At 44.9% G+C, this 1,106,071-nt stretch overlaps 6 protein-coding genes and 1 non-coding gene across 14 annotated transcripts; 6 read left to right on the top strand and 1 right to left on the bottom strand.

Moving 5' to 3' along the window:
• Positions 1–2,178: 2,178 nt before the first annotated feature.
• On the top strand, positions 2,179–112,460 carry ddx51 (DEAD (Asp-Glu-Ala-Asp) box polypeptide 51). The gene is made up of 17 exons (XM_072243726.1): positions 2,179–2,246; positions 23,757–23,923; positions 25,480–25,880; positions 37,962–38,158; positions 41,098–41,248; positions 59,366–59,511; positions 62,013–62,084; positions 62,975–63,081; positions 81,797–81,905; positions 82,264–82,409; positions 90,874–91,087; positions 106,596–106,711; positions 106,872–106,988; positions 107,194–107,295; positions 107,700–107,763; positions 108,114–108,248; positions 112,248–112,460. Exons 2-17 carry the CDS (start codon positions 23,901–23,903, stop codon positions 112,275–112,277), a joined length of 2,130 nt encoding a protein of 709 aa, XP_072099827.1. The 5' UTR covers positions 2,179–2,246; positions 23,757–23,900; the 3' UTR covers positions 112,278–112,460.
• Positions 112,461–114,937: 2,477 nt separating this feature from the next.
• On the top strand, positions 114,938–163,456 carry LOC140187652 (protein PML-like). The gene is made up of 10 exons (XM_072243174.1): positions 114,938–114,972; positions 123,756–123,807; positions 124,005–125,567; positions 128,168–128,679; positions 142,157–142,740; positions 143,576–143,622; positions 145,555–145,750; positions 150,681–150,733; positions 159,158–159,347; positions 162,350–163,456. The coding sequence occupies exons 1-10, from the start codon at positions 114,938–114,940 to the stop codon at positions 163,156–163,158; spliced, it is 4,041 nt and encodes a 1,346-aa protein (XP_072099275.1). The 3' UTR covers positions 163,159–163,456.
• Positions 163,457–169,350: 5,894 nt separating this feature from the next.
• Positions 169,351–173,681, top strand: LOC140187532 (protein PML-like). 3 transcript variants are annotated; one of them, XM_072242895.1, is made up of 4 exons: positions 169,351–169,462; positions 171,266–171,314; positions 171,439–171,571; positions 172,725–173,681. In XM_072242895.1, exons 2-4 carry the CDS (start codon positions 171,300–171,302, stop codon positions 173,462–173,464), a joined length of 888 nt encoding a protein of 295 aa, XP_072098996.1. In that variant the 5' UTR covers positions 169,351–169,462; positions 171,266–171,299; the 3' UTR covers positions 173,465–173,681. The 3 variants fall into 3 exon arrangements, with proteins under 3 accessions (XP_072098996.1, XP_072098997.1, XP_072098998.1); XM_072242896.1 differs by lacking the exon at positions 169,351–169,462 and adding an exon at positions 169,483–169,519; XM_072242897.1 differs by lacking the exon at positions 169,351–169,462 and adding an exon at positions 169,582–169,603.
• Positions 173,682–186,122: 12,441 nt separating this feature from the next.
• On the top strand, positions 186,123–233,706 carry LOC140187534 (protein PML-like). 4 transcript variants are annotated; one of them, XR_011883114.1, is made up of 7 exons: positions 186,123–186,207; positions 191,593–192,089; positions 218,051–218,628; positions 220,208–220,278; positions 222,700–222,931; positions 229,080–229,187; positions 231,409–233,706. XR_011883114.1 is itself a non-coding variant. In XM_072242900.1 (6 exons), the coding sequence occupies exons 2-6, from the start codon at positions 191,596–191,598 to the stop codon at positions 229,115–229,117; spliced, it is 1,413 nt and encodes a 470-aa protein (XP_072099001.1). In that variant the 5' UTR covers positions 186,123–186,207; positions 191,593–191,595; the 3' UTR covers positions 229,118–233,699. The 4 variants fall into 4 exon arrangements, 3 of the variants coding, with proteins under 3 accessions (XP_072099001.1, XP_072099003.1, XP_072099002.1); XM_072242900.1 differs by having other exon boundaries at positions 229,080–233,699; XM_072242902.1 differs by lacking the exon at positions 186,123–186,207 and adding an exon at positions 186,304–186,693 and having other exon boundaries at positions 229,080–233,700.
• Positions 233,707–247,284: 13,578 nt separating this feature from the next.
• cabin1 (calcineurin binding protein 1) lies at positions 247,285–914,709 on the top strand. 3 transcript variants are annotated; one of them, XM_072243543.1, is made up of 36 exons: positions 247,285–247,510; positions 264,832–264,921; positions 265,793–265,906; positions 282,226–282,360; positions 282,851–283,031; positions 314,859–314,988; positions 317,440–317,589; positions 322,234–322,520; positions 333,394–333,559; positions 339,923–340,059; positions 349,818–350,035; positions 360,169–360,247; positions 368,192–368,379; positions 374,942–375,091; positions 379,769–379,963; positions 380,686–380,922; positions 390,942–391,092; positions 409,008–409,120; positions 418,302–418,463; positions 426,900–427,106; positions 430,779–430,924; positions 441,455–441,716; positions 449,935–450,105; positions 452,316–452,405; positions 458,024–458,175; positions 473,823–473,905; positions 547,713–548,476; positions 604,667–604,780; positions 690,405–690,568; positions 717,286–717,382; positions 718,138–718,767; positions 787,654–787,728; positions 856,095–856,374; positions 883,477–883,653; positions 897,216–897,433; positions 909,467–914,709. In XM_072243543.1, the coding sequence occupies exons 1-36, from the start codon at positions 247,508–247,510 to the stop codon at positions 909,611–909,613; spliced, it is 6,663 nt and encodes a 2,220-aa protein (XP_072099644.1). In that variant the 5' UTR covers positions 247,285–247,507; the 3' UTR covers positions 909,614–914,709. The 3 variants fall into 3 exon arrangements, with proteins under 3 accessions (XP_072099644.1, XP_072099642.1, XP_072099645.1); XM_072243541.1 differs by having other exon boundaries at positions 473,823–473,992; XM_072243544.1 differs by lacking the exons at positions 787,654–787,728; positions 856,095–856,374; positions 883,477–883,653; positions 897,216–897,433; positions 909,467–914,709 and adding an exon at positions 739,422–739,470 and having other exon boundaries at positions 473,823–473,992.
• Positions 642,947–643,050, bottom strand: LOC140187927 (U6 spliceosomal RNA). The gene has a single exon (XR_011883180.1). It is a non-coding gene; the product is annotated as a U6 spliceosomal RNA (small nuclear RNA).
• A 141,172-nt stretch (positions 914,710–1,055,881) lies between the features above and the next one.
• LOC140187651 (T-box-containing protein TBX6L-like) lies at positions 1,055,882–1,074,849 on the top strand. Its single transcript, XM_072243173.1, has 6 exons — positions 1,055,882–1,055,900; positions 1,064,572–1,064,713; positions 1,065,281–1,065,383; positions 1,069,886–1,070,050; positions 1,071,451–1,071,597; positions 1,074,775–1,074,849. The coding sequence occupies exons 1-6, from the start codon at positions 1,055,882–1,055,884 to the stop codon at positions 1,074,847–1,074,849; spliced, it is 651 nt and encodes a 216-aa protein (XP_072099274.1).
• The last annotated feature ends 31,222 nt before the right edge of the window (positions 1,074,850–1,106,071 follow it).

The raw sequence follows: 1,106,071 nt of genomic DNA, 5'->3' as shown, positions 1-1,106,071 counted from the left end.
GAATTAAATCTCCATCTATAAGCCACTTCTTCCTTATCAGCCATTATTATTGTCATTAATAAAGGGGAATGATCTGATAATATTCTTGCTTTATATTCCATATTTTTCACTCTGTGTTGAATATGCATTGATAATAGAAACAAATCTATCCTTGAAAAAGTTTTATGTCTATGGGAGTAGAACGAATAGTCTCTTTCTTTAGGATTGATTCTTCTCCATATATCAATCAGATTTAAATCCTTCATCAATGATAAAGTTAAATTTACTACCTTCGATTTTATAACAGCCTTGGTTGATCTATCTAAGACTGGGTCTAAGCAAAAATTAAAATCTCCTCCAATTAATATTTTTTCATGCGCATCTGCCAAATTCAGAAAAGCTTCTTGTATGAATTTTGCATCATTTTCGTTTGGTGCATAAATATACATAAAAGTCCATAGTTCAGAAAAAAGTTGACAATGTATAATCACATATCTCCCCGCAGAATCAGTTATTACATTTTGTATTCTAATTGGTAATGTTTTATTGATCAAAATTGCTACTCCCCTTGCTTTTGAATTAAATGAAGCCGCAACAACACTACCCACCCAATCTCTCTTTAGTTTCTGATATTCTGTTTCCGTTAGGTGCGTTTCCTGTAAAAAAGCTAAATCTATCTTCATTTTTTTAATATGTGTTAAGATTCTTTTTCTTTTCACTGGTCCATTAAGCCCGTTAACATTAAAACTCAAAAAATTCAATAAATTAGTCATTATTCTTAACAAAGTTACTCCAATCTAAAACATTATTTATCTTCTCAACTCTCATAGTTCCTTGGGGAATCTCTTTAAACTTCACCATGTTGCTATGTGTCTCCCTCCCAACCTTCCAGGCAGAAAGAAAAAAGAAGATAGAAAAAAAAAGAAGATACAAAATACCCCCCCACTAATGTTGTGAATGAAAGGATACACAACACTACCCACCTCCATTTTACGGGTCGTGGCAAAAGCCACGCTTGCACACATGACTAGCGTAGCAATCGATCAGTGCTTCTTCCAGCTCCCCCGCAACAAAAACATTATATATATATAGACAAAGTTAGTATTACTATTCCCAACTAATATTCCTCCAGTTTTAACCTTTCTTACCCCCCTCGTATAATTAATAATATATTTATACATTCATCCAGCTTCAAAAATCCAACAAGTCCATTCTTTAACCCAATCTTCATCTTCAATCTATCTCGCTCTCCTGGGTTTGTTCTTGTATCTGGTGAATATTCAGAGAATCTCGCACAAACTGCTCTGCTTTCTGGTAGTCATCAAAAAATCTTTTTTCTCCACCAGGCAAAAAAATCTTCAAGGTTGCAGGATAACGCAATGCAAATTGATAAACTTACTCCCATAGGGTTTTTTTCACTGGGTTAAATTTCTTCCTTCTCTTCAAAAGTTCGTAACTTATATCAGGGTAGAAAAAAACTTTGTTCCCTGCCATTTTCAATGGCCCTTTTCTATCTTTGGCAGCTCGAGCAGCTGCCTGTAGAATCCTTTCCTTGTCTTGAAATCGATCGTGGATATTGGTCATCTTTTGGTTTTGGTCTTAAAGCTCTATGTGCCCGCTCAATTTCAATTGGTCGAGCCTCCTCTTCCATTTGCAAAACATCCGGGATCCATCTTTGAAAAAATTCTATTGGTTTATCTCCCTCCGTACCTTCTTTAAGACCAACAATTTTAATATTATTACGTCTACTAAAATTTTCCAACATGTCCACTTTCTCCAAGAGTCGGTTTCTTTCCGAATTCCAGACAAGCAGATCATTTTCTGTTTTTTCCACTCTATCATTCATATGCCCCATTGCTCTTTCCATCTTCTGAAGCTTCTTATCCATTTTGTCCTGTCTTGCCATAACTTTATCATAGCACATCTTCGTATCTCTAAGCTCTTCTCTTACTTTTCTTAATTCAGCTGTTAACTGCACTATAGCCTCTCTCATAGCTCTATCATCTCCTTTACTTCCAATCGCTTCCAATTCTTCCTCCTCCTCTTCATCTGTGTTCTCTGCAGAATCCAATTCTGACTCTGAGTCATTTTCAATTGCAGTGGCTGTCGGTTCTTGTAGTTTGCGTTTGTGTCGATGTGTCGATTTGCGCATGCGCTCTTTGCGCATGCGTATTTCCGGTGTCGTCTTCGTAGAAGCCGTTACCACCGCCATTGCTCCCTGTTCTACCGAAGGAGATCCAACCTGAGTCCGAGGCTCCATCGTTGCAGTAGGCCCTTTTTACTGCCCGTCTCGCGGCTGCTTTGCAACAGCAGACTTCTTTTGTTGCGGTTTAGGAGGCATATCGTAGAGTAGTCTTACAAAGTTTATAAATAGTTTTCAGAAAATATTTACCAACTTTGTTTTGTTTAAACGGTACTTTGATTTATTGCGGGAGAGCTGGATTTACACGTCTCAATCCCACGTCATCACGTGACGCCCCCCTCATCTGCCATTTCTCAGCCCAGTTTATCCATTTTACCAATGTCCCGCTGTAATCTCTGACAGCCCTCCACGCTATCCACAACACCTCCAACCTTTGTGTCATCAGTAAACTTACTAACCCATCCCTCCGCTTCCTCATCCAGGTCATTTATAAAAATCACGAAGAGTAAGAGTCCAAGAACAGATCCCTGAGGCACTCCACTGGTGACTGACCTCCATGTAGTATATGACCCGTCTACAACCACTGTTTGGCTTCTGAGGGCAAGCCAGCTCTGGATCCACAAAGCAATGTCCCCTTGGATCCATGCCTCCTTACTTTCTCAATAAGCCTTGCATCTACTGCTCTTCCTTCATCAATGTGTTTAGTCACATCCTCAAAAAATTCAATCAGGCTCATAAGGCATGACCTGCCCTTGACAAAGCCATGCTGACTATTCCTAATCATATTATGCCTCTCCAAATGTTCATAAATCCTGCCTGTCATGATCTTTTCCATCAACTTTCCAACCACTGAAGTAAGACTCACTGGTCTATAATTTCCTGGGCTATCTTTACCCCCTTTCTTGAAAAAGGGAACAACATTTGTAACCCTCCGGAACCTCTCTTGATGATGCAAAGATCATTGCCAGAGGCTCAGTAATCTCCTTCACCTCCCACAGTAGCCTGGGGTATATCTCATCCAGTCCTGGCGATTTATCCAACTTGATGCTTTCCAAAAGCTCCAGCACATCCTCTTTCTTAATATCTACATGCTCAAGCTTTTCAGTCTGCTGCAAGTCATCACTACAATCACCAAGATCCTTTTCCATAGTGAATACTGAAGTAAAGTATTGATTAAGTACCTCTGCTATTTCCTCTGGTTCCATACACACTTTCCCACTGTCACACTTGATAAGTCCTATCCTTTCATGTCTTATCCTCTTGCTCTTCACTTACTTGTAGAATGCCTTGGGGTTTTCCTTAATCCTGCCCACAAGGCCTTCTCATGGCCCCTTCTGGCTCTCCTAATTTCCTTCCTAAGCTCCTTCCTGTTAGCCTTATAATCTTCTAGATCTCTAACATTACGTAGCTCTCTGAACCTTTTGTTCTAATACTAAGTTGTAGAGTCCTTGAAAGTGAGTCTACAGATTGTGCAGTCCATTTGGCATTGAGGTGAATGAAATCAGTATATCCATGTCTGATGTTTGTAGGGTAATAACTTTTCCTGAACCTGGTGGTGTGGGACCTCAGGGTCCTGTACCTCCTGCCTGATGTAGTAGCAAGAAGAAAGCATAGTCAATGGGGTGCTTGATGAGGAACGCTGCTTTCTTGTGGCAGAGTTCCTTGTAAATGTGTTCACTGATTAATTTAAAAACAAGAGAATCACAATTAAACTCAGATTATATACAAAAACCTCAACTTGGATTCATGGATCACGACAGCACAGAAACAGGCCCTTCTACCCATCTAGTCTGTGCTGAACTATTATTCTAGTCCCATTAACCCATGCCTAGACCATAGTTCTCCATCCTCTCCCATCCACGAATTTATCCAAATTTCTATTAAATGCTGACATCAAACCCAGGTAGCTCGTTCCACATTCGCACCATCCCCTAAACAGTGAAGGAGTTCCCCCCTAAATATTTCAGCTTTCACCCTTAAGCTATGACTTTTAGTTTTAGTCTCAGTGGGAAAAGCCTGCTTGCATTTACCCTATCTGTACACATGAATAATCAGGAAGGGAGTGGAGGGATATAGGCCATATGCAGGCAGATAGGATCAATTTAAATTGGCATCATGGGCTGAAGGACGTTTTGCTTTGGCGTACTGCTCTATGTTAAAAGTTGTGTTCCAGGAAAGCTGGTTGTTGATCTCATTGGTAAGTTACGATTTTGAAACACTGTCAAAGCAGGAAAGGCATTGTGAACATTAAGAATTTAAAAAGGCAGAGCTTTGCAGCAGTTCCTCTGAGTTGAGGAATGACCAGTCAATGAGGGATTCATTCGAAAAGGCCGCTAAAAATAATTGAAGTCCAATAACCATTTTTGGACTTTGCCTGTGTTTAGTGTGGCTTTGGCTCATCAGGCTTAGGCAAGGTAAAGAGCAGTATTTGGTAGGTTTCTCTCTTTCTGTTCTTATTTGTTCATCCTTATCTGTTAGGGCATAGTAGTGTCGTGAGAATGGCTCCCCGGGAAGTGTTCTGTATTCTGTGCGGGATGTGGGAAGTTTGGGAGACCTCCCGTTTCCCTGATAAACACATCTGCACCAGATGCACTGGGCTGCAACTCCTGAGAGAACGTATTAAGGAACTGGAGCTGCAGCTTGATAACCTTAAACTCATATGGGAGAATGAGGAGGTGATAGACAAGAGAAGTAGTCATCCCTAGAATGCAGTAGACAGGCAACTAGGTGACTGTCAAGATAAGGATGGGAAGTGCACAGCCAGTGCAGAGTACACCTGTGGCTGTTCCCCTCAATAATAAGTATACAACTTTAAATACTATTATGGAGGATGACCTACCAGGAGGGAGCCACAATGACTGGGTCTCTGGCACTGAGTCAGGTGCTGTGGCACAGAAGAACAGAGAGGTGAAGAGGACTGCAGTGTTGGTAGGAGATTCCATAGTTAAAGGAACAGAGATGAGACTTTGTGTGGCACGATAGAGACACCCAGATGATATGTAGACCCCCAGGTGCCAGGGTCATTGAGCCTACTAGGGGATCAGCTATACTGGATTGGGTGTTATGTAATGAACCAGGGTGATTAGGGAGCTTAAGGTAAAAGAACCCTCAGGAGGCAGTGATCACAATATGATTGAGTTCAACATGAAATTTGATAGGGAGAAAGTAAAGATGGATGTAGCAGTATTTCAGTGGAGTTAAGGAAATTACAGGGTATGAGAGAGGAGTTGGCCAAAGTAAATTGGAAGGAGCTGCTGGCAGGGATGACAGCAGAGCAGCGATGGCGTGCATTTCTGGGAAAGATGCAGAATAGATGTATTCCAAAAGTGAAGAAATGCTCAAATGACAAAATAGTACAACTGCGGCTGACAAGTGAAATCAAAGCAAATGTAGAAGCAAAAGAGAGGGCATACAAGAGAGCAAAAATTAGTAAGAAGACAGAGGATTGGGAAGCTTTTAAAACCCTATAGAGAGCAACTAAAAGAATCGTTAGGAGGGAAAAGATGGAATATGAAAGCAAGCTAGCAAATAATATCAAAGTGGATAGTAAAAGCTCTTTCAAATACGTAGAAAAATAAAAGAGATGAGAATGAATATAAAACCACTATAAAATGAAGCCAGGAAAATAATAACAGGGGCCAAGGAGATGGCAGATGAACTAAATGGGTATTTTGCATCAGTCTTCTCTGTGGAAGGCACTAGCAGTGTGCCAGGTGTTGAAGGGAGTGAGGGAAGAGAAGTGGGTGCAGTTACTATTACAATGGAGAAGGTACTTAAAAAGCTGAAAGACCTAAGGTACAAAAGTCAACCGGACCAGATGAACTGCACCCTAGGGTTCTGAAAGAGGTAGCGGTAGAGATTGTGGAGGCATAAGTAACGTTGTTTCAACAATCATTGGACCCTGGCATGGTGCCAGAGGATTGGAAAATTACAAATGTCACTCTACTCCGTAAGAAAGGAGGAAAGCAAAAGAAAACAAATGACTCACCAGTTAGCCCTGACCTCAGTGGTTGGGAAGATGTTAGAGTCAATTGTTAAGGACGAGGTTATGAGGTACTTGGTGACACAGGACAAGATAGGACAAAGTCAGCATGGTTTCCTGAAGGGAACATCTTACCTGATGAACCTGTTGAAATTCTTTGAGGAGATTGCACGCAGGATAGATAAAGGGGATGCAGTGGATGTTGTGAATTTGGACTTTCAGAAAGCCTTTGAAAAGGTGCCACACATGAGGCTGCTTACCAAGTTAAGGGTCCATGGTATTACAGGAAAAATTACAATCATGGTTAGAGCATTGGCTGATTGCTAGGAGGCAGAGAGCGGGAATAAAAGGATCCTTTTCTAGTTGGCTGCCAGTGACTAGTGGTGTTCCACAGGGGTTGGTGTTGGGACTGTTTCTTTTTATGCTACATGCACAACACACTGGAGGAACTCAGCAGGTCGGGCAGCATCCGTGGAAACAAACAGTCAACATTTCAGGCCGAGACCTGCATGCTGTCCGACCTGCTGAGTTCCTCCAGTGTGTTGTGTGTGTTGCTTTGACCCCAGCACCTGCAGAGAATTTTGTGTTTTCTTTTTATGCTGTATTTCAATAATTTAGATGAAGGAATACATGGCTTTGTTGCCAAGTTTGCAGATGATACGAAGATTGGTGGAAGGGCAGGTAGTGTTGAGGAAACAGGAGGACATACACAGATTAGGAGAATGGGCAAGAGAGTGGCAAATGAAATACAATGTTGGAAGATGCATGGTCATGCACTTTGGTAGTAGAAATAAATGTGCTGACTATTTTCTAAACGGGGAGAAAATCCAAAAATCTGAGATGCAAAGGAACTTGGGAGTCCTTGTGCAGAACAACCTAAAGGTTAACTTGCAGGTAGAGTCAGTGGTGAGGAAGGCAAATGCAATGTTAGCATTCATTTCAAGAAGTCTCAAATACAAGAGCAAGGATGTGATGCTGAGGCTTTATAAGGCACTGCTGAGGCCTCACCTTGAGTATTCTGAACAGTTTTGGGCTCCACATCTAAGAAAAGATGTGCTGGCATTGGAGATGGTTCAGAGGAGGTTCACAAGGATGATTCCATGAATGAAAGGGTTATATACGAGGAATATTTGATAGCTCTGGCTCTGTATTCCCAGAAATTTAGAAGGATGAAGGGGATCTCATTGAAACCTTTCGAATGTTGAAAGGCTGACACAGAGTAGATGTGGAAAGGATGTTTCCCATGGTGGGAGAGTCTAGGACAAGAGGGGATAGAGGGGCATCCATTCAAAATAGAGATGTGGAGACATTTCTTTAGCCAGAGGGTGGTGAATTTGTGGAATTTATTACCACATGTAACTACGGAGGCCAGGTAAATAGATGTACTTAAAGCAGAGCTTGATAGGTTCTTGATTGGATATGATATCAAAGGTTACAGAGAGAAGGCCGGGGAGTGGAGTTGTAGAGGGGAAAAAATGATCAGCCATGATTGAATGGTGGAGCAGACTCGATGAGCCAAATGGCCTAAATCTGCTCATCTTATGGTCTGATTGTCATACCCATCTTCACCCCAAACACCATATATATATATAAAAAAACACATAGGAGCAAAATTAGGCCATTCAGCCCATTGACAATATATGGTCATGCACTATGTTGGAAAATGCGTGGTCATGCACTTCGGTAGTAGAAATAAATGTGAAGACTATTTTCTAAATGAGAAGAAATCCAAAAATCTGAGATGCAAAGGGACTTACAGTAAAGTCCTTGTGCAGAACACCCTAAAGATTAACTTGCAGGTAGACTTGGTGGTGAGAAAGGCAAATGCAATATTAGCATTCATTTCAGGAGGTCTAAGATACAAGAGCAGAGATGTGATGCTGAGGCTTTATCAGGCACTGGTGAGGTCTCATCTTGAGTATTGTAAAAACAGTTTTGGGTTCCTCATTTAAGAAAAGATTTTTATAGATGCACCGTAGAAAGCATTCTTCTAGGGTGCATCACAACCTGGTATGGAAGTTGTCCTGTCCAAGACCAGAAGAAGCTGCAGAAGATCGTGAACACAGCCCAGCACATCACACAAACCAATCTTCCATCCTTGGACTCACTTTACACCACACGCTGTCAGAGCAGTGCTGCCAGGATAATCAAGGACACGACCCACCCAGCCAACACACTTTTCGTCTCTCTTCCCTCCGGGAGAAGGCTCAGGAGCTTGAAGACTCATACGGCCAGATTTGGGAACAGCTTCTTTCCAACTGTGATAAGACTGCTGAACTGATCCTGACCTGGATCTGGGCCGTACCCTCCAAATATCCGGACCTGCCTCTCGGTTTTTTTGCATTACTTTACTCTCCCTTTTCTATTTTCTATTTATGATTTATAATTTAAATTTTTACTATTTACTACTGATTTGTACTCCAGGGAGCGGGAAGCGCAGAATCAAATATCGCTGTGATGATCGTACGCTCTAGTATCAACTGTTTGGCGACTATAAAGTATAAAGATTTGCTGGTTTTGGAGAGGGTTCAGGGGAGGTTCACAAGGATGATTCCAGGCATGAAAGGGTTTTCTTATGAGGAACATTTGATAGGTCTGGCTCAGTACTCACAGGTACTTAGAAGGATGAGGGGGATCTCATTGAAATCTTTCGAATGTTGAAAGGCCTAGATAGAGTAGATGTGGAAGGATGTTTCCCATGGTAGGAGAGTCTAGGACAAGAGGGCACAGCCTCAGGATAGAGGGGTGTCCATTTAAAACAAAGATGCAGAGAATTTTTTTTTTAGCCAGAGGGTGGTGAATTTGTGGAATTTATTACCACAGGCAGCTCAGGAGGCCAGGTCGTTGGATGTATTTAAGGCAGAGCTTGATAGGTTCTTGATTGGACACGGCATCAAAGATTATAGCTGGGAGATAATGTTTAAGGATGCACATTGTATCGAAATGATAGACAGGAAGGCAGGGGGGTGGTGCTGGTAAAAGATGAAATCAGATCAACAGAGGGTCAGAAGGTGTTCAATCATTGTGGATAGAGCTAAGGAACTGCAAGGGTAAAGGGCTACTTCTCCCCTTCCCCATTTTACCTCCTCCTCTATCTTTTCGAAAACTTTGAAAACCTGGTACATTAATCACAGATTCCTGTCCCTCTCTCAGCCAAGTTTCAGTAATGGCCACAACAATGTAGTTCCATGTACTGATCCATGCTCTAAGTTCATCATCTTCACCCATAAAATACACACACTTCAAACTACCTGACCCATCATACCTGTTATCTTGATTTTGCCTTTCAATACTTTACCTGATATCTATCTTCTGGTCTGATCTTTCCCTTACTAACCTGGGGCTCTGATTCCTAGACCCCTGCAAAACTAGTTTAAACTCTCCCAATTAGCATCAGCAAACTTCCCAGCCAGGATATTGGTTTCCCTCCAATTCAGGTACAACCCATCCCTCTTATACAGGTCTCACCTTTCCCAGAAAAGGTTCCAATGATCCAAGAACTTGAAAACCTGTCCCCTGCATCACCTCGGCAGCCAGTCACTCATCCATGCTATCACCCCATTCCTAACTGCGCTAGCCTGTGGCACAGGAAGTAATTCAGAAATTACTACCTTGGAGGTCCTTCTCTTTGGCGCCTTTCCTAACTCTACATATTCACTGCATAGGACCTCTTCCCCTTCTCTGCCTTTGTCACTGATGCCAACATGCACCATGATCTCTGGCTGTTCCCTCTCCTCCTTGAGAATATCCTGCAGCACTCTGATACATCATGAACCTAGCACCGGGAAGCAACACACAGAATCTGCGGCCACAGAATCTGCTTTCTGTCCCCCTAATGATCGAGTCCACTATAACTAACAAGAGTCAGAGCCAGCCATAGGGGTGCCATGATCTGATGGGTCACCCTCTCCCACCCCCTTAGCAGTATCCAAAGTAGCATACTTGTTGCTGAGGGGAATGGCCACAGGGGAACCCTACACTGACTTCTTAACCCCCTTACCTCTCCTGGTGGTCAATGATCTACTGTCTGAAGCCTGCACTCTGGGTGTGACCACCTCTTCAAAAGTCTCATCTATAATATCTTCAACCTCCTGAATGATCCTGAGTACATCCAACTCCAGCTCCAACTCCTTGACCCAGTCAGTCAAACGCTGAAGTTGGGTGAACTTCCTGCAAGTGTAGTCATCGGGGAAACCATCAGATATCCTGAATTCCCAAGTCTGACAGGAGGAGCATTCCATCCTGACTACTCAGTACTAAAATAGAAAAAGGCTTGCCTGTTCTTAACCGTGCCTGTGCCTGTTAAGCCAAAGCCTTGACACTGTCACTGGCACACTCCGACAATGGCCTCTCCACTTGAGCCCTACCCTCCTTTTATTTGCAGCTGAATTTAGGCCTCTGATGCCGACACTTAGCGCATCTGCGCAGCCTGAAAAGACTGGCCTTGTTCCTTTTATACGCTCTCTCCCGACTTCCATAGGGCTCTGACGCTGAGAATCATACTCCCCAAGCCAGAGCCTCCAAGAAAAGCCTGAATATACCCGAGTCTGCTCTTTTATATTTGCACCCCAGACTTCGGTGGGCCTCTGACGCTGACACTCACCACCCCTGCAGCTGTGGTGGCCAAATCATTTAAAGCAGGGGTTGGTAAGTTATTTAATAGTAAGGATGTCAAAGGTTAAAGGGAGAATGCACGAGAATGGGGTTGAGACGGATAAGCAATTGGGCATGACAGACATCCCACCCTGCAAAAACTCATTTCAGGGAGGTAGCACCATCAATTTGCGGGAGACTTCTGGGAGCGGTGGGATGTCTGGCATGATGGAATGGCAGACCAGACCAAAGGGCCTCTACTGATGCTCTGCATTCTGTGTAAAACTTCTACTCTAAGGAGAGGCTGAGAGATATCTCCCACCCAAAATGGTATTTTTAGTAGATGAGGACTAGGTTGTGCTTCACCTGGTCTGGTTTTCTGTCCTCCAGCACCATGTGAACATCCATGAATATTGGTCGGAGGTATATTGCAGTTTTTAGCAATGGTTTTTGTCATACATTTCAGGTCAGCTCTGGAATCTAAAACATAATTCAACACATTTGTGTTCAATTAGTAAATTAACTTTGCTCCGTCAGGGCAAGCAAAGGCTGCAAGGAATTAGCTGTTTTTTTTAACCATGAGACTGCATCCAAATGTTGTCTTTGTTGATCAATAGTTAGTTGATGAAACTGTGCTGTCTGGTCAGAGTCTTCCATCATTGGTGAAGCTGGTGCTTGACCCTATTTCCATTGACCACCTTTCCGGCCCAACAATTCTAGTCCAATGTCCCATTTTAACACAATAGTACTATGCTCCTTCAGGGACTTGCTGTTGCATTTTTGGTTGGTCAATGGGTAGTCCTGCCTGTAATGCTTTACCTATACTTCCATGTCTCCTTCCATCACAGCATGGGAAAAAGTTGTAGAGGTTTGCAAACTCCATCGTGGACACTGGCTTTCCCACCGTCGAGGACATCTTCAAAAGGTGTTGCCTCAAAAAAGCCTCACCACCCTGGACATGCCGTCTTCTCATTACTACCATCATGGAGGAGGTACATTAGCCTGAAGACACACACTCAATGTTTTAGAACAGCTTCTTCCCTTCCGCCATCAGATTTCTGAATGCTCAATGAACCCATGAACACTACCTCACTATTTTTCCTGTCTTTCTGCACTACTTATTTGTATTGTGTGGCGCGTGGCCGAGTGGTTAAGGCGTCGGTCTAGTGATCTGAAGGTCGCTAGTTCGAGCCTCAACTGACGCAGCGTGTTGTGTCCTTGAGCAAGGCACTTAACCACACACTGCACTGTGACGACACTGATGCCAAGCTGTATCGGCCCTAGTGCCCTTCCCTTGGACAACATCAGTGGCGTGGAGAGGGGAGACTTGCAGCATGGGCAACTGCCGGTCTTCCATACAACCTTGCCCAGGCCTGCGCCCTGGAAAACTTTCCAAAGCGCAAATCCATGGTCTCACGAGACTAATGGATGCCTATTTGTATTGTAATTTATAGTACTCCATACGTATCGCACTGTACTACTGCTGCAAAACAACAAGTTTCATGACGTGTCAGTTACTAAAAAAAATATTTCCAATTCTGGAGTGTTCAGTTCATTCCAATTTGGTCTTGTCAATCTAACCATTCTGGCAACATCAGGCTTCAGCCCTTCATGAAGGTTGACTTGAGTGGACCATAGATCCCTCAACATTATCCTCATTTACCGTTGGAACTCCTGAGTGGTTCAACCACTGTTCTTAGGTGTTTCTTATAATCAGGGATGTCCTCAGAGTGCTGCTCTTAGGCTTTGTTCATGCAACTGCTTGTCAATGGCATTCTTACCACCTGGTAGATTCTGCTTATCCTCTCCTATTAACTTTACACACCACCTGAATGACTTGACCAGGTGATAACATGGTGGACAGAACTTGTTTGCCATCATATGGGGCAGGTCGTACATATTCTTAATACGCTGAATTTCAGTCCAGGGCTCTGAACCTCATTCTTCAGGATGTGGGGTCTCTTTGGACCATTTATCTGTCTTCTCAGGTTCTAGAGATCTGTGAGAAAATTATTATCTTCTTTCAGAGAATCTGTTCTAATTTTCCCATTGTTTTACTTGTCTAGTCTATAATAGAGCTGGTCAAGACATGGCTGCCAGTCCGAATTTTCTCATCCTTGTCAACATCACTTGGATCACTAGAGAAAGCTGTGATATCAGAGTCATGTCCATTCTGTAATTGCTCAGAACGAGGTGCTGCTTTGGATTATTGTCCCAAGGGTAGGGTCAGTGACAGGACCAGCCTTCTGAGGACCTCACTGTGAGGGCCTCAGCTTAGTTTGTCTCTGAGTTTTGTACAGTTCATTTCAACTCGACCACACTTCTACATTTGTTTTCTCCCTTGTTCAGTTAATTTACAGATTTCCTCTTTAGATATTTTACTGTCTCTATCATACTGACTTTTGTCATTTGTCACTACTCTCCCTTTCCTTCCTCAGTTAGTGCAGATTTCCCCTTTAGATTTCTCATATGCAGACTTTGTAACTGAACATATTCTTGAGTGCCAGCACCCATCAGGTTTTCTTCTTTCCCCCAGGCCTTTCTGACATCATCCAGCATTAGACCAGGGGTTCCCAACCTGGGGTGCATGCTTAATGATATTGGTGCATGGCATGAAGAAGACAGGGAATCTCTGCATTAGACTCAGCACTGATGGAGTATCTCGTATTGATTTCTTCACCACCCTGTTGGAATACTTTGTTTAAAGGAGAACTCAAACCCACAGTCATGTGTTCAAACATAACAACTGGCGGATCAGTTCCCCCCCTTTCTGTCGTGGGTTTATTATTTGACCTGGCCACAGCTTTGATTCTGCTACTAGCTGTGTAGATATAGAACAATTGTTTGTTTACTGGGGGTCTATAACCTGAATCTTTGGGAGCCATTAGTTCAAATCAATAAATTATACGATTGAAATTCAAATGGACTATACATAGCTGAATAGATTACACAGAATGGTCTATGCACAGGACGGTACTGTTTCATTTCACTTAAAATAGAGCAGAGGAGAGAATCCCTGGGTTGGTTTATTAATGTCACATATACCAAAACACAGTGAAAAGCTTGTCTTGCACATAGTTCATACAGATCAAGTAATTACACAGTGCATTGAGGTAGAACAAGGTAAAACAGTAACAGTACAGAATAAAGTGGTACAACAAAACAGAAAGTGCAGTACAGGTAAACACTGAAGTGTAAGATCATACCAAGGTAGGCTGTGAACTTAAGTGCCCATCTTATTGTCCAAGACAGCGGTCCCCAACCACCGGGCCGCAGAGCACGTGCTACTGGGCCACGAGGAAACGATATGATTTGGCGACAGGAGTCAGCTGCACCTTTCCTCATTCCCTGTCACGGTCACTGTTGAGCTTGAACGCGTGTGAGGTCATTACGCACGTATCATCCATGTCAGTGCGGGAAGAAGATCAACTCCTCGAGCTCGCAAATGACGGTGGGCTGAAAAGTATGTTTGACATAACATCTCTGCTGGCATTCTGGATCAAAGTCAAGGCTGAATATCCTGGGATAGCCACGAAAGCACTGAAAACGTTGCTTCCATTTCCAACGTATCTCTGCAATGAATGTAACAAAAACTAAATCGCGGAATAGACTGGACATAAGGAACCCCCTTCGAGTATCACTGTCTCTCGTCACCCCTCGATAGGACTGACGTGTTGCAGGGAAACAGGAAAAGGGCTCCCACTGATTAAGCGATATTGGTGTGTTGCAATTATTTTATATGTTCATACAGGGAAAATGTGTGCTGTGTGTTTAATATCTTAATATGTTATGATGCCATTGACTTATAAGTGACCTATATAACCGTATAACAATTACAGCACGGAAATAGGCGATCTCGGCCCTTCTAGTCCATGCCAAACGCTACTCTCACCTAGTCCCGCTGCCCTGCACTCAGCCCATAACCCTCCATTTCTTTCCGGTCCATATAGCTATTCATTTTTTCTTTAAATGATAATATCGAACCTGCCTCTACCACTTCTACTGGAAGTTCGTTCAACACTTACTTCAAGCTCCCCTGATAATCGACTTATCACTATATTCACGCGAGGAAAATATGCGCTATGTGTTTAATATTAAATTCATTAGATAAACCCTTTTAGAAATGAAATTGAGTGTATTAGCCACTTATCACCTATATTCCGGTCATGATTAACAACCACCCCCAACCCCCAATCGAACAGAATCGCCAAAAACGATTTGTGGGGGGGCGGGAGGGGGGAAATCGGCAGATCACGCATGAGCACTGGTGCCCGCGCAAGGCTTCATGGTCATTGTAGTTTTTCTTGGGGCAAACACAACGTATTTGACGGCAACTCTTGTCCGCTGGCAACCCTACACCTCCCCCCCCCCCCCCCCCCCCCCCCAGTCGGCCGGTCCGCAAGAATATTGTCAGTATTAAACCGGTCCGCAGTGCAAAAAAGGTTGGGGACCCCTGGTCCAAGAGGTCTGTTCAAGTATCTGATAACAGTGGGAACAAGACTGTCCCTGAACCTTATGGTACGTATTTTCTGCCTGATGGGAGATGTGGGTGGTGTCTTTGATTATGCTGGCTGCTTTACCGAGGTAGTGACAGACAGAGTCCATGGAAGGGAGATTGGCTTCAGTAATGTGCTGAACTGTGTCCACAACTCTACAATTTCCCGTGGTCACGTTCAGAGTTGTTGCCATACCTAGCTGTTGCACATCCAGATTGGATGAATAATATGGCACACTGATAAAAATTGGTAAGGTTGACAGGGATATTAAATGGCATTGAGGCTAGAACTATGTGCTTTTCAGACAACAAGGAAAGTAAAGAGCACACCGGAACTTTCTATCTCATCTGGGATTCTTCCCATCCTTTATTCTCTTGTCTACCTTGTTTGTGACACTAAGTTGTCAGATCCAGAGGTGAATTTGTACAGAAAATTCTTCAGAAGAAAGAGGCAAAAATCCTGTGGATACAGCTTTTTAAAAATATTGGATATTCATCATAGTGCAGGTCAGACAGGGTCAGTGTGTACCAGCATGCAAGGCCGGAAGTAACTAAGAAGCTTGAGCATATGCTGTAATGAAAACATTTTAAAATTCATTCCTTGTTCTTTTCTGATTCAGCAGCAAGAGGTATCTGCAAACAAAGGAGGCACTACATATATGTTAAAGGTTAAAGAAATTACTTTATTAGTGTTTGTATAATGAATAAAATACAGAGAAAAGCTAAAAGATTAATGAAGGGACAAAATAATATTTATCAACCACTCCACACAATATACCACCAGAGGGAACCACAGATGCCCGACAGCTTTTTCTCTTTCTTTTTTCTCTCTCTCCCTCTCTCTGTCTCTCTCCATGTCTCGATGTCTCTATCTCCAACTCTTAGCACTAGTTGTGACCCAGCCTAAGAGAATATTCCCATTTTCACAAAGAAATTGCCCCTTTTTATACCCTTAAGATATCATAACATTTACTCAATTCTTTTGCAAAAATGTTTTTCACTCTCAAGGCTGTAGGCTGGTATTCTCACTAAGGTGTCAATACATATCTCTGGTCTCGTTCCCCCTTGTACGTTCTCAAACATTCCCACACCCCAGGCTAACACCATTTTGTCTTGCAAACTTCCATTTTGTGCTACATATTTTACCATATACCAAGGAGGAATCCAATTTAACTCTTTCCTTGTATATGCTCTCCGTTTATACTGCTAAGCAATTTGAACTGGTATAGATTTTAAAAAAACAGTATGCAAGTAGTGTCTGAGTCACACTTCAACTTTTCAGACAAAGAACTACAGAAGAATAGAACCAAGTATACCACCAGTGACTAGGGTTTATAGACAAATAGGTGATTATACAAAGGCACAGGCAAACACAAAGAAAACTAAAACAACAGACAAACACAACAAAAACAGTCAAAACCCTAACCGTCATTTTGGAGAGGGAGGGAGAGCAGTTAGATGTCTTGGTACATATTGGTACCAATGACATAGGAAGGAAAAGCAGTGAGGTCCTGAAAAGAGATTTTAGAGAGCTAGGTAGAAAGCTGAGAAGCAGGACCTCCCAGGTAGTAATTTCTGGATTGCTGCCTTTACCACGTGCCAGTGAGGGTAGAAACAGGATGATTTGGCAGATAAGTGCATGATTGAGAAGCTGGTGCAGGGGGCAGGGCTTCAGGTTCTCGGATAATTGGAATCTCTTCTGGGGGAGGTATGACCTGTTCAAAAGTGATGGGTTGCACCTGAACCTGAGAGGGAGACCAATATTCTCGCTGGCAGGTTTGTTAGAGATGTTGGGGAGGGTTTAAACTAATTTGGCAGGGGGATGGGAACTGAAGTGAAGGGACTCAGGATAGGACAGGTAGTAAAAAAGTAAAGACAGCCTGCAGTCAGACTGTCAGGAAGGGCAGGCAGGTGATGGGACATAATCACAATCAACAAGGTGAGTATCAGTACATTAAGGATGCAAAATCAAAAAGGGTAGCAAATACGGTACTCAAGGTGTTGTATCTCAATGTGCGGAGTGTAAGAAATAAGTTGGATGATTATGTTGCACTATTACAGATTGTCAAGTATGATGTTGTGGCCATCACTGAATCGTGGCTGAAGGATGGTTGCAGTTGGGAGCTGAATGTCCAAGGTTACACGTTGTATTGGAGGGACAGAAAGGTAGGCAGAGGGGGAGGCATGGCTCCACTGGTAAAGAATGGCATCAAATCAGTAGGAAGATGTGACATAGGATAAGAAGATGTTGAATCCTTGTGGGTTGAGTTAAGAAACTGCAAGAGTAAAAGGCCTTCCAAAAGTGGCTGGCAGGTGGACCACAGGTTACAACAGGAAATAGAAAAGGCGTGTCAAAAGGATAATATTATGATTGTCATGGGAGATTTTAATATGCAGATTGATTGGGAAAATCAAGTTGGTATTGGATCTCAAGAGAGTGAGTTTGTTGAATGCCTAAGAGAGGGCTTTTTTGAGCGGTTTGTTGTTGAGCCTACTAGGGAATTGCCTGGACTGGATTGGGTGTTCTGTAATGAACTGAAGGTGATTAGGGAGTTTAAGGTAAAAGAACCCTTAGGAACCAGTAATCACAATATAATTGTGTTCAACTTGAAATTTGATAGGGAGAAAGTAAAGTCTGATGTAGCAGTATTTCAGTGGAGTAAGGGAAATTGCAGTGGTATGAGAGAGGAGTTGTCCAAAGTAAATTGGAAGGAGCTGCTGGCAGGGATGTCAGCAGAGCAGCAATGGTGTGCATTTCTGCAAAAATGAAGAAGGTGCAGGATAAGTGTATTCTTAAACTGAAGAAATACTCAAATGACAAAATAGTACAACCATGGCTAACAAGAGAAGTCAAAGCTAAGCTAATGTAAAAGCAAAAGAGAGGGCATACAACAAAGCAAAAATTAGTGGGAAGATAGAGGATTGGGAAGCTTTTAAAAATCTGCAGAGAGCAACTAAAAGAATCATTTGAAGGGAAAAGATGAAATATGAAATCAAACTAGCAACCAATATCAAAGTGGATAGTAAAAGCTTTTTCATGTATGTTAAAAATAAAAGAGAAATGAGAGTGGATATAGGACCACTAGAAAATGAGGCAGAAGAAATAACGCGGGACAAGGAGACGGCAGATGAGTATTCTTCACTGTGGAAGACACTAGCAGTGTGTCAGATATTGTAGTGTGTGAAGGAAGAGAAGTGGGTGCAGTTACTATTACAAGAGAGAAGGTGCTCAAAAAGCTGAAAAACTTAAAAGTACATAAGTCACCCTAGGGATGAACTGCACCCTAGGATTCTGAAAGAGACAGCGTTAGAGATTGTGGCGGTATTAGAAATAATCTTTCAAAAATCATTGGACTCTGGCATGGTGCCAGAGGACTGGAAAATTACAAATGTCACTCCACTCTTTAAGAAGGGAGGAAGGCAGCAGAAAGGAAATTATAGACCAGTTAGATGTTGGAGTCAATTGTTCAGGACAAGGTGATGGAATACTTGGTGACACAGGACAAGACAGGACACAGTCTTCATGGTTTCCTTAAGGGAAAATCCTGCCTGATGAACCCATTGGGATTCTTTGAGGACACTAGACAGTAGAATACTACAGCACAGTACAGGCCCTTCAGCCCTCGATATTGTGCCGACCCATATATTCCTTAAAAAAAAGTACTAAACCTACACTACCCCATAACCCTCTATTTTCCTTTCATCCAGGTGCCTGTCCAGGAGGCTCTTAAATTCCCCTAATGTTCTAGCCTCCACCACCATCCCTGGCAAATCATTCCAGGCACCCACAACCCTCTGTGTAAAAAAAACACCCCTGATGTCTCCCCTAAACTTCCCTCCCTTAACTTTGCACATATGCCCTCTGGTGTTTGCTATTCGTGCCCTGGGAAACAGGTACTGGCTATCCACCCTATCTATGCCTCTCATAATCTTGTAGACCTCTATCAAGACCCTCTCATCCTTCTACGCTCCAAAGAGAAAAGTCCCAGCTCTACTAACCTTGCCTCATAAGACTTGTTTTCCAATCCAGGCAACAATCTGGTAAGTCTCCTCTGCACTCTCTCCATAGCTTCCACATCCTTCCTATAATGAGGTGACCAGAACTGAACACAATACTATAAGTGTGGTCTCACCAGAGATTTCTAGAGTAACAACATGACCTCTCTACTCTTGAACTCAATCCCCTATTAATGAAGCCTAGCATCCCACAGGCCTTCTTAACTATCCTATCAACCTGTGCAGCGACCTTGAGGGATGTGTGGATTTGAATCCCAAGGACCCTCTGTTCATCCACACTCTTAAGTAACCGACCATTAACCCTGTACTCAGCCTTCTGGTTTGTTCTTCCAAAATGCATCACCTCACACTTATCTGGATTGAACTCCATCTGCCACTTTTCTGCCCAACTCTGCATCCTGTCTATATCCTCTTGTATCCTGCGACAACCTACAGCTCCATCCACAACTCCTCCAATCTTCGTGTTGTTCGCATCCTTCTGCCTCTTCATCCAGGTCATTTATAAAAATCTGTAAGAGCAGGGGTCCCAGGACAGATCCTTGCGGCACTCCACTAGTCACCAACCTCCAGGCAGAATACTTTCCTTCCACTACTACCTTCTGTTTTCTTGCTGTAAGCCAATTTTTTATCCAAACAGCCAAGGTACCACTGATCCCATGCCTCATGACTTTCTGGATGAGTCTCTCGTGGGGGACCTTGTCAAATGCCTTGCTAAAATCCATGTAGACTACATCTACCGCCCTACCCTTATCAATTTCTTTTGTTTCCTCTTCAAAAAACTCAACTAGGCTCGTGAGACACGACCTACCCCTCATAAAGCCATGTTGACTATCCTTGAGTAGACTGTACTTCTCCAAGTGCTCGTAGATCCTATCTTTAAGAATCCTTTCCAATAGTTTGCAGACCACTGACGTGAGACTCACCGGTCTATAGTTCCCAGGATTCTCCCTTTTACCTTTTTTAAACAAGGAAACTACATTTGCCATTCTCCAATCCTCCGGCACCTCCCCTGAAGCCAAAGAGGATTCAAAGATCATAGCTACTGCTCCAGCAATCTCTTCTCTCACCTCCCACAGCAACCTGGGGTATATCAATCTTGATGTTTTTAAGAAGATCCAACACTTCTTCTTCCTTAATCTCCACATTGTCCAGCACACAGGCCTGTTTTATTTTGACCTCACCTTGATCAAGGTCTTTTCACTTGTGAATACTGAAGCAAAGTGTTCATTTAAGATAGGAGGAAGGCAGCAAAAAGGAAGTTATAGACCAGTTAGCCTGACCTCAGTGGTTGGGAAGATGTTGGAGTCAATTGTTAAGGACAAGGTGACGGAATACTTGGTGACACAAGATAGGACACTGATTACAAGCAGGATAGATAGATTGAGTGTATTTAACAGTGGGTGTTATCTATTTGGGCTTTCAGAAGGCCTTTGACAAGGTGCCAAACATGAGGCTGCTTACCAAATTAAGAGCCCATTGTATTACAGGAAAGTTACTAAGATGGTTAGAGCATTGACTTATTGGAGGAAGGCAGTGAGTGAGAATAAAAGGATCCTTTTCTGGTTGGCTGCCAGTGACTAGTGGTGCTCCATAGGGGTTAGTGTTGGGACCACTTCTCTTTATTGCTGTATATAAATGATCTAGATGATGGAATAGATGGCTTTGTTGCCAAGTTTGTAGATGATACGAAGATTGGTGGAGAGGCAGGTAATGTTGAGAAAACAGGTAGGATGCAGAAGGACTTAGACAGATTAGGAGAATGGGCAAGAAAGTGGGAAATGAAATACAATGTTGGAAAATGCATGGTCATGCACTTTGGTAGTAGAAATACATGTTCGGGCTATTTTCTAAACAGGGAGAAAATCCACAAATCTGAGATGCAAAGGGACTTGGGAGCCCTTGTGCAGAACACCCTAAAGGTCAACTTGCAGGTAGAGTTGGTGGTGAGGAAGGCAAATGCAACGTTAGCATTCATTTCAAGAAGTCTCGAATACAAGAGCAGGGATGTGATGCTAAGGCTTTATAAGGCACTGGTGAGGCCTCACCTTGAGTATTCTGAACAGATTTGGCCTCCTCATCTTAGAAAAGATGTGCTGGCATTAGGGAGGGCCCAGAGGAGGTTTACAAGGATGATTCCATGAATGAAAGGGTTATCATAAGAGAAACATTTGATAGCTCTGGGTCTGTACTGGGTGGAATTTAGGATGGAGGGGTCTCATTGAAACCTTTTGAATGTTGAAAGAACTAGACAAAATAGATGTGGAAAGGATGTTTCCACATTGGTGGGAGAGCCTAGGACAAGAAGCCACAGCTGCAGTATAGAGGGGCATCCATTTAAAACAGCGATGCGGAGACATTTCTTTAGTTAGAGGGTGGTGAATTTGTGGAATTCATTGCCACATGAAGCTGCGAAGGCCAGGTTGTTGGGTGTACTTAAGGCAAAGCTTAATAGGTTCTTGATTGGACACAGCATCAAGGTTATGGGGAGAAGGCCCGGAAATGGTGTTGAGGAGGAGAAAAAAGGGATTAGCCATGATTGAATGGTGGAGTAGACTCGATGGGCCAAATAGACTAATTCTACTCCTATGTCTTATGGTCCAATCCAACAAAGATGATTCTGAGAGGGCTGCATTTATATTATTGAAGGGACTAGAACTGTTAAATCTGGAATAATGACAGAATGGAAGGACTCGATTCAGCCCACCAAGTCCACACTGCTCTCAGTAAGAGCCATCCAGCTCATCCAGAGCCCTAACTATCCACCCACCTTCTGAAAGCTGTTGAATCTGCTTCCACTACTGTCTCCAGCAATAAATTGTAAACTTTAACTTGCCATGTAAGAATGTTCTGTCATGTCCATGTTAATTTTGAATCTTTCCAGCATCTTTATTCTGTCCTTACATTAGTTTCTTTCTATTTGGTCAGTCTAAATTTTTAATGACTTAAAATACCCCACTTACCAGATTGTCTTTAACCACCTTTGTTCCAGGGAGCTTGGGAGAGGATCTTTTGAGGTGAAGGTATTTCCATCATGGTGTTTGCCAGGAAGTTTCAGGTTTTAGATGCAGCAATGATGCCACAGCGGCAAAATATTTGCAGATCAGAATGGTGTGTGAATTAGAGGGAACCAGAAAGTGGTTGTGTTCCCCTGCCCTCGACCATTTGAGTGACGGCAGAGATTGTGGTTTCGAAAGGTGAAGTAGTAACTGCAGTGTATTTTGTAGATGATGAGCACTGTGTTCCAGTGGGGCAGGCCCCTACATGGGCTCTGAATGATGTGGGCTGATTCGTCCCGTACGGCATTGAGCTGCTCGAGAGTTATTGGCATTACACTTATTCAAGCGAGTACAATACCATCACAACCCTGACTTGTCCCTGCATATGGTGGAAGGCCTTGAGCTGTTAGCAGGTAAAGTTATTCACTACAGTGTACAAGTCAGAGGCTCTGACCTACTCTAGAAACCATAATATTTAAGTAGCTGAGTCTCCAGACAAATGTAACACCCAGGATATTGATAGGGAGAAGTCAGTGTTTTACACTTCTGTGATTGTGAGTTATCTGAATGTTGTCCAAGTCTGGTTGCATGCAGTTGGGGATTACTTTGTGTGCTGAGTAATTATGAATGGGATGCACACTGTGTGGTCATCAGCAAATTATCCTCACTTCTGATGAGATGGAAGCAAGGTTATTGCTCACGGTGCTGGAAAACCCTCCCTGTACAGGAACCATTTATTTTAGTGCACGGTTGGGGCAACGTACGTACGTAAACTGAATTTCAATATTCCTTTGCCACTGCTTGGAGACACAAGAGATTCTGCCGATACTGGAAGTCAGGCAACGCCTACGAGGGGAAATGAACGGTCCATGTTTTGGCCAAGACTCTTCATCAGGATTGGAAAGGAAGCCAGAATAAAAGGGTGGGCAGGGGTTGGCACAAAATGGCAGGTGATCGGTAAGATAACGAGCCTGAATTGGTTTATTGTAGGTGGACGATGATGGATGCTGTTTTCCCGTGACAGCGTTTAATGTTGTACTCAATGGTTAGGATGGCTTTACCCGTGATGGACTGGGATGTATTAACTACTTTTTGTAGGATTTTCCGTTCAAGGGTAACGCTGTTTCCGTACCAGGCTGTGATGAAACTAGTCGATATACTGTACTCTCCACTACACATCTATAGAAACTTATAGATGTCATGCCAAATCTTCGCAAACTCCCAAGGAAGTAGAGGCGTTGCCGGGCTTTCTTCGTCGTTGCACTTATGTGCTGGGCCCAGGACAAGTCCTCCGAAATAACAACACCGAGGAATTTAAGGTTGTTGACCCTCTCCACCTCCGAGGACTGTCTCATGAACCTCTGATTCCCTCCTCCTTAGCAATATTCCGGCTTCTGCCCTCTTCCTTTCCAGTCCTTTCGGTCCCAAGCACCGACCGTTCATTTCCCTCCACAGACAAATATTGCCTGACCTGTAGAGTTCCTTCAACATTTTATGTCTTTTGCCGCTGTGTGGTTGTTTGAGAGATGGAGATAACCTTCCCTCCCACAGGCGAGTGCTAGTCCTCCATGACGGCCTCCCATCGGCAGGAGCGCTGTCGCTGCATCAGACTCTGTTGACGCTCGCTCTGACATCATGAAAATGCGCCGCCTGGTTGCCCGGTGACGGGATCGGGGCGGAACGGGCAGCGTGGTCATGGCTCTCTTCCATATGAACAGGTGGGCTCGGACTTCTCCCTCTCTTCTTCTGAGTGGGAGGGAGGGAGGGAAATGCTTAAGAGATGGGGAGGCGACTGAAGGGAAGAGGTTGTGAGGGTGGGTGTGGAAGGAGCTGATGTGAGGAGGTTGGGTTTGTGGGTGTGGAGGGGACTGAAAGGAGAAGGTCACGGTGGTTGCTATGTTTTGTAACTCCAGAAACTGTAACTCACAATGAATTATGTAAACTAACAAAGAAAGCTTAATCAAACAATGCTACTGAAACATTAAATACGCTACAGTGTGAGTGTGAGTGGGGAGACCAGGAAGTGGGAGGGGGGAGAGGTTATGTGCGGAGTGCGATCTGGATCTTGTAAACTGTTCCAGTACTCCAGTCTATAGTATGCTGCCCCTTTCACCGTTCTCTGATATTGAGATTCCTGTCTGACACTGTAATTCTCTCATTCTGACCTCGGTCTTTGGCCTCTGACACTGTTCCAACTAAGCTAAGGGAACGATACCCCATCATCTTTCTCTGTGCGCATGGTGAGCCTGAGGATGGAATGTTATGATCAACAATTTCAATTAACCAACTGTTACATTTTGTGTCTGAACTGCCCATCCATTTGTCCTTGTCCCGTACAGTTTTTCTATGCAATTCTTACCCAGACTGCTTATTTCCACTATTTTCTTATGTTTCAGATTTCTATTAACTGCTTGTTCTGCATTCACATTTCCAGCATTTATCTTCATTCTTCACACACTCACAGACACACACACACACACACACACACTCATCTTTCTTTTGTTACCCCTCCTTTGGATAGTTACAGTGGCAAATAACAAGTAGTCACGGATCCATCTTCAAGGATATTGATATCATGTATTTTTTAAGCACTCCCTCCCTTTTCTTCATTCTCTATCTGTCTGCAAATTCTTTAGCATCTTCTTCAGTTTTGATACAAATTCATTGACCTGAAATGTTAACTCTGTTTTTCTCTCCACAAGCACTGCCTGATTTGTTGAGTCTTTTTCATCATTTCGTTTAAGTTTCTGAAAAGAACTTGCTGGCAGCTGTGTGAGTAACTGCCAGTAGTGCCCAGCTTAAAGAAAAGTGAACAAGGTACAGGAAGCAGTTTCAACAAACTGTAAAGGAACTTCATAGCAAACTTTGCCTGGTGTACTGTATACTAAAATGTATTATACAGTAAGTTATATTTGAATTTGAAGCTGGCAGGGTGAGGTTGGTGAGGTACATCTTCAAAGCTATGGAAAAACAGTATTATGGGGAAGGCAATGAGTTAGCAGATGATGGTGCAATTGGTTTCATCACATTACAAAATGTGCTGATGGGCAGTCATTCCCATATTTTGTATTGTACAATCTCTTTTTAGTGTCAACTCACTCCAGCAAATTGTGGAAATGCCTTGTCATGAAATCTGCATTGGAACAGATTCCTGACTTATATTGGAGCCTATTTATTGGTAGCTGGGTGTAGAAATATAAATTTTCATCTCCAGCAGCTGTTGACTGTTGGCCTGTAGTTACTAACAGTTTTAATGGTCTCTCTTGAACGGTAGGTACCTGGGTGATGATAAACCCAGCAACAGTCTGGATGACAAATCCCGATCCCAAATTCTACTGCAGAAGCTTCACCAAGAAGCCAAAGCCAGGCAGCAGCTACTGGAAGTCAAGACTGACACCACAGATGCCGAACAGGAAGAAAACTGGGAAAGTGAAAGGGTGGAAATTGTGAAGGAGAGGAAAAGGAAAGCAAAGGAAGAAATCTCAATTTCAGAAGAAAGTAGGAAGAAAACAAAGCGATTATCTCGAGGCAACAAGGAAAGCGGAAGAAAACCAAAATCCAATGAAGGCTGTGATGCAGAGCTTGTAACTGAGACGTTATGCAAGGAGAATGTAAAGATCAGTGGTGGAATAAAGAGAAAAGGTCACCATAAGTATCATGGCACAAAGGCCACAGGTTTGTGTCTTGGGCTATTGACAGATGTAGTCAGCATGCGTGCATTCTTGAAATATCTGTGTCATCTGGTGTATTGAATGCTTGCCCAAATAGAGATCTAAAAGAAGGGAAATTGATTAATTAATGATAAAATAGAAAACCTCCTGCTTGCTCTGTGTGCTCTTTTCAAATTGTTACAACTCTCTCCCCATCCCATCATCCTGCCTTTCCCCTCTGATCCCCCAATATAGTCATAGTCACACTTTATTGATCCCGGGGGAAATTGGTTTTTGTTACAGTTGCACCATAGATAATAAATAGTAATAAAACCATAACAGTTAAATAGTAATATGTAAATTATGCCAGGAAATAAGTCCAGGACCAGCCTATTGGCTCAGGGTGTCTGACCCTCCAAGGGAGGAGTTGTAAAGTTTGATGGCCACAGGCAGGAATGACTTCCTATGACGCTCAGTGCTACATCTCGGTGGAATGAGTCTCTGGCTGAATGTACTCCTGTGCCCACCCAGTACATTATGTAGTGGATGGGAGACATTGTCCAAGATGCAATGTAACTTGGACAGTATCCTCTTTTCAGACACCACCGTCAGAAAGTCCAGTTCTATCCCCACAACATCACTGGCCTTACATATGAGTTTGTTGATCCTGTTGGTGTCTACTACCCTCAGCCTGCTGCCCCAGCACACAACAGCAAACATGATAGCACTGGCCACCACAGACTCGTAGAACATGATAGCACTGGCCACCACAGACTCGTAGAACATGATAGCACTGGCCACCATTGACTCGTAGAACATGGTAGCACTGGCCACCACTGACTCGTAGAACGTGATAGCACTGGCTACCACTGACTCGTAGAACATATGCTTCCTCCTGGATCACATTACCTTTAAATACTCAATCCTAACACTAACCCAAGTGCCACTATTACAGCTACAGGAAGGGTGGGTAATGTAGCAGGATCCTTTTTTGAGTCAGTATGGGTGGAAGTCAGGAACAGGAAGGGAGCAGTTACTCTACTGGGGGTATTCTATAGGCCCCCTGGTGGCAGCAGAGATACACAGGAACAGATTGGGAGGCAGATTTTGGAAAAGTGCAAAAATAACAGGGTTGTTATCATGGGTGACTTTAACTTACGTAATATTGATTGGCACCTGATTAGTTCCAAGGGTTTAGTTGGGGCAGAGTTTGTTAAATGTGTCCAGGACGGATTCCTGTCACAGTATGTGGACAGGCCGACTAGGGGGAATGCCATACTAGATCTAGAACTAGGTAATGAACCGGGTCAGGTCACAGATCTCTCAGTGGGTGAGCATCTGGGGGACAGTGACCACTGCTCCCTGGCCTTTAGCATTATCATGGAAAAGGATAGAATCAGAGGGGACAGGGAAATTTTTAATTGGGGAAGGACAAATTATGAGGCTACAAGGCTAGAACATGTGGGTGTGAATTGGGATGATGTTTTTGCAGGGAAATGTACTATGGACATGTGGTCGATGTTTAGGGATCTCTTGCAGGATCTTAGGGATAAATTTGTCCCGGTGAGGAAGATAAAGAATGGTAGGGTGAAGGAACCATGGGTGACAAGTGAGCTGGAAAATCTAGTGAGGTGGAAGAAGGCAGCATACATGAGGTGTAGGAAGCAAGGATCAGATGGGTCTACTGAGGAATATAGGGAAGCAAGAAAGGAGCTTAAGAAGGGGCTGAGAAGAGCAAGAAGGGGGCAAGAGAAGGCCTTGACGAGTCGGGTAAAGGAAAACCCCAAGGCATTCTTCAATTATGTGAAGAAAAAAAGGATAACAGGAATGAAGGTAGGACCGATTAGAGATAAAGGTGGGAAGATGTGCCTGGAGGCTGTGGAAGTGAGTGAGGTCCTTAATGAATACTTCTCTTCTGTATTCACCAATGAGAGGGAACTTGATGATGGTGAGGACAATATGAGTGAGGTTGATGTTCTGGAGCATGCTGATATTAAGGGAGAGGAGGTGTTGGAGTTGTTAAAATACATTCGGACAGATAAGTTCCCGGGGCCTGACGGAATATTCCCCAGACTGCTCCATGAGGCGAGGGAAGAGATTGCTGAGCCTCTGGCTAGGATCTTTATGTCCTCATTGTCCACGGGAATGGTACTGGAGGATTGGAGGGAGGCGAATGTTGTCCCCTTGTTCAAAAAAGGTAGTAGGAATAGTCTGGGTAATTATAGACCAGTGAGCCTTACGTATGTGGTGGGAAAGCTGTTTGAAAAGATTCTTAGAGATAAGATCTCTGGGCATTTAGAGAATCATGGTCTGATCAGGGACAGTCAGCATGGCTTTGTGAAGGGCAGATCGTGTCTAACAAGCCTAATAGAGTTCTTTGAGGAGGTGACCAGGCATATAGATGAGGGTAGTGCAGTGGATGTGATCTATATGGATTTTAGTAAGGCATTTGACAAGGTTCCACACGGTAGGCTTATTCAGAAAGTCAGAAGGCATGGGATCCAGGGAAGTTTGGCCAGGTGGATTCAGAATTTACTTGCCTGCAGAAGGCAGAGAGTCGTGGTGGAGGGAGTACATTCAGATTGGAGGATTGTGACTAGTGGTGTCCCACAAGGATCTGTTCTGGGACCTCTACTTTTCGTGATTTTTATTAATGATCTGGATGTGGGGGTAGATGGGTGGGTTGGCAAGTTTGCAGACGACACAAAGGTTGGTGGTGTTGTAGATAGTGTAAAGGATTGTCAAAGATTGCGGAGAGACATTGATAGGATGCAGAAGTGGGCTGAGAAGTGGCAGATGGAGTTCAACCCGGAGAAGTGTGAGGTGGTACACTTTGGAAGGACAAACTCCAAGGCAGAGTACAAAGTAAATGGCAGGATACTTGGTAGTGAGGAGGAGCAGAGGGATCTCAGGGTACATGTCCACAGATCCCTGAAAGTTGCCTCACATGTGGATAGGGTAGTTAAGAAAGCTTATGGGGTGTTAGCTTTCATAAGTCGAGGGATAGAGTTTAAGAGTCGCGATGTAATGATGCAGCTCTATAAAACTCTGGTTAGGCCACACTTGGAGTACTGTGTTCAGTTCTGGTCACCTCACTATAGGAAGGATGTGGAAGCATTGGAAAGGGTACAGAGGAGATTTACCAGGATGCTGCCTGGTTTAGAGAGTATGCATTAAGGGAGCTCGGGCTTTACCCTTTGGAGAGAAGGAGGATGAGAGGAGACATGATAGAGGTGTACAAGATAATAAGAGGAATAGATAGAGTGGATAGCCAGCGCCTCTTCCCCAGGGTACCACTGCTCAATACAAGAGGACATGGCTTTAAGGTAAGGGGTGGGAAGTTTAAGGGGGATATTAGAGGAAGATTTTTTACTCAGAGTGGTTGGTGCGTGGAATGCACTACCTGAGTCAGTGGTGGAGGCAGATACACTAGTGAAATTTAAGAGATTACTAGACGGGTATATAGAGGAATTTAAGGTGGGGGCTTATATGGGAGGCAGGGTTTGAGGGTCAGCACAACATTGTGACGGAAGGGCCTGCACTGTGCGGTACTATTCTATGTTCTATGTAAGAGTTTTAAGTTGAATAGTGGATCAATAAGATAATAATCATTGCCAATTCAGGGGACATGGCAAATGGGCAGTGGTTATTTAATGAACTCATCTTCATACTGTGTCGGCTAGTATCTGATGGTTATAAGGCAGGGTGGTAGCCTGGATTGTGCTGGATCTGGCTAATTCCCAGGCTAGCCCTATGGATTCCAAACTCTGAGGCCTTACAGTTGTCCTCCAGCAGGGCAACCTGAGAGTCCTGTTGTTCACTGCTGTAATGCTCTTCACTGTTCCCTAATGTCATCAAACATGGAATAGTACAGCACGGTGCAGGCCCTTCAGCCCACTACCTTGTGCCAACCCTTTATCCTGATCCAAGATCAATTGAATGAATCCCTCCCACAAAGCCCTCCATTTTTCCATCATCTATGTGCCTTCTAAGCTGCTTAAATGTCCCTAATGTATCTGCCTCTACCAGCAGCCTCAGCAGTGTGTTCCAACACACTTACCACTCTCTGTGTATTAAATAAAAAAAACCTACCTCTGATATCCCCCCCCCCCATACTTTCCTCCAGTCACCTTAAGATTATACCCTCTCATTTTAGCTATTTCTGTCCTGAGGATAGAGCGCTGGCTATGCCTCCATATCATCATATGTACCTCTATCAAGTCATTTTCATTCACCTTTGCTCCAAAGAGAAAAGCCCTAACTCACTCGACCTTTCCACAAAAGACATGTGCTTTAATCCAGTTAGCATTCTAATAAATTTCTTGTGCACCTTCTCTAAAATTTCCACATCCTTCCTATAATGAGACAACCAGAAGTGAACACATTACTCCAAGTGTGGTCTGACCAGGGTGTTATAGATCTGCAACATTACCTCATGGCTGTTGAACTCAATTCTCTGACTAATGAAAGCCAACACACAATACACCTTCTTAACACCCCTATCAACTTGTGTGGCACCTTCGCGGGAACCCCAAGATCCCTCTGTTTTTTCACACTGCTAAGAATTCTGCAATGAACCATATATGTTGCCTTCGATAATAGTGAATAATTTCAGACTTTTCCAGTTTGAGCTCCATCTGCCACTTCTTAGCCCAGCTTTGCATCCTGTCAATGTCCGTTTGTAACCTGCAACAATTTTCTACACTATTCAAAAAACACCACCAACCTTTGTGGAGTGGTATTTGCAAGCACAGTAACCCACCCTTCCACTTGCTCATCTGAGTCATTTATATAAAAATCACAAAGAGCATATCCCTGTGCAACACCACTGTTCACCAACCTCTAGGCAGAATATGTTCCATCATCTACCACCCTCTCCTTCCTGTGGGCATGCCAGTTCTGAATCCACACAGGCAATTTCCCCTGATTCCGATCCTTTTGACTTTCTGAATGAGCATTCCATGGGGAGACTTACTAAAATCCATATATACCACATCCACTGCTCTAATTCATCAATATGTTTGTCACTACTGGAAGAATTCAGTCAGGCTTGTTTGACACAAGCTGCTCCTCACAAAGCCATACTGACTGTCTCTAATCAGTCATAAATCCTGTCCCTAAGAATCCTCTACAATAGGTTGCCCACCACTGTGTTAAGGCTGACTGGTCCATAATCCCCTGGATTATCATTATTTCCATTCTTGAACAAAGAAATAACATTTGCCACTCTCCAGTCATCTGGTTCTACTGCAGACAATGAGGATGCAAAGATCATCACCAAAGACACAGCTGCCAATCCCTTCCCTCACTCCCTATTTTAACCTGAGTTATATCCTGTCTGGCCCTACAGACCTAATGTTTTTTAAAAGCTCCAGCATGTTTACTTTCTTCATGTTGGCATGTTCCAACATACAATATTAGCTATGTTATCCTTGTATTCAAAGTTCAATGTCAATGTATTATCAAAGTACATAGATGAATTTTCTTGTAGGCATTTACAGGAAAAAAGAAATACAAAAGAACTTATGAAAAACTATACACAAAAAGACAAAGACTGACAACCGACGTGTAAAAGAATACAAATTGTGCAAATAAAAAATAATACGAAGAGCACTAATAATATGAAGTTGATTGAGGCACGAACGTGCAAGTGCATGGACGTCAGTGAGTTAGACCAGCGGGAAGAGAGCTTGAAAGAGCGAGTGCTGTAGTAGAGGGAGACAGAGAAGGAGGGTTTTAGTTCAATGGGGCGTTGGTGATAATGGATTAAGGAGAAGTAAGCTACTTGTGAGGAATAGGAAGTATGTCTGTGAGGCCGGTGTTCTGTACTGGGTGTTAGATGTGGAATGTCCGGGAGACTCCCAGCTTCCTGGTCAGCCACATCTGCGCCAAGTGCGTCGAGCTGCAGATCTTTAGGGAGCGCATTAGGGAACTGGAGATGCAGCTCGATGACCTTTGTCTGGTCAGGGAGAATGAGGAGGGTAAAGGTAGGAGCTATAGGCAGGTAGATGCACCGGGGCCTCAGGAGACAGATAAGTGGGTAACAATCAGGAGAGGGAAGGACAAGAGTCAGATACTAGCGAGTACCGCTGTTGCTGTCCCCCTTAACAATAAGTATTCCTGGGGGAAGCAACAGTGTCTGCACCTCTGGCACAGAGTCTGGCCCTGTGGCTCAGAAGGGTCGGGAAAGTAAGAGGATGGTAGCAGTGAAAGGGGGTCAGTCAGGTGGTTCTGTGGATGTAAGAAAGAAACACTGATGGTAGTTTGTCTCCCAGGTGCCAGGGTCTGGGATGCTTCTGATCGCGTCCATGATATCCTGAAGTGGGAAGGTGAACAGCCAGAGGTCACGGTACTATTAGTACCAACAACATAGGTAGGAAAAGGGAGGAAGTCCTGAAAACAGACTACAAAGAGTTAGGAAGGAAGTTGAGAAGCAGGACCTCAAATGTAGTAATCTTGGGATTACTTCCTGTGCCACGTGACAGTAAGTATGGGCATCGAGTGAGGTGGAGGATGAATGCCTGGCTGATGGATTGGTGCAGAGGGCAGGGATTCTGATTTCTGGATTATTGGGACCCTTTTGAGGCAGGCGTGACCTGTACAAAAAGGATTGGTTGCATTTGAATCCGAGGGGGACCAATATCCTGGCAGGATGGGGGAAGAGTTTAAACTAAAATTGCTGGGGGGGTGGGAACTGAACTGAAGAGACGAAGGAAGGGGTGGTTGGCTGACAAATAGAGAAAGCTTGTAGGCAGTATGCGAGGGAAGATAGGCAGGTGATAGAGAAGGGATGCGCTCAGACTGATGGTTTGAGATGTGTCTGTTTTAATACAAGAAGCATCATGAACAAAGCAGATGAGCTTAGAGCGTGGATCAGTACTAGGAGCTATGATGTTGTGGCCATTACAGAGACTTGGATGGCTGAAGGGTAGGAATGGTTACTTCGAGTACCAGGCTTTAGATGTTTCAGAAAGGACAGGGAGGGAGGCAAAGGAGGTGGGGGCGTGGCACTGTTGATCAGAGATAGTGTCACAGCTGCAGAAAAGGAGAAAGTCATGGAGGGATTGTCTACTGAGTCTCTGGGTGGAAGTTAGGAACAGGAAGGGGTTAATGACTCTACTGTGTGTCTTTTATAGACCACCCAATAGTAAGAGGGACATCGAGGAGCAGATAGGGAGTCAGATTCTGGAAAGGTATAATAGTAACAGGATCATCGTGGTGGGAGATTTTAATTTCCCCAAAATGTACGGCAGAAATGTGGCAAATGTTCAGGGGATATTTGCGTGCATTTTGCATAGGTATGTTCCAATGAGACGAGGAAAGGATGGAAGGGTACAGGAACCGTGGTGTACAAAGGCTTTTGTAAATCTGGTCAAGAAGTTAAGAAAGGCTTACGAAAGGTTCAAAAAACTAGGTGATGAGAGAGATCTGGAAAACTATAAGGCTAGCAGGAAGGAATTTAGGAATGAAATTAGGAGAGCCAGAAGGGGTCATGAGAAAGCCTTGGCTAGCAGGATTAAGGACAACCCCAAGGCATTCTACAAGTATGTGAAGAGCAAGAGGATAATACGTGAGAGAATAGGACCAATCAAGTGTGACAGTGGAAAAGTGCATATGGAACCGTAGGTGGTAGCGGAGGTACTTAATGAATACTTTGCTTCAGTATTCACCACGGAAAAGGACCTTGGCCATTGTAAGGATGACTTATAGCAGACTGAAAAGCTTGAGCTGAGCATGTAGACATTAAGGAAGAGGATGTGCTGGAGCTTTTGGAAAACATCAAGTTGGATAAGTCACTGGGACCCCATACAAGGCTTATTGAGAAAGTAAGGAGGCATGGGATCCAAGGATACCTTGCTTTATGGATCCAGAACTGGCTTGCCCACAGACGGCAAAGAGTGGTTGTAGACAGGTCATATCCTGCATGGAAGTCGGTGACCAGTGGTGTGCCTCAGGGATTTGTTCTGGGACCCCTATTCTTCATGAATTTTATAAATGACCTGGATGAAGAAGTGGAGGGATAGATTAGTAAATTTGCTGATGACACAAAGGTTGGGGGTGTTGTGGATAGTGTGGAGGGCTGTCAGAGGTTACAGCGGGACATCGATAGAATGCAAAACTGGGCTGAGAAGTGGCAGGAGGAGTTACAGCTTTATAGGATCCTGGTCAGACCCCACTTGGAGTACTGTGCTCAGTTCTGGTCACCTCACTACAGGAGGGATGTGGATACTATTAAAGCGTTCAGAGGAGATTTACAAGGGTGTTGCCTGGATTGGGGAGCATGCCTTTTAGGTTCAGTGAACATGGCCTTTTCTCCTTTGAGCAGCGGAGAATGAGAGGTGACCTGATAGAGGTTATAAGATGATGAGAGGCATCGATCATGTGAGTAGTCAGATGTTTTTTCCCAGGGCTGAAATGGCTAACATGACAGGCCACAATTTTAAGGTGCTTGGAAGTAGGTACAGAGGAGATGTCAGGAATAAGTTTTTTTTATGCAGAGGGTGGTGAGTGCGTGAAATGCGGCAGCAGTGGAGGTGGATATGATAGGGTCTTTTAAGAGACTCCTGGACAGATAGATGGAGCTTAGAAAAATAGAGGGCTCTGGGTAACCTGAGGTAATTTCTAAAGTAAGTACAAGTTCGGCATAGCATTGTGGGCCGAAGGGCATGTATTCTGCTGTAGGTTTTCTATGTTTCTATGTTTCTAACATGAGTTGTAAAGAGTACTTGAAAGTTAATTTGTAGCTTGTAGAATCAGTTCAGAGTAGTGGTGATTGATGTTACCCACACCAGTTCAGGAGCTTGAAGGTTGTAGGCTTATAAATGTTCTGAACTGCTAATATGGGACCTATGGCTTCTGTATTTCTTGCCCATGGTAGTAGTGAGAAGAGAACATAGCCTGGATGGTGCGAGTCTTTGACGTATGCTGCTTTCTTGTGCCAGCGCTCCATGTAAATGTATTCAGTGGTAGGGGGGGCTTTGTCTCTGAGGGACTGGCAGTATTCATCACTTTTTGTAACCTTTTCTGTGTCTGGCATTGGTGTCATGGTCCCTCCCACTGGTGAATTCTGAAGCAAAGCATTCATTAAGGGGGATTTAAAAACCATTGAAAGAAGGATTTCAGCCAAAAACATTGACTTTCTACTCATTTCCATAGATGCTACCTGACCTGCTGAGTTCCTTCAGCATCTTGTTCATGTTGCTCTGGATTTCCAACATCTGCAGACTTCCTTGTATTTATAAATAAAAATAAAGATAGTTAATTTTTTTAAAAAGCTACTTAAATATTTAACTGGCAAAATCCGTTAAAACAGTAAGTGAAATAGAATAGAACAATCAACTTACCTTCACTTGTTATGAAATATGGCAGTCCCTTTCTTTCTTTTTCAATCTTTTCATTAATATCAAATTCTCAAACAATACAAAGAATTAATACAAAGCTATTGGGATTACATTGTTAATAATTAGTATATATAGATAAAAACACAGTTAATACACAGATATTAACCTCCCGAAATCTTACAAAGTACAAATATAGTAGTATATAGAAAAAAATATATACAAAAATATCATGGAAAAAGAAAAAAAAATGCCCCAATAGGAAAAAAAAACCCTAATCTAAATCAACTAATCAACTAAACTAAAAAAAGAAAAAGAACTGGGCTATTATGTAACATCTGATAAAACCAATAGTGTCATTAACTCCGCTCCTCTCTCCATATATTTAAAAGTAGCAGAATAGAATTGGAGAGGGTCAAACTACAGCGTATGGAAGTATTGAATAAATGGCCTCCAAGTCTCTTCAAATTTAATAGAAGGATCATAAATGACACTTCTAATTTTTTCTAAATTTAAACATGACATAGTTTGAGAGAACCATTGAAATGTAGTAGGAGGATTAATCTCTTTCCAATTCAATAGTATGGATCTTCTAGCCATTAATGTAACGAATGCAATCATCCGACATGATGAAGAGGTCAAATGACTTTGTTCTATCATTGGTAAAGCAAAATTGCAGTAATGGGGTGAGGTTGTAAATCAATATCGAGATCAGTTGAAATACAAATGTTATAATATCAAAGATATCCTTCCAATATTTCTTCAGCAAAGGACAAGACCAAAACATATGAGTTAATGAAGCTGTCTCAGAATGACATCTGTCACATACAGGATTTATATGAGAGTAATAACGAGCTAATTTATCCTTAGACATATGAGCCCTATGTACTGTCACGTATCCCGTGACGGGAATAAAGAACCAGCAGAGATGGAAAACACTTTGGAGTCCAGTATTGCTATAAACTAATAATATTAGTAACTATGCAATACAGTAATATAAATGTAGTTAAATCAAACAGATTAGCAATGATTATATATAAGTAAGTAAATCAGTAGATGTGGAAATATATATGATAAACCAAGCTTCTTCAAGTCTAGGGGTAAAATGATACAGTCTTACGATGATGAGTAAAGTTCAGTTCAGTTTGTGGTATTGAGTTGAGTAGTGATGGAGAGAGAGAGAGATTTGAGTCTTCAGTTGAGCTGACCCCGTCGATCTTCTCGTTGTCCTCCGAAATTCTTTAGAAGGCACCGACTGTGACCACAACAAAGGGGACCGTTTTTCTGTGATGGAGCTATCAACCCAGGCAAGGTTTAGACACATGGACAACTTCCCACCAGTCAACCCCTTTTCTCACCGCAAGAGCTACTGATCGATTCACCTGATCGATCCTCCAAAAACCCACTTTTTCCAGTGGGCACAACAAAGCTCATTCAGTGTGCAAAACGTGCCTGAGGTCTATATCATCTGACCTCCTATTTATCTCACTGTGCTGGGTACCAACTGTCATTCAAATAACTCCTTCCTTCCTTCCTCTGTGTAGGAAACGTACAAGCAGGCAGATGTCCTTGAGAAGTATAAACACGTTGCCGAAAAATCATAACATCAATTGTCCATCAAATAACGCCACCCTCGGTCACCATAGCAACTTACGAGCTGCTCAGTGCCATCTCCAACTCAGCAGAAATCCAAAAGTTAGCCAGTTCTTTCTCGTGCCTTAAAGTGACAGTCCAAAAGTTAGTCTTCATCTCTCTCTCTTTCTTTCTCTCTCTCTCTTTTCAAAATAAAATGTCAGTGTTAGATAACTTTCTCTCTCTTTTCAAAAGCACAGTTCATCGGGGTAATTCAAGACCCCGTCACAGTACTACTTTAAACTGTATCAACGCATGTTTAGTACATATAGAGGATGAATTAACTAATTGAAAATTTTTTCCTATTTCTCTGTAGGTAAAGTGAGGTTAAGTTCCCTTTCCCAATCGTTCTTAATTTTATTAGATACATCTGAATTAATTTTCATAATTATATTATAAATAATTGCTATTAAACCTTTTTGAGAGGGATTTAAATCTAAAATTTTTTCCATAATATCCATTGGATATAGATTCGGAAAGATAGTAAGAACAGTATTTAAAAAGTTTCTAATCTGTAAATATCTAAAGAAGTGGGATCTAGGTAAATTATATTTATTAGATAATTGTTCAAAAGACATGAAACAATTATCCAAAAATAGATCACAAAATTGTATTATACCTTTTGCTTTCCAGACCAAATAGAGGGTTGAAAAAAAATTAGATATAATAGGGCTTACTAAGACAAACTGATTCAACCCAAAATATTTTCGAAATTGAAACCATAGTTGAAGAGTATATTTAACTATTGGATTATTCATTTGTTTATTCAATTTTGAAAGAGCAAAGGGAAGCGAGGTCCCTAAAATAGAACCCAATGAAAACCCTTGTACGGATTTACATTCAAGTTTTACCCAATGTGGACTAGGCAGTCCCTTTCAAAAAAAAACAAAGTTTGATGACCTTGTGGATGTCATAGATCCTGATTTGGTGAAGAGTAGCAACTTGTTATGTCTGTTCGTGTTCATGCTATAATCAGAACACATATGCCAGTGGTTCCATCTCATGAATGTATTAAATGGTAGTCAGTGTGGCAGTTGCAACTCAAAAATGAATTTGCCTGCATAAGACAGCTTCTCGAATTGTTTTGCTGTACAGTAATGTGCTGACATGTCTGCTTTACTGATTCTCCACTGCAGATGAAGTTATTGACGATGATTCAAGACCATTGGATGTATCTGGAGAACTAACTAATATGCAAGGAAAGGAGAATGAAGATTTGGAGAAAGCAGAGCAACACAAAGAAGAAAATGCTCAAAATGAGAATCAGACATCAACTGTTCCCACATCCACATTCACCATCCTAGGAGGTTTTATGAGGAAAAATATTCAAAAGGTTAATAAAATTATGAAAAAAATGATTTTGAAAATGATCAACTTGAAAGGGTATCCAAGGTTTGTTTCATTTGGATAAAAAGAGCTTTATTCCATTGCCCATGCTACCCCTACCCAAGAATGTTTGATAGGTCAGAGAGGAGAGGTTCTTTTTAAAAAATCTATATCATCCTGTACTAACATAAAACATAGAACATTACAGCGCAGTTCAGGCCTTTTGTGCCGAATGTTTAACCCTTTCTAAAATCAATTTAACCCTTCCTCCCTACATAACTCTTAATCTTTCTATCATCCATGTGTTTATTCAAAAGTTACTTAAATGTCCCTAATGTACTACCATGCCTCCAGCATGCATCCAGCACTCTCTGTTATATATAAGAAACAACTTACCTCTGACATCCCCCCCATACTTTCCGTTAATCACCTTAAAATTATGCCCCCTTGTATTAGCCATTTTTGCCCTGGAAAAAGATCTCTGCTATCCACTATCTATGCTTCTTAACATCCTGTACATCCTGCCTCTCATTTTCCTTAACACCAAAGAGGAAAAACCCTAGCTCGCTCAGCCTATCTTCATAATACATGGCCTCTAGTCCAGGCAGCATCCCGGTAAATCTCCTGTGCATGCTCCCTAAAGTATAATTTAATCAAGTATTATATGAAAAGTCAGACTGTAGAGAACCTCATTCTCAATTTAACATTTGTTTCTTCTACATTGATAACATTTGAAAGGGAGCTTTATTCTGCACCTCACTCCTACTGTTCTTGTCCATGGAATGTTTAAAAGGAACAAATGAAATAGAAGTAGGATCAGGACATTGAGCCATGATCATGCTGGTGTAACGTGCAAAGCGATCAGGACGTTGAGCCATGATCATGCTGGTGTAACGTGCAAAGCGATCAGGACGTTGAGCCATGATCATGCTGGTGTAACAGGTGCAAAGGAATCAGGACGTTGAGCCATGATCATGCTGGTGTAACGTGCAAAGCGATCAGGACGTTGAGCCATGATCATGCTGGTGTAACAGGTGCAAAGGAATCAGGACGTTGAGCCATGATCATGCTGGTGTAACGTGCAAAGCGATCAGGACATTGAGCCATGATCATGCTGGTGTAACAGGTGCAAAGCGATCAGGACGTTGAGCCATGATCATGCTGGTGTAACAGGTGCAAAACAATCAGGACGTTGAGCCATGATCATGCTGGTGTAACGTGCAAAGCGATCAGGACATTGAGCCATGATCATGCTGGTGTAACGTGCAAAGCGATCAGGACGTTGAGCCATGATCAAGCTGGTGTAACAGGTGCAAAGTGATCAGGGCATTCAGCACTTTGCAGCTGTTTCACCAGTATGATCATGGCTGATCTTTTATTTTGCTCTCACTATCCTGCAATAACACCATGTCCCCTGATTCCTTATAATATTTTTAAAAATCCACTGAATATTTTCAATGATATCCTCTACAGCAAGTTTCACTGCCCCGTGATGAAGAAATTTCTTCTCATCTCAGTTCTGAATGTCTGACCCATGTTTGATTGATCTGTGGTCCCGGATACAATGGGTGCAAAAGCTTCCTCCCTGTAGCCATTTGTTAAGCTTTGTAATATATTTTCTCTGTTTCCATTAAATCTCCTCTCCAAGCTTGAGAGTAGAGGTGCAGTCTGTTTAATCTCTGCTCATGCAACAAGTTCTAACATCCCATCCTATAACCCATCCAAGAATCAATTTGGTTATATTGCAAATATTTCCTTTCGTTTTATGGAGAACAAATCTGTCAATAATGTTCCAAGTGTATCAGGCCCCTATATAATTGCAGTAAGATGGCCTGATTCTTCTACTCAAATGATCTTGCAGATAAGCCAAGATATCCTTTGCCTTTTCTGGTTGCTTGCTGTATCTGCCTATTAACTGTCAATTGTTTGTATACAAGGATAGCAAGATCACTCTGTTGGTTATATATTCTATTGGCTCTCATGTAGGCCATGAAAGTTGAATCTTTCCCTTCAAATTTATTCTCCAGCCTTGAGGAAATGTGCAATGAAGACCCTACTTTTATTATACCTTGTCACTGCTATGTTGGTTTTCAGTCACCCAACTTGAATGGCCTTTGTATCATTATTCTATGATCAGTTTGCTCATTCTCCCTGCAGTGTTTGCTCTGTTAGAATTGAGCACCTATCGGACAAATGCAGAGCTGAGGCTCCAGTGCTGTCTTTTGGATTCACGTACATGCCACGTTCAGAGTCACCATCCTATGTCTTTTGACTTCTCGTGGAACAGTGTTCAGATAACCTTCCCCTTTCCTGAATCATTGTGTTGTCCTGATCTCATATTCCAGTTTATTGACTCTTAATTCCTTTTATTGCAAACGCTTGCACACCATAGTAAAACATACTGTCCCTTCTTGGTAAATCCAAGGCTCATATTTCCTGCCATTGCCGTTAACCAACTTCAGTGTGCGGGAGGTTTTTCTGTCTTTATCTTGTCTTTACTGAGAGTTATGATAGGAAAAGTATATTGAGCTCTTAAGCCATGCTGTTTATGTCCTGGGAATGGTGATAGGTTGGTGTGTTTAGTGATGCTGTGATTGTCCTGGGAACTGGTACAGGAAAGAGATTTTGCTATGAATTTCATTTTAGTATTTACTTCTATTACAAAACATAGAAAGGACTGTACTGTGAATGTAATTTACATATATTACCTCTTTTGAGAGTATTTGAAGTGGGCAACATAGAATGTGCATGGTTGTCTTGATCACACCAATTTTCACAGAATGGCAACACAATTTCCCTCAACTTATCTAGCACCTCAAGTACTTGAACCCTCTTGAACTGGAGATTAATGGTAATGCTGGAATGAGGTAAATGATGAATTGGATAATGTTTTATTCTCTATATTCCTTGTCTTCATCCACAAACTATATACCATTTTACCCCCAGGTACAGCGTGTTTTACCGCAGTGGCTCTCCAAACCTACATTGGTCAACAAAGATATCAAACAGAATCTTATAGGACTTGAGGATGTTCCAGGAATCCACCCTAAACTAATTCAGAAGCTTCAAGCCAATGGGATCCATTCCTTCTTCCCAGGTATGTTGCATCCTTATTTTTTATATATATAGTTCTGTTTGTCTTCAAGATCAAGAGCAATTTTATGAGGTGCATAAATCGTAAGATTTAAGAACGGTATTTTATTGGAGGGATAAATAGATATACTTTATTAATCCCGAGGGAAATTTGGTTTCGTTACAGCCACACCAACCAAGAATAGAGTGTAAGTATAGCAATACAAACCCCCCAACAATCAAACAACAAAATGCAAACTATGCCAGATGGAAAATAAGTCCAGGACCAGTCTATTGGCTCAGGGTGTCTGACCCTCCATGGGAGGAGCTGCACGTTCGATGGCCGCAGGCAGGAACGACCTCCCGTGCCGACAAGTGTTGTATCACGGTGGAATGTGGCCGAAGTCCAACAGTAAAAAGTTCAGTATCCGGTCTACAAACACGTTCCTCGATCGTAATATACCCCGGATTGCACCATCTGTTGTTAACCAGATCAGTAAGCACGCAACTCCTTTACGCTTACCACTCTCAGTGCACTTCCGGTCAGCTGGAACGGTATTGCCCACCGAACTCCTCTTCTCCATAAGTCTCTGTTGTCTCAACCCGGTCCTCTTTCCTCGGCTTTGTGATCCCCCTCTGTGTGTTTTCCTCCGGATTTGAGCAGGGGTGTCCGCTGCTCTGCTTGCTAAACCGGCCGGGATTAGCTGGTCCCTGGAATACACAATGCGACCTTGCTTCTGTCCTGTGTGTCGGAACGTAACCATTTCCAGCGCTAAAAAAAACCCAAATAAAACTCTCTCTACCAGCATGTTAGAGAGGGTGCAGCTTCGACGTGTTACCGTGAGAAAAAATACAAAAAATAACATAAATTGAAAAGTAAGAAGAAGAAAGTAAGAATAGATCGAAACGGCTGTACCAGGCTGCATGCACGACCGGTGCATGCGCACTAAATGGCTGATAATGAAAGGGTATAGATATAAGCTAAATGAAAATGCCGAAGTTACACAATGATTTACTTTTAAACATGAATTTTAGAATTCATGAATTTTTGATGCTCAGATTTACAAATCTACTGGACATATTGTCCTTTAACTTTTGCCTTCAAACAGAAATTGGATAAATACTACTTAAAAGATAAATTTGTGAGGATGTGAGAAAAGAGTTTGTGTTAAGAATAAGTAATAGGTTTTTGAAAGAACAGGTACAGACTAAGTGGCTGGTGGCTGCTTCCTAATCTATTACATATTTTTGTGATACCTTGGGTATATTGTATCTGTTCGTGTTCAAAATCATCCTACCTATCATGATCAAGTAAATCATGCCTGTGTCATTGATTTTAAGATGGTTTTTCCCCTCAGAATGTTCTATACTCTTGATGATGTCCTTTCCCCTAGAATCAGGCACTGTTAGCAATTATATAAATACCTATTATATAAATACCTATCTGCCCTCTCGCTATTGGGCTGAATCTGGCAAATGAAGCTTGCACGGGGCATTTTGATCAGTATGGTCGCTTGGGCCGAAGGGCCTGTATGTGCTGTATGACATTGACTGTATTCACTTCCCAATGATTTCTGTCCTTCACTGTTATGTACCTTCCATCCTCTGGATTTCTCTCTCAAGTGTGGCTCTCTCCCAGAAGTCTGTTAACACATGGTGCAAGTTTACAAGTGCACCATGATACTTTACAGACCTGATATTTTCTGCTCTTTGATGAGTGTTCTGCCTGTGGAATTATATTTTCAGGGATATACGATCAGGAATCTCTTAGCCTTCATTATCTTCTGCAATAATTCTGCCTACCACTGAAGTTTGGGAGCCTCAGCTTGAATAATTGCTTCTAACTTACAGTTCCTTGGCCTCTAACTTGGACACATCCAATAGTTTGAGGGGGATCCCTTCATTTGCAAAATTATATTTATCTGTTCACTTAACTTGCATTAGCTTCCTTTCCTTTGATGGCTCCATTTGAAAATTCCTTTGCTTGTTTTTAAACCTTTCCCCTCCATAGTAATAATTCTTCCAAGTAGGCAACCTTACCTGAACAGCTCCAATTCTTATTTTCACCACTGCCGTTTATGCTCCTAACTATGAAGGACCAGTGCTCTGGAATCCCCACCCTCTTTCTCCTGCTTGCCTACCTATCTTTCGTTTTGTCTTTTACAAGATCCTTAGAGCCGATCTTGACCCCAAGCTAAGTCAACCTAGCATCTCCTTTGTTTTGTGTTGCTGTTGGTCTGTTAACACTTGTGAAATATCTTGGGGTGTTAAGCTATATTATCAGCATTATCTGTAGGTAAAACATGTGACTGGGCTAAATAGGATATGTTTAGATATTTTTCAGCAGGCAAATGATTTCCTCTTTAGTTTCAGCCAAGTATGTTAGTTGAGCCTGTGCATATTTGAATTGCCATTACTAAGGAAGAGTGAATGTTTAAGGCCAACTGACTTTGGGTGTATTTGGAACATAACAGGTTATTTTCCATAGGGAAGAAAATATATTTTACAATTTCAGAAAGTAAGTTGAGGAATCTTTTAGATCCAGGTGCAGATTCCAGTTCAGCTTTGTTTATCACATGTACATCGAAACATACAGTGAAATGTGTCGTTCGTTAACTGCCAACACAGCCAGGGTTGTTCTGGGGGTAGCCCTCAAATGTTGCCTGACATTCTGGTGCTAAGCAACACACACAAAATGCCGGGAGGGAGATCAGTGGGGAAGGACGAATGGACAAGGGAGTCGCATAGGGGGCAATCCCTGTGGAAAGCAGAAAGTGGGGTGGAGGGAAAGATGTCTTGGTGGTGGGATCCCATTGGAGGTGATGGAAATTTCAGAGAATTATGTGCTGGATGCAGAGGCTAGAGAGGTGGTAGGTGAGGACAAGAGGAACCCTATCCCTGGTAGAGTGGCGGGAGGATGGGTAAGGGCAGATGTGTATGAAATAGAGAAGATGCGGTTGGGGGCAGTGTTGATAGTGGAGGAATGGACGCCCGATTGCTAACGTGTGTTACTTGGGAAATCTTGGTCTCCATCCTATCACAGGCATTATTTTTGTCCTCTCCACTTCTCACTTCCCTTTCCTGTAATGTAAAACATACCAATTCTCTCACTTTTCCGGTTCTAATGAAGAGCCATTGTCCAGAAAGATTAACGTTTCCTCTTTTCTCAGATGCTTTACATTGTTCATTATCTATGATTCAGATGAATTTATTGCTGTATACACCAGGGTGCATGAAGCTGAAAGTAAAGTTTATTCTCATATGCGTAAGTACATGTATGCTCAAGTGCGATGAAGCATTTACTTGCAGAGACGTGACAGGCATACAGCATCATAAAAGCAGCTTTCACATGAAAAACATCAATCATACACGAATAAACTCTTCTCGGGCTTCCAGCTAGGTACAGGTATCAATTCTAACCGACGTTTCCGTGACAAACGCTCCCATCTTCTTCAGGGATGTTCTTCCCAAGGAGATCTTCCATCTTCCCATCTATGCTGGGAAAGCACTAGATCCTTTATCAATCGGCAGTAAAAATCTAGAGCTTTTTCATCAGCCTAACCTTGTCCTGACAAAAAAAATCAGTAAAGGCAGTTGAAAATGTTAAAGAGGAAAACTTAGTAGATATTGATTGGGTGCAAGTGTCAATGCGATAAGAAACAAAGGCTGATAAATGGAAGGCAGATTCAAACAACTGAATCGCCAATTCCTGTTCCTGTTACTGCTCTTTGAAGGTTGAAATGTGCACCATTGTTTACTGGTGGGAATTACCATGTTACGCAAAATCCCCACTACTGTTCCTGCAATTTTCCACATATTGATTGGGACTCCCATACTGTTAAAGGTCCAGATGGGTTAGAGTTTGTAAAATGTGTTCAGGAAAGTTTTCTAAATCAATATATAGGGGTACCAACTAGAGAGGATGCAATATTAGATCTCCTATCAGGAAACGAGTTAGGACAGGTGACGGAAGTGTGTGTAGGGGAGCACTTTGGTTCCAGTGATCATAACGCCATTAGTTTCAACTTGATCATGGATAAAGATAGATCTGGTCCTCGGGTTGAGGTTCTAAACTGGAAAAAGGCCAAATTTGAAGAAATGAGAAAGGATCTAAAAAGTGTGAATTGGGACAGGTTGTTCTCTGGCAAGGATGTGATTGGTAAGTGGGAGGCCTTCAAAGGAGAAATTTTGAGAGTGCAGAGTTTGTATGTTCCTGTCAGGATTAAAGGCAAAGTGAATAAGAATAAGGAACCTTGGTTCTCAAGGGATATTGGAACTCTGATAAAGAAGAAGAGAGAGATGTATGACATATATAGGAAACAGGGAGCAAATAAGGTGCTTGAGGAATATAAAAAGTGCAAAAAAAACTTAAGAAAGGAATCAGGAGGGCCAAAAGAAGACATGAGGTTGCTTTGGCAGTCAAGATGAAGGATAATCCAAAGAGCTTTTACAGGTATATTAAGAGCAAAAGGATAGTAAGGGATAAAATTGGTCCTCTTGAAGATCAGAGTGGTTGGCTATGTATGGAACCAAAAGAAATGGAGATCTTAAATGGGTTTTTTGCATCTGTATTTACTAAGGAAACTGGCATGGAGGCAATGAAAATAAGGCAAACAAGTAGTGAGGTCATGGAACCTACACAGATTGAAGAGGAGGAGGTGCTTCTATCTTAACATAACATAGACATAGAATAGTACAGCACAGTACAGGCCCTTCGGCCCACAATGTTGTGCCGATCCTCAAACCCTGCCTTCCATATAAGCCCCCACCTTAAATTCCTCCATATACCTGTCTAGTAATCTCTTAAACTTCACCAGTGTATCTGCCTCCACCACTGACTCAGGCAGTGCATTCCACGCACCAGCCACTCTCTGAGTGAAAAACCTTGCTCTAATATTTCCTTTGAACTTCCCACCCCTTACCTTAAAGCCATGTCCTCTTGTATTGAGCAGTGGTGCCCTGGGGAAGAGGCGCTGGCTATCCACTCTATCTATTCCTCTTATTATCTTGTACACCTCTATCATGTCTCCTCTCATCCTCCTCCTCTCCAAAGAGTAAAGCCCTAGCTCCCTTAATCTCTGATCATAATGCATACTCTCTAAACCAGGCAGCATCCTGGTAAATCTCCTCTGTACCCTTTCCAATGCTTCCACATCCTTCCTATAGTGAGGCGACCAGAACTGGACACAGTACTTCAAGTCTGGCCTAACCAGAGTTTTATAGAGCTGCATCATTAAGTCCCTCGACTTATGAAAGCTAACACCCCATAAGCTTTCTTAACTACCCTATCCACCTGTGAGGCAACTTTCAGGGATCTGTGGACATGTACCCCGAGATCCCTCTGCTCCTCCTCACTACCAAGTATCCTGCCATTTTCTTTGTACTCTGCCTTGGAGTTTGTCCTTCCAAAGTGTACCACCTCACACTTCTCCGGGTTGAACTCCATCTGCCACTTCTCAGCCCCCTTCTACATCCTGTCAATGTTTCTCTGCAATCTTTGACAATCCTTTACACTATCTACAACACCACCAACCTTTGTGTCATCTGCAAACTTGCCAACCCACCCATCTACCCCCACATCCAGGTCATTAGTAAAAATCACGAAAAGTGGAGGTCCCAGAACAGATCCTTGTGGGACACCACTAGTCACAATCCTGAGGCAAATCAGAGTAGATAAATCCCAAGGACCTGATGGGATATTCCCTTGGAAGAACACTAGGGTTGAAATTGCAGGGGCCCTGGCAGATATATTTAAAATGCTGGTATCTACGGGTGAAGTGCTGGAGGATTGGAGAGTGGCTCATGTTGTTCCGTTGTTTAAAAAAGGCTCCAGAAGTAATTCGGGAAATTATAGGCCGGTAAGTTTGACGTCGGTAGTAGGTAAGTTATTGGAAGGAGTACTAAGAGATAGGATCTACAATTATTTGGATAGACAGGGACTTATTAGGGAGAGTCAACATGACCTTGTGTGTGGTAGGTCATGTTTGACCAATCTATTGGAGTTTTTCGAGGAGGTTACCAGGAAAGTGGATGAAGGGAAGGTAGTGGATATTGTCTACATGGACTTCAGTAAGGCCTTTGACAAGGTCCCGCATGGGAGGTTAGTTAGGAAAATTCAGTCACTAGGTATACATGGAGAGGTGGTAAATTGGATTAGACATTCGCTCAATGGAAGAAGCTAGAGAGTGGTAGTGGAGAATTGCTTCTCCGAGTGGAGACCTGTGACTAGTGGTGTGCCACAGGGATCAGTGCTGGGTCCATTGTTATTTGTCATCTATATCAATGATCTGGATGATAATGTGGTAAATTGGATCCGCAAATTTGCTGATGATACAAAGATTGGAGGTGTAGTGGACAGTAAGGAAGGTTTTCAAAGCCTGCAGAGGGATTCGGACCAGCTGGAAAAATGGGCTGAAAAATGGCAGATGGAGTTTAATACAGACAAGTGTGAGGTATTGCACTTTGGAAGGACAAACCAAGATAGAACATACAAGGTAAATGGTAAGGCACTGAGGAGTGCAGTAGAACAGAGGGATATGGGAATACAGATACAAAATTCCTTAAAAGTGGTGTCACAGGTAGATAGGGTCGTAAAGAGAGCTTTTGGTACATTGGCCTTTATTAATCAAAGTATTGAGTATAAGAGTTGGAATGTTATGGTGAGGTTGTATAAGGCATTGGTGAGGCCGAATTTGGAGTATTGTGTTCAGTTTTGGTCACCAAATTACAAGAAGGATAATAATAAGGTTGAAAGAGTGCAGAGAAGGTTTACAAGGAGGTTGCTGGGACTTGAGAAACTGAGTTACAGAGAAAGTGTAGTCGGTGGTGGGGAAACTGCTGGAGTCAGTTAACAAGGATGTGATAACAGCACATTTGGAAAGCGGTGAAATGATCGGACAAAGTCAGCATGGATTTGTGAAAGGAAAATCATGTCTGACGAATCTCACAGAATTTTTTGAGGACGTAACTAGTAGAGTGGATAGGGGAGAACCAGTGGATGTGGTATATTTGGATTTTCAGAAGGCTTTTGACAAGGTCCCACACAGGAGATTAGTGTGCAAACTTAAAGCACACGGTATTGGGGGTATTGTGGGTGGAGAGTTGGTTAGCAGACAGGAAGCAAAGAGTGGGAACAAACGGGACCTTTTCAGAATGGCAGGCGGTGACTAGTGGGGTACCGCAAGGCTCAGTGCTGGGACCCCAGTTGTTTACAATATATATTAATGACTTGGATGAGGGAATTAAATGCAGCATCTCCAAGTTTGCGGATGACACGAAGCTGGGTGGCAGTGTTAGCTGTGAGGAGGATGCTAAGAGGATGCAGGGTGACTTGGATAGGTTGGGTGAATGGGCAAATTCATGGCAGATGCAATTTAATGTGGATAAATGTGAAGTTATCCACTTTGGTGGCAAAAATAGGAAAACAGATTATTATCTGAATGGTGGCCGATTAGGAAAAGGGGAGGTGCAACGAGACCTGGGTGTCATTATACACCAGTCATTGAAAGTAGGTATGCAGGTACAGCAGGCGGTGAAAAAGGCGAATGGTATGCTGGCATTTATAGCGAGAGGATTTGAGTACAGGAGCAGGGAGGTACTACTGCAGTTGTACAAGGCCTTGGTGAGACCACACCTGGAGTATTGTGTGCAGTTTTGGTCCCCTAATCTGAGGAAAGACATCCTTGCCATAGAGGGAGTACAAAGAAGGTTCACCAGATTGATTCCTGGGATGGCAGGACTTTCATGTGAAGAAAGACTGGATGAACTGGGCTTGTACTCGTTGGAATTTAGAAGATTGAGGGGGGATCTGATTGAAACGTATAAGATCCTAAAGGGATTGGACAGGCTAGATGCAGGAAGATTGTTCCCGATGTTGGGGAAGTCCAGAACGAGGGGCCACAGTTTGAGGATAGAGGGGAAGCCTTTTAGGACCGAGATTAGGAAAAACTTCTTCACACAGAGAGTGGTGAATCTGTGGAATTCTCTGCCACAGGAAACAGTTGAGGCCAGTTCATTGGCTATATTTAAGAGGGAGTTAGATATGGCCCTTGTGGCTACGGGGGTCAGGGGGTATGGAGGGAAGGCTGGGGCGGGGTTCTGAGTTAGATGATCAGCCATGATCATAATAAATGGCGGTGCAGGCTCGAAGGGCCGAATGGCCTACTCCTGCACCTATTTTCTATGTTTCTATGTGCTACACACAGAGCTAGAAATAACGACACACAGTGTGTAAGTTGCACTCGAGACAAGTTTATTCAAACTTCGCGGCACTGGCTTTTAAGCAGTTCCCTTCCAGCCCTCTCTGGGCAGAAATGACATCAGAGGTGCATTACAGAAGTCTCTCCCGGCGCGCGGGCTATTTTGTGAGCCGGTTCGCTTGTGTAGAAAGTGGGTCACCACATACCCTCCCCCCCCCCAGAACCGGCGATACACCCCCAATGTCCACAGTCTGGATCAGTCTCTGTTTGGGCGCTGCAGTGCCTGAACCTCGACCGGCTGCGCCAAGTCCACATGGGCCAGTTTGAGTTGGTCCACCATGAAAACCTCCTCTTTCCCCCCAATGTCCAGAACGTACATGGACCTGTTGTTACTGATCAGCTTGACCGGCCCCTCATACAGCCGCTGTAGCAGTGCCCGGTGTGCGCCCCTTCGTACGAATACAGACTTACAGTTCTGCAGGTCTTTGGGTACGCAGGTCGGGATCTGTCCATGCTGTGAAGTCGGTACGGGGGCCAAGTTGCTGAGCCTTTCGCATAGTCTGTCCAGGACTGCTGTGGGTTCTTCCTGTTGCCCCCTTGAGGCTGGTATGAACTCTCCTGGGACGACCAGGGTGTGCCGTACACCAGCTCGGCTGACGAGGCGTGCAGATCCTGTTTGGGTGCTGTGCAGATTCCAAGCAGGACCCAGGGAAGCTCGTCCACCCAGTTAGGCCCTTTCGGGCGGGCCATGAGAGCCGACTTCAGGTGACGGTGGAAGCGTTCCACTAGTCCGTTTGACTGTGGGTGGTATGCAGCTGTGTGGTGTAATTGTGTTCCCAACAGACTAGCCACAGCCGACCACAGGCTGGAGGGGAACCGGGCGCCTCTGTCGGAGGTAATGTGGGCCGGTATCCCGAAGCGTGCTACCCAGGTTGCAATCAGTGCTCAGGCGCAGGAATTGGCTGTGGTGTCGTTGAGCGGGACCGCCTCTGGCCATCTCGTGAACCAGTCTATCATAGTTACGAGGTACCGCGGTCCTCGCGACACTGGCAGGGGCCCCACGATATCCACATGAATGTGGTCGAACCTCCGGCGGGTGGGTTCGAACTGCTGCGGCGGGGCTTTGGTATGCCGCTGCACCTTGGCTGTTTGGCACTGCGTGCACTTTTTGGCCCATTTGCTGACCTGTTTGTGAAGTCCGTGCCACACAAACTTGCTGGAGACCATCCGGACGGTTGTCCTGATAGATGGGTGCGTCACACAGGAGGGTCCTCTCACCTGGGCCTACGAGGAAGTTTTGCAGCTGCAAACCCGAGACTGCGGTCCTGTAGCTGGGCATCTCGTCGTCTGCCTGCTGCGCCTCTGCCAGTGCTGCATAGTCCATCCCCAGGACAGGGCCTGGATAGCTGGTCTGGAGAGTGCGTCTGCCATGACGTTGTCCTTTCCCGAGACATGCTGGATGTCCGTCGTGTACTCGGAGATGTAGGACAGATATCGCTGCTGGCGGGCCGACCAGGGATCGGGCACCTTTGCGAACGCGAAGGTCAACGGTTTGTGGTCTGTGAACGCGGTGAACGGTCTGCCTTCTAAGAAGTACCTGAAATGTCGGATTGCCAGATATAGTGCCAACAGCTCCCGGTCGAAGGCACTGTACTTGAGTTCAGGTGGCCGTAGGTGCCTGCTGAAGAACGCCAGGTGTTGCCAGCACCCCTCGATGAGTAGCTCCAGTGCCCCACCGACTGCTGTGTTGGATGTGTCCACTGTGAGGGCGGTTGGAATGTCCATTCTGGGCTGCACCAGCATTGCGGCGTCTGTCAAGGCTTCCTTGGCTTTAATGAAAGCGGCCGCGGCCTCTTCGTCCCAAGTAATGTCCTTGCCTTTACCCGCCATCAGGGTGAGCAAAGGGCGCATGATACGGGCTGCTGAGGGGAAGAAGCGGTGGTAGAAGTTCACCATACCAACGAACTCCTGCAGGCCTTTGACTTTGTTGGGCCGGGTGAAGTCGCGGATCGTGTCTACCTTGGCGGGCAGAGGTGTTGTCCTGTCTTTGGTAATTCTGTGGCCCAGGAAGTCGATGGTGTCGAGTCCGAACTGACATTTGGCCGGGTTGATCGTGAGGCCGAGATCACTCGGGCAGGAGTAGAGCTGGCAGAGGTGGGACAGATGCTCCTGATGACTACTGCTGGCTATGAGGATGCCGTCCGAATAGATGAACACAAAGTCCAGGTTGCGTCCCACCGCATCCATTAGTCGCTGGAACGTTTGTGCGGCATTCTTCAGGCCGAACGGCATTCGGAGGAATTCGAACAGGCTGAGCGGGGTGACGAGTGCTGTTTTGGGGATGTCTTCAGGGTGTGCCGGGATTTGTTGGTACCCCCGGATGAGGTCTACTTTGGAAAAGGTGCTTGCCTCATGCAGGTTTGCTGCAAAGTCCTGTATGTCATAATCATACTTCATTAATCCTGGGGGAAATTGGTTTTTGTTACAGTTGCTCCATAAATAATAAATAATAATAGAACCATAAACAGTTAAATAGTAATATGTAAATTATGCCAGTAAATTATGAAATAAGTCCAGGACCAGCCTATTGGCTCAGGATGTCTGACCCTTCAAGGGAGGGGTTGTAAAGTTTGATGGCCACAGGCAGGAATGACTTCCTATGACGCTCAGTGCTACATCTCGGTGGGATGAGTCTCTGGCTGAATGTACTCCTGTGCCCGACCAGTACATTATGTAGTGGATGGGAGACGTTGTCCAAGATGGCATGCAACTTGGACAGCATCCTCTTTTCAGACACCACCGTCAGAGAGTCCAGTTCCATCCTCGCAACATCACTGGCCTTACGAATGAGTTTGTTGATTCTGTTGGTGTCTGCCACCCTCATCCTGCTGCCCCAGCACACAACAACAAACATGATCTCACTGGCCACCACAGACTCGTAGAATATCCAGGTGTTAAAAGACCTCAGTCTCCTCAGGAAATAGAGACGGCTCTGGCCCTTGTCTCAGTGTTCTTTGACCAGTCCAGTTTATTGTCAATTCGTATCCCCAGGTATTTGTATCCTCCACACTGACCCCCTGGATGGAAACAGGGGTCACCGGTACTTTAGCTCTCCTCAGGTCTACCACAAGCTCCTTAGTCTTTTTCACATTAAGCTGCAGATAATTCTGCTCACACCATGTGACAAAGTTTCCTACCGTAGCCCTGTACTCAGCCTCAACTCCCTTGCTGATGCATCCAACTATGGCAGAGTCATCAGAAAACTTATGAAGATGACAAGACTTTGTGCAGTAGTTGAAGTCCGAGGTGTAAATGGTGAAGAGAACGGGAGACAAGACAGTCCCCTGTGGAGCCCCAGTGCTGCTGATCACTCTGTCGGACACACAGTGTTGCAAGCACACGTACTGTGGTCTGCCAGTCAGGTAATCAAGAATCCATGATACCAGAGAAGCATCCACCTGCATCACTGTCAGCTTCTCCCCCAGCAGAGCAGGGCGGATGGTGTTGAACGCACTAGAGAAGTCAAAAAACATGACCCTCACAGTGCTTGCTGGCTTGTCCAGTTGGGCGTAGACACGGTTCAGCAGGAAGATGATGGCATCCTCAACTCCTAGTCGGGGGTGGTAGGCGAACTGGAGGGGATCTCAGTGTGGCCTGACCATAGGCTGGAGCAGCTCCAGAACAAGTCTCTCCAGGGTCTTCATGATGTGGGAGGTCAATGCCACCAGTCTGTAGTCATTGAGGCCGCTGGGGCGCGGCGTCTTCGGCACAGGGACGAGGCAGGACATCTTCCACAATACAGGAACCCTCCGGAGCCCCAGGCTCAGGTTGAATACATGGCGAAGTACTCCACATAGCTGAGGGGCACAGGCTTTGATCACCCTGGTACTGACACCATCCGGTCCTGCAGCCTTGCTTGGGTTGAGACATTTCAGCTGTCTTCTGACCTGTTCAGCTGTGAAGCCCACCGTGGTGGTTTCGTGTGGGGAAGTGGTATAGTCATGAGAGCAGGGTGGGGGACTGTGAGGAGGGGTAGGAGGGGAGAGTGGAATATGTGTTGGTTGGGGGCCGACAACAGATGGCTCATGTGTGGGATGGGCAGGGGCCACACTGTCAAATCTGTTAAAGAACAGGTTAGGTTCATTGACCCTGTCCACACTGCCTTCCGCTCCTCTGTTGCTAGTTTGCCGGAACCCAGTGATGGTCCTCATCCCCCTCCAGACCTCTCTCATGTTGTTCTGCTGGAGTTTCCACTCAAGCTTCCTCCTGTACCTGTCTTTAGCCTCCCTGATCCTGGCTTTCAGGTCAGTCTGTATTGCCCTCAGCTCCTCCCTATTTCCATCTCTAAACACCCTCTTTTTAGCGTTCAGCATATCCTTAATGCCCTTTGTCACCCATGGCTTGTTATTTGAATAACAAAGGACAGTTCTTGTCGGAACATTGCAGTCCACACAGAAGTTGATGTAACCAGTGATGCACTCTGTGAGCCCATCAATATCCTCTCCATGTGGCTTACAGAGTGCCTGCCAGTCTGTCACCTCAAAACCACCCTGAAGCGCCTCATAAGCCTCCTCCGACCATTTTCTCACTGTCCTCGAGGTTGCAGGTTTACTCTTCACCAGAGGCATGTAGCAGGGTTTTAGATGCAAACAACAGGAATTCTGCAGATGCTGGAAATTCAAGCAACACACATAAAAGTTGCTGATGAACGCAGCAGGCCAGGCAGCATCTCTAGGAAGAGGTGCAGTCGACGTTTCAGGCCGAGACCCTTCGTCAGGACTAACTGAAGGAAGAGTGAGTAAGGGATTTGAAAGTTGGACGGGGAGGGGGAGATCCAAAATGATAGGAGAAGACAGGATGGGGAGGGATGGAGCCAAAAGCTGGACAGGTGATAGGCAAAAGGGGATACGAGAGGATCATGGGACAGGAGGTCCGGGAAGAAAGACGGGTGGGGGGGGACCCAGAGGATGGGCAAGGGGTATATTCAGAGGGTCAGAGGGAGAAAAAGGAGAGTGAGAGAAAGAATGTGTGTATAAAAATAAGTAACAGATGGGGTACGAGGGGGAGGTGGGGCATTAGCGGAAGTTAGAGAAATCGATGTTCATGCCATCAGGTTGGAGGCTACCCAGACGGAATATAAGGTGTTGTTCCTCCAACCTGAGTGTGGCTTCATCTTTACAATAGAGGAGGCCGTGGATAGACATGTCAGAATGGGAATGGGATGTGGAATTAAAATGTGTGGCCACTGGGAGATCCTGCTTTCTCTGACGGACAGAGCGTAGATGTTCAGCAAAGCGGTCTCCCAGTCTGCGTCGGGTCTCGCCAATATATAAAAGGCCACATCGGGAGCACCGGACACAGTATATCATCCCAGCCGACTCACAGGTGAAGTGTTGCCTCACCTGGAAGGACTGTTTGGGGCCCTGAATGGTGGTAAGGGAGGAAGTGTAAGGGCTTTGTAGCACTTGTTCCGCTTACACGGATAAGTGCCAGGAGGGAGATCAGTGGGGAGGGATGGGGGGGACGAATGGACAAGGGAGTTGCGTAGGGAGCGATCCCTGCGGAATGCAGGGGGGGGGGAGGGAAAGGTGTGCTTAGTGGTGGGATCCCGTTGGAGGTGGCGGAAGTTACGGAGAATAATATGTTGGACCCGGAGGCTGTTGGGTTGGTAGGTGAGGACCAGGGGAACCCTATTCCTAGTGGGGTGGCGGGAGGATGGAGTGAGAGCAGATGTACGTGAAATGGGGGAGATGCGTTTAAGAGCAGAGTTGATAGTGGAGGAAGGGAAGCCCCTTTCTTTAAAAATCCATTTCCGACACCTCCCTCCCCTTTCTAGATCTTTTTGTCTCTGTCTCTGGATCCATTTCCAACACCTCCCTCCCCTTTCTAGATCTTTCTGTCTCTGGAGACAGCTTATCCATTGATGTCTACTATAAGCCTACTGACTCTCACAGCTATCTGGACTATTCCTCTTCTCACCCTGTCTCTTGCAAAAACGCCATCCCCTTCTTGCAATTCCTCCGTCTCTGCCGCATCTGCTCTCAGGATGAGACTTTTCATTCTAGGACGAGGGAGATGTCTTCCTTTTTTAAAGAAAGGGGCTTCCCTTCCTCCACTATCAACTCTGCTCTTAAACGCATCTCCCCCATTTCACGTACATCTGCTCTCACTCCATCCTCCCGCCACCCCACTAGGAATAGGGTTCCCCTGGTCCTCACCTACCACCCCATCAGCCTCCGGGTCCAACATATTCTCCGTAACTTCCGCCACCTCCAATGGGATACCACCACTAAGCACATCTTTCCCTCTCTCCCTCTCTCTGCATTCCGCAGGGATCACTCCCTATGCAACTCCCTTGTCCATTCGTCCCCCCCCATCCCTCCCCACTGATCTCCCTCCTGGCACTTATCCGTGTAAGCGGAACAAGTGCTACACATGCCCTTACACTTCCTCCCTTACCACCATTCAGGGCCCCAAACAGTCCTTCCAGGTGAGGCAACACTTTACCTGTGAGTCGGCTGGGGTGATATACTGCGTCCGGTGCTCCCGATGTGGCCTTTTATATATTGGTGAGACCGGACGCAGACTGGGAGACCGCTTTGCTGAACACCTATGCTCTGTCCGCCAGAAAAAGCAGGATCTCCCAGTGGCCACACATTTTAATTCCACATCCCATTCCCATTCTGTCATGTCTATCCACGGCCTCCTCTACTGTAAAGATGAAGCCACACTCAGGTTGGAGGAACAACACCTTATATTCCGTCTGGGTAGCCTCCAACCTGATGGCATGAACATCGACTTCTCTAACTTCCGCTAATGCCCCACCTCCCCCTCGTACCCCATCTGTTACTTATTTTTATACCCACATTCTTTCTCTCACTCTCCTTTTTCTCCCTCTGTCCCTCTGAATATACCCCTTGCCCATCCTCTGGGTCCCCCCCCCCCCCGTCTTTCTTCCCGGACCTCCTGTCCCATGATCCTCTCGTATCCCCTTTTGCCTATCACCTGTCCAGCTCTTGGCTCCATCCCTCCCTCTCCTGTCTTCTCCTATCATTTTGGATCTCCCCCTCCCCCTCCAACTTTCAAATCCCTTACTCACTCTTCCTTCAGTTAGTCCTTACGAAGGGTCTCGGCCTGAAACGTCGACTGCACCTCTTCCTAGAGATGCTGCCTGGCCTGCTGCATTCACCAGCAACTTTGATGTGTGTTGCTAGGGTTTTAGATGCACCAGATTGTGATCTGACCTTCCCAGTGGGGGGAGGGGAGAGGGGCTGTATGCATCCTTAACGCTAGCGTACATCAAATCCAGAGTCCTCTCCCCTCTGGTTGTACAGCTCACATACTGCGTGAAGTTGGGCAGTGTTCTAGCCATGGTAACATGGTTGAAGTCACCCGAGATGGTAGTGAGGGCACTCGGGTGCTGGGTTTGTAGTCTGGCTATGACGGTGTAAATGATGTTACACGCCGATGTTGGGTTGGCAGAGGGAGGGATGTACACAACAACCACAATTGCATGCGAGATTTCCCTTGGCAAATAATATGGCCGGAGTCCAACAGCAAAAAGTTCAATATCCGGGCTACAGACCTGTTCCTTGATCGTAATATGCCCAGGATTGCACCATCTGTTATTTACCAGAACCGCAAGTCCCCCTCCTTTACGCTTACCGCTCTCAGTGCAATTCCGGTCAGCTCGAACGGTCTGGAAGCCCTCTATGGAAACGTTTTGATCTGGTATGTCCTCGTGCAGCCATGTCTCAGTGAAGCACATGACAATGCACTCTCGAAATGTTCTCTGACTCCTGACAAGCGCAGTCAGTTCGTCCATTTTATTCCCCAGCATGGGGTAGTGGTCTGGAGTTGTAGCCTCGTTCAGTCTGCGGTAGTCACCGCATGGTCTCCAGCCCCCGGCTACTTTGGGCACCATGTGGAAGGGGGAGGCCCATAGGCTGTCGGACCGCTGTAAGACACCCAATTCCTCCATCCTCTTGAACCCCTCCTTCGCCAGGCGGAGCTTGTCCGGGGGAGAGCCTTCATGCGCGGGCATGGAGAGGTGGTCCCTGGGTTGGAATGTGGTGCTGTACTCCGTGTCTGGGCATGGCTGCCGTGAACTGCGGTGCCAGGACCGATGGAAAGTCCACCAGGATTCTGGTGAATTCGTTGTCAGACAGCGTGATGGAGTCCAGGTGTGGGGCCGGCAACTTGGCTTCACCCAGGGAGAACGTCTGGAAAGTCTTGCATGGACCAGTCTTTTTCCTTGCAAGTCGACCAGCAGGCTGTGGGCTCGCAAGAAGTCCACCCCCAGGAGTGGTTGGGCCACGGCGGCCAGTGTGAAGTCTCACGTGAACCAGCTGGCGCCGAACTGTAGCTGCACTGTGCGGGTGCTGTAGGTCTGAATCGTGTTGCCGTTTGCAGCCCTCAGGGTGGGTCCCGTCGCCCTGTTGCAGGTGTCATACCCCGTCGGGGGTAAGACGCTGATCTCCGCTCCGGTGTTGACCAAGAAGCGGCGTCCCGACTGTTTGTCCCAGCCGTACAGCAGGCTATCTTGGTGGCCAGTTGCCGTAGCCATTAGCGGCGGCTGGCCGTGGCGTTTCCCAAAAACTTGCAGGGTGGGCGACAACAGCGAGCTTCTGTGCCCCACCGCTAGTAGTAGAAACACCACTGTTCATTGGCCTCCTCACTCCTGCCTCTGGGTTGTGTGCGCTCTATTGCTAGGCCTGGTCAGGCCTGCTGTTGGGCGCATGGTTTGGTAATCTGTCCAACGGATGCCCGGCTCTCCCTCTTGGCTTTCCACAGTACGTCTGCCCGGACCGCCACCTTCCGGGAGGTCACTGAAATCTGCGTCAGCCAGCAGCAGATGTATGTCCTCGGGCAGTTGTTCTAGGAACGCCTGCTCAAAGATGAGGCAGGGCTTGTGTCCTTCAGCCAGGGCCAGCATCACGTTCATTAATGCTGACGGCGGCCTGTCTCCCAAACCGTCCAGGTGCAGCAAGCGGGCACCTCGCTCACGCCGTGAGAGGCCAAAGGTCTCTAAGAGCAGCGCTTTGAGTGCTGCATATTTGCCTTCTTTGGGGGGGGGGGTGACTGTATGAAATCTCCAACCCATGCAGCTGTCTCCTGGTCAAGGGAGCTCACCACGTAATAGTAACGTGTGGAATCCGAAGATATCTGCCAAATCTGGAACTGGGCTTCTGCTTGGTCAAACCACACGCGTGGTTGCAGCGTCCAGAAAGTTGGCAGTTTTAGCGAAACTGCGTGAACAGATGAAGAGTCGATCATCTTTGGTCCAAATCCCGTTGGGGGTCACCAATGTAGCGATGTGCTACACACAGAGCTAGAAATAACGACACGCAGTCTGTAAGTCGCACTCGAGACTAGTTTATTCAAACTTCGCGGCACTGGCTTTTAAGCAGTTCTCTTCTAGCCCTCTCCGGGCGGAAGTGACGTCAGAGGTGTATTACAAAAGTCTCTCCTGGCGCGCGGGCTATTTTGTGAGCCGGTTCGCTTGTGTAGAAAGTGGGTCACCATAAAAGGTTGAATAGGTTAGGACTTTATTCCCTGGAGCGTAGAAGAATGAGGGGAGATTTGATGGAGGTATATAAAATTATGATGGGTATAGATAGAGTGAATGCAAGGGGGAAAAGTTTAAAGGGAACATTGGGTGGGGGGCTTCTTCACACAGAGTGGTGGGAGTGTGGAATGAGCTACCAGATGAAGTGGTAAATGTAGGCTCACTTTTAACATTTAAGAAAAACTTGGTCAGGTACATGGATGAGAGGTGTATGGACGGATATGGTCCAGGTGCAGGTCAGTGGAACTAGGCAGAAAAGTGGTTTGGCACAGGCAAGAAGGGCCAAAAGGCCTGTTTCTGTGCTGTAATGTTCTATGGTTCTAAGACTAAACATTCTGTGGTTAACTTCTTTTCAATCCTATTTTGCCCTTTGCAGTTCAGGCTGAGGTGATCCCTGCCTTGCTGGAAAGTTCAAAGCATGGGCTTATACTGGGCAGAGCAGGCTACAGGCCAAGTGATATCTGTGTGTCTGCACCAACTGGTAGTGGCAAGACACTGGCATTTGTTATTCCTGTTATTCAGGTGAGCTTGATGTATCACTTCTTTCTATTTTCTGTTTCTTCAATTGGAAATGACAAAAGTGCACTCAGTTAATATTTTAAAAAGCTATAAGATAAATGGTTAATTGTCAGTGTCAGTTTGAGCACACTTGTTTCTGAATTAGAAGGTTGTGGGTATTTGGATTTGCGCATTTAGCTGTAATAAGGATTTATGTTAATTACATACATAAATCAGTTTGTACATGAGCATGTAAATGGTGGCCACTGTCCCCCACTTATCTGCTGCAGTTATGCATATATTTATAGTACTTAACTTCAAGGACCTAACTCCATTGAATGTTTATTTCATTACAAAATTGAAAGCTTCATTTATTGCATCTTCATTCCACTCAAGCCCTCATGGCTTACAATGTGTGGTTTGATAAATTCCCAGTAATCACAATTGTTGGTTTTATCACTTAACCTAAGGTTGGCACTGATGCAATCTATTAGTTGATCATGTTGCATAAAATGTTGTCTAAAAATTAGTATACATCAACTACATTGACTCTTCCTCCACAGTGAGCACAGAACGGTGTAGCACAGTACAGGCCATTACCTGTTCCAAGATCAGTCCAACCCCTCCCTCCCACATAACCCTCCAGTTTTCTTTCATCCCATTAAACGTTCCTTATATATCTTCCTCTATGACCAATCTTGGCAGCATGTTCCAAGTACCTACCACTCTCTGTATTTAAAAAAAACTACTGACATCACCCTATATTTTCCTCCAAGCACCTTAAAATTTTCTCCCTTGTATTAGCCATTTTTGCCCCAGGAAAATGCCACTGGCTATCCACTCTATCTATGCCTCTTATCATCTTGTATACCTCTCTCATCCTCTTCTCCAAGAGAAGCTCAACCTACAGGAAATTTGCCAGTGGAAGTGATGGATGCAGGTTCAACTTCAACATTAAGAGAAATTTGGGTAGGTACTGTATGTGGACGGGAAGGGTATGGAGAGCTATGGTTCAGGTGCAGGTTGGGGTACTAGGCCGTATAATAGTTTGGCACAGACTTGATGGACTAAAGGGCCTGTTTCTGTGCTGGATTGTTCTATGATTATGACTCCAACAATTGAATCCCCTAAGACCACCGCTCTCCTCCTCCCACCTTCCCTTCTGAGTCACAGTGCCAGAGACCTAACCATTGTGGCTTTACTCTCCCAGGTTGTCCCTCTAACAGTAACCAAAGCAGTATACTTGTTATTGAGGGGAACAGCCACAAGGGTACCTTGCACTGGCTGCTTATCCCCTTTCCCCCTCCTGATGGTCACCTTGTTTCCTGTGTTCTGCATATAGCTAGTAACCAAAGCAGTATACTTGTTATTGAGGGGAACAGCCACAAGGGTACCTTGCACTGGCTGCTTATCCCCTTTCCCCCTCCTGATGGTCACCTTGTTTCCTGTGTTCTGCATATAGCTACCTCCCTGTATCTCCTATCAATCAGTCCCTCAGCTTCCTGAATGATCTAGATCCAGTTCCAGTTGCTTAACATGGTCTTCTTGCAAGTGTAATCGTCGGATACTGGAGGTCTGTCTTTCTACATCCTGCAGGAGAAACATTCCCCAGTCTTGACTGGCATTCCCATTGCTTTTTAACTGTGTAATAAGAAAGAAGGAAACTTACTGGAAACTTTTCTTAGCCTTCGCCTCTCCTTGCTGAAGTCTCTTGAGTGAAAACTTCAAGCTCTCCACTCTAGGTCTGTCCCATTCCAACAATGACCATTCAGCTTAAACTTAACTTCTTCATGGCCCTTGTGAAGTACCCTTGTTCAGATGGTTTCCATTTTAGTAATAATCTTGCCAAGGCAAATGGCATTCAAACCTGTGTTTTGCCCTGGCAGATTAACTAAACTAGGCAGGTCCCATAATGGCACAATTTGTCCCTGGTCCTTGGAGAAGACTGTGGACTAAAAATCCTGTTTGCTGTCTGCTTTAGTAGTTAGCATTCTGATGTCAGATAAACAGCATCAAATTAAATGTAATCCCTTGCTACCTATTTATTATACTGCAGGTAACTGTGTTGTAGACAGCATGCTGTCATGTTTGTGAACTTCTTATTGACCAAGATGCACTGCCAAGCAGATACTGACTGTTGCCTCAAGTTCACATTGTGTGTTCAAATAATTGATCCAGAGATCTCAGAACATAATCTACCCTGACACAGTTGTGCATGACAACTGGTTAATTGAGATCTATCCAACCATTCAATTGGACGTAAAAAGTTCCACAGTATAATTTTGATGAGGAGCAAATTTCATTGTAGTCTCTTGGCCAATCCTTTACTCAGCACCACTGGGGGAAAATATTTAGTTATTACCCCAGTGCCGTTTATCAGTTTATTATGTGCAGATTGCCAGCCTATATTCCCAGAGTGACTAATGTTCAAAAATAGTTTATTTTCTTTAGGTTGTTCTGAGATTGCAATTCATCATTTATGCATTCATTCTATACTTCAAATTAATCTTTGGGTCCATTTACAGGCATTGATGGGCTGTGCAGTGTGCAGAGTTCGAGCCTTGGCCTTATTGCCTACTAAAGAACTTGCTCTACAGGTAAAGAAGAGATGGTACTCAAGTTATTTTGCATCTACTTTGTAGAAATCTGATGACAACAGGTTCTGTGGGTTGTATTGATAAGTTGGTGTTGTGGGCCATGTAGTATATTTGGGACCCTAGCCAGTGGGATAAAGTATGGATTAGAATTCAAAGCTTACCACGTCACAGCAAAGCCCCCAAGTGAAGGAGAATTATCCAAAGCTGCTGTTACAAGCCATTAACCATCGACCAGTGATCATCACTGGCGAAGAATCATATCGTGAATGGCTCAGGAAGTAAAGAGAGCAAAATATAGTCAGTAAGCAGAAAGTAATTGCTTCGTAAAAGCTAACTCATTCTGTACTTAATTTTTTTGTAATGGAAAAGGATGCAAAACATTGAAAATGTTCATTTTTCAGTTTTGTTAGTTTTCTTTTAGTTCCAGTTTTCAATCAAATCCACAGGTTCTCAAGAGTTGCCAATTCTATAAGGTTTTCAGTGTGAAAAGATACTAGCTCAAGCCTGGACTTTTTAGTCATTAATCACATTTTCCAGGTTAGAAAGTCTGTCTTTGTACTGCGGAGTTTGGCAACACACCCACTGTGGGAAATGACTTACTATGGTGATGTAAGTAGCTCCAGTTGTTAAATACTTGCTGTAGCAAGGCCAGGTGGTGCTCTTATGTGCCCCACAAGGTAACACTTGGGGGAAATTAAGTCACCTCCTGCTATCTCAGATCCCTTGATGTGGGCATGCATTATCATCCCTGCTTAACTTCAGCTCTATGTGCTAATTTCTTTTTATAGGAACAGATCAGATGGGAGGCTAGGAAATCATGCATCATACCAACTAATAAATTTGAAAAATTCAAATAATTCTCTTTCCTTAATTTAAATGATTATCTTTAGGTGTTTAAGATTTTCAATACCTACGCTGAAGGCATAGACTTAAGAGTAGTAATCATTGCTGGACAAAAACCCTTTGCTGTGGAGCAGTCCTCTCTTGTTGAACATACGTAAGTATTTCTAACTTTTGCATGTTTTGTTTTGGAAATTCTACCAAATTAATAAGATTCAAATATACTAATATAACTAGCAGTAGAATAGATTTATATCTCAGGAATGTGTATGTTCAAGAAAAATGATTTCACTGCACCTGACTATGTCTAACGTTTGAAAGAAAATTGCGTTCTATTCTCTATCTTTAGTACCCTCATTCATTCCTAAATTTATGTTCCTCCTTGAATTTGTTAACATCACCAACCCTACTCACTCTCCTGCTTCACCTTGCATATTCCATATTTTGGTTGCCTGTGTACTAGCTAACAGCAGGCACCCTCTGTTTTGTATGGCTGTCCTAGTATGCTAAATTTAGATAGAGGTGAAGTGAGCCAGCAGCAGCAAAAATGTCTTCCCCAACAATCCCTTGGTCCACCATTACCAGGGATCAACTTTGGTTCAGTGAGCATTGCAGAAGCAAGACCAGGCAATGAGCTGCTAGCTGGAACCTACTGCTCAAGGGTACATTGGCCAAAGAACAAAAGTAGCATTTAAAAGGCATTGCTTAGTGATCCCACACTCTGTTGTCATACCAAACAAATGGTTTAGATAAGAGTGATCAGAGAAAAGGCTCCAAGGACATACTGTAAGCATCTTCAATGATGGGCGAGAGCATGCAAGTGTCAAAACCTGTGCTGAAGCATTTGTAGCCAGAAGTGCCGGGAACCATTTTGGTTCTTCCTGAGGTTCAACCATCACAAAAGCCAACTGGCTTGAGTCATTCCATGCGATAACAGATGTTGATAGGGAGCACTTAGATTCTGCAGAATCAGAATCGGGGTTATTATCACTGACAAATGCCGTGAAATTTGGTTTGTGGTAGCAGTACTGTGCAATTAGTAAAATATATGGTAATTACAATAAGAAGTATGTATATACTCAGTGGCCACTTTATCCCCCTTGTATCTAATAAAGTGGCCACCGAGTGTATGCCAGAGATGCTCTTCTCTTTTGCACACCACTGTGTAACATGTGGTTATTTGAGTTATTGTCGCCTTCCTGTCAGCTTGAACCAGTCTGGCCATTCTCCTCTGATGACTCTCATAAACAAGGCACTTTTGCACACAGAATCGCTACTCATTCAATGTGTTTTTGTTTGTTTATCTCTGAAAACTCTACAGACTGCTGTGTGTAAAAATCTCAGGAGATCAGCAGTTTTGTAGCTACTCAAACTACCCCATCTGTCACCAACAATCATTCCACAGTCAAAGTCCCATTTCTTCCTCATTCTGATGTTTGGTATGAACAACTGAACCTTTTGACCATGTCCGCATGCTTTTATGCACTGAATGAGTGCCACATGATTGGCTGATTAGATATTTGCATTAGCAAGCGGGTATACAGGTTTACTTAATAAAATGGCCACTGAGTATATGTCATGAAATTTGTCTTATGGCAACATTACAGTGAAATACATAACATATGCTATAAATATCAGTAACAAATATATATATATATAAATAATAAATAGTGAAAAAAGAGCAAAAATGGCAATGTAGTGTTCATGAGTTTACTGACCTTTCAGAAATCTGTTGTTGAAGGGGAAGAAGCTGTTCCTAAAACATTGAGTGTGTATCTTCAGGGACCTGTATCTCCTTTCTGATGGTAGTAATGAGAAGATGGCGTGTACTGGGTGATGTGAGTCCTTAATGATGGATGTCATCTTCTTGAGGCATTGCATTTTGGAAATACTCTAGCTGCTGCGGAGATTATTGCCTATAATGGAGCTGGAGTTTACAACCCTCTGCAGCTTTTTCCACTCCTGTGCATCGACCTCTCCTTACCACTTGGTGATGCAACCAGTTAGAATGGTAATTCAGATAAACGTAATGGGATCTGACAAAATCTTGATGTGGTGGTAAAGACATGCCCTAGAACTAATTGAACCTTTAGGCAGCTCTTCCACTACAGCTAGCTAACCAGTATTGTGAAATATTTTCCAGGTATGATGCATCCATTTAAAGCTTGCCAGTTTACTCAGCCTGTAGCAAATTGTCAGAAAATGCTCTTACTCATCAGCAAAACTGAAGTATTCCAAGACAAATAGAGTACTCAAGCATGGGCTAGTAAGTTGCATATAACGTTAGTATGTCACATGTCAGGCAATGGCTATCATCAATTTGATTATCTTTAACCTGCAGCAGTACTATCACTGAGTACCCCAGTATTATGCTGGGGATCATCATTGATCAGAAACAAGGCAACATAGTGGTTGGTGCATCTCAAAGTCAAAGTAAATTTATTATCAAAGTCACCATGTACTACTTGAGCAACACACATCAAAGTTGCTGGTGAACGCAGCAGACCAGACACACATCAAAGTTGCTGGTGAACGCAGCAGACCAGACACACATCAAAGTTGCTGGTGAACGCAGCAGGTCAGGACGAGGGGTCTTGGCCCGAAACGTCGACTGTACCTCTTCCTAGAGATGCTGCCTGGCCTGCTGCGTTCACCAGCAACTTTGATGTGTGTTGCTTGAATTTCCAGCATCTGAAGATTTCCTCGCGTTTGCGTTTTTAAATGTACTACTTGAGATTCATTTTCTTGAAGATGTTCACAATAGAGGAAAGAAATACAATACGATCAAACAACTAATGTGGAAAAGACAATCTGTGCAAATACAAAATAATAATAATAAACAAATAAATAAAGTTGGTAAATAAAACTGAGAACATGAGTTGTAGAGTCCTTAGGTTGTAGAATCATTTCGTTGTTGAGGTGAGTGAGATTATCCATGCCGGTTCAGAAGCCTGATAGGTGAAGGATAATAACTGTTGCTGAACCTGGTGGTGTGGAACTTAACGGCTCCAATACCTCCTGCCCAATGCAGCAGCGAAAAGAGAGCAAGACCTGGATGGTGGGGTCCTTGATGATGGATGCTGCATTATTTTGTAGATAGTGGGGAGGGCTTTGGCAATGATGCACTGGGCTGTATCTAGTACTTTTTGTAGACTGTACATCTGATAAGAATGGTTCCCTCAAATTTCAAGATCCAGGGATCCGGGTTTCATTCTGACCTTCAGTGCTGAATGTGCAGAGTTTGCACATTGACCCTGTAATTATGCAGGTTTCCTTCCACATTACAAAGGCATGCGAGTGCTAGGTAAATTAGCCACTGTGATTTACCCGTAGTTTGTAATGAGTGATGAGATTTGAGGAGAATTGATGTAAATATGGGGAAAATAAAATGAGATCAGTGCTTTTGGTGTCCCGAAGAGAGTATGGCCTGGGTGGTTGAGGTCACTGATGATGGATACTGCTTTCCTGTGCCTGCATTCCTTGTAGATGTGCTCGATGGTGGGGAGGGCTTTACCTCTGAAGGACTGGGCTATATCCACTACTATTTGTCGGCCTTTCCATTCAAGGGTATTGTTGTTTCCATACCAGTCTGTATACTCCCCACTGCACGTCTATAGAAGTTTGTCAAAGTTTTAGATGACATGGCATTTAATGTGCTGGACCCGGGACAGATCGTCTGAAATGATAATGCTGAGGATTTTAAAGTAGCTGATCCTCTCCATCTCTGATCCGCTGATGAGATCTGGCACGTGGACCTCTGGTTTCCTCCTCCTATGGTCAATAACCAGCTCTTTGCTTTTGCTGACATTGAGTGAGAGGTTGCTGTTGTGGCAGCATTCAGACAGATTTTAAATCTCCCTCGATATGCTGTTTCATCGCCACCTTTGATTTGTTCAACAGCGGTGGTGTCGTCAGCAAACTTAACGATGGCATTAGAGCTGTACTTAGCTACACAGTCATAAGTATAAAACAAATAGAGCAGGGGGCTTTGTGGTGTACCTGTGCTGATGGTGATTGTGGAGGAGATGTTGTTGCCAATCCAAACTGACTTGGATCTGCAAATGAGGAAATCAAGGATCCAGTTGCACAAGGAGATATTGAGACTTAGGTTTTGAAGTTTATTGATTAGTTTGAGGGGGTAGTGTTGAATGCAGAGCTGTAGTCAAAGAAGAGCATCCTGATGTATGTATCTTTACTGTCTAGATGTTCCAGGATTGAATGAAGAGCCAATGAAATGGCATTTACTGTTGATCTGTGCTGATAGGCACATTGGAGTAGATCCAAGTCACCCCTCAGGCAGGAGTTAGAAACATAGAAAACCCACAGCACAACACAAGCCCTTTGGCCCACGATGCTGTGCTGAACATGTACTTATTTTAGAAGTTAACGAGGGTAACCCTTAGCCCTCTATTTTTCTAAGCTAAATAATATGTTTTATTACCAACCTTTCAAAAGTACTTCATTACAGTGGATTTAAGTGCTGCCGAACGATAGTCATTGATGCACGTTACCACATTCTTCTTGGGCACTAGTATGATCGAAGCCTGCTTGAAGCAGACGAGTACCTCAAACTCCCAAAGCAAAGTACATGGTCCGGGCACAATCTTTTTGTTGGTTCACCCCCCGATGGATGCTCTCACATCAGTCTCAGAGACTGAAATCACAGGGTCATCAGGGGCTGTTGAGCTTCAGAAGGTGTCTCCATGTTCTGTCAGTCAGAGCAAGCATAAAAGGCGATCAGCTCACCTGGGAGCGAAACCTTGTTGTCACATATGCAGCTTGGTTTTACTTTGTCGTAGGTGATAGCAGTCAACCCTGCCACAGCACTCAAGTATCCTCCTGTGATTCAAGTTTGATCCAGAGTTGCCACTTCGTATGTGAGATGGTTTTCTGGAGATCATACCTGGATCCCTTGTTTTTAATTTGGTTGCTAGACTTGAATGCCACTGATCAGGCACTCAGCAGATTATGGATGTCTTGGTTCATCCAGGGCTTCTGATTGGGGAAGACTCTGAATGTTTTTGTGGGGCATACTCATCCATGAGTGACTTTGTAAAATTCATGACCACTGTGGCTTATTCGTTCGGATCATCAGAGTCCTTGAACATGGTCCAGTCCATCAACTTGGAGCAGTCCCATAGCTGCTCCTTCGCCTTCCCCGACCACCTCATTGCTGTTCTTACCTCTGGAGCCTTGCTCTGTGGTCTCTGCCTACATGCAAGTAGGAAGATGATAGTCAGAAGTTCAGATTTCCTGAGATGTTGTTTAGAGATGGAACAGTAGGCATTCCTGATGGTGGTGTAGCAGTGGTTGAGTGTGTTGGGACCCCTGGTGCTGTGGGTGATATATTGATGATAATGTGGTGTTAATTTCTACAAGTGAACCTTCAAGTTCCTGGCAATGATTTAAAAGGTGTTGGGGTAGGCTTTTTCTTGTTTACTAATTGTGGCATACAATACAGTATGTAGACTGCTATGAGGATCACGGAGAACTCTCACAGTAATCATTAGATGTTCCAGGTTGGGAGAATAAGAGTGCGACAAGACTCCTCTTTTGAACACCAAGAAGAGTTTATCATGAAACACAGACCCTCACCAGTTGTCTTCAGTGAATCAGCAGTTCCAACTATCTGGTAGTTTGAGTGCTGTATCCAATGTGTCTGGAGTGAGTCATGTCTCCTGTGAAATAGAGAGAATGCAGTAATCCCTCAAAATGGCGCTGTATCCATTTTACCATTGTGATATAGTGAAAGGGCTCACTTTGTGCCTGACCACCCATTATTTTACAATAAAGTTGTTAAAATATTTAATATTCTTAACAAATACTTTTATTACTCTCAACCTCACAGCCATGGACTACAACTGTTATTGCATGCTTTATTTACATTGGCTGGATTTATTTTTACATTTTTTTCCTTTAGTTCAACGTTCTATTTTTTTGTGGCTCCTTGAGAATAGAAATGATTTTTTTTAAATCAGGTCAAGTTATTTTCTGAATTCCTTCTGCTGATCTAACACTATTTTAACCATAAATAGATTTGCCCAGTTTAGGGGGGACAAATTTCTCAATAAACATCGTATGCAGTCAAGTAAGCTAAACTTGTTTCATTATTCAACTCTAAATGTAAAATTGCCTGATGTCTTATTGGTTCTGAATCTTTGTTACAGAAAATTATCTTGAACATTCCCATATTTATTCCCATATTTCTGACAAGATCTAGTTCATGTTCCCCAATATATACAAGAATTAAAATATGTTTGTACTTCCATAAATCTACATGCTTGCATAATATTTGCATTATATATTTTTGGCTTTATGGCCATGTTTGCAGATGATACAAATATAAGGTGGAGAGGCAGGTAGCATTGAATAAGCAGGGAGTCTGTAGAAGGACTTGGACAGTTTAGGAGAATGGACAAATAAATGACATATGAAATACAGTGTAGGGAAGTGCATGATTTTGTATTTTGGTAGAAGGAATAAAGGCATAGATTATTTTCTAAATGGGGAACAAATTTATAAATCAGAGGTGCAAATGGACTTGGGAGTCCTTGTGCAGGATTCCGTAAAGGTTAACTTAAAGGTTGAGTCAGTGGTAAGGAAAACAAATGCAACGTTAGCATTCATTTTGAGAGGACTAGAGTATAAAAGCAAGGATGTAATCCTGAGGCTTTATAAGACATTAATCAGATCACACTTGGAATATTCTGAGCAGTCTTAGGCCTCATATCGGAGAAAGGATGTGCTGTCATTGGACATAATCCGGAGGAGGTTCATGAGAATGATTCCAGTAATAAAAGGGTTAACTTGTGAAGAATGTTTGATGCCACTGTGCCTTTACTTAGTGTAGTTTAGAAGAATAATGGGGGATCCCATTGAAACCTATCAGCTATTGAAAGGCCAAATATATAGGTAGAGAGGATGTCTTCTGTTGTGGGGGAGTCTTAAGACCAGGCAGAGGGCACCGCCTCAGAATACAAGAACATCCCTTTACAACTTAAATGAGGAAGGGTTTCTATAGGCAGAGGATGGTGAATCTCTGGTATTAATTGCCACAGCTGGTTGTGGAGGCCAAGTCATAGGGTATATTTAAAATGAGGCTGGTTTGTTCTTGATTAGTAAGGAGAAGAAAGGGGAATGGAAATCATAATCAGATTTAATATCACTGGCATATGTCACGAAAGTTGTTGTTTGGCTGAAGCAGTGCACTGCAATACATAATACTAAAAACTATAAATTACAATAAGAAGCATATATATTAAAAAAGAAAATTAAATTCAATAAGTAGCGCAAAAAGAGAAGGAAAAAATAGTGTTTATGGGTTCATTGTCCAATCAGAAATCTGATGCTAGAGGGAAAGAAGATGTTGCTGAAATAGTGATTGTGTATGTTCAAGCTTCTTGGTGGTAGCAATAAGAAGAGGGCATGTCCTGGGTGATGGGGGCCCTGAATGATGGATGTCGCCATTTTTGAGGCATCGCCTTTAAAGGTGTCCTGAATGCAGGGGAGGCTACTGCTGAGAAGGATAATAAATCAGCCACGATGAAATGGTGGAGCATGGTCTAATTTTGCTCCTATGTCTCATGATCATGTTTTATCCTACCACTGCACAGTCACTACCAAAGGCTGATCAAGTTACTCCTGTTGAAGTCCTAAACTTTAATTTTTAAAAAAACACTTTGTGCACCTTTATTGTTGAAATGTTTAAGTCTTCATCATTTGGGTGCTCCTCATCCTCTACCATATAGAACCATAGAACCATAGAAACTACAGCACAGAAACAGGCCCTTTGGCCCTTCTTGGCTGTGCCAAACCATTTTCTGCCTAGTCCCACTGACCTGCACACGGACCATATCCCTCCATACACCTCCCATCCATGTATCTGTCCAATTTATTCTTAACTGTTAAAAAAGAACCCGCATTTACCACCTTGTCTGCAAGCTCATTCCATACTCCCACCACTCTCTGTGTGAAGAAGACCCCCCTAATGTTCCCTTTAAACTTTTCCCCCCTCACCCTTAACCCATGTCCTCGGGTTTTTTTCTCCCCTTGCCTCAGTGGAAAAAGCCTGCTTGCATTCATTCTATCTATACCCATCATAATTTTATATACCTCTATCAAATCTCCCCTCAATCTTCTACGCTCCGGGAATAAAGTCCTAACCTATTCAACCTTTCTCTGTAACTGAGTTTCTCAAGTCCTGGCAACATCCTTGTAAACCTTCTCTGCACTCTTTCAACCTTATTTATATCCTTCCTGTAATTTGGTGACCAAAACTGAACACAATACTCCAGATTTGGCCTCACCAATGCCTTATACAACCTCGTCATAACATTCCAGCTCTTATACTCAATAGTTTGATTAATAAAGGCCAATGTACCAAAAGCTCTCTTTACGACCCTATCTACCTGTGACGCCACTTTTAGGGAATTTTGTATCTGTATTCCCAGATCCCTCTGTTCCACTGCACTCCTCAGTGCCTTACCATTAACCCTGCATGTTCTACGTTGGTTTGTCCGTCCAACGTGCAATACCTCACACTTGTCAGTATTAAGCTCCATCTGCCATTTTTCAGCCCATTTTTCCAGCTGGTCCAAGTCCCTCTGCAGGCTCTGAAAACCTTCCTCACTGTCTACTACACCTCCAATCTTTGTATCATCAGCAAACTTGCTGATCCAATTTACCACATTATCATCCAGATCATTGATATAGATGACAAATAACAATGGACCCAGCACTGATCCCTGTGGCACACCACTAGTCACAGGCCTCCACTCAGAGAAGCAATTCTCTACCACCGCTCTCTGGCTTCTTCCATCGAGCCAGTATCTAATCCAACTTACCACCTCTCCATGTATACCTAGCGACTGAATTTTCCGACCTTGTCAAAAGCCTTACTGAAGTCCATGTAGACAATATCCACTGCCTTCCCTTCATCCACTTTCCTGGTAACCTCCTCGAAAAACTCCAACAGATTGGTCAAACATGACCTACCACGCACAAAGCCATATTGACTCTCCCTAATAAGCCCCTGTCTATCCAAATGCTTGTAGATTCTATCTCTTAGTACTCCCTCCAATAACTTACCTACTACTGACGTTAAACTCACCGGCCTATAATTTCCCGGATTACTTTTCGATCCTTTTTTAAACAACGGAACAACGTGAGCCACTCTCCAATCCTCCAGCACTTCACCCGTAGACAGCGACATTTTAAATATTTCTGCCAGGGCCTCCGCAATTTCAACACTAGTCTCCTTCAAGGTCCGAGGGAACACTCTGTCAGGTCCCAGGGATTTATCCACTCTAATTTTCCTCAAGACAGGAAGCACCTCCTCCTTTTCAATCTGTACAGTTTCCATGGTCTCACTACTTGATTCCCTCAATTCCATAGATTTCATGCCAGCTTCCTTAGTAAATACAGACGCAAAAAACCTATTTAAGATCTCCCCCATTTCCTTTGGTTCCGCACAAAGCTGACCACACTGATCTTCAAGAGGACCAATTTTATCCCTTACAATCCTTTTGCTCTTAACATACTTGTAAAAGCTCTTTGGATTATCCTTCACTTTGACTGCCAAGGCAACCTCATGTCTTCTTTTAGCCCTCCTGATTTCTTTCTTAAGTATTTTCTTGCACTTCTTATACTCCTCAAGCACCATATTTACCCCCTGTTTCCTATACATGTCGTACAACTCCTTCTTCTTCTTTATCAGAGTTGCAATATCCCTTGAGAACCAAGGTTCCTTATTCCTATTCAATTTGCCTTTAATCCTGACAGGAACATACAAACTCTGCACTCTCAAAATTTCCCCTTTGAAGGCTTCCCACCTACCAATCACATCTTTGCCAGAGAACAACCTGTCCCAATCCACGCTTTTTAGATCCTTTCTCATTTCTTCAAATTTGACCTTCTTCCAGTTCAGAACCTCAACCCTAGGACCAGATCTATCCTTGTCCATGCAAATTGAAACTAATGGTGTTATGATCACTGCAACCAAAGTGCTCCCCTACACAGACTTCTGTCACTTGCCCTAATTCGTTTCCTAACAGGAGATCCAATATTGCATCCCCTCTAGTTGGTCCCTCTATATACTGATTTGGAAAACTTTCCTGAACACATTTTACAAACTCTAAACCATCTAGACCCCTAACAGTATGGGAGTCCCAATCAATGTATGGAAAATTAAAATCCCCTACCACCACAATATATCTATATCTTTCTTGTAAATCTTGTTGTTCAATACATTAGTCAACAGCATGACCCTCTTGCAGATCTACATCAGTATTAGCTATTTGTGATTGTCTCCAAGTTGAATATATACCTGTAATTTATTCATTTTGTTCCTTAACGCAAACATATAAATAGTGTTCATTTGGAATACAGGTGTCCCCTGCTTTACGAACGTTCGCTTTACAAAACCTCACTGTAACGAAAGACCTACATTAGTTCCCTGATTTTGCTTTCAGAAGGTGTTTTCACTGTTACGAAAAAAAAGCAGTGTGCGATAAAAAAATCAGTGCGCAATAAAAGCAGCGCGCGCCCCGAGCAGCCATTCTCCCCCGGATTCGGAACTGCATTCTCGCCAGCATTGCTTGTGAGCAGCCGTTTGCAAGATGAGTTCTATGGTATCGGAAAAGCCTAAAAGAGCTTGTAAGGGTGTTGCACTTAGCGTAAAATTAGACATAATTAAGCGTTTCGGTCGTGATGAACAAAGCAAGGACGAAGTGAGTTTGGCTTGTGGAAGCTGACGAAGATGATGTTGAAGAGGTTTTGGCATCCTATGACCAAGAACTGATAGATGAAGAGCTGATGCAATTGGAAGAAGAAAGGATAACAATCGAAACCGAATGCAGTAGCGAACTGAACGTGAAGCAACTGCGTGAGATTTTTGCTGCAATGATAAAGTACGACTTTAATTTTGAAAGGGTACGTAGGTTTAGGGGATATTTGCAAAATGGTTTGAGTCCTTACAAAGAACTGTATGATAGAAAAATGCGCGAGGCTCAACAGTCAAGCAAGCCTTCCACATCAGCCACAGCAGACGACGAACCTCGACCTTCGACATCGAGGCGGCCAGTCATAGGAGAAGATGAGCTGCCTGCTCTAATGGAAACAGACGACGAGATGACACCCCAGTGTCCCACCACCCCAACACCCAGGCTGTGGACAGATACCGATTCGTGGAGAATGCAGCAGTAGCCGGGAGACACACAGCACATCTTTAAGAAAAAAGCTAAAATAAACATGCTAATTAATTAGGTGCCGCCCGACACGTAATTGTCCGCCCAGATCAGAGACGACGCAATCGGAATTCGGCACTGATCTGGGTGACAATTATGTGCTAGGCGGCACCTAATTAATTAGCATGTTTATTTCGGCTTTTTTCTTAAAGGTGTGCTTTGTGCCTCCTGGCTACCGCTGCACCCCTGCATGTTTCACGGCAATGTATCGCTCGGCGGCCTGGAGGGTGGGGGCCGCTGCACCACCCAATCTGCGACGACTCAGTCTAACACACCATCATCAGTGCGCTCGGTGCTGTCCCGATTCCGGTAAGTGTTACTACACTGTACATACATTATTTCTACCTTATATCGGCTGTGTATGTTTACGTGTTGTTTGGTATGATTTGGCAGCTTCATAGCTGAAAGGTTACTGGAGAGCTCTTGCGCCATGTTTTTGCAGACAGCACTTGCATGAGATTTTCTGCTGACGGTGCTTGCATGAGATTTTCAGCTGACGGCGCTTGCGTGAGATTTTCGCTACGGAGAACAGTGCTGTAATGATTGTGGAAAAGTATTTCTACTTTATATAGGCTGTGTCCTTATCATATCATTCCTGCTTTTACTATATGTTACTGTTATTTTTGTTTTTATGTGTTATTTGGCATGATTTGGTAGGTTATTTTTGGGTCTGCAAACACTCACAAAATTTTCCCATATAAATAAATGGTAATTGCTTCTTCGCTTTACGACATTTCGACTTACGAACCGTTTCATAGGAACGCTGTACCTTCAGATGGCGGTACAGGTTTCCCCCACTTTTCAAACGTTCGCTTTATGAGACCTCACTGTTATGAAAGACCTACATTAGTTCCCTGTTTTCACTAATAGAAGGTGTTTTCGCTGTTACAACAAAAGGCAGCGCGCAAAAAAAAAATCAGCGCGCGATAAAAGGCAGCGTGCCGTGCAGCCGCTCTCCCCCGGATTTGGAACGGCATTCTCTCTGGCATTGCTTAAACACATGCCTATGAGCAGCCGTTTGCAAGATGAGTTATAAGGTATCGGAAAAGCCTAAAAGAGCTCGTAAGGGTGTTACACTTAGCGTAAAACTAGACATAATTAAGTGTTTCGATCGTGGTGAACGAAGTAAGGACAAAGTGAGTTTGGCTTGTGGAATTTCCCGCTTACAAACCGTTTCATAGGAATGCTCTACCTTCGGATGGCGGGGGAAACCTGTACAGGTTCGTAAGCTGGAATGTCGTAAAGCAAAGAAGCAATTACCATTCATTTATATGGGAAAAATCTGTGAGCGTTCGCAGACCCAAAAATAACCTACCAAATCATGCCAAATAACACTTAAAACCTAAAATAACAGTAATGTATAGTAAAAGCAGGAATGATATGATAAATACACAGCTTATATAAAGTAGAAATACTACAACGATTGCCTGCACTGTTCTCTGTAGCGAAAATCTCATGCAAGCACTCTCGGCAAAAACAAGGTGCAAGCGCTCTTGGCAAAACACTCTCTCCAGTAACGTTTAGGCTATGAAGCTGCCAAATCATACCAAATAACACGTAAAAATACACAGCCGATATAAAGTAGAAATAATGTCTGTACAGTGTAGTATCACTTACTGGAATTGGGAAGACAGCGAGCACACTGATGATGGTGTGTTAGGCTGAGTCGTCGCAGGTTGGGGTGGTGCAATGGCCCCCACCCTATGGGCTGCCGACCAATACCGGGCTGCGAAGCATGCAGGGGTACAGCGGTAGCCGGGACGCATCCAGCACACCTTTAAGAAAAAAGCTGAAATAAACATGCTAATTAATTAGGTGCCGCCCGGCACGTAATTGTCGGCCCAGATCAGAGGCTGCATCGCCTTTGATCTAGGCTGACATTTACGTGCCGGGTGGCACCTAATTAATTAGCATGTTTATTTCGGCTTTTTTCTTAAAGATGTGCTGTGTGCCTCCCGTCTACCGCTGCATTCTCCGCGAATCGGTATCTGTTGGGGGCCCAGGGGGTTGGGGTGGTGGGACACTGGGGTGTCATCTCATCGTCATCTGTTTCTATTAGGGCAGGCAGCTCATCTTCTCCTATGACTGGCCGCCTCGATGTCGAAGGTCGAGGTTTGTCGTCTGCTGTGGCTGATGTGGAAGGCTTGCTTGACTGCTGAGCCTCGTGCATTTTTCTATCATACAGTTCTTTGTAAGCACTCAAACCATCCTGCAAATATGCTCTAAACCTACGTACCCTTCCAAAATTAAAGTCGTACTTTATCATTACTCATTGGATTTCAATTGTTATCCTTTCCTCTTCCAATTGCATCAGCTCTTCATCTATCAGTTCTTGGTCATGGGATGCCAAAACCTCTTCAACATCATCTTCGTCAGCTTCCACAAGCCAAACTCACTTTGTCCTTACTTTGTTCACCACAACCAAAACGCTTAATTATGTCTCGTTTTACACTAAGTGTAACACCCTTACGAGCTCTTTTAGGCTTTTCCGATACCTTAGAACTCATCTTGCAAATGGCTGCTCACAGGCATGTGTTTAAGCAATGCCAGCAAGAATGCCATTCCGGATCCAGGGTGGAGTGGCTGTTCGGGGCGCGCAGCACACTGCCTTTTATCGCGTGCTGATTTTTTTTTCATGCGCTGCGTTTTTTCGTAACATTGAAAACACCTTCTGTTAGCGAAAACAGGGAACTAATGTAGGTCTTTCGTAACAGTGAGGTTTCGTAAAGTGAACGTTCGAAAAGCGGGGGAATGCCTGTATATACTCTTTGCTTTAATGTTTTAGTCAGCCCTTCCTCAATACTGTTTCTTAGTTAAATTAGCTCATGACTTTTAGCTTTTTACCCATGACATCTAAGGCACAATTTCTTACTCTTTAAATCATAAGAAATAGGAGCAGAAGTAGGCCATCTAGCCCATCGAGCCTGCTCCACCATTCAATAAGGTCATGGCTGATCTGGCCATGAACTCATCTCCACCCACCTGCCTTTTCCCCATTACCCTTAATCCCCCTACTATGCAAAAATCTATCCAACCTTGTCTTAAATATATTTACCACCCTCTGGGAAAAGCAGTTTCTCCTCATCTCCATCCCAAATCTACTCCCTGAACCTTGAGGCTATGTTCCCTAGTTCTAGTCTCACCTACCAGTGGAAACAACTTTCCTGCCTCTATCTTATCTATCCCTGTCATAATTTTATATGTTTCTGTAAGATCTCCTCTCATTCTTCTGAATTCCAGAGAGTACAGTCCCAGGGAACTCAATCTTTCCTCAAAGTCTAATCCCCAGATCTCTAGAATCAACCTGGTGAACCTCCTCTGCACTGCCTCCAAAGCCAGTATATTCTTCCTCAAGTAAGGAGACCAGAACTGCACACAGTACTCTAGATGCGGCCTCACCAGTACCCTGTACAGTTGCAGCATAATCTCCCTGCTCTTAAATTCAATCCCTCCAGCAATGGAGGCCAACATTCCATTTGCCTTTTTGATAGCCTGTTGCACCTGCAAACTAACCTTTTGTGATTCATGCACAAGCATTCCCAGTCCCTCTGCACAGCAGCACGCTGCAATTTTTTTAACTGTTTAAATAATAATCTGCTCTTTAATTTTTCCTTCAAAGTAGATGACCTCACATTTACTAATTGCCATCTGCCAGACCCTTGCCCACTCGCTTAACCTATCTACCTATCTGTAGACTCTCTGTACCTTCTGCACAATTTGCTTTTCCACTCAATCAGCAAACTTAGACTCAGACTTCCATCTCGTTAATGTATATTGTGAACAGTTGCAAGCCCAGCACTGACCCCTGCGGCACACTGCTCACCACTGATTGCCAACCAGAGTAACATCAATATATCCCAATTCTCTACTTTCTATTAGTTAACTAGTCCTCTATCCATGCTAATACATCACTCCAACTCTATGTATCTTTATCTTCTGAATAAGTCTTTTATGCGGCACCTTATCAAAAACCTTCTGCATATCCAAGTAAATAACGTCCATCTGGTCCGCTCTATCCACTGTACTCATTATATCCTCAAAGAACTTCATTAAGTTTGTCAAACAGGACCTGCCTTTGCTGAATCCATGCTGCGTCTGCCTGATGGATCCATTTTTTTCCCAGATGCATTCTTCTTAATGATAGCTTTAAGCATTTTCCTAACTACAGATGTTAAGCTAATTGGCCTATAGTCACCTGCCTTTTGCCTACAATCCTTTTTGGAACAGTGGCGTGACATTCACCATCTTCCAATCTGCCGGGACTGCTCAGAGTCCGGAGAATTTAGGTAAACTATCACCAAAGCCACTACTGTAACTTCTGCCATTTCTTTCAGTACCCTGGGATGCATTCCACCAGGACCAGGGGACTTGTCTATCTTCAGACCCACAAATTGACTGAGCACTACCTCTTTGGCAATAGCTATTGTATTGAGGTCCTCACCTCCTATCTCATCCATAACATCTCTCTTTGGCTTGTTAGATGTGTCCTCTGGCGTGAAGACTGACACAAATAGTCATTCAAAGCCTCTGCCATTTCCTCATTGCCCAATATCAATTCCCCTTACATTCACTTTAGCTACCCTTTTCCGCTTTATATAATTATGAAAATTTAATATCGGTTTTTATATTTTGTGCTAGTTTATTTTCATAATCTAGTTTCTCTTTCTTTATTGCTCACTTCGTGGTTCTTTGTTTTTAAAGTTTTTCCAATCTTCCAGTTTCCCACTACTCTTGGCGACTTTGTATGCACGAGCTTCTAGTTTGATGCCTTCTCTTATTTCCTCAGTTATGCAAGGCTGGCACTCCCTACCCTTACTGTCCTTGCTTTTAACTGAAGTATACTTTTATTCAGCAGCATGAAAAATCTTTTTGAAAGTCTTCCACTGTTCCTCAACCATCTCACCATATAGCCTGTATTCACAGTCTACACTAACCAAATCCTCCCTCATCCCACTGTAGCCTCCATTGTTCTCCATTGTTTAGGTGTAATACACTGGTTTTAGATTGAACTATTGCACCCTCCATTTGTATGAGAAGCTCAATCATACTGTGATCACTCTTTCCAAGAGGATCCCTAACTACAAGATTACTAATTTTACCTGTCTCAGAATTTCTTTTTACTCCAACCTTTCACCCTGAGCTCTTCCTCCACATTTGCTAGTTTAAGATTTTGAGTTTAAATTGTTGCAACGTTTTGGAAAGTTTGGAGTAGTTTAATCTTTCACATTAAATTCAAACCTCAAGTATAGTTCACTGCACATATTCTTTACACAACAGAATGGGGGGGAGGAACTCATTATGTTTGAGATTCTACCATCTGAAAGTAGAATTATGCAGCAAATTTCCCTGTTCATGTTAGCTTTAATTAATAATGCTCATATATAGTTGTTACCAGAAATAGAAATGATCAGTTTGGTAGACTACCATTCACATTTGCTCCAGTTTGGAAAGTTCCATCTCCCTTGATAGACAGGATAGGAAATGTAGATGGAAACAATGACTTTTATTTAGTATTAAATACAATATTTATATAGCATTTCTATCTTTAAAATACTTTATTTCATGAAGAGTAACACAGAATAATTTGCAAGTGGATAGATGGATAAATATTAGCAACAAAGTCTACACATAGTGAGAGAGAGAGGTGGGGGATTTTAGAAAGATAATCAATAGAAGGGTCCAAGTTGGCTAGTAGACAGAATTGAGTGATGTAGTAATACGACAGAAATGGGTGAGGGTACACTGTTGTCATTAGTTGGAGGATTGCTAGAGCTCATAGATTACCGGTGAAAAGTGAAATATTTAAGGGGAACCTGAGTGACCTTCACTCAGAGGCTGGTGAGAGTGCAGAACGAGCTGTCAGCAGAAGTGGTGGATACAGGTCCAATTTAAGAGAAACTTGGATAAGTACAGTACTGTGCAGAAGTCTTTTCGCACTTACATATAGCTAGAGTGTCTAAGACTTTTGCACAGTACAGGTTTTCCCCGCCATCCGAAGGTAGAGCGTTCCTATGAAACGGTTCGTAAGCCGAAATGTCATAAAGCAAAGAAGCAATTACCATTTACTTATATGGGAAAATTTTGTGAGCATTCGCAGACCCAAAAATAACATACCAGATCATGCCAAATAGCACATAGTAAAAGCAGGAATGATATGATAAATACACAGCCTATATAAAGTAGAAATACTTGTCTACAACGACTGCCTGCACAGATCTCCGTAGCGAAAATCTCACGCAAGCGCTCTCGGCAGAAAATCTCACGCAAGCGCTGTTGACATAAATGCGCTCTCCAGTAACCTTTAAACTATGAAGCTGCCAAATCTACCAAATAACACGTAAAAATACACAGCCTATATAAAGTAGAAATAATGTATGTACAGTGTAGTATCACTTACCGGAATTGGGAAAACAGCGCCGAGCACACTGATGATGGTGTGTTAGACTGAGTCATCGCAGGCTGGGTGGTGCAGTGGCCCCCACCCTCCAGGCCGCCGACCCGATACATTGCTGCGAAGAACGCAGTGGTAGCCGGGAGGCACACAGTACATCGTTAAGAAAAAAGCCGAAATAAACATGCTAATTAATTAGATGCTGCCGCGCACGTAAATGTCGGTGCAGGTCAGAGGTGATTGCCAATTACATCGCCTCTGATCTGGGTTGACAATTACGTGCTAGGTGGCACCTAATTAATTAGCATGTTTATTTTGGCTTTTTTCTTAAAGATATGCTGTGTGCCTCCTGGCTACCGCTGCATTCTCCGCGAATCGGTACAGTATCTGTCCGGGGGTTGGGGTGGTGGGACACGGGGGTGTCATCCCATCGTCGATCAGGGCAGGCAGCTCATCTTCTGCTGTGACTGCCCACCTCGATGTCGAAGGTTGAGGTTCGTCGTCTGCTGTGGCTGATGTGGAAGGCTTGCTTGACTGCTGAGCCTCGCTCATTTTCCTATCATTCAGTTGTTTGTAAGCACTCAAACCATCCTGCAAATATCCCCTAAACCTACGTACCCTTTCAAAATTAAAGTTGTACTTTATCATTGCAGCGAAAATCTCACGCAGTTGGTTCACTTTCTGCATTCGGTTTTGATTGTTGTCCTTTCCTCTTCCAATTGCGTCAGCTCTTCATCTATCAGTTCTTGGTCATGGGATGCCAAAACCTCTTCAACATCATCGTTGTCAACTTCCACAAGCCAAACTCACTTTGTCCTTACTTCGTTCACCACGATCGAAATGCTTAATTATGTCTAGTTTTACGCTAAGTGTAACACCCTTACTCTTTTTGGCTTTTCCGACACCTTAGAACTCATCTTGCTAACGGCTGCTCAATGCAACGTGTTTCAGCAATGCCGTTCCGAATCCGGGGCAGAGTGGCTGCTCGGGGCACGCGCTGATTTTTTATCATGTGCTGCCTTTCTTCGTAACAGTGAAAACACATTCTGAAAGCGAAAACAGGGTACTAATGTAGGTCTTTCGTAAAGCGAACGTTCGAAAAGCAGGGGACACCTGTACCGTAGTTGCAATGTTATTGTTGTTTTCTGATAGACATGCATCAATATTTGACTGTTGTTGCAATGTTATCATTGGGAGTCACAATTCCTATTGCCTTTTACATACTTCCATCGCTGAAGAATTATGGGTTACCGCAGCTTGGCAGATATTGTAATTTCAACTCCGGGACGTCTGGTTGACCACATTAGCAAAACAGATGGATTCAGTCTACAGCATCTCCGATACCTGGTAAGACTTCAAGCAGCTGGTTGACATTTCTCAATAATTATAACTTTCTTCCTTTCCATAACATGATGAATACAACTAAGCAGTTCACAAATCCACCTCCCAATTCCTTGGCCAGCTTTCTGTTGTTGTGAATTGAGGTGCATCTTATTGTTGGGACATTTGATTGTGGGAAGGATGACTTGAGAGTTTTGCTGGATACTTGACATCCACTTGTGTGTGTCTAGTATCAGTGTGTGTCTCTGTCCTGATGAATGATGCAGAAGTATTCCACTGTCTCTTGCAAGGATCTATCAAGGATCATGGACAGTGTGTGACGAAAGGAATAAGGACAGTAACCCTTTGTGTGAATGTTTTTCAGATCATTGATGAAGCTGATCGAATGATTGACAGTATGCATCACAATTGGCTGAACCAGGTGGTGAAGGAAGTATACAAAGTGGATGAATATTCAGCATCAGATGCACTGTTTCAGAGGGTGGAGCCAGGTGTCTGCACAGCTGTAAGGTAAGGATTTGGAGCTAAGCTGCAGATAGTGGTGAGGTAAGAGCTGGTACAGGAGCATTATGAGTCAGAGTTGAGATGTGTATATGGTCTGATCATGGATGATGGAGTTGGAGCAACAAATAATCTGGAGGAACTCAGGTCGAGCTGCTCATCTGTAGGAGGAAAGGATTTGATGTGTCAGGTCAAAACCTTGGGCTGGATTAAAAGAAAGCAGAGTGGTGAGACAAGGGTCCAGGGTGATTAAAGACCCAAGTACTGAAGAGGAGCGAAAAAACAACAGACAGATTGCTCCAAGTCAGGTTGGAGTTAGGATATGGTGGCTGGTGAATGATAGATGGAGGACCACGAAGAGAAACAAAACGAGAGGCAGGTGGAGTGAGGTGTGATGAGGAAGGAAGTGTGAATGTGAGAGACAGCTGTTGGAAGGAGATGAGCAGGAACACAAATGGCTACCAATGCTAGAATCTGATATGTAAAGGAGGTGGTAATGGGAGCCATTAGGAGGAAAGATAAATGGCAGATGGAACTGGTTTTGGGTCTGGTCTGTGCCTGGAGTTGGGAATCCCAGGGAAGAGTACTAGAACAAAGACAGGCAGTATGTAGAGCAGATTTGGAGTAGGCCAAGATAGACTGTCCATGTGACAGAGGGTAGAGATAGAGTTGAGGCTTCCTGCTCCCAGGGTAAAGGCATAGGATTGGGCTGGTGCCAGATCATGTTGTGCCTAGGATAGTGGGACTGGTACAAGGCAGAATTCCTTGTGATAAAGGTTCCTGTGAAAAAAAACGAGATTCAGGGCTGGGGACAGGTTAGTTGGTTCATGACTAAAAAATGGTCTTGTATCCAGTGCAGTGCTCCTGTAGCAGAGGTGGGCCCAAAGCCAAAGTTAGACACGGAACAGATATTAGCACAATGAATGAGACTGTATGGACTCACACTAAATAGCAGTCTTTTGTTCTTATAGTCCTCCAGTGCAATTATAACACAAGTGCAACCAATCGTGGGCATGGAGCAGCTGGATTCCCTTTCCTCACCCTTCATATGAGCAGTTAGAACACATAGTTGGGTTGGAAAAGATATAGCTTTTTAATTTGAAAATGTGTTATGGTTTTAGAAATATTTCAAGTGTATGGCTTTATACTATCTTCTCTGACTGTATTGAATATCATGAAGTTATAAAGGTTGAACGTTCTTTACAGCTTTCACAGCTCTAACTCCCACAGGCCTGGAGTAATTTACCGTAGCAAGGGTCCTGCCCTGTTTAGAGAAGTTAAGCTTCTTGTCTGCAACCATAAAGTACCATATTAATTACCAGCATAAGTGATTTATTGTGTTCTTTTGCCTTTAGGGATTTTGATTAATCATCTATTTGCACTAAGTATTTTTGAAAGTTAGTTGCTATGATACAGTGCAATTGTTAAGTGTCTTTGTTTCATTCTCAGCTCAGAGGGAAGGAAGTGTCTTAAAATGAGGTAGTTTTGAATTCCTGTGGCTCTGTCCTAACAAGTCATGGTTGAGAAATATACCTGAGTTAGCCTAAACTCTTTGTATTAAAGGCTTTAATTGCACCCACAATCTTGTCATGAAAATCAATACCATTTTCTGTTAAAACTTGAAATCCTGATATTTAGAATAGTGCCCACTGGATGGCATGGATAAGTTGGGTCAAATGGACAGTTTCCATGCTATTTGAGCCTTTCAGTCTTTGCTTCCTTTGTGTATTCAAGTGCTTAATTGATCTTCTGATGGAACAGTACCTAATATCGTATTCCAAATTGGCCTTCAATAATTTGTACAAAATTGCAAAGTTAATAACAGCTAAGTGTCTTCAAGATACATAAAGGTGTTGAGTTATAGCTTTATTCCCTTTCTTTGTTAGTTAGTTGAGGGAATTGTGCAGTACAAACTGAATCTCAGATATCCAATCTCAGATTTGGCTGGGTTTGTTTCATGATTGAGATGGGTGTGCACCAGGTGATGTAATCTCCTTTATCCAAAATGGCCATCATTGCAGATTTATCTTTCATTCCACAATCTTACCATTGGATTCAGCTGTCCAAGCTTTAGGTCAAAGTTAAGCAATTTTGTTCCTCTGGAAATAAAGCATACAAATTATGACACATCCTAATATGCCTGGTGGGAGTGGCTAATTATTACATTGATATTAAATTTTCTGAAATTAATTGCAAAATAGTCTATCCAGTCTAAACATTTATGAACTAAATGGGTATTTGAACAGTTCTGAGATTGAGTCTGCGTTTCTCAACAAGTTGCTGGCTTCTGAAGACCTGTTATTTCTAATATAGTCATTGGATATCTTGCTATTTGGCAACTTTTTATTGAGAATTTTTAAATCTGTTTAGTGTCAATAGTTAGCATACCCAATGAACAGACTGCTTCATTACAAGAGAAAATACCTACATTTCTACAGAATCTGCTTGACCTGGTAACAGCAAGTGAAACACTTTTTTGTAATTATTGTTGTAAGGAAGGAAACTCATTACGATACACGGAGGACCAGCAAGTAGAAAGGGCAGTACCTTCTAGGTAAGCTATACTAGTGAGCATGGTTAAAGAGTTAAAGTTAGCAAATGACAAAAAAAAGAAGTTTGCTCTTCTTGAAAAGATAATTTACTTTTATCTGAGAGCATCAGCTTAGATTTACTTTGGGACAAAATGGAAGCAATTGTAATTGGATTCATGCTGGCACTTTAAGATTTCAGTTGTTTTGTTGTTACTATAGAATACAAAATTATAAAACCAGCTTTGGAAACTGATACTGAAATAACAATTGTAATATTTTGATGAGTGGTGGGATGGAGATATGGGTCTACCAAAGGAGGTGTAAGGCACTCCTTACCTCTGCTAGCCTGCAGTCACCTTTGGGCAAGGTGTAGATACTATTGAGGGGGATGACCTACTGGTGGGAGACATGGTGAGCCGGTCTCTGGCACTGAATCTGGTGTTGTGGCTCTGAAGTGCAGAGAGGTGAAGAGGACTGCAGTGTTGATAGGTGATTCTATAGTCAGAGGATCGGAGATGAGATTCTGTGGTCATGATAGATCCACCTGCATGGTATGTTGCTTTCCTGGTGCCAGGGTCAGCAATGTCTCTGACTGGATCCATGTCGAGGGTGAGCAGCCAGAAGTCTTGGTGCATATTGGCACCATTGACGTAGGTAGGAAAGGGGAGGAGTTCCTGAAGAGAGGTTTTAAGGAGCTAGGTAGAAAGCTGAAAAACAGAATCTCCAGGGTAGTAATCTCTGGATTGCTGTCTGTGCCACGCCCCAGTGTGGGAAGAATAGGATGATTTGGCAGGTGAATGCATGGCTGAGGAACTGGGGCAGAGGTTCAGATTTCGGGATCATTAGGATCTCTTCTGGGGAAGGTATGACCTGTACAAAAAGGATGGATTACGCCCAAATCCAAGGGGGAGCAGTAACAAACACAGAATGCTGGAGAAACTCAGCAGGCCAGGCAGCGTCTAGGAGAAGAGTATGGTCCCAGTATCCTTGCAGGCAGGTTTGCTAGAGTTGTTCAGGTAGGTTTAAACTAATTTTGCAGGGGATTGGGAACCAGAATAATAGTGCTGAGAATGAGGTTTACAAACAGAGGCAATATGCAGTCAGACTCCTAGCAAGGAGAAGCTGATGAGCGGGCAAAATTGCAGTCAACAGGATCAGTTGCAATGTAAAAGGCAGACAAAAACAAAAAGAGTGAATACAGTACAGAAGGTGTTATATTTGAATGCGGACAGTATACGGAATAATATAGATAAACTTGTAACACAGTTACAGATTAGCTTGCATGATTTTGTAGGCAATACTGAATCATGGCTGAAAGATGATTATACCTGGGAGCTTAACATCCAAGGACACACATTGTATTGAAAGAACAGGCACGTAGGCAGAGGGGTTGGCATGGCTCTGTTAGTAAAAAATGAAATCAGATCATTAGAAAGAGGTGATAGAAAGTCGGAAGATATTAAATCATTGTGGGTAGAGCGAAGGAACTGCAAGGATAAAAAGACCTTGATAGGAGTTGTATATAGATCCCCAGACAGTAGTAAGGATATGGTCTACAAATTACAATGGGAGATAGAAAATGCATGCCAAAAGGGCAATGTTACAGTAGTCATGGGGGATTTCAATATGCAGGTAGATTGGGAAAATCACATTGGTGCCAGATCCTAAGAGGGGAAATTTCTAGAATGTCTATGAGATGGCTTTTTAGAGCAGCTTGTGGTTGAGCCCACTAGAGGATCAGCTATTCTGGATTGGGTGTTGTGCAATGAACCAGAATTGATTAGAGAGCTGAAAGTAAAAGAAAACTCAGGGGCAAGTGATCATAATATAATCAAATTCACCCTGAAATTTGAGAAAGAGAAGCTAAAGTCAGAGTTATCAGTAGTATAGTGGATAAAGGGAATTAGAGGGGCATGAGTTGGCCAAAATTGATGAGAAAAGAGCACTGGCAGGGATGATAGCATTCCAGCAATGGATGGAATTTCTGGAAGCAATTCGGAAGGCACAGGATATATACATCCTAAACAGGAAGAAGTATTCTAAAGGCAAGATGATAGAACCATGGCTAATAAGAGAAGTCAAAGCCAACATAAAAGCCAAAGAGAGGGCAAATAAAAGATCAAAAATTCTTGGAAGGTTAGAGCATTAGCAAGCTTTTAAAAACCAACAGAAGTCAACTAATAAAGTAATTAAGAAGGAAAAGATGGAATACAAAAGTAATCTTCAGTAATATTAAAGAGGATGCCAAGAGTTTCTTCAGATACATAAACTGTAAAAGAGAGGTGAGAATGGATATCAGAATGCTGGAAAACGATGCTGGAGAGGTAGTAATGGAGGAAAACAAAATGAGTAAGTATTTTGCATCAGTCTTCACTGTGGAGCAGCTTCCAGAGTGTCGGGGTCAGAAGTGTGTGAGGTTGCCATTACTAGGCAGAAGATTCTTGGGAAACCAGAAGGTAGATAATTTGCCTAGACCAGGGCTTTAAACGATGTAACTGAAAAGATTTGTGGATACATTAGTAATAATCTTTCAAGAATGACTTGCTTCTGGAATGGTTCCGGAAAACTGGAAAATTGCAAATGACACTTCACTTGAAGAAGGGACAGAGGCTGAAGTTAGTCTGACTAGAATGGTTGGGAAAATGTTGGAGTTGATTGTTAAGGATGTGTTTTCAGGACGCTTGGAGACACATGATGGTCAACATTGGATGGTCAAGGGAAAAATGTTGCCTTCTGAAAATTAAGTATACAACATCAACTAATTTTTTCTTTGTCTATCCTGTTTGTTATTTCATCAAAAAATTCCAAGTGTATGGTCATGCACTTTGGTAGAAGAAATAAAAGAGTAGTCTATTTTCTAAACGGAGAGAAACTTAAAATATCTGAGGCATAAAGGAACTTTGTGCAGGATTCCCTAAAGGTTAATTTGCAGGTTGAATCTGTGGTGAGGAAGGCAAATGCGATGTTAGCATTCATTACAAGAGGACCAGAATATAAAAGCAAGGATGTAACGTTGAGACTTTATAAAGCACTGGTAAGGCCTCACTTGGAGTATTGTGAACAGTTTTGGGTCCATACCTTAGAAAGGGTGTGCAGAAACTGGAGAGGGTACAAAGGAGATTCACGAAAATGATTCCAGCACTGAATGGCTTGTCATATGAAGAGCATTTGATGGCTCTGAGCCTGTAGTCTTAGAAACATAGAAGCATAGAAAACCTACAGCACAGTACAGGCCCTTCAGCCCACAAAGCTGTGTCAAACATGTCCTTACCTGAGAAGTTACCTAGGGTTACCCATAGCTCTCCATTTTTCTGAGCTCCTTATACCTATCCAGGAGCCTCTTAAAAGACCCTATCGTATCCGCCCCCACTACCGTCGCTGGCAGCCCATTCCACGCACTCATCACTCTCTGTGTGAAAAAAGCTTACCCCTGATATCTCCTCTGTACCTACTTCCAAGGACCTTAAAACCGTGCCCTCTCGTGCTAGCCATTTCAGCCCTGGGAAAAAGCCTCTGACTATCTGCACGATCAATACCTCTCATCATCTTATACACCTCTATCAGATCACCTCTCATCCTCCGTCGCTCCAAGGAGAAAAGGCCGAGTACACTCAACCTATTCTCATAAGGCATGCTCCCCAATCCAGGCAACATCCTTGTAGATCTCCTCTGCACTCTTTCTATAGTTTCCACATCCTTCCTATAGTGAGGCGACCAGAACTGAGCACAGTACTCCAAGTGGGGTCTGACTAGGGTCCTATATAGCTACAACATTACCTCTCGGTATATCACTGGAATTCGGAAGAATGAGGGATGACCTAATTCATACCTATTGAATGGTGAAAGGTCTTGATACAGTGGATGTGGAAAGGATTTCTCCTATGGTGGGAGAGTCTAGGACCAGAGGACACAGCCTCAGAATAACCATATGTGACAACAGACCAAATTATCAGAAGATTGATGCCAATAAGAGGACAATGGGGGAACATTCAGAAATGTTAACGGGGGACGAGAGAGATTAACGAAAAGGAGACACAGTTCCGAGTATTGTCAAGACCGGTTGCTTTGAACCTGAACTGTTTGAAGTTTGATGGACAGGCGATTACCCCAGCAGGGGGATAAAAGGGACACCACGAGGTAACGAGACCCTGGAAGCGGCGTGCCCCCACAAGTTGGTGGGAGTTTTGGAGGTGGTCGTGGGACCAGCCATAGACGCACAAGGTGGAAAGGTACAGTCGGTGGGAACCTGGTGTGTGTGTCCGCCCTTGCCTGGGTGCCAGGTTCACCGCAGAAGAACGATTGTATCTGGAACGGAGGGGTCACAGTCGGTGACCTCAGAAGACATTACAAAGGGCTCGCCCGTAAGCTACCTACGAAGAATATCGAAGGTCTGTTTGGAATCAGATTTGCATATTCATTCGCTCTCTCTCCCTCCTCAACGGCACAACAGCGATTACTGCGAATTGAACTGAACTCTGTGTCACTTGAGACTGATCATTTTACCCCTAGATTGCGATAGAGCTGGATTGATCCTATTATCCTAGTTCTGTGTACATGTGTGTTTATTCATTGCTAACCTGTTGCATTTATATCCTTACGTTTAGAGTACGGTGTTACTTATTTCTTTAATATAACTTAGTTCCAGTAATCCAGACTCCAACTAAGTGGTCCAATTCTGCTGGTTTGGCAACCCAGTTACGGGGTACGTAACACATGTAACATATAACCATATAACAATTACAGCATGGAAACAGGCCATCTCGGCCCTTCTAGTCCGTGCCGAACTCGAACTCTTACTCTTTCCTAGTCCCGCCGACCTGCACTCAGCCCATAACCCTCCATTCCTTTCCTGTCCATATATCTATCCAATTTAACTTTAAACGACAACATCGAACCTGCCTCAACCACTTCTGCTGGAAGCTCATTCCACACAGCTACCACTCTCTGAGTAAAGAAGTTCTCCCTCATGTTACCCCTAAACTTTTGCCCTTTAACTCTCAACTCACGTCCTCTTGTTTGAATCTCCCCACTCTCAATGGAAAAAGCCCATCCACGTCAACTCTATCAATCCCCCTCATAATTTTAAATACCTCAATCAAGTCCCCCCTCAACCTTCTACGCTCCAAAGAATAAAGACCTAACTTGTTCAACCTTTCTCTGTAACTTAGGAGGTGAAACCCAGGCAACATTTTAGTAAACCTCCTCTGTACTCTCTCAATTTTATTGACATCTTTCCTATAATTTGGTGACCAGAACTGTACACAATACTCCAAATTTGGCCTTACCAATGCCTTACACAATTTCAACATTACATCCCAACTCCTATACTCAATGCTCTGATTAATAAAGGCCAGCATACCAAAAGCTTTCTTCACCACCCTATCCACATGAGAGACGTCCTTTTAGAACGGAGATTAAGAGGAGTGGTGAATCTGCGACATTCGTTGCCATAGGCGGCTGTGGATGCCAAGTCTTTATGTATATTTAAGGCCAAAGTTGATTAATTCTTGATTGGTCAGGGCAAGAAGGGATACGGGGAAAAGGCAGGAGATTGGGACTGAGAGGAAAATTAGATCAGCCATGATGAAATGGTGGAGCAGACTCGATGGACCAAATGGCTGAATTCTGCTCCCATGTCTTATGGTCTTATGATCTGACGTGAAGAGCACTTTAAGTGCTTGCGGAAGTAGGTTACTTCTGTTTTTAAATTCACAGTGAGTGATGGCAACTTGTATAAAATAATTACTTTATAATTCTCTTCTTTCAATGCTTTAGTTTTGTTGATGAATGGAAATAAGGGCTCCATTTAATAAAGTCACAATAGTATTAGTAGTTATCAGTTTAGCTACACTTAGGCCCTGAATTGTTAACATCTTTTTGAAACTTAATCATTTCTTTATATTTCTGTGTTCATGTTTCGTAACCTGAGGTCCATTCCACAGCCACTCCCGCTTGCAGATGCCTCTGCAGAAGCTGCTGTTCTCTGCTACCCTCACCAAGGATTCTGAGAAGTTACAACAGTTGGCGTTGCACCAGCCTCGGCTCTTTACTGCCAATTACACGTCACAGGAGCAGGAACCACAAGTGACCCTGGGGGAGCAACAGCCACCAGTTGGCTCTGCGGAAAACAAGTACACCTTGCCTGAGGGATTGACAGTACGTATTGATGGTTTCAGATCGGTTTGATTTTATCATAGAAGGAGAGAGTTTATATTTACACAGAACCTTACACAGCTAAAGGGAACCTCAATGTGCTTTATAGCCAATGTTGTAGTAGTGAGAAAATCAGATAATTTCCTCGGGTGATAATAGGCTGAGGAGTTAAAGCAGCCAGGACAAAAAGTAATAGAGTTAACGTGGTTTTATGAAAACGAGAACATTTTTGGCAAATTTGATAGAATTCTTGAGGATCTGAGGCACAGGGTTGATAAAGGGAATAAACAGAGGTCGTGCACTTAGATTTCCAGGAAGTTTTTGATAAGGTTCCATGTATAAATAAAATTATACAAGGGGTAAGAATTTGTGGCATTGAGGGTAATATATTGGCATGGCTAGAGGACTGGTTAGTTAACAGAGAGCAGAGATAAGTAGGTAAATAGGTACGTTTTTTGGCTGGTAAAGTAACTTGTGAGGTATGGGTCCTCAAACTGAGATATTAATAACGAAGCGTATTACTGACCATCTTTCTAGGTCCCGAAATCGAGAATGACTCTGCTTCCATTCAGGTTTGGGGGGATTTGTGTTGGTTAATAAATCCTGTGTGAGAAGTAGGAAAGCTATCTTTCTTCAATGCTGCTATACACCCTGCGAGAGGAGCCCATTTATCCAAGATGAGAATAGCAGCAATTCAAGAATATTCTTCTCAACTATAAGCCTGACCCAAACTTTAATGTCTTCAGTCAAGCATCTGCCGCAAAATATGAAGAATTCACAATATTTTTAACAACATAATTATTTCCATTCGAGTATAGCTGCAGATAATGGTAACCTCTGGAACCAACCTTTTAAAGAACAATGATGATGTCAAAATTTACATGCATTTCTAACTCAGATTGTAACGAAGAGTCAATCATCTACTTGCTGTCACTACCCTACCCTTCTATACATTTTAAAAACTCTTTTAATAGTATTTTCAATTCTGTTAGAAAAATTACTAACACATCCTTTAAAACTCGAGTTGTTCCAGATGCCTTCAAAATTCCAACTGTCATACTCCTACTTAAAAAGCCAAATCTTGATAGTGAGGTATTAGCTAATAGACCTATATCAAATCTGGGCAAGATTCTTGAGAAAGTTATTTTCAACCAACTTTCTGAATGAGAACAATATTCTAGGAAATTTTCAGTCAGGTTTTAGAGTAAGCCACAGCACAGAGACGAACCTTAACAAAATTGTTAGTGACCTGAGGCTCAGCACTGATGCTGTAGGGTCTCAGTTCTAATTGTCTTCGATCTAGGTGCTGCTATTGACCACAGTATTCTCCGAGATGGCCTTGAGAACTGGGTTGGCCTTGCTGGTAGCACCCTTAATTGATTTCATTCATATATTTTAGAGAGAAAACTTTTGTCTGTCTCTGAGAGATAGAATGTATCTTTTGGTGTTGCTCACCTACTTTTCTTCTTATACCTTCCCTTAGCAGACATTATTAGAGAACATAAATTTGATTTCCACAGTTATGCAGGTGACACGCAATTGTATATCTCATTTAACATAGAAACATAGAAAATAGGTGCAGGAGTAGGCCATTCAGCCCTTCGAGCCTGCACCGCCATTCAATATGATCATCGCTGATCATCCAACTCAGAACCCTGTACCAGCCTTCCCTCCATACCCCCTGATCCCTTTAGCCACAAGAGCCATATCTAACCTCCTCTTAAATATAGCCAATGAACTAGCCTCAACTGTTTCCTGTGGCAGAGAATTCCACAGATTCACCACTCTCTGTGTGAAGAAGTTTTTCCTCATCTTGGTCCTAAAAGGCTTCCCCTTTATCCTCAAACTGTGAGCCCTCGTTCTGTACTTCCCCAACATCAGGAACAATCTTCCTGCATCTAGCCTGTCCAATCCCTTTAGGATTTTATATGTTTCAATAAGATCCCCCCTCAATCTTCTAAATTCCAGAGCAATCTGTCGATCCAGTCTTTCATCATATGAAAGTTCTGCCATCCCAGGAATCAATCTGGTGAACCTTCTTTGTACTCCCTCTATGGCAAGAATGTCTTTCCTCAGATTAGGGGGCCAAAACTGCACACAGTACTCCAGGTGTGGTCTCACCAAGGCCTTGTACAACTGCAGTAGTACCTCCCTGCTCCTGTACTCGAATCCTCTTGCTATGAATGCCAGCATACCATTCACCTTTTTCACCGCCTGCTGTACCTGCATGCCCACTTTCAATGACTGGTGTACAATGACACCCAGGTCTCGTTGTACCTCCCCTTTTCCTAATAGGCCACCATTCAGATAATAATCTGGTTTCCTGTTTTTGCCACCAAAGTGGATAACCTCACATTTATCCACATTAAACTGCATCTGCCATGAACTTGCCCACTCACCTAACCTATCCAAGTCACCCTGCATCCTCTTAGCATCCTCCTCACAGCTAACACTGCCGCCCAGCTTCGTGTCATCCGCAAACTTGGAGATGCTGCATTTAATTCCCTCATCCAAGTCATTAATATATATTGTAAACAACTGGGGTCCCAGCACTGAGCCTTGCGGTACCCCACTAGTCACTGCCTGCCATTCTGAAAAGATCCAGTTTATTCCCACTCTTTGCTTCCTGTCTGCCAACCAATTTTCTATCCACATCAATACCTTACCCCCAATACCATGTGCTTTAAGTTTGCACATTGATCTCCTGTGTGGGACCTTGTCAAACGCCTTTTGAAAATCCAAATATACCACATCCACTGGTTCTCCCCTATCCATTCTACTAGTTACATCCTCAAAAAATTCTTTGAGATTCGTCAGACATGATTTTCCTTTCACAAATCCATGCTGACTTTGTCTGATGATTTCACTGCTTTCCAAATGTGCTGTTATCACATCTTTGATAACTGACTCTAGCATTTTCCCCACCACCGATGTTAGGCTAACCGGTCTATAATTCCCCGGTTTCTCTCTCCCTCCTTTTTTAAAAAGCAGGGTTACATTAGCCACCCTCCAATCCTCAAGAACTAGTCCAGAATCTAAAGAGTTTTGAAAAATTATCGCTAATGCATCCACTATTTCTTGGGCTACTTCTTAAGCACACTGGGATGCAGACCATCTGGCCCTGGGGATTTATCTGCCTTTAATCCCTTCAATTTCCCTAACACCACTTTCGTACTGACATGTATTTCCCTCAGTTCCTCCATCTCACTAGACCCCCGGTCCCCTACTATTTCCGGAAGATTATTTATATCCTCCTTAGTGAAGACAGAACCAAAGTAGTTATTCAATTGATCTGCCATGTCCTTGTTCCCCATGATCAATTCACCTGTTTCTGTCTGTAAGGGACCTACATTTGTCTTAACCAATCTTTTTCTTTTCACATATCTATAAAAGCTTTTACAGTCAGTTTTTATGTTCCCGGCCAGTTTTCTCTCATAATCTCTTTTCCTTTTCCTAATTAAGCCCTTTGTCCTCCTCTGCTGGACTCTGAATTTCTCCCAGTCCTCAGGTGAGCCGCTTTTTCTGGCTAATTTGTATGTTTTTTCTTTGGAATTGATACTATCCCTAATTTCCCTTGTCAGCCACAGGTGCACTACCTTCCCTGATTTATTCTTTTGCCAAACTGGGATGAACAATTGTTGTAGTTCATCCATGCGATCTTTAAATGCTTGCCATTGCATATTCACCGTCAACCCTTTAAATATAATTTGCCAGTCTATCTTAGCTAATTCACGTCTCATACCTTCAAAGTTACCCCTCTTTAAGTTCAGAACCTTTGTTTCTGAATTAACTATGTCACTCTCCATCTTAATGAAGAATTCCACCATATTATGGTCACTCTTACCCAAGGGGCCTCGTACGACAAGATTGCTAATTAACCCTTCCTGATGATGGTAACACCCTATCTTCTCTGACTTTTGGTATAGCTGCAATAAGCAAATGGATGAGCAATAATTTCCTAAAACTAAGTGAAGATAAAGCTGTAATCTTTTAGTTGATCTCAAAGCCAAAAGAGATAAAACTCTTGATAAACTTGGGAACTTGGCTCCCCTTGTAAAATCAGAAGTAACAAGCAGATATTATCCTTGATTCAGATTTGAATTTTAAATCCTACATAAAGAAAGTGACTTGCTGAACATTTCTACACTTAAGAAATATTGCAAAGTTATGTTCGTTTCCATCATGTACTGATGCTGATAAACTATTTCATGCCATTATATCAAATAGACTAAAATACTTCAATGCACTTTTTACTGGCCTTCCAAAGCAATCTTGAGAAATTTCAACTCATTCAGAACCAGCCACTGATAGTCTTTTAACTAAAACCATGGTGACGGAGCATATCACTCCCATCCTAATTACTGTTCTTTGGCTTCCTGTATCTTTGGAATTGATTTTAAAGTTATCTTACATTTTCTCAAGCACTCAATGGTCTGCGATCAGAGTATATTACAGAATTGCATTCGTTTTATAATTCTGCTTGAGCTCTCAGGTCTACTTCCATTGGTCTCTTAGATTTAAACAATCTCCCTCAATTGGTGGGTCAGCTTTTTTTTTAACTATGCTTCTGAACTACACCTGAAACTATAAGGGATGCAGACTTAGTTGACACTTTTAAACACTAGCTGAAAAGCTATATATTAAACCTTGCTCTCAACTAACATAATATTTTCTTTTTTTATATTTGGACTTTATCCAATTGTAAATCACTTTGAACTACATCGCCTGTATGAAAAATGCTCAATACATAGGTTATTATTATTTATTTTTTCTCAGCTCAAGTTGGTGAAACCTAAGGTATGGGCATAGTCAAGCACGCTCGTTTGTCAATTGTTAGGAACTTTTGGACTATTCCAGTGGTGTTTAGTATTGTGGCTTTCTGAGTATTTACATAAATGTTTCTGTGTAGGCCGAATTGTTTAATGCTATTGTGTAGTGACTTTGGGATGATACTAGTTGTAGATATTACTATCAGGACAATGTGTATCCTGTTCATGTTCCATATTCTTTCAATTTCCTCTTACAATTCATGTTTCTGATGTTTTTCACTTATTGATTTCTATAAGTTATGTGTGTTTAGAGTGGCTATATCTATTAAGTAAGTTGTTCTTGCTTGTTTATCGTGTATTATTATATCCAGCTGGTTATTATGGATTATCCTGTCTGGATCGATCATAATATAAAATGTAGGACTGATTCTAAAACTGGATCAGGCTTGTAATTATAGTAAGGTATGGTATTTATTAAGAGTTTGTATTGTAAAGCAAGATCTTGGTGAATGATATTTGCCACTTGATTGTGCCTGTGTAAGTAAGTAATCAGATTGTGTTAAACTGCTGCAGGATCCTGTAATGTGTTGGATTGTTTCTGGTTTTTCTTAGCATTTTCTACATTTATCATCTTGAACTTGTTGGTCTTTTATTATGTGTTTTTGATATTGTTTGTGTTATCCACCTGGTCCTGTATTGCCACAAGGAACCCCTTTGTTTCTGGGAAGAGGTCTCCAACTCTAGGTCAGGTGTTTGTCACTTCCTTGTCAACGTCTCAGATCATGGGAATGTCTCCCATGGAGGTGTGAATAATAATAATAGAAATTATTATTATTATTAATAACTGCAGATCTCACAAAATCTCATGGTGTTCCTAACTGGTGGGCAAGTGGGTAGTTCATAAGGCAGTGCTTCTATGTCCCTCCAGTAAATGGGATTAAGGTTCTCAATTACATCCCAAGTACTCCTTCCCTATTTTGAATAGATATGGACCAGATCTTCCAAAGAGTGAGTGGAGATATTGCACTTTTCTCAAGGAAGTTTGTGAACAGTATAGCCTGTGTAATGTGGCTGATTGTGGCTGGGACCTTTGTGCTGCAGTCTTGGCCTGGGAGGGGACACTGTCCTTTCAATAAATCTGGAGACTCCCAGTGCCTTGAGATGCACAAGACCACATGAAGGAATAGGCCACCTGATCCCTCAAACCTGCCCCACCATTAGTATGATCGCAGCTTCTCGTATACTTTAAATCCCCAATTCTCAGTTATGGACTCCAGAATTTGGCTACCAATAGATATTACACTATCAGGGCTATAATTGCCTGCTTTTTGTCCTCTTTTTAATAAGGTCATCACACTTGCAGTTTTCCAGTTTGTGGGCACCTTCCTGGATCCCTTGAAATTTGAAATCTTTGACCAATCTATCTCTGCAGCCCCTTTACTTTAAAATCCTCTCCCACAAACATGTAGGAGATAGAATAGCCACTATAAACCATAAATTTGAAGTTTTGATCTTCCAAAATCCTCTTCCTTAATCAACCTGATGCATTAAACACTTGTGCTTTATGATGAATGTACACTCAGAGGCCACTTTTACTGGTTACATCTATACATCTGCTTATTAATGCAAATATCTAATCAGTCAATCATGTGGTAGAGACTCAATGCATAAATGCATGCAGACATGATCAAGAGGTTCAGTTGTTGTTCAGACCAAACATTAGAATAAGGAAGAAATAGGATCTTAGTGACTTAGGTCGTGACATGATTGTAGGTGCCAGACAGAGTGGTCTGAGTATCTCAGAAACTATTGATCTCCTTGGGTTTTCATACACAACAGTCTCTTAGAGTTTACAGAGAATGGTGCAAAAAATTAAAAACATCCAGTGAGCAGCAGTTCTGTGGCAAAAGTACCTTCTATTGAGAAAGTTCAGAGGGGAATAGCCAGACTGGTTCAAGCTGAGAGGAAGGCGACAGTAATTGAAATAACAACCTATTACAACATTGGTGTGCAGAAGAGCATCTGTGAACATGCAACACATCAAACCATGAAGTGGATGGGCTACAGCAGCAGAAGACCGTGAAAATGCATTCAGTGGCTACTTTGTCAGGTACAGCAGATATCTAATAAATGGCCACTGAGTGTAGATGGGGTCAAGAGTTTTCTGACATAGGATAAATAAGTGGAAAATATTATTGAATGGTGGATCAAGCTTGAGAGGCCATTAGGGTGACTTCTCTTCTTGTATTCATAGAGCATTACAGTATAGTCTGCCCATCTAGTCTGTGTCAAACTGCTTAGTCCCATTGACCTGCACCTGGACCGTTGTCCTCCATCCCCTTCCCATCCATGTTATTATCCAAACTCGCCTTAAATGTTGAAAGTAAACACGCATCCACTGCATGCAGAGGTGCAAAGGGACTGGGAGTCCTTGTGCAGAATACCCTAAAGATTAACCTCCAGGTTGAATCCGTGGTGAAGAAGGCAAATGCAATATTGGCATTCATTTCTAGAGGGATAGAATATAAGAGCAGGGATGTGATGCTGAGGCTCTATAAGGTACTCGTGAGACCACACTTGGAATACTGTGTGCAGTTTTAGGCTCCTTATTTTAGAAAGGGTATACTGACATTGGAGAGGGTTCAGAGAAGATTCACAAGAATGATTCCAGTAATGAAAGGGTTACCATATGAGGAACGTCTGACAGCTCTTGGGCTGTATTCCTGGAGTTCAGGAGAATGAGGGGGATCTCATAGAAACATTCTGAATGTTAAAAGGCCTGAAGAGATCAGATATGGCAAGGTTATTTCCCATGGTAGTGGAGTTCAGGACAAGAGGGCACGACTTCAGGATTTGAAGGATGTCCATTTAGAACAGAGATGCAGAGAAATTACTTTGGTCAGAGGGTGGTAAATCTGTGGAATTTGTTGCCATGGGCAGCTGTGGAGGCCAAATCATTGGGTACATTTAAGGCAGACAGATAGGTTCTTGATTAGCCAGGGCATCAAAGGGTATGGTGAGAAGGCAGGGGAGTTGAGATGACTGGAAGAATTGGATCAGCCCATGATTCAATGGTGGAGCAGACTTGATGGGCTGAATGGCCTACTTCTGCTCCTATGTCTTATGGTCTTATGAACGGCTTATCATATCAGCGTTTGATGGCTCTGGGCCTATACTCACTGGAATTCAGAAGAATGAGGGGGATCTCATTCAAACCTATGAAATGTTGAAAGTCCTTGATAGAGTGGATGTGGAAAGGATGTTTCCTGTGGTGGTGGAGTACACAGCCTCAGAATAGAGGGTTGTCCATTTAGAATGGAGATGAGGAGGAATTTCTTTAGCCAGAGAGTGGAGAATATGTGGAATTCTTGGCCAGAGGCAGCTGTGGAGGCCAAGTCTTTATGTATATTTAAGGCAGAGGTTGGTAGATCCTTGCTTGGTTAGGACATGAGTATTACGGGGATAAGACAGGAGATTGGGGCTGAGAGGGGAGTGGATCCACCATGATGAAATTGTGGAGCAGACTCAATGGGCCAAATGGCCTAATTCTGCTGCTATATTTTATAGCCTATGGGGATGTTTTTGCCAGCGGTAGAATCTTGAATAAGATGACATAGTTACATCTTGTACAGACTGTCCTTGGGTAACAAATGCATTTTGTTTTTACAAATGTCAAAAGTTGATTTTTAAAAGTCAAAAAATAAACAAAATCACTTCATGGGTAACCATATCACAGACAAGGGAAAATCTGCAGATGCTAGAAATCCAAGCAACACACACAAAATGCTGGAAGACCAGGCAGCAAATATGGAAAAGTGTATAGTCGGACGTTTCAGGGCAAGATGCTGCTGAAGGGATTCTTTTCCATAGATGCTGCCTGGCCTGCTGAGTTCCCCCAGCATTTTGTGTGTTGTTCCATGACTGCATTGTATTATAATGAATGGCATTAAATGCACGTAAGACCAATAAGAGAGAACAATCAAAATAAGGGTAGTGAGAGAGAGGAAACTTGTTCTGCTGCTTGTAAGAAAGGATGTTTACTTGTATGTAGGCAGACTTCTGTATTGAATAATATCTTGGGAACTTGTCTGTAAATCGGGTGTTTATAACCTAGGGATAGCTTGTGTGTGGAAATTTTTTCTCAGAGAATGAATTTTCTGCCTCAGAGAGCTATGGAAATCAGCTCATTCGAAGTATTTTAAATGGAAGCAGATACATTTTTGAAGGGCCAGGGGATTGAGCATTTTGGCGAACTGGACCAAAGGAAGATGCAAAGGCTGGGGAAGATCAGCCATGGTCATGTTGAATGGCAGGGCACGCTTACTTCTGCTCCTATTTTCTTGAATTATTGTGTGCTTCAATTGGTTAATCTGATGCACTTGGCAGCTCCATGAGTGATTTTTCTGTCTCTATTATCATACTGATTACTCAAAATTAAGTTTAGCTTCCACATTACTCACTATAATTGGGAGCAGGGCTGCGCAGATAATGACATACAATGTACTCCAACCCACATGGAGATACGTGATTAGGATGTGTTAGGCAGTTTACTGCACATTGGATCAGGCTCTTCTGCACAGGAACATCTTGGTGATTATTATTTCCAGCATGAGTGCTTTAAAAAACATATTTCAATTCCTCAATGCACTCTACCTGCTTTTCACAAAAATCAGTTTGCTCTATGCTCTAACACAGTGGTCCTCAACCACCGGGTCGCAAAGCATGTGCTACCGGGCCGCGAGGAAACGATATGATTTGGCGATATGAAACAATATGAGTCAGCTGCACCTTTCCTCATTCCCTGTCACGCACTGTTGAACTTGAACGCACGTGAGGTCATCAGTGACCCAAGATGCAAATGACCCAAGACGTGCAAAGGAATGGGTCCGTGACCCATTTGTGAATGTCCCTGGTGAATCATCCATGTCAGCACGGGAAGAAGATCAACTCCTCCAGCTTGTAAATTACGGTGGGCTGAAAAGTATGCTTGACATAACATCTCTGCTGGCATTTTGGATCAAAGTCAAGGCTGAATATCCTGAGATAGCCACAAAAGCACTGAAAACGTTGCTTCCATTTCCAACATATCTCTGTGAAGCGGAGTTTTCTGCAATGAATGCAACGAAAACTAAATTGCGGAATAGACTGGACACAAGGAAACCCCTTTGAGTATCGCTGTCTCCCATCACCCCTCGATAGGACTGTCTTGTTGCAGGAAAACAAGCCCAGGGCTCCCACTGATTCAGCAACATTGGTGCGTTGCAATGATTTTATATGTTCATACGAGGAAAATATGCGCTGTGTGTTTAATATCCAAACGTTACTTAAAATGTTATGATGCTATTGACTTATAAGTGACTTATAATTCAGTGGTCCCCAGCGTCCGGGCTGTGGACCGATACATTGCCGCGAAGAGTGCAGTGGTGCAGCGGTGGCCGGAATACGTGCAGCACACCTTTAGGAAAAAAGCTGAAATAAACAAGCTAAATAATTAGGTGCCGCCCGGCACGTAAATGTCGGCCCAGATCAGATTGCACCGCTGCATTCTTCACAGCAATGTATCGGTCTGTGGCCCAGAAGTTGGAGACTACTGAATTATAAGTCACTTATCACTATATTCATGTGAGGAAAATATGCGTTGTGTGTTCAATATTAAATTTGTTAGATAAATCCTTTTAGAAACGAAATTGAGTGTATTAGCCACTTAAAAATGACTTATAGTTGACTTATCACCTATATTCCGGTTGTGATTAACACCTCCCTCTCTCCCCCCCCGGGTGGCCTGTCCACAAGAATATTGTCAATATTAAACCAGTCCGCGGTGCAAAAAAGGTTGGGGACCTGCTCTAACAAAAGGTCTACAGAAACTGTTAGATACAGTTCATCACGGGAAAAGCCTTCCCCACCATTGAGCATATCGACAAGGAGCGCTGCCACAAGAAAGCAACATCCTTCATCAAGGACCCCCACCATCCAGGCTATGTTCTCTTCTTGCTATTACCATTTAGCAGGAGTTACAGGAGCCTTAGATCCCACACCACCAGGTTCAGGAACAGCTATTATCCTACAACCATCAGGATCCTGAACCAGTGTGGAAAACTTCGCTCACCTCAACTCTGAATTGATTCCACAACCTACAAGACTCTTTCAAGGACTCTACAACTCCTGTTCTCAGTGTTATGTATTTTTAAAAATTTGCTCAATTTGTTGTCTTTTGCACAGTGATTGTTTCTGAGCTTTTGTTTATGTATAGATTTTAATAAATTGTATTGTATTTCTTTATTTTCCTGTAAATATCTGCAAGAAAAGGAATCTAAAAGTTGTACATAGTTACATATATGTACTTTGATAATAAATTTACTTTGATTTCAATTGACACCTGCACTTCAGAAGAATATCCCAAGTCGCCTCAGGGAGGTGTAGATGAAAGTGCTAAGAATGCTGAGCTACAAAAAGCATTGCGAGGAATGATCTTGGAATAGCTCTTAGAACGATTTTAAGGGAGGTGTGGGAGGATAGGGATTTAGGGAACCCTAATTCCAAAGCATGGTAGTGCCAAATGGCCAGGGCTGTGTGCAGCTGAATGAGACAAGTGCTCTGGTGAGGGGAAGAGTAGAGAGCTGTGCACGCCAAGGATGGTACAGTGACACAGTACCCTCTGCTCCTTCAGTGCTAGTGACCAAGGTTCAGCCCTGACCTCTGCTACTGTCTGTGCAGAGTTTGGATATTTGTCATAACTCTGGGTGCTCTCCCCTTCTCTCAATTCCTCCGTCTCCACCACAGGATGAGGTTTTTAATTCCAGAACGAAGGAGATGACCTCCTCCTCCTTCAAAGAAAAGGGCTTCCCTTCCTCCACCATCAACGCTGCCCTCAACCGCATCTCTTCCATTTTACTCCCATCTGCTGTCACCCCATTCTCCCACCACCCTACCAGGGATAGGATTCTTCTTGTCTCCACCTACCACTCCACCAGCCTCCGCGTCCAGCACAAAATTCTCTGAATCTTCCACCATCTCCAACAGGATATCAACACCAAGCAGATCTTTCCCTCCCCCCCACCCCACACTTCACGCAATTCCCTTGTCCATTTGTCCCTCCCCACCAATCTCTCTCCTGGTACTTTGCAAGCGAAACAAGTTCTACACCTGCCCCTACACCTACTCCCTCACTACCATTCAGGGCCCAGAACAGTTCTTCCAGGTAAGGCAAGACTTCTCCTGTCCTGTGCAGGAGGCCACACCGGTGCTCCCGGTGTGGCCTCCTGTAATATCCATATCACATTGGAGAAAAATTGCGCCATTTGGCCCGTCGAGTCTGCTCCGCCATTCCATCATGGCTTATTTATTATCCCTGTTAACCTCATTCTCCTGCCTTCTCTCCATAACCTTGACACCCGGACTAATCAAGAATCTATTAACCTCCGCTTTAAATATACCCAAAGACTTGGCCTCCATAGCTGTATGTGACAACGAATTCTACAGATTCATCACACTGGCTAAAGAAATGCTCATCTCTGTTTTTAATGGACATTCTGCTATTCTGAGGCTGTGCCTAGACTCCCACACTATAAGAAGCATCCTCGTTACACACACTCTATCTAGGCTTTTCAATATTCGAAGGGTTTCAATGAGCTCCTCCTCATTCTTCTAAACTCCACTGAGTACAGGCCTAGAGCCATCAAATGCTCCTCATACACGAACCCTTTCATTCCTGGAATCATTCTCGTGAACCTCCTCAGGACCCTGTCCAACGCCAGCATATTGATGAGACCCAAGGCAGATTGGGAGACCACTTTGCCGAGAAGCCCGCCAGAAAAAGTGGGATCTTCCAGTGGCCACCTATTTTAATTCCACTTCCCATTTCCATGTGGTATCCACGGCCTCCTCCACTATCTCAATGAAGTCACGCTGAGGATGGAGGGACAACATCTGGTATTCCATTTGGATAGCCTTCAACCTAATGGCATGACCATTGATTTCTTGAACTTCTGGTAATGCCCCCCTTCTCTTTCACCATTCCCCATCCCCTTTTCCGTCTCTCACCTTACCTCCATGCCTGCCCATCGCCTCTCTCTGGTGCTCCTCCCCCCTTTTCTTACTTTTCTTGGCTGTCTGTCTTCTATTAGATTCCCTCTTCTCCAGCCCTGTATCTCTTTCACCAATTAACTTCCCACCTCTTTACTTCACTCGTCCCCCTCCCTGGTTTCACCTATCACCTTGTGTTTTTAGGCCAAGACCCTTCATCAGGACTGGAAAGGAAGGGAGAAAAGACCAGAATAGTGAGGGGAGGGGAGGGCATACAAGCTGGCAGGTGATAGGTGAAACCAGGTGAGGGGAAAGGTAATTGGGTAGGGGATGAAGTGAGAACCTAGGGGGTGATAGGTGGAAGGAGTAAAGGGCTGAAGAAGAAATCTGATGGAAGAGGAGAGTGCACTATGGGGAAAAGGGAATTAGGAGGGGCACCAGAGGGAGCTGAGGAAAAGAGAACGGATAATGGTGAATAGAAAAGGGGGAAGGGGGAGAAATGATCAAAGGTTGGACAAATCGATGATTGTGCATCAGGTTGGAGGCTACCCAAACAGAATATGAGATGTTCATCCTCCTACCTGAGAGTTGCCTCATTATGGCAGTGATGGAGACCATATGGGCATGGGTAGAACTCGGCCCCGTTAGTCAGTTCCATGACAGAAATCCGGGTGGAGGAAGTGGCACATGACTGAGTAAGCTGACACAGGCCTGCCAAAGCTGTCCTGGGTCTGAATGCTGTTATATTCCTTCGGACTGTTTTTGGATGAGGGCTGTGGATTTGTGTTTCACTCTTTAAAAACACATGTAATTGGTGCAACACACATCAAAATTGCTGGTGAACGCAGCAGGCCAGGCAGCATCTGTAGGAAGAGGTGCAGTCGACGTTTCAGGTCTCGGCCTGAAACGTCGACTGCACCTCTTCCTACAGATGTTGCCTGGCCTGCTGCGTTCACCAGCAACTTTGATGTGTGTTGCTTGAATTTCCAGCATCTGCAGAATTCCTGTTGTTTACATGTAATTGGTACTTGTTTCCATAGCAGATGTGAGTTGGGCAAGGTACTGGGTGATCCTATGCTAAAGGAATCTGCCCTGTCCCAGACAGCATTCATATGTTGTTAATTATGCCTGTTCTATTGGTATTTGTCAGCACCTGTGATGGGTGTGTTTGAGTTGCAGTGCAGCAACTCATAATGTGAAAGTTGTGCTGTCGACTGCACCACCCTTTAGCTGAGTAGGATAAGTACCAACGCAGCAAGGATTAGGAAAAGTTTGAAACATCACCACACCTTTTGATCTGAAAGAGTAGGAGCGAAGGAACAGACCAGAATCTGGAAAATCACATGAGCCAAACTTCTTGCTTGTCAGAATGGGACAACTTTGTGCTGATTGACAGAGGGTTTAAACTGATACACATGCAAGTTCTGCCAATTAGCCCCTCTGGAAAAAAAAAGACTTGTATTTGTTTTATGATTCTGATAACCACAATCATCCCCAATATTTTCCAGTCACGTAGAAATTTTGTAATGAATTTGAAGTTGTATTGTAAGAAATAGCGGAACCAATTGTACAAACTGCAGATAGGATAAGATAGCAGCAGGCCTATTGCCCATAGTGATAGATTCTGGGGATAATTGATGAGAATGTGGGGAGAATATAAGTTAAATTAATGTAGGATTGGTGCAATGGGTTGATAGTCACCATAAACTTGATGGGCTGAGGGTCTATTTCCATGCTGAGTTTCTCTGTGACTCTAGATAGTTCTGATGATGTTGGTCTGAGGGTAGTCACTGGCCAGAATACCAAGGAGAATTCAGATGATGAATTTTCTCCTTTCACCTATGCCAACACACAGGTTCTTGCTTTAATGTCTCATCTCAAAGGTAGCTTTCCAGCCATGCCATGCCCCTCAGTACTGCGCTGAAGGGTCCATCTGCATTAATGGTTAAATCTCTGAAGTGTGACTTCAAATCCTAACCTTCTGACTGGGAATGGGAGTGCTATCCACTGAGCTATTGGCTCCCCCTTATTTCCTCTTTTTCAGCCCCTTTCTACAGAGGCTTACTGTTTCTCATTCACATTGCTTCCAAGAGTAAATGGAGCAGTGGCATCAGTGATGTATTTGAACAAGATATGGAAACTTGTGGTAATATTCTACTGGAGGAGGGTGCCTTGTGACTATATTTCATTGTAATGTAGAAGGAAACTATTTTGGCTCATCATGTCCATATGAATTTACAAAGGCAATCATTCTCATGCTAATATCTCCATAGCTTGTTCTCCCAACATTCCAATCAACCTACTCTGGATTCTGACACTCACTTACACACTAGGAACAATTCACAGTACTCAATTAACCTATGGGCCTGTTTGTCTTTGGGATGTGGAACAAAATAGGAGCTGCCAGGAGAAACCCATGTAGTCACAGAGAAAACAAGCAAATTTCACACAGATAGTACTGGAGGTCAGGATTGAATCAGATCTTCTGGACAGGGAGTAAGCAGCTCTATTAGTTGTACCGCAGAGCTACTCTAAGGTGTATGGTAATAGTGTATATTTAGTGATGTTTTAGACATTTTTCTATCTTCTGTTCCACATCTATTGTAGTCAGTAAGTGGCAAGCTGCATTTGAAAAGATATGTAAGACTTTTTGTATTTGGATTGTATAATGTGAAATCTTGAATATTCTTCAAAGATATGCTTCTTCTTTTCTACAGGAATTTTATGTCCCATGTTCACTCAACAAGAAGCCACTGACAATCCTCTACTTCATCCTGAGAATGAAGTTCAGTCGAATCCTGTGCTTTACTAATTCCAGGAATGCATCTCACAGGTTGACAGCATTTCCCAGTTACTAATTTTGTTTAAAATGTAATTTTCAGTGAGACATCCTGCATTTACACAGCCCAGAGTAGCAAGCTCATGCATGGGCTGTCTCCTTGTTATACAAGATACACAGGCTGACAGTAATTCATCTCCCTGTCCTGGTTTAGATTGTTCCTATTGCTTCGTGCCTTTGGTGGTGTTCATGTGGCAGAGTTTTCTTCCAGACTATCACCCAACGAAAGACGAAAAACACTGAAACAATTTGAACAAGGAAAGCTCCAAGTGTAAGTGTGCGTGCATGCATTAGGGTGTTATGTAAAATCCACAGGCTGACAGTAATTTGTCTCTGCTTGATGCATGTGTAGCATGTTATATCTGTGCTTGGCTATGGTTATATAGGATGGTCAGTGAGCATGTGTCACTTATTGCTGGGATTGTGGATTGGTGTCACATTGTCCGTTTCAGTCGTTTATGCTTTCTTCCCCACAGACTGATCAGCACTGATGCCACTGCCAGGGGAATTGATGTGAGCAATGTCACATGTGTGATTAATTATGATGCTCCACACTTTATCCGAACGTATATCCACAGGTAACGCAGACTGGACAGTATCATTTGATAGCAGATTACATCTTCCGTCACTTTGTGACAGAGGAGAGACAGATTAGATTTGACCTGCCTTCAAAGAGAGTTGATAGTGGGGTTGGGAGAACATTTGGCTTGTTGAGTGATGATCCATGAGTTCTGTGCACTTGTCTGGTCAGGATGTCAACTGTACAGCAGCTCTGTATTTCCTGTAGACAACCTGCAATTTGATTTAAAGTGATCTGTCAGAGTATGGGAGAAATGAACACACAATGACCTCAGGAAGGGCTTATTCTTTCCCTTTGACTATGCCAAGTTTTTGTATTGTAGAGTTCCTTGTTATTCTTTTACTAGAGTTTATACTTACTGACTTTGCTCCTTTTCCACCTCTGCCCCCCCCCCCCCACCAGAGTTGGTCGAACAGCTCGAGCTGGGAACACTGGGCTTGCGTTCACACTCCTTCTAAAAGTGCAGGTGAGTCCATGGGAGCCACTCTCACTCCCGTGTTCCTATTGAATAGAAATCGTCACAGACCCTTCAATCTTCCACCAGCTTCTGACAGTCGGAAGAGAGAGCAAGTACCTCTGCCCCTGGCATTGTGCAAAGTGACTGTTTATCAATGTCTGTAACCTGCTGGTCAGACACACATGTTAAAGAAGAGCGTTATCAGTGATTTTGGGGACTGAGCTGCTTCAGCAGATGCCATTGTTGTTTTTAGATTTGTCCCGTGTTAATGCAGATTTATTCCTTTCACCTGTGTCTGTTTCCTGTTAGTCTGCCTTGTGAGTGCTGTACGTTTGGTCATTTGGTCATTTAATTTGCAGGAGAAACAGTTTCTTCAGATGCTGAGTGACACTGGCAGCACCAACCTGAAAAGGCAGCTGGTGAAACCAGAACAATTGAGGCCCCTCATCCCGCGCTATGAGGAGGCTTTACGAGAGCTTCGTCAGATCCTTAAGGTGAGTCAGAGCCTGGTGGAACCTTATTATGTGATCTTTCAAACTTTATTAATTTTTTAAACTTTTAATTGCAACATGTACAATTTAGGCACATACACCAGATAGCCATCTCCTTGGCATTTCTCACCCACTATTTGGCTCAGATGCCTCCACTGACTTTGGCTTTTGATACGGCCACCCTCTCTCCACAATGAAGGGTATAGATTAAGCTGGGTTGAGTATAAAAGATGTGGATAAGGATTAGCAATATAGTGGGGTGGAGAAGGAGGAGAAAGTGGATGAAATAGTGGTTCTGCCATTGATGATGATGTACAGGTTGAAACTGTCTGTCAAACAGGACGCTAAGGTTCTTAAAAACCTTAACCCGTGTGGAGGCACAGCTCAAATGCCATCTATAAATTTGCTCCTGATACAATTGTTGGCAGAATTTCAGATGGTGACAAAAGGGTGTACAGGAGCAAGATATACTGTCAAGTTAAGTTGTGATGTAGCAACAACCTTGCACTCAACATCAGCAAGACCAAAGAGCTGATTGTGGGCTTCAGGAAGGGTCAGATGAGCAAATACAAACCAATCCTCACAGATGGATCGAAAGTGGAGAGGGTGAGCAGTTTCAAGTCTCTGGGTATGAATATCTCTGAACACCTAGTCTGAATGCAACATATTGACGCAGCCATAAAGAAGGCAAGACAACGGCGATATCTCAGTTGGAGTTTGAGGAGATTTGGTTTGTCAAATAAAACACTCAAAACCTTCATAAATGTACTGTGGAGGGCATTGTTACTGGCAGCATCACCATCTGGTATGGGGATGGGAGCTACTGCAGAAGATCGAAGTAAGTTGCAGAAACTTGTAAAGTTAGTCAGCTCCATCATGGGTATCAGCCTCTGTAGTATCTAAGACATCTTCAAGGAGTGATGCCTCAGGAAGGTGGTGACCATCATTAATATAAAGCAGGATGCTATAAGTTTTCTCAGTTATATAAAGAGTAAAAGGGAGGTGATAGTTGATATTGAACCACTGGAAAATGAAGCTGGTGAAGTAGTAATGGGGAACAAAAAATGGCAGATGAACTTAATGCGTACTTTGCATCAGTCTTCACTGTGGAAGACACTAGCAGTGTGCCAGTGGTCTGTGAGTGTCAGAGAGCAGGAGTGAGTGCCATTTCTATTACTAGGCAAACTCAAAGGTCTTAAGGTGGATAAGTCACCTGGACCAGATGGACTACATCCCAGAGACCTGAGGGAGGTTGCTGAAGAGATAACGGATGCATTGGTCTTAATCTTTCAAGAATCACTTAATTCTGACATGGACTGGAAAATTGTAAATATCACTCCACTGTTTAAGAAGGGAGGAAGGCATAAGAAAGGAAATTATAGGCCAGTTAGCCTAACCTCAGTGGCTGGGAAAGTGTTGGAGTCTATTACTAAGGATAAGGTTTCGGGGTACTTGGAGACTAATGATAAAGTAAGTCAAAGTCAGCATGGTTTCTGTAAAGGAAAATCTTGCTTGACAAATCTGTTAGAATTCTTCGAGGAAGTAACAAGCAGGGTGAAGAGGCAGTTGTCATTTACTTGGATTTTCAGAAGGCATTTGATAAGGTGCCACACATGAGGCTGCTTAACAAGATAATACGCTATTGTATTATAGGAATGTTACTGGCATGGACAGAGGAATGACTGACAGGCAAGCTGCAGGAAGTGGGAATAAAGGGAGCCTTTCCTGGTTGGTTGCCAGTGTCTAGTGTGTTCTTCGGAGATTAGTATCAGGACCACTACTTTTCACATTATTTGTCAGTGACTTAGATAATGCAATTGTTAGCTTTGTGGCAAAGTTTGCAGATGATACTAAGACAGGTAGAGGGGTAGATAGTGTTGAGGAAGCAATGCGATTGCAGTAGGACTTAGACAAATTGGAAGAATGGGCAAAAAAGTGGCAGATGGAATACAGTGTTGGGAAATGTATGATAAAGCATTTTGGTAAAAGAAACAATAGTGAGGACTATTATCTAAATGGGGAGAAAATTCAAACATCAGAGGTGCAGAGGGACTTGTGCGAGATTCCCAGAAGATTAATTTACAGGTTGAGTCTGTGGTAAAGAAGGCAAATGTAATGTTGGTATTTATTTCAAGGGGAATAGAATATAAAAGCAAGGAGAAAATGCTGAGGCTTTATAAAATACTAGTCAGGCTGCACTTGGAGTTTTGGGCCCCATATCTCAGAAAGGATGTGTTGTCATTGGAGGGAGTCCAGAGGAGGCTGACAAGGATGATTCCGGGAATGAAGGGGTAAACATATGAGGAATGTTTGGCAGCTTTGGGCCTGTACTCACTGGAAGTTAGAAGAATGTGGGGGGATCTTACTGAAACCTACCAAATGTTGAAAGGACTAGATAGGGTGGATGTGGAAAGGATGTTTCCTATGGTGGGGGTATCCAGAACTAGAGGGCACAGCCTCAAAATTGAGGGGCAACCTTTTAGAACAGAGGTAATGAGGAATTATTTTAGCCACAGAGTAGTAAATCTGTGGAATGACTGTGGTGGAGGCCAAGTCTGTGGGTATATTTAGAGCAGAAGTTGATAGTTTCCTGATCGGTCAGGGCACCAAAGGATATGGTGGGCGAGAAGGCAGGTGTATGGGGTTGAGTGGGATCTGAGATGGGCTGAATGGCCTAATTTTTCTCCTCTATCTTATGGTCTTATTAAGGATCCCCACCCCTTCTCATTGTTACCGTTGAGAAAGAAGTACAGAAGCCTGAAGGCACATGCTCAGTGAATCGAGAACAGCAGTTTCCCCTCTGTCATCAGATTTCTAAATGCACGTTGAGCCCATGAACATTACCTCACTACTTCTTTTATTTTGGTTTTTTATGCATTACTTATTTTAACTTAACTATTTAATGGACATATATAATTAATGTAATTCAGTATTTTTTCTCTCTGTTTATCATGTATTTCACTGTAGTACTGCCATAAAGTTAAGAAATTTCATGACATATGCCGGTGACATTAAACCTGATTCTGACAAGATGATGGAAATGTTGAGCAGGTGAGGCAGCTCTTACAGAGAGAGAAATGGTCATTGTTCTGGGTAATGACCTTTCATCAGGTTTCTTGTTTGGAGGGGAGATGGTGACAAAGAGTGGCCATGGCAAGAGCCAAACACAATGGAGGTATTTTCAAGTTGGAGGAACCACACCTTATTTTCCGTCTGAGTAGCTTCCAACCTGATGGCATGAAAATTGACTTCTCAAACTTCCGCTAATGCCCCACCTCCCCCTCATACCCCATCCGTTATTTATTTATATACACACATTCTTTTTTCTCTCTCTCCTTTTTCTCCCTCTGTCCATCTCACTATACCCCTCGCACATTCTCTGGGTTTCCCCCCCTCCCCCTTTTCTTTCTCCCTGGGCCTCCTGTCCCATGATCCTCTCATATCTCTTTTGCCAATCACCTGTCCAGCTCTTGGCTCCATCCCTCCCCCTCCTGTCTTCTCCTATCATTTCGGATCTCCCCCTCTCCCTCCTACTTTCAAATCTCTTACTAGCTCTTCTTGCAGTTAGTCCTGACGAAGAGTCTCGGCCTGAAACATCTACTGTACCTCTTCCTATAGATGCTGCCTGGCCTGCTGCGTTCACCAGCAACTTTTATGTGTGTTGCTTAAAATTCCAGCATCTGCAGATTTCCTCGTGCTTGAAGTATTTTCCTATTGTTAGTCAGACATGATTTTGATTCGTCCACATTAAATGGTTCATGGAAATTTTGTAAGTGATTATTGGGAGGTAGAGCAGTGATATATGGATTTAAAGGAAAACATCATGAGCTATTGAAGTCTACAGCAAAATTAAAACGAACTGTGCCTTGAGGAGAACCATAATAAGCTGTTTAATTATTTGTAGTCTATTCACATGTTGATTGGCAGTAAATTCTGGGGATTGTGGTTTGTTTCTCAGTCTGTTTCTTACAAATTATTTAAGTTATAATATATTCTACACAGGATGAAAAAAAGAAGAGTCTCTCAATCTGAAGAAACAAAGTTTAACGATGTGGTGAACATCTGAACCTTAGGAAGTCCTAACTGGAAATTCCTGACATGGCCTTGTACAAACATGTATATTATTTAGTTATTAATGGTTGGAAACATTTTTACATGTAATAAAATGCTGTGGTGAACAGTCTGTGTTTTGGGACAATAAAGAGTATTTGCAAGCCTGGATTGAAGTGAAAGTGGTTTGAAGATTCTGGCAATGGCTGTGGGCATAAATCTATAACCAGAGCAGGAAGGTACATTATGTTGAATGGGGATTTCCAACCTATAGATATCACATGACACCAAGTCCAATCAGGCCAGATTTTTTTTGAAAAGAGGCTTTCAAAGTATTACCACGGCTGTGAATGGAAGGGGTTTCAGTCTGTCTATCTGACACCAAGTTTTGCAGTAAAGTTCTTCCCATAGCCTGCCCCATGGTGACTCTCCTTTCTCATCAGCTAGCCTCGTGAACAACTCTAGCTTAAAACTGAAAAAAAAGTTTACCATGCTAATCTACACTCCTTTCTCAACATCACTGTGTTATCTCCCTTAACATTCTGAAAATTGGTCTATATTTTCTGGCTCTGCCCTCCAGTTCGTCTGTTTTTGACCCACTTTAAATGCAGAGCTTTCAGCTGTCACTCTAAGGGAGTCCCCTTTCCACTCTCTACTGTCCTTTCTAAATACATGATAATTTTGATGGAGCTTATGGTGTAAGTAGGAAACCCTCACTTCACATTTCATTTGATAATTTGTGTATGTCTTCAATTTAAGGATCCTTTTTTTTACTGGCAAGGTGGGAACTTAATGATGTCCTTAAACACCCTTGAGGTGGAGGCGAACTGCATCCTTGAACTGTTGCAGTCCAAGGGAAGATGCTGCAGTAGTGATGTTGAGGAGGGAGTTTGAGCATTTAGACCCAGAAACAATAAAAGATTTCAAAGTCAGGATGCGATGAAACTAGGAACTGTTGGTCTTTTCAGTCTCCTACTCCCCCTTGGCTATAGAGGTGCATATTTAATAGTTAATGATTAAATGTGGTGTATTTTGCATAGGGTACACACTATAAGCACTGTGTGGCTGTAGTGGAGGGAATGTGTATTTGGGGTGATTGATGGCATGCCATTCAATTGGGCTGCTTTGTCCTTGGTTGGGCCACAATTATTTAATGAGGCTACACATCCAGGCAAATGGGGAATATTCTATCACTCCCAACGTGCTTTATAGATGTGTTACAACCTTGGGTATCAGGACAGATGAGGTAAACTTTGCACTTAGCCAAGGTAATAGACTCACGGTGCAGCAATTGCCTATGGGAATTTAACTCACTGCTGTGGTTTGGCTACAGTATAATTTATAAGTTGGCACTGATTTGCAAAGTGGTGCCATTAGATTCATCACTGGAGTAAAATCCATGTGCAAGAATCTTTCAGAGTACTGATAAGCTCACACATCAAACAGATTGAACGCGGACTAATTCACTAAATCAACCAACTTAGTCGCCTGGGAGTTGATACCAAAGTTCGATTGGTAGTCCTAACATTGAAGCCCGATGACTGGAGGTCTGTGCTGAAGTTGGAGGACTGTCTGTGTTTTTGAGTGGGTGGGAGGGAGGGTGGCACTGTTGTTGTTTTGTTGCTTGTTGTGTTTTGTGTTGTTACCAAGCATTATGGGTATGCAATGTTGAATCCAGAATATGTGGCAACACTTACTTCCTGTACAAGTTTCTAAAGTTCACCTGGGGCATAACGAAGGTTACCCCTCGTAATTTGATTGAAGTAGCCTTCCTTTGATTGTTTCATCTTTAACCTAATTGCTTTAAGTCCATGAATTGTTTGATCTAGTTGGCGTTGACATAGTCAGTGAGAACTACAGCGCAGAAACAGGCCCTTCAGCCCATCTAGTCTATGCTGACCTGTTTATATGCCTAGTCCCATCTACCTGCACCTAGACCATAGACCTCCATACCCTCTCACACACATACCTATCCAAACTTATCTTAAATGTTGCAATTGAACCCACATTCATCGGCTCTGCTGGGAGCTCACTCCATGCTCTCATGACTCTCTGAGTGAAGAGGTACCCCCTCAGATTCTCCTTAAACATTTCACTTTTTACACTTAACCTATCACATCTAGTTCTGGTCATAACCAACCTCAGTGGAGACAGCATGTGTTTACCCTATCTAAACTTCGTAATTTTCTATACCTCTGTAACCTCCAGGGTGTAAAGTCCTAAACTATTCAAACTTTTCCTATAACTCATGACTTCAATTCCCGCAATATCCCTGTAAATTTTCTCTGCACTCTTTCAAGCTTATTGATACCTTAATCTACAACAATATGTACTCCAGTACAGTCCCTCCAGTTCATGATGTGCCAACATTATAACCTACTCTAAGATTAATTTAACCCTTCCCAGCCAATGAAGTCAGCTGGACTTCAGTGGTTGGGAAGATGTTGGAGTCCATTATTATTAAGGATGAGATTTTGGGGTACTTGGAGGCACAGGATAAAATAAGCCAAAGTCAGCATAGTTTCCTTAAGGGGAAATCTTGCCTGACAAATCTTTGAGGAAATAACAAGCATGATAGCAAAGGAGAGTCAGTGGATGTTATATACTTGGATTTCTAGAAAGCCTTTGACAAGGAACCGCTCATGACGCTGCATAACAAGAGCCCATGGTATAACAGGTAAGATACAAACATAGTTAGAAGATCAACTGACTGGCAGGAGGCAAAGAGTTGGAATAAAAGGGGGCTTTTCCAGAATCTAGTGGTGTTCCACAGAGTTTGGTGTTGTGACTGCATCTTTTTACATTATATGTCAATAATTTGGATGATGGAATTGATGGCGTTGTAGCCAGGTTTGTTATTGATATGAAGATACGTGGAGAGGCAGGTAGATCTGAGGAAGTAGTAAGTCTACAGGAGGTCTTAGCCAGATTGGGAGAATGGACAAAGAAGCAGCAGAGGGAATAGAGTGTAGGGAAGTGTATGGTCATGCACTTTGGTGGTAGGAATAAAAAACCTAAGATATAGGCCAATTGGCCCATCAAGTCTGCTCTGTCATTTCATAATGGCTGATCCAATTTTCCTCTCAGCCCCAATCTCCTGCCTTGTCCCTGTATCCCTTGACTTGTCCTGCACAGCTACCTGTGGCAAAGAATTCTATGGATCCACCACTCTCTGGCTAAAGAATTTCTTCTTCATCTCCATTCTAAAAGGATGTTCTTCTATTCCAGACTTGGTCCTCCGGTCTTGGGCTTTCCCACCATAGGAAACATCTTCTCCACATCCACTCCTTCAAGGCCTTTCACCATTCAAAAGGTCTCAATGAGGTCACCCCTCATTCTTCTGCATTCTAGTGATGGCACAGAGCCATCAAACATTCTTCATAAGACAACCCATTTAATCCTGGAATCATTTTCATGAACCCCCTTTGAACCCTCTCCAGTTTCAGGCCATCCTTTCTAAAATAAGGGGCCCAAACCTGCTCACAATCCAAGTGAGGCCTCATCAGTGCTTTATACAGTTTCAGAGTTTCATCCTTGTTTTTGTATTCTAGTCCTCTTGAAATGAATGCTAATGTTGCATTTGCTTTTCTCACCATGGACTCGACCTGCAAAATAACCTTTAGGGAATCCTGCACCAGCACTGCCTAGTCTCTTTGCACCTCAGTATTTTTGTATTTTCTCTCCAATTAGAAAATAGTCAACCCTTTCATTTATTCTTCTAAAGTGCACGACCATACCCTTTTGGACACTGTATTCCCTCTGCCATTTCTTTGCCCACTCCCTCATCTGACTAAGTCCTTCTGTAGCCTCTTTACTTCCTCAAAACTACCTGCCCCTCCACCTATCTTCATATAGTCTGCAAACTTTGGAGCAAAGCCATCAATTCCATCATCCAAATCATTGACGTATAACTGAAAAAGAATCAGTCCCAACACAGACCCCCGTAGACTGGCAGCCCACCAGAAATGGTTCCCTTTATTCTATTGCTTTGTCTCCTGCCAATCAGCCATTGCTTTACCCATGCCAGAAGCTTTCCTGTAATATCACAGGCTCATAGCTTGTAAAACAACCTCATGTGTGGCACCTTGTCAAATGCCTTCTGGAAATCCAAGCACACAATATCAACCGATTCTCCTTTGTCTATCCTGCTTGTTACTTCTTCAAAGAATTCCAACAGATTTGTCAGGCAAGACATTCCCTTGAGGAAACCATACTGACTACAGCCTTTGAGTACACTGAGACCTCATCCATAATAATCGACTCCAATATCTTCACAGCCACTGAGGTCAGACTAACTGGCCTATAGTTTCCTTTCTCCTGCTTCCCTCCCTTCTTGAAGAGTGGAGTGACATTTGCAATTTTCCAGAATCTAGTAGTTCTTGAAAGAACATTACAAATGCCTCCAGGATCTCTTCAACCACCTCTTTCAGAACTGCGGAGTGTACACGATCTGGTCCAGGTGACTTATCTATCTTAAGACCTTTCAGTTTCCCAAGAACCTTCTCTCTAGTTATGGTAACTTCATGACTCTTGATGCCTGGAACTTCCACCATACTGCTAGTGCCTCCCACAGTGAAGACTGATGCAAAATACATATTCAGTTTGTCTGCCGTTTCCTTGTCCTCCATTACGACCTATCCAGCATCATTTTCCACTGGTCCGATATCCACCTTTGCTTTTCTTTTACTCTTTATGCATCTGAAAAAAATTTTTGTAGCTTTAATATTACTGGCTAGCTTACTTTCGTATTCCATCTTTACCTTCCTAATGACTGATTTAGTTGCCTTCTGTTGGCTTTCAAAAGCTTCCCAATCCTCTAACTTCCCACTAATTTTTGATCTATAATTTGCCCTCTCTTTGGCTTTTACTTCACTTGTTAGCCATGGTTGTAGAACCATATAACATTACATTACAGCACAGAAACAGACCTTTTGGCCCTTCTTGGCTGTGCCGAACTATTTTTCTGCCTAGTCCCACTGACCTGCACCTGGACCATATCCCTCCATACACCTCTCATCCTTGTATCTGTCCAAGTTTTTAATGTCAAAAGTGAGCCTACATTTACCACTTCATCTGGTAGCTCATTCCACACTCCCACCACTCTATGTGAAGAAGCCCCCCACAAATGTTCCCTTTAAACTTTTCCCCCTTCACCCTCAATCCATGTCCTCTGGTTTTTTTCTCCCCGAGCCTCAGTGGAAAAAGCCTGCTTGCATTCACTCTATTTATACCCATCATAATTTTATATACCTCTATCAAATCTCCCCTCATTCTACGCTCCAGGGAATAAAGTCCTAACCTATTCAGCCTTTCTCTGTAACTCAATTTCTCTCAAATCCCGGCAACGTCCTTGTAAACCTTCTTTGCACACCTTCAATCTTTTTACTATCCTTCCTGTAATTTGGTGACCAAAACCGAAAACAATACTCCAAATTCGGCCTCACCAATGCATTCCAACCTCACCATAACATTCCAACTCTTATACTCAATACTTTGATTAATAAAGGCCAATGTACCAAAAGCTCTCTTTACGACCCTATCTACCTGTGACACCACTTTTAGGGAATTTTGTATCTGTATTCCCATATCCCTCTGTTCTACTGCACTCCTCAGTGCCTTACCATTTACCTTGTATGTTCTATCTTGGTTTGTCCTTCCAAAGTGCAATACCTCACACTTGTCTGTATTAAACTCCATCTGCCATTTTTCAGCCCATTTTTCCAGCTGGTCCGAATCCCTCTGCAGGCTTTGAAAACCTTCCTTACTGTCCACTACACCTCCAATCTTTGTATCATCAGCAAACTTACTGATCCAATTTACCACATTATCATCCAGATCATTGATATAGATGACAAATAACAATGGACCCAGCACTGATCCCTGTGGCACACTACTAGTCACAGGCCTCCACTCAGAGAAGCAATTCTCTACCACCACTCTCTGGCTTCTTCCATTGAAACCATAGAAACTACAGCACAGAAACAGGCCTTTTGGCCCTTCTTGGCTGTGCCGAACCATTTTCTGCCTAGTCCCACTGACCTGCACACGGACCATATCCCTCCATACACCTCCCATCCATGTATCTGTCCAATTTATTCTTAAATGTTAAAAAAGAACCCACATTTACCACCTTGTCTGCAAGCTCATTCCATACTCCCACCACTCTCTGTGTGAAGAAGCCCCCCCTAATGTTCCCTTTAAACTTTTCCCCCCTCACCCTAAACCCATGTCCTCTGGTTTTTTTTCTCCCCTTGCCTCAGTGGAAAAAGCCTGCTTGCATTCACTCTATCTATACCCATCATAATTTTATATACCTCTATCAAATCTCCCCTCATTCTTCTACGCTCCAGGGAATAAAGTCCCAACCTATTCAACCTTCCTCTGTAACTGAGTTTCTCAAGTCCCGGCAACATCCTTGTAAACCTTCTCTGCACTCTTTCAACCTTATTTATATCCTTCCTGTAATTTGGTGACCAAAACTGAACACAATACTCCAGATTCGGCCTCACCAATGCCTTACACAACCTCATCATAACATTTCAGCTCTTATACTCAATACTTTGACTAATAAAGGCAAGTGTACCAAAAGCTCTCTTTACGACCCTATCTACCTGTGACACCACTTTTAGGGAATTTTGTATCTGTATTCCCAGATCCCTCTGTTCCACTGCACTCCTCAGTTAATATCATTAACCCTGTATGTTCTACGTTGGTTTGTCCTTCCAACGTGCAATACCTCACACTTGTCTGTATTAAACTCCATCTGCCATTTTTCAGCCCATTTTTCCAGCTGGTCCAAGTCCCTCTGCAGGCTCTGAAAACCTTCCTCACTGTCTACTACACCTCCAATCTTTGTATCATCAGCAAACTTGCTGATCCAATTTACCACATTATCATCCAGATCATTGATATAGATGACAAATAACAATGGACCTAGCACTGATCCCTGTGGCACACCACTAGTCACAGGCCTCCACTCAGAGAAGCAATTCGCTACCACCACTCTCTGGCTTCTTCCATCGAGCCAATGTCTAATCCAATTTATCACCTCTCCATGTATACCTAGCGAATGAATTTTCCTAACTAACCTCCCATGCGGGACCTTGTCAAAGGCCTTACTGAAGTCCATGTAGACAATATCCACTGCCTTCCATTCATTCACTTTCCTGGTAACCTCCTCGAAAAACTCCAATAGATTGGTCAAACATGACCTACCATGCACAAAGCCATGTTGACTCTCTCTAATAAGTCCCAGTCTATTCAAATGCTTGTAGATTCTGTCTCTTAGTACTCCCTCCAATAACTTACCTACTACCGACGTTAAACTTACCGGCCTATAATTTCCCGGATTACTTTTCGATCCTTTTTTAAACAACAGAACAACATGAGCCACTCTCCAATCCTCCGGCACCTCACCTGTAGACAGTGACATTTTAAATATTTCAACCAGGGCCCCTGCAATTTCAACACTAGTCTCCTTCGAGGTCCGAGGGAACACCCTGTCAGGTCCCGGGGATTTATCCACTTTAATTTTCCTCAAGACAGCAAGGACCTCCTCCTTTTCGATCTGTACAGTTTCCATGATCTCACTACTTGTTTCCCTTAATTCCATAGACTTCATGCCAGTTTCCTCAGTAAACACAGACGCAAAAAACCTATTTAAGATCTCCCCCATTTCCTTTGGTTCTGCACATAGCCGACCACTCTGATCTTCAACAGGACCAATTTTATCCCTTACAATCCTTTTGCCCTTAGTATACCTGTAAAAGCTCTTTGGATTATCCTTCACTTTGACTGCCAAGGCAACCACATGTCTTCTTTTAGCCCTCCTGATTTCTTTCTTAAGTATTTTCTTGCACTTCTTATACTCCTCAAGCACCTTATTTACTCCCTGCTTCCTATACACGTCATACAACTCCCGCTTCTTCTTTATCAGAGTTGCAATATCCCTTGAGAACCAAGGTTCCTTATTCCTATTCACCTTGCCTTTAATCCTGACTGGAACATACAAATTCTGCACTCTCAGAATTTCTGCTTTGAAGGCTTCCCACCTACCGATCACATCCATGCCAGAGAACAACCTGTCCCAATCCACGCTTTTTAGATCCTTTCTCATTTCTTCAAATTTGGCCTTCTTCCAGTTAAGAACCTCAACCCTAGGACCGGATCTATCCTTGTCCATGATCAAGTTGAAACTAATGGTGTTATGATCACTGGAACCAAAGTGCTCCCCTACACAGACTTCTGTCACTTGTCCTAACTCGTTTCCTAACAGGAGATCCAATATTGCATCCCCTCTAGTTGGTCCCTCTATATATTGATTTAGAAAACTTTCCTGAACACATTTTACAAACTCTAAACCATCTAGACCCCTAACAGTATGGAAGACCAAATCAATATATGGAAAATTAAAATCCCCTACCACCACAACTTTATGTTTCCTGCAGTTGCCTGCTCTCTCTCTGCAGATCTGCACTTCCAATTCTCTTTGACTATTGGGTGGTCTGTAATACAATCCCACTAATGTGGCCATACCTTTCCTGTTTCTCAGCTCCACCCACAAGGACTCAGTAGACAAACCCTCTAATCTGTCCTGCCTGAGCACTGCTGTAATATTTGAGCCAATGTCTAATCCAATTTACTACCTCTCCATGTATTCCTAGCGACTGAATCTTCCTAACTAACCTCCCATGCAGGACCTTGTCAAAGGCCTTACTGAAATCCATGTTATCAGCATCCACTGCCTTCCCTTCATCCACTTTCCTGGTAACCTCCTCGAAAAATTCCAACAGATTTGTCAAAAATGACCTACCATGCACAAAGCCATGTTGACTCTCCCTAATAAGTCCCTGTCTATCCAAATACTTGTGGATCCTATCTCTTAGTACTCCTTCGAATAATTTACCTACTACCAACGTCAAATTTACCGGCCTATAATTTCCCAGATTACTTTTAGAGCCTTTTTTAAGCAATGGAACAACATGAGCTATCCTCCAATCCTCCGGCACCTCACCCGTAGATACCAACATTTTAAATATATCTGCCAGGGCCCCTGCAATTTCAACACTAGTCTCCTTCAAGGTCCGAGGGAATATCCTGTCAGGTCCTGGGGATTTATCTACTCTGATTTGCCTCCAGGTAGCAAGCACCTCCTCCTCTTCAATCTGTATAGGTTCCATGACCTCACTACTTGTTTGCCTTATTTCCATAGACTCCATGCCTGTTACCTGTTTAATAAATACAGACGCAAAAAACCCATTTAAGATCTCCCCCATTTCTCTTGGTTCCATACATAGCCGACCACTCTGATCTTCAAGAGGACCAGTTTTATCCCTTACTATCCTTTTGCTCTTAATATACCTGTAGAAACCCTTTGGATTATCCTTCACCTTGACTGCCAAAGCAACCTCATGTCTTCTTTTAGCCCTCCTGATTTCTTTCTTAAGTATTTTTTTGCACTTTTTATACTCCTCAAGCACTTTATTTGCTCCCTCTTTCCTATACATGTCATACATCTCTCTCTTCTTTATCAGAGTTCCAATATCCCTTGGGAACCAAGGTTACTTATTCTTAAAAGTTGCTGGTGAACGCAGCAGGCCAGGACTAAGTGTCTCGGCCCGGAACGTCGACTGTACCTCTTCCTAGAGATGCTGCCTGGCCTGCTGTGTTCACCAGCAACTTTTATGTGTGTTGCTTGAAATTCCAGCATCTGCAGATTTCCTCGTGTTCCTTATTGTTATTCACTTTGCCTTTAATCCTGACAGGAGAGGTTACCTTGTATCATCTTACCTTTAGTACTTTCTCTTTGGTATGTATAGATGGCGGGGGACTAATATTGCTTCCAGAAATTCCATCCATTGCTGCTCTGCTGTCATCCCTGCCAGCGTTCTTTTCCAATCAATTCTGGCCAGCTCCTCTCTCATGCCTCTCTAATTCCTTTTAATCCACGGTAATACTGATACATTTAGCTTCTCCTTCTCAAATTTCAGGGTGAATTTGATTATATTATGATCACCTACCCCTGAGGGTTCTCTTACCTTAAGCTCTCTAAGCAATTCTGGTTCATTGCACAACACCCAATCCAGAATAACTGATTCTCTAGTGGGTTCAACCACGAACTGCTCTAAAAAGCCATTTCATAGGCACTCTATAAATTCCCCGTCTTGTAACCCAGCACCAACATGATTTTACCCAATCTACCTGGATATTGAAACCCACCATGACTATTGTATGCCTTTTGGTACATCTTTTCTATCTCCATCATAGCTTGTAGACCACATCCTTACTACTGTATGGGAGTCTGTATACAACACCCATCAGGGTTTTTTAACCCTTGCAGTTCCTTGGCCCTAACAACAATGATTCACACCTTCTGACCCCATATCACCTCTTTCTAATAATTTGATGTCATTTTTACCAACAGAGCAATGTCACCCCCTTGGCCTTCCTGCCTATCCTTTTGACACAATATGTATCCTTGGACATTAAGCTCCCAGCTATAATCTCCTTTCAGCCATGATTCAGTGATGCCTACAGTATCATACCCGCCAATCTGTAACTGTGCTGCCAGTTGATCGACCTTATCGATTATACCACGCACATTCAGATGCACCTTTCAGTCCTGTATTCACCCTTTTTGATTTTGTCCACCTTTTGTGTCGCAACTCATCCTGTTCACTGCAATTTTGCCCAATCATCAGCCTCTCCTCACTACACATTGCCTCTGTTTGTAACCCAGCTACCTCATCTTCAGCACTATCATCCACCTTTCTATATGACTTCTTGCATTGAAATACACACAGCTCAGGATACTGTACCAATCACACCATGCTCCTCCTACACTAAATCCTTAGCTATATATTAAACTGTATAATCCCACCTAGTTCCCACCTCACTTGCATGTGGCAAGGATAGCAATCCTGAGATCACAACCCTGGAGGTCCGACCCTTTAACTTAGCACCTAACTCCCTGAACCCCCTATTTAGAACCTCATCACTCATCCCATCCACATCATCGGTACCTACATAGACCACAACCTCTGGCTGATCACCCTCCCACTTAAGAATGCTGAGGACTTGATCTGAGATATCCTGGACCCTGGTGCCCGGGAGGCAATATGCCATCTGTGAAACTTGTTCTCGCTCACAGAACCTGCTGCCCGTTCCTCTAACCAATGAATCCCCTATCACCACAGCATGCATCTTCTCCCCTTCCCCCTTTCCTTCAGAGTTACGGGGCAGACTCAGGGCCAGAGACCCACCCAATGTGACTCTCCTCCGTAAGGACATTTCCCCCCCTCACGACAGTATCCCAAGTGATATCTATTGTTGAGGGGGATTGCCACAGGGATACTCTGCACTGGCTCCTTAACCCCTTTCCCCTTCCTGACTGTCACCCAGTCTCCTGTGTCCTGCACCTTGGGTGTAACTATCTCTCTATATGCCCTATCATCCATTCAGCCTCTCGAATGATCCAGAGTTCATCCAGTTCCAGCTGCAACTCATTAACGTGGTTTGCTAGAAGCTGCAGCCGTATGAATTTCTCACAGCTGTAGTCCTCCTTTAATTTGCATTTCTAATCAATCCCAAATGCCGATGATTGCTGGTCAAAGCTCTTCCTCACTGCTGCAACCTGCTGCTCTCTTTTTATCTTTGGGAGGTGGACCTGATTGAAGTCCCCTCCAAACTTCCGATTGCCTTTGGTTAAAGGTGTGCGGGCCGGGCGGGGGTCGGGGGCTGTGCGGCCCGGGCGGCGGTCGGGGGCTGTGCGGCCCGGGCGGCGGTCGGGGGCTGTGCGGGCCGGGCGGGCCGGGCGGCGGTCGGGGGCTGTGCGGGCCGGGCGGCGGTCGGGGGCTGTGCGGGCCGGGCGGGCCGGGCGGCGGTCGGGGGCTGTGCGGGCCGGGCGGCGGTCGGGGACTGTGCGGGCCGGGCGGGCCGGGTGGCGGTCGGGGGCTGTGCGGGCCGGGCGGCGGTCGGGGACTGTGCGGGCCGGGCGGCGGTCGGGGACTGTGCGGGCCGGGCGGGGGTCGGGGGCTGTGCGGGCCGGGCGGGCCGGGTGGGGGTCGGGGGCTGTGCGGGCCGGGCGGCGGTCGGGGGCTGTGCGGGCCGGGCGGGCCGGGCGGCGGTCGGGGGCTGTGCGGGCCGGGCGGCGGTCGGGGGCTGTGCGGGCCGGGCGGCGGTCGGGGGCTGTGCGGGCCGGGTGGCGGTCGGGGGCTGTGCGGGCCGGGCGGGCCGGGCGGGGGTCGGGGGCTGTGCGGGCCGGGCGGGGGTCGGGGGCTGTGCGGGCCGGGCGGCGGTCGGGGACTGTGCGGGCCGGGCGGCGGTCGGGGGCTGTGCGGGCCGGGCGGGCCGGGCGGCGGTCGGGGGCTGTGCGGGCCGGGCGGCGGTCGGGGGCTGTGCGGGCCGGGCGGGGGTCGGGGGCTGTGCGGGCCGGGCGGGGGTCGGGGGCTGTGCGGGCCGGGCGGCGGTCGGGGGCTGTGCGGGCCGGGCGGGCCGGGTGGCGGTCGGGGACTGTGCGGGCCGGGCGGCGGTCGGGGGCTGTGCGGGCCGGGCGGGCCGGGCGGCGGTCGGGGGCTGTGCGGGCCGGGCGGCGGTCGGGGGCTGTGCGGGCCGGGCGGGGGTCGGGGGCTGTGCGGGCCGGGCGGGGGTCGGGGGCTGTGCGGGCCGGGCGGCGGTCGGGGGCTGTGCGGGCCGGGCGGGCCGGGCGGCGGTCGGGGGCTGTGCGGGCCGGGCGGGCCGGGCGGCGGTCGGGGGCTGTGCGGGCCGGGCGGCGGTCGGGGACTGTGCGGGCCGGGCGGGGGTCGGGGGCTGTGCGGGCCGGGCGGCGGTCGGGGGCTGTGCGGGCCGGGCGGGGGTCGGGGGCTGTGCGGGCCGGGCGGCGGTCGGGGACTGTGCGGGCCGGGCGGGGGTCGGGGGCTGTGCGGGCCGGGCGGCGGTCGGGGGCTGTGCGGGCCGGGCGGGGGTCGGGGGCTGTGCGGGCCGGGCGGGGGTCGGGGGCTGTGCGGGCCGGGCGGCGGTCGGGGGCTGTGCGGGCCGGGCGGGGGTCGGGGGCTGTGCGGGCCGGGCGGCGGTCGGGGGCTGTGCGGGCCGGGCGGTAGGCAGCTGTGCGGACAGCGGGAGTCTGAAGGGGCTCTGGGCCGCTGGAGCTGCCGAGTGCGGACCAGCCGGAAGCCGCCAGCTTTTCCTTTCACTTTCATTTCCCCTTCCCCAGATCGAATCGAAGGCTGGGCCTTGGGGAGCAGCGGTCACCCTTCTCTCGCCTCGGCGGCGCTGGTAAGTGCTCGGCCCCATTCCGGGAGGCAGCACCGGCTATGCGCGGTTCATCATACGGCCCGGCCCACCGGATTTACCGGATTGCCGCTGATGGCGCACCTCTACTCCTGTTCCCTGCACCCACCCGGCTGGGGAATCCCGCTCTCCCTCTGTCTCGGCTTCCATCACCCCTGAGGAAGTGACCCTCCCCCGGCGATGGAAGGAATTTGCCTGATTTCTGTTTGAAGTTAGCGACCATTGTTAAACGGCCAACAGCCCCGCGCCCCTTCCTCAGAGAGAAGAGCCTTCCTCGCCGGCGGCAGAGAGAGGGAGGTGGAGAGCAGTGACTGAAGATCTGTCGAAGCACAAATCACTAGATTCAAGGATAGCTTCTATCTCATTAACTAAGTCTTGATCTCCCAATCGATCTTGCCATGGACCTTGCAGTTTATTTGTGGGGACTTCTGGATGAAATCACCTGGTTGATAGGTTGATGTGGGAGTTTAGGTCTTAAAGGAGAAACTCGGTGCTGTCCACATTCAAAGGGATCGAAGAGTCAGGCAAGTGATTGGTAAAGCAGCACAGAGAAACTGAGCAGGTCAGGCAGCATCCGTGGAGGGGAATAAATGGTTGACATTTTAGGCCAAAACACTACAGTTTGTGTTTATGATTAGTAAGGAAAATAGCATAGAGGCCTCTGGCTACCAGAGGATTTGAGTAAAAAGGGTAGTATTGTGGGATAACAGCTGGAGTATTGTTTACAGAAAGGAACATACTTCCACAGGCAGGTCCTACTGTGGGAGGAGAGATGAGGGAGACTGGATTCTCCACAGATTTTGAAAGAATGAAGGGTGATCTGGTTCAAGGTTACAAATTAGTTGCAGAGTTCATCAGGCTGGACGCAGGGAATACAGTTCTGGGATGTTTCTAAGCTGGGAGCTGGAGGTCACTTTCAGAACAAGGGGTAGCCCGTTTGGGAGAAAGTTTCTTTGCTGACAGGGTGGCAGGCACCTTTGATAGAGGCTCCTCATTCTCCACCGAAACAGAACTCATTAGAATTCTGAATGTTTGGGGAATTAGATACAGAGGACTAGTGCTGGAAAATGGAGCAAAGTGAACAGGCCGGGCTTGAAGAGGTATATGCAGTTCCTTGATTCAGGGGGATAGAGACAGAGATTGATATTTGAGTACATAATCAACCTCTGTCTCTGTCCTATGGCTGAGGACCTGGTGCAGGGGGCTATGGTTTCATGTTTTTGGGTCGTTGCGATCTGTTCTGGGGAAGGCATGACCTGTATAAAAGTGGCAAGTTACACCTGAACCTGAGGGGAGGCTTTAAGCTAATTTGGCAGGGATTTGGGAACCTCAGTGATAGGGCTGAGGAGGCAACAGTTGGTATTCAAGCAGAGGCACTGTAATGAGACTGAGGAGGGACAGGTAGATGATGGAGCAAAATTGCTGTCAGTGGGATGAGTTGCAGTGTAACAGTGTGCAAACAAGTGGCAGATGGAATACGGTGTTGGGAAGAGTGTGATCATGCACTTTGCTAGCAGGAACAAAATCATGGACTATTTTCTAAATGGGGAGCAAATTCAAAAATCAGAAGTGTAAAGGTACTTGGGATTCCACATGCTGTATTCCCTAAAGGTTAACTTGCAGGTTGAGCCAGTGGTGAGGAAAGGAAATACAATGTTAATATTCATCTCGAAGGGACTACAATATAAAAGCAAGGAGCAATTGATGGCTCTGGGCCTGTACTCATGGAATTTAGAAGAATGAGGGGCGAGTCTCATTGAAACATATCGAATATTGAAAGGCCTGGATATTATGGGGGAGTCTAGGACCACAGGGCACAGCCTCAGAAATGGGGGTGACCATTTAGGATGGAGATAAGAAGGAATTTCTTTAGTCAGAGGGTGGTGAATCTGTGGAATTCATTTCACAGGCAGCTGTGCAGGCCAAGTCATTGGGTGTATTTAAGGCGAAGATTGATAAGTCAAGGCATCAAGATAGTAAACAGAAACACAGAATGCAGAAACCAGTCCTGCTGTAAGGTGCTGAGAATAGATGCTGCCTGGCCTCCAGCATTTTGTGATTGTTGCAACATCTAATGAGAAAGTGCAGTGCAGGGGGACAAATAAAGTGCAGTGGCTATGATGGGGTAGACGGGGAGGTCAAGAGTTCATATAAGATGTCCATTCAAGAGTCTAATAGTAGTGGGGTAGAAGTTATCCTCGAGTCTAGTGGCTTGTGCTTCTGAGCTGATGTATCTCCTGGGGGGGGGGGGGGGTGGAATGTGTAGATGAGCGAATGAATAGGCTGGGAGGGGCCTTGGTTATGTTGGCTGCTTCGCTGATGTGGTGGGAAATGTAGACGGAGTCAGTGGAGGAGAGGCTGATAGTACACCACATTCACTTCTCTCTGCAGTCTTGGGCAGCAAAGTTGCCATACTGAGTTGTGATGCTTTCTATGGTGCATCTGTAAAATTTGGTGAGGGTTGTCAGGGACCTACCAGATTTCCTTAGCCTTTTGAGGTGCTGGTGCAATTGAATACTAATATAACTTTTGCATTCATTGTTCTCAGACGATATGTTTATTTTTTTTCTTCTGAATGAATGAAGGTAATGGAACCTGGATCAGCTACCAGTCTGTCAGATGAAAGTGTGACATGTGGAGTTTGTCATAACCAACTGAGGAGACCCAAGCTACTTCCGTGCCTGCACAGTGCTTGCCTGGAATGCCTGCAGATTGTGTGGGCAGAGCAGAACTTCACCGGCTGCCCCATCTGCAGTGCCCCCTCAGACAGGGATGTCACCAAAATACAAGACAACACGCTCTTGGCCTACCTGGTGAGCACCCTGCAGATGTGGCAGAGGATTGGCTCTGGGCTCAACATCTGCTGCAGTGTCTGCCTGGCACATAGCAATGAGGAGCCTGCCACTTCTGTCTGCTTCGAGTGCGATCAGTTCCTGTGCCTGAGGTGCTGCGACAGCCACCAGCTTCTGACGAAGAAGTACAGGCATGTGGTGATGTCCTTTGATGACCTGAAGGCGCTCAGCTGTGAGGAGTTTGCAGACATTGCAAAGAACAAGAAGCAGTCCATTTGTGCAGAACACAAGGAGCAACAGATCAGGTAGAATCAGTGTTGCATGGTTCCAGTCAATTTGTGCAGAACACAAAGAGCAACAGATCAGGTAGAATCAGTGCAGAGCGGCCAGTGAGTGAGTGGCTCAGGGTAGGAGTGGAGCTTTGAGGCTTTGGCTCCAGAGGCTGAGGATGAGCTTGCTCCCAGTGAGGTAAGGCTGGGTAAGCTCCTTTAATTAATTTAATTAACTTAGGAGTTGGTAATGGAGGCAGCAGTTAGGGCAGTCCAGTGCTCCGATTGTAGGATGTGGGAAGTCAGGGACAGCACAATTGTCTCTGATAACAACACCTGCAAAAGGTGCATCCAGCTGCGGCTCCTGTTAAACCGAGTTAGGGAACTGAAGCTGGATGAACTTCGGATCATTCGGGAGGCAGAGGCAGTAATAGACAGGAGTTTCAGGGAGATAGTCACCCCTAAAAGTCAGGAGACAGGTAGCTGGGTGATTGTCAGGAGAGGGAAGGGGAATAGACAGAATGAGCAGAGCACCCCGTGGCCGTTCCCATCAACAATAAGTATACTGTTTTGGATACTATTGGTGGGGACGACCTACCAGGGACAAGTTGTCGTGGTCACGTCTCTGGCACCGAGACTGGACCCTCAGCTCGGAAGGGAAGGAGGGAAAAGAGGAGAGCAGTAGTGATAGGGGATTTGATAGTTAGGGGGACAGATAAGAGGTTCTGTGGGAGAGATCAAGAATCCCAGATGGTCTGTTGCCTCCCTGGTGCCAGGGTCCATGATATCTCGGATCGAGTTCTCGGTATTCTCAGGAGAGAGGATGAGCAGCCAGATGTCGTGGTCCATGTGGGGACCAATGACATAGATAGGAGTAGAGATGAAGTCCTGAAGAAGGAATATAGGGAGTTAGGAAAGAAGTTAAAAAGCAGGACCTCAAGGGTGGTAATCTCGGGATTGCTGCCTGTGCCACGAGACAGACAGGGTAGGAACAGGAAGTTATGGCAGATGAATGTGTGGCTGAAGAGCTGGTGCAGGGGGCAGGGGTTCATATTTCTGGATCATTGGGATCTCTTCTGAGGAAGGTCTGACCTGTACAAAAAGGAAGGGCTGCACCTGAACTGGAAAGGAACCAATATCCTGGCGGGCAGGTTTGCTGGAGCTGTTGGGGAGGGTTTAATCTAGTTTGGCAGAGGGGTGGGAATCAGAATGTGAGGGCAGAGATTAGGGTAGAAGGACAAGGGCACGATGCTGTGTGTTCTGAGTTAGTGAGGAAGGACAGGCAGGGGACAAAACATAAATGTAGCCACTTAGAGGGGTTGAAATGTGTCTATTTCAACGCTAGGAGTATTAGGAATAAAGGGGACGAACCTAGAGCATGTAATGGTATGTGGAATTATGATGTTGTGGCCGTTACTGAAACTTGGCTGGAGGAAGGGCAGGATTGGCTGATGCAGGTACCGGGGTTTAGGTGTTTTAAAGGAATAGAATGGGAGGTAGAAAAGGGGGGGAGTAGCATTACTGGTCAGGGATAGTCACGGCTATAGAAAGGGCTGCAGAGGGAGTGTCCACTGAGTCGGTGTGGGTAGAAGTCAGAAATAGGAAGGGATCAATCACTGTGCTGGGAGTAGTCTATAGGCCCCCAAATAACCCACGGGACACTGAGGAGCAGATAAGCAGGCAGATTTTAGAATGGTGCAGGAAATACAGGGTTGTAGTTATGGGTGATTTCAACTTCCCTCATATTGACTGGCATCTCCTGACTGCAAGGGGGACAGATGGGGCTGAATTTGTCAGGTGTGTTCAAGAAGGATTTCTGACACAGTATGTGGACCGGCTGATGAGATGAGAGGCCATACTGGATCTAGTTCTGGGTAATGAACCTGGTCAGGCGGCAGACCTCTTGGTGGGGGAACATTTTGGTGAGAATGACCACAACTCCCTTAGCTTCAGCATAGCTATGGAAAAGGATAAAAACAGACAAAATGGGAGAGTGCTTAACTGGAGAAGGGCTAACTATAAAGGGATGAGGCAGGAACTAGCGAGAGTAAATTGGAAACAGATGTTCAAGGGTGAAAGCACAGAAGTAATGTGGAGGAAGTTTAGGACCACTTGTGCTGGGTTCAGGATAGGTTTGTCCCACTGAGACGAGGAAAATATAGTAGGAAAAGGGAACCGTGGCTGACGAAACACGTGAGGCAACTCGTCAAGAGGAAGAAGGAAGCATATGTTAGATATAAAAAGCAGGAAGCAGGAGGGGCTCATGAGAAATATAGGGTAGCCAGGAAGGAGCTTAAGAAAGGACTTAGGAGAACTCAAAGGGGGCATGAGAAGGCCTTGGCATGTAGCATTAAGGAGAACCCCAAGGCGTGCTATGCGTATGTGAAGAACAGAAGGATGACAAGAATGAAGGTGAAGCTGTTAAAGGATAAAGAAGGCAACATGTGCCTGGAGGCGGAGGAGGTTGGGGAGGTCCTAAATGAATACTTTGCTTCAGTATTCACAAGTGAAAAGGACCTTGTTCAGGGTGAGGTCGAAATAGAATAGGCCTGTGTGCTGGTCAGTGTGGAGATTAAGGAAGAAGTAGTGTTGGATCTTCTTAAAAACATCAAGATTGATATACCCCAGGTTACTGTGGGAGGTGAGAGCACTGGAGCAGTAGCTATGATCTTTGAATCCTCTTTGGCTGCAGGGGAGGTGCTGGAGGATTGGAGAATGGCAAATGTAGTTTCCTTGTTTAAAAAAGGTAAAAGGGAGAATCCTGGGAACTATAGACCGGTGAGTTTCACATCAGTGGTCTGCAAACTATTGGAAAGAATTCTTAAAGATAGGATCTACGAGCACTTGGAGAAGTACAGTCTACTCGAGGATAGTCAACATGGCTTTGTGAAGGGAAGGTCGTGCCTCACGAGCCTAATTGAGTTTTTTTGAAGAGGTAACAAAATAATTTGATGAGGGTAGGGCGGTAGATGTAGTCTACATGGATTTTAGCAAGGCATTTGACAAGGTCCCCCACGAGAGACTCATCCAGAAAGTCATGAGGCATGGGATCAGTGGTACCTTGGCTGTTTGGATAAAAAATTGGCTTACAGCAAGAAAGCAGAGGGTAGTAGTGGAAGGAAAGTATTCTGCCTGGAGGTCGGTGACTAGTGGAGTGCCGCAAGGATCTGTCCTGGGACCCCTGCTCTTTGTGATTTTTATAAATGACCTGGATGAAGAGGCGGAAGGATGGGTGAGTAAATTTGCGGATGACATGAAGATTGGAGGAGTTGTGAATGGAGCTGTAGGTTGTCGCAGGTTACAAGAGGATTTAGACAGGATGCAGAGTTGGGCAGAAAAGTGGCAGATGGAGTTCAATCCGGATAAGTGTGAGGTGATGCATTTTGGAAGGACAAACCAGAAGGCTGAGTACAGGGTTAATGGTCGGTTACTTAAGAGTGTGGATGAACAGAGGGACCTTGGGGTTCAAATCCATACATCCCTCAAGGTCACTGCGCAGGTTGATAGGATAGTTAAGAAGGCCTGTGGGATGCTCGGCTTCATTAATAGGGTATTGAGTTCAAGAGTAGAGAGGTCATGTTGCAATTCTACAAATCTCTGGTGAGACCACACTTATAGTATTGTGTTCAGTTCTGGTCACCTCATTATGGGAAGGATGTGGAAGCTATGGAGAGAGTGCAGAGGAGATTTACCAGGATGTTGCCTGGATTGGAAAACAAGTCTTATGAGGCAAGGTTAGCAGAGCTGGGACTTTTCTCTTTGGAGCATAGAAGATGAGAGGGGACTTGATCGAGGTCTACAAGATTATGAGAGGCATAGATAGGGTGGATAGCCAGTACCTGTTTCCCAGGGCACGAATAGCAAACACCAGAGAGCATATGTACAAAGTTAAGGGAGGGAAGTTTAGGGGAGGTATCAGGGCTAAGTTTTTTTTTTTACACAGAGGGTTGTGGGTGCCTGGAATGACTTGCCAGGGATGGTGGTGGAGGCTAAAACATTAGGGGTATTTAAGAGCCTGTTGGACAGGCACATGGATGAAAGAAAAATAGAGGGTTACAGGGTAGAGTGGATTTTGTACTTTGTTTTAAAGGAATATATTAGTTGTGTTACGTACCCCATAACTGGGTTGCCAAACCAGCAGAAATGGACCACTCAGTTGGAGTCTGGATTACTGGAACTAAGAAAGTTTTATTAAAGAAATAAGCAACACAGTACTCTATATAAATGCAACAAGTTAGCAATGAATAAACACACATGTACACAGAACTAGGATAATAGGGTCAATCAGCTCTATCGCAGTCTAGGGGTAAAATAATCAATCACAAGTGACACAGAGCTCAGTTTAGTTCAGTTCGCAGTAATCGCAGTTGTGCCGTTGGAGAGAGAGAGATAGAGAACGAATGAATATTCAAATCGGATTCCAAACAGACCTTCGATATTCCTCGCAGTCAGCTTTCGGGCGAGCCCTTTGTAATGTCTTCTGAGGTCACCGACTGTGACCCCTCCGTTCCAGATACGATCGCTCCTCGGCGGTGAACCCGGCACCCAGGCAAGGGCGGACACGCACACCAGGTTCCCGCCGACCGTATCTTTCCACCCTGTGCGTCTGTGGCTGGTCCCGTGACTAGCCCTCCAAAACTCCCACCGACTTGGGGCGCACCACTTCCAGGGTCTCGTTACCTCGTGGTGTCGTGAGTGGTGTCTGTTGCCTTAGCGAACCTGTCCCTTTTTATCCCTCCTGTTGGGGTATCGCTTGTCCCTCAGACTTCAAACAGTTCAGGGTTCAAAGCAGCCGGTCTTGACAATACTCAGATCGGTGTCTCCTTCCGTTAAACTCTCTCGTCTCCTCATTAACATTTTCAAATGCTGCTCCATTGTCTTACTTATCTCTCTCTCTCCTGAAGACAGGTGGCAGATCAACTGATGATCCCACTTGTGTTAGCACAGGACAGTTAACATCTTAGTCTATGTGTACTTCTGTCACAATCGGCACAACATCGAGGGCTGAAGGGCCTGTACTGTACTGTTAGTATTCTAGTGTCTAGAGTCAGTGTTGCATGGTTCCAGTCCATTTGTGAAGAACGCAAGGAGCAACAGATCAGGTAGAATCAGTGCTGCATGGTTCCAGCAGCCGGGTCAGTCCAGTCATATTCCCCTGGTGTGCAGCTGCTTTACTGGGATTCAGAACACTTGAGTAGTGAGTAGGATTGATCCCAGAACTGAAGGCTGAGCAAGCTCAGCCCAGGACTGTTGTAGCAAAGACTTCTTTGCTGTCAACTAGGAAAGCAGATTGTAAAGAAAGCAGATGTATTAAATCTGTATAAATACCAAGGTATGGGAATGGGGCCTTGCAATAAATATACTGGTAGGATATGAGTCATTGACGGCTACAAAGAACAGTAATTACAGGAGGGTGTTCTGATGGATAAGTTATACAGACATTTAGAAAGGTGGGTTATTTAGGGATAGTCAGCATGGCTTTGTGTTTGGGAGATCATGTCTCATGAACCTGAGTTGTTTGAAGAATTAATAAAAAGTTCCATAAGGACAGGACGGTCGGCATGATCTGTATGGACTTACAAAGGGTCTTTGATAAGGTTGTGCATTGTGGACTCTGGAGAGTTAGATTTCATGGGATAGTCATGGTCATAGTCATACCTTATTGATCCTGGGGGAAATTGGTTTTCGTTACAGTTGCACCATAAATAATAAATTGTAATAAGACCATAAATAGTTAAATAGTAATATGTAAATTATACCAGGAAATAAGTCCAGGACCAGCCGATTGGCTCAGGGTGTCTGACCCACCAAGGGAGGAGTTGTAAAGTTTGATGGCCACAGGCAGGAATGACTTCCTATGATGCTCAGTGCTACATCTTGGTGGAATGAGTCTCTGGCTGAATGTACTCCTGTGCCCACCCAATACATTATGTAGTGGATGGGAGACATTGACCAAGGTGGCATGCAACTTGGACAGCATCCTCTTTTCAGACACCACCGTGAGAGAGCCCAGTTCCATTCCCACAACATCACTGGCCTTACGAATGAGTTTGTTGATTCTGTTGGTGTCCCTCAGCCTGCTGCCCCAGCACACAACAGCAAACATGATAACACTGGCCACCACAGACTCGTAGAACATCCTCAGCATCGTGCGGCAGATGTTAAAGGACCTCAGTCTCCTCAGGAAATAGAGACGGCTCTGACCCTTCTTGTAGACAGCCTCAGTGTTCTTTGACCAGTCCAGTTTATTGTCAATTTGTAATCCTCCACCATGTCCACACTGACCCCCTGGATGGAAACGGGTCACCGGTACCTTAGCTCTCTTCAGGTCTACCACCAGCTCCTTAGTCTTTTTCACATTAAGCTGCAGATAATTCTGCTCACACCATGTGACAAAGTTTCCTACTGTAGCCCTGTACTCAGCCTCATCTCCCTTGCTGATGCATCCAACTATGGCAGAGTCATCCGAAAACTTCTGAAGATGACAAGACTCTGTGCAGTAGTTGAAGTCCGAGCTGTAAATGGTGAAGAGAAAGGGAGACAAGACAGTCCCCTGTGGAGCCCCAGTGCTGCTGATCAGTCTGTCGAACACACAGTGTTGCAAGCACACGTATGGCGGTCTGCCAGTCAGGCAATCAAGAATCCATAATACCAGGGAAGCATCCACCTGCATCGCTGTCAGCTTCTCCCCCAGCAGAGCAGGGCGGATGGTGTTGAACGCACTGGAGAAGTCAAAAAACATGACCCTCACAGTGCTTGCTGGCTTGTCCAGGTGGGCGTAGACACGGTCCAGCAGGTAGACGATGGCATCCTCAACTCCTAGTCGGGGGTGGTAGGCGAACTGGAGGGGATCTAAGTGTGGCCTAACCATAGGCTGGAGCAGCTCCAGAACAACTCTCTCCAGGGTCTTCATGATGTGGGAGGTCAATGCCACCGGTCTGACGTCATTGAGGCCCCCAGGGCGCAGCGTCTTCGGCACAGGGACGAGGCAGGACGTTTTCCACAGTACAGAAACCCTCCGGAGCCTCAGGCTCAGGTTGAATACATGGCGAAGTACTCCACATAGCTGAGGGGCACAGGCTTTGAGCACCCTGGTACTGACACCATCCGGTCCTGCAGCCTTGCTTGGGTTGAGACGTTTCAGCTGTCTTCTCACCTGTTCAGCTGTGAAGCCCACTGTGGTGGTTTCGTGTGGGGAAGGGGTATAGTCATGAGAGCAGGGTGGGGGACTGTGAGGAGGGGTAGGAGGGGAAAGTGGAATATGTGTTGGTTGGGGGCCAACAACAGATGGCTCGTGGGGGATGGGCAGGGGCCACAATGTCAAATCTGTTAAAGAACAGGTTAGGTTCATTGACCCTGTCCACACTGCTTTCAGCTCCTCTGTTGCTAGTTTGCCGGAACCCAGTGATGGTCCTCATTCCCCTCCAGACCTCTCTCATGTTGTTCTGCTGGAGTTTCCACTCAAGTTTCCTCCTGTACCTGTCTTTAGCCTCCCTGATCCTGGCTTTCAGGTCCCTCTGTATTGCCCTCAGCTCCTCCCTATTTCTATATCTAAACGCCCTCTTTTTAGCGTTCAGGATGTCCTTAATGTCCTTTGTCACCCATGGCTTGTTTTTTGAATAACAAAGGACAGTTCTTGTCAGAACATTGCAGTCCACACAGAAGTTGATGTAATCAGTGATGCACTCTGTGAGCCCATCAATATCCTCTCCATGTGGCTCACAGAGTGCCTGCCAGTCTGTCACCTCAAAACAACCCTGGAGCGCCTCATAAGCCTCCTCTGACCATTTCCTCACTGTCCTTGAGGTTGCAGGTTTACTCTTCACCAGAGACACGTAGCAGGGTTTCAGATGCACCAGGTTGTGATCTGACCTTCCCAGTGGGGGGAGGGGAGAGGAGCTGTATGCATCCTTAACGTTAGCGTACATCAAATCCAGAGTCCTCTCCCCTCTGGTTGTACAGCTCACGTGCTGCGTGAAGTTGGATCCTGGGAGAGTTGGCTAATTGGATGCAGAATTGGCTTGATGGTAGGAAACAGAGTGATGGTAGTAGGTTGTTTTTTAGTTTGGAGGCCCATGACTCATGGTGTTCCCCAGGGGTCAGTGCTGGGCTCATTGCTGTGTGTACTGTGAATGACCTGGGCGAGAATGTACTAGGCATAGTTAGCAAGTTTGCAGATCACACTAAAATAGTTGATGTCACAGACAGTGAAGAGAGGGATTTACATCAGCTGGGTAAATGGGCTGTGGAATGGTAAATGGAGTTTAATTCTGTTAAATAGGAACATAGAAACACAGAAAATAGATGCAGGAGTAGGCCATTCAGCCCTTTGAGCCTGCACCGCCATTTATTATGATCATGGCTGACCATCCAACTCAGAACCCTGCACCAGCCTTCCCTCCATACCCCCTGATCCCCGTAGCCACAAGGGCCATATCTAACTCCCTTTTAAATATAGCCAATGAACTGGCCTGAACTGTTTCCTGTGGCAGAGAATTCCACAGATTCTCTGTGTGAAGAAGCTTTTCCCTAATCTCAGTCCTAAAAGGCTTCCCCTTTATCCTCAAACTGTGACCCCTCGTTCTGGACTTCCCCAACATCGGGAACAATCTTCCTGCATCTAGCCTGTCCAATCCCTTTAGGATTTTATACGTTTCAATCAGATCCCCCCTCAATCTTCTAAATTCCAATGCAGTCTTTCATCATATGAAAGTCCTGCCATCCCAGGAATCAATCTGGTGAACCTTCTTTGTACTCCCTCTATGGCAAGGATGTCTTTCCTCAGATTAGGGGACCAAAACTGCACAAAATACTCCAGAATAGAATGTGTTACATTCCGGGAAGGCAACAGGTAGGATTTTTACAGTCAATGGTGGTGGAGAATAGATAGATACAAGGTTCCCTGGTGTTACAGGCAGATTGGGTAGTGAAGAAGGCATTGGCACGCTGGGCTTCATCTGGCAAGGCATTGAATACAGAGGTTCGAATGGTATGTTGCAGTTGTATAGACATTAGTGAAACAGCATTTGTAAAATTGTGTTTGGTTTTGGTCTCCCTACTATAGGAAGGTTTCAGAATCAGTTTCATATCTATTATCAGTGTCTTCTATGATGGAAAGATGCCATTAAGCTCGAAAGAGGAGATTTACATGACTGTTGCTGGGACTTATGGGACTGCGTTATGGAGGGTGGTTGAGCAAGTTTTTTCATCGGAGCTAAGGAGAGGTGGTCTTACGGAGATGGATACCATTATAAGGGGCATAGATAAGGTATTTTTCCCAGGGTTGGGGAATCTGGAACTGGAAAGCACAGGTTTAAGATGAGAGAATGAAAGATTAAAGATTAGTTTTATTTGTCACATGTACATTGAAACATACAGTGAAATCAGTGAGAATTGGACTGAGGGTAGCTCCCAAGTGTCACCACTATTCCGGAATCAGCATAGTATGTTTATATCTCACTAACCCTACCCCGTACCACTTTGGAATGTATACTGGAGGAAACCAGAGCACCCAGAGGAAACCCCTGTGTTCACAGGGAGAACGTATTAACTCCTTACAGGCTGTGGCAGGAATTGAACCCTGATCGTTAATTACTGGCTGGTGCTGTAAAGCGATGCACAACTCACAGTGCTACGGTGCCAAGGGGGGAGAGATTTAATAGGAACTTGAGGGGCAACTTTTACACCTAGGTAATGGCCGGTGTATGGAATGAGCTGCCATGGTTGAGGCAGGTATATTAACAATATTTAAAAGACACTTGGACAGGTACAGCACATGGATAGGAAAGGGTTTAGAGGAATAGGTGATAGTGTTGAATTCTGAGTTGTAGTTAATGAAGAGCATGTTGATGTGTGCACCTTCATTATCCAGATGACGAGTCAATAAGATGGCAAAGCGCTTCATCACAGTAGTACGACAGGGTGATAGTCATGGAATGACTACAGTGCCACTGGGCAACAGTCATGGAGTGACCACAGTGCCACTGGGCGACCGTCATGGAGTGACCACAGTGCCACTGGGCGACCGTCATGGAGTGACCACAGTGCCACTGGGCGACCGTCATGGAGTGACCACAGTGCCACTGGGCGGCCGTCATGGAGTGACCACAGTGCCACTGGGCGACCGTCATGGAGTGACCACAGTGCCACTGGGCGACCATCATGAGTGACCACAGTGTTACTGGGCAACAGTCATGGAGTGACCACAGTGCCACTGGGCGACCGTCATGGAGTGACCACAGTGCCACTGGGCGACCGTCATGGAGTGACCACAGTGCCACTGGGCAACAGTCATGGAGTGACTACAGTGTTACTGGGCGACTGTCATGGAGTGACCACAGTGCCACTGGGCAACAGTCATGGAGTGACCACAGTGCCACTGGGCAACCGTCATGGAGTGACCACAGTGCCACTGGGCAACCGTCATGGAGTGACCACAGTGCCACTGGGCGACCGTCATGGAGTGACTACAGTGTTACTGGGCGACCGTCATGGAGTGTCCACAGTGCCACTGGGCGACCGTCATGGAGTGTCCACAGTGCCACTGGGCGACCGTCATGGAGTGACCACAGTGCCACTGGGCGACTGTCATGGAGTGACTACAGTGTTACTGGGCGACCGTCATGGAGTGACCACAGTGTTACTGGGCGACCGTCATGGAGTGACCACAGTGCCACTGGGCGACCGTCATGGAGTGACCACAGTGCCACTGGGCAACAGTCATGGAGTGACTACAGTGCCACTGGGCGACCGTCATGGAGTGTCTATAGTGTTACTGGGTGATAGTCATGGAGGTAGGTTACTGCATTCTGCTTGGGCACCGGTGTGATTGAAGCCGGTGGGTACCTCAAAATAACGAAGTGAGAGTTGAAGATGACATCACAACATACATAGAGAACATAATAAATTAATCCATGTCGGGCTATGTGTTCTGTATGGGTGAAGCAGGTTTGTTACTGGGGTTTAATGGAGGTTTCAGCCATGTCTCATCAAGACTATTCAGTTATAAAATTATGCTGATCTTATTCTCATATAATCTGTAAGTGAGAACTTTTGTTTGTTAGAATATTGGTGTGATTTATTAAAGAGTATTAACCAATATCTGTGTTTCCTGGAATGGACCGGAAGTGTAGGATCTGTGGGGATGTGTGGGGATGTCCTATACTTTGTCCACATGCAGGAAGTATAGAAAGAATAATAGATGCATAAATACTGTACAGCACAGGAGGAGGCCAACAAGACAACGCAACTGACTCAACTGAGGGTGTAGTGGATAGCAAGGACAGCTATCAAAGCTTGCAACAGGATCTGGACCAGCTGGAAAAATGGGCTAAAAAAAGTGGTAGATGGAATTTAATATAGAAAAATAAGGTGTTGCACTTTGAGAGCACCAACCAGGGTAAGACTTGTACAGTGTGAGTGTGGAACAAGCTGCCAGCAGAAGTGGTGAACGGGGGTTTGATTCCAACATTTAAAAGAAGTTTGGTTAACTACATGGATGGGAAGGTTGTGGAGGGCTATTGTTCAGTTACAGAGAATGGGTAGAGTAATAGTTCATGACTCTATGATACTATAATTGTACTGAGGAGCATGCACAGTGCCACTAGCAGGCTGTGGAGAGAGAGAGACTGAACGAATGTTACAGTGAATGACCTAGACCATAAGATTTAGGAGCAGAAGCAGGCCATTCGGCCCATCGAGTTTGCTCTGCCATTCAATCATGGCTGATCCACTTCATTCAGTCATCCCCACTCCCCTGCTTTCACCCCATACCCTTTGACTTGCAGCAGAAATGGCTGGTTTCAATGCAGAGAAAGGAGTCACAGAAAGCTGCAGAAGTCAGCATTAAGTCTGGTAGGCCACAGGCAAAATGGTCAGTGTGAGAGTGGGATGGAGTTCAGGGGCACTCATTTGCAATTGCAATGTGTTTATTTTGTCACATGTACCGAGAAATGCTTGTCTTGCCCACTGTTCACACAATTCACTGAGTGGCAGTGTGAAATGTGAGGAGGATGTTATGAGAATGCAGGATGACTTGGACAGGCTGGGTGAGTGGGCAGATGCATGGCAGATGCAGTTTAATATGGATAAATGTGAGGTTATCCACTTTGGTGGCAAGAACAGGAAGGCAGATTACTATCTGAATGGTGTCAAGTTTGGAAAAGGGGAAGTACAATGAGATCTTGGTGTCCTTGTTCATCAGTCACTGAAAGTAAGCATGCAGGTACAGCAGGCAGTGAAGAAAGCTAATGGCATGTTGGCCTTCATAACAAGGGGAGTTGAGTATAGGAGCAAAGAGGTCCTTCTGCAGTTGTACAGAGCCCTGGTGAGACCACACCTGGAGTATTGTGTGCAGTTTTGGTCTCCAAATTTGAGGAAGGACATTCTTGCTATGGAGGGAGTGCAGCGTAGGTTCACGAGGTTAATTCCTGGGGTGGCAGGATTGTCATATGTTGAAATACACTGGAATTTAGAAGGATGAGAGGGGATCTGATTGAAACATATAAGATTATTAAGGGATTGGACATGCCAGAGGCAGGAAACATGTTCCTGATATTGGGGGAGTCCAGAACCAGAGGCCACAGTTTAAGAATAAGGGGTAGGCCATTTAGAATGGAGTTGAGGAAAGACTTTTTCACCCAGAGAGTTGTGGATCTGTGGAATGCTCTGCCTCAGCAGGCAGTGGAGGCCAATTCTCTGGATGCTTTCAAGAAAGAGTTAGATAGCGCTCTTAAAAATAGTGGAGTCAAGGGATACGGGGAGAAGGCAGGAACGGGGTACTGATTGTGGATGATCAGCCATGATCACAGTGAATGGCGGTGCTGGCTCAAAGGGCTGAATGGTCTACACCTGCACCTATTGTCTATTATCAAACAATTGCTTAGTGCATTGGAGTAGAACAAGGTTAAACAATAACAATGCAGAGAAAGTTCAGTGCCAGTGAAAGTGAAAGATCATAAAGAGGTAGATTGTGATGTCAAGAGTCCGAATTATTGTATGAAAGTCCATTCAAGAATCTGATAACTGCAGGGGGTAGAAGTTGTCCTTTAGCTTGAAGATATGTGCTCTCAGGCCTCTGGTGTTCCACAAAGCAGTCCCCTGATCTGTGCTTTGTTTCGCGAGTGGAGAGCAGGCCACATTGTGAACACTGACTGCAGTGCACTGAATTGGAAGAAATGCGGGTGATTCACTGCTTCACCAGGCTGGGCTATTTGGGCCTCTGGAAGATGGGAAAAGGTGCTACAGTTCTACATTTGCATGGGAAATGCTGTGAGAAAGGGGCAGCACCTGCCCTGGGACCACCCGTGTTGAGGATGATGGGGAGGGAGGGGTGGTTGTGCATCCTGACTATCTGAGGTCTGTTGGTTAGGAAGTCCAACACCAGATTGCACAGTAATGTATTTAGACCGAGGAGTAAGAGTTTTCTGACCAAGGGCTGAGGGACAGAAAAAAGCTTGTTGTTTTGTCACTGTATCGCTGTATCACCTTCTTGATCCACCTGATTTATTTTCAGTTTTTTCTGCAAGACGTGTTCCATTGGCGTCTGTTGCCACTGCCTCTTGCTTCATCACACTCCCAAAGGTCATAGTTACCACAGCATTGAGGAGGAGGTAATGCTGGAGAAGGAAGTCTTGAAACAAATGGTGTACTCAACAGAAGAAAATTACAATAGATTTACTGACAGCTACTCAAAAGTGATGTCCCTGAAGGAAAGAATGGACTTAATGAGAAATGAAATTGAATATGCAATCAAGCAACGGGCCATTGCCATCACACAAGAAATAGTGAGTGAAGGAGACAGGTTATTGCAGGAGCTGGAGGCTCAGCACGAGCTGCAGCAGACTAGACTGGCCAATGGCCTGTCTCAAACACATCAAATTATTGAAAGGATGGGAGCCGGGCACAGGCTGGCAGACATTATGCTGAGGTTTGGCGTCGATGAGGAGGTGATGGAGATGTTCCAGCCAATCACATCAGTCCTTGTGGCTCTGAAGGAGGCAAGGCCCTTAAACTTGAGCACTGAAGTCACTTCCTTGGAATTCAAGGAATGCTGCCTGGAGACGAAGGACCTGCTTGGGACTTTCAATTTCAACAGAGGTAAATGGGATAAAGTGGGAGGGGAAGTTGGCTGTGATGATGCCAGTTATTTGGATAATGATACTAACTAACACACTTAAAGGACTACATGTCCAGCAGTCCAACACACACAAACTTGGACATCTAGGATACCATGTTCAGAGGTGAAGGGAGTTTATGATCAGAAGTGTCCCACTCAGGGTCCTGGGAAGCATTAGAACATTGTTGAGAGAAGTATTATCCTGAATTTCACTGGCAACCTGAACTCAACGAAGTTTTTAGAACCAAAAAACAAAAAAAAAAACTGCAGGTGTTAGAAATCTAAAATTAGAAACAGAAAATTAGTGGAGAGAAACAGTTAATATTTTGGATTTGGCATCCCTTCTGAGGACCTTGTGAAGGACCAGATCTGAGCAGTGAGAATTGGGAGAGCCCAGAAACAGAGTTTTGTCACTTAACACGGAGACAAGGGAGTCATTCCCTACCCGGAGGACAATCCTTTAGGACTCTCTGCCTTGGACCCTGTGGTGCTGATGCACTATGTTTGAGACTGTTGAACGCTGAAGGATCCAAAATCCTTGGGATGTGGGCAGGAAGGTGGAGCAGGTAGAAGTGGTGATCTTCAAGAGCAGAGCAGCTGAAAGGTGTCTTCCCGATTCGGCTGCTTTTTCTGCTCCAGGGAAGCTTGTTGAGAAAGGCAGAGGGTTATTCATTGTAACCAGCAAATGGTGCTACTGATACGGAGCGTGCTCTAGGGCACCGAGTTCTACGTGAGTGAGGCAGCTGATCGTACTTTGGAAATGGGATACATGTGTATGCTGAGCCCTTGGATCTGAGAACCTTTTGTTGTTTTCAGAGCAGGGAGAGGGACTGGACGGCCCAGAAACCAAGGAGGATCTGCAGGTAAGTTGTGATTGAAATCTCATTGTGATCTCATTGGGTAACTATTATGCCTAATTTTGTGGTGCTACATGAAAGGAAAGATTAAAGTTTGAAATAGTCGTTTCAATGTTCAAAGCGAAATGCGTAGTCTATCTCACCTGCATGACTGCAGGAATCAGCAATGATGGAGATGGTAGGTGGGAGTTGAATTGCAAATTGGTTCCCTAGAGCATCAATCCCCTGGAGACATGCAGAGGGCACTTGCTGCCAACATGAGAGACCTTACCTTACCCTGTGTAAGCCTCCCGCCCCATGGCCATGGTTTGCAAACTTCATCTGGGCCCATTATTTCCCATTTCCAATTGCCGCTACGTCAACAAATCCCCTAGAATCCTTGCAGAATACAGACATTGCCAAAATCCATGGTCTGCAAATCAACTCTGACCTCCAGCTGATCTTGCAAGGGCAAGGTGGATACTGTATGGTGGCAACAGGTCCTTTAAGCTGCGGATCTGATGAAAGGATGCGGTAGCCGTTGTTGTAGGCCCTGCTCTGATCTGTCCTTCATTTACCTCTTGACCCGAGTGGTTTGTTTTTGATTTGGCATCCCTTCTGAGAACCTTGTTGAAGGACCAGATCTGAGCAGTGAGAATTGGGAGAGCCCAGAAACAGAGTTTTGTCACTTAACACTGAGACAAAGGAGTCATTCCCAACCGGGAAGACAATCCTTTGGGACTCTCTGCCTTGAAGCCTGTGGGTGCTGATGCACCATGTTTGAGACTATTGAACGCTGAAGGACGTGGGCAGGAAGGTGGAGCAGGTAGAAGTGGTGATCTTCAAGAGCAGAGCAGCCAAAAGGTGTTGGGAGTCACATGTAGGCCAGTTCTGAAGGACATGAGTAAACCAGATAGACTTTTGCAACAATCCTACTTCATTATGACCACAACTGACATGTCACCACATTCCAGGCTATTGAACATAGGTGTTGTGATGGATGTAACTGGCATGACAAAGTTGCACAGCATGTCATGAGGCATATAATGTGCAGCCCACTACACCTGTATCCACTCCCACCACCTTAGTGTGCAGCCCACTACACCTGTATCCACTCCCACCACCTTAGTGTGCAGCCCACTACACCTGTATCCACTCCCACCACCTTACAGTGCGCAGCCCACTACACCTGTATCCACTCCCACCACCTTACAGTGCGCAGCCCACTACACCTGTATCCACTCCCACCACCTTAGTGTGCAGACCACTACACCTGTATCCCCTCCCACCACCTTACAGTGTGCAGCCCACTACACCTGTATCCTCTCCCACCACCTTACAGTGCGCAGCCCACTACACCTGTATCCCCTCCCACCACCTTACAGTGCGCAGCCCACTACACCTGTATCCACTCCCACCACCTTACAGTCTTCTATCAAATCCTCCTCCTTTTCTCAGTCTAAACCCGCTGCTCAGACCTCTATAATAATTCCATAAACCCTGGCTTCACCGGCCTAAGCCTGTAATAATCCTATTTTCTATACTTTGAGGCTTTGCTGCAGTATTTAACGTATCCTTCCAACTTTCTACTTATTAAATCGCCCCTTACTGTCTGCCCCCTTAACATGATGATGTTGCTGAGGGATGTATCATCTGCTTCTCCTCAAAATTATGCCTTTAAGTTGGGTGGGAGAGTGGATGGAGCATCAACTGATCTCTCGTCTGGCATTCTGAGACAGAGGACCCTGCACTGCTGTATGGAGCACAAGCCTGGGACAGGCAGCAAGCAGAGTGTCCTAGCACCTGCCCCTCCTCTCCCCACCCCAGCTGGGCCTTATTGCCTGTGGGGTTCATAGCACAAGCGAGAAAGTGAACTCATCAACTGCTGACTACAAGGGGATGCCTTCTGAAGGCCAGAGATTCTGCCAATTGCACGATGGTTCTTTTTTTTCTGTCCAGAATGCTTCAAACGAACTACAAGCTGAAGATTCTTCTTCAGTGGAAGAGGGAAGTACAACAGATGGCACGCAGCAGCACTGGCACAATGAGCACAACTACAGTCTGAGGGGTGGAGTGCCGGACTCACCCTCACCAAGCGCTACAGAGGAGTTCACCCTCAATGCTTTCAGTGCTGAATCCCAGCAACCTCCTGCAGGTCAGGCTGCAACCTTCTCTGTTTGTGTTGGGTGTGTGTGCGGGGGGCGGGAGGGTGTGCAGAAACAATGTTGGAGATTTCCCGGAAGTTATATGCTTAGTTTGAAGTATAGGATAAGGAAGCAAATTGCATGGCTATTAATAGTTGTGTATGGATCTCCAGGCCAGAGACAACACAGGTTAGGTACTTGGTACAGTTCCTCAGTTTAAAAGGCTTCTAACAGGGATAGTAGGCAATAGATCCAATTGTTCTCCCAGTACAGCATGGCTTGGTCACAAAGTGATGCTCCCTCCTACTACTTCATCTCATAACACATTCTCAAGGCGAGGACAGCATGGGTTCAATTCAGAATGAAGCTACTTGTTAAAGTAGTAGAATGTATAATTTTGTTTTAATCAATTTTAAATTTGACAGCATTCTTTCTCTTCCCTCTTTCCCCTTTTCCCCCTTGAGATTCTCTTATCGAAAACTCATCTAGTCCCAGTTGCCCATGTTTATTCCATATCCCTCGAAACCAGCACTCCCAGCCTGGGTCCGTGGACCCCTCGGTTAATGGTAGGGATCCATGGCATAAAATAGGTTGTGAACCCCTGATCTAAACCTTTCTTATGCTGGTACTTGCTGAAGTGCCTCTTAAATGTTGTAGTGGTACCGACCCTTGTAAGGGCACATGTAACTCCAATCCCTCCAGTCAGAAACAGACTCGTTCAGCTGAGGGATTCAACAATGATTGCTGTGCTTCCTTCTGCATCCAGCTCCTTGCTGCCCCTCCCCTCCCCTCCCCTCCCCTCCCCTCCCCTCCCCTCCCCTCCCCTCCCCTCCCCTCCCCTCCCCTCCCCTCCCCTCCCCTCCCCTCCCCTCCCCTCCCCTCCCCTCCCCTCCCCTCCCCTCCCCTCCCCTCCCCTCCCCTCCCCTCCCCTCCCCTCCCCTCCCCCACCAGCTTCTCTTCTAACTCATCATTACCCAGAAGCCAACCTTGCCCACTTGTTCCTGTGCAGAAGCACCCTGCATCGCTTTCAAAACTTTCCAATTATCTCGAGGTAGGTAACCTAGGTTTCTCATCTCCTTGTCTCTGATGTGCTCCATCTCACACTGTTACTCCCACTCCTTTCCCCATTTATAAATTAATATATCAGGCATACAACGTACTGGAGAATCACTGTGTCTGTGATATCAATCTAAACTCATCCCACCTGCCAACATATGGTCAGTATCTCTCGATTCACTGTCTGTCTAAACACCTCTTAAGCATTGACATTGTATCTCCTTCCCTGACAGCCACCACTGTCTGTTTAAAAAAATTGTCCCAGAAATCTCCTTTGAACTTGCCCCCCCTCACCTTAAAACTATGCCCTTAGCTATATGATATTCCACTCTTGGGGGAAAAAGAAGACTGACTATTACCCCTATCTTTGCCTCTCATAATATTATATGTTTATCTGATCTCTCTCAGCCTTATGCTGATTACCTGTTTTGAACAAAGGAATAACACTGGTGACTCTCCAGTCTTCTGAACCAACTTCTGTAGCTTAAGAGGATAAAAGCTCTGCGTAGCCTCTGTGGGATAGGTGCTGGGTAGATGCTATCAAGCCCTGTGGACTTATCTACCTTAATGTTCTTCAAGACATTCAGCACAACATCTTAAAATCAATGAACCCCCCCCCCCCCCCCCCACCGCCGCCCGATCTTATTATCATCCATGTCCTTCTCCTTGGTGAATATCAATGGTCATTTAGTAACTTGCTCTGACTCCAGCGGTAAGTTCCCTTCTTTGTTCTTGAGTGGACCTACCCTTTCCAGAGCTCTCCTCTTGTGTTGAAAGCAAGTTTAAAATGCCTTGTGATTTTCCTTGATCCTATTTGCCAAGGATCTTTCACACCCTCTTTAAATTCTGATTCCTTTCTGTTTGCTTTATATTTGTCAAGGTCCCTATCTGACTTCTGCTTCCCAAATCCCTTTCCCCTTCCTGATTAAACTTACAACATTCCTTGTCATCCAGTGTTACTGAACATGGCCATCCTTGCCTTTCATCTTCATATTGGCCGTGAATTCTTGGCTGACCTTTCCCTGTTGGGAATCATCTCTGGATATTCCCAGTTCAGCTCAATCTAGCCATCTTCAGCCTTATTCGCTGCCTCTGGACTGTGAGTCGAGCTGCTGTCAGTGAAACCAGGCGTGTGGAACCATCTTTCACAGGACTTGTTGCTGATTAACTGGACTCTGACAGCAAGCACTCATTCCTCAATCACACTTCACATACTTGTGCACAAGGAGAGCATGAGGGCCCCTGTCTCCAGGCTGTCCTGCAGTTCAAACAGAGAGATGCCATTTTTATACACAAATTGACTAGTGGATACATATATTAATCCAATTGGTCGCCTTGTGCATGTTCAAATTCCTTATTTACATAATCAATCACCAATCACACTATGGTAATATAAGTATTAACAGCTAATAGAATTTACACATTAAAGGTCAATCATACTTCAGAATTAGTAAAGTAACTGACCAATAGTAAGTTTTACCCTAGAATCCTTCCTTTGCATCCTTAGCTTGTACTGTTGTTCAAAAGCATCTCCTGCCTGGGCTGACTGCACACTATCTGTAAACTGTTCTTGTCTGGACAATGCCTTAACTTTTGCCTTGCTGGGATTTCCACAGACTCTCTCACTGTTTGGATCACCTCCACACAATCAGCACGTCTCTCACCCCCAAGAGGCTCTATGTCACACTGACCCTTTCGGAACCCCACACTCTCCTACCACAACTCACTTCACTCCAGCACCCTGAGTTGAGCACTTTAAAGGGTCTATCTTCCAGCACCAAGCCATGGTTGTCCATAAACCAAGTGCTGATGGGTCGTTGCTGGTCAGCATGGACATAGAACATATAGAACAGTACAGCACAGTACAGGCCCTTCGGCCCACAATGTTGTGCCGACCCTCAAACCCTGCCTCCCATATAAGCCCCCACCTTAGATTCCTCCATATACCTGTCTAATAGTCTCTTAAACTTCACTAGTGTATCTGCCTCCACCACGGACTCAGGCAGTGCATTCCACGCACCAACCACTCTCTGAGTTAAATCCTTCCTCTAATATCCCCCTTGAACTTCCCACCCCTTACCTTAAAGCCATGTCCTCTTGTATTGAGTAGTGGTGCCCTGGGGAAGAGGCGCTGGCTATCCACTCTATCTATTCCCCTTATTATCTTGTACACCTCTATCATGTCTCCCCTCATCCTCCTTCTCTCCGAAGAGTAAAGCCCTAGCTCCCTTAATCTCTGATCATAATGCATACTTTCTAAACCAGGCAGCATCCTGGTAAATCTCCACTGTACCCTTTCCAATGCTTCCATATCCTTCCTATAGTGAGGTGACCAGAACTGAACACAGTACTCCAAGTGTGGCCTAACCAGAGTTTTATAGAGCTGCATCATTACATTGCGACTCTTAAACTCTATCCCTCGACTTATGGAAGCTAACACCCCATAAGCTTTCTTAACTACCCTATCCACCTGTGAAGCAACTTTCAGGGATCTGTGGACATGTACCCCGAGATCCCTCTGCTCCTCCACACTATCAAGTATCCTGCCATTTACTTTGTACTCTGCCTTGGAGTCTGTCCTTCCAAAGTGTACCACCTCACACTTCTCCGGGTTGAACTCCATCTGCCACTTCTCAGCCCACTTCTGCATCCTATCAATGTCTCTCTGCAATCTTTGACAATCCTCTGCACTATCTACAACACCACCAACCTTTGTGTCGTCTGCAAACTTGCCAACCCACCCTTCTACCCCTACATCCGGGTCGTTAATAAAAATCACGAAAAGTAGAGGTCCCAGAACAGATCCTTGAGGGACACCACTAGTCACAATCCTCCAATCTGAATGTATTCCCTCCTCCACCACCACCACCCTCTGCCTTCTGCAGGCAAGCCAATTCTGAATCCACCTGGCCAAACTTCCCTGGATCCCATGCCTTCTAACTTTCTGAATAAGCCTACTGTGTGGAACCTTGTCAAATGCTTACTAAAATCCATATAGATCACATCCACTGCACTGCCCTCATCTATATGCCTGGTCACCTGCTCAAAGAACTCTATCAGGCTTGTTAGACACTACCTGCCCTTCACAAAGCCATGCTGACTGTCCCTAATCAGACCATGATTCTCTAAATGCCTATAGATCCTAACTCTAAGAATCTTTTCCAACAGCTTTCCCATCACAGACGTAAGGCTCACTGGTCTATAATTACCCGGACTATCCCTACTACCTTTTTTGAACAAGGGAACAACATTCGCCTCCCTCCAATCCTCCAGTACCATTCCCGTGGACAACGACATCGACATGGTGGGCTGAAGGGCCCATCTCCCATTTCTGAGGACAGGTTGGTGATACCACACCGGCCGTGTGCTCCCATTGCATCTTCCAACCTGAAATTACCTATCTGGTAGCCTAGGCTGCCAATGTGAATAATCATGCAGGGACTCTGGTTGGGAAAGGCACCAGGTAAATGTAAGATCTTTCTCCTGTATTCTCATCTCTTATCAAAGGTCCTCCTCATCTTTGCATTCTCTTACTTCAATGGAAAATATTTTACCACATTTGAGCCAATAACTTATTGTGAGATGATACCAATATTGGAAAAAACAGCCAAATAATTCTCATAATATTGTGGTTTTTCCTCCCAATGACAATGGATTCAATGCCCCACATGAATGTGTATCAACGTCAGTTGGTTCTGTAGTAACAAAGGTCCCATGTGCACTTCTGACTTCAATTAAAGATCAGTGGAGATTTAATGAATGTAGTTGCTTTAGGAGTCCTGGACTAATTTCAGGAATAAGGACTGGCATTTATTCACTGTTGAATATATTCAAAGAATCAAAAGCAAGCAGACTACAGCTGAAAATAAACTTCTCTCTTCACAGAGTTGGTAATAAAGTTATCTGATGACAGTGTGGATACTGATGGCTTCCTCACGGTAAGGTCTTCTCCCTCAAATTATGGAAATAATACGAACATGGCCCTGTCCCCACCATCCTGTGTAACAAACACAGGGTAATTCTGCCCAAACATAGTGTGCAGGAGACATTCAGATCGGGTACAGACTTCATGATATTAGCACTGGTGTTCTGTACGAAAAAGGTACAAGCACAGGAATTGGGTCCATGATCCCTAGTTTCTCATGCGCATATTGTAATATGAAAGCAATCTTAGCCTGTGTTAGGTTACATGTGAGTTGCTGCCAGGTAAGCTGTGCCCATTGGCAAGATAGCCTGAGCACCCACGGGATTCATCCTATCCTGGTGAGGATTTCCCAGCTGAAATCATACACTGAATAATATCCCAAGTCTTGAAGGACTTGCATCCCTTAGTCCTGAGAGAAGTTGCTGAAGATATAATGAATGCGTTGGTCACGATATTTCAAAAATCACTTGATCCTGGTATGGTCTTGGAGGACTGGAAAATTGCAAATCAAGTGATTCTTGAAGGGAAGGGAGGAAGACAAAAGAGAGGAAATTATAGGCTAGTTAGCCTAACCTCAGTGGTTTGGAAAGAATTTGAAGCTATTATTAAGGATGAGGTTTTAGGGTACTTGGAGACTAATGATAAAACAAGTTAAAGTCAGCATGGTTAATGTAAAGAGAAATCTTGCCTAACAAATCTGTTAGAATTCTTCCTGGAAGTAACAAGCAGGGTGGATATCATTTTCTTGGATTTTCAGAAGGTATCTGATAAGATGTCTCACATGAAGCTACTTAACAAGATAAAACCCTATGGTGTTACAGGAAATATACTGGCATGGATAGAGGAATGGGTGATAGGCAGGGGGCAGCGAGTGGGAATAAAGGGGGCCTTTTCTGGTTGGCTGCCGGTGGTGTTCCTCAGGGGTCAGTACTGGGACCACTGCTTTTCACATTCTTTGTCAATGATTTGGATCATGGAATTGATGCCTTTGTGGCAAAGTTTGCAGATGATACAAAGATAGGAGGAGGGGTAGGTAGTGCTGAGGAAGCAATGTGATTGCAGCAGGATTTAGACAAATTGGAAGTATGGGTAAAAAATGGCAGATGGAATACAGTGTTGGGAAATGTATGATAAAGCATTTTGGTAAAAGGAACAATAGTGCGGACTATTATCTAAATGGTGAGAAAATTCAAACATCAGGGGTGCAAAGGGACTTAGGAGTCCTCTTGCAAGACTCCCAGAAGGTTAATTTACAGGTTGAGTCTGTGGTAAAGAATGCAAATCTTAAGAAAGAAATTAGAAAAGCTAAAAGAAGATACGAGGCTGCTTTGGCAAGTAAGGTGAAAATAAATCCGAAGGGTTTCTACAGTTATGTTAATAGCAAAAGGATAGTGAGGGATAAAATTGGTCCCTTAGAGAATCAGAGTGGACGGCTATGTGCGGAGCCAACAGAGGTGGGGGAGATTTTGAACAATTTCTTCTGTATTCACTAATGAGAAGGATATTGAATTGTGTAAGGTAAAGGAAACAAGAAGGTAGTTATGGAAAGTATGATGATTAAAAGGCGCTTTTAAGGAGTATGAAAGTGGATAAGTCTCTGGGTCCGGACAAGATATTCCCTCGGACCTTGAGGGAAGTTAGTGTGGAAATAGCAGGGGCTCTGACAGAAATATTTCAAATGTCATTAGAAACGGGGAAGGTGCCGGAGGATTGGCATATTGCTCATGTGGTTCCATTGTTTAAAAAGGGTTCTAAGAGTAAACCTAGCAATTATCGGCCTGTGAGTTTGACGTCAGTGGTGGGTAAATTGATGGAAAGTATTCTTAGAGATGGTATATATAATTATCTGGATAGACAGGGTCTGATTAGGAGCAGTCAACATGGATTTGTGCGTGGAAGGTCATGTTTGACAAATCTTATTGAATTTTTTGAAGAGGTTACCAGGAAAGTTGACGAGGGTAAAGCGGTGGATGTTGTCTAAATGGACTTCAGTAAGGCCTTTGACAAGGTTCCACATGGAAGGTTAGTTAGGAAGGTTCAATTGTCAGGTATTAATATTGAAGTAGTAAAATGGATTCAACAGTGGCTGGATGGGAGACGCCAGAGAGTAGTGGTGGATAACTGTTTGTCAGATTGGAGGACGGTGTCTAGTGGTGTGCCTCAGGGTTCTGTACTGGGACCAATGTTGTTTGTCATATATATTAATGATCTGGATGATGTGGTGGTAAATCGGATGAGTGGGTATGCAGATGATACTAAGATAGGTGGCGTTGTGGATAATGAAGTAGGTTTTCAAAGCTTGCAGAGAGGTTTAGGCCAGTTAGAAGAGTGGGCTGAAAGATGGCAAATGGAGTTTAATGCTAATAAATGTAAGGTGCTACATTTTGGTAGGACTAATCAAAATAGGACATGCATGGTAAATGGTAGGGCATTGAAGAATGCAGTAGAACAAAGGGATTTAGGAATAATGGTGCATAGTTCCCTGAAGGTGGAATCTCATGTGGATAGGGTGGTGAAGAAAGTTTTTGGTATGCTGGCCTTTATAAATCAGAGCATTGAGTATAGGAGTTGGGATGTAATGTTGAAATTGTATAAGGCATTGGTAAGGCCAAATTTGCAGACATCCCACCTCTCCCAGAACTTCTGGGAGTCTCTGGCATATTAATAGTGGCTCCCTGATGCCCGCAAATTATATACAATATCACGGAAATCAATTTTTTTGAGAGCGAGCGAGAGGAAAGCAAGAGAGTGCGAGAGAGTGCGAGCGAGAGCGCACCATAGCAGTGTTCCAAAAAAATATAAAATGTACGTCACCCCAGACTACACTAAAGTGTACCCCTGCCTAATAGGGGTCAAAATAATGACAGTGTTGCTCACTGCACTGTTTGCAACAATGACTTTTCTATTGCCCATGGTGGGTTAAGACTGTAAAAGACATCCTGAGGTGAGTTTAACAGGTGTCATTCATTCATTAGCACAGCTAACGTTATTTAAACTAGCTGGCCAGCTGCTAAGGAGCTACTCTATTGCAGACATCCTACCTCTCCCGGAAGTCTCCCGCAAATTGATGGTTCTATCTCCCTGAAATGAGTTTTTGCAGGTTGGGATGTCTGAATTTGGAGTATTGTGTACAGTTCTGGTCACCGAATTATAGGAAAGATGTCAATAAAATTGAGAGAGTACAGAGAAGGTTTACTAAAATGTTGCCTGGGTTTCATCTCAGTTACAGAGAAAGGTTGAACAAGTTAGGTCTTTATTCTTTGGAGCGTAGAAGGTTGAGGGGGGGACTTGATAGAGGTGTTTAAAATTATGAGGTGGATTGATAGAGTTGACGTGGATAGGCTTTTTCCATTGAGAATGGGGGAGATTCAAACAAGAGGACATGAGTTGAGAGTTAAAGGGCAAAAGTTTAGGGGTAACATGAGGGGGAACTTCTTTACTCAGAGAGTGGTAGCTGTGTGGAACGAGCTTCCAGCAGAAGTGGTTGAGGCAGGTTCGATGTTGCGTTTAAAGTTAAATTGGATAGATATATGGACAGGAAAGGAATGGAGGGTTATGGGCTGAGTGGTGGGACTAGGTGAGAGTAAGAGTTCGGCATGGACTAGAAGGGCCAAGATGGCCTGTTTCCATGCTGTAATTGTTATATAGCATTTATTTCAAGGGGAATAGAATATAAAAAACAAGGAGAAAATGCTGAGCCTTTATAAGACACCAGTCAGGTCACACTTGGGAGTATTGTCAACAGTATTGGGCCCCATATCTCAGAAATAACATGTTGTCATTGGAGAGAGTCCAGAAGAGATTCATGAGGATGATTCTGGGAATGAAGGGGTTAACATACGTGGAGTATTTGGCAGGTTTGGGCCTGTACTCACCGGAATTTAGAAAAATGCAGGATTTAGAAGATTGAAACTTACTAAATGTTGAAAGGACTAGATAAGGTAGATGTGGAGAGGATGTTTTCTCTGGTGGGCATATTCAGGATTAGTGGGCACAGCCTCAAAGTTGAGGGGTGACCTTTTAGAACAGAAGTTAAGGAGGAATAATTTTAGCCAAAGAGTGGCGAATTTGTGGAATACTCTGCCACAGACTGCCTTGGAGGCCAAGTCAGTGGGTATATTCAAAGCAGAATTTGATAGATTTCTGATTAGTCGGGACATGAAAGGAGATGGTGTGGAACGAGCTTCCAGCAGAAGCATGTGTATGGGGCTGAGTGGGATCCGGGATCAGCCATGATGAAATAGCAGATGGACTCGATGGGCTGAATGGCTTAATTCTGCTCCTGTGTCTTACAGTCTTGTGGACACTCATCACAAATTCACAAGTGCTGTGGCGTTTACGAGTGAGATATCAATTATGACCTCTGGTCTGACACTGGTGCTTTGCCTTTCACAAAAAGAAAAAATCTGCAGATGCTGGAAATCCAAATCAACACACACAAAATGCTGAACGAACTCAGCGGGCCAGTCAAAGGGTTTCAGCTGGAAATGTTGACCGTACTTTTTTTGCATAGATGCGGCCTGGCCTGCTGAGCCCCTCCAGCATTTGTGTGCTTTGCCTTTCACATACTCAGGGTGTCTGAAACCTCATCATTACTTATTGCCTACCCTAGAGGACCTTCACATAGCACATCACAGGGAGCAGAGGATTACCTCCTCCCCCAGTCACATGTAGAGCCTGTCCATCTGGAAGCACAGTGCACATAAGCTTCACGGCATGACTGATCCACTCCAGTGGGAAGCTTGTTGGGGTTAAAGAGCAGGATTAAGGTCAAAGTGTGTCATCTGCACAATTCCATGGGTGAACTGATGCAATGAAAAACTTACTTATAGCAGCATTGGAGGCACACAAGCTGCATTGACAAGAAAAAATCAACGTAAATTATACAAAGTGATACAAGCGAACAAATAATTACAACAAAAAAGTGCAACACAGTGTGCAAAGTGTTGCTCAACTGTAGTGATCAGCATTGTGCAGGTTGGTTCAAGACCCCAGTATGTGAATGGAAGTAGCTGTTCTTGAACCAGGTGCTCTGGGACTTTGGGCTCCTGTACTTCCTGCCTGATGGTAGCTGCGAGAAGGGTGCATGAGACGTCGGAACAGAATCAGGCCATTTGGCCCATCAAGTCTTCTCTGCCATACAGTCGTGGCTGCTTTCTCCTTGTAACCTTTGATACCCTAACTAATCATGGACCTCCACCATTGACTGTGGCAATGAGGTCCACAGATTCATCAGCCATTGGCAAAAGAAATTCTTCCTCATCTCTGTTCTAAAGGGATATCCTTGTATTCTGGGGCTGTGCTCTCTGGTCCTAGACTTTCCCACGATAGGAAACATCTCCATTTAAGCCTTTCAATATTTGATAGGTTTCAATGAGATTCACCCCTCTTTCCGCCCCCCTTTCTAAACTCCAGCAAGCACAGGCCCAGAGCCATCAAACACTCCTCATGCGCTCCTCATCCATTAACCCTTTCAATCCCAGGATTGTTCTTGTGAACCTCCTCTCAGGAGCACCTGGGGCCCCTTGTCTCTTGTAAGTGGCAGGAGTGTACCTCCTGGTGCATGTTGCAAGACACAGGACTGTATATATCACTCCATCATACTGTATGCAGTACAATGCCCAGCAAAGGCAGAAGGTCCCGATGGAGTACCTGGTAAGGCTCTGAAAACCTGTGCCAGCCAACTAGCGGGAGTACTCAAGGATATTTTCAACCTCTCACTGCTACAGGCAGAAGTTCCCACGTGCTTTTAAAAGGCAACAATTATACCAGTGCCTAAGAAGAATAATGTGGGCTGCCTTAATGACTATTGCCCAGTAGCACTCACATCTACAGTGATGAAATGCTTTGAGAGGTTGGTTATGACTAGACTGAACTCCCACCTCAGCAAGGACCTGGACCCATTGCAATTTGCCTATCACCACAATAGGTCAACGGCAGATGCAATCTCAATGGCTCTCCACAGGGCTTTTGACCACCTGGACAACACAAACACTTACGTCAGGATGCTGTTCATCGAGTATAGCTCAGCATTTAATACCATCATTCCACAATCCTGATTGAGAAGTTGCAGAACCTGGGACTCTGTACCTCCCTCTGCAATTGGATCCTCGACTTCCTAACCAGAAGACCACAATCTGTGTGGATTGGTGATAATATCTCCTCCTCGCTGACGATCAACACTGGTGCACTTCAGGTGTGTGTGCTTAGCCCACTGCTCTACTCTCTGTATACACATGACTGTGTGGCTAGGCATAGCTTAAATACCATCTACAAATTTGCTGATGATACAACCATTGTTGGTAGAATCTCAGGTGGTGATGAGAGGGCGTACAGGAGTGAGATATGCCAACTAGTGGAATGGTGCTGCAGCAACAACCTGGCACTCAATGTCAGTAAGATGAAAGAGCTGATTGTGGACTTCAGGAAGGGTAAGATGAAGGAACATATACCAATCCTCGTAGAGGGATCAGAAGTGGAGAGAGTGAGCGCTTCAAGTTCCTGGGTGCCAAGATCTCTGAGGATCTAACCTGGTCCCAGCATATCGATGTAGTCACAAAGAAGGCAAGACAGCGACTATACTTTATTAGGAATTTGAAGCAACTTAGCTTGTCAACAAATCCGCTCAAAAACTTCTATAGTTGTACCATGGAGAGCATTCTGACAGACTGCATCGCCGTCTGGTATGGAGGGGCTACTGCACAGGACCGAAAGAAGCTGCAGAAGGTTGTAAATCTAGTCAGCTCCATCTTGGGCACTAGCCTACAAAGTATCAAGACATCTTTAGGGAGCGGTGTCTCAGAAAGGCAGCGTCCATTGTTAAGGACCTCCAGCACCCAGGGCATGCCCTTTTCTCACTGTTACCATCAGGTAGGAGGTACAGAAGCCTGAAGGCACACACTCAGCAACTCAGGAACAGCTTCTTCCCCTCTGCCATCCGATTTCTAAATGGACTTTGAAGCTTTGGACAGTACCTCACATTTTTTAATATGCTGTATTTCTGTTTTTTTCACATTTTTTAATCTATTCAATATACGTAATTGATTTACTTGTTTATTTAGATTTTATTTAGATTATGAGAACACTCAGTCCTCTTTTATCGTCATTTAGAAATGCATACATGCATTAAGAAATGATACAATATTTCTCCGGAGTGATATCACAGAAAACAAGACAGACCAAAGACTAACACTGACAAAACCTCATAATTATAACATATAGTTACAGCAGTGCAAAGCAATACCATAATTTAATAAAGAACAGTCCATAGGCACAGTAAAAAAAAAGTCTCAAAGTCCCGAGTCGATCGACTCCCAGGTCCCCGATAGCAGGCGGCAAAAGGGAGAAACTCCCTGCCATAAACCTCCAGGCACCGTCAACTTGCCGATACCTTGGAAGCAACTGACCCTGAGTCCATCCGTTCAAAAACTCTGAGCTTCCGATCAGCCTCTCCGATACAACCTCCCGAGCGCCATCCTCTGCCAAGCGCCTTCGACCTCGCCCCAGCCGCTGAAACACGCAAAGCCGAGGATTTTGGGGCCTTCTGCTCCAGAGATTCCAGTTACTACACAGTAGCAGCGGCAGCAAAGCGGGCATTTCAGAAGTTTTCCAGATGTTCCTCCGTACTTTCACGATCGTCTCCATCAAATCAGGATTGTGCACGGTCCCCTACTTGACAGATAATAGATATTCAGCACCAAAGTGGTCGTGTGTGCTTTCGTCACACCACCATCTTCTCCCCCCTCCCGAGAGGAGATATTTATTATGTTTTATTATTTTTTTTCTCTCTCTGCTAGATTATGTATTGCATTGAACTGCTGCTGCTAATTTAACAAATTTCACATCACATGCTGGTGATAATAAACCTGATTCTGATTCTGAAAGTACAGTATGTGCAGCACAATGCATGAGGAAGAACTGCATGCTGCAGATACAGGGTGTGGTATGCATCACGATGCACTGTACCGTACACAGTGCAGTGTACGCAACACTGTGCCAATTGCAGTTCAGGCTTTGCTCACTGCATAAACTAATCATGTGAAGTACCAAACAACAGGAATTCTGCAGGTGCTGGAAATTCAAGCAACACACATAAAAGTTGCTGGTGAACGCAGCAGGCCAGGCAGCATCTCTAGGAAGAGGTGCAGTCGACGATTCAGGCCGAGACCCTTCACATGGTTTGTAATGTGTACTCTTGCAGAAGTCTTCTCCACAACCATCGGAAAACATGGATTGTGGGGAATATCCTGGGGTTTGGGGTGTTTCACTGAAGCCCCAGGATTGAGGGACATTTCATTGAATCCCCGGGATTGGGGAGGTTTTACTAAAGTCCCAGAGTTGGATTGGGTGGTGGGGAATTCACTGATGTCCCCTGGCTTTGGGACTTCACTGACATAGGAGAATTAAGTGTGATCACTGTGCTGTCTTTCTTGCTTAGGTCGTGGAACACTTTGAGACTTTGCCGACACATCCTGAGGCTTCCAAAACGTCAAATGACCATGGAACAAATGAGAGTAGTGGTCAGATTAATGGGGATTGGTACCAGGAGGGGCCGTCAGCTGTGAGACAGAGCCTGGAACTGCGAGGCCATCCACTGGTGTTCTTCCAGATCCAAACCACGTGCATAGGTGGGTTTAGTTCAGAATTTTCATCTCCCCTCTTCCTCTGCCTGTGGGCAGCACCTGTCAGTATCATCCCCCATACCAGGATCTGGTACAACAAACTCTCCCCCCCCCCCCCCACCCATCCACACACACGTTCAGACGTATGTGCATGCAAGCACGCACGCACACACACAGATGATAGGAAAATGGAGGCCTATGTAAGATTGATCTTAGAGTAACTTAGAAGGTCAGCACAACAGCGTGGGCTGAAGGGCCTGTACTATTCTACGTAATTCACTTTCGCTGCTCTCTCTCTGTTGGGGTTCCACCCCACCATAGATATCAGTCCTGTGTTGCCTCCGCTCAAGTGCTGCCAGTATATTATACAGCAGCTTACACAGAATAAAATTCCTTGGAGACTATAGGATTAAATATCAGGAGCGGCTCAGCAGAAGATCCTGGAGTTACACAGTAGTGAAACAGGTCCTTCTGCCCAACTCATCCATGACAACCAAACTGCTTTCCTAAGCTTGTCCCTTTTGCCTGTGATTGGCCCATTTCCCTCTAAGGCATGTGTCCATGTAGCTGTTCAAATGTCTTTTAAACAATACTGGTGTACCTGACTCAGCACTCCTGGCAGCTTGTTCCAAGCCCCCACCACCTTCAGAGTGAAAATGTTGCCTCTCGGATGCTATTTAAACCTTACCCTGGATTAGAGAGCAAGTCTTATGAGGAAAAAGTTGAGCAAACCAGGGCTTCTCTCTTTGGACTGAAGGAGGATGAGAGGTGACTTGATAGAGGTATATTAGATGATAGACGCATAGATCGAGTGGACAGCCAGAGAGCTTTTCCCTGCGGGGAAGTGGCTGATAGAAAGGCGTAACTTTAAGGTGGAGCAAAGTATAGGGGGGGATGTCAGAGTTAAATATTTTACACAGAGGGTGGTGGGTGTGTGGAGGGGTGGTGGTAAAGGCCGATATATTAGGGACATTTAAGAAATTCTTAGGCTCATAGGTGGAGAGCTATGTGGGAGGGAAGGGTTAGATTGACCTTAGAGCAGGTTAAAATGTCCCCTTAAACCTGTACCCTCTAGTTATAGACTCCCTCATCCAAGAAAAAAGACTGACCATTCACCTTCTCTCTGTTCTCTGTTCTCATGGTTTCATATACCTTTGTAAGGTCACCGCTCAGCCCTCAACACTCCAGACAAACAGTCCCAGATATACACATTCTCCTCGTAACTCAAGCCCTCCAGTCCTTTTTGATTCTTGTGAATCTCTTTTTGTTTACAGTCTCTCAAGTCTAATAATATCCTTCAGACAACCAGAATTGCATACAAGATTACAGGTGTGGTTTCACAGTGTCTTGTACAGCTGTAATATGGTGTTCAGCTCTTGAACCCAGCATCCCGTCTGGTGAAGGCCAGTATGCCATGCACCTCTGTCTGCCTGCGTTGTCATTTTCAGGGAACGAGGAAGGTCACCTGTACCCCTTGTCTCTCTGTCCTACAGCACTCCACTGGACCCTATCATTCACCCTCTCTGTGCTGCCTGAGTTTATCTTCCCCAAGTCCTTCACCAAACACTTGTTGGTGATGATGCCCTTCCACTTTCCCAGAGGGTGTCCTGTCACTCCTGGAATCACTGATGTGGTGAATCTGGCTCTGCTCAGTGGGTTATAAGACCATAAAACATGGGAGCAGAATTCGGCCATTCAGCCATCAATTCTGCTTAGGAATTCTGTCATGCTGATTTATTATCCCTCTCAACTCCGTTCTCCTGCTTTCTCCCTGTAAACTTTGACGCCCTTTCTAATCAAGAACATACCTCTGTTTAAAATATATCCAGTGACTTGGCCTCCACAGCTGTCTCTGACAATGAATTCCACAGATTCACCACTCTCTGGCTAAAGAAATTCTATCTCTTTTCTAAATGGACATCGCTGTATTCTGAGTCTGTACCCTCTAATCTTACAGCTCCCCCCCGCTATAGGAAACATTGTCTCTCCGTCAACTTACCAGGCTTTCAACATTGCAAGGTACATTTAATATCAGAGAAATTTATACAATATACATCCTGAAATGCTTTTTCTTTGCAAACATGCACTAAAACAAAGTAGTGCCCCAAAGAATGAATGTCAATTAAATGTTAGAACCACAAAGCCCCTCCAGCTCCCCCCCCACTGCGTAAACTTTGTTATGAATTAACCCTAATGAGTAAGCAACAGCAAAGCAATGATCCCCCCTCCCCCACCAGCAAAAAGCATCGGTGCCCCCCACTGAGCACTCGTGTCCAGCAAAGCATCAATAAAGACACAGACTTGCAGTACCCCAAAGACTACTCATTCACCCAGTAATTCGACATACCACAGGCTCGCTCTCTCCCCCTAATAAGGGAAAAAGGGGTGTCTCCATTTAACAGCGAGAGGGGAGACATAACAAACAACTAACTGATTTACGATGTTAAAAGTCCTTTGCAACGCATTTTCTGAGCTCTGTGCCCAAAGAATTTGGGTCTCTGGGCACACAGCCAAACAGCCAGCAGCCAGATTGCTGCTTTCAACCTTGCGTCTCCCACGACATACCGATTTCCCGCAGAGACACCGACCTCGAGTCCGCCTGCCTCCAGAGCCACCAAATCCTGGAATTCGAAAGGCGTGCTAATCCTCTGGGCTGTGTCCTTGGTATATCAAATAACGGCCAGTCGTGAGACCCTGAGAGCGGGTCCCATTCCCGCAAAGAACCAAAGTCAGCATGTAACTCCAAGCCAGGGTCTTCAGAAGAACCCTGAAAGGGAAAAATAGAGATATTAAAGATAGAAATAGAGTGAGATATTAAAGATAGAAATAGTGAGATATTAAAGATGCAAGCAAAGGAGATGCCTTTAGGTTTCAATAGATTTCAGTGGAATCCCCCTCCGCATTCTTCTAAACTCCAATGAGTACAATCCCAGAACCATCAAACTCACCTCTTATGTTAACCCTGTCACTCTCGTGAACCTCCCAATGACCATGTCTGTTTGTGATAGGAGGTGATGATATGGTACAGCTCTCGGCAGTGAGTGGTGAGAAGACTTTTAACAAGTATATCCTGCCCAGAAAGCCCATGTTGGTCGGCATACCCACTGATAGTGGATTTCAGATGGTGGACGGTGTCCTGTACCAGCGTGGGGAAGCTCAGGCAGCCTGCAGCCTCCTGGATGTTATGAAGTCTTTCCTCCAGTTCCTTCAGCAGCTGGATCTGCCACTGTTGGTTGGTCACCGCATCTGGACCCACGACAGTCAGATTCTTTGTAATGCTTGGGAGGGGCTGTACATGAAAGATTGCTTTGCCAAACATATGTCAGGATTCCTGGATACTCTTTGGTTGGCCAAGAAGGTTCTCCCCAAGTCGAAGGTCAGTAACTTCAAGCTGACGCATTTAGTGGAGGTCTTGGTTGGTGAGCAGGTTGGTTTTGGTGTGCAGGCCCTGCAGAAACTGTACTTGGCTCTGAACCCAACACTGCACCAGGCAGAAGACAGTCAGTTTACTCTGTACCAGCTGGAATGCCGCAGATCCCTGCAGCCACTTGTTGACCAGAAAGTTATTTCCCGGCTGATTGCGGATAAACTTGCCTTTGAAGAAATCAGTCTGAATATCTTGGAGTTAGCCCACCAGAGTGACCGGAAGTCGGGCCTGAACAACTTAGTTCGAGCCAGCCGGAATTTGGGATTACCAAGGATTCGGAAGATCACCAAGGCTATTGGCTCCTTCTTACTGTGCCAGAAGCACAGGAGAGGACAGCTCAAGCAGGCACAGCAAGGGACAAAGGCCAAGTATAAATCAAACACCAGTTAGCCAGTGCAGCATGTGTTACAGAATATTTGGTATGCAGGGGCTATTCTGACAATCATTTGTGACGGCTGTCATTCCTCGAATGAAAAAGAGTAAGGTACAAGACATAGCGGCAACTTGCAAGGAAGTGCGGAGGTGATGGAGTGACAGATCCCTCCGAGTGATCGTCGGGATGAACAGTTCTTTAATCAGCCAAAGTTAAAAACCACAGTGTATGAGTTGAAGTAAAAAGTATCAAAAAGTGCAGAGTCTGACATTTTTGTAGTTCTTGAAGATACAATAAACTGTTAAGGAATTTAAAGCTGTTCTCTTTTGTGCAGTGTTATCTCACCTAGATGGATTCAAATCAAATTTGGGAACTCTTGTATCAAAGGGGAGGGTTGATTGCCTGCCTACAAGCCATTCCCTGAGACTACTGCTTGGAAGCAATGTTAAATACAGTTCACCTTTGGATCCCATTGAATTTCACTGCTATATTGGACTTTGGGTTAACCTGGATTTTAGCAAGGCTTTTACCAATCAAGCACAAAATCCTCATCCACATTCCTTATTACCCTAAAGGAGTCAACTGTCAATCGAACATGAGCTTCTTCCCTGAACAAATCTGCCATCTGTTCAAAATTCAAAGTAAATTTATTATCAAATTGTGTGTGTGTGTATGTATATATATATATATATATATATATATATATATATATATATTAAAAAAACATTATACAACCCTGCAATTCATTTTCTTGTGGGCATACTTAATAAATCCATAATAGAATACTAGCCAGAATAGGATCAATGAAAGACCTCAGCAACTTGGGTGCTCAACCAGTATGCAAATACATACATAAGCAATATACATCAAGAACATGAGATGAAGAGTCCTTGAAAGTGAGCTGTAAACATGAGGAAATCTGCAGATGCTGGAAAGGCCAGGTAGCATCCATAGGAAGAGATACAGTCGATGTTTTGGGCTGAGACCCTTAGTCAGGACTAACTGAAGGAAGAGTTAGTAAGAGATTTGAAAGTGGGAGGGGGAGGGGAGATCTGAAATGATAGGAGAAGTCAGGAGGGGGAGGGATGGAGCCAAGAGCTGGACAGGTGATTGGCAAAGGGGATACGAGGCTGGAGAAGGGAGAAGATCATGGGATGGGAGGCCTAGGGGGGAGGGGAACCCAGAGGATGGACAAGGAGTTATAGTGAGAGGGATAGAGGGAGAAAAATAATAATAAATAAATAAATCAGGGATGGGGTACGAAGGGGAGGTGGGGCATTAATGGAAGTTAGAGAAAGTGAGCCAATAGGTTGTGGGAACAGTTCAGTGATGGGGTGAGTAAAGTTAGCCCCTCTGGTCAACAGCTGAAGGCTGAAGTGTAATAACTGTTTCTGAAGCTGGTGGTGTGGGTCCTGAGGCTCCTGTGCCTCCTTCCTGATGGCAACAGCAAGAAGAGAGGATGGATGCTGCTTTCCTGCAACAGTGCTCCATTTTGATGTGCTCATTGGTGACGAGGGCTTTACCTGTGATGGACTGGGCTGTGTCTGTGACATTTTGTAGGATTTTCCATCCAAGGGCATTGGTGTTCCATATCAGGCTGTGATGAAGCCAGTCAATATACTCTTCGATAGAATTTTGACGAAGTTTTAGATGACCTGCTGAATCTTCGCAAACTTTCTTTGTAATGGCCCTTATGTGCTGGACTCAGGACAGATCCTCTGAAATGAGAACACTGAGGAAGTTAAAGTTGCTGACCCTCTATATGTTTGTTTCCCCAATGAGGGCTGGCTTATGGATCTCTGATTTCTTCCTCCTGAAGTCAATAATCAGCTCCTTGCTGATATTGGGTGAGAGGTGTTGTTGTGGCACCACTCAGCCAGACTTTCAATCTCCCTTTGATTTGGCCAGTGATAGTGGTATCATAAGCAAACTTCATTGGAGTTGTGCTTAGCCTTTCAGTCATAAGTGTAAAGTGAGTATAGCAAGAGGCAAAGCACACTGCATGTGCAGATTGCGATTGTGGAGGGGATGTTGTTGCCAATCCGAACTCCACACTTCAGGAACAACTTCATTCCCTCCGCTATCAGTTTTCTGAATGGACAATGAACCCATGAACACTTCCTCAGTATCCTTCCCTCTCTTTTTGCAATACTTACTTAATATATAGTTTTTAGATATGTTTACTTACTGTAATTTATAGTTTTTGTTATTATGTATGTTACGTACCCCGTAACTGGGTTGCTAAACCAGCAGAAATGGACCACTTAGTTGGAGTCTGAATTACTGGAACCAAGAAGGTTTTTATTAAAGAAATAGGTAACACAGTACTCTAATAGTAAGGATATAAATGCAACAGGTTAGCAATGATAAAACACACATGTACACAGAACTAGGATAATAGGATCAATCAAGCTCTATCGCAGTCTAGGGGTAAAATGTTCAGTCCTCAAGTGATTCAGAGTTCAGTTCAGTTTAGTATAGTTTGCAGCAATCGCTGTTGTACCGTTGGAGAGAGAGAGAGGGAGAGAGAGCGAATGATGATATTCAAATCGGATTCAAACAGTCCTTTGATATTCCTCACAGTTAGCTTTCGGGTGAGCCCTTTGTAATGTCTTCTGAGGTCACCGACTGTGACCCCTCCGTTCCGGATATGATCGTTCTTCTGCAGTGAACCCGACACCCAGGCAAGGGCGGACACACACACCAGGTTCCCGCTGATCGTACCTTCTCACCCTGCGCGTCTATTGGTCGGTCCCGCGTCCGGACCTCCAAAACTCCCACCAACTTGTGGGGGCACACCGCACTTCCAGGGTCTCATTATCTCATGGCGTCGTGGTGTGTGCTTGCCTTAGTGAACCTGTTCCTTTTATTCCCCTGCTGGGGTATCGCCTGTCCATCAAACTTCAAACAGTTCAGGTTCAAAGCAACCGGTCTGACAATACTCGGAACTGTGTCTCTTTTCGTTAATCTCTCTCGTCCCTCGTATTAGCATTTGGAATATTTCTCTCTTTGTCTCTCTTATCAGCATCAATCCTCTGACAACTTGGTCTTTTGTCACATGTATTACAATGCACTGCTGCTGCGAAACAACAAATTTCATGGCATATACTGTATGCCAGTGCTATTAAACCTGATTCTGTCCCCGAACTGACTGGGGGCTGCAAGTGAGGAAGTCGAGGATCCAGTTGCACAAGGAGGTATTGAGTGCCAGGTCTTGAATGTCAAGGTGTAGTCAATCCTGATAAAGAGCACCCTGATGTCCAATTGCTCTGGGGTTCAGTGAGGAGCCAATGAAGTGATATCTGCTGTGATGCTTGGCGAATTCCAGTGGGTCCAAGTTGCTTCTCAAAGCACCTCATCACAGTCGATGGACGGTAATCATTGAGGCAGGTTACCACATTGTTCTTGGGCACCATTATAATTGGAGCAGGGGCATACCTCAAACTGCTGAAGCGAGAGATCAGTGAACACTCCAGCCGGTTGATCAATACAGGTCTGGGCTGGATACTTTCTGTGGATTCACCCTCATAGAAAATCTACAGCACAATACAGGCCCTTCGGCCCACAAAGTTGTACCGAACATGTCCTTACCTTAGAAATTACTAGGGTTACCCAAAGCCCTCTATTTTTCTAAGTTCCATGTGCTTATCCAAAAGTCTCTTAAAAGACCCTATTGTATCCGCCTCCACCACCGTTGCTGGCAGCCCATTCCACACACTCACCTCTCTCTGCGTAAAAAAAACTTACCCCTGACCTCTCCTCTGTACCTACTCCCCAGCGCCTTAAACCTCTGTCCTCTTGTGTTGATTATTGACTTCATGAGTAAGAAACTGAAGGTCCATGATTGAGTCCTAATCAAGGGTTCAGAGTTGGAAAGGGTCAGCAACTTTATGTGTTAACATTTCAGAAGATCTGTCCTGGATCCAGCACATAAGTGCCATTACAAATAAAGCACAGCAGCATCTGTACTTTCTTTGAAGATTGCAAAGATTTGGCATGTCATCGAAAACTTTGTTAAACTCCTGTAGATGTATGGTGGAAAGTATATTGACTGAATGTATCATGGCCTGTATCAAAACACTAATGCCCTTGTACTGAACATACCTGGACCTCCTGTATTTTCCTTGGTTTCTAGACCTGAATGCCACTGATCTAGCCCTCAGTAGATTGTGCATCTCTTGGTTTTTTTTAATTAAGTGCAATCGTGAACAATAGCCGGATCAGAAATGCTGATCAAGTCAGCTTGTTCCCAAAGAGAACTCTGATAGGCCAATCACTGCTGCTCAGCGATAGAATACAAAACAGGCACAAGGGTCGCTAGCCCCTGTACCCCAGAAACACACCTGAGTGGTGCGGTGGAGGTACGTGCTATGCATGACCTGATCTAAAAGCATCATGTTGACTCATAACAGATCGTGTTCATGGTGGAATAGCTTAGTCAAGGATGGGGTGATCAGCAGAGATGGACAAGTTATACCTCCCACTACCCTATCCAGGGCTTCTGGTTGGGGAAGAGTTTGAATTATTTTGTAGGTCCACACTCATCCATAAGTATCTTTATAAGGTCTGTGACAACTGTGGTGCATTCATCAGGTCCTCTGATTCTGTGAACATGGCCCATTCCACCAACTCAAAGCAATCCTGTGCCTCCTCTGTCCACCTCGTAGTTGTCCTTGCCTTAAGTTGAAGCCAGAACAGTGAGTGTGGTGTCTATATTGATTTTAGTGAGATTTTGACAAGTTCCCTGTGGCAGTCTCATTCAGAAAGTCAGTAGGCACAGGATCCATGGAAACTTCACAGTGTGGATTCAGAATTGGCTTGTTCACAGAATGAAGAAGGTGGCTATAGAGGAAATGTATTTTTCCTGGAGGATGACCAGTGGTGTTCCACAGAACTCTGTTCTGGGACCCCTGCTCTGTGATTTTTATAAATGACTTTAATGAGGAAGTGGAAGGATGACTTAATACGCTTGCAGATGACACAAAGGTTGGTGGTGTTGTGGACAGTGTAGAAGGTTGTCAAAGGTTACAGTGGGACATCGATAGGTTGCATTGCTAGGCTGAGAGGTGGCAGCTGGAGTCTAACCCATAAAAGTTTCACTTTGGAAGATGAAACTTGAAGGCAGTATACTGGGTTAATGTCAGGATTCTTAACAGTATTTAGGAACAGAGGGATGTTGGAGTTCACATCCATAGGTTCCCCCAAAGTTGCAGTGCAAGTTGATAGGGTGGTTAAGAAGGTGTATGGTGTGTTGGGATTGAGTTCAAGAGCTGTGAGGTAATATTGCAACTCTATAAAAGACTGGTTGGACCACACTTGGCATATTGTGTTCATTCCTGGTTGCTTCATTATTGGAACGATGTGGAAGCTTTAGAAAGGGTGCAGAGGATATTTACCAGGACGCTGCTTGGATTAGAGAGAATGATCGGTTGAGCAAGCTGGGGCTTTTCTCTTTGGAGCAAAGGAGGAAGAGAGATGACTTGATAGAAGTGTACAAAATGATATGAGGCATAGACAGAGTGGATAGCCAGAGAACTTTGCCCAGGGCAGAAGTGGCTTAACATTAAAGTGTTTGGAGGAACGTACAGGGAAATGTCAGAGGTAGGTTTGTTTTACACAGAGAGTAGCGGGTGGGTGGTACACCCTGCCAAGGATGGTGGGTGGCAGCAGTTACATTAGGGACATTTAGCGAGAAAGTGCCGTGGCAAACAATAATATACAAGGCCGCAAAACCGAGTAGATTATCATCTAAGGGGCCATTCAAGTTTCCATGACAGCGGGATAGAAGCTGGCCTTGAGCCTGGTGGTAGCTTTTGTGACTTCTGCCCGCTGGGAGTGGAGCCGGGGTGCGCGTCTGTGACCGCTTCTAACGCGTATTCTGTGGTCTTTAACCGGTGTGCAGCTGCGAGGGAGAAATCGATCCATTTCTGTCCGGGACCTCGGTATCAAGACCACTGAACAATCGCTCAGACTCCGGCCTGGAGCGGGACATGGTCCTGGGTTCTCTGAACCACGCAATTTGGAGAACAACATGAAATTCACCCGAGACGCGTTTCATAACCTTCCACTTCAGTTTGCTGCAGCTGGTGTGCCTCGCTCGCAGCTTGTTCCCTTCTCAACCCCACCTCTTTCCCCTCCTCAACCCCACCTCTTTCCCCTACTCTGCCGCTCCCCTCGCGTCTCCCCGATAATGTCACCGCCCTCCCGGTGCTGCCCGGGCAGGTCCCGGTGAGTCAGTGGGCAGGTCTCCCGCAGAAAAGCGCGCGGCCGAGGCGGCGCTGCGGGCAGAAGCTGGGACAGCGTCGAGCGAAGCGCGGTACGGTGAGTACTCCAGCGGCGGTGGGCGGAAGAGCTGGGCTACGGGACTACAGGACAGAGGTCTGTAACCCACTCTATTCGGTTTCTGGAGATCGGGAGTCGCGGAGAATGGAGGTCCCGAAGACCTGGAGGATGGAAGTTTCGGTGAACCGGAGGTCGTGGGGGTTGTGGGGGGTGGAATACCAGTGACCCAGAGATCGGAAAGTCCCGTTGAGTTCACTATAAATCTGCTTTAGGAACATCACCTCTCTCTCTGACAGGAATTCCCTGTCTCTGATGGGAATGTCCCGGTGACCCAGAGGGAGGGGATTCTCCATTCGGTGGCTTCCTGAACATCTACAGATCCTTCGACCATCCTCTCGACACACGGGGACGGAGCTCCGGCGCCCCGGGTGAAAAAAAATCTCTTCACATCCATATCCCGCTTGTATTCCCCGGGCCAGCGAGCAGGGTGACGGATCGTTGTGGCAACCCACACCCGCAGATAATCATTATTATTACTATTTATTTTTTTTCAGCTCAAGCTGGTAAAACCTGGCGTATGGGCATAGCCAAGCACACTCATCTCTCAATCGCTAGGAGCTTTCAGACTATTCTAGTGGTGTTTAGTGTTGTGATTCTCTGCAGATTTACATAGATATTGCTGTGTAGCTCGAATTGTTAAAAGCCCGTATCGTGGCAAGTGGGAACAAATTCCATACCTGACCCTACACCTCCTCCCTCTCTACTGTATCCCAGACATCCCATCTCTCCCGGAAATTCCGGGAGTCTCCCGCATATTAATAGTGGCTCCCTGATACCCGCAAATTATATACAACATCACGGAAATCAATTTTTTTGACAGCGAGAGAGCGAAAGCATGAGAGAGCGGGAGAGCGACCACAAGAGAAAGCGCGCGCGCGCGAGAGAGAGGAAGCAAGCGAGAGCGCGCGAGCGACCGAGAGAGAGAGAGCGCGCGCGCGCGCGCCATGGCAGAGTGTTTCAAAAAAAAATATAAAACGTACATCACCCCAGACTACCCTAAAGTGTACCCCTGTCTAATAGGGGTTAAAATAATGACAGTGTTGCTCGCTGCACTGTTCGCAACAGTGACTTTTCTATTGCCCATGGTGGGTTAAGACTGTAAAAGACATGTTGAGGTGAGTTTAACAGGTGTCATTCGTTCATTAACATAGCTAACGTTATTTAAACTAGCTGGCCAGCTGCTAAGGAGCTGCTCTATTGCAGACATCCCACCTCTCCCGGAAGTCTCTGGCAAATTGATGGTGCTACCTCCCTGAAATGAGTTTTTGCAGGGGGGGATGTCTGGTATTCGGAAGTCCTGATGTGGCCTCCTGTATGAGACGCGATGTATAGTGCGAGACTGCTTCGCCCAGCACATACCACCAGGAAAGAACTTCCTGAAGATTTGCATATACTGTATAATATTATTATTATTATTAGTAGTAAAGTGGGAAGGGAAAGTGTGAAGCAATCTGGGAACCGGACACAAAGTTGCTGACAAAGTTGCATTTGACAGTGCGTCCATAGGGAAGGCAGCAGCTGTTGAAGGTAGAACAGTTAACGTTCCAGATGAAGGGTCCCAGGCTGAAACATTAACCGGTTCTCTGTCCACAGGGGCTGCCTGGACTGCCAGGTGTTTCCTGTTTTTAATTTACCTTCTCAGTGTTGGCAGCTTTATGATTTTCAGGAAAAAAAATCATTTTGTGCTGTAGACTGGGGTTCCCACGGGAGTTTTCAGGGATGAGGGGTGGTGAAGTGAGGGAACAGGAAGGGAGTCACTGAGCATGAACTTTGTACTTACAGGTCCTGCAGCAAGTTTGGGCACAGCAGTGAATAGATGGCAGATCCTGTGGTAAGCATTGGCGAGAGGCATCTATACATATGTTCCAGGCTGTGGGACATCGTCTGGGCTCTCAACACCATTCACTAAGTGTTACTTTTATCAATGTGACAATGAGTGAATCCTTTTCCCACAGGCTGCAGGTGCTGGGCCTGGAGAGGCAGTGCAGATGGAGTCTGGTGGTGAGACAGTTGTCGTTGAAGAGAGTGATCCTCGGGGGAGCACGGAGGAGACCCTGGTGTTCTTTGATCTGGAAACTACAGGACTAGGTAACAGATGTGTGATCATGTAAGACCCCCTCTGCTACATGAACCATAGAATTGAAGAGCCCTCGAATGGGTATTCAGTCAACCCATCAATTCAGCAGGTCGGGCAGCATCTGTGGAAAAGATCGGTCGACGTTTCGGTTCTGGCCCGAAACATTAACCGATCTTTTCCACGGATGCTGCCCGACCTGCTGAGTTCCTCCAGCATGTTGTGAGTGTTGCTTTGACGCCAGCATCTGCAGATTATTTTTTGTTTACAACCCATCAATTCCCTGCTGGCTCCTGGTAAAGTAATCAGTTCCCCAAGGCCCTGCAAATAACACCTTCTCCTCACACTGTAGATATTGGTTTCAGCTGCGCTGACCCAGGGGATTCTGTGTCATTGCCGCTATCTAGGAAGCATTTTTCACTACATCCTGTTTAATTACTGTAACAATTAGTGGAGTGGGGAAGAGGTGATCAGTACAGGAACTCAGTTTGAGATGGAACTAAGGCAGAGCAGTGTGGACACCCTTGGGGCAACTGGACCTCACACTTCATCCGCAAAGGTAGTAAAATCGATGGATCACTACTGATTTCAGGGGACACCCTGTGTGATTCACTCTGGGCCCTTCTCTCTGTCTCTTACTCCCAGACGCTTTCCGTCTCTCAACCACTCTGTCCACGTGTCATTTCCAGCTTAGTCTACCTCCAGTCTATATGTTTCTCAATTGTCTACTTTCCAGGCCACTCCATCCATCATTCACTCCTACCCCACACTAATTAACAACATACCTTCACCAGTGCCCCTGTACTTCATGTCCAGTCAGATCTATCCTCTTTCAGTTTGTCAAGTTACCACTGAAAACCTGATGTTCACTAGTCATGTTACATCTGCACGTGGTCACAGGAGGAGATGTGTTCAGCTAGATGCTTCAAGTATTTAGTGAACTGAGGCATTACTAGGGGGCTTCCACTGCCGTAGAGGATTGTCATTACCTGACCTCCATTGTGAACTTTCAATCACTTTCACTCTCCTGCCACAACCAACAGGAAAGGGAGACACGTGGTCAGGGGTTGCCCGTGCCAGGCAGCGGAGAGGAGTCCAAACTGTAGGTCCATGTAATGTTTACAAAGGCCTGAAAGGAATGTTGTGTTTTAATATTATGTCTTCCAGAAAATAATTGTGACATGGTACAGCTGTCGGCAGTAAGCGGTGAGAAGATCTTTGATAAGTACATACTGCCCGTCAAGTCCATCTCAGAAGGTGCATCGGCTATTAATGGGTTTCAGGTCATGGATGGGGTGCTGTACCGGTTTGGGGAACCTCAATCCACCAGCAGCCTCCAGGAAACCATGGAAGCTTTCCTGCAGTTCCTGAAGGCTCTGGGCACCCCTTTGTTAATAGGTCACAACATCTGGAAGTTTGATGCCCCTATCCTATTACGAGTCTTGGAAGAGCTGTCCATGAAAGATCAATTTGCCAGTTGTATAACCGGGTTCCTGGACACCCTCTGGCTCGCCAAGAGTGCTGTTCCCAGGTCAGAGGTTAAAAGCTATATGCAAACTGAATTGGTGCAAGTATTTCTCAAGAAAGGTTATAAAGCTCACAATGCTGTAGAAGATGCAAAGAGTTTGCAGGAGCTGTATTCTGTCCTTAAATTTACTCCAGAACAGAAGAAAAGTAGTCAGTTTTCAATCACTCAGCTTGAGTGCCAAGTGTCTCTGCAGCCCCTGCTCAAAGAAAAACTAATTTTCTTTCAACTAGCTGATAAACTTGCAATGCAGGGAGTTAGTCTCGAAAAGTTGCAGTCAACACACCAACAAGGTGGGGATGTAGGGCTGAAGAGCTTCCTCGAGTCTCTGGGACACATGGAGCGTAACTACATTAGACTCTCAAAGTTTTTCAGTAAGTGAAAGGTGACGTATCGCTGGTGGAGCTCAACAACCAGAACCGATGTTCCACTCAACAAGCACTGTTCTTTTTCCTGAAGCTACAACATTTTCTACCGCTATTTTTACCCCATCGCTCTAGATCTCTGCATTGTTCAAACAATTAATAGTGCTTTTTTATAAATCTAATGCAAATTTATCTTATGAAGTCTTAAATAAATATTTTTTAATTTTGGCTGTAGATTACATGTGGACAGAGTGTGTGAGTTACAGTTAAGGAGGAGTGGAGAAGGAGAACTGATCAGGAGTTCTGGATTGAGGTTGAAGTTGGGTGAGGGTGGGGATGCGTGGGCCTCGGCACAGAGCGCGGTGTGGTGGGTGGGAGTAAGGCGAGGGGAAGGGGATTTATCAGGATAGTGGGCTGGGTAGAGCAGCAGAGTGGAGTGATGAATGAAGCATTTCTGGGAATGTTGGAGGATGGTTGGGGTGACGTGTGTGAGACAGTTTACGATCCTGAAGACTGATGGGGTGGGGTCTGATACTGATCAGCTTTGGGGTTGGAACAGTGTGGGTGAAATCATGCTTGTTAGGAAAGGAGGGTGAGAAGGGGTCAAATAGGGATCAGGTTGGTGTTACTGAGGATGTAAAAGCAGCCATGTTGTGCGAAGACATGCCACACCTGCTCGTTGATGGTGTCGGAAACACAGTTCACAGCTCACACACTGAGCTCATGGGTTCAGCCCCAGCCTTGGATGCATCATTGTTGCTTTCAACATCTGCGATAAAAGTTGGTTCCAGTGTCCAGATCCCACCTGAACAGGGGGCACCACCCTCTCACCGTTTCAGGGCCGTGTCCTGGGCTCAACTATCCTCAGCTGCTTCATCAACAACCTTCCTTCCATCAGGTTCCATTCCACTCCCCTCCGCTAAGCCAGCGGCACTGGTATCAATGGGCAACCAGAGAAAACACTATTAATGTGAGTCACAAGCACAAACAAGAGAAAATCTCCAGATGCTGGAAGTCTGATCGACACACAAAATGCTGGAGGAACTCAGCATCTATGGATAAAAGTACAGTCGACGTTTTGGTCTGAGACCCTTCAGCAGGACTGGAGAAAAAAGGATAAGGAGTGGAGTTAAAAGGTGGGGGAGTGGAGGGACAAACAGAAGGTGATAGGTGAAACTGGGAGGGATGAAATAAAGAGCTGGGAAGTTGATTCAGGAAAGGGATTCAAGGCTGGAGAAGGGGGAATCTGACAGGAGAGGACAGAAGGCCATGGAAGAAAGAAAGGGGGGAGGAACACCAGAGGGAGGCGATGGGTGGGCAAGGAGATAAGGTGAGAGAGGGAAAAGGGGATGGGGAATGGTAAAAGAGAGTGTGAGGGGCATTAGCGGAAGTTAGACAAGTCAATGTTCATGCCATCAGGTTGGAGGCTACCCAGACAGAATATAAGGTGTTGTTCCTCCAACCTGAGTGCGGCCTTGTCACAACAGTGGAGGAGGCCATGGATGGTCATTTGGGATTGAGAAGTGGAATTCAAATGGGTGGCCACTGGAAGATCCTGCTTTTTCTGGCAGATTCGGCGAAGCGGTCTCCCATCTACGTCAGGTCTCACTGATATACAGGAGGCTACATTGTTAATGTGAGGCATGCTATATACAGAGGAAGAGATATTTCCCAAACATTCCAGCCCCAGGATAACACTGTACGGATTCGTAGAAAGATAGAAAATCTACAGCACAATACAGGCCCTTTGGCCCACAAAGCTGTGCCGAACATGTCCTTATCTTAAAAATGACCCGGGGTTACCCATAGCCCTCTATTTTTCTAAGCTCCATGTACCTATCCAGGAGTCTCTTAAAAGACCCTATTGTATTTGCCTCCACCACCATCGCTGGTAGTCCATTCCGCGCACTGACCTCTCTCTGCGTAAAAAACTTACCCCTGACATCCCCTCTGTACCTACTTCCAAGCACCTTAAAACTGTGCCCTCTCGTGCTAGCCACTTCAGCCCTGGGAAAAAGCCTCTGACTACTCACACGATCAATGCCTCTCATTATACACCTCTATCAGTTCACCTCTCATCCTCTGTCGCTCCAAGGAGAAAAGGCCGAGTTCACTCAACCTATTCTCCTAAGGCATGCTCCCTAATCCAGGCAACATCCTTGTAAATCTCCTCTGCACCCTTTCTATGGTTTCCACATCCTTCCTATAGTGAGGTGACCAGAACTGAGCACAGTACTCCAAGTGGGGTCTGACCAGAGTCCTATACAGCTGCAACGTTACCTCTGGGCTCCTAAACTCAATCCCATGATTGATGAAGGCCAATACACCGTATGCCTTCTTAACCACTGAGTCAACCTGTGTAGCAGCTTTGAGCGTCCTATGGACTCAGACCTCAAGATCCCTCTGATCCTCCACACTGCCAAAAGTCTTACCATTAATACTATATTCTGCCATTATATCTGACCTACCAAAATGAACCACTTCACACTTACCTGGGTTGAACTCCATCTGCCACTTCTCAGCCCAGTTTTGCATCCTATCAATGTCCTGCTGTAACCACTGACAGCCCTCCACACGATCCACAACACCCCCAACCTTTGTGTCATCAGCAAATTTACTAACCCATCCCCCCACTTCTTCATCCAGGTCATTTATAAAAATCACGAAGAGTAAGTGTCCCAGAACAGATCCCTGAGGCACTCCACTGGGCATCGACCTCCATGCAGAATATGACCCATCTACAACCACTCTTTGCCAGTTGGGCAAGGCAATTCTGGATCCACAAAGCAATGTCCCCTTGGATCCCATGCCTCCTTACTTTCTCAATAAGGACAGCTGCCAAGGCAGTTCCCTCTCCATCAATATTCTGCTTTCCTTGATGTTTACTTACAATTAAACATTCCCAATTGTTCAGCAAGCTATCCATAGTCATAGTCATACTTTATTGATCCCAGGGGGAAATTGGTTTTTGTTACAGTTACACCATAAATAATAAATAGTAATAGAACCATAAATAGTTAAATAGTAATATGTAAATTATGCCAGTAAATTGTGAAATAAGTCCAGGACCAGCCTATCGGTACAGGATGTCTGACCCTCCGAGGGAGGAGTTGTAAAGTTTGATGGCCACAGGCAGGAATGACTTCCTATGACGCTCTGTGTTGCATCTTGGTGGGATGAGTCTCTGGCTGAATGTACTCCTGTGCCCACCCAGTACATTATGTAGTGGATGGGAGACATTGACCAAGATGGCATGCAACTTGGACAGCATCCTCTTTTCAGACACCACCGTCAGAGAGTCCAGTTCCATCCCCACAACATCACTGGTCTTACAAATAATCCATGCATTATTAATGAGCTGGATAAGATTCAGACAATGGACAGTAATGGGTAAATGGCATCTGTGCTGCAGACATGTCAGGCAATGACTATTCCTGCCATTGAGACGCAGTACATGCCATCCAGCACAGTGAGGAGGTACGGGCAGACAATCAATGCTGATGTAGCCAGCTGCATTGCGATTTTTTTAAAAAGGTCTTGATTTTTTGTGATAACTCGGATGATCCACTGTTGCCCACACCTGCCCTGGCACATGACAACATGACCGCTGCCCACAGGTGGAGTGTCAGGCTTCATTGTTGTATGATGGTGGGCAGGGTAAACCAGAAACAAACTGTCGATACCCTCTGCTGCTCACCTACATTCTCCTTCATGACTTTTTTCTAAACATATGCTCATAAAAGCATTGCAATTCACAGTACAAACACTTTGCCTACATGGTTTACTTTAAATCTGAGTTGTACCAGTCCTCCTTCCTGTCTGGTCCAGATGAGATGTCCCAGAGGTTTCTCCACGTTCCTACTCCCCGCCCCCTCCTGCCACTGTACACTGGGGATTGCTGACAGCAACAACTAACCCACCAACCTGCACATCTTTGGGATGTGGGATTGCTGGGGGACTTACAGGAAAGTGATGGTTGACATTTCGAGACAAAATCCCAACAAAAAGAACGAGGGGGGATGTGGACAGTATGAGAGAATGCTTTGACCCCAGCATCTGCAGTGTGTTTTGTGTTTAAGGAGAGAAGGAGTGGTGAGCCAGGTGTCTGAGGTGATTGGTGGATTGGAGAAAGGTAAACTGTGGGTGGAGGCTAAGACGGGTGATAGGCAGCTAGGGTGGGGAAAACCCTTTCACCAGACAGTCACTACTCGACACATTGATTTTCTTCAGCAGGTTGTTTAAACACCAATACCTGTCCACGTAGCTGTCCCAGGCTGAGTGCTCCTCTCCCCAGACGGATTGTGAGCAGAGTGACCCAAGGGGTCATAGGAACACATAGAAGATTCATATCAGGCTTTGAACCGGCAGAACCAGTCGGAAGACAAGCCCTTTGGGCTTTGAACCGGCAGAACCAGTCGGAAGACAAGCCCTTTGGGCTTTGAACTGGCAGAACCAGTCGGAAGACAAGCCCTTTGGGCTTTGAACTGGCAGAACCAGTCATGGTAAGCCCTCCTGCTCAATTTTCATTTTTGTTTGGTGGAAGGTGGAAGGTGGAAAGTGGACTGCTGAGTAACAACAGCCGGCAGATCCGTTGGGCTAAACATCTGGCACTTGTTCCCATTCTGCTGGGGATCCAAGATTGGTCACGATGAACAAATACAGGGACAATGGAGAGGGAGCCATACTCAACATCACCTGCGCCTTGACGACCACCTGTTCCTGGTGTTGTGGGTGACGAGTCCAGTCCTGTCATAGTCAGCTGCACGTTGCCACACTTGTCCTTTGTGGAAAAACTCTACCAAGTAAACACCTTTGACCACAACTACACATGAGAGTTGTCAGTGCAGAATGCCTGGCAGCCATTATGGGACAGGAACTTGATGGACAACACCAGACAGTGGTTCCCTGTTAGGGATATGAGAAAGAAAGGGGGAGGGGGATACTGAGAGGGACAGAGGGAGAAAAAGGAGGGAGAGTCTTTCTTTCTCCCTCGGCCTCCCGTCCCATGATCCTCTCATATCCCTTTTGCCAATCAACTGTCCAGCTCTTGGCTCCATCCCTCCCCCTCCTGTCTTCTCCTATCATTTTGGATCTCCCCCTCCCCTCCCACTTTCAAATCTCTTACTAACTCTTCTTTCAGTTAGTCCTGACAAAGGGTCTCGGCCCGAAACGTCAACTGTACCTCTTCCTAGAGATGCTGCCTGGCCTGCTGCGTTCATCAGCAATTTTTGTGTGTGTTGCTTGAATTTCCAGCATCTGCAGGTTTCCTCGTGTCAAGCACTAAGACTTTGCTTGGTTGGCAGTGAGAGGGGCCCTCCCAGTTAGAGCCATCCTGCACAGTTAATATCTCACTCCCCACCTACTGAGTACTTGGGATTGAGATAGTTGTGCATCTCTGTGCACATTGTGGGTTTCATAAGAGGGTGTGGAGAAAGATGCAAGGCTCTAAGTATGACTGGAAAGTCATCATCTTGGTGATCTCTTTGGTCTGCCCGAAACTTGTTGGTCTCGCAGTACAGCAAGATGACCACAAGGAAATGCTGCTGACCGGTACAGTCTGAGGGGTGCATTAAGGCACAGTCCGGGCCGCAGGAGGGCGTGCTGAGGGGTGCATTAAAGCACAGTCCGGGCCGCAGGACGGCGTGCTGAGGGGTGCATTAAAGCACAGTCGGGGCCGCAGGACGGCGTGCTGAGGGGTGCATTAAAGCTCAGTCCGGGCCGCAGGAGGGCGTGCTGAGGGGTGCATTAATGCACAGTCCGGGCCGCAGGAGGGCGTGCTGAGGGGTGCATTAAAGCACAGTCCGGGCTGCAGGAGGGTGTGCTGAGGGGTGCATTAAAGCACAGTCCGGGCCGCAGGAGGGCGTGCTGAGGGGTGTATTAAAGCACAGTCCAGTCTGCATGTTGAGGGGTGCATTAAAGCACAGTCCGGGCTGCAGGAGGGCGTGCTGAGGGGTGCATTAAAGCACAGTCCGGGCCGCAGGAGGGCGTGCTGAGGGGTGCATTAAAGCACAGTCCAGTCTGCATGTTGAGGGGTGCATTAAAGCTTGGTGCCAAAGCTCTGTGGGGAAGGAGCCCTTCCATTACTGAACACTGAGAGACAGATTTCTAACAGGAAGGCTGTTTACCCCAGGAGTCCACAGGTGGTTATAGAGCAATGTAGATAAGAAAGGTTGTGCAGACAGTGCAAAGTGAACTGGCCAAATGACACTGGAAACGTAAGAAACCCTTCATTGTGCTATTTTTTTCTTGTGTGTATATATATATATTATGAATAAAGTTTATTCTTGAAATTAAACCAAGGAACCAATGACAGGGCAAGTCAGTGGACAGCTATCCCTGCAGATAAGCCAGGGGCTGCTCTGTTCAGAGACTTAGGCGAGCATGGGTCTATAAACATTCCATTCTTTTTAAGGAGTGGGGGTTGGAAGTAGGGAAAATGTGATGGGAGAAATGAAGAGAGTGTGGGATAAACGGAGGGGAGTGGAGATGGTGGGACAGGGAGGAGGGTAGTGGGGAGAGTTGACAGGCTGGACGAGAGGGATGGGTGCTGACCTGAGTTTCAGGAAACTCTCGGTTGCTGTCCGGATGGGGATGGGTCTGTGGATGTCCGGCTGCCGATCAGGTGCATGGGGTAGCACCGCCTGGTCTGCCATCTACGGGTTACTAGACGTCACCGTGTGGAGTGCAGAGCCAGGAGGCTTGCACCTACAGATGGGAAGCGGGCCCAAACCCTGCATACATGCACCACTGCAGGAGTTTTCCTCCCCCATGAGGTTGGCAGCTGGGTGTAACTCAAAACAAAACTGTTTGAAAGAAAACAGTGCTAGGACTAATGAGTCCTTAGTTTGTTTTACTTCGAATGAATGCATGTATGGCATGGTGGTGTGATGATGTCTGCCATTCACGTACTTTTACATATAACCTGTAATGAATTATGTAAACAACAACGAGTACTTAATCAAACAATTTATTTACAATGGTAAAATATTAAGTACAGATCACTTCTCCGTTTAGTTAGAAAGTGCAACTCAATAGAGAATGCATCTCAACCTGTATGGCTTGTGGCTGTGAAGCAATCTCAGGTTCTGGGCCTCCTCCATGGTGGTTGTAGGAGTTGATTCTGGGACTGCAGGAAGTGGTTCTGACAGCTCTGGACACTCTTCTTCTGGATGTGTTGGCATCCCGAACGGTGCATGGCAAGTTACTCGATCTGCTGATCTATCTGAGCCTATGCTTTCGTTTTGACCATGCTTAGATAACTGCCATGTTGTTCCTCCAAAAGTTTAGCTCTCAGCAACTCTCAATCCCCACATAAGGTTGCCTCTGTCAGGGGCAAGATCAGCCTGGCAGTGATAAGAATGAGGGAACTGGAGATTCTACTGCACATTTTGGGTGGTCCTGCAGACATGAGACAGTGTGGGATCTTTTCTGGTCTCCTATTGGATCATCTCTGCCATTATAGGGGACTTGGAATTCGCATTAGGGAGGATATGTCCAGGAGCGTCCTCTTTCTTAAATATTTCAGATTTTTTTCCCAAAGGATAAACGGGACAATCCGGCAGCATTTCCATAATTAATCATCCTACTGAACACGATCTTGTAATTGTGTCCTCCATGGGATTTAAGGACAGAATACAGCTCCTGCAAACTCTTTGCATCTTCTACAGCATTGTGAGCTTTATAACCTTTCTTGAGAAATACTTGCACCAATTCAGTTTGCATATAGCTTTTAACCTCTGACCTGGGAACAGCACTCTTGGCGAGCCAGAGGGTGTCCAGGAACCCGGTTATACAACTGGCAAACTGATCTTTCATGGACAGCTCTTCCAAGACTCGTAATAGGATAGGGGCATCAAACTTCCAGATGTTGTGACCTATTAACAAAGGGGTGCCCAGAGCCTTCAGGAACTGCAGGAAAGCTTCCATGGTTTCCTGGAGGCTGCTGGTGGATTGAGGTTCCCCAAACCGGTACAGCACCCCATCCATGACCTGAAACCCATTAATAGCCGATGCACCTTCTGATTTGGACTTGACGGGCAGTATGTACTTGTCAAAGATCTTCTCACCGCTTACTGCCGACAGCTGTACCATGTCACAATTATTTTCTGGAAGACATAATATTAAAACACAACATTCCTTTCAGGCCTTTGTAAGCATTACGTGGACCTACAGTTTGGACTCCTCTCTGCTACCTGGCACGGGCAACCCCTGACCATGTGTCTCCTTTTCCTGTTAGTTGTGGCAGGAGAGTGAAAGTGATTGGAAGTTCACAATGGAGGTCAGGTAATCCCACAATCCTCTACAGCAGTGGAAGCCCCCTAGTAATGCCTCAGTTCATTAAATACTTGAAGCATCTAGCTGAACACATCTCCTCCTGTGACCACGTGCAGATGTAATATGACTAGTGAACATCAGGTTTTCAGTGGTAACTTGACAAACTCAAAGAGGATAGATCTGACTGGAGAAAAAGAGCTGAGGAGTATATTTAAAAGGTGTATAGATATATAGATCTATACATATCTATAACATAAATCTACAGCACATTACAGGCCTTTCGGCCCACAATGTTGTGCCGTCCATGTTACCTACCCTACAGACTGCCTGGAATTTCCCTAGTGCATAACCCTCTGTTTCTCTAAGCCGGTGATTGTCGTACGGGCCAGAGAGGCTTTCCTTCATCCAGCGGCTGACCTGATGTGTGGGAGACTGGAGTTTGCAAATGCTGGGATCTGGATAAACACACAGATTGCTGGGCGGGGGTGGGGGGGGGCGGTGTTGACTCAGCATCTTTTGGGAGGAAGGTGGTTGACATTTTGAGTATCAAGAACGAGAGGCGAGGTGGATATAGAGGAGGAGGGAGTGCTGAGCCAAGGGGTCTGGGGTGATTGGCGAACTGAGGAACGGTAAACTGTACCATGAGGGGGACAAAGATGGGAGCTCGGGGGCCAGGAGTTGGGAAAGGAGACTCCAATCACTCATCTTCAAGCGTTTCATTCTACATACTACATACTCTACACTCTCCAGCCGCAGAGCTCCTTCCCTCTTCCGGTGCTGCTTCCCCCGACACTCACTGAGTGCTCTACCTGCTCTGGACACCCCGCTCTGGTCTTCTGCCTGCTCTGGATCTCTTTATCGCTAACTGCCAATGGGACATCGACCGTCTCGACTTCACCGCACCTTGTTCCAATTCCAACCTCACTCCTTCCGAACGCTCTGCTCTCCACTCCCTCCGCACTAATCCTAACCTTATATAAAAGCCGCCAATAAGGGGGGTGCTGTTGTAGTCTGGCGTACTGACCTCTACCTTGCCCGAGGCACAGCGACAACTCGCGGATACCTCCTCTTATTTACCCCTCGATCGTGAGCCCACTAAGGAGCACCAGGCCATTGTCTCCCACACCATCACCGACTTTATCCGCTCAGGGGATCACCCATCTACTGCTACCAACCTTATAGTTCCCACACCCCGCACTTCCCGTTTCTACCTCCGACCCAAGATCCACAAACCTGTCTGTCCTAGCAGACCTATTGTCTCAGCTTGCTCCTGCCCCACCGAACTCGTTTCTGCATACCTCGACACGGTTTTATCCCCCCTTGTTCAATACCTTCCTATCTATGTTCATGACACTTCTCACACTCTTAAACTTTTCGATGATTTTATGTTCCCTGGCCCCCACCGCTTTATTTTCACCATGGATGTCCAGTCCCTATATACTTCCATCCCCCATCAGGAAGGTCTCAAAGCCCTCTGCTTCTTTTTGGATTCCAGACCTAACCAGTTCCCCTCTACCACCACTCTGCTCCGTCTAGCGGAATTAGTCCTTACTCTTAATAATTTCTCCTTTGGCTCCTCCCACTTCCTCCAAAGTAAAGGTGTAGCCATGGGCACCCGTATGGGTCCCAGCTATGCCTGCCTTTTTGTTGGCTTTCTGGCACAATCTATGTTCCAAACCTATTCTGGTATCTGTCCCCAACTTTTCCTTCGCTACATCAACGACTGCATTGGCGCTGCTTCCTGCACGCATGCTGAGCTCGTTGACTTCATTAACTTTGTCTCCAACTTTCACCCTACCCTCAAGTTTACCTGGTCCATTTCCGACACCTCCCTCCCCTTTCTAGATCTTTCTGTCTCTATCTCTGGAGATAGCTTATCTACTAATGTCTACTATAAGCCTACTGACCCTCACAGCTATTTGGACTATTCCTCTTCTCACCCTGTCTCTTGCAAAAATGCCATCCCCTTCTTGCAATTCCTCCGTCTTCGCTGCATCTGCTCTCAGGATGAGGCTTTTCTTTCCAGGACAAGGAGATGTCCTCTTTTTTTAAAGAAAGGGGCTTCCCTTCCTCCACCATCAACTCTGCTCTCAAATGCATCTCTCCCATTTCACGCACATCTGCTCTCACTCCATCCTCCCGCCACCCCACTAGGAATAGGGTTCCCCTTGTCCTCACCTACCACCCCACCAGCCTCCAGGTCCAACATATAATTCTCCGTAACTTCCGCCACCTCTAACGGGATCCCGCCACTAAGCACATCTTTCCCTCCCCACCCCCACTTTCTGCAGGGATCGCTCCCGATGCAACTCCCTTGTCCATTTGTCCCCCCCATCCCTCCCCACTGATCTCTCTCCTGGCACTTATCCTTGTAAGCGGAACAAGTGCTACACCTGCCCTTACACTTCCTCCCTCACCATCATTCAGGGCCCCAGACAGTCCTTCCAGGTGAGGCAACACTTCACCTGTGAGTCGGCTGGGGTGATATACTGCATCCGGTGCTCCCGATGTGGCCTTCTATATATTGGCGAGACCCGACGCAGACTGGGAGATCATTTTGCTGAACACCTACATTCTGTCCGCCAGAGAAAGCAGGATCTCCCAGTGGCCACACATTTTAATTCCACATCCCATTCCCATTCTGACATGTCTATCCACGACCTCCTCTACTGTAAAGATGAAGCCACACTCAGGTTGGAGGAACAACACCTTATATTCCATCTGGGTAGCCTCCAACCTGATGGCATGAACATCGACTTCTCTAACTTCCGCTAATGCCTCACCTCCCCCTCGTACCCCATCCGTTATTCATTTATATACACACATTCTTTCTCTCACTCTCCTTTTTCTCCCTCTGTCCCTCTCACTATACCCCTTGCCCATCCTCTGGGTTTCCCCCCCTTCCCCCTTTTCTTTCTCCCTAGGCCTCCTGTCCCATGATCCTCTCATATCCCTTTTGCCTGTCCCCTGTCCAGCTCTTGGCTCCATCCGTCCCCCTCTTGTCTTCTCCTATCATTTGGATCTCCCCCTCCCCCTCCTCCTCCTCCTCCCACTTTCAAATCTCTTACTAACTCTTTCTTCAGTTAGTCCTGATGAAGGGTCTCGGCCTGAAACGTCGACTGTACCTCTTCCTAGAGATGCTGCCTGGCCTGCTGCGTTCACCAGCAACTTTGATGCGTGTTACTCACTGAGTAGAGCGGCCCCACGGGGCTCGGGGAAATGGGTGAGGGGTGGGGGGCAGCTCCTAGAGGTGTCAATCAGCGGGACGGCCCCGCGGGACTCGGGTAAATGGGTGAGGGGTGGGGTGGGGTGGGCAGATCCTAGAGGTGTCAATCAGCGGGACGGCCCCGCGGGACTCGGGGACATGGGGCGGGGGTGGGGGGGGCAGCTCCTAGAGGTGTCAATCAGCGGGACTCGGGGACATGGGGCGGGGGTGGGGGGGGGGCAGCTCCTAGAGGTGTCAATCAGCGGGACGGCCCCGCGGGACTCGGGGACATGGGGCGGGGGTGGGGGGGGGCAGCTCCTAGAGGTGTCAATCAGCGGGACGGCCCCGCGGGACTCGGGGACATGGGGCGGGGGTGGGGGGGGCAGCTCCTAGAGGTGTCAATCAGCGGGACGGCCCCGCGGGACTCGGGGACATGGGGCGGGGGTGGGGGGGGCAGCTCCTAGAGGTGTCAATCAGCGGGACGGCCCCGCGGGACTCGGGTAAATGGGTGAGGGGTGGGGGGGGGCAGCTCCTAGAGGTGTCAATCAGCGGGACGGCCCCGCGGGACTCGGGGACATGGGGCGGGGGTGGGGGGGGCAGCTCCTAGAGGTGTCAATCAGCGGGACGGCCCCGCGGGACTCGGGTAAATGGGTGAGGGGTGGGGGGGGGCAGCTCCTAGAGTGGTCAATCAGCGGGACTCGGGGACATGGGGCGGGGGTGGGGGGGGCAGCTCCTAGAGGTGTCAATCAGCGGGACGGCCCCGCGGGACTCGGGTAAATGGGTGAGGGGTGGGGTGGGGTGGGCAGATCCTGGAGGTGTCAATCAGCGGGACGGCCCCGCGGGACTCGGGGACATGGGGCGGGGGTGGGGGGGGCAGCTCCTAGAGGTGTCAATCAGCGGGACGGCCCCGCGGGACTCGGGTAAATGGGTGAGGGGTGGGGTGGGGTGGGCAGATCCTGGAGGTGTCAATCAGCGGGACGGCCCCGCGGGACTCGGGGACATGGGTGAGGGGTGGGGGGGGGCAGCTCCTAGAGTGGTCAATCAGCGGGACGGCCCCGCGGGACTCGGGTAAATGGGTGAGGGGTGGGGGGGGGCAGCTCCTAGAGTGGTCAATCAGCGGGACGGCCCCGCGGGACTCGGGGACATGGGGCGGGGGTGGGGGGGGCAGCTCCTAGAGGTGTCAATCAGCGGGACGGCCCCGCCCCTCCCAACTTTCACTTTCGATTCCCGAAGTGACAAAAGTTGGAGGAGTATCGGAGGGGACCGCCGATCGTACCGTCCGTGAGTAACAGCAGCCGGGAGACCTGACACCGAGTCCCGTAACTGCGCTGCCCGTCGCCCTCCAGAGCCGCCCGGATATCTCCTGTTCCCGCCCCACCACCACCCCAACTCCCGAACGGCCTGCTAGCCCACCCTAGTAGCTGGCTGGCGGCTAGGCCGGACCGGGAAGCAAAGGGTCGGGACGGGGAAAGGAAAGGGTCTAGAGGCGGGAAACTTTGGCAGAGTGATCAGGCTTTTGCGCGGGCCCCTCCGCCGGCGCTGACTGACCTGCTGAGTGTTTCCTGTTCATGCTGATCTTCCACACTGACAGCGTTCTGTCCTCCCCACCCTCTCCCTGTATTTAAACATATTCAGTTTCAAACTTCCCTCAGTTGTGATGACTTGTTACCTCTCTTTTTCATTATCGTTCGTTAACCCTCCTCGCTCCACAGATCGTGCTGCTGGGATTTGCACGATTTCCCGCTTTAACTCCGGTACATAACCCAGGTAACCCCCGGCGGCACGGTGCGCAGGTGCCTGAAGAATGGGGTGGAAGAATGGGGCAGCAAATCGGTTGATATATTGGTGTTGTGTTGGAGGGCAGGAAGCAGTACTAATACAGTCCTCGGTGTAATGGAAAAGAAGTTGAACAAAGCAATATTAAAAATAAGCTAGGACTAAAAGTTAAACTGCCCCACGTAACCCAGAGAGAGAGAGAGAGAGAGAGAGAGAGGCTCGGACCCCTGTGAGGACCTTTGATTTGGATTCAGTCGAAGTTGTTCACTGTGAGAACACGTTCAGGCATCTGTCGCGGGGAGACTGGGCTTCTGTTCAACGAAGAAGTAAAGGGTTCTCGGACCAAATTGGCGTGGATGAAGATGCTGAGATAGAGGTGGACATGAGCATGTTGGGACCACAGAAATATTGACGTGGCAGTATGATCGGATATGGGAATAGGCATAATCAGGGAAAAGGGAGCACAGCCAAGGTTAGCAGGAAAAGGCTGATACTAGGGGCATAGTTTTGAGGTGATTGGAGGAAAGTACTGGGGATGCCAGAGGTAGTGTTGGATGCATTGAATGTCCTGCCGGGGTGCTGGTAGGGGCAGATACATTAGGGCATTTTAAAAAAACCGTAGGCACATGGGTGATAGTTAAATGGAGGACTAAGTGGAAGGGAAGGTTAGATCGATCTCATAATAGGCTACAAGATCAGTAGAGTGTCGTGGCCCGAACGACCTGCTCTTTTCTATGGGCAGGAACAGGCCAGATCAATGAAGTACTATTGGGTTTTGGATAGAAGAGGGAAGGGTTTGTAAGACTGGAAGCCCTCGTGGGAAGATCTCCTGAGAACATGATGTCAGTGCTGTGGAGGAGAGAATGGCCCAGAGGGAGGAAAGAGGCCATGTCTGATCTTGTTTGTTTACTGCACATCTCCAGTTGTCCTCGGGAATGTGCGTATACTGGTTGGGGGGCGGGGTCGTTCGGGGCTGCCTTTCTGAACTGCTGCTTTTCTCCAGATGAAGGTGCTCCCCATGGCGGGGTTGTGTGAGAGGTTACCCAGTGGCCTGGTCCCCTGGCCTCCTGTGACAAAGGTCACAGGTTTAGAAGGGGTGGGGGCTTTTGGAGTGGTGGATCAGTGTGGGAGGAGCGAGCACTCTAAGTGGTTATACCGCCGTAGAGGCTGGAAATGCTGGGACTGGAGAGTGAGGTGCAGGTCAAAGAATTTCTTATAAGGGTTGGAAGAACTCTATAAATCCGGACCCCACTTTAAGAGTGGGATTCCGCCGTGTCCGAATCTGGTATCTGAGTGTCTGCCGGTCGTCTCCGACTTAATCCCAAATCTTGTTGCTAGCCCTCGATTCCGTTGCTTTGGGTCCAGAGCCATCTGCGGGTCACGCTGGGAAGTGCAGCTAACCTTAGGGGACTGAGTCATGATTGTGACTCGCTCAGCCGTCACAGCCCCTTCGATCCTGCTTTATCATAAACACTGTACAGGATCCTGTTACCACTTCCTTGGTTATGGATCCCAAGCTTTACCCAGTGACAAGTGCAGAGCTCTGATTTCTCCTCACTATTGGCCGCACTGACCACAGCGTGGACATTCACCCCTGCACTACTGAATAGACAAACTGGAAACCTGGAGGCTATGTACCATTTCCTGCTGTTCTGGCGTTCACCTGCCACTTGCGTGTCAGCAAGGGGCTCAGGCAATGTTGAAAATGGCCAGAATAGAAAATGCTGGACAGACTCAGCAAGTTAGGCAGTGAACAGAAAACCAGAGTTGATGTTTCAGGATGAAACCCTTCATAAGAATTAGGAAAAATGTGAAATTAAATGTAAACGAGACAGATATTTTTTGTCATCTTTACTTTGTTCAATATTTGCAGTTTTGGTTTGCTTTTTGATTAATGTTGAGTTCACTATAAATTTGCTTCAGGAACACCGCCTCTCTCTCTGACAGGAATTCCCTGTCTCTGTCTACTTACTCTGACCTAAAATGATAACTCTGTATTTCTCTACACAGATGCTGGGTATTTCCCACATTCAGATTTCCAGTATTTACAGTTTCTTGCATTTCTCTTTGAGTTCAAGAGCCACGAGGTAATGTTACGGCTCTATGACATTAGATTACACTTGTAATATTGTGTTCAGTCTGGTCACCTCATTATAGGAAAGATGTGGGAACTTCAGAGGAGATTTACCAAGATGCTGCCTGGATTAAACAGCATGTTTTATGAAGATAGATTGAGTGAGCTAGGGTTTTCTTCTTTGGAAAGAAGGAGGATGAGAGGTCTACAGGATGATAAGACAATTACAAACCCCATTTCCAGAAAAGTTGGGATATTTTCCAAAATGCAATAAAAACAAAAATCTGTGATATGTTAATTCACGTGAACCTTTATTTAACTGACAAAAGTACAAAGAAAAGATTTTCAATAGTTTTACTGACCAACTTAATTGTATTTTGTAAACATACACAAATTTAGAATTTGATGGCTGCAACACACTCAACAAAAGTTGGGACAGAGGCATGTTTACCATTGTGTTACATCACCTTTCCTTTTAATACCACTTCTTAATCATTTTGGAACTGAGGATACTAATTATAGTCGATTTGCAATTGGAAATGTTGTCCATTCTTGCTTGATATAAGACTTCAGCTGCTTTACAGTCCGTGGTCTCCGTTGTCTGATTCTCCTCTTCATGATGCGCCATACATTTTCAATAGGAAATAGATCTGGACTGGCAGCAGGCCAGTCAAGCACATGCACTCTGTGTCTACAAAGCCACGCTGTTCTAGCCCGTGCGGAATGTGGTCTGGCATTGTCCTGCTGAAATAAGCATGGACATCCCGGAAAGAGATGTTGCCTTGATGGCAACACATGTCTCTCTAAAATCCTAATATAGGCCTCAGAGTCAATGGTACCTTCACATACATGCAACTCACCCATGCCGTGGGCACTGATGTACCCCCATACCATAACAGGTGCTGGCTTTTGCACCCTTCGCTGATAACAATCTGGATGGTCGTTTTCATCTTTGGCACGGAGAACTTGACACCCGTTTTTTTCCGAAAACTAGCCGAAATGTGGACTCATCTGACCACAGCACACGGTTCCACAGTCTTTCGGTCCATCTGAGATAAGCTCGGGCCCAGAGAACTCGCCGGCGTTTTTGCATAGAGTTGATGTCCATGTGCGCATGCGCTGGTCGTGCATGCAGCCTGGTACAGCCGTTCCGATCTATTCTTACTTTCTAATTTACGTTATTTTTTGTATTTTTTCTCACGGTAACACGTCAAAGCTGCACCCTCTCTAACATGCTAGTAGAGAGAGTTTTATTTGGGTTTTTTTTAAGCGCTGGAAATGGTTACATCCCGACACGCGTCTGTCCAGAAGCAAGGTCGCATTGTATATTCCAGCTAATGCTGGCCAGTTTAGCGAGCAGAGCGGCGGACACCCCTGCTGAAATCTGGAGGAAAACACACAGAGGATGCAGAGGGGGATCACAAAGTTGAGGAAAGTGGACCAGGTCGAGACAACAGAGACTTCTGGAGAAGAGGAGTTCGGTGGGTAATACCGTTCCGGTTGACCGGAAGTGCACCGAGAGCGGTAAGCGGCGTGAAGGAGTGGGGTGCTTACTGATCTGGCTAACAACGGATGGTGCAATCCGGGGTATATTACGATTGTGGAACGTGTTTGCAGACTGGATATTGAACATTGGACTTCGGCCACATTCCACCGTGATACAACACTTGTCGGCACGGGAGGTCGTTCCTGCCTGTGGCCATCGAACGTGCATCTCCTCAGGGTCAGACACCCTGAGCCAACAGACTGGTCCTGGACTTATTTTCCATCTGGCATAGTTTGCATATTGTTGTTTGATTGTTTGTGGTTTTTGTATTGCTATATTTACGCTCTATTCTTGGTTGGTGCGGCTGTAACGAAACCCAATTTCCCTCGGGATTAATAAAGTAGATCTATCTATCTATGGCTTCCTCCTTGCGTAATACAGTTTCAAGTTGCATTTCTGGATGCAGCGATGGACTGTGTTGAGTGACAATGGTTTTCTGAAGTACTCCCGAGCCCAGGTGGCTATAATCGTCACAGTAGCATGACGGTTTCTTAGGCAGTGCCGCCTGAGGGCTCGAAGATCACGCGCATTCAACAGTGGTTTCCGACCTTGCCCTTTACGCACTGAGAGGTCTCTGAATTCTCTGAATCTTTTCACAATATTATCTACTGTAGGTGTTGAAAGACCTAAATTCTCTGCTTTGAGAAATGTTCCTTTTGAACTGACTAACAATTCCCTCACGAATTTTGGCACAAAGGGGTCTGTCCCAACTTTTGTTGAGTGTGTTGCAGCCACCAAATTCTAAATGTGTGTATATTTACAAAATACAATTAAGTTGGTCAGTAAAACTATTGAAAATCTTTCTTTGTACTTTTGTCAGTTAAATAAAAGTTCACGTGAATTAACATATCACAGATTTTTGTTTTTATTGCATTTTGGAAAATATCCCAACTTTCCTGGAAATGGGGTTTGTAGATAGTGTGGACAGACTTGTTCCCAGGCTGGAAATGGCTAATAAAAGGAACATAATTTTAAGGTGATTGGAGGGAAGTATAGAGGGAGGATGTCAGAGCTAAATTTTCTTGCACAGACAGTGTTCATGGAGTAGTGGTCAAGGCAGATACACTAGGGACATTTAAGAAACTCCCAGATTGGCACATTGATGTCAGAAAAATGAAGGGCTACGCAGGAGGGCTGTGTTAAATTGATCATAGTGTAGATTAAAAGGTTGACACAAGATTGTAGGTCAAAAGACCTGTCCTTTTTGCAATGTTCTATGTTCCTCGTTGTATAATATAAATATGTTTTATTGAGTATTTCCTTGTTGCAGGTCATGGCGAAAGAGTCGGTGACTAACATTGAGGAGTTTTTTCAGTGCCGCCTCTGCAGTAGGCCAGCAACAAATCCAAAGCTCCTGCCGTGTCTTCATACCTTCTGTGCAGGTTGCCTGGAGCGTGATTACAAGAAGGATGATGTCAAATGTCCCACCTGTGAAATGGCGACTCATTCAAGTGTCTCCTCCCTGCAGGACAATATATTGGTGTCAAACGTACAGAATAGCATGAAAAAGCAGCAGCAGATCTTGGCCAATGTGGGGCTGCACTGTGTCTCCTGTGAGGGGGACTCTCTGGCGGAGTACATGTGCCCAGAGTGTGACAAGCTTCTGTGCAGCAAGTGCCTGCAGGTCCACCAGGTGCTGGTGGCAGATCACATAAAGCACGTGCAAACCTTGGGAACCTTGAGAAAGCTGAACTCAGATGAATTCTTGAAGATTCTGAGAAGATCAAAGGCCATCCCCTGCAGTACTCATGAAGATCAGCTGATTAAGTAAGGTTAGCCCTGCAGGTTGGGCTTGTTTTTTTTAATTAGACTTGCTTCTTTTTGCTCTTCATTTCATTTCGAACATTTGTATTTTGCAAAATCAGGGGAGAGCAGTAAGGCAAAGACGAGAAAACACTGTGGTCCACAGGGGGAATGAGCTGCAGACAAACCGAGGGGCTGGTAGTGAGGATTCATTGGAGTGACCTCCAGACAGACATGACCATAGATCACCCTCAAAGTTGCCACATAAACTGGTAGGATGGTTAAAAGTGTTGGCCTTCATTTGACGGAGGATTCAGTTCATGAGGCACAAAGTAATTAATGTTGCAGCTTTATAAGCCCCTGCAGTATTGTGTTCAGTTCCAGTCGCCTCATTGTAGGAAGAACACAGAAGCTTAGCAGAGGGTGCAAAAGAAATTTACCAGGATGATGCCCTGACGAGAGGGCATGCCTGATGAGCATCGGTTGACTGAGCTGTAGCTTTTAGTTTTAGAGAGAAGGAGGGTGAAAGGTGACTTGATAGAGGTGTACAAGATGATAAGACGCATTGATAGAGTGGGAAGAGATTTGATAGAGGTATACAAAATTATGAAGGGTATAGATAGGATAAATGCAAGCAGGCTTTGGCCACTGAAGTTGGGTGGGACTTCAACTAGAGGTGAAAGCACATGCAAGCTTGATTTCAACATTTAAGAGAAGTTTGGATAGGTCCATGGATAGTAAGGGTATGTAGGACTGTGGTCCTGTGCAGGTTCATGGGCTGAGGCAGCTTAAGTGTTTTTGGCCAAAGGTCTATTTATGTGCTGTGCTTCCTATCACTCTGTGACTCCATCTCACACTGGTTTCCAGACTAATATCACTCTGACTCCATCATACACTGGTTTCCAGACTAATATCACTCGAACTCCATCACACACTGGTTTCCAGACTAATATCACTCTGTGACTCCATCTCACACTGGTTTCCAGACTAATATCGCTCCGTGACTCCATCACACACTGGTTTCCAGACTAATATCACTCTGACTCCATCGCACACTGGTTTCCAGACTAATATCACTCTAACTCCATCACACACTGCATTCCAGACTAATATCACTCTGTGACTCCATCTCACACTGGTTTCCAGACTAATATCGCTCTGTGACTCCATCTCACACTGGTTTCCAGACTAATATCACTCTGTGATCCCATCTCACACTGGTTTCCAGACTAATATCACTCTGTTACTCCATCTCACACTGGTTTCCAGACTAATAGCATTCTGACTCCATCGCACACTGGTGTCCAGACTAATATCACACTGTGACCCCATCACACATTGGTTTCCAGTCTAATATCGCTCTGTGACTCCATCTCACACTGGTTTCCAGACTAGTATCACTCTGACTCCATAGCACACTGGTTTCCAGACTAATATCACTCTGACTCCATCACACACTAGTTTCCAGTCTAATATCACTCTGACTCCATCGCACACTGGTTTCCAGACTAATATAACTCTGTGACTCCATCTCTCACTGGTTTCCGGACTAATATCACTCTGTCACTCGATCACACACTGGTTTCCAGACTAATATAACTCTGTGACTCCATCTCTCACTGGTTCCCAGAATAATATCACTCTGTGACTCTATCACACACTGGTTTCCAGACTAACATCACTCTGTGACCCCATCTCACACTGGTTTCCAGACTAATATCACTCTGTGACCCCTTCACACACTGGTTTCCAGACTAATATCACTCTATGACTCCATCGCACACTGGTTTCCAGACTAGTATCACTCTGACCCCATCGCACTCTGGTTTCCAGACTAATATTGCTCTGTGACTCCATCACACACTGGTTTCCAGACTAATGTCACTCTGACTCCATCACACACTGGTTTCCAGACTAATATCACTCTGACTCCATCACACACTGGTTTCCAGACTAACATCACCCTGTGACCCCATCTCACACTGGCTTCCAGAGTAATATCGCTCTGACGCCATAGCACACTGGTTTCCAGACTAATATCACTCTGACTCCATCGCGCACTGGTTTAGAGACTAATATAACACTGTGACTCCATCTCTCACTGGTTTCCAGACTAATATCACTCTGTGACTCCATCACACACTGGTTTCCAGACTAATGTCACTCTGACGCCATAGCACACTGGTTTCCAGACTAATATCACTCTGACTCCATCGCACACTGGTTTCCAGACTAATATAACTCTGTGACTCTATCTCTCACTGGTTTCCACACTAATATCACTCTGTGACTCCATCACACACTGGTTTCCAGACTAACATCACTCTGTGACCCCATCTCACACGGGTTTCCAGACTAAAATCGCTCTGACTCCATCACACACTGGTTTCCAGACTAATATTACTCTGTCACTCCATCACACACTGGTGTCCAGACTAATATCACTCTGACGCCATAGCACACTGGTTTCCAGACTAATATCACTCTGACTCCATCACATACTGGTTTCCAGACTAATATCACATTGATTCCATCACACACGGGTTTCCAGACTAATATCACTCTGACTCCATCACACTGGTTTCCAGACTAACATCACTTTGTGACTCCATCATACACTTGTTTCCAGACTAATGTCACTCTGACTCCATCACACACTGGTTTGCAGACTAGTATCACTCTGTGACCCCATCACACACTGGTTTCCAGACTAATATCACTCTGTGACTCCATCACACACTGGTTTCCAGACAAATGTCACTCTGACTCCATCCCACACTGGTTTCCAGACTAATATCACTCTGACTCCATCTCTCACTGGTTTCCAGACTAATATCACTCTGACTCCATCGCACACTGGTTTCCAGACTAATATCACTCTGACTCCATCACACACTGGTTTCCAGACTAACATTACTCTGACTCCATCACACCCTGGTTTCCAGACTAATATCGCTCTGTGATCTTAATCACACACTGGTTTCCAGACTAATATCGCTCTGTGACTTCATCACACACTGGTTTCCAGACGAATATCGCTCTGACTCCATCACACACTGGTTTCCAGACTAATATCACTCTGTGACTCCATCACACACTGGTTTCCAGACGAATATCACTCTGACTCCATCACACACGGGTTTCCAGACTAATAACACTCTGTGACTCCATCATACACTGGTTTCCAGAGTAATATCACTCTGACCCATTCACACTGGTTTCCAGACTAATATCACTCACACTCCATCACACACTGGTTTCCAGACTAATGTCACTCTGACTCCATCGCACACTGGTTTCTAGACTAATATCACTGTGACTCCATCTCTCACTGGTTTCCAGACTAATATCACGCTATGATTCCATAGCACACGGGTTTCCAGACTAGTATCACTCTGACTCCATCTCTCACTGGTTTCCAGACTAATATCACTCTATGACTCCATCGCACACTGGTTTCCAGACTAGTATCACTCTGACGCCATAGCACACTGGTTTCCAGACTAATATCGCTCTGACTCCATCACACACTGGTTTCCAGTCTAATATCACTCAGACTCCATCACACACTGGTTTCCAGACTAACATCACTCTGTGACCCCATCTCACACTGGTTTCCAGAGTAATATCGCTCTGACTCGATCACACACTGGTTTCCAGACTAATATAACTCTGTGACTCCATCTCTCACTGGTTCCCAGAATAATATCACTCTGTGACTCCATCACACAGTGGTTTCCAGACTAACATCACTCTGTGACCCCATCTCACACTGGTTTCCAGACTAATATCACTCTGTGACCCCTTCACACACTGGTTTCCAGACTAATATCACTCTGTGACTCCATCACACACTGGTTTCCAGACTAATGTCACTCTGACTCCATCACACACTGGTTTCCAGACTAATATCACTCTGACTCCATCGCACACTGGTTTCCAGACTAATGTCACTCTGACTCCATCACACACTGGTTTCCATATGAATATCACTCTGACGCCATCTCTCACTGGTTTCCAAACGAATATCTGACTCCGTCCCACACTGGTTTCCAGACTAATATCACTCTGACTCCATCTCTCACTGGTTTCCAGACTAATATCACTCTGACTCCATCGCACACTGGTTTCCAGACTAATATCACTCTGACTCCATCACACACTGGTTTCCAGACTAACGTTACTCTGTGACCCTATCACACACTGGTTTCCAGACTAATGTCATTCTGTGACCACATTACACACTGGTTCCAGACTAATATCACTCTGTGACTCCATCTCACACTGGTTTCCAGAGTAATATCGCTCTGACTCGATCACACACGGGTTTCCAGACTAATATCACTCTGTGACCCCATCACACACTGGTTTTCAGACTAATATCACTCTGTGACTCCATCACACACTGGTTTCCAGACTAATATCACTCTGCCCCCTTCACACACTGGTTTCCAGACTAATATCGTTCTGTGACTCCATCACACACTGGTTTCTAGACTAATATCACTCTGACTCCATCACACACTAGTTTCCAGACTAATTTCACTCTGTGACCCTATCACACACTGGTTTCCAGACTAATGTCACTCTGGGACCCCATCACTCACTGGTTTCCAGACTAATATCGTTCTGTGACTCCATCACACACTGGTTTCTAGACTAATATCAGTCTATGACTCCATTACACACTGGTTTCCAGACTGATATCACTCTGACTCCATCACACACTGGTTCCAGACTAATATCACTGTGTGACTCCATCACACACTGGTTTCCAGACGAATATCGCTCTGACTCCATCACACTCTGGTGTCCAGACTAATATCACTCTGACGCCATAGAACACTGGTTTCCAGACTAATATCACTCTGACTCCATCGCACACTGGTTTCCAGACTAATATCACTCTGTGACTCCATCACACACTGGTTTCTAGACGAATATCACTCTGACTCCATCACACACTGGTTTCCATATGAATACCACTCTGACGCCATCTCTCACTGGTTTCCAAACGAATATTTGACTCCATCCCACACTGGTGTCCAGACTAATATCACTCTGACTCCATCGCACACTGGTTTCCAGACTAATATAACTCTGTGACTCCATCTCTCACTGGTTTTCGGACTAATATCACTCTGACTCCATCACACACGGGTTTCCAGACTAATAACACTCTGTGACTCCATCATACATTGGTTTCCAGACTAGTATCACTCTGACCACATGACACTGGTTTCCAGACTAATATCATTCTGACCCATCACAAACTGGATTCCAGCCTAATATCACTCTGACCCCATCACACACTGGTTTCCAGACTAATATCACTCTGACTCCATCACACACCGGTTTCCGTATGAATATCACTCTGACGCCATCTCTCACTGGTTTCCAAACGAATATCTGACTCTATCCCACACTGGTTTCCAGACTAATATCACTCTGACTCCATCTCTCACTGGTTTCCAGACTAATATCACTCTGACTCCATCGCACACTGGTTTCCAGACTAACATTACTCTGACTCCATCACACCCTGGTTTCCAGACTAATATCATGCTGTGACACCATCTCACACTAGTTTCCAGACTAATATCACTCTGTGACCCTATCACACACTGGTTTCCAGACTAGTATCACTCTGACCCCATCACACTGGTTTCCAGACTAATATCATTCTGACCCATCACAAACTGGATTCCAGACTAATATCACTCTGACCCCATCACACACTGGTTTCCAGACTAATATCACTCTGACTCCATCACACACTGGTTTGCAGACTAATATCACTCTGTGACTCCATCACACACTGGTTTCCAGACTAATATCGTTCTGTGACTCCATCACACACTGGTTTCTAGACTAATATCACTCTATGACTCCATTACACACTGGTTTCCAGACTGATATCACCCTGTCTCCATCACACACTGGTTCCAGACTAATATCACTCTGTGACCCCATCACACACTGGTTTCCAGACTAATAGCACGCTGACTCCATCACACACTGGTTTCCAGACTAATATCGCTCTGTGACTTCATCACACACCGGTTTCCAGACGAATATCAATCTGACTCCATCACACACTGGTTTGCAGACTAATATCACTCTGTGACTCCATCACACACTGGTTTCCAGACGAATATCGCTCTGACTCCATCATACACGGGTTTCCAGACTAATATCACTCTGTGACTCCATCACACACTGGTTTCCAGACTAATATCACTCTGCCCCCTTCACACACTGGTTTCCAGACTAATATCGTTCTGTGACTCCATCACACACTGGTTTCTAGACTAATATCACTCTGACTCCATCACACACTAGTTTCCAGACTAATTTTACTCTGTGACCCTATCACACACTGGTTTCCAGACTAATGTCACTCTGGGACCCCATCACTCACTGGTTTCCAGACTAATATCGTTCTGTGACTCCATCACACACTGGTTTCTAGACTAATATCACTCTATGACTCCATTACACACTGGTTTCCAGACTGATATCACTCTGACTCCATCACACACTGGTTCCAGACTAATATCACTCTGTGACTCCATCACACACTGGTTTCTAGACTAATATCACTCTGACTCCATCTCTCACTGGTTTCCAGACTAATATCACTCTGTGATTCCATCGCACACTGGTTTCCAGACTAATATCTCTCTGACTCTATCACACACTGGTTTCCAGACTAATGTCACTCTGACTCCATCGCACCCTGGTTTCCAGACTAATATCACTCTGTGACCCCATCACACACTGGTTTCCAGACTAATATCTCTCTGACTCTATCACACTCTAGTGTCCAGACTAATATCACTCTGACGCCATAGAACACTGGTTCCAGACTAATATCACTCTGACTCCATCGCACACTGGTTTCCAGACTAGTATCACTCTGACCCCATCACACTGGTTTCCAGACTAATATCATTCTGACCCATCACAAACTGGTTCCCAGACTAATATCACTCTGTGACTCCATCACACACTGGTTTCCAGACTAATATCACTCTGCCCCCTTCACACACTGGTTTCCAGACTAATATCGTTCTGTGACTCCATCACACACTGGTTTCTGGACTAATATCACTCTGACTCCATCACACACTAGTTTCCAGACTAATTTCACTCTGTGACCCTATCACACACTGGTTTCCAGACTAATGTCGCTCTGGGACCCCATCACTTACTGGTTTCCAGACTAATATCGTTCTGTGACTCCATCACACACTGGTTTCTAGACTAATATCACTCTATGACTCCATTACACACTGGTTTCCAGACTGATATCACTCTGACTCCATCACACACTGGTTCCAGACTAATATCACTCTGTGACTCCATCACACACTGGTTTCTAGACTAATATCACTCTGACTCCATCTCTCACTGGTTTCCAGAGTAATATCACTCTATGATTCCATCGCACACTGGTTTCCAGACTAATATCTCTCTGACTCTATCACACACTGGTTTCCAGATTAATGTCACTCTGACTCCATCGCACCCTGGTTTCCAGACTAATATCACTCTGTGACCCCATCACACACTGGTTTCCAGACTAATATCTCTCTGACTCTATCACACTCTGGTGTCCAGACTAATATCACTCTGACGCCATAGAACACTGGTTCCAGACTAATATCACTCTGACTCCATCGCACACTGGTTTCCAGACTAATGTCACTCTGACTCCATCACACACTGGTTTCCAGACTAATATCACTCTGACTCCATCGCACACTGGTTTCCAGACTAATATCACTCTGACTCCATCACACACTGGTTTCCAGACTAACATTACTCTGACTCCATCACACCCTGGTTTCCAGACTAATATCGCTCTGTGATCTTAATCACACACTGGTTTCCAGACTAATATCGCTCTGTGACTTCATCACACACTGGTTTCCAGACGAATATCGCTCTGACTCCATCACACACTGGTTTCCAGACTAATATCACTCTGTGACTCCATCACACACTGGTTTCCAGACGAATATCACTCTGACTCCATCACACACGGGTTTCCAGACTAATAACACTCTGTGACTCCATCATACACTGGTTTCCAGAGTAATATCACTCTGACCCATTCACACTGGTTTCCAGACTAATATCACTCACACTCCATCACACACTGGTTTCCAGACTAATGTCACTCTGACTCCATCGCACACTGGTTTCTAGACTAATATCACTGTGACTCCATCTCTCACTGGTTTCCAGACTAATATCACGCTATGATTCCATAGCACACGGGTTTCCAGACTAGTATCACTCTGACTCCATCTCTCACTGGTTTCCAGACTAATATCACTCTATGACTCCATCGCACACTGGTTTCCAGACTAGTATCACTCTGACGCCATAGCACACTGGTTTCCAGACTAATATCGCTCTGACTCCATCACACACTGGTTTCCAGTCTAATATCACTCAGACTCCATCACACACTGGTTTCCAGACTAACATCACTCTGTGACCCCATCTCACACTGGTTTCCAGAGTAATATCGCTCTGACTCGATCACACACTGGTTTCCAGACTAATATAACTCTGTGACTCCATCTCTCACTGGTTCCCAGAATAATATCACTCTGTGACTCCATCACACAGTGGTTTCCAGACTAACATCACTCTGTGACCCCATCTCACACTGGTTTCCAGACTAATATCACTCTGTGACCCCTTCACACACTGGTTTCCAGACTAATATCACTCTGTGACTCCATCACACACTGGTTTCCAGACTAATGTCACTCTGACTCCATCACACACTGGTTTCCAGACTAATATCACTCTGACTCCATCGCACACTGGTTTCCAGACTAATGTCACTCTGACTCCATCACACACTGGTTTCCATATGAATATCACTCTGACGCCATCTCTCACTGGTTTCCAAACGAATATCTGACTCCGTCCCACACTGGTTTCCAGACTAATATCACTCTGACTCCATCTCTCACTGGTTTCCAGACTAATATCACTCTGACTCCATCGCACACTGGTTTCCAGACTAATATCACTCTGACTCCATCACACACTGGTTTCCAGACTAACGTTACTCTGTGACCCTATCACACACTGGTTTCCAGACTAATGTCATTCTGTGACCACATTACACACTGGTTCCAGACTAATATCACTCTGTGACTCCATCTCACACTGGTTTCCAGAGTAATATCGCTCTGACTCGATCACACACGGGTTTCCAGACTAATATCACTCTGTGACCCCATCACACACTGGTTTTCAGACTAATATCACTCTGTGACTCCATCACACACTGGTTTCCAGACTAATATCACTCTGCCCCCTTCACACACTGGTTTCCAGACTAATATCGTTCTGTGACTCCATCACACACTGGTTTCTAGACTAATATCACTCTGACTCCATCACACACTAGTTTCCAGACTAATTTCACTCTGTGACCCTATCACACACTGGTTTCCAGACTAATGTCACTCTGGGACCCCATCACTCACTGGTTTCCAGACTAATATCGTTCTGTGACTCCATCACACACTGGTTTCTAGACTAATATCAGTCTATGACTCCATTACACACTGGTTTCCAGACTGATATCACTCTGACTCCATCACACACTGGTTCCAGACTAATATCACTGTGTGACTCCATCACACACTGGTTTCCAGACGAATATCGCTCTGACTCCATCACACTCTGGTGTCCAGACTAATATCACTCTGACGCCATAGAACACTGGTTTCCAGACTAATATCACTCTGACTCCATCGCACACTGGTTTCCAGACTAATATCACTCTGTGACTCCATCACACACTGGTTTCTAGACGAATATCACTCTGACTCCATCACACACTGGTTTCCATATGAATACCACTCTGACGCCATCTCTCACTGGTTTCCAAACGAATATTTGACTCCATCCCACACTGGTGTCCAGACTAATATCACTCTGACTCCATCGCACACTGGTTTCCAGACTAATATAACTCTGTGACTCCATCTCTCACTGGTTTTCGGACTAATATCACTCTGACTCCATCACACACGGGTTTCCAGACTAATAACACTCTGTGACTCCATCATACATTGGTTTCCAGACTAGTATCACTCTGACCACATGACACTGGTTTCCAGACTAATATCATTCTGACCCATCACAAACTGGATTCCAGCCTAATATCACTCTGACCCCATCACACACTGGTTTCCAGACTAATATCACTCTGACTCCATCACACACCGGTTTCCGTATGAATATCACTCTGACGCCATCTCTCACTGGTTTCCAAACGAATATCTGACTCTATCCCACACTGGTTTCCAGACTAATATCACTCTGACTCCATCTCTCACTGGTTTCCAGACTAATATCACTCTGACTCCATCGCACACTGGTTTCCAGACTAACATTACTCTGACTCCATCACACCCTGGTTTCCAGACTAATATCATGCTGTGACACCATCTCACACTAGTTTCCAGACTAATATCACTCTGTGACCCTATCACACACTGGTTTCCAGACTAGTATCACTCTGACCCCATCACACTGGTTTCCAGACTAATATCATTCTGACCCATCACAAACTGGATTCCAGACTAATATCACTCTGACCCCATCACACACTGGTTTCCAGACTAATATCACTCTGACTCCATCACACACTGGTTTGCAGACTAATATCACTCTGTGACTCCATCACACACTGGTTTCCAGACTAATATCGTTCTGTGACTCCATCACACACTGGTTTCTAGACTAATATCACTCTATGACTCCATTACACACTGGTTTCCAGACTGATATCACCCTGTCTCCATCACACACTGGTTCCAGACTAATATCACTCTGTGACCCCATCACACACTGGTTTCCAGACTAATAGCACGCTGACTCCATCACACACTGGTTTCCAGACTAATATCGCTCTGTGACTTCATCACACACCGGTTTCCAGACGAATATCAATCTGACTCCATCACACACTGGTTTGCAGACTAATATCACTCTGTGACTCCATCACACACTGGTTTCCAGACGAATATCGCTCTGACTCCATCATACACGGGTTTCCAGACTAATATCACTCTGTGACTCCATCACACACTGGTTTCCAGACTAATATCACTCTGCCCCCTTCACACACTGGTTTCCAGACTAATATCGTTCTGTGACTCCATCACACACTGGTTTCTAGACTAATATCACTCTGACTCCATCACACACTAGTTTCCAGACTAATTTTACTCTGTGACCCTATCACACACTGGTTTCCAGACTAATGTCACTCTGGGACCCCATCACTCACTGGTTTCCAGACTAATATCGTTCTGTGACTCCATCACACACTGGTTTCTAGACTAATATCACTCTATGACTCCATTACACACTGGTTTCCAGACTGATATCACTCTGACTCCATCACACACTGGTTCCAGACTAATATCACTCTGTGACTCCATCACACACTGGTTTCTAGACTAATATCACTCTGACTCCATCTCTCACTGGTTTCCAGACTAATATCACTCTGTGATTCCATCGCACACTGGTTTCCAGACTAATATCTCTCTGACTCTATCACACACTGGTTTCCAGACTAATGTCACTCTGACTCCATCGCACCCTGGTTTCCAGACTAATATCACTCTGTGACCCCATCACACACTGGTTTCCAGACTAATATCTCTCTGACTCTATCACACTCTAGTGTCCAGACTAATATCACTCTGACGCCATAGAACACTGGTTCCAGACTAATATCACTCTGACTCCATCGCACACTGGTTTCCAGACTAGTATCACTCTGACCCCATCACACTGGTTTCCAGACTAATATCATTCTGACCCATCACAAACTGGTTCCCAGACTAATATCACTCTGTGACTCCATCACACACTGGTTTCCAGACTAATATCACTCTGCCCCCTTCACACACTGGTTTCCAGACTAATATCGTTCTGTGACTCCATCACACACTGGTTTCTGGACTAATATCACTCTGACTCCATCACACACTAGTTTCCAGACTAATTTCACTCTGTGACCCTATCACACACTGGTTTCCAGACTAATGTCGCTCTGGGACCCCATCACTTACTGGTTTCCAGACTAATATCGTTCTGTGACTCCATCACACACTGGTTTCTAGACTAATATCACTCTATGACTCCATTACACACTGGTTTCCAGACTGATATCACTCTGACTCCATCACACACTGGTTCCAGACTAATATCACTCTGTGACTCCATCACACACTGGTTTCTAGACTAATATCACTCTGACTCCATCTCTCACTGGTTTCCAGAGTAATATCACTCTATGATTCCATCGCACACTGGTTTCCAGACTAATATCTCTCTGACTCTATCACACACTGGTTTCCAGATTAATGTCACTCTGACTCCATCGCACCCTGGTTTCCAGACTAATATCACTCTGTGACCCCATCACACACTGGTTTCCAGACTAATATCTCTCTGACTCTATCACACTCTGGTGTCCAGACTAATATCACTCTGACGCCATAGAACACTGGTTCCAGACTAATATCACTCTGACTCCATCGCACACTGGTTTCCAGACTAATGTCACTCTGACTCCATCACACACTGGTTTCCAGACTAATGTCACTCTGACTCCATCACACACTGGTTTCCAGACGAATATCGCTCTGACTCCATCACACACTGGTTTCCAGAATAATATCACTCTGACTCTATCACACACTGGTTTCCAGACTAATATTGCTCTGTGACTTCATCGCACACTGGTTTCCAGACTAATATCACTCTGTGACTCCATCACACACTGGTTTCTAGACTAATATCACTCTGACTCCATCTCTCACTGGTTTCCAGACTAATATCACTCTGTGACCCCATCTCACACTGGTTTCCAGACTAATATCACTCTGTGACCCCATCTCACACTGGTTTCCAGACTAATATCGCTCTGTGACTTCATCACACACTGGTTTCCAGACGAATATCACTCTGACTCCATCACACACTGGTTTCCATATGAATACCACTCTGACGCCATCTCTCACTGGTTTCCAAACGAATATCTGACTCCATCCCACACTGGTGTCCAGACTAATATCACTCTGACGCCATAGCACACTGGTTTCCAGACTACTATCATTCTGACCCATCACAAACTGGATTCCAGACTAATATCACTCTGACCCCATCACACACTGGTTTCCAGACTAATATCACTCTGACTCCATCACACACTGGTTTCCAGACTAATATAACTCTGTGACTCCATCTCTCACTGGTTTCCGGACTAATATCACTCTGACTCCATCACACACGGGTTTCCAGACTAATAACACTCTGTGACTCCATCATACACTGGTTTCCAGACTAGTATCACTCTGACCCCATCACACTGGTTTCCAGACTAATATCATTCTGACCCATCACAATCTGGATTCCAGACTAATATCACTCTGACCCCATCACACACTGGTTTCCAGACTAATATCACTCTGACTCCATCACACACTGGTTTCCATATGAATATCACTCTGTGACTCCATCACACACTGGTTTCCAGACGAATATCGCTCTGACTCCATCACACACTGGTGTCCGGACTAATATCACTCTGACGCCATAGCACACTGGTTTCCAGACTAATATCACTCTGACTCCATCACACACTGGTTTGCAGACTAATATCACGCTGTGACTCCATCACACACTGGTTTCCAGACTAATATCGTTCTGTGACTCCATCACACACTGGTTTCTAGACTAATATCACTCTATGACTCCATTACACACTGGTTTCCAGACTGATATCACTCTGACTCCATCACACACTGATTCCAGAATAATATCAGTCTGTGACCCCATCACACACTGGTTTCCAGACTAATAGCACTCTGAGTCCATCACACACTGGTTTCCAGACTAATATCACTCTGTGACCCCATCTCACACTGGTTTCCAGACTAATATCGCTCTGTGACTTCATCACACACCGGTTTCAGGACGAATATCACTCTGACTCCATCACACACTGGTTTCCAGACTAATATCACTCTGTGACTCCATCACACACTGGTTTCCAGACGAATATCGCTCTGACTCCATCACATACTGGTGTCCAGACTAATATCACTCTGATGCCATAGCACACTGGTTTCCAGACTAATATAACTCTGTGACTCCATCTCTCACTGGTTTCCGGACTAATATCACTCTGACTCCATCACACAAGGGTTTCCAGACTAAAAACACTCTGTGACTCCATCATACACTGGTTTCCAGACTAGTGTCACTCTGACCCCATCACACTGGTTTCCAGACTAATATCATTCTGACCCATCACAAACTGGATTCCAGACTAATATCACTCTGACCCCATCACACACTGGTTTCCAGACTAATATCACTCTGTGACTCCATCACACAGTGGTTTCTAGACTAATATCACTCTATGACTCCATTACACACTGGTTTCCAGACTGATATCACTCTGACTCCATAACACACTGGTTGCAGACTAATATCACTCTGTGACTCCATCTCACACTGGTTTCCAGAGTAATATTGCTCTGACTCGATCACACACTGGTTTCCAGACTAATATCACTCTGTGACCCCATCACACACTGGTTTCCAGAGTAATATCACTCTATGACTCCATTACACACTGGTTTCCAGACTAATGTCACTCTGACTCCAGCACACACAGGTTTCCAGACTAATATCACTCTGACTCCATCTCACACTGGTTTCCAGACTAATGTCACTCTGACTCCATCACAGACTGGTTTCCATATGAATATCACTCTGACGCCATCTCTCACTGGTTTCCAAACGAATATCTGACTCCCTCTCGCTCTGGTTTCTAGAGTAATATCGCTCTGACTTGATCACACACTGGTTTCCAGACTAATATCACTCTGTGACCCCATCACACACTGGTTTCCAGACTAATATCACTCTGTGACTCCATCACACACTGGTTTCCAGACGAATATCGCTCTGACTCCATCACATACTGGTGTCCAGACTAATATCACTCTGATGCCATAGCACACTGGTTTCCAGACTAATATAACTCTGTGACTCCATCTCTCACTGGTTTCCGGACTAATATCACTCTGACTCCATCACACAAGGGTTTCCAGACTAAAAACACTCTGTGACTCCATCATACACTGGTTTCCAGACTAGTGTCACTCTGACCCCATCACACTGGTTTCCAGACTAATATCATTCTGACCCATCACAAACTGGATTCCAGACTAATATCACTCTGACCCCATCACACACTGGTTTCCAGACTAATATCACTCTGTGACTCCATCACACACTGGTTTCTAGACTAATATCACTCTATGACTCCATTACACACTGGTTTCCAGACTGATATCACTCTGACTCCATAACACACTGGTTGCAGACTAATATCACTCTGTGACTCCATCTCACACTGGTTTCCAGAGTAATATTGCTCTGACTCGATCACACACTGGTTTCCAGACTAATATCACTCTGTGACCCCATCACACACTGGTTTCCAGAGTAATATCACTCTATGACTCCATTACACACTGGTTTCCAGACTAATGTCACTCTGACTCCAGCACACACTGGTTTCCAGACTAATATCTCTCTATGACTCCATCACACACTAGTTCCAGACTAATATCACTGTGTGATTCCATCACACACTGGTTTCTAGACTAATATCACTCTGACTCCATCTCTCACCGGTTTCCAGAGTAATATCACTCTGTGATTCCATCTCTCACTGGTTTCCAAACGAATATCTGACTCCCTCTCGCTCTGGTTTCTAGAGTAATATCGCTCTGACTTGATCACACACTGGTTTCCAGACTAATATCACTCTGTGACCCCATCACACACTGGTTTCCAGACTAATATCACTCTGTTACTCCATCACACACTGGTTTCCAGACTAATGTCACTCTGACTCCAGCACACACTGGTTTCCAGACTAATATCACTCTGAATCCATCGCACACTGGTTTCCAGACTAATATCACTCTGGGACCCCATCACTCACTGGTTTCCAGACTAATATCGTTCTGTGACTCCATCACACACTGGTTTCTAGACTAATATCACTCTATGACTCCATCACACACTAGTTCCAGACTAATATCACTGTGTGATTCCATCACACACTGGTTTCTAGACTAATATCACTCTGACTCCATCTCTCACCGGTTTCCAGAGTAATATCACTCTGTGATTCCATCGCACACTGGTTTCCAGACTAATATCTCTCTGACTCTATCACACACTGGTTTCCAGACTAATGTCACTCTGACTCCATCGCACCCTGGTTTCCAGACTAATATCACTCTGTGACCCCATCGCACACTGGTTTCCAGACTAATATATCTCTGTGACTCCATCTCTCACTGGTTTCCGGACTAATATGACTCTGTGACTCCATCACACATTGGTTTCCAGACTAATGTCACTCTGACTCCATCACACACTGGTTTCCAGACTAATATCACTCTGTGACTTCTTCACACACTGGTTTCCAGACGAATATCACTCTGACTCCATCACACACTGGTTTCCATATGAATACCACTCTGACGCCATCTCTCACTGGTTTCCAAACGAATATCTGACTCCATCCCACACTGGTGTCCAGACTAATATCACTCTGACGCCATAGCACACTGGTTTCCAGACTAATATAACTCTGTGACTCCATCTCTCACTGGTTTCCGGACTAATATCACTCTGACTCCATCACACATGGGTTTCCAGACTAATAACACTCTGTGACTCCATCATACACTGGTTTCCAGACTAGTATCACTCTGACCCCATCACACTGGTTTCCAGACTAATATCATTCTGACCCATCACAAACTGGATTCCAGACTAATATCACTCTGACCCCATCACACACTGGTTTCCAGACTAATATCACTCTGACTCCATCACCCACTGGTTTCCATATGAATATCACTCTGACGCCATCTCTCACTGGTTTCCAAACGAATATCTGACTCCATCCCACACTGGTTTCCAGACTAATATCACTCTGACTCCATCTCTCACTGGTTTCCAGACTAATAGCACTCTGACTCCATCGCACACTGGTTTCCAGATTAACATTACTCTGACTCCATCACACCCTGGTTTCCAGACTAATATCATGCTGTGACACCATCACACACTAGTTTCCAGACTAATAACACTCTGTGACCCTATCACACACTGGTTTCCAGACTAGTATCACTCTGACCCCATCACACTGGTTTCCAGACTAATATCATTCTGACCCATCACAAACTGGATTCCAGACTAATATCACTCTGACCCCATCACACACTGGTTTCCAGACTAATATCACTATGACTCCATCACACACTGGTTTCCAGACTAATATCACTCTGTGACTCCATCACACACTGGTTTCCAGACTAATATCGTTCTTGGACTCCATCACACACTGGTTTCTAGACTAATATCACTCTATGACTCCATTACACACTGGTTTCCAGACTGATATCACTCTGACTCCATCACACACTGGTTTGCAGACTAATATCACTCTGTGACTCCATCACACACTGGTTTCCAGACTAATATCGTTCTGTGACTCCATCACACACTGGTTTCTAGACTAATATCACTCTATGACTCCATTACACACTGGTTTCCAGACTGATATCACCCTGTCTCCATCACACACTGGTTCCAGACTAATATCACTCTGTGACCCCATCACACACTGGTTTCCAGACTAATAGCACGCTGACTCCATCACACACTGGTTTCCAGACTAATATCGCTCTGTGACTTCATCACACACCGGTTTCCAGACGAATATCAATCTGACTCCATCACACACTGGTTTGCAGACTAATATCACTCTGTGACTCCATCACACACTGGTTTCCAGACGAATATCGCTCTGACTCCATCATACACGGGTTTCCAGACTAATATCACTCTGTGACTCCATCACACACTGGTTTCCAGACTAATATCACTCTGCCCCCTTCACACACTGGTTTCCAGACTAATATCGTTCTGTGACTCCATCACACACTGGTTTCTAGACTAATATCACTCTGACTCCATCACACACTAGTTTCCAGACTAATTTTACTCTGTGACCCTATCACACACTGGTTTCCAGACTAATGTCACTCTGGGACCCCATCACTCACTGGTTTCCAGACTAATATCGTTCTGTGACTCCATCACACACTGGTTTCTAGACTAATATCACTCTATGACTCCATTACACACTGGTTTCCAGACTGATATCACTCTGACTCCATCACACACTGGTTCCAGACTAATATCACTCTGTGACTCCATCACACACTGGTTTCTAGACTAATATCACTCTGACTCCATCTCTCACTGGTTTCCAGACTAATATCACTCTGTGATTCCATCGCACACTGGTTTCCAGACTAATATCTCTCTGACTCTATCACACACTGGTTTCCAGACTAATGTCACTCTGACTCCATCGCACCCTGGTTTCCAGACTAATATCACTCTGTGACCCCATCACACACTGGTTTCCAGACTAATATCTCTCTGACTCTATCACACTCTAGTGTCCAGACTAATATCACTCTGACGCCATAGAACACTGGTTCCAGACTAATATCACTCTGACTCCATCGCACACTGGTTTCCAGACTAGTATCACTCTGACCCCATCACACTGGTTTCCAGACTAATATCATTCTGACCCATCACAAACTGGTTCCCAGACTAATATCACTCTGTGACTCCATCACACACTGGTTTCCAGACTAATATCACTCTGCCCCCTTCACACACTGGTTTCCAGACTAATATCGTTCTGTGACTCCATCACACACTGGTTTCTGGACTAATATCACTCTGACTCCATCACACACTAGTTTCCAGACTAATTTCACTCTGTGACCCTATCACACACTGGTTTCCAGACTAATGTCGCTCTGGGACCCCATCACTTACTGGTTTCCAGACTAATATCGTTCTGTGACTCCATCACACACTGGTTTCTAGACTAATATCACTCTATGACTCCATTACACACTGGTTTCCAGACTGATATCACTCTGACTCCATCACACACTGGTTCCAGACTAATATCACTCTGTGACTCCATCACACACTGGTTTCTAGACTAATATCACTCTGACTCCATCTCTCACTGGTTTCCAGAGTAATATCACTCTATGATTCCATCGCACACTGGTTTCCAGACTAATATCTCTCTGACTCTATCACACACTGGTTTCCAGATTAATGTCACTCTGACTCCATCGCACCCTGGTTTCCAGACTAATATCACTCTGTGACCCCATCACACACTGGTTTCCAGACTAATATCTCTCTGACTCTATCACACTCTGGTGTCCAGACTAATATCACTCTGACGCCATAGAACACTGGTTCCAGACTAATATCACTCTGACTCCATCGCACACTGGTTTCCAGACTAATGTCACTCTGACTCCATCACACACTGGTTTCCAGACTAATGTCACTCTGACTCCATCACACACTGGTTTCCAGACGAATATCGCTCTGACTCCATCACACACTGGTTTCCAGAATAATATCACTCTGACTCTATCACACACTGGTTTCCAGACTAATATTGCTCTGTGACTTCATCGCACACTGGTTTCCAGACTAATATCACTCTGTGACTCCATCACACACTGGTTTCTAGACTAATATCACTCTGACTCCATCTCTCACTGGTTTCCAGACTAATATCACTCTGTGACCCCATCTCACACTGGTTTCCAGACTAATATCACTCTGTGACCCCATCTCACACTGGTTTCCAGACTAATATCGCTCTGTGACTTCATCACACACTGGTTTCCAGACGAATATCACTCTGACTCCATCACACACTGGTTTCCATATGAATACCACTCTGACGCCATCTCTCACTGGTTTCCAAACGAATATCTGACTCCATCCCACACTGGTGTCCAGACTAATATCACTCTGACGCCATAGCACACTGGTTTCCAGACTACTATCATTCTGACCCATCACAAACTGGATTCCAGACTAATATCACTCTGACCCCATCACACACTGGTTTCCAGACTAATATCACTCTGACTCCATCACACACTGGTTTCCAGACTAATATAACTCTGTGACTCCATCTCTCACTGGTTTCCGGACTAATATCACTCTGACTCCATCACACACGGGTTTCCAGACTAATAACACTCTGTGACTCCATCATACACTGGTTTCCAGACTAGTATCACTCTGACCCCATCACACTGGTTTCCAGACTAATATCATTCTGACCCATCACAATCTGGATTCCAGACTAATATCACTCTGACCCCATCACACACTGGTTTCCAGACTAATATCACTCTGACTCCATCACACACTGGTTTCCATATGAATATCACTCTGTGACTCCATCACACACTGGTTTCCAGACGAATATCGCTCTGACTCCATCACACACTGGTGTCCGGACTAATATCACTCTGACGCCATAGCACACTGGTTTCCAGACTAATATCACTCTGACTCCATCACACACTGGTTTGCAGACTAATATCACGCTGTGACTCCATCACACACTGGTTTCCAGACTAATATCGTTCTGTGACTCCATCACACACTGGTTTCTAGACTAATATCACTCTATGACTCCATTACACACTGGTTTCCAGACTGATATCACTCTGACTCCATCACACACTGATTCCAGAATAATATCAGTCTGTGACCCCATCACACACTGGTTTCCAGACTAATAGCACTCTGAGTCCATCACACACTGGTTTCCAGACTAATATCACTCTGTGACCCCATCTCACACTGGTTTCCAGACTAATATCGCTCTGTGACTTCATCACACACCGGTTTCAGGACGAATATCACTCTGACTCCATCACACACTGGTTTCCAGACTAATATCACTCTGTGACTCCATCACACACTGGTTTCCAGACGAATATCGCTCTGACTCCATCACATACTGGTGTCCAGACTAATATCACTCTGATGCCATAGCACACTGGTTTCCAGACTAATATAACTCTGTGACTCCATCTCTCACTGGTTTCCGGACTAATATCACTCTGACTCCATCACACAAGGGTTTCCAGACTAAAAACACTCTGTGACTCCATCATACACTGGTTTCCAGACTAGTGTCACTCTGACCCCATCACACTGGTTTCCAGACTAATATCATTCTGACCCATCACAAACTGGATTCCAGACTAATATCACTCTGACCCCATCACACACTGGTTTCCAGACTAATATCACTCTGTGACTCCATCACACAGTGGTTTCTAGACTAATATCACTCTATGACTCCATTACACACTGGTTTCCAGACTGATATCACTCTGACTCCATAACACACTGGTTGCAGACTAATATCACTCTGTGACTCCATCTCACACTGGTTTCCAGAGTAATATTGCTCTGACTCGATCACACACTGGTTTCCAGACTAATATCACTCTGTGACCCCATCACACACTGGTTTCCAGAGTAATATCACTCTATGACTCCATTACACACTGGTTTCCAGACTAATGTCACTCTGACTCCAGCACACACAGGTTTCCAGACTAATATCACTCTGACTCCATCTCACACTGGTTTCCAGACTAATGTCACTCTGACTCCATCACAGACTGGTTTCCATATGAATATCACTCTGACGCCATCTCTCACTGGTTTCCAAACGAATATCTGACTCCCTCTCGCTCTGGTTTCTAGAGTAATATCGCTCTGACTTGATCACACACTGGTTTCCAGACTAATATCACTCTGTGACCCCATCACACACTGGTTTCCAGACTAATATCACTCTGTGACTCCATCACACACTGGTTTCCAGACGAATATCGCTCTGACTCCATCACATACTGGTGTCCAGACTAATATCACTCTGATGCCATAGCACACTGGTTTCCAGACTAATATAACTCTGTGACTCCATCTCTCACTGGTTTCCGGACTAATATCACTCTGACTCCATCACACAAGGGTTTCCAGACTAAAAACACTCTGTGACTCCATCATACACTGGTTTCCAGACTAGTGTCACTCTGACCCCATCACACTGGTTTCCAGACTAATATCATTCTGACCCATCACAAACTGGATTCCAGACTAATATCACTCTGACCCCATCACACACTGGTTTCCAGACTAATATCACTCTGTGACTCCATCACACACTGGTTTCTAGACTAATATCACTCTATGACTCCATTACACACTGGTTTCCAGACTGATATCACTCTGACTCCATAACACACTGGTTGCAGACTAATATCACTCTGTGACTCCATCTCACACTGGTTTCCAGAGTAATATTGCTCTGACTCGATCACACACTGGTTTCCAGACTAATATCACTCTGTGACCCCATCACACACTGGTTTCCAGAGTAATATCACTCTATGACTCCATTACACACTGGTTTCCAGACTAATGTCACTCTGACTCCAGCACACACTGGTTTCCAGACTAATATCTCTCTATGACTCCATCACACACTAGTTCCAGACTAATATCACTGTGTGATTCCATCACACACTGGTTTCTAGACTAATATCACTCTGACTCCATCTCTCACCGGTTTCCAGAGTAATATCACTCTGTGATTCCATCTCTCACTGGTTTCCAAACGAATATCTGACTCCCTCTCGCTCTGGTTTCTAGAGTAATATCGCTCTGACTTGATCACACACTGGTTTCCAGACTAATATCACTCTGTGACCCCATCACACACTGGTTTCCAGACTAATATCACTCTGTTACTCCATCACACACTGGTTTCCAGACTAATGTCACTCTGACTCCAGCACACACTGGTTTCCAGACTAATATCACTCTGAATCCATCGCACACTGGTTTCCAGACTAATATCACTCTGGGACCCCATCACTCACTGGTTTCCAGACTAATATCGTTCTGTGACTCCATCACACACTGGTTTCTAGACTAATATCACTCTATGACTCCATCACACACTAGTTCCAGACTAATATCACTGTGTGATTCCATCACACACTGGTTTCTAGACTAATATCACTCTGACTCCATCTCTCACCGGTTTCCAGAGTAATATCACTCTGTGATTCCATCGCACACTGGTTTCCAGACTAATATCTCTCTGACTCTATCACACACTGGTTTCCAGACTAATGTCACTCTGACTCCATCGCACCCTGGTTTCCAGACTAATATCACTCTGTGACCCCATCGCACACTGGTTTCCAGACTAATATATCTCTGTGACTCCATCTCTCACTGGTTTCCGGACTAATATGACTCTGTGACTCCATCACACATTGGTTTCCAGACTAATGTCACTCTGACTCCATCACACACTGGTTTCCAGACTAATATCACTCTGTGACTTCTTCACACACTGGTTTCCAGACGAATATCACTCTGACTCCATCACACACTGGTTTCCATATGAATACCACTCTGACGCCATCTCTCACTGGTTTCCAAACGAATATCTGACTCCATCCCACACTGGTGTCCAGACTAATATCACTCTGACGCCATAGCACACTGGTTTCCAGACTAATATAACTCTGTGACTCCATCTCTCACTGGTTTCCGGACTAATATCACTCTGACTCCATCACACATGGGTTTCCAGACTAATAACACTCTGTGACTCCATCATACACTGGTTTCCAGACTAGTATCACTCTGACCCCATCACACTGGTTTCCAGACTAATATCATTCTGACCCATCACAAACTGGATTCCAGACTAATATCACTCTGACCCCATCACACACTGGTTTCCAGACTAATATCACTCTGACTCCATCACCCACTGGTTTCCATATGAATATCACTCTGACGCCATCTCTCACTGGTTTCCAAACGAATATCTGACTCCATCCCACACTGGTTTCCAGACTAATATCACTCTGACTCCATCTCTCACTGGTTTCCAGACTAATAGCACTCTGACTCCATCGCACACTGGTTTCCAGATTAACATTACTCTGACTCCATCACACCCTGGTTTCCAGACTAATATCATGCTGTGACACCATCACACACTAGTTTCCAGACTAATAACACTCTGTGACCCTATCACACACTGGTTTCCAGACTAGTATCACTCTGACCCCATCACACTGGTTTCCAGACTAATATCATTCTGACCCATCACAAACTGGATTCCAGACTAATATCACTCTGACCCCATCACACACTGGTTTCCAGACTAATATCACTATGACTCCATCACACACTGGTTTCCAGACTAATATCACTCTGTGACTCCATCACACACTGGTTTCCAGACTAATATCGTTCTTGGACTCCATCACACACTGGTTTCTAGACTAATATCACTCTATGACTCCATTACACACTGGTTTCCAGACTGATATCACTCTGACTCCATCACACACTGGTTCCAGACTAATATCACTCTGTGACCCCATCACACACTGGTTTCCAGACTAATAGCACTCTGACTCCATCACACACTGGTTTCCAGACTAATATCACTCTGTGACCCCATCTCACACTGGTTTCCAGACTAATATCGCTCTGTGACTTCATCACACACCGGTTTCCAGACGAATATCACTCTGACTCCATCACACACTGGTTTCCAGACTAATATCACTCTGTGACTCCATCACACACTGGTTTCCAGACGAATATCGCTCTGACTCCATCACACACTGGTGTCCAGACTAATATCACTCTGACGCCATAGCACACTGGTTTCCAGACTAATATCACTCTGACTCCATCACACACGGGTTTCCAGACTAATAACACTCTGTGACTCCATCATACACGGGTTTCCAGACTAGTATCACTCTGACCCCATCACACTGGTTTCCAGACTAATATCATTCTGACCCATCACAAACTGGTTTCCAGACTAATATCACTCTGACCTCATCACACACTGGTTTCCAGACTAATATCACTCTGACTCCATCACACACTGGTTTCCAGACTAATATCACTCTGTGACTCCATCACACACTGGTTTCCAGACTAATATCACTCTGACCCCATCACACACTGGTTTCCAAACTAATATCGTTCTGTGACTCCATCACACACTGGTTTCTAGACTAATATCACTTTATGACTCCATTACACACTGGTTTCCAGACTGATATCACTCTGACTCCATCACACACTGGTTCCAGACTAATATCACTCTGTGACTCCATCGCACACTGGTTTCTAGACTAATATCACTCTGACTCCATCTCTCACTGGCTTCCAGACTAATATCACTCTATGATTCCATCGCACACTGGTTTCCAGACTAATATCACTCTGACTCTATCACACACTGGTTTCCAGACTAATATCAGTCTGACTCCATCGCACCCTGGTTTCCAGACTAATATCACTCTGTGACCCCATCACGCACTGGTTTCCAGACTAATATCACTCTGACTCCATCACACACTGGTTGAGAAAGTTCATACGGATCCTGTCAGGATTTGTGGGCCTGAGTTATCATGAGGGATTTGGCAGGCTAGGGTCTTATTCCTTAGAGCAGAGGAGATTGAGGGGTAATTTTACAGAGGTGTAAATCAAATCATTAAGGGTATGGATTGGGTGAATAGTCTTTTTCCCAGTGAAGGGGTACTAACATCTAGAGGTGAAAGATTTCATAGGGGCCTGGGAAGCAACTTCTTCATACCGAGGGTGGTGAATATATGGAATGAGCTGCCGGAGGAACTGGTTGAGGCAGGTACAAGAACAGCATGTTACATAGATGGGAAGGGCCACACGTTGTTAAATGGGACTAGCTGTCAGCCTGGATGAGTTGGTCGTTTCCACTTTGGGATTCTAACCCAACTTCCATCAGACGGCTCTTCATGAAGTGTTAGAAAAGAATGTGGGTTTTATGCTTTGGTCTGATGGCAAATGTAATGAGTCTTTGTGTGCAGTCTGTTCTGCAGCACCTGTTCAACATGGCTCTGCGTCTTGTGCGTGCTCCTGGAACACAAGGACCACAACTGCATAACTGTGCGAAAGCAGATCAACTTACAGAAGAGCGAACTGCGTGAGACACTGACTGACATCCAGGCGAGCCAGTTGAAGTTTGAGGAATCGCAGACTCAACTGGAACAGCTGGTGGACAAGCTGAACAAGGACAAGTACAAGCTGGAGGATCTGATCAGAGCCCGGGTTGCTGCTGCCCTGGAGAAGGTGAAGGAGGAGGAGCACAGGCTGCTCAGCGAGCTGCAGGAGCTTCACTTATCCAAAACCCAGAAGCTCCAGGAGTGCCTGACCAGCACGGAGAACATGCTGAAGAGAATGGCAGCGAGCAAAGACGTGGTGTCCCAGCTGCTACGTTATGCCACGGAAGAGGAAATCCTGAGGCTGCAGGGGATGGTCAAGTTGGCTCTGAACCAGCTGCAGGAGAAAAAGCCAATGGATGTGCAGGTGGAAGACAGCATTATTGACTTTAAGGAGTGCTGCATCCTTCCAGAGAAAATGCTAGGCAGTTTGATCATTACAAGAAGTAAGTAATCATCAGGAACTCCTGTTGCCTTTCATGATTAGAGTGACAGTCGCCCTAAATTATCAGTGGACAGTGGCAAGGGCTTTGATGAGACCCCGAATTCCTCCTCTGAGCAGGGAAGGATATTTCAAAGCCATGCTACTGGTGTCTGGTGGACAGACTCCCAGAATGTGACCTGATCCCGGGCTGTGTCCAGTCCCAAAAATGTGTCCTATGTCCCATCAACACCCGTGCCTGTCTGCGCCTTGTAGGGAAATCACTGGGTCACAGCCCATGTGCTCCAGCAGTGTTACCTGACTGTCATTTAGAGAGATGTGCTGTGGGTTCCTACAGCTGGAGCTCACACTTCCCCCACCCCCACCCAGACTGTAGCACCTGCAGTTTCTTGTGTCAGTATCCGTGTATACAGTATCTGATGTGAAGGCATGGGTATTCTCCCCATTCTGTGGTATGTTGTTCCACTGGAAGCAACTCCCAGCATGGCAGATGCAACAAGAACTCCTTTGGGGAACTGTGAGCACGATGAATGTGTGTAATGGAACCAAGAGGGGGATGAAGGTGGCTGATGTCGGGCCAGCTGAGGGAATGGGTGGGCTAGTGGAGGATTAGAAAGAGAGAAGGGGGGAGGTAGAGAAAGAAGTTGAAATGATTAACTAAAGGGGCAGATTACCAAAAATTGAAAAACTCATTGTTCATGCCATTGGGTTATAGACCACGCAGATGGAATATGAGGCCATCTTCCCACTCAGTTCTGATGCAGTGTTATAACCCAAAACATCAACATTTCCTTCCCTCTCATAGATGCTGTTTGGCCCGCTGAGTTCTTCCAGTAGATGATCTGTTGCTCCCTTTCTGCTCCACGTGACATTTGTTAATTTGGTCCTATGGGCACTCCAAGAACTGTTTTCAATGAATGGTAGATATAAACATAAGTTAATCCTTTCTCTTTGTGACCCTCAAGACCTAAGGTTCGGCCAGCCCGTGGTCATCTGGGGAAAACAGCCTCTGGCCCCGCCAAACGGAGAAATCACGTTTGTGTGGATGCTGCGTGATGTGTCGCCCAGTTACAAACCCGCACCGCAAAATATCAAACAGTACACAAAATGCAATTAAACGATTGAGCTTTATAATTCTTAATTTGACAATATGGTTAGTAAAGAAACAAAAGAAAGAAAAGGGCCCAATCCTGTGAAAGTCTATTGAGCATCGTTGGAGCTCACTGTTTGTTCATTTGTTCCCATCAGTCTCCGAGTGTAGCCGGCCCTTGGACCCTGGCTCCTCAGTCCAGTCTGTCTGGTGGTCTGCCAACTCTCTCCATTCGCGTCCTCTCTCTGCATCACTCCCCGATGGAAATCCCGGCTCCCAGATACACAACATCCTGCTCATCGGCTAACATGTCCCGTTATCTCCAATCATAACCCAAACATTGCTGCTACAGAAAAACCATTACCTTAGCAGTGGAACATTACATAGAAGCCATTACGTTAGTCTTAGCAGTGAAACCTTACAGCGTGTTACACCTTTATGTGTTAGGACTAGATATATACATCATTTATTGATCAAGTTTATTATTTTTCAGTGATGCCTGGGTCTGCTTCGAAACAGAATTTCAAGTCATTGGGATGTGATGTTGCTGCTCCATGTAATAAGGTGATTTTGCATAATTAGTCTCATTCAAGGATTTAAAGTGGGTTCAACACCAAGCTGAGAATTCTGTGACAAAACTGAGGAAGTAATTGGATAAAATGTGATGACCAGCTGACTTCCAGCTCTGTCACAAACCACTGTGGCTAGCGAGGATCAGTGCAGGAGTAGCTCCAAATCAAACTAGTATTAACTCCATCCATTATCGCACTGCTTTCTACTTTACCCCACCTCTTCTTCCATTACCTCACCTTGCCCTGCCGTTACTGTTTCTCACTGAGAGTCACGTGGCTTTTCGATCCCTGCCATGAACTGGGAGGTGCTTGTCTTTGCTTGCCTGGAGTGGGTTGCAGCTGGTCACAAAGTGAGTGTTTCCTACCTCATTCCTGTCTGCGAAGGGAACAGGAGTACAGTCCACCCTCCTTACCCGCAGGTTCCGCACGCACGGATTCAACCAACCGCGGATCGGGAAAACCCGCAAGTTCTCTCTCCAGCACTCGTTGTTTGAGCATGAACAGACTTTTTTTTCTTGCCATTATGCCCCAAACAATGCAGTAAACAACGATTTACACAGCATTTACATTGTATTAGGTATTATAAGTAATCTAGAGATGACAAAGTATACGGGAGGATGTGCGTAGGTTACTGCGGATCAGTATTGAAATAAAAACGGTATATATTTTTCCTTTCTATGCATATAAAACACTTAAGAAACCTAGGTATTTCAATAATTAAACCACTGCATTGCTTACTAATAATTGTAGCTTTCATCGGGGCAGGGCCTTTCTCACTTTATCCTTTAAAATTGTTCCGATCGTTGACTGACTGTAGCCTAATGCTTTTCCAATGACCGATGGCATTTCACTTCTTTCCGATCGCTTTATTATTTCCACTTCATTTTCATTTGTGATCGTGATTATTTTCGTGAGCAGAAACACTGCGGATTCAGAGCTCCGCCAGGTCCTAAAGTCTACCACACTGATGTTAAATAAGGGACTTGAGCATCTGCGTTTTTTGGTATCCGCGGGGGGTCCCGGAACCAATCCCCCGCGGATAAGGGGTCTTATTGTAATAGCATGCTTGACTTTCTACATGGTTAGTCAGCAGGCTGTTGCTTCCTGTATTGTACTGGGACTTATGACGTACCTATTGTAGAAACATAGAAACCCTACAGCACAGTACAGGCCCTCTGGCCCACAAAGCTGTGCCGAACATGTACTTACTTCAGAAATTACCTAGGGTTACCCAAAGCCCTCTATTTTTCTGAACTCCATGTACCTATCCAGGAGTCTCTTCAAAGACCCTATTGTATCCAATTGTGTACAACATTGTGCAGCTAAGTGAGTGCTGTGTATGATTCACCAGGGCTGTGTTATCCTGTTCCTCAAGCTCTCTCCCCTCTCCTTAACACAGCTCAAGAGACTGAGCAAAGCTTCAGCCTGTGCTGAGGGGACATGCCAGTAAGGAGGAGGCAGGTTGTCTGCTCTCCCTCTGCAGGGTTCCCAGCGCTGGCTGGCTGAGGAATGCTCACGTGGTCAGTGGTCACAGAATTCCAGCCCCAGCCTTGTCTGTCCCACAGTCACAGAGCAATACAGCACAGAAACAGACCCTTTGGCCCATCTAGTCTCTGCCGAACTATTATTCTGCCCAATCCCATTGGCCTGCACCTGGAACATAGACCTCCATACCTCTCCCATCCATGTACCTATCCAAATTTTTCTTAGATGTTGTAATACACCAGTAATGCTGGCAGCTCATTACAGACTCCCTTATCCTTTGAGTGAAGAAGTTCCCCCTTAAATAGTTCACCCTTCATCCTTAACCCATGGCCTCTAGTTATAGTCTCAGTGGAAAAAGCCTGCCTGCATTTAGCCTATCTATACCCCTCAAAATTTTGTATACCTTTATCAAATCTCCCTTCATTCTTGTACACTGGAGGGAATAAAGTCCAAACTTACTTAGGTTAAATAATATTACTCAGGTCCCTAAATTCTAGCAACATCCTTGTAAATTTTCTTTGTACTCTTTCAATCTTACCGATATCTTTTCTGTAGTTAGATGACGAGAACTGCACATAACTTGTAGTATGTGAAGTAAGAGAAGTGGGTGCAGTTACTGTTACAAGAGAGAAGGTGCCCGCACCAGATGAACTGCACCCCAGAGTTTATAAAAATTAGAACCCTGACAGATGAGGGCATAAGCAGTCAATCTTGGTGAGAGCTGTGGCTATATTGAGGGACCCATTGAGTTCTCACCGTTGTGAATCAATTGTCGGTTAGAATTTAAGTTGTATTTGACTTAAGAAGAATTCTTTCAGGGAGAACTAAGGGGCACCGCTGAGACTGATGCCAGTTGTAAGTCCAGCACTTCCCAAGATGAGCTGGGTTTGAGTTCTGTTGGTAACTTGCTAAACATTCGCTTCTTCAGGAAGTGGGCGAGACATCGGAGTGCAATTTCAACAAAAGGAAATGTCTTGAGGCCAAGGAAACAGAAGTCTTCAAAAAGCCATGCCTGATGGAGGAGCCAAGCAACAAGATGGAGGCACTTTCCACTGCTGGCCCCAGTGGCACTGTACAGAGCCCCAGTCCCTGCACACAGAGAGTGATCTCTGTTGTTGACACTGACGTACAGGAACAGACAAACATGTTTCAGGACACAGGTAAACTTCAGCTGCACTCTGTGGCCACTTTGTTAGGTACAGTGGTACACTGTCTCCTTAATGCAAATATCTAATTAGCCAATTGTTTGGCAGCAACTCAGTGCTTAAGAGCATGCAGATGTGGTCGGAAGTTTATTTGTTACTTAGGCCAAACATCAGAATGGGGAGGAAGTGTGATCTGAGAGTTTATGATCGTGGAATGGTTGTGAGTGCCAGACGGGTTGGTTTGACTATCTCAGAATCTGATGATATCCTGGGATTTTCATGTGCAACAGTCAACGGTTTCTAGAGTTTACAGATTATGGTGCAGCAAACAAAACCATCCAGTGTGTGGCAGTTCTGTCTGTGAAAATGCCTTGTTAATGAGAGCGGTCGGAAGAGAATGGCCAGACTGGTTTAAATTGACAGGAAGGCAACATTTACTCAAGTAACCACATTACAATAGTGGTGTGCAGAGGAGATTCTCTGAGTGCGCAACACAACACATTGAAACTTGAAGTGGGTGGGCTACAGCAGCAGCAGATCACAAACATACTCAGTGTCCACTTTCTTAGGTATAGGGGCCACTGAGTGTATATTTGACATTGTAAGCAAATCCATTCCACACTCTCTGCAAACATCCCACAATTTTGTTTATTTTTGGTGAATTTTCATATCTCTCAAAGAGTGCAATAATTTCTCTATCCACTGTTGTCAGTGGGCACTGTGAACTCAATGAATGATAGTGTGTTTTTTTAACTGGCAATAAGCTCCCATAAACCTAAAAATGGTGAATTAGAGACATAGAAAACCTACAGCACGATACAGCCTTTCGGCCTACAAAACTGTGCCGAACATGTCCTTACCTTAGAAATTACCTAGGGTTACCCATAGCCCCGTACTTTTCTAAGCTCCATGTACCTGTCCAGGAACCTCTTAAAAGACCCTATCGTATCCGCCTCCACCACTGTCACCAGCAGCCCATTCCACACACTCACGACTCTCTGCGTAAAAAAACTTGCCCCTGACATCTCTGTACCTACTTCCAAGGACCTTAAAACTGTGCCCTTTCAGCCCTGGGAAAAAGCCTCTGACTATCCACACGATCAATGCCTCTCATCATTTTATACACCTCTATCAGGTCACCTCTCATCCTCCGTTGGTCCAAGAAAAAAAGGCCGCGTTCACTTAACCTATCCTCATAAGGCATGCCCCCCAATCCAGGCAACATCCTTGTAAATCTCTTCTGCACCCTTTCTATGGTTTCCACATCCTTCCTGTAGTGAGGCGACCAGAACTGAGCACAATACTCCCAAGTGGGGTCTGACCAGGGTCCTATATGGCTGCAACATTACCTCTCGGCTCCTAAACTCAATCCCATGATTGATGAAGGATAAAGCACCATATGCCTTCTTAACCACAGAGTCAACCTGCGTAGCAGCTTTGAGTGTCCTACGGACTCGGACCTCGAGATCCCTCTGATCCTCCACACTGCCAAGAGTCTTACCATTAATGCTATATTTTGTCATCATATTTGACCTACCAAAATGAACCACCTCACACTTATCTGGGTTGAACTCCGTCTGCCACTTCTCAGCCTGTTTTTGCTTCCTATCAATGTCCCGCTGTAACCTCTGACAGCCCTCCACACTATCCACACCACCTCCAACCTTGCGTCATCAGCAAATTTGATAACCCATGCCCCCAGTTCTTCAGCCAGGTCAATTATAAAAATCACGAAGCGTAGGGGTCCCAGAGCAGATCCCTGAGGTACACCACTAGTGACCAACTTCCTTGCAGAATATGACCCGTCTATAGTCACTCTTTGCCTTCTGTGGGCAAGCCAGTTCTGAATCCACAAAGCAATGTCCCCTTGGATCCCATGCCTCCTTACTTTCTCAATAAGCCTTGCATGGGGTACCTTGTCAAATACCTTGCTGAAATCCATATACACTACATCTACTGCTCTACCATCTTCAATGTGTTCAGTCACATCTTCAAAAAATTCAATCTGGCTCGTAAGGTATGACCTCCCTTCCACAAAGCGATGTTGACTATTCCTAATCATATTATGTCTCTCCAAATGTTCATAAATCCTGCCTCTCAGGATCTTCTCCATCAACTTACCAACCACTGAAGTAAGACTCACTGGTCTATAATTTCCTGGGCTACGTCTACTCCCTTTTTTGAGTAATGGAATAACATCCGCAACCCTCCAATGCACTGGAACCTCTCCTGTTCCCATTGATGATGCAAACAAAGATCATCGCCAGAGGCTCAGCAATCTCCTCCCTCGCCTCCCACAGTAGCCTAGGGTACCTCTCGTACTTGTCTAATTTGATGTTTCCAAAAGCTCCTGCACATCCTCTTTCTAAATATCTACATTCTCAAGCTTTTCAGTCCGCTGTAGGTCATCCCTACAATTGCCAAGGTCCTTTTCCATAGTGAATACTGAAGCAAGGTATTCATTAAATACCTTGGCTACCTCCTCCAGTTCCATACGCACTTTTCCATTGTCACACTTGATTGGTCTGATTCTCTCACGTCTTAACCTCTTGCTCTTAACATACTTGTAGAATGCCTTGGGGGTTTTCTTAATCCTGTTCGCCAAGGTCTTCGTATGGCCCCCTCTGGCTCTCCTAATTTCTTTCTTGAGCTCCTTCCTGCTAGCCTTATAATCTTTAAGATCTCTATCATTACCTGGCTTTTTGAACTTTTCATAAGCTCTTCTTTTCTTCTTGACTAGATTTACAACAGCTTTTGTACACAACCGTTCCTGTACCCTATCATCCTTCCCCGGTCTAATTGGAACATACCTATGCAGAACTCCATGCAAATATCCCCGGACGTTTGCCACATTTCTTCCATATATTTCCCTGAGAACATCTGTTTCCAAGTTCCTGCCTGATAACTTCATATTTCCCCTTACTCCAGTTAAATGTTTTCCTAACTTGTCTGTTCCTATCCCTCACCAATGCTGTGGTAAAGGAGATAGATTCCCTTGTTGGAGAAATATTGGAAAGGATGTGTCCCTTGTTGGAGAAATATTGGAAAGATATTTTTGATATTATTTCAACGGTCCTAAATATAGACTTACAACCTCATCCAATTACTGCTATCTTTGGACTACCAATGATAGACTTAAATAATTTAACCTCTTCATCACGAAGGATGATTGCATTTCTTACTTTAATAGCTAGAAGGTCCATTTTGTTGAATTGGAAAGAGATTAACCCTCCTACTGTATTTCATTGGTTTTCACAAACTATGGTGTGTTTGAATTTCGAGAAAATTAGAAGTGCAGTTTATGACCCTTCTATTAAGTTTGAAAAAACTTGGAGGCCATTCATTCAGCATTTTTATTTGATGTAATTTGATCATTTCCAAACTTGTTTTATCTCTCTGTACTGTTGTTGGAGGGGAATGGAGACGTCGACACTAAGGTTTTCTTCTTTTCCATTTTTAAGTTGTTAGTTTTGCCCAAGTCTTTCAGTTTAGTTGATTAATTTTGTTTTTCTTTGGGGATGGGGTTTGCTTTTTTTTTGTTTTGTTTTTTTTTCTTTTTCATGATTTTTTTTCCAGTTTTTTTTTGCTTTGTATTATCCGTGGTTAGTTCTACATGTCTGGGAGCTTTGTTAATTTACACTACTTGGTTTTGCAATTACTTTTTTTAAGTGTAACAATATATCTCCTACTATTTGTATTATTGCTATGTTTTGTTTCTATATTTTGAAATTAATAAAAAGATTGAAAAAGAAAGATTTGTAATCACTATATCCAAAATGCTATCCCACTGAGAGATCTGACACCTGACCAGGTTCATTTCCCAATACCATATCAAGTACAGCCTCTCCTCTTATAGGCTTGTCTACATATTGTGTCAAGAAACCTTCCTGAACACAGCTAACAAACTCTATGCCATCTAAACCCCCTCGCTCTAGGGACATGCCAATCGATATTTGGGAAATTAAAATCTCCCACCACGACAACCCTGTTATTATTACACCTTTCCAGAATCTGTCTCCCTAACTGCTCCTCGATATCCCTGTTACTATTGTTATATAAAAAACACCCAGTAGAGTTATTGACCCCTTTCTGTTCCTAATTTCCATTTATAGAGACTCCGTAGACAATCCCTCCATGTCTTCCTCCTTTTCCACGGCCGTGACACTATCGCTGATCAACAGTGCCACACTCCCACCTCTTTTGCCTCCTTCCCTGTCCTTTATGAAACATCTGAAGCCTGGCACTCAAAGTAACCATTTCTGCCCCAGAGCCATCCAAGTCTCTGTAATGGCCACAACATCACAGCTCCAAGTCCTAAGCTCATCGGCTTTGTTCGTAATAGTCCTTGCATTAAAATAGACACATCTCAAACCATTGGTCTGAGAACGTCCCTTCTCTATCACCTGCCTATCCTCCCTCTCACACTGTCTCCAAGCTTTATTTATTTGTGAGCCAACCACCTCTTCTTCCATCTCTTCAGTTTGGTTCCCACCCCTCAGCAATCCTAGTTTAAACTCTCCCCAGTAGTCTCAGCAAACCTCCCTGCCAGGATTCAAGTGCAACCTGTCCTTTTTGTACAGGTTACTCCTGCCCCAAAAGAGGTCCCAATGATCCAGAAATCTGAATCCCTGCGCCCTGCTCCAATCCCTCGGCCACGCATTTATCCTCCACCTCATTCTATTCCTATACTCACTGTCACGTGGCACAGGCAGTAATCCGGAAATTACTACCTTTGAGGTCCTGCTTCTCAGCTTCCTTCCTAACTTCCTGCTTTCAGGACCTCCTCCCTTTTCCTGCTATGTTGTTGGTACAAATATGTACCACGACCTCTGGCTGTTCTCCCTCCCACTGCAGGATATCTTGGACATGATCAGAAACATCCCAGACCCTGGCACCTGGGAGGCAAACTACCATCTGTGTTTCTTTCCTGTGTCCACAGAATTGCCTGTCTGATCCCCTAACTATAGAGTTATCCCCTATCACTACTGCCTTCCTCTTCCTTTTCCTACCCTTCTGAGCCACAGGGCCACTGTTGCTTCCCCCAGGTAGGCTGTTCTCCCCCCCCACCCAACAGTACTCAAGCAGGAGTACTTATTGTCAAGGGGTACAGCCACAGGGGTGCTCTCTAGCCTCTGACTCCTGCCCTTCCCTCCCCTGACTGTTGCCCACTTATCTAAGATGCAGTTCTATCCATGAGTCAGAAATCCTCTCAATCAGTGGGACCTGACACAGATCAGGACATCACTTTGTCAAGCACCTTTACTCCATCAATAATAGCCAGTATCTCCCGGTAGCCAGCTGTTGTAATTCCACCTTCCACATCTGTTCACAGACCCCGCTCCTGGCACGTGGAGGCCAGATGCAGTTAGACAGCACTTCATATTCTGCCTTGGTAGTCTCTAACCTGATGGTATGGACATTGATTTCTCTAACTCCAGTACCCAATCCCCCTTGTTTTGTCTTATCCCACTGACTGTAATTCCCCTTCTCTTTCCTCCCCATTTCCCTCTAGTTCCCCTCTTCACCCCTTTATTCCATGGTGCACTGTCCTCTCCTATCAGATTCCATCTTCTTCAAACCTTTGTCACTTCCACCTATCTCCTCCCAGCTTCTTGCATCAATCCCACTCCCTCCACCATGTCTTTCTTGCCCCTCTCACCTCGATTCATCTGTCACCTGCCAGCTCTCTCTCCATTCACTACCACCCCCCCCCCTCAACCTTTTATACTGGCTACCTCCCCTCTTTCTTTCCAGTCCTGGAGAAGGGTCTTGGCACGAAACATTGACTGTTAATTTCCCTCCATTGATTTTGCCTGGTCTACCGAGTCCCTCCAGATTTACAGAATTTGTGGGTGTTTCTTGTATCTCTGTCAGTGAGCTAAATTGATCCATGAAGCTAATGAGGAGCACTCTTAGCTCCGAATACAAGGAATCTGCTGCAGTTGCTGAGCGAGTATTGTCTCAGACAGTGCACTGGGATCTACCGGTCACTATTTAATGTTGAACAAGGAATGCATTCCTGTAAATGTTCTTTCAAAACTCATGGCAGATTCTCGAACATTCATCTCATTCTCTCCAACATTACAGGTTCTAATTGATTGCTCTGTTTATATCATAAACACAATCTGATCCTGACTCTCTCTCTCTCTCTCAACTTTTCCAGTGGAGATGATACAGATAGATTCTGAAGATTCCAACTGAGATTTGGCTGGAGATAAAGGTCTGAATTGGAACGGAAAGGCCCAGCAGCAGCACTGATACACAGACTGTGGTGATTAATATCTTTGTGGGCCGAAGGGCCTGTATTGTGCTGTATGTTTCTATGTTTCTGTGTCTATCCTGTGCCTTGTGAACTATTCCCAGAAACTTCAGCTATCTCTGCTCTGCCTTCATCCCCATGATATCTGAAACTCATTGTGAGGGGCTGATGGAGTCAGACATAACCGTTCTTGCAGATGCATTTTTTTCAGGCACTTAAAAATGAGGCATAGATGGATATGGTTCAAATCCTGGCAAATGGGATCAGTGTAGATGGACCAGCATGGACATGATGTGCTGATGGGCAAGAGATTTCAAAAAAATTACCATTATTGTTTTTAAAAAGAATCAAATAGAATATAAAAAACAGTAAATACTTAGACTCAATCATGCCAAATTTAGTAATCTACTTGCTATGTTGATAAACTGATTGGTTTACAGCTAAACTTTGTTTTAAGAGGGTGGATATTTAATATGAAAGAGAAATTACACAGTGCCAAGTGATACATTTAAAGACTGTGATAAAATATGTTAATCTCATTTCTCTCTATGTCAATCTAGTTGATCCCTGAATTTTTTATTGTTGACAAAATTAAAGACAGTCGATGTTGGCATCTGGAATAAAACAGTAGAACACTTCAAAACAATGTGTTTCAGAGACAGCGAAGGAGAAGCGAAAGATTAAATAAAAATTCCTTCTTGCAGATGACTGCAGCTTGAAATGGCAAGAATCCCAGCAGCACTGGGTGACTTGGACTGTAATCGGGGACAATGACTCAAGGGCAAGGAGAGAAGGGTTAGCCAGAATCATTATCTGCACATCTATCCAAAAACTACACTGGATACGTTTTCATCGAGGCACAGCGGTCCACAATAAAATACTGTACCTGCTGGCCTACTGGTCAGAAATACACTCCACTGCATGTTTGCTGAAGAACACAATGAGAACTTTAGCATACACACAATCTGTGATGTACTAAGCCTGAGAAAGAGTGGCTGGTGAAATGCATATTGTCAATGTGATCCTTAATTGCCACCTGAATAGAGTTACCAGCTCTGTCGATGCAGAGGGCAGTTAAGAATCACTAACGTTGGGGGGGTGGGGGGGTGGTGCGGCTGCAGTTGGGTCCAGGCCAAACGCAAGAGATGCCTCAGTACCACACACAGAATGCTGGAGGAACTCAGCAGGTCAGGAAGCATCTACGGAGAGGAATAAACAGATGACATTTCAGGCTGAGACCCTTCATCAGGATTACATGGACTTTATATATAAATAAAATGAGACTGTGGATGCAGGCCAAAGCAAGTAAAGCAGAGGATTCCATCTGAAAGCTATTAGAACAATTTTAGAGTTTAGCACATTTACATTTAGCAAATGATTTCTCAGTCCCAATCTTTGAATGTAAATTGTAGATTTAATTTAAATGAATAATCGGTTCCTAAAAGCGGTGGGTTACAGACCAGACAATGCCGATTTAAATTCATTGCTGTGTGTGGTGTAGGTGTGAAGTTTTAAGTGTAGTTGCAGAGAAAGCTTCGTGAGTATGAAATGGTCCTTTGATGTTTAACACATAAAATGTGTGTAGTGCTGGGCATAGACAGACGTTTCCACCCAATGATGCCTGCTGTATCTTGTTTTGTTGAATAAAGAAGCTGCTTCATATCTAGCAGTACTTTTCTCCAGTGACTTCATTCACGCAACAACAGTGGCCAGATGGCTTAATAGTGGTAGTAAATTGACAGGGCAATTGCAATAGCTTTTAACAAGCCTACATTTAACTACTTGAATGCCATTTCCTCTAAGTGATGAGATGGAATTCCAGATACCAGATCAATAGTCTAGGCATTACATATTACAACCATGTCAACCTCTACACTATCCACAACACCCCCAACCTTTGTGTCATAGGTATGTTCCAGAGAGGAGGAAGTTCTCAAATGGCAGGGGTGTGCAATCTGGAGACACCACCTTTTAAAATGTCCTCAATGGACTTGTCAGAATCATTTTTAATAGCACCAGCATTTGTTGTGAAATTTGTTGCCTTTGCAGCAGCTGTACAATGCAATACATAACAATAGAAAAAAAACATGAATTACAGTAATATACTTTGTATATTAGACAGTAACGTCTCTGTTTTGAAGATTATCAAAGCTAACAAGGATCCTTTCCACACTGAAAAGTTATTTTGAAGATTATGAAAATTAAATAAATATTTTTTTGATTGTCTTCACAGAAGGTGACACAATAAACCTCCTGGAAGTATTGGAAAATAAGGAACAGAGGGAAATTAACATTAGTTCATGAGTGGTGTTGGATAACTTAATGGGACTGAAAACTGGCAAATTTCAAGGACCTGCTTGCCTGGTTATGAAAATGGGGAAGAGGCAGCTGTGGATGGATAAACTGGTTGTCATCTTCCAAAATTCATTGTGTCAAGAACAGCGGGATCTGTGGGTGGATAAGATCAACTGGTTGTTGTCTTCCAAAGTTCATTGAGTCAAGAACAGTTACTATAGATCAGAAGATCCCTCTATTTAAGGAAGAAGGAAAGCTGTGATCGGTTGGGCTGTTATCTGCAGTTTGGTAAGGATGAAAGTGTTTGGAGTTTCAAGAATCTAGATTGGCTGCTATGGAGGCTATTAAATCCAATTAGAGGACATAGACTGGAAAATTACTAGAAAATAGCATAAAATAAATTAATTCCCTCTGAATTGAGAGGTTGTTTATACCAAAAATTTAAGTTATAGATGGAACAATCAAATTAGGAAGGCACATTATATGCTGGCCTTTATTGTGAGATGATTTGTTAAAAGATATTTGAGAGGATCCTAATGAGGCAGCATCTGGGATGTGGTGTGCTGGTTTGACCCTCACCTCACTTGCGATAAAGAGTACACCAAACTCTTACCAGATTTATACAGAAAGGACGAGATGAGATTTCATTAAAACAGCTAAAATTCCTATTGGTCTGGGGAGAGGTGATGCTTTGCCTCAATAAGTGTCAAGTATGCGACTGCACAGAAGCATAGCAGTTAGCGTAACATTAGCAGCTCTCCAGTGTGTGGTGAAAACTGCCCAGCAGATTATTGGCACCCAGTTGCCCACCTTTGAGAACGTCTACCATAAACGCTGCCTGGGCAGGGCGAAAAGCATTATCAGGGATGCATCTCACCTTAACCATGGACTTTTTACTCTCCTCCCATCCGGGAGGCACTACAGGAGCCTCCACTCCCGCAGCAGCAGGCACAGGAAGAGCTTCCTCCCTGAGGCTGTGACCCTGCTGAACCTCACATCACAGCGCTAAGCAGTATTGCACCCATATTGGACTGTCTCAGTACTTTTATATTTGTATGCTGTAGCACTTACTTTTTATTCACAGTTTTTGTAAGTAATACTATTCTTTTGCACTTCTGGTCAGATGCTAATTGCATTTCATTGGCTTTGTATCTGTAGTTGGCATAATGACAATAAAATTGAACCTAATCTAATCTAATTATTACAGCGCCAGAGATCTAGGTTCCAATCCCGTCACTGTCTGCAAGTAGTTTGGTATGTCCTCCCCATGACCATATGGTTTTCCTCTGGGTGCTCTGATTTCCTCCCACATTCCAAAGATGTATGGGTTAGTAGGTTAATTGGGCACTGAGGGCTCACTGGACCAGAAGGGCCTGTCACCATGTTGGAATTCACTGGAGGGTCAGTCACAGAGCACATTCAGGATGATGGACAAGAAACTAATGGCTAGGTGTACACAGTTGGCTAAGCAGCATTCGTGGAGGCAAAGGAATTGTCAACATTTTGGTCTAAGACCCAACGTCGGGCCCAAGAGTGTAGAGTGAAAATAGCCAATGTACATAGGTCAGAGGGAAGGGTGGAACCAGGTAATGTTGAGGTTGGTAGGCAGATGGAGCCAGGTTGGAGGGTGGATGGAAAGTGGAGACAGAGGCTGGTAGGTGATAGGCAGAACCAGATGGGGAGGAGTAAAGGGCAACTGCAATCATACAGGGGACAGGATAGGAAATGAAGGCTAAGAGAGAGGAAACCCAGGTGGAGAGGTATGTGGATGATAGGCAGATAGAACCAGGTGGGGGAGGATAACTAATCTAGGCAACAGGGAGGGGTGGGGATAAAGTAAAAAAAAATAGGAGAGGAACTATGGGTGGACTGGGAGGAGTAGGAAAGGAACACAGTTGGTGTGTGTCACCTGAAGCTGAAAAATTCACTGTTCATACTAATGGAATATGGGTGTTTGCATTTGGTATCACTCTGAAAGTGGAGAGGGGTGAGGCCAGGCAGGTTGGTCTGGGAATGGGAACTGAGATGCCACGCAAATGGGGACTCAATGGCAAAATAGTTGCCTTGTCTGCACTTAGACACCCCAATGTAAAGGAGACTACATCACGAACACCGAGGTTGGAGGAGGTGCATATGGAAGGGACATTTAGCCCCTGCGTGGATGTGAGAGGCAAGGTGTTGGGACAAGTGTTGCATCTCCTGCTGTTGCAGGTAAGTTTTCAGGGAGAGGGGCATGAGGAGGGTGGGAGGTGAGTAGATTAGAGTCATGGAGGGGATGCTCCCTGCAGAAAGGAGAGGGCAAGATGTGGCTGGTGAAAATGATACAGGATGATGTGGATGCTCATACGGTGAAAGGTGAGGACCTGAGGAACTCTGTTCTATCTGAGGTGGGATGAAACCAGAGATGCCGAAGTAGGCTCCATCAGTTACAGCAGAAGGAGGTGTATATGTCTGAAGAAGAATGTCATAGAGCACAGAACAGTACAACACAGTATAGGCCCTTCAGCCCACAATGTTCTGTTGACCTCTCACCCTACTCCAATATTGATCTAATCCTTCCTTCCCATTAGCTCTCCATTTTTATTTCATCCATGTCCCTATCTATCTGCCAAGAAGGCCCGCTAGTGCCTTTACTTCCTGAGAAAACTAAAGAAATTTGGCCTGTCCCCTAAAACCCTCACTAATTTTTATAGATGCACTGTAGAAAGCATTCTTCTAGGGTGCATCACAACCTGGTATGGAAGTTGTCCTGTCCAAGACCGGAAGAAGCTGCAGAAGATTGTGAACACAGCGCAGTACATCACACAATCCAATCTTCCGTCCTTGGACTCACTTTACACCGCACGCTGTCAGAGCAGTGCTGCCAGGATAATCAAGGACACGACCCACCCAGCCAACACACTTTTCATCCCTCTTCCCTCCGGGAGAAGGCTCAGGAGCTTGAAGACTCGTATGGCCAGATTTGGGAACAGCTTCTTTCCAACTGTGATAAGACTGCTGAATGGATCCTGACCCGGATCTGGGCCGTACCCTCCAAATATCCGGACCTGAATCTCGGTTTTTTTGCACTACCTTACTTTCCATTTTTCTATTTATGATTTATAATATAAATTGTTAATACTTACTATTGATTTGTAATCCAGGGAACGAGAAGCGCAGAATCAAATATCGCTATGATGATTGTACGTTCTAGTATCAATTCTAGCAGACTCGATGGGCCGAATGGCCGGTTTCTGCTCCTTTGTCTTATGGTCTAATTGTTTGGCGACAATGAAGTGTATAAAGATTTGTAATCCAGGGAGCGGGAAGCGCAGAATCAAATATCGCTATGATGATTGTACGTTCTAGTATCAATTGTTTGGTAACAATAAAGTATAAAGTAAAGTATCTAAGTCTCTTAAAAGATACTTGGTGTGTGGTCAAGTGGTTAAGGTGTCTGTCTAATGATCTGAAGGTCGCTAGTTCGAGCCTCAGCTGAGGCAGTGTGTTGTGTCCTTGAGGAAGGCACTTAACCACACATTTCTCTGTGACGACACCGGTGCCAAGCTGTATCGGCCCTAGTGCCCTTCCCTTGGACAACATTGGTGGCATGGAGAGGGGAGACTTGCAGCATGGGCAACTGCTGGTCTTCCATACAACCTTGCCCAGGCCTGCACCCTGGAAAACCATGGTCTGACAAGAATAACAGATGCCTAAAAAGTCCCTAAAATATCTGCCTCTACCACTACCTCTGGCAGTGCATTCCACACACCTACCACTCTCTCTATGTGAAAAAAAATCTTACCTCTGACATAACCTTTACACCTCCTCATATTCACCATTTCCACCCAGGGAAAAAGTCTCTGGCTGTCCACTCTATCTATGCTTCTCATCATCTTGTACACCTCTATCAAGTGGCCTCTCATTCTCCTTCACTGCAAAGAAAAATGCCCTAGCGCACTCAATCTATCCTCATAAAACGTGCTCTCGAATTCAAAGGTTCATTTATTGTCAAAAGTATGCATGTACAATTGCAACTCTGATATTTGTCTTTTTCAGATAGCCATGAAATACAGAAAACCACAGGATTCATTGGAAGAAAAGACACCAACACCCCCTCCCCACATGAAAAGGAAAAAGAAACAAAGCTCACAAACCCTAAACCCCCACCTTGCACAAAAATAAACAACAGATCACCCGCACAGAAAAAACACTAAAAACATCAGACCCCAAGACCCCAATTCCTTCCTTACATAAAAACCAACACATCACCCACCTGGAACCCCAACCCGCCAATCGGCAATAAGAAAGAAAACACAGAAAGGAGAGCAAGATAAACTACATTCGAATAATACATCAATCTCAGAATTTTGAAAACATCCTCCTGCCGGAATTGAGAACAGCTGCTCAAACTCAGTCCTCCTGCGAAGAGTGACACTGTGCCACCGACCCAGCAATCAACCGCTGTTGACCCATGGTCTCTGTGGAGAGTACCCGCTAACTTCTGCATTCTCCTCGATGCTTCAGTCTTCCTCCAGTGTCAGGCAGTGTCCCAGTACATCTCCTCTGCGTTCACTGTAAAGCTTCCATTTCCTTCCGATAATGAGGGCATCGATGCTGAACACAGTGTCTGTGTGTGTCTAATCGGAGAAACACACACAAAATGCTGGAGCAACGATTCAGGTCAGGCAATATCTATGGAGAGGAATAAGGATCCAATGTTCCAGGCTGAAACCCTTCATCAGAGCTGGAAAGGAAGTGTGTGGGGGAGAAGCCAGAACAAGAAGGTGGGAGGAGGGGAAGGAGTAAAAGCTAAAAGCAATAGGTGAAACCAGGTGAGGTGGAAAATAGGTGGGTGGTGGAGGAGGAGGGATAAAATGAGAAGCTGGGAGGTGATAGGTGGAAAAGATAAAGGGCTGAAGAAGAAATCCGATAGGAGAGGAGAGTGGACATGTTGGGAAGGGAAGGAGGAAGGGCACTAGAGGTAGTTGGTGGGCAGCTGAAGAGAAGAGAACAGGTAAGAAAGCACCCATAATAGGGAACAGAAAAAGAGTCTGGCAAGGGAGCAGAAATTACCAGAAGTTGGAGAAATAGATACTCATGTTATCAGGTTGGATGCCACCCAAATGGAATAAAAGGTGTTGCTCCTCCAACCTGAGAATGGCCTCATCGTGGCAGTAGAGGACTTGCAGAAATGGCAGTGGGCAGTGGAATTAAAATGGCAGGGCATGGGGAACAGAGTACTAACTCTGGGGAAAGGTGTTGTTAAGCCTACATACAAAATCAGGAATTGAAAGGTTGAGCCATGGTGGGACTAATGTATATTTCAATGCAAGTCATATTGTAGGGCATGGGCTGGCATGTGGAACTATGACATTGTGAGACTTGGTTACAGGAGGGGCAGGACTGACAGCTCAATATTCCAGGGTTCTGTTGTTTTAGCTGTGATAGAGCAAGAGGGATTAAAGGGGGGGGGGTGCTATTACTAGTGAGGGAAATTGTCATGGAAATGCTCAGGCAGGACAGGCTGGAGAGCTCACGTACTGAAGCTATATTGGTGGAACTGAGGAATAAGAAAGGGATGACCATGTAAATGGGATGATATTATAGACCACCCAATAGTCAGCGGAATTTAGAGGAACAGATTTGTAGAGAGATCGCAGACTTTTGCAAGAAACATAACATTGTGATAGTTGGTGTTTTTAACTTTCCACATATTGACTGGGACTCCCATATTGTAAAAGGATTAGATGGGATAGAGTTTGTTAAATGTGTTCAAGCAAATTTCCTTCATCAGTATTTGGAGGTCACAACTAGAGAGAGTGTGCAATACTTGCTCTTCTTTTAGGGAATGAGACAGGGCAGGTGACAGAAGTTTGTATAGAGGAAATCTTTGCATCCAGTGATCATAATACCATTAGTTTCATGATAATTATGGAGAAGGATATACCTGGTCCATGGTTTGAGATTCTAAATTGGAGAGAGGCCAATCTTTATGGTACCTTACTGGTGAATACTGAAGCAAAGTATTCATTAAGGATCTCCAGATACATTTCCTCTTCTATCCCTGATCGATCCTACCTGACACTGACACTAGTCATCCTCCTGTTTCTCACATACTTTTAGAATGCTTTGGGGGGTTTCCTTAATCCTACTCACCAAAGCCTTCTTACTCTCTTAGCTCTTAAGCTCCTTTCCTGGCTACTGTGCAACTCTCTAGAACCCTGCCTGATCCTTGCTTCCCAAAAACTTTAAGTATGCTTCACCCTTCCTCTTGACTAGCTGTTCCATTCCTTTGTCAACCATGGTTCCTTCACCCTTTCTATTGTGCATTTCCCTGATTACATCTGTTTCCAATTCACACTCCCAAGTTCCTGCCTAATAGCATCATAATTCACCCTTCTCCAATTAAATAAGTTCCCATACTGTCTGCTCCTATCCCTCTCAAAGGCTATAGTACTTGGAGTACTGTGCTTAGTTCTGGTCGCCTCACTGTAGTAAGGACGTGGAAACCATAGAAAGGGTGCAGAGGAGATTTGCTAGGTTGTTGCTTGGACTGGGGAGCATGCCTTATGAAAACAGGTTGAGTGAACTCAGCCTTTTTCTCCTTGGAGCGATGGAGGATGAGAGGTGACCTGATAGAGATGTATAAGATGACGAGAGGCATTGATTGTGTGGACAGTCAGAGGCTTTTTTCCAGGGCTGAAATGGCTAGTGCAAGAGGGCACAGTTTTAAGGTGCTTGGTAATAGGTACAGAGGAGACGTCAGGGATAAGTTTTTTTATGCAGAGTGGTGAGTGCATGGAATGGGCTGCCGGCAATGGTGGTGGAGGCGGATATGATAGGGTCTTTTAAGAGACTCCTGGATAGGTACAAGGAGCTTAGAGAAATAGAGGGCTATGGGTAACCCTAGGTAATTTCTAAGGTAAGGACATGTTCAGCACAGCTTTGTGGGCCGAAGGGCCTATATTGTGCTGTAGGTTTTCTATGTTTCTAGTAAAGGTCAGGGAGTTGTGGTCAGTGTTTCTGAAATGCTCGTCCACAAAGAGATCTACCATCTGACTAGCATCATTGTCCAGTATCAGATCCAGTATGGCCTTTCCTCTCGTCTGTGTACGTACTGTGTCAGGAAGCTTTCCTGGGCACACCTAACAAATTCCACACCATCTAAACCTTTTGTACTCTCAGTGTTAGGGAAGTTGAAATCACCCATGACAACAACCCTGTTATTTTTGCATCTTTCCAAACTCTGCCTCCTGATCTGCTCCTTGTTGTCTTCTTCGCTATGGGGGAGGGTGGTTTCGATAGGATACTCCCAATGACTGATTGCTCCCTTCCTGTTTCCTCCTCCTATTGATACTGACTCAGTAGACAATCCTTCCACAATGTCCTCCCTTTCTACAGATGTGATACTATACCTGATTAGCAATCCTGCTTCCCTCATCTTTCACCTCCCTCCCTTTTCGTTTTGGAACATTTAAACCATGGAATATCCAGCAGCCATTCCTGCCCTTGTGACAACTAAGTATCTGTAATGGCCACAGTTTTGTAGTTCCATGTATTAGCCCATGATCTAATTTCATCACAGTTGTTCCTGATACGCCTTGCATTAAATAAACACATTTTAACCCAACCAGCTGACTGCAATTATGGCAGTTGCACTGCCTATGCTTTCTCACTGTACAGGCAGCCCCAACCCTTAAACTAACTGCCCCATTCTCTGAGTTATTACTCTGATTCCCATCCCCTTGCCAAATTAGTTTAAATCTTCCTCAACAACTCTAGAAAACCTGCTCTTAAGGACATTGGAGCAACACACATAAAAGTTGCTGGTGAACGCAGCAGGCCAGGCAGCATCTCTAGGAAGAGGTGCAGTCGACGTTTCAGGCCGAGACCCTTTGTCAGGACTAACTGAAGGAAGAGTGAGTAAGAGTGATTAAGGACATTGGACTACCTCGAGCTTAGGTATAACCCGTCTCTTTTGTACAGGTCATACCTTCCTCAGAAGAGATCCCAGTGATCCACACATCTGAAACCCTGCCCCCCCACACCAATTTCTCACCCACACATGTAACTGCCATATCATCTATTCTTACCCTCACTGGCTCGAGATCCAGGCAACGATCCAGAGATTACTACCCTTGAGGTCTTGCTTTTCAGTTTCTGAACTAGTTCCCTATATTCTCTGTTCAGGATCTCATCCCGTTTTTGTTTTAGCTATGTCATTAGTACCATTAAGTACTGTTAGGGTGTATTCTGGAGGTATGTAATATAGCGAATATTAATTTCAACAGCAACCAGTCTTCGGATCTGAATATGGATTGTAGATTGAATTTAAACTGTAGCTCGGAACAATGGTCTTTCTGGAGCTGCATTTTAGACTAGATGTCTGCATATGCATGAATGCATGCAACACCCCATTGCATGAATACAACTCAGAGACCACAGTAGTTAACGCTCATTTTGGGTGTGTTGGTGGGAAGATCCAGGTTTTTGAAAGATTACATGCAACTCAAAAGAAGCACATGAGGGCATCGTAAATATAGAAATTGACCTGTTACCTTTGTTCTTCAACATGTAAAAATGTGCTGTAATGTTGGGTCAGGGAGTCTCTCTCTCTCAAGTGGTTTGAAAGGTAGTTAGTTTGTGTGTGTCCTGAATAGAGACTTTTCCATCTACCAGCTGAATCTCTCCGGTGACTTTGTTCACAGTCACGACAGTACCATGACTTCCAGCTTTTTACCCTACTCCTTTAGAATGCTGTGGACCTGATCGGAGACATCCCTGACCCTGGCATCTGGGAGGCAACATACCATCTGGCTGTCTCTTTCACATTCACAGAATCTCATCTGTTTTCTCAAAAGACATTTCTGAAGTCCTAGACACGAAGACCTAAGAGCAGCAGAGATGAAGAAACAGAGAGAAGGCAATGGTCACCTCACAGGAGACAGCTCTTTACAGCTCAGCATTTAATACCATCATCCTCTCAAAGCTAATCAGTAAACTCCAAGACTTGGGCCTCAATACTCCCCTGTGCAATTGGATCCTGGATTTCCCCACTTGCAGACTCCAGTCAGTTCAGATTGGCAAAAACATCTCCTCCACAATCTCCATCAGCACAGGCAGTGTACTTAGCCCCCTTCTCTACTCGCTTTACACCTAAGCACAGCTCCAACACCATATTCAAATTTGTTGATGACACCATTGTTGTGGGCCGTACCAAAGGTGGTGACGAATCAGCACACAGGAGGGAGATTGAAAATTTGGCTGAGTGGCGTCATAACAACAACCCCTCACTCAACATCAATAAGACCAAGGAAGTGATCATAGACTTCAGCGGCGGGAATCCTGGGGTCCAAGAGTCAGTATCATCGGAGGATCAGAGGTGGAGAGGATCGATAACTTTACATTCCTGGGTGTCACTATCTCAGAGGACCTGTTCTGGAGTCCTCATATAAATGTAATTGTAAAGAAAGCACGGCATTGTCTCTGCTTCCTCAGGAGTCTGTGGAAATTCGGCATGTGATTGAAAACCTTGACAAACTTCTATAGATGTGGTGGAAAGTGTGCTGACTGGCTGCATTACAGCCAGGTATGGGAACACCAATGCCTTTGAGTGGAAAATCCTACAAAAGGTAATGGATTTGGCCCAGTACATCACGGGTAAGGCATGAGAAAAGTATGTCGTAGAAAAGCAAAATTCACCTCCCAGGCCATGCTCTTTTTTTCAGGTGGAAGGTTCAGGTTCCTCAGGACTTGTACCACCGGGCTGTAGAGCAGTTATTACCCTCAATCATCAAGCTCTTGAACAAAAGATTTATCTACACTCATTTTATTTCTGGTGTTCCCACAACCAATGATTTCACTTTAAGGATTCTTTATCTTATTATTTCATGCTCTTGTTATTTATTACTATTTATTTATATTTGCATTTGCACAATTTGTGCAAATTTGCACATTTAACCTGTTTACAGATTTGCTGACTATGCCCACAGGAAAAAAGAATTTCAGGGTTGTATGTGATGATCTGTATGTAGACTGATAATAAATTATACTTTGAACTTTGACTCTGGGCACGTTTTCTCTTCTATCCCTGATCACCCTCACTCTAGTCATCCTCCTGTTCTTCACAAATATGTAGAATGTCTTAAGATTCTCCTTAATCTACGTGCCAAGGCCTTCTCATGCTTCTCCCTTCTAGCTCTCCTAAGTCTCTTCTTCAGCTCCTTCCTGGCTACTTTGCAACTCTCTTGAGTCCTATCTGATCCTTGCTTCCTAAATCTTATGTAAGCTTCTTCCACTCTACTAGATGTTCTACACCTCTTGTCAACCATCCTTCCCCTGCCTCAAATGGTCATTATCCTATTATGGATTTATTGGGTATGCCTGCAAGAAAATGAACCTCAGAGTTGTATATGGTGACATATAGGCACTTTGATAATAAATTTACTTGGAACTTTGAAAAGTTTCTTGAGATATATGAAGTAGCAAGAGTGGGCATTGGACCCCTGAAAGATAATGTTGGAGAGGTAGTAATGGGAGAAAAAGCAATGACAGTTTAACTGAATAAGTATTTTGCATCAATTTTCACTGTTGGAATGGAAATGGTAACCGGGGTAGGAATTAAAATGGATGAAGCCGCTCTCAAGGTAGATATGACCTGCAATGTTCCCTCTAATTTTTAGTAGTCAGTGTGCGCAGAAATCTTATGTTGTGCAATTTTTTTCCCTGTGACAAAAGTATGTGCGCCCTGAATGCACACATGGCACAGTTTATGTAGGTTTACAAAATATTTGATATAAAACTGCACAGAATAACAAAAAAATAACGTACATATTTAAGTCACTCAGTTATTTTTTCTCTCTCCTGTCTTTGGCATTTACCCATTCTTTGTAAACTCTATCTAGACTAATAGAACTTCCATCCAATTGATAGCTTTTGATTCTCATTAACATATCCAAATAACATTCGCCTAAACGGTTTCTCAGCTTGTTTTTCAGTTGATTCATTAAGCTAAAACCTCGCTCACACTCCGCAATAGACGCAAGAAAGGTTCCCCCAATGTCCATCAACTGTGCAAGGTCGCAAAACTGTTCATTTTGAAGTACAAATGCCACCATTTGAGCAAAGTTTGAAATCAGTTTGGATTTAATTTTTTCTTGCACAAAAAATTTGAAATCATTAAACTGTCTAACTATTACAGTATTTTCAGCTAGAAAATCATGATATTTTAGATATAAGGTATTAACTTTTTCATCGTGAAATGTGAAGTCACAATCTGCAATTGCGGAGAAATCAAAAGCTGATCATTCTTTTTTTAGATTATGAAGACACATAGTCCTCTTTTATTGTCATTTAGTAATGCATGCATTAAGAAGTGATACATTATTTCCTCTGGTGTGATATCACAAAACACAGGACAGACCAAGACTGAAAAAACTGATAAAACCACATAATTATAACATATAGTTACAAACAGTGCAACAATACCATAACTTGATGAAGAAGTCCATGAGCACAGTAAAGTTCAAAGTTTCTCAAATGTCCCACATCTCACGCAGACGGGAGAAGGAAAGAAAACTCTCCCTGCCATGCCGACCACAATCCGACTCTGAGTCATCCGAAAACTTCGAGCTCTGAACATCGAGTTCTTGTAGCTCATCTTCAGGAAACCTTTCTTCTAAACGAACACAAAGACTATTTATAAAAGTCAACAGTGAACTTGTGACGTTTTCTTCACGTTGTTGGCTTAGCAAAACTTTAACTTTGTCACTCCACGAAACATTGTCTCCCAGATCCCAGAACAGGAAAGGTGAGGTGATGTAAATTAGTGACGTGCATTGTGGTATTTGAAAAACCCACTAACTAGTTAACAGCGCAAACAACAGGAATTCTGCAGATGCTGGAAATTCAAGCAACACACATCAAAGTTGCTGGTGAATGCAGCAGGCCAGGCAGCATCTCTAGGAAGAGGTGCAGTCGACGTTTCAGGCCGAGATGTCAGTCTAGTCGTCAGGACTAGAGATGCTGCCTGGCCTGCTGCGTTCACCAGCAACTTTGTTAACTAGTTAACAGAAGCATTTAGCTAAAAGGTTATTTTCAATAAGTATAATTATTAATTACTACATTATTTTAGGTAACTAACCTATTGTGCGCACATTAATTTCCTTTGTGTGCTGGTTGAAAAATGTGTGTGTGCACGCACAGCTTAGAGGGAACACAGCCTGTCGGCCCATAGTGTTGTCTTTTGCCATGATGAAGTCACTCTCAGGGTGGAGGAGCAACACCTTATATCCCATCTGGTTAGCCTCCAACCTGATGGTATGAACATTGATATCTCCTTCCAGTAAACATTTTCTTCCTCCTTCCCTCTTCTATGCGCCACTCTTTCCTCTTACCCTCACCTGCCTATCACACCCACTGGCCTTGCCTTTTTCCCATAGTCCACTTGCCTATATCAGGTTCCTTTTCCTCCAGCTCTTTACCTTTCCCACCTAGCCGGCATCACCTATCACCTTCCAGCTAGTCCTTCTTACCCTTCCCCCACCTTTTTATTCTGGCATCTCCCTCCTTGCTTTCTACTCCTGAAGATGGGTCAGTCTGAAACGCGACATTTCCATAGATGCTGCCTAACCTGTTGAGTTTTTCCAGCATTTTGTTCCTCTGCAGTATCTATCTCTTCATTGTATGCCAATAGTTGAACTGTAATTGTGTTGCATGGTGGAGCAGGCACAAAGGGGGCTACAGGTTTTTGTAATAAAACATCTCCTGCCCCCTGCTTTCTGATGTCCTCTAGTGCCAGACCTACTCCCTCTCTCTCCGTCTTGTTTTACGCTGGTTGGCACCCAGCTTAATGGTGCATTACCACCACCTTCTGCTTCAGAGTGTGCAATAGACTTACATTCTAAATCCCTTCACCCAATCACACACCCACACATACCCTAACCTACACTTTATCCTCCCATCTTTGGCCATCCTCGTACCCTATTCCTGCTTATCCATCATATCCTATAAAAAAAACCCTGTACCCCTTAAGAAAGCTAAAAATAACCTAACCTGTGCTATCTCACCCTTGCCCAGCAACCCTTTTAATCTGAATTCCTGCACCCCCAATTCCCTTAGTTTAATTCTCATCATCTCTCTCTGTATCCCATACTCCTGCAACACAGAACTACATGTTCTACTGACTCCTCTTCCTGACATTCCTCACACAATCCTGTCTGGTGTTTCCCTATCATTTTCAATTTTTTTTTAATGCACAGTGCCCCAGCCTTTACCTAGTCCACACAGTTTCCTCTCTTATGTATCCACTACCTACCCTTGTACCTGCAACACTTTTTTGTATTTGATATAAATGCCTCTCTTTCCCCTCCCTGTCCCATCTTTCTTGCCACATTTGGTTGATTTTTTTCCCAGATTACACACTTAACCTCTGCTTTACTGATACTAATGCGCATTTCTATATTTTCTTTCTTTAACACCCTCTTTGCCAATTCATCCACCCTCTCATTCCCCTTCACCCCTACATGTGCCGGAACCCATAGAAATTTTACCTGACCTCCCTGATTTGCAATTCTTGTGACTGACTGGAGGACTTCATAAAGTACATCTTGCCGACTGTTTCAGAGAAAAGACCGTAAGCTTGCTGGAACTGAGGATGAATCTGAGCATATCAACACCTTGACTTGTATAGCTTTCTCCACCTATCGCAACGCAACCAACACCGCCAGCATCTCCACTGTATACACCCCTAACTTATTAGATGTTCTTCTGCTGATTCCAATTTCTTTTGCTGGTATAGCCACCCGAAACCCTGTCACTCCTGTTTCAGGTTCCTTAGCACCATCCCTATAAATCTGAGTATAATCACTATACTTTTCCATCACATGACAGTGAAATGCACTTACCAAATCAGTTTTATATTTTCCTTTCCTTTTTACCTCTAACAAATGCCAGTCTATGTCAGGCCATACAAGCTTCCATGGAGCTACAACCGGATAAACTACTGAAGGACTTATCCTTAGATCAAACACTCCACATTCTTTAGCAACATCATTCCTTACCCGACTAAAGTTATCCCTCTGAAACCTCCCATTTCCCCGACATGCCTGCGACACTCCTTTAGCAGGGTGAGAATCATTGTGCCTCTGCAAATTAGCCCAGTAGTTTGCCATCAATTGCATCCTCCTTAGTTCCAAAGGCATCACTCCCATTTCTACCTGTAGGGCTGACACTAGTGATGTTTTAAAAGCCCCACTGCACACTCTCAAGGCCTGAGCCTGAATCACATCCAGTTTCCTTATAAGAGACCTAGCTGCTGATCCATATATTTCCATAGTCCAACACAGATCTCACTAAAGCCACATACATTCTCTTCAACACTGAACAACTTGCTCCCCATTCCCTACCAGTCAAACATCTCATCACATTTATTACTTTTTTACATTTCTTCTCAACTTTCCTGATATGGTCTGCCCATGTTAATCGTGAATCAAATATAACTCCCAGAAATTTAAGTGATCCAACCCTTTCTAATTCAATCCCATACATCCTTAACTTCTTCCCTACCTCAATTCTTTTCTTGGTGAAAAATACAGTGAGTTTTTGTACTGAAAATCTATATCCCCAATCATAACCCCACTCTACCGCTCCTTGTAGTTTCCTGATTATATGCTTCATGTTCCTGCCTCTTTTCCACAAGGCCCCATCATCCGCAAACAGTGACCTACGTATAACCACTGGTACCTTTGTGAAGACAACATTGATCATAATGAAGAAAAGTAACAGGCTAATCACACTACCTTGAGGTGTGCCATTTCCCACTATGTACTGTTTTGATAATTCTGATCCATTCCAAACTTAAATTTTTCTACCAAACAAAAAATCTTTAATCCAATTTAAAACTCTTCCACCAACCCCCATCTTGTGCAGTTTAATTAAGTCCTTCCTTCCACATCATATCATAGGCCTTTTCAATGTCAAAAAACACTACAACTACTGACTCTTAATTTGCTTGGGCCTTTATTTCAGTCTCTAACCTTATCACTGAGTCCATGGAATTCCTTCCCTTCCTAAAACCATTCTGATAACTTGCCAGCATTCCCATCTTCTCAAGCTCATACAATAACCTTTCTGTTATCATCCTTTCCATTATCTTACATATATTTGATGTTAATGCTGTTGTATGTGTGTGGGCACGTGGCCAAGTGGTTAAGGCTTTGGACTAGCGACCTGAAGTCGAGGTAACGTGTTGTGACCTTGAGCAAGGCACTTAACCACACTTTGCTCTGCGACGACATTGACGTTAAGCTGTATGGGTCCTAATGCCCTTCCCTTGGACAACATCAGTGTCGTGGAGAGGGGAGACTTGCAGCATGGGCAACTGCTGGGCTTCCATACAACCTTGCCCAGGCCTGCGCCCTGGAGAGTGTAGACTTTCCAGGCGCAGATCCATGGTCTCGCAAGACTAACAGATGCCTAAATAAATAACGCTATTGGTCTGTAGCTAGTGGGTTTTGACGGAATTACTACTGCTTCTTTCCATGACCATTACCACTTGGTAACCGTCCTTCACTCTGTTAGCGCCGGACCTAACCAACTCGAACCCCCCATTCGCCATCTGTACGCCTGCTGCGCCTGTCATCCAGATTTTTAAGCCCGTAAGGATACTGTAGCCCCGCCCTCCGGTACCCTGGATTGGCATTGACCTACATGCTGGACCTGTTCATGGTGCGCATGCTCCTCCCACCGTTGCAGGTCCCGCCCCCACAGAGCTCTAATGGTGATTGGATGCTGCAAGCCATTAGGAAAACGGCTTATTGAAGGGTGAGGTAAACCCATGGAAACGGGGTGGCGCTGAGGGGTTGGCGGCCGGTCGGCAGGGAAGAGCTGAATTTTGGCACCGGCTTCCGGGCGGGCGCTTGCACGGAGTGGCGGATTGGTGCTGGACGCATTGCGGCCGGCAGGGAAGAACCGCTAATCCGTTTTGGGAGCTCAGCGGGACCGGCTCGGGAACTTGTGTGCTGGCCTTACGCTCCGAAGCTCAGCGGCGGCGCAGAATGGTGAGTGAGTTGATTCCCGGGCCCAAGCGACCGCTCCTCCTAACCTAGTGTCACTTGAGTGTGAGGAGCTCGAAGCTCATCAGTCCTACGATATAAATTGGTGCCGAGCGGCTGAGGGACCACTGCCGCTTGATATGCTGGTCGGAGGTGGCGTCCGTCTGCGCAGTGCACTGTCAGCACGATCAGGACTGGTGAGGGACATAGATGCAGCGGATTACTTCCTGAGGTATCACAGTAACCTTTGTGGAATTTACAGGGTTGAGGAAAGGCTGATCCAGAGGGGGAGCAGTATAATGCTGTTCCCATGAGTTCATTGCTGTTGTCCTTGGTTTCAGTGTTGCAATTTGGACAAAACGAAATTGACCATTATCAGTGCATTGTCTCTCCGATAAAAAAAATACTGCACGTGGTGGTTAGTATGAAAGAGGTGTCGTGAATTTGGCATCTAGAGTAATGACCTAGATGATGTCAGTGGTCTTGAGTACTGGCCTCAGACACAATGTATGTATACCGCGAAAAGTAAGAATTAATCATATGTGGCTGTTGTGGCTTTGATGGGGGATTATTCCACATGGGGTCATCAAAATGTTGAGCCCTTGCAGTTAAAGGCCTAGTGGATGCAAATGTGGCGTGGATATAGGTGGCAGAAATGAAGTGTGATTTTTGTGGGATGTCAATGGTATATCACAGAGATGAATGCTATTGCCCTCACTATTCTTGTGTTCTTTAATGATATGAATGTAAGAGGGTGGTTTAGTAAGTTTGTAGATAATGTAAAAATGGTGCTGTTGATAAGAGTCTGGGACTACAGAATGATGTTTTTGAGATGAACAGAGCAATGGCAGATGGAATTCATTTCTGCTAAGCATGCAGTGTTACACTTTGGGAGGGCTGATGTGGTTAAGGTGTCCAGAATGAACCATATGGACTTGCGTATTGAAGATGGGGGACCTTGGTATACAAACTCACTGAAGGTGGTAGCACAAGTTGATAAAGTGGTGAAGAAGGCCTGTGGAATAATGCCTTCATTTGTGGAATGCAAGAGCCAGGTGTTCAATGGTACAGTTTTATACAACATACAGTAGGTCAGTTAGTTTACAACTGAAGTATCTTAGTAATGATGTGAACACAGTGCTGGGTACATTCTCCAAGATGTTGCCTGGAATGGAACTGGAGAGACTTTATAGCCTTGGTTTGTTTTCAAGAGGTTGAGAGAGAACTGATTGGGTAAAAGTAAGAAACTTTATCCCATAGCAGATTTGTCTAAAACTGGAGAGCAATGTGTAAGAAGTTGAAGGGATCTGAGGAGGAATTCTTCCAGTGAGTGGGTAGTTTATTGGGATGGTGGAGACAGGGAATCTTGCAACATTTAATGAATCAGAATCAGGTTTATTATCACCGGCATGCATCATGAAATTTGTTAACTTAGCAGCAGCTCAATGCAATACATAATAATATAGAAAGAAAATAGATGAATCAATTACAGTAAGTAAATATGTGTGTGTGGCCTCTGGTCGTGGTTGACCATGGGTACTACGCCTCTGGTAGTCACTGGTTTAAGATGCTATAAAACGAAGCTGGAGTGGCCTCTCCAGGGCACAAGCCAGGGCAGAGTTGATACAGAGATCCGTCTATTGCACATGCAGTGGGATGACATGCTGATGAGAGGTCCAAAGGAACGATGGAAGTCGGTACGGTTTGGTGCCAGCAGCATCGCAGGAGTTGCCGTGCCGGTTCTGGCTACAGCAGTCAGCCGCCTTCACGACTCCGACTCCAGATTTTTCCTCGGTTTACTCCCAAAGCCTTTCCCGTAAGCGGAGCAGCGGAGGTTTGAAATCGGAGTTTTCCCTCTCCTAGATGAGCTACCATCCGTGGTTAACGAGCCCCATCTGCCCGGAGCAACCGGTTTTAAGGCGCCAGTGACCTGTCTTTACCCCTTCTCCTGTCAGTGAGAACAGCTCCACTGGGCATAAGAACTATGCCACACGTGAAGGCCAGGAGTTGGACTTGGTTGTCAGAGGCTTTTGAGTTGCACACCACGAGGAGCATTTGTTTAGCAGTGGGAGCTCGTCCGCACTACCACCCTTCGGCTATGACTACCTTTGGAGAGATATATATTCATTCCAGATATATAGTGCAAAAACAAATAATATGGATTAAAAAAGTGAGGTAGTGTTCATCCTTCAAAGTTGCTGGTGAACGCAGCAGGCCAGGCAGCATCTGTAGGAAGAGGTGCAGTCGACGTTTCAGGCCGAGACCCTTCGTCAGGACTAACTGAAGGAAGAGTGAGTAAGAGATTTGTAAGTGGGAAGGGGAGGGGGAGATCCAAAATGATAGGAGAAGACAGGAGGGGGAGGGATGGAGCCAAGAGCTGGACAGGTGATTGGCAAAGGGGATACGAGAGGATCATGGGACAGGAGGTCCGGGAAGAAAGACGGGGTGGGGGGGACCCAGAGGATGGGCAAGGGGTATAGTCAGAGGGACAGAGGGAGAAAAAGGAGAGTGAGAGAAAGAATGTGGGTATAAAAATAAGTAACAGATGGGGTACGAGGGGGAGGTGGGGCATTAGCGGAAGTTAGAGAAGTCGATGTTCATGCCATCAGGTTGGAGGCTACCCAGACGGAATAAAGGTGTTGTTCCTCCAACCTGAGTGTGGCTTCATCTTTACAGTAGAGGAGGCCGTGGATAGACATGTCAGAATGGGAATGGGATGTGGAATTAAAATGTGTGGCCATTGGGAGATCCTGCTTTCTCTGGCGGACAGAGCGTAGGTGTTCAGCAAAATGGTCTCCCAGTCTGTGTCGGGTCTCGCCAATATGTAGAAGGCCACATCGGGAGCACCGGACGCAGTATATCACACCAGCCGACACACAGGTGAAGTGTCGCCTCACCTGGAAGGACTGTTCGGGATCCTGTTGGAGGTGTCGGAAGTTACGGAGAATAATATGTTGGACCCGCAGGCTGGTGGGGTGGTAGGTGAGGACCAGGGGAACACTATTATTCTCTGTAACTTCCGCCACCTCCAACGGGATCCCACCACTAAGCACATCTTTCCCTCCCCCGCCCCCCCCGCTTTCCGCAGGGATCGCTCCCTACGCGACTCTCTTGTCCATTCGTTCCCCCCCATCCCTCCCCACTGATCTCCCTCCTGGCACTTCTCCTTGTAAGCGGAACAAGTGCTACACATGCCCTTGCACTTCCTCCCTTACCACCACTCAGGGCCCCAAACAGTCCTTCCAAGTGAGGCGACAGTTCACCTGTGAGTCGGCTGGGGTGATATACTGCGTCCGGTGCTCCCGATGTGGCCTTCTATATATTGGCGAGACCCGACGCAGACTGGGAGACCGCTTTGCTGAACACCTACGCTCTGTCCGCCAGAGAAAGCAGGATCTCCCAGTGGCCACGCATTTTAATTCCACATCCCATTCCCATTCTGACATGTCTATCCACGGCCTCCTCTACTGTAAAGATGAAGCCACACTCAGGTTGGAGGAACACCTTATATTCCGTCTGGGTAGCCTCCAACCCTGATGGCATGAACATCGATTTCTCTAACTTCCGCTAATGCCCCACCCCTCCCTCGTACCCCATCTGTTTTTTATTTTTATACACACATTCTTTCTCTCACTCTCCTTTTCCTCCCTCTGACTATACCCCTTGCCCATTCTCTGGGTCCCCCCCCCAGTCTTTCTTCCCGGACCTCCTGTCCCATGATCCTCTCGTATCCCCTTTGCCAATCACCTGTCCAGCTCTTGGCTCCATCCCTCCCTCTCCTGTCTTCTCCTATCATTTTGGATCTCCCCCTCCCCCTCCCACTTTCAAATCTCTTACTAACTCTTCCTTCAGTTAGTCCTGACGAAGGGCCTCAGCTTGAAACGTCGACTGTACCTCTTCCTAGAGATGCTGCCTAGCCTGCTGCATTCACCAGCAACTTTGATGTGTGTTGCTTGAATTTCCGGCATCTGCAGAATTCCTGTTGTTAGTGTTCATCCTTGTTCAATGTCTAATGTACCCAAGATGGAGCTGATTAATTTTACAACTTTCTGTACCTTCTTTTGGTCCTGTGCAGTAGACCCCCCCACCCCCATACTGGACAGTGACGCAGTCTGTCAGAATGTTGTCCATGGTCATCTATAGAAGTTTTCAAGTGTTTTAGTCGACAAACCAAATCTCTTCGAACAGTCACCCTGCTTTCTTTGTTGCATTGATATGTTGGGACCAGGTTAGGTCTTCAGAGATCTTGACACCCAGGAACTTGAAATTGCTCACTCTCTCCACTTCTGATCCCTCTGACGATTGGTTCATGTTCCCTTGTCTAACCCTTCCCGGAGTCCACAATCAACTCTTTCATCTTATTGATATTGAGTTCAAGGTTGTTACTGCGACACCACTCAACTAGTTGCTATATCTCACTCCTGTACACCCTCCCATCTCCATCTGAGATTCTACTAACAATGGTAGAGTATTTAGATGATAGTTGAATTGCCAAGGCATAAAAGGCTAAGGAGCAAGTAAATGTTTATAAAAGGAATTAGTATAGATGTAATTTATGGCCTGTGTGGCCATAGTGGGTTGAAGTGCCTGCTTCAGTGCTGCATGAACTTTGACCCATTATTGACAGGGCTGATCTTGTAGCTCAAATTGATATTCACACATGATCTCCACATTTCATAATTGCTTGGACTCTAAAAGTATATTGATCCCAGTCTAGAACGTACGCAACAATGGAGCTTACACAGTCTCTGAGGAGGAGAATTCGAAAGATTGCTAAACCTTTAAATGAACACGTTCCCCTAGACCTCTGGTCTGTATCTCACTAGCATCAGGGATTGGACATGTAGGACATCCAGCTGGGACACCATCTCACAGCAGCCTTCCTAATCTTGTATGTTTCAGTACGATCACCTTCATTCTTCCAAACCTTAGTGAAAAGCAGTGCTTATTCTATGCTATATTTCCTCAAAGGACAAGCAATTAATTCCAGAAATCAATTTAATTTAGAGTCATAGAAGACTACAGCACAGAAATAGGCCTTTCAGTTGCTGAACCATTTAAACTGCCTCATCCCAGCCACCTGCACCCGGGACCATAGCATCTCCCATCCAAGTACCTATCCAAACTTCCCTTTAACGTTGAAATTGAAATTTCATCTGCTGGCAGCTCATTCCACACAATCACCACCCTCTGAATAAAGAAGTTTTCCCTCATGTCCCCCCTAAACATTTCACCTTTCACCTTTAACCCATGACATCTAGTTCTAGTCTCACCCAACCTCTGGAAAAAGCCTGCTTGCATTTACCCTATCTATACCTCTCATAATCTTTGTATACCTCTATCAAATCTCCGCTCAATCTTCTATGTTCTAAGATAGAAAGTTCTAAGATAGAAAATTCTAACCTATTCAATTTTTGCTAGGTCCTCCAGTCCCAGCAATGTCTTTGTAAATTTTTGCTGTACTCTTTCAAGCTTATTTACATCTTTCCCATAGGTAGGTGATCAAAACTGAGGTGTAGTGGGCAGCATACTCCAAATTGTCTCAGCAATGTCTTGTACGATTTCAACAAAACATTGCATCTCCCGTACTGAATACTTTGATCAATGAAGCCAATGTGCCAAAGGTTTTCTTTACAAACCTATCTACCTGTGACACTACTTTCAATGAATTATGGACCTACACACTCAGACCCCTTTGTTCAACTGTACTCTTTAGTGCTCTACCATTCACTGTGTGAGACCTACCTGGTTGGTCCTCTCAAATTGCAACACTTCACAATTATCTGCATGAAATTCGATTTGCCATTTTTCTGCCCATTTTTCCATCTGGTCCAGATCCCGCTGCAAACTTTGAAAGTCTTGCTGCCCACTACACCTCCAGTCTTGGTGTCATCTGCAAATTTGCTGATCCAGTTTACCATATCATCATCCAGATCATTGCTACAGATGATAAAAAATAATTGACCCAGCACTGAAACCTGTGACACTCTTCTAGTCACAGGCCTTCAGTCAGAGACACAACCATCTACTACTATTACTCTGACTTCTCCCACAAAGCCAATGTCTAATCCAATTTACTACCTCAGCTTGAATGACGAGTGACTGAACATTCTTCACCACCCTCCCTTGAGGGACCTTGTCAAATGCTTTGCTGAAGTTGACGTAGACAACATCCACTGCCTTGTCTTCATCAACTTTCCCGGTGACTTCCTTGAAAAAACTTTCTAAGATGGGTTCGACATGTCCTACCACACACAAAGCCATAGTATTCTAATACTCATATCTGATCCCTTAGAATACCTTCCAATAACTTTCCTACTATTGATGTCAGGCTCACTGGCCTATAATTTCCTTGCTTACTTTAAGAGCCCTTTTTAAACAGCAGAACAACATTAGCTATCTTCCAATCCTCTTGTACCTCGCCTGGGAGGCATGGTAGCGTTGTAGTTAGCACAACATTTTACAGTACAGATGACTTGGGTTTACTTCCCGCTGCTGTCTGTAAGGATGTTTTCCTCGTGACTGCATTGGTTTCTAGGCGCTTTGGTTTCCTCCCAAAGTCCAAAGGTGTACCAGTTGTTAGGATAATTAGTCATTGTTCAAATACCCTGCAATTTCTGCACTTGCCTCCCATAGGGTCTGAGGTAACACCTTGTCAGGCCCCAGAGATTTGTCTACCCTAATTTCTCTCAAGACAGCAAACACCACCTCCTCTGTAATCTGTATAGGGTCCATGACCTCGCTGTTGTTTTGCCTCACTTCTGTAGACTCTGTGTCCATCTCGTGATTAAATATAGATGTGAAAAATCCAGTTAAGGTCTCCCCCACCACTTTTGTTCCACACCTGGAATACTATCTGAATTTCCAGAGGACCAGTTTTGTCTCTTGAAATTCTTTTGCTCTCCACATATCTGTAGATGCCCTTCAGATTCTGCTAGAGCAACCTCGTGCCTTCTTTTAACCCTCCTGATTTCTTTCTCCATGTCCTCTTGTATTTCTTAAATTCCTCAAGTACCTTATTTGTTCCTGTCTGCCTTATACATGCTGTGCACTTACTTTTCTTTCTTCTTAACCAGGACCTCAATATCTCTCGAAAACCGAGGTTCCCTAAATGTTATCTTTGTCTTTTATTCTGATAGGAACATACAAGCTTTGTACTCAAAATTTCACTTTTGAAGGCCTCCCACTTACCAAGTACACCTTTATCAGAAAACATTTGCCATATCTGATACCATCAAAACTTGTCACTCTCCAATTTAGAATTTCACCCAGAAGACCAGACCTGTGCTTTTCCATAATTACCTTGAAACTAATGGCATTATGATCACTTGATGCAAATTGTTCCCCTACACAAACTTGTGTCACCTGCCTTGACTCATTCCCCAACAGGAGATCAAAATTTAAATAAATTTTATTATCAGGGTACATGTATGTCACCATGTACAACCCTGAGATTCATTTTTCTGTGGGCATACTCAGCAAATTTATAGGATAGTAACTATAACAGGGTCAGTGAAAGATCAGCTGGAGTGTAGAAGACAACAAATTGTGCGAGTATAAATGCATAACAATAAATAATGAGAACATGAAATAAAGAGCCCCTAAAGAGAGATCATTGGTTGTGGGAACACCTCAATGGGTGGGCAAGTGAGTGCGGTTATCCTCCTTTGTTGAATAGCCTGATAGTTTTGGTGCAAAACCGTTCTTGAACCTGGTGGTGTGAATTCTGAGACTTGTACCTCCTTCCTGATGGCAGCAGTGAAAAAAGAGCACCATCTAGGTGGTGAGGATCCCTGATAATAGATGCTGCTTTCCTACAACGGCGTTTCATGTAGATGTGCTCAGTGGTTGAAAGGACTTTACCCATGATGTACTGAGCTGAATCCACTATCTTTTCCATTCTAAGGCTCTGATGTTTCCATACCAAGTATTGCACACTTTCTTGTTGGGACTTCTATGTACTGATGAAGGAAACTTTCCTGAACACATTTGACAAACTGTCCTATCTAGTCCTTCAACAGTATGGGAGTCCCAGTCAAGTAAAAATCACCTATCACCTTATGTTTCTTGCAAGTCTGCAATCTCTCTACATTTTTTCCTCTAAATCCTGTGGACTATTGGGATGGGCCTATTAATGTGGTCATAACTTTCTTGTTCCTCACTTCCACCCATAAAGCTTCACTACTGTGACACTCTTCCTGACTAGTAAATGCCACCCCTCCCCCTTTAATTCCTTCTGTTCTATCAAATCTGAAACAATGGAATGCTGGAATACTGAGCTACAAAAGTCTTGCCCTTCTTGCAACCAAGTCTCACTAATGTCTGCAATATCATAATTTTGTGTGTTGATCCATGCCCTGAGCTCATCTACCTTTCCTTTTCACTTGCATTGAACTATACACAACTCAGAAGATTCGTCCAACCATGCTCAACCTTTTGATTCCTGACTTTTCTTGAGGCCTTAACAACATCTGTCTGCACAACCACCCCAACGTCTGTCCTGGCACTCTGGTTCCCATCCACCTGTAACTCTAATTTAAACCCCCTCGCCTGCCCCACACCCATGCAGGAGCAGCAAACTTTCATGATAGAATATTAGTCCCCCTCCAGTTTAGATGCAAACAGTCTCTTCTGTACAAGTCCCACTTTCTCGGAGAGAGAGCCCGTGATGCAAAAATCTGAAGCCTTTCTTCCTATACCAACTCCTTAGTCGTATGTTAAACTGTATGATCTTACTATTTCTGGCTTCACTAACACATAGCACAGGTAGCAATCCTGAGACCCTGAAGGTCCTATCTTTTAACTTGGCACCTAACTCCCTGAGCTCACTTTGCAGAACCTCATCCCTCTTTGTATCTTTCAAATTGGTACCTCTATGGACTAAGATATCTGGCTGGTCACCCTCCCATTTATGAATACTGAGGACTTGATCCGAGATGTCCTGAACCCTGGGACCCGAGAGTCAATGTGCCATCTGGGAATTTCATTCTCATCCACAGAACCTCCTTTCTGTTCCCTAACTAATGAATCCCTTATCACAGGTCACTACTACTTCTAAGTTGCAGGGCCAGACTGAGTGCCAGAGACCTGACTGCTATGACTTTCCTCTGCTAGGTCATCCCCCACAACAATATCCAAAGTGGTATACCACAGAGTTGGGAGGGATGGCCACAGGGTTTCTCTGCACAAGCTGTTTAACCCCTTTCCCCTTCCTGACTTGTCACCTAGTTTCCTGCACCTTGGGTGTAAGCATCTCTCTATATGTCCTGTCTGTCAACTCAGCTTCCCAAATGATCCAGAGTTTATCCAGTTCCAGCTCCAATTTCTTAACATGGAGTGTTAGATTTTGTACCTAGATTCACTTCCTCTTGGTGAAGTCATCAGGGCCACCCTGCTTTCCCACATCTTGCAAGAGGAGCATTCATCTATCTTGTCTGGCTTTCCTACTGCTTTAACTGTTTAATTATAAAGAAGAAACAATAAACAAAATATCTTTATTAAAAAAGTATTGCCTCCAAGGTATTTTTTTTTCCTTTTCCTTTGATAGAGAAACCAAATCTCGGCATAGTATTCCAGCTTTGGTTTCAGCAATTCATTGCTTAAATGTAATAAATGCCCTTGTTCTTCAGTCTCATTACCATAATGGTCAATGTGCTGTTTGCTTTTAGTTGCTTGTGGTACCTGCAAACTAAAGGCTGATTTATACTTGTGCGTCAAATGTACGCCATAGGTACACTGTAGGGTGACGTGCACCTCCTCAAAATTGTAACTCGCGTGTCGTGGCGACACAGACCACAACAAGGGTAGATATGGGACCGATTGAAAATGATGCTGGAGAAATTATAATGGATAACAAAGAGATGGCGGAGGAACTGAATGAGTATTTTGCATCAGTCTTCACAGTGGAAGACATGAGCAATATACCTGATAGCCAGAGGTATCAGGGAATAGAATTAGGTAGAGAGAAAATGCTTGGGAAGCTAAGTGGACTAAGAATAGCTAAGTCTCCCGGTCTGGATGAGGTGCACCCAAGGGTTCTGAAGGAGGTGGCTTTGGAGATTGTGGAAGCATTGGAAATGATCTTCCAGGAATCAATAGACTCTGGCATGGTTCCGGAGGACTGGAAGGTCGCAAATGTAGTTCCTCTGTTTAAGAAAGGAAGGAGGCAGCAAAAAGAAAATTACAGACCTATTAGTCTGACATTGGTAGTTGGAAACATATTGGAGTCAATCCTCAAGGACGAGGTTATGAAATACCTCGAGGTGCATGACAAGATAGGCCAAAGCCAGCATGGTTTCATGAAGGGAAGATCCTGCCTCACCAACCTATTGGAATTTTTTGAGGTAATCTCGAATAAGATTGACAAGGAAGAGGCTGTGGATGATGTGTATTTGGATTTTCAAAAGGCCTTTGATAAGGTGCCGCATATGAGGCTGCTTAATACGAGGAGAGCCCATGGAATTATAGGAAAGATATGGAAATGGGTGGAGCATTGGCTGATAGGCAGAAAGCAAAGGGTGGGAATAAAGGGATCCTATTCTGATTGGTTGCCGGTTACTAGTGGTGTTCCACAGGGGTTGGTGTTGGGGCCGGTTCTTTTTACGATGTATATTGATGACTTGGATTATGGATTAAATGGTTTTGTGGCTAAATTTGCGGTTGACGCCAAGATAGGTGGAGAAGCAGGAAATGTTGAAGAAACGGAAAGGTTGCAGAGAGACTTAGTCTGTTTAGGAGAGTGGGCAAAGAAATGGCAGATGAGATACAATGTTGAGAAATGTACGGTTGTACATTTTGGAAGAAGAAATAATTCGGCAGATTATTATTTAGATGGGGAGAAAATTCAAAAATCGGAAGTGCAAAGGGACTTTGTCCTCGTGCAGGATACCCTAAAGGTTAACCACCAGGTTGGATCGGCAGTAAGGAAAGCGAATGCTATGTTGGCATTATTCAAGAGGAATAGTGTATAAGAGTAAGGAGGTGTTGATGAGGCTCTATGGGGCATTGGTGAGACCTCATTTGGAATACTGTGTGCAGTTTTGGGCCCCCTATCTTAGAAAGGATGTACTGATGTTGGAGGGAGTTCAGAGAAGATTTACGAGAATGATTCCTGGAATGCAGGGGCTAACATATGAGGAGCGTTTGTTGGCTCTTGGACTGTATTCATTAGAATATAGAAGAATGAGAGGGGATCTCATAGAAACATTTCGAATGTTGAAAGGGTTGGACAGAGTAGATGTGGAAAGGTTGTTTCCCTTGGTGGGTGAGTCCAGGACAAGAGGCCATAGTCTTAGAATTAGAGGGTACCCAGTTAAAACAGAGATGAGGAGAAATTTTTTTAGCCAGAGGGTCGTGGATTTGTGGAATTCGTTGCCACATACAGCTGTGGAGGCCCGATCATTGAGGGTGTTTAAGGAGGAGAATGACAGGTATCTAATTAGTCAGGGTATCAAGGGATATGGGGAAAAAGCCAGAAATTGGAACTAGATAGGTGAATAGTTTAGCTCATGGGGGAGCTGCGGAGCAGACTCGATGGGCCGAATGGCCTACTTCTGCTCCTTTGTCTTGTGAACTGTGATTGGTCGGCTTGGTAGCATCGCATTTCCTCATACACACTTCCGGTTGCTTTTCTCCGCCATGTCTGTACACTGATGCGAAATAAATGGTTGGAGACAACAAACCAAATCGTCATATCTGAAATGCATTTCCTCATCCAGGTCTGTCATGAAGAAACTCAACACAGTGGCATAGAAACCCCACCGCCAACTAGCGTTTTGGTGGTGAATTGCAGAGTGACGCAGACACACAACTACACATGCTCGCTACGGCGTAGGGCTACGCAGAAGTATAAATCAGGCCTACAGCGTAGCCCGTACGCACAAGTATAAATCAGCCTTAACTTTGTGATTCACAAATGAGGATACTGAAAGTAGCCAGAGCAGTGGCATTTAATGAACAAGCAGAAAATGCTGGAAGAGCTCAGGCAGCCTTTGTGGAAAACGAAGCATTCAATGTTCTTTTCTGGCAAAGAGAAAATACAGGTTAATTTTCATAGGACAGAAGGTGATTTTCATGACCTACATCTTGTAGTTGTTCTCCAGGCAAAAAGATTGTTTTTCATTTTAGCAAAATGAAAAGTTTTTAATGTGTCCATATTATCCTCCATCTGCCATCTTTTTTTCTTCACTCACTGAGCCTGGCTTTGTCTCTTAGCAACTGCAATGTCCTCCATGCAGCTTGCTTTCCCATCTAGTTTTCTCATTAGCAGCTGACAAATTCATTCATCAGCCATTTTATTTAAGGCATTAATATGTTCAGTAAATAACTGAAGTCCATTGATCTATAAAGCACTTCACTCACAACAGCTGGTCACTGACAATGATAAATTAATTTATAATTGACTAATCCTCTATCCAGGCTAACTTATTTTCCTAGTTCTGGTGAAGGATCTTTCACCTGAAATATTAACTTTTTCTTTTCTGACCTGCAAGTGTTTACAGAATTTTCATGTTTCAACTCTTCCATGTATGTGTGTGTATGTATGTATATTGCATTTTTTAACATTTGAAAATGTTTCTTACTCCACTTATTACTTTTTATCCACCATATTAAACTGATCCTCAGGAAAAAAATTTACTTTGTCAAACTGGAGTTTTGTTTGTGCCCGATCTAAAAAATGCACTTTTTCTCAATTGACTAAGGGACATGCTGGCATATTGAAGATGGTGGTGAATTTTATCATCAACCACTGCTTTTGCTGAGAAGTGACTCTGAAAGGGGAAGTGGTTCATGTTTCAAGGGTCACTGTGGGTTGGGAGTGTGATGCAGAATGGTAAGTTTGGAGAGGATCTTTGGATGTTAATTATAAGACCGATTGCCTTGAGCAAATCTGTCATGTTTTTGAGCTTGGCTTCAGAGTGTACAATTGTAAGTGTAGACTGCATTCTTCAGTGTCCACACACTTCTGGAACCTGATACCACCTCACAAATGACCCAGTAGCCTTGCCAGTTAACTTTTCTTTCTGTTGAAGAGATTCTGCAGATCCCAAATTGTCCTCGTTATCTACATCAGAACTGACAGAACCAGTGTTGAAGCAATTCATCCTCAGCCTTAAGGGACTTCCTGAGTAAATGAAGGCTTACTGTGTTTTTGATTGATATGTGCTAGATTTAGGCAGTAATAAGACCATAAGACAAAGGAGCAGAAGTCGTCCATTCGGCCCTTCGGTCTGCTCTGCCATTTTATCATGAGCTGATCCATTCTCCTATTTAGTCCCACTCCCCCGCCCTCTCACCATAACCTTTGATGCCCTGGCTACTCAGATACCTATCAATCTCTGCCTTAAATACACCCAATGACTTGGTCTCCACTGCCGCCTGTGGCAACAAATTCCATAGATTCACCACCCATATAACCATATAACAATTACAGCATGGTAACAGGCCATCTTGGTCCTTCTAGTCCGTGCCGAACCCTCTGGCTAAAAAAATTTCTTTGCTTCTCTGTTCTGAATGGGCGCCCTTCAATCCTTAAGTCATGCCCTCTCGTACTAGACTCCCCCATCATGGGAAACAACTTTGCCACATCCACTCTGTCCATGCCTTTCAGCATTCAAAATGTTTCTATGAGGTCCCCCCCTCATTCTTCTAAACTCCAAGGAATACAGTCCAAGAATGGACAAACGTTCCTCATATGTTATCCCAGAATCATTCTAGTGAATCTTCTTTGTACCTTCTCCAACGCCAGCACATCCTTTCTTAAAAAAGGAGACCAAAACTGCCCACAGTACTCCAAGTGAGGTCTTACCAGCGCCTTATAGAGCCTCAACATCACATCCCTGCTCCTATACTCTATTCCTTTAGAAATGAATGCCAACATTGCATTCACCTTCTTCACCACCAACTCAACCTGGAGGTTAACTTTAAGGGTATCCTTCACGAGGACTCCCAAGTCCCGTTGCACCTCAGAACTTTGAATTCTCTCCCCATTTAAATAATAGTCTGCCCATTTATTTCTTCTGCCAAAGTGCATAACCATATACTTTCCAACATTGTATTTCATTTGCCCATTCTTCCAATCTATCCAAGTCTCTCTGCAGACTCTGTTTCCTCAGCACTACCGACCCCTTCACCTATCTTCGTATCATCAGCAAACTTAGCCACAAAGCCATCTATTCCATAATCTAAATCGTTGATGTACAACGTAAAAAGAAGCGGCCCCAACACGGACCCCTGTGGAACACCACTGGTAACCGGTAGCCAGCCAGAATAGGATCCCTTTATTCCCACTCTCTGTTTCCTGCCAATCAACCAACGCCCTATCCACGTATGTAACTTTCCCATAATTCCATGGGCTCTTATCTTGTTAAGTAGCCTCATGTGTAGCAACTTGTCAAAGGCCTTCTGAAAATCCAAATATACAACATCCATTGCATCTCCCTTGTCTAGCCTGCTTGTAATTTCCTCAAAAAATTGTAATAGGTTTGTCAGGCAGGATTTTCCTTTAAGAAAACCATGCTGAGTTCTGCCTATCTTGTCATATGCCTCCAGGTACTCTGTAACCTCATCCTTGACAATCAACTCCAACAACTTCCCAACCACCGATGTCAAGCTAACAGGTCTATAATTTCCTTTTTGCTTCCTTGCCCCCTTCTTAAATAACGGAGTGACATTTGCAATCTTCCAGTCCTCCTGAACCATGCCAGAATCTATCGACTCTTGAAAGATCATCGCTAATGCCTCCGCAATCTCCACAGCTACTTCCTTCAGAACATGAGGGTGCATTCCATCTGGTCCGGGAGGTTTATCTACCTTTAGACTATTCAGCTTCCTGAGTACTTCCTCTGTCATAATTGTGACTGCGCACACCCTTCCCTGCCACCTGATGTCTTCCTCAATGAAGACTGATGCAACGTATTCATTTAGTTCCTCCTTATCTCCCATTACAATTTCTCCAGCATCATTTTCTATCGGTCCTATATCTACTCTCACCTGTCTTTTACTTTTTATATACTTGAAAAAGCTTTTAGTATCCTCTTTGATATTATTTGCTAGCTTCCTTTCATAGTTCATCTTTTCCCTCTTAATGACCTTCTTAGTTTCTTTTTGTAAGCTTTTAAAAACTTCCCAATCCTCTGCCTTCCCACTAATTTTTGCTTCCTTGTATGCCCTCTTCTTTGCTTTAACTTTGTCTTTGACTTCTCTTGTCAGCCACGGTTGCATCCTTTTTCCATTCGAAAATTTCTTCTTTTCTGGAATATACCTGTCTTGCGCCTTCCTCACTTCTTGCATAAACTCCAGCCACTGCTGCTCTGCCGTCCTTCCCGCCAGTGTCCCTTTCCAGTCAACTTTGGGCAGTTCCTCTCTCATGCCACTGTAATTTCCTTTACTCCACTGAAATACCGACACATCGGATTTCGGCTTCTCTTTTTCAAGTTTCACAGTGAACTCAATCATGTTATGATCACCGCCTCCTAAGGGTTCCTTCACTTCAATCTCTCTAGTCACCTCCGGTTCATTACACAATATCCAATCCAGTACAGCCAATCCCCTCATGGGCTCAACAACAAGCTGTTCTAAAAAGCCATCTCGCAGACATTCTGCAAATTCTCTCTTGAGATCCAGTGCTGACCTGATTTTTCCAATCCACTCGCATGTTAAAATCCCCCAGAATTATCATAACACTGCCCTTCTGACAAGCCTTTTCTATTTCCTGTTGTAATTTGTAGTCCACATCACTGCAGCTGTTTGGAGGCCTGTATATAACTGCCATCAGGGTCCTTTTACCCATGCGATTTCTTAGCTCAACCCATAAAGATTCTGCACCTTCGGATCCTATGTCATCTCTTTCTAATGATTTGATATTATATCTTACCAATAAAGCCACGTCACCCCCTCTGCCTACCTTCCTATCCTTCTGTTACACTGTGTATCCTTGGACATTCAGCTCCCAGAGACGTGTATCCTTTAGCCATGTCTCAGTGATGGCCTTGATATCATACCTGCCAATCTGTAGGTGTACGACAAGATCATCCACCTTATTCCTTATGCTGCGTGCATTTAAGTATAACCCCTTAAGACCAGTATTTGGTACTTTTCGCTTTGATTGCAGTGCAACTCATCCCAATGGCTACAAATTTGCCCCATCACCTGCCTGTCTTTCCTTGACATCTTTACTTGTCACTATCTTAGATTTATTTTTGTTTTCCCCTTTCTCTGCTCTATCATTCCGGTTCCCATCCCCCTGCCAAATTAGTTTAAACCCTCCCTAACAGCTCTATTAAACCTTCCCGCCAGGATATCTGTCCCCTTCGGGTTCCCCCAGAAGAGATCCCAATTATCCAAGAATCTGAAGCCCTGCCCCCTGCACCAGTCTGTCAGCCACGCATTCATCTGCCTGATCCTACTATTCTTGCCCTCGCTAGCACGTGGCACAGGTAGCAATCCCGAGATTACTACCCTGGAGGTCCTGCTTCTCAGCTTCCTTCCTAACTCCTGGAAATCTCTCTTCAGGACCTCCTCCCTTCTCCTATCTATGTCATTGGTACCAACATGTACCAAGACAACTGGCTGCTCACCCTCCCCCTTCAGAATATTCTGGACCCGATCCGAGACATCCCGTACCCTGGCACCTGGGAGGCAACACACCATGCGGGTATCTCTATCAGGCTCCCAGAATCTCCTGTCTGTTCCCCTGACTATGGAATCCCCTACGACTACCGCTTTCTTCTTCTCCTTCTTTCCCTCCTGCACAACAGCGCCAGGCTCAGTGCCACTGTGGGCGTCCCCTGTCAGGTCATCCCCCTCAACAACATCTAGAACAAAATATTTGTTGCTGAGGGGGACAGCTACAGGGGTGCTCTCCACTATCCGGGCATTATCCTTCCCTCTCCTGACAGTCACCCAGTTTTCTGACCCCTGTAGCCTAGGGATGACTACCTCCCTAATAAGAAACTTCCTACTTTATATTTTTGTACAATATGGCCCTAGAATAAAAGCTATATATTATACAGTAAGGTTGCTAGTTGCGTTTTATTCTGCGACTGGTGTATCTTGTATTTTGGTGGGGGGCAGACTCGATGGGCAAATGGCCCAATTCTGTTCTTGCATCTTCTGGTAATTTGTAAAGACTATAATTGAAAATACTCATACATGCCCTGAATGTGAGAGATGGTTACTAACTTGCTGCAACCTTTTCCATGTGTGCCTGCAGTGCATAAGCAGATGAATTGGAAATAACATCTGAATGTTGAAGTTGTTCCGCTGTAACAGTGTACCTTGGATAAGGTAATGAGCTTAGTTAATTGTTTTTGTTTTTTTAAAACTAGATTCGAATTGCAGCTTTAAATGACACCACCGTGGTGGAGGACTATGAAGAATCCTTCAAGAGTCACAAAACTCAAACAAAAGAAGCACAGGTTTGTATTATCTAATGTTATACCTATATTATGTTAATACCAGATGATGTCAGCTTGATCAGCACAAATTGGAAAAAGCCCTAGGATATTAAAGGGCAATGAGATTGTTTGTGTGGTGGAGGGCTTGCTGCAATCAGCAGCAGGATTAGAGGCTTGTGCATGAAACAAAAAAAAAAGCGCATTGTAGCAATACATGTAAATTGGAAGGCAAAAGGCACATTGGAATTTATCGCAAGAGATGGTGGAGTTTGGAAGCAGAAAAGCAGTGCTAGAATTTGTATAGGATGTTGGTGAGGGTGCACCATTTTGGTCCTCTTATTTTAAAAAAGAAGATATTGGCATTGGAGGTAGTTCAGTAATTTGTTAAGCTAATTCCTGGGATGAGATTGTCATCCTATTTAGATAACTTACATATTGGAAGAATGAAGGATGATCCTATGGAAACATAATTCTAAGAAACTAGATATGTAGTTGTTTCTGCTGGTGGGACAGTTCTGAATGAGGGATATATTTGTGAGGTAAGGGAACTGAGATGTATAAGGATCTCTTCTTGCAGAAGGTGGTGATTCACTGGAATTCTTAGCACCTGGGGGGTGGATCTCTGAAAGCATTCAGTTTTTAAGAGATCAGAGACCGGAGAGCTTTGCTGGTCTGACACAGAGGAGAATTGTGGCCTGGGCAGATGTGCTTTAATCCAATTAAATGTAGGGCTGACTTGAGGGGCATGTGGTTGCTCTTGACTTCATGTGTTCTTGTTTTGGACTTAAGTGGCTTATTTTGTTTCTCAGGTGGAGATGTGTTACGCAGACTAGGTAATGTTCATTGGAGGCAGATCTTCAGACGTTAACCAAGCATGTGTTCTCTAATATAGGAAGCTGAAGCATTTTCCCTGTACCACAAAGCATTAGATCTACAGAAGCATGATTGCTATGAAGAATCTACCAAAGCTTATCATGAGCTACTGAACACACAGCTGTTGAAAGAGGTAAGCATTAGCAAATCCATAAAAAGCTTCATGCCATTACAAGGTATTTGTAGTTAATAACAAACTATTTAAAAACTATTTTGTAAGACGAGCTTTTTTTTTAAAAAAAAGCTACTGTTTAGTGCTGTGCATGTCATTTTAAAATATTCATAGAATGTTGAATGGAAATCAATTTCCATTCTTTTACAAGTATTTCATGGATTCATTCCTTTGTGTTCTTTAGAGGTCTTTTGAGTGGAATGATTTTTATCATTGATTATAGATTTTGGATCTTTTGCAGCAGGCTTTCTATGAATTTAGCTGTGCATAGATATTTGCATGGACTCTGTTGAGAAAAATGATCGTAGCCTTGTTGTGCTCACTCACAAACAGAAATCATTTAATAACTGAAATAAGTTTATTATGTTTAATATTAACCTAAATATATTCTTTCAAACCAATATCCTTAGTAAGAAGTAGTAGACAAGCAAGCAGCAACCACCACAGAGTAAGAAACTTAAGATTTTGGTGATCAGGAAATTTAGTGTTTTATCAGCTGTTATATCTCTAGAAGTAAGTTTAATTATTGCATTTGGCATTTAACTTTGGCCTATCTTTCATGGTATTATTCATTGGTAAATTTGGCCTATCTTTCATGGTCTTATTCATTGGTAAACAAACTCAGGATGGTTGCCCAGTGAACTAGTAGCCTGCTGGTTACTAGTAATTGCTGTCAGTAGAGATGGACTTGGGTCTTTGGAATTTTATTTACCATAAATACGGGAGGTTTTAGCAAGAATATGGAGTATTTCTTAAGAGTGTGCAAAACTTGGGCTTTTAAATGGGGGGAATAAAGTGCTGTTTTTGATTTGTGGTTCAATCTAAGATGTAGTGGCATGACAATATATCTTGAAGCCATGGAAAATGCTTCTGTGCCGTGTGAAATCTTGGAAACAAGTACAGGTAGTAGTCTCAGCTGGAGCTTGTGTAGTCATTACTGCAATATCAGTAACAATCCAAGAGGAGGGCACTCTGGATGTTGTTACAACACACACAAAAAAAGCCGGTGAACGCAGCAGGCCAGGCAGCATCTATTGGAAGAGGTACAGTCGACGTTTCAGGCCGAGACCCTTCGTCAGGACTAACTGAAGGAAGAGTTAGTAAGAGATTTGAGAGGGGGAGGGGGAGATCCAAAATGATAAGACAAGACAGGAGGGGGAAGGTTGGAGCCAAGAGCTGGAAAGTTGATTGGCAAAAGGGATATGAGGCTGGAGAAGGGAGAGGTTCATGGGATGGGAGGCCTAGGGAGAAAGAAAGGGGGAGGGGGGAAAACCCAGAGGATGGGCAAGGAGTTATAGTGAGAGGGACAGAGGGAGAAAAAAAGAGAAGAAAAAAGGGGGAAAGAAAATGAATAAATAAGGGATGGGGTACGAAGGGGAGGTGGGGCATTAACAGAAGTTTGAGAAGTCAATGTTCATGCCATCAGGTTGGAGGCTACCCAGACAGAATATAAGGTGTTGTTCCTCCAACCTGAGTGTGGCTTCATCTTTACAGTAGAGGAGGCCGTGGATTGACATATCAGAATGGGAATGGGACGTGGAATTAAAATGCGTGGCCACTGGGAGATCCTGCTTTCTCTGGCGGACAGAGCGTAGGTGTTCAGCAAAGCGGTCTCCCAGCCTGCGTCGGGTCTCGCCAATATATAAAAGGCCACATCGGGAGCACCGGACGCAGTATATCACCCCAGCCGACTCACAGGTGAAGTGTCGCCTCACCTGGAAGGACTGTCTGGGGCCCTGAATGGTGGTGAGGGAGGAAGTGTAAGGGCATGTGTAGCACTTGTTCTGCTTACAAGGATAGTAAGCAGTTTGTTAGTATGCTTTTCGAGAGGAGCTATCTGTGAAAGACTTCCTTTCTTGTAACCTTTTTTTTTATCGCAGCAATATTTCTGTTGCCACTGTTGTTTTGGGGGCCAGGCTGATAGGGATGAAGGTGTCCGAGAAGAAGATCATTCACAGCCATGGGATATGTGACACAGGCATTCTTTTGGTTTAACTGGGGTGGTAATGTAACCTAACAGGTGCTAACACTTGGATCCAGAGTACTGTGCTTGACTCTCGAGATTGTTTTTCTAGAGGAGGTCTTCATTAAAGTAGGCTTTCCTGGATGCCTAGGGATATTGTAGTTTTGATAAAGAGAATAAAGTGTAAGTACATGACAGATTTCAGGAACTAATGATGGAAGTGGCCTGTCAAGACACTAAAAAGTATAGGGAGATGCTTAAAAAGGAAATTGGAAAATTGGGAGCAGTCAAGAGTATGTAAAAGGCAAAGGATTAATTGGAGAACAAGTAGGGCCCATGAGGGACGACAGGCATAATCCGTGCGTAGAAGGTGTAGGTGAGGTCCCAAATTCATCGGAATTCACAAAGAGAAGAGACTTTGTAGTTGGAGAATTCAGTGAAAGGGGATGGTGAAAGCCTAGTGCTGGTGTCTAGAAACAGGAGTTATTACCTTGGCAGGCTTAAAGGTGGATACATTTCATTTGTCCTTGACAGTTTATCCTAGGCTGCTCTTGGAGGCAAGGGATTGCTGGGACTCGTGTGACATTTTCTTAATCCTTGCTGGCCATGTGGGGTACCAGCTAACTGGAGGACAGCAAATACGTCTGCCTTTTCAAGCAGGCAAAACTTGGTAACCAAGACCTGTGAGGCTCACGAGTGGTAAGGAAAATACTCGGGGGTGGGGGGGGTGTGGAATGAGAGGTTGAGTGGTCATTTGAAAAGGCAAGGACTAATCAGGGATGGCCAAAGTGGCTCTGTCAGGAGCAGATTCCGTTTGACTAATTAAATCCTTTGAAGAGGTGACAAAGTGTGTCAATGAGGGCAGTGCAGTAGATATGATTAACAGTGTCAAACTTTGAAGTGGATGGGCTACAGCAGCAGAAGACCGTATAACCATATATCCGTATAACAATTACAGCACGGAAACAGGCCATCTTGGCCCTTCTAGTCCGTGCCGAACTCTTACTCTCACCAAGTCCCACTGACCTGCACTCAGCCCATAACCACAAATCTACACTCATTGGCCACTTTATTAGATACAGGAGATGACTAATAAATTGGCCACACTCTATAGCATATAGAGCAATACAGCATAATATAGGTCCTTTGGCCCATGATGTTGTGCCAACCTTTTAAATTACTCCAAGATCAATCTAACCCTTCCCTTCCAAATAGCCTCCCAGTGTTTTTTTTTCATCCATATGTCTCTTGAATGTCCCTGATGTATCTGCCTCGGCCATCGCCCCTGGAAGCACGTTCCATATCCCCACCACACTGTCTATATATAAAAAAAAAACTACCTCTGAAGAAGGATGTAAGGTGTCTACAAGATGATAAGAGGCATAGATAGAATGGATAGCCAGAGACTTTTCAGGGTGGAAATGGCTAATATGGGGGCGGCATAATTTTAAGGTGATTGCAAGAAAATATAGTGGGGGATGTCAGAGGTACAGTACTGTGCAAAAATCATGTGCATATGTAAAAAAACTTCTGTAAAGCTAAGATGCTTTCAAAAATAATTGAAAAGTTTCTAAATATCAAGTTTGCTATAAAGAGCAGTAAACAGTTTAAAAAAAAAACTAAATCAAATCAGTAACACACATCAAAGTTGCTGGTGAATGCAGCAGGCCAGGCAGCATCTGTAGGAAGAGGTACAGTCGACGTTTCAGGCCGAGACCCTTCATCAGGACTAACTGAAGGAAGAGTTAGTAAGGGATTTGAAAGTTGGAGGAGGAGGGGGAGATCCAAAATGGTAGGAGAAGACAGGAGGGGGAGGAATAGAGCCAAGAGCTGGACAGGTGATAGGCAAAAGAGGATACGAGAGGATCATGGGACAGGAGGTCCGGGAAGAAAGACAAGGGGGGGGGGGACCCAGAGGATGGGCAAGAGGTATATTCAGAGGGACAGAGGGAGAAAAAGGAGAGTGAGAGAAAGAATGTGTGCATAAAAATGAGTAACAGATGGGGTACGAGGGGGAGGTGGGGCCTTAGCGGAAGTTAGAGAAGTCGATGTTCCTTAGCGAAAGTTAGAGAAGTCGATGTTCCCCACCTCCCCCTCGTACCCCATCTGTTACTCATTTTTATGCACACATTCTTTCTCTCACTCTCCTTTTTCTCCCTCTGTCCCTCTGAATATACCTCTTGCCCATCCTCTGGGTCCCCCGCCCCCCCGTCTTTCTTCCCGGACCTCCTGTCCCATGATCCTCTCGTATCCCCTTTTGCCTATCACCTGTCCAGCTCTTGGCTCTATCCCTCCCCCTCCTGTCTTCTCCTATCATTTTGGATCTCCCCCTCCCCCTCCAACTTTCAAATCCCTCACTCACTCTTCCTTCAGTTAGTCCTGACGAAGGATCTCGGCTGAAACGTCGACTGCACCTCTTCCTACAGATGCTGCCTGGCCTGCTGCGTTCACCAGCAACTTTGATGTGTGTTGCTTGAATTTCCAGCATCTGCAGAATTCCTGTTGTTTAAATCAAATCAGTATTTGGCTAGACTACCCTTTGCCTTTAAAACTGCATCAATTCTCTTAGTTACACTGTCAAGCAATTTTATAAGAAAATCGGCTGGTAGGTTTTTCCAAGCATCTTGGAGAACTCCCCATATTTCTTCTGCAGACTTTGGCTATTGCACTTGCTTCTGTCTCTCCAGGTAATCCCAGACAGCCTTGATGTTTAAATTAGAATCAGGTTTATAATCATCGTGATGTGAAATTTGTTAACTTAGCAGCAGCAGTTCAATGCAATACATAATCTAGCAGAGAGAGAAATAAATAATAAAACATAATAAATAAGTAAATCAATTACATACATTGAATAGATTTTAAAATGTACAAAAACAGAAATATTGTATATTTAAAAAAAGTGAGGTAGTGTCCAAAGCTTCAATGTCCATTTCAGAATCGGATGGCAGAGGGGAAGAAGCTGTTCCTGAGTTGCTGAGTGTGTGCCTTCAGGCTTCTGTACCTCCTACCTGATGGTAACAGTGAGAAAAGGGCATGCCCTGGGGTGCTGGAGGTCCTTAATAATGGACGCTGCCTTTCTGAGGCACCGCTCCCTAAAGATGTCCTGGGTACTTTTTAGGCTAGTGCCCAAGATGGAGCTGACTAGATTTACAACCTTCTGCAGCTTCTTTCGGATCTGTGTATAGCCCCTCTATACCAGACAGTGATAAAGCTTGTCAGAATGCTCTCCACGGTCCAACTATAAAAGTTTTTGAGCATATTTGTTGAATGCCAAATCTCTTCAAACTCCTAATTAAGTATAGCCACTGTCTTACCTTTTTTATGACTACACCAATATATTGGGACCAGGTTAGATCCTCAGAGATCATGTCTCTGTGGAGGCCATATGATCTGCTGCAGAACTCCTGTTCTTTTTGCTGAAGTTAGTTCTTTATGACCTTGGGCATGCGCTTGGGGCCATTGTCCTGCTGCAGATAAAGTTGGGACTGATCGAGACTCCAGAGGTATTGCGTTATGGATGAGAATCTGCTTGTACTCAGCATTGAGGATTCCATCAATTCTGTCCAAATCACCATTTGCAGAAATGTAGCCCCAGATCTGCCGTGCTTCACTGCTAGCTGCAGATACTTATCCATGTAGTGTTCTCCGGCTTTTCTATAGAAAAACTGCCTTCTGTTTCGAGCTAAAAGTTTGAAATTTTAACTTGTCAGTACAGAGTACTTGCTCTCATTGTTCAGTACAGCAGCCCTTGTGTTTTTGTATGTAGGTTACTCACTTGGCTTTGTTTCCACTTCATAGGAATGTGTTTTTTGGCAGCAACTCTTCTATGAAGACCACTTTTGACAAGACTTCTCTGGACTGTAGAGGGATGTACTTGGGTTCCAGTGGTTTGTGTGAGTTCAGAGCTTATAGCAGTGCTGGACTTTTTCCGAGTTAGAAGGGACATCAGTTTGATGTCTCTCTCATCTGCTGCACTGTTTCTATGACTGACCACTGCGTTTCTGGTCCTCAACCTTGCCTGTTTCTTTGTGTTTCTTCAGAAGAGCTTGGACAGCACATTTTGAAACTCCTGTCTGCCGTTACATTTCTGCTTGGCAGAGACCTTGCTGATGGCCCCTTGTGTGTTGTTGCTATGGTCATTCTTACCATGATGTAAGAGTTGATGATTTGGAGGTTAAACATCTGCCGCACCCTCACCTTTGGTTGCCCCTCATCCAGTCTGAGTCCTTCTACACCCGTCTCTGTTTCAGTTAATCAGTTCAGTTCATTCAACTCACTGTCACTGACCATTAGCACCTGTTTGCTATCTTTGTTTAATCATGCACTGGACTATAATCAAGTTTTTATTTGAAAAGTAGGTCTATTACTTAATGTTACTTTCTGTAATAAAATACAAAAATATCTCTAACATCAAACTTTTTGGAAAATAAATAATTGTAAATCTTAAATTCGTTCTTTCCTACTGACACACTAACGCAGAAAGCAAAAAAATAAACATCTAAAACAAAGTTTGTATTTAAAAATCTAGGATGCCGAAGTCTTTTGCACAGTACCTACCTACCTACTGCCTGTTAAGCTGTTGGTGTTTAGGGCAGCAATGAAGGTCCGCCATCTCTGGCAGTGTTCAGGGCTTCCTTCATTGTGTCAGTAGCTTGGTTTTCACTACTGTCAGTCATGCAAGTACCGGGAGGAGAATCAGGAAAATCATTACACTCAGATGTAGAAGGATTTTTCATTACTGTTTCCATAATAGTTTTGTTTTACCAGTCAGGGTTGTTAACCCTGAGCTGAACCCCCGAACCTGGAGGACAGGTCTGCTTTTGACATGTTTGGCATGGGTGACCTTTATGCCAAAGCATAAAGCCCTGACTCCAGCCAGCATGTCTCTCCTGGTTAAGGTGCCACATGTGAGGCTGCTTAACTAGAGCCCATGGTATTACAGGAAAAATAGATAGAAGATTAGCTGACTGACAGGAGGCAAAGAGTGGAAATAAAGGAAGGCTTTTCTGGTTGGCAGAGGTTGGTGTTGGGATCACTTTTTTCACATTATATGTCAATAATTTGGGTGACAGAATTGATGGCTTTGTGGCCAAGTGTGCAGATACGAAGATAGGTGAAGAGGCAGGTAGTGTTGGTGCATGGAGTCTGCAGAAGGACTTAGACAGATTCGGAGAATAGGCAAAGAACTGGCAGATGGAATATAGTATAGGGAGATGTATTGTCATGCGCTTTGATAGAAGGAATAAAGGTGTAGAATATTTTCTAAATGGGGAGATAAATTCAGGGGTGCAAAGGGACTTGGGACTTCTCGTGCAGATTCCCTAAAGGTTAATTTGTAGGTTGAGTTAGTGATAAGGAAGGCAAACTTCGAGAGGACAAGATTATGAAAGCAAGGATGTACTGCTGAGACTTTATAAGGCATTGGTCAAACTGTATTTGAAGTATTGTGAGAAGTTTTGAGCTCTTTATCTAAGAAAAGATGTGCTAGCATTGGAGAGGAGGCTCACAACACGGATCCTTGCCTTAAAAAAAAAAGGTTTATATGAGGAGCCTTTAATGTTCTGGGACTGCACTTGCTGGAATTTAGAAGAATGAGGGGGGGATCTCATTGAAACCAATTGAACACTGAAAGGCCTAGATAGAGTGGGTGGGAGAGGATCTTTCCTATAGTGGGTGAGTATAGGACCAGAGGATACAACTTTAATAGAAGGATGTCCTCTTAAAACAGATGAGGAGGAATTTCTTTAGCCAGAGGGTGGTGAATTCATTGTGGATTTCATTGACACAGATAAGTCTGGAGGCCAAATCATTAAGAATATTTAAAGCAGAGATTGATAGATTCTTGATTAGTTAGGATGTCAAAGGTTGTAGGGGGAAGGCTGGAGAATGGGGTTGAAAGGGAAGGTAAATCAGCCATGTTTTTAATGGTGTAGACTTGATGGAACATGTGGCTTTATTCTGCTCCTATGTCTTATGGCTTTACAGAGACTTCAGCATAGCCTATGACGAGGACCCTTATGGGAGACTAGTTCAGAAATTAAGCTCATGGGATCCAGGGTGAGTTGGCAAATTTGATCCTTGAAGGTGAAAATGTAGTCCACAGAACCTTGAAGGTGACAATGCAGGTAGACAACATAGTTTCGGAAGGCACATAACATTCATAAGTTGAGGCGTTGAATACAGAAGGAGGGAAGTTATGCTCTAACTTTATGAAACCAGATCTTAGATATTTCTTCTGGTCATTGATGTATTGGATGGACATGATAGCACTGCAGAGAGTGAAGATGAGTTTCACCCGAATGTTGTGTGGGATGGAGAAATTCAATTATATGGAAAGCCTGGAGGAGCTAGGTCTTTTCTCTTCAGAGAGAAGCTTAAGAGGGCTTATGATTGAGGAGTATTAAATTATGAGGGGTATGGTTCAGGTAGACTGTTGGAAATTTTTTTCCATATCAGAGATAAATAACACTACAGGACATGGGTAAGAGAAGAGGTGCAGATAGTATATGAAGAGGAACCTTTTTTACCCAGAGAGTGCCAAGTATGCAGAATACTCTGTCTGAAGTTGGATGACTGGGAGCTTTTAAGAAATGTCTAGGTGAATGCTCGTATTGCTTGGACATACAGGACTAGATGATGGGATTTGGCTTTGCAGCGTTAGCATGATTTAGCACATCTGCACACATGTACGTGGTGGGCTGCTGCCTCCTTGTTTTGTACCTGGGCCCATCTCCGTGCACTCATCCTTTGTACCCTGTTACTCTTGATCCTGCCAAATTCTGGATGTCACCTCCCCCCCCCCCCCCCCCAACTTCCTCTCCTTCCCTTTAACATTTAATTCCTATCCTGTGTCTTGACCCAGCCATTTGGTCCCCTCCTTCCTTACTTTGACGATTCTGTCCCCGTCATTCCTCTGTCACGTACCCTGTCCATGTCTACTCCCACTATGTGTGCATGGCACATAATAATCTTGTAAGCATATATACAGTGCAGATTTAAAAAAAAAAGTACCCACCTCCTTTGGAAATTTCCATGTTTTATGGTTTTACAACATTGAATCACTGTGGATTTAATTTCGCTTTTTTTTTTGGACACTGATCCACAGGAAAAAGTCTCTTTCGTGCCAAAATGAAAACAGATCTTTACAAAGTGATCTGAATTAATTACAAATATAAAAACACAGCATAATTGATTGCATGAGTATTTGCCCCTTCAAGTCAGTATTTAGTAGATGCACCTTGAGTCTGTGTGGATAGGTCTCTATCAGCTTTGCACATCTGGACACTGCAATTTTTCCCCATTCTTCTTTACAAAACTGCTCAAGCTCTGTCAGGTTGCATGGGGATCGTGAGTGAACAGCCCTTTTCAAGTCCAGCCACAAATTCCCAATTGGTTTGAGGTTTGGATTCTGACTTGGCCACTCTAGGATATCAACTTTGTTAACACAAAATAATCTGCAGATGCTGGGGTCAAAGCAACACTCACAACACGCTGGAGGAACTCAGCAGGTCGGGCAGCATCCGTGGAAAAGGTCTGACGACGTTTCGGGCCAGAACCCTTCGTCAGGACTGTAGAGGGAAGGGGCAGAGGCCCTATAAAGAAGGTGGGGGGAGGGTGGGAAGGAGAAGGCTGGTAGGTTCCAGGTGAAAAACCAGTAAGGGGAAAGATAAAGGGGTGGGAGAGGGGAAGCAGGGAGGTGATAGGCAGGAAAGGTGAAGAAGGAATAGGGGAAAACACAATGGGTAGTAGAAGGAGGTGGAACCATGAGGGAGGTGATAGGCAGCTGGGGGAGGGGGCAGAGTGAAATAGGGATAGGGGGAGGGAATTACCGGAAGTTGGAGAATTCTATGTTCATACCAAGGGGCTGGAGACTACCTAGATGGTATATGAGGTGTTGCTCCTCCAACCTGAGTTTGGCCTCATCATGGCATTAGAGGAGGCCATATCTGAATGGCAGTGGGAAGCAGAGTTGAGGTGGGTGGCTACTGGGAGATCCTGTCCGTTGTGGCGGACGGAGTGGAGGTGCTCGACGAAGCGGTCCCCCAATCTGCGTGGGGTCTCACCGATGTAGAGGAGGCCGCACCGGGAGCACTGGATGCAATAGATGACCCCAACAGACTCACAAGTGAAGTGTTGCCTGACTTGGAAGGACTGTTTGGGGCCCTGAATGGTGGCAAGAGAGGAGGTGTAGGGACAGGTGTAGCACCTGCGCTTACAGGGACAAGTGCTGGGTGGGAGATCAGTGGGGAGGGACGTGTGGATCAGGGAATCACGGCGGGACCGATCCCTGCGGAAAGCAGAGAGGGGTGGAGAGCGAAAGATGTGCTTAGTGGTGGGGTCCTGTTGAAGGTGGCGGAAGTTGCAGAGGATAATCTGCTGGATCCGGAGGCTGGTGGGGTGGTAGGTGAACCCTAACCCTAACCCTATCAACTTTGTTTTTTTTAATAGAAATAATACAGGGTTATGTGGAAGTTGAGTTCCAGTAATTTGTTCCAATAAGGCGCTTAAATTTATCCAAAAGGGTTGAATTTTAAAACAAGACCAAGTAGAATGTAAAAAAGTACCAATTTCTTGATTACACCGAAAGCATTTATCGGATAGATTTGAATTTAATCTATTTATTTTTTGTGGTGTAATATATAATTGGTGTAAAAAATTATATTGTACTAATCTAAGTCGAACAGTTATTGTATTTGTCATACTGTCAAGACAGAGTCTTGACCAATTTGTTTAATCAATATTAATATTCAGATCTGTTTCCCATTTTTGTTTTGACTTATAGATTCCTTGTTTAATTGTCTGTTCTTGAATCAAATTATACATACAAGAAATAAATTTTTTAGTTTTCCCTTTTTGAATTAAAGTTTCAATTTCATTAGGTTTTGGCAAAAACATTGTTTGACCCAGCTTACCTTTTAAGTAAGCCCTTAATTGAAGGTAACAAAAGAAAGTGTTATTTGATATTTTATATTTATCCTTTAATTGTTCAAATGACATCAATATACCTCGTTCATAACAATCTCCTATAAATTTAATCCCTTTTTGGTACCAATTACATAAAAGTTGATTGTCCATTGTAAAAGGAATAAGTCTGTTTCGGAACAAAGGTCTCCTTGCTAATAAAGATTCCACATAACCCTGTATTATTTCTATTAGGTGATATTGAAGGGATAAAGCCAAAACTTAAATTGAATAAATATCAGAAAGAATTTATAAAAATTGCATTGGCAGTAGCTAAGAAGACTATAGCAGATACTTGGAAATCTGATTCATGTTTAAGTATGAATCGTTGGAATAATGAAATGGCTAGTTCTGTTCCACCCGAAAAAATTACCTATAATTTAAGAGATAAATATGTAACATTTCTGAATATTTGGCGCCCTTATTTACAAAAGATAGGATGGCATATTTAAGTGCTCCGATAAAGATCTTGGTCCCTTGGAGAAAGTAACGAATAAGTATACCAAATTTATTTTGAACTCCATGGAGCATGTGGAAACCTTCCAACACCCAGGCGGTTCTTCTTTTTCTTTTTTTTCTTCTTTTTTAGGTAGGACTATACATGGGGGGGAGGGTTAAGAGAAGAGGGGAGGGTAGACACTATCCTTTCATGTATTCATTCTGAAAATTCAATAAAAATTATATTTAAAAAAAAACTTTGTTTTTTTTTAGCTTTGGCTTTATGCTTGGGGTCATTGTCTTGCTGGAAAATAAATCTTCTCCCAAGTCACAGTTCTCTTACAGATTGCATCAGGTTTTCCTCCAGGATTTCTCTGTATTTTGCTGCATTCATTTTACCCGCTACCTTCACAAGCCTTCCAGGACCTGCTGCAGTGGAGCATCCCCACAGCATGATGCAGCCACCACCATGCCTCACGGTAGGGATGGTGTGTTTTTGATGTGCAGTGTTTGGCTTATGCTAAACAAAGCATTTAGTCTGATGGTCAAGAAGCTCAATTTTTATTTCATCACACCATAGAACCTTCTTCCAGCTGACATCAGACTCCCACATGCCTCCTGGCAAACTCTAGCTGAGATTTCATGCGAGTTGTTTTTCAACAGTGGCTTTTTCTTTGCCACTCTCCCATAAAGCTGCGACTGGTGAAGCACCCGGGCAACAGTTGTTGTATGCACAGTCTCTCCCATCTCAGCCACTGAAGCTTGTCACTCCTCCAGAGTTGTCAGAGGTCTCTTGGTGGCCTCCCTCACTAGTCCCCTTCTTGCACGGTCACTCAGCTTTTTAGAATGGCCTGCTCTAGGCAGATTTACAACTGTAATACTTTCCATTTCTTGATGATTGACTTAACTGTACTCTAAAGGGTATTCAGTGACTTGGAAATGTTCTTGTATTTGTATTGTATTGAAGGGAGTTGAGAAAAAGGACCGCAAAGGTAGTAATCTCGGGATTACTGCCTGTGCCACGCGACAGTGAGAGTAGGAAGCGATGAGGTGGAGGATGAATGCGTGGCTGAGGGATTGGAGCGGGGGCAGGGCTTCAAGTTTTTGGGTCATTGGGACCTCTTTTGGCGCAGGTGTGACCTATACAAAAAGGACGGGATACACTTGAATCCTAGGGGGACCAATATCCTGGCAGGGAGATTTGCGAGGGCTACTGAGGTGACTTTAAACTAGAATGGTTGGGGGGTGGGAATCAAATTAAAGAGACTAGGAGAGAGGAGATTAGTTCACAACAGGGGGATGGAAACAAGTGCAGAGAGACAGAGGAGTGTAAAATGAGGGTAGAAGCAAAAAGTAGTAAGGTGAAAAGTAAAAGTGGCAAGCCAGCAAATCCAGGGCAAAAATCAAAAAGGGCCACTTTTCAACATAATTGTATAAGGGCTAAGAGTGTTGTAAAAGCGAGCCTGAAGGCTTTGTTTGTCAATGCAAGGAGCATTCTTAACAAGGTGGATGAATTAAAAGTGCAGATTGTTATTAATGAATATGATATAGTTGGGATCACAGAGACATGGCTCCAGGGTGACCAAGGATGGGAGCTCAACATTCAGGGATATTCAATATTCAGGAGGGATAGACATGAAAGAAAAGGAGGTGGGTTAGCATTGCTGGTTAGAGAGGAGATTAACACAATAGAAAGGAAGGACATTAGCTGGGAGGATGTGGAATCGATATGGGTAGAGCTGCATAACACTAAGGGGCAGAAAACGCTGGTGGGAGTTGTGTACAGGCCGCCTAACAGTAGTAGTGAGGTTGGTGTTGGTATTAAACAGGAAATTAGAAATGCGTGCAATAAAGGAACAGCGGTTATAATGGGTGACTTCAATCTGCATGTAGATTGGGTGAACCAAATTGGTAAGGGTGCTGAGGAAGAGGATTTCTTGGAATGTATGCGGGATGGTTTTTTGAACCAACATGTTGAGGAACCAACTAGAGAGCCGGCTATTCTAGACTAGGTATTGAGCAATGAGGAAGGGTTAATTAGTAATCTTGTTGTAAGAGGCCCCTAGGGTAAGAGTGACCATAATATGGTGGAATTCTTCACTAAGATGGAGAGTGACATAGTTAATTCAGAAACAAAGGTTCTGAACTTAAAGAGGGGTAACTTTGAAGGTATGAGACGTGAATTAGCTAAGATAGACTGGCAAATGACACTTAAAGGGTTGACGATGGATATGCAATGGCAAGCATTTAAAGATCGCATGGATGAACTACACCAATTGTTCATCCCAGTTTGGCAAAAGAACAAATCAGGGAAGGTAGTGCACCCGTGGCTAACAAGGGAAATTAGGGAAAGTATCAATTCCAAAGAAGGAGCATACAAATTAGCCAGAAAAAGTGGCTCACCTGAGGACTGGGAGAAATTCAGAGTCCAGCAGAGGAGGACAAAGGGCTTAATTAGGAAAGGGAGAAAAGATTATGAGAGAAAACTGGCAGGGAACATAAAAACTGACTGTAAAAGCTTTTATAGATATGTGAAAAGAAAAAGATTGGTTAAGACAAATGTAGGCCCCCTACAGACAGAAACAGGTGAATTGATTATGGGGAGCAAGGACATGGCAGACCAATTGAATAACTACTTTGGTTCTGTCTTCACTAAGGAGGACATAAATAATCTTCTGGAAATAGTAGGGGACTGAGGGTCTAGTGAGATGGAGGAACTGAGGGAAATACATGTTAGTAGGGAAGTGGTGTTAGGTAAATTGAAGGGATTAAAGGCAGATAAATCCCCAGGGCCAGATGGTCTGCATCCCAGAGTGCTTAAGGAAGTAGCCCAAGAAATAGTGGATGCATTAGTGATAATTTTTCAAAACTCTTTAGATTCTGGACTAGTTCCTGAGGATTGGAGGGTGGCTAATGTAACCCCACTTTTTAAAAAAGGAGGGAGAGAGAAACTGGGGAATTATAGACCGGTTAACCTAACATCGGTGGTGGGGAAAATGCTAGAGTCAGTTATCAAAGATGTGATAACAGCACATTTGGAAAGCGGTGTAATCATCGGACAAAGTCAGCATGGATTTGTGAAAGGAAAATCATGTCTGAAGAATCTCATAGAATTTTTTTGAGGATGTAACTAGTAGAGTGGATAGGGAAGAACCAGTGGATGTGGTATATTTGGATTTTCAAAAGGCTTTTGACAAGGTCCCACACAGGAGATTAGTGTGCAAACTTGAAGCACACGGTATTGGTGGTAAGGTATTGATGTGGATAGAGAATTGATTGGCAGACAAGAAGCAAAGAGTGGGAATAAACGGGACCTTTTCAGAATGGCAGGCAGTGACTAGTCGGGTACCGCAAGGCTCAGTGCTGGGACCCCAGTTGTTTACAATCTATATTAATGACTTAGATGAGGGAATTAAATGCAGCATCTCCAAGTTTGCGGATGACATGAAGCTGGGTGGCAGTGTTAGCTGTGAGGAGGATGCTAAGAGGATGCAGGGTGACTTGGATAGGTTCGGTGAGTGGGCAAATTCGTGGCAGATGCAATTTAATGTGGATAAATATGAGGTTATCCACTTTGATGGCAAAAACAGGAAAACAGATTATTATTTGAATGGTGGCCGATTAGGAAGAGGGGAGGTGCAACGAGACCTGGGTGTCATTGTACACCAGTCATTGAAAGTGGGCATGCAGGTACAGCAGGCAGTGAAAAAGCCGAATGGTATGCTGGCATTCATAGCAAGAGGATTCGAGTACAGGAGCAGGGAGGTACTACTGCAGTTGTACAAGGCCTTGGTGAGACCATACCTGGAGTATTGTGTACAGTTTTGGTCCCCTAATCTGAGGAAAGACATCCTTGCCATAGAGGGAGTGCAGAGAAGGTTCACCAGATTGATTCCTGGGATGGCAGGACTTTCATATGAAGAAAGACTGGATGAACTGGGCTTGTACTCGTTGGAATTTAGAAGATTGAGGGGGGATCTTATTGAAATGTGTAAAATCCTAAAGGGATTGGACAGGCTAGATGCAGGAAGACTGTTCCCGATGTTGGGGAAGTCCAGAACGAGGGGTCACAGTTTGAGGATAAAGGGGAAGCCTTTTAGGATCGAGATTAGGAAAAACTTCTTCACACAGAGAGTGATGAATCTGTGGAATTCTCTGCCACAGGAAACAGTTGAGGCCAGTTGATTGGCTATATTTAAGAGGGAGTTAGATATGGCCCTTGTGGCTAAAGGGATCAGGGGGTATGGAGGGAAGGCTGGTACAGGGTTCTGAGTTGGATGATCAGCCATGATCATACTGAATGGCGGTGCAGGCTCGAAGGGCCGAATGGCCTACTCCTGCACCTATTTTCTATGTTTCTATATATCCATCTCCTGATGTGTGGTTTTCAGTAACCTTTTCGTGGAGTTGCTTGGAGAGTTCTTTTGTCTTCATGGTGTAGTTTTTGCCAGGATACCGATTCACTAGCAGTTAGACCTTCCAGAGTATTTTTATTGCAATCAATTGAAACACTTTGACTGCACATGGTGATCTCCATTTCACTAAAACCAATTGGCTGCACTGGTGATGATTTCGATATATGATTTCCTGGCCCGTGGAGATGAAGTCATTGCTTGAGAGCGTGAGTCTGTCACTTGGTCACTATCCTGTAGAGTGAATATTGCCTCTCCTAATCTCTTTACCATTGAGTCCACATTGATTTTTATCTGTTTCACAGGTTAGTAAATATCACCAGGCCAATTCAAAATAACCTGCAATTTTGTTCTCTAATTTTTATTATTGTACTGAATAGCTTTTGTGCTGAGCTAGTGGCAGTTTGGTATAAAAAGTCATCAGCCATCTTGCTGTTGGATATCTATCATAGCTATGTACCTTGATGGAAAATGTACACACTAATGCTCCAATAATTTTTCTTTAGGCTGTTCTATCAGGTGATGAGAATGAAGGTTTAAAGCACCCAGGGTTGATGTTGAAGTATTCTACCTATAAAAACTTAGCCAGCTTGGCTTCCCAAAAGGATGACCTGAGTACAGCAATGAAATTTTATCTGGAGGTAAGGAACAAAATGCATTTTAAAGATGCAAGAAATTGACCATATGTAGGAGGGCATTTTTGCATTTAAGTCATCAACTTGACTGTGGCAGATTTTGGAAATCCAAAGCAACACACAAAATGCTGGAGGAAGTCAGCAGGCCAGGCAGCATCTATGGAAAAGAATAAACAGTTGATGTTTCAGGCTGAGGCAGTTCACCACCTTATGTTCCTCCAGCATTTTGTGTGTTACTTTATATGATGCCTTCTCTTTCTCACTCTGTCTTCCCCATGCTCTCTGCTGTACGTGCTGTGGCTTTCTGCAGCATACTGAAAACTATTGGGGTGGTGTGGGGATAACAGTTTGTTGGCACCCTATTTGAACCAGGCCATTTTCCTCTATGTGATGGTATTGCCACTAGTTTGAAATAGAATGATCTATGAAATAGTTTAAGGGTGTATTTCCATTGTTGAACTGCCTAATCATTATTTTCAATGATTTTCTCACATAGGCTGTAATGTTGGATTCTACTGACGTAAATCTCTGGTATAAAATAGGAAGAGTGGCACTAAAATTGATTCGAATTCCATTGGCTCGCCATGCTTTTGAAGAAGGACTGAAGTGTAATGCTGATCATTGGCCGTGCCTGGACAATCTTATTACTGTACTATACACACTTAGTGACTATACCAGTAAGTTGAAATCTCTCAAGTTCACAACATTTTTTTGTGCAATTAGATTGATCTTTAAAGTGCTTCTAATCTGCTTTGCAATATCTGACCTCTACAGTAACCTCTGCTGGAAACAGTAGCTGTTCAAAGTGGCCAGGTTTGGTCTTTGATTACAGTAACATCCTGGGTGATATGTCCAGCCGCATTGAGTTTCTAGGTTTGCCCCTTGGAAGAAGCAGTGCTTCTGAGACGCATGAAATGAATTGTCAAACCTTTTGAGGAAGAAAATATGGTCCAGAAAGGGAACAGTCTCCTTCAGTGAGACCTGTGGATCATGAGAGAGAGTAGCCAAATTTTTCATTAATCGTCCATTAAATATTTAAATATAACTTTTAATATTTCAGAAGATTTGCATTGGTATCTAGTTCATTCTAAAAATATTTTCAGAAGTACTTATTGCTGAATGGCTGAGTAATTTTGTTTAATTTTGCTTAATTTGAACCACTTAGTTGTCAGACTAAATTTTGAATTTTGAAGCAAACACGAGAATACCTGCAGATGCTGGAAATTCAAGCAACGCACACAAAATGCTGGTGGAACGCAGCAGGCCAGTCAGCATCTATAGGAAGAAGTAGTCGAGGTTTCGGGTTGAGACCCTTCGTCAGGACTAACGGAAAAAAGAAATAGTAAGAGATTTGAAAGTGGGAGGGGTAGGAGGAGACCTGAAATTATAGGAGAAGACAGGAGGGGGAGGGATGAAGCCAGGAGCTGGGAAGTTGATTGGCAAAAAGGATACAAGGCTGGAGAAGGGAGAGTATCATGGGACGGAAGGCCTTGGAAGAAAGAAAGGGGATTCTTTGAATTCTGAGTCCTTTTATGCCCTATGACATTGGAAGTAAAGTCTGAATGCATTTTGAGAAAAGTAAGTTCTTTGTAATTTATATTTAAAATTTATATTTTATTTACACTTCATCATTCTTAATTCACCCATTTCCTAAACAATTACATTCGTTCTATGTCTGATTCATCTTCATCTGAGTCTAGAACTACACATATAGCAAGGTTTTGTTCAATTGAAAGGAAAATCACCAAGTCTATTGCCTCAGTTTGTTAGAGTACGATGATTTTTATACATAGTTCTGTCAGAAACATTGATATTAATTGAGATTTGCTGGTGGATAGGTTTCGCTTTAGCCTATGTGACTGACTTTTCATATTCTCAAAACACCCCACACATTTTGAAGATCAAGATCTGAGACCTGGCACAAAACTCGTGGAATACTGAGGTGCAGTTATCACTGCCTCCAAATGCTTTTCAGACCTAGGCTAACTATAGCACTGGAAAAAGTGCCACCAATGCAAAATTCTCCAAATTTATGAACTGATAAACAAGTTGTGGTCAATATACTCTCACAGGCCTACAACTCCTTAGATGAGATCTTAGATGCATTGGATTCCACTGTTGCTGGCTTTCTGAAGCTGTTAATTGTCCCAGCAGGCCTTAAGTTGCCTTCATAGTGTTTTAACAGTGTACACTATGTCTTTCCTCTACAACCAATAGGTTAACATAACTAATTTGTACAGTTTTAAAGGAATAAACATTTTAAAGGAAGCTTGTCCTTATGGTTAGTATATTTTAAAGTCTAACTCTCACTTGCCCACATGTTAGAATAATGTCTGTCACTAACATCTGGAGCCAGATTTTGCTCCCATCTATTCATTCATTCTTAGAAATGCTTGTCATCTCGCTAGCTGCTGTCAGCCACGGCTTTCTCTATAATGCACTGGCATCTAGATGATATCTCTCGAATTTAAAACAGAACCAGATTAATGCCATATTACACATAGAATAATGAGATTAAGCCTGAGGCTTAGGTGAGGAGAGGTAGAGACTAGAGTGAGGTTCCTGTCAGGTTTCTTTCTTTCTTATTGTTGAGTTAGATCAGTGGAGATGACAGTCAGGACATGGAGTGCTCTTTTTGCATTGCAGGATGTGGGAAGACGGGAAGCTCCCCACTATCCCTGATGAGTAGTCGCAGACAAAGTGGATACAACTGCAGTTGATAAGAAAAATATTAGGGAACTGGAGTTGAATGCCCTTCGGATCATTTAGGAGAATGAAGCTTTCATAGATGAGAGCTACGGGGAAGCAATCACCCCCAAGGTGCAGGAGACAAGACAGGTAGCTAGATGTCTGCTTATTCCCTTTCCCTCTGACAGACACTTAGCTTCCTGTCTCCTGCACCTTGGGGGTGATAGACCAAGATAGACCAAAGCCAGCATGGTTTCCAGAAAGGAAAATCCTGCCTGACTAACCTACTGCAATTTTTTGAGCAAGTTACAAGCAAGGTAGACAAAGGAGGTGCAGTAGATGTAGTGTACTTGGATTTTTAGAAGGCCTTTGACAATGTGCCGCACATGAGGCTGCTTAGTAAGATAAGAGCCCATGGAGTTACAGGGAAGCTACTGGCATATGTGGAGCATTGGCTGATCGGCAGAAAACTGAGGGTGGGAATAAAGGAATCCTAATCTGGCTGGCTGCTGGTTACCAGTGGGAGCGCTGCTTTATATGATGTATGTCAATGATTTGGACTATGGGATTAATGGATTTGTGGCTAAATTTGCTGATGATACAAAGATAGATGGAGGAGCAGGTAGTGTATAACTATAACTCCTTGCCCATCCTCTAGGCTTCCCCCCTCCCCCTTCTTTCTCCCTAGGCCTCCCGTCCCATGATCCTCTCCCTTCTTCGGCTTCATATCCCTTTTGCCAATCAACTTTACAGCTCTTAGCTCCATCTCTCCCCCTCCTGTCTTCTCCTATCATTTTGGATCACCCCCCTCCCCCTCCCACTTTCAAATTTCTTACTAGCTCTTCTTTCAGTTAGTCCTGATGAAGGGTCTCGGCCCGAAACGTCGACTGTACCTCTTCTGGGGTGCCTCGCCTGCTGCGTTCACCAGTATTTTTTGTGTGTGTTGCTTGAAATTCCAGAATCTGCAGATTTCCTCGTGTTTGCGATAACCATGTTATTAGGGTTATATTTTAGACCTCCCATTAGCAGGATTTAGAGGAGGAAAATTTGTAGAGAGCTATCAGACAGTTGTAAAAAACACAAGTTGTGATAATAGGTTATTTTAACTTTCCAAATATTGACTGAGACTCCCATACTGTGAATCGACTGGATGAGATAGAGTTCGTCAAATGTGTTTAGCAAAATTTCCTTAATCAAAATTTCGAGGTTCCAACTAGAAAAAATGCAATCTCCTGTTATGGAATGAGTCAAGCCATGTAACAGATGTGTGTGTAGGAGAACACTTTGGATCTAGCGATCATAATTCTGTTTGCTTCAAGGTAATGATAAAGGGTAGAACTACTTGTCAGGATGAAGTTCTGAACTGGCATCAGAAAAGATCTGGCAGGTGTGGATAGGTTGTTTTCTGGCAAGGGGATGCTTGGTAAGTGGGAAATAGAAGTTTAAAAGTGAAATATTGAGACTACAGAGTTTGTAAGTTTCTGTTAGAATAAAAGGCAATTCTAACAGGTTTGGGAAACCTTGGTTTTTGAGGTATATTGGAGCCCTGGTTAGGAAGAAAGAGGAACGTAGCAGGTATAGGCAGCAAGAAACTAATGAGGTGTGTGAGGAGTACAAGAAATGCAAGATAATACTGAGACAGAAATTAGGACTAAAAGAAGGCAGGTTTCTCTGGCAGACAAGGTGAAAAATAATCCCAAGAGCTTCTACAGGTATATTAAACAGGGACAAACCTGGTCCTCTTGAGGATCAGTGTGGACATCTCTGCACAGAGCCGAAGGAGATGTGGAGATCTTAACTGAAAATTTTCAAGCTGTATTTACTCACAGGTACGAGTCTATAGAACTGAATAAAACAGTAGTGAGGTCATGATTCATATCAGGATTACAGAAGAAGATGCGCTTGCTGTCTTGAGGCAAACTGGGGTGTTTTATATCCCTGTGGCCTAATATGGTGTCGTCTTGGAGCTTTTGGGATGCTAGTGCAGAAAATGCAGGGGCATTTAAAATGTCCTTAGCCACAGGTGATAGGCCGAAGGACTGGAAGTTAGCTAATGTTGCTCCTTTGTTCAAGATTGGAGTGTGTAGAACAAAGGGAAATGGGAATGCAGATCCATAATTCCTAGATAGGGTTGTAAAGAGAGTTTTGGCACATTGGCCTTCATTAATCAGAGTATTGAGTACAGGTGATGGGGCGAAGGGTTAGACTTGGGACTAGATGTCATAAGTTAAGGGTGAAAGGTGAAATATCTAAGGGGACCCTGAAGGGGATCTTTTTCACTCAGGGGTGCTAAGAGTGTGGAACAAGCTGTCAGCAGAAGTGGTGGATGTGGATTTGTTTGCAATATTTAAGAGAAGCTTAAATAAGTACATGGATGGGAGGATTATGAAGTGCTGTTGTGCAGGTGTGGGTCAATGGGACTAGGCAGAGTTCAACATTAACTAGATGGGCTGAAGGGCCTACTTCTGTGCTGTTGCCCTCTGACTGACTAAACCCTCATAAATGTCTGGATACTAATCTGTTTATCTTAATTTCCATTCAAATTTTAGTGTGGTTAGCTCACTTGATGAGAATGTTTAGTTGAAAGGATTGTAACACTGCAAAGAATTAACTGCAGTCTTCCATGGATGGTGTGATGCAGTGGTCATTGCAGAACATTGTGGAATTGTGCAGGCAGTCCACTGTTCCGGTTATTAGTGTATTGAGCCTTTGCATGGCTGCTTTGTCTTTGAAATTAGTGTACTCATATAAAATAAAACATGTCCTTGTTAGTCATAGTGTCATACAGCATAGAAATGAGTTCTTTGGCCCACCATGTCCATGCTGAACTTTTTACCCATCAATATTAATCCCGTTCGTCTGCATTAGGTCTATATCCTTCTATGACTTGCCTGTTCAAGTGCTTGTCTAAATGTATCTTTTAATAAAGTAACTGTATTAGAATCTATTACTACTTCTGGTAGCATGTTCCACATATCAATCTCTGTTTAAAAAGAAACTTTCTGTAGTGATACCTTTTACAGTAGGGGTCACCAACCCGTCGATCGCGATCGACCGGTCGATCTTTGAGGCTTGCCCAGTAGATCCCGAAAAAGATCAAAAATATATACTCAAATACTGTTGTAATGTGAGCATTATAAAAATAAGTAATACTAATTAGGGTAATGGTACTATAGCAGTACTTTTGCTACAAAACTGTTTGTAAAGAGAGATTGTTTCCGGGTTGCGGGGTTTTAGTTCCGTTCTTTCTGCCCAGTGCGCATGTGTGTAGCACCCCCGCCATGAGCTGCGTTTTCAGCGTAGCCTGTGCTGCATCAAAGTGACCAATTAAATTAGATATGCAGTGGTCCCCAACCACCGGGCCGCGAAGAATGCAGCGGTACAGCGGTAGTTGGAATGCACTCAGCACATCTTTTATAAAAAAAAAAGCCAAAATAAACAAGCTAATTAATTAGGTGCAGCCCGGCACATAAATGTCGGCCCAGATCAGAGGCAATAGGTGATTACGGATTGTGTCGCCTCTGTTCTGGGCCGACCTTTACGTGCTGGGCAGCACCTAATTAATTAGCTTGTTTATTTCAGCTTTTTTTCTTAAAGATGTGCTGGGTGCATTCCGACCGCCGCTGTATCGCTGCATTCTTCGCGGCCCGGAGGTTGGGGACCACTGGATAAGAGTACAGACTGTCGCAAACATCAATATATGGCGCTCGCTCGTGATATCCTGATAGCATGGCGGAGGCTGCACGAAAGAAGGCAAAAACATACAAATTCCATCCAGAATGGGAAGAGGAATTTCTATTTAGCTTGGTGAAAGACAAGTGTGTATGTATATTGTGCCACCAAACATAAGCACTGACTAAAAGGGAATCTGGAGCTGCACCACAACACCAACCACCAGAAATTTAAAGACACCTACCCCCTGAAGAGCGAAGAGCGCAATTCGTGGCAGGAAAGTTGAGGAGCTGAAGTCAGGGTTGAAGGCCCAGCAATCGTTTTTCACAAAACATGCTGCTCAAAATAAGGCTGCTATTGAAGAATCATTTCGTGTAAGTCACCTTTTGGCTAAACACCAGCCTTTTGCAGATGGCGATTTATGCAAGGAAGCAATGGCCATTACTGTAGGGACTGTTTTTAATGACATTATATACAAAAACAACATCACAACCGCAATACGTAATATACCACTTAGCCCTGCAACAGTGACAAGGAGGGTGGAGTCACTGTCAGAGGACCTGAATATTTTTCACTACAGTTCGAGGAATCCCTGGATGTAATGCAAACAGCTCAGCTTGTTGTATTTGTCAGAATGGTTTCCAGGGCTTTACAACAAAGGAGGACTTCCTCACTCTTTTGCAATTAAAGGAGAGAACGAGAGGTGAGGATATTTACAATGAGTTTAAAAAATATATCCGTGAAAATGACATCCCCATTCATAAACTGGTGGCAATTACTACTGATGGGGCCCCAGCAATGCGTGGCGTGCGTGTTGGTTTTATAGCACTAAAAGTCAGTACCTGCTTCGGGTCAACTTATCTATGTGAAATTGCATTTTCACAGATGAAAATTATTAAATCTAGGTACAGGAGCTGTCTTACTGACAGATGCCTCACAGACTGTCTCAGACTGGCTGTCTGAGGTTATGAGCCAAATTTCAGGGAACTAGCAATAAGTATTCAGCCCCAGTCATCACACTGAGTGCAACAGTCAATTTTTATTCATTTATTTTTCGTGTTGAAATAAAATTTAAATAATGAAATTTAAAATTAAAGGTGTGAAGTATTGTAATATTCTTAAAGAAAGATATGCTAGTTACAGTGTTTTCCTGTCTGAATTAATTTGAAAGTTTGACAAAAGTATTTTGTGTAACTCAAATACTATTAGCCCAAATAAAAGGCCTCAAATTGACAGTACAATTTGAGCCGTTTTTTCTCTAAATGATTTAGTAGGTAGATCTTGCCTTTCACAAAGGTCGAGGTAGGGGATCTTGGGCTTAAAGAGGTTGGTGACCACTATTTTACAGCTCTTCCTTCTTACCATAAACATCCCCTCTTTTGGTAACCCTACCATGGGAAAAATGATGTGATTATCTAACATTTCTAAGCCTCTTATCTTGCATACCTCTAAAGGGTCATTCTTCAACCACCTTTGCTCCAGGTAGAATGAGACCACCTTATCCAGTCTCTTCCTATAACTAAAGTCTTCCAATCCATGTAATATCCTGGTAAACATCCTTTGCACTTTTGTACAATCACATCAACAAGGACTGTATGCAGTACACCAAGTGTGGTCTAACCGGTGTTAGCAATGCAACATTCTAATCCTAGTATTCTGTGGCCTGACCTGTAAAGACAAGCAGATCATGTGCTGCCTTCACCACTCTTTTCTACCTGCATTGCCACGTTATGAATTTGGACCCCTAGGTCCCTCCGTTGATCTACATTCCTTAAAACCTTAAAAACTGTATATGTTGTACTACAACTCAATTTCTCAGAGTGCATTATCTCCCACTTACTTGGATTAAATTCCACCTGTCAATCTTCTGCCCAGCTTTGATCTATACCCTGCTATAGACTTGGACAACTTGTCCAACACCACCAATTTTCATGTCATCTCTGCGATCCCTTTGGACAGAGAAATCCCAGAATTAGTACTTTAAACATAGTGACTTCATGTTCTTGTAATAATACTGAAGGAGCCCATTTGGCCCATCATGTCATGTTGGCTCCAAAGTGGGGAAATGTTAGTTGTCTCATTTATCCCTTGTTTCTAGTATCCTAGCATCTTACTCTCTCTTGCATGTGCTTATTGATTCTTTTTGCCACCTATCTACTTGATAGATGTATGGTAGGAATATTTCACTATTTGTGCTTGATTGTGCCCTGGGAAGAGCTTATGATCTGTATTCTGAACTGAAAATTTTGTGAAGTAGGAGATAGACAGAATTTAGCTGAAAACCAGGATGACATGACTGCTTTTTATGTTCATTCTTTTAAAATATTCATATAATGTTAATAGCATCTAGACTACCTAGTTACTTTATTTCGTTGTTTCTGTATTGATTATATCACCTATTTATACATTTTCTATTAGCAAAGTTGGAAAATCGAAAGGTCCCAGGTGTCACAGTCATAAAATAATAGAAACCTCTGCCTTCAGAGTAGTGAGCCTCTAGATTTCTTTGTGAGTGAGCCCTGATGCTGAGTATATTTAAAAGGGAGAGATCAGTAATTATTTGGCTATTAAGTGAATCAAGTACAGGTTGATCACAGATTTTTCTGGCACCCTTGGTTCTCAAGCCTTGCCAGATCAATGTTGCGTAATAATAATGGACTGCAGGAGTTTAAAAAGGATCATTAATTACACAAAAATGAAACATAAAGTTATTAAATACTGTATTTACAAAGAATGTTGCTTCTCAGTTATCTTTTTAAACACTTCATCCAGACGAAGTTGTTTCTTGTGTTTTGATCTTTCCCTATGTAATTTTTCTTGCATCAAATAAAAATTCATTAGCTCTTGTTCTGTGACAAAGGTATGTTTCTCTAACCCTTTGATTAAATCGTTCAACAACTCAATTAACTTGTCAATGATAAAGCTTCCAGTTTCATTTCGTGTACCATCTCTACTGTTCAACAGACGACTCCATTGCCATCACCCTCCACCTGGTATAACCCACCTGGACAAAAAATATATGTACGTTCGAATGCTGTTCATAGACTTCAATTCAGCATTCAACACAATCATTCCTCAGAAACTGATTGGAAAGCTGAGCCTACTGGGCCTGAACACCTCCCTCTGCAACTGGATCCTAGACTTCCTGACTGGGAGACCCCAGTGAGTCCGGATTGGAAACAGCATCTCCAACACCATCACACTGAGCACGGGGGCCCCCCAGGGCTGTGTGCTCAGTCCACTGCTGTTCACTCTGCTGACCCACGACTGTGCAGCAACACACAGCTCGAACCACATCATCAAGTTCGCCGATGACACGACCGTGGTGGGTCTCATCAGCAAGAACGATGAGTCAGCATACAGAGAGGAGATGCAGCGGCTAACGGACTGGTGCAGAGTCAACAACCTGTCTCTGAATGTGAACAAAACAAAAGAGATGGTTGTTGACTTCAGGAGGACATGGAACGACCACTGTCCACTGAACATCGACGACACCTCCGTAGAGATCGTTAAGAATACCAAATTTCTTGGTGTTCACCTGGTGGAGAATCTCACCTAGTCCCTCAACACCAGCTCCATAGCAAAGAAAGCCCAGCAGCGTCTCTACTTTCTGCGAAGGCTGAGAAAAGTCCACCTCCCACCCTCCATCCTCATCACATTCTACAGAGATTGTATTGAGAGCATCCTGAGCAGCTGCATCACAGCCTGGTTTGGAAATTGCACCATTTCGGATCACAAGACCCTGCAGCTGATAGTGAGGTCAGCTGAGAAGATCATCGGAGTCTCTCTTCCCACCATTAGAGACATTTACGCCACATGCTGCATCCGTAAAGCAAACAGCATTATGAAGGATCTCACGCACCCCTCATACAAACTCTTCTCCCTCCTGCCATCTGGCACAAGGTACCGAAGTATTCGGGCTCTCACGACCAACTATGTAATAGTTTCTTCCCCCAAGCCATCAGACTCCTCAATACCCAGAGCCTGGACTGACACCAACCTACTGCCCTCTACTGTGCATATTGTCTTGTTTATTATTTATTGTAATGCCTGCACTGTTTTGTGTACTTCATGCAGTCCAGGGTAGGTCTGTAGTCTAGTGTAGTTTTATGTTTTTTATGTAGTTCAGTGTAGTTTTTGTATTGTTCATGTAGCACTATGGTCCTGAAAAACGTTGTCTCATTTTTACTCTGTACTGTACCAGCAATTATGGTCAAAATGACAATAAAAAGTGACTTGATTATCATCGCTGTCTTTTTCATTACTTGCAATTTTTATCAGCACTTAGAACACCGTCCATAATTTCCAAGCCTGTAATGTGATGCACTACAGGTGTTTTGTCGTCGACAGTCATCTGCTCGTGCAGATTTTCTTCATTAAGACTAGTTGCTATATCTTTGAAAGCAGCAAGCAAATGTGCAAACATTCATGTACAGCTACTTGGTATGCGAAATCCTGTAAAATAATCATCAAGCTTTTCTTTAGTGTTGAAGGTTCTACCTTCTCCTACCCATAAGCAATGAGCAAAGAATATCCTTCATGGTAAATTCTTTCAATGTCTGTACAGGATTGCCAGCATTCACTTCATCTAACAGGTGTTTCATGAAAAGTGAGCAATACTTGACCTTTAGAGAGCACAGTATTCCTTGGCGTTGGGCAAGCAATGTATAGTTTGGTGGTAAATACACTGTAAAAACATTATTCTTTCACAGGAGTTCAGCTTTAGGGTGAGCTGAACAGTTATCCAAAATAAGAATTTTGCAATATTTCGGTAGCCCTACAAGATGTGCTATGTGCTCTGGCTTCTGGCTCGAAATATTTTTCAAACCACTCCCTAGGGCATTTAGTTTTTTTTCCCAATCACCAGTGGTTTACATCTAAGAACATCAGAAATAGGATCAGGAGTAGGCCATCTGGCCCATCGAGCCTGCTCTGCCATTCAATAATTTCATGGCTCATCCGACTGTGGACTCATCTCCAACTACCTGTCTTTTCTCCATAATCCTTAATTCCCTTACTATGCAAAAATCTGTCCAACCTTGTCTTAAGTATATTTACTGAGGTAGCCTTGACTGGGCAGAGAATTTCACAGATTCAGCACTCTTTGGGGAAAAACAGTTCCTCTTCATTTCCATCCTAAATTTACTCCCCTGAATCTTGAGGCTATGTCCCCCTGGTTCTTGTCTCACCAATCAATGGAAACAACTTTCCTGCCTCTATCTTATCTATCCCTTTCATAATTTTATATGTTTCTGTAAGATCTCCTCTCATTCTTTTGAATTCCAATGAATACAGTCCCAGGTGACTCGATCTCTCCTCATAGACTAACCCCCTCATCTCTTGAATCAACCTGATGAACCTTCTCCGCAGTGCCTCCAAAGCCAGTATATCCTTCCTCAAGTAAGGAGACCAGAACTGCACGCAGTACTCCAGATGCGACCTCACAGGTACCCTATTAGGTTGCAGCATAACCTCCCTGCACTTAAATTCAATCCCTCTAACAATGAAGGCCAACATTCTATTTACCTTCTTCATATGCTGCTGCACCTGCAAGCCAACCTTTTGTGATTCATGCACAAGCACTCCCAAGTCCCTCTGCACAGCAGTACGCTACAGTTTTTTTTCCCATTTAAATAATAATCTGATCTTCCGTTTTTTCCTCCAAAGTACCTCTTGAACAGTTGCGGGCCCAGTACTGACCCCCCGCGGCTCACCGCTCACCACTGATTGCCAACCAGAGAACCACTGTGTATCCCAAGTCTCTGTTTTCTATTGGTTAACAAATTCTTTTCCATGCTAATACATCACCCCCTCTATGCATCCTTATCCTATGGAGAAGTCTATTATGTAGCACCTTATTGAATGCCTTCTGGAAATCCAAGTAAATAGCGTCCATCTGTTCCCCTTCATCCATTGTGCTTGTTATATCTTCAAAGACCTCCAGTAAGTTTGTCAAACAGGATCTGTCTCTGCTGGATCCATGTTGCGTCTCCCTCATGGATCCATTACTTTTCAGATGCCTCGCAATTTCTTCTTTAATAATAGCTTCAAGCATTTTCCCTTCTACGGATGTTAAACTAACTGGCTTATAGTTACCTGCCTTTTTCCTAAATCCTTTTTTAAACAGTGGCATTCCTGCTGCGTTGGAGCACCCTAAAATGGTAACTCTGTCCTTAGATTGTTTGAATCTTGTGTGATCTTCTTCGTCTTCTGTTGCTAATGTATTCCTCAGTGTACATCACCAGTATAATGTAGTTTCATCTGTATTGTACACCTGCTCAGGCCTAGGGTTTTCGTCAGCTATGAGCTTAGTAAGTTTGTCCATGTACTCAGCAGCTCCTTCATGGTTTACACACTGTCTTCCTCCACTCACTTTATGCATAGAAATTCCGTGGCGCTAAGAAGCCATCCTTCACTATAGTCATGCGCATGTTCTAATTTAAATTCTTTATGGAACAACTAAGCTTGGTTCATTATCATACCCCCTGATAAGTCGACTCCATCACTCTGACACTGGTGAAACCATTCAGTCATCACACAGCTTACGTACAGATACACCTTGGTCCAGTTTTTTATTTTTTTTTGTAATTTTTCATTGAAGTTCATCATCAAACAAACATTTTCATAAGATATATTTCAGAAATTGTACATATATCATATAATCATATTTGCCACAAATCTCCACATAATATTTATCTGAGGTATACACCTATAGAAAAGAGAGGAAAGAAAGAACAAGCAAAAGGAGAAAACTATGTACAAGTAGGGAGTAATCTTTTTTTTACAACATATTCATTGATTTGTGAGAATAAAATCAGGCCTATGAGGTGTTAAGTAGTTGAACCATTTTTACCAGTATGAATCAAATTGTTCCAACTTATGATTAACAGATGCTGTTATCTTCTCCATTTTGTAAATGTCCATTGTAATTTCCATCCATGCGTTTAAAGTTGTGATAACCATTTCCTGGTAAGGGTCTTTTTACCAGCCACCAGCAGTATATTAATTAAATGATTATCTCTTTTCAACTATTCTTGATGTACATACCCAAAATATATGGTCTTACTTTCTAAGGGTATTTCACATTTAAAAATGTCTTGTAGGGCATTGTGTATCCCACTCCAATAGTCTTTGATAATGGGGCAATCCCAGAAAATATGATAATGGTTTGCATTTTGATTTCCACAATTTCTCCAGCAAACAGGGAGGTTACTATCATAATGGGATTTCTGAGAGGGTGTAATAAAATATCTTATCAAATTTTTCCATCAAAACTCCCTCCATTTCTGTGAAACTGGTACACTTCCACAGATACCTCCATATTATTGTCCATTTTTCCTCAGATATAATTATCCCTCCTTCCTTCCCCCACTTTGTTTTAATGTATGAAGTTGAATGTGTTTTAAGATTTGACCAACCCTTATATACGCTTGAAATAATTCTAATACTGTTATCTGAATTATATGCTTTTCTAAATAGCTCTATCAAACATGTACTTGCCTTGGTTACATTTTTAACCCTCCTATTAACATACTGTCGCATCTGTAGATACCGATAAATCTTGTTTTTCTAATGTGTTTCTCTTCAAGCATTTCATTTTTTTTGTAATTTATTTTTTTATTGAGTTTCATCATCAAACATTTCCATAAGATGTATTTCAGATACTGTACATAAATATCATATTTGTCACAAATCTCCACATAATATTTATCTGAAGTATACCCTTATAGAAAGAAGAGGAAAGAAAGAACAATCGAAAGAAGAAATCTATGTACAGAGTAGTGAGTGATTTTTACAACATATTCATTGATTGTGAGAATAAAATCAGGCCTATGAGGTGTTATGTAGTTAAACCATTTTTTCCAGTATGAATCAAATTGTTCCAACTTATGATTAACAGATGCTGTTATCTTCTCCATTTTGTAAATTGTAATTTCCATCCATACATTTAAACTTGGGCTCTCCTGAGATAACCATTTCCTGGTAAGGGTCTTTTTTACCAGCCACCAGCAGTACATTCATTAAATATTTATATTTGTCTCTTTTCAACCATTCTTGAGATATATACCCAAAATATATGATCTTACTCTCTAAGGGTATTTATCTGTTAGTATATCATTAAAATTTGCAGAATATAACTTAATTGATCTACTCCCTGAACAAATAAGAACCAAGAAAAGTGAATAATAAAAAAAAGGTTACGAAGGTGTGGTTCCAAGGCTGGGATCTCTAGATGACCCTGGGTTGGGCTAGAAGAAAAGTCTAGCCATGGGGGATATCCCCTCCTACCTGTAGGTTGAGTGCCCCTGCTGCAGTACCTATAAAAGTAAGTTTAAAAAAACTATGTCCATTACACAGAAATGATTTCCCTGTGTATTCCTGCCATGTATATATTCTCATTTAGGTGGGGAAAAAGGAATGAAGAAATGAATTTAAAAAAAAAATTGTAGTATAAAATCCACATTATAACACGTATTTCTTGAGATAGGTACAGTATATCACCGTCTATTTTTGCTTCCGTTTAGTTTATCAGCACTTTTAAAGTTAGCCAAACCTTGTGGCTCTTCTGGAGGAGGTGAGGGCTGCCCTCGGAGAACTGACAGTCTCTTCCTAAAATCCTTCTCTCGTCCTGTTCCCGTCCTCTGCTTTCTAGGTTCTCTTACTATTTCACAAGCAGCTCGGGACAACTGCTCAGCCAGAGTTTCCCTTGGCTTGACCATGCTAATGTACAGTCCTCTGTTGTTCACGTCTGTAGTCGCCTCCTCCACCATCTGGTACAGTGGCATCCCTTCTTGGTAAAATACCCTCAGTTTAGCAGGGTACGGGGTTTGGAATTTAATCTTTTCTTGTTTTAATATTCGTTTCGCTTTGAACTATTCCTTCCATTTCTGTAGGACCACCGGGGGGGGTAATCATGATCGGAGTATATTAACTTCCCATTCCAAAACACCCTCCTCTTACCCCAGGCCCTTCGTAGAATCTCCGCCTTGCTCTTGAATTGAAGGGATTTAAGTACAATGGAGCGCAGTTTACTTTCTCTGTCTCTGGGAGGCTGCTGGACAAGCGGACGATGCGCCCTTTCAATATCAATCTCCATAGTCTGAGGAATCTCCAGCGCCTCCCGCAGCAGCTTGTCTACAAAGTCCATCATCGACCATCCCTCTGCGCCTTCAGGAGCATTATAAATCCTGATATTTTTCTGTCGCTATCTTCCCTCCTGGTCAAGCAATTTACTTTCCTGTTGATTTAATATTTTTATCGCCTTACTTGGTATCTGTTCCGCGTTTTGCACGCGGTCTTCCATCTTCTCAATTCGAGTCTCTGCCACTGCTATTTTCTGATTGACGTTGGCGAGCTCTGACTTTATATCATTTAGTTGCACTTTATATCTTTTTGGACTTCCCTTATCTCTTCCAAAATCCTTATCATATTTGCCGCTTTGCCTGCACGAGGCCCAGCGTCAGCTTCACTGCCACGTGCACGTGTAGGAGAGCTGCGCGTTGTACCTCTCTCTTCCATAGACTCTGCAGTGGTGCTTTTTTGATCTCAATTCTTTCTCCCCATTCTTGCCCCCCTTATCTATTCAGATATTTTCGAAAGATCTTATATTCGATGGATTAACGGGGCAAAATATGCTTTTTTCCGGAGGAGCTGTTGATTTAAGCTGCCATTCTGAACGATGACATCTCCGGAACCCTCTTTAAGCATTTCAAAACTGAACAGTGTTCCTTCTTTCATTATATTGCAAAGAACTGTTATTCCTTTAGCTGTCCAGTCCTTAAATCTAGCATCCAGTTTATTCGGCGTAAAATCAGAGTCATATGCACACCATTTAAGAATTGCATTTTCTCCCTCTAGTTTATATTCTTTTATAATAGTTTTCCATATTTTAAGAGTCTATTTCACCCATGGATTATCAGTAGTATGTACCTTTGTAGGTTGTTATCAGCCAAAATTGTCTGTATGGGGATGGGGGATGGAAGTATCCCCTCCTCAGTGTTTTTCCGTTGAGAGTCATATGATGGGTTGCACCAACTGTCGTAGCGTGGATGAAATTACTGGAGAGACAGAGTCACTGGTAGATACAAAGCAGCTTCTTTATTCGACACAACAAGGCATCTTACGGATGGAGACGCTTTCTGCAGAAAGGCCTGCTAACTCAATGTGGGCTCTATTTATATGCTAAACACAAAGGCAATTAGTTATAGACAATGCATAGACAATGCTCCCTATTGAAGCTACATACAAAATGTCACACCATCCTTTCCTTCCGACGCCGACATGTCTGGATTGGTATCCACAGCCTTTAGGAATGTAAGTTAAATCGATGATACATTTATTTGGCATTTCCCATGCTAACATAGAAGACAATTAATATTTATAATGTATAGATAATACTGTCTTCGAAACTACAGCATTAGGTCAAACTACGGAGCCAGAAGCATCTGGTATTCACACCTCTTAGGAAGCCCAAACAGTTAAAATAGAAGTCTAGTGTCCAAAGTCATTTAAGTGTAAATAAATCATCTACCCAAAAAAACTTCACTCTAACACCAACATATCACGGCTCTCAACTGTGCTGCGAGATAATAATCTCTAAGAGAAGGTAGGCCTCATCCCCCCCTTTTCCTTTGCTAATTGCAAAGTTTTGAGAACGACTCTAGGCCTTTTACCTTGTCGTATATATCTTGATAACATTTTGTTCCATTCATTGAATTGATTCTGAAGAATCTCTATTGGTAGGGTCTGAAAGAGATATAGTAGTCTGGGCAGTATATTCATTTTAATAGATTCAATCCTTGAACTGAGACTGAAAAAAGGAATTAGGTTCCATCTTGTTATATCTTCCTTAATTTTTTTATATTTGGGCTGATAATTGCATTCTGATAATTTTGACAGATCTTTTGGCATAATGATGTCCAAATATTTGACAGGCTCTGTTTGCTATGCCCAAGGATATCTACTTTCAATTTTTCTTGGTGGGCTATAGTTATATGAAAGTAGTTGTGTTTTATCTATGTTGATCTTGTATCCTGATAATTGACCATATTGTTCAAAGGATTGCATCAGTTTAGGTAAAGAGTATGTTGGTTGCCCTAGATAGATCAAAATGTCATTCGCGTAACAGCCAATTTATGCTCTGACCCTTTAATAGTAATTCCCCTGATATCTTCATTTTGTCTGATGTATTGAGCTAATGGTTCCAGATATAATGCGAAGAGTAGCAGTGACCATGCACAACCCTGTCTCGTGCCCCTTCCTAGAGTAAAACTATTTGATAAATATCCATTGATTTTAATCCTAGCAGTAGGGTTGTCATATAGTGCCTGTATAGTTTTAATAATTGTGTCATGGAAACCAAATCTATACAAAACTCTGTAAAGAAAATTCCAATTAACTGAATCAAATGCCTCCTCAGCGTCCACTATTGCTTCGATTTTATTTTTTTCGTATAGGTTTCCCCCGCTATCCAAAGGTAGAGCATTCCTACGAAACGGTTCGTAAGCCGGAATATCATAAAGTGAATAAGGAATTACCATTTATTAATATGGGAAAAATTCTTGAGCGTTCCCAGACCCAAAAAATACCCTACAAAGACATGCCAAATAACACATAAAACCTAAAATAACAGTAACATATAGTAAAAGCAGGAATGATATGATAAGTACACAGCATAAAGTAGAAATACTTTTCAGCACTGTCTAGCGCAATGAAAATCTCACAGCAGCACTCTCGACGGAAGCGCTCTCGGCAGAAGCACTCTCTCCAGTAACCTTTAAGCTATGAAGCTGCCAAATCATACCAAATAATGCATAAAAAATGCACAGCCTATATAAAGTAGAAATAATGTATGTACAGTAGCCAAACCTACTATTGCCGTATTTATTGATGGTTCGAAGCCTTTAAAATCATTCACTGCTTCGGGACACAGTTTCTTCTGAACGTCATTTCTTATCGAGACTGTTAGCCTATCGAGAGCATCTCCAATGTTGGCAATTGCCAATTTTATATTGTATTCTTTCCAGATGTCTCGCAAAGACGCTTCGGAGTTGCCCTCTCTGTCAATGGTACTTAAAATAAAACATATCACATTTTGCATCTAGTAAGCCTTAATTGTGGCTATTAGGCCTTGGTCGCATGGCTGCAGCAACGATGTCGTATTTGGTGGTAAAAACACAACACGAATGTTACCGCCATACTCGGTAATGCCAGGTGGATGAGCAGCACAATTATCGACAATCACCAGACACTTATTATCGAGGTTATTTTCTCTACAGTATTTTTCAACAAAAAGACTAATGTATCCACTCATGTACTCAGAAAAAAGCACTTGGTTTTCCAACCACTTGGATGTGAACGGAACACAACGGGAAGTGTTTTCTTATCAATGCCTTTAAGTGCCCTCAGATTTTCTGAATGAGTAGAGGCTTAAGGGCAGCATTGCCAGTGGTGTTAATAATAGACATTATAACCGTATAACCATATAACAATTATAGCACGGAAACAGGCCATCTTGGCCCTTCTAGTCCATGCCGAACTCTTACTCTCACTTAGTTCCACCGACCCGCACTCAGCCCATAATCCTCTATTCCTTTCCTGTCCATATAGCTGTCCATTTTAACTTTAAACGACAACATCGAACCTGCCTCAACCACTTCTGCTGGAAGCTCGTTCCACACAGCTACCACTCTCTGAGTAAAGAAGTTCCCCCTCATGTTACCCCTAAACTTTTGCCCTTTAACTCTCAACTCATGTCCTCTTGTTTGAATCTCCCCCACTCTCAATGGAAAAAGCCTATCCACGTTAACTCTATCTATCCTTCCCATAATTTTAAATACCTCTATCAAGTCCCCCCTCAACCTTCTACGTTCCAAAGAATAAAGACCCAACTTAGGGTAAACCTGTCCTTTGATGCCTTGTGTCCCTTAGCATGATTTTCTTCTATGAAATAAATGTCTTGCTCGGCGATTTTTTGCAATAAATTGCAGTTTTGTCACAGTTAAACACATGCTTATCAGAATAACCACACGTCATTTCTCTCTGTGTATAAATAGTGCAAATGGTGGATGCAGGCAAGTTCAATGCGCGGACACATCCTCACTTCGTTCACCATGATCGAAACACTTAATTATGTCTAGTTTTACGCTAAGTGTAACACCCTTACGAGCTCTTTTAGGCTTTTCCGATACCTTAAAATTCATCTTGCTAACGGATGCACAAAATAAATCAACATAAAGCACGTATTTAAGCAATGGCGGCTGCCGCGGCTAGAATGCAATTCTGGGGGAGTAGCTTGGCTGTTCGGGCGCACGCTGCTTTTTTTCGTAACAGTGAAAACACCTTCTGTTAGCGAAAACAGGTAACTAATGTAGGTCTTTCGTAACAGCAAGGTGTCGTAAAGCGAACGTCCAGAAAACGGGGGCCACCTGTATATGATCCATAATGTGAAGTGTCCTTCGTATATTGTCTTGTGTTTGGCGTTGTTGTATAAAACCTGTCTGATTCTTGTGTATCAGTATGGGTAGAAGCTCTTCTAATCATTTGACTATGATGGAGGTAAATAATTTAAAATTCACGTTAAGAACGGATATTGGTCTAAATGACCCACATTCCATTTTATCCTTGCCTTCTTTCGGTATAGCTGAGATTATCGCTTCCTTCCAGCTGGGTGGCATTTGTGCCTTTTTTAGAGCCCAGTTCAGTGTGGGGAGTAAGACAGGAATTAACTCATTTTTAAATTCTTTGTACCACTCTGCCGTATACCCATTTGAATCTGGTGGCCTGTTTAATTTAAGCCTACTGATTGCAGCTTTTAGTTCTACTTCAGCAGTCATCATTCTATTTTGTTCTTCGCTTAAAGTGGGTAACTCTAGAGAATTCAGGAAAGTGTCAATTTGGGTTATGCTTCCCCCTGGAACTTTGGAATATCGAGTTTTGTAAAACACTTCAAAAGCTTCTTGAATTTCACTTTTTTTAAAAATCATTTTTGTTCTTGGATCCCTAATTCTATGAATTGTATTTTTTGCTGTCTTTTTCTTCAGTTTCCATGCCAGTATTTTCATAGACTTAGATCCACTTTCATAATGTCCCTGTTTCAGAAACATTAAATTTTTCCTGATTTCTTGCATAGCCAAACTATTAATTTCATTCCTAATTTTTAAAATTTCATCTAATGTATCCTGTGCCAAATTCAATTTGTGGTTTTTTTTCTAGTTCCTTCAGCCTATTTTATAATTCCTCTAATTTTATTCCTTATTTTTTTCTTATCTGAAGATATCGCTATAATTTTCCCTCTTAAGACAGCTTTCAGAGTATCCCATAGAATGGGAGGTGAAACCTCTCCATTATCATTGAATTCTAAGTAAAGACCAATTTCTTTTTTTAATTTGTTCCTTAAAGTAGGGATCATTGCGTAGACTTGAATTTAGTTTCCAAATAGTATTCTTTGGTTGTAGGTCAAAATCAACAGAGAAATATATAGGTGTATGGTCACTTACATCTATTGTCCCAATTCCACAGGTGTTTATTTTGTCTGTCTTTTCCAAATGTTATGAAATAGTCTATTCTTGTATATACGGAATGGGGGGCAGAATAATGAGCGTAATCCCTTCTGTCGGGGAAAAGGTCCCTCCATATAGATTATTATGAGGACACTCAGTCTTCGTTTATTGTCATTTAGAAATGCATGTATTAAAAAAATGATACAACGTTCCTCCAGAATGATATCACAAGAAAACATAGGAGAAACCAAGACTAAAACTGACAAAACCACATAATTATAACATATAGTTACAACAGTGCAAAGCAATACCATAATTTGATAAAGAGCAGACCATGGTCACGGTGAAAAAAAAGACTCAAAATCCCGATAGACTCATCGTCCCATGCAGGCAGCAGAAGGGAGAAGCTCTCCCCGCCATGAACCTCCAAGCGCTGCCAACTGGTCGATGCAGCACCATTGGAAGCACCCGACTGCAGCGAACTCTGAGTCCGTCCGAAAACTTTGCGCCTCCGACCAGCCCCTCTGACACAGCCTCTCTGAGCGCCATCCTCTGCCCAGCGCTTCGACCCCACCCTGGCTGCCGAGCAACAAGCAAAACCAAAGACTCGGGGCCTTCTCCTCCGGAGATTCTGGACCACACAGTAGCAGCAGCAGTGAAGCAGGCATTTCAGAAGTTTCACTAGATGTTCTTCCGTGCTCTCACGTCCATCTCCATCAAATTGGGATTGTGCACGGCACCCTACTTGACAAATAACAATTTATATCAATTAAACCAACATCCTCAAAAAGTGTATTAACTCTTTTGATTTTGTTTCATAGGTTTTTCTATTAGAATAGTCTAACTTTGGTTGTAATTGTAAATTTAAGACTTCCCCCACATATCAGGGGACCTTCTGTTTCCGTTACCATAATATTAGTCATTTTTTGAAAGGAACTAATATGACTTCCTGGGGGTGCGTATATATTCAATAGAGTAACTGAATTTCCATCTATATTCCCCCTTACCAGAATATATCTGCCCTCCTTACCTCCCATTTCGAATACTTTTACAAAATTTAGCTTGCTTGAGATGAGAATAGCAATTCCTTTTCTATGTCCTGATTTATATGAGGAGAAAAACAAATTAGTGAAGCCCATTCTCTTTAATTTTCCATGCTCATTATCACTTGTGAGTTTCCTGTAAATATACTACATGGCCTTGTTCTCTGTTCATTTTGGATAGAATTTTACTGCGTTTGATTGGATTTAACAGCCTATTGACATTAAAAGAAATGAATTTTACTTTGTCTTTAGCCATGTGTATTTATCTGTCAATATATCATTGAAATTAGCAGAATAAAACTTAATCGATCTACTCCCTGAACAAATAAGAACTAAGAAACGTGAATAATAAAAAAAAGGCAACGAAGGTGTGATTCCAAGGCTGTGGTCTCTAATAGATGACCCTGGGTTGAGCTGGAGGAAACATCTAGCTGTGGGGGATAGCCCCTCCTCCCTGTGAGTTGGGGGCCCCATTACACAGTACCCATAAAAGTAAGTGAACAAGTCTATGTCCATTACACAGAAAAGATTTCCCTGTGTATTCCTCCCATATATATATTCTCATTTAGGTGGGGAAAAAGGAGTGAATGAATGAATAAAAAAAATTGAGTTAATATAAAATCCGCATTATAATATCCTGAATTAGGTATAGCACCGTCTCTTTTTGCTTCCGTTTATCTTATCAGCACTTTTAAAGTTAGCCAAACCTTATGGCTGTTCTGGAGAGGGTAAGGGCTGTCTTTGGAAAACTCACAGTCTCTTCCTGATATTCTCTTGCCCTCCTCCCGTCCCCTGGTTTCTCGGTTCTCTTACTATTTCTCAAGCAGATCGGGATAACTGCTCAGTCAGGCTTTCCCTCGGTTTGATCACGCTGACGGACAGCCCTCTGTTCCTCATGTCTGTAGTTGCCTCTTCCACTGTCTGATATAGTTGCATGCCATCTTCATAGAACACCCGCAATTTAGCAGGGTACGGAGTTTGGAATCTAATCTTTCCTTGCTTTAATATTCGCTTTACTGCAGAATATTCTTTATGTTTCTGCAGGACCACCGGGGAGGTAATCTTGATCGAAATATATTAATTTCCCGTCCAAAAGCACCCTCTTCTTACCCCAGGCTCTTCGTAGAATATCTGCCTTGGTACTGTATTGAAGGAATCTAATTACTATTGAGCGTGGCTTATCTTCTCTGTCTCCAGTAAGCCGCAGGACAAGCGCACGATGCACCCTCTCAATTTCAAGCTCCATAGTGGAGGAAATCTCTAGCGCACCCCACAGCAACTTTCCTACAAATTCCAGCATAGACAAAACCTCCGCTCCTTCGGGAACACTGTATATCCTAATATTTTTCCATCGTGATCTTCCCTCCTGGTTGATCAGTTTACTTTCTTGTTGATTTAATATTTTTATTGTCTTTCTTAGTATCCGTTCCACGTTTTGCACACACAATCTTCCACCTTCTCAATTTGAGTCTCTGCCACCGCTATTTTTTGATTGACGTTGGCGAGCTCTGACTCGATATCAATGAGTTGCTGTTTTATATCTTTTTGGAATCCCCGTATCTCTTCCAGAATTTTTATCATATTTGTTGCTTTGCCTGAACGAAGCCCATCGTCAGCCTTGCTAGCACACGTTTGGGTAGGAGAGCCGCGAGTTGCACCTCTCGTCCATGGGCTCCGCAGTGATGCTTTTTTTATCTCCATTCTTTTTCCCCATTCTTGCCCCCCTTATCAATTCAGATATTTTCGAAAGATCTTATATTTGATGGATTAACGGGGCAATATATGCGTTTTCCAGAGGAGCTATTGATTTAAGCTGCCGTTCTGGACGATGATGTCACTGGATCCTTGGTCCAGTTTTTTCAACATTTCAACATTCTCTTGGATCAATACCACCACTGGTACTTGCACTTATCTTAGAAGCCATAGCTAGTGTTAAATTTACATAAAATAAACAAATTATTGGGCCTACCACCTAGTGTAATGTAAATAATAAAAAATGGCATGCTTTCATCAAAATGAATCTCACCACAGATGGCTGCCCAGTAAACTGCGTCTTATAATTTTGTCCAAATTAAAAGGGGCGCTGAACCATCAGTTTCTGGAAAAGTGGTGGTCAGCCTGTAATATGGGGTTAGTGCAGGAAGTGGCATTGAGACAAAGCCCAGCTTTGATCTTGTTGAATGGTAGAACAGGTTGAAGGCTGATGACCCTTGTTCTGTTTCAGTTGCTTAGAATGGATCCCATAAATGAAAACATACGGGTGTGTGTCAGGAGTTATTGCAGCATTATACTATATTGAGAAATGCATTACTGCCATCTCAGAATACTCTGAAAAAGATCTCCAATATATCCTGAATGCCTTTACCAAGGCATATTGGGCCCTGGAGCTTGTTTTGAATATTAAAAGAAAACACAGGTCCTAAATCAGCCACTACCCAACCATCCTGCAACCAGGATTACCCCTCAATTATGACCATTTAGGCACAGTGAAAATTTGTATTTACTGCAACAATTGTACTAGTGCCCATTAAGAGTACTGTGAGCTGCATTGATTACTATTGTACTTTGAGAGGTTGGTCATGGCTAGAATCAACTCCTGGCTCAGCAAGTTACTGGACCCACTGCAATTTGCCTATCGCCACAACAGGTCTACAGCAGATGCAATCTCAATGGCTCTTTGCATGGCCTTCAATCACCTGGACAATTCAAACACCTATGTCAGGATTCTGTTTGTTGACTATAGCTCAGTGTTTAACACCATCATTCCTACAATTCTGATTGATAAGTTACAGAACCTGGGCTTCTGTACCTTCCTCTATAAGTGGATCTTCTACTTCCTAATCGGAAGACCACAATCTGCAGATTGGTAATAGTATCTCCTCTTTGCTGTTGATCAACATTGGTGCACCTCAGACATGTGTGCTTAGCCCACTGCTCTACTCGCACAGTCATTCACGACTGTGTGGTTCGGCACAGCTGATATGCCATCTTTAACTCACAAATTACACAACCGTTGTTGGCAGAATCTCAGATGGAGACGAGAAGGTATACAGGCCTAGAGCCATCAAATGCTCTTCATATGACAAGCCATTCAACCCTGGAATTATTTTTGTGAACTTCCTTTGAATCCACTCCTGTTTCAGCACATCCTTTCTAAGATAAGGGGCCCAAAACTACTTGTAGTACTCCAAGTGAGGTCTCACCAGTGGTTTGGAAAGTTTCAGCATTACATTGAGTCCTGCTGAAGCGTCTCAACCCTAAACGTCAACTGTACTTTTTTCCATAGATGCTTCCCGGTCTGCGGAGTTCCTCCCAGCATTTTGTGTGTGTTGCTTGGATTCCAGCATCTGCAGATTTTCTCTTCTCAGCATTACATCCTTGTTTTTATATTCTAGCTCTCTTGAAATAAAAAAATTAACCTTTAGGGAATCCTGCATAAGGTCTACCAAATCCCTTTATGCCTCAGACTTTTGTATTTTCTCTTCATTTAGAAAACCATCAACCCTTTCATTTCCTCTACCAAAGTGCTTGACCACACACTTCCTGACACTGTATTCCATCTGCCACTTTTTTTGCCCTTTCTCCTAATCTAAGTCCACCTGTAGCCTCTTTACTTCCTCTAAACCAGTGGTCCCCAACCTCCGAAGCATGCAGGGGTGCAGTGGTAGCTGGGACGCACCCAGCACATCTTTAAGAAAAAAGCCGAAATAAATAAGCTAATTAATTAGGTGCCGTCCGGCAAGTAAATGGCGGCCCAGATCAGATCTCCGCAGCCCGGAGGTTGGGGACCACTGCTCTAAACTATCTACCCTTCCATCTATCTTTATATCTTCTGAAGACTTTGCAACAAAGCCATCAATTCCATCATTCAAATCATTGACATATTTTGTAAAAAGAATCTGTCCCAATGCAGACTCCCTGTGGAACACCACTTGTCACCAGCAGCCAGCCAGAAAATGCTCCCTTTATTCCCATTCTGTGCCTCCTGCCAACCAGTCACTGCTTTATCCATGCTAGAATCTTCCTTATAATACCACAGACTCGTAACTTGTTAAGCAGCCTCATGCGTGTCACCTTGTGAAAGGCTGTCTGAAAATCTAAGTACACAATATCAACTGATTCTCCTTTGTCTAAACTGCTTGTTGTTTCTTCATAGAATTCCACAATGAAGACCGATGTTAAATACTTCTCAGTTCATTCACAATTTCCTTGTTCCCCATTGCCACCTCTCCAGCACCGTTTTCCAGTGATCTAATATCCACTCTTGGCCTTTCTTTTTACACTTTATGTATCTGAGGAAACTTTTGGTATCATCTTTAATATTATTGGCTTGCTCACTTTCATGTTCCATCTTTACTTTTTTAGTTGCCTTCTGTTGTTTTTTAAACTCTTCCCAACCCTCTAACTTCTCACTAATTTTTGCTCTATTATATTCCTTCAGTTAGTCCTGACGAAGGGTCTCGGCCTGAAACATCGACTACACCTCTTCCTAGAGATGCTGCCTGGCCTGCTGCGTTCACCAGCAACTTTGATGTGTGTTGCTTGTCTTTGGCTTTTATGTTGGCTTTGACTTCACATGTTAGCCATGGTTGTGTCATCATTCCTTTAGAATACCTCTTCCTCTTTGGGATGTATATATCCTGTGCCTTCTGAATTGCTTCCAGAAATTCCAGCCATTGTTGCTCTGCTGTCATCCTTGCCAGTATTCTTTTCCAATCAACTTTGGCCAACTCACTTCTCATACCACTGTAATTCCCTTACTCCACTGTAATACTGATACATCTGACTTTATCTTCTCCTCCTCAAATTTCAGGGTGAATTCAATCATATTATGATTGTTGCCACTAAGGGTTCTTTTACCTTAAGCTCTCTAATCAATTCTGGTTCATTGCACAACACCCAATCCAGAATAGCTGATCCCCTAGTGGGCTCAACCATGAACTGCTCTAAAAAGCCATCTCATGGGCATTCTAGAAATTCCCCCTCTTGGAATCCAGCAAGAACCTGATTTTCACAATCTACCTGCCTATTGATATCCCCTTTGACCATTGTAACATTGCCCTTCTGGCATGTGTTTCCTATCTCCTACTCTAATTTGTAGACCACATCCTTACTACTTTTTGGGGGGGGTCTGTATATAACTCTTTTCAGGGTCTTTTTTTTTACCCTTGCCGTTCCTTCAGTTGATTCAACTTTCTGACCCTATGTCATCTCTTTTTAATGATTTGATTTCATTTTTTTTTTTTTTACCAACAGAGCAACGCCATTCCCTCTGCCATCCTGCCTGCACTTTTGATACAATGTGTATCTTTGGACATTAAGCTCCCAGCTGTAATCTTTTAGCCATGCATCAGTGATGCCTAGAATATCACACATGCCAATCTGCAACTGTGTTACAAGTTCATCTACCTTATTTTGTATACTGTGTGCATTCAAATATAATGCCTTCAGTCCTGTGTTCGCCCTTTTAGATTTTGTCCACCTTTTACGTTGCAGCTTGTCCTGTTGAGTGCAATTTTGCCCTCTCCTCACTACATATTGCCTCTGTAAATCAGCATTCCCTTGCTGACATCTCCTCACACTGGAACACCCAGTTTCATGCAGACCACGTTGCAGCTTTCACTCTTGCTGAAATTCTACCTGTCCTCAGTGTTGTGAAGGCTGGGCCTCACCTTGTTGCCACGCAAAGTTCCTTTCAGTTGGGCTTTGCTGTACTGTTTGCCCTTTGCAGAGAAGTCTATGTCTATTTCTATGTCTCTATGGAAAACCAGCCTTTGGCCATGTCCACCATGGAAAGTTCTGCAGGGATGACAGGGGGGGTCATGATGGATTCTGCAGGATGATTTCTCAAGCAGACTCAGTTGATTGGCTGAATTCCTCTTCACCAGGACTCACCAAGACCTTGCTTGGCTGGCAACAAGAAGGACCCTACTCATCAAAGACTTCCTGCACAGTTAGTCTCACACTCACTGCTTGGTGTCCTTAAGTTGGTGGCAGTGTGGATGAGGTAATTTTCCACTTTGTGCATTGGCCAAGGTCTGGAAAAGGATGCGAAGTTCTTTAGAAGCCTGTCCTGAGCATTCCTTGGTTTGTACATCAACACAGATAGACACTGCTGGAGGATCAGTAATCCAGTGAAAGCTGTACTGTCATCTGCATGAAACTTGAGTCTTCCAGTGTGAGGAGATGTCTGCAAGGGAATGCTGCCACCAAAGTGCAGATGTATATGCTGATGGGCAAACTGAAGCATGGTGAAGCATAGCAAAGGGGAAGACCACAATGGACATTGCGGGCCTGCGCCCTATGTGTCCATGGGTGTGTTGCTTGAGAAAAGAATGAACTACTGGCATGGTGAATGTAGACAAAGTAGAGCAGTGATTATATTTACTGGGTATATTATGAATAATGTATATCTTAAAATAAAAGGACACTATGGTCTTCCTTATCATCCAGTGCACAGCTCTCTCGTCCAGAAATTTCTCCACAGTTATAAGCTTATTTACTAGTGCTTCCCCAACAACAGTCCATACTCACTGTCCTGGTGAGTTTGAAGCTCTGAGCCCAGAGTCCAGCATCCAGCATTTTCATGCTGAGTGGCCACAGTGCTCTCCTCAGTCTAACCAACTCCAGCCCTCATAGGCAGCTTCTGCATATTGTTGTCATCATTTGCTCCACATTGAAGTATGTGGCAATGAATCAGATTTCAGCATCTACAGTCTCTTGTGTCTCCATATGACAATGAATCCACTATTCATTTACAGGAAACTGAAGAAATACAACAGATTTTATGAAAAACTATACATGAACAAAGATTGACAAACAACCAGTGTCCAAAAGAAGACAAACTGTACAAATACAAAAAAAAACAAATACGGTAGATTGGGCTGCCGATAAATTGGGGCTGGATTTGAGACAAATGTTTGAACACATTAGTGTGTGCTCCAATTTCTATTTGATGAGTTTGTTTTGTGCAAATGAACCCTTAAAGTGTAAATGAGCATCATGACTGGCCTTGGCAAAAAAAAACTTGTTACCTTTCAAGAACTGCACACCAAGTACAAAGCACTGAAGGGTCTCAATGAAGAAAGAACATGCAAAGAAATACAGACTGAATTTTATGTCAAGTATAATACACTGACTGGATAAAGAATGCTGAAAGAAAAAATAAGATTGAGCAGAGGATGAAATACTAACACCAAAAGGAATGACCTGAAAAAATCTGAGATTGGAGAAGGTGCACCTTGCTTGATATGATAGTTAAAGCTTGCCCAAGCATAGTTTTATCAAAAGAAAGTATTGTGCAGAAAGTTGAAAGCTTTGCAGCAATGGCTGACAGTTTTAATCCTAATGATAGCTGTTTTTTGCTGTTTGAATTGTGACATCTGGCTGGCAGAAATATATTCATGAGTTTAATCCCACTAATATCTTTAATTTTTTAATTATTTGCATGAAACTCTGGCGAGTTGGGGCAGCTGCTAATTGGGCCAAAATGTACTGGTCCTGATGTGACTTGGTTATCCAGAATCCAGTGTAATAATAAATACATAAGTAATAAATAATATCCAGAACACAAGATGAAAATGAGTCCATAGGTTGTGAATCAGTTCAGTGTTGCGGTGAGTGAAGTTATCCATGATGGTTCAGGAGCCTAATGTTTGAAGAGTTATAACTGTTCCTGACCTTTGTGGTGTGGGATCTAAGGCGCTTGTAACTCTTTGCTGATGACAGCAGTGAGAAGAGAACATGGCCAGGGTGATAGGGTCCTCGACAGTAGATGCTGCTGTCTTTTGGCAGTGCTCTTTGTAGATGTGCTCATTAGTGGATTAGATTGCATCGCCTTTGATCTGGGCCGACAATTACATGTCCGGCAGCACCTAATTAATTAGCTTGTTTATTTCGGCTTTTTTCTGAAAGATGTGCTGTGTGCCTCCTGGCTACCGTTGTATTCTCCGCGAATCGGTATCTGTCCGCGGCCTGGGTGTTGGGGTGGTGGGACACTGAGGAGTCATCTCGTCATCTGTTTCCATTAGAACAGGCAGCTCATTTTCTCCAATGACTACCCGCCTCGATGTCGAAGGTCGAGGTTCGTCGTCTGCTGTGGCTGATGTGGAAGGCTTGCTTGACTGCTGAGCCTCGCGCATTTTTCTATCATACAGTTCTTTGTAAGCACTCAAACCATCCTGCAAATATCCCCTAAACCGACGTACCCTTTCAAAATTAAAGTTGTACTGTATCATTACTCATTCGATTTCGATTGTTATCCTTTCCTCTTCCAATTGCATCAGCTCTTCATCTATCAGTTCTTGGTCATGGGATGCCAAAACCTCTTCAACATCATCTTCGTCAGCTTCCACAAGCCAAGCTCACTTAGTCCTTACTTAATAATTAATAATAATTAATCAAAACACTTAATTATGTCTAGTTTTATGCTAAGTGTAACACCCTTACGAGCCCTTTCAGACTTTTCCGATACCATAGAACTCATCTTGCAAACGGCTGCTCACAGGCACGTGTTTAAGCAATGCCGGCAAGATTGCAGTTCCGAATCCGGTGGAGAGCGGCTGCTCGGAGCACGCGCTGCCTTTTATCGCGCGCTGCTTTTTTCGTAACAGTGAAAACACCTTCTGTTAGCGAAAACAGGGTACTAATGTAGGTCTTTCGTAACAGTGAGGTTTCGTAAAGCGAACGTTCGAAAAGCGGGGACACCTGTAATGAGAACTGGCTCATGGACCTAGAGTTTCTTCCTCCTGTAGTAAATAATCAGCTCTTTGATATTGCTGAGAGGTGTTGTTGTGGCACCATTCAAACAGATTTTCAACACTCACAACATGCTGGAGGAACTCAGCAGGTCGGGCAGCATCCGTGGAAACGATCAGTTGACGTTTTGGGCCAGAACCCTTTGTCAGGACTGTAGGGGGAAGGGGCAGAGGCCCTATAAAGAAGGTGGGGGGAGGGTGGGAAGGAGAAGGCCGGTAGGTTCCAGGTGAAAAACCAGTAAGGGGAAAGATAAAGGGGTGGGGGAAGAGGGGCAAGGAGGGGATCGGCAGGAAAGGTGAAGAAAGAATAGGGTAGAACAATGGGTAGTAGAAGGAGGCGGAACCATGCGGGAGGTGGTAGGCAGCTGGGGGAGGGGGCAGAGTGACATAGGGATAGGGGAAGGGAGGGGGAGGGAATAACCGGAAGTTGGAGAATTCTGTATTGATACCAAGGGGCTGGAGAATGCCTAGACGGTATATGAGGTGTTGCTCCTCCAACCTGAGTTTAGCCTCATCATGGCACTAGAGGAGGTCATTTATGGACATATCTGAATGGGAGTGGGAAGCAGAGTTGAAGTGAGTACAGATTTTCAATCTCCCTCCTATATGCTGATTCATCACCACCTTTGATTCGACCGACAACAGTGGTGTCATCAGCAAACTTAAGGATGGCATTGGAGCAGTGCTCAGGTACGTAGTCATAATTGTAAATCGAGTAGAGTCATTGGACTCTTAATTTATGTATAAATCTATGATTTATATATTAAAAAAATTACTGCAAGATGCCTATCCTTTAATGTGCATTTGCTTCAAGCAGTGAACTTCCTGAAGAAAAACTGGGATACATTTAAAGCAGGAAACAATACAGAATTGCTCCATGTACATTTTTGTTTAAAGTAATGATAACTTCATTATATTTTCACCATGTGAAATTATAGTAGATCATGCTGATGCTGAACTCCCTTCCTAAAATTAGGAATATGGAATAGCGAATTATTGGCTATTGCAGTTATCAATGATCCTGTAAGTAATATTGTAACTTCATAAAGGGATAGCATGAAGGGAGCAGTTACTGAGGCAGCAGCATCCAAGAAGGTAGCTGAGGAAGATGAGATACTGACAGCAGCTGAATAGTTGTGTATCACCAGTGCTGAGTAGTAAAATTATTTATACTCATTGCTTGCCTATTTTCAACTGGATGCCTTCAAAAAGCATGAGCTACTGAAACAGTTTTCCTATCTTGTAGAGGAGAAACATTTTTCAAAATTAATTGATTAATTAATGGTTGCTAGTGTTGGGTTTGAAGTGTTTGAGTTTTTATTTTTGGTATATGTATTCATGATGGACTGCTGGTATTGGGATCATTGATTAAGGGCTCTTCCACAGATTGAATTGTGTTTTTTTTGTATGAAATTGGTTACATGCCAACATCATAAGCATTGAAGATGAATTGATGTTGCAACATTATATTATCAATATACCTCAGCCAAGGTCTAACTTTACCTTTGGCAGGCAATGTTGACTATCTGTTACATGGACAAAGTTATATGGGCTCAGAAGCATTGATTTAAATGGTTAGCACTGTACATGCATTGGCCAACAGCACATTGCTAGTTTAATTCACTTTCTGCTGTAGAATAATTTCAACACAATCTTTTTTTGCAGAGTACTTTGCTTAATTTGTCAGTGACTCAAAGCCAAAAGGCTTTGTAGTTTAACCTGGGGTTTGAAACTTTGTAGGTGGATCATTATAGACACTGAAATATCTGATACTTGGAGGTGGGTTAGCAAACCATGCATTATTTAAAACAACACATGTGAAACCTCATTGTTTCTCATTTCAGATTGTCTTTATTACATATGCAAAGCTTTGGAGAAAGACTGCCGGTATAGTAAGGGCCTAGTTTTGAAAGAGAAGATTTTTGAAGAGCAGCCTTGCTTGAGGAAGGATTCTTTTCGTATGTTCTTGAAATGGTAAGTAGCCGCACAAACAACGTTTCAATTTAATTCTCACTTGGTGATAGTAGTGGACAAAATTACGATCTCACTGTGGTAGATTGATTTTCTGAACCAGATACAATAATTCTATTTTTGAAAACTATAGGTAAATGTAATGGAGGTAAATTGAGGATTAACTAATTGGAAATGGGTGCAAAAGGTGACAAAGGGAGTTGGAAATCAGCACCTGAGATTGATAGAAAAGGATAATAAAACAGCAACGACGATGGATAACAAGGAAAATGGTAGAGAAAAATAAAAGATGGGGAAAATGGATAGCAGTGAAAATGAGACAGTAAATGAAGCCGTTTGGAATTTGTTGAGCACGTGGGCAGTGAGGTGTGGAGCTGGCAGATTATTGAAAATAGTTGCAGACTAGAGGAAGAAAAATTGATAGGGTAAAGTGGTTGCAATAGTTTTTAAAATAAGTAATGTTACAAAAATGGGGGAGAAACAATGTTATGTTAATGAAGAGATGGGGAATCAGAAGAAGGGAGAAGGCAGTGAATGACAGTGGGCAAGAACGAAGAGTGTGCATATATGCTAAAGAGAGAATGACATCAATGGAGACGAAAGTTATAAGAATTGAAGTGGTAAATATTTCAACTATAAAATGGAGAGGGTAAGCTAAATTGAGAACAGTGACTTTGTTGCATCTTTTAAATCGAGTATGACTACAATACGCTCAAATAACTTCAATGAATATGTTTCAGGATTGTTGCATCCCTTGCATCCTGTTTGAAGACAAATTTAAGTTCTTCTTTTGCAGCTTTCAAATATTTGGTGAATATTTTTGATTTCTCCGTTTTTAAACCCAGACACTACAAGACATTCTTGCACAAAGAGACTGCCCTCTTCTATGCCTGTTGTGCACATAATTCAGCTGTTTCTAAATATAACAGGTGTTTGTTGTACTTGGTAATTATATAGTTTTCTGCAGTGTTACCCTACAGCAATGAGTGTTTGTCTTGTAATGAAGGAGTTGGTTTATAGGATAATAGAATGATGTACCACAGAGCAAGGCTATTTCTGTACAGTCTTTGAAATTGCGTTTTGAAATAGTTATCTGAATAGTCCAAATCCCTAGACTTTTTCCATGTAGACCTTTCCCTTTTGAGCTTGTCCAGTTGCTGTATGAAAGGTTTTTTATTGATATTTTCCAATTTTAAACACTGCAGGATCATCTTTATATCTTGTGTCCCCTCTGATTCTGTTGACAGTTACCTTAAATTGTGTCTCTTGCTGCCAATCTTTCTGACAGAAATATTTACATATTTCATCAACAACTTAAAAATGTTAAACTCTAACAAATCCTAACTTCACCACCAGAAGTATTCACATTGTCTAGTCACTATGAAACTTAAAAGTTTCATCCTTGGTAATCTCTTGTTGATCCCTTCCACACATGCTCTAAAAGCCCTAGACGATTTTCTAAAGTCTGGTGTCCAGAATTAGATTCAAGAATGTCAATATCAGCCATCACTAGAGGCTAAACTTTTTTCCCCTCTGTACTTCTATTTGCAAAGTCAATAAAATCTTTTTAACAAATTTATTAATGAGTTTTATTAACAAATATTGTAATGTATCTAACCAATGTCAACAATCTTTGTGAAAACTGTCTAGGCTTGCAATTTCTCATCCTTTGAAAACAATAATTGTACTGTTTATTATGTATTGTGCATATTCTTTGTTGCAAAAGGAATCTCTTCACAATTCTAGTTTTATATTTCACTTGTATTCCCAGCTCACCCCTGTTAATATCATCATCTGAAACCTGTTGCTGCATTCTATTTTTGTATGTTTCTGTGAAAGAAAACCTTGCCTATTCATCACTTATTTCCAATAGAGCACTAACTGCTGAGTGATCATTCCATATTGCTAATGAGTATTGAGGACGGGCCTTGCTCCAGATCAGAACAATAACGTTTAAAAACATTCTCAGAAGCAGCTGTTATCTGCCTTTCGTGATTCAATTTTTATTGCCCAACCTCCACCCCTCTCATCCAGTTAGCTATATCGTGTGGCAAGTCTGTCAAACGGCTTTTAACAATATCAGCTGTGCCATCCTTCAATTTTTTCGATTGCTTTATCAAACCACACTTTATCTTTGGTTATTACAGTTTAATTTGGATACATTTCTGGAGTGAGAGGGAGAAGGAATAAAAAAAAATGAAGATGAATTCTGCACGGATGAAAAATTATAATTTGTGCCTATTTTTGCCAAAGGCACCTCCAGCAGACATAACTGTATGTTGAGATCTTGCACATGGGATATAATCTTAAAGTGAGGAAGTTCAGTTGGCTTTTCTCTTCCTCACTGATCTTAATTCAAAACAATGCACAAAAGGACAAGAAGTCAGTTTGTGCTGCAATATTTATTAGTTTTCACTTTAACATTTGCTTAATTTGTGTTCTTTTTGTGGTTAGTGATATGTCCATTCATGCTTTGGATGTGGATCCAGCTGAGGCTCGGGCTGTGATTGAGGAAGCACTTGAGCTACGCAGGAGTAAACAGGCACTAGCAGTTCAAGAGGAAGAGCCGTGTCTTCAGCTAGCACAACCAATCTCTCAATTCACGTATGTAACCAATGCAGTCTATTGGTGAAGTGCATGTTTAATCCCCTATCTGCTCTATTTTCAACTACCATGTGTTTTCAGCAAACGGTAGATTCCTTTACCATAAAGAAAGTAAATAATCTGCAATTAAGTATTTGTAAAACTAGATGAAATTAGAACATATCTTGACAGTATTATATAATGATCATAACTAATTAAATACTTTAAATTTTGGTGCCTACCATTAACATCCTAAATTTCTGTAATTGAGATCACGTCGCAATTCTCTGAGAGACGTTATGAATGAAATAGATAAAGTTAAAGAACACTACAGCACAGAAGTAGGCCCTTTGGCCCATCTAGTCTGTGCTGAGCTATTAATCTGCCTAGTCCCATTGACCTGCACCTAGTCCATGCCCTCCGTAACCCTCCCATCCATGTACCTATCCAAATTTCTCATGTTAAAATCAAACATGAATCTATCAGCTTATGATTGCAGCTCTTTCCATACTCTCACCACTCTCTCAGTGAAGAGGTACCCCCTCATGTTCCCCTTAAATATTTTAGCTTTCACACTTAACCCATGACCTCTAGTTTTAATCTCACCCAAGCTCAGTGGAAAAAGCCTTCTTGCATTTTCCCTATCTGTACCCCTCATAATTTTGTCTCCCTCTATCAAATCTCTCCTCATTCTCCTCTGCTGTGGGGAATAACGTCTTAAGCCATTCAACCTTTCCATAAAACGCAGGTCCTCAAGTCCTGGTAGCATCCTTGTAAACTTTCTCTGCACTCTTTCAATCTTGCTTACAAGTTTCCTATAGGTAAGTTACCAACACTGCACACAATACTCCAAATTAGGCTTCACCAAAGTATACAAAACTTCAACATAACATCTTAACTCCTGTACTTTTATTTATGAAGACCAATGTGCCAGAAGGTCTGTTTATGACCTTATCTACTTCTGAAGTCAGTTTCAAGGAATTATGGGTCTGTATTATATTCTACTGCACTCCTCACTGCCCCTTTATTTACTGTGGAAGTCCTACCCTGCTTTGTCCTCCCAAAGTGCAACACTTCACTGTTGTCTGTCATTTTTCAATTAATTCATCTGGCTGGTCCAGATCCCACTGCAGGCTTTGATAGCCTTCCTCACTGTCCACTACACACCTAATCTTGGTGTCATCTGGAAATTTGCTGATCCAGTTTACTACATTATCATACAGATCATTGATATAGGTGACAAAAATCAATGGACTTAGCACTGATACCTGTGGCACGCCACTTATCAGAGAGGCAATCATCTACTACCACTCTGGTGTCTCCTGTGAAGCCAATTTCTAATCCAATTTGCTTCCTCATCCTGAATGCCAAGCAACTGAACCTCTTGACATACCTTCCATGTGGGACCTTGTCAAAGGCCCTGCCGAAGTCCTTGTATTGAAGTTCATCCATTGTCTTACCTTAATTAACTTTCCTGGTAACTTCCTTGCAAACTCTTAAGATTGGTTAGACATGACCTACCACGCACAAAGCCATGTTGATTATCCCTAATCAGTCCTTGTCTATTCAAATACTTTAAACTACCTTGCAATAACTGCTGATGGCAGGCCTATAATTTTCCAGCTTATTTTCAGAACTCATTAACGCCAAGAATTTTAATTTTTTTTTAACTTATCATCCTTTTAAACTAGTACTGAATTTGTTTTTGGGAAAGCCATGCTATTTTAGTGTCATAAGCTCTGCATGATGATATGCTTAGTCCATCTTGGGTAAAACCTTCCCCACCATTGAGCACATCAACATGGAGTGTTGTTGCAGATAAGCAGCATCTGTTAGCAGGGACCCCACAATACCCAAGTGATGCTTTCTTCTCACTGCTGCCACCAGGACTCTCACCACAAACGAGACTCCAGGAGGATATGTTGCCTCCCTGGTACAAGGGTCAAGGATGTGTCTGAGCGGCTGCAGGACATTCTGGAGTGGGAGGGTGAACAGCCAGTGGTCATGGTGCACATAGGTACCAACGATATAGGAAAAAAATGGGATGAGGTCCTACAAGGTGAATTTAGGGAGTTAGGAGATAAACTAAAAAGTAGGACTACAAAGGTAATAATCTCTGGATTACTACCAGTGCCATGTGCTAGTCAGAGTAGAAATAGGAGGATATATCAGATGAATACATGGCTTGAAAAATGGTGCAAGGGGGAGGGATTCAAGGCTCAGTGCTGGGACCCCAGTTGTTTACAATATATATTGACGAGGGAATTAAATTCAGCATCTCCAAGTTTGTGGATGACACGAAGCTGGGCGGCAGCGTTAACTGTGAGGAGGATGCTAAGAGGATGCAGGGTGACTTGGATAGGTTCGGTGAGTGGACAAATTCGTGGCAGATGCAATTTAATGTGGATAAATGTGAGGTTATCCACTTTGGTGGCAAGAACAGGAAAACAGATTATAGATTAGATTTAGATTATGAAGGCACGCAGTCCTCTTTTATTGTCATTTAGTAACGCATGCATTAAGAAATGATACAATATTTCCTCCGGTGTGATATCACAAAACACAGGACAGACCAAGACTGAAAAAAACTAACAAAACCACATAATTATAACTTATAATTACAACAGTGCAACATACCGTAACTTGATGAAGAAGTCCATGAGCACAGTAAAAAGTTCAAAGTCTCTCAGATGTCCCACATCTCACGCAGACAGAAGGAAGAAAAACTCTCCCTGCCATACCCGACCACGGTCCGACTCTGAGTCATCCAAAAACTTCGAGCTCTGATCAGCTCTCCGACACCGAGTACTGAGCGCCATCTCTATCTGAACGATTCAACCTCCGTCTCAGTCGCCAACAGCAGGCAAAGCTGAGGATTTTGAGGCCTTCCCTCCAAAAGATTGCTGATCACGCAGTAACAACAGCAGTGAACTGGCGTTTCAGAAATTTTTCCAGATGTTCCTCTGTTCTTTCACATCCATCTCCATTAAATCAGAATTGTCCATGGCCCCTATTTAACGAATACGATATCATTTTTCACTGGAGGGTTGCGCACGCAAGGCGCGCTGCTCTCTCTCCTCCCGCCTGATTATTATCTGAATGGTGGCTGATTAGCAAAAGGGGAGGTGCAGTGAGACCTGGGTGTCATTGTACACCAGTCATTGAAAGTGAGCGTGCAGGTACAGCAGGCAGTGATAAATGCGAATGGTATGCTGGCATTCCTAGGAACAGGATTTGAGTACAGGAGCAGTGGGGTTCTACTGCAGTTGTGAGACCACACCTGGAGTATTGTGTGCAGTTTTGGTCCCCTAATTTGAGGAAAGACATTCTTGCCATAGAGGGAGTACAAAGAAGGTTCACCAGATTGATTCCTGGGATGGCAGGACTTTCATATGATGAAAGACTGGATTGACTAGGCTTATACTCACTAGAATTTAGAAGATTGAGTGGGGGATCTTATTGAAACCTATAAAATTCTAAAGGGATTGGACAGGCTAGATGCAGGTAGATTGCTCCCGATGTTGGGGAAGTCCAGAATGAGGGGTCACAGATTAAGGATAAAGGGGAAGCCTTTTAGGACCGAGATGAGGAAAAACTTTTTCACACAGAGAGTGGTGAATCTGTGGAATTCTCTGCCACAGGAAACAGTTGAGGCCAGTTGATTGGCTATATTTAAGAGGGAGTTAGATATGGCCCTTGTGGCTAAAGGGATCAAGGGGTATGCAGGGAAGGCAGGTACAGGGTTCTGAGTTGGATGATCAGCCATGATCATACTGAATGGCGGTGCAGGCTTGTAGGGCTGAATGGCCAACTCCTGCACCTATTTTCTATGTTTCTATGTTTCTATGGTTGCCTGATGATATGGGAAAGAATCTGGAGTTGCTCTGGTACAGAGCTGACATGGACATGATGGGCTGAATAGCTTCATTCTGAGCTGTAAACATCCTTTTATGAAAAAGGAAGTAAGTTGAACGCATTTTATTGACGGTTAAAGTCTCCATTCAGAGGAATAAATGTGCTTCAGCGATGTTACTCCTTCCCTTGTGTATCAAAAGTGTCATTTGAACTGCAGCTCTAAACAGGCTGTAAATCTGACTGGCTTTTGCAGTTGTTCATTTTCCTCTATTTAAAGTGGCCATGTACACATTTTCTATTCTTTCTTGATTGATCATTACCTTTTTCTGCTATTTATTCTCATTTTGCCTCCAGTTTTAAAATTTTAATTTTCATCTTGTGTTTAGAGCTTGATTTTTTTCCCAGTCTCTCCACCTCTCTCCCTTATTGATTTAATATTCTTGAAGCGCTACTTATCTTCCCTTCTAAGAAACTCGACTTAAAGTCGAAATATTACCTACTGAGGAATGCAGGGAATCGAACTTTATCCGCTTTGTTTATCTCTAGAATTGGTATGGAAGTACAAATACACAATGAAAACCAAATTTTAAAACTGCTTCATGAATTAAGTTGTGCGGTGTATATACTATGAATTGTAGGGTGAACAGTTGCTCCCTGTCAACACTGCCTTTTATTGATGGAATTATCATTTGGTATTTTGTTGTGATTGTCATTCTAATACAATTCACACGAACACCCCTGTACAGTACTGATTAAGTACTTGAGTTTCTGTAAGTAACATTGCCACTGAATATGATTTTCTTATTGCAGGTGGATGTGCCTGGGTGAGAGCCTGTTGGCTACGTACATAAGCTTGACGTCATCTGAGCCACCTCACCCCGGTCTTGGAAGGATGATAGATCTTTGCATGTACAGAGATCCTTCCCAGCATCTCTTGACATCATCAGCAGGCACACCTGTCAGTGTCATCCAGCCTAATCCTACGACTTCTAGTTCTACACCAGTGGTGACGACGCCAACAATGTCAGCAGCAGCCACAGTTACACCAGCTGCGCCAACTCCTATTCCAAGTGTAGCAGAAGCTGTTGTAGTGCAAGGTCAGTGTGAATCATTACCATTTATAGTGCCAATAAGAAGTATTCACCCCCCCCCAAAGTTTTCATGTTTTATTGTTTTACAACATTGAATCACAGTGGATTTAATTTGGCTTTTTTGACACTGATCAACAGAAAAATACTCTTTTGTGTCAAAGTGAAAGCAGATCTCTACAAAATGATCTAAATTAATTACAAATATAAAACACTAAATAATAGATTGCATAAGTATTCCGCCCCCCCCCCCCCCCCCCCGGTTTAATACGATACACCACATTATCTCTGGTGCAAACAGTTGGTTTTAGAGGTCACATAATTAGTCAAACAGAGATTTGTTTTTGGAGACCTCTGTAGTCAGAGTGTTTCAATTGATAGTAGTAAAAATACACTTGTGTCTGGAAGGTCCAACTGCTGGTAAGTCAGTATCCTTGTCAAAAAGGACACCACGAAGACAAAAATATACTCCAAGCAACTCTGTAAAAAGGATATTGAAAAGCACAAGTCAGGAGATGGGTACAAGAAAATTTTGAAGTACAGTTTGGAGTACAGTTAAGTCAATCATTAAGAAATGGATGGAATATGACACAGCTGTAAATCTGCCTAGAGAAGGCTGTCCTCAAAAACTGAGTGACCATGCAAGAAGGGGACAAGTGAGTGAGGCCACCAGGAGAACTATGACAACTCTGGAGGAGTTAATAGCTTCTGTGGCTGAGATGGGAGAGACTGTATATACAACAACTGCTGACTGGGTGTTTCACCAGTCGCAGCTTTATGAGAGAGTGGCAAAAAGGAAGTCACTGTTGAGAGGGAAAAAACTCATGAAATCTGGGCTAGACCTTGCCAGAAGGTATGTCAGCTGGAAGCAGATTCTATGGTCTGATGAAACCAAATTTGAGCTTTTTGACCTTCAGACCGAACTCTGCATATCATCAAGAACACACCATCTCTACGTGAAGTATGGTGGTGGCTGCATCATGCTGTGGGGATGCTTCACTGCAGCAGGTCCTGGAAGGCCTGTGAAGGTAGGGGGTAAAATGAATGCAGCAAGATACAGGGAAATCCTGGAGGAAAACCTGATGCAGTCTGCAAGAGAACTGCAACTTGGAAGAAGATTTGTTTTCCAGCAAGACCATGATCCCAAGCATAAACTAAAGCTACACAGGAATAGCTTAAAAACAACAAAGTTAATGTTCTGGAGTGGCCAAGTCAGGGTCTAGACCTCAATCCAACTGAGAATTTGTGGCTGGACTTGAAAAGGGCTGTTCATTCTCAATCCCCATGCAATCCAGCTAGAGCTTGAGCAGTTTTGCAAAGAAGAATGGTGAAAAATTGCTGTGTCTAGATGGGGAAAGCTGATAGAGACCAGCCACACAAACTCAAAGCTGCATCTACTAAATACTGATTTGGAGGGGGTGAATACTTGTGGAATCAATTATTTCATGTTTTATATTTGTAATTAAATTAGATTACTTTGTAGAGATCTGTTTTCATTTTTACATGAAAGAGTCTTTTTCTGTTGATCAGTGTCAAAAAGCCAGATTAAATCCAGTGATTCAATAATGTAAAACCATAAAACATGAAAACTTTCAAGGAGGTTAAGTACTTTTTATAGACATTGTATATATGTGATCATGAAGAATGATGGGATAAAGTGAGAAAACAGCTTTTGAGCCAGTTTTTAAAATAATAGTTCTCTTTTGAGTATTGTTCTTGAGTTATAATAGATTTTTTGCCTTGAATTGGTTAATTTTTGAATTGTCATTTTTGAGTGCAGTAGTGTTCCTTTATGCTTTTGCCTTAAACCATGTGGGGGAAGCTGTAATAGCAGGGTGGATGGAAGTGGATTCAAAGAAGGGGTAATACAAGAGAGGTGTTCAAGGATCAACTTTATTTGCCATATACATTTACATGTATACAGGTTTCCCCCGCCATCCAAAGGTAGAGCATTCCTATGAAACGGTTCTTAAGCCAGATGTCGTAAAATGAAGAAGCAATTACCATTTATTTATATGGGAAAATTTTGTGAGTGTTTACAGACCCAAAAATAACCTACCAAATCATGCCAAATAACACACAAAACCTAAAATAACAGTAACATATAGTAAAAGCAGGAATGTTATGATAAATACACAGTCTATATAAAGTAGAAATACTTTTCCATAATCATTGCCTGAACTGTTCTCCGTAGCGAAAATCTCACGCAAGCACCGTCGGCTAAAACACGATGCAAGCGCTCTCCAGTAACCTTTAAGCTATGAAGCTGCCAAATCATACCAAATAACGCGTAAAAATGCACAGCCAGTATAAAGTAGAAATAAGGTATGTACAGTGCAGTATCACTTATGGGAATCAAGAAGACACCGAGCACACTGATGATGGTGTGTTAGACTGAGTTGTTGGAGTTTGGGTGGTGCAGTGGCCCCCACCCTCTGGGCAGCAACCCGATACCGATCCGCAAAGCATGCGGGGGTCTAGCGGTGGCCGGGAGGCACCTAACACATCTTTAAGAAAAAAGCCGAAATAAACAACCTAATTAATTAGGTGCCGCCTGGCACGTAATTGTCGGCCCAGATCAGAGGTGATTGCCGATTGCATAGAGCAAGTGAAATCAGCAATTGCTTCTGATCTGGCCCGACATTTACGTGCCAGGCGGCACCTGATTAATTAGCATGTTTATTTTGGCTTTTTTCTTAAAAGATGTGCTGTGTGCCTCCCGGCTACCGCTGCATTCTCCGCGAATTGGTATCTGTCTGCGGCCTGGGGGTTGGGGTGGTGGGACACTGGGGTGTCATCTCATTGTCGTCCGTTTCCATTAGGGCAGGCAACTCATCTTCTATCTCTGCCTGCCTCGATGTCGAAGGTCGAGGTTCGTCATCTGCTGTGGAAGACTTGAAAAACGACAGTATGCTTGACTGCTTAGCCTCGCGCATTTTTCTATCATACAGTTCTTTGTGAGCACTCAAACCATCCTGCAAATATGCCTTAAACCGACGTACCCTTTCAAAATTAAAGTCGTACTTTATCATTACTCATTCGGTTTCGATTGTTATCCTTTCTTCTTCCAATTGCATCAGCTCTTCATCTATCAGTTCTTGGTCATGGGATGCCAAAACCTCTTCAACATCATCTTCGTCAGCTTCCACAAGCCAAACTCACCTTGTCCTTACTTCGTTCACCACGATCGAAACGCTGAATTATGTTTAGTTTTACGCTAAGTGTAACACCCTTACGAGCTCTTTTAGGCTTTTCCGATACCTTAGAACTCATCTTGCTAACGGCTGCTCAGAGACATGTGTTTAAGCAATGCCAGTGAGAATGCCGTTCCGAATCCAGGGAGAGCGGCTGCTCGGAGTGCGCGCTGCCTTTTATTTCGTGTGCTGCTTTTTTTTTATCGCGCGCTGCCTTTCTTCGTAACAGTGAAAACACCTTCTGTTTAGCGAAAACAGGGAACTAATGTAGGTCTTTTGTAACTGTGAGGTTTCGTAAAGCGAATGTTCAAAAAGCGGGGGACACCTGTTTTAGGAATTTGATTTGGTGTGCTGGTGCAACATGCAACAGAAGCTACATTCACTAAATAGAAAGAATTATATAAAAATAAAGTTAGAAGATAAAGTATGGGTATGGAATAAAAATGTGCATAAATACTAGCATGTATTTACAATGTAAGCAGCATTATAAAAATAGCTTTTACACTGCATCGACAAGGGTATATAGAGGGGTTGGTGGGGGGGCTAACTAGAATGGTTGATCAGATTAACTGCTTGAGGGAAGGAATTCATAAGATATTCACAACTTCTAAAATTTTAAGATATTCCTGGTACAGACCTGGGAACTGGTTAGCAGTCCTGTTCTGCTTTGGCTTCATGGGGCATCAATATATTTAGTAAAGGGATTGTGTGAAAGATGGTCAGAAAAGGTATTGCCCTCTCAGGGAACAAGTGACTAACTCAAGCTTCTGGTCAACTTGTTACTTTAAAAAATAAGAGTGTTTGTGAACAATTTATGTCTGCCATATATGAAATAGATTTCTAATGGTACTACGTTTATAAAGTAAAATAATTTGTTAAGGTGAACAGAATAATTTGTTTATCCACACTCATTGAATTAATTTGCTGTAGCTTCTACTCGAGTATAAAAATGTTTCATTTGGACCTATTTGCAGGAATTGACAGATTAGTCCATTTCCTACTAAGTTCTACCTCTCTTTCTTTATTAGAAGAAAAAAGTTGGATTTTTGTAATACCTTTTTAAAGTGGTTTAAATTTTCCAAGCAAACCTTCCAACTTTACAATGTAAAATTTAAGAGAAGTTGTCAGAAGGAGGAATCGGGATCAAAAACTTGGTTGAACAGGTTGCATGCTAAAGGGAGGGAGGTAGTGGTTTGAAATGATTTAAGGAAAAAGGACTGAAGCACTGTTGAAGGCAAGACTATCAAGTGGGGTGAAAGAATTGAGCAACAACCAAATGAGCCTCAAATCATCTGAAAAATGTTTGGTGAAAAGGAGATCTTTTGATCCACTTTGTTGGTGATTAGTTGCAAAAAGCTAATTGTACTTTCCAGTGCTCAATTTGTAACCTGGCATGTTGAGCCATCTTGAGTACTGACCTATTCCTTTTTAAATCTTTTTATTAGTTTCATAATGATAAACATAGCATAGTAATGGTACAAAGTTATTGGGAATACATTGTTATAATTGGCATAGTTAATTATAAAGCCAGTTGACACTTAAATGATAAAACTCCCAATCATGTAGGATACAGATGAACAATATAAAACAAAGAAAAATATCTAAAAAAAATCATGAAAAAAAAGGAAAAGAAAGCATTAGTGTTGACAACTCCATTCCTCACAACCAATATTACAAAGAAATAGAAGGAGTTTGGAAAAGGTCAAATTACGTCATATGTAAATATTGACTAAATGGCCTCCAGGTCTTTTCGAATTTAATAGAGGGATCATAAACAACACTTCTAATTTTTTCCAAATTTAGACACAGCATAGTTTGAGAGAACCAATGAAATATGGTAGGAGGATTAATCTCTTTCCAATTCAGCAAAATGGATCTTCTGGCCATTAATGTAAGAAATGCAATCATCCGACAAGCTGAAAAGGTTAAATGACTTGATTGTATCATTGGTAACCCAAAAATGGCAGTAATTGGGTGAGGTTGTAAGTCAATCTTCAAAACAGTTGAGATAATATCAAAAATATCTCTCTAATATTTTTTCAATAAAGGACATGACCAGAGTTAACATGAGTTTCTTTAACATGAGTTAAAGAAGCTATCTCGGAATGACATCTATCACATATAGGGTTTATATAAGAGTAATAATGAGATAATTTATCTTTAGACATATGAGCCCTATGCACTACTTTAAACTGTATCAACGTATGTTTAGCACATATAATTGAAGAATTTTTTCCCATTTTTCAATCGGTACAGTGATCTTAAGTTCTCTTTCCCAATCAGTCTTAATTTTATTCGATACATCAGGACATATATTCATAATTGTATTATAAATAATTGCTATAACACCTTTCTGAAAAGGATTTAAATCTAAATTTTTTTCTAAACCTATTCCTATTAATGCAATAGGCGATTTCTGTTTCAAACCATTTAGGCAGTGAGTTCTAGGTTTATAACTCAGTGATTGGGGAAAGACATCCTCTGTTCTCTTCCAGAGAATGTGTCTTTTCTTTCTGATAGTTCAGTGGAGTGGATCTTAACTATACAACTAATACAAGAACCTGGAGCAGCACCAATCACTGGATCTAGAATTTATTGGCCTTTCAAAAGGACAAACTCCTTTACAAATTTGGCCTCTCATGAAATTGTCAGAATCCTTTTGTCTGCTCCACAATCGCATGCAAGTTGTGATTCTCGTTAATGGATCCAACGCAGATCTGCTTGCAGATTGGGGACGTGGAGTTGGTCATTGCACCAACACTCCTCTTAATCTTCATTGTTACAATGCTTTCTTCAATAAGCTTTCTGCTTGGCTTGGTTAATCCATAGGGAGAGCTGGAAACGTTAAGTATTTTCTTCCATTTCAGAACCAGGATCATCTGAACCTTAGCTGTTAAGTTGCTGTACAAGGATGACAGTTGTATGTAAGCATTCTATGAGACTAAACTCCAAATTGTTAGTGATATCTTTACTGAAGTGTCTGAAAGTATTAGTCTTGCACTAAGCATTTAGAAGCCTTCACTTCCAATGTACAGCAAAGACCGCGCCCCCCCCCCCCCACCGGCAAAAATCCGTTAGACTCTGGTCAGTATGGATAACATCCTCTATCTCTGAAGCCATAATCTCAATGACAGCAGACATCAGTGGCCATGTCTGTCACTGCCTAGAGTGCACTAACATATCCTTGGCTGCCAGGTTAAAGTATCTGTTGGACGATGCTGAGGATGTTCTACGAGTCTGTGGTGGCCAGTGCAATCATGTTTGTTGTTGTGTGCTGGGGCAGGAGGCTGAGGGTAGCAGGCAGCAACAGAATCAACAAACTCATTCGTAAGGCCAGTGATGTTGTGGGGATGAAACTGGACTCTCTGATGGTGGTGTCTGAAAAGAGGGTGCTGTCCAAGTTGCATGCCATCTTGGACAATGTCTCCCATCCCCTACATAATGTACTGGGTGAGCACAGGAGTACATTCAGCCAGAGACTCATTCCACTGAGATGCAACACAGAGCGTCATAGGAAGTCATTCCTGCCTGTGGCCATCAAACTTTACAACTCTTCCCTTGGAGGGTCAGACACCCTGAGCCAATAGGCTGGTCCTGGACTTATTTCCTGGCATAATTTACATATTACTATTTAATTATTTATGGTTTTATCACTATTTAATTAAGGTGCAACTGTAACGAAAACCAAATTCCCTTGGGATCAATAAATTATGACTATGACTATTCCAAGGCCTAGACGTGGTACCTGGTAATGGATTTGTGTTCTGCCAAGCAGTAATGATCCAACCCTTCTGTATTAAACAAAATACAGGCAACAATGTAGGTACAGCGGTTCTCTAGAGATACTACCATTGCAGTTTCAACCAAATTCTCCAAATCCACTGGCAGAACAAGTGAACCAGTGTCTGTGTCCTTCCTCAACTGACGGTTCTGGACATGCTCAATAATTTTGATAAATGAGCCAGGTTGTCTGCTGCTGGGCTCTTGAAGCTGGCTGCCACTCATGGACATCTAACACAAGACTGCTTAATTTGTCAGAGAACCGTTCAGGAAGGCACCAAGCACTGTGTCTCCATGACAGGAGTAAGTTGAGACCAAGCATAAACAATGAAAAGAGTCTACAGCAAATGTGGAAGAATTTGCAGGTCTTGTACTTGAGCCATTGGTTACCTTACAACCTACAGATGTGTAGTAATTTTTCTTTGACTCCAGGTTCAACCTATTCTATTCCTTAGAAAGTCTAGTCGATCTCCCTCTGTTATAACTCTGCAATTGCCTTATAAATCCTCTATAGCATTCTTTGCTGATTTTGCCATACTTCCTACAGTAAGATTCTCCAAAGATAAGGATGCATAGAGTTGGAGGTGATGTATTACCATGAATTGAGAATTGGTTAACTAATAGAAAGCAGAGAGTTGGGATACATGGGTGTTACACTGGTTGGCAATCAGTGGTGAGCGGTGTGCTGCAAGGGTTGGTGCAGGACCCACAACTGTTCACAAAATACATTTTAATGATCTGGAAGAGGGGACCAAGTGTAGTGTATCCAAATTTGCTGTTGACACTAAATTGAGTGGAAAAGCAAATTGCACAGAGGATACGGAGAGTCTGCAGAGAGCTATAGATTGGTTAAGTGAGTGGGCAAAGGTCTGGCAGATGGAGTTACAATGTTGCTAAATATGAGGTCATCCACTTTGGAGGGAAAAATGGAAGATCGGAATATTTAAATGGTAAAAAATTGCAGCATGCTGCTGTGCAGAAAGACTTGGGAGTGCTTCTGCATGAATATCAAAAGGTTTGGTTTGCAGGTTATTAAGAAATGGAGTGTGGGCCTTCATTGCTAGAGGGATTGATTTTAAGAGCAGGGAGGTTATGCTGCAATTGTACAGGGTACTGGTGAGGCCGCACTTGGAGTACTCTGTGCATTTCTGGTCTCCTTACTTGAGAAGGATATACTGGCTTTGGAGGTGGTACAGAGGAGGTTGATTCCAGCGATGAGGGGGTTAGACTATGAGGAGAGATTGAGACTCCTGGGATTTTACTCAGAATTCAGAAGTATGAGAGATTTTATAGAAATCTACAAAATTAGGAAAGGGATAGATAAGATAGAGGCAGGAAAAATGTTTCCACTGATAGGTGCGACTAGAGCTAGGGGGCATAGCGCCAAGATTCGGGGGAGTAAATTTGGGACGGAGATGAGGAGGAACTGCTTTTCCCAGAGTGTGGTGAATCTGTGGAATTCCCTGCCTTGGAGCAGTGGAGGCTACCTCAGTAAGTATATATTTAAAACAAGGTTGGATAGATTTTTGCATAGTAGGTGAATTAAAGGTTATGGGGAAAAGGCAGGTAGGTGGGGATGAGTCCATTGTCAGATGAGCCATGGTTTTATAGAATGGCGGAGCAGGCTTGACGAGCTAGATGGCTTACTCCTGCTCCTTATTTCTTATGTTGAGACTGCATACAGTATTTTTGGCTGCAAGCTATATACAGGTTTCCCCCGCCATCCGAAGGTAGAGCGTTCCTGTGAAACGGTTCGTAAGCCAGAATGTCGTAAAGCGAAGAAGCAATTACCATTTATGGGAAAATTTTGTGAGCGTTGGCAGAGCCAAAAATAACCTACCAAGTCATGCCAAATAACACAAAAAACCTAAAATAACAGTAACATATAGTAAAAGCAGGAATGATATGATAAATACACAGCCTATATAAAGTAGAAATACTTCTCCACAATCATTACTGAACTGTTCTCCGTAGCGAAAATCTCATGGAAGCGCCGTCAGCAGAAAATCTCATGCAAGCGCTGTTGGCAAGAACACTCTCTCCGGTAACCTTTAAGCTATGAAGCTACCAAATCATACCAAATAACTCGTAAAAATACACAGCCGACATAAAGTAGAAATAATGTATGTACACTGTAGTATCACTTACGGGAATCGGGAAGATAGCTTGCTGAGCACACTGATGATGGTGTGTTAGACTGAATTGTTGCAGGTTGGCTGGTGCAGTAGCCCCCACCCTCCGGGCCACCAACCGATACATTGCCGCGAAGCATGTAGGAATGCAGCAGTAGCCGGGAGGTACACAGCACATCTTTAAGAAAAAGCCGAAATAAACAAGCTAATTAATTAGGTGCCACCCGACGTGTAATTGTTGGCCTAGATCAGTGCCAATTTCCGATTGCATCATCTCTGATCTGGGCCGACAATTACGTATCGGCGGCACCTAATTGATTAGCATGTTTATTTTGGCTTTTTTCTTAAAGATGTGCTGTGTGCATCCCGGCTACCGCTGCATTCTCCGCAAATCGGTATCTGTCCATGGCCTGGGGTTTGGGGTGGTGGGACACTGGGGTGTCATCTCATCGTCTGTTTCCATTAGAGCAGGCAGCTCATCTTCTTCTATCTCTGCCTGCCTTGATGTTGAAGGTCGAGGTTCGTCGTTTGCTGTGGCTGATGTGGAAGGCTTGCTTGACTGCTGAGCCTCGCGCATTTTTCTATCACACAGTTCTTTGTAAGGACTCAAACCATCCTGCAAATATCCCCTAAACCGACGTACCCTTTCAAAATTAAAGTCATACTTTATCATTACTCATTTGGTTTTGATTGTTATCCTTTTTTCTTCCAATTGCATCAGCTGTTCATCTGTCAGTTCTTGGTATGGGATGCCAAAACCTCTTCAACATCATGTTCGTCAGCTTCCACAAGCCAAACTCAGGTTGTCCTTACTTCGTTCACCATGATCAAAACGCTTATTTATGCCTAGTTTTATCATAAGTGTAACACCCTTACGAGCTCTTTCAGGCTTTTCCGATACCATAGAACTCATCTTGCAAATGGCTGCTCACAGGCACGTGTTAAAGCAAAGCAGTTCCCAATCCGGGGGAGAGCGGCTGCTCGGGGCGCACGCTGAATTTTTTTTCTTCACAGTGAAAACACCTCCTGAAAGCGAAAACAGGGTACTAATGTAGGTCTTTCGTAACAGTGAGGTTTCGTAAAGCGAACGTTCAAAAAGCGGGGGACACCTGTAGTTTCTTCTTTTGGTTCTGATCTTCTATTTCACACCTTGATAAGTAATGAAATATTCTATAATCACCTCCATCACTTTTTCTGCCTCACGTGTACTTTAAAGCATTTGTGTGTGTGCCTTTGCCTTCCTGCCATATTTTTGATATCTTTCCACTTAATGTAAATTCCTTCATCTCATTTGCCATTCCCAAGTACAGCACCTCACAACTGAATTCCAGCTGCTGTTTTGCTACTTGTCTAACCGTTCATTTTTTTTTGGCTATCGTCCTCAACAGATGCCCTCAGCAACAGCAAAATGCAATGCTGAGAGTGTTTTAGGACTGGAAGAGATTATAGATACAGTATAGGGAAGGGATATGAATCTTGCACTACTGTATCATCTATTGAAACATTCACAACAGGCAAAATATAATGAGCACATAATATCTTAAGTTCCAATAGTCAAGACACTGAGTGATGTTTGACTAATCGGGTTAAACTCACCATTACTACTAGAAAATTGTAAAATGAATTGGTGGCAGTCAAGTTTGGTTCTATTTTTATGATTATAGGAAAAAAAGTTAAGAGAATAGTGTGATTGACAAAGTAATCTTCTTGCAGTTATTACTGTTGCCTTTTGTAAATTTCTGATGTTTTCTGATGAAATAACCTTGTTCTAAACAGATTCTTTAATCATGGACAAGGTGAAGAAAGGCTCCAAAAGGAAGCGAATTACCGATGAGGCTGGTGAACCAGCTAAGAGGCGCTCTGCCCGAGTGAGAAATACCAAGTGCAAGAAAGAAGAGAAGATAGATTTTCAGGAATTGCTGGTCAAGTTCCTGCCTTCAAGGTAAAGCAGCCCTTAAAAATAAAAATGTTGCCACGTTTTAAGAAGATATCAAATGTTAGAGCTATAGAGTCATAGAAAAGTACAGCACAGAAACAGGTTCTTTGGCCCATCTAATCCATTTAAACTGTCTACTCCCATCGACCTGCACTGTAAGAGTCACATCAGAGGTTGCCCAAGTAATTTGTATGGGTTGAAGTGGTATGAAAAACATCTGTTCCTGTCTTCACCCTCCTTTTTTTAAACAAATATTCGTATATTTCATTAAGTGGCTAACAGCTGCTCTACAACCTTGCAAACAGAAAATCCAGAGTCCGGTAGCAGGGAAAGCAGGAATTCCTTCTGCAGGCTCCTCCATCTGCATGTAGTTGTAATATCTATCTTCTACTGTTTAATCCATGGTCATATGAAGTATGATTTTTAATTAGATTTTAACAAGGTTCCTATGAATCACATTCTGATAAGTCTGATCATGGCTTCACTTATAGTTCATAAACACAAGTGCTTTTGCAGGTGCTGGAAACGTAAAGGAGGCTGCACCAGATACAGTATGCAAGCCTAACAGACTCGCAGTTGAAGTGTAGCCTCACTTGGAAGGACTGCCTGAGGGCCCTGAATGGTGGTGAGGGAGAAGGAGAGTGGGCTTGTTTCGCATGCTGGGATCAGTGTCAGGAGGGATATCACTGGAGAGGGAGGAGTGAACATGAGAGTCCCTGCAGAAAGTGGAGGGGAGGGAAAGACGTGCTTTGTCGTAGGATCCTGTTGAAGATGGTGGAAATGACAGAGAATGATGTGGAGACTCAAGGTAAGGACGGAGAATGATTTAGTTCCATAATTTAACCCTTTCTTTACTCAAGGTAAATGTGTATATAAAATGTCATACTTCAAAATAATAAATTTCTTGGAAGTGAGAACTGGGTTTTTACAATATATTAGTAATTGTACTGTCATTATTACTGAAATTAGCCTTTTATTCCAAATTTATTTAGATTCCTTAGTTGACCTGGTGGATTAGTTTGTCAACAATGCTCTGGTTAGGCTGCATTTGGAGTATTACATATAATTCTGGTCACTCCATTAGAGAAAGGATATGTAGGCATTGGAGAGAGTCCTGAAGAGATTTATCAGGGTGAAGTCTGGATTGGAGGGCATGTGCTATAAGGAGAGGTTGGATGAACTTGGGTTGTTTTCTCTGTAGTGGTGGAGGCTCGGCTCAGGGTTGAAATTTACAAGATTATGAGAGACATAACTAGAGTAGACAGCTGGTATCTTTTCCTCAGAGTTGAAATTTAAGGTGAGAGGGTAAGTGCAAAGGAGATGTGCAGGCCCAATTATTTTTACACAACGTTGTGGGTGGCTAGAATGCACTGCCTAGGTGGCAGTGGAGGCAAATACAGTAGTGGTATTCAAGAGGTTCTTAGAGAGGCACGTCAATATGTAGAGAATAGAGTGATATGGATGTTGTGTAGGCAGAAAGGATTAATTTAGTTAGGCATTTAATTACTAGTTTAATTAGTTTAGCACATCATGGGCTGAAGGGCTAATTCCTGTGCTACACTGTACAATGTTCTAAACAAATATCAATTCAAGCTTAGAATATTTTCAAGAGATCAATAAAACAAGTTAGTGTAACAGAGGACACCTGGAGAAAAAGAGTCGTGAAAAACTGTCAAATGTTTTCACATTTCTGACTAACAAGACAAATCATTAGCCAATCTAAGAAAAGGCCAGAAACTCTTGAAGTATTAATTTAGGTCTCTCTTCTAACTTGAGTGCAATGTAAAAGCATTAAGCTTGTTTGATAAAAGAATTAAACAAGTATATCAGGATTTTAGCTCAATGGTCGGTCACTTGTGTGGTCTCTTTAAATGTACAAATTAGGTTTTAGTAGGTTATATTAAACCTTAAGTCTGCTCTGCTTTTCAAGAAAATCGTGACTCATCCTGTACAGTCAACTTTTCAATCTCCTTGATTCCTCTTTATTCTAAAAATATATGGATTATAGAACAGAATTTCAAAGATGGAATTCTTAAAAATTCCACTTTGAAGAGAAATTTCTTTACTTTTTCCTAACCTGCCATTCTTGAGACAGCCCTTCTCAGGTTCTAGATTCTCACATCTTCACATCTATCCTGTCAATCCCATCCAAAACCATTAAATTAAATTATTATATTATTGTATTAATAATATTAAGTGACTAATACTGTATATTGTATTATTGTTTTAATAAAATCAAATCTTGTCTTCCCAGTGATGAGCGTCGATTTCCACGTGGTTCATTACAGTATCATAATCAGATTTGCATAGATAATATAAAAGAAACAGATGCCATGATGACCATCATCCTCTCTAGTTGTCTTTCTGCTTAATTGTAGCTGCTGTTATGGTCCTTCAGGTTATTGTGGAATCACAGTGTGAAAACTGACACTTTTGACTCATCCATAGAAACTGTGATGTCCGTATCCATCTATGCCTTTCATATCTAAACATGTGTCCAAGTTGTACCACTTCCTCTGGTAACTTGTTTTATATAACTACCAACCTTTGTGGAAAGTCCTACCGCTCAGATCCTCTTTATATTTCTCCCTGCTCACCTTAACCCTGTGCCTTCTAAACTAATTTGTCCTGAGAAAAAGATTCTATCTATCTATCCTATCTATGCCCTTCATAATTTTAGAAACCTCTATGTCACCCCTCAGCTTTTTATGTTCCAGTGAGAATAAACCCAGCCTATTCAATCTCTGCTTTTAACTGGTGCCTTCTATACTGGGCAAGTCCCAGTAAATCTCTTATGCATTCTTGTAGTGTTGTTACCAATTGTCATTTTATCTGCAACTTACTTGTGGCCCACTGACATTCTTATTTAAATTTTTATATTGTTATATAATACATATATAATATAACATACACACACACACACACACACACACACACACACACACACACACACACACACACACGTGCCAGGACCAATTCCTGGATCACGCCATTTGTTACAGATTTCCAGACAGAGAAGCAATCATCCAACCCCAATTCCTGACTCCTCTCACCAAGCCAAATCTGGATCCAGTTTGCCATCCCTTGTGCCTTAACTCTCTAGACCAACCTTCATAGGACTTTGTTTAAGGCCTACCTGAAGTCCATGTAGAAACATAGAAAATAGGTGCAGGAGTAGGCCATTTGGCCCTTCGAGACTGCACCGCCATTCAGTACGATCATGGCTGATCATCCAACTCAGAACCCTATACCTGCCTTTTCTCCATACCCCCTGATTCCTTTAGCCACAAGGCCCTTATCTAACACCCACTTAAATATAGCCAATGAACTGGCCTCAACTGTTTCCTGTGGCAGTGAATTCCACAGATTAACCACACTCTACGTGAAGTTTTTCCTCATCTCGGTCCTAAAAGGCTTCCCCTTTATCCTCAAACTGTGACCCCTCGTTCTGGATTTCCGCAACATTGGGAACAATCTTCCTGCATCTAGCCTGTCTAATCCCTTTAGGATTTTATACGTTTCAATCAATCTTCTAAATTCCAAAGAATATAAGCCTAGTCGATCCAGTCTTTCATCATATGAAAGTCCTGCCATCCCGGGAATCAATCTGGTGAACCTTCTTTGTACTCCCTCTATGGCAAGAATGTCTTTCATCAGACTAGGGGACCAAAACTGCGCACAATACTCTAGGTGTGGTCTCACCAAGGCCTTGTGCAACTGCAGTAGTACCTCCCTGCTCCTGTACTCGAATCCTCTTGCTATGAATGCCAGCATACCATTCGCCTTTTTCACCACCTGCTGTACCTGCATGCCCATTTTCAATGACTGGTGTACAATGACACCCAGGTCTCATTGCACTTCCCTTTTTCCTAATCGGCCACCATTCAGATAATAATCAGTTTTCCTGTTCTTGCCACCAAAGTGGATAACCTCACATTTATCCACATTAAACTGCATCTGCCATGAATTTGCCCACTCACCTAACCTATCCAAGTCACCCTGCATCCTCTTAGCATCCTCCTCACAGCTAATACTGCCGCCCAGCTTTGTGTCATCCACAAACTTGGAGATGCTGCATTTAATTCCCTCGTCTAAATCATTAATATCTATTGTAAACAACTGGGGTCCCAGCACTGAGCCTTGCGGTACCCCACTAGTCACTGCCTGCCATTCTGAAAAGGTCCCGTTTATTCCTACTCTTTGCTTCCTGTCTGCCAACCAATTCTCTATCCACATCAATACCATACCCCCAATACCGTGTGCTTTAAGTTTGTACACTAATCTCCTGTGTGGGACCTTGTCAAAAGCCTTTTGAAAATCCAAATATACCACATCCACTGGTTCTCCCCGATCCACTCTACTAGTTACATCCTCAAAAAATTCTATGAGATTCGTCAGACATGATTTTTCCTTTCACAAATCCATGCTGACTTTGTCCGATGATTTCACTGCTTTCCAAATATGCTGTTATCACATCTTTGATAACTGACTCTAGCATTTCCCCACCATCGATGTCAGGCTTACCGGTCTATAATTCCCTGGTTTCTCTCTCACTCCTTTTTTAAAAAGCGGGGTTACATTAGCCACCCTCCAATCCTCAGGAACTAATCCAGATTCTAAAGAGTTTTGAAAAATTATCACTGATGCATCCACTATTTCTTGGGCTACTTCCTTAAGCACTCTGGGATGCAGACCATCTGCCTTTAATCCCTTCAATTTACCTAACACTACTTCCCTACTAACATGTATTTCGCTCCGTTCCTCCATCTCACTAGACCCTTGATCCCTGCTATTTCTGGAAGATTATTTATGTCCTCCTTAGTGAAGACAGAACCAAAGTAGTTATTCAATTGGTCTGCCATGTCCTTGTTCCCCATGATCAATGCACCTGTTTCTGACAGTAAGGGACCTACACTTGTCTTAATCAGTGTTTTTCTTTTCACATATCTACAAAAGCTTTTGGTCAGTTTTTATGTTCCCTGCCAGCTTTCTGTCATAATATTTTTCCCTTTCCTAATTAAGCCCTTTGTCCTCCTCTGCTGGACTCTGAATTTCTCCCATTCCTCAGGTGTGCTGCTTTTTCTGGCTAATTTGTATGTTTCTCCTTTGGAATTGATACTATCCCTAATTTACCTTGTTAGCCACGGGTGCACTACCTTCCCTGGTTTATTCTTTTGCACATCTGAGATGAACAATTGTTGTAGTTCATCCATGCAATCTTTAAATGCTTGCCATTGCATATCCACCGTCAACCCTTTAAGTGTCATTTGCCAGTCTACCTTGGCTAATTCACATCTCATACCTTCAAAGTTACCCTTCTTTAAGTTCAGAACCTTTGTTTCTGAATTAACTATATCACTCTCCATCTTAATGAAGAATTCCAAAGTATTATGGTCACTCTTACCCAAGGGGCCTCGCACGACAAATTGTAAACCTCATCTGAAATGTTGCTTGCATCAGTTTTCCTAGTTAACACATCAAAAATGTTAAATGATTTAAAAGAGATGAATTATTTATCCTGTTTAAGTTATTAATTTCTAGAATCATACTGTCATGCATGTGGTGAGTGAATTAAGATTTTTCTGCATTCCTCCTAGACCTAAACTCTGGTCTCTTTTTTAGATCTAAGAGCGGAACCTGGTGCAGTCTTCTGCAGTAGCCCATCCACTTCTAGGGTCATCATGTTCTGCATTCAGCGATGCTCTTCTGCACACCACTGTTGTTACTTAACAGCAGGTTATTTGAGTTACTGTCACCTTATTGACAGCTTGACCAACCTGGTCATTCTCCTCTGACTTTTCTCATTAACAAGGTGTTTTTGCCCACAGAATTGCTGCTTACTGAATATTTTTTGGGTTTTTTTTGCACCGTTCTCTGTAAACACTAGAAACAATTGTGTGTGAAAATCCCAGGAGATCAGCAGTTTGTGAGATGTTCAAACCATCCCGTCTGGCTCCAACAATTATTCCACGATCAAAGTCACTTAGATCACATTTCTTCTCCATTGGTCTGAAAAACAACTGAACTGCTTGACCGTGTATGCATGTTTTTATGCATTGAGTTGCTGCCACATGTTGGCCAATTAAATATTTGCATTCACATGTAGGTGTATCTAATGAAGTGGCCGCTAAGTGTATATCCTTCATTTTATCCTTGTATAAAAGTTAAAGGATATGTGGAGAGCAATCTGCGTTGAGGCCAAGATTGGTCAGCAATGTTCTTATTGTATGGTAGAGCAAGTTCAAGGGCCTAATAATTGCTTCATCCTTTTTTAGGACTCTTGTATCTCTTGAGATCCAGCCGATACACACAGTACTAATTCAATAATGAGACAATCACATTATATCCTAATTTCTGTTCTCTCACTAGGTTGAAAAGGGTAGAACTGGAGGATGAAGAAGATGCTTTTAATACTTTTGAAGTACAGACAGAAATGAAAAAGGAAAGTCAACAACTAATGGGCCCTTATAGAATGCAATCTGACCCTTCATCTTTCATGGAATTTGGTAGGTTTTCAAATTGGGGCTTCTTTGAGATTCTTTCCTCATAGAACTCTCCAGTTGTCTGTGTCAAACCTTGACAGAAACATTCAGTCTAGAGCACCATAATGGGGGACAAAGAAATGGCAATGGAGAACAAAAAAAATTCGGATAAAATTCATTAGTATTTTGTGTCTGTCTTCACTATGGAAGACACTAGCAGTATGCCAGAAATTCAGGAATGTCAGGCCAAAGTCAGCATGGTTTCCTTAAGGAGAAGTCATGTCTAACAAATCTGTTGGAAATCTTTGAGGAAATAACAAGTAGGATAGACAAAGGAGAGGCAATGGATGTGGTACCCTTGAATTTTCAGATAACATTTGACAAGGTACCACACATGAGGCTGCTTAACAAGATAGGAATTCATAGTATTACAGGAAAGATACTAGCATGGATAGAAGATTGGTTGACTGGCAGGAGGCAACGAGTCGGAATAAAGGGGTCCTTTTCTGGTAGGCTGTCAGTGACTAGATGCAATAATAACAGGGTTGTTGTAGTGGGAGATTTTAATTTCCCCAATATTGAGGTTTAGATGGGGTCGAGTTTGTTAGGTGTGTTCAGGAAGGTTTCCTGACACAATATGTCGATAAGACTACAAGAGGTGAGGTTGTACTTGATCTGGTATTGGGAAATGAACCTGGTCAGGTATCAGATCTCCCAGAGGGAGAGCATTTTGGAGATAGTGATCACAGTTCTATCTCCTTTACCGTAGCATAGGAGGGGGATAGAAACAGACAAGTTTGGAAAGTGTTTAATTGGAGTAAGGGGAAATATGAGGCTATCAGCCAGGAACTTGGTAGCATAAATTGTGAACAGATGTTCTCAGGGAAATGTATGGCAGAAATGTGGCAAATGTTCAGGGGTTATTTGCGTGGAGTTCTGCATAGGTACGTTCCAATGAGATGGAAAGGATGGTAGAGTACAGGAACCATGTTGAAAAGGCTGTTGAAAATCGAGTCAAGAAGAAATAAAGGCTTACGAATGGTTCAAAAAACTAGATGATGATAGAGATCGAGAAAACTATAAGGCTAGCAGGAAGGAGCTTAAGAATGAAATTAGGAGAGCCAGAAAGGGCCATGAGAAGGCCTTGGCGAGCAGGATTAAGGACAACCCCCAGGCATTCTACAAGTATGTGAAGAGCAAGAGGATAATACGTGAGGGAATAGGACCAATCAAGTGTGACAGTGTGACGGAGGAGATAGTGGAGGTACTTACTGAATACTTCAGTGTTCACTACGGAAAAGGACCTTGGTGATTGTAGGGATGATTTATAGCAGACTGAAAAGCTTGAGCATATAGACATTAAGAAAGAGGATGTGTTGGAGCTTTCGGAAATCGTCAAGTTGGATAAATCACCGTGACTGGATGAGATGTACTCCAGGCTACTGTGGGAGGCGAAGGAGGAGATTTCTGAGCCTCTGGCAATGATCTTTGCATCATCAATGAGGATGGGAGAGGTTCCAGAGGATTGGAGAGTTGCAGATGTTGTTCCCTTATTCAAGAAAGGGAGTAGAAAGGAAATTATAGACCAGTGAGTCTTACCTCAGTGGTTGGTACGTTGCTGGCGAAGATCCTGAGAGGCAGGATTTATAAACATTTGGAAAGGCATAATATGATTAGGAATAGTCACCTTGGCTTTGTCAAATGCAGGTAGTGCCTTACGAGCCTGATTGAATTTTTTGAGGGTGTGACTAAACACATTGATGAAGGTAGAGTGGTAGGGGACCTTGCCTTGTGGAACCAGAATTGAGTTTCCCACAGAATCAAAGAGTGGTTGTAGACAGTCATATTTTGCATGGAGGTCAGTGATCAGTGGTGTACCTCAGTGATCTTTTTTGGGACCCCTTCTCTTTGTGATTTTTATAAATGACCTGGATGAGGAAGTGGAGGGATGGGTTAGTAAATTTGCTGATAACACAAAGGTTGGGGGTGTTGTGAATTGTGTGGAGGGCCGTCAAGTCAAGTCACTTTTTATCGTCATTTCGACTATAACTGCTGGTACTGTACACAGTAGAAACGAGACAACGTTTTTCAGGACCATGGTGCTACATGAACAATACAAAAACTACACTGAACTAGGTGAAAAACAACGCAAAACTACACTAGACTACAGACCTACCCAGGGCTGCATAAAGTACAAAAAAGTGGTGCAGGCATTACAATAAATAATAAACAAGACAATATGCACAGTAGAGGGCAGTAGGTTGGTGTCACCCCAGGCTCTGGGTATTGAGGAGTCTGATGGCTTGGGGGGAAAAAACTGTAACATAGTCTGGTCATGAGAGCCCGAATACTTCGGTGCCTTTTGCCAGATGGCAGGAGGGAGAAGAGTTTGTATGAGGGGTACATGGGGTCCTTCATAATGCTGTTTGCTTTATGGATGCAGCATGTGGTGTAAATGTCTGTAATGGCGGGAAGAGAGACCCCGATGATCTTCTCAGCTGACCTCACTATCAGCTGCAGGGTCTTGTGATCCGAGATGGTGCAATTTCCGAAACAGACAGTGATGCAGCTGCTCAGGATGCTCTCAGTACAACCTCTGTAGAATGTGGTGAGGATAAGGGGTGGGAGATAGTCTTTTTTCAGCCTTCGCAGAAAGTAGAGACGCTGCTGGGCTTTCTTTGCTATGGAGCTGGTGCTGAGGGACTAGGTGAGATTCTCCACCAGGTGAACACCAAGAAATTTGGTATTCTTAACAATCTCTACGGAGGTGTTGTCGATGTTCGGTGGAGAGTGGTCGTTCCGTGTCCTCCTGAAGTCAACAACCATCTCTTTTGTTTTGTTCATATTCAGAGACAGGTTGTTGGCTCTGCACCAGTCCGTTAGCCGCTGCACCTCCTCTCTGTATGCTGACTCATCGTTCTTGCTGATGAGACCCACCACGGTCGTGTCATCGGCGAACTTGATGATGTGGTTCGAGCTGTGTGTTGCAGCACAGTCGTGGGTCAGCAGAGTGAACAGCAGTGGACTGAGCACACAGCCCTGGGGGCCCCCTGTGCTCAGTGTGATGGTGTTGGAGATGCTGCTTCCAATCCGGACTGACTGAGGTCTCCCAGTCAGGAAGTCTAGAATCCAGTTGCAGAGGGAGGTGTTCAGGCCCAGTAGGCTCAGCTTTCCAATCAGTTTCTAAGGAATGATTGTGTTGAATACTGAACTGAAGTCTATGAATAGCATTCGAGCATACGTATCTTTTTTGTCCAGGTGGGTTAGGGCCAGGTAGAGAGTGATGGCGGTTGGGACAGTACGCGAACTGCAGGGGCTCCAGTGAGAGGGGCAGCAGGGTCTTGATGTGCCGCATGACGAGCCTCTCGAAACACTTCATGATGATGGATGTGAGTGCGACGGGACGGTAGTAATTGAGGCTGGACACTGAAGACTTCTTCGGCACGGGGATGATGGTGGTGGCCTTGAAGCACGTAGGAACGACGGCACTGCTCAGGGAGATGCTGAAGATGTCAGTGAGAATCTCAGCTAGCTGGTCTGCACATCCTCTAAGCACTCTGCCAGGAATATTGTCTGGTCTAGCACCCTTTCGTAGGTTGACCCTGCAGAGGGTTCTCTTCACATTGGCCACGGTAAGACACAGCGCCTGGTCGTTTGGAGGAGGGGTGGTCTTCCTCGCTGCCACGTCATTTTCCGCTTCAAACTGAGCGTAGAAGTTGTTCAATGCATCTGGGAGGGAGGCATCACCAGCACAGGCAGGTGGTGGTGTCCTGAATGCCCTTCCACATGCGCCGCGTGTCGCCGCTGTCTTGGAAGTGGCTGTGGATTCGCTGGGCATGTGCATACTTTGCCTCTCTGATGGTCAGAGGTTTCAGTGGGACATTGATAGGATGCAAAACTGGGTTGAGAAGTGGCAGATGGAGTTCAACCCAGATAAGTGTGAAGTAGTTCATTTTGGTTGGTCAAATATGATGGCAGAATATAGTATTAATGGTAGGACTCTTGGCAGTGTGGAGGATCAGAGGGATCTTGAGGTCTGAGTCCATAGGACACTCAAAGCTGCTGAGCAGGTTGACTGTGTGGTTAAGAAGGCATACGGTGCATTGGCCTTCATCAATCGTGGGATTGAGTTTAAGAGCCGAGGGGTAATGCTATAGCTATATAGGACCCCAGTCAGACCCCGCTTGTTGTACTGTGCTCAGTTCTGGTCACCTCACTACAGTAAGGACATGGAAACCATAGAAAGGGTGCAGAGGAGATTTACAAGGATGTTGCCTGGACTGGGGAGCATATCTTCTGAGAATAGTTGAGTGAACTTGGCCATCTCTCCTTGGAGTGATGGAGGATGAGAGGTGATTTGATAGAGGTGTCTAAGATGATGAGATGCATTGATCGTGTGGATAGTCAGAGGTTTTTTTCCCAAGGCTGAAATGGCTAACACGAGAGGGCACAGTTTTAAGGTGCTTGGAAGTGGGTACAGAGGAGATGTCAGGGGTAAGTTTTTTATACAGATGGAAGGAAGGAATTCCAGTGTGTGGAATTGTCTGCTGGTGATGGTGGTGGAGGTGAATATGATAGGGTCTTTTAAGAGACTCCTGGACAGGCACATTGTGCTTAGAAAAGTAGAGGGCTATGGGTAACCCTAGGTAATTTCTAAAGTAAGTACGTGTTTCGCATGGCATTGTGGGCTGAAGGGCCTGTATTATGCAGGACGGTTTCTATGTTTTAAGCTCAGCAGGCCAGGCAGCACCTGTGGCAAAAAGTACAGTCAACGTTTTGGGTCAAAACTCTTTGAGAGGTCCTGTGTCAGCATTTTGTGTGTGTTGCTCCTGTGTCTTATGGTCATAACAGCCTCTTCATCTGCCACTGACACATGTTTACTTATCCAGTATTAATTCCATTTTTAAAAAAATGTTCTAACATTCTCCTCAATTCCCCTCAGATTGTACAAGTCACCTATTCAATTAGTCAGGAGACTAAAAATAAAGATTAGCTTTATTTCTTGTATGTACATCGAAACATACAGGGAAATGCGTTGTTTGCATCAAATCACGTCTGTGAGCATTGTAGCCCTGTGTGTTGCTTCACTTACCAAAGTAACGTGTCCAAAAACCACCGGCCCGAACCCTTATGACTGTGGAATGTGGGAGCAAGCTGAAGCACTCAGAAGAAAACCACGTGGTCATGCAGAGAACATACAAGCTACCAACAGCAGTGGGAGTCAAACCCTAATCTTACAACAAGGGTGCTGTAACGCATTGTGTTAAATGTTAAGCTACTGTCTGCCCCACACCTTACAGTGGCCAGTTAACCTATTGTCTTGCATGTTTGGGAATGTAGGTGGAAACCAGAGTCCACATTTCTCAACACTTTCATTTTTCAATAATTCCCCAACTAATCTCAGTATGTGAGGTTTGGAGATTTTGTCCCGGTACATGAGGTTTGGGGATTAACTTTGTGATTGCCAGATTAAGCAAAGTTGAAACTTTGATATTTTTGCATCTATGTCATGATTACAGATTGGAAATGTTAGCCAGTATTTTGTCCAGGAAGCACCCGAAAAAGCTGAAGTGATCATGTAAAGTGTAAAACTTCAAAACAAAATTCTGAATCTTACGTTTTTTTGTAATTTAGATAGAAAAGTTACATATCCATATTCCTTCAGCTGTTTATGGCTTGTAATTATGCAGTTCATCCGGTTTTTATTTTCTGAGGAAACTTGAGAATTAGTTGGGCTATGAGAATGTTATAGCATTTTGTTAACTTCAGAAAAGAGCTTTTTACTTTGTGAAGGTCTGATTAACATAAATCAGTAAACTCTGTGTTTGCTGGATTTGTGTTGATGTGGCTAAACAACAACTCAGTTTTTTCAGACTTCCACCTGTCTTTTAAATCAACCCATGGCCTTGACCATTTCTGTCATTGTAGTTTCCTTCAGTCTTGGCCCCCTGACATCAGTTCTACTCAAAGTTTGACCTTTTGGTTATGGTAAACTTTGATATCTGCCTCCTCAGTTGTTTGGAACCTACTCTTTGGAATCTCCTCTCTAATCGTCTTGTCTCTTAGCTTTTATTTCCTTCTTTAAGGCACTTGGTAAAACTTGTCTCTTTGACCAAGCTTGTCTTTGCAGAAACTTTTGGAAAAAGATTGCCACAAACCACCTCCAACCTTTTCTGCTCCATTGATGCTTCCGATGCTTGTCAATGAGACCAAATATAGATTGGGTAACTGTTTTGCAGAACACCTATGCTCAGTCTGCAATGGTCACCCCAAGCTTCAGCTGTATGTCATTTCATCATCCCTTCCTATTCCTACACTGACCTGTCCGTCCTTGGTCTTCTGCACGGCTAGGGTGAGGCTCAACACAAACTAGAGGAACAACCCCTCATATTTCCCTGAATAGTCTACAATATAATTGTGGGTGGACACTGAGTTTTCCAATTTTAGGTTACACTCTCTTCTAGTGAGTTCTTTTCCCTCCTTCCATTCACCCTTCTGGTCCTCTTCCTGTCTTCTCATTGTTGTTTCCTTTTCCTCAAACCCCTCCCTCCCCCCATCTGATTCTCGTTCCATCTCTCCTCTCATTTTAGTTCACCTCTCACCATTATCACCACCTTTACTTGTCAGATTCCAGCATTCAAAGGTGTAAACCTTTGTGTTCCTATTTATCTTCCTCCAGCAGCCATCTCCAACCTTCACATTCCTCTCACTCCACCTGCTCCTTATTCTGTTGTTTCTTTGAACAAAAGAAAATTTGCAGATGTTGGAAATCTGAGCAACACACACAAAATGTGACAGGCCAAGGGTTTCGGCTTGAAACATTGACTGTACTTTCTTCCATAAATGTTGCCTGGTCTGCTGAGTTCCTCCAGCATTTTGTGTGTGTTGCTGTTGTTTCTTTAGCTGCCTTTATCAATCATCCACCTGCCTTTGGTGGCGGGTAGAGATAAGATACATTTCTACTAAAGGAGTTATAAGGCGCTCCTTCTCTCTGGTTGGCCCTGCAGGTCACCCCTGGGGAACATGTAGCACCTGCTTAGCCACCCCCACTTCCCAGTCAGGGTCACATGAAACCATGGGAGCAGGTGGTGGATGGTTGTATGTGCAGCTGGTACATATCACATGTCCTGATGCCAGGCAGACCATCTCTGAAGAGTATATGATGGCCGGGGTCACCAGTCTTATAAAGACACCTCCCAGAAGCAGGCAGTAACAAACTACTTATGTAGGAAAATTTGCCAAAAACATTCATTGTCATGGAAAGACTATGATCGCTCATGTCATATGACGCGGCAACGTAACAAAATAATGACCTGCCATTGTCTTCATACTACACTCCTCCTGTTGTCTGCTGGCGCAGCCTGCCAGTCATCCTGTATCCCTCTCCAGTCCATCAGTCGTGTCAGACTACTGCCTCATCACTCCCATCTCCATTACCATTCCTGATGCAGGATTGCAACTTGAGACATCGACAGTTCCTGTCTCCCAATAGATGGTTCTCAACTCACTGAATTCCTACAGTAGATTATTTGTTGATCCAGATTCCAGCATTTGCAGTCTCTATTGGCTGTTCTGTCTCCAATAGCTTCTCATTAAATTTTATTTGTTCTGGGTAATTTACACTTGTTATGTAAAAATAATTTTTTGTTGTGTCAAATAGTTTGCTGTTCATTAATTTGAGTAGAAATATAGAATTTTGCCAGATTTCTTGAAATACAATGAATTCTTGTCACCGATGTTGTATACTTGAAACCACCAACTCTCAGAAACTTGACGTTCAGAGCCTTAGATCAGAATTGTGAACATTTGTGTGTGTGTGTGTGTCTGTGTGTGTGTATGTATGTGTATAAATATATATATAATATTTCCACATTTATGATCATCTCTATTCTCCATGGCTTTTACCCATTATCTTTAGACACTGACCCTACTCTTGGGCTTGAAACCTTTTGCCATGCAGGCCAGTGTTCCACTTATCTGTTTGCTGTATGTGCATGTTTACTTCCATTGTCTGCTGTACAAGAATACTCATTCATTTTACCACCACCTCTCCCAACTGGGTTATCCTGGTGCTGAATCTGCCGCTGGAGATGCCTGCACTGGGGCAGAAATTAACCACTGTAATTGCTCTCTTTAATTTAGAATATTAATTACTCCAGGGACCCTATCTCGTTCAAAGCATCATCTATTTTAATCTGGGAGTTCCTATCTTTTCTCTTAGTTTTGAAAATAAAAATAATAAAAAAGCTAGGAATACCCCATTTCTAACTATCTTCATCCTCCCCATACAATATGTCATTCTTTGAACTGTTACGCCAATTGTGAGTCTTGCTTGCTGGCCTCTGTGTAGTGTGTCTTTTCATGTTCTTCGAAATTTCCTACTGCTTGTGACTGACCTCTCACAGTCCACCACTATTTGAGCTCCTTTGCTGGCCTTTCCTTGGTCTTTTAGTATATTTAGTACCAGTAACTGGCCCTTCATGGGTCTGCTGTTATTCTGGTCTACATCTGTGTACCCAAGAGGGAATAAAAGATGTGGAGACTCACAGGCCAGCCCTTCTGTTTTTTTTCCTCCCTATACAGTATCTGTGAAGCAGTTTGTTTCCTCTTTTTTTCCACAATACAAAGGTGGCTTGGCAGATGGAGTCAATGCTTCCTAGTTGTTTTCACGATTAGATGCCTGTGATTTGGGTGAGAATGTTGGTGGTATGATTACTAAGTTGGTAGTATAGTGAAGAGTGAAGAACATTGGTTTCAACAGAAAGTTACTAAAGGATCTTGATTAACTGGGAGTAAGCAAAGGATTGACAGGTAAAATTTAACTCAGGCAAGCGTGAAGTTGTGCATTTTGGGAAGTTAAACCAGGGCAGGATGGACACAGCGAATAGCAAGTCCTTGGGAACTGACAGACCCAGAGGGTTCAAGTGTGTAGTTCCCAGCAAGCAGCACACAGGTAGGCAGGAGGGTGAAGAAGGCATGTGGCACATTTGCCTTCATTGGTTTATTTGTAACACTACAGTTCAGTAAAACGTTGGTGAGGTGACACCTAGAATGTTGTCTGCAGTTTTGGTCACCAGATTATGAGAAGGCTGTGATTAACTTAGACAAGGTGCAACAAGTATTCACAAGGATGTTTCCACAATTGGAGGAGCTGAGTTTAAAAAAAGAGGCCCGGATAGGCTGGCACTGTTTTCCTTGGATGACCTTACAGAGGTTTATAAAATCATGAGCAGTATAGTAAGGTGGATCGTTATGGTCAGGATAAGGGAATCTAAAACTGCTGGACAAAGGTTTAAGTTGAGAGAGAAAAGATTTAAAGGGAACTGGAGGGCAGCTTTTTCCCAGAAACTGGTGTATATATGGAATGAACTTTCAGAGAAAGTGTTAGGGGAAGGTAGTGTTTAAAAACAAAAGCACATATCGTACAGCTACATGAATAGGAAAGGCTTTGGGGGATATACTGTAGGTCGAATTCAGGCTAATGGAACAAGCTAAGGTAGGGACATTAATTGGCATGTCTTATTCACTTGCAGATTTGCTGAACTTATTGTGTTTGTCTTTCAGGCTTTGCACTAAGTACCAACTTTTCCACAATGTTTATTTTCAATGTGGTTCGGAATATAAGTTGTTTGATAACTTTTCTTTGGGCTTGTGTATATTTCACAATTGAAAGAAATCTGAATGTGAATAATATAGGGGATTGATACTTCATACTTAATGAAGTGTAGCACATTAGTCATTAGTAGATCTTTTTAACCTTAACTTTATTTTTATACAAGCAGAAAAGCAAGAAGTTCATAAGTTCTTACTGAATAATCTGAAGAATGGAGGGGTACTGGATCTAATGCTAAAATATTTAAAAGTTCTTGGTCAGAAGTTCTTGGCAAAATGGCCACCTAAACTGACAGAAGTTGTCCTTTCGATCTACAACAACTGGAGGAAACACTGCAGCAGTCTGCCCAATCCTATCCTGAGAGAGTGCAGCAACCAGCACATTAAGGTATTGCAATCAATCTACATAGTTCTAATAACCTTAGATATTTTTCATTTTGATTGTACTAAACCACCAACCCTTGGTATTTTATGCAAACTTAGATAGATTATGAAGACACGCAGTCCTCTTTTATTGTCATTTAGTAATGCATGCGTTAAGAAATGATACAATATTTCCTCCGGTGTGATACCACAAAACACAGGACAGACCAAGACTGAAAAAAAAACTAACAAAACCACATAATTATAACATCTAGTTACCACAGTGCAACAATACCATAACTTGATGAAGAAGTCCATGAGCACAGTAAAAGTTCAAAGTCTCTCAAATGTCCCACATCTCACGCAGACGGGAGAAGGAAGAAAAACTCTCCCTGTTATACCCGACCACGGTCCGACTCCGAGTCATCCGAAAACTTTGAGCTCTGATCAGCTCTCCGACACCGAGTACTGAGCGCCATCTCTATCCGAATGATTCAACCTCCATCTCGATCGCCAACAGCAGGCAAAGCCGGGGATTTTGAGGACTTCCCTTGGAAAGATTCCCGACCACGCAGTAACGACAACAGTGAACGAGAGTTTCAGAAATTTTTCCAGATGTTCCTCTGTGCTTTCACGTCCATTCTCCATCAAATCAGAATTGTCCACGGCCCCTACTTAACATATACAATATCATTTTTCACCGGAGGGCTGCGCACGCGCGGCGCGCTGCTTTCTCTCCTCCCGCCAGGACTTAGACTGTGCTTATGAACAGTTCCAGCGATGGTTGCTGCCACCTCATAACATACTATATGCTCAGAATAGTGGATATGCTCAGCATGATGTGTATGGAAGTGCTTTGTATTTATCATGCTGCTTTTGTTTTCCAAAGTGTATTCCTCTTTAAAGTTGTAATATTTCAAAATGAGAGATTGTTCTTTGGATCGTAACCAAATGACGAGCTTGCATATGTTGTTCAATGTTGGAATTCATTACTACTTTAAGTTTATAAGAGAGGATTTTCTACACATCTAAAAACATGTAGAAATGGAACACTACATTAGTAATGGAATGTAATATATAAAGTTGGAAACTTTAGGGGGGAGGGCGGATAAAAGTATTTAATTTCTAAGTTACAGTGGAACACTTTTCTCCCTAATGTTTTTCTTGGGTTGTGTTATAACTTAAATCCCAAGATATTTCAAAGTTCAAAATACATTTATTATCCAAGTACATATATCACACAACCCTGAGATTCGTTTTCTTGTGAGCATTCACAGTAAGTACAAGAGAATCAATGGAATCAATGAAAGGTGACACCCAACAGGGCGGACAACCAACGTGCAAAAAACAAACTCTACAAGAGAAAAATATAATAAATAAGCAATACGCATTAAGAACATGAGATGAAGAGTCCTTGAAAGTGACTTCATAGGTTGTGGGAACAGTTCAGTGATGGGGTGAGTGAAGTTATCTCCTCTGGTTCAAGAGCCTGATGGTTGAAGGGTAATAACTGTTCCTGAACCAGGTGGTGTTTGTCGTAAGGCTTCTTCCTGATGGCTGCAGTGAGACAGGAGCATGTCCTGGCTGGCGGGGATCCTTGATGATGGATGCTGGTTTCCTACGACAGCCCTCCATGTTGTTATGCTCAATGTGCACAATACCTGTGATGGACTGAGCCATATTCACTACTTTTTGTGGGTATTGGTGCTTCATACTAGACCACGGTGAAACAAGTCAGTGTACTATAAGATGTAGGAGCAGGGTTAGGTCAAACGGCTCATCGAGTCTGCTCTGGTGTACCGTCATGGCTGATTATCCCATACTCATGCCTTCGCACCATAACCTTTGACGCCCTGACTAATCAAGAACCTCTCAAACTCCGCTGTAAATATACTTAATGACTTGGCCTTCACAGCCATCTGTGGCAATGAGCTCCACAGATTCACCACCCGCTGGCTAAAGTAATTCCTCTCGATCTCTGTTCTAAATGGTCACCCCTCTATTCTAAGGCTGTGCCCTCTGGTCTTAGACTCACTCACTATCAAACCATCCTCTCCATGTCCACTCTATCCAGGCATATCAATATTAAATAGGTTTCAGTGAGATCCTCCCTCTTTCTTCCAAATTCCAGTGAGTTTTGGGCCAGAGCCATTAAATGCTGCTCATACGTTAATCCTTTCATTCTTGGAATCATTCTCATGAACCTCCTCTGGACCCTCTCCAGTACCAGCATATCTTTTCTGAGGTAAGGGGCTCAAAGCTGTTCACAATACTCTAAGTGCAGTCTGACCAATGCATTCTAAAGCCTTAGCATCACATCATTGCTCTTACATTCTAGTCCTCTCAAAATGAATACTAACAATGCATTTGCCTTCCTTACTATCAACTCAATCCACAAGTTAACCTCTAGAAGATCCTTCACAAGGACTCTTAAATCCCTTTGCAGCTCTGATTTTTAAATTTTCTCTCTGTTAAGAAAATAGTCTATACCTTTATTTCTTCTACCAAAATGCATGACCATACACATCCTTACACTATATTCTATCTGCTACTACTTTGTCCATTCTCCCAATCTGTCCAGGTCTTCCTGCAGACTTACTGCTTCCTTAACATTACCTGCCTCTTCACCTATCTTTGTATTGTCTCAAGCTTGGCCACAAAGCCATCAATTCCATCATCTTTATACTTTATACTTTATTGTCGCCAAACAATTAGTACTAGAACGTACAATCATCACAGTGATATTTGATTCTGCGCTTCACACTCCCTGGATTACAAATATTAAATATTAAAAATAGTTAAAATTAGTAAATATTTAAAATTTAAATTGTAAATCAGAAATAGAAAATAGAAAAATGGGAAGTAAGGAATGCAAAAAAACTGAGAGACAGGTCCGGATATTTGGAGGGTGCGGCCCAGATCCAGGTCAGGATCCGTTCAGCAGTCTTATCACGGTTGGAAAGAAGCTGTTCCCAAATCTGGCCGTACGAGTCTTCAAGCTCCTGAACCTTCTCCTGGAAGGAAGAGGGACGAAAAGTGTGTTGGCTGGGTAGGTCATGTCCTTAATTATCCTGGCAGCACCGCCCCGACAGCGTGCGGTGTAAAGTGACTACACGGACAGAAGATTGGTTTGTGTGATGTGCTGCACTGTGATGGGTGCCAAGGGACGGAGGCCACGTTGTCACACACCTTTTGGTTTTGCCCATTACTGACTGGATTTTGGTCCAAAATATTCGACTGGTACTCAAAGGCTTATAAAAGATCCTTCCCCTTGGAAGCTGGTCTCGCCATCTTTGGCTGCTCGCAATCTACTATTTGTTTTCCTACAGCTATACAATAGTCTCTGACGGATTCGGAGATGGGTGGCTGATATGATCTCAGTCATACAGATGGAAAAACTTAGGTTCTTGAGAACCAATTCAATTAAACAATTTTCGGCTATCTGGGATCCATTTCTTGCCTACCTGGACGAGGCAGGGGGCAGATGAATAATTTCCCCCCAGCTGATTTCTCACGGCCCTCATTTGAGATTTAACGTTTAGTATTTTTGAGCACACAATAGGCATCCCTGTAATGTTATGTCCCTTTTTTTTGCTTGTTTCATTTTTACACATGTCTGAGCTGGTATATTCTTGTTGATTTCATTATTTTTTTTGAAAAATTTGAAAATAAAGTATTAAAAATTGTGCAAAAACAGAAATGCTGTAAGTGAGGTAGTGTCCAAAGCTTCAAAGTCCATTTAGGAATCGGATGGCGGAGGGGAAGAAGCTGTTCATGAATCGCTGAGTGTGTGCCTTCATGCTTCTGTATCTCCTACCTGATGGCAACAGTGAGAAAAAGGCATGCCCTGGGTGCTGGAGGTCTTTAATAATGGACACTGCCTTTCTGAGACACCGCTCCTTAAAGATGTCCTGGGTACTTTGTAGGCTAATCCCCAAGATGCTGACAAGATTTACAACCTTCTGCAGCTTCTTTCGGTCCTGTGCAGTAGCCCCTCCATATCAGACAGTGATGCAGCCTGTGAGAATGCTCTCCATGGTACAACTATAGGAGTTTTTGAGTGTATTTGTTGACATGCCAAATCACTTCAAACTCCTATATTATGTGCCCTCTCTTTGGTTAGTTTGCTGTCTTGGACTTTGCTTGTTGATCATAGTTGCCACATTTCCCTTTAAAATACTACATCTTTGGGATGTATCGATCAGGTGCCTTCTGAATTGCCTGCATAAACTCCAACAGTTGCTGTTCTGCCATTATCCCTGCTAGTATCCCTTTCCAATCAACTTTGCTCAGCTCCCCTCTCGTGCTTCTGTAATTCCCTTTACAACAAAAAAAAAGGCTTCGGCACCCACCACAGAGCACTCAAGCATGAGCAAAGCAACATTAAAGACACAGACTTGCAGTAACCCCAAAGACTATATTGTTCACCTGGCATTTAACATACCACAGAGTCTCTCCCCCTACCTAATAAGGGAGAAAGAATTGTCTCCATTTTCACAGCGAGCGGGGAGACATAACAATCTGCTCATTGGTTTACAGTGTTAAAAGTCCATTACGTCGTTTTCTTTGAGCTCTGTGCCCAAAGATCTCGCGTGTCTGGGCACACAGCCATAGATATTCCGACTCCCTCGGTGTCTCCTGCCATGACACCAACCTTCGATCCACCTGTCTCCAGAACCCCGAGATTCTAGGCCTCCAGAGCTGAGCCAGACTCTTAGGTTGAGCCCTTGGCGTGCCGAACAACGGCCAGTTATGAAACCTTGAGAGCGGGTCCCATTCCACAAAGAACTGTAGTCAGCATGTAACTCCAGGTCAGGGTCTTCAAAAGAACCCTGAAAGGGGAAAACAGAGATATTAAAGATGGAGGTCATTTTTAGCTTTCTTGGCAAAAGACTTGAGTGTGCAATGCTTTTCTAATGCTTCTTTCATCTTCTGGAACTGAGTTACACCATAAGAAGCCTTTTCAGGGTATCTTTTATGGAAGTATACAATAGACAATAGGTGCAGGAGTAGGCCATTCGGCCCTTCGAGCCAGCACCGCCATTCACTGTGATCATAGCTGATCATCCACAATCAATATCCAGTTTCTGCCTTATCCCCATAACCTTTGATTCTGCTATCTTTAAGAGCTCTATCCATCTCTTTCTTGAAAGCATCCAGAGACTTGGCCTCCACTGTCTTCTGGGGCAGAGCATTCCATATATCCACCACTCTCTGGGTGAAAAAGTTTTTCCTCAACACCGTTCTAAATGGCCTACCCCTTATTCTTAAACTGTGGCCTCTGGTTCTGGACTCACCCATCAGCGGGAACATGCTTCCTGCCTCCAGTGTGTCCAATCCCTTAATAATCTTATATGTTTCAATAAGATCCCCTTTCAGCCTTCTAAATTCCAGAGTATACAAGCCCAGTCGCTCCAATCTTTCAACATATGACAGTCCCGCCACCCCGGGAATTAACCTTGTGAACCTACACTGCACTCCCTCAATAGCAAGAATGTCCTTCCTCAAATTTGGAGACCAAAACTGCACACAGTACTCCAGGTGTGGTCTCACCAGGGCCCTGTACAGCTGCAGAAGGACCTCTTTGCTCTTATACTCAATTCCCCTTGTTATGCAGGCCAACATTCCATTAGCTTTTTTCACTGCCTGCTGTACTTGCATGCTTGCTTTCAGTGACTGATGTACAAGATCTTGTTGTACTTCCCCTTTTCCTAACTTGACTCCATTTAGATAATAATCTGCCTTCCTGTTCTTACCACCAAAGTGGATAACCTCACATTTATCCACATTAAACTGCATCTGCCATGCATCCGCCCACTCACCCAGCCTGTCCAAGTCACCCTGCATTCTCATAACATCCTCCTCATATTTCACACTATCACCCAGCTTTATGTCATCGGCAAATTTGCTAATGTTGCTTTTAATTCCCTCATCTAAATCATTAATATATATTGTAAACAGCTGCGGTCCCAGCACCGAACCCTGCGGTACCCCATTGGTCACCGCCTGCCATTCCGAAAGGGACCCGTTAATCGCTACTCTTTGTTTTCTGTCAGCCGGCCAGTTTTCAATCCATGTCAGTACTCTGCCCCCAATACCATGTGCCCTAATTTTGCCCACTAATCTCCTGCAATCTTGATGGTTTCCTGGCTTAATTAGATGGTACAGTATTACAAATAAGACACATGGGGTATTGCTGATCTAATGGGAATGCAGTAAAACCATACTCCAGCTATGTAGCATTGTATTGAGCACTTTCTGTCGTTTCTTCTCTTTAGCAGGATTAGAATTCAAGGCTTCACTGCCTTCAGACTTGTAGAGATTGCGCTATCCATCATTAACGGGGTTAAATTAAAATAGAAAATTAACACAAACTGGGAATATCTATCGGATATTAATGAGGGCAGCTAGCTGACATGGAATTGAACAATGGTGGCGGCACATAAAGGAACAGTGAGGTGAAGCTGAAGACAATTACAACAGTGAAAATTACGTTGATAAGGGTTCGGATGGGAATCTGAATGTTAGTTGGGATAGAGCTGATGTTCATCAAGATATATAAGCATAGAAACATAGAAAACCTACAGCACAATACAGGCCCTTTGGCCCACAAAGCCGTGCCGAATATGTCCTTACCTTAGAAATTACCCAGGGTTACCCATAGCCCTCTATTTTTCTGACCCCATGTACCTGTCCGGGAGTCTCTTTAAAGACCATATGGTATCCGCTTCCACCACTGTCGACGGCAGCCCATTCCACACACTCACCACTCTCTGCATAAAAAACTTCCCCCTGATATCTCTGTACCTACTTCCAAGGACCTTAAAATTTTTGATAGCCATTTCAGCCCTGGGAAAAAGCCTCTGACTATCCACATGATGAATGTCTCACATCATCTTATACACCTCTATCAGGACACAAATGATGGTCCTCTCCTCTGGACCTTCCTTTGAGAATGACTCCTGAGGCTTCTTAGTTGACACGGGTGATTCAATGGATCTCAAAGTCCTCTCCCTAAGCTCACAAAGTTCATACGTAGAAATAGTGGCCAAATTACAGTCCAAATCCCTGTCTATATCCACAGGCAAAGGGAACGAGGTGTTACAGAGTGTTCATGCTACCCACCCCCCACCCCAGAATAGGCTTCAAGGATCGACATAAAGGAGTCTTTCCCTTCCTTGAGACCTGGCAGCTAGATTTCTTAAGCTTAGCAGCAAGTTTCCCAGACTGCTCGGACATCTCCTTAACTAGTGATTTCCCCCTCTCTAGTTCCTGTGGGATTCTGACCAGACAATATCAGGATCTTTATACTATTCCAGTTATACTTTAGACTTTAACTCAATTGAATAATCACGCAAGGTCTCATAATCCCCAAAGATGGTTCTTGACTGCACATATGAAGTGGGAGGTCACTTTGAACAACTGAAGAGGAATCCTCGGGGTTGGCAGGTTCACTATTGGCTCTATTGCACTGTTTAGTTCCGGCCAGTGATGTATCATTGCGTGACCTATTTTCCGTAGATCTGTACAGAAAGTTGAGAGGGTGTACTTGACTTACCAACTGTTAAATTGCATGAACTCGTTCTGTGTTGCGAGTTAAGGGGAATTGTCGGGTGGTTTATGCATCCTCAATAATGTCTGTTTGATCGGTAAGGTTCAATGAGAATGCCGAGTTCCAGACACGCTGTGATGTTGACTGCTCACTCCCTGCAGAGCTATGGTTCTTCCGGTAATCCAGTGCCTCATCATTTCTTTCTTCCTTTCCTTTTTTTTTGGAAGTGTCTGTTCTACTAACAGTTGATCAGGTCTCATGCCTCAAGTTATGAAGATATGGTGCTGATTACTCCCCCCCAAGAATCTTAAATGCTCACTGACAACTTTTTTCACCCTTAGGACATGTAACTGTCCCCGTTGGGAATCACAATTTTAGCTGCTACACTACCATGCCACTCGTTTATAAATCTACCTAGTTGTCCAAGGTTTTGTGAACTGTCCTTGGGTAGCTTTAGGTCACATCTTAAACAATAACTCTATAGCCCCTTTGGATATTTTACTTGTTGAAAGGCACTAAATGGAAATGGTTGCTGTTTGGTTTGACATGTATTCTGATTGATATGAAAATTCTTGTGAGCATAGCAGTGGTGACTTGTATTTATTTTCCCACTGCCATCTATTTTGACTCAGATTTAGATTTGGGTTCCTTTAATAGCAGAGAATGTACAAACCCCATTTCCAGAAAAGTTGGGATATTTTTCAAAATGCAATAAAAACAAAAATCTGTGATATGTTAATTCATATGAACCTTTATTTAACTGACAAAAATACAAAGAAAAGATTTTCAATAGTTTTACTGACCAACTTAATTGTATTTTGTAAATATACACAAATTTAGAATTTGATGGCTGCAACACACTCAACAAAAGTTGGGACAGAGTTAAAATAAGATTGAAAAGTGCACAGAAAAGTCATGCTACTGTGACGATTATAGCCACCTGGGCTCAAGTGCACTTTGGAAAACCATTGTCACTCAACACAGTCCATCGCTGCATCCAGAAATGCAACTTGAAACTGTATTACGCAAGGAGGAAGCCATACGTCAACTCTATGCAGAAACGCCGGTGAGTTCTCTGGGCCCAAGCTTTCTCAGATGGACCGAAAGACTGTGGAACCGTGTGCTGTGGTCAGATGAGTCCACATTTCAGCTAGTTTTCGGAAAAAACAGGCGTCAAGTTCTCCGTGCCAAAGATGAAAATGACCATCCAGATTGTTATCAGCGAAAGGTGCAAAAGCCAGCACCTGTTATGGTATGGGGGTGCATCAGTGCCCACGGCATGGGTGAGTTGCATGTATGTGAAGGTACCATTGACTCTGAGGCGTATATTAGGATTTTAGAGAGACATATGTTGCCGTCAAGGCGACGTCTCTTCCCGGGCCGTCCATGCTTATTTCAGCAGGACAATGCCAGACCACATTCCGCACGGGCTAGAACAGCGTGGCTTTGTAGACACAGAGTGCATGTACTTGACTGGCCTGCTGCCAGTCCAGATCTATCTCCTATTGAAAATGTATGGCGCATCATGAAGAGGAGAATCAGACAACGGAGACCACGGACTGTAAAGCAGCTGAAGTCTTATATCAAGCAAGAATGGACAAAATTTCCAATTGCAAATCTACTACAATTAGTATCCTCAGTTCCAAAATGGTTAAGAAGTGATATTAAAAGGAAAGGTGATGTAACACAATGGTAAACATGCCTCTGTCCCAACTTTTGTTGAGTGTGTTGCAGCCATCAAATTCTAAATTTGTGTATGTTTACAAAATACAATTAAGTTGGTCAGTAAAACTATTGAAAATCTTTTCTTTGTATTTTTGTCAGTTAAATAAAGGTTCATGTGAATTAACATATCACAGATTTTTGTTTTTATTGCATTTTGGAAAATATCCCAACTTTTCTGGAAATGGGGTTTGTATATAGTATACAACTTGCAATTCATGCTCTTCACAGACATCAATGAAACAAGAGACCCCATTAGAATGACTGATAAAACATTGAAGCCCCGCTACCCCCCATCCCCTCACTCTTTGCAGAAGGAGCAGCAAAAGCATCAATCGTTCCTCCCACTCACGCCAGCAAAAGCACCAACAACCCCCCCCCCAACCGCCCCACCATGCAAGCAATAGCAAAAGTCCCCAGAAGCCTTGACCCATTTTAAGTGTTTTTTTTAATCTTCTGATTAGAATCCAAATCAGTATCTGGTTCAGCATGTTCTATGACATCTCTGGTGCTTAACCGGTCTTCATTCATCAGCCTGGACTGAGTAATCAAAAGCATCTCCATTTGTAATCATAGTGTCGCAGATCACAGATCCTTCAGTTGTAGGCTTCGTTATTGGATAGCAATAGAGTTCAAGTATTTTATTTTTAATACTTGTTAATGAGCCCAAAATGTATTAAAATTGGGGAAATATTTGGGGGAAGATACTTGTGTGACTGTTTTGATGCTGTTTAACATTCAGTTAAATTAAATGACTAACTGATATCAATGCTTTTTTTTAGATACTGTATTTTCACCATTTTTTAAAATAAGTAACTGTTCTGTGCATAATGGCTTGAACTCTTTTTGCATTAGCATATTTACTTTTTCACCCTTTGTTTCAGGACATGATGGTGATGTGCCTAATATGTATGGAGCTACAGCTCGATCAGTGGCTTCTGACAAAGTCAAAAAGTACCACAGGTATGGACCACTTGAAAGGTTCACAATTTTAGGTTATTTAATAAGCTTCAAAATTTACAATTCATGGCACTCAGTTTTGTAGGCAACCTTTATTAGATAACTGAATAAAGATTGCTTCTGAGACCTGTTATATTAAAACTATTGGCCTCAGTTGCTTACTTTAGTAACTACTCTTGAAAGATAATTCATTAGCTATGGAAACGTTAGGATGTTCCAAAATGCTGTATAAATGTGTGCTCTTCAGCAGAGGGAGTGAACAGAGCAATGACATTGCTGGGCTATTTCTGCACCAAGGAAAATTCTATGCAAGATAGAACCAACTGCAGAAGAACTATAGAACTAACTGCCTAAGAAATGCAGAATTTATCTTGACTGCTCACCCCAGAAGAAAACAAAGGATGCATTTTCCCTCCCAACAATTTTCAGTGAAATTGGTTGAAGGCCAGGCATCCAAAGAATATGAACTTTTCCTATTTTGATACAAAGATGGCACAAAACACATTGGTTCACATTTCACAACCAGATTATGTTGATTCACTGCCTTTTCATGTTGAACACTACTATATCCACTTAATAACATTAAATGCTTCAAGTAAATCTGTCAGGAGAAAAATAAAGTAGTTACTGAAAATAGATAGCCCAGCCAGTCTTGAGCAACGAACAGGAAAGACGGAGTCTGCAATCTCAGACCTGTACCTTGCATTAAAATCTAATGCCAAAATAGGTACTTTAATATGGATAGCAGCACATAAGAAGAAACTGATGTGCTGTTACAGTTGGGAATTATTAAGTTGTATTTACTGCAAACTCTTTAATAGAAAATTAGTTTATAAAATTAATCTGAGGTTTATAAAATACTGTGGCTTTTGGGAGAAGGGACTTATTTTAAAGATGTCATTATGAAATGTATATCTTGGGCAGGATGTGAGGTAATGGTTTATTGTTTGTTCTATCCGATTGTCATCATGGTCAAGATAGGGATTTTCTCTTGGTGTTAAATTACCACTTTGTGTATTCAAATTCCATTCAGAGCCAGCCAATATTCTTCAAGGCTGACAGTGGGTCAGTGGGAATGATTTCCTTGTTTCAGACAACATTTATTCTCGCAGCTGCAGAAAGAGAAGGTGGAACAGAAAGTCCTAGAAAGCACGTGGAGGGATTTCACGTAGGTCGGCGGCTGTTATTTAAAAAGGGAGCTTCGAGAACATTTGTCCATTGTACATTACCTATCAGCAGCTATAACTGCAACACCAATCATGAGTTAGATGGCAGGAAAGGTTCAGGGATAAAAGGGAGACACTGCCTAGTGGAGCAATCATTGATGGAGTGATCTGAGGCAGAGTGGTAGGGCTTTGGCTCATTCGGCCTGCGATAATGGGTCAAGGCGAGGTAAGTTACCTGTAGGGAATAGAAACAGGAAGTATATCTGTGAGGCCAGTGTTCTGTACTGGGTGTGAGATGTGGGATGTCCAGGAGACTCCCAGTCTCCCGGATAGCCACACCTGTGCCAGATACGTCGAACTGCAGCTAGGGACCGGGTTAGGGAACTGGAGCTGCAGCTCGATGGCCTTCGTCTGGCCAGAGAAAGTGAGGAGGTGATAGAGTGGAGCTATAGGGAGACAGATGAGTGGTTAACAGTCAGGAGAGGGAAGGGCAAGAGTCAGATACTAGAGAGTATCCCTGTGGCTGTCCCCCTTAACAATAAGTACTCCTGTTTGAGTACTGTTGGGAGGATGACCTACCTGGGGGAAGCAACAGTGGCCACGGCTCTGGCACAGAGTCTGGCCCTGTGGCTCAGAAGGGTAGGGAAAGGAAGAAGGCAGCAGTAATAGGGGACTCTATAGTTAGGGGTTCAGAGAGGTGATTCTGTGGATGCAGGAAAGAAACACGGATGGTAGTTTGCCTCCCAGGTGCCAGGGTCCGGGATGTTTCTGATCGTGTCCATGATATCCTGAAGTGGGAAGGTGAACAGCCAGAGGTCGTGGTACATATTGGTACCAACGTCATAGGTGGGAAAGGGAGGAGGCCCTGAAAACAGACTACAGGGAGTTTGGAAGGAAGTTGAGAAGCAGGACCCTAAAGCTAGTAATCTCGGGATTACTGCCTGTGCCACGCGACAGTGAGTATAGGAATAGAGTGAGGTGGAGGATGAATGTGTGGCTGAGGGATTGGAGCAGGGGGCAGGAATTCAGATTTCTGGATCATTGGGACCTCTTCTGGGACAGGCGTGATCTGTACAAAAAGGACAGGTTGCACTTGAATCCGAGGGGGCCAAAATTTTGGCAGGGAAGTTTGCTAACGCTATATGGGAGAGTTTAACTAGAATTGCTGGGGGGTGGGAACTGAACTGAAGAGACGGAGGAAGGGGCGGTTGGCTCACAAATAAAGAAAGCTTGGAGACTGTGTGACAGGGAGGTAGGCAGGTGATAGAGAAGGGATACACTCAGACCAATGGTTTGAGATGTGTCTATTTTAATGCAAGAAGCGTCATGAACAAAGCAGATGAGCTTAGAGTGTGGATCAGTACTTGGAGCTGTGATGTTGTGGCCATTACAGAGACTTGGATGGCTGAGGGGCAGGAATGGTTACTTAGAGTACCAGGCTTAGATGTTTCAGAAAGGACAGGGAGGGAAGCAAAAGAGGTGGGGTCGTGGCACTGCTGATCAGAGATAGTGTCACGGCTGCAGAAAAGGAGGAAGTCATAGAGGGATTGTCTACTGACTCTCTGTGGGTGGAAGTTAGGAACAGGAAGGGGTCAATAACACTACTGGGGGTTTTTTATAGACCACCCAATAGTAACAGGGACATCGAGGAGAGATAAGGAGACAGATTTTGGAAAGGTGTAATAATAACAGGGTTGTTGTGGTGGGACATTTTAATTTCCAAATATTGATTGGCATCTCCCTAGAGCAAGGGGTTCAGATGGGGTGGAGTTTGGAGGTGTGTAGGAAGGTTTCCTGACACGATATGTAGATAAGCCTACAAGATATGTAAATAAGCCTATCTGGTCTCTCGGGTCTCTCAGTGGGAGAGCATTTTGGAGATAGTGATCACAATTCTATCTCCTTTACCATAGCATTGGAGAGGGATAGGAACAGGCAAGTTAGGAAAGCGTTTAATTGGAGTAAGGGGACATATGAAGCTATCAGGCAGGAATTTGGATGCATAAATTGTGAACAGATGTTCTCAGGGAAATGTATGGCAGAAATGTGGCAAACGTTCGGGGATATTTGTGTGGTGTTCTGCATAGGTACGTTCCAATGAGACAGGGTACCATCAGACCCTGATGGTAGGGTTCAGGAACTGTGGTTTACAAAGGCTGTTGAAAATCTAGTCAAGAAGAATAGAAAAGCTTACGAAAGGTTCGAAAAGCTAGGTAATGATAGAGATCTAGAAGATTATAAGGCTAGCAGGAAGGAGCTTAGGAATGAAATTAGGAGAACCAGAAGGGCCCATGAGAAGGCCTTAACGGACAGGATTAAGAAAAACCTCAAAGCATTCTACAAGTATGTGAAGAGTAAGAGGATAAGATATTAGAGAATAGGACCTATCAAGTGTGACAGTGGAAAAGTGTGTATGGAACTGGAGGAGATCGCAGAGGTACTTAATGAATACTTTGCTTCAGTATTCACTACAGAAAAGGATCTTGGCGATTGTAGGAATAATTTACAACTGATTGAAAAGCTTGAACATATAGATATTAAGAAAGAGGATGTGCTGGAGCTTTTGGAAAGCATCAAGTTGGATAAGTCTCCAGGACCGGTCGAGATGTGCCCCAGGCAACTGTGGGAGGTGAGGGAAGAGAGTTCTGAGCCTCTGGCAATGATCTTTGCATCATCAATGTGGATGGGAGAGGTTCTGGAGGACTGGAGGGTTGCAGATGTTGTTTCCTTATTCAAGAAAGGGAGTAGAGATAGCCCAGGAAGTTATAGACCAGTGAGTCTTATTTCAGTGGTTGGTAAGTTGATGGAAAAGATCCTGAGAGGCAGGATTTATGAACATTTGAGAGGCATAATATGATTAAGAATAGTCAGCATGACTTTGTCAAATGAAGGTCATGCCTTACAAGCCTGATTGAATTTTTTGAGGCTGTGACTAAACACATTGATGAAGGAAGAGCCGTAGATGTAGTGTACATGGATTTCAGCAAGGAATTTGATAAGGTACCCCATATAAGGCTTATTGAGAAAGTAAGGAGGATGGGATCCAAGGGGATCTTGCTTTTTGGATCCAGGATTGGCTTGCCCACAGAAGGCAAAGAGCGGTTGTAGATGGGTCATATTCTGCATGGAGGTCGGTCACCAGTGGTGTACCTCAGGAATCTGTTCTGGACGCCTTCGCTTTGTGATTTTTATAAATGACCTGGATGAGGAAGTGGAGGGATGGGTTTGTAAATTTGCTGATGACACAAAGATTGGAGATGTTGTGGATAGTGTGGAGGGCTGTCAGAGGTTACAACAGGACGTCGATAGGATGCAAAACTGGGCTGAGAAGTGGCAGATGGAGTTCAACCCAGGTAAGTGTGAAGTGATTCATTTTGGTAGGTCAAATATGATGGCAGAATATAGTATTAAATGTAAGACTCCTGGCAGTGTGAAGGATCAGAGGGGTCTTGGGATCCGAGTCCATAGGACACTCAAAGCTACTGCGCTGTTTGACTCTGTGGTTAAGAAGGCATATGGTGCATTAGCTTTCATCAATCATGGGATTGGGTTTAAGAGCCGAGAGGTAATGTTGCAACTATATAGGACCCTGATCAGACCCTACTTGGAGTGCTGTGCTCAGTTCTGGTCACATCACCACAGGAAGGATGTGGAAACTATAGAAAGGGTGCAGGGGAGATTTACAAGGATGTTGCCTGGATTGGGTAGCATGCCTTATGAGAATAGGTTGAGTGAACTCGGCCTTTTCTCCTTGGAGTGACGGAGGATGAGAGGTGACCTGATAGGGGTGTATAAGATGAGAGGCATTGATCGTGTGGATAGTCATAGGCTTTTTTTCAGGGCTGAAATAGTTAACATGAGAGGGCACAGTTTTAAGGTACCTGGAAGTAGGTACAGAGGCGATGTCAGGGGAAGTTTTTTATTGAGAGTGTGGTGAGTGCGTGGAATGGGCTGCTGGTGACGGTGGTGGAGGCTGATACAGTAGGGTCTTTTAAAAGACTCCTGGATAGGTACGTGGAGCTTAGAAAAATAGCGGGTAATCCTAGATAATTTCTAAAGTAAGTACATGTTAGGCACAGCATTGTGGGCCGAAGGGCCTGTATTGTGCTGTATGTTTTCTATGTTTCTATCATAGTGGTGTTTGAATATTAAGTCAAGGTCGTATCATATAGCATGGAAACAGACTCTTTAGCCCGAATGGTCCATGTTCACAAAGATAACCCATTCATGGTCCCACTTGACTGTGTTTGATCCATAATCTTCTAAGCCTTTCCAGTCCATGCACCTATCCTGAAAGTTTGGCTTCTGTGGTTTATAAATGGTTTACCTAGTCTTTTTGTGGAGCACAGAATCTGAAATGGTTTCAGGGTGGGAGAATGCTCCAGAGCCCTGAGTGCTACTTAACTGAGTGATAGACCTTAACCACGTCCAACTGCATCTCCGTGGATTTTTCAGGATACACACTGATGAAAGCAGAGTACAGTACTTGACGTACATCAGTAAGAAAGTAGAGGCTATGTTGGTGTCCTAGGTAGAGTTTGCAGATGAAGTTGATACTTATTTTAGCCTGGGCCATAATCTTCATCAGATAATCTGACAGAAACTCTGCTCCAAGTGTATTGGTGTTAGTTGTGGTACTACAACTCTCCATGGAAGGATCCTGCATGGCTGGTGGGGTGGAATGCAGTCATTGTGGATTCTTCCGGATTGGAAGTGTGCAAGAAACTGAAAGGTGTGACTGCTACAAAGGGCACTGGTATTTCTGGAACTATTCAGACATTACAACTGGATCTGCTGTGAGAATGGTCATCTCACTAAAGCTTTTTAACTGTGTCATGACAGACTAATTTTATTAGTATTGTGGCAGACATATCTCTGATATTAAATATTGAAGCAATTAGAAATGAAGGCAATCCTTTGGGAAGATGCTTGCTGAGGGTTTGTGTCCTGCTGCTGTTTTCCCTCAGGGACATCGACATCTGCACAGTAGGTGAAGCAACTTCCAGAGTGCAGATGGAGAGTGAGGGAATTCCGGGAACGGTAGGCCCCTAGGGAATTGAATGCTTTATAGGTACAGGTTGAGTACCCTTTATTTGAAATTCTGAAATCCGAAAACCTCCGAAATCCAATTTTTTTTTTGATTGCTGATATGATGTCAGAAATGGAAAATTTCACAGTACACTAGAAAGGTTCCCAGGTGATGCGCATCACCACAGACAGTTCTGAGAAGTGAGCTCATGTATGTAATGAACAGAAGTTAATGAAAAATAAATACTGCATAAAGTGAAAAATGAAGATCTCAATCATGTATCATCATCGTCAGGGTGAACATATGCTGATCTTAAAACAAACAAAAAATCTATCCCAATGGACTGAAAATCGAAAGTAATTGTGAATATTCAGCAAGCTGGTTGGTAAAATTTCAGAAAACACTAATTTTTTCAAAGCGTCTGCTAATCACAAGAATCTAGCACTAGAACAAGTCTATGATGCTAATTGTTTTTATACATTACATTATGGTATTAAATTTTTAAAGAGCCACTGATGAAACACCGGAACAAGTCTACAACACTGATTTTATACCTTACATAAAACCCAAAAAAATGTAAACTACAAGTACTGTGTCCTGTCGTCTTTTAATCTGAACATTGTAGGTGAAGACTGAAAGCCTGCTGATTCAGGTATTCTCCCGATGCTGCTGTGCTGCTTTTGTTGCCCTGCACTGTTGGCTACCCCGCAGAGTGTTATATGGCTAGCTACATCATGGTCAACGCTCAGCTAGAGGGCCAAAGAAGCGCTTTAAGGATCAGATGAAGAATGCTTTAAGGAAATGCAAGATTAGAATCAAGGACCTGGAGGATGTTGCTGCTGACCGTACCACTTGGCGACAGCTGTGTAGGGATGGGGTTCGTATTCTGGAGATGGAAAGAACAACCAGAAGACAGCAGACGAGAGCCAGGAGAAATGCAGCCATGGTTGCCACGACTACTACATATACGTGTCCCACCTGCAATAGAGCTTGTGGGTCCAGGATAGGACTGTATAGTCATCAAGGATCTCATCGTTAAAGGAGTGGACGTCATCATCGGATTCCGATGGACAACTGAAGAAGAAGACCCTGCACGCATTTTTTTTCATTATATTAATGGTATATCATAGTTAAGTACATATGTGTGATGAACAAGCGTAAGGCAAAGACTGCTTACTAGTAGCACATAAATTCAGAGTTGGAAATGATGGTGATCCCATCATTATATATTCCAAAATTCAAAGTTCTTCTGGCCCCAACCATTTCAGATAAGGGGTACTAAATCTGTGGTAGTAACCATATTTTAATTTGAAATTATTAAGTGTTGTAAATCCCTGATGGTTGTATTTTGTGAATAAGTAAACTTCTGTAGTATCGTAAAAGAAAGGTGGGCGAAAGATCTTTGGATTGTTGTGGAATTTTGTTTTGGAGTTTGTTGTATGATGGAATTGATTGGAGGACAGAAAATAGTTAATGTAAATTGTAAATAGTAATTTACTGGCATCACAGATTTCAGTTCCTGGATTTTCTGACTGAAGTCATGATGTTGCATTTATAATCTGCAGAGGGAACTTGCCCTGTGTGAAGTTCTGATGTGCTTCATTTAAAGTGAGCAGTTTCAATCAGGCAGGTGTGATTATTGTCTTGGTCCTTGTGAATGTGATATTTTGAAGAATTTCTTCCCACGTGACACATCAGGAATCTATTCTAATTGACATGAAATCCTGATCTTTCTCCCCCCTCCCCCTTCAGTTTCCCCTCGGAAATGTACCTCCAGCAACACCGCAGCGCAATTGGGTCCTGATTTTCCGGGAAGCCATTATTTGGGGGATCTAATTCAACTGGCCTTCACTTCCTCGCAGAGGGATCTGTTCGAGAATGACTGGCTGGTATTTGTTGTTCAAGTGTACTGGTTGAAAGCCCGCTTCATGGCATTGCAGGTTTGTATTTTCTGGTCAATACTGTTGCTTGAAAGGGGAATACACTGATATCCAGTTTTCTGATTCTCGGCTCACCGAAGAGACATTGGGAGGTTATTTCTGTAATTGTACCAGGTTCACCTTGAAAGTTCTACTAAGTGAAGGGAAAGTGGGCAGTACTGCCTAGATGACGACGAACCATTTTCTCCTTAAAAATAAACCCGGGCAGTCTGAGTCCAGATTTCTAATGGGTGGGGTTGGCAGTCTCAATAGGAACAAGCCAAAGACAGATTTAGGTTGGAGAGATCTCTCTACTTCCCTTAGCTCACTTGGAGATGCTCCATTGGTCGAGGTCAACCATGGATATTGTGTCCTATGTGTTATGCCAGCTCGTACACAAATCAGGGTAGTACGATAATGGCTCCCCCTCTCCACACAGCTAGTGAATCCAACAGAATGGTAGAGACTAATACCGTTGACACTATTCGCATGGCAAAAGTTGCCAGTCAGCGTTGAACTCAACACAGGACTGCTTTAGGGACTCCAGCTCTGGATTTTTCCTCAGCGTTTACTTCCAAAATCTTCAATATGGGTGAGTATAGCTGTAAGGCAGTGGAGGTTTGTGATTAGAGTTTTCCTTCTCCTAGATAAGCTGCCAAACATAGCTGATGAGCCCTATCTTGTCGTTGTATATTGTCCTGTGATTAGGTTAGGGTTAAGTCAGGGTTGCTGGGTGGTGTAGTTCGAAGGGCCTATTCTGCACAGTTTTCTCTAAATGCATAAATCTTGGTATCATTGTACAAGATTCACAGAAAGTCAGCATCCAGGTACAGCAACCAATTAACCATAACCATATAACAATTACAGCACGGAAACAGGCCATCTCGGCCCTTCTAGTCCTTGCCGAACTCTTACTCTCACCTCGTCCCACCGACCTGCACTCAGCCCATAACCCTCCATTCCTTTCCTGTCCATATATCTATCCAATTGAACTTTAAATGACAACATCGAACCTGCCTCAACCACTTCTGCTGGAAGCTCGTTCCACACAGCTACCACTCGCTGAGTAAAGAAGTTCCCCCTCATGTTGCCCCTAAACTTTTGCCCTTTAACTCTCAACTCATGTCCTCTTGTTTGAATCTCCCCCGTTCTCAATGGAAAAAGCCTATCCACGTCAACTCTATCAATCCCCCTCATAATTTTAAACAGCTCAATCAAGTACCCCCTCAATGTTCTACGCTTCAAAGAATAAAGACCTAACTTGTTCAACCTTTCTCTGTAACTTAGGAGATGAAACCCAGGCAACATTTTAGTAAACCTCCCCTGTACACTCTCAATTTTATTGACATCTTTCCTATAATTCGGTGACCAGAACTGTACACAATACTCCAAATTTGAACTTTTACAATTTCAACATTACATCCAACTCCTATACTCAATGCTCTGATTTATAAAGGCCAGCAAACCAAAGCTTTCTTCACCACTCTATCCATATGAGATTCCACCTTCAGGGAACTATGCACCATTATTCCTAGATCCCTCTGTTCTACTGCATTCTTCAATGCCCTACCATTTACCATGTATCTCCTATTTTGATTAGTCCTACCAAAATGTAGCGCCTTACACTTTTCAGCATTAAACTCCATCTGCCTTCTTTCAGCCCACTCTTCTAACTGGCCTAAATCTCTCTGCAAGCTTTGAAAACCTACTTCATTATCCACAACGCCACCTATCTTAGTATCATCTGCATACTTACTAATCCAATTAACCACCCCATCATCCAGATCATTAATATATATGACAAACAACATTGGACCCAATACAGATCCCTGAGGCACACTGCTACACACCATCCTCCAATCTGACACACAGTTATCCACCACTACTCTCTGGGGTCTCCCATCCAGCCACTGCTGAATCCATTTTACTACATCGATATTAATACCTAACGATTGAACCTTCCTAACTAACCCTCTGTGTGGAACCTTGTCAAAGACCTTACTGAAGTTCATATAGACAACATCCACAGCTTTACCCTCGTCAACTTTCTTAGTAACCTCATCAAAAAATTCAGTAAGATTTGTCAAACATGACCTTCCACGCACAAATCCATGTTGACTGTTCCTAATCAGACCCTGTCTATCCAGATAATTATATATACCATCTCTGAGAATACTTTCCATCAATTTACCCACCACTGACGTCAAACTCACAGGCCGATAATTGCCAGGTTTACTCTTAGAACCCTTTTGAAACAATGGAACAACATGTGCAATACACTAATCCTCCAGCACCATCCCCGTTCTAATGACATTTGAAATATTTCTATCAGAGCCCCTGCTATTTCCACACTAACTTCCCTCAAGGTCCTATGGAATATCTTGTCTGGACCCGGAGACTTATCCACTTTTATATTCCTTAAAAGTGCCAGTACTTCCTCTTCTTTAATCGTCATACTTTCCATAACTACCCTTCTTGTTTACCTTACACAATCGTCATACTTTCCATAACTACCCTTCTTGTTTACCTTACACAATTCAATATCCTTCTCCTTAGTGAGTACTGAAGAAAAGAAATTGTTCAAAACCTCCTCCATCTCTTTTGGCTCCGCACATAGCCGTCCACTCTGATTCTCTAAGGGACCAATTTTATCCCTCACTATCCTTTTGCTATTAACATAACTGTAGAAACCCTTCGGATTTATTTTCATCTTACTTGCCAAAGCAGCCTCGTATCTTCTTTTAGCTTTTCTAATTTCTTTCTTAAGATTCTTTTTACATTCTTTATATTCCTCGAGCACCTCATTAACTCCAAGCTGCCTATATTTATTGAAGATCCCTCTCTTTTTCCGAACCAAGTTTCCAATATCCCTTGAAAACCATGGCTCTCTCAAACTTTTAACCTTTCCTTTCAACCTAACAGGAACATAAAGATCCTGCACCCTCAAAATTTCACCTTTAAGTGACCTCCATTTCTCTATTACCTCCTTCCCATAAAACAAATTGTCCCAATCCACTCCTTCTAAATCCTTTCGCAACTCCTCAAAGTTAGCCTTTCTCCAATCAAAAATCTCAACCCTGGGTCCAGTCCTATCCTTCTCCATAATTACACTGAAACTAATGGTATTGTGATCACTGGACCCGAAGTGCTCCCCAACACATACCTCCGTCACCTGCCCTATCTTATTCCCTAACAGGAGATCCAACACTGCCCCTTCTCTAGTTGGTAGCTCTATGTATTGCTCCAAAAAACTATCTTGCACACATTTGACAAACTCCAAACCATCCAGCCCTTTTACAGTATGGGCTTCCCAGTGTATGTGTGGAAAATTAAAATCTCCCACAATCACAACCTTGTGTTTACTACAAATATCTGCTATCTCCTTACAAATTTGCTCCTCCAGTTCTCAGTCCCCATTAGGTGGTCTATAATACACCCCTATAAGCGTCACTACACCTTTCCTATTCCTCAATTCCACCCAAGTAGCCTCCCTGGACGAGTCCACTAATCTATCCTGCCAGAGCACCGCTGTAATCTTTTCTTTGACAAGCAATGCAACACCTCCCCCTCTTGCCCCTCCTATTCTATCACACCTGAAGCAACAAAATCCTGGAATACTTAGTTGCCAATCACACCCCTCCTGCAACCACGTTTCACTAATAGCTACAATATCATATTTCCAGGTATCAATCCATGCTCTAAGCTCATCCACCTTTCTTACAATGCTCCTAGCATTAAAATAGATGCATTTAAGAAACTGTCCACATCCTACTCTCTGTTTATCCTTAAAGATAACAAAGTTGTTTGCTCCATTTTCTTCCTTGTCCCCTACATTTTTGGTCTGAGTGCTTCTGATCAAACTGTCTACCTGCTTTCTCTATTTGTGAACTAGCCTCCTCTCTCCTAGTCTCTTTAATTTGATTCCTTCCCCCCAACCATTCTAGTTTAAAGTCACCTCAGTAGCCCTCGCAAATCTCCCCGCCAGGATATTGGTTCCCCTAGGATTCAAGCGTAACCCGTCCTTTTTGTACAGGTCACGCCTCCACCAAAGTAGGTTCCAATGATCCAAAAACTTGAATCCCTGACCCCTGCTCCAATCCCTCAGCCACGCAATTATCCTCCACCTCATTGCATTCCCACTCTCACTGTAGCCTGGCACAGGCAGTAATTCCGAGATTACTACCTTTGCGGTCCTTTTTCTCAACTCCCTTCCTAACTCCCTATATTCTTCTTTCAGGACCTCTCCCCTTTTCCAACCTATGTCATTGGTACCTATATGTACCACGATCTCTGGCTCCTCTCCCTCCCACTTCAGGATCTCTTGGATGCGATCAGAAACATCCCAGACCAGGGAGGCAAACTACCATCTGGGTCTCCGGACTGCATCCACAGAATCATCTATCTGACCCCCTAACTATCGAGTTCCCTATTACTACTGCCCTCCTCTTCCTTTCCCTACCCTTCTTAGCTACATGGCCGGACTCTGTGCCGGAGGCTCAGCCATTGTTGCTTCCCCCAGGTGTGCTGTCCCCCCCAACAGTACTCACAAACAGGAGTACCTATTGTCAAGGAGCACAGCCACAGGGGTACTCTCTATTACCTGATTCTTCCTATTCCCCTTCCTAACTGTGACCCACTTGTCTGCCTCCCGTGGCCCTGGTGTGACCACCTGCCTGTAACTCCTCTCTATCAACTACTCATTCTGCCTGACCAGACGAAGGCCATTGAGCTGCAGCTCCAGTTCCCTAACGCGGTCTCTTAGGAGCTGCATCTCGACACACCTGGCGCAGATGTGGACGTCCGGGAGGCTGGGAGACGCCACGACCTCTCACATCCGGCACTGAGAACAACAAGCTGCCCTCACACTCATACTTCCCCCTCTCCTCAAATAACAACAAAAAATGAATACCAAACCTTCCTCGCCTCGCCCGTTTCTGCCTAAGCCCGTTGAGCCAAAGCCCTTAAGCCTTCACTCTGCTCCCGGCTCACTCTGCAGCCCGAAACTACACTGCCTGCTGTATAAGGCTCAGTTCATTTAAATCTTCCGCGCTTCACTCCCTGACGTCACACGCCTGCGCAGTCCTGCCTCTCTGAACGTCGATCAAAGAAAAACCCGAAAAATTCAAAAAGGCTTCCTCCGCACTCCTGCTCCGATTTTCAGACTTCCTTCTCCGAATTAAACCCGAATCAGGATTTGTGAAGGCAAATAATAATTACAGAAGGGTTGGTTCATGTGCCAATGTGGGTTTTTGTTGTTGCCACTTGTAAGGAAGGATATAGTTATTGTGCTGAGGATACAGTAAAGGTTCACTAGATTCATTCTATGATGATAGGACTGGCCATTGAAGAAATTTAAAAGTAGAATGGGCCTATATTCTCTGGAAAATTGGTCTGATTGAAACCTGCAGAATTTAACAGTGTAGATATTAAGAGCTGTTTTCTTCTAGCTGAAGGCGAGAACTAGTGAATCACAGTTGTAATTTAATGCTGTTTAAGAGTGATTTAAATTGAAATTTCTGCACTCAGGAATATGAATCCTTGATTTTTCTATTTTGTAGGATATTTTAAACTTCCTTCAATCTGGACTGAAATCAGCATCCTGTTTGTTGTAACATTTATAGTATATGTCCCATCTGTATTGGAGCCCCCAATTTGTATCATCTTGTTTTTATTGGGTTTGAATTCTATGTTTCTTGAAAGTCAAGTGTCAATCCAGTACTATTCTATTCTATGTATCATGCAAGGTTACACATTTCAGTCCACTTGAAAGAATCAGTAGTGCAAATTGTCTTTATCCTGTACACTCAGTGGTCACTTTGTTAAGTACAGTTGTACATCTTGTTAATGCAAGTATCTAATCAACCAATCATGTGGCAGCAACTCAATGCATAAAAACATGCAGGCATGGTCAAGAAGTTCTGTAAGTGTTCATATCATACATCAGAATGGGGAATACATGGGATCTAAGGGACTTTGCCCGTGGAATGAATGTTGGTGCCAGACAGGGTGGTTTGAGCATCTCAGAAACTGTTTAGATCCTGGGATTTTCACACACAGCAGTCTCTAGAGTTTACAGAGAATGGTGTGAAAAACAAAAGTAAATCCAGTGAGCGGCAGTTCTGTGCGTGAAAATGCTTTGTTAATGAGAGAGGTCAGGGGAGAATGGTCAGACTGGTTCAAGCTGACAGGAAGAGGGCAGTAACTCAAATAACCATGCATTACAACAATGGTATGCAGAAGAGCATCTCTGAACTCACAACTTGTCAACTTGTAGGCAATGGCTGCAGTAGCAGAAGAATTTGAACATGCAGTCAGTGGTCTCTTCATTAGGTACAGGAGCTACCTGATGAAGTGGCCAATAGGTGTATACTGTGCAGTTCAGAATTTTTAAACATTTCTGTCATGATGGATCAGATATTATATAGACCAGTATAGTGCAACTTACAAGCCTGTTAGCTGTTGTAATAATATAAAATTGTGAGCAGGCATGTATTATGAAATTGTTCATGGAGCAAAGTGTTTTTCAATAGTTTGAGTAAGAATCAAAGCCACCAGTTTGAAGTTTCAACGTATCATTTCACAGGGTGATATGGAACAAGCTCTGGAGAGCTATGATATCTGCACTAGTTTGTTTTGCAGTTCATTGGGAATTAAGATGAGCAGCAGGAGTGGTGATGGTTTCACTATCAGACTGCCGAATTTACATGTGGATTCTGCCATATCGCTGGAAGAGGTACAAAGTCTTTCTTTCTGTAATGAAAACTTGAGTAACAATATCAAATGAGTTGACAGTTGATTTTTATACAATTAGTTGTGTTTGTTGGTGTGTTAACTTACCATTGCTCTTTAGGAATTCATGTATTGAACATCACTTCTAAGCAAATGTGCAGTTTACTTTTCGCCTTCGCCTTGTCTATAAGCATTGTGCTATTGCCAAACCTGAGGCACCTGCTAGCTATGTGGTACTGATGTTTTCTTCCTGTTCTCCCCACTACCCTCAACAATTATCTTTATTGGATCTGTTACTGGTAATTTGATGTGGAGAAATACACGCATATACCTGTTTCTTTCATTTATCAAATTCGAATCAGCAGGACTGTCAAGTCCTGAGGAAGGGTCTTGGCCTGACACATTGTTCATTTCCCTCCATTGATGCTTCATGACCCACTGAGTTCCTCCAGCATTTTGTGTGTGTTTATCTAGATTTCAGGACTGTAGAATTAATCATATCCTTTGATGGAATGAACTTGTTAAATCATCTGCCCATATCATTCATTTTGTTGGTTCCTAGGGAGATAAAAATAGAAAAAGGAAAATATCTTTGCTGTAACTTTGCCGGGGAAAGCTTTGCATTATCATACCAAATTTAAATCAGTTAAATTTTTAGACTGAAATTATACCTGAAATTATTTTTAAAATGAAGGTACTTAGTATTTAGGCAATACACAAAATGCTGGAGCAGCCTAGCAAGCCAGGCAGTATCGACTGTTTGGGCCAGGACCCTTCATTAGGACTGGAAAAATGATGAGAAGTCAAGAGTAAAGAAAATAGTGGTGGGGGGAGGAGTACCAGGTGACAGGTGATACAGAGAAGGGGGAGGGCTGAAGTAAGAGCTGGGAAGTTGGTTGGTGAAAGAGATAAAGGGCTGGGAAAGGGGGAATCTGATGGGAGAGTGTAGAAGACCATGGAAGAAAGGGAAGGGGAAGGAACAACAGAGGGAGGTGGTGGGCAGGTAAGGAGTGAGGTGAGAGAGGGAAACAGGAATGGGGAATGGTGAAACGGATGCGGGTGCAGTTACCGGAAGTTTGAGAAATCGATGTTCGTGCCATCAGGTTGGAGGCCACCCAGATGGAATATAAGATGTTGCTCCTCCAAACTGAACGATGTGGTAGAGGAGGCCATGGACTTGGATGTTGGAATGGGAATGCAAAGTAGAATTGAAATGGGTGTTAAAGGGAGATCTCACTTTTCCTTAGTATTTAATTCAGTCTATTTCTTATACTGGATGCAACAATGAGATCAAGTAAAGTTGTAAAGGACCAGCAGTCAGTAATGTCTGAACTCAAAGTACTTTGATTCTGAGTGGAGGCACATACTTGCTATCCTTTAATTTCCCATCAATAGCTTGGTAATTCAACAACCCAGCATCGATTGTATGAATCTCTCTACAGCTGCCAAAAGCAAACCTGTACCCAACATTTATTCATTCTTGTGTGTGTGTGTGTGTGTGTCTATGTATGTATCTATATATCCCTACCCTGTTCTCTTATCTAATCCATACAATATACTTCCATCCCCAGGAATTATCCTATTACAAGCTGATACTGGAATTACTGTTGTTAGATGAGGAAGCCTTTCACGACTAGATTGCAGTATACTGTGTGCATTTTTGTACTGCACACCATAGAAAATTAAATGTATTGATTTTGGCTTTTAATATTTTCATTTGTTGCTTTGTGAAATATATTGCCTTGAGGTAACAGATATTTCAACACGTTACTGTTCATACAATGCCCTTAAAAAGTATTCACCCCTCCTTGGAAGTTTTCATGTTTTATTGCTTTGCAACATTGAATCACTGTGGATTTAATACGGCTTTTTTCAACAGAGAAAGACTATTTTGTGTCAAAGTGAAAACAGATCTCTACAAAATGATCTAAATTAATTACAAATACAAAACAAAGAATTGATTGCATAAGTATTCATTTTAGAAGTCACATATCAGGTTTATTATCACTGGCATATGTTGTGAAATTTGTTAACTTAGCAGCAGTTCAATGCAATACATAATGTAGAAGAATAAATAAATTACAGTATACATATATTGAGTAGATTAAAAATGGCGCAAAAACATAAATCATACATATAAAAAAGGCGGGTAGTGTTCACGGGTTCAATGTCCATTTAGGAATCAGATGGCAGAGGGGTAGCAGCTGTTCCTGAGTGTGTGCCTTCAGACTTGTGTACTCCTATCTGATGGTAACAATGAGAAATGGAGACCTCTGTGCAGTTAGGGTATTTCAATTGATTGTAGTAAAAATACACCTGTATTTGGAAGGTCCAACTGCTCGTGAGTCAGTATCCTGGCAAAAACTACACCATGAAGCCAAAAGAGCACTCCAAGCAACTCTGTGAAAAGGTTATTGAAAAGCACAAGTCAGGAGATGGATACAAGAAAATTTGTAAGTCACTGAATATCCCTTGGAGAACAGTTAAGACAATCATCAAGAAATGGAAAGGATATGGCGCAGCTGTAAATCTGCCTTGAGCAGGCTGTCCTCAAAAACTGAGTGATCTTGCAAGAATGGGGCTAGTGAGGGAGGGCACCAAGAAACCTCTGACAACTCTGGAGGAGTTAATAGCTTCAGTGGCTGAGACGCATAAAACTACTGTTGCCCGGGTGCTTCACCAGTTGCAGCTTTATGGGAGAGTGGCAAAGAAAAAGCCACTGTTTAAAAAAAAACTCACATGTATTCACAGCTAGAGTTTGCGGGAAGGCATGTGGGAGACTCTGAAGTCAGCTGGAAGAAATTTCTATGCTTTGATGAAACCAAAGTTGAGCTTTTTGGCCATCAGACTAAATGCTATGATTGGCGTAAGCTAAACATCTCACATAATCAAAAACACACTATCCCTACTGTGAAGCATGTGATGGCTGTGGGGATGCTTTACTGCAGCAGGCCCTGGAAGGCTTGTGAAGGTAAAGGGTAAAATGAATGTGACAAAATAGAAAAAACATGTTAAAAGGTCAATGTTATGATAGTCATGGGAGATTTTAACATGCAGGTCGATTGGGGAAAATCAGGTTGGTAATGGATCTCAAGAGAGTGAGTTTGTTGAATGCCTAAGGGATGGCTTTTTAGAGCAGTTTGTCGTTGAGCCTATTAGGGGATCAGCTATACTGGATTGGTGTTATGTAATGAACCAGAGGCGGTTAGGGAGCTTAAGGTAAAAGAACCCTTTGGAACCAGTGATCACAATATGATTGAGTTCAACTTGAAATTTGATATGGAGAAAGTAAAGTCTGATGTAGCAGTATTTCAGTGGAGTAAAGGAAATTACAGTGGTATGAGAGAGGATTTGGCCAAAGTAAATTGGAAGGAGCTGCAGGCAGGGATGTCAGCAGAGCAGCAATGATGTACGTTTCTGGGAAAAATGAGAAAGGTGCAGGATATGTGTAGATTCTTGATTGGACATGGCATGAAAGGTTACAGGGAGAAGGCTGGGAAATGGGGTTGAGGAGGTAAAAAGGGTCAGCCATGATTGAATGGTGGGGCAGACTCAATGGGCCAAATGGCCTAACACTGCTCCTATGTCTTATGGTCTAAAGTACAGGGAAATCCTGGAGGAAAGCCTGCAGGAGAACTGTGACTTAGAAGAAGATTTGTTTTCCAGCAAGGCGTTGACTCCAAGCATAAAGCTAAGGCTACACAGGACTGGCTTAAAAACAACAAAGTTAATGTCCTGGTGTGACCGAGTCAGAGTCTAAACCTCAAACCAATTGAGAATTTGTTGCTGGACTTGAAAAGGGCTGTTCACTCATGATCCTCATGCAATCTGACAGAGCTCGAGTAGTTTTGTAAATAAGAATGGGGGAAAAATTACAGTGCCAAAGGAGCATCTGCTAAATACTGCCTTGAATGCGGTGAGTAATTATGCAAACAATTACTTTATGTTTAAAAATTATAATAGGTTTAAACTAATTTGTAGAAATTTGTTTTCACTTTGACACAAAAAAGTCTTTTCTATTGATCAGTGTCCAAAAAAGCCAAAATATATCCACTGTGATTCAATGCTGTAAAAGAATAAACATGAAAGCCATGTGGTAGGGGAATCTTTTTATAGGTACTGTATAATACAAGTACAGAAGCTTATTCTACTTTGTTTAGTTACCAGACTAATGTAGTTAGTATAGTTATTAACTATATAGTTTAGTTATACTGGTAAATGTACAAACATGAGCTGAAGACAAGAAAATAGGAGCAGCTGTGGAGTAATTGCCCTCTCATCTGTAGAATCACAGCCAATCTATCCAGGCATATTTCCTTCTTCTGTTCTAGGCCCTGATTCTTTCCATTTAAAAATGGTTTATTTCTATAAATACCTCCAGTATAAAGCCTTACAACCCTCTAGGGTAGAGACTTTCAAAGATTTACCATCCTCTGCAAGAAGTTTTAACAGCAACTGTTTAAATGACTTGCTACAAAGCTTGTAACTTGAAAACATGGCCATTGCAAAAGCTTCAACTACTGGTGTGAATCCATTTTAATGTAGACAATGCTCTTTACAGCGAAGCCTAGAAATACTTCCATATTTTCAGTGTCAATTAGTTAGATTAATATATCTGCTTCTCAGGTTTGACAATGTTTAGTTTCTAATGGCACTTTTTTCTTGCCCCTTCTCATACTAGATTGATAAAAAACTTAAGTCACTTGAGAGGTGCCAAAGCCTAGAGGAGGTTCAGCGGCTGTATGAGATGGGTGAATATGACCAAGTTGTGAAGCTTTTGCGACCCACATTATCCCTTGGTGCAATTGGTAGAACAAAGCCCCTAGAATTTGGTACATCCATCCCTGAGCGACCTGCTCAGCTCCTCCTGCTACAGGTAATCCAGACGTCTCAATTCAGCGTTTTGGTGTTTCAGAGGCCTTTGCTCAATAGAAAACGAGCTAATAATACTTCACCACGGAAATGACTTCAGCTGTGAACCTTGATTATTCAAAGCAGGCTTGTATCCAGTGTCCTATCTCGTATGTAGCCAAGGCCTGTGTTTGTTTACTATCAGTCAGTTTATTTGGCGGGAATAACATAAAGATTGCTTGTCAGGAACAGATTGAATCCCTTTCTGAAAAATTGACCATTTTGCATCAGTGAGTTGAGTCAAGTGCGTTGGATTTGATCAGAAACTAAAATCCTGATTAAATTTTAACTGAGAGTTAATCATCGATTTTAAGGCTGATATTGTGGCAGAGATCTTTATTCTTTTAACAATATCCTAAATGCAGCCTCCAAAATGTCACTGTTGTGAAATTAAATGATTTTCTGAATTACAGATACAAACGTTTGTAGATGAATAGTAGTGACGTAAACCTATCAATACATGGAATATTTATAAAATATCCAATGATATGCAAATGTACTGATGTCGTTGAACCAACTAGTGTACGTATCCTATTCCTGCAATATAAATTTCCTCTTAAATTTGTATTAACTGTGGGGTAACACATCGATTTGGAAACTTTTTTTTCATTGTTTCTTTTCACTTCACTGTTTCCCAAAATACTTCCTTGATTTGATGAATAGCTTCTTACTCTCTCTTTTTATTAGGATTCCTTACTAAAGCTGAAAGATTATCGGCAGTGCTTGGAATGTTCTGAAGTTGCACTGAATGAAGCCATTCAACAGATGAATAATGTATCATCTTCATCCTCAAAGGAAGAGTGGGTTTCAACAGTGACTCAGCTGTTAACTGGGATTGACTATTCTTTGTCTGGTGATAGCAGTATTCTGGAGGAGCAGGCTATGAACCCTTGCTTTGTCAGATTTGCTAACAATCTGATACAGGTAGAGAGACCATGTTATTTAGTGGAACACATCTATTTCAGTTGCTTTCAATCATTTCCTGTAGAGGTCTTTTCTAGTTTGTGTTTATCCCAGAATAGTTCTGGATTAACTGGATAGCTGGGCAATTCTTTCCTATAGAACTGACACATTCCAGTATCCAATTGATTTGTAATTTCTTGCTTCTGTCAGAGTAATGTTTTAATATGTGTGATACATGTCTATTTGTTTCTTATACAATCAATGCTAATAGAATGTAAAACCAGAAAGATTAACTATTTCTTGAATTGGTTAGGTATGTTCATCCATCTGTATACATGTACATTTTATTTGACTCGCTTGTTAAAATTCTGACCTCACTGAAAACCTGATACATCTAAAATGTAACTTAATATTCTGAGGCACCTGTCTTGTGTGCCTACAAGAGCTTGCAATGCTCTGTTCCTCTTGCCCCACCTGCAGTTTTCAAGCAATTTTTGTCTGCAGCCACTGTTCTGCTTGAGAAATGGCATTTAAAAAAAGTTTTGTATTTGTTTATATTTCTGCACCAAAACCCTTATCCCTTGATTCTTTTCACGTCCAAACATTTCAGTCCCAATTCTGAAAGTACTGAAAACCCACAGTTCTCCTACATGAGGAATAGTGAAGATTCATTTGCTCTGGGTGATTTCCTTTTTCTGTCCCCTCAATCACGAATGAGTTCTTCCCCTATATATATCTCCCTCTCCCTCCCCCTCCCCCCTCCCCCCTCCCCCCTCCCCCTCTCCCTCTCCCCCCTCCCCCCTCCCCCCTCCCCCCTCCCCCTCTCCCTCTCATGTCTGTTACTCTTCTTCTACTATACTCTGCTTCATTCCCCTGCCAAATTACTTTAAACCCTTCCCAACATTTGTAGCTTACCTCTTCACAAGGATGTGGATGTGTTCTAGTTCAGTTGCAGTCTATTCAGCTTGTACAATTCCCACATTCCCCAGAAATGGTCCTGATGATCCTGGAATATAAAGTTGTTTTTTAAAACATCATTTTTTCAACTCTTCTGTCTGTTTGTCTGTGTCTTGTTTTACGGCGGTTGGCATCCAGATTAATGATGCATTACCACCACATTCTGCTCCGGAATGTGCACTAGACATATAATCTAAATCCCTTCACCCAATCTCGCTCGCGTGCGCACACACCTACACACGCGCGCACACACACACAAAGCTACACTTCACCCTCCCACCTTTGACCATCCTAGTACCCTATTCCTGTTTATCCGTCATATCCTATAAAAAACCCCTGTACCCGTTAAGAACGCTAATAATACCCGGACCTGTGCTCTCTCACCCATGCCTAGCAACCCTTTTAATGTGAATTCCTGCACCCCCAACTCCCTTAGTTTAATTCTCATCATCTCTCTCTGTATCCCATACTTCCTTCAACACAGAATTTCATGTTCTACTGACTCCTCTTCCTGACATTCCTCACACAATCCTGTCTGGTGTTTCCCTATCATTTTCAATGTTTTGTTTAATGCATAGTGCCCCAGCCTTAACCTAGTCCACACAATTTCCTCTCTTCTGTTTCCATTACCTACCCTCGTACCTGCAACACTTTTTTGTATTTGATATAAATGTCTCCATTTCCCCTCCCTGTCCCATCTTTCTTGCCACATTTGGTTGACTTTTTCCCAGATTACACACTTAACCTCTGCTTTACTGATACTAATGTGAATTTCTACATTCTCTTTCTTTAATGCCCTCTTTGCCAACTCATCCACCCTCTCATTCCCCTTCACCCCTACATGTGCTGGAACCCATAGAAATTTTACCTGACGTCCCTGATTTGCAATTCTTGTGACTGACTGGAGGACTTCATAAAGTACATCTTGCCGACTGTTTGTGTGAAAAGACCTTAAACTTGCTAGAACTGGCAACTCTTTGTTCACCTGGCCTGTTTTCCTATCCCTGTACTTGTTACCTCATGTTTTTTGAAAATAATGCAGCTTACAATGTAGTGGTCTTGACATTTAATCTGTTACACAGCTCTTAAACATCAAATCTTTTTTTTAATTGAAGTTGTTAGTATCACTGTGAACCATGATCTCTGACTGTTCCCCCCACCCCTTAGAATGCTCTGCAACCATTCTCTGCCTGTTTTCACCCTGGTACCAGAAGCAAAAATTCATCCTGCATTTGTGTATACAAACACGTAATTATATTTCTGTTACCCCTCAATGTCAGTTCTCCTACCACAAGTGCCTTTGGACTCTTTCTGCTCCACCTTTATGTAGCAGAAGAACTAAAGGGTTATGGACTTGGTTCTGACTGTACTATCCAGAAGAACATTCCCCCCCCCAAAAAAAATTCTGGAGCAAGATGCACTCGGAGGCTTCCAGGACTGCATGCCTGCCTCCTTCCCTTTTCTTGATAGTCTCCTATTCCTTTGAACTGCTTCCTCAAAGACCTGCTGTCACAAGGCCAAAAATAGGAATATTTGTGCAATGCCCAATGTTCAGAACCCCACAGATAGCAGTAAAATTCACGTCACTGTACCCATTTGCCACCTAAGCACCAACCCTTAACATTCAAATGCATTAGATTAGTTTAGTTTATTGTCATAAAACCAGAGTAGAATGAAATTCCCAGCTCACATGAAGCCCTCAGAGTAAGCAGCGTACATGGTAATAATAAACAGCAAAGTGCCCAGAACGGTAGAATGCTGTAAAGGTTGTAGGGTCAGGATGGTGTACCACTGGCAAGTTCCCCACCAAATTAGACAAATTATTATCCTGACTTCAAAGTGTAATTGTTGTTCCTTCATCATTACTGAGAACCTGCAGATGATGGTGGCAATTATGTAAAACTGACTCAAAATTAAATAGACAATTAAACTCCAAACTGTTGTACATTATTTCACCCTGTTATTGACATTCCTTTTGTTCCACCTATTGTTTACCCCGACCACCTCTGTTATTTACACCGAATTGCCTCATTCTCATTGCTCAGTTCTGAATAATATGAACAGCTGGCTTATCTCTGTTGCCCTTTCCGAATAAAGGCATCACATTCAAAATTAGAACCTGTTTTAACATCATTGACATATGTTGTGAAATTTGTTGTTTTGTGGCAACAGAAAAGTGCAAGACATAAAAAAATTGCTCTGTTACAAACGAAGTAGTACAAAAGACAAGTAATAAGGTAGTGTTAATGGGTTCATGGACTGATAAGAAATCTGATGACGGAGGGAAAGAAGTTGAAAACATTGGGTGAATGCTCCTGCACCTCCTTCCTGATGGTAATAATGCGAAGAGAGCATGTCCAGGATGGTGAGAGGCCTTAATGATGGATGCTCCTTATTGAGGCACCGCCTCTTGGTAATGTTCTCGATGGCAGAGAGGGTTAGACCATAAGACGCAAAAACAGAATTAGGCCATTGGGCCCATTGAGTCTGTGGCATCATTCCATCATGGCTGATTTATTATCCATCTTGATTTCATTCTCCTGCCTTGTTCTGTAACCTTTGACATCCTTATTAATTGAGAACTTATCAACCTTCTCTTCAAATATACTAAATGACTTGGCCTTCACAGTAGTCTGTGCAATGAATTCCACAGATTCCCTAAACTCTAGCTAAAGAAAATCTTCCTCATCTCTGTTCTGGAGGGACATCCTTACACTATGAGGCCGTGCCCTCTGGTCCTAGACTCTCCTTCTCTACTCTATCCAGGCCTTTCAATATTCAATAGATTTCAATGTGATTTTCCCCGCTCTTTCTGCTAAGCTTAAGCAAGTGCAGGCCCCAAACTATCAAATGCTCTTCATACAGTAACCCTGTCATTCCTAGGATCATTCTTGCGAACATCCTCTGGACCCTCTCCAAAGCGAGCAGACTTCCTACTTCCTTAACACTATCTTCCCTTCATGCCTTTTTTTCCTGCCAATTAATTCCTCAAGGAACTCCAACTGATTTGACAGCAAGATTTCCCCTTAAGGAAACCATGATGACTTTGGCCTATTTTAACATGTGTCTCCAAGTACTCCGAAACCTCATCCTTTATGATGGACTCCAAGTTCTTACTAACCACTGAAGTCAGACTAACTGGCCTACAATTTCCTGTCTTTTGCCTCCCCTACACTTGTAATTTTCCAGTCCTCCAGAAACATGCCAGAATCTGGTGATTCTTGAAAAATCATTATTAATGTCTCTACAATCTCTTCAGCTCCCTCTTTCAGAACTCTGGTCCGAGTAACTTATGTACCTTCAGGCCTTTCAGTACGTTCTCCTTGGTAAAAACAACTACACTACCTTCTTCCCACTGACGCTCTTTGAAATTCATAGAAAGCCTACAGCACAATACAGGCCCTTTGGCCCACAAAGCTGTGCTGAACATGTCCCTACTATAGAAACTACCTAGGGTTACCTATAGCCCTCTATTTTTCTAAGCACCATGTACCTATCCAGGAGTCTCTTAAAATATCCTATCATATCTGCCTCCACCATTGTTACCGGTAGCCCATTCCACCCACTCACCACTCTCTGCGATTTTAAAAAAAAAAACAACTTACCCCTGACATCTCCTTTGTATATACTTCCATGCACGTTAAAACTGTGCATTAGCCATTTCAGCCCTGGGAAAAAGTCTCTGACTATCCACATGATCACTGCCTCTCGTGTTAGCCATTTCAGCCCTGGGAAAAAGCCTCTGACTATCCACATGATCAATGCCTCTCATCATCTTATTCACCTCTATCAGGTCACTTATCCTCCGTCGCTCCAAGGAGAAAAGGCCAAGTTCACTCAACCTGTTCTCATAAGGCATGCTCCCCAATCTAGGCAACATCCTTGTAAATCTTCTCTGCACCCTTTTTATGGTTTCCACATCCTTCCTGTAGTGAGGCGACTAGAACTGAGCACAGTGTTCCAAGCTGCAACATTACCTCTCGGCTCTTAAACTCAATCCCACGATTGATGAAGGCTCATCCACCATGTACCTTCTTAACCACAGAGTCAACCTGCTCAGCAGCTTTGAGTGTCCTATGGACTCTGACCCCAAGATCCCTCTGATCCTCCATGCTGCCAAGAGTCTTACCATTAATACTATATTCTGCCATCATATTTGACCCACCAAAATGAACCAGCTTACACTTATCTGGGTTGAACTCCATCTGCCACTTCTCAACCCAGTTTTGCATCCTATCGATGTCCTGCTGTAACCTCTGACAACTCTCCAGACTATCCACAACACCCCTAACGTTTGTGTCAGCAGCAAACATACTAACCCACCCTTCTACTTCTTTATCCAGGTCATTTATAAAAAAATCACAAAGAGGAGGGGTCCCAGAACAGATACCTGCAGAACACCACTGGTCACCGACCTTCATGCAGAATATGACCCTTCTGCAACCACTGTTTGCCTTCCATGGGCAAGCTAGTTCTGGATCCAGAAAGCAATGTCCCCTTGGATCCTGCCATGGGGTACCTTATCAAATGCCTTGCTGAAATCCATGTACACTACATCTACTACACTACCTTCATCAATATGTTTAGTCACATTCTCAAAAAATTCAATCAGGCTCGTAAGGCACGATCTGCCTTTGATAAAGCCATGCTGACTATTCATTATCATATTATGCCTCTCCAAATGTTCATAAATCCTGCCTGTCAGGATCTTTTCCATCAACTTACCAACTACTGAAGTAAGACTCATTGGTCTATAATTTCCTGGGCTATCTCTACTCCCTTCCTTGAATAAGGGAACAACATCTGCAGCCCTCCAATCCTCTGGAACCTCTCCTGTCCCCATTGATGGTGCAAAGATCTTTGCCAGAGGCTCAGCAATCTCCTCCCTCGCCTCCCACAGTAACGTACTGCTAGCATACTGCTGGTGTCTTGCACGGTGAAAACATGCAAAATATTTATTACATTCATCTGCCATTTCTTTGTCCCTCTTTATTATCTCGAGTGTCATTTTCCAGTGGTCTTATATTCGCTTTTGCCTCTCTTTTACTCTTTTTACATCTGGAAAAATATTTGGTATCATCTTTGATATTATTGGCTAGCTTACTTCATATTTCAGCAACATACACAAAATGCTGGTGGAATGCAGCAGGCCAGGCAGCATCTATAGGAAGAAGTACATTCGATGTTTCGGGCCGAGGCCTCTCGTCAGGACTAATGGAAAAAAGAGATAGTAAGAGATTTGAAAGTGGGAAGGGGAGGGGGAGACCCAAAATGATAGGAGAACATAGGAGGGGGAAGTATGAAGCCAAGAGCTGGGAAGTTGATTGGCAAAAGGGATACAAGACTGGAGAAAGGGGAGTATCATGGGACGGAAAGCCTTGGAAGAAAGAAAGGAGGAGGGGAGCACCAGAGGAAGATGGGGAACAGGCAAGGAGTTATTGTGAGAGGGAAAGAGAGAAACCCCCCCCCCCACCCAAATAAATAAATAAATAAATTAAGGATGGGGTAAGAAGGAGAAGGAAGCAATTAACGGAAGTTAGAGAACTCAATATTCATACTTCAGTTGCTTTTTAGTTGCCTTCTGTTGGCTATTAAAAGCTTCCCAATCCTCTAGCTTCCCAATAATTTTGCTTTTATGCTGTATTTGATTTCCCTTGTCAGCCATGGTTACCTCATCCTCCCTTTAGAATAGGACTACTTTGGTATTTGTCCATACTGGAGCTGACAGACTATAAGTCTCTGCATCCTGTGCATTGGAAGCTCCGCAACAGACTGATGTAGCCAGTCAGAATGGTCTCCACTGTATATCAATAGAAATATAACAAGAGTCTTTGATGACATACCAATTATTTTCAGACTCCTAATAAAGTGTAGCTGTTGTCGTGTTGAGTTCAGGATAGAACCTTTGCGGTTCTGTCACCCAGGACTTTCAATTTGCTCACTCTGTCCAGAATTGACCCTTCAGTGAAGAATGGTATATGTTCTCCCGACTTCCGGTCCTGAAGTTTTGATGCTGAATTGACGTGGGATGTGAGGTTATTCAACCGGCTGATGTATGTCAATCTTGTATGCTTCCTTATTGTCATCTGAATCTGACAACAACAGAGGTCATTGGTGAATTTATAGATGACGTTGGAGCTGTACCTTGCCACACAGTCGTGAGCGTAGAGAGAGTAGAGCAGTGGACTAATACGCATCCCTGAGTAGTTGATTTTTAGCGAGCAGGAGATGTTATTACCGATGTGCACTTATTGTGTCTGGATGAGAAAATCAAGGAACCAGTTGCAGAGAGATGTAGAGAGGCTCAGCTTTTGAACTTTGTTGATTAATAGTGAGGGGATGATAGTGATGAACACTGAGCTGTAGCCTGACATGTTTTGCTGTTGTCTAGGTGCTCCAAAGCCAATTGTTGAGTCAGTGGAGTCACTGATGGGCAAGTTGCAGCTTGTTCAAGTGCTTTTGCTCAGGCAGGAGTTAATTCTTGCCATGTCCAATTTCTCACATCACATTAGATGTGAGCACTACTGTGTGATAGTCATTGAGGTATTCACTGTTCTCCTCCTTTCTTCTGACACTTTGTCCATGGCGCAAAAGACTAAAAAATCAGTGCAGCAGTCATCCATAGCAGCCTGGAATATGTCTAATTAGGTCCTGGGGATCTGTCCACTTTTAAGCCCACTTGTATCTCGTATCTCCTAGATTTCTTCTAGAATTCCACCACCCTCCCTTTCTCAATTCTCCAACACAATGTCCTTCTTGGTAATGAATAGTTATGAGAGCTATTAATTTAAGACATCACATGCATTCTCAGACGGTCTCTCTAGACTTTTCAGAAGCTCAATGAAAGTGGCATATGGAAAGTGCCTCTGTCTGACGGTCCCACGGTTCACCTCCTCGTTCCAGAGAACTGAAGTGGTAGCATTTATTTAGTTTTATTTCATGCTCAATAATGAACCAATGGTTAAGAAAAAGAGTTCAAAATTAAAATTTATTATCAGAGTACACGCATGTCACCACATACAACCCTGATATTCTTTTTCCTGAAGGCATACTCAGCAAATCTATAGCATAGTAACTGTAAACAGGGTCAATGGAAGAGCAAGAGCATAGAAAACAACAAACTACAAATGCAAATATAAATAAACAGCAATAAATAATGAGAGCATAAAATAACAAGATAGAGTCCTTAAAGTGAGATAATTGGTGTGGGAACAGCTCAATAGGTGATGGTTGAGGGGTAGTAACTGTTGGTGTGGATCATTGGGCACTTGTGCCTGCAATCTGATGGCAGCAGCGAGAAAAGGATGCGTCCTCCCATCCATTGAGTACATCATAGGATGCTGCTTTCCTATGACAGTGTTCCAATCAATGGATGTGAGGGCTTTATCCATGATGTACTGGGCTGAATCCACTACCTCTCGTCGGATTTTCTACTCAGAGGTGTTGGTATTCCCATACCAGGCCGTAATGCAGCCAGTCAAGACTTTCCACTACACATCTGTAGAAGTTCGTCAGGGTTTTTGATGACGTGCTGAATCTCCACAGACTTCTTAGGAAGTAGAGGCGCTGTTGTGTTTTCTTTGCAATTACATTTATATAGGTCCTTTGAGATGCTGACAGTCAGGAATTTAAAGTTATTAGCCCTCTATACCTCGGGTTCTCTGATGAGTAATGGCTCTTGGACCTCTGATTTCCCTCTACTGAAGTCTACAATCAGTTCCTTGATCTTGCTGACATTGAGTGAGAGGTTGTTGTTGACGCCACTGAGCCAATTTTTCAATCTCCTTTCTGTTTGCTGATTCATCACCACTTTTGATGCGGCCCGCAGCAGTGGTGTCATCAGCAAACTTGAATATGGTATTGAAGCTGTACTTAGCTACACAGTCACAGGTGTAAAAGGGGTAGAGCAGGGGGCTAAATACACAGTCCTGTGCTGCACCTGTGCTGATGGAATTTGTGCAGGGGATGTTTTTGCTAATCCGAACTGACTGGGTCTACAAGTGAGGAAATCCAGGATCCAATAGCACAAGGAGGTATCAAGGCCCAGGTCTTAAGTTAGGAAAGAGTTTTCTAACTTAAAATTATGTTACTTTTCCTAACCAATGTAGTACTTTGTTCTTTATTCTTTCTAATTCTTAAGCGTTCTCTGCCTTTAAGTGTTTCAATGTGTACCACTGCATACACTTACTCTATAAAACTATACCCCTCTTCCCCTTCCTACCCCATCCCTAATTTATTATTTATTTATTTTTTCTTTTCTCTCTTTCCCTCTCATAATAACTCCTTGCCTGTTCTTCATCTTCCTCTGGTGCTCCCCCTTTCTTTCTTCCAAGGCCTTCCATCCCATGATACTCCCCCTTCTCCAGCCTTGTATTTCTTTTGCCAGTCAACTTCCCAGCTCTGGGCTTCATCCCTTCCCTGGCTGTCTTCTCCTGTCATTTTGGGTCTCCTCCTCCCCCTCCCACTTTCAAATCTCTTACTATCTCTTTTTTCCGTTAGTCCTGACGGAGGGTCTTGACCTGAAACGTCGACTGTACTTCTTCCTATAGATGTTCCCTGACCTGCTGCGTTCCACCAGCATTTTGTGTGTGTTGCTTGAATTTCCAGCCTCTGCAGATTTTCTCGTGTTTACCTATATTTTGTTTTTCTTTTGTAGTAGAAATTGGAAAATAAGCCTGTTCCACGAAACGTTCCATCCATGTTAATGGTCATTTCAGATTTCTTCTCAAAATTTGTTTGTCTCCTAAATGTTTATTAACCCATCAGACCCTTGGAGATGTTTAACTTCATTTAAAATTTTAAGACTTAAAGTTATTCTTGTCAACTAATTCTTTCCTGTCTTTTCACTGGTGCTTCTATTCTCTAAAATGGAACCACCCATTTCCAGCAACACACATCAAAGTTGCTGGTGAATGCAGCAGGCCAGGCAGCATCTCTAGGAAGAGGTACAGTCGATGTTTCAGGCCGAGACCCTTCGTCTGACGAAGAATTCACTGCAGAAGTGACCATGCAGTGGCATGGTGGCAGGAATGTAACACTAGAAATAATAATTATAGTCTCTATATATCTGATTACTGTTACAGATAATTGACAGCAGTATGGGGTTATCAGAAGATGCCAAAGAACCCAATGTGTCATCAGTGCTGCCTTGGATAACCTTGTACAGAATCATAAAGCATGAAGAGGATGAGTTTGACACACTCCGCCGGCAGCATTGTAAGAGCGAAGACTCCGGTTAGTATTTCTGCCTGAACTCGCTGGAGTTTAGAAGATCTCGTTGAAACCTATCGAATATTGAAAAGCCTGGATAAAGTGGATGTGGAGAGGATGTTTCCAAAAGTAGAAAAGTCTAGGACCAGAGGGCACAGCTTCAGAATGCAAGGATGTCCTTTTAGAACAGAGATGAGGAGGAATGTCTTCTGTCAGAATATAGTGAATCTGCGAAACTCATTGCCACTGATGTCTGTGGAGGTCAAATCATTAAAGAGAATGTTGATAGGTTCTTGATTAGCAGGAATATCAAAGGTTACAGCGAGAAGGCAGGGAGATGGGGTTGAGAGGGATAATAAATCAGCAAGCATGATTAGCAAAGCAATTTCAATGGGCCAAATGGTCTAAGTATGTTCCTATGCCCTTAGAGTCATAGAGAAGTACAGCACAGAAACAGGCCCTGTGGCCCATCCAGTCCATGCCAAAACCACTTAAACTGCCTACTCCCATCGACCTGCACTGGGACAGTAACCCTCCGTGTACCATCCATGTACCTATCCAAACTTCTCCTAAACATTGAAATCAAGCTCACATTGCACCACTTGTGCTGGCAGCTCACTCCACACTTTTATGACCTTCTGAGTGAAGATATTTCCCCTCATGTTATCCTTAAACTTTTCACCGTTCCCACTTAACCCTTTTTCTGTAGATACTGTGTCATTTCCTGAGTAAATAAAGATGCAAAAAATCTGTTTTAAGATCTCCCCCATCTGTTTTGGGTCCACACATGGATCACCATTCTGATCGTCCAGAGGACCAATTTTGTTCCCTGCAGTCCTTTTGCTCCTAACATATCTGCAGAATCCCTTAGGATTCTGCTTTACCTTATCTGCTCGAGTGACTTCATGCCTTCTTTTAGCCCTCCTGATTTCATTCTTAAGTGTTCTCTTGCATCTCTTGTACTTCTTCATTTGTTCCGACCTGCTAGTATCTGCAATGCACCTTTTTTTTCTCTTTACCAGGGCCTTAATATCTCTTGAAAACCACTTGTTTTCTTTTGTTATCTGTACTCAATACATTGATTTATGAAGACCAATATGCCAGTAACTTTCTTTACAACCCTATCTTTACCTTTTATTCTGACAGTTGCATACAAGCTTTGTACTCACAAAATTTCGCTTATGAAGGCCTCCCACTTACCCAGTACACCTTTCCCAGAAAAGAGGCTGTCCTGATCCACACCTGCCAGATCATTTCGGTTATTATCAAAATTGGCCTTTCTCCAATTTAGAATCTCAACCTGCAGACCAGACCTATCTTTTTGCATGTTCACTTTGAAGCTAATGCCATTGTGATCACCAGATGCAAAGTGTTCCCCTACACATACTTCTGTCACCTGCCCTGTCCCATGCCCCAATCGCAGATCCAGTATCACATATTCCTTCGTTGGGACTTTTACGTACTGATGAAGGAAACTTTCCTGAACACACTTGACAGATTTTATCCCATCTAGTACTTTCACAGGATGGGATTTGCATTCAATATGTGGAAAGCTAAAATCTTGCAGCAGTTGCGATCTCTCTACAAATTTGTTCCCCTAAATCTCTAGGACTGTTGAGTGGTCTGTAGTATAGCCCCATTAATGTTACCATACTTTTCTTATTTCTCAGTTCCACCCATAACACCTCACTAGACGAATGCTCCAGTCTGTCCTGACAGAGCATTACTGTGACATTTCCCTGACTAGTAACACCACCACTCTCTAATTCCTCCTGCTCTGACACGTCTAAAACAATGGAACCCTGGAATACTGAGCTGCCAGTACTGTCCCTCCTGCAACCAAGTCTCACTAACGGCTACAATATCATAATTCCAGGTTTTAATCCATGCTCTGGGTTTCTACCTTTCTACCTTTCCTATGATACTTTTTGCATTGAAATATACTGTATGGAGCTCAGGACACTAGTTGTACCATGCTCAACCTTTTGATTCCTGACTTTGTCTGAGGTCTTACCAACATCCGTGATCTTATCTTCTAAATCAAGTACACTTTGTAGGGTTTAGGCATGCTAGTAATTTCATTTGTTTTGCTGTTTATGCATAAATTGTGGGGCAGTTTCCTAATATTGACCTGTATTTCTACATTGCTGATTGTAATCAGACAAATTTGAAGTGCTGCAAGTGATGGGAAAGTGCCATGCAGGTTTGTATGTAATGATCGTGCAGTTGGTTTATTACTGTTTCATGTATCGGGGTACAGTAGAAAAACTTTGTTTTGCTACATCAGCACATGAAGTAGGACAAGGCAAAAGCAGAATAAAGTGTTACAGCTACAGGGAAGGTGCCATGCAGGCAGATAATAAGGTGCAAGGCTCTGATAAGATAGATTGTGAAGTCAAAAGCCCATCCTATCATAGAAGAGGTGCATTCAATAGTTTAATGACAGTGGGAGAGAAGTTATCCTTGAGCCTGCTGGTATGTGGTTTCAGGCTTTTGTACCTTCTGCCCAATGGGAGGGTGGTGAGAAGGGATAATATCTAGTGTGAGTGGGGTCTTTGATTATGCTGGCTTCTTCACTGAGGCAGTGAAGAGAGTAGGCAGAGTCCATGTACAGGGGCTTGATTTTTTTGATGTGTTGAGCTGTGCCCACAGCTCTAGTGTTTCTTGTGGTCATGGGCAGATCAGTCACCGTAACAAACACTGATGATTCTAGGTCGGGTGAGTCTGCCTCTAAAAGTTGGTGAGGATCAATGGCCATACCAAATTTCCTGAGCCTCTTGACGAAGTAGATGTGCTGGTGAGCTTTCTTGGCCTTTGTGTCTGTAGTTGGACCAGAATAAGCTGTTGTTGATGTTTATACCTAGGAACTTGAAGCTGTTATCTATCACTCAACATCATTACTGCAAACAGAAGCATGTGTACCATCTCTCCTCCTGAAGTCAATGACCAGCTGTTATGTTTTACTGACATTAAAGAAAGGGTTATTGTCTTCACATCATGTAAATAGGCTCCCCCTCTCTCACTCCAACTTGTTCTGTGGTGTTGTAATCTACAAACCTATAAATGGAGGTTGAGTAGAACCTGGCCATGTTGGCTTGCCCTATTTCACTAAATCCACTGTTGCACACTTTAGAACATAGAACATAGGGGAGACTTCCGGTAGAGCTCATGGAGTGAAGTCATGCTCTTGACCTCTGAGTTTTCCTTCTTATGATCAGCTATATTTTAATTAACCATTAAGGCATCGACTAAATTGGGCTCTTTGATAATCGGATGCTTTTAAGGTCTGCTATGTCTAAGAATGGAAAAAACGGGAAGGACGGCAAATCTCCGGTTAGACCGAAAGGTACCGATTTTCCTCCGACTGAACCACCGGTGACTTTGAAAGCTATATCGGATCTAATTCAAAGGGAAATTTCAACCTCTATTACGGAGCTGATTCGTGCGGAAATTTCAATTAATTTCCAGAAAATTGCCGATTCAATCGATAGGATACAAACATCTATTACGGAACATCAGTCGGCTATATCTGATCTTCAAAAATCCACGCAACAAAATGAACTCAAGATGGAGAAAATCGAAGAAACAATTAATGTAATGAAGAAGAAACTTGACTTTCTGACCTTTAAAAACTCTGACTTAGAATCCAGAATGCGACGGCAGAATCTTCGAATGATCGGGGTGCGTGAAGCTGTGGAATCTGATAACCCTATGAAGTATTTTTCTCAACTTTTAAAAGATGCATTTCCTACTGTATTTCCTGACCAACCACCGTTACTGGATCGTGTTCACAGAGTTCCATCATACTTGTCTAAGTCAGATAAACCTCGACATGTTATCTTATGTTTTCATTACTTTCAAGACAAGGAGAAACTGTTTCGTTTCGTTCGATCTAAAGGTTACATTGATTTTTTGGATCTTAAGTTCCGATTCGTGGAGGATTTCAGCAGACCAATTCGGGATCAGCGGGTTCGTTACAGATCTGTGATGTCGGAACTCTACAAGATGGATTTAAAACCAGTGCTGCTTTACCCAGCACGTCTAAGGATTCGTACGTTGGATGGAGCCCTCCGTTTTTTTGAATCTCCATCGGATGCCCAGAGTTATCTGGATCAATTTTCACCTTCAACATCTTAATCGTAATTTTTAACTATCTCCGTTTGATCAGAGGTTGTGAATTTGTCGGCCTTAATTTTTTTTTTGCCTTATATGGGCAGAAAAGTTTATTTTTGATTAATTAATATGGTTGCTAAACTTTCTTTCTATCTGCGTCATTCCTTTCTTTTTCCCAGGGGATTCTGGGTGGTTATTCCCTCACCGTCATTCTACGTATTTCCTTTGAGGCCTTAAATTTTGTAGTTTTTAAATCTTTTTTTTGTAGGCTCTCATAACTAGTTTATGTTAATAATTTCATTTCTTTTTTTGTTTATTCATAGGGTCTGGGGTTTGTTGCGGTTTTTTTATATTTTCTGGCTTTTTCTCTGTTATATTAAGTGTTTATTTTAATTGATTTACTTTTTTTATTCTTTTACTGTTTTATAACTAGCTGATCTTTTTTATATTTACACTTTTTTTTAGGGAGTGTATACCGGAAGTCATGGGGGTAGTTTTAGTGCTTGCTTCTTTCTGGCTGGTCTGTGTTAGATTTAGCTTTGGGGTTATGGGGTGGGGGGTGGTAGGAGGGGCTTCACGTTTTAGTTTCTTTCTTCTTGGGCTATGTACATTATTGAAGTATTGGTTGCGTTCTCCTTCCCGGTATCTCTTATTTGTTCTGTTCCCTTTCCGGGTTCGTGGGTCGAGCCTATCGTCAATCCTCCTTGTTGCGGGTTGACTTTAGGGTTTATGGAGTCTATTATTAATTTTGTCTCCTGGAATACTAATGGTCTTAATCATCCTATTAAAAGGAAAGAAGTTTTTAAAGTGTTCCGGAGACTTAAAGCACAAATTTTATTTTTATAAGAGACCCATGTGCGGAGGGGGGGCAGACTATGTTTTTTTAAATTCTGGAAGGAATAACAGTTTCATTCGAACTCTAACGCTATGATTCGAGGCGTCTCTATTTTTATAGACTCCTCAGTTACTTTTATACAACATGATATTATTTCTGATCCGAATGGTAGATTTCTACTGGTTAGTGGTCTACTATTTAATAAAAAGGTAGTTTTGGTTAATGTTTATGCTCCCAATATGGACTGTCCGGAATTTTATAAATCATTATTCAATCAGTTCCCAAATTTGAATGAGTTTTCATTGATCTGGGGCGGAGATCTTAATACCTGTTTATCTTCAGCTTTGGACCGTTCGGCTCCTCTACGGACCTTACCTAATAAATCTGCAACTTTGATTAATTCATTCCTCTCTGATTCTGGGTCGATGGACATTTGGCGTTCTTTGCGTCCTCAGGAAAAAATTTTTCTTTTTTTTCACATGTTCACCATTCCTATTCAAGAATTGATTATTTCTTTATTGACGCTTGTCTTATTTCTTCAGTGATTAAATGTGATTATGACTCTATAAACCATTTCGGATCATGCCCCACTTAAGCTTTCTATCAAAATTCAGGCCAATACACAAAATAATAGACAATGGCATTTTAATTCGCTGTTGCTTCAGGACTCGGACTTTGTTAATTTTATCAATGAACAGATTGATCTTTTTTTTACAATTAACTATACAGAGGATATTTCTGTGAACATTCTTTGGGATACTTTTAAAGGTTATATTCATGGTCAGATTATTTCGTATTCTGCTGCTTTGAGGAAGAAGCTGAAGCAAGAGGAGTTGGTAATTGTGGACAAGATTAAGGAAATTGATAAGAAATATGTTACAGCTCCCTCTGAGGAGTTATATAAACAAAGAACTGAACTTCAAATGGAACACAGTTTATTACTTTCGTCCTCGATTGTAAACCAATTAAAGAAAACAAGAAGTGAATTTTATGTACACAGTGACAAAATTGGCAAACTGTTGGCTAACCAATTGAAGTCTAATTATGCTAAATCTCAAATTAATCAGATTTATAATCAAAATGACCGACTGATACTTGATCATACGGGGATTAATCAAACCTTCTTTGATTTTTATTCTTCCTTATATCAATCAGAGTCTCCTCGAGACTCTAAATATATGAATGATTTTTTAGGTAACCTAGACTTCCCTGAGATTTCACAGGATATGTCTTCTATGCTAGATACTCCCATTACCACTGATGAGATTAAGAATGCTATTTCCTCTATGAACTTGGGGAAAGCTCCTGGCCCTGATGGGTTTACCATAGAATTTTATAAATGTTTTGCACCTTCATTAATCCCTTGGTTCTGTAGGGTTTTCGAGGCTTCATTAAAACTTGGTAAACTTCCCGAATCTTTCAATAGAGCGTCAATCTCTCTAATATTACAGAAGGATAAAGATCCTGCTCAATGTGCATCTTATAGACCAATATCTTTATTAAATGTTGATTCTAAAATTTTTTCTAAGTTATTAGCAAACAGATTAGAAAAAGTACTTCCTTTTATTATTTCGGAAGACCAAATGGGTTTTATTAAAGGTCGTTACTCTTTTTATAACATTCGCACACTGTTAAATATTGTTTATACCCCCTCACAAAATGTTCCTGAGTGTGTTATCTCTTTAGATGCTGAGAAAGCTTTTGATAGAGTAGAATGGCCATACTTATTTAAGGTGCTTGAAATGTTTAATTTTAGCTCGAAATTTATATCCTGGATCAAACTGTTATATCATTCTCCTGTGGCCTCGGTCTGTACTAACTCTCTAAGCTCACCTTTTTTCCCTCTTTTTCGAGGCACTCGACAAGGTTGTCCTCTTAGTCCTTTATTATTTGATATTGCATTAGAACCTCTTGCAATTGCTATTCGAGAATCTCCAAATATTACTGGGATAACTCGGGGCTTAAAGTCCCATAAAATATCACTCTATGCTGATGACTTACTTTCATATATTTCTAATCCTCAAAAATCCATCCCTGCTGTTTTAGAGTTATCAGCACAATTTAGTCTCTTTTCAGGTTATAAATTAAATCTTAGTAAGAGTGAACTTTTCCCGATTAATAAACAACTTCCCTTATATCATAACTTTCCGTTTAAATTGATTAATAATTATTTTTCATATCTTGGGATTAAAATTACTTGTAAATACAAAGATTTATTTAAGATTAACTTTTTACCCTTAATTGACCATATTATTCAACTTTCATCTAAATGGTTTCCTTTATATTTAACTTTGATTGGTCGTATTAATGCAGTTAAGATGTTTTTTCTGCCAAAATTTCTATATATATTTCAGGCATTACCGATTTTTGTTCCAAAATCTTTTTTTGATAAAGTTGACTCAAAAATTTCTTCATTTATTTGGCAAAATAAAAACCCGAGACTGGGTAAAATACATTTACAGAAAGCTAAGAGAGATGGAGGTTTAGCATTACCTAACTTTAGATTCTATTATTGGGCAATTAATATTCGACATATGAAATTTTGGTTACTTGACCAGGATATACTATCCATTCCTAAATGGGTAGCATTGGAATTACAATCTGTTCCGGGCTATACACTTGGCTCTATTTTAGGTTCCTCTCTTCCTTTTGATTTGAAACGCCTCAAACAGGTATCTAACCCGATAGTTAAATATACCTTACGTATTTGGTTTCAATTCAGAAAATTTTTTGATCTTAACCAATTTGGGCTAGCGATTCCTATTTTAGGTAACATATTTTTTCCTCCCTCTTTTACGGATCGTGCTTTTCAAATTTGGAAGACTAAGGGTATTTCACGGTTTTTGGATTTATTTTTAGATGGTTCCCTTATGTCTTTTGAACAATTATCTAATAAATATAATTTATCAAGAATACATTTTTTTAGATATCTACAAGTTAGAAATTTCCTAAGTACTATACTTTCTTCTTTTCCAATGCTTACTCCTACATACATTTTAGATACTATAATTAACCTTAATCCATGTCAGAAAGGTGCATCGGCTATGATTTATAATATTATTATGAAACTTAGGAAAGCTCCATTTGATAAGATTAGGGTAGATTGGGAACAGGAATTGGGTTCTATCATTTCCGTGGATGACTGAGGGCAGATTTTACATTTAGTCAATACTTCCTCTATCTGTGCTAAACATTCCCTAATTCAATTTAAAGTTGTTCATAGAGCACATATGTCCAAAGATAAATTAGCTCGCTTTTATTCTCATATTAATCCTTTTTGTGATAGATGTCCGGGGCAGATAGCCTCTTTAACTCATATGTTTTGGTCTTGTCCTACTCTGGAAACTTTTTGGAGACACATTTTTAATATTATCTCAAAGGTATTGAATATAGATATCTCTCCTCATCCTATTACTGCTATCTTTGGACTACCTAAAATTTCCAGTAATCTTTCTCCTTCAGCCCGTAGAATGATTGCATTTCTTACTTTAATGGCGAAAAGATGTATCTTACAACATTGGAAAGAGCTTAATGCTCCAACCACCTTTTTTTGGTTTTCTCAGAGGATATTATGCTTGAATTTGGAGAAAATTAGAAGCAATCTTTATGATTCCTCACTTAAGTTTGAACAGACCTGGAGATCTTTTATTCAATATTTTCATTTAATGTAATTTTTTTTTCTTCTCTTTTTTGCTCCATATTTATATACCCTTCTTGTTTTTTTTTTACTGTTTTTAATGGAGGTCGGGTTTGAGGACGTGATTTTAAGTTCTTTAACTCTACTTGGTTCCAAGTTAGCCCTTTGCTTTGCTTTGCTTTTAGTTAGTTGCACGGTGGGTTTTTTTTGGGTTTTTTTTTTCCTTTTCTCTATTGATATATATATATATATATATAAAAATTAATATACTGTTATGTTACCTTAGTATGTTATGTTTAAATTACATTGTTTGTATCACTTTTTTTATTGTATTAATATCTTCTGTAATTTTATTATACTCTAACAGTGTATTAGTGCGTATATGGCTTACCTTTTTGTATACTTATTCAATAAAAAGATTTAAAAAGAGAAAAAAAGAACATAGAACATAGAACTTTACAACACATTACGGGCTCTTCGGCTCACAATGTTGTGCCGAACATGTAACCTGCTCTAGAGACTGCCTAGGATTTCCCTAAGGCATAGCCCTGTATTTTTCTAAGCTCCATGTACCTATCTAAGAGTCTCTTAAAAGATTCTATTGTATCTGTTTCCTCCACCGCTGCTGGCAGTGCATTCCACGCACCTACCACTCTGTGTGGAAAAACTTACCTCTGACATTCCCCTTGTAACTACTTCCAAGCACCTTAAAATTATACTCCCTTGTGTTAGCCATTTCAGCCCTGGGAAAAAGCCTCTGGCTATCCACACGATTGATGACTCTCATCATCTTACCTCTCATCCTCCGTCGCTCCAAGGAGAAAAGGCCAAGTTTACTCAACCTATTCTCATGCTCCCTAATCCAGGCAACATCCTTGTAAATCTCCTCTGCACCCTTTCTATGGTTTCCACATCCTTCCTGTAGTGAGGAGACCAGAACTGAGCACAGTATTCCAAGTGGGGTCTGATCAGGGTCCTATATAGCTGTAACAGCTGTAACTTTTGAACTCAATACCATGGTTGATGAATGCCAATGCACCATACGCCTTCTTAACAACACAGTCAACCTGCATAGCAGCTTTGAGTGTCCTATCAGCAGAGACTCCCAAGATCTCTCAGATCCTCCACACTGCCAAAAGTCTTGCCATTTATATTATATTCTGTCTTCAAATTTGACCTACCAAAATGAACCACTTCACACTTATCTGGGTTGAAGTCCATCTGCCACTTCTCAGCCCAGTTCTGCATCCTATCGATGTCCTGCTGTAACCTCTGACAACTCTCCAGACTATCCACAACACCCCTAACCTTTGTGTCAGCAGCAAACATACTAACCCACCCTTCTACTTCTTTATCCAGGTCATTTATAAAAAAATCACAAAGAGGAGGGGTCCCAGAACAGATACCTGCAGAACACCACTGGTCACCGACCTCCATGCAGAACATGGTCCATCTAAAAGCCCCCCTTTGCCTGCTGTGGGCAAGCCAATTCTGGATCCACAAAGCAAGGTCTCCTTGGATCCCGTGCCTCCTTACTTTCTGAATGAGCCTTGCATGGGGAACCTTATCAAATGCCTTACTGAAATCCACATGCAGTGCTCTATCTTCATCAATGTGTTTTGTTACATCCTCAAAGAATTCGATCAGGTTCGTAAGGCACATCCTGCCCTTGACAAAGCCATGCTGACTATCCCTAATCAGATTATGTCTCTCCAAGTGCTCATAAATCCCACTTCTCAGGATTTTCTCGGAACAGCTAGGCCACCACTGAAGTCAGACTCACTGGTCTATAATTTCCTGGGCTATTACTATTCCCTTTCTTGAACAAGGAAACAGCATTTGCAACCCTCCAATCCTCCGGTACTTCTCTCGTCCCTATTGATGATGCAGAGATCATGTCTATATGCTCAAGCGTTTCAGTTCACTGTAAGTCATCCCCACAATTGTCAAGGTCTTTTTCCCTGATGAATACTGAAGCAAAGTATTCATTAAGTATCTCTGGTACTTCCTCTGACTCCATGCACACATTTCCATTATCGTACCTGATTGGTCCTATTCTCACACGGCTCATCCTCTTGCTCTTCACATACTTGTAGAGTGCCTTGGGGTTTTCTTTACTTCTGCTCAGCAAGGCCTTCTCATGGCTTCTTCTAGCTCTCCTAATTCCATTCTTAAGCTCCTTCCTAGAAACCTTGTAATTTTCTAGAGCTCTAACAGTACCTAGTTTCTTGAACCTTTCGTAAGCTTTTCGTTTCTTCTTAACTAGGTTTTCAACATACTTCTTACACCATGGATCTTTAACTCTACCATCCTTTCCCGGCCTCAATGGAACATTCCTATGCAGAACTCCACGCAAGTGTTCCCTGAACATTTGCCACTTTTCTGCCATGCATTTCCCTGAGAACATCTACTCCCAAGTTCCTGCCTAGTAGCATCATATTTCCCCCTACCCCAATTAAATGTTTTCCCAAATTGTTACCTCCTATCCCTCTCCAGTGCTATCGTGAAGGAGATAGAGTTGTGGTTACTACCTCCAAAATGCTGTCCCACTGAGAGATCTGACACCTGGCCAGGTTCATTTCCCAATACCAGATCAAGTACAGCCTCTCCTCTAGTTGGCTTATCTACATATTGCATCAGGAAACCTTTCTGAACACACTCAAAAAATTCCATCTTGTCTAACCCCTTGATGTAGGGAGATGCCAATCAATATTAGGAAAGTTAAAATCTCCCATCACAATAACTATTATTATTGCACCATTCCAGAATCTGCCTCCCTATCTGCTCTTTGATATCCCTGTTACTATTGGGGGGGGGGGGGCGGGGAAGAGTCTATAAAAACACCCAGTGGAGTTGCTTATTGCCCCTTTCCTGATTCTGACTTCCACCCACACTGACTCAGTAGACCATTCCTCCATGACTTCCTCTTTTTCTGCAGTGTCGCGTGGCACAGGCAGTAATTCGGAGGTTACTACCCTTGAGGTCCTGCTTCTCAGCTTCCTTCCTCACTCCCTGTGTTCTGCTTTCAGGACCTCCACCCTTTTTCCACCTGTGTAGTTGCTACCAATATGTACCTCCCATTTCAGGATATTGTGGATGTGCTCAGAAACCTCATGAACTCTGGCACCTGGTACTATCCTTGTTTCTTTTTCGCGTCCATGGAATCGTCCATCTGTCCGCCTAACTAGAGAGTCTCCTATTACGCTGCCCTCCTCTTCCGTTCCCTACCCTTCTGACCCACAGGGCCAGACTCAGTTTCAGAAGCACAGCCATTTTTGCTTCCCGCAGGTCGGTTCCCCCCACCCCAACAGCACTCAAAATGGAGCCACTTACTGTTCAGGGGGACGGTCAAATCAGGTGCTCTCCACTATCTGATGTACTCCCTTCCCTCTCCTGACGGTCACCCACTTATCTGTCTCCTGTAGCTCCTGTCTGTCACCTCCTCTTTCTTCCTAACAAACCGAAGATCATCGAGTTGCAACTCCAGTTCCCTAACTTGGTCTCTAAAGAGCTGCATCTCAATACACCTGGCGCAGATGTGGCCATCAAGGAGGCTGGAAGTGTCCTGGACATCCCACATCAGACACCCAGAATAGAAAACTGGCCTCGTAGTCATACCCACTACTCTAATGTGCTGAACCCCACAAACACTCCTGTTTTTGAGCTCTTCCCCCTGACCTGTGCGAAGCTCTCTGTGTTCGAATCAATTGGTCTGCCGCTCATGTGCCGAGCCCTGCAAAATGCTCCTTTTTTAAACTTTTCTCTCAGACCTGTGCAAAGCTTTCTCTCTCTTTGAATCGGTCCGCCGCTAATGCCTTTGTTGACCTTCTAGCTCCTGAGTCTCTGCACAATTGCATGTCTTAATTTGCTTCCTTACCTCTGAGAATCATCCTTTCCTGTATTAACTTGCTTGCAACAATGATGTGATTATTTTTGGATATTCTTACATGATTAGACTATTTTCCTCATGTAATTGGGTCACAACTCTGTCACAAACAGGTTCACTTGCGTAGAAATTAGAATCATCCATGTTTTAGAAAGTAGAACATAGAACTGTGTAGCACAGGAACAACCCGTTCTGTCCACAATGTCTGTGCTGTGCACGAAGACGGATCAAAAGTGATGAGCTATTCTCCTTCAACAATAGGAAGATAACTGTTGCCACAAATAGGAGTAGCTCAAAAAGTGAATGGGTGCAGCGCTGTGGTAGAATTTTCGATTCTGTACAGGCAGGCTTTAAATGGCTGAAATAGATTAGGAAGGGCAAATAGAGAATACATTTGTTATGTGTGGTACAATGAAATCTCATTTCTATTTTGTGTTTTCAGAGTTATTTCATCTCATTACCCTTTACAGCATTTGCTTTGTAAGCGTGTCTATCCTTCTCAAGTTGTTGCTCACATGCCAATTTAACCAAATTTTAAATTATACTTTAAATATTCACATAATCACTCCTAACAAATGCATTCTATCCATCAGACAAGCAGTGATCTAGCCTTCCTCCTTTTGATAAGAATGTAAAATAGAAGGGAAAATACAAGAACTGGAGATGTACCTCCACATATTACTACTCGAGTATCTGAGGCAGACAGGTCCTAACCCTGTTATGAACATGTTACCCTTGAATAAGTATTTGGATGTCAACTTCTGCAGGCACATTCTCCCAGCAGGGAACATGGCACTTCCATCTACCTTTTCAATGTACCACCCCCCCCCCCCACCAAAGACACAACTATCAGGAGCTGGATTAAGCAGAGCAGAAATGGGAGCACTGAATGGACTCACTGAATTAGTAAGACCAGTTGGTGACTGTTCTTCCCTTCTTCCCATCTTCCCACACGGGCTTCCTCTCCCATCACAACCATTTCTGTGATCCTCTCCCACATGTTTTATTAATTTCAGATTTATACACAGTTCTCAGGAATCGAACATTAATATAGCTTGGGGACTGCTTGTATTGGAAACCATTACAAAGGACATTCTGGAGAAATTTGATGACAGAATCAAATATAACACAGTACCCAGTCATGCTGAGGACATCTTCAATGACTGAAATAGAACTTTCATGAGTAATTTATCTTTTATAAGTTTTATCTTTGATAAGAGCTTCACATGTACAACGAAGTATCTTGAAAATTGTGAGTAACGAATTCTTAGATGATTCTCCCTGTGCTTGCACTGTCACAGGAACCATGTTTTCCCACGAATCAGCTCAGGTGCCTAAAACTTGGTGGGATTGGTCAAACAGTTACTTAGGTTTCTGTCTGATGATTCACAAAATCTCCGTGGGAAAGTAAACTCCCAGTAAGATTAACTTGAACAAAATGTTTCACGTCTTTAGTGTATAGTTTAAAGCTCGCTGCATAAAAATAATCAACTTACTGTAATACCTCATGATTTATAATTCAATATTTTCTTTTATCTGATTTTCCCCCTTTGTGCCAGCTTCTCACATTCTTGTTCCATGCTAACTGCTTGTTGAAACCCTTTTTGATAAGTGCTCTTCTTGCTGTGTAACTATACCCAACTAATTGTTGATATATAAACCTAAAATTTATTATCTGAATTTCTATTGAATGACAAGTCAAGATTCCTCTCTAAGTTATCGAGTATTGGCATGCTACTTTCTGGTGTCACGTACCCCGTGACGGGAATAACGAACCAGCAGAGATGGAGAACACTTTGGAGTCCGGTATTGCTATTAACTAATGATATTTATTAGTAACTACGCAATACAATAATATAAATATAGATAAATTAAACAGGTTAGCAATAATTTTATATATATATATGTAAATAAATCAGGTAAGCGTGGAAATATATGAAAACCAAGCTTCTTCAAGTCTAGGGGTAAAAAGATACAGTCTTACGATGATCAGTAAAATTCAGTTCAGTTCAGTTCGTAGTATTGAGTTGAGTAGTGATGGAGAGAGAGAGGGAGAGATTTGAGTCTTCAGGTGAGCTGACGCCGTCGATATTCCCATTGTCCTCCGAAGTACTTTAAAACAGGGGTCCCCAACCTTTTTCGCACTGTGGACCGGTTTCATATTGACAATATTCTTGTGGACCTGCTGGCTGGGGCGGGGGGAGAGGGTTGCCAACGGACAAGAGTAGCAGTCAGATACGCTGGGTTTACCCCGAGAAAGACTACAATGACCATGAAGCCTTGCGCGGGCACCAGTGATGCGTGTCTGATTTTTTTCTACAGATCGTTTTTGGCGATTCTGTTCGGGGAGAGGAGAGGGCAGTGTTAATCACGACCGGAATATAGATGATAATTAGCTAATACACTCAATTTTGTTTCTAAAAGGGTTTATCTAACAAATTTATTATTAAACACATATTTTCCTCGCATGAATATAGTAATAAGTCAATTATCAGGGGAGGACAGGGGAGCTAGAAGTAAATGTTGAATGAACTTCCAGTAGAAGTGGTAGAGGCAGGTTCGATATTATCATTTAAAGAAAAATTGGATAAGTATATGGACAGGAAAGGAATGGAGGGTTATGGGCTGAGTGCAGGTCGGTGGGACTAGGTGAGAGTAGCATTCGGCACGGACTAGAAGGGCTGAGATCGCCTTTTTCCGTGCTGTAATTGTTATATAGTTATATAAGTCAATAGCATCATAACATTTTAAGTATCATTTGGATATTAAACACGCAGCACATATTTTCCCTGTATGAACATATAAAATCATTGCAACACACCAATACCACTGAATCAGTGGGAGCCCTGGGATTGTTTTCCTGCAACAAGACGGTCCTATCGAAGGGTGACGAGAAACAGCGATACTCGAACAGGGTTCCTTATGTCCAGTCTATTCCGCAAATTACTTTTTGTTGCATTCATTGCAGAGATACGTTGGAAATGGAAGCAATGTTTTCAGTACTTTCGTGGCTATCTCAGGATATTCAGCCTTGACTTTGATCCAGAATGCAGGCAGAGATGTTATGTCAAACATACTTTTCAGCCCACCGTCATTTTCAAGCTCGAGGAGTTATTCTTCCCGTGCTGAAATGGATGACGCGCGGGTAATGGCCTCGCATGCGTAGTGACTCAACAGTGGGCGTGACAGGGAATGAGAAAAGGTGCAGCTGACTCCTATTGCCAAATCATATTGTTTCCTCGTGGCCCGGTAGCGCGTGCTCTGTGGCCCGGTACCAGTCCGCGGCCCGGTGGTTGGGGACCGCTGCTTTAAAAGTCACCGACTGTGACCACAAAGAAGGGGACTGGTTTTCTGTGGTGGAGCTATCACCCAGGTAAAGGTGGACACATGGACAACTCCCCACCGGTCACTGCCTTTTCTTTTTACTGCAAGAGCAACTGATCAATCCACCTGATCAATCCTCCAAAAACCCACTTTTTCTGCGGGCACAACAAAGCTCATTCAGTGTCCCAAAACGTGTCTGAGATCTACGTCATCTGACCTCCTATTTTATCTTCCCGTACTGAGCACCAGCTGTCGCTCAAATAACTTCTCCTTCCTCTGGCAGCAGGCGATGTCCTTGAAGAAAGTATAAACAACCTGTGAGCAGCCTTCGTCTCTCTCTCTCTCTCTCTCTTTTAAAAACAAGTTGTTGGTGTTAAGTAACTCTCTCTCTCTGTCTTTTCCAAAGCACAGTTCATAGGGGTAATCGAGCACAGTTCATAGGGGTAATTCAGGACTCCGTCACACTAGGTTAACCTGTTCTTTTGCTCAACTGCAGATGCAGATCCACATGTAGTCCTTAGTGGTTTTAATCATTAGGAGGAAATTGTGCAAGGTAACCAGTTCTTTGAATGTATTGGTAGTGCATCACTATATGTGTATTGATTGTCCAGTTGATTCTAATTGGTGATCCAAATTTCATCATTTATGGATCAAATCTTCTCAAAATTAGTGGTAGAATCTGGGAACCTTGTTGATTTTCATCTATTCCAGTTTATAGAAAGCTGTGCAGAGTAATCCTTTCCATTGGAAGAGAGAGGGGTAAAGAAAATAATATTATTTGTCACTTGTAAATTGAAATATACAGTGAAATTCATTGTTTGCGACAATGAAACAACACTGTCCAAGGTGGCAGCCTGCTTACGTTGCCAATGTAGCCATGGTCTTCCTGCTGTTCCAGGAAATGTGATTGTCAAGGTCTTCCTCACCTACTGCCTCCCAATGGCTGAAGAGCTGCTCCATGAATCACATTATGGATTCTGTCCATGTGTTCTTTACCACTTCAGATGCGTTGAGCAGTACTAGTCACTGTTTGTGATCTTCTTGGACCTTGCTAAATCCCTGGACTCTTGTCAGTTAAAAGGGATTGTGGGACACCCTCAAATTCAGCTGCCCATGGAAATTTGTCTGTATCTTACACTTGCTTCATGGTTTCATGCTTCAGGTTTCCCAGTTCTTATTAGTTTTACTATGTGTATGTAATGTCTTTTACGTGGCTGTGAAAACCTCACACTTGAACTCATGGGCAAGTAGGATGCAATGGGTTGGGCAATATGAGACAGATGGAGGCTAGCCTATAGAGTATTGTAGTAATTTCATTTTGAGCCTATAGAGTATTGTAGTAATTTCATCGGGGGACTTCAGAGCTGCACTAGATACAATTTAAGGTGTGTTATGGAGTCAGAAAGTAGTTGTTTTGTGGTTAAAATAATATGAGGTTAGAAACTCTGCTCTGCTCAGGTCATTGAGATTGTGAGCACAGTAACAGGATGTGAGATATTCTGAACTGGGTAGGTAAGTGGAGGGTACTTTGGTGGTATAGGAAAGCTATGGATTTATTATGTGACCATGTCATAACTTTTGCCATTAGATCCTGGATTGCACAATCCCAGATATGAATTATTTTTTAACAGGAATTATTCATTAAGCACTCTTTCCTGTTTTATGTACTTTAACATGGATATGCTCTGATATCTTAAATGGACAAGTTCCATCGAGAAGTGCAGAGGCCAGTCTTGCCTAGACGTGTTCTCTCAGTGCAGCTAAGCCCAAATCTCCTTCAATTGGTGGTGCAATGGTTTGAGATTTGGAATCTTGACTGACTTTCTCCCCATAACCTTTGGATACCAGTATTCATTCTACTAATGTTATGAATTAGTTTTTATTTAAATTATTTGTTCATGGCATGGGTACCTCACTGGTAATGGCAGAAATTGTTGTTCAACCTCAGTTTCCTCTGACTGAGAGATGGTTAAGGGTCAATTGGAGTGCTTCGACATGAGCCAATGGTTCAAAACTGGCTGTTAGTTCAATACCTCAACCACTATTCTATCATACCCATTTGTGCTTCTTGCTATTCATGACAAGGGGTGCATTTCTCAAATTTTTCACACAAATGTTTCTTTCAAAATCTCTGTTTTCTGTAGATACCGAAACTCCAATGCTGCCTTCGTCTCTAATGTTACTGAACACAGCGCATGAATATCTCGGACGGAGATCCTGGTGCTGTAACTCTGATGGAGCGTTGCTGAAGTTCTATGTGAGTAGCCTGATGTGTGATATTACAGTGCAGGAAACAAAGCAGTTGGTCCATTTAGTCCCACTCATACAATATAAGCCTTTTCTTTTCTCCTTTTCAATATTGTTCTGGACGCTTAGTGAAATACGTAGTTTTTTTTCCTGGGGAAAACTTTTAAAGAGAAGTCCTTGGTGAGGAGATACACATTAGAGGAGCTCTGCTGTCAGACCTAAAGAAAGAAATAGAAAAGATAGATAGATAGACATACTTTATTGATCCCGAGGGAAATTGGGTTTCGTTACAGTTGCACCAACCACAAATAGAGTATAAATATAGCAATATAAAACCATAAGTAATTAAATAATAATATGTAAATTATGCCAGATGGAAATAAGTCCAGGACCAGCCTATTGGCTTAGGGTGTCTGACCCTCCAAGGGAGGAGTTGTAAAGTTTGATGGCCACAGGCAGGAATGACTTCCTATGACGCTCAGTGTTGCATCTCGGTGGAATGAGTCTCTGGCTGAATGTACTCCTGTGCCCAACCAGTACACTATGTAGTGGATGGGAGACGTTGTCCAAGATGACATGCAACTTGGACAGCAACCTCTTTTCAGACACCACCGTCGGAGAGTCCAGTTCCATCCCCACAGCATCACTGGCCTTACGAATGAGTTTATATTAAATATTAAATACATTTAATATAATCCTTTTCATAATTCAAAAGAACTAACTGTAAGGAATTACATATGCTTTATGTAACACAAGGACTTTACAACTGTTGCAGTGTACTGTCCACTTTTGAGTACAAGGTTAACAGCTGTCAGGTTTAGAGCAGTTTCTAATTCATTTGTTTGACTGATGCTCAAGTTCCAGAGATTGATTGGGTTTATTTTATATAAAACTAGAATGTAGAGGATATACCTATAAACAAATATTAAATAGTCAAATTCTCTTTTGTTCTCTAGTCACACTTAAAAAATTTCTTTAAAAAAATCTCATTATTGTCATTATGCTGTGGCACTTGGATTCCATGTTTTCCATACCCATAAACCCATTGGCTATAGGAGCAGAATAAGGCTATTTGGCCCATCGATTCTTGCCTTCTTTATGACTACATCAACATGTTGGGACCAGGTTAGATCCTCAGAGATCTTGACACCCAGGAGCTTGAAGCTGGTACGGAGGGGCTACTGCACAGGACCGAAAGAAGCTGCAGAAGATTGTATATCTTGTCAGCTCCATCTTGGGCACTAGCCTACAAAGTACCCAGGACATCTGTAGGGAGCAGTATCCCAGAAAGGCAGCATCCATTATTAAAGACCTCCAGCACCCAGGGCTTGCCCTTTTTTCACTGTTACCATCAGGGAGGAGATACAGAAGCCTGAAGGCACACTCAGCGATTCAGGAACAGCTTCTTTCCCTCTGCCATCCGATTCCTAAATGGACATTGAAGCTTTGGACACTCCCTCACTTTTTTAATATACAATATTTCTGTTTTTGCACATTTTAAAATAATTTATTCAATATACGTAATTGATTTACTTGTTTTATTTATTATTATTATTTTGTTCCCCCCAGCCCCACTCTCCAGCCTTCTCCTCATAACCTTTGATGCCGTGTCCAATCAAGAACCTATCAAGCTCTGCCTTAAATACACCCAACAACCTGGCCTCCACAGTTGCCTGTGGTAACAAATTCTACAAAATCACCACTCTCTGGCTAAAGAAATTTCTCTGCATCTCTGCTTTAAATGGACGCCCCTCTATCGGGCGGCTGTACTGTCTTGTCCTAGACTCTCCCACCATGGGAAACATCCCTTCCACATCTACTCTGTCTCGGCCTTTCAACATTCGAAAGACTTCAATGAGATTCCCCCCCCCCCCATCCTTCTAAATTCCAGTGAATACAGACTCAAATGTTCCTCGTATGATAACCCTTTCATTTCTGGAATCATCCTTGTGAACCTCCTCTGACCCCTCTCCAATGCCAGCACATCTTTTCTTAAATGAGGAGCCCAAAGCTGTTGACAAGTACTCAAGGCGAGGCCTCACCAGTGCCTTATAAAGCTTCGGCATCACATCCCTGCTCTCGTATTCCAGACCTCTTGAAATGAATGTTAACATTGCATTTGCCTTCCTCACCACCAATTATACCTGCAAGTTAACCTTTAGATTGTCTGCACAAGGACTCCCAAGTCCCTTTGCATCTCAGATTTTTGGATTTTCTTCCCGTTTAGAAAATAGTCTGCACATTTATTTCTTCTACCAAAGTACATGACCATGCATTTTCCAACGTTATATTTCATTTGCTAAGCTCTTGCCCATTCTCCTAATCTGTCTAAGTCCTTCTGCATCCTACCTGTTTCCTCAGCACTACCAGCCCCACCACTAATCTTCATATTATCTGCAAACTTGACAACAAAGCCATGCATTCCATCATCTAAATCATTGATATACAGCATAAAGAGAAATGGTCTCAACATCGATCCCTGTGGAGCACCACTAGTCACTGGCAGCCAACCAGAAAAGGATTCTTTATTCCCACTTGCTGTCTTCTACCAATCAGCCAATGCTCTAACCATGCCAGTAACGTTCCTGTAATGCCATAGGCTCTTAACTTGGTAAGCAGTGTCATGTGTAGCAACTTCTGAAAGTCAAAGGCCTTATGAAAGTCCAAATATACAACATCCACTGCATGCCCTTAATCTATCCTATGTGTAATCTCCTCTAAGAATTCGAACAGGTTCATCAGGTAAGAGTTTCCCTTAAGGAAACCATGCTGACTTTGTCCTATCTTGTCCCATGTCACCAAGTACTCTATAACCTCATCCTTAACAATTGACTCCAACGTTTTCCGAATCACTGAGGTCAGGCTAACTGATCTATAATTTCCTTTCTGCTGCTTTCCTCCTATCTTAAAGACCATAAGACCATAAGACAAAGGAGCAGAAGTAGGCCATTTGCCCCATCGAGTCTGCTCCACCATTTTATCTGAGCTGATCCATTGTCCTATTTAGTCCCACTCCCCCACCATCTCACCATAACCTTTGATGCCCTGGCTACTCAGATACCTATCAATCTCTGCCTTAAATACACCCAGTGACTTGGCCTCCACTGCCGCCCGTGGCAACAAATTCCGTAGATTCACCACCCTCTGACTAAAAAAATTTCTTCGCATTTCTGTTCTGAATGGGCGCCCTCCAATCCTTAAGTCATGCCCTCTCATACTAGACTCCCCCATCATGGGAAACAACTTTGCCACATCCACTCTGTCCATGCCTTTCAACATTCGAAATGTTTCTATGAGGTCTCCCTTCATTCTTCTAAACTCCAAGGAATACAGTCCAAGAGCGGACAAATGTTCCTCATATGTTAACCCTCTCATTCCCAGAATCATTCTAGTGAATCTTCTTTGTACCCTCTCCAACGTCAGCACATCCTTTCTTAAGTAAGGAGACCAGAACTGCCCACAGTACTCCAAGTGAGGTCTCACCAGCGCCTTATAGAGCCTCAACATCACATCTCTGCCCCTATACTCTATTCCTCTAGAGATGAATGCCAACATTGCATTCGCCTTCTTCACTACTGACTCAACCTGGAGGTTAACTTTAAGGGTACCAAGTCCCGTTGCATCTCAGAACTTTGAATTCTTTCCCCATTTAAATAATAGTCTGCCCGTTTATTTTTTCTGCCAAAGTGCATAACCATACACTTTCCAACATTGTATTTCATTTGCCACTTCTCGGCCCATTCTTCCAATCTATCCAAGTTTCTCTGCAGACTCAAAGAGTGAATTAACGTTTGCAATTTTCCAGTCCTCTGGCACCATGCCGTTTTGCAATGGTTTTTGAAAGATCATTACCAATGCCTTCACAATATCTATCGCTAACTCTTTCAGAACCCTAGGGTGCAGTACATCTGGCCCGGGTGACTTATGTACCCTTGGGTCTTTCAGCTTTTGAGTATTTCTTCACTTTTTGAGTACATCTATCCTGCATCTTCCTCATTTTTCCCAGAAACTCATGCCAGTGCTGCTCTGCTGTCATCCCTGTCAGCCTCTCCTTCCAATTTACTTTGACCAACTCCTCTCTCATACCACTGTAATTTCCTTTACTCCACTGAAATACTACTACGTCAGACTTTACTTTCTCCCTATCAAATTTCAAGTTGAGCTCAAACATATTGTGAACACTGCCTCATAAGGGTTCTGTTCCCTAATCATTACTGGTTCATTACATGACATCCAATCCAGTGTAGCTGATTCCCTATTAGGCTCAACGACAAACTGCCCTAAAAAGCCATCTCATAAGCACTCATAAATTCAGTCTCTTGAGATCCATTTACAGTATTATTTTCCCAATTGACCTGTATGGTGAAATCTCCCATGACTATCATAACTTGCCTGTTTGACACAGCTTTTCTATTTCCCATTGTAATCTGTGGTCTACATCCCAACTACTGCTGGGAGGCCTGTATATAACTGCCATCTGAGTCCTTTTAACTTTGTAGTTTTTTAACTCAACCCACAAAGATTAAACATCTTTCAATCCTATGTCACATCTTTCTACCGATTTGATGCCATTGTTTACCAGCACACCCATGCCACCCTCTCTGCCTGCATTCCTGTCCCTTTGATACAACATGTAACCTTGGACTTTTAGCTCCCAACTACAACCATCCTTCAACATTATTCCTGACAATCGTAACAGTACAACAAGATCATCCACCTTATTTCTTGTACTCCATACATTAAGATGTAACACTTGAGTGCTGCATTTGCTACCATTTTTGATTCTGCATCCCTAATGCACTTATACTCAGACTGTATGGTGTATGGGGTGTCAGGGAGGGGAGAGGATAGATTAAGGGCAACTCTGGTGGGGGAACATGTTGCGTCCTTTTCAAGGCCGTTAGTCCACCTTTGGTCCCCACCTGGCACTCAGCTCTCACCTGTAGCCCCCTGTAGCTGTTTGCATGCGACAGCAGCCACACCCCGGGCAACGGTTTTGACAAGCTGGCTAAACCAGGTGATGGTAGCTGACGGGTCTCAAACCCTCCCCTCGGTGAGATAGGGAGTTGCCTATCCCAGCACATGAAGACAGACTCCGGCGGATTGAGTGGACAAGATCAATGTAAGGTCCAACGGTCAAGAAAGCGGTCTCTGCAAGCGTCGTGGAACGTATAGAGCAGGACAAGACACAGAAGACATCCTGGTCATCCACTGCGCCTAGTCCCATCTCCAGCTGTCTCGAGTCCGTCTTCCCACTGGATCCAGATGGGAATTGGGAAGAGAGAGTGAGGCTGACGCTGTGCAACTCTCCCTCACTTAAATCCAAATCATGTGCTGATCTCGACACCATCAAATGGTGTCGAGGTCCTCATCGACGTCGACGATGGACGAACACATACTCACCCTGCTGCCTGCAGTTGTGCCCTATCCTTACCTGCCCTTCCTGATAGTTCGACTGTATGCTACCTTTGCTCCTTCACCATTCATCTTATCCTGAGTCCTTTCACTCTGGTTCACATCCCCTGTCAAATTAGTTTCAACCCTCCCAAACAGCTCTAACAAACCTGCCCGGAAGAATATTGGTTCCCCTCAGGTTCAGGTGCAACCCATCACTTTTGAACAGGTCATACCTCCCCCAGAAGAGGTCCGATGATCCAAGAACCTGAAGCCCTGCCCCCTGCACTGGCTTCTCAGCCACGCATTAATCTGCCAAATCATCCTGTTTCTCCCCTCGCTGGCGTGTGGCACAGGCAGCAATCCAGAAATTACTGTCTGGGAAGTCCTACTCCTCAGCTTTCTGCCTTGCTCTCTAAATTCTCTTTTGAGGACCTCTGCTTTTCCTTCCCATGTTATTGGTACCAATATATACCAGGAGATCTGGCTGCTCTCCCTCCCTCTCCAAGATGTTGTGGATGCGATCCAAGATGTCCTTGACTCTGGCACTTCGGAGATATCATACCATGCGGGAGGAGAGAGAGCAGGATGCCACGCGTGCGCAGCCCTCCGGTGAAAAATGATATCGTATCCGTTAAATAGGGGCCGTGGACAATTCTGATTTGATGGAGACAGACGTGAAAGCACAGAGGAACATCTGGAGAAATTTCTGAAACGCAGGTTCGCTGCTGTTGTACTGCGCGATCCGGAATCTTCCGAAGGGAAGGCCTCAAAGTCCCCAGCTTTGCCTGCTGTTGGCGACCGAGATTGAGGTCGAATCATTCGGATAGAGATGGCGCTCAGTACTCGTTGTCGGAGAGCTGATCGGAGGCTCGAAGTTTTCGGATGACTCAGAGTCGGACTGTGGTCGGGCATGGCAGGGAGAGTTTTTCTTACTTCTCCCGTCTGAGTGAGATGTGGGACGTTTGAGAGACTAAACTTTTTACTGTGCTCATGGACTTCTTCATCAAGTTATGATATTGTTGCACTGTTGTAACTATATGTTATAATTATGTGGTTTTGTTAGTTTTTTCAGTCTTGATCTGTCCTGTGTTTTGTGATATCACACCAGAGGAAATATTGTATCATTTCTTAATGCATGCATTACTAAATGACAATAAAAGAGGTCTGCATGTCTTCATAGTCTAAATTCAGGTGGCCTGTTCACTTCCACAGAATCTCCAGTCCTTTTCCCTGACTATTGAGTCCCTTATCACTACCACTCCTCTCTTCTCCTTCTTTCCCTTTTGCACCACAGACATGCTCAGTGCCAGTAACCCAGTCTCTGTGGCATTTTTCCTGGGAGGTCATCCCCTACAACAGTATCCAACTTATTATTGAGGGGAATGGCCACAGTGGTGCTGTGTGCTACTCCCTATTCACATTTCCATTTCTCCTGACAGTCACCCAGTACTCGCCTCCAGCAACTTCAGGGTGACTATTTCCCTGTAACTCTGATCAATTGTCTCCTCACTCTCCTGTACAAGCCAAAGGTAATCAGCTGCTGCTCCAGATCCAGATCCAGGGCTGCAGCATTTTGCATGAAGACAGCTTGGACAGATTTTTGCATAGTAGGGGAATATTGAGTTGTGGGAAAGGGTAGGTAGGTGGAGATGAGTCCATGGTCAGATCAGACATGATCCTGTTAAATGGCAGAAGGAGCTAGATGGCCTACTCCTGCTCCGATTTCTTGTGTTCTTACCCTGAGCCAATGCCTCTTTGAAGCCGAAGCCTCCTTTGAACCAAAGCCTGACACTCCTACTCTCACCACTGCCCTACTTCTGATAATGGTCGCCCCGACAATGGCTGCCCCACTTGTCCCTTCTGTATTTTTAAACAGGTGTTGCCGACCTGTGAGAAACCTTGTTGCTGTGGCCTGCTCCTGTCACTGCTTGGGCTGTCAGAACGAGCCTGAACACCCGTGGTACTCTCTTTTTAAACAGACGTCGCCGACCTGCGAGAAACCTCATCACAGTGGCTTGCTCCTGTCGCTGTTTGGGCTGTCAGAATTAGCCTGAACACCCATGATACTCTTCTTTTAAATAGACATCGCGACCTGCAAGAAATCTCATTGCTGTGGCTTGCTCCTGTCGCTGCTTGGGCTGTCAGAACGAGCCTGAACACCCTTGACACTCTTCTTCTAAATAGACGTCGCTGACCTGCAAGAAATCTCATTGCTGTGCACCACACTGATTATGCTCAGCAATACTTAAGTGGCTCTGAAATACTTTGTGATGATAAAAGCACACTAATATATCTAGTCTAATTTTGGGAAACGCCGGTAGAATGGTAGTTTGGATACGTAGAATTTATTATGGAAAAAGTGAATAAAGAAGAGAGAACCTACTTTATCTTCAAATTAACTTGGAGAAATTTTGACACATTTCCCTTTGTAGATCTCACTGTCTTCATCTCACGAGATAAATTCCACTGGTAACTGCGGAGTCCATCAGCTACCTTGACTACAGCTCTTCCGCCACCTCTTGTATGGGCACCTTCTCTGTTACTATATCTGCTCTCAAGATCAGGCTCTCTGTTCTAGGATATTTTCTCCCTCTTCAGGAAATGTGGTGTTTAATCTGTTGTAATTGTTACAGTCCTCACATGCGCTTCCTCCATTTCTGCATGGATTATGATTCCTTTATCTGCTCATCCCTTCTCAGCAACCCTTCTTCCCCTGTCACTTTCCATGCAGCTGTAGGACGTGCAAAACCTCTTCCTACACCACCTCTCCCACCACTATTCAGTGTCTGAAGCAGCCCTTCCAGGTGAGGCACTTGTTGACCTGATCTATCGCATTCACTCCTTGTGATGTGGGTGGCCTTCTCTACATTGTTGAGACCATGCATAGACTAGCTGACAGTTCTGCAGTGCTCCTGTGCACTGTCTGCAATAGCCATCCTGAACTTCTCGTTGCATGTCATTTCAATTCCCTTTCTCATTCCCATACCAATACGTCTGCCCTTGACCCCCACTGCGAGGGTAAATTTAAATGCAAGCTAGACAGTACCACATTTACTACCTGGGTAGTCTGCAACTTGCTGTTGCGATCACTGAGTTTTCAATTTCAGGTAACTTACTACCCCATGTTTCTTTCTCACTCCCATCAGTGTACCCGGGTTCTGTCTCGGTGCTCTCCATGAGTATCCCTTCACCCCTTGTAACCTAGACTCACCATCCCCTACAGAGCCTGATTCCATATGCCCAGCAGCCACATATCAATCCATGAGTTTTTTCACTCTTCTTTCACTTTTTCTATCCCTCTCCCACCTGGTTCCATCTACCCAACTTCCCTGCTTTACCTGTTTCCACCTATCACCTGCCAGTCCTTGCCTTACCACTTCCTCTTACTTCTGTACACTGCCTGCACTTTCACTCCTAATGCAGAGTCTCAAGTTGAAAGATTGACCATGCTTTTCCTCTGCAAATGCTGCTTGGCCCTCAAATGCTGAATCATTCCCGTGGTTTATTTTTTTGCTCCAGATTCCAGCATCACTTTCACTTTTGTCTCTTCTCATAATAACAATATAATTATTAATAAATCCAACAGATAGTTGAGGATAGATTACTTGATGCAGACTGTTTAGATACAGAACTGCAAGGTACAGTTGTAATGAAATTAGATATGTACTGCACTTGTGAGGTATGTGAATGAGCACATGAGAAGGATTAGATGAAGTAGTCTGGGAGCATAAACTGGTCAACTGGCCTGTTGCTCCACTGCAATTATGTAGTTTTGTATTATACTTCCATAATAGGTTCGAGTTCTTCAGAAGGAGTTGTCTGCTTCAAGAGCTGAAGATGCTCACCCTTTCAAAGAGGAGCTGGAGACTGCACTTGAACAATGTTTTTACTGTCTCTATGCCTATCCCAGCAAGAAAAGTAAAGCCAGGTATTTGGAGGAACACTCTGCTCAGCAGGTATGAATCAACAACATGAGTTGTATGCAAGGCAGCGTACCATACGTTATGGTGTAGAAATAGGTGCTTATAAGCTTCATACTGATGTGAAATTATTCCATTGAGTGTAGTTTAATCATGAACGGCTAAAAACAATTTTAGTTTCTATGAATGTATATTCCTACTTTTCTGATTGTCACAAATATTTTTTTCGTGTTGGTGTGGGCTTTGGGAATCAGATTGTGCATTATGGTTAACTGAAGAGGGGTATTTGTTGATGTTTTATTCAAATGTTCTTAACAATTACTTGCTTGGATGCTGACCCTGAATGACCTCTGGCTTCTGTGCCAACCTTGGTAACGCTTTTAACAGAGGCCTGATGGCATTACATTGGAATAAGAGGAAAAACAGCATCAATTGTATCAGTGGCATCTCCCTCCCTGACACTCTAAAAAACTTTTATGCACTTTTTGAGGTGTGCGACACAATGTCGGCCACGAAAGCTACCCCTCTCCCAGGTGAGCATCCGCTGTCTGTAATATCAGCAGACCTGGCAAGGACTCTGCAGAAAGTCAAGTGCCGTAGGGTGGCCGGGACCAGACAACATCCCAGGCCGAGTGCTCAATGATTGCACACCAGCTCACTGATCTCTTCACGGACATCTTCAACGCATCACTCATCCAAGCTGCTGTCCAATGTGCTTCAAATCAGCCACCATCATCCCTGCACCAAAGAGCCGAACACCTTCAGAACTAAACAACTGTTGTTCAATGGCACCTATCAAAAACTCAACTCCTGCCACATTGGACATTCACCAATATGCTTACCACATTACTGCAGATGCTGTAGCACCTGTCATGCATCTGGCCCTGACATACCTAGAAAACAAGGACATTTATGTCAGAATTCTGTTTCCAGATTTCAGTTCAGAATTCAGCACTATTTTCTACAGCCCTTTATGAATAAACAGATACTCTGTGGTCTAAATACACCACAATGCAACTGGGTGTTGGACCTACTAACCAACAGATCTCCGATAGTCACGATGCACCCAACTGCTCCTCCCTCCACATCGTCCTCAACATGGGTGCCCCTAGGGCTGTTTGCTGAGCACATTGCTGTATACTGTGCCGACACATGACCGCACAGCCAAATACCATTGTCAATTTTGCCAATGACATAACAATAGTGGGGCTCATCACCAATGAATTTGAGACAGAGGAGGTGGAAGTGCTCAGGACCTGGTGCCAGACAAATAACATCTTCCCCCATTATCAACAAGCAGATGTGATGGTCTTTGATTTCAGGAGGACTGGTACCACTCACATCGCTCTTTTCATTGGCAGCACAGTCGTGGAAACTGCGAGCAGTTTTAAACTCCTGGGAGTGTACATCTTGCAAATCTCTCATGGTCCCAGAACACATTCTACACAATCAGGAAAGCTCACCAGCACCTACTGTCTGCGGAAGCTGAAGGGAGCTGGACTATGCACATCAGTACATGTGTTGTTCTACAGATACTCAGTAGAGAGCACTGTAACAAGCTACATCACTGCATTGGTTTGGAAACTGCACTGTGGTGGACAGGAAGGCTCTACATTGTGTAGACAAAACTGCCAAATGCATCACTGGCACCAGCCTACCTGGCATTAGGGACATGTATACAAGACATTTTCTGAAAAGACCATAAGACAAAGGAGCAGAAGTCGGCCATTTGGCCCATCGAGTCTGCTCCGCCATTTTATCATGAGCTGATCCATTCTCCTATTTAGTCCCACTCCCCCACCTTCTCACCATAACCTTTGATGCCCTGGCTACTCAGATACCTATCAATCTCTGCCTTAAATACACCCAATGACTTGGCCTCCACTGCTGCCCGTGGCAACAGATTCCATAGATTCACCACCCTCTGACTAAAAAAATTTCTTCGCATTTCTGTTCTGAATGGGCGCCCTTCGATCCTTAAGTCATGCCCTCTCGTACTAGACTACCCCATCATGGGAAACAACTTTGCCACATCCACTCTGTCCATGCCTTTCAACATTCAAAATGTTTCTATGAGGTCTCCCCTCATTCTTTGAAACTCCAAGGAATACAGTCCAAGAGCGGAGAAACGGTCCACATATGTTAACCCTCTCATTCCCGGAATCATTCTAGTGAATCTTCTCTGTACCCTCTCCAACGTCAGCACATCCTTTTTTAAATAAGGAGACCAAAACTGCCCACAGTACTCCAAGTGAGGTCTCACCAGCGCCTTATAGAGCCTCAACGTCACATCCTGGCTCCTATACTCTATTCCTCTAGAAATGAATGCCAACATTGCATTCGCCTTCTTCACTACCGACTCAACCTGGAGGTTAACTTTAAGGGTATCCTGTACGAGGACTCCCAAGTCCCGTTGCATCTCAGAACTTTGAATTCTTTCCCCATTTAAATAATAGTCTGCCCGTTTATTTCTTCTGCCAAAGTGCATAACCATACACTTTGCAACATTGTATTTCATTTGCCCATTCTTCCAATCTATCCAAGTCTCTGTGCAGACTCTCTGTTTCCTCAGCACTACCGGCCCCTCCACCTATCTTCATATCGTCAGCAAACTTAGCCACAAAGCCACCTATTCCATAATCCAAATCGTTGATGTTCAATGTAAAAAGAAGCGGCCCCAACACCCACCCCTGTGGAACACCACTGGTAACCGGCAGCCAACCAGAATAGGATCCCTTTATTCCCACTCTCTATTTCCTGCCAATCAGCCAACGCTCTATTCACGTATGTAACTTTCCCGTAATTCCATGGGCTCTTATGTTGTTAGGTAGCCTCATGTGTGGCACCTTGTCGAAGGCCTTCTGAAAATCCAAATATACAACATCCACTGCATCTCCCTTGTCTAGCCTACTGGTAATTTCCTCAAAAAATTGTAATAGGTTTGTCAGGCAGGATTTTCCTTTAAGAAATCCATGCTGAGTTCTGCCTACCTTGTCATATGCCTCCAGGTACTCTGTAACCTCATCCTTGACAATCGACTCCAACAACTTCCCAACCACCGATGTCAAGCTAACAGGTCTAATATTTCCTTTTTGCTTCCTTGCCCCCTTCTTAAATAACGGAGTGACATTTGCAATCTTCCAGTCCTCTGGAACTCAGGATCTATCGACTTTTGAAAGATCATCGCTAATGCCTCCGCAATCTCCACAGCTACTTCCTTCAGAACACGTGGGTGTATTCCATCTGGTCCAGGAGATTTATCTACCTTTAGACTATTCAGCTTCCTGAGTACTTTTTCTGTCGTAATTGTGACTGCGCACACTTCTCTTCCCTGCCACCCTTGAGTGTCCGGTATACTGCTGATGTCTTCCTCAGTGAAGACTGATGCAGAATACTCGCTCAGTTCCTCTGCCATCTCCTTATCTACCATTACAATTTCTGCAGCATCATTTTCTATCGGTCCTATATCTACTCTCACCTGTCTTTTACTCTTTATATACTTGAAAAAGCTTTTAGTATCCTCTTTGATATTATTTGCTAGCTTCCTTTCATAGATAATCTTTTCTATCTTAATGACCTTCTTTGTAAGGTTTTAAAAACTTCCCAATCCTCTGTCTTCCCACTAATTTTTGCTTCCTTGTATGCTTTCTCCTTTGCTTTAACTTTGGCTTTGACTTCTCTTGTCAACCACGGTTGTATCCTTTTGGCATTCGAAAATTTCTTCTTTTCTGGAATATACCTGTCTTGCACCTTCCTCACTTCTCGCATAAACTCCAGCTACTGCTGCTTTGCCGCCTTTCCCACCGGTGTCCCTTTCCAGTCAACTTTGGCCAGTTCCTCTCTCATGCCACTGTAATTTCCTTTACTCCACTGAAATACCGACACATCAGATTTCGGCTTCTCTTTTTCAAATGTCACAGTGAACTCAATCATGTTATGATCACTGCCTCCTAAGGGTTCCTTCACCTCAATCTCTCTAATCACCTCAGTTCATTACACAATGCCCAATCCAGTACAGCCGATCCCCTAGTAGGCTCAACAACAAGCTGTTCTAAATAGCCATCTCACAGACATTCTACAAATTCTCTCTCTTGAGATCCAGTGCCGACCTGATCTTCCCAATCCACTCGCATGTTAAAATCCCCCACAATTATCATAACACTGCCCTTCTGACAAGTCTTTTCTATTTCCTGTTATAACTTGTAGTCCACATCCCTGCAGTTGTTTGGAGGCCTATAAATAACTGCCATCAGGGTCCTTTTACCCCTGCGATTTCTTAGCTCAACCCATAAAGATTCTGCACCTTCCGATCCTATATCACCTCTTTCTAATGGTTTAATATCATTTCTTACCAATAAAGCCATGCCTCCCCCTCTGCCTACCTTCCTATCCTTCCGATACACCGTGTATCTTTGGACGTTCAGCTCCTAGAGACATGCATCCTTTAGCCACGTCTCAGTGATGGCCACAATATCATACCTGCCAATCTGTAGCTGTACGACAAGATCATCCACCTTATTCCTTATGCTGCGTGCATTTAAGTATAACATCTTAAGACCAGTATTTGGTACTTTTTGCTTTGATTTCACTGCAACTTTATTGCACTGCAACTCATCCCAATGGCTACAAATTTGCCCCATCACCTGCCTGTCTTTCCTGACATCTTTACTGCTCACTATCTTAGATTTATATCTGTTTTCCCCTTCCTCCACTCTGACATTCCGGTTCCCATCCCCCTGCCAAATTAGCTTAAACCCTCCCTAACAGCTCTATTAAACTTTCCCGCCAGGATATTGGTTCCCTTCAGGTTCAGGTGTAACCTGTCCTTTTTGAACAGCTCATACTTCCCCCAGAAGAGATCCCAATTATTCAGGAATCTGAAGCTCTGCCCCCTGCACCAGTCTGTCAGCCACGCATTCATCTGCCTGATCCTACTATTCTTGCCCTTGCTAGCACGTGGCACAGGTAGCAATCCCGAGATTACTACCCTGGAGGTCCTGCTTCTCAGCTTCCTTCCTAACTCCTGGAAATCTCTCTTCAGGACCACCTCCTTTGTCCTATCTATGTCATTGGTACCAACATGTACCAAGACAACTGGCTGCTCGCCCTCTCCCTTCAGAATATTCAGGACCCGATCCGAGACATCCCGTTCCCCTGACTATGGAATCCCCTACAACTACCGCATTCCTCTTCTCCCTCTTTCTCTCCTGCACAACAGCGCTAGGCTCAGTGCCAGAGACCAGTAAAGGGGTCAGTAACATCGTGAAGGATCCCACTGATCTTGCTCATGGACTGTTTTTCATACTCCCGTCAAGGGGAAGGTCACATAGCATCATGCCAGGACCACTAGACTCAAAAACCATTACTTTCCCCAAGCAGTGAGACTGATCAAGATGTCCACCCACTAGTTCACCCCTCCACACCCTCAACCACCACTACTGTACCATTTCCTGTCAGTTACCTTATGTAGAGATACTCCTGTGCCTAGCTTTACTTAATAGATATACAATCTGTCTATAACCATGTAGATGGGGCTATATTACAGTCCTAGAGGGGAATAAATTTGTAAAGAGATCACAGACTGTTGCAAAAAACATAGGTTGTTATGGTAGGTGATTTTAACTTTCTTCATATTGACTCTGAATCCCATACTGTACAAAATGACTAGACGGAGTAGAGTTTGTCAAATGTGTTCAGGAAAATTTCTTTCATCAGTATGCAGAAGTGCCAATCAGAGAGTATATGATACTGGTTCTTCTATTTGGGCATGAGACAGGGCAGGTGACAGAAGTTTGTGTAGGGGAACACATTGCATGCAGTGACAACAGCGCCATTAGTTTCAAAGTAGATGTGCAGAAAGATAAGTCCAGTCAGCGGTTTGAGATTCTAAATTGGAGAAAGGTCAATTTTGATGATATCAGAATTGATCTGGGGAGTGTGGATTGGGACAGGCTGTTTTCTGGCAAAGGTGTACTTGGAAAATGGGAGGCCTTCAAAAGTGAAATTTTGAGAGTACAAATCTTGTGTGTGCTTGTCAGAATAACAGGTAAAGATAACAAGTGTAGGGAACCTTGGCTTACAAGAAATATTGAGGCTCTGGATAAGAGAAAAGGAGGTGCATTGTAGGTATAGGCAAGTAGGAACAAATGAGATGCTTGAGTATAAGAAATGCAAGAGAACATTTAGAAAGAAATCAGGAAGTCTAAAATAAGGCATGAACATGAAGTTGCTTGAGCAGACAAGGTGAAGGAGAATCCTAAGGGATTCTATAGGTATGTTAAGAACAAAAGGATTGCAAGGGACAAAGTTTGTCCTCTGGAAGACCAGTTTGGTAATCCATGTGTTGATCCTGTACAGATGATGAAGATCTTAAGATTTGTTGCATCTGTACTTACTCAGGAGATAGATACAGAGGCTATAGAAGTGAGGCAAAGCGGCATCAACTTCATGCACCCAGAGGAGGAGATAGTTGCTACCCTGAGGCAAATCAGGGTGGATAAATCCCCCAGGCTTGACAAGGTGTTCCCTCAGACCCGAAGGGAGGCAAGTGCAGAAATTACCAGGGCTCTAGCAGAGATATTTAAAGCATATTTATCGACAGGAGGGGAACCAGAGGATTGGAGGATGCCCAATGTTGTTTGGCTGTTTAAAAATGGCTCTAAACAGAAACCAGGAAATTTATCGACCAGTGAGTCTGACATCAGTTGTGGGAAATTTAATGGAAGGTATTCAGAAGTATGAGATATATAAGTATTTGGATAGACATTGACTGATTAAGGATTGTCAGCAGGGTTTCGTGCATGGTAGATCATGTCTAACCAATCTGGTAAAATTTTTCGAGGACCTTACAAGGAAAGCTGATGAAGATAGGGCAGTAGATGTTGACAAGGCACTGGATGTTGCCTACATGGGCTTTTGCAAGGCAATCGACAAGGTCCCACATGAAATGCTGGTCAATAAGTTTCAGTTGCTTGGCTTTCAAGATGAGGGAGTAAATAGAATTAGATTAGACATTGACTTTGTGGGAGAAACCAGAAAGTGGTAGTAGAGGGTTGCCTGTCTGACTGGTGCCCTGTGACTAGTGGCGTGCCATAGGGATTGATGCTGGGTCTGTGTTGTTTGCCGTGTATATCAATGATCTGGATGATAATGTGGTTAATTGGATCAGCAAATTTGTGGATGACATCAAGATTGGGAGCTGTAGTGGACAGTGAGAAAGGCTATCACGTCTTGCAGAAGAATCTGGGAAGATGGGCTCGTAAATGGCAGATAGAACTTAGTGCAGACAAGCGCAAGGTTTTACAGTTTGGTTGGACCAACCAGGGTAGGCCTTACACAGTGAATGGTAGGGCACTGAGGAGAGTGCTAGAATAAAAGGATCTGGGAATACAGGTCCATAATTCATTGAAAGTGGTGTCACAGGTAGATAGAGTCGTAAAGAAAGCTTTTGGCATTTTTGCCTTCGTAAAACAATATATTGTGTACAAAAGATGAGATGTTATGTTGAGGTTGTATAAGACATTGGTGAGGCCTAGTTTGGAGTATTATGTGCAGTTTTGGTCACCAATCTATAGGAAATATGTAAATAAGGTTGAAAGAGTGCAGACAAAATTAATAAGGATGTTGCCCAGTCTGGAGGACCTGAGTTATAAGGAAAGGTTGAATAGGTAGGACTATATTCTTCAGAAGCAGATAATTAAGAGAAGATTTGATAGAGGTATACAAATTTTTGAGGAGTATACTGTAGATAGAGTAAATGCAAAGGGGCTTTTTGCACTGAGGATGGGTGGGACTACAAACAGAGTTCATGGGTGAAGGATGAAAGGTGAGAAGTTTAAGGAGATCATGAGTGAAAACTTCTTCACTCCGAGTGTTGTGAGAATGTGGAATGAGCTGCCGGAACAAGTGGTGCACGTGAGCTTGATTTCAACGTTTAAAAGAAGTTTGGATAGGTACATGGATGGTAGGGATATGGAGGGCTCTGGTCCTGGTGCAGGTGGATGAGAGTAGGCAGTTTAAATTGTTTTTGGCATGGACTGGGTGGGTTGCAGGGGCTGTTTCTGTGTTGTACTTCTCTGTGACTCTACGTATATAAGCCATCTTATATTTAAATTTAGTTTTTATTATTATGTTTTTTAGCTTTTTTTGTGTTGCTTTGGATACAGAGTTACAATTACTTTGTTTTCCTTTACATGTGTGTACTGGAAATGACGTTAACCAATCTTGTTCTTGTTTTATGCAATGCTGTATATTTGTGGGGATGTTCCTTTAAAGTGGGGATGACTTCAGTAATTTTGGCACTGACAGCAAATTCTCGGCTTTCAATGTTTACTGAGTTGCTGTAAGGAGATTAATACATTTTTTCCTGCAGCGAGTTACTTTTGTTTTACTTTTTTCCTGATGGTTGTCCTTTGAATTAAAAGCAGTGGCTCAAGGTAAACTATTGTCCTTTTCTCTTGGTTTCAACTACAGGTTGAACTGGGTTGGGATGATGCAGAATTCATGTTTGATTATTTCAAACCCAAGAATTACCCAGAGTTTGACAGTTACAAGACCAGCACGGTGTCTGCAGATTTGGCAAATCTCTTGAAGAAGATTGCTGCGATAGATCGTGATGAAGATAATCTACCTCTCTCTATAGAGAGTGTAACAGCGTATATTGAAGGCTCTGTTGACACGGTAATGAGAATTCCACTGAGGAGTAATTATCAAAATCTAAACTGATTGTTATCTCAATTCTTCTTTCCTGTTTGATTCTATGAACTTTTAATTCCATGAGAGTCTGAAAGTGTCATGGTTTTGTAAGTAATTAATCACTTAACATCCACAGCTTCCTGGGTAGAGAATTCCAAAGATTTTATAATCATCTGAGAAAGAAAATTTGTTCTCAGGTTTTAAATGGTGGTTTCATCATTCTGAGATTCTGTCCCTCATCTTGGATTCCCCCACAAGTGGAAACACCATCATATCAACACTCTTTCATGTATCTTGAAGTCTGCCAGATTACTTTGATTATTCCAATGTCTGGGGAAAATTGATATTTTCTGCTGAGTCTTTCCTCTTTAGACACTTGGTAATTTGTGTAGAAAAGGTTTACTCAACCATCTGTTTGAGAGATAATTTTGCCCTTTAAATGAGGTATCACAGACAAACAAAATGCTGGAAGAATTATGCAGTCAGACAGCATTTGTGGAAATGTCCAGTTGAAAGATCTTGACCGAAAATATTAACTGTCTATTTTCACAGCTGCTGACTGACCCACTGAGTTCCTCCAGAATTTAGTTTGTTGCTCTCGATTCCAGCATCGTAGTCTCTTGTGTCTCCAGTGTTTAGCACTCTAGCTGTTACATTTAATGTGGCAGGTGTTCCTGCTTTGTATCATTTCACTTTAATTCTTTTAAAAAAAAACATTTGTCTTCCTAATCACAACTATATCTGAGCTAACCTTTTGTTTATTGTTTGAGGATAGCCAGATCTATTTGAACATGAGCATTCATAGGCCTCAAGAGTGAATGACAAATCAAAAACTGCAGATATGGAAAGTCAGAAGTAATCCCAGAAAATGCCTGAAATACTCTGTTGGTCAGGCAGTATATGAGAGAAAAGAAATAGAAGTTGAAGTCAGTTTAGCAGATCTGAGAAAGAGGGCAAATGAGTTGATGAGGCTTTAGGGAGATATGGATAGGACAAAGTGATTATCTGTCTGGTAATGCTGGGGCAGAAACGGTTGATAAAGTCATCAAGTTATTTACTGCCTGTTATGCTGATGATGTTTGGACAGCATCTCTGTCTGTCCTTGGCCTTATTACTTTTGCAAACATACATAGAAGGATTCTTCATTGTCGTTTCCGTAATAATGTTTTTTTGACCAGACTGTGTTGTTAGCTCCGAGCTGAACGCCCCCCCCCCCCCCACCCCGAACCTGGAGGACCAGTGGGACCACTCTTAGCCTAGCCTCAACTCAACCCTTTGGCCAGTTTGGCATGGGCACCCTACCAAGAGCCAAAGCATAAAACCTCAACTCCATCTAACATAGCTCTCTGGGTCATTGAGGCACACACGCCTCCAAACCCAACAGCAAGATGTGGTCCTCTTAGAGGATGGAGCCATCTAGCTCATCGGTTAATGAGAAAAAAATTTAGTGGAGGGTACATTTGTTGGCTTGGCCCACTGCTCTACTCTTTACATGAATGATTGTGTGGCTAAGCTCAGCTCAAAAGCCATCTATAAGTGTGCCAACAACACAACTAATGTTGACAGAATTTCAGATGGTGATAGGGTAGGAGGAAGGTAGATCAGCTGGTTGAGTGGAGTTGCAGCACAATCTTGCACTCAACATTAGTAAGACAAAGGAACTTATGGATTTCAGGAAGGGTAAGTTGAGGGAACACACGCCTGTCCTCATCAGGGGATCAGAAGATGAAAGAGTGAGCAATTTCAAGTTGTTGGGTGTCATCATCTCTGAGGATCGATCCTGGACGCAACATATTGATGCAGTTGCAAAGAAGGCATGACACTGGCTATATATCATTAGGAGTTTGGGGAGAAATAGTATGTCACCAAAGACAAAAGCAAATTTCTACATATGTCCCATGGAGAGGATTCTAACTGGTTGCATCACTGTCTGGTATGGAGGGCCGGGCCACCGCACGGGACCGGATAAAGCTGTAGAAAGCTAGCTCCCTCATAAGCACGAGCCTCCCCAGCATCTAGGACACCTTCAAAATGAAATGACTCAAAAAGGTAGCATCCTTAATTAAGGACCCCCATCACCCAGGACATGCCCTCTTCTCCTTGCTGTTTTCAAGGAGGAGGTCCCGGAGCCTGAAGACAATCAACACTTCAGGAACAGCTTCTTCCTCTCTGCCATCAGATTTCTCATGGACAATGAAGCTATGTACACTACCTCAGTAGTACAATAAGTAGTATAAATAAAAAACAAGTAGTGCAAAAACAGAGGGGAAAATACTGAGGTAGTTACGTTGGTTCAATAAACAGTAATTTATAGTTTTTATTATTATGTATTGCAATGTTGCTGCAAAATGACAAATTTCACAACATATGCCAGTGATATTAAACCCAAATCTGATTCTGAACAAGGATACAAAAATTATGAAATGCAGGCAAAATGTGAGAGAGGACTGAAATAAGGGAACATAAAAGCCGTGAAATGAATTGGTTTGGGAAGTTCCCAAATGGTCAGTTCAAGCTAGTGGCAAACCAGAATTTAAGTTTAAGCCTGGATAGTGCTATTGGAAATCAGGATAAAAAACATTAACTATTCTCATTTTTCTTGAACATTTAAAAAAAATGCAAGGTGAAAAGGGTGTGATTGAAAGCTAGAGGCTGTGTGTGAAAGCTTTGTGAATACCCGATCAGAATTGGTTACTTGTACCCAAAGAGCTTCAAAGACTGGGTCAGAAACTCTGTTTCCTATTGGATGAATTAGTTATGCAAACTGAGGGATAAATATTTGATAGTGCTTGTTTGAAGAAACTTTACAGGTAAACCTTAGTATGGTTTTATGTTCATTCTGTAGTTGTGAACTTCCCGTGATTCAGGGCATTTACAAAAGTAGGTGTGAAAAAAAGGGCCCGAAGGATCATTGGGGACCCGAGTCACCCCAACCATAATCTATTCCAGCTGCTACCATCCGGGAAATGGTACCGCAGCATAAAAGCCTAGACCAACAGGCTCCAGGACAGCTTCTTCTACCAGGCGATCAGACTGATTAACTCACACTGATTTGAGTGTATTTCTATGTTATATTGACTGTTCTATTTATTATAAATGACCATAAATTACTATGATTGCACATTTAGACAGAGACAGAGATTTTTACTCATGTATGTGAAGGATGTAAGAAATAAAGTCAATTCAATTCAATCTATGAAGTCAGATCTGTTAAAAGAGGTCTTTTTGGAAGCAATGAAAGAGAAAAGGGGTCAAGTAATAAGTGTAATAATTAACACACACAAGATGCTGGAGGAACTTAGCAGGTCTGGCAGCATCTGTGGGAAAAAGTATAGTCGACGTTTCGGGCCAAGACCCTTCAGCTTCTCCAGTCCTGCCGAAGGATCTCAGCCCAGAACATCGACTGTACTTTTTTCCATAGATGCTGCCTGGCCTGCTGAGTTCCTCCAGCATTTTGTGTGTGTTGCTTGGATTTCCAGCATTTGTGGATTTTTTCTTGTTTGTGATTCAATAATTCAGTAGCAGCTTGTGTTAAAGACTTTCCTTGAAAGTTTTCATTACTAGCTTTATTTGGGATTAGAAATGGATTGTTGATGACCATGTTTTTTTTAGGGCAATCTTATAGCTTTGAACCTGATGAATTCTTTTTTGTTTCAGGTGCCAGTGCTCCCTGAAGGTGCAGATTCTGGGCTTCCTCTTGTCAATGAATTATATTACCTCTTAGCTGATTATCATTTCAAGAACAAAGAACAGGCCAAAGCTATTAAATTCTATATGCATGACATCTGTGTCTGCCCAGGCAGGTTTGTATTGTTGGTTACATTGGTGTTCTGAAATCAAGAAAATGAGTCATAGAGATATTTTGGGATGTTTCCTATTTTGTAATGGCTAAGGTGCATACTTTGTGCCTGAATAACATTTAACCCATTTTCTACATTTCTAATAGTAGTTTTCAGCTTGTATGGTTCATGTCCATCGTTCCAGCCTACTGTCAGGGATAGTTCGACAGAATTCTTTGAGCGATAAATATTAGCCATGGCTTTGAGAGAACCGTGCTGCTATTTTTGTGATATGATCTTTTATAGCTATATGAATCTGAGAATTATTCAGCAATACTTTAGTAATGCAATGTCAGCCTATATTTTATTTTCAAGCCCTAGAGCAGGTATAGACTCTACTACTTCTGATTTGGAACCAAAGTAAACTGAACCAGGTTGATAAAATTCTTGGAACCTTGCTGATAGTGAATGCATGCATGTCACGTACCCCGTGACGAGTTAAAGAACCAGCAGAAATGGACAACGCTTTGGAGTCTGGTATTGCTATTAACTAGTGGTATTTATTAGTAACAATGCAATGCAGTCATATAAATGCAGATATATCAAACAGGTTAGCAATGATTATATATATAAGTGTGGAAATAGGAAAAAAACAAGCTTCTTCAAGTCTAGGGGTAAATGGATACAGTCTTACGGTGATGAGTAAAGTTCAGTTCAGTTTGTGGTATTGAGTTGAGTAGTGATGGAGAGAGAGAGGTGTTTGGTTCTTCAGATGAGCTGATGCCGTCGATCTTCCCATTGTCCTCCGAAACTTCCAAGTTAGCCAAACTTGACCAACTTAAGAGCACCATCTTCGAGTGATAGTCTACCAACCCAGGCGAGGGCTAGACACACTAGTAGACTCCACAAGGTCGCTCTTTCACGCACTAACAATCGCAAATCGATACCTCGTAATTGATCCACGGTCCCCTAGACAGGATAGTGGTAACTTCACCACACCTTAGTACGTCTGCGTGTCTTGTGAAACAAGCAATTACGCTGGTTTAAATACTGTTGTGCTGAACACCAGCTGTCCATCAAGTAGCTCCTCCCTTCTCTCTCTAAGAACTTAGAAGCTGCCAGTGTCCTTGCAGAAATGTAAACATGCTGCAGAGAAACCATACACCATCTCCAAGCAGTCTTCGCCTCTCTCTCTCTTAATAACAAGGTGTCTGTGTTGGACACCTCTCTCTCTCTGTCACTCTCTTTTAAAAGCACAGTTCATAGGGATAATTCAGGATCCCATGACAATGCAAAAATGACTAGTCATGTCTGCAACACTGGGACCATTCCATTAAGGCATCTTACATCATTACCAGTCAGATTGTTCCGTCTCTAGTGGTTGTAATTGGGCATAACTGAATATTTTAAAGATTAAATCAGATAGGCTGCAGGGTCCTCTGATCTTCAGTATCAGTTAGTGTTCATCCCTATTTATACTCATTGGCCATTTTATTAGGTACACCTGATTAGCACGTGCTTGTTAATGCAAATATTTAATCAGTCTATCATGCGGCAGCATCTCAATGCATAGCAGCATGCAGTTGCCGTTCAGGCCAAACATCAGAATGGGGAAGAAATGTGATAGAACCATATAACCATATAACAATTACAGCATGGAAACAGGCCATCTCGGCCCTTCTAGTCCGTGCCGAACTCTTACTCTCACCTAGTCCCACCGACCTGCACTCCATAAGACAAAAGAGCAGAAGCCCGCCATTTGGCCCATCGAGTCTGCTCCGCCATTTTATCGTGAGCTGATCCATTCTCCCATTTAGTCCCACTCCCCCACCTTCTCACCATAACCTTTGATGCCCTGGCTACTCAGATACCTATCAATCTCTGCCTTAAATACACCCAATGACTTGGCCTTCACTGCCGCCCGTGGCAACAAATTCCGTATATTCAACACCCTCTGACTAAAAAAATTTCTTTGTATTTCTGTTCTGAATGGGCGCCCTTCAATCCTTAAGTCATGCCCTCTCGTACTAGACTCCCCCATCATGGGAAACAACTTTGCCACATCCACTCTGTCCATGCCTTTCAACATTCGAAATGTTTCTATGAGGTCTCCCCTCATTCTTCGAAACTCCAAGGAATACAGTCCAAGAGCGGACAAATGTTCCTCATATGTTAACCCTCTCATTCCCAGAATCATTCTGGTGAATCTTCTCTGTACCCTCTCCAACGTCAGCACATCATTTCTTCAATAAGGAGACCAAAACTGCCCACAGTACTCCAAGTGAGGTCTCACCAGCGCCTTATAGAGCCTCAACATCACATCCCTGCTCCTATACTCTATTCCTCTAGAAATGAATGCCAACATTGCATTCGCCTTCTTCACCACTGACTCAACCTGGAGGTTAACCTTAAGGGTATCCTGTACGAGGACTCCCAAGTCCCATTGCATCTCAGAACTTTGAATTCTTTCCCCATTTAAATAATAATCTGCCTGTTTATTATTTCTGCCAAAGTGCATAATCATACACTTTCCAACACTGTACTTCATTTGCCTCTTCTCTGCCCATTCTTCCAATCTATCCAAGTCTCTCTGCAGACTCTCCGTTTCCTCAGCACTACCGGCCCCTCCACCTATCTTCGCATCGTCAGCAAACTTAGCCACAAAGCCATCTATTCCATAATCCAAATCGTTGCTGTACAATGTAAAAAGAAGCGGCCCCAACACGGACCCCTGTGGAACACCACTGGTAACCGGCAGCCAACCAGAATAGGATCCCTTTATTCCCACTCTCTGTTTCCTGCCAATCAGCCAACACCCTATCCACGTATGTAACTTTCCCATAATTCCATGGGCTCTTATCTTGTTAAGTAGCCTCATGTGTGGCACCTTGTCAAAGGCCTTCTGAAAATCCAAATATACAACATCCACTGCATCTCCCTTGTCTAGCCTACTGGTAATTTCCTCAAAAAATTGTAATACGTTTGTCAGGCAGGATTTTCCTTTAAGAAATCCATGCTGAGTTCTGCCTATCTTGTCATTTCCCTCCATGTACTCTGTAACCTCATCTTTGACAATCAACTCCAACAACTTTCCAACCACCGATGTCAAGCTAACAGGTCTATAATTTCCTTTTTGCTTCCTTGCCCCCTTCTTAAATAGCGGAGTGACATTTGCAATCTTCCAGTCCTCCGGAACCATGCCAGAATCTATCGACTTTTGAAAGATCATGGCTAGTGCCTCCGCAATCTCCACAGCTACTTCCTTCAGAACACGCGGGTGTATTCCATCTGGTCCGGGAGATTTATCTATCTTTAGACTATTCCGCTTCCCGAGTACTTTCTCTGTCATAATTGTGACTGCGCACACTTCTCTTCCCTGCCACCCTTGAATGTCCGGTATACTGCTGATGTCTTCCTCAGTGAAGACTGATGCAAAATACTCATTCAGTTCCTCTGCCATCTCCTTATCTCCCATTACAATTTCTCCAGCATCATTTTCTATCGGTCCTATATCTACTCTCACCTGTCTTTTACCCTTTATATACTTGAAAAAGGTTTTAGTATCCTCTTTGATATTATTTGCTAGATTCCTTTTATAGTTCATCTTTTCCCTCTTAATAATCTTCTTGTTTCCTTTTGTAAGGTTTTAAAAACTTCCCAATCTTCTGTCTTCCCACTAATTTTTGCTTCCTTGTATGCCCTCTCCTTTGCTTTAACTTTGGCTTTGACTTCTCTTGTCAACCATGGTTGCAACCTTTTTCCATTCGAAAATTTCTTCTTTTCTGGAATATACCTGTCTTGCACCTTCCTCACTTCTCGCATAAACTCCAGCCACTGCTGCTTTGCCGCCTTTCCCACCAGTGTCCCTTTCCAGTCAACTTTGGCCAGTTCCTCTCTCATGCCACTGTAATTTCCTTTACTCCACTGAAATACCGACACATCAGATTTCAGCTTCTGTTTTTCAAATTTCACAGTGAACTCAATCGTGTTATGAACACTGCCTCCTAAGGGTTTCTTCACCTCAATTTCTCTAAGCACCTCCGGTTCATTACACAATACCCAATCCAGTACAGCCGATCCCCTTGTGGGCTCAACAACAAGCTGTTCTAAAAAGCCATTTCGCAGACATTCTACAAATTCTCTCTCTTGAGATCCAGTGCCGACCTGATTTTCCCCATCCACTCGCATGTTAAAATCCTCCACAATTATCATAGCACTGCCCTTCTGACAAGCCTTTTCTATTTCCTGTTGTAATTTATAGTCCACATCCCTGCAGCTGTTTGGAGGCCTATAAATAACTGCCATCAGGGTCCCTTTACCCTTGCAATTTCTTAGCTCAACCCATAAAGATTCTGCACCTTCCGATCCTATATCACCTCTTTCTAATGATTTACTATCATTTCTTACCAAGAAAGCCACACCTCCCCACTGCCTACCTTCCTATCCTTCTGATACACCGTGTATCCTTGGACGTTCAGCTCCCAGAGACATGCACCCTTTAGCCACGTATCAGTGATGGCCAGAATATCATACCTGCCAATCTGTAGCTGTACGACAAGATCATCCACCTTATTCCTTATAACACTTTAAGACCAGTATTTGGTACTTTTCGCTTTGATTTCACTGCAACTTTATTGCATTGCAACTCATCCTAATGGCTCCAAATTTGCCCCATCACCTGCCTGTCTTTTCTGACATCTTTACTGCTCACTATCTTAGATTTATTTCTGTTTTCCCCTTCCTCCGCTCTGTCATGCTGGTTCCCATCCCCCTGCCAAATTAGTTTAAACCCTCCCTCACAGCTCTATTAAACTTCCCTGCGAGGATATTGGTCCCCTTCAGGTGTAACCTGTCCTTTTTGAACAGGTCATACTCCCCCCAGAAGAGATCCCAATTATCCAATAATCTGAAGCCCTGCCCCCTGCACCAGTCTCTCAGCCATGCATTCATCTGCCTGATCCTATTATTCTTGCCCTCGCTAGCACATGGCACAGGTAGGAATTCCGAGATTACTACCCTGGAGGTCCTGCTTCAGAATATTCAGGACCCGATCCGAGACATCCTGTACCCTGGCACCTGGGAGGCAACACACCATGCGGGTATCTCTATCAGGCTCACAGAATCTCCTGTCCGTTCCCCTGACTATGGAATCCCCTATGAGTACCGCATTCCTCTTCTCCCTCCTTCTCTCCTGCACAACAGCACCAGGCTCAGTGCCAGAGACCCGGTCACCGTGGGCGTTCCCTGTCAGGTCATCCCCCTCAACATTATCTAGAACAAGATATTTGTTGCTGAGGGGGACAGCCACAGGGGTGCTCTCCACTATCCGGGCATTTCCCTTCCCTCTCTTGACAGTGACCCAGCTTTCTGACCCCTGTAGCCTAGGCATGACTACCTCCCTGTAGCTCCTGTCTATCACCTCTTCACTTTCCCTGATAAGCAGTAGGTCATCAAACTGCAGCTCCAGATCCCTAACACGGTTTCTGAGGAGCTGCATCTCGGTGCACCTGGCGCAGATGTGGCCATCAGGGAGGCTGGAGGTCTCCCAGGATTCCCACATCTGACGCCCTGAACAAAGCACTAACCCTGCAGGCATGCTATCTAATTCTACAGGAATGAAACAGGAAAAATAAGTCTACTCACCCACTTACCTTGCTAAACAGACGAACTTTTTAAACCGTTAGCTCATACTGTTAGCTGTGAGAGCCCTGCTGTTCCTGTCTGTCCAGGCCGATTCGCGAAAAGTGGGGTGAGAAAAAAGGAGTTGGTGCTTCGCTCTCGCCTCTTCTCGTTTACTGCCGAAGCCCGTTGAAGCCAAAGCCCTACACTCTGCTCCCACTCACTCCGCTGCCGGCTCCGACAGCTGCCCGCTGTATAGGGTGGTCTCCTTTTTAAACTCTCCGCGCTGTCCTGTTGACGTCACATTCCTGCGCAGTCTTGTCCTTGCACTTGAAGACGTTTTTAAAAAAACTGCCTTCCTTCAGAATTCAGCTCCCACGATGCTCTGTAGCCCGATCCAAAAGACAACCGTTGGTAGCAACCCGACTTTTTAAACTCTCCGCGCTGTCCTGTTGACGTCACGTGCCTGCACAGTCTCGTCCTTCTTGCACTCGAAGAAGTTTTTTAAAAAACTGCCTTCCTTCAGAATTCAGCTCCCACAGCGCTCTGTAGTCCTGATCCAAAAGACAACCATTGGTAGCAACCTGCCTTTTTAAACTCTCTGCACTGTCCTATTGACGTCACGCGCCTGCGCAGTCTCGTCCTTCTTGCACTCAGCCCATAACCCTCCATTCCTTTCCTGTCTATGTGTCTATCCGATTTAACTTTAAATGACAACATCGAACCTGCCTCAACTACTTCTGCTGGAAGCTCGTTCCATACATCTACCACCATCTGAGTAAAGAAGTTCCCCCTCATGTTACCCCTAAACTTTTGCCCTTTAACTCTCAACTCATGTCCTCTTGTTTGAATTTCCCCCACTCTCAATGGAAAAAGCCTATCCACGTCAACTCTATCTATCCCCCTCATAATTTTAAATACCTCTATCAAGTCCCCCCTCAACCTTCTACGTTCCAAAGAATAAAGACCTAACTTGTTTAACCTTTCTCTGTAAGTTAGGAGATGGAACCCAGGCAACATTTTAGTAAATCTCCTCTTTACTCTCTCAATTTTATTGATATCTTTCCTATAATTCGGTGACCAGAACTGTACACAATACTCCAAATTTGGCCTTACCAATGCCTTCTACAATTTCAACATTACATCCCAATTCCTGTACTCAATGCTCAATGATCTATGTGATTTTGACTGTAGAATGATCGTTGGTACACCATGGTATTGTTTTAATTACCTCAGAAACTGTTGATATTCTGGGACAACGGTTTCTAGAGTTTGCGGTGAATGGTGCCAGAAACTTCCACTGAGCAGCAGTTCTGTGGGTGAAAAGGCTTTGTTAATGAGAGAGGTCAGAGAAGAATGGCCAGACTGGTTCAAGCTGACAGGAAGGCGACAGTAACTAGTCATGCATTGCAACAGTGTGCAGAAGACCATGAATATATACTCAGTGGCCACTTTTATTAGGTACAGGAGATGCCTAATAAAGTGGCCATTGACAGACATCCCACCCTGCAAAAACTCATTTCAGGGAGGTAGCATCATCAATTTGCGGGAGACTTCCGGGAGAGGTGGGATGTCTGCAATAGAGTAGCTCCTTAGCAGCTAGCCAGCTAGTTTAAATAACGTTAGCTATGCTAATGAATGAACGACACCTGTTAAACTCACCTCAACATGTCTTTTACAGTCCTAACCCATCATGGGCAATAGAAAAGTCACTGTTGCAAACAGTGCAGCGAGCAACACTGTCATTATTTTGACCCCTATTAGGCAGGGGTACACTTTAGTGTAGTCTGGGGTGACGTACGTTTTATATTTTTTTTGGAACACTCTGCCTTGGTGCGCTCTTGCTCGCTCTCTCTCGCTTTCACTCTCGCTCACGCGCTCTCGATTGCTTTCTGTCTCGCTCACTCTCACTTGCTCTCGCTCTCTCTTGTGGTGGCCCTCGTGCTCTCTCTTGCTTTCTCTCGCTTGCTCTCAAAAAATTTGTTTTCCATGATATTGCATATAATTTGCGGGCATCAGGGAGCCACTATTAATATGCGGGAGACTCCTGGAACTTCCAGGAGAGATGGGATGTCTGCATTGAGTGTATGTTGCTTTTTTTCTCTGCGCATTGCAACTTCTGATGCTGCCTGAACTGAGCATGCTGGAGGTAAGGTCTGCCGTGTTTCAGCTGGTTGTTAACCAATTTCCCCCTGGGATCAATAAAGTATGACTATGACTATGTTGCAGAGTGCAACATCTGTTTATTTGCTATTGATTTATGGTAAATGCTTTAAATGCTGTCAGATAATCTTTTTGATGAATTTTCCGGCCAAAATTTGCAGCACTGGATTGAGATGTTTGCCGTGGGATATTGCTGAAATATTAAATAAAAAGCAACTAAGAGGTAATTTGGAAGTGAATCATGGCTGCTGAGGTTGTAGACCCTCTGATTTGTTCACATAACTTGTATGTACACAATGATTAATGTAGAATTCTAAAAAAGCCCTAGGCAGGTCTGACCAGATCATTCCAACACTGAGTTTAATTCAGATAAGTGTGAGATGTGCATTTTTGGGGAGACAAATCATGGCAGGATATTTACAGTGGTTGGTTGAACACCGAGGAGTGTTGTTGAACAGAGTGACCGAGAAGTACAGGTGGCATTCTGTCCTTCATTCAGGGCATCGGGTATAGAAATTGAGATGTTATGTTGCAGTTGTATGAGACATTGGACAGCTCAGAGTGGGAATATTATGTTCTGTTTTAGTCATCCTGCTATAGGAAAGGCATGTTTAATCCGGAGAGGGTTCCTGTATTGCTTGACTGTTTCAACTGAAGGTAGAACGTATGGCTGCAGTGCATACGTCACAGCCCTTCTAACATTGTCGGGAGATGGCATTTCTTTGGACATTGCATTAGGGGGTTGTTGCTACTAATGGTTCTGTGGCCCTTTACTGCTGATTTCTAACTGCTAATTCTTCCAACTCCTCCAAGTGGATGATAAGGTCATTTAATGTCTTTAATATGTTTTAATGTTTGCTGGCTCAGGTGATTTGGCATCATAGAGTGTTGTAGTTATGATTGATTCAGAAACAGCTGCTTCCCCTCTAGCATCCGATTTCTAAAAAGACATCAAACCCATGAAACTTCCTCACTTTATAAAATATTCTGTCTTTGCATTACTATTTTTAATTTAATGATTTAATATTTACTGTAATTTATTTCTATATTTATCATGTATTGTACTGTTGCTGCTTAGTTAACAAGTTTCACAACGTATGCCGATGATAATAAACCTGATTAACAAATTATCTCAACCCATGTTTACATCGCTGTTTGTGCTGCCCATTGGCAAATTGGATTGGATATTTCTTGTCACTTTTCACTTTAATGTTAGGGAGAATATGATGGCATTTGTGTGCTCAGATAGGAGTTGCTGTCACTGTACAATTGGAATTCTAACAACTTAAAATGTGAGAAAACTAGAACAGCAATGTTTTGCTATTTGTTTTTTGCAGTATTTTTTCGGTGACGGCTAGTTTTAGCTTTGGAGCAAAACATAGTGGCCATTACAATCACTCTGAGCACCGGTGCCCCACAAGGCTGTGTACTCAGCCCCCTGCTGTACTCACTGTATACCCATGATTGTGTTGCCAAGTTTCCATCGAACCCAATATATAAGTTTGCTGATGACACCACAATTGTAGGCCGTATCTCAGGTAATGATAGGTTTGAATGCAGAGAGGAAATTAAGAATCTGGTGGCATGGTGCGAAGACAATAGCCTATCCCTCAACGTCAGCAAGACGAAGGAATTGGTTGTTGACTTCAGAAGGAGTAGCGGACCGCATGACCCAATTTACATTGGTGGTGCGCAAGTGGAACAGGTCATAAGCTTTAAGTTCCTCGGGGTCGATATCCCAAATGACTTAGTCCAACCAAGCAGAGTCTACTGCCAAGAAGGCCCACCAGTGCCTTTACTTCCTGAGAAAACTAAAGAAATTTGGCCTGTCCCTTAAAACCCTCACTAATTTTTATAGATGCACCGTAGAAAGCATTCTTCTAGGGTGCATCACAACCTGGTATGGAAGTTGTCCTGTCCAAGACTGGAAGAAGCTGCAGAAGATCGTGAACACGGTGCAGCACATCACACAAACCAATCTTCCATCCTTGGACTCACTTTACACCGCACGCTGTCAGAGCAGTGCTGACAGGATAATCAAGGACATGACCCACCCAGCCAACACACTTTTTGTCCCTCTTCCCTCCGGAAGAAGGCTCAGGAGCTTGAAGACTCGTACGGCCAGATTTGGGAACAGCTTCTTTCCAACTGTGATAAGACTGCTGAATGGATCCTGACCCGGATCTGGGCCGTACCCTCCAAATATCCGGACCTGCCTCTCGGTTTTTTTGCAGTACCTTACCTTCCATTTTTCTATTTTCTATTTATGATTTATAATTTAAATTTTTAATATTTACTGTCGATTTGTAATCCAGGGAATGAGAAGCGCAGAATCAAATATCGCTATGATGATTGTACATTCTAGAATCAATTGTTTGGCAACAATAAATTATAAAGTATATTAAGTGCACCAAAAATAGATTAAAGACAATTTTTCTACATTGAAATATCTTTCAGAAGCTATTTTATCTCTGCTTCGTAAAAGGCATGGCTACAATGGAAGTAAACTGAGTACCATTGGGTCATTTGAGCCTTTAAGATTTGACGAATGCAACAATTTATTTGTGTGCAGCTAATTTGTGAGGGTTGCATTTGTTGTTAGAAAGCAGTTGCACAATGAGCAAGAAATAAGCTTCCAGCGACTGTAATAGTTTCTTTCCTAAAAAGAAAAGATATGTAGTTTGGAGAATTGTCCTCTGGAGACTTGAAAACTAGTAACACATACCACAGATGATTTTTATCTTTCTTATATTTTATATTTCTGATGTGTAGGTTTGATTCTTGGGCAGGCATGGCTCTGGCTCGAGCTAGCCGTATCCAGGACAAGCTGAACTCCAATGAGTTAAAGAGCGATGGACCCATCTGGAAACACTCAGTTGCTGTTTTGAACTGCTTTAAGCGGGCACTTGAGATAGATTGCACCAATCTCTCACTCTGGATTGAATATGGCTCCATGTCCTATGCCCTGCATTCATTTGCTTCACGCCAGCTGAAACAGTGGAAAACAGAGTTGCCTTCGGAAGTTGTACAACAGGTGAGTATCTAAATGTTACAGTACTAGTTCAAGTTATCAGCAAACAACTACTACTACGTTGACTCAGGCCTAGGGGGCCGGCGTCGATGTAGTAGTAGTAGTATTATTAGTAGTAGTAGTAGTAAATTATCAGCAAAACAGGTTTAATGGGGGGGGGGGAAGGAATGTGGATTTGGAGTTTTATAAGTTAATTGTTTCTGTTGAATTTTAAAGAAAGCTGTCTCTAGTTGGTGTCAGTCTTTGTTCTTATGTTCTTAATTTCACCATTATTCAGCTGCTTTGAGACAAATACTTTGAGTATTCTGTATAAGTATCTGGACTCCTGTAGATCTGTGTTAAAAACATACTCTCCTTTTCGGTTCACTACAGAACATCAGTATGAGTAAATGGAATGCTCTTTATTGACATATAATCATATATGAGGGGAGGGAGGGAACGCGACTCAGACCATGAGAGGCCTGTGTTGGGCATTTTTATGCCTTACAAGGCGTAGATTGGAAGTCTGTGTGGGGCGCCACTCCTTGCACAGACTACAGCAATGTGTGATTAAGTGCTTTGCTCAAGGACACAAACACGCTGCCACAGCTGAGGCTCGAACTAGCGACCTTGAGATCACTAGACGAACACCTTAACCACTTGGCTACATGCCCAATACAATCATACATGAAGAGCAGTTTTATGTTCTTCCTTTTGAATCACTGGACACCACATTATTTTTTGGCACAATACTTTGTTCAGGTAAAGGTGTATCTTACTGCTGTGAGTTCCTGATTTTATGGGATTACAAAGGGCAAAAATAGGAACTTGCACGTGGATGCTGAAGGCAAGGTTAAATTACAAAATGAATACTTTGCATCTGCCTTCCAAAGTAGTGGTGAAGGAGGACCTAGTTAAAACACTCTGTTAAAATTAATAACATGAAGATGTTAGAAAAGTCGGCTAAACTTAAAATGGCTGAGCTAGCAGGACCAGATGGGATGCATGTTAGAATTCTGAGGGATATATGAGAGGAAGTTGAGAGCTCTCTTCCAGTCCTGTTTGGATATGCGAGCAGTGATAGAAGACTGGAGCTTCGAATGTTACTCCCTTGTTGAATACTAATGTAAGGATAAGTCCAACAACTATTGGCCAGTTAGCTTAAGTGTTCAGAAACGTCAATGAGAGACAAGATTAATAGCTACCTGGAGGGAAATTATTAATTAAGGCAAACCAGCACAGATCGTGGTAGATCATGTTTTACTATGCTGATTGAATTGTTTGATGTAGTGGATGGAGTTGATGAGGCTAATGTATTTGGCATTTAAGTGGACTTCCAGAAGGCATAAGAGAATATTGGTGGTGTTGGTACAAGTTTGACCAAGGTACAGACCACAAGAGTGTCTGGGTACCACAAGGGTATCTTTTAAACTTGTGCTGCCCAGGGATTGGCATTGGGGCCATTACTCTTTTCAAGCTATATAATTTTGACCTAGACGTACACTCAGCGGTCCTTTATTAGGTACAGGAATGCAAATTAGTGTGCTCTTCCGCTGCTGTAGCCCAGCCACTTCAAGGCTCAACGTATTGTTTGTTCGGAGATGCTCTTCTGCACACCACAGTTGTAACACGTGATTATTTGAGTACTACCGCCTTCTTGTCAGCTTGAACCAGTCTGACCATTCTCATTAGACCTTTTTCATTAACAAGGTATTTTCACTCACAGAACTGCTGCTCACTGAATTTTTGTTTTTGCACCATTCTCTGCAAACGCTAGAGAATGTTGTGCATGAAAATCCCAGGTGTTCATCAGTTTCTGAGATGCTCAAACCATCTTATCTGGCACCAACTATCTTTGCATGGGTCAAGGTCACTTAGATCACTGTTCTTCCCCATTCTAAAAGGTGAGCAGACAGATAGTGCAGAGCACCCCTGTAGCCATTCCCCTGAATAATAAGTTTACCGTCCTGGGTACTGTTGGCGGGGAAGACCGACCAGGTGTGAGCCATGGTGACAGGGCCTCCGGCACTGAGTCTGACCCGTTGTTCAGAAGGGTGGGACAGAGAAGAAGAGAGCTGTCGTCCATTGGAGACTCTATAGTCAGGGGAGCAGACAGGAGATTTTGTGGACGCCAGCATGGTTTGTTGCTTCCTGGGTGCCAGGGTCCGGGATGTCTCTGACCGGGTGCATGACATCCTGGTACGAGAGGGAAAGCAACCAGAAGACGTGATACATGTTGGGACCAACGACATAGGCAGGAAGAGGGATGAGGTCTTGAAGTGTGAGTTTCGGGAACTAGGCAGAAGACTGAAGAACAGGACCTCAAGGGTGGCGTTCTCAGGATTGCTGCCAGTGCTACGTGACAGTGATGGTAAGAACTGGAGGAGATGGCAGTTGAATGCGTGGCTGAGGAGTTGGTGCAAGGAGCAGGGTTTTAGATTTTTAAAGCATTGGGATCTCTTCTGGGGAAGGTGGGACCTGTACAGATTGGATGGGTTGCACCTGAACTCGAGGGGGAGCAATATCCTTGCAGGTAGATTTGCTGGCATGGTTCGGGAAGGTTTAAGCTAATTTGCGAGGGGGATGGGACCCAGAGCGATAGAGCAGTGAAAGAAGTGCATGGAGTAAAGCCAGATCTAACATCCAGAGAGGCTTTGAGGAAAGAGAAGCAGAATAAACGGTGTAAAGACAGTAAGGTAGAAGGGCTGAAATATGTGTACCTCAATGCAAGAAGCATCAGGAACAAAGGTGATGAACTGAGAGCTTGGATACATACATGGAATTATGAGGTAGTGGCCATTACAGAGACTTGGCTGGCACCAGGGCAGGAATGGATTCTCAATATTCCTGGATTTCAGTGCTTTAAAAGGGATAGAGAGGGCGGAAAAAGGGGAGGAGGGGTGGCATTACTGGTCAGGGATACTATTACAGCTACAGAAAGGGTGGGTAATGTAGCAGGATCCTCTTTTGAGTCAATATGGGTGGAAGTCAGGAACAGGAAGGGAGCAGTTACTCTATTGGGGGTATTCTATAGGCCCCCTGGTAGCAGTAGAGATACAGAGGAGCAGATTGGGAGGCAGATTTTGGAAAGGTGCAAAAATAACAGGGTTGTTATCATGGGTGACTTTAGCTTCCCTAATATTGATTGGCACCTGATTAGTTCCAAGGGTATAGATGGGGCAGAGTTTGTTAAGTGTGTCCAGGACGGATTCCTGTCACAATATGTGGACAGGCCGACCAGGGGGAATGCCATACTAGATCTAGTACTAGGTAATGAACCGGGTCAGGTCACAGATCTCTCAGTGGGTGAGCATCTGGGGGACAGTGACCACTGCTCCCTGGCCTTTAGCATTATCATGGAAAAGGATAGAATCAGAGAGGGCAGGAAAATTTTTAATTGGGGAAAGGCAAATTATGAGGCTATAAGGCTAGAACTTGCGGGTGTGAATTGGGATGATGTTTTTGCAGGGAAATGTACTATGGACATGTGGTCGATGTTTAGAGATCTCTTGCGGGATGTTAGGGATAAATTTGTCCCAGTGAGGAAGATAAAGAATGGTAGGGGGTGAAGGAACCATGGGTGACAAGTGAAGTGGAAAATCTAGTCAGGTGGAAGAAGGCGGCATACATGAGGTTTAGGAAGCAAGGATCAGGTGGGTCTATTGAGGAATATAGGGAAGCAAGAAAGGAGCTTAAGAAGGGGCTGAGAAGAGCAAGAAGGGGGCATGAGAAGGCCTTGGCGAGTAAGGTAAAGGAAAACCCCAAGGCATTCTTCAATTATGTGAAGAACAAAAGGATGACAGGAGTGAAGGTAGGACCGATTAGAGATAAAGGTGGAAAGATGTGCCTGGAGGCTGTGGAAGTGAGCGAGGTCCTTAATGAATACTTCCCTTCGGTATTCACCAATGAGAGGGTACTTGATGATGGTGAGGACAATATGAGTGAGGTTGATGTTCTGGAGCATGTTGATATTAAGGGAGAGGAGGTGTTGGAGTTGTTAAAATACATTAGGACAGATAAGTCCCCGGGGCCTGACAGAATATTCCCCAGGCTGCTCCACGAGGCGGGAGAAGAGATTGCTGAGCCTCTGGCTAGGATCTTTATGTCCTTGTTGTCCATGGGAATGGTACCGGAGGATTGGAGGGAGGCGAATTTTGTCCCCTTGTTCAAAAAAGGTAGTAGGGATAGTCCGGGTGATTATAGACCAGTGAGCCTTACGTTTGTGGTGGGAAAGCTGTTGGAAAAGATCGTGAAGGGCAGATCGTGTCTAACAAGCCTAATAGAGTTCTTTGAGGAGGTGACCAGGCATACCGATGAAGGTAGTGCAGTGGATGTGATCTATATGGATTTTAGTAAGGCATTTGACAAGGTTCCACACAGTAGGCTTATTCAGAAAGTTAGAAGGCATGGGATCCAGGGAAGTTTGGCCAGGTGGATTCAGAATTGGCTTGCCTGCAGAAGGCAGAGGGTGGTGGTGGAGGGAGTACATTTAGATTGGAGGATTGTGACTAGTGGTGTCCCACAAGGATCTGTTCTGGGTCCTCTACTTTTCGTGATTTTTATTAACGACCTGGATGTGGGGGTAGAGGGTGGGTTGGCAAGTTTGCAGACGACACAAAGGTTGGTGGTGTTGTAGATAGTGTAGAGGATTGTCAAAGATTGCAGGGAGACATTGATAGGATGCAGAAGTGGGCTGAGAAGTGGCAGATGGAGTTCAACCTGGAGAAGTGTGAGGTGGTACACTTTGGAAGGACAAACTCCAAGGCACAGTACAAAGTAAATGGCAGGATACTTGGTAGTGTGGAGGAGCAGAGGGATCTCGGGGTACATGTCCACAGATCCCTGAAAGTTGCCTCACAGGTGGATGGGGTAGTTAAGAAAGCTTATGGGGTGTTAGCTTTCATAAGATAGAGTTTAAGAGTCGCGATGTAATGATGCAGTTCTATAAAACTCTGGTTAGGCCACACTTGGAGTACTGTGTCCAGTTCTGGTCACCTCATTATTTGAAGGTTGTGGAAGCATTGGAAATGGTACAGAGGAGATTTACCAGGATGCTGCCTGGTTTAGAGAGTATGCATTATGATCAGAGATTAAGGGTGCTAGGGTTTTATTCTCTGGAGAGAAGGAGAATGAGAGGAGACATGATAGAGGTGTACAAGATAATAAGAGGAATAGATAGAGTGGACAGCCAGCGCCTCTTCCCCAGGCACCACTACTCAATACAAGAGGACATGGCTTTAAGGTAAGGGGTGGGAAGTTCAAGGGGGATATTAGAACAAGGTTTTTTACTCAGAGAGTGGTTGGTGCGTGGAATGCACTGCCTGAGTCAGTGGTGGAGGCAGATACACTGGTGAAGTTTAAGAGACTACTAGACAGGTATATGGAGGAATTTAAGGTGGGGGCTTATATGGGAGCCAGGGTTTGAGGGTCAGCACAACATTGTGGGCCGAAGGGCCTGTACTTTGCTGTACTATTCTATATTCTATGTTCTAATGTTTAATCTAAACAATAACTGAATCTATTGACTGTCTGCATGCTTTTACACATTGAGTTGCTGCCACACGATTGGCTGATTAGATATTTGCATAATAACGTGGCCACTGAGTGTATGGCTACAAGTGATACAATCTGGGGAGACATGGTAGTGTAGTAGCTCGGGGCGTCGGAGTTTGGAGTTCAATCTTGGCATCCTCTGTGAGGAGTCTGAGTTTTCCCCAGATTTTCTCTCACTGTCCAAAGATGTACCAGGGAAGGTTAATTGGTCATCGTAAATTGTCCCGTGATTAGGTTATGGTGAGGTAGTGGTTGTCAGAGTGTGCTGGGCAGTGCAGCTTGAAGATCTGAAAGCGCCTATTCTGTGTTGTTTCTCGAAATAAAATAAAGCCACAATTTCCAAATTTGTAGATAACACCAAAGTTGGCAGCATTGTAAACTGCAAACAGGGTAGTGGTAGATTGCAGTTGGATATGAACAGATTGGTGGAATGGGGATGGGACATGAAGTTTAATGTTACGAAATGAAGTGATTCATTTAGTGGGAAGAATGAGGAGGGATAACATTAAATAAAGAATCCTGTTCTCAACTGTCAACTGAGAAAATTGAGAAAGCAATTTATAAGTTAATCATGATTCTCGGTTTTATCGGGAGTAGCCACTATTCAAAGCATAGTATCTTCACATAAAGACTGCTGTTTGTAGAAGAAGTTGTCATGTGCACCTGCATTAGAAAAACAAAAATAGAATGGAATTGTATGGCATGCACATTTAAGAATGTTGAATGTTTGGAAAAAAGAATATTAAGTATGATGCTTCCAACAGCTGGATCAGGTTATTTCCTTCTGCCATTCCACTACCATCAGTGTGATGATTGCCATTATCAGCCCACCTTCCTTTTTCTTTGGATGGCTTGACTCTGTGGAAATACCATGGTTTAAACTTCTATTCTTACTATATTCAGCAGACATTCCCTGCAGCAACATGGAGAATTTGGGTTTAGAAGTGAGACTTTGACTTCGTGTCTGCAATCAAAGTCCTTTGTAGTGAAAAATGGGCCTAGTGTTGCTATACTGAGGTAGTGATTAGGGTAACACACATCAAAGTTGCTGGTCAATGCAGCAGGCCAGGCAGCATCTCTAGGAAGAGGTGCAGTCGGCGTTTCGGGCCGAGGCTCTTCGTCAGGACTAACTGAAGGAAGAGCTAGTAAGAGATTTGAAAGTGGGAGATCCAAAATGATAGGAGAAGACAGGAGGGGGAGGGATGGAGCCAAGAGCTGGACAGGTGATTGGCAAAAGGGATATGAGAGGATCATGGGCAGGAGGCCCAGGGAGAAGGAAAACGGGGAGGGGGTAGGAAACCCAGAGGATGGGCAAGGGGTATAGTCAGAGGGACAGAGAGAGAAAAAGGAGAGAGAGAGAAAGAATGAATGTGTGTATATAAATAAATAACGGATGGGGTACGAGGGGAAGGTGGGGCATTAGCGGAAGTTAGAGAAGTCAATGTTCATGCCACCAGGTTGGAGGCTACCCAGATGGAATATAAGGTGTTGTTCTCCAACCTGAGTGTGGCTTCATCTTTACAGTAGAGGAGGCCATGGATAGACATATCAGAATGGGAATGGGATGTGGAATTAAAATGTGTGGCCACTGGGAGATCCTGCTTTCTCTGGCGGACAGAGCGTAGGTGTTCAGCAAAACGATCTCCCAGTCTGTGTCGGTTCTCACCAATATATAGAAGGCCACATCGGGAGCACTGGACGCAGTATATCACCCCAGCCGACTCACAGGTGAAGTGTCGCCTCACCTGGAAGGACTGTCTGGGGAATGCCCCACCTCGCCCCCGTACCCCATCCGTTATTTATTTATATACACACATTCTTTCTCTCTCTCCTTTTTCTCCCTCCGTCCCTCTCACTATACCCCTTGCCCATCCTCTGGGTTTCCCCCCCTTCCCCCTTTTCTTTCTCCCTCGGCCTGCTGTCCCATGATCCTCTCATATTCCTTTTGCCAATCACCTATCCAGCTCTTGGCTCCATCCCTCCCCCTCCTGTCTTCTCCTATCATTTTGGATCTCCCACTGTCAAATCTCTTATTAGCTCTTCCTTCAGTTAGTCCTGACGAAGGGTCTCGGCCCGAAACGTCGACTGTACCTCTTCCTAGAGATGCTGGCTGGCCTGCTGCGTTCACCAGCAACTTTGATGTGTGTTGCTTGAATTTCCAGCATCTGCAGAATTCCTCGTGTTAGTGATTAGGGTTGTGCCCAGTGGTTCAAGGGGTTTGGCTGCTCTGGAACCTGCTTGTATGGGACTTCAGGCTTCTGCTTGATGGTAACTGAAAAGATGGCATGACCCTTGCTAGATGTTTGATAGATGTTGCCTCCTTGAGGCAGTGCTTCATGTAGATTCTACAGTTGGCGGGGAGGGATGTATTGGGCTGAGTTCACCACACTCTGCTGCTTCTTGTGGTCCTGCATATTCAAATTGCTATATCAGATAATGATGGAACTATTTAGGATGCTTTCAACAGAACATCTTTAGAAATTTGTTGGAGGTTTGGTGATGTGTCTAAGAATCCTTCTAAGAAAGTAGAGCCACTAGCATATGTTCCTTGTGATTGCCTACATAGGCTGGATATGACGATAGAGCAGATCAGTGGTCTACTGCCATTGGTCCCAACAACATTCTGAGTGGCCATTGAGCAACCTAGTGTTTTATTTGTGACCGTCACTGTCTTTGTTGTGTACTGCAGATGGAAGAAAGAAGAGACAGCATGCTTGAGACAGCCAAGCAATGTTTCCTCTCAGCAACACACTGTGAAGGTGATGGCGATGAGGAGGAGTGGCTCATTCACTACATGTTGGGTAAAATAGCAGAAAAACAGAAACTGCCACCAAAAGAATACTTGGAACATTACAAGCAGGTCAGCATTGACCTTCAGTGCCAGTCAATTTTTTTTTGTATCTTTGACATCCTTGTCTCACTATACCTAAATAATTCAGAATAGATACATGACTGTTGCTGGTGTTTACTGTATTCTTCTTAATGCCTTTCTTAACAATCTGGTATATTTAAAAATTACGGAGCAGGGGCTAGTCTAATCCTCCAGTGAGATGTAGAAAATCTTCTCTCTTGGTGTGATGTTGGTTGTAGAGCAGTAAGAGTGAAGAAGTGGAAGGGCCTGACATTGACTTCCATGACCTAGTTTCTCCCTGCCCAGTCCCCGTGACATTTTAGTGCAAATCCTCACTGCTCCATGTCACTTCCAGAACAAGGTTTGTATCTTTTGTGAGCTTTGCCTTGCCATGTAAGAATGCTGAAATTGCATGATAGAAAAAGGGGCATTTAGAGCATCTTTGCCAAGGTTTATCTAATCTAATACCTGTCTCTCAATTAACTTTATTGTCTTATTCAGAAGGTTCTCTTTTGAACTCTCCATCTGTTTTATGCATGTAGAGGATCTAAGGTCCTGTTAACCTCCTGTTTAATGTTTTATAAGGGGAGCCTGCTGGCACTCTGCTGCTTTCAGGTAACAGATGCCACCAGAATTGTTGTCTGCTCTGTTGCTGGACTTCAGTAACCTGTCAGTGGAGCTTGAATGTTTATCATTTTCTGGTAATAGTGATGCTTTTCCTTTTGTTATTGTTACTTCCAGAATATATTTTTCCAAAGCTTCAATTAAACCGAGTCTGCTTATTCTGTTTTGTGTATCTCCATGTTCCATATCACAAAGGCACAGCAATTGGGTTCCATTTGTGGATTGTGCACTCAGCACTACTTCATAAACCCCTTGCTGGATCATTTCTTTGCTTCAGATTTATCTCACTGTTCATCTGATATCTATTAGGACCTATAATACATTTGAGCTTTGCTGGCCAAGTTCCAAATGTGCTGCATGTCCATTGCTTATTTTGCCTGTGCTTGAATCACCTGATCACTGTAAATTCTTTTGATCCATGATTTTCTTTTTAGCTTGCTTATCTTCTGAGCTAATTCAACTCTTGATTTTTGTATACTCCTGATTTTAATTGTATAATTCTCAGTGGCCTACTTTTAGTTGCTGTGATCCTAATCTTTGGGATTCTTTTGTCATTGATCTTAAAGATCAAAGAATGATACAACACAGGAACAAGCCTAGGCCCTTTCGACCACCAAGCTTGTACTAGCTACTCAACACCCATTTATACTCATCCTATTTTATCCTTCCCACGTTCCCATCAGCTTGCTCCAGATTCTACCATTCACTTACACACCCAGACCAGTTTAAAGTGGCCAATTGCCCGAAGATCTGCACCTTTTTTTAGGATGTGAGAGGATATTGAAGACCCAGGGGAAATCCACGGATCATAGTGAAACTGTGCAAGCTCCACATAGAGCGTTACTAGAGGTCAGAATTGAAGTGGGGCTGTTGGAGTTGCAAGGCAGCAGTTCTACGGGCAGCACCACTCTGGCACCAATCTTTCTTTCAAGTTGCTTTGTGAAATTTAGCTCCAGATGTAGGGTCTTGAAACATCAACTGCCCATTTCAACACAATGCAGAAACCTTTGTCCCCTCCATGGACTCCACATTTGCACTTTCACTGCTTCAGTATAGCAGTCAACACAATCCACCATCTTTTGTAGGCTTTTCCATTCTTGGGCATTGGTGTTTCCTTACCAGGCCGTAATGTAATCAGTCAGGATGTTGTGCATCAGTAGAAGTTTTAGATGACATACTGAATCTGCACAAACTTTTAAGAAAGTAGAAGTGCTGTTGTGCCTTCTTTCTGTGCTTATGTCTGGTCCCAGGTCAGATCTTCTGATAGGATAACGCCAAGGAATTTAAAGTTACTGATGATTACAAATATCTTATTTCATGCTGGTGTTGGTGCTGGTGCTGGTGTCATCTCTCGGTGTCCTGATGAAAGCTGTCATTCAGTTAGCATCACCCAGACAGATTCTCATATCACTTCTTCATTGCTGTATATGGAATGTGTGTGTGCTAATTGAATGCCAAATTTTCCCACATTACAACTAAGATTGCATTTTCAAGCAGGCTTCATTGCTTTTTAAGAAATTGAACATAGCTATTTAATTTAAGTTGTTCTGTAAATATATCTTTTTTACTACTCTGTCATGCTTTCTTTTGTCCAGGCAGCACGTAACCTACACGAGGATGCAGCTCATTACCCACGGAAAATCCATTACCACAATCCACCAGATCTAGCAATGGAAGCTCTAGAGGTACTGAATCAAATGACAATCAAACCAAGACCTCCAGGATTGCAGTGCTGGCGTTTATTGTATGATTTCACAACTATTATTTCAGTGTTCACATATTCTGGAGCTTTCAGGAAATATAGCTAGATAGAAAGTTTAACTGCAGAATTAACAAATGAATATTTGTTTGCTATCAATAATAGGATCAGTTTATTTCCATTTCTTTCCATGTCAGCATAGCTGTAAGATATTAGAGATCTGTGTTACAATTGAGCATTAGGTGACAAGAAATCTCTTTCATTTGTTGTCATATCATTAATCAATGGTGATTTAATGTTTGCCTAGCCCACTGCTCTACTTTCTCTAGACCCAGGATTGTGTGGCTAGGCACAGCTCAAATGCCATCTACAAATTTGCTGATGACACAACTAGTGTTGTCAGAATTTCAAAAGATGACAGAGTGGTGTTCAGGAGTGAGGTAGATTATCTGGCTGAGTGGTGTTGCATCAACCTTACAGTCAGCGTTAATTAAGACGAAAGAATTAATGTGGACATCGGGAGGGGGAAGTCAAGGGAATGCACACCAGTCCTCATCGAGAGATCAAAAGTGGAAAGGGTGAACAGTTTTAAATTCCAGGGTGTCATCATCTCTGAAAATCTATCCTGGGCTGCACATATTGATACAATTACAAAGAAGGTACGATAGTGTCTACTTTCGTTAGGAGTTTGAGGAGAATTGGTATGTCACCAAATACGCTTGCAAATTTCTGCAGATTTACCGTGGAAAGCATTCTGATTAGTTACATCATCATCTGGTATGGCAGGGCCACTGCACAGAATTGGAAAAAGCTGCAGAAAGTTGTAAACTCAGCCAACTCTGTCACGGGCACTAACCTCCCCAGCATCGAGGACACCTTTGCCTCAGAAAGGAGACATGCATCATTAAGGACATCCTGTCACTTAGGATGTGCCCTCCTCTCATTTTCACCTTCAAGGAGGAGATGCTGGAGTCTGAAGACACACACTCAACATTTCAGGGAAAGCTTCTTCCCCTCCACCATCAGATTTCTGAATGGACAATGAACCCATGAACACTACCTCACATTTTCTTCCCTCAGGATGGCAGCGATTGTCAGGAACACCTCAGGTAGAGGTCACCCTTAGATGTGGGATGCTGATGACAAATCTTTTTCCAGTGACTGAAATGTCTAGCTTTCCTATGAGAAAACCAGGAAGGAGACAATCTTCTGGATTAGGAAAATTAACAGCCAAGTCTTTCAGCTTTGACTCCCCGGTACCTGGCAGTTGGAAAAGGAGACTGACAGAGAAGATGTTAAAATTTGAAGATCTTTTCTGCTAACAAATTTGATGTGGGTTGCCACAAGATCTGAATGACAAACGACATCCCTTTCAGAGGAATGTTTCGGCAATCAACACCAGCAGAGATGGGGGATGTTCAGCATTTGCTGAAACGAAGGAAGCTGGGATTATCACCGAGTCATGGAGTCCTTATGTATCACCAGTAGTGGTGGTGAGGAAGAAGAATGGGTAGGTACAATGTGTGTTGAATATTGGACACTGAACTGATGTACGGTCCCCGACCAATATACTGTTCTGCGGATCGAGGATGTGCTGGCCTGTCTGAGTGGAGCAAAATGCTTCAGTGTGCTGGACCTAAGGAGTGGGTATTATCTGGTACCCATGAGTGAAGCTGACAAAGGAAAAATGGTATTCATATGTCCACTTGGATTCTTTTAGTTTGAAAGAATGCCCCAGAGCATATCAGGAACATCAGCTACTTTCTAATGTGCCTTGGAGAAGACTGTTAGGGACATGAACTTGCTTGAAGTACTGGTGTACCTGGATGATGTCATAGTCATACTTTATTGATCCCGGGGAAAATTGGTTTTCGTTACAGTTGTACTATAAATAGTAAATAGTAGTAAAACCATAAATAGTTAAATAGTAATATGTAAATTATGCCAGGAAGTAAGTCCAGGACCAGCCTATTGGCTCAGGGTGTCTGACCCTCCAAGGGAGGAGTTGTAAAGTTTGATGGCCACAGGCAGGAATGACTTCCTATGACGCTCAGTGCTACATCTCGGTGGGATGAGTCTCTGGCTGAATGTACTCCTGTGCCCACCCAGTACATTATGTAGTGGATGGGAGACATTGTCCAAGATGGCATGCAACTTAGACAGCATCCTCTTTTCAGACACCACTGTCAGAGAGTCCAGTTCCATCCCCACAACATCACTGGCCTTACGAATGAGTGCACTTCTTTCACTGCTCTATCGCTTCGGGTCCCATCCCCCTTGTAAATTAGTTTAAACCCTCCCGAACCATGCTAGCAAACCTACCTGCAAGGATGTTTCTGCCCCTCGGGTTCAGGTGCAACCCATCCAATCTGTACAGGTCCCACCTTCCCCAGAAGAGATCCCAATGATCCAAAAATCTAAAACCCTGCTCCCTGCACCAACTCCTCAGCCATGCATTCAACTGCCATCTCCTCCAATTCTTACCATCACTGTCATGTAGCACTGGCAGCAATCCTGAGAATGCCACCCTTGAGGTCCTGTTCTTCAGCCTTCTGCCTAGTTCCTGAAACTCACACTTCAAGACCTCATCCCTCTTCCAGCCTATGTCGTTGGTACCAACATGTATCACGACTTCTGGTTGCTTTCCCTCTCGTACCAGGATGTCGTGCACCCGGTCAGAGACATCCCAGTCCCTGGTACCCGGGAAGCAACAAACCATGAGGGTGTCCTTCTCAAGTCCACAAAATCTCCTGTCTGCTCCCCTGACTATAGAGTCTCCAATGACGACAGCTCTTCTCTTCTCCGTCCCACCTTTCTGCACCACAGGGTCAGACTCAGTGCCGGAGGCCCTGCACACCTGGTCGGTCATCCCCGCCAACAGTATCCAGGACGGTAAACTTATTATTCAAGGGAATGGCTACAGGGGTGCTCTGCACTACCTGTCTGCTCACCTTTGCTTTCCCCCCTCTGACTGTCACCCAACAACCTGCTTTCAACAGCCTAGGTATGACTACCTCCCTGTAGCTCTCATATATGACTGCCTCATTCTCCCTTATGAGTCGAAGGTCATCCAGCTGCTGCTCCAGATTCCTTACATAGTCTTCCAGATCGCCCAGCCGTATGCACTTCTGGCAGATGTGACTCTGCGGGAGAGGGGCGTTCCCCCAAGACTGCCACATCTCACGTGAGAGGCACATCACCGTCTCAGGAAACATTGTAAAGACTAACTGTGAGCAAGCTTGTCCTCTGCCTCTTCTTGTCGAAACCTCTCGAGTCAAAGCCTCAAAGCTCCACTCCTTCACTTGCCCACCTACACACTCACTGGCCATTTCCCAGAGGCCGCTCCGCTTGAGCTACCCCTCTATTTATCTGTTTGAGCTTTTCAAAATGCTTGGTCACCTGACCTCAACTGCCCAATCAGCTGCTTTCTGCTGAGTCTGAGCTCTTCAAATCTTGATGACTTGATTGCACAGATCAACTGCCAAAACTGCCAGAATCTCTCGAGTCAAAGTATGAGGGGAAACAACTTCACTCAGAGGATGCTGAGAGTGTGAACAAGCTGCCGATGCAAGTAGTGAACATGAATTTGATTTTAAGAGAAGTTTGGATAGGTACGTGGATGGGATGGGAGGGATATGGAGGGCTGTGTTCTGGCTGCAGTTTAAATGTTTCAGATAGGCTGAGGGTCTGTTTCTGTGCAGTTTTCTATGACTGTATGTGATGTGTGTATGTATGTGTATATATTTTTTTAATCATTATGTATTGCAATGGACCTGCCGCAAAACAACAAATTTTGTGGCAAATGCCAGAGATATTAAAGCTGATTCTGCTTCTGCAGTTTTAGTCCTATATCATTACCTCGTTTTTTTTTTGCTTCACTCTACTTTCTCAGGATTAAGGTATTTTTAAGTGCTATTTAGTGACCATTTTTATTATTGAAAGCTTTAACTGCTTCAGTAAAGCTACTTTGTGAAAGAAAACCACACTGGAATTATTTATTTTATTTAAGAGCCAGCAAGGAATATACCCTTATGGCCCTTCGAGCTACTCTGCCCAGCAACCTCCGATTGCAGGACAATTTACAATGATCAGTTAGCCTGCGTCTTTAGATTGTGGGAGGAAACTGGAGCACCTGAAGAAAACCCATGCATTCCACAGGGTGGACGTACAGACTCCTTCCAGATTTAACTCTGAACTCTAACCTGAGCTGTAACAGTATCTACCTTACTGTGGTGCCCAATTAATTAATTAGTTCCAAGTTTGGAGTAAAAATTGTTGTGTGTGGTGTTCAGTTGCCATATTGCAATCATCTCTCTTTATAAAAGATTAAAAGCCAATGAAAATTTAAAAAAAATTCAATTTCTATGTGGGCCTTACGACCAGGAACCAGAGTTCTACTCTGTTGCATTTAGATTAGATTAGATTATGAAGACACGTGGTCCTCTTTTATTGTTATTTAGTAATGCATGCATTAAGAAATGATACAATGTTTCTCCAGTATGATATCACCGAAACACAAGACAAATCAAGACTAAAAAATTGACAAAAGCCACATAATTATAACATATAGTTACAACAGTGCAACAATACCATAACTTGATAAAGAACAGACCATGGGCATGGTAAAAAAGAAAGTCTCAAAGTCTCCCGAAAGTCCCATCATCTCACGCAGACGGTAGAAGGAAGAAAAAAAACTGTCCCTGCCATGAACTTCCAGTGCCGCAAACTTGCCGATGCAGCACCCGACCAAAGCCGACTCTTGAGTCCATCCGAAAACTTTGAGCTTCCGAGCAGCCCTCTGACACCAAGCACCATCTCTGCCAAGCGCTTCAACCCCAGCCCCGGCAACAGGCAGTAGGCAAAGCCAAAGATTTGGGGCCTTCCCCTCTGGAGATTCTCGATCGCGCAGTAGCAGCGGCAGCAAAGTGGGCATTTCAGAAGTTTCTCCAGATGTTCCTCCGTGCTTCTCACGCCTGTTTCCATCAAATCAGGATTGTGCATGGTCCCTATTTAACAAATACGATATCATTTTGGAGTGGCCGCACGGGCTCCTCCCCTCTAATTCACTGAAAAGTTTAGATCCAACTCGAATAGCCTGCATGTACCACATTTCTTTAGGGAGTATTTGAGGAGTAGTCTGAATATTTTCAATGTGTTGCCCATTTACTAATATTCAATAAAATAATCTTGCTTTCTTTTTTTAAACAACATATATCAGTATGATATGTTTTCAAATTCAGCAGAGAATTAGTCCCTGTGATAAGCTGGTGTACATGGACAAACATTCCAGTGGAAAACATGCAGGCATTGCAGCCAGCATGAATTAGCAGGTCACTGCATACATCCCTCACTGCTGGCCAGAAGACCTATCGTAAAATGGCTGTCCCTTTATTAAGTGATGTCGACGGCGAAATAAATGCATGAATGTTCTTACTATTCCCAATGTTTACATCCCGAGAAATAGAGAAGCGATTAAATGAAGTAATTCACAAGAAACCCGAATTATTATTATTATTATTATTATTATTACTACTGGGAATCGTTACGTTAACTGGGGGGAATTTTAGTGGTTATCTGTGCATGTAACCATCTGGTGATGTTCAGGTGTACTTCAGGCTTCATGCCTCAATCCTTAAACTGCTGGAGAAGGATGAAGTGACTGTGGATTGTGAGATGCTCTTCAGCTACATAAAAGAAGCAGCACATGGACCTTTTGCCAGAGGTGAAGAGAAGAGTACTTTTAAAGTCAATGAGAAGTAAGTGTCATTAAATAGAACTTTAGTGATAACAACATGTAATTACAGTTAGATTTCTGATCTTTTGGCCTTGTTAAAACTGTTTGCTTTTAGATACTATTTGGAAGTGAATCCTTTCTCATAGAAAAGTTGTCTGATAAGCAGTATGATCAGCATTGTAATACTCAGTTTAACGAAAGATACTTTATTGATCCCAAAGGAAATTATTATATCACAGTAGCATTGCAAGTAGATATAAATATTAGAAGAGAAATAGAAAGAATAAAAAGTAAGTTGCCATAAGCAGTCTAACAGGAAGGGGTTATCACTTCCCTGGCTATAGGTTGACTTATTTTAGAGCTTAATAGATGAGGGTAAGAATGTCCTCATATAATGCTCTTTAGAGAGTTGCCTTAGTCTATTACTAAAAGTGCTCCTCTGTTCAGCCAAGGTGGCATGCAGAGCGTGAGAAACATTGTCCAGAATTGCCAGGATTTTCCGTAGAGTCCTTTGTTCTACCACAGCCTCCAGAGTGTCCAGTTCGACTCCTATAACAGAGCCAGTCTTTCTAATCAATTTATTGAGCCTGTTGGCATCACCTATGTTGATGCCAGTGCCCCAGCACACCACTGCATGGAAGACTGTACTGGCGACAACAGACTGGTAAAAAATGTGAAGGAGAGGCCTGCATACTCTAAAGGAACTCATTTTCTTCAGGAAGTAGAGGCGACTCTGGCCCTTGTACACAGTCTCTGTGTCAGTGCTCTACTCAAGTCTGTCATCCAGGTGCACCCCCAGGTACTTGTTGGTCCTCACCAGATCCATGTCCTCACTGTCAGTAGTAACAGGGAGCAATGCAGGCTTAGTCTTCCTAAAGTCCATCACCATCTCCTTTGTCTGACTGATGTTGAGCTGCGGATGATTCAGCTTGCACCATTTGACAAAGTCCTCCAGCAGGACCCTGTATTCATTCTCCTGTCCTCCCTTTATACACCCAACTATTGCTGAGGCATCAGAGAATTTCTGCAAATGACATGACTCGGTATTATATCTAAAGTCCGAGGTATACAGGATAAACAAGAAGGGAGCCAATACAGTCCCCTGTGGGGCCCCATGCTACGTGTAGCCATGTCTGACACACCGCTCTGAAACCGCACAAAGTGGTCTGCCAGTCAAGTAGTCCATAATCCAGGTTACAATGGAAGTGCCAACCTTCATTCCCCCAGCTTTTCCCCCAGCAATGAGAGCTGTATGGTATTGAAGACACTTGAGAAATCAAAAAAGATGATCCTCACAATGCTACCCTGCTTATCCAAATGGGAGTCAGCTCTGTTCGGTAGGTAGATGACAGCATCGTTGACTCCATTGCGCTCCTGATAGGCAAACTGCAGGAGATTGAGTGTTGATCTGATCAGGTGTCGGAGGTGAGTCATGACCAGCCTCTCTGGGGTCTTTATGATGTGTGAGGTCAGAGCCACTGAGTGGTTGTTATCCAAGACTTCTGGTTGGCCCTTCTTGGGGACTGAGACCACACATGTTTTCCAAGCTGCTGGGACCCTTTCCAGGCTGAGTCTCAGATTAAAAATGCACTGGAGAACTCCACACAGCTGCTCAGCACACTCCTTCAGGACCTTGGGGTTCACACCTTCTGGTCCCAATGCTTAGCCATGCCGTGCTGGGAGTTTTCCCAGAGCCCTTCTCACCTGCTCAGCAGTGAAGGTGAATCCATGATGACTAGAGAGTTGGGGCTGGGGAAGGTGAAGATGAAGATCGGAACGATAGCAGTTGGGATGTGGAGTTGTAGATGGTAGATACAGGGCAAGGAAAGGATGTAGACAGTGGTAGCTTGTGTTCTTCATCGAGGTATTGAATTGGAAGGGGGAGGAGGGGAGACATTGGTGCTGAGAGAGCATTGGGTGCCCCTGTGCCTGGATTGCTGTGCTGAGGCGGATGTGACTACGAGGGCAATTGTCAAACCTATTGCAGAATTAGTTTGACTCATTAGCCTATTTGCGGCTGCGTTCTGAGTCTCCACAGCCAGGCTGATTGAAGCCAGTGATGTTCTCCATGCCTCTCCACACCTCCCATGTGCTACTCTGCCCAAGCTTGTTCTCCAGCTGTGTCCTATAGTGCTCTTTGGACCTCTTGATCTTCTTTAGCTCCCTCTGCACATGTTTTAATTCCCCCATCTCCTCACCAAAAATCTCTTTTTGTGGTTGAGAAGAGCCTTTAGATCACTGGTCCTTGATGGCATTACAGTGTTCACACAGAAGTTGATGTAGCTAGTGATGCAATCAGTAAGTCCATTTATGTCCTCCCCATGTGGTTCACAAAACACATTCCAGTCAGTAATCGCAAAGCAGCCCTTCAAGGCCTCGATGGCCTCTGGAGACAATTTCTTTACTCTCTTAGAGGTAGCTAGCTGTACTTTGGGCTTGTACAAGAGAATGAGGTGAACCAGGTTGTGATCTGATCTTCCAAGGGGAGAGTTGTAGAGCTGTATGCATCTTTAACATTTGCATACAAAAGATCCAGTGTTTTATTTTCTCTTGTATGACACTTGACAAACTGATTTAAGGTGGGTAGGGTTGAGTCTGAAGTCTCGTGATGGTAGTATGTATGGTGATTGTATCTATTGCAAGTAGTTTCTCTTTGTCAGCAGGATATTTAGGGGGTGCAGTACAATTAACAATTCAACAAGAAAGGGAAGGCAAGAGCACATGGGGAGAGGAGCAAGCTTGGGGAACGATCCTTCAGTGAAGTATCTAGAAATATCAGAATCAGAATCAGGTTTATTATCACTGGCATGTGACGTGAAATTTGTTAACTTAGCAGCAGAAGTTCAACGCAATACATAATCTAGCAGAGAGAAAATAATAATAATAAAAAATAAAATAAAACATAAAAAACAAACAAATAAATCAATTAAGTATATTGAATAGATTTTTAAAAAACGTGCAAAAACAGAAATACAGTATATTTTTTTAAAAAAGAGAGGTAGTGTCCAAAGCGTCAATGTCCATTTAGAAATCGGATGGCAGAGGGGAAGAAGCTGTTCCTGAATCGCTGAGTGTGTGCCTTCAGGCTTCTGTACCTCCTACTTGATGGTAACAGTGAGAAAAGGGCATGCCCTGGGTACTGGACGTCCTTAATAATGGACACTGCCTTTCTGAGACACCGCTGCCTAAAGATGTCCTGGGTACTCTGTAGGAGTTGACTAGATTAACAACCTTCTGCAGCCTTTTCTGTTCTGTGCAGTAGCCCCTCCAGCGATGCAGCCTGTCAGAATGCTCTCCATGGTACAACTATAGAAGTTTTTGCGTGTATTTGTTGACATGCCAAACCTCTTCAAACTCCTAGTAAAGTATAGCTGCTGTCTTGCCTTCTTTGTAACTACATTGATATGTTGGGACCATAGAAAGCCTACAGCACAATACAGGCCCTTTGGCCCACAAGGCTGTGCCAAACATGTCTTTACCTTAGAAATTACCTAGGGTTACCCATAGCCCTCTATTTTTCTGAGCTCCATGTACCTGTCCAGGAGTCTCTTAAAAGACCCTGTCGTATCCACCTCCACCAGAGTTGCCGGCAGCTCATTCCACGCACACACCACTCTTTGTTTTAAAAAAAACTTACCCCTGACATCTCCTTCTGTACCTACTTCCAAGCACCTTAAAACTGCCCTCTCGTGCTAGTCATTTCAGTCCTGGGAAAAAGCCTCTGTCCATCCACATGATCAATGCCTCTCATCATCTTATACACCTCTATCAGGTCACCCCTCATCCTCTGTCGCTCCAAGGAGAAAAAGCTGAGTTCACTCCACCTATTCTCATAATGCTTGCTCCCCAATCCGGGCAACATCCTTGTAAATCTCCTCTGCACCCTTTCTATAGTTTCCACATCCTTCCTGTAGTGAGGCGACCAGAAATGAGCACAGTACTCCAAGTGGGGTATGACCAGGGTCCTATATAGCTGCAACATTACCTCTTGGCTCCTAAACTCAATCCCACGATTGATGAAGGGCAAGGCACCGTATGCTTTTTTAACCACAGAGTCAATCTGCGCAGCAGCTTTGAGTGTCCTATGGACTCGGACCCCAAGATCCCTCTGATCCTCCACACTGTCAGGAGTCTTACCATTAATACTATATTCTGTGGTCATATTTGACCTACCAAAATGAACATTTTTCTGGGTTGAACTCCATCCTCACAGATCTTGACACCAGGAACTCGAAGCTGCTTGCTCTCTCCACATCTGTTCCCTCTATGAGGATTGGTATGTGTTCCTTCGTCTTACCCTTCCTGAAGTCCACAATCAGTTCTTTCGTCTTACTGACGTTGTGTGTCAGGTCGTTGCTGCGGCACCATTCCATTAGTTGGCATACCTCAGTCCTGTACCCACTCTTGTCACCATCTGAGATTCTACCAACAATGGTTGTATCGTCAGCAAATTTGTAGATGGTATTTGAGCTATGCCTAGCCACACAGTCATGTGCATATAGAGAGTAGAGCAGTGGGCTAAGCACACACCCCTGAGGTGCACCAGTGTTGATCGTCAGCAAGGTGGATATGTTATCACCAATCTGCACAGACTGTAGTCTTCTGGTTAGGAAGTTGAGGATCCAATTGCAGAGGTACGGAGGCCCAGGTTCTGCAACTTCTCAATCAGGATTGTGGGAATGATGATATTAAATGCTGAGCTATAGTCGATGAACAGCATCTTGACGTGGGTGTTTGTGTTGTCCAGGTAGTCTAAAGCCATGTGGAGAGCCATTGAGATTGCGTCTGCCGTTGACCTATTGTGGTGATAGGCAAATTGCAATGGATCGAGGTCCTTGCTGAGGCAGGAGTTCAGTCTAGTCATAACCAACCTCTCAAAGCATTTCATTACAATCGATGTGAATGCTACTGGGCGATAGTCATTAAGGCAGCCCACATTATTCTTCTTAGGCACTGGTATAATTGTTGCCTTTTTGAAGCAAGTGGGAACTTCTGCCCATAGCAGTGAGAAGTTCAAAATGTTCTTGAATACTCCGCTAGTTCGTTGGCACAGGTTTTCAGAGTCTTACCAGGTACTCCATTTGGACCTTCTACCTTGCGAGGACTCACTCTCTTTAAAGACAGGCCAACGCTTCTTTTCTGAACTGTTGAAACTCCTCAGTAAGCTTTTGAATAGCTTCCAAAGCAGCTTTGGTAGTCATAGTAATATAATAACCCGTCCCAACAGTAGTATTTCAAAAGGTTGGAGACAAAAGTAAGTAAGTTAGGAGCACCAGCAGAGAGCTGTTACTCCATCAGCGGCCACCAGGCAAATCCCCTTATGGTCTTATGGAGTCTATTTAATTTCCTATTCACTCCCTCCAGAATCTACTTCTGACCTATACAATAGAGAAATACACAGTGAGCCAATTAATCAACCTGTCCACACTTCTTTGGGTCAATGAAGGAAATCAGAATATCCCCTAGTCACAGGGAAAACCTACAAACTGCACACAGGTCAAGACTGAACCTGGGTATCTGGGAACTGCAGGCAGCAGCTCCACTAACCACGCAGGTCTTCAACTGAAACAGGGGTTTAATTTTGCACTCCACTTGTGCTGCCTGACCTATAGAGTATTTCTGATATTTTTTGGTTACCTGATCTAAGGCCCTACCATAAAAACTCTGTATCATGACCTCTATTCCTATCATATCAATCGCACATAAAGTTAACATTTAATTTTCACAAGAATCTCCACTCCAGATCCAAGGTCACCCAACCTCTATAGTCACACTCCAGTAAAACTGTCAGAGATCGTGGTATATACATTCAGAGACCAAGAGCTATCAACTTGTTCAGTCCTTACAAACCTGCCCCATTATATAATCCAAACTCCTCCGACAAAAAAAAAATGTTCTTGATGAGACAAAGGAAAATGTGGTCCACTTCTTAACACTATCCTTTAGACACACAGGTATTAACAATGAAATTCCCCATTGTTGTTTAATGCAGACACTAGAGACTGCAGTCTAGAGTAACAGCAAATAATCTGTTGTAGGAACCCTAAGGACCACTCAAAAAGGAGGAGAACTCAGAATGTCATTGTGAACTAAAATCCACATGAGAGCATGTAGACTCAACTGTAGACGCAATATATCAATATATATATTTATTGAATAGGGTAAACATCTTGCAAAAACAGAAATACTGTATATTAAAAATGACTAATATTTTTCAGTATGAATAATTGCTCTTTCTGTTTGATAAACCTGTTTTTTTACTGTATGTTATTTAATCTCGGTTGGAACAGTAAGTAACCTTGAATTCTTTGGAGTGGTTCCAACAGGCTTTCTAAGGGGATGTTTTCAGTGGGGGTAGATAGCAGTTGTTCTTTGACCGATTTTCTCCCTTTGGGAGGAGGGAGGGGGATGGGGAGTTCCTGTTTTTTGAAGCTGATTTGGAAATCTAGTCAATTCTGTTGCTTAGTTAATATATCTCAAAGTATATTATTTGGGTTTAATATACATTTCTCTGATTGTTACTTTAACCTTTCTTTTAATAGTTTTAAAATGGATGAAAGTATTAATTTACTTATTTTTAACGTGAAAGGACTAAATCACCCCGTGAAAAGAAATAAGATTTTTGCCTATATTAAAAAACTTAAGGTACCAATTGTTTTTCTTCAAGAAACCCATGTACGTAAGTATGATAATTCACGCCTTTTTATTCGATGGAGAGTGTTTCATTTCTATTCCTCGTTGCAGGCCAAAGCCAGAGGCATTTTGATCCTTATAGATAATAAAGTTCCCTTTGTTCAACATAAGGTAATTTCAGATACTAATGGGCATTTTGTTATAGTATCAGGGAAACTAAATAACAAGCTAATGGTATTTGTCAATGTGTATGCTCCGAATATAGATGACCCAGGTTTCTTTGAGTGTTTTTTTCATTTTTGCCAGATCTAAGTCTGTACTCATTGGTGATGGGTGTAGACTTTAATTGTTGCTTAGATCCAGCTTTAGATCGTTCATCTTCTAAACTAATGATACCAAATAAATCAGCTGTGTTTATTAAATCTTTTTTAATGAAATGTGGTATTGTTGATGCTTGGCATTTTTTTTATCCAGTAGACAAGGAATATTCGTTTTTCTCTCATGTCCATCATACATATTCCAGGATTGATTATTTTTTCATTGATAGCCAAATGACTCCATCAGTTCGATCCTGTGAATATAAAGAGGTTGCTGTCTCAGATCACGCTCCTGTGCTCCTATGCTCCTATCTTTGAATCTCCCTGGTATTCTTCAAACAAATAGGTTTTGGCAATTTAATTTAACTTTGTTATCTGATAAGGATTTTTAAAAAGTTTTTGGAGAGATAAATTACTCTTTTTTTGAAGAGAATACGTTAGAGGAGACTTCTAGTGTTATCAGATGGGATGCCTTTAAGGCATATATTAGAGGAGAAATTATTTCTTGTAGTGCAAGTATTAAGAAAAAAGCTAATAAAGAGAAAAGTGATTTAGCTAATCAGCTGAAACAATTAGACCAAGAGTATGCCTTGGCTCCAGAACCTGTCTTATATAAAAGACACGTTGAAACTAAAACTAAATATGATCTCCTTTTAACCTATCCAATTGAAACCCAACTCCTCAAAGATAAAAATCAATTTTATATTCATGGAGATAAAACAGGTCAACTATTGGCGGATCAAATTAAAACCTTTATAGCTAAACAGCAGATTAAAGAAATATGCAAAGCTAATGGTGATAGGACAACTGATTACTTAGAAATAAATGATACTTTTAGAGAATTTTATTCTAAACTCTATGGTTCTGAATCTTCTAAGGATAACACTAATGAACAATTTTTAGACCAACTAAACATTCCTACAATTTCTTCCGACAACAGAAAGTTGTTGGAACAACCTATTTCTTTTGAGGAAATTGTTGAGTCTGTGCGCTCATTACATTTGAGGAAAGCTCCGAGTCCAGATGGATTTTCTGGAGAGTTTTACAAGATCTTTTCCTCACTGCTTATACCTCATTTATGTTCAGTTTTTTTGGATTCATTCAAGTCGAGCAGACTCCCTCAATCTTTTTATGAGGTTTCCATTTCGCTTATCCTTAAAAAGAATAAGGATCCAACTGAATGCTCTTCTTATAGACCAATTTCTTTACTTAGTGTTGATACTAAAATCCTATCTAAAGTTTTGGCCCATAGGATGAAAATATTGTACCATCTGTCATTTCTGATAACCAAACTGGATTTATCAAAAATTGATATTCTCACTTTAATATTCTTCGGTTATTAAATGTTATTTATTCTCCTTCTAACATGATATCGGAATGTGTGGTATCCCTGGATGCTGAGAAAGTTTTCAACATAGTTGAATGGAATTATTTATTTAAAACTTTAGAAAAATTAAATTTTGGACCCATTTTCATTCAATGGATTAAATTAGTTTATTTAGCTCCTTCCGCTAGGGTTATCACTAATTCTCATAATTCCAAACCATTTAAGCTTCATCGTGGCACTAGACAAGGCTGTCCGTTGAGCCCTTTGCTTTTTGATCTGGCCTTAGAACCTTTAGCCATTGCCTTTCGAAAATCTAATGATATCACCGGTATTTTAGGGAGAGACACTATTCACAAAGTCTCGTGTATGCTGATGATCTACTGCTATTTATTTCTAATGTTGATACTTCGTTACCCCAAGCGCTTTCTTTACTCTCCTACTTTAGCCAGTTGTCAGGTTGTAAATTAAATCTACATAAAAGTGAACTTTTCCCTTTGAATAATTTGATACCAACAAATTCTAACCTTCCTTTTAAAATTGTAAGAAACCAATTTACCTACTTGGGTGTAACAATTACTAAAAACTATAAGCGTCTATTTAAAGAAAGTTTTCTTACTCTATTGAATCACGTAAAAAGGATACTATCAAATTGGTCGCCTCTTTCGTTATCACTGATTGGCCAAATTAACTATTAAAATGAATATATTACCTAAATTTATATATCTTTTTCAGGCATTGCCTGTTTTTATTCCTAAATCTTTCTTTGATTCTCTTGACTCTATTATATCGTCTTATATATGGAAGAATAAGCATTCTAGATTAAATAAAATTCATCTTCAGAAAGATAAAAATAATGGAGGATTTGCCTTACCAAACTTTAGATTTTATTATTGGGCAGTCAAAGTAAGAAATCTTACATTTTGGTTATATTACATTAATCGTGAGGATTGCCCTATTTTTTTTTTAGAAGCTAACTCTGTCAATAGATTTTCTATTATTTCTCTTCTTGGATCCTCACTTCGTTTGTCTCTGAGTAAATTAACTGATAACCTGGTAATTAAGGTCAATCTGAGAATTTGGATACAATTCCGAAAGTACTTCGGCTTATTGAGATTTTCTCTTTCGAGTCCCATTTTTTCTAATTATTTTTTTAAACCCTCTATGATTGATGTGGCTTTTAAAGAATGGGATAGATTAGGTATTAAATGATTTCAGGACTTGCTTGTAGAGGGAAGTCTCTTTTCGTTTGAACAACTGTCAACTAAATATACTTTACCCAGAACTCATTTTTTTCGATACCTACAAATAAGAGCTTTTTTACGGTCTCAAATAAGTACATTCCCTAAAAGTCCTGATAAGTATCTATTAGATGTAATTTTTAATTGGAAACCTTCTTATAATGGATCTATATCTAATATATATAATATGCTGTTGGGAATAAGAGGTGTTCCTTTAGATAAAATTAAAAATCTTTGGGAACAAGATTTATAGACTTCAGTTTCTGAGGAAACTTGGAATCAAATTTTTAAATTGGTTAACACTTCATCGTTATGTGCCTGCCACTCTCTCCTACAATTTAAAGTGGTCTATAGGGCCCATATGACCAAGGATAAGTTGTCTTGTTTTTACTGATATATATATCGCCGTATTGTGATAAATGTAATAATGGAGAAGCTTCACTCATTCATATGTTTTGGACATGTCCGAGTCTTGGAAAATATTGGAAAGAAGTATTTCAAACTTTCTCACTTAAAGTTTCAAGTAAACTTTAAGCCTAATCCTTTATTTGGTATTGTTGGAGGAAAGGATATTATTTTGGAGCCATCTGACTTGCACATTTTGGCATTTATGTCTCTTCTGGTCAGAAAGATGCTCTTGCTTAAATGGGAAGATGCGGTTCCTCCTATTCGTGCTCAGTGGTTACGTGATGTGATGTCATGTTTAAATTTAGAGAAGGTTCAATGTTCAATCTCTGAATCTAGCCAAAACTTTCATACATTGTGGGGACCTTCTTTGAATTTTTTTCAAAACCTTTGAGTTGCTGTTAAAGCACAGATGATGACGAATAATTTTTTTTCCTTTTTTTCTTTACTAATCAGCTTCGGTCTTGGTAGTGGGTTAGATTTTTTTAATATAATAATATTACTATATTTCAATGTTATAAATTAATTAATCTGTATGAATATAGGGTAAGGAGTCTTTATATACAATTTAGTATAATCTATTGATTTTTTTTTCGTGTACTCTGTATTCTTATATGTAAAATTAATAATAAAAATATTGGAAAAGAAAAGACCTTAAGAGTTAGACCACTTGGCCTATTGAGTCTGCACCACCTTTGGTCATGGCTTATTTTCAACCCCATTCTCTCATACTTCTCCATGTAACCCTTAACCCCCATACCAATTAAGAACCTCTTAATCTCTGCCTTAAGTACACCCAAATATTTGGCCTCCACAATCTTTTGTTGCAACAAATTCCACCGATGCACCATTTTCTGGCTGTAGAAATTACTCTTTATTATTTTCTAAGGCCTAGAATCCTTGACTTGCCTACATATGGAAACATCCACCCTATGTCTTCTCAATCCAGGCCTTTAAGTATCTGGTAGGTTTCTCATTGAAATCCTCTCCTCCCCCCCTCCCCCGCCCCCACCGCCCCCGTAGAAGCCATGTGCATTAATATTTGATTGTCAGTGCAGACTCGGTGGGAGGGAAAAATAAGGCAAAGTATGTGACTAGATGGAAAGCAGAAGTGATTAATGCGGAAAGTGGTAAGAAAAATGCAATAACAATGCAGAATATGGTGTTACAATTGCAGTGAAAGTGCAGGTAGCCAATGTTGCAAGGGTCATAATAATGTAGATTGTGTAGTCAAAATCTACCTTATTGTACAAGAGGCTTATTCAGTTGTCTCATAAAACCAGGCTAGAAGCTGTTCTTGAGCCTGGTGGAACATGCTGATTGTGGAGATATTTTTTAGCATTTGATTAAGATCTTCTGTGAAACCAGTTCCATTAATCTGTCTGGACAGCCTGTGATCTGGTTCCAGATGATACAGTATCCCTCAACACAGAATAAAATGCCTTTGTGAATTACTTTTAAATGATATTTGATTCTTTGATGCAATGTGTAGTTGTGTTGTATGCTAAATGTGTTCACCTTTTTGATTTGAGTGTATGAAAATTGTGTGAAGAATTAGAAAGTATCATTTTTACTATTCAAGTTAGGATAAAAATCATATAAAACTGATCCAGTGTTGTCTTCGCAGTATCATTTTATTCTCAGAATAGCTTTGGCCCTTTGGCACTGACACTCCCAGGCTGACACTTACCCACAGTGAGACATGAGGCCTTATCAACTGGATTCTGAATCAATTCATTTTTTATAGACAATAGGTGCAGGAGTAGGCCATTCGGCCCTTCGAGTCAGCACCACCATTCACTGTGATCATGGCTGATCATCCACAATCAGTATCCAGTTCCTGCCTTATTCCCATAACCTTTGATTCTGCTATCTTTAAGAGCTCTATCCATCTCTTTCTTGAAAGCATCCAGAGACTTGGCCTCCACAGCCTTCTGGGGCAGAGCATTCCATATATGCACCACTCTCTGGGTGGAAAAGTTTTTCCTCAACTCCGTTCTAAATGGCCTACCCCTTATTCTTAAACTGTGGCCTCTGGTTCTGGACTCACCCAATAGCGGGAACATGCTTCCTGCCTCCAGCGTGTCCAATCCCTTAATAATCTTACATGTTTCAATAAGATCCCCTCTCAGAGTATACAAGCCCAGTCGCTCCAATCTTTCAACATATGACAGTCCTGCCATCCCGGGAATTAACCTTGTGAACCTACGCTGCACTCTCTCAATAGCAAGAATGTCCTTCCTCAAATTTGGAGACCAAAACTGCACACAGTACTCCAGGTGTGGTCTCACCAGGGCCTTGTACAGCTGCAGAAGGACCTCTTTGCTCTTATACTCAATTCCCCTTGTTATGAAGGCCAGCATGCCATTAGCCTTCTTCACTGCCTGCTGTACTTGCATGCTTGCTTTCAGTGACTGATGTACAAGAACACCTAGATCTCGCTGTGTTTCCCCTTTTCCTAACTTGACTCCATTTAGATAATAATCTGCCTTCCTGTTCTTACCACCAAAGTGGATAACCTCACATTTATCCACATTAAACTGCATCTGCCATGCATCTGCCATGCATCTGCCATGCATCTGCCCACTCACCCAGCCTGTCCTAGTCACCCTGCATTCTCATAACATCCTCTTCACATTTCACACTGCCACCCAGCTTTGTGTCATTGGCAAATTTGCTAATGTTACTTTTAATTTCCTCATCTAAATCATTAATATATATTGTAAACAGCTGCGGTCCCAGCACTGAACCCTGCGGTACCCCATTGGTCACCGCCTGCCATTCTGAAAGGGACCCGTTAATCGCTACTCTTTGTTTTTTGTCAGCCAGCCAATTTTCAATCCATGTCAGTACTCTGCCCCCAATACCATGTGCCCTAATTTTGCCCACTATGTGGGACTTTATCAAAGGCTTTCTGAAAGTCCAGGTACACTAAATCCACTGGCTCTCCCTTGTCCATTTTCATAGTTACATCCTCAAAAAATTCCAGAAAATTAGTCAAGCACGACTTCCCCTTCGTAAATCCATGCTAACTCGGACTGATCCTCTTACTGCTTTCCGGATGTGTCGTAATTTCATCTTTTATAATTGACTCCAGCATCTTTCCCACCACCGATGTCAGGCTAACTGGTCTATAATTCCCTGTTTTCTCTCTTCCTCCCTTCTTGAAGAGAGGGACAACATTAGCCACCCGCCAATCCACAGGAACTGATCCTGAATCTATAGAACATTGGAAAGTGATTACCAATGTGTCCACGATTTCTAAAGCCACCTCCTTGAGTACCCTGGGCTGTAGACCATCAGGACCCGGGGACTTATCAGCCTTCAGACCCAACAGTCTATCCAACACCATTTCCTGCCTGATATAAATTTCCTTCAGTTCATCCATTACCCTAGGTCCTTTGGCCACTATTATATCTGGGAGATTGTTTGTGTCTTCCTTAGTGAAGACAGATCCAAAGTACCTGTTCAACTCGTCTGCCATTTCCTTGTTCCCCAGAATAAATTCACCCGTTTCTGTCTTCAAGGGCCCAATTTTGATCTTAACTATTTTTTTCCTTTTCACATACCTAAAGAAGCTTTCACTATCCTCCTTTGTATTCTTGGCTAGTTTACCTTCAAACCTTATTTTTTCTCTCTGTATTGCCTTTTTAGTTACCTTCTGTTGCTCTTTAAAAGTTTCCCAATCCTCCAGCTTCCCACTCGTCTTTGCTATGTTATACTTCTCTTTTATTTTTATACTGTCCATTACTTCCCTTCTCAGCCACGGCCTCCCCTTACTCCCCTTAGGATCTTTCTTCCTCTTTGGAATGAACTGATCCTGCTCCTTCCGCATTATTCCCAGAAACACTTGCCATTGCTGTTCCACTGTCATCCCTGCTAGGGTAGTGTTTCATTGAACTTTGGCCAGCTCCTCCCTCATAGCACCATAGTTCCCTTTGTTCAACTGTAATACTGACACTTCTGAGTTTCCCTTCTCCCTCTCAAATTGTAGATTAAAACATCATATTATGGTCACTACCTCTTAATGGCTCCTTTACCTCGAGGTCCCTGATCAAATCCGGTTCATTGCACAACACTAAATCTAGAATTGCGTTCTCTCTGGTAGGCTCCAGTACAAGCTGTTCTAAGAATCCATCTCGGAGGGACTCCACAAACTCCCTTTCTTGGGGTCCAGCACCAACCTGATTCCTCCAGTCTACCTGCATGTTGAAGTCCCCCATAACAACTGTAGCAATACCTTTGGACATGCCAATCTTAACTCTTGATTCAACTTACACCCTACATCCAGACTACTGGTTGGGGGCCTGTAGATAACTCCCATTAGGGTCTTTCTACCTTAGAATTTCTCAGTTCTATCCATACTGACTCTATGTCTCCTGATTCTATGTCCCCCCTCTTTGTATGCTACTTCTCCAAGTGTCTACCTCACGTAATTTCTATGCCTTCCTTCCATTGCATCATTACTGGAGCATGCTACTTTTCCCAAAGGGGAAATGACAGTTTAAAACTGCTCCCAATCATTTCCTCAGAAACTAACAATTCCTTTCTGAACTTATAACTTAACAATTACTATTAAAACTAAATATTATCCAAGAATCAACTTTTTTAATGATTTGCTATGTTTGTGGTGTATTTAACAAAACAAAAGTGGAATAAAGCTAGGCATGGGCTGTTGCTCTCTCCATCACTTAAAGCCAAGATGTATTTACATTAAATAAAATAAAAAAATACTCCAGATACTGAAAATCTCAAATAGAAACAGAAAAACATATAATGTCTGCAGTTCAGGATCGTTCATCAGAACAGGGAAAGAAAACAAGTTATTTTTTCATAGTGTAGAAACTGGCGTTACACAGAATGAAAGGAATATCTTCAACATGATTTAAGTGACAGTTGAGATTCTCTTTCTTTGTGTGATCTGTTATTAATAGTAAGGCTGTAGGATATGCTCTGTAGGCCAGACTATGCAATAGGAAAGAGGATGAAAGCTCTTACTAGCTCTTCTTACAGTTAGTCCTGACGAAGGGTCTCGGCCTGAAACATCGACTGTTCCTCTTCCTAGAGATGCTGCCTGGCCTGCTGCGTTCACCAGCAACTTTGATGTGTGTTGTCAGTGATCCAATGCTAGGTCTTGCAAGTCACGGGGTCCAGAGGCAGATTTCTTTGTTAATCATAGAGAATCACAATAAGCTATAGTGGATTACAACTGAGAACCTGCTATGGGTTTTGGCCTGTAAGGTCAGTAGTTCCACAAATGCATGGGAGAGCCAAATAATCAGGCAACGTAATTTACAATTCACGTCTCATGTTAAATATTTTTTATGTGTTTGCAATTTGTCTTTTTTTGAACATTGGTTGCTTGTCAATTTTTGTAGTTTTTCATTGATTCTGTTGTATTTCTTAGTTCTACCGTAAATGTCTACAATAAAATGATTCTTAGGGTAGTATATGGTGGCATATACGTACTTTGATAATAAATTAACTTTGAACTCTGAATCCAGCAAAGCCTCGGCAGTTGCATTGTACAACCTGATAGTTGCATTCATAGCACTTCAGTGGCACCTACAGATAGGGGTCTGGCATTACAGCTTTTATACTATTCCCTTGGCTATGGCTGTTATACCACAATGTGCAGTGTAAGATATTTCTATTCCTTTTTCAAAATGAAAATATTTAGATGATGAATCGTGATTATTATGGAGAGCTGTATCATGACACCCCTTTTATGCTCTTCTCTCTTCTCTAGGGAAAAGTCCTGTGCAAATGATGATGACTCCCATTCTTCCGTTGGAACCGTGCAAGGTCAAGGAAACCTTACCTCGGGTCCAGGTCTGACATCCCCACCTTACACAGCCACTCCGACTGACCACGATTACGTCAAACGTAAAATCCCCCATCAGCAGGCTTCAATTGATGGTATTTTTCTTGTTATAATGACAAACTTGGGAGGTGGATAATAATTGGGCAATCATCGTGGTGAATTCTGTTAAATGCTCAACACTGGGTGATGGTGTATAGGAAAATGGGCAATATGGCTGCTGTCTAGCTTTCTTAAAATGATGGGAATGAGGTTCCTTTGCAGTGCTTGCTTGGATTGTTGATGGCTTCTTTAAGTGTTTGCTGCTTTGCTTGCATTTGTATGAAGTGCAGTTTGGCTGCATTCAGTGTCATTACAAGAAATATACTAGCAAAATAAGCTTGCACTGAATGATGCCACACTAGCCCTTGCTTCTGGTTCTCTGGCTTAGGCCTAAAAATACTTTTCTTCCATAAAACACAGCAGGTACCCACAACAATAGTTTTGTGGTGATTCCTGTGGACATCATTTGAATTAAAACAGATTTTATATGCTGCAGTTATTTTAGCTACTTGTGCATGCTTTGTGTTTGCAATTTTCTGATTCTGTGACTTTTATTGTTATTTTTGGGCTTTTGCTGATTTCAGAATCCAAAAGTGCCAAGCAATGAACATGTCGAGAGAGAAAGAGAGAGAGAGAGTCTTGCCATAAAATTCTTGGCATCCTGTGAATGCTGAGTTCTTCATCCTTAACACCTTGGGTGGTTACCTTGACCTTAAACTCAAACTTAATCAGACCAATCATATAAACAGAGCAGGTCAGAGGTTGGGCATCCATTGGTTCACCTGCTGACACCCTAAAGCCTCTTTACCACTTACAAATCCACAAGGCAAAGATCAAGGCAGAATCACAATTGAAATAAGAATCAAATTTATCATCGCTGACGTATGTTGTGAAATTTGTTTTGTGGCAGTAGTGCAGTGCAAAAAATGCAAAAGAGCAACGAGGAGGTGGTGTTTGTGGGTTTATGGAGCATTTAGAAATCTGATGGCAGAAAGGAAGAAGCTGTTCCTAAAACGTTGAGTTTGGGGCTTCAGGATCCTTTAGCTGGTAGAAATGTGGAGAGGGCAGGTGAGGGTCGTTAGTGACGGATGCCTCCCTCTTGAGGCATCATCTCTTGAAGATTTTCTCAACTGTGAATAAGTTGGATGAACTCGTGGCACAATTAGAGATTGGTCGGTACGATGTTTTGTGCATCAGTGAGTCAGTTGTGCCTGTGGTGGAGATAGCTGAGTCTATAATCCTTTGCATCCTATTGATCCTATGTTTCTGTACCAAGCAGTGATGCAACCAGTCAAAATGCTGTCCGCCGTATATTTGTAGAAATTTGCTAGAGTCTTTGGTGACAAACCAAATCTCCTCAAACTTTGAATGAGGCAGAGCAGTTGGTGTGTTTCCTTTATGATTGTGTTGGGCCTAAGATAGATCCTCTAAGATTGTTGACACCGAGGAACTTGTAGTCCTCATCCTTTCCACTAGTGACCCTCAATGAAAACTGGTGTGTGTTCTCCTGACTTCTCCTTTCTGAAGTCCACAATCATTTTCTTGGTCATGCAAGGTTCTTGTGACACCATTGCTGTACACCTTCTGGTCACCATCTGAGATTCTGCCAGCAACAGTGGTGTCACTAGTGAATTTATAGATGGTGTTTGAGCTAGCCACACAATCGTGAGTATACAAAGAGTAGAACAATGGGTAAACACACATCCTTGACTGTCAGCAAGAAGATGTTATTACTGATCTGCCCTGACTGTGGTTTCCTGAGGAAGTTGAGAATCCAGTTGCAGAAAGCATAGTGGCCCAGGTTTTGAAGCTTGTTGATTAGTACCTAGGGGATGATGGTATTAAACACAAAACTGTATCAATAAACAGTAGCCTGACATATGTTTTGCTGTTTTCTGGGTGCCCCAAAGCCGAGTAGAGAGCCAGTGAGATTGCGTCCACTGTAGGTCTATTGTGGCAGAAGACAAATTACAACACGTTCAGGCCTTTGCTCAGGCAGGAGTTAATTTTTGCCAGAGAATTTCATCGCAGTACATGTTGTGCTACTGGGTAATAATCATTGAGGCAGCTCAACCTTCTCTTTTTGGGCACAGGTTTGATTGATACCCTTCTGAGGTGGGTGGGGACCTCTGACTGCAGCAGTGAGAAGTCAAAGATGTCCTTGAACAGTCCAGTCAGTTGGAGTGTTCAAGGACATATTCAAAAAAAAACTTGATACCATCCTGGACAAAGAAGTACCCTAACTGTCCTAAACATTTATTCCCTCCACTGCCTGTACACAGTGGCTGCAGTATGTACCATTTACAGCTTGTATGGGGTAACACAGAAAGTGCTAGAGGAAATTAGCAGGTCAGGCAGCATCTATGGAAATGAATAAACAGTTGACATTTCGGACTGAGGCCCTTCTGTGGGACTGGAAAGGAAGGCGGAAGATGTAAAAATAAAAAGGTGGGGAGTTGGGGAGAAGATCTAGCTAGAAGATGACAGGTGAAGCCAGGTGGGTGTGAAAGATAAAGATCTGAAGAAGAGAGTGGAACATGGGAGAAAGAAAAGAAGGAGGATCACCGGGGGAAGGTGATAGTCAGGTGAGGAGAAGAGGTAAGAGGCCAGACTGGGGAACAGAAGAAGAGCGAAAGGAAAGGGAAGAAAATTACCAGAAGGAGAAATCGAGATTCATGCCATCAGGTTGCAGGTTACCTAGGCAATATGAGGTGTTCATCCACCCTGAGTGCAGTCTTATGGAATGGGGTTAGGAACTAAAGTGGCTGGCCACTGGGAAATTCTGATCTTGGCGGATGGAGTGCAGGTGCTTGATAAAGTGATTCCCCAATTTGTGTCAGGTTTCAGCAATGTAGAGGAAGCAGCATCAGATGGATTGGATATGGTAGACGACCCCAATAGATTTTCAGGTGAAGTGTTGCCTCATCTGGAAGGACTGTTTGGGGCCCTGATAGACATTAAAAGAGAAGGTAAATGGGCATGTGCAGCATTTCTGTCCCTTGCAGGGGTATGTGTCAGGAGTGAGATTAGTGGCGAGGGATGAGTAGACAAGGGAATCAGGGAGGAGGCGATCCCTGTGGAAGGGGGAGGGTGGGTGGGAGGGGGTAAAGATGTGTTTGGGGTGGGGTCCCATTGAAGATTGTGGAAGTTGATGAGTTGAGTGCAGAGGGTCATGGAGTGGTAGTGAGGCTGTAGGAAGATGTGGATGTTTGAGAAATGGAGGAGGTGTGGATGAGGGCAGTGTCAATAGTGGAGGAAGGGAAACCCAGTTCTGTATGCTTGTTTAGGGCAGTTATTTACCCAGGCTGCTCTTGACAGAATCTCCCATAAAAAAGGACCATGGCAGCAGGCATATGGGAACTTGCAGTTAGCCCTCCGGGGTCACCATCTTAAAATATTTCCTTCATTGTTGCTCGGGCTAAATTCTAGACTATTGTTCCGTACAACTGTGAAGGCACCTTCACCAAAACACATACAGCAGTTCAAGAAAGTAGCTGCTTCTCAAGATCAATTTAGGAAGGGCAATGCTTGCCAAAACCCACATTCATGCTCAGGGTTATCAAAGAGTGAGTAGTTTAGCCATTACTTCAACATATTTAATTGGTTATATTAACTGCTAATAATTAATTAGAACAGGGGAAAGTGATTGCAGAGATTTTGCCCTAAAGTATTTTTTAAATGTTTGGGTAACTTTTCAGCTGAAGTTCAGAATTGCAATAAAATAAAATCCCTATTCACATTGACAGAGAATTATTGTAGAATTTGGCTTCATTCTTCAATTATTGAATTCTCTTCACCTCAAATGTTAAAGGCTTTTGGCTACTTGTGTTTCTTGGTTAAAGGAGTTGGTTTGCATGTATATGGATTTTATTTTGAATAAACTCAACTTTTGTAAGTATTTCCATCCAAGGCCAACTTGCAGGAGCAGAAACAGTTTGGTAGAAGTTGTGTTGACTGAGGCAATCAAGAGCCATTTGAAACCGGAAGTGGATATTCAGTTCTCTCATTTTTAGTCTTATTAGTGCTGTAAAAGTGATGAGTTTAACCAGTGCTGGAGGGAATTTGCAGTAATTCAGGAATGGGCAGGAATGGATTCTCAATATTCCTGGATCTCAGTGCTTTAAAAGGGATAGAGAGAGGGGGAAAGGGGAGAAGGGGTGGCATTACTATTACAGCTACAGAAAGGGTGGGTAATGTAGCAGGATCCTCTTTTGAGACAGTATGGGTGGAAGTCAGGAACAGGAAGGGAGCAGTTACTCTGTTGGGAGTATTCTATAGGCCCTCTGATAGCAGCAGAGATACCGAGGAGCAGATTGGGAGGCAGATTTTGGAAAGGTGCAAAAATAACAGGGTTGTTATCATGGGTGACTTTAACTTCCCTAATATTGATTGGCACCTGATTAGTTCCAATGGTTTAGATGGGGCAGAGTTTGTTAAGTGTGTCCAGGACAGATTCCTGTCACAGTATGTTGACAGTCTGACTTAGGGAGAATGCCATACTAGAGCTAGTATTAGGTAATGAACTGGGTCAGGTCACAAACCTCTTAGTGGGCGAGCATCTGGGGGATAGTGACCACCGCTCCCTGGCCTTTAGCATTATTATGGAAAAGGATAGAATCAGAGGGGACAGGAAAATTTTTAATGGGAAGGGCAAATTATGAGGCTATAAGGGTAGAACTTGCAGGTGTGAATTGGGATGATGTTTTTGCAGGGAAATGTACTATGGACATGTGGTCATGTTTAGGGATCTCCTGCAGGATGTTAGGGATAAATTTGTCCCGGTGAGGAAGATGAAGAATGGTAGGGTGAAGGAACCATGGGTGACAAGTGAGGTGGAAAATCTAGTCAAGTGGAAGAAGGCAGCATACATGAGGTTTAGGAAGCAAGGATCAGATTGGTCTATTAAGGAATATAGGGAAGCAAGAAAGAAGCTTAAGAAGGGGCTGAGGAGAGCAAGAAGGGGGCATGAGAAGGCCTTGGTGAGTAAGGTAATGGAAAACCCCAAGGCATTCTTCAGTTGTGTGAAGAACAAAAGGATGACAGGAGTGAAGGTAGGACCGATTAGAGATAAAGGTGGGAAGATATGCCTGGAGGCTGTGGAAGTGAGCCAGGTCCTCAATGAATACTTCTCTTCGGTATTGGCCAATGAGAGGGAACTTGATGATGGTGAGGACAATATGAGTGAGGTTGATGTTCTGGAGCATGTTGATATTAAGGTAGAGGAGGTGTTACATAGAAACATAGAAAATAGGTGCAGGAGTAGGCCCTTCGGCCCTTCGAGCCTGCACCGCTATTCAGTATGATCATGGCTGATCATCCAACTCAGAGCCCTGGACCTGCCTTCTCTCCATACCCCCTGATCCCTTTAATCACAAGGGCCATATCTAACTCCCTCTTAAATATAGCCAATGAACTGGCCTCAACTGTTTCCTGTGGCAGAGAATTCCACAGATTCACCACTCTGTGTGAAGAAGTTTTTCCTCACCTCGGTCCTAAAAGCCTTCCCCTTTATCCTCAAACTGTGACCCCTCGTTCTGGACTTCCCCAACATCGGGAACAATCTTCCTACGTCCTTCTAATCCCTTTAGAATTTTATATGTTTCAATAAGATCCCCCCTCAATCTTCTAAATTCCAGAGAGTATAAGCCTAGTCAATCCAGTCTTTCGTCATATGAAAGTCCTGCCATCCCAAGAATCAATCTGGTGAACCTTGTTTGTACTCCCTCTATGGCAAGAATGTCTTTCCTCAGATTAGGGGACCAAAACTGCACACAATACTCCAGATGTGGTGTCACCAAAGCCTTGTACAACTGCAGTAGTACCTCCCTGCTCCTGCACTCGAATCCTCTTGCTATGAATGCCAGCATACCATTCGCCTTTTTCACCGCCTGCTGTACCTGCATGCCCACTTTCAATAACTGGTGTATAATGACACCCAGGTCTCGTTGCACCTCCCCTTTTCCTAATTGGCCACCATTCAGATAATAATCTGTATTCCTGTTCTTGCCACCAAAGTGGATAACCTCACATTTATCCACATTAAATTGCATCTGCAATGAATTTGCCCACTCACCTAACCTATCCAAGTCACCCTGCATCCTCTTAGCACCTCCTCATAGCTAACACTGCCGCCCAGCTTTGTGTCATCAGCAAACTTGGAGATGCTGCATTTAATTCCCTTGTCTAAGTCATTTATATTGTAAACAACTGGGGTCCCAGCACTGAGCCTTGCGGTACCCCACCAGTCACTGCCTGCCATTCTGAAAAGGTCCTGTTTATTCCCACTCTTTGCTTTCTATCTGTCAACCAATTCTCTAGCCACATCAATACCATACCTCCAATACTGTGTGCTTTAAGTTTGCACACTAATCTCCTGTGTGGGACCTTGTCAAAGGCCTTTTGAAAATCCAAATATACCACATCCACTGGTTCTCCCCTATCCACTCTACTAGTTACATCCTCAGAAAAATTCTATGAGATTCGTCAGACATGATTTTCCTTTCACAAATCCATGCTGACTTTGTCCGATGATTTCACCGCTTTCCAAATGTGCTGTTATCATATCTTTGATAACTGACTCTAGCATTTTCCCCACCACCAATGTCAGGCTTACCGGTCTATAATTCCCCGGTTTCTCTCTCACTCCTTTTTTAAAAAGTGGGGTTACATTAGCCACCCTCCAATCCTCAGGAACTAATCCAGATCTAAAAAGTTTTGAAAAATTATCACTAATGCACCCACTATTTCTTGGGCTACTTCCTTAAGCACTCTGGGATGCAGACCATGTGACCCTGGGGATTTATCTGCCTTTAATCCCTTCAATTTACCTAACACCACTTCACTAACATGCATTTCCCTCAGTTCCTCCATCTCACTAGACCCTCGGTCCCCTACTATTTCCGTAAGATTATTTATGTCCTCCTTAGTGAAGACAGAACCAAAGTAGTTATTCAGTTGGTCTGCCATGTCCTTGTTCCCCATGATCAATTCATCTGTTTCTGACTGTAAGAGACCTACATTTGTCTTAACCAATCTTTTTCTTTTCACATATCTATAAAAGTGTTGGAGTTGTTAAAATAAATTAGGTTGGATAAGTCCCCAGGGCCTGATGGAATATTCCCCAGTCTGCTCCACGAGGCGAGGGAAGAGATTGCTGAGCTGCTGGCTGGGATCTTTATGTCCTTGTTGTCCACGGGAATGGTACTGGAGGATTGGAGGGAGGCGAATATTGTCTTCTTGTTCAAAAAAGGTGGAAGGGATAGTCCGGGTAATTATAGACCAGTGAGCCTTACGTCTGTGGTGGGAAAGCTGTTGGAAAAGATTCTTCGAGATAGGATCTCTGGGCATTGAGAGAATCATGGTCTGATCAAAGACAGTCAGCATGGGTTTGTAAAGGGCAGATCGTGTCTAACAAGCCTGATAGAGTTCTTTGTGGAGGTGACCAGGCATATAGATGAGGGTAGTGCAGTGGATGTGATCTACGTGGATTTTAGTAAGGCATTTAACAAGGTTCCACATGGTAGGCTTATTCAGAAAGTCAGAAGGCATGGGATCCAGGGAAGTTTGGCCAGGTGGATTCAGAATTGGCTTGCCTGCAGAAAGCAGAGGGTCGTGGTGGAAGGAGTACATTCAGATTGGAGGGTTGTGACTAGTGGTGTCCCACAAGGATCTGTTCTGGGACCTCTACTTTTCGTGATTTTTATTAATGACCTGGATGTGGGGGTAGAAGGGTGGGTTGGCAAGTTTGCAGACAACACAAAGGTTGGTGGTGTTGTGGATAGTGTAGAGGATTGTCGAGGATTGCAGAGAGACATTGATAGGATGCAGAAGTGGGCTGAGAAGTGGCAGATGGAGTTCAACCCGGAGAAGTGTGAGGTGGTACACTTTGGAAGGACAAACTCCAAGGCAGAGTACAAAGTAAATGGTAGGATACTTGGTAGTGTGGAGGAGCAGAGGGATCTCGGGGTACATGTCCACAGATCCCTGAAATTTGCCTCACAGATGGATAGGGTAGTTAAGAAAGCTTATGGGGTGTTAGCTTTCATAAGTCGAGGGATAGATTTTAAGAGTTGCGATGTAATGATGCAGCTCTATAAAACTCTGGTTAGACCACACTTGGAGTACTGTGTCCAGTTTTGGTCACCTCACTATAGGAAGGATGTGGAAGCATTGGAAAGGGTACAGAGGAGATTCACCAGGATGCTGCCTGGTTTAGAGTGTGTGCATTATGATCAGAGTTAAGGGAGCGGGGGCTTTACTCTTTGGAGAGAAGGAGGATGAGAGGAGACAGGATATTAGGACGAATAGATAGAGCCTCTTCCCCAGGGCACCACTGCTCAATACAAGAGGACATGGCTTTAAGGTAAGGGGTGGGAAGTTCAAGGGGGATAGAAACATAGAAACATAGAAAATAGGTGCAGGAGTAGGCCATTCGGCCCTTCGAGCCTGCACCGCCATTTATTATGATCATGGCTGATCATCCAACTCAGAACCCTGCACCAGCCTTCCCTCCGTACCCCCTGATCCCCGTAGCCACAAGGGCCATATCTAACTCCCTCTTAAATATAGCCAATGAACTGGCCTCAACTGTTTCCTGTGGCAGAGAATTCCACAGATTCACCACTCTCTGTGTGAAGAAGTTTTTCCTAATCTCGGTCCTAAAAGGCTTGCCTTTATCCTCAAGCTGTGACCCCTCGTTCTGGACTTCCCCAACATCGGGAACAATCTTCCTGCATCTAGCCTGTCCAATCCCTTTAGGATTTTATACGTTTCAATCAGATCCCCCCTCAATCTTCTAAATTCCAACGAGTACAAGCCTAGTTGATCCAGTCTTTCTTCATATGAAAGTCCTGCCATCCCAGGAATCAATCTGGTGAACCTTCTTTGTACTCCCTCTATGGCAAAGATGTCTTTCCTCAGATTAGGGGACCAAAACTGCACACAATACTCCAGGTGTGGTCTCACCAAGGCCTTGTACAACTGCAGTAGTACCTCCCTGCTCCTGTACTCGAATCCTCTCGCTATAAATGCCAGCATACCATTCGCCTTTTTCACCACCTGCTGTACCTGCATGCCCACTTTCAATGACTGGTGTATAATGACACCCAGGTCTCGTTGCACCTCCCCTTTTCCTAATCGGCCACCATTCAGATAATAATCTGTTGTCCTATTTTTGCCACCAAAGTGGATAACTTCACATTTATCCACATTAAATTGCATCTGCCATGAATTTGCCCACTCACCCAACCTATCCAAGTCACCCTGCATCCTCTTAGCATCCTCCTCACAGCTAACACTGCCGCCCAGCTTTGTGTCATCCGCAAACTTGGAGATGCTGCATTTAATTCCCTCATCCAAGTCATTAATATATATTGTAAACAACTGGGGTCCCAGCACTGAGCCTTGCGGTACCCCACTAGTCACTGCCTGATATTAGAGGGAGGTTTTTTACTCATAGAGGGTGGTTGGTGCGTGGAATGCACTGCCTGAGTCAGTGGTGGAGGCAGATACACTAGTGAAATTTAAGAGACTACTAGACAGGTATATGGAGGAATTTAAGGTGTGGGGGTTATATGGGAAGCAGAGTTTAAGGGTTGGCACAACATTGTTGGCCGAAGGGCCTGTCCTGTGCTGTACTATTCTATGTTCTATAATTGTGTATCTGCCCGAACAGAATTTTTGCAGTCCTAGTTGGAAACTAGAGAGTTTTTGGCTTCCAATCTTAGATTTAATTGTAATTGCCTCCTTTAAATTTTGTGATTTCATTGCCTTTGGTGTAAGGTATTTAGAAATAATTAATATTCATTTGTTCAGGTGTTGGCCATACTCTGTCTGCAGTGATGTTGGCATTGGAAAGAAAACTTGAGGCTGGAAACTGCAGTGTAATTTACCAGGGCAGATTGACTTTAGGCAAATTTATCATGATTTACTCTTCTCCCATGTCCACCCAAGTTGGACCATTTACTCAGTTCCCTTCTTTATGAAGCATCTGTAATGGCATTTCAACATTACTTCCTGGACAGATAGCACAGATATGCCAGTGATTATCAACTTTATTCTAATTCAATCCTGGACAGTTTGTTTCCTTGCCACAGTTTTTGCCTATTGGTACCCTATACCTAAAATGGGCTAATAGAAGATCTGAGTGGGTCAGACAGCATCCATGGCAGGAACTGGACAGTCAGTGATTCAGGTTGAGACCCTTCATCTGGACCGAAAGAGTAGAGAGGACATGGCCAGTATAAAGAGGGAAAAGTGAGGAGTGGGGCAAGAGCTGGTAAATAATAGGTGACTGGTGATCTGCAAATTATTATCCCATATACTAAGATACAGTGAAAAACTTTGTTTTGTATGCCATGTGTACAGATAATTTCAACTTGGGTACATTGAGATAGAAAGGAAGGGAAAGGAATAATTAATAAATTGGAGAATGTAGTGTTATGGGTACAGAAAAAGTAAACTGCAGTACGGCAACAAGGTCTAGAGTTCATCTTTATTGTGGGACAGATCCATCGAGAGTCTTATAGCAATGAGATAAAAGCAGTCCTTGGGTCTGGTGGTGTGCGTTTACAAACAATCGTACCTTCTGCCTGATGGAAGTGGGGGAAAGAGAGAATTGACTGAGGTGGGCTGAGTACTTTCCCAAGGCAATGGGAAGTATGGATAGAATCCATGGATGGGAGGATGGTTTCATGATGACCTGAACTACAGTACCTATAAAAAATATTCACCCCCCCCCCCCCTTGGAAGTTTTCATGTTTTATTTTTTTACAACATGGAATCACAGTGGACTCTGATCAACAAAAAAAAGACAGTTTTGTGTCAAAGTGAAAAAAGATGTCTACAAAGTGATAAAAATTAATTACAAATATAAAACACAAAATAATTGATTGCATAAGAATTCACCTCCTTTAATATGGCACACCAAATCATCACTGGTGCAGCTGATTGGTTTTAGAAGGCACATAATTAGCTAAATGGAAATCTCTGTGTACAGTCAAGGTGTTTCAATTGATTGTTGTAAAAACACACCTGTATCTGTAAAGTCCAACTGCTGGTGAGTCAGTATCCTGGCAAAAACTACACCACAAAGACAAAAGAACATGCCAAGCAACCCCACGAAAAGGTGGTTGAAAAGCACAAGTTCGGAGATGGATACAAGAAAATTTTCAAGTCACTGAATATCCCTTGGAGGACAGTTAAGTCAATCATCAAGAAATGGAAAGAATATGGCACAGCTGTAAGTCTGCCTAGAGCAGGCTGTCTTCGAAAACTGAATGACCATGCAATAAGGTAACTAGTGAAGGAGGCCACCAAGAGACCTATGACAATTCTGGAGGAGTTGCAAGCTTCAGTGGATGTGATGGGAGAGGCTGGGCATACAACAGCTGTTGCCCGGATGCTTCACCAGTTGCAGCTTTATGGGAGAGTGGCAAAGAAAAAGCCACTGTTTGAAAAAAGCTCACATGAAATCTCGGCTAGAGTTTGCCAGAAGGCATGTGGGAGACTGTGAAGTCAGCTGGAAGAAGGTTCTATGGTTTGATGAAAATAAAATTGAGCTTTTTGGCTATCAGACTAAACACTATGTTTGGTGTAAGCCAAACACTACATATCATCAAAAACACATCATCCTTGCCGTGAAGTTAGTGGTGGCTGCATCATGCCGTGGGGATGCTTCGCTACAGCAGGCCCTGAAAGGCTTGTGAAGGTAGAGGCTTATATGAAAGCAGCAAAACACAGGGAAATCCTGGAGGAAAACCTAATGCAGTCTGCAAGAGAACTGTGATTTGGGAGATGATTTATTTTCCAGCAAGACAATGACCACAAGCATAACGCCAAAGCAACATAGGAACGGATTAAAAACAACGGTTAATGTCCTGGAGTGACCAAATCGAAATTCAGACCTCAATCCAATTGAGAATTTGTGGCTAGACTTGAAGAGGGCTGTTTATTCACGATCCCCATGCAATCTGACAGAGCTTGAGCAGGTTTGTAAAGAAGAATGGGGAAAAAATTGCAGTGTCCAGATGGGGAAAACTGATAAGAGACCTGTCCACACAGACTTAAGGCTGTAATTGCTTCCAAAGTTACATCCACTAAATACTGACCTGAACAGGGTGAGGAATTATGCAATCAATTATTTTGTGTTTTATATTTGGAATTAATTTTTGTAGCGATCTGTTTTCACTTTGACACAAGTTTTTTTCTCTTGACCAGTGTCAAAAAAAGTCAAATTAAATCCACTCTAATTGAATGTTGTAAAATAATAAAACATGAAAACTTCCAAGGGAAGTTTTATAGGCACTGTATGTCCACAGCTCTATGTAGGTATATCTTTTGTGTTTAAGAGTTGACTGACTTTAAGGTGGGGGATGAAGAGATCGAAATAGCGATAGAGGCTTGGAGAGGATGGGGAGCATATGGATGATGGGCAGCTGGAGTAGGTGGGGGGGTGGGGAAAAGAAACTGGGTGCTAGGAGGTTGGAGTGGTGGTTTGGATAGAAAGGGTGTGTGAGGGGACCTAGGTAGATCAGTAGGAGAGAGAAAGGACAAAGAGGGAGAGAGCTAACAGAAGCTGAAGCATTCAGTCTTGGTGCTGGATTGTACTGTTCCTATCTTTCTATGTTGACCACTGTCTAGTTGAACTAAACCATTAACAACGTTGTGTCGAGTTCTATTCAGAGGACATCATTAACAGATCACTTCATCACCAGATCATCTCCTTACAATTCCATGTTGCTGCTGATCTCTGACCCTCCTTTAACTCATTTTCTGCTGAAATTCCCAACAGTGCCTTTGATACCTTGGATTTGACTGTTTAAATACTCTCAAGTCAGACGACTGATTTTCCACTCTCCATTAGCTTGAGCTCATTTATATCGTTGGTGCCAATTTTTGCTGGATCCCCACCCTCCAACCCTGTTGTTTGCTTGCCTAAGATGCCTCTGGTCTTGCAAAGGCATATTTTTAAAATTCTCCTCCTTGTTTTAAAGTCTTCCCATGATCCTCTGCTTTTTCTTTTATCTGCCCTAACACACGACCATCCACACTTTCTAATTCTCATTTCTGTCTGGACTCTCAACTTAACCATTTGCCACCTGATGCCAAGATTTTGAACTGAGTGTTGCTCTCCGTGTCTCTTTTTAAGACATTCCTTAAGGTCCACCTCAATGATTATTTCCTAATATTGCCTTATGTAGTGTTGTTACATTTGTTTGACAGTGCACCTGTGAAGTACTTTGAAAAGCTTTTCTGTTTTAAAAGCATTAGATAGATAAAAGCAGCAGTCGTTGATGCCTGGTTTTAGTGAATTGTCAGGATTGGCTTGGCTGGCTGGCTGTGGAACTTTAGGCCTTAAGATGTGGAAATGGTTTGTTTGGCATGAAAGAGGAAACAGTTTGCTGGGGATGGATTTGCTTTAATAGTTTCATTGAGGCTAGAGGTTATGGTCAGTTTATTGATGGTGTGGTGCTCTCATCATGAAACCTTCAAAGGCAAAATGCAACAGCCATTAGACTTATGAAGATGTATGCTTTATTGCGCCACTGAAAATTGCGAGTCAGTAATTAAACCATTACACAGAGTGTAAAAGATTGCGATTAGTTTAAAGAATGAAGTGTGGAGCAATTAGTGAACCAGTAGTGGTTTGGGTAATGCATGGAATTCATTTACAGGTGAAGGAAGCACGTTAAAGGAAAAGATGTAGAACGCTGAAAACCTGAGAGGGTGAGCTGTCAGGAAGGCAGTGATTTAAGAGGAAAATGGGTGCCGTTGAAAAGGAACTTTTTTTTTGTTCTGGGGAAAGGTAGCTGTTGATTTCCATAAATCAATGATAGAAAAGACTTCAGAGCTGCATGTAATTAAATGGTGTTCTTTGCCTGTGCTTTCGGATTTGTGTTAGAAGCTATGAAGTACCTTCTGTTTGAGGGTCAAGTCTTTATTTTATTGCTACCCTCCCATAGTAGCTAACGCTGTGAATATGCTTGCCCGTGCTCTTTATTTGGTTCTATCATTAAATAGATTTCATTGATAAACAAAATTAAGCCAATGCACCTGTTATTGCTTTTGCAACTGCCTCTGTGCTTAAGGCACCCTCTACTGCTAAAATATTCAGCCACACGTCTATCATCTTTGGGCTACATAGAACATAGAAAATCTACAGCACATTACAGGCCCTTCGGCCCACAATGTTATGCCGAGCATGTAACCTACTCGAGAAGCTGCCTAGAATTTCTGTACAGCTCCACATGTCTATCAAAGAGTCTCTTAAAAGATCCTATTGTATCTACCTCTACCGCCTTTGCTGGCAGTGCATTCCACGCACCCACCACTCTCTGTGTGGAAAATCTTACCTCTGACATCCCTCTTGTACCTACTTCCAAGCACCTTAAAACTATGCCCCCTCGTATTAGCCCTGAGGAAAAAGCCTCTGGCTATCCACATGATCAGTGCCTCTCATCATCTATCAGGCCACCTCTCATCCTCTGTCACTCCAAGGAGAAAAGGCCAAGTTCACTCAACCTAATCTCATAAGGCATGCTTTGCAATCCAGGCAACATCCTTGTAAATTTCCTCTGCACTCTCTGTACATCCTTTCTGTAATGAGGTGACCAGAACTGAACACAGTACTCCAAGTGGGGTCTGACTGAGGTCTTTTATAGCTGTAACATTACCTCACGGCTCTTGAACTCAGTCCCACGGTTGATGAAGGCCAACACACCATACACCTTCTTAACAACACTGTCAACCTGCACAGCAGCTTTGAGTGTGCTATGGACATGGAACCCAAGATCTCACTGATCCTCCAAACTGACAAGAGTCTTACCATTAATATTATATTCTGTTTTCAAATTTGACCTACCAAAGTGAACCACTTCACACTTATCTGGGTTGAACTCCATCTGCCACTTCTCAGTTCAGTTCTGCATCCTATAGATGTCCTGCTGTAGCCTCTGACAACCCCCCAGATTATCCACAACACCCACAACTTTTGTATCATCAGCAAATTTACTAATCTACCCTTCTACTTCCTCATCCAGGTAACTTATAAAAATCACAAAGAGAGGTGACCCAGGACAGATGCCCCTGGAACACCGCTGGTCACTGTCCTCCATGCAGAATAAGAACCATCCACAATCGCCCTTTGCCTCTATGGGGAATCCACAAGTCTGGATCCACAAAGCAAAGTCTCCTTGGATCCATGCCACCTCACTTACTACTGAATGAGCCTGGCATGGGGAACATTATCAAATGCCTTACTGAAATCCATATACACTACATCCACTGCTCTACCTTCATTAGTGTGTTTTGTTACATCCTCAAAGAATTCAATCGGGTTCATAAGACATGACCTGCCCTTGACAAAGCCATGCTGACTATCCCTAATTGGGTTATGTCTCTCCAAATGCTCAGAAATCCTGCCTCTCAGGATATTCTTCAACAACTTGCCCACCACTGGGCTATAATTTCCTGGGTTATCTCTACTCCCTTTCTTGAACAAGTGAACAACATTTACAACCTTTCAATCCTCTGGTAATTTTCCTGTCCCTGTTGATAATACAAAAATCATCACCAGAAGTACAGCAATCTCCTCCCTCGCTTTCAACAGTAGCCTGGGGTATATCTTATCCAGTCCGGATGACTTGTATAACTTCATACCTTTCAAAAGCTCCAGCACATCCTCTTTCTTAATGTTTTTGCACTCAAGTGTTTCAGTCCACTTTAAGTCTTTCCCATGATTGCCAAAGCAAAGTATTCATTATTTACCTCCACTACCTCCTCCAGCTCCAAGCACATGTTTCCACTCTCACTCCTGATTGGTCCTATTCTCACACAGCTCATTCTCTTGCTCTTCGCATACTTGTAGAATGCCTTGGGGGGTGGGGTCCTTAATCCTGCTGACCAAGGCCCCTTCTAGCTCTCCTAATTTCATTCTTCAGCTCCTTCCTGGCACCCTAGTTATTTTTTTGGAGCTCTAACAATACCTAGTTTCTTGAACTAAAAACTTTTCTTTTCTTCTTAACTAGATATTCTACATCCTTTGTACACCATGGTTCTTTTACCCTACCATCCTTTCCCTGCCTCAGTGGAACATACCTATGCAGAATGCCATGCAAATGTTCCCTGAATATTTGCCACATTTCTGCCATGCATTTCCCTGATAACATCTGCTCCTAATTTGTTCCCAAGTTTCTGCCTAATAGCATCATATTTCCCCTACCCCAATTAAATGTTTTCCCAAATTGTCTGCTCCTATCGCCCTCCAGCGTTACGGTAAAGGAGATTGAGTTGTGGTCACCACCTCCAAAATGCTCTTCCACCAAGAGATCTGATACCTGACCAGGTTCATTTCCCAGTACCAGATCAAGTACAGCCTCTCCACTAGTTGGCATATTGCATCAGGAAACCTTCCTGAACACACCCCATCTAAACCCCTTGCACTAAGGAAATGCCAATCAATATTAGAAAAGTTAATATCATCCATCACAACAACCCTATTATTGTGATTCCAGAATCTGCCTTCCTAGCTGTCCCTCAATGTCTCTGTCCTATTTGGGGGGGGGGGGGGTGGGAGGTCCATTAAAAACATCTAATAGAGTTATTGTCCCCTTCTTGTTTCTGATTTCCACCCACAATGACTCAGTAGACAATCCCTCCATGACTTCCTCCTTTTCTGCAGCTGTGACACCATCTCTGATCAGCAGTGCCATGCCCCCACCTCTTTTGCCTCCCTCCCTGTCCTTTTTGAAACATCTAAAGCCTGGCACACTCAGCAGCCGTTCCTGGCCCTGAGTCATGTAAGTCTCTGTAATGGCCATAACATCATAGTTCCTCTCTGTAATGGCCACAACATCATCGTTCTTTGAGCTTTTTCACTGGATCTTGTCCTGAGGTAACTGGCACTGATTTCTTATCACCTTGACAATGTGTGTCCATTAAATTCAAAATCAATAAACTCAGTGAATTGCCTAAATCCAGTTCCTACTTCCACATCTTTGTATGCAGTCTTCTTTAAGTTGTTGGCTTTGATTCCCCTTCAATTTATTTCTCTAAATCCCTTTGCTGTGTGACTGTACACTTCAAGATGCTAGCTTACTTCACTCCTTCAAAACTACTTGCAGAATCTTTGCTTTAGGTCAACCCACCCCACCCAATCACATCTCAGTGTTCTGTATAAATTTCACACATTGGGAAGTTATGCAATGTTCATTGGTGGTACTGGACATAGTCCATTTATTATGTTGTTTTTCTCAACCTGTAGCCTAAAGATCATTTTAAAACAATACTTGCCTTTGTTTTCTTTGCTGTGTTGCATACAATTCCAACCACCAGATGTAAGTTCCACTTTTTCTACTGTGAATGCAATATTATGAACCAAAACTGGATCTCTTCAACCCCAACTCTATTCAGTTAACATCTCATTTACCATGTGGTTAGCATGAATATTCCCATGTCTGTTTTTTAAAATTTTATCATCTAGCTTGTCAGTTTAACAATATTGCATATAATTCCATCTATTTTCCTGCTTTCTTCCTTCACGTTCTTTTGCTGTTTATTTCCGATGTTTGTCTCCTCACATTCTTTGCAGGCTTGTGAAACACAGGCTTGGTGCTGTCAGTCTGCTGTGTCCTTGTTTGCCTGTTTTCTTACTCTTTTCTACATTGCTGGTTCCAGTACTATTGGCCCAGATTTAAAACCCTCACCCAGTTTTCTCAATGAACAGGGAAAACAAACTTGCTGTTTTTAATCTGTATCTCAACCAATTTAGGTTTTGATGTTTGTACTTTTGCTTTTCCACAGCGTTCAGTTCTGGATACATACACAGTACACATTGAGTGTGTACAACAAAATAATGGGTTTGTTTTCCCAATTCAGTATGAGTATCAGTTACATTGTAATATTGTGGTTTCATGCTTATTGTGTAATATATCAGAATCAGGTTTAACATCACTGGCATATGTGGTGAAGTTTGTTAACTTTGTGGCAGCAGTACATGATGAATGTAGAAAAAACTGAATTAAAGTAACTCATTGTATATTAAATGGGTAAGCTAAAATAAGTAGTCCAAAAATAGAAATAAATAAAAAATAGTCGTGAGTTCGTGTTCATGGGTTCTATGTCATTTAGAAATCGATAGCAGAGGTTTTTGAACCGCTGAGTGTGTGCCTCAGGCTTCCGTACCTCCTTCCTGATGGTAGCAATGAGAATGGGACATGTCCTGGGTTGTAGGGTCCTTAACGACGCTGCCTTCCTGAGGCACCACCCCTTGAAGATGTCTTGGATACTATGGAGGCTAGTACCCATGATGGAGCTGACTAATTTTACAACTTTCTGCAACTTATTTCGATCCTGTGCAGTAGCCATCCACCCCCCACCCCCATACCAGATGGTGATGCAGCCAATCAGAATGATCTGCACGGTACATCTGTAGAAGTTTTTGATTGTCTTAGGTGATAAACCAAATTTCCTCAAACTCCTAATGAAGTATAGCCATTGTCTTGCCTCTTTATAGCTGCATCAATATGTTGTGACCAGATTAGGGTTAGGGTAGAAATTGAAAGGAACTTGAAATTGCTCACTCTCTCCATTTCTGAATCCTCTGAGGATTGACCTTTATTCCCTCAGTCTACCTGTTATGAAGTCCACAATCAGCTGTTTGGTCTTACTAACGTTGGGTGTAAGTTTGTTGCTACAACACCAGACAACTAGCTGCTTTATCTTGATCCTGTACGCCCTCTCGTCATTGTCTTATGTATTTATGAACACCTCATATATTTAAACCTTTGTGCTATTATACTATTTTTGATTCTTTTTATATATTTTTGTGTTTTTTTAAAATTTCAACTAAATTTTATAAGCTGTACACTAGCAAGTATTTATGAAAAAAGTGAAGAGAATATCATTTTCATTTTGATGCAAATATGTCTTTCTATTTGTCTACTTCCCACTGCAAAACTGGATGTTCTCAGTTCAGGTGTAGCTTTTCTGGTGAGGGAGAAGATTTTATGTTTTTACATTATTTATTAGCATGTTAACAATAGATAAAACGAGACTCAATTTTACCAGTTCGTTTAGCAGATAGTTATACTGTGCCAGTTGATAAATGACCACTGATTATCATGTTGGACGACTTTTATACTGCAGTATGTCAGTCAATTTCAGGTTCTTGCTCTTCTAATGTGTTTTAAAGATTGTGTTTATACTAGAGTGAACTATGTTCCCCTGGGATCAGTATAGACCATAAGATATAGGAGCAAAGTTAGGCAATTTGGCCTATCGATTCTGCTCCACCATTTCATCATGGCTGATCCAATCTTTCCCTCAGCCCCAATCTCCTGCTTCCTCCCCATGCCCCCGCCCCCCCCCCCCCCCGGTATCCCTTCATGCCCTGACCAATCAAGACCCCTGTCTTAAATATGTATAAAGACTTGGTCTCCACATCTGCCTGTGGCAAAGAATTCCACAGATTTACCATTCTCTGGCTAAAGAAGTTCCTCCTCATCTCAGTCCTAAAAGGACATCCCTGGATTCTGAGGCTGTGTCCTCTGGTCTTAGACTCTCCCGTCACAGGAAACATCCTCTCCACATCCACTCTGTCAAGACTTTCACCATTCTTTAGGTTTCAATGAGGTAACCCCTCATTCTTCTGAATTACGGCAAATACAGACCCATAGCCATCAGACTCTCTTCATGGGACAACCTATTCAATCCTGGTATCATTTTTGTGAACTTTCTTTGAACTCTGACCAGTTTCAGCGCATCCTTTCTCAGATTAGGGGCCCAAAACTGCTCACAATACTCCAATTGCGGCCACACCAGTGCTTTATAAAGTTTCAACATTACATCCTTGCTTTTATATTCTAGTCCTCCTGAAACGAATGCTAACACTGCATTGGCCTTCCTCACAACAGACTCAAGCTGGAAAATTTACCTTTAGGGAATCCTGCACAAGGACCCGCAAGTCCCGCATGACCACACACTTAGTGGTACTGTATTTCATCTGCCATTTCTTTGCCCATTCTTCTAATCAAAGCTACTTGCCCTTCCACCCATCTTAATATTGTCAGCAAACTTTGCAACAAAGCCATCAATTCAATCATCCATCATTTGACAAATAACATAAAAAGAATCGGTCCCAACACAGACGCCTGTGGAACACCACTAGTCACTGGCAGCCAGCCAGAAAAGACTCTCTTTATTCTCACTCTTTGCCTTCTGCCAATCAGCCACTATTTTAATAATGCTAGAATATTTCCCGTAATACCATGGACTCATGGTTTGTTAAGCGGCCTTGTGTGGCACCTTGTCAAAGGCCTTCTGAAAATCCAAATGCACATCAACCGATTCTCTTTCTCTCTTTCTCTTTCAATCTTTTTTTATTGATTTAAAAGAATAAGGATAAATACAAACCAGAAGAGAGGTTATCTCAAATACATATATCAATAATAGTAGAAACAAAGAAAGGAATATACGTTGTCAAAATCATATATAGTATTAAGCTAATAATAAAGAGAGAAAAGATCCATTTCTCCTCTTAACAGTTCATAGAAAAAAAGACTCAAGATTTCCTGTTATTGGGAAAAAAACCCTCACTAATCTAACCTAAAACAAAAAAAAAGTGGGGGACTGGGCAGTCCATTTTGAGGATACAGTTTAAAAAAAAGGGGAAATCCTTCTGATTAAATCTAAAACTTTGTGGAGAAAAAAAAATTAACTGGAAAAGTAAAAGGAATTAGATCATATGAAAATATTGAATAAAAGGTCGCCAAATTTGCTTAAACTTAAAAAATGTATCAAACGTCCGACTCCTTATTTTCTCCAAACTTAAACAAGGCATAATGGAGGAGAGCCAAAAAAACCGTAGGTGGATTGGGATCCTTCCAGTACAATAGAATAGCTCTCCTAGCCAATAAAGTTGAGAAAGCTATCATGTATTGAGCAGAAGCAGGGATGTTGTGAACTGCAGGTGAACTGGGAAAATCAGGTTGGTACTGGACCCCAGGATAGGGAGTTTGTAGAGTGCCTACGGGATGCATTTTTGGAGCAGCTTGTATGAGAGCCGACCAGGGATAAGGCTATTCTGGATTTAGTGTTGTGCAATGAACAGGATTTGATAAGTGATCTTGAAGTAAAGGAACCATTAGGAGGTAGTGACCATAATATGATAAGATTTTATCTGCAAGTTGAGAGGGATAAGGGCAGATCAGAAGTGTCAGTATCGTAGTTGAACAAAGGAGACTATGGAGCCATGAGGGAGGAGCTGGCCAAAGTTGACTGGTCAGATATCCTAGCAGAAAAGACAGTGGAACAGCAATGGCAGGTGTTCTTGGGAATAATGCACAAGTTGCAAAATCAGTTCATCCCCCAGAGAAGGAAGGATTCAAAGGGGGGAAAGTGGCCACAGTGGTTGACAAAGGAAGTCAGAGATAGCATATTATTAAAAAAGAAGTATAACAGAGCTAAGGTGAGTGGGAAGACGGATGATTGGGAAATTTTTATGGAGCGACAGAACTTAACTAAAAAGGCAATACGGGGAGAAAAAATGAGGTATGAACACAAGCTAGCTAGGAATATAAGGGAGGATAGCAAAAGTTTTTTTAGGTATGTGAAGAGAAGGAAGATAGTTAAGAACAATGTTGAGCCCTTGAAGAATGAATTGAGAGAAATTGTTATGGGAAACAGAGAAATGGCAGACAAATTTAAGAAGTACTTTGGATCTGTCTTCACTAGGGAAGACACAAGCAATCTCTCAGATGTATGGATGGGCCAAGGACATAGGGTAACAGAGGAACTGAAACAGATTGACATTAGGAAGGAAACGGTGATGAGTAGACTGATGGGACTGAAGGCTAACAAATTCCCAGATCCAGATGGTCTGCATCCTAGGGTACTAAAGGAGGTGGCTCTGGAAATTGCAGATGCATTGGTGATCATTTTCCAATGTTCCTTAGATTCAGGATCAGGTCCTGAGGATTGGCGAATGGCTAATGTTATCCCACTTTTTAAGAAAGGAGGGAGGGAGAAAACAGAGAACTATCGCCCTGTTAGCCTAACATCAGTAGTCGGGAAGATGCTAGAGTCCATTATTAATGATGAAATAGCGGCATATCTTGATAGCAGTGATAGGATTGGGCCGAGCTAGCATGGATTTACCAAGGGCAAATCATGCTTGACTAATCTATTGGAGTTTTTCGAGGATGTAACCAGGAAGATAGACGCAGGAAATCCAGTGGATGTGGTGTACCTTGACTTTCAGAAGGCATTCGATAAGGTACCACATAGGAGATTGGTGGGTAAAATCAGAGCTCATGGCATTGGGGGGAGGATATTGACATGGATAGAAAACTGGTTGGCAGATAGAAAGCAAAGGGTAGCAGTGAATGGGTGTTTCTCGGAATGGCAGGTGGTGACTAGTGGGGTGCCACAGGGTTCAGTATTGGGACCACAGCTGTTTACGATTTACGTCAATGATTTAGAGGAAGGCATTGTGAATAACATCAGCAAGTTTGCTGATGATACTAAGCTGGGTGGCAGTGTGACATGTGAAGAGGATGTCAGGAGAATTCAAGGTGACTTGGATAGGCTGGGTGAGTGGGCAGAAACTTGGCAGATGGCATTTAATGTGAATAAGTGTGAGATTATTCACTTTGAGAACAAGAACAGGAAGGCAGATTATTATCTGAACGGTGTGGAGTTAGGTAAAGGAGAAATACAAAGAGATCTAGGAGTACTTGTTCATCAGTCTCTGAAGGTGAATGAGCAAGTACAGCAGGCAGTGAAGAAGGCTAATGGAATGTTGGCCTTTATTACAAAGGGAATGGAGTAGAAGAGCAAGGAAATCCTTTTGCATTTGTACTGGGCCCTGGTGAGACCACACCTGGAGTATTGTGTGCAGTTTTGGTCTCCAGGGTTAAGGAAGGACATCCTGGCTGTGGAGGAGGTGCAGCGTAGGTTCACTAGGTTAATTCCTGGGATGTCCGGACTGCCTTACGCAGAGAGGTTAGAGAGACTGGGCTTGTACACGCTGGAATTAAGGAGATTGAGGGGGGATCTGATTGAGACATATAAGATTATTAAGGTATTGGACAAGATAGAGGCAGGAAATATGTTCCAGATGCTGGGAGAGTCCAGTACCAGAGGGCATAGTTTAAGAATAAGGGGTAGGTCATTTAGGACAGAGTTGAGGAGGTACTTCTTCTCCCAGAGAGTTGTGGAGGTGTGGAACGCACTGCCTCAGAAGGCAGTGGAGGCCAATTCTCTGGATGCTTTCAAGAAGGAGCTGGATGGGTATCTTATGGATAGGGGAATCAAGGGTTATGGGGGCAAGGCAGGAACTGGGTATTGATAGTAGATCAATAGTAGATAGTAGATCAGCCATGATCTCAGAATGGCGGTGCAGGCTTGAAGGACCGAATGGTCTACTTCTGCACCTATTGTCTATTGTTTATTGTTTCCTGCTTCCGTTGGAATAATCCCAAAGATTGCTGTAAGTGAGTTAGGTTGTAGATCCAAACCTATGACTTTTGATAATGTTCTAAAAACATCCCTCCAAAAATTATTTAACTTTATGCAGGACCAAAACATATGAGTTAAGGTGGCCACCTCAGTGTTGTATCTATCACAAGTAGGATTTATATTAGAAAAAATATGTGCTAGTTTATCTTTTGACATATGCGCTCTGTGCACTACCTTGAACTGAATCAAGGAGTGACGGGCACAAATAGATGAATTATTAACTAATTGACAAATTTTATTCCATTGATTATCTGAAAGTGACTCTTGAGGTTCCAATTCCCAAGCACATTTAACCTTATCATTAAACATTATTTGTAAATTCAATAGCCGTTTATATATGATGGCTATCAATCCTTTTTGGAATGGTTTAAGCTGAAAGATAACATCTATCATATTTGGTAAATGAGCAAATGGGTAATTCAGTAACAAATTACGTAAAAAAAATTCCTAACTTCTAAATACCTAAAAAAAATTGTGCATTAGATAAATCATATAAATCATATTTGCCCACTAGCTGAGAAAAAGACATTAAACAATCCTCTAAAAATAAGTCTAGAAAAGTTATGATTCCCTTAGTTTTCCATGTTAAAAAGGCCTTATCTAAAATTGATGGTTTAAAAAAATAGTTAAAATGGATATTACCAGAAACGACAAAGTTATTTAAGTCAAAGGATCTGCGAAACTGAAACCAAATTTTTAATGTATGTCTAACAATGGGATTAAGATCTTTGTTTACCAATCTTAGAAAACAAGAAGGGAAGAGGAACTCCCAGTAAAGAAGCCAAAGACAACCCCTTTACCGAGTTCTCCTCCAAGTCCAACCACGAAGGACAGTCCTGGTTATCTATACAGTGAATTCAACAAGTAATATAATGAATATTAATTGCCCAGTAATAGAATCTAAAGTTTGGTAAAGCCAAACCACCATCTTTTTTTTAATTTTTGCAGTAAAAGTTTACTCAGTCTAGAGCTTTTATTATTCCAGATATATGATAAGATTATAGAATCTATTCTACCAAAAAAGCATTTTTGGGACAAAGGATGGAACAGCTTGAAATGTGTAAAAAAAAAAAAAAATAAATAATAATTTCAGTAGAATTGTCATTTTTACAGCATTTATTCGACCAATTAACGACATCGTCATAGGCGACCATTTGGGAAGCGTTTGTTTTGTATATTCAATTAAAGGAAGAAAATTATATTTATTTAAGTCTTTAAAATTTTTAGTAATTTTAATACCAAGATAGGTAAAATAATTTTTAGTGATATTAAAAGGTGTTTGATCATATTGACGCGAATAATTATTGATAGGAAATAATTCACAGGAAATAATTCACTTTTATGTAAATTTAACTTATATCCAGAGAAGTACTAAATTCAGTAAATATGGATAACATAGAAGGAATAGATTTCCTAGGGTCTGAAATGTAAACTAATAAGTCATCTGCGTACAACGAAACCATGTGTACTTTATCCCCTCTCTTAATACCCTGAACAGAGTTGGAGTCCCTAAGAGCGATAGCAAGTGGTTCTAAAGCCAAATTAAATAATAAAGGACCAAGAGGACAACCCTGACAGGTTCCTCTATATAGTCTAAAATAAGAGATTTTTGATTGTTAGTTAAAACCGCAGCCATCGGGGCTTGATAGATCAGTTTGATCCAGGAAATAAATCCCAGACCAAAATTAAATCTCCCCAAAACCTGGAATAAATAAGGCCATTCTACCCAATCAAAGGCTTTCTCTGCGTCAAGAGAGAAATACATTCAGATTCTTTAAATGAGGGAAAATAAATAATATTTAACAATCTTCGAATATTAAAATGTGAATACCTATTTTTAATAAATCCAGTTTGATCACTTGAAATAACAGTAGGCCAAATATTCTCAAGCCTATTAGCCAGAATCTTAGAGAGAATTTTAAAGTCTGCATTCAATAAGGAAATTGGTCTATTGGAGGCACATTTTTTTCTTTTTTAGGAATCAATGAGATTGATGCCTCATAAAATGTTTTCGGGAGATTCCCAGAGGATATAGAATCAGTGAAAGTTTGACATAGATGTGATGTAAACATTTCAGTAAAAGTCTTACAAAATTCCACTGTATATCCATCTGGTCCCGGAGCTTTCCTTAGTTGCACAGAAGATATAGCCCTAGCTATTTCCTCTTGTTTAATAGGCGCATCTGATGTGTTAATGAATAGAAATTTTAGGTATATTTAATTTTTGCAAAAATCTATTCATAAAGATCAGAAAATTCAGATTTATAAAGATTAGAATAGAAATTCATAAATATCTTATTAATTTCATGAGGATCTAATGTTTCAGTTCTATCTGGTCTACATATTTTCAAAATCTTGTCTTCTGGCCATTTTTGCCTTCAACTGGCCAGACAGAATTTACCTGATTTATCACCATGTATATAAAATTGACTTTCATATCTAAAAAGTTGCTGATCAATGGGGAAAGTCAAAAGCAGATCATGCTGTGTTTGGAGTTCAATCCTTTCCTTATATAGATGATCTTCACTAGGTCTTACTGAATACGTTTTATCTATCTCTTTAATTTTATTAGTTATCACGAAAAGTTCTGCTTTGGTTTTCCTTCTTGAGCCTGCTGAATATGAAATTATATGTCCCCTAAGAAAGGATTTCATCTTATCCCATATAACCAAATTTGATATACCTTCAGTTGTATTAAATTCAAAAAATAAAGAAATTTGTTCCTTGATAAAACTAACAAAAGTTGGATCTTGTAACAATATGGGATTCAGTCTCCACTGTGACATTTTCAAAATATTATCAGAAAGCCTCAAAGTTAATTTCATAGGTGCATGATCTGACAACGCAATGACGTCGTACGCACAATCGGCAACGGAAGACAGCAATCGTGTATCGAGAAAAAAAATCTATTCTTGAATATTTATGATGTACATGTAAAAAAAAAAAGAAAAATCTTTATCATTAGGGTGCCTATATCTCCAAATGTCAACCAAATCATATTCTAATAGAAAAGAATTAGTACAAGTCGCCGCTTTATTAGGAAGCAATGGATTGGTTGACGACCTGTCAATCAACAGGTTAAGACAACAGTTAAAGTCACCACCCATGATCAACTTATATTCATTTAGATTTGGGAGCGCGGAAAATAGCTTCTTAAAAAATTCAGGACTGTCTAGATTAAGTGCATAGATACACACCAAAGCCACCTTTTGACCACATAGCAAACCAGTGACAATTAAATATCTTCCAAACAAATCAGTAACAGTATTAAAATATACAAAAGGGATTTTAGAGTTAACAAAGATAGGTACCCCTCTAATTTTATTTTTTTTTGTTAAAGAATGATATAAAGGTCCCTTCCAAAATTTAAAAAAAGCGATTTTCATCCTGTCTCCGTACATGAGTTTCTTTCTTTTTCAATCTTTTTATTAATTTCATAGAATGAAAACATAGCATAGCAATAATACAAGTAATAGGAGATACATTGTTACAGTTAAAATAAATAATTGTAAGACCAAATAGTGTAAATTGACAAAACTCCCAATCGTGTAGAATAGGAATGAATAATACAAAGAAAAAAAACTGAAAAAAAAGCATGAAAAAGAAAAAAAAAGAAAAAAAAAACCCTAACCCAAAAAAAAACTAGACTAAACAGAATTAGTCAACTAAACTAAAGACTTGGGCAGTACTAACAACTTAAAAATGGGAAAGAAGAAAACCTTAGTGTCGACGACTCCGCTCCTCTCAACCAGCAGTACAGAGAGATAAAACAAGTTTGGAAATGGTCAACTTACATCAAATGAAAATGCTGAATGAATGGCCTCCAAGTTTTTTCAAATCTAATGGAAGGGTCATAAACCACACTTCTAATTTTTTCCAAATTCAAACATACCATAGTTTGTGAAAACCAATGGAATACAGTAGGAGGGTTAATCTCTTTCCAATTCATCAAAATTGATCTTCTAGTCATTAGAATAAGAAATGCAATCATCCTACGTGCTGAAGAGGTTAAATAACTTGAATCTATCATTGGTAATCCAAAGATAGCAGTAATTGGATGAGGTAATAAGTCTATATTCAAAACCGTTGAAATAATGACAAAAATATCTTTCCAATATTTTTCCAACAAAGGGCATGACCAAAACATGTGAGTTAAAGAAGCTATCTTGCAATGACGTCTATCACATATTGGGTTAATGTAAGAGTAATAACGAGATAGTTCGTCTTTGGACATATGGGCCCTGTGCACTACTTTAAACTGTATCAACACATGTTTGGCACATATAGAGGATAAATTAACCAAGTGAAGAATTTTTTCCCATTTTTCAATCTGTATAACAACCTTAAGTTCTCTTTCCCAATCAGCTTTAATTTTATTGGAAACATCAGGGCATAAATTCATAATTATATATAATTGCTACAACACTTTTTTGAGAAAGATTTAAATCTAAAATTTTTTCCAAAGTGTCCATTGGGTATGGGTGTGGAAAATTAGGAGAAACAGTAATTAAGAAGTTTCTAATCTGTAAATATCTAAAAAAAGTGAGATCTGAGTAAGTTATATTTATTAGGAAGTTGATCAAAAGACATGAAACAATTATCCAAAAATAAATCACAAAAATGTATTATACCTTTGGTTTTCCAATCACAGTAAGCTTGATCCATAGTGGAAGGTTGAAAAAGGAAATTAGATAAGATAGGACTTGCTAAAATAAATTGATTAAACCCAAAAACTCTTAGAAATTGAAACCATATACGTAAAGTGTGCTTAACTATTGGATTATTGATTTGTTTATACAATTTAGAAAAAGTAAAAAGAAGCGAAGCTCCTAAAATCGAGCCCAAGGAGAACCCTTGTAAAGAATTACATTCAAGATTTACCCAATGTGGATTTAAAGGTACATCCAAATCTCGTAACCAAAATTTTAAATATTGAATATTAATTGCCCAATAATAGAATCTAAAATTCGGGAGGGCAAGCCCCCCCTCCTTTTTAGGTTTCTGTAAATAATTTTTACTTAATCTAGGATTTTTGTTCTGCCGTATATATGAGGAAATTTTTGAATCTACGTTATCGAAAAAAGATTTTGGGATAAAAATTGGAACCAATTGAAATACATATAGAGATTTGGGCAAAATAATCATCTTAATAGCATTAATTCGACCAATCAAAGACAAAGAGATTGGTGACCATCTAATAAACAAAAGCTTAATCTGATCAATTAAAGGTAAAAAATTAGCTTTAAATAAATCTTTATACTTTTTCGTAATTGTTATCCCTAAATATATAAATGAATCACTAACCAATTTAAATGGTAAATGTCCATAAATAGGTACCTGCTTATTTAAAGGAAATAATTCACTCTTATTAAGATTCAATTTGTAACCAGAAAAATGACTAAATTGAGCCAACAAATCTAGAATAGCAGGAATTGACTTCTCCGGGTTAGAGATACATAGCAACAAATCGTCTGCATATAATGATAATTTATGTATTTCATTTCCGTGGGTAATACCAAAAATATTGGGTGAGTCGCGGATAGCAATTGCTAAAGGTTCAAGGGCGATATTGAATAATAAAGGACCAAGAAGACATCCTTGCCTAGTGCCACGAAAGAGCCGAAAAAAAGATCTATGCTTATTAGTACAAACTGAGGCTACCGGGGAGTAATATAACAATTTAATCCAAGATATAAATGTCTGACTAAAATTAAATTTCTCAAGGACATTAAATAAATAAGGCCATTCAACTCTGTCAAAGGCTTTCTCGGCATCTAATGAGATAATACATTCTGGGGTAGTAAGTGAAGGGGTATAAACAATATTCATTAACCTCCTAATATTAAAAGATGAATAGCGATTTTTAATAAACCCGGTTTGATCCATAGATATAATTTGAGGTTATACCTTCTCTAACCTAGTTGCTAGAATTTTTGAAAAAATTTTTGAATCTACGTTCAAAAGAGATATCGGTCTGTATGATGCACAATCAGTAGGATCTTTATTCTTTTTAAGAATTAGAGAGATAGAGGCTTCATAAAACGATTGTGGTAATTTACCTAAACTGATTGCTTCCTTGAATATTCTAGACAACCTCGGCGAGAGAATGGAGGAAAAGAATTTTAAAAATTCCACTGTAAACCCATCCGGACTGGGTACTTTACCAGAATTCAATGATGAGATTGCAGTTATTATTTCTTCCTCTGTAACCGGAGTTTCTAATGATAAGCAATCTTCGGGTGATACTTTCGGAAAACATAGCTTATTATTAACGTCCTCGATTGAAAATCAATTAATGAGAACTAGAAGTGATGTTTATATTCATAGTGATAAATCGGGTAAACTATTGGCTAATCAATTGAAATTCCATTCGGTTAAACGTCAAATTACTAAGATTTGTAAACACGATGATACTTTGACAGTTGATCATTGTGGGATAAACAAAACCTTTCAAGAATTTTGTACCTCTCTATACCACTCTGATTTTCCTCATGATTCTAATTTCATGCATGATTTTTTACGTACATCAGTTTCTTGCGTGAAAATAATATCTGCATGAAGTGTTTTTAATTTCTTAAAGATCTTTTTTATGCTTAATGGGATGGTTCATGCCGTTCAAATTCCAAGAAATTATGTTAATTTTATTAGCGTCCATGTTTAAGGTTTAATTTAAAATTTTATAAAGAAAGCTATTGCGCAAGCGCAAACTAGATTCAAAGGAAAAAAACAGCACTGACGTGACCAGAAGGGACGACATGATTGATACAAGATATAACCTCTCAGAACTGCCCAGTTGAGAAAAAAAGCTTTTCTAATAGCTCCACCCCCTCCCCCAAGACCAAAAAGCCATCCAATAGAAGGATAACATGCTAACCTGTGACCCTAACCCCAATCTCCACTTTGCAGCTATATTAACAAAGTTATATGTTTACACCACCAATTGTAGCCATAATAAAAGAGATGAACAAATTTCAAATATTATAACGTTATGTCTAACAATAGTTAAAATATAGTTGGCGACGGCCATCTTAAATTCATCTAAAGTACATTAATCATGTATTCAGAAAAGGATAAATCCAAGCAAATAATATATTACAAATGAAATTTAAAAAAAACTTACAAATCATAGAAAAAAAAGTAAATATATTTATATCAAACCCAGAGCTATATTAATATTGAGGCAAGCAAGAAAAAAATTAAATCAATCAGGTCCTGTGCAGACATCCGTAAAACGAAGAACAGACTTTCCTCAAAGCATCTATAAACATCTCCCAGCTCGCGATTGCCTACTCAAGTTGCATTCAACATAGACTTAAACCCCTTAATAAATTCCCAACCTTCATCTGGAGAGTTAATCTTTTGTGGCTGAGAGTCAGGCGGAAAAATTATCAAACGTGCCGGATAACGGAGCGACGGGCGACATTTTATTTTATATAATTCAACCATCACTTCCTGTTATTTCCTTCTTTCAGCAAAAATCTCTGGAGCAAAATCTTCCACGATATGAATTTCTGTTGCATTGTAGATTAGCTTACCGCTTTTTCTTGCCTCTCGGAGTATAGCTTCTTTGGCTGTGAAATAGTGCAAGCATAGTATCAGTGGTCATGGGCGTAGTTCGGGTGAGGGCTTAGATCGTGGGATACGATGAGCTCTATCGAGTACAGGGTTCGCTTCAAGAATCTTGCTAAAAAGTGAACATAGCATATCTGAAAAGAACTGTTAACAGGTCACTAGTTTCAGTATTTTCAGGCAAGCCCAATATATGTAAATTCCTCCTGCGCATTCTGCTACCTAAATCAGTCGTTTTTTCTTCGTTCTTGATAATTCCAAAGTAACTTCATTAATTTTCTTTTCCATAGATGACATCTTCAATTCTTGCTCCTTAATAGTTTGCCTGAATAACGCCTGTTCCCTCTCAATTCGATGAGTAGTCTGTTTGAGCATTCCAGAGTCTAGTGATTATTGAAAGAACATTACCAATGCCTCCACGATCCCTTCATCCGCCTATTTTAAAATTCTAGGATGTACACCATTTGGTCCAGGTGACCTATCTACTTTCAGACCTTTCAGTTTCCCAAGAACTTTCTGTCTAGTTCAAAGGTTTCAAAGGTACATTTAATGTCAGAGAAATGTATAAAATGTACATCCTGAAGTGCTTTTTCTTCGCAAACATTCCACGAAAAACAGAGGAGTGCCTTCAAAGAATGAATGACAGTTAAATGCTAGAACCCCAAAGTCCCCCCCATTCCCCTCCCTCCCGCGCATAAGTGGCAGCAAGCAATGATCCCCCTCCCCCCACCAGCGAAAAAAAAAGCACCAGCACCCGCCACCGAGCACTCAGGCGTGAGCAAAGCAACAGCAAAGACACAGACTTGCAGTACTCCAAAGACTACTCGTTCACCCAGTATTCAACATAAGGCTAACTTTGAGGAGATGCAAAAGGATTTAGAAGGAGTGGATTGGGACAATTTGTTTTATGGGAAGGATGTAATAGAGAAATGGAGGTCATTTAAAGGTGAAATTTTGAGGGTACAGGATCTTTATGTTCCTGTTAGGTTGAAAGGAAAGGTTAAAAGTTTGAGAGAGCCATGGTTTTCAAGGGATATTGGAAACTTGGTTCGGAAAAAGAGAGAGATCTACAATAAATATAGGCAGCTTGGAGTTAATGAGGTGCCCAAGGAATATAAAGAATGTAAAAAGAATCTTAAGAAAGAAAATCGAAAAGCTAAAAGAAGATATGAGGTTGCTTTGGCAAGTAAGGTGAAAATAAATCCAAAGGGTTTCTACAGTTATATTAATAGCAAAAGGATAGTGAGGGATAAAATTGGTCCCTTGGAGAATCAGAGTGGACGGCTATGTGTGGAGCCAAAAGTGATGGAGATTTTGAACAATTTCTTTTCTTCGGTATTCACTAAGGAGCAGGATATTGAATTGTGTAAGGTAATAGAAACAAGAAAGGTAGTTATGGAAAGTATGATGATTAAAGAAGAGGAAATACTGGTGCTTTTAAGGAATATAAATGTGGATAAATCTCCGGGTCCTGACAGGATATTCCCTAGGACCTGGAGGGAAGTTAGTGTGGAAATAGCAGGGGCTCTGACAGAAATATTTCAAATGTCATTAGAAACGGTGATGGTGCCAGAGGATTGGTGTATTGCTCATGTGGTTCCATTGTTTAAAAAGGGTTCTGAGAGTAAACCTGGCAATTATCAGTCTGTGAGTTTGACATCAGTGGTGGGTAAATTGATGGAAAGTATTCTCAGAGATGGTATATATAATTATCTGGATAGACAGGGTCTGATTAGGAACAGTCAACATGGATTTGTGCGTGGAAGGTCATGTTTGACAAATCTTACTGAATTTTTTGAAGAGGTTACTCGGAAAGTTGACGAGGGTAAAGCGGTGGATGTTGTCTATATGGACTTCAGTAAGGCCTTTGACAAGGTTCCACATGGAAGGTTAGTTAGGAAGGTTCAATTATTAGGTATTAATATTGAAGTAGTAAAATGGATTCAGCAGTGGCTGGATGGGAGACGCCAGAGAGCAGTGGTGGATAGCTGTTTGTCAGATTGGAGGCTGGTGACTAGTGGTGTGCCTCAGGGATCTGTACTGGGTCCAATGTTGTTTGTCATATATATTAATGATCTGGATGATGGGGTGGTAAATTGGATGAGTAAGTATGCAGATGATACTAAGATAGGTGGAGTTGTGGATAATGAAGTAGGTTTTCAAAGCTTGCAGAGAGATTTAGGCCAGTTAGAAGTGTGGGCTGAAAGATAGCAGATAGAGTTTAATGCTGATAAATGTGAGGTGCTACATTTTGGTAGGACTAATCAAAATAGGACATACATGGTAAATGGTAGGGCATTGAAGAATGCAGTAGAACAGAGGGATCTAGGAATAATGGTGCATAGTTCCCTGAAGGTGGAATCTCATGTGGATAGGGTGGTGAAGAAAGCTTTTGGTCTGCTGGCCTTTATAAATCAGAGCATTGAATATAGGAGTTGGGATGTAATGCTGAATTTGTATATGCATTGGTAAGGCCAAATTTGGAGTATTGTGTACAGTTCTGGTCACTGAATTATGGGAAAGATGTCAACAGAATTGAGAGAGTACAGAGGAGGTTTACTAAAATGTTGCCTGGGTTTCATCTCCTAAGTTACAGAGAATGTTTGAACAAGTTGGGTCTTTATTCTTTGGAGCGTAGAAGGTTGAGGGGGGACTTGATAGAGGTATTTAAAATTATGAGGGGGATAGATAGAGTTGACGTGGATAGGCTTTTTCCATTGAGAGTGGGGGAGATTCAAACAGGAGGACATGAGTTGAGAGTTAAAGGGCAAAAGTTTAGGGGTAACATGACGGGAAACTTCTTTACTCAGAGAGTGGTAGCTGTATGGAACGAGCTTCCAGCAGAAGTCGTTGAGGCAGATTCGATGTTGTCATTTAAAGTTAAATTGGATAGATATATGAACAGGAAAGGAATGGAGGGTTATGGGCTGAGTGCAGGTCGGTGGGACTAGGTGATAGTAAGAGTTCGGCACGGACTAGAAGGGCCGAGTTGGCCTGTTTCCGTCCTGGAATTGTTATATGGTTATATACTGCAGGCTCTCTCTCCCTCTCCCTAATAAGGGAGAAAGAGGTGTCTCTGTTTCACAGCAAGAGGGGAGACATAACAAACAACTCGCTGGTTTATGATGTTAAAAGTCTATTGCATTGCTTTTTCTGAGCTCTGTTCCCAAAGATCTTGGGTCTCTGGGCACACAGCCATAGATCTTCTGACTCCCAAGACACACCGATCTCCTGCCCAGGTACTGACCTCCAACTCCCCACTCTGCCCCCCCCCCCCCCCCCGTCTCCAGAGCCACGAAATCTCGGAACTCCGAAGGTAAGCGAAGCTCTTAGGCCGTGCCCTTGGCATGTCGAATAATGGCCACTTGTGAAACCCTGAGAGTGGGTCCCATTCCCGTAAAGAACTGTAGTCAGCATGTAACTCCAGGTTAGGGTCTTCAAAAGAACCCTGAATGTGAAAATTAGAGGTATTAAAGATAGAAATAGAGCTTTTTCCAAAGATGCAAGCAAAGGAGTTGCTGTTAGATGCCATTAATTCTACTAAGCTCCTCCAGCCTACTGCTTCCTACCTTGTGGTAACTTCACACACTTCCTGACTTCCACACTTCCTGCTAGTGAAGATTGATGCAAAATAATTATTCAGTTCATCTGCCATTTCGTTGTCCCCCATTACAACCTCTCCAGCATCGTCTTCTGGTGGTCCAATATCCAATCTAGCCTCTCTTTACATTTTATGTATCTGAAGAAACTTTTGGTATCTTATTTAATATTATTGGCTAGCTTATTTTCGTGTTCCATCTTTACCTTCATGACTTTTTTTAGTTGCCTTATGTTGGTTTTTAAAAGCTTCCCAATCCTCTAACTTCCTACTAATTTTTGCTCTATTGTATGCCCCCTTTGGCTTTAGCTTCTCTTGTTAGCCACTGTTGTGTCATCTTTCCTTTAGAATACTTTCTCTCTTCGGGATGTATGTATCCTGCGCCTTCTGAATTGTTTCCAGAAATTCCAGCCATTGCTGCCCTGCAGTCATCCCTGCCAGTGTTCTTATGTGCTCCGTTTAATCCTAACTTCTGAAGCTTTACATACTTTTCCTTTCTCTTCTTGACTACATTCATCACCCCTCTGGACATCCAAGGTTCTCTTATCTTTCCATCCCTGTCCTTCCTTCTAGCAGGAATATGTCATTCCTGTACTTTGTGTAATTGATCTTTAAACACCCTCTCCCACAAGGACCATACCTGTACTTATTTATAACTATCATGAAAGTTAAGTTGTGGTCACTGTCCCTTAACTGCTGTCCCACTGAAAAGTCAGTCACCTGTCCAAGCTCATTACGCAACGCTAGATCCAGTACAGCCCTTTCTCTTGTTGGATCCTCCATGTATTGATTGAATAAACCCTCCTGGATACACTTAACAAATTCTGCTCCATCTAAGCCCCTTGTACTAAGAAAGTCTCCATTTATATTCGGGAAATTGAAAACCCCCATGACAATAACCCTATTATTTTTACACATTTCCTTAATCTGCTTACATATCTGTTCAGTGTCCCAATGGCTGTTGGAGGGTCTGTAGCACAAATCCCATCAGTGTAATTATATCCTTCCTAAATCTGAATTCTACCCAAATGGACTCCTTTCTGAGCCCCTCCACTATGTCTCCGCTGAGTGCAGCTGTAATATTGTCCCTGATGAGTAATGCAACTCCTCCCCCCAACCTCTTTTACCTCTTTCTCTATCTTTTCTAAAACATCAAAAACCTGATACATTAATCACCCGTTCTTGCCCTTCTTTCAATCCAATTTCTGTGATGGTCACAACATTGTAGTTCCATGTACTGATCCATGCTCTAAATTCATCACCTTTACCCATTTCACTCCTAGCATTAAAATACACACACTTCAAATTATCCAACCTATCGTACCTGTTATTTCGAATTTCCTTCAACGCTTTCCCTGACATCTACCTTCCTGTCTGGTCCTTTACCAACTGACCTGTGCTGCAGTTCCCAGACCCCTAACAAACTAGTTTAAACCCTCCTGAGTAGAATTAGCAAACCTCCCGGCCAGGTTTGGCCCTTCCCCAGAAAAGGTTCCAATGTTCCAAAAACTGAAAATCCTCAGCCACTCATTCATCTGTGCTATCATCCCATTCCAACCTGCACTAGTCTGCAACATTGGGAGTAATCTGGAGATTGCTACCTTGGAGGTCCTTCTCTTCAGCCTCTTTCCTGACACTATATACTGATTGCATAGGACCTTTTTCCCTTTTCTGCCAATGTCACTGGTGCCAAAATGCACAATTACCCCTAGAATATTCATAAAGATGAAGAAGCAGGAAGTATGGAATTGGTGCACTGTCAGGTTGGGGGCTATGGAGGGGAGATCTGTGACGTTTGAAGATTTGTGACCATGTGGGAGGCAGTGGCCTGGTGTTCATTTGTTGTGTTGTAGGTGTGAGGAGGTATCTAAGAGATTCTCTAATAGGGTGAAGTCGGAGTGGTGGGTGGAGTGAAAAAGTCAAGGTGGTGACAATTGGAGATGAAAAGGTCAAGGGAGATTAAAAGGCCTGAAGATGGTGTCCAGAAGGAAGAGGAATGTTGCAGACTTGAGAATAGGTTCTCAGATTTTCGCATTAGGACATGTGCCGATTTTGGTACTTTTTTTAAAAACAAAGATTTGGACTTTGGTATACTGGTAAGATTGGAATAAGCAATTTCAGGAAGGTTTCAGGAAATTCTGGTGTGTTCAGGAAGGTTTGTTGACACAATATGTAGATAAGCCTACAAGGCTGTATTAGATCTGGTATTGGGAAATGAACCTGGTCAGGTGTCAGATCTCTCAGTGGGAGAGCATTTTGGAGATAGTGATCACAATTCTATCTCCTTTACCATAGCATTGGTGAGGGATTGGAACAGACGAGTGAGGGAAACGTAAGGAGAAATATGAGGCTATCAGGCAGGAACTTGGAAGCATAAATTGGAAACAGATGTTCTCAGGGAAACGTACAGAACAAATGTAACAAATGTTCAGGGGATATTTGCGTGGGGTTCTGCATAGCTACATTCCAGTGAGACAGGAAAAGGAAGGTGTAGGGTACAGGAACTGTGGTGTACAAAGGCTGTTGTAAATCTAGTCAAGAAGAAAAGAAGAGCTTACAGAAGGTTAAAACAACTAGGTAATGATAGAGATCTAGAAAATTATAAGGCGAGCAGGAAGGAGCTTAAGAATGAAATTAGGAGAGCCAGAAGGGGCCATGAGAAGGCCTTGGCGGACAGGACTAAGAAAAACCCCAAGTATGTGAAGAGCAAGAGGATAATAAGTGAGAGAATAGGACCAATGAAGTGTGACAGTGGAAAGGTGTGTATGGAACCGGTGGAGATAGCAGAGATACTTAATGAATACTTTGCTTCAGTATTCACCATGGAAAAGGATCTTGGCTTGCAACGGACTGAAAAGCTTGAGCATATAGATATTAAGGAAGAGGGTGTGCTGGAGCTTTTGGAAAGCATCATGTTGGATGTGTCACTGGGACCGGATGGGATGTACCCAGGGCTACTGTGGGAAGTGAGGGAGGAGATTGCTGAGCCTCTGGCGATGATCTTTGCATCATCATGAGGACGGGAGAGGTTCTGGAGGATTGGAAGGTTGCGGATGTTGTTCCCTTATTCAAGAAAGGGAGTAGAGATAGCCCAGGAAATTATAGACCAGTGAGTCTTACTGCAGTGGTTGGTAAGTTGATGGAGAAGATCCTGAGAGGCAGGATTTATGAACATTTGCAGAGGCTAAGTATGACTAGGAATAGACAGCATGGCTTTGTGAAAGGCAGATCGTGCCTTATGAGCCTGAATGAATCTTTTGAATATGTGAAAAACACATTGATGAAGTTAGAGCCATAGATGTAGTGTATGTGGATTTCAGCAAGGCATTTGATAAGATACCCCATGCAAGGCTTATTGAGAAAGTAAGGAGGCATGGGATCCAAGGGGATATTGCTTTGTGGATCCAGAATTGGCTTGCCCACAGAAGGCAAAGAGTGGTTGTAGACAGGTCATATTCTGCATGGAGGTCGGTCACCAGTGGTGTGCCTCGGATCTGTTCTGCGACCCCTACTCTTCGTGATTTTCATAAATGACTTTGATGAGGAAGTGGAGGGATGGGTTAGTAAATTTGCTGATGACACAAAGGTTGGGGGTGTTGTGGATAGTGTGGAGGGCTGTCAGAGGTTACAGCGGGACATCGGTAGGATGCAAAACTGGGCTGAGAAGTGGCAGATGGAGTTCAACCCAGATAAGTGTGAAGTGGTTAATTTTGGTAGGTCAAATATGATGGCAGAATATAGCATTAATGGTAAGACTCTTGGCAGTGTGGAAGATCAGAGGGATCTTGGGGTCAGAGTCCATAGGACACTCAAAGCTGCTACGCAGGTTGACTCTGTGGCTAAGAAGGCATACAGTGCATTGGCCTTCATCAATTGTGGGATTGAGTTTAAAAGCCGAGAGGTAATTGTTGCAGCTATATAGGACCCTGGTCAGACCCGACTTGGAGTACTGTGCTCAATTCTGGTCGCCTCAGTACAGGAAGAACATGGAAACCATGTTAAGGGTGCAGAGGAGATTTACAAGGATGCTGCCTGGATTGGGGAGCACGCCTTATGAGAATAAGTTGAGTGAACTCGGCTTTTTCTCCTTGGAGCAACGGAGGATGAGAGGTGACCTGATAGAGGTCTATAAGATAATGAGAGACATTGATCATGTGGATACTCAAGAGGCTTTTTCCCAGGGCTGAAATGGCTAGCACAAGAGGGCACAGTTTTAAGGTGCTTGGAAGTAGGTACAGAGGAGATGTCAGGGGAAAGTTTTGTTAATGCAGAGTTTCTTTTAATGCGTGGGATGGGCTGCCGGCGGCGGCAGTGGAGGCGGAAACGATCGGGTCTTTTAAAGACTCCTGGATGGATACATGAAGCTTAGAAAAATAGAGGGCTCTGGGTAAGCCTAGGTAGTTCTACGGTGAGGACATGTTGGGCACAGTTTTGTGGGCCGAAGGGCCTGTGTTGTGCTGTAGGTTTTCTATGTATCTATGTTTCTGAGCAATGAGGAGTTAATAATAAACTTCTACGATCATGGATATGCACTTGACAGCAAAGTTTGCCTATTTCTCCCACTTACATTCCTCGTCTATTCCATTGATCAGTTTTATATTGGTGGCTTCTTCACTCTCTTGTAGTTTTTCTGTATTGTTGTTCAGTAAGACAAATAACAAGGCAAGAACATCTAATCAAATATTTTTGTAGATTGATTGACTTTATTACTATAGGAAGGATGTGGAAGCATTGGAAACAGTATGGAGGAGATTTACCAGGATGCTGCCTGGTTTAGAGAGTATGCATTATGATCAGAGATTAAGGAAGCTAGGGCTTTACTCTTTGGAGAGAAGGAGGATGAGAGGAGACATGATAGAAGTATACAAGATATTAAGAGGAATAGATATAGTGGAGAGCCAGCTCCTCTTCCTCAGGGCACCACTGCTCAATACAAGAGGACATGGCTTTCAGGTAAGTGGTGGGAAGTTCAAGGGGGATATTTCAAGGAAGGTTTTTTTATTTAGAGAGTGGTTGGTGTGTGGAATGCACTGCCTGAGTCAGTGGTGGAGGCAGATACACTAGTGAAATTTAATAGACTACTAGACAGGTTTATGGAGGAATTTAAGGTGGGGGGTTATATGGGAGGCAGGGTTTAAGGGTCGGCACAACATTGTGGGCCGAAGGCCTGTACTGTGCTGTACTATTCTATTGTTCTATGTTCTATTACTTACATCCTCCGCATCTTTAGGAGTAAACATCTTTAATTTATGTCTCAGTCTAAATGTGCAATGTGCAATTTATAGTACTTTGTAATAAATAGTATGTACAGCAGGACAGTCAATATAACATAGAAATACAATTGTATTAGTGTGAATTAATCAGTCTGATCGCCTGGTAGAAGAAGCTGTCCTGGAGCCTGTTGGTCCTGGCTTTTATGCTGCGGTACAGTTTCCTGGATGGCAGCAGCAGGAACATTTTGTGGTTGGATTGACTTGGGTTCCCAGTGATCCTTTTTACACACCTCAGGCAAACAACACTCAGGATTGTTTATATAATAAAAGTGAAAGAAATGCTGCATAGGGCATGCAGTATGAAAGGTTTTGTTAGTGCAATACTACAGTCTGTATCTCAATTATATTTGCTTGCAACCTCAAATCCTTATCAAGCAAAATCAACCCCCCCCACCCAAACAGCCAATTTCTTGCTTTGTCTGGTCTTGCATTGCTCCTGCTCTCCTTCTCCGACTCTGAGCAACTCCCTCACAACTGAAATTATGGCCCTCAGTCATACTAATGGTCCACAATGATAAAAGAAAGAAACTTCAACCTATAAAATGCAATTTCAAAATCATAATTTTTTCATTGCCATATTTCATATTTGGAATCTTTCTAAGAAAACAAAGCTCATTGTAACCGATAGAATGCAGTAGAGTGGGATGTGTGTTTGTTTCAAGCTAGCAAGTTAAGCTGGTGATTCAACGGAGTGCAGATGGTGGAATTTGGAGCAATATACAAAACTCTAGAGGAATTCAGCAGGTTAGGCAGCATCTAAAGAGGCCTAACCTGTTGAATTCCTTCAACATTTTTGTGTGTTGCAAAAATGTTAAATTGTTGATGCAAGTGGTGTACATCTCCAGTACATAAAGGACAAACTTGGTTACTTCAAGAGAATATTTCTCATTAATTTGTAGATGACACCAAGTTTGGGGGTGTAGTGGACAGTGAGGAAGGCTATCAGAGCTTGCAGCAGAATCTAGACCAGCTGGAACAATGGGCTGAAAAATGGGAGATGGAATTTAATGCAGACGAGTGTAAGGTGTTGCACTTAGGTAGGAGCAACCAGGGTAGGTCTTACACAGTGAACTGGAGAAGTGTGGTGGAACAAAGGGATCTGGTAATGCAGGTCCATAATTCATTAAAAGTAGCATCACACGTAGATAGGGTTGTAAAGAAAGCTTTTGGCACATTGGCCTTCATAAATGAAAGTATTGAGTACAGGAGATGGAATGTTATGTTGAAGTTGTATAAGGCATTGGTGAGTATACTTTGGAGTTCTGTCTGCAGTGTTGATCACCTTCCTACAGGAAAGATGTAAAAGAAATTGAAACAGTAATGAGAAAATTCACAAGGATGTTGCTGGGAAGGGAGGACCTGAATTATATTAGAGGGCTATGGATAACCCTAGGTAATTTGTAAGGTAAGGATATGTTCAGCACAGCTTTGTGGGCCAAAGGGCCCGTATTGTGTTGCAGGTTTTCTGTTTCTATCAGGAAAAATTGAATGGGTTGGGACTTTATTCCTTGGAACATAGAATTTTGAGGGGAGATTTGATCCAGGTATACAAAATTATGAGAGGTATAGATAGATTAAATGCCAGCAGACTTTTTCCACTGAAGTTGAGTGGGACTACAGCTAGAGGTCATGGGTTCATGGTGAACTGTGATAAGTTTAAGGGGAACATGAGAGGAAACCTCTTCACTCAGAGGGTTGTGAGAGTGTGGAATGAGCTACCAGTGCAAGTGTATGTGAGGATATGTAAATGGATGGTGCAATACGGAGGTCTATGGTCTAGGTGCAGGTTGATGGGACTCAGCATGAATTAGATGGGCTGAAGGGCCTGTTTCTATGCTGTACTTTTCTATAACTCTAATCAAAATACATGAAACAGAGAATAATGCATGAGTTCAATATTATCAAGACCCTGGAAGTGTAATAACCTCACAAGTATTGAGTCAACTATCTAGCAACAGAGCTTATTTCCCTACCAAGTTCTGGTTGTTTTCAACATCCAGACTATCACTTCAGACAGAATTAAAAGAATATGATCAGTTTGTTAGTTTCATGTGGTTAATTTTATTACCCCCGGCTGCTTGTCGAGATCTTCAAGGCCATTTTCCCTGCTGATTATGTGGTTAAATAATATGGGGTGACATGAGGATCACACCAGTGTGAAAACATTAAACTGTTTTCTTTCAGTTGGGTGATTTGTTGCAGGTTGGATGGTTGGGTTTGAACAGGATGGGGAGGGTGATGATATCAGCCAAACGAGGTGGTTTCCTCAGGGAAAATGACATGATTCATGTCAGTGACAATGCACCTTAAGAATGTGCACTCACTCACATTGTTTGTTACTCAGTCAATCAAATTTCTTTTTTTGGCCACTTGTTCCTACCTTTCTGGGCATATCCAAGGCTCAACCGTCTTTAGTTGCTTTATGTGGACCTGGATAGCATCTAGATATAGACTGAAAATTGCTCAGTAACATCTGTGCTCAGTTGGTGTCAGTTAATGATCTCCAACAAGGAGAACTGATTGGAATTAATATTGTCAAGTCCTTTCTCAGCATCCTTGTAGGATAAGGAATAGTCAGGGGAATCTGATGGGGCATTATTGAGTAAAGATTTACCAGGATCACCATGCGAGGAACATCAACTTGCCAAGGTTTCTTTGATAACGTACACCAAAGTCTTAGCTTCTAGCACACAGAAGGACAAGGACAGCAGATGTGAAGAAACAATACTACTTGTAAAATTTTCCTTCAAATTGCATCACATCATCCTGATGTGAAGGTAAATTATTTGATAATTTATTATCAAAGTATATATATGTCACCATATACAACCCTGAGATTCAGTGTGTTGTGGGCATACTCAACAAATCTATCGAATAATAACCATAACAGAATCAATGAAAGGTGACCCAACTAGAGTGTTCAACGAGAGTGCGAATACAATAAATAAATAAATAAGCAAGCAAGCAATGACTATGGAGAACATGAGATGAAGAGTCTCTGAAAGTGAGTCCATAGGTTGTGGGAACATTTCACTAAAGGGGCAAGTGAAGTTGAGTGAAGTTTTCCCCTTTGGTTCAAAAGCCTGACGGTTGAGGAGTAGTAAGTGTTCCTGAACCTGGTGGTGAGAGACCTGACGCACTTGTACCTTCTTCCTGATGGCAGCAGCAAGAAGAGAGCATGTTCTGGGTGGTGAGATCCCTGATAATGGATGCTGTTTTCCTGTGACAGCACTTCATGTAGATGTGCTCAGTGGTTGAGAGGGCTTTATCGGTGAAGGATGGGGCCCATGTCACTACTTTCTGTAGGAATTTCTGTTCAAGGGCATTGGTGTTTCCATACAGCCAGTCAATATAGTCTCCACTACACATCTATAGAAGTTTGTCACAGTTTTAGGTGTCAAACTGAATCTCTGCAACTCCTCAGGAAGTAGAGGCGCTGCTGTACGTTCTTCGTAATTGCACTTGTGTGCTGGGCCCAGGAAGGACCAACAGCTAGGAATTTAAAGTTGCTAATCCTCTCCATGTCTGCTTCTCCAATGAAGTCTGGCTCTTGGACCTCTGGTTATCTCCTCCTGAGGTCTGTAATGAGCTGCTTGGTCTTGCTAAAATTAAGTGAAAGGTTGTTGTCATGACACTACTCAGCCAGATTTTCAGTATCCCTCCTATATGCTGATTCATCATCACCTTTGATTCAGCCTATGACAGTGATGTCGTTAGCAAGCTTGAACATGGCATTGCTGTGCTTAGCCACGCAGTCAAAAGTGTAAGGTGAGTAGAGCAGGGGACTTGCAGTGCACCTATGCTGATAAAAATCATGCCCGAGTGTTTTGCCAGAGTTTGCAAGAGGGGTGCCTTCAACTATTTCTTCACAATATTCTGGGTTTCTTGTTGATCACACAAAGTGAACTGTTTCCATATCTAAAGTTGTTGAGTCTGTTAGAGTTTGGAAGAACTGAGTGTTTACTTGTATCTTTTACTTTGATGTTTGAAGGTATCAGCATGGTAAGCTGTGATCCTTGTTTGTGAAATTTGTGTTTGATGTTTGTGCACTGGTGTTGTGCCGTGGTGTTAAATGTGTATTGGAATCCCAGAGCAGCCATATTGCCCAGTTTGCTTATCACCTTTATTGGATAATATGCCTATCAATCTTTGCCTGCTTGCACTTGTCAAAAACTTGCTTGATGATAAAACACATTGCATGCTCAGCTTGAAGTGAAATTGTTTACAAAAAATTGTCCGAAAATATCCTTTTTAATTGTGGAAAATTGCTTTCTTTCATCTCAAAAATATTTTATTTTTGCGCTGTGCTGAATAATAGGAACTTGATCTGATTAGGTTGACAAAAACTGTGACTTATGATTTTAAAAAACTGTGAAAACCTAAACCTAACCTTTTAAAGCTTTTGCATGTCTGTTGTCATAATATTGTGGTCAGCGTCTCAACAAATCTAAACTGAGGTGATTGGCTGAGATCTTCTGAAAGATGGTGATAAATTTAGTACTGGGAAAGTTCTTAAGTTAAATCATAACACTTATATCATCCAAAGGTAGGAACAGCATTTGGAAATTTTAAGTGAACATCTATCTTGAAATAGGATAGTAATCATAGCAATGGTGAATAACTCTTTGGGGAAACTGTTGAGGTGGAGATTGAAGAGCTGCACTACCTTTGTCCTCCCCACACACTGACAGCGAAGTACTTTGTGATAAATGAGAAGGACAGTTATTTTCAGAATTCTAGTAAAACAGCCGAGCAGCTAGTAAAGCCACTGCCTTATGGCACTGGAGACCTGGGTTCAATCCTAACTTCGAGTGCTGACTGTGGAGTTGGTACATTCTCCTTATGACCTCATGTTTACTCCAGGTGTGCCAGTTTCCTCCCATATTCCAGAAATGGGCAGGTTGTTAGGTTGCAAACAACAGGAATTCTGCAGATGCTGGAAATTCAAGCAACACACATAAAAGTTGCTGGTGAACGCAGCAGGTCAGGCAGCATCTCTAGGAAGAGGTACAGTCGACGTTTCGGGCCGAGACCCTTTGTCAGGACTGACGAAGGGTCTCGGCCTGAAACGTCGACTGCACCTCTTCCTAGAGATGCTGCCTGGCCTGCTGCGTTCACCAGCAACTTTTATGGGAGGTTGTTAGGTTAATTGCTGCTGCATATTGCCCCGAATGTTTAGGTGGGTGGTAGAATATGAGGGGGAATAGGGAGAATAAAGATAAAGGGATGAATGTAAGATTAGTGTAAATGGGTGCTTGATGGTCAGTGTAGACTAAATGCTCAAGAGCCTGTTTCTGTACTGTTTATATTGGCTCTGGAAACATGGTATTGGAGCAGACTTGAAAGCCTGTTAAGAACACAAATTTTCATTTTCAATTATTCAGATAAGATAATATCCAAGTATATTTGAACTGTAAGTTCTTCCTACATCAATGATAATTGATATTTACTTATCCTTAAAGTAGGAGGTAATTTGGCACTGACTTCTGCTGGGCAATCCTCAATTCTCAAGCTCCTTATTTACCTGTACTTTTGCAACTTATTCAGGCTCACACATGCCCCTTAACTGATTCTTTTGCCATTACCTATCAAGGGATAATTTGCAGTAGCTGATTAACCTACCACCTATGGGACACGTGGTCACGCAGAGAATGTGCAAACTACATAGGCACCACACAAATCCACATGAGTTCCATTGAACACGGGTCCCTGGAGCTGTGCTGGAGCATCACTGATTGTTATGACTTCGTGTTGTGCTAACTTCACAGGTGTGTAATCAAACAGAATCTAACATTGTACTGCATGGAAATTCTGGGAAAAGAGCAAAGATCAGGTCAGAGGGAGATTTTTAAGGGGAGTCTTGGGGGAGAAGAGGAAAGGTAGAGGTTTAAGAATGGAATTCCAGAGTATAAAATCCTTGCTGCTGGATGCACAGCTCTTGTAGGTACAATTAATTTGGGAAGCTCATGAGGCCAGAAATAACAGAACTCTAATACAGGGCTGTAGAGATGGGGGAGGAGTGAACCTACAGAGTGATTTCAAAGCAAAGGTAGGAATTTTAAACTTGGACATTAATGTAGATTAGCAAGCATAGCTGAGTGACGGGTCAGAAAGGTTTGGATGACCTCATGTTTGCGGAGAGTAGGAAGAGGGACGTTTTCCTGGTATTTTCCTAATATTCGTAAGGCGAGCATTTCGGCAGAAGATGAGATAGTCATAGTCATACTCCATTGATCCCAGGGGGAAATTGGTTTTCGTTACAGTTGCTCCATAAATAATAAATAGTAATAGAACCATAAATAGTTAAATAGTATTATGTAAATTATGCCAGTAAATTATGAAATAAGTCCAGGACCAGCCTATTGGCACAGGGTGTCTGACCCTCCAAGGGAGGAGTTGTAAAGTTTGATGGCCACAGGCAGGAATGACTTCCTATGATGCTCTGTGCTGCATCTTGGAGGAATGAGCCTCTGGCTGAATGTACTCCTGTGCCCACCCAGTACATTATGTAGTGGATGGGAGACATTGACCAAGATGGCATGCAACTTAGACAGCATCCTCTTTTCAGACACCACCGTGAGAGAGTCCAGTTCCATCCCCACAACATCACTGGCCTTACGAATAAGTTTGTTGATTTTGTTGGTGTCTGCTACCCTCAGCCTGCTGCCCCAGCACACAACAGCAAACATGATAGCACTGGCCACCACAGACTCGTAGAACATCCTCAGCATCGTCCAGCAGATGTTAAAGGACCTCAGTCTCCTCAGGAAGTAGAGACAGCTCTGACCCTTCTTGTAGACAGCCTCAGTGTTCTTTGACCAGTCCAGTCTGTTGTCAATTCGTATCCCCAGGTATTTGTAATCCTCCACTATGTCCACACTGACCCCCTGGATGGAAACAGGGGTCACCGGTACCTTAGCTCTCCTCAGGTCTACCACCAGCTCCTTAGTCTTTTTCACATTAAGCTGCAGATAATTCTGCTCACACCATGTGACAAAGTTTCCTACAGTAGCCCTGTACTCAACCTCATCTCCCTTGCTGATGCATCCAACTATGGCAGAGTCATCCGAAAACTTCTGAAGATGACAAGACTCTGTGCAGTAGTTGAAGTCCGAGGTGTAAATGGTGAAGAGAAAGGGAGACAAGACAGTCCCCTGTGGAGCCCCAGTGCTGCTGATCACTCTGTCGAACACATAGTGTTGCAAGCACACGTACTGTGGTCTGCCAGTCAGGTAATCAAGAATCCATGACACCAGGGGAGCATCCACCTGCATCGCTGTCAGCTTCTCCCCCAGCAGAGCAGGGCGGATGGTGTTGAACGCACTGGAGAAGTCAAAAAACATGACCCTCACAGTGCTCGCTGGCTAGGTGGAATATGTGGGTGGGAGCTCAGCTCAATGTAGCACCGAGATTGAAAAGGGCTAGTTTGGTCTTGAGTAGTTTCCAGGAGAAGGATGGAAAAGGTAGTTTGTGTGAGAACTTAAAACAGCTAATTTGGTTTTCTCTGTAATGGAAAAATGCAATGAAATTTTTTGCTTATTCATTCATGGATAGCTAATGTGACAATTTAGCAACAGTGGAGAGGTTGAGAACATCTGTGTTGAGATCGATATGGTCTTAAAAGGCCCCACAGGAAGTTGAGCAATGAATAGCACATAATGGAATGGCCAATGAAGAAAATAATTACTAGTAACATGGTATGACAAGGAATGAACAATATGACTCTGAAAGTGATGTCAGGATAGATGTTGAGAATGAAGATTCAAGACTAGGGAGTGTTTGGGCTAAAGGGATTATCCTTCAGGATTGTGATAAAAGAAATCACTTCATTCAAAGGTTTGTAGATCTTTAGAATTCTCTACCTCAGAATGCAGTATTAGTAAACTGAAAGAATTGAGCAGGATGTAGGAATTGGATAGTAATGTGGGCAAGGTACGGATCAATCATCTTTCTGAATAGCAGTGCAGGTATAAACAATCAGGGACATGGGCAGACCGACATTAATTTCTTTTGCTGACAACAAAAATAAAGAAAAATGAGGGAGTAATCACAATTTTCCTCATATGCTTAAGAAATCTGGATGCATGAGTGGAAGTAATTAAGCAGTAAGCTAAACTTCTTGTCATATTAATTTAGTTCTGGAATAGTTCTTCTCTCAGGTTTGTTCTTAATACTTTCAACAATTTCTTCTGTAAGCTATTACTTTTGACTAGCAGATTAAATTAATAGTAAACAGATTTTAAGTGTGTTAAAATAAAAGGAATTATGAAAGTAAATGAATGCCTTGGAAGGAGAGAATATAATGGGAATGAGAAAATGGTGGAGAATTTACTTTAATATTTTGATAAATGAAAAAGAAACAAAATAACTTATTAGAGTTGAGGTCCTTAATGTTATTTGCTGCATATTTGGAAAAATATAATTGATTTATATTATATTAGCGGAATACTAATTAGTGGAATAAAAGTGGCCATCCTGTGGTTTTAAGATAGGTGGCTGGAGAGGTGAGAGGTATTGAACGTTCGGAGTTCATTGTTCTTGAATGGCTCCATGAATTAAAACGTAATGATTAGAACCTCACCATTCAAGAAATCCATAAAGCAAACCCAAAAATCACAAGAGCTTATGGCTAACTCACTCACACCTCCAATCCCCAGAAACCTGAGAGCTCAGAAAAGTACTAGTTTGTGCTTTGAGTCAATTTGATAATTGAGCATCAGAGGCTTCTGGGATAGAGTATGCCAAAAAAAAAAACAAAAAAAAAACAAGTCTTTGAGGATAGATATTCCTGCTGTTCTTGGGCTTAAGAAGATTACTTCTATCTGTGGACTCCAGCCACAGGAAGCTTTATTCGATTTTCAACTTTTGTAGTTCCACTTAGAAACCAGCGTGTTCCAGCCATCCAACCTCCAAATATTATAGCCCAGTCAAAGTACATTGAGTATAGCCAGCCCTGTTATTTAAGAAAACGTTCTGGTGAACCCTTGATGCATTGTCTCAAGGCAAATATATCCTTCCTATACCACAGTTTTTGAGCAAACGTAATACTGAATAGATCAGGCAGCATCTGTAGAGGGAGAAGTGGAATCAATCTTTCAGGTACCCTGTCTGTAGTACTGCTTGATTCCTAGAGATTAGTGTTACTGCCTCATGGGTCAAGACTTGGACTTTATCCTGACCCTTTGGGCTATTTGTGTGGACTCTGCCCATTTTCCCCATGACTGTACAATTTTCTCTCAAGGGTACCAGTTTTTTTCTGTATTTGTTAGTGGTTTAATTAGCTACTGTAACTTGCCCCCAGTGTAGGTGGGTGGTATAAGAATTGGAGATGGGGTTAAGTGCAAAGGAATGGTTAATGGTTGTTGTTGGTGCCAATTGTGCTCTTAAATGCTTGCTATATTTTCATGTTAATTTTGCTTAACAAGGGAACTGAAATCCACCTGACAATTAATAACACATCAATAGAAGAAATCTGAGAGGAGTTGATGGGAATATGAATTTTTAAAAAAAGGAGACTAGTGTAGGAATAATGTGCCTGATGGCCAGCCTGGATGTAGTGAGCTGAAGTGCCTGTTTCAATGTTGAGTTATCCATGTCTATGCTGTCACAAAGCAGGGAACTATCTGCCTTGGAGCTGAAATGCTAAAGAAAATACTAGGATTTTGCTAGTTTCATAAAATGTTATAGAAATTTTATGACAGCCTCATTTCTACAGAGTATGATGCTTCAGCATGCATCTAAACTCTGTTGAAATGTACTGTAGGATTCTGCCTCTGCCCTCTTTTCAAGCAGTGAGTTCCAGATCCTGCTTTCTCTCATCATCTTTGTACCGAAAACTTTGACCCTTATCCCAATGTAAGTAGATCCTTTCTATTTATTACTGATTAACGACTCCTCAAATTTTATGCATCTTTGTTAAGTCTCCTCTTCTCCAAAGAAAACAACTGTTTTATCCCATTCCTCATTGCTACAATTAATTCTTAATACCTACTCCAGTGCAATCAAACCTTTCCGTCATTTAGGAGCCAAAACTCTACAGAATTGTTAAGCTGTGTATAACTGGGATGTAAAGCTACATTATATTCCTCCCATATTCACCACATTCTTGGACCTCCACTTTCCTGGTGTTTATCCCTCTGGAGCCTCTCTGTGTCTTCCTCACAGAGCACACTGCTGTCTAGTTTGTATCATCAACAAAGTGAACAAGTTATATGCGATCTTACTTCTAAATCTAGCTTCATTGAGATTGTGAAGAGGTGGGTCTCCAGTAACATTCCCTGGTCAGAAATGGAAAAATACAAGATATTCTGCAGATGCTGGAAATCAAGAATAACAAATTAAATGCTGGATGAATTCAGCAGGTCAAGTAGCATCTCTGGAGAGGAATAAACAGTTGACATTTCTGGCCGAGACCCTTTATCAAGATCGGAAAGGAAGAGGGAAGCCAGATAAGGAGGTGGAGGGAGGGAAAGAAGTACAAGTGAGATAGTGATAGGTGAAATCGGGTGAGGGGGAAGGTAGGTGGGTGGTGGAGGGGGGAATGAAGTGAAACCATAAGACATAGGAGTAGAATTAGGCAGTTCGGCACATTGAGTCTGCTCTGTTATTCTACCATGACTGATTTTTTATCACTCTCAACCCATACTCCTGCCTTTTCCCCGTAACCTTTTACACCCTGATTAATTAAGAGCCTATCAACCTCCGCTTTAAATATACCCAGTGACTTGTCCTGCACAGCTCTCTATGACAATGAATTTCACAGATTCACCACCCTTTGCTTAAAGAAATTTCTCCTCATCTCTGTTCCAAATAGATGTGTCCTCTGGTCTTAGACTCTCCCACAATAGGAAACATCCTCTCTAAATCCACTCTATTTAGGCCTATCAATATTCATTAGGTTTCAGTGAGATCCCCTGCCTCCCATTCTTCTTAATTCCAGCAAGTACAGACCCAGAGCCATCAAACATGCCTCATATTTTAACCCTTTCATTCCCAGGATCATTCGAGTGAACCTCCTGTGACGCTCTCCAATGTTAGCATATCTTTTCTTAGATAAGGGGCCCAATAATGCTCACAATATTCCAAGTACAGTCTGACCAATTACTTATAAAGCCTTAACATTATATCCTTGCTTTTATATTCTAGTCCTCTCCAAATGAATGCTAACTTTGCATTAGCCTTCTTTACCATTGTCTCAACCTACAAATTTACCTTTAGGAATTTTATCACGAGGACTCCCAAGTCCTTTTGCAGCTCTGATTTTTGAATTTTCTCCCCAGTTAGACAATATCTATGCCTTTATTCCTTTTACCAAAGTGTATGACCATGCACTTCCCTATATTATATTCCACCTGCCACTTCTTTGCCCATTCTTCCAATCTATCAAAGGCCTCTGCAGACACTCTGCTTCTCACTACCTGTTCCCTCATCTATCTTCATATCAATCACAAACTTGGCTACAAAGCCATCAATTTCTTCAATAAAATTATTGACATATAATGTGAAAAAAGTGGTCTCAGCCCCTGTGGCACACCACTGGTCAACAGCAGCCAACCAGATTAGGCCCCCTTTATTCCCACTTCTTGCCTCCTGCCAGTCAACCATTCTTCTACCCATCTTAGTATCTATCCTGTAATGCCATGGGCTCTTGTCTTGTTAAGCAGCCTCATGCGCAGCATCTTGTCAAAAGACTTCTGAAAATCCATACAAACAACATCCACACAAACAACATCCACGGACTCTCCTTTGTCTATCCTGCCTATTGTTTCCCCAAAGAATTCTCCAACAAGTTTGTCAGGCAAGATTTCCCCTTAATGAGAGGCAGATAGGTGGAAAAGATCTGGTAGGAGGAGAGTGGACTATGGGAGAAGGGGAAGGAGGAGTGGCACCAGAGGGAGGTGATGGGCAAGTGAGGAGAAGGAGTAAGAGCAGAGCCAGAATGGGGAATGGAAAAAATGAAAAGTGTGGGGGCGAAATTACTGAAAGTTAGAGAAATTGATGTTCATGTTATCAGGTCAGAGGCTACCCAGATAGAATATGAGATGTTGCTCCTCCAACGTGAGAGTTGCCTCATCGTGGCAGTAGAAGAGGCCATGGACTGGCATGTTGGAATGGGGGAAAGTCAGAATATTTCTTAAAAAGTGAGAGATTTGAAAGTTGTTGGTGTTCAGGTGGACCTGGATACCCTTGTGCAAGTATCAATTAGAGATGGCACGCATGTTCAGTAAACAAAGGGAGAGGCAAAATATAATCATCTTGATTGTATAAAGATGCCACGTTCTGGTAATAATGTCCAAAAATCTGGTCCCTAGCTGTGATAAAGGGAATGGCGTAAATGTTCACCAGACTGATTTCTAGGATAATGGATCTGTCATGTGCTAGCAGATGAAGAATGACTTTCGCTCTCTGAGGCAGAACAATCTGTCCTCAACAAGGGCCTCACCTTCATTGTCCTTCACCCACATCTCAGTGTGTTTCGCACCTGCCACGACGTCGAGCTCTTTTTTTCTCGTCACCTCTGTCTCCGGGCCCACTACTTTGGCAAGAATTCCACTCCCCACATGGATGACCTCTTTTCCCGTCGTCAACCCTCCTACTCTCCTTGGACACTCTGCTCTAGTTCTCAGCCTGCTCTAGATATTTTCATTTTGAATTGTCGATGAGACATCTACTGTCTCAACTTCAGTACTCCTCTCTCCTCCTTGAACCTTACACCCTCTGAATGCACTACCCTCCATTCTCTCTGCACCAATCCCAACCTTGGCATCAAACTTGCTGACAAAGTCGGTGCTGGTTTAGTGTGGCTCACTGACCTCGAACGTTGCTGAGGTCAGGCAGCAACTCTCGGACACCTCCTCATACCTACCTCCAGACAATCAGATAACTGTCTCCGACACCATCACTGACCTTATCAAATCTGGAGATCTCCGATCTACTGCCACCAAGCTCATCGTTCCCTTGCCCTGCACTGCTCACTTCTATCTCCTACCCAAGATCCACAAATCAGGCTGTCCAAGTAGGCCTATTGTCTCCACCTGTTCATGCCCCACTCATGTCCTCATACCTCTTCCATTCTATACCCCCTTTGTTCAGTCCCTCCCCACCTACATCTGCGACACTTCTCATGCCCTTGATCTTCGATTCCCTGGCCTTGAATTTCAATTCCCGCCTTATCTTCACCATGGATGTTCAGTCCCTATACACTTCTATTCCCTATCAAGAAGGCCTCAAATCTCTCTGCTTCTTTCTTGACAAAAGAATCAACCAATTCCTCTCCTCCACCACCACCCTCCTCTGCCTGGCAGAACTGGTCCTCACCCTCAACAGTTTTTCCTTCGGCTCCTCCCACTTTCTCCAAACTCGAGGGGTAGTCATGGGCACCGCATGGGCTTCAGCTATGTCTGCCTCTTTCTTAGCTATGTAGAACAATCCATGCTCCAAGCCTTCCCTGGTAATACTCCCCAACTCTTCCTCTGCTACATTTACAACTGCATTGGTGCTGCTTCATGCACCCATGCTGAACTCGTCAATTTTATCAACCTTGCCTCTAGCTTCCACCCTGCCTTGAATTCACTTGGTCCATCTCTGTTACTGTTTTTTTTGTACATTGTTTGTTGTCCACCTTGTTGGGTGAGGTCTTTCATGACGAAGGGGCTCGGCCTGAAACGTCGACTGCACCTCTTCCTAGAGATGCTGCCTGGCCTGCTGCGTTCACCAGCAACTTTGATGTGTGTTCATTGATTCTGTTGTGTTTCTTGTATTTACTGTGATTGTTCGCTTGAAAAACAATCTCAGTGTTTGTATATATGGCATGTATGTACTTTAATAACAAATTTACTTTGAATTTTGATTTTGTCATGCAGAACAAGCTTTCTACCTCACTGTTAATCACATGCCCAAATTATAAAATAGTAATTAAATCAGGCAGACTTAATGTGGGTAAGGATATGTAACTAAGAATAGATAAGGATCTTCTTTTGAAGGACGAAGAGGTGAAGTCGTGAATCTGGGATATCTTTTTTTTTCCTTCTGTGTCTGTACTATGCTTTGCAAATGTCCTTTCAGTTTGGATTCTTGTTTATATCTGTATGCTTCTGTAGAAAACGTAAAAATCCAGGTTGCTGACATATAACTGTTCTACAGTTGGGCTGTAAATGATAGACACTGGCTTTCTTGTTGATAACACAGCTTTCAGCCAGGAGGAGTTGGGAACTGTGATATTAGGAGATGTTTTAAATATTGTAGTTGGTGTGCTGAAGAGTCCGGTAAACAAAGTTCCTCATGGCAGTAAGTTGGAGAATTTACAAGTACCCCTCAAACTTCATTACAGTTCCTTATGCAGGAGCTCTTTCATCTTTCATGTTATTAAACATAATGGTAAAAATTCAGATGATTGAATTGCTGGGATCAGTGACTGTAAGAATTAGCAGGTTCAAACTCTCAGCATTCTTCCTATGTGTTACTGAACTGAGATTCTGAATTCATTTCTTTTGGATAGGACAACTGAAATATTTTCGTCTACTTTGTTTTGACTCTGTAATGGGAACCATTTGGCCTTGAAGATTTAGAAACTATGCCATAGAAAAACTACAGCGCAGAAACAGGCCTTTTGGCCCTTCTTGGCTGTGCTGAACCATTTTCTGCCTAGTCCTACTGACCTGCACACGAACTATATCCGTCCATACACCTCCCATCCATGTATCTGTCCAATTTATTCTTAAATGTTAAAAAAGAACCCGCATTTACCACCTCATCTGGCAGCTCATTCCACACTCCCACCACTCTCTGTGTGAAGAAGCCCCCCCTAATGTTCCCTTTAAACTTTTCTCCCCTCACCCTTAACCCATGCCCTCTGGTTTTTTTCTCCCCTTGCCTCAGTGGAAAAAGCCTGCTTGCATTCACTTTATCTATACCCATCATAATTTTATATACCTCTATCAAATCTCCCCTCATTCTTCTACGCTCCAGGGAATAAAGTCCTAACCTATTCAACCTTTCTCTGTAACTGAGTTTCTCAAGTCCTGGCAACATCCTTGTAAACTTTCTCTGCACTCTTTCAACCTTATTAATATCCTTCCTGTAATTTGGTGACCAAAACTGAACACAATACTCGAAATTCGGCCTCACCAATTCCTTATACGACCTCATCATAACATTCCAGCTCTTATACTCAGTACTTTGATTAATAGAGGCCAAAGTACCAAATGCTCTTTTTATGACCATATCTACCTGTGACGCCACTTTTAGGGAATTTTGTATCTGTATTCCCAGATCCCTCTGTTCTACTGCACTCCTCAGTTCCTTACCATTTACTCTGTATGTTCCACCTTGGTTTGTCCTTCCAAAGTGCAATACCTCATACTTGTCTGTACTAAACTCCATCTGCCATTTTTCAGCCCATTTTTCCAGCTGGTCCAAGTCCCTCTGCAGGCTCTGAAAACCTTCCTCACTGTCTACTACACCTCCAATCTTTGTATCATCAGCAAACTTGCTGATCCAATTTACCACATTATCATCCAGATCATTGATATAGATGACAAAAACAATGGACCCAGCACTGATCCCTGTGGTACACCACTAGTCACAGGCCTCCACTCAGAGAAGCAGTTATCTACTACCGCTCTTTGGCTTCTTCCATTGAGCCAATGTCTAATCCAATTTACCACCTCTCCATGTATACCTAGCGACTGAATTTTCCTAACTAACCTCCCATGCGGGACCTTGTCAAAGGCCTTACTGAAGTCTATGTAGACAACATCCACTGCCTTCCCTTCATCCACTTTCCTGGTAACCTCCTCGAAAAACTCCAACAGATTGGTCAAAATGACCTACCACGCACAAAGCCATGTTGACTCTCCCTAATAAGTCCCTGTCTATCCAAATGCTTGTAGATTCTGTCTCTTAATACTCTATCCAGTAACTTACCCACTACCAACGTCAAACTTACTGGCCTATAATTTCCCGGATTACTTTTCTATTCTTTTTTAGACAACGGAACAACATGAGCCATTCTCCAATCCTCCGGCACCTTACCCATAGACACCGACATTTTAAATATATATGCCAGGGCCCCTGCAATTTCAACACTCGTCTCCTTCTAGGTCTGAGGGAATATCCTGTCAGGCCCTGGGGATTTATCCACTTTAATTTGCCTCAAGATAGCAAGCACCTCCTCCTTTTCAATCTGTACAGTTTCCGTGATCTTACTACTTGTTTCCATTAATTCCATAGACTTCATGCCAGTTTCCCTAGTAAATACAGATGCAAAAAACCCATTTAAGATCTCCCACGTTTCTTTTGGTTCTGCACATAGCCGACCACTCTGATCTTCAAGAGGTCCAATTTCCCTTACAATCCTTTTAATATACCTGTAAAAGCTCTTTGGATTATCCTTCACTTTGACCACCAAGGCAACCTCATGTCTTCTTTTAGCCCTCCTGATTTCCTTCTTAAGTATTTTCTTGCACTTTTTATACTCCTCAAGCACCTTATTTACTCCCTATTTCCTATACGTGTCATACAACTCTCTTTTCTTCTTTATCAGAATTGCAATATCCCTTGAGAACCAAGGTTCCTTATTCCTATTCACTTTGCCTTTAATCCTGACAGGAACATACAAACTCTGCACTCTCAAAATTTCTCCTTTGAAGGCTTCCCACTTACCGATCACATCCTTGCCAGAGAACAACCTGTCCCAATCCACGCTTTTTAGACCCTTTCTCATTTCTTCAAATTTGGCCTTTTTCCAGTTTAGAACCTCAACCCTAGGACCAGATCTATCTTTATCCATGATCAAGTTGAAACTAATGGTGTTATTATCACTGGAACCAAAGTGCCCCTCTGCACAGACTTCCATCATCTGTCCTAACTCTTTTCCTAACAGGAGATCTAATATTGCATCCTCTCTAGTTAGTACCTCTATATATTGATTTAAAAAACTTTCCTGAACACATTGTACAAACTCTAACCCGTCTAGACCTTTAACAGTATGGGAATCCCAATCAATATGTGGAAAATTAAAATCCCCTGCTATCACAACTTTATGTTTGCTGCAGTTGTCTGCCATCTCTCTGCAGATTTGCTCCTCCAATTCTCGTTGACTGTTGGGTAGTCTATAATACAATCCCACTAATGTGGCCATACCTTTCCTGTTTCTCAGCTCCACCCATAAGGACTCAGTAGACAAGCCCTCTAATCTGTCCTGCCTGAGCACTGCTGTAAACGTTTTCCCTGACAAGCAATGCTACCCCCCCCCACCCCCCCCACCTTTCATTCCTCTGCCTCTATCACATCTGAAACATCGGAACCCTGGAATATTAAGCTGCCAGTCCTGCCCCTCCTGTAGCCAAGTTTCACTAATTGCTATAATGTCATAATTCCACGTGTCAATCCACGCCCTCAACTGGTCTGCCTTCCCCGCAATACTTCTAGCATTGAAGTATATACACCTCAGAAGATTTTTACCACCACTCACAAACTTTTTATTTGCGGCTTTGCTTGAACTTATAACATCATTTATTTTCACCCCAGCCACTCTGGCACCCTGGTTCTCATCCCCCTGCAAATCTACTCATTTGTGCCTTGTATCTTTGCTTATGTTAAATTTGCTGCATCCCAGTTTTAGTTGAGAGGCACTATGACTATTCAATTGAATCTGGTCTGTCTGGCACCAAACCTGACATGGAGGGGCTCATTACCCATCTCCCATCTACTCAGAGCTCAGAGAATCCACACTGGCAGCTAGATTCTCCACCCACCCCAGCTTCTAGCTCCGGAAGTGGGTGAACTTCAAAACAGTCCCCACTGAGATACAGGCCTGAAATGTTTTCATAGTCCAAGCCACACTCTCAGCTTCCAGTTTGCTGCTAATTTAGTGATATGTTACAGTTTGTTGCTGAAGGCTGTGGTAAGGTGGTGGCTGATGCTGTGCCGCAAGAACAGATCTGTTACAAGGATTTATGCCATTGTAACTCTTCCTCAATTCTAGGCACAGATGAACAGGCTGCACTCACGGTTCTCCACCAAAAGCCTGAGCAGTTGATTAATCAGAGGAGCTCCATTTCCTGAATGTGCATCCTGTGATCGATCTTCACAGTGGCTTTGCATGGATGTTGAAGTCATGTAGGCAGCTCATGTTTCCTTCACATTTGTACCTTTCACCTGTCAGGGGCCACACTGACCCAAAGGAACAGAGGGATCCAGCAGCATGTCCATAGATCCCTCAATGTTGCCATGTAAGTTGATAGTGAACTCAAGGGATTGAGTTTAATAGCTGCAAGATAAGGTTGCGGCTCTATAAATCTTCGGTTTCACCACACTTGGGAGTATTGTACTCAGTTCTGGTCACTTCAATATATGAAGGATGTGGAAGCTTTAGCGAGGACATAGAAAAGATTTACCAGGATACTGCGTGTATTAGAGATTGAGCAAGCTAGGGCTTTTCAGAATCATAATCAGGTTGAATATCACTAACGTATATCATGATTTTTTTTTTGTGTTTTGTGGCAGCAGTGCATTGCAATATATAATAAAAACTGTAAATTATGTTAAGTGTGTGTGTATTCAACCATACATGAATACCTATGAATATAGCCAAATGAAACCGCAGGTGAAAATCACAGTACTAAGTCATTCACAGCTCGAGGCACACATTGCGTGTATAAGACAGCAGTAAAATACAGTCACACACAAAACAGTCCAAGTCCCTGAGTCCATGAATCTTGCAGCAGTCTGCAGTTGAACGCAATACATCTTGTCTTCTGCTGAGCAAGTACCGGAGGGCAGCACTGACTCCAGCATGGGCACCATGCCATACCACCTCCAGCACTCAGGTGGAGTGCACTGATTCTGACACCTGCTGGGCAGCTGCACAGAGGCTTGAGGCCTAGTCCTTGTTATGACCGAGGGCAGGCAGCTCTCCTGCTGTCTGCTCCCACTGTTCGCCAATAAAACAGTGACTCGAACGTCAACATTCCACATTACCAATGCCCAACAGGATCTTATGATCACAAGAAAAAGAATTTAGACAGCTACCCACTGTTAGATTACACATCATTTTTGCGGACTGACGCCTCTCTGACATAGGCAGCAGTATGACCTGCGGTACTTGAAGTTCTTACTGTCTAGCAGGATTTTGCAATTGGAACAAATATGTTTAAAAAAGATAATAACACCTTTGGTTGGCTCCATAGAAGCTGCTGTGTCAGAGCGTGCTGCCAGCTTACCAGAGGTCCTCGACGATGGGGAAACTAGTTCCCATGATGGAGCTGGTTGAGTCTGCAACACTGTAACTTTGTCCAATCCTCTGCAGTGGCCTCTTTATACCAGATGGCGATGCAACCAGTTACAATGCTCGTCACAGTACATCTGTAGAAATTTGCTGGTGTCTTTGGTGACATACCAAATCTCCTGAAAGTGCTAATAATGTATAGCTGCTGTTGTGCTGCCTTTGTAATTGTATCAATATGTTGGGCCCACGATAGATCTAAAGAGATGTTGACACCCAGGAACTTGAAACTGCTCATCCTTTCCACTGCTGATCCCTTGAGGCCTCATAATCATCTGAAATTCTGCCAGCAACAGTTGTATCATCGACAGCATATGAGCTTGTGCCTGGCCACACAGTTGTGTGTGTAGAGAGGAGTAGAGCAGTGAGCATGTTGATTGTCAGAGAGGAGGATTTTATTTCTGATCTGTACTGACTGTGATCTCCTGATGAGAAAGTCAAGGATCCAGTTGCAGAGGGAGGTATGGACACCCAAGTTTTAGAGCTTGTTGATAGGTTCTGAGGGTGTTGATGGCTGAGCTGTAATCAATACACAGCAGCCTGATGTAGGTGTTGCTATTGTCTAAGTGGTCGAAGGCATCAGCTGTAGACCTATTGTTGTGATAGGCAAATTGCAGCAGATTTGACCAACCTCTCAAAGCACTTCATCACAGAAGATGTGAGTGGAACTGGGTGGTCGTTGGAGTGGGCTTACCTTCCTCTTCTTGGGCACTGGTATGATTGCCACCCTTTTGAAGCAGATGGGAACTTCCAGCTGCAGTTTTGAGAGATTGAAGATGCCTTTGAACACTCCCACCAGTTGTTGGAGCAGATTTTCAGTGCCTTACCAAGTACACCATCGGGGCCTGCAGCCTTGTGAGGTCCATCTTGGATTTCTCTTTGAAGTGAAAAAGGATGAGAAGCGACTTGATAGAGCTGCAGAAGGTGATGAGAAGCATTAGATTGACCGGATAGGCAGCTGTGGCTAAAATGAGAGAACATGCAGTCCTTTTAAGGTGATTGGTAGAAAGTATAGGGAGGATGTCAGAGGTAGTTTTTTTTCACAGAACATGGTAAGTCCATGGAATGCATTGCTTGGGGTGATGGTAGATACAGATACATTAGAAAATTTTAAGGAAATCTTAGGCACATGGATAAAGAAAAATGGAGGGTGATATGAAATGGAAGGATTAGATGGATCTTGGGGTAGATTAAAAAGTAACCACAACATTATGGGCTGAACAATCTGTGTCTTGCTCATATCATTGGGTTATGTTGCTTTCTAATCTCAATGCTGTTCTCAGAAAATCTGCTTGCATCCCTGTACAGAAGTTGAAAGAGCGTTGATTGTGTCCCAAGTACCTTTAATGGCTGGCTGTTGGGATCTCAGCTGTGTGGCTGGCAGCTGGCAGCTGTGTGATATTACAGTGGAGGATTTGAATGGCATGTGCTAAAAGTGAAATAGAAGGTTATTATATCAGGGAGTCTGATTGGGCTGTTACATCTTGCAATGGAATATCATTGTCTTAACATTAGGGGAAAAAAAACAGAGAAGGAATTTCTAGGTTGTTATCTTGTTCTTGAAGTTCAGATTGAACTTTATTATTGCCACATGTACTAAGGAATAGTGAGAAACTTGTCTTGCATACAGTTCATCCTCGACCTCAGCACCATTAAACAGGAGCATGAGCACCACCCCCCTTCCTGAAGACAATGAACAGCACTTCTGTTTTGTGATATGGAGTGAAAGGTTGTGGTCATAACACTAGTCTCTCTATCTCCTTCCTGTACTTCGACTCATCATTATTTGACATACAGGCCACTATTACTTCTGGGGTGCCTAGACGCAACTCAAGTATCAGCAGTACTCGCAATAGATACGATTAAATATTCCCGTTTCAGCCTAAAAAGCACAACTGCTTCCAAGGTCAGTACAGTCAACCAAGATGCTTAAACGAACTATCATTGCTTAAACCGAAGGAAACAACACCGATTATGGTTGGAAGTGCCCACAGAAGACGCCTTGGAGGAAGCGCGGGTGTAGATCAGGGTTACAAGTGTGTTTAAGGAAATGGGATTTTAAACTCCCTATACAAACTATCTTGCTGGCAAACGTGCAGTCTGTGGTGAATAACATCGATGATCTCAGAGTTAGGGTGCTAAATCAGAAGGACATTAGGACTGCATGTATACTTTGTTTCACGGAATCTTGGTTAACCCCTTCTGTACCAGATGCAGCGATCCAGATCGACGGGTTTACTATACACTGTCCAGAAAGATCTACAGAGTCTCGCAAAAACAGAGGTAGAGGAGTATGCCTCATGATCAACTCTTCTTGATGCACAAATATATCATTGCTGTCCCAATTCTGCTCAGCAGACCTGGAATATCTAGCAGTAAAGTGCCATCCTTTTTAACTACCATGGGAGTTCTGTGGGGTCATTTTGGTAGCAGTTTACGTTCCACCTCAGGTCAATGTCAAGCAGGCTTTAGATTATCTGAGAAATGGGATCAACATGCATGAAACAGCGCACCCTAACGCCTTCATCGTTTTGGTAGATTTTAACCAGGCCAGTCTGAAAAAATCACTAAGCAACTACCATCAACGGATCACTTGCAATACCAGAGGAAACAACACACTGGACCATTGCTAAACCACCATCAAGAATGCCTACTGTGCTATTCCACACCCTCACTTCGGGAAGTTTGATCACCTGGCTGTAGCTCTGCTCCCTGAGTATAGGCAGAGACTGAAGACTGCAACACCAGCAGTGAGGACCAAGAAGGTATGGACAAGGGAAGCACAGGAGCGCCTACAGGACTGCTTTGAATCGGTGGACTGGACTGTATTCAGGAATTCATCATCGAATCTTGATGAGTATGCTGCAGTCTTTACTGACTTCATTAAAACCTGTGTGGATGAGTGTGGCCCACAAAGACTTACTGTACATTCCCAAACCAAGAGCCGTGGATGAACCAGGAGGTATGTCATCTGCTGAAGGCTAGATCTGTGGCATTCAAGCCTGGTAACCCAGGCCTGCACCAGAAAACCAGGTATGATTTGTGGAGGGCTACTTCAAGGGCAAAGAGACAATTTTGAATGAGGTTGGAGGTGACGTCAGGTGCACAGCAACTCTGGCAGGGTCTGCAAGACATTACTTCCTACATAGCAAAACCCAATAGCATGAATGGCAGCGATGCTTCACTACCAGATGAACTGAACGTCTTCTATGCACATTTTGAACGGGAGAAGCCCTTTCAGCTGAGAAGATTCCTGCTGCATCTGATGACCCTGTTATTTTGTCTCAGAGGCCGATGTTAGGCTGCCTTTAAAAGGAGTGGTCCCTCGCAAAGCAGAAGGTCCCGATGGAGTACCTGGTAAGGCTCAAAAACCTGTTTTAACCAACTGGGGGGAGTATTCAAGGACATTTTCAATCTCTCACTGCAACGGACGGAAGTTCCCACTTGCTTCAAAAAGGCAGCAATTATACCACTGCCTAAGAAGAATAATGTGGGCGGCCTTAATGACTATTGCCCGGTAGCATTCACATTGACAGTGATCGACAGGACTTAATTTGGGATTGACTTTAAAGAAGAACTGAGTGCATTTAGATTTAGATTCCTTTAATATCAGAGAATGCATACAGTATGCTATCTGAAATGCTGTAATACCATTATCCTCTCAAGATGGGTGCTAGGTTATTGGAATAGCCAGCAGTTTATAATGAAAACTTCGCTTGCAAAGCAAGGTTTGGTGCTAATAAGAACTTCAAAGGTTCAAAGGTACATTTAATATCGGAGAAATGTATACAATATACATCCTGAAATGCTTTTCCTTCACAACCATCCACAAAAAACAGAGGAGTGCCCCCAAATAATGAATGATAGTTCAATGTTAGAACCCCAAAGTCCCTTCCAGCTCCCCTCCCTCTCACGTGTAAGCAGCAGCAAGCAACAACCCCCTCCCCCACCGTCAAAAAAAAAGCATTGGCCCCAGCACCAAGCACTCAGGCGTGAGCAAAGCAACAGCAAAGACACAGACTTGCAGTACTCCAAAGACTACTTGTTCACCCAGTATTTGACATACCATAGCCTATCTATCTCTCTCTCTCTCTCTCTCTCTCCCTCCCTCCCTCCCTCCCTCCCTCCCTCCCTCTCCTCCCCCCCCCACCTAATAAGAGAGAAAGAGATGTCTCCATTTCACAGCGAGAGGGGAGACATAACAAACAACTCACTGGTTTACGATGTTAAAAGTCTGTTGCATCGCTTTTTCCGAGCCTTATGCTCAAAGATCTTGGGTCTCTGGGCACACAGCCTTGGATCTTGCATCTCCCACGACACACTGATCTTCTACCGACCTTCGATCTCCAAAGGCGAGCTGAGCTGTTAGGCCGTGCCCTTGGCATGACAAGTAATGGCCAGTCATGAAACCTGGAGAGTGGGTCCCATTCCTGCAAAGAACCATAGCGTGTAACTCCAGGTGAGGGTCTTCAAAAGAACCCTGAAAGGGAAAAATAAAGATGTTAAAGCTGTTTCCGAAGATGCAAGCAAAGGAGTTGCCGTTAGGCCCCGTTAATTCTCCTGAGCTCCTCCTCTTTGAAACCTTTGCCAACAGAACATAATACTTGGCTGTGCAAATGATGTTTAGCATGAGTATTAATAAACTATTGTCTGTAAAGCAGTCATATTAGAAACATGTCACCACTTTTCACCAAACCTTGGAACAGTTTTCAAATGCACATTCTAAATCTTTCTCTGTCTACAACAGGAAAACCTTTTCAAAGATGTATCAGCCATTCTTACATTAAAGAGGGCATTTTTAAGTGTTACTGTAATTATCCCAAAGAGGTTTCTACAACAGATTTCCTCACTGCCTACTTCCACTAAATCTCTTTATTTCCTAATCTGCTGTGGTAATCAGTCTGTTCTGTTAATTTTTAAAATCTTTGGATTAATCTTTATTAGAAATGAGAGCTTGAGTTCATATCCTGAATCCTGGGAATTTTGTATTCCTCATTTGGAGGTGAATTCAGGTACCTCTTCCTCATTCTCTGCCCCTCACAGCATATTATACTAATTAAGGTTCTCACACCTCCCAGTAGTCAGGTTTAGTGTACCATTGGCAACTCTTAAGCGTTTGAAATTGAGCTAATGGCATATCACACTTTTTGTTTGGTATTGGTACTTATTTAAATAATGGTAATATCATTCATTATAGAAGGTAGATTAAATGAACTACAAAAATACAAGAATTTGTATGCAATAGTTCTTGTACATGGCATAGTAGTGTAGCAGTTAGCGTAACAATATTATAGCATCAACAATTTGGATTAAATTCCGTCACTATCTATAGTATATACGTTCTCCTGCGTGGCCACATGAGTTTCCTCCACATTCCAAATATTTACAGGTTAGGATTAGTAAGATATGGGCATGTTATGTTGGTGTCAGACTGTGTTGGTCAGTGACATATTTTGATGTACATGTGACAAATGAAGCAATCTTTGTATTTCATGCAAAAGTTGCACAAGGATAATGCTGCACAATGCTACATTGGGAGATTGTTATTCAATAAATTTCTGCGTTGGAAGTAGATGTGGGGCATGCTGGTTTGAGCTTGGACCCCTTTGACACTCATTTTGGTGAGGTGACTCTTGTAGCCTGTGGACCTTCAATAGAATTCCTCAAGTGCTTAGCCTTTTCAGTTACCTTGGTTTCTTTTTAATTAGGAAGTTTATTTGAATAGTTTATTATTTTTTATTGCTATTATTTTTCATTTACCTTATTTAGTTTTTTTGGCCATTGCTGTTATAATTAGTTTTATTTTTCACTCAACTTGCCTGCTGATTTGGTTAAATTATACTTTTCATTTTGAGTTTCCATGGGTGCCCTTATGAAGGCAGGTCTAGTACTCCCTACTGATCACTTCCAACACTATGGAGTGGGTTTCAAGCTAGCAGTAAGAATCATTTGATGAAACTGGGAGGAAATCAGTGAGTGAAAATCAGAAAGAAGCTGTAGATGCTGGAAAGCTAAAATAAAACAGAAAATACTAGAAAAACCCAGCAGGTTAGCTGCGTCTGTGGAAGAGAATGGAACTAATATTTCAACCTGAGCACACTTCGTCAGATCTGAGGAAATTCTCAGCCATTCACAGACCACTGAAATTATTGTCCTCCCCCATCCTCTATGGAATGATCACTTTACCCACCTTTGTCCTCATTGTGGACCTGTGTAATTAAAAAAAAAACACCTTTGTTTGGACCACTCTGTCTGATGTGCAGTTTTTGAGAAAAGATGGAAGGTATGGAAGTACAATAACAAATTCCTGATTTATTTGAGAAATAGCAAGTCACAGCATTTTTTAAATTTAGGAATATGGCAAAAGTATACTCTTCAATTGTCTATTTTTATTGTTTCTATGCTATTTTCAATTGTATTATATTCTGCATTTTCATCATTCTGCATTGTTCAAATATACCTTCCCCATTCCAGAGTTTCCTAGTCTCAACATTGAGAATTTATTTAATCTCTTCCAAATCTCTTCTGATCCTCTTCCAGAAAGAGTACTTCCTAGTTTGATTTAATCATTTATTTATCTAGATGTACAGAGGTACTAGAAAGCTTGTGAACCCTGTAAAGAAGGCATTACCCCAGAGGTTCACATGCTTTTTCCAACAAATACATGTAATGTTGGATCATTTTTTTCAAGTAAGTGAGCAAATATAATGTTTTTGTGTTATTATTTAATTGGGTTCTCATTATGTAGTTTTAGAACTTGTGTGAAGATCTGATCACATTTTAAGTCATATTTATGCAGAAATAGAAAAATTCTACAGGGTTCACAAACTTTCTAGCACTACTGTATTATCTCTAGTGTCAGCTTACCTTTACATTTTATGTTGCTTTTCAGACATGTTTCCTTTAATATAAGCATGCCAATTGCAGATGGAATTTATTCTTGACAAATGTAAAGTATTTGGCAAGGTTAAGTGGGCGTAGGACATGTACAGTAAATGATAGGGCCTTGGGGAGTTTTGATGAACAGAAAGCTCTTGGTGTACTAATGCACAGATCCCTGAAAGTGACAGTGCAGGTAGATAGGGGAGCAAGAAGGCATATGGATTGCTTGCCTCAGCATCCATGACACAGAATATAAAAGCAATGATGTTGTGTTCTGACTGTAAGACATTGATTAGGTCACACCAGTAGTACTGTGCACAGTTCTGGTTGCTATACTATAGCAAGGATGTGATTGTGCTGGACAAGGTGCAGAGGAGATTTCACTAGTATGTTCCCTGGGAAAGAGGATTTCAGTTAAAAGGAGAGGCTGCATTTGTTTAACCCAGAAGGGGGGAGGTTGATGAGTGTCCTGTTAAAGGTGTATACAATTGTAGGAAGGATAAAAAGGTAGGAATCATTTTTCCATGCTGGGGTATTTAAATTAAGAGGATTATAGATATAAAGTGAGAGGCAGGAAGTTTGAGGTGGATTTTTGTCACTTGAACTCTGGGGGAATCTGGAAAGTGCTGCCTGAGGAGGTGCTGGAGACAGATAATCGCATTTCAGAATCATGGACGAACATTTGAATTGTCAAGTATAGAAGGGTATAGACCAAATGCAGGTAAGTGAGATTAGTATATACATTGGAGTGCAAAAGTTTGGGCACCCTTGGTCAAAATTTCTGTTACTGTGAATAGCTAAGCGAGTAAAATATGAACTGATTTCCAAGAAGTATAAAGTTAAAGATGACACATTTCTTTAACATTTTAAGCAAGATTACTTTTTTATTTCCATCTTTTACAGTTTCAAAATAACAAAAAAGGAAAAGGGCCCGAAGCAAAAGTTTGGGCACCCTGCATGGTCAGTACTTAGTAACACCCCCTTTGGCAAGTATCACAGCTTGTAAACGCTTTCTGTAGCCAGCTAAGAGTCTTTCATTTCTTGTCTGGGGGATATTTGCCCATTCTTCCTTGCAAAAGGCTTCTAGTTCTGTGAGATTCTTGGGCCGTATTGCACTCACTGCTCTTTTGAGGTCTATCCACAGACTTTTGATGATGTTTAGGTTGGGGGACTGTGAGGGCCATGGCAAAACCTTCAGCTTGCACCTCTTGACGTCGTCCATTGTGGATTTTGAGGTGTGTTTAGGATCATTATCCTGTTGTAGAAGCCATCCTCTTTTCATCTTCAGCTTTTTTACAGACGGTGTGATGTTTGCTTCCAGAATTTGCTGGTATTTAATTGAATTCATTCTTCCCTCTATCAGTGAAATGTCCCCCGTGCCACTGGCTGCAACACAAGCCCAAAGCATGATTGATCCACCTCCGTGCTTAACAGTTGGAGAGGTGTTCTTTTCATGAAATTCTGCATCCTTTTTTCTCCAAACATACCGTTGCTCATTGTGGCCATAAGGTTCTATTTTAACTTCATCAGTCCACAGGACTTGTTTCCAAAATGCATCAGGCTTGTTTAGATAAGCAACACACATCAAAGTTGTTGGTGAACGCAGCAGGCCAAGCAGCATCTGTAGGAAGAGGTGCAGTCGACGTTTCAGGCCGAGACCCTTCGTCAGGACTTGTTTAGATGTTCCTTTTCAAACTTCTGATGCTGAATTTTGTGGTGAGAATGCTAGAAAGGTTTTCTTCTGATGACTCTTCCATGAAGGTCATATTTGTGCAGGTGTCGCTGCACAGTAGAACAGTGCACCACCACTCCAGAGTCTGCTAAATCTTCCTGAAGGTCTTTTGCAGTGAAACGGGGGTTTTGATTTGCCTTTCTAGCAATCCTACGAGCAGTTCTCTCAGAAAGTTTTCTTGGTCTTCCAGACTTCAACTTGACCTCCACCGTTCCTGTTAACTGCCACTTCTTAATTGCATTACGAACTGAGGAAACGGCTACCTGAAAACGCTTTGCTATCTTATAACCTTCTCCTGCTTTGTGGGCAACGTTTATTTGAATTTTCAGAGTGCTAGGCGGCTGCTTAGGGGAGCCCATGGCTGCTGATTGTTGGGACAAGGTTTGAGGAGTCAGGGTATTTATAAAGCTTCAGAAGCTCGGCAGAGGATGCTCGGTGTCGAAGGACTGGTCGGAGGCTCGAAGTTTTCAGACGGACTCAGAGTCCGCTGTGGTTGGGTGCTTCCAATGGTGCTGCATCGGCAAGTTTGCGGCGCTTGGAGGTTCATGGCAGGGAGAGTTTCTCCCTTCTACCGTCTGCGTAAGATGATGAGTCTATCGGAACTTTGAGAATCTTTTTTACTGTGCCCATGGTCTGCTCTTTATCAAATTACGGTATTGCTTTGCACTGTTGTAACTATATGTTATAATTATGTGGTTTTGTCAGTTTTAGTCTTGGTTTGTCCTGTGTTTCTTGTGATATCATTCTGGAGGAACATTGTATCATTTTTTAATGCATGCATTCATTCATTCAAAAAGATATAGGAGCAGAATTAGGCCAATCAGCCCATTGAGTTTGTTGCGCCATTTCATCATGGCTGATCCCAGATCCTACTCAATCCTATACACCTAACTTCTTGCCATATTCTTTGATGCCCTAACCAATCAGCAAACTATCAACTTCTACTTTAAATATACCCACAGACTTAGCCTCCACCACAGTCTGTGGCAGAGCGTTCCACAGATTCACCACTCTCTGGCTAAAAGAATTCCTCCTTACTTCTGTCCTAAAAGGTTGCCCCTGAATTCAGAGGCTGTGCATTCTAGTTCTGGATACTCCCACCAGAGAAAACATCCTCTCCACATCCACCCTATCTAGTCCTTTCAACATTCGATAGGTTTCAATCAGATCCACTGCAATCTTCTAAACTCCAGTGAGTACAGGCCCAAAGCTGCCAGTTGCTCCTTGTACGTAAACCCCTTCATTCCCGGAATCATCCTTGTGCACCTCCTCTGGACACTCTCGGTTGACAACACATCCTTTCTGAGATATGGGGCCCAAAACTATTGACAGGACTCCCAGTGTGGTCTTATAAAGGCTCAGCATTATCTCCTTGCTTTTATATTCTATTCCCCTTGAAATAAATGCCAACATTTCATTTGTATTCATTACCACAGACTCAATTTGTATACTAGCCTTCTGAGAGTCTTGCACAGAAGCTCATAAGTCCTTCTGTAGCTTTGATGTTTGAATTTTCTGCCCATTGAGATAAATCTGCGCTATTGTTCCTTTTACCAAGTTGTATTATCATACATTATCCAACGTTGTATTCAGTCTGCTACTTTTTTGCCCATTGTTCCAATTTACCTAATTCCTGCTGCAATTGCATCGCTTCCTCAGCGCTACCTAATCCTCCACCTATCTTTGTATCATTCGCAAACATTGTTTGTCAATAATGTAGACAAATAGAATTTATGGCAATGTGAAAACTAGTGGTCCTAATACTAACCCCCTGAGGAGCACCTTTAGTCACTGGCAGCTAGCCAGGAAAGGCCCCCTTTATTCCCACTCACTGCCTCCTGCCTGTCAGTTCTTCCTCTATCCATGCCAATATCTTTCCTGTAACATCATAGGATTTTCTCTTGTTAAGCAGCCTCATGTGTGGCACCTTATCAAATGCCTTCTGAAAATCCATGTAAATGATATCCACTGCCTCTCCATTGTCCACTCTGCTTGTTACTTCCTCGAAGCACTCTAACATGTTTGTCAGGCAAGATTTTCCTTTACAGAAACTATGCTCACTTTGAATTTTTTTTAATCATTAGTCTCCAAGTACCTTGAAACCTCATCCTAGACTCCAACGCTTTCCCAACCACTGAGGTTAGGCTAGCTAGCTTGTCCTTTATTAAGGACCTCCAGCACCTTTTCTCACTGTTACCATCAGGTAGGAGGTACAGAAACCTGAAGGCACACACTCAGCAATTCAGGAACAGCTTCTTCCCCTCTAAATGGACATTGAAGCTTTGGATACTACCTCACTATACAGTATTTCTGTTTTTGCATGTTTTTTAAGAATCTATTCAATATACATGCAGATGTCCCCGGCTTTTCGAACGTTTGCTTTACGAAACCTCACTGTTATGAAAGATCTACATTAGTACCCTGTTTTCGCTTTCAGAAGGTGTTTTCACTGTTACAAAAAAGAATCAGCGCGCGATAAAAGGCAGCGCGCGCCCTGAGCAGCCACTCTCCCCCGGATTTGGAACTGCATTCTCCCCGACATTGCTTAAACACATGCCTGTGAGCAGCCGTTTGCAAGATGAGTTCTAAGGTATTGGAAAAGCCTAAAAGATCTCATAAGGGTGTTACACTTAGCGTAAAACTAGACATAATTAAGCGTTTCGATCATGGTGAACGAAGTAAGGACAAAGTGAGTTTGGCTTGTGGAAGCTGACGAAGATGATGTTGAAGAGGTTTCGGCATCCCATGACCAAGAACTGATAGATGAAGAGCTGATGCAATTGGAAGAGGAAAGGATAACAATCGAAACCGAATGAGTAATGATAAAGTACGACTTTAATTTTGAAAGGGTATGTCGGTTTAGGGGATATTTGCAGGATGGTTTGGGTCCTTACAAAGAACTATATGATAGAAAAATGCATGAGGCTCAGCAGTCAAACAAGCCTTCCACATCAGCCACAGCAGACGACAAACCTCGACCTTCGACATCGACGCAGGCAGTCATAGGAGAAGATGAGCTGCCTGCTCTAATGGACACATGCGACAAGATGACACCCCAGTGTCCCACCACCCCGCGATTTGCGGAGAATGCAGCGGTAGCCAGGAGGCACACAGCACATCTTTAAGAAAAAAGCCGAAATAAACATGCTAATTAATTAGGTGCTGCCCGATACGTAATTGTCGGCCCAGATCAGAGACGACGCAATCAGAAATTGGCACTGATCTGGTCGGACAATTAGTGCTGGGCGGCACCTAGTTAATTAGCATGTTTATTTTGGCTTTTCTCTTATAAATGTGCTGTGCGCCTCCCTGCTACCTCTGCACTCCTGCATGCTCCGCGGTTCGGTATCTGTTGGCGGCCTGGAGGGTGGGGCCACTGCACCACCCAACCTGCGACGACTCAGTCTAACACACCATCATCAGTGTGCTCAGCGCTGAACCAATTCCGGTAAGTGAAACTACACTGTACATACATTATTTCTACTTTATACAGGCTGTGTATTTTTACGTGTTATTAGGTATGATTTGGCAGCTTCATAGCTTAAAGGTTACTGGAGAGCGCTTGTGCCGTGTTTTTGCCAACAGCGCTTGCGTGAGATTTTCTGCCGACAGCGCTTGCGTGAGATTTTTGCTACAGAGAACAGTGCAGTAATGATTGTGGAAAAGTATTTCTACTTTATATAGGCTGTGTATTTATCATATCATTCCTGCTTTTATTATATGTTACTGTTATTTTAGGTTTTATGTGTTATTTGGTATGATTTGGTAGGTTATTTTTGGGTCTGCGAACGCTCACAAATTTTACTCATATAAATAAATGGTAATTGCTTCTTCGCCTTACGACATTTCGGCTTACGAACCGTTTCATAGGAACGCTCTACCTTCAGATGGCGGGGGGATCCTGTAATTGGTTTACTTGTTTGTTTATTATTATGTTTTATTTTATTTATTATTTTTTTCTCTCTGCTAGATTATATATTGCATTGAACTGCTGCTGCTAAGTTAACAAATTTCACGTCATATGCCGGTGATCACATCCAGCATTTTTGTTTAGCCATGATTTGAACATTAAGGAGACTTGGGCAAAATGAAGTCAGTGTAAACCCAGAGAAAACATTCCATAGGTTGGAATCGCACTGATTCCAAAGAAAGATGGTATAGTTATTGGAACTAAGTCATTTCAGCCTCTGGCCAGTGTTACAGAGATTACAGAGAAACTGCTCAGACAGAATATGAAATGATGTTTCTCTAATTTGGGTTTACCTCCACTTGGCAGTGGAGGATGTTGTGGATAGGCATGTTAGTGTAGAAATGTTTACTGACATGGCAATGGAAGTGGAGGTGCTTGTCAAAGCAGTTGCCCAGTTTGCTGCACACTCCTCCTGTGGCTTCACGCACAACACTTTGGAGGAACTCAGCAGGTTGGGCAGTATCCATGGAAACGAACAGTCAACGTTTCGGGCTGAGACCCTTTGGCAGGACTCGGCCCGAAACATTGACTGTTCGTTTCCACGGATACTGCCCGACTTGCTGAGTTCCTCCAGCGTATTGTGCCTGTTGCTTTGACCCCAGCGTCTGCAGAGTATTTTGTGTTTACCTCTTGTGGCTTCCCCTCCCCACTTCCCTCCCTTTATTCTAAGCTCCATAGATGCTGTCTGATCTGCTGAGTTCTTCCAACACATGTAGGTTACTCCAGATTCCAGCAGTTGCAGCCTCTTGTGTCTCCATTTTTGCAATAAGGTGACTTTTTTCCGCAATACAGCAGGGACTATGTGGAATAAAAAGCATTCTCTCCAGATTTTCCTTCCCTGTTTAACATTCACAAAGATTCATGGTTTTATTTATATGTAAAGGCTTGATAAAACTCTGATAAATCGATACCTGATAATTCAGAAATTCCAGGTAATGCCTTAGTGAAATGCCTGGTGCTCACACTCTTTAAGCTTACCTGGCCTACTGGAAAATTTATTGTGATACTGGTTAACATCTTAAAGAGAGACCAGAATGTGGCATATTAGCGAGTTCTATTGGAGTCAAGTGTGTATAATTATAAAAGCATAAATTTTGTGTTATAAGCATATTGTAAGGTTAAACTGACATTAGTGAGGAGGGGTTTTGTTTAATATATTCCACAGCCTTGTTTATGGTGAGCTGGTAGAACAGCGTCAATTTAATATGCTTTAACGAATGTAATTCTTTGTAATAATGTTGTTGTCTGGAAAAACTGTTTTTAAAGTAAGGGTTTTGGCAAGTTACTGATGTCAAACTGGTTCCTAAAATATAGCTTTCCTTGATTTCCCTTATTTATTGGAAAATGACAGCTGTTGTGTGTCTTCTTGACATTCTTATTGCATTTGAAATTGCATGGATCAGTATTATGTTGAGAAAGCTTTAAAAAAAGATTAAGAACAATATTAAATGAACTTTTCTTACCACTGTTTCTTGTGATTGGACGTCAAGGATGAAAATTTTAGTTCAGTGGATAATGTGAAATATTTACCTCTGCAGGAATTGAAAACTGTCAATGCAAGTTCAATTTGAGCTAGATTGTTTAAGAGAAAAATTGGGGAACATCTTTCATATAAAAATTCTCAAGTTTATCCCCAAAATGGCATGGTTGTTGGAGATCAGTTGAAACTATCAATCTGTTGAAACAAGAGACTGAATTACAGCTTTTCATTGGATAAGGTTAGCATGGGATATGAAGCAATGTAATAAACATAGTTCAAATTTTCATTCAACCAATGTGTCTCAAAGGGACCTGAGAAAGAAATAATTGTAAATTCAGGGGACTGAGTTGAGGAATGTATTTGACTGAATAGTTCTGGCAGAGGTCAGGCCAAACAGGTAACTTCCATGTTGAAATGATTCTGTTATATTAAAAACTGCAACCTATAATTGAATTACTTGTGCTTTCTTTTCAGAGAGGAGTCAAGATAGCGTGATTTTGGTACTGTCTGATTCTAGCTCAACACAGGACATCTTTACAGATGCAGCCAGTTCCCAGGACAGTAGCAAGAAAATTCACTCTGGTAAAGGTAGTCCTTCATCTTCTTCAACTGTGGAAGCTACTGTATTACCTAGGGAAAACCATGGAAAACTAGAGGAAGATGACTTTGGGTTACGAATGTCTTCAGAGGATTGCAGAGGAGGCGGTGCAGCGATTACAGAAGCCATTGATGCTTTGACTTTGAGGTTGGCAGAACGTTCAGGTAACAGAGCACCTGTGGAGAGCACCGTACCATCAAGAGAGAATTATAGGAAGTTAGAAGAAGAGGATTCTGTTGGAAGAGTCTGCTCTGAACTCTGTCGAGGAAGCAATGTGGAAATCAGTGAAGGCATAGATGCTCTGGCTTTGAGACTGGCAGCACAAGCAGGGGCAAAGTTGCACACCGAGTCACAGAGTCAGAGTAGTAGCATCAGTACTGCTGTTGTCACTCCCACCAGGACCACCTCATCATCTCTCTGTGACTCAAAAAAGAAAACAACTGAACCATCAGGAGATATGAAAGACACCTATAGATTGGAGGACCTCCCTCAGAGCTTGCCAGGAGATGAGAGGGAGCAGCGCTGGGTCTTGATCGAACAGTGCATTAGAGCCTTGCATCTGTGTCTCTGTCGATTCCCTCAGCACTACAAGAGTCTCTACAGGCTGGCATATCTGTACATCTATAGCAAAACACACAAGGTAAGTTTGTGTCATTATTTACAGAGCTTCATTCAGATATTAGCAATAAATTGCTGTGTGAAAAGATAAACTTTATGCAACTGAAAGAATGTAATTGTTGGAAGAAATGCTAAAATGGGAGGGGTGAGGATTTCCTCAGCGATGACTGATTTAATGTTCCAGTCTAAAAGTTCTAATGTAACACAATGTTCTTTTGAGCTGTATTGTTGAATTTTATGTAAAACCTGATCATGTCCGTGCAAGTATGCAAGCTTTTGGAAGTTCAAACCCCTGGTGATCCATATGGTCGACACATATTCGCATAGTGAAAAAATACAGTGACACAAAAGCATGATCAATTTCGCTACACTTGTGAAATTTCATTTTTATTGTGAATGTGTTACAGCTTCAACTACAGTCTTGGTTGGCGAGCAGAACTGCCATTACTTAATCATAGAAAAGTACTGTGCAGAAACAGGCCCTTTGGCCCATCTAGTCCATGATGAGCCATTTAAATTGCCTACTCCCATACACCTGCACCAGGACCATAGCCTTCCATACCACTACCATTCATGTACCTATCCAAAATTCTCTTTAACGTTGAAATCAAGCTCAAATATACCACTTTTGCTGGCAGCGTGTTCCACACTTTCATGACCCTCTGAATGAAGAAGTTTCCCCTCGTGTTCCCTTTGAAGTTTTCGTCTTTCACCCTGAGCTCATGACCTCTGATTGTGATCCCAACCAACCTCCTTGCATTTACCTTATCTATACCCCTCATAAGTTTGTGTGCCATTATCAAATTTCTCAATCGTCTAAGTGGCAAGTAATGAAATCCTAACCTGTTCGATCTTTCTTTATTACTCAGGTCCTCCAGACTCGGCAATATCCTTGTAAATTTTCTCTGTACTCTTTCAACATTATTTACATCTTTCCTGTAGGTTGGTGATCAAAACTGCACACTACACTCCAAATCAGGCCTCAGCAATGCCTTGTATAACTTCAACAAAACATCCCATCTCCTACACTCAATACTTGGATTTATGAAGGCCAATGTGCCAAAATGATCCTTTTTCCCCGTGACACCACTTTCAACAAATTATGCCAAACCATTCCTTGCGTAAGACCTACCCTGGTTAGTCCGAAGTGCAATACCTTGCACTTGTCTGCATTAAATTCCATCTGCCATTTTTCCAGCTGGTTTAGATCCTGCTGCAAGCCATGATAGCCTTCCTCACTGTCCACTGCACCCCCAAGTTTCGTGTCATCTGCAAGTTTGCTGATGCAGTTAACCACATGATCATTCAGATCGTTGATATAGATGACAAACAATAGTGGACCCAGCACTGATCCCTGTGGCAGTCCACTGGTCACAGGCCTCCATTCATAACTTCTTTTAGCCTTCTTGATTTCTTTCTTGAGTGTTCTCTTGCATTTCTTGTATACCATTTCCAACTCATTTGTTCCTACCTGCCTATACCTGCAATGCACCTCCTATTTTCTCTTATCTAGAGCTTCAATATCTCACCTGTTACCTTTACCTTTTATTCTGACAGGCACATTCACTAGAAGCTTCGGACTCTCAAAATTTCATTTTTGAAGACCTCTCATTTGCCAAGTACACCTTTGCCAGAAAACAACCTGTTCCAATCCACACTTGCCAGATCCTTTCTGATGCCATCAAAAATGGCTTTTCTCCAATTTGGAATCTCAACCTTCAGACCAGACCTATCTTTTTCCATATTTACTTTGAAACTAATGGCATTGTGATCACTAGATGCATAGTATTCCCTTACACAAACTTCAATCACCTGCCCTGTCTCATTCCCTAACAGCAGATCAAGTATCGTACACATTCTCATGGCGACTTCTCAATTTTGATTAAGAAAATATTCCTGAACACATTTGGAAAAAGTCTAACCCATCTCGTCCTTTTACAGTATGTTAGTCCCAGTCATTATATGGTGGAATTCTTCATTAAGATGGAGAGTGACATAGTTAATTCAGAAACAAAGGTTCTGAACTTAAGGAGGGGTAACTTTGAAGGTATGAGACGTGAATTAGCTAAGATAGACTGGCAAATGACACTTAAAGGATTGACGGTGGATATGCAATGGCAAGCATTTAAAGGTTGCATGGATGAACTGCAACAAATGTTCATCCCAGTTTGGCAAAAGAATAAATCAAGGAAGGTAGTGCACCCGTGGCTGACAAGAGAAATTAGGGATAGTATCAATTCCAAAGAAGAAGCATACAAATTAGCCAGAGAAAGTGGCTCACCTGAGGACTGGGAGAAATTCAGAGTTCAGCAGAGGAGGACAAGGGGCTTAATTAGGAAGGGGAAAAAAGATTATGAGAGAAAACTGGCAGGCAACATAAAAACGGACTGTAAAAGCTTTTATAGATATGAAAAAAGGAAAAGACTGGTAAAGACAAATGTAGGTCCCCTGCAGACAGAAACAGGTGAATTGATTATGGGGAGCAAGGACATGGCAGACCAATTGAATAATTACTTTGGTTCTGTCTTCACTAAGGAGGACATAAATAATCTTCCAGAAATAGTAGGGGACAGAGGGTCCAGTGAGATGGAGGAACTGAGCGAAATACATGTTAGTAGGGAAGTGGAGTTAGGTAAATTGAAGGGATTGAAGGCAGATAAATCCCCAGGGCCAGATGGTCTGCATCCCAGGGTGCTTAAGGAAGTAGCCCAAGAAATAGTGGATGCATTAGTGATAATTTTTCAAAACTCGTTAGATTCTGGACTAGTTCCTGAGGATTGGAGGGTGGCTAATGTAACTCCACTTTTTATAAAAGGAGGGAGAGAGAAACCGGGGAATTATAGACTGGTTAGCCTAACGTCGGTGGTGGGGAAACTGCTGGAGTCAGTTATCAAGGATGTGATAACAGCACATTTGGAAAGCAGTGAAATGATCGGACAAAGTCAGCATGGATTTGTGAAAGGAAAATCATGTCTGACGAATCTCATAGAATTTTTTGAGGATGTAACTAGTAGAGTGGATAGGGGAGAACCAGTGGATGTGGTATATTTGGATTTTCAGAAGGCTTTTGACAAGGTCCCACACAGGAGATTAGTGTGCAAACTTAAAGCACATGGTATTGGGGGTAAGGTATTGGTGTGGGTGGAGAGTTGGTTAGCAGACAGGAAGCAAAGAGTGGGAATAAACGGGACCTTTTCAGAATGGCAGGCGGTGACTAGTGGGGTACTGCAAGGCTCAGTGCTGGGACCCCAGTTGTTTACAATATATATTAATGACTTGGATGAGGGAATTAAATGCAGCATCTCCAAGTTTGCGGATGACACGAAGCTGGGTGGCAGTGTTAGCTGTGAGGAGGATGCTAAGAGTATGCAGGGTGACTTGGATAGATTGGGTGAGTGGGCAAATTCATGGCAGATGCAATTTAATGTGGATAAATGTGAAGTTATCCACTTTGGTGGCAAAAATAGGAAAACAGATTATTATCTGAATGGTGGCCGATTAGGAAAAAGGGAGGTGCAACGAGACCTGGGTGTCATTATACACCAGTCATTGAAAGTGGGCATGCAGGTACAGCAGGCGGTGAAAAAGGCGAATGGTATGCTGGCATTTATAGCGAGAGGATTTGAGTACAGGAGCAGGGAGGTACTACTGCATTTGTACAAGGCCTTGGTGAGACCACACCTGGAGCATTGTGTGCAGTTTTGGTCCCCTAATCTGAGGAAAGACATCCTTGCCATAGAGGGAGTACAGAGAAGGTTCACCAGATTGATTCCTGGGATGGCAGGACTTTCATATGAAGAAAGACTGGATGAACTGGGCTTGTACTCGTTGGAATTTAGAAGATTGAGGGGGGATCTGATTGAAACGTATAAGATCCTAAAGGGATTGTAAAGGCTAGATGCAGGAAGATTGTTCCCGATGTTGGGGAAGTCCAGAACGAGGGGTCACAGTTTGAGGATAGAGGGGAATCTTTGACAGTTTTCCCCCATGATACATTGACTTTTTCATTCCCAGATTAATTCTTGTGAACCTCTTCTGGATTCTCTCCAATTCTTTCTTGGAGCCCAAAAATGCTCACAATATTCCAAGTGTGGTCTGATGAAGCCCCAGCATACATCTTGCTTTTATTTTCTAGCCCTCTCAAAATGTATGCTTTGTCCCTTTGCACCTCTGATTTTTGAACCCCCCCCCCAGAAAATAATCTTCTCATATATTCTTTTAATTGCATTACCATACTACTATATTCCATCTATGACTGCTTTGCTCATTCTCCCAATATGCCTAAGTCCTTTTAAACATAGAAACATAGAAAATAGGTGCAGGAGTAGGCCATTCGGCCCTTCGAGCCTGCACTGCCATTCAGTATGATCATGGCTGATCATCCAACTCAGAACCCTGTACCTGCTTTCTCTCCATACCCCCTGATCCCTTTAGTCACAAGGGTCATATCTAGCTCCCTCTGAAATATAGCCAATGAACTGGCCTCAACTGTTTCCTGTGGCAGAGAATTCCACAGATTCACCACTCTGTGTGTGAAGAAGTTTTTCCTCATCTCGGTCCTAAAAGGCTTCCCCTTTATCCTCAAACTGCGACCCCTCGTTCTGGACTTCCCCAACATCGGGAACAATCTTCCTGCATCTAACTTGTCCAATCTCTTCAGAATTTTATACATTTCAATAAGATCCCCCCTCAATCTTCTAAATTCTACCGAGTATAAGCCTAGTCGATCCAGTCTTTCTTCATATGAAAGTCCTGCCATCAATCCAGGGAACCTTCTTTGTACTCCCTCTATGGCAAGAATGTCTTTCCTCAGATTCGGGGACCAGAACTGCACATGATACTCCAGGTGTGGTCTTACCAAGGCCTTATACAACTGCAGTAGAACCTCCCTGCTCCTATACTCGAATCCTCTTGCTATCTATGCCAACATACCATTCGCCTTTTTCACCGCCTGCTGTACCTGCATGCCCACTTTCAATGACTGGTGTACAATGACACCCAGGTCTCGTTGCACCTCCCCTTTTCCTAATCGGCCACCATTCAGATAATAATCTGTTTTCCTGTTCTTGCCACCAAAGTGGATAACCTCACATTTATCCACATTAAATTGCATCTGCCATGAATTTGCCCACTCACCTAACCTATCCAAGTCACCCTGCATCCTCTTAGCATCCTCCTCACAGCTACACTGCCGCCCAGCTTTGTGTCATCCGCAAACTTGGAGATGCTGCATTTAATTCCCTCGTCTAAATCAGCAATAAATATTGTAAACAACTGGGGTCCCAGCACTGAGCCTTACGGTACCCCACTAGTCACTGCCTGCCATTCTGAAAAGGTCCCGTTTATTCCCACTGTTTGCTTCCTGTCTGCCAACCAATTCTCTATCCACATCAATACCTTACCCCCAATACCGTGTGCTTTAAGTTTGCATACTAATCTCCTGTGTGGGACCTTATCAAAAGCCTTTTGAAAATCCAAATATACCACATCCACTGGTTCTCCCCTATCCACTCTGCTAGTTACATCCTCAAAAAATTCTATAAGATTCGTCAGACATGATCTTCCTTTCACAAATCCATGCTGACTTTGTCTGATGATTTCACCACTTTCCAAATATGCTGTTATCACATCTTTGATAACTGACTCTAGCATTTTCCCCACCACTGATGTCAGGCTTACCGGTCTATAATTCCCTGGTTCTCTCTTCCTCCTTTTTTAAAAAAGCGGGGTTACATTAGCCACCCTCCAATCCTCAGGAACTAATCCAGAATCTAAAAAGTTTTGAAAAATTATCACCAATGCATCCACTATTTCTTGGGCTACTTCCTTAAGCACTCTGGGATGCAGACCATCTAGCCCTGTGGATTTATCTGCCTTTAATCCCTTCAATTTACCTAACACCACTTCCCTACTAACATGTATTTACCTCCATTCCTCCATCTCACTAGACCCTCGGTCCCCTACTATTTCAGGAAGATTACTTATGTCCTCCTTAGTGAAGACAGAACCAAAGTAGTTATTCAATTGGTCTGCCATGTCCTTGTTTCCCATGATCAATTCACCTGTTTCTGACAGTAAGGGACCTACAATTTGTCTTAACCAATCTTTTTCTTTTCACATATCTATAAAAGCTTTTACAGTCAGTTTTTATGCTGTCTGCCAGCTTTGTCTCATAATCTTTTTTCCCTTTCCTAATTAAGCCCTTTGTCCTCCTCTGCTGGACTCTGAATTTCTCCCAGTCCTCAGGTGTGCAGCTTTTTCTGGCTAATTTGTATATTTCTTCTTTGGAATTGATACTATCCCTAATTTCCTTTGTCAGCTACGGGTGCGCTACCTTCCCTGGTTTATTCTTTTGCCAAACTGGGATGAACAATTGTTATAGTTCATCCATGCGATCTTTAAATGCTTGCCATTGCATATCCATCGTCAACCCTTTAAATATCATTTGCCAGTCTATCTTAGCTAATTCACATCTCATACCTTCAAAGTTACCCTTCTTTAAGTTCAGAACCTTTGTTTCTGAATTAACTATATCACTCTCCATCTTAATGAAGAGCTCCACCATATTATGGTCACTCTTACCCAAGGGGCCTCTCACGACAAGATTGCTAACTAACCCTTCCTCATTGCTCAATACCCAGTCTAGAATGGCCTGCTCTCTAGTTGTTTCCTTGACATGTTGGTTCAGAAAACCATTCCGCATACATTCCAAGAAATCCTCTTCCTCAGCACCCTTACCAATTTGGTTCACCCAATCTATATGTATATTGAAGTTACCCATTATTACACGCATTCCTCTTCGAGAGAAAAACCAGTGCCATCTTTAAGTTTAATATTAATTCCCTAAAAAATCTTGAAATTCAAATATAAAATGTGATAATAAAACAGAAAAAATATATAAAAAGCCCTACTAGTAGGAAAAAACTACCAATTACCTAATTAAAAAATAACAAGTATTAAATTAAGGGAACAAATACCCTTATCTTCTTCTCTCAGTCGTCGAATGTTCAGATGATCATTTAGACAGACATACTTAAGCCATAAATCTTTCTAAAGGAAAACCAACAGTATGCAATAATGAACAACTCTCCTTGTCTTCTTTAATTTGTCTCTCAATGAAATATACAAATGACCTTCATAAATCTTTTTTCCAAAATGCGAATAATATACAGATAGCCAAACAGCCTTTCAGATAGTTCATTCAGCAGTGGTGTCAGTAGCAGCGGCGGGTATAGCCTGAACAAAGTCCAGTGCAGCTTTTGGATCAAAAAAAGTACGAGGAGGAGAATTAGCAGGAAAAACTTTAATTCTTGTCGGGTACCTCAAAGAGGGAAAATGTTTTTTATCATATGCTTGTTTCATTACTGGGGCAAATTTTGATCTTTGTTTCATTATCTCTCTTGGATAATCTTCGTAAAAGCGGAACTCAGATTCCATAAATCTAAAAACTCTCTGTTTTCTTGCCTGTCGCATTATTTGATCCTTAATTTTAAAGTGATGAAAGCAAACCAGAACAGATCTTGGTTTACTAGAATCCTTCAATTTCGAGATAAACGCCCTGTGTGCCCTTTCTATAGCAGGTGGCTTTGATAGAATGGTAGGAAATAAAGTGTGAAAAAGCTTACCAGAGTAAGCAGTTAAATCTCCATCTTCAGCTCCTTCTTACAGTCCAACAATTCGTATATTCTTTTGTCGAGACCTAGTTTCCAGGTCTATAATCTTATTTTGATATCTTTCCAAACGAGTTGTAGCTTCAGACAACTTTTGCTTAGTTATCTTCAATTCCTCTTCATGTGTAATAACTTGAGTTTCCAGGTCTTTAAGTTTTCCCAGAAATGTCTTAATTTCATTACTATTCTTTTCCAGTTGGTTTTTAATTGATCCATTCTGATCCTTAATTGAATTCAGTGTCCGAATGATATCTTCAGCCCACGATGGCATTGCATCAGATCTTTCCTTTTGCACCGTTCCTTTCCCATTACCTTTATCACTAGGTTCAGCTAAATTCTTCCCACTTCTTGTAGACATATGCATATTGTTCCCCCTCAAGAATCAGCAGTAAAAATTTTAAATTCAAAGCTTAACCTAGGGGGAGAGAAAGAAATACTGCTACTCCATTTGCAGACAGGGGCAGTCCTCCATTTAACCTAATTTAGCAAGAGAGTGGGAACGGAAGTGAAACAACTCAGGATAGGATGGATGGTGAAAAAATAAAGATAGCGTGTAGTCAGATTGTGAGGTATGGTAGGCAGATTATAGGACACAATTGTAGCCAGCAGGGTGAGTATCAGTGTATTAGGGATGCAGAATTTAAAAGAGAGGCAAATGCAGTACTCAAGGTGTTATATCTCAATGTATGGAGTATAAGAAATAAGGTGGATGATCTTGTTGGACTATTACAGATTGTTGGGTATAATGTTGTGGCCATCACTGAATCATGGGTAAAGGATGGTTATAGTTGGGAGCTGAATGTCCAAGGTTACATGTTGTATCATAGGGATGGGAAGGTAAGCAGAGGGGGTGGCATGGTTTTGCTGGTAAAGAATGGCATCAAATCAGTAGAAAGATGTGACGTAGGATTGGTAGATGTTGAATCCTTGTGGGTGGAGTTAAGAAACTGCAAATGTAAAAAGACCCCGATAGCATTTATATACAGGCTTCCCAGCAGTAGCTGGGATGTGGGCCACAGATTACAATGGGAAATAGAAAAGGTGTGTCAAACAGGCAATGTTATGATAGTCGCGGGAGATTTCAACATGCATGTCTATTGGGAAAATCAGGTTGGTAATGGATCGGAAGAGAGAGAGTTTGTTGAATGCCTATGAGATGGCTTTTTAGGGGATCAGCTACAGTGCTGATAAAAAGTATTTACCCCCCCCTCCTCCCCCCGGAAGTTTTCGTGTTTTATTGTTTTACAACATTGAATCACTGTGGATTTAATTTGATGTTTTTAACACTAATCAATGTAAAGAGACTTTTCATGTCAAAGTGAAAATAGATGTCTACAAAGTGATCTAAGTTGATTACAAAGATGAAACACAAAATAATTGATTGCGTAAGTATTTCATTGGAGCAAAGGAAATGACAGTTATATGAGAGAAGAGTTGGCCAAAATAAATTGGAAGGAGATACTGGGAGGGATGACATCAGAGCAGCAATTGCATGAGTTTCTGGGAAATATGAGCAAGGTGCAGGATAGATGTCTTCCAAAGGCAAAGAAATACTCAAATGGCAAAATATTAACAATATCAAAGTGGATAGTAAAAGCTTTGTCAAGTATGTAAAAAATAAAGGAGAGATGAGAGTGGATATAGGACCACTAGAAAATGAGGCTGGAGAAATTGGGGCAAAGGAAATGACAAATGAACTAAATGAATATTTTGCATCAGTCTTCACTGTGGAAGACACTAGTAGTGTGCCGGATGTGGGTGTGATGCAGTGGTGGAGATCATGGAGGCATTAGTAATGGTATTTTCTAAACTGGGAGAAAATCCAAAAATCTGAGATGAAAAGGAACTCCTAATAAGTAGCTGTGATGGGTAGAAGAGAGATCCCGACAATGCTCTTGGCAGTCCTCACAATCCTTTGTAGGCAGATGCCTTGGAGCTCCCATACTAGATGGCCATAAGAACGTAAGAAATAGGAGCAGGAGTAGGCCATCTGGTGTGTCAAGCCTACTCCACCATTCAATAAGGTCATGGCTGATCTGAGCATGGACTCATCTCTATCTACCTGCATTTTTCACGTAGCCCTTAGTTCCCCTACTATGCAAAAATCTATCCAACTTTGTCTTAAATATATTAACTGAGGTAGCCTCCACTGCTTCACTGGGCAGAGAATTCCACAGATTCACCACTCTTTGGGAAAAGTAGATCCTCCTCATCTCTGTCCTAAATTTACTTCCCTGAATCTTGAAGCTATGTCCCCTACTTCTAGTCTCACATACCAGTGGAAACAACTTTCCTGCCTCTATCTTATCTAACCCTTTCAAAATTTTATATTTCTATAAGATTTCCTCTCATCCTTCTGAATTCCAGTGAGTACAGTCCCAAGCGACTCAATCTTTCCTCATAGTCTAACCCCCTCATCTCTTGAATCAACCTGGTGACCCTTCTCTTCACTGCCTCCAAAGCCAGTATATCTTTCCTCAAGTAAGGAGACCAGAACTGCACGTAGTACTCCAGATGTGGTCTCACCAGGACCCTCTACAGTTGCAGCATAACCTCCCTGGCCAATATTCCCTTTTCCTTCTTGATAGCCTGCTACACCTGCAAACCAATGTTTTGTAATTCATGCACAAGCACTCCCAAGTCCTTCTGCACAGCAGCATCCTGCAAACTTTTACCATTTAAATAATAATCTGATCTTCTAATGACCTTGGATTTACCAACATTGTACTCCAGATGAAGCTGGTCAGGATGCTCTGGATAATACTTCTGTAAAAATTGGTTAATGAGAGTGGCGGAGGAGAGCCTTACTTGCCTTAATCTCCCATTTAGTCTCCCTCGCCTTCTCACCATAACCTTTGATGCCCTGGCTACTCAGATACCTATCTCTGCCTTAAATACACCCAATGACTTGGCCTCTACTGCCACCCGTGGCAACAAATTCCATAAATTTACCACCCTCTGGCTAAAAAAATTTCTTCGCATTTCTGTTCTGAATGGGCACCCTTCAATCCTTAAGTCATGCCCTCTCGTACTAGACTCCCCCATCATGGGAAACAACTTTGCCACATCCACTCTGTCCATGCCTTTCAACATTCGAAATGTTTCTATGAGGTCTCCCCTCATTCTTCTAAACTCCAAGGAATACAGTCCAAGAGCGGACAAATGTTCCTCATATGTTAACCCTCTCATTCCCCGAATCATTCTAGTGAATATTCTCTGTACCCTCTCCAATGTCTGCACATCCTTTCTTAAATAAGGAGACCAAAACTGCCCACAGTACTCCAAGTGAGGTCTCACCAACGCCTTATAGAGCCTCAACATCACATCCCTGCTTCTGTACTCTATTCCTCTAGAAATGAATGCCAACATTGCATTCGCCTTCTTCACCACCGACTCAACCTGACTCCCAAGTCCCGTTGCATCTCAGAACTTTGAATTCTTACCCCATTTAAATAATAGTCTGCCCATTTATTTCTTCTGCCAAAGTGCATAACCATACACTTTCCAACATTGCCACTTCTTTGCCCATTCTTCCAATCTATCCAAGTCTCTCTGCAGACTCTCTGTTTCCTCAGCACTACCGGCCCCTCCACCTATCTTCGTATCGTCAGCAGACTTAGCCACAAAACCATCTATTCCATAATCTAAATCATTGATGTACAATGTAAAAAGAAGTGGCCCCAACACGGACCCCTGTGGAACACCACTGGTAACTGGCAGCCAACCAGAATAGGATCCCTTTATTCCCACTCTCTGTTTCCTGCCAATCAGCCAACGCCCTATCCACGTATGTAACTTTCCCGTAATTCCATGGGCTCTTATCTTGTTAAGTAGCCTCATGTGTGGCACCTTGTCAAAGACCTTCTGAAAATCCAAATATACAACATCCACTGCATCTCCCTTGTCTAGCCTACTGGTAATTTCCTCAAAAAATTATAATAGGTTTGTCAGGCAGGGTTTTCCTTTAAGGAATCCATGCTGAGTTCTGCCTATCTTGTCATACGCCTCCAGGTACTCTATAACCTCATCCTTGACAATCAACTCCAACAACTTCCCAACCACCGATGGCAAGCTAACAGGTCTATAATTTCCTTTTTGCTTCCTTGCCCCCTTCTTAAATAGCGGAGTGACATTTGCAATCTTCCAGTCCTCTGGAACCATGCCAGAATCTATCGACTTTTGAAAGATCATGGCTAATGCCTCTGCAATCTCCACAGCTACTTCCTTCAGAACACGAGGGTGCATTCCATCTGGTCTGGGAGATTTATCTACCTTTAGACTATTCAGCTTCCCGAGTACTTTCTCTGTCGTAATTGTGACTGCGCACACTTCTCTTCCTTGCCACCCTTGAGTGTCCGGTATATTGCTGATGTCTTCCTCAGTGAAGACTGATGCAAAATACTCGTTCAGTTCCTCTGCCATCTCCTTATCTCCCATTACAATTTCTGCAGCATCATTTTCTATCGGTCCTATATCTACTCTCACCTGTCTTTTACTCTTTATATACTTGAAAAAGCTTTTAGTATCCTCTTTGATATTATTTGCTAGCTTCCTTTCATAGTTAATCTTTTCCCTCTTAATGACCTTCTCAGTTTCCTTTTGTAAGCTTTTAAAAACTTCCCAATCCTCTGTCTTCCCACTAATTTTTGCTTCCTTATATACCCTCTCCTTTGCTTTAACTTTGGCTTTGACTTCTCTTGTCAACCACGGTTGCATCCTTTTTCAACTGGAAAATTTCTTCTTTTTTGGAATATACCTGTCTTGCACCTTCCTCACATCTCGCATAAACTCCAGCCACTGCTGCTCTGCTGTCTTTCCCGCCAGTGTCCCTTTCCAGTCAACTTCGGCAGTTCCTCTCTCAGGCCACTGTAATTTCCTTTACTCCACTGAAATACCGACACATTGGATTTTGGCTTCTCTTTTTCAAATTTCGCAGTGAACTCAATCATGTTATTATCACTGCCTCCTAAGGGTTCCTTCACCCCAGTCTCTCTAATCACCTCCGGTTCATTACACAATACCCAGTCCAGAACGAGGGGTCACAGTTGAGGATAAAGGGGAAGCCTTTTAGGGCTGAGATTAGGAAAAACTTCTTCACACAGAGAGTGGTGAATCTGTGGAATTCTCTGCCACAGGAAACAGTTGAGGCCAGTTATTTCAGAGGGAGTTAGATATGGCCCTTGTGGCTAAAGGGATCAGTGGGTATGGAGAGAAGGCTGGTACAGGGTTCTGAGTTGGATGATCAGCTATGATCATACTGAATGGTGGTGCAGGCTCGAAGGGCTGAATGGCCTACTCCTGCACCTATTTTCTATGTTTCTATGTACAGCTGATCCCCTAGTGGGCTCAACAACAAGCTGTTCTAAAAAGCCATCTCGCAGACATTCTACAAATTCTCTCTCTTGAGATCCAGTGCCGACCTGATTATCCCAATCCACTCGCATGTTAAAATCCCCCACAATTATCATAACACTGCCCTTCTTACGAGCCTTTTCTATTTCCTGTTGTAATTTGTAGTCCACATCACTGCAGCTGTTTGGAGGCCTATAAATAACTGCCATCAGGGTCCTTTTACCCCTGCTCAACCCATAAAGATTCTGCACCTTCCGATCCTATATCACCTCTTTCTAATGATTTAATATCATTTCTTATCAATAAAGCCACGCCTCCCCCCGCCTTCCTTCCTATCCTTCCTATACACCATGTATCCTTGGATGTCTCAGTGATGGCCACAATAGCCAATCTGTAGCTGTACGACAAGATCATCCACCTTATTCCTTATGCCGCGTGCATTTAAGTATAACACCTTAAGACCAGTATTTGGTACTTTTCGCTTTGATTTCACTGCAACTTTATTGCACTGCAACTCATCCCAATGGCTACAAATTTACCCCATCACCTGCCTGTCTTTCCTGACATCTTTCTTGCTCACTATCTTAGATTTATTCCTGTTTTCCCCTTCCTCTGCTCTATCATTCCGGTTCCCATCCCCCTTCCAAATTAGTTTAAACCCTCCCAAACAGCTCTATTAAACTTTCCCGCCAGGATATTGGTCCCCTTTGCGTTCAGGTGTAACATGTTGATTTTGAATAGGTCATACTTCCCCCAGAAGAGATCCCAATTATCCAAGAATCTGAAGCCCTGCCCCCTGCGCCAGTCTCTCAGCCACGCATTCGTCTGCCTGATCCTACTATTCTTGCCCTCGCTAGCACGTGGCACAGGTAGCAATCCCGAGATTACTACCCTGGAGGTCCTGCTTCTCAGCTTCCTTCCTAACTGCTGGAAATCTCTCTTCAGGACGTCTTGCCTTGTCCTATCTATGTCATTGGTACCAACATGTACCAAGAGAACTGGCTGCTCGCCCTGCCCCTTTAGAATATTTTGGACCCGATCTGAGACATCTCGTACCCTGGCACCTGGCACCTGTACTCCCAGAAAAGTGGTGCTTCTAACTCTCTCCACGAAGGAGCCATTTAAGTGCAGTGAGGAGTGGTGCCTACATTTTCCTAAAGTATACAGTCATCTCCTTAGTCTTGTCCATGATGAGACTCAAGTTTTTGTGGCAACATTCAACCAGATTTTCGATCTTCCTCCAAAATGCTGATTTGCCATCATCCTTGATTTGACCAACAACAGTGGTGTCGTCAGCAAACTTAAATATGTCTTTGGACAGTACTTAGCCTCGCACTCATAACAATAAAGTGAGTAGAGCAGGGGATGAACTGCACAGCCTTGTGGTGCGCTTATGCTGATGGTGATTGTAGAGCAGATGTTGAAATAGGTGGATCCTTTGTTTCTTTGGATAGTGAAATGATGCTTCAGGTTAAACAACCAGTTAGGCCTTGCAGTTTTGACAATAAAACATTTACTTTCGTTCAAAGTTCGAAGTAAATTTATTATCAAAGTACACAATTAGCACCATATACAATCTTTAGATCCATTTTCTTGTGGGCACAATCAGCAAATCTATAGAATAATAACCATGGCAGAATCAATGAAAGGCCACCCAACGTGGGCGCTCAACCAGAATGCAGAAGAGAACAAGCTGTGCAAATACAAATAGAAGGAAATAAATAAATAAATAGCCAATAAATATCAAGATTATGAGATGAAGAGACCTTGAAAGTGAGTCTATTAGTTGTAGGAACATTTCAGTAATGGGGTGAGTGAAATTATAGACAATAGGTGCAGAAGTAGACCATTCGGCCCTTCGAGCTTGCACCGCCATTCTGAGATCATGGCTGATCATCTTGTATCAATACCCGGTTCTTGCCTTGCCCCCATAACCCTTGATTCCCCTATCCATAAGATACCTATCTAGCTCCTTCTTGAAAGCATCCAGAGAATTGGCCTCCACTGCCTTCTGAGGCAGTGTGTTCCACACCTCCACAACTCTCTGGGAGAAGAAGTACCTCCTCAACTCTGTCCTAAATGACCTACCCCTTATTCTTAAACCATGCCCTCTGGTACTGGACTCTCCCAGCATCTGGAACATATTTCCTGCCTCTATCTTGTCCAATCCCTTAATAATCTGATATGTCTCAATCAGATCCCCCCTCAATCTCCTTAATTCCAGCATGTACAAGCCCAGTCTCTCTAACCTCTCTGCGTAAGACAGTTCGGACATCCCAGGAATTAACCTAGTGAACCTACGCTGCACCTCCTCCACAGCCAGGATGTCCTTCCTTAACCCTGGAGACCAAAACTGCACACAATACTCCAGGTGTGGTCTCACCAGGGCCCTGTACAAATGCAAAAGGATTTCCTTGCTCTTGTACTCAATTTCCTTTGTAATAAAGGCCAACATTCCATTAGCCTTCTTCACTGCCTGCTGCACTTGCTCATTCACCTTCAGAGACTGATGAACAAGTACTCCTAGATCTCTTTGTATTTCTCCTTTACCTAACTCCACATCATTCAGATAATAATCTGCCTTCCTGTTCTTGCTCCCAAAGTGAATAACCTCACACTTATTCACATTAAATGCCATCTGCCAAGTTTCTGCCCACTCACCCAGCCTTTTCTTTTTAAATCTTTTTATTGAATAAGTATACAAAAAGGTAAGCTATATAGGCACAAATACACTGTTAGAATACAATAAAATTACAGGAGATATTAATACAGAAAAAAAAAGTGATACAAACAATGTAATTTAACCATAGCATACTAAGGTAACATAATAGTATACTAATTTTTATATATATATATCAATAGAGAAAAGGAAAAAAAAAAAAACCCCAAAAAAACCCACCGTGCAACTACACTAAAAGCAAAGCAAAGCAATGGGCTAACTTGGAACCAAGAAGAGTTAAAGAACTTAAAATCACTAACTCAAACCCGACCTCCATTAAAAACAGTTAAAAAAAACAAGAAGGGTATATAAATATGGAGCAAAAAAGAGAAGAAAAAAAAATTACATTAAATGAAAATATTGAATAAAAGATCTCCAGGTCTGTTCAAATTTAAGTGAGGAATCATAAAGATTACTTCTAATTTTCTCTAAATTCAAACATGAGAAAACCAAAAAAAGGTGGTTGGAGCATTAAGCTCTTTCCAATGTTGTAAGATACATCTTTTCGCCATTAAAGTAAGAAATGCAATCATTCTACGGACTGAAGGAGAAAGATTACTGGAAATTTTAGGTAGTCCAAAGATAGCAGTAATAGGATGAGGAGAGAGATCTGTATTCAATACCTTTGAGATAATATTAAAAATGTGTCTCCAAAAAGTTTCCAGAATAGGACAAGACCAAAACATATGAGTTAAAGAGGCTATCTGACCCGGGCATCTATCACAAAAAGGATTAATATGAGAATAAAAGCGAGCTAATTTATCTTTGGACATATGTGCTCTATGAACAACTTTAAATTGAATTAGGGAATGTTTAGCACAGATAGAGGAAGTATTGACTAATTGTAAAATCTGCCCCCAGTCACCCATGGAAATGATAGAACCCAATTCCTGTTCCCAATCTACCCTAATCTTATCAAATGGAACTTTCCTAAGTTTCATAATAATATTATAAATCATAGCCGATGCACCTTTCTGACATGGATTAAGGTTAATTATAGTATCTAAAATGTATGTAGGAGGAAGCATTGGAAAGGAAGAAAGTATAGTACTTAGGAAATTTCTAACTTGTAGATAACTTGTTAAACAAAGAACTGAACTTCAAATGGAATACAGTTTATTACTTTCGTCCTCGATTGTAAACCAATTAAAGAAAACAAGAAGTGAATTTTATGTACATAGTGACAAAATTGGCAAACTGTTGGCTAACCAATTGAAGTCTAACTATGCTAAATCTCAAATTAATCAGATTTATAATCAAAATGATCGACTGATACTTGATCATGCGGGGATTAATCAAACCTTCTTTGATTTTTATTCTTCCTTATATCAATCAGAGTCTCCTCGAGGCTCTAAATATATGAATGATTTTTTAGATAACCTAGACTTCCCTGAGATTTCACAGGATATGTCTTCTCTGCTGGATACTCCCATCACCACTGATGAGATTAAGAATGTTATTTCCTCTATGAACTTGGGGAAAGCTCCTGGCCCTGATGGATTTACCATAGAATTTTATAAATGTTTTGCACCTTCATTAATCCCTTGGCTCCGTAGGGTTTTCGAGGCTTCATTAAAACTTGGTAAACTTCCCGAATCTTTCAATAGAGCGTCAATCTCTCTAATATTAAAGAAGGATAAAGATCCTGCTCAATGTGCATCTTATAGACCAATATCTTTATTAAATGTTGATTCTAAAATTTTTTCTAAGTTATTAGCAAACAGATTAGAAAAAGTACTTCCTTTTATTATTTCGGAAGACCAAATGGGTTTTATTAAAGGTCGTTACTCTTTTTATAACATTCGCACACTGTTAAATATTGTTTATACTCCCTCACAAAATGTTCATGAGTGTGTTATCTCTTTAGATGCTGAGAAAGGTTTTGATAGAGTAGAATGGCCTTACTTATTTAAGGTGCTTGAAATGTTTAATTTTAGCTCGAAATTTATATCCTGGATCAAATTGTTATATCATTCTCCTGTGGCCTCGGTCCGTACTAACTCTTTAAGCTCACCTTTTTTCCCTCTTTTTCGAGGCACTCGACAAAGTTGTCCTCTTAGTCCTTTATTATTTGATATTGCATTAGAACCTCTTGCAATTGCCATTCGAGAATCTCCAAATATTACTGGGATAACTCGGGGCTTAAAGTCCCATAAAATATCACTCTATGCTGATGACTTACTTTTATATATTTCTAATCCTCAAAAATCCATCCCTGCTGTTTTAGAGTTATCAGCACAATTTAGTCTCTTTTTAGGTTATAAATTAAATCTTAGTACAAGTGAACTTTTCCCGATTAATAAACAACTTCCCTTATATCATAACTTTCCATTTAAATTGATTAATAATTATTTTTCATATCTTGGGATTAAAATTACTTGTAAACACAAAGATTTATTTAAGATTAACTTTTTACCCTTAATTGACCATATTATTCAACTCTCATCTAAATGGTTTCCTTTACATTTAACTTTGATTGGTCGTATTAATGCAGTTAAGATGTTTTTTCTGCCAAAATTTCTATATATATTTCAGGCATTACCGATTTTTGTTCCAAAATCTTTTTTTGATAAAGTTGACTCAAAAATTTCTTCATTTATTTGGCAAAATAAAAATCCGAGACTGGGTAAAATACATTTACAGAAAGCTAAGAGAGATGGAGGTTTAGCATTACCTAACTTTAGATTCTATTATTTGGCAATTAATATTCGACATATGAAGTTTTGGTTACTTGACCAGGATATACTATCCATTCCCAAATGGGTAGCATTGGAATTACAATCTGTTCAGGACTATACACTTGGCTCTATTTTAGGTCCCTCTCTTCCTTTTGATTTGAAACGGCTCAAACAGGTATCTAACCCGATAGTTAAATATACTTTACGTATTTGGTTTCAATTCAGAAAATTTTTTGATCTTAACCAATTTGGGCTAGCGATTCCTATTTTAGGTAACATATTTTTTCCTCCCTCTTTCACGGATCGTGCTTTTCAAATTTGGAAGACTAAGGGTATTTCACTGTTTTTGGATTTATTTTTAGATGGTTCCCTTATGTCTTTTGAACAATTATCTAATAAATATAATTTATCAAGAATACATTTGTTTAGATATCTACAAGTTAGAAATTTCCACTCACCCAGCCTATCCAAGTCACCTTGAATTCTCCTGACATCCTCTTCACATGTCACACTGCCACCCAGCTTAGTATCATCAGCAAACTTGCTGATGTTATTCACAATGCCTTCCTCTAAATCATTGACATAAATCGTAAACAGCTGTGGTCCCAATACCGAACCCTGTGGCACCCCACTAGTCACCACCTGCCATTCCGAGAAAAACCCATTCACTGCTACCCTTTGCTTTCTATCTGCCAACCAGTTTTCTATCCATGTCAATATCTTCCCCCCAATGCCATGAGCTCTGATTTTACCCACGAATCTCCCATGTGGTACCTTATCGAATGCCTTCTGAAAGTCAAGGTACACCACATCCACTGGATTTCCTGCGTCTATCTTCCTGGTTACATCCTCGAAAAACTCCAATAGATTTGTCACGCATGATTTGCCCTTGGTAAATCCATGCTGGCTCGGCCCAATTCTCTACCTGCTACCAAGATATGCCGCTATTTCATCTTTAATAATGGACTCTAGCATCTTCCCCACTACTGATGTTAGGCTAACAGCGATAGTTCTCTGTTTTCTCCCTCCCTCCTTTCTTAAAAAGTGGGATAACATTAGCCATTCGCCAATCCTCAGGAACTGATCCTGAATCTAAGGAACATTGGAAAATGATCACCAATGCATCCGCAATTTCCAGAGCCACCTCCTTTTGTACCCTAGGATGCAGACCATCTGGACCTGGGGATTTGTTAGCCTTCAGTCCCATCAGTCTACTCATCACCGTAATCCCCTTTGTTGCAAAAGCCTGGTGGTTGAAGTGTAATAACTCTTCCTGAACCCGGTGGTGTGAGTTCTGAGGCCCCCTGCACCACCTTGTTGATGACAGCAGTGAGTGTTGTGTCTCTGTGATACAGTGTTCCTGTGACAGCGTTTTGTGTGGATAAGCTCTATGGTGGGAAGGGCTTTACTCAGGATGGCCACCATGGCCATATCCACTACTTTTTGTCAGATTTTCTATTCAAGGCCATTGGTATATGCATACCAGGCTGTGATGCAGCCCGTCAATATACTCTCTACTACACATCTATAGAAGTTCATCAAGGTTTTAGACGTGATGCTGAACCTCCGCAAACTCATGAGGAAGAGGAGGCGCTACTGTGTTTTCTTCATGCTGTTATGTCACATCGCAGCAAATTCTTAAAACAGTGGGTTCCAGTTAATTAGTCCATCAGTGAATTGAAGCAGCCATTTATTTAAGACAGCTAATAAAGAGCAAAAAAATACTAATGAAGAAAATGAACCCTGTGCTGCTTAATTGGGGCGGGGGACTGTTGCCGAACAGTTTCTAAGTAGCATGTACTCTTGTGGCTGTTAGACACTACAACATGCTTGGAATGAACAGTTTTTAAATAGCAGCAGTTGCATGTGGTTATGTTCAAAAAGCACTGATTTTTGTCACTGGTAGTTGGTGAGAAATATAATCAGAATGGTTTTCTCTCTGCGTTTTCAAGTATTCATGCTTGGAGATGCCATAAATGGCCAGGAGTGAAAAGGAACAAGGACATTTTCAACCTCTCCTCCCTACGATTGTAAGTTCCACCTCATTCAAAAAGGCAACAATTATACCAGTGCCTAAGAAGAGTAGTGTGAGCTGCCTTAATGACTATTGCTCAGTAGCACTCACATCTGCGGTGATGAAATGCTTTGAGAGGTTCGTCATGGTTGGAATGAACTGCTTCAGCAAGGACCTGGACCCACTGCAATTTGCCTATTACCACTATTGGTCTACAGCAGATGCAATCTCAATGGCTCTTTGCACGCCTGGATCACCTGGACAATGCAAGATGCTGTTCATTGACGACAGCTCAGCGTATACCACCATAATTCCTTCAGTCCTGATTGAAAACCTACAGAATCCTGGCCTCTATGCCTCCCTCTGCAATTGGATCCTCAGCTTCCTAACCAGAAGACCACAATCTGTGCGGATTGGTGATCATATCTTCTCCTTGCTGATGATCAACACAGTGTTAGTCTACCATCTCTATACCAATGACTGTGTGACTAGGCATAGCTCAAATGCCATCTATAAATTTGCTAATGATACAATCATTATTGATAGAACCTCAGATGCAGATGAGAGGGCATACAGGAGTGAGATATATGAAGACGAAGGAGCATGAACCAATCCTTATAGAGTGATGAGAAGTAGAGAAAGTGAGCAATTTCATGTTCTTGGGTGTCTAAGGATCTAACCTGGTCCCCATATATCAGTAAGCTAAAAAGAAGGCAAGACGGTGGCTACAGTTCATTAGGAATTTGAAGGGATTTGGTTTGTCACTTGAAACACTTAAACTTCCGTAGATGTGCCACAGAGAGCATTCTGACAGGCTACGTCATTGTTTGGTGTGTGGGGAGGGGAGGGGAGTATCTAATGCACAAGAAGCTACAGAAAGTTGTAAAACTAGTCAGCTCCATCTTGGCTACTAGCCTCCATATTATCCAAGATCTCTTCAAGGAACAGTGCCTCAGAAAGGCAATCTCCATTATTAAGGACCCCCGTCACCCAGGGAATGCTTTCTTCTCATTGTTACTGTCAGGAAGGAGCTAGGGGGTACAGAAGCTAGAAGGCACACACTAAATGATTAAGGAACAGCTTCTGCCCCTCTGCCATGCAATTCCTAAATGGACACTACCTCATGATTTTAAATATATATTATTTCTGTTTTTACACTATTTTAATCTTATTTAATATATATGTACTTGAATTGATTTACGTTTTTTCTATATTATCATTTATTGCATTGTACTGCTGCTGCTACGTTAACAAATTTCAGGACACATGCTGGTGATGATAGGGAGCATTTAATATGTATTGAGAGCTTATCCCCACTACCACCCTGGCTATGACAACCTTAAGGAGCCATTAATGAGTTTAATCCACTTGAAAAATGAACAATTTATTTCCTTTTCTCTCTTTCGGTTATGTCACCTCATAATTCATCCTGGTTCTTTCTCAGCCTTTGGTCACTGAAAAACAATAATTTTCTCACTTTTTGTTGCATCCAGGATGTACAGAGGGAAAACTTGACTCTCATCCTCTGTTTCCCATGGCTTGCCAAACTACCAATCACAGCTACCACGTATACAGTGAACTTCCTGGGGGTTACCATTGACAGGAAACTGAATTGGTCTAGCCATATAAACACTGTGGCTACCAGAGCAGGTCAAAGGCTAGGAATCCTTTGGTGTAAAACTCACCTCCTGACTCCCCAAAGCCTGTCTACCATCTACAAGGCTCAGGTCAGAAGTGTAATGGAATAATGGAATACTTGCCACTCGCCTGGATGAGTGCAACTCCATCAACACTCAAGAAGCTCGACACCATCCAGTACAAGGCAGCCCACTTAATTGGTACCCCTTCAACAAGCATCCAATCCCTCCACCATCGATGAACAGTTGCAGCAGTGTGTACTATCTACGAGATGCACTGCAACAACACACCAAAGTTCCTAAGGCAACACCTTCCAGATCCACAACCACTACCATCTAGAATAGTGGTCACCAACCTTTTTAAGCCCAAGATCCCCTACCTCAACCTCAGTGAAAGGCAAGATCTACCTACTAAATCGTTCAGAGAGAACACAGCTCAGATTGTACTTCCAATTTGAGGCCTTTTATTTGGGCAAATTGTATTTGAACAAATTGTATTTGAATTACACAAAATACTTTCGTCAAACTTTCAAATTAATTCAAACAAGAAAACACTGTAACTAGCATATCAAACAGGCCATAACTGTCTTTCTTTAAGAATATTACAATACTTCACACCTTTAATTCTAGGTTTCATTATTTAATTTTATTTCAACACGAAAAATAAATGAATACAAATTGACGGTTGCACTCAGTGTGATGACTGGGGCTGAATACTTACTGCTAGTTCCCTGAAATTTGGCTCATAACTACAGACAGCCAGTCTGAGACAGTCTGTGAGGTGTAGGGTTGCCAACTGTCCCGTATATCCCCCCGCTAAGGTAGAACGTTCCTATGAAACCTTTCGTGCCGAAATGCTTTACGCCGAAGAAGCAATTACCATTAACATATATGGAAAAAAATTTTGTGCGTTCGCAGACCCAAAAAAATAACCTACCAAATCATACCAAATAACACATAAAACCTAAAATAACACTAACGTATAGTAAAAGCAGGAATGATATGATAAATACACAGCCTATATAAAGTAGAAATAATGAAAATTAAGCCAAAACCAATTTGTGGGGTAAAAAAAAACCGGCATGTACGCGCACGCACACACGGGTGCCCGCGCAAGGCTTCATCGTCATGGTAGTCTTTCTCGGGGTAAACACAAATGTCCCAGGATTTGACTGCTACTTGTGTCTGTTCTTTGGGAGTGAGAAAGTTGGCAACCCTAGTGAGGTGTCTGTCAGTAAGTCAGCTCCTGTACTTAGATTTAATAATTTTCATCTGTGAAAATGCAATTTCACATAGATAAGTTGACCCGAAGTAGGCACTGACTTTTAGTGCTATAAAACTAACGCACACACCGCTCATTGCTCAATTAGTAGTAATTGCCACCAGTTTATGAACGGGGATGTCATTTTCATGGACATATTTTTTTAAACTCATTGTAATTATCCTCACCTCTCGTTCTTTCCTTTAATTGCAAAAGAGTGAGGAAGTCCTCCTTTGTCGTAAAATCCTGGAAAGCCATTCTGACAAATACAACAAACTGAGCTGTTTGCATTACATCCAGGGATTCATCGAACTGCAGTGAAAAATACTCACAGAGTGACAAGTCCTTTAACACTTGTCGATCCACGTCCTCTGACAGTGACTCTACCCTCCTTGTCACTGTTGCAGGGCCAAGCGGTATATTATGTATTGCGGTTGTGATGCCGTTTTTGTTTTTAAAGTCATTAAAAACAGTCTCTGCGGTAATGACCATTGCTTCCTTGAATAAATCGCCATCTGTAAAAGGCTTCTTGTGTCTAGCCAAAAGGTGACTTACACGAAATGATGCTTCAATAGCAGCCTTATTTTGAGCAGCATGTTTTGTGAAAAACGATTGCTGGGCCTTCAACCCCGATTTCAGCTCAACTTTCCAGGCACGAATTGCGCTCTTTGGGGGGTAGGTGTCTTTAAATTCCTGGTGGTTGGTGTTGCAGTGCCGCTCCAGATTCCCTCTTTTAGTCAGTGCTTGTGTTTGGTGGCACAATATGCATACACACTTGTCTTTCATCAAGGTAAATAGATATTCTTCTTCCCATTCTGGATGGAATTTGTATGTTTTCACCTTCTTTCGTGGAGCCTCCGCCATGCTATCAGGACATCACGAGCGATTGCCGATTGCATCGCCTCTGATCTGAGCCGACATTTACGTGCCGGGCAGCACCTAATTAATTAGCTTGTTTATTTCGGCTTTTTTTCTTAAAAGTGTGCTGTCTGCATCCCGACTACCACTGCACCACTGCCTGCTTTGCGACCCGGAGGTTGGGGACACTGCCGTATATTGATGTTTGCAACAGTCTGTACTGTTATCTAATCTGATTGGTCACTTTGATGCAGCACAGGCTACGCTGAAAATGCGGTGCATGGCGGGGGAACTACACATATGCGCACTGGGCAGAAAGAACGGAACTAAACCCCCGCAACCCGGAAACAATCCCTCTTTACAAACAGCTTTTTAGCGAAAATATTGCTAAATTACCATTATCCTAATTAGTATTACTTACTTTTATAATGCTCACATTACAACAGTATTTGTGTATTTATTTTTGATTTTTCTTCGGGATCTACTGGGAAAGTCTCAAAGATCGACCGGTCGATCGCGATCGACGGGTTGGCGACCCCTAATCTAGAAGGATTAGAACAGCAGATACCTGGGAACACCACCACTTGGAAATCCCCCTCCAAGTCACTTATCATTCTGAGTTGGAAACATATCGCTGTTCCTTCTTTGTCACTGGGTAAAAATCATGAAATTCCTTCTGTGAGTGGACAGTCGAAGATTGTTTATCTTGCTGAGAGCTGATTCTTGATGCATTTAACGGACTTTATCATTAATAGTCTTTTACAACACTTTCAAAAGGCTTAGGACATTATTTCAAATCAAAATCTACACTAAATCAAATGGGTAATATCAGAATTGGTGATAAATATCTGATGTAATTAAAATTAGATTATAAAAGTGCTGCATATTATAAATGTTCACATCAACAACATTTTTGATCTTAGATTTGCAGTTACACTAGCTTCATTTTGAATGATGTTGAGATCACGTTTAATTGGGCTGAGAACTCCATCTAACTTTATAAGCTCATAACATATAGGAGCAGAATTAGGCCATTTGGGCCGTTGTGTCTGCTCTTCCATTTCATCATGGCAGATCCAATTTTCACCTCAGCCCCAATCTCCTGTCTTCTCCCCGTATCCCTTCATACACTGACCAATCAAGAATCTATCAACTCTGCCTTAAATATACATAAAGATTTGGCCTCAACAGCTGCCTTTGGCAAATAATTCCACAGATTTACCACTCTCTGGCTAAAGAATTTCCTCATCTCCTTTCTAAAAAGGCACCCCTCTATCCTGAGGGTATGTCCTCTGGTCAGACACTCTCACTATGGGAAACATCCTTTCTACATCCACTCTATCGAGGTCTTTCACCATTTGATAGGTTTCAAGCAGGTCATCCCTCATTCTTCTGAATTCTAGTGAATACAGGCCCAGAGCCATCAAACGCTCTTCATACGACAAGCCATTCGATGCTTGAATCATTTTCGTGAACCTCCTTTGAACACTCCAGTTTCAACACATTCTTTGGTAAGATAAGGGGCCCAAACCTGCTCACAATACTCCAAGTGAGGCCTCGCCAGTGCTTCATAAAGTTTGCTTGTTTTTATCCTCTTCAAATGAATGCTGATATTGCTTTGCCTTCCTCTCAGAGTCAACCTTTAAGGAATCGTACGCAAGGATTCCCAAGTCCCTTTGCATCTCGGTTTTTTGTAATTTCTCTCCATTTACAAAATAGTCAACCCTTTCATTTCTTCTACTGAGGCAGCCTCATGTAAGGCACCTTCTCAAAGGCCTTCTGAAAATCCAAGTACGCAACATCAACCGAATCTCCATTGCCTATCCTGCTTGTTACTATAGAAGCATAGAACATTACAGCACAGAAACAGGCCTTTTGGCCCTTCTTGGCTGTGCCGAACCATTTTTCTGCCTAGTCCCACTGACCTGCACCTGGACCATATCCCTCCATACACCTCTCATCCAAGTTTTTCTTAAGTGTTAAAAGTGAGCCCGCATTTACCACTTCATCTAGCAGCTCAGTCCACACTCCCACCACTTTCTGTGTGAAGAAGCACCCCCCCCCATGTACCCTTTAAACTTTTCCCCCTTCACCCTTAACCTATGCCTCAGTGGAAAAAGCCTGCTTGCATTCACTCTATTTATACCCATCATAATTTTATATACCTCTATCAAATCTCCCCTCATTCTTCTACGCTCCAGGGAATAAAGTCCTAACCTTTCTCTGTAACTCAATTTCTCTCAAATCCCGGCAACACCCTTGTAAACCTTCTTTGCACACTTTCCATCTTTTTACTATCCTTCCTGTAATTTGGTGACCAAAACTGCTCACAATACTCTAAATTCGGCCTCACCAATGCCTTATACAACCTCACTATAACATTCCAGCTCTTATACTCAATACTTTGATTAATAAAGGCCAATGTACCAAAAGCTCTCTTTACGACCCTATCTACCTGTGACGCCACTTATAGGGAATTTTGTATCTGTATTCCCAGATCCTTCTTTTCTACTGCATTCCTCAGTGCCCTACCATTTACCTTGTATGTTCTACCTTGGTTTGTCCTTCCAAAGTGCAATACCTCACACTTGTCTGTATTAAACTCTATCTGCCATTTTTCAGCCCATTTTTCCAGCTGGTCCGAATCCCTCTGCAGACTTTGAAAACCTTCCTCACTGTCCACTACACCTCCAATCTTTGTATCATCAGCAAATTTGCTGATCCAATTTACCACATTATCATCCAGATCATTGATATAGATGACAAATAACAATGGACCCAGCACTGATCCCTGTGGTACACCACTAGTCACAGGCCTCCACTCAGAGAAGCAATCCTCCAGTACCGCTCACTGGCTTCTTCCATTGAGCCAATTCAGTTCAGTTTACTACTTCTCCATGTATACCTAGCGACTGAATCTTCCCAACTAACCTCCCATGCGGGACCTTGTCAAAGACCTTACTGAAATCCATGTTGTCAGCATCCACTGCCTTCCCTTCATCCACTTTCCTGGTAACCTCCTCGAAAAACTCCAACAGATTTGTCAAACATGACTTACCACGCACAAAGCCATGTTGACTCTCCCTAATAAGTCCCTGTCTATCCAAATACTTGTAGATCCTATCTCTTAGTACTCCTTCCAATAATTTACCTACTACCGACATCAAACTTACTGGCCTATAATTTCCCGGATTACTTTTAGAGCCTTTTTTAAACAACGGAACAACATGAGCTATCCTCCAATCCTCCGGCACCTCACCCGTAGATACCAGCATTTTAAATATATCTGCCAGGGCCCCTGCAATTTCAACACTAGTCTCCTTCAAGGTCCGAGGGAATACCCTGTCAGGTCCTGGGGATTTATCTACTCTGATTTGCCTCAAGATTGCAAGCACCTCCTCCTCTTCAATCTGTATAGGTTCCATGACCTCACTACTTGTTTGCTTTATTTCCATAGACTCCATGCCTGTTTCCTTAAATACAGACACAAAAAAACCCATTTAAGATCTCCCCCATTTCTTTTGGTTCCATACATAGCCGACCACTCTGATCTTCAAGAGGACCAATTTTATCCCTTACTATCCTTTTGCTCTTAATATACCTGTAGAAGCTCTTTGGATTATCCTTCACCTTGACTGCCAAAGCAACCTCATGTCTTCTTTTAGCCCTCCTGATTTCTTTCTTAAGTTTTTTTTGCACTTTTTATACTCCTCAAGCACCTTATTTGCTCCCTCTTTCCTATACATGTCATACATCTCTCCCTTCTTCTTTATCAGAGTTCAAATATCCCTTGAGAACCAAGGCTTTAATCCTGACAGGAACATACAAACTCTGCGTTCTCAAAATTTCTCCTTTGAATGCCTCCCACTTACCGATCACATCCTTGCCAGAGAACAACCTGTCCCAATCCACGCTTTTTAGATCCTTTCTCATTTCTTCAAATTTGGCCTTTTTCCAGTTTAGAACCTCAACCTGAGGACCAGATCTATCTTTATCCATGATCAAGTTGAAACTAATGGTGTTATGATCTCTAGAACCAAAGTGTTCTCCTACACACACTTCCGTCACCTGTCCGAACTCGTTTCCTAACGGGAGATCTAATATTGCATCCTCTCTAGTTGATACCTCTATATATTGATTTAGAAAACTTTCCTGAACACATTGTACAAACTCTAACCTGTCTAGACCTTTAACAGTATGGGAATCCCAATCAATATGTGGAAAATTAAAATCCCCTACTATCACAACTTTATGTTTCCTGCAGTTGTCTGCTATTTCTCTATAGATTTGCTCCTCCAATTTTCGCTGACTATGGGGTGGTCTGTAATACAACCCCATTAATGTGGTCATACCTTTCCTGTTTCTCAGCTCCACCTGTATGGTCTCGGTAGACAAGCCCTCTAATCTGTCCTGCCTGAGCACTGCTGTAACATTTTCCGTGACTAGCAACCTTCATTCCTCTGCCTCTATCATGTCTGAAACACCAGAACCCTGGCACATTAAGCTGCTAGTCCTGCCCTTCCTGTAGCCAAGTTTCACTAATGGCTATAATGTCGTAACTATTTCAAAGAATTCCAATAGATCTGCCGGGGAGGATTTTCCCTTGAGGAAACCTTGCTGACTGCAGCCTATTTTGTTATGTGCCTCCAAGTACCCTGAGACCTCATCCTTTATAATTGACTCCAACATCTTCCCAACCACTGAGGTCAGACTAACTGGCTTATAGTTTCCTTTCTTCTACCTCGTGAAGAGTGGAGTGACATTTGCAATTTTCCAGTCTTTCGGAACCATTCCAGAATCTGGTGTTTCTTGAAAGATCATTACTAATGCCTCCATGATATCCACCTCTTTCAGAACCCTGAGCTGTACACCATCTGGTCCAGGTGACCTTCAGACCTTTCAGTTTCCCAAGAACCTTCTCTCTACTTATGGTAACTTCACACACTTCATATTCTCTGACATGTGGAATTTCCACCATTCTGCTAGTGTCTTCCACATTGAAGATTGATGGAAAATATTCAGTTTGCTATTTCGTTGTCCCCCGTTACTACCTCTCCAGCATAGTTTTCCAGCGGTTCAATGCAGGTTTCCCCCGCCATCCGAAGGTAGAGCGTTCCTATGAAACGGTTCCTAAGCCGGAATGTCATAAAGCGAAGAAGCAATTACCATTTATTTATATGGGAAAATTTTGTGAGCGTTTGCAGACCCAAAAATAATCCACCAAATCATGCCAAATAACACATAAAACCTAAAATAACAGTAACATATAGTAAAAGCAGGAATGATATGATAAATACACAGCCTATATCAAGTAGAAATACTGCACTGTTTTCCGTAGCGAAAATCTCACGCAAGCGCCGTCGGCAGAAAATCTCACGCAAGCGCTGTTGGCAAAAACACGGTGCAAGCGCTCTCCAGTAACCTTTAAGCTATGAAGCTGCCAGATCATACCAAATAACATGTAAAAATACACAGCCTATATAAAGTAGAAATAATGTATGTACAGTGTAGTATCACTTATGGGAATCGGGAAGACAGCGCCGAGCACACTGATGATGATGTGTTAGGCTGAATCGTTAGAGGTTGGGGTGGTGTCGTGGCCCCCAGTCTCCCGGCAGCGACCCGATACCAATCCGTGAAGCATGCAGGGGTACAGCGGTAGCCGGGACGCACCCAGCACATCTTTAAGAAAAGAGCCAAAATAAACAAGCTATTTAATTAAGTGCTGCCTGGTCCCCTCTGATCTGGGTGGACATTTACGTGCCGGGCGGCACCTAATTAATTAGCATGTTTATTTTATTTCGGCTGTTTTCTTAAAGATGTGCTGTGTGCCTCCCGGCTACCGCTGCATTCTCTGCGAATCGGTATCTGTCCGCGGCCTGGGGGTTGGGGTGGTGGGACACTGTGGTGTCATCTCATCGTCGTCTATTTCCATTAGGGCAGGCAGGTCATCTTCTTCTATGTCTGCCTGCCTCGACGTCACTTTTGGTCCATTCGCTACTGCATTCGGTTTCGATTGTTATCCCTTCCTCTTCCAACTGCATCAGTTCTTCATTTATCAGTTCTTGGTCATGGAATGCCAAAACCTCTTCAATATCATCTTCGTCAACTTCCACAAGCCAAACTCACTTTGTCCTTACTTCGTTCACCACGATCGAAACGCTTAATTATGTCTAGTTTAACGCTAAATGTAACACCCTTACGAGCTCTTTTAGACTTTTCCGATACCTTAGAACTCATCTTGCAAACGGCTGCTCACAGGCACGTGTTTAAGCAATGCCGGCGAGAATGCCGTTCTGAATCCGGGGCAGAGCGGTTGCTCGGGGCGCGCGCTGATTTTTTTTGTGCTCTGCCTTTCTTCGTAACAGTGAAAACCTCTTCTGTTAGCGAGAACAGGGAACTAATGTAGCTCTTTTGTAACAGTGAGGTTTCGTAAAGTGAACGTTCGAAAAGCGGGGGACACCTGTATCCACTTTTGCCTCTCCTTTACACTTTTATGTATCTGAAGAAACTTTTGGTATCCTCGATAATATTATTAGCTTACTTTCATATTCTATCTTTACCATAATGACTTTTTAAGTTGCCTTCTGCTGGTTTTTAAAAGCTTCCCAATCCCCAACTTTCCACTAATGTTTGCTTATTATATCCCTCTCTGTAGCTTTTATATTGACTTTGACTTCTCTTGTTAGCCACGGTTGTGTCATCTTGCCTTTAAAATACTTCTTCCTCTTCTTAACATAAGAACATAAGAAATAGGAGCAGGAGCAGGCCATCTGGACCGTTGAGCCTGCTCTGCCATTGAATAAGATCATGGCTGATCTGGCCGTGGACTCATCTCCACCTACCTGCCTTTACCCGACAACCCTTAATTCTCCTCTTTGGCATGTATGTATCCTGTGCCTTCCAAGTTGTTTCTGGAATTTCCAGCAATTGCTGCTCTGCCATCATCCCTGTCAGTGTTCTTTCCAAATCAATTCTGGCCAGCTCCTCTCATGCCTCTGTAATTCCCTTTACTCTGTTGTAGTACTGATACATCTGACTTTAGAAAGCATAGAAAACCTACACCACAATACAGGCCCTTCGGCCCACAAAGTTGTGCCGAACATGTCTCTACCTAAGAAATGACAAGGCTTACCCGTAGCCCTCTGTTTTCCTAAGCTCCACGTACCTATTCAAAAGTCTCTTACAAGACGCTATCGTATCCACCTCCACCACCGTTACCTGCAGCCCATTCCACACACTCACCACTCCCTGAGTAAAAAGCTTACCCGACATCTCTGTACCTACTCCCCAGCACTTTAAACCTGTATCCTTTTGTGGCAACCATTTCCGCCCTGGGAAAAAGCCTCTGACTATCCACATGATCAATGCCTTTTTGTGTCAAGAAACCTTCCTGAATACACCTAACAAACTCCACCCATTCTAAACCCCTTGCTCTAGGGAGATGCCAATCGATATTTGGGAAATTAAAATCTCCCATCACGACGACTCTTATTATTACACATTTCCAGGATCTGTTTCGCTATCTGCTCCTCGATATCCCTGTTATTATTGGGCGGTCTATAAAAAACATGCAGTAAAGTTATTGACCTCTTCCTGTTCCTAACCTCCACCCACAGAGACTCCATAGACAATCCCTCCATGGAGTCCACCTTTTCTGCAGCTGTGACACTATCTTTGTTCAACAGTGCCATGCCCCCACCTCTTTTGCCTCCCTCCCTGTCCTTTCTGAAACATCTAAAACCCGGCACTTGAAGTAACCATTCCTGTCCCTCAGCCATTCAAGTCTCTGTAATGGCCACCATATTAGATCTCCAAGTACTGATCCACTCTCTAAGCTCTTCCGCTTTGGTCACAACACTCTTTGCGTTAAAATAGACGCATCTCAAATCTTCAATCTGAGTGCATCCCTTCTCTCTCACCTGCCTATCCTTCCTCTTGCACTGTCTATAAGCTTTCTCTATTTGTGAGCCAATCTCCTCTTCCCCCGTCTCTTCAGTTCGGTTCCCACCCCCCAACAATTCTAATTTAAGCTCTCCCCAGTAGCCTTAGCAAACCTCCCCACCAGGATATTGGTCCCCCTGGGATTCAAGTGCAACCTGTCCTTTTTGTACAGGTCACACCTGCACAAAAGAGGTCCCAATGATCCAGAAATCTGAATCCCTGCCCCCTGCTCCAATCCCTCAGCCATGCATTTATCCTCCACCTCATTCTATTCCTATTCTCACTGTCGTGTGGCACAGGCAGTAATCCTGAGATTACTACCTTTGCGGTCCTGCTTCTCAACTTCCTTCCTAACTCCCTGTACTCTTTTTCAGGACCTCTTCCCTTTTCCTACCTATGTCATTGGTACCAATATGTACCACAGCCTCTGGCTCCCTCCCGCTGCAGGATATTTTGGATGCGATCTGAAACATCCCGGACCCTGGCACCTGGGAGGCAAACTACCATCCAAGTTTCTTTCCTGCGTCCACAGAATCACCTGTCTGACCCCCTAACTATAGAGTCCCTTTAGCTTCTCCTCCTCAAATTTCAGAGCGAATTCGATCATATTCTGATCACTTGCCCCTAAGAGTTCTTTTACCTTAAGCTCTCTACTCAATTCTGTCCCTGATCGCCTTGACATTTTGTTTCTCTCTGAAGCTGATGAGCTGATCAGTAAGAGCTGTTGAATTTAACAATATTAGTCGTTAGCTAGGATTACTGTTGAGGATTTAGAGATAAGACTCTGAAAATGTGTGTGGAAACATGAGTAATAAGATGAGATTCTTGAATATGTTATGCTGACTCTGAAGAATTCTCAGGGTAGAAACTGTAGGCGTACCAGAAGGTACATTGCCTGTCTTAAATTGTGATTCCTAAATAAAGTATTTTAAAAAGTGTATCCTGAGTAAAAATAAGATTGATTGGAATTTTTTTTGTTGTCTTTCCTATCCAGCAATGGGCAGTGTGATAATAGGTGCAGAGAAAAGTTGAAACTAAATAAAAGGTGAGAATAGAAATGAAGATAAATGAGGAAACCAAAATAGCACTTGAGAATTATCAAGTCTTTTTAAAATCCACTTATTAAATGTATTTATATTACCAAACTTGGCATAATACCATAATAACAATAGTTGTAACTGATTCTTGTAAATATCTAGGAGCCAGATCTCCCAAAATGCCACTCAGCAGATGTATTCCAATTATTTATGGCTGCTGCTTGCAGCTTTCCTCTGCTGCTGTTGTCCTTGCCAAATTCCCGATAGAGTGGGCTATCAGCTTGCCAGGCAAATCCAGGACAGCACCTGTATGTCCTTGTGGGAAGTGCAAGGCACTGAAAATGTCAGTACAGTACTTCCGCTGTGCAAATTAGATCCCATTATACAGCTGGAATCAAAGTAGCTTTTGATTTACTCTAACCTAACCACTACCAAACCCTGTGTGTGTTGGGGTTGATGGCTACTTAGCAATATTATAAATTCTCGGATTGTATGAATTTCTGGATTTTTTCTCTTGCTGATTTTTGTTTCTAAACCCGCTTTGAATATGTAGCAGGGTGGATTTCCCCAGCCCGCTGGTACCTCAGCAGGTCAGTTATTTCTCATATATGAGAGAAAGGGTGTTTTCTTTTGGCTTGATTCCAAGAGACTGAACTTGACTCTTTCTGAATGGAAGCTTGTTCCAACAGGGGTTATTAGACAATGGCCAGAAAGTATACTGCTAGGCCTTCAGGGGAAATCACACAATTTGTTTTGATGTTATTTGCTGCTTTCCTCTGTGTGATCCCATGTTGACCAGATATCTCCCCCCCACCCCCCCCACTTTCGGCTTGTGTGAATCAGGGACCCTGTCCATTTCTGGGTCCTGGCTTCTTCCTGCTGTTCTAGAATTCAGCCCTGGCTAATGTTGATGCTGTTTTGATCTGCGGTGACAAAGTATGGCTGTGACAATTGAGCTTGGACATTAAACCAGACTGTCTGTCTACTCAATGTGTGGAGACTGCTGCTCTCTTGATAAGAGAAGTTGGTCAGAATCCAAATCCCGTTTAATATTACAGGCATGTGTTGTGAAATTTGTTTGCTTAGCAGCAGCAGTATATTGTAATACATGATATAGAAAAGAAGTAAATCAATTACAGTAAGTATATTAAATATTTAAATTGAAAATAGTGCTAAAACAGAAATAATAAAAATGTGAGGTAGTTCTCGTGCATTCAAAGTGCATTTAGGAATTGGATGGCAGAGGGGAAGAAGCTGTAGCTGAATTGCTTAGTCTGTGCCTTGAGGCTCTGTACTTCCTTACGGTAATAATGAGAAGACTTGGGCGATGGGGGTCCTTTATAATGGGTGCTGCCTTTCTGAGACGCTGCTTCTTAAAGATGACTTGGATACAATAGAGGCTAGTATCTAAGATGGAGCTGACTAATTTTATAACTTTCTGTAGCTTCTTTCAATCCTGTGCAGTAGCCCCTCCTCCCCATACAGTGACAGTGACCCTAACCCTAACCCTAACCCTAACCCTAACCCTAACCCTAACCCTAAGCCTGTCAGAATGCTCTCCATGGTACATCTGCTCTTAGCTCCGTCCCTCCCCCTCCTGTCTTCTCCTATCATTTCGGATCTCCCCCTCCCCCTCCCACTTTCAAATCTCTTACTATCTCTTCTTTCAGTTAGTCCTGACGGAGGGTCTTGGCCTGAAATATCGACTGTACCTCTTCCTATAGATTCTGCCTGGCTTGCTGTGTTCACCAGCACTTTTTGTGTGTGTTGCTGGTACATTGTGTTGGCGCATGGCCAAGTGGTGAAGGTGTTCGTCTAGTGATTTAAAGGTCGCTAGTCCGAGCCTTGGCTGAGGCAGCGTGTGTGTCCTTGAGCAAGGCACTTAACCACTCATTGCTCTGCGATGACAACGGTGCTAAGCTGTATGGGTCCTAATGCCCTTCCCTTGGACAACATCGGTGGTGTGGAGCATGGGCAACTACTTGGTCTTCCATACAACCTTGCCCAGGCCTGTGCCCTGGAAACCTTCCAAGGCGCAAATCCATGGTCTCATGAGACTAACGGGCGCCTATAAAGATAGTACATCTGTAGATGTTTTCAAGTATTTTAGATTACAAACCAAATATCCTCAAACTCCTATTGAAATATAGCCATTGTCTTGCCTTCATTATAGCTGCATCAATATATTTGGATTAGGTTAGGTCCTCAGAGATCTTGACACCCAGGAACTTGAAGTTGCTCACTCTCTCCACTTCTGATCCCTCTGAGGATTGGTTTGTGTTCCCTTGTCTTGCCCTTCCTGAAGTCCACGATCGGCTCTTTCGTCTTACTGACGTTGAGTGCCAGGTTATTGCCGCGGCACCACTCAATTAGTTGGTATATCTCGCTCCTGTATGCATTCTTGTCTCCATCTGAAATTCTGCCAACAATGGTTGTATCATCAGCAAATTCATAGATGGCATTTGAGTTATGCTTAGCCACACAGTCATGGGTATAGAGGAGCAGAGCAGTGGGCCTATGAGCAACAGGAGCAAGCCACAGCAACAAGATTTCTGGCAGGTGCAACATCTACAGAGTGCTGTAGATTTCTCTGTTCTATGTTGTATGTTATAAGGGAGAGTGAGGAGATAACCAATCAGAGTTATAGGGAAGTAGTCACCCTTACATTGTAGGAGGTGAGTCGCTGGGTGACTCAGGAGAAATGGAAATGTGAATAGGCAGTTAGCGCAGAGCACCCCAGTGGCCATTTTCCTCATAATAGGTGTACCCCTTTGGATACTGTTGTGGGGGATGATCTCCCAAGGCAATACCATGGAGACCAGGTTACTGGCACTGAGCATGGGTCCGTGGTGCAGAAGGGAAAGGAGGAGAAGAGGGGAGCTGTAGTCCTAGGTGACTCAATAGCCAGGGAAACATTCAGGAGATTCTCGATGTGAACAGGATACCAGGACAGTATTTTGCCTCCCAGGTGCCATGATCAAGGGCGTCACAGATCGCATCCACAACATTTTGGAGAGGGATGGTGAGCAGGCAGATTTCTTGATACATATTGTACCAATCACATTGGAAAAGCAAAGAGGTCCTGAAAGGAGAATTTAGAGAGGTAGCTAGAAAGGTGTGAAACAGGACCTGCTGATTAGTAATTTCTGAATTGCTACCTGTGCCACACGCCAGTGAGGATACAAATAGGATGATTTGGCAAATTAATGTGTGGCTGAGAAGCTCATGCAGGGGGCAGGGCTTCAGATCCTTGGATCGTTGGGATCTTTTCTGGGCGAGGTATGACCTGTTCAAAAGTGACGACTTGCATCTGAACCCGAGGGGAACCAGTATTCTTGTGGGCAGGTTTGTTAGAGCTGTTGCAGAGGGTTTAAGCTAATTTGGCAGGGGGTGGAACCGGAGTGATGGGACAGATGGTATAAAAGCCAAGATAGTGTGCAATCTGACTGTCAGGAAGGGCAGGCAGATGATGGGACATAATTACAGCTGGCAAGGTGAGTATCAGTGCAATAGTAATGGAGAATGAGAAATGCTAGCGAATACAGTACTCAAAGTGTTATACCTCAATGCATGGAGTATAAGAAATAATGTAGGTGATCTTGTTGAACAATTACAGATTGTCAGGTATGATGTTGTGCCCATCACTGAATTGTGGCTGAAGCATGGCTGTAATGGAGAGCTGAACGACCAAGGTTACATGTTGTATCAGATGGATGGGAAGGTAGGCAGAGGGGGTGCGTAGCTCTGCTGGTAAAAAATGGCATCAAATCAGTAGAAGAATGTGACAAATAATTAGAAAATGTTGAATCCTTGTGGGTTGAATTAAGAAACTGCAAGGGTCCAAAGGACCCTGATGGCATTTATATACAGTCCTTCCAACAATAGCTGAGATGTGGACCACAGATTACAACGGGAAATAGCAAATACATGTCAAAAGGCAATGTTATGATAGTCACGGGAGACTTTAACATGATTGGGAAAATCAGGTAGGAAATGGATCTCAAGAGAGTGAGTTTGTTGCATGCCTATGTGATGGCCTTTTAGAGCAATTTGTCGTTGAGCTTACTGGGGATCAGCTGTACTCGATTGGGTTCTATGTAATGAACCGGAGGTAACTAGGGAGCTTAAGGTAATAGATCCCTTCAGGAGTCAGTTATCCCAATATGATTGAGTTCAACTTGAAATTTCATAGAGAGAAACTGAAGTCTGATGTAGCAGTATTTTAGAGGAGTAAAAGAAATTACAGTGGAAGGAGATGCTGGCAGAGATGACAGCGGGCCGAAGGAGCGTGAGTTTCTGGGAAATACGAGGAAGGTGCAGGAAAAAGAAAGGAATACTCAAATGGCAAAGTAGTACAACTGTGGCTGACAAGGGAAGTCAAAGCAAAAGAGAGGGCATACAACAAAGCAAAATTTAGTGCTAAGATAAAGGATTGGGAAGCTTTTAAAACCCTACAGAGAGCAACTAGAAGAATCATTAGCAAGGAAAAGATGAAATATGAAAGCAAGCTAGCAAGCAATATCAAAGTGGATAGTAAAAACTTTTTCAAGTATGTAATAAAGAAATAAAAGAGATGAGAGTGAATGTAGGACCACTAGAAAATGAGGCCAGAGAAATAATAATGGAGGCCAAGGAGATAGCAGGTGAACTAAATGAGTATTTTGCATCAGTCTTCACTGTGGAAGACACTAGCAGTGTACCAGATGTTGAAGGGTGTGAGGGAAGAAAAGTGAATGCAGTTACTATTAAAAGGGAGAAGGTGCTCAAAAAGCTGAAAGACCTAAGGGTGCATAAGTCACTTGGACCAGATGAACTGCACCCCAGGGTTCTGAAAGAGGTAGCGTTAGAGATTGTGATGGCATTAGTAATGATGATTCAAAAGTCATTGGACGTCCTGACGAAGGGTCTCGGCCTGAAATGTCGACTGTACCTCTTCCTAGAGATGCTGCCTGGCCTGCTGCGTTCACCAGCAACTTTAAGAAATGATACAATGTTTCTCTGGAATGATATCACAGAAAACAGGACAGAACAAAGACTAACACTTTCAGAACCACATAATTATAACATATAGTTACAGCAGTGCAAAGCAATACCATAATTTGATGAAGAACAGACCATGGGCACAGTAAAAAAAAAAAGTCTCAAAGTCCCGAGTCGATTGACTCCCGAGTCCCCGATAGCAAGCGGCAAAAGGGAGAAACTCCCTGCCATAAACCTCCGTCAACTTGCCGATGCCTTGGAAGCAGCCGACCACAGCCGACGCTGAGTCCATCCGTCCGAAAACTTCGATCTTCAGACCAGCCTCTCCAATACAGCCTCTGGAGCGCCATCCTCTGCCGAGCGCCTTGGACCTCTCCCCGGCCGCTGAAACATGCAAAGCCGAGGATTTTGGGGCCTTCAGCTTCAGAGATTCCGGTTACCACACAGTAGCAGTGGCAGCGAAGCGGGCATTTCAGAAGTTTTCCAGATGTTCCTCCGTGCTCTCACATCTGTCTACATCAAATCAGAATTGTGCACGGTCCCCTACTTGACAGGTAACAGATATCATCACTGAAGTGGCCACGCGCGCTGCTGTTGTGCGGCCATCTTCTCCCCACTCCCGGGAGGAGATTGCACTGGTCCTTGCTGAGGTTGGAGTTGATTCTAGCCGTGACCAACCTCTGAAAGGATTTCATCACTGTAGATTGAGTGCTACTGGACAATAGTCGTTAAGGCTGCTCAAATATTACTCTTCTTGGGCACTGCCAACCATTACTAATACAACTGCTCAGGCTATGTTAGATGATATGACAGAAGGTTTCTCAAATTGCTAGAAGTCACAAATGTGCAGACATCTGATCTTGCTCAAATTTGGTTAAGGCATAAACCAAGCTTTATAAACCAGATCTCCCAGTTCACCTGTCCATACTTCCTAACATCTCAAATCTGAAACTTATCAGCTATTTTCTCTGCACCTTGAAGTTTAACACAAACTCAGTTTGTGCCAGAAGGTTGTGGTTTTGGCTGGGGAATGTGGTGAGAAGACGAAGGAGTGTGGTTTTGCATCCTCCTGCACTTGTCTAAATCATCCCAAACATGTGCATCGATTTCACTTTGGTCCTTTTAGTCCTAGTTAGTACATGATTCACCAGTTGTGGTGCATGAGAAGTGCCACATAATGGACATAGTGCTAGGGCACCTTGAGGTGAGTCCATTCTTTCCCGCAGTGGACGTGGCTCATATTGACAGCATGGTGGACAGCAGGAACCTGCAAAGTGATTCCACCGTCTGCTACTGCCATCTGCTCTAGCAATGTGTAGCTTTCTCAAGAACAATCAGTTTGATGTGTACGTACATGCAATACTACATTGCTGAAGCTGAGCAATTATAATCTGTAAACTATCTTTACTCTCTTGTTAGTAACTGCATTGTAAAATGTAACTGAATGTAAGTAGTTTTGTTTGGTGTATGTTTGTTTGTGCGTGTATCTTGCATCTCTTTTGTCAGCTCCCAGTGTTAACATGTAGTGTAACTGTTCCCATGAGTGTTATGAGCTATCTGTTGAAGGTAGTCTGTATGTTAGATGCTTTTAGGAGGGATAACTATTACCTGGTCAACCATAATTTTTTTTGCTGGGTTTGATGTTTTCATCTTTGGGCATCATGGTTAGAGTAACACTATTACAGTGCCAGTGACCTGGGTTCAATTCCATCACTGTCTGTCAAGAAGTTTTAGTTGGTTCTTCCCGTGACCATGTGTGTTTCCTCCAGGTGTCCCAGTTTTCTCCTGTATTCCAAATGCATACAAGTTAGTAGGTTAATTCGCCAAATAAATCTACTAAGGGGCTGTTATGGTGCTGTATCTCTAAACAAATAAAAAAAATCTTGCAATGTCCACAGACTGGAACAAATGGTGAATTTCATCAATGAATTTCTGTTTTCATTGAGAAGTGGCTCCACCATTTGCCACATTTTTCACTGTCTACTTGTGGAGGGTAGTGTACAACAGAGGCTGGTTGGTAAAAGACTTCCGTTTTGTGGATGCTAAGTGTAAAAGCTACATTGTGCTAGGACATGACACCAAGATTGGAGGGCAAGGTGGACGGTGAGGAAGGCTATCAAAGCTTGCAAAGTGTTCTGGACTAGCTGGGGAAATGTGCTGGAAAAGGCAGACAGAGTCTAATGCAGATATGTGTACGGTGTTACAGTTTGGGAGGATGTTAGACTAAAACTCACTTATGGTAAGGGCACTGGGGTGTGTGATAGAACCAAGGGACCTTGAGTACAGATCCATAATTCCTTGAAAGTGGCATCATAGGTGGATAGGGCCATAAAGAGAGCTCTTGGTATGTTAGCATTCTTAAATTAAGGCACTGAGTACAGGAGTTGAGAGGTTATATTGAAGTTCTATAAGGCATTGTTCAGGGAAAATTTGGATGTTGCTGTTACTCGAGGACCTGAGTTATAGGGAAAGGTTGAATAGGTTAGAACTTTATTCCCTGGAGTGCAGGAGAACATTGGGAGATCATAGAGAAGCATACAAAATTATGACGGGTATAGATAAGTTTTTTGATGGAGAAGGAGGCCATTTGACATATTTGCTGAGTGCTGATTTAAAAAAAATGCAATTCAGCTTAATTCTAGCCTGAATCGGTGATGAGGAAGGCCAATGCAATGTTAGCATTCATTTTGAGAGAATTAGAATATTAAAGCAGGGATGTAACGTTGAGGCTTTATAAGGCACTGGTAGGGCCTGTCCTTGAAGTATAGTGAGCAGTTTTGAGCCCCTTATCTAAGAAAGAATGTACTGACCTTGGAGAGGGTTCAGGGGAGGTTCACAGGAATGATTCTGAGAATGAAAAGGTTACCATATGAGAATCAATTGATGACCTGGACCTATACTCACTGGAATTCAGAAGAATGGGGGGGAGGGGGTCGCAATGAAACTTTTCAGATGTTGAAAGACCTTGATATAGTGGATGTGTAGAGGATGTTTCCTATGGTGGGGGAGTCTAGGCTCAGAGGGCGCAGCCTTTTAGAACAGGGATGAGGAATTTCTTTTAGCCAGAAGGTGGTGAATCTGTGGAATTTGTTTCCACAGGCAGCTGTGGAGGCTAAATCATTGAGTATATTTAGGCAGAACTTGATAAGTTGTTGATTTGTCTAGGTGTGAAGGGTTACAGGGTGAAGGTAGGAGATTGGGTCTGAGAGGAAAATGGATCAGCCATGATGAAATGACGGACAGAGCCAATGGGCCAAATGGCCTAATTCTGCTTCGATGTCTTGTGGTCATATATCGCTCATTATCTTTGTGAACCAACACTCCCTGCCTTTCAACTTCCTGTTTTTTTTTGGTATATTCCCTTTGCCTTATTTTGCCTCCCTACATGCATTACTTAGCACTTCTATTTTGCTGTCCATGTAACTTGGAAGTTGTTAATTCCTGTAGTCTAAATCTCTTCACTGTCATTCATACTGTCAGTTTTGGTCTTATGTGCAGACTCTTTATTATGATCACCTGCTGTATTTCTCAAAATCATTATGTATTGCAAAATGTGGGGACTGAGCTCTCAGTATTGTGACTGAAACCCTGGCAGTAACAGCTTTCACTCACAAAAATGCCCTTAGCATTAGATTTCTGCCACTGAGCCAATTCGCTGCTTGAATTTGGATCCTGTGTTTATAATTTCCAGCTTGCTTACACTGCTCTGACAAGCAAAAGAAAATCTGCAGATGCTGGAAATCCAAGCAACATACACAAAATGTTGGAGGAACTCAGCAGGCCATGTAGTATCCATGGAAGATTATAGTCGACATTTCGGGCCGAGACCCTTTGGGAAAAAAAGATGAGTCAGTTAGAAGGTGGGGGGAGGGGAGGAAGAAACGCAAGGTGATAGGTAAAACCTGAGGGGGAGGGGTGAAGTAAAGAGCTAGGAAGTTGTTTGGTGAAAGAGGTACAGGACTGGAGAAGGGGGAATCTGAGAGGAGAGGACAGAAGGCCATGGAAGAAAGAAAAAGGGAGGAGCAGGTAAGGAGATAAGATGAGAGAGGGTCCTCTAACCTGAGTGTGGCCTCATCATGACAGTAGAGGAGGCCATGGACTGACATGTTGGAATGGGAAGTGGGTGGCCACCAGGAGATCCCATTTTTTCTGGGGGATGGAGCATAGGTGCAGCAAAGTGGTCTCCCAATCTACGTTGGACCTCACATATATACAGGAGGTCACAGCAGGAGCACCCCTGGAAGGACTGTTTGGGGCTGTGAATGGTAGTGAGGGAGGAGGTGTTGAACTTATTCCACTTGCAAGGATAAGTGCCAGGAGGAAGATCAGTGGGGGGGACAACATCTTGTATTCTGTCTGGGTAACCTCCAACCTGATGACATGAACATAGATTTCTTGAATTTCCCTTAATGCCCCCCGTTCACCATTCCCTATTCCCATTTCCCCCTCTTACCTTATCTCCTTACCTGCCCAACACCTCTCTCTGGTGCTCCTCCCTTTTTCTTTCTTGTGCCTTCTGTCCTGTCCGATCAGATTCCCCCTTCTCCAGCTGTCTTTTTCACTAATCAACTTCCCAGTTCTTTACTTCATCCCCTTCCAATTTCACCTATCATTTTGTGTTTCTTCCTCTGCTCCCCCGACCTACTTACTCTAATTCTTCATCTTTTTTTCTCCAGTCTTGATGAAGGGTCTCGGCCCAAAAGGTCAATTATACTCTTCGATAGATGCTGCTTGGCCTGCTGAGTTCCTCTAGCATTTTGTGTGTGTTGCTCACACTTCTCTCAGTCACTACACAGCATGTCTAGTACGACATGCATCTGTGTCTTTGTAGCAGGGTTAATCTGACGCACCTCTTTGACCAGTCTGCCATGTGGGTCCTTGAACAAGCCCTGCTTTCTTTTTCCTGAAAGCTTTTTCAGCCTTGAGCACGTGTCTTTCTGTATTTTATCGTGTAACGGCACAGCAAGCTTCTTCAGTCAGCATTGGTGTTAAAAGAAAAATACTATTGGTCACTTCAGGAAAATATTGTTTAGAAACTACTGACATGGGTATTTTCTATGTAGGTTGATTCTTGTGCTTTTGGAAAAGTCAAGTTAAATAAATCATGGAGAATATAAGACTTTGATGTTGAATGTCATATTACTGTTGCCATTAGAGTTCACCTGTCAATTTCTACCGGTTGGAGAACAACTTCAGATCTGAGACCAACTCACTCTGAGTTTTTGGTTCATATTAATTCTGAATGTATAATCCCAATTTACCACAGATTTTGACTCATTTCTGCAACTGTAAACCAATTTTATTTCAGATGGCCCAGTCAAAGAGTTTATTTTCAAATGATTACAGTGGAACTCCTCTTGTACACGGTACCTCACAGGCATTTCTGATCATAAACAGGAGAGGATAGTAAATCTCATCCCCAGCATGTCTTTCTGAATAGTTTAACCTGCTGTGTACATACATCTATTGATGCTTCTAGCACATCTTCAGTGATGTTCCTGGAATCATCGGGTGTTTCGGGTCTTTCAACATCATACAACCTCCTCCAGGTGACCCAGCCGGGGCTGATCAGATCCAAGCTTGTGTCCAGATGGCTAGCTACTTATAGAAAAAAACCATAGAAAAACTACAGCACAGAAACAGGCCTTTTGGCCCTTCCTGGCTGTGCTGAACCATTTTCTGCCTAGTCCCACTGACCTGCACACGGACCATATCTCTCCATACACCTCCCATCCATGTATCTGTCCAATTTATTCTTAAATGTTAAAAAAGAACCCACATTTACCACCTCGTCCTGGCAGCTCATTCCATACTCCCACCACTCTCTGTGTGAAGAAGCCCCCTCTAATGTTCCCTTTAAACTTTTCCCCCCTCACCCTTAACGCATGTCCTCTGGTTTTTTTCTCCCCTTGCCTCAGTGGAAAAAGCCTGCTTGCATTCACTCTGTCTATACCCATCATAATTTTATATACCTCTATCAAATCTCCCCTCATTCTTCTATGCTCCAGGGAATGAAGTCCTAACCTATTCAACCTTTCTCTGTAACTGAGTTTCTCAAGTCCCGGCAACATCCTTGTAAACCTTCTCTGCACTCTTTCAACCTTATTTATATCCTTCCTGTAATTTGGTGACCAAAACTGAACACAATACTCCAGATTCGGCCTCACCAATGCCTTATACAACCTCATCATAACATTCCAGCTCTTATACTCAATACTTTGATTAATAAAGGCCAATGTACCAAAAGCTCTCTTTACGACCATATCTACCCGTGACATCACTTTTAGGGAAATTTGTATCTGTATTCCCAGGTCCCTCTGTTCTACTGCACTCCTCAGTGCCTTACCATTAACCCTGTATGTTCTACCTTAGTTTGTCCTTCCAACGTGCAATACCTCACACTTGTCTGTATTAAACTCCATCTGCCATTTTTCAGCCCATTTTTCCAGCTGGTCCAAGTCCCTCTGCAGGCTCTGAAAACCTTCCTCACTGTCTACTACACCTCCAATCTTTGTATCATCAGCAAATTTGCTGATCCAATTTACCACATTATCATCCAGATCATTGATATAGATGACAAATAACAATGGACCCAGCAATGATCCCTGTGGCACACCACTAGTCACAGGCCTCCACTCGGAGAAGCAATTCTCTACTACCACTCTTTGGCTTCTTCCATTGAGCCAATGTCTAATCCAATTTACCACCTCTCCATGTATACCTAGCGACTGAATTTTCTTAACTAACCTCCCATGCGGACCTTGTCAAAGGCCTTACTGAAGTCTATGTAGACGATATCCACTGCCTTCCCTTCATCCACTTTCCTGGTAACCTCCTTGAAAAACTCCCAATAGATTGGTCAAACATGACCTACCATGCAAAAAGCCATGTTGACTCTTCCTAGTAAGTCCCTGTCTATCCAAATGCTTGTAGATTCCGTCTCTTAGTACTCCCTCCAATAACTTACCTACTACCGACGTTAAACTTACCGGCCTATAATTTCCTGGATTACTTTTCGATCCTTTTTTAGACAACGGAACAACATGAGCCACTCTCCAATCCTCAGGCACCTCACCTGTAGACAGCGACATTTTAAATATTCCTGCCAGGGCCCCTGCAATTTCAATACTAGTCTCCTTCAAGGTCTGAGGGAACACCCTGTCAGGTCCCGGGGATTTATCCACTTTATTTTTCCTCAAGACAGCAAGCACCTCCTCCTTTTCAATATGTACAGTTTCCATGATCTCACTACTTGTTTCCCTTAATTCCATAGACTTCATGCCAGTTTCCTTAGTAAATACAGACGCAAAAAACCTATTTAAGATCTCCGCCATTTCCTTTGGTTCCGCACATAACTGACCACTCTGATCTTCAAGAGGACCAATTTTATCCCTTACAATCCTTTTGCTCTTAATATACCTGTAAAAGCTCTTTAGATTATCCTTCACTTTGACTGCCAAGGCGACCTCATGTCTTCTTTTAGCCCTCCTGATTTCTTTCTTAAGTATTTTCTTGCACTTCTTGTACTCCTCAAGCACCTTATTTACTCCCTGTTTCCTATACATGTCGTACAACTCCCTCTTCTTTATCAGAGTTGCAATATCCCTTGAGAACCAAGGTTCCTTATTCCTATTCACTTTGCCTTTAATCCTGACAGGTACATACAAACTCTGCACTCTCAAAATTTCTCCTTTGAAGGCTTCCCACCTACCGATCACATCTTTCCAGAGAACAATCTGTCCCAATCCACACTTTTTAGATCTTTTCTCATTTCTTCAAATTTGGCCTTCTTCCAGTTCAGAACCTCAACCCTAGGACCAGATCTATCCTTGTCCATGATCAAGTTGAAACTAATGGTGTTATGATCACTGGAACCAAAGTGCCCCTCTGCACAGACTTCGGTCACTTGTCCTAACTCGTTTCCTAACAGGAGATCCAATATTGCATCCCCTCTAGTTGGTCCCTCTGTATATTGATTTAGAAAACTTTCCTGAGCACATTTTACAAACTCTAAACCATCTAGACCCCTAACAGTATGGGAGTCCCAATCAATATATGGAAAATTAAAATCCCCTACCACCACAACTTTATGTTTCCTGCAGTTGCCTGCTATCTCTCTGCAGATTTGCTCTTCCAATTCTCTTTGACTATTGGGTGGTCTGTAATACAATCCCACTAATGTGACCATACCTTTCCTGTTTCTCAGGACTCAGTAGACAAGCCCTCTAATCTGTCCTGCCTGAGCACTGCTGTAATATTTTCCCTAACAAGCAATGCTACTCCCCCACCTTTCATTCCTCTGCCTCGATCACATCTGAAACATCGGAACCCTGGAATATTAAGCTGCCAGTCCTGCCCCTCCTGTAGCCAAGTTTCACTAATTGCTATAACATCATAATTCCACGTGTCAATCCACACCTTCAACTCGTCTGCCTTCCCCGTAATACTCCTAGCATTGAAATATATACACCTCAGAGGATTTTTACCACCACTCACAACCTTTCTATTAGTGGATTTGCTTGAACTTTTGACATCATTTATTTTCACCCCAGCCACACTGTCAGCTCTGGCACTCTGGTTCCCACTCTGGCTATGACTCCATGGCTTCCCTCTTTTGAGCCACAGCCATCTTGAGGCCCTCTCTGCCGCATCGGTGGTACTGCGGATGGCTCTCCTCTTCCTCTCTCCCTCGATGAACCGTTTAGCTGCGATACTGACAATAATTGTTGTCATGGCCTGCAGCTTCCTATCAACCCCTCCCTTCATCAAAATTTACTTTTCTCTGGCATCTGAAAGTGACTGAGGTTTATCCAGGATTGGGAAATGTTACTTTCTGCAGGTAAGTATTCTAAACACCATTTTCCATCCCACTTGGTTGCTTCGTTATTGAAATGCTATTCAAGCACCTTCTGTGTAATATGTATTGTACAGATATTAATTATCTAATCAGAAAGCATTACCCCTCAGTAAGCACTCGTGGAAGTTGGACCTATAGAATTCCGATTTATGGTCACCACGCTGATTACTGGGACTCGCTGCGGGAATTTTGGGCATAGATTGGAGGTGATAGCACATCCAGGCTTGATGTTGGTTCGGTTGGAGTCTCTGTAAGGGATGGTTCGCAAATAAGAACCTAAAATGCCTTGTTGAAATATCTGCACACCAGTAGCAGAGTGTGTAATTTCTGTTTGTGACTTAGTTCTACTATGTGGGAGAGATTTTGGCTACATTAATGGCTCTTTTGTTTTAGATTAGATTAGATTATGCGGACACTCAGTCCTCGTTTATTGTCATTTAGAAATGCATGCATTAAAAAAATGATACAATGTTCCTCCAGAATGATATCACAGAAACACAAGACAGACCAAGACTAAAACTGACAAAAACCACATAATTATAACATATAGTTACAACAGTGCAAAGCAATACCGTAATTTGATAAGAGCAGACCATGGGCACAGTTAAAAAAAAGTCTTGAAGTCCCGTCTTCTACACAGATGGTAGAAGGAAGAAACTCTCCCTGCCATGAGCTTCCAGCGCCGCAATCTTGCCGATGCAGCATCCTGGAAGCACCCGACCATAGTCCAACTCTGAGTCTGTCCGAAAACTTCGAGCCTCTGACCAGCCCTCCGACACCGAGTGCCGAGCACCATCTCTGCCGAGCGCTTTGACCCCGGCCCCAGCCGCCAAGCAGAGCTGAGGATTTGGGGCCTTCCCCTCCGGAGATTTCGGATCACACAGTAGCAGCGGCAGCGAAGCAGGCATTTCAGAATTTTCACCAGATGTTCCTCCATGCTCTCAGGTATGCCTCCATCAAATCAGAATTGTGCACGGCCTCCTACTTGACAGATACAGATATTCATCACCAGAGATGCCGCGCGCGCTGTGTCGCGTCACCATCTTCTCCTCCTCCCGATAATACTGTGCCCACACTTATTTTTTTATTTTATGCAATATGCATTGCAGACTGTGCCAGTTAGCCGGCTTGGCAGGACGTGTGAGGGGAATATGGAGAAGCAGAGGCAGCCTCAGGTTTATCAACAGTTTCAGAACATAGAACATAGAATAGTACAGCACAGTACAGGCCCTTCGGCCCACAATGTTGTGCCGACCCTCAAACCCTGCCTCCCATATAAGCCCCCACCTTAGATTCCTCCATATACCTGTCTAGTAGTCTCTTAAACTTCACTAGTGTATCTGCCTCCACCACTGACTCAGGCAGTGCATTCCACGCACCAACCACTCTCTGAGTAAAAAACCTTCCTCTAATATCCCCCTTGAACTTCCCACCCCTTACCTTAAAGCCATGTCCTCTTGTATTGAGCAGTGGTGCCCTGGGGAAGAGGTGCTGGCTATCCACTCTATCTATTCCTCTTATTATCTTGTACACCTCTATCATGTCTCCTCTCATCCTCCTTCTCTCCAAAGAGTTAAGCCCTAGCTCCCTTAATCTCTGATCATAATGCATACTTTCTAAACCAGGCAGCATCCTGGTAAATCTCCTCTGTACCCTTTCCAATGCTTCCACATCCTTCCCATAGTGAGGTGACCAGAACTCGACACAATACTCCAAGTGTGGCCTAACCAGAGTTTTATAGAGCTGCATCATTACATCGCGACTCTTAAACTCTATCCCTCGACTTATAAAAGCTAACACCCCATAAGCTTTCTTAACTACCCTATCCACCTGTGAGGCAACTTTCAGGGATCTGTGGACATGTACCCCGAGATCCCTCTGCTCCTCCACACTACCAAGTATCCTGCCATTTACTTTGTACTCTGCCTTGGAGTTTGTCCTTCCAAAGTGTACCACCTCACACTTCTCCAGGTTGAATTCCATCTGCCACTTCTCAGCCCACTTCTGTATCCTATCAATGTCTCTCTGCAATCTTTGACAATCCTCTACACTATCTACAACACCACCAACCTTTGTGTCATCTGCAAACTTGCCAGCCCACCCTTCTACCCCAACATCCAGGTTGTTAATAAAAATCACGAAAAGTAGAGGTCCCAGAACAGATCCTTGTGGGACACCACTAGTCACAATCCTCCAGTCTGAATGTACTCCCTCCACCACCACCCTCTGCCTTCTGCAGGCAAGCCAATTCTGAATCCACCTGGCCAAAGTTCCCTGGATCCCATGCCTTCTAACTTTCTGAATAAGCCTACTGTGTGGAACCTTGTCAAATGCCTTCCTAAAATCCATATAGATCACATCCACTGCACTACCCTCATCTATCTGCCTGGTCACATCCTCAAAGAACTCTATCAGGCTTGTTAGACACGATCTGCCCTTCACAAAGCCATGCTGACTGTCCCTGATCAGACCATGATTCTCTGAATGCCTGTAGATCCTATCTCTAAGAATCTTTTCCGACAGCTTTCCCACCACAGACGTAAGGCTCACTGGTCTATAATTACCCGGACTATCCCTACTACCTTTTTTGAACAAGGGAACAACATTCGCCTCCCTCCAATCCTCCGGTACCATTCCCGTGGACAACGAGGACATAAAGATCCTAGCCAGAGGCTCAGCAATCTCTTCTCTCGCCTCGTGGAGCAGCCTGGGGAATATTCCGTCAGGCCCCGGGGACTTATTCGTCCTAATGTATTTTAACAACTCCAACACCTCCTCTCCCTTAATATCAGCGTGCTCCAGAACATCAACCTCACTCATATTGTCCTCACCATCATCAAGTTCCCTCTCATTGGTGAATACCGAAGAGAAGTATTCATTGAGGACCTCGCTCACTTCCACAGCTTCCAGGCACATCTTCCCACCTTTGTCTCTAATCGATCCTACCTTCACTCCTGTCATCCTTTTTTTCTTCACATAATTGAAGAATGCCTTGGGGGTTTTCCTTTACCCTACTCGCCAAGGCCTTCTCATGCCCCCTTCTTGCTCTTCTCAGCCCCTTCTTAAGTTCCTTTCTTGCTTCCCTATATTCCTCAATAGACCCAGCTGATCCTTGCTTCCTAAACCTCATGTATGCTGCCTTCTTCCTCCTGACTAGATTTTCCACCTCACTTGTCACCCATGGTTCCTTCACCCTACCATTCTTTATCTTCCTCACCGGGACAAATTTATCCCTTACATCCCGCAAGAGATCTCTAAACATCGACCACATGTCCATAGTACACTTCCCTGCAAAAATATCTTCCCAATTCACACCCGCAAGTTCTAGCCTTATAGCCTCATAATTTGCCTTTCCCCAATTAAAAATTTTCCTGTCCTCTTTGATTCTATCCTTTTCCATGGTAATTATAAAGGCCAGGGAGCGGTGGTCACTGTCCCCCAGATGCTCACCCACTGAGGGATCTGTGACCTGACCCGGTTCATTACCTAGTACTAGATCTAGTATGGCATACCCGCTGGTCGGCCTGTCCACATACTGTGACAGGAATCCATCCTGGACACACTTAACAAATTCTGCCCCATCTAAACCCTTGGAACTAATCAGGTGCCAATCAATATTAGGGAAGTTAAAGTCACCCATGATAACAACCCTGTTATTTTTGCACCTTTCCAAAATCTGCCTCCCAATCTGCTCCTCTGTATCTCTGCTGCTACCAGAGGGCCTATAGAATACCCCCAGTAGAGTAACTGCTCCCTTCCTGTTCCTGACTTCCACCCATATTGACTCAAAAGAGGATCCTGCTACATTACCCACCCTTTGTGTAGCTGTAATAGTATCCCTGACCAGTAATGCCACCTTTCCTCCCCTTTTTCTGCCCTCTCTATCCCTTTTAAAGCACTGAAATCCAGGAATATTGAGAATCCATTCCTGCCCTGGTGCCAGCCAAGTCTCTGTAATGGCCACTACATCATAATTCCATGTATGTATCCAAGCTCTCAGTTCATCACCTTTGTTCCTGATGCTTCTTGCATTGAGGTACACACATTTCAGCCCTTCTACCTTACTGTCTTTACACCATTTATTCTGCTTCTCTTTCCTCAAAGCCTCTCTGTATGTTAGATCTGGCTTTACTCCATGCACTTCTTTCACTGCTCTATCGCTCTGGGTCCCATCCCCCTCGCAAATTAGTTTAAACCCTTCTGAACCATGCTAGCAAACCTACCTGCAAGGATATTGCTCCCCCTCGAGTTCAGGTGCAACCCATCCAATCTGTACAGGTCCCACCTTCTCCAGAAGAGATCCCAATGATCTAAAAATCTAAAACCCTGCTCCCTGCACCAACTCCTCAGCCACGCATTCAACTGCCATCTCCTCCAATTCTTACCATCACTGTCACGTAGCACTGGCAGCAATCCTGAGAACGTCGCCCTTGAGGTCCTGTTCTTCAGCCTTCTGCCTAATTCCCGAAACTCACACTTCAGGACCTCATCCTTCTTCCTGCCTATGTCGTTGGTACCAACATGTATCACGACTTCTGGTTGCTTTCCCTCTCGTACCAGGATGTTGTGCACCCGGTTAGAGGCATCCCGGACCCTGGCAATTTCTGGTAATTCTTAGCCAATTCTCCTAACATTACAGGAGTTTTCTTTTCAAAGCTGAAGTATTAGAAGTAGGAGGGTCAAAAAGCACAAAAATAGATTCTTGATGAGTACTTGTAATTACTGTATTGAAATGGATTTGATTGTGACATACTCTTGTTTCAGTGGAATTAAAGATTTCTGTGCAACTTGTACAGAGCAACTTCAAGTATCTATATATAAAGTATTTTTGAGGCATTTGAATGCTTGTAGTTAAACCACATCATGTATCTAACTACTCTGAAAGTCAGTTCACTGTATACTTGATGGGAGTGCAGTAGAATCCAGATTAATTGGGTCTCAGCTGGTATCCCTTGTCGTGACTCTAAATGACAAAAATTGGTAATGGAAGGGATGTGCTACTGTTGCAAGTAAGAACTTAGACAGAAATGGAAGTCAGCTATTTGGACACTTAACGCTGTGCTCTGGTTCATTGAGACCATGGCTGAGCATTTCCAACAGCAACATAATTTTCTTGACTTAACCCCATCTTCTAGATTCATTTTATATCCAAAAGTATATCCATTTCTGTTTTGATTACATTCAGCAACTAAGCTTCCATTGTCTTTAAGGAAGAGAATTCAGAAATTTACTTCTAAAAATTCATCAGGTGAAGAAAGTTCTTCTCATGTGTTCTGAATGGCTGACCCCTTTGCTTTGAGAATGTTACCCCTGTTTTAGGTATCTCTCCCCAACCCCAGATGCTGCTTGACCCACTGTTTTTGACTCTGAAAGTGATGGTGGGACTAGGTGAGAGTAAGAGTTCAGCATGGACTAGCAGGACCGAGATGGCCTGTTTCCGTGCTGTAATTGTTGTATGATTTTTGACTCTGAAAGTGATGGTGGGACTAGGTGAGAGTAGGAGTTCGATATGGTCTAGCAGGGCCGAGATGGCCTGTTTCCGGAGAGTAAGAGTTTAGCATGGTCTAGCAGGGCCGAGATGGCCTGTTTCCGTGCTGTAATTGTGATATGGTTTTTGACTCTGAAAGTGATGGTGGGACTAGGTGAGAGTAGGAGTTCGACACGGACTAGCAGGGCCGAGATGGCCTGTTTTCGTGCTGTAATTGTTATATGGTTTTTGACTCTGAAAGTGATGGTGGGACTAGGTGAGAGTAAGAGTTTGGCACGGGACTAGCAGGGCCGAGATGGCCTGTTTCCGTGCTGTAATTGTGATATGGTTTTTGACTCTGAAAGTGATGGTGGGACTAGGTGAGAGTAGGAGTTCGACACGGTCTAGCAGGGCCAAGATAGCCTGTTTCCATGCTGTAATTGTTATATGAAAGAGTTTTTCATATTTCAGGTTTTATTTTAATGAACTGTAAAGGGTCTACTTAATTTTTGTTTATTGGATAATGTATTCTCTGCCAGAAATCAATCTGTGAACATGCATTGGATAATCACAATTATCTCCACTTATTTCTGTTTTGTTCTTTACTAGAATGAATATATTTCTTATGCTCTGAGTAAATCACAGATACAGCATTCTACTTGGATAATACTCTCAGATCCTGCTGTCTCCTTTAGGAATGTCGTGGTGAGGCCAGTGTTTATTATCCATCCTTATCCCTTCTTAATCACCCTTGAAAAGGAGGGTGGTGGGGGGGTCAAATTGCCACTTTGAACTGCTGCAGTCCTCCTAGTTAATGTTACTCCCAGAGTGTTGCAGATCTAGTAATAGTGTACAACTGGTAATATACTTCCAGGTCAGGATAGTGTGCAACTTGAAAGGAAATGCAGATTGCTTAAAGATTTAAACATTATCTTAATTTATCGCACGTCCTGGGCCATCCATGGTTAGTTGGATTACACATAATTCTCCATAACTTCCGCCACCTCCAACAGGATCACACCACCAAGCACATCTTTCCCTCCCCCCCACCTTTCTGCAAGGGTCACTCCCTACGCAACTCCCCATCTCTTCCCACCGATCTCCCTCCCGGCACTTATCCTTGTATGTGGAACAAGTACAACACATACCCTTACACTTCCTCCCTCACCACTATTCAGGGCCCCAGACAGTCCTTCCAGGTGAGGCGACGCTTCACCTGTGAGTCGGCTGGGGTGATATACTGCGTCTGGTGCTCCCGGTGTGGCCTTCTATACATTGGCAAGACCCAACGCAGACTGGGAGATAGTTTCGCTGAACACCTATACTCTGTCCGCCAGAGAAAGCAGGATCTCCCAGTGGCCACACATTTTAATTCCACATCCCATTCCCATTCTGATATGTCTATCCACGGCCTCCTCTACTGTCAAGATGAAGCCACACTCAGGTTGGAGGAACAACACCTTTATTCCGTCTGGGTAGCCTCCAACCTGATGGCATGAACATTGACTTCTCTAATTTCCGTTAATGCCCCTCCTCCCGTTCGTACCCCATCCCTTATTTATTTACTTATTTTCTTTCTTTCTTTCTTTCTTTTTTTTCTCTCTCTCTCTTTTCTCTCTCTGCCCCTCTCATAATAACTCCTTGCCTGCTTTCCATCTTCCTCTGGTGCTCCCCTCCCCCTTTCTTTGTCCCTAGGCCTCCCGTCCCATGATCCTCTCCCTTCTCCAGCCTTGTATCTCTTTTGCCAATCAACTTTCCAGCCCTTAGATCCATTGAAGCACCTTCAATAACTCCAAAAGACTGAAGTTGGGTAAAATACTGAAAGGTTTTTATTCGCTGTACAATACGACCTCCATGGTGAGTGTCTGCCCCCGGACTGAGGGGGAGGGGCATTGCAGAATCACCTTTATACAGGGGTCTGTGGGAGGAGCCACAGGGGCAGTCAGCAGAGGGGCGTGTCCAGACAGTTAACCCAATTACAACATATATACGGTTTACCACATCCATCCGTCCCCCTCCTGTCTTCTCCTATCATTTTGGATCTCCCCCTCCCCCTCCCACTTTCAAATCTCTTACTAGCTCTTCCTTCAGTTAGTCCTGACGAAGGGTCTCGGCCGGAAACGTTGACTGTGCTTCTTCCTATAGATGCTGTCTGGCCTGCTGTGTTCGACCAGCATTTTGATGTGTTGCTTGAATTTCCAGCATCTGCAGATTTCCTCGTGTTCACCTATGTTTACGCTACTTTTTATGAAGAGGACAATGCTGTGCAGTTTTTGGCTTTGAGCAGATACCAGAGTTGTAACTGCACTGGAACAGTTTGGTTGGAGTGGAGCAAGTCTTCAGTGCTACAGCCAGGATGTTGTCTGGTCCTTTGCTGTTTGCAGTGATCTCAGCTGGTTCATGTGAAGTGAATTAAATTGAATGGTAGGGATCTCAGGCAGAAGCCCAGGTGGACTATCCATTGGCACTTTTGGCAGAACGTGGTTGAAAATGTTTGCTGCTCTCTGGTGATTACACTTTGACTCAGTTGATTGTAGATTAGGTGAGCTCACTACTTAGGCCAAAAGCATTTCGGAGTCACAGCAAGGCGCAGTGAAGTTTCAGTGGGAAGTGGCCTTGATTGATGGAGTCCAGAGGCCTGGTCCCCAGATAGCCTGAAGGAAGGCAGCAGTGGTGTGGACTCTTTGTCTTATTAAATCACCTGAGTTATACGACAGCAAACCAGGAAGTAAAATGTTCAATTTTAAAACTATTATTTATATAGTGCAAATAAGGATTTGCGCATAAACACAGATTTATAGTACAGTGAAACTATTGATTTTCTGCTGATTGTTTGGAAATCTCAAGAATTTAGCACCCGGCTTGTGTTTTCTTCATTTCCTCCAATGCATGGGGTCCTGGTTTCTGCACTCTTGGAAAATGACTAGGTTCATAAGGAAAAATTATTATATTGGAGAGCTGAATACAATTTAAAAGGAAATTAATAAAATCAACAGTCTGGAGAATTTGCTAGTCTGGCAGCATGGTAGTGCAGCAATTATTGCAATGCTTTATAGCACCCATGATCAATTTCTGCTACTGACTGTAAGCAGTTTGTATATTCTTCTCATGACCACGTAGGTTTCCTCTAGTTGCTCTGGTTTCCTCCTACATTCCAAAGACATGAGTTAATGCTAGTGAGTTGTAGGTATGCTATGTTGGCCCTGGAAGCATAGCCACACCTGCAAGATGCTCCCAGCACAATCCTTGGGCTCTGTTGGTGGTGGATGCATTTCACCGTGCAGCATGTTTCCATGTACATGCGACAAATTAAGCTAATATTTAAAGCTAGTCTTTAATGCCTGCTGGATTAATGGAGTTTTGTTTGACTTGAAGGAAGGAAACTTAAGATCCACTATTTTAAAATGTATTGACATGACACTTAAAACCTATTAACAGCAATTTAAATAACTTCAGTAAGTGATTTTAAAAAGTTAAGTCTGAACAAAATTTCACAGTTTAATTAAGAACACCGTTAAAATACTTCCAAACGTGTGTCCAGCTAAGTCCGGATGAGAATTGTTTGGGAATGGCTGAACACTGGAAGCCACAGGACACAGCTTTTTTACTTTATCTCATTATGTATTCTTTTTTAATGCTATAGACATTTTTTTTAATCAGGTGCCACTTTTAGGCAAAGTCTCTAGTTATCTTTAAATCACTTGATTTGTAACTTGCATCATTTTGGTTTTTCTGCAGAATTTGAACTGGGCTCGAGATGTGTTGCTAGGCGTCACTGTTCCATGGCAACAGTTGAAGCATATGCCAGCACAAGGACTCTTTTATGAGAGGAACAAGACAAATTTTTTTAATGTAAGTTTTATGGAAAAATGTTCATTCAAATAATTTAACCCTATCATTTTATTAAATGCATCATATATTATGAGCAGTTGCAATGGCTGGACCTCACCAAAAGAAATAATTAAACAGGATTTTTTTCCACACTTGCCTTCGTTGGTCAGGGCATTGAATACAAGAGCTGGGATGTCTTGGGCTGTAGCAAGATGCACGTGAGAGTGCCTTTTGAGTATTGCATGTAGAAAAGATTCATAAGCTTGTTACTAGGACTGGAGAGTTTGAGCTATGAGGAGAGACCGGATGGGCTGCGACTGTTTTCACTGGAGCACAGGTGGATGGGGGGATGAACTTATAAAAAGCATGAGGGGTGTGGATAAGGTGAATGGTCACACACTTTTTCTTCTCCACATTAGGGGAATACAAAACTATAGGGTATCGGTTTAAAGTGAGTGCATTTAGCACTGATCTGCATGATAGGTTCTTCATATGAAAGGTGGTTTGCACATAGAACATACTGTCAGAGAAAGTGGCAGAAAGCAAGTTCATTGCAATGTTTAAAAGATATTTAGACAGAGAATTTTAAAGTGTAAAGTTAAAATATATGCATAGATTTAAAATAGAATCTGAACTTCCTTAATCATTATTTTAAAGCTAATTAAAAGAAATTAAGGTATTTTATGTTTGAATATTTACCTAAGGAAATTGGAGTCTTAAGTAGACAGAATTAGATTTATTTTAATGAGAAATTTAGGTAAGCCTAATCTATCATTAGAAACTCAGTTGTATACTGCAAAGTGTAATATTTTCAGGGTGTATAGCAACAAGAATAGTTTGTAAATACCAGCTTACTAATTTCCTTTCTTTATGCTGGAGATTGCTATAAAACGGTGCATTCTCTGGATTAGCAAGGAATCGCTGGCGGAAACTTATATATTTCTCTATTTAGGTGTGCAAATGTTCTCTCTGGAAATTACTGCTATTTTCACAAAATGATAATGGTGGATGTTGATAGTTTTGATATAACAGGTAAATTTTGAGTTTGCAGTTATGTGCAGTCAGTATTTTGTTATAAAAATTCACATGTATTTTACTACTACTATGTCTGTGTGGTTATACTGATAATCACACTGATGAAAAGTGCGTGCAAGAAGAAAGAAACTGTCAATTCAGTAAACTTTGTGTATGTCTAAAGATTAAATTAGATTTGTTAAAAGTTTGCAGTTGAAGATGGCAGTGCTGCTTGCTTGGCCTCTTGACAGGCTTTTAGAAAACTGCACTCCTACCTTATTAGAAAAACCATAGAAAACCTACAGCAGAATACAGGCCCTTCGGCCCACAATGCTGTGCCGAACATGTACTTAGTTTAGAAATTACCTAGGGTTACCCATAGCCCTCTATTTTTCTAAGCTCCATGTATCTATCCAAAAGTCTATTAAAAGACTCTATTGTATCCGCTTCCACCACCGTCGCCAGCAGCCCATTACACGCACTCACCACCCTCTGCATAAAAAATTTTACCCCTGACATTTCCTCTGTACCTACTTCCAAGCACCTTAAAACTGTGCCCTCTTGTGTTAGCCATTTCAGCCCTGGGAAAAAGTCTCTGACTATCCACACAATCAATGCCTCTCATCATCTTATAGACCTCTATCAGGTCACCTCTCATCCTCCATCACTCCAAGGAGAAAAGGCCGAGTTCACTCAACCTATTCTCATAAGGCATGCTCCCCAATCCAGGGAACATCCTTGTAAATCTCCTCTGCGCCCTTTCTATAGTTTCCACGTCCTTCCTGTAGTGAGGTGACCAGAACTGAGCACAGTACTCCAAGTGGGGTCTGACCAGGGTCCTATAAAGCTGTAACATTACCTCTCGGCTCCTAAATTCAATTCCACGGTTGATGAAGGCCAATGCACCATACGTCTTCTTAACCACAGAGTCAACCTGCGCAGCAGCTTTGAGTGTCCTATGGACTCGGACCCTAAGATCCCTCTGATCCTCCAGAGTGCCAAGAGTCTTACCATTAATTCTATATTCTGCCATTATATTTGACCTACCAAAATGAATCACCTCACACTTATAGCCAGCGCCTCTTCCCCAGGGCACCACTACTCAATACAAGAAGACATGGCTTTAAGGTAAGGGGTGGGAAGTTCAAGGGGGATATTAGAGGAAGGTTTTTTACTCAGAGAGTGGTTAGTGCATGGAATGCATTGCCTGAGTCAGTGGTGGAGGCAGATACACTAGTGAAGTTTAAGAGACTACTAGACAGGTATATGGAGGAATTTAAGGTGGGGGCTTATATGGAGGCAGGGTTTGAGGGTCGGCACAACATTGTGGGCCGAAGGGCCTGTACTGTGCTGGGCTATTCTGTTCTGTACTTATCTGGGTTGAACTCCATCTGCCACTTCTCAGCCCAGTTTTGCATCCTATTGTTGTCCCCTGTAACCTCTGACAGCCCTCCACACTATCCACGACACCCCCAACCTTTGTGTCATCGGAAAATTTACTAACCCATCCCTCCAGTTCCTCATTTAGGACATTTATTCTTGAAAGTTAATTTATTACAAGTCTGAAATTACTGGGAGCCCACAGCAAAGGTATTCACTGACATCCTGGGAACAATTAATTCTCTGTTTATGAAAGTAAGAATAGTCTGAGGGAAGGTGATGTTTTCAAAATCTGAAATATCATGCTGCTCTAGTCAGAGCAACAGAAGTGTGTGAATTTGCTGAGGGATTTTCATCCGACACATGACATATCTAGATGCAGTCTTAACGAGTGCTCTGTTGGAATGATGACCATAGTTATGTTGGAAGCAGTACAGTAGACTGTGTTTATAAATCTTCAAAGCATAGTCTGCTTTTAACAGTTTTGAAGTAACTAACTGGAAGTGATGCAAAATGAAGCTTGCATTCTCTCTTAGATTATAATATTCTATCAGAATTATAAGAAACCGGTTATTGGGCACTGATTGTTAAAATTATCAGTGAGGTTTTGGAGGTGACACTGAGACCTTACCCGCTTATAGCTGTATTTGGTGTGGCAGATGATGCTTTGGGTTTAAATGCAAGCCAGTCGGATATCATTGCATTTACATCGCTTTTGGCCTGTAGGAGAATCTTGCTGGTCTGGAAATCTGCCACTCCCCCATCTGCTGCTGCTTGGTTAGAGGACGTAATGTTTTTTCTGAAACTAGAAAAGATTAAATTTACTCTGAAGTGGTCTGTGAAAAAGTTCTATTTGAAATGGGGACCTTTCTTGTAATATTTTGAGAGTCTTAAGGAATTACCTACCAGTTGAGGGCATTTGATTGTACTTGGGGATTTGCCCCCTTTTAACGCGCATATGGTTTACCTCATACGGTGGTTGATGCATTGTAATATGAGTGTATTCTGGATCATCTGACGTGTTGTGGATGTGTGTGGGCCTTTGTCTTGAAGGAATGTGAGGGTATGGCTGTGAAATGTCTGTATTTGTATTTGTGAAGTGTTGTATTGTAAACATATTAGCTGCCGTGGTATGTTCGGGGAGGGCGGGTGAGGGGAGTTTTGTTTAGGGGTAAGATATAAAAGCAAAATGGACGAAAATGTATTGCATTACGTATTCTGTATTGTGTCATTCCCTCAATAAAAATAACTTTTTTTAAAAAAGCATTATAAAAAACAATATAATTCTATATTTGTTTAATGGCCTTCCTTGAGCAGTTGTGTTTGAAAATCTAAAACATAAGGCTCCAAATTATGTGCAATTATGTGTTTAAAGGGCTAATTTAGAGTTGGAGCAGAAACCTGCAGACTGACATTATTGCTGCATTTCCCTGCTGCATCAGGGCAGAGGCATAGAAGCTTGAAGACCCATATTCAATGTTTCAAGAGCAGCTTCTGCCACTCCACCATCAGATACCATCTACCATGAACACTGCATCAGTTTTTGTACTGTTTATTTATTTCTGTCATCTGTCTTTGTGTTTTACTGCTGCTGCCAAACAACAAATCTCACATCATTGATAGTAAAGCTGATTCTCACTAGGTGCCATATTTCCCAGGACCAGAGAAACCTCACAAGTCATTGTTAAAACTGAAACTCAGGTTAAATCAGAAGTTCTGTGGTGGAGTCATTGATATAAAACGTTGAATCTGTTTCTCCCTCCATCTGCTAAATGATTGTGACAACGTCTGTTTCTGTTTTAATTCAGAAGTGGCCAGTCTCATCCTGCCTCCTGGGACCTCACTCCTTGCTCTCCTTCTGTTCAGTTCACAAGTGGGCAGATTGAAGGCTGGTTGGGTTTCATATTAAAATATTAATATTTGTCATGATCTGTTTTTGTGAGTTATATTTGTCATTATGCTTCTATTTAGTAAACCAAGGGTCTTGTATACTTTAGAATGAATAAGTAAACAATAAACAATGTAAACTTCAGACTTTCATAATGCTGATGATAATAACCGGTCACTCAAAACTTTCTGATGCCCAGCAGTTGGCTTGTTATTGACTTTGATATTAATTGAATGTGACACATTCTATCAGACAGCATACTGCATTTATTTGTCATCAGTGTTTACTTAATGTGCCTTTGTCATGCTGATTTCAAACATATCCTCTCTGTTACTTTTAAATTTAAACACATTTTGTCAGAGTAAATGTGGTACTCTAAAAGAAAGGTAGTTCCAAAGACTCAAGACCTAAATGGATGTCCTTTTTTTTAAGCAGTGACTCCTAGTTCTATATACTCCCATAAGAAGAACTATCCTCTCCATAGTCACTTGTAGAGGTAGGCCAATCCTTGATAAAGATGGGGATGAAAGATTATTGTGGGTAGGTGTGAATGTGGGGTTGAGCTTAAAAACAGCTCAATTATGATTTTATGAAATGGTCGCACAGGCAAGGAACAGAGCAGCTTTTTACTTGTAATTCATATGTGAAGATATGTATTTTTGAATTAGTCATAGTCATGCTTTATTGATCCCGGGGGAAATTGGTGTTCGTTACAGTTGCACCATAAATAATTAAATTAATAAAACCATAAATAATTAAATAGTAATATGTAAATTATGCCTGGAAATAAGTCCAGGACCAGCCTATTGGCTCAGGGTGTCTGACCCTCCAAGGGAGGCGTTGTAAAGTTTGATGGCCACAGGCAGGAATGACTTCCTGTGACGCTCAGTGCTACATCTCGGTGGAATGAGTCTCTGGCTGAATGTACTCCTGTGCCCACCCAGTACATTATGTAGTGGATAGGAGACATTGTCCAAGATGGCATGCAACTTGGACAGCATCCTCTTTTTCAGACACCACCGTGAGAGAGTCCAGTTCCGTCCCCACAACATCATTGGCCTTACAAATAAGTTTGTTGGCTAAAAGACATCATCGTTCCTTCATCAAACAAATCTCCCAGATGGAAAATACCCTTAGAAATCCAAAGTTTAAATCCAGAATCCATGATGCCAGGCTGAAAACCTGGACTGCCAGTTATTGGAGTGAAGGTTGATATTTTCGCTGCGTTGCCCTCAGTTTGTCGCACCGCCCTCCAAAACGTGACTGTATTAATTGTTATTGGATTACGACAATATTCCTTAACTAGTTTCATCTTATTGAGGAAAAACAAATCAATAAGAGGGCATTTTGCTTATGAGGATTCAATGTCTAGCCAAATTGAGGAGGGAGCCCTGCAAACCCAGTCAACCACATAAGATAAAAAGGAACTTAATTGATATTTTTTGATGTCTGGAAAATCCAGACCCCCTAGAGTACTGGGAAGCTGTAACTTAGACATTTTAATGCAGGGTCTGTTTTTGTTCCAGGTGAAAGAAACAAATGGGCCATTTATTTTTTTTAAGTACAAACGTTTGTATTCGTTGGGTAAAAATGACTGGAATCATTCATATTGGGTAGAGCAGACGAGGAAGAATGTTCATTTTGAGCAAGGATATTCGGCCAAGCCAAGAAATGGGAAGAGTGCTCCATCACTCAAGACCCTGTTTGATTTTGTCAAATAACTGTGCAAAGTTAGCTTTGAACAATTGATCAAACGTAGGTGTGATAAATATGCCGAAGTAAACAAAACCTGTCTGCGACCATTTAAAGGGGAAAACACCCTGAGTGTCAGGTACCTGCTGCAGATTCCTCTGATTTAGTAAAGTTGATTTTATAACCTGAAAAAGCGCTAAATGAATTGATGCATTGTATAAGGTAATGCACTGATATAGCAGTGTTTGATAAGAAAATTAGAACATCATCTGCATACAATCAACACACACAAAAAATGCTGGTGAACGCAGCAGGCGTTCACCAGCATTTACTATCTCTTCTTTCAGTTAGTCCTGATGAAGGGTCTCAGCCCGAAACCTCGACTGTACCTCTTCTTATAGATGCTGCCTGGCCTGCTACGTTCACCAGCATTTTTTGTGTGAGTTGCTTGAAATGTAATTTTATGTGACTTTAGTCCTATGTCTGGAGCAGATATTTTGGGGTCTCGCCGAATAGCCTCAGCCAATGGCTCGATCACTAGTGCAAAAAGTAGTGGTGATAAAGGGCAGCCCTGCCGGCTGCCCCTCCGAATACTAAAATTATCCAACCTAATACCATTAGTGAGAATTGCAGCCAAAGGGTCATTATAAAGAACCTTCACCCACTTAATAAAATTATTGCCCAAACGAAATTGTTCTAAAGTGAAAAAAAGATATGGCCATTCGACACGATCAGAGGCCTTTTCTGCATCTAAGGAAACCACCAAGCTGTCCACTGCCTGTTGCTGACCTGCCTGAATCACATTAAGTTATCTTCTGACATTGTTAGCTGATCTACGGCCTTTTACAAAACCCATTTGATCCTCTTTTATGATAAAAGGTAACACAGTTTCTAATCGCAATGCTAAGGTTTTAGATAAGATTTTAAAGTCAACAGAACCAGAGTGCCAGAGCAGATAGTGGAGTGGGGTGAAAATAAATGATGTTAAAAGTTCATTCAAAGTCACAAATAGAAGGCAAACAACAGGAATTCTGCAGAGGCTGGAAATTCAAGCAACACACATAAAAGTTGTGGTGAACGCAGCAGGCCAGGCAGCATCTCTAGGAAGAGGTGCAGTCGACGTTTCAGTCCGAGACCCTTCGTCAGGACTAACTGAAGGAAGAGTGAGTAAGGGTCTCGGCCTGAAACGTCGACTGCACCTCTTCCTAGAGATGCTGCCTGGCCTGCTGCGTTCACCACCAACTTTTATGTGTGTTGCACAAATAGAAGGGCTGTGTGTGGTGGTGGTAATCTTCTGAGGTGTGTCTATTTCAATGCAAGGAGTATTGTGGGGAAGGCTGATGAGCTGAGGGCGTGGATTGACACATGGAATTACAACATTATAGCCATTAGTGAAACTTGGCTGCAGGAGGGGCAAGACTGGCAGCTTAATGTTCCAGGGTTCCGATGTTTCAGACGTGATAGAGGCAGAGGAATGAAGGGTGGGGTGGTGGCATTGCTAGTCAGGGAAAATGTTACAGCAGTGCTCAGGCAGGACAGATTAGAGGGCTTGTCTACCGAGGCCATATGGGTGGAGCTGAGAAACAGGAAAGGTATGACCACATTAATGGAGTTGTATTATAGACCACCCAATAGTCAGTGAGAATTGGAGGAGCAAATCTGCAGAGAGATAGCAGACAACTGCAGCAAACATAAAGTTGTGATAGCAGGGGATGTTAATTTTCCACATATTGATTGGGATTCCCATACTGTTAAAGGTCTAGACAGGTTAGAGTTTGTAAAATGTGTTCAGGAAAGTTTTCTAAATCAATATATAGTGGTACCAACTAGAGAGGATGCAATATTAGATCTCCTATTAGGAAACGAGTTCAGACAGGTGACTAGGGGAACCTTTGTGTAGGGGAACACTTTGGTGATAGATAGATATACTTTATTGATCCCGAGAGAAGTTTAGTGATCATAACACCATTAGTTTCAACTTGATCGTGGATAAAGATAGATCTGGTTCTCGGGTTGAGGTTCTAAACTGGAAAAAGGCCAAATGTGAAGAAATGAGAAAGGATCTAAAAAGTGTGAATTGGGACAGGTTGTTCTCTGGCAAGGATGTGATTGGTAAATGGGAGGCCTTCAAAGGAGAAAGTTTGAGAGTGCAGAATTTGTATATTCCTGCCAGGATTAAAGGCAAAGTGAATAAGAATAAAGAACCTTGGTTCTCAAGGGATTTTGGAAATGTGATAAAGAAGAAGAGAGAGATGTATGACATGTATAGGAAAGCGGGAGCAAATAAGTTGCTTGAGGAGTATAAAAAGTGCAAAAAAATACTTAAGAAAGAAATCAGGAGGGCTCAAAAAAGACGTGGTTGCTTTGGCATTCAAGGTGAAGGATAATCCAAAGAGCTTCTACAGGTATATTAAGGGCAAAAGGATAGTAAGGGATAAAATTGGTCCTCGTGAAGATCAGAGTGGTCGGCTATTTATGGAACCAAAAGAAATTGGGGAGATCTTAAATGGGTTTTTTTGCGTCTGTATTTACTAAGGAAACTGGCATGGAGTCAATGGAAATAAGGCAAACAAGTAGTGAGGTCATGGAACCTATACAGATTGAAGAGGAGGAGGTGCTTGCAATCTTGAGGCAAATCAGAGTAGATAAATCCCCAGGACCTGACAGGGTATTCCCTCGGACCTTGAAGGAGACTAGACTAGATTATGAGGACACTCAGTCGTCGTTTATTGTCATTCAGAAATGCATGCATTAAAAAATGATACAATGTTCCTCCAGAATGATACCACACACAGGACAAACCAAAACTAAAACGGACAAAACCACATAATTATTACATATAGTTACAACAGTGCAAAACAATACCGTAATTTGATAAAGAGCAGACCATGGGCACGGTAAAAAAAAAAGTCTCAAGTCCTGATAGCCCCATCATGTCATGTAGAAGGGAGAAACTCTCCCTGCTATGAACCTCCAAGCGCTGCAAACCTGCTGATGCAGCACCTTTGGAACCATCAAATCAGGATTTTGCATGGCACTCTACTTGACAAAAAACAGACATCACCACCAGAGTGGCCGCTCTGAGCTGTGTCGCGTCGTCATTTTCTCCTCCCGAGTGTTGAAATTGCAGGGGCCCTGGCAGATATATTTAAAATGTCGGTATCTACGGGTGAGGTGCCGGAGGATTGGAGGATAGCTCATGTTGTTCCGTTGTTTAAAAAAGGCTCTAAAAGTAATCTGTGAAATTACAGGCCGGTAAGTTTGACGTCAGTAGTTGGTAAGTTATTGGAAGGAGTACTAAGAGATAGGATCTACAAGTATTTGGATAGACATGGACTTATTAGGGAGAGTCAACATGGCTTTGTGCGTGGTTGTGCATGAGGAAACGAATTGAAGCAGCAGAGATGTGGTTTTTGAGGAGGATGCAAAAAATATCATAGACAAAACAAATATCTAACGAAGATGTCATGAACAGAGCAAACACAAAAAGAGAAATAATGTATGAGATCATGAAAAGGCAACGTAACTTCATTGGACATGTGATTAGGAAAGAGGAGTTAGAATGCACGGTAATTATGGGAAATATTGAAGGGAAGAAAGCAAGAGAAAGACAAGGACAAATGATGATGGAGACAGTAGCCAGAGAACTGGAAATGAATACCAATAAATTGATCCACTTGACCCGAAACAGGAGTGTGTGGGCCATGGCAGTCAAAGCTCAAACTGGGCACGGCATCTGATGATGATGATATCAATGATCTGGATGATAATGTGGTAAATTGGAACAGCAAATTTGCTGATGATACAAAGATTGAAGGTGTAGTGGACAGTGAGGAAGGTTTTAAAAGCTTGCAGAGGGATTTGGACCAGCTGGAAGAAATAGGCTGAGAAATGGCAGATGGAGTTTAATACTGACAAGTGTGAGGTATTGCACGTTGGACGGACAAACCAAGGTAGAACATACAAGGTAAATGGTAGGGCACTGAGGAGTGCAGTAGAACAGAGGGATCTGGGAATACAGATACAAAATTCCCTAAAAGTGGCGTCACAGGTAGATAGGGTCGTAGAGAGAGCTTTTGGTACATTGACCAAAGTATTAAGTATGATAGTTGGAATGTTATGGTGAGGTTGTATAAGGCATTGGTGAGGCTGAATTTGGAGTATTGTGTACAGTTTTAGTCACCAAATTACAGGAAGGATATTAATAAGGTTGAAAGAGCGCAGAGAAGGTTTACGAAGATGTTGCCGGGACTTGAGAAAGTGAGTTACAGAGAGAGGTTGAATAGGTTAGGACTTTATTCCCTGGAGCGTAGAAGAATGAGGGGAGATTTGATAGAGATATATAAAATTATGATGGGTATAGACAGAGTGAATGCAAGCAGGCTTTTTCCACTGAGGCTAGGGGAGAAAAAAACCAGAGGACATGGGTTAAGGGTGAAGGGGGAAAAGTTTAAAGGGAACATTAGGGGGGGGCTTCTTCAGACAGAGAGTGGTGGGAGTGTGGAATGAGCTGCCAGATTGTTGACTGCTAGTTCTATACATCTCAGGCAGTGGAAATACCATTTCTGCATGTACATTATTAGAATTTAGTGACTCACGCATTTTGCAGATGTATGAAAACACTTGGCAGTTTTATGGTTTCTAGTGATGAAGCCAAGCATGATCTATCTAAATCGACTGCTTGAAGGATGTGACTAGACAGAGTTTCAAAGAATTGTGTCAACCCTGAAACAAGACCTGCACTGAGAGAGCAGTCCTTGAATAATATCCTCTGTGCATGTGGCAATCACACTGAACTTCAATGCAACTGTCTTTTTCAGAACAGAAGCAGGAAAAGCCCTAACTATCATTGTATTACAGAAGGATCTGATAACTGTGTAGCCTCAGCTGGAAAGGCAGAATCAATGGATGTGGGTAAATTGATAATTGGTTTATTTGTCACATGTACCAAGATATGCAGATTGATTCATTACAGCTGTGCATTGAGGGAGTTCAAGGTTAAACACTAATTCAGTGTATAATAACATGTTACAGCTACAAAGAAGGTACAGGTAGAAACTAAAGTGTAAGGCAAGGTGGATCATGTGGTCAAGAGTTCATCTTATTGCACGAGGGAACCGTTGTCTTATAACAGTGGGGATAGATGCTGTCCCTGAACATGGTGGTACATACTCTCAGCGTGTCTGTAATCATCCCAGTCACAACGGATTCAACTCCAGCACACCTTTTTATGGCTAGTGGGTTAGGAAGCTGGTAGATCACCTGTTCCTGTTTGGATATACCAATGATGCTGAGGGAATATCCTGCAGATCAAGGAAGGTGAGGATAGCAGAAATGGAACTTGTGGCCAGAAGAGGCACAAGGATATAGAGTGCCTATAAAAAGTATTCACACCGCGCCCCCCTCCGGAAATTTCAGGTTTTATTATTTTACAAGAGTGAATCACAGTGTATTTAATTTGGCTTTTTTGACACTGATCAACAGAACAAGTCTCTTTTGTATCAAAGTGAAAACAGATTTCTACAAAGTGATCTAATTTATATATATACAAATATAAAACACAAAATAATTGATTGCATAAGTATTCACCCCCTTCAAGTCAGTATTTAGTAGATGCACTTTTGGCAGCAATTACAGCCTTGAGTCTGTGTGGATAGGTCTCTTATCAGTTTTGCACATCTGGACACTGCAATTTTTCCCCATTCTTCTTTACAAAACTGCTCAAGCTCTGTTAGATTGCATGGGGATCATGAGTAAACAGCCCTCTTCAAGTCCAGCCACAAATTCTCAATTGGCTGGAGGTCTGGACTCTAACTTGGCTACACCAGGACATTAACTTTGTTGTTTATAAGCCATTCCTGTGAAGCTTTGGCTTTATGCTTGGGGTCATTATTTTGCTGGAAAACAAATCTCCCAAGTCGCAGTTCTCTTGCAGACTGCATCAGGTTTTCGTACAAGATTTTCCTGTATTTTGCTGCATTCATTTTACCCTCTACCTTCACAAGCTTTCGAGGGCCTGCTGCAGTGAAGCATCCCCACAGCATGATGTAACCACCACCATGCTTCACAGTAGGGATGGTGTGTTTTTGATGATGTGTTGTGTTTGCTTGCACCAAACATAGCGTTTAGTCTGATGGCCAAAAATATTTTCTAAATGGAGAGAAAATTCCAACTTCTGAGTTGCATTGTGACTTGGGATTCCTTGTGCAAATTAATCTTTCCCTAAGGATTAATTTGCAGGTTGAGCCAGTGGTGAGGAAGGCAAATGTGATGTTAGCATTCATTTCAAGAGGACTAGAATATAAAAGCAAGGATATAAGGCACTGGTGAGGCTTCACTTGGAGTATTTTGAGCAGGTTTGGGTCCTTTATTGTAGAAAGAATGTGCTGAAACTGTAGAGGGTTCAAAGGGAGTTCATGAAAATGATTCCAGGACTGAATGGCTTGTCATATGATGAGCGTTTGATGGTTTTGGTCCTGTATTCACTGGATTTCAGAAGAATGATAGGTGACCTCATTGAAACCTATCAAATTGTGAAAGACCTTAATAGAGTGGATGTGGAGAGGATGTTTCCTCCTGTGGGGGAGTCTAAGACCAGAGGATACAGCCTCAAAATAGAGGGGCATCCTTTTAGAATGGAGATGAGGAATTTCTTCAGCCAGAGAGTGGTAAATCTGTGGAATTCGTTGCCGCAGGTGGCTGTAGACCAACTCATTGGGTATATTTAAGGCAGAGGTTGATAGATTCTTGATTGGTCAGAGGAATGAAGGGATACAGAGAGAAGGGAGGAGATTTGGGCTGAGAGGGAAAATCGATCAGCCATGATGGAATGGTGGAGCAGACTCCTTGAGTCAAAGGGCCTAATTCTGCTCCTAAATATGGTTTTTGATCAACAGAGTGGGAGCGGTTAAGGGGAAGGGATGGCGTTACTAGTCAGGGACAGAGGGTTGTGAGAACGTGGAACGTGCTGCCAGTGCAAGTGGTGCAGGCGAGTTCTATTTCAATATTTAAGAGAAGTTTGGATAGGTACATTAATGGCAATGCTATGGAGAGATATTCTAGATGCATGTTGACGTAACTAGACAGTTTAAATGGTATGGCATAGACTAGATGGGCCAAATGGCCTTTATCTTTGCTGTACCTTTCTTTGACTCTGAGTCAGGATACAGAGTCCTAGCTTTTTGTGCTTTATTTGGGCAGCAGTCACACATACAAGTGAGTAAGAGTAAAACTGAGAATAGACAATAGGTGCAGAAGTAGACCATTTGGCCCTTCGAGCCTGCACCACCATTCTGAGATCATGGCTGATCTTCTACTATCAATACCTGGTTCCTGCCTTGTCCCCATAACCCTTGATTCCCCTATCCATAAGATACCTATCCAGCTTCTTCTTGAAAGCATCCAGAGAATTGGCCTCCACTGCCTTCTGAGGCAGTGCGTTCCACACCTCCACAACTCTCTGGGAGAAGAAGTACCTCCTCAACTCTGTCCTAAATGACCTACCTCTTATTCTTAAACTATGCCCTCTGGTACTGGACTCTCCCAGCATCTGGAACATATTTCCTGCCTCCATCTTGTCCAATCCCTTAATAATCTTATATGTCTCAATCAGATCCCCCCTCAATCTCCTTAATTCCAGCGTGTACAAGCCCAGTCTCTCTAACCTCTCTGTGTAAGACAGTCCAGACATCCCAAGAATTAACCTAGTGAACCTACGCTGCACCTCCTCCACAGCCAGGATGTCCTTCCTTAACCAGAAAAATGCTTAATGCAGCAAACTTACGATTAAGTCACACATTCATAAGAAATTAGGAATATGTGAAGTTAGACTTACATTATATATTAAATACAACATAAGTAAAAGCTCTAAAATTTGAAAAAAGATTAACATCATGTAAACATTCCTTAAATTACCAATGCTGTTCAAACACTATAGCAATAATCAAGAGTAAACTTCTATGTAATATTACTGCAAAATATTGCTCAGCTAGGTTCTCCTTTATGAACTGCATTTTTAATGGCACAAGTTAAAGAAAGACAACATAGGTTTGTGTTTTTGTATTTTAGTCTGATCAAAAATCTGAACGAAATCAAAATGACTGCATGCCTGATGTGGTCCAATTGAATTTTAAAATTAAAGGTGGCAGCGCTATCAAAATAAAAGTCAGCAGGGCTATATTTCAGAATAAAGGTCCGAAAACAATTTCTTTGTCACAACATCAGACGAGCCACCAAGCTAATCACACCTTCCAGTACAGAGTTTCTTACTCTGCAGATTACAGGTCATCAGATCCAAGTTTAAGTGATTAGAATTTCTACCATCCTTTCAGGCAGTAAGTTCCAGACCGCTAACACTTTATGTATGAAAAATATAACAGTCATCTCTCCACTGTGCCACGTGTTTTGATCTCTATGCTAAAGGAAATTGGTCCTGCCTATTTAAATTGAATGTAACTGAATCGTCTCCCTTCTGCCCCATCTATTTGAAATAAACAAACCCAGCCTCACTATCCTACGCCCTTGCTTCAGTTTTTCAGCCCTGTCAACACATCTCCACACATTCTAGTGCAATTGGATTTGTCTTGCATTGTGGTTACAAGACCTTTTTGATGTCCTCAAGTTGTGGCTGAGCCCTTGTTGTATTCAAGTCCATGACATTATTGCTCTCTTATAGCTTATGCTTGACCTGTAATGGAAAGCATCCTGTAAGTTCAAAGAGTCAGATGGCCTACTTTCCTACTCCTATTTCTAACTATGATTCTTAAGTCCTTTTCATCACTTTATCATCCTGTCCTATTCTTATAGATCGGTGAACACACACTCCAAGGTCTCTCAGGTTCTCCACACCCCTCCTCTTATTTATTGTATGTTTCCTTCACTGATGGAGCCATATACAACACTTCAACCTATTCACGATTAAATCCAGTTTTTATTTTTTCTGCCCAGCTGATCAGGCTGTCATATCTTACTGTATCCTAAATCTCCCCTATCAACCCCATGACTAGTAGTTCTAATTTTTACCCCCTTTGTTGCTTTTGTGATCAACATACATCAGGCTGTTGGTGAATTTTGTACTAATATTTGAAACTCTGGGCCAATAATACCATCTTAGGTATTTCCACCTATGTACAATAATGAGCATTCATATACATGTAATCACCATTCATATGACCTTCATTCAGCTCAACTTGAACTGATACTACAACTCGGCCCGAAACATTGACTGTACCTCTCACTATAGATGCTGCCTGACCTGCTGCGTTCCACCAGCATTTTGTGTGTGTTGCTGCAACATGTGTACTTACTTTCCATACTCTACATCTCATGTTCTATGTCTGTCAGTCTCTTCTACAGCACATTGGTTTTTTATCAGTCTTTGTATGTAGTTTTCATTGATTCTATTGTATTTCTTTGTTCTGTGAATGCCAAGTGGTAGTATTTTTTTAAATTTAGAGATAGAGCATGGAACAGGTCCTCAGGCCCAACGAGCCATGCCGCACATCAACCCACATATTGAACCCTAGCCTAATCACAGAACAATTTGCAATGACCAATTAACCTCCTCATTGAAAGAGGAAACTGGATGGTGATGTACTACATACTTACTTTGATAATAAATTTACTTTCACTTTCTCTTAGATTAAGGTAATTCAGTGATGTCCAGCACTCTGGAGTTATTTTTCAAATCGATTGTATTTCACATGTTTGTCCTTGCAGAATGAGCTGACCTGTTTCTGTTGAGAAGTAAATTAACTATGTTGTCATCCAGAAGAGGAATTCAGCCATTTCCACACAGCGATTTGTCTGGTGTTATTCATTGGTGAATCAGGCTTTGCATTATCAGCACTTGCCCCTTCAAGAGTGCTTCTGAGTCAGCACCAGTATTGACAGTTTTTTTTTCTGTTTAACCACCCAGCAACCTAATGAGCAAACAAGTGTGCATTTTTAATAAACTTCATCAGAATATTAAATCAATTTCCAACAACACCACTGTGGCTGTGAATTTTTGTTTAAAAAATGGCTTGGTCCAGATCAGGCATTTGAGTCAAGGAACCAGGAAGCTGGCTTGCTTTGTTTCTTGGAGTGTTCAATGTTGAGGCTGGGTTTACTTTATGGTTTTGGCTTAGTCAGCTGAAAAGAAAATCATTATTTGAACACTCATGGAGATAAGATATTTAACCACTGTTACACTCCGTTCCACAACACTTACAAAGCTCTCCTTCGCACAGCTTTTGGAAAATCAGACCACTCTTCGATCCTGCTTTTGCTGACGCACAGGCAGAAGCTGAAGCAAGAGGTGGCCATGGTTAAAACTGTCCACTGTTGGTCCGACCATGCTGCAGGATTGCTTCGATGACGTTGACTGGAATGTCTTCCACGATGAGGATGTCTCCCGAGTTCACGGATAGAATCACATGCTTCATCCGGAAGTGTATCGACGATGTTGTCCCCCAGAAGTCGGTCAGGGTCTTCTGAACCGGAAACCCTGGATCAATAGTTCCGTGCGACATAGACCATACATTGCCGGCAATCAGCTGGAGCTCAAGAACAGCAGCTACGATCTATGCAAAGTTAACAATACAGGGACAAGGTTGAGTCAAGATTCACAACAAATAGCACACGTGACTTGTGGCGAGGGCTGCACTATCGCAGACATCAAAACCAAACATAGTGGTGCCGCCACCGTCCCAGCCTCTCTCCTAGATGAGCTCAATCGCTTTTACGCTCGGTTCAATGTTGCAAACTCTGAGCCTCTGAGAAAAGCCACTGCTACAACCTGCAATCTGGTCATCTGTAAGGATGAGGTATGCAGATGTTTCCAATGAATGGACAATCGCAAGGCTGCAGGATGGGATGGCACCCAGGGCGAGCACTCAGGATGTGCGCAGCACAACTGGCAGGTGTATTTACAGACATTTTTAATCTCTCCCTCTCCCAGTGTAGAGTGCCCTCTTGTTTCAAATTATCCACCTTGCACAAAAAAAGACCAAGTTAACATGCCTGAACGACTGACATCCTGTTGCACTCATCTCAATAATAAGCAACACACATCAAAGTTGCTGGTGAACACAGCAGGCCAGGCAGCATCTCTTGGAAGAGGTACAGTCGACGTTTCGGGCCGAGACCCTTCGTCAGGACTAACTGAAGGAAGAGCTAGTAAGAGTGTTTGCATCAATAATAAGCAAATGCTTTGAGAGGCTGGTCAAGGATTACATCTGCAGCTTGCTGCCACCCACACTGGACCCCCTACAATTCTCCTACTGACACAACCAATCAACAGACAACGCAATAGCCACCGCTCTACAGACACGTCTGGAGGAGAAGAATGCTTATGTGAGAATGCTGTTCTTGGACTACAGTTCAGCATTCCATCACCATAATTCCATCCAGGCTCAACAGGAAGCTCAAAGACCATTGCCTTGTGCAGCTCAAAGACCAAATGACCTTGCCTTGTGCAGCTGTGGAGCCCCTCAGGGCTACGTACTGTCTCCTCCTTTACTCCCTGTATACTCCTGACTGTATTGCCAAGAATTGCTTTCAAGAAAGAGTTAGATAGAGCTCTTAAAGATAGTGGAGTCAAGGGATATGGGGAGAAGGCAGGAACGGGGTACTGATTGTGAGTGATCAGCAATGATCACAGTGAATGGCGGTGCTGGCACGAAGGGCTGAATGGCCTACTCTTGCACCTATTGTCTATTGTCACCCACAGCTCTAATCTCAAACAATAATGAGGTGGCCTACAGGGAAGAAGTCATCTCTCTGACAGAGGTGTCAAGAAAACAACCTCTCCCTCAATGTCGCAAAAACAAAGGAGCTGGTTTTGGATTACAGGAAGAATGGAGACTAGCTAACACCTATTGACGCCAATGGATCTGGGGTTGAGAGAGTAAACAGCTCTTAAGTTCCTTGGCAACCACATCACCGAGGACCTCGTGGTCTGTACACACCAGCTGTGGGGTGAAAAAGGCACAACAGCGCCTCTTTCACCTCAGACGGTTGAGGAAGTTTGCTATGGGCCCCCAAATCCTATGAACTTTCTACGGGGGCTCAGTTGAGAGCATCCTGACTGGCTGCATCACTGCCTGATATGGGAACTGTACCTCCCTTAATCGCAGGATTCTGCAGAGGGTGGTGTGGACAGCCTAGCGCATTTGTAGTTGTGAACTTACCGTGATTCAGGACCTTTACAAAGACAGGTGTGGAAAAAAAGGGCCCGAAGGATCATTGGGGACCAAGTCAACCCAACCACAAACTATTTCACCTGCATCTGGGAAACAGTACTGCAGCATAAAAGCCAGGACCAACAGGCTCCGGGACAGCTTCTTCCACCAGGCCATTAGACTGATTAACTCACGCTGATTTGAGTGTATTTCTGTGTTACATTGACTGTTCGATTTATTATAAATTACTATGATCACACATTGCACATTTAGACGGAGTCGTAACGTAAAGATTTTTACTCCCCATGATTTTTACTTCTCCTGGTGTAGTGGGTAGAGCTTCAGATTCCTGGATCATTGGGCCCTCTTCTGAGGGAGGTACGACCAGTACAAAAAGGACGGGTTACACCTCAACCCAAAGGGGTGCAATATCCTCACAACACGCTGGAGGAACTCAGCAGGTCAGGCAGCATCCATGGAAATGATCAGTCAATGTTTCGGGCTGGAACCCTTTGTCAGGATGGAAGAGGGAAGGGGCAGAGGCCCTATAAAGAAGGTGGGGGGAGGTTGGGAAGGAGAAGGCTGGTAGGTTCCAGGTGAAAAACCAGTAAGGGGGAAAGATAAAGGGGTGGGGGAGGGGAAGCAGGGAGGTGATATGCAGGAAAGGTGAAGAAGGAATAGGGGAAAACACAATGGGTAGTAGAAGGAGGCGGAACCATGAGGGAGGTGATAGGCAGCTGGGGGAGGGGGCAGAGTGAAATAGGAATAGGGGAAGGGAGGGGGAGGGAATTACCAGAAGCTGGAGAATTCTATGTTCATACCAAGGGGCTGGAGACTACCTAGATGGTATATGAGGTGTTGCTCCTCCAACCTGAGTTTAGCCTCATCATGGCAGTAGAGGAGGCCATGTATGGACATATTTGAATGGGAATGGGAAGCAGAGTTGAAGTGGGTGGCTACTGGGAGATCCTGTCTGTTGTGGCAGACGGAGTGGAGGTGCTCGACAAAGTGGTACCCCAATCTGCGTCAGGTCTCACCAATGTAAAGGAGGCCGCACCAGGAGCACCGGATGCAATAGATGACCCCAACAGACTCCCAAGTGAAGTGTTGCCTCACCTGGAAAGACTATTTGGGGCCCTGAATAGTGGCAGAGAGGAGGTGTAGGGACAGGTGTAATACTTACGCTTACAGGAATGGGTGCTGGGTGGGAGATCCGTGGGGAGGGACCGATCCCTGCGGAAAGTGGAGAGGGAAAGATGTGCTTAGTGGTGGGACCACTAAGTGAGGGAGCCCATACTTAGCCACCCACTTCAACTCTGCTTCCCATTGGATTCCCAAAGTAGATTGGGAAAACCAGGCCAGTACTGGACCTCAAGAGAGAGAATTTGTAGAATGACTCAGGGATTGCTTTTTAGAACAGCTTGTTGTTAAACCCACTTGGGGATTGGCTGTGCTGGATTGGGTGTTGTGCAATGATCCGGAGGTGATAAGAGAGCTTAAGGTTAAGGAACCCTTAGGAAACAGTGATCACAATGTGATCGAGTTCACTTTGAAATTTGAGAAGGAGAAACTAAATTCCAATGTGTTGGTATTACAATGGTATTACAATGGCATTAGAGGGGAATTGGCCAAAGTTGACTGGAAAGGGACACGAGTAGGAAGGACAGCAGAGCAGTAAAAGCTGGAGTTTCTAGGAAAAATGAGGGAAGTGCAAGACAGATATATTCCAAATAAGAAATTTTCGACTCGAAGAAGGGTACTTGTGGCTGACAAGTGAAGTCCGAGCCAAAGTAAAAGCAAAAGAGAGGGCATACAAAGAAGCCAAAGCTAGTGGGAAGATAGAGGATTGGGAAGCTTTTAAAAACTTACAGAAGGAAACTAAGATCATTAGGAAGGAAAAGGAGAATTATGAAAGGAAGCTTGTGAGTAATATCAAAGAAGATACTAAAAGCGAGTTGAGGGTAGATATAGGACTGATAGAAAATGACACTGGAAATATTGTAATGAGAGACGCAGAGATGGCAGAGGAACTGAATGCGTATTTTGCATCAGTCTTCACAGTGGAAGACATCTACAGTATACTGTACATTGAAGAGTGTCAGGGAGGTGAAGTATGTGCAGTGAAAATTATGATTGAGAAGGTGCTCAGGAAGCTTAATGGTCTGAAGGTGGACAAATCTCCTGGACCTGATGGAATGCACCCTCGGGTTCTGAAGGAAGTAGCTGGAGTGATTATGGAAGCATTAACAATGATCTTTCAAGAATTGATAGATTCTGGCATTGTACTGGATGTCTGGAAAATTGCAAATGTTACTCCGCTATTTAAGAAGGGTGAGAGGCAGCAGTAAGGAAACTATAGACCTGTTTGCCTGACATCAGTGGTTGAGAAGTTGTTGGGAAATCGATTGTTGGGGAATCGATTGTTGGGGATGAGATTATGGAGTACCTGGAGGCACATGTCAAGAGCATGGTTTCCTGAAAGGAAAATCCTGCTTGACAAACCTACTGCAATTTTTTGAGGAAATTACAAGCAGCGTAGACAAAGGAAGTGCAGTAGACCTGGTGTACTTGGATTTTCAGAAGGCTTTTGACAATGTGCCGCACATGAGGCTGCTCAGCAAGATAAGAGCCCATGGAATTACAGGGAAGTTACTAGCGTGGGTGGAGTATTGGCTGATCGGCAGTAAACAGAGTGGGAATAAAGAGATCCTATTCTCCTTGGCTGCAGTTACTAGTGGAATTGCACAGGAGTCATTGTTGGGACCTCTGCTTTTTACGATGCTTGTCAATGATTTGGACTATGGGATTAATGGATTTGTGGCTAAGTTCGCTGATGATACAAAGATAGGTGGAGGAAGATAGTGTTGAGGAAGCAGAGAGCCTGCAGAGAAAGTTTGATAGATTAGGGGAATGGGCAAAGAAGTGGCAAATAAAATAGAATGTTGGAAAGTATATGGTCATGCACTTTGGTGGAAGAAATAAATGGGCAGACTATTATTTAGATGGGGAGAGAATTCAAAATGCAGAGATGCAAAGTACTTGGGGGTCCTTGTGCAGGATACCCTAAAGGTTAACCTCCAGGTTGAGTTGGTTGTGAAGAAGGTGAATGCAATTTTGGCATTTATTTCTAGAGGTATAGAATATAAGAGCAGGGATGTGATGTTGAGGCTCTATAGAGCACTCGTGAGACCACACTTGGAGTATTGTGTGCAGTTTTGGGCTCCTTATTTTAGAAAGGATATACTGGGACTGGAGAGGGTTCAGAGAAGATTCACGAGAATGTTTCGAGGAATGAAAGGGTTACCATATGGGGAATGTCTGGCAGCTCTTGGGCTGTATTCCTTGGATTTCAGGAGAATGAGGGGGGATCTCATAGAAACATTCTGAATGTTAAAAGGCCTGAACAGATTTGGATCAGCCCATGATTGAATGAGAGAGCAGTCTCGATGGGCCAAATGGCCTGCTTCTGCTCCTATATCTTATGGTCTTATGTGAAGGATGTAAAAAAAATAAAGTCAGTTCAATTCAATTCAAATCTGTGCAAAGTGGTTCATGTATGGAAACAGGTTTGGTTATTCTGGACCATTTATTGTATTCTGTACAAAATTCTAAAATGGGCTATGCACATAATGTTATATCTATTATATGTTGAAATCATTAATGTTGCAACTTTCTACTCTAAGCATATGAAATCAGTATTAATGAAGAAATCAATTGAGAATTTACCAATACTGCCTGTTGTGCAAGTATCACCTGAAGGTGGCACCAGAATGCAGATACCATGTCATGGCAAGACCATAAGATACAGTGCTGATTGAAAAATATTCTCGACCATCACCAACAGGACATTAATTTTCTTGTTTTTAAGCCATTCCAGTAAAGCTTTTGCTTTATGCTTGGGGTCATTATCTTGCTGGAAAACAAATCTCCCAAGTCTGTAAGACATATGAGCTGAATTAGGCTTTGCAGCCCATCGAGACTGTTCTACCATTCCATCAAGGCTGATCCCGGATCCCTCTCAACCCCATACACCTGCATTCTCACCATATCCTTTGATGCTCTGACCAATCAGGAAACTATAAACTTCTGCTTTAAATATACCCATGACTTGGCCTCCACGGCAGTCTGTGGCAGAGCATTCCACAGAATCACTACTTTCTGGCTAAAATAGTTCTTCCTTACCTCTGTTCTAAAAAGTTGTCCCTCAGTTTTGAAGCTGTGCCCTCTAGTTCTGGATCCTCACTACATCTATCTTATCTAATCCTTTCAACATTCAGTAGGTTTGAATGAGATCTCCATGCATTCCTCTAAATTCCATTGACTACAGGTTCAAAGCTGCCAAATGGTCCTCATCTGTTAACCCCTTCATTCCTGGAATAATCTTTGTGAGTCTCCTCTGGACTCTCTCTAATGACAGCACATCCTTACTGACATATAGGGCCCAACACTATTGGCAGTGCTCCAATGCAGCCTGACTAGTGTCTTATAAAGGCTTAGCATTATCTCCTTGCTTTTATATTCTATTCCCCTTGAAATAAATGCCAATATTGCATTTGCCTTCTTTACCACAGACTCAACTTGTAAATTAACCTTCTGGGAGTCTTGCACAAGGATTCCCAAGTCCCTTTGCACCTCTGATGTTTGAATTTTCTCCTCATTTAGATAATAATCCACACCATTGTTCCTTTTATCAAAATGCATTATCATACATTTCTGCCAATTTTTTGCCCATTCTTCTAACTTGTTCAAGTCCTGCTGCAATTGCATTTCTTCCTCAGGACTATCTACTCCTCCACCTGTCTTCATATGATCCGCAGACTTTGCCACAGTTCCATTATCTAAATCATAAACAACCAATGTGAAAAGTAGCAGTCCCAATACTAGCCCCTGAGGAACATCACTAGTCACCGGCAGCCAACCAGAAAAGGCTCCCTTTATTTCCACTTGCCGCTTCCTGCCTGTTGTCCATTCTTCTATCCATGCCATTAGCTTTCCTGTAACTACTACTTCTGTGGGACATACCTATTCTGTGTCTTGTGAACTATTCCCAGAAACTTGAGCCACCTCTGCTCTGCCGTCATCCCTGCCAGTATCCTCTAATCCACCTAGGCAAGCTCCTCTCTCATGCTTCTGTAATTCCTTTTATTCTGTTACGATACTGATACATGTGACTTGTGCCTCTCCCTTTCAAATTGCTTTGAAACTCCCTTTTACTGGGTATCTCTGGAGATGCAGCCTGTTAGCCCCTCACTAACAGCCACTGGATTCCATAGCAAAGAACCCAGCTTTCGCCGGCTTCGTACATCTAGGGTGTATATGACTTTGGTCCCACCGTATCTGTGAGATCGGGATGTTTCACCCACCCAAACCCCGGTTTGTGTGAATGCTGTGTGATTTACTGCCCTGCAATAGCCTGTTGGTATGAAATAACAGATCGCCCACTGCATACAATTATAAAGAAATATATTTGTGAATGTTAACTTAACTGAAGTTAATAAAGAAAAGAAAGAAAAAAACCAAAAAAGGGCCCATTATTATTAAACAGTCAAATGTGTACAGGTTGGAGCTCAAATCTTCCAAAAGCCATATTCACCAATTCTCGGTCGACCTCCCACCTTGGCTCCATCGAATCGCGTTTCCCCACCAGATCGAATCCTACGATGGTTCTCTCCAGCGTCTTTTCTCTTCATCTTCCACTGACCAAATACCAAGACCCACCAACAGTGTCAGTCACAAAGCCGCTTCCCCAGCCTTCTTTAGAACTTTCTCCCCAGTCCACTCTCCTGATTGGATGGCCCACATTCCTAAGCATCCTTCATCTTTAACAGTAACCCAAACACTGCTTCTACAGAAACACCATTACATAAAATACCCTACCACATTAGCAGTTAAAACCTTTACCGGGGGCATTGCAGCAGTCTGAATTCAATCGTACTATGATCACTGACTCCTAAGGGTTCCGTTACGTTAAGCTCCCTAATAAGATCTGGATTATTACACAGTACCCAATCTAAGGTGGCCTTTCCCCAAGTAGGCTCAAGCAGAAGCTGCTCTAAAAAGCCATCTTGTTGGCATTCAACAAAATCCCTCTCACGATCCGACACTAACCTGATTTTCCCAATCCCCTTGCACATTGAAGTCCCCCATTACAATTGTGTTATTACTCTTATTACATGCTTTTTACAGCTCACTTTGCAATCTTAACCCCATATCTTGGAAATTTGGAAACCTATATATGATTTCCCATAATGGTTTTTCTACCCTTGCAGTTTTTCCACCTACATTCTCTGACCTTATGTCACCTCTTTCTAAAGATGCAATTCCATCTTTTACCAACAGAGCCACACCACCGCCTATGCCTTCCTGCCTGTCCTTTCGAGACAGAGTATATCCTTTGATGTTAAGCTCCCACTGCGGCCTTCTTCCAGACATGACTCAGTGATGCCCACAACATCATATCGACCAATCTTGAATTGCGCCACCAGTTCATCCACTTTATTCTGAATGTTACGCACATTTAAATACTGCACCATCAGTCCTGCATTCTTCGCCCTTTTGAATTTTGCCTCTGTGGTAAAATTTAACTCTTTGCTTATCTGAATTTGTATCCAGTCATTGGCTTGTCCTTCCTTACCTTCATGTTACACCCGTCATCTACTTGTGAACCAGCTGGCTCCCATCCCTCTGCCATATTAGTTTAAGCCACTCCAAACAGCCCTAGTAAACCTGCCCACAAGAATATTGGGCCCTCTCAGATTTAAGTGCAAGCCGTCCCTTTTGTACAGGTCACAATTATCCAGAAATCTGGATCCCTGCCCCCTGTTCCAATTCTTCAGCCATGCATTTATCTGCCACCTCATTTCTATTTCTACCCTCACCTGCAAACTGCATCAGGTTTTTTCTCCAGGATTTCCCAGTGTTTTGCTGCATTCATTTAACCCTCTTCCTTCACAAACCTTCCTGGGCCTGCTGCAGTGAAGCATCCCCACAGTATGATGCAGCCACCACCATGCTTCAATGTAGGGATGGTGTGTTTTTGATGATGTGCAGTGTTTGGTGTATGCCAAACATAGCATTTAGTCTGATGGCCAAGAAGCTCAATTTTGGTTTCTTCAGACCACAGAACCTTCTTCCTGCTGATTTCAGAGTCTCCCACATGCCTTCAGATAAACTCTATCCAAGATTTCATGTGAGGTTTTTTTTTTTTTAACCAACAGTGGCTTTCTCTTTGCCACTCCCCATAAAGCTATGACTGGTGAAGCACCTGGGCAATAGTTATATGCGCAGCCTCTCCCATCTCAGCCACTAAAGCTTATAACTCCTGAATTGTTGTAGGTCTCTTGGTGGTCTCCCTCACTAGTCCCCTTCTTCAGTCACTGTTTTTGAGGATGGCCTGCTCTAGGCAGATTTACAGTTATGCTATATTCTTTCCATTTCTTGATTGACTTGACTGTACCCCAAAGATATTCAGTGACTTGGAAATCTTCTTGTATCCATCTCCTGATTTATGCTTTTCAATAACTTTTTTGTGGAGTTGCTTGGAGTGTTGTTTTGTCTTCATGATGTGGTTTTGCCAGACTACTGACTCACCAGCAGTTGGACCTTCTAGATACAGGTGTATTTTTACTACAATCAACTGAAACACCTTGACTGCACACAGGTGATTTCAATTTAATTAATTATATGACTTCTAAAAGCAATTGGCTGCACCAGTGATTATATCATCACGTCCCCCAAGGGTTCTTTTACCTTAAGCTCTGTAATCAATTCCAGTACATTACACACATCCAATCCAGAATAGCTGATCCCCTGGAGGGCTCAACTTATGAGTAGCTCTGAAAAGCCATCACGTAGGCATTCTAGATATACCCCTCTTGGTATCCAGCACCAATCTGATTTTTCCAATCTACCTTCATATTGAACTGCCCCATGACTAACATTGCCCTTTTGACATGCATTTTCTATGTCCTGTTGTAATTTGTAGACCACTTCATTACTATTATTTGGGGGTGTATTTGTAACTTTTTTTACCTTTGCAGTTTCTTAGCTCCATCCACAATGATTCAACACCTTCTGACCTATGTCAGCTCCTTCTAATGATTTAATTTCATTTTTACCACCAGAGCCACGACGTGCCCTCTGCATACCTGCCTGTGTCCTGTCGATGCAATGTGTATCCTTGAATGTTAAGCTCCCAGCTATAATCTTCTTTCAGCCATGATTCAGTGACACCTAGAGCATCATACATGCCAATCTCTATCTATGCTACAAGCTCATCTACCTTATTCTGTATACTGTGCACATTCAAATAAAACACCTTCAGTTCTGTATTCACCCTTATCAATTTTGTCTCCCTTTTACATTACAACTCATCCTGTTGACTCCCATATTGCCCTGTCATCAGCCTCTCCTTTCTTGGAGTCTCACTACACATTGCCTTTGTTTGTAAACCAGCCACCTCATCCTTCGGTGCTCACCCTCCTCCTAAGTTAGTTTAAACCCTCCTGAAAAACTCTTGTCAACAACTTCAAGGATATTGGACCCCCTTGCGCTCAGGTGTAACCCCTTACCTATTGTGCAAGTCATATCTTTCCCAGAAGATATCCCAATGATCCATTAATCTGAACCCTGCACCCTACAGCAATTCCTCAGCCATACATTCACCAGCCAAGTCATCCTATTAATACTCTCTCTGGCATGTGGCATAGGCAGCAATCTAGAGATTACTACCCTGGAGGTCCTCTTTTTTTTAAGCTTTCTACCTAGCTCCCTAAAATCTCTCTTCAAGACCTCCTGAGATGCACCAAAACTTCTGGTTGCTCACCCTTGACTTGAGAATACCATGTATCCTGTTGTATCTGTGCACAATTACATATCAATTAAATAAAAACATGGAGATGGGGGTGGGGAGAAGGGCAGTGGGAGGGAGAACAATGGTGCTAAGGAGGTGGAGTAAAAGAAATGAATCCATATATTACACCTCCTCCCTCTTTAGATTAATGCAACATAAAATTGTATATGTATAAAACATTAAATTTCACTTTCATAAACCCATATTCCAAATAAACATGCTTTCACAATAACAGTCCATAACTAACTTCACAGTTCTAAAGGTTCAGTCTTTTAGGTGGTGCTCTGATTCTTTCATAATAGCGCCTCTAAACCTGTGGAGTGGCATCAGGTATGGCAGGTGTCTTGTCTAAGACAGAGTTCTTGGTTTCTGGTGTAACGTTGCTGTCAGTAACATCATCACTGAGGGGTAAGTCTGGTTACTGTAATGTGTCCGATTTGTTGGATGCAGTCAACTTGGGAGCGTTCTTCAGTTGAGCATCCATTATTTTGTCCACATGTCATCTCCATGTCTGATCTCCAACATCCACCGTGTACATCAGTGGTCCAGTTGTTGTTGGTATCCTACTGGATGTTCACTTGTCTTCTTGGTAATCACACACTAGGACTTCCTGTCCAATCTCGAAGCTCCTGGCTGTTTCACTTCACAATTGGCTGAACTATTTATTCTGTACTTCCATCCGTAGATCTGGTTTCAGGAGGCATATGTGAGATCTCAGATTCCTGTTCATGAACACAAAAAGGTTTCCGATACACAAAAAGGAAATTGTCCACCTTATGTTGTAGAGAAATGTCCTCCTTATCCATAGCTTTAATGGACTTCTTGAAGGTTTGGATAAACTTTTCAGCAAGCCCATTTGTTACTGAGTGGAGAGGAGCTGACTTGAAATGTCTGATGCCATTTTTCTTCATGATGTATGTTATGGTCAGTTGTCACTTACAATTTGTTCTGGTAAGTCATTTCTGGCAAAGATAGTCCTCAGAACGGAGACAGTCTTTGGTGAGGCGGTTGACTTCATTGGTATAACCTCAGGCCACTTTGAGTATCCACAGCAATTAGGAACATGGAGTCCATGAATGTCCCAGCAAAGTCAATGTGAAGAAGTCCACTCCCATGGGTGTAACAGTGCCTGTGGGGGTGCATTTTGAACTTTTTGGCATTCCGTACAGCTTTTGGCCAAGTTTTCAATCTGTCTATCTATTCCTGGCCAGTACACATTGTTCTGGCCGAGACTATTCATCTTGACTGTACCCAAGTGTCCTTCATACAGATTCCCTAACACTCTGGTATGCAGCTTAGAGGGAACCACAACACGAGATCCACACATCACTATTCTTTGACATAGTGACAGTTGGTCTAGTCTCACTGAGAACTCTGGAAACATAGGGTTACCATGAGCTGGCCATCCTTGCATTGTGATTTAGTAGACTTTTGACAATGTCAAGTCATTCCTTGTTTCCCTTTATATTTCAGAGTTTGTTACCGGCAACTGGTCCACCAATGTATGAAAACTTTTGTTCAGTTGCCAGTACTGGAAGATGAGACAAGCCATGTTGTTTGGTAGCCGTGAACTCTATGTCATAAGAATGGGCTCTTAGGAATAGTGCCCAACATTGTAACCAGGTAGTAGTCATCACTGGAATTCACTTCCTGAGATTAAAAATGAACGCAAGGGGCTGGTGATCTGTCACTAGCATAAACTTTTGTCTGTAGAGATAGAGGTGGAACAACTTTATTCCTCAGACTGAGGGCCTCTCAGTTAATTTGTGTATAGTTGCATTCTGCACTCATCGGTGATCTTGAAGCAAGTGCAATCGGGCGTTCAGATCCATCTTTCATAATATGTGATAAAACAGCTCCAATGCCATAAGGGGACATATTGCACGCCAGTCTGATGGGCAGGGATTGGTCATAATGGGTGAGCAGTTTATCGGATGTTATTAGTTTCTTTGTTTCCTTGAATGCTTTTACATTTCATTCTGACCACTCCCATGTTGTTCCTGTCTGTAACAGTGCTTTCAATGGATGCAGCACTGTAACAATGTTTGGGAGAAACCGGTGTAGTAGTTTACAAGGCCCAAGTACAACCGGAGTTCTGACACATTTTCCAGTTTGTGTGCCTGTAGCACTGTTTCAATCTTCTTTTGTGACTTATGTAAGCCATGCTTGTCAATGACATGTCCACAATGTGAGATTTCATTCTTGAGAAGCTCACATTTCTCTTTCTTTTGCACGCAGACCATACTCACTCAGCCTGGTAAGCACTTTACCAAGGATCTGGAGGTGCTCTTCATCATTTTTGCCAAATCAATGATGTCATCAAGGTAACATTGTGTTCCTGGGATACCCTGGAGCACTTGGTCCATTGCTCTTTGCAAATTGCGATGCCAAAGACCAGATGATTGTACTGGAACAGTCCCTTGTGAGTGTGGATTGTGAGGAACTTCCTGCTTGACTCCTCAATCTGCATTTACAGATAGGCTTGTGACAAGTCAATCTTTGAAAACCTCTCCCTGCCTGCCGGAGATGCAAGAATGTCTTCTATTCATGGCAGGGGATACTGCACAGTACGCAGCACTGGGTTGATATTCACCTTGAAATCCCCACATATGCGAATGGCTCTGGCCTTCCCTTTCTTGATCACCAGGACAATGGCCGTGGTCCAACCGCTCCACTCATTCTTGGAGAGAATTCCAGACGCCTCCAAGCTCTGCAGTTCAGCATCCACTTTAGGACATAGTGCATAAAGCACTGGACGTGCTCTATGGACTCTTGGTGTTGCTGCTTCATCCGGTTCAATTCTGGACTTCATGCCTTTCAGTTTACCAATACCCTTCTCAAATATCTTCTCATTAGCATTAAGCAGCTATGACGGTCTCTGGTTAATGCTGCCATTGGGGCTGCTGTTTCCTGTTTTGATGTCACATTAACAACTTTGATTGAGTGCAAGTCTGGTTGGATTTTTCTCAACCACTCACACCCGAAAAGTGCTGGCCCTCCACTTTTCAATACATAAAGCTGTAACTGAGATGTCTGGCCTCCATACGTCACATTTACTTTCAGTTTGCCTTTGGGAGACGCTTTTTCACCAGTGTAGGTCTTTAGCATCACTGAAGTCTTCTCTAATGGTATCTTAATCTGTTGTAGTCAGCCCCTGGAATTATAGACAAAGCTGATGCTGTAGCCTGCTCCCTTTTCAGTTTTACACCAGACACATCTGTTGTGGTCTAGGTGATATTGTGATCTGCTTCAGTTATATTATGCAGTCCCAGACATGACAGTTCACCTTTGTCAGACTCTGTTGTTTGATTCTGTTTTACATTTGGTAACTTCATGCATTTGCTTAGTTTTGTGTTTGAGACTTCTCACTCTTGTGCTTTTTGTCTGCCTTGTACATTCTCTCTATGTAACCTTGTCTGTGATACTTTCTGCTTTCTTTGAACCAACAGTCATTTGCACCATGGGAGGATTTGCCACATCAATAACATCTTTGGATTTTTGCACCTTTCAGGGACATTTTGTGCAGTTCACTTTCTAACCTCTTTTTCTGTAGTTCTGCTGCATTCTTTACTGCAGTCTCCAATGATATTGCAATGGTTAATGCACGTTCTAAGGTTAGGTGTCTTTCGTACAGTAGCCTCTTTTGAGTGCATTGACTATGCATGCCAAATACAAACCTGTCCCTTAATGCATCAGAAAGTTCATCTGTAAAGCCACAGTACTTGGAAAGTTTGCTCAGTTCTGCAATGTATTCAGAAATACTTTCATTTTTTGACTGGTTCCTTTTGTAAAACCTAAATCTCTCAGCTATTACCGGTGGTTTAGAGCTCAAGTGATTTTGTAAAATTATAATAATTTCATCGAATGTTTTGCTTGCTGGCTTTGCAGGGCTTATTAGGATGCATAAGATACTGTACGTCCTTGCACCCATTAAGCTAAGAAGCATAGGGACATTGTTTTGTGTTAAAATACAGTTCCACCTTCTCCATGTACGACTCCTATCCTTTATCAGCACTATAAAATTCATCATTTTTTCTGACTGGAGCCATCGCCGCATTATTTTCACTTTAAATTCAGCACTTCTTTCACTGTTTCCTTCTTGTGCTGTTTAACTCTCGCTGTTTTGTCCTGTAACTGTCAGTGCAGTTTGTGATATTTTCTGACATTCAGGTTCGTAAGCATCACCAATTTATTGTGGCTGTGTACAACTACATATCAAAAGCACATGTGCAAGAGGTGGCTTTATCTGGTCTATTAACGTGAAAGTGAGATAGCAATGCAATTACTTAGACAACAGCACATGCGCAGACAACAGAAAAATTATGTAGTGCTATGGGAGATGGGGGAGTCATTGCTTTAAAGGAAGTATACCCATACGTTACAGACCCAACCTGAGATATCCCTAATCCTGATACCAGGGAGGCAACACACCATCCAAGTATCTCCATCACACCCACAGAACCTTGTCTCTGTTCCTCTGACTATGGAATCACCTATCAACACTGCAGTCCTCTTCACCCCTCTACTCTTCTGAGACACAGTGCCAAGACCTGGTCACTGTGGCTCCCTCCTAGTAGATCATCCCCCTCAACAACATCTAGAGTTGTATACTTATTATTGAGGGGAATGGCTACAGGTGTACTCTGCACTGGTGTGCAGTTCCCCTCCTCCTCTTGAAAGTCACCCAGTTACCTGTCTCCTGCAATCTAACAGTGACCACCTCCCTGTAGCTCTTATCTGACACCTCCTCATTCTCTTGTACGAATCGAAGGTCATCAAGCTGCAGCTCCAGTTCGCTTAGGAACTGCAGCCTGGTGCATTTGGTGCAGTTGTGTTTATCTGGGAGACTGGTCTCGCAGACATCCCACATCCCACACAGAGTACAAAAGCCTGGCCTGGAGCCATTATCACTACACTACTATGCCCTAACAGATGAGGAATAAACAAATCAGGACCAAATGAGGACCTTGGTCAGACCTCACTTGGAGTACTGTGCTCAGTTCTGGTCGCCTCACTACAGGAAGGATGTGGAAACCATAGAAAGGGTGCAGAAGAGATTTACAAGGACGTTGCCTGGATTGGGGAGCATGCCTTATGAAAACAGGTTGAGTGAACTCGGCCTTTTCTCCTTGGAGCGACTGAGGATGAGGGGGTGACCTGATAGAGGTGTATAAGATGATGGGAGGCATTGATCGTGTGGATAGTCAGAGGCTTTTTCCAGGGCTGAAATGGCTGCCACAAGAGGGCACAGGTTTAAGGTGCTTGGGAGTTGGTACACAGGAGATGTCAGGGTTAAGTTTTTAACACAGAGTGGTGAGTGCGTGGAATGGGCTGCCGGCAACTGTGGTGGAGGTGGATACGATAGGGTCTTTTAAGAGACTTTTGGATAGGTACATGGAGCTTAGAAAAATAGAGAGCTATGGGTAACCGTAGTCATTTCTGAGGTAAGGACATGTTTGGCACAACTTTGTGAGCCGAAGAGCCTGTATTGTGCAGTGTGTTTTCTATTTTTAAATCAGAACAGAAAGAGAGAAATTAACAAGATACTTTACCTCACCCAAGCCTGATCTCACCTCAGCCTGATGAGTCAAAGCAAGTCTAAACTGGTATGCCTATATCATTTACCATCGGATTTCTGAACCCTCCTTGATCACCACCTCACTACTTTTGTTCTTTTTTGCACTACTTAATTTTTTTTTATATTTCTTTTTGTAATTTATGGTATATTTTATTCATTGCACTGTACTGCTGCCACAAAACAATAAATTTCATAACGTATGTCAGTGATAATTGTCACGTACCCCGTGACGGGTTAAAGAACCAGCGGAAATAGAAAACACTTTGGAGTCTGGTATTGCTATTCACTAATACTATTTATTAGTAACTACACAATGCAGTCATATATAACTAGATAAATCAAACAAGTTAGCAGTGTTACGTGTATATATGTGTGCAAATATAACTCCCAAACTATTGACTATAAAGTACAAGGCTTAGAGTCTTGAGATGGTAAAGTATGAAAGTTCAGTTCATCCACGGAATAGGTGATGAGAGAGAGATATTTGTAATCCAGGGTAAATGTCGAGAGGAGGCAATTACATCGATATTCCACAGATTCCCCGACAGCAATACAGAATAACAATAGTAGTAGGTTTTATCTCCGAAGTTGTTCCACTCCACACACGAAGTATCACCAACAGTGATCTGCAACGAATTTCCTTTCAACACAAGTGGTACCACACCCGAATTCAGCTACTGGCCATTCCAAAGTGGTGGCCACAGGATATAAACAGAATCCACATATGGATGATCCCCAATAGTAGTCTATCACTAAGGGAACCAACCCCAAACACAATGTGATAGCCACTTATCCAGTTCCACGACATACGAAGTACAGTGATTTGCCACAGGGGTGCCTTTCTTCAGTGAACTACCACACCCAAACAAGCATAACACATAAGTGGTATTCACAAAGGTACTCCCCTCACCAGAGAACCCACTCTTGTGGATTAACTACGTGACAGTCACACCTTCGTATTCAAATGGAACTCAAACTCACCTTTACGGGCTACTTAGAGCGAGAGTCCAAACAGTGACCCCTTTGTCACTAGGTTTCTTCTGTTTCAAACCTTCCTCTCCCCTCTTCTCTTCCTTTAAAGTTACCAAATGTGACCACAACAAAGGGACTGTTTTCTGTGCTGGAGTTATCAACCCAGGCAAGGGTTGGACACACGAATAACTCCCCACTGTGAGAGCCACTGATCGATCCTCCTGATCAATCCTCCAAAAACCCACCTTTCTGTGGGCACAACAAAGCTCATCCAGTGTCCAAAACCATGTGTCTGTGAGTCTATCAGCTGACCTTCTATTTATCTCATCATGCTGAACACCAGCTGTCCATCAAGTAGCTCCTCAATTCTCTCTCTGTAAGAACACGAAGCTGGCAGTGCCTTGCAAAAGTGTAAACATGCTGCAGAGAAACCATAACGCTATCTCGAAGCAGTCTTTGCCTCTCTCTCACTTTTTAATAGGTGCTTGTGTTGAACAACTCTCTCTCTCTCTCTCTCTCTCTCTCTCTTTTTAAAGGTATAGTCCATAAAAAATATGACCCCTAGGGGTACATAACATAATAAACCTGATTTTATTCTGGTGAGTATATGGAACAAGCTGCTCTCGGAAGCTGAGGAGGCGGGTGCAATTCCAATGAATAGAAAAGGACAGAAGGCCAATGGACTAAATGCAGGCAAATGGGAAAAGTCAGAAGGGCATTTTGTTTGGCATTGATATGAGCTGCCGTGTAACTCTATGGTGCTATGAAAAGGAGAAATTTCTCCATTTAGAGAGTTTTGAAACTTATCATGGTGGTGCAGTTCTATCAAGGAGAATGTTCACAATTAAGATTAATGCACTTTTGGGCACTGATCAAGCAACCTGCTGATTGGGCTGGCATGAGAGCTTGTTGATCAGCTATGATCCTGTTGGTACATGCTCAGTTGACAGTATAATCTGATCTTGCATCTGTTTATGTCCTTGTCTCCTTATGTCCTTTCCCCTTGCTGTCTTTCTCTACTTCCTACTCTCTCTGGTTCATTCTTTTTCCCTTTCTTACTTTTCATCCTGACTCACTAACCACACTTGACCTGAGTACTCTGCAAAGTGTTTGTTATCTACAATGGCATGGGATACCAGTTATAAAATTTAATGGATTCACTGAATTCACTTATTAGAGGTTTTTCCACTTGTGAGTGCTCTAGCCAGAATATATTGTGCAATTATTGCTCTGTGAGTTCACTGGTGAATGATAATGTGAAGTAGTTCTGCGGCCACACATTTGTCTAATGCCTGATCTTAGATCATACAGTAGCATTTTACTGGTTTATTCAAGCAAGTGGCCTTATTGTCATATCACAAAAAGATGACTGGCAATTTTTCAAACAAGGTGCTTTAACTTTGAAGATATTGCAGTTTAACTGTTTGCATGGTCCACAGAGCCATACAATATTGCCACCAGACCTCAGACAAACACAGGGCCCAGTACTAAGCCCTACATTGTTGGAAATTTTAATGCGTTAGAATATTTGGTTTGGGTTCCCTTTTTATTGCACATGTGGATGTTATGTTGCACAGGTCTTCAAGCTGTTGGCAAACCAGTAGGAGATTTTTCCAGAAGTTAGACAAACTGATTATTCATTCTCTGTGCAAAATAGCTGCTGCTATATGGAAATAGTTGCAATAAACTCATTAATGCTGAGGGAATCACAGAGATATCCTGCTAAGCTATCAAATAAACTTAAATGTATTTATTTTTCCACTTTATAACTCTTCATTTATGCTAGCGTTCATTAGCTTCTCCCCTTGCTAGAGAGAAGTGGTTTCCTCCAATAAATCTTGTGAAACATTACCCACTGGATGCCTTTTCATCTGACTGAGGAAGGCCTAGCTTTCGCCTGTAGCCCCTTCATTATCAGCCACTGACACTTAGATTAGATTATGAGATTATATGACTTTCAGACTTGCCTTCAAAATTGCAATTTCTTTTCAGGTTCCTACCTTAAAACCTTACAGCTAAGTAATACAAAAAATAAAATCCTGCAGACACTATTAGTTTAACACCCTGAGAGAAATTGCAGCCAATAAACAACTGGTCAGGCAGCATATGTGTAGAGAGAAATAGAGTTAATATTTTAGGTTCTGCCCTTTTATTTGTTTCCCTTCCTACAGATGCTACCTGACTTGCTGAATATTTCCGGATTTTCTATTTATGTTTGAGGTTAATTAGTAGTTTGTGTACATGTGGGTGTGATGTGTAATTTTACCTTACTTTTAGATGCTACTGGATCACAGGCACTGTCTTGAGCTTTCTGTGAATGCTTGAAGATACTGTACCGCAGAATGTTTTGTAGGATTGCACTGAGATAATACCAAAGTTGTCTCAGTATTGTACTGTTCATGGACCTTTCCGATGGTGAAGAAACTGGTCCTAAATTGTTGAGTGTGGGTCTTCAGGTTCCTCTACCTCCTCCCTTATGTCTTTGTCTTTATACATTGTCTTCGTATAACATCTGCATGACTTAACAAGTTCTCCTTCTCTGGTCAGACCAGTTCTTTTTGATTATTTTACTGAGTTTCATCTGTAAGTACTAGCCGTGGTTCAGCCTGCAATATTCTTTCCTCTATTTCAGAAGGTTTATGATTTGTTCCATTTCGGAGATGTTCCAATGGAGTATAAAGTATGTGGCACTGTCAGAAGTGCCACAGTCTGAATAAGGAGTTAAACAGAGCCACCTCACAAGGCGGAAGGTCCCGATGGAGTACCTGGTAAGGCTCTAAAAACCTGTGCCAATCAACTAGTGGGTGTATTCAAGGACATTTTCAACCTCTGACTGCTACTGGCAGAAGTTCCCACTTGCTTCAAAAAGGCAACAATTATAGCAGTGCCTAAGAAGAATAATATGGGCTGCCTTAATGACTATCACCCGGTAGCACTCACATCGACAGTGATGAAATGCTTTGAGAGGTTGGGCATGACTAGACTGAACTCCTGCCTCAGCAAGGACCTGGACCCATTGCAATTTGCCTACCGCCAGGTCAACAGCAGACGCAATCTCAATGGCTCTCCACACGGCTTTAGACCACTTGGACAACACAAACACCCACGTCAGGACACTGTTCGTCGACTAAAGCTTAGCATTTAATACCATCATTCCCACGATCCTGATTGAGGAATTGAAGAACCTGGGCCTCCGTACCGCCCTCTGCAATTGGATCCTCGACTTCTTAACTGGAAGACCACAATCTGTGCGAATTGGTGATAACATATCCTCCTTGCTGACAATCAACACTGGCGCACCTCAGGAGTGTGTGCTTAGCCCACTGCTCTACTCTCTATATACACATGACTGTGTGGCTAGGCATAGCTTAAATACCATCTATAAATTTGCTGACAATACAACTATTATGGGTAGAAACTCAGGTGGTGACAAGAGGAGAATTTCAGATGGTGATGAGAGGGCGTACAGGAGTGAGATATGCCAACTAGTGGAATGGTGCCACAGCAACAACCTGGCACTCAACGTCAATAAGACGAAAGAACTGATTGTGGACTTCAGGAAGGGTAAGACGAAGGAACACATACCAATCTTCATAGAGGAATCAGAAGTGGAGAGAGTGAGCAGCTTCAAGTTCCTGGGTGTCAAGATCTCTGAGGATCTAATCTGGTCTCAGCATATCGATGTAGTTATAAAGAAGGCAAGACAGTAGCTATACTTTATTAGGAGTTTAAAGAGATCTGGCATGTCAACAAATACACTCAAAAACTTCTATAGATGTACCATGGAGAGCATTCTGATAGGCTGCATCACTGTCTGGTATGGAGGGGCTACTGCACAGGACCGAAAGAAGCTTCAGAAGGTTGTAAATCTAGTCAGTTCCATCTTGGGCACTACCCTACAAAGTACCCAGGACATCTTTAGGGAGCAGTGTCTCAGAAAGGCAGCGTCCATTATTAAGGACCTCCAGCACCCAGGGCATACCCTTTTCTCACTGTTACCATCAGGTAGGAGGTACAGAAGCCTGAAGGCACGCACTGAGTGATTCAGGAACAGCTTCTTCCCCTCTGCCATCCGATTCCTAAATGGACATTGAAGCTATGGACACTATCTCTCTTTTTAAAACAAAAACACAGTATTTCTGTTTTCGCACATTTTAAAAAATCTATTCAATATACATAATCGATTTAATTGTTTATTATTATTATTTTTAAATTTTATTTATTATTTTTTCTCTGCTAGATAATGTATTGCATTGAACTGCTGCTGCTAAGTTAACAAATTTCATGTCACATGCCAGTGATAATAAACCTGATTCTGATTCTGATTCTGACAAAATTTCTTATGCTTCTTAGAAATGAACTGCCTTCAGTGTTCAGGCCAGTATTCAGGGAAATAGGTGATCAAGTTGTCATCAGTGTACAGTTTGTGGGTGTGATCTTTTGGCAAAATTACTAGCTGCATGTCCTACGTTAGAACAATGACTACATTTTAATAAACACATAAACTGTACCGTGCTACATTATGTAAGACTTCCCTTTATTTTGTACCTGGAAATCATGCTTCTTTATTTTAATCCATTATGTAATTTTCTCCATTGAAGATAGATAATGCCTGGGGAACTAATGTTCAGAAAAGACTGGTGTTTGCTCTTTTTCCCTACGGAACACCACAGATTCACGTATCAGCCTTGCAATGGGGCTCTGGTGATCTTCGCTGTATTGTTCCAATTTTAGTATGTGCTAGCTGATGCAAGCAATTAAGGGGGGGTGAAAACACACTACTGATTTCTCATGTTGATGGTTGCTCAGGGTGTGGATCAGTACCTTGGACTACTTGTGAAACTTTGGCATGCAGCTTTGATACTTAGGTGATTCATAGCTGCTTTCTCTGACTCAGAGAATATAGAATCTCGGTGTTGTTAGGAGCTTGAGCAGAACTTAAGGCCCAGTGTCTCATCAATCAGCAAGAACAAGCTGAAGGGAAACCAGAGGAAGAGACGGGGCAGTGGGATTTGAAAAAGTTAGGGATATAGTTATCGGTGAAATGTACTTGGATAACTCATCTTAAAGTAATTAAAACTGCTGATGTTCTACGCACTGATATTATTGGGTTCCCTTTCAGTAATAAAACTACCACACCATCATCATGTTCCAAGCCCTTACTGGAAATGCTCCCCGTCTCTTTCTGCACTAAAATGACAACTGCATCGATGCTGCTTTGTTCACCCATGCCGAGTTTGTCATTTTCATCAACTTTGTCTCCAACCTCCACCTTGCCCTTAAATTCACTTGGCCCATTTCTGTCACCTCTCTCACCTTTCTCAATCTCTCTGTCTCCATCTCTGGGGACAAGCTGTCTACCAATATTTTTTATAAGCCTTCCAACTCTCACAGCTGCCTTGACTATTCTTCTTCCTACCCTCCCTCCGGTAAAAATGCCATTTCCTTTCCAGAACATCAGAGATGTCCTCTCCCTTCACAGAACAGGATTTCTCTTCCCCCACCATTGATGTTGCCCTTACCCACATCTCCTCCATTTCCCAGATGTCTGCCCTCAGGGTACTGTCAAATCTGTTTGGGTTATCTGCTGTTTCTGGTGCTCCCGACACAGCCTCCTCTACATTGGCAAGACCTGAAATAGATTGGGAAACCACTTTGTTGAGCTCCTTTGCTCCATCCACAATAAGTAGGATTTTCCGGTGGCCAACCATTTTAATTGCAATCCCTATTTCCATTCTGACATAACAGTCCATGGCCTCTTCTACTGCATTATCACCACTGTCACACTGGAGGAGCAACACCTCCTATTCTATCTGGGTAGCTGCCTACCTGATAGCATGAACATTGATATGTCTAATTTCTGGTCAATTTTCCCTTTCCCCTTTTCCTCTGCCATTCCCCATTGCGTCTCCCCTTTTACCTCTTCCTTCTTGACTGCCTGTCATCTCCACCCCACCCCCCTGTGGTGCCCCTCCTCCTTCCCTTTCTCCATGGTCCACTCTCCTCTCCAATCAGATTCCTTCTTCAGCCCTTTACCTTATCCACCTATCACCTCCCAATTTATCAGTTCATCTCCCCTCCCCCTACCTTCTTATTCTGGCTTCTTCTCCCTTCCTTTCCAGTCCTAATAAAGGGCCTCAGTTCAAAACTTTAACTGTTTATTCTCCTCCAGATATGCTTCCTGACCTGCTGAGTTCCTCCAGCATTTTGTATGTGTTATTCATTATCCCTTGTCAGAAATCCCACCCTGCAAGAACTCATTTCAGGGAGATCTCAACCGGAAGTCTCAACCTCATAGCAGTCTGTGTCAATGAATTTGTTAATCTTGCAAGACATCAGATTCACAAGTGTTTTGTGAGACAGCTGACTTCTGAATTCTCTCTTAATGTGCCATGTTCACAATAGCTGCTGTCTTGGTTGATGAGCAGGCATAGTTTTTTGCTATTTCTGAATCAGGAAACATTTTCCTGAATAGCTTGGCTGTGTGCTTACACACCTGGAATGGCAGGTTATGCTCAATGATGAAAGATGTAAAGTGCACCTCAGCTCTAGCGAGCTTCTCTGGTTTTCTGCTGAAAAGAACTGTGAAATACTTGAGCAGCCTTCCTTGCGCTTAGCCTCCCTAATATGTTGTGGTCCCTAAAAGAAATAAAAGCATAAGGTGTATCCTTATTACAGGTGTGCGCCGCTTAACGTCCATTCGGACAATGTCCGATTGCATATGCATCCGCAGTCTTACACACACACACACACACACACACACACACACACACACTGCCTGCAATAATCGGGATCAGAACTTACTTTTTTACTTTGGAATCGGGGATTTTAAATGAGTGATTCAGAAGTTCTGTATCTTCAAGTTCAAGTTTATTGTCATCTGGCTGATTGTCTACAAACGAAACCACCTCCGTCCGGACCACGGTGTAGCCACAATACATGTATCACGCACACCACATAAAACAATATATTACCATATTATTTAATAAAGTGTAATTCAAAAAGCACAGCACAGGTAAACAGTTCGCTGTCCTAATTACGAGACCTCGGTGGGGGCCGGGTATTTATTAAAATCGGTTTTTCTTCTGAAAACACTTAAACCCAGCCCATGGCGGGCTTTGATGTACCTGTGAGTGGAAGTGTTTCAGGAAAGAAACCCCGAAGAATTTGCTTGCTGCGAGCACGTTTTTAAAGATATCTTAGTGGACGATTTTGGAATTTTGCTCCAACTTAAACCCCACTCTAATCCCCTTTAAGATGCCAGCGCACCCCGTCCATATAGGACAGCCTCGCGTAGTCAGGTTGTCACCACCAGCCTTGGGAATTTCTTCGCCAGGCTTTTGTACTTCATCACTGACAGTTGTCCGGATCATTTCGGTGTCATTACTGATGGCAGTAACTGAACTGATGCACTATGGAAGAGAGAGAGAGATTGACTATAAAGCCTGCCCTCAGAGAAAACTGATAGGTCTACTTAGCACAAAGAGAGATCAAGCAGGATTCATTCATTTTCTTTCTTTCTTTTCTCCCTCACCCTCTCCCTCTCTAAAAAATCGATTTCCGGGATATTGTAAATAATTTGTGGGCATCAGGGAGCCGCTATCGATATGCGGAAGGCTCCCGGAACACCCGGGAGAGGTGGGATGTCTGCCTTGTCTTCTTCGGTGTCAAGCTTTCTGACATCACTCTTGTCCATCCTGTATTGTACCCTTCAACTTTCCAAATCATCATTCAGAATCTGGTTTACCATTTGTCACAACGTAGCCATCACCACTTTCAGCCCCATTTTTGGGGTGTTCCCTTTGATTCTTTCTCTTGTGCTTACGTAAATTTCACAGTAACATTGGGAAATGGGAAAGGGGACTGTAGGAATGTTAGTCCATTCTTGTTAGGCCTCCAGTGGTTTTTCCATGATGATGCCTGTACTGAGTTTTGTCAGTGGGCGTTGTATTCTGGTGAATAAAAAGCTGGTGGGTAGCTTCAGCATACATTAACATATACATTTTGAAAGCTTCCAAGTACCTGACATTACTGCACTTTTCAATATTTACGATTTTGGAATAAGAATAAAGTAGTATGTGTCCTGACCACTTAAAACATAATTTTAATAAAATGCAAATGTGAATTTGTATCTGATGACATCCAGAGTGAATTCTGCTGGCTTGTTTCAAGGTGTTGAGCTCCACAGCTGTAACTATGGGGCTGGAGAAGGGGAGAGAAAGCAAGTGTTTCTTTACGTGTGCTGCTGTTGACTAAAATATATTTGGGTTTGATTCAAAGCCTGTTCAAGTGCTGAAAGTGAATTAGTATTCACTTATCATTACTTAGCGCTTGTTCTTTACAAACCAATCTTGTTGACTGCTGAATGAAGTATGAGGATCCAAGAATGGAAGGGGTTAACTGAAAGACTAAAACTGACATTGTTGCAAAAAAATACAGATGAAAGTCCAGGAAATGTCTAGGTGCACCACTACCACAGATGGTGAGAGATAGAAATCAGAGGGACACAATTAAATAGGCTCCTCGGCTGTGTAAGCACTGCACAGTCTTTCTTTCAGAAAACAACCTGGAGGCAGTAGTATTTGTTTTTTTTTCCTGTGGAATATGTAGCTACTTGTAGCCCTACTGTATGTACTGTACAATCAGGTGGGTATGTATGTTTGTGTGGGTGGATGGGTGGGCTGTCTTGGGGTTTTGTGATTGGCTGCCTTGAGCCTCAGGCTGCCTTAAAAGCAGTGAAGCCGGGGTCAAGGGGTACTGTGTGGGCGTGAGATGGAACGCTTGAAAGAGGAACAAACGTCTGACAGCAGCATGCTGGCTCCCTCAGACCTGCAGACGCTTTTGTGTCTCTGTCAGTGCTTCGCTTTCCAGGCCGCATGGTTGTCTATCGTTATTCCTTTCAGCTGGAGATTTACGGGAGGCTTTTGAGTATTAAATACGATGGTAATTGGATGAGGCTGTAGTTACTGTTGTAATGGTGAGTACCTTGAAATTGGCAGTGAATACCATCCTCTTTCTCTCTATCACCGTTGGTTAGGACAGGGGAATCCCTTCACAAGCATGCTGGAAGTCTCTTGATGCATAGTGTCATGAACTGAAGTCTGTAGTGTGTTTTTCCCTGGTATGCATATATAAACAGTAGGGCAGTGTTTCTGGCAAGTATTTGCATTACAGCTGCTCCAACTTGGTTTCATCTTGTGGTAAACACAGCTTAGTTTCCCTTTTGAATTTTTAATGTAAATGGTGTGGAGGATTATCAAAAAGGTGAAGTAAATGTGAGTAAAATATTTGTGGCTTCTTGTAGCGTGTGTCAGTCAAATGCATTTAATTAAAGAAGGGGTTTTCATAAAGTTCCAACCTACAAAAATGGTTGGTATAATCTGTTTAACACTTTCGGGTTCTCTGAAGTAATTGAGATATCTTGAAAAGGGTGTGAGAACGTGACTGCTGATTTTTTATAATTGATGAAAAGTGTTTTTACCTCCCACCCCAGTCCTTAATTACTTGTCTATTTTTTTTGGTCATTTTGTGGAGGGGTTAAGAAGTATGCTTGGTGTCTGAAGAACAGAATAATTCTTATTGTCTGTGAATGTATAAATCGCATGGCTGTGCAAAACATTGCTTCAAAAGGAACAATCTAAGGCGAGGCATTCATATTCATTGTATTGTTTACAAAATTATATCTGTGACTTTGCAAAAGCAGAATAGCAATGCTAATTTGATGGTTTTGCAAGAAGTATGTAAAATTTGGTTATCTGTGGGGTTAATGATTGGAATGGAAATTAATAAGTGTGATTAACCCTTAGATAACCAGAAGCCCTGCTTTTATGGAGCATCACAACCTGTACATTCCTACTTGTGAATATTCAGAATTAAAATTACTTTGGTATACATTGCATACAACGTTATTTTATTGACCCTGACCCTGAAGTCTGCCGAGTTCTATAAAAGTATTCATATGTTTTATTACTTGTGGCCCGTTTAAAGTTTAAGCCGCTTGGAGTTTAAAAAGAACTCCTTGACCATGGGTGTTTATACATTTAAACTTTGCATGATGAATGTTCCTCGTAATACATAATGGATTCAAAATGTTGGTTTGCTTTGGTTGCTCTGAAACCCCAAGTTGCTTGAACACCTTGTTGTATGTGGCCTGCTTATTGAGATCTGCAAAGCTCATGAAAAACAGATAGTCAAATTTTCCAGAAATAGTGACCAATAATTCAGTAATTTTCCTCTCCCGATGAAGGGATATGTGCAAGTTATTTTTGTTTTGTATGTATACCCACAGGCAAGAATGAAGGGAATGATATATGTAGGCAGCAAGGCTAGCCGAACAAATCCATGGTTCAATACTATTACCAGGTTTGCCTAATAATGGACAGTTTATGAAAGTGAAACCCCAAATGAGCAAGTGATCACCCTGCATACAATGTGAGCAACCTTTTCAAAGTTCAAAGTAAATTTATTATAGTACGTATATGTTGCCAATATACTACCTAGAGATTCATTTTCTTACCGGCATTTACAGGGAAAAAAGAAATACAATAGAATTTTACAAAAGAACTATGAATAAACCTTTCACATCATTTCCATCAAGCCATACTAATATTAGTGTTGGTACAGAAGTAGGCTGACTTCAGAGTCAGTTTCTCTCCAAGATTGAGAGAGCGTTCTATGGCAATATAACTTTAAGTCTGACTATTCTTCTATAGAGCTGTCGAGTGTGATGCTTAGTTTTGTACTTCACAAACACAGGGTTACACAGAAAGCACCAGACACAGCCTGGCTCTGAAAACAATCTGACCTACCCTGCAACCCCCAAACAGCCCATTGTGAACATCAGTTAATTACTGTTAACGTTTGTGTGATTGTAATCACAAATTAGTCTTAATTTTGTCAATGTTTTAATCATGTGCTCTAACAGGAATGATATTTCCTGTGGGGCAGCATAGTAGTGTAGTGGTTAGCTTCACACTATTATAGTGCCAGCAACTTAGGTTCAGTTCTGCCACTATCTGCAAGGAGTTTGTATGTTTTCCTCGTGACCGCGTGGACCGGTCAAAGAACACTGAGGCTCTCTACAAGAAGGGTCAGAGCCGCCTCTACTTCCTGAGGAGACTAAGGTCCTTTAACATCTTTCTTCTGACGAAGGGTCTCGGCCTGAAACGTCGACTGCACCTCTTCCTACAGATGCTGCTTGGCCTGCTGCATTCACCAGCAACTTTGATGTGTGTTGCTTGAATTTCCAGCATCTGCAGAATTCCTGTTGTTTGCATTAACATCTGCTGGACGATGCTGAGGATGTTCTACGAGTCTGTGATGGCCAGTGCTATCGTGTTTGCTGTTGTGTGCTGGGGCAGCAGGCTGAGGGCAGCAGACACCAACAGAATCAACAAACTCATTCGTAAGGCCAGTGATGTTGTGGGGATGGAACTGGACTCTCTGACGGTGGTGTCTGAAAAGAGGATGCTGTCTAAGTTGCATGCCATCTTGGTCAATGTCTCCCATCCACTACATAATGTACTGGGTGGGCACAGGAGTACATTCAGCCAGAGACTCATTCCACCGAGATGCAGCACAGAGCGTCACAGGAAGTCATTCCTGCCTGTGGCCATCAAACTTTACAACTCCTCCCTTGGAGGGTCAGACACCCTGAGCCAATAACTATTTATGGTTCTATTACTATTTATTATTTATGGTGCAACTGTAACGAAAACCAATTTCCCCCGGGATCAATAAAATATGACTATGACTATGACTATGTTTCCTCTGGGTCCTCCAGTTTTCTCCCACATGCCAAAGATGGACAGATTAGTAGGTAATTGGTCAGGTGTGTGTAATTGGGCCGCGTGGGTCATTGGCTGGAAGAGTACATTTCTGTGCTGTATATCTAAATAAAATATAAAATAAAGACATTGCATCATAGCTTCCCAAACACACAAAGTTGGACAGCAGCCTGCACCAACATCCCTGCGCCAAAGGCAGGCATGGATATCCCCAACACCTCCAGTCAGATGTCTGGAGGTGTTGCCTCGAAGTGCAGGAGCTGACAGTGTCTGACAGTGCCCAGACACTCAGATCAGCCTCTGTTATCAAATTGCCCCAGGTGATGTGTAAGAACCAGCTAGCTACCCCACTCCCAACAACATGATCATTTACTTACCCCTGATATTGGTAGCCATTTAATTACCCCAGAGCTGCCACATTTATTCTACGTAATTTACTTCCCTCAAGCCTGGCAGCAGAGCCATCTAGTTACCCCCAACCCTTCAACCAAACCACATCCCAGAAACGAGACATCTAATTACCCCAGACAAGGCATCAGGGCAGCATAACATTGACCCAGAGCCACCTAACCTAATTGCCTTAGGAACTGCAACAGGGCCATCTAATTGTGCTAGGCTTGTAACAATTATCCTGAGCCCGTGAACAGAGCCATAAAATTATCCTGGGTTTGAGAACACAGCCATCTAATTACCTCCATCCAGGCCAAAGAGGCATTTGACTTCTCCAAGAGCTGCAGCAGGATCTGACTTCTCCAGGATCTGTGTTAGAATTAATTCAGGGAAATTCCTCTCAGCCCCATGTGTTTAGTTTGAACAAAGAACCTTGCAATTAGAAAGTTCCATAAGAGAAGGTAAAATTTGAAGGAACTGAATCGTTTGGTATTTTCAGTTGAGACTTTATTTGTTAGTTGACTTAATTTGTTCCTGGGTTAAGAGCACCCAATTTACAGACATTCTTACCTGTGAATAAACTCCCATAATATTAAATACAGAAAAACAAAATACTCTGCAGATGCACAACATGCTGGAGGAACTCAGCAGGTTGGGCAGCATCCGTGGAAACGAGCAGTCAACGTTTCGGGCGGAGACCCTTCGTCAGGGCGGAAGAGGGAAGGGGCAGAGGCCCTATAAAGAAGGTGGGGGGAGGGTGGGAAGGAGAAGGCTGGTAGATTCCAAGTGAAAAACCAGGAAGGGATAAGATCAAGGGGTGGGGGAGGGGAAGCAGGGAGGGGATAGGCAGGAAAGGTGAAGAAGGAATAGGGGAAAGCACAATGGGTAGTAGAAGGAGTCAGAACCATCAGGGAGGTGATCAGCAGCTGGAGGAGGGGGCAGAGTGAAACTGGGATGGGGGAAGGGAGGGGGTGGGAATGTTCATGCCAAGGGACTGGAGACTACCCAGATGGTATATCAAGTCACTTTTTATTGTCATTTCCACCATAACTGCTGGTACAGTACTCAGTAAAAATGAGACAACGTTTTTCAGGACCATGGTGCTACATGAACAATACAAAAACTACACTGAACTACATAAAAAACATAAAACTACACTAGACTACAGACCTACCCAGGACTGCATAAAGTACACAAAACAGTGCAGGCATTACAATAAATAATAAACAAGACAATAGGCACAGTGGAGGGCAGTAGGTTGGTGTCAGTCCAGGCTCTGGGTATTGAGGAGACTGATGACTTGGGGGAAGAAACTGTTACATAGTCTGGTCATGAGAGCCCGAATACTTCGGTGCCTTTTGCCAGATGGCAGGAGGGAGAAGAGTTTGTATGAGGGGTGTGTGGGGTCCTTCATAATGCTGTTTGCTTTACGGATGCAGCATGTGGTGTAAATGTCTGTAATGGGAGACCTCAGCTGACCTCAATATCTGCTGCAGGGTCTTGTGATCGGAGATGGTGCAATTTCCGAACCAGGCAGTGATGCAGCTGCTCAGGATGCTCTCAATACAACCTGTGTAGAATGTGGTGAGGATGGGGGGTGGGAGATGGACTTTTCTCAGCCTTCGCAGAAAGTAGAGACACTGCTGGGCTTTCTTTGCTGTGGAACTGGTGTTGAGGGACCAGGTGAGATTTTCCACCCGGTGAACACCAAGAAATGTGGTGCTCTTAACAATCTCTACAGAGGAGTCGTCGATGTTCAGCAGAGAGTGGTCGATCCGTGTCCTCCTGAAGTCAACAACCATCTCTTTTCTTTTGTTCACATTCAGAGACAGGTTGTTGGCTCTGCACCAGTCTGTTAGCTGCTGCACCTCCTCTCTGTATGCTGACTCATCGTTCTTGCTGATGAGACCCACCACGGTCATGTCATCGGCAAACTTGATGATGTGATTCGACCTGTGTGTTGCTGCACAGTCGTGGGTCAGCAGAGTGAACAGCAGTGGACTGAGCACACAGCCCTGAGGGGCCCCCGTGCTCAGTGTGATGGTGTTGGAGATGCTGCTTCCAATTCGGACTGACCGAGGTCTCCCAGTCAGGAAGTCTAGGATCCAGTTGCAGAGGGAGGTGTTCAGGCCCCATAGGCTCAGCTTTCCAATCAGTTTCTGAGGAATGATTGTGTTGACTGCTGAACTGAAATCTATGAACAGCATTCAAACATACGTGTCTTTTTGTCCAGGTGGGTTAGGGCCAGGTGGAGGGTGATGGCAATGGCGTCATCTGTTGAACAGTTGGGACGGTACGCGAACTGCAGGGGGTCCAGTGAGAGGGGCAGCAGGGTCTTGATGTGCCTCATGACGAGCCTCTCGAAACACTTCATGATGATGGATGTGAGTGCGACGGGACGGTAGTCATTGAGGCTGGACACTGAAGACTTCTTTGGCATGAGGACAATGGTGGCGGCCTTGAAGCACGTAGGAATGATGGCGCTGCTCAGGGAGATGTTGAAGATGTCAGTGAGAATCTCAGCTAGCTGGTCTGCACATCCTCTAAGCACTCTGCCAGGAGTATTGTCTGGTCCAGCAGCCTTCTGTGGGTTGACGCTGCAGAGGGTTCTCCTCACATCGGCCACGGTAAGACACAGCACCTGGTGGTTTGGAGGAGGGGTGGTCTTCCTCACTGCCACATCATTTTCCACCTCAAAGCGAGCGTAGAGGTTATTCAATGCATCTGGGTGGGAGGCATCACCAGCACAGGCAGGTGGTGTTTTCTTATAGTCATAGTCATACTTTATTGATCCCGAGGGAAATTGGTTTTCATTACAGCTGCACCATAAATAATTAAATAGTAATAAAACCATAAATAATTAAATAGTAATATGTAAATTATGCCAGGAAATAAGTCCAGGACCAGCCTATTGGCTCAGGGTGTCTGACCCTCCAAGGGAGGAGTTGTAAAGTTAGATGGCCACAGGCAGGAATGACTTCCTATGACGCTCAGTGTTGCATCGCGGTGGGATGAGTCTCTGGCTGAATGTACTCCTGTGCCCACCCAGTACATTATGTAGTGGATGGGAGACATCGTTCGAGACGGCATGCAACTTAGACATCATCCTCTTTTCAGACACCACCGTCAGAGAGTCCAGTTCCATTCCCACAACGTCACTGGCCTTACGAATGAGTTTGTTGATTCTGTTGGTGTCTGCTACCCTCAGCCTGCTGCCCAGCACACAACAGCAAACATGATCGCACTGGCCACCACAGACTTGTAGAACATCCTCAGCATCGTCCGGCAGATGTTAAAGGATCTCAGTCTCCTCAGGAGATAGAGACGGCTCTGACCCTCCTTGTAGACAGCCTCAGTGTTCTTTGACCAGTCCAGTTTATTGTCAATTCGTATCCCCAGGTATTTGTAATCCTCCACCATGTCCACACTGACCCCCTGAATGGAAGCAGGTGTCACCGGTACCTTAGCTCTCCTCAGGTCTACCACCAGCTCCTTAGTCTTTTTCACATTAAGCTGCAGATAATTCTGCTCACACCATGTGACAAAGTTTCCTACCGTAGCCCTGTACTCAGCCTCATCTCCCTTGCTGATGCATCCAACTATGGCAGAGTCATCAGAAAACTTCTGAAGATGACAAGACTCTGTTAAGTAGTTGAAGTCCGAGGTGTAAATGGTTAAGAGAAAGGGAGACAAGACAAGGGAGCACCGCAGTTGTAGTTGGTGATGTCCTGAATGCCCTTCCACGTGCACCGTGTGTCGCCGCTGTCCTGGAAGTGGCTGTGGATTCGCTAGGCATGTGCACTCTTTGCCTCTCTGATGGCCTTAGACAGTTTGGCCCTTGCTGTTGTTAGGGCTGCCTTGTCGCCTGCTCTGAAGGCGGAGTCACGGGTCTTCAGCAGCGCACACACCTCTGCAGTCACCCATGGCTTCCGGTTAGTGCATGTAGTGATGGTCTTGGCCACAGTGACGTCACCAATGCACTTGCTATGTACTCCTCTAAGTCGGTTGCAGCCTCCCTAAACATGTGCCTCAAAGCAGTCTTGGAAGAGCAGAGATGGCTGCTGCTGGCCAGGTTCTCACCTGCTTCTGAACTGGTCTGGAGTGTCTGACGAGCAGTCTGTATGCTGGGATTAGCGTAACAGAGATGTGGTTTGAGTAACTGAGATGGGGGCAGGTCTCCGCTTGGTACGCGTCGGGAATGTTTGTGTAAACAAGGTCCAACGCGTTCGCCCCTCTCGTTGCAAAGTCCACATACTGATGAAATTTGGGGAGCACTGACTTAAGGTTCGCGTGGTTAAAATCTCTGGTGACAATAAACAGTCCATCAGGGTGTGCGTTCTGCAGCTCGCTAATAGCCCCATACAGTTCACAGAGCGCCTCCTTAGCATTAGCGCTGGGGGGAATGTATACACAGACTACAAGGACAATGGTGAATTCCCGTGCCAAATAGAATGGTCTGCATCTAACAGTCACAAACTCCACTCGCGATGAGGTGTTGCTTCTCCAACCTGAGTCTGGCCTCATCATGGCAGTAGAGGAGACCATGATTGGACATATCCGAATGGGAATGTGAAGCAGAGTTGAAGTGGATGGCAACCAGGAGATCCTGTCTGTTGTGGCGGATTGAGAGGAGGTGCTCAATGAGGCAGTCCCCCAATCTGCATCAGGTTTCACCGATGTAGAGGAGGCCACACCAGGAGCACTGGATGCAATAGATGACCCCAACAGAAATGAAGTGAAGTGTTGCCTCACCTGGAAGGACTGCTTGGGGCCCTGAGAGAGGAGGTGTAGGGACAGATGTAGCACTTACGCTTATAGGAATAAGTGCCGGGTGGGAGGGATGTGTGGACCAGGGAGTCACGGAGGGAACGATCCCTGCGGAAAACAGAGAGGAGTAGAGAGGGAAAGATGTGTTTAGCGGCGGGGAGGGGGTCCTGTTGAAGGTGGCGGAAGTTGCAGAGGATAATGTGCTGGATCTGGAGGCTGGTGGGGTGGTAGGTGAGGACAATGGGAACTCTGTCCCTGTTGTGGTGAGGGGAGGATGGGGTGAGGGCCGAAGTACGGGAAATGGAGGAGATGCGGGTGAGGGCATCATTGATGACAGCAGAAGGAAAACCACGATCCTTAAAGAAAGAGGACACTTGAGATGTCCTGGAACAGAAAGCCTCATCCTGGGAGCAGGTGCGGCAGAGACGGAGGAACTGGGAATAGGGCATAGCATTTTTGTATGTGGCAGGGTGGGAAGGGTATAGTCGAGGTAGTTATGAGAGTCAATAGGCTTATAGAGGATGTCAGTGGACAGTCTGTCTCCAGAGATGGAGACCGAGAGATCGAGAAAGGGGAGAGAAGTGTCCAAGATGGACCAAGTGAATTTGAGGGCTGGGTGGAAGTTAGAAGCAAAGTCGATGAAATTGACGAGGTCAGCATGTGTGCAGGAAGCAGCACCACTGTAGTCGTCAATGTAGCGAAGGAAAAGTTGGGGAGCAGTGCCAGTATAGGTTTGGAGCACAGACTGTTCCACATAACCAACGAAGAGGCAGGCATAGCTGGGGCCCATGCGAGTTCCCATAGCTACACCCTTGGTCTGAAGAAAGTGGGAAGAGCTAAAAGAGAAGTTATTAAGTGTGAGTACCAGTTCCACCAACCAGAGGAGGGTAGTGGTGGTGGGGAACTGGTGAGGTCTATTATCCAGAAAGTAGCGGAGGGCTTTGAGGCCTTCTTGATGGAGAATGGAAGTGTATAAGGATTGGACATCCATAGTGAAAATGAAGCGGTCGGGACAGGGGAACTGGAAGATATTGAAGAGGTGGAGGGCATGGGATGTATCCTGGATGTAGGTGGGGAGGGACTGAACTACGGGTGACAAAATAGAGTCCAGGTCAGCAGATACAAGTTTGGTGGGGCAGGAGCAGGCAGAAACTATGGGTCTACCGGGACAGTCAGGCTCGTGGATCTTGGGGAGAAGGTAAAACTGAGCAGTGTGGGGTGTGGGAATTATGAGCTTGGTGGCTGAGGATGGAAGGTCTCCAGAGTTGATAAGGGCGGTGATGGTACGGGAGACAATGGCTTGATGTTTCTTGGTGGGGTCCTGTTCCAGGGGTAAGTAAAAGGAGGTGTCAGAGAGCTGTCGTTTGGCCTCAGTGAGGTAGAGGTCTGTCTGCCAGACTACTACCTCACCACCTTTGTCTGCGGGTTTGATGGTGAGGTTGGGATTAGTGCGCAGAGATTGGAGGGTAGTGCGTTCAGAGGGAGTGAGGTTGGAACAGGAGAGAGGAGTGGTGAAGTTGAGATGATTGATGTCTCCGCGACAGTTGGAGATGAAAAGATCGAGTGCAGGTAGAAGGCCTGGGCGAGGTGTCCAGGAGGAGGAGGAGGGTTGATGACAGGAGAAGGGGGTCATCAGTAGGAGGAGGGGAATCCTTGCCAAAGAAATAGGCTCGGAGACGTTGGCAACAGAAGAAGAGTTAAGCGTCATGGCGGGCATGGAACTCACTGAGGTGTGGACGGAGGGGAACAAAAGTGAGGCCCTTGCTAAGGACAGAACGTTCTGCCTATTAAATACAGAAGTCTGACGTACTTTCCTACAAACAGCAGAACTAGTTTCATCCCTCTCTTCACTTTGAGTAGCAGTTCTACCTCATCAGCCTTGCATGCTTTTGATATAATTCATAACCATATTGTGGAGATATGGTTACCATATACCGTGATTTGTTTTCTAACTTGATGGAGAAAATTGACTGATGGACACCTGTGAAAATGGATCCTGTCTATAACCCAGAATTTGTAAACAAAGATGCTTTGGACTGTTTTCCTTGTCCTGGGCAACCATAGGTATCTGATGTATTGTTACCTGCATCCGCTGTGTCTCTGGTTTTTAGAGCCTGAGCAACATTAATCCTGACCATGAGCAAACTATATTTCAGGAAGTTGTCTTCCCCCAGCTGGAGAGCACAGTCAGAGAGGAACTGAATGATCGGCAAATGGCAGAAAAGAGCGGGCAACTAGTCCTGCAGACGCTTGATACCATCTGGCTCTCTAAACAGTGGTCACTTTGGAACATGGGTGGGAAGAGGTTTCCATTAGAAGGTGCTAAAGTCAAAAGACTCTCAGATCACTGATCTGTAACGCCAATTCCAGCATAGAAACCAGTGATCAGACCAGTTCTAAAGGTAGTGAAAGCCTGACGTGAGGGTGTAATCTCTGCACTGCAGGACTGCTTTGATAATGCAAACTGGACAATGTTCGGGAAGGCTGCTACCTATGGCAACCATGTTAACAACAAGGAATATGTGGATTCTGTGACCGTGTACATAGAGAAGTGTACTAAGAATGTTAGATCACCAAACACATCCGGGTGAGGGCAAATCAGAAGCCATGTCTTATTGCAGAGATCCATGCACGGCTGAGGGATCGTGATGCTACCTTTAGATCGGGGAATACTCTCAGGGAAGCAAGAGCTGTGCTTTCCTGCTCCATCAGGAAGGCAAAATTTGAGTATTCTCAGAGAATTTCCAACCACTTCTGTAATACCAGAGACATGAGGCGCGTGTGGCAGGAAATTCAGAGGATTAGAGATTACAAGTCTACTCTGTGTATCAGTGACAGGATGCTTCACTGCCTGAAAGGCTGGATGTCTTCTACACCCAGTTTGATGTGCAGAAAAAGTGCTGGTGATGAAGGCACCCCACCCCCGAGGGGAGCGAACACTCCATCTGGCTGAAGCTGAGGAGAGGAAGACCCTGGCCAGAGACAACCCACGCAAAGCTGTAGGGCCCAATAATTTACTACATTGGGCTTGGAAAGGCTGCGCAGCCCAGCTGATGGAGGTGCTGACGGATCCATTGTCCCCTTGGTTTTCAAGGCAGCAACCATCATTCCAGTTCCAAAGAAGGCGACAGTGACCTGTCTAAAGGACTATAGTCTGGTGACATTAACATCAACAATTATGAAATGCTTTGAGCGGCTGGTCATGGAGCACATTAAAGCCTTCTCCTGGTGACATTGGACTCTTTCCAGTTCACTCATCGCTCAAATCGATCCACTGATGATTCAATAGCTTCTGCCCTCTACTCTGTCCTGTCCGAACTGGAAAATAGGGTCTCATATGCTAGGCTGCTGTTTATAGACTTCAGTTCAGTGTTCAACACCTTCATACCCCAGAAACTGGTGGGGAAACTGTCCTTGCTAGATTTCATCATCTCTCTCTAGATTTGGATGCTGGACTTCTTAACAGTATGGCCACAGTTGATCTGTGTGGGTGGCAACATCACTCGTCCCATTACGCTGAGCACTGGTGCTCCCCAAGGCCGTGTGCTCAGCCTACTGCTGTCCACACTGCTGGCAAATGACTATGTCACAGGATCCAGCTCAAACAATGTCATCAAGTTTGTGGTTAGCCTTCTCAAGAATGATGATGAGATAGAGAATAGAGATGAAGTGGAGTAGCTGGTGGATTGGTGTGAGAAGAACAACCTAAGCCTGAATGTGGAGAAGACACAGGAAATCATTGTGGAGCAGGAAGGTGCAGACAAACCATCCCTCTCTGCGAATACCTGGCTCCTCCATAGAGAGAGTTAAGTGCACCAAATTCCTAGGAGTTAACATCACAGATGACCTCACCTGGTCCCTTAATATCACCTCCACTTCCTAAGAAGACTGAGACAAGCAAGGCCTCCACCCCGTCCCCTCGCCCCCATCTTAACTGCATTTTACAGGAACACCATCGAGAGCGTCCTGAAAAGTTGCATCTCCATCTGGTATGGAAGCAGTCAAGCACTGGACCAGAAATCCCTACAAAGGGCTGAGAGCAGCTGAGAGGACCATAGGGGTCTCCTTCAGGGACATTTATCAGGAGCATTGCATATATAGAGCACTATATTATTAAGGATCCCACCCATTCATCCAGCATCTTCTTTGGCTTTCTGCCATCAAACAGGAGACTACATGGTTAATCTGTTCTTTACCTTACAATATTTAATATTAATATGCTATATTTTGGTTATTTGTGATTCATCTGTAGATTTTATAAGTTCATAAGGTATACTGTGTTATAGGTGTTACATGTACTACTATACACCCTGGTTCAGAGAAACTTCTAATTTCTATATACATTATATGGTTATATACATTTTATACATGTACGTAGTTAAATGACAATAAACTTGACTTCAAGACTGTAGCACCATGGGTCAATGGGCTGTTAGTGAGGGAGAGGAAAAATTAGTGGAAGGCATTCTACAGTCTCAGGTTGGATTCTGGGATGGTACATTACCTCCCAGATGCTGGGATTAAGGACATCACTAAGAACCTGCAGAGCATATTTCTGTGAGAGAGGGTGAACAACCAGAGGTCATGATCCATGTTGGTGCCAACAGTAATGCAGGGAGAGAAAAGCATGATGTCTGACAAGAATATTTTAAGGAGTTTGGAAAGAGATCAAGAAACAGGACCTCAAAGGTAGGCATCTTTGTATACTTTATATTATGATGCTTTTAACCTCTCTCAATTTCTCTTTTCATTTTCTCCTGTGCCACAAGGGAAATTGGGAGAGGTTAAAAGCACCAGATCTGGACTAGGGGTTCTTAACCTGGGTCTTCAGTTCCCTGGTTAATGGTGGGGGGCTATGGTATAAAAAAGGTTGGGAACCCCTGATCTAGACTTAAGAGAGAATTCAAGAAGGTCTAGGATAGATTAATGGCATACTTAAACGTGAGAAACATCTTCAATAAGAAAGGTGAACTCCAGGCACAATTAGACATGTGGATTCATATTATTGTAGCAGTAGCAGAGACCTGAATTCAAAAAAGTCAAATTCAAAGGTTCAAAAGTCCAATTTAATGTCAGAGAAATGTATACAATATACATCCTGAAATACTTTTTCTTCGCAACCACCCATGTAAGCAGAGGAGTGCCCCAAGGAATGACCGTTAAATGTTAGAACCCCAAAGTCCCCACTCCCCAAGCTCCCCTCCCTCCCACGCATAAGCAGCAACAAGCAGCAATCCCCGCTTCCTACACCAGCAAAAAAAAGTATGGGCGTCCGCCACTGAGCACTCAAGCGTGAGCAAAGCAATAGCAAAGACACAGACCTGCAGTTAGCCCAAAGACTTCGCATTTCACCCGGTATTCGACATACCGCAGGTTCTCTCTCTCCCTAATAAGGGAGAAGGGGATGTCTCTGTTTTCCCATCGAGTTGGGAGACATAACAAACTAGTTTACGATGTTAAAAGTCCATTACGTTGCTTTTTTTGAGCTCTGTACCTGAAGATCTCAAAGATCTCGGGTCTCCGGGCACACAGGCTGTAGATATTTCGACTCCCCCGATGACACACGGGTCTCCTGCTGTGACACCAACCCTCGATCCGCTGGTCTCCAGAGCTCCTTAGGCCGAGCCATTGGTGTGCTGAACAATGGCCAGTTATGAAACCACGAGAGCAGGTCCCATTCCCACAAAGAACCGTAGTCAGCATGTAACTCCAGGTCAGGATCTTCAAAAGAACCCTGAAAGGGAAAAATAAAGATATTAAAGATGGAAATAGAGCTGTTTCCGAAGATGCAAGCAAAGGAGATGCCATTTAGCTCTGCCTCCAAAAATCTATCGTCAAAGTGCATATGTCACCATATGCTGCCTTGAGATTTGTTTTCTTGCAGGTATTTATGAGAAAATAAATGCAATAGATTTATGAAAAACTATACATAACCAAAGACTGACAAACAACCAATGTGCAAAAGAGGACAAAATGTGCAAAAAAATAAATAAATAATACTGAGGACGTGAGTCCTTGAAAGCGAGTCCGTAGTTTGTGGAATCATATCAGGCTTGTGGTGAGTGAAGTTATCCATGCCTGTTCAGGAGTCTGATGGTTGTATGGTAACAACATTCCTTGAACCTGGTGATGTGGGAGCTGAGGCTCCTCTATCTCCTGCCCGATGATAGTAGAGCGTTACCTGGACACTCCCCCTAAATATACGTAGGTTTAGGGGTGGTGCCTGGGAAAAGTTACTATGTTTAGGAGAACTTTTTTCTGCCCTAGTGAATTGGCTTCCTTGGGATTGGTTCATGGGAAAAGCCAAGATGTGGAGCAGGTATCATTGGGATAGCATTAGGAAATGATGAATATAACATGAATTTAATATCATAAAATTACAAATATCTAGGGAAAAGGGTATAGATTTTTTTTACAAAGTGAATGTAGTTAATCGAGGAAGGGCCAATTTCAATCTGGCCAAAATATATTGGAATCAGTCTGGCAGGCAAACTTTCAATTGATCATGGACGGATTATAAAATGGATATGTTTCAGGTTAAAGGACAGGGAAATTAAAGCCAGAGCCCACTGATGTCACAAACAGCAGTAAAAAAGGGCCGATGACCAATGTCAGATTGTTACAGGAATGATGATAGAAAGTATTGAGGGGAAATTTAAATAAAAAAGCAGAGTCCAAGCAAGAGCAAAAGGAAAGACTGGAAGGAAACACAAACTTAATACTAATGACATGCAACTTTGTAAAGGGTTATAAGAGAAGAGGTTAAATTGGTCAGAAATCATAGTTTTTACTGTTACGTACCCCGTAACTGGGTTGCCAAACCAGCAGAAATGGACCACTTAGTTGGAGTCTGGATTACTGGAACTAAGAAAGTTTTATTAAAGAAATAAGTAACACAGTACTCTAAACGTAAGGATATAAATGCAACAGGTTAGCAATGATAAAACACACATGTACACAGAACTAGGATAATAGGAATCAATCAAGCTCTATCGCAGTCTAGGGGTAAAATGATCAGTCTCAAGTGACGCAGAGTTCAGTTCAGCTGAGTACAGTTCGCAGTAATCGCTGTTGTGCCGCTGGAGAGAGAGAGAGAGAGTGAATGCAAATTTCGATTCAACAGACCTTTGATGTTCCCCGCAGTCAGCTTTCGGGCGAGCTCTTTTACTGTCTTCGGAGGTCACCGACTGTGACCCCTCCGTTCCGGATACGATCGTTCTTCCGTGGTGAACCCGGCACCCAGGCATGGGCGGACACACACACCAGGTTCCCGCCGATGGTACCTTCTCACCCTGTGCATCTATTGGTCGGTCCCGCGACCAGACCTCCAAACTGCCACCAACTTGTGGGGGCACACCGTACTTCCAGGGTCTCGTTATCTCATGATCTCGTGGTGTCTGTCTTGCCTTAGCGAACCTGTTCCTTTTATCCCCCTGCTGGGGTATTGCCTGTCCCTCAAACTTCAAACAGTTCAGGTTCAAAGCAACCGGTCTGTCAATACTCGGAACTCTGTCTCTTTTCGTTAATCTCTCTCTTCTCTCATTAACATTTTGAACGCTTCTCCCTTTGTCTTTCTTATCTCCCTCATCAGCATCAATCTTCTGATAACTTGGTTTTTCGTCACATTACCAAGGAAAATGTGCTGGAGTTTCAGCAGAGGAAACTCTCTAAAAACTAAGAAGCAGTAGATAATTCTAAAACAAGCTGCACTTGCACATGTGCTAAATCACCTGGTCCAGATGGGATGCATCCCTGGTTACCGGGGGAAGTAAGGGAAGTTATTGCCGATCTCTCCCAAATATTTGTAGGTTCAGTGTGGTGCCTGGGTACTACAAAATTAGAACTGCTATTCTCTAGATGGGGTTTAAAAAAAAAGTGTTGTAAGCATAGGAGAATGAGTGGAGATTTGTTGGAGGTATACAAAATTATAAGAAGTATAAACAGGGTAAATACAAGTAGGCTCTTTCCACTGAGCCTTGGTAGACTAGAACTGGATCTGGTAGGTTAAGGGTGAAAAGTGAAATATTTAAGGAAAACCTGGGGGTGGGGGCTTCTTTACTCAGAGTGTGGTACAGGAGTGTTGAATGAACTGTCAGCAGAAGTGGTAGATGTGGAATCCAACATTTTAAGAGGTTTGGATAAGTGTATGGATATGAGTGATATGGAGGGCTATGGTGCAGGTGTGGGCCAATAGCACGAGGCAGAATAACAGTTCAGCGTGGACTAGGTGGGCCAAAGGACCTTTGTGCTGTAGTGCTGTATAACCCTATGGCTGGGTGCTGGGACCGCAGCTATTTACAATATACATTAATGATTTACATGAAGGGATTAAAAGTAACATTAGCAAATTTGCAGATTGCTGGGTGGCAGTGTGAAATGTGAGGAGGATGTTATGAGACTGCAGGGTGACTTGGACAGGTTGGGTGAGTGGGCAGATGCATGGCAGATGCAGTTTAATGTGGGTAAATGTGAGGTTATCCACTTTGGTGGCAAGAACAGGAAGGCAGATTACTATCTGAATGGTGTCAAGTTAGGAAAAGGGGAAGTACAACGAGATCTAGGTGTCCTTGTTCATCAGTCACTGAAAGCAAGCATGCAGGTACAGCAGGCAGTGAAGAAAGCCAGTGGCATGTTGGCTTTCATAACAAGAAGAGTTGAGTATAGGAGCAAAGGGGTCCTTCTGCAGTTGTACAGGGCCCTGGTGAGACCACACCTGGAGTATTGTGTGTAGTTTTGGTCTCCAAATTTGAGGAAGGACATTCTAGCTATTGAGGAAGTACAGCGTATGTTCACGAAGTTAATTCCCGGGATGGCGGGACTGTCATATGTTGAAAGGTTGGAGCGAATGGGTTTGTATACACTGGAGTTTAGAAGGATGAGAGGGGATCTGATTGAAACATATAAGATTATTAAGGGATTGGACACGCTAGAGGCAGGAAACATGTTCCCGATGTTGGGGGAGTCCAGAACCAGAGGGCACAATTTAAGAATAAGGGGTAGACCATTTAGAACGGAGTTGAGGAAAAACTTTTTCACACACAGAGTTGTGGTTCTGTGGAATGCTCTGCCTCAGAAGGCAGTGGAGGCCAATTCTCTGGATTCTTTCAAGAAAGAGTTAGAGCTCTTAAAGATAGCAGAGTGAAGAGATATGGGGAGAAGGCTGGAAAAGGGTACTGATTGTGGATGATCAGCCATGATCACAGTGAATGGTGGTGCTGGCTCGAAGGGCTGAATGGCCTACTCCTGCACCTATTGTCTATTGTGTATTGGCTCTAAAGCCAGTAACTACAGACTAACAGTTTACCTGTGATGGTGGTAAGACTTCTAGGAGCAGCAATTGGGGATAGAACTGAAGTCACTTGGAATGTGTGGTTGAATTCGAGAAAACCAGCATGGATTTGTGAGGGGAAATTTTGTCTAGCTATCTTGATTAGGTTACAGAGGGTCATTGAGAGAAAAGCAGTTGAGAGATAGACTTCTAAAAATTGAATACGGTGTCGCACAGTGGGTTATCTGCAAGACTGAAGGGTGTAAATTAAAAGGTTCCATTAGAGTATGGATAGAAAATGGGATACAGAGGTAACAAAAGGCTTTCTGGGTCAGATAGAATTATATAATGATTGGTCCGGGGAGCACAGCTGTTCTTAATATATATTAGACTTGAGTATAAGATACAATTGCCAAATTTATAGATCACACAAAATTTAATGAGCTAGGAAGAGCATAAAGTAGAGTTGAAGGAGACTTAGACAAGACTGGTGGACTGAGTGGACAGGTAGAAAATGAAAGGTAGTGCTAAGAATTGTGTATTACATTTTGTTAAGAAGAGTAAATGGCAATATAGACTAGAGGGGATGATTCTACAGAGGCTACAAATGAGGTTAATCAGTCACATGGTGTAATTCGATGGCGTAGGCTCTTTGACTGGAAGAGTCTGTCATGCACTGTCTCTCTACTGGTTAGATTGTTCTTTCATGGAGTTGGTGTCTGTTTGCTCTGATTCTGTGATGTCTGTGATGCGTGAACATACAGGAGTGAGATATATCAGCTAGTTGAGTGGTATCGCAGCAACAACCCTTCCACTCAATATCAGTCAGACCAAAGGACTGAATGTGGACTTCAGAAAGGGTATGACATCAGTCCTCATCAAGGGATCAGAAGTGGAAAGAGTGAACAATTTCAAATTCCTGGGCAGCAATATCTGAGGAAACAACACATCGATGCAGCTACAAAGAAGGCACAGCAGCAGCAGCAGCAGCAGCAGCAGCTATTTGGAGTTTGAGGAGATCTGGTATGTCGCCAAAAATACTTGCAAATTCCTACAGATGTACTGTGGAGAGTATTCTAGTTAGCTGCATCACTGTCTGGTATGGGGGGTGGGGGGTGGGGGGGGGGCTACTGTACGGGATTGAAGTAAGCTGCAGAAAGTTATAAACTTAGCTCCATCATGGGCATCATCCTCCATAGTATCCAGGACATCTTCAAGGAGCGATGCTTCAAAAGGGTGTTGTCCATCACTAAGAACCCCCATCACCTAGGTCGTGCTCTGTTCTCATTGCTACCATCAGGGAGGAGGTTCAAAAGCCTGAAGGCACATTCTCAATGATTCAGGAACAGTTTCTTCCATTAACACTACTTCAGACATTTTTTAAAATTTCTATTTTGCACCTCTTATTTAATTATTGTATTTTTTTTTACTGTAATTCAATTTTGAATTGATGGACTGGCCAATGTTCCCTCTAATTTTTAGTAGTCAGTGTGCACAAAAATCTTACGTTGTGCAAATTTTTTTCCTGTGACAAAAGTATATGCGCACTGAATGCACACATGGCGCAGTTTACGTAGGTTTACAAAATATTTGACATAAAACTGCACAGAATAACAACAAAATAACATACATATTTAAGTCACTCAGTTATTTTTTCTCTCTCCTGTCTTTGGCATTTACCCATTCTTTGTAAACTCTATCTAACCTAATAGAACTTCCATCCAATTGATAGCTTTTGATTCTCATTAACATATCCAAATGACATTCACCTAAACGGTTTCTCAGCTTGTTCTTGAGTTGATTCATTAGGCTAAAACCTCGCTCACAGTCTGCACTAGATGCATGAATGGTTCCCGCAATGTCCATCAACTGTGCAAGGTCGCAAAACTGTTCATTTTGAAGTACAAATGCCACCATTTGAGCAAAGTTTGAAATCAGTTTGGATTTAATTTTTTCTTGCATGAAAAATTTGAAATTATTAAACTGTCTAACTATTACAGTATTTTCAGCTAGAAAATCATGATATTTTAGACATGAGGTATTAACTTTTTCATCGCCAAATGTGAAGTCACAATCTGCAATTGCAGAGAAATCAAAAGCTGACCATTCTTGTACCTCATCTTCAGGAAACCTTTCTTCTAAATGAACACAAAGACTATTTATAAAAGTCAACAGTGAACTTGTATCTACTGTGACGTTTTCTTCATGGTGTTGGCTTAGCAAAACTTTAACTTTGTCACTCCATGAAACATTGTCTCTCAGATCCCAGAACAGGAAAGGTAAGAAGCTGTAAATTAGTGATGTGCATTGTGGTATTGGAAAAACCAACTAGTTAACAGAAACATTTAGCTGAAAGATTATTTTGAATAAGTATAATTATTAATTACTACATTATTTTAGGTAACTAACCTTTTGTGCACACATAAATTTCCTGTGTGTGCTGATGGAAAAACGTGTGTGCACGCCCACAACTTAGAGGGAACATAGGACTGGACTGTATTCAGGGATTCATCTTCGAACCTGGATGAGTATGCTGCACTTTATTAAAACCTGTGTGGATGAGTGTGTGCCTACAAAGACTTACTGTACATTCCCAAACCAAAAGCCGTGGAGAACCAGGAGGTATAGATACATAGAAAATAGGTGCAGGAGTAGGCCATTTGGCCCTTTGAGCCTGCACCGCCATTCAGTATGATCACGGCTGATCATCCACCTCAGAACTGTGTACCGGCCTTCTCTCCATACCCCCGATCCCTTTAGCCGCAAGGGCCTTATCTAACTCCTTCTTAAATATAGCCAATGAACTGGCCTCAACTGTTTCCTGTGGCAGAGAATTCCACAGATTCACCACTCTCTGTGTGAAGAAGTTTTTCCTCATCTCGGTCCTAAAAGGCTTCCCCTTTATCCTCAAACTGTGACCCCTCGTTATGGACTTCCCCAACATCGGGAACAATCTTCCTACATCTAGCCTTTCCTATGTCGTCTGCTGAAGGCTAGATCTGTGGCATTCAAGTCTGGCGACCCAAGCCTGTATCAGAAAACCAGGTATGATTTGCGGAGGGCTATTTCAAGGGCGAAGAGACAATTTTGAACAAGGTTGGAGGCAACATTGGATGTGCGACATCTCTGGCGGGTTTGCAAGGCATTACTTCCTCCAAAGCAAAACTCAATAGCATGAATGACAGTGATGCTTCACTACCAGATTAACTCAATGCCTTCTATGCTTTCTTTGAAAGGGAGAATATAACTACAGCTGTGAAGATCCCTGCTGCACCTGATGACCCTGTGATCTGTGTCTCAGAGGTCAATGTTAGGCTGTCTCTAAAGACAGTGAACTTTTGCAAGTTGGAAGGTCCAGATGGTAAGGCTCTGAAAACCTGTGCCAACCAACTGGGGGGAGTATTCAAGGATATTTTCAACCTCTCACTGCTACGGGCTGAAGTTCCCAGTTGCTTCAAAAAGGCAACAATTATACCAGTGTCTAAGAAGAATAATGTAAGCTGCTTTAATGACTATTGCCCAGTAGCACTCACATCTACAGTGATGAAATGCCTTGAGAGGTTGGTTATGACTAGACTGAACTCCTGCCTTAGCAAGGACCTGGACCCATTGCAATTTGCCTATCATCACAATAGGTCAACGGCAGATGCAATCTCAATGGCTCTTCACACAGCTTTAGACCACCTGAACAACACAAACACCTATGTCAGGATGCTGTTCATCTACTATAGCTCAGCATTTAATACCATCATTCCCACAATCCTGATTGAGAAGTTACAGAACCTGGGCCTCTGTACCTCCCTCTACAATTGGATCTCCGACTTCCTAACCAGAAGACCACAATCTGTGCGGATTGGTGATAACATCTCCTCCTTGCTGACGATCAACACTGGTGCCCCTCAGTGGTGTGTGCTTAGCCCACTGCTCTACTCTCTCTATACTCATAACTGTGTGGCTAGGCATAACTCAAGTACCATCTATAAATTTGCTGATGGTACAACCATTGTTGGTAGAATCTCAGATGGTGATGAGAGTGTGTACAGGAGTGAGATATGCCAACTAGTGAAGTGGTATCACAGCAACAACCTGGCACTCAACGCCAGTAAGACGAAAGAGCTGATTGTGGACTTCAGGAAGGGTAAGACGAAGAAACACATGCCAATCCTCATAGAGGGATCAGTTGTGGAGAGAGTGAGCAGTTTCAAGTTCCTGGGTGCCAAGATCTCTGAGGATCTAACCTGGTCCCAACACATTGATGTAGTCATAAAGAAGGCAGGACAGTGGCTATACTTTATTAGGAGTTTGAAGTGATTTGGCATGTCAACAAATACACTCAAAAACTTTTATAGTTGTACCATGGAGAGCATTCTGACAGGCTGCATCACTGTGTATTACGGAGGAGCTACTGCACAGGACCAAAAGAAGCTGCAAAAGGTTGTAAATCTACTCAGCTCCATCTTGGGCACTAGCCTACAAAGTACCCAGGACATCTTTAGGGAGCGGTGACAAGAGGACATACAGGAGTGAGATATGCCAACTAGTGGAGTGGTGTTGCAGCAACAACCTGGCACTTATCGCCAGTAAGACAAAAGAGCTGATTGTTAATTTCCGGAAGGGCTAGACGAAGGAACACATGCCAATCCTCATAGAAGGATCAGAAGTGGAGAGAGTGAACAGTTTCAATTTCCTCAGTGTCAAGGTCTCTGAGAACTTAACCTGGTCCCAATATAGCGATGTAGTTATAAAGAAGGCAAGACAGCAGTTATACTTCATAAGGAGTTTGAAGAGATTTGGTATGTCAATAAAAACACTCAAAAACTTCTATAGATGTATTGTGGAGAGCATTCTGACAGGCTGCATCACTGCCTAGTATGGGGGGGCTACTGCACAGGACCGAAAGAAGCTGCAGAGGGTTGTAAATTTAGTCGGCGCCATGTTGGGTACTAGCCTACAAAGTACCAGGATATCTTTAGAGAGCGGTGTCTCAGAAAGGCAGTGTCCATTATTAAGGACCTTCAGCACCCAGGGCATGCCCTTTTCTCACTGTTACCATCAGGTAGGAGATACAGAAGCCTGAAGGCACACACTCAGCGATTCAGGAACAGCTTCTTCCCCTCAGCCATCCGATTCCTAAATGGATATTGAACCCTTGAACACTACCTCTTTTTTAAAATATATATTATTTTTGGGTTTTTTTTTGCATAATTTTTATTCAATATATGTATACTGAAATTGATTACTTATTTATTATTTTTTTCTTCTATATTATGTATTGCATTGCACTGCTGCCGCAAAAACAACAAATTTCACGACTTATGCCGGTGATATTAAACCTGATTCTGAATTACTCCAGGCTAGTAGCAGGGAACAGTCAAAATGCATTAAGCACAACTCGGAACTCAGAGCTTGGAGAATATGATACTGGTTATACATCAGTTGATCTTAGCCTGTTCTGTTTTGGCACATAAGAAGTAGATTCAGAACAAAATATCCAAACACGAGGAAATCTGCAGATGCTGGAAATTCAAGCAACACACACAAAAAATGCTGGTGAACACAGCAGGCTAGGCAGCATCTATAGGAAGAGCTACAGTCGACGTTTTGGGCTGAAACCTGAAAATCTGAGGGGTCTCGGCCCAAAACTCCGACTGTACCTCTTCCTATAGATGCTGCCCGGCCTGCTGTGTTCACCAGCATTTTTTGTATGTGTTGTCAGAACAAAATATGCTGTTTTGGTCAGCACTAGCTTTAAATATTCTGCAAAATTCATTAGTATACTGTTAATTGCTTTAGAGAACTTCTCTTGTCAATAGATTTGTTTTGACATTATCATTGAACAAAGAATACTCAGACAGATCATTAATATCCCTTTGATGTCTTGATTTGAGTTAGCATTCTCATTCCCCATGCTGTAAATGGAAGCCTTGGCCCCACCAGCTCTCTGCTTTTGTTTATTCACTGTTATTTCCTCAGTCTCCTAACAAGTTTTCATCAATATCCATCATTGGCTGAGGGCATGTTTCAAATTCTTGACTAACAGTTTAGAATTCAAAACTTTTGTCTCCCTTTCTGTCCATATAGTTCAAATTAGAGTACTTTGCTGCCCTCAATCTGTACAAACTCATCCCGAATTTATTTTGAGAGCTTTGGATGCAATTCTTACACTGACAGTAAAGCCTGAGTGGCTTCTTTTTCTGCAAAAGCCTATTTTGTTTTTTTGTTACCTATTATAAGTCGTTACAGACAGTATCCACAGTACTGCGAGGGGCGGCGGGAAGGGATGGCTGGGACTTGCTGCATTCTCAGCAAATAGTCCATATAACAATTCTCTATAACATGCAACTGCGTTAAATTCAAAACTCGTTAGATTCTGGACTAGTTCCTGAGGATTGGAGGGTGGCTAATGTAACCCCACTTTTTAAAAAAGGAGGGAGAGAGAAACCGGGGAATTATAGACCGGTTAGCCTAACGTCGGTGGTGGGGAAACTGCTGGAGTCAGTTATCAAAGATGTGATAACAGCACATTTGGAAAGCGGTGAAATCATCGGACAAAGTCAGCATGGATTTGTGAAAGGAAAATCATGTCTGATGAATCTCATAGAATTTTTTGAGGATGTAACTAGTAGAGTGGATAGGGGAGAACCAGTGAATGTGGTATATTTGGATTTTCAAAAGGCTTTTGACAAGGTCCCACACAGGAGATTAGTGTGCAAACTTAAAGCACACGGTATTGGGGGTATGGTATTGATGTGGATAGAGAATTGGTTAGCAGACAGGAAGCAAAGAGTGGGAATAAACGGGACCTTTTCAGAATGGCAGGCAGTGACTAGTGGGGTACTGCAAGGCTCAGTGCTGGGACCTCAGTTGTTTACAATATATATTAATGACTTGGATGAGGGAATTAAATGCAGCATCTCCAAGATTGCGGATGACACGAAGCTGGGCGGCAATGTTAGCTGTGAGGAGGATGCAGGGTGACTTGGATAGGTTGGGTGAGTGGGCAAATTCATGGCAGATGCAATTTAATGTGGATAAATGTGAAGTTATCCACTTTGGTGGCAAAAATAGGAAAACAGATTATTATCTGAACGTCGACTCCACCTCTTCCTACAGATGCTGCTTGGCCTGCTGCGTCCACCAGCAACTTTGATGTGTGTTGCTTATTATCTGAATGGTGGCCGATTAGGAAAAGGGGAGGTGCAACGAGACCTGGGTGTCATTATACACCAGTCATTGAAAGTGGGCATGTAGGTACAGCAGGCGGTGAAAAAGGCGAATGGTATGCTGGCATTTATAGTGAGAGGATTCGAGTACAGGAGCAGGGAGGTACTACTGCAGTTGTACAAGGCCTTGGTGAGACCACACCTGGAGTATTGTGTGCAGTTTTGGTCCCCTAATCTGAGGAAAGACATCCTTGCCATAGAGGGAGTACAAAGAAGGTTCACCAGATTGATTCCTGGGATGGCAGGACTTTCATATGAAGAAAGACTGGATGAACTAGGCTTGTACTCGTTGGAATTCAGAAGATTGAGGGGGGATCTGATTGAAACGTATAAAATCCTAAAGGGATTGGACAGGCTAGATGCAGGAAGATTGTTCCCGATGTTGGGGAAGTCCAGAACGAGGGGTCACGGTTTGAGGATAAAGGCGAAGCCTTTTAGGACTGAGATTAGGAAAAACTTCACACAGAGAGTGGTGAATCTGTGGAACTCTCTGCCACAGGAAACAGTTGAGGCCAGTTCATTGGCTATATTTAAGAGGGAGTTAGATATGGCCCTTGTGGCTACGGGGGTCAGGGGGTATGGAGGGAAGGCTGGTGCAGGGTTCTGAGTTGGATGATCAGCCATGATCATAATAAATGGCGATGCAGGCTCGAAGGGCCGAATGGCCTACTCCTGCACCTATTTTCTATGTTTTCTATGTTTTCTATGTTATCTGCATGTGCATCAAGAAACAGCAGATGAAAAAAATTGTTTATTTAGCTTTTTCAGATGAGTTCCATAAGAGTGAATTTTATTCCTTACTTATCTCAAAATTTTGATATTGATTTATGAATTGTGTAAGGTGAATGCAGGGGTTTCCTATATCTGTAGTTGCAGCCTACGGAAAACAACAATTCTTTCACTTATTCTTACAACATTCTTACAGACCCCCACACAGTAGTAAAGATGTGGCTTGGCCTACAGATTACAACGGGAGATAGAAAATGCATGTCAAAATGGCAGTGTTACAATAAGGGACTTCAATATGCAAGTAGATTGGGAAAATCAGATTGGTGCTGGATTACAGGAGGGGGAATATCTCGAGTGCCTATGAAATGGCTTTTTAGAGCAGCTCGTGGTTGAACCCACTGGAGGATCAGCTATTCTGGATTGGGTGTTGTGCAATGAACCAGAATTGATTAGCGAGCTTAAGGTAAAAGACCCCTTTGGGGAAAGTGATCATAATATTATCGAATTAACCCTGAAATATGAGAAGGAGAAGCTTAACGTCAAATGTATCTGTATTACAGTGGAGTGAAGGGAATTACAAAGGTACGAGAGAGGTGTTGGCCAGAACACTGGCAGGGATGAGGACAGAACAGCAATGGCTGGAATTTCTGGAAGCAATTCAGAAGGCACAGGATATATACATCCCAAAGAGGAAGAGGTATTCTAAAGGAAAGATGGCACAACCATGGCTAACAAGAGAAGCCATAGCCAACATAAAAGCCAAGGAGAGGGCATATAATAAAGCAAAAATTAGTGGGAAGTTAGAGGATTGGGAAGCTCTTAATAACTAACAAAAGACAACTAAATAAGTCATTAAGAAATAAAAGATAGAATACGGAAGTAAGAAGCTAGTAATATTAAAGATATCAGAAGTTTCTTCAGATACGTAAAGTGTAAAAGAGAGGCGAGAGTGGATATTAGACCACTGGAAAATATTGCTGAAGAGGTAGCAATGGGGGACAACGAAGTGGCAGACAAACTGAATAAGTATTTTGCATCAGTCTTCACTGTGGAAAACACCAGCAGTATGGTGGAAATTCCAGGTGTCAGGGGTCATGAAGTGTGTGAAGTTACTGTGACTAGAGAGAAGGAAAATGAAAGGTCTGAAAGTAGATAAGTTACCAGGACCAGATAGTGTACACCTCAGAGTTCTGAATGAGGTGGCTGAAGAGATTGCAGAGGCATTGGTACTGATCTTTCAAGAATCACTAGATTCTGGAATAGTTCTGGAAGACTGGAAAGTTGCAAGTGTTACTCCACTCTTCAAGAAGGGAGAGAGGCAGAGGAAATGAAACTGTAGGCCAGTCAGTCTGACCTTAGTGGTTGGGAAGATGTTGGAGTCGATTATTAAGGATGAGGTTTCAAGGTACTTGGAGACACATGATAAAATAGCCGGTAGTCAGCATGGTTTCCTCAAGGGAAAATCTTGCCTGACGAATCTGTTGGAATTCTTTACAGAAATAACAAGCAAGATAGACAAAAGAGAATTGGTTGATATCATGTACTTGGATTTTCAGAAGTCCTTTGACAAGGTGCCACACATGAGGCTGCTTAACAAGCTATGAACCCATGGTATTACAGGAAAGATTCTAGTATGCAGACATCCCACCTCTCCCGGAAGTTCCGGGAGTCTCCCACATATGAATAGTGGCTCCCTGATGCCTGCAAATTGTACACAATATCACGGAAATCAATTTTTTTGAGAGCGAGCGAGAGAAAGCAAGAGAGAGTGCGAGAGCGACCACGAGAGAGAGCATGTGCACGAGAGAGGCGAGAGCAAATGAGAGAGCGAGCGAGAGCGAAAGCAAGCGAGAGCTCTTGAGAACACGTGTGCAACCACGAGAGAGAGAGAAAGTGCGAGTGAGAGTGCGCCATGGCAGAGTGTTCCAAAAAAAATATAAAACGTACGTCACCCCAGACTACACTAAAGTGTACCCCTGCCTAATAGGGGTCAAAATAATGACAGTGTTGCTCGCTGCACTGTTTGCAACAGTACTTTTCTATTGCCCATGGTGGGTTAAGACTGTAAAAGACATGTTGAGGTGAGTTTAACAGGTGTCATTCATTTATTAGCATAGCTAACGTTATTTAAACTAGCTGGCCAGCTGCTAAGGAGCTACTCTATTGCAGACATCCCACCTCTCCCGGAAGTCTCCGGCAAATGGATGGTGCTACCTCCCTGAAATGAGTTTTTGCAGGGTGGGATGTCTGAGTATGGATAAAGCAGTGGCTGATTGGTAGGAGTCAGAGTGGGAATAAAGAAAGCCTTTTCTGGCTGGGTGTTGGTGACTAGTGGTGTTCCACAGGGGTCTGTGTTTGGATCAATTCTTTTGACGTTATATGTCAATGATTTGGATGATGAAATTGATGGCTTTTTTGTAACATTTGCAGACAATATGAAGATAGGCAGAGGGGCAGGAAGTTTTGAGAAAGAGAGGCTACAGAAGGACTTAGATGGATTACGAGAATGGGCAAAGAAATGGCAGATGGAATACAGTGTCGGGAAATGTATGGTCATGCACTTTGGTAGGGGAAATGAAAAGGTGACTATTTTCTGAATGGAGCGAAAATACAAAACCTGAAGTGATTTGGGAGTCTTTGTGCAGGATTCCCTGAAGGTTAACTTGCAGGGTGAATCAGTGGTGAGGAAGGTAAATGCGATGTTAGCATTCATTTCAAGAGGACTAGAATATAAAAGCAAGGATGTAATATTAAAACTTTATAAAGCACTGCTGAGGCCTCACTTGGAATATTGTGAGCAATTTTGGGCCCCTTATCTTAGAAAGGATGTGCTGAAACTGAAGAGGGTTCAAAGGAGGTTCACAAAAATGATTCCAGGATTGAATGACTTGTATATAAAGAGTGTTTGATGGCTCTGGGCCTGTATTCACTAGAATTCAGAAGAATGAGTTGTGACCTCGTTGAAACTTATTGAATGGTGAAAGGCCTTGATAGAGTGGATGTGGAGAGGATATTTCTTTTGATGGGAGAGTTTAAGACCAGAGGACACAGCCTCACCCTTTGAGAACAGAGATGAGGAGGAATTTCTTTAGCCAGAGAGTGGTGAATCTGTGGAATTCTTTGCCACAGGCAGCTGTTGAGGCCAAGTCTTTCTGTATATTTAAGGCAGAGGTTGAGAGTTTCTTGATTGTTCAGGGCATGAAGAGAAACGGGGAGAAGCCAGGAAATTGGGGCTGAGAGGAAAATTGGATTAGATGAAATTTGATGAAATGGCTAGGCAGACACAAAGGGCCAAATGGTCTAATTCTACTCATATATCTTATGGTTTTATACAGTGGGAGTGTGATTTCTTCAGGATTGTGAAGCCTAGTTGTTCCTGCTTTTTAGGATATTAAAAAATTTGAGTGCTCTGTTGCAGTCTAGATACAATGCCATTTCTGCTAAGTGGGCGTGTTCCAAAGTATAGAACAATTAGCATTCCAGGTAGATTGTCTGTCTGTGTGTGTATCTATCCATCTATTTATCTCTCTTTGTTTCTACGAGATACAGTGCGGTAACTGGCCCTTCCAGCCCCCTGAGCCTGTGCCACCCATAGTCATACTTTATTGATCCCGAGGGAAATTGGGTTTTGTTACAGTTGCACCAACCAAGAATGGAGAATAAATATAGCAATATAAACCCATAAATAATTAAATAATAATATGTAAATTATGCCAGGAAATAAGTCCAGGACCAGCCCATTGGCTCAGGGTGTCTGACCCTCCAAGGGAGGAGTTGTAAAGTTTGATGGCCACAGGCAGGAATGACTTCCTGTGACTCCCTATGAATATTAACCATGTGACTTCCCTGTGAATATTAACCTGCCAGCCTGTACGTCTTTGGGATGTGGAAGGAAACTGAAGCAACCCTATGGAAACCCCTGCAGTCACGAGAACTGCAAACACCATTGAGACAGTGGCGGCAGTTTAATCCGGGTCACTGGAACTGAAAGCGTTACGTTAAATGCTACGTGTACTACTGTGCTGCCCATTTTTTCTTTTATGCTTAGTCTGTATGATCCTCCTTTCTGCGTTCGGTTTGTATTGCCACATTTGGTGTGAATCTAATTAATGTCCCACTGATCCCCAGGTATCATTCCTTGATAACTTCTTGTCTACCTACCAGTGGGTGAAATGAGTAATTGTTACTCTGTAAGGAAGGTAATTGCATTTCCACTAAAGTACTTCCACTGGTTAATTTGTTCCTGGAAGCCATTAGCCACAACTGAGAATTTGTTTGTGTTCTGTATTTGTTAAGGTTTGCACTGCCCTGTCTTTGCAGATCTTTCTATATGAGTAGAACATTATAAAGAAAGTCTAGTCGAATGAACAATATATCCTAATTTAGTTTCCGAGTTTCAAACCTCAAGATTTTAGTTGTTGGCTTCTCCCCCCAGAATATCAGAGGGGATTTCCGATTTGAATTTTCTGTTAACCAGGAGGTTTCAGAGCATTTCAACCAATAAAAAAGGCGTTTGTTTGAAAAGTGGCTATTTGTGATTTTTTTGGGCCAATGATGCTATCAGATACTCAGCAGATGAAATGTGTATACATCCTATCAAGAAGGATTGTTGGTGAGTAGGAGCATCCTTGCACATCTTGAGGTAGTACAGTTTTGTATAAATCTGAACCCAGAGACCTACATTTAACATCTTGTGAAAGACAATATATGCTAGCCCCTCAGTCAACTTTCTTCATGTCAGATATGGTGATTGAAATTAGTATATTGCTGTTAAGCAAATATTATTTCTCACATGAGATGCAAGGCATCTCTTTTTGAACTAACTACCTGTAATTAAAATAAATGATTAGATTAGTTTTAAAAGATCTCAACTGAGCATGCTAATGGTAGATCTCTGCTAATTAAATGGTGAAGGTGGAATAGAGGTATTTGTACGGTGCACAGCAATACCTGGGATGATGCACAAGAAAAGTGAAGTCCATTGCACAGTAACTCCAGGTTGGAAACTCATCCTTTTGAGCTGGAACTGTGCTCCTGATTCTTCTTCAATTTTGCTCTCACGATTGTGTTCAGCAAAGGACAGAAACCTAATTCGGCATTCAATAATTACTGTAATTACCTTCCTTTGATGAAGTAATTTTCAATATTACTGTAAATTAAAATGGGTGAGTACAGTACACGAAATTAAAACAAGAGAAAATAGCATGGGTTTAATCAGGTTTAAGCTCGCATCTAACTATGATATTAAATATGATGTTACTCCTAAGTAGAAAAATAAGCTTTCATATGAAATTTATATTTGATACTTTTTTTCAACTGCTGAAAGGTAAATATATCCCTCCTTTTGCTGAGTGTATCTTTTGAGAGAGAAAAAAAAACTGTGCACAAAATGCCTGTATTGTTTTTTTCTCTTTTAATGTTTATCACAGCACTTTGTCTGCTGACTAAAAGCTGGTTTGGTAATTAACTGTGATGAATGTTAGTCCAAACCAGTGTTGTCCCACAGAGAGAAACACCTGGCCTTGGCTCAAAATCACCATTCAACTCCGAGGCTCATGGAGGGCATGTGTTTGTGGCTTCATTCCAACAAAGCCAGTGATAGTGAGTCCCCTCTGCAGTTATCAACAGCAACTTAATAGATTTCTCTTCAGATCCCACCCATGGATGAGAAGATGTAGTGTACTGCTTACCTTGGAGCTGCCCACAGTGAGCATCTCAGCCAGAAGGATGAGATGGTCACTGCAGCTTGGTGGCAGGGAACACTGTGCATGTGAACTGAACTGCTAACTGAGAGAAGGGAACCAAGGATAATCATTCTTGAGGGGCCCAGCAAATCGTCTCGTTCCACAGCGGAGAGAAAGAAGCCTTCAGTCCAGTCAGTCTCAATCTTACCACACTGCCTTAAAGGTAGCTACAGCAAGGATGAGATTATTTTGCACTTTCTTGTGGACTTTGAGCAGGTCCTTGTCGAGCTTCATCCTGAACAGCTGCATGATAGCGGACTCTCTGATCTTTCCCTTTTAGTTCTGAGATTCCATAACCCTGGAAATCTTTTTGAAAATCCAAAAATGGGCCTGATAGTCAGGGTTTATGCTATGACTCACCTATAGAGTGGCCCTGACAGATGACATTTGGTGTTTGACAGTGTATAACTGAACTGCAGGCTGAGCCTGGTCACGATGTGCTGATCCGCAAGCACTTCCCTGGACATAGATGTATATGCTGCTTCTTTGCAGGTGGTTAATGGAGAACCCCTTGGAGATGTTTCTTGGCTGCCCCCTGTCTTTGTGATAGTCAGTGGTACCACGACCATCTCATCTGTTAAGAAGTCCTTGAATAGTGACCTGTGTGGTATTTAGAGAATTATGGGCTGAATACAGGAAATTAGGACTAACAGTTGTCAGTTTGGACTGGTTGAGCTGAAGGGCCTGTGTCCATGCTGTATGGCTATATGGCTCCCAATAGGACACAGCCAAAGAATTGATCAAGTTGCTCACTTTCAACAACTGGCATACTTAAGGAATGTGTATCTTGCAGTCTTTTTTTAAAGCCTGTGATTCTCTCACATCTGAGCCCAAAGCTCAGCATTGTATTCCTTCTCCAACACCATCTCCCCATTATCCAGCCAGATACCCACCTGCCCTGGAAATCAAGGTACCTGCCATTAATTATTGCGAAAGCTGCATGTCTGCATGTCAGGTTGGGTAATTCAACTTCTTGTTGCATTGTTACATCTGCCACTTTCCTTTCATTTTCTCAGTTTCCAGAAACTTTTAGAAAGCTTTGTCACTTATATTTTACTTCAGTGGTTGGCAAGTTGATGGAGAAGATCCTGAGAGGCAGGATTTATGAACATTTGGAGAGGCATAATATGATTAGGAACAGTCAGCCTGGCTTTGTCAAAGGCAGGTCATGCCTTATGAGCCTGCTGGAACTTTCTGAGGATGTGACTAAACACATTGATGAAGGTAGAGCCGTAGATGTAGTGTATATGGATTTCAGCAAGGCACTTGATAAGGTACCCCATGGCAGTCTTATTGAGAAAGTAAGGAGGCATGGGATCCAAGAGGACATTGCTTTGTGGATCCAGAACTGGCTTGCCCACAGAAAGCAAAGAGCGGTTGCAGACGGGTCATATTCTGCATGGAGGTTGGTGACTAGTGCCTCAGGGATCTGTTCTGGGACCTTTATTCTTCGTGATTTTTATAAATGACCTAGATGAGGAAGTGGAGGGTTAGTAAGTTTGTTGATGACACAAAGGTTGGGGGTGTTGTGGATAGTGTGGAGGGCTGTCAGAGGTTACAGCGGGACATTGATAGGATGCAAAACTGGGCTGAGAAGTGGCAGATGGAGTTCAACCCAGATAAGTGTGAAGTGGTTCATTTTGGTAGGTCAAATATGATGGTAGAATATAGTATTAAATGTAAGACTCTTGGCAGTGTGGAAGATCAGAGGGATCTTGGGGTCTGAGTCCATAGGACGCACAAAGCAGCTGCGCAGGTTGACTCTGTGGTTAAGAAGGCATACGGTGTATTGGCCTTCATCAGTCGTGGAATTGAATTTAGGAGCCGAGGAGTAATGTTGCAGCTGTATAGGACCCTGGTCAGACCCCACTTGGAGTACTGTGCTCAGTTCTGGTCGCCTCACTACAGGAAGGATGTGGAAACCATAGAAAGAGTGCGGAGGAGATTTACAAGTATGTTGCCTGGATTGGGGAGCATGCCTTATAAGAATAGGTTGAGAGAACTAGGCCTTTTCTCCTTGGAGCGGCAGAGAATGAGAGGTGACCTGATAGAGGTGTATAAGATGATGAGAGGCATTGATCGTGTGGATAGTCAGAGGCTTTTTCCTAGGGCTGAAATGGCTGCCACAAGAGGGCACAGGTTTAAGGTGCTTGGGAGTAGGTACAGAGGAGATGTCAGGGGTACGTTTTTTACGCAGGAGTGGTGAGTGAGTGGAATGAGCTGCCGGCAACGGTGGTGGAGGTGGATACGATAGGGTCTTTTAAGAGACTTTTGGATAAGTTCATGGAACTTAGAAAAATAGAGGGCTATGGGTAACCCTAGTAATTTCTAAGGTAGGGACATGTTCGGCACAACTTTGTGGACCGGAAGGGCCTGTATTGTGCTGTAGGTTTTCTATGTTTCTGTATTTAGTTTTTCTAAATCTTTTACTCTTAATGTTTTCTGCTTACTTTTCTCTGACATCTTTGAATGAAGATCCCATTGCCTTTTCTTCTGCTGTCAGTAGTGTAATTAGTTAATTGTTCTTGTACTTTGTTTCTCTGTACAAACACAGGAAAGACTTTAGTTACTTGCTGGTTCTTTTCTAGTTATTGTTAGGTATATCACCTTTGCTTTTTTTAGCATGGACCAAGTCTATCTGGACCAAGGGTATTATCTTCTCTTACTTGTGTTTTAAATTGTTTTAAGGCCTATTAATGTTCTTTTGTGGCGATCCACTTTCTACACAAGCGAACTGGCTCACAAAATAGCCCACGCGCGGGGAGAGACTTTTGTAATGCACCTCTGACGTCATTTCTGCCCGGAGAGGGCTAGAAGGGAACTGCTTAAAAGCCATTGCCACAAAGTTTGAATAAACTAGTCTCGAGTGCGACTTACAGACTGCGTGTCATTATTTCTAGCTTTGTGTGCAGCACATCGCTACATTGGTCACCGCGACGGTCCAAACGGGATTTGGACCAAAGATGATCGACTCTTCTTCATCTGTTCACGCAGTTTCGCTAAAACTGCCAACTTTCTGGATGCTGCGACCATGCGTGTGGTTTGATCAAGCAGAAGCCCAGTTCCAGATTCGGCAGATATCTTCAGATTCCACACGTTACTATTACGTGGTGAGCTCCTTTGACCAGGAGACAGCCGCACAGGTTGGGGATTTCATACAGTCACCCCCTGAAGAAGGCAAATATGCAGCATTCAAAGCGCTGCTCTTAGAAACCTTTGGCCTCTCACGGCGTGAGCGAGGTGCCCGCTTGCTGCACCTGGACTGTTTGGGAGACAGGCTGCCGTCAGCATTAATGAACGAGATGCTGGCCCTGGCTGAAGGACACAAGCCCTGCCTCATCTTTGAGCAGGCGTTCCTAGAACAACTGCCCGAGGACATACATCTGCTGCTGGCTGACGCAGACTTCAGTGACCCCCGGAAGGTGGCGGTCCGGGCAGACGTACTGTGGAAAGCCAAGAGGGAGAGCGGGGCGTCCGTTGGACAGATTACCAAACCACACGCCCAACAGCAGGCCCGACCAGGCCTAGCAATAGAGTGCACACAACCCAGAGGCAGGAGTGAGGAGGCCAATGAACAGTGGTGTTTCTACCACCAGCGGTGGGGCACAGAAGTCCGCCGTTGTTGCCCGCCCTGCAAGTTCCCGGGCAACGCCAGGACCAGCCGCCGCTAATGGCTACGGCAGCTGGCCACCAAGATAGCCTCCTGTATGTCTGGGACAAACAGTTGGGACGCCACTTCTTGGTCGACACCGGAGCGGAGATCAGCGTCTTACCCCCGACGGGGTATGACACCCGCAACAGGGCGACGGGACCCATCCTGAGGGCCACAAATGGCAGCACGAATCGGACCTAAGGCACCCGCACAGTGCAGCTACAGTTCGGCGCCAGCCGGTTCACGTGGGACTTCACACTGGCCGCCATGGCCCAACCACTCCTGGGGGCGGGCTTCTTGCGAGCCCACAGCCTGCTGCTGAACTTGCAAGGGAAAAGACTGGTCCGTGCCAAGACTTTCCAGACATTCTCCCTGGGTGAAGCCAAGTTGCCGGCCCCACACCTGGACTCCATCACGCTGTCTGACAACGAATTCACCAGAGTCCTGGCGGCCTTTCCATCAGTTCTGGCACCGCAGTTCACGGCAGCCATGCCCAGACACGGAGTACAGCACCACATTCCAACCCAGGGACCACCCCTCCATGCCTGTGCATGAAGGCTTCCCCTGGACAAGCTCCGCCTGGCGAAGGAGGAGTTCAAGAGGATGGAGAAATTGGGGATCGTACAGCAGTCCGACAGCCCATGGGCCTCCCCCTTGCACATGGTGCCCAAAGCAGCCGGGGGCTGGAGACTATGTGGCGACTACCGCAGACTGAACGGGGCTACAACTCCAGACCGCTACCCTGTGCCGCACATACGGGACTTTGCAGCAAACCTGCATGGGGCAAGCATCTTTTCCAAAGTAGACCTCATCCAGGGCTACCATCAAATTCTGGTACACCCTGAAGACATCCCCAAAACAGCACTCATCACCCCGTTTGGCCTGTTCGGATTCCTCTGAATGCCGTTCGGCCTGAAGAATGCCGCACAGACGTTCCAGCGACTAATGGACGCAGTGGGACGTGACCTGGACTTTGTGTTCATCTATTCGGAGGGCATCCTCATAGTCAGCAGTAGTCATCAGGAGCATCTGTCCCACCTCCGCCAGCTCTACTCCTGCCTGAGTGATCTCGGCCTCACGATCAACCCGGCCAAATGTCAGTTCGGACTCGACACCATCGACTTCCTGGGCCACAGGATTACCAAAGACGGGGCAACACCTCTGCCCGCCAAGGTAGACGCGATCCGCCACTTCACCCGGCCCAACACAGTCAAAGGCCTGCTACAGTTCGTTGGTATGGTGAACTTCTACCATCGCTTCTTCCCCTCAGCAGCCCGTATCATGTGCCCTTTGTTCACCCTGATGTCAGGTAAAGGCAAGGACATTACTTGGGACGAAGAGGCCGCGGCCGCTTTCATTAAAGTCAAGGAAACCTTGGCGGACACCTCGATCCTGGTGCACCCCAGAACGGACGTTCCAACCTCCCTCACAGTGGACGCATCCAGCACAGCAGTCGGTGGGCTGCTGGAGCTACTCATCGAGGGGCACTGGCAACCCCTGGCGTTCTTCAGCATGCACCTAAAGCCAACCGAACTCAAGTACAGTGCCTTCGACCGGGAGCTGTTGGCACTATATCTGGCAATCCGGCATTTCAGGTACTTCTTAGAAGGCAGGCCATTCACTGCGTTCACGGACCACAATCCGTTGACCTTCGCATTCACGAAGGCGTCCGATCCCTGGTCGGCCCGCCAGCAGCGATATCTGTCCTACATCTCCGAGTACACAACGGACATCCAGCATGTCTCGGGAAAGGACAACGTCATGGCAGATGCACTCTCCAGACCAGCTATCCAGGCCCTGTCCCGGGGGTGGACTATGCAGCACTGGCGGAGGCGCAGCAGGCAGACGATGAGGTGCCCAGCTACAGGACCGCAGTCTCGGGTTTGCAGCTGCAAGACTTCCTCGTAGGCCCAGGTGAGAGGACCCTCCTGTGTGACGTGGCTACCGGCCAATCTCGCCCCATCGTCCCGGCAGCCCGGCAGTGGTGAGTTTTCAGCTCCATACTTGGCACACCCATCTATCAGGACAACCGTCCGGATGGTCTCCAGCAAGTTTGTGTGGCATGGACTTCACAAACAGGTCAGCAAATGGGCCAAAAAGTGCACGCAGTGCCAAACAGCCAAGGTGCAGCGGCACACCAAAGCCCCGCCGCAGCAGTTCGAACCCACCCGCCGGAGGTTCGACCACATTCATGTGGATATCGTGGGGCCCCTGCCAGTGTCGCGAGGACCGCGGTACCTCGTAACTATGGTAGACCGGTTCACGAGATGGCTAGAGGCAGTCCCGCTCAACGACACCACCACTGATTCCTGCGCCTGTGCACTGATTGCAACCTGGGTAGCACGCTTCGGGATACCGGCCCACATTACCTCCGACAGAGGCGCCCGGTTCACCTCCAGTCTGTGGTCGGCTGTGGCCAGTCTGTTGGGAACACAATTACACCACACAGCTGCATACCACCCACAGTCGAACGGACTAGTGGAACGTTTCCACTGTCACTTAAAATCGGCTCTGATGGTCTGCCTGAAAGGGCCTAACTGGGTGGACGAGCTTCCCTGGGTCCTGCTTGGAATCTGCACAGCACCCAAAGAGGATCTGCACACCTCGTCAGCCGAGCTGGTGTACGGCACACCCTGGTCGTCCCAGGAGAGTTCATACCAGCCTCAAGGGAGCAAGAGGAAGAACCCACAGCAGTCCTGGACAGACTATGCGAAAGGCTCAGCAACCTGGCCCCCGTACCGACTTCACAGCATGGACAGATCCCGACCTGCAGAACTGTAAGTTTGTATTCGTACGAAGAGGTGCACACTGGGCACCGCTACAGCGGCCGTACAAGGGGCCATTCAAGGTGATCAGTAAAAATGGGTCCATGTACGTTCTGGACATTGGGGGGGTTTCTGGACAGAGGAGGTTTTCACGGTGGACCGACTCAAACTGGCCCATGTGGACTTGGCGCAGCTGGTCGAGGTTCAGGCACCATGGCGCAGAGGCAGACCACCCAAACAGAGACTGATCCAGACTGTGGGCACTGGGGGTGTATCGCCCGTTCTGGGGAGGGGGTTATGTGGTGACCCACTTTCTACACAAGCAAACCAGCTCACAAAATAGCCTGTGCGTGGGGAGAGACTTTTGTAATTCACCTCTGATGTCATTTCCGCCCGGAGAGGGCTAGAAGGGAACTGCTTAAAAGCCAGCACCGCGAAGTTTGAATAAACTAGTCTCGAGTGCGACTTACAGACTGTGTATCATTATTTCTAGCTCTGTGTGTAGCACATCACTACACTTTCCTCCCTTACTGTTGTAGAAGCCATCCTGTTTTCATCTTTGGCTTTTTTACAGACGGTGTGATGTTTGCTTCCAGAATTTGCTGGTAAATGTTCCCCGTGCCACTAGCTGCAACACAACCCCAAAGCATGATCGATCCACCCCCATACTTAACAGTTGGAGAGGTTTTCTTTTCATGAAATTCTGCACCCTTTTTTCTCCAAACATACCTTTGCTCAGTGTGGCCAAAAAGTTCTATTTTAACTTTATCAGTCCATAGGACTTGTTTCCAAAATACATCCGGCTTGTTTAGATATTCCTTTGAACTTTGTTTTATATAAATTGTACTTTAATGAGAAACAAAACTCACAACAATCAAAGTGAAAAATAAAAAAAAATGGGAGAATCAGAAGATACTGTCTCCTCTGACAGAACCCAGACGCCACCCCCAGATGCATCTTTCCTTTGAACTTTTTGAATAGAAGTTTTTGGCCGAAGATGAAAAGAGGATGGCTTCTACAACAGTGTAATGATCTTAAACACACCTCAAAATCCACAATGGACTACCTCAAGAGGTGCAAGCTGAAGGTTTTGCCATGGCCGTCTCAATCCCCCGACCTAAGCAGCATCGAAAACCTGTGGATAGACCTCAAAAGAGCAGTGCATTTAAGGCGGCCCAAGAATCTCTCAGAACTAGAAGACATTTGCAAGGAAGAATGGGCAAAAATCCCCCAAACAAGAATTGAAAGACTCTTAGCTGGCTACAGAAAGCGTTTACAAGCTGTGATACTTGCCAAGGGGGGTGTTACTAAGTACTGCCATGCAGGGTGCCCAAACTTTTGCTTCTGGCCCTTTTCCTTTTTGTTATTTTGAAACTGTAAAAGATGGAAATAAAAAAGTTTTCTTGTTTAAAATATTAAAGAAATGTGTCATCTTTAACTTTATGCTTTTTGGAAATCAGTTCATCTTTTACTCACTTAGCTATTCACAGTAACAGAAATTTTGATCGGAATGCCCAAACTTTTGCATACCACTGTACATCAAGAGCAATAGGATAACTAGGGAGGGGATGGGACCCCTCAAGGATAAAATGGGGAACATTTGCCTGGATAAGGAGAATGTGAGTGAGGTACTTAATGAGTACCTTGTTTCAGTATTTACCAAGGAAAAGGATATGGAGGATCAGGAGATCAGTGCTGAGTGTATGAATACATTAGAGCGAATAGAGGTCAAGGAGGAGGAAGTGTTGTGCTAAGTGAGTACTAATGTGGTTAAGTCCCCAGGGCCTGATGGGATTTATCCCAGGTTATTGAAGGAGGCAAGAGATGAGATTGCTGGGCCCTTGACCAGTATCTTCATGAACTCTACCCACAGGTGAGGTGCATGCTGAGTGGTGAGTGGCTAAATTGTACCTCTATTTAAGAATGAAACGAGGGAAAATCCTGGGTACTATAGACTGGTGGGTCTCAGGGATAGGATATACGAGCGTTTGGAAACCCGTGGTCTAATTAAGGAGAGCGTGTATGGCTTTGTGCGTGGCAAGTCCTTCCTTACCAACTTGATTGAGATTTTTGACAAGGTGACAAGAGACATTGATAATGGTGGACATTGGATGTTGTCTACATGGACTTTAGTAAGGCACTTGACAAAGTCCCTTATGGGGAGGCTAATCCAGAAGATTAAAATGCATGGGATCTGCAGTGAATTGGCTGTTGGCTTGCGCATAGAAGACAGAGGGTAAAGGTTGAAGGGACTTGTTCAAACTAGAGGTCTGTAATTAGTGGTGTTTCGCAGGGATCTGTGCTGGGACCTCTGCTGTTTGTGATGTATATAAATGACCTGGATGAAAATGTAGATGGGTGGGTTAGTAAATTTGTGGATGATAACAAGGTTGGTAGTGTTATGGATAGTGTAGAAGATTGGCAAAGAATACAGCACAATATAGACCAGTTGTAGAACTGGGTAGAGAAATGGCAGATGGAGTTTAACCCAGATAAGTGTGAGGTGTTGAACCTTGGTAGGGCAAATACAAGGAGACCGTTATGGGTAAGATCCTTATCAATGTTGCAGAGCACAGAGATCTTGGGATCCAAGTTCATAGCTCTTTGAAACTGGCTACACAGATAAATAAGGTGGTTAAGAAGCCTTATGAAATGCTTGCTTTATTATTTGAGGCTTTGAGTTCAAAAGTCAAGAGGTTATGTTGCAACTTTATAAAACGCTGTTTAGGCTATATCTAAAGTATTGTATACAGTTCTGGTCACCCCACAATAGAAAGGATGTAAGGATGTTGAGGGTTTGGAAAGGGTGCAGAAGAGGTTTACCAGGATGCTGAATGGTTTGGAGGGCATGTGCTCGCATGAGAGGCTGGACAAACCTGAGGTGTTTTCTTTGGAGTGGCAGAGGCTGAGGGGAGATCTGATAGAGGTTTACATGATTAAGAGATGCATAGAGTAGACAGGGAGTATCTGTTTCCCAGGGTTGACATGTCTAAAACCAGAGGGCATTCATTGAAGGTGGGAGGGGGTAGGTTCAAAGGAGATGTGAGAGTTAAGTTTTTTTTTGCTCAGAGAGTGGTGGATGCCTGGAATGTGCTGCCTGGTAGGGTGGTAGAGGCAAATACACTGGAGGCTTTTAAGAGATGTTTGGATAGACGCATGGATGTAAGAAAGATGGAGGGATATGGGCATGATGTAGGTATGAGGGATTAATGTTTGGGTTTTTCCAATTTGCTGTTTAGCTGGTTTGGCACAGCATTGTGGGCTGAATGGCCTGTGCCTGTGCTGTACTCTTCTATGTTCCTGATATTTATTGCTTATTTATTTTAATTTTTTTCTTTTTGTACTTTATTGTCTTTTGCACATTAGTTGTTCAGCTGTATTATTGTGTGTGGTTTTTCACTGATTCTGTTGTGTTTCTTTGTACTTACTGCAAATGCCTGTAAGAAAATGAATTTCATAGTATATGGTGACATAATATACTTTGATAATAAATTTACTTTGAACTTTGAGATGATTCATGAATGTTAGAGTGTGCCATGAAAGAACTATTCTTCCTATATTTTGTAGAACTAATAAGCTGGTGTACCAAGAAATACTGTAAAAGAAAAATATTATATTCCTTCAGTGTTCATGTTCTGAGTTATTCTAAAAATTTTAAGCTAATCCCATTGAGTTAGTTGCCACATACATACAGGATGTAGGCAGGAGCTGTCTGCTCTCGCTAGGGCTCAAGTCCCACGGGAAGAAGTAATTGTGTATCATTCTTCTAAAATATTTCGTTCATGAAATGATTAGCCCAGGAGCACCCTAAAATCTCTTAAATTAAAAGTTCAAAATTGTTCAAATAATAACCTAATAAAAACTCTCGACATAAACCTTCATGAATTACAGTAATATAACTCTCAATAAACTTCTCCCAAGTAGAGCTCCATCATTGTAATATGTTGCTTATTTTCAAATAAGTAAATGGTCACCTCTTTCAATGGTTAAAAACCACTGCTAATAATTAACATCCTCTGAATATGCCTCCTTGTATTCATGATTATTTGCAGATATCTTTTTAATGATCTCTTCTTTTTGTTTTTACACAGTTCGTTGTCTTCTGAGCTCTGGTTGAATGCCCTAGTTGGGTGGTCTTTCATTGATTCTGTTATGATTATTATTCTAGAGATTTATTGAGTATGCCCACAAGAAAATGAATCTCAGGATTGTATATGGTGACATATCAGTAATTTAATAATAAAATTTACTTTGAACTTTAAAGAAGGGACTACACAGAAGGTAGCTGGAAATGATAAAGTGGTAGAGAATTAATGTGCAATAGCAAGCAATGCAGTTGAGGGCACTTCTTCAGTGACTCGACTGGGCAGTGTGCCCCATGTGGTTTACTCCTGAGGCCACTTCTGTTTATTATGTGGAACCAGTAGCTTTGCTGTGATAGATTTTACTAAAGCTGACTCTTCTGAAGACCAGATAATTATAAATAAAATCAAAGAATGGGCAAGTATTTGAAAAATGGAAGCCAATATTATTAATTGTGAAGTAATGCATTTTTGATTGTAAGAAGATGGAAGCAATCACACTTCAAATATAATAGGCTTGGCATGGAGAAAGGACAAGAGAAACTCTGATACGGGCTCAGAATACATTCGTAAAATGTGGCTATTTGTTAGAAGAAATTAAGTTCCAGATTTTGCATAGAGTATGTAGACTGTGAAGTCAAGAGATAGAAATCATCTTGTACAGAACATTAATACTTTCCTGGAGTATCCATGTCATTTAGGTCTTCTTACTTTAAGGAAGGAAGTTGTGCCTTGTGAAAAGGAAGCAATAGGGTGCTGCTTGGTTTGAAGGACAAAACCTTGGAAAAATTGAAGCCTTCGTTAGTAGAATAGCATAGATTATATCATGTGCCAATGATGAAATATTTGGATTTTGAGGTGATCTATACAAATATTTAGAATTATGACAGGGTTAAGTAGGATGTAGATAGAAACAAGGATTAGAAAACAAGAGATGACAGCCCTCTAAACACGCAGATAGGAAGTTGTGGAATTCCTTTCCAGAGGTGCAGGCAGGACTGTCAACATTCAAGATTAGATTAGTTATGTGGATGAAAGGAAAGGAAATAATGGAATATGGAAAGCAGGTGAATAAATATTCTGTGGGAGACAAATGCACTCTGTGGCTGAATAATTTGTGCTCTGCAATAAATTATACTGATGTGTAAACGTGCATTTTGGGTATGATTATGACCTCTATTCTAATGTGCTGCAATATAGCCATCATGGGATAGCCCAGAATCAGAATCAGGTTTATTATCACCGGCATGTGACGTGATATTTGTTAACTTTGCAGCAGCAGTTCAATGCAATACATAATCTAGTAGAGAGAGAGAGAGAGAGAGAGAGAGAGAAAATAAATAAAACATAATAATAAATAAATAAGTAAATCAATTACATATATTGAAGAGATTTTAAAAAATGTGCAAAAACAGAAATACTGTATATTTTAACAAAAAGTAAGATAGTATCCAAAGATTCAATGTCCATTTAGGAATCGGATGGCAGAGGGGAAGAAGCTGTTCCTGAATCACTGAATCCCAGAACTTTTCTGAAATGTTACAGCTTAAAGTACAAATAACTGTTGTGTGAAACTTTCCTCACCAATTTGTGATCTGGTGATCTTGGATAATATTTTGCAGTCATGCTGATATGGTTATCTTTAATTCTCAAGTTTTAAAGATGGATATTGAAAGACTCAAACTATTGTTTTACCTCTGTAGGGAATCTGGCGTATTCCTGTGGATGAAATTGACCGTCCTGGCAGCTTTGCCTCACATATGAACCGTTCAATTGTCATCTTACTTGATGTTTTATCACAACTGAAGGACCATAATACTCTGTTGAGAGTATCTTCCATGCTTCAAAGGACACCTGACCAAGGAAAGTAAGTGTACATGTTCGGGACTTCAGAGTTATATGCATACAGATTCTAATGTAGTTTCCTTCCTCAAATTAAAGAAACAGAAATGTGAATATTCACATAAAATTGGAGAAATTGAAACATTCCCTTCATTATTTCCTTCCGCAGATGCTATCATGAAAACAGTTAAGTGCTGAACATTCCAGATATTTATCTATTTCTTTTATTCCATCATTGTATACTACACTGCCTTGGATTATACTCCAGAGGAAACAGCAAGTACTTCTGGACTCTCCCCTAAAGTGATATTGGTTTCATTCTATTTATTCTTTCCTCTATTCAGTTTTGTTTCTTCTGTCTTTTACTTTTACTTAAGTGCTAAATCTCAAATTTGCATAATTATTTCAGTTATGTAATTGCATTGTTGTGGTACTTTGCATTGGTATAAAGAACCATACTGCAAATGTACAAAAAAGAAGCAAGAGTAGAAGGTAATTATATCTACGCACTAATATGCTGTTAAGGCGAACACAATCCATAGCACTAGCCCCATTCTTGGCAATAACAAAGCCTGGTACACGAGTGACAAAGACAAGGCCGAAGGATTTGCAACCATCCTCACCGGAAATGCCAATTGGACAACATGTTGCAGCTTCCAACTGCAATCTCTACTGACATAAAACCTACCTTACACCAATTTAGTTACTCTGAATGATGTTAAAAAAATCACCAGCTCTATAGTAGCTCTCACTCTAGCCAAGCTGTGTGGGTACTATTGTCGTTTGTTTCTCACTGACCTCCTTTACAATAGGGTCTGAAGTAAGAAAGTCCACTTAATGTATAACTTACAACTCCATTAGCAACCCTACAGAAAATAATTTTCTGAAAGATTTATGATTTCCTCTTCTATCTCCATCAGAAAATTATTCCTGAAGGTTTTTTTTAATCTGAAAGGAGAATTTCTGAATTGAAACTATTTTGGAAGGTTATGGCTCAAGATCTGCCATCTCCTTATTGACTTGCCGTGAACCCCTGTGATGGAAACTGCCAGCATCTGGAGATGGGACATGTTTTTTTGTGTTTTGGTTAACCCGAGAGATCTCTGAGCCATAGCTCACAGTTACCTTACCTGTTCTTTTCTTGTATATTTCTGTGAAATCTTGCCACCAATTGATTACTGAACAAGTTGGCCATTTCTTTAATTTTTTTATATTTGAAGAGTCAATATTATCCTTGATTATACTTTTTCTTGTGACATAATTGCTAAAGTCCACACTGCTCAGTTGTTTGGCAACTGTAAAGTGGTGTCAGTCCAAGTTGGTGGAAGGAGAATCAACAGGGAGATGAAGGAGAATAAGTTGCAGTAAGGTAAGTAGAAATATGGGAGTGTTGGGAGAGATGACTTCCTTTCTTTATATGTAAATATACGAGAACATATATAAAAGACTAGGATTTCCTTTACTATTTTATAATGAAATTAAGTCAACATTTTGTATCAACCAAAAACTGAATAAAATCTCATAAAGATTGTGACCTTCAATTGTGAGGTTGCCAGAACAATCCTTACCCACTAACGTTACTTGACCAACAATTTATTTGGATCTCCAACATGTGCAGTTTTTTGCTCCAACCAAGACTATTGTGTTACTGTGCAAGGTTTCCCTGTGTAAAACTGTGCTGTCACTGTGAGTGTTCGACTGCTTTGTTAATCTGTTGCATTTTGTATCACAGCTGCAACATTGGCAACCAGCCCTTAAAGAGATGTACCAATTTACAAGCAGTACTCTTCCAGTTACAGCAGAGTGCTTTTCCTTAACAGATGAGGGTTGTGATAAAGGGAGGGATCGGATGTGTGTTGCCATAGGGTCAGAAGGCCATCAACAGACCGCAGTACGTGTGCTTGCAACACTGTGTGTCCGACAGAGTGATCAGCAGCACTGGGGTTCCACGAGGGACTGTCTTGTCTCCCTTTCTCTTCACCGTTTACACCTCGGACTTCAACTACTGCACAGAGTCTTGTCATCTTCAGAAGTTTTCGGATGACTCTGCCATAGTTGGATACATCAGCAAGGGAGATGAGGCTGAGTACAGGGCTACTGTAGGAAACTTTGTCACATGGTGTGAGCAGAATTATCTGCAGCTTAATGTGAAAAAGACTAAGCTGGTGGTAGACCCGAGGAGAGCTAAGGTACTGGTGACCTGTTTCCATCCAGGGGGTCAGTGTGGACATGGTGGAGGATTACAAATACCTGGGAATACGAATTGACAATAAACTGGACTGGTCAAAGAACACTGAGGCTATGTACAAGAAGGGTCAGAGCCGTCTCTACTTCCTAAGGAGACTGAGGTCCTTTAACATCTGCCGGACGATGCTGAGGATGTTCTACGAGTCTGTGGTGGCCAGTGCTATCATGTTTGCTGTTGTGTGCTGGGGCAGCAGGCTGAGGGTAACAGACACCAACAGAATCAACAAACTCATTCGTAAGGCCAGTGATGTTGTGGGGATGGAACTGGACTCTCTGACGGTGGTGTCTGAAAAGAGGATGCTGTCTAAGTTGCATGCCATCTTGGTCAATGTTTCCCATCCACTACATAATGTACTGGGTGGGCACAGGAGTACATTCAGCCAGAGACTCATTCCACCGAGATGCAACACGGAGCGTCATAGGAAGTCATTCCTGCCTGTGGCCATCAAACTTTACAACTCCTCCCTTGGAGGGTCAGACACCCTGAGCCAATAGGCTGGTCCTGGACTTACTTCATATTTTACTTGCATAATTTACGTATTACTATTTATCTATTTATGGTTCTATTACTATTTATTATTTATGGTGCAACTGTAACGAAAACCAATTTCCCCCGGGATCAATAAAATATGACTATGACTATTACCTGTCCTCATGAATCATCACGGCTGGAGTCATGGCAGGAGATTATCAAAGTGGAACAAACAACGTGCTGGAGGAACTTGTCAGGTTGAGCAGCATCTGTGGCAGGGAAAGGAATTATCCATGCCAAAGCCTTGCATTAGGGTCCCGATAGAGGGTTTTGACTCAAAATGTCTACAATTTCTTCCCTTCCCACAGGTGCTGCTCAACCCACTGAGTTTCTCCAGTAGATTGTTTGTTGCTCTGGATTCCAGCATTGCAGTTGCGTGTGTATAGATCACTAGAGAGGTAATGGCAATACCACATGCAATGCAGATAGATTCCTAAGACAACTCCGTTTTGCTCCATTGTCCTGGAGGAAAGCTAGTTGATGTAATCTTCCCATGGGTATATTGTGCGAGTGACCTCCCGTTTGTAGCAAAGAACAGCAATTACTGAAACATGTGTCAGAGGCATCAGCAGCAGCAGAAGACAGGCGGTGCACCACCAAATGGAGTAAATTCTTTCTCCTTGCATGGAAGTTTTTCTTATTTTTTAAACCATAAGTGAGAGAGAGGTTCTAGCGGAGTGACCGTCACTGAAGCGGCCATCGTCAGAATGGGCAAGAGTCAGAGTGGGAACTTAGAGGCTTTGACTCAAGAGGTTGAGACCAAAGAAACAGGTAAGGAGGGTAGGTTTTTCCTTTCAATATTGCTGGTCTTGATTGCCCATAGTAAGTGCAGACAGGATGGCAGATATGGCAATGGAATACTACTTTTCTGTAGGATGTGGGAATTCATGGAACCTGATGGTCCCCCTGATGGCTGCGCCCTTGGGAAGTGCAGCCATCTCCAGCTCCTGAAACACCTCATTAAGGAGCTGGAGTTGGATGAACTAAGGATCATCCAGGAGGCAGACCAATTGATAGATAAAAAACAACAGGAATTCTGCAGATGCTGGAAATTCAAGCAGCACACATCAAAGTTGCTGGTGAACGCAGCAGGCCAGGCAGCATCTGTAGGAAGAGGTGCAGTCGACGTTTCAGGCCGAGACCCTTCGTCAGGACTAACTGAAGGAAGTTAGTCCTTCAGTTAGTCCTGACGAAGGGTCTCGGCCTGAAACGTCGACTGCACCTCTTCCTACAGATGCTGCCTGACCAATTGATAGATAAGTCTTTTGAGCAGGTGGTTACACCCAGAGTGCAGAATTCAAGGAGGAGATGGGTAAACACCAAGAGAAGTAAAGGGAGAAAGAAGACAATGCAGGGTGCTCCTGTAGTCAATCCCCTCAGAAAATGGTGACCCCTTTGGATACTGATGAGTGGGTTGAACTACAGTGGCATACAAAAGTTTGGGCAACCCGGTCAAAATTTCTGTTCCTGTGAATAGTTAAGTGAGTAGAAGATGAACTGATCTCCAAAAGTCATAAAATTAAAGATGACACATTCTTTTCAACATTTTAAGCAAGATTAGTGTATTATTTTTGTTCTGTACAATTTTAGAGTGAAAAAAAGGAAGGGGGCACCATGCAAAAGTTTGGGCATCCCAAGAGATTTGAGCTCTCAGATAACTTTTACCAGGGTCTCAGACTTTAATTAGCTTGTTAGGGCAATGGCTTGTTCACAGTCATTGTTAGGAAAGGCCAGGTGATGCAAATTTAAAAGCTCTATAAGTACCTTGACTCCTCAAACCTTGTCCCAACAATCAGCAGCCATGGACTCCTCTGAGCAGCTGCCTAGCACTATGAACATTAAAATAAATGATGCCCACAAAGCAGGAGAAGGCTATAAGAAGATAGCAAAACGTTTTCAGGTAGCCGTTTCCTCAGTTTGTAATGTAATTAAGAAATGGCAGTTAACAGGAACAGTGGAGGTCAGGTTGAAGTCTGGAAGACCAAGAAAACTTTCTGAGAGAACTGGTCGTAGGATTGCTAGAAAGGCAAATCAAAACCCCCGTTTGACTGCAAAAGACCTTCAGGAAGATTTAGCTGACTCTGGAGTGGTGCTGCACTGTTCTACTGTGCAGCAACACCCGCACAAATATGACCTTCATGGAAGAGTCATCAGAAGAAAACCTTTCCTGCGTCCTCACCACAAAATTCAGCGTCAGAAGTTTGCAAAGGAACATCTAAACAAGCCTGATGCATTTTGGAAACAAGTCCTGTGGACTGATGAAGTTAAAATAGAACTTCTTGGCTGCAATGAGCAAAGGTATGTTTGGAGAAAAAAGGGTGCAGAACTTCATGAAACGAACACCTCTAAGCACGGGGGTGGATCGATCATGCTTTGGGCTTGTGTTGCAGCCAGTGGCATGGGGAACATTTCACTGGTAGAGGAAAGAATGAATTCAATTGAAGGTAAAAAGAGAATGGCTTCTACAACAGGATAATGATCCTAAACACACCTCAAAATCCACAATGGACTACCTCAAGAGGTGCAAGCTGAAGGTTTTGCCATGGCCCTCACAGTCCCCTGACCTAAAGATCATCGAGAATCTGTGGATAGACCTCAAAAGAGCAGTGCATGCAAGACAGCCCAAGAATCTCTCAGAACTAGAAACCTTTTGCAAGGAAGAAAGGGCGAAAATCACCAAACAAGAATTGAAAGACTCTTAGCTGGCTACAGAAAGAGTTTACAGGCTATGATACTTACCAAAGGGTGTGTTACTAAGTACTGATCATGCAGGGTGCCCAAGCTTTTGTTTCAGGCCCATTTTCCTTTTTTGTTGTTTTGAAACTGTAAAAGATGGAAATATCAGTTCATCTTTTACTCGCTTAGCTATTCACAGTAACAGAAATTTTGACCGGGGTGCCCAGTCTTTTGCATGCCACTGTATCTGGGCAAGGCAGCAGCAGCCAGACCAACAGCACTGTGGTCGGCTCTGAGCCTCAGAAGTGTAGGGTGAAGTCAGGCGGAGCAATAGTCATTGGGGACTCAATAGTTAGGGGGACAAATTGGAGATTCAGTGGCAGCAAAAAAGATGCCAGGGTAATGTGTTGCCTACCAGGTACTAGGGTCAAAGGATATCTCTGAGTGGTTGCAGAATATTCTTGATGGGGAGGGTGAGCAGCTGGAAGTTGTGACATGTTAGTACCAATGACATAGGCAGGAGAGGGGTAAAGGTTTTGTGCGGTAAGTTTAGGGAGATAGGAAGGAGGCTGAACAGCAGGACACCCAAGGTGGTAATCGCCAGATTACTACTGATGACACCTGCTAGGGAAGGTCAGAACAGGAAGATGGCACAGAGGAATGAGTTGCTGAGGGGAAAATGCAGGGAGCAGGGTTTCAAGTTCTTGGATCATTGGAACCTTTTCTAGGGAAGGGGTGACGTGTACACGTGGGTTGGGTTGCACCTGAATTGGAGGGGAACCAATATCCTGGGAAGGAGGTTTGCTCATGCTTTTGGGGAGTGTTTAAACGAGAGATGCAGGGAGATGGGAACCAAAGTGAAGAGGCAGAGAATGGGGCGGTTGGCGCACAAGTAGAGACAGCTTGTAGGGAAATTGTGAGGGAGGATAGGCAGGTGATAGAGAAAAGATGTGCTCAGCCAGATGGTTTGAGATGTGTCTATTTTAATGCAAGGAGTATCATAAACAAAGCGGATCAACTTAGAACTTGGATCAATGTGTGGAACTATGACATTGTGGCCATTACAGAGATTTGGATGTCTCGGTGCAGGAATGGCTGCTGAGTGTGCTGGGCTTTAGATGCTTCAAAAGGGACAGGGAGGGAAAAAAATGAGGCGGGGGTGTGGCATTCCTAATCGGGGATAGTATCATGGCTGCAGAAAAGGAGGAAGTCAGTGTGGGTGGAAGTCAGAAGCAGGAAGGGCAGAATAACTCTACTGGGTGTTTTTTTTTTTGCCCCCCCCCCACTAGTAACAGAGACATCAAGGATCAGATAAGGAGACAGATTCTGAAACGGTGTAATAATAATAGGGTTGTTGTGATGGATGATTTTAACTTCCCTAATATTGATTAGCACCTCCTTAGCACAAGGGGCTTAGATGGGGTGGAGTTTGTTAGGTGTGTTCAGGAAGGTTTCCTGATGCAATATGTAGATAAGCCAACTAGAGGAGAGGCTGTACTTGATCTGGTATTGGGAAATGAACCTGGTGTCAGATCTCTCAGTGGGAGAGCATTTTTGGGGTAGTGATCACAACTCTATCTCCTTTACCATAGCGCTGGAGAGGGATAGGAGCAGACAATTAGGGTAGGAAAATATGACATTATTAGATTAAAAACTTGGGAGCAGATGTTCTCGGAAATGCACGGCAGAAATCTGGCAAATGTTCAGGGAACACTTGCATGGCATTCTGCATAGGTATGTTCCATTGAGGCAGGGAAAGGATGGTAGGATGAAAGTACCATGGTGTACAATGGATGTAGAAAATCCAGTTAAGAAGAAAAGAAAAGCTTACGAAAGGTTCAATAAACTTTGTCCTGTTAGAACTCTAGAAAATTACAAAGGTGCCAGGAAGGAGCTAAGAATGAAATTGAGAGCTAGAAGAGGCCTTGAGAAGGCCTTAGCAAGCAAGATTAAGGAAAAGCCCAAGGCACTCTACAAGTATGTGAAGAGCAAGAGGATGAGCCATGTGAGAATAGGACCAATCAGGTGTGACAGTGGAAATGTGTGCATGGAGCCAGAGAAGGTAGCAGAGGTACTTGCGTAATACTTCGCTTCAGTATTCACCAGGGAAAAGAACCTTGGCATTTGTAGGGTCTGAAAAGCTTGAGCATGTGGACATTAAGAAAGAGGATGTGCTGGAGCTTTTGAAAAGTATTAATATAGATAAATCGCTGGGTCTGGACAAGATATACCCCAGGCTACTGTGGGAAGCGAGGGAGGAAATTGTTGAGCCTCTGGCAGTGACCTTTGCATCATCAATAATGGGAGAAGATTGGAGGGTTGCAGATGTTGTTCCATTGTTCAAGAAAGGGAGTAGAGATAGCCCAGGAAATTATAGACCAGTGAGTCTTACTTCAATGGTGGGCAAGTTGTTGGAGAAGATCCTGAGAGGCAGGTTTATGAGCATTTGGAAAGACATAATTTGATTAGGGATAGTCAGCATGACCGTCAAGGATGGGTCATGCCTTATGAGCTTGATTGAATTCTTTGAGGATGTAACAAAACAGGTTGATGAAAGTAGAGTAGTGTATATAGATTTCATTAAGGCATTTGATAAGATTCCTTATGCAAGGCTCCTTCAGAAAATAAGGAGGGATGGGATTCAAGGAGACCTTGCTATGCAGATCCAGAATTGGCTTGCCCACAGAAGGCAAAGGGTGCTTGTAGATAGTTCATATTTTCCATGGAGGTTGTGACCAGTGGTGTTCCCAGGGATCTGTTCTGGGGCCTCTCCTCTTTGTGATTTTTATAAATGACCTGGGTGAGGAAGCTTGCTGATGACACAAAGGTTCGGATGTTGTGGATGATCCGGAGGGTTGTCAGAGGTTACAGAGGGATAGGATGCAGAACTGGGCTGAGAAGTGGCAGATGGCGTTCAACCCAGATAAGTGTGAAAGTGGTTAATTTTCGTAGGTCAAATTAGAAGACAGAATGTAATATTAATGGTAAGATATCTTGGCCGTGTGGAGGATCAGAGAGATCTTGGGTTCCATGTCCATAGGACACTCAAAGCTGCTGCGCAGGTTGACAGTATTGTTAAGAAGGCATATAGTGCATTGGCCTTCATCAACCGTGGGATTGAATTCAAGAGCCGTGAGGTAATTTTACAGCTATGTAAGATCTCAGCTAGACCGCACTTGGTGTTCTGTGTTCATTTCTGGTCACCTCATTACAGGAAGGATGTGGGTACTAAGGAGAGAGTGTAGAGGAGATTTCCAAAGATGTTGCCTGGACTGGAGAGCGTGTCTTATGAGAATAGGTTGAGTGAACTTGGCCTTTTCTCCTTGGAGCGACAGAGGATGAGAAGTGACCTGATAGAGGTGTATAAGATGATGAGAGGCATTGATCATGTGGATAGCCAGAGGCTTTTCCTCAGAGCTGAAATGGCTAATATGAGGGGACATAGTTTAAAGGTGCTTGGAAGTAGGTCCAGGGAGGATGTCAGGGGTAAGTTTTTCACACAGAGAGTGGTGGTTGCATGGAAAGCACTGCTGGCAATGGTGGTGGAGGCAAATGCAATTGGATCTTTTAAGAGACTTTTAGATATAACATGAAGTTTAGAAAAATAGAGGGCTATGTGGGTGAGAAATTCTAGGCAGCTTCTAGAGCAGGTTGCATAGTTGGCACAACATGTGGGTCATAGGACCTGTAAAGTGCTTTAGATTTCTATGTGCTATGTTCTAATATTGTTGTTATATGTCTTTAGGTACAGTAGATCGTTGTGATTTTGTTTTGCTCCGATTCAGCCTATTTGCGGTTCCACAGCATCTGTTTTTAACATTACTAGTGGTGATTTTGAAGTCTTGTTATTCATCAGCAAATTTTCTCACTTTGTTTTTGTTGTTTCTTTTGTATTTTCATCCCAATTCCCAAATCCACACTATCCTTTAGTTCTATAAATCTTTTTCTCTTTGTTACCTATAGGTAGAGTTGCTAACCCTTGTGAGCACATGCTTGCCTTGCATTAAACTAAATTCTGGAGCACTTGAGCATTTTGCATTTCTCAAGTAACGTTTTACCTTATCATGCCTTTGGCTATTTTGCTGTTGTAAATCTTTGTATCATCCTGTTACAGTTAGAGTTAGTCATACTAGAATGTGGAATTTTAGTAATGATGTGATGTTTGTCCTTTTCAGATGTTGAATCTCATTTGGTAGTGCAATAGCTCTGACTCAGAGTGTTGTGGTTCCAGTTCCAATTCAAAGACCAAGCACTCTAGAGAGTGGCACCGACAGTGAACAACGGGAAAAATGTTGTCATTTCAGATGAGATGTTAGACTGAGATCCCGATTTCTCTTACAAGTAGATGTATCGAGTCCCATGGTGTTATTTCAAAGAACTAAAATTACTAAGATTAATGACAATTATTAAAAGGTTAGCAACACACACAAAATGCTGAGGGACTCAGCAGGTCAGGCAGCATCTATGGGAAAGAGTACAGTCGACATTTTGGGCTGAGACCCTGCAGCAGGTCTCGGACCAAAACGTCAACTGTACTCCTTTCCATAGATGTTGCCTGGCCTGCAGAGTTCCTCAGCATTTTGTGTGTGTTGCTTGGGTTTCCAGCATCTGCAGATTTTCTTTTGTTTGTTATAAAAGGTTACCCTGTCATTACGATATTGCTATTTGAAGGATCATGCAGATGAAGATACTAGCAAAGAGGGAGTGGCAATCTAGCAGGCTATATATTGTCCTGTAAATTACTTTAGGTCTGTAAATCTAGTGTGTAGTTGCTGTGTTCTTCTTTTGGTTGGAATAATCAAAAGTACTGTATCAGTGCATTAAGAGGGCATTCATCAGAAGCTGATGTCAGTTCAGCAGCATGACAAGGCCTCAAATGTACAGGAAACATTCTCCACCAATAGCAGTTATCACTCTGGAGTATTTGAATAAATATCGTCTCTCCAAGCATGTAAGGTATTAGGTGAATCAATTTTTGCTTACATAAAAGATGCCAAGTCTCTGGAATTCTTTCCCCTGGAGGGTGGATTATTTAGGGAATTTGGAAAGAAAATAAATGCACCTTTGAAAGATCTGAGGATTAAGGGGTATGGGGAACTGACACAAAAAAGGAGGCTAAATTTGAGATGGAGCATATTGAATGACGGGACAGGCCGACCCCACTGTTTTCCCCCACCCAGTTTTAACTCTCCATACCATGACGCTACAGTCTTTGTAGCCAGGCAGCCTACCTATCTGTAGGGTTTGTTGAATCAGAATAGCTCCTATCTCCATTGCCTCAACTTTTCAGTCCAACTGTTCCATCTGCTTTAAATTTTATGAACTTGTTCTGGCACCTTTCACAATTTGTATATGTACTCTTATGGATCTTCCCTGTCCCTGCATTCTCTTCAAAATGGTAATTAACTGATACTCCCCTTCATCATTTTGCTTTCCAAAATAGATTGCTTCACGCTCCTCTGCATTAAATTTAATCTGCCATATGTTTGCCCATTTTACTAGTCTGCCTACATCCTCTTGACATCTGCTATCCTTCTCATTGTTTACTATATTTTCAGGTTTTGTGTCAGCTGCAGACTTTTAAATTATACTCCCATTGCACAAATCTGGGGTCAGTATAAATTTAAATGTTGTATTCTGAAAACCAACTGCTGGGAGCATCACAACATACTTCCCTCCAGACTGAAATACAGCTGTTCACTATGATAATAAAAACACAAACTGATGGAAACACTCAGCAGGTCAGCCAGCATCTGTGAAAAGACAAACAGGTTGAAGACCTGAAAAAGTGAACTCTGCTTCTCTTTCCCAAGATGTATGAACTTACTAAGTATCTCCAGCATTTCCTACTTTTGTTTCAGATTTCTTGCATCTGCAGTTTTTCTTTTATTTTCATTCCTTTAATCCTATGTCTTGCAAAGGAATTTAATAAAGTACCAACACACATCAAAGTTGCTGGTGAACGCAGCAGGCCAGGCAGCATCTGTAGGAAGAGATGCAGTCGACGTTTCAGGCCGAGACCCTTCGTCAGGACTAACTGAAGGAAGAGTGAGTAAGGGATAAAGTACCACATTTAGCAAGATTGAGAGTCTGTATACTTTGTGTATAACTTTCATCAGCTCCTCCTTTATTTCATTACAGAAGTAATAAAAATTAATCGGATGCAATTTGCATGTAGCACCTCTTTGTGTGCTATTATCTTTAGGACACCCCCCCCCCCCCCGGTGATAGATTACTTTGTTTCTGATTATTCCTTACAGCTTAGGTAAAATGGCCTATCTGATAGTTACCTAGCCTATTTCACCCTTTGAAATAAAGATGCTAAACTGGCAAGGCCTGAAAGATTTCTAAAGGATAAGGAAATCAGCATCAGCGTCTTCTTCTTAGCCAAAAATCCAGCACAGAGAGGTCGTGGTTAGTCAGTTGGCTCTGATGAACAGGATTGGAAATTTTCATGCCGAACATGATTCCATTCTGAGCTCTTTCATGGCAAGAGATTACCCCGTGCTCAAATGAAACCAGTCTCAAAATGTATATGTGATGTCCTCATTGGTCTATGGGAAATCCTGGCCCATAACTGCTCAAAATAGAAAAGGTCCATTGAGTCTCTGCAGAAATCCTGATGCAGGCAGCAAAAGGAGCACTCCCTGTCTCAAGCTATCTCCTGCTTGCCCCATGTGGCAGAGCCTCACTGATGACTTCTGAGTGCATGGTTTGGAGTTGGAGGTAGGTCAAGACGCTGCCTGAAATGAAATTCAAGGTCATTTGAAATATTCTGCCAGCATCTCTGCTGTTTCTATCCGTAACTCCATCACAACCTAAGAGGCATTCTGTGTTGACTTGGAAATCACAATACTTTTGAGTACTGCTAACTCCTTGTTAGTTTTCCTAATCCTACCCTATTTCAGAATCGGAATCAGTATCAGCTTTAATATCACTGGCATATGTTGTGAAATTTGTGAAGTTAACAAATTTCACGACATGTGCTAGTGATATTAAACCTGATACTGATTTTATTTCTCTGTTACCTTCTCATTCACTGGATTAATGGCTGTTCTGATTTGTGTAAAGACAGATGGAATGTACTTTTAGTGCCTTTTACAATCTTGTCTGCTTCATGAAGATTATTTTGTTTTCTATTACTGTTTTTTTTTAAAATTGATGCCACCTTTTCTTTGATTTCCATTTTACAGTTTTTATAGTCATAAAATAATGTCATTTTTATTTCCATTTTGTCACTCACACATTTTAATTTCCACTTTCATTCTTCCTCTGTACATGCTATATTTTCAATTTTCTGGAAAACTGTTCCTTTCCTTGTTAAAGAATGTTCTTGTTTCTAATCTTTGTTTCTGATCCCTTTCATTTCAGTATAATTCAATATTTTCTAATTGAGTTTTCTTCTTTGATAATTTAATCTTGGCCAAACTAGATCTAGCACTGTTTATTTCCTTGTTCTGATAACACTCAGGATAAAAAACATTTTTAACATATTTTAGTCATTCTTGTCTTTCCTTTATGCATTAGTCTCTGGTCTATTTTATTATAACCGAAGTATTCTTTTATTCTGTTTTTACACCCTTCTAGCATTTGCTGCTTTATGTCCTTGCCCTAATTAGAGGTGTGCAGGAAATACTGCAGCCTCTCTGCTCCTCTTCAGCGAACAAAACTGCTTCTGTGTCACAACATTCAAGTGCACAATCTGTTTCCCAGAGATTAGTTATATTATATAACTAACTTAAAACACTAAAACACCCAAGACACATCTGAGAATCTTTATCTGACAAAGAGACAGCATACAAATGATTAAAAGCCTAGTCAAAGAAAAGTTTTAAGTACATATTTAGAGAGTCGGGTAGAGATATTTAGAATGGAATTTCACAGAAAGCACTCAGCAGCATAACAAGTGAAATCATCAATGTTTCAGAGGCTGAAGTGGAAGATCATGGAACTGTTGGATAATTAGAGAGTTAGAGAAGATTACAGAGATGATGATGGAAAGTTTGTGGGGAAAAAAGAGGCTGAGTGTTTTAAAATTAATTAGATGCCTAACCCCCGGTCAGCAGACAGGGGCTAATGAAGGCATGGGAGCTGTGTGAGCCGAGGAGTGAGGTGAGCAGCAGTGTTGTAGATGACCTCAGATCTACGGAGAATGGAATGAAGGAGATTGTCTGGAAGTATACTCCAATAACTAAGTCTCAAGGTAATGATTGCACAGAAATGTAACAAGAGGTTTAATTGGCTCAACTGTTGTTCCTCCCATGGGCTCCTTGGTGATTGCCGTTCCAAATATGTCAGCCTAGATTTAAATCAGCCTGGAACTACTGCCCCTTGCATAAAGTACCCTTGCATTTTTCATCAGTCGTGATACTTTGAGATTTACATCCAATGGATCATTTGATCTGTGTTCAGAAACAACTTCAATAATGAAATGATAGTCAGTCAGATGTGTAATAATCATAATGTTAACTCTGTGATGCAATTAATCTGATGAAAGGAAATTTATAATACAGAAGTCTGTAGAAGTCAAAAAAGGAGATACTCAGCCCACAATCACCTTCCAGCACAGCACCTCAAGCCCTATATTTCACACAAGCAATGTTGAAATGTCATGAGCATTTCTGCCTCCACCATAGTTTCAGACAGTGAATTCTAGACCCCTACCATTCTTCAGCTGAAAATATTACAGAATCAGAATCAGGTTTATTATTGCTGGAATGTGACGTGAAATTTGTTAACTTAGTAGCAGCAGTTCAATGCAATACATGATCTAGAAGAGAAAAAAATATAATAAATAAAATTTTAAAAATAAATCATTCACAGTATATGTATATTGAATAGATTTAAAATGTGCAAAAAACAGAAATACTGTATATTAAAAACAGTGAGGTAGTGTCCAAGGGTTCAATGTCCATTTAGGCAGAGGGGTAGAAACTGTTCCTGAATTGCTGAGTGTGTACCTTCAGGCTTCTGTACTTCCTACCTGATGGTAACAGTGAGAAAAGGGCATGCCCTGGAGGATCTTAATAATGGACGCTGCCTTTCTGAGACACCACTCCCAGGCTAGTGCCCAAGATGGAACTGACTAGATTTACAACCCTCTGCAGCTTCTTTCGGTCCTGTGCAGTAGCTCCCCCATGCCAGACAGTGATGCAGCCTGTCAGAATGCTGTCCACAGTACATCTATAGATGTTTTTGAGTGTGTTTGTTGATATGCCAAATCGCTTCAAACTCCTAATAAAGTATGCCACTGTCTTGCTTTCTTTATAACTACATCGATATGCTGGAACCAGGTTAGATCCTCAGAGATCTTGACGCACAGGAACTTGAAGCTGCTCACTCTCTCCACTTCTGATCCCTCTATAAGGATTGGTATGCGTACCTTTGTCTTACCCTTCCTGAAGTCCACAATCAGCTCTTTGACACATTGATGTAGTCATAAAGAAGACAAGACAGCAGCTATACTTTATTAGAAGTTTGAAGCAATTTGGCATGTCAACAAATACACTCAAAAACTTCTAAAGTTGTACCATGGAGAGCATTCTGACAGGCTGTATCACTGTGTGTTATGGAGGGGCTACTGCACAGGACTGAAAGAAGCTGCAAAAGGTTGTAAATCTAGTCAGCTCCATCTTGGGCACTAGCCTACAAAGTACCCAGGACACCTTTAGGGAGCGGTGTCTCAGAAAGGCAGCGTCCATTATTAAAGACCTCCAGCACCCAGGGCATGCCCTTTTCTCACTGTTACCATCAGGTAGGAGATACAGAAGCCTGAAGGCACACACTCAGCGATTCAGGAACAGCTTCTTCCCCTCTGCCATCCGATTCCTGAATGGACTTTGAAGCTTTGGACAACACCTCACTTTTCTTAATATACAGTATTTCTGTTTTTGCAAATTTTAAAATAATTTATTCAATATGCATAATTGATTTATTGTTTATTTATTATTATGTTTTTTTTTCTCTCTCTGCTAGATTATGTATTGTATTGAACTGCTGCTGCTAAGTTAACAAATTTCACGTCACATGCCAGTGATGATAAACCTGATTCTGATTCTGATTCATGAAATTATTTAATTCTAAATGCCAAATTGTGAGACTGATTAAAATTAGAACTTTATTTTCAGAGTTGCATTCTGCTTGTTTGGACCTAGAGGCAGACAGGGAAGTGTAGTTGTCTTAGATGGGCAGGGGAATTTCATACTCACAGAGGTTATGTTTAATGGTAAGCGTTGAACCAGAGCTGCCACTGACATCAGAGTGCCTGTTGTTTTCTAAGGAGAAAACATCTAAGATTGGGAGTGAAGGCATTGTGGTTACTTGTGGTGGTGATTGTCAGACTATGATCACTGTATATATCTTGTTGTAATGATAAAAGACATCAGACTAGAATGTGGTGCTTCAAGTAACTTTTGCTTCTGTAATAGTGAAGGCTAAGTCTGCTATAAAACAGATCATTCTTGCTAAAAACTTGATTTATAATCAGAGACGTAGGCCAAAGAACAGGGACAATATGTAGTAATATACTTTTGATAGCAGTTAATCTTCTGAACTCTTATTTACTGAACACTTGGAAACAAAAATCACAGATCTACCTTTGACCTTACCTTTTATAAATTCAAATACATTAGCACATGCGGCACTAGGAATGAAAAAAATCTCTATATTTAAAGAGTTAAATCTGGTGCTCTGGATTCTAAACATCAAAAATGTAGTAACACTTCTAAAGAAGTGAACCCTCTTGGCCATTTGTTACCTTTTGTTTTCCTTAGAGAGACTGAAGTGATACGTCAGGTAATTGCAGGCTATCGCTGATATCAGTGGCAAGGAGTCTGGATATGAATGTAGAAGATATGATCAGCAAGTTCATAGGTGACATAAAAATTGATGATACTCTTGAAAATTAGAAAGGCAGTTTTATGAATTTGTAACAAGGGCAGAATATTGCAGGTAGACTTTATAGTCATGGAACCGTACAGTACAAAAACAGGCCCTTCAGCCCACTTCATTCATGCTGACTGTGATGGCTATATGTGCTAATCCTTTTTCCCCCTACAGAAAGCCCATCTCTTTCTACTACTTTCCTATCAACGTACCTGTCTAAGTACCTTAAATACTATAATTATATTTTGAATATACACTTTAAAATTTTTAGCTTCTCACTTTTGAACATACGATTTTAGTTATAGATTCCCGGGCAAATGACTCTGACTATCTACCCTATGTCTCATCATCTTATAAACCTGTGTAAGGTCACCTCTCAGCCTTCTGTTTACCTGTGATATTAAACCCAGCCTATCCAATCTCTCCTTGTAACTAAAGTCCTCCACTCTAGGCAACTTCCTAGTGAATCCCTTCAGCACTCTTTTTAATATTACTGCATCCTCTTCCTGTTGTGTTGACCAGAAATGTATGCAGGACACTGAATGTTACTTCTCTCTCTCCCTGACTATCCATCCCATAGTCAGTTAGTGGGGTGGTACCCCACTCCTCAGGAACAGCGTGTGCGTGAATGGATTTTAGGTGAGTAGGGGGTTGCACGGGTCCAGACCCACCCTCTCGACATCCCCTCCCGGATCCAGCGGCACGGTGGGGTTCAAGACGGCTGGGAGATGTTCTGTCACAGTGAATGGCCAGACCAAGCTTCAATACAAGGGATGCCCTTTCCGCGCTTCACGACAGTGTTTGCTAGATGGCCGTTGACCCTACCAGAGGGTTCATCCGCCCTTTGACAGGTCTTGTTTTTCGTCCTGCAGGGTGTCTTGCCACCCTCCTCACCAGGCAAGCCTGGTGGGGGAGCCGGTTTAGTTGCCGACTACCCGACCATGCGACAGGTAGTACTGGGTTACATGGTACCAGTAACACTCAGACGAGTGACCTGACCAGTATTATACAACTGCAATAAGACATCCCAACAGTCAGTGCCTCAACCTATAAAGTCAATTGCACCATATGCCTTCTTCACTACCCTGTCCATTTGTGTGAGCATTTTCCAGGTACTATGACCTTGTGCTCCACTGGATTTTTGTACATCAGCATTTCTAATGTCCTTGCTAGATATCGCATTTTGGCCAGATCGATAGGCTAAGTTATTCACAGTGAACAATAAGATCCTAAAATATATTGAGGATCAGAGAAACCTTGGTGAATGTATCCAAGGCAGCAGGACAATAGATAAGATAGTTGAGAAGGCAGACAGGATACCTGTTTAGCTGAGACAGGGTATATAAGAGTAGGGAGATTATGGTACAACTATTAAAACGTTGGTTCAGCCACAGCTAGAGGAGAGTGCATAGAAACCAATTTCCCCGGGATCAATAAAGTATGACTATGACTATAGTTCCGGTGGGCATAAGTAGGTTCAGTTGGAGGCTGTTTTAGGACTAGCTTCTGTTCAAATAGGAAGCTTTAGATAGAAGTAGCAAGGCCTATCTTGTTGCATCTACATAGTGACTGAGGATGGATCTGAGACAACATTTTAAAACAACACCAGGGCAGAACTTTGCTCTGCTGTAATGGGAGCAAATGAATTTCAAGGCTGCCTGCTTTCTAACTTAACTGAGAGTAAATGAAATTTTAGATATACCTTCAGGTCTTGGAGGCTAAAACTCTTGTTAACATTATTTTTCACTAGATCTGCTGATTTTACTATAATTTTTTTGATTTTCCTGATTCTTGTTAAAGCATCTCTGTTTTGTTGTACTTAGCAACTTATCTTAGTGCTTGTACTACACCAGCCTACATGTGAACAAAGGACAGGAGCAGAGTGAATTCTGTGGCTCTTCAATATTATTCCACTAGTGATTCTGATGTTGGATTTCCTCCATTTTACTTTTTCTTCCTTATAACCTTGAACATCCTGCGCAATGCTTAAGGAATTCCAAAGATCCGTCACCCAGTGAGATTTTAAAAAAATCCTCATCTCTATCTCAAATGAGTGAGCTCTTACTTTGAAGCTAGGTTCCTCCCTAACCTGCCTAAGTCCCTCGAAATCTTGTTTCAGTAAGGTCATGTTCTTAATGTCATTAAGCATAGGTCCAAGCTGCTCAATTTCAACATTGTTGTTAACATTTGCTGTCTAAGAACTGCTTTAGGATTATTTAGATTTATTCTACTTTAAAGGTTTTTCACTTATTTATTCCACATTAACCGCTAAATTAGAGGTGAGAGAAAATATTTTCATCTACCTAGACCAGGTTTGAACTCAATCCTAAATTGCAGATAAGAAAGAACATTGTGGCAATCCAGTGTCTTCACCCTGTGTCTTACTGTAAGTAATCTCTATAGCTATTATATAATTGAAGTCTCTTCATAATTTCCTGCAGTGTCTGCTTACGTATTGTAGTGCAGTTTTGAGTTGCCTGCCGAGCAGATATTGCCATTTTAACCTGTATTGGAACTGCTATCTTCCTTTTTTGACATGTGCAGTTTCACACGAATCGCATACATGCATTTTAGAAATTGCTGTCTACAGATCAAATACAGAGGACTCTGACTGTTTTCTCCCTTCTGTTTCAGAGACAGATTAAACAAAGTTCACTTGTTCAATATGAAAAAGAATCATCGCTGAATAATTTCTACTCCGATATCATAGCATGATACCTATGGTTGTATTTACCCCCTACATACTGGAATACATGCTAGATTACATGCTAGAATACAAACGTAAATAGGGATTTGTTTTAAATATAAATTTTACTAATCAGTGTTTAAGAATGAGTATCCATATAATGAATAAACACTGATGCTGTTATAGTTTCTCTCCATGACTCCATCCCCCTGTGATTTATCACACGCCGTGTCCAGGATGTTAGTTGTTCGTCCATCGTTGACGTCGATGAGGACCTCGACACCATAATGATGGTGTTGAGACTAGCGCGTGATTTGATGTGAGGGAAAGTTGCGCAGCGTCAACCTCACTCTCTCTTCCCAATTCCCATCTGGATCCAGTGGCAAGACAGAGTCTAGACGGCTGGAGATGGGACTAGGCGCAGTGGATGACCAGGACGTCTTCTGTGTCTTGTCCTGCTCTACACGTTCCATGACGCTTGCAGAGACCGCCTTCTTGACCGTTGGACCTTCCATTGGTCTCGTCCACTCAATCCACCGGAGTCTGTCTTCACATGCTGGGATAGACAACTCCCTATCTCACCGAGGGTTTGAGACCCGTCGGCTACCCTCACCTGGTTTAGCCGGCTTGTCGAAGCCGTTGCCCGGGGTGTGGCCGCTGTCGCATGCAAACAGTTACGGGGAGCCACAGGTGAGAGCTGAGTGCCAGGTGGGGACCAAAGGTGGACTAACCGCCCTGAAAAGGACGTGACATGTTCCCCCACCAGAGATGCTACCCCTCCCTGACACCCCATACGCCCCATATGGTGTTAGTAATAATAAAGCTCATTCCCATTTTATGGCTTCTCTAACTTTTGCTTGTGCTTGCCTTTCCGGAAAGTATTGACCTACACAGTTCAATTCTACACGTACCAGTAGTTTAGTACCACATCAATGGATATTCTTCATTTGTCAACACAGAATGTAAGAACATAAGAAAATGGAAGCAGTAGTAAGCCATTTGGCCCTCCAAGCCTATCCTGCCAGTCACTGGCTGATCTACGACAGATTCAGTTTCCTTTTATTGAAGTTCCCATTGTCCTCAATTTCCTAATCTTTCAAAAATGGTTCTACTTCCTTTTTAAATACCCCTAATGGTCTGGCCTCCATAATACTCAGGTAGGAAATTCCACAATGTGAGAAGTCCTTATGCATTTTATTTTTAAATAACTACCCCTCATCATAGACCTGTGTCTCCTCATTCTCCCTCATTATCTCCACTGCCCTAGCCTCCTTAAGAACTGGTTTGTTTTCCGAAAATCAAAAGAATATAGATTAATTTCTTCATCTACTCATGAGGTTTAGGCTGATGCTCTGGTGGAGAAATAAGGCAGTATTATATTGTCTGAATGAAGTCCTTCAGATAGTAGACTTTTCTTCTTTCAGGTGGACTTAGTCAAGGAGTTTTCAGCAGCTTTTTATCCAGTATTCCTCTCATTGGTTGTAATGCATTTCAGGTAATTGTGGAAGATTGGTAAATTTAGCATAAACTTGTGAGCTCATTTGAAATTTCTAGCCAAAGCTGGTGGTGATGGGGTGGGGGGAGGTGGAAGGACCTTTATTGCTGCATTCAAAATCTATTTGTATCAAGATATTAGATGTGGGGAAAAGTGATGACAGGTAAAACAGAGCCCAGGCTTTTGGTTTTAACTTGGATAATTGTTCGAGTAGCTTTTGTAAGCTCATATTATACATTCTTGAAATGTCCCTTGTATGTAGATCATGGATTTACTCTACTGGAAACCTCCTCTGCTAGAACCACATCACTCAGTTCCTTCTCGGCAACAGTCATGTTTTGTGGGTGTGGCATCATATTTTAGTTTGCATTATACTAATACAATGCTTAGAGGTAATATGGGAATGCTACTACTATACAAAACTGCAGACAATTCATAGATTGAACATGTATCAAGCGAGAAGTACTATTTTCTGGAGATTTTGTAAAATACATAAGAAATACATACAGGCAGTGAAATGACTTTGATAACACTGGGCAACAAAAATTTTGCTTCCTGAATACTTTAGGGGTATCTTATGGATTTTGGGCTGCTGATCAGGAAAATAGCCATGAAATTTCCCCAAAATGCACTATTTTTAAAAAAATTGCTGATATTTGTTATTTTAATTCATAATTCAAGTCAGAATAACAGATGCCAAGATTAATGAAGGCATTTTTGTTGGACCACAATCAAACGGGTAATCAGTGACAGGCACTTCGAAGAACTTCCAGTGAGACCAGAGGAAACCACATGGTCGGTATCCAAGGATGTTGAAAATTTTTTTTTTTTAGCAACTATAGAGTACCAAACTATGTGCACTGCAGCTGGTTGACATCATGCTTCAAGCATACAAAACTGTACAGTGCAATATATAAAGATTCATTTTCTGCATTCCCATTTAGACTTCTTCCTGCAAATCTTGATGCTGTCAGTGACTAAAGGTTTCATTGCGGAAATGGAGCAATGGTATCGGTAGCTAGGATCCAACAGTGCTGGCTGATCATTGTTGGACACTTAAGCGAGAAGCTTCAGACACCGAGTACAAACGAAAATCATCAGCACTTAAAAACATTATGTTCAATAAAAGTTAATTTCATGTTTCTCCAAATTTCTACGTTAAACAAGTAGTCTGAAATTATATTTGTGTTCAACTTCAATTGGTCTTCCATAAACAAAAAAAAAAGATGAGGAAGCAAAATTTTCAAAAAAATTTGTTGTCCAGTGTAATAGACTTCTCCAAATTTTTAAAATTTATGTTACTTAAAGAATCTGATTTCAGTGAAATGATTTAAGTAAAAATAATAATCAAGCTGATTAATAATTATATAAAAATCCACTGGTTCAGTGGTGTCCTTTGCTTATCTAGTCCGGTGTACCTGTGACCTCCAAACTACATTAACCAGTTTGACTTTTAACTGTTGGCTGAGTAAACTCCTATTATATGACATTGAAGAATAATTCACCTTCAAAAGATGAATTGCAATGTAACTAGAGGGTGGTTCGTAAATATTGATGGCATTGCCAGGATGGCTAGCTTCCAAGAAAATCAGAAAGACTGATCCAGACTTTGCTGTAGGTGCCATGAAAGCCAAAAAAATCCCCACAACCTTTTGCCAGAAAAGGAAAGGGTTAGAATGTGAGATACCATGAGATATATATAAAATATTACATTTTATGAGATAAACTCTGAAAATAGCTTCAAATTAACTGTGACAGCAAGATTACAGTACTTAACCTTTATGTAAGTGAGAATTGCTTTTAAATTAAGATTAGTCTTGCATGCATTGGCATAGGAGTGTTCGAGCGGAGTCAGATTTTTCACTGAGCAGATTCAAGTTCTAAATGGATAAGCTTCCAAAGCCTATTATAATTCTCTTAAGGCAACTGGTCAAAAAATATGTATTAACAGATTGAAATATATATATTTCTTATCTGGGCAGCCTCCATTTGGTAAGAATTAGCTATTGTTTAAAGTAGGAACATTTCCTGGCACTGATTGTTTTGGGAAAAAGCATATGTTGTGTCTGTGATTTTGACAAGGATGTCATGTTCTTTTCCATTGTAGTCAGGAGGCAGATTCAATTAGCCTACATTAAAGAACCTGCTTGAGTTTTTTTTTGGAGTCCCACATTGTGCAAGGATAAATATATTTGAAAGAGTTTACATTTACAGATTATTGTTTTCAGTGATAAGTTTAACTACATTAGAACCATCTAAAGACAGCTTTGTATGGTAGCTGCCTTATCTTCTTTACCCAGTACACCTTTGGTTGGCTGTTTCATGGTTTGTAACCTCCATTGGCAGGTGCCCAAATTAATACCATACAGCAAAAGTTCTCTTTGAAAACTACATCCTTTCTTTGTTGCTTACCATTATTGCTATACTTGTCACATTTCTTTCAAAGTTCAAAAGTTAAAGGCAATTTTATTTCTAGATACATGTACTGTATGTCACTATATACAACCCTGAGATTCATTTTCTTGTGGGCATACTCAATAAATCGAATAACCATAATAGAATCAATGAAAGACCGCACCAACAGGGTGGACAAACCAGTTTGCAAAAGGCAACAAACTGTGCAAATACAAAAAGGAAAGAAAAAAATAATAAATAAATCTCCGATAAATACAAAGAACATGAGATAAAGAGGCCTTGAAAGTGAGTCCATAGGTACTGGGAATAGTTCAGTGATGGTCTATTCACTGTGTAGTGTACACTGTGCAAGTGTAGTCAAGTGAAGTTATTTCCTCTGCTTTAGGAGTCTGATGATTGTGGAGTAACAACTATTCCTGAATCTGGTGGTGTGAGTCCTGAAGCTCTTGTACCACCTTCCTGGTGGCAGCAGTGAGAAGAGGGCATAGCCTGGGTGGTAGAGGTCCTTGATAAGGTTGCTGCTTTCCTGTAACAACGTCCTGTGTAGATGTGCTCTATGGTGAGGAGGGTTTTACCCATGATGGACTGGGCCTTACCCACAACTTTTTCTAGGATTTTTCATTGAAGGGCATTGGTGTTCCAAACCAGACATTAAAAACAGAGCATTTTATTCAAATTTGATCTGAAGTTATTTAAAAATATGTTCTTGCGCTGAAGTACTATAGACATAATGCAGGAGAACTTTGATCTCAGAACTATTTCCCTTGGGGTATGAATTTCTTCTTATTCATTCATGTGCTGTGGGCAAGTCATGCATCTATTACCTTTTCTTAATGGCATTTGAACTGACTAACTTGCTGGGTAGAAATGGGGCAGCTGTGCCTAACAAACTCTTGTGACTTGAGAGTTAGAGGTTGGTCACATTGGCCAGCAGATTATAGATTGCCATTGAACTTGATGGGGTTATGCAACACTTGTAATCAATGTCAATGGACTGCACAAGTATAGTCACTGTGCTACTTCAGTCATTGGTTAAAAGCTTGGTGTGAATGGTAGAGGGAGGGTTTGGAGAACATCCAGGATATAATTTCAGACCTTGGGGATTTATAGAACATAGAATATAGAACAGTACAGGCTCTTCGGCCTACAATGTTGTGCCGACCCTCAAACCCTGCCTCCCATATAACCCCCCACCTTAAATTCCTCCATGTACCTGTCTAGTAGTCTCTTAAACTTCACTAATGTATCTGCCTCCACCACTGACTCAGACAGTGCATTCCACGCACCAACCACTCTCTGAGTAAAAAACTTTTCTTTAATATCCCCCTTGAACTTCCCACCCCTTACCTTAAAGCCATGTCCTCTTGTATTGAGCAGTGGTGCCCTGGGGAAGAGGCGCTGGCTATCCACTCTATCTATTCCTCTTATTATCTTGTACACCTCTATCACGTCTCCTCTCATCCTCCTTCTCTCCAAAGAGTAAAGCCCTAGCTCCCTTAATCTCTGATTATAATCCATACTCTCTAAACCAGGCAGCATCCTGGTAAATCTCCTCTACCCTTTCCAATGCTTCCACATCCTTCCTATAGTGAGGCGACCAGAACTGGACACAGTACTCCAAGTGTAGCCTAACCAGAGTTTTATAGAGCTGCATCATTACATCGCAACTCTTAAACTCTACCCCTCGACTTATGAAAGCTAACACCCCATAAGCTTTCTTAACTACCCTATCTACCTGTGAGGCAACTTTCAGGGATCTGTGGACATGTACCCCCAGATCCCTCTGCTCCTCCACACTACCAAGTATCCTGCCATTTACTTTGTACTGTGCCTTGGAGTTTGTCCTTCCAAAGTGTACCACCTCACACTTCTCTGGGTTGAACTCCATCTGCCACTTCTCAACCCACTTCTGCATCCTATCAATGTCTCTCTGCAATCTTTGACAATCCTCTACACTATCTACAACACCACCAACCTTTGTGTCGTCTGCAAACTTGCCAACCCACCCTTCTACCCCCACATCCAGGTCATTAATAAAAATCACGAAAAGTAGAGGTCCCAGAACAGATCCTTGTGGGACACCACTAGTCACAACCCTCCAATCTGAATGTACTCCCTCCACCACGACCCTGTGCCTTCTGCAGGCAAGCCAATTCTGAATCCACCTGGCCAAACTTCCCTGGATCCCATGCCTTCTGACTTTCTGAATAAGCCTACCGTGTGGAACATTGTCAAAGCCTTACTAAAATCCATGTAGATCACATCCACTGCACTACCCTCATCTATATGCCTGGTCACCTCCTCAAAGAACTCTATTAGGCTTGTTAGACACGATCTGCCCTTCACAAAGCCATGCTGACTGTCCCTGATCAGACCATGATTCTCTAAATGTCCATAGATCCTATCTCTAAAAATCTTTTCCAACAGATTTCCCACCACAGACATAAGGCTCACTGGTCTATAATTACCCGGACTATCCCTACTACCTTTTTTGAACTAGGGGACAACATTCGTCTCCCTCCAATCCTCCGGTACCATTCCCATGGACAACAAGGACATAAAGATCCCAGCCAGCGGCTCAGCAATCTCTTCCCTCGCCTCGTGGAGCAGCCTGGGGAATATTCCGTCAGGCCCGAGGACTTATCCGTCCTGATGTATTTTAACAACCAACACCTCCTCTCCCTTAATATCAACATGCTCCAGAGCATCAACCTCACTCATATTGTCATCACCGTCATCAAGTTCCCTCTCATTGGTTAATACCGAGGAGAAATATTCATTGAGGACCTCGCTCACTTCCACAGCCTCCAGGCACATCTTTCCACCTTTATCTCTAATCGGTCCTACCTTCACTCCTGTCATCCTTTTGTTCTTCACATAATTGAAGAATGCCTTGGGGTTTTCCTTTACCCTACTTGCCAAGGCCTTCTCATGCCCCCTTCTTGCTCTTCTCAGTCCCTTCTTAAGCTCCTTTCTTGCTTCCCTATATTCCTCAATATTCCTAATATCCCCCTTGAACTTCCCACCCTTTACCTTAAAGCCATGTCCTCTTGTATTGAGCAGTGGTGACCTGGGGAAGAGGCGCTGGCTATCCACTGTGGGTTCCTCTTAATATCTTGTATACCTCTATCATGTCTCCTCTCATCCTTCTTCTTTCCAAAGAGTAAAGCCCTAGCTCCCTTAAGATCTGATCATAATGCATACTCTCTAAACCAGGCAGCATCCTGGTAAAACTCCTCTGTACCATTTCCATTGCTTCCACATCAATAGGGGAAAGTCTGATTACCAACGGGAGTACAGAGAAGAGGGAAGCTGACCAAGAGACCAGAGTACTTGACTAGTTGGATATTCCAGAAATAGGGAGGGGCAAGGTAGAGAGGTTTGAATGTAAGAAAATGATATAGGTCACAGAGTACAGGCATGAATGAAAATTGGAAAGCTATGAAACTTCCACATCTTTTTTTATTTGCTGGGTTTCAGTTTCCTCCAAAAATTCAAAATGTCGCTACAACTCACTAAATATGCTGTCCTATACAAGCTAGTCTTTGAGTCAGTGTGGTGAAGCTGTTCTAACTTGCTTTGAAATCCACCATTGCACTTAGAGCTGGGACTTAATGCGCAAATGAAATTCGAAGTATTTACAAACACTGAGATGAGAAATGTGACTGTTCCTTTTTTAGAGTCGATTGAGATTTAGCTTCAGCTGCCATTGAAGAGGTGACTCACATACAATACAAATTTGTGTGGCTCCATTAATCAATGTATAAAGGTCTGCTCTTATGGATTTCCCTCTGGTCTTCTCCACAGAAAATATTTACGTGATGTGGATCGTCAAGTGCTTGCCAAGCGGGCATTAATATTGACAGTAAAAGTGCTTGAGGACAACTTAAAGAAATTATCTGGGGTAATGCTATGAATTATTACATAGTTAATTGTCAAGAATTTTTCTATGTGTCTTTTTTGTATTGGACAGTGTATAAAATTGCCTAGCCTGCTTTTTTACGACTGAAACAAAAGCAGGAAATGTGAGAATCTCTCAGTAGGTCAGACAGCATTGGTGGAAAACTTCACAAATGTTGTCCAAATTGCTGAGTGTTTCCAGCATTTTCTGCTCTTATTTAAGATATTCAGTGAATGGAATTCTTTGATTTTCTTTTGCATCTGGTTAAAGTACTGCCTCTAGAAATGCTGACCGGTGTTGGGATAGAAATGTTGGGAACGGTGCAGATATCATACACGTGTTTCTAGGGATCTGAATTTTTTGGCTTGTAAGCTATGTTTATGTTTTGTGTTACTTTCCAAGCTACTCAAAGTAATATTGTGGCACTTCTGGTGAGGGAGACTGAAGTCTAGGTTTGTGACAGCACAGGTTACAAGTTCTCACACCAGGAATACCATTGCCCCTGATAGTTGTGGGTAAATGAGATGAAGGGTCTTCTGTAAGGCTATCTAATGAAACAAGAAGGTAATGAGAGTCGAGTCCTTTTCTAACCTATGCACTGCAGCACTGTGGATATCCACAGGTTAAAAAGAATTAGGTGGATGTGAATCAATGGAGAAGGCATGGGGACATTTGCTTTGAAATAAGTGTCAAAGTAAACCACTATTAAATGGGTTTGTGTAATGAATGCTCCAACATTTTTCCATCTCATTACTTAGGTATCCGAAGATCAGGTTCCAAAATCAATAATTCCTCCAATGGGGGAAATGACATCGGATGTTTCAAACAAGCCAAATGCTGAGGAGCACAAAGGTGATGTGGCAAAAAAGCCCACCATCACTGAGGGGCCTTTAAAAAATACAGAAAATGGAGTAAAGGATATTCCAAGGGACCAAACTCCCAAATGCGTGGAGATGGAACAAGTGGAAGCAGTTCTGGGTGAGCTCAGTAAACCATACACTGGCACAGGTGAACCAATGGAACTTGATAGCTCTGCTGCACAAGGAAAATTGGAGTTTTCATTCAAGCCTCCTGGTAGTTCGGATACAGACCACAACAAAACTGTTGGCCTCACTGAGGGGAAGGGCTCTGAATGCAAACCTGCTGAACTTTCTTTGGAGGAGCTGAGTATCAGTTCAAAACAGCAAGGATCAACAGGGTCATACATTGTGGCCAACCAACTGGTCAGAAAAATGGGCAGGAAGAGAAAACTGATAGATGACACTGAATCTGGGAAAACTCTACTGCTGGATGCATACAGAGTCTGGCAGCAAGGTCAAAAGGTTATGACTGTTGATCTTGGGAAGATTGAGAAAATCATGTCGGAGACCTACATGCTGATCAAGCAGGTAAGGCATGGATATTGCGACGTGAACAAAGTCACTGGAGAGATACTGAAGCTAGTGGATATAGAAGTGTTTTATTCAAAAAAACGAGCAGCAGGCATCATATTGAGACAATCTTGGAAAAAGAGGCCTCTCGACCAATAGTACGTGACAGTTTTATATGCTAAAGATCAAAGGTAACAGCAGGACAATTCTATAGTTACAATGTGTCCACAATGCTTTCTTTAAATTACATACAGTGGCATGCAAAGTTTGGGCACCCCGGTCAAAATTTTTGTTACCGTGAATAGCTAAGCGAATAAAAGATGAACTGATTTCCAAAAGGCATAAAGTTAAAGATGACACATTTCTTTAATATCTTAAGCAAGAAACCTTTTTCATTTCCATCTTTTACAGTTTCAAAATAACAAAAAAGGAAAAGGGCCCGAAGCAAAAGTTTGGGCACCCTGCATGGCAGTACTTAGTAACACCCCCTTTGGCAAGTATCACAGCTTGTAAATGCTTTTTGTAGCTAGCTAAGAGTCTTTCAATTCTTGTTTGGGGGATTTTCACCCATTCTTCCTTGCAAAAGGCTTCTAGTTCTGAGAGATTCTTGGGCCGTCTTGCATGAGCTGCTCTTTTGAGGTCTATCCACAGATCCTCGATGATCTTTAGGTCAGGGGATTGTGAGGGCCATGGCAAAACCTTCAGCTTGCGCCTCTTGAGATAGTCCATTGTGGATTTTGAGGTGTGTTTAGGTTCATTATCCTGTTGTAGAAGCCATCCCCTTTTCATCTTCGGCTGTTCTTACAGACGGTGTGATGTTTGCCTCCAGAATTTGCTGGTAGTTAATTGAATTCATTCTTTCCTCTACCAGTAAATGTTCCCTGTGCCACTGGCTGCAACACAAACCCAAAGCATGATCGATCCACCCCCATGCTTAACAGTTGGAGAGGGGTTCTTTTCATGAAATTCTGCACCCTTTTTTCTCCAAACATACCTTTGCTCATTATGGCCAAAAAGTTCTATTCAAAAGGTTCAAAGGAACATCTAAACAAGCCTGATGCATTTTGGAAACAAGTCCTGTGAACTGATCAAGTTAAAATATAACTTTTTGGCCTTAATGAGCAAAGAGCTCAAAAGAGCAGTGCATGCAAGACGGCCCAAGAATCTCACAGAACTAGAAGCCTTTTGCAAGGAAGAATGGGCAAGAACTCCCAAACAAGAATTGAAAGACTCTTAGCTGGCTACAAAAAGCATTTACAAGCTGTGATACTTGCCAAAGAGGGTGTTACTGAGTACTGCCATGCAGGGTGCCCAAACTTTTGCTTCTGGCCCTTTTCCTTTTTTGTTATTTTGAAACTGTAAAAGATGGAAATAAAAAAGTTTTCTTACTTAAAATATTAAAGAAATATGTCATCTTTACTTTCATGCCTTTTGGAAATCAGTTCATCTTTTACTCGCTTAGCTGTTCACAGTAACAGAAATTTTGACAAGGGGTGCCCAAACTTTTTCATGCCACTGTATGGCTTTCACACACCTTCTTCGCACCCGCACTCCAATCATTCAAAACGAATATTAATCTCCACTGACCCTCGACCACATACAGGCTTCTGAAATCTAATTGTCTTAAGCTGCATTTTAAATCCAACCTACAATTCACATTCAAATCTGAAAATTGGTTGCTGGTGAAATTAATATTTGCTATATACCTTAACAGATATTATGTTTTAAAAGTTTATTCTTCAGAGAAATATTTATATTGGATTTTTTAAAAATGTAAAAGGCGTCTCAAAATGTTGCTTGGTAAAGTGTCATAGTATCATCTGCAAGTACACTTGGTTATGAATTCTGTGGCGTATATTTATTTTTTAAAAGCACTTTTGTCCTTTCAATATGGCCTTAGGTTTAGTGTGACATTGTGCTGGGTTGTGTCTGTATCATGTCAAACAATTTAATTTGCGTCACGTCAAAGAGATGCAGGAATGTCTTAATCTGGGGGTAGCTATGTGTCCCTGGTAAAGGCAAATGAGAGTAAATGTAATAAGTTTCTGGATATTGGTGAAGACTTTGTCTACTGAAACAAAGATGACAGATTGTAGAGATGTCTTCCTTGTAGTAAATACATTTTATGTGCACAATGGTAATGGTTTTTGATAAAATAAATTCCAAGTTCTTGGGTGAGAGTATCTCTGAGGACCTAACCTTAACGCAACATATTGATGAAGCTATAAAGAAGGCAATCAGCAGTTATATTTCATTAGGAGTTTGAAGAGATTTGGTTTGTCAACTAACACACTCAAACTTCTACAAATGTACCATGGAGAACATTCTGATTGGCTGCAGCACTGTTCTGGTATTGGTGTGGGGAACTGCACAAGATCAAAGTAAGATGCAGAAATTTGCAAAATTAGTCAGCTCCATCATGCATACTTGCCTCCATAGTATGCAAGATATCTTCAAGGAGCGGTGCCTTAGGAAGCAGGTATCCATCATTAATGACCTCCATGACCCAGGACATGCCCTCTTCTCATTGTTACCATCTGGAAGGAGATACAGAAGCCTGAAGGCACACACTCAGTGATTCAGGAACAGCTTCTACCCATCTGCCATCCAGTTTCTAAATGTACATTTAACCCATGAACACTACCTCACTACTTTTTTATTTCAATTTTGTTTTGCACTACCTATTTTAACTTAACTATTTAATAGATGTAAATATATACATGTATTTACTGTATTGCATTTTTTTCTCTATACTTATTTATCATGTACTTCATTGTACTGCTGCTGTACAGTTAATAAATTTCATGACATATGCTGGTGATATTAAATCTGATTCTGATAAAGAACCAAACTTTCCTCAAATTGTGAGGTGTACGATGGGTGTTTGATAAGTTTGTGGCTTAAGGTAGAAGGAGTCAATTTTAGAAAACCTAGCACATTTATTTCTCCTACATTTACACACTTAGCCCAGTGGTCGTGGAGCATACTGATCCCTTCTTTGTAGAAATCAGTGTCTCGCACCTCCAGAAAGTGGTCCACAGCAGGAGTGATTGATAAGTTCATGGCCTAAGGTGGCAGGAGATGAGTTATTAACTTCAGACTTTCTGCGTTTTCACTCAAAGTTGAACTGCACGTGCATGTAACAAGAGCTGTATAACTTATCTCCTAAGGCCACAAACTTATCAATCACCCCTGCTGTGGACCACCTGGAGGTCCAAGACACTCTCATTACATGCACGTGCAGTTGAACTCTTTGAGTAATTATGCAGAAAGTTTGAAGTTAATAACTCATCTCCGTCTGCCTTAGGCCACAAACTTATCAATCACCTCTGCAGTGGACCACTTCTACAAAAAAGGGATCCGTATGCTCCACGACCGCTGGACTAAGTGTGTACATGTAGGAGGGGACTATGTTAAAAAATAAATGTGCTAGGTTTAAAAAAAATAATCAATTAAAAAAAAAATCAATCCTGGAATATGTATGATGGACGTGAGAGAAAAACGAATATTCCTTGTCTACTGGATGAAAAAAATGCCAAGCGTCAACAATACCACATTTCATTTAAAAAGATTTAATAAACACGGCTGATTTATTTAGTATCATTGGTTTAGAAGATGAATGATCTAAAGCTGGATTTAAGCAACAATTAAAGTCTCCACCCATCACCAATGCGTACAGACTTAGATCTGGCAAAAATAAAAAAAACGCTCAAAGAAACCTGGGTCATCTATATTTGGAGCATACACATTGGCAAATACCGTTAGTTTGTTATTTAGTTTCCCTGATACTATAACAGAATGCCCATTAGTATCAGAAATTACCTTATGTTGAACAAAGGAAACTTTATTATCTATAAGAATCGAAACCGCTCTGCCTTTGGCCTAAAACGAGGAATGGAAATGAGACCCTCTCCATCGATTAAAAAGGCGTGAATTGTCGCACTTATGTACATGGGTTTCTTGAAGAAAAACAATTGGTACCTTAAGTTTTTTAATATAGGCAAAAATCTTATTTCTTTTCACAGGGTGATTTAGCCTTTTCACGTTAAAACTAAGTAAATTAATACTTTCATCCATTTTAAAACTGGTTATAAGAAAGGTTAAAGTAGCAATCAAAGAAATGTATATTAAACCCAAATAATATACCTTGAGATATATTAGCTAAGCAACAGAATTGACTGGATTCCCAAATCAGCTTCAAGAAAAAAGAACTCCCCATCCCCATCCCCCTCCCTCCTCCCAAAGGGAGAAAATCAGTCAAAGAACAATCGCTATCTACCCCCACTGAAAACATCCCCTTAGAAAGCCTGTTGGAACCACTCCAAAAAATTCAAAGTTATTTACTGTTCCAACCAAGACTAAATATACAGTAAAAAAACAGGTTTATCAAACAGAAAGAGCAATTATTCATACTGAAAAATATTAAGCAGTCATTTTTTAATAATATATAGTATTTCTGTTTTTGCAAGATTATTAATCTATTCAATATATATATATATACAGTCATTTTTTCTTGGTCTAAAAATTCTTGCGCCTGCTCCTTCGTACAAAATCATTTAAGTGATCCATCTTCCATTGTGATTCTCAGTCGAGCTGGAAAATGAAGAGAAGGCTTAAAATTTTGGCTGTAAAGCTCCACCATAACTTTTTTAAACTTAACACGTTCTGCCATAACTTCTGATGAAAAATCTTCAACAAATCGAATCTTCTGACCTTGGTAGTCAATCATACCTTTTCCACGGGCATCATGAATCAGACGGTCCTTTATTTGAAATTCATGGAAACATATAATGACTGATCTTGGTTTTGATTTTGAAGTTGATCCGTAGATAGGCGATCTGTGAGCACGATCAATCAAAGGCAGAGACTTCGTAATATCAGGGAATAATTCCATCAGAAGATTTGCAAAGAATTCTTTAGGAATTCTCCTTCCGTTTGCTCTTTAAGTCCCAAGATTCATAAGTTGTTCCTCCTACTTCTGTTTTCCAAATCAATAATCTTCTGTCTCAGTATTTCGTTGGACTTGGATTGTTTTTCATATAGCTTTTGCAAATCATCTATTCTCTCGTCCAGTATAGTAATAACCTCTTGGTGTTCCTTTATCTTCTTATCAAGCTCGGTTACAGTTGCCTGAATATCGTCTAATTTCATACCTATTTGTTTAATTTCAGTGCTGATTTATTGCGAATCAGCCGACGCTTCTTTTCTGAATTGTTGAAATTCCTCAGTATGCTTTTGAATAGCTTCCAAAGCTGCTTTGGTAGTCATAGTAATATAATAACCTATCTAACAGTAGCATTTTAAAAGGTTGGGAACAAAAGTAAGTAAGTTGGGAGCACCAGCAGAGAGCTGTTACTCCATCAGCGACCAGCAGGCAAATCTGAGATAGTTTTCTTGACACCACTGTATCAGAAAGATGACTTCTTCCCTGCAGGCCACCTTGTTATTGTTTGAGATTAGGCCAATCAATGTAGTGTCGTAGAGAAAGATTTGGAGAAAGAGCAAGGAAGTGGCAGATGGAATACAATGTTGGAAAGTGTATGGTCATGCACTTAGACAGAAGAAATAAAAGCCTAGACTATTCTCTCAATGGACAGAGAATTCATAAATCAGAGGTGCAAATTGACCTGGGAGTCCCTGTGCATGATTCCTAAAGGTTAGCTTGCAGGTTAAGTTGGTGGTGTGGAAGGCAAACGCAATGTTAGCATTCAAGATATAAAAGCACAGATGTAATGTTGAGGTTTTTTTAACGCACTGGTGAGGCCTTGTTTGGAGTATTGTGAGCAGTTTTAGGCCCCTTAGCTAAGAAAGAGTGAGCTGAAACTGGAGAGGATTCAAAGGAAGTTCATGAAAATAACTCTGGGATTTGAAAGGCTTATTGTATGAGGAGTGCTTGATGGCTCTGGTTCTGTACTTGCTATAATCCAGAAGAATAAAGGAACCTATCTGTCTGAAACCTATCAAATGTTGAAAGGCCTCAATAGAGTGAATGTAGAGAGGATGTATCCTATACATGAGAAAACCTGCAGATGCTGGAAATGCAAACCAACACACAAAATGCTGGAGAAACTCAGCCGGCTAGGCTGCATCTATGGAAAAGATTTAACTGTCGGCATCTCGGGCCGAGACCTGATGAAGGATGTTTCCTATGTTGGGAGCATCTAAGACCAGAGGACACAGTCTCAGATAGAGGGACATCCATTCTGAATGGGGATGAGGGGGAATTTCTTTAGCCAGAGAGTGGTGAATCTGTGGAACTTGTTGCCACAGGCGGATGTGGAGGACAAGTCATTGGGTGTATTGAAGGGAGAGGTTGATAGATTCTTGATTAGTTGGGGCATAAAGGGATACAGGGAGAAGGCAAGAAATTGGGGCTGAGGGAAAAAATGGATTAGCAATGATGAATTAGGCGGGAGGAGAAGATGGCAGCACGACGCAGCGCGCGCAGCTCTCCGGTGAAATATTGTATCTGTTAAATAGGGGCCGTGGACAATTCTGATTTGATGGAGACAGACTTGAAAGCACAGAGGAACATCTGAAGAAATTTCTGAAATGCCGGTTCGCTGCCGCTGTTACTGGGCGATCGAGAATCTTCCGGAGGGAAGGCCCCAAAATCCCCGACTTTGCCTGCTGCTGGCGCCCAAAGCTGAGGTCGAAGCGTTTGGATAGAGATGGTGCTTGGTACTTGGTGTCGGAGGGCTGATCGGAGGCTCGAAGTTTTCGGATGACTCATAGTTGGACTGTGGTCAGGCATGGCAGGGAGAGTTTTCTTCCTTCTCCCGTCTGCATGAGATGTGGAACATTCGAGAGATTTTGAACTTTTTTACTGTGCCATGGCCTGTTCTTCATCAAGTTATGGTATTGTTGCACTGTTGTAACTATATGTTATAATTATGTGGTTTTGTTAGTTTTTCAGTCTTGGTCTGTCCTGTGTTTCTGTGATATCACACTGGAGGAATATTGTATCATTTCTTAATGCATGCATTACTAAATGACAATAAAAGAGGACTGCGTGTCTTCATAATCTAATCTAATCTAAATGGCGGAGCAGACTCAATGGGCCAAATGGCCTAATTCTACTCCTATATCTTATGGTTTAATATTCAAGAATAAGTTTGTTTTTTTATTAAGGGTCCTGACGAAGAGTCTCAGCCCGAAACATCGACTGTACCTCTTCCTAGAGATGCTGCCTGGCCTGCTACGTTCACCAGCAACTTTTATGTGTGTTGCTTGAAATTCCAGCATTTGCAAATTTCCTCGTGTTTGCTCCATACAAGCTAGTCTCATTTGCCAGATTTGCACTGAAAATTTTTAAATCTTTCCTATCCACGTACCTGTCCAACTATCTTTTAAAAGTTGTTATTGTATCTGCCTCAACCATCTTCTCTGATTCCAGATAGGTACCACCCTTTGGGTAAAAAAAAAACACAACTGCCCATTAAGTTCCTTTTAAATCTCTTCCCACTCACCTCTGCCTGTTGCATTTTGCATTTTAGAAAGTCAAATCCAGGTAGACCTTTCATAGTGAATGACAGGGCCTGGGAAGTGTTATTGAGCAGAGGACCCTGAAAGTGGAATCACAGGTGGACAGGGTGGTAAAAAAAGTATTTGGTTATGCTGCCCTTCATATATCAGGGCACTGAGTATAAAATCTGAGAGGTTATGCTGGAGTTGTGTTGATGATGAGGCCGCACTTGGAGTATTGTATTCAGTTTTAGTTGCCCTGCTATAGGAACGATTAAATTAAACAGGAAAATAAGCAGAAAAAAATTACAGGGATGCTGCCAGAACTTGAGAGACTGTGTTTTAGGGGGAGGTTGGACTGGCTAGGGGGATTTTATTGCATAGACTGTAGGAGACAGAGGGGTGATCTTATATGACCTCTCAATCTCCTACACTCTATGGAGAGATAATTCAGTGAAAATTCATTAGAAACACAACTAAACAGGTCAGTGCTTCATCATTGTTGATGGATGCTCTAACTCCATTCAGAATCAGAAATCAGGTTTATTATTACTGGCATGTGACATGAAATTTGTTAACTTAGCAGCAGCAGTTCAATGCAATACATAATCTAGCAGAGAAAAAGCAAATAATAATAATAAATAAAATAAAAATAATAATAAACAAGTAAATCAATTACATATATTGAATAGGTAAAAATAACATCAGAAATACTGTATATTAAAAAAAAGTGAGGTAGTGTCCAAAGATTCAATTTAGGAATCAGATGACAGAGGGGAAGAAGCTGTTCCTGAATCGCTGAGTGTGTGCCTTCAGGCTTCTGTATCTCCTACCTGATGGTAACAGTGAGAAAAGGGTATGCCCTGGGCGCTGACAGTCCTTAATAATGGACACTGCCTTTCTGAAACACCGCACCCTAAAGATGTCCTGGGTACTTGGAGCTGACTAGATTTACAACCTCTGCAGCTTCTTTCGGTCCTGTGCAGTAGCCCCTTCATACCAGACGATGATGCAGTCTGTCAGAATGCTCTCCACGGTACAACTATAGACGTTTTTGAGTGTATTTGTTGACATGCCAAATCTCTTCAAACTCCTAATAAAGTATAGCTGCTGTCTTGCCTTCTTTATAACTACATCGGTATGTTGGGACCAGGTTAGATCCTCAGAGATCTTGACACCTGCTCACTTCTGATCCCTCTATGAGGATTGGTATGTGTTCCTTCGTCTTACCCTTCCTGAAATCCACAATCAGCTCTTTCATCTTACTGACGTTAAGTGCCAGGTTGCTGGTGCGGCACCACTCCACTAGTTGGCCATTGAGATTGTGTCTGCTGTTGACCTATTGTGACGATAGGCCAATTGCAATGGGTCCAGGTCCTGGCTGAGGCAGGAATTCAGTCTAGTCATGACCAACCTCTGAAAGCACTGTCGATGTGAGTGCTACCGGGGGATAGTCATTAAGGCAGCTCACATTATTCTTCTTAGGCTCTGGTATAATTGTTGCCTTTTTGAAGCAAGCGGGAACTTCCACCCGTAGCAGTGAGAGGTTGAAAATGTCCTTGAATACTCCTGCTAGTTTGTTGGCAGAGGTTTTCAGAGCCTTACCAGGTACTCCATCGGGACCTTCCGCCTTGCGAGGGTTCACTGTCTTTAAAGACAGGCTAACATCGACCTCTGAGTGGGGGGTGGGGAGGAGGGAGCATCTATATCTGCAATGCTCTTTCCTAATGGTCCTTCAGCACTGGTCGTGACTCCAGCCTGAAGTGGCCCCCATGAATGCCAGGAAAGAGACTGAGCCTCCCACATGTTCTTTTCTTATACCCCCGAGGTGCCCGGAACTGGAAAGAGCAGCTGTATTCTTTAAATGACCAATCAATGACCGCCACGGCAGAAGCGGCTTCCGACTGGCAAATAAGCCACATGACACTCCCCCACCCCCCACCAAAGATGCAACACTGTGACAATTCAGCCTTCAGGATAGTGAAGCCTCTGCAGAGGCCCCATTAATTTACAGATACATAAGTAGTTTAAAATAACTTATAATACCCAGAATTATAAGCCCAATGTATAACCCTCCCCAGTGTATTATATTAGTCCACCAACCTCACAGTGCCCCGAAAGGCCACTAACTTCCCCCCAGAGTGTAATAGATATAGAACTGGCCCTTACTTTCATAACCTTACTCACCGACTGTCAAATGTGGTCAGCCAGATGAGTGATGTTCCCCGACTCGTCAGGAATGAAGGTGCAGCATTCTTGACCAATATTGGCACAAGTACCACCTTTCTCTGCGAGCAGCTAATCTAAGGCAATCCGATTCTGCAAGGCAACCATTCAAATAGCTACTTCCTTTGTCCTATACTTGAGTTAATGTTTCCTCCATATTTTTGAGAGCTATGGTCGTCTTGTTAGCCAGCATCTCTATTGCAGAGACAGACCATGCCTATAATTTCCTGGGACAGCCTAGCAATACCATACATGGGAAAGGCTATCATCCAAAACCTTTCTGCCTCTGTGACAGCCCTCTCCCTATGCCAACCAACATAGGGTGTTCATCCAGGGCACGAGGTGATGTATGAATGGCACGACATATCTCAGATAGCAGCTGCTGTACCACCCCATCGGGAGCTACAAGTGGGCCTGACAGTCACGTGTCCAGTTAGTGCCATTCAGTGTCCAAGGAATACGCACCTTTACAGTACCGTTTGGCATAGCCACAGCCATCCTGGGTACTTTTCCCACTCGCACTTGCTGTATCTCATTGACTTGAACTCATCATACAGCTTGCACCAGCATTCTTTTCTCTTCCCTATTGGGTGGGGAATTAATTGGGACCTTTGAATTAAACAGATCATACGTAGGGATGTACCAGCCCTTAAAACACTTATTCTACCAGGGGTTGTTAAGGCCCAAGTTCTTTAAAACCGCAGCCATATTATGGGGTGAGGTTGGCTGGAATAGACCACTCCCTCCCGGCATTCCCCAAAACAGAATGCCAAAACCTGAGAAGCAGCTTAATTTCCCCCAACCATCTTCCTCCTTGTCATCGACTAGGATCGGTATTAATGGCATCCTTTCCGCGGCGTTGTTAGGAGTTCTCATACAAATCTAGCAATCTCACACGTTAGTCCTGTTTGCATATTCATACACAACATGTTTAGGACTGCCCAGTGCAGGTCAGTATCATCACCACTGCCACCAGCATCCAACAATTTGTCATTCTGTAATGTAGGGTAAACACATGCTTATTCTGTTACTCGTTGGGTATTCAGATATGTCATTCCTGGTTCCCCTGGTAATGCCACCCATCGCATATTCCACATTTCACATGCTATGATCTTCTTCCGGCCTGGTGGTCCCTGTGGTTGTTGCACCTAAACCTTCCCTGACTCCTCCAACTCCACTTACTCGAACTTGGGAGGGTCTGTCACTGCTAGGTGCCTGGGCATAGGAGACCCACCCGGACTCGCTGGCCGGGAGCTTAGCTGACCAATCACTTACTGGAGAAAGAACACAATTGGAACAAAAAAATCCATTTACTCAAAGTGTTCATAGTGTTGTAGTGATGAGGGCTCTATCAGTTTTTTTTTCAAGAGAGCACTGCAGCGGACAGGAACGCTCTACAACAGGTAGTCGAAACTGCCCAACACCAACCCACCCACCATCAAAGACTTATATACAGAAAGGTGCCAGAAAATGGACTTGTAACATCATGTAGGATTCCACCCACCCTGCTCGTGGACTGTTTGTCCCACTTCAATCAGGAAAGAAGCTGCATAGCATCCACAGCAGGGCCACCAAACTCAAAAGCAGTTATTTTCCCCAAGCAGTAAGGCTGATCAACACCTCCACCCACTAACCCACCCATCCACATCTCCCTATCCACCTGTACTTCAGTCACCTTATGTGCCTAGCATTACTTCTTAAACATACTATCAATCTATGTATACAAGCTACCTTGTATATTTATACTTATTTTTTATTATTATTATTATATGGTTATTGTTATTATTACTGTGTCCTTACTGTGTTTTTTTTTGTGCTGCATCGGGTCCGGAGTAATAATTATTTTGTTCCTCAGTTGTTCTTTCCTGATGGTAGCTGTGAGAAGATGGCATAGCCTGGATAGTGGGGATTTTTGATGGAAGTTTCTTTCTTTGCACTACTTACTTAATTTAATTTTTTATATATATTTCTTATTGTAATTCATAGTTTTTAAAAGTACTATGCCCTGCAATGTACTGCTGTGCACAAATTTCACAACATACACCAGTGATATTAAACCTGATTCTGATCGTGTGGATGCTACTAATGCTGGGGAGGGAAGTGCCGTGATCTATTGGGCTGAGTCCACCACTCTGCATCTTCTTATGTTCCTGCACATTCGAGTTGCCTTACCAGACCATGACGCAATCAGTCTGGATACTTTTAACAATACATGTGTAGAGGTTAATGAGTTCTGAAGCACTTGGAGCCAGGAATGTGTCATACTTTTAATAAAGCCTGCAGTTTGTAATATTTTATAAATAGAATATATTATTTGTTTGTTTTTCTGGTCACCGAATTATAGGAAAGATGTCAACAAAATTGAGAGAGTACAGAGAAGATTTACTAGAATGTTACCTGGGTTTCATCTCCTAAATTACAGAGAAAGGTTGAACAAATTGGGTCTTTATTCTTTGGAGCGTAGAAGGTTGAGGGGGGACTTGATAGAGGTATTTAAAATTATGAGGGGGATAGATAGAGTTGACGTGGATAGGCTTTTTCCATTGAGAGTAGGGGAGACTCAAACAGGACATGAGTTGAGAGTTAAAGGGAAAAAGTTTAGGGGTAACATGAGGGGGAACTTCTTTACTCAGAGAGTGGTAGCTGTGTAGAATGAGCTTCCAGCAGAAGTGGTTGAGGCAGGTTCAATGTTGTCGTTTAAAGTTAAATTGGACAGCTATATGGATAGGAAAGGAATGGAGGGTTATGGGCTGAGTGCAGGTCAGTGGGACTAGGTGATAGTAAGAGTTCGGCACGGACTAGAAGGGCCGAGATGGTCTGTTTCCGTGCTGTAATTGTTATATGGTTATATGCTATATGGTTAGTGACTGTGGCTTTCTAAGCTCCTGAACATCGACTGCTTTCCACTTCAATATAATCCACACTTGGTTTGACATCCATTTTTCATATACATGGACGTTGAATGGCTTTTGCTAATAAAGACCAAAAGTAAATCACCAAAAGCATAGTGTGACACATCTATTTTTCAAATTCCCCAACTAATTTCCAACTTGATGTATAAACACCAAAAATTTCCCTTAATTTTTCTATCAAGATGTGCTGTTGACCGATATGTGGGAAGAATTGGTTAGCAGCATGGTCATTACGAACATTACCACAAGGGTAAATATGGCAATGGGTAGTAATCCATGCAAAAGTAGAAGATTGTGCTAAAAATGCTGAGTTGGTTGCCTAGAAGAAATTTTGTGAGAGGTTGCCAGTATTTAACCAGGCACTAAAATAAGACATTTTGATTAACAGGATTCCATTTGGTGTTAAACCCATTTCCTGGCAGATTGCAAAATTGCTTGCTTCAGCTGCTGAATGATACTCAGTTAAAGATAAAATCCACTCTCTCCTTAAAAGGAGAGTTAGGCCTCTTTTGTACACCATGTTCAGCAATTGGCAGGAAGCCCGTTTGTTTTCACCTAAAATCAGTAAAAGAAGATTTCACATCATGAAATAGCTTCACCATGTCAGTTCTAGAACCAGTGCCCAAACCTATCAGCCTACCACTGTTATTATTCCAACTTAATTACATTTATGGATTCAAAAAGTTGATGCCTCACTGACTGGAGTTCTTAATAACTAAAATTAACATATTTTGCAAACACTGGTGCAAGCCAATAAACACCAATTAAAAACAGAACCACAGTTAATGCTAGAACTCTTTCCTTCAAAGTTTTCCATTGTATTTTGGAGGTTTCCTTAATGTTGAACAAGAGCACAAATTGTAACTGAGTATCAGATACCCCCTTCTCCTGTCTGTATCTCTTTCACCAAACAACTTCCCAACTCTTGACTTCACCGCTCCCCCCACCCTTCCAGTTTCACCTATCACCTTGTATTTCTTCCTCTCCTTCCTCCACCTGTTTACTCTGACTCCAGCCTTTTTTCTCCAGACCTAATGAAGGGTTTTGGCCCGAAATGTCAACTGTACTCTTCTCTATAGATGCTGCCTGGCCAGCATTTTTTGTGTGTTGCTTGGATTTCCAGTATCTGCAGATTTTCTCATGTTTGAGTCCACTGCTATTCATTCTGCGGTGCCTTTTCTGGTGGTGATTGAGGGGATATTGCAGAGACATTTTGAATGCACCCAAAACGCATGACTACAATGTAGAATGCAGCCCCCACAGAGGGTTCCTCACTGCTGGTTTAATCTCAGTCTCCATTCACTCTCACTCTGCCTCCCTCTTAGCCTTGCTGCTCATGCCTCCCCCCCCCACCACACCTGCTACACCCTCCACACCCAGTTGTACCCCTCCACCTTGGCTGCACACCCCCTTGCCTTCCTCACTGCATCCCCCCTCCAACGTGGAGGAATCTTACTGAAACCTACTGAAGATTAGCTCTGTATAGGGTGGGCTTGGAAAAGATGTTTCCAGTAGTGGAGAGAGTTGGACCGTAGGGCACAGCCTCAGAATGAAAGGCCTCTCCATTAGAATGGAGATGAGAAGCAATTTCTTCTGCCATGGGGTTGGTATATCTGTGGAATTCATTGTGGAGGCCAAGTCATTGGGTATACTAAACATGGAGTTTGATCAATGTCAAAAGTTACGGTGAGAAGGTAGTAGAAAGGGTTTGAAAGGAAATAATACATCAATCATTCATGATTGAATTGCGGAACAGACTTGAGAGGCCCAGTGGCCTAATTCTGCTCCTATGTGTTATGGTCTTAAGGTGAAGAGAAATTTAAAAGTGATTTGAAGGGTAAATTTTTCACACAGAGGCTGGGGGTGTATGGAACAAGAGATGAGAGGAGTAGGTAGAGGCGGATATAATTATGCCACTTAAAAGGCATTTGGATAGGTCAAAGTACATTTATTATCAAAGAATTATAAATTATACAACCTTGTGATTTGTTTGCTTACAGGCAGCCACAAAGCAAAAAACCAAAAAGAACGCCATTTAAAAAAAACTAAAAGACCAACACCCGATGCGTAAGAGAAAAGGGAAAAACGCAAATCATGTAAACAATTGAAGTGAGGTGTAGAGAGAAATGGGCCAAATGTGAGAAAATGAGATTAGTGTAGATATTCATCATAGTCAACATGGATAAAGTGGCTAAAGGGCCCGTTTCTGTGGCAACACTTGACTGACTTGTTCTGCTTTTTCGTCACTCTATCGTGCTGTCTCATTTTTCCCTTGTTCTTCACTCGCTCACTGCACTTTCTCAGTCCATTGTCTCCCTCCTTTTTCTGTCTCTCATGAGAGTCTTCATTGTTAATTTGGAAAAGAACTCAATCAGTAGTATTTTGTCTAGCGGTTTGTTTTATCTCTAGACTAGAGCAAAACTTATGCCAGAGCACTTATACACCAATACTAATACAAACTGCCTACTTGAAAGCTGATGGTTATTTGATCTGTAAGCTCAGAGAGACATTGTAAATAATTTTGTTTATGCACAGTGAATAATATATTCAATTTTACAGCTCTTTTTCTTTATTTTCAAGATATTCATGTCACAGACAAGGCTAACATTTTGCTGTTCAGTCCATTTTATCCTTTAGCAGTGATGGTGTATTATCTTAATGATCCATGATAATCCTAGTGGTATATCACTGCAGCATAACAGGAGCTGATTTTAGCCATCAATTCTGTAATGGATCCTTGTAAGATCAATCATGCTATTTCCATTATGCCAGTCCTTGCCAGACTTCTGCAAATCATTTTCTCTTTACTTCCTCCATGGTTCCCGTTTTGAAAGCCCGGTTTATTTCCACCATCATAAAAGGCAGTGAGTTATGATGCAAAAGTGCATAGTAATACGACATAGAAACAGGTCATTTGAATCACTGTGTCCACACTGACCAGTACTTGGCCCATAGCCTTTTAGGTCTGGGCAAATTTCAGTGCCTTCCTATGCCTGGGCACCTTTTAAATGCTGTCAGGGTTTCTGCTTCCACCACTCTTCGGCAGTGAAGTCTCTGGATGAAACCCTCATATTCTTACCCTCAATCTATGTTTACTAAATTTATTTACCTCTGATATGAAAAGATATTGTGCAGTCAGCCATTATCTGTACCCTTAATAATGTTATATACTTCAATTAACGAACTCCACTTCAGGGAAAAAAAATCTAGCCTCTTTGAATAACTGAAACAGTAACATGCTGGCGAACCTATTCTGTCTGCACTCTCTCCGGCACTATCACTTCTTTCCTGTAACTACACACAGTACTCCAGCTGATGTCTGACTGATATTTTATAACATTGGAGCATATCCTCCCTGCTCTCGTATCCATTGCCCCAACTTATCATCTTTTTGCAGGGAAATGTACTATGGACATGTGGTCGGTGTTTAGGGATCTCTTGCAGGATGTTAGGGATAAATTTGTCCCGGTGAAGAAGATAAAGAATGGTAGGGTGAAGAAACCATGGGTGACAAGTGAAGTGGAGAATCTAGTCAGGTGGAAGAAGGCAGCATACATGAGGTTTAGGAAGCAAGGATCAGATGGGTCTATTGAGGAATATGTGGTAGAAAGGAGCTTAAGAAGGGGCTGAGGAGAGCAAGAAGGGGCCTGAGAAGGCCTTGGTGAGTAGGGTAAAGGAAAACCCCAAGGCATTCTTCAATTATGTGAAGAAAAAAAGGATGACAGGAGTGAAGGTAGGACCATTAGAGATAAAGGTGGGAAGATGTGCCTGGAGGCTGTGGAAGTGAGCGAGCTCCTCAATGAATACTTCTCTTCAGTATTCACCAATGAGAGGGAACTTGATGATGGTGAAGACAATATGAGTGAGGTTGATGTTCTGGAGCACGTTGATATTAAGGGAGAGGAGGTGCTGGAGTCGTTGAAATACATTAGGAGAGATAAGTCCCCGGGGCCTGACAGAATATTCCCCAGGCTGCTCCATGAGGTGAGGAAAGAGATTGCAGAGCCTCTGGGTAGGATCTTTATGTCCTCGTTGTCCACGGGAATGGTACCAGAGGTTGGAGGGAGGCGAATGTTGTCCCCTTGTTCAAAAAAGGTAGTAGGGATAGTCTGGGTAATTATAGACCAGTGAGCCTTATGTCTGTGGTGGGAAAGCTGTTGGAAAAGATCCTTAGAGATAGGATCTATGGGCATTTAGAGAATCATGGTCTGATCAGGGACAGTCAGCATGGCTTTGTGAAGGGCAGATCGTGTCTAACAAGCCTGATAGAGTTCTTTGAGGAGGTGACCAGGCATATAGATGAGGGTAGTGCAGTGGATGTGATCTATATGGATTTTAGTAAGGCATTCAACAAGGTTCCACACGGTAGGCTTATTCAGAAAGTCAGAAGGCATGGGATTCAGGGAAGTTTGGCTGGGTGGATTCGGAATTGGCTCGCCTGCAGAAGGCAGAGGGTCGTGGTGGAGGGAGTACATTCAGATTGGAGGGTTGTGATTAGTGGTGTCCCACAAGGATCTGTTCTGGGACCTCTACCTTTCATGATTTTTATTAACGACCTGGATGTGGGGGTAGAGGGGTGGGTTGGCAAGTTTGCAGACGACGCAAAGGTTGGTGGTGGTGTAGGTAGTGTAGATCAGCAGTTCCCAACCACTGGGCCGCGGACTGGTACCGGGCCGCAAAGCATGTGCTACCGAGCCCCGAGGAAACGATATGAGTCAGCTGCACCTTTCCTCATTCCCTTTCACGCACTGTTGAACTTGAACATCGGGTTGCCAACTGTCCCGTATTAGCTGGGACATTCTGTACATTGGGCTAAATTGGTTTGTCCCATACGGGACCGCCCTTGTCCCGTATTTTCCCCGCTAAGGTAGAGCGTTCCTATGAAACCTTTCGTGCTGAAATGGCGTAAAGCGAAGAAACAATTACCATTAATTTACATGGGAAAAATTTTTGAGTGTTCCCAGACCCAAAAAAAACCTAGCAAATCACACCAAATAACACATAAAACCTAAAATAATTCTAACATATAGCAAAAGCATTAATGATATGATAAATACACAGCCTATATAAAGTAGAAATAATGTATGTACAGTGTAGTCAGGAAGATTAAGCCAAAACTGATTTTGGGGGGAAAAAAATTGGCACGTATGGTCATGCGCACACAAGAGCCCGCACAAGGCTTCATGGTCACGGTAGTCTTTCTTGGGGTAAACACAAGTGTCTCGTCAACACACACACAAAATGCTGGTGAGCGCAGCATCTGCAGGAAGAGGTACAGTCAAAGTTTCGGGCAGGGACCCTTCGTCAGGATTTGACTGCTACTTTTGTCCCTTATTTGGGAGTGAGAAAGTTGGCAACCCTAACTGTAAAAGACATGTTGAGGTGAGTTTAACCCTACTTGAACACCCCTCCGGTCGGCAGGTCCGCAAGAATATTGTCAATATTAAACCGGTCCGCGGTGCTAAAAAGGTTGGGGACCCCTGGTGTAGAGGATTGTCGAAGGTTGCAGAGAGACATTGATAGGATGCAGAAGTGGGCTGAGAAGTGGCAGATGGAGTTCAACCCAGATAAGTGTGAGGTGGTACACTTTGGAAGAACAAACTCCAAGGCAGAGTACAAAGTAAATGGCAGGATACTTGGTAGTGTGGAGGAGCAGAGGGATCTGGGGGTACATGTCCACAGAAAGTTGCCTCACAGGTAGATAGGGTAGTTAAGAAAGCTTTCATAAGTTGTGGGATAGAGTTTAGGGTAATGATGCAGCTCTATAAAACTCTGGTTAGGCCACACTTAGAGTACTGTGTCCAGTTCTGGTTGCCTCACTATAGGAAGGATGTGGAAGCATTGCAAAGGGTACAGAGGAGATTTACCAGAATGCTGCTTGGTTTAGAGAGTATGGATTATGATTGGAGATTAAGGGAGCTAGGGCTTTACTCTTTGGAGAGAAGGAGGATGAGAGGAGACATGATAGAGGTGTACAAGATATTAAGAGGAATAGATAGAGTTGATAGCCAGCGCCTCTTCCCCAAGGCACCACTGCTCAATACAAGAGGACATGGCTTTAAGGTAAGGGGTGGGAAGTTCAAGGGGGATATTAGAGGAAGGTTTTTTACTCAGAGAATGGTTGAAGCGTGGAATACACTGCCTGAGTCAGTGGTGGAGGCAGATACGCTAGTGAAATTTAAGAGACAGGTATATGGAGGAATTTAAGGTGGGGGGTTATATGGGAGGCAGGGTTTGAGGGTCGACACAACATTATGGGCCGAAAGGCCTGTACTGTGCTGTACTATTCTATGTTCTATGTTAACTTCTTAACTGCATTATCTACATGAGCTGTCACCTTTGAGGAGCTTTGGACTTGCACACCAAAGTTCCTCAGTACTCCCTAGGACCTTAGTATTCATGATGTACATCCCAAGCCTCATTAGCACTTCCAAAATGCACAACCTTGCACTTAATTGGAATATTCTCCAGCTACTGTTTCTCAGCCCATTTCACCCTGTAGCTGAAGACCATACTATCAACAGCTCCACTACTCTTTGTGTCATCTACACACTTACTCACCATGTCACCTGTTGTAACAGTGATCAAAATGACAGGAGAGACAGTATGTGGAAGTTTTTATTCTTCACAACAAGCAGGCATTCTCCTTGAGTCTCTCTCAGTAGAGTCTCCCAAACTCATTCTTATGTCCTTAAGATCAAAGCTCACAATAGGCAATTCAATACAATTACAACAACATTGTTTACTTCAATACTTTGGGTTGACTGTGCTTTCTTTGAGTTGCATATCTACATGCGGAGAAACCTCTAAATGTTCAAATACCTTTGCTGGGACAAATATTGCGAACTTTTCTGAATTTATTTACTGTTGCAAGAAAAAGGTTGTGGACCCTTTGCATTTACCTGGTTTACTGCATTAGTTACTCATAAAGTGTGGTCTGACATTCATCTAAGTCACAAAGCTCCCATTTATTTTAATGGGTCTTTTGTCCTGCATTAAGTTTAACTTGTCAGGTGGGTAAATGATATTCCAGCACATCAGGCTAACGGTAACACTGGAAAGTAGGACATCCACCGGAAAGTGTGGATGGCATGTTAGCATAGCGGTTAGTGGATTCGCTTGTCAGTGTCAGCAGTCTGGGTTTGATTTCCACAGTTGTCTGTAAAGGGTTTGTACGTTCTCCCCACGACCTTACAGGTTTCCTCCAGGTGCTCTGGTTTCTTCCCACATTCAAACGACGTATGGGTTAGTGTTAGTTGTGGGAATGCTGCGTTAGCGCCAGATGCGACACTTGTGGACTGCCCCCAGTACAATCCTCACTGATTTGACGCCATCAGTGCATTTCACTGTATGTTTCGATAGACAAATAAAGCTAATCTTTATCTTTTTATCTTTAATGATCTCTGCTGTATAGTTGAAAGATTGATGCTGATGTCTCCCTACTGAACCAAATACTGCAAATAAATTGCAATTTGTTTACATTCTAGGGTCCGTGGGTTCTTGATTCTGAAATCTGTATAACGAAGAGATCTGATTTGTTTATTGATCCCCTCTCTAACATCTGATCTGTGGTGCTGTACTCTAGGCATGCAAATTAATAGGTCAATGTGGTAGCTATCTTATGGCAACACACATCAAAGTTGCTGGTGAACACAGCAGGCCAGGCAGCATCTCTAGGAAGAGGTACAGTTGACATTTCAGGCCGAGACCCTTTGTCAGGACTAACTGAAAGAAGAGCTAGTAAGAGATTTGAAAGTGGGAGGGGGAGGGGGAGATCCAAAATGATAGGAGAAGACAGGAGGGGGACGGGAGGGAGCTATCTTGTGGTTCAGTTTCGCAGGTCTGGGAGCTGGAAAGAGGTGATATATTTACGAGTAACAAAGTCGTGTTACAAACCCAAATGGAATTTGTTTGTCTGGCACTGTAATTCTGCCTTAACCACTGTCATCTGTCTCTTAACTGCATTTTATAATTGGTACAGATCTGTCAATCCCATTGACTTGTCAGCTGGCTGTAATTCAGTGTTAGCAGCAAATGTTATATCCTAAAATAAGCACTTATTGTAAACAGTGATCAACAGAAGAGTTGACTCTACCAGTGACCATCTTGCATTCTTGATGAAGTATTGTGGCTGAACTAAAAGCATAGAAGTCTGAATATATGTTTCAAGCTGGTAGTAAGCAGTGCCTGACATGATTTAATGACTCATCACACAACGCCAAGCTGTGCCTGCTCTAGGTAAGTATGCAACATTCTTTCTGAAAATTGTTTTTGCTGTAAAATAGATGCTTGTTGGTCCAGCATGCAAGGTGTATCCAATGCATTAAAATGGAGTTTTAACGTGTCAGAAGAGTCAAATGTAAACTTCTTGTTGAGTTCTAGTCAACAGTGCAGTGGACATAAGCAAACTAAGCAGGGAAATCCTTTACTCATGTTTGTGAATTGAAATGCCATTATTGAATTTCTATCCATATTGCTGCAAGAACCTCACAATGATCTGAAATGGATTAACAAGTGAGGCTGTTTACATTAATGGAAGGATGTGTTCCATTTTGCTTGAGTCTGAAGACTGACATTTTAGCCCCAGGATAAAATAATACAAATTTGAAAATTAATTGCTATGTTTTGTTTTGATCTCCTGGCAACGTACGTTATTGTAACTACAGCCAACTCCGCTGTAATTTAATGACTATACTAGTAGTTATGGTTTCTGGTTTTAACGAACAGGGAGATAGCTTTTTGGGTCTCGAGAAATGCTGAGTGAAAAAATGTCCTGGTGGGTGTGTCGTAGTTGATGCAAATCAAAAGTCTAGATAGCCTTTTGAGGTTTCATTTTGTTTCTGCTTCAGTGCCAAAACACTGTTGTGCTTGTGTGACTGTGCAAGTTATTCGTGTTAAATGACAGTGCCTTGTTAATCAACTTAGAAGGCAAGTGAAGAATAATAACCCAATTTAAACTAGTCACTGTCCATTGTCTTATCATATCCATCAAAAGGGAAAATAATAAATGTTAGCCCAGAGGATCATCCATTTTGATAGCCCACCCGTGAGACATATGAATGAAATTAATTTCAGATGAGCTGAATTTTTTTTAAATCAGACCACTTGCAAGTGTTGTATCCTGAACATGATGTCCTTTCTATCACATAATATTGTTTGTAGCAGCTCCAACTACAATCATTTTGAAATACTCATGCAAGCTTTTATTACCTCCAGAGTCAAATGCAAAGTGGCTGAAATTATATTGTAGCTAGTCAAAACCCTGGCTGGACCACATCTAGAGTACTGTGGACAGTTCTGGGCAGTGCACCTGAGGAAGGATGAGCACTAGGCTGGTGCAGTTGCAATGAAGATTTCTCAAACTGTTACTTGACTCCAAATGTAAGTTATGAGCAGAAGTGAGACAAGCAAGAAATAAATCCTAGAATCTCAAGAATTTAATTTAAACAAAAAATATCAAATACTGTTAGAATACAGCCAACAGAGTTTTAGATAAGCATTGATTTCTGTAGGAGAAAGATATGTTTTAAAAAGCTGGTCAGCAGAACATTGGAATGTTCATGTTTGAGGCTTGGGCATCATCTGCAATACCCGTATTTATTGCCCATCTCTGTCTGTCCTTGAGAAGTGGTGGGTGAACTGCCTCCTTGAACTGCTGAAGGTTCTTCCAAAGTGCTGCTGAGGAGGTTGTTCTATTATTTAGACCCAGTTACAGTAAACAAAAAGTGATACAATTTCTAGTCAGGATGGTGTGTGACTTGAAGAGAAACCTGCAGAGGAGTGGTGTTCCTATTATCTTTGTCCTTGTTGATGAATGCTGTGGGTAGCCTGGGTAAATAACTGCAGTGCTAATACATGCCACAGTTTTTTTGAAATGTATTCCAAAATCTTTGTTCTTCCAACCTGCCAACCACATTGGATAATCCTCCATTGAGGTTAGCGCAACGCTATTACAGCTTGGGGCATTGTGGAGTTTGGAGTTCAGTTCCTACACTATCTGTGAGGAGTTTGTACATTCTCTCCACCAACACATGGGTTTCCTCCTGCAGTCCAAAGACATACTGGTTAGTAGGTTATACTCATACTCGAAGAGCAAAATTCCAGTGATGAGATTAACCTATAAAATAGCCAGATTCATGTGGCATTTCATCTGCTACTGAAAACTAAGAAGTCTCTAGACCAATACAGAAACAAATGTATTTACTGGAAAATTCACTGAACAATTACTTGTATATTAGTGATTATACTCAGAATGCAAGCAATCATAGTAAAGTTAAACTACAAGGAAAATACAAAAATATATATTCTACAACATACTCCAACAGGATTTCCTCTCACTTTCTAATTCAATTCCTTCTAATTCTATTTTCTCCCTTGCCTTCAAATTAATTCCTGCCTTCAAATTCATTCCTTCCTTTAATTTTTCCTTTTTCTCCTTTTTCTTTTTCGGCTGCTTACATTTCCCACTAATCATTCTTCTTTCTTCATAATGAAATGTAGAAATTAGCTCCACGTGGAAGTCCTTCAGCACATCAAGCCATTCAATGTATTCATGGCTGATCATCGTGCTTTCTGCCTATATTTCTAGTACTAAGAACAATGTTTATCTCCTTGAAACTATTTAATAATTAGACTTCCTATACTTTCAGAGGTTCATTATTCTTTGGAGCAATAATATTCTCTTTATTTCAGCTATTGTCCTTGTCCTGGGACTGTGATCTGATTCTGGACTGCTCCATTATTAGGAAAACCCTCCATGCATCTAATTTATCCAGTTACATAGGAATCTTGTAGATTACAGTGAGATCCCCTTTCGTTCTTTTAAACTCTTAACAAAAAGCATAATCAGCCCAATAGTTCTTAATCTGTTAGTCCAGCATTTTGGTGAACCACCAGTATACTTACTGCATGGTAAGAACACCCTCAGATAAGGAAATCAAAACTACACACAATTTTCGAGGTGTGGTTTCACTAATTATTGCTCATACATTTGATTATGAAGACTGATGTACCACTTTCCTTCATATTACCTATTGCAGCTGCACTCTTACTTCTACTGAATGGACAACTAGGTTGTTACTTTCTTAATTTATTGCTATTCAAATAATCATAAAACAACCTCTCGCTCAATTTTGCAAAAACAAAGAACCTGGTTGTAGATTACAGGAGTAATGGAGATGGGCTAACCCTTATTGATGTCAGTGGATCTAGGGTTGAGAGGATAAACAGCTTTAAGTTCCTCGGCATCCACATCACCAAGGACCTCACGTGGTCTGTGCACACCAGCTGCGCGGTATAAAAGGCATCACAGGGCCTCTTTCACCTCAGACAGTTGAGGAAGCTTGATATGGGCCCCTAAATCCTAAGAGCTTTCTACAGGGTCACAATTGAGAGCATCCTGCCTGGAATGGGAACTGTACCTCCCTTAATTACAGGATTCTGCAGAGGGTGGTGCGGACAGCCCAGCGCATCTGTAGTTGTGAACTTCCCATGATTCAGAACATTTAGAAAGACAGGTGTGTTTAAAAAAAAAGGGCCCGAAGGATCACTGGGGACCAAGTCACCCCAACCACAATCTATTCCAGCTGCTACCATCCAGGAAACAGTACCGCAGCATAAAAGCCAGGACCAGCAGGCTCTGAGACAGCTTCTTCCACCAGGCCATTAGACTGATTAACTCACGCTGATTTGAGTGTATTTCTGTGTTACATTGACTGTTCTGTTTATTATTAATTCCTATGATTGCACATTGCACATTTAGATGGAGACGTAATGTAAAGATTTTTACTCCTCATATATGTGAAGGATGTAAGAAATAAAGTTAATTCAATAGACATTTCTGTTATTGCCACCAAAATGAATCAGCGGAGTTATCCACATGATACTGCACCTGCCATTGTCCATTCCCTCAGAAAAATTTCCAGTAAATTTTCAAGCATGATTTCCCTTTCATAGATCCATGTTGATTTTATCCTATCTTGTCACGGTTTTCCAGGTCTCCATCATCTCGTGGTTTACAATAGACTCAGGAATTATCTTCAATTCTGATGTCAGGCTAACCAATCAATCCCCTGCTGGCACTGCTTTTCATTTTTAACAGATGGCATTGCATTAAAGGTTCAAAGGTTCATTTTATTATCAAAGTATATGTGCAGAATACAACTCTGAAATTTGTCTCTTCTCCAGACAGCCACAGAATATAGAAAACCATACAAGTAGTTGAAAGGAAGACATAAATTCCCCCACACTGCGCACAGAGTAAGCCTGCAGTGGAAGTTCCATTAGCGTGCATGTAATAACATAAGCATAAGCACAGTAGAGACCTGTGTACAGTTTCTGTGTTTTACAAATTCCCATGTTTGTATTCATGCCAGAAGCTGCCGCGATAGTCATTTTGTAGTGAAAGCACATCCCCCTCCATTGCTGTCCATTAGGCTCTGATCTTGTGAGTGACGTAGCTACATGTTTTTTGCATAATGAGGGTGGTCTGTCATGATCTTGACATAATTTACTCCAGATATAAATTAAATAAGCAAGAACAATTGATGTTGCAGGTCACTGCATAATTCTGTCACCCAGCAGGATTTGTCCTTTGTCAGGCCTGTTTTGGGACTTATGGTATTCATTCTCATTATCAGCATGCACCTATCTTCACATGGGTAGATTCAAAATGAATGAAATTTTGGCTGAGGTTTAGTGGCTGTCACTTCTTCCATGTGCTGTTGAAGATTCTGTGTAGCATCTTTCAGAGCAGCGTCTCATTTTTATTTCTTTGCTACTGGCGTCTATTTGTGTCTCAAGCCTGTTGTCTTAATAACTAAGGTTAGGAGTTTGGCATTTTGCCAAAGGTTCTCTTTCTTTGGGAAAGGAAATTCTATTGATCATTGGCTAGAACCACAGACAAGCTTGAAGAAATAGCAGAATTCTTATTTGTAGATGGAATGGAAACTGATACGGGGACAAGCAGAGTAATGTTATCATCAGCCAGGAGCAAGAGCATGTACCTATTAGCAGTGAGTAGCAAAAAAGTAGTGCACTATATATACCTTGCAGCAACCTCTACAGAAGATGCATTGTGTGGGGGGTGGAGGGGGGAAATAAACTCTAGAGTTTCTATTGAACAAATAGCAAAGCTGAAGAAAACCTGCACTATCAGTGACATCACAATGAAAAATACAAACAATATATTGTTATCACTTCAGTGCATCCCTGTGAATAATTACCCTGGGCACTCCCTATGGCACTAGAAATCTGACTGACATAGGTCTGATACAGGCCCATAAGCACAAGAGTGAGATGACCACATGGGATAGCGTGGAAACCTCTAGGCTCTTTATCAGAAGCACTCACAAGCCCACTGATAAGTACAGCTCCACTTCCCAAAGCATCCAGTCACCCAATCAGATGCCTCTTGCCTCTCACACAGTCTGTAAGCCCCAGGTTGTTCTCATTAGTTACTTCAACGCTGGCAGAACTGGAATGGAAGCAAATTCCCTCTGAGTCACAAGAGATACAATAATAATGTAACTACATAACAAGGACTTTAATCGATACAACTATGTGGGGCACTGAAGAAAAGGAAGACTGTACACAAGAGTGAAGTGTGGGCCAGGATGAAAACTTCATATGAAGGTGACAACAGATGAAATTTAACTGGTGGAAAACAGTTGTCATATCAAATTTGCCTAACTATACATAAACTCAGTGGCCACTTTATTAGGCTCATGGTCTTCTGCTGCTGTAGCCCATCCACTTCAAGGATTGACATGTGAGTTCAGAGATGCTGTATTACACACCACTGTTGTAACGCATGGTTACTTGAGTTACTGTTGCCTTCCTGAAGCTTGATCCACTCTGGTCATTCTCCTCTGAGCTCTGTCATCAACAAGGTGTTTTTGCCCACAGCACTGCTGCTCACTGGATTCTTTTTGTTTTTCACACTATTCTCTGTAATATCCAGAGACTGTTGTGCGTGAAAATCATAGAAACATAGAAAACCTACAGCACAATACAGGCCCACAATGCTGTGCCGAACATGTACTTACTTTAGAAATTACCTCGGGTTACCCACAGCCCTCTATTTTTCTAAGCTCCATGTACCTATCCAGGAGTCTCTTAAAAGACCCTATTGTATCTGTCTTCACCACCATTGCCAGCGGCCCATTCCACACACTGACCATTCTCTGCGTAAAAAAACTTACCCCTGACATCTCCTTTATACTTACTTCCAGGCACCTTAAAACTGTGTTGTCTTGTGTTTGTCATTTCAGCCCCAGGAAAAAGCCTCTGACTATCCATATGATCAATGCCTCTCATCATCTTATACACCTCTATCAGGTCACCTCTCATCCTCCATCACTCCAAGGAGAAAAGCCCAAGTTCACTCAACCTATTCTCATAAGGCATGCTCCCCAATCCAGGCAACATCCTTGTAAATCTCTTTTGCACCCGTTCCATAGTTTTCACATCCTTCCTGTAGTGAGGTGACCAGAACTGAGCACAGTACTCCCAAGTGAGGTCTGACCCGGGTCCTATATAGCTGCAACATTACCTCTTGGCTCTTGAACTCAATCCCACAGTTGACAAAGGTCAATGCACCATATGCCTTCTTAACCACTGAGTCAACCTGCGCAACAGCTCTGAGTGTCCTATGGACTCAGACCCTAAGATCCCTCTGATCCTCCACACTGCCAAGAGTCTTACCGTTAATACTATATTCTGCCATCAAATTTGAACTACCAAAATGAACCACCTCACACACCTGGGTTGAACTCCATCTGCCACTTCTTAGCCCAGTTTTGCATCCTATCGATGTCCCGCTGTAACCTCTGATGGTCCTCCACACTATCCACAACACCCCCAACCTTTGTGTCATCAGTAAATTTACTAACCCATCCCTTCACTTCTTCATCCAGGTAATTTATAAAAATCACAAAGAGAAGGGGCTCCAGAACAGATCCCTGAGGCACTCCACTGGTCAGCAATCTCCATGCAGAATATGACCCGTCTACAACGTGCCTCAGGGATCTGTATGGGTCCAATGTTGTTTGTCATATATATTAATGATCTGGATGATGAGGTAGGTTTTCAAAGCTTGCAGAGAGATTTAGGACAGTTAGAAGAGGGCTGAAAGATGGCAGATGGAGTTTAATGCTGAAAAATGTGAGGTGCTACATTTTAGTAGGACTAATCAAAATAGGACATACATGGTAAATAGTAGGGCATTAAAGAATGCTGTAGAACAGAGGGATCTAGGAATAATGGTGCATAGTTCCCTGAAGGTGGAATCTCATGTGGATAGGGTGGTGAAGAAAGCTTTTGGTATGCTGGCCTTTATCAATCAGAGCATTGAGTATCGGAGTTGGGATGTAATGTTGAAATTATATAAGGCATTGCTAAGGCCAAGTTTGGAGTATTGTGTACAGTTCTGGTCATCGAATTATAAGAAAGATGTCAATAAAATTGAGAGAGTACAGAGGAGGTTTACTAGAATGCTGCCTGGGTTTCATCTCCTAAGTTACAGAGAAAGGTTGAACAAATTAGGTCTTTATTCTTTGGAGCGTAGAAGGTTGAGGGGGGACTTGATAGAGGTGTTTAAAATTATGAGGGGGATTGATAGAGTTGACGTGGATAGGCTTTTTCCATTGAGAGTGGGGAAGATTCAAACAAGAGGACATGAGTTGAGAGTTAAAGGGTAAAAGTTTAGGGGTAACATGAGGGGGAACTTCTTTACTCAGAGAGTGGTAGCTGTGTGGAACGAGCTTCCAGCAGAAGTGGTTGAGGCAGGTTCGATGTTGTCGTTTAAAGTTAAATTGGATAGATATATGGACAGGAAAGGAATGGAGGGTTATGGGCTGAGTGCACGTTGGTGGGACTAGGAGAGAGTAAGAGTTCGGCACGGATAAGAAGGGCCGAGATGGCCTGTTTCCGTGCTGTAAGTATTATATGGTTATATGCTATATGGTTACAACCACTCTTTCCCTTCTGTGTGCAAGCCAATTGTGGATCCACAAAGCATTGTTTCCTTGGATCCCATGCCTCCGTACTTTCTCAATAAGCCTTGCATGGGGTACCTTATCAAATGTCTCTCAGGATCTTCTCCCAAGAGAACAGCAATTTCTGAGAAAATCAAACCACCCCATCTGGGACAAACAATTCTTCTGTGGTCAAAGTGACTTAGATCACATTTTTTCCCCATTGTGATGTTGATCTGAACAGTAATTGAACCTCTTGACCATGTTAGCATACATTTATGCATTGAGTTGCTGCCAAATGATTGGCTGATTGTATATTTGCATTAATGAGCTGCTGTATAGTTGTAACTAATAGAATAGCCACTAAGTGTATATTCTTAGAATTGATTACTTTAGAGCGATAAAATTTTTTATTCATACAAGGGATGAGGCAGCATTTAATTGCCCATTCTAAGGTGCCTCTAAGAAGATGGTGGTGAGATGACTTAAACCACTGTAGACTTTGAAGTGTGGGTATACACACGGTGTTATTAGATGTGGAGTTCCGGGATTCTGGCAAATGACAATGGAGAAACTGATATGTTTCTAGGTTACAATAGTGTGTGGCTCAGGGGGCAAGTTCCGTGTGTTCGTGTTCCCATTGTCCTTGCTGGTACAGGTCATGTTTTTGAAGGTTTGGAGTCTCGATGAGTTGCTGCAGTGCATTCTGGAGACGGTACAAACTACTTGTTATTGTGGAAGGAGTGAATGATTGTAGATGGGGTGCTTGTCAGATAGGCTATGTTCTGAGTGGTGTATAGCTTCTTGAATGTTGTTGAAGCTGTACTCATCGGGGCAAGAGGAGAGTGTTAAATCACAATGCTGATGGAGCCTTGTGGACAGGCTGCATGATTTCCAACCTCCGACCTGCTGTTGTTGCATTCTGTATATGGCTGTTTCCAGTCAGTTTCTGCTCAATGTTCATCCCCAACACCTTGATAGTGGGGGATTCAATGTCACATTGTTATACTGAAGTTGACATTTATTCATGTGAGGCATTTACTCTTGCAGTGAATTGAAATCCATTTGCCTAGTAAATGACTAGTTTAGACCAACCTTGAAGTTGCCCACTTCACAGAGCTGGAGCTGGGCACCTAACAGCTGCTGGTCCTTGGCAGATTATTGGGAGGTTTGCAGTATCTGGCAGAGGTTAAAAAGCAGGAAAATTATTTAAATGGATTCTGTCTCTTAACTTCTATTTTCAAAGTGGTAGATAATTGTGAAATCTAAATTTTTTTCATTACCTATCATTGGCAGGCATGGCTTATAATTTCTCTCTCTGTCTGTCTTCTGTTCCAACCCTCCCTTGTTTCACTTCAGCCTTCCCTCTTTCAGACTCTCTCAGCTATTTGCTTTCGATGTCAGAACTTGCAGGCTGTTGAGTTGTTGCTTTAGATTTAGCATTTGTGCATTTTGTTAACTGGGCTCCAAGTCACCACACAATTAATGATGTGTCATGGTCAGACCCCGGAAAGTATAGCATTTTTAAAAATCACTCCTCCTATTACAAAGCAGAACTGAAGATTTTTTAACATGCAGTTTGAACTGACTTCTGATCTTCATGGGACAGTGATCACTGAGACAGCATCGGATGACTCTTCACTTTTTAACTGTGACTGTTATTTGCATCATGTCATTGTGTACCTTTATAGGCCCAAGATCATGTCAGCATGTCTACAATGCACATAAAATCAAAATTAGAAGGAGAGAGGGAAGGTAAAGACAATCCTGCAGCTGTCTGGCACAGAACGATGGCTGTGATAAGCTCAGCCTATGGTTCTGTTCCAAATTTTCACACACATTTACCCAAGATTTTCAAAGTAACCTTTGATAGCCTAAGCATTTCTCTAAAAACAAATCATTCTGACTGAATGTGGAATGCGTGAACATGTTTATTTGTGAATCCAATTTGGGCCCTAGCACTTATGGTGAAATGTACTTCATAGAGTCGTGCATTTATCGCAATCACATCATTTACTACAATATTTTAGGTTGACTCTGCTTCCTTTGAATTATATATCTTCAGTGGGAGACACCTAAATGCTCAAACATCCCTGTTGACACAGATATTCTAAACACTTCTGAAGACAGAGAGCCAGATACCAGAGTACAAAATAGATCAACTGCTATTCAGCTACAGATTAGATACCTATGACCATAAACAACAGGAATTCTGCAGATGCTGGAAATTCAAGCAACACACATCAAAGTTGCTGGTGAACGCAGCAGGCCAGGCAGCATCTGTAAGAAGAGGTGCAGTCGACGTTTCAGGCCGAGACCCTTCGTCAGGACTAACTGAAGGAAGAGTGAGTAAGGGATTTGAAACTTTCAAAAAGTATTGAAGGCTATTTGCAAGTTTCCTGAATGTATTTATATTTACAATAAAAACTGAAGACTGGACTTTACTTGAATTAATATCTGCTATATTCACCTACCTCCAGAATATTCCCTATTATCCTTTGTAAGTCATATTTTTCCCCAGTTGATTTAGACCCTTAAGAATCTGTAAAGCATTAGCTGCAACTGTAATGCGTGCAGACCTGCAATCAAGGTTTACTTCCCATTGCTATCTGTAAGAAGTTTGTACATTCTCCCCTTGACCATGTGAGTTTCCTCCCACATTCCAAAGACACAAAGGTTAGTCTAGGTTAGCAAGTAGTAGGAATGCTATGTGACACTTCCGGGCTGCCCCAGGACATCCTGTTGGTTATTGATGCAAGCACATTCATCTATATGTTTTGATGTCTCAATGTGTATGTGGCAAATAAAGCTAATCTTTAAAAGCTTCAATGATATTCCCACTCCTACCTGATATCAGTCCCCTTGCCAATCCTTGCTGTGGTTTTTCTATGGCACTTAATAATGAATTAGGTTAGATTTTATCTACAATGCTTAATACCTAAAATTTAAGAAGCAGGATTTAATATGGAGCCACCAACTTTGCTGTCTGTAGCTGTCGAAATCCACTGAAGTTCTCAGTTGTTTAAAAAGAATCAAGGTGATGAGGCAGGTAGTATCTACCCTTAAACTACACTGGCTGTCATTTAGGAAGTTATTTTCAAGTAGATGTTCTATAACTTTACTACTTGATTGAGTCAATTACTTTATCAGTTGCTAATGTGAGATTGAAGGATCTACAGTTATCTGTTTCATTTATGTCTGTCTTGATTGTAGATGACATATTGACCTGCATCTAATCTGTTGTGTTCTAATGAGTGTTTGCCCTGAAACGTTTGCACTGTTTCTCATTCCACAGATGTGCCTGACCTACTAAGAACCTTTGGCATCTTCTATCTTTATTCCAGATGTCCAGCATCTGCAATTTGGTGATTGTCATTTACTGAATTCAGTGCAGCTTTCTGCCTTGTTGGCTTGGATATATACTAGCTTTGTCTGGTTGCACTTCTGTGGCCTACTTCATAGAGTCGTGCAGCTCCCCAATTCACAGAATCCATGCCCACCACCAGGCACCCATCTACTAAACTCACTTTTTCCCTTGCATCCCCATCAATTGCACACTGGCTCTCTTGCTACCAATAACACTGGAGCCACTTTACAGCAGACAATTAACCTAGCAACTAGCATGGTGACCAGATCACCCCAGGAAAACCCATTTGGTGTCAGGAAGGGTAGACTAATTCCATGGAGACAGCACACAGAATGGTGATTAATCCTGGACTGCTGGAGCTGGCAGTGCTAATGTGCTATTCATCTTGTAGAAGGGTCACAGACTTCATCACATTTGATTGCAAACTGCTCTATGGTTAACAGTGATTTTTGATCAATTATTAATTGTCAGTATATTTTTATGAAATAGAAGTGCTGAAGGATTTGAAGGAAAGTTGCTGAGTTTGCTCACTGATTAGCCATATGACTGGTTGAATTCACTGATAAGCAAACTACTAGTAAAATTTGTTTTTTTTTCTGATCCTTTTGGAGCTTTATTTGTTGTTTGTGTCATTTCTTTCATCTTTCTATCCATAAGCTTTAAGAAGTTTGACTTTCTTTGTATTATTTGCAATGCTTTAATTATTTAGTTTAAAGAATGTCAAAACGTTGAGTGGGATGTATTGTGTTTAGTTTACACTTTATATGTATAAACTTGTGTAGTATTTCTGTGAGTTCACTACACAGTAAAGGGTCAAAGAGGACCCTGGTTGAAATTAGTTCAGATGGAGATGATTTGGATAAGACTTGGGTTTGAGAGGAATGGACCAGAGAATATCTCTGCTTGAGGAAGCAAAGGACTTGATAGGTTCAAAATTGGCAATTGGTGAAGTTCCTCAAAAACAGAGGTTAATCCTGATGTTCTACAACAATAGTCTGAAAGTAAAGACAGAAGAGAAGCTAAGTCTGCAAACCTGGGAACAGTGGACTAAAAATAGAAGCATCTAGATAGAATTGGGGTGGGTTGACAAGCAGCAGATGTTGTTTTCATAGCCTTACTCTTCCCTCAGAGAGCTGTTTGCTGGTGCATGAACACTTCCTCTGTGGCCTTAACCAGCTTTATATAAGCCAGTGAGGTGGTTCGTCTTATACCGCCAGAGGCTTTAGTGAGAACCCATTGGATGAAAACATCCTACTCAGATATTTGGGACCAGAACTTGTCAGCATTGTCTGTAACAAGCTTTGAGTCTGTACTCGGACTCAAAAGTAGGAATTCTACCACCGAAGCAAAGATTATTCTAGAAGCTGATGATGTTCAAATGGGTAGCCACAAGTTTTGGAGGCTGGGAAAGGTAAGTAGAGTAGCAGAGTCAATTGTGATAAACTAATTTTATATACCTTTAAGGTTATCGCTCAGCTTCCCATGCTCCAGGGAAAACACCCCCAACCTATCCTCATATCCCAAAACCTCCAGACCCCAAAACATGCCTGTGGATCTTTTCTGCACCCCTTCCAGCTTTATCACATCCTTCCTAGGGGTAGGTAACCGGTACTGCACTTGTACAGCTGTAACATGACATCCCAACTGTTGTAGTCTATGCCCTGACCTGCGAAGACAAGTATGGAGAGATGATCCAGTTTAATAACAATTTTAAAAGTTACTAGATAAGTATCTGAATGGTATCAGTCTGTAGGACTCTATACATAAAGAGAGCAGGAGAGCGTGACTAATTAATGGCCTCTGAAGCAGAGACAGTAAGAACTCGATGGGCCAACTGACCACCTTCATGCTGTAACCATTGTGTGCCTCTGAAGTATGGTTTCAACTTGCACATTTGTGTCATAGAAATGTAAAGTACACAAGCAAGTCTTTCAGCCCATCATGTTTATGCTCCCCATAATATCCAGGCAACCCCTGATTTATCAGTGGGTTGGGGTGGGGGGGGGGTTGTGTTCCAACAAAACCCTCCATCACTGTTTTCCACATCATCTGCCCATGGATCAAGAAATGTCAGTTGATAAATATTTTGTATTTATTTGTTTTCATTTGAACATAGATGTGTGGAAGGCAATTTTTATTCTATACCTTAGATCTTTTTTTGTAGTGATTTGTGATTTTGGTAAGAGCAAATTTCTGTTACCCAAACTGCTTCAGCATATAGAGGCCATCTGTATTAATCTCAATTTCCAGCACCTGGTCTTTAGCCTTTTATGTTTTGACATTTCAAGTGTTCAAGTAAATATTTAAATGCTGTGAGAGTGCCTGTCTCCACCATCCTTTCAGGTGATGTGTTCCTGGTTTCAGTCACCCTCTAGGTGAAAAATGTTTTTTTTAACCTCAAATCCCTCTAAATCTTCCACCCTTTATCTTCAATTTATGAGTTCCAGTCATAGAAGTTTGTTTGTTTCTCATTATCTACCCTGTCTATGCCCTTCATAATTTCACCTATCTGTCAGTATTCTGCACTTTTAAAGAAACAAACCCAACCTATCCACATTCTCCTTATAATTGAGGTGCTTCATCAAGACAGCATTGTTTTGCAACTCCTCTGCACCCTCTCCAGTGAAAACCACATCTATCCTATAGTGTGGTGACCCGAACTGCATGTAGTACTCCAGCTATGACCTACCTGACATTTTACACTCAATGGCCACTTTATTCGTTACCTCCTGTACCTAATAAAGGGGCAATGGATTATGTTCATGGTCTTCTACATCGAGGTTTGATGTGTTGTTCAGAGATGGTCAGCTTGAATCAGTCTGGCCATTCTCTTCTGATCTCTCTCATTAGCAGTGTGTTTTCACCACAGAACTGCCATTTACTGGATGATTTTTTTTTAAGCTCCATTCACTATGAACTCTACAGTCAATTGTGCATGAAAACTCCAGGAAATCAGCAGTTTCTGAGATACTCAAACCACCCCATCTGACACCATCCCATTTTCCATGGTCAAAGGCATTGGATCAGATTTCCTTCCTCATCCTGATGTTTGGCTTGAGTAACAAATGAGCCCCTTGACCATGTCTGCATGCTTTTATGCACTGTATTGTTGCCTCATGATTGACTGATAAGATATTTGCATTAATAAGCAGGTATACCTAATAAAGTGGCCACAGAGTGTAAATTGAGCAGAGAAAGTAATAAGTGTGTACACCTCAAAATTTATGGTTTGGGTTTGTCCATCGAGACTAAACTAATTTGCCTGCATAATAACTCTATCCATCTGTGCCTTACCTGTTTAGATATCTGTCTAAATGCTTCTAAGAAATAATTATAGTATATGTCACTTGATTCTACTACCTCCTCTACCAATGGGTTTCAGATCCAAAGACTGAAAACTATTTTTATTGGATTCTGAAAGGCTGTGCAGCACAACTATCTGAGGTGCTGACAGATATACAGACATCCCACCTCTCCCGGAAGTTCTGGGAGTCTCCCGCATATTGATAGTGGCTCCCTGATGCCCGCAAATTATATACAATATCCCGGAAATCGATTTTTTTGAGAGCGAGAGAGCAAGAGAGAGCGAGCGCGAAAGCGACCACGAGAGAGAGAGAGAGAGCGCGCGCACGTGCGCGCGCCATGGCAGAGTGTTCCAAAATAAGAAAATATAAAATGTACATCACCCCAGACTACCCTAAAGTGTACCCCTGCCTAATAGGGGTCAAAAATAATGACAGTGTTGCTCGCTGCACTGTTTGCAACAGTGACTTTTTTATTGCCCATGGTGGGTTAAGACTGTAAAAGACATGTTGAGGTGAGTTTAACAGGTGTCATTCGTTCATTAGCATAGCTAATGTTATTTAAACTAGCTGGCCAGCTGCTAAGGAGCTACTCTATTGCAGACATCCCACCTCTCCCGGAAGTCTCCCACAAATTGATGGTGCTACCTCCCTGAAATCAGTTTTTGCAGGGTGAGATGTCTGGATATATTCAACGTCTCTCTGGAACAGTCCATTGTACCCTTGGTTTTCAAAATGACAATTGTCATTCTAGTGCTAAAGAAGGCGACAGTGAACTGTCTGAAGGACTATCGTCTGATGACATTAACATTAACAATTATGAAATGCTTTGAGCGGCTGGTCATGGAGCACATTAAAGCCTTTCTCCTGCTACACTGGACCATTTCCAGTTTGCTTATTGTTCAAATCGATCCACTGACGATGCAGTAACCGCTGCTCTCCACTCTGTCCTGTCCCACCTGGAAAGTGGGTCTTGTATGCTATGTTGCTGTTTATAGACTTCAGTTCAACGTTTAACACCATCATACCCCAGAAATTGGAGGGGAAACTGTCTTTGCTGAGTCTCAACACCTTCCTCTGCAACTGGATCCTGGACTACTTAACAGAAAGGCCATAGTCAGTTAGTGTGGGCAGTAACGTCTATAGTCCCATTACACCGAGCACTGGCACTCTCCAATGATGAGTCAGAGTACAAAGAGGAAGTGGAACGAGAAGAACAATCTAGGTCTGAGCGTGGAGAAGACAGAGGAAATCATGTGGGCTTCAGGGAAGTGTGGATGAACAACCCCTCTCTGCAATTACATGGTTCCTCCATAGAGAGAGTTAAATGTACCAAGTTCCTGGTAGTTCAAATCACATCCCTTAATATCACCTCCCTGAACTAGAAGGCACAGTAGTGCCTCTGCTTCCCAAGGAGATTGAGACAAGTGAGGCTCCCTCCACCCCCTATCGTAACCGAACTTTATAGGAGTGCCATTGAGAGCGCCCTCACAAGTTACATCACCATCTGGTATGGGAGCAGCTGAGCATCCCTACAAAAGACTGTGAGAACAGCTGAGAGGATCATGGGGTCTCTTTACCATCCACTGGGGACATTTATCAGCTGTGTATGCAGGGCCTTTGTTATTATCAAGAATCCCACCCACCCATCCATCCAGCATCCTCTTTGACTTTCCACCATCAAGCAGGAGACTCTGATGCATTAAAAACAAGGACGGTCAGGATGGAATAAAATTTCTTCCTTCAGGCCATTAGGCTTCTGAACTGCCTGCCACATTGCATTCCTAGTGTGACTGGTTAGTCTGTTCGGTACTTTACAATATTTAATTTATGCATTTTGTTTATTTATGTGTAATTCATCTGTAGATTTTACCCTTACTTTCATCAGTTGTTGTGTGTTATGTGTGCGACTGTGCTTTACATCCTGGTCTGGAGAAGTGGTCTGATTTGATGCTATAAATGTATATAGTTAAATGACAATAAACTTGACTTGACTATTTACTTCAGGGCTTGAACACTTTATATTCCATTGCTTACTCATGTGCACTGAGCTGTTTCAGAAATTGCCATTTGAGCTGTTGGTTGCCGCTTGGATCCCAATTCAATGCACTATGATCCCTTTATCTTTTCTTCCTCAACATGACTTCACTGATCTGCACAGTGGTGACGTAGTGTCAGTCTTCACTGTGCAAGACACGAGCAGTATGGTGGAAATTCCAGGTATAAGAGGGAATGAAGTATGTGAAGTTACCATAACTAGAGAGAAGGTTCTCGAGAAGTTGAAAGGTCTGAAGATAGATAAGTCCCCTGGACCAGATGGTGTACACCCAAGAGTTCTGAAAGAAATGACTGAAGAGATCATGGAGGCATTAGTAATGAACTTTCAAGTATCACTAGATTCTGGAATGGTTCCGGAAGACTAGAAAATTGCAAATGTCTCTCCATTCTTCCAGAAGAGAGAGAGGCAGAAGAAAGGAAACTGTAGGCTAGTTAGCCAAGATGTGATGTTAAGATTGCAAAGGGTTCTGGAAAAGGCATGTAATAAGATTAACCTCAGTGGTTGGGAAGATGTTGGATGAGATCTTAGGGTACTTAGAGGCACATGATAAAATAGACCCTAGTCAACATGGTTTCCTTAAGGTAGCAGTGGCTGATTGGCAGAAGTCAGAGTGGGAATAAAGGGAGCCTTTTCTGGCTGGCTGCTGGCGACTAGTGGTGTTCCACAGGGGTCTGTGTTGGGACTGATTCTTTTTACGTTATATGTCAATGATTTGGATGATGGAATTGATGGCTTTGTTGCAAAATTTGCATATGATATGAAGATAGATGGAGGGGCAGGTAGTTTTGAGGAAGTAGAGAGGCTACAGAAAGACAGAGTAGGAGAATGGGCAAAGATATGGCAAACAGAATTCAGTGCCGGGAAGTGTATGGTCATGCACTTTGGTAGAGGAAATGAAAGGGTTGACTATTTTCTGATAGAGAAAATACAAAAAACTGAAATGCAAAGGGACTTGGGAGTCCTTGTGGAGGATTCCCTAAAGCTCAATTTGCAGGTTGAGTTGGTAATACGGAAAGCAAATGCAATGTTAACATTCATTTCAAGAGACTAGAATATAAAAACAAGGATGCATTAGTGAGGCCTTGCTTGGAGTATTGTGAGCAGTTTTGGGCCTCTTATGTTAGAAAGGATGTGCTGAAACTGGAGAGAGTTCAAAGGAGGTTCATGAAAATGATTTCAGAGTTGAATGGCTTGTCATATGAAGAGTGTTTGATGGCTCTGGGCCTGTGTTCACTGAAATTCTGAAGAATGAGGTGTGACCTGATTGAAACCTATTGAATAGTGAAAGAGTTTGATTGAGTGGATGTGGAGAGGATGTACCCTATGATGGTAGAGTCTAAGACCAGGAACACAATCTCAGAATAGAGGGGCGTCCTTTTAGAATGGAGATGAGGAGACATTTCTTTAGCCAGAGAGTGGTGAATCTGTGGAATTGTCACAAGCAGCCATGAAGGCCAAGTCTTTATGTATATTTGAGGCAGAGGTTGATAGAGGTTGGTCAGGGCATGAAGGATATGGAGAGAAGGCAGGAGATTGGGGCTGAGAGGAAATTGGGTCAGCCATGATGAAATGGCTGAGCAGACTTGATGGGCCTAATGGCCTTATTCTGCTCCTATATGTTATGGTCTTATAGGTGTCTCATAGTTCAGCAAGCTGGGTTCAATCGTGATCATCATTGTTGAGTTTGCACTCTTCATGTGACCATGTGGGTTTCCCTGGGGTGCTCTTGTTTCCTCCCACACCCCAGAGATGTGTATGTGTTCGCTTAACTGGCTGATCCTTTTGGAGGTGGGTGGAGATAGATCCAGTGGGGTGTTGATAAACATGTGTGAGAGAATAGTTGCAGGGGAATGAGACTGATGGGATTGTTCTGAGAGTCTGCATAGACTCCATAGGCCAAATGGCTTCCGATATATATAAGATATAAGATATGAAGTTCTTCTGTGAAGTGTCAACAGGATAATCCATCAAGAATCTTCCTCCAGTGACTCCCCAGCAGTCTTCAGCCAATTCAGTTCACTCTACGTGATGTTAAGGGCATTAGATACAGCAAAGACTAATAAACATTCTGGTATTGGTACTGAAACTCTGTGCTCCAGAACATGCCTGTCCCTTGGCCAATGTGCTCCAGTACAGCTCCAACTGTGTCTCACCTACTGGACAACGTGGAAAATTGCCTGGATATATCCTCTACAAAAGCAGGACAAATCCAATCTAGCCAAGTACCACACTGTTAGTATACTCCGAGTTATATTGCAGTGAAAAAAGGAGTAACTGATAGTGCTGTTCAGCAGCACTCGCTTAGCAACTACCTACTCAAAGGTGTTCAGCTTGGCTTCCAGCAGAGTCACTCAGCTCCTGACCTCATTACAGCCGAGTTTCCAATGTGGACAACAGAACTGAATTCCAGAGATGGTGAGATTAACTGCCCTTGACATCAAAGCAACATTTGATTGAGTATGGCATGAAGGAGCCCTGGCTGACTGGAGTCACAAGGAATCAGGGAGAAACCCTTCCATGGTTGCTATCATACCTAGCACAAAGTGTCATGCCTGTGATCTAAGTCACTGTAGAGACACTGGTGCTGGTGATATAAAGGTCTTCATTCATCACAACAGGCAGGCAGTCTCCTGAAGACCCTCTCAGTGAAGTCTCCCAAACTCAAAGTACATCACATTTTATACCCTTAAGATCAAAGGTAACAGCAGGTGATTCAATACAAGTTCAATAGTTTCTATGACGTCATTTATTTCAATATTTTGAGTTGACATTGTTCCTTTGAATTACAGATCAGTGGAAGTCAAAGGTGTCTGAATGTTCAAACAGCTTTGCTAGGACAAAGTAATTCACACAGATGGTCTAACTAAAAGCTTAGAAACCATAGAAACATAGAAAAACTACAGCACAGAAACAGGCCTTTTGGCCCTTCTTGGCTGTGCCGAACCATTTGCTGCCTAGTCCCACTGACCTGCACACGGACCATATCCCTCCATACACCTCCCATCCATGTATCTGTCCAATTCATTCTTAAATGTTAAAAAAGAACCCACATTTACCATGTTCGTGACACTTCTCATGCTCTTAAACTTTTTGATGATTTTAAGTTCCCTGGCCCCCACCGCTTTATTTTCAGCATGGATGTCCTTACTGAAGTCCATGTAGATAACATCCACTGCCTTCCCTTCATCCACTTTCCTGGTAATCTCCTCGGAAAAACTCCAATAGATTGGTCAAATATGACCTACCACGCACAAAACCATGTTGACTCTCCCTAATAAGTCCCTGTCTATCCAAATGCTTGTAGATTCTGTCTCTTAGTAACTTACCCTCCAATAACTTACCCACTACCGACGTCAAACTTACCAGCCTATAATTTCCTGGATTACTTTTCGATCCTTTTTTAAACAATGGAACAACAGGAGCCATTCTCCAATCCTCCGGCACCTCACCCGTATAGACACCAACATTTTAAGTATATCTGCCAGGGCCCCTGCAATTTCAACACTAGTCTCATTCAAGGTCCGAGGGAACACTCTGTCAGGTCCCAGGGATTTATCCACTTTAATTTGCCTCAAGATAGCAAGCACCTCCTCCTTTTCAATCTGTACAGTTTCCATGATCTCACTACTTGTTTCCCTTAATTCCATAGACTTCATGCCAGTTTCCCTAGTAAATACAGACGCAAAAAGCCCATTTAAGATCTCCCCCATTTCTTTTGGTTCTGCACATAGCCAACCACTCTGATCTTCAAGAGGATCAATTTTATCCCTTACAATCCTTTTGCTCTTAATATACCTGTAAAAGCTCTTTGGATTATCCTTCACCTTCACTGCCAAAGCAACCTCATGTCTTCTTTTAGCCCTCCTGATTTCCTTCTTAAGTATTTTCTTGCACTTTTTATACTCCTGAAGCACCTTATTTACTCCCTGTTTCCTATACATGTCATACAACGCTCTCTTCTTCTTTATCAAGAGTTGCAATATCCCTTGAGATCCAAGGTTCCTTATTCCTATTCACTTTGCCTTTAATCCTGACAGGAACATACAAGCTCTGCACTCTCAAAATTTCTCCTTTGAAGGCTTCCCACTTACCGATCACGTCCTTGCCAGAGAACAACCTGTCCCAATCCACGCTTTTTAGATCCTTTCTCATTTCTTCAAATTTGGCCTTCTTCTAGTTCAGAACCTCAACCCTAGGACCAGATCTATCCTTGTCCATGATCAAGTTGAAACTAATGGTATTATGATCACTGGAACCAAAGTGCTCCCCTACACACACTTCCGTCACTTGTCCTAACTCATTTCCTAACAGGAGATCCAGTATTGCATCCCCTCTAGTTGGTACCTCTATATATTGACTTAGAAAACTTTCCTGAACACATTTTACAAACTCTAAACCATCTAGACCCCTAACAGTATGGGAGTCCCAATCAATATGTGGAAAATTAAAATCCCCTACCACCACAACTTTATGTTTCCTGCAGTTGCCTGCTATCTCTCTGTAGATTTGCTCCTCCAATTCTCGCTGACTATTGGGTGGTCTGTAATACAACCCCACTAATGTGGCCGTACCTTTCCTGTTTCTCAGCTCCACTCATAAGGACTCAGCAGACAAGCCCTCTAATCTGCCCTGCCTGAGCACTGCAGTAACATTTTCCCTGACAAGCAATGCTATCCCCCCACCCCACCTTTCATTCCTCTGCCTCGATCACATCTGAAACATCGGAACCCTGGAATATTAAGCTGCCAGTCCTGCCCCTCCTGTAGCCAAGTTTCACTAATTGCTATAATGTCATAATTCCACATGTCAATCCACACCCTCAACTCGTCTGCCTTCCCCACAATACTCCTAGCATTGAAATGTATACACCTCAGAAGTTTTTTACCACCACTCACAACCTTTCTATTTGTGGCTTTGCTTGAACTTTTAACATCATTTATTTTCACCCCAGCCACATTGTCAGCTCTGGCACTCTGGTTCCCATCCCCCTGCAAATCTAGTTTAAAGCCTCCCCAACAGCACTAGCAAACCTCCCTGAAAGGATATTGCTCCCCTTGTAGTTCAAGTGTAACCCGTCTCTCTTGTACAGGTCCCACCTGCCCCAGAAGAGGTCCCAATGATCCTGAAATCTGAAACCCTGCCCCCTACACCAGTTCCTCAGCCACTTGTTCATCCTCCAGAGCATCCTATTCTTACCCTCACTGGCACGTAGCACAGGTAGCAATCCTGAGATTACCACCCTCAAGGTCCTGCTTTTCAACTTCCTACCAAGCTCTCTATACTCACTCTCCAGGACCTCCTCACTCTTCCTTGCTATGTCATTGGTACCGATGTGTACCACGACATCTGGCTGATCACCCTCCCACTCCAGAATGTCATGCAAACGATCAGAGACATCCTTGACCCTGGCACCCGGGAGGCAACAAACCATCCTGGATTCTCTGTCACGACCACAGAACCTCCTATCTGCACCTCTAACTATTGAGTCCCCTATCACTACCGCTGTCCTCTTTTTCCACCCTCCCTTCTGCACTGCAGAACCAGACTCCAAATGATCCGGAGGTCATCCAGCTCCTGCTCCAGTTCCCTAACGCAGTTTGTTCGGAGCTGCAGCTGGATGCACTTCTTGCAGGTGTTGTTGTCAGGGACACCAGAGGGCTCCCTGACTTCCCACATCCTGCAAGAGAAGCATTCCAATATCCTACCTGGCATTCTCTCTACTCTAAGCAAACTGGACAAAAGGCTTACCAGAACCTACCCTGGCCTCTGCCTGTTCTTGCTGAAGCTTGTTAAGCCAAAGCTGTCCCACTCTGCTCCCTCTTACTCCGCTGCCCGCTCACAACGCTGCCCGCTGTATATGGTGGTCTGTTTTTAAACCTTGGCGCGCTACATCACGCGCACCTGCGCAGTGCAGACCCTTCTCCCCGAGCAGTGTTAAAAAAAAAAGACTTTTCACACCAGATTTCTTCACTCTTCTCAGCTGCTTGCTTCGACTGAAACAAGGACCGTTGAAATTTCTCTTTTTAAACCTTGGCATGCTACGTCATGCTTCTGAGGATAAAGATCCTAGACATTGACTTTGAAAACACAATTATCCCAACTATTGATTGATCAACTATACCGTGTTTGATGTACTGAATGGTGGTCTGGTCTGCCAGCTTGTACTCAGTTACAATGGTGCAAAATAACTTAGCCCATGTTTCCTGGTTTGATGCAGGCCAACTAACATAACTCATTGTCTTGTGTTAGCCTTTTGCAGAAAGTGTCTTGGTTACTTTACTTTGCAAATTATATCTCTTGAGCATCCAGTCCCCCTGCTGTGGGTCAGCAGCTTGTGCTCTCGGTTACTGCTTGCAAGTTACATTTACATTATATTGCAATTTACATTAAGAACTGAAGAGTGATAATTGCTTGAATTAATATCTGCTATATTCACATAATTTTAGAACTCCACAGTAATACCTAACACAAAGTGGTGGTTGGTGGTCAACAAGCCACCATGCTCCTGTGCCATTGATCACCTATTAGTTAACTAAAGGTATAGAAAACAAACTGTGTGCCACCATTCTGAATTTAATATCATACAAGCAGTTTTGCAAGTGTTAACACTGTTCTAATGTGATTGGTCTTTATGTACTCAGACATCGATTTATCACTACCCATCAGCAAACACACACACACACACACACACACACACACACACACACACACACACAGAGGCACTTCATGGTATGTCCACTTAAGCAATTTATTCTGACTAGTTCAATGCTCTGAGGTTTGGAATGCTGCAGAAATTTTAGTCTATATAATAGATGATGATCACACATTATACATCTGTTATCTTGGCATTTTAAGGTAAGTTATCAGTGACCAGATTCATTCCTATGATTGGACCAAACATAAATCAGAGTGTATTGCAGTTGTGTAATTTCTTTGGAGTGACTGGGAAGAGTTGAGGGTGCTGTTTATATATCCCGTCAAAAACTGATTCATCTTCATGCTAATCAGAAGAGATCTAAGCTGCTTGTGAAAATCAATAGAAAAATGCCAAAAATATGGTATTTATTATATTTAATACTTTTAATGTAACCTTAAATTAAATACACCACATTTTTATCAGCTTTAAACATTACAGATTTCCTGATGATTATTAGTCTGAATTTCAGCAATATTGGGGTCAATGGCTTGATTGATCCCAGAAAACAGCACACAACCTTGGTGTAATAAGACCTGGGAATACTCTCAATCTCAGTCTACCTGGTTAAAACCTCCATGCTCCTAGTGAGAATATCTTCTCCCCAAACTGTTGCTCACTATATAACTTTGATTTGTTGTAGTTTGTTAAGCTGGGTTTATATGAGTGGGTGTGCAGTGTGATCAAGAGGGAATACTAAAAACAAAATGGGTATCTTCCTTATGTAATATATTTACAGCTCAATGTTCTCATTATTATGTATCTATTTTTTATTACTCGTTTGAGTTGTCTTTTTTTATACATTGGTGTTTGTCATTCTTTGTATATGTATAGTTTTTTCATAAATTCTATCATATTTCTTTATTTTCCTGTAAAGTTTTGCAAGAAAATGAATTTCAAGGTAGTGTGTGGTGACATGCATACTTTAATAATAAAGTTACTTTGACTTTGAGCTAGGCTAAGGAATAACTTAAAGGAGAAGGAAATAGAGAGGTGGAAGGTTTAGAAAGGGAATTCTAGAGAACTGAAGACATGGTCACCTGTGGCAAAGTGTTCAAAGCAGAGAAATGAGGGTAGTGCACAAGAACTGGAAATGGAGGAGGATCGATCTTGTGGATTAGTGAAGTTGTTGGAATTTGCAGTGATGGGGGGGGATAGCATGTGTGCACACAGTTCTCAGAAGGCAGAAGAATGGATGTTTTCTGTACTAGCAAAAACAAGAGAAAATCTGCAATAAGGGTTCAATGATGGCTGGGTTTTTGTTAGTACTGTAGTTCAGGTTTATTGAGTGAGCCATCAAGTCATTTAATTACACCTTTGTCCTATATCTTGTAGCCACTGAATATGAGAAACTAATCATGAGAGGTCAACATAATGACACACTGTATAGTAAACACCAAATTCTGACTGTGTTGCTCTAGTGTGAAGTATGGTAATTCCTTGGCTCATATGAAAATGAAAGAATACCTTGGGAAAGACACTCAGCTGAATCTGTAATACCACCAGTCTGCATGACATCTTCAGTAAACCTGGATTTCATTCATTACTGAATCCAGAGCCATAGGAAGTGCTTTCTTCTGTTAAAGGAACTTCAACCGACAATTAAAAGTTCACAAAGAAATTTGATCAGTTCAGATGCAGTTACAGTAGTGGTACTAACTGGAGTGGGAAATGCACAAGTCAGGTCTGCACTTGGCATAATGAACCAGACAAACTCAAGGTAGAATCTGTAGAGGCCAGAATTACGGTGATATGATCACATACTGAGCTTAAATTAGGCTGGATGGAAACAAGCAGACAATATTATTAACAGTGGAAGATGCATGTCCAAAAATTGCATCTTCTAACACCTTTGTGTGTAAACTGTGTATAAGGAAAATATTTGGTTACAATCCAGGTTAGATCTTACTAGTGATCGCTTTAGTTGACATTGTGGCCATTAAGAAAGTGGACTGCAGACTGTCTCTAGGGTCAAAAATGCATCTGATGATATCACTGACTGCTGAATTTGCATTCCTCTCATGCCAGCAGAGAACTGGAGCTTTTGTCAATGACCTACAACCTCCTTAAAATGAATTCCCACCTGTTTTCTGCAGCTGGTACTGCTTAGAAGGGGTGGATCCAGGGGCACAAAGGCTACGTACATGCTACGTCCGTGGCTGCTGTCACTATTTCACAGTCTTGCCACAGCAACTGAGTAACTCATACTGGTGCGGGACCTTGTTGAATAATGCTGTGTGGTTTACTCTGAGGACAGCAACTGGTGATGGTTGGAAAGCAGCCTGCTGACCTGGAGCCTGGTGGGCTAGAGCCACAGGCAAAATAGCAGCAAGGTCAGGAGAACAAGGAAGGCTGCTTGAGGACAAGGCCCTGCCGAGTGGAAAAGATAGGCAGAGAGTCCCTAATGGAGATAGACTTTCCAGAATGAAGCTGGGAAATTACGACCCAATCCAGGCAGTGACCTCTTCTGCACTCTAATCCTCAATGCCAGCATAGTAATAGTTTGAGAGGGCCTGGATCATACATATTAACCCTTCACAGCTTCCTTTGCAAGAGCCCTGCACTGGTTGAATTCCATATCGCAGCACCTTTCATTGGTGTGCAGGTCACTCTGACATGACTGAGGCTACGTCCACACTAGACCGGATAAATCCGTAACAGAAGCTTTTTCTCTTCGTTTTGATCCTCCATCCACACTGAAATGGTGTTTTCCTCCCCCGAAAACGGAGATTTTCAGAAATGCTCTCCACAGTGTTTAAATCTGAAAACGCCGGTTGGGCGGTGTAGTGTGTACGGGGTAACCAGCTCATTTTAAAACCGCTGTCATGACCTGCCGGAACAAATGGTGGCGGCAGCACGGCATTTCATTGTTTTCTTGAACACAACCTCCAACACCACAACAATATCTGACAGTAGATGTGTAACAGTCTAACGTAACATTGTATGGAAATACAAGATAACACTGATGCAGACATGTTTTATACATTTAACAAGGTGCTTTATTAATGTATTGCTTGTGCAAACATTCAATAGATGCAATTGTCACTTTTGCCCAGTAACTCGTTTTATTGCACATGTTAAATACAGCAAAATAATACATAAAGACATGGCAAAAGTAAAGGCAAACAAATGAGGTAACAGCAAATTTCACTTTTGCCCAGTAACAAGCCTTATTGCATTTAGTTGTAGCTGTCGTCCCTTTCATCGGTGAAGAGACTATGGCTATAGGAAATGCTTCTGGACAAACGCGCACCAAGTCTTTCGTTTGGCAATTTCCTTTTAAGTTTTTCTAGTCTGTAACTGGACAAGCGCGCACCAAGTACACCATTTCCTCTTTGCTTGTTTTCTGTGTGTCCTGCGCATGCCCAGTAGGAGGAGATTCACCCAAATACCCGCTTTAATGTGGATGGAGGTATTTTCAAAAATGCCTGGTGTGGATGCCTATCGTTTTTACGTGAAACCAGCGTTTTCAAAATTATCCGGTCTAGTGTGGACGTAGCCTGAAACAGCATCATTAGCACATGATTATGCTTCAGTCACTCAGCAGTCAGCTTAATCTTCTACTCAATGACTATCATTGTAGGCTACAAGTGACTGATGTACTTTTGGTCTTTAAATTCTCCCACTATGTGAATCAATATTTGAAGTGATGCATCTGGAAATTTTTGCTGCCATTTTTGCTTTATGTGCTTGCAAATCTTTTAGTCTGTTTAAAAAATATCCAGTCCTTGAGCTGAACTGTCCATATTCCCAGGGAAGATCTGCTGATTATACAGCCCTGTAATTATGGCCTTCAGACACTCCTGCATAACTCCTAGAGAAGCAATTATTCAGTGAGACCCCTGATCATAATGTGCCATAAAGACATAGTGGAATTATCCTAAAAGAAAGACAGTAGTAAAATAGATTATGCTGGAAATACTCAGCAGGACAAGCAGCATCTGTCTACTGAGGGAAACTAAGTTAGCACTTCAGATCAATACCTTTAAAAGTTAAACACATGACTAACAAGACAAAGAATGATAAACACAAAATAATCTGCAGATGCTGGGGTCAAAGCAACACTCACAACATGCTGGAGGAACTCAGAAGGTCAGGCAGCATCCGTGGAAAAGAATGTTTCAGGCCGGAATCCTTCATCAAAGGGTTCCTTCTCCTTACCTACCACCCCACCAGCCTCCGGATCCGCACGTTATCCTCTGCAACTTCCGCCACCTTCAACAGGACCCCACCACTAAGCACATCTTTCCCTCTCCACCCCTCTCTGCTTTCCGCAGGGATCGGTCCCTCCGCGACTCCCTGGTCCACATGTCCCTCTCCACGGATCTCCCACTTATCCCTGTAAGCGCAATTGCTACACCTGTCCCTACACCTCCTCTCTTGCCACCATTCAGGGCCCCAAACAGTCCTTCCAAGTGAGGCAACACTTCACTTGTGAGTCTATTGGGGTCATCTATTGCATCTGGTGCTCCCGGTACGGCCTCCTCCGGGGGACCGCTTTGTCAAGCACCTCCGCTCTGTCCGCCACAACAGACAGGATCTCCCAGTTGCCACCCACTTCAACTCTGCTTCATATTCCCATTCGGATATGGCCATACATGACCTCCTCTAATGCCATGATGAGGCCAAACTCAGGTTGGAGGAGCAACACCTCATATACCGTCTAGGTAGCCTCCAGCCCCTTGGTATGAACATAGAATTCTCCAACTTCCGTTAATTCCCTCCCCCTCCCTTCCTCTATCCCTATTTCACTCTGCCCCCTCACCCAGCTGCCTATCACCTCCCTCATGGTTCCGCCTCCTTCTTCTACCCATTGTGTTTTCCCCTATTCCTTCTTCACCTTTCCTGCCTATAACCTCCCTGCTTCCCCTCCCCCACCCCTTTATCTTTCCCCTTACTGGTTTTTCACCTGGAACCTACCAGCCTTCTCCTTCCCACCCTCCCCCCACCTTCTTTATAGGGCCTCTACCCCTTCCCTCTTCAGTCCTGATTGAAGGGTTCTGGCGGGAAACATTGACTGATCGTTTCCATGGATCTGCCCGACCTGCTGAGTTCCTCCAGCATATTGTAAGGCAAAGAATAAAGGAGCAAAATGGAAAGCCTCTAAGAAGTAAACAAGGGTATGATAGAGAGAATCCTGTCAGAATACTAAAGGGGAGGGAGGTATGTATACAGATGTATTGGAGGTGATGGAAATGGCAGAGAAGAACCTGCCTGTTATGCATGAAGAGTGAGGTCTGAGGAGGGAACCTGTTCAGAAAGGATTCCAGCTGAAGATAGCTGGTTGGTGTTCTATTAATTTTGGAGGCATAAGATACCTGATGTTTCTGAGTTACGTGATGCAGTCTGTTAATGTTTGAACATTTTTAGGAACTTATTCATCATATTCCATTAATCGTAGTTTGTCTTGAAAACGTGTAAGAATTCAACAGTTGGCAGCTGATGAGGTTTTTCAGTTCTGTGGTGGACAACTGCTCCACAGCTAATGGTAACAGTGTTAATTCAAGCAAAATACACGGTAAATAGGAAAAGCTGAATAAAATTTAATGATTGACAGAACTACTAATTATGCATAATTTAAAGCCAGCGCTGGGATGAGAAAGCTGGCTAGCTGGGAAGGACAAATCGTTGTATGTAACGTCAGATGGATTACGTTTGGGACCTTTCAGCATTGGTATGTTGCTGTCCCAGAGTGCTGTAAACTGAGGGTGACCTTATCAATTGTTTGTGGATGCTGCCTCTTACTGTTGTACTCCAAAACAGAGAGAGGAATAAGCTTTAGTAGCTTAATACTTGGGAAGGGGGCTTTTAATCTCAGGTTAAAAGTGTTTCTCAATTTCTGAAAAATCTTTATTGCAAAATGTGTAAAAGATAAGCGCAGAAGTGCTTTTTTTAAACCAACTGTTAATAACTGATAAGAAATACTGAGTGAGATTAGATTTTTCTTAAGTCAATCAGTGAGGGACCTCAACTCTCTATCTCTCGCAGTGCATTCCCTAAAACAGCTTCTGAAGAATGCTCTAATACCACCCCAATCATAGATTTACAGAAATCTTCCCTGTGGTAAATGACAATTTGGTTCCTCGGGGAAGTGACAGTGCCAGGAAAACACACCTGAATTTTAGCATGCCGTAGCCTCACTTTCCTGCCTTCACTTTACATTACACTTTCACCAGAAGTGTACCTTGTTTGATTCTCCACCTGTGGATGGATTTTACCAACTTCTGACTGAACGTTGGAAGGGCAGCAACGTTGTCCTTGCTTCAGACCACAGGCATGGCACCACATGAACATTCAGCTGGATTGAACTAAACTTCTTATTTTTAGTCATTCCTTCTATCACCAAGTTCACTTCCTTCTACCTCTATCCTGACCTTCATCATCATCCTATGTCACACACACTGATATTGTTTCTGACAGGTTTTCTTTTCCTTTGAGGAGTATATTGGGAACTAGAAATTCTCTGAGTTTAAAGGTTGAGTTTGCAGGAGATGCAGTTGTATACTGGGAACGAGCTTGCAGCCTCATTTGATCTTTGGAGAGGTGCTTATTGAAGGTGATCTTTGAAGGGTACCTTTTGTTGATTCCAACCATAGCAGTTTTATTGATTTCCCAGTTAAAACTGGCCATGTGTGTTTGGGTAAATGCAGCCAGAAATAAGTTATGCACTTTCTCAGACACAAGGTATGTGATTTTAATCTGAGCTGCACTTTGGAAAAAGTTTAAACAGCATTTTTACGCCCATGGTTCACTCTCTATCTGAACCCCTCTGTTCAGACTCACTCTTCGATTCCTGTTGAGTAGGTTTGATTAAGATTACCTCCCAAAATATTAGACCATAAGACCATAAGACAAAGGAGCAGAAGTCGGCCATTCGACCCATCGAGTCTGCTCTGCCATTTTATCATGAGCTGATCCATTCTCCTATTTAGTCCCACTCCCCCGCCTTCTCCCCATAACCTTTGATGCCCTGGCTACTCAGATACCTATCAATCTCTGCCTTAAATGCACCCAATGACTTGGCCTCCACTCCATATTATTGACACTCACTTCCAAATTCCTTTCTACAGTCTCCCTCTTCTTGTTAGGTTTCAGATTTCAAGTGTCTCCTCCTGTTTACATCTTGCCTGGGCCTACATTTTGTTATTCACAAACTTTCTCAATGGCTCTTCACACGGCCGTAGACCACCTGGACTACAGACACCTGTGTCAGGATGCTGTTCATCAACTATAGCTCAGCATTTAACACCATCATTCCCACAATCCTGATTGAGAAGTTACAGAACCTGGGCCTCTGTACCTCCCTCTGCAATTAGATCCTCAACTTCCTAACCGGAAGACCACAATCTGTGCGGATTAGTGATAATACCTCCTCCTCGCTGACGATCAACACTGGAACATCTCAAGGGTGTGTGCTTAGCCCACTGCTCTTCTATCTCTATACTCATAACTGTGTGGCTAGTCATAGCTCAAGTACCATCTATAAATTTGCTGATAATACAACTATTGTTTGTAGAATCTCAAATGGAGACGAGAGTGTGTACAGGAGTGAGATATGCCAACTAGTGGAGTGGTGTTGCAGCAACAACCTGGCACTCAATATCAGTAAGACGAAAGGGCTGGTTGTGGACTTCAGGAAGGGTAAGATGAAGGAACACATACCAATCCTCATAGAGGGATCAGAAGTGGAGAGAGTGAGCAGTTTCAAGTTCCTCGGTGTCAAGATCTCTGAGGATCTAACCTGGTCCCAACATATCAATGTAATTATAATGAAGGCAAGACAGCGTCTATACTTCTTTAGAAGTTTAAAGGGATTTGATATGACAACAAAAACACTCAAAAACGTCAATAGATGTACCATGGAGAGCATTCTGACAGGCTGCATCACTGTCTGGTATGGGGGGGGGGGGGGGGGTGGTTGTGGTGAAACTACTGCACAGGACCGAAAGAAGCTGCAGAGGGTTGTAAATTTAGTTGCCTCCACCTTGGGCACTAGCCTACAAGGTACCCAGAATATCTTTAGGGAGCAGTGTTTCAGAAAGGCAGTGTCCATTATTAAGGACCCCCAGCACCCAGGGCATGCCCTTTTTTCACTGTTACCAGACCCAACGCAGACTGGGAGATCGTTTTGCCGAACACCTACGCTCTGTCCGCCAGAGAAAGCAGGATCTCCCAGTGGCCACACATTTTAATTCCACATCCCATTCCCATTCTGATATGTCTATCCATGGTCTCCTCTATCGTGAAGATGAAGCCACACTCAGGTTGGAGGAACAACACCTTATATTCCGCCTGGGTAGCCTCCAACCTGATGACATGAACATTGACTTCTCTAACTTCTGCTAATGTCCCACCTCCCCCTCCCCCTCGTACCCCATCCATTATTTATATACACACATTCTCTCTCTCTCTCTCTCTCTCTCTCTCTCTCTCTCTCTCTCTCTCTCTCCCTCTCCCTCTCCCTCTCCCTCTCCCTCTCCCTCTCCCTCTCCCTCTCCCTCTCCCTCTCCCTCTCCCTCTCCCTCTCCCTCTCCCTCTCCCTCTCCCTCTCCCTCCCTCCCTCCCTCCTTTTTCTCCCTCTGTCTATACCCCTTGCCCATCCTCTGGGTTCCCCCCCACCTTTTCCTTCTCCCTGGGCCTCCTGCTCCTGTCTCATGATCCTCTCATATCCCTTTTGCCAATCACCTGTCCAGCTCTTGGCTCCATCCCTCCCCCTCCTGTCTTCTCCTATCATTTCGGATCTCCCCCTCCCCCTTTCAAATCTCTTACTAGCTCTTCCTTCAGTTAGTCCTGACGAAGGGTCTCAGCCCGAAACGTCGACTGTACCTCTTCCTACAGATGCTGCCTGGCCTGCTGCGTTCACCAGCAACTTTGATGTGTGTGGCTTGAATTTCCAGCATCTGCAGAATTCCTCGTGTTTATGAAAATGAGTGTGGTAGGTTCATGCAAGGTTTATTAGACAGCACAGGAACAGAACATTGATTTTTTTTCAAGCTGTTGCTTCTGTCGCATTCTCAGTATGGAAGAACAGTATGTAAAATGTATTTATTTGCTGTTCATTATAGTCCAATTTTAGAGTATCATGGGAAACAACGAATTTTATGCCCTGTTGTTCCATAGTCATACCTTATTGATCCCGAGGGAAATTGGTTTTGGTTACAGTTGCACCATAAATAATAAATAGAACCATAAATAGTTAAATAGTAATATGTAAATTATGCTAGTAAATTATGAAATAAGTCCAGGACCAGCCTATCGGCTCAGGGTGTCTGACCCTCCAAGGGAAGAGTTGTAAAGTTTGATGGCCACAGGCAGGAATGACTTCCTATGACGCTCTATGCTGCATCTCGGTGGAAATTGTGGACATTGGGGGAGGTATTGCAATACAATGCAGTATTGACCCTTCCTTTTGATAATCTATTTTGAATCAAAATCTGGTGCCAATGGTAGCTGAAGAAGGAAAAATTGGTTGTGAAGTACGGATGATTTTTGCAGTCCTGGATGGCTATTGATCTTGAAATTCTGAACCTCCATTCAATTCTCATTCTGAGCTCTGCCTTTGGTCTCCTAGATTGCCCCAACTAAAGGTCAATCTCACTTCAAGGAACAACAGCTCTTCGTGTGACTTGCTGTATTACAACCTTCCAGACTCAGCACTGAATTCAGATAAATGGCCATTATTGTCATGTATCCGGCATTTTTACCATCCATGTTATTTTCTTTTGTGTCAGATTTCACTTAACTTTGGTTGTAAAATTTGAATATTTGACATGAGTTCAGCTGTGATTAGCTTAATTAGAGATATAGAAAATGTCCGTGAGGACCTTACTGAAAAAAATCTAGATTTTTCTCCACTCGTTTTAAGGGAATTATACAGTACCTTTAGAAAAACTACTTTTAGGATTAGACCAGAGTTAATAATGTCATTGTTTTTAGTGGTTTGTAGTATTAAAACTTCTTATGGCATCCTCTCAGAATGGTACATGGAAATGGTTATGGAAATCCACCATGAAAACCCATTTATGTTTTTGTGCTTGAAATTACTCTAGTAGAGCATGTGTTGCTTCCCCTCCTTAGCCAACAACTTTCCAACCCTCCATCAACCACCTATGTTTTCTTTCTATTTGTTTTTGAATTACTATTGGAATAGGTACTGATGTCCCAGATTAAAAAAAATAAAAACTACAGATGCTGGACATCTGAAATAAAAGCAAAATGATTCTGCAAAAAATCAGCAGGTCAGTCAGTATCTTGAAAGAAATAAACGAGTAATGTTTAAGGTCTGTAACCTTTCCTTAGAACTAATGCAGCGTCCTGGACCAAAAGTCTTGGGATCGGGGAGGGGTGAGAACTGGAGCAGAGGAAATACATGTGGTTATCTCCTGCCTCAGAGATGACCTAGATCCACTCCAGTTTGCCTACCACCACAACAGGTCAACACAAATGTGATTTCTCTGGCTCCTTGCTCTGCTTTGGACTATCTGGATAGCAAGAACTTATACTCAGGCTGCTGTTCATTGACTATAGCTCGATGTACAACATAATCATCCCATCCAAACTCATCATCAAGCTTCAAGACCTGGGCCTCTACGCCTCCCTCTGCAAATAGATACTCTGTTCCTCATCAGCAGACGTCAATCACTGAGGATTGGTAACAGCATCTCCTCAGTAAATCTGAACACACCAGAACGCTGCATGCTTATCCCCCTGCTCTACTCACTATACATGCACAACTAGGTGGATTAGTACAGCTCCAATGCCACCTTCAAATGTACTGATGACATCACTGTTGTTGGCTGAATCACCGTGCAGATAAGAAGCCTGGGTTGAGTGGTGGCACAACAGTCTCTCGCTCAATGTCGGTAAAACTAAAGAATTGATTGTTGACAGGATGGAGGGTGTACGTCCACCGGTCTAAGTTGGAGTATTGGAGTGGGGAGAGTCAGTAGCCTTCAATCCTGGGTGTTAGCATATTGGGCAACCTGTCCTGGGTCCAGCACAGATGGACAGCAGTCCATCATCTTTAGTTTCTTAGGAGGTTAAGGGGGTTCCACTTGTCACCAAACACTAACAAACTTGTCACAAAAGACGCACAAGTTAGGGTTAGTAAGTTATGGACATGTTATGTTGGTGTTGGAAACATGGCAACGCAAAATGACACATTTCACTATATGTTTCGCTGTTTCGATATACGTGTGACAAATAAAGCTAATGGTTAATCTTTCTCTATCTTTGACCTTATTCAAACATACAAGATGCTGAGACTAGATGTTGAGATGTTTTAATTAGTGGAAGAGTCATGAACAAGGGAACAAGATACAAAGGAAGGGGTAGGTCATTTAACACCCAGGTGTGTGGAAATTTATTCTCTCAGTGGTAGAGCTCTAGAAAGTATGATCGAAGCTGGATTATTACATACATTTTATGGTATGTACTTATGCAGCTGAGTTCCATTGTTCATGACTTCCCCATTAGAGAAAACATCACAACATCTTCTCTTTTTTGAATAAGATCAAGGATAAAGAGATAAAAATAGATTAAAGATTAGCTTCATTTGTCACATGTACATCGATAATTTTGTAAGATTTCAGTACATACTAGATGGGCTGAAAGGCCTGTTTCTGTGTTCTAGCGCTCTATGACTGTGACTATGACTATTTAGGTTGGGCATGGAGAAATATTTCAAGATTCAAGTACGCAAGTGTAAAGGAGAGTAAAATAATGGTTACTCTGGATCTGACGCAGCATTAAAAAACAGAATAAGATAACACAATAATAATATAAAAAACTACAATAAATATAAATACATAAAATAGCTTATAAACATTGATTGTATGTCCATAAAGTGATGCTAGGCACAGGAGCGTCTGTTCATAAGGTGACTGACGGGAACTGATAAGGTAGTGATGGTTGGGGATGTGGAGGAGTGAGCTAGTGGGTGGGGGTGTTGATAAGCCTTACTGCTTGGGGAAAGTAATTGTTTTTTGATTCTGGTGGTCCTGGCATAGATACTACACAGCGGTAAGAATTAAGGTTTATGGGGAACTTGTGCTGAAGAAGAATCAAGGCCAGCATGGGTGGTGCAGGCGTGAAGGGTGGACTGGTCTACTCCTGCTCCTCTTATGTTCTTGGGTTCCAATATCTCTTCAAGTAGACTTACTGCAAAAAGACCCTGCAGGATGTACTGTAAGGAAGAGGACTTGCATTTACCTGAAGGTGTATTACTACCCAAATGAAATTGAGCCTGTGTATGTGAACCTTGATCTCAAAATATGACATGGTTAAAAGATGACATGCTTGGCTTTGGGTCTTCACTTCTAAAAGTTGATTACAATGTCAGGTGTATTTATGAGTCATGTGAGTCAACAGCATTGGGTCTTATGGTATAGAATTATCTGTCAGCACTCAGTCGCCACAGGGGCACCCTGGAGTCTCAGCAGCCGTGGATTTAAGTCAGAGAGCCTGCCTGGTACCAGTGCATCTGGAAATTGTCTGCAACACCACACTCATTCATAAAGAACTGAGTTAAAAGCTGCCCTTTTCTGCAAACATGTCAGCCATGCCATGCACAGGTTTCACGATGTGCGTGTAGTTCAACAATAGTCATCACGAGGTAAGGAAATAAAAAAAATGCCATGGTGCTTTGCTGTGAGTGGGACTCCAGTAGTGCGAGTAAGTTTGTGAACCTTGTATAATTTCTCTATTGCTGCATAAATATGACCTAAGATGTGATCAGATCTTCGCACATGTCCTAAAACTAGATACAGGGAACCCAGTTAAATAAATAACACAAAAAAAATGATAACTGTTCATTTATTTATTGAGAAAAATGATTCAATATTACATTTATTTGTTGGAAAAAGTATGTGAACCTCTAGGATTATCAGTTCATTTAAAGGAGAAATTACGAACAGCTGTTTCAACCAATGGGAAGACAATGAGGTGTGAGTATGGGAGGCCCTGCCCTATTTAAAGAGCATAAACCTGGGTCTTCACTATCAAAGACTGATCTTCACCACCAGGTTTTCAGAAGTGTGCCATATCTCAATCAAAGGAGATTTCTGAGGACCTCAGAAAAAAAATGTTGATGCTCATCAGGCTAGAAAAGAATACAAAACCATTTCTAAAGAGTTTGGGCTCCACCAATCCATCATCAGGCAGAAGGTGGAGAAAATTCAACAGCTTTGCTACTCTCCCCAGGAGTGGTTGACCAACAATAATCACTCCAAGAGCAAGGTGTGTAGTATTCCATGAGGTTACAAAGAACACCAGGGTAACACCTAAGAAGCTACAGGCCTCTCTTGCATTGGCTAATGTCAGTGTTCATAAATCTACCATCAGGTAAACACTTAACAACAATGGTGTACATGGCAGAGTTGCAAGGAGAAAGCTACTACTCTCCAAGAAGAACATTGCAGCCCATCTAGAGTTTGCTAAAGACTATACGGATATACCAGAAGGCTATTGGAAGAATGTTCTGTGGGCAAACAAGTGCAAAGTTTATCTTTTTGGCTTAATTGAGAAGCGCTATGTTTGGCGAAAAGCAAACACTATATTCCAGCATAAGAACCTCATCCCATCTGTGGAACATGGTGGTGGCAGTGTCATGGCCTGGGCCTGTTTTACTGCCTCAGGACCAGGATGGCTTGATGGAACAATGGATTCTGAATTGTACCAGCAAATTTGCCAGGAAAATCTCAGGGTATCTAACCATGATCTGAAGCTCAAGAGAAAGTGGGCCATGCAGCAAGATAATGACTCTAAACACACAAGTCAGTCTACCAATAAATGGTTAAAGCAGAAGAAATTTCATGTTTTGGAATGGCTGAGTCAAAGTCCTGACTTTAATCCTAATGTTGTGGAAGGACCCAAAACAAGCAGTTCATGTAAGGAAGCCCCCCAACATCCCAGAGTTGAAGCAGTTTTGTAAGGAGGAATGGCCTAACATTCCTCTAAGCTGATGTGCAGGGTTGATCAATGGTGACTGGAAACATCAGAATCAGAATCAGGTTTATCATCACCAGCATGTGACATGAAATTTGTTAAACATTTGGTTGAAGTTATTGCTATACAAGGGGGTCACACCAGTTACTGAAAGCAAAGGTTCACATACTTTTTTCAACAAATACATGTAATATTAGATCATTTTTCTGAATAAGTAAATAAAAAAGTATAATGTTTTTGTGTTATTTATTTAATTGAGTTCTTTTTATCTAATTTTAGAACTTGCGTGAAGATCTGATCACATTTTAGGTCATATTTATGCAGAAATAGAGTAACTTCTAAAGGGTTCACAAACTTTCTAGCACCACTGGACAGTGAAAGCAAAAAAATCTTTATTCATCATAATAAGCAGGCATTTTCTTGGAGACATTTCCAGTGGAATCTCCCCAAACTCAAAGTACATCAAAGTTTTGTATATTAAAAACAAAGGTAACAGCAGGTGATTCAATACAAGTTCAGTAGGTACGATGGCTTCATTTATTTCAGTATCTTAAGTCCAACAATGGTTCAATTGAATTACGTATTTATAATAGGAACCCTCAAACACCTCTGATTGTTAGCTACAATGAACTAATTCACACAGATAATCTAGAAGTGTCTGAGGAAGAGAACCCAGACACTCAACATTACTGTTGTGAGAGCTACCTCTCCAACAAGTAGCCCATTTATTGATAGAGAGCAAATATGCCTATGACCATGTGTATATCCCATAACTTCCAAAATACTTTTCCATTTTGGTATCTCTCTTTAGACTGCTCCTGACTCTGCTTCCATTTGCCATGGTCATCCAAACTACCTTCAGTCCCTTTCCTAACCGGACACCAGTACTTTGTAATCACAGGATAGGATGTAATTCTACAGATCCACATTCTGTATCCCATTTTGGATTGCCCTATAAGAAGATTCATACCAACCCTATTTCGGTAGTGCACCTTTTTGAGGTATGACAGGTTTCTGAAGCAAACTCTTTGAATACTTTCCTTCGGAGTATTTCTGAATGTGTTGTGGTCTCTTGGTCAGGGGGTTCTAAGATGGAGCCACATATTGACTTTGATTGTCTCAATGCCTATAGTTCACCCCAGTAAAGATCATCAATCTTTAGTGTCTGCACATTTCAGGGAGCTTTGAAATATCTCACTTGTGTTTCTTGACACATGACCTTTGTGATCGTCAAATGCAAGACCCTCCCATCTTTTGTTAAAGATTATCCTGCCATCTGTTTCAAGGACAATGCAAGACAACTGTGTTGCTGTTCTGGAGGAGAGTATCAGATAAAGTATTAAGATGCAAAGTGACCGGTATTGTGAAAAGCCTTGTAATTGAATGAGTAAAAAGGCTGCCTTCACCAAATGTTCGGTACTTTTTGAATGACTCATAAGAGTCATATAAATTCATATAACTCACAAAAACAAACTTTTGCTGTTGTTACAGTGCCATGCTAATCACTTTTAAACCCTTGGAAAATCCCTTCAAGCTTGTGCTGAATTTGACAGTCATTTCTTCCACTCTAGAGCTATTGTGTTATCTCAGCAATTTTCAAATCTTTACTCTATCTCTGTCTTGAGACCTACCGGGGTACAACGGTGTGAGTATTATATGTTCAGGCATGCCTCACCAACGTTAACTTTAGCACAGAATTTAAGAAGCCAAAGGTTGTTTCTTTGGGGGCATTCAGACTGTATTTTCTGTCTTAGCTGGCTGCCTCCTCGCCGAAAAACCTCTTTCTACACCATGGCCGGGAGCCGAAATAGCTCCCAGCATCAGTCTCAATGACAGTCACCTCAACATTAAATGTGTATTAATCTGGTTTCTGGTGACCTTTTATTCTTCCATTTATTTTCTTCTTTATATTCTGTAATATGTTAGACCAATTCAACTGTTCATTTGGTTGAACTGTTTCTATGTGCCAGCTGCTTCTTGTACCATCTTCAGATCCCTGCTCCCTTCTTCTGCTTCTGTGATCCACCCATTGTTGCTGCTCTCTCCAGAATCCTGCTGCCATTGCTCTCTATTTCCTTCTGACATGGATCTTTTATAAGCTGAGACTAGAAAATTAACAAGTAAATGGCAGAGGCTTTGAATTGGCATCAAAGGCCCTTAGCATATGTGACAATAATAAACCAATTTACCAGTAGTTGGGAACATGCTGGAATTTATTATTCAGAAAGTGGTAGCGTCATCATGGGCTTATGAAAGGTTGGTTATTTTGACAAATATGTGGGTGACTTTTGATGTTGTAACTAGTGAATTACACATATGGACAACCCAGCTAATGTAGTGTATTTGGATTTTCAAAGGCCAGACAGTATTATACAAAATTAGGGAACTTGGTACACTTTAAGGCACCAGTGATCAGAAGATTGCAATTCAATTCCCTCGGCTGGTCTGTAAGGAGTTCTCCCTCTGATTGCCTGGGTTTCCTCCAGATGCTTCAGTTTCCTCCCACAATCCAAAAGGTGTACAGGTTAGGGTTAGTGAGTTATCTTGTTTCATGCTTTCCATGTTATCTTGGCATGGAAAGCATGACGACACCTGCAGACTGCCCCTGTACATCCTTGGACTGTGGTTTTGACGCAAGTAATGCATTTCACTATGATTTCATATACACACGATAAATGAAGCTAATCTTTTACATCTTAAATCTTTAAGTCTCTTTAAACCTTTAACTTACCCCTTGGGTTCCCTTTAAATCTTTCCCCTCTCACCTTAAACCTATATCCTCAAGTTTTAGACTGCAGTGCCCTAGAAAAAAAAGACTGTGACTATTTGCTTTTTCTATCCCCCTCATGATTTTATAAACTTCAATAATGTCACCTGGGCCTGGTTTGCAATCTTACGTAAATTTGCCTTTATTTGTAGTTTAATCTTTATTAATACACTTAACATAAACAAATATTCTTGATCACACCATGAGATGAATGATTTGTGATTTATCTTCATATTAAAAATACTATTGATAACCTTCCTTTCATTTTCTTGTTTAACCCAATGAACTCTCCAGCTTTGTGTGACTCATTTTCTTTGAAATAAGAGATTCTGCTATTTAAATCAAGTAATAATTTGGACAAATATTATAATGTTCACCTCTCTGTACTGTAGTTTTTATCACAGAAGGTATTTTTGCTTAGTTCACTGGTGCGTGGAGAAGCCTGAAGCTGCTGCTGTGACAGCTGGTTCCTGGCATGCCCACTATTCTTTGTTTAGACCGCACAGTCTGGTTGGGGATTCCAAGCTTTCTGTCTGGGGACTTTCTTGTATTCAGTTGTAGTGACACCTGTCATTAAAATCTTGTGTAGGAAATACACATACAGTGCATGATCATGCTAAAAGGATCGCTTTATTATTTGTAACCTCAAATTAATTTGCCGACCAAAGACTGTAGTCTTAGTGTGGCAGGTACATTGTTTTGGAGAAAGAAAAATATTGAATTAGCCTAGGATAGATTCCAAGATGTACAGGAAGTAACTAAGAACTGTTTCCAGGATATGCTGTTCAGGACAAGGATAGATTATGTCGAAAACTGGAAGCAGCCAAGGATCAATTCTAGGCAGTTCTGGAGCTGACTAAGGATGAATTTCAAGGTCTAGAGGTGACCAAGAATAACTTGCAAGCAAAACTAGAAATGATCATGAATTAATTCCAGGATCTCCTTGGATTTAATGACAATTTAGTATTTATGGAAATGATCAGGGATAAATGACTGGAAATGTCTTCCAGGATATTGTAGTCATAGTCATACTTTATTGAACCTGGGGGAAATTGGTTTAATTGGTAGAAATAGTATATCCAAGATATAGTGTAAGTGATGGAGTATGGATTCCAATATACACTGCAGTCATGTGGGCATATCTTAGGTGCCCCAAATCTATGTAGGCTGGTAGGTTAATCAGCCACTGTAAAACTGTCCCTGGTGTGATTGGTAGAACCTGTAGAGAGAGAATGAGAATATTGAGGGAGTAAAATGTAATTAGCATAGATGGCGACTGTATGGTTGGCCAGATGAAAGGCCTCTAACTGAACTGGATGACAATGCTATTTTGAGTATTGTCTCTTTAAGCAGTGCAATTTGAGGGGAAATTGTGAAAAACTGGTTATTCTTTTTACTGAGTGAGCACTATAAAATTTTGTGTCACTGAGGTTGAATATCTTGCAGGAGACTAATTTTGAGTACTGCACAATTGTTGACATCATTGGAGGAGTTTTTAGCAGATAGTAGATGCTTGGACAAACGAAAGCCCTGTCAAAAGACTGGGTAAATTTTCACGGTGAGTGCTGAGAAACTCAGATGTGGGATAAGTTAGACATCCAGTACAGTAGCAGCACTCTGCTTTCTTTCAGAATTGTCTGAAGGAATTCCTAGGCCTGTGGGTGCAACTTGATAATCTGTACACCTGTAGCTGGTGTTCTTAGGGTGTGTTTAAGATGGACCACAGAAAGCCTGCAAACGTATAAGATTGTATAAGATGATGACAGGCATTGATTGTGTGGATAGTCAGAGGCTTTTTCCCAGGGCTGAAATGGCTAGCACAGCTTTAAGGTGCTTGGAAGTAGGTACAGAGGAGATGTCAGGGGTAAGTTTTTATACTCAGAGAGTGGTGAGTGCATGGAATGTGCTGCTGGCAATTATGGTGGAGGCAGATACGATAGGGTCTTTTAAGAGACTCCTGGATAGGTACATGGAGCTTAGAAAAATAGAGGGCTATGGGTAACCCGAGGTAATTTCTAAGGTAAGGACATGTTCAGCACAGCTTTGTGGGCTGAAGAGCCTGTATTGTGCTGTACGTTTTGTAAGTTTCTATATCAGGATAAAGAGGACATCAATTTGGGATTCTATAAGTTAGTACCCAGAAATTCCCTTACAGAAGTATCAGAACAGTACTAGAAATGGTAGATGTGGCTACAGATGACTTAATAAAGACATGCCATGACATGGAGCAGTTCATATGACAAATGACTTAATAAAGACATGATATAGTTATGTAGATGAAGGAATTGATGGATTGACAACAACATCTCCTCCACAACACCATAGCACAGGTGCACCACAAGGCTGAGTGCTGAGTCCTATGCTCTATGGCTTTATACATATGACTTTGCTTGCTGATAACACCACTGTTGTTGGTCACATTAAAGGTGGTGATGAATCAACATGTAGGAAAGTGATTGAAAATCTGTATGAATGTGCCACAACTACAACCGCTCACTCAACTACAGCAAAACCAAGAGCTGATTATTGATGACAGGAGGAAGGAATCAGAGGTCCATGAGCCAGTCCTCATTATAGGATCAGAGGTGGAGAGGGTCAGTAACTTCAAAATCCTTGGCGTTATCATTTCAGAGGATGTGACTAAGTGCCATCACAAAGAAACACGATCATCAGTTACAGAGTACAGATAGCAAGTTGCACCCACAGCCTCTACTTTCTTAGGAGTTTGTGCAAATTCAGCATGTCATCTAAAGTTTTTGACAACCTTCGATAGAAGCACAGTGGAGAGTCTCCTGACTGGTTACATCATGGCCACGTATGGAAACATCAATACCCAAGAAAGGAAAGATAACTATCATTGGAGGATCCCTTTGTGTGCTTCCAGTTACAGCAAAAATTTAGTATATACTATGGCAACAATGGTTAAACTAGCCAGTAAAGGATACCTACATGATGCACCAATATCTAATCCCACCTGTTCCTGCCATCTTTGCTGTCGTGTTTTAGAGAATTCCTTCTAATCATATCCCACACCTGCCCTGACCCAATGATGACTGCCTTAAACTTAGAAATTTAGAAATGATATCCAGCTGAGGAGACTGGAGAAGGAAGGGCATTTCTTGGCAGAGTAGGCATGTTTCTCAGTCATTAAAAAGTGGTGATCTGCAGCCAGTGTGGGAAAGACAAGGTGAACTCAATCATTTCAATTTGCTTCCCATGTAACTGCAAGTGACAGAGACTGATGTTATGCACAACTATTGCTTGCAGTTTTCTGGAGTATTTACATTGATTTTCAGATGTCACTGTGGTTATTGTATGTCTATTCTTTAAGTAACTCATTTCTAATTCAATTTGACTTTGTTGTTAAATAGACTAATTCCTTTGTCATTACTCAACCTCTTGACATTTGAGAGTGTTGTCAATATATACCATACACTTTAATTATTCAGTACAGATATAAGTCATCATTTCCCAACTATGATCCCAGCTACACTGCCATCACCCCCACATATCTCATAATCAACACATACAAAAGAACAAGCCACAGATCATCATGTAATCCTTAAAAGTAATTAACATTGTTAGTTAGCATTGTGCATGTTGTCCATTATTATTGAAGACAGTGGCCAAATGTTTGAAATGCCTATGAAAGGTAAGTATAAATGCTGATGGCAGCAGAACATGTGGGATTGTGATGTGCTTTACTTGCCTTGCTCAGGTGAGGATGATTGGCTAAGTATTACTGTATGTGCCCTCTGCTCCTAATCAAGATTTGGTGTTCTGTCTTTAAGCAGATTAATATCATGTTTGGGATCATTATACCTTGGGGAAAGAATTATAAATCCCCAGACGTGGCTCACTTTGGGTTGGGATTGAGTTTTCATTCATATGTGAGAAAACCTCTAATGCTAGGTTCAATTCCATTCCAGTGATGTTCTCAGTGCAGTACTGATAGGCATTCCACCTCAGATACTGTATTGGGCATTCTGAGGCTCTCTTTCTGCTTTCTTCATTGGACAATCTATGGTCATAGGAGGAAGAGCTAGAGAATTCACACTTGGCTACTTGCAATATCATTAAAGAAAACAGTGTACCTAAGTTACATAAGTTATTGCAATGCTGTTTGTCAGAGGCTGCTATGTTTTTACACTAGAGTATGAAGTTGTCCTATGGTTCTGAAGAGTCAGAAATATACTTATTGGTAGCTGCAGTATTGTACCACTTTATCCAGACAGTGAACAGAGACAATAATAAATTGGGGAGGCTTTAAATTAGATTTGCAGGGGGATGGGAAACAGAGTGCCAGAGCTGACAGTGTGGCTGGGGTGAAAATAAATGATGTTAAAAGTTCAAGCAAATCCGCTAATAGAAAGGTTGTGAGTGGTGGAAAAAATCTTCTGAGGTGTACATATTTCAATGCTAGGAGTATTGCGGGGAAGGCGGATGAGTTGAGGGCGTGGATTGACATGTGGAATTGTGACGTTATAGCAATTAGTGAAACTTGGCTACAGGAGGGGCAGGACTGGCAGCTTAATATTCCAAGGTTCCGATGTTTCAGATGTGATCGAGGCAGAGGAATGAAAGGTGGGGGAGTAGCATTGCTTGTTAGGGAAAATATTACAGCAGTGCTTAGGCAGGACAGATTAGAGGGCTTGTCTACTGAGTCCTTATGGGTGGAGCTGAGAAACAGGAAAGGTATGGCCACATTAGTGGAATTGTATTACAGACCACCCAATAGTCAACGAGAATTGGAAGAGCAAATCTGCAGAGAGATAGCAGGCAACTGCAGGAAACATCAAGTTGTGGTGGTAGGGGATTTTAATTTTCCATATATTGGTTGGGACTCCCATACTGTTAGGGGTCTAGGTGGTTTAGAGTTTGTAAAATGTGTTCAGGAAAGTTTTCTAAATCAATATATAGAGGTACCAACTAGAGGGGATGCAATATTGGATCTCCTGTTAGGAAACGAGTGAGGACAAGTGACGGAAGTGTGTGTAGGGGAGCACTTTGGTTCCAGTGATCATAACACCATTAGTTTCAACTTGATTATGGACAAGGATAGATCTGGTCCTAGGGTTGAGGTTCTGAACTGGAAGAAGGCCAAATTTGAAGAAATGAGAAAGGATCTAAAAAGCGTGGATTGGGACAGGTTGTTCTCTGGCAAGGACGTGATCGGTAAGTGGGAAGCCTTCAAAGGAGAAATTTTGAGAGTGCAGAGGTTGTAGTTCCTGTCAGGATTAAAGGCAAAATGAATAGGAATAAGGAACCTTGGATCTCAAGGGATATTGCAACTCTTGATAAAGAAGAAGAGAGCGTTGTATGACATGTAGGAAACAGGGAGTAAATAAGGTGCTTGAGGAGTATAAGAAGTGCAAGAAAATACTTAAGAAATCAGGAGGGCTAAAAGGAGACATGAGGTTGCCTTGGCAGTCAAAGTGAAGGATAATCCAAAGAATTTTTACAGGTATATTAAGAGCAAAAGGATTGTAAGGGATAAAATTGGTCCTCTTGGAGATCAGAGTGGTCAGCTATGTGCGGAACCAAAGGAAATGGGGGAGATCTTAAATAGGTTTTTTGCGTCTGTATTTACTAAGGAAACTGGCATGAAGTCTATGGAATTAAGGGAAACAAGTAGTGAGATCATGGAAACTATACAGATTGAAAAGGAGGAGATGCTTGCTGTCTTGAGGAAAATTAAAGTGGATAAATCCCCAGGACCTGACAGGGTGTTCCCTCGGACCTTGAAGGAGATTAGCGTTGAAATGGCAGAAATATTTAAAATGTCGCTGTCTACAGGTGAGGTGCCGGAGGATTGGAGAGTGGATCATTTTGTTCCGTTGTTTAAAAAAGGATGGAAAAGTAATCCGGGAAATTATAGGCCGGTAGATTTAATGTTGGTAGTAGGTAAATTATTGGAGGGAGTACTAAGAGACAGAATCTACAAGCATTTGGATAGACAGGGACTTATTAGGGAGAGTCAACATGGCTTTTTGCGTGGTAGGTCATGTTTGACCAATCTGTTGGAGTTTTTCGAGGAAGTTACCAGGGAAGTGGATGAAGGGAAGGCAGTGGATATTGTCTACATGGACTTCAGTTAGGCCTTTGACAAGGTCCCGCATGGGAGGTTAGTTAGGAAGATTCAGTGGCTAGGTATACGTGGAGAGGTGGTAAATTAGATTAGACATTGGCTAAATGGAGGAAGCCAAAGAGTGGTAGTAGAGAATTGCTTCTCTGAGTGGAGGCCTGTGACTAGTGGTGTGCCACAGGGATCAGTGCTGGGTCCATTGTTATTTGTCATCTATATCAGTGATCTGGATGATAATGTGGTAAATTGGATCAGCAAATTTGCTGATGATACAAAGATTGGAGGTGTAGTGAGCAGTGAGGAAGGTTTTCAGAGCCTGCAGAGGGACTTGGACCAGCTGGAAAAATGGGCTGAAAAATGGCAGATGGAGTTTAATACAGACAAGTGTGAGGTATTGCACGTTGGAAGGACAAACCAAGGTAGAACATACAGGGTTAATGGTAAGGCACTGAGGAGTGCAGTAGAACAGAGGAATCTGGGAATACAGATACAAAATTCCCTAAAAGTGGCGTTATAGGTAGATAGGGTCGTAAAGAGAGCTTTTGGTACATTGGCCTTTATTAATCAAACTATTGAGTATAAGAGCTGGAACGTTATGATAAAGTTGTATAAGGCATTGGTGAGGCCGAATCTGGAGTATTGCGTTCACTTTTGGTCACCAAGTTACAGGAAGGATATAAATAAGGTTGAAAGAGTGCAGAGAAGGTTTACAAGGATGTTGCCGGGACTTGAGAAACTCAGTTACAGAGAAAGGTTGAATAGGTTAGACTTTATTCCCTGGAGCGTAGAAGAATGAGGGGAGATTTGATAGAGGTATATAAAATTGTGATGGGTATAGATCGAGTGAATGTAAGCAGGCTTTTTCCACTGAGGCAAGGGGAGAAAAAAACCAGAGGACATGGGTTAAGGGTGAGGGGGGAAAAGTTTAAAGGGAACATTAGGTGGGGCTTCTTCACACAGAGAGTGGTGGGAGTGTGGAATGAGCTGCCAGATGAGGTGGTAAATGCGGGTTCTTTTTTAACATTTAAGAATAAATTGGACAGATACATGGATGGGAGGTGTATGGAGGGATATGGTCCGTGTGCAGGTCAGTGGGACTAGGCAGAAAATGGTTCGGCGCAGCCAAGAAGGGCCAAAAGGCCTGTTTCTGTGCTGTAGTTTTTCTATGGTTTCTATGGGTTTTTTTTAGCGCCTCCAGGTTATCTGACTGAAGGATTTACTATTTGATGAGTCAATTAAAAATTTGCCCCATCCAAATTGTTCCCGGGACTTCATCTGAAAAGAGGATTTTTTATTAGAGCATTACACAAATCCATTGTGCTGTTCCATTGCAAGAAGTGGTTGAGGTACATGAGGAAGCAGAAACAGCTTGTTGGGTCTCATCATTTTTAGTAGATTAAAAACATTTGTGTTCTTATCGGGAACTTAACCTAAATTACAGGATCACAGTACAGTATTGGGCCATTTGGTCCATTGGTTCAATGTATGACCTATTCAAATAATCTCACTCTATCCTAAAGTGTTGCAGATTCTTTTCTTGCAGCTACTTATTAGTTTCTTGCAGCTACTAATTCTGTAATCGAGCACTACTGTTTGCTTCCATTATTATACCTGGCAGCCAACCACTTGCTGTATAAAATTCTAAAAATCCTCAAGTCTCTTTCAGTTCCTTTGCCAAGCACTTCACTCAGTGTCCTCTTGTTCCAGATTGTTCTGCAAAACAATTTCTCTTTATCTAAGTCTATTTGTTTGTGTTATAATTTTAAAAGCCCATATCAGATCTCCTTATATGTACCAAAGAGAACAAAGCCTGTTTGTCCGGTTTTTCTGCAAAAAAAAAGTCCCTCATATCTGTAATCACTTTTTAAAATCTTTTCTGCACCTTCTCTGAAGTCTTCATAGCTTCCCTAAAGTCTGGGCACGACGTTTCAGTTGTAACTGAACCAGTGGTAATTGTGACTTCACTGTAATGGCATTCACAATGCCCCCCCACCACCCACCCCTTTACCCCTGTACTGTTAGTACCAAGGACATTAATTTGATGCTTGAGAATTCCTGTAAGATGTTGTGGTTTCTCATGTTTATTTTATCATCTTTTTTTCTTTGCCAGGTTGATGAAGATGTGGCTTTAGAGCAAGCCATGAAGTTCTGCCAAATGCAAATGGCCACATCAACACAGAAGCAGGTAACTAATACAGGTTGTAAGCCCACTGGGGTGATGGGAACTGAGTGTTCGTGCAAATGTTATGTGTTGATGTTTGTGTCTTGAAATTGTCAATCTTCTAGTTTATACCCAGATTCTGTAGAAAGAAAATTTCTGGTATAAAACATTGTTCATTATTTAGACTACACAACTTGTGGCTGGTGGCTGTGAAGTGAATATGCTAGACAGAAATATCTGAAACTTAGGGTAACTACACTGATCAAAGGTAAGTGTGAGACATATGGTATACTAATTTCAGAGCAGGATTTTGATGGTTCCTATTGTTAGGGATTATCAAAGGCGACAGAATGAGGTACAGTTTATTGAGGGCTTTGGCAGTGTGATGTGACAGCTTCAGCAGTAACCAAGCAGCCTGATGACACTGTGAATATGCTGTGCCTCATGTCATAGATTGCAAAGCTTTTTCGCATTTATCCTCTTATACACTTCCTTGCTGTCATTGATTTGTGCTCCCATGTTGGCCTGCATGCACACACTCACTCACTCACATGCTTGTTCTCTATGTCCCTCTCATTATAGGAGTATAATGAATAGGTCAGAGAATTAAAAATGGATTGAAGGAATGGGCAAACAGGTTTGAGGACAAATGTAGATGTGTTCATATGTACAAAACCCACATAGACATGAGGCCAAACATCAAGGCAAGTGGCTGTAGACCCAGAGCACTGAAAGATTAAGTAGAGGAGGAAGTGAACAAACCAAGTGACACAGTGTGAGGGCCAAAGCTTCACAGTCTGATTGAATAACCACTGTGGTCATAGTAGTACCTGAAGCAGATAAAACTCTTTACATTTACCTGAGCAAGAATCCTTGAGGAAGCATTCACTAGTTTTTGTGTGCAGAAGAGTAAATATAGCTGTGTAGAAAGAAATGGCTTTGGGAGACTACCTGGAGAAGGGCAAGGCCATTTTCAAAGCTAGAAAATAGACAATATTAACAAATGCCATTCTTTCTCTAGCATGGTCCAATATTATGCTGGATTACTGCCAGACCTCACAATGGGACTGTCACCATGAGATGATAAGATATAGGAGCAAAATTAGACCTTTTGGCCCATTGAGACTGCTCTGCCATTTGATCATGGCTGATCCAATTCTCCTCTCAGCCCCAATCTCCTGCCTTCTCCCCATATCTTTTCATGCCCTGACCAATCAAGAATCTATCAACCTCTGCCTTAAATATACATAACGACTTGGCCTCCACAGCTGCCTGTGGCAACGAATTCCACAGATTTACCATTCTTGGACTAAAGGAATTCCTCTTCATCTCCATTCTCAAAGGGCGCCCCTGTATTCTGAGTCTGTGTCCTCTGATCTTAGACTCTGCCACTATAGGAAGCATCCTGTCCACATCCACTCTATCAAGGCCTTTCACCATTCAGTGAGAACACCACTCATTATTCTGAATTCCTGTGAATACAAGACCAGAGCAATCAAACGCTCTTCATATGATAAACTATTCAATCGTGGAATCATTTTCGTGAACCTCCTTTGAACACTCTCCAGTTTTAGCACTGCTGGAAAGTCAAAGTCGAGTCCAAAGCCATCTACACAAATGGAACTGAGCAGTGTAGAAAAAGCTAGTCTCTTGGCCTGGTTCTGATTCTGACCCATGACCCCATCTTGGTCTTCCTAGGGAGAATGTATCAGAAAGTGGTCCATAACTTCAATCACTTCAGTCATTTCAGTTTGTGAAATGAAATGGCATCAAAATTGCTTCACATTTTCATCCAGCCTCAGATAGAGGAGCTGAGAGATCAGTATACATAGCAAAAGGTCTGGTGCCTTAGACTCACAGGATGTATTCCAAGCTACAGATCAATTGTGCACTCAGTGGCAGGATGCACTCGTACAGAATAGTGTGCCTCAGCATAACTTAAGTCTGGCTTAGCCAACTCTGGAAGAGAAGGGAGAATAATCTGGAACAAAGCAAGCGTTATGCAATATGTCTCTGTGGTGTCGTTTCTGTGATAAGTGTGAGAGAACTGTTTGACAGTGCATTGGTATCATTGGGGCGGCATGGCACCACAGTCGTTAGTATTAGTGCATTGCTTCCGGACCCACCGCTGTCTATAAATGGTTTTCATGTTCTCCTCGTGACGTGGGCATTTCCACCGGGTGCTCCAGTTTCCTCCCACTTTCCAATAGTGATTTGTGGGGAAGCTTGGCTGGTGCTGGAAACGTGGCGACATTTGTGGGCTGCCCGACATGATCCTCGCTAATTTGATTTGATATAAAGGACACATTTTATGTAAAAGACATATGCTTTGATGTACATATGACAAATAAAGCTAATCTTTAAGAGCATTTAATAAAATAGGCATAGCTTTTAGAGCTCTCAGTGTTTCCCATGTGTTACACTGCACGCTCTGCATGTTGTCACTCTATAGGAAACCACAGGGCACAAACGTTACAACTTGCATACTCGCATGTTGCAATTTGAAGCTTGCTCATTATTTTTGCATACGTGTTTATGTTAGTACTACGGAAAAGAGGTCCTTTGTTTGTTATCAGTAAATTTGAAACGGGTCATAATTCCTTACTTTCCCAGTCTCAAGCGTAAACTGTCAAAACCAGGTTCTGCACAGTAATGACAACCCTTGAATGGAATAAAATTGTGCTACTGCATTTGTAAACAAATAAATAGCTTTATTGAAATTACTGCAAGCATTTGAAAATGTTTCTGATTTCCCAGTAATACTTGGAAACAGTACCAATTTGAAGGAAAGGAGAACTTGATCTGCAATCTGAAAAAGCAGATGCAAATAGGCAACAGCCGGGAAGGTCTGTGTGAAAACTGATATGTCAACAGCAACAGCTTCCTGCAATCTTATCAGCAGAATGTGGTTTAACCTCCCTGATCAGTGTAATCCCATCTCTGAAGATGCAGGTTACCTGAGTCACTGGTTCAGCTTGAAGAAACTCTTCCTTAAAAAAAAGTTTAAATTTGATTAATATCATTTTGCTGACCATGAGTTATTTAGAGTCTGTCAATAGAATATAGCAGACTGACAAAAGTGACACTTCTCCACTAGAGCTGTTGAGATCACTTCATTATAGTCTTGTCACCTCAAAAAAAAGAAAAGATCTGTGGTTTTCACAGCCTATGCTTATAAATTACCCAGATGTGCTCCTTCATAATGAGTTGTGAACTCTCAAATAGCATTCACCAAAGTTGTTCATATGTATGTGTTGGAGCTCTAAACCTTTCACACCAGTATGAGGCCAAGTCACAAGCCAGTGTTCCAGTGAAGTGAATATCAAAGTATCTTTTTCAAATGTGTGGTTTTCATTTTATTTGTTAGTAAGTGATTGTGCCACTGTCACAAGGGGAGATGCTGAGGGAAGAGAAACATCTCCTTTGCACTTAGCAGTCTGGTTTAACCAGCAGTGCTCGCATCAGGCCACAAACTGCTTTCACACCCTCTCAGACCCAGGTGATGTGCCACAAAGAGAGGCAAAACTGCTGATACATGCACAAATGTTATTTTTTTCGAACAATGCTTGAAATAAGATGCATCCCCTGTGCCTGGAAAAGAACAGCATGTTCCAGCACTAGCCTTTACAATGCTGTCTGGCCTGGTGATGGTTCCAACATTTTCTATTTTTGATGAAACCAATATCCATTAAAAGTCCACAGATTCCCACAGCTGAGTCAACTACAGCTCCTCCCACACTGTTTCCATTCTCCAGTTTCTCGATGTCTCCACAGCGTTTGCTCTGATGAGACATTTCATACCAATAGGGGCCCCATCCTTTTTCCATAATTATAGATACATAGAAAACCTACAGCACAATACAGGCCCTTCGGCCCACAAAGCTGTGCCGAACATGTCCATACCTGAGAAATTACCTTGGGTTACCCATAGTTCTCTATTTTTCTAAGCTCCATGCACCTGTCCAGGAGTCTCTTAAAACAGGAGTCCCCAACCTTTTTTGCAACGCGGACCTGTTTAATATTGACAATATTCTTGCGGACCAGCCGACTGGGGGTGGGGGTGGGGGGGGGGGCGGGTGTTCGAGTAGGGTTAAACTCACCTCAACATGTCTTTTGCAGTTAGGGTTGACAACTTTCTCACTCCCAAATAAGGGACAAAAGTAGCAGTCAAATCCTGGGACACTTTACCCCAGGAAAGACTACCGTGACCATGAAGCCTTGCGCGGGCACCTGTGTGCGCATGCATGATGTGCGCGTGCGCGTATGTACCGATTTTTTTTCCCCCACAAATGGGTTTGGCCTTCATCTTTCTGACTATACTGTACATACATTATTTCTACTTTATATAGGCTGTGTATTTATCATATCATTCCTGCTTTTACTATATGTTAGTGTTATTTATTTTCAGTTTTATGTGTTACTTGGTATGATTTGTTAGGTTCACGCCATTTCGACACGAAAGGTTTCATAGGAACGCTCCACCTTAGCGGGGGAAATACGGGATAAATCAATTTAGCCCAATATACGGGCTATCCCGGCAAATACAGGACAGTTGGCAACTCTATGTTCAAGTTCAACAGTGCATGACAGGGAATAAGGAAAGGTGCAGCTAACTCATATCGTTTCCTCGCAGCCCGGTAGCACATGCTTTGCGGCCCGGTGGTTGGGGACCACTGTCTTAAAAGACCCTATCGTATCCACCTCCACCACCGTCGCCGGCAGCCCATTCCACACACTCACCACTCTCTGTGTAAAAAAAACTTAGCCGATGACATCCCCTCTGTACCTACTTCCAAGCACCTTAAAACTGTGCCCTCTCATGCTAGTCATTTCAGCCCTGGGAGAAAGCCTCTGACTATCCACACAATCAATGCCTCTCATCATCTTATACACCTCGATCAGGTCACCTCTCATCCTCCATCGCTCCAAGGAGAAAAGGCCGAGTTCACTCAACCTATTCTCATAAGGCATGCTCCCCAATCCAGGCAACATCCTTGTAAATCTCCCCTGCACCCTTTCTATGGTTTCCACATCCTTCCTGTAGTGAGGTGACCAGAACTGAGCACACTACTCCAAGTGGCGTCTGACCGGGGTCCAATATAACTGTAACATTACCTCTCTGCTCCTAAGCTCAGTCCCATGATTGATGAAGGCCAATGCCTTCTTAACAACAGAGTCAATCTGCACAGCAGCCTTGAGTGTCCTATGGACTCGGACACTAAGATCCCCCTGATCCTCCACACTGCCAAGAGTCTTACCATTAGTACTATATTCTGCCATCATATTTGACCTACCAAAATGAACCACTTCAAACTTATCTGGGTTGAACTCCATCTGCCATTTCTCAGCTCAGTTTTGCATCCTATCGATGTCCCGCTGTAACCTCTGACAGCCCTCCGTACTATCCACAACACCCCCAACCTTTGTGTCATGGTTTTCCCTCTACTACTGTGATTGGTAGGACACTCAGCCCTCTGATTCCTGCAGTTTTCGCCTTTCCTCCTGCCAGAACAAGGATAGACTTCCCATATCCTCAGCTTCCTCCCCACCAGCCAACCTCAACAGATCATAAGACACAAGGCTTAGGAGCAGAATGAGGCCATTCACTCCATCAAGTCTGATCCACCATTCCATTACGGCTGATCCCAGATCCCACTCAACCCCAAACACCTGCCTTCTTGCCATATCTTTTGATGCTTTAACCAATCAGAAAATGACCAACTTCCGTCCTAAATATACCCATGGATTTGGCCTCCACCACAGTCTGTGGCAGAGCATTCCACACATTCACTACTCTCTGACTATAAAAATTCATCCTTACCTCTGTTCTGAAGGGACATCCTCAATTTTAAGGCTGTGCCCTCGAGTTCTAGATACCTCCACCTCAGGAAACATCCTCTCCACATCCACCCTATCTAGTCCTTTCAACATACGGTAGGTTTCAATGAGATCCACACCGACCCCACCTCCTCCCCCCCCCCCAGCATTTTTCTAAATTCCAGAGCTGCCCAAATGCTGTTCATATGTTAACCCCTTCATTCCTGGAATCATCCTCATGAAGCACCTGAACTCTCTCCAAATACAACACATCCTTTCTGAGATACAGGGTCAAAACTGTTGACAATATTCCCAAGTGTGGCCTGACTAGCTCAACATTTTCTCTTTGCTTTTATATTCTATTCCCCTTGAAATAAATGCCAACATTGCATTTGCGTTCTTTACTACAGATCAACCTGTAAATTAATCTGGGAGTCTTGCATGAGGACACCTAAGTCCCTTTGCACCTCTGATGTTTGAATTTTCTCCCCATTTAGGTAATAGTCTGCACTATTATACCTTTTACCAAAATGCATTATCATACATTTCCCAACACTGTATTCCATCAGCCACTTTTTTGCCCATTCCTTCAGTTTGTCTCAGTCCTGCCACAACCATGTTTCTTTCTCAGCACCACCCACCATCTACCTATCTTCGTATCATCTGTAAACTTGGCCACAAAGCCATCAATTCCATTGTCTAAATCAATGACAAGCAATGTGAAAAATAGCAGTCCCAATACTGGCCCCTGAGGAACACCACTAGTCACCAGCAGCCAACAAGAAAAGGCCCCCTTTTATTTCCACTCGCTGCCTCCTGCCTGCCAGCCATTCTGCTACACATACTAGTATCTTTCTTGTAACGCCAGAGGATTTTATCTTGTTAAGCAGCCTCATGTGTGGCACCTTATCAATTGCCTTCTGAAAATCCAAGTAAATGACATCCACTGCCTCTCCTTTGTTCACCCTGATTGTTACCTCCTCAGATAACTCTAATAGATTTGTCAGGCAAGACTTCCCTTTACATAAACCATGCTGACTTTGACCTATTTTATAATTATTCTCCAAGTACCTTGAAACCTCGTCCTTAGTAATGGACTCCAATACTTTCCCAACCATTGAGGTTAGGCTAACTGGACTATAATTTCCTTTCTTTTGCCTTCCTCCCTTCTTAAATAGTGGAGTGACATTTGCAATCCTCCAGTCTGTGGGACCATGCCAGAATCAAGTGATTTTTGAAAGATCATGACCAATGCATCCATTATCTCTTCAGCAACCTCTCTCAGGACTCTGGGATGTAGTCCACCTGGTCCAAGTGACTTATCCACCTTCAGACCTTTCAGTTTGCCTGGCACTTTTTCATTTGTAATAGCAATGGCACTCACTCCTGCTTCCTCACACTCACAGACCTCTGGAACACTGTTGGTGTCTTCCACAGTGGAGAGAGATGCAAAGTACCCATTAAGTTCATCTGCCATTACTACCTCACCAGCATCATTTTTCTGTGGTCCAATATCAACTCTCACCTCCCTTTTACTCTTTATATAACTGGAAAAATCTTTGGTATTCTGCTTTATATTATTGGCTAGTTTGCCCTCATATTTCATCTTTTCCCTTCTTATAGCTTTTTTAGTTGAGTTTTAAAAGCTTCCCAATCATCCAACTTCCCACTCACCTTTGCTACCTTCTATGCTTCGCTTTTAAGTAGTCCTTGATTACTTTTGTCAGCCATCATTGCCTATCCCTGCCATTCGAGAACTTCTTCCTCTGGGAGACTTATCTATCCTGTGCCTTGTGAACTATTCCCAGAAACTTCAGCCATCTCTGCTCTGCCCTCATCCCTGCCAGTATCCTCCTCCAATCCACCTAGGCAAGCTCCCCACTCATGCCTTTGTAATTCCCTTTATTCCATTGTGATACTGATACATGTGATTTCTACCTCAATTTGCAGTATGAATTCAATCATGTGATGATAACTGCTTCTTAAGGGTCTCTTTATGTTAAGCTCCCTACCAAGATCTGGGTTGTTACACAACATCCAATCTAAGATAGCCTTTCCCCAAGTAGTCTCAAGCACAAGCTTCTCTAATAAGCCATTTCGTAGGCTTTCTACAAATTCCCTCTCTTGCGATCTGACCCCAAACTGATTTTGCATATTGAAGTCCCCCATTGCAATTGTGTCATTACCCTTGTGACATGCCTTTTCCAGCTCCCTTTACAATCTTAACCCCATATCTTGAATATTTGGAGGCTTATATATGATTCCCATAATGTTTTTTTCACCCTTGCAATTTCTTATCTCCACCCACAAAGATTCAAGATTCTCTGACCCTATGTCGCCTCTTTCTAAAGATGTAATTCTGTCTTTTACCAACAGGGCCACACCATCGCTTACTCAATACAAAGTATATCCTTTCATGTTAAGCTCCCACTATGGCCTTCTTCTAGCCACGACTCAGTGATGCCCACAATGTCATACTGACCAATCTCTAACTGTGCCATGAGTTCGTCCACCTTATTCTGAATGCTACACGCATTTAAATACAGCATCTTCAATCCTGCATTCTTTGCCCTTTTGAATTTTGCCTCTGTGCTACAATTTAACTCTTTGCTTTTTCTGCATTCATACCCAGTCACTGGCTTCTCCTTCCTTACATTCATGTTACACCCATCATCTACCTGTAAACCTGCTGGCTCATCCTTAGCTCTCTCATATTGGTTCCCATCCCTCTGCCCACCATATTAGTTTAAATCACTCCCAAAAGTTCTAGTAAATCTGCCCGCAAGAATATTGGTCCCCCTTGGATTCAAGTGCAATCTGCCCTTTTTGTACTGGTCACACCTGGCCCAGAAGAGGTCCCAATTATCCAGAAATCTGAATCCCTATCACCTGCTCCAATTCTTCAACCACACATTCATCTGCTTCCTCATTCTATTCCTATCTTCACTGTTGCATGGCACAGGCAGCAATCCTGAGCTTACTACCCTTGAGGTCCTGCTTCTCAGCTTCTTTCCTAACTCCCTGTATTGTGTTTTCAGGACCTCCTCCCTTTTTCTACCTATATCCTTGGTGCCAATATGTACCACAACTTCTAGCTGTTCACCCTGCCTCTTCAGGATATTCTGGATGCATCCAGAAACATTGCGGGCCCTGGCCCTTGGGAGGCAAACTGCCATCCGTGTTTCCTTTATGTATCCACAGAATCGCCTATTGTCTCCCTAACTATGGAGTGCCGTGTTACTGCTGCTGTCCTCTTCAGTTTTCAACCCTTCTGAGCCACAGGGCCAGACTCAGTGCCAGAGGCACAGCCACTGTTGCTTCCCCCAGGTAGGTCATTCCACACCCCCCTCCCCCCCAGCAGTAGTCAAAATGAAGAACTTATCGTTGAAGGGGACGGCTGCAGGGGTGCTCTCCACTATCTAACATTCTCCCTTCCCTCTCCTGACAGTCACCCATTTATCTCTATCCTGTGGCCTTGGGGGTGACTACCTTCCCGTAGCTGCTTCACTTTCCCTAACAAGCCGAAGGTCATCGTGTTGCAGCTCCAGTTCCCTAATACAGTCTCTAAGGAGCTGCATTTCGATACACCTGGTGCAGATGTGGCCATCGGGGAGACTGGAAGTCTCCTGGAAATCCCATATCTGACACCCAGAACAGAACGGTGGCTCTGCAGACATACTCCCTATTCCCTCAAGAGTTGAATCAGAAATAAGGAATGAACTTACCTTGCCTCTGTCTCATTGAAGCCTTGTTGAGCCAAAGCCCTACTACTCTGCCTCAGACTACTCCAACGATGACTGCTCCCACAAGGCGCTACCTCTCTTTTATAGAGACTGGGTGTCCTGTCAAAAATCTTCGTCAGCCCTGCGCAGGTACTTACCTGTTGCATCTGCGCAATACTCCAATCAATGACTCCCGTTGAAAAACTTGTTGCTTTTTCAAGCTGTCTGTTGGACCTGCACAGGAACATTGCTTTTGCATCTGCGCAGTACTCCAATCAACCTCCATAATTTCCACCAATTCCCAAAAAATTCCGTGTCCCTTCCCTTTCAATTTCCAAAGGAACCATTTCATTCACAACTCCCGGATTCATGCATCCATCTCTAGCATAGAATCATCAAAGGCAAGTTTATTGTCGTATGCATAGGTACATTTATGTACAGGTGCAATGAAATACTTTGATATTCAGTTCAGTGGAAGACTGGCCTGTGACTTGGCATCATACTGGTGTTAAAGGTTTACAGCTCCAACACTTACATATGAGCAACTTTGGTGAATGCTATTTGAGCGTCACAAGCACATAGCATCGGATAAGCAGCATTCACAAGGAAAACAAATTATACGCAATTGTTCTACAGGAAAGAAAATAGAACAGAAAAGAAACAAAGTTATTTGCGTACAAAGTGGTTGTAGTGTTGTAAAACTGTATGTAGTGATTAGGGTTTTGTCCAGCTGGTTCAAGAACTGAATAGTTGAAAGGAAGTAGCTTGTGGTGTTGGACTTAAGAATTCTGTACCTCCTGTCGGATGACAGTTGTGAGAAAGTGTCATGGCCCAGACGATGGGGATCTTTGATGAATGTTGCCTTCTTGAGGCAGCACCTCATGTACTGATGGCGGACAATGCCCATTGACCTCTTCCCTTCCCAAACTTGTCTTTCCAAATAAAGCAGGAAGTCACTTGTAGTCCATTGCATTTGTTGCTCATGTTGTGGGCTCCTCTCTGGTAGAAAAACTAAATGCAGGTCAGGTGACTACTTTGCAGAGCATGTGACCCTGATGACCAAAGCTTCTAGCTGCCAGTCACATTAAATCTCCACCTCACTGCACTCTGACCTCTCTGTCTGTGCCTTCCTGCCCTGTTACAGTGATGCTCAATGTAAAGCCAAGGAGCAGTACCACATCTTACCTGGGCACACATCAGTTGAATTCGACCTTTGCTGCTTGTATTAGAGCTGGCTGCCTCTGACACAAGGTCACTCATCCACATAACATTAACTGGGCTTTTCTATCCCCATGGATTCTACCCGAAGTGCTGAGTGTTTCCAAACTTTTCTTTTGACCAGACTATTCCAAAATATTCATTTGCTTCTTTTATGCCTGACTGCTGGCACAAAAAGTAATTGTTATCAGCACAAGTGATTCTGCAGATGCTGGAAATCCAGAGCAATACACAAAATGCTGGGGGAGCTCATCAGGCCAGGCAGCATATATGGAGGGGAACAAAGTCAACATTTTGGGCCGACACCCTTCATCGGGACAGGTCTCGGCCTGAAACATTGGCTGTTCATTTCCATTCATAGATGCTGGCTGACCTGAGTCCCTCCAGCACTTTGTGTTGCATTACCTACATCTCCACCCTAACATGGTCATTGCCTGTGCTCATTCCACCATTTCCTTCTCTGCAACTTAAAACCAGCTTGTCTCACTTTCCCATTGATCTGAAGCATTGGCTCTTTCTCTCTCTATGAATGATGCCTGCATTACTGAGAGTTTTTAACTTTTCCTGTTTTTGTTCCTCTTAGTGTTCATTCAGCTTATTCCTAGAATGCTTTTAATATCTGTGGCATGGTCCAAAGTTTCTAATATGAGGAGAAAAACCCAGCACTTGCAAAATAACATATTCCGAGTAGCTCACCGTGCTGCTGTGCCATTGCAATGATGCTTTCTGTAAGATATCTGCTTACTCTCCTCTAGAGACTGGAGACTCCAAGCATTATGTTTCAGTATGTACAATCTTCTTCCCTTTCTACAGTGAAGTTTAGGCCATTTCATTTTTCTGCTTAATACTTGGGGTCTTGTTGCTACAATAGCAGAACACTATTATAGTTGAAGTCCTCAGGTACTTTTCCTCTGCTGTTCACTGTCTTAGATTGTGCTGAAGAGCTTCCAACCCTAATGGGCTTCCAATAAATTGATGACTCATCTGCTGCTTTCCTGCTGCTTTTGTTTCCTCTCTTGAGGGAAATGTCACAAATCTTGTGGTTCAAGCTTTCCATTAGAAATCTGTGTGAAGTTCTAAAAATTTCTCTTGAATGCCGTATTTCTAAGTTAAATATGCATGTTAACGTAAAGATCAAACCTGAAGCATAATATAATAGAATTATTAGAATTAATTGTACACAGTACACTTAAGAAAGGAACTACATTTCAGATCTCCCACATGCATATGTCAAGATGGTCCCTTGCCTTCCTGGCAATTCACTCTGTCCCTGTGCAATTCACAGACCAATGCAGAAGCACTAATGTTCCTTGTGTATCTACTTTACTGTTGTCTGACTGCTGATCTCTGATAAACCACTAGCTTTTAAATCTGAATTACTTGGAGTGAGTGAACAACACAACACTTGCCTGTTGGCAGCTGAGGAAGGCCCGTTTATAAAATGCTGTTCAAAAGTTCCACCTTCACTGTGTATGTGTGTTCATTCAGTTTGTGCGCCTCAGCGTCAGTGGGAGTTTGAAGCCTTGCATAAGTTGATTGTGTTGGTTTGACTCTCTTCAAAGAATGACGTCTGTTTTAATCAGTTGAATTTTCAACTCCATCAATAATGATTCAAGAGTAATCAGTTGCTCATTGCTCAGTTTGGGTTTCACCAAGTCCAAGTACATCTAGCTTCATATCAGCCTTGATCCAAGAGCTAGATCCCAGCAGTGAGTTGAGAGTGACTTCCTTTGTCTTCAAGGAGCAAAATGACCAAGTATATAGCGCCATTACTGTACCTGAGAAGCATTCGCTTGATAACACCCTATTCAAAGTATAAAAAATAACTCCCTTCACTGTTAAATTGAGGCTGCATTGTGTACCACCTACTAAGTGCACTACATTCACCTGTCTGGGCTTCTCTTGCTGCATCCCTATCACCAAGGACATAAAATGCCACCGCCTGCAAGTTCCTCTCTGTCATACACCATTCTGACTTGTAAAAAATATAGCTGTTCCTTCATCATCCCCACATCTAAATCTGGAAACTTCCTCCCCACAACACTGGGAGCAACTTCATCAGAGGAAGTGTTCAGAGCCCTGCTCAAGAAGAATGAGGAATGGGCAATAGATGTTGGTCTTGCCAGTGACTGCCTGGAAAAGAAATAGAAAAAGGAAACATCATGAACTTACTTAAGAACTTATCACCATGAATTTTGAATGATGGCTAACAACAAGATCACAACAAGACAAAGGAGCAGAAGTAGGCCATTCAGCCCATCGAGTCTGCTCTGTCACTCCACCATGAGCTAAACTATTCTCCCATCCAGTTCCAATTTCTGGCTTTTTCCCCATATCCCTTGATACCCTGACTAATTAGATATCTATCAATCTCCTCCTTAAACACCCTCAATGATCGGACCTCCACAGCTGTATGTGGCCACGAATTCCGTAAATCCATGACCCTCTAGCTAAAAAAAATTCTCCTCATCTCTGTTTTAAATGGGTACCCTCTAATTCTAAGACTTTGGCCTTTTGTCCTGGACTCACCCACCAAGGGAAACAACCTTTCCACATCTACTCTGTCCAACTCTTTCAACATTCAAAATGTTTCTATGAGATCCCCTCTCATTCTTCTATAATCTAATGAATACGGTCCAAGACAAACGCTCCTCATATGTTAGCCCCTGCATTCCAGGAATCATCCTCGTAAACCTTCTCTGAACTCTCTTTAACATCAGAGCATCCCTTCTAAGATAGGGGACCCAAAACTGCACACAGTATTCCAAATGAGGTCTCACCAGTGCCCCATAGAGCCTCATCAACACCTCCTTACTCTTATACCCTATTCCTCTTGAAATGAATGCTAGCATAGCATTTGCTTTCCTTACTGCCGATCCAACCTGGTGGTTAACCTTTAGGGTATCCTGCACAAGGACCCCCAAGTCCCTTTGCACTTCCGATTTTTGAATTTTCTCCCCATCTAAATAATAATCTAACCGATTATTTCTTCTTCCAAAATGTACAACCGTACATTTCTCAACATTGTATCTCATTTGCCATTTCTTTGCCCACTCTCCTAAACAGATCAAGTCTCTCTGCAACACTTCCTACTCCTCTACCTATCTTGGTGTCATCTGCAAACATAGCCACAATCCATAATCTAAATCATCAATATACATTGTAAAAAGAAGCGGCCCCAACACCGACCCCTGCGGAACACCACTAGTAACCGGCAACCAATCAGAATAGGATCCCTTTATTCCCACCCTTTGCTTTCTGCCTATCAGCCAATGCTCCACCCATTCCAATATCTTTCCTGTAATTCCATGGGCTCTCCTCGTATTAAGCAGCCTCTTATGCGGCACCTTATCGAAGGCCTTTTGAAAATCCAAATACACAACATCCACAGCTTCTCCCTTGTCAATCTTATTCGAGATTACCTCAAAAAATTCCAATAGGTTGGTGAGGCAGGATCTTCCCTTCATGAAACCATGCTGGCTTGGGCCTATCTTGTCATGTACCTCGAGGTATTTCATAACCTCGTCCTTGAGGATCAACTCCAATAACTTTCCAACTACCGATGTCAGACTAATAGGTCTGTAATTTTCTTTTTGCTGCCTCCCTCCTTTCTTAAACAGCGGAACTTCTCCAGTGCGTTCAACACCATCCGCGCTGCTCTGCCGGGGGAGAAGCTGACAGCGATGCAAGTGGATGCTTCCCTGGTGTCATGGATTCTTGACTACCTGACTGGCAGACCACAGTACGTGTGCTTGCAACACTGTGTGTCCGACAGAGTGATCAACAGCACTGTGGCTCCACAGGGCACTGTCTTGTCTCCCTTTCTCTTCACCATTTACACCTCGGACTTCAACTACTGCACAGAGTCTTGTCATCTTCAGAAGTTTTCTGATGACTCTGCCATAGTTGGATGCATCAGCAGGGGAGATGAGGCTGAGTACAGGGCTACAGTAGGAAACTTTGTTACATGGTGTGAACAGAATTATCTGCAGCTTAATGTAAAAAAGACTAAGGAGCTGGTGGTAGACCTGAGGAGAGCTAAGGTACCGGTGACCCCTGTTTCCATCCAGGGGGTCAGTGTAGACATGGTGGAGGATTACAAATACCTGGGGATACGAATTGACAATAAACTGGACTGGTCAAAGAACACTGAGGCTGTCTACAAGAAGGGTCAGAGCCATCTCTATTTCCTGAGGAGACTGAGGTCTTTTAACATCTGCCGGATGATGCTGAGGATGTTCTACGAGTCTGTGGTAGCCAGTGCGATCATGTTTGCTGCTGTGTGCTGGGGCAGCAGGCCGAGGGTAGCAGACACCAACAGAATCAACAAACTCATTCGTAAGGCCAGTGATGTTGTAGGGATAGAACTGGACTCTCTGACGGTGGTGTCTGAAAAGAGGATGCTGTCCAAGTTCCATGCCATCTTGGACAATGTCTCCCATCCACTACATAATGTACTGGTTGGGTACAGGAGTACATTCAGCCAGAGACTCATTCCACCGAGATGCAACACAGAGCCTCATAGGAAGTCATTCCTCCCTGTGGCCATCAAACTTTACAACTCCTCCCTTGGAGGGTCAGATACCCTGAGCCAATAGGCTGGTCCTGGACTTATTTCCTGGCGTAATTTACATATTACTATTTAATTATTTATGATTTTATTACTGTTTAATTATTTATGGTGCAACTGTAACGAAAACCAATTTTCCCTGGGATCAATAAAGTATGAGTATGACTATGACTATGAACTACAGTTGCGACCTTCTAGTCCTCCAGATCCATTCCAGAGTCTATTGATTCCTGGAAGATCATTTCTAATGCCTCCACAATCTCCAAAGCCACCTCCTTCAGAACCCGTGGGTGCACCTCATCCGGTCTGGGAGACTTATCTATTCTTGGTCTATTTGGCTTCCCAAGCACTTTCTCTCTAGTAATCTTGATTGTACCTAATTCTGTTCCCTGAGACCTCTGGCTATCAAGTATGTTGCTAATGTCTTCCACTGTGAAGACTGATGCAAAATACTCATTTAGCTCCTTTGCCATCTTTTTGTTACCCATTATAATTTCTCCAGCATCATTTTCAATCGGTCCTATATCACTGTTTTACTCTTCATATATTTAAAAAAACTCTTAGTATTCTTTTTTATATTAATTGCCAACTTCCTTTCATAATTCATCTTTTCTTTCCTAATGATTTTCTTAGTTTCCTTCTGTAAATTTTTAAAAGTTGCCCAATCCTCAGTTTTCCCACTAATTTTTGCTTCCTTGTACGCCGTCTCTTTTGCTTTTATCTTAGCCTTAACCTCTCTCGTTAGCCACATTTGTGCCATTTTTCCATTCATGATTTTCTTTTTTCTTGGAATATATTTTTCCTGCACTCTCCTTATTTCTTGTAGGAATTTCATCCAATTCTGCTCTACCGTCCCTCCATCTAGCTTACTTTTCCAATCGACTTGGGCCAGCTCCTCTCTCATACCACTGTAATTTCCTTTGTTGCACCGAAATATCGATACACCTGATGTCAGCTTCTCCTTTTCAGATTTGAAACTGAACTCAATGATATTATGATCACTACTTCCAAGGGGTTCCATTACCTCCAGCTCCCTAATCGCCTCAGGTTCATTACACAGCACCCAATCCAAAACAGCCGATCCCCTGGTGGGCTTATGGACGAGCTGCTCCGAAAAGCCATCCCGTAGGCATTCTACAAACTCCCTCTCCTGAGATCCAGTACCTTCCTGACTTTCCCAATCCACTTTCATATTAAAATCCCCCATAATTATCTTGACATTTTCCTTCTGACACGCTTTTTCTATTTCCAGCTGTAACTTGTAGTCCACATCCCGGCTACTATTTGAAGGCCTGTATATAACTGCTATGAGTGTCTTTTTACCCTTGCCATTTCTTAACTGGACCCATAAGGATTGCACCTCCTCTGATCCTCTGTCCTTTCTTTCTAGTGATTTGATATCGTTACTTACCATCAGGGCCATGCCACCCCCTTTACCTACCTTCCTATCTTTCCTATACACTGTGTATCCTTGGACATTCAGCTCCCAATCACATCCATCATTTAGCCATAACTCGGTGATGGCCACAATGTCATATCTTTTAACCTGTAGCTGTACAACAGGGTCATCCACTATATTTCTAATGCTGCGTGCACTTAAGTACAGTACATTTAGATTAGTATCTGTTACCGATTTTGCTATATTTCTATCGCACAGCAAATTATTGTGTCTATTCACCTGCCTGTCCTTCTTGCCATCTTTGCTGCACAGTATCTTTGACTTATTTCTATTTTCCTCTTCCTCGACCCGAACACCCTGGTTTCCTCCCCCCGCCGACTTAGTTTGAACCCTCCCTAACAGCTATATTAAACAATTCCGCCACGATATTAGTACCCTTTGAGTTCAGGTGTAACCCATCATTTTTGTATATGTCATACCTCCCCCAAAATAGATCCCAGTGATCCACGAATAGATCCCTGCTCCCTGCACCACTTACTTAGCCGCACATTCATCTGCTTAATTCTGCTGTTCTTACCTTCATTAGCACGTGGCTCAGGCAGTAATCCTGAGATTATTACTCTGGAGATCCAGCTTTTCAATTTTCTTCCTAGCTCCCAGTAATCTTCCTTCAGAACCTCCTCTCTTTTTCTATCTATGTCATTGGTACCAACATGTACCAAGACTTCTGGCTGCTCGCCCTCTCTCCTCAGAATACTCTGGACCCGATCTGAGACATCCCGTACCCTGGAACTAGGGAGGCAACACACCATCCGGGTATCCTTGTCCGGCTCACAGAATCTCTTGTCTGTTCCCCTCACTATGGAATCCCCTATAACTACTGCATTTCTCCTTGCTCTCTTGATCACGGCACTGGGCAGAGTGCCAGAATCCTGTTCACGGTTGTCTTCCCCTGTCAGGTCAACCTCTCCAACAGTATCTAAAACAATTGTAAGGGTCTTTGCCCCACTGACCCCCCCCCCCCCCATTGCCTAGGGTGAATAGCCGTCAACCCCGCCAAACAGTGCGATTGCTTTGGTGCGGATAAGGTGTGAGTCGCCCAATGATCAGCCACGACACAAGTATGAAACAATATGCAAAGTGCAAGTAAAGAACTATATAGCAAATATTTGGTGATGGGTTAGTAGAAACAACTACAAGAAAAGGCGCCACATAAGTAACTTAAAATATTACGTGCACAAGACTGATAAGTTACTTATGTGGCGCCTTTTATTGTAGTTGTTTACGTTGGAGGTCATGCCTCTGATTCCATCCACAACGTCCTTCCGAGACTCCGGCCACCCTCCAAACCCCCGAGGTCCGGTGTCCGCCACCCGGGAACCACTGTCTGTTCCTCACACGTCCGTCCTCTCTGCTCGCCTCCCGAAAAAAGCCTGCGCTCCTCAACTCAGCACACATATACAAGATACAGAACGTGACTTCCATTGGCAAACAAATGAATACAATTTCTAGTATCACACTGTATAACCCAAAGATTGCAGTTACAGAGAACCCCTTGCTCAGCAGTTAACATTGCGAGAAGCCATTTTAATATAACACTTCAGAGAAGCCATTTTGATAATAAGCGAGAAGTTAACAGTCCATCTAGTATACTGAGAGCCCTACATGATATATCGATTTCTGAGGGGGACTGTCACAGAGGTGCTGTCCACTATCTCTCTATAGGTATTATCCATCACCTCCTCACTTTCCCTAATTAGCTGAAGATCATCAAGTTGCAGCTCCAGATCCCTAACACGGTCCTTAAGGAGCCTCATCTCAATGCACCTGGTGCAGATGTAATCCTTGGGGAGGCTGGGAGTCTCCCAGGGTCCCCACATCTGGCACTCCAAGCACAACACTAATCCTAGATGCATACCTCTAATGTTACTGTTATTACTAAATAAATAAACCTGTAACTTACCCCTTTACTATGAGACTCAGTGGTCGCGGGAAGCCTCTTCCTGTTTCTGCTTAAGCCTGTTGAGCCAAAGTCCTATCACTCTGCACCCTCTCACTCCGCTGCCCGCTGGATATGTTGGTGTTCTTTTTAAGCCTTCTGTGCTCTGAGGTCATGCGCCTGTGCAGAGGCCTTACCTCACTGGGAGCAAGCTTGTCCTCAGCCTCTGCTCGCCGAAGCCTCTCGAGCCAAAGCCTGCCTACTCTGTCTCCCACTACTCAGTTGCCCGCTGTGTTAATCTGCTTTTTAAACTCTCCCACTGTCTCACAGGCCAACTTTCATGCGCTTGCGCAGTCGTGCCCCATTCAAACTGCCGAAGAAATGACCGCCCCTTCTCAATCTGCTCACTTTTTAAAACACTACTGAAATGTTTTTTGCACAAATGTTGAGGCTTTGGAGAGGGTGCAGACAAAGTTTACCAGGGTGCTCTCTGGATTTGAGGATGTGCTAGGATAGGTTTGACAAATGTGACTTGTTTTCTCTGGAGCAGTGGAGGTTAAGGGAAATCTGATAGAGACTTATAAGATTATGAGAGGCTTAGGTACCAGATAGTATCTCAGGCCAGATAGTATCTTTTTTCCAAGGTTGAAATGTCGAATACCAGGGGACATGCATTTAAAGATGAGAGGGGGTAATTTCAAAAGAGACTGAGATGGGTGCCTGGAATGCACTTCCTGGGATGGTAGTAGATATGTTAGGGACTCGTAAGAGACGTTTAGATAGATAAGTGAATGTGAGGAAAATGGAAGGATGTGGACATTGTGTAGGCAGAAGGGAGTAGTTTAGTTGGCCATTTGTTTATTAATTTATTGGTTCGCCTTAACATTGTGGGTTGAAGGGCCTGTTCCTGTGCTGTTCTGTTTGTTCTATGTTCTATATTCGAACTGGGAACTGGGGGCTACTCTTTCGTAAGCTTGGTTTCCACTCCCCCACCCCCTCAGCCTCAGTCTCACCCTCCCTCTCCCCCTCAAGTTCAAGTTTAATTATCATTCAACTATAGATGAATACAGCCAAACGAAACAGCGTTACTCTGGGGCCAAGGTGCAAAACAAAGTACACATAGCACATATAGGACAGCAGTAATATATAGTCACACTGAAAAATATATACAGTGCCTATAAAACATATTCAAACCACCCCCCCCCTCCCCCGGAAGTTTTAGTGTTTTATTGTTTTACAACATTGAAACACACTGGATTTAATTTGACTTTTTTGACACTGATTAACAGAAAAAAGACTTTTGTGTCAAAGTGAAAACAGATCTCTACAAAGTGATCTAAATTAATTACAAATATAAAACACAAAATAATTGATTGCATAAGTATTCATCCCCTTCAAGTCTGTATTTAGTAGATGCACATTTGGCAGCAATAACAGCCTTGAGTCTGTGTGGATGGGTCTCTATCAGCTTTGCATATCTGGACACTGCAATTTTTCCCCAATCTTCTTTGCAAAACTGCTCAAACTCTGCCAGATTCAGTGGGGATCGTGAGTAAACAGTCCTGAGGTCTGGACTCTGACATAGCCACACCAGGACAATAACCTTGTTATTCTTAAGCCATACCTGTAAAGCTTTGGCTTTATGCTTGGGGTCATTGTCTTGATGGAAAACAAATCTCCCAAGTCACATTCTCTTGCAGACTGCATCAGGTTTTCCTCCGGGATTTCCCCGTATTTTGCTGCATTTATTTTACCCTCTTCCTTCACAAGCTTTCCAGGGCCTGCTGTAATGAAGCATCCCCACAGCATGATAAAGCCACCACCATGATGATGGCCAAAAAGCACAATTTTGGTTTCATCAAACCATAGAACCTTCTTCCAGCTGACTTCAGAGTCTCCCACATACCCACTGGCACATTCAAGCCAAGATTTCATGTGAGTTTTTTTCAACAGTGGATTTCTCTTTGTCACTCTCCCAGAAAGCTGCGACTAGTGAAGCACCCGGGCAACAACTGTATGTGCAATTTCTCCCATCTAAGCCACTGAAGCTTGTAACTCCTCCAGAGTTGTCATAGGTCTCTTGGTAGCCTCTCTCGCTAGTTCCCTTCTTCTATGGTCATTCAGCTTCTGAGGACGGCCTGCCCTAGGCAGATTTACAGCTGTGCCATATACTTTCCATTTCCTGATGATTGACTTAATTATACTCCAAGGGATATTCAATACAGGTGTCCCCCACTTTTCGAACGTTCGCTTTACGAAACCTCACTGTTACGACAGACCTACATTAGTACCCTGTTTTCGCTTTCAGAAGGTGTTTTCACTGTTACGAAAAAAATTCAGCACGTGATAAAAAATTCAGCGTGCAAAAAATATCAGCGTGCAATAAAAAGCAGCGCGCACCCTGAGCAGCCGCTCTCCCCGGATTCGGAACGGCATTCTCGCCAGCATTGCTTTAACACGAGCCTGTGAGCAGTCATTTGCAAGATGAGTTCTATGGTGTCGGAAAAGCCTGAAAGAGCTTGTAAGGGTGTTACACTTAGCGTAAAACTAGACATAATTAAGCGTTTCCATCGTGGTGAACGAAGCAAGGACAAAGTGAGTTTGGCTTGTGGAAGCTGACGAAGATGATGTTGAAGAGGTTTCGGCATCCCATGACCAAGAACTGATAGATGAAGAGCTGATGCAATTGGAAGAGGAAAGGATAACAATTGAAACCGAATGAGTAATGATAAAGTACGACTTTAATTTTGAAAGGATACGTAGGCTTAGGGAATATTTGCAAGATTCTTTGAGTCCTTACAAAGAACTGTATGATAGAAAAATGCGCGAGGCTCAGCAGTCAAGCAAGCCTTCCATATCAGCCACAGCAGACGACGAATCTCGACCTTCGACATCGAGGAGGGCAGTCATAGGAGAAGATGAGCTGTCTGCTCTAATGGAAACAGATGACAAGATGACACCCCAGTGTCCCATCACCCCAACACCCAGGCCGCGGACAGATACTGTACTGATTCGCGGAGAATGCAGCAGTAGCCGGGAGGCACACAGCACATGTTTAAGCAAAAAGCCGAAATAAACATGCTAATTAATTAGGCGCCACCCCACACGTAATTGTCGCCCCAGATCAGAGGCGATGCAATTGGCACTGATCTGGGCCGACAATTACGTGTCGGGTGGGCACGTAATTAATTAGCATGTTTATTTTGGCTTTTTTCATAAAGATGTGCTGTGTGCCTCCCGGCTACCACTGCACCCCTGCGTGCTTCACAGCAATGTATCGGTTGGTGGCCCGGAGGGTGGGGGCCACTGTACCACCCAACCTGCGACGACTCAGCCTAACACAGTGTGCTCTGCGCTGTCCTGATTCCGGTAAGTGATACTACACTGTACATACATTATTTCTACTTTATATCGGCTGTGTATGTTTACGTGTTATTTGGTATGATTTGGCAGCCTCATAGCTTAAAGGTTACTGGAGAGCGCTTGTACCGTGTTTTTGCCAACAGCGCTTGCGTGAGATTTTCTGCCGACGGCGCTTGCGTGAGATTTTCTGCCGATGGCGCTTGCGTGAGATTTCCGCTATGGAGAGCAGTTCAGTAATGATTGTAGAAAAGTATTTCTACTTTATATAGGCTGTGTATTTATCATATCATTCCTGCTTTTACTATATGTTACTGTTATTTTAGGTTTTATGTGTTATTTGGCATGATTTGGTAGGTTATTTTGGGGTCTGCGAACGCTCACAAAATTTTCCCAGATAAATAAATGGTAATTGCTTCTTCGCTTTACAACATTTTGGCTTACGAACCGTTTCATAGGAACGCTCTACCTTCGGATGGCGGGGGAAACCTGTAACTTGCAAGTTTTCTTGTATCCATCTTCTGACATGTGCTTTTCAATAACCTTCTCGCAGAGTTGCTTGGAGTGCCCTCGCATCACCTCCCCTCCCTCCCCCCCCCCCCCACCCCGGGTTCTACCAACACACGCACACAATGCTGGAGGAACTCAGCAGGCTGGGCAGCATCTATGGAAAAGAGTACAGTCAATGTTTCGGGCCAAAACGTCAAATGTACTTTTTTCCATAGATGCTGCCTGGCCTGCTGAGTTCCTCCAGCATTTTGTGTGTCTTGCTCAGATTTCCAGCATCTGCAGATTTTCTCTTGTTTGAGATTGGTCCTGCCATCTGTAGCCAGTGTTTGCAAAAAAATTATACTGGGTGGATGTTTCTGAAAGTGCTACACTTTCCAGGTGCTCTTTGTGGCAAACAGAAACCCTCTTTTATCATCAGCACATGGGCTGCTCATCCCCATCACCTGCTGGAAGAATTTGTTGGCTAATGGAATGATTACATTCAACATGGGAGAGCACCCTTAACACCGGCTGCAGAGAACTGATGCAACCCACCTTTTTCTTGGCCCATACAGCAAGCATTATATAACTAAAGAAAAATTTCATGTAAAATCTGTCTTGTTACTCCTGTTAACTAATCAAGACACCCACCACTTCTCTGCCCCCGTATACAACGTCAGATTTTCATCTCTTAATCACTGCTGTACTCCACAGACTGGGAAGATATATGAAAGTCTTATTGGCTTAGTTGCACTTTTGTGTGCATGAACTTGAAGACACAGGTGTGTATAGAACAAATAACTTGGTGTGTTCCTGATTGCTACAAAATCATGTTTGGTCATGTCATAGATAATGTATATAGTATTTGATTTTATTGATGTATTAATTTTATACTTTAGTTCCAGTTTGTGATACACTGAAGAGTTCAAATGTTGTTGTAAACTGTAGGAAGCAATGCGCCACATATGCTCTACTGCTAAGGCCATGCAGGAATTGGTGTCATCAGGAAATCAGACAAGGTCTGATGTGTGATGTTAGCAGAGGCAAATGAAAAGCCCATCAAACCTGGCAGCACATTCAATACCTATGAGCTAATAGGTGCTGATGAAGAAAGAAATAAAGTATGGGTTTTTCTGGTGATAGAGGTATTGAAAGTTGAAGATCTTTGTTTTATTTATAAATCCTTACACTAAAATAATTATTGGCGATGAAGAATTTACAATTACAGGAGACCCATTATAACAAGTGGTTGTGTTTCTAAAGAAACAGTCCACATTGTGATTTTCTTCAATGCTAAATCCTATGTACCATTGAATCTTATTCCTATGGATATTTCTCACTCATCTGTGATAACGAATGCCACAGTGATTGGCTCACAGTGGTAGAACCACTTAAGAAATTATTTTATCAGTTTCTAAAGCAAATCTCTTAAGTGACCAGTGGTTGTTTGTGTATACAGTGGTATGCAAGAGTTTGGGCACCCCGGTCAAAATTTCTGTTACTGTGAATAGCTAAGCGAGTAAAAGACGAACTGATTTCCAAAAGGCATACAGTTAAAGATGACACATTTCTTTAATATTTTAAGCAAGAAAACTTTTTTATTTCCATCTTTTACAGTTTCAAAATAGCAAAAAAGGAAAAGGGCCCAAAGCAAAAGTTTGGGCACCCTGCATGGCAGTATTTGGTAACACCCCCCTCCCCTTGGCAAGTATCACAGCTTGTAAACGCTTTCTGTAGCCAGCTAAGAGTCTTTCAATTCTTGTTTGGGGTTTTTCGCCCATTCTTCCTTGCAAAAGGCTTCTAGTTCTGTGAGATTCTTGAGCCGTCTTGGATGCACTGCTCTTTGAGGTCTATCCACAGATTCTCGATGATCTTCAGGTCAGGGGACTGTGAGGGCCATGGCAAAACCTTCAGCTTGCGCCTCTTGAGATAGTCCATTGTGGATTTTGAGGTGTGTTTAGGTTCATTATTCTGTTGTGCAAGCCATCCCCTTTTCATCTTCAGCTTTTTTTACAGATGGTGTGATGTTTGCCTCCAGAATTTGCTGGTATTTAATTGAATTCATTCTTCCCTCTACCAGTAAATGTTCCCTGTGCCACTGGCTGCAACACAAGCCCAAAATATGGTCGATCCACCCCTGTGCTTATCAGTTGGAGAGGGGTTCTTTCCATGAAGTTCTTCACCCTTTTTTCTCCAAACATACCTTTACTCATTGCGGCCAAAAAGTTCTATTCGAAAGGTTCAAAGGAACATCTAGACAAGCCTGATGCATTTTGGAAACAAGTCCTGTGGACTGATGAAGTTAAAATAGAACTTTTTGGCTGCAGGATAATGACGGCTCAAGAATCTCTCAGAACTAGAAGCCTTTCGCAAGGAAGAGTGGGTAAAAATCCCCCAAGCAAGAATTGAAAGACTGTTAGTTGGCTACAAAAAGCGTTTACAAGCTGTGATACTTGCCAAGGGGGGTGTTACTAAGTACTGCCATGCAGGGTGCCCAAACTTTTGCTTCGGGCCCTTTTCCTTTTTTATTATTTTGAAACTGTAAAAGATGGAAATAAAGAAGTTTTCTTGTTTAAAATATTAAAGAAATGTGTCATCTTTAATTTTATGCCTTTTGGAAATCAATTCATCTTTTACTCACTTAGCTATTCACAGTAACAGAAATTTTGACCAGGGGTGCCCAAACTTCTGCATGCCACTGTAAGTCACAGTAGATGCTCATCACTTTCCACCATTCAGTTTGAATGGAGACATATACTTTAAAACATATTAAATATACAGTCGGTAAGATAGTCTAATGATACAGTCACACAACAAGTAACTGTAATAGTTTGGGTTTACAAGTTGTATGTAAGTTTGTTGGCTTGGTTTCAGACACCTCGAGGGAAAATAATAATAGTAATTGATTTATTGTTTTCACATATATCAAGATGCAATGAAAATTTTTGTATGGACACATTCCAGTCATTCTATGCATAAGTATATCAAGATAATACAAAGGAAAATAATAACAGAATGCAGAATGTAGTGATACGGTTACAGAGAAAGTGCAGTCAAGTTAGGTACAAATGGCATGATGAGGTAGAATGAGAGCTGAAGAGTTCATTCCTGTCGTACAAGAGGTCTGTAGAACAGTAGGAAAGAAGCAATCCCTGAACCCAGTGTACATGTTCTCAAGGGGTCTGTAGAACAGTAGGAAAGAAGCAATCCCTGAACCCGGTGTACGTATTCTCAAGGGGTCTGTAGAATATAACAGTAGGCAAGAAGCAATCCTTGAACCCGGTGTACATGTTCTCAAGGGGTCTGTAGAATATAACAGTAGGAAAGAAGCAATCCCTGAACCCGGTGTACATGTTCTCAAGGGGTCTGTAACTTTTCCCTGACAAAAGAGGGAAGAAGAGAAATGACCAAGGTAGGAGGGGTCTTTGATTATGTTGGCTGTTTTCTCAACACAATTGGAAGGAGATACACATAACTCCTTCAATGGAGGAGATGCTGGTTTTGTCATACTGGACTGCGTTCACAACTCTCATCAAATTTGTGAAGTCTTACGCAACATCATTCTGTGATGCATCCTGATCGGATGCTTTCTGTGCTGTATCTGTAAAAACTAGTGAGAGTTATTGGGGACATACTAAATTTTCTCAGCCTTTTGAGGAACGAGAGATGCTGGTGTGGTTTCTTTAATGTAGAAAATTCTTGGAGGTGGGAGGAGACTGCAACACAGAACACTCTTAAAATAAACCACCACGTTATCTGTGCATGTGCTAAGAAATGTGAATTGAATAATAAATAAAATGGCCAAAATTTGACAGTCTCTCTCTGCTCCTCTCTCCCTCTTTCAGTACTGTGTACCAAGTGCTAATAACTGTTATTAGTATAGATGGTACTTGATGGTTGGCATGGATGAGATAGGTCCTGGGGTCTTCTTGCTTCTTGTTTCCAGAATGATTTTTTATTCATATTTTCAGTAGTGATTTTCATTGGAATACTATAGTCCTCCATGTGAATTCTCAGCTTCCTTAACCTTTCCTGCATATCCATTTTTTTAAATTGAGCAATTTCAGTGCTAAAATTTCTATTAATAATACTGAGGAAATTTTCATAAATTTAAATTGTGTTTCTTTCTGTTTTACGTGTGTTGTTGTATAGGAACAGCAGTCTGTGCCCTTTCTGATGATACGGAAGATTATTTTCTGCATTTTGGTCAATGGCAGTTTTACTTTGAACTTTTAAAGGTAGTGCATTGTGGTAAAACGGGTGGTGATTTTAATAAGTTGTTGCATTTGAAAATCAGGTGTGAAAGGCTGTGATTAACTTCACCCTTAACAATATGATGATGTGCTATCTTGACAGTCTTAAAGTGTTGTGTGGTATGGCGTTTCAGAAATGTTACTCTCTGATGTTGAAGGAAAGCTGGTGTATTTCTAGGTCATGGCGACATGTGATTAATTTGATCCTCATTGACCCCTATTACCATCTCATTTCCCTCTGCATTATATATCAAATCTTTTATCTTTACCTCCTTCTCTGTGGATTCATACCAAACTATGTCACCAAATTGATTTTTCTTTCCTGCTTACAGTTTAAATCTCAGTGCTCTGTCCAAACTTTAGATCATCAAAATACCTCCTTCCTTTGAAATCTCCTGGGATGTTTTGCAGAAGTAAATGCTCTATGTCAGTGGTCCCAAGCCACTGGGCAGCTGCACCTTTCCTCATTCCCTGTCACGCCCACTGTTGAACTTGAACATCCGCGAGGTCATCAGTCAGTCATTAACCTACAACTACTCAATGAATAAAAAACAAACGTCACTTGAGAGTTTCTTTGGAAGAGGTGGTAGGGGACACCTAACGATGATGATAACGCAGAGACAGCTGAGGCCGAGACTGCAAAAAAAAGAAAGCTTCCTTCAACAGAAAATATGACAAGTCGTACATAAAATATGGCTTTATTGCGACCGGTGACTTACACGCTCCAAGCCCCCTGTGTGTGATATGTGGAGGCAATTTATCTAATGAGGCAACGAAGCCCTCAAAACTGCTTTGGCACCTTGAGTCCAAGCACCCTGCACTTAAAGACAAACCCGATGAGTTTTTTAAGCAGAAAAAACATGAGCAAACGGGACAGAAGCAAGTGCTGAGAGTCACCACTTCCACAAATGCTGCTGCTCTGAGAGCATCGTACTTAGTGGCTAGCCGTATTGCTAAGGCTAAGAAGCCTTTCACTGTTGGTGAAGAATTGATTCTGCCTGCTGCCAAGGACATGTGCCGTGAACTGTTGGGAGAAGCTGCAGCTAAGAAGATGGCACAGGTTTCTCTTTCAGCTACCACAGTTTCACGGAGAATCGATGACATAGCAGGGGACATTGAAGCACAGCTGTTGGAACGGCTTAGCAAGTCACCATGGTATGCTATCCAGGTCGACGAGTCTACCGATGTCGACAGCAAAGCAATACTGCTGGTTTATGTGCGATATATATTTCAAGACGATGTGCACGAGGATATATTGTGTGTACTGCCGCTGCCAACTAACACAACTGGGGCAGAACTATTCAAGTCTTTGAATGACTACATGTCAGGCAAACTGGACTGGTCATTCTGTGTTGGAATATGCACAGACAGGGCTGCAGCTATGACTGGACGGCTGTCTGGTTTCACTACCCAAGTCAAAGAGGTTGCTCCTGAATGCCACTGTGTCATACACAGGGAAATGCTGGCTAGCTGAAAAATGTCACCTGATCGTAACAGCGTATTGAGTGACGTTGTTGAAGTTATCAATCACATCAAAGCAAAAGCCCTTAAACTCATGTCTGTTTGAGCAGCTTTGCGAGGAAATAGATGCAGAGCACAAACGCCTTCTCTTACACACTGAAGTCAGGTGGCTATCAAGGGGGAGAGCCCTGGCCAGGGTTTTTGAGATAAGAGAGCAGCTACAGAGATTTATTTCAGGAAAAAAGTCACCACTGGCAGCACACTTCAGTGACGAGGAGTGGATAGCAAAACTCGCTTATCTGTGTGACATCTTCAACCTGCTCAATGAACTCAATTTGTCACTTCAGGGGAGAAATACAACTGTCTTCAAGTTGGCAGATGAAGTGTCTGCTTTCAAAGCCAAACTGGAACTGTGGGGACAGCGAGTGGACAGGGACATATTTGACATGTTCCCAACATTAGGTGGGATTTTGGGAGAGACTGAAGCTGCACCATCCTTCTCACAGCTGGTGCATGACCACCTATCTTCGCTGTCGACAGAATTCAAGCGTTACTTCCCAACCGCAAATAACCCATGACGTGCAGAGGAATGGGTCCGTGACCCATTTGTGAATGTCCCCGGTGAATCAGCCATGTCAGCGCGGGAAGAAGATCAACTCCTCGAGCTTGCAAATGACGGTGGGCTGAAAGGTATGTTTGACGTAACATTTCTGCCGGCACTCTGGATCAAAGTCAAGGCTGAATATCCTGAGGTAGCCATCGTTGTCGTCATCATGGCTATCCCTCGAGGTCGAGGATGATGGTCTTCATTCTGAAGAAGTAGCCCACAGAGTGAAGACGCCTGTGCATGTATTTGTTTAACGTGTACCTGATGTTGCACTCCAAGAAGCACACGATACTTCACAAATCAACCAACTGATTCCAATGGCATGGAAACCACGACGATTGGAGCCGATGGATTTGTTGCAGCCTTCATCCGCCTTCACAGCCGTTGAGTTCGAAGTAACTTGGTCCGCCTGTTCCACCGTTGAGGTCTTGGTTGGATTGTTCTTTGTCAGGGACCTCAATCTCGGCATCACAGGACCACACAAGCCTCTCCACCACGACAAGGTGACAATCCATGAAGGAGGCTGAGATAGCCACGAAAGCACTGAAAACGTTGCTTCCATTTCTAACATCATATCTCTGCGAAGCGGGGTTTTCTGCAATGAATGCAACGAAAACTAAATTGCAGAATAGACTGGACATAAGGAATCCCCTTCGAGTATCGCTATCTCCCAGCACCCCTCGATGGGACCATCTTGTTGCAGGGAAACAAGCCCAGGGCTCCCATTGATTCAGCGATATTGGTGTGTTGCAATGATTTTATATGTTCATACGAGGAAAATATGCGCTGTGTGTTTAATATCCAAATGTTACTTAAAATGTTATCATGCTATTGACTTATAAGTGACTTATAATTGACATCACTATATTCATGCAAGGAAAATATGCGCTGTGTGTTTGATATTAGATTCGTTAGATAACCCCTTTAAGAAACGAAATTGAGTGTATTAGCCACTTATAAGTGACTTATAACCTATATTCCGGTCGTGATTAACAACCCCTCCCCACCCGGTCGGCCGGTCCACAAGAATATTGTCAATATTAAACCGGTCCACGGTGCAAAAAACGGTTGAGGACCCCTGCTCTACGTAAATTGTTAATTTATTGTTTAAGGGTAGGAAATCCCTATGGACCCACAGGAATGGTGCTAAGTGGCTATACAGTATATTATTTGGGCTTCATGTCAATAATATGGAGTGTTTTGAAGCCAGCAGTTAAGATACAATTGTGGCATAGTGACAAAATTGATGAACCAGTGATCCAGAAGTTGGTGAAATGTACATGCAATTAAATAATATGTAATTGTTTAATATAAGTTCAGCAATTGGATCATGGCACCAGTAAGTTATCATAAAAATTGTAGGATTCATTATTGCATTTTAATTTGCTGTTTTTACCTTGTCTGGTATATATGTAATCCATGTACTTACGGTAAGATGACAGTGCACTCGGATGCAGCGGCTTCTCTGGGGCCAACCAAAGGTGTTATTGCCTTTTTTTAAAACTTTTTTTCAATTGCAAGACTTTGCTAGACATTAAGAAGTTAAAGCACTGCAAGTCTACCCCATCAGCAAGTTGCTCATTGGCAGAGAAACTGAAGGAGCTGGACTTGGTGCAGACTATGATGTTTTCTGAGACAGGCACCAGTGCACAAAGAGCTGTGTAGTCTAACAGCAAGAGATCGTCTTTCTTTCTTTTTTTGTGATCACAAGATGCTGTTGGAATTCATAAATATGGAATGCAGGAAGTCTGATCCACTAGTTTATTGGTGCGTGGCAGGGGAGTTGTGTGGTGTCGGTCGTAGCTAGGACTAAGCCTCAAGTTGTAGTGTTGCCTGCTTGCAGCCGCCCTGGAGAGAGGTTGGTGCACTCTGGTGTGCTCCGCTGCAGTAGGTGCTGCCTCCTCCGCCCCCCCCTCCCACTGTGTTCGTTCAGCAGAAGACAAAATTATTGTGTTCGACTGCAGGTTGCTCCAACATTTGTGGACATGGACTATGTATTTTTCTGCATGTTACTATATTTTACTGATGTCTTATATGTGCCTTGTGCTGTGTATGACTGGTGGTACTCTGTTTTGCACCTTGCCTCGGAGTAACACTTTTATTTGGCTTTACTCATGGATAGTTGAATGACAATTAAACTTGTACTTGATCTACGACATGGTAATTGATTCATGACTGTAGCAAAGCAAGTCATTCTTTTGTAACATCACTAAAGTTCTGAAGGTAACTTGCCTTCACCCTCTCAGGGAACACTTGGGAATGGGTAATTAAGATTGGCCTTTTCACAGATACCCACACCCTGAAAAATGAATGAATAAAAGATGCCATCATTATAATGCTGTGTCTTCCTGCTAATGGATTCCACTGCAAGTATACCATCTTAGAGACTGAACCTGGTACCTGGTTGAGGTACAGGCCTTTCTACTGTGACGAGAGTACACATAGATTAAGATGTTAACTGTCCTGTGCTGGCACCAGTGGGATCAGCAGTTGGTCTGCCACCTGTCTTCAGGAGAAAGAGAGATAAGGAAAACAATGGAGCAGCATTTGGAGATGTTAATGAAGGGACGGAAGGAGAGCTGTCAAGATCGGCTCCCCTTTGAACCCTGAACTGTTTGAAGTGATGGACAGGCGATACCCCAACAGGGGGATAAAAAGGGACAGGTTCGCTAAGGCAAGACACACACGACACCACGAGGTAACGAGACCCTGGAAGCGGTGCACCTCCCACAAGTCGGTGGGAGTTTTGGAGGGCTGGTCGCAGGACCAAGCCATAGACGCACAGGGTGGAAAGGTATGATCGGCGGGAACCTGGTGTGTGTCCACCCTTGCCTGGCTACCAGGTTCACCGCAGAGAAACGATCGTATCTGGAAACGGAGGGGTCACGGTCGGTGACCTCAGACGACATCACAAAGGGCTCGCCCGAAAGCTGACTGAGAAGAATATCGAAGGTATGTGTGGAAGCCATTTGAATATTCATTCGTTTTTGCTCTCTCTCTCCTTCCCCCCACCGTCCATCACCACGGCAGTGATTACTGTGAACTGAACTGACCTCAGTTGAACTGAACTTTGCGTCACTTTGAAACTGGTCATTTACCCCTAGATGACGATAGAGCTTGATTGATCCTGTTATCCTAATTCTGTGTACATGTGTGTTTATCATTGCTGATCTGTTTCATTTATTATCCTTTTGATTAGAGTACTGTGTTGCTTGTTTCTTTAATAAAACTCTCTTAGTTCCAGTAATCCAGACTCCAACTGAGTGATCCATTTCTGCTGGTTTGGCAACCCAGTTACGGGGTACGTAACACTACCCTGTTGGGTAATGAACTGACCCACATATTTTAGGGAATCTTTGAGCTGGTGTGTTGACATTTTAAGATTTTTTGTTGTTTTAGATCCACTGAATCTGTAGATCAGTGATCAAGAGCACACGCACTTCCATTCTCCAGTCTAGTCTGCTGGTTGATTGGAGATTTAAATCTGTCAATAAAGATATCAACTTTAATTGGTTCCATGAGCTTTAAAATGAGATATATAGAAACACTGTGGCTTGAAACAGGAATTTGAGGTTTGACTGCATGGAATTATTGTACACCCACACCTTTCTAAGATGAGTTTAGATCTGAGAGCATCTGCTTGATGAGGTTAATAGCTAAGGAAGTGAATAGTATGACTGTCATTGTAAGAGGCATGATGCTTTGTTACTTAAAGTTTTGAGTTTTTGTTACCACAAATGTAGGCATTTCTCTTTTGAACAGCCCTGTTGATCTTTACTCAAAAAGGTTACCCAACATTTTTTATGTCATGAAGCATTACTATTAACCAAGAGGTCGGGAACCCCTGTTATAGAGGTATATAAAATCATGAGGGGTATAGAAAAGGTGAATAGTTCTAAGTCTTTTTCCCCAGAGCAAGAGAGTCTAAAACTAGAGGATACAGATTTAAGATGGGAAGGAAAAGATTTAACAGGGACCTGAGGAGCAAATTTTTCACACAGAGGGCAGTGGGGTAGCGGGCTGCCATAGGAAGTGGTAAGTTGGAAAGATAGAACATAGAAGAGTACAGCACAGGAACACGCCATTCAGCCCACAATGTTGTGCCAAAACAGCTAAAAAGAAAATCAAAAACACCCAAGCACTAATCGCCCCTACCTACACCATGTCCATATCCCTCCATCCTCCTTACATCCATGTGCCTATCAGCATCTCTTAAAAGCCTCCAATGTATTTGCCTCTCACCATCGCACCAGGCAGCACATTCCAGACATCCACGACTCTGAGTAAAAAAATTTACCCCTCACAATCCCCTTGACCCTACACCCTCTCACCTTCAATGTATGCCCTCAATTTCAACCCAGGGAAACAAATACTCTCTGTCCACCCTATTTGTGCCTCACAAAATCCTGTAACCTCTATCAGATCTCCCCTCAGCCTCTGGCGCTTCAGAGAAAACCACCCAAGTTTATCCAGCCTCTCATGATTGCACATGCCCTCTAAACCAGGCAGCATCCTGGTGAACCTCAACAACCTGTGGGGAAACCTGAACTCTACGCAGTACTCTAGATTTGGCCTATGCAGAGTGTTAAGAAGTTACAACATAACCTCCAGTCTTTTGAACTCACTGCCTTGACTAATAAAAGCAAGCATTCCATAAGCTGACTTATCCACCTTATTGACCTGTGTAGTTGGTTTCAAGGAACTATGAACTTGGATCCCAAGATCTCTTTGCCCCCAACAGTGTACTGTCTCCTTTCATTTGCCCTACTGAGGTGCAATATCTTACATTTATCTGGATGAAACTCCAGCTGCCATTTCTCAACCCATATCTGCAACCGGTTTATATCGCACTGTATTTTTTTACCAGTCTTCTGCACTATCCACAACTCCAACAATCTTGGTATCATCCACAAATTTACTAACCTGCCCATCTACATTTTCATCCAGGTCATTTATATACATCACAAATAGCAGAGGTCCTAGCACAGACCCCTGCAGAACACCACTAATTACAGACCTCCAATCTGAATAAGTTCCTTCGGGTTCCTTCAACCGCTACCCTCTGTCTTCTATGCATAAGCCAGTTCTGAATCCAAACAGCCCATTTCCCACAGACCCCATGCAACCTAATCTTCTGGATTGGCCTCCCATGAGGGACTTTGTACGATGCCTTACTAAAATCCATGTAGACAACATCCACTGCCCTACCCTCATCAATCTCCCTCGTCACCTTGCCAAAAATCTCAATGAAGTTGATAAGATACGACCTACCCCACACAAAGCCATACTGGCTCTCCCTAATTAGGCCATGAGTTTCCAAATGCTCATATGTTCTATCCCAAAGAATTTTCTCCAGCAGTTTCCCTTCTTAAATAGAGGTACAATTTTAGCCACTCACCAGTCCTCCAGGACCTCACCTGTGGCTGGAGAGGACGCACAGATACTGGTTGAGGGCCCAGCAATCTTGCCTCTTGCCCCCTTTAATAACCTGGGATAAATCTCATCATACCCAATGGACATCTACTTTAATACTCCATAGGAGTCGCAACAGTACCTCCTCGATTGAAGCAAGGTACTCATTAAGTAACTCACTCACATCATCTACATCCAAGCAAATGTTACCACCTTTATCCCTGAATGGTTCTATCTTCTCCCTAGTTATCCTTTTACTCTTGATCTATGTATAGAATGCCTTGGGATTCACTTTAATCCTACTTGTCAAGGGCCTTTCATGGCCCCTCCTGGCTTTCCTAATTCCCTTCCTTGGTCCTTTTCTGGCTTCTTTTTACTCATAGAACCATAGAACATTACAGCACAGAAACAGGCCTTTTGGCCCTACTTGGCTGTACCGAACCATTTTTCTGCCTAGTCCCACTGACCTGCACCTGGACCCTCCATACACCTCTTATCCATGTACCTGATGTACCTGTCCAAGTTTTTCTTAAATGTTAAAAATGAGCCCGCATTTACCACTTCACCTGGCAGCTCATTCCACGCTCCCACCACTCTGTGTGAAGAAACCCGCCCCCCCCCCGAATGTTCCATATAACCATATAACAATTACAGCACGGAAGCAGGCTGTCTCGGCCCTTCTAGTCCGTGCCGAACTCTCACCTAGTCCCACCAACCTGCACTCAGCCCATAATCCTCTATTCATTTCCTGTCCATATATCTATACAATTTAACTTTAAACAACAACATCGAACCTGCCTCAACCACTTCTGCTGGAAGCTCGTTCCACACAGCTACCACTCTCTGAGTAAAGAAGTTCCCCCTCATGTTACCCCTAAACTTTTGCCCTTTAACTCTCAACTCATGTCCTCTTGTTTGAATCTCCCCCACTCTCAATGGAAAAAGCCTATCCATGTCAACTCTATCAATCCCCCTCATAATTTTAAATACCTCTATCAAGTCCCCCCTCAACCTTCTACGCTCCAAAGAATAAAGACCTAACTTGTTCAACCTTTCTCTGTAACTTAGGAGATGAAACCCAGGCAACATTTTAGTAAACCTCCTCCGTACTCTCTCAATTTTATTGACATCTTTCCTATAATTTGGTGACCAGAACTGTACACAATACTCCAAATTTGGCTTTACCAATGCTTTATACAATTTCAACATTACATCCCAACTCCTATACTCAATGCTGTGATTAATAAAGGCCAGCATACCAAAAGCTTTCTTCACCACCCTATCCACATGAGATTCCACCTTCAGGGAACTATGCACCATTATTCCTAGATCCCTCTGTTCTACTGCATTCTTCAATGCCCTACCATTTACCATGTATGTCCTATTTTGATTAGTCCTACCAAAATGTAGCACCTCACATTTTTCAGCATTAAACTCCATCTGCCATCTTTCAGCCCACTCTTCTAACTGGCCTAAATCTCTCTGCAGGCTTTGAAAACCAACTTCATTATCCACAACTCCACCTATCTTAGTATCATCCGTACACTTACTAATCCAATTTACCACCCCATCATCCAGACCATTAATATATATGACAAAGAACATTGGACCCAGTACAGACCCCTGAGGCACACCGCTACACACCCTCCTCCAATCTGACACAGTTATCCACCACCACTCTCTGGCGTCTCCCATCTAGCCACTGCTGAATCCATTTTACTACTTCGATATTAACGATTGAACCTTCCTAACTAACCTTCCATGTGGAACCTTGTCAAAGGCTTTACTGAAGTCCATATAGACAACATCCACCGCTTTACCCTCATCAACTTCTTAGTAATCTCATCAAAAAATTCAATAAGATTTGTCAAACATGACCTTCCATGCACAAATCCATGTTGGCTGTTCCTAATGAGACCCTGTCTATCCAGATAATTATATATACCATCTCTAAGAATACTTTCCATCAATTTACCCACCACTGACGTCAAACTCACAGGCCGATAATTGCTAGGTTTACTCTTAGAACCCTTTTTAAACAATGGAACCACATGAGCAATATGCCAATCCTCCGACACCTTCCCCGTTTCTAATGACATTTGAAATATTTCTGTCAGTGCCCCTGCTATATACACACTAACTTCCCTCAAGTCCTAGGGAATACTTTGTCCAGACCCGGACACTTATCACTTTTATATAACTTAAAAGCGCCAGTACTTCCTCTTCTTTAATTGTCATACTTTCCATAACTACCCTTCTTGTTTCCTTTACCTTACACAATTCAATATCCTTCTCCTTAGTGAATACCGAAGAAAAGAAATTGTTCAAAATCTCCCCCATTTCTTTTGGCTCCGCACATAGCCATCCACTCTGATTCTCTAAGGGACCAATTTTATCCGTCACTTTCCCTTTGCTATTAACATAGCTGTAGAAACCCTTTGGATTTATTTTCACCTTACTTGCCAAAGGTAAGTTCCCTTTAAACTTTCCCCCTTCACCCTTAACCCATGTTCTCTGGTATTTTTCTCCCCTAGCCTCAGTGGAAAAAGCCTGCTTGCATTCACTCTATCTATACTGATCATAATTTTATATACCTCTATCAAATCTCCCCTCATTCTTCCACGCTCCAGGGAATAAAGTCCTAACCTATTCAACCTTCCTCTGTAACTGAGTTTCTCAAGTCCCAGCAACATCCTTGTAAACCTTCTCTGCACTCTTTCAACCTTATTAATATCCTTCCTGTAATTTGGTGAGCAAAACTGCTCACAATACTCCAAATTCGGCCTCACCAATGCCTTATACACTACTACTATGACTACGTCGACTCAGGCCTCAGGGGCCGGCGTCGGGCATGATGACAGACTCCCCACTTCTCCCTCTCCCTCATCAGTGTGTTCAGTTCATCTACATTCGCTGCGCCGCTGTCTTCCATGAGCGTGTTGACCATAGTCTTGGGAGGGCACCCAGGGTTCATCCTCCCGTGCTTGGGCTCCCCATATGATGACTAGGCTGGCAGGTAGCTCGGGGTGGTGTAGACAGTGCCCCGCTAGTTGCAGTCTTCTCGCCTAGATTTTAGTGGAGAGCATCGGTAGGTTGTTATAGAGCTCAACGTTCGTCATGTGCTGTTGCCAACATGCATCAAGAGCCATCCGGAGCATAAAGGGACGGAAGGCACTGGCGTGAAGGGCTACGAACGACATGAAGGAAGTCTGGAAGTCGAACCTGACCAGAGGGCTTAAAAAGAGGATTTTCGTAGCAGTCATCGAGTCCATTCTCACGTACGGATGCGAGACGTGGACACTCACTAAGATGATGCGAAAGTCTCTAGATGGTTGCTATACACAATTGCTCTGGATGCCTTTTACAACCTCACCATAACATTCTGATTCTTATACTCAATACTTTGACTTATAAAGTCCAATGTACCAAAAGCTCTCTTTACGACCCTATCTACCTATGACGCCACTTTAAGGGAATTTTGTATCCGTATTCCCAGATCCCTCTGTTCGACTACACTCCTCAGTGCCCTACCATTTACCTTGTATGTTCTACCTTGGTTTGTCCTTCACACTTGTCTGCATTAAACTCCATCTGCCATTTTTCAGCCCATTTTTCCAGCTGGTCCAAATCCCTCTACAAGCTTTGAAAACCTTCCTCACTGTCCACTACATCTTCATTGCTTCATTTGATCCACCTTCCGAAACTTTACACACTTTTCCTGTTTCTTCTTGACTAAATTCATTACTTCACTGGACATTCAAGGTTCTCTTATCTTCTGAAGAGTGCCGGATTAGTGAAAATGCCGAATTACAGAAGGATCACATTAAGCATAATCAGTGCTGGATTATCACGGAACCGAATTACAGGTAGCCGGATCAATGAAAGTCGACCTGTAATTGCAACCTTTAGAACACATATACAGAGGTACATGGATTGAAAGGTTCAGAGGGATATGAGCCAAGCACAGGTGAATGGGACTAACTTAGACAGAGTCTTAGAGCAGTACAGCATGGATACAGACCCATTGGCCCAACCAGTCCATGATGACCACAGTGCCACAAATTTCCTGTGTTTGGTCCATGTAGCTCCATGTACCTATCCAAGTGTTCTCAATGATGCTATTGTGCCTGCTTCAACCACATTTTCTGCCAGCTACTCACCACTCTCTGTGAATGAATATTGCCCCTAGGTCCCTTTTAAATCTTTCCTCTCTCACCCCAAATGACCGACCTGGGGGAAGCAACAGAGTCTGGCCCTGTGGCTCAGAAGGATAAGGAAGGGAAGAGGATGACAGCAGTGATGGAGGACTCTATAGTTAGGGGTCAGACAGGCGATTCTGTGGACGTAGGGAGGAAACATGGATGGTAGTTTGCCTCCCCGCATTAGGATCTAGGGATGTTTCTGATCACGTCCACAATATCCTGTGTGGGAAGAGGAACAGCCAGCGGTTGTGGTACATATTAGACCATAAGACCATAAGACAAAGGAGGAGAAGTCGGCCATTCAGCCCATCAAGTCTGCTCCGCCATTTTATCATGTGCTGATCCATTCTTCCATTTAGTCCCACTCCCCCACCTTCTCACCATAACCTTTGATGCCCTGGCTACTCAGATACCTATCAATCTCTGCCTTAAATACACCCAATGACTTGGCCTCCACTGCTGCCCGTGGCAACAAATTCCATAGATTCACCACCCTCTGACTAAAAAAATTTCTTCACATTTCTGTTCTGAATGGGCGCCCTTCAATCCTTAAGTCATGCCCTCTCGTACTAGACTCCCCCATCATGGGAAACAACTTCGCCACATCCACTCTGTCCATGCCTTTCAACATTCAAAATGTTTCTATGAGGTCTCCTCTCATTCTTCTAAACTCCAAGGAATACAGTCCAAGAGCGGACAAACGTTCCTCATATGTTAACCCTCTCATTCCCGGAATCATTCTAGTGAATCTTCTCTGTACCCTCTCCAAAGTCAGCACATCCTTTCTTAAATAAGGAGCCACAGTACTCCAAGTGAGGTCTCACCAGCGCCTTATAGAGCCTCAACATCACATCCCTGCTCCTATACTCTATTCCTCCAGAAATGAATGCCAACTTTGCATTCGCCTTCTTCGCCACCGACTCAACCTGGAGGTTAACCCTAATGGTATCCTGTACGAGGACTCTCAAGTCCCGTTGCATCTCAGAACTTTGAATTCTCTCCCTATTTAAATAATAGTCTGCCCGTTTATTTCTTCTGCCAAAGTGCGAAACCATACACTTTCCAACATTGTATATCATTTGCCACTTCTTTGCCGATCCTTCCAATCTATCCAAGTCTCTCTGCAGACTCTCCGTTTCCTCAGCACGACCAGCCCCTCCACCTATCTTCGTATCGTCAGCAGACTTAGCCACAAAGCCATCTATTCCATAATCCAAATCGTTGATGTACAATGTAAAAAGAAGCGGCCCCAATACAGACCCCTGTGGAACACCACTGGTAACCAGAAGCAAACCAGAATAGGATCCCTTTATTCCCACTCTCTGTTTCCTGCCAATCAGCCAACACTCTATCCACGTATGTAACTTTCCCGTAGTTCCATGGGCTCTTAGCTTGTTAAGTAGTCTCATGTGTGGCACCTTGTCAAAGGCCTTCTGAAAATCTAAACATACAACATCCACTGCATCTCCCTTGTCTAGCCTACTGGTAATTTCCTCAAAAAATTGTAATACGTTTGTCAGGCAGGATTTTCCCTTAAGGAATCCATGCTGAGCTCTGCCTATCTTGTCATATGCCTCCAGGTACTCTGTAACCTAATTATTGACAATCGACTCCAACAACTTCCCAACCACCGATGTCAAGCTAACAGGTCTATAATTTCCTTTTTGTTTCCTTGCCCCTTCTTAAATAGCGGAGTGACATTTGCACTCTTCCAGTCCTCCGGAACCATGCCAGAACCTATCGACTTTTGAAAGATCATCGCTAATGCCTCCGCGATCTCCACAGCTACTTCCTTCAGAACATGTGGGTGAATTCCATCTGGTCTGGGAGATTTATCTACCTTTAGACTATTCAGTTTCCTGAGTACTTTCTCTGTCGTAATTGTGACTGCTTACACTTCTCTTCCCTGCCACTCTTGAGTGTCCGGTATACTGCTGATGTCTTCCTGATGCAAAATACTCGTTCACTTCCTCCGCCATCTCCTTATCTCCCATTACAATTTCTCCAGCATCATTTTCTATCGGTCCTATATCTACTCTCACCTGTCTTATACTCTTTATATACTTGAAAAAGCTTTTAGTATCCTCTTTGATATTATTTGCTAGCTTCCTTTCATAGTTAATCTTTTCCCTCTTAATAACCTTCTTAGTTTCCTTTTGTAAGGTTTTAAAAACTTCCCAATCCTCTGTCTTTCCACTAATTTTTGCTTCCTTGTATGCCCTCTCCTTTGCTTTAACTTTGGCTTTAACTTCTCTTGTCAACCATGGTTGCATCCTTTTTCCATTCGAAAATTTCTTCTTTTTTGGAATATACCTGTCTTGCACCTTCCTCACTTCTCGCATAAACTCCAGCCACTGCTGCTCTGCCGTCCTTCCCACCAATGTCCCTTTCCAGTCAACTTTGGCCAGTTCCTCTCTCATACCACTGTAATTTCCTTTACTCCACTGAAATACCGACACGTCAGATTTCGGCTTCTCTTTTTCAAATTTCACAGTGAACTCAGTCACGTTATGATCACTGCCTCCTAAGGGTTCCTTCACCTCAATCTCTCTAATCACCTCTGGTTCATTACACAATACCCAATCCAGTACAGCCGATCCCCTAGTGGGCTCAACAACAAGGTGTTCTAAAAAGCCATCTCGCAGACATCCGACAAATCCTCTCTCTGGAGATCCAGTGCCGACCTGATTTTCCCAATCCACTCGCATGTTAAAATCCCCCACAATTATTATAACACTGCCCTTCTGACAAGCCCTTTCTATTTCCAGTTGTAATTTGTAGTCCACATCACTGCAGCTGTTTGGAGGCCTATAAATAACTGCCATCAGGGTCCTTTTACCCCTGCGATTTCTTAGCTCAACCCATAAAGGTTCTGCACCCCTCCGATCCTAGATCACCTCTTTCTAATAACTTAATATCATTTCTTACCAATAAAGCCATGCCTCCCCTCTGCCTTCCTTCCTATCCTTCCGATACACTATGTATCCTTGGACGTTCAGCTCCCAGAGACATGCATCTTTTAGCCATGTTTCAGTGATGCCCACAATATCATACCTGCCAATCTGTAGCTGTACGACAAGATCATCCATCTTATTCCTTATGCTGCGTGCATTGAAGTATAACACCTTAAGACCAGTATTTGGTACTTTTCGCTTTGATTTCACTGCAACTTTATTGCACTGAAACTCATCCCAATGGCTACAAATTTGCCCCATCACCTGCCTGTCTTTCCTGACATCTTTACTGCTCACTCTCTTAGATTTGTTTCTGTTTTCCCCTTCCTCCACTCTGTCATTCTGGTTCCCATCCCCCTGCCAAATTAGTTTAAACCCTCCCTAAGAGCTCTATTAAACTTTCCTGCCAGGATATTGGTCCCCTTTGGGTTCAGGTGTAACCTGTCCTTTTTGAACAGGTCATACTTCCCCCAGAAGAGATCCCAATTATCCAAGAATCTGAAGCCCTGCCCCCTGCACCAGTCTCTCAGCCACGCATTCATCTGCCTGATCCTACTATTCTTGCCCTCGCTAGCACGTGGCACAGGTAGCAATCCCAAGGTTACTACCCTGGAGGTCCTGCTTCTCAGCTTCCTTCCTAACTGCTGGAAATCTCTCTTCAGGACCTCCTCCTTTGTCCTATCTATGTCATCGGTACCAACATATACCAAGACAACTGGCTGCTCACCCTCCCCCTTCAGAATATTCTGGACCCGATCCGAGACATCCCGTACCCTGGCACCTGGGAGGCAACATACCATGCGGGTATCTCTATCAGGATCACAGAATCTCCTGTCCATTCCCCTGACAATGGAATCCCCTATGACTACCGCATTCCTCTTCTCCCTCCTTCTCTCCTGCACAACAGTGCCAGGCTCAGTGCCAGAGACCCGGTCACCATGGGCGTCCCCTGTCAGGTCATCCCCCTCAACAGCATCCAGAGCAAGATATTTGTTTCTGAGGGGGACAGCCACAGGTGTGGTCTCCACTATCCGGGCATTTCCCTTCCCTCTCTTGACAGTGACCCAGCTTTCTGACCCCTGTAGCCTAGGCATGACTACCTCCCTGTAGCTCCCGTCTATCACCTCTTCATTTTCTCTGATAAGCAGTAGGTCATCAAGCTGCAGTTCCAGATCCCTAACACGGTCTCTGAGGAGCTGCATCTCGGTGCACCTGGTGCAGATGTGGCCATCAGGGAGGCTGGAGGTTTCCAGGATTCCCACATCTGACACCCTGAACAAAGTACTAACCCTGCAGGCATGCTATCTAATCCTACAGGAATGAAACAGGTAAAATAAATCTACTCACCCACGTACCTCGCCAAACAGATGAACTTTTTAAAGCATTAGCTGTGAGAGCCCTGCTGTTCCTGTCTGTCCGGGCCGATTCACGAAAGGGGGGGGTGGAGAAAAAAAGAGTTGGTGCTTCGCTCTCACCTCTTCCTGTTTACCACCGAAGCCCGTTGAAGCCAAAGCCCTACACTCTGCTCCCACTCACTCCGCTGCCCGCTGTATAGGGTGGCCTCCTTCTTAAATTCTCCACGCTGTCCTGTTGACGTCACGCGCCTGCGCAGTCTCATCCTTCTTGCACTCGAAGAAGTATTGGTACCAATGACATAGGTAGGAAAAGGGAGGAGGTCCTGAAAGCAGACTACAGGAGTTAGGAAGGAAGTTGAGAAGCAGGACCGCAAAGGTAGTAATCTCGGGATTACTGCCTGTGCCGAGCGACAGTGAGTATAGGAATAGAGTGAGGTGGAGGATAAATGCGTGGCTGAGGGATTGGAGCAGGGGGCAGAGATTCAAATTTCTGGATCATTGGGACCTCTTTTGGGGCAGGAATGACCTGTACAAAAAGGACAGGTTGCATTTGAATCCCAGGGGGACCAATATCCTGGCAGGAAGGTTTGCTAAGGCTGTTGGGGAGAGTTTAAACTAGAATTGCGGGGGGGTGGGAACCGAACTGAAGAGAGGGAGGAAGGGGTGGTTGGCTCACGCGTAGAGAAAGCTTATAGGCAGTGTGAGAGGAAAGATAGACAGGTGATAGAGAAGGGATGCTCTCAGACTGATGGTTTGAGATATGTCTATTTTAATTCAAGAAACATCATGAACAAAGCAGGTGAGCTTAGAGCATAGATCAGTACTTGGAGCTATGATGTTGTAGCCATTACAGAGACTTGGATGGCTGAAGGGCAGGAATGGTTACTTGGAGTTCCAGGCTTTAGATGTTTCAGAAAGGACAGGGAGGGAGGCAAAAGAGGTGAGAGTATGGCGCTGCTGATCAGAGATAGTCACGGCTGCAGGAAAGGAGGAAGTCATGGACTGTACCTCTTCCTAGAGATGCTGTCTGGCCTGCTGCGTTCAGCAGCAACTTTGATGTGTGTTGCTTGAATTTCCAGCATCTGCAGAATTCCTGTTGTTTGAGTCATGGAGTGATAGTCTACTGAGTCTCTGTGGGTGGAAGTTAGGAACAGGAAGGGTTCAATAACTCTACTGGGTGTTTTTTAATAGACCACCCAATAGTAACAGAAACATTGAGGCGCAGATAGGGAGACAGATTCTGGAAAGGTGTAATAATAACAGGGTCATCGTGGTGGGAGATTTTAATTTCCCAAATATTGATTGGCATCTTCCGAGAGCAAGAGGTTTAGATGGTGTGGAGTTTGTTAGGTGTGTTCAGGAAGAACAACTTTTGTTGAGTGTGTCGCAGCCATCAAATTCTAAATTTACAAAATACAACTAAGTTGGTCAGTAAAACTATGGAAAATCTTTTCTTTGTACTTTTGTCAGTTAAATAAAGGTTCACGTGAATTAACATATCACAGATTTTTGTTCTTATTGCATTTTGGAAAATATCCCAACTTCTCTGGAAATGGGGTTTGTAGATAAGCCTACAAGAGGAGAGGCTGTACTTGATCTGGTATTGGGAGAGCACGACTGACGAAGGGTCTCGGCCCGAAACGTCGACTTTACCTCTTCCTATAGATGCTGCCTGGCCTGCTGCGTTCTCCAGCAACTTTTATATGTGTTGCTTGAAATTACAGCATCTGCAGATTTCCTCGTGCAGATTGACTGTCTGGTAAAGAAGGCATACGGTGCATTGGCCTTCACCAACTGTGGGATTGAGTTTAGGAGCCGAGAGGTAATGTTGCAGCTATATATGACCCTTGTCAGACCCCATTTGGAGTACTGTGCTCAGTTCTGGTCACCTCACTACAGGAAGGATGTGGAAATTATAGAAAGGGTGCAGAGGAGATTTACACGGATGTTGCCTGGATTGGGGAGCATACCTTATGAGAACAGGTTGAGTGAACTTGACCTTTTCCTCTTGGAGCAACGGAGGATGAGAGGTGACCTGATAGAAGTGTATAAGATGACGAGAGGCATTGATCATGTGGATAGTCAGAGGCTTTTTCCCAGGACTGAAGTGGCTAACACAAGAGGGCACAGTTTTAAGGTGTTTGGAGGTAGGTTCAGATAAGATGTCAGGGATAAGTTTTTTCCACAGAGGGTGGTGAATGCGTGGAATGGGCTGCTGGCGACGGTGGTGGAGGTGGATACAACAGGGTCTTTTAAGAGTTTCCTGGATAGGTACATGGAGCTTAGAAAAATAGAGGGCTATGAGTAACCCTAGGTAACTTCTAGAATAATTATATGTTCGGCACGGCATCATGGGCTGAGGGACCTGTATTGTGCTGTAGGTTTTCTATGTTTCTAAAGCAATATCACCAAGATTTGAAACCCCCCTACCCTGGGGAAGACTGTTGCTATCCACCTTATCTATTAGGTGAGCAAGTTGGTCAGCATCAACAAGTTTAGCCAAAGGGCCTCATTCCATGCTCTGTAACTCTGTCTCCATGATTTTTAATACTTGGTATCATCTTTGGTCAGAAAGCAATGTGAATAAAACAAATTCGCAATTTACCTATGAACAAATCACAAGCAATTAGCTAGTTTTGTATGAATTTTTACACACTTCTTTTGTATGTTCCTTCTGTAACAAGTAAATATAGTTTGCATTGAACTCAAGAAATAGCCTGTCAAGACACAAAAAGATCATGGTTGAACTTTTAGCAAGAAATTGATTGAACTTTCAGTCAAGCACCTCTTTCTTGCCCTAGCTTCATATCCTTTGATTCCTTTAATAGCCAAAAAAAAGTCTGTTTGGAATAAACTCAATAATTGATCCTCCACATTCCTCCAAAGAAGAGAATTCCAAATATCCTTCACTATTTGAGTGAAGAAATATTTTCCTTATTTCAGTCTTTCTTACTTTGAATTCATGCCCCCTAGTCTTGTGCTCCTTAGCCAGGGGAAATATCCAACTTGTTTACCCTGTCAGCCCACTAAGAATTATTTTGTTCTCCTTACCCTTGGTTACAGAAAATGTCATTAAACAATCTTGAATTTTGAATATTGCACAGTTCACTGGCCTCTCTTACAAAAAGGCCCCTGGTTTCATCGATCACCTTGTTTCTCCCTCCCTTCCACCTCTCCCACTTTTTAAGTCTACTCCTTATCTTTTTTTCTCCAGTCCTGCTGAAGGGTCTTGGCCCGAAACGTGGATTGTACTCTTTTCCATAGATGCTGCCTGGCCTGATGAGTTCCCCCAGCATTTTGTGTGCGTTCCACATATTGGCACCCCTAGTCTCCCTTTAACAAATCTCAGACAGTTTTTCTCACTATCCACAACACTACCAATTCTTGTGTCATCTATAAACTTAATATGCAGATCCCCTGTGTTTTTAAGCAAGTTGATATATATAATAAACAACATAGGATACAAATTTCCAGTAAGTAAAGATTTTCCCACCACTCTCTCTACCTCCTGTCACCAACCTAGTTTTGAATCCAGTTAGCCATTTTGCTTTGGATTCCATGTGCCTTAACCTTCTCAACCAGCCTACCATAGGAGACCTGATAAAATGCACTATGAAAATACAGTTATGAGCAAAGTTTTCTGCTCTGCCTTCTTCAATTTTAGTTGCCTTCTCAAAAAGCTCAGTCAAATTAGTAGACAGGATTACCGCCTTAGAAGAACAGGATGAATATGTCTTTCCTTTCTTTTTTAATCTTTTTATTAATTTCAAAATATAGAGACAAAACATACCAATAATAGATAGTAGGAGATATATTCTTACACTTAAAAAAAGTAATTGTAAAATCAAATAGTGTAAATTAACAAAGCTCCCAATCATGTAGAACTAACAACGGATAATACAAAGCAAACAAAAAACTGGGAAAAAAATCATGAAAAAGAAAAAAAAAAGCAAAAAAGAAACAAACCTCGTCCCCAAAGAAAAACAAAATTAATCAACTAAACTAAAAGACTTGGGCAAAACGAACAACTTAAAAATGGAAAAGAAGAAAACCTTAGTGTCAACGACTCCATTCCCCTCCAACAACAGTACAGAGAGATAAAACAAGTTTGGAAATGATCAAATTACATCAGATGAAAATGCTGAATGAATGGCCAATATATGTCTTTCCAAATGTACCGTACACACACTTGGAGGCCACTTTATTAGGTCAGGAGTGGAACCCGATGTGGTCTTCTGCTGTAGCCCATCAACTTCAGGGTTCGACATGTTGTGCACGCAGAGATGCTCTTCTGCACACCCCTCTTGTAACGCGTGGTTATTTGAATTACTGTTGCCTTCCTCTCAGCTTCAATCAGTCTAGCCATTCTCCTCTGACCTCTGTCATTAGCAAGGCATTTTCACCCACAGAACTGCCACTCACTGGATGGTTTTTGCAAAATTCAAAGGTTTCAAGAGTACATTTAATGTCAGGGAAATGTATACAATATACATTCTGAAATTATTTTTCTTCGCAACCATCCGCAAAAACAGAGGAGTGCCCCAAAGAATGTATGACAGTTAAATGTCAGAACCCCAAAGCACCCCCCAGCTCCCCCCTCCCGCGCGTAAGCAACAGCAAAGCAATGATCCCCCTCCCCCACCAGCAAAAAAAACAACTGGCACTCCCCCCCCCCCCACTGAGTACTCAAGCATGCAGCAAAGCGTCAATAAGTACACAGGCTTGCAGTTCACCCGGTATTCGACATACCACAGGCTCTCTCTCTTGCTCCCTAATAAGGGAAGAAGAGATGTCGCCGTTTCACAGCGAGAGGAGAGACATAACAAACAACTTGCTGATTTATGATGTTAAAGTCTGTTGTGTCGCTTTTTCCGAGCTCTGTGCCCAAAGAACTTGGGTCTCTGGACACACTCACTCTAATTCTCAGTAAATTCTAGAACTCAAAGTTCAAAGTATTTTTTTATTTTTACTGTTGTGCATGAAAATTAGAATTTCTTAGATACTCAAACCCCACCACATCTGGCACCAACAATCATGATGGTCAAGGTCACTTAGACCTCATTTCTTTCCTATTCTGATGTTTGGCCTGAACAACTGTTATTTTTAATGCACTGAACTGCTGCCACATGGTTGGCTGATTTTGGATATTTGCATTCACGAGCAAGTGTACCAAATAAACTGGATGAAGATGGCAGATTTCCTTTTCTTTGACAAGATGACTTTTACAACAAGCCTCTGCAACTCTTGCTTCGGCTCGCGGCTTCATATAGGGCAGGGGTCCCCAACCGTTTTTGCACCGCGAACCGGTTTAATATTGTCAATATTCTTGCGGACAAGCCAACCTGGGGGTAGGGGTGTTAATCACGACCGGAATACAGGTGAAACTATAAGTCACTTATAAATGGCTAATAATGCATTCAATTTTGTTTCTAAAAGGATTTATGTAGCGAATTTAATATTAAACACACAGCGCATATTTTCCTCCCATGAATATAGTGATGAGTCAATTATAAGTCACGTATAAGTCAATAGCATCATAATATTTTAAGTAACGTTTGGATATTAAACACACTGCGCGTATTTTCCCCGTATGAACATATAAGATCATTGCAACACACCAATATCGGTAAATCAGTGGGAGCCCTGGGCTTGTTTCCCTGCCGCAAGATGCTCCCATCGAGGAGTGATTAGAGATAGCGATACTCGAAGGGGGTTCCTTATGTCCAGTCTATTCTGCAATTTAGTTTTCATTGCATTCATTGCAGAAAATCCTGCTTCGCAGAGATATGATGTTGGAAATGGAAGCAACGGTTTCAATGCTTTCGTGACTATCTCAGGATATTCAGCCTTGACTTTGATCCAGAATGCCGGCAGAGATGTTATGTCAAACATACTTTTCAGCCCACCGTAATTTACAAGCTCAAGGAATTGATCTTCTTCCCGCACTGACATGGATGATTCACCGGGGACATTCACAAATGCACGTCTTGGGTCATTTGCGGTTGGCAAGTAACGCTCGAATTCTGTCAACAGCGAAGTTAGGTGATCGTGCACCAGCTGTGAGAAAGACAGTGCAGTCTCAGTCTCTCCCAAAATCCCAGCTAATGTTGGGAAGATGTCAAATATGCCCCTGTCCACTCGCCGTCCCCACAGTTCCAGTTTGGCTTTGAAAGCAGACACTTCATCTGCCAACTTGAAGACAGTTGTCATTCTCCCCTGAAGTGACAAATTGAGTTCATTGAGCAGGTTGAAGATGTCACACAGATAAGCAAGTTTTGCTATCCACTCCTCGTCACTGAAGTGTGCTGCCAGTGGTGACTTTTTTCCTGAAATAAATCTCTGTAGCGATTAGACAGCTTGTCTCCACATATCACACACAGGGGGCTTGGAGCATGCGAGTCACCGGTCGTAATAAAACCATATTTTATGTACAACTCGTCGTATTTTCTGTTGAAGGAAGCTTTCTTTTTTTTTGCAGTCTTTGCCTCAGCTGCTTCTGCGTTATCATCATCGTTAGGCCTTTTATATCCCCTACCATCTCTTCCAAAGAAACTCTCAAGCGACGTTTGTTTTTTACTCGTACCGACTGATGACCTCGCATGGGTAATGACCTCGCGTGCGCTCAAGCTCAACAGTGGGCATGATAGGGAATGAGGAAAGGTGCAGCTGACCCATATCGCTTCATATCGCCAAATCATATCATTTCCTGGTGGCCCGGTAGCACATGCTTTGTGGCCCAGTACCGGTCTGCAGCCCGGTGGTTGGGGGCCACTGATATAGGGGGTGATAACCCCCGGCCCGGCCAAACTTCAGAAATCTCATTTGGGTGGATGCTGCTTGATGTGTCCCCTGTTACAACTCAGTAGCCCAAAATAGCAAACAGTACAAAATATGTGATTAAACAATTAAGCTTTATAATTCTTACTTTGACTATGTGGTTAATAAAGAAATGAAAAAAGGAAAAAAAAGGGCACAATCTTATTAAACAGTCTGTTGCACAAAGTTGGAGCTCACTGATAAGTTGATCTTCCACCATCAACCTCCTCCGATTGTCACTGCCCTTCGGACCCTCAGTCCAAGTCCACCCCATTAGGCGGTCTACCAAATCACTCCATTCGCGTCTTCTCTCCTCACCTCTCCCTGGCAAAAAGACCGTGAAAAATCTTCTTCCAGATTTACAAGACAGAGCAACAATCTCCTGATTGGCTACCATGCATACCGTAGTCCTGTTATCTCCAGCCATAAACCCAAACTTTGCTGCTACAGAGAAACTGTTACCTCGGCAGTGAACATTACAGAAAAGCCATTTCATTAGCCTTAGCAGTGAAACATTACAGAGAAGCCATTACATTAGCAGTAAATCCTTACAGCGTGTTACACTCTCCCCCCACCAAATTTAGATTTGTCCTCATGATGTTGAGATAATTCGCCAGCCCTTCCTGCAAAACACAAAGCGCAATCCAGGTGCAAAAGGCAGTGACATAGTTCCCCAAAATGGTAGAGATCACACCCTGTTTCCCTGGCGCTACATAGGCCAACCTATCCGGTGAGCTGCTAATTCTCTGAGACCTCCGTACCTCCTCACCTAACTGTTCAGGCTCAGACGCTACTGGGGATACTTCTGGTCTACTTGGCAAGTCCTCCCCCGACCTATCATTTGTGCCCCCCTGCAACTCAGAGCTCTCTGTCCCGTGTCCAGGCCCCACTTCCTCTCCTTCAGGGTCCCGCTGTAACCCAGGCAGCCCACAGAGAGCCCCCCCCCCAACTTCACCTGACTCAGCGGGAGAAGGGCTGGGAGTCTGTTCCTCAGTCACTGGGGAGTTAGCGAAAGGCAGCATATACCACACATCCAGGTCCTCATCCTCCGAATCAGTATCCCTCTCAGGGGTGGGGGCTGGCCTAACCTTGCCTGTTGGTGGCCCGGTAGTCCCCCTGCATTTCCGAAGAGTCCTCTTACTAGGTGTAGGCTCCAAGTCGGGCTCTGGGTCTACCTGCTTGGGTTCTATTGATAGGAAATCCATACACACCAGGTCCAGAGGCCCCAAACTCTGCAAGTGGGACAAGGGAGTTGCCTGCGTAGGCAGTGTCTTCTGCCATATGCATCGAATGCACGACTTGCAGTATTCTTTGACTGCCAGGGGCAACAGGTGGTTCCGATGGAGAATCTTGACAGGCCCATTCCCATCCTTTGGTTTCACCCGGAAAGCTGGTACATCTAGCATCTGACTCTCCACCACATGGGGCGTAGATGCCTCGCGGTCAGCCAACTTATGCCTTCCAGGTAGGCCCAAATTCCTTATGAGGAATAAGGAACTCCTGTCTCCCGGCAGGAGTTGGGAGAACCTCACCTTTTGATCATGCCTTCTGTTATTCTCTTGATTCTGCTGGGCAGCCACGACCCCAGCTAATTCATAAGCCCTTTTCAACTCTCTTTTCATGTCAGACACATACTTCAGATAAGGCTTCAGTGGTAAGTCACCCTCGTCAGTCCCAAAACAAAGGTCAATGGGCAACCTTGCCTCGCGCCTAAACATCAGATAATATGACGAGTACCCAGTAGCTTCATTTCGAGTACAATTGTAACTGTGGACCAGGTGGCCAATATGTTGGCTCCACCTGCTCTTCTTGCTGATCTCCAGGGTCCCAAGCATGTCTAGCAAGGTCCAGTTAAACCTGTCTGGCTGGGGATCACCCTGCGGGTGATGGGGCATGGTCCTCAACTTCTTGACTCCAAGCATGCCCAGTAACTCACGGATGAGTCTGCTCTTGAAATCCCCTCCCTGATCACTATGTATTCGCCTGGGAAGGCCATAATAAATGAAATACTTCTCCCATAACACCTTTGCCACCGTAGACGCCCTCTGGTCCTTGGTAGGAAAAGCAGGAGCGGATCTGGTGTAGTGGTCCGTGATGACTAAGCCATTCACCGTGTTGCTGGCATCGGGTTCTGTTGACAGGGAACCCATACACACCAGGTCCGGAGGCCCCGCACTCTGAAGGTGGGACAAGGGAGCTGCCCGCATTGGCATTGTCTTCTGCCATATGCATCCAATGCATGACTTGCAGTATTCTTCGACCTCCAACTTCATTTGGGGCCAGTAAAACCGGTCTCTGAGCAATCCATAGGTCTTTTCCACCCCCAAATGTCCAGAATCATCATGAAATGATTTCAACGCCATCCTCTGATACCTCTCGGGCAGAACCAGCTAGCAACGCCGGGGTCGGTCTGGGGGTGATGTCACCCAGTATAAGATCTGGTTCTTCAACTCCAACCAAGGCCATTTTCATAGTAATGGAGGCACTGACGCGTGTTTCGTCCTCTCCGCCCGAGCCACGTCTCCCTTTTCGACCGCCACCCAAATGGTACCAATGCCCAGATCATCTCGCTGAGCAGCAGCCACTTCCCCAGAACTCAATTCCAGCAGCTGACTTGTCTTCAGAGCAGTCGGGTTACAATAAACTTGGGGGATGGCGTCATCAGAAGCCCCCAGTTGATCCACTGCTCGCTCCTGCCCCTCCTTTTCCTCTGCCTTCACGGTGATGACAAACTGACACAGGGCCTTCACCCTGGGGGCAGGAACGCTCTCCCACTCCTCGTCCACTAGGAGGGCTTCGCCCTCAGGCACTCCGGGAAATTTGGGGTCCCCATCACTCTTCCTACTTCCTCAGGCCGCACCACCATTGGCTTCGACTGGGTGAACCACACAGTCCCTTGTTTAAATTCGGTATCTGGCCCAATGCTGCCACGCATTTCCTCAAAAGCAGCACAAAACCCCGGGTGCACAGATAATGTTCCCAGAAAGCTCTCGCCAGCCTTCTCCTTGTAGGTCCCCCATGAGTCTCCTCACAAAGAGGGGTGTTGGTCCCCACCACAATTGAAATGCTGCCCGTCTCCACAGGGTCAGGACAAACCAGCACTAATGTATCAAGGACCTCAGCTTCTCCCACATCGGCCTCCGAGAGCTCCAACTACACTGACAAATTACCGTCGTATGGATAATCACTAGCACTAAGCCCCCAGATCTCCAGTGCCCTGAATGGTGTCAAGGGTAAATGCTTCAGATACTGGTTGTAAAACGAACGGTACAAGAACGTGACCTGCGACCTGGTATCGAGTATGGCTTTAGCATAAATACCCTCTATCCATAGCGACACACTGGAGCATGGTCCCACTAAGCCTTCAGGAATTGGGCCTTTCACTTTCGGGGGTTCCTTTGTACATTGCTGGGAGCATGTCTCCCCAGAGACACCAGGCCATTTCCTCACTGGGTTTCCTCTATGTTTTTCCAACGACTCTCGCTGCTGAGGTACCCGGGGGCTCACTCTCCTTCTGGTGTGACACCTGCTGCCAGCAGCCCTCCGCATTGTTCATCCCCTTGGGGAATTGGGCCCCCGTCAGCTCCATCATATTTGGGGGTCACACCCGCTGATAACAGCTGACATACCTCCGGTCTCAACTTTGCCACAATCTCCTCTACCGCTCTCCGTGGTAGGCTATCTGTGGTCACTTCACCGCAGGAGACTACTACCAAGGACGTTACCCTGCCGTTGGAGCCCTCCTGCACCTCCGCCACGTTCTCCTCTTCCCGTACCTCTCTGATCAGCTCAACAAAAGGTGGAGGGGGGGCACGCCTTACGAGACTGTCAGAGACCCCAAGCAATCAGGTCATGGAACTGGGCGTCCCTGGCTATCTGGTCCATTCTTAACTGATCCACCTCAGCCACTTGAATGACCCCTCTGCGCTGCAAGCAACTTAGCTGCCTCTCTAGCCGAAAAATTAAAGCAGAAAGCTTCTCCCCCTTCTCTTGATGCACGTTTTGAAACCCCACCATGAGTTCCATTGGGCTTCCAGTCGGACCAAAAGCATTGTCCAGTGCTTGCAGATAATTGACAGCTGTCGCTACAGGAGATTTCAACCTGACAGCTCTCACAATGTCAGCGACCTGCCCATTCTGACCCTCAACTGTTGCTTTACGTCATCAGAGCGCTGCCAATCGTCTAACAATTGAGAGGTCTGCTCCGCCCAAGTCTCATACTCCTCCTCCCCTTTAGGGTGGGCGTTATTCCAGAGAATAGGCGGATCCTGCCATAGCTGGGACTTTGAAGCTGATTTTTCCATTTATTCGCCAGAGAAGTAAGGGTGGATACTAACTCAGAATTCTCACTCTTCCCTGGGGGACGTGGACTAATTAGACATTCCAAATCCGACCACTCTTTCCCCTCACTCCTCAGAAACAAGAGAACCCTGTCTTTGAAATCTCCACCCCCAGCTACTCAGCGCTGGTCTGCATTAAAACAAGAGCTGTGCCGGCCATTTTATCAAACCTCCGCCCACAATCGCAACTTCAACAGTACTTAACAGTGGAATTAACAATTCATCCAGAGTGCAGATATCTGCCCCACTGGTTCATTGCTCAGGGTAATCACACAGCATCCAATGGAATCAATCCTGAATGTAGCCCCCACAATTGCAACTCTCGCTTCGGGTAGCGGCTTCATATAGGAGGTGATAGCCCCTGGCCCGGCCAAACTTAAGAAATCTCATTTAGGTGGATGCTGCGTTATGTGTCCCCTGTTACAACCCAGTACCCAGAAATAACAAGCAGTAGACAATATGCGATCAAACAATTAAGCTTTATAATTCTTACTTTGACTAGTGGTTAGTAAAGAAACGAAAAAAAAGAAAAAAAAGGGCCCAATCTTATTAAACAGTATGTTGCGTAAAGTTGGATCTTCCACCATCAACCTCCTCTGATCGTTGCTGCCCTTTGGACTCTCGCTCCAAGTCCACCCTGTCTGGCGGTCTACCTGATCTCTCCATTCGCGTCTTCCCTCCTCATCTCTCCCCGGCAAAAAGACCGTGAAAAATCTCCTTCCAGATTCACAAGACAAAGCAACAATCTCCTGATTGGCTAGCATGCATACCATAGTCCTGTTATCTCCAGCCGTAACCCAAACATTGCTGCCACAGAGAAACCGTTAACTCAGCAATGAACATTACGGAGAAGCCATTTCATTAGCCTTAGCAGTGAAACATTACAGAGAAGCCATTACATTACCAGTGAATCCTTATAGCGTGTTACACCTCTTAAGTTGCCATTTATAGGAAGAATAATGGGTTTATAATCCATTTTTATTATTTGATTTCCTATTTCCAATTACTAATATGGGATATGGGCTCCTGCTGCAGTCTGGAGCATAATGTTTAATTTGGTAATTTAAACATTATGTTACCACACCTGTACACTTTACTTTTGCTTTCCTTTGATGTGATCTGCTGATTGAAACCTAATATACCCAGATTACTTGCAATGCATGGTTTACCACTGTGGCCAAAGAATCCCTCCTTGTGTCCTGGTTATCTATCAGGACCTGCACGGTTTATAAGGCACCAAATTGCTGGCCTCTGAAATCATGGTGCTCTGTTGTGCCTGAAATATATTTTAGTTCCACTAGGAGTTCTTTTTAAATATTTTTTATCTGTTAATCTTAACTTTAGTTCTTAATTGTTTAACGAGATCTGCAGGGACTAAAAGATTGCCATCATCTATTGCAAACAACAGGAATTCTGCAGATGCTGGAAATTCAAGCAACACACATCAAAGTTGCTGGTGAACGCAGCAGGCCAAGCAGCATCTGTAGGAAGAGGTGCAGTCGACGTTTCAGGCGGAGACCCTTCGTCAGGACTAACTGAAGGAAGAGTGAATAAGGGATTTGAAAGTTGGAGGGGGAGGGAGAGATCCAAAATGATAGGAGAAGACAGGAGGGGGAGGGATAGAGCCAAGAGCTGGACAGATGATAGGCAAAAGGGGATACGAGAGGATCATGGGACAGGAGGTCCGGGAAGAAAGACGAGGGGGGACCCAGAGGATGGGCAAGAGGTATATTCAGAGGGACAGAGGGAGAAAAAGGAGAGTGAGAGAAAGAATGTGTGCATAAAAATGAGTAACAGATGGGGTACGAGGGGGAGGTGGGGCCTTAGCGGAAGTTAGAGAAGTCGATGTTCATGCCATCAGGTTGGAGGCTACCCAGACGGAATATAAGGTGTTGTTCCTCCAACCTGAGTGTGGCTTCATCTTTACAGTAGAGGAGGCCATGGATAGACATGTCAGAATGGGAATGGGATGTGGAATTAAAATGTGTGGCCACTGGGAGATCCTGCTTTCTCTGGCGGACAGAGCATAGATGTTCAGCAAAGCGGTCCCTTACACTTCCTCCCTTACCACCATTCAGGGCCCCAAACAGTCCTTCCAGGTGAGGCAACACTTCACCTCTGAGTCGACTGGGGTGATATACTGCGTCCGGTGCTCCCGATGTGGTCTTTTATATATTGGCGAGACCCGACGCAGACTGGGAGACCGCTTTGCTGAACATCTACGCTCTGTCCACCAGAGAAAGCAGGATCTCCCAGTGGCCACACATTTTAATTCCACATCCCATTCCCATTCTGACATGTCTATCCATGGCCTCCTCTACTGTAAAGATGAAGCCACACTCAGGTTGGAGGAACAACACCTTATATTCCGTCTGGGTAGCCTCCAACCTGATGGCATGAACATCGACTTCTCTAACTTCCGCTAAGGCCCCACCTCCCCCTCGTACCCCATCTGTTACTCATTTTTATGCACACATTCTTTCTCTCACTCTCCTTTTTCTCCCTCTGTCCCTCTGAATATACCTCTTGCCCATCCTCTGGGTCCCCCCTCGTCTTTCTTCCCGGACCTCCTGTCCCATGATCCTCTCATATCCCCTTTTGCCTATCACCTGTCCAGCTCTTGGCTCCATCCGTCCCCCTCCTGTCTTCTCCTATCATTTTGGATCTCCCCCTCCCCCTCCCACTTTCAAATCCCTTACTCACTCTTCCTTCAGTTAGTCCTGATGAAGGGTCTCGGCCTGAAACGTCGACTGCACCTCTTCCTAGAGATGCTGCCTGGCCTGCTGCGTTCACCAACAACTTTGATGTGTGTTACCATCATCTATTGGATTCCCTCGTTCTTGTGTAAGTTATTTTTTCATGCCATACGCATCTTTTGCCTTGTGTAAATCTGCATGCAGCATGTCACAAATTGCAGTGAATTTGTCTGCATTTCAGACAGAAACAAATAGATAATGTAATCACATAGTCGTGAAATGACAGGAGTCATGATCTAAGCTGTAGTAACAAGGCTGGGAGGGAAGGAGTCATCTCCTATTTCAAGTTAGCACCACTGAAACTGCAGTCATTCATTCAGTTTGCTATATGAAGCAGAAGACAGCAGGCTCACCGTAACAGTGATCTAGTTGCTGTTATTACTGTTTATAGACTTCTTGTATCCAATTACCAGAACACAATTTTATATGCTTCAAATTACATTTCTAATGATAATTTGTATTGCTTAATGCTAGTTGCAGGCAGGACTAAATCTGTGCGTTCTATAGGACAAAGTCATGAATATATTTACGTGCAAATATTGAATCCTTGCAATCATGTTGGCAGAGTTTTGCTGGATTTATCAACGCTGGCTCATCTCACTGAGAATACTATGGTCAACTGTTGTAGGATTGAAATCTTGCAGATGTCAACCTGTTTTGGAAATGTGATAAATGAAGCTGATGGCTTGTTTTGTGGCTGTTTTTCTCTTGGTTGCTGTGGTGCTGCTGAACCAGAATGTCAATTTCAAGTGGTGATGGAACTGATTAAGCTGCGATGTTGTGCATGTTGTGCTCCTGAAATAATCAGTTAAATAGCCACAGGGAAGAACCAGCTGAAAGCACTGCCTCATGTCATTAATGATTCCCAATGATGAATCTGGGCAGGCAGAGTGCAATGAACAAAGTGAAAGCTGTACAAGAGCCAAAAATCAGTCCTGGATGAGTTATAATGTTTTATTACCACATATGGGGGTGTCTACCAGATGAAGAAGGATAGAAGCTTCAAATTCTTAAGATTTTCTCAGGAAAAAAAAAGAATTCACACAGCCAATCTGGAAGGTATGGAAATTGTAACGATTTGACTCTAAAAAGATAAAAGTTTTACAAAGATACTAACTTCAAATTTCTTCATTTAATTTCTTTTCTTCTCCTGATATTACCTCTAATTAACCAGAAAAGTTATAGTTGGTATTCATTCACCTACTTAATGCTATTGTTTGGAATTACTCTTGGTGCATTTGAGAACATCATTTTAAAAAGACCGAGCTTTACTTCTTTCCCCATATATTTTGGCCTTTTGCTATCCAAACCTGCCATTCCCATAGTCATTATACAGGTTTCCCCTGCCATCCAAAGGTACAGCGTTCCTATGAAATGGTTCGTAAGCCGGAATGTCGTAAAGCGAAGAAGCAATTACCATTTATTTATATGGGAAAAATTTGTGAGCGTTCGCAGACCCAAAAATAACCTACCAAATCATGCCAAATAACACATAAAACCTAAAATAACAGTATATATAGTAAAAGTAGGAATGATATGATAAATACACGGCCGATATAAAGTAGAAATACTTTTCTACAATCATTACTGCACTGTTCTCCGTAGCAAAAATCTCACGCAAGCGCCGTCGGCAGAAAATCTCACGCAAGCGCTGTTGGCAAAAACACGGCACAAGCGCTCTCCAGTAACCTTTAAGCTATGAAGCTGCCAAATCATACCAAATAACACATAAAAATACACAGCCGATATAAAGTAGAAATAATGTATGTACAATGTAGTATCACTTACTGGAATTGGTTCAGCGCTGAGCACACTGATGATGGTGTGTTAGGCTGAGTCATCGCAGGTTGGGTGGTGCAGTGACCGCCACCCTCCGGGCCGCCGACAGATACCGAACCGCGGAGCATGCAGGAGTGCAGAGGTAGCAGGGAGGCATCCAGCACATCTTTAAGAAAAAAGCTGAAATAAACATGCTAATTAATTAGGTGCCGCCCGGCACGTAATTGTCGGCCCAGATCAGAGCCGATTTCCAATCGCGTTGTCTCTGATCTTGGCCGACAATTACGTGTCGGGCGGCACCTAATTAATTAGCATGTTTATTTCGGCTTTTTTCTTTTAAAGTGTGCTGTGTGCCCCACGGCTACCACTGCAGTCTCTGCGAATCACGGGGTGGTGGGACACTGGGGTGTCACCTCGTCGTCTGTTTCCATTAGAAAACGGGCAGCTCATCTTCTCCTATGACTGTCCGCCTCGATATCGAAGGTCCAGGTTCGTCGTCTGCCGTGACTGATGTGGAAGGCTTGCTCGACTGCTGAGCCTCGCGCATTTTTCTATCATACAATTCTTTGTAAGGACTCAAACCATCCCGCAAATATCCCCTAAACCTACGTACCCTTTCAAAATTAAAGTCGTACTTTATCATTGCAGCAAAAATCTCATGCAGTTGTTTCATGTTCAGTTCCTGGACAACTTCACTTTCGGTCCATTTGCTACTGCATTCAGTTTCGATTGTTATCCTTTCCTCTTCCAATTGCATCAGCTCTTCATCTGTCAGTTCTTGGTGATGGGATGCCAAAACCTCTTCAACATCATCTTCGTCAGCTTCCACAAGCTAAACTCACTTAGTCCTTACTTCGTTCACCATGATCGAAACGCTCAATTATGTCTAGTTTTATGCTAAGTGTAACACCCTTACGAGATCTTTCAGGCTTTTCCGATACCTTAGAACTCATCTTGCAAACGGCTGCTCACAGGCACGTGTTTAAGCAATGCCGGCGAGAATGCCGTTCCAAATCCGGGGGAGAGTGGCTGCTCGGGGTGCGCGCTGCCTTTTTTCACGCGCTGATTTTCCCCGCGCGCTGCTTTTTTTTCGTAACAGTGAAAACACCTTCTGAAAGCGAAAACAGGGTACTAATGTAGGTCTTTTGTAACAGTGAGGTTTCGTAAAGCGAACGTTCGAAAAGCGGGGGGCACCTGTACCATTCTCTGTTATCAACCTTCACACCAGCCATCAGAAATCTAGACCTTAGAACATAGAACATTACAGCACAATACAGCCCCATCAGCCCATGATATTGTGTCAACCAAGATCAAACTAACTTTACCCTTCTACATAGCCCTCCATTTTTCTATCATCCATGAGCCTTTCTAAGAGTTTTTTAATTGAAACAAATTGAAACAAATGTCCAGAACAAATATGCAGAGCAGACTGTCAAACTTAGTGATATGTTTATGTGATAGACCATGTATTTCTGTGTGGAAAATGAATACTTAAGAGAAATTTAGAGAAATCTTCAGGGTTCTAGCTATGCCTACTGTCTCGTTGGCCAACAGACCTGACAAGGTCCCCTCAATCACCGTCCTCCGCCATCTGGCCCTCATCCTCAACATTTTCTCTTTCGGCTCCTCCCACTTTCTCCAGACTCAAGGTCTAACCATGGGCACCAGCATAGACCAAGCTATGCCTGCCTTTTCATTGGCTATGTAGAACAGTCCATGTTCCACGCCTTCCCTAGTAATGCTCCCCAACTCTTCCTGCACTGCACTGGTGCTGCTTCATGCACTCATGCTGAGCTTGTTAATTTTATCAACTTTGCCCCCAACTTTCACTCTGCTCTTATATTCACTTGGTCCATTTCTGACACCTCTCTTCCCTTTCCCAATCTTTCTCTCTCCATCACTTGAGACAATCTTTTTGATACCTTTTATAAGCCCTCTGATTCCCATGGCTATCTTGACTCTTTTCACCCTGTCTCCCTTAAAAATGTCATTCCCTTTTCTCAGTTTCTTCATCTCTGCTGTTTCTATTCCAGAATGAGGTTTTACTTTCCAGGACATCAGAGTTGTCCTCCTCCTTCAAAGAACAAGGTTTCCTTTCTTCCACCATTAATGCTATCCTCACCTGCATCTCCCCCATTTCTCAGACATCTGCACCTACCCCATCTTCCTGCTGCCTCAACAAGGATGGAGTTCCAGTTATCCTCACTTACTTCCCTATGAGATTCCACATCCAACACATCATTCTCCATAACTTTCACCATCTTCAACAGGACCCTACCACAAAATACATCTTTACCTCCCCTCCACTTTTCACTTTCCACGGGGATCTGTGATTCCCATGACCATTTGTCCCTTCTCGCTAATCTCCCTCCTGGCACTTATCCTTGCAAGCAACAGAAATGCTACACCTGCCCATTCACTTTCTCCCTCACCTCCATTCAGGGCCCCAAATAGCCCTTCCAGGTGAGGCAACACTTCACCTGAGAATTTGTTGGGGTTGTCTACTGTATCTGCCGCTCCCAATGCAACTCCTCCACATTGGTGAGAGTGACATAGATTAGGGGACCGCTTTGTCAAACACCTCAGCTCCATCCACAAAAAGCACAATATTCCGGTGGCCAACCATTTCAATTCCTGCAACACACATCAAAGTTGCTGGTGAATGCAGCAGGCCAGGCAGCATCTCTAGGAAGAGGTACAGTCGACGTTTCAGGCCGAGACCCTTCGTCAGGACTAACGAAGTGTTTGATGTGTGTTGCAGGAATTTCCAGCATCTGCAGAATTCCTGTTGTTTGCATTTCAATTCCTATTCCTATTCCCATTCCTGTTCTGAGTTGTGGTCCATGGGCTCCTCTTCTGCCACGATGAAACCACTCTCAGGTTGGAGAAACAACATTTCGTATTCCATGTAGGTAGCCTCCAACCTGATGGCATGAATATCAATTTCTCCAACATCCAGTAAATTTTTTCCCAGCCCCTTCCCTCTTCTTCATTTCCCCATTCTGACCTCATATTACTTTTCCTCACCTGCCTATCACCTCCCCCTGGCGCCCCTCAGCCTTCCCTTTCTCCCTTGCTCCACTTTCTTATCAGATTCCTTCTTCTCCAGAACTGGCTTTTTCACTTATCACCTCTCAGCTTCTTCATTCCCCTCCCTCACCCATCTAACACTTTCTAGCTTGTCCTCTTGCCTTTCCCCCTTCCTTTCCAGTCCTAATGAAGGGTCTCAGCTCGAAACAGGACATTTTGCTCTAGGATTTCTTGTATTTGGAGAAATAATTAAAGGTAGCTAATCTATTATTCCATTCAAAATTTAGTTCCTAAAGGAAATCGTACTACAAATGTTAAAGTAAAGTTGCATTAGTTTTTTTTATAGTGATTCTATCAGCTACAGGTGTAGAAATCAATTAACTATTTCACAACATATGCCGGTGATATTAAACCTGATTCTGAATCTGATTCACTGAATCTGTGTCGGTAAGGAGGAGAATGGAGGAAAGAGCTGCTGAAAGGGTACAGTGAGGAAAATTTGATGGAAGCAAAACACGCTTTTTCTGAAGGCTGTAGGAAGTGAAGGCAGTGATTGACATTTAAGAACAGCACCAGAATGAAGGTGGTGGAAGTGCCTCTCCTGGAGATCATGTATTTATCATGTAAACCTTTCAAATATCCCTGTGCAGATTTCCCATAGCTGCTTCTAAATGGGCTTCATTAACCTATGTGTTATAGAGATTCTATATAGTAAAACAGAAAGGTATTCTGTATTTATAAGGCTTGTGTTATGTTTATCCTATCTGTCACTTTAGACCATATCCCTGTTAAGGAATTATTATCATAGAGTAAATCATCTTGCTGATTTAATCAATAAAAGAGAGATCTCAGTTTTTTACTCATAACATCACTAGCACAAGCACTTTTGCTATTGGCACCTTGCTCCCAACACTTCATCAATATTACTATCTTTGAAATAATCTGTCCGGAGGTTTCCAAGAGCAACGAGGTGTGAGCCTGCTCATTTCCTTTCCCATTCCTGAAATATGTACTAATGACTGATGATCTTCCATCCCCCCCACATTCCTACTGTTAACCAGATAGTGAACAGCATAGTGATGAGTCTGTCCTTCAGAGCATCATGCTTTGCCTCTTCAGGCAAGATCGCTACATTTTGCATAGTGACAAGTCTGAGTTACTAAGGGTCAAAGGTGAAATATTTAAGGGTAGTTGAGGAGGAACTTCTTCAGAGTCTGGTGAGAGTGTGAAACAAGTTTTCAGCAGAAGTAGTGAATGCAGGTTCAATTTCAACACTTGAGAAGTTTGGAAAAGTACATGAATGGGAGGGCTATTCTGATTGGACTAGGCAGAATAATAGTTTGGCCTGGACTAGATGGACTGAAGGACCTGCTTCCATGCTGTTGTGCCCTGATCAGGTTTTCATTGCACCTGTGCATAACTCTAGTTATGCGTATAATAATAAATTTGACTGTGGTCTATAGCATGGAGCATCATTCTAGATTTTATGTGGCTTCATAGGCTTCCTCAACTTTATACACACAAAATATTTGCCTTATTTATGTTCAAGTGGGGAATTGCTGTGTTCATTAGCATTTTTAAGTTGCTGATTCAGACCTTAGTGGAGTTAAGCAAGCTTTAGGCAGAGTCCTTTGTATTTTTTCAGAGCTTGGCATGAATCTAGGCAGCATGCTGTTAAAATAATTCAACACTTCAGTTTTCAGTGCCTCCTTAAAATATTCTAATTTCCACAAACAATATGTGCTTCAAACAAGCATTCTTTTTACTGTGTAGAGTTCAGTGTGCAGAGTCTTCATGAGAAAAGCAGTCTCTGAAAACTACATAAAGATCAGGCACTCACTATATTTGGTGCCCTCATAAATTCCATTGTGTGCTGCTTCTTAGCAACCTCTACCCCATGCTTTCACCGTTAACCACGAGTATGTGACCCATCAGCATTCAGAAGGGCCATGCATCATTCAGGTATCTTTGGAGAAAGATTTTAACATATGCTGGGAGCAGCCCACAGGTTTCACTATGCTTCCAGCACCAACACAGCATGCTCAGAGATTACTAATCCTAACCCATACATCTTTGGAATGTGAAAGAAAGTGGAGACACCCAGAGAAAACCCATGCGGTCGTGGAAAGAATGTACAAACTCCTTACAGACAGCGGTGAGGTGAGAATTGAACCCAGATTACTGCTTGCTGGCGCTGTAAAGCATACCACCCCTCCCCCCAGCTGTGAAACTGAACTGATATTGAGATCCCCTTCCAGGATCTTCCATGTGTAACGAGGAATCCGTCTTTTTCTATTAATAGAGACCATGTCCAGAATGATGGCATTTCTCACCACTGTTCACTGACTCAGCAGTGGTTTCTGATACACTCATTCTTTTTATAAAGATAAATAAAATACCTACAATCCCATGAGCCTCTGCATCCAACACATTATTCTCTGCAACTTCTGCCATCTCCTAAGGGATCCTACCACCCAACGAATCTTTACCCTCCTCTCCACACCCCCCAACTCTGCTTTCCACAGGGATCACTCCTGTAATTCCCTCTCCATTTGTCCCTCCCCACTTATCTCCCTCGTGGCACTTGTCCCCGCATGCAAGCAGCCAAAGTGCTACACCTGCCCGTTCGCATCCTCCCTCACCTCCTTTCAGGGCCCCAAACATTCCCTCCAGGACTTCCAGCATCTCACCTGTGAATCTGCTGGGGTTCTCTAATGTATCCTGTGCTCATGATGCGCCCCTTCTACATTGGTGAGACCCATCGTAAATTGAGTCTGCTCTGTCAAGCACCTCTGCTCTATTCCTTGAGTTTGTGATAGGCTTAGTTGGAACAGTGACAGAAGAAATTGCGGGATTGTGATGGCGAACTGGTAAGCAACTGGAAACTTAGATCACCATTTTGAGCATTCCCTCTTGTAATCTTGTGTTTGCAGCATGTACAGTATATCACAGTTCCAGCATTTGTTTTACTGTTGCAGCTCTATAAAACCATGGTTAGACCACACTTGGAAATTTGTGTCCGCTTCTGGTTGCCTCATTATAGGAAGGATGTGGAAGTTTTAGAGAGGGTGCAGAGGAAATTTACTTGGATGCTGCCTGGAATAGAGAGCATGTTTTATGAGAATAGGTTGAGCAAGTTAGGGCTTTTCTTTCTGGAGTGAAGGAGGATGAGAGGGATCTTGATAGAGGTGTACAAGATGATAAGAGGCATAGATCAAGTGGATAGCCAGAGATTTTTTCCCAGGGTGAATGGCTAATATGATGGGGCATAATTTTAAGGTGATTGGAGAAAAGTATAGAGGGGATGTCAGAGGTACGTTCTTTACATAGAGAATGGTGGTTTGTGGAATGTGCTGCCGGGGTGATGTTAAAGGCAGATACATCAGGGACATTTAAGAAATGTCAGACATGTGGATGATTTTTTCTATTTTTTTGCTCAGCATAACAAAACTTTCAATTTCCAGATACACTTTTTACATTTCTTCCCCTCACAGATATCAGGTATCAGAACACTTCCATCAAAATATAGACTTCACCACAACATCCTATACAAAAGCCCTTAATAGTATAGCAGACAGGTTTACATCTATATACTGCAGAGAAGGTTGCCATGTTTAATGAAAACTATATGTTTTTGAGTGTACCATACATGTCAAGAAATCCAAAGGAATGTATTCCATGATTAATTTACGCCAACCAGAAAGTCCAGGGTCCTTATCGGATATCCAACAAAGTAAAGTGTTCTTCCTCGCACAAAAAGTCAGGATGTTAACAAGTTTTTTCTGATGTGCATTAATAATACGACTGATGGGTAAGCCTAAGAGAAAAGACACCGGGTACAGTTCAAGCTCCATCTTCAGAATCTTTTCCATTTCACCCAAAATGGGAGGAGGAGGAAAAGATGGCGGCACGACAAGTAGGGGACTGTGCACAGTTCTGATTTGATGGAGACAGACGTGAGAGCACGGAGGAACATCTGGAAAACTTCGGAAATGCCCTCTTCGCTGCCGCTGCTTCTGTGTGGTAACCAGAATCTCTGGAGCAGAAGGCCCTGAATCCTCGGCTTTGCTTGTTTCAGCGGCCGGGGCTGTATCGGAGAGGCTGGTCGGAAGCTCGAAGTTTTCCGATGGATGGACTAAGTGTCGGCTATGGTCGGCTGCTTCCAAGGCATCGGCAAGTTGATGGTGCCTGGAGGTTTATGGCAGGGAGTTTCTCCCTTTTGCCGCCTGCTGTCGGGGACTTGGGAGTCGATTGACTCGGGGACTCTTGAGACTTTATTTACCGTGCCCATGGTTTGTTCTTCATCAGATTATGGTATTGCTTTGCACTGCTGTAACTATATGGTATAATTATATGGTTCTGTCAGTGTTATTCTTTGGTTTGTCCTGTTTTCTGTGATACCACTCTGGGGAAACATTGTATCATTTCTTAATGCATGTATGCATTTCTAAATGACAATAAAAGAAGACTGAGTGTTCTCATAATCTAAAGAAATCGCTCCAGTATGCCTGAAGTTGGGGTCAAGTCTAAAAACAGTGGGTGAAAGTTCCCGTATTTACTTTACACTTAGAACAGATTGGAGAAACCCACGTCTTAAATTTCGAGAGACGATCGGGAGTCAGATGGGCTCTATGCAGAATTTTGAGTTGCAATGCTTTAGTTCTATTACAAACTGCAATCTTCTTTGCATTATCACAGATGTCTTCCCATGTTTCAGCTGTAATTTCTACTCTCAGCTGTTCCTCCCAGACCCTTCCCAGCTGCTCAGTCTCTCCACAAGAACATTCTCTCAGGATGCTGTAAAAACTACTAATAGAGACTTCACCCTTAGAACAATACACCATCTTTTCTATGTCAGAACTATAGAAATCAGTTAACAATGATGTTTTCTTCTGTATATAATCTCTTATCTGAAAGAAGCGAAAAAGATCCTTGTTGGGTATTTCAAATTTCTGTGCTATTTAACTAAAAGACATCATCGTTCCTTCATCAAACAAATCTCCTAGATGGAAAATACCCTTAGAAATCCAAAGTTTAAATCCAGAATCCATTATGCCAGACTGAAAATCTGGACTGCTGGTTAATGGAGTGAAGGGTGATATTTTCGCTGCATTGCCCTCAGTTTGTTGCACCGCCCTCCAAGACGTGCATGTGGATGATTTAAAAAAAATGGAGGCTCATGTGGGAGGGAAGAGCTGAAGGATCTGTGCTGTGCTGTAGTGTTCAATGTTTTATAATCTTTGTTTTCATTCATTTCCCATTTACATCTCCTCCACATAAGGCCCACTTCCCTCTACAGCTTTCCTATTCAATTACTGTCAAATATCCTTTAAAAGTCATAATTCAATTCCTCATTCCAGATATTTCCAGATATTCATAACTCTCCGTATGAAAAACATACCCCTCAGATCACTTCTGAATTTTTACCTTCTCACCTTAAGTCTATGTTGTATACTTCTAGACTCCCCTGCTCTGGGGAAAAGACTTTGACTAGATAACCTATAACATTATGCTTCTCATAATGTTATAAACTTTTAAGGTCAACCTCTTATATTCCAATGAGAATAAACCTAATCTATTCCTTAACTGCAGTCCTGCAAAATAGGCAACCTCCTGGTGAATTTCTTCCACACGCTCCCTATTGCTATCACGTCCTTCCTGCAGTGTACACAGTACTCTAAATCAGTTTGTCCAATGTTTTGTACAACTGCAACACTACTTATCCTCAATGCTCTGGCCTATGACGACAAGAATATCAAATGCCTTCTTCACTATCCTATGTACCTAAGTTGCCATTTAGACCATGAGACATAAAAGCAGAATTAGGCCATTTGGCCTATCAGGTCTGCTTCACCTTCAATCATGACTGATCCTTTTCCCCTCCACTGAGCACACTCCCAGGCCTTCTCTTTCTAACCTTTGATACCGTGTCCAATCAAGAACCTATTAAGCTCCTGCCTTAAATACATCCAAAGACCTGGCCTCCATTACGCCTCAAGCTCTCTCGCTGAACTTCAACCATTTACTCCACATCTCCTCACAGAATCTGACCTCCTGAAGTGCGTCGTCTTAACATTTGTCTGGATTGTTCTATCTGTCACCTCTCCACCCAACCCTCTATTATGCGTCTTTAGACAACTTCCTTCATGATCTACAAACCCCACTACTTTTGTGTCATTTGCAAGCCTTCTGATCAGACCACCTATAATCTCATCCAAATTATTAAAGCTTATGGCTAACAGCAAAGTACCAAGCACTGATCCTTGCAGTACATCACTTGTTAATGATTCCAGGACCTGCTAGCTCATACTCCTTTCTCTCTCCCCCTCCCTCACCTTCTTTTTCTGGCTTCTGCCCCTTTCCTTTCCAGTCTTAATGAAGAGTCTTGCCTGGAATGTCAACTCTTTATTCCCCTCCATAGATGTTGCGTGGCCTACTGAATACCTTCAGCATTTAGTGTGTATTGTTCAAGATTTCCAGCATCTGTGGAGTCTGTTCTGCTTACTACTATTCTCTGCCATCTATCACTAAACCACTTTTGGATCCAGTTTGCCATCATGCCTCAGCTCTTATACAGTTTAGTCTCTGTTAGTCTTTCACCCAGGGATTCCCAGCCTCAGATCCGTGGACCGCTTGTTTTTAATGGTATTGGTCCATGGCATAAGAAAGGTTGGGAACCCCTGCTTTCATCTTATCACGGATGTTCTCTCCACCCTTCTCTGTCACTTAAAACTTGGTTTCTAACATCCGCAGTTTTGATGAAAACTCTTGAAATGTTAACTCTGTTTCTCTCTCCACAGTTGCATGAACTGATGAATCTGTCATCTTGTCCGCTGGCAACTAGGTGTATGATATATTTTGAATTTTGTGATAAAATATCTTAAGTTAAATTTCATTCAACTTTCTTGCAGTCTGGAGAGACGCCAACCACGCCAAAATATTCCAAGGACTGTAAGGAAAGCTTCTTCCCTTCTACATCCAGCACCATATCCCCATCTGCTCCCACTTTGACGACGCCCAGCACAATGGTGTCTGAGAACGTCAGGCCAGCTGATTTACAACCTAAAATGAGGTTAAGCCACATGGCCCAAGGTGAGACGCGAGGTTCTGAGGTCACACCACTGCCAACGGGGCGGGACACCGAACCCCAAACTACAGAGACACATTCCAGTACGGCGTATCTCACTCAAGGTAAATCCTACAGCAGCTTGCAAGCTTCACAATGTGTTTCCCAGAGCTTTAAGGAAAAATGTACACAGCCTAAGAGATGGGGCCTTAGAGAAGGATCATCTGACAGGTGAAAAGGTGGAAGATCTGCGAAGGTTAGTTCAGAATTTAGGGAGGGAAGGGAGGGTGGAAGGATGATGCAAGACATTGGATTAAAATAACTTGGGGGATTTTGAGGAGTTTTTAGAACTGGAGGTGACTATGGAGATAGGAAATGAAAAAACCAGGATAATTAAATTGCAGATCAAAGATCAATTTTACTCACTATATACATTTACATGTATTAGAAATTTGCTGTGGTGCATTGGTCAAGGTGTGACATGCAACAAAAACCAACATTCAACAATAATAAAGAATTTTATAAAAATAAAGTCGTATGGAATAAATGTGCATAACTATTAGTATATGTTTGCAATGTAAACAGCATTATAAAAAGTGATTTAAAGTATTTACAGTGCAGCATAGAGGAGGCTGGAGGGCTATCTATGTTGTGTAAATTAGAGCTAATATTGAGCGGCAACAGTAAGTGTAGAGGGCTAACAGGATTATTTGGAGACTCGAAATTGCCAATGATGGAATCTGGAGCAGCAGGCAATGTTCTGCTGGAACTCAGCAGGCCGCATAGCGTCTGTGAGAGGAAAGAAATTGTGGATGTTTCAGATTGAAACAGTGTTTTAGGATTGGTATGTATTGAGCTGACATGCAACAACAGTAATGAGATGGTTGCAAAGAGTATTCTTTTCTTACCCAGTAACATTTCTTCTCATTCAGAAAGATAACAGAGGATTTTCTTCCAATTTCTTTTCAAGCATCCCAGATGTTGACAATGCTTCCAGTACTTTTCCTCTGGATGAATGCCAGTGGCTTAATTAACAATCGAAACTGCAAATCTTAACTACAAGGTGGTCTTTAGGCTCAATTTTCCATTATCTCATAAACCCTTAAATTTATATTTAACTCAGAACCCTTGTTTCTTCCAATTTATGAATGTGAAATCTTTTAGAGTTATTGAATGGAATTGGCTTTATTACTTACATCCTTAGAACATAGAATATAGAAAACCAACAGCGCAATACAGTCTCCTCGGCCCACAAAGCTGTGCCGAACAGGTCCTTACCTTAGAAATTACCTAGGGTTACCCATAGCCCTCTATTTTTCTATTCTAAGCTCCATGTACCTATCCAGGAGTCTCTTAAAAGACCCTATCACATCCACCTCCACCACTGTCGCTGGCAGCCCATTCCACGCACTCACCACTCTCTGCGTAAAAAGCTTAACCGTGACATCTCCTCTATAGCTACTTCCAAGCACCTTAACACTGTGCCCTCTCGTGCTAGCCGTTTCAGCCCTGGGAAGAAGCCTCTGGTTATCCACACGATCAATGCCCCTCATTGTCTTGTACACCTCTATCAAGTACCTCTCATCCTCCGTCGCTCCAAGGAGAAAAGGCCAAATTCACTCAACCTATTCTCATAAGGCATGCTCCCCAATCCAGGCAACATCCTTATAAATCTCCTCTGCACCCTTTCTATGGTTTCCACATCCTTCCTATAGTGAGGCAACCAGAACTGAGCACAGTACTCCAAGTGGGGTCTGACCAGGGTCCTATACAGCTGCAACATTACCTCTCGTCTCCTGCGCTGCAGCTTTGAGTGTCCTATGGACTCGGACCCCAAGATCCCTCTGATTCTCCACGGTGCTAAGAGTCTTACCATGAATACTATATTCTGCCATCATACTTGACCTACAAAAGTGAACCACTTCACACTTATTTGGATTGAACTCCATCTGCTACTTCTCAACCCAGTTTTGCATCCTATCAATGTCCCACTGTAACCTCTGACAGCCCTCCACACTATCTACAACACCTCAACCTTTGTGTCATCAGCATACCCCCAACCATTGTGTCACCCTTCATATACATGAGGAGTAAAAATCTATACGTTACATCTCCGTCTAAATCTGCAATGTGCAATTTATAGTAATTAGGTAATGATAGAGATCTAGAAGATTACAGATAATGATAGAGATCTAGAAGATTATAGGTAATGATAGAGATCTAGAAGATCTAGCAGGAAGGAGCTTAAGAATGAAATTAGGAGAGCCAGAAGGGGCCATGAGAACGCCTTGGCATACAGGATTAAGGGAGAAAACCCCAAGGCATTCTACAAGTATGTGAAGAGCAAGAGGATAAGACAGAGAGAATAGGACCAATCAAGTGTGACATGGAAAAGTGTGTGCGGAACTGGAGGAGATGGCAGAGGTGCTTAATGAATACTTTACTTCAGTATTCACTACGGTAAAGGATCTTGGTGATTGTAGGGATGACTTGCAGCGGACTGAAAAGCTTGAGCATGTAGGTATTAAGCAAGAGGATCTGCTGGAGGTTTTGGAAAGCATCAAGTTGGATAAGTCACCGGGACTGGACGGGATGTACCACAGGGTACTGTGGGAAGTGAAGGAGGAGATTGCTGAGTCTCTGGCAATGATCTTTGCATCATCAATGGGGACAGGAGAGGTTCCAGAGGATTGGAGGGTTGCAGATATTGTTCCCTTATTCAAGAAAGGGAGTAGGGATAGCCCAGGAAATTATAGACCAGTGAATCTTACTTCAGTGGTTGGTAAGTTGATGGAGAAGATCCTGAGAGGCAGGATTTATGAACATTTGGAGAGGCATAATATGATTAGGAATAGTCAGCATAGCTTTGTCAAAGGCAGGTCGTGCCTTATGAGCCTGACTGAATTTTTTGAGGATGTGACTAAACACATTGATGAAGGTAGAGCAGTAGATGTAGTGTACATGGATTTCAGCAAGGCACTTGATAAGATACCCCATGCAAGGTTTATTGAGAAGGTAAGGAGGCATGGGATCCAAAGGGACCTTGTTTTTTGTGGATCCATAATTGGCTTGCTCACAAAAGAGAAAGAGTGGTTGTAGATGGGTCATATTCTGCATGGAGGCCGGTGACCAATGGTGTGCCTCAGGGATCTGTTCTGGGACCCCTACTCTTTTTGATTTTTATAAATGACCTGGATGAGGAAGTGGAGGGATGGGTTAGTAAATTTTCTGATGACAGAAAGGTTGGGGGTGTTGTAGATAGTGTGGAGGGCTGTCAGAGGTTACAGCAGGACATGGATAGGATGCAAAACTGGGCTGAGAAGTGGCAAATGGAGTTCAACCCAGATAAGTGTGAGGTGGTTCATTTTGATAGGTCAAATATGATGGCAGAATATAGCATTAATGGTAAGACTTTTGGCAGTGTGGAGGATCAGAGGGATCTTGGGGTCCGAGTCCATAGAACACTCAAAGCTGCTATGCAGGTTGACTCTGTTGTTAAGAAGGCATACGGTGCATTGGCCTTCATCAATCGTGGGATTGAGCCAAGAGGTAATGTTGCAGCTATATAGGACCCTGGTCAGATCCCACTTGGAGTACTGTGCTCAGTTCTGCTCCCCTCACTTCAGGAAGGATGTGGAAACCATAGAAAGGGTGCAGAGGAGATTTACGAGGATGCCTGGAATGGGGGGCATGCCTTATGAGAATAGGTTGAGTGAACTTGCCTTTTCTCCTTGGAGTGACGGAGGATGAGAGGTGACCTGATAGAGGTGTACAAGATACTGAGAGGCATTGATCATGTAGATAGTCAGAGGCTTTTTCTCAGGGCTGAAATGGCTAACACGAGAGGGTATAGTTTTAAGGTGCTTGGAAGCAAGTACAGAGGAGATGTCGGGTAAGTTTTTTACGCAGAGAGTGGTGAGTGCGTGGAATGGGCTGCTGGCGACGGTGGTGGAGGAGGAAACAATAGGTTCTTTTAAGAGACTCCAGGATGGATACATGAAGCCTAAAAAAAAAGAGGGTGTGGGTAAGCCAAAGTAATTCTGAGGTAAGGACGTGCTCGGCGCAGCTTTGTGGGCAGAAGGGCCTGTATTGTGTTGTAGGTTTTCTTATGTTTCTATGTTTCTTCTAATTTATATTTAATAGTCCGTGCAACAGGAGTCATCGGTCATCTCATCAGTTCAACTTCTCATGTTTCGGCTTCATCTTAGATATTTGAATCTGAGAATAGGATAAACTTTTTTTTTCTAGTTTATTTTTTATTGAATTTCATCATCAAACAAACATTTCCGTAAGATGTATTTCAGATACTGTACATATATATCATATAATCATATCTGTCACAAATCCCCACATAATATTTATTTGAGATAGATAGATAGATATACTTTATTAATCCCGAGGGAAATTTGGTTTTGTTACACTTACAGAAAGGAGAGGCAAGAAAGAACAATTGAAAGAAGAAAACTATGTACAGAGTAGGGAGTGATCTTTTTTTTTACAACATATTCACTGACTTATGAGAATAAAATCAGGCCTATGAGGTGTTATGTAGTTAAACCATTTTTTCCAGTATGAATCAAATTGTTCCAACTTATGATTAACAGATGCTGTTATCTTCACCATTTTGTAAATGTCCATTGTAATTTCCATCCATACATTTAAAGTTGGGCTCTCCTGAGATAACCATTTCCTGGTAAGGGTCTTTTTACCAGCCACCAGAGTACATTCATTAAATATTTACCTCTTTTCAACCATTCTTGAGGTATATACCCAAATATATGGTCTTACTCTCTGAGGGTATTTCACATTTAAAGATGTCTTGTAGGGCATTATGTATCCCACTCCAATAGCCTTTGATAATGGGGCATTCCCAGAAAATATGATAATGGTTTGCATTTTGATTTCCACAATTTATCCAGCAAACACGGAGGTTACTATCATAATGGGATTTCTGAGAGGGTGTAATGTTACATACCCCGTAGCTGGGTTGCCGAACCAGCAGAAATGGAACACTCGTTGGAGTCTGGATTACTAGGAACTAATAAAGTTTTATTAAAGAAACAAATAATACAGTGCTCTAATCGTAAGGATATAAATGTAACAGGTTAGCAATGATAATACACACCTATACACAGAACTAGGGTAATAGGAATCAACCAAGCTCTATCGCAGTCTAAGGGTAAAATGATCAGTCTTACAGTGACGCAGAGTTCATTTCAGCTTAGTGAAGTTCGCAGTAATCGCTGTTGTACCGTTAGAGAGAGGGGGGGTGGATGCAATTTGGTTCAGGCAGACCTTTGATGTCTTCGCAGTTGGTTTCGGGCAGACCCTTTTTGATGTCTTCTATCCCGCTGTGGTCACCGACTGTGACCCCTTCATTCCGGATACGATCATTCTTCCGCGGTGAACCCAGAACCAAGGCAAGGGCGGACACACACACCAGGTTCCCACCGATCGTACCTTTACACCCTGTGAGCCTATGGCTGGTTCCCGCAAACTGGACCTCCACACTCCCACCACTTGTGGGGGCACAGTGCTCTTTCCAGGGTCTCGTTGTCTCGTGGTGTGTCGTGCCTTAGCGAACCTGCGCTTTTTATCCCCTGCTGGGGTATCACCTGTCCATCAAACCGTTCAGGTTCAAAGCAACCAGTCTGTCAATATTCTGAATTGTGTTTCTTTTCCATTAATCTCTCTCTCCTCTCTTACTAGCATTTTGAATGTTTCTCCATTGTCTCTCTTATCTCTCTCATTAGCATCAATTGTCCGATAGCTTGGTTTGGCGTCACAGTAATAAAATATCTTATCAAGTTTTTCCACCCGAACTCCCTTCATTTCTGTGAACTGGTACACTTCCATTGATACCTCCATATTATTGTCCAGTCTTCCTCAGATATTATTATCCCTCCTTCCTTCTCCCATTTTGTTTTCATGTATGAAGTCGAATGTGTTTTAAGATTTGACAAACCCTTATACACGCTTGAAATTATTCTACTACCATTATTAGCTGTTATTGCTTTAGCTGTCTAGTCCTTAAATCTAGCATCCAGTTTATTTGGCGTAAAGTCCGAGTCATATGCACACCATTTAAGAATTGCAATGTCTCTTTCTAGTTTATATTCTTTTATAATAGTTTTCCATATTTTAAGAGTCCATTTCACCCACGGGTTGTCAGTATTATTTATGTAACTTTGTAGGTTGTTAATAGCCAAAATTGCCTGTATGGGGATGGAAAGTATCCTCTCCTCAATGTTTTTCCATTGAGCGCCATATGATGGGTTGCACCAGCATATTACGGCTCTCAACTGTGCTGCAAAATAATAATCTCTAAGAGAAGGTAGGCCCCATCCCCCCTTTTCCTTCGCTAATTGCAAAGTTTTGAGACGAATTCTAGGCTTTTTACCTTGCCATATATATCTTGATAGCATCTTGTTCCATTCATTGAATTGATTTTGGTTAATCTCTATTGGTAGGGTCTGAAAGAAATATAGTAGTCTGGGCAGTATATTCATTTTAATAGATTCAATCCTTGAACTGAGACTGAAAAAAGAAATTAGGTTCCATCTTGTTATATCTTCCTTAATTTTTTTATATATAGGCTGATAATTGCATTCTGATAATTTTGCCAAATCTTTTGGCATAATGATGCCCAAGTATTTGACGGACTCTGTTTGCCATGCCCAAGGATATCTACTTTCAATTTCTCTTGGTGGGCTATAGTTATATGAAAGTAGTTGGGTTTTGTCTATGTTGATCTTGTATCCTGATAATTGGCCATATTGTTCAAAGGAGGTAAAGAGTATGTTGGTTGCTCTAGATAGATCAAAATGTCATCCGCGTAACAGGCCAATTTATGCTCTGTCCCTTTAATAGTAATTCCCCTGATACCTTCATTTTGTCTGATGTATTGAGCTAATAGTTCCAGATATAATGCGAAGAGTAGCGGTGACCATGCACAACCCTGTCTCGTGCCCCTTTCTAGGGTAAAACTGTCAGATAAATATCCATTGGTTTTAATCCTGGCAGTAGGATTGTCATATAGTGCCTGTATAGTTTTAATAATTGTGTCATGTAGACCAAATCAATGTAAAACTCTGTAAAGAAAATTCCAATTAACCGAATCAAATGCCCTTTCAGCATCCACGCTTATCAGTATTGCTTCAATTTCATTTTTTTTATATGATCCATAACGTGAAGTGTCCTTCGTATATTGTCTTGTGTTTGGCGTTGTTGTATAAAACCTGTCTGATCATTATGTATCAATGTGGGTAGAAACTCTTCTAATCGTTTGGCCATGATGGTGGTAAATATTCTATAATCCACATTAAGAACAGATATTGGTCTAAATGACCCACATTCCATTTTATCCTTGCCTTCTTTCGGTATAGCTGAGATTATCACCTCCTTCCAGCTGGGTGGCATTTGCACCTTTCTTAGAGCCCAGTTCAGTGTGGGGAGTAAAACAGGAACTAACTCACTTCTGAACTCTTTATACCACTCTGCCATATATCCATCTGATCCTGGTGACTTGCTTAATTTAAGCCTACTAATTGCAGTTTTTAGTTCAGCTTCAGTTATGTCAGCAGTCATCGTTCTATTTTGTTCTTTGCTTAAAGTGGGTAACTAAAGAATTCAGGAAGGTGTCAATTTGGGTTATGCTTCCCCCTGGAATTTTGGAATATAGAGTTTTGTAAAACATTTCAAAAGCTTCTTGAATTTCACTTAGCTTCTTTTTATTACCTTTGTTCTTGGATCCCTAATTCGATGAATTGTATTTTCTGCTTTTTTTTTTCAGTTTCCACGCCAGTATTTTCATAGATTTAGATCCACTTTCGTAGTGTCTCATGTTTCAGAAACATTAATTTTTTTCTAATTTCTTGTGTAGCCAAACTATTAATTTCATTCCTAATTTTTAAAATTTCTTCTAGTGTATCCTGTGCCAAACTCAATTTGTGTTTTTGTCTAGTTCCTTCAGCTTATTTTGTAATTCCTCTAATGTTTTATTCCTTATTTTTTTCATATATGAAGGGAGGGAACGTCGACTCAGACCATGAGAGGCCTGCGTTGGGCATTTTCATGCCTTACAAAGCGCAGATTGGAAGTCTGTGTAGGGCAACACTCCTCGCACAGACTAGAGCAATGTGTGATTAAGTGCCTTGCTCAAGGGCATGAACACACTGCCACAGCTGAGGCTCGAACTAGCGACCTTGAGATAAATAGACGAATACCTTAACCACTTGGCCACGTGCCCAAGTGGTTCATTTATCTGAAATGAAGATATCGCTATAATTTTCCCTCTTAAGGCAGCCTTCAGAGTATCCCATAGAATGGGAGGTGAATCCTCTCCATTATCATTGAATTCTAAGTAAAGACCAATTTCTTTTTAAATTAGTTCCTTAAAGTGGGGATCATTGAGTAGACTTGAATTTAGTTTCGAAATAGTATTCTTTAGCTGTCAGTCAAAATCAACAGGTAAATATATAGGTGCATGGTCACTTACATCTATTGTCCCAATTCCATTACATCTATTGTCCCAATTCCACAGGTGATTATTTTGTCTCTATCTTTTCCAAATATTATGAAATAGTCTATTCTTGTATATATGGAATGGGGGGCCAGAATAATGAGTGTGATCCCTTCTGTCGGGGAAGAGGTCCCTCTATATATCAATTAGACCAACATCCTCAAAAAGAATGTTAACTTTCTTATGTAAGGACTTTGTTTCATAAGTTTTTCTATTGGAAGAGTCTAACTTTGGTTGTAATTGTAAATGTAAGTCTCCCCCACATATCAAGAGACCTTCTGTTTCCGTTACCACAATATTAGTAATTTTCTGGAAGAAACTAATACCACTTCCTGGGGGTGCATAAATATTCAATAAAGTAACTGGATTTCCATCTATATTCCCCCTTACCAGAATATACCTGCCCTCCCTATCTCCCATTTCAAATACTTTTTCAAAATTGAGCTAGCTTGAGATGAGAATAGCAACTCCTTTTCTATGTCCTGATTTGTATGAGGAGAAAAACAAATTAGTGAAGCCCATTCTTTTTAATTTTCCATGCTCATTATGACTTGTGAGTTTTCTGTAAAATTATTGTACATGGGCTTGTTCTTTTTTCATTTTTGATAGAATTTTGGTGCACTTGACTGGATTCAACAGCCCATTGACATTAAAAGAAATGAATTTTACTTTGTCCTTAGTATATCATTGAAATTTGCAGAATATAACTTAATCGATCTACTTCCTGAACAAATAAGAGCCAAGAAACGTGAATAATTTTTTAAAAAAGGTAACAAAGGTGTGATTCCAAGGCTGGGGTCTCTAGATGACCCTGGGTTGAGCTAGAAGAAATGTATAGCCGTGGGGGATAGGCATTCCTACCTGTGAGTTGAGGGCCCCTGTTGCAGTACCTATAAAAGTAAGTTAAAAAATCTGTGTCCATTGCACAGAAATGGTTTCCCTGTGTATTCCTCCCATGTATATATTCTCATTTAGGTGGGGAAAAGGAATGAATAAATGAATTTTTAAAAATTGAGTAATATAAAATCCACATTATAATACGTATTTCTCGAGATAGGTATATCACCGTCTATTTTTGCTTCTGTTTAGTTTATCAGCACTTTTAAAGTTAGCCAAACCTTATGGCTCTTCTGGAAGAATAGGATAACCTTTTAACACTTTTCCTTGATAATTATAAAAATGACTGCACTTACCCCTGCTCCATTCACAGAAAGCAGAGTTTTTCAATGACCAACCATTTTAATTCCTATCCCCCATTCTCATTCCGACATGTTGCTCCATGACCTCCCCTTCTGCTGTGATGAGGCCACTCTTAGGTTGGAGGAGCAACACTTCATATTGCATCTAGATAGCCTCCAACTTGAAGGTTTGAACATTGATTTCTCCAACTTCTGGTAATTTTCCCATTCCCCACTCTGGCCTCTTACTTTTTCTTCTCACCTGCCTATCACCTCCCCCTTCTCCCTCCCTTTCTTCCATGGTTTACTCTCCTCTCCTATCAGGCTCCTCCTTTTCCATCCGATGCCTTTTTCACTTCTTACTTCATCCCCCTCCCCCACCCACCTGGCTTTACCGACTCGCTTGTCCCCCGTCTCCTTACTCCACCTTCTTATTCTGACTTCTTCCCCTTCCTTTTCAGTTCTGATGAAGGGTCTCGGCCAAGACATTGACTGTTTATTCATTTCCATAGATGCTTCCTGACTTGCTGAGGTCCCCCAGCATTTTGTGTGTGTTGCTCTGTATTTCCAGCATCTGCAGGAACTCTTGTGTTTATGATTTACCTCCAAGCTACCACTTTTCAAAAGTGACCAAGCCCCTAATTTTTTTACTGTGACCTTGCAAGTGAAGGTTGGGAATTTAATGGATGTGGGAATTGGTGAGGGTATGGTCTCATTTTAAAAATTAATCTTGAGTCTGTATTCAGTATTTAATGTAATTTAAACCTGTAATTACATTGACTGTGTTAGTGAGTGATAAGCAACTGCTGAGCAATATCAGGTAGCAGCTAATCAGCTGGTCAGCACCAAATGGCTACTTGATGAGGTGTGGTTACTGACAGCAAAGGCCAAGGAAGTGCCTGGGGAAATTTAGAATGGAATAAAGCTGTGTTTAACAGGTAAAGAGTAAAGTTTGAGAGTTTGGAGAACAAGAGAAGAGAAAGAAAAATGCGTTAAAATATAAATAAAAATAAGTGAATCTGTAACTCAAAACATCTTAAGTAGTGTTCAAAGTAAGATTTATTATCAGAGTGCATACATGTTAGTCACCACATACAACCCTGAAATTCATTTTCTGCGTGAATACTTAGCAAATCTATAGAACAGTAACTGTAAACAAACTGTGCAAATGCAGATGTAAATAAATAGCAATAAATAATGAGCATGAAATAACAATATAACAGAGTCCTTAAGTGAGTGTAGTTACCCCTTTTGTTCAAGAGCCTGATGGTTGAGGGGTAGTAACTGTTCTTGAACCTGGTGGTGTGAGTCCTGAGGCTCTTGTACCTTCTACTGATGGCAGCAGCGAGAAAAGAGCATGGCCTGGGTGGTGAGGATGCTGCTTTTCTATGGCAACATTTCATGTAGATGTGTTCAATAGTTGGGAGCATTTCCCCCTGATTTACTGGGCCAAATCCACTACCTTTTGTAGGATTTTCCGCCCAAAGGCTTTGGTGTTCCCATACCGAGCTTTAATGCAGCCTGTCAGCACACTTTTGACCACACATTAATAGAAGTTTGTCCAGGTTTTTGATGAATGCCAAATCTCCACAGACTCCCGAGGAAGTAGAGGTGCTGCTGCGCTTTCTTCACAATAATATTTATATGATGGTTCCAGGACAGGTCCTCTGAGATAGTAACACCCAGGAATTTAACGTTACTGACCCTCTCTACCTCTGATCCTCCAATGATTACTGGCTCATGGACCTCTGGTTTCCCTCTCCTGAAGTCTACTATCAGTTCCTTGGTCTTACTGACTTTATTGAATGTTATTACACCATTCAGCCAAGTTTTCCAGCTCCCTCCTGTATGTTGATTCATCACCACCTTTGATACAGCCTACAGTACTTGTGTCATCAGCAAACTTGAATATGGTGTTGGAGCTGTACTTAGCCACACAGTCATAGGTGTCAAGTGAATAGAGCTGGAGGCTAGGTACACATCCTTGTGGTGCTCCTGTGCTGCTGGAGATTGTCAGGAGATATTCTTGCCAATCTGAACTGACTGGGCTCTACAAGTGAGGAAATCCAGGATCCAATTGCACAAAGGGGTATTGAGGCTCAGGTCTTGGAGTTTACTGATTAGTTTTAAGGGGATGATTGTGTTAAATGCTGAGCTGTAATCGATAAAGAGCATCTTTGCTGTCCAGATGTGCCAGGGTTGTGTGAGGAGCCAACGAGATACCATCTGCTGTAGACCTGTTGCTTCAGTAGGTGAATTGGTCCGAATCCAAGTCACCACTCAGACAGGAGCTGATATGCTTCAACACCAGCCTCTCTAAACACTTCATCACTGTGGATGTAAGTGCCACTGGGCGATAGTTATTAGACAGATTACCATGCTCTTCTTGGGTACCTGTAGGGTTGAAGTCTGCTTGAAACAGGTGGGTTCAACATACTGCCAGAGTGAGAAGTTGATGATATCTGTCAATAGCCTAGCCAGCTGGTTAGCCCAGATCTTCAGTACTCGGCCACGTACTCTGTCTGGACCAGATGCTTTCCTTGGATTCGCTCTCTTGAAGGCAGCCATCACGTCATCTTCAGATAGTGAGACCAAAGAGTCATCAGGAGATATGGAGGTGTGCAATGGCTCCTCCCTGTTCTGGTGATCAAAGTGAGCATAGAAGGATTGAGCTCATCTGGAAGCAAAGCTCTACTGTCCCCTGTGTCGCGAGATTTAACTTATAGGAGGTTATGGCATTCAAATTTTGCCACAGCTGTCAAGCATCCCTCATTGATTACAGAATCTCCACTTTGCCCAAGAGATGGCATTCCAGAGATCCAACCTGCACCTCTTGTGGCATTCTTGATCTTCCGACTTGAATGCCTCTGTCAGCAAATTCCGGATTTTATTCAGGGCCGAGGAAAACCCTGAACGATTTTGTGGGGACACTCTCATCAGATGAGTTCTTGAACTCAGCCCAGTCCACTGACTCAAGGCAATCCTACAGTTCCTCTGCCTCCCACAACCACCTGATCAGGATCAGGTTTAATATCACCAACATATGCTGTGAAATTTGTTAACTTTGTGGCAGCAGTACAATGCAATACATGATAAATATGGAAAAACATTGGATTACAGTAAGTATACATATGTATATTAACTAGTTCGATTAAATAAGTAGTGCAAAAAAAGAAATAAAAATTCGTGAGGTAGTGTGCGTGGGTTCAGTGTCCGTTCAGGAATCGGATGGCAGAGGGGAAGGAGCTGTTCCTGAATCGCTGAGTGTGTGCCTTCAGACTTCTGTACCTCCTTCCTGATGGTAACAGTGAGAAAAGGGTATGCCCTGGGTGGTGGGGGCCCTTAATGATGGAAGCTGCTTTCCTGAGGCACCACTCCATGAAGGTGTCCTGAATACTATGGAGGCTAGTGGCCATGATGAAGCTACTAATTTTACAACTTTCTGCCACTTGCTTTGATCATGTGCAGTTGCCCCCCCGTCCCCCATACCAGCTGGTGATGCAACCAGTCAGAATGCTGTCCACGGTACATTGGTGGAAGTACTTGAGTGTGTTAGGTGGCAAGCCAAATCTCCTCAAACTAAACGAAATATAGCCGCTGTCTTGTCTTCTTTATAGCTGTGTCAACATATTGTGACCAGGTTAGGTCCCCAGAAATCTTGACACCCAGGAATTTGAAATTGCTCACTGTCTCCGCTTCTGATCCCTCTATGAGGATTGGTTTGTATTCCTTCATCTTACCCTTCCTGAAATCCACAGTCAGCTTTTTGGTCTTGCTGACATTGAGTGCCAGGTTGTTGCTGTGACAGCACTCCACCAGCTGGTCTATCTCGCTCCTGTACGCCCTCTCATTGTCATCTGAGATTCTGCCAACAATGGTTGTATCATCGGCAACTTTATAGATAGCATTTGCCACGCAGTCATGAGTGCAGTGGGCTAATCATGCATCCCTGTGCTGCACCAGTGTTGATTGTCAATGAGGAGGAGATGTTATTTCCAATCCACACAGATTGTGGTCTTCCAGTTTGGAAGTCGAGGATTCAGTTGCAGAGGGAAGTACAGAGGCCCACATTTTGTAGCTTTTCAATCAGGACCGTAGGAATGATGGTGTTAAATGCTGAGTTATAGTCAATAAACAGCATTCTAACATAGATATTTATATTGTCCAGGTGATCCATGGCTGTGTGGAGAGCCACCGAGATCGCAGTTGCCTTAGACCTCTTGTGGTGATAGGCAAGTTGCAGTGAGTCCAGTTCCTTACAATGATAGGTGTTGACGTGACCAAACTCCCACATAACCATATAACAATTACAGCATGGAAACAGGCCATCTCGGCCCTTCTAGTCCGTGTCGAACTCTTACTCTCACCTAGTCCCACCGACCTGCACTCAGCCCATAACCCTCCATTCCTTTCCTGTCCATATATCTACCCAATTTAACTTTAAATGACAACATCGAACCTGCCTCAACCACTTCTGCTGGAAGCTCGTTCCACACAGCTACCACTCTCTGAGTAAAGAAGTTCCCCCTCATGTTACCCCTAAACTTTTACCCTTTAACTGTCAACTCATGCCCTCTTGTATGAATCTCCCCCACTCTCAATGGAAAAAGCCTATCCATGACAACTCTATCTATCCCCCTCATAATTTTAAACACCTCTATCAAGTCCCCCCCCCCAACCTTCTACGCTCCAAAGAATAAAGACCCAACTTGTTCAACCTTTTTCTGTAACTTAGGAGATGAAACCCAGGTAACATTCTAGTAAATCTTCTCTGTACTCTCTCAATTTTGTTAACATCTTTCCTATAGTTTGGTGACCAGAACTGTGACCAGAATCCCAAAGCATTTCATCACCTTAGATGTGAGTGCTAGTGGATGATGGTTGATAAGGCAGTTCATACTGCTCTTCTTGGGCACTGAGTTGTACTTGTAATTAGCATCACTGAATCCCCCCCTCCCCCACTGTTAATATCCATGGATACCACTGGCCAGAAACTAAACTGGAATAGCCAGATCAGAGCCAAGGAATTGTGTAGTGAGTAACTCTCTAAAGCCTAGCCACCACAAAGCTCAAGTCAGGAGTGTAATGGAATACTCCACCTGCATCTTCAACACCATACAGGACATTTAATAGTCTCCCATCCACAACCCAGCAGCGACCCACAATCCATTCCACCACTGATGCACAGTTTGTAGCAGCAACTCATCAAGATTCCTTAGACAGCACCTTCCAAACCCAGGCAGAAGGACAAGGACAGCAGAAGGATGGGCACACCAGCACCTGGAAGTTGCCCTCTGTGCCACATACCATCCTGACTTGGGAATATAGTACAGCTCCTTCACTTTTGTAGGGTCAAAATCCTGTATTGTGGATATACCGACCACAAGAACTGCAGCAGTTTAGTAAGGCAGCTCACCATCGACCTTCTTGGGCAAGTAGGAATGGGCAATGAAATGCTGACTCAGCTTGCGAAGCCTGCACCCCTTCAATAAATCAAAACACATTATCGGATTCAGGTTTAGATTGATTTATCACATGTACATGGAAACATACAGTGAAATGTATTGCATAGGATTGAATTCTAAAATTAGTCAGCTTCATCATGGGTACTTGCCTCTGTAGTATCCAAGACATCTTCAAGGAGCAATATCCACTGTTAAGGACCCCCAACAACCAGAACATGCCCTCTTGTCATTGTTACTGTCAGGAAGGAGGTACAGAAGCCTGAAGGCACACACTCACAATTCAGGACAGCTTCTTCCTCTCTGTCATCTGATTCCGAATGGACATTGAAACCATGAATGTTACTACTTTTTAATTTCCGTTTTTGGATTACTTATTTAATTTAACAATTTGATTTATATATTTTTTTACTGTAATTCATTTTTCCCTACATTATCATGCATTATATTGTACTGCTGCCACAAATTTAACAAATTCCACAACATAAGCCGGTGATATTAAACCTGATTCTGATTCTGAAATGAGTCATTAGAATTAATAACTAACACCTAGGGATTTGCTGGGGGCAGCCTGCTACTGTGCCACCAAAATAGCATGACCACAATGCTTGGCAGAACAACATGGAATGGAACACACACACAGACAAGACAGACAGACACACGCGCACACACACACACACACACACACACACACACACACACACACACACACACAGTTCTCCAACTCCTGGACATGTCTCCAGTCTCCAGCCCTTAGGCTTCAACTTCCAGACTTCCAATCAACCTTCAGGCTTTGATCTTCTGTATTGACTTCCGGACCAGCTAATGACAGGTTTCCATACTCCAGTTTGAACTCCAGCCCTCGCACTTCCTGCTCGCACGGACATCCGATCCCAGGACCCCTTATTCTGGGATAGTCTGACATCTATGGGTATCCTTTGTCACATCCACGTCACTGGCTTTGAGCTCAGAGTAGAGACCTTGACTTTTGATATCCTTTATCACACTGAGTGCAGAGCAGAGGCCTAGACTCTGGGTGTCCTTTGTTACCCTTCCACGTTGCTAGACTTCGAATGTGGAGCACAGGCCTGACCTCTTACTCCTCCACATCCTGTTCCTAAACCCCTTAATCCCCTCTCTGGCACTAAACCCAATGAACTTAAAATGAAGAATTAAATCTGAGCTATAATCTTGACGGAGACCACAGTTTGGTGCCGCTGTTACAGTTCCTAATAAGTAGTGACTTGGCAGAAGAGGGAGAAGTCCGATGGGATATGCATCCTGCAGCATGTGGGAGATTCAGGTTAATTCTCACCTTCTGGATGACCATTTATCTGGAAAGTGGAATTACTCACAGTCTGGATTTCAGTCCCATGGTTGCTGAAGGCCAATGCACCATACGCCTTCTTAACCATGGAATCAACCTGCGCAGCAACTTTGAGTGTCCTGTGGACTTGGACCCCAAGATCCCTCTGATCCTCCACACTGCCAAGAGTCTTACCATTAATACTATATTCTGCCATAATGTTTGACCTACCAAAATGAACCACTTCACACTTATCTGGGTTGAACTCCATCTGCCACTTCTCAGCCCAGTTTTGCATCCTATCAATGTCCCGCTGTAACCTCTGATACCCTCCACACTATCCACAACACCCCCAACCTTTGTGTCATCAGCAAATTTACTAACCCATCCCTCTATTTCCTCATCCAGATCATTTATAAAAAATCAGGAAGAGAAGGGGTTCCAGAACAGATCCCTGAGGCACACCACTGGTCACCAACCTCCATGCAGAATATGACCTGTCTACAGCCACTCTTCCCCTTCTGTGAGCAAACCAATTCTGGATCCACAAAGCAAGGTCTCCTTGGATCCCATGCCTCCTTGCTTTCTCAATAAGCCTTGCACAGGGTACTTTATTAAATGTCTTGCTGAAATCCATATTCCCTACATCTCCTGCTCCATCTTCATCAATGTGTTCAGTCACATCCTCAAAAAAATCAATTAGTCTTGTAAGGCACAACCTGCCTTTGACAAAGCTATGCTGACTATTCCTAATCATATTATGCCTCTCCAAATATTCATAGATCCAGCCTCTCAGGATCTTTTCCATCAACTTACCAAGCACTGAAGTAGACTCACTGGTCCATAATTTCCTGGGCTATCTCTACTCCCTTTCTTGAATAAGGGAACGATATCTGCAACACTTCAATACTCTGGAACCTCTCCCGTCCCCATTGATGATGCAAAGATCATTGCCAGAGGCTCAGCAAGCTCCTCCCTCGCCTCCCACAGTAGCCTGGGGTACATCTCATCCGGTCCTTGTGACTTATCCAACTAGATGCTTTCCAAAATCTTCAGCACACCTTCTTAATGTCTATATGCTCAAGCTTTTCAACCCGCTGTAAGTCATCCCTACAATCGCCAAGATTCTTTTCCGTAGTGAATACTGAAGCAAAGCACTCATTAAGTATCTCTGCTATCTCCTCTGGTTCCATACACACTTTTCCACTGTCACACTTGATTGGTCCTATTCTCTCACGTCTTATCCTTTTGCTCTTCACGTACTTGTAGAATGCCTTGGAGTTTTCCTTAATCCTGCTCACCAAGGCCTTCTCATGGCCCCTTCTGGCTCTCCTAATTTCATTGTTCAGCTCCTTCCTGCTAGCTTTATAATCTTCTAGATCTCTATCATTACCTAGTTTTTTTAACCTTTCGTAATGACTAGATTTTTAACAGCCTTTGTACACCACGGCTCCTGTACCCTACCATCCTTTCCCTGTCTCATTGGAACGTACCTATGCAGAACGCCACACAAATATTCCCTGAATTTCTCTATTTCCTGAGGAGACTGAGGTCCTTTAACATCTGCCAAGTTCTATGAGTCTGTGGTGGCCAGTGCTATCATGTTTGCTGTTGTGTGCTGGGGCAGCAGGCTGAGGGTAGCAGACACCAACAGAATCAACAAACTCATTCGTAAGGCCAGTGATGTTGTGGGGATGGAACTGGACTCTCTCACGGTGGTGTCTGAAAAGAGGATGCTGTCCAAGTTGCATGCCATCTTGGTCAATGTCTCCCATCCACTACATAATGTACTGGGTGGGCACAGGAGTACATTCAGCCAGAGACTCATTCCACCGAGATGCAGCACTGAGCATCATAGGAAGTCATTCCTGCCTGTGGCCATCAAACTTTACAACTCCTCCCTAGGAGGGTCAGACATCCTGAGCCAATAGGCTGGTCCTGGACTTATTTCATAATTTACTGGCGTAATTTACATATTACTATTTAACTATTTCTGGTTCTGTTACTATTTATTATTTATGGAGCAACTGTAACGAAAACCAATTTTCCCCAGGATTAATAAAGTATGACTATGACTATGAACATTTGCCACGTTTCTGCTGTACATTTCCCTGAGAACATCTGTTCCCAATTAATGCTTCCAAGTTCCTGCCTCCCAGTTTCTGCCCGATAGCTTCATATTTCCCCTTACTCCAATTAATTGCTTTCCTAACTTGGCTGTTCTTATCCCTCTCCAATGTTATGGTAAAGGAGACAGAATTGTGATCAGTATCTCAAAAGCTCTCCCACTGAGAGATCTGACACCTGATCAGGTTCATTTTCCAATACCAGATCAAGTATAGCCTCTCCTCTTATAGGCTTATTGTGTCAGGAAACCTTCCTGAACACACCTAACAAATTCCACCCCATGTAAACCTCAACAGTGGGGAAATTAAAATCTCCCACCACGACATTATTACACCTTTCCAGAACCTGTCTCCCTATCTGCTCCTCAATGTCCTTGTTTCTATTGGCTGGTCTATAAAAAACACTCCGTAGAGTTATTGACCACTTCCTGTTCCTAACTTCCACCCATAGTGACCATAGACTATCCCTCCATGACCTCCTCCTTTTACTGCAGCTGTGACACTATCTCTGATCAGCCCCCACCTCCTTTGCCTCCCTCCCTGTCCTTTCTGAAACATCTAAAGCCTGGCACTCGAAGTAACCATTCATGCCCCTCAGCCATCCAAGTCTCTGTAGTGGCCACAACATCATAGCTCCAAGTACTGATCTGCGCTGTAAGCTCATCTGTTTTGTTCACGGTGCTTCTTGCATTAAAATAGACACATTTCAAACCATCGGTCTGAGTGTTTTCCTTCTCTATCACCTGCCTATCCTTCCTCTCACACTGTCTCCAAGCTTTCTGTATTTGTGAGCCAACCATCCCTTCCTCTGTCTCTGCAGTTCATTTCCCACCCTTCCAGCAATTCCAGTTTAAACTCTCCCCAACCTCCCTGCCAGGATATTGGTCCCCTCGGATTCAAGTGCAACCCACCCTTTTTGTACAGGTCACACCTGCCCCAAAAGAGGTCCCAATGATCCAGAAATCAGAATCCCTGCCCCCGCTCCAATCCCTCAGCCGCACATTTATCCTCCACTTCACTCTATTCCTATGCTCACTGTCACGTGGCATAGGCAGTAGTCCGGAGATCACTATCTTTGAGGTCCTGCTTCTCAACTTCCTAACTCCCTGTAGTCTGTTTTCAGGACCTCCTCCTTTTTCCTGCCTATGTCATTGGTACTAATATGTACCACGACCTCTGGCTGTTCACCTTCCCACTTCAGGATATCGTGGACACGATCAGAAACATCCCGGACCCTGGCACCTGGGAGGCAAACTACCATCCGTGTTTCTTTCCTGCATCCACAGAATCACCTGTCTGACCCCCTAACTATAGAGTACCCTATTACTGCTGCCTTCTTCCTTTCCCTACCCTTCTGAGACACAGGGCCAGACTCTGTGCCAGAGGCGTGGCCATTGTTGCTTCCCCCAGGTAGGCCATTACCCCCAACAGTACTCAAACAGGAGTATGTATTGTTAAGGGGGCAGCCACAGGGGTATTCTCCAGTATCTGACTCTTGCCCTTCCTTCTCCTGACTGTTACCCACTGATCTGTCTCCCGAGCCCCCAATGTGTCTACTTGAAGATGTCCTGGATACTACGGAGGCTGGTGGGTGCCCATGATGGGGCTGACTATGTTTACAAGTCTCTGCAGCTCATTTCAATCCTATGCAGTAGCCCCCACCTCATACATATCAGGCAACACACATCAAAGTTGCTGGTGAACACAGCAGGCCAGGCAGCATCTCTAGGAAGAGGTACTGTCGACGTTTTGGGACGAGACCCTTCATCAGGACTAACTGAAGGAAGAGCTTGTAAGAGATTTGAAAGTGGGAGGGGGAGAGGAAGATCCAAAATGATAGGAGAAGACAGGAGGGGGAGGGATGGAGCCAAGAGCTGGACAGGTGATTGGCAAAAGGGATATGAGAGGATCATGGGACAGGAGGCCCAGGGAGAAGGAAAAGGGGGAGGGGGGGAACCCAGAGGATGGGCAGGGGGTATAGTCAGAGGGACAGAGAGAGAAAAAGGAGAGAGAGAGAGAAAGAATGTGTGTATATAAATAAACAATGGATGGAGTACGAGGGGGAGATGGGGCATTAGCGGAAGATAGGGAAGTCAATGTTCATGCTATCAGGTTGGAGGCTACCCAGGCGGAATATAAGGTGTTGCTCCTCCAGCCTGAGTGTGGCTTCATCTTGACAGTAGAGGAGGCCGTGGATAGACATGTCAGAATGGGAATGGGATGTGGAATTAAAATGTGTGGCCACTGGGAGATCCTGCTTTCTCTGGCAGACAGAGCGTAGGTGTTCAGCAAAACGATCTCCCAGTCTGCGTCGGGTCTGGCCAATATATAGAAGGCCACATCGGGAGCACCGGAGGCAGTATATCACCCCAGCCAACTCACAGGTGAAGTGTCACCTCACCTGGAAGGACTGTCTGGGGCCCTGAATGGTGGTAAGGGAGGAAGTGTAAGGGCATGTGTAGCACTTGTTCCGCTTACAAGGATAAGTGCCGGGAGGGAGATCGGTGGGAAGGGATGGGTGGTACGAATGGACAAGGGAGTCGCGTAGGGAATGATCCCTGCGGAAAGCGGGGGGGTGGGGAGGGAAAGACGTGCTTAGTGGTGGGATCCTGTTGGAGGTGGCGGAAGTTATGGAGAATAATATGTTGGACCCGGAGGCTGTTGGGGTGGTAGGTGAGGACAAGGGGAACCCTATTCCTGGTGGGGTGGGGGGAGGATGGAGTGAGAGCAGATGTATGTGAAATGGGGGAGATGCATTTGAGAGCAGAGTTGATGGTGGAGGAAGGGAAGCCCCTTTCTTATCAGGCTGTATTGCAGCCAGTTAGAATGCTCTCACCAGTACATCTGTAGAAATTTGCGAGTGTCTTTGGTAACATGCCAAATCTCCTCAAACTCCGAATGAAATATAGCCACTGTTGAGCCTTCTTTGTAGGTGCATCAATATGTTGAGCCCAGGAGAGATCCTCAGAGATATTGACACCCAGGAACTTGAAATTGCTTACTCTTTCCACTTCTGATCCCTCTATGAGGACTGGTGTGTGTTTCCTATCTTACCCTTTATGAAGTCTACAATCAGTTCTTTTGATTTTATTGATGTTGAGTGCAAGGTTGCAACCATCCGAAATTCTACCAACAACGGTTATGTCGTCAGCAAATTTATGGATGGCGTTTGAGCTATGCTTAGCTACACAGTCACGGTGTAGAGAAAGTAAAGCAGTGGCCTATGCACACATCCCTGAGGTGTTCCATTGTTAATTGTCAGTGAGGTGGAGATGTTATCACCAATCTGCACAGGCTGTGGCCTTCCAGTTAGGATGTCGAGGACCCAGTTGCAGAAGGAGGTACAGAGACCCAGGTTCTGGAGCTGTTTGATCAGAACTGCAGGAATGATTTAGTGAAACGCTGAGCTGGAGATGTAGCTGAAATGTAGAACTTTGCTAAATTCCTTTGATTGTGAGATCATTTAGCTCGTTGCCCATTATATACCATTTACCATTTGGCTGATGCCTCATCTTTTTAGGTGTGTCTAGTACTGCTCACAGCACCTATATCATATTGCACATTTGAAAGAAGAGCATCTCCTGTAATACTCTACAGATTACTGCCAATATCATGCTCCAGTGAGTTAAAAAACAGAAATGAATGTTAAGCTGAAAAGATGGTTCCTCAGCACTTGGATGGGTTCTGTGGGCAATAGGTAACAAATGGGATGTGTCTCATTTATTATCAGTTCCAGAAGGGCTCACTGATTTTATCCTCTACCCCAGCAACTTTTCCTTTCTGCCATCCTTCCCAAAATGTCAAAAACCATGGAAGATTTAGTTTCCAGCCGAGGTCAACCTGCAGCTACATCTCTCTAATGGTTATTGGATAATATTTATTTGCATATGTACCATGGGTATTTAATTAAAGAGCCATAAGACCATATGACATAAGAGCAGGATTAGGCCATTTGGCCCCTCAGATCTGCTCCGCCATTTGATCATGTTTGATTTATTATCCCTCTCAACCCCATTCTTTTGCCTCTCCCCATAACCTTTCTAATCAAGAACCTATCAACCTCTGCTTTAAATGACTTGGCCCCCACAGCTGTCCATGGCAATGAATTCCACAGATTCATCACCTCTGGCTGAAGAAATTCTTCCTCATTTCTGTTATAAAGGGTTGTCCTTGTATACATTTTCATAGTCTGCATGAGGTTATGAAATTTTACAATCACAGAAATCCTGTGATGTCTTTTTTCCTTCATTAACACCTGCCGTCCCTTCCTGTCACACACTGGGTATCATTACTATTTCATTACCTGTGTGGTTTGTTCATCCTTTTATTTTTGCTTTCTAAATTTCTCCTCAGCTGAACCACTACCCTAGAGAACTATTAAAGCTTGCCTAGGGAGATAAATAATTCAGTTTCTAAGACGGAAGTCCCAACCTGTTTCGAGTGAGATGTCACCCAAGGCAACTGCTCCCTCTTTCACCAGCACTGGTTCCGCTTTATTTTAAAATGCAAACAGAGTCTTTCTTTCCCCAGTTAATTAAGTGTTTAATATTGTTTGTTACAATCCAGACCTTTGTCTCACTGTTTTATGTCATAGCATGATGCTGCAGCAGGTAGAGTTGTTTTGTGATGGTTGTATGTTGTTGTTAGGCAGAGGTTAGTTTTAGCAGTGTATGATCTGGAGAGATCTTTTGCTTCAACTACAGTACATGTTGAAGCTGTGTCAGTGGGAAGCTATCACAGGTTGGGGTGTTCCAGAGTTTGGAGTTCAATTCCGGCGCCGTTCTGTAAGGAGCCAGGGAATGAGTGAGTTTTCCCTTGGTGTTATGGTTTCGTCCCACTGTCCAAAGACGTATTGTACAGGTTAATTGGTCATTATAAATTGTCCTGTGATTAGGTTGGGCTTAATCGAGGTTGTGGAGTTGCTGGGGAGGTGTGGCATGAAGGTCCCACTCGGCGCTGCATCACTAAATAAGTGTTCCAGTGTGGGCTGGGATACGTTTTGAAAATTGTTTTCCATTAGCAAAAACCTGAATTATTTATTTAAAAAAGCTTTTCTTCTTAAGAAATTATTTTTTAAAATTATCTTCACTAAAACAGTCATCAAAAAGCATGACGATTACAAACAAATAACATGTTTGAGAGGGTAATCAACCGGGTCAAATTCATTACAGCTTTTGTTTACTGCTTGGGAACAATCTGATCAGTGAGGCACAACTATGGACCAGGGGACCCACGGACCTGAGTCTGCTTCTCTCCAATCTACTCTGTTGCAGGCTCCTTTTACTCTTATTATTTTCCAATGAACAGTTTAACGCCTTTATAAAAATCACAGTCGTGCAATCATATAGCATAAATGCAGACCCTTCAGCCTATTATACCCATCAAAATATCAATCTACACCAACTCTGTTTACCAGCACTTGATCATACAAACTCAAGAAAATTGAGTGGCAGCAGGCCATTCTGCCCCTTGAGTCTTCCCTACCATTCAAAGTTATTAAGGTTCATCTGACCCAGGCCTCATCTCTTTGGCTAGTTCCCATTAGTTTCCTAATCTTTAGGGGAAAAAAAGTATCTACTTCCTCTTTCAATACCCCTGATCATTCAGTTTCCACAATTCTCTAGAGAATTTCAGAGATTTTCACATTCTCTTCAAAAGTAATTTCAGTTTTAAATGACCATTGTCCCTTGTTCAAGATTCTCCCACTTGTGAAAGTATCTCAATATCAACCCTATCATGCCCTTTATATTTTAATAAAATCACTTTTGATTCTTTTAAACATCAAAAGATATAGATCTAATTTCTTTATCCATATAATAGCTCTCTCACCCCAGAAACTGGTCCAATTTCAGTGTCAGTTACCTCCACTGTCACTATATAATCTCCTAAATAATGACTACAAAATTATACCCAGTCCTTGACTTTCCACGTCTTGATAATTCAAGGGCTTGCCCACATATTGTGAGAATTTTTGCCTCCACCATCCTCTCAGGCAGTGCATTCCTGATTCCAATCACCCTTTAGGTGGAAAAATAAAACATAAAACTATTGGTATTGGTTTATTGTCATGTACAATGAAAATATTTTGTTTGCGTGCCATCCAGGCTGATCTCATGGCATACATAAATACTTAATGGTAGGGAAACAGAATGTAGTGATACACTTACAAAGAAAGTGGAGCGCTGGGAAAAGATAAAGGCAAGAGCCATGACAAGGTAGATTGGCAGATGAAGGATTCATCTTTAATGTATGGGAGATCCATTCAGGAGTCCAATAACAACAGGATAGAAGTTGTCCTTAAGCTTGGTAGGTGCATGCTTCCCGCCCTGCCAGGCAACAGTGGAGCTATTTAAGCCCCCCCCCCCATTTCCCAGCTCCCAGTTCACAGAGAGACTCAGGTGTCCTCTCACATCCTGAATGTAGAGACTTCTGCCTCCACCTTCCTTCCAGTTGGTGCTCCAGACTCCACCTTTGGGTGAAAAAAAATGTCCTTAGCTTTCCTCTAATCCTCCTATACATTAACAAACTTACTAATGCACCTCTCCATTTATTGAAATGACTTCCTTTATAATTTTATGCACCCAAGCTTATTCCCCTTTTAGTCTTGCTATTCAAAACAAATTAGCCTCAGCCTGGATAGTGTTGCTGCATAGCTATAACTTTCTACCCCTGACAGCATCCTCATGAATCTCCTCTGCACCATTTATATTTCAGACACTTGTCCTTCACTAGCTCTCTTTCTTTCTTGAATTTGTGGCCTCTCATTAAGGCATGATTATTGTGCTACATCAGGTACTATTGCCCAGGCTCAATCCTGACCCTGGATTGCGCCACATCTGAGTAGATGTGGCACAATTTCACTGTGGCTGTATGAGTTTTCCTCAGGAGTTCCTGATTTCCTTCGACATCTCAAAATGTGCAGAGTGGTCAGACTCAGAATCAGGTGTATTATTGGTGCCTGATATGATGTGAAAAGGCATACAATTACTATATATTACCAAATAAATAAATAGCGAAAAAGGTATAACGAAGATCCACACACACAAAAAGCTGTAAGAACTCGCAGGGAAGGTCACATCAATGGAGGGCCATGAGCCATTGATATTTGAGCTGAGACACCTCATTGAGACTGGAAAAGAAGTGGGCAAAATCCAGAATAAAATGATAAGGCAATGGAGGAACTGGAGGTAGCAGGTGATAGGTAAATCCAGGAGGGCTGGTGGGGGGAGGGGGAGGGGGAGAAAGGAAAGATGAGGGTTGATAGGTGAGGAAGGCAAATGGCTGAAGAAGGAAAATCTGATAGGAAAGGACAGTAGGATGGAATGAAGGGCAAGAGGTGGGGAACAAAGGGAAGAGGGTGAAGGAGATGGGCAGGCCATGAGGCTGGGGGAGAGGGAAGAGAAGGGGTAATGGGTCTACAGGGATTAGGGAAAACAGGAGCGGTGGAGGGCAAGGGGAAGAGGGAAGCAGTTACTGAAAGTTAGAAAAATTGATGTTCATTTCATCAGGTTGAAAAATCTCCCAATCCCATGCTTCCGGTTTCTGCTTTGACTCACTGATAATTCAAGTGCTGTAGGAAACAAGTTGGATAGAGATTTTGAGTGCCTCATAAAAAGCATAAGACACAATGTTGATGTATGATGCAGGTTATATTCTGTATATTGGTGCCATTACTCTTATTAGCCGCATAACCATATAAATGTTCAGATGTACTCTTACATTTGGTGTTCCATGTGGGTTCTGTGTGCAATGCAAATACCAAATGGAAAGTCACACAGACTTTGCAATATTAGATTAGTATTGGTTTCTTTTTGTCACATGCACTGAGATACAGTGAAAACTTTTTGTTTCCATGGTATTTAGATCATGCCATATGCAAGTAATGAAGTTACTATGCATAACATGGTGTAGCACCCATAGAGAGAGTGCAGTGCAGGTAGACAAAAAGGTCACCACTGTGGTCTGCTGCCCTTTAAGCCTGCTCAAATGTGTACTGTGCATTCACAGGACTGCTGCTGTCCAGGTTATGTGCGCTCTTTGTGCACTGACCTGGGAAAGTGCACCTCTACAAAAATTGCTTCATGGCATCCTGAGGTTGCCATGGAAAAGAGACTGAATTGAGGAGGGAGAAGCATAATGTGATCCTTCTGGGGGGGGGAGACCTCTTCCCCCTGAAGATTGGAATGGGACAATATTGGTCACTGAGTCTCAAGGTCCTGCAATTTGAAGCAATACCAGGCCACAATCTGAGCGGGGTGTGAACCGCACAAGGTTACAGACTCCTCTATTCTTCACAGTGGGCCATCTGCACCCATTTGTTCTTAGTGATGCTTTTTAATGTGGGGATGGGGAGAAACTTTTAACATATATGTTTTTGACTGCTTTAAGGGTAACGTGTACTTTGTTTTATTAACAGTTATTGGTTTAGGTTAGATGTCACAATCCTTTCACTCAGTATCTGTCGTTAAGTAATTTACACATTGATGATATCATCATGTGAAGGAAATACAAAGAGGAACTGAAATGTGTACCAAGGTGGACGGCACAATAAAACTGGCAGCAGTCGGTCTGGCTAGAAAGCATAAAACATAAGGAAATGATGAATGATTCTGTTCTGTCCACCATATGCTTCAGATGAGGACTCTGAGGAACCTTTAGAAGAGCTAAGCTATCGACATCAGGAGACTCGCTTGTGCCAACAGATGAAAATGGCAACAGTCACTTCATCCCACGAAACCTCTCACTGGCAGGAAGAGGGCAATTACACTCAACCAAATGAGGGCTTGCGCTCTGAACATTGCTCCAGTCACAGTGAGTACAACCAGCAGAAACTATCTGTGTGTGTAAACCATGGTGCAAAGAGAGGCAGTGTCAGCAGTGCGCTCTGCGACCAATCCCCCGTCCCTACTAATGCCTAGCCCTGCTGTGGGACCAGATGGTGCTTCAACTGGAAAGAAATGCAGTAACTTCGTAAGTTTGAATATTGCAATCTTGCCAATGTATAGCTGCAGGGATGTGCTCTCAAATGCCTAAGCATTAAACCAAGGGAATCTTTACTAAAGTAGCTGATGCGTTGTTTCCAGGCTCTTTATTATGTGGCATTGTGCTCTGTTTGTAGAAACATTAATGATGCTGTTGGTCTGTTTAGTGAATAACTGACAAATCAATGAACACATGGGTTTTAGTAATAAAATGGTTAGAATTTTAGAAAAAAATAGTTCAGCATCACAAGTTCAAGTGAATTCTGTGGATCTTGCACAAAAGCAGGATGTGTCCATTTTTGCAAACCACTATTGTGTTGGCTCTACTGTATTTCTGGGCAACTTCATCAATGGTTACAGGCATTAGCATGAAAAGCAACACATTTAGCACAACAAAACAGGTGAAATCCAGTGTTTAGACATGCTAGTCATTTTCTACTTTCTTGTCATTGAAATACAGTCCCAAGTTAGAGTATCCCTTATCCTCTTTGGATTAGTCCCTAATTTACATTGATTTATTAAAAATTGGAATCAAAACTAAAATATCAAAACACCTCACTCCTTTGCAATGAAACTGACACTTTGGACAGTCGAAGCATTGTTCATTACTGGAAGAGGTTGTTGAATGGAGCAGGCACCTGTTGGTGTACAGCTTTTTCAGTAGCTTATTCTGACGTACATGAATGCTCATTCCTATTCCACGTACAATGATGTATTTTTAAATTAGTTGTTAATGCAAGTTGTGAGGTTTATAAATGCCACTATCCATCAAGCCTCCTGAAATATTTAAATTTGCATGGGCAGCGTAGATGTTAAATGTAATTGGAGTTTTATTTCTGTTCAGAGTACAAGTCTAACAGAGCTAAAGTTCAAAAGTGTAAACTGCAAAATAGCACTTAAGTGACAGGCCACCGACTGGGAATCCATGAACAAACAGGGGGAAAATCAGCAGGCCAGGCAGCATCTATGGAAAAAAGTGGAGTCGACGTTTCAGGCCAAAATCGTTTGGCAGGACTGGAGAGAGGTTTCGGCCCGAAACATCGACTGTACTTTTTTCCATAGATGCTGCCTGGCCTGCTGAGTTCCTCCAGCATTTTGTGTGGGAACCCTTGGAGAAATGTTCAACTTACTTAATTACACTTCTGTATCATGGTACAGTAATATTTACCTGATACAGCAATTTGTTCTTGATGCTGTTGTCAACCACTGAATTCAAATACATCAGCTGCACAAAACATAAAACACATTTCATCAGGTAGCAGGCACAAAATGCAATGCATCACCACTAGATGTCAGCAATAATACAAAACACATTTCATTTGCAAGGGTGCAATTCGGTAGAACTAATTACGTCTTGATTGCTTCTATTGGTTTTCTCAAGCAGAATGTCCTTCACATTTTAACTCTTGCAAAGTAAGTTAATTTTGCAATTTGCAGTCTTTATAAATGTATTAGTGATAAGAAAAAACACCTTCAGACAGTCAGACTAAAATAACTAATCAAATTGAAAGCCAAGTGGAGTCAATGACAGAAGAGAACTGGTTTGAGTAGATTACATGCAGTTGGGATTTCTGAACCTCACTTTATTGGAACAGACTGACTTTTCTCCAGATTCCCAATAGCTCAATTTCTGACCAGACGAAGGATGCGAATGGTGCTCTGTGAACTTCAGCCACATGTTCCTCCTGAACTGTGCTTCAATAACCTCAAGTTTGAGGTTCATCAGGAGATAAGAGTCCTTGAAGTGAGATCATTGGTTGTGGGGACATTTCAGTGATGAGACAAGTGAGTGTAGTTATCCCTTTTTTCAGTGCCTGATGGTTGCGGGGTAGAAACTGTTCTTGAACCTGGTGGTGCGAGTTCTAAAGCACTTGTACCTTCTACTTGATGGCAGCAGCTAGAAGAGAGCATGACATGGATGGTGGGGATCTCTGGTGACGGGTGCTGCTTTCCTATAACAGCATTTCATGTTGATGTGCTTATTGGTTGGGAGGGCTTTACCCATGATGTACTGGGCTGAATCCACTACCTTTTGTAGGATTTTAAATTCAAAGGCATCAGTGTTTCCATACCAGGCCATGAAAGAACCAGTCAATGCACCCTTCGCTACACATCCATAGAAGTTTGACAAACCTTTAGGTGTCACGTCTAACCTCTGCTGACTCCAAAGGAAGTAGAGCCGCTGCTGCGCTTTCTTCACAATTGCACTTATGTGCTGGTTCCAAGACATGACCCCTGAAATAGTAACAACCATGGATTCAAAGTTGCTAACCTCCTCCACCTCTGGTTTCCCTGTCCTGAAGTCTGTAGTCAGTTCCTTGGTCTTGGTCCAAATGTTTCAGCTATGTGCAGTTCACTGCCAGTGTTTCCATGCAACACGGCATTCCTTAGGTAAAATATTACAAATATTTCAGAACTAAATGAAAAAGACATTCTGCATTAGCACAATCCTGATGAATGTGAGATAGAAAGAACAGCAAAGATTTACAAATAGTAAGAAATTTTGAAGAGAAATTTTCCAGGTCAAGCAAAGATAAAGCTGCTACTTACAATTGATATAATTGGTATGATCGGTTATAGACCGGTTAGCCTGACGTCAGTGGTGGGAAAGATGCTGGAGTCAATTATAAAAGATGAAATTATGACACATTTGGACGGCAGTAACAGGATAGGTCCAAGTCAGCATAGAAGGGGAAATCGTGCTTGACTAATCTTCTGGAATTTTTTGAGGATGTAACTATGAAAATGGACAAGGGAGAGCTAGTGGATGTAGTGTACCTGGACTTCCAGAAAGCCTTTGATAAAGTCCCACATAGGAGATTAGTGGGCAAAATGAGGGCACATGGTATTGGGGGCAGAGTACTGACATGGATTGAAAATTGGCTGGCTGACAGGAAACAAAGAGTAGCGATTAACGGGTCCCTTTCGGAATGGCAGGTGGTGACCAGTGAGGTACCACAGGGTTCAGTGCTGGGACCGCAGCTGTTACAATATACATTAATGATTTAGATGAAGGAATTAAAAGTAACATTAGCAAATTTGCAGATGACACAAAGCTGGGTGGCAGTGTAAAATGTGAGGAGGATGTTATGAGAATGCAGGGTGACTAGGACAGGCTGGATGAGTGGGCGGATGCATGGCAGATGCAGTTTAATGTGGATAAATGTGAGGTCATCAACTTTGGTGATAAGAACAGGAAGGCAGATTATTATCTAAATGGAGTCAAGTTAGGAAAAGGGAAGTACAACGAGATCTAGGTGTTCTTGTACATCAGTCACTGAAAGCAAGCATGCAGGTACAGCAGGCAGTGAAGAAAGCTAATGGTATGCTGGCCTTCGTAACAAGGAGAATTGAGTATAGGAGCAAAGAGGTCCTACTGCAGCTGTACAGGGCCCCGGTGAGACCACACCTGGAGTATTGTGTGCAATTTTGGTCTCCAAATTTGAGGAAAGACATTCTTGCTATTGAGGGAGTGCAGCGTAGGTTCACGAGGTTAATTCCCGAGATGGCGGGACTGTCATATGTTGAAAGATTGGAGAGACTGGGCTTGTATACACTGGAATTTAGAAAGATGAGAGGGGATCTGATTGAAACATATAAGATTATTTAGGGATTGGACATGCTGGAGGCAGGAAGCATGTTCCCGCTGATGGGAGAGTCCAGAACCAGAGGCCACAGTTTAAGAATAAGGGGTAGACCATTTAGAATGGAGTTGAGGAAAAACTTTTTCACCCAGAGAGTTGTGGATCTGTGGAATGCTCTGCCCCAGAAGGCAGTGGAGGCCAAGTCTCTGGATGTTTTCAAGAAAGAGATGGATAGAGCTCTTAAAAATAGCGGAATCAAAGGTCCCGCTAGGGGATAAGGCAGGAACTGGATACTGATTGTGGATGATCAGCCATGATCACAGTGAATGGCAGTGCTAGCTCGAAGGGCCGAATGGTCTACTCCTGCACCTATTGCCTATTGTATCCTGCATTACACCATAAGACATAGGAACAGAATTAGGTCATTTGGCCCAACAAGTCTCCTCCACCTTTCCATCAAAGCTGATTTATTATCACTCTCAATCCCATCTCCTGCCTTCTCGCCATAAACTTTAATGCCCTTACTAATCAAGATCCCATCAACCTTCACTTTAAATGTACCCAATGACTTGGCCTTCAAAAGTTGGCTGTGCAATGAATTCTACAGATTCGCCACCCTCTGGTTAAAGAAATTCCTCCTCATCTCTGTTCTAAAGGGATGTTGCTATATTCTGAAGCTGGACACTCTGGTCCTCAATTCCCCCACTATAGGAAACATTCTATTCAGATCAACTCTATCTCGGACTTCTAATACAATAGGTTTCAATGAGATTTCCCTTCATCCTTCTAAGCAGCAGTGAGTACATGCCCAGAGCATTCATTCCTGGAGTCTTTCTCATGAACCTCCTCTGGATCTTCCCCAATGCCAGCACACCTTAAATAAGGGGCCCAGAACTGCTCACAATACTCCGAGTGTGTCTGACCAATGCCTTATAAAGCCTCAGAATTATTTCTTTGCTTTTATATTCTAGTCTTCTGGAAATGAAATGCTAACATTGCATTTGCCTTCCTTACCACCATTTCAATCTGCAAGTTAACCTTTAGGGAATCCTGCATGAGGACTCCCAAGTATCTTTACACCTCTGATTTCTGAATTTTCTCCCCAGTTAGAAAATAGTCTACACCTTTATTCCTCCTGCCATACACTTCCCTGCACTATATTCCATCTACAACTTCTTTGTTCATTTTCCTAATCTGCTTATGTCCTCCTGCAGACTCCCTGCTTCCTCAACAGTACCTGTCCCTTTACCTATATTCTTATTGTCTGCAAATTATCACAAAGCCATCAATTCTGTCAGCCAAATCATTAGCATATAATGTGACAAGAAGCAGTCATAACACCGACCTATGCGGAACATCACTAGTCACCAGCAGCCAACCAGAAAAGGTCCCTTTATTCCCACTCTATGTCAGCCAATTCTCTATCCATGCTAGTATCTTTCCTCTAACGCTACAGGCCCTTATCTTGTTAAGCAGCCTCATGTGCGGCACCTTGTCGAAGCCCTTCTTAAAATCCAAGCAAACAACATCCACTTACTCTCCTTTACCTATCCTGTCTGTTATTTCCTCAAAGAATTCCAGCAGGTTTATCAGGCAGGATTTCCCTTTAAGGAAGGCATACTGACTTTGGCCTGTTTTATCATGTGCCTCCAATTACACCAAAACTTCATCCTTAATAATGGACTCTAATTTTAATCTTCCCAAACACTGAAGTCGGGCAAACTGGCCTATAATTTCCTTTCTTTTGCCTCCTTCCCTTCATAAAGTGTGGAGTGATATTTGAAATTTTCCTGTCCTCTAGAACCATTCCAGAATTTAGTAATTCTTAAAAGTTCACTACTAATGCCTCCATAATCTCTTCAGCTACCTCTTTCAGAACCCATCTGATCTAAGTTACCTACCATCAGACCGTTCAGTTTTCCAAGCACTTTCTCCTTTGTAATTTCAACTACTCTCTCTTCTGCTCCTGATACACTCTATTTTCTGGCCTACTGTTGATGTCTTCCACAGTGGAGACTGACGGAAAATACTTACTGAGCTTGTCTGCCATTTCTTTGTCCTCCATTACTACCACTCCAGTGTCATTTTCCAGAGGTCCAATATCTACTCTCACCTCTCTTTTACTCTTCATATATCTGAAAAAAACTTTTGGTATCCTCTTTTATAATATTGGCTAACATTTTTACCTCCTTTTTAGTTGCCTTCTGTTGATTTTTTGCATCAGTATTTACTCAAGAAATTGGCATAGCGTATATGGAAGGAAGGGAAACAAGCAGTAGTGTCATAGAGCATATAGAAATTAAAGAGGAGGAGGTGCTTGCTGCTTTACAGCGAATAAAGATAAATCCCTTGGGACTGACATGATATTTCCTTGGACCTTGAGAGAGACTAGTGTAGAAATTGCAGGGGCCCTGGCAGAAATATTTAAAATGTCCTTAGCCAGAGATGTGGTGCTGGAGGACTGGAGGGTAGCTCATGTTATTCCATTGTTTAAAAAGGGCTCCAAAAGTAAACCAGGTAATTACAGGCCGGTGAGCCTGACATCAGTAGTAGGTAAATTATTGGAAGGTGTTCTGAGAGATCAGATATACAAGTATTTGGACAGCCAAGGGCTGATTAAGGATAGTCAGCATGGCTTTGTGCGTGGTGGATCGTATTTAACGAATCTTATAGAGTTTTTTGAGGAGGTTACCAAGAAAGTAGACGAAGGAAAGGCTGTGGATGTTGTCTACATGGACTTTAGTAAGGCCTTTGACAAGGTCAGACACTAGGTATCCATGGTGAGGTTGTAAACTGGATTCGAAATTGGCTGTGTGGGAGAAGACAGAGAGTGGTAGTGGATGATTGCTTCTCACTGGAGGCCTGTGACTAGTGGTGTGCCTCAGGGATCTGTGCTGGGACCATTGTTGTTTGTTGTCTATTTCAATGATCTAGATGATAATGTGGTAAATTGGATCAGCAAGTTTGCTGATGACACTAAGATTGGAGGTGTTGTGGACAGCGAGGAAGTCTTTCAAAGCTTGCAGAGGGATCTGGACCAACTGGAAAAATGGGCCAGAAAATGGCAGATGGAATTTAATGCAGACAAGTGTGAGGTGTTGCATTTTGGAAGGACAAATCAAGGTAGAACATACACAGTAAATGGTAGGGCACTGAGGAGTGCGGAGGAACAAAGGGATCTGAGAGTTCAGATACATAATTCCCTGAAAGTGGCGTCATAGCTAGACAGGTTTGTAAAGAAGGCTTTTGGCATCCTGGCATTCATAAATCAAAGTATTGAGTATAGGAGCTGTGATGTTATGGTGAGGTTGTATAAGGCATTGGTGAGGCCAAATTTGGAGTATTGTATGCAGTTCTGGTCACCTAACTATAGGAAGGATATCAGTAAAATTGAAAGAGTGCAGAGAAGATTTACTAGGATGTCGCCGGGTCTTCAGGAGTTGAGTTAGATTAGATTCAACTTTATTGTTATTTGCCGAGCACAGATGCAAAGCCAATGAAATGCAGTTAGCATCTGACCAGAAATGCAAAAAATAGTAGCAACACACATCAAAGTTGCTGGTGAACGCAGCAGGCCAGGCAGCATCTCTAGGAAGAGGTACAGTCGACGTTTCAGGCCGAGGCCCTTTGTCAGAACTAACTGAAGGAAGAGTTACTAAGAGATTGGAAAGTGGGAGGGGGAGGGGGAGATCCAAAATGGTAGGAGAAGACAGGAGGGATGGAGCCAAGAGCTGGATAGGTGATTGGCAAAGGGGATATGAGAGGATCATGGGACAGGAGGCCCGGGGAGAAAGACAAGGCGGGAGGGGAACCAGAGGATGGGCAAGGGGTATAGTCAGAGGGACAGAGGGAGAAAAAGGAGAGTGAGAGAAAGAATGTGTGTATAAAAATAAATAACGGATGGGGTACGAGGGGGAGGTGGGGCATTAGCGGAAGTTAGAGAAGTCAATATTCATGCCATCAGGTTGGAGGCTACCCAGACAGAATATAAAGTGTTGTTCCTCCAACCTGAGTGTGGCTTCATCTTTACAGTAGAGGAGGCCTCTGATTATACCCTTTGCCCATCCTCTGGTTTCCCCCCCCCCCCTTGTCTTTCTCCCCGGGCCTCCTGTCTCATGATCCTCTCATATCCCCTTTGCCAATCACCTGTCCAGCTCTTGGCTCCATCCCTCCCCCTCCTGTCTTCTCCTATCATTTTGGATCTCCCCTCCCCCTCCAACTTTCAAATCCCTTACTCACTCTTCCCTCAGTTAGTCCTGACGAAGGGTCTCGGCCTGAAACGTCGACTGTACCTCTTCCTAGAGATGCTGCCTGGCCTGTTGCGTTCACCAGCAACTTTGATGTGTGTTACTTGAATTTCCAACATCTGCAGAATTCCTGTTGTTTGTGATGCAAAAAATAATGTTATTTACAAAATAACTGCGAATGAAAAGTAAGTGCTACAGCACACAAATATAAAAGTACTGAGACAGTTACAGAGAAAGATTGAACAGGTTAGGACTTTATTCCTTGGAGCATAGAAGAATGAGGGGGGATTTGATAGAGGTTTACAAAATTATGAGGGGTATAGACAGAGTAAATGCGAGTAAGCTCTTTCCACTTAGATTAGAAGAGATAAATACAAGAGGACATGGCTTTAGGGTGAAAGGGGAAAGGTTTAGGGGGAACCTTTTGTGCACCGCGGACTGGTTTAATATTGACGATATCCTTGCGGACCGGCCGACGGTGGGGGGGAGTGGGTGTTCAAGTTCAACAGTGCGTGACAGGGAATGAGGAAAGGTGCAGCTGACTCATATCATTCCATATCGCCAAATCATATCGTTTCCGCGCAGCCTGGTAGCACATGCTCACCATAGTTGGGGACCACTGATTAGGGCGATCTTCTTCACTCAGAGAGTGGTGGGAGTGTGGAACGAGCTGCCATCTGATGTGGTAAATGCGGGCTCACTCTTAAGTTTTAAGTATAAATTGGATAGATACATGGATGGGAGAGGTCTGGAGGGTTATGCAGGTCAATGGCACTAGCGGATTAAAGTTTCAGCACAGACTAGAAGGGCCGAACGGTCTGTTTTCTGTGCTGTAGTGTTCTATGGTTCTAAAAGCTTCCCAATCCTCTAGCCTATTTTAATCATGTGCTTCCAAGTACCTTGAAACCTCATCCTTAATAATAGACTCCAAGATCTTCCCAACCACTTAAGTCAGGCTAGTCAGCCAATAACTTTCTGTATCTTTTGCCTCCCTCCCTTCTTAAAGAGTGGAGTGACATTTGCCATTTTCCAGTCCTGTGGAGCAATGCCTGATTCTAGTAACTCTTGAACGGTCGCTATTAATGCCAAAATATGGTGCTGGCAATATATGGTGACATTTTGTTGGCAGCTCACAAAATTTCTAAATATACATGTAATCAACAGTTATTGCTGCAATCTGCAGCCTGTAATTTCCCTTTAGGAAACATAGTTTTGAACCATCTAAATGCACTAGTGATCTTAAAATCTCCTAATAAGCCTGAAGACTCAGCAACTTGAAGTGACCAGATGTCCGCCATCACAGAAAAAGAAGGTATCACAAGGACTTCAGGCCAAACTGAAGCAAATGGGAATTCAACCACCTCTCCCTAGTACTCTCCTGGCCAGTGAGCAGTCACTAGAGAGCAAGATAGGGGACTTTAGGGCTGATTGCTGTATCAAAGGGTAAGGAGGGATTGCTGCATTCTCTGTTACTGTTTCACCGAGATATGGCAATTCTTGACTAAGCTTGAATCACAGAGGGATCCTTGACAGCTGTAGCAGGGGCTTGAATGCTGTCACCTCAAAACCAAGTAACATAACTGTTTCAGTTAGTCCTGACGAAGGGCCTCGGCCTGAAACATAGACTGTGCTTCTTCCTACGGATGCTGTCTGGCCTGCTGCGTTCCACCAGCATTTTGTGTGTGTTGCATGAATTTCCAGCATCTGCAGATCTCCTCGTGTTTGCGAACATAAATGACAACAAGGTTGCACTCTCAGATGAGCTCAATGCCTTTTATACTTGCTTTGATTGACAGAACATGGAGGCACCTTCACGAACTCCAAAGCCGTAATGACTCTGTGATTTCAGTCTCTGCAGCTGAAGTGAGAGCATCCTTCGGGAGGGTGAATCCATGGAAAGCATTTGTCCCAGATGAGGTACCTGGCCGAGTGCTAATCAATTGGCTAGAGTGTTTACAGTTATCCTCAGCCTCATGCTTCATAGTCTGAGGTACCAACCTGCTTCAAGCAGAACTTGGTAACATGCCTGAATATCTATTGTCCAGTAGTACTTACATCCACTGTGATGAAGTTCTTTGAGAAGCTGGTCAGGAAGCTTATCAACTCGTGCCTAAGGAGTGACCTAGATCCACTCCAATTTTCCTACTATCACAATAGGTCAACAGCTGATGCCTTCACTCAGCTCTGGAACACCTGAACAATGAAAATACATAAATTCAGCTCAGCATTCAGTACTATCATTCCCTCAAAACTAGTCACTAAGCTCCAAGACCTGGGTCTTGATACCCCCTTGTGCAACTGAATTTCCTCACTGCAAATCCCAGTCAGAATGGATTGGGATCTACAATCACCATCATCAGTACAGGTGCTTAGCCCCCTGCTTTACACAATTTATACCTATGTTTATGGGCTAAGTACAGCTCCAATAGCATATTTAAGTTTGTTGACAACACCACTGTTGTTGGTTGAATCAAAGGTGGTGACGAATCAGCATACAGGAGGGCAATTTTAAGTTTGGTTCATTAGTGCCACAACAATAACCTCCTGCAATGTCAAAGAGCTGAATATGGACTATAGGAAGAAGAAGCTGGAGGTTCATAAGGCTGTCCTCATTAGGGATCAGAGATGGGGGGCGTCAGTAACTTAAAATTCTTTTGCATTATCATATAGGAGGAATATATATATATATTTGCCATCACAAGGAAGGCAGAAAAGCATCTCTAATTTCTTAGGAATTTGTGGTAGATTTGGAATGTCACTAAAAATCTTAAACTCCTATAAATGCGCAGTGCAGAGTACCCTGACTGGTTACATCACGACCTGGTATGGAAATACCAATGCCTCGGTGCAGAAACGTCTACAGAAGGTGGTGAATATAGTCCAGTCCATCACAGACAAAGCCCTCCCCATCAGTGACCATATTTACAAGGAGCACTGCCACAAGAAAGCGATATCCATCATCAGGGACCCCCACCATCCAAGACATGCTTTCTTCTTGCTACTGCCATCAGGCAGCTGGTTCTGTACCTACCAGAGGGATAAAATGACTTTGAGGTCAATAAGAGCCATGCTTTCACATGCAATCAGGAAGGCAAAGCGAGAGTGCTCACAGAAAATTCACAGACACTTTTGTGACACCAGGGACACTTGATGCATGTGGCAAGGTATACAAACCATAACAATTTACAATCCACCCTGCACGTCAATGACAGTGACACCTCCCATCCTGATAGGCTGAATGCCTTCTATGCATGATTTGATGCAATGAATGATGAGGCATCGAGGAAAGCCCCTTCTCCCCCTGAGTAACAGGGACTCTGGTTGCAGCCAAGGTGAGGAAGATCCTAGCCTGGGTAAACCCATGCAAAGCTGCGGGGCCGGACAATGTAATTGGTTAGGTGCTGACTGATTGTACAACACAGCTAACAGAGGTTTTAACAGACATCTTTACTATCTCTTTGCAACAGTCCACCATCCCTGCAAGTTTCAAGGCAGCTGCCATTATTCCGATGCCAAGAGAGTGACGGTAACTTGCCTGAACGATTCCAACCTAGTGGCACTGACCTCAACAATCATGAAGTGCTTTGAGCTGCTGGTAATGGATCGTATAAAATCTTACCATCCTGCTACATTGGACTTCTCAGACGAGTGCACTGATAATGCCATTGTCTCGGCCTTACACTCCATTCTTTTCCACCTAAAAATGATGCCACTCGTGCCAGGTTGTTGTTCATTGGCTTCAACTTAAGTGTTTAACATGACCATCCCTCAGATGATGGTGGGTAAATTGTTCTCTTTAGGACTCAGCACCCCTCTCTGTAACTGGATCTTGGACTTCTTGACGGAAAGACCTCAGTCAGTCCAAATTGGCAGCAACATCTCAAGCTCCATCACGCTGAGCACTGGTGCTGCCAGGGCTGTTCACACTGCTGACTCATGACCGCACCAGCAGATTCGGCTCAAATTGCATCATTAAGTTCGCTGATGATACAACAATGGTTAGCCCTATCAGCAACAATGATGAGTCAGTACACAGAGAGGAGGTAGAGAGGCTTTGTCAAATGGTGTGAGAACAACCTGAGTCTCAGGAATGCATAGGTCAACCACTCTCTATTGCATATCAATGGACTATGGAGAGTGAAGAGCACTAAGTTCCTTGGTGTGCACATACGGACACATCTAATCTGGACCCACAGTACCACTTCATTAGTCAAGAAGGCACAGCAGCGTTTGCACTTTCTGGGGAGATTGAAGTGTGCAAGTCTCCTCACCCCCATTCTAACAGCTTCCTGCAGGAGCACCATCGAGAGTGCCCTGTCTGGTTGTATCATTATGTAGTATAGAAGCTGCAAGACCCTACAGAGGATAATGCCTTGTTTGTGATCTTTACCGGTGTGTCATATACGAAGCATTGTTGAGGTTCCCTACCACCACTGAGACTGCCACACTGGGTATCAACTTCTTCCCTCAGGCTGTGAGATTAAGAATACCTTGCCACCACTGAGGTCTCATCACTAGGATAGTAAGCTGTTTATTGTGCTCTGTACTGTGTACTACATATTGTATTTTATTAACTTCTTCGTGGTAATATTTTTATTTTATGTGCTGTGTATGATGTATGTTTTGTGGGTGTACCATGGTCTGTAGAATGTTGTTTCGTTTGGTTGTATATATGTATGGTCAAATGACAATAGACTTGAACTTCAGTCCCACACCACCAGGCTCAGGACCAATTATTACCCTACAATCATCAGCTCCTGACCTGGAGTAGATAACTTTACTCACCTCAAATCTGAGCTGTTTTATAACCTACAGACTCACTTTCAAGGACTGGTGTTCTCAGTATTATTTATTTTTGATTTGCACAATTTGTCATATTTTGCACATTGGTTGTTTGTCTGTCTTTGTTTATGTACAGTTTTTCATAAATCCTATGGTATTTCTTTATTTTTTCTGTAAATGCCTGTGCGTGCGAGAATGTGAATCTCAAGGTAGTATATGGTTATCGGCAGGGGCTTTGATTTCTGTAAAGTGTACACATGATCTCAATTTCTTGCAATATGCACAATTACCAAAAGTTATTACACACTTCTTTGTTATCCCATATAATGTGCATGGAACCTGAAATCTCTAGTATGCATGGCTGCATGTGATATGACTCAATGTACTAAGGCTGTACACCACATTATATAATCTGTAATGGCCTGACATGTCCTATGCTATACACAGGGGCTGATTGTTCCTTATTAATGCTGACAGGGGAACTACCATACTTACCAAAAGTTGAATTTTAACTTAAAAAATAGTCACAATCAAATTACAGAGGTGGTACACAAATCACAATATGTTTTCCATGGAATGAGTAAGGTTTCAATAGAAAGATGGAAAAGGTTAAGTGCTAAAAGATTTTAGGCAGAATTGACGTAAAAATGCTGAAAGTATGGATGAATGAAATAGAAAGCTCCCTAATTTGGGAAGGTGTTTGAGCATTTTAAAATCTACTGATATGTGAGACTGCTGTAATTTACTGTATCTGATGAATCTATGTTATTTCTCTGCAGCTTCCAGCTCGGTAAGTGAGCCCACTACCATCTCAGCTTCCCAGACTTGCAAAGGAGATGGCAGTCGGATAAAGTCACGTGTCCCTCCAAACATGCCAAAACTCTTCATCCCATCATCTGTGGCAAAATTTCCGCCAGAGATAACAGTCACACCACCTACCCCTACCCTCTTGTCTCCAAAAGGCAGTGTCTCTGAGGAAACCAAGCAAAAATTAAAGGTAAACTGACATTTGTCCTGCATTGAATTTGTCTTTTTTAGACTTGCATCTTAACTCCCTTTGTCTTCTCTGCCAGGTTGTGTTCAGGTGACTGGGTCAGACACTCAGAAGTCTCAAAATCTGCTTATTGATGCAGTGCCCACTTTCTGGGAAAAGGCTTTTCTAGAAGCTTTTAGGATTAGCCAGTGTTTTGGGGCATCAAATAAAGAGCAAATTGTGTCCAGCGAGGAATGACTGAGGTGTATCGAGATGCAGCTGCTCAGAGACTGTGTTAGAGAACTGGAACTGGAACTGCAACTTGATGACCTTCGGCTTATTAGGGAACATGAGGAGGTGATTAATAGGAGCTACACGGGGTTAGTCACCACAAGGCTACAGGTGACAGATAAATGGGTGACTGTCAAGAGAGGGAAGGGGAAAATGTCAGATAGTGGAGAGCACCCCTGTGGCTGTCCCCCTCAACAATAAGTACTCTATTTTGAGTACTGTTGGGAGAGTACAACCTCCCTGGGGGAAGCAACAGTGGCTGTGCCTCTGGCACTGAGTCTGTCCCTGTGGGTCAGAAGGATAGGGAACTGAAGGGGATGGCAGCAGTAATAGGGGACTCAAAATTTGGGGGACAAATAGGAGATTCTGTGCATGTGAAAAAGAAACATGGATGGTAGCTTGTCTCCCAGGTGCCAGTGTCTGATGTGGCCATCAGCGAGGCTGGAAGTCTCCTGGAAATCCCACATCTGGCCCTGCAGACATACCGCCCATTCTCTCAAGAGTTAAATAAGAAAAAGAAATGAGAAATAAACTTACCTTGCCTCCATGTGTTGAACCAAAGCCTTAGTACTGACTCAGACGACTCCGATGATGTCCGCTCCACTAGACGGTACCTCTCTTTCATGGAGACTGGGTTATACAAGCTCCGCACCACGCCTGAACAGGAACACTTTTACTGTTTCTGCGTGATATTTATCCTTATCAAAGCCATGCTGACTCCTTCTAATCAGCCCCTCCATTTCCAAGTGGTTATAAATCCTGTCCTTTAGAAGTTTTTCCAATATTTCTCCTCCTTATTGAAGTAAGGCTCATCGGCCTTTAGTTGCTTGGCTTATCCCTACTGCCCTTTTGGAATAAGAGAACAACATTCAAGATTCAATATTCAAATTTACTTATGTGTTTGTGACCTCCAACAAGTGCAATTATCTTCCTTTGGGGTGTTTCTCCCTTGACACCCTTTGACATGAGCTTTAGCAAGGTTCCTGGATGCCACACTCAGTCAAACGTTGTTGAGATTAAGGGCAGCCACTCACCCTATTCCTCGGCAATTTATTAGTTGGAATTTGGTGGTTGTTGAAGGTCAAGGCATCCTAGCCCCAGTACGTTGCCTCAGGAGTTTCAGAGTTAATCTGAAATTGGCTGCAGTGTGTCTCGTGGGAAGATGAGATGTAACTGCTTGAGCTTCTCCAGGTTGTCATGAGGTAACAGGCCAATGAAAGAGAGCAATACGCAGACACAAACTGCTGGAGGAACTCAGCAGGTCAGGCAGCATCAATAGAGGTGAATATACAGTCAACATTTTGGGCCAAGACCCTTCATCAGCACTGGAAAGGAAGGTGGCGGAGGCCAGAATAAGAAAGCAGAGAGGGAAAGGAGTACAAGGTAGCAGGGATAGGTGAAACCAGGTAAGGAGGAAGATGGATGGATGGGGGAAGGGGGGGATAAAGCACATCTTTCTACTAGACTTGGAATGTTAAGAACAGAAGAAATAGGAGCAGAAGTCAACCTCCTAGGACCTGCTCCACTATTCATTAAGATCATAGCTGATTCAAACTTGGTGTCAGCTCAATTTTATAAGTCTACTCCTCAAACTCTTCATTTCCATGTAGGCAAAATCCTGTAGGTCTCAGCATTAAATAAATTCTGTGGCAGTCACTATCGCCATAGCTCTCTGGAGTAGATCATTACAAATCAAAGGATAGATAATTACCCTCTAAGAAAGGGAATTCCTCATCATCTCTATTTTAAACAGACAGCCCCTTAGTATCCGTACCCCTAATTTTAGGTTCCCGTAAGGGAAAACCTCCTCAGCATGTTCCCTTTCAAGTCCCTCAGAACCTCACGTCGTGGACTCCACTAGTTATTTTAAACTCCATTGATGTCACCCAACAGAGATAGTTCTTCATATCGAAAACTCTCCTCAGAACATGATACAAATGAAACTGGTTAGCAGGGAATGTTGACATGAGGAAATCTGCAGATGCTGGAAATTCAAGCAACACACACAAAAAACGCTGGTGAACGCAGCAGGCCAGGCAGCATCTATAGGAAGAGGTACAGTCGAGGTTTCGGGCTGAGACCCTCCGTCTTCTTTCAGTTAATCCTGACGAAGAGTCCCAGTCCAAAACATCGACTGTACCTCTTCCTATAGATGCTGCCTGGCCTGCTGCGTTCACCAGCATTTTTTGTGTGTGTTGCAGGGAATGTTGGTTGGCATGGACAGGTTAGGCTGAAGGGCCTATTTCTGTATTAAATAATGACTGAGAGAAGGGAGGAAATTAGCTCTGTCGTGCAGAAAAGATGAGAGGAATGGGAAGGACAAAGGATATATCTTTGATATGTCAGGCTTTTCTCTTTGGAGCAAAGGAGCATGAGGAGTGACTTGATAGAGGTGTATAAGATGATAAGAGGCATAGATAGAGTAGAGGCTCAGAGCCTTTTTCCCAAGGTGGAAATGGCTAATACAAGAGGACATAACTTTAAGGTGATTGCAAGAAAGTATAGAGGGGATATCGGAATAGGCTTTTTACACAGAGTGGTGGATGCACTGACGGGTGATGGCAGAGGCAGATACATTAGAGACTGTGATAGGTACATGGATGAAAGAAAAATGGAGGGCTATATAGGAGAGAAGGGTTAGATGGCCTTGGAGGAGGCACAATGCCATGGACAGAAGGATCAGTACTATGCTGTAATGTTCTATGTTTTATGTGAGACTAGGCTTGCCCGTCAGACATGATTATAGACTAATAGTCATAGTCATACTTTATTGATCCCAGGGGAAATTGATTTTCGTTACAGTTGCACCATAAATAATAAATAGTAATAAAACCATAGATAGTTAAATAGTAATATGTAAATTATGCCAGTAAATTATGAAATAAGTCCAGGACCATCCTATTGGCTCAGGGTGTCTGACCCTCCAAGGGAGGAGTTGTAAAGTTTGACGGCCACAGACAGGAATGACTTCCTATGAGCTCTGTGTTGCATCTCAATAGAATGAGTCCCTGGTTGAATGTACTCCTGTGCCCACCCAGTACATTATGTAGTGGATGGGAGACATTGTCCAAGATGGCATGCAACTTAGACAGCATCCTCTTTTCAGACACCACCATCAGAGAGTCCAGTTCCATCCCCACAACATCACTGGCCTTACGAGTGAGTTTGTTGATTCTGTTGGTGTCTGCTACCCTCAGCCTGCTGCCCCAGCACACAACAGCAAACATGATAGCACTGGCCACCACAGACTCGTAAAACATCCTCAGCATCGTCTGGCAGATGTTAAAGGACCTCAGTCTCCTCAGGAAATAGAGATGGCTCTGACCCTTCTTGTAGACAGCCTCAGTGTTCTTTGACCAGTCCAGTTTATTGTCAATTCGTATCCCCAGGTATTTGTAATCCTCCACTATGTCCACACTGACCCCCTGGATGGAAACAGGGGTCACCGGTACCTTAGCTCTGCTCAGCTCTACCACCAGCTCCTTAGTCTTTTTCACATTAAGCTGCAGATAATTCTGCTCACACCATGTGACAAAGTTTCCTACCATAGCCCTGTACTCAACCTCATCTCCCTTGCTGATGCATCCAACTATGGCAGAGTCATCCGAAAACTTCTGAAGATGACAAGATTCTGTGCAGAAGTTGAAGTCCGAGGTGTAAATGGTGAAGAGAAAGGGAGACAAGACAGTCCCCTGTGGAGCCCCAGTGCTGCTGATCACTCTGTCGGACACACAGTGTTGCAAGCACACGTACGGCGGTCTGCCAGTCAATAATCAAGAATCCATGATACCAGGGAAGCATCCACCTGCATCGCTGTCAGCTTCTCCCCCAGCAGAGCAGGGCGGATGGTGTTGAACGCACTGGAGAAGTCAAAAAACATGACCCTCACAGTGCTTGCTGGCTTGTCCAGGTGGGGGTAGACACGGTTCAGCAGGAAAACGATGGCATCCTCAACTCCTAGTCGGGGCTGGTAGGCGAACTGGAGGGGATCTAAATGTGGCCTGACCATAGGCCGGAACAGCTCCAGAACAAGTCTCTCCAGGGTATTCATGATGTGGGAGGTCAATGCCACCGGTCTGTAGTCATTGAGGCCGCTGGGGCGCGGCGTCTTCGGCACAGGGACGAGGCAGGAACCCTTCCACAGCACAGGAACCCTCCGGAGCCTCAGACTCAGGTTGAATACATGGCGAAGTACTCCACATAGCTGAGGGGCACAGGCTTTGAGCACCCTGGTACTGACACCATCCGGTCCCGCAGCCTTGCTTGGTTTGAGACGTTTCAGCTGCCTTCTCACCTGTTCGGCTATGAAGCCCACCGTGGTGGTTTCGTGTGGGGAAGGGGTATAGTCATGAGAGCAGGATGGGGGACTGTGAGGTGGGGTAGGAGGGGTAGTTCCGGCAAACTAGCAACAGAGGAGCTGAAGGCAGTGTGGACAGGGCCAATGAACTTAACCTGTTCTTTAACAGATTTGACATTGTGGCCCCTGCCCATCCCCGACATGAGCCATCTGTTGTCGGCCCCCAACCAACACATATTCCACTCTCCCCTCCTTCACAGAGTCTTGTCATCTTCAGAAGTTTTCGAATGACTCTGCCATAGTTGGATGCATCAGCAAGGCAGATGAGGCTGAGTACAGGGCTACGGTAGGAAACTTTGTCACATGGTGTGAGCAGAATTATCTGCAGCTTAATGTGAAAGACTAAGGAGCTGGTGGTAGACCTGAGGAGAGCTAAGGTACCAGTGACCCCTGTTTCCATCCAGGGGGTCAGTGTGGACATGGTGGAGGATTACAAATACCTGGGGATACGAATTGACAATAAACTGGACTGGTCAAAGAACACTGAGGCTGTCTACAAGAAGGGTCAGAGCCATTTCTATTTCCTGAGGAGACTGAGGTCCTTTAACATCTGCCAGACGATGCTGAGGGTGTTCTATGAGTCTGTGGTATCATGTTTGCTGTTGTGTGCTAGGGCAGCAGGCTGAGGGTAGCAGACACCGACAGAATCAACAAACTCATTCGTAAGGCCAGTGATGTTGTGGGGATGGAACTGGACTCTCTGACGGTGGTGTCTGAAAAGAGGATGCTGTCTAAGTTGCATGCCATCTTGGTCAATGTCTCCCATCCACTACATAATGTACTGGGTGGGCACAGGAGTACATTCAGCCAGCGACTCATTCTATCGAGATGCAACACAGAGCGTCATAGGAAGTCATTCCTGTCTGTGGCCATCAAACTTTACAACTCCTCCCTTGGAGGGTCAGACACCCTGAGCCAATAGGCTGGTCCTGGACTTATTTCCTGGCATAATTTATGTATGACTATTTAACTATTTATGGTTCTATTACTATTTATTATTTCCCCTGGGATCAATAAAGTATAACTATGCCTATGACTATGTGACAAATAAAGCTAATCTGACACAAGTTTTGTGAGATTTTTGAATTCACTGTTCAATGCCAAAGGCTGCAGAAGGTTATGTGTTGCTCCTCAAACTTGTTGGCACAGTGGAGGAGGCCACAGACAGACAACTCGGAGTGGGAGTGGAATGAGAATTAAAGTGAAAGGCCACTGGAGATCTTTTGCAAAGAAATCAGCTAATCTGCATTTAGTTTATCCTGTATAGGAGAGCCCATAACATGAGCATTGAATGTAGTTCACTGGAATGAAGAAGTGCAGGTGAATTGCTGCTACACCTGGAAGAAAAAAACTAAATTAGCAGGAGGATAGGAACCAGAGTGATGGGGTTGAGGATGGGACTGTTGGTATATATCTAGATGCAATGTACAGTGAGACTGTCAGGAAGAACATGGCAAAATTGCAGTCGAGATGAGTTGCAATATAATATGGGGACAAGATCAGAAAGGGTGACAAATACAGTACAGAAGCTGTTATATTTGAATGCATGCAGTTTATGGAATAAGGGAGGTGATCTAGTGCAGTTAGGGATTGGTAGGTATGATGTTGTGGACATCCCTGAGTCATGGTTGAAAGAAGATGGGAGCTTAACATTCAAGGGCACACATTGTATCGAAGGGACAGGCAGGTATGTAGGGGATGGGGTGGCTGTGTTGGTAAAACATGATATCAAATCCTTTAAAAGAAGTGACATATGATTGGAAGATGTAGAATCCTTGTGGTAGAGTTCAGAAATTGCAAGGGTAAAAAGACCCTGATGGGGGTTATATACAATCCTACAAATAATAGCCAGGAGGTGAGGTGCACATTCCAACCGGAGATGGAAAACACATGTCAAAAGGACAATGCTATGATAGTAATATGCAAGTAGATTGGGAAAATCAGGTTGGTGTTGGATCCCAAGAGAGAGAATTTGTAGAATGGTTATAAGATGGCTTTTTAGAGCAGCTTGTGGTTGAGCCAACTAAGGGAAAGGCTATTCTGATTTGATTAGGAACCCTTAGGAGGCAGTGATCATAATATGATAGAATTCACCCTGCATTTTGAGAGAGAGAAGTTAAAATCAGATGTATCAGTATTACAGTGTACTAAAGGGAATTTTAGAGACGTGAGTGAAGTTGGCCAAAGTTGATTGTAAGGGGACACTATCTGGGATGATGGCAGAACAGCAATGGCTGGAATTTCTGGGAGAAATTTGGAAGGCACAGGATAGATACATCCCAAAGAAGAAGTCATATTCTAAAGGCAGAACTATGCAACCGTGGGCTGACAAGGGAAGTCACAACAACATAAAAGCAAAAAAGAGGGCATATAATGGAGCAAAAATTAGTGGGGAGTTCGAGGATTGGGAATCTTTTAAAAACCAAAAAAAGGCAACTAAAAAGCCATTAAGAAGGGAAAAGATGAAATATAAAGATATGCTAGCCAATAATATCAAAGACAATACCAAAAGTTTTTTCATATATTTGAAGAGGCGAGAGTAGACATTGGACCATCAGAAAGTGATACTGGAGAGGTATTGATGGGGGACAAGGAAATGGCAGACAAACTAAATAAATATTTTGCACCTTCACTGTAGAAGACACAAGCAATTTGCCAGAAGTTCAAAAGTGTCAAGGGGCAGAATTTAGTGTTATCGCTATTATTTGGGAGAAGGTGGTTGGAAAGTTGAAAGACCTGAAGGTGGATAGGTCACCTGGACCAGATGGATTACACTCCAAGGTTCTGAAAGATGGTTGCAGAAATTGTGGAGGCATTGATAATGATCTTTCAAGAGTTACTAGAATCTGGCATGGGTACAGAGGACTGGAAAATTGCAAATGTCCACTCTAAGAAGGGAGAGAGACAGAAGAAAGAAAATTATAGCCCAGTTAGCCTGACCTCAGTAATGGGAAGATGTTGACATTGATTATTATGGGTGAGGTCTCAGCGTGATTTCCTTAAAGGAAAATCTTGCCTGACAAATCTTTTGGAATTCTTTGAGGAAATAACAACGAGGATAAATAAGGGAGAATCAGTTGATGTTATATATTTGGATTTTCAGAAGACCTTGGACAAGGTGCTGCACATGAGGCTGCTTAACAAGATAGGAGCCATGGTATTACAGGAAAGATACAAGAATGGATAGAGGATTGGCTGATTGGCAGGAGGTAAAGAGTGGGAATAAAGGCAGCCTTTACTGGTTGGCTGCTAGTGACTTGTGGTGTTCCATAGGGGTCGGTGTTGGGACAGTTTCTTTTTATATTATATGTCAATGATTTGGATGACAGAATTATTGGCTTGTAGCCAAGATTGCAGGCGATACGAAGATGGGTAGAGGACAGATAGTGTTGAGGAAGCAGAGAGACTGCAGAAGGACTGAGACAGATCAGGAGAATGGGCAAAGAAATGGCAGATTGAATACAATGTAGGGAAATGAATGGTCATGCACTTTGGTAGAAGAAATAAAAGCGTAGACTGTTCTCTAAATGGGCAGAAAATTCAAAAATCTGAGGTGCAAGGGGACTTGGAAGTCCTCGTACAAGGTTCCCTAAAGGTTAACTTGCAGGTTGAGTCAGTGCTAAGGAATACTAATGCAATGTTGTCATTCATTTTGAGAGGACTAGAATATAAAAGCAAAGATGTAATGCTGAGGCTTTATAAAGCACTGGTGAGGCTGCACGGGCATTGTGAATCGTTTTAGGCCCCCTTTCCCCCAGAATTAATAAAGTATGACTATGACTATGACTATTATCTAGGAAAGGATGTGCTGATATTGGAGAGGGTTCGGAGGAGGTTCATGAGAATGACTCCAGAAATGAAAGGGTTATCATAAAGGAGCTTTTGGTAGTTCTGGGGCTGTACTCGCTGGATTTAGAAGAATGAGGGAAAATCTGTTTGAAATCTATCAAATGCTGAAAGGCCTAGACAAGAGTGGATGTGAAGTAGATGTTTCCTATAGGGGGGAGTCTAGCAACAGAGGGCACAGCCTCAGAATAGACCAGGGACTCCCAACCTCCTTTATGGCACGGGCCCCTAGCATTAACCAAGGGGTTCTTGGCAATAGAGGTATGTCCATTTAGAATGGATATAAAGAATTTCTTTAGCCAGAGAGTGGTGAATCTGTGGAATTCGTTGCCACAGGCGGGCTGTGGAAGCCAGATCATTGGGTGTATTTAACGCAGAAGTTGATAGGTTCTTGATTAGTTAGGCTGTCAAAGGTTATGGGGAGAAAGCAGGTTAATGGAGCTGAGAGGCAAAATGGATCAGCCATGATGAAATGGTGGAGATGAGTTGATAGGCCGAATGGCCTAATTCTGCTCCTATCCCTTATGGCCTTATGAATGTTTGTGAAAGAATGGTGGTGGGAGGATGTGAAAAGATATGTCTTACACTTCCTACAGTTGCCTGGGAAAGTACCGTGACAAGGGGTTAGTTGGTGCAGATGGAAAAGTGGATTTCCCAAGAGAAATATCACATTGAGATGCTGAAGGGAAAGAGGTGCTGGAAGGATGACCCATTGAATACAAAGGCTGGTTGCAGTGAACCGTGGGACCCAGGGAACTCAATCTTACTCTTAGAGAAGGGGTGAGAGCAGAACCACAGAAGGTAGTCGAGATGCTGCCAAGGCCTCTGTCAGCTATTATAGAGGGGAAGCCACGGTTAAGGGTAAAGGGAGACGTGTGTGGAAAATCTTGTCATGAGAGCATATACAATGGGAGAGAAAGGAAGTGTGTAGAGAACTAAAGATGAGGGAGGCCCATCAAGTGTGTAACAAGTATAGGATGATGCTTAAAAAATTAGGAAGGTGTTCTATGTTCAGAAAAGGGTCACTAAGTATTACTGGCAGGCAGGATTGAGATAGATGTTGAAGATAAAAGAATAACCAGGAAAAATGTAGGGCCTACTAAGGACAACAGGGGCATTATGTGTGAGGAATCAGAAGGTAAAGACAACACGCTGGAGGAACTCAGCAGGTCGGGCAGCATCTGTGGAAACAGTCAATGTTTCGGGCCGAGACCCTTCGTCAGGACTGAAGAGGGAGGGGTCAGAGGCCCAATAAAGAAGGTGGAGAGAGGGTGGGAAGGAGAAGGCTGGTAGGTTCCAGGTGAAAAACCAGTAAGGGGAAAGATCAAGGGTTGGGGGAGGGGAAGCAAGGAGGGGATAGGCAGGAAGGGTGAAGAAGGAATAGGGGAAAGCACAATGGGTAGTAGAAGGAGGCAGAACCATGAGGGAGGTGTTAGGCAGCTGGAATAGGGAGCAGAGTGAAACTGGGATGGGGGAAGGGAGGGGGAGGGATTACCGGAAGTTCCTTCAACCTGAGTTTGGCCTCATCATGGCAGTAGAGGAGGCCATGTATGGACATATCTGAATGGGAATGTGAAGCAGGGTTGAAGTGAGTGGCAACCAGGAGATCCTGTCTGTTGTGGTGGATGGAGCGGAGATGCTCAACGAAGCGGTCCCCCAATCTGCGTCGGGTCTCACCGATGTAGAGGAGGCCGCACCAGGAGCACCGGATGCAATAGATGACCCCAACAGACTCACAATTGAAGTTTTGCCTCACTTGGAAGGACTGTTTGGGGCCCTGAATGGTGGCAAGAGAGGAGGTGTAGGGACAGGTGTAGCACTTGCGCTTACAGGGATAAGTGCCGGGTGGGAGATCCGTGGGGAGGGACATGTGGACCAGGGAGTCGCGGAGAGAACGATCCCTGCGGAAAGCGGAGAGGGGTGGAGAGGGAAAGATGTGCTTAGTGGTGGGGTCCTGTTGAAGATGGCGGAAGATGAGGAGGAAAATGTGCTGATGTACTGGATCCGGAGGCTGGTGGGGTGGTGGGTGAGGACAAGGGGAACTCTGTCCCTGTTTTGGTGACAGGAGGATGGGGTGAGGGCCGAAGTGTGGGAAATGGAGGAGATGCAGGTGAGAGCATCATTGATGACGACAGAAAGGAAACCACGATCCTTAAAGAAAGAGGACATTTGAGATGTCCTGAAATGGAAAGCCTCATCCTGGGAGCAGATGCGGTGGAGACGGAGAAACTGGGAATAGGGAATGGCATTTTTGCACGTGGCAGGGTGGGAAGAGGTATAGTCGAGGTAGTTATGAGAGTCAGTAGATGTCAGTGGACAGTCTGTCTCCAGAGATGGAGACCGAGAGATCGAGAAAGGGGAGAGAAGTGTCAGAGATAGACCAAGTGAATTTGAGGGCTGAGTGGAAGTTAGAAGCAAAGTCGATGAAATTGACGAGCTCAGCATGGGTGCAGGAAGCAGCACTGATGTAGTCGTCAATGTAGCGAAGGAGAAGTTGGGGAGCAGTACCAGTATAGGTTTGGAGCACAGACTGTTCGCTCCGCGACTCCCTGGTCCACACGTCCCTCCCCGCGGATCTCAAGTGGTTTCTAACCTGAAGGAACATAGAATTAAACAGCATGGAAAATGGCCCTTTGACCCTTCGGCATATGCTATCCTTCAAGTACACATTTACACCAATCCTCTACTAATCCCTTTCCCATCAACTCGTTTAGCTGGATTCCAATGATAATTTAATGTGCCCAATGAACCTAACAACAATAATTTATTAGCTGAGGAAGTAGGACATCCTAGCAGGAAATTTCTTTGGACTTGAAATGATTCAAACATCCAAAATTGTAGTAAGCGCCTCAGGGTTACAACCTCCCCGCTGTATATCACCGTGGGATAAAACATAACCAATGGTCATACTGGAGGATTTTGGAAGTATCTGCAGTTCATCAGTCTAATGTTTTTAAGGTCTCCTTGGTTTATTTGAGCAATTCTCTTAATTTAAATATGCCCTGGAGAAATTCACCTTGCCTTCCTGTTAGTTTGGTTCATCTGCCTGTATCTGACTAAATCTGAATTTACACAAATGTGTTTTCTGAGGAGCAGCAGAGGCTGAGAGGAGAGCTGATAAATGTTAATAAAGTTATTAGAAGCACAGATAGAGTAGACAACCAGTATCTTTTCACCAGGGTTGAAATGTCTAACCAGGAAGGCATGCAGAAAGGAGATGTACATGGCAAGTGTCTTTTATGGAGTACCTGCAATGTGCTGCAGGGGGTGGTGGTGGAGGCAAACGTAAATCCAGTAAAGGTGCTTAAGAGGCTCTCTTAAACACATGGAAGACAGGGAAATAGGCATTGTGTAGGCAGGGAGGGGTTATTCAGTTAGGCACTTCATTACTAGTTCCGCACAACATTTTGGGCCAAGATGCCTGTTCTCATCCTGTACTGTTCCATGTTCTATATGGTCGTCCCGTTGATGTAGATGATCTTGTGGATTGGCTTTTGCTAAATTTTTCTGTTATTGAGACTCCAGTGTTCAGATTAAAAGTCCCTCTCCTCTTTCTCCTTCAGACTGCCATTCTGTCTGCACAGTCTGCTGCCAATGTGAAGAAAGAGGCTCTGCGACAGCCAGCACTAGAGATCCTGGAGACGTCGAGCCAAGAATCTTCATTGGAAAGTGACACTGATGATGAGGAAGATGACTACATGGACATATGACTGGATTCTCAAGCTGTAGCTATGGGCAGCTACATGAGGAGGATCTACATATACTGTTATAAAAATAAATTTTCTATGTGAGACGGGAGTGCGTGATACTTTCTATGAAGCTCATTGGATAAGTTTGTAGCATTCTCTTACCAGTGTTGGCTGTTGTAAATATTAAAAGCACCATGGCAGCGAGCCTTTGAGCCTCACTGGATTCTTTGTTTCTAACTTCAAGGGAAGGCTCAGACCTTTCTGGAGGAGAAATGTTGATTTATTTTGGAAGAGCAGAGTTAACTGCATTCAGGGTCGAGACTCAACCATTGGAATGGTTCCCTTTCTGACCCAGGGAGCTTGTTCCCTCACTGAGTTTCCAGTTCAGTCTTTGGGTGGAAAATCTGAAGTAAGGACATCCAAAAACAGTCACTTACGGCAGACACCAAGCAAAAGGTATACCTTAATGATTAGCAGAGGGTGGAGAATGGTGGAAATATGATAGCTCTGTAATACTGAGGGCCTGCCAGCTGTTCCTAGCTATTTCCAGCTTTCCTGGTGTAGTTTCTGCTGGACGTTTTAGCCCTTCTTAGAGCCCGCCTTGAATTAGTAAGTGCAGGTCACATAGTTTAGAATGGATTGGGACTTGGTTAGTTTTCCTGTAGATTCTGCTAACTTCTTGTAAGATAATGCACTTAACTTCCCTCCATGCATCATAGCTGAAGTCGGGCATTACATAAATCTAATGGGAGAGAGGATTTCAACAATTCCTGTTACTTTTATACTGAACCTCTTTCTGCCTTGCAACTTTTTAAATCATAAATGGATAAATGTTAGTTTCCTTTGCATGATGTTAGTCAATATTATACATCTGTATATCTTAGAGCTCAGTGAACTGCTCTCAATGCTAGATCCAGGAGTCTGGAACGTGGAGTAGGATGCTGGGAGATGTTGAGAGGGTAAAGATCGAGATGTAATTGTCCAACCCAACAGCAAGTTTTTCAGGAAGTTTCTTCAGTAATATCTCTTTCCATTTAATAATCAGAAGGTCATGCAAGCCCATGCAAGCTCGAGTTTCAGATTTTTTTTGGGAGGAGGCAACTCGCAAGAAGGGAAATGTCACACAGAGCAACGTTCTTTCAAAAAAGAGAAGAAGAGTTTTGAATTTGTAGTCAGTGTCAGCCCAAGACCCAAGAGGAGGATGGAGAGCTAGAGCAAACAACTGTAGTCAGTCATCCAATTTTCATTCACTAATATAACAACACCAGGCCAATGAATACCTCTGGAATCTGAAACTAATAGCACACTCAGTCACATTGTGTCAAACAAGAAAATATCACCAAGGTCTGATATGTTCGAGAATACTGACAGTGTCTGTATATAGCAACTGTCCACCTTCATTTTTGTCTCACTCCTCATGTTCTGGGCCAGATCTTACTGTGGTGGAGCTGTAAATTAGATATTTTCCTGCATTCTATAAGCCAATTAGAATTTTCTGCATAATTTAGAGGCTATTAATGGCACTGTTTGGGCAACAGAGTATCTCAGTGTATCCTTAACCAGAAATTTGAGAAAGCCACAGTTGGGAGAAATTCTTTTTCAGAATTTTTTTTCAAAAAGTGATTATTTTTTGATAAAGAAAGATTATGTTAAGAGAAAAGATGATACTAACAGAAGCAAGTATAAAACATCTTAATTCTCTAAACCAGAGTTTTTCAACTGTGGTTCCATGAGAGGTCGCTAGGAGGTCAGCAAGAGATGGTGATTAAAAAAAACATTTTTTGAATTTGACACAATGCACGGTGCTAGCATGGTGGGCAGTGACTGAGCTGCCCCATTAGCAATCTCGTTAGAGGTCTCAGCTCAGTCTGGCAGGCCCAGTAGGACCGTACTTATTTGCTTGAGTCCATTCTCAGTTTTTGATGCAAGATAGAAGAAGCCGTTAATAATTGGCGAGCTCTGTATTGGACAGAGGGAAGGACGGTAGCCTGATAATTGGTGACCACTCTATGGTACAGAGGGGAGGACGATAGAATGATAATTGGTGACTGCTGTATTGCACGAGGGGAGGACGGTAGGCTGATAATTGGTGAGTGTTATATTGCATGGAGGGGAGGATGGTAGGCTGGTAATTGGTGACCACTGTATGGTACAGAGGGGAGGATGGTAGGATGATAATTGGTGAGTGTTGTATTGCATGGAAGAGAGGACAGTAGGCTGATAATTGGTGAGTGTTATATTGCATGGAGAGGAGGACGGTAGGTTGATAATTGGTGAGCACTGTATTGCATGGAGGGGAATACAGTAGGTTGATAATTGGTGAGTGCTGTAAACAGATGGGAGGACGGTAGGCTGATAATTGGTGAATGTTGTATTGCATGGAGGGAAGGAAGGTAGGCTGATATTTGGTTAGCGATGTATTACATGGAATGGAGGTCGGTAGGCTGATAAGGAGCATGAAGTGTGTTTTCCGAGCCTTGAACGGACTCGCCCAACTTGGGCTAGAACGTCAGCTTCTCCCTCTTGATTACCTCCCCCAACTTTCCCTTACCCGCCACTTATGGGAGCAAACAAACTACCAGTGTAGTAGAAAATTATATCTACCGAGTCTGCCTTTAGAAAAATTAAATCCCATTTTGGCTTAAGCCAATTATTTAACAGAAATTTATTATGTTTCCCTTATGAGTTTTAAAATTTTATGAATTTAATTTCAAGAAAGGGAGGTAAAGCTTAACTACTTGTCTTTTTTCAAGAAATGTTGGCTAAAAATTCATTCTCTACTTAAAAGATCATTGACAATTATTTGTGGATTATTATATCTCCAATTTACTGATCATGCTACCGTACTGTGAGTTGTGGATATAATTTTTACGCAGGGATTCCCTGAGACCTGAAAATTATTTCAAGGGTTCCTCCAGGCCAAAAAGGTTGAGAAAGACTGCTCTAAACAAAATTTGCTGTATGGAGGATTGAAACTCAACAGGTAAAAAGTTGCCCTTTTCTGGCCCAGACAGGTTGATTGCTTTGTATTATCTCAATATTGAAACTATTGCAAGCACAGTGAATTTAACAGGTTTTTAGCAGTAAACATGAAGGGAAAAGCCAGATGTTTTTTTGCATAAGGCAGGTGGTGGGGTGATGTAAATATATTGAGTTCCAGAGCTTGGCAACACCCAGCATCCATTGAACCTGCTGGCCAACTTGTGCAATATTAGAAGCATACTTTCCAAAAAGGGTTTTGCAGTACATTCAGATCAATTAATACTGGAGTTATTTCATTGTTCTGAGCCTTTTCACAGTACATTGGGCTGGAGTGGTGCATTACCGAGTGACTCCAATGAAGTGGCTAGCGTCTGTTATCAGGCATAGGAACCCACAAAAGCTGCCTGCAGGAAAGCTGTCAATCAACATCTAACTAAAGCATACAATACAGTAAAAGATAGTTGGTTATCAGTATTCCCGCACTGTCTTTATACGCAGAATAAGAAGTGATTCTGGCAAATCTGTCACTCATTGGTTATTCCACAATTTATAATAATTAAATGGGTCTTGAAGTTACCGTTTCATTTTCAAATTATTAAATGATTTGCAAAATGTGGAAAGCACTGATGAATTGCTAAAACACAGTTCTGTATCTGAATGTGTATTAGATCACACACTCACACACACATTCACTCATGTATTCACTCACTCTTGCAGAGAGAGAGAGAGAGAGAGAGAGACAGACACACATACACAGTTTCTCCTTCCCATTGTGTCCCAACAAACTGAATCTGTCAGTAGATTGTTTGAGGCTTGCTCTTGCATTTACCAATGGTCACCTACAGTGGTGGTGAGTTTAGACAGGTCCCATGAGTAAGCTTTGGCACAAGGAGTTGGAACTTGTATTTATTTAGTAACATTAATGCAAATTGTCCTCAGCCATTCATAGGATAGCATCTAAAGATGAACCAAAAGCTTCTTGGAAATGCTTTTAGGAAGGTAGACTTGAGCAACAAAGGAAGAAGTGGCAAGTTAGAGGAGTGGGAATTCTCAAGTGTACGCCCTTGGCAGCTGAGGTTTCAGGCCCGCCGGACGTCAAAGTGGTGGAGTGACCAAATTTAGGGATGTGGAAGAGGTCAGAAATTGCAGACAGAAAGGAGAAATGGGTCAAAACTTGGATAGGTGTGTCGGGAACCACTATTGGTAATGCATCAATAAACCAATAAGAAGAAAGAAGCTCCATCCACCAAATAATTGAAGAAACTATTGTTCTATAAAGTGCTATAGGAATTTAATTTACACGGTACTTTTTTTTCAATGACAGTAGTTGGATATAATTTACAATTCAGCTATAGAGACTGAGTCTTGTATTCTTCACATAGCACCAGTACAGGGAAGAAGGTACTTAACTGTTGGATGGGAAGTGGGTCAGACCACTTTGCATTTGATTGGTGCCATTCAGAATGCCACTTATTGAAGCTTCCTGCTACCAGCAGGCTCGGTCAAGTAGGGTGATTATGTTGGCCAGGGCAACCTGCTCTCAGGAAGCTTTCATTTTATTACAGCAGCATCAGGGAGTGAACAGCTTTCAGGTGATGAGAGGTTCTGCCCGTGGTCACTTGAGTGGAGGAAGGGCCAGAATGTGATTATTCGCTTTTGATACCTTGTTAGATACTACCTTGCTGAGACAATTCAGGGTAAATGACGGGGGTATAATTTGTATTTGAATATCTTGAGAAATGTAAAGTACCTGTCAGAGTGCCCAGCTGCAGATTGCAGTTAGTATTGAATGTCTTTTTATAAAGTACATTTTTTCTAAGGACTTCTGCCCATGGAGTGCACACTTCTACATTTTTAAAGAAAGTCTTTTTAAACCATGTAACCGCTTAGCAGCAAAAAACAATTAAATGTTAGGGCTTGACTGTTGAATGTTCTGTCACGGGAATGATAACTGCTTTTTATATACAGTATATGCCATGTTTTAACTGTAAAGCTATTTTAATTCAACTTTTGTGTATAAACAATGTTTTTTTTTGAAGACCAGAAAATCTGTTACAGTGTCCGCATGTGAAATGCTACAAGCTGAAGGCAGCTATCAATAAACTATAGTTCCTCGGGCAGGCTGAGGGCTTGACAGCCAATCTGACCCTATGTGTGTCTTTGCTTCACATTTGCTCCAGAGTCACAGAGCACTGCAGCACAGAAACAGGCACTTTGGCCCACGCAGTCATTGCTCTTGTTTCATGAACCCGCACCTGGACCATAGTCCTCCCATCTATGTTATCATCCAAACTTCTCTAAAATGTTCAAATCAACCGCAAGGACCAGAGCTACCCTTCTCCATAATTACCTTCAAACTAATAGCATTATGATCACTAAATCCAAAGTGTTTCCCTACACAAACTTCTGTCACCCACCCTGTCTCGTTCCCTAATAGGAGATCAGAAGTCACACTCTCTCTAGTTGAGACCACTAGAAATTGATTAAGGAAACTTTCCTGAATGCATTTGACAAACTCTATTCCCATTTTACAGAATGGGAGTCTCAGTCAAAGTTAAAATCACCTACTATCACAACTTTGTTTCTTGCAAAGATACCAGCTAACTGCACTCAAACCAGCAGAGAGCAGAACTTCTCATTGCATCCATCCAGGCTGAAGTCAGATGCACAGCAAGAGTCAGCCTAGCCTGTGCTGCTGCTGGTGTCCTGATAACCATCGGCCCTGTTGGCAGCCAGCAGAGGAGTGGTTGCACGCTCCCATTTCTGATAAGTGCTATTGATGTCCTGGATCACAGGCCCCTTTTTTTCCCAGTGGATTCTTGTTTCTGATTGTCATTCAGATCAGTTATTCTGCTTCTGCTCTTGACATCTCATGTATCAGTTTGAGGGACTACATCTGAATGTTCTAAAGTACGTAACACAGCCTTTCCACTGAATCACAGGTAAGTGGGTGTTCCATCCCAGCTTGTCACAATGGACTTTCTACGGAATTGGGTAGAATGAGGTCTTCTTAGGGAACCCTGTCACACGCCACAGTATTCTTCCACCCTCCTGCTAAATCAGCCTGCTCAATGGTTCATTGCTTGTTTCAGTCCCAGTCAGTTCTGCAGCAATGCACACACTTCTTTGAAAAGACCACTTGCCTTCATGCCTGTACATTGCGCCCCATCAGTCCACTGGCTGCTGAATTCCAGATGAAGGGTCTAGACTTGAAATGTTGACTGTCAATTTCTCTCTGCACAATGTATGAACAGCTGAATTTCTCCTGCATTTTGTGTGTTGTTCCAGATTCCAGTATCTGCATCCTCTTGTGTCCACAGACTGCTGAATTCTGTTACTTCTTGACCCATCTCTCCAAGGGCCCCAGAGAAGCCTCTGTGTAAAAAACTACATTCCTTGTTTTGCTTGTTAAACCCTGAAACTAGTGTATGCCTTGAATTTCCTGGCTCTGAGAAATTCCACAGTGGAGTGTGAAACTTCCTTCACCGAGCGCTGTGGGTACAGTGAGGTGACACCACTAAGCAGAGCTAAGTGTGGTCTTATTCATTTAGAAGATAAGACCATAAGATACAGGAGCAGAATTAGGTAATTTGGCCCACTGAGTCTGCTGCATCATTTCATCATAGCTGATTTATTTTCCATCTCAGCCCGGTCTCCTGCCTTCCCCCCGCACCATATCCCTTCATGCCCTGACTAATCAAGAACCTATGAACTTCTACCTCAAATATACCTAAAGACTTGGCCTCTACAACCACCCGTGGCAACAAATTCCACAGATTTACCACCTTCTGGCTTAAAAAATTCTTCCTCATCTCCATTCTAAATGGATGTCCCTCTATTCTGAGGCTGGGTTCTCTGGTCTTACCATAGGGAACATCCTCTCCACATTCAATCTTTCGAGGCCTTTCAACATTTGATAGGTTTCAATGAGGTCACCACTCATTCTTTTGAATTCCAGTGAGTCAAGGCCCAGAGCAATCAAACACTCTTCACATTTTAACTCCTGGAATTATTTTCGTAAACCTCCTTTGAACCCTTTCTAAGGATATTCCCTTTCTAAGGTCCAAAGTTGGACCATGCTATGTTGAAGATGGACTGTACTCTGCCCAGCAATCCATGGATGTGTTGGTTGTTAATGCAAATGGCACATTTCACTGTAGGTAAATAACAAAGCTGGAATTGTTACTTGTTGTTTTCTTGGAACAGAGATTAAGAGATACCGACCTTTTCAACAACTCTAAGATCAATCTAACCCTTCCCTCTTACATAGTCCTCCATTCTTCTATCATCCATGTACCTATCTAAGAGTTGCTTAAATGCCCCTAATGAATCCTTGGCAGGGTGTTCCATGCACCCACTACTCTCTGTAAAGAACTTACCTCTAGCAGCACCTCTATACTTTCTTCCAACCACCTTAAAATTATGGCCCTCTTCTCTCTGTCCTGGGAAAAACATCTCTGGCTGTCCACTCTATCTATGCCTCCTAGCATCTTTATCAAGTCACCTCTCATCCTCCTTCATTCCAAAGAGAAAAGGCCAAGTCTTGCTCAACTTATCTTAATAAGACACGCCCTCCAGTCTTGGCAGTATCCTGATAAGTCCATTTTGCACTCTCTCTAAAGCTTCCACATCTTTCCTAATGAGGTGGCAAGAAGGACAGGCAGGTGACTAGACAGGATAATTCACTGTGCGATATAAATATAGCAAAATCAGTAACAGATAACTGATCTAAATGTACTGTATTTAAATGCACGCAGCATTAGAAATAAAGTGGATAACCTTGTTGTACAGCTACAGGTTAAAAGAAATGACATTGTGGCCATCACCAAGTCATGGCTAAATGATGGATGTGATTGGGAGCTGAATGTCCAAGGATACGCAGTGTATAGGAAAGATAGGAAGGTAGGTAAAGGGGGTGGCGTGACCCTGATGGTAATCAACGATATCAAATCACTAGAAAGAAGGGACATAGGATCAGAAGAGATAGAATCCTTATGGGTCGAGTTAAGAAATGGCAAGGGTAAAAAGACACTAATAGCAGTTATATACAGGCCTCCAAACAGCAGCCGGGATGTGGACTACAAATTACAGCTGGAAATAGAAAAAGCGTGTCAGAAGGAAAATGTCAAGATAATTATGGGGGATTTTAATACGAAAGTGGATTGGGAAAGTCAGGAAGGGTACTGGATCTCAGGAGCAGGAGTTTGTAGAATGCCTACGGGATGGCTTTTCGGAGCAGCTCGTCCATAAGCCCACCAGGGGATCGGCTGTTTTGGATTGGGTGCTGTGTAATGAACCTGAGGCGATTAGGGAGCTGGAGGTAATGGAACCCCTTGGAAGTAGTGATCATAATATCATTGAGTTCAGTTTCAAATCTGAAAAGGAGAAGCTGGTATCAGGTGTATCGATATTTTGGTGGAACAAAGGAAATTACAGTGGTATGAGAGAGGAACTGGCCCAAGTCGATTGGAAAAGTAAGCTAGATAGAGCAGAATTGGATGAAATTCCTACAAGAAATAAGGAAAGTGCAGGAAAAATATATTCCAAGAAAAAAGAAAATCATGAATGGAAAAATGGCACAAATGTGGTGAACGAGAGAGGTTAAGGCTAAGATAAAAGCAAAAGAGACGGCGTACAAGGAAGCAAAAATTAGTGGGAAAACTGAGGACTGGACAACTTTTAAAAACTTACAGAAGGAAACTAAGAAAGTCATTAGGAAAGAAAAGATGAATTATGAAATGAAGTTGGCAAATAACATTAAAAAAGGATACTAAGAGTTTTTTTATATATATGAAGAGTAAAAGAGTGATACAGGTAGATATAGGGCTGATTGAAAATGATGCTGGAGAAATGATAATGGATAACAAAGAGATGGCAGAAGAACTAAATGAGTATTTTGCATCAGTCTTCACAGTGGAAGACATTAGCAACATACCTGATAGCCAGAGGTCTCAGGGAATAGAATTAGGTACAGTCAAGATTACTAGAGAGAAAGTGCTTGGGAAGCTAAATGGATTAAGAATAGATATGTCTCCTGGACCAGATGAGGTGCACCCACGGGTTCTGAGGGAGGTGGCTTTGGAGATTGTGGAGGCATTGGAAATGATCTTCCAGGAATCAATAGACTCTGGCATGGTTCTGGAGGACTGGAAGGTCACAAATTTAGTTCCGCTGTTTAAGAAAGGAGGGAGGCAGCAAAAAGAAAATTACAGACCTATTAGTCTGACATAGGTAGTTGGAAAGTTATTGGAGTCGATCCTCAAGGACGAGGTTATGAAATACCTCGAGGTGCATAACAAGATAGGCCCAAGCCAGCATGGTTTCATGAAGGGAAGATCCTGCCTCACCAACCTATTGGAATTTTTTGAGGTAATCTCAAATAAGATTGATAAGGGAGAGGCTGTGGATGTTGTGTATTTGGATTTTCAAAAGCAAAAATTAGTGGGAAGATAGAGGACTGGGAAGTTTTTAAAAGCTTACAAAAGGAAACTAAAAAGGTCATTAAGAGGGAAAAGATTAACTATGAAAGGAAGCTAGCAAATAATATTAAAGAGGATAGTAAAAGCTTTTTCAAGTATATAAAGAGTAAAAGACAGGTGAGAGTAATAGACAATAGACAATTGGTGCAGGAGTAGGTCATTCGGCCCTTCGAGCCAGCACCGCCATTCACTGTGATCATGGCTGATCATCCACAATCAGTATCCAGTTCCTGCCTTATTCCCATAACCTTTGATTCCGCTATCTTTAAGAGCTCTATCCATCTCTTTCTTGAAAGCATCCAGAGACTTGGCCTCCACAGCCTTCTGGGGCAGAGTAGATATAGGACTGATAGAAAATGATGCTGGAGAAATTGTAATAAGGATATGGCGGAGGAACTGAACGAGTATTTTTCATCAGTCTTCACTGAGGAAGACATCAGCAGTATACCGAACACTCAAGGCTGGCAGGGAAGAGAAGTGTGCGCAGTCACAATTACGACAGAGAAAGTACTCAGGAAGCTGAATAGTCTAAAGGTAGATAAATCTCCCGGACCAGATGGAATGCACCCGTGTGTTCTGAAGGAAGTAGCTGTGGAGATTGCGGAGGCATTAGCGATGATCTTTCAAAAGTCGATAGATTCTGGCATGGTTCCGGAGGACTGGAAGATTGCAAATGTCACTCCGCTATTTAAGAAGGAAGCAAGGAAGCAAAAAGGAAATTATGGACCTGTTAGCTTGACATCAGTGGTTGGGAAGTTGTTGGAGTCGATTGTCAAGGATGAGATTACAGAGTACCTGGAGGCATATGACAAGATAGGCAGAACTCAGCATGGATTCCTTAAAGGAAAATCCTGCCTGACAAACCTATTACAATTTTTTGAGGAAATTACAAGTAGGCTAGACAAGGGAGATGTAGTGGATGTTGTATATTTGGATTTTCAAAAGGCCTTTGACAAGGTGCCACACATGAGGCTACTTAACAAGGTAAGAGCCCATGGAATTACGGGAAAGTTACATACGTGGATAGGGCGTTGGCTGATTGGCAGGAAACAGAGAGTGGGAATAAAGGGATCCTATTCCGGTTGGCTGCCGGTTGCCAGTGGTGTTCCACAGGGGTGGGTGTTGGGGCCGCTTCTTTTTACATTGTACAGCAACGATTTGGATTATGGAATAGATGGCTTTGTGGCTAAGTTTGCTGACGATACAAGGACAGGTGGAGGGGCCGGTAGTGCTGAGGAAACGGAGAGACTTGGATAGATTGGAAGAATGGGCAAAGAAGTGGCAAATGAAATACAATGTTGGAAAGTGTATAGTTATGCACTTTGGCAGAAGAAATAAACGGACAGACTATTATTTAAATAGGGAGAGAATCCAAAGTTCTGAGACGGGACTTGGGAGTCCTCATACAGGATACCCTTAAGGTTAACCTCCAGGTTGAGTCAGTAGTGAAGAAGGTGAATGCAATGTTGGCATTCATTTCTAGAGGAATAGAGTATAGGAGCAGGGATGTGATGTTGAGGCTCTATAAGGCGCTAGTGAGACCTCACTTGGAGTACTGTGGGCAGTTTTGGTCTCCTTATCTAAGAAGGGATGTGCTGACGTTGGAGAGGGTACAGAGAAGATTCACTAGAATGATCCCAGGAATGAGAGGGTTAACATATGAGGAGCGTTTGTCCGCTCTTGGACTGTATTCCTTGGAGTTTAGAAGACTGGGGGGAGACCTCATAGAAACATTTTGAATGTTGAAAGGCATGGACAGAGTGGATGTGGCAAAGTTGTTTCCCATGATGGGGGAGTCTAGTACGAGAGGGCATGACTTAAGGATTGAAGGGCGCCCATTCAGAACAGAAATGTGAAGAAATTTTTTTAGCCAGAGGGTGGTGAATCTATGGAATTTGTTGCCACGGGCAGCAGTGGAGGCCAAGTCATTGGGTGTATTTAAGGCAGAGATTGATAGATATCTGAGTAGCCAGGGCATCAAAGGTTATGGTGAGATGGCGGGGGAGTGGGACTAAATGGGAGAATGGCTCATGATAAAATGGTGGAGCAGACTCGATGGGCCGAATGGTCGGCTTCTGCTCTTTGTCTTATGGTCTTATGGTGTTGAAGAAACGGAAAGGTTGCAGAGAGACTTGGTCAGTTTAGGAGAGTGGGCAAATAAATGGCAGATGAGATACAATGTTGAGAAATGTACGGTTGTACATTTTGGAAGAAGAAATAATCGAGCAGATTATTATTTAGATGGGGAGATAATTCAAAAATTGGAAGTGCAAAGGGACTTGGGGGTCCTCGTGCAGGATACCCCAAAGGTTAACCACCAGGTTCGATCGGCGGTAAGGAAAGCGAATGTTATGTTGGCATTCATTTCAAGAGGAATAGCGTATAAGAGTAAGGAGGTGTTGATGAGGCTCTATGGGGCACTGGTGAGACCTCATTTGGAATACTGTGTGCAGTTTTGGGTCCCCTATCTTAGAAGGGATGTACTGATGTTGGAGAGAGTTCAGAGAAGATTTACGAGGATGATTCCTGGAATGCAGGGGCTAACATATGAGGAGCGTTCGTCAGCTCTTGGACTGTGTTCATTAGAGTATAGAAGAATGAGAGGGGATCTCATAGAAACATTTCAAATGTTGAAAGGGTTGGACAGAGTAGATATTGAAAGGCTGTTTCCCTTGGTGGTTGAGTCCAGGACAAGAGGCCACAGTCTTAGAATTAGAGGGTACCCAGTTAAAACAGAGATGAGGAGAATTTTTTTTAGCCAGAGGGTCGTGGATTTATGGAATTCGTTGCCACATACAGCTGTGGAGGCCCGATCATGGAGGGTGTTTAAGGAGCAGATTGATAGGTATCTAATTAGTCAGGGTATCAAGGAATATGGGGAAAAAGCTGGAAATTGGAACTAGATGGGAGAATAGTTTAGCTCATGGTGGAGTGGCGGAGCAGACTTGATGGGCTGAATGGCCCACTTCTGCTCCTTTGTCTTGTGATCTTGTGAACTGAACACAATACTCCAAGTGTGGTTTAAACAGGGTTTTATGGAGCTACAACACTGGCTCTTGAAATCAATATACCGACTAGTATATACCAACACACCATAAGGCTTCTTAACAACTCTGTCAACTTGCACAGCAACTTGGAAGGATCTATGGATTTGGACCCCAAGATCCCTTCGTTCCAACACACTGCCAGGAATCCTACGATTAACCCTGTATTTTGCTTTGAAATTCAACTTTCTGAAATGAATTTTCATTCTGAAATGAAATGGGTCTCCACAGGGAACTGTCCTGTCTCCCTTTCTCTTCACCATTTACACCTCAGACTTCAACTACTGCACAGAGTCTTGTCATCTTCAGAAGTTTGCTGATGACTCTGCCATGGTTGGATGCATCAGCAAGGGAGATGAGGCTGAGTACAGGGCTACAGTAGGAAACTTTGTCACATGGTGTGAGCAGAATTATCTGCAGCTTAACGTGAAAAAGACTAAGGAGCTGGTGGTAGACCTGAGGAGAGCTAAGGTACCGGTGAGCCCTGTTTCCATCCAGGGGGTCAGTGTGGACATGGTGGAGGATTACAAATACCTGGGGATATGAATCGACAATAAACTGGACTGGTCAAAGAACACTGAGGCTGTCTACAAGAAGGGTCAGAGCCATCTCTATTTCCTGAGGAGACTGAGGTCCTTTAACATCTGCCGGACAATGCTGAGGATGTTCTATGAGTCTGTGGTGGCCAGTGCTATCATGTTTGCTGTTGTGTGCTGGGGCAGCAGGCTGAGGGTAGCAGACACCAACAGAATCAACAAACTCATTCGTAAGGCTAGTGATGTTGTAGGGATGGAACTGGACTCTCTGATGGTGGTGTCTGAAAAGAGGATGCTGTCCAAGTTGCATGCCATCTTGGACAATGTCTCCCATCCACTACATAATGTATTGGTTGGGCACAGCAGTACATTCAGCCAGAGAATCATTCCACCGAGATGCAACACAGAGCGTCATAGGAAGTCATTCCTGCCTGTGGCCATCAAACTTTACAACTCCTCCCTTGAAGGGTCAGACACCCTGAGCCAATAGGCTGGTCCTGGACTTATTTCCTGGCATAATTTACATATTACTATTTAATTATTTATGGTGCAACTGTAACGAAAACCAATTTCCCCCGGGATCAATAAAGTATGACTATGACTGTGAAGCACTTCACACTTTTCTGAGTTGAACTCCATCTTCCACTTCTCAGCTCATCTCTGCATCCTGTCAACGTTCTGCTGAGACCGACAGCTTTCCACACTATCCACAATTCCACAAACGCATGTGTCATCTGAAAAGTTACTAACCCACCCTTCCATTTCCTCATCCAAGTCATTTATGAAAATCATCAGAACCCCACTGGTCACTGACCTCCTAGCAGAACATCTACTAAAATCCTCTGCCTTCTATGGGCAAGCCAATTCTGAATCCGCACAGCCAAGTTTGTCTGGATCCCATGCCTCCTGACTTTCTGAATGAACCTACCATGGAGAATCTTATCAAATGCTATTAGTAAAATTCTTAAACACCATAACCAATGCTTTACCTTCCATAATCAATGTGCTTTGACACATCCTCAAAGAATTCAATCAGACTGATGAGTGCCACTCACAAAGCCATGCTGACTATCCCTAATCAGACTAAGATTCTCTAAATGCTCCTAAATCTTATCTCCAAGAATCTTCTTCAATAATTTGCCCGTCACTGAAGTAAGTCTCGCTGGTCTATAAGTCACAGAGTTATTTCTTGAACATTAGAATAAGATTTGCCATCCTCCAATCATTTGGTACTCCTCCTGTGGCCAGTGATCATTGCCAAAGCCACAGCAATCCCTTCCCTTGCTTCCTGTAGTAACCTGGGGTATATCCTGTCTGGCCCTGGAGACTTACCTATCCAAATGTTTTTCAAAAGTTCTCGCACATTCTCTTTCTTAACATCAACATGTTCAAGCTTATCAGTCTGTTTTACACTGTCCTCACAATCGTTGAGGTTTCTGTCAATGATGAATACATTAAAGACCTCTCCACCTTCTCTAACTCCGGGCACACGTTTTCTCTACTATCCCTGATCACTCTAACCATCCTGCTGTTCTTCACATGTGTGTAGAATGCCTGGGTTTTTTCCTTAATCCTTCTCATGCCTCCTTCTAACAATTTTTCAGGTCCTTCCTGGTAACTCTCCAGAACTCTGTCTGATCCTTGCTTCCTCAGTCAGAAAAAGCTACTTTCTTCCTCATGGTGAGATGTTCCACATAAAAAGCCAGTCCTGTTGAAGGGTCTCAGCCTAAAACGTCAACTATACTCTTTTCCATAGATGCTGCCTGGCCTGCTGAGTTCCTCCAGCATTTTGTGTGTGCTGTTTGCATTTCCAGCATCTGCAGATTTTCTCTTGTTTGAGATGTTCCATATCTCCAGTCTATCATAGTTCCTTCATCCTACCATACCTTACCCACCTCAATGGAACATATCTATCCAGACCTCCATGGAAGCGTTCCCTAAGCAACCTCACATTTCCACTGTGCATTTTTCCCTGAGCATATCTGTTCCCAGTTGATGCTCTCACGGTCCTGCCGAATAGCATTGTAATTTTCCTTTCCCCGGTTAAGTACTTTCCCATACCATTGTCAGTACCTCCAGTTGAACTTTGTCTTTTTGTGCGTTTTCCCCCAGCCGTCAGTCTGTGCTTTGTATTGCCATGTGCTCTTGTTTGTTTTCATGCCCCATGTGTTCCTGTCCCCGCTCCTTTTCTACTCTGGCCCCTGTATTACTGAGTACTCTGTCTGCTGCCACCTGTGTCTCAGTGTGCTCCACCTATCATCTGCCTCTCTGTATATTGCTCAGTGTATTTCAGTCCTGTGTTTTCACCTGCTTGTTGCCAGATTGTGCCAGTGAATTTTCTTGAGCCTTTCCAGCATTCGTATCTGTACCCTATCTGTCCGAATATCGACTCTGCCTGTTTCCCGATTCTGGTTTTTGGATTTCTCTGGATGTTTTGATCTCTGCCTGAACTTTGATGCTGACTTTGTTTGCCCCTTGGGATTTGTTGTTCAATTAATGTCACGGTGTGCACAGTACTGGCTCTGCGATTGGGTCCCTGCTCCAGTGCCCTGACAGTACAATCTGGCCAGAATGGATCCAGCAGACCCTGGTCGTCTGAGGGCTGTCCTGGAACAACAGGGAGTGATGCTGGGGAGACAGCAGAACCAGCTGGACTCTGTGTTCAGGCCAGTGGAGACGCTTTCTGCTAATGTAGCCAATCTTGTGGCCCGGACTCAGTCACTCCAGCTGTCCCAGAGCGCCCATCGACATTCTGCGACTGCATCTTCCGTCCCACCCTCGGCGATATCACTTACTCCTCCCGTCCAAAAGTCCCGGCAACCTCCTTCAGAAAAGTACTCAGGTGAGCCCGGTACCTGCCGCTCTTTCCTTCCCCAGTGCACCCATATTTTTGATTTACAACCAACAACATTTCCGACTGATCCAGCCAAGGTAGCCTACGTCATCACCCAGCTGTCCGGTCGGGCGAGAGAATGGGGAACAGACGTCTGGGAGGCAGTTCCCCTTTCTGCATCAGTTTTCAGGTATTTTCTGAGGAGGTGGGAAGTGTTTGATCGCTCCAAACATGGGAGAGAGGCTGCCCATGAAATGCTGCACATGTACCAGGGGCGCAGATCTGTCAGATTACGCCATAGAGTTCCGGACCCTAGCCACCTCCAGTGGCTGGAACCCAGAGGCACAGTACGACACCTTCCTGAACAGCCTCTCCGAAAACATCAAAGATGAGCTGGTCACCCAGGACCTTCCTGCCACCTTTGAAGCCCTGGTGGATTTGGCTATCCGTATTGATGTTCGCCTTCAGCAGGGCCGCAGAGGGAGGGGTTCCAGAGGGTCCCTGGGGGCACTGGGTGAGTTCTAAGCTCCTCGTCAGTCTACATTGCCCTGCCGTTTGCTCCCATGTACAATTCCCGTTCTAGAGCCCGAAGCCATGAAGGTTGACTGTACCTGCTTGACGTCGACTGAAAGACAAAAGAGAATCATCACCCGCTCCTGCCTGTGCTGTGGCCAACCAGACCACTTCATCTCCACCTGCCCAGTAAAAGCCAAATGTTCACCAGTAGGATGAGTATTACTGGCGGGCGTGACCCCTGTCGGCCCTCCTCGACACCACTCACTCTCATATCTGCTTCTCTGGAGTGGGGTGTCCAACGACGAGCAGTCTCCATCTTGGTCGATCTTAGTGCTGAGGGGTGTTTTATCAATGCCAGAGAGGACTACCCATGTCTGCTCTCCAGTCACCATTAATTGCCAACACCTTGAATGGTCAGAGACTGGCTAACGTCACCCATGTCACGGCACCAGAGTCTCAGATTATCCAGCAACCATCATGAACAGTTAACCCTTTAAGTTATTGATTCTCCTCAAGTTCCCATTGTCCTGGACCATCGCTGGTTAGCTAAACACAACTCCCAAATTGACTGGCTCAGTCACAAGGTTGTAGGCTGGAGCCCATTCTGTCAGTCCCACCGCCTCCTCCATGCTCAGATCCCCTTGTCTCCAAGCCCAGATCCCCTGAGGAATTTCCGGACCTTAGTGCCATCCCTCCTGAATAGATGGGCCTCAAGCCTGTGTTCAGCAAGTTCCAGGCCAATTCCCAACCACCTCATCGTCTATATGATTGTGTCATTGACCTCTTGCCTGGCACATCTCCCCCAAGGGGCTGCCTCTATTCCCTGTCCGTACCTGAGACAGAAGCCATGGGTAAGTACATTCCAGAGTCTCTGGCTGCAGACATCATCCGGCCGTCTTCCTCCCATGCTGGTGCCAATTTTCTCTTTGTTGAAAAGAAGGACGGCTCCTTACGTCCATGCATTGATTACCGGGGGCTGAAGGAAGTCACTGTTAAGAACCATTACCCTCTTCCACACATCACCTCAGTATTTGAACTACTGCAAGGAGCCTCAGTTTTCACCAAGCTTGATCTACATAACGCCTACCATCTTGTCCGCACCCGCGAAGGGGACGAGAAGAAGACTTCCTTCAACACCACCTTAGGCCATTATGCGTATCTGGTCATGCCATTCGGTCTCACAATGCACGGCCGTCTTCCAAGCCCTGGTAAATTACATTCTCAGGGACATGCTGAACTAATTTGTTTTTGTGTATCTCGACGTTATCCAGCACCTTCTGGAGAACCAGCTCTTTGTGAAGGCTGAGAAATGTGAATTTCATTGCAATACCGTCTCCTTCCTGGGGTGTGTAATTTCAGGTGGTTCCATTCAGATGGACCAACAGAAGGTCAAGGTGGTGGTCGAATGGCCCCATCCTTCCACTCGTCGGGAGTTGCAATGCTTCTTGGGCTTTGCTAACTTCTATCGCCACTTCATCAGAAATTACAGTACACTGGCTGGACCACTCACTGCTCTTACCTCATCTGCTGTCAGATTCTCCTGGTCCCCTGCTGCTGAAAAAGCATTCTCTGACCTGAAGGAACATTTCAGTTCTGCCCCCATCCTGATTCAACCCGACACGGACCAGCGGTTCATTGTGGAGGTGGCTGAGTCTGACCCTGGTGTAGGAGCTGTCCTCTCTGTGCTTGGCCAAAGATGTGAAGGTACACCCCTGCGCCATCTTCTCTCACCACCTCACTCCCACTAGCAGAATTACGATGTCGGAAACCGGGAGCTGCTGGCTGTGAAGGAGGAGTGGAGGCATTGGCTGGAGGGAATCAAGGTGCCATTCTAAGTCTGGACTGATCACAAGAATCTGGAATATATCCGTACGGCCAAGCGTCTCAACTCCCGTCAAGCTCGTTGGTCCCTGTTTTCCTCAAGATTTAATTTTTACTCTGTCCTTCTGCCCCGGTTCCAAGAATGGAAAACCTGATGCCCTATCCCAAAGATTTCCCTCCTCCGAGACCCCTGAAGTACCCGATTTTACTTTACTTTATAGTCGCCAAACAATTGATACTACAGCGTACAATCATCACAGTGATATTTGATTCTGCGCTTCGCGCTCCCTTGAATACAAATCGATAGTAAATATTAAAAATTTAAATTATAAATCATAAATAGAAAATGGAAAAGGGAAAGTAAGGTAGTGCAAAAAAACCGAGAGGCAGGTCCGGATATTTGGAGGGTACGGCCCAGATCCGGGTCAGGATCCGTTCAGCAGTCGTATCACAGTTGGAAAGAAGCTGTTCCCAAATCTGGCCGTACAATTTCATCCTCCCTATTCACTGTCTCGTGGGTGCAGCGCAATGGGACATTGAATCCATTGTGCAAACTGCTCAACAGAGTGAGGCAGGCCCTAGTCAATGCCCCACTAACTGTGTTTATGTTCCCAGTTCTGTCCACTCACAGGTATTGCAGTGGGGTCATTCTTTCTGGTTACCCTGTCACCCTGGAGCCAAGCGTACTCAGGCTTTCATCAATCGGAGGTTCTGGTGGCACTCCATGGGAAATGACATCCACAACTTTGTCTCAGCCTGCTTGGTCTGTGCTCAAGGCAAGAGCTCTAACCAGTCACCCGCTGGTCTGTTACAACCCCTCTATCCCCAAGACACCCTGGTCCCACATTGCCCTGGATTTTTGTCACCAGTCTTCCCCCATCAGATGGTAATACCACCATTCTCACAGTAGTTAATCATTTCTCCAAGTCTGTACACTTCATTCCTTTACCTAAACTCCCCTCTGCCAAAGAAAAAGCCAAATTAATAGTACTGCATGTTTTTAAATTACATGGTTTACCTGTAGATGTTGTGTCAGACAAGGGCTCAATTCACATCCACCCTCTGGAGGGCATTCTGTAATCTTCTGGGTGCCTCTGAATCTGCCTTCAGGATTCCACCCACAGACCAATGGCCAGACCGAGCGGGCCAACCAACAGCTGGAGACTGTATTGCGGTGTCTAGTCTCCCAGAACCCTTCTGCATGGAGTCAGCAGCTACCCTGGGCTGAATACGCCATCAGCTCTCATCTGTCCTCATCCACCGGTCTGTCCCCCCTCGAGTGCTGCCTTGGCTACCAACCTCCACTGTTTCCTGCCCAGGAGGAGAAGGTTGGCGTTCCATCTGCTGAGGCATTCATCCACCATTGTCAGCGGACGTGGAGGCCCACTCGCTCTGCCCTTCTCCATGCCTCTGCTAGGAACAAGCGTCAAGCTGACCGCCATTGCTCCATGGCCCCATGTTACCGCCTGGGGCAGCGTGTGTGACTTTCAACCCGAGACCTGCCCCTCAAGGTGGAATCCTGCAAGCTCACCCCCTGCTTCATCGGCCCCTTTCCCATTGCTAAAGTCATCAGCTCTGCTGCCGTCCATCTCAAGCTCCCCTGCACTCTCTGCCGCATTCATCCCACCTTCCATGTGTCCCACATCAAGTCCTTCATGAGCCACCCCCCCCCCGTGTCCTGTCCCCAAACCACACCCCCCCCCGTCATGGCTCATTGATGGGACAGAGGCCTTCACGGTGCATCAACTGCTGGACGCTCGTCACTGGGCTGTGGCCTCCAGCACCTTGTGGAGAGGTGCTGGGTTCCCGCCTGCAACATCCTGGACCTCCTCGCTCATCAGGGATGTCTATCGCCAGCACCCTGCTCTACCTGCCCCCTGGCTGTCAGTCTGTGGTTTGGTACTGCCATGTGCTCTTGTTTGTTTTCATGCCCCATGTGCTCCTGTTCTGCTCTGGCCCCTGTATTACTGAGTAAACATAGAGAAAACCTACAGCACAATACAGGCCCTTCGGCCCACAAAGTTGTGCTGTACATGCCCCTACCTTAGAAATTACTACGTTTACCTATAGCCCTCTATTTTTTCTAAGCTCCATGTACCTATCCAAAAGTCTCTTAAAAGACCCTATTGTATCCGCCTCCACCACCGTTGCTGGCAGCCCATTCCACGCAATCGCCACCCTCTGCATTAAAAAACTTACCCCTGACATCTCCTCTGCACCTGCTCCCGAGCACCTTAAACCTTTGCCCTCTTGTGGCAGCCATTTCAGCCCTGGGGGAAAAAGCCTCTGACTATCCACACGATCAGTGCCTCTCATCATCTTATACACCTCCATCAGGTCACCTCTCATCCTCCATCGCTCCAAGGAGGAAAGGCTGAGTTCACTTAACCTGTCTTCATAAGGCATGCTCCCCAATCCAGGCAACATCCTTGTAAATCTCCTCTGCACCCTTTCTATGGTTTCCACATCCTTCCTGTAGTGAGGTGATCAGAATTGAGCACAGTACTCCAAGTGGGGTCTGACCAGGGTCCTATATAGCTGCAACATTACTCCTCGGCTCCTAAGTTCAATTCCATGATTCATGAAGGCCAATACACCGTATGCCTTCTTAACCGCAGAGTCAACCTGCGCAGCTGCTTTGAATGTCCTATGGGCTCGGACCCCAAGATCCCTCTGATCTTCCACACTGCCAAGGGTCTTACATTTAATACTATATTCTGCCATTATATTTGTCCTACCAAAATGAACCACTTCACACTTATCTGGGTTGAACTCCATCTGCCACTTCTCAATCCAGTTTTGCATCCTATCAATGTCCCGCTGTAACCTCTGATACCCTCCACACTATCCACAACACTCCAAACTTTGTCATCAGCAAACTTACTAACCCATCCCTCCACTTCCTCATTCAGATCATTTATAAAAATCACGAAGAGTAAGGGACCCAGAACAGATCCCTGAGGCACACCACTTGTCACTGACCTCCATGCAGAATATGACCCGTCTACAACCACTCTTTGCCTTCTGTGGGCAAGCCAGTTCTGGATCCACAAAGCAATGTCCCCTTGGATCCCATGCCTCCTTACTTTCTCAATAAACCTTGCATGGGGTATCTTACCAAATGCCTTGCTGAAATCCATATACACTACATCTCCTGCTCTTCCTTCATCAATGTGTTTAGTCACATCCTCAAAAAATTCAATCAGGTTCGTAAGGCACGAACTGCCCTTGACAAAGCCATGCTGACTATTCCTAATCATATTATACCTCTCCAAATGTTCACAAATCCTGCCTCTCAGGATCTTCTCCATCAATTTACCAACCACTGCAGTAAGATTCACTGGTCTATAATTTCCTGGGCTATCTCTACTCCCTTTCTTGAATAAGAGACAACATCCGCAACCCTCCAATCCTCCGGAACCTCTCCCATCCCAATTGATGATGCAAAGATCTTCGCCAGAGTACTCTGCCTCTCACCTGTTTCTCATTATTACCTGTTTTGCTGCCACCTGTGTCTCATTGTGCTCCACCTATCATCTGTCTCTCTGTTTATCGTCAGTGTATTTTAGTCCTGTGTTTTCACCTGTTTGTGGCCAGATTGTGCCGGTGAATTTTCCTGAGCCTTTCCAGTATTCGTATTTGTACTCTATTCGTCTGAATATCGACCCTGCCTGTTTCCTGATTCTGGTTTTTGGGTTTCTCTGAATGTTTTGATCTCTGCCTGAACTTTGACGCTGACTTTGTTGCCCCTCGGGATTTGCTACTCAGTAAATATCACAGTGCACACAGTACTGGGTCTGCGATTGGGTCCCTGCTTCAGCACCCTGACAACCATCTACTCCTATTCCTGCCTAACATATGGTAAAAGTTGGGTCATTGAAGCCACTGCCTTCTGAAATACATATAATAGAGCAAAAATCAGTGGGTGCTTAGAGGATTGGGAAGCTTTTAAAAACCAACAAAAGGCATCTCAAAAAGCCACAAGGATGGAAAAGATGAAATATGGAGGCAGGCTATCCAAAAACATCAAAGAGGATACCAAAACTTTGTTCAGATACGTAGAATAAAAGAGAGGCAAGGGTAGTTAGCAGACCACTGGAAAATGAGGCTGGAGAGGTAATAAGGGGGGAGCAAGGAAATGGCAGATGCACTGCATAGATATTTTCCATCAATCTTCACTATGGAAGACACTAACAACATGCTGGAAGTTCAAGAGTGTTAAGGGGTAGAAGTGAATGCAATTGCTATTACTAGGGAGAAGGTGCTTGGCAAACTGTAAGTTCTGAAGGTAGATAAGTCACCCGGACCAGATGGACAACACCCCAGGTTTCTGAAAGAGGTGGCTGAAGAGATCGCGGAGGCGTTGGTACTGATCTTTCAAGAATTACTGGATTTTGTCATGGTCCGGAGGACTGGAAAATTGCAAACGTCACTCCACTCTTCGAGAAGGGAGGGAGGCTGAAGAAAGGAAATTATAGGCCAGTTAGCCTGACCTCAGTGGTTGGGAAGATGTTGGAGTCAATTATTAAGGATGAGGTTTCAGGTTACCTAGAGGTACATGATAAAATAGGCCAAAGTCAGCATGGCTTCCTTGAGGGAAAATCTTGCCTGACAAATCTGCTGGAAAACTTTGAGGAAATAACAAGCAGTGGTGTTCTGCTGGAGTTGGTGATGGGACAGCTTCTTTTTATGCCATATGTCAATGATTTGCACAATGGAATTGACGGCTTTGAGGCTAAGTTTACAGATGATACAAAGATAGTTGGAGGAGCAGGCACTGTTGACGAAGCAGGGAGACTGTAGAAGGACTTAGACAGATTAGGAGAATGGGCAAAGAAGTGGCAGATGGAATACAGTAAACACGAGGCAATCTGCAGATGCTGGAATTTCAAGCAACACACATCAAAGTTGCTGGTGAACGCAACAGGCCAGGCAGCATCTCTAGGAAGGGGTACAGTCGACGTTTCGGGCCGAGACCCTTTGTCAGGACTCTGTGTCATACAGTGGAATACAGTGTCAGGAAGTGTGTGGTCATGCACTTTGGTAGAAACAACAGAAGTGTAGACTCTTTTCTCAATGGGCAGAAAATTCAAAAATCCAAGGTGCAAAGGGACTTGGAAATCCTCATCCAGGATTCCATAAAGGTTAACTTACAGGTTGAGTCATGAAGAGGAAGAAAAATGCAATGTTGGATTTCCTTTTGAGAGGACTAGAATATGAAAGCAAGGATATAATGCTAAGGCTTTAGAAGGCACAGTGATCCAATTACTGCTATCTTTGGATTACCAATGATAGATTCAAGTTATTCAACCTCTTCAGCACGTAGGATGATTGCATTTCTTATTCTAAGGCTAGAAGATCCATTATGCTGAATTGGAAAGAGATTAACCCTCCTACTGTATTCCATTGGTTTTCACAAACTATGGTATGTTTGAATTTGGAAAAAATTAGAAGTGTGGTTTATGACTCTTCCATTAGATTTGAAAAAATTTGGAGGTCGTTTATTCAGCATTTTCATTTGATGTAAGTTGACCATTTCCAAACTTGTTTTATCCCTCTGTACTGCTGGTTGAGAGGAGCGGAGTCGTCGACACTAAGGTTTTCTTCTTTCCCATTTTTAAGCTGTTAGTATTGCCCAAGTCTTTAGTTTAGTTGACTAATTCTGTTTAGTTTAGTTTTTTTGGGGATGGGGTTTGTTTTTTTTTTCTTTTTCATGATTTTTCTTCAGTTTTTTTTTGCTTTATATTATTCACTATTATTCTGCACAATTGGGAGCTTTGTTAATTTTTACTATTTGGTTTTACAATCACTCATTTTAAATGTAACGATGTATCTCCTACCACTTGTATTTTTGCTTTGTTATGTTTTCATTCTATGAAATTAATAAAAAGATTGAAAAAGAAAGAAGGCACAGTGAGGCCTTGCTTGGAGTATTTTGAGCAGTTTGAAACGTGTGGCGCATGGCTATGTGGTTAGGGCGTCGGGCTCACGATCTGAAGGTCATGGGTTCAAGTCTCGGCCAAGACACCAGCGTGTTGTGTCCTTGAGCAAGGCACTTAACTATCACGCTGCTCCAGTCCTCCCAGATGAAAATGGGTACTGTCAAAATGCTGGGGGTTAACCTCGCGATAGACTGGCGTCATATCCGGGGGGGGGGTGGTGTCTTGTACTCTCAGTCGCTTCACGCCACAGAAACTGGCATAAGCACCGGCCTGGTGGGCCACAAGGCTCGGGACAGACTTTTTTTTAAAAAAACTTTATCTAAGTGAAACAGTCTGGTTTCCTCAGCTGTGTGAGTCGAGGGAAGATGATCTCCGGCCCCTCCAAAGTGTGAGATTAAGCCACAATCCCACCCAAAACCCCTGTTTGTGTGGATGCTGTGCAGTTTGCCACCCTGTTACTAATGAGTGCCACGAAATAACAGACAAGTCCAGTGCATACCATTAAAAGGTTTAACTTTATAATCCCTAATTTGACCTAAAGGTTAGTAAAGAAAAGAACAAAAAAAGAAAAGGGCCCAGTTTAATGTGCACAAGTTGGAGCTCACGGTTTCCCCAAGTCACGTATCCTCAATCGATCTCACCCCGGGCTCCGTCGAATCACAGTCCTGCTCTGGGTCAAATCCTATGACCTCTTCTCTCTGGCATCCTATCTTTCCTTCTCCCTCAAACCACCCAAAAAAAAACCCAAGCCCAACCTTAGTGTCCCTCACCAGAGAAACCTCCCCTTCAATTCAGTCCTAATTGGATGACAGACGTGTCTCCTCATCTCTTATCTTCAACAATAACCCAAAGATAAGCGGAAAACAAGCAGCTCACACAGAACAGCACAAAGTGAAATCCATGCAGCACAGCAGTAAAAAAAATATGAACCAGGGCATTACATAAGAAAGAATTTGCTGACTTTGGAGAAGGTTCAGAGGAAGTTCACGACAATGAAAGTGTTATTGTATGAGCAGTATAGCTGTTATTGTATGACACAGATGGCTCTGTATCTGTACTCACCTCAGCTTAGAAGTATGAAGGGGAATCTCATTGAAATCTGGTTTAACACCCTGGGAAAGGTTTCACTGCTAATGTAATGGTCTTTCTGTAGAAGCACTGTTCGGGTTATGGTTAGAGATGACGGGTGCTTTGGAATGTGAGCTGTCCAATGACGGAAATGTGTTTTCATGTTGTGTGCCTGACACCGGGGTGATCTGGGTCTTTTGTTCGGCGGGAGATGAAGGTTGAAGACGCCAGAGAGGAGAGGTGGTAGGATTTGACCCGGAGCAGGGCCGTGATCTGACGAAGCCTGGGGAGATCGAAGGAGGATCGGCGAAAGGAGAAACTGTGAGCTCCAACTTGTGCACATTAGACCGTTTCAATAAAATGGGCCCCTTTCTTTTTTTTTTGCTTTCTCTTTACCAACCCTTTAGTCAAATTAAGGGTTACAAAGCTGAATCATTTAATTGTATGCAGTGTACTCTCTGTTATGTCGTGGTACTGATTTGTGACAGGGTAACAAATCACACAGCATCCCCACAAACGGGGGTTTGGGGTGGGCTTACACCTCAATCTCACACATTTGTCGGGGCCAGAGACGGTTTTCCCTAGACTTATGCAGCCTACAGAACCTGAGTGTTGGAAAGGCCTAGATATGGATGTGGAGAGGATGTAATGAGGGAGCGTAGGACCAGAGGACACAGCCTCAGAAAATAGGGACATCCATTCATAATGGAGTCAAGGAGTAATTTCTTTAACCAGAGAGTGGTGAATCTGTGGAATTTGTTGCCACTGGCAGATGTGGAGGCCAAGTCACTGGGTGTATTTAATGTAGAGCTTGGTAGGTTCTTGATTAGTCAGGCTGCGAAAGATTATGGGGAGAAGGCAAGAGTATGGGGTTGAAAGAGAAAATGGATCAGCCATGATGGACCAAATGGCCTAATTCTGCTGCTATCCCTTACTATGGTTTTACGGTTTTATGGTCTACCACTGAGAGGTGTAGTTCAGTGCCGAGCACCATCACTCCTCCGGTTTTCCTGTCAGCAATCCTTTCTGGACACACCTAACAAATTCCACCACATACAAACATATTGAGCAATCTATGTTACTAAAGTTGAAATTCCCCATGAGTAACAACCCTGTTATTTTTGTTCCTTTCCAGAATCTAGCTCCCGATCTGTTGCTCAGTGTCTCTGTTGCTGCTGGGCAACGCGTGCTCCCTTCCAGATTCTGACTGCCACGCAGAATTCAATCCATCCACAGCATCCTCCCTTTCTGCAGCTCTGATATTATCCCTGAATAGTAATGCCACTCCCGCACCTCTTTTACCTCTCTCCCTGTCACTCTTGAGACATCTAGCAGTCACTCCTGCCCTTGTGAAAGCCAAGTCTCTGTAACAGCGTCAATGCCATAGTTCCATATACTGACCCACCCTTGTTGCATTCAAGTAGACGCACTTCAATCCATCCCTCTACTGCAATTAGGCCCTTTCCACTGCCTATCTTTCACAGTCTCTCTGCACGCTGCATCTCCCTGAACAGCATCTCGCCAAACCTCTGAGCTGTCACCTTGATTCCCATCCCCCTGCTAAACCAGTTTGAACCCCACCCAACAGATCTAACAAATCTGCCCACAAGGATATTGGTCCCCCTTGAGATCAGATGTAACCCATTCTTTTCATACAGGTTATACCTTCCCCAGAAGAGATCCCAAAGATCTGTAATTCTGAAACCTTGAGCCTGGCACCAATTTCTCAGCCACACATTAATCTGCCAAATCGTCCTATTCTTACCCTCACTGATGCATGGCACAGGCGACAATCCCGATGTTACTACCCTTAAGACCCAGCTTTTCAGTTTCCTACCCAGCACCGTATACTCTTTCTCCAGGACCTCATCCCTTTTCCTACCCAGCACCGTATATTCTTTCTCCAGGACCTCATCCCTTTTCCTACCCAGCACCGTATATTCTTTCTCCAGGACCTCATCCCTTTTCCTACCCAAGTTGTTGGCACCAATATGTGACGTGACTTCTGGCTGCTCACCCTCCCCGTTTAGAATCCTGTGGACCTGATCCAAGCTGTCCCTGTCCTGGCACCCGGGAGGCAACGTACCACTGTATCTCCTGTCTGCTTCTCAAGCTATTCAATCCCCTATCACCACTGCACACCTCTTCTCCCCCACCCCCACCCTTTCCTTCTGAGACACAGAGCCAGACTCGTGCCAGAGACCTGGTTGCTACAGCTTTTCTCTGGTAGGTTGTCCCTCTCCCCGACAAAATCCAAAGCAGGTATACCTGCTATTGAGGGGAATGGCTACAGGGGTACACTGTACCAGCATCCTTTCCTTTCCCTCTCGTGAAACTCACGTAGCTACCTGCCTCCTGACTGCCTCTCTGCAGATCTTACTTATCTCCTCCTCATTCTTCAGTATGAGTTGGTGGTCATCAAGCTGTAGCTCCAGTTCCCTAATAGTCTGGAAGGATAGTCAGCTGGATACACCTCACACACATACAGTTATCAGGGAGATTGCCGGTCTCCTAGCACTCCCACAAAGAGTCATAGAAAACTACAGCATAGAAACAGGTTCTTCTGCCCATCTAGTCTGTGCTGATCCATTTAAACTGCCTAGTTCCATTGACCTACACCCAGACCATAATCTTCTATACCCCTCCCATCCATGTACCTGACAAATTTCAAAATCACAAACTTCAAAATATTGAAATCAAAATCGGAATGGTGCAATAATAATGGTGTGATGGGTGATTTTAACTTTCCTGATATTGACTGGCATCCCCTTAGAGCAAGAGGTTTAGATGGGGTTGAGTTGGTTTCATATTGTTTTCTGACACAATATGTAGATAAACCTACAAGAGGTGAGGTTGTACTTGATCTGGTATTGGGAAATGAACCTGGTCAGGTGTCAGATCTCTCAGTGGGAGAGCATTTTGGAGGTAGTGATCACAGCTCTATCTCCTTTTCCATAACATTGGAGAGGGATAGAAACAGACAAGTTAGGAAAGCATTTAATTGGAGTAAGGGGAAATATGAAGCTATCAGGCAGGAACTTGGAAGCATAAATTGGGAACAGATGTTCTAGGGGAAATGTACGGCAGAAATGTGGCAAATATTCAGAGAATATTTGCGTGCAGTTCTGCATAGTTATGTTCCATAGAGGCAGGGAAAGGATGGGAGGGTAAAAGAACCATGGGGTACAAAGGATGTAGAAAATCCAGTTAAGAAGAAAAGAAAAGCTTACAAAAGGTTTAAGAAACTAGGTACTGTTAGTCCTTATGGGTGGAGCTGAGAAACAGGAAAGGTATGGCCACATTAGTGGGGTTGTATTAGACCACCCAACAGTCAGCGAGAATTGGAAGAGCAAATCTGTAGAGAGATAGCAGGCAACTGCAGGAAACATAAAGTTGTGGTGGTAGGGGATTTTAATTTTCCACATATTGATTGGGACTCCCATACTATTAGGGGACTAAATGGGTTAGAGTTTGTAAAATGTGTTCAGGAAAATTTTCTAAATCAATATACAGAGGTAACAACTAGAGGGGATGCAATATTCGATCTCCTATTAGGAAACAAGTTAGGACAGGTGACAGAAGTGTGTGTAGGGGAACACTTTGGTTCCAGTGATCATAACACCATTAGTTTCAACTTGATCATGGATAAAGATAGATCTGGTCCTCGGGTTGAGGTTCTGAACTGGAAGAAGGCCAAATTTGAAGAAATGAGAAAGGATCTAAAAAGCATGGATTGGGACAGGTTGTTCTCTGGCAAGGATGGGATCAGTAAGTGGGAAGCCTTCAAAGGAGAAATTTTGAGAGTGCAGAGCTTGTATGTTCCTGTCAGGATTAAAGGCAAAGTGAATAGGAATAAGGAACCTTGGTTCTCAAGGGATATTGCAACTCTGATAAAGGAGAAGAGAGCGTTGTATGACATGTATAGGAAACTGGGAGTAAATAAGGTGCTTAAAGAGTATAAAAAGTGCAAGAAAATACTTAAGAAGAAAATCAGGAGGGCTAAAAGAAGACATGAGGTTGCTTTGGCAGTGAAGGTGAAGGATAATCCAAAGAGCTTTTTCAGGGATATTAAGAGTAAAAGGATTGTAAGGGATACAATTGGTCCTCTTGAAGATCAGAGTGGTTGGCTATGTGCAGAACCAAAAGAAATGGGGGAGATCTTAAATGGGTTTTTTGCGTCTGTATTTACTAAGGAAACTGGCATGAAGTCTATGGAATTAAAGGAATCAAGTAGTGAGATCGTGGAAACTGTACAGATTGAAAAGGAGGAGGTACTTCCTATCTTGAGGCAAATTAAAGTGGATAAATCCCCAGGACCTGACAGGGTATTCCCTCGGACCTTGAAGGAGACTAGTGTTGAAATTGCAGGGGCCCTGGCAGATATATTTAAAATGCTGGTGTCTACGGGTGAAGTGCCGGAGGATTGGAGAGTGGCTCATGTTATTCCGTTGTTTAAAAAAGGATCAGAAAGTAATCCGGGAAATTATAGGCCGGTAAGTTTGACGTCGGTAGTGGGTAAGTTATTGGAGGGAGTGCTAAGAGACAGAATCTACAAGCATTTGGATAGACAGGGACTTATTAGGGAGAGTCAACATGGCTTTGTGCATGGTAGGCCATGTTTGACCAATCTATTGGAGTTTTTCAAGGAGGTTACCAGGAAAGTGGATGAAGGGAAGGCAGTGGATGCTGACAACATGGACTTCAGTAAGGCCTTTGACAAGGTCCCGCATGGGAGGTTAGTTAGGAAAATTCAGTCGCTAAGTATACATGGAAAGTAAATTGGATTAGACATTGGCTCAATGGGAGAAGCCAGAGAGCGGTAGTGGAAGATTGCTTCTCTGAGTGGAGGCCTGTGACTAGTGGTGTGCCACAGGGATCAGTGCTGGGTCCATTGTTATTTGTCATCTATATCAATGATCTGGATAATAATGTGGTAAGTTGGATCAGCAAATTTGCTGATGATACAAAGATTGGAGGTGTAGTGGACAGTGAGGAAGGTTTTCAAAGCTTGCAGAGGAATTTGGACCAGCTGGAAAAATGGGCTGAAAAATGACATATGGAGTTTAATACAGACAAGTGTGAGGTATTGCACTTTGGAAGGACAAACCAAGGTAGAACATACAGGGTTAATGGTAAGGCACTGCGGAGTGCAGTAGAACAAGAGGGATCTGGGAATACAGATACAAAATTCCCTAAAAGTGGCGTCACAGGTAGATAGGGTCATAAAGAGAGCTTTTGGTACATTGGCCTTTATAAATCAAAGTATTGAGTTGGAATGTTATGGTGAGTTTGTATAAGGCATTGGTGAGGCCGAATTTGGAGTATTGTGTGCAGTTTTGGTCACCAAATTACAGGAAGGATATTAGTAAGGTTGAAAGAGTGCAGAGAAGGTTTACAAGGATGTTGCCGGGACTTGAGAAACTGAGTTACAGAGAAAGGTTGAATAGGTTAGGACTTTATTCCCTGGAGTGTAGAAGAATGAGGGGAGATTTGATAGAGGTATATAAAATTATGATGGGTATAGATAGAGTGAATGCAAGCAGGCTTTTTCCACTGAGGCTAGGGGAGAAAAAAAAACAGAGGACATGGGTTAAGAGTGAAGGGGGAAAAGTTTAAAGGGAAAATTAGGGGAGCCTTCTTCACACAGAGAGTGGTGGGAATGGGGAATGAGCTTGTAGATGAGGTGGTAAATGTGGGTTCTTTTTTAACATGTAAGAATAAATTGGACAGATACATGGATGGGAGGTGTATGGAGGGATATGGTCCGTGTGCATGTCAGTGGCTCTAGGCAGAAAATGGTTCGGCACAGCCAAGAAGGGCCAAAAGGCCTGTTTCTGTGCTGTGGTTTCTATGGTTTCTGGAGCTCTAGAAAATTACAAGGGTGCCCGGAAGGAGCTAAAGAATGAAATTAGGAGACCCAGAAGGGGCCATGATAAGGCCTTAAGCAGAAAGGATTAAGGAAAACCCCAAGGCACTCTACGAGTATGTGAACAGCAAGAGGATGAGCCATGTGAGAATAGGAGATTCCCCCGAATATGGAGGTGGAAATAGAAAGGGACCAGTGGCCTCCTGGAGACAGAGAAGGTAAACCGCGCTCGATAGTACTTAAATTTCTCCGATCCAAGAGCAAGGCAGAGATTCTACGAAGGGCCTGGGGTAAGAGGAGGGTGCTTTGGAACAGAAAGCTAATATACTTCAATCATGATTACCCCCCGGCGGTCCTACAGAAAAGGAAGGAGTATTCCGAAGCGAAACGAATATCAAAGCAAGAAAAGATTAAATTCCAAACCCCGTACCCTGCTAAACTGAGAGTATTCTACCAAGAAGGGATATGACTGTTCCAGACGGTGGAGGACACGACTACAGATGTGAACAACAGAGGACTGTCCATTAGCGTGGTCAAACCAAGGGAAAGTCTGGCTGAGCAGTTGTCCCGAACTGCTTGGGAAATAGTAAGAGAACTGAAAAAGCAGGGATGGGAACAGGACGAGAGAAGGATATTAGGAAGAGACTGAATTCTCCGAAGACAACCCTCACCTCCTCCAGAAGAGCCATAAGGTTTGGCTAACTTTAAAAGTACTGATAAACTAAACGGAAGCAAAAACAGACGGTGATATACCTATCCCGAGAAATACATGTTATAATGTGTTTTTTTTTTATATTACTTAATTTTTAAAAATTCATTTATTCATTCCTTTTTCCCCAGCTAAATGAGAATATATACATGGGAGGAATACACAGGGAAATCATTTCTGTGTAATGGATGTAGTTTTTTTTAATTTACTTTCATAGGTACTGCAGCAGGGGCCCTCAACCCACAGGTAGGAGGGGATATCCTCCACGGCTAGACTTTTCTTCTAGCCCAACCCAGGGTCACCTAGAGACCCCAGCCTTGGAACCACACCTTCATTCCCTTTTTTTTAATTATTCGCGTTTTTTCGCTCTTATTTGTTCAGGGAATAGATCGATTAAGTTATATTCTGCAAATTTCAATGATGTACTAACAGATAAATACAATGGCTAAGGACAAAGTAAAATTCATTTATTTTAATGTCAATGGGCTGTTGAATCCAGTCAAGCGCAGTAAAATTCTATCAAAAATGAAAAAAAGAACAAGCCCATGTAGTATATTTACAGGAAACTCACTTAAGTGATAATGAGCATGGAAAATTAAAGAGAATGGGATTCACTAATTTGTTTTTCTCCTCATATAAATCAGGACATAGGAGAGGAGTTGCTATTCTCATCTCAAGCAAGCTCAATTTTGAACAAGTATTCGAAATGGGAGATAAGGAGGGCAGGTATATTCTGGTAAGGAGGAATATAGATGGAAATCCAGTTACTTTATTGAATATATAGGCACCCCCAGGAAGTGACATTAGTTTCTTAAAGGTTCAAAAAACTAGATAAGGATAGAGATCTAGAAAATTATAAGGCTAGCAGGAATGAGCTTAAGAATGAAATTGGGAGAGCCAGAAGGGGCCATGAGAAGGCCTTGGTGAGCAGGACTGAGGAAAACCCCAGAGCATTCTACAAGTATATGAAGATTTAGAGGATAAGATGTGAGAGAATAGGACCAATCAAGTGTGACAGTGGAAAAGTGTGTATGGAACCGGAGGAGATAGCAGAGGTACTTAATGAATACTTTGCTTCAGTATTCACTACGGAAAAGGATCTTGGCATTTGTAGTGATGACTTGCAGTGGACTGAAAAGCTTGAGCATATAGCTATTAAGAAAGAGGATGTGCTGGAGCTTTTGGAAAGCATCAAATTGGATAAGTCAGTGGAACCAGACAAGATATATCCTAGGCTCTTGTGGGAGGCGAGGGAGGAGATTGCTGAGCCTCTGGCAATGATCTTTGCATTATCAATGGGGATGGAAAGTGTTCTGGAGGATTAGAGAGTTGCAGAATTTGTTCCCTTATTCAAGAAACAGAGTAGAAATAGCCCAGGAGATTATAGACCAGTGAGTCTTCATTCAGTGGTTGGTGATTTGGTGGAGAAGATCCTGAGAGGCAGGATTTATGAACATTTGGGGAGGCATAATATGATTAGGAATAATCTAATTGAATTTTTTGAGGATGTGACTAAACACATTGATGAAGGTAGAGCAGTAGATGTCGTGTATATGGATTTCAGCAAGGCATTTGATAAGATACCCCATGCAAGGTTTATTGAGAAAGTAAGGAGGCATGGGATCCAAGGGGACATTGCTTTGTGGATCCAGAACTGGCTTGCCCACAAAGAGTGGTTGTAGACAGATCACATTCTGCATGGAGGTAGGTGACCAGTGGTGTGCCTCAGGGATCTGTTCTGGGACCCCTACTCTTTGTGATTTTTATAAATGACCTGGATGAGGAAGTGGAGGGATGGGTTAGTAAATTTGCTGATGACACAAAGGTTGGGGTGTTGTGGATAGTGTGGAGGGTATCAGAGGTTACAACGGGACATTGATAGGATGCAAAACTGGGCTGAGAAGTGACAGATGGAGTTCAACCTAGATAAGTGTGAGGTGGTTCATTTTTGTAGGTCAAATATCATGGCAGAATATAGTATTAATGGTAAGACTCTTGGCAGTGTGGAGGATCAGAGGGATCTTGGAGTCCATGTCCATAGGACACTCAAAGCTGCTGCGCAGGTGGTTAAGAAAGCATACGGTGCATTGGCCTTCATCAACTGTGGGATTGAGTTTAAGAGCCGAGAGGTAATGTTGCAGCTATATAGGACCGTGGTCAGACCCCACTTGGAGTACTGTACTCAGTTCTGGTCGCCTCACTACAGGAAGGACGTGGAAACTATAGAAAGGGCGCAGAGGAGATTTACAAGGATGTTTGCTGGATTGGGGAGCATGCCTTATGAGAATAGGTTGAGTGAACTCGGCCTTTTCTCCTTGGAGTGACGGAGGATGAGAGGTGACCTGATAGAGGTGTATAAGATAATGAGAGGCATTGATCGTGTGGATAGTCAAAGGCTTTTTCCCAAGACTAAAATGGCTAACATGAGAGGTCACAGTTTTAAGATGCTTGGAAGTAGGTACAGAGGAGATGTCAGGGGTAAGTTTTTTATGCAGAGAGTGGTGAGTTTGTAGAATGGGCTGCTGATGACGGTGGTGGAGGTGGATACGATAGGGTCTTTTAAGAGACTCCTGGATAGGAACATGAAGCTTAGAAAAATAGTGGGCTATGGGTCACCCTAGCTAATTTCTAAAGTAAGTACATGTTTGACACAGCATTGTGGGCCGAAGGGCCTGTATTGTGCTGTAGGTTTTGTATGTTTTCTATGTTTCTTCAGCTGTCTGAGGTGAAAGAAATGCTGTTGTGTTTTTCTCGCCACACAGCCGTATGTACAGACCATATGAGATTCTATCTGATGTGTATGCCGAGGAGTTTAAAGCTTTTCACCCACTCAACTCCAGATCCATTGATGACAATAGGGGTTAGCCTGTCTCCAATCCTCCTGTAGTCCACAACCAGCTCCCTTCTTTTTGCAACACTGACGGAGAGATAGTTTTCTTGATATCACTGTCAGGGTGATGACTTCTCTGTAGGCTGACGAAGTAGACGGGTGGGCTAGTAAGTTTGCTGATGACATAAAGGCTGGGGCTGTTGTGGATAGTTTGGGGGGTTGTCAGAGGTTACAGTAGGATGCAGAACTGGGTTGAGAAGTGAAAATGTTGGGGAGGTATTAGGGAAATATAATCTCACCAGGGCGTAAATTGTTAGAGCTGATTGGTTTGTGTATCCAGATGGACTTCGTCCTTGGCTCTTAAGAAGAGGTAGTCAGGCAGTGAATTTTAATTTTCCAAATTTTCCTAGATTTGTGGAAGTTTTCATGAGGTTGGAAAATGATAAATATGACTCCCTTATTCAAAAAGGGTGACAGGAGGCAGGAATATACAGACTATTGTCACTGGGAAATAGTAGAAGGTTATTAATGGCTTTATAACAGGGCACTTTGAGAAAATTTGAATAATTAAATTGACTCAACATTCTGACCAAAAGGGAAATCTCGTTTGGCTGATTTATTGGAGCTCTTTGAAGATGTAACAGGGCTGTGGATCAAGGGGAACTGTGGATACACTGTGCTTCGATTTCCAGAAGCCATTTGCTAACATGGCACATCAAAGATTATCGTTCGAGGTAACATCTTGGTGTGGATGGAAGTTCGTCTGGCTGACGAGAAGCACAAAGACTGGCCATTTTCTGGCTGTCAAATTGTCATGTGTGGTGTGCCAGGAGCCAGCATTAAGGTCACAGCTTTACACAATTACTATCAGTAACTTGGGTAAATTTACAAAGACAGGTGAGAAAGTACAAAGCGATTGAGAAAGGTTAACTAGATTGAGCAAAGATGTTGCAACTGGAGTACGAAAGTGGGGGGGGGGAATGTCTGTTCTGAGGAATACGAAGCATATTATTATTAGCGATGCATTGTGGTAAACATTTTATAAAGGTTTACCTAGCCAGCAAGGTGGTGGAGAAACCAACAGACACTTACTGTTCAGTGGGAGGGAGATCAGGGAGTTGAGCTTCACTGACACATCTAAACTACGCCGTTATCTCTCACTGCTGCATCTGCACAAATTACCTCCTCACATCACCCCCGACTAAATTCCTGCTACCTTTCTGCCCCACTGAGCAGACCGTTCATCTGCTCAGTGAAAGATGCCCTTTGGTCTGGCTGAAACTTGGTGGTCTCCCAGAACATAGAGATGTCTGTGAGGAGCGCTGTCAAAATGTCGACTCTTTTATTTCCCTCCATAGATGCTGCCTGACTGACCTGCTGAGTTCTTCTAGCAATTTGTGTCTGTTCACCACAGGGGTAATCTTTTGTTCTGTTGTTGTTTTTGTATGTATTCATTAAGAATAGAATGTACTTCTCAAATATAAGGAGGTGGCTCAGTGTGTAAGTACACACGTGCGATGGATCCTCACCATTACTCTGCTTTGGTCAGGCCGTACTTGGAGTTTTGCACCGCTTATCTGAGAAAGAAGTGGATCTAGAGGAGGTTTACATGAATGATCCCAAGAATGAAGAGGTTAATGTATGAGGAGCATTTAATGGCTCTAGGTCTGTACTCACTGGAGTTTAGAAGAATGCGGGGGGATTTCATTGAAACCTATTGAATATCGGATAGATAAAGTGAACATGGAGAGGATGTTTCTTATCGTTCAAAGTCTGGTACCAGAGGCACTGTCTTCTAGGATGTCTCTTTAGAAAAGAGATGTGAAGCGATTTCTTTAGACAAGTGGTGGTGAATCTGTGGATATATTGAAAGCGGAGGTTGAAAGGTTCTTGATTAGTGAGTGTGTCAAAGGTTTTGGGGAGAAGGCAGAAGAATAGAATTGGGAGGGTATTAAATCAGCCATGGTGGCAGTCTGAGCAGAATTGATGGGCTGAATGGCCTAATCTTGCTCCCGTGTCTTATGGTCTCCCGTGTATATGCACCCACCTTCCTGAGCCACTGTCTCCAGCACCACCAGAAGGATCGGACCTGCAGTCCCAGCAGTCACCACCTGGTGCCACTGCTGAGCTCCCTAAGATCTCCCCCTCACAGTGCCGCCTGCTGGTGGGCTCTGGGAGAGCAGGCGGGAGAATGCGGTAGCTCCATTGGGCTTTGCTCAGTGTACAGTGTAACTTGCAGATCAGGGCAGAGAGCTGTGGTTATTGAGTTAAGGGAGAAGGTTTGTGTTTATTTTGCAAAGGGGACTGTAATTGAGGACAGGAATCTCAGTCAGGCAGCACACAGACAGGAGCCACTTCCCCGTTAACTCCCAATGACTTACTCTTCATCCACAATTGAATAATGTACAGTGGCCAATTCACCCACTAACCAGCACAGCTTTGGATGTAGAATGTAACTAGAACACCCATAGAGCATAGAACAGGCCCTTCAGCACACAATGTTGTGCTGAGCCAATTAAATTAGTACTGTACTCTAATGGCCGACTGAACGAATCCCTTCTACCTACACAATGTCCATATCCTTCTATTTTCCTCACATTCATATACGGCTATCTAAATTTCTCTTAAAGTCTCTAATGCCTCCACCATCACTCCAGGCAACACATTCCAGTCACCCACCACTCTGTCACTCTGTGTGTGTGTGTGTGTGTGTGTGTGTGTGTGTATTTAAAAAACTGCCCCTCACATCTCATTTGAGCTTACCCCCTCTCTCCTTAAATGCATAGCCTCTTGTGATAGACAATTTCAACCCTGAGGAAAAGATACTGTCTGTCTACACTATCTCTGCCTCTCATAATCTTACAAACCTCTATCAGATCTCCCCTCAGCCTCTGCTGCACCAGAGCAAACAACCCAAGCTGTCCAACCTCTCGTTAGAGCTTTTCATGTAGCTGCACAGCACATACAAGATTAAGACAAGCTTAAAGTAAATTTATATTCAAATTACATACATGGCACCATATGCAATCCTGAAATTCATTTTCTTGTGGATATACTCAATAAATCTATAATAGAATAATAGCCATTATAGAATCAATGAAAGACCACACCAACTGCATGTTCATCCCTTATGCAAAAGACAACAAACGATGCAAATACAAAAATTAATAATAATAAATATATAAGCAACAAATATGAGAACATGAGATGAGTCTTTGAAAGACATTGAAGGTTGTACAAACATTTCAGAGATGGGGCAAGTGAAGTAATTCCCTTTGGTTCGAGAGAATGATGGTTGAGCAGTAGTGGTTGTTTCTGAACCTGGTGGTGAGAGACCTGAAGCTCTTGTACATTCGTCCTGATAGCAGAAAAGGACCTGGACCCACTGCAATTTGCCTATTGCCACAATAGGTCTACGACAGGTGTGATCTCAGTGTCTCTCAACACAGCCTTGGATCACCTGGACAATATGAACACCAATGTCAGGATGCTGTCTATTGACAATAGCTCAGCATTTCACGCCATCATTCCTATAGTCCTGATCGAAAAGCTGCAGAACCTGGGCCTCTGTACCTCCCTCTACAACTGGATCCCCAACTTCCTAACTGTAAAACCACAGTCTGTGTGGATTGGAAACAACTTCTCCCATCAACAATCAACATCCTTCAATCAGGGATGTGTGCTTAGCCCACCGCTGTACTCTCTCTACACCAACGACTGTGTGGTTAGGCACAGCTCAAATGGCATTTATAAATTTTCTGTGATATCAGAATCTCAGATGGCGATGAGAGGGCGTACAGAAGTGAGATATACCAGCTAGCTGAGTGGTGCCACAGCAACAACCTTGCACTCAACACCAGTAAGACGAAAGAGCTGATTGTGGACTTCAGGAAGGGTAAGACAAAGGAACACATATCAATTCTCATAGGGGGATCAGACGTGGAGAGAGTGAGCAGTTTCAAGTTCCTGGGTGTTAAAATCTCTGAGGACCTAATCTGGTCCAACGTATTGATGCAGTTATAAAGAAGGCAAGACAGTAGCTATACTTCATTAGGAGTTTGAGGAGATTTGGTTTGTCACCTAATACACTCAAAAACTTCTACAGATGTACGATGGAGAGCATTCTGACAGGCTGCATCACTGTCTGGTATGGGGGGGTGGGGGAACAACTTTACAAAATCAAAGGAAGCTGCAGAAAGTTGTAAAATTAGCCAGCTCCATCACGTGTGCTAGCATCCACTGTACCCAGGACATCTTCACGGAGCGGTGTCTCAGAAAGGCAGCTTCCATCATTAAGGACCCCCACCACCCAGGACATGCCCTTTTCTAATTGTTACCATCAGGAAGGAGGGACAGAAGCCTGAAGGCACACACTCAGTGATTCAGGAACAGCTTCTTCCCCTCTGCCATCCAATTTCTAAATGGACCCTGAACCTATGAACACTACAATACTGTGGTCACCCATTTTAATTGATCTCCGGGTGGCCACCCATTTTAATTCCACTTCCCATTCTGATTCCATGGCTTCCTCCACTGTCAGGATAAGGCCACACTTAGGTTGGAGGAACAGCATCTTATATTCCGTTTGGGTAGCATCCAACCTGATGGCATGAACATTGATTTCTCAAACTTTCAGTAATGCCTCCAACCCCCGCCCCCCCCTTTACCATTCCCCATCCCCTTGTCCCTCTCTCATGTTATCTCCTTGCCCACCCATTGCCCATTGCCTCCCTCTGTCCCCGTACTTTCTTCTTTCCTCCATGGCCTGTCAGAATGCTCACCACGATACATCTATAAAAGCTTTTGAGTGTATTTGTTGAATGACCAAAGGACAATAGGATTGGGACTGTGGGATTAGGAATTGGAAAATAGGATTGGGAATGTGTTTTATTGCTCAATAGGATTGGTACTGTGTTTATTGGACAGGAGGATTAGGACTGCATTTATTATACAGTAGGATTGGGGTTGTGTTTATTGTGCAGTAGGATTGGGACTGTGTTTATTGTGCAGTAGGATTTGGACTGTGTTTATTGGGCTGTAGGATTGGGACTGTGTTTATTTGACAATAGGACAGGGACTGTATTTATTGGACAGTAGGATTAGGACTGATGATTGGATGGGTATGGGAACTGTGCTTATCTGACAATTGGAACTGTATTTATTGGACAGTAGGATTGGGACTGTGCTTATTCAATGGTAATAGGAACTGTGTACATTGGACAGAAGGATTGGACTGTGCTTATTGAACAGTAGGTCTGTGACTGTGTTTATTGGACTACAGGATTGGGACTGTGTTTATTGGAAAGGAATAGGAACTCAGTTTATTGAACAATTGGCCCAGGTCTGTGATTATTGGACAGGAATAGAAACAGTGTTTATTGGACAATAAGATTGGGACTGTATGTATTGTATAGTAGGAGTCGGACCGTGTTTATTGGACGGTAGGATTGGGACTGTGTTTGTTGGACAATAGGATTGGGATTGTGTTTATTGGACAGTAGAATTGGCACTGTGTTTATTGGAAGGGAATAGGAACAGAGTTTATTGGACAACTGGATTAGGTCTGTTTATTGGATGGGGTAGGAAATGTGTTTATTGGTCAAATCAGGAGGGAGGAGAAGATGGCGGTGCGACGCAGCTCACAGCCGCCTCTCCAGTGGTGATGTCTGTTATTTGTCAAGTAGGGTGCCATGCAAAATCTTGATTTGATGGAGACAGACGTGAGAGCACAGAGGAACATCTGTTGAAATTTCTGAAATGCCTGCTTCACTGCTGCTGCTACTGTGTGATCCAGGATCTCCGGAGGGGAAGGCCCCGAGTCCTTGGATTGGTTTGTTGCTCGGCGGCCAGGGTCAAATTGGGCAGTGTACATTGGACAATACAATTGTGCCTAATTATTGGACCATAGGATTGTGACAGTGTTTATTGCACAGTAAGATTGGTACCATGTTTATTGGACAGTAGGATTGGGACTTTGTTTCTTGTATGGAAATAGGAACTGTGTTTAATGGAAAATAAGATTGGGTCTGTGCTTATTGGATGGGGATAGCAACTGTGTTTATTGGCCTGTCAGATTGGTACTGTGGCTAGTGAACAATAGGATTGGTATTGTGTTATTTGGACAATAGGATTGGGAGTGTGTTAATTGCACAGTAGGATTGGGGTTGTGTTTACTGGACAATAGGAATGGGACTGTGTTTACTGGACAATAGGAATGGGACTGTGTTTACTGGACAATAGGAATGGGACTGTGTTTACTGGACAATAGGATTGGGAGTGTGTTAATTGCACAGTAGGATTGGGGTTGTGTTTACTGGACGGGGATAGCAGTTGTGTTTAATGGACTGTGGGATTGGAACTGTGATTCTTGAACAGGAATAGGAACAATGTTTACTTGGCAACGGGAATGGAACTCTGGTTATTAGACAATAGGATTGCTAATGTGTTTACTTGGGCAATAGGATTAGGACTTTGTTTATTGGACAGTAGGATTGGGACTGTGTTTATTGGATGGGAATAGAAACTGTGTTTATTGGACAGAAGGATTGGGGCTGTGTTTTTGGTACAATAGGATTGGGACTGTGTTTATCAGATGGGATTAGGAATTATGTTTATTGGACAGTAGAATTCGGGCTGTGTGTATTGGACAACAGGATAAGAACTGTGTTTTTTGGAAAGTAGGATTGGCACTGTGTTTATGGGACTGGTGATAGGATCTGTGTTTATTGGACAATAGGAATGGGACTGTTTTTATAGAATGGGTATAGGAACTGTGTTTATTTGACAATAGTAATGGGACTGTGTTTATTGGACAGTAGGATTGATTCTGTGTTTATTGGACAGTAGGATTGGGACTGTGTTTATTGGACAATAATATTGGGATTGTGGTTATTGGACAGTAGGATTGGGACTGTGTTTATTGGATGGGAATAGGAACTGTGTTTACTTGACAATAGGAATTTGACTGTGGCTATTGGACAATAGGATTGAGACTGTGTTTATTGGACAGTAGGGTTGGGACTGTGTTTATTGGATGGCAATAGGAACTGTGTTTATTGGACAATAGTATTGGGACTGTGGTCAACATGGATTTGTGCATGGAAGGTTGTGTTTGACAAATCTTATTGAATTTTTTGAAGAGGTTACTAGGAATGTTGATGAGGATAAAGCAGTGGATGTTGTCTATATGGACTTCAGTAAGGCCTTTGACAAGGTCCCACATGGAAGGTTGGTTAGGAAGGTTCAATCATTAGGTATTAATATTGAAGTAGTAAAATGGATTCAGCAGTGGCTGGATGGGAGACGCCAGAGAGTAGTGGTGGATAACTGTGTGTCAGATTGGAGGCCGATGACTAGTGGTGTGCCTCAGGGATCTGTACTGGGTCCAATGTTGTTTGTCATATATATTAATGATCTGGATGATGGGGTGTTAAATTGGATGGGTTAGTATGCAGATGTTACTAGGATAGGTGGAGTTGTGGATAATGAAGTAAGTTTTCAAAGCTTTCAGAGAGATTTAGGCCAGTTAGAAGAGGGCTGAAAGATGGCAGATGGAGTTTAATGCTGATAAATGTGAGGTGCTACGTTTTGGTAGGACTAATCAAAATAGCACATACATGGTAAATGGTAGGGCATTGAAGAATGCAGTAGAACAGAGGGATCTAGGAATAATGGTGCATAGTTCCCTGAAGGTGGAATCTCATGTGGATAGGGTGGTGAAGAAAGCTTTTGGTATGCTGGCCTTTATTAATCAGAGGATTGAGCATAGGAGTTGGGATGTAATGTTGAAATTGTACAAGGCATTGGTGAGGTCAAATTTGGAGTATTGTGTACAGTTCTGGTCACCGAATTATAGGAAAGATGTCAACAAAATTGAGAGTGTACAGAGAAGATTTACTAGAATGTTACCTGAGTTTCGTTACCTAAGTTACAGAGAAAGGTTGAACAAGTTGGGTCTTTATTCTTTGGAACATAGAAGGTTGAGGGGGGACTTGATAGAGATATTTAAAATTATGAGGGGGATTGATAGAGTTGACGTGGATAGGCTTTCTCCATTGAGAGTGGGGGAGATTCATACAAGAGGACATGAGTTGAGAGTTAAAGGGCAAAAGTTTAGGGGTAACATGAGGGAGAACTTCTTTACTCAGAGAGTGGTAGCTGTGTGGAACGAGTTTCCAGCAGAAGTGGTTGAGGCAGGTTCGATGTTGTCATTTAAAGTTAAACTGGACAGCTATATGGACAGGAAAGGAATGGAGGGTTATGGGCCGAGTGCAGGTAGGTGGGACTAGGTGAGAGTAAGAGTTCAGCACGGACTAGAAGGGCTGAGATGGCCTGTTTCTGTGCTGTAATTGTGATATGGTTATGTATATGGTTATTGGACAGTAGGATTAGGACCGTTTACTGGACGGGAATAGGAACTGTGTATATTGGATAGAAGGATTGGGACTGTGTTTATTGGACTGCAGGATTGGGACTGTGTTTATTGGACAATAAGATTTGAACTGTGTTTATTGTACAGTAGGATTGGGACTGTGTTCATTCGACAGGGATAAGAACTGTGTTTGCTGGACAGTAGGATTTGGACTGTGTTTATCAGACATCAATAGGAACTGTGTTTATTGGACGGCAATAAGAACTGTGTTTATTGGACAGGAGAATTGGGATTCTGTTTATTGGACAGAAGAATTGGGACTCTGTTTATTGGGCATTAGGACTGGGACTGTGTTTATTGGACAATTGGATTGAGATTGTGTTTATTGGATGAGAATAAAATGTGTTTATTGGATAGTAGGATTGGGACTGTGGTTACAGGACAATAGAATTGGTACCATGTGTGTTTAATAGACAATGGGACTGTGTTTTTGGACAGTAGGATTGGGACTGTATTCATTAGACAGGAATAGGAACTCTGTTAGACAATAGGATAGGGGGACTGTTTATTGGGCTGTAGGATAGGAAATGTGTTTATTGGACTGTTGGATTGGGACTGTGTTTATTGGACAGTAGTATTGGGACTATGTGTATTGGACAATAGATTTGGGACTACGTTTATTGGAAGGGAATAGGAACATTGTTTATCCGAAAATAGGATTGTGAATGTGTTATTGGATGGGGATAGGAACTGTGTTCATTGCACAATAGGATTGGGACTGCGTTTATTGGACAATAGGATTTGACACTATTTTTGGTGAGTTGGATTGAGACTGTATTGTTGGGAAAGGGTTAAGGACTGTATTTATTAGGCAAGGGATGGGGACTGCATTTGTTTGATAGTAAATTGAGACAGTGTTTATTGGACAAAGGATTGGGAATGTGTATTTTGGACATTGGTGTGAAGCTGCATTTATTGGGCGGGGATTAGGATTGTGTTTATTAGACTGTAGGACCATGACTGCATTTATTGGGCAGGGGGTTGAAACTGTGTTTATTCGACTGGAGATTGGGACTGTGTTTATTCTGCAGGTGTTTTTGACCTGTGTTTATTGGATAGTAGGGAAGGGAGTATGTTTCCTGGGCAGTTGGATAGGGACTGTGCTTATTGGACAAGGGTGGAGACTGTGTTTTATTGGACAGTAGGATTGGGACTGTGTTTATTGGGCAGGGGATGGAGACTGTTTGATTGGACAGTAGGATTAGGACTGTGTTTATTGGACAGGGATGGAGACTGTGTTTTATTGGACAGTGGAAGTGGGACTGTGTTTATTGGACAGGGGTTTGGTAGAGTTTTATTGGACAGGGGATGGAGATTGTTCATTGATTAAGAAGTTGCACTGTTTTAGTTGGGGTTGGAAATGTGACTGTGTTTTCAGGACCTGCCTTTGTTTATGAGACGGAAGTGTTTCCTTGGCTAAGTCGAGAGGGCTGCATAGACCCTTATTCAGTGGTCAGAGTATAGAACCCAGGATGGATATCTCAGAATAAGGGAAGTGTTGTTTGGGACGAAGGATGAGCAACCTCATCAGTTGGAGGGCAGTGACTCTTGGGGATTCTTGGCCTCGGGGGTGATGGGCTCTGAGTTGTAATAGTCAGTAGATTACTTGATGTTAATGATATGTGGCTGAGGTGAAAGGTGATCGTGTACGAGTCCACTGCTGCACCACTCTCAGGCCAATGTATAGTTTTACATCTAAAGAATTAAGCAAATTAAATGATGTGTTTTACAGATTGATACGACAGATAGAGAAAGCTGGGCAGATGTGTGGTGTTTGGGAGCTGTGCACAGGGTAGTGCTGCTACCTCACAGTTTCGGAGACAGAGATTCAAATCCTGACCTCGGGCACTCTCTGTGTTTAGTTTGTATCTTCCTCCGTAACTATGTACATTTCTCACAGGTTTCCTCCCACCTCCCAAAGACATCCAGTCCCATAGGCTAATTGGTCGCTCTGTCTTTCCATGACTTGCTGACAATCAGTGGAAACCACAGAAATGACAATAGGTGCTCACAGCTTGAGGATCTTTGGTTTGGAGTTAATGATCTGAAGTCTGAGCTCTGCTGAGTGAAAAAGTTATTTGGGCACTTGTTCCAGAAGGCAGATTCCACAGCTTCAGTACTGTAAAATTAGCCAAAGAAGAGGGACAGGATGGGTGACTGAGGGAGGCATGTACATTCATCCAAAAGACAGCACTAGAGCCTCACAGTCAGACTTCATTGATCCCGCGGGAAATTGGTTTTCGTTACAGTTGCATCATAAATAATAAATAATAATAGAACCATAAATAGTTAAATAGTAATATGTAAATTATGCCAGTAAATTATGAAGTAAGTCCAGGACCAGCCTATTGGCTCAGGGTGTCTGACCCTCCAAAGGAGAAGTTGTAAAGTTTGATGGCCACAGGCAGGAATGATTTCCTATGACGCTCTGTGTTGCATCTCGGTGGAATGAGTCTCTGGCTGAATGTACTCCTGTGCCCACCCAGTACATTATGTAGTGGATGGGAGACATTGTCCAAGATGGCATGCAACTTGGACAGCATCCTCTTTTCAGACACCACCGTCAGAGAGTCCAGTTCCATCCCCACAACATCACTGGCCTTACGAATGAGTTTGTTGATTCTGTTGGTGTCTGCTACCCTCAGCCTGCTGCCCCAGCACACAACAGCAAACATGATCGCACTGGCCACCACAGACTCGTAGAACATCCTCAGCATTGTCCGGCAGATGTTAAAGGACCTCAGTCTCCTCAGGAAATAGAGATGGCTCTGACCCTTCTTGTAGACAGCCTCAGTGTTCTTTGACCAGTCCAGTTTATTGTCAATTCGTATCCCCAGGTATTTGTAATCCTCCACCATGTCCACACTGACCCCCTGGATGGAAACAGGGGTCACCAGTACCTTAGCTCTCCTCAGGTCTACCACCAGCTCCTTAGTCTTTTTCACATTATGCTGCAGATAATTCTGCTCACACCATGTGACAAAGTTTCCTACCATAGCCCTGTACTCAGCCTCATCTCCCTTGCTGATGCATCCAACTATGGCAGAGTCATCAGAAAACTTCTGAAGATGACAAGACTCTGTGCAGTAGTTGAAGTCCGAGGTGTAAATGGTGAAGAGAAAGGGAGACAAGATAGTCTCCTGTGGAGCCCCAGTGTTGCTGATCACTCTGTCGGACACACAGTGTTGCAAGCACACGTACTGTGGTCTGCCAGTCAGGTAATCAAGAATCCATGACACCAGGAAAGCATCCACCTGCATCGCTGTCAGCTTCTCCCCCGGCAGAGCAGGGCGGATGGTGTTGAACGCACTGGAGAAGTCAAAAAACATGACCCTCACAGTGCTCGCTGGCTTGTCCGGGTGGGGATAGACACGGTCCAGCAGGTAGACGATGTCATCCTCAACTCCTAGTCGGGGCTGGTAGGCGAACTGGAGGGGATCTCAGTGTGGCCTAACCATAGGCTGGAGCAGCTCCAGAACAAGACTCTCCAGGGTCTTCATGATGTGGGAGGTCAATGCCACCGGTCTGTAGTCATTGAGGCCGCTGGGGCGCGGCGTCTTCGGCACAGGGACGAGGCAGGACGTCTTCCACAGCACAGGAACCCTCCGGAGCCTCAGGCTCAGGTTGAAGACATGGCGAAGTACTCCACATAGCTGAGGGGCACAGGCTTTGAGCACCCTGGCACTGACACCATCCGGTCCTGCAGCCTTGCTTGGCCTCAGCTCTGCACTTGTCCAGTAGGTGCTCAGTTCTGACAGCACGACATTGGGGAATGCAGGAGTAGTGTTAATGGGGGGAATGGAGTGCTGTCTGTAGCTGAGAGGGTCCGGAAGGCTGTGTCACCATTGGTGAGACACCTCCTGGGACTGGAGACGAGATGTTGGAAATCCTGCATCACACAAAATACTGAGGAACTCCACAGGTCAGGCAGCATCTATGGAAATGAAAAGGGTTGAGGTTTTGGGCCGAGACCCTTCAGCAGGTCTGGAAAGAAAGTGGGAAAAGCCAGTGGAAGCAGGTGCAGAAAGGGGAAGGGGTGCAAGTCGGGCGACGATGGGTGAAGTCATGCCAGCTGGAAGGTAGATGTGTTGGGGGAGGGGGGATGAAGTGAGAAGCTGGGACGTGATAGGTGGAAAAGGTAAAGGGCTGAAGAAGAAGATATCTGATGTAAGAGGACGGTGGGCCTTGGAGAAAAGGGTGAGAGGGGACCCAGAATGAGGAATGAAAGAAGAGAGAGGAGAAATTACCAGAAGTTTGTGGAATTGACATGCATGCTATCAGGTAGGAGGCTACCCAAATGGAAGATAAGGTTTTGCCTCTGCAACCTGAGAAAGCCCTTAGTGTGGCAGCAGAAGAGGCGATGGACTGACATGAGATTTGTTATTTTGTGACAGCAGCTCAGCGCAGACTGAGGTGTTTGGGGCATCCAGAGAGGGGTGAAGAGTTTATCATGCCCATTCTGAGGCAGCTCACTCATCTTTAGTCCCCACGGGACTTGACTCTCACCTGTGGCTGTACCCCTGGACACCACTTCAACAGTAGTAGGCAAAGTCAGCTCTAGTGGACTGGGCAGATGACAACAATACTGAAGCTCTGCAAAGCGCTGTGGAGAGCAAAGGGCATGACAAGGCACGAAAGACATCATGGTCATTGATGGGAATCAAGGAAGACCCTAGTTGTGATGAGTACTCGCACCACTGGACCCAGAATTATGAGATTGAGAGAGTGGAACTGTCCCAGTGCACTTTAAACACTGTCCCAGCACGGATTTCCTGTCATTGTTGGATACGCAGACAACCTCCTCAGTGCAGCCATATCAGGTTACAATAAAAAATAGTAATAGCTATCCGAGAGCCCAGGGATTGGGAGGGATTCAATTCACTGGCACTAGAACTGGGGCAAGAGGAAGCTGTTGACAGGCTTCACTGGAATCAGACTAGGACCAGCACCTTCATGGCTGGGGTTGTAGGTAAAGCTTTAAGCTACATAATGAAGTATGGGTGGATGGTTCTGGTGAGGGGAAGTTTAGATTAGATATAGATTTGCAGTTTTATTTAAATTTACAGTATTTTTCACATGTACAGTGAAATGTGTCATTTCAACACCCCCAAGGATGTGCCAGGGGCAGCCTGCACGTGTCATCACACATTCCCACAACGCTCAGCAAAACAGAATGTACAGAACAGGCAACAACAGTAAAACAAACCCTGTTCCTCAGGAACAGTGACTTCTCTTCAAACGTTTGGTTTCAGAACCACTGGCGCAGCCCTAATCACTACAGCTCAGCGACAGTATGACCATTTAGATCACTTTGCACTAAAATGGACCTTTTTTGTTTACAACAAAGACCAAGGAATTGATGGTGGAGTTCAGGAAGGAGAAATTGAGGGAACACACGCTGGTCCTCATCCAGGGGTCAGCAGTGGAAAGGGTGAGCCGATTTAAGTTCTTGGGTGTCAACATCTCTGAAGGTCAACATGTTCTTGCAATTATGAACAAGGCATGCCAGGGTCTGTATTTCACTGGGAGTTTGAGGAGACATGGTATGTTACTAAAGACCCCTGCAAACTTGTACAGCTGTACTATGGATGAGTAAATCGTGAGTAGTGTTCGTGGGTTCACGGACCTTTCAGAAATCTGATGGCAGAGGGGAAGAGGCTGCTTCTGAATCATTGCTGGGTGGTATTTCCGAGAGCTTCCTCCTTAACAGCACAGTGGGAGAACCTTCACGGGGTGGGGGGGAGAATGGCCATTCTGGGCAATTCCCGCCAGTGGGAGAGCTTTCTCTGGGGGCAGAATGGCCATTCTGGGCAATTCCCGCCAGTGGGAGAACTTTCTCTGGGGGGAGAATGGCCATTCTGGGTGATTCCCGCCGGTGGGAGATCCTTCACTGGGAGGGAGAATGGCCATTCTGGGCAATTCCCGCCAGTGGGAGAACTTTCTTTGGGGGGAGAATGGCCATTCTGGGTGATTCCTGCCAGTGGGAGATCCTTCACTGGGAGGGAAAATGGCCATTCTGGGCAATTCCCGCCAGTGGGAGAACTTTCTCTGGGGGGAGAATGGCCATTCTGGGTGATTCCCGCCAGTGGGAGATCCTTCACTGGGAGGGAGAATGGCCATTCTGGGCAATTCCCGCCAGTGGGAGATCCTTCACTGGGAGGGAGAATGGCCATTCTGGGTGATTCCAGGAGCTTCCTAAGGCAAAAACCGGAGCTCAGAAAATCTAAATTGGGTTTATTATCTCTGAAATATGTTATTAAATATGTTGTTTTGGGGTGGCAGTAGGAGTAAGACATTTTAAAAATTGCTGTAAGTTACAATAAGAAATGTGTAAACAAAATAAATGTTGAAAAAGAGAGCAACATGACGACTTAGTTCATGGTTTGTTGAGAAATCTGATAGTGGAGAGGAAGATGTGATGGGTGTGTGCCTCCTCCCTGATGGTGGCGATGAGAAAGGGTACGTCCAGAGTGGTGTGGGTCTTTAACGCTGCCATTCTGTACTCTACTTCTCTGTAATTCTACCACTCATTGTCTTTCACAGAAGTCCTCAATGGTGGGAGTAATGAAAGGTCCACTGCATTGGGCTGCTGATGGCCGGTTTTAGTGTAGGATCGGAGGTTCGAGAGGGTGGCAGAGAGTGCCAGGGGATGTCACCAATCCATAGAGCACAGAGACAGGTCCTTCCGTACATCATCAGTACCTAAGCACTCAGGTGCTGGTCCCATCACCTCTCTGATGTATATCCCACGGGAGGGGCAGAGGGGAGGAAGAGATTTATGCAGGGTAACATAACTGGTGGAAATGTACACAGTTCACCACCACCAACATTGAGTTGGGGTTTCACTGTAAGAAGCTGGTTTGACTTGATGAGGTAATTACATAAAAGGTTTTTAGCACACTTAGAGTTAATTTTTTTGGTTCAATAAATCAGTTGCTATGGCTCTTCTGAAACATAAAATGCCTCACTTCATTTTATTTGTGAAAACCTACATTGGTGACCTCCATTGGTGATCTCGGATGATTCCGGAGTTATTGAACATGTCGACCACTGCAGTTGCTTTGAAACTGCTGGAGTTTTGGGAGCAAAATGCCGTCACTTGATTCATACAAATGGAGGATCAATTCGTGCTTCGAGAAATCTCAGCCAACACCACCAAATATTTTTACTTGATAGCGTCACTCAGCATTTCCATGGCAATAAGAGTGGCGAGTCTGTCTGAATACAATAGATACCGATCTCTAAAAACTCACTTTGTACAGACTTTTGAACTATCAAGAGTCTGAGCACGCCAAACAGTTGTTCTCCTTACCCAGTCTTGGCAATGCTAAATTGTCGGAGCTAATGGACCACATGCCGTCTCTCCTGGGGAAATTACCATCCTTGTTTCATTTTTAAAGAACTCTTCGTGCAGCAAATGCCTGATCCAGTTCACATAGCCCTCACTAAGGCACCCATGAAAGACTATAGGTAGCTTGATAAAATGGCTGATAGTCTGCACTCAGCTAGGCAGTGGTGCATCATTCCTCCTCTTTTCTCTACCTTAATGAGCCTGGTCAGCAAGGCCCCCAACATAAGGACAGCCGCACCTGTGAAATAGACAATGCCGGGCCTGTGCTTTTACCATGCATGCTTTGGTATGAATGCGAGGAAATGCTGACCACCTTGCAGCTTCGACAGAGCCAACACATTGGGACACCAGAGGTCTGTGAACACCATGGGTTTCAGCTGCCAGGATCATCTACAGTTCATTACAGACACCCTTTCAGGGCGACGTTTCTTGTGTGCTGCGGGTGCTACCAGTATTGCCTATGGTGAGAAGGCATGCAACGAGTGATGTTCCCTCGGACCTTGAAGGAGACTAGTGTTGAAATTGCAGGGGCCCTGGAAGAAATATTTAAAATGTCGCTGTCTACAGGTGAAGTGCTGGAGAATTGGAGAGTGGTTCATATTGTTCCTTTGTTTAAAAAAGGATCGAAAAGTAATCTGGGAAATTATAGGCCAGTAAATTTAACGTCGGTAGTAGGTAAGTTATTGGAGGGAGTACTAAGAGACAGAATCTACAAGCATTTGGATAGACAGAAACTTATTAGGGAGAGTCAACATGGCTTTGTGCGTGGTAGATCATGTTTGACCAATCTATTGGAGTTTTTCGAGGAGGTTACCAGGAACGTGGATGAAGGGAAGGCAGTGGATATTGTCTACATGGACTTCAGTAAGGCCTTTGACAAGGTCCCGCATGGGAGGTTAGTTAGGAAGATTCAGTTGCTAGGTATACATGGAGAGGTGGTAAATTGGATTAGACATTGGCTCAATGGAAGAAGCCAAAGAGTGATAGTAGAGAATTGCTTCTCCGAGTGGAGGCCTGTGACTAGTGGTGTGCCACAGGGATCAGTGCTGGGTCCATTGTTATTTGTCATCTATATCAATGATCTGGATGATAATGTGGTAAATTGGATCAGCAAATTTGCTGATGATACAAAGATTGGAGGTGTAGTAGACAGTGAGGAAGGTTTTCAGAGCCTGCAGAGGGACTTGGACCAGCTGGAAAAATGGGCTGAAAAATGGCAGATGGAGTTTAATACAGACAAGTGTGAGGTATTGCACTTTGGAAGGACAAACCAAGGTAGAACATACAGGGTTAATGGTAAGGCACTGAGGAGTGCAGTAGAACAAGAGGGATCTGGGAATACAGATACAAAATTCCCTAAAAGTGCGTGACGGGTAGATAGGGTCGTAAAGAGAGCTTTTGGTACATTGGCCTTTATTAATCAAAGTATTGAGTATAAGAGCTGGAATGTTATGATGAGGCTGTATAAGGCATTGGTGAGGCCGAATCTGGAGTATTGTGTTCAGTTTTGGTCACCAAATTACAGGAAGGATATTAGTAAGTTTGAAAGAGTGCAGAGAAGGTTTACAAGGATGTTGCCGGGACTTGAGAAACTGAGTTACAGAGAACGGTTGAATAGGTTAGGACTTTATTCCCTGGAGCGTAGAAGAATGAGGGGAGATTTGATAGAGGTATATAAAATTATGATGGGTATAGATAGAGTGAATGCAAGCAGGCTTTTTCCACTGAGGCTAGGGGAGAAAAAAACCAGAGGACATGGGTTAAGGGTGAGGGGGGAAAAGTTTGAAGGGAACATTAGGGAAGTTTCTTCACACAGAGAGTGGTGGGAGTATTGAATGGGCTGCCAGACGAGGTGGTAAATGCGGGTTCTTTTTTAACATTTAAGAATAAATTGGACAGATACATGGATGGGAGGTGTATGGAGGGATATGGTCCGTGTGCAGGTCAGTGGGACTAGGCAGAAAATGGTTCGGCACAGCCAAGAAGGGCCAAAAGGCCTGTTTCTGTGCTGTGGTTTCTATGGTTTCTATGGAAACCTCACTGGAGGCTGCCAATGGCGGCAGCCGCAGTAGGATCCAGACTTTTGGACATGACTGACGTTCTGCTTCAATGGGCAACGCTACATGTGGGACTTCATCCTGGCTAAAGTGGCCTCTGCTCAGTGCAGATTTCCTGTGTGCCTAGGGACTGTTAGTCAATTTCAAGAACTGATGTCAAGGACTTTGGGTGGTTACGCTGCTCCCCCAGTAAGTTCCCCACAACAACTCTGTCAAACGCATGCAACCACTGCGTGTGAGTTTACTCGACCGTTGGGCGAATTCCCAAACTTCACCAAGCCCACATTCTCCACTACAGTCACAAAACATGGGGTCGAGCACCACATTCCCACAAATGGCTCACCAGTCCATGCCCATGCGCATATACTGGACCTGAAAAGCGGGCAATCGTGAAGGCTGAGTTTGCCAGCATTGAAAGACTTGACATTGTGCGCCGGTCAAATAGCCCCTGGGCTTCACCCCTCCATATGGTCCCTAAGTCCAATAGTGGTTGCTGCCCATGTGATGATTACTGATGCCTTAATGAGGCCACCGCCTGGTCCCATACATCCAAGACTTTCGACACATTTAGATGGAAAGTCAATTTTTTCCAAAGTCAGTTTAGTTAGGGGCTACCAACAGGTTCCTGTGTGCTTGGAGGACATTCTCAAACAACTGTGATAACCCCATTTGGCCTCTTTGAGTTTCTGCACATACTGTTTGGGCTGAAAAATGCAGCACAGACTTTCCAATGGCTGATGGACTCTGTATTAAAAGACTTAAGTTTTTTTTTGTTTACCTGGATGACTTATTTGTCACCAGTGCATCCGAACCTGAGCACGTTTCTCATCTCTGCACACTTTTCGAGCGCTTAAGTCAACACGGATTGATTATTAACCTTGCTAAATGCCAGTTTGGGTTGTCAACCATTGACTTCCTCAGCTATCGCATCTCCGCAGAAGCTGTGAAACCTCTCTCATCAAAGGTTGCCACTATTATGGGTTTCCCACCACCCGACACTACACAAAAACAACAGGAGTTTTTAGGTGTGGTGAATTTCTATCACTGCTTCATTGCACGAGCTCCTGAGCTTATGCTTACCCTGTGAGTGCGCTTAAAGACTACACCCCAATTTCTATATCTGACCAATACGTAATAGCATTTGTCACATTATTGGCCAGAAGGGCTATTTTATTGAAATGGAAAGATACCTCTGCTCCCACTTTGATACAGTGGTTCTCTCAGGTGATGTTATGTCTTAGTTTGGAAAAAATTAGAAGTCGAACTTTTGATCCTAGATTTGACTTCGAGAAAAGGTGGGTTTCTTTTGCCTGTTATTATCATTTGACTTGAGTTAATAAAGATGGTCCTTTTCTGATGCTTGGGTATATGAGTTTGGTTGGCGGTTTGATGTCTTTTTTCTATGGAAGCTTGTATGGTGCATAGCTCCGGGTTTGCGCTCCAAATGTTTTTTTTTCCCTTTTCAGTTATCAGGGGTTTTTCTCTGCTTTAGTTAGTCGGGGTTCTTTTTCTTTCTTTCCTTTTTTCCATAAAAAAGCTTTAATAATTTGTTTTTTGATTATTATTGATAGACTGTTCAGCCTGGTTGATAGTTTAACTCTTATTTACATAAGGATATGTTGTCTTGATTATTTTGATGTATTTTTCTCTATTGTTGATTTTCAATAATAATTAATAAAAAGATTTAAAAAGAAAAGACTACACCCCGAGTCAAGTGCATGACTAGTCAGCGGGCATGACCAGGGCATTTGATGATACGGAGCAAGTTCTTTCCAGCGTGACCCTACTGGCACCCATAGCCGTTACTACTGATGCTTCAGACTACGCTGTGGATGCTGTGCTCAAACGGTAGGTTGGAGGTGTGTGGCAGCCGCTGACTGTCTACAGCCGGCAGCTCCCTTCCCCTGAAAGGAAGTTCAGTACATTTGACTGTGAGCTTCTTGGGTCCTAGCTGGCTGGCTGCCATTTTCATTTTCTTTTAGGAGGTTGCCATTTCACAAACCCCTCGTGCACATGATGGCCAAAATATCAGACTTTTGGTCTGCATGGCAGCAACACCGCCTGGCCTACATATCAGAGTTCACGATGGATATACAACATATCAAGGGAAAAATAATGCCATGACTGATTGCCTCTGATGGCTAGATTTTGAGGCCATACACATAGGGGTTGACTATGCCAGCATGGCAGCTAACCATGTTATAGACCGAGAGGTTCAGGCTTACTCAACAGTAGTCACAGATCTGCGGCTGGCTGACAGTAAGTTTGGAACCCAACTGCAAACTGGAGGCTGACTATTTTCGACTGCATACCTGGCCTCTTGCATCCCAGCCAGAAGACCTCACAGAAACTGGTTGCACTAAAGTTTGTTTGGCATGGCCTCAGAAAGGACGTGTGTGATTGGACTGCAGCCTATGTGGAGTCCCAGCGGGCAAAAAACTGTCATGTTCAGGTGCCACTGCCATCTTTTGAGGTCCCTGAGCGACAGTTTGACCGTGTCAATGTGGACCTCGTTGGTCCTCTTCCTCCCACCCCTCCCATGGTTTCACACACCTTCTTACCATGGTGGACCATACCACCAAGTGGCCACAGGTCGTCTGCCTAGCACCAACAACGGCCGCAGACGTGGCTTGGGCGATCATCAGCATCTGGGTTGCTCAGTTTGGCACCTCATCTGTTATTTCCTCTGACCATGGCCCCCAATTCATATCAGACCTCTGGGCAGTGATGACCCAGAACCTCGGCGATAGGCTACATCACACCATGGTATATCACCCCTAGTCCAATGGTCTATGTGAGCAGTTCCATCGCTCCTTAAAGGCTGCTCTGAGAGCTTCCTTGACAGACTAGTGGTGGCACGATCATCTCCCACGGGTCCTGCTGGGGCTCAGAACAACCTCAAAAGAGGACCTGCAGTCACCCACAGCTGAGTTGATATACGAACAGCCGTAATGAATGCCGGGTGATTTCATTGCTGAAGCCATGACTACCTGCTCAGCCTCTCAACAGCATTCCACCCTCTTCAGTAAATTCAATTCCTTTTCACTCATTCCTACCTCCCATCAGGGCATAAAGGACTCTTGAGTTCTTGTTGACCTACATTCAGCTCATTTGTTTTCATCCGCCATGATGCACACCAACATCCCCCTAGACCCCCTCATGTTCCATGTTTTGGACCGTTCTGTGTCATAGAGAAGAGGGGTAAACCTGAGAGGAGAGGGTGGAGAGGGGAGTGGTTTGGGGGAGGTGGGAGAGGAGGGGACGGTGGGGTTAAGAGGAGAGGGTGCAGAGGGGAGGTGTTTGGGGAGGGGGAGGTAGGTGGGGAGGGTGGGGTTGAGAGGAGAGAAGGGAGAGGGGAGGGGTTCAGGGAAGGGAGGGTGGGGTTGAGAGAGGAGTATTTTGGGGGAGGATGGTGTGGGAGAGGAGAGGGTGGTGGGAGAGGAGGGTAGGGTGGGGTTGAGAGGAGAGAGTGGAGAAAGGAGGTGGAAGAGGCAGGGAGGGTGGGATTGAGAAGAGGGGAGTGTAGGGTTGAGGGGGGGTTGCGAGGGAAGTGATTTGGAGGAGGGGTGGTGGGAGGGGAGGGTAGGGTGGGGTTGAGAGGAGAGGGTGGAGAGGGGAGTATAGAGGAAGGGGAGGTGGAAGAGGAGGGTAGGGTGGGGTTGAGAGGCGAGGGTGGAGAGGGGAGTATAGAGGAAGGGGAGGTGGAAGAGGAGGGTAGGGTGGGGTTGAGAGGCGAGGGTGGAGAGGGGAGTATAGGGGAAGGGGAGGTGGAAGAGGAGGGGAGTGTGGGGTTGAGAGGACAGGGTTGAAATGGGAGTGGCTTGGAGAGGGATGAGGTGGGAGAGGAAGGGAGGGTGGGGAGAGTTTTGAGAGAAAGGGCATGAGGGAGAGGGTGAAGAGGGAGTGGTTTGGGGGAAGGGGATCTGGAAGAGGAAAGGAGGGTGGAATTGAGGGGAGAGGGGAGGGGGAGGTGGGAGAGGAGGGGAGGTTGGGTTGAGAGGAGAGGGTGGAGAGGGGAGTGGTTTGGGGAAGAGGATGTGGGAGAGGAGGGGAGGGTGGGGAGTGGTTTGGGGAGGGAAGGTGGAAGAAGAGGGGAGGGGGAAGTGGGAGAGGAGGGGAGGGTGGGGTTGAGAGGAGAGGGTGGAGAGGGGAGTGGTTTGGGAGAAGGAGATGTGGGAGAGGAGGGGAGGGTGGGGAGTGTTTTGGAGGAGGGGAGGTTGGTGTTGAGAGGAGAGGGTGGAGAGGGGAGGTGTTTGGGGGAGGGGAAGGTAGGTGGGGAGGGTGGGGTTGAGAGGAGAGGGGAGTGGTTTGGGGAGGGGGGTGGGAGAGGAGAGGGGAGTGGTTTGGGGGAGGGGAGGGTGGGTTGAGAGGAGGGTGGAGAGGGGAGGTGGGAGAGGAGGGGAGGGAGGGAGGATAGGGTAGGGCTATGTGGAACTGGAATGCTAAAACCACAACTCCCTGACCCAGGAGCCCAGGAGCCCAGACTGACTGAGTTGCCTGTGGCTGACACCAGGACATCATGAATACAGAGTTTTGAATTTAAAAGAGTTTCCTTGATGAATCTCAGCTGGGCTTTGAGCCAGGAGTTCACTTCCTCCTCAAGTAAATGTATGAATATTTTGCTGCTGACAGTGCTTACTGCTGTCTAGACACTGGAATACACAAGGGGTTGGGCGTGGGGGAGAGATGGGGTCTGAATGAACCCCTCTGCAGATCGGACAGCCTCCATCCCGGCCAGCTGTGAGGACTAGCCCCATTCCTGTGGACAGTCCTGAGCCAGGACTGGAAAAGGCTGCAGGGTTAGGACAAGTCTGTGACCAGCCACACTTCCTATTTGTGTGATGGCACTGAAAGAACTGGCCTCTGTTCCAGTTCCCAGGTTCTGAAGTGCCTGCTGGGGGATGGGTGCGGGAAGGCAGACAGGGTAGTTTGGGTGCAGGCAGAACAGGTTGGTGTAGAGAGGACAGGTTGTCTGCAGACAGAGAAGGTTTGATGCAGACAGGATAGGTTGGATGTAAACAGGACAGTTTAAAGTTTTTTTTTGCACTTTTTATGCTCCTCCAGCACCTTATTTGCTCCCTGTTTCCTATACATGTCATACATCTCTCTCTTCTTCTTTATCAGAGTTCCAATATCCCTTGAGAACCAAGGTTTATTCTTATTCACTTTGCCTTTAATCCTGACAGGAACATACAAACTCCGCACTCTCAAAATTTCACTTGTATTTAGAACTGTATTAAAACTGGCATGGAGTCAATGGAAATAAGGCAAACAAGTAGTGAGGTCATGGAACCTATACAGATTGAAGAGGAGGAGGTGCTTGCTACCTTGAGGCAAATCAGAGTAGATAAATCTCCAGGACCTGACAGGATATTCCCTCGGACCTTGAAGGAGACTAGTGTTGAAATTGCAGGGGCCCTGGCAGATATATTTAAAATGTTGGTATCTACGGGTGAGGTACCGGAGGATTGGAGGATTGCTCATGTTGTTCCGTTGTTTAAAAAAGGCTCTAAAAGTAATCCGGGAAATTATAGGCCGGTAAATTTGACGTCGGTAATAGGTAAAATATTGGAAGGAGTACTAAGAGATAGGATCTACTAGTATTTGGATAGACAGAGATTATTAGGGAGAGTCAACATGGCTTTGTGCGTGGTAGGTCATGTTTGACCAATCTATTGGAGTTTTTCGAGGAGATTACCAGGAAAGTGGATGAAGGGAAGGCAGTGGATATTGTCTACATAGACTTCAGTAAGGCCTTTGACAAGGTCCCGCATGGGAGGTTAGTTAGGAAGATTCAGTCGCTAGATATACATGGAGAGGTAGTAAACTGAACTGAATTGACTCAATGGAAGAAGCCAGAGAGCGGTACTGGAGGATTGCTTCTCTGAGTGGAGACCTGTGACTAGTGGTGTGCCACAAGTATCAGTGCTGGGTCCATTGTTATTTGACATCTATATCAATGATCTGGATGATAATGTGGTAAGTTGGATCAGCAAATTTGCTGATGATACAAAGATTGGAGGTGTAGTGGACAGTGAGGAAGGTTTTCAAAGCTTGCAGAGGGATTTAGACCAGCTGGAAAAATGGGCTGAAAAATGGCAGATGGAGTTTAATACAGACAAGTGTGAGGTATTGCACTTTGGAAGGACAAACCAAGGAAGAACATATAAGGTAAATGGCAGGACACTGAGGAGTGCAGTAGAACAAAGGGATCTGTGAATACAGATACAAAATTCCCTAAAAGTGGCGTCTCAGGTAGACAGAGTCATAAAGAGAGCTTTTGGTACATTGGCCTTTATAAATCAAAGTATTGAGTTGGAATGTTATGGTGAGTTTGTATAAGGCATTGGTGAGGCCGAATTTGGAGTATTGTGTGCAGTTTTGGTCACCAAATTACAGGAAGGATATTAGTAAGGTTGAAAGAGTGCAGAGAAGGTTTACAAGGATGTTGCCGGGACTTGAGAAACTGAGTTACAGAGAAAGGTTGAATAGGTTAGGACTTTATTCCCTGGAGCGTAGAAGAATGAGGGGAGATTTGATAGAGGTATATAAAATTATGATGGGTATAGATAGAGTGAATGCAAGCAGGCTTTTTCCACTGAGGCTAGGGGAGAAAAAAACCAGAGGACATGGGTTAAGGGTGAAGGGGGAAAAGTTTAAAGGGAACATTGGAGGAGGCTTCTTCACACAGAGTGGTGGGAGTGTGGAATGAGCTGCCAGATGAAGTGGTAAATGTAGGCTCACTTTTAACATTTAAGAAAAACTTGGACAGGTACATGGATGAGAGGTGTATGGAGGGATATGGTCCAGGTGCAGGTCAGTGGGACAAGGCAGAAAAATAGTTCGGCACAGCCAAGAAGGGCCAAAACACCTGTTTCTGTGCTGTAATGTTCTATGGTTCTATGGTTCTATGGCAGGTTGTGTGCAGACAGCACAGCGATGCACTATCAATTACTCCAAAGGACTGGAAGTACAGTAAATACTGAAAGGCTTTTATTAGCAGTAAAATGTGACCTCCACCATGCTGAGTGTCTGCCCCTGGACTGAGGGGAGGAGCAATGGCGCAATCGCCTTTATTCAGGGGTCTGAGAGAGGAGCCACAGGGGCAGTCAGCAGAGGGGCGTGTCCAGACAGGCAACCCAGTTACAACATATATATATATATATGTGTGTGTATATATACATGGTTTACCACATTCACCCCTCCTTTTTAAAAAGTGTCCCGCGGGGTGAAGTGACTGACAATATTTAAAACAAGTATATTTACAGGTCAAGTCTAGCAGGCGGTCGAGTCTGTCGCTGTTATCTACGTAGCACCGGTGGTGATTGCATCGGTGACGGTGGTTGTGCTGGCTCCGGCCTGACTTGAGGTGCCAGCAGGTTAGGCGTTGGTAATCCCTCGTGCGTGTGCGTCGCGCCTGGTATGGGAGAGTCGTGTGGTGTCTGGGTAGGGCTTGGAGTGCGCGGTGTCTCGTGGGTATATATATTGGTGGGTATGGGGTCAATAGTCACCACGGAGTGTTCAGGGTAGGGGCCCGGTTCTCCTGCGGGCGCCAGGCCACAGATGGAGACCGTGTCCTCCTGCCCATCAGGTAAAACCACATAGGCATACTGGGGGTTCGCATGAAGTAAGTGAACCCTCTCGACCATCGGGGAGTATTAATTGCTCCTCGCATGTTTCCGGAGCGGCACTGGCCCCGGGGACGTCAGCCAAGATGGTAGGGTGGTTCCAGTGGTCAATTTTCGGGGAAAAGAAAAGAGCCGCTCATGAGGGGTGGCATTGGTGGCTGTGCATAACAGGGAGCGGATGGAGCGGAGTGCCTCGGGAAGGACCTCCTGCCAGCGGGAGGCCGGCAGTCCCTTTGACCTGAGGGCTAAGAGTGTGGCTTTCCACACTGTGCCACTCTCCTTCTCCACCTGTCCATTCCCCCGGGGATTATAGCTCGTGGTCCTACTGGTTGCAATTCCCCTAGCCAGTAGGTATTTGCAGAGCTCGTCACTCATAAACGAGGACCCTCTGTCACTGTGGATATAGCATGGGTATCCGAACAGAGTGAAGAGCTTGCGCAGGGCTTTTATAACTGACGTGGTAGTGGTGTCGGGGCAGGGGATGGCGAAGGGGAACCACGAGTACTCGTCGATTACATTAAGAAAGTACACATCACGGTCGGTGGAGGGAAAGGGGCCCTTAAAGTCAACACTCAGTCGCTCAAAGGGGCGGGTAGCCTTGATGAGTGGTGCCTTTTCGGGTTGGTAGAAGTGCGGTTTGCACTCTGCGCAGACTTGGCAGTCCCTGGTCATTATCCTGATCTCCTCAAGGGAGGAAGGCAGGTTCCGGGCTTTCATGAAGTGGAAAAGCCGGGTGACTCCCGGGTGGCAAAGGTCTACATGTAGGGCGTATAGCTGGTCGATCTGCGCGCTGGCGCACGTTCCCCGGGAGAGGGCATCGGAGGGCTCGTTGAGCTTCCCAGGCCTGTACATGATGTCATTGTTGTAGGTGGAGAGTTCGATTCTCCACCTCAGAACTTTATTATTTTTGATTTTGCCCTGCTGTTGGTTACTAAACATGAATGCGACTGAGCGCTGGTCAGTCAGCAGGGTGAACTTTTTGCTGGTGAGGTAGTGCCTCCACTGCCTAATAGCTTCCACTATGGCCTGGGCCTCTTTCTCCACCGCGGAGTGCTGAAGTTCAGGGCCTTGAAGGGTACGGGAGAAGAACGCCACTGGTCTTACTGCCTGGTTGAGGGTAGCAGCCAGCGTGAAGTTGGAGACGTCACTCTCTACTTGGAAGGGAATGGACTCATCCACCGCATGCATTGCTGCTTTGACAATGTCCCCTTTTATACGGCTGAAGGCCGCACGGGCCTCGGCAGAGAGGGGGAATGTGGTGGACTTGACCGGGGGCGGGCCTTGTCTGCGTAGTTAGAGACCCATTGGGCGTAATATGAAAAGAAGCCCAGGCACCTTTGAGGGCTCTGAGGGTGTTGGGAAGAGGGAGTTCCAACAGCATATGGTCGGGGTCAGGGCCAATGACTCCATTCTCCATGACACACCCAAGGATAGCAAGTCGGGTGGTTCTGAACACACCACTTGTCCTTGTTATAGGTGAGATCGAAAGCTTTGGCCGCTTGGAAAAATTTTTGGAGGTTGTTGTCGTGATCCTGCCGGTCGTGACTGCAGATGGTGATGTTATCCAGATATGGGAACGTGGCCTTCAGTTGGCACTGGTCCACCATCCGGTCCATTGCCCTCTGGAAGACAGATACACCATTTGTGACACCGAAGGGGACGCGCAGGAATGGATAAAGCCTGCCGTTCGCCTCGAAGGCGGTGTAAGGGCGGTCCTCTCGGCGGATGGGGAGCTGATGGTAAGCAGATTTTAGGTCTATGGTTGAGTACACCTTGTACTGTGCTATCTGATTGACCATACCCGCGATGTGGGGTAGAAGGTACGCGTCGAGCTGCGTGAACCTATTGATGGTCTGGCTATAGTCCACGACCATCCTATTCTTCTCCCCGCTCCGAACAACGACCACCTGCGCCCTCCAAGGACTTGTGCTTGCCTCAATGACCCCCTCCCTGAGCAGCCGCTGCACCTCCGACTTAATGAAGGCTCTGTCCCCCGCGCTGTACCTCCTGCTCTTAGTTGTCACAGGTTTACAGTCGGGGGTTAGGTTGGCGAACAGCGGTGGGGGAGGGATCCTGAGGGTGGAGAGGCCGCAAGTGGTGTCGGTAGTGCGGCTGTTGGCATGATGTTGGGTGGGATGTGCGGGTCGGTGTGTGTGTGGGTGGTCAGTAACGGGGTATGTGATGTTTCTCTACAAAACTGGGGATTTCCAACAGCGATTGGTGGAAGGGGCCCGTCATACTTCATTGTCACGCTTTTCAGGTGGCTCTGGAAGTCGAGCCCCAATAGCACAGGGGCACACAGTTGAGGCATGACCAGTAACGTAAAGTCTCGATATTCTGTGCCCTGAACCACTAGCGTCCTACACAACCCCCCTGGATGTCTGTTGTATGTGACCCGGAAGCCATGGTGACCCCCTGACTTACTGGCAGTATCGCGAGTCCGCAATGCTGCACCGTGTCCGGGTGGATAAAACTCTCAGTGCTACCTGTGTCAAACAGGCAGCTTGTCCTGCACCCCTCCACCAGGATGTCCATCATTGACCTTGCGAGCTGGTGGGGAGCGCTTTGGTTGAGGGTCATGGAGGCCAGGGTTGAGTCGCTGTCTTGGTCCGGCGCGGTGGGATGCCTTGTGAGCACCCGTGCATCGTAGGTGGTGCGAGGTGGCGCTGACCAAGATGGCGACCCCCATGCCTTGCACGCGGTGCCGCTCGATCCCGCTCGCGGTTTGGACTTACAGGCCTTGGCGAAGTGGCCCTTCTTTCCTCAGCTGAAGCAGGTAGCTTCTCGGGCCGGGCAGCGTTTCCGTGGGTGCTTCTCGAGTCCACAGAAGTAGCACTTCGCGGACTCGCAACTGGCAGCAGCCGAGGTCGATTCGTCGGCAGGTTGCGGGGTCTGCGGTGCCCACGAGGCCGTCGGGGGATTGCATACCTGGAGAGCCTCAGAGTTGTGCAGAGCGGCCTCCAGCGTGTCGGCCAGCTCAATCGTTGAACGTACGGTAAGATCGGCGTGTTCCAGCAGCCGCTGGCGCACATACACTGTCCTGGTCCCCATGACGAAGGCGTCTCTTACTAGGAGCTCCGCATGCTGTTCGGCCATCAGTTTTTGGGAATCGCAGGTCCGCACGAGTGTCTGTAGGGCCCGGACGAACTTGGGCACTCGACTCTCCGGGCCGCTGCTGCGGCGTCGCTAAGCAATGTCATGCATAGACGGTGTTTACCAGCTGCAGGTATTGTCTTCTGAGGGCGCTCATCGCGCCGTCATAGCTGGGCTGGTCTCTGATCATCGAGTAGACTCATGGACTGACCCTGGAGAGTAGAACTCTGCGCTTCGCGCTGGGCTCGGTCACTCCAATCGCCTCTAGGTATGATTCGAAGCAAGCCAGCCAGAGTTCAAATACATTTCCAGCTTCAGGTGTTTGGGGGTCGAGGTCTAACTTGTCGGGTCACAGGACGTGTTCCATGCTTTAAAATTTCCGTGAATAAAATTGACGCACCATCAATAACTCCAAAAGACTGGAAGTAGAGTAAATACTGAAAGGCTTTTATTAGCAGTAAAATGTGACCTCCACCATGTTGAGTGTCTGCCCTGGACTGAGGGAGGAGCAATGGCGCAATCGCCTTTATTCAGGCTCTGTGGGAGGATCCACAGGAGCAGTCAGCAGAGGGGCGTGTCCAGACAGGTAACCCAGTGACAACATATATATGGCTTACCACACACAGGTTGTGTGCAGACAGTGCAGGTTGTGTGTGGAAATGCAGACAGTGCAGGTTGTATGTGGAAGTACAGACAGTGCAGGTTGTGTGTGGAAATACAGACAGTGCAGGTTGTGTGTGGAAGTACAGACAGTGCAGGTTGTATGTGGAAGTACAGACAGTGCAGGTTGTGTGTGGAAATACAGACAGTGCAGGTTGTGTGTGAAATGCAGACAGGACAGGTTGTGTGTGGAAATGCAGACAGGACAGGTTGTGTGTGGAAATGCAGACAGGACAGGTTGTGTGTGGAAATACAGACAGTGCAGGTTGTGTGTGGAAATACAGACAGTGCAGGTTGTGTGTGGAAGTACAGACAGTGCAGGTTGGTGTGTGGAATACAGACAGTGCAGGTTGTGTGTGGAAATATAGACAGTGCAGGGTTGTGTGCGGAAATACAGACAGTGCAGGTTGTGCGTGGAAATACAGACAGTTGCAGGTTGTGTGTGGAAGTACAGACAGTGCAGGTTGTGTGTGGAAATGCAGACAGGACAGGTTGTGTGTGGAAATGCAGACAGGACAGGTTGTGTGTGGAAATGCAGACAGGACAGGTTGTGTGTGGAAATACAGACAGTGCAGGTTGTGTGTGGAAGTACAGACAGTGCAGGTTGTGTGTGGAAGTACAGACAGTGCAGGTTGTGTGTGGAAATACAGACAGTGCAGGTTGTGTGTGGAAATATAGACAGTGCAGGTTGTGTGTGGAAATACAGGCAGTGCAGGTTGTGTGTGGAAGTACAGACAGTGCAGGTTGTGTGTGGAAATACAGACAGTGCAGGTTGTGTGTGGAAGTACAGACAGTGCAGGTTGTGTGTGGAAATACAGACAGTGCAGGTTGTGTGTGGAAGTACAGACAGTGCAGGTTGTGTGTGGAAATACAGACAGTGCAGGTTGTGTGTGGAAATACAGACAGTGCAGGTTGTGTGTGGAAATACAGACAGTGCAGGTTGTGCGTGGAAGTACAGACAGTGCAGGTTGTGTGTGGAAATACAGACAACACAGGTTGTGTGTGGAAATACAGACAGGACAGGTTGTGTGTGGAAATACAGACAGTGCAGGTTGTGTGTGGAAATACAGACAGGGCAGGTTGTGTGTGGAAATACAGACAGGACAGGTTGTGTGTGGAAATACAGACAGTGCAGGTTGTGTGTGGAAATACAGACAGTGCAGGTTGTGTGTGGAAGTACAGACAGTGCAGGTTGTGTGTGGAAATACAGACAGTGCAGGTTGTGTGTGGAAATACAGACAGGACAGGTTGTGTGTGGAAATACAGACAGTGCAGGTTGTGTGTGGAAATACAGACAGTGCAGGTTGTGTGTGGAAATACAGACAGTGCAGGTTGTGTGTGGAAATACAGACAGTGCAGGTTGTGTGTGGAAATACAGACAGTGCAGGTTGTGTGTGGAAATACAGGCAGTGCAGGTTGTGTGTGGAAGTACAGACAGTGCAGGTTGTGTGTGGAAATACAGACAGTGCAGGTTGTGTGTGGAAATACAGACAGTGCAGGTTGTGTGTGGAAGTACAGACAGTGCAGGTTGTGTGTGGAAGTACAGACAGTGCAGGTTGTGTGTGGAAATACAGACAGTGCAGGTTGTGTGTGGAAATACAGACAGTGCAGGTTGTGTGTGGAAGTACAGACAGTGCAGGTTGTGTGTGGAAGTACAGACAGTGCAGGTTGTGCGTGGAAATACAGACAGTGCAGGTTGTGTGTGGAAATACAGACAGTGCAGGTTGTGTGTGGAAGTACAGACAGTGCAGGTTGTGTGTGGAAGTACAGACAGTGCAGGTTGTGTGTGGAAGTACAGACAGTGCAGGTTGTGTGTGGAAGTACAGACAGTGCAGGTTGTATGTGGAAGTACAGACAGTGCAGGTTGTGTGTGGAAGTACAGACAGTGCAGGTTGTGTGTGGAAGTACAGACAGGGCAGGTTGTGCGTGGAAATACAGACAGTGCAGGTTGTGTGTGGAAATACAGACAGTGCAGGTTGTGTGTGGAAATACAGACAGTGCAGGTTGTGTGTGGAAATACAGACAGGGCTGGTTGTGTGTGGAAATACAGACAGTGCAGGTTGTGTGTGGAAATACAGACAGTGCAGGTTGTGTGTGGAAGTACAGACAGTGCAGGTTGTGTGTGGAAATACAGACAGTGCAGGTTGTGTGTGGAAGTACAGACAGTGCAGGTTGTGTGTGGAAATACAGACAGTGCAGGTTGTGTGTGGAAGTACAGACAGTGCAGGTTGTGTGTGGAAATACAGACAGTGCAGGTTGTGCGTGGAAATACAGACAGTGCAGGTTGTGTGTGGAAATACAGACAGTGCAGGTTGTGTGTGGAAATACAGACAGTGCAGGTTGTGTGTGGAAGTACAGGCAGTGCAGGTTGTGTGTGGAAATACAGACAGTGCAGGTTGTGTGTGGAAATACAGGCAGTGCAGGTTGTGTGTGGAAATACAGACAGTGCAGGTTGTGTGTGGAAATACAGACAGTGCAGGTTGTGTGTGGAAGTACAGACAGTGCAGGTTGTGTGTGGAAATACAGACAGTGCAGGTTGTGTGTGGAAATACAGACAGGGCAGGTTGTGTGTGGAAATACAGGCAGTGCAGGTTGTGTGTGGAAATACAGACAGGGCAGGTTGTGTGTGGAAATACAGACAGTGCAGGTTGTGTGTGGAAATACAGACAGTGCAGGTTGTGTGTGGAAATACAGACAGTGCAGGTTGTGTGTGGAAGTACAGACAGTGCAGGTTGTGTGTGGAAATACAGACAGGGCAGGTTGTGTGTGGAAGTACAGACAGTGCAGGTTGTGTGTGGAAATACAGACACTGCAGGTTGTGTGTGGAAGTACAGACAGTGCAGGTTGTGTGTGGAAATACAGACAGTGCAGGTTGTGTGCGGAAGTACAGACAGTGCAGGTTGTGTGTGGAAATACAGACAGTGCAGGTTGTGTGTGGAAATACAGACAGGGCAGGTTGTGTGTGGAAGTACAGACAGTGCAGGTTGTGTGTGGAAATACAGACAGTGCAGGTTGTGTGTGGAAATACAGACAGTGCAGGTTGTGTGTGGAAATACAGACAGTGCAGGTTGTGTGTGGAAGTACAGACAGTGCAGGTTGTGTGTGGAAATACAGACAGTGCAGGTTGTGTGTGGAAGTACAGACAGTGCAGGTTGTGTGTGGAAATACAGACAGTGCAGGTTGTGCGTGGAAATACAGACAGTGCAGGTTGTGTGCGGAAGTACAGACAGTGCAGGTTGTGTGTGGAAATACAGACAGGGCAGGTTGTGTGTGGAAATACAGACAGTGCAGGTTGTGCGTGGAAATACAGACAGTGCAGGTTGTGTGTGGAAGTACAGACAGTGCAGGTTGTGTGTGGAAATACAGACAGTGCAGGTTGTGTGTGGAAGTACAGACAGTGCAGGTTGTGTGTGGAAGTACAGACAGTGCAGGTTGTGTGCGGAAGTACAGACAGTGCAGGTTGTGTGTGGAAATACAGACAGTGCAGGTTGTGTGTGGAAATACAGGCAGTGCAGGTTGTGTGTGGAAATACAGACAGTGCAGGTTGTGTGTGGAAATACAGGCAGTGCAGGTTGTGTGTGGAAATACAGGCAGTGCAGGTTGTGTGCGGAAGTACAGACAGTGCAGGTTGTGTGTGGAAGTACAGACAGTGCAGGTTGTGTGTGGAAATACAGACAGGGCAGGTTGTGTGTGGAAATACAGACAGTGCAGGTTGTGTGTGGAAATACAGACAGTGCAGGTTGTGTGTGGAAATACAGACAGTGCAGGTTGTGTGTGGAAGTACAGACAGGGCAGGTTGTGTGTGGAAATACAGACAGTGCAGGTTGTGTGTGGAAATACAGACAGGGCAGGTTGTGTGTGGAAATACAGACATTGCAGGTTGTGTGTGGAAGTACAGACAGTGCAGGTTGTGTGTGGAAATACAGACAGTGCAGGTTGTGTGTGGAAATACAGACAGGGCAGGTTGTGTGTGGAAGTACAGACAGTGCAGGTTGTGTGTGGAAATACAGACAGTGCAGGTTGTGTGTGGAAGTACAGACAGTGCAGGTTGTGTGTGGAAATACAGACAGGGCAGGTTGTGTGTGGAAATACAGACAGTGCAGGTTGTGTGTGGAAGTACAGACAGGGCAGGTTGTGTGTGGAAATACAGACAGTGCAGGTTGTGTGTGGAAATACAGACAGTGCAGGTTGTGTGTGGAAATACAGACAGTGCAGGTTGTGTGTGGAAATACAGACAGTGCAGGTTGTGTGTGGAAGTACAGACAGTGCAGGTTGTGTGTGGAAATACAGACAGGGCAGGTTGTGTGTGGAAATACAGACAGTGCAGGTTGTGTGTGGAAATACAGACAGTGCAGGTTGTGTGTGGAAATACAGGCAGTGCAGGTTGTGTGTGGAAGTACAGACAGTGCAGGTTGTGTGTGGAAATACAGACAGGGCAGGTTGTGTGTGGAAATACAGACAGTGCAGGTTGTGTGTGGAAATACAGACAGTGCAGGTTGTGTGTGGAAGTACAGACAGTGCAGGTTGTGTGTGGAAATACAGACAGTGCAGGTTGTGTGTGGAAATACAGACAGTGCAGGTTGTGTGTGGAAGTACAGACAGTGCAGGTTGTGTGTGGAAATACAGACAGGACAGGTTGTGTGTGGAAGTACAGACAGGGCAGGTTGTGTGTGGAAATACAGACAGTGCAGGTTGTGTGTGGAAATACAGACAGTGCAGGTTGTGTGTGGAAATACAGACAGTGCAGGTTGTGTGTGGAAATACAGACAGTGCAGGTTGTGTGTGGAAATACAGACAGTGCAGGTTGTGTGTGGAAATACAGACAGTGCAGGTTGTGTGTGGAAATACAGACAGTGCAGGTTGTGTGTGGAAATACAGACAGGGCAGGTTGTGTGTGGAAATACAGACAGGGCAGGTTGTGTGTGGAAATACAGACAGTGCAGGTTGTGTGTGGAAATACAGACAGTGCAGGTTGTGTGTTACTGAGCTGCTGCTTTTTTTTAGATGCCCAGATTGTGGAACCACTTTTTTATTTTAAACTTAATCTTTATTCACAATAAGAATATATATACTGAAGAATATAGACAGTGCAGGGCATTTGTCATTCATGGTTATTCCACTCGGTAGAATTAATTTTTTAAGCCATAGCCCCATTGCCACTCCCAAGGCTCCCTGAGGTAATACTGCCTGCTGAAGGGTTTTCTGACACCCATCTCTTCCCCTCCATGTATGATCGTGGAAGGAGCTCAGACTGTAGACCTACCAGACCCGTTGCATTGTCTGCACCGAGCTTCAGTGTGCCCCTCAGCACACCTCCCTACAGCCAGGACTGTGTCGCTGGCAGCATCCCCTCACGGACATCTCACTGTGCTGGGAGACCAACAGGTTACAGGCCGACCAAAGAGAGACTTTCTCTGAGCAGATAACCATCCAGTAGCACCTGATGTATGTTTTGGGGTGTGCTCCTGGAAACACCTGTATATCAGAGAGTCCTCTATTACTGGGATTCACCCTTCCATCAGTCTCCATGCACTCTGAGAAAACCCACAGTCTGCAAAGCGGTGGTGACTGTCTCCTGCCCACCGCAGCCATCCAGGAGGCACTGCACACTTTGGGTGATGTGTCATCTGTACAAGAAGGCTGAGATTGGAAGGGTGAGGGACCTGGGTACAAGACCCAGTGTGAGGGGCACAGGTACAGAACAAGGTGAGAGATCTGGCTACAGCACTCAGAGTGAGGGACCCCATACAGCAGCCAGACAGAGACACCCGGAAACAGGACCCAGACTGAGAGACCCAGATACAGGACCCAGACTGAGGGAGCCGGGTACTGGACCCAGACTGACAGACCCGGATACAGGACCCAGGGTGAGAGACCCGGATACAGGACCCAGACTGAGGGAGCTGGGTACAGGACCCAGACTGAGGGAGCCGGGTACAGGGCCCAGACTGAGAGACCCGGATACAGGACTCAGGATGAGGGAGATGGGTACAGGACTCAGGGTGAGGGAGCCGGGTACAGGACTCAGGATGAGGGAGCCGGGTACAGGGCCCAGACTGAGGGAGCCGGGTACTGGACTCAGGGTGAGGGAGCCGGGTACAGGACTCAGGGTGAGGGAGCCGGGTACAGGGCCCAGACTGAGGGAGCCGGGTACAGGGCCCAGACTGAGAGACCCGGATACAGGACTCAGGGTGAGGGAGCCAGGTACAGGACTCAGGGTGAGGGAGCTGGGTACAGGGCCCAGATTGAGGGAGCCGGGTACAGGACTCAGGGTGAGGGAGCCGGGTACAGGGCCCAGACTGAGGGAGCCGGGTACTGGACTCAGGGTGAGGGAGCCGGGTACAGGACTCAGGGTGAGGGAGCCGCGTACAGGACCCAGACTGAGTGACCCGGATACAGGACTCAGGGTGAGGGAGCCGGGTACAGGACTCAGGGTGAGGGAGCTGGGTACAGGGCCCAGATTGAGGGAGCCGGGTACAGGACTCAGGGTGAGGGAGCCGGGTACAGGGCCCAGACTGAGGGAGCCGGGTACTGGACTCAGGGTGAGAGAGCCGGGTACAGGACTCAGGGTGAGGGAGCTGGGTACAGGACTCAGGGTGAGGGAGCTGGGTACAAGACCCAGTGTGAGGGGCACAGGTACAGAACAAGGTCAGAGATCTGGCTACAGCACTCAGAGTGAGGGATCCCATACAGCAGCCAGACAGAGACACCCGGAAACAGGACCCAGACTGAGAGACCCGGATACAGGACCCGGACTGAGAGACCCAGATACAGGACCCAGACTGAAAGACCCGGATACAGGACCCAGACTGACAGACCTGGATACAGGACCCAGACTGAGAGACCCGGATACAGGACCCAGACTCAGAGACCCGGATACAGAACGCAGCTACAGGAGAAGGTGAGAGACCCAGGTACGGAACCCAGACTGAGAGACCTGGATACAGGACCTGGACTGAGAGACCCAGATACAGGACCCAGACTGAGAGACCCGGAAACAGGACCCAGACTGAGAGACCCAGATACAGGACCCAGACTGACAGACCCGGATACAGGACCCAGGGTGAGAGACCCGGATACAGGACCCAGACTGAGGGAGCTGGGTACAGGACCCAGACTGAGGGAGCCGGGTACAGGGCCCAGACTGAGTGACCCGGATACAAGACTCAGGATGAGGGAGCCAGGTACAGGACTCAGGGTGAGGGAGCCGGGTACAGGGCCCAGACTGAGGGAGCCGGGTACAGGACTCAAGGTGAGGGAGCCGGGTACAGGACTCAGGATGAGGGAGCCAGGTACAGGGCCCAGACTGAGGGAGCCGGGTACTGGACTCAGGGTGAGGGAGCCGGGTATAGGACTCAGGGTGAGGGAACCGGGTACAGGGCCCAGACTGAGGGAGCCGGGTACAGGGCCCAGACTGAGAGACCCGGATACAGGACTCAGGGTGAGGGAGCCGGGTACAGGACTCAGGGTGAGGGAGCTGGGTACAGGACTCAGGGTGAGGGAGCTGGGTACAGGGCCCAGACTGAGGGAGCCGGGTACAGGACTCAGGGTGAGGGAGCCGGGAACAGGGCCCAGACTGAGGGAGCTGGGTACAGGGCCCAGACTGAGAGACCCGGATACAGGACTCAGGGTGAGAGAGCCGGGTACAGGACTCAGGGTGAGGGAGCCGGGTACAGGACTCAGGGTGAGGGAGCCGGGTACAGGGCCCAGACTGAGGGAGCCGGGTACTGGACTCAGGGTGAGGGAGCCGGGTACAGGACTCAGGCTGAGGGAGCCGGGTACAGGGCCCAGACTGAAGGAGCCGGGTACTGGACTCAGGATGAGGGAGCCGGGTACATGACTCAGGCTGAGGGAGCCGGGTACAGGGCCCAGACTGAGAGACCCGGATACAGGACTCAGGGTGAGAGAGCCGGGTACAGGACTCAGGGTGAGGGAGCCGGGTACAGGACTCAGGGTGAGGAAGCCGGGTACAGGGCCCAGACTGAGGGAGCCGGGTACTGGACTCAGGGTGAGGAAGCCGGGTACAGGACTCAGGGTGAGGGAGCCAGGTACAGGGCCCAGACTGAGGGAGCCGGGTACAGGGCCCAGACTGAGAGACCCAGATACAGGACTCAGGGTGAGAGAGCCGGGTACAGGACTCAGGGTGAGGGAGCCGGGTACAGGACTCAGGGTGAGGGAGCCGGGTACAGGGCCCAGACTGAGGGAGCCGGGTACAGGGCCCAGACTGAGGGAGTTGGGTACAGGACTCAGGGTGAGGGAGCCGGGTACAGGACTCAGGATGAGGGAGCCGGGTACACGACCCAGGGTGAGGGAGTCGGGTACAGGACTCAGGGTGAGGGAGCCGGGTACAGGACCCAGGGTGAGGGAGCCAGGTACAGGGCCCACACTGAGGGAGCTGGGTACAGGACTCAGGGTGAGGGAGCCGGGTACAGGACTCAGGGTGAGGGAGCTGGGTACAGGGCCCAGACTGAGGGAGCTGGGTACAGGACTCAGGGTGAGGGAGCTGGGGACAGGGCCCAGACTGAGGGAGCCGGGTACAGGACTCAGGGTGAGGGAGCCGGGTACAGGGCCCAGACTGAGGGAGCCGGGTACAGGACTCAGGGTGAGGGAGCCGGATACAGGACCCAGACTGAGGGAGCTGGGTATGGGACTCAGGGTGAGGGAGCCGCGTACAGGACCCAGACTGAGAGACCCGGATACAGGACTCATGGTGAGGGAGCCGGGTACAGGACTCAGGGTGAGGGAGCTGGGTACAGGACTCAGGATGAGAGACCCGGATACAGGACCCAGACTGAGGCAGCCGGGTACAGGGCCCAGACTGAGAGACCCGGATAAAGGACTCAGGGTGAGAGAGCCGGGTACAGGACTCAGGGTGAGGGAGCCGGGTACAGGACTCAGGGTGAGGGAGCTGGGTACAGGGCCCAGACTGAGGGAGCCGGGTACAGGACTCAGGGTGAGGGAGCCGGGTACAGGGCCCAGACTGAGGGAGCCGGGTACAGGACTCAGGGTGAGGGAGCCGGGTACAGGGCCCAGACTGAGGGAGCCGGGTACAGGACCCAGACTGAGGGAGCCGGGTACAGGACTCAGGATGAGGGAGCCGGATACAGGACCCAGACTGAGGGAGCTGGGTACAGGACTCAGGGTGAGGGAGCCGGGTACAGGACCCAGACTGAGGGAGCCGGGTACAGGACTCAGGGTGAGGGAGCCGGATACAGGACCCAGACTGAGGGAGCTGGGTATGGGACTCAGGGTGAGGGAGCCGCGTACAGGACCCAGACTGAGAGACCCGGATACAGGACTCATGGTGAGGGAGCCGGGTACAGGACTCAGGGTGAGGGAGCTGGGTACAGGACTCAGGGTGAGGGAGCCGGGTATAGGACTCAGGATGAGAGACCCGGATACAGGACCCAGACTGAGGGAGCCGGGTACAGGGCCCAGACTGAGAGACCTGGATACAGGACTCAGGGTGAGAGAGCCGGGTACAGGACTCAGGGTGAGGGAGCCGGGTACAGGACTCAGGGTGAGGGAGCTGGGTACAGGGCCCAGACTGAGGGAGCCGGGTACAGGACTCAGGGTGAGGGAGCCGGGTACAGGGCCCAGACTGAGGGAGCCGGGTACAGGACTCAGGGTGAGGGAGCCGGGTACAGGGCCCAGACTGAGGGAGCCGGGTACAGGACCCAGACTGAGGGAGCCGGGTACAGGACTCAGGATGAGGGAGCCGGATACAGGACCCAGACTGAGGGAGCTGGGTACAGGACTCAGGGTGAGGGAGCCGGGTACAGGACCCAGACTGAGAGACCCGGATACAAGTCTCAGGGTGAGGGAGCTGGGTACAGGACTCAGGGTGAGGGAGCCGGGTACAGGACCCAGACTGAGGGAGCTGGGTACAGGACTCAGGGTGAGGGAGCCGGGTACAGGACCCAGACTGAGAGACCCGGATTCAGGACTCATGGTGAGGGAGCTGGGTACAGGACTCAGGGTGAGGGAGCGGGTACAGGACTCAGGGTGAGGGAGCCGGGTACAGGGCCCAGACTGAGGGAGCCGGGTACAGGGCCCAGACTGAGAGACCCGGATACAGGACTCAGGGTGAGAGAGCCGGGTACAGGACTCAGGGTGATGGAGCCGGGTACAGGACTCAGGGTGAGGAAGTCGGGTACAGGGCCCAGACTGAGGGAGCCGGGTACTGGACTCAGGGTGAGGGAGCCGGGTACAGGGCCCAGACTGAGGGAGCCGGGTACGGGACCCAGGGTGAGGGAGTCGGGTACAGGGCCCAGACTGAGAGACCCGGATACAGGACTCAGGATGAGGGAGCCGGGTACAGGACTCAGGGTGAGGGAGCTGGGTACAGGACTCAGGGTGAGGGAGCTGGGTACAGGGCCCAGACTGAGGGAGCCGGGTACAGGACTCAGGGTGAGGGAGCCGGGCACAGGGCCCAGACTGAGGGAGCTGGGTACAGGGCCCAGACTGAGAGACCCGGATACAGGACTCAGGGTGAGAGAGCCGGGTACAGGACTCAGGGTGAGGGAGCCGGGTACAGGACTCAGGGTGAGGGAGCCGGGTACAGGGCCCAGACTGAGGGAGCCGGGTACTGGACTCAGGGTGAGGGAGCCGGGTACAGGACTCAGGCTGAGGGAGCCGGGTACAGGGCCCAGACTGAGAGACCCGGATACAGGACTCAGGGTGAGAGAGCCGGGTACAGGGCCCAGACTGAGGGAGCCGGGTACAGGGCCCTGACTGAGGGAGCTGGGTACAGGGCCCAGACTGAGAGACCCGGATACAGGACTCAGGGTGAGAGAGCCGGGTACAGGACTCAGGGTGAGGGAGCCGGGTACAGGACTCAGAGTGAGGAAGCCGGGTACAGGGCCCAGACTGAGGGAGCCGGGTACTGGACTCAGGGTGAGGGAGCCGGGTACAGGACTCAGGGTGAGGGAGCCGGGTACAGGGCCCAGACTGAGGGAGCCGGGTACAGGACTCAGGGTGAGGGAGCCGGGTACAGGACCCAGACTGAGGGAGCCGTGTACAGGACTCAGACTGAGGGAGCCGGGTACAGGACTCAGGATGAGGGAGCCGGATACAGGACCCAGACTGAGGGAGCTGGGTACAGGACTCAGGGTGAGGGAGCCGGGTACAGGACCCAGACTGAGAGACCCGGATACAAGTCTCAGGGTGAGGGAGCCGGATACAGGACCCAGACTGAGGGAGCTGGGTATGGGACTCAGGGTGAGGGAGCCGCGTACAGGACCCAGACTGAGAGACCCGGATACAGGACTCATGGTGAGGGAGCCGGGTACAGGACTCAGGGTGAGGGAGCTGGGTACAGGACTCAGGATGAGAGACCCGGATACAGGACCCAGACTGAGGGAGCCGGGTACAGGGCCCAGACTGAGAGACCCGGATACAGGACTCAGGGTGAGAGAGCCGGGTACAGGACTCAGGGTGAGGGAGCCGGGTACAGGACTCAGGGTGAGGGAGCTGGGTACAGGGCCCAGACTGAGGGAGCCGGGTACAGGACTCAGGGTGAGGGAGCCGGGTACAGGGCCCAGACTGAGGGAGCCGGGTACAGGACTCAGGGTGAGGGAGCCGGGTACAGGGCCCAGACTGAGGGAGCCGGGTACAGGACCCAGACTGAGGGAGCCGGGTACAGGACCCAGACTGAGGGAGCCGGGTACAGGACTCAGGATGAGGGAGCCGGATAGAGGACCCAGACTGAGGGAGCTGGGTACAGGACTCAGGGTGAGGGAGCCGGGTACAGGACCCAGACTGAGGGAGCCGGGTACAGGACTCAGGGTGAGGGAGCCGGATACAGGACCCAGACTGAGGGAGCTGGGTATGGGACTCAGGGTGAGGGAGTCGCGTACAGGACCCAGACTGAGAGACCCGGATACAGGACTCATGGTGAGGGAGCCGGGTACAGGACTCAGGGTGAGGGAGCCGCGTACAGGACCCAGACTGAGAGACCCGGATACAGGACTCATGGTGAGGGAGCCGGGTACAGGACTCAGGGTGAGGGAGCTGGGTACAGGACTCAGGGTGAGGGAGCCGGGTATAGGACTCAGGATGAGAGACCCGGATACAGGACCCAGACTGAGGGAGCCGGGTACAGGGCCCAGACTGAGGGAGCCGGGTACAGGACTCAGGGTGAGGGAGCCGGGTACAGGGCCCAGACTGAGGGAGCCGGGTACAGGACTCAGGGTGAGGGAGCCGGGTACAGGGCCCAGACTGAGGGAGCCGGGTACAGGGCCCAGACTGAGAGACCCGGATACAGGACTCAGGGTGAGAGAGCCGGGTACAGGACTCAGGGTGAGGGAGCCTGGTACAGGACTCAGGGTGAGGGAGCCGGGTACAGGGCCCAGACTGAGGGAGCCGGGTACAGGGCCCAGACTGAGAGACCCGGATACAGGACTCAGGGTGAGAGAGCCGGGTACAGGACTCAGGGTGAGGGAGCCGGGTACAGGACTCAGGGTGAGGAAGTCGGGTACAGGGCCCAGACTGAGGGAGCCGGGTACTGGACTCAGGGTGAGGGAGCCGGGTACAGGACTCAGGGTGAGGGAGCCGGGTACAGGGCCCAGACTGAGGGAGCCGGGTACAGGGCCCAGGGTGAGGGAGCCATGTACAGGGCCCAGGGTGAGGGAGCCGGGTACAGGGCCCAGACTGAGGGAGCCAGGTACAGGACTCAGGGTGAGGGAGCCGGGTACAGGGCCCAGACTGAGAGACCCGGATACGGGACTCAGGGTGAGGGAGCCGGGTACAGAACTCAGGGTGAGGGAGCTGGGTACAGGACTCAGGCTGAGGGAGCCGGGTACAGGACTCAGGCTGAGGGAGCCGGGTACAGGGCCCAGACTGAGAGACCCGGATACAGGACTCAGGGTGAGAGAGCCGGGTACAGGGCCCAGACTGAGGGAGCCGGGTACAGGGCCGAGACTGAGAGACCCAGATACAGGACTCAGGGTGAGAGGGCCGGGTACAGGACTCAGGGTGAGGGAGCCGGGTACAGGACTCAGGGTGAGGGAGCCGGGTACAGGGCCCAGACTGAGGGAGCTGGGTACAGGGCCCAGACTGAGAGACCCGGATACAGGACTCAGGGTGAGAGAGCCGGGTACAGGACTCAGGGTGAGGGAGCCGGGTACAGGACTCAGAGTGAGAGACCCGGATACAGGACTCAGGGTGAGAGAGCCGGGTACAGGGCCCAGACTGAGGGAGCCGGGTACTGGACTCAGGGTGAGGGAGCCGGGTACAGGACTCAGGGTGAGGGAGCCGGGTACAGGGCCCAGACTGAGGGAGCCGGGTACAGGGCCCAGACTGAGGGAGTTGGGTACAGGACTCAGGGTGAGGGAGCCGGGTACAGGGCCCAGACTGAGGGAGCCGGGTACAGGACTCAGGGTGAGGGAGCCGGATACAGGACCCAGACTGAGGGAGCTGGGTATGGGACTCAGGGTGAGGGAGACGCGTACAGGACCCAGACTGAGAGACCCGGATACAGGACTCATGGTGAGGGAGCCGGGTACAGGACTCAGGGTGAGGGAGCTGGGTACAGGACTCAGGGTGAGGGAGCTGGGTACAGGACTCAGGGTGAGGGAGCCGGGTATAGGACTCAGGATGAGAGACCCGGATACAGGACCCAGACTGAGGGAGCCGGGTACAGGGCCCAGACTGAGGGAGCCGGGTACAGGACTCAGGGTGAGGGAGCCGGGTACAGGGCCCAGACTGAGGGAGCCGGGTACAGGACTCAGGGTGAGGGAGCCGGGTACAGGGCCCAGACTGAGGGAGCCGGGTACAGGGCCCAGACTGAGAGACCCGGATACAGGACTCAGGGTGAGAGAGCCGGGTACAGGACTCAGGGTGAGGGAGCCTGGTACAGGACTCAGGGTGAGGGAGCCGGGTACAGGGCCCAGACTGAGGGAGCCGGGTACAGGGCCCAGACTGAGAGACCCGGATACAGGACTCAGGGTGAGAGAGCCGGGTACAGGACTCAGGGTGAGGGAGCCGGGTACAGGACTCAGGGTGAGGAAGTCGGGTACAGGGCCCAGACTGAGGGAGCCGGGTACTGGACTCAGGGTGAGGGAGCCGGGTACAGGACTCAGGGTGAGGGAGCCGGGTACAGGGCCCAGACTGAGGGAGCCGGGTACAGGGCCCAGGGTGAGGGAGCCATGTACAGGGCCCAGGGTGAGGGAGCCGGGTACAGGGCCCAGACTGAGGGAGCCAGGTACAGGACTCAGGGTGAGGGAGCCGGGTACAGGGCCCAGACTGAGAGACCCGGATACGGGACTCAGGGTGAGGGAGCCGGGTACAGAACTCAGGGTGAGGGAGCTGGGTACAGGACTCAGGCTGAGGGAGCCGGGTACAGGACTCAGGCTGAGGGAGCCGGGTACAGGGCCCAGACTGAGAGACCCGGATACAGGACTCAGGGTGAGAGAGCCGGGTACAGGGCCCAGACTGAGGGAGCCGGGTACAGGGCCGAGACTGAGAGACCCAGATACAGGACTCAGGGTGAGAGGGCCGGGTACAGGACTCAGGGTGAGGGAGCCGGGTACAGGGCCCAGACTGAGGGAGCTGGGTACAGGGCCCAGACTGAGAGACCCGGATACAGGACTCAGGGTGAGAGAGCCGGGTACAGGACTCAGGGTGAGGGAGCCGGGTACAGGACTCAGAGTGAGAGACCCGGATACAGGACTCAGGGTGAGAGAGCCGGGTACAGGGCCCAGACTGAGGGAGCCGGGTACTGGACTCAGGGTGAGGGAGCCGGGTACAGGACTCAGGGTGAGGGAGCCGGGTACAGGGCCCAGACTGAGGGAGCCGGGTACAGGGCCCAGACTGAGGGAGTTGGGTACAGGACTCAGGGTGAGGGAGCCGGGTACAGGGCCCAGACTGAGGGAGCCGGGTACAGGACTCAGGGTGAGGGAGCCGGATACAGGACCCAGACTGAGGGAGCTGGGTATGGGACTCAGGGTGAGGGAGCCGCGTACAGGACCCAGACTGAGAGACACGGATACAGGACTCATGGTGAGGGAGCCGGGTACAGGACTCAGGGTGAGGGAGCTGGGTACAGGACTCAGGATGAGAGACCCGGATACAGGACCCAGACTGAGGGAGCCGGGTACAGGGCCCAGACTGAGAGACCCGGATACAGGACTCAGGGTGAGAGAGCCGGGTACAGGACTCAGGGTGAGGGAGCCGGGTACAGGACTCAGGGTGAGGGAGCTGGGTACAGGGCCGAGACTGAGGGAGCCGGGTACAGGACTCAGGGTGAGGGAGCCGGGTACAGGGCCCAGACTGAGGGAGCCGGATACAGGACCCAGACTGAGGGAGCTGGGTACAGGACTCAGGGTGAGGGAGCCGGGTACAGGACCCAGACTGAGAGACCCGGATACAAGTCTCAGGGTGAGGGAGCCGGATACAGGACCCAGACTGAGGGAGCTGGGTATGGGACTCAGGGTGAGGGAGCCGCGTACAGGACTCAGGGTGAGGGAGCTGGGTACAGGACTCAGGATGAGAGACCCGGATGCAGGACCCAGACTGAGGGAGCCGGGTACAGGGCCCAGACTGAGAGACCCGGATACAGGACTCAGGGTGAGAGAGCCGGGTACAGGACTCAGGGTGAGGGAGCCGGGTACAGGACTCAGGGTGAGGGAGCCGGGTACAGGGCCCAGACTGAGGGAGCCGGGTACAGGACCCAGACTGAGGGAGCCGGGTACAGGACTCAGGATGAGGGAGCCGGATACAGGACCCAGACTGAGGGAGCTGGGTACAGGACTCAGGGTGAGGGAGCCGGGTACAGGACCCAGACTGAGGGAGCCGGGTACAGGACTCAGGGTGAGGGAGCCGGATACAGGACCCAGACTGAGGGAGCTGGGTATGGGACTCAGGGTGAGGGAGCCGCGTACAGGACCCAGACTGAGAGACCCGGATACAGGACTCATGGTGAGGGAGCTGGGTACAGGACTCAGGGTGAGGGAGCTGGGTACAGGACTCAGGATGAGAGACCCGGATACAGGACCCAGACTGAGGGAGCCGGGTACAGGGCCCAGACTGAGAGACCCGGATACAGGACTCAGGGTGAGAGAGCCGGGTACAGGACTCAGGGTGAGGGAGCCGGGTACAGGGCCCAGACTGAGGGAGCCGGGTACAGGACTCAGGGTGAGGGAGCCGGGTACAGGGCCCAGACTGAGGGAGCCGGGTACAGGACTCAGGGTGAGGGAGCCGGGTACAGGGCCCAGACTGAGGGAGCCGGGTACAGGACTCAGGATGAGGGAGCCGGATACAGGACCCAGACTGAGGGAGCTGGGTACAGGACTCAGGGTGAGGGAGCCGGGTACAGGACCCAGACTGAGAGACCCGGATACAAGTCTCCGGGTGAGGGAGCAGGGTACAGGACTCAGGAGGAGGGAGCCGGCGACAGGACTCAGGATGAGAGACCCGGATACAGGACTCAGGGTGAGGGAGCCGGGTACAGGACCCAGACTGAGGGAGCTGGGTGCAGGACACAGGGTGAGGGAGCCGGGTACAGGACCCAGACTGAGAGACCCGGATTCAGGACTCATGGTGAGGGAGCTGGGTACAGGACTCAGGGTGAGGGAGCGGGTACAGGACTCAGGGTGAGGGAGCCGGGTACAGGGCCCAGACTGAGGGAGCCGGGTACAGGGCCCAGACTGAGAGACCCGGATACAGGACTCAGGGTGAGAGAGCCGGGTACAGGACTCAGGGTGAGGGAGCCGGGTACAGGACTCAGGGTGAGGAAGTCGGATACAGGGCCCAGACTGAGGGAGCCGGGTACTGGACTCAGGGTGAGGGAGCCGGGTACAGGACTCAGGGTGAGGGAGCCGGGTACAGGGCCCAGACTGAGGGAGACGTGTACAGGGCCCAGGGTGAGGGAGACGGGTACAGGGCCCAGACTGAGGGAGCCAGGTACAGGACTCAGGGTGAGGGAGCCGAGTACAGGACTCGGGGTGGGGGAGCTGGGTACAGGGCCCAGACTGAGGGAGCCGGGTACAGGACCCAGGATGAGGGAGCCGGGTACAGGACCCAGGGTGAGGGAGCCGGGTACAGGACTCAGGGTGAGGGAGCCGGGTACAGGGCCCAGACTGAGAGACCCGGATACAGGACTCAGGGTGAGGGAGCCGGGTACAGGACTCAGGGTGAGGGAGCTGGGTACAGGACTCAGGGTGAGGGAGCTGGGTACAGGGCCCAGACTGAGGGAGCCGGGTACAGGACTCAGGGTGAGGGAGCCGGGCACAGGGCCCAGACTGAGGGAGCTGGGTACAGGGCCCAGACTGAGAGACCCGGATACAGGACTCAGGGTGAGAGAGCCGGGTACAGGACTCAGGGTGAGGGAGCCGGGTACAGGGCCCAGACTGAGGGAGCCGGGTACTGGACTCAGGGTGAGGGAGCCGGGTACAGGACTCAGGCTGAGGGAGCCGGGTACAGGGCCCAGACTGAGAGACCCGGATACAGGACTCAGGGTGAGAGAGCCGGGTACAGGGCCCAGACTGATGGAGCCGGGTACAGGGCCCAGACTGAGAGACCCAGATACAGGACTCAGGGTGAGAGAGCCGGGTACAGGACTCAGGGTGAGGGAGCCGGGTACAGGACTCAGAGTGAGGGAGCCGGGTACAGGACCCAGACTGAGGGAGCTGGGTACAGGACCCAGACTGAGAGACCCGGATACAAGTCTCAGGGTGAGGGAGCAGGGTACAGGACTTAGGGTGAGGGAGCCGGATACAGGACTCAGGAGGAGGGAGCCGGGGACAGGACTCAGGATGAGAGACCCGGATACAGGACTCATGGTGAGGGAGCTGGGTACAGGACTCAGGGTGAGGGAGCCGGGTACAGGACCCAGACTGAGAGACCCGAATTCAGGACTCATGGTGAGGGAGCTGGGTACAGGACTCAGGGTGAGGGAGCCGGGTACAGGACTCAGGGTGAGGGAGCCTGGTACAGGACTCAGGGTGAGGGAGCCGGGTACAGGGCCCAGACTGAGGGAGCTGGGTACAGGGCCCAGACTGAGAGACCCGGATACAGGACTCAGGGTGAGAGAGCCGGGTACAGGACTCAGGGTGAGGGAGCCGGGTACAGGGCCCAGACTGAGGGAGCCGGGTACTGGACTCAGGGTGAGGGAGCCGGGTACAGGACTCAGGGTGAGGGAGCCGGGTACAGGGCCCAGACTGAGGGAGCCGGGTACAGGGCCCAGGGTGAGGGAGCCATGTACAGGGCCCAGAGTGAGGGAGCCGGGTACAGGGCCGAGACTGAGGGAGTCAGGTACAGGACTCAGGGTGAGGGAGCCGAGCACAGGACTCGGCATGGGGGAGCTGGGTACAGGGCCCAGACTGAGGGAGCCGAGTACAGGACTCAGGGTGAGGGAGCCGGGTACAGGACCCAGACTGAGGGAGCCGGGTACAGGGCCCAGACTGAGGGAGCCGGGTACAGGGCCCAGACTGAGGGAGCTGGGTACAGGCCTCAGGGTGAGGGAGCTGGGTACAGGGCCCAGGGTGAGGGAGCCAAGTACAGGACTCAGGGTGAGGGAGCTGGGTACAGGGCCCAGACTGAGGGAGCTGGGTACAGGCCTCAGGGTGAGGAAGCCGGGTACAGGGCCAAGACTGAGGGAGCCGGGTACTGGACTCAGGGTGAGGGAGCCGGGTACAGGGCCCAGACTGAGGGAGCCGGGTACAGGGCCCAGACTGAGAGACCCGGATACAGGACTCAGGGTGAGAGAGCCGGGTACAGGACTCAGGGTGAGGGAGCCGGGTACAGGACTCAGGGTGAGGGAGCCGGGTACAGGGCCCAGACTGAGGGAGCCAGGTACTGGACTCAGGGTGAGGGAGCCGGGTACAGGGCCCAGACTGAGGGAGCCGGGTACAGGGCCCAGACTGAGGGAGTTGGGTACAGGACTCAGGGTGAGGGAGCCGGGTACAGGACTCAGGATGAGGGAGCCGGGTACAGGACTCAGGGTGAGGGAGCTGGGGACAGGGCCCAGACTGAGGGAGCCGGGTACAGGACTCAGGATGAGGGAGCCGGGTACACGACCCAGGGTGAGGGAGCCGGGTACAGGACTCAGGGTGAGGGAGCCGGGTACAGGACCCAGGGTGAGGGAGCCAGGAACAGGGCCCACACTGAGGGAGCCGGGTACAGGACCCAGGGTGAGGGAGCCGGGTACAGGACTCAGGGTGAGGGAGCTGGGTACAGGGCCCAGACTGAGGGAGCCGGGTACAGGACTCAGGGTGAGGAAGCCGGGTACAGGGCCCAGACTGAGGGAGTTGGGTACAGGACTCAGGGTGAGGGAGCCGGGTACAGGACTCAGGATGAGGGAGCCGGGTACACGACCCAGGGTGAGGGAGCCGGGTACAGGACTCAGGGTGAGGGAGCCGGGTACAGGACCCAGGGTGAGGGAGCCAGGTACAGGGCCCACACTGAGGGAGCCGGGTACAGGACCCAGGGTGAGGGAGCCGGGTACAGGACTCAGGGTGAGGGAGCTGGGTACAGGGCCCAGACTGAGGGAGCCGGGTACAGGACTCAGGGTGAGGGAGCCGGGTACAGGGCCGAGACTGAGGGAGCCGGGTACAGGACTCAGGGTGAGGGAGCCGGGTACAGGGCCCAGACTGAGGGAGCCGGGTACAGGACTCAGGATGAGGGAGCCGGATACAGGACCCAGACTGAGGGAGCTGGGTACAGGACTCAGGGTGAGGGAGCCGGGTACAGGACCCAGACTGAGAGACCCGGATACAAGTCTCAGGGTGAGGGAGCAGGGTACAGGACTCAGGGTGAGGGAGCCGGGTGCAGGACCCAGACTGAGGGAGCCAGGTACAGGACTCAGGGTGAGGGAGCCGAGTACAGGACTCGGGGTGGGGGAGCTGGGTACAGGGCCCAGACTGAGGGAGCCGGGTACAGGCCTCAGGGTGAGGGAGCCGGGTACAGGACCCAGGGTGAGGAAGCCGGGTACAGGGCCCAGACTGAGGGAGCCGGGTACTGGACTCAGGGTGAGGGAGCCGGGTACAGGGCCCAGACTGAGGGAGCCGGGTACAGGGCCCAGACTGAGAGACCCGGATACAGGACTCAGGGTGAGAGAGCCGGGTACAGGACTCAGGGTGAGGGAGCCGGGTACAGGACTCAGGGTGAGGGAGCCGGGTACAGGGCCCAGACTGAGGGAGCCAGGTACTGGACTCAGGGTGAGGGAGCCGGGTACAGGGCCCAGACTGAGGGAGCCGGGTACAGGGCCCAGACTGAGGGAGTTGGGTACAGGACTCAGGGTGAGGGAGCCGGGTACAGGACTCAGGATGAGGGAGCCGGGTACACGACCCAGGGTGAGGGAGCCGGGTACAGGACTCAGGGTGAGGGAGCCGGGTACAGGACCCAGGGTGAGGGAGTCAGGTACAGGGCCCACACTGAGGGAGCCGGGTACAGGACCCAGGGTGAGGGAGCCGGGTACAGGACTCAGGGTGAGGGAGCTGGGTACAGGGCCCAGACTGAGGGAGCCGGGTACAGGACTCAGGGTGAGGAGGCCGGGTACAGGGCCCAGACTGAGGGAGCCGGGTACTGGACTCAGGGTGAGGGAGCCGGGTACAGGGCCCAGACTGAGGGAGCCGGGTACAGGGCCCAGACTGAGAGACCCGGATACAGGACTCAGGGTGAGAGAGCCGGGTACAGGACTCAGGGTGAGGGAGCCGGGTACAGGGCCCAGACTGAGGGAGCCGGGTACAGGGCCCAGACTGAGGGAGTTGGGTACAGGACTCAGGGTGAGGGAGCCGGGTACAGGACTCAGGATGAGGGAGCCGGGAACACGACCCAGGGTGAGGGAGCCGGGTACAGGACTCAGGGTGAGGGAGCCGGGTACAGGACCCAGGGTGAGGGAGCCAGGTACAGGGCCCACACTGAGGGAGCCGGGTACAGGACCCAGGGTGAGGGAGCCGGGTACAGGACTCAGGGTGAGGGAGCTGGGTACAGGGCCCAGACTGAGGGAGCCGGGTACAGGACTCAGGGTGAGGGAGCCGGGTACAGGGCCCAGACTGAGGGAGCCGGGTACAGGACTCAGGGTGAGGGAGCCGGGTACAGGGCCCAGACTGAGCGAGCCGGGTACAGGACTCAGGATGAGGGAGCCGGATACAGGACCCAGACTGAGGGAGCTGGGTACAGGACTCAGGGTGAGGGAGCCGGGTACAGGACCCAGACTGAGAGACCCGGATACAAGTCTCAGGGTGAGGGAGCAGGGTACAGGACTCAGGGTGAGGGAGCCGGGTACAGGACCCAGACTGAGGGAGCTGGGTACAGGACTCAGGGTGAGGGAGCCGGGTACAGGACTCAGGGTGAGGGAGCCGGGTACAGGACCCAGACTGAGAGACCCGGATTCAGGACTCATGGTGAGGGAGCTGGGTACAGGACTCAGAGTGAGGGAGCCGGGTACAGGACTCAGGGTGAGGGAGCCGGGTACAGGACCCAGACTGAGAGACCCGGATTCAGGACTCATGGTGAGGGAGCCGGGTACAGGGCCCAGACTGAGGGAGCCGGGTACAGGGCCCAGGGTGAGGGAGCCGGGTACAGGGTCCAGACTGAGGGAGCCAGGTACAGGACTCAGGGTGAGGGAGCCGAGTACAGGACTCGGGGTGGGGGAGCTGGGTACAGGGCCCAGACTGAGGGAGCCGGGTACAGGCCTCAGGGTGAGGGAGCCGGGTACAGGACCCAGGGTGAGGGAGCCGGGTACAGGGCCCAGACTGAGGAAGCCGGGTACAGGGCCCAGACTGAGGGAGCCGGGTACTGGACTCAGGGTGAGGGAGCTGGGTACAGGGCCCAGACTGAGGGAGCCGGGTACAGGACTCAGGGTGAGGAAGCCGGGTACAGGGCCCAGACTGAGGGAGCCGGGTACTGGACTCAGGGTGAGGGAGCCGGGTACAGGACTCAGGGTGAGGGAGCCGGGTACAGGGCCCAGACTGAGGGAGCCGGGTACAGGGCCCAGACTGAGAGACCCGGATAGAGGACTCAGGGTGAGAGAGCCGGGTACAGGACTCAGGGTGAGGGAGCCTGGTACAGGACTCAGGGTGAGGGAGCCTGGTACAGGACTCAGGGTGAGGGAGCCGGGTACAGGGCCCAGACTGAGGGAGCTGGGTACAGGGCCCAGACTGAGAGACCCGGATACAGGACTCAGGGTGAGAGAGCCGGGTACAGGACTCAGGGTGAGGGAGCCGGGTACAGGACCCAGGGTGAGGGAGTCAGGTACAGGGCCCACACTGAGGGAGCCGGGTACAGGACCCAGGGTGAGGGAGCCGGGTACAGGACTCAGGGTGAGGGAGCTGGGTACAGGGCCCAGACTGAGGGAGCCGGGTACAGGACTCAGGGTGAGGAGGCCGGGTACAGGGCCCAGACTGAGGGAGCCGGGTACTGGACTCAGGGTGAGGGAGCCGGGTACAGGGCCCAGACTGAGGGAGCCGGGTACAGGGCCCAGACTGAGAGACCCGGATACAGGACTCAGGGTGAGAGAGCCGGGTACAGGACTCAGGGTGAGGGAGCCGGGTACAGGGCCCAGACTGAGGGAGCCGGGTACAGGGCCCAGACTGAGGGAGTTGGGTACAGGACTCAGGGTGAGGGAGCCGGGTACAGGACTCAGGATGAGGGAGCCGGGAACACGACCCAGGGTGAGGGAGCCGGGTACAGGACTCAGGGTGAGGGAGCCGGGTACAGGACCCAGGGTGAGGGAGCCAGGTACAGGGCCCACACTGAGGGAGCCGGGTACAGGACCCAGGGTGAGGGAGCCGGGTACAGGACTCAGGGTGAGGGAGCTGGGTACAGGGCCCAGACTGAGGGAGCCGGGTACAGGACTCAGGGTGAGGGAGCCGGGTACAGGGCCCAGACTGAGGGAGCCGGGTACAGGACTCAGGGTGAGGGAGCCGGGTACAGGGCCCAGACTGAGCGAGCCGGGTACAGGACTCAGGATGAGGGAGCCGGATACAGGACCCAGACTGAGGGAGCTGGGTACAGGACTCAGGGTGAGGGAGCCGGGTACAGGACCCAGACTGAGAGACCCGGATACAAGTCTCAGGGTGAGGGAGCAGGGTACAGGACTCAGGGTGAGGGAGCCGGGTACAGGACCCAGACTGAGGGAGCTGGGTACAGGACTCAGGGTGAGGGAGCCGGGTACAGGACTCAGGGTGAGGGAGCCGGGTACAGGACCCAGACTGAGAGACCCGGATTCAGGACTCATGGTGAGGGAGCTGGGTACAGGACTCAGAGTGAGGGAGCCGGGTACAGGACTCAGGGTGAGGGAGCCGGGTACAGGACCCAGACTGAGAGACCCGGATTCAGGACTCATGGTGAGGGAGCCGGGTACAGGGCCCAGACTGAGGGAGCCGGGTACAGGGCCCAGGGTGAGGGAGCCGGGTACAGGGTCCAGACTGAGGGAGCCAGGTACAGGACTCAGGGTGAGGGAGCCGAGTACAGGACTCGGGGTGGGGGAGCTGGGTACAGGGCCCAGACTGAGGGAGCCGGGTACAGGCCTCAGGGTGAGGGAGCCGGGTACAGGACCCAGGGTGAGGGAGCCGGGTACAGGGCCCAGACTGAGGAAGCCGGGTACAGGGCCCAGACTGAGGGAGCCGGGTACTGGACTCAGGGTGAGGGAGCTGGGTACAGGGCCCAGACTGAGGGAGCCGGGTACAGGACTCAGGGTGAGGAAGCCGGGTACAGGGCCCAGACTGAGGGAGCCGGGTACTGGACTCAGGGTGAGGGAGCCGGGTACAGGACTCAGGGTGAGGGAGCCGGGTACAGGGCCCAGACTGAGGGAGCCGGGTACAGGGCCCAGACTGAGAGACCCGGATAGAGGACTCAGGGTGAGAGAGCCGGGTACAGGACTCAGGGTGAGGGAGCCTGGTACAGGACTCAGGGTGAGGGAGCCTGGTACAGGACTCAGGGTGAGGGAGCCGGGTACAGGGCCCAGACTGAGGGAGCTGGGTACAGGGCCCAGACTGAGAGACCCGGATACAGGACTCAGGGTGAGAGAGCCGGGTACAGGACTCAGGGTGAGGGAGCCGGGTACAGGACTCAGGGTGAGGAAGTCGGGTACAGGGCCCAGACTGAGGGAGCCGGGTACTGGACTCAGGGTGAGGGAGCCGGGTACAGGACTCAGGGTGAGGGAGCCGGGTACAGGGCCCAGACTGAGGGAGTTGGGTACAGGTCTCAGGGTGAGGGAGCCGGGTACCGGACTCAGGATGAGGGAGCCGGGTACACGACCCAGGGTGAGGGAGCCGGGTACAGGACTCAGGGTGAGGGAGCCAGGTACAGGACTCAGGGTGAGGGAGCCAGGTACAGGGCCCATACTGAGGGAGCCGGGTACAGGACTCAGGGTGAGGGAGCCGGGTACAGGACTCAGCGTGAGGGAGCCGGGTACAGGGCCCAGACTGAGGGAGCTGGGTATGGGTCTCAGGGTGAGGGAGCCGGGTACAGGACCCAGACTGAGAGACCCGGATACAGGACTCATGGTGAGGGAGCCGGGTACAGGGCCCAGACTGAGGGAGCTGGGTATGGGACTCAGGGTGAGGGAGCCGGGTACAGGACCCAGACTGAGAGACCCGGATACAGGACTCATGGTGAGGGAGCCGGATTCAGGACTCATGGTGAGGGAGCCGGGTACAGGACTCAGGGTGAGGGAGCGGGTACAGGACTCAGGGTGAGGGAGCCGGGTACAGGGCCCAGACTGAGGGAGCCGGGTACAGGGCCCAGACTGAGGGAGCCGGGTACAGGGCCCAGACTGAGAGACCCGGATACAGGACTCAGGGTGAGAGAGCCAGGTACCGGACTCAGGGTGAGGGAGCCGGGTACAGGACTCAGGGTGAGGGAGCCGGGTACAGGGCCCAGACTGAGGGAGCCGGGTACAGGGCCCAGACTGAGAGACCCGGATACAGGACTCAGGGGGAGAGAGCCGGGTACAGGACTCAGGGTGAGGGAGCCGGGTACAGGACTCAGGGTGAGGAAGTCGGGTACAGGGCCCAGACTGAGGGAGCCGGGTACTGGACTCAGGGTGAGGGAGCCGGGTACAGGACTCAGGGTGAGGGAGCCGGGTACAGGGCCCAGACTGAGGGAGCCGGGTACAGGGCCCAGGGTGAGGGAGCCATGTACAGGGCCCAGGGTGAGGGAGCCGGGTACAGGGCCCAGACTGAGGGAGCCAGGTACAGGACTCAGGGTGAGGGAGCCGAGTACAGGACTCGGGGTGGGGGAGCTGGGTACAGGGCCCAGACTGAGGGAGCCGGGTACAGGACCCAGGGTGAGGGAGCCGGGTACAGGGCCCAGACTGAGAGACCCGGATACAGGACTCAGGGTGAGGGAGCCGGGTACAGGACTCAGGGTGAGGGAGCTGGGTACAGGACTCAGGGTGAGGGAGCTGGGTACAGGGCCCAGACTGAGGGAGCCGGGTACAGGACTCAGGGTGAGGGAGCCGGGCACAGGGCCCAGACTGAGGGAGCTGGGTACAGGGCCCAGACTGAGAGACCCGGATATAGGACTCAGGGTGAGAGAGCCGGGTACAGGACTCAGGGTGAGGGAGCCGGGTACAGGACTCAGGGTGAGGGAGCCGTGTACAGGGCCCAGACTGAGGGAGCCGGGTACTGGACTCAGGGTGAGGGAGCCGGGTACAGGACTCAGGCTGAGGGAGCCGGGTACAGGGCCCAGACTGAGAGACCCGGATACAGGACTCAGGGTGAGAGAGCCGGGTACAGGGCCCAGACTGAGGGAGCCGGGTACAGGGCCCAGACTGAGAGACCCAGATACAGGACTCAGGGTGAGAGAGCCGGGTACAGGACTCAGGGTGAGGGAGCCGGGTACAGGACTCAGGGTGAGGGAGCCGGGTACAGGGCCCAGACTGAGGGAGCTGGGTACAGGGCCCAGACTGAGAGACCCGGATACAGGACTCAGGGTGAGAGAGCCGGGTACAGGACTCAGGGTGAGGGAGCCGGGTACAGGACTCAGAGTGAGGAAGCCGGGTACAGGGCCCAGACTGAGGGAGCCGGGTACTGGACTCAGGGTGAGGGAGCCGGGTACAGGACTCAGGGTGAGGGAGCCGGGTACAGGGCCCAGACTGAGGGAGCCGGGTACAGGGCCCAGACTGAGGGAGTTGGGTACAGGACTCAGGGTGAGGGAGCCGGGTACAGGGCCCAGACTGAGGGAGCCGGGTACAGGACTCAGCGTGAGGGAGCCGGATACAGGACCCAGACTGAGGGAGCTGGGTATGGGACTTAGGGTGAGGGAGCCGCGTACAGGACCCAGACTGAGAGACCCGGATACAGGACTGATGGTGTGGGAGCCGGGTACAGGACTCAGGGTGAGGGAGCCAGGTACAGGACTCAGGAGGAGGGAGCCGGGTACAGGACTCAGGGTGAGGGAGCTGGGTACAGGACTCAGGATGAGAGACCCGGATACAGGACCCAGACTGAGGGAGCCGGGTACAGGGCCCAGACTGAGAGACCCGTATACAGGACTCAGGGTGAGAGAGCCGGGTACAGGACTCAGGGTGAGGGAGCCGGGTACAGGACTCAGGGTGAGGGAGCTGGGTACAGGGCCCAGACTGAGGGAGCTGGGTACAGGGCCCAGACTGAGAGACCCGGATACAGGACTCAGGGTGAGAGAGCCGGGTACAGGACTCAGGGTGAGGGAGCCGGGTACAGGACTCAGGGTGAGGAAGCCGGGTACAGGGCCCAGACTGAGGGAGCCAGGTACTGGACTCAGGGTGAGGGAGCCGGGTACAGGGCCCAGACTGAGGGAGCCGGGTACAGGACTCAGGGTGAGGAAGCCGGGTACAGGGCCCAGACTGAGGGAGCCGGGTACTGGACTCAGGGTGAGGGAGCTGGGTACAGGGCCCAGACTGAGGGAGCTGGGTACAGGCCTCAGGGTGAGGGAGCTGGGTACAGGGCCCAGACTGAGGGAGCCAGGTACAGGACTCAGGGTGAGGAAGCCGGGTACAGGGCCCAGACTGAGGGAGCCGGGTACTGGACTCAGGGTGAGGGAGCCGGGTGCAGGGCCCAGACTGAGGGAGCCGGGTACAGGGCCCAGACTGAGAGACCCGGATACAGGACTCAGGGTGAGAGAGCCGGGTACAGGACTCAGGGTGAGGGAGCCTGGTACAGGACTCAGGGTGAGGGAGCCTGGTACAGGACTCAGGGTGAGGGAGTCGGGTACAGGGCCCAGACTGAGGGAGCTGGGTACAGGGCCCAGACTGAGAGACCCGGATACAGGACTCAGGGTGAGAGACCCGGGTACAGGATTCAGGGTGATGGAGCCGGGTACAGGACTCAGGGTGAGGAAGTCGGGTACAGGGCCCAGACTGAGGGAGCCGGGTACTGGACTCAGGGTGAGGGAGCGGGGTACAGGACTCAGGGTGAGGGAGCCGGGTACAGGGCCCAGACTGAGGGAGTTGGGTACAGGTCTCAGGGTGAGGGAGCCGGGTACAGGACTCAGGATGAGGGAGCCGGGTACACGACCCAGGGTGAGGGAGCCGGGTACAGGACTCAGGGTGAGGGAGCCAGGTACAGGACTCAGGGTGAGGGAGCCAGGTACAGGGCCCATACTGAGGGAGCCGGGTACAGGACTCAGGGTGAGGGAGCCGGGTACAGGACTCAGGGTGAGGGAGCTGGGCACAGGGCCAAGACTGAGGGAGCTGGGTACAGGACTCAGGGTGAGGGAGCCGGGTACAGGGCCCAGACTGAGGGAGCCGGGTACAGGGCCCAGACTGAGAGACCCGGATACAGGACTCATGGTGAGGGAGCCGGGTACAGGGCCCAGACTGAGGGAGCTGGGTATGGGACTCAGGGTGAGGGAGCCGGGTACAGGACCCAGACTGAGAGACCCGGATACAGGACTCATGGTGAGGGAGCCGGATTCAGGACTCATGGTGAGGGAGCTGGGTACAGGACTCAGGGTGTGGGAGCGGGTACAGGACTCAGGGTGAGGGAGCCGGGTACAGGGCCCAGACTGAGGGAGCCGGGTACAGGGCCCAGACTGAGGGAGCCGGGTACAGGGCCCAGACTGAGAGACCCGGATACAGGACTCAGGGTGAGAGAGCCGGGTACAGGACTCAGGGTGAGGGAGCCGGGTACAGGACTCAGGGTGAGGAAGTCGGGTACAGGGCGCAGACTGAGGGAGCCGGGTACTGGACTCAGGGTGAGGGAGCCGGGTACAGGACTCAGGGTGAGGGAGCCGGGTACAGGGCCCAGACTGAGGGAGCCGGGTACAGGGCCCAGGGTGAGGGAGCCATGTACAGGGCCCAGGGTGAGGGAGCCGGGTACAGGGCCCAGACTGAGGGAGCCAGGTACAGGACTCAGGGTGAGGGAGCCGAGTACAGGACTCGGGGTGGGGGAGCTGGGTACAGGGCCCAGACTGAGGGAGCCGGGTACAGGACCCAGGGTGAGGGAGCCGGGTACAGGGCCCAGACTGAGAGACCCGGATACAGGACTCAGGGTGAGGGAGCCGGGTACAGGACTCAGGGTGAGGGAGCTGGGTACAGGACTCAGGGTGAGGGAGCTGGGTACAGGGCCCAGACTGAGGGAGCCGGGTACAGGACTCAGGGTGAGGGAGCCGGGCACAGGGCCCAGACTGAGGGAGCTGGGTACAGGGCCCAGACTGAGAGACCCGGATACAGGACTCAGGGTGAGAGAGCCGGGTACAGGACTCAGGGTGAGGGAGCCGGGTACAGGACTCAGGGTGAGGGAGCCGGGTACAGGGCCCAGACTGAGGGAGCCGGGTACTGGACTCAGGGTGAGGGAGCCGGGTACAGGACTCAGGCTGAGGGAGCCGGGTACAGGGCCCAGACTGAGAGACCCGGATACAGGACTCAGGGTGAGAGAGCCGGGTACAGGGCCCAGACTGAGGGAGCCGGGTACAGGGCCCAGACTGAGAGACCCAGATACAGGACTCAGGGGGAGAGAGCCGGGTACAGGACTCAGGGTGAGGGAGCCGGGTACAGGACTCAGGGTGAGGGAGCCGGGTACAGGGCCCAGACTGAGGGAGCCGGGTACTGGACTCAGGGTGAGGGAGCCGGGTACAGGGCCCAGACTGAGGGAGCTGGGTACAGGGCCCAGACTGAGAGACCCGGATACAGGACTCAGGGTGAGAGAGCCGGGTACAGGACTCAGGGTGAGGGAGCCGGGTACAGGACTCAGAGTGAGGAAGCCGGGTACAGGGCCCAGACTGAGGGAGCCGGGTACAGGACTCAGGGTGAGGAAGCCGGGTACAGGGCCCAGACTGAGGGAGCCGGGTACTGGACTCAGGGTGAGGGAGCCGGGTACAGGGCCCAGACTGAGGGAGCCGGGTACAGGGCCCAGACTGAGGGAGTTGGGTACAGGACTCAGGGTGAGGGAGCCGGGTACAGGGCCCAGACTGAGGGAGCCGGGTACAGGACTCAGGGTGAGGGAGCCGGATACAGGACCCAGAGTGAGGGAGCTGGGTATGGGACTTAGGGTGAGGGAGCCGCGTACAGGACCCAGACTGAGAGACCCGGATACAGGACTCATGGTGAGGGAGCCGGGTACAGGACTCAGGGTGAGGGAGCCGGGTACAGGACTCAGGAGGAGGGAGCCGGGTACAGGACTCAGGGTGAGGGAGCTGGGTACAGGACTCAGGATGAGAGACCCAGATACAGGGCCCAGACTGAGGGAGCCGGGTACAGGACTCAGGGTGAGGGAGCCGGGTACAGGGCCCAGACTGAGGGAGCCGGGTACAGGACTCAGACTGAGGGAGCCGGGTACAGGACTCAGGATGAGGGAGCCGGATACAGGGCCCAGACTGAGGGAGCCGGGTACTGGACTCAGGGTGAGGGAGCCGGGTACAGGACTCAGGGTGAGGGAGCCGGGTACAGGGCCCAGACTGAGGGAGCCGGGTACAGGGCCCAGGGTGAGGGAGCCATGTACAGGGCCCAGAGTGAGGGAGCCGGGTACAGGGCCCAGACTGAGGGAGTCAGGTACAGGACTCAGGGTGAGGGAGCCGAGTACAGGACTCGGGGTGGGGGAGCTGGGTACAGGGCCCAGACTGAGGGAGCCGGGTACAGGACCCAGGATGAGGGAGCCGGGTACAGGGCCCAGACTGAGGGAGCCGGGTACAGGACTCAGGGTGAGGAAGCCGGGTACAGGGCCCAGACTGAGGGAGCCGGGTACTGGACTCAGGGTGAGGGAGCCGGGTACAGGGCCCAGACTGAGGGAGCCGGGTACAGGGCCCAGACTGAGAGACCCGGATACAGGACTCAGGGTGAGAGAGCCGGGTACAGGACTCAGGGTGAGGGAGCCGGGTACAGGACTCAGGGTGAGGGAGCCGGGTACAGGGCCCAGACTGAGGGAGCTGGGTACAGGGCCCAGACTGAGAGACCCGGATACAGGACTCAGGGTGAGAGAGCCGGGTACAGGACTCAGGGTGAGGGAGCCGGGTACAGGACTCAGGGTGAGGAAGCCGGGTACAGGGCCCAGACTGAGGGAGCCAGGTACTGGACTCAGGGTGAGGGAGCCGGGTACAGGGCCCAGACTGAGGGAGCCGGGTACAGGGCCCAGACTGAGGGAGTTGGGTACAGGACTCAGGGTGAGGGAGCCGGGTACAGGACTCAGGATGAGGGAGCCGGGTACACGACCCAGGGTGAGGGAGCCGGGTACAGGACTCAGGGTGAGGGAGCCGGGTACAGGACCCAGGGTGAGGGAGCCAGGTACAGGGCCCACACTGAGGGAGCCGGGTACAGGACCCAGGGTGAGGGAGCCGGGTACAGGACTCAGGGTGAGGGAGCTGGGTACAGGGCCCAGACTGAGGGAGCCGGGTACAGGACTCAGGGTGAGGGAGCCGGGTACAGGGCCCAGACTGAGGGAGCCGTGTACAGGACTCAGGGTGAGGGAGCCGGGTACAGGGCCCAGACTGAGGGAGCCGGGTACAGGACCCAGACTGAGGGAGCCGGGTACAGGACTCAGGATGAGGGAGCCGGATACAGGACCCAGACTGAGGGAGCTGGGTACAGGACTCAGGGTGAGGGAGCCGGGTACAGGACCCAGACTGAGAGACCCGGATACAAGTCTCAAGGTGAGGGAGCAGGGTACAGGACTTAGGGTGAGGGAGCCGGATACAGGACTCAGGATGAGAGACCCGGATACAGGACTCATGGTGAGGGAGCTGGGTACAGGACTCAGGGTGAGGGAGCTGGGTACAGGGCCCAGACTGAGGGAGCTGGGTACAGGGCCCAGACTGAGAGACCCGGATACAGGACTCAGGGTGAGAGAGCCGGGTACAGGACTCAGGGTGAGGGAGCCGGGTACAGGACTCAGGGTGAGGAAGCCGGGTACAGGGCCCAGACTGAGGGAGCCAGGTACTGGACTCAGGGTGAGGGAGCCGGGTACAGGGCCCAGACTGAGGGAGCCGGGTACAGGACTCAGGGTGAGGAAGCCGGGTACAGGGCCCAGACTGAGGGAGCCGGGTACTGGACTCAGGGTGAGGGAGCTGGGTACAGGGCCCAGACTGAGGGAGCTGGGTACAGGCCTCAGGGTGAGGGAGCTGGGTACAGGGCCCAGACTGAGGGAGCCAGGTACAGGACTCAGGGTGAGGAAGCCGGGTACAGGGCCCAGACTGAGGGAGCCGGGTACTGGACTCAGGGTGAGGGAGCCGGGTGCAGGGCCCAGACTGAGGGAGCCGGGTACAGGGCCCAGACTGAGAGACCCGGATACAGGACTCAGGGTGAGAGAGCCGGGTACAGGACTCAGGGTGAGGGAGCCTGGTACAGGACTCAGGGTGAGGGAGCCTGGTACAGGACTCAGGGTGAGGGAGTCGGGTACAGGGCCCAGACTGAGGGAGCTGGGTACAGGGCCCAGACTGAGAGACCCGGATACAGGACTCAGGGTGAGAGACCCGGGTACAGGACTCAGGGTGATGGAGCCGGGTACAGGACTCAGGGTGAGGAAGTCGGGTACAGGGCCCAGACTGAGGGAGCCGGGTACTGGACTCAGGGTGAGGGAGCGGGGTACAGGACTCAGGGTGAGGGAGCCGGGTACAGGGCCCAGACTGAGGGAGTTGGGTACAGGTCTCAGGGTGAGGGAGCCGGGTACAGGACTCAGGATGAGGGAGCCGGGTACACGACCCAGGGTGAGGGAGCCGGGTACAGGACTCAGGGTGAGGGAGCCAGGTACAGGACTCAGGGTGAGGGAGCCAGGTACAGGGCCCATACTGAGGGAGCCGGGTACAGGACTCAGGGTGAGGGAGCCGGGTACAGGACTCAGGGTGAGGGAGCTGGGCACAGGGCCAAGACTGAGGGAGCTGGGTACAGGACTCAGGGTGAGGGAGCCGGGTACAGGGCCCAGACTGAGGGAGCCGGGTACAGGGCCCAGACTGAGAGACCCGGATACAGGACTCATGGTGAGGGAGCCGGGTACAGGGCCCAGACTGAGGGAGCTGGGTATGGGACTCAGGGTGAGGGAGCCGGGTACAGGACCCAGACTGAGAGACCCGGATACAGGACTCATGGTGAGGGAGCCGGATTCAGGACTCATGGTGAGGGAGCTGGGTACAGGACTCAGGGTGAGGGAGCGGGTACAGGACTCAGGGTGAGGGAGCCGGGTACAGGGCCCAGACTGAGGGAGCCGGGTACAGGGCCCAGACTGAGGGAGCCGGGTACAGGGCCCAGACTGAGAGACCCGGATACAGGACTCAGGGTGAGAGAGCCGGGTACAGGACTCAGGGTGAGGGAGCCGGGTACAGGACTCAGGGTGAGGAAGTCGGGTACAGGGCGCAGACTGAGGGAGCCGGGTACTGGGCTCAGGGTGAGGGAGCCGGGTACAGGACTCAGGGTGAGGGAGCCGGGTACAGGGCCCAGACTGAGGGAGCCGGGTACAGGGCCCAGGGTGAGGGAGCCATGTACAGGGCCCAGGGTGAGGGAGCCGGGTACAGGGCCCAGACTGAGGGAGCCAGGTACAGGACTCAGGGTGAGGGAGCCGAGTACAGGACTCGGGGTGGGGGAGCTGGGTACAGGGCCCAGACTGAGGGAGCCGGGTACAGGACCCAGGGTGAGGGAGCCGGGTACAGGGCCCAGACTGAGAGACCCGGATACAGGACTCAGGGTGAGGGAGCCGGGTACAGGACTCAGGGTGAGGGAGCTGGGTACAGGACTCAGGGTGAGGGAGCTGGGTACAGGGCCCAGACTGAGGGAGCCGGGTACAGGACTCAGGGTGAGGGAGCCGGGCACAGGGCCCAGACTGAGGGAGCTGGGTACAGGGCCCAGACTGAGAGACCCGGATACAGGACTCAGGGTGAGAGAGCCGGGTACAGGACTCAGGGTGAGGGAGCCGGGTACAGGACTCAGGGTGAGGGAGCCGGGTACAGGGCCCAGACTGAGGGAGCCGGGTACTGGACTCAGGGTGAGGGAGCCGGGTACAGGACTCAGGCTGAGGGAGCCGGGTACAGGGCCCAGACTGAGAGACCCGGATACAGGACTCAGGGTGAGAGAGCCGGGTACAGGGCCCAGACTGAGGGAGCCGGGTACAGGGCCCAGACTGAGAGACCCAGATACAGGACTCAGGGGGAGAGAGCCGGGTACAGGACTCAGGGTGAGGGAGCCGGGTACAGGACTCAGGGTGAGGGAGCCGGGTACAGGGCCCAGACTGAGGGAGCCGGGTACTGGACTCAGGGTGAGGGAGCCGGGTACAGGGCCCAGACTGAGGGAGCTGGGTACAGGGCCCAGACTGAGAGACCCGGATACAGGACTCAGGGTGAGAGAGCCGGGTACAGGACTCAGGGTGAGGGAGCCGGGTACAGGACTCAGAGTGAGGAAGCCGGGTACAGGGCCCAGACTGAGGGAGCCGGGTACAGGACTCAGGGTGAGGAAGCCGGGTACAGGGCCCAGACTGAGGGAGCCGGGTACTGGACTCAGGGTGAGGGAGCCGGGTACAGGGCCCAGACTGAGGGAGCCGGGTACAGGGCCCAGACTGAGGGAGTTGGGTACAGGACTCAGGGTGAGGGAGCCGGGTACAGGGCCCAGACTGAGGGAGCCGGGTACAGGACTCAGGGTGAGGGAGCCGGATACAGGACCCAGAGTGAGGGAGCTGGGTATGGGACTTAGGGTGAGGGAGCCGCGTACAGGACCCAGACTGAGAGACCCGGATACAGGACTCATGGTGAGGGAGCCGGGTACAGGACTCAGGGTGAGGGAGCCGGGTACAGGACTCAGGAGGAGGGAGCCGGGTACAGGACTCAGGGTGAGGGAGCTGGGTACAGGACTCAGGATGAGAGACCCAGATACAGGGCCCAGACTGAGGGAGCCGGGTACAGGACTCAGGGTGAGGGAGCCGGGTACAGGGCCCAGACTGAGGGAGCCGGGTACAGGACTCAGACTGAGGGAGCCGGGTACAGGACTCAGGATGAGGGAGCCGGATACAGGGCCCAGACTGAGGGAGCCGGGTACTGGACTCAGGGTGAGGGAGCCGGGTACAGGACTCAGGGTGAGGGAGCCGGGTACAGCGCCCAGACTGAGGGAGCCGGGTACAGGGCCCAGGGTGAGGGAGCCATGTACAGGGCCCGGAGTGAGGGAGCCGGGTACAGGGCCCAGACTGAGGGAGTCAGGTACAGGACTCAGGGTGAGGGAGCCGAGTACAGGACTCGGGGTGGGGGAGCTGGGTACAGGGCCCAGACTGAGGGAGCCGGGTACAGGACCCAGGATGAGGGAGCCGGGTACAGGGCCCAGACTGAGGGAGCCGGGTACAGGACTCAGGGTGAGGAAGCCGGGTACAGGGCCCAGACTGAGGGAGCCGGGTACTGGACTCAGGGTGAGGGAGCCGGGTACAGGGCCCAGACTGAGGGAGCCGGGTACAGGGCCCAGACTGAGAGACCCGGATACAGGACTCAGGGTGAGAGAGCCGGGTACAGGACTCAGGGTGAGGGAGCCGGGTACAGGACTCAGGGTGAGGGAGCCGGGTACAGGGCCCAGACTGAGGGAGCTGGGTACAGGGCCCAGACTGAGAGACCCGGATACAGGACTCAGGGTGAGAGAGCCGGGTACAGGACTCAGGGTGAGGGAGCCGGGTACAGGACTCAGGGTGAGGAAGCCGGGTACAGGGCCCAGACTGAGGGAGCCAGGTACTGGACTCAGGGTGAGGGAGCCGGGTACAGGGCCCAGACTGAGGGAGCCGGGTACAGGGCCCAGACTGAGGGAGTTGGGTACAGGACTCAGGGTGAGGGAGCCGGGTACAGGACTCAGGATGAGGGAGCCGGGTACACGACCCAGGGTGAGGGAGCCGGGTACAGGACTCAGGGTGAGGGAGCCGGGTACAGGACCCAGGGTGAGGGAGCCAGGTACAGGGCCCACACTGAGGGAGCCGGGTACAGGACCCAGGGTGAGGGAGCCGGGTACAGGACTCAGGGTGAGGGAGCTGGGTACAGGGCCCAGACTGAGGGAGCCGGGTACAGGACTCAGGGTGAGGGAGCCGGGTACAGGGCCCAGACTGAGGGAGCCGTGTACAGGACTCAGGGTGAGGGAGCCGGGTACAGGGCCCAGACTGAGGGAGCCGGGTACAGGACCCAGACTGAGGGAGCCGGGTACAGGACTCAGGATGAGGGAGCCGGATACAGGACCCAGACTGAGGGAGCTGGGTACAGGACTCAGGGTGAGGGAGCCGGGTACAGGACCCAGACTGAGAGACCCGGATACAAGTCTCAAGGTGAGGGAGCAGGGTACAGGACTTAGGGTGAGGGAGCCGGATACAGGACTCAGGATGAGAGACCCGGATACAGGACTCATGGTGAGGGAGCTGGGTATAGGACTCAGGGTGAGGGAGCCGGGTACAGGACCCAGACTGAGAGACCCGGATTCAGGTCTCATGGTGAGGGAGCTGGGTACAGGACTCAGGGTGAGGGAGCGGGTACAGGACCCAGACTGAGGGAGCCGGGTACAGGGCCCAGACTGAGGGAGCCGGTTACAGGGCCCAGGGTGAGGGAGCCGTGTACAGGGCCCAGGGTGAGGGAGCCGGGTACAGGACTCAGGATGAGAGACCCGGATACAGGACTCAGGGTGAGGGAGCCGGGTACAGGACCCAGACTGAGGGAGCCGGGTACAGGGCCCAGACTGAGGGAGCCGGTTACAGGGCCCAGGGTGAGGGAGCCGTGTACAGGGCCCAGGGTGAGGGAGCCGGGTACAGGGTCCAGACTGAGGGAGCCAGGTACAGGACTCAGGGTGAGGGAGCCGAGTACAGGACTCGGGGTGGGGGAGCCGAGTACAGGACTCGGGGTGGGGGAGCTGGGTACAGGGCCCAGACTGAGGGAGCCGGGTACAGGCCTCAGGGTGAGGGAGCCGGGTACAGGACCCAGGGTGAGGGAGCCGGGTACAGGGCCCAGACTGAGGAAGCCGGGTACAGGGCCCAGACTGAGGGAGCCGGGTACTGGACTCAGGGTGAGGGAGCTGGGTACAGGGCCCAGACTGAGGGAGCTGGGTACAGGCCTCAGGGTGAGGGAGCTGGGTACAGGGCCCAGACTGAGGGAGCCGGGTACAGGACTCAGGGTGAGGAAGCCGGGTACAGGGCCCAGACTGAGGGAGCCGGGTACTGGACTCAGGGTGAGGGAGCCGGGTACAGGACTCAGGGTGAGGGAGCCTGGTACAGGACTCAGGGTGAGGGAGCCGGGTACAGGGCCCAGACTGAGGGAGCTGGGTACAGGGCCCAGACTGAGAGACCCGGATACAGGACTCAGGGTGAGGGAGCCGGGTACAGGACTCAGGGTGAGGGAGCCGGGTACAGGACTCAGGGTGAGGAAGTCGGGTACAGGGCCCAGACTGAGGGAGCCGGGTACTGGACTCAGGGTGAGGGAGCCGGGTACAGGACTCAGGGTGAGGGAGCCGGGTACAGGGCCCAGACTGAGGGAGTTGGGTACAGGACTCAGGGTGAGGGAGCCGGGTACAGGACTCAGGATGAGGGAGCCGGGTACACGACCCAGGGTGAGGGAGCCGGGTACAGGACTCAGGGTGAGGGAGCCGGGTACAGGACTCAGGGTGAGGGAGCCGGGTACAGGGCCCAGACTGAGGGAGCTGGGTACAGGGCCCAGACTGAGAGACCCGGATACAGGACTCAGGGTGAGAGAGCCGGGTACAGGACTCAGGGTGAGGGAGCCGGGTACAGGACTCAGGGTGAGGAAGCCGGGTACAGGGCCCAGACTGAGGGAGCCAGGTACTGGACTCAGGGTGAGGGAGCCGGGTACAGGGCCCAGACTGAGGGAGCCGGGTACAGGGCCCAGACTGAGGGAGTTGGGTACAGGACTCAGGGTGAGGGAGCCGGGTACAGGACTCAGGATGAGGGAGCCGGGTACACGACCCAGGGTGAGGGAGCCGGGTACAGGACTCAGGGTGAGGGAGCCGGGTACAGGACCCAGGGTGAGGGAGCCAGGTACAGGGCCCACACTGAGGGAGCCGGGTACAGGACCCAGGGTGAGGGAGCCGGGTACAGGACTCAGGGTGAGGGAGCTGGGTACAGGGCCCAGACTGAGGGAGCCGGGTACAGGACTCAGGGTGAGGGAGCCGGGTACAGGGCCCAGACTGAGGGAGCCGTGTACAGGACTCAGGGTGAGGGAGCCGGGTACAGGGCCCAGACTGAGGGAGCCGGGTACAGGACCCAGACTGAGGGAGCCGGGTACAGGACTCAGGATGAGGGAGCCGGATACAGGACCCAGACTGAGGGAGCTGGGTACAGGACTCAGGGTGAGGGAGCCGGGTACAGGACCCAGACTGAGAGACCCGGATACAAGTCTCAAGGTGAGGGAGCAGGGTACAGGACTTAGGGTGAGGGAGCCGGATACAGGACTCAGGATGAGAGACCCGGATACAGGACTCATGGTGAGGGAGCTGGGTACAGGACTCAGGGTGAGGGAGCCGGGTACAGGACCCAGACTGAGAGACCCGGATTCAGGACTCATGGTGAGGGAGCTGGGTACAGGACTCAGGGTGAGGGAGCGGGTACAGGACCCAGACTGAGGGAGCCGGGTACAGGGCCCAGACTGAGGGAGCCGGTTACAGGGCCCAGGGTGAGGGAGCCGTGTACAGGGCCCAGGGTGAGGGAGCCGGGTACAGGACTCAGGATGAGAGACCCGGATACAGGACTCAGGGTGAGGGAGCCGGGTACAGGACCCAGACTGAGGGAGCCGGGTACAGGGCCCAGACTGAGGGAGCCAGGTACAGGACTCAGGGTGAGGGAGCCGAGTACAGGACTCGGGGTGGGGGAGCCGAGTACAGGACTCGGGGTGGGGGAGCTGGGTACAGGGCCCAGACTGAGGGAGCCGGGTACAGGCCTCAGGGTGAGGGAGCCGGGTACAGGACCCAGGGTGAGGGAGCCGGGTACAGGGCCCAGACTGAGGAAGCCGGGTACAGGGCCCAGACTGAGGGAGCCGGGTACTGGACTCAGGGTGAGGGAGCTGGGTACAGGGCCCAGACTGAGGGAGCTGGGTACAGGCCTCAGGGTGAGGGAGCTGGGTACAGGGCCCAGACTGAGGGAGCCGGGTACAGGACTCAGGGTGAGGAAGCCGGGTACAGGGCCCAGACTGAGGGAGCCGGGTACTGGACTCAGGGTGAGGGAGCCGGGTACAGGACTCAGGGTGAGGGAGCCGGGTACAGGGCCCAGACTGAGGGAGCCGTGTACAGGGCCCAGACTGAGAGACCCGGATACAGGACTCAGGGTGAGAGAGCCGGGTACAGGACTCAGGGTGAGGGAGCCTGGTACAGGACTCAGGGTGAGGGAGCCGGGTACAGGGCCCAGACTGAGGGAGCTGGGTACAGGGCCCAGACTGAGAGACCCGGATACAGGACTCAGGGTGAGGGAGCCGGGTACAGGACTCAGGGTGAGGGAGCCGGGTACAGGACTCAGGGTGAGGAAGTCGGGTACAGGGCCCAGACTGAGGGAGCCGGGTACTGGACTCAGGGTGAGGGAGCCGGGTACAGGACTCAGGGTGAGGGAGCCGGGTACAGGGCCCAGACTGAGGGAGTTGGGTACAGGACTCAGGGTGAGGGAGCCGGGTACAGGACTCAGGATGAGGGAGCCGGGTACACGACCCAGGGTGAGGGAGCCGGGTACAGGACTCAGGGTGAGGGAGCCGGGTACAGGACTCAGGGTGAGGGAGCCAGGTACAGGGCCCATACTGAGGGAGCCGGGTACAGGACTCAGGGTGAGGGAGCCGGGTACAGGACTCAGGGTGAGGGAGCTGGGTACAGGGCCCAGACTGAGGGAGCTGGGTACAGGACTCAGGGTGAGGGAGCTGGGGACAGGGCCCAGACTGAGGGAGCCGGGTACAGGACTCAGGGTGAGGGAGCCGGGTACAGGGCCCAGACTGAGTGAGCCGGGTACAGGACTCAGGGTGAGGGAGCCGGATACAGGACCCAGACTGAGGGAGCTGGGTATGGGACTCAGGGTGAGGGAGCCGGGTACAGGACCCAGACTGAGAGACCCGGATACAGGACTCATGGTGAGGGAGCCGGGTACAGGACTCAGGGTGAGGGAGCTGGGTACAGGACCCAGACTGAGAGACCCGGATACAAGTCTCAGGGTGAGGGAGCAGGGTACAGGACTTAGGGTGAGGGAGCCGGATACAGGACTCAGGATGAGAGACCCGGATACAGGACTCATGGTGAGGGAGCTGGGTACAGGACTCAGGGTGAGGGAGCCGGGTACAGGACCCAGACTGAGGGAGCTGGGTACAGGACTCAGGGTGAGGGAGCCGGGTACAGGACCCAGACTGAGAGACCCGGATTCAGGACTCATGGTGAGGGAGCTGGGTACAGGACTCAGGGTGAGGGAGCGGGTACAGGACTCAGGATGAGAGACCCGGATACAGGACCCAGACTGAGGGAGCCGGGTACAGGGCCCAGGGTGAGGGAGACGTGTACAGGGCCCAGACTGAGGGAGCCAGGTACAGGACTCAGGGTGAGGGAGCCGAGTACAGGACTCGGGGTGGGGGAGCTGGGTACAGGGCCCAGACTGAGGGAGCCGGGTACAGGACTCAGGGTGAGGGAGCCGAGTACAGGACTCGGGGTGGGGGAGCTGGGTACAGGTCCCAGACTGAGGGAGCCGGGTACAGGACTCAGGGTGAGGGAGCTGGGTACAGGGCCCAGACTGAGGGAGCTGGGTACAGGCCTCAGGGTGAGGGAGCTGGGTACAGGGCCCAGACTGAGGGAGCCGGGTACAGGACTCAGGGTGAGGAAGCCGGGTACAGGGCCCAGACTGAGGGAGCCGGGTACTGGACTCAGGGTGAGGGAGCCGGGTACAGGACTCAGGGTGAGGGAGCCGGGTACAGGGCCCAGACTGAGGGAGCCGGGTACAGGGCCCAGGGTGAGGGAGCCGCGTACAGGACCCAGACTGAGAGACCCGGATACAGGACTCATGGTGAGGGAGCCGGGTACAGGACTCAGGGTGAGGGAGCTGGGTACAGGACTCAGGATGAGAGACCCGGATACAGGACCCAGACTGAGGGAGCCGGGTACAGGGCCCAGACTGAGAGACCCGGATACAGGACTCAGGGTGAGAGAGCCGGGTACAGGACTCAGGGTGAGGGAGCCGGGTACAGGACTCAGGGTGAGGAAGTCGGGTACAGGGCGCAGACTGAGGGAGCCGGGTACTGGACTCAGGGTGAGGGAGCCGGGTACAGGACTCAGGGTGAGGGAGCCGGGTACAGGGCCCAGACTGAGGGAGCCGGGTACAGGGCCCAGGGTGAGGGAGCCATGTACAGGGCCCAGGGTGAGGGAGCCGGGTACAGGGCCCAGACTGAGGGAGCCAGGTACAGGACTCAGGGTGAGGGAGCCGAGTACAGGACTCGGGGTGGGGGAGCTGGGTACAGGGCCCAGACTGAGGGAGCCGGGTACAGGACCCAGGGTGAGGGAGCCGGGTACAGGGCCCAGACTGAGAGACCCGGATACAGGACTCAGGGTGAGGGAGCCGGGTACAGGACTCAGGGTGAGGGAGCTGGGTACAGGACTCAGGGTGAGGGAGCTGGGTACAGGGCCCAGACTGAGGGAGCCGGGTACAGGACTCAGGGTGAGGGAGCCGGGCACAGGGCCCAGACTGAGGGAGCTGGGTACAGGGCCCAGAATGAGAGACCCGGATACAGGACTCAGGGTGAGAGAGCCGGGTACAGGACTCAGGGTGAGGGAGCCGGGTACAGGACTCAGGGTGAGGGAGCCGGGTACAGGACTCAGGCTGAGGGAGCCGGGTACAGGGCCCAGACTGAGAGACCCGGATACAGGACTCAGGGTGAGAGAGCCGGGTACAGGGCCCAGACTGAGGGAGCCGGGTACAGGGCCCAGACTGAGAGACCCAGATACAGGACTCAGGGGGAGAGAGCCGGGTACAGGACTCAGGGTGAGGGAGCCGGGTACAGGACTCAGGGTGAGGGAGCCGGGTACAGGGCCCAGACTGAGGGAGCCGGGTACTGGACTCAGGGTGAGGGAGCCGGGTACAGGGCCCAGACTGAGGGAGATGGGTACAGGGCCCAGACTGAGAGACCCGGATACAGGACTCAGGGTGAGAGAGCCGGGTACAGGACTCAGGGTGAGGGAGCCGGGTACAGGACTCAGAGTGAGGAAGCCGGGTACAGGGCCCAGACTGAGGGAGCCGGGTACAGGACTCAGGGTGAGGAAGCCGGGTACAGGGCCCAGACTGAGGGAGCCGGGTACTGGACTCAGGGTGAGGGAGCCGGGTACAGGGCCCAGACTGAGGGAGCCGGGTACAGGGCCCAGACTGAGGGAGTTGGGTACAGGACTCAGGGTGAGGGAGCCGGGTACAGGGCCCAGACTGAGGGAGCCGGGTACAGGATTCAGGGTGAGGGAGCCGGATACAGGACCCAGAGTGAGGGAGCTGGGTATGGGACTTAGGGTGAGGGAGCCGCGTACAGGACCCAGACTGAGAGACCCGGATACAGGACTCATGGTGAGGGAGCCGGGTACAGGACTCAGGGTGAGGGAGCCGGGTACAGGACTCAGGAGGAGGGAGCCGGGTACAGGACTCAGGGTGAGGGAGCTGGGTACAGGACTCAGGATGAGAGACCCAGATACAGGACCCAGACTGAGGGAGCCGGGTACAGGGCCCAGACTGAGAGACCCGGATACAGGACTCAGGGTGAGAGAGCCGGGTACAGGACTCAGGGTGAGGGAGCCGGGTACAGGACTCAGGGTGAGGGAGCTGGGTACAGGGCCCAGACTGACGGAGCCGGGTACAGGACTCAGGGTGAGGGAGCCGGGTACAGGGCCCAGACTGAGGGAGCCGGGTACAGGACTCAGACTGAGGGAGCCGGGTACAGGACTCAGGATGAGGGAGCCGGATACAGGGCCCAGACTGAGGGAGCCGGGTACTGGACTCAGGGTGAGGGAGCCGGGTACAGGACTCAGGGTGAGGGAGCCGGGTACAGGGCCCAGACTGAGGGAGCCGGGTACAGGGCCCAGGGTGACGGAGCCATGTACAGGGCCCAGAGTGAGGGAGCCGGGTACAGGGCCCAGACTGAGGGAGTCAGGTACAGGACTCAGGGTGAGGGAGCCGAGTACAGGACTCGGGGTGGGGGAGCTGGGTACAGGGCCCAGACTGAGGGAGCCGGGTACAGGACCCAGGATGAGGGAGCCGGGTACAGGGCCCAGACTGAGGGAGCCGGGTACAGGACTCAGGGTGAGGAAGCCGGGTACAGGGCCCAGACTGAGGGAGCCGGGTACTGGACTCAGGGTGAGGGAGCCGGGTACAGGGCCCAGACTGAGGGAGCCGGGTACAGGGCCCAGACTGAGAGACCCGGATACAGGACTCAGGGTGAGAGAGCCGGGTACAGGACTCAGGGTGAGGGAGCCGGGTACAGGGCCCAGACTGAGGGAGCTGGGTACAGGGCCCAGACTGAGAGACCCGGATACAGGACTCAGGGTGAGAGAGCCGGGTACAGGACTCAGGGTGAGGGAGCCGGGTACAGGACTCAGGGTGAGGAAGCCGGGTACAGGGCCCAGACTGAGGGAGCCAGGTACTGGACTCAGGGTGAGGGAGCCGGGTACAGGGCCCAGACTGAGGGAGCCGGGTACAGGGCCCAGACTGAGGGAGTTGGGTACAGGACTCAGGGTGAGGGAGCCGGGTACAGGACTCAGGATGAGGGAGCCGGGTACACGACCCAGGGTGAGGGAGCCGGGTACAGGACTCAGGGTGAGGGAGCCGGGTACAGGACCCAGGGTGAGGGAGCCAGGTACAGGGCCCACACTGAGGGAGCCGGGTACAGGACCCAGGGTGAGGGAGCCGGGTACAGGACTCAGGGTGAGGGAGCTGGGTACAGGGCCCAGACTGAGGGAGCCGGGTACAGGACTCAGGGTGAGGGAGCCGGGTACAGGGCCGAGACTGAGGGAGCCGTGTACAGGACTCAGGGTGAGGGAGCCGGGTACAGGGCCCAGACTGAGGGAGCCGGGTACAGGACTCAGGGTGAGGGAGCCGGGTACAGGACCCAGACTGAGAGACCCGGATACAAGTCTCAAGGTGAGGGAGCAGGGTACAGGACTTAGGGTGAGGGAGCCGGATACAGGACTCAGGATGAGAGACCCGGATACAGGACTCATGGTGAGGGAGCTGGGTACAGGACTCAGGGTGAGGGAGCCGGGTACAGGACCCAGACTGAGAGACCCGGATTCAGGTCTCATGGTGAGGGAGCTGGGTACAGGACTCATGGTGAGGGAGCTGGGTACAGGACTCAGGGTGAGGGAGCCGGGTACAGGACTCAGGGTGAGGGAGCCGGGTACAGGGCCCAGACTGAGGGAGCCGGTTACAGGGCCCAGGGTGAGGGAGCCGTGTACAGGGCCCAGGGTGAGGGAGCCGGGTACAGGACTCAGGATGAGAGACCCGGATACAGGACTCAGGGTGAGGGAGCCGGGTACAGGACCCAGACTGAGGGAGCCGGGTACAGGGCCCAGACTGAGGGAGCCGGTTACAGGGCCCAGGGTGAGGGAGCCGTGTACAGGGCCCAGGGTGAGGGAGCCGGGTACAGGGTCCAGACTGAGGGAGCCAGGTACAGGACTCAGGGTGAGGGAGCCGAGTACAGGACTCGGGGTGGGGGAGCCGAGTACAGGACTCGGGGTGGGGGAGCTGGGTACAGGGCCCAGACTGAGGGAGCCGGGTACAGGCCTCAGGGTGAGGGAGCCGGGTACAGGACCCAGGGTGAGGGAGCCGGGTACAGGGCCCAGACTGAGGAAGCCGGGTACAGGGCCCAGACTGAGGGAGCCGGGTACTGGACTCAGGGTGAGGGAGCTGGGTACAGGGCCCAGACTGAGGGAGCTGGGTACAGGCCTCAGGGTGAGGGAGCTGGGTACAGGGCCCAGACTGAGGGAGCCGGGTACAGGACTCAGGGTGAGGAAGCCGGGTACAGGGCCCAGACTGAGGGAGCCGGGTACTGGACTCAGGGTGAGGGAGCCGGGTACAGGACTCAGGGTGAGGGAGCCGGGTACAGGGCCCAGACTGAGGGAGCCGTGTACAGGGCCCAGACTGAGAGACCCGGATACAGGACTCAGGGTGAGAGAGCCGGGTACAGGACTCAGGGTGAGGGAGCCTGGTACAGGACTCAGGGTGAGGGAGCCGGGTACAGGGCCCAGACTGAGGGAGCTGGGTACAGGGCCCAGACTGAGAGACCCGGATACAGGACTCAGGGTGAGGGAGCCGGGTACAGGACTCAGGGTGAGGGAGCCGGGTACAGGACTCAGGGTGAGGAAGTCGGGTACAGGGCCCAGACTGAGGGAGCCGGGTACTGGACTCAGGGTGAGGGAGCCGGGTACAGGACTCAGGGTGAGGGAGCCGGGTACAGGGCCCAGACTGAGGGAGTTGGGTACAGGACTCAGGGTGAGGGAGCCGGGTACAGGACTCAGGATGAGGGAGCCGGGTACACGACCCAGGGTGAGGGAGCCGGGTACAGGACTCAGGGTGAGGGAGCCGGGTACAGGACTCAGGGTGAGGGAGCCAGGTACAGGGCCCATACTGAGGGAGCCGGGTACAGGACTCAGGGTGAGGGAGCCGGGTACAGGACTCAGGGTGAGGGAGCTGGGTACAGGGCCCAGACTGAGGGAGCTGGGTACAGGACTCAGGGTGAGGGAGCTGGGGACAGGGCCCAGACTGAGGGAGCCGGGTACAGGACTCAGGGTGAGGGAGCCGGGTACAGGGCCCAGACTGAGTGAGCCGGGTACAGGACTCAGGGTGAGGGAGCCGGATACAGGACCCAGACTGAGGGAGCTGGGTATGGGACTCAGGGTGAGGGAGCCGGGTACAGGACCCAGACTGAGAGACCCGGATACAGGACTCATGGTGAGGGAGCCGGGTACAGGACTCAGGGTGAGGGAGCTGGGTACAGGACCCAGACTGAGAGACCCGGATACAAGTCTCAGGGTGAGGGAGCAGGGTACAGGACTTAGGGTGAGGGAGCCGGATACAGGACTCAGGATGAGAGACCCGGATACAGGACTCATGGTGAGGGAGCTGGGTACAGGACTCAGGGTGAGGGAGCGGGTACAGGACTCAGGATGAGAGACCCGGATACAGGACCCAGACTGAGGGAGCCGGGTACAGGGCCCAGGGTGAGGGAGACGTGTACAGGGCCCAGACTGAGGGAGCCAGGTACAGGACTCAGGGTGAGGGAGCCGAGTACAGGACTCGGGGTGGGGGAGCTGGGTACAGGGCCCAGACTGAGGGAGCCGGGTACAGGACTCAGGGTGAGGGAGCCGAGTACAGGACTCGGGGTGGGGGAGCTGGGTACAGGGCCCAGACTGAGGGAGCCGGGTACAGGACTCAGGGTGAGGGAGCTGGGTACAGGGCCCAGACTGAGGGAGCTGGGTACAGGCCTCAGGGTGAGGGAGCTGGGTACAGGGCCCAGACTGAGGGAGCCGGGTACAGGACTCAGGGTGAGGAAGCCGGGTACAGGGCCCAGACTGAGGGAGCCGGGTACTGGACTCAGGGTGAGGGAGCCGGGTACAGGACTCAGGGTGAGGGAGCCGGGTACAGGGCCCAGACTGAGGGAGCCGGGTACAGGGCCCAGGGTGAGGGAGCCGCGTACAGGACCCAGACTGAGAGACCCGGATACAGGACTCATGGTGAGGGAGCCGGGTACAGGACTCAGGGTGAGGGAGCTGGGTACAGGACTCAGGATGAGAGACCCGGATACAGGACCCAGACTGAGGGAGCCGGGTACAGGGCCCAGACTGAGAGACCCGGATACAGGACTCAGGGTGAGAGAGCCGGGTACAGGACTCAGGGTGAGGGAGCCGGGTACAGGACTCAGGGTGAGGAAGTCGGGTACAGGGCGCAGACTGAGGGAGCCGGGTACTGGACTCAGGGTGAGGGAGCCGGGTACAGGACTCAGGGTGAGGGAGCCGGGTACAGGGCCCAGACTGAGGGAGCCGGGTACAGGGCCCAGGGTGAGGGAGCCATGTACAGGGCCCAGGGTGAGGGAGCCGGGTACAGGGCCCAGACTGAGGGAGCCAGGTACAGGACTCAGGGTGAGGGAGCCGAGTACAGGACTCGGGGTGGGGGAGCTGGGTACAGGGCCCAGACTGAGGGAGCCGGGTACAGGACCCAGGGTGAGGGAGCCGGGTACAGGGCCCAGACTGAGGGAGCCGGGTACAGGGCCCAGACTGAGAGACCCGGATACAGGACTCAGGGTGAGAGAGCCAGGTACCGGACTCAGGGTGAGGGAGCCGGGTACAGGACTCAGGGTGAGGGAGCCGGGTACAGGGCCCAGACTGAGGGAGCCGGGTACAGGGCCCAGACTGAGAGACCCGGATACAGGACTCAGGGGGAGAGAGCCGGGTACAGGACTCAGGGTGAGGGAGCCGGGTACAGGACTCAGGGTGAGGAAGTCGGGTACAGGGCCCAGACTGAGGGAGCCGGGTACTGGACTCAGGGTGAGGGAGCCGGGTACAGGACTCAGGGTGAGGGAGCCGGGTACAGGGCCCAGACTGAGGGAGCCGGGTACAGGGCCCAGGGTGAGGGAGCCATGTACAGGGCCCAGGGTGAGGGAGCCGGGTACAGGGCCCAGACTGAGGGAGCCAGGTACAGGACTCAGGGTGAGGGAGCCGAGTACAGGACTCGGGGTGGGGGAGCTGGGTACAGGGCCCAGACTGAGGGAGCCGGGTACAGGACCCAGGGTGAGGGAGCCGGGTACAGGGCCCAGACTGAGAGACCCGGATACAGGACTCAGGGTGAGGGAGCCGGGTACAGGACTCAGGGTGAGGGAGCTGGGTACAGGACTCAGGGTGAGGGAGCTGGGTACAGGGCCCAGACTGAGGGAGCCGGGTACAGGACTCAGGGTGAGGGAGCCGGGCACAGGGCCCAGACTGAGGGAGCTGGGTACAGGGCCCAGACTGAGAGACCCGGATATAGGACTCAGGGTGAGAGAGCCGGGTACAGGACTCAGGGTGAGGGAGCCGGGTACAGGACTCAGGGTGAGGGAGCCGTGTACAGGGCCCAGACTGAGGGAGCCGGGTACTGGACTCAGGGTGAGGGAGCCGGGTACAGGACTCAGGCTGAGGGAGCCGGGTACAGGGCCCAGACTGAGAGACCCGGATACAGGACTCAGGGTGAGAGAGCCGGGTACAGGGCCCAGACTGAGGGAGCCGGGTACAGGGCCCAGACTGAGAGACCCAGATACAGGACTCAGGGTGAGAGAGCCGGGTACAGGACTCAGGGTGAGGGAGCCGGGTACAGGACTCAGGGTGAGGGAGCCGGGTACAGGGCCCAGACTGAGGGAGCTGGGTACAGGGCCCAGACTGAGAGACCCGGATACAGGACTCAGGGTGAGAGAGCCGGGTACAGGACTCAGGGTGAGGGAGCCGGGTACAGGACTCAGAGTGAGGAAGCCGGGTACAGGGCCCAGACTGAGGGAGCCGGGTACTGGACTCAGGGTGAGGGAGCCGGGTACAGGACTCAGGGTGAGGGAGCCGGGTACAGGGCCCAGACTGAGGGAGCCGGGTACAGGGCCCAGACTGAGGGAGTTGGGTACAGGACTCAGGGTGAGGGAGCCGGGTACAGGGCCCAGACTGAGGGAGCCGGGTACAGGACTCAGCGTGAGGGAGCCGGATACAGGACCCAGACTGAGGGAGCTGGGTATGGGACTTAGGGTGAGGGAGCCGCGTACAGGACCCAGACTGAGAGACCCGGATACAGGACTGATGGTGTGGGAGCCGGGTACAGGACTCAGGGTGAGGGAGCCAGGTACAGGACTCAGGAGGAGGGAGCCGGGTACAGGACTCAGGGTGAGGGAGCTGGGTACAGGACTCAGGATGAGAGACCCGGATACAGGACCCAGACTGAGGGAGCCGGGTACAGGGCCCAGACTGAGAGACCCGTATACAGGACTCAGGGTGAGAGAGCCGGGTACAGGACTCAGGGTGAGGGAGCCGGGTACAGGACTCAGGGTGAGGGAGCTGGGTACAGGGCCCAGACTGAGGGAGCTGGGTACAGGGCCCAGACTGAGAGACCCGGATACAGGACTCAGGGTGAGAGAGCCGGGTACAGGACTCAGGGTGAGGGAGCCGGGTACAGGACTCAGGGTGAGGAAGCCGGGTACAGGGCCCAGACTGAGGGAGCCAGGTACTGGACTCAGGGTGAGGGAGCCGGGTACAGGGCCCAGACTGAGGGAGCCGGGTACAGGACTCAGGGTGAGGAAGCCGGGTACAGGGCCCAGACTGAGGGAGCCGGGTACTGGACTCAGGGTGAGGGAGCTGGGTACAGGGCCCAGACTGAGGGAGCTGGGTACAGGCCTCAGGGTGAGGGAGCTGGGTACAGGGCCCAGACTGAGGGAGCCAGGTACAGGACTCAGGGTGAGGAAGCCGGGTACAGGGCCCAGACTGAGGGAGCCGGGTACTGGACTCAGGGTGAGGGAGCCGGGTGCAGGGCCCAGACTGAGGGAGCCGGGTACAGGGCCCAGACTGAGAGACCCGGATACAGGACTCAGGGTGAGAGAGCCGGGTACAGGACTCAGGGTGAGGGAGCCTGGTACAGGACTCAGGGTGAGGGAGCCTGGTACAGGACTCAGGGTGAGGGAGTCGGGTACAGGGCCCAGACTGAGGGAGCTGGGTACAGGGCCCAGACTGAGAGACCCGGATACAGGACTCAGGGTGAGAGACCCGGGTACAGGACTCAGGGTGATGGAGCCGGGTACAGGACTCAGGGTGAGGAAGTCGGGTACAGGGCCCAGACTGAGGGAGCCGGGTACTGGACTCAGGGTGAGGGAGCGGGGTACAGGACTCAGGGTGAGGGAGCCGGGTACAGGGCCCAGACTGAGGGAGTTGGGTACAGGTCTCAGGGTGAGGGAGCCGGGTACAGGACTCAGGATGAGGGAGCCGGGTACACGACCCAGGGTGAGGGAGCCGGGTACAGGACTCAGGGTGAGGGAGCCAGGTACAGGACTCAGGGTGAGGGAGCCAGGTACAGGGCCCATACTGAGGGAGCCGGGTACAGGACTCAGGGTGAGGGAGCCGGGTACAGGACTCAGGGTGAGGGAGCTGGGCACAGGGCCAAGACTGAGGGAGCTGGGTACAGGACTCAGGGTGAGGGAGCCGGGTACAGGGCCCAGACTGAGGGAGCCGGGTACAGGGCCCAGACTGAGAGACCCGGATACAGGACTCATGGTGAGGGAGCCGGGTACAGGGCCCAGACTGAGGGAGCTGGGTATGGGACTCAGGGTGAGGGAGCCGGGTACAGGACCCAGACTGAGAGACCCGGATACAGGACTCATGGTGAGGGAGCCGGATTCAGGACTCATGGTGAGGGAGCTGGGTACAGGACTCAGGGTGAGGGAGCGGGTACAGGACTCAGGGTGAGGGAGCCGGGTACAGGGCCCAGACTGAGGGAGCCGGGTACAGGGCCCAGACTGAGGGAGCCGGGTACAGGGCCCAGACTGAGAGACCCGGATACAGGACTCAGGGTGAGAGAGCCGGGTACAGGACTCAGGGTGAGGGAGCCGGGTACAGGACTCAGGGTGAGGAAGTCGGGTACAGGGCGCAGACTGAGGGAGCCGGGTACTGGACTCAGGGTGAGGGAGCCGGGTACAGGACTCAGGGTGAGGGAGCCGGGTACAGGGCCCAGACTGAGGGAGCCGGGTACAGGGCCCAGGGTGAGGGAGCCATGTACAGGGCCCAGGGTGAGGGAGCCGGGTACAGGGCCCAGACTGAGGGAGCCAGGTACAGGACTCAGGGTGAGGGAGCCGAGTACAGGACTCGGGGTGGGGGAGCTGGGTACAGGGCCCAGACTGAGGGAGCCGGGTACAGGACCCAGGGTGAGGGAGCCGGGTACAGGGCCCAGACTGAGAGACCCGGATACAGGACTCAGGGTGAGGGAGCCGGGTACAGGACTCAGGGTGAGGGAGCTGGGTACAGGACTCAGGGTGAGGGAGCTGGGTACAGGGCCCAGACTGAGGGAGCCGGGTACAGGACTCAGGGTGAGGGAGCCGGGCACAGGGCCCAGACTGAGGGAGCTGGGTACAGGGCCCAGACTGAGAGACCCGGATACAGGACTCAGGGTGAGAGAGCCGGGTACAGGACTCAGGGTGAGGGAGCCGGGTACAGGACTCAGGGTGAGGGAGCCGGGTACAGGGCCCAGACTGAGGGAGCCGGGTACTGGACTCAGGGTGAGGGAGCCGGGTACAGGACTCAGGCTGAGGGAGCCGGGTACAGGGCCCAGACTGAGAGACCCGGATACAGGACTCAGGGTGAGAGAGCCGGGTACAGGGCCCAGACTGAGGGAGCCGGGTACAGGGCCCAGACTGAGAGACCCAGATACAGGACTCAGGGGGAGAGAGCCGGGTACAGGACTCAGGGTGAGGGAGCCGGGTACAGGACTCAGGGTGAGGGAGCCGGGTACAGGGCCCAGACTGAGGGAGCCGGGTACTGGACTCAGGGTGAGGGAGCCGGGTACAGGGCCCAGACTGAGGGAGCTGGGTACAGGGCCCAGACTGAGAGACCCGGATACAGGACTCAGGGTGAGAGAGCCGGGTACAGGACTCAGGGTGAGGGAGCCGGGTACAGGACTCAGAGTGAGGAAGCCGGGTACAGGGCCCAGACTGAGGGAGCCGGGTACAGGACTCAGGGTGAGGAAGCCGGGTACAGGGCCCAGACTGAGGGAGCCGGGTACTGGACTCAGGGTGAGGGAGCCGGGTACAGGGCCCAGACTGAGGGAGCCGGGTACAGGGCCCAGACTGAGGGAGTTGGGTACAGGACTCAGGGTGAGGGAGCCGGGTACAGGGCCCAGACTGAGGGAGCCGGGTACAGGACTCAGGGTGAGGGAGCCGGATACAGGACCCAGAGTGAGGGAGCTGGGTATGGGACTTAGGGTGAGGGAGCCGCGTACAGGACCCAGACTGAGAGACCCGGATACAGGACTCATGGTGAGGGAGCCGGGTACAGGACTCAGGGTGAGGGAGCCGGGTACAGGACTCAGGAGGAGGGAGCCGGGTACAGGACTCAGGGTGAGGGAGCTGGGTACAGGACTCAGGATGAGAGACCCAGATACAGGGCCCAGACTGAGGGAGCCGGGTACAGGACTCAGGGTGAGGGAGCCGGGTACAGGGCCCAGACTGAGGGAGCCGGGTACAGGACTCAGACTGAGGGAGCCGGGTACAGGACTCAGGATGAGGGAGCCGGATACAGGGCCCAGACTGAGGGAGCCGGGTACTGGACTCAGGGTGAGGGAGCCGGGTACAGGACTCAGGGTGAGGGAGCCGGGTACAGGGCCCAGACTGAGGGAGCCGGGTACAGGGCCCAGGGTGAGGGAGCCATGTACAGGGCCCAGAGTGAGGGAGCCGGGTACAGGGCCCAGACTGAGGGAGTCAGGTACAGGACTCAGGGTGAGGGAGCCGAGTACAGGACTCGGGGTGGGGGAGCTGGGTACAGGGCCCAGACTGAGGGAGCCGGGTACAGGACCCAGGATGAGGGAGCCGGGTACAGGGCCCAGACTGAGGGAGCCGGGTACAGGACTCAGGGTGAGGAAGCCGGGTACAGGGCCCAGACTGAGGGAGCCGGGTACTGGACTCAGGGTGAGGGAGCCGGGTACAGGGCCCAGACTGAGGGAGCCGGGTACAGGGCCCAGACTGAGAGACCCGGATACAGGACTCAGGGTGAGAGAGCCGGGTACAGGACTCAGGGTGAGGGAGCCGGGTACAGGACTCAGGATGAGGGAGCCGGGTACAGGGCCCAGACTGAGGGAGCTGGGTACAGGGCCCAGACTGAGAGACCCGGATACAGGACTCAGGGTGAGAGAGCCGGGTACAGGACTCAGGGTGAGGGAGCCGGGTACAGGACTCAGGGTGAGGAAGCCGGGTACAGGGCCCAGACTGAGGGAGCCAGGTACTGGACTCAGGGTGAGGGAGCCGGGTACAGGGCCCAGACTGAGGGAGCCGGGTACAGGGCCCAGACTGAGGGAGTTGGGTACAGGACTCAGGGTGAGGGAGCCGGGTACAGGACTCAGGATGAGGGAGCCGGGTACACGACCCAGGGTGAGGGAGCCGGGTACAGGACTCAGGGTGAGGGAGCCGGGTACAGGACCCAGGGTGAGGGAGCCAGGTACAGGGCCCACACTGAGGGAGCCGGGTACAGGACCCAGGGTGAGGGAGCCGGGTACAGGACTCAGGGTGAGGGAGCTGGGTACAGGGCCCAGACTGAGGGAGCCGGGTACAGGACTCAGGGTGAGGGAGCCGGGTACAGGGCCCAGACTGAGGGAGCCGTGTACAGGACTCAGGGTGAGGGAGCCGGGTACAGGGCCCAGACTGAGGGAGCCGGGTACAGGACCCAGACTGAGGGAGCCGGGTACAGGACTCAGGATGAGGGAGCCGGATACAGGACCCAGACTGAGGGAGCTGGGTACAGGACTCAGGGTGAGGGAGCCGGGTACAGGACCCAGACTGAGAGACCCGGATACAAGTCTCAAGGTGAGGGAGCAGGGTACAGGACTTAGGGTGAGGGAGCCGGATACAGGACTCAGGATGAGAGACCCGGATACAGGACTCATGGTGAGGGAGCTGGGTACAGGACTCAGGGTGAGGGAGCTGGGTACAGGGCCCAGACTGAGGGAGCTGGGTACAGGGCCCAGACTGAGAGACCCGGATACAGGACTCAGGGTGAGAGAGCCGGGTACAGGACTCAGGGTGAGGGAGCCGGGTACAGGACTCAGGGTGAGGAAGCCGGGTACAGGGCCCAGACTGAGGGAGCCAGGTACTGGACTCAGGGTGAGGGAGCCGGGTACAGGGCCCAGACTGAGGGAGCCGGGTACAGGACTCAGGGTGAGGAAGCCGGGTACAGGGCCCAGACTGAGGGAGCCGGGTACTGGACTCAGGGTGAGGGAGCTGGGTACAGGGCCCAGACTGAGGGAGCTGGGTACAGGCCTCAGGGTGAGGGAGCTGGGTACAGGGCCCAGACTGAGGGAGCCAGGTACAGGACTCAGGGTGAGGAAGCCGGGTACAGGGCCCAGACTGAGGGAGCCGGGTACTGGACTCAGGGTGAGGGAGCCGGGTGCAGGGCCCAGACTGAGGGAGCCGGGTACAGGGCCCAGACTGAGAGACCCGGATACAGGACTCAGGGTGAGAGAGCCGGGTACAGGACTCAGGGTGAGGGAGCCTGGTACAGGACTCAGGGTGAGGGAGCCTGGTACAGGACTCAGGGTGAGGGAGTCGGGTACAGGGCCCAGACTGAGGGAGCTGGGTACAGGGCCCAGACTGAGAGACCCGGATACAGGACTCAGGGTGAGAGACCCGGGTACAGGACTCAGGGTGATGGAGCCGGGTACAGGACTCAGGGTGAGGAAGTCGGGTACAGGGCCCAGACTGAGGGAGCCGGGTACTGGACTCAGGGTGAGGGAGCGGGGTACAGGACTCAGGGTGAGGGAGCCGGGTACAGGGCCCAGACTGAGGGAGTTGGGTACAGGTCTCAGGGTGAGGGAGCCGGGTACAGGACTCAGGATGAGGGAGCCGGGTACACGACCCAGGGTGAGGGAGCCGGGTACAGGACTCAGGGTGAGGGAGCCAGGTACAGGACTCAGGGTGAGGGAGCCAGGTACAGGGCCCATACTGAGGGAGCCGGGTACAGGACTCAGGGTGAGGGAGCCGGGTACAGGACTCAGGGTGAGGGAGCTGGGCACAGGGCCAAGACTGAGGGAGCTGGGTACAGGACTCAGGGTGAGGGAGCCGGGTACAGGGCCCAGACTGAGGGAGCCGGGTACAGGGCCCAGACTGAGAGACCCGGATACAGGACTCATGGTGAGGGAGCCGGGTACAGGGCCCAGACTGAGGGAGCTGGGTATGGGACTCAGGGTGAGGGAGCCGGGTACAGGACCCAGACTGAGAGACCCGGATACAGGACTCATGGTGAGGGAGCCGGATTCAGGACTCATGGTGAGGGAGCTGGGTACAGGACTCAGGGTGAGGGAGCGGGTACAGGACTCAGGGTGAGGGAGCCGGGTACAGGGCCCAGACTGAGGGAGCCGGGTACAGGGCCCAGACTGAGGGAGCCGGGTACAGGGCCCAGACTGAGAGACCCGGATACAGGACTCAGGGTGAGAGAGCCGGGTACAGGACTCAGGGTGAGGGAGCCGGGTACAGGACTCAGGGTGAGGAAGTCGGGTACAGGGCGCAGACTGAGGGAGCCGGGTACTGGGCTCAGGGTGAGGGAGCCGGGTACAGGACTCAGGGTGAGGGAGCCGGGTACAGGGCCCAGACTGAGGGAGCCGGGTACAGGGCCCAGGGTGAGGGAGCCATGTACAGGGCCCAGGGTGAGGGAGCCGGGTACAGGGCCCAGACTGAGGGAGCCAGGTACAGGACTCAGGGTGAGGGAGCCGAGTACAGGACTCGGGGTGGGGGAGCTGGGTACAGGGCCCAGACTGAGGGAGCCGGGTACAGGACCCAGGGTGAGGGAGCCGGGTACAGGGCCCAGACTGAGAGACCCGGATACAGGACTCAGGGTGAGGGAGCCGGGTACAGGACTCAGGGTGAGGGAGCTGGGTACAGGACTCAGGGTGAGGGAGCTGGGTACAGGGCCCAGACTGAGGGAGCCGGGTACAGGACTCAGGGTGAGGGAGCCGGGCACAGGGCCCAGACTGAGGGAGCTGGGTACAGGGCCCAGACTGAGAGACCCGGATACAGGACTCAGGGTGAGAGAGCCGGGTACAGGACTCAGGGTGAGGGAGCCGGGTACAGGACTCAGGGTGAGGGAGCCGGGTACAGGGCCCAGACTGAGGGAGCCGGGTACTGGACTCAGGGTGAGGGAGCCGGGTACAGGACTCAGGCTGAGGGAGCCGGGTACAGGGCCCAGACTGAGAGACCCGGATACAGGACTCAGGGTGAGAGAGCCGGGTACAGGGCCCAGACTGAGGGAGCCGGGTACAGGGCCCAGACTGAGAGACCCAGATACAGGACTCAGGGGGAGAGAGCCGGGTACAGGACTCAGGGTGAGGGAGCCGGGTACAGGACTCAGGGTGAGGGAGCCGGGTACAGGGCCCAGACTGAGGGAGCCGGGTACTGGACTCAGGGTGAGGGAGCCGGGTACAGGGCCCAGACTGAGGGAGCTGGGTACAGGGCCCAGACTGAGAGACCCGGATACAGGACTCAGGGTGAGAGAGCCGGGTACAGGACTCAGGGTGAGGGAGCCGGGTACAGGACTCAGAGTGAGGAAGCCGGGTACAGGGCCCAGACTGAGGGAGCCGGGTACAGGACTCAGGGTGAGGAAGCCGGGTACAGGGCCCAGACTGAGGGAGCCGGGTACTGGACTCAGGGTGAGGGAGCCGGGTACAGGGCCCAGACTGAGGGAGCCGGGTACAGGGCCCAGACTGAGGGAGTTGGGTACAGGACTCAGGGTGAGGGAGCCGGGTACAGGGCCCAGACTGAGGGAGCCGGGTACAGGACTCAGGGTGAGGGAGCCGGATACAGGACCCAGAGTGAGGGAGCTGGGTATGGGACTTAGGGTGAGGGAGCCGCGTACAGGACCCAGACTGAGAGACCCGGATACAGGACTCATGGTGAGGGAGCCGGGTACAGGACTCAGGGTGAGGGAGCCGGGTACAGGACTCAGGAGGAGGGAGCCGGGTACAGGACTCAGGGTGAGGGAGCTGGGTACAGGACTCAGGATGAGAGACCCAGATACAGGGCCCAGACTGAGGGAGCCGGGTACAGGACTCAGGGTGAGGGAGCCGGGTACAGGGCCCAGACTGAGGGAGCCGGGTACAGGACTCAGACTGAGGGAGCCGGGTACAGGACTCAGGATGAGGGAGCCGGATACAGGGCCCAGACTGAGGGAGCCGGGTACTGGACTCAGGGTGAGGGAGCCGGGTACAGGACTCAGGGTGAGGGAGCCGGGTACAGGGCCCAGACTGAGGGAGCCGGGTACAGGGCCCAGGGTGAGGGAGCCATGTACAGGGCCCGGAGTGAGGGAGCCGGGTACAGGGCCCAGACTGAGGGAGTCAGGTACAGGACTCAGGGTGAGGGAGCCGAGTACAGGACTCGGGGTGGGGGAGCTGGGTACAGGGCCCAGACTGAGGGAGCCGGGTACAGGACCCAGGATGAGGGAGCCGGGTACAGGGCCCAGACTGAGGGAGCCGGGTACAGGACTCAGGGTGAGGAAGCCGGGTACAGGGCCCAGACTGAGGGAGCCGGGTACTGGACTCAGGGTGAGGGAGCCGGGTACAGGGCCCAGACTGAGGGAGCCGGGTACAGGGCCCAGACTGAGAGACCCGGATACAGGACTCAGGGTGAGAGAGCCGGGTACAGGACTCAGGGTGAGGGAGCCGGGTACAGGACTCAGGGTGAGGGAGCCGGGTACAGGGCCCAGACTGAGGGAGCTGGGTACAGGGCCCAGACTGAGAGACCCGGATACAGGACTCAGGGTGAGAGAGCCGGGTACAGGACTCAGGGTGAGGGAGCCGGGTACAGGACTCAGGGTGAGGAAGCCGGGTACAGGGCCCAGACTGAGGGAGCCAGGTACTGGACTCAGGGTGAGGGAGCCGGGTACAGGGCCCAGACTGAGGGAGCCGGGTACAGGGCCCAGACTGAGGGAGTTGGGTACAGGACTCAGGGTGAGGGAGCCGGGTACAGGACTCAGGATGAGGGAGCCGGGTACACGACCCAGGGTGAGGGAGCCGGGTACAGGACTCAGGGTGAGGGAGCCGGGTACAGGACCCAGGGTGAGGGAGCCAGGTACAGGGCCCACACTGAGGGAGCCGGGTACAGGACCCAGGGTGAGGGAGCCGGGTACAGGACTCAGGGTGAGGGAGCTGGGTACAGGGCCCAGACTGAGGGAGCCGGGTACAGGACTCAGGGTGAGGGAGCCGGGTACAGGGCCCAGACTGAGGGAGCCGTGTACAGGACTCAGGGTGAGGGAGCCGGGTACAGGGCCCAGACTGAGGGAGCCGGGTACAGGACCCAGACTGAGGGAGCCGGGTACAGGACTCAGGATGAGGGAGCCGGATACAGGACCCAGACTGAGGGAGCTGGGTACAGGACTCAGGGTGAGGGAGCCGGGTACAGGACCCAGACTGAGAGACCCGGATACAAGTCTCAAGGTGAGGGAGCAGGGTACAGGACTTAGGGTGAGGGAGCCGGATACAGGACTCAGGATGAGAGACCCGGATACAGGACTCATGGTGAGGGAGCTGGGTATAGGACTCAGGGTGAGGGAGCCGGGTACAGGACCCAGACTGAGAGACCCGGATTCAGGTCTCATGGTGAGGGAGCTGGGTACAGGACTCAGGGTGAGGGAGCGGGTACAGGACCCAGACTGAGGGAGCCGGGTACAGGGCCCAGACTGAGGGAGCCGGTTACAGGGCCCAGGGTGAGGGAGCCGTGTACAGGGCCCAGGGTGAGGGAGCCGGGTACAGGACTCAGGATGAGAGACCCGGATACAGGACTCAGGGTGAGGGAGCCGGGTACAGGACCCAGACTGAGGGAGCCGGGTACAGGGCCCAGACTGAGGGAGCCGGTTACAGGGCCCAGGGTGAGGGAGCCGTGTACAGGGCCCAGGGTGAGGGAGCCGGGTACAGGGTCCAGACTGAGGGAGCCAGGTACAGGACTCAGGGTGAGGGAGCCGAGTACAGGACTCGGGGTGGGGGAGCCGAGTACAGGACTCGGGGTGGGGGAGCTGGGTACAGGGCCCAGACTGAGGGAGCCGGGTACAGGCCTCAGGGTGAGGGAGCCGGGTACAGGACCCAGGGTGAGGGAGCCGGGTACAGGGCCCAGACTGAGGAAGCCGGGTACAGGGCCCAGACTGAGGGAGCCGGGTACTGGACTCAGGGTGAGGGAGCTGGGTACAGGGCCCAGACTGAGGGAGCTGGGTACAGGCCTCAGGGTGAGGGAGCTGGGTACAGGGCCCAGACTGAGGGAGCCGGGTACAGGACTCAGGGTGAGGAAGCCGGGTACAGGGCCCAGACTGAGGGAGCCGGGTACTGGACTCAGGGTGAGGGAGCCGGGTACAGGACTCAGGGTGAGGGAGCCGGGTACAGGGCCCAGACTGAGGGAGCCGTGTACAGGGCCCAGACTGAGAGACCCGGATACAGGACTCAGGGTGAGAGAGCCGGGTACAGGACTCAGGGTGAGGGAGCCTGGTACAGGACTCAGGGTGAGGGAGCCGGGTACAGGGCCCAGACTGAGGGAGCTGGGTACAGGGCCCAGACTGAGAGACCCGGATACAGGACTCAGGGTGAGGGAGCCGGGTACAGGACTCAGGGTGAGGGAGCCGGGTACAGGACTCAGGGTGAGGAAGTCGGGTACAGGGCCCAGACTGAGGGAGCCGGGTACTGGACTCAGGGTGAGGGAGCCGGGTACAGGACTCAGGGTGAGGGAGCCGGGTACAGGGCCCAGACTGAGGGAGTTGGGTACAGGACTCAGGGTGAGGGAGCCGGGTACAGGACTCAGGATGAGGGAGCCGGGTACACGACCCAGGGTGAGGGAGCCGGGTACAGGACTCAGGGTGAGGGAGCCGGGTACAGGACTCAGGGTGAGGGAGCCGGGTACAGGGCCCAGACTGAGGGAGCTGGGTACAGGGCCCAGACTGAGAGACCCGGATACAGGACTCAGGGTGAGAGAGCCGGGTACAGGACTCAGGGTGAGGGAGCCGGGTACAGGACTCAGGGTGAGGAAGCCGGGTACAGGGCCCAGACTGAGGGAGCCAGGTACTGGACTCAGGGTGAGGGAGCCGGGTACAGGGCCCAGACTGAGGGAGCCGGGTACAGGGCCCAGACTGAGGGAGTTGGGTACAGGACTCAGGGTGAGGGAGCCGGGTACAGGACTCAGGATGAGGGAGCCGGGTACACGACCCAGGGTGAGGGAGCCGGGTACAGGACTCAGGGTGAGGGAGCCGGGTACAGGACCCAGGGTGAGGGAGCCAGGTACAGGGCCCACACTGAGGGAGCCGGGTACAGGACCCAGGGTGAGGGAGCCGGGTACAGGACTCAGGGTGAGGGAGCTGGGTACAGGGCCCAGACTGAGGGAGCCGGGTACAGGACTCAGGGTGAGGGAGCCGGGTACAGGGCCCAGACTGAGGGAGCCGTGTACAGGACTCAGGGTGAGGGAGCCGGGTACAGGGCCCAGACTGAGGGAGCCGGGTACAGGACCCAGACTGAGGGAGCCGGGTACAGGACTCAGGATGAGGGAGCCGGATACAGGACCCAGACTGAGGGAGCTGGGTACAGGACTCAGGGTGAGGGAGCCGGGTACAGGACCCAGACTGAGAGACCCGGATACAAGTCTCAAGGTGAGGGAGCAGGGTACAGGACTTAGGGTGAGGGAGCCGGATACAGGACTCAGGATGAGAGACCCGGATACAGGACTCATGGTGAGGGAGCTGGGTACAGGACTCAGGGTGAGGGAGCCGGGTACAGGACCCAGACTGAGAGACCCGGATTCAGGACTCATGGTGAGGGAGCTGGGTACAGGACTCAGGGTGAGGGAGCGGGTACAGGACCCAGACTGAGGGAGCCGGGTACAGGGCCCAGACTGAGGGAGCCGGTTACAGGGCCCAGGGTGAGGGAGCCGTGTACAGGGCCCAGGGTGAGGGAGCCGGGTACAGGACTCAGGATGAGAGACCCGGATACAGGACTCAGGGTGAGGGAGCCGGGTACAGGACCCAGACTGAGGGAGCCGGGTACAGGGCCCAGACTGAGGGAGCCAGGTACAGGACTCAGGGTGAGGGAGCCGAGTACAGGACTCGGGGTGGGGGAGCCGAGTACAGGACTCGGGGTGGGGGAGCTGGGTACAGGGCCCAGACTGAGGGAGCCGGGTACAGGCCTCAGGGTGAGGGAGCCGGGTACAGGACCCAGGGTGAGGGAGCCGGGTACAGGGCCCAGACTGAGGAAGCCGGGTACAGGGCCCAGACTGAGGGAGCCGGGTACTGGACTCAGGGTGAGGGAGCTGGGTACAGGGCCCAGACTGAGGGAGCTGGGTACAGGCCTCAGGGTGAGGGAGCTGGGTACAGGGCCCAGACTGAGGGAGCCGGGTACAGGACTCAGGGTGAGGAAGCCGGGTACAGGGCCCAGACTGAGGGAGCCGGGTACTGGACTCAGGGTGAGGGAGCCGGGTACAGGACTCAGGGTGAGGGAGCCGGGTACAGGGCCCAGACTGAGGGAGCCGTGTACAGGGCCCAGACTGAGAGACCCGGATACAGGACTCAGGGTGAGAGAGCCGGGTACAGGACTCAGGGTGAGGGAGCCTGGTACAGGACTCAGGGTGAGGGAGCCGGGTACAGGGCCCAGACTGAGGGAGCTGGGTACAGGGCCCAGACTGAGAGACCCGGATACAGGACTCAGGGTGAGGGAGCCGGGTACAGGACTCAGGGTGAGGGAGCCGGGTACAGGACTCAGGGTGAGGAAGTCGGGTACAGGGCCCAGACTGAGGGAGCCGGGTACTGGACTCAGGGTGAGGGAGCCGGGTACAGGACTCAGGGTGAGGGAGCCGGGTACAGGGCCCAGACTGAGGGAGTTGGGTACAGGACTCAGGGTGAGGGAGCCGGGTACAGGACTCAGGATGAGGGAGCCGGGTACACGACCCAGGGTGAGGGAGCCGGGTACAGGACTCAGGGTGAGGGAGCCGGGTACAGGACTCAGGGTGAGGGAGCCAGGTACAGGGCCCATACTGAGGGAGCCGGGTACAGGACTCAGGGTGAGGGAGCCGGGTACAGGACTCAGGGTGAGGGAGCTGGGTACAGGGCCCAGACTGAGGGAGCTGGGTACAGGACTCAGGGTGAGGGAGCTGGGGACAGGGCCCAGACTGAGGGAGCCGGGTACAGGACTCAGGGTGAGGGAGCCGGGTACAGGGCCCAGACTGAGTGAGCCGGGTACAGGACTCAGGGTGAGGGAGCCGGATACAGGACCCAGACTGAGGGAGCTGGGTATGGGACTCAGGGTGAGGGAGCCGGGTACAGGACCCAGACTGAGAGACCCGGATACAGGACTCATGGTGAGGGAGCCGGGTACAGGACTCAGGGTGAGGGAGCTGGGTACAGGACCCAGACTGAGAGACCCGGATACAAGTCTCAGGGTGAGGGAGCAGGGTACAGGACTTAGGGTGAGGGAGCCGGATACAGGACTCAGGATGAGAGACCCGGATACAGGACTCATGGTGAGGGAGCTGGGTACAGGACTCAGGGTGAGGGAGCCGGGTACAGGACCCAGACTGAGGGAGCTGGGTACAGGACTCAGGGTGAGGGAGCCGGGTACAGGACCCAGACTGAGAGACCCGGATTCAGGACTCATGGTGAGGGAGCTGGGTACAGGACTCAGGGTGAGGGAGCGGGTACAGGACTCAGGATGAGAGACCCGGATACAGGACCCAGACTGAGGGAGCCGGGTACAGGGCCCAGGGTGAGGGAGACGTGTACAGGGCCCAGACTGAGGGAGCCAGGTACAGGACTCAGGGTGAGGGAGCCGAGTACAGGACTCGGGGTGGGGGAGCTGGGTACAGGGCCCAGACTGAGGGAGCCGGGTACAGGACTCAGGGTGAGGGAGCCGAGTACAGGACTCGGGGTGGGGGAGCTGGGTACAGGTCCCAGACTGAGGGAGCCGGGTACAGGACTCAGGGTGAGGGAGCTGGGTACAGGGCCCAGACTGAGGGAGCTGGGTACAGGCCTCAGGGTGAGGGAGCTGGGTACAGGGCCCAGACTGAGGGAGCCGGGTACAGGACTCAGGGTGAGGAAGCCGGGTACAGGGCCCAGACTGAGGGAGCCGGGTACTGGACTCAGGGTGAGGGAGCCGGGTACAGGACTCAGGGTGAGGGAGCCGGGTACAGGGCCCAGACTGAGGGAGCCGGGTACAGGGCCCAGGGTGAGGGAGCCGCGTACAGGACCCAGACTGAGAGACCCGGATACAGGACTCATGGTGAGGGAGCCGGGTACAGGACTCAGGGTGAGGGAGCTGGGTACAGGACTCAGGATGAGAGACCCGGATACAGGACCCAGACTGAGGGAGCCGGGTACAGGGCCCAGACTGAGAGACCCGGATACAGGACTCAGGGTGAGAGAGCCGGGTACAGGACTCAGGGTGAGGGAGCCGGGTACAGGACTCAGGGTGAGGAAGTCGGGTACAGGGCGCAGACTGAGGGAGCCGGGTACTGGACTCAGGGTGAGGGAGCCGGGTACAGGACTCAGGGTGAGGGAGCCGGGTACAGGGCCCAGACTGAGGGAGCCGGGTACAGGGCCCAGGGTGAGGGAGCCATGTACAGGGCCCAGGGTGAGGGAGCCGGGTACAGGGCCCAGACTGAGGGAGCCAGGTACAGGACTCAGGGTGAGGGAGCCGAGTACAGGACTCGGGGTGGGGGAGCTGGGTACAGGGCCCAGACTGAGGGAGCCGGGTACAGGACCCAGGGTGAGGGAGCCGGGTACAGGGCCCAGACTGAGAGACCCGGATACAGGACTCAGGGTGAGGGAGCCGGGTACAGGACTCAGGGTGAGGGAGCTGGGTACAGGACTCAGGGTGAGGGAGCTGGGTACAGGGCCCAGACTGAGGGAGCCGGGTACAGGACTCAGGGTGAGGGAGCCGGGCACAGGGCCCAGACTGAGGGAGCTGGGTACAGGGCCCAGAATGAGAGACCCGGATACAGGACTCAGGGTGAGAGAGCCGGGTACAGGACTCAGGGTGAGGGAGCCGGGTACAGGACTCAGGGTGAGGGAGCCGGGTACAGGAGTCAGGCTGAGGGAGCCGGGTACAGGGCCCAGACTGAGAGACCCGGATACAGGACTCAGGGTGAGAGAGCCGGGTACAGGGCCCAGACTGAGGGAGCCGGGTACAGGGCCCAGACTGAGAGACCCAGATACAGGACTCAGGGGGAGAGAGCCGGGTACAGGACTCAGGGTGAGGGAGCCGGGTACAGGACTCAGGGTGAGGGAGCCGGGTACAGGGCCCAGACTGAGGGAGCCGGGTACTGGACTCAGGGTGAGGGAGCCGGGTACAGGGCCCAGACTGAGGGAGATGGGTACAGGGCCCAGACTGAGAGACCCGGATACAGGACTCAGGGTGAGAGAGCCGGGTACAGGACTCAGGGTGAGGGAGCCGGGTACAGGACTCAGAGTGAGGAAGCCGGGTACAGGGCCCAGACTGAGGGAGCCGGGTACAGGACTCAGGGTGAGGAAGCCGGGTACAGGGCCCAGACTGAGGGAGCCGGGTACAGGGCCCAGACTGAGGGAGTTGGGTACAGGACTCAGGGTGAGGGAGCCGGGTACAGGGCCCAGACTGAGGGAGCCGGGTACAGGATTCAGGGTGAGGGAGCCGGATACAGGACCCAGAGTGAGGGAGCTGGGTATGGGACTTAGGGTGAGGGAGCCGCGTACAGGACCCAGACTGAGAGACCCGGATACAGGACTCATGGTGAGGGAGCCGGGTACAGGACTCAGGGTGAGGGAGCCGGGTACAGGACTCAGGAGGAGGGAGCCGGGTACAGGACTCAGGGTGAGGGAGCTGGGTACAGGACTCAGGATGAGAGACCCAGATACAGGACCCAGACTGAGGGAGCCGGGTACAGGGCCCAGACTGAGAGACCCGGATACAGGACTCAGGGTGAGAGAGCCGGGTACAGGACTCAGGGTGAGGGAGCCGGGTACAGGACTCAGGGTGAGGGAGCTGGGTACAGGGCCCAGACTGACGGAGCCGGGTACAGGACTCAGGGTGAGGGAGCCGGGTACAGGGCCCAGACTGAGGGAGCCGGGTACAGGACTCAGACTGAGGGAGCCGGGTACAGGACTCAGGATGAGGGAGCCGGATACAGGGCCCAGACTGAGGGAGCCGGGTACTGGACTCAGGGTGAGGGAGCCGGGTACAGGACTCAGGGTGAGGGAGCCGGGTACAGGGCCCAGACTGAGGGAGCCGGGTACAGGGCCCAGGGTGACGGAGCCATGTACAGGGCCCAGACTGAGGGAGTCAGGTACAGGACTCAGGGTGAGGGAGCCGAGTACAGGACTCGGGGTGGGGGAGCTGGGTACAGGGCCCAGACTGAGGGAGCCGGGTACAGGACCCAGGATGAGGGAGCCGGGTACAGGGCCCAGACTGAGGGAGCCGGGTACAGGACTCAGGGTGAGGAAGCCGGGTACAGGGCCCAGACTGAGGGAGCCGGGTACTGGACTCAGGGTGAGGGAGCCGGGTACAGGGCCCAGACTGAGGGAGCCGGGTACAGGGCCCAGACTGAGAGACCCGGATACAGGACTCAGGGTGAGAGAGCCGGGTACAGGACTCAGGGTGAGGGAGCCGGGTACAGGGCCCAGACTGAGGGAGCTGGGTACAGGGCCCAGACTGAGAGACCCGGATACAGGACTCAGGGTGAGAGAGCCGGGTACAGGACTCAGGGTGAGGGAGCCGGGTACAGGACTCAGGGTGAGGAAGCCGGGTACAGGGCCCAGACTGAGGGAGCCAGGTACTGGACTCAGGGTGAGGGAGCCGGGTACAGGGCCCAGACTGAGGGAGCCGGGTACAGGGCCCAGACTGAGGGAGTTGGGTACAGGACTCAGGGTGAGGGAGCCGGGTACAGGACTCAGGATGAGGGAGCCGGGTACACGACCCAGGGTGAGGGAGCCGGGTACAGGACTCAGGGTGAGGGAGCCGGGTACAGGACCCAGGGTGAGGGAGCCAGGTACAGGGCCCACACTGAGGGAGCCGGGTACAGGACCCAGGGTGAGGGAGCCGGGTACAGGACTCAGGGTGAGGGAGCTGGGTACAGGGCCCAGACTGAGGGAGCCGGGTACAGGACTCAGGGTGAGGGAGCCGGGTACAGGGCCGAGACTGAGGGAGCCGTGTACAGGACTCAGGGTGAGGGAGCCGGGTACAGGGCCCAGACTGAGGGAGCCGGGTACAGGACTCAGGGTGAGGGAGCCGGGTACAGGACCCAGACTGAGAGACCCGGATACAAGTCTCAAGGTGAGGGAGCAGGGTACAGGACTTAGGGTGAGGGAGCCGGATACAGGACTCAGGATGAGAGACCCGGATACAGGACTCATGGTGAGGGAGCTGGGTACAGGACTCAGGGTGAGGGAGCCGGGTACAGGACCCAGACTGAGAGACCCGGATTCAGGTCTCATGGTGAGGGAGCTGGGTACAGGACTCATGGTGAGGGAGCTGGGTACAGGACTCAGGGTGAGGGAGCCGGGTACAGGACTCAGGGTGAGGGAGCCGGGTACAGGGCCCAGACTGAGGGAGCCGGTTACAGGGCCCAGGGTGAGGGAGCCGTGTACAGGGCCCAGGGTGAGGGAGCCGGGTACAGGACTCAGGATGAGAGACCCGGATACAGGACTCAGGGTGAGGGAGCCGGGTACAGGACCCAGACTGAGGGAGCCGGGTACAGGGCCCAGACTGAGGGAGCCGGTTACAGGGCCCAGGGTGAGGGAGCCGTGTACAGGGCCCAGGGTGAGGGAGCCGGGTACAGGGTCCAGACTGAGGGAGCCAGGTACAGGACTCAGGGTGAGGGAGCCGAGTACAGGACTCGGGGTGGGGGAGCCGAGTACAGGACTCGGGGTGGGGGAGCTGGGTACAGGGCCCAGACTGAGGGAGCCGGGTACAGGCCTCAGGGTGAGGGAGCCGGGTACAGGACCCAGGGTGAGGGAGCCGGGTACAGGGCCCAGACTGAGGAAGCCGGGTACAGGGCCCAGACTGAGGGAGCCGGGTACTGGACTCAGGGTGAGGGAGCTGGGTACAGGGCCCAGACTGAGGGAGCTGGGTACAGGCCTCAGGGTGAGGGAGCTGGGTACAGGGCCCAGACTGAGGGAGCCGGGTACAGGACTCAGGGTGAGGAAGCCGGGTACAGGGCCCAGACTGAGGGAGCCGGGTACTGGACTCAGGGTGAGGGAGCCGGGTACAGGACTCAGGGTGAGGGAGCCGGGTACAGGGCCCAGACTGAGGGAGCCGTGTACAGGGCCCAGACTGAGAGACCCGGATACAGGACTCAGGGTGAGAGAGCCGGGTACAGGACTCAGGGTGAGGGAGCCTGGTACAGGACTCAGGGTGAGGGAGCCGGGTACAGGGCCCAGACTGAGGGAGCTGGGTACAGGGCCCAGACTGAGAGACCCGGATACAGGACTCAGGGTGAGGGAGCCGGGTACAGGACTCAGGGTGAGGGAGCCGGGTACAGGACTCAGGGTGAGGAAGTCGGGTACAGGGCCCAGACTGAGGGAGCCGGGTACTGGACTCAGGGTGAGGGAGCCGGGTACAGGACTCAGGGTGAGGGAGCCGGGTACAGGGCCCAGACTGAGGGAGTTGGGTACAGGACTCAGGGTGAGGGAGCCGGGTACAGGACTCAGGATGAGGGAGCCGGGTACACGACCCAGGGTGAGGGAGCCGGGTACAGGACTCAGGGTGAGGGAGCCGGGTACAGGACTCAGGGTGAGGGAGCCAGGTACAGGGCCCATACTGAGGGAGCCGGGTACAGGACTCAGGGTGAGGGAGCCGGGTACAGGACTCAGGGTGAGGGAGCTGGGTACAGGGCCCAGACTGAGGGAGCTGGGTACAGGACTCAGGGTGAGGGAGCTGGGGACAGGGCCCAGACTGAGGGAGCCGGGTACAGGACTCAGGGTGAGGGAGCCGGGTACAGGGCCCAGACTGAGTGAGCCGGGTACAGGACTCAGGGTGAGGGAGCCGGATACAGGACCCAGACTGAGGGAGCTGGGTATGGGACTCAGGGTGAGGGAGCCGGGTACAGGACCCAGACTGAGAGACCCGGATACAGGACTCATGGTGAGGGAGCCGGGTACAGGACTCAGGGTGAGGGAGCTGGGTACAGGACCCAGACTGAGAGACCCGGATACAAGTCTCAGGGTGAGGGAGCAGGGTACAGGACTTAGGGTGAGGGAGCCGGATACAGGACTCAGGATGAGAGACCCGGATACAGGACTCATGGTGAGGGAGCTGGGTACAGGACTCAGGGTGAGGGAGCGGGTACAGGACTCAGGATGAGAGACCCGGATACAGGACCCAGACTGAGGGAGCCGGGTACAGGGCCCAGGGTGAGGGAGACGTGTACAGGGCCCAGACTGAGGGAGCCAGGTACAGGACTCAGGGTGAGGGAGCCGAGTACAGGACTCGGGGTGGGGGAGCTGGGTACAGGGCCCAGACTGAGGGAGCCGGTTACAGGACTCAGGGTGAGGGAGCCGAGTACAGGACTCGGGGTGGGGGAGCTGGGTACAGGGCCCAGACTGAGGGAGCCGGGTACAGGACTCAGGGTGAGGGAGCTGGGTACAGGGCCCAGACTGAGGGAGCTGGGTACAGGCCTCAGGGTGAGGGAGCTGGGTACAGGGCCCAGACTGAGGGAGCCGGGTACAGGACTCAGGGTGAGGAAGCCGGGTACAGGGCCCAGACTGAGGGAGCCGGGTACTGGACTCAGGGTGAGGGAGCCGGGTACAGGACTCAGGGTGAGGGAGCCGGGTACAGGGCCCAGACTGAGGGAGCCGGGTACAGGGCCCAGGGTGAGGGAGCCGCGTACAGGACCCAGACTGAGAGACCCGGATACAGGACTCATGGTGAGGGAGCCGGGTACAGGACTCAGGGTGAGGGAGCTGGGTACAGGACTCAGGATGAGAGACCCGGATACAGGACCCAGACTGAGGGAGCCGGGTACAGGGCCCAGACTGAGAGACCCGGATACAGGACTCAGGGTGAGAGAGCCGGGTACAGGACTCAGGGTGAGGGAGCCGGGTACAGGACTCAGGGTGAGGAAGTCGGGTACAGGGCGCAGACTGAGGGAGCCGGGTACTGGACTCAGGGTGAGGGAGCCGGGTACAGGACTCAGGGTGAGGGAGCCGGGTACAGGGCCCAGACTGAGGGAGCCGGGTACAGGGCCCAGGGTGAGGGAGCCATGTACAGGGCCCAGGGTGAGGGAGCCGGGTACAGGGCCCAGACTGAGGGAGCCAGGTACAGGACTCAGGGTGAGGGAGCCGAGTACAGGACTCGGGGTGGGGGAGCTGGGTACAGGGCCCAGACTGAGGGAGCCGGGTACAGGACCCAGGGTGAGGGAGCCGGGTACAGGGCCCAGACTGAGAGACCCGGATACAGGACTCAGGGTGAGGGAGCCGGGTACAGGACTCAGGGTGAGGGAGCTGGGTACAGGACTCAGGGTGAGGGAGCTGGGTACAGGGCCCAGACTGAGGGAGCCGGGTACAGGACTCAGGGTGAGGGAGCCGGGCACAGGGCCCAGACTGAGGGAGCTGGGTACAGGGCCCAGAATGAGAGACCCGGATACAGGACTCAGGGTGAGAGAGCCGGGTACATGACTCAGGGTGAGGGAGCCGGGTACAGGACTCAGGGTGAGGGAGCCGGGTACAGGACTCAGGCTGAGGGAGCCGGGTACAGGGCCCAGACTGAGAGACCCGGATACAGGACTCAGGGTGAGAGAGCCGGGTACAGGGCCCAGACTGAGGGAGCCGGGTACAGGGCCCAGACTGAGAGACCCAGATACAGGACTCAGGGGGAGAGAGCCGGGTACAGGACTCAGGGTGAGGGAGCCGGGTACAGGACTCAGGGTGAGGGAGCCGGGTACAGGGCCCAGACTGAGGGAGCCGGGTACTGGACTCAGGGTGAGGGAGCCGGGTACAGGGCCCAGACTGAGGGAGATGGGTACAGGGCCCAGACTGAGAGACCCGGATACAGGACTCAGGGTGAGAGAGCCGGGTACAGGACTCAGGGTGAGGGAGCCGGGTACAGGACTCAGAGTGAGGAAGCCGGGTACAGGGCCCAGACTGAGGGAGCCGGGTACAGGACTCAGGGTGAGGAAGCCGGGTACAGGGCCCAGACTGAGGGAGCCGGGTACTGGACTCAGGGTGAGGGAGCCGGGTACAGGGCCCAGACTGAGGGAGCCGGGTACAGGGCCCAGACTGAGGGAGTTGGGTACAGGACTCAGGGTGAGGGAGCCGGGTACAGGGCCCAGACTGAGGGAGCCGGGTACAGGATTCAGGGTGAGGGAGCCGGATACAGGACCCAGAGTGAGGGAGCTGGGTATGGGACTTAGGGTGAGGGAGCCGCGTACAGGACCCAGACTGAGAGACCCGGATACAGGACTCATGGTGAGGGAGCCGGGTACAGGACTCAGGGTGAGGGAGCCGGGTACAGGACTCAGGAGGAGGGAGCCGGGTACAGGACTCAGGGTGAGGGAGCTGGGTACAGGACTCAGGATGAGAGACCCAGATACAGGACCCAGACTGAGGGAGCCGGGTACAGGGCCCAGACTGAGAGACCCGGATACAGGACTCAGGGTGAGAGAGCCGGGTACAGGACTCAGGGTGAGGGAGCCGGGTACAGGACTCAGGGTGAGGGAGCTGGGTACAGGGCCCAGACTGAGGGAGCCGGGTACAGGACTCAGGGTGAGGGAGCCGGGTACAGGGCCCAGACTGAGGGAGCCGGGTACAGGACTCAGACTGAGGGAGCCGGGTACAGGACTCAGGATGAGGGAGCCGGATACAGGGCCCAGACTGAGGGAGCCGGGTACTGGACTCAGGGTGAGGGAGCCGGGTACAGGACTCAGGGTGAGGGAGCCGGGTACAGGGCCCAGACTGAGGGAGCCGGGTACAGGGCCCAGGGTGACGGAGCCATGTACAGGGCCCAGAGTGAGGGAGCCGGGTACAGGGCCCAGACTGAGGGAGTCAGGTACAGGACTCAGGGTGAGGGAGCCGAGTACAGGACTCGGGGTGGGGGAGCTGGGTACAGGGCCCAGACTGAGGGAGCCGGGTACAGGACCCAGGATGAGGGAGCCGGGTACAGGGCCCAGACTGAGGGAGCCGGGTACAGGACTCAGGGTGAGGAAGCCGGGTACAGGGCCCAGACTGAGGGAGCCGGGTACTGGACTCAGGGTGAGGGAGCCGGGTACAGGGCCCAGACTGAGGGAGCCGGGTACAGGGCCCAGACTGAGAGACCCGGATACAGGACTCAGGGTGAGAGAGCCGGGTACAGGACTCAGGGTGAGGGAGCCGGGTACAGGACTCAGGGTGAGGGAGCCGGGTACAGGGCCCAGACTGAGGGAGCTGGGTACAGGGCCCAGACTGAGAGACCCGGATACAGGACTCAGGGTGAGAGAGCCGGGTACAGGACTCAGGGTGAGGGAGCCGGGTACAGGACTCAGGGTGAGGAAGCCGGGTACAGGGCCCAGACTGAGGGAGCCAGGTACTGGACTCAGGGTGAGGGAGCCGGGTACAGGGCCCAGACTGAGGGAGCCGGGTACAGGGCCCAGACTGAGGGAGTTGGGTACAGGACTCAGGGTGAGGGAGCCGGGTACAGGACTCAGGATGAGAGAGCCGGGTACACGACCCAGGGTGAGGGAGCCGGGTACAGGACTCAGGGTGAGGGAGCCGGGTACAGGACCCAGGGTGAGGGAGCCAGGTACAGGGCCCACACTGAGGGAGCCGGGTACAGGACCCAGGGTGAGGGAGCCGGGTACAGGACTCAGGGTGAGGGAGCTGGGTACAGGGCCCAGACTGAGGGAGCCGGGTACAGGACTCAGGGTGAGGGAGCCGGGTACAGGGCCCAGACTGAGGGAGCCGTGTACAGGACTCAGGGTGAGGGAGCCGGGTACAGGGCCCAGACTGAGGGAGCCGGGTACAGGACCCAGACTGAGGGAGCCGGGTACAGGACTCAGGATGAGGGAGCCGGATACAGGACCCAGATTGAGGGAGCTGGGTACAGGACTCAGGGTGAGGGAGCCGGGTACAGGACCCAGACTGAGAGACCCGGATACAAGTCTCAAGGTGAGGGAGCAGGGTACAGGACTTAGGGTGAGGGAGCCGGATACAGGACTCAGGATGAGAGACCCGGATACAGGACTCATGGTGAGGGAGCTGGGTACAGGACTCAGGGTGAGGGAGCCGGGTACAGGACCCAGACTGAGAGACCCGGATTCAGGACTCATGGTGAGGGAGCTGGGTACAGGACTCAGGGTGAGGGAGCGGGTACAGGACCCAGACTGAGGGAGCCGGGTACAGGGCCCAGACTGAGGGAGCCAGGTACAGGACTCAGGGTGAGGGAGCCGAGTACAGGACTCGGGGTGGGGGAGCCGAGTACAGGACTCGGGGTGGGGGAGCTGGGTACAGGGCCCAGACTGAGGGAGCCGGGTACAGGCCTCAGGGTGAGGGAGCCGGGTACAGGACCCAGGGTGAGGGAGCCGGGTACAGGGCCCAGACTGAGGAAGCCGGGTACAGGGCCCAGACTGAGGGAGCCGGGTACTGGACTCAGGGTGAGGGAGCTGGGTACAGGGCCCAGACTGAGGGAGCTGGGTACAGGCCTCAGGGTGAGGGAGCTGGGTACAGGGCCCAGACTGAGGGAGCCGGGTACAGGACTCAGGGTGAGGGAGCCGGGTACAGGACTCAGGGTGAGGGAGCCGGGTACAGGGCCCAGACTGAGGGAGCCGTGTACAGGGCCCAGACTGAGAGACCCGGATACAGGACTCAGGGTGAGAGAGCCGGGTACAGGACTCAGGGTGAGGGAGCCTGGTACAGGACTCAGGGTGAGGGAGCCGGGTACAGGGCCCAGACTGAGGGAGCTGGGTACAGGGCCCAGACTGAGAGACCCGGATACAGGACTCAGGGTGAGGGAGCCGGGTACAGGACTCAGGGTGAGGGAGCCGGGTACAGGACTCAGGGTGAGGAAGTCGGGTACAGGGCCCAGACTGAGGGAGCCGGGTACTGGACTCAGGGTGAGGGAGCCGGGTACAGGACTCAGGGTGAGGGAGCCGGGTACAGGGCCCAGACTGAGGGAGTTGGGTACAGGACTCAGGGTGAGGGAGCCGGGTACAGGACTCAGGATGAGGGAGCCGGGTACACGACCCAGGGTGAGGGAGCCGGGTACAGGACTCAGGGTGAGGGAGCCAGGTACAGGGCCCATACTGAGGGAGCCGGGTACAGGACTCAGGGTGAGGGAGCCGGGTACAGGACTCAGGGTGAGGGAGCTGGGTACAGGGCCCAGACTGAGGGAGCTGGGTACAGGACTCAGGGTGAGGGAGCTGGGGACAGGGCCCAGACTGAGGGAGCCGGGTACAGGACTCAGGGTGAGGGAGCCGGGTACAGGGCCCAGACTGAGTGAGCCGGGTACAGGACTCAGGGTGAGGGAGCCGGATACAGGACCCAGACTGAGGGAGCTGGGTATGGGACTCAGGGTGAGGGAGCCGGGTACAGGACCCAGACTGAGAGACCCGGATACAGGACTCATGGTGAGGGAGCCGGGTACAGGACTCAGGGTGAGGGAGCTGGGTACAGGACCCAGACTGAGAGACCCGGATACAAGTCTCAGGGTGAGGGAGCAGGGTACAGGACTTAGGGTGAGGGAGCCAGATACAGGACTCAGGATGAGAGACCCGGATACAGGACTCATGGTGAGGGAGCTGGGTACAGGACTCAGGGTGAGGGAGCCGGGTACAGGACCCAGACTGAGGGAGCTGGGTACAGGACTCAGGGTGAGGAAGCCGGGTACAGGGCCCAGACTGAGGGAGCCGGGTACAGGACCCAGACTGAGAGACCCGGATTCAGGACTCATGGTGAGGGAGCTGGGTACAGGACTCAGGGTGAGGGAGCGGGTACAGGACTCAGGATGAGAGACCCGGATACAGGACCCAGACTGAGGGAGCCGGGTACAGGGCCCAGGGTGAGGGAGACGTGTACAGGGCCCAGGGTGAGGGAGCCGGGTACAGGGCCCAGACTGAGGGAGCCAGGTACAGGACTCAGGGTGAGGGAGCCGAGTACAGGACTCGGGGTGGGGGAGCTGGGTACAGGGCCCAGACTGAGGGAGCCGGGTACAGGACTCAGGGTGAGGGAGCTGGGTACAGGGCCCAGACTGAGGGAGCTGGGTACAGGCCTCAGGGTGAGGGAGCTGGGTACAGGGCCCAGACTGAGGGAGCCGGGTACAGGACTCAGGGTGAGGAAGCCGGGTACAGGGCCCAGACTGAGGGAGCCGGGTACTGGACTCAGGGTGAGGGAGCCGGGTACAGGACTCAGGGTGAGGGAGCCGGGTACAGGGCCCAGACTGAGGGAGCCGGGTACAGGGCCCAGGGTGAGGGAGCCGCGTACAGGACCCAGACTGAGAGACCCGGATACAGGACTCATGGTGAGGGAGCCGGGTACAGGACTCAGGGTGAGGGAGCTGGGTACAGGACTCAGGATGAGAGACCCGGATACAGGACCCAGACTGAGGGAGCCGGGTACAGGGCCCAGACTGAGAGACCCGGATACAGGACTCAGGGTGAGAGAGCCGGGTACAGGACTCAGGGTGAGGGAGCCGGGTACAGGTCTCAGGGTGAGGGAGCCGGGTACAGGACCAGGGTGAGGGAACCAAGTACAGGACTCAGGGTGGGGGAGCTGGGTACAGGGCCCAGACTGAGGGAGCCGGGTACAGGATTCAGGGTGAGGGTGCCGGGTACAGGGCCCAGACTGAGGGAGCCAGGTACAGGACTCAGGGTGAGGGAGCCGAGTACAGGACTCAGGGTGAGGGAGCTGGGTACAGGGCCCAGACTGAGGGAGCTGGGTACAGGCCTCAGGGTGAGGGAGCTGGGTACAGGGCCCAGACTGAGGAAGCCGGGTACAGGACTCAGGGTGAGGGAGCTGGGTACAGGGCCCAGACTGAGGGAGCTGGGTACAGGACTCAGGGTGAGGGAGCCGGGTACAGGACCCAGACTGAGAGACCCGGATACAGGACTCAGGGTGAGGGAGCAGGGTACAGGACTTAGGGTGAGGGAGCCGGGTACAGGACTCAGGAGGAGGGAGCCGGGTACAGGACTCAGGGTGAGGGAGCCGGGTACAGGACTCAGGATGAGAGACCCGGATACAGGACCCAGACTGAGGGAGCCGGGTACAGGGCCCAGACTGAGAGACCCGGAAACAGGACTCATGGTGAGGGAGCCGGGTACAGGACTCAGGGTGAGGGAGCCGGGTACAGGACTCAGGAGGAGGGAGCCGGGTACAGGGCCCAGACTGAGAGACCCGGATACAGGACTCAGGGTGAGGGAGCCGGGTACAGGACCCAGACTGAGAGACCCGGATACAGGACTCAGGGTGAGGGAGCCGGGTACAGGACTCAGGGTGAGGGAGCCGGGTACAGGACTCAGGATGAGAGACCCGGATACAGGACCCAGACTGAGGGAGCCAGGTACAGGGCCCAGACTGAGAGACCCGGATACAGGACTCATGGTGAGGGAGCCGGGTACAGGACTCAGGGTGAGGGAGCTGGGTACAGGACTCAGGAGGAGGGAGCCGGGTACATGACTCAGGGTGAGGGAGCTGGGTACAGGACTCAGGGTGAGGGAGCCGGGTATAGGACTCAGGATGAGAGACCCGGATACAGGACCCAGACTGAGGGAGCCGGGTACAGGGCCCAGACTGAGAGACCCGGATACAGGACTCAGGGTGAGAGAGCCGGGTACAGGACTCAGGGTGAGGGAGCTGGGTACAGGACTCAGGGTGAGGGAGCCGGGTACATGACTCAGGGTGAGGGAGCTGGGTACAGGACTCAGGGTGAGGGAGCTGGGTACAGGGCCCAGACTGAGGGAGCCGGGTACAGGACTCAGGGTGAGGGAGCTGGGTACAGGGCCCAGACTGAGTGAGCCGGGTACAGGACTCAGGGTGAGGGAGCCGGGTACAGGGCCCAGGGTAAGGGAGCTGGGTACAGGACTCAGGGTGAGGAAGCTGGGTACAGGGCCCAGACTGAGGGAGCCGGGTACAGGACTCAGGGTGAGGGAGCCGGGTACAGGGCCCAGGGTGAGGGAGCCGGGTACAGGACTCAGGGTGAGGGAGCTGGGTACAGGGCCCAGACTGAGGGAGCCGGGTACAGGGCCCAGACTGAGGGAGCCGAGTACAGGACTCAGGGTGAGGGAGCCGAGTACAGGACTCAGGGTGGGGGAGCTGGGTACAGGTCCCAGACTGAGGGAGCCGGGTACAGGACTCAGGGTGAGGGAGCCGGGTACAGGGCCCAGACTGAGGGAGCCGGGTACAGGGCCCAGACTGAGGGAGCCGGGTACAGGACTCAGGATGAGGGAGCCGGATACAGGACCCAGACTGAGAGACCCGGATACAGGACTCAGGATGAGGGAGCTGGGTACAGGACTCAGGATGAGGGAGCCGGGTACAGGACTCAGGGTGAGGGAGCCGGGTACAGGACCCAGATTGAGGGAGCCGGGTACAGGGCCCAGACTGAGAGACCCGGATACAGGACTCAGGGTGAGGGAGCCGGGTACAGGACTCAGGGTGAGGGAGCCGGGTACAGGACTCAGGATGAGAGACCCGGATACAGGACCCAGACTGAGGGAGCCAGGTACAGGGCCCAGACTGAGAGACCCGGATACAGGACTCATGGTGAGGGAGCCGGGTACAGGACTCAGGGTGAGAGACCCGGATACAGGACCCAGACTGAGGGAGCCGGGTACAGGGCCCAGACTGAGAGACCCGGATACAGGACTCAGGGTGAGAGAGCCGGGTACAGGACTCAGGGTGAGGGAGCCGGGTACAGGACTCAGGGTGAGGGAGCTGGGTACAGGGCCCAGACTGAGGGAGCCGGGTACAGGACTCAGGGTGAGGGAGCTGGGTACAGGGCCCAGACTGAGTGAGCCGGGTACAGGACTCAGGGTGAGGGAGCCGGGTACAGGGCCCAGGGTAAGGGAGCTGGGTACAGGACTCAGGGTGAGGAAGCTGGGTACAGGGCCCAGACTGAGGGAGCCGGGTACAGGACTCAGGGTGAGGGAGCCGGGTACAGGGCCCAGGGTGAGGGAGCCGGGTACAGGACTCAGGGTGAGGGAGCTGGGTACAGGGCCCAGACTGAGGGAGCCGGGTACAGGGCCCAGACTGAGGGAGCCGAGTACAGGACTCAGGGTGAGGGAGCCGAGTACAGGACTCAGGGTGGGGGAGCTGGGTACAGGTCCCAGACTGAGGGAGCCGGGTACAGGACTCAGGGTGAGGGAGCCGGGTACAGGGCCCAGACTGAGGGAGCCGGGTACAGGGCCCAGACTGAGGGAGCCGGGTACAGGACTCAGGATGAGGGAGCCGGATACAGGACCCAGACTGAGAGACCCGGATACAGGACTCAGGATGAGGGAGCTGGGTACAGGACTCAGGATGAGGGAGCCGGGTACAGGACTCAGGGTGAGGAAGCTGGGTACAGGGCCCAGACTGAGGGAGCCGGGTACAGGACTCAGGGTGAGGGAGCCGGGTACAGGGCCCAGGGTGAGGGAGCCGGGTACAGGACTCAGGGTGAGGGAGCTGGGTACAGGGCCCAGACTGAGGGAGCCGGGTACAGGGCCCAGACTGAGGGAGCCGAGTACAGGACTCAGGGTGAGGGAGCCGAGTACAGGACTCAGGGTGGGGGAGCTGGGTACAGGTCCCAGACTGAGGGAGCCGGGTACAGGACTCAGGGTGAGGGAGCCGGGTACAGGGCCCAGACTGAGGGAGCCGGGTACAGGGCCCAGACTGAGGGAGCCGGGTACAGGACTCAGGATGAGGGAGCCGGATACAGGACCCAGACTGAGAGACCCGGATACAGGACTCAGGATGAGGGAGCTGGGTACAGGACTCAGGATGAGGGAGCCGGGTACAGGACTCAGGGTGAGGGAGCCGGGTACAGGACCCAGATTGAGGGAGCCGGGTACAGGGCCCAGACTGAGAGACCCGGATACAGGACTCAGGGTGAGGGAGCCGGGTGCAGGACTCAGGGTGAGGGAGCTGGGTACAGGACCCAGGGTGAGGGAGCCGGGTACAGGACTCAGGATGAGGGAGCCGGGTACAGGACCCAGACTGAGGGAGCTGGGTACAGGACTCAGGGTGAGGGAGCCGGGTACAGGACCCAGACTGAGAGACCCGGATACAGGACTCATGGTGAGGGAGCCGGGTACAGGACTTAGGGTGAGGGAGCCGGGTACAGGACTCAGGAGGAGGGAGCCGGGAACAGGACTCAGGAGGAGGGAGCCGGGAACAGGACTCAGGGTGAGGGAGCTAGGTACAGGACTCAGGGTGAGGGAGCCGGGTACAGGACTCAGGATGAGAGACCCGGATACAGGACCCAGACTGAGGGAGCCAGGTACAGGGCCGAGACTGAGAGTCCCGGATACAGGACTCAGGGTGAGGGAGCCGGGTACAGGACTCAGGATGAGAGACCCGGATACAGGACCCAGACTGAGGGAGCCAGGTACAGGGCCGAGACTGAGAGTCCCGGATACAGGACTCAGGGTGAGAGAGCCGGGTACAGGACTCAGGGTGAGGGAGCCGGGTACAGGTCTCAGGGTGAGGGAGCCGGGTACAGGACCAGGGTGAGGGAACCAAGTACAGGACTCAGGGTGGGGGAGCTGGGTACAGGGCCCAGACTGAGGGAGCCGGGTACAGGATTCAGGGTGAGGGTGCCGGGTACAGGGCCCAGACTGAGGGAGCCAGGTACAGGACTCAGGGTGAGGGAGCCGAGTACAGGACTCAGGGTGAGGGAGCTGGGTACAGGGCCCAGACTGAGGGAGCTGGGTACAGGCCTCAGGGTGAGGGAGCTGGGTACAGGGCCCAGACTGAGGAAGCCGGGTACAGGACTCAGGGTGAGGGAGCTGGGTACAGGGCCCAGACTGAGGGAGCTGGGTACAGGACTCAGGGTGAGGGAGCCGGGTACAGGACCCAGACTGAGAGACCCGGATACAGGACTCAGGGTGAGGGAGCAGGGTACAGGACTTAGGGTGAGGGAGCCGGGTACAGGACTCAGGAGGAGGGAGCCGGGTACAGGACTCAGGGTGAGGGAGCCGGGTACAGGACTCAGGATGAGAGACCCGGATACAGGACCCAGACTGAGGGAGCCGGGTACAGGGCCCAGACTGAGAGACCCGGAAACAGGACTCATGGTGAGGGAGCCGGGTACAGGACTCAGGGTGAGGGAGCCGGGTACAGGACTCAGGAGGAGGGAGCCGGGTACAGGGCCCAGACTGAGAGACCCGGATACAGGACTCAGGGTGAGGGAGCCGGGTACAGGACCCAGACTGAGAGACCCGGATACAGGACTCAGGGTGAGGGAGCCGGGTACAGGACTCAGGGTGAGGGAGCCGGGTACAGGACTCAGGATGAGAGACCCGGATACAGGACCCAGACTGAGGGAGCCAGGTACAGGGCCCAGACTGAGAGACCCGGATACAGGACTCATGGTGAGGGAGCCGGGTACAGGACTCAGGGTGAGGGAGCTGGGTACAGGACTCAGGAGGAGGGAGCCGGGTACATGACTCAGGGTGAGGGAGCTGGGTACAGGACTCAGGGTGAGGGAGCCGGGTATAGGACTCAGGATGAGAGACCCGGATACAGGACCCAGACTGAGGGAGCCGGGTACAGGGCCCAGACTGAGAGACCCGGATACAGGACTCAGGGTGAGAGAGCCGGGTACAGGACTCAGGGTGAGGGAGCTGGGTACAGGACTCAGGGTGAGGGAGCCGGGTACATGACTCAGGGTGAGGGAGCTGGGTACAGGACTCAGGGTGAGGGAGCTGGGTACAGGGCCCAGACTGAGGGAGCCGGGTACAGGACTCAGGGTGAGGGAGCTGGGTACAGGGCCCAGACTGAGTGAGCCGGGTACAGGACTCAGGGTGAGGGAGCCGGGTACAGGGCCCAGGGTAAGGGAGCTGGGTACAGGACTCAGGGTGAGGAAGCTGGGTACAGGGCCCAGACTGAGGGAGCCGGGTACAGGACTCAGGGTGAGGGAGCCGGGTACAGGGCCCAGGGTGAGGGAGCCGGGTACAGGACTCAGGGTGAGGGAGCTGGGTACAGGGCCCAGACTGAGGGAGCCGGGTACAGGGCCCAGACTGAGGGAGCCGAGTACAGGACTCAGGGTGAGGGAGCCGAGTACAGGACTCAGGGTGGGGGAGCTGGGTACAGGTCCCAGACTGAGGGAGCCGGGTACAGGACTCAGGGTGAGGGAGCCGGGTACAGGGCCCAGACTGAGGGAGCCGGGTACAGGGCCCAGACTGAGGGAGCCGGGTACAGGACTCAGGATGAGGGAGCCGGATACAGGACCCAGACTGAGAGACCCGGATACAGGACTCAGGATGAGGGAGCTGGGTACAGGACTCAGGATGAGGGAGCCGGGTACAGGACTCAGGGTGAGGGAGCCGGGTACAGGACCCAGATTGAGGGAGCCGGGTACAGGGCCCAGACTGAGAGACCCGGATACAGGACTCAGGGTGAGGGAGCCGGGTACAGGACTCAGGGTGAGGGAGCCGGGTACAGGACTCAGGATGAGAGACCCGGATACAGGACCCAGACTGAGGGAGCCAGGTACAGGGCCCAGACTGAGAGACCCGGATACAGGACTCATGGTGAGGGAGCCGGGTACAGGACTCAGGGTGAGAGACCCGGATACAGGACCCAGACTGAGGGAGCCGGGTACAGGGCCCAGACTGAGAGACCCGGATACAGGACTCAGGGTGAGAGAGCCGGGTACAGGACTCAGGGTGAGGGAGCCGGGTACAGGACTCAGGGTGAGGGAGCTGGGTACAGGGCCCAGACTGAGGGAGCCGGGTACAGGACTCAGGGTGAGGGAGCTGGGTACAGGGCCCAGACTGAGTGAGCCGGGTACAGGACTCAGGGTGAGGGAGCCGGGTACAGGGCCCAGGGTAAGGGAGCTGGGTACAGGACTCAGGGTGAGGAAGCTGGGTACAGGGCCCAGACTGAGGGAGCCGGGTACAGGACTCAGGGTGAGGGAGCCGGGTACAGGGCCCAGGGTGAGGGAGCCGGGTACAGGACTCAGGGTGAGGGAGCTGGGTACAGGGCCCAGACTGAGGGAGCCGGGTACAGGGCCCAGACTGAGGGAGCCGAGTACAGGACTCAGGGTGAGGGAGCCGAGTACAGGACTCAGGGTGGGGGAGCTGGGTACAGGTCCCAGACTGAGGGAGCCGGGTACAGGACTCAGGGTGAGGGAGCCGGGTACAGGGCCCAGACTGAGGGAGCCGGGTACAGGGCCCAGACTGAGGGAGCCGGGTACAGGACTCAGGATGAGGGAGCCGGATACAGGACCCAGACTGAGAGACCCGGATACAGGACTCAGGATGAGGGAGCTGGGTACAGGACTCAGGATGAGGGAGCCGGGTACAGGACTCAGGGTGAGGAAGCTGGGTACAGGGCCCAGACTGAGGGAGCCGGGTACAGGACTCAGGGTGAGGGAGCCGGGTACAGGGCCCAGGGTGAGGGAGCCGGGTACAGGACTCAGGGTGAGGGAGCTGGGTACAGGGCCCAGACTGAGGGAGCCGGGTACAGGGCCCAGACTGAGGGAGCCGAGTACAGGACTCAGGGTGAGGGAGCCGAGTACAGGACTCAGGGTGGGGGAGCTGGGTACAGGTCCCAGACTGAGGGAGCCGGGTACAGGACTCAGGGTGAGGGAGCCGGGTACAGGGCCCAGACTGAGGGAGCCGGGTACAGGGCCCAGACTGAGGGAGCCGGGTACAGGACTCAGGATGAGGGAGCCGGATACAGGACCCAGACTGAGAGACCCGGATACAGGACTCAGGATGAGGGAGCTGGGTACAGGACTCAGGATGAGGGAGCCGGGTACAGGACTCAGGGTGAGGGAGCCGGGTACAGGACCCAGATTGAGGGAGCCGGGTACAGGGCCCAGACTGAGAGACCCGGATACAGGACTCAGGGTGAGGGAGCCGGGTGCAGGACTCAGGGTGAGGGAGCTGGGTACAGGACCCAGGGTGAGGGAGCCGGGTACAGGACTCAGGATGAGGGAGCCGGGTACAGGACCCAGACTGAGGGAGCTGGGTACAGGACTCAGGGTGAGGGAGCCGGGTACAGGACCCAGACTGAGAGACCCGGATACAGGACTCATGGTGAGGGAGCCGGGTACAGGACTTAGGGTGAGGGAGCCGGGTACAGGACTCAGGAGGAGGGAGCCGGGAACAGGACTCAGGAGGAGGGAGCCGGGAACAGGACTCAGGGTGAGGGAGCTAGGTACAGGACTCAGGGTGAGGGAGCCGGGTACAGGACTCAGGATGAGAGACCCGGATACAGGACCCAGACTGAGGGAGCCAGGTACAGGGCCGAGACTGAGAGTCCCGGATACAGGACTCAGGGTGAGGGAGCCGGGTACAGGACTCAGGATGAGAGACCCGGATACAGGACCCAGACTGAGGGAGCCAGGTACAGGGCCGAGACTGAGAGTCCCGGATACAGGACTCAGGGTGAGGGAGCCAGGTACAGGACTCAGGATGAGGGAGTCGGGTACAGGACTCAGGGTGAGGGAGCCGGGTACAGGGCCCAGGGTGAGGGAGCCGGGTACAGGACCCGGACTGAGGGAGCCGGGTACAGGACCCGGACTGAGAGACCCGGACACAGGACCCAGACTGAGGGAGCCGGGTACTGGACTCAGGGTGAGGGAGCCGGGTACAGGACTCAGGGTGAGGGTGCTGGGTACAGGACTCAGGGTGAGGGAGCCGGGTACAGGACTCAGGGTGAGGGAGCCGGGTACAAGATCCAGTTTGAGAAACTGGGTTGACATGAGGCCTTCGAATGTCTGCCTTTATTGTTAAGGACTATGTGGGGTTTCAGCCTCCACTGCTGTTGAGTGGGACTGTTGCTGAAGCAGCCTGAGCAGAAGCTTTCTGGGTAGTACTCAGTAGCAAGCTGTTGACCTGTGTCCTCGCCAGAGGGGCCTGTGAGTGCTGTAGGGTAGACACACTCCTCCAGACCTGCACAGGTGAGTTCGGGGCTCATTTGTGCCCTGGCCACTGCAGAACCTGCACTCATTTCTTCCAATATACATCAGGCTGAAGGTCTCCCTCACTGGTGCGTTCCCACTTCCTGTAGAGCCTGTCTTGGTCATGGTAATTCCCTTTGATATCCCCCCAGCTCCTTAGAGGATGTGCCCTTCCATTGTCTGAGGAGGCAGTCTGACTTCAAAGGGAATCACAGACACCTTGGGACAGAGCTCCTGGAGCTTGCTTTTCCCCAGGATATCGTCAATAAATGACGGCAGCTGCCTCGTCCCTCCCCTCTCTCTGACACAGCATTAGCACCTCACTCCTGTGGGACACGCTCCCTGGACTGAAGGCACACAGCTCTTCCCTCGCTAATACAAGCTGCTCTGTTTAGCTGGGAGGTTTAGCTCGGAGAGGATGGAGCAGGTATCACAGGGTAAGTTCACACTGTCAGTGTATAACTTCTGTTGTGTTGTAAGGAGTTTTGCTCGTCTCTATTCCTGCACCTGTCTCTCTGTCACAATACCCGAACTGTGTCCGTGCAGTCCATACCCTTTCCCGCTGATGGGATCCCAGTGTGTACTTAGCTCAGAGTTGGGGAGGGAAGGAGGGAAGTGGAAGGGATGTGGCTGGGACTTAATGAAGTGTGATGGATTGGTGGCAAGACATTCTAAACCAAAGAAGCCAGGAGTGTCTGAGAGGTTGAGGACGTTGAAGAACCAGATTTATTACCACTGACATACGTTACGAAATGTGCTGGTTTGTGGCGGCTGTACAGTACAAGACAGGAAATATACTGTGTAAATTACAGCGAATAAATAAATAAGGAGAGCAAAAATAGTCAGGTAGTCTTCATGGGTTCATTGTCTGTTCAGCAATCTGATGCAGAGGGCAAGAAGCTGTTTTTAAGCCATTGAGTGTGTGTCTTCACCCTCTCTGGTAGTAATGAGGAGAGGGCATATCCTAGGTGGTGAGGGTCCTTAATGATGGAGGTCAACATTTTGAGGAACTGCCTCTTAAAGCTGTCCTTGAAAGGCAATGCCTCAAAGGAGACTGAACGCCAATGCTTGGCTTTATAGACAGAGTCAGTGGCACTGGCTTACTCTGTAGGAAGGGTGTCGATCAGGCAGAGGGATTCACTGGGGTAATTCCCTGTATGGATGAAGCTGGGCTGGGGGAGGGTGGGGATGGGCTCTTTTCCGATCAGGTGAATGGGACATTGTAAAGGGAGAGAATGAAGGTGACTAACCAGTTCATCATTGTTCATGAAAAAGCTGTGTGGTGCAGAACAAGGTGTGATTGGGCAGGGTGGCTCAGTATAAACTTGCAGAAGGAATTTAAAAGCAATGGGATGGGTGTGGGTGTCCACAATGGGCCAAATGGTCACACCATTCAGCACAGGAGTTTCTGATGTGGGTATTGACACCTCCTGCAGTTTTCCAAGGCTGCACTCGATGAAAATGACATACTCTCCCTCGATTGTTTGGGAAAAGTGGGATCATTCTTCTCCAGCCTGGCTCGCAGCCACCAGGTTTGCCTGTTCACACTAGTGTGAAAACATAGTGTGAAATCCCTTACTCACTCTTCCTTCAGTTAGTCCTGATGAAGGGTCTCGGCCTGAAACGTTGACTGCACCTCTTCCTAGAGATGCTGCCTGGCCTGCTGCGTTCACCAGCAACTTTTATGTGTGTTGCTTGAATTTCCAGCATCTGCAGAATTCCTGTTGTTAGTGTGAAAACATTCTTGCCTTTTATTAAGTGATAAATTCACATTACATCTCACAGCCCTGTAACCTCTGAGATACCTGGACTGCTAAACCTGACCCTCAACGTCCCTCTCCCCATTGGTTTCAGCAGGTAAATTCCTGAACTCTAGAATTCTCTCCCAAGTCCTCTCCCCTCTCTCCTTCAAGGAAGAGCTCCTTTGAACCCTCTCCCAATAAGAGTTTTTAGTCACTTATTGTGATCTCTCCCTGTGGTTCAGTGTCAGACTTTGTAGATGCTCTGTGAAAGCAGCGTCTGGAGACGGTCTCCACGTTTGAGGTGCTGTATAAACACAAGATGCTGCTGCTATTGTTGTGTACTTATAGGAGAGTGTCTGAAGGTGTAAAAATCTGCAGTGATGGATTGTGTCTTTCTGTCTCTTATATCTCTCTGACAGATCCACCCTTGTCTTGTCCCTCTCATAACCTGAAACACTGCATCAGTTCAGCAGGTTTTCCTGAATTTTGGAAACATAAGACATTCTGATAATTCCAGAACAAAACCAGTAACCCCACTTTGCGTAGTTGTCACTTCTCCACGGGTGAATTAGAGAGCTCTCCAACACAGCCCCAATCTGCAGAATAGTCTGCTACTGGCAGGGAGGCAGCTTGCTCCTAAGAAAGTTGTGTTCCACCTCAGCCTATTTATGCCAAATTAATACGAGTTGAAGATGTCTAGTTTCTTAAAGAAACAGTGTTAGTTAGCCCTATGGGGATTGGATTCTCATTGCTCCAGCCTGTTTTGCGGGGAGAAGCAGATGCCAAGCTCGTTTCATCTGCAGAGGCTGCTGATGTTAGCTCAATGGACCAGCTCTGAGCAGTTGCCTCGGCTGGAGTGCTGACTGGCCCAATGCAGGCACCCAGGCTGGTGCCGTAGGCTAGTGCTGGGCTGGGCTGGCCCAGAAATAGGAGCTGAATTAGGCCATTTGGCTCCGCCATTCCATCATGGCTGATTTATTATTCCTCTCAACCTCATTCTCCTTTCTCCCTGTAACCTTGGACACCTTGGCTTTAAATATACCCAATGACTTGGCCTCCACAACTGTCTGTCGCAATAAATTCCACAGATTCACCACCCTTTGGCTAAAGAAATTCCTTCTCATCTCGGTTGTAAAGAGACATCCATCTACTCTGAGGCTGTGCCCTCTGGTCCTAGAATCGCCATCGAAAGAAAACATCCCCTCCATCTCCACTCTAGACCTTTCCGTATTCAGTTGGTTTCAACGAGAACACCAATCATCCTTCTAAACTCCAGCGGACACAGGCCCAGATCCATGAAGCATTTCTCATACATTAACTCTTTCATTCCTGGAATCATTCTCATGAGCCTCTTCTCGACTCTCTCCAATGCCAGCACATCCTTTCTTACATAACTGCTCGCAATATTCCAAGTACAGTCTGAACAATGCTTAGTAAAGGCTAATCATTATATCCTTGCTTTTATATTCTAGTCCTCTTGAAACGAATGCTAACATTGCATTTGCCTTCCCCACCACTGACTCAACTTGCAAATTAACCTTTAGGGAATCCTGCACAAGGACTCCCAAGTCCCTTTGCACCTCTAAATTCTGAATTTTCTCCCTGTTTAGAAAATAATCTACGTCTTTATTTCTTCTACCAAGTGCATGACCATACACTTCCTGACACTGTATTCCATCTGCCGCTTCTTTGCCCATTCTCCTAATCTAAGCCTCAACACTACCTGCCCTTCTACCTATCTTTGTATTATCCACAAACTCGGCCACAATACCATCATCCAAATCATTGACATATAATGTGAAAAGAAGCGGTCCCACACCAGCCCCTGTGGATCACCACTAGTCATCTCAACTAACCAGAAAAGGCCCCATTTATCCCCACTCTTTGCCTCCTCTCTCAGCCGATCTTCTATCCATGCATCCTGTAATAGCATGGGCTTAAGTTATTAATCCTCTCAAACCCATCTCCTGCCTTTTTCCATAATCTTTGACACCTTTACTACTCAAGAACTTATCAAGCTCTGCCCTAAATATACCCAAAGATTTGGACTTCACAACCATCTGTGGCGATTCACCACCCTCTGGTTAAAGAAATTTCTCTTCATCTCTGTTCTAAAGGGGGAATCCTTCAATTCTGAGGCTGCACCCCGTAGTCTTAGATTCTCCCACTATAGGAAACATCCTCCCCACATCTACTTCAGAGTAAATTTATATCAAAGTACATAAATTTCACCATATACTACCCTGAGATTCATTTTCTTGCAGGCATACTCAATAAATCCAACAACCATAATAGAATTAATGAAAGACCTCATCAACAGGCTGGGCATCCAAAGTGTAAAAGACAACATTCTGTGCAAATACAAAGAGAACAATCCATAATACCTGTGTTTATGATATGACAGGATAAACAATCAAGAACAATTTGTTTCATAGATATAGCCATTCCAAATACACACAACTTACAGAAATCAATCAGTGAAAAACACCAGAAATATGCTGAATTAAAAGAGGAAATTCAAAGGCTATGAAACATGAACAAGGCATTTATTGTCCCGAGAGTAATATCCACAACGAGTATCATCCCAAGGGGACTACACAATAGCATTAAACAATTAGGCCTACACAATAATATATACGTAAATCTTCAGAAAGCCACAACACTAAACATCACTAGAATGGTCTGAAAGTTCCGAGCAATCGAGGAATGAGTGTGCTTGGCTATGCCCAGCCTGTATCTCAGGGTTTACAACCTTGAGCTGAGAAAAAAATAAGCATCTTGACCATGAGATATTGACAGGAGTCTGTGTTGGGTCTGGTTCTTTTTATATTATATGTCAATGATTTGGATGATGGAATTGATGGCTTTGTTGCAAAGTTTGCAGACAATATGAAGATAGGTGGAGGGCAGGTAGTTTTGAGGAAGTAGAGAGGCTACAGAAGGACTTAGACACATGGGCAAAGAAACGGCAGGTGGAACGTAGTGTTAGGCAGTGTACGGTCATGCACTTTGATAGAAGAAATGAAAGGTTTGACTATTTTCTAAATGGAGAGAAAATACAAAAAGCTGAGGTGCAAAGGGATTTGGGATCTTCATGCAGGATACCCTAAAGGTTAATTTGCAAATTGAGTCTGTGGTGAGGAAGGCAAATGTGATGTTAACATTCATTTCAAGAGGACCAGAATATAAAAGCAAGGATGTAATGTTGAAACTTTATAAAGCACTGGTGAGGCTTCACTTGGAGTATTGTGAGCAGTTTTAGGCCCCTTATCTTAAAAAGGATGTGCTGAAACTAGAGAGGGTTCAAAGGAGGTTCACAAAAATGATTTGGGGATTGAATGGCTTGTCATATTGAAGAGAAATTGAAGTGCTTGATGGCTCTGGGCCCTGTATTCACTGGAATTCAATGAAGGGTGGCCTGATTGAAACCTATGGAATGGTGAAAGGCCTTGATTGAGTGGATGTGGAGAGGATGTTTCCTATGATGGGAGAGTCTAAGACCAAAGGACAGCCTTAAAATAGAGGGCTGTCCTTTTGGAATGAAGATGAGAAAGAATTTCTTTAGCCAGAGAGTGGTAAATCTGTAGAATTCTTAGCCACAGACAGCTGAAGAGGTAAAGTATTTATGTATATTTAAGGCAGAGGTTGAAAGATTCTTGATTGTTCAGGGCATAAAGGGATTTGGAGAGAAAGCAGGAGATTGGGGTTGAGAGGAAAACTGGATCGCCATAGTGGAGCAGGCTCGACGGAGCAAATGGCCTAATTCTGATCCTATATCGTATGAGATGAGGATTCCTTGAAATTGAGTCCATAGATTGAGGGATCAGTTCAATGATAGAAACATAGAAAACCTACAGCACAATACAGGCCCTTCAGCCCACGATGCTGTGCCGAACATATACTTATTTTAGAAATTACCTAGGGTTACACATAGCCCTCTAATTTTCTAAGCTTCATGTACCGCCTATCCAGGAGCCTCTTAAAAGAACCTATCATATCCGCCTCCACCACCGTTGCTGGCAGCCCATTCCACCCACTCACCACTCTCTGCGTTAAAAACTTACCCCTGACATCTCCTCTGTACCTACTTCCAAGCACCTTAAAACTGTGTCCCTCATGTTAGCCATTTCAACCCTGGGAAAAAGCCTCTGACTATCCACATGATCAATGCCTCTCATCATCTTATACACCTCTATCAGGTCACCTCTCATCCTCTGTCGCTCCAAGGAGAAAAGGCCAAGTTCACTCAACCTATTCTCATAAGACATGCTCCCCAATCCAGGCAACATCCTTGTAAATCTTCCTTGCACCCTTTCTACAGCTTCCACATCCTTCCTGTAGCGAGGTAACCAGAATTGAGCACAGTACTCCACACGGGGTCTGGCCAGGGTCCTATACAGCTGCAACATTAACCTCTCGGCTCTTAAACTCAATCCCACAGTTGATGAAGGTCAATGTACCGTATGCCTTCTTAACCACAGAGTCAACCTGTGCAGGTTGGGTCAAGTTATCTATCCCCTTTCGTTCAAGAGCCTGATGGTTGAGGGGTAATAGCAGTCCCCGATGAGGACTGGTTCATGGACCTCATCATGTTCCTGAACATCATGTGAGTCCTGAGGCTCCTATACCTTCTTCATAATAGCAACAGCAAGAAGAGAGCATGACCTGGGTAATGGAGATCCCTGATGATGGATGCTGTTCTCCTGTAACAGTACCCGTGATGGACTGGGCCATTCAAAGGTGTTCCCATATCAAGCTGTGATGTAGCCGGTCAATATAGTCTCCACCGCTCATCTATAAAAGTTTGTTGAGGTTTAAGGTGTCATGCTGAATCTTCACAAACTCCTAAGGAAGCTGAGGCACTGCTGGGTTTTCCTCCTAATTCCATCTGTGTGCTGGGCCCAGGAAGGCCCGCTGAAATTATAACACTGAGGAGCTTGAAGTTTCTGGCTCTCTCCACCTCTGATCCCCCAATGACAACTGGCTCATGGACCACTGGTTTCCTCCTCCTGAAGTCAACAATCAGCTCCTTGGTCTTCTTGTTATGGCACCACTCAGCCAGATTTTCAATCTCCCTCCTAAATGCTGATTTGTCACTAACTTTGACTTGGTCCACTACAGAGGTGTTGTCAGCAAACTTGAATATAGCATTGGAGCTGTGCTTAGCCACACAGTCATAAGTATAAAGCAAGTAGAGCAGGGAGCTAAGCACACAGCCTTGTGGTACACCTGTGCCGATGGAGATTGTGGAGATGTTACTGCCGATTCAGACTGACTGGAGCCTGCAAATGAAATGAGGATCCAATTGCACAAGGAGGTATTGAGATAGATAGATAGATAGATAACTTTATTAATCCCGAGGGAAACTGGGTTTCGTTACAGCCGCACCAACCAAGAATAGAGCATAAATATAGCAATACAAAAACCACAAACAATCAAACAACAAAATGCAAAACTATGCCAGATGGAAAATAAGTCCAGGACCAGTCAATCGGCTCAGGGTGTCTGACCCTCCACGGGAGGAGCTGCACGTCGACGGCCACAGGCAGGAACGACCTCCTGTGCCGCCAAGTGTTGTATCACGGTGGAATGTGGCCGAAGTCCAACAGTAAAAAGTTCAATATCCAGTCTGCAAACACATTCCTCGATCATAATATACCCCGGATTGCACCATCCGTTGTTAGCCAGATCAGTAAGCACCCCACTCCTTTACGCTTACCGCTCTCAGTGCACTTCCAGTCAGCCCGAACGGTATTACCCACTGAACTCCTCTTCTCCAGAAGTCTCTGTTGTTTGGACCCGGTCCTCTTTCCTCAGCTTTTTGATCCCCCTCTGCATCCTCTGTGTGTTTTCCTCTGGATTTCAGCAGGGGTGTCTGCTGTTCTGTTCATTAAGCCGGCCGGAATTTGCTGGTCCGTGGAATGCACAATGTGACCTTGCTTCTGTCCCGTGTGGCGGGATGTAACCATTTCCAGCGCTAAAGAAAACCCAAAGGCCAAAGACAAAGCATATTGATTAGTTTTGAGGGGAGGATAGGCCTCTCATCTGGTACTTTCAATGTTCAATGAGAACCTCTCCCCCACCCCCATTCTTCTAAATTTCAGCAAGTACTGGCCTAGAGACATCAAATGCTCCTCATATGGACCTTCCGTTGTCAGGATCATTGTATTAAAGCTGCTCTGGACCTCTCCAAAGTACACCTTTCCTTACATATGAGGCCCAATAGTGCTCACAATACTCCAAATGCAGTCTGACTCAGCATTCCATCCTTTCTTTTATAATCTAGTTCTCTCAAAATGAATGTTAACACTGACTGAACTTGCAAGTTAATCTTTAGGAAACCAATAGTTCTCTCCTTTATCCCTTCTAACAAAGTGCATGACCATACACTGTATTCCATCTGCCATATCTTTGCCAATTCTCCCAATCCTTCTGCAGGCTCTATGCTTCCTCAGCAATACCTGCCCCTCCACCTATTTTTGTATTGTCTGAAAATTGCTCCATCAAAACCATCAATTTCATTATCAAGCTCATTAACAAACTGTTTAACACTGACCCCTGAAGAACACCAACAGTCACCAGCAGCAAACCAGAAAAGGTTCCCTTTATTCCCACTGTCTGCCTTCTACCAGTCAGCCAGTCTTCTATCCATCTGTAATACCCTGGCTTTTATCTTCTTTAGCAGCCTCATGTGTAGAACCTTCTAAAAATCCAAATCAACAACATCCACTAACTCTCCTTTGTCTGTCCTGTCTATTCATTCCTCAAAGAATTCCAACAGATTTGACAGAAAGGATTTACCTTTAAGGAAACCATGCCATCGTCAGCCTATTCTTCATGAGTTTTCAAGTACCCCAAAACTTCATCCTTAATCATGGAGTGTAATATCTTGTCAATCTCTGAAGTCAAGCTAACTGGCCTGTAATTTATTTTATTTTCCCTCCCTCACTTAAAGAGTGGAGTGATATTTAAGTTTCCCAATCCTCTAACTTTCCACTAACTTTTGTAATATTGTAATTTGCTTTGGCTTCCCTTGACAGCCACAGTTGCCTCATCCTCGTTTTAGAATACTTCCTCTGCTTTGGGATGAACCAATCCAGTTCCTTCTGAATTACTCCCAGAAACTCCAGCCATTATTGCTTTCCTGCCATCCCCCTCCCCTTCCCACACCACACTTATTGTTGGGATTTTACCATGTCTAGCACTGAGGAACTCTGCCCCTCATTCTTGCCCGAGACCGCCCCCCCCGCCCCCCGTTGAGGGCAGGGCCTAGTCATGAGGCGCCATGGTTGGCTCAAGGCCCAAGCCTCAGGCTGGACTTCTGGCCGTTTCCAGTCACTGAGTCCTCCCCCATTTCTTTCATCAGTGTCCAAGGCACATCAGGACCCCAGGGGGTTGGGCACGCAGGCCGAGTCCTGGAACGGCGTCCGGGTGACCCTGGAGGACCAGGTGCTGTGGCAGAAGTTTCACCAGATCGGCACTGAGATGATCATCACCAAAGCGGGCAGGCAAGTTTCCTTGGCAACCGTGGTCTTGCTGGGGTGGTGCGTGGGGAGAGGGAGGGGCTGGGCAGGACCAGGGAAAGGGAGGAGGTAGGAGAGCCCAGAGGAGTGGTGGGTGATTGCCAGATTACCAGTAGAGTGGGCGGCGAGGGAGGCAGTCAATGAGGTTTTGGGGGAGGTGACATGGATTCTCTCTCATGGAGATGTGTGGCCCATGTCCCATGGGTGTCCAAGGTGAGCTGCTACCCTCCCAGGGCAGACATGGAGCATAGGACCTCCTATCCCCTGCACCTGTTGCCTGATGGAGCAAAGGCCATGGGTACTGGGCCCTGATCCCCCACAACGGTCAGTCGCTCTCAGGGGCCAGCAGTGGCTGTAAGACCGTGATCTGCCCACCAGGGCTGATCACAATGCAGGGCCACAGTCACCACTGAAACTCCTCACACACATCGCCAGCAGACAGCAGCACTGGCTGCTTGGCTAAGACAGGGAACACTGAGTGAAGAGGTTGCAGGGGAGGCAGATGTGTTGGGCTGTGAAGTGTCTGATGAGTTTGGCGGTGTCTTCCCTCAGGAGAATGTTCCCTCAGTGCAAGATCAGTGTGTCAGGCCTGCTGCCCTTCTCCAGATACATGATCATGGTGGACCTCGTGCCTGCTGACGGTATGCGCTACAAGGTGAGTGGATGGGAGCCGCCAATCCGAATGGCAGGTTTCACCATACAGCGTCAACTGTCCATTTCCCAAAAAGGATGCTGCCCAACCCTCCTGAGTTCCTGTGTAACTCCAGGATCCAGGGTGCCCTGCTTTCCCTTGCCTATTCCCCACAACCTCATCGGCGGGCAGTGGGAGGGATAGTGGTTTGCCTTTGGTGAAGTGCTCCGATGCTCCCAGAGACCTCTTCTCCTGAGCCCAGCGGGATTTCCAGGTAACAGGGCAGTGTACCTGGGGCAGGCGAGAGCCTATGTTGGGCCAAGGGACACCTTTTGAATGGACCTCTTATACGAGATGATGGACTCCTGACCTCATAATGTATCTCATTAGGGCCTTGCTCCTGCACAGCGCCTTCTCTGTAAGACCATAAGACATAGCAGCATAATTAGGCCATCTGGCCCACCCTTTGTCTAAAGAAATACCTTATACTTTTGTACTTTATTGTTGCCAAACAATTGGTACTAGAACGTACAATCATCACAGCGATATTTGGTTCTGCGCTTCACACTCCCTGGATTACAAGTATTAAATATTAAGGATATTAAAAATAGTTAAAATTAGTAAATATTAAAAATTTAAATTATAAATCATAAATAGAAAATAGAAAAATGGGAAGTAAAGTAGTGCAAAAAAACCGAGAGGCAGGTCCGGATATTTGGAGGGTACGGCCCAGATCCAGGTCAGGATCCATTCAGCAGTCTTATCACAGTTGGAAAGAACCTGTTCCCAAATCTGGCCGTACGAGTCTTCAAGCTCCTGAGCCTTCTCCCAGAGGGAAGAGGGAGGAAAAGTGTGTTGGCTGAGTGGGTCGTGTCCTTGATTATCCTGGCCGCACTGCTCCGACAGTGTGCAGTGTAAAGTGAGTCCATGGATGGAAGATTGGTTTGTGTGATGTGCTGCGCCGTGTTCATGATCTTCTGCAGCTTCTTTCGGTCTTGGACAGGACAGCTTCCATACTAGGTTGTGATGCACCCTAGAAGAATGCTTTCTACGGTGCATCTATAAAAATTAGTGAGGGTTTTAGGGGACAGGCCAAATTTCTTTAGTTTTCTCAGGAATTAAATGTGCTGGTGGGCCTTCTTGGCATTGAACTCTGCTTGGTTGGTCCAAGTCAGGTCATTTGTGATATTGACCCCGAGGAACTTAAAGCTTTTGACCTGTTCCACTTGCGCACCATCGATGTAAATTGGGTCGTGCAGTCCGCTACCCCTTCTGAAGCCAACAACCAATTCCTTCGTCTTGCTGAAGTTGAGGGATAGGTTATTGTCTTCGCACCATGCCACCAGGTTCTTAATTTTCTCTCTGTACTCAAACTCATCATTACCCGAGATACGGCCTACAATTGTTGTGTCATCAACAAACTTATACATTGAGTTTGATGGAAACTTGGCTACACAATCATGGGTGTACAGTGAGTACAGCAGGGGGCTGAGTACACAGCCTTGTGGGGCACCGGTGCTCAGAGTGATTGTAGAGGAGAGCTTGTCTCTGCACCTCTGTTTTGAAAGGGCGCCCCTCTATCCTGAGGCTATGCCCTCTTGTCCTAGACTCTCCCACCATGGGAACGATCCTTTCCACATCTACTCTGTCTAGGTCTTTCAACATTTGAAAGGTTTCAATCAGATCCACCCTCATCCTTCTGAATTCCGGTGAGTACAGACCCAGGACATCAAATGTTCCTCATATGATAACCCTTTCATTCCTGAAATCATCCTTGTGAACCTCCTCTGGACCCTCTCCAATGCCAGCACATCTCTTCTAAGATGAGGGGCCCAAAACTGTTCACAATACTCAAGGTGAGGCCTCCCCAGTGTCTTATAAAGCCTCAGCATCACATCCTTGCTCTTGTATTCTAGACCTCCTGAAATTGATGCTAACATGGCAGTTCCCTTCCTCACCACTGACTCAAACTGCAAGTTAACATTCAGGGTGTTCTGCACAAGGACTCCCAAGTCACCTTGCATCTCAGATTTTTGGATTTTCTCCCTGTTTAGAAAATAGTCTGCACATTTATTTCTACTACCAATGTGCATGACCATGCATTTTCCATTTTCCAACATTGTATTTCATTTGCCACTTTCTTACCCACTCTCCTAATCTGTCTAAGTCCTTTTGCATCCTACCCGTTTCCTCAACACTACCTACCCCTCCACCAATCTTCGTATCATCTGCAAACTTGGCAACAAAGCCACCTATTCCATTATCTAAATCATTTATATACAGCATAAAAAGAAGTGGTTCCCACACCAACCCCTGTGGAACACCACTAGTCACAGGCAGCCAACCAGAAAAGGATCCTTTTATTCCCACTCATTGCCTCCTACCAATCAGCCAATGCTCTAACCATGTTAGTGACTTTCCTGTAATATCATGGGCTCTTAACTTGGTAAGCAGCCTCATGTTTGGCACCTTGTCAAGGGCCTCCTGAAAGATCCAAATGTACAACATCCACTGCATTCCCTTTGTCTATCCTGCATGTAATCTCCTCAAAGGATTCCAACAGGTTCGTCAGGCAGGATTTTCCCTGAAGGAAACCATGCTGACTTTGTACTATCTTGTCCTATGTCACCAAGTACTCCATCACCTCATCCTTAACAATTGACTCTACTCTGACATCTTCTTAACCACTGAGGTCAGGCTAACTGGTCTATAAATTTCCTTTCTGCTACCTCCCTCCTTTCTTAAAGAGTGGAGTAACATTTGCAAATTTCCGGTCCTCTGGCACCATGACAGAGTCCAATGATTTTTGAAAGATCATTTCTAATGTCACCACAATTTCTAACAGAATCTTACAGAACCCTAGGGTGCAGTTCATCTGGTCCAGGTGACTTATGTACCTTTAGGTCTTTCAGCTTTTTGAGCACCTTCTCTCTTGTAACAGTAACTGCACCCACTTCTCTTCCTTCACACACTACAACATCAGGCACACTGCTAGTGTCATCCACAGTGAAGACTGACGCAAAATACTAATTTAGTTCATCGGTCATCTCCTTGTCCCCTGTTATTATTTCTCCTGCCTCATTTTCTAGCAGTTCTATATCCACTCTCATTTCTCTTTTATTTTTAACATACTTGAAAAACTTTATATCCACTTTGATATTATTTGCTAGCTTGTTTTCATATTTCATCTATTCCCTGCTAATGATTTTTTTAGTTGCTCTCTGTAGGTTTTTAAAAACTTTTCAATCCTCCATCTTCTCAATAATTTTTGCTTTGTTGTATGCCCTTTCTTTTGCTTTTACAATAGCTTTGACTTCCCTTGTCAGCCCTGGTTGTACTATTATACCATTTGAGTATGTCTTCAGTTTAAGAATACATATGCCCTGCACCTTCCTCATTTTTCCCAGAAACGCACACCATCGCTGCTCTGCTGACATCCCTGCCAGCAGCTCCTTCCAGTTTACTCCTCTCTCATACCACTGAAATTTTAGATTAGATTATGAGGACACTCAGTCCTCCTTTATTGTCATTTAGAAATGCATACATGCATTAAGAAATGATACAATGTTTCTCTGGAGTGATATCATAGAAAACAGGACAAACCAAAGACTAACACTGACAGAACCACATAATTATAACATATAGTTACAGCAGTGCAAAGCAATACCATAATTTGATGAAGAACAAACCATGGGCACGGTAAATAAAGTCTCAAAAGTCCCCGAGTCGGTCGACTCCCAAGTCCCCGATAGCAGGCGGCAAAAGGGAGAAACTCCCTGCCATAAACCTCCAGGCACCGTCAACTTGCCGATGCCTTGGAAGCAGCCGACCACAGCCGACACTGAGTCCATCCGTCCGAAAACTCCGAGCTTCCGATCAGCCTCTCCGATACAACCTCCCGAGCGCCATCCTCTGCCGAGCGCCTTCGACCTCTCCCCGGCCGCTGAAACACGCAAAGCCGAGGATTTTGGGGCCTTCTGCTCCAGAGATTCCAGTTACCACACAGTAGCAGCGGCAGCGAACAGGGCATTTCAGAAGTTTTCCAGATGTTCCTCTGTACTCTCACGTTCATCTCCATCAAATCAGAATTGTACACTGTCCCCTACTTGACAGATAACAGACATCACCAGCGAAGTGGCCGCGCGCGCTGCCGCCTTGCCGCCATCTTCTCCTTCTTACTCCCTTATTCCACTGAAATACTGCTACGTCAGAATTTACTTTCTCCAGATCAAATTTCAAGTTGAACTCAAGCATATTGTGATCACTGGTTCCAAAGGGTTCTTTTACCTTGAGCTCCCTAATCGTCTCAGGTTCATTACATTATACCCAACCCAGTATAGCTGATCCCCTAGTTATTGTTATAGATTATTATTATTTTACCTTGTGCTACCTCAAAGCACTGTGTAGTGATCGGATCTGCATGAACAGTATGCAAGACAAGCTTTTCACTGTATCTCTGCAGAGGTGACAATAATAAACCAATTCCAGTACCAATACTTTCCTCTCTCTCTCTCCTCCTTGCACAGTGGTACAAGGATCAGTGGGGTGTGGCCGGCAAGTCAGAACCACAGCCACCCTGCGTCACCTACATCCACCCCGATTCTCCGGCCCTGGGTAGCCACTGGATGAAGCAGCCCGTTCACTTCCGCAAGCTGAAGCTCACTAACAACACGCTCGATCAGTCTGGACACGTATGTGGTTCTGTCTGCGTTCCAATACTTCTCCCAGTATTCCAGCATTCCCAAAGCACGGAGCAGGCATGTGCAAGATGCAGTTGGACTTGGGATATGTTGCTCATTGTCCCACTCCTGCCTTGAGCCACCAGGATCCAAAGCACAGTCCCTCCCTCCAGAATAATTACAGTCCTGAAATTAGACCACTCCAGTAACCCAGTACATCTCTCCTGAAGCAAGAGCTGATTGCTCCCAGTCCCTTGTCTCTGCTGCCTCTGGCCCCCAGCCTCTCTCTCTCTCCCTCTGATTCCCAACCCCTCCCTTTCCAATTCCCAGCCCCTATCTCCCTCTCTGATTCACCGACCCTCTCACTCTCCCTCTGATTCCCAACTCCTCTCTCCATCTCTGAATCCCAGTCTTTCTCTCTCTCTCTCTCTCCCTCTTATTCCCGGTCGGTCTCCCTTTCTCCCTCTGATTCCCAATCTCTCTCTCTGTGTACCTGATTCCCAACAGCTCTCTCAATCTCTGATTCCCAGTGTCTCTCTCTCCCTCTCTCCCTCTCTCTCTCTCTCTCCTTCCCTCGGATTCCACTATCTTCTTCTATCCCTCTGATTCCCACTCTTTCTCCCTCCCTCCATCTGATTCCCAGTCTTTCTCCCTCTAATTCCCAATGCATCTTTCTCTCACTCCCTCTCATTCCCAGATTCTCCCTGATTCCCAACCACTCTCTCACTCTCGCATCTCTGATTCCTTCTCTCTCCCTCCCTCTGATTCCCAGACTCTCTCCTTCTGATTTGCAGTCTCTCTCTATCACCCTGCCAATAATTCCTAGCATCTCGCTCCCTCTGATTCCCAGTCTCCCTCTCTCCCTCCCTCTAATTCCTAGTCATGCTCTCTCTCTGATCTGATTCCCAGACTCTCTCTCTCGATTTGATTCCCAATCCCACTCTGTCCCTCTGACTCCCACACTCTCTCCCTCTCTCTCTGATTCCCAGACTTTCTCTCTCCCTCTGATTCCCAGTCTCTCTCTCTCTCCTTCCTTCTTATTCCTAGTCTCTCTCTCCCTCTGATTCCCAGTCTCTCTCCCTCCCTCTGATTCTCACTCTCTCTCCCTCCCTCTGATTCCCTCTCTCCCCCTTTCCCAGACTCTCTCTCTCCTTCTGATTTTCAGTCTCTCTCTATATCTCACCCAATAATTCTCAGCTCTCGCTCCCTCTGATTCCCAGTCTCCTCACTCCCTCCCTGATTCCCAGTCTCCCTCACTCCCTCCCTGGGACAAGGACTGATTTCTCTGTGTGATCCCAGTGGTCTGATGTCTGTTCCAACCGCCCGGCTGGACCATGGCCATGTTTGTGCTGTGTTTCACATTATGCTGCACTCTATACACAGACCCTGACTGTGTTTGTGCTGTGTTTCAGATTATGTTGCACTCTATGCACCGTTACCAGCCCCGCTTCCACATCGTACAGGAGGAGAATCCCTTCGGGGTTCGATGGAGCATCTCCCAAACCTTCACCTTCCCGGAGACTGTCTTCATGGCAGTGACGGCATACCAGAATGAGAAGGTGAAGCCCTCACCCCACAAAAACTGTCAAGTAGCCTCTTGTTGACTGAGTGGGTGGTCCGAGAGTCAGAGATAGACCGGACAGAGTGTATCAGGACTGGTGTCCAACTCCAGCTGAGGCCAGAGGGGACAGAGCTGTCAGGGCTGTCAGGGATGTTGTGTTGCAGAGAGTTGTCAAGGGTGTTTGGAACTCCCTACTGCAGCTAGATTGTGTTGTAAAGAGAGCTGTTGCCACATTGGCCTGCATAAATCACAGTGCTGAGTACAGGAGTTGGGATGTTATATTGAAGCTGTATAAGATATTGGTGAGGCATAATTTGGACTAATGTGTGCAGTTTTGGTCATCTACCAAAAGGAAAGATATCAACAAAATTGAATTGAATTGACTTTATTACTTACATCGTTCATATATATGAGGAGCAAAAATCTTTACATTATGTCTCCGTCTAAATGTGCAATGTGCAATTTATAGTACTTTGTAATAAATATTACGTACAACAGGATGGTCAATATAACATAGAAATACAGTTGTGTCGGCATGAATTAATCAGTCTGATGGCCTGGTGGAAGAAGCTGTCCCGGAGCCTGTTGGTCCTGGCTTTTATGCTGCGGTACCGTTTCCCGGATGGTAGCAGCTGGAACAGTTTGTGGTTGGGGTGACTTGGGTCCCCAATGATCCTTTGGACCCTTTTTACGCACCTGTCTTTGTAAATGTCTTGAATAGTGGGAAGGTCACATTTACAGATGCACTGGGCTGTCCGCACCACTCTCTGCAGAGTCCTGCGATTGAGAGAAGTACAGTTCCCATACCAGGCGGTGATGCAGCCAGTCAGGATGCTCTCAATTGTGCCCCTGTAGAAAGTTCTCAGGATTTGGGGGCCCATGCCAAACTTGTCCAATCATTGGAGGTGGGAGGAGGCACTATTGTGCTTTTTTGAAAGAGCACAGTGCAAATTTATAACGATGTTGCTGGGAGACGAGAAGCTGAGCTACAGGGAAGGTTGAATAGATTAGGTCTTCATTCTATGGAGCGTAGGAGAATAAAGGGACATTTGATAGAGGAATACAAAATTATGAGGGGTATAGATAGGGTAAACACAAGCAGGCTTTTTCCACTGAGGCTGGGTGAAGTTGAGGGAACACACGCCAATCCTGTTGAGGGTCAGCAGTGGAAAGGGTGACAGTTTCAAGTTCCTAGCTGTCAACATCTCTGAGGATCGATCCTGGACGCAACATATTGATGCAGTTGCAAAGAAGGCATGACACTGGCTATATATCATTAGGAGTTTGGGGAGAATTAGTATGTCACCAAAGACACAAGCCACAAGACACAAGACACAAGACAAAAGCAAATTTCTACATATGTCCCATGGAGAGGATTCTAACTGGTTGCATCACTGTCTGGTATGGAGGGCCGGGCCACCGCACGGGATCGGATAAAGCTGTAGAAAGCTAGCTCCCTCATAAGCACGAGCCTCCCCAGCATCTAGGACACCTTCAAAATGAAATGACTCAAAAAGGTAGCATCCTTAATTAAGGACCCCCATCACCCAGGACATGCCCTCTTCTCCTTGCTGTTTTCAAGGAGGAGGTCCCGGAGCCTGAAGACAATCAACACTTCAGGAACAGCTTCTTCCTCTCTGCCATCAGATTTCTCATGGACAATGAAGCTATGTACACTACCTCAGTAGTACAATAAGTAGTATAAATAAAAAACAAGTAGTGCAAAAACAGAGGGGAAAATACTGAGGTAGTTACGTTGGTTCAATAAATAGTAATTTATAGTTTTTATTATTATGTATTGCAATGTTGCTGCAAAATGACAAATTTCACAACATATGCCAGTGATATTAAACCTGATTCTGAGCAGAACACAGACATCCCACCCTGCAAAACTCATTTCAGGGAGGTAGCACCATTAATTTGCGGGAGACTTCTGGGAGAGGTGGGATGTCTGCAATAGAGTAGCTCCTTAGCAGCTAGCCAGCTAGTTTAAATAACGTTAGCTATGTTAATGACCGAATGACACCTGTTAAACTCACCTCAACATGTCTTTTACAGTCTTAACCCACCACGGGCAATAGAAAAGTCACTGTTGCAAACAACGCAGCGAGCAACACTGTCATTATTTTGACCCCTATTAGACAGGGGTTCACTTTAGGGTAGTCTGGGGTGACGTAAGTTTTATATTTTTTTGGAACACTCTGCCATGGCGTGCGCTCTCTCTCTCTCGCTCATGGTCGCTCGCGCGCTGTCAAGCGCTCTCGCTTGCGTGCTCTCGCTCGCTTGCTTTCTCTCGCTCTCGCGCCCTCTCTCGCTTGCTTTCCCTCGCTTGCTCTCGCGCTCTCTCTCACTCTCTCGCTTGCTCTTGCTCTTTCTCACGCACACAGGCTCTCTCTCATGGTCTCTCTCGCGCTCTCTCTTGCTTTCTCTCGCTCGCTCTCAAAAAAATTGATTTCAGTGATATTGTATATAATTTGTGGGCATCAGGGAGCCACTATTCAAATGCGGGAGACTCCCAGAACTTCCGGGAGAGGTGGAATGTCTGAGAACAGGAGGTCATAAGTTAAGGGTGAAAGGTGAAATATTTAAGGGGAACCTGAGAGGGAACTTCTTCACTCAGAGAGTGGTGAGTGTGGGGGACATGGGTTTGATTTCAAAATGAGAAAATTTTGCCTCAGCACAGAGATGGGTGGGCTATGTTTGAGGTACAGGTCAACGGGACTAGGCAGAATAATGGTTCAGCACAGATTAGGTGGCCTGCACTAGCAGCTCCTGTGTGGTACTGGTCTATGATTGGGTGATTCTCTAACTGCACTGGGACTGTCTGGGTGAAGAGCTGCTTCCTCACAACACCTCAGCATCCGAGCTCTGTACATGCAGTTCATGCGTTCTCCTGCGACCGTACGTGCTTCCCCTGCTGGCCCTGGTTTCCTCCTACATCCCAAAGACCTGTGGTTTAATTGCCGAATGTAATTTGCTCCTATTGTGTGGGTAGAATCTGAGGGAATGCGAGAGAGAAAACTGATTGGAGGGAAGTAGAAGGACAGGACTGATGAGATTGCACTGAGAAACCAGTATAGACTCGATGGACTGATTGGCTTCCCTGGTGAATTGAGGAGAAGAGGCCGGGTGCTGTGATCTGGGACGGACACTGATAAAGTGCCTCTCGTTCCAGATTACCAAACTGAAGATTGACCACAATCCGTTTGCCAAAGGATTCAGAGAGGCTGGATTTAACAATAAGAGGTAAATTCTGACCTTTTACTCTGCATGTTACATAAGGAGTGGGCCCCATGTGTTCTGTGTGCTGCTTCATGCACGCAATGTGCTTTGCACTTTGACCTCTGAAATGCAGGAGACATTTTGGCTCCAGAGACCAGAGATCAAACCTGACCTCAGGTGCTGTGCTGTCTGTATGGAGTCTGTGACCACCTCGGTTTCCTTGGGGGAAGATTGGTGGTCAATAGGCAGCTGTAATTTGGTGTGGAGTGGAAGAAAAAGTGGACTGATGGGATTGCTCTGAGACTCAGTATAGATTCAATGGACCAAATGGTCTCCAAGGGAAGGGCGGGTGGGTAGGAGACGTCATTGGGCAAGTCCCATGACTCACCAGATCTACTCCCTTCACAGGCAGCGTGCAGCCAGGAGCCAGTCCAGCCAGAGCTCCAGCAGCAAGCGGACGAGGACAGAGGCGGGCAGCCCAGACCCCGGGCTGGGAGAGCTCGAGCAGGGCAGCACTGGTGAGATGTGTGTGGGGTCACAGGGGAGCGTGGGGAGCCTGATACAGGGAGAGTCAGGCACACAGAGAAGGAGAATTGATGACAGATGTTCAGTCCCAACCTCTGGTGCCATGTTTGTGCAATCTCCATGTGTCCATGTAAGTTTCCCTGTAAGCCCCAGTTTTCTCCAACATCTCAACGACATGCAGGTTGGTGGCTTATCACCCTAGATTATCCCCAGTGTGTGGGTGACTGGCGAGGAGCTGGTGGGTGACGGGCGAGGAGCTGGTGGGTGACGGGCGAGGAGCTGGTGGGTGATGGGTGACGGGTGAGGAGCTGCTGAATGTGTGGGTGACAGGTGAGGAGCTGGTGGGTGTGTGGGTGACGGGTGAGGAGCTGGTGGGTGTGTGGGTGACGGGCGAGGAGCTGGTGGGTGACGGGTGAGGAGCTGGTGGGTGTGTGGGTGACGGGCGAGGAGCTGGTGGGTGACGGGTGAGGAGCTGTTGGGTGACGGGCGAGGAGCTAGTGGGTGTGTGGGTGACGGGTGAGGAGCTGGTGGGTGATGGGTGACAGGTGAGGAGCTGGTGGGTGTGTGGGTGACAGGTGAGGAGCTGGTGGGTGTGTGGGTGACGGGCGAGGAGCTGGTGGGTGACGAGTGAGGAGCTGGTGGGTGACGGGCGAGGAGCTAGTGGGTGTGTGGGTGACGGGTGAGGAGCTGGTGGGTGACGGGTGAGGAGCTAGTGGGTGTGTGGGTGACGGGTGAGGAGCTGGTGGGTGATGGGTGACAGGTGAGGAGCTGGTGGGTGTGTGGGTGACAGGTGAGCAGCTGCTGGGTGTGTGGGTGACGGGTGAGGAGCTGCTGAATGTGTGGGTGACGGGTGAGGAGCTGGTGGGTGTGTGGGTGATGGGTGAGCAGCTGCTGGGTGTGTGGGTGACGGGTGAGGAGCTGGTGGGTGACGGGCGAGGAGCTAGTGGGTGTGTGGGTGTGTGGGTGACGGGTGAGGAGCTGGTGGGTGACAGGTGAGGAGCTGGTGAGTGTGTGGGTGGCAGGTGAGCAGCTGCTGGGTGTGTGGGTGACGGATGAGGAGCTGGTGAGTGTGTGGGTGATGGGTGAGGAGCTGGTGGGTGTGTGGGTGACGGGCGAGGAGCTGGTGGGTGATGGGTGACAGGTGAGCAGCTGCTGGGTGTGTGGGTGACGGGTGAGGAGCTGGTGGGTGACAGGTGACGGGAGGAGCTGGTGGGTGACGGGTGACAGGTGAGCAGCTGCTGGGTGTGTGGGTGACGGGTGAGGAGCTGGTGGGTGTGTGGGTGATGGGTGAGGAGCTGGTGGGTGTGTGGGTGACGGGAGGAGCTGGTGGGTGACGGGTGACAGGTGAGCAGCTGCTGGGTGTGTGGGTGACGGGTGAGGAGCTGGTGGGGATGACAATAGACGGGGAGGTTCTGAGAGCCAGCTCATTGGACTGAATGGTTTTAGAGTGATACGGGGCTGATATTGGGAAGGGAATGATACGAGGAGAGTTTATGTGGGACTGTTCTGCAGATTCAGGCAGTGATAGTGAGGAAAGAACAACATTAGAATGGGTAAACTGTTGAGAGTGGATTGAGGGGTGGTAACACGAGGGGGCTGGCATAAGGAAGGATAAAACACTGGGGTCAGCAGGAAAATGGGCCGAGAGGAGAGCAGAGAAACTCAAATGAAGGGAAGGGGAAATATTAGATGGGAAGGGTCTTTCAGGGAGAGGCCATAGAGGAAACAGATAGAAGTGGGGGGTGATACCAGAGTGTAACAGTGGGAGGGGTAATTTCGGGAGAAGCAATACCAGAGGGGTAATGATGGGAGAGGTAATTCCAGGAGGGGTAGTACTAGGAAGGGTAATTCTGGAGGGTAGCTGGGGTTGAGGTCCAGTGCAGAGGGTGTGTTCTACCCACCTGTGATGTGGTAGTGTCAGCTGAGTGGGTGGGAGTGCATTGCCCAGCCATGGGAGGGGTTTGCCTGGAATCAATGTAGCCTACCAGCTCTGGGGTCCCAGGGTTCTTCATACCCCCCCCCACGCCCAGATATCGATCGTTCCATATCACCCCTCTCCCCTAAACTCCCCGAGCCTAGTTTATACTGTCAGAAACAGGTGGGTCAGAGCTGGGGGGTGGAGTTGGGTTGGGTGTGTAAGGGAATCTGCCCAACTGTGGTGGTTAAATGGTGCCCTGCAAAGTCACAGCCCCATGGGATCACCATCCCTCTGTGTTCCTTCTCATCTGACCCAATGTTCGATGTCCCAATACACACCTCATCTAGATGCTGCTGAGTCCTTCCAGGAGATGAACAAGGTTGGAACGTGTGGACCAAAGGAGAGCCCCACCCTCTCGGAGCACGCTGGTCGATGGTACTTCCAGCGGGAAGGCGAAAAGCCGGAATGCTCAGTGACCACCAACATTCTCCATCCCAGGGAAGATGGGATCAGTGGAGCAGGGCAGCCACAGCCCACAACCACAGTCCCCTTTCTCCTCTACAGGTAAGGACAGCAGTTAGTCCCTAGTCTTCTCCAAGGCTCGTGGCAGTGGGAACCAGGAAACCAGATGGCCATTTGGCCCATCAAGCAGGCCCTGCCATTTGATATATTCCTCCCAACCCCATTCCCCTGCCTTCTCCTATAAACCCCTGGTTAAGCCACACTTGGGGTACTGTGTTCGGTTCGGGTCACCTCATTATCGGAAGGATGTGGAAGCTTTAGAGAGAGTGAGCAGGCCACTTACCAGGATGCTGCCTGGACCAGAGGACGAATGTGTCTTATGAGGAAAGGTTGAGTGAGCTGAGGCTTTTTCTCCTGAAGCAAAGGAGGATGAGAGGTGACTTGATAGAGGCATAACAGGCCTAGATAGGGTGGACAACCAGAGACTCTTTCCCAGGGCAGAGGTGGTTAATATGAAAGGTCACAATTTTAAGCTGATTGATGGAAAGTATTGGAGGGGGCAATGTTAGTGGTAAGAGGGCATGTGGAACACCCTTCCAGCTGTGGTGGTAGAGGCAGATACATTAGGGGCATTTAATATGTCATGTCCCACGATTAATTGAGAAATGGAGGGCTATTTGGGTGGGAAGGGTGAGAGGTTAGAAGGATGGCACAGCGTTGTGGCTGAAGGGCCTGTATTGGGCTGTAATGACCTTCGTTCTATGTTAACCTCTGACTGACTAATGAAGAACCTATCAACATCCACTTTAAAGATGACCATTGACTGCTTCCACAGCATCTGACTTGGAACCCTCCGGATAAAGGAATTAATCCTTGTCTGGTGTCTGGACAGAGAACCCCCACATTTCCACAAACACCTGGTGTTGAGGTGTCCAATATTTACCAGCATGGGTAAACTAAATGACAATTGTCATAACATTGTCTGCACTCTTAACTCTTACTTAGTGGATAGCTGAAGTAATCATCGAGGCCATGTTAGTGATCTGCCCAGCTGCTGCATCAAGCTGCCTGAGCTCCTGTCCCAAGTGCTGACTGTACATGAACATGATCCCAGCCACAGAGCACCAGCAGGGACTGTCTACCATCCCACAGGATGCCTCACTGGTCTCAGTCCCACTCAGTGAGTTCCTACCAGCAGCTTTCAGGAGGCCCAGGTGATGGATTAACCACTGAGGAAATCCTCTGGACAGCTCATGACACACCACTGGAATACTGGCCGATGTCTATGGAGTGGGAGGAGGCAGGGCCAATTCCTAGACACCATGGGCATTATCATTCCAGGAGTCCTGGGAACAGTTTAACAGACACCTCCCTCTGTCTGGCACCCAGGGGTAGGTTGTTGGGTGTCTGATGTGCCAAACCCTCTCTGACTGGCATCCAAGGGTAGGATGTTGGGTGTCTGATGTGCCAAACCCTCTCTGACTGGCATCCAGGGGTAGGATGTTGGGTGTTTGATGTCCCTGAACCCTCTCTGACTGGCACCCAGGGGTAGGGTGTTGGGTGTCTGATGTCCCTGAACCCACTCTCACCGGCACCCAGGGGTAGGATGTTGGGCGTCTGATGTGCCTAACCCACTCTGACTGGCACCCAGGGGTAGGGTGTTGGGTGTCTGATGTCCCTGAACCCAGTCTTTCAGCATCAGAATGAGAATTATAATTGCTGATTTAGATAATATGAAATTAGTTGTTTTGTGGCAACAGTACTGTGTAAAGACAGGAAAGTTACTGCACAGTACAGGCCCTTCAGCTCACGATGTGCCAACCTTTTAACCCACTTTAAGATCAATACAGCCCTTCCCCGCCTCTTCCAGTCACCCATGTGCCTGTCAGTAATGAGGCAACCAGAAATGAAGACAATATTCCAAGTGTTGTCTCACCAGGTTTAATAGAGCTGCAACATTACCTCACGGCTCCTGAGCTCCATCCACTGACAAATGAAGGCCAACATGCCATAACAACTCATTGTATGGGATCTTGCATAAGACCATAAGACATAGAAGCAGAATTAGGCCATTTGGTTCATCAAGTTTACTCCGCCATTCCATCATGACTAATTTATTATCCCTCCCAATCCCGTTCTCCTACCTTCTCCCCATAACTCTTAACACCCTTATTAAACAGACACCTATCAACCCCCACTTTAAATATACCCAATGACAGCCTCCATGACTGTCTATGGCAATGAATTCCACCATTTCCAGCATTTTGACAGAGACTAAACATTAAAAGTTAACTCACTAAGTGGATTTATTTGGGGATTTGAGATCTGGGGGCATTTACTTCCCATCTGGACAGGGTTCCCAACCTGGGGTTCACAGACGACTTGGCATTGGCCCATGGCATAAAAAAGGTTGGGAACCCCTGCACCCAGATTTGCCCTGGGGTCTGCACCGAGACAGTGGGGGGGAGGGGGGTCTATCACACTCAACCTTCTGGAGGAACTCAGCAGGTCAGCCCGAAACATCGACTGTCTATTCACCTCCATAGATGCTGCCTGACCTGCTGAGTTCCTCCAGCATCTGCAGATCCTCTTGTGTCTCGGGGGAGAGCTGCTCCGTAAATGAGGGCTCTGGCGATGTGGGGACAGTCTCCTCCGCCAGTGTGTGGGGTTCCTGAATGCTCCGGACTGATGCCACCCGCCTCCTTTCACTCCACAGCAACGACCCGTGGTCCACGTCGGGGACAGAGTACAGAGGGCGGCCTGTCTCCGAGCCTCGGCCCCTCCTGGGGACGTCCGCCCGTGGACCCAGCCTGGACCCCAAAACAGCAGCAGCAGTGGAGGCTCCCGGCAGCTCACTGCCCACTTGCCGGCTAAGCCAGGACCTTGCGGGGGTCTTCAACATGACGGTGAACAGCGCACCCAAGGTGGGGACCGTGGGCTGCATTCACAGCCACCCCGGAGGCAGTCCCAGTTCTTGGAACATCCCCAGGCAGCAGTTCAGTGAGTTCACCCCTGCCGCACACCCTTCACACCTTAGTGCCGATGTAAGCAGTCATGGGGTGGCCCCCTACCCAGCCGGGGCTGGTGTGGTGGAGTGGAGCCCCTACCCGCTGTTCCCCTACTCCTGTTGGTGAAGAGGATGTGTGAGCTGCCAGTGCCGGTGGGGCCCCCGGTGAGTGACCTGATTGACCCAGATCCCCCTGCCCAGCACCCAGTCGACCACCAACCAGGCAAGCAGGTGAGTCAGTGGGAGCCCCCCCACCCCAGACGGCACACGGAATAGCAGCCCCCACCCCGCCTGCTGCATCTAACATAACCAAGGTCGGGTTTAGACTGGCTTGACCCCTCTCTTCCGCTGTCTCCCTGCCCAAGACCAGGGTGGCTGATTCTCCCAGCCAGGACAGTCTGGGCCCCTATGGACACACCAAACAACTCAGGACATGGTGTTCCTGAATCCTGAGCCATGGCCCAGACCAGTTCTGGTCCTGATTTCTCTGGGCCAGGCTCTGCCCCACACACTCTGGAGCCCCTCATGTCTGAATGACCAGCTATAGGTGGCTGTTGGATGGGCACCTCAGGTATCTGATGGATGGGCACCTCAGGTATCTGGGTGGATGGGCACCTCAGGTATCTGATGGATGGGCACCTCAGGTATCTGATGGATGGGCACCTCAGGTGTCTGATGGATGGGCACCTCAGGTGTCTGATGGATGGGCACCTCAGGTGGCTGATGGATGGGCACCCCAGGTATCTGATGGATGGGCACCTCAGGTGGCTGATGGATGGGCACCCAGGTATCTGATGGATGGGCACCCCAGGTATCTGATGGATGGGCACCCAGGAGTCTGATGGATGGGCACCCAGGTATCTGATGTGAGAGAGGAAGTGCCATAGGAACATGGAGACTTGGAATATCTCCAATAGCGGCTCCACCCCTGTCCCTGCAGAACTGTTCTGGACGCAGACCTCTAGAGCCTGCTGTGTTTCTCTCAGAGAACAGTCCTTACGCCAGCCCTTTCACCTCTGTCCCCATCAGAGGGGTCAAGTTACTGCAAACTGCTGTGTGTCTGAGGACCAGACCGGGCAAGTGGGGACAGGGGGACCAGTGCTGGTGAACAGCTACTGGGCTGTAAATACAAGAAATTATTTAATCTTTAGTTGTACATTTTAAGGGCAATTGATGATTTTTTTTTTTTAACTAGGTCACTCCAGAGAACACGATTACCATAATACAAATGTTACAATCAAATAAATGTTCCGCACTGTATCTCTAAATAAAAATAAAAAGAAATAAGTGATTTCCCCAAGACAGAGAGTGTTTGGTCCAGGGGTGGGTATTTGGGCTGGGAGTGTGTGTCCAGTTTGGGAACGTGTCTGATGTTTGGGAATGTGCATCTGGTCTAAGGCTATGTCCACACTAGACCGGATAAATCTGTAACTGACGCTTACGGCCACACCGAAACGGCAATTTTCTCCCCCGAAAATGGAGATTTTCTAAAATGCCCTGCAGAGTGTGCAAATTTGAAAACACTGATTGTGCAGAGCAGTGTGGACGGGGTAAACAGGTATTTTTAAAAACGCTGTCATGACGTGTCGGAACAGATGGCAGCAGCGCCGCATTTCATTGCTTTCTTTGTGTGTGCAACCCCCCCCACACAACCTAACAATTTCAGAACAGACAGCAACGAGACTGAAGCCAGAAGAGTTAGAAATGTACTCACCAAATACTTTGACCCATAGCTTACTGAATAAATAAGTATACTCACTTGGTCCTGTTTTCTGTCCTTGCTTGTATGAAGGTGGTTTACCTATTTATGCAAGTACTTCTCTGGCAATAGATGTGTAACAGCCTAATGTAACATTGTATGGAACTACAAGATAACACTGCAGACATGTTTTATACATTTAACAAGGCGCTGTATTTGTCATAGTCCCTTCTGGCAATCCCCCACCTTACTATTTACCTCAGGAATTGGGCTTCAATCCCCTCGTTTAATTTCCAATCATTCTCCGGTTCCACTAACTACACACACCTGCTTTCCATCAGAAAATGCAGGATAAAGACCCTGTGATCACAATAAGGAGCTGCCAGTTCGTTGGTCGACTCTGGTGTGAGTAACCTTGTTTCATGGTTCTTAGGGCTGTTAGTTCTAAGTCTAGCATCGCTCCTGGATTCTCTCCAAACCCAAAACTTCGGGTAAAGACTCTCCTGGAAACCGATTCCATGCTCGCTATGGCGATAATGCCTCCTGACTCTGCCCCCATGCCCATGTTCTGCACTTGGGTTCGTCCACCGCCACGCTCGTGTAATGTTATTAATGTATTGCTTGTGCAAATGTTCAATAGGTGCAATTGTCGCTTTTGCCCAGTAACTCGTTTTATTGCACATGTTAAATACAGCAAAATAATACACAAAGACATGGCAAAAGTAAAGGCAAACAAATGAGGTAACAGCAAATTTCACTTTTGCCCAGTAACAAGCCTTATTGCATTTAGTTGTAGCTGTTGTCCCTTTCATCGGTGAAGAGACTATGGCTATAGGAAATGCTTCTGGACAAACGCGCACCAAGTCTTTCGTTTGGCAATTTCCTTTTAAGTTTTTCTAGTCTGTAACTGAACAAACGCACACCAAGTACACCATTTCCTCTTCGCTTGTTTTCTGTGTGTCCTGCGCATGCCCAGTAGGAGGAGATTCGCCCAAATATCCATTCCAATGTGGACGGAGGTATTTTGAAAAATGCCTGGTCTGGACGCCTGTTATTTTTACTTGAAACCGGTGTTTTCAAAATTATCCGGTCTAGTGTGGACGTAGCCTAAGAGAATGTGTCTGGTCTATGAGAGTCTCTGATCTGGGAGTGTGTAATTGGTCTGGGAGAGTGTCAGGTCTGGGAATTCGTGTCCGGATTAGATGGCCAGCTGCATGCCCACACTCCACAGGTAGCTCTGGTCTCCTGAGATTTCCACAATCTCCGTGACTCCCCTTGGGGCTGGTGCTGTGACCCTCACAGTGGCTGTCCCTCCTCCAGACAGAGCCTCTTCCTTCACCTGTCCTACCATGAGGACAGGCTGCACAACAAGGCAGTGGAGAATATTAGGAAGCAGAGCACTGGGATAGATCAGTACCTTATCAGATGGAATGGCAAATGATGAGTGACAGATTGCGTGGAATGTCCATTGTCTCCTTTATTAGTTGAGTTGTGAACTGAGTCTCAAGTAACAGTGATTTGGAATACTGGAAGGAGACAGAGAGACTCATAACAACGTGACAACAGAAACGTCAACAAAACAAGAGCTGGTCATTGACTTGACGAAGGGGTTCAGTGCACACACTCCTGCCTCTGTCAATGGTGCTGTGATCCAGAGCTTCAGCTTCTTGGCAATGAACATGACCGCAAAAAAAACTACAAAGAGTGTGGACACGGTACAGCATATTGTGGAGAGTGTCCTCCCTACGTGGATTCTGTCTTTACTTCTTACTGCCTTGGTAAAACAAACAACATAACTAAAGACCCCACCCACCCCAGATATTCTCTTCTCACCCCGCCACTTCCAGCAGGCGGAAGGTATAATAATGTAAAATAAAGGAGGGGTCAGCCCAAGGCTATTTAATGGGCCTCTGCAGTTCACAGGCCCTGTGGGACCTGGTCCCACTTACTGGTTTATACCTTATTAAAATACCTTACTAAAATGATGCCTGACGGGACTACGACCAGGCTCAATGACAATTTCTACTCTGCTGTTAGAATCAAAATCGGGTCCATTATCAATGTTTGCTCGTTGAGGCAGCAGTACAGTGGAATATGAGGTATTGCTCTTGGGTTGATGGACTGCTGAGAAATCTGGTGCACGGGGTGGGTTGTCAGCCTCCTGTACCTCTTCCCTCCTGGTAGTCATGAGAAGAGGGTCCTGAATGATAGATATTGCCTTTTGAAAATCTCTCGATGGTGGAAGCTCGTGCCTGTGATGGAGATGGCTACCCTACCCTCGGCAGACTCTTTCGATCCTGTGCTGTCAGCGGGCAGTGATGCAACCAGTCAGAAAGCATCATACATCTACAGAAATTTGCTAGAGTTTGTGGTGATATACTAAATTTCCTCCAATTCCTAATAAGTAGAGCCGCTGTTGCAATTACATCAATATGTGGAGTCCAGGATAGAAACTCTTAGATGATGATGCCCAGGAACTTGAAACAGCTGATCCTTTCTGCTGCTGACTCCCTGATGAGAACTGGTGTGTGTTCCCACAACTTCCCCTTCCTGACTATTGGATGATGCATGAGGGTGAGATGGACTCTTAGCCTCACAACCTCCCTCATTATGGCCTTTCACATTATTGTCTACTGCCACTGCACTTCCTCTGTAAAAGTTTCACTTTATTCTGCGCTCTGTTATTGTTTGCCTTTGTACTACCCCAGTGGTATGCCAGACAATTTTCATTGCACCTTGGTACATGTGACAATAATACTGTAAACCAATTTACCTTGTCAATCTGCACAGGACATAACTGCTGCAACTACAGACTCAGGCTCTCAGAGCCCGACACTGTCCCTCAATGCCACATCCTCTGCATGAACAATGTCTCTCCTGCTTTGATAGCTTGCAACACTGAGCAGATATTGGGACCTTCCATTTTCAATCCTGCAGGCCCCTCTCACTGCTGAGTGGTTAATCTCCTCGATCTCCCACTGTCCATTCCACAGTGATTATGTGTGGGCATTAACCATAGGGGATTTTGGTTCCTAAAATCAATGAAGGAGGGCTCGGTCCTAGGCTATTTAATGGGCTGCTGCAGTTCACAGGCCCTGTGGGACCTGGTCCCACTTACTGGTTTATAGATGTCCTGACAAACGGTTGTAAAAACAATGGGCAGCAGGGGGAGAGGGATCAATACTGAGGGCTGACAGGAGTGCAGGCTCCAGTCCCCAGAAAGCTCCCCCCACCCCCACTCAAGCTCAGTTTCCCAGGACACTCTTAGTTCCATTAAGGCAAGTCAACCTTGGATTTTATTCAGCCTCAGACTCAGTAACTTGTGGGCTCCACCTCCCCGGCAGAATGTTTCCAGCCTTCACTGGGGAACTACCTAGAGAATATCCTATCAGCAGGTTTCCCAACCCAGCTTTCCCCTTAATATTTTTCAAATTTGTTAGGAGTTTGAGGAGATTTGGTACGTCAGCGAAGACTTACGAAATTTCGACAGATGTACTGTGAAGCTTGTTCTTTCTGATTGTGTCACCACCTGGTATATGTGGGCACCATTGCTCAGGAGCGGAGAGTTGTAGCCTCAGCCAGCTTCATCATGGGCTTCACCCTCCCCACCATCAAGGACATTTTCAAAAGGTGTGCCTCAAGAAGGTGACGTCGAATTCTCAATTTAACTCTCTCATTCTCACTCTCTGTGCCATTCTCACTCTCTCTGTCCCTTCTCACTCTCTCTGTCCCATTCTCACTCTCTGTCCCATTCTCACTCTCTGTCCCTTCTCACTCTCTGTCCCATTCTCACTCTCTCTGTCCCTTCTCACTCTCTGTCCCATTCTCACTCTCTGTCCCATTCTCACTCTCTCTGTCCCATTTTCACTCTGTGCCCCATCCCCACTCTCTGTCACATTCTTACTCTCTGAGCCCCATTCTCACTCTACCTGCCCCATTCTCACTCTCTGTCCTAATCTCACTCTCACTGTCCCATTTGCACTCTCACTGTCCCATTCTCACTTCTCTGTCCTGTCCTCACTTTCTGTGCTCCATTCTCACTCTGCCTGTCCCAATCCCACTGTCTGTGCCCCATTCTCACTTCTCTGTCCTGTCCTCACTTTCTGTGCTCCATTCTCACTTCTCTGTGCCCCATTCTCACTCTATGTCCTTTCCTCACTCCCTTTATGTCCTATTCTCACTTTCTGTGCTCCATTCTCACTCTACCTGTCGCATTCTCACTCTCTGTGGGTCCTATTTTCTCTTTCTCTCTGTCCATTCTCACTCTGTGTCGCATTCTCTCTCTTTGTGTTCCATTGCTTTTTCACACTCTGAGGGACCCGTTGTTCTTCCACTCCCAGAGGGACTCCTTCCGCTGCCTCCCACCACAGACTCCCCAGTCTCCAGAGTGAAAGGCTGTCTGATTGCTCTCGACAACAGGTCTCTCTACCTCCTGCCTCACAGTGGTTACCCTCTTTCCATACTCTGCTCCCCAAGCCTGTGCTGTTCACGGACCTGCAACAGTTGTTGAGGCTGTTGGTGCCTCCTGGCCACAGACTGTCCAGGATGACCAGGACTCGGATGAAGGCTTTGTACCCCGAAATACCCCCATGACTCCTCAGAGGGAAAACTGTTCTCTTTCCCTCTCTTGCATCAACCTAGTAACAAGCTTCAGTGGTCCGTCAGGCCCCGTCATTAGCATCTTTTCCAGAGTAAACCACTCAGAACGTTCAGGAATTCCTTTGCCTGTGTAAATATTTTTGCGGCTGCTCCAGGGGCTGTCGGAGAGGTTCTAGGAAGGAATTCCCATCTTCTTCTCCAGGACCTGAAGGTTCAATCCAGGGATGAGCAGGAAGACGGAAGGGAGCTAATCCTCGGAAGGTGTGGAATTGGAAGAGAGTTGGGAAAGTAGGTAGGGGAGATTTGAAAAGAAGTCCTAACTAGTCAGGCCCAGTAGGGCCTCGCAATTAGGCCTTTTTGTGTTAGATCTGATTTGGAGATACATGAAGAACTGGTCTGGTTTTTCCGACATGTTTCTCCTGTGGCAGAATTACATGCCCTGATGGCATATGAACATTGGTTTCTTTACCTATGTCGTTATTTGGCTGTTTGTTTATTTACTTAACAGAAGAGGCCCTTCTGGCCCTTTGAGCCACACTGCCAACCAACCCCTGACAACCCCAATTTAACCCTGATCTAATCACAGGACAATTTACAATGACAAATAACCGACCCTGATACATTTGTGGAAGAAAACCAGAGGAGCCAGAGAAAGACACGCATTCCATCAGGAGAATGTACGGACACCTTACAGGGGATGCCAGGGTTGAACACCCTGAGCTGTAATAGTGTTGCGCGAACCGTTACGTTACCGTGCCCCTCTGTTAGGATTCCTCTAACTTCCTGTAATTTCTCCCCACCCTTTTTTTCTTTTTCATTCCTCATCGTGGTTCCCATCTCACCCCTTCTCTTCTCCTCACCTGCCTCCTCCTTCCCTTGCTCCCATGGTCCACTCTCCTCTCCTACCAGATTCCTACTTCAGCCCTCTACCTCTGCTACCTATCACCTCCAGCTTCTTACTTCATTTCCCCTCACCCACCCATCTATCTTCCTCTCACCTGGTCTTGCATCATCTGATAGCTTGTACGCCTTTCCCACCCCCATCTTCTTATTTTGGCCTCTCCTCCTTTCCTTTCCAGTCCTGATGAAGGATATTGGCCTGTTGACTGGTTAATCCCCTCAAAAGATGGTGCCTGACTTGCTAAATTCCTCCAGAATTCTGAGTGTGTCAATATTTCCAGCACCTGCAGAATTCCTTGTGTGTGCCTATCCCTCGTCATCCTTTCAGACATGGCCTGAAAGTTGATGTGGCTTTGTGCGGGAGAGCTCATGCCTGTTGCATGAATGAAGTTACCGGAGAAAAGTACTAGCAGGTACAAAGCAGCTGCTTTACTTGACAGAAGAAAGTACAGCAGGCATCAAATGGAGACGTTTTTGGTTGAAAGATCTGCTGGCCCAATGTGGGGCTCAATATTCTATGTGCTAAGCATCAAAGGACAATTTCATATTCACAATGTATGGACAATTCTTTCTTTGACACACCAGCATCACACCTCCTGAGTCATACCCACACCACAGACATAGAAACCATAGAAACTTCAGCACAGAAACAGGCCTTTTGGCCCTTCTTGGCTGTGCCGAACCATTTTCTGCCTAGTCCCACTGACCCGCACACAGACCATATCCCTCCATACACCTCCCATCCATGTATCTGTCCAATTCATTCTTAAATGTTAAAAAAGAACCCGCATTTACCACCTCGACTGGCAGCTCATTCCACACTCCCACCACTCTCTGTGTGAAGAAGCCCCCCCGAATGTTCCCTTTAAACTTTTCCCCCTTCACCCTTAACCCATGTCCTCTGGTTTTTTTCTCCGCTTGCCTCAGTGGAAAAAGCCTGCTTGCATTCACTCTATCTATACCCATCATAATTTTATATACCTCTATCAAATCTCCCCTCATTCTTCTACGCTCCAGGGAATAAAGTCCTAACCTATTCAACCTTTCTCTGTAACTGAGTTTCTCAAGTCCCAGCAACATCCTTGTAAACCTTCTCTGCATTCTGTCAACCTTATTTATATCCATCCTGTAATTTGGTGACCAAAACTGAACACAATACTCCAGATTCAGCCTCACCAATGCCTTATACAACCTCATTCCAGCTCTTATACTCAATACTTATTAATAAAGGCCAATGTGCCAAAAGCTCTCTTTACGACCCTATCTACCTGTGACGCCACTTTTAGGGAATTTTGTATCTGTATTCCCAGATCCCTCTGTTCCACTGCATTCCTCAGTGTCTTACCATTAACCCTGTATGTTCTACCTTGGTTTGTCCTTCCAAAGTGCAATACCTCACACTTGTCTGTATTAAACTCCATCTGCCATTTTTCAGCCCATTTTTCCAGCTGGTCCAAGTCCCTCTGCAGGCTCTGAAAACCTTCCTCACTGTCCACTACACCTCCAATCTTTGTATCATCAACAAATTTGCTGATCCAATTTACCACATTATCATCCAGATCATTGATATAGATGACAAATAACAATGGACCCAGCACTGATCCCTGTGGCACACCACTAGTCACAGGCCTCCACTCGGAGAAGCAATTCTCTACTACCACTTCTTGCTTCTTCCATTGAGCCAATGTCTAATCCAATTTACCACCTCTCCATGTATACCTAGCGACTGAATTTTCCTAACTAACCTCCCATGCAGGACCTTGTCAAAGGCCTTACTGAAGTCCATGTAGACAATATCCACTGCCTTCCTTTCATCCACTTTCCTGGTAACTTCCTCGAAAAACTCCAATAGATTGGTCAAACATGACCTACCATGCACAAAGCCATGTTGACTCTCCCTAATAAGTCCCTGTCTATCCAAATGCTTGTAGATTCTGTCTCTTAGTACTCCCTCCAATAACTTACCTACTACCGACGTTAAACTTACTGGCCTATAATTTCCCAGATTACTTTTCGATCCTTTTTTAAACAACGGAACAACATGAGCCACTCTCCAATCCTCCGGCACCTCACCTGTAGACAGCGACATTTTAAATATTTCTGCCAGGGCCCCTGCAATTTCAACACTAGTCTCCTTCAAGGTCCGAGGGAATACCCTGTCAGGTCCCGGGGATTTATCCACTTTAATTTTCCTCAAGACAGCAAGGACCTCCTCCTTTTTGATCTGTACAGTTTCCATGATCTCACTACTTGTTTCCCTTAATTCTATACACTTCATGCCAGTTTCCTTAGTAAATACAGACGCAAAAAATCCAAATGAATTTTAATCAGCATTCTCTAGTCCGGGTTCATGGCTTTCAGCGACCCATTGTTCAAAATTACATCCACAAAGTAAGAATTACAGAGGCATGAAAGAGGAGCTGGCCAGAATTGATTGGAAAACAACACTGGCAGGGATGACGGCAGAGCAGCAATGGCTGGAATTTCTGGAAGCAATTCAGAAGGCACAATATATATACATTCCAAAGAAGTAAAAGGTAGAAATGAGCCTAATGTCCAAGAAGATACATCATATCGAAAGGATAGGCAGCAAGGCAAAGGGAGCAGCATAACACTGTTGGTAAATGAAATCAAATCATTAGAAAGACGTGACATGGGTCGGAAGGTGTTGAATCATTGTGGGTAGAGCTAAGGAACTGCAAGGGTAAAAAGACCTTGATTGGGGTTGTATACAGACCCCCAAACAGTAATAAAGGTGCAGCCTACAAATTACAACGGGAGATAGAAAATGCATGCCAAAAGGGCAATGGAGGAATTTAAGGTGGGGGGTTATATGGGAGGCGGGGTTTAAGGGTCAGCTCAACATTGTGGGCCAAAGGGCCTGTACTGTGCTGGACTGTTCTATGTTCTATGTTACAATAGTCATGGGGGACTTCAATATGTAGGTAGATGGTTAGTGCTGGATTCCAGGAGTTGGAATTTCTAGAATGCCTATGAGATTGTTTTTTAAAGCGGCTCACGGTTGAGCCCACTAGAGAATCAGCTATAACAGATTGGGTGTTGTGCAATGAACCAGAATTGATTAAAAAGCTTAAAGTAAAAGAACCCCTAGGAGCAACGATCATAATATAGAAACATAGAAAACCTACAGCACAATACAGGCCCTTTGGCCCACAAAGCTGTGCCGAACATGTCCTTACTTTAGAAATTACCTTGGGTTACCCATAGCCCTCTATTTTTCTAAGCTCCGTACCTATCCAGGAGTCACTTAAAAGACCCTATCATATCCACCTCCGCCACCATCGCCAGCAGCCCATTCCACACACTCACCACTCTCTAAGTAAAAAAACTTACCCCTGACATCTCCTCTGTACCTGCTTCCAAGCACCTTAAAACTATGCCCGCTCGTGCTAGCCATTTCAGCCCTGGGGAAAAAGCCTCTGACTATCCACACGAGCAATGCCTCTCATTATCGTATACACCTCTATCAGGTCACCTCTCATCCTCTGTCACTCCAAGAAGAAAAGGCCAAGTTCACTCAACCTATTCTCACAAGGCATGCTCCACAATCCGGGCAACATCCTTGTAAATCTCCTCTGCACCCTTTCTGTGGTTTCCACATCCTTCCTATAGTGAGGCGACCAGAACTGAGCACAGTACTCCAAGTGAGGTCTGACCAGGGTCCTATAAAGCTGTAACATTACCTCTCGGCTACTAAACTCAATCCCACAGTTGATGAAGGCCAATGCACCGTATGCCTTCTTAACCACAGAGTCAACCTGCACAGCAGCTTTGAGTGTCCTATGGACTCGGACCCCAAGATCCCTCTGATCCTCCACACTGCCAAGAGTCTTACCATTAATACTATATTCTGCCATCATACTTGACCTACCAAAATGAACCACCTCACACTTATCTGGGTTGGATCTGGGTTTTAATCTACAATCTGAGAGGGAGAAGGGAAACTCGGAAGTGTCAGTATTACAGTTGAACAAAGGGAACTATGGTGCTATGAGGGAGGAGCTGGTCAAAGTTCAATGGAACAATACCCTAGCAGGGATGACAGGGGAACAGCAATGGCAAGTGTTTCTGGGAATAATACAGAAGGTGCAGGATCAGTTCGTTGCAAAGAGGAAGAAAGATCCTAAGGGGAGTAAGGGGAGGCTGTGGCTGACAAGGGAAGTAATGGACAGCATAAAAATAAAAGAGAAGAAGTATAACATAGCAAAGACAAGTGAGAAGCCGGAGGATTGGGAAACTTTTAAGGAGCAACTAAAGGTAACTAAAAAGGCAATGCGTGGAGAAAAAATGAGGTACGAAGGTAAACTAGCCAAGAATATAAAGGAGGATATTAAAAGCTTCTTTAGGTATGTGAAAAGGGAAAAAATAGTTAAGACCAAAATTGGGCCCTTGAAGACAGAAGTGGGTGAGTTTATTATGGGGAACAAGGAAATGGCAGATGAGTTGAACAGGTACTTTGGATCTGTCTTCACTAGGGAAGACACAAACAATCTCCCAGATGTAATAGTGGCCAAAGGACCTAGGGTAATGGATGAATTGAAGGAAATTTATATTGGGCAGGAAATGGTGTTGGATAGGCTGTTGGGTCTGAAGGCTGATAAGTCCCCGGGACCTGATGGTCTGCATCCCAGGGTACTTAAGGAGGTGGCTTTAGAAATTGTGGATGCATTGGTAATCATTTTCCAATGTTCTATAGATTCAGGATCAGTTCCTGTGGATTGGAGGGTGGCTAATATTGACCCTCTCTTCAAGAAGGGAGGAAGAGAGAAAACAGGGAATTATAGACCGGTTAGCCTGACATCAGTGGTGGGAAAGATACAGGAGTCAACTATAAAAGATGAAATTATAAGACATCTGGATAGTAATAACAGGATTGGTCTGAGTCAGCATGGATTTACGAAAGGGAAATTGTGCTTGACTAATCTTCTGGAATTTTTTGAGGATGTAACTATGAAAACGGACAAAGGAGAGCCAGTGGATGTAGTGTACCTGGACTTTCAGAAAGCCTTTGATAAAGTACCACATAGGAGATTAGTGGGCAAAATGAGGGCACATGGTATTGGGGGCAGAGTACTGACATGGATTGAAAATTGGCTGGCTGACAGAAAACGAAGAGTAGCGATTAACGGGTCCCTTTCGGAATGGCAGGCGGTGACCAGTGGGGTACCGCAGGGTTCAGTGCTGGGACCGCAGCTGTTTACAATATATATTAATGATTTAGATGAGGAAATTAAAAGTAACATTAGCAAATTTGTCGATGACACAAAGCTGGGAGGCAGTCTGAAATATGAGGAGGAAGTTATGAGAATGCAGGGTGACTTGGACAGGCTGGGTGAGTGGGCAGATGCATGGCAGATGCAGTTTAATGTGGATAAATGTGAGGTTATCCACTTTGGTGGTAAGAACGGGAAGGCAGATTATTATCTAAATGGAGTCAAATTAGGAAAAGGGGAAGCACAACGAGATTTAGGTGTTCTTGTACATCAGTCACTGAAAGCAAGCATACAAGTACAGCAGGCAGTGAAAAACGCTAATGGCATGCTGGCCTTCATAACAAGGGGAATTGAGTATAAGAGCAAAGAGGTCCTTCTACAGCTGTACAGGGCCCTGGTGAGACCACACCTGGAGAACTGTGTGCAGTTTTGGTCTCCAATCTTGAGGAAGGACATTCTTGCTATTGAGGGAGTGCAGCGTAGGTTCACAAGGTTAATTCCCGGGATGGTGGGACTGTCATATGTCGAAAGATTGGAGCGACTGGGCTTGTATACTCTGGAATTTAGAAGGCTGAGAGGGGATCTTATTGAAACATATAAGATTATTAAGGGATTGGACATGCTGCGGGCAGGAAGCATGTTCCCGCTGATGGGTGAGTCCAGAACCAGAGGCCACAGTTTAAGAATTAGGGGTAGACCATTTAGAACGGAGTTGAGGAAAAACGTTTTCACCCAGAGAGTGGTGGATATATGGAATGCTCTGCCCCAGAAGGCTGTGGAGGCCAAGTTTCTGGATGCTTTCAAAGAAGAGATGGATAGGGCTCTTAAAGATAGTGGAATCAAAAGTTATGGGGATAAGGCAGGAAACGGATACTGACAGTGGATGATCAGCCATGATCACAGTGAATGGCGGTGCTGGCTCAAAGGGCCGAATGGCCTACTCCTGCACCTATTGTCTATTGTCTATTGAACTCCATCTGCCACTTCTCAGCCCAGTTTTGCATCCTATCAATGTCCTGCTGTAACCTCTGACAGCCCTCCACACTATCCACAACACCCCCAACCTTTATGTCATCAGCAAATTTACTAACCCCTCCCTCCACTTCCTCATCCAGGTCATTTATAAAAAATCATAAAGAGTAGGGGTCCCAGAACAGATCCCTGAGGCACATCACTGGTCACCAACCTCCGTGCAGAATATGACATGTCTACAACCACACTTTGCCTTCTGTGGGCAAGCCAGTTCTGGATCCACAAAGCAATGTCCCCTTGGATCCCATACCTCCTTACTTTCTCAATAAGCCTTGCATGGGGTACCTTATCAAATGCCTTGCTGAAATCCATATACACTACATCTACTGCTCTACCTTCATCAATGTGTTCAGTCACATCCTCGAAAGATTCATTCAGGCTTGTAAGGCACAATCTGCCTTACAAAGCCATGCTGACTATTCCTAATCATATTATGTCTCTCAAAATGTTCATAAATCCTGCTTCTCAGGATCTTTTCCATCAACTTACCAACCATTGGGTCATTGGGACCTCTTTTGGGGCAGGTGTGACCTGTACAAAAAGGACGGGTTGCACTTGAATCCCGGGGAACCAATATCCTGGCGGAAAGGTTTGCTAAGGCTACTGGGGAGAGTTTAAACTAGAATTGTTGGGGAGTGGGAACCGAACTGAAGAGACTGGGGATGAGGAGGTTGACTCACAAATAGAGAAAGCTTGTAGACAGTGTGAGAGGGAGGATAGGCAGGTGATAGAGAAGGGATGTTCTCAGACCGAAGGTTTAAGACGTGTCTATTTTAACGCAAGGAGTGTTGTGAACAAAGCAGATGAGCTTAGATAGTGGATCAGTACTTAGAGCTAATGATGTGGTGGCCATTACAGAGACTTGGATGGTTGAGGGACAGGAATGGTTACTTCAAGTGCCAGGTTTTAGGTGTTTCAGAAAGGACAGGGAGGGAGGCAAAAGAGGTGGGGGCGTGGTACTGTTGATCAGAGATAGTGTCACGACTGCAGAAAAGGTGGACGCCATGGAGGGATTGTCTATGGAGTCTCTCTGGGTGGAAGTTAGGAACAGGAAGGGGTCAAAAACGTTACTGGGTGTTTTTTTAGGCCACCCAATAGTGACAAGGATATCGAGGAGCAGATAGGGAAACAGATCCTGGAAAGGTGTAATAAGAACAGAGTTGTCGGGATGGGAGATTTTAATTTCCCAAATATTGATTGGCATCTCCCTAGAGCAAGGGGTTTAGATGTGGTGAAGTTTGTTAAGTGTTTTCAGGAAGGTTTCTTGACACCATATGTAGATAAGCCCACAAGAGGAGAGACTTTACTTGATTTGGTGTTGGGAAATGAACCTGGTCAGGTGTCAGATTTCTCAGTGGGAGAGCATTTTGGAGATAGTGATCATAATTCTATCTCCTTCACAATAACATTGGAGAGAGATAGAAACAGACGTTAGAAAAGCGTTTAATTGGAGTAAGGGGAATTATGAAGCTATCAGGCAGGAAATTGGAAGCTTAAATTGGAAACAGATGTTCTCAGGGAAAAGTACGGAAGAAATGTGACAAATGTTCAGGGGATATTTGTGTGGAGTTCTGCACAGGTATGTTCCAATGAGACAGGGAAGTTATGGTAGGGTACAGGAACCGTGGTGTACAAGGGCAGTAATAGATCTAGTCAAGAAGAAAAGAAAAGCTTACAAAAGGTTCAGAGAGCTAGGTAATGTTAGAGATCTAGAAGATTAAAAGGCTCATAGGAAGGAGTTTAAGAAGGAAATTAGGAGAGCCAGAAGGGGCCATGAGAAAACCTTGGTGGGTAGGATTAAGGAAAACCCCAAGGCATTCTACAAGTATGTGAAGAGTAAGAGGATAAGACGTGAAAGAATAGGACCTATCAAGTGTGACAGTGAGAAAGTGTGTATGGAACCAGAGGAAATATCAGGGGTACTTAATGAATACTTTACTTCAGTATTCACTATGGAAAAGGATCTTGGTGATTGTAGTGATGACTTGTAGCAGACTGAAAAGCTTGAGCATGTAGATACTAAGAAAGGGGACATTGCTTTGTGGATCCAGAACTGGCTTGCCCACAGAAGGCAAAGAGTGGTTGTAGATGGGTCATATTCTGCATGGAGGTCAGTCACCAGTGGAGTGCCTCAGGGATCTGTTCTGGGACCCTCACTCTTCATGATTTTTATAAATGACCTGGATGAGGAAGTGGAGGGATGGGTTAGTAAGTTTGCTGATGACACAAAGGTTGGAGGTGTTGTGGATCGTGTGGAGGGCTGTCAAAGGTTACAGCAGGACATTGATAGGATGCAAAACTGGGCTGAGAAGTGGCAGATGGAGTTTAACCCAGATAAGTGTGAAGTGGTTCATTTTGGTAGGTCAGATATGATGGCAGAATATATTATTAATGGTAAAGACTCTTGGCAGTGTGGAGAATCAGAGGGATCTTGGGGTCCGAGTCCATAGGATGCTCAAAGCAGCTGTGGAGGTTGACTCTGTGGGTAAGAAGGCGTACAGTATATTGGCCTTCATCAATCGTGGAATTGAATTTAGGAGACGAGAGGTAATGTTGCAGCTATATAGGACCCTGGTCAGACCCCACTTGGAGTACTGTACTCAGTTCTGGTTGCCTCACTACAGGAAGGATGTGGAAGCGATAGAAAAGATGCAGAGGAGATTTACAAGAATGTTGCCTGGATTGGGGAGCATGCCTTATGAGAATAGTTTAAGTGAACTCGGCCTTTTCTCCTTGGAGGGGCAGAGGATGAGAGGTGACCTGATAGAGGTGTATAAGATGATGAGAGGCATTGATCGTCAGAGGCTTTTTTCCAGGGCTGAAATGGTTGCCACAAGAGGACACAGTTTTAAGGTGCTGGGGAGTAGGTACAGAGGAGATGACAGGGGTAAGATTTTACTCAGAGAGTGGTGAGTGCATGGAATGGGCTGCCGGCAACAGTGGTGGAGATGGATACAATAGGGTCTTCTAAGAGACTTTTGGATAGGTACATGGATCTTAGAAAAATAGAGGGCTATAGCTAAGCCTAGTAATTTCTAAGGTAGGGACATGTTCGGCACAACTTTGTGGGCCGAAAGGCCTGTATTGCGCTGTAGGTTTTCTATGTTCTATGTTCTAACCACTGAACCACTCACCGGTCTATAATTTCTTGGGCTATCTCTACTCCCTTTCTTGAATAAGGGAACAACATCGGCAACCCTCCAATCCTCCGGAACCTCTTTCATCCCCATTGATGATGCAAAGATCATCGCCAGAGGCTCAGCAGTTTTCTCCCTTGCCTCCCACAGTAGCCTGGGGTACATCTCTTCTGGTCCTGGTGACTTATCCAACTTGATACTTTCCAAAAGCTCCAGCACATCCTCTTTCTTAATACGTATATGCTCAAGCTTTTCAGTCTGAGTCACCCTGAAATTTGAGAAGGAGAAGCTAAAGTTAGAGGTATCAGTATCACAGTGGAGTAAAGAGAATTACTAAGGCATGAGAGAAGAGTTGGCCAGATTTGATTGAAAAAGAACACTGGCAGGGATGACAGCTGAGTAGCAATGGCTGGAGTTTCTGGAAGCAATTTGGAAGGCACAAGATGTCTACATCCCAAAGAGCAAGAAGTATTCTGAAGGAAAGATGACACAACCATGGCTAATAAGAGAAGTCAAACCCAACATAAAAGCCAAAGAGAATAGTGGGAAGTTAGAGGATTATGAAGCTTTTAAACACCAACAAATATAAGACAATTAAAAAGCCCGGAGTTCTGAAAGAGGTGGCTGAAGAGATCGTGAAGGCATTAGACCTTTCAAGAATCACTAGATTCTGGAATGGTTTCAAAGTCTGGAAAATTGCAAATGTCACTCCACTCTTCAAGAAGTGGGTTGAGGTTCTAAACTGGAAAAAGGCCAAATTTGAAGAAATGAGAAAGGATCTAAAAAGCGTGGATTGGGACAGGTTGTTCTCTGGCAAGGATGTGATTGGTAAGTGGGAGGCCTTCAAAGGAAAAATTTTGAGAGTGCAGAATTTGTATGTTCCTGTCAGGATTAAAGGCAAAGTGAATAAGAATAAGGAACCTTGGTTCTCAAGGGATGTTGGAACTCTGATAAAGAAGAAGAGAGAGATGTATGATACATATAGGAAACAAGGAGCAAATAAGGTGCTTGAGGAGTATAAAAAGTGCAAAAAAATACTAAGAAAGAAATCAGGAGGGCTAAAAGAAGACATGACGTTGCTTTGGCAGTCAAGGTGAAGGATAATCCAAAGAGTTTCTACAGGTATATTAAGAGCAAAAAGATAGTAAGGGATAAAATTGGTCCTCTTGCAGATCAGAGTGGTCGGCTATGTGTAGAACCAAAAGAAATGGGGGAGATCTTAAATGATTTTTTTGCATCTGTATTTACTAAGGAAACTGGCATGGAGTCGATGGAAATAAGTCAAACAAGTAGTGAGGTCATGGAACCTATACAGATTGAAGAGGAGGAGGTGCTTGCTACCTTGAGGCAAATCAGAGTAGATAAATCCCCAGGACCTGACAGGGTATTCCCTCGGACCTTGAAGGAGACTAGTGTTGAAATTGCAGGGGCCCTGGCAGATATATTTAAAATGTCGGTATCTCCGGGTGAGGTGCCGGAGGATTGGAGGATAGCTCATGTTATTCCGTTGTTTAAAAAAGGCTTTGAAAGTAATCCGGGAAATTATTGGCCGGTAAGTCTGATGTCGGTAGTAGGTAAATTATTGGAAGGAGTACTAAGAGATAGGATCTACAAGCATTTGGATAGACAGGGATTTATTAGGGAGAGTCAACATGGCTTTGTGAGTGGTAGGTCATGTTTAACTAATCTATTAGAGTTTTTCGAGGAGGTTACCAGGAAAATGGATGAAAGGAAGGCAGTGGATATTGTCTACACAGACTTCAGTGAAGCCTTTGACAAGGTCCCTCATGGGAGGTTAGTTAGGAAGATTCAGTTGCTAGGTATACATGGAGAGGTAGTAAATTGGATTAGACATTGGCTCAGTGGAAGAAGCCAGAGAGTGGTAGTGGACGATTGCTTCTCTGAGAGGAGGCCTGTGACTAGTGGTGTGCCACAGGGATCAGTGCTGGGTCCATTGTTATTTGTCATCTATATCAATGATCTGGATGATAATGTGGTAAATTGGATCAGCAAATTTGCTGATGATACAAAGATTGGAGGTGTAGTGGACACTGAGGAAGGTTTTCAAAGCTTGCAGAGGGATTTGGACCAGCTGAAAAAATGGGCTGAAAAATGGCAGATGGAGTTTAATACAGACAAGTGTGAGGTATTGCACTTTGGAAGGACAAACCAAGGAACAACGTACAAGGTAAATGGTAGGGCACTGAGGAGTGCAGTAGAACAGAGGGATCTGGGAATACAGATACAAAATTCCCTAAAAGTGGTGTCATAGGTAGATAGGGTCGTAAAGAGAGCTTTTGGTACATTGGCCTTCATAAATCAAAGTATTGAGTATAAGAGCTGGAATGTTATGATGAGGTTGTATAAGGCATTGGTGAGGCCGAATCTGGAGTATTGTGTTCAGTTCCGGTCACCAAATTACAGGAAGGGTATTAATAAGGTTGAAAGAGTGCAGAGAAGGTTTACAATGATGTTGCCGGGACTTGAGAAACTCAGTAACAGAGAAAGGTAGAATAGGTTAAGACTTTATTCCCTGCAGCATAGAAGAATGAGGGGAGATTTGACAGAGGTATATAAAATTATGATGGGTATAGATAGAGTGAATGCAAGCAGGCTTTTTCCACTGAGGCTAGGGGAGAAAGAAAAACAGAGGACATGGGTTAAGGGTGAAGGGGGAAAAGTTCAAAGGGAACATTGCAGGGTGTGCTTCTTCAGACAGAGAGTGGTGGGTGTGTGGAATGAGCTGCCAGATGAAATGGTAAATGCGGGCTCACTTTTAACATTTAAGAAAAACTTGGACAGGTACATGGATGAGAGGTATGTGTAGGGATATGGTCCAGGTGCAGATCAGTGGGACTAGGCAGAAAAATGGTTCGGCATAGCCAAGAAGGGCCAAAAGGCCTGTTTCTGTTCTGTAATGTTCTATGGTTCTATGGTTCTAAGAGAGAGAGACAGAAGAAAGGAAACTATAGGTCAGTTAGTCTGACATCAGCGGTTGGGAAGATTTTGGAATTGATTATTAAGGATGAGGTCGCAAGGTATTTGGAGACACATGGTAAAATAGGCCATAGTCAGCATGGTTTCCTCAAGGGAAAATCCTGCCTGATAAATCTGTTGGAATCCTTTGAAGAAATAACAAGCAGGATAGACAAGGAGAATTGTGTACTTGGATTTTTAGAAGGTCTTTGACAAGGTGCCATACACGAGGCTGCTTAACAAGCTATGGTATTTTCCATGATATTTCAGAAAAGATTATTGCATGGATAAAGCAGTGACTGATTGGCAGGAGGCAAAGTGTGGGATAAATGGGAGCCTTTTCTGACTGGCTGCCAGTGACTAGTGGTGTTCCGCAGGGGTCCATGTTGGAACCAATGCTTTTTTACGATATTTGTCAATGATTTGGATGAAGAAATTAATGGCTTTTTTGAAAAGTATGCAGATGACCAGTGGTGTTCCACAGGGGTCTGTGTTGGGGCCGCTTCTTTTTACACTGTACATCAACGATTTGGATTATGGAATAGATGGCTTTGTGGCTAAGTTTGCTGACGATATGAGGATAGGTGGAGGGGCCGGTAGTGCTGAGGAAACAGAGAGGCTGCAGAGAGACTTGGATAGATTGGAAGAATGGGCAAAGAAGTGGCAAACGAAATACAATGTTGGAAAGTGTATGGTTATGCACTTTGGCAGAAGAAATAAATGGACAGACTATTATTTAAATGGGGAGAGAATTCAAAGTTCTGAGATGCAACGGGAATTAGGAGTCCTCGTACAGGATACCCTTAAGGTTAACCTCCAGGTTGAATCAGTGGTGAAGAAGGCGAATGCAATGTTGGCATTCATTTCTAGAGGAATAGAGTATAGGAGCAGGGATGTGATGTTGAGGCTCTATAAGACGCTGGTGAGACCTCACTTGGAGTACTGTGAGCAGTTTTGGTCTCCTTATTTAAGAAAGGATGTGCTGACATTGGAGAGGGTACAGAGAAGATTCACTAGAATGATTCCGGGAATGAGAGGGTTAACATATGAGGAACGTTTGTCCGCTCTTGGACTGTATTCCTTGGAGTTTAGAAGAATGAGGAGAGACCTCATAGAAACATTTCGAATGTTGAAAGGCATGGACAGAGTGGATGTGGCAAAGTTGTTTTCCATGATGGGGGAGTCTAGTACAAGATGACATGACTTAAGGATTGAAGGGCGCCCATTCAGAACAGAAATGCGAAGAAATTTTTTTAGTCAGAGGGTGGTGAATCTATGGAATTTGTTGCCACGGGCAGCAGTGGAGGCCAAGTCATTGGGTGTATTTAAGGCAGAGATTGATAGGTATCTGAGTAGCCAGGGCATCAAAGGTTATGGTGAGAAGGCGGGGGAGTGGGACTAAATGGGAGAATGGATCAGCTCATGATAAAATGGCGGAGCAGACCCGATGGGCCAAATGGCCGACTTCTGCTCCTTTGTCTTATGGTCTTATGATATAAAAATTGGTGGAGTGGCAGGTAGCTTTAAGGAAGTAGAGATGCTACAGAAGGACTTAGACAGATTAGAGAAATGGGCAAAGAAATGGCAGATGGGATACAGTGTCGGGAAGCGTATGGTGATACACTTACTTCAGTGTAAGAAATGAAAGGGTTGACTATTTTCTAAATGGAGAAGAAGCACAAAAACTGAGGTTCAAAGGACCTCAAGTCCTTGTGCAGGATTCCCTTAAGGTTGAGTCCGTAGTGAGGAAGACAAATGCCATGTTACCATTCATTTCAAGAGGACTAGATATTAAAGCAAGGATGTAATATTGTAACTTTATAAAGCACTGGTGAGGCCTTACTTGGAGTACTATGAGCAAGTCTGGGCACCTTATCTTAGAAAGGATGTGCTGAAACTGGAGAGGGTTCAAAGGAGGTTCATGAAAATGATTCTAGGATTGAGGCTTGTCATACGAGGAGTGTTTGATGGCTCTGGGCCTGTATTCACTAGAACTCAGAAGAATGAGGGGTGGCCTCATTGAAATCTGAATGGTGAAAGGCCTTGATAGAGCGGATGTGGAGAGGATGTTTCCTATGGTGAGAGAGTCTAAGACTAGAGGGCACAGCCTCAGAATACAGGGGCATCATTTTAGAATGTAAATGAGAAGGAATTTCTTTAGCCAGAGAGTGGTGAATCTGTGGAATTCTTTGCTGCAAGCAACTGTGGAGACTAAGACTTTATGTATATTTAAGGCAAAGATTGATAGATTCTTGATTAGTCAGGGCATGAAGGAAAATGTGAAGGCAGGAGATTGGGGTTGGGAGGAAATTTGGATCAGTCATGATGAAATGGTGGAGCAGACTCAATGGGCCAAATGGCCTAATTCTGCTCCTATATATTACATATATTCATGTTGGTGTGTGGCCAAGTGGTTAAGGCGTTGGTCTAGTGATCTAAAGGTCGCAGTTCGAGCCTCAGCTGAGGCAGCGTGTTGTGTCCTTGAGCAAGGCACTTAACCACACATTGCTCTGTGACGACACCGGTGCCAAGCTGTATGGGTCCTAATGCCCTTTCCTTGGACAACATCGGTGGTGTGGAGAGGGGGGACTTGCAGCATGGGCAACTGCCAGTCTTCCATACAACCTTGCCGAGGCCTGTGCCCTGGAAACCTTCCAAGGCGCAAATCCATGGTCTCATGAGACTAATGGATGCTTATAATAAATCTTATATTCAGATGTGAAGATTAGAAGCCAAGGTCATTTGCTAAATGTAATTGTGCTAAACCCAAAAATTGTTCTAACAATACCTTTGCAAGATTGATTGTTTTTTATAGTAGGTGACAAAGGTGTTTGATAAAGGTAAGGCAGTGGACGTTTTCCATATGGACTGAGATAAGTCGTTTGATAAGGTTTTCCTGGTAGTTTGATTCAGATGGGATCCAGAGTGAAATGCAAGTTCACAGTTGGAACTGGCTTGCCCATAGAAGGCAGAGAGCTGGGTGGAAGGTTGTTATTCTGTCTGGAGATCCGTGACCAGTGGTGCTCCGCAGGGTTGGGTATTGGGACCGCTCTTGTTTGTGACATATATCAATGATTTGGATGAAAAATGTAGATGGGTGGATTTTTAAGTTTATCAATAACACCAAGATTGGTTGAGTTGTGGATGGTGTAAAGGACAGTGTGATAGAGGTGTGGCCAAAAAAGTGGCAGATGGAATTTAATTATGGTAAGTGTGAGATGTTGCACCTTGGGTGGTCAAATGAAAGGAGCAAGTACACCGAGGTAGAGAGGGATCTTGGCATCCAGATCATTGCCCACTGGAAGTGGCTACACAAGTGGATGAGTTTGTGAAGACGGCGAGTGGCATGCTTGTCTTCGTTGGTAGGAGTGTTGAGTACAAGAGTATGGGGTCATGCTGCAGCTCTATAAAAGTTGGGGTATTATGTGAAGTTTTGACCACCCCATTATAGGAAGGACGTGGAGATTGTGGAAACAGTGCAAAATGAATTCACCAGGATGCAGTATAACACGAGAGGGTGGACAATGTGAGTTGTTCTCATTAGAGCACTGGAAGCTTATGGGAAATCTGATGGATCTTTGGTTCTATCCTGGGCCCAATATATCGATGCAGTTATCAGAAGGCACGACAGAAGCTACATTTCATTTAGAGTTTGAGGAGATTTGGTATGTCACAAAAGACACACGCAACTTTCTACAAACTAACTGGCTGTACCACTGTCTGGTATGGGGGGAGGGGAAGGATCAAAATAAGCTGCAAAAAGTTGCGAACTCGTCAGCTCCATCATGGGCACCTTACTGCCAGTTAGAATGCTTCCCCAGTACACTTGAAGAAATTTGCGAGTGTCTTTTGTGATATACCAAATTTTCTCAGGCTCCTAATGATATGTAGCCGCTACATCAATATGTTGGGCCCAGGATAGACAGCAAAGTCTCAGGAAGGTGACATTCATCGTTAAAGACCCCAATGCCCAGGACATGCCCTCTCTGCCATCAGGACAGAGGCACAGAAAGCTGAAGGCTCACACTCAAAGATTCAGGAACAGCTTCTTCTCCTCTGCCATCTGATTTCTGAATGGACACTGAACCCATGAACACTACCTCATTACTTTTGTTTCTCTCTTTATGCACTACTTCCTTAATTTAACTTTTCAAAAATATATACCTCACTGTAATTTACAGTTTTTATTATTATGTATTGCAATGTACTGCTGCCTCGGAACCACAAACCTCACGACATGCTGGTGATGTGAAACTCAAATCTGATTCGGATTAGATTATGAGAGGCACAGATACGGTAGACAGTGAGAATCCGTTCACCAGGGTAGAAATGATAAACATCAGAGTTAGAAGGGGGAGGTGTAACGATGATGTGAGGAGGAAGTTTTCTTTACACAGAGGGTGGTAGGTGCCTGGAATGAGCTACTAGGGGCAGTAGTGAAGCAGGCAGTTTGGTAAAATTTATAAGGCTTTTAGATGGACAGCCACATAACTCTGAGGGGAATGGGGGATATGGACGATACACAGGAGGAGGTTTTCTATTATAACTTGGATCAAGATTGGTACAGCATTGTCAGCCAAATGCTTGCTCAGTGCTAAACTGTTCTACATTCAAAATGCTCATTATAGTTACCAGGCAGTGTTTGGCCTCTCCTCCTCCCCCAAACCAAACAACTTCACACCCCAGTATTGAATCCCTTTGTACTCATGAGCCCTGTCCCACCCCCCACCAAAGCAGCACACATTTGCCTACATCCCAAATCTGTCCAATCTCTTCTCTCCTAACTCTCCAGCTCCCAAGCCCTCCAAGGTCCGAGGGTTTTTCTACATGCACACTCCATCTTCTTGGTCATTTGTTAGTCTTTGTTTATGTCACAAAACACATCATCCTCTCCAATGTCCACCATCTCCAAAGAGATCCTACAAACTGAACATATCTTTACGACCACTTCACCACTTTACACAGGGATCGCTCCCTCTGTTATTCCCTTGTCCATTCGCCTGAACCAGCTAATCTCCCTCCTGGCACTTACCCCTGCAACCAGCATAAGTGCAACACCTGCCCATTCACCTCCTCCCTCACCCCTGTTCGGGACCCCAAAACAGTCCTTCCAGGTGAATCTGTGAACTTCACCTGTGAATCTGCTGGGGTCGCCTATTGCGTCCGGTGCTCCCGACGCAGCCCCTCTACAATGGTGAGACCCCTCGTAAATTGAGGACTGCTTCATAGAGCACCTCCACTCCATCTGCCAAAAGCAGAATTTCCTGGTGGCCAAACATTTTAATTCTGATTCCCATTCCCATTCTGACATGCCAGTCTATGGCCTTGCCTTGTGCCACAATGAGGCCGCCCTCAGGATGGATTAGCAACACTTCTATTGTTCTTGGGTAGCCTCCAACCTAATGACATGAATGTTGATTTTTACTTCCAGTTAATTTTTTCCCTTCCCCTCCCCTCTGGCCTTTTATCTCTTCTCACCTGCCTATCAGTTCCCCCAGGTGCCCCTCTTCCTTCCCTTTATCCTATGGTCCACTCTCCTCTCCTATCAGGTTCCTTCTTCTCCAGCCCCTGACCTTTTCCACCCACCTGGCTTCACCTATCACCTTCCAGTTTGCTTCCTCCCCCTCCACCTTTTTATTCCAATGTTTACCCCCTTTCTTTTCAGTCCGGAAGCAGGGACTCGGCCCAAAATGCCAACAGTTTATTCATTTCCAGAGCTGCTGTCTGACCTGCTGAGTTCCCTCTGCATTGCTCTCGATTT

This window comes from Mobula birostris, chromosome 25 (assembly GCF_030028105.1).
Source record: "Mobula birostris isolate sMobBir1 chromosome 25, sMobBir1.hap1, whole genome shotgun sequence".
NCBI lineage: Eukaryota > Metazoa > Chordata > Chondrichthyes > Myliobatiformes > Myliobatidae > Mobula > Mobula birostris.
The sequence above is the reverse complement of the archived record's forward strand: the minus strand, read 5'-3'. Positions and strand labels throughout refer to the sequence as shown.

Excerpts from the sequence above, each read along its gene's own strand:
- ddx51 (XM_072243726.1), top strand. The coding sequence starts at position 23,901 with ATGGCTCTCTTCCATATGAACAG. Across the intron at positions 23,924-25,479 it reads GCTCTCTTCCATATGAACAG|GTACCTGGGTGATGATAAAC; the intron begins GTGGGCTCGGAC and ends CTTGAACGGTAG. Across the intron at positions 38,159-41,097 it reads TGAGGAAAAATATTCAAAAG|GTACAGCGTGTTTTACCGCA; the intron begins GTTAATAAAATT and ends TTTTACCCCCAG.
- LOC140187652 (XM_072243174.1), top strand. The coding sequence starts at position 114,938 with ATGACGCTGCATAACAAGAGCCCATGGTATAACAG. Across the intron at positions 114,973-123,755 it reads AAGAGCCCATGGTATAACAG|CCTCTCGAATGATCCAGAGT; the intron begins GTAAGATACAAA and ends TCATCCATTCAG. Across the intron at positions 145,751-150,680 it reads ATCCCAGCAACCTCCTGCAG|AGTTGGTAATAAAGTTATCT; the intron begins GTCAGGCTGCAA and ends CTCTCTTCACAG.
- LOC140187532 (XM_072242895.1), top strand. Across the intron at positions 171,572-172,724 it reads TCTGGAAACTACAGGACTAG|AAAATAATTGTGACATGGTA; the intron begins GTAACAGATGTG and ends TATGTCTTCCAG.
- LOC140187534 (XM_072242902.1), top strand. The coding sequence starts at position 191,596 with ATGGCGAAAGAGTCGGTGACTAACATTGAGGAGTTTTTTCAGTGCCGC. Across the intron at positions 192,090-218,050 it reads CATGAAGATCAGCTGATTAA|TCTGTTCTGCAGCACCTGTT; the intron begins GTAAGGTTAGCC and ends CTTTGTGTGCAG. Across the intron at positions 218,629-220,207 it reads CAGTTTGATCATTACAAGAA|TGATGCCTGGGTCTGCTTCG; the intron begins GTAAGTAATCAT and ends ATTATTTTTCAG.
- cabin1 (XM_072243541.1), top strand. Across the intron at positions 375,092-379,768 it reads CTGCCATATCGCTGGAAGAG|ATTGATAAAAAACTTAAGTC; the intron begins GTACAAAGTCTT and ends TTCTCATACTAG. Across the intron at positions 690,569-717,285 it reads AGGACACCTGACCAAGGAAA|AAAATATTTACGTGATGTGG; the intron begins GTAAGTGTACAT and ends TCTTCTCCACAG.
- LOC140187651 (XM_072243173.1), top strand. Across the intron at positions 1,070,051-1,071,450 it reads CGCTCGATCAGTCTGGACAC|ATTATGTTGCACTCTATGCA; the intron begins GTATGTGGTTCT and ends GCTGTGTTTCAG. Across the intron at positions 1,071,598-1,074,774 it reads CGGCATACCAGAATGAGAAG|ATTACCAAACTGAAGATTGA; the intron begins GTGAAGCCCTCA and ends CTCTCGTTCCAG.